Consider the following 1,153,433-nt stretch of genomic DNA (forward strand, 5'->3'; position numbering starts at 1 on the left):
TGTTTCAAAATGGTGATTGAAAAATTATCAAAATATTTTTTTAAAGTGAAATTTTATTACAACGGCTGAATATTTCTTAATGAAAAAATACAGTATTTTTAGAATAGCACAAAATATATCAAGTATATATATAGTATATCAAACTTTCAGCTCAATCAAACCATTTTTGTAAAAGAAAAAAATTAAAAACAAAAAATCTGTTTTTTTGAATTTTTTTGGGGGGAAATTTTTGAGGGTTAGGGCAAAAATGATTACTACATAAGTTTGTAAATTTTTTTTATTTCCAACAACTTTTACATTTGACTGTTTTCAATAGGATGCATTGTTTACTCACAAATTGCAAAAAACCATTTTCACCCCTAAAAACCACCCCTCCTATACCCCCTAATAGACGATTGTGGTTCGGAATGGTTTTTTTTTAAATTTATTTTGATGTATTTGACTAAATTGTGCCATTAGTTTTGCTGTAAGAAAACATTTTATTTATTTGACCATTTTTTAACTGCTATTTCTCCTGGATTAATAGACCTTTTATAAACATTAGTCAATGGTTCAGTTGTATTCTTTGACTTAAGTAGTCACAATGAAATATAAAATTTTCACTTCAATCCAGGAATATTTCTCTGATCTCAAAATCTTTGTCAAAAAAGATCTGCAGTTATATTTATAATGTTTTAGCATTATAATGAATTATTTTTTTAACATATATGGTTTACTTTTAATAAAGGTATTAATCATGTTGCCATGAACTTTTCTCTTAAAAATTTTATTAGTCTTTGTTTATTAAAATACTCCTTATTATATGTTATTTGTTTTACACACACACACACACACACACACACACACACACACACACACACACACACACACACACACACACACACACACACACACACACACACACACACACACACACACATATGTATATATACATTTATTTATTATATAGTTGTTAGGAATAAAAATTAATCCCCTATCGATGTCAACTTTACAGATTGTGTCGTGTTCAATATTAGTTAAATATTATAAAATGGATCAAATCTATATATTTGTATTTTCACAGTTCGACAATTATGGAATGATGATTTCTAGAACTGGGATTTTTATCTATGATCTAAAGTCAACTTGTATATCATGAGGAATGGAAGATAAGTTGAAGGAACTGATTTGACTTAGGAAATTGAACTGGCCATCTCATTACCGCTGTATAAAGGCTTGAGTACTGACTCTTCTCCAACATTAGGTTTCTCCAACGTCTACCTATCGTACAAGCTATTGTTTACGATCAATGTGTACTACATCAATGTACTTTTATCACAGGCTGCAAACACAACAATATATTTAGAGTTAAATCGTTAAAAATTCAAATGACTTTTATGATTTTAAAGCCAGTTTAATTACAAATATGATTATTTACTTTTGTATATAAGTGCTGCCTAATGATTGGAAAAACCTTCCAATGTTCCATATACACTCGATTTCAACAGTTAATATGTTTTGTAGTATGGCTTAAATTTTTGTTTGCGGAATCATCGTGCAGAAAAGGTGAGAATGGTTATGTATAATTAAAGTTATATAAAATAAAGCTATCGTTCTATTATTTTGGATACAGCTTATATAATAAGAACATAACCAGCTGTTTCAGTAATAATCAAGTATATAAACTGTATCGGTGTCAGTGAGAGTGTATACAACGGCAAAAGCTTTTATGTTTTGATATGAGTAATCTATGTAAGTGAACTAAACCATTGAGTTTGGATAATTTGTTGGTGTGTGTGCGTTATACTTACATTTAGTACAGATACAAACTAGTACAGCAACTGTAATACCAGAACGAGCGTTACCTCTCAGCCCTACGCCGTAGAAAGTTCAACCATCGGCTTTACCTAATTCTTCTATCTAAAGTAAACTAAGTTAAATCCACTTAATTTAACATATAAAATTAATTATATCGTCTAGGAATATTGCATGATTTGACATAAGTTTTTAACACTAGCATTAAATTAAACACATGGAACCACTCAAACGTAGTAGGTTGGTAAGTACTGTAGACATGCACTTCTAGATTGGCCAGAGTGTGATTACACTCGGGACTTGGACTGTACTGTGCATCATATAGTAATCCCATTATCTGGGTATCTGGTCTTAGTAACTGTTCATTCAATATGAATGTTGAGTTTAGCTCTAATCCACCTTCCTGTTGGTGCAGCACCTGGAATCTGGCGTTCGCACAGCCTCGTCTCCTGAAATATGGAGTCGTTTTCGTCTGGAGGGATACAAAAAACCTCTTCCCGTGTAGAAAGCTCCACCGTGCTTAAAGATTATGTCAAAAAATATCGTACTTAATTAGATAATACAATGAGAATATCAATTACACTTGATTAGGCTTTTTTTGTAATCTGAGTATCTCTTATGTCGAAATGCTGAAAATTATTCTTTTTGAGGTTTGTCTTCTTCAACTTTTTTTGTATCTCTTCAGACGCACATGCCTTCAGATTCTAGGACTCAAGCCTTTGACAGCATCAGATTCCAGGCTCTGCAGTAAGAGGAAGGATAACTGGAGCTTAATTCAACCTTCATAAACTAATTAGTTTGAATTTTTATTTTTGTAATCTATAAATAAACATGGGAAATACAACTCGTCATTATATTACTATTACATTACTACTCGCCCTGCGTATTTGTATCTCACTAAGATAACTAATATTTAATAATGCAAATAATAAATACTGGGACACTACATTGCACGCTACGTTATATAGCCTAAGCAGATCAGGTTTCAAAACTATTACTAACTTTTAGGTGAATAAATCTTATTTTAATTACTTAAGTTTACAAGTATTATAAGATGAACTGTGGCCGCTCACCAAAAGTGGACGGTCTGGTCCATCAATTGGCTAAACTTGGATTCATTTTGCTATAAGTATATAACTTTGTTTTGTTATATCTAAAGAATGTACACGGCACATTTCGTACAAATCAGTCGGTATAGGTTACGTGTCTTCTATAAATACTTGACATTGGCGAAGTATATAGTTAAACACTAATTCATAATTAGGTATGCATTTGATTACGAACTCTTTTATAATTGTACAATAATTTTATATTATTTATATTTCATAATAATTCCATAGGTATTTCCTAATGTCTCTGATAATTCGATCCATGCAGTTAACTTTCTTGTATTATTTTATTTTTCTGCGAAATTTTATTATTATTATTCTGCGCAATAATAACATAATATTATATTGGAAAATATTTATTCATTTACCAGTGATAGTAAAGTAATGTTTGATGAATGACAAAACATCCTAACACCTTATCAAATTTTAGTAGATTGTATTTTATTAGGATACAAATAGAGTTCCATTACTTTGTTCTCAAATAAATATTTTCATTTTAGGGAATAAACGTTCTTGTATGAGAACAAAATGTATAATTATGATATAACTAGATTAAGTTCAACACATGCATTTCTGTAATATGCCAGAACTTTTTATTCGGTCTTTATTCGTACATATTAAACACACGAATACATGAGATTAAATTCCGAAATCATTCACTCTTGTATTGGATGAATCGCTTCATTGACTTACAAAAGAGGATTATGTGTTTCTTCTTCACTGGCAATGACAGAATCATCGTTTAATGTATGTGTTAAACAATGCGGGTCACCTTTAACTTATAATTTCATATACTGTATGTTAACATTTAAGCTATACTGTAAATGGAAATCATCAGTAATATTGACTAAACTTTTCTCAGAACTCAGTTATTTATTATGCCTGCATGAGAAACTGAACGGCCCTTTTGCTAGAACATCTCCATAACCATTCTCAAGAAGAAAGGGTAATTGCCTTATACAGTTGACAGAACCTCTAATCTTCCCTTGGTTTTCGCAGTATTTCTTATGGAAAGATATTTTGAAAAATCATGATTTCACGATTTTATATATTAAGTGTACAATTCATTTAAAACTATATATTACTTGAGCTAATAGAAGAACCGAAAAGTTAGTTAAAAATTCAGCAAGTATCTTATTTAAATTTTTTTTAGTATTTAGATTGATAATATGTATTCCGAAATGAAGGGTCATAATTTTAAAACCACTTTGTTTACAACTGGTATATATTTTATTTTATTTAGTTTCCTATTATATACTCTTGTATTTTGTCATTAAAAGAACTTATTACAATATAATTTTAAACAATTTTGAAGCCTATGCAATTACTCTGGAAAAAATTGATAAAGTATCGTTGAAAAGTAACGTTGAAATTAAACCATATATGATCAAGTATATACTTTTACGGGTAATGATTAATCTTAAAGAACCCTGATGCCTCGGTGGTAATGGACGTTTGGGACTGGAATTCCATTTTATTAATAACTTACCCAATACTGTAGAGTTTTTGTATAAATTTAAAAAGTGCTCCGGTATAGAATAACAGTATATTCTTCTTTTAACTTACATAACATAAACCAAGCGAATTTATGTTTAAAATATTAAGGTTAACACTTTTGTAAATATTTAAGAGAAATCTTACGTATTCTTGTTTAAAAACTATGTAAATGTGAAATATCGTAATTGTAACAACACATATATCTGTAATTAAACTTTGGTACCTGTAAATGTAAAAAATTCAGTAATAATCTCAGAAACATAAATGAAGTTGAATTAATAATTTAAAAATTTTTGGATATATATATATATATATATATATATATATATATATATATATAATGAAACATATAAAGTTTTATGATGAAATCAAGTCAATTTCGTCACATGTTTTTATTTCTGTACTTAGCACAATAATGTTCCTTTTTCGCATGAATTCTAATTAATAAGGTGCTCTATTGTATGAAAATAATCAATAACATTATAACATAATGATATAGAACGTTATGGCATATGCACATTACCACAAAATAGAAGATATACGCATAAATATAAATTTTCGGATATATAAAGTACACTCTTTAAAAATTTTTACTGGAATTAAAAAACAGGAGTGCAAGATAGCAAATACAATCCAATCGGGCACGAGTAATAGTGGCTTTCGTAACGATTGCCTTATATTGTTAGACTATATAAGGGTTTAATGATTCCAATAATTACAGGCTTTTGTTATATTACGATCAATAAATGTCCAGATGAAAGTTTTTTATTTCATATCAATCCATGTAATATAATTCGATTTCAAAGGTTTTTATGGGAATTAGTTTTGGCTTTGGGACTATGTTCCCATGAATCCAAATGCTCTGAAGACCTACAAGATTATGCAACCTTAGCAGATTTTAAGGAAAAGAGAGTTATAATTGATAGGCATTTCTAAATGTAAAATATATTGGATTCCTCTGTTTATAGAATTATAATGTAGTGTAAACAAGAAAAAAAAAACATTAGTACCATACAAAGTGTTGTGATTCTGTTCGTTCTTTTACTGGCAAATTAATAAACGTTTTCTGTTTACGTACCGAGACACTTAAGTTACTATCAGAAAAATGACGTGTTAAGGGAATTGTGTTGTAAATTAGGTTATGGAATCGGGAGGGAGTTATTGGAATTCATAATTAAGTTACAGCTGAAGATAACCTACTACAAGTTAGTCCCCGCAACAATCAAGCTATTCAGGGCGATAAACAAAGGGAATAGTTTTTAATAAATTACATAATACATTTTAATGTCATTATACTCTCTTACTTATCACGCTGATATATATTTCTGTTGTGTTTCTTTACACAGCTGTAACGACAATTCAAATAATTCAATCATATATCCTCATTTACATAAATTGCTCTAGGAAATTTACCTTTAATAATAATCCTACCATCACAAGTATCAATGAAATAAAAAAGAACAATCTGTATTATACAAAATCGTCAAAGGAACGTCGTAACCATTTCTTACTCATGAGGTATAGATAGGACTACTGATTAGGTATATAATACCGATGTAATTCCTAGACTGGACGGAGGAAATATTATGATTTAGCGAATAAGGGATTCGGAAGCAAGAACATTTACTTTACTGTATCAGGTTTTCATTAATTTATACTTTCGAAAAATGAATACTGAGGGTACAAACAAAATCAGCAAGCTGATTCCTTTTAGGAAATAAAAACCATCGTAAATATTATTAGTAAGTCGTGCCAGTTTAAAAAGTTCAGGACTTTGTGTGTATGTCTACATAGATCTATCCATATAATTTTTTTAGAAAACCGTTTGGCTTACAGTGAAGAGACTTAGCATTAATGTATGCCAATTGAAGAGTAATGCAAAGCAGAAAGTTAGGAAGTGGAATACTAGAGCACAATTAGACACTTTTCAACTGTAATGGACTTTACATTTGGCCCAAAGATTATGTTGAAAAAGCAAACTCTTTTAAAAGGAAGAATAACTAACTAATCATTGATTTTATATCGTGTACCGTTATTTAGTTGTATTTTATATAATACATATTTTCTATAATACATATACAACACTGTTACTTGTTAATGGTTAATATATAAGTTAGTTCTTGGCGGATTAATACCCTAATTGGCACGCGTATTAATTTAATTCTCTCGTGAACTTTGCAGCTGCCGTTCCTGCTGCCGAGCAACATCTCGCGCGCCATGTCCGTAAGTAAAATTGATATTTTCGTATTATATAAATTAGCCCTTTCATGCGAGACATCTAATTTTGAATGTAATATAAAGCACACTTGTAAATATTAGAGTAACTTACCTTGGCAGATGTTTTATTTGACAGATTAATATTGATAATATTGTGGTGAAGTCCTTCTGACGAGTCCACGTTGTCATGAATCTTAAGTTGTCTCGATAAATGGCTAATACCGTCGTCATTTTGTTTTAGACGGGTTCAACCAAGTCTCTGATTCAACTTCGAGTCTCTGAGTTTGACTTTAACTATGTGTTCTACGTCTAATCTACTAATCTTCACTTTTTTCCGACTTCAGCTGCAATGTCGAGCCAAGATGCTGACGCCCGAGCTTGTGAGTCGACATCAACGTGAAGGGAAGTCAATTTTAAAGTTTTGATAATTATTAAGTATGTATGCAAGATTCCCAGAGAACATTGGAACCATTAGGCACATCCCTATGATATCATTTAGTTCATTATCACTCTATTGGGCAGCAACGTGGCAGTACATTATTTTATGTTTAGCATATAGAAGTGGTGCTTATATATTTATTTGCCACAGTTAAACATATACGTAAACTTTTAAAATCTTGTATTCATTACTACGACCTCAGCGGTATCCAACCTTATGTGTTTCGTCCATTCGGTACAATCGTTTACTGAAATTCTGAGAGACCATCTATATCATCTATTCGAATACATTGTAAGTTACATTATTATAAAATTATTCCAAGTTAAATTTAGTTTATAATGCTTACCTCGACGTTAACACTACTTCATATTATCTTGCAAAAATTTGAAGTGAAAAAACTAACACAACCTCACAGGAAGCAAACAGTTTGACAGGAGCGTGGGATAATACTTGTAATGTTTATCTGTCCAAAATTGCAAAATCCAATTTTGTGTTGGAAATTTAATTAATTTTAAGTAGAAGCGGAAAACCTGAAAAAATAATTTCTCGAACATTTGCTTTTACTTTACTTTTGTAGATTATAAACATTTTTTTGTTTTAATCAAAGGAAACCTAAATGTTGCATAGGTAAGTATATCATGACCAACGTTCAACAATGGAATGTTATAACAAGCTGATTAGAGCTGATATAATTAAAACAGCTGATTGCTGTGACACACACACACGGTGCTGTAACATAATGACAGTAGATATTGTTTAGTATTCGGTTTTTAATAGCGTATTATCTCCCTTATTTCTTAACCAATTTTCTTAAAATTGTTGTTATTACATTTTAAATTAATTTGTCTAACTAAACTCTAATAACTATGACTTGTTTATATGTTTTTTTAGATATTTATGTTGAAATATTTCAGAAAGCCCCCAGTTACCAATAAAACAAAAGAATTAAGATTTCTGTGATTAGACTTTTACGTTGTAAAGGTATATACCAAATTTCAGCGTATTACAACAAGCAGTTTTAAAATTAAGTGTTATTAAGTGAAGAACAAAATTATAGCTATTCGGTTATTATTGAGTTTACCAAAGATTAATCTTAAATTTAGGTTTTTCTAAGTCCAGGAATATTAGCTTAAAATGTTTTTAAGAGAGTTATATAATATTTATTTTATTTTGTACTTTAATAAGCTTTTGAAACCTATTTACTATTTGTTGTATAATAAATTTGTTTGCTCCATCCTCAGGTTCACTGAAATTCAGCCTTTAAAAATTAAACATCAATACTTGAGTGGCAGGTTGTTAATGTTGAACGTGATTGTATCAGCGTACGTGATGTTCGGCCAATGAAGTGACTCAACCCAATATTGTCTATTACTCTGAACTTATTAGTTTCAATTCCTTTCCAATTAAAATGGTTCTGTTTTGATAATAAAACTATGTTTGATTAAATTTTTACAGTTGTCTTGCAAATAATGCACGTATATATTATTTAACAAAGTAGTAAAACATATTGTATTACAAGTTGCATTAATTTTGGAACAAAACGGTTTTTAAATTATATTATAAGTTTTAACTTATGATAACCTGATGAGGAAACTGTAAGTTTCCTTATTAGTAACATGCAGGTATTTATGCATTTAAAAATAAACAGAATATCCTAAAGCCAATTTACTATAAGTACCTTTTTTGCTAATTTTGTCAGTGAATAGATCGGACGGTAACATTATGTCTTCCGGCCCTCTGATTTTGTTAATATTACAAATGATTCCTATTCCGTAGAATTACGTTGCCTTTATGTATGTCTTGGTACGATATACTGTGTCGTACTGTGAGAAAGATATCGTGGAGGATGCTTGTTTTTGTAACATTTACCTTAACTCTTCTTTATTAATTTAAAAATAAAACTTTGTATATCAAAATGTGTAAATATAAAACTATATATACTTTGCGGAATATCAATGAAATAGAAGATAAAACAGTAAAAAGGAATCAGAACGGTAAGGTACACACTGTCCTATATCTGACTTAAAGGTGGGGTGTGAATACTTTCCAGGAACAAAATATGAAGCAGTATGCACTATGAGGCCGACACCTATAGTGAAAGGTCATTTTTACATCCTCCTGACAGACAAAATCCTCAGCCTACTGAGTGATACGTTTCAATAACGCTCAGCCAAATTCCATTGTTAGACGTGCATCACCATAGAAGACATTTTTGTCTATAATGTCTATGTATAAATTAATTTTTGAGTATAATTAGAAGTCTGCAGGTGAAATGGTTTCTCAAGATATTCTGACACATGATACATTAATAATTTTGTTCATTGGCTTAGGTTTCAAACAGAGTTGAAGAGATAAATGGAAGCAAAACTTTGTCATAGAACTTTAAAACTGATTTGAAAGCTATTGTTATTTTTGTTATCAACAAAAAAATTTGACATGATAACTCTCATATGACTATACTCAGTTTGTTTCCTCTTTTATTTATTCAGCTTTTTTCTCGTTTCCATAATCGCTACCCACACGACCAATGTAAAAATGTTTGCTAATGCTCAGCCAAGTCCTATTAAGTGAACTGCACCGCATCAAACTCAATGCTGTGCATATTTCAAGCAAATATTCGAGCCTATTGGACAATTATTTTTCGAGATCTCGTATGGACAGAGAGAGAGAGATTAATCTTTTTCAGCCTTTTGAGTAATATTTCGAGAAAGAAAAATAGAAAATATCGATAATAAATCATAATAATATTTTTTTTGCTTTTTTAAACTACCAAGTTTGAGTTAAAGGTTTGCACAAACTACTGTCAGTCTAAACACTGGCATAAAACTTACGGTAAATAATTACCCTTTGTTATGTTTCACCTTAGAGCTCTCAATATTGCCCATAGATATTTACTTTTCATCAACTGAAATATTGGGCACTTGATAACCAAAGTATCATTTAATTTCGCTATAATTCGCATATAAACTATTTCTCTTTTCGACTCCTGAGCTTTCCTGACACAGCTTACATACTCAACTACCCATATTCTTTTATATCTTACATAAAACCGCCAACAGGTTCTAACTGATAATATAAAACTTATTTTTCTATAAAATCTTTTTGCACATTAAAAAGTTTTACACTTTATAAATTGATATTTATAACATACGAATACATTACAGCAACAATTTTTTTTGATTTATTGCATTTATTTCAAATTACTGATTGTCTAATAACGCGCTATCCATTTAGGAAAGTACAATGACTGGCTGTGTGGAAATAGGGAAGAAATAAAGGAATCTGAGAAAACAGTAGCCAAGCAGTGAATTTCACTTATCTCTAGACAGTCACATGAACACACCTGGGTATCTCTGGCGAGTTATTTACTGTCCACTATATCATATGTTGTGTTCAAATATCTCTGTATCCTTCTTGGATTCCATATTTAAATGGAGTATTTCAATTTAAAAGTATATATTTAATTGCTCATGGTTTTAACGAACTAATTACTAAATGTTCCATTTTGCAGGAAACATTATTGAAAGCCTAATAACCTCGGGTAAGGTCTTGAATTTTAAGATTGGCAATTTATATTTTACCTTGGCTAGTTCTCTTTACCTTTTAGCATTAAGTTGCTATGAATGGTAAGTTCAGCTCTATTTCACCTTCCGATTAGTGCAGAGTCAGAAATCTCACATTGTCACAGATAGACTCCTGGAATCTGAAGTCCACCTGAACAGAGCAAAATAATACCGCAAAGGCAAGGTTTGAGAACGAACTCCTGTCATCGTTTTCGCATCAGAGACGCTTAGACCATAAAATAACAGGTTTCCCAGCGGCTGCTACATACCTTTCCAGTATAATCTAGATGAAGAATATGTTTACATTAGAAGTAGTCCAAACTTCTTCGAAGAGTAAATAACAGGGTATTATAGCTTATTAAATTATTCAGGTCAACAATGCTAACGTTTGGTGTACTAATGTTTAGTGTCTTCTGTCTGTCCATATATGTTTCTTATTTTAAAAATTGTATCTCAGAAGCCGTTGGAACAAATAAGATGAAACTCGGTAGTTATCCTAAGCTAGTTAAAGGGAAAAAGTGAATGTCTATTATCTCTTTCCATTTCAAAATGGCAGCATTAAACATTTTTTGAACTTTGATATCCCAAAAACTGTTAATCCCACGTAAAACTTGATTGAATAACTATTTATTGAAGATGTAATAACAAAACTAACAATACAAAATTTATTAAAATAAATAGAAAAATAAAATAATTACATCAATTATGGTTCGTGAGTGTTTATGCCTTCTTACGTATAGAAAGTATATTTTTAAGCACAAGTCCTAATTGTTTGTTATTTAATGGTATTCTCGTCATTAACAGCTGCTTCCAAGCTAATAATAAAAGTTATTAATTATTTCCTTAACTAGGGTATTAAATATGGTTTCATTTCAAGGCTTACAACTTGTCATTATTCTTTTAGAATTGGTTTTGATCAGCGTTCGCTACACTATTTATTACATTGCAGTGGTAATTATATAAAAGGTGGCTATGTACAGTAATGAGGAGTATGCTTTTTATGATGTCACCTGAGTCATCAGGTGATAATAGTAATAATAATAGCTCTTTATTGCTATATACAGTACAATTAAAAATGTATTGCAAAAATGATTTATAAAATATTATTTTAAAATGAATGCTACCTCAGTTAACCATAGGTACTCAACTAAAAATAGAGAAGTACGAAACCGAGATTCCTAATGTTCAAGAATTGGTCCATGTGCAAGGAGGATGCAACAGCATCACGGCTACTTCTGGGACCTTTGAGACAAAGAAATTCCTTAAAACCACCGATCTGAAGCATACATTATTTAAAGACATCATCAAATTGAGCAGCATTTGTAACTTTAAATCTTAATGTAAATTCTATTTAAAATTTAAATTTCTTATCAATATACATTATTTACATTATTTTAAAACTATTGTAGTAATGTAAAGACCGATAAATAACAAGGAGTTATACTTAATAATATACTTTTCACTTGTAAAAAAGCATACAGGTAAAAACACTCACCAACTAAAACTGATTTAATCATTCTATTTATCAACCAATTTTAACTAATTTGTTATTGTAACATTTCTTAATAAATTTAAAATAATTAATTATTCTTGCAATTTTTACATGGGAATAATAATGTTTGGAATATCGAAGTTTGAAAATTTTAAATGCAAACCTTTTGAAATGGAAAGTAATAACAGGTTTTTTTAAATTTTCCCTTTAATTAGCTTAACATATATGCTAAGTTTCATGGTAATTACTCAAACGGGTTCTGATATACGATTTTTTTTATAAAAAGCAAATATGGATAGACCGACACTAAACTAAGCAAGATAGGTGATATGTTTATGTTAACTTTTTTACTTGTTTTTGTGTTGACTATCGTGACATGAAGTTGTCCAAACCTCTCGAAAAACACCCTGTATATATAAAGAAAGTCTATTCTAATGTAGTTAATACTTTAGGGATAAAGCAAACAGCGGCAGACACTAAGTCACAGCTTCTCTATCCTCTCTGAGCATAAATGGATGATCCTGTTTAATCCGACCTCTAGAGCTGTGTTCACGTGCTGCACTCTATTTACGTAAGACAACTCTAGATGTCAGGTTAAACAGAATTGTATGAGCAATAGACTGTGTTTTCTATGATCCGCTACCTAAACTCTACAAGTAACGGAATTAAACACATAAACAAACTTTTAAAAAATTATTTCATAAGTATGTTCAGCTAGATAATGACGTAGGATTGACGTAGGATCAAAGAGTGCTTTGAACAGTATTACATCAGTGTATGAGTCGGAGTATAAAATTTTGTTAGCTAAAAAACTACACAAAACCTTTATTTAAAAAAACAGTAGCAGTCGTGGGACTGCCGATAGAAGTGAAAACGGAACTATTAAGTTGAGAGTAATTAAAACTATATGCAAAAATTATATGACATTTTTTATGTTTTATTTATTAGTTACATATAATGGGTTAAACAAATCATGAACAAAATATAAATACAAAGTGGTTGAAAAAATAATTAATATACAATTATCTTAACAATATCTTAATAAAAAACAATCAATGAACATATTTCATAAAATCTAAAATTATTATAACATTTTTTTAATTTTCCAATTTTAAAAAACCACGAAAAAATATTATCAAATAACTAGAAATCTATTTTACCACGCTAGTAAGATAAATCTTATACCGTAATAATACTCATTTCATGATGAAGAGGTTAAATATTAAAAAACATAATTAAAATGAATAATGCTAAATTTTAAATACAAATATTCGTACAAATATTAAAAATTTTTTTAAATATATTCGTTGTTTTCATTATTCATTTATCTGTATAATTAATAGTTAGTTAAACATAGAATACAAGTGAGTAAACACCGAGTGAACAACAGTGAGTTGAACACCGTTGTAAATAATACAGTTATTGCTACGGATAAATTATATAATTGCAATAACAATTAAACCCACAATATTTTTAAAACTAATAAATTAGTTAAATTAACTTGGTTCTTTCGTAAAGGTATTTTTATTGCACAATAAACTAATTTATTGAGTTAATACGGTATCAGTGAGCCAATGCGCCAACTACAGTTCCGGCAGAAACGTTCACTCATCACTTCATACGCTACTACAGGCTAAACTAAACTTCCAATAAAAAAATGATAAATTACAAAAAAAATATTCATCTATTTTCACACAACTTTCTCGCTGACAAATTTTGTCTGACCAAAAAATAAAAAAAACATCCTCGCTTACTACTTTTTTCTTGTCATTGTAAACGCTATGTAAAATGTAAACAATAATCAAAATTATTTCGAAATTTTTTTAATATTTAAAAAATGTAACAATAGATTGCCAATATTAAGAGCTTTAATTTGACGCATCTTACAGAATTGTACGACATTGGCTTCACTTTTAAATCGCGAGAGGAAGCCGTAAAGGTCACTGATTTTCGCAGTCTGTTTTCATACTCCGCCGGGACAGTTTTAACACAGCGAGACTGACTTTTTCATGCAGGTTAGTAGTCCGCGGCCAAGTCTACGGTTAAAAAACACAGCGAGACTGACTTTTTCATGCAAGGTTAGTATCATTAGCATGTCGGTGACGCGAACCGAGGATTTTACCCTCTACCAAAACGCTCAACGCGCCTAAAGAAGTTTTCACTTCAAAAATTCTATTATGGCCGTTTTCGTGGAAAGGTTACATACATACATTACTAGAACATAATAAGGGGTAGCTCAATTTTATTAAAACATATAAACGTCTGATATATATATATATATATATATCGCATACGTTTTACATATATGCAGTCAATAAAATATTAAAAGCGTGACATGTTTATAATGACAGATTGAAGGTTACACATCTAGATATGACTTTATTATGTAAAGTAAATACATGAATAACCTACCAGTTCTTCAATTTTTTATATATAAGCAAACGGACTTCAGTTTGCTTTAGGTTCTAAACATCATCAGAAGTTATGATTTTCAATAAGTAAAAATTATTAATAAGAATATTATTGAACTATTATCTCACTCTCTAAATTAATCAGAAGTATTCATACACATACAAGTCAGAGAGGAAATAAGACAGGGTATAAGTATAGCGAGAATACAAAACGTCTGCTATAAAGTATAATACAATTATACCATATAAAGTATTATGTACAATACACATATATTTTATGTTTTTTTAGACTTGTATTACAATACTTTAAATTTGTAACAGCGCATGGTACTAGAATATTGTAGTCAGATAATAAACTTAGATTATTCTAAATAACTAAAGTTACATTGTGAAGGATTAGATACACACTGACTAGTACGAGATGGAAATAAAATTCAAGGAACATAGCTTGTCAACTCCAAATGACGTGTTCCGCACAACTTCGTCTGAGCAATCTTCACAGTCGAGTAGCAATTTTTCCATCGGTGAACGTGATTTTTCGCTTGTACGTGATGTTTTGTTATTGACGTGGTTCAGTCCAATTATGATTTCCTCTCTGACTTGTATGTTTATAAATGATTCTAATTAATTTAGAGAATGAAATAATAATTCAATTATATTCTTATTAGTAACTTTTACTTAATTAGAAGAAACTAAGTCAGTGATAATATGATAATAGAATATCATCTAGATCTATCTATTATAGATTTCTAGGGATTGCACTCTCATTCAAACCAGCCGCACTCCTTCGTTTATTTTCATGAAAATTTTTTTGTTTCTCTATTTATATGATTTATACGAGTTAAATTTCATATATAGGATATTGGGAAGTTATAAAAACAAAAGTATAGTTCTTTTAGTGGTTTCAATCCTATTTATTCGTGTATAAAAAGTCGATCTTCATGAAAGATCATTTATTTTTCTGTTGAGATCATGAGACACGTGTGAGTCAAATTATATCTTTCTAAGAAATTGAGCGGTTCAGAAACAACATTTAATTCTTCTAGATGGTTTAACCTCATTTCAACAACCTATAAAGATAATGTCATAATTTATTAAATCTATTAATGTTGCCAAAGTTTGAATCCAAGTAGAGCTTACCGTTATATAGTTGCTTCAACCAGCTTCAGCAAACAGCATCAGTTTTGCGGTTGTTCGATTGTTAGTATAATTTAATTTCGCTCACTGAAATGTATATATTAATAAATCACTATAAAACCCATTTAATTCTTGAAAATTACTTTTATTTATTTAGATTTTTAGATAGATCAGTTCCATTCCTTTTAAAATAAGCAAAAAAATTTAAATTCAGGTTGAGCGTCAATCGCTAGTGAAGCATAAAATAGAAACATACATAAGAGGTGACATATCATGTGATAACACATATTTGCTACAGCAAAACTTTAAATTAGTGTTAACAAATATTGTAAAGAAATGTATTACTCAAGAATTCCAATAGAAGGAGATGAGTTACCAATCAGACATTTTTGTAAACTAGAGATTGAAGTATAAATAGTACGTATTCTTATTTTTAACTCTATGTATGTAACTATTTAGAATGGGTGTTAGTAGTTACGATAACTAAGAACATGTATCTACGCGTTCCATCTATAGTAGTTTCAGTTATAAACAACCAAGATGTACAGGAAATAAGAGGGATATAGTGTCATTTTGAAAATATAGGCCGACGACAATTTACTGCTTATGACAGGTCCGGCTCTGGGGTAGAACTATATTGTATATTTCGACATACCAGGCTTCCTTCTTCTCGACGTTCATATTTCTCTTGGGATCTCAACAAAATTTGAAAAATAAGAGATTTTATGTACAAACTAACATTTTTTTAACTTCTTAAACATTATTTCTATCAGATGTAATACTTCTTTGTTTAAAGGTTATTTTTGACGATGGAAGGATTGTGAAGGAAACAGGATTTTTCCGGACATTTGCCATCGTTCAGTGAAACAAGAAAACAGTAACACTACGTTTCGAGATCTGCAATCCGATCTCTTCTTCAGGTAAAGAACTAACCTAATACATAATTACAAACTAAGTTAAAATAAACAAATCTTACTAAAGCGTTGTGGCACGCCTAAGTCAGGAATCACAACCTACATGTTGTTGTCAACTTCACTAACACTAAAGACATGCACTTTAACACTAGTGTTACTGTTTTCTTGTTTCACTGAACGATGGCAAATGTCCGGAAAAATCCTGTTTCCTTCAGATGTAATACTGCTTCCAGTAACTGGCACCCTACCTATGACAATTTAATGTTTTTTTTAAATAAAAATGTGTAGATGTAACGATCTTTCCAAATATTTTGGGACAGAGATGCAGAATCAAATTTGGGACCATCTGATTTTTTGTATTGTTTGAGTATTCCATTTAAAAGTCTGGAATGGTACTCATGAAACCTTTACTTTTCCTCATTACTTACCATAGTGATTAAAACTGTATAAAAATGTTTATATGACAATTTCCCATACTTCACTATTATTGTACATTTTTTATAAATTCCCCGTTGTTCAGTTATTACACTAGTCATTGTAGACCTGGCATGACAAATTTCGGTTACTTTTTACAAAACAGGTATTAACTAGACTAAGAAATTTAGCATAGTTTGAACTTAAATACCCTTATACAATTCAAAATAATATATTGTATTAAAACACAAACACAGCTAGACGGTCGGTGCAGCAAGAAAGCTAATACTATACGTTACGTTACGTTTTATACTTGTTGTTACTTGAAAAATCAAATGGTAAAGTTTGAGAGAGTAGCTTGTTGACACCCTGTATAAACACTGTCTTTAAACCCTCATTAAATAAAATCTTGTTTAAATAAGGAAATTTAGTGGAGCGTCAAGTTGTTAACCACACAAAGCAGATTTATCAAAGGAACTAAAACACAAAGATAACTGCCTTTTTGTTTTGACAACAACTCTTGTAATGCTTAAGACAAGAACTCATTAGACTTTCCTCACTTTTGCAATACCAATCTTTTTTTCTTTCAAGAGATTACTCCTTAAACTGAATTTCAGCAATTTATATTAAATACTGAAATACATGTTTTCTTTCTGGACTAATACGTTTTCAGTCTTTTTAATAAAATTAAAATAGCTTTTAAAATAAACCTAAAACCCACAACTCTGGTTTGCTGTTCTTGAAAGGTTTTCAATATAATATTTAAAAACTTGAAGAAAATTGTATGCAGACTTCATGTGAAAAGCGTTCTGATATTGGTACTAATAACAGTGGTATTAGTGAAAGTTTGAAAATTTTTATCAGTTTTTGAACGCAGTGGGTGAACGATGTAACCAATAACTAACTGCCTCTCTTTTTATTACGAAGGACTTTGTCAATTTAGTATTTGCTGTATTTTTATACTGTAGTTTCCAAGATAATTCAGTGAGCATAAAATTTAACACACAATATAAATATGTAGGTTCATAATTTATATTTTTATCAAAAAGCAGTTAATTCCAGTTATTGCTTTTATTATACTTTCATACAAACGTATTTTCAGTATCATTAAAGCATTCTGTGAACAACATACATATAAAACGCTTATTTTCGACAACAAGCTAGTGTCAGGCCATTGTAATTTACTTCTTGCTTAAAGTATTTCCGATGCCGTAATTGCTTTTGCTTTGTATCGATCACGAGGTGTAATGTACTTTCGACAAATTAATATTAATAATAAAGTGTATTTCGACTAAGTACGTTTTCTAAATCAAACTTAGTCACATACAAATTCAAATTATCTTCCCACAATATTAGCAATTGGATCCGTTTTTCAAGGCATCCCAAAACAATATAACACATCAACAGGTCATTCTGGCTGGTTTCTTCAAGTTCTAAACAGATACCAACAGATTAGTTCTTATTTTATCTGCTAAATTGTTCAGAAGAAGACAACACATGTCCATAAAGCGGACTTACTATGTACTTTGGCAGGGATAACATGAAGAGATTTTCTCATTGTGTCATCAGGTTCAGATGTGTGAGAGATATAGTGTCTTGCCTTTTATATAAAGATACTTTCCTTAAAACTTATCTTAAGTCTGGCACACGCAAGTATGTAATGACTTTTATATGAATTGCATAGTTTCATATTCGACAAGAAACTATAAGTCTTTGAAAAATACATCTTTTAAATTTTAACCACAAAGCAAATCTATAAATTAAACCATTGCTACCTTATAAGTTTACAAAGAGCTTAAATTCTTTCTCACATAAATTTTATATCATCCTTAACATTTCCTTAAAAATACTCTTGCTTTGACAAGATTAGCCAATTACGCTCAGACCGGATACAGAAGCTTTGATGTAGTTTGCGCTGCTGCTAGCTCTCTATACGCATCGTCAACCACTGTAATTACATCAGGTACACTGACCCTTTCACTATGAGCTCATTAAACTGCCGGCCAGTGATGTTTTCTATATTAATTTTGTTATATGTATAGTTCGCTATAGAGACTTCCATTACTCAAGTGGTTTACGTTTAAAACATTGACTAATGGATACAATGTTAGTGATTTAACCTTTAACCTTACATATTACAGTCGAAGATTACGTATAAACACATTGAGCACAAAATATACACATTTGTATAAACTGTACCTTTTCTACTACAATTTTAAAATGAAATGTAAAGTTAAATTAAAACAAGAAATAGTACTATGAAATATTTCAGCAAGTTCTTTAGTAACAATAATAAAATCTAAAAGTAAGCCAAACCATGTGTAGTAACAGGCTGCGCTGAAGTTGCATGAAGAATTTAAAATTTATAGCTCATTTCATTCTTGATATACCCACTGCATGATAGACAGATAGACTATCATTCAAAAATGAGATTGACAAGGTCCTAACGTGTCATAATACTCATTCGTGTAGTAATAATCTTTTATGAAAAATTCATAATCTGTATGAGAAATATTTCCCGACATATCTCACCATATTCTCATTTTAGTTAATTAAATTAAGTTTCATATTATCTTTCAAATAATAAGTCTGCACAACAAGTCACAGTAAAATTGTGTATCTGTTGGGATAGGCTACATGTGTTAGAATGTCACATGTTTAAATCTCCCAAGGGTGGATTGAATTAGTTTACAAATATTTAATTCCGATATTTTGCCGTTGCAACATGGTTACCCATAATACCAATGTAAAGATCCCATGGAGTGGAATGTACCATTTTCTAACTTAGTTATAAATGAAGCTTCATGCACAAATTCAAGTCTCCAGATCAATTCGATTTCAATCCCTTCATACTGTTCCTGGAAATATTTCATTTCTACCAGGAACGTAGCAAGAAAATTACTCCAAACCCTAAAAGCGAGGTCTTCTTTAACATCTATCGCATGAGTAATATACTATAGCAGGAAAACTTCGCATCTGCATCAACCGATTACAGCTATTTTCCTAAGGCTCGTTGGGGCTAGTTATGCGGTTAGTGGATCCTTATATGAAATCCTAACATAAAAATTAAGGTTTCCCGATGAATGGACTATAATATGTAAGGTGATATAAGTTTATGTACAACTATCCCAATCTTAAACTACTCGTATTTTCAGCCTACTAAACAAGTGCCGATTGGGTTATTGTTCTAAGGCGTCAGACTTTGGATTTGAGTTACAGATAGAGCAGACCAAATTCTTTGATTGGAAAACCCTTTATCAGCACCAACGGCCTTGTTCTGTATTGTGTCTCCATTATTTTGTTTTATAAGATACTCGCATAGGTCAGCGATTCATGAAGACGGGGTAGTAAGGTCTAAAAGGGATCAGATACTCCTTTTTTATTACGAATATTAATAATCATATAACCAACAAAGCTTACCTGTAGCATCACACTAATACCTAATACTCCCTAGCCCCATTCTTTGAAATCCTAGTCACTAGGAGACACCCTCATCCCCGCAAATGTATAATCTGGACACCTCAAAACTGATGGTTTTGTAAATTCCTAAAGGGCGTATTGTGAAACTGTGAAATAATCTTTCCTGGTGAATTTTATAAGTCTCAATCTGCATTTTTCAGCTCATGGGGCAGAGCGGACTCCATTTACTCCCCAAAAAAGGGTTGCCCTGATAAGGAATACAAGCAATTATTTGAAAATAACATGTCTGTGATCATATGCTAACTTTTTTAGGATAATCCAACAAGACTATAGTCATTTAAATAGAAGATTATATATTATAATACTGCAAAAACCTATAATTTCTAAAGATTTGGAGAGTGTTTTGTCACTTTTACATAACGCTTTATGTTTAAAACTGAATCAGTCCTATGTTTCAATGTTTTATCGAAGACTGAATTACCAATATACTCGGATACATTTAATTTGATAGGGCTCGTTGTTTTTATTTACTTATGCATGTACTGTACTTTCTGCATACCTATGAATGCAAATAACACGCATTAAATTTACATATGAACGAATATGTAAGGACCCAGTTAAATAACTTGGTTTGTAACTTTAATGGTACAAATGACTATTTTTTTTTTTTTTTTTTTTTTTACGTAGGGGGAATGCATTTGCGCACGGAGTGTGGGACTCCCTTGCGGACTACCCACTAAACCCCCTACGGGCCACGGAGAGCCCAGGCCGGAACCCTTTCGGATGACATCTTGCCTGGTCCGTGTGTCTTATGTCTCAACCAGGACAAAACTACTTGTTTCGGAAGCTAGGGGTCAGCCAGGCATCCGTCTTCACGCTTCTGATGAAGGATCGCATGTACGTGAGTGGTGACTGCATTCCAGGCGTCCTCATTCTGCAGCATCATCTCCACAATGGTCTCTGCCGTAACATCACCAACTGTGGTGGCGAGCGTTTGCCTGGCCTCGGTGAAGCGCCCGCAAGCGAAGAAGGTGTGATGAACATCATCATCTTCCTCCGGGCAGTAAGCACACCGAGGCGACCTGACTTTTCCCATCCTGTAGAGGTACTTCCTAAAGTAACCGTGCCCCGTCAGGAACTGACACAGGTAGAAATCTATCTCCCCGTGGCCACGATCTATCCAGGATTGAAGCTCTCGAATGAGACGGAAGGTCCAGCGGCCGTCCAATCCTTCCGTCCACCTCCGCTGCCAAACCTGCAGAGTCTCCGCCCTGGCAGCAGCCAAGGCATCCTTTCTACCCCGCTCGGCAGCCTCCCGGAAGACGGTCTGTCTCTCGATGGCCAGCAGGTCAATAGGAATCACCCCAGCCACGACCGCCACGGCTGAACCGGAAACGGTGCGATAGGCGCAGGCGACCCTAAGTGCCGCTCTTCTCTGTACCGATAACAGCTTTTGACTGTATCGCCTTATCCTCATGACACCCGCCCAAACCTCTGCGCCATACAGAAGGGTTGAGTTTACAGTAGACATGAGGAGGCGTCTCTTACTTGACCTAGGGCTTCCTACGTTAGCCATCAGCCTGCCGAGAGACATAACCACCTTAGAGGCTTTGTCACACACCGCCTGAATGTGCTCCCAATACCGAAGACGGCAGTCGAGTAACACACCCAGGTACTTCGCCGCAGTCCTTGTCCGAACCTCGACACCCCCCACATTCATAGAGATCAGAGTGGGGATTCTCCGTCGAGTGAGCATAACGATTTCGGTCTTGGAGACCGCCAGCTCAAGTCCATGGCTCGTCATCCAGGCATTGACCCGAATCATTACCTGATTAAGGCGTAACTGTGCCAAGTCCGGCGTCCTCGCCGTGATGACTGCAGCCACGTCATCAGCATAACCCACGAGGTAGACGTCGTGGGGCATCTCGAGGCGAAGCAAACCATCGTATGAAACATTCCATAGGTCTGGGCCGAGAATAGACCCTTGAGCCGCACCGGCAGTGACCTCTTTTGTTCTCCTTCCGTCTTTGGTTTCATACAATAGCCGTCGGTTCTTCAGGTAGTCCTGCACAATGACCAGGAGATAGTCGGGCACACTGAAGTCCCGCTGCAACGCCTCTAGCATGTCCTCCCACCGAGCAGAGTTAAACGCGTTTTTTACGTCAAGTGTAACCAACAGCACAATCGGCCGAGCCTGGTGACAAGCTGTTTCGGCCTGCTGGACGGCACTGATCACCTCTGTAATAGCGTTCAGAGTTGAGTGTCGCTTTCGAAAGCCATGCTGCCGGGGAGAGAGATCTCCGGCGGCTTCGATGGACGACAGCAACCTGGGTTTCAGCAACCTTTCATAGAGCTTCCCCGCGGTGTCAAGCATACAAAGTGGCCTGTATGCCGACGGGGAGTTCGGATCATTTTTGCCTTTGCTGATCAGCGCCAACCTAGCAACCTTCCAGCGCGACGGGAACACACCCGCTACCAAACATGCATTAAAACATGTTCAGCAGCAAGAGCGGATAACTCGCCGCCACAATCTTCAAAACCTCAGCTGGAATGCCATCAGGTCCAGGAGCCTTCTTGTTGCGCATGGTAGACACCGCCGCTACAAGCTCCTGCTCCGTAAAAATGGGAACGTCTGGTACCGGTCTCGCTACTCTCTCCTCCCGCCTTACAGGGTGACTTGGGAAGAGAGCTTCCACGATCGTCGAAATCATTCCAGCAGGCATTTCCGTGCTTTTCCCTATTCCTCCTAGCTTTTTTCGCACAAGTTTGTATCCTCTTCCCCAAGGGTCCGAGTCCACTTCCTGGCAGAGCTCACGCCAGCATCGTGCTTTGCTCAAACGAATTGCTGCACTCAGAGCTTTCTTAGCAGCCTTGTGCTCTGCCGACCTAGTTATAGCTTCAGGCCGGTTTCGAGCTCGCTGCGCTCTACGTCTGCACATTAGTGCAGTTCTCCTGAGCTCGCCAATTTCGTCCGTCCACCAGAAGGCTTGGCGACGGCCCCGGTAAGGTCGTTTCCGAGGCATTGACGAATTGCAAGCGTGTTCTATCAGTTTCATGGAAGAGTCGATATAAGCCTCAACCTCAGCTGTTTCAGTGGACTCGGGAACCCCCGGAACACCAGCCTCGATACTACGATCTAGCTGCTCGACAAGTTTTCCCCTGTCCAGCTTAGCCAGATTCCAGCCAAGAGTGTTTCGGGTATTCGCTAGCCGCGGCAGCCGATTATCGATGAGATGGAAAGCGATGAACTCGTGGTCACTAGCAGTGTAGACGTCCATCACTCGCCATTCCGCTACTAAAGGAAACAAATCGGCCGATACCATCGTAATGTCTGGTATTGACTCACCGAGAGTGCTTCGGAAGGTCGGCCTTGTCCCTCTATTCGCGACTTCCAAATCGAGTCTCGAGACCATCTCCAAAATATGTCTTCCCCTCACGTTAGTCACGGGCATACCCCATTCGACCGCACGGGCGTTGAAGTCACCCGCCACTATAACACGCCCAGGGACGCTTCGGAGACTGTCTTCCAGCGCTTCCAACCTTTCCAGGTACTCTCGCGCGGCGAGTAATTGGGGGAGAGGTACACACTGTAAATGGTAACGCTGTTCAACTTAACCCAGACATAACCGTCACCGGAACCATGACTCAGTACGCGGACCCCACGACTGTCTGCGATCCAAACAGCCGCAGTGCCGAGTCCATCGTAAAACCAAGATGAGCTGGTTTTGGTTCGGACGGGTTCACTGACGATCACTATCTGGGCTTTGGTCTCACAGGCCAGCTGTTCAAGGACTGCGTCCGCAGCGTGACATCTCTGCAGATTGGCCTGGATAAATCGGATCATTTTCGTGGCCTAGCACGGGCTTTCCTGTCGTCCAGGGCTTTCTTGAAAACCCCGCAGGCACCTGATCCTGGAACATGATCTGTCTTTGATCCAGGGTTTCCGGTACATAAGACGCAAGAAGGAGCCCCCGTGCAAACCCGCCGCCTTGTGTTCGGCGCTGCCGCATTTCCAGCAGTTACTGCTCCTATCCGGTCCGGAACAGTTCCTCCTAGTGTGACCGTAGCCGAGACAGCGGAAGCATCTGTCCACCTCCACACGGCCCCGAATCCGGCAGACGACCCACCCGACCTTGATCTTCCCCTTTTGGAGTACTGTCAAGGAGTCACTCTCGAGCAGCTCAACCACGGCCTTCCTCTGTTCTTGCCGGTTAGGCTTGAAGAGGGTAACCCTAATTTCGCCACCAAGGACAGGAAACTCCCTGCTTAGGGCGTCCGAGATGTCGGCTTCGGTGATCAAGGCATCCAGATCTAGGATCTCTAGCCTTGCCTTAGGAACAATGGAGCGAACATCGCCCCTGTCGCCCACCGCCTTCTGTATCGCCTCCTGGAGTTTCCTTCTGTCGTCGCATTTTGCGATTTCCAGTAATACTCCTCCCGTGACAGTCTTCCTTATGTGGCGTACCACGGTGCCTGACTCTTCGGGAGTAACTCCAGCCCTCATTGCACCAAGAATCTCGGCGTATGACTTGCCAGCTTTAGGCTTGACAATCACCACCTGCCTCCCAGGCCTGGAACGCGGGAGTTTCTCCGGCTTCTTTACTTGTGGGGGAGGAGGTGGAGGTAGGTCTTGCCTCTTCCCGCTCTTATCTACGGCCTTCGCTTTCCTTTTTTTCTTTTTTGAGACTACCGGGCGAAACTCGCTCTCTTCTGTCTCGTTGACAGAAGCAGGCTCTCCGGCGTCTCTCTGCCGCTTTTTCCTCCCTTGGATGTTCAGGGGGACTTCCGGCCGCTCTTTTCAAATCAAATCAAATCAAATATAAGTTTATTTCCAAATTCAACAATAAGTTTGTACACATATAAGTATGAAAATAGACAGCACATAGAACGTGTCTGTGCGTGCTGCCCAGCCCAATCTAGACGTGCACAAAAAAAATGATAAAAAACAAATACTGTATATAAAATGAAATAATAAAAGCATCTTGACATTACAGACACATACATATATACACACACATATATACACACATATACACAAATATATATACATACATACACATACATATTTGCATATACAAATATTAAAATTAAAAAAAGAAAAAAAAAGAAAAAAAAGAGTAAAGAATAGAATTAAAGTACGACTTATGTTTGTACAAGAAAAATAAACTACTATATTAACCATAAATTGAATAAAACACTTATCAATAAATATAGCAAGCGTTTAAATAAAACATCTTAATTTTTTAAAACATAATTAATAAATTATAAAGTTTCGAGAAACAGGTGTAGCGTAGACGTTTGTTATGATTGGAAGTAGTTAACTATAGTTGTAGTGTTTAGAAGCGGTAATGATTAGTAACGGTAAGTGGGGGTGAGGAGAAATTCAGCATTATCTGGGCCGATCATCCGAAGCCAGGCAGTAACCAGCCGCTTGAAGCCACTGACAGGCTCGTCCTGCAGGTCCCTTATCACAGAGGGCAATTGTCTGGTAGAGCGTGTTGGCGACGTAGTAGGCATTCGTAAGGTTAATAGACAGTTTAATGACAGGGACCTGCAACCCCACACTCACCAGCGTTCCTGGTCGGGTAACCGTGAGCAATAGGGGTGAGGACGACATCTTTATGAGAGTAGGTGTAGACCAGTACATTCCTAATAAATAATTGCCTAATTGTAAAAATATCATTTTCCCTAAATAACAAGGTTGATGAATAATGCCTTTGTTTATTAAGCGCTGCCTTAATTATAGATTTTTGAATAACGTTTTAGTGGGTTCCAATATGGTCCTGTAAGCCCCTCCCCAAGCGATAATACCATACTGTAAAACTGATTGTACATACGAGTAATAAACTGTTTTTATCTCATTATAATTTAGAATTTGGCCTAATTGATAAAATATGTAAAATAAATTTTCTTAATTTAGACTTTATACTATTAATGTGAGGCTCCCATCTGAGTTTTGAATCAATTATTTACACCTAGATACTTATACTGTTCCACCCTCTCAATCAGCTGGCAATTGCAGGTAGTATTATACAAGTCTCCGCATGAGTGCAATAACAGCCGTAAATCAGCAGGTGGCTCGCTCGCGGTGCGTAATGCAATAGGCAAGCATTTAGTTTTACCAACATTCATCGATAAAAATATTTATCACAAAAACCATGTATATAATAAATTTAATTCTCGAGAAGCGGTGTCGTATACATCATGCCAAGTTTTACCATTGAAAAATTACAACCGTATCATCAGCGAACAAGAGAAGCTTTCCCGTAATATTCAATTTATCTAAGTTATTTATATAGATTAGGAATAACAACGGACCCAGCGTACTTCCTTGAACCACGCCGTACTTTACTTCCAGTGGTTCAACTACTAATATTATCAATATTAACAATTTGATTTCGACACCACTCAAATAACTTTTAAACCAATTTAAGGTCACTCCCCGGACTCCAATACATTCCAATTTATTAAACAACAAATTTCTATCTATGGAATCAAAAGCTTTGGCTAAATCAATAAAAAACAAGTAATGATTTATAATTTTCCTTTAAATATTCGGTTATAATTTTATTAATATCAAAGAGTGCGTCAGAAGTATTTTTACCTGGCCTAAATCCAAACTGCGATATCGACAAAAGATTATGTTTTTCAAGATAATTCTGAAACTGATATTTTACGCACTTCTCCAGTAATTTACCAAGCACACTAAGTAACGAGATCGGTCTGTAATTATTCATATCTGATTTGTCATTAGATTTATACAAGGGAATTACTTTGGCTGTTTTCAATTTTTCTGGAAAATCTCCCGAAGCAATGCTAAGATTAATCAAATGTTTTAAGTGGTGAACAGAAGGTACTTTAAATTATTTTTTAAAATCGATGTTGGTAAACCATCGAACCCGGGAGCCGAGCCACCGCGCATCTCGGCAACGTATCTCTCCACCTGGCTGTCGGTGACCGGGTTCAGCTGGAAGACATGACCGGCCTTGTATGAGGCATCATCCCACCAGGGGCGGGCCGACCGACTGCGGCAACTCCTTTGCAAGACATGAACCTACGTTTGAAAAGAAAACATTAAATGAGTTTGCCACAGTCTTAATGTCACCACCCCCCTGATCCGAAGCCTGAAGAAAGTTTCGTATAGGGAATGTACTTTTAGATCCTGATCCACCGCTTATTTCATTAATAACTTTCCAAAATCGTTTTGGATTGTTTGACGAATTTATAATTTGATCTCTATAGTAAGCTGTTTTTGTGTTTTTTATATCTTTTGCCAATTTGTTTCTAAAAGTTTTAAAATAATTTTTAAGAGTATCATTAAACGGTTGTCTTTTTAAAATTTTACTAATTTTGTCTCGTTTTCCTAATTGATTGGATTAAATCTACAGTTATCCATGGTTTAAGCTTCTTATTTCGAGTACTAGGCTTTTTCGGTTTAAGTGATAAATTTTTAAGATTTTCGAGTGACTGTTATAAATAGGTCACAGCAAAACGTTCACATCTTCCTGCCGCAGAACATGGTCCCATGACTGCTCCCCCAACAGTTCCTGTAGTAGTGTCTGGTCCAGATAAGTGTCTGTGTCACTGTTAATACGGGAGCGGGGGGGTTTACACTCCACCCCGGCCAGCATAGGCTGCTGCCACCATAGATGGTGATGGGGCCTGAGTCTCTTTTTCGCAACTTTCTCTCTGCAGTCTCTCCATCGATATCTTCCAGACCTGCCAAAATGTACCGATCAGATCTAGAGACGACTCCAGAGAGATCATGCCGTTCCTGACTGCCGTGCTTAGGCTCTTTTGTCTCGACGTTAGCTGCTCGCATCCCCCCCCCACCCCCCCCCCCCCCCACCCCCCCCCCCCCCCACCCCCCCCCCCCCCCACCCCCCCCCCCCCCCACCCCCCCCCCCCCCCACCCCCCCCCAATTGATAGAAAAAACGGTTGACCGGTAATCTCTTACTACTGTAAAGGCATTTGAAGTTTGCCCCAATGATATATATAGTATAAATATATATATATTCAACAATTAAACATTACTATCTTAAACGTTTTTACACTGTGTCGTACCCTTCTTAACCCATAATTCAGCAATTTCCGTCTTCTGGGAGAGCCATCTGCAATAGAATTATTTTAAAACCGAAACTGGTTAGGAAAAGTTATGGAATGATAAAGCTGCGCGAAGGGCAAGAGGTGAATCAAGATTCACCATAAGCTGAAATCTTCAAAAAAAACCAGTTGAACACAATGTGACCCCTGGTTGCCGAGGCAAGATATTAATAACGCAATAATGTGACAAAATAATTCTGAATGATAATATTTTATTATCATCAACTTAATAATTTATGAAACCGAAACTCAAGTAAAAAAAGTTTGCTTTTATGTTAAAAGAGTTGTAGTGTTTACAACCGACCCTAAACCTGAGGTAAGAGGTCTATTACCTCCTTCGGGGCAGATGAGAGAGAATTAACCAGGGCTTCAGCTCACGGGAGTGGTTTATCCTCCTGTAATCACTTAGAAATTGCTGCACAACCCTTTAAAACTTAACTCTCGGACTAACTGATTCCAGGTAAATTCTAATCCGCCATCTTGTAAAAATCGTTTGTTTGTTAATCGAGAGAACGAACGATCAAGGATAAGGAGACTAAGTACCTGGCACCAAACAATATCCCACTAACATATAAACGAGACCAAAATAACTCAGATTCACACAGGAAGTTTACGTTTTTTATGTTCAAATACTGATATATTGTACTATTTACATATAAGAGCATAAAAAAAACTTTATAAATTAAAGACAAAAGAAAATTCGTATTGAGTATTATAAAAATAATAAAAGTTATGTAAGATAGATGTAGAACCAACAATATGAATAAAACCTTTTAAGACACTTTTTTTTATATAACTTTAGTGTTTCTTAACAATCGTACATTTTCGAAAATCTGCGATTTCCATCTTCAGGTACTAAACTAAGGTTAAGTTAAACTGTGAAAATAAATAATTAAAACCAATTTGTCATGTGTTTTTTCACTACCTTGGTGGCAAAATTTGTTGTATTTAATTTTATGTGTGATCAATGTATATTGCTTAAAAGTAAAAAAAAAGTCGCTTTATTATCTACTTTTAGAACATTTTTAAATTTACAAAAGTGCCAAAATTAATCATAATATTTTATTAAATGACAAATATTTTCTAAAAAAAAATTTATTATTCGATAGACTTTTAAACAATATACATATTGGCATTCATGAGAGCCCTTCTTGATTTTTAGCCCTGGCCACGGTATAAATGTCCGAAAAACCGGTCTGAGTACGGGACTGGATTCAACTATAACAGTTCTAACATTACTATAAAAAGTGTTGTAATGAAATGTTCTGTAAATTATTGAAATTTTAAAAGGCTACTGTTAACAATATTAAGCAAAACCGCAAGAAAAGTTTTACAAATTACAAGAATATATAACAATTAGTAAATATGTGAGTTTTAGTGTTAATTTTCTTAATTTAAATTTTGTTAACATGAGGTTTTCTCTATCTGTAATGGACTATAACACTGACAATATAATATTTACCTAAATTAAATATATTATTTATAAATTGGAAAATTTGAAATATCCATTCATTTTTAAAATTTACTTGTTACTATCAAGCCAAGAACCCGGTGTGAATAAAGATGTACTGCATATTGTATAACATGCTGTGAGTTGTATCACACGACGCTCCTGAGACACCCCTAGTCTAACTTGATGTGATTCTCCCTGATATTGCCCTCTGCAAACTTGTCAATATTAATGATACCCTTCTCACCATCGTATCTTGAGATTCTTGTTGTCTTGATTGAATATTCATGCCGGTCAAAACTGTAATGTATTTGTGTTTCTAAGGAAACAAAACGTAAACTCAATCGATTAAATATATTAGAATACAGATGCTGAATTGTAGATTTCCTAAAAAAATTTCCACTGTATAAACACTTGGTTGTAATTCTATCGAAGTCAATGTTGAATGTCACATCACTGAATTGAAATATAATTAGGAGAATCCGCTAATTGATGTTCGATTGAGAAACACTACAATAAAAAGGAAATATATAACAACTAAAACATTTTTAAAAGGATAATTTTCCAATGTATATCATATGTTTTAATATTTTTACAGACCAAACTGTTAATATTTTAATGTATCTTTTTAATTTATTACGAAATTTACGGTATATTTGGAAAATTAATTCAATTTGATTGAAAGTAAAGAAAATAGAGTATGTTTTATTATAAATTACAACCATGACACTTTCTTGTAGCTACTTAAATAATAGTAAGTATTTGATTACTAATACTAAATTAAGATGTACTTATAATTAAATATAGTGTACAATATTTTGAGGGAGTGTCTGCTCTGCTGACAGGCCGGTTTGAGTCCATGATAGTGCGTGTGCAGTAGGCCTGCAACCTGTTTGTAGTGTAAAATTTATTTATCGTGTTATTTCCTATGTACTGAATATGTGTGTTTTCATATATTTTTATTCAACGTTCAATCACTAACTTGAAAACTCATAAGAAACCAATCCTAATAAATATTAATTAAGCTTCACAAAAGCTATAAATATTGGTTCTCGTGAGTTTTAAATGTAGATATTGAATTAAGAACAGCCAATTCAAACTCAATCTTTAACGTTTTTATACGTGTTTGTAACTTCCGTTGACCTTTCGCGTTTGGAAAACACACACATAACACAGATCTAAGGAGTATACTTCGGCCATAAAGTTGGCCACTCAGTTTAAGATATTTCTGGTGCCAAAATATAGATTTTTTTGTTACCCTGACTAGGAATATACACACAAGAAAGACTGAGAAGACTACTTCACAAACCATGTTTACACAGAGCAGTTTTAGTACATATACTAGTTTCGTTCAATTAATATGAGTTTCTTCGCAATTTCAGAGACCAGTGGGGGCGTTGTCCATATGCATTTTCCAAAATAGAAATAGGTATATATGTTAAACAGGGAAACTTAAGAACTACGTAAAAACTTTGGACGATTAGTAGTTTTTACGTGATTGAATTAACACACACACACACACACACCTAAAAACACACAGGCACCATTATATTTTCTATAATAAGTATAAAATTATCTATTATATGTACTAACATTTTATGAATAAATATAGATTTATTTTGTAAAGTTTGCACAAAATACATTGTTATTATTTATAATATTTTTCTTACAAAATTATAGCAGAAGACCATGATTAACCGTAATGATATATGAGTGTATAACAGTTCACCCCGCTTTCAGCTGAACGCAAAAAGTCATATAGCAATCAGCCGCAAAGGAACAATAGCTAATAGTTCCTGTGAAGGACGTAAATCTTTAGGCTACATCATCTTAATAACATTAATGAATTACTAGTCTAATTGAAATAAAACATTTCAATTGCATACAAATTAAACTTACTCTGAGTCTGAGTCAAGTCCAGCTCACATAAATCTGTAATCACCTATAAGCACATAAGCATTAACATTATTATAAATATTTTAAATAATGTATGTTAAATACTCTTAAAATGGTAATTTAGATGGTCGAGTAAAATTGTACGATACAGACACTGAACCACACTGCTGAGGACACTTTGATTGATACACATTGCACGTAGTCAGACTGACCAATCTCCGGTGGATACACTGTGTCATAATGTACGTTAAATCCTCTTCAAATGTTATATTAGATGGTCGAGTAAATTGTACGATACAGACACTGAACCACACAGCTGAGGACACTTTGATTGATACACATTGCACGTAGTCAGACTGACCAATCTCCGGTGGATACACTGTGTCATAATGTACGTTAAATCCTCTTCAAATGTTATATTAGATGGTCGAGTAAATTGTACGATACAGACACTGAACCCACACTGCTGATGATACTTTGATTGATACACAATGCATGTGGTCCAGACTGACCAATCTCCGGTGGATACACTGTGTCATAATGTACGTTAAATCCTCTTCAAATGTTATATTAGATAGTCGAGTAAATTGTACGATACAGACACTGAACCACACTGCTGAGGACACTTTGATTGATACACATTGCACGTAGTCAGACTGACCAATCTCCGGTGGATATACTATGTCATAATGTACGTTAAATCCTCTTCAAATGTTATATTAGATAGTCGAGTAAATTGTACGATACAGACACTGAACCACACTGCTGAGGACACTTTGATTGATACACATTGCACGTAGTCAGACTGACCAATCTCCGGTGGATATACTATGTCATAATGTACGTTAAATCCTCTTCAAATGTTATATTAGATAGTCGAGTAAATTGTACGATACAGCCACTGAACCACACTGCTGAGGACACTTTGATTGATACACATTGCACGTAGTCAGACTGACCAATCTCCGGTGGATATACTGTGTCATAATGTAGCTGACAGTAAAAGCATACCGTATACACCCAAACACTTATAATATGGAACATCCCTCGTCTAAATGTAATTTTATATAAAGTATATTAGTATCAGAAGAAACACTACTCAAACCAAAATTCATTTTTTAGACATTCTTAAGTAAATTAATCTGTGAAACTAAAGAATTTTTAGGTTATATTGCAATATCAAACAAATCATTATGTTTTATGAAACCGCATAAGCAGCCTTACTTACTGTTGATTGTATGCTAAAAAATATATAAATTGCAATGAAATAAAACATTACACATAAAGTAAATGATCACCGGTCTGTGAATATTAGGACTATATACTTGTGAGTATAGTAAAAAAATATTTAAATAATTAATTATATTCCACAAACTCCACAAATTAAATTGCACTATTAAATTTAGATACTCTTAATACATGTAATACAACTTATGGTCTATTTAATACAATATACTTATAAAGTTCACTATTTAATGTAATAACAGTGAACTTTGCATGGTGTTACTGTTTTTCAACAATGAGAATTTATTACGCTATAAGAATGAATTTGTATAAGCCTTACTTAATTTTGATTTTAGACGCTGTAGTCTTGTCGAACTCATCCTCATGAATTATCATAAACTCCTCAAATGAATAATGTGCTTATTATATCAAAACTTGTTGTATACTATATCAAGTTTCTAGTGATGGACGTTCGTGGCCCTTATAACTTGCTCATTTTGATTGGTAATATATGATCAAAAAATAAGAAAGCAATGCAGATTCACTTAGAACAGCTCTTTTGGCCTCATGTCTAGATACATTTCGGCATTTAAAATGTTTCGTTGTAAATTGATTTTTATATTCCAGAATAAAAAAAGAAAAATCAAAATAAAATAATTCTAAATGAGATTTCACCTATTAACGTGCACAGTTTAAATGCACAATCCCATTTTTATCGTAGTTTGTGAATTGATTACCCATAAAAGTAATGTCTTTTTAGAGATTACTCATAAATTTAAGCTCCTATAAGAAACTATAAAACAACTCTATTCATCATCTCACAAGAACACATAGATCAAAACGCGAAAATCAGGAAGCCAGAGACAGACAGTGACAGAGAACAGAGATAACCTGGTGAGAGTTCTCCGTGGTGAGACGAGACGCTCATTAGCCAAATGAGCAACACTTATCATCAAGTCCAAAGCTTCTTCAGAGGTATCTTATCTTCAAGTTCGATAGTGAACTATTGAGTGTCTGTATTATATATTGTACCGTTAATTGGTTAATTAAATTTCATATAATGTAAAATTCACACCTAGTCAGCCAGTATAATTTAATATTATTTTTATCCAATGTTCCGGAACTAAATTATTGGGCGGAGTAACTACCTAATTGGCACGCGTATGAATATATTCTTCTAACCCTTTGTAGCAAGCCCAACTATGTGACCAAGCAGACCTCGCGCGCTTTGTCCGTAAGTAAAAATTTATTATCTTTTTCGTATTATTAAATTAGCCCTTTGATGCCAAACGTATAAAAAATGAATGTAAACGTAAAGTAAAGTTGTAAATAGTAAAGTAACGTACCCTTGAAGATCTTTTATTTGCTTGATTGAAATAGATAAAAGTGGTGGCGTCGTCCTAGCACGTTGTTATAAATAGTAATTTGTATCATTAAATGGCTTAATACCGTCGCGAATTTGTTTTAGGCGAGTTTACGTGTCCCACGTGTCTCACGGCTCACATGGCACATATTATTTGAGTAGATGGCTACCAGTTTATTAACTTCTACTCATAGTCTAGTAACCACCGACTAGACATAACCCTTCTTAGACTACAGCGCCATTGTCTCGTGCCAAGACGCCGACAACCCGGGTTGTGAGTCTACACATTGCTAAGGGAAGTAAAAATCTTAATGTCTTATAAAGTAAAACATCGTAGGCATAATTCCATAGAACATTGGATATTTTAGGCCCACCTAGAAAATATACCTTTTTAGTTTCTTATATATAATGGCAGCAACGTGGTATTACGTACTTTTCCTTTTACAATCCAAAAGTGTTGCTTGTAAGTCCTCACGAATTAAAATGTACTTATAAGTAAACTTTGCAATTCGAGTATTTATTACTTCGACCTCAGAAGTCACCATCCCCATGTGTTATCGTCATACCGGTACAATATATATTTTAAATGTTAACCTATATGTTTTATTTTACTTCAATTTTTGTCGTAGTAGTTTGCTACGATTGAAAAGGGGTGTCTCAAAATGATTTTCAAATGTTTTAATTTAGATAAGATTACTTTTTGTTATTATTTTGAAACTCGTTCTATTATAAAGAAATTCATTTGAATAGTGAGGTGCCAATTACATGCTATTCTTAAAGAATACATTTTCAATTATAATTTTAGATCTCGTGATAATATATGTGTGACGTAATTACTACAGTAGTTATATTTAGTATCGACAAACATTTATGAAGACCATGGACAGTGCCCTTTACTTATAAATTCTTGAGAACATTAGGATATCGTAATTAATTGCCGACTAGAATATTATAGTTTAAAATTTGTATTGTTGAAATATACTCATTAGTTAAAAATGTACTTTTCCTAGCTGTAGGACCCTTGTTGTTTCTTCGTGTATTTTTCTATGTCAATTTAATGAGTCCGGAAAAAGCCAAAATTAGCTATACGCGATATTAATTAATTTATGTCGTAGAATAAACTAAAAATAAATATCAGGAAGATATTCAGTTTGCTTATAAATGAGTATATCAGTTCAGAGGGAGTTAGACTTTGATCACCATAACATCAAGGGGCATAGCCCAAGAAATAATTTTATTTACAGTCTAATAACCTAAAACTGTTGGAAGTTACTGTTTTATATTCTTAAAAGCCATTCTTAAACTCAGTACGCCAGTGATTTGAAATATCGAAAAAGAAGTTAAAACTACAATTATATGAGTTATTTTTGTATCGGGTTAGGTAATAATGATATATGTAAATATGTGATATGGAAATATATTTTTAGATTCTTATGTGAATTGAAAAACATACGCCAGTAAACTATCCACAATTTTAAAAGACAGTGGTTTCATTATTACTCCCATGTTGAAAAGAATCCTCAACAAGGTCTCCATGAAAGTTGTAGGGCATGTAATTGATGTAATGTTACTTATTATTTGTATGTCACTTATTTCCAGATCTCAAGGCTACCTCAACAATTAAATGTGTTATGGAAAGTTCCTGTTTACTTCGGAGATTAATAAAAGGTTTTTGTAACTATTTGTGTTGCGGTTAATTTCCTGAGGTCTCGGTGTTTTGATCAAGTACAGTCAACAACAATCTCGGCCCTGCTCATCCTGACCAAGATAAACTACAGGTAAACTGGTGGACAAAGCAGGTAATTAAATGTACTGTAATCTGGGAATTAGCTCAAATAAATAAAAGTTTTAATGTAGTAGGATTTATGAGGATAAAATGATACGTTCATAAATATTCTTCTATGTTCAAAATACAATATGTTTTATATTCTAGGTTAATAATTTATTATATACCCATATAACATACCCAATGCATTTTCAAAATTTAAAATCTTTTCTCACGAAAACATTTATCCATGTTTGTGAAATTAATTTCCTTTAAATCAATTTTGAAGAGTATATAACCACAAGATGGAATCTCCACTAACTACCCGGAAGATGATAAAACGTTTACTGTCAGTTGCATTGCTGTTTTAACAACATCATTTTATGAATATCCATCTCTGTTTTGAAACATGTTCCAAGTATCTATACAGTCTTTAAAAACAAAAATTATTTATAATTTTTGGACTAGTTCAGCAGTATTTATGTAAAAATCAAGATAGTATTTTGTGGTACGGAAAAGGCATGGAAAAGTATAAGACGAAAATATACATCCAAGTAATCAATTTTCAGTGATATTTATAAACGCACTATTTATTGGAAAACCTGTTGATTATTCATGTACTAAATAATTTATGTCATGGGGTAAACTAAAATGAATAAACATAATAAATGTTGTGTGCCTACAAATGAGGATATTAAATCTTACCAACACACAACGTTGTGAATATGTTAATGCTTCGGTTATTGAATAATTCGGTCGTCGGAATAATGTGAATAGGTTATTAAGCTATTGGTTATTGATTTGTAGATTCAATACAATAAATACAAATCTTACATATTTTATTGTGTGATTTTAAGATGAATAGTCTGTTACGTTAGTTTTTATAATTTAAATTTTTGATTATTTTGGATACTGATAATTTTCTTGGAGACGTGTAAACTTCATTTTAGTAACTAATTTACCTGGTCGCAGTAGTCTTGCGAATCGAATCTTAAAATTTTAAAAATGTTTGAAAGTATAATTTTGTTTTTAGAAATAATTATAGTGTTTCAGCCAAGAACTTTAAAAAAATCAGTTAATCAATTAAAATATCGATTTTGTCTGAGTGCTACTGAACAGTTCAAGCAAAGACAATTCATTCAAACCGAAATGTAACACTGAGGTTGATAAAGGTTGGGTGATCACACAATAACCGTCAACCGAGCGCCCGACAACACCGTCAGATCGTGCCGTATTGCTGGCCGTCATCACGGTGAAAATGAAAGAAATTGGCAGCGCAGTTTTTAACCTGCAAGTCCACACATGTCCGCTACCGGAACACCAGACCGTCGTGGCCGCAACCCGTGCCCCCAGCACCGTCACCGATATGTTTAGTTTGAATTTTTTGACGGGCACGGGTGGCGGTCCTACGAGCGGCATCATATGTTGTTTTATTGTTGCGTTCTTCTTGTTTCCAAACCTATTTAAGTATGTCTACACGTTATCCTATTTTTAGTGAATTATTTAAGTATAGCACTACTTAACACATCTACATCCTGTGTTCGCCGTACAAAATCATATTTATTTATTAAAAGTATTAAACATTATCACTTCTTTACCTTAGAGTAATACTAGTCCCATATTTTTCTTATTGTGGCATATTGTTCTTCATTTACAACAAATTTAGAAAACCACTGGTTTTTTGGGGTATCTTAAGTGATTTTAAACAACTAAATTCGAATTATGAAAAAGTCTATAAACATTTTTTCATTAATTACAAAAATAATCACAAGCATGTAATTATTTGCGCGCGAAATATCTATTTTTCTTTGATGTATTGAAGTTACTTCTGATACATTTATTCCGGTATTTTGTGAAAGGGGTCATATTTAGAATGTTTCTATGACCGATTTTTTATTTTTTTATTCTTTTCCGATTTCACTCTCCCATCACTTCAATGAAAGTAAAAATAAAAAATTATTTTATTTACAATAAGATTTTTCAAGCAAGAAACCCCACATGTTTAAAAATAAATAATAATAAATAATAAATCATTTATGTTCCCACATAAATAACAAACTGAAATATTACAAATAAATATTACCTTGGCCAGTGGCACTTAATAAATTAAATTAATATACTATGACATAACGTTATTTACCAATAGCAGTAAAATAACACAATAAAAATAAAATGTGCTCTTCTACTTACTTTATTTTCAAATTCTTTATTGTACTTAGAGTAATAAAATATAAAAAGTTATGGTTACATCACTTTTAGATTTTTTTTTCTTTTTTTAAACTAATTTATTAGGCCAATAGATTTTACAAAATAAGGGAAATTTATGTACCACCATAAGAGGTTGTTTGCCTGTGTGTTGGGGAGATACTATATACAAAAAGGGTTAAAAAAATAAAAATAGCGGAATCGAGCCTCAAACAATGAAATGATAAACAATGAGTTTATTTGTAAGCTTTATGTAGTAAATAATGTACTCTTACGTTTTCAAAGTTTAAATTGTAGTTATAACTAGTGTGCTGTATTAAACTCAAAAAAGGATTTAAATGGCCATGATTTTACAAGATTCAAATTATCTAGGGCTTTGTACGCATGTAACATTAAAATATTATATTATAAATAATTATTTTTATTAATGCTCTAAAGTGTCTATATTTAAATATTATTATAACTTAGCAGACAAGGGACCTAACCATAACCCCACTAATGTATTATCTTAAACAAATAACTCAATTATCATTTTGACCGATCAACCCAATACTCCTAATTTTTGTCCCCCAGAAAATTATGATTTTATGTTTCACCTACTATTTTTGACTAATTCTGGCAATAACATTATTTGTACCTTGGAAGCTATATAAAAGAAAAAACATTTTGTAAATATCTGGATTTTTTGTAAGTTTCTCCAGTATACATTTATAGCTAAATATTTACTATGGATTTTACTAAATTTATTATAAAAGGGCTTTGCAACAATGTCAAAACTCTCTGGCATCACACTATAGCTCTTGGGTTTAATACAAAAAAACCACTAAAATATACCGTTTATAGTGTATTTGACCGAAAATTTCATTGCAATGTAATACACAGATGAACAAGGAATTATAGGTGATTAAAAATATATATACGCAAGAATAAATGATATTTTACCCAAAATTTTCTATTTTTTTAAAAAAAAAATAAATATTTATACTAGACTGGATGCTGTACAAAGGCTTTACTGTAGCAATTGCAATATTTTCATTCACCACAGCAGCGATTAATAAAAAAAAACAATAAACAACAATGAAAGATTAACAATTTTCTCAAGCAATACTTTAATCTTCCCGAATATTTTTTTAAGTATTCTGTCACTTCGAAATTCAAAAGAAACATGTTTCTAGGACCATAACAGTGAGTATGTGTTGCGCTCGGACTGTATACGGACATGGTGTGGCCTCACCGGTAACCGAGCCGAGCACTCGCACCGACAATCGGCCGGACTCTCACGTGTTCGGGCACGGTGCGGTTATGTGTGTCCCACCACCTTAACATAGGGCTCTAGTTAAACAGATTTACGCTATGTCCCAGGGTATGTCACGTTGCCGATTGTAATAACCATGTCTGCGGTTTCTTGGATTGTTCTGTGTGTACTTAATATTTCAGTAAAAATCCCATATTTAATCTCCTTATGTTACTTCATAGCCTCTGCAACTCTAGTTACCTCCTCCTAAGTTTTACTACAAAGCAAACAGACGTAATTCCAAAAGCTCCTAAATCTAAAATTGACTAATATGACTTAACAGAAAATTAGGAGTGTTTTATATAATCCCCCCCCCCCCACCCCCCCCCCCCCCCACCCCCCCCCCCCCCCACCCCCCCCCCCCCCCACCCCCCCCCCCCCCCACCCCCCCCCCCCCCCACCCCCCAATATATACAAAAAACACACACACACAAACATTGTATAATTAATCTACCTAACTGAGGAATGCAATTAAAAGAATAAGTAAATTTTTGTGCATGTTGTACTTTCGATGACACATAAGTAACATATGAATTAATATAACGTTTTATACTTGATGCAAATGGTTTGTAATAAATGAAGGAACACTAACAATCGTGTCGCGCTGAAGACCACAGCCAAGTGTAGTTACAATAGTTGTACTAGTAAAATTATAACGGTAGTGGAAAGGTCATCATTACTTCTACTGTAACATATAATGGGAGTATGCCGACTTCTCATAGTTTCTAGTGTATGTTAGGCTTAGTATCTAACAAGTCTTTACTATAGACAATTATTTCTGAATATTTATTTTAAACAAATTTTATACATAATTGTATTTTACGATATTATACAGTAAGTATATAAATAAAAATAACTTTTTTTAATTGGCAGCATTATAACTGACACACACAAAGCTATTAATTTATTATGAATAAATTAAGATAACACTTTTACATACTAAGTAATTTTCAAACGATGAGGTACTTAATAAAAATCTACAAATATGAAAAAGAGAGGCTTACAAAAAGGTTAATTACGAAGGTGTGTATTTGTAAATGAATGGATTTTAATAATTTAAAAACGTTAGCTTCAATCATAATTATACGTTGTCTTATTTATGATAAACACCTTCATTTGTTGTAAAGAAACTGTATCCTTGTGATAATCCATGAATTCTATTTTATTTGTGTAACTTTTTAATATTAACATTTAATATTCGAAAATACAGTTAACTTTAGCAGAACGACTTATTTTGTTATCAAATTTGTCTTAGGTGTGTTTATATCACCATAATTTAAAATGTTTTGCATAATTCGCCTCAAGATTTGACACCTGACGAAGGAGGCAGATACCAGTCCTTGATACGTAGTTTTTTTTCATTATTGTTATTTTATTCAACATTTAACGATGGAACATGTCCTTAATCTTGTAGTCCCTTCAAGCTGCTCACCTTAGGTATTTAGAAGAAATTTGTCTTCAGTATAACCTGACTATAACTTGCCCATTTGAAATAAAAATTAAAACCATTGCTGTTATAAAAATCATTTCCCAAAATAACAAGTGATGAACCAGTAGCGTAACCAAGAACAACGTATCTCTCTCTCTCACACACACACACACACACACACACACACACACACACACACACACACACACACACACACACACACACACACACACACACACACACACACACACACACACACACACACACACACACACACACACACACACACACACACACACACACACACACACACACACACACACACACACACACACACACACACACACACACACACACACACACACACACACACACACACACACACACACACACACACACACACACACACACACACACACACACACCACACACACACACACACACACACACACACACACACACACACACACACAACACACACACACACACACACTTCACTGCATAGTCTTTAAATAACATAAAATTAAACACTTCAGTTTGTTGAGTAACTAAAATATACCATAGTATATTGTTACAGTGTTACAATGTTTAAAAAGAAAGAAAAACAACAGTATCCCCTATGGACAGCCATAAAACCACAGAAAACCTTTTGATCAAAGACAAGATATTATAGTCTTATATACAGGTCTCGGGACATGGTTAGATGAATTATTACATTATGGATACATGTTTCCATACAACTATTATTTTATATATGAGTACAGTTAAGTTACTTATAAATTGCTCTCTAATACTGTTGATATAGATATAAAAGCGTATTTATAGACTTGTAAATGTCATGTTTTGTTTCCTGGATACATATCTGTTTATTTAGGTCGTATAATTTTCTCTATAACTAACTAATACAAGGTAGCAGTATTAATTTCACTGAGTTTACGACAATTTTAATTCAATAGCTGATTACACTCTCAAGATGATCTATGAACAGAAAATCATAAACAACTCCATCACCTGGCGGCAAAAGAGAAATTGTGTCAACCTACGGAGTGATAGCCTTCCGTGATATTTTCATTTTTTAAATGTAAAATTGTTCGCTTACATTCAGCCAAATCCTAGGATTGTCTTGCACTATCACACAACTCAGCGTTGTCAGATATAAATGAAGGTATATAACCGTCTAATAAAGGCGGTAATAAAATTTGCTGCCGCTTAACACTTTTCGTGATATTTTTGCTGAGTAGCTTTCATTTTGTAAAATAAAGTTTCTTTACTTTTTAGTTCCTTGATTTCAGTAGAAGTAGAGAACTCTGTTTACTTTTAATACCTAATTTCTTAAAAATTGTATTATTTCTTTCATAAATTTGAATTGAAACTGATATGAAGGTAATGACCCACATCGCTTAAATTAACCCCCGTAAAAGTCAATAAAACAGAATGGTAGTCATGAATGTGTTTACAACTGTATTGTACAAAAAAGCTACAAATTTTGGACGTCTGGGTAGTTCATTTATATATATTGCACCACATCCACTATCCGTCAATGGTTGCAAACTGCTGAGGACATTTTTGATTGATAGTAAATAACACATATCTGGAGGGACCAATCTCCGGTGGATATTCACTCAATGTTGTGCTTACGCTGACAGTAAAGACGTACACCATGTAGGTTGGCTGTTTAGTGAACACAATGGTGTATTTTACGTCGTGTATTATTAAAGATACATGATCCTAAAGTATGATCCTGAATGTTTTATTCCCAATAAGCTTAATTCATTTATTCCTTTTCATATTAAAATCCCATTACTGTTAGTTCTAGCACGATACATTTTGCATTTACTATTAGTAATTCTAATTTATATGAATGATTATACACGGAATTTGGTGTAAAAATAATGGTTAATATATTTACTTTCAAATTGTATGAGGCATGGTACATGATAATAATAATGTGGATGAGAAATAATATTTTATATTTCCATGTCAAACATAGAAACCGAAATAGCCTAGTGAGAGTTTCCTTTTGGTGAGACGATATGCTCATTAGCCAAATGAGCAACACTTATCTCAAGTTCGAAGCTTCTGTAGATCGATACTGAGCTGCTTTACTGTTCGTTTGATACACTTTTTAACGTAATGTCTGTTCCTGTTTGCACAGCAACTGTAATCCCACAACACGATTTAGCCTTTCTAATAAAACACTAGAATTATTTGGATGATCCACTATACGCAGAGCAGTATGTTCTATTGAATATTTTATTTCTTATTATATAATGAATAAAGAAAAATGAAGTAAAGATTCAATTGGCTAGGACATTAGGAATTAGAACCCAGTCATACTTTTGCCTAAACCCCATGAGAACCCAAATAACGACGAAAAGAAATGTCCTATTACATAATATGAATAAAGCAAACTTAATCTCAATAATAGTAATTTGAAAGCCACGCACAACGTCGAAGGGCTACAAAACTTACTGTAACGGATTAATTAAATTTCCGTTACTTCTTAGTTGCTGCAGGAAGTTATTTCTAACAACTGGCTCCGTAACTGATAAAGAGCCTTCATTGTCTGCAGTCTTGGGATGTGGGATGTGGAATATAATAGTTTATTGATTAAGAAATTTAACTTGTCATTGTACATACGTTCACACATATGTGTTTCACATCAACTGTTATTAAGAATGCCACATTAATATTGAAAACATGAATGTAAAGTAGTTAACAAAGCTTATGAAAATAACAATACACAATTGATTTTCATTCAAAATTAGTGTGCGACTTAGATAATGGATAAGTTTATAAGTAGAAACATATTGCATCAAAGTAATATCGTAAAATTTAAAATTGCTGTCCTCAGAAGTAAGATAAAGAATTTTAAAATCTTTTGAAGTGACATGAAGTACAACGATTTAAGAATTTAATTCATGTAACATATAATAAATGCTGCCCATATAAAACTAATACGCTTAGTAAAAATACTAAAAAGAAAAAAGTGATTACTCGTAAAAGTATTGAAGAAAAATTAAATTGTACCACAAACAATCTTTTACTAAAGACCCATGTTAGAAACAATTAATTCGTAAAAGCGAATATACCGTAATGTGGTTAGTATAGTAAAGCACCGGCAGAAACTCCCTTTTTTCAAAACAGGTTGGAATATTAAATGATTATTAAAGATTTAAACAGTGTTTCATCTGGTCAACGTGCAATTGATGGAATAATGGGCATATATCTGTAATAAATTATCCTTTGAGGCAATACAAAACACACACTGTCTTATAGTATGTGAAAATGACAAATATGAGTCCAATCTCATTGTTGTTAATAGCACCACTGATACTATCAATATGTCAACAAGTATACAAAACTTAAATTCCAAACATCATTATAATTAGTGTACGGAATATATAAGACTCATATTTTTAATATTAATCAAAATAACGTATTTACTATATACCAATACTAATATACTGTACTGTAAATTATGTACTGTAATTATAGTGTAGTATAAATAATAAGGCAACATTTATTTTAATGATATGTGACCATTTCTTTAGACCGTGTGCATAAAAATAAATAAATAATATTTGAAATTAAAATAATACACGAATGACACAACATATGAACTAAAATATGATAGTATTTTAGAGATAATCTTTGTTGAGTATTGTATTACATAGGAAACTCGTGTAAAGCTTATAACAATGTAACGATCACAAGCCTCTCATTAAAACCGACAAACGTAATGATGTGTTCTCGCTACACGAGTCCCCTTGCTTGTTGAACAACTATGTTTCATTTATTAATTATGTCATTAGTGAAACTCCCATGAAAAACAATTTAATATTGAACCATGTACATTACAGTGTTTTTTTTAGATAATTCGTATTACATCTACAGTTTTTTGCGTACATCTACCATTCCTATTGAACTCTTGATAACTTGTACAATCTGTGTCTTTATAAACTTCGCATCTCTGTTTCGTAATCAATCTCATTTCAAGTTGTAAGTTAGTTACCGTTAGTATATAACGCGACTGCTAGTGCACTGCGAGAATTAGTTAGTGGAAAACCTGTAAAATCTTCCGGACTATCTATGAATATGACTACAAGGATATATGAAAATAAAATAAAAAGAGGGTCTAGGTTTTTTTAGAGTATTTGAAACAATGAAAGAAACAAATAATAATAAAAAATGTAAGATGATTTCATTCCTTATTTGTATAAATTCAAATGTAATTGTACAAATAATATGAATAAAGTTAATTTGAATTTGAATTTGAACACATACTGAACTAACCATATAATTGGATTAGATTATAATAAGTAATAAACGCTATTACTACAATACCATGATAACGCCAAAAAAAAGAAATGGAGACAAATTCTTAGTCCTCATTTATGACTTAAGACAATTATTACCACAAGACACTTCAACTAATGATTTATATCACAAACAAAAAATAATTTTTCTATTGTGTCATGTAACTTGATTTTTATGACACAACACCTTGGCCAAACACAAATAATAATGGAAATTTTTAAACTTGATGTAGGCTAATCGCTTATTTTTGAATTTAAGAATGAATTTCTTTTGAAACCTTATTAGATACTGAATAATGTATTATTACAAACAATATTTTAATAATCCTATTATTTTCATGATTTTGAGTGTTCAATTCATCTTAATTTGTAATGGTGTTAAGGATGTTATTGAAAAAAAAAAACATCCTAAATACCTTTTTAACATTCCTAGAACACTTTTTTTTAAAGTGCTTTTAAAAACATTTTACAAGTTTTTATAGTACTGTTCTAGTTTAACAAGCCTATTGAAAATATAGTGCCCTTAAGAAAATATGCGTAGTTTTTGTAATTTAAAAACGTCAAGCATTCCGCAAGTTATTGCGTTTAAAATAAGCATTTATTTAAATATATATATGTTCCCAACTGTGGTATCCGAATTTATAACGGATTCACATTTTTTTAAACATTTCCTCAATTTAACATAAACACATTTAAAGGCCCTAATAAATAGTAAAATCATGTTGTAACGAGCTCAAAATAATGTTAGGATATAAATGAAAAAAAAAACCCTAGTTAAAAAAATTATATACAGTTTATTCTACATTATGGCTCGTGTTAGCCATCTTCAATACAATTGTGTAAAACTGAAACTCATAGAAATAGTGATGAAACTTTAACTATAAGGGTGAGTGAAGGGCAAGGCTATTTAAGATTAGCTCATTTTGAAAAAAAAAAAAATAGTGAGCAGTATGACTTATTTATTTTTCTTTTAAACAAGTTCAGAATGTGATAATTCTTTACACAATACTGACAGGCCAATCTCCTCTCTCTAGGTTTACTCTGTCTATCCCCACGGATCACTAATCTGTTTGAGGATCTTATCAAATAGAATAAAAGGGAGAGTCGGAACAGTACAAGGTTGAAATTACTGACAAAAAGGATTACAGTCACAGAAGTGGTTTTTAACCTGACTCAGACGCAAAGCCCGACGCTTGACGGCCATCGGCTCCACTATAATCTATTAATTATTGAAATTATTCACTTTATTTTGTGTATTTGTGATATTACCTGTATTTTCAGATAATAATGTGGGTTTTTATGTAATTTTTATAAATTCTGTTGCATGGTCTTGTAACAGAACTTTGGAATCCCTGACGTATCTCATGTTTTGTGTGGTAATATAGTCATGAACTTGTGTACATATCGTCTTGTTTCCTGTACGCAAATTAAAACATATCATACTAAAAACTAAAATGGTCTGTAAAACTCTCTCATAAGCTAGAACCAAAACACATTTTGAGCATTGCACGATTTCGATATTAGTGCAAGTGTGAGAAATGTTTCTATATAAGAATTTTCAAACATTGTAACATAAAAATTATCACATTTTAAACCAAACTTTAGTTAAACGTTGCTTATGTTAGAAGGTTATATGTTTACAACCGACCCTAACCGAGTAAGAGGTCTATTACCTCCTCGGGCAGATGAGAGAGTTAACCAGGGTTCAGCTCCGGGAGTGGTTTATCTCCGTAATCACTTAGAAATTGCTATAAGCCCCAACTACTACGCTACTGTTGGAGGCAACATTCTAATCACACCTTGTAAAAATCGTGTAGCGAGAGAACGACGATCAAGAAAGAGATAAATATTGGCATAAACAATATCCATTAAATCCAAAACGTATCAATAAAGTCCAGCCTCTACACGGAGTTACATCTATAAGGAATATTAATTTTATATAAAAATATTCTCAAAAAAAGATAGCATAATGAGAAGGCCTATTAAAAATAATGGAACAAAAATAGTTATTGAGAATAATAATATAATATTAATAGAAAAGTACAAATTAGAATTAAGTCTCATTATAAAAGTATAATATTTGAATAATGCCATTCTAAATAACCTTTGTCTAATTACCTTCCAATTAATAATTCTTACCAAGTATGGTCATTACAGATTATTATTAGGTTTCAGATTATTATGACTTATTTCATACCCTGGAGCATAACAAACATCTGTAAACCCTTTTTGTAAATTTAATAAAATATAGATTATATCAGTGTAAAATAATAAGAAGTATGCTGTAAAGTCACAGATAATGTCAATATCAAAATTCCAAAATTTACATTGTCAGTAAATAATGTCAGTGTTCTAATAAATAAGAGCGATATCGGGTTGGAACCACATCATTACGGTAGTAAGTTTTTAACGAAAGTCTTATGATCGTCAGCTTTGTCACAACGAGTAAGATTTCTCCAATACTCTCGACCTTAACCGATATCGCTATCGATTTAATGTTATTTTGTGTCAACTACGCACGATTTTAGGAAAAGTAATATTTACTTTTATATAAAAGTAATACCTAATGATGGTTTTAAAGCATTGTATATTTCAAATAGATGTTAATAGAAAGTAATTTACATTTCTGAAATACAAGGATACATCCCTAAATTAATGATGCGACTACAACAATTCTTAAACTACTATAATAGTGTAGTGATGTATTATTTTGAAAGTTATTAAAATTTCAAAGGCCTTATCTATTAACAATATCAAGCAAATTTTCAATAATAAGTTTAGAAAATAAATTATTGCATTACATTTAGTAAATATGTGAGCTGAGGTATTGATTTTCTTAATTTGTTTTATTGACATTAGCTTTGTATATTCACTATAGACTACTATTTTTTTAGTATATTAATTTTTTATTTTAAACGAAACAGACTTTAATTTACACCTAATGTATGACAATGCTTTTCTTCCTTTATATCCTTATACTTCTACGTGTAATGTGTAATGTAATACGTGTAATGTGTAATTTAATATGTGTAACGTGTAACGTAATACATTTAATGTGGAATTAGGAAGCAAAAAGAGTTAAAATGCATATACCTAGCTCTTTCTGGGATACAGTATACGCATATTGCTTAGCAAATATAAACCTAAAATTAGGACAGTGGGTTTTGACTCAACATTTGTACGTTCTAAAGGTCATCTACTTAGACACCCATAAATGTATGCATCTACTATCCATTTTACTGTAAATATCATTAAACTAGTATTTTAATTAACATACTCAATTATATATTAGTGTTCGTACTTGGGGTAAATACTATACTAAGAATTATGCAATGCAAATTATAAAAGTCAGTTGTTACAACATTTTACAATCTTTTGGAATAATATGTGCCAACGTTTTGGTATATTTAGTGTTTATTTAAAAATCTTTTATGGAATGAGTGCTTCTCCGTTGAGCGGGCTCAGGTTTCTGGTCAGATTTTGTTAAGATAACCCAAGTATATTTTTTATGAATAAAAAGTAGAAAAGCGAGACGTATACAGTTTAATTTATAGGTATTTTTATTGATAAAAGTGTATGTAGATTTTTGGGGATTGTGTAACTTTAGAGGGTTTTGTGGAGCAGCTTCCTATCAAGCGTCCATTAATATGCCATGTGTCGTATAAACCACAATGTTAAACTTTAAATACGTTTACACTAATATTTTAACTCATAATGATGTATCATAACTCTCTTTAAACATATGATAAATACGCATACAATGTTACCTTGTAATTTGTTTACTAATTATTTTAAAGTGCATTCTACTTCAATGTTAAAAGAATGAAATAATTATAAATAAATATCAGACTTATTTTTAAATACGAAATAAAATATAGAAAAATTAAAATGTGTTAGAATATATTAATAGTATCTTAATTAATTACGACTAAAAATTGTTATTAAAAAGTTTAAAGTTTTAAACTTAGACTCTTAACTAAAACTTTTTAACTTTTTAGGATGAGCAAGTATGAGGAGATTAAGAAGTTACAGCTTGTTGAACTTGTTTTTTTAACTCGTACAATTATTTGTTTTTACGGGATTACAATCAGGCAACCGGCATTACATTCGGCTTCTTTATATTAAAATCACGTTAATTGAAATTTATATTTAATTTTGGGACTAATAAACGATTTTTGTAACTATTTGTGTTGCAGTTATTTACATGTCCCAGTGTTTGGGCAGGAACAGTAAACAGCAATCTCTGTCCGACTCATGTTGACAAACTACATACAGTAAAACATGTGGACAGTGGCGGGATTTAAGTCTGCTACAATCAAGCAAATGTATTTATTAGATAGATCCCTTCAGCATGTTTTTGAAAGAAAAGTAATGATGACTTACAATAACAAGGTAAAACAAGGTACGCCACATCACGTGTCTTTACAAACTTGGCTGATGTTGCAAGTACAATTTCTAGTCTTTTCAATTTTCTGTACAAAGTTCATTTCATTCATGAAATTTCCTATGAGCAGACTAACAGAAAGACAATCATACAGAAAATAAATGTTTATTATCCTTATATTGGTATGTATAAACCAATTTTCATGCAAAATTGAATTATACAATGAAATGAATACATCAAAACAACTCATTGAATTGTTTTATTATGAATTTTTTTTAAATTTGAATTTGAATTTTTTCTGCAGATTAAATGATTTTAGATACATCCTACGGATAAATATGCTAAATGTGTAACTTGATTATATGTCATGTGATTGTATCAACTTGTCAACAAAGTAATTTATTCCATTTTATCGTTGCAGTCATAGTCACTCATAAAGTGAATGAAAATATTTTCAGTTATGCTTAGTCGAATCTTACAGAGTAATATGCCCTATAAATGTGGCAAAAGTGTCTTACATACTATAATTAAGGGATAATAGGAATAACCTGCGATAACTTGGAAATTACGACCAGATATTAGATAATATTTATTTTATGAAGTAAGTTGTTTCTTCAGTGTTGTAATGCAGTTTTCGTCATAAATGAAATGTGTTAGAAAAAACTACATAATTAGTAAAAAATACAGGTAACTATAATTTTCGTTTTAGATTTCCTTATAAAATAGACTGGGTTTAAATGCTTTATTTAGATTTTTTGTGCCTGTTAGTTGCCTGGGTATTTAGTTTGATGTCCAAAAAAATTGTTTTAGTCGCAGCTTTGTTATTTTTTTTATAACTGTACAAATTGTTATAGTCGTACATAACTATAAAACTGACACTTAAAAAACTGATGGCCGTATTAATCACCCGGGTGTCCCACGAAACGTTTTTTAACGTTTGATTTCGTATTACTTGCCCATTTATAAACCGAAAATTTTGAAACTCTACACAATTCAGTACATAGATCTTAAAAATATTCTATGAAAATTTCAGCTCTCTAGCAATTGTTGAAACTAAATGGTGGCATTTGGAAAAACTATATTTAAAAACAGTAAAAAACCAGTATTTTTGGTTTGGTAACCCTACTTATTGTCATATTCTAGAGAAACAAAGCATTTCAATCAGAAAATTAGAACATAGCCCATTAAAAACCTACAATTACAGTTAACAATTATTCGAACTGTAATCCATCCACAGCGACACATTGATAACAGAGCTTAACAAATGATTCGTAAGCTCTTACAAAAAATTCTGCAGTATCCTCTTCAATTGGCTGTTTTAATTCCTCATCATTGTTTAAACTACGAGTATAAACTTGTTCCTTTAAGTAACCCCATGGAAAGAAATCACACACATTTCTCGAACTTCAATATCAGTAAAATTTTAATGGAGGAGGTTTGCTTATGTTTTTATAGTACAAGCAATATTCTTCAATCAAAGAGCTGTTTTTAACAATGAGCGTAGTAAACAGCCGTTCTTAAAAATTGCAACGCTGTAATGAATAAAAACACAAGAAACAATAAGAATGAACAAAAAACAAACAAGAAACAAGAAAACAAGAAATGAATAGGAAGCAAAATGGTAGAATTTTCAGTATGTCACCATTTTGTTTTTATAATTACCATGGAGCAGAAATGTTCACAGAATATTTTAAAACCCTACTTTATTAACTGAGTTTGAAAATGTTCTGTGCATAAATGGGCAAGTACCGAACTCATGCATGTGTGTGTGCGTGTTTGTTTCAAAAAAGGGATTTTACTATAGGTTTCCGATATAAGAATTGTATTTTATTGCTAAAGTTTGCTAATGAAACATAAAAACTAATTGTCATGTAATTCCTTTGCAATTTTGTTTAAAAGATTAAAATTTATAGTTGGATTTGTACAGAAACAAATTATTTGTACACATAATATAGGTATAGTACAAATGGTTGACACGATGAGAAGGTAGAGTTTAGTTCCAGTTCACCTTACTCTTAACATCCGGGTTCTTCTAGCGTGCTTAGATCGTGTCTAATACAACATAGTCCACTCAACTGTGCACCTGATCAAACAATGAAGGTTGCGAGTAACTATTCACTTTAATTACACTATATATTTTAGTCTAGGTGTCTCTGACGTCAAAACAATGTAATGAGTTCATTTTGGCTTCTTCGTCACCGATTTGTTTTATTTTGTCCTAAGAAAATAATTCCAAATGCCAGGGGTCCAAATCCACATATAAATTTGTATACGTGGATTTTTTCAACTCTGTGTGTCAGCAACTGGTGGTGAAAAGGTTCATATAAGAATTGTTCTTAATATCATGCTAACTATACGATTACAAGACCATAAACGTAACAATATCAAATAAAAGTGAATCGGTGAATGTGTTGCTAGGTGCTAATTTTGATAACGGCTAGACTAATTTGCCTATATTAGTAATTTTAGAAAATATTGGTTGAAGTCTGTGGAAGATATGATAAAGAGGATATAGCCAATGGTTCCGGAATATTTTTAGAGACAAAGGAAATTTGTTTATCGCATTTAAATTTTAGAAAATAATAAATTTACTGTTGAACCGTAAATAAATTAACCAACAATGACACGAAATATCTTAAAAAGGACGTAAATAAAGAGACATAAATACGAAGCTTTTTTATTGAAGTTAGTTTTAATTTGTGTAAAGCTTCTTGGTAGGGACACACGGCAAATTCAACCGTGCATTAGAAATGCTTCAGGTATTAAGTGTGACAGAATGTGACACTTTATGACCAAATTACGGTAGAGACATATGTATGTAGTTTTCATTTTAAAAAGCCTGAAATAGAACCCGTCACATGTAATTTAACTTTTGAATCTTTTATTCATGGATACTGCAATAATATGTATATAATACATGTATACTTCCATGTGAAAGATATTTTAGGGCTCCTAAATCATAAAAGAACTGATAGTTTAAATTAACGTTAAATGAATTAAATCAGTGTTTAAATTGAGAAATTCATTATATGTAATAGGTTCTTTTAATTAAAATATAATTTCTTCACATTTATAAACATTTATGTCAAACTAGGGATTGTAAAATGTCTAATAATGTCCATGTTAAATTTCAATACAATCATTACAGTATTTTTCACGTGATTGAGTGAAACAAACACACACACACACACACACACACACACACACACACACACAATAATATTATATATTGATTAATATGTATAACTAACACTATAATTATAGTTTTTTAAATAATTATATGGCAAAAATAAATAAAAAAATATTATAAAGTGTATTGTAAGCCTAATTCAAATACAAATTTCCATTTGAGTCCAAATACATTTCCTCTGAGTCAAGTCCAGTTCATGTAAATTCTGTCTGTTGACTTCGTAACTACTTTAAAAAGAGAAAAGCAAAAGACTCATTAGAGTGTGTCCACTAATGAGACCAAGAAGTCAATTCTTCATCGTTATGACCTATTCAACCCCTTTTCAAACGGTTCAAAGGAAATTGCAGTTCATTACTGACAGATTGTGTTTATAAATATAAGCATTTCTTTCGTTACTCTCGAAGTGAAACTATTATATGTTGTTAACTAAAAAATTAACTTTTGTGCTTTTAAACAAGAGTACCTATTATTTTAATTAGTTATTAATTGAACAAAGCTTATTTACGAAAAATTATGTGTTTCTCATTGCTCTGTTAAAACTAAAATGTCAGTTCGTATCCTTTGTAGGTAGTGACCTAGTGATCCTCATAGATAGCAAGGAGGATAATTATTGACTTGAATTGTTTAGAAACTTTAAAGCAGTCATTTTCAAAATTAATGAAACAGGAGTGACCATTTCTTTACCTCAGAACACGTATACGAAGTTTGGAAAGGGCATAATAACGATTACAGAGTGGAGTGACGTTTTTACATGAGGAATCAAAAAAACCTTCTTTTTGCAACTCTTAAATTTCTCTCTACAGTGTAAATATATATATATATATATATATATATATATATATATATATATATATATATATATGTGTGTGTGTGTGTGGTGTGTGTGTGTGTGTGTGTGTGTGTGTGTGTGTGTGTGTGTGTGTGTGTGTGTGTGCGTGTGTGTGTGTGTGTGTGTGTGCGTGTGTGTGCGCGCGTGTGTGTGTGTGTGTGTGTGTGTGTGTGTGTGTGTGTGTGTTGAAGACACTGCATCGGCTCAGTCATTTCCTTGAAATAGGTAGGACTAACCATATAATATTTAATTCGTTTACTTTACTTTCAACTGCTTCATAAATGAAGAGAAGTTCTGAGATTTGAAATCATATAAAATGGTGGACCTGATAAGGGTTTAAATTTTAATATTGTTCACAGTACTTGCCTTGAACTTCCACAAGTGACCATTCTATTCAACATCGGAAGAATGCGCCACCGTGCTTTTTGTCATCCCATGCTATTCTAAATATGATGCAGCAGAACCTTGAGGTGTTAAAAAACACTTTTCATGAAGTTTATTTTTACTAAAACAACTTTAATTTAATCAAACATATAACGTTAATATTACAGCTAATTTTTGGTGTGGTATTGAATAATAAAAGTACGTTATGTTTTATGACAGTGATAGCTTGATGAAATAAGTTATCCTTCTCATTCGGACGTTTTGTGACCGCTTGACGTAATGTTTGATTAGGAATTTACAGCAGTATCCAAATGATAAATCCAAGTCTCATTGCCATCATCAATATCCGCCACTCTTCGAGAGTCAACCTTGTTGAGTTTATCCAGTATTTCCTGAGTCCATCATCTACGTTATTTTCTTTGCTTCACTCAACCAGTGTGGCTCCCACCAGGAGGACAATTTCCTTCGATCAATGTGGTCCCTATGGATAGTGGACCAACATAAAAATGTAATACCTAGAGCAATTTCAACACTTGTGTTGATAATGTTAATGAAATTATACTATTTTCTCCACGTCACTGAGTAAAAAGACTTGACCTGTTTTTTCAAAACAATATAACAAACCAGCGCAAGAGTACATTTGAGATAATGTACAAGCATTTGTACATTAATGAGAAGCAATAGCTCTGAAAGCCAAAGAGAAACTCATATATAAATATTATAAGAAAAAATATCTTTTAAAATTAATTTGATTGGATGAAAATGTTTTTTTTTTTTAGAAGAAGCTTATAAATTGCATTTAGTCCTGTAAGAACCTTTGCGCTGCTTCCGGAGTGATAGGATATTCAGGATGGGTAAGGTTATGGAGTAGGGGGCCGCCTCCTATCGAGATCCAGGCAGGGGGTGGCACACCCTTGTTGAGGTTAAACCGTATCTAGTGACCTTCGTATTTGAAGATATCAGCAAAATAAGCACTTATAACTATATTCTTAAAACGGAGTCAATAAGGAGAAGCACTTTATACGAATGTCTTAGCTGTATAGCATTCAATTATTACAAACATTTAAAACCTTATAGGTCACACGCTTTTCTAAATTCATTTTAGATTATCATGTAAATCGTACTCTACCTACATCCACTATCCTACACAGGTCATAAACTGCTTAGGACACTGATAGATACACATAATCAGAGGGCCAATCTCCGTTGGATGTAATGCGTAGTGATGTAGCTGACAGTAAAGGTATACTGCATATAGAAAATGGGACTTCTATACTATGTACCATCTCGGTTTTAAATTAAGTTTATAAAAATTATAGTAATATAACAGCAAAAACTAAATACGTAGACCAAATGTCATCTGTAGACATTTTTAAGTATCTTAATCTGTATAACAAATGGTTGTTTTTTTAATAATTAAACGAATAATCTGTTTATAATATAAACATTTACTTTAATACATTTAAAATTTAATTTATTAACTACTAGCCACCTTAATTGAGTTTAACATAACTTAACATCGCAAATTGCAAAAGGTTAGTTTCAAGTTCGAGTTTTCTCTGCTTCTAGTGATGGACGTTCATGGCATTTATTAAAGTGCACTCTGATTAATCATATTGGATCAATGGGTAACAAATAAAAGTAGCTTCAGGAAGAACACCTTCCTGACCGCATGTCCACACGAATCGCGGTATTGTAACTTCCTCATTTTATTAGATTGGTTTACTTCACAAGTTAGTAAGTACATGAAAGTAAAATAATGAGTAGTAAGTTAGGTTTAATGAAGTATGGTATCCACTTTTAATACACAATTTCAGTTTGATAATAGTTTGTGAATCAATTTCCTGCACAAGTAAAATTGTATTAGAATTGACTTAGAACTGGACTTAAACACAGATAAGCAAATAAGTTCTTTCTCCCCATTTTCTCTTACTGGAGTATACCGATCAAAACGTGAGAATCAGCCAGCCAGAGACAGAGGCAGAGACAGCCCGGTGAGACTTGTCCTTGTTGAGAGGCGACACTCATTAGCCAAATGAGCAACTCTTATCTTCAAGTCCCGACCTTCATCAGTGATATCTAATCTTCATGTTCGAAAGTGAGCTATCGAGTCTCAGTTTGATACCTGGTTCAGTTTGTAACTTTTATCGTGTCTCGAAAATTTTTCTCTTTTGTTCAAGCATTTGTAACGATGTTTACATTTACAGTTTAGTCAAAGGCTCGTTTGCTATTTATTGGTGAATGTTTGTAAAAATGCTTTAATTTAGATAATGGTACTTTTGATTTATACTTTCAAACTTACTCCATAATAAAGAACCTTATGCAACATCAACGCAACACTTACATACTCTTTTTGAAAAATTACATTCTTTAAATTATTAGTTTAGATTTCGTGATAATACACGTCACACAGTACTACATTAGATACATTTAGAAGTAACAAAATTTATAAAAAACAGAGACAGTGTCCATTAATTACAATTTATGGGGCATTGGGGTACCGTGATTAATTGATTAGTAGAATACTATACTTTTAAATACTTAATTGGTAAAATGTACTCATAAGCGATACATTACTCTTCCTAGCTATTAAATACTTTACTGTTTACGCGTATGTGGCTATATGAATTTAATGAATCCGGAGAGAACTTAAATACTTTTAGATTACCTACTTAATTATTACTTAGGATAACTCAGCAATACATAACATAAATGAAGTCAGAGTGCTTTTAAAGGAATATACCGTTTCAAAAGGAGCTGTGACTATAATTCTGTCTCTAATAATATATTTTGGCAGGTTGAGATATACTGTTACAATAAAATACTGTTGTGATAGATATGTTTCGTTAGGATATTTGTAAATTCTAACGGGTAGATTTTCAATGTTTATGTCAACTATATAAGAGTATAAATACGTATTCTATGCAGTTCTTGAACAAATAAACATTATGTTTGGCTATGACTTTTTTATAACACAAAGGTAGACAGGATAAAAAATATTTTATTTTCAGTTAGGAAACGTAAATGTTAGGAAGTTACTTTATACATTTTTAAAAACTATTTTGAAATTAAAATATGAAATGAAGCAAATATTACTACTATTTATTTTCTTTACGCTTTGAATTGGTTAAACATAAGTTTATACAAATAATAACACCTAAATCTATTTTTAGCTTTCATTAAAATTCTTAGACTTAAACTGACCACTATTTAAAAGACAATTATTTAATACTAACATTATTGGTAAATGTGTAGGTACTATTTTCGGGTGATTTAATTATTTCTTCCAGATTGAAAAGATCCCCACACAGACTCTATTTAGATAAGGTATGCTTAGGATTTCACTTCTCTCAAGATCTGAAGGCTACTTCAATAGTGTAATGTGTTGTGTAAAGTTTATGTTTACTTCAGTGATTAATAAAGAGATTTTGTAACTACTTGTGTTGCGGGGTCCCGGTGTTTGATCAAGAACAGTCAACAACAATCACGGCCCGGTTCATCCTGACCAGATAAACTCGAGGTGAACTGGTGGACAAAGGAGGGAATTAAATGTACTGCAATTAGAAAACTAGCTCAAATAAAACATCTGATATTCCCGATCTTTATGAACACATTTCAGAAATCTTACTATGTACAACATATGTTTTATTTCAGCTACTATAAAATATTTATTTGCCACATGACGTATATGTTAGCTTAATAATTTATAATTTTTTACACATACAACATAACTACATATGTTACACGTTTCAATATATTTCATAATTTATCTTTTTGGACTCATTTACTCTAATCACTTCTGCAGAATATGTAGCGACAGGCTTAAACTTAAACTAACTATTGAAAATAAAATAAAAATTTGCTATCACTTACATGTACCGTTAATAACATCATTTCACAAACAAAAACTCTCTGTTGAAACACCTCTAAGTACCTTTTAGTTCTTAAAAACCAAAATTATGCATTAATATTTATAATTTCGGACTCTTTCATCAAGATTTCCTTACTAAAAATTATAATCTTTTATTATTATGGTAAGGTTAAGTAATACATATGACGTAAAACGTATATCATTAGCCAATTTAAAGCATATTTATAAAAAGACATTACAGGAATATATTAATGAAACATTTACGTTTTTGTTCCTTTCAGATACTGCTAATGCTATATGGTATTTAGTGTCTATTTTAAATTGTCTCAATAGTAGCGCCATCGAATCTTATAATTTCAAAATATGTGAAAATACAATTTTTATTTCAAGGAAACCCGTATTTTATTCAAGGTCCTTGAAGCTTTAGCCAAATAAATTAAGGCATTGATTTTTCCTGAAGTCTATTGAAGAGTTTAATCAAATAATATACATTGAAATCTAAAGTTCACACTTAGTTTATTAACTTAAACTAGTCAACTGATTTTCTTAATGTTCTGCTACGTCCTGCCACTTTTAGTAGATATATCTGGACTTTGGCGCTTGCTGTGAACGTAATATAGCTTCCTGAATATAGGAACAAGTAAGGTTCCTGTGTTTTAACCTGTACTTATTACCTTAAAACGCTACAGTTAGCTCCACAAATTTACTACGAAGCAAGAAGTTACAATTAGTTCTAATAGCTCCTAAATGGTTTTAACTGTCACGACTACATAATTTACTGGACAGTATTATATGTGAACAGTTTTATATAACAACACATTTTCTTCTCTATCCAGAAAGATCTACCATAATGTAACTCAGTATGGTGTATTTTGTCTTGTCTGATTTAATAATCAGGCAAAATTAAATGTTGTTTGATAAAGTTACATATTTTTGTCATCCTGCAATTATTGTGTTTTCACCCGAATCTATTCCCACATAATTGCTTTTTCCCTAAGTGTACGCTCTTCTCAAATATATATATATATATATATCCTCCTGATCTCTAGAGACTTATTTCCATAACTAAGTTGTCTACGTATAAGTGACGTTACATGCCAAATTTAAAGTTTACAACTAAACTTGTTCTGAAATATTCAGTGGAAAACAGACACACAGGTAGTTACACAGACAAGAGAGAAATTTGTCAGAACTAATTGCGCTTGATTAATAAATATCAAACATTTCAAGTTTATATTGATTTAAGTTTACTATGAGTTTGTAAGCTTTGCTTACACTGATCCTAATCTCAGGGGAGATGCACATTTCTCGAACTACAGTACAAATAAACTGATACAACGGAATACTGAAGGAGCCGATAGAATGTAGCAAAAATCTTACCAACCAATCCAAAAAAAACATTTGGTGGAATTATACGTTGGAGATAGTAAAAAATATCATTAGTAACAAACTCAGTTTGTTTAGAAATTAATTTTATTCCGCGATTTTCTCGTTGCCATCATTGTTAGATATAAGAATAGTGTGAAAATGTTTAATAAGGCTCAGCCAAATTGTAAAGAGTGAAATGCACCCTCATTGAATTATATGTTGCCTGCATACAGAAATGAAGCTTCATGCAGATTTTCTAGCCTATACGAGAGTTAATTTTCATAGATATCTTTCATATACATTACATTACATTGTACATTAAAAAAACCATTAGCCACTGTTAAAATTATCAGGCTAGATTATTTTCCGCATACTTTGTGCAATACAATGCCCACAGGTATAAAGATTTCATTTTCAAACTAATATTAATCACCATTGTATACTAATATTAATAACTGAATATTCATAAGTACTTTGTGTATGGTTAAGCAACTATCCAAATGATATTATTCTAATTACGAAAATAATAATCTGTAGGATTTTTTATATTCCTGAACATCAAGAACCCTTCTTCATTGACGTACCGGCTAAGTACTTTAGAAAAGAAGTGACTGAATATTGAATGTAGAGTCCAAAGACTCATTAAAGTACGTCCACTAATGAGACGTAGGAGTCGAGATATTCCTTTATCATTATAAGCTATTCAGTCCTTTACCGTACTCTGTGCAAATGTGGGAGGGGGAGGTAATGGGTCCAGTCGGTTTAAATATGAGAATTAAGACATTGAAAACTCTCACAGTAAACGTACCTATCATTAATAATACTTATATTAAGCAACATTTGTAATTATTGCACCAAATAACCATTATTAAATTTTCATTAAAACACTTATTTCTGGACAAGTGTAAATATTAAACGAAGGATATCTCACATAGTCGTCTTCTTGAACTTCTTATACCTTTTAAATGGAGAAAAGTCCATCTGTAGTAAAACGTGTTAAAATAAAAATTCAGAATGGCATGAATTTAAGAAACACATGTAGAGTATATCCATAACAAGTTGTTCATAAATGTCTTAAAATGTCTATCTTCAGTTGATTCCCAAAAAGTTCACTTCTTGCAATCTACGGAATCATTTTGTGCTCAATATCCTAAGGCTCTAAGTTTTGAAATTTTACCGTTCAAAAGCTTTGTTTCACAAACGTTTTTGTTATCCAAGTATAGTAAGTAGATCTCTCTGGTGGCTGATGTTGACGGGAAATCGTAGGGAACGTTTCGGTCAGATTGTTTTGTAAAATTATTTTCAGTGTTATATGTAGTTGTTGTTTTTATTCATAAACCCCAAATAATTTTAAAACTCGACCAATCAATCATTTTGACATTAGACACAAATATAATATAATCTGATCCTGATTATTTCAAATTCTCTTTCAAAAGTTATACAGCCTGGAATGAGGTAATTGCACACATTTTAATTTTTAAGAAGTTAAATTCTTAGCTATACCAAGGAAGTTTCCATACGGGTTGAATGATGATCTTTGATTTAACTAGCCATCTTTTGATCAGTTATGGACGTAGCTCTGCTAAGGTTGAACGATCGATATACGAGTACATTCAATATAACCCTGTATTATCATGGAATCTCAGATTTGCTTATAATAAAATGGCAGAAAAGGTTCTAACTATGACTTACTATAGTGCCTTAACAAACATATGTATTTAATTAAACGATTTATAAAGGTACAGACGTGACAAGCAGTGCAAGCTAAATATATAAAATGTGATCTAACAGGACAGACTAAGACTCAAGTAGAACCTGTATGTCACGTTCAGACAATAATTGTGCGCCTATAGACGGAGGCTATTGTGCAGAGGTCTACGTGACCTGTAGGAAAGTCACGTACGTAAGTTCGGCACCAAACATTGAACTGGTGTACTCAAGTGACTTTTGATGTAAAATTTTGGAAAGGGTTTTGGTATATTATAATTCTATGGATATATAGAGATTTACAAGCAATTATTACTATGTAACAATAATACACAATTTTCATCCGTTGCTATGTTGATTTCTCAAAATTATATATTGGTGTTGTGGTGTTGTATAATTAGTAACACATCAAAATTACGTAATAAAAAAATTTTGTGCATCAATTAAACCAATAACTTGGATGTGTGCTGACAATAATTATTATCACTCAAATAATTTTGTATTTTTAGGGATATATTATAGTGTGTCTCTAGCATACCTATGTACGTATGCTAGGTATGCTACATAAAATTCAGCATGCTCTCATTTGATGTAAGAATGTAATTACTGGTGCCCTTTCCACTGCTACTAATATTTTGCTGGGAGAGCAACTACTGTAAATATACTTGCTTGTGGTCTTCAGGACGACACAGATGTTAGTTTTGTTTATTTAAAATATCTTTCGCTATTATGTACTTTGAGAATGATTTATGAAATTGTATATTTATGTTTAAGAAGAGCATGATGATGAAAGCTCATTTCAGGGTTACAAATTTATATATTTCTAAAGAATCATCCCGCTGAATTCTGTGAGTTATGTATAGTCCAGGGATAACGTGAATTTTGCTTCTTCTTGCACTATAATTCGTCTGGATATAATTTATAAAATAAAATAAATTATATGTACGAGGTCCAATCAAAAAGTATCCTACCTTTTGGTGCAACGTAAAACTGAAGTTACCTGAAAAAAAGCTGGCGTTAATTTTCTTCAAAATAAGCACCCTGAGAAGCAACACAACGATTCCAGCGACGTTTCCACTTCTGGAAGCAGTCTTGAAAATCACTTTTCGGCATCACCATGAGATCAGCCGTCGTTTTTTCATAATTGCTTCTCGACTTTCAAATCTGGTGCCTTTCAATGGTTTTTTGAGGTGGGGGAAGAGCTAAAAATCGCATGGAGCCATATCTGGAGAGTACGGAGGCTGAGGAACTTGCGGAGTGCCGTGTTTCGCCAAAAAAGTTTGAATGAGCTGGGAAGAATGAGCTGGCGCATTGTCGTGGTGTAGCCGCCAATTTTAAGACGCCCACAAGTCAGGTCTTTTGCGGCGAATCGCATCTCGGAGACGACGTTGGACACTTAAATAGTACTGTGCATTCACAGTTTGACCCTCAGGGGCATATTCATGGTGCACAACTCCACGGTGGTCGAAAAAAACAGTAAGCATCACTTTGACATTGCTTCGAACTTGCCTTGCTTTTTTTGGCCGAGGATCCTGGGGAGACTGCATTGTGATGACTGAAATTTGGTCTCAGGGTCATATCCATAGACCCAACTTTCGTCTCCAGTTATTATTAAAAGTCCGCATCATCCTCACAACATTGCAGCATGTCCTCGGCAACATCCAATCGCCGTTGCTTCTGCTCGTCTATCAGCAATTTTGGCACAAATTTTGCGGCTACCCGGCGCAATCCCAAGTCATCCGTTAAAATTGCTTCAGCTGATCCGAAACTGACATCTAACTCAGTACTTACTTCCTCCACAGTCATTCGACGATTTTCACAGATCAAAACTTTTGCTTTCTCGATGATTTCCGGAGTTCGACTTGTTTTTGGTCGGCCCGAACGCGCGTCACTTTCTGCCGAGGTTCGACCACTTTTGAAACGGTTATACTACTCTTTAATCTGCTTAACACTCATTGCCTCATTTTCGAATGCTAGCTGAATTTTCCGAATGGTCTCACTTTGTTTTTCTCCGAGTTTCACGCAAAATTTAATGCAATAACGTTATTCCACTTTTTCCGTCATCTTCACAGTTAGAGAAAACCGATACGCGCACTTGACTTATCAGTACATACTGACCCGTCTCCGGCGAACCAGTCGGGGGATCAAGATAAGACTTTGTACCTTTCCTTATCATAGTAGGAACTATTGTCGCAAGAAATCTTATCTCATTATTGGCAGCAGAAGCCGCGATACACGACGAGGTCGGATACTTTTTGATTGGACCTCGTATAAGCTGAGTTGCTCCATTGGTGAAACTCTTTGCAATGGGATTATTTCTACGCCAGTGAAACTTTAGTGTATCATGTAGATAATAATATTTTCTAAATCCGCATGCATATTTCTATTGACTTGTCTTCATTGATCCCGGAAATTAAATCTATGACATCTCAGTTAGCAAGCCACTGATTTACCCCATTCGCCTCAGTGAAGGTGTCTTTTGTTGGTACATGAAAATTTTCCTTGCTTAGAACACCTGCCATAATATTTTGGTCGCCAATATTTTTTCTTTGCTCTACCCTTGTTATCTACATGACTTTTCCCTTGTTAATTTAGTTCCCAATCGCTCTGATAAGTTTCTCTGGAGATTCTATCTCTGGTTTAGGAGTCTTTTTCTTTTACACTGACCAACAATACCATTTCTGTATTTGTATAAGATCGTCATTTAGTGTCGCTTCTCTTGTAAATCTGCAATCTCCTTGAATTTTGGTTTCTAACTCTTAACCGTTGGACGCTCATTCTGGTTGCCGCTCTTTTACTTCTTTCCCGTCAGAGTAAACTAATGTACTTAATAAGGCAAAAATATGGCTTCCGAAGAATATTTTATTCAATTCACTGTTTAAAAAAATATTTTATCTAAGAAAACAAAATCCTTTCTCCAATTCCTTGTTTCTCTTTGCGTTCCATAAATTTTTCATTTATTAAATTTATATTATTAATACCCTTCAAAATTAAATACTATAAACTAATCAACCAATTTTTAACCTAAAAATTGTATCTTCCACAATAAAAAGTACTAGAAATCAGTGAATAATCTTAATACCAGATCGTTTGTACTTCTTTCTCTGCATTTATATAATATAACCTCTATCTTTTTCCTTCATTTGTTATTTCTGGGCTCACATTACACTCCATAATTAGAGTTTTCTCCCAAACCTGTTTTACCGCTCCATCGTACGTAGACTTTTAGCAGCTTATGTATACCCTACTTGTCATCCCGGTCTGTTGTTATACTACTAAACATTTTGTGATTCAAAACTTTATAGAAATATTAAAATATTCTCTTATTATAAAAGTTCAATACAATACACTTTACCAATACATTTTAAATTTGATTTATTTTCCACTTCATAAGCCATGTCCAATTATATTGAGTTGCTAACAAAACTTTTAAAACAACTCAAGTAGAAGTTCAGTTTCAACTGTAGAATGTTGGAACGTTTTCTATTTACAGGTACAATAGGTCAGCAATTAATTGCACTTTACTTTGAACAGAGTAAAGAAGAGTTGAATAGCTCATAATGGTGCAGGCAGGAATGACTCGTCTGTCTCATTAGTGGACACACTCTAATGAGTACTTTGCCTCAAATATTGACGTTTCTCTTTTAAAACCATCATCAAGGCAATGGGTTTTCTGACTTTGGGTGGGAGAGGGTAATACATTTATTTTCTTATGAATAAGCCATAGTACACATCAGCCTTCCGGTTCACACAGATTCGAAGCATTGTTTACATAATGCACTTCTGGAAGTATTTCGAGCTCACTGTGCTGAGCTATGTTCTTTCATCAAAAGTCACATAGTCTAAGAATTATAATAGTAATACTTTTCAGGATTTATGTCACAATTAAATAGATATCCAGAAACTATTATATTATTCAATGAGTGCGTATAGTTATTACTGATAATAACACATATTTTGTGGTATCAAAGCTTCATGTGTATATACAGGAAACATCGTAAAGAACAGTTAATAATTTAAATTCTTCATTCTTAGGATTACAATTCCTTGAAAGATTTTGGCTCATATAGTGTCAAAACAATAACAACATAAATCATTTTTAATTTATTTTGCCTTTGTCCTTTACAGATCTTAGTCCTTCAACATTTTAGCAATTTTTAAATAAGTTTCGTTATAATGTAATAGATGAATAAATTTTGGATGGTTTATATATTGATTTAGATTTAATTGCGGATCACAATTATAACGTCCATAATTTGGTTTTCCAGAGCTTTACTGTTTTTCAGAATATTTATTTTTGTAAGATGTATTCCATATGTCTGTCCTAAGAGTTAACTTCCGCTTTTCTTTATGTGATGTGTTGATTGCACAATTATTAATATATCAACGCCCCAAGTTTCTGGATGCTGTTATTAAGCGTCCACATATTATTGGTGTGATATATCATCCTACATTGATATATCACATGTTACAATCTCTTATGAATGTAATAGATTTGTTTACAAATTTATATACTCCACTACTTTATCATTGTCATCATGGGTACCTATAGAACTAATGTAAAATTATTCGTTAACGCTCACCAAAATCCCATGTATTGCTATGCAACATTGAAGTCAGGGTTATCTATATAGAAATTAAGCTTCTTGCAAATAATAGGTCTATAGGTGAGCTATAGATTGTCCGCGTTTTCCAAAGCCCCAGAGGATTATAACGACGTACAAATATAACTTACACTGGAACGCGCACACACCACAACGCGCAGTCTGGCTTATTTGCAGTCCCTGTACCGATGACTCACTCATATAGTATGCCTTATTCTGCAAAAACTGTTATTATTTATTATTTTTATGGTAATTTAATATTTTATTATGTTTTGAAATTTGAATTTTACTAGAATATTGCAATATGAAAATATAGGCCTAACACGAAATAGCTACCACATCTTAGAATAAATAGGTCAATTCTAAGTAAGATACGTCAGGAATGTCGTAGGCATTTAATTTTTGAACTCTATTTTCATTAAATATAATGCAAAATAAAAATATGATTGTAATATTTTAAACAAAACAAAATTGTGTAAGCAAACTGCTCATTCGTCCTTCCACGCGATTCATACGCCGAAGCGGTCAAGAAGTTCCCAGCCAAGGAACGTGTTGTTAGAGACTCCTAAAATTGTAAAAATTAAGACCGAGGAAAAGACGGAAACAAAAAGTGATTTTTCAAGGACCATACATGTCAGCGCTAGAACAAATTAACTGATGCTCCGTAAACGAAAACCTAAGATTACGGTAAAACATAACACCGATAGTTTTCACTTTATCATAAATACTAAAACCCTTGCCATAGAGCATGACTGCAACCCAAATCTTGTCAAGGATCCGCATCAGATCGTGTGGAGGCAACATAAAGGACTGTCTATTTGTTCCCGTTGATAAATTCCCAAGATAAATCCAGGTCTGGTATTTTATATCTACTAAATAATTATTAGGTATATCATATCTATATTATATCACTAAATCAATTTTAATGTGTTATAAATCTCAATAAAATCAAACAAAATGATATACAATGCCTACACAATAAAAACTCTGGTAGTGTATTAGTAATAAAAAATAGTAGTCTGAAATAATGGGAACTACACTGCTATTTAAGCTGTTCTCTTGTGCCCAGACAACTGCCGTTCAGTCTTTGTTACAGATACGATATTGACAGGAGGGAAAAGGCTTTCTCTCGGCCACAATTTATAAACACACGAACTGAACCTTGTAGCAATCACATTGTTATAGTCTTCTTTATAAGTTAAAATAAATAAAAGTAGCATACAAACATAATATTTATATTAGAAAAAATTATTCTAAGTTTCATTTACAGTTGTTGTTTTAAATAGTGATTTTAAGTAGTTTTAAGTTTGCTATTAAATTTTGTCAAAAAACTGGTATTTTTATAATTCAATATTACCTCTGATTTATAAATATTACTGAGAAAGGTTGTGTAAATATTCACGATTAGACGATTAATTTTTCATAGCGTCTGAATAAAGAAATATTGTGAAATATTTCAGGTATAATACGTTTTGGCAGAGTAGGGTTTTGAATCCTGTCTGCAAACCGAATGGTGTATCAACGCTCTATAGCCATAAATCCTTAGTAATAACGTACTAGTATCCTTTCTTTCCCTGAGTACATAAAGACTTGGACATGTAACTTTATACATTATAAAGTGAAATATTTCTTTATTCCTGGCATAATAGACAATAATCCATCGGATTGACAACAATCGTAAAATCTGACAAAGAGAAGGAAATATATGTGTGATGTATTATCGTTATTTATTGCTATTTTTAATAATAAGTACAGTCGGGCTCCCTCCAGACTCGACGGTCACACTCCGAGTGACGGGTGTGTGTGTTGGGCAACACGGGCAAGGGGACCGAATGGCGGACTCTGTATGTAGGCTATACCTTTGTATTTTGATATAATCCATGAAAATAATAGAGCAAATTAAATTTCAAGAGCTGCGATTAAAATATAGGTTTGGATTAAGTTGAAAAATCTCGCTGCCTTTGAAAAACATTTCAGGAGGTGCCCGGTTCAAAAAGATTAATATTTCATACAGAACGGAATTGTGGTTTATGGAAAGTCGGAGAAAAGAAAAGAACCACTGTCACAGTAAACGTCTGCCATGTGATGTACATAGGGACATCACATGGCAGATTACATCACACATATCACATTAATATGTTTACAACATTTTATTGATATGTAGTTTTATATATAATGTAAATCTGTTGAATTTGCTAACAGCGAGAAGATAGAAGACATAAAAATCACCTGCTCTAGTTCTCTGTCTTAAAATGGTCTGAGTTCAAGCCATGTTTTGAGCACGCAAAGTTCCTAGCCTTCTCGGTTTGTATTTTATCATTATCATTATTAATCTGGTGCTAGGCGTAATATCTCTCTATCTCGATGCCATAGTTGACCATATACCTCAAGCCCATATGTTTAAAACAGTTCACAATTTGTGTTGCTAACCAGTATAGATAAAAACCAGTATTTACTCGTTTGGTGGTAGACCCGTTTAGTTGGGTTGTAACAGGAGGGAACTTTCATTTCCAGCCCTTCTTTTTATACTGTGTGCCAATCAACCTGTTGACTGGTGTGATAACAATTAGGCTACATCGTTCAGGACCAACCCAAGGTAATCTCTTTGGACAAACCTCGAGAGAACGTGTGCATTATAGGGTAAAGGTGTCATCACCGTAAGTCACACAGTATTCCACTTTTACTGATTACACAAACCTATTTTTTTATCATTCGACCCTCTCCAATCCAGTGCTGTCTGTTTCTTACTAATGAGTGTTAATTACCGAGTATAAAATCCTTACTAGCCTCAATATTCATGTTTTTATTAATATGACACGAAGTATCAATTATTTGGATATAAAGTCATATAGAGTAAATTTACGTTTTTAAAATAAAATAGCTCATTGCAAAAAAACGTAAAAGTACTTTCTATCCGTATGCCACTGGTTATAACTAAAATATTGAAACTAATGTTAAAACAACAGAGAAAAGCTTCATCTGATACAAAGTCATGAATCAGTTAATTTTACTGATAACTGTGAAAAACACTATGAGTAAATTTTAAACAAGCCACGTCGGCCTTGCTGAGAGGAATGAGGCAATCTTCTATAATGATATCCCTTACCTCTGTGACTTACTGCAGGAGCACGTGACGTCAGAGCTTGAGTACTGACAATAAATGTAATTACTTGTTAACAATATTTTGTTACCCTTATTAATATGTCCACACTACACGCTGGAGAAGCAATATGTAATAAATACATTACCCTCGACATTATTTATTATAGGAGAATATCCATACCATTACATAGAACAATATTCATAACATTACGTTACAGAATATACTACATGCCCAGGAAAGACTTAGAAAAACCTTCCCTTAGTACCCCAGGTTTTTTAGTTTATGAAATGAGGTTTAGGTTTTGATACCTTTGAAATTTATATTACAATGTTCTACAAATCATTAACAATATACATATATATATATATATATATATATATATATATATATATATATATATTTTTTAGTACAATTATTAAATACGAGTATTATTCAACTGGTAATTTAGGCCATACTCATATGTCAGTTCTACTATGCATTATTTGCATTCATAGGTACGCAGAAATAACGAAAAGAATAAGACCTATCAAATAAAATGTGACAAAATTTTTCTTTGTAACATATTTAAACATAAGACAGGCACAGCTTTAAAAATAAAAAGTTATGTGTAATTTTATGAACACTTTAAACACCTTCCAAAGCTAGAGGTGTCTGATAAATGAAAGTAGAGGATCCTCTATTTAAATAATTGTGAAGTCTAGTTTGATCATAAAAATTTTTATATGATCACACACACACACACACACACACACACACACACACACACACACACACACACACACACACACACACACACACACACACACACACACACACACACCATATCATATATACACTAACGATGAAATGCATATATATATAATATATATATATATATATATATATATATATATATATATATATATATATATATAGGGTGTCAATTTAAGTCTGGAACCTCTTTTTTAATTTTTAAACCACAATATAAAAAAAATACCAAATTTCACAAGTGCTTACTGGTGATAGTAACGCACATATCTGCCCAATTACCGACCAGATAATCCCTTTGGGGTACGGTCACAAGGAGTCAGACAAAATTCTTAAATAGCAGCACAGGTCAAGTTTGGGTATCCAATTAAAGGTCTTAACTTAGCAGAGTACAATGCCGCAAACCGGACATAAAAATGTGGATTCATTCAGTAGTTTATAGCTATTTTGAATTTTAAAACAATTGAACAATGTAAATTATTACGTATTACAAGTAAACACCAATTTTTAAGTACCTGTGATCAAAGTAAGTGTTCAAAATGTTCCCCTACCATCGTCTGGCAATGTCCTAGGCGGTTGTAAAAGTCATCCACTGCATTTTGAAGGTAGTCACGAGGAATATCTTGAGCTTCTTGGACTATGAGATTTCTTAGGTGCGCCAAATTTCGAGGCTTATAGTACGATAAACTTTATCTTTGAGGTATCCCCAAAGAAAAAAATCCAGCAGAGATAAATCAGGGAAACGAGCAGGCCACTCTACTGCACCACGTCTTCCAATCCATCTGTGAAGGAATATTGTATCCAAGTATTCTCTAACAAGGAGAGCAAAGTGTGGTGGCGCGCCATCTTGTTGGAAATAAATTCTTTGAAATTGTTGACCAAGAGCAGCTTGTAGTGCAGGAATTATCTCATTTTGGAGCATTGCTAGATACGAGTTACCATTTAAATTACCATTGATAAATAATGGGCCCATAAATTTTATTTTCTATAATACCTGCCCCAACGTTAAGTTTCTGTAGATGCTGTGTATGACTCAATCTGCCACTTTCAATAACAGTAGTTTGTGTTAATTGGTAATAAATTATTGGTTCCTGGCTTCGATTTACTACATTTTCAGATGATGGGAGGGGAACATTTAGAACACTTACTTTGATCACAGGTACTTAAAAATTGGTGTTTACTTGTAATACTTAATAATTTACGTTGTTCAATTGTTTTAAGATTCAAATAGCTATAACTACTGAATGAATCCCACCTTTTTTATGTCCGGTTTGCGGCATTGTACTCTGCTAAGTAAGACCTTTAATTTGATACCAAACTTGACCTAAGCTGCTATTTAAGAATTTTGTCTGACTCCTTGTGGACCGTACCCCAAAGGGATTATCCGGTCGGTAATTTGGTAGATATGTGCGTTACTATCACCACTAACCACGTGTGAACTTTGGTATTTTCTTTCTATTATGGTTCAAAAATTAAAAAAGAGGTTCCAGACTTAATTGACACCCTGTATATATATATATATATAAGGCTGAACCGGTAGCTCTGAAGTTACTCACCCGTAACATAATCGTGTTACGAGTTGGGACTCTTCGTCTGAGACCAACATTAAAACGTCTACGGAAACTTCCGTTGAACAGCAACGCAGGAATCGCCACTTTAAAAAAAACGCCTCTACAACGAACGCTCGATGTTTCAGCCGACCACTGCTCCATGGGTACTGAAAATTTCCACATGTGGGCTCCCGAACGAGCTCCTCATGCAGAAGAAGAATGGAGCGATCAAGCCGGGCGGAGAGAAAGAGTGGGGGCAGAGCCGAGCAGTACCGATAAATCCCGAACATTCCTGACAAACCCTGTACATGCGGCTGATAGCGACCTCAGTTCGGAATGGTTTCTGATTTCTATTATCTTACGAATTAATGAGTCCGTTTTTATATCCGAACATATCTGCAAAACATAGAAATTATATCGAATTAATTATATTAATATTGAACTTTCTTTATAACTCCAAAGACACTTTACAAAATGGTGCACAACGAATAAAATGTGTCATAATCTCATAATATTTTGCATATAGGCTTAAAATGACAGTAAATATATTTTTTTGTACCATTGGAATATATTCAAATTAATAGGGCAAAAGCAACATATTATAATGTGGAGTCCTTAATTGGTAGTACATAAATTAAAAATTACGCTACAAAATCTTTAATAAACTAAGGGGATTAAAAAAGAAACTTGCAAGTAAATTTTCAACCAAAAACATAATTATAGAGATATGACAAAATCAGTGACAACTACCTGACTTAAATACCTAACATAGCACGTGACATCATTAATAAATACAATATTTTTAATCACCTCAAATTATTACAATCAAGTTTTAACAATAGCAATAGCAATAGCAATTGCTCTCTGTCCGTTTGTTGGATATATCGAGAATGAAAAACAAGCTATAGACTTGAAATTGTGCATGCAACTTCGACCAAGCCCCTGATATGTGTCATGTGTCGTCTGGCGTTCGCGATTATAATGCTGATCTGATCTATACATGGCAATTATCGAATAATTTCTAACTAATAGTAATGTAACCAACAAATTATATTTATTTGATTAAGGCAGTTGGAAAATGTAATGAACCAGATATAATGTTACAAAACAATTTTATTGGTTTACATTTTAATACAAAAGATGCAATTAAAAAACTCAACTTAATTGTTGATTTTGTATTTTGGAGACCCTAAAGATCATTATTTAACTACTATGCTAAGAACACAAGTCCTCAAATGTTTTGGAAAGTTGAAATGTTTTCAAGCATGAATGCTTACAATCACATTTGAGTGACTAAGAAAATTTAAAAAAGTACAATTAAATTGAGAAATTCACTTGTAAACAAACAAATTTCTAAATTTTGCGAGTAGGGGGCTCTTTTTAATTCTCCTGGATGTTTAATCCACCCTCAAATGTTTTCTAGGTACGCCACTGAATGTAACGAGGTTACTTTGTTACATTAGACTTCCTTACGTCTTTTTGGGTCTTTCGATACTCCGTTGTATTGGTTTATTTGTATGTAGATAAGATTAATTGCCTGTCATTAAGTACGTTGTAAAATCAAGGTTTAATTAAATAAATTTAATTACGATGCATCCTGCAGCATCCAGCTTTGAAAATGTAATATATATGTATGTTGTACCCAAATTACTCAAAGGTGTTTAACTAAGAGTAGAAGCTAAAAACACAGTGGTACATTTTAAAAGGTTTGTCAGATTAATTGCCTGCAATTTAATTGTGCTGCATCCAGCAACATCCAGTTTTGAAAATGTAATTTTAATATATGTATGCTGTACAAAACTACGGAAAGGGGTTTGAAAATACAGTGATACATTTTAATAGTTTTGCCAGGTACTGAACTAAATTAAATTTAGAGGGGTACAGAGGCGAGAACGCGCGGACTGCTAATTCCACTATTCCAATACACGGGCTATCTGTAGTTGGCAGGAGGGGCCCCTCCATCCCACTCTTTCTCTCCGCCTGGCTTGATCGCCCCATTCTTCTTCTGCATGAGGAGCTCGTGGGCTCCCGAACGCGCTTATCCCCACCACTTACTCGCTCTACAGCACGGTGGCGAAAACCGTCAAATCATTTTGCCGCACCCTGTAGTATGCAGAGATGAGATTTCTTCCCAGTGACAAGGGTATTAAATAACGGTGCTTCGGAAATTTAAACATTAGTGTGATGCTTCAGGTAGGTTTCATTGGGGAAATTATAATTACCTTTTGTAATAAAAAGGAGAGAGATTCCTTTCAGCCCTTAATTTGCCCTTATTCAAGGGCCACTGGCATGTGAGAGGATTCTATTAAACAAAATAAGAGAGAGGGATAAAAGATAAGATTGTTGGAAGAGATAAAATGTGTAGTCACAAGATTTTATTTATGCTATCTCTAACTCAGGTTCAAAGTTTAACATCTTAGAACGCTAGCCCAATTGGTACTTATTTGGTAGGCTGGAAGTAGTTCAAGATTAGGATATTTGTAAAAACCCTTGCATCAAGTCATATCTTACCATTTACCTCATGATAAAATGTCATGTTTATATAAGGATTTCCTATGTTAGCAAAGTCTATATCTCGTGGAGCTGGAAATATTTTATTTCTGTCTGTCTATCCGTGCGATATATCGAAAGCTAACTGACCAGACTTTAATTTATACACCAAGCTTCATTTACATATGAACAATGAATGAACTAGATAAGGTTACATGTCCCCCTGGTATTTGGATGAGCGTTAGCGAATATTTTTGCATTTGTTATTTTATACAACTGGAAAATATCAGCATGAACACATATCTAAACTAATCAAATACACCATAATTGATTTAAACATGTTACGTTTCAACTAACTGCCCTAACTAACCCACGAAATACATAATATTATAGTGACTTTGTGTGTAGAATTTACAACTTTAACACTGATTTAAAATCCAGTCTAATCAACAAAAATGTAAACGAATTATTTGGAAAGATATGTTTAGAAAAATTTAATATGTGGATTTTAAAGTTTGCATTAAACTTACTAAATTAAATGAGAGCTATGATGCGTAATTTTCGTGTCCAAAGGCCACATCAAGAATGAAATGGGCTATATATTTGAAATGGTTGATATAACTTAGCGAAGACATGTGGTGTGGCTCACTTCTACTTTGTATTATGATTACGATTAAACTTGCTGCAGTATTAAACAGTTCATGCCATAGTTTCAGACTATGCTACATTGTAGAAGTCACACTAAAATCTGGATATTCCATACAAGGTGTCATATATTTGTGAAGGGTTTTTCTAGTTAATACAAACAAACGCAGTGACAATGGAATAAGTTTTAAATTTATCTACTCTTATATCAGTATTCAGCTTACAGTAAATAACCTAAGATGTTACATTGTAGAAGTCACACTAAAATCTGGATATTCCATATAAGGTGTCATATATTTGTGAAGGATTTTTCTAGTTAATACAAACTAACGCAGTGATAATAGAATGTTTTAAATTTATCTATTCTTATATTAGTATTCAGCTTACAGTAAATAACCTAAGTTTGAGAAACAGATTTTAGTCATTAAATTTTATTCGTGTAATATATCCGTGTTCAAATTGTATTAGTTCTAAAAATTTATATCTCTATAGCAAACAGTATAACAAACATTATCATGAAACATCACTGGCGGACAGTTTAATGAGCTCATAGTGAAGGGGTCAGAGGAGTTGATGTAATTACAGTGGTTGACGATGCGTATAGAGAGCTAGCAGCAGCACCAACTACATCAAAGCTTCTGTATCCGGTCTGAGCGTAATTGGCTAATCCTGTCAAAGCTCATTTCAAGAGTATTTGTAAGGAAATGTTCAGTATACAAAATACAAAAATATATACGAACACGAATTTAAGCTCTTTGTTCTTTTTGTGCACTCATACCGTAAAATGTGTATTTCTTGAATGGTCATTTTGTTGATTATAATATAATGTTATTCATATTCAAGTAATAAATTATGGCATGTTAATACTTGGGTTCAGTTTTAAGAAAATTATCTTAATATAAAAGGCACTTCCTCTCCCACACATCACTATTTCTCGAACTTCCCGATATCTCAGAAATTATACAACTCTTACACGTATGCCTCATTATTTATATAGAAAACCTAATTAATGTTTATTTTACCTCCGTTTCACAATCTGCTTAGTGTAGTGTCTGATATATGAAACTGTCACGACTCGACTTCTAGAATTAATTATGCACTTGATTCCACAATGATAACAATCCTTCATTTTTATTACACTGTATCCTGAACCGGAAATACCTCAGACCGAAATTGAATTTCAATAATCAGAAGTAGACTCTTTTTAGCTAAACCTTCTTTTTGGACTTGTTGATAACCAGAAAAAGATCAAAAGTACATAAAACAAGAACTACTCCGCTGGTTACTGTTTTGAACTTGAGAAACAAGCAAGAATAACTTGTCGATGTTGTATTATTTTGGGATGACTTTTGCAAAATGTTTCCAAGTTGCTGATCCTGTGGGAAAATAATTTGAAGTTTGATTTTTAACAAATATTAGTTACAACGTAATTTATTATTATTTTGCTAGACGATCAAGCAGCTATATTTTATTTTCGTGGTCTATACAAAGAAAACACTGCTGCGCCACCAAAAATAATTTAGACAAGACGAAAATGACAAAGGGCAGAAAGACATGCTTTTTGTTTAAAGATGGCTTTTTATATGAATATTTGTTGAACAGGGCAACAATTCAGACATGTATTTAACACAGAAAATACCTTAGACCTAAGTAAAGAGTAAAGTAGCCGGAACGAAATTCTTGTGACATAAGGTATATTTTAGATTTATACTGTATATGTATAAAAAAGAAACTACAGTTCGGTTCCATTTTATATATATATATATATATATATATATATATATGTGTGTGTGTGTGTGTGTGTGTGTGTGTGTGTGTGTGTGTGTGTGTGTGTGTGTGTGTGTGTGTGTGTGTGTGTGTGTGTGTGTGTGTATGTTTCACCGAGAAACAGTGCAACATCTTCTACGGCTCAAAAAATACTTTAAGCTTTAAACCTAAAGTAGATTACGATAATGGAAGTGGGCTATTTGTCATTGAAGATTTTTAAGGCCTACACAATTTTTTTAATCTACTAAAATGTCTTAAACATGTATCATTCCAAAAGAAAACAATTATTTCAGAATTTAATTCCAGTTGCTGTAACTCAGTTTAAGGAGTAAATATCTCCACAGAAAAAAAGCTTTCGTATTGCAAAAGTGAGAAAAGTCTAATGAGTTCTTGTCTTAAGCATTACAAGAGTTGTTGTCACAAACAAAAAGGCAGTTATCTTTGTGTTTTAGTTCCTTTGATAAATCTGCTTTGTGTGGTTAACAACCTGACGCTCCACTAAATGTTCCTTATTTAAACAAGATTTTATTTAATGAGATTTTAAAGATGGTGTTTTACAGGGTTTCAATAAACTAATCTATCAAAATTTCACTATTTGATTTGTCACGTGAAAAGAAGTATAAATGTAGTATAGTCATGCTTTTTAGTTTACAGCCCGTCTAGCTGTTTCTGTTTTTTTATATATAAATCTTATTTTGAATTGTATAAGATTACAAAGTTTAAACATTGCTCAATGCTTTAGTCATAGTAAGACCTGATTTATAAAAATCAACAGAAAAATATAATAACAGATTAAAAAATGGCCGCCTTACACAGTTTTCAAAGACTTATAACTAAAAAACGGGATACTTTAATAAAAACGCAAATTAATAGTCAAAAAGGGGTATTTGAATATCAATACTTGCTACCATGCAAATACGTTCTCTGCGATAAATAGCGACGGGAAACCTAAAGATTTTACTGAGCACCATCTCTCACTTAATAGCATCAATGGAATTATTCATGTTTTTTAACCGCTGACGAGAACGTTATTTAAATTAACAGCAGAATTTAATTACTGATTGCTGTAATTTTTATAATTGCTTTGCATTTAGTACTTTTTATAAAAAAATTATTAACTCTAAAACTGGATAGAACCAAATTTGGTTCTACAATTCAATAACCTCTGCAGTCTTTCCCGACATCCTAAAATCCAGTTATGCTGTACACATATTTAATTTATGAAATCTTCAGAAAGCATCCAACTACTGTATAACCTGGCTGTTATCCAATCTGCTATGGCTAAAAGTTTTGAACTGAATATATCATGAAATCAATTTAAGCTGAAACACGTTATTGCGTAGGACCAACATAATTTTTTTAAGGAAAGGTCGACCTCAATGAACTCCTGTCAATCATCTAGGAATATAACGTCTTCGTTCAGTGAGGTTGCTTTATGTGAATTTATATGCTCTGCATTCTTAATTAGTAATTAGTAACGAGTAAATAACAGAATAGAAAATTTTTAAAAGAAACTGAACACAGTCGTAAGAGATTTAAACATGGGACGGTTTAACACACATAGCATAACTATACAAACACATCCAACACCATTTTATGGTGTGTAGATTTTTATCATTTAAGCATAAGATATCGCCAGGCATATTGCATATGTAGACCAAATTTTGCATGAAACCTCGTTTGTATATAGACAAGAATGAGCCCTATACCGTTGCATATCCAACAATGGATTTTGGCTAAGTGTCACTGATACCTACCTCTCAATAGGCTAGTAACATTTAGATTTTTCCGGGAAATTGTAACAACTTCTTTTCCGTACAATTGTCTGTCGTTCTTTTAATAAATGAACCATACACTAGAAATTTTGCATTGGACCTCAGCAAAGCCTGTAACGCGATACGTGACACAGCATCTATACCTCGTATTAATGATGTTAAATAGAATAGAGGAGGTCATATATAGTTAAATATGACAATATGACATTAAATTACAAATCAAAATGTGAGAAATATGCCTTTAAAATACGAAACGGTATTATTTTATTTTAATATGCTATATTAACCAGGCTAATTTATGTATCGTATACTTTAAAAGAATATAGTGTTTATTTAAGAAGACAGAAATGTGGCAGGATTAGATTTGAGATTTGTTGTTTTGACTTTCTATATTCCGGTGGGATCCCGGGAGAAATAAGAACGTCTGCAGGACTGGACACCGGATCTGTCGGACTGTGCAATAACTTCCTCCCCAGAGCTGGACCTGTCACAACCAGTAAACTGACATTGTGTTATACAATATCTACCATATACACCGAATTCCAGAAGTTTACAAGTACTTCAGTCGAAATGAAATCACATCGGTTAAATATATTCGTTTTTCATTTATAATACAATTTCTACTACAAAAAGAAAACAAAGAATATAAGTGTATTCATGAGTAAAGTGATTTAATACAGCGAAGTTTTCGTACATGTATTTTGGTCTTCACTTCGTACGAATCTAGATTCTTCCTACAAAAATCTGTTTTATATCATGAATTTCAGCTAAATTTTTGATTAACCACATTTTACCAATGAGATATTTAATCATTATTAAACATAATGTCTCGAAGCTAGAATACTTGTTACATTTCCAGCCCTCAGAAAAAACTTTAAATTATTTTAAAAATCGATATAGTCTATTCTACTGCTGAAATAATATAAAATAGATTAAATTGACAATGAATTAGGTATTCTTAGCTTCGTAAAACCCAAAAAACAAATGTGATGTGTTGTCACATGTTACATGTTTCGGTCTCACTCCAACATAAGACTAAAACTGGAACCGTCAAATGGTTTCGTTATGTAATTAAAATTGCATAAAACAACGAAGCAACCTCTACAATCTGATACAAATAAATCTGAGAGAAAATAATAATTGGACTGAACCACGTCAATAACATCACGTACAAGCCAACAGTCACGTTCATCGTTGGAAAAATTGCTACTCGACTGTGAAGATTGCTCAGATGAAGTTGTGCGGAACACGTCATTTTTGAGTTGACAAGTAATGTCTCTTGATTTTTATTTCTTTCTCAAATAGACAATATGTACCTCATCTTTCCAAATGTAGCGTTAGACATTTAGAAATATTTACGTTTAGTATATAGCCACAATATTTAATTGAATGTCGCGTCACGCGCAGTTAACATTTTAGGGTTTTTAACAAAAGTTAAAAGAAAAAGTATTAAGATATTTGTGTTTTATGTAATTAGTAAACTTAAACTAAATCACATATGAGTATAATACGTTTTGTGTTCTTGGCATTCTTACCCTGTTCTTAGTGTCCATAGCTATTTATACGAGTTGGTATTGTTCGTGAAACCTTACTAAGGTAAAGAGTGGTAGGAATGGTCCTACATGGTGAATACGACAATTTTACGATCCAAAGGATAAAATTATTTACTTTGTTTTAATGTTTTTGTACCAGGTTTACAAGAGTAATTTGAAGCTAAAATGTGATTGGTATGTAGATTAAAACACAAACTTAAACGAGATAGACCAGACCCGATTACGTGAGTAAGGAGCATAAATAAGTAGTTCGTGTAATTTTCAAGGTTAGAAAATGATGTGAAACCTTAACCTACACTATTTCAAATTTTTTAATTTTTCAAAGTTGTTGAAAAAATGTTGCCCCCCCGTTTCTAAAGGGGGGTAAAGGGGGGCAACTAAAATTTTTCAAATACAAACTCCCCTATCATGTGATCCCTCAATTTTAAAGGTAATAAAAAAGAAATCCAATAATGCAAACTAGAGGTCTCTACGTTTATTTTAACAGATTTTATGACAAAATTACAATTGAGTAAAGGGGGGGTAAAGGGGGGGCAACTAAACATTTTCAAATACAAACCCCTATCATGTGACCCCTCATTTTAAGGGGAGCGGGAAGGCCCTATACCGACCATGTTAAATTCCTAAAAATGTAGGTACACTTTTCTCTTGAGGAAACCATTAAATCTATAGGCCTACAATTTTGTGTGTGTATTGTTATGATATTTATCTAACTACAGAAGCGCAATGGTAAAAAAAATTAAAAATAAATTAATAGATAATTTAGATTTTTTTTTAAACGTTTATTATAAAATTTCTAGTTTTTTAGAAAAATATTTTTTTTTGAAGCTAGTTTGTTGTGCTACACTATCTATTCTGCTTTCATGGTTAGGTAATTAGGTGTTTTATAAGTGGAAAAAAAAATTAATTGCCATACCTCCATTGGTTTTTGAGAAAAATGTAGCTTTGTTTTAAAAAAACACAGTTTTTTGGGAAACGACGGTTATATTTAAAACTAGGTACTGAACTTACTTTAGCTAGCTTAGAACATCCCAGCACCATAAGCAGGGCCATCAGCATGCTCCTGAATCCTCCTCTAGAACCAGTGTTCTGTTTTTTCTAGCTGTTCTGGCTTCCTTGGTCATTAGTTGTGCAGCTTTGTCGGGTTCTTGAGTCGCAAAACATTACTCAAAGTTAGGCCTAATTCATTGTACATATCCAACTTACTGGCCAAATCCATCATTGAAACTTAGCACTGGCATCCAGCACACCTAACTTCAAAGTGTTCAGTCTCACAAACACATTTTTGGGGACTTATTCCACAATACGTTATTAAAACTTTCCGTTAGGATTTTGAGTTTTTTGGTGAAGGCACTTTTTTTAGAAGTTCGGGGTTTGCTAAATCCTATTTACAAGTCATATATTATAGGTTAGCCAACAAAGAAGTCAAAAAATACCAATCCATACTGCATCAGTAACAACACAGGTTGTACTATATAAAAGTTGTTCACAGTGTGGAGTAAAATTTCATGCCAAAAGCGCAGGTAGATACTTCGTAAATAATTTTTTTTCGTACTTAGGATAATCTTGCAAAAAAAGTGTTATTTTTTCTGAAACTGTACAAGTCTGAGTAACACACAAAAAATGAAAAAAAACAGAAAACTACAAAAAATTCAATTTTTTTGCCTTCCCGCTCCCCTTAAAGGGAATAAAAAAAATAAATTCAATACAATCCAAACTAGAGGTCTCTACGTTTATTTTAACTGATTTTATGACAAATTTTCAATACTAAAATCAGTAACTGTCTCGTCCTGTTTATCGTAACATGAGTCAACACTAACGCAAATTCTAAAAACAGTTACCAGTTTTAATGTAGCGGGTATTCAAATTGTTCACCTTTCGGGTGTTTGAAAGTGTGCTGGACGTGTGTAAAAACTTCAGACATGATAGGGGTTTGTATTTGAAAATTTTTTAGTTGCCCCCCTTTACCCCCCTTTAGAAAAGGGGGGGGAAATTTTTTCTACAACTTGAAAAATTAAAAAAATATGTTATAATAGGTAGGGTCAATGTTTTACATAGATATCTCGGGCCGTTTAAATTACATCCAGGTGTGCCGGGACATAAAACTCACTCTGTATATATATATATATATTATATAATATATATATATATATATATATGTGTGTGTGTGTGTGTGTGTGTGTGTTGTGTCTATGTTTTCACCGAGAAACAGTGCAACATCTTCTACGGCTCAAAAAAATACTTTAAGCTTTAAACCTAAAGTAGATTACGATAATGGAAGTGGCTATTTGTCATTGAAGATTTTTAAGGCCTACACAATTTTTTTTAATCTACTAAAATGTCTTAAACAATGTAATCATTCCAAAAGAAAACAATTATTTTCAGAATTTAATTCCAGTTGCTGTTTTACTCAGTTTAAGGAGTAAATATCTCCACAGAAAAAAAGCTTCCGTATTTGCAAAAGTGAGAAAAGTCTAATGAGTTCTTGTCTTAAGCATTACAAGAGTTGTTGTCACAACAAAAAGGCAGTTATCTTTGTGTTTTAGTTCCTTTGATAAATCTGCTTTGTGTGGTTAACAACCTGACGCTCCACTAAATGTTCCTTATTTAAACAAGATTTTATTTAATGAGATTTTAAAGATGGTGTTTTTACAGCGTTTCAATAAACTAATCTATCAAAATTTCACTATTTGATTTGTCACGTGAAAAGAAGTATAAATGTAAGTATAGTCATGGCTTTTTGGTTTACAGCCCCGTCTAGCTGTTTCTGTTTTTTAATATAAATCTTATTTTGAATTGTATATGATTACAAAAGTTTAAACATTGCTCAATACTTTAGTCATAGTAAGACCTGATTTATAAAAATCAACAGAAAAATATAATAACAGATAAAAAATGGCCGCCTTACACAGTTTTCAAAGACTTATAACTAAAAAACGGGATACTTTAATAAAAACGCAAATTAATAGTCAAAAAGGGGTATTTGAATATCAATACTTGCTACCATGCAAATACGTTCTCTGCGATAAATAGCGACGGGAAAACTAAAGATTTTACTGAGCACCATCTCTCACTTAATAGCATCAATGGAATTATTCATGTTTTTTAACCGCTGATGAGAACGTTATTTAAATTAACAGCAGAATTTAATTACTGATTGCTGTAATTTTTATAATTGTTTTGCATTTAGTATTTTTATAAAAAAAATTATTAACTCTAAAACTGGATAGAACCAAATTTGGTTCTACAAATCAATAACCTCTGCAGTCTTTCCCGACATCCTAAAATCCAGTTATGCTGTACACATATTTAATTTATGAAATCTTCAGAAAGCATCCAACTACTGTATAACCTGGCTGTTATCCAATCTGCTATGGCTAAAAGTTTTGAACTGAATATATCATGAAATCAATTTAAGCTGAAACACGTTATTGCGTAGGACCAACATAATTTTTTTAAGGAAAGGTCGACCTCAATGAACTCCTGTCAATCATCTAGGAATATAACGTCTTCGTTCAGTGAGGTTGCTTTATGTGAATTTATATGCTCTGCATTCTTAATTAGTAATTAGTAACGAGTAAATAACAGAATAGAAAATTTTTAAAAGAAACTGAACACAGTCGTAAGAGATTTAAACATGGGACGGTTTAACACACATAGCATAACTATACAAACACATCCAACACCATTTTATGGTGTGTAGATTTTTATCATTTAAGCATAAGATATCGCCAGGCATATTGCATATGTAGACCAAATTTTGCATGAAACCTCGTTTGTATATAGACAAGAATGAGCCCTATACCGTTGCATATCCAACAATGGATTTTGGCTAAGTGTCACTGATACCTACCTCTCAATAGGCTAGTAACATTTAGATTTTTCCGGGAAATTGTAACAACTTCTTTTCCGTACAATTGTCTGTCGTTCTTTTAATAAATGAACCATACACTAGAAATTTTGCATTGGACCTCAGCAAAGCCTGTAACGCGATACGTGACACAGCATCTATACCTCGTATTAATGATGTTAAATAGAATAGAGGAGGTCATATATAGTTAAATATGACAATATGACATTAAATTACAAATCAAAATGTGAGAAATATGCCTTTAAAAACACGAAACGGTATTATTTTATTTTAATATGCTATATTAACCAGGCTAATTTATGTATCGTATACTTTAAAAGAATATAGTGTTTATTTAAGAAGACAGAAATGTGGCAGGATTAGATTTGAGATTTGTTGTTTTGACTTTCTATATTCCGGTGGGATTGCGAGAGAAATAAGAACGTCTGCAGGACTGGACACCGGATCTGTCGGACTGTGCAATAACTTCCTCCCCAGAGCCGGACCTGTCACAACCAGTAAACTGACATTGTGTTATACAATATCTACCATATACACCGAATTCCAGAAGTTTACAAGTACTTCAGTCGAAATGAAATCACATCGGTTAAATATATTCGTTTTTCATTTATAATACAATTTCTACTACAAAAAGAAAACAAAGAATATAAGTGTATTCATGAGTAAAGTGATTTAATACAGCGAAGTTTTCGTACATGTATTTTGGTCTTCACTTCGTACGAATCTAGATTCTTCCTACAAAAATCTGTTTTATATCATGAATTTCAGCTAAAGTTTTGATTAACCACATTTTACCAATGAGATATTTAATCATTATTAAACATAATGTCTCGAAGCTAGAATACTTGTTACATTTCCAGCCCTCAGAAAAAACTTTAAATTATTTTAAAAATCGATATAGTCTATTCTACTGCTGAAATAATATAAAATAGATTAAATTGACAATGAATTAGGTATTCTTAGCTTCGTAAAACCCAAAAAACAAATGTGATGTGTTGTCACATGTTACATGTTTCGGTCTCACTCCAACATAAGACTAAAACTGGAACCGTCAAATGGTTTCGTTATGTAATTAAAATTGCATAAAACAACGAAGCAACCTCTACAATCTGATACAAATAAATCTGAGAGAAAATAATAATTGGACTGAACCACGTCAATAACATCACGTACAAGCCAACAGTCACGTTCATCGTTGGAAAAATTGCTACTCGACTGTGAAGATTGCTCAGATGAAGTTGTGCGGAACACGTCATTTTTGAGTTGACAAGTAATGTCTCTTGATTTTTATTTCTTTCTCAAATAGACAATATGTACCTCATCTTTCCAAATGTAGCGTTAGACATTTAGAAATATTTACGTTTAGTATATAGCCACAATATTTAATTGAATATCGCGTCACGCGCAGTTAACATTTTAGGGTTTTTAACAAAAGTTAAAAGAAAAAGTATTAAGATATTTGTGTTTTATGTAATTAGTAAACTTAAACTAAATCACATATGAGTATAATACGTTTTGTGTTCTTGGCATTCTTACCCTGTTCTTAGTGTCCATAGCTATTTATACGAGTTGGTATTGTTCGTGAAACCTTACTAAGGTAAAGAGTGGTAGGAATGGTCCTACATGGTGAATACGACAATTTTACGATCCAAAGGATAAAATTATTTACTTTGTTTTAATGTTTTGTACCAGGTTTACAAGAGTAATTTGAAGCTAAAATGTGATTGGTATGTAGATTAAAACACAAACTTAAACGAGATAGACCAGACCCGATTACGTGAGTAAGGAGCATAAATAAGTAGTTCGTGTAATTTTCAAGGTTATACAAGAAAATCTACTATAATCACCTGCTTAACGTTACTCCTCAACCCGTAACTGTTATAGGACAATCTCTACCTACCATTTATCAGACGAATTCATGGCGTTATCATTACAGTGGATTACTCTCGTTGCCAAGACCCCGGATCAAATCCTCAGAAACTATCTTTTTTGTCACTAATACATAACGTCACCTACTCCCTATATAAAGCGCCATGAAACTGAACTGGATGCGTTGATGATTGACTAAACTCCTGGGTAGCCTGCGCCTCTTCAAATACAGCTGACTGGCGCCAATTTAAGTAATAACAATTTAACTCAAACTGTTTTTTAGAGGCCCCCATTTGCCAACAACATGCGAAATTAACAGATACTCCTTAATCAGAAGACTCAACCACTTCAAAATGTCTTAATAAACAAAATTCAGTCCAAACTCAAAATTCAAAATTTGTTGCGTTTATGGATCTCCCAGCGGGAATGAAGAAACATTTTTTATCAATTTGAGTCCATACTAACAGACCTGACGAACCAACGGCATGAATTTGTGTTGATGGGGGATTAACGCTCTTGACTACAGCAATATTTCACTAATCGTGTAGCTGATTTACTGAGATCGTAAGGCCTTGAGGTACTCGTCAATACTCCAAAAAGGGTAACGGCAACCTCACAATCGGCTATCGACAACGTAAACTCAAACCTTTCTAATTTTACAGTGTCTGTGGTCAACACAGCCATTTCAGATCAATATGGACAAGCAAGAATTGTCCACTATGGAGAGAATCGTAAGAGACACAAGACCAGAAAATGTAACTTTCCTCAACGATTCGCTTTCAAAAAGAAAGTGGCATTTTTCAAACGTAAGTAACTTAGTTAATAGCAATTCAAATTTTTTTATTGCTTAAATTTACATTTTAATCTCTGTTGTAAAATAAAAACTGTCAAAGTTTTTCAAGGAAATAAAAAAACATTATGGATTACAAATGGAATTTTGGTTTAAAGAGAAAAATTAAATTTTTCCCTGATATTTATAGAGACACCCGAGACGAAGATTTTAAATTATTTCCCCGCAAATCTAAAAGAATCTAAAAAAGTGATTCAAGCTGTGAAAGCAAATGATGTCTCTAAAGAAGTTTGTATCTCACAACAACAATAATACCACTCATCGAAAAAGTATTCAAATTGAAATTGGTGGCCAACTTGTGAATGATAGAAGCAAGGTTGCAAATGAGTTCAGCAGGTTTTTCGCAACTGCTGCTTGGGAGCAAGGCCCTCGTCAATGAGCACCTCTAGTAAACCCAACGCGGAGACATAGCCCAATTGCCTCAATGTTTCTTGCTCCCGTGTCCGAGGAAGAGCTTGACAAAATCGTAAAGCAGCTCCTATCCAAAAATTCAAACTATCTAAATTTACTGTCGATGTGGCTCATAAAGAAATGCTCTACGCATATTGTGAGACCTCTAGCCTTTATAATAAAATTTTCATTTCAAACTGGAATTTTCTTCTCAATCCTCTAGTTTTCAATAGTAATTCAAAATCTTTTTAAATATGATGCCTCATTGATCAATACTACTCCATTTTCAACTACTCTATTTTGCCAGTCTTAAGCAACATATTTGAAAAAATAATTTTTAAACAAATAATTCAATTTATAAACAAATGCGTTGACCATGCCACACTGCTTGACAGATTAGATGTGTCCCATGGAATTCGTGTGCTTCTCTTGTAGCTTAGTTCATTTCTTAATGAAAGAATTCAAATCATCTAAATTTAAAATTCCATAAAGATGAGCCTTGGAGTTCCTCAAATGTCAGTCCCACTATCTCACTGCTTTATGTTAATCACATAAAATAAGTTGTGACGCACGGTGCAATCGTAAAATATGCATATGATATGACTCTGATTCCACGATATTTCAGATTCAGTTTTGGAACGAAACGCCTTTATTGGAATTAACAACTACGTCCAACATTTCCCCAGCCATAATCTGAAGACACATTCGCCGAAATTCAATGTTTAGAATTTATTTTCGATTGGTAGATTCGAATGACGTCCAACCATAATGGTAGAGGATACCATACAAGATAAATTTTACTTTACAACATTTCTAGGAATTCACTTAGATCGAACCATGTTATGGAGCGCTCATGTAGGACCACGCCTGTTTCAAATTAGCCTCAGCATTAATCTTTTCAGGTCTTTAGCCAAATAAGTTTTTAAAACGTACATACAGTTAGAGAAATTTGGCTATCTTGTATTTTCAAAATTGTAGGAATAAAAACTAAAAATTAAAGAATTACCCCATTTAGTTAACATTAAGATTTTACCCTCCATAATTGAAATGCCAGTCACTAATGGGTTAAAGTTATACTCAAGAGTTCATAGAATATTTTTCTTAGTACTCATTAAGAAACATTCGTACCCCTGCAATATGGTTTTTGATTGTGAGACTACCCAAACTTAGCCCAAAATTTCATAGTTGTCAACGGGTTTACTCTGGGTACTCTCAACTGACAACGAATAATAAAGAAAAATGAAAACTTGAATCTTTATGTATTTTCTTATACAGTTTTAAAGGATTTTATCAACAATTATTATGATCTTGGTGTGCGGTGGCGTAACCACAAATAATTTCATATAAAATACCGTTATAATACATAGCGAAATACGTATTCTCATGGATTAAACAATTTCAGAGTGTTTTCTAAGACAGGTAACAAACTCTTTAAACGTGTTTTCAATACGATAAAAGTTTCGGGGAAAGAATCGTTGTGTAGTGTTCTGTAAAGGAACGTAATATTACAGAACAGTGGCAGTGCGGTCGTAAACCATGATGTATAGTAATGAATGACTCGAGTAGAGATACCCAGGTGACTGTCCGAAGATAAGTGAAATTCACTGTGAGGATAGTGTTTCCTGGAACAATACTATACTTCCTTCTTTACTTCACTCAAATTCCAAATTTTTTGTTTTAAAATAAATACGTAAAGCAACAAAATACTTTACCTTATGAACCCTTCTAGGCGACATTGTGCAGCTTATTGTTCTTGTATACTGCCTAAAATTCGTGGATAGAATATTATTTAGACTCATATATAAATATGATATGAAGTAATGTGTACCCTTGCGTTATTATGCCCTTCCAGTGATTTCTCTTCTTGCATTCATCTTCTACCTAATATTTGTGATCGGTATCACATTCCTAAACATGTATTATGATATCAAAGCTTAAAATGATTCAATCAACCTCCGAAAGAATTGAATCTACCAACAGTATCATTTTTTGTGCTCTTTGTAATGGCCACAACCTTGGTCAATTTTCTTGAGATTCCCTTCCCCAATGCTTTGTACAACTTGGTCAATAGCATTAATACACCTTCTTCAAGCTCAGCTCCATTTTCTCCTGCCATTTTATACTGTGCTTAAGCATAAGGATAGAACATTTTTAGTTTATTACGTCAAATCATACATTGTAATCATTATAAATTCTAAAAGACTAAAATAACAATAATTTTTCCTCTCACTCTTACGTGGTGAAAAACGTAAGCCATTTTATATACCTATATGACACAATATGAAAGTGGGTTGGGCCATTTGGCTACAAACTCAGTCGATTCCGTGGTTTTTACGGGATAGAAAGAGTCAAACGAGTCAAAGATGTCTTGTCTACTCGTATAATATTAAACAAGCCTAAGAGTATTTACTTATTCTCACAACTGTTGTGTTTAGTTATTCATAATTCTACGATGATAAAAGCCGGAAGTGTACAGATATTTTGTATTTGATCAATTTCACACATGATTTTAGTTTTATCAAGAACCCAAACATACCTTATCCCCTTAATCACAAAAACAAGTCTTGTGTCGGATATAGACTTCTCTATACCAAGAGGTACCCGCTCTAAGACGCTTTTCTGCAGAAGATTTAGGCCCACATATTATGCATCAAACCATGGAATATGCAGACTTCTAAAACTGGGTAGTGAGGCAGCGCACATCGATTTTTTTCACGATTCAAAATACACCCTGAAAAACAAATTATTAATTGTAAACCCTAACACATGCTTAATACAGATCCACTTACAATAACTAACAGCTACGATTGTATTAATTATTGATAGTATATTGTTGAGTTTCTAAATTTTATTAATGTTATAGCATTGGTCAACTATTTATTTATCATTGCTGTTACTGTATTGTTATTATTCCTTGTTATTTATTGTTGTTTTTGTTATTCATATTTATAGTATATCACTCTGTTATTGCCTATGTTGTTCAAGTTAGAGCTTACATAAGACTGTGTATATTGATTATGATTTGTCATCTTGATTGCTAAGTATTTGATTTGTTGAATTACTTTTGTAAAAATGGTGGAACCGTTGGAAATAAATAAATAAATAAATAAATAACTGCAATTTTTCTTAAACCTGAAAGTGTAAGAATAGAAAATGTTCAAACATTAGGTATACACAGTATATGATCCTTACTTATTGCACTTAATATTCTTCATTAAAGCACTTTGAATTCAATTATATGGTTTCGATGATAATTTCCTTGAAAGCGAATTTCCTCAGGCAATAAAATGTAATGATATTGCTAAGTTCCAGTTTTAAACTGATGAAGACAATTAAGGTATATTTTACAAAAACAAGCAGCCTACACGTTATCTCTGTTTTCAGTAAGACGCAATAAACCGTACAGTGACAAACATAAAGGCAACGTAATTCCAGGAATAGGGATCATTTGTAGGACTAACAAAGTCAGTGGGCTGGAAGATATAATGTTACCGTCCGATCTATTAACTAACAACATTAGCAATAAACCCCTTTGTACTAAACTGGATGTAGGATATTCTTTTTATTTTTATATACATAAATTTAAATTGTTGAATGTTTTTGACAAGAAAACTCGGAGTTTCCTCAAGAGGGTTGTACACATTAAAGTTTACAATACAATTAATACATTGTTACTCCCGAAATTAAAGAAATTAGTTTCACACTGTATTTTATTACCTTGTTCAATACATACGAGCTTCATTTGCAAGACAACGCTTCGAATTTTAATGTTTTAAGACATAGCTTTGCTATTAAATAAGAACAATTTTAATTGAGAACGAATAAAAACAAATACATTCAGAGAAATACACGATATTGGTTTTGAGGCACTTCACTGACAGAACATCACGTACGCTGATACAATCACGTTGAACGTTAACAACCTGCCACTCAAGTATTGATGCTCAATTTTAAATGCTGAATATCAGCGAGACTACGAGTTGAAACAACAAATTATTGAATGACAAACAGTAAATAAGTTTCCAAATTTACCTGATGTTCAATATATTTAAAGTATATATGCACGATACAATTAAATCCAACTTGCTTATCACTTGTACAATAAACCATACGCAAACATTACTCTAAACACCTGTCTACCATCTTATAACGTATTGGCTTATTTATAGACATTTGGTGAATTCTTTGTACCGGTTATTGGCACAAATCAAATGTTAAAATAGTAATGAATAGTAGTAGGAAATATATTAAAGTAGTCATTGTGATTCAGCTCTAGTTTGCCTAGACCATTAAAATATATTTCACGCTTTAGGTTTGTAGTTCATACGGAAAGCCTAAAATGTATTGAATGAAAAATCAATCGTATAATGAAGTTTCTACCACCTTTGTTTTCCTTTTTGTCTTGCATCTTTATAATTATAGAAAGAAACAAGATTATGTTAGTAATAATTCGATATAATTAAGTATTTACAATAACAGTTTTTGTGGCACACAAGATAAATCTATAGACATATAATGTCTATACTATACATAGTATAGCCATATAAAATATTATAAATAATATACACATATAATGCCTATACTAGAAATAGTTTTTCTACTTTTATAGATTATTGGGACAGGTTAAGTTCATTAGAATAGAAAAGATCATATGTATATAAATGCATTACCCCATTAAGTAAACCGTCTAACATATTTCACAGATTACTCTCCAAATCTCCTAATCTACTTTTCGACACAAAAGGAAGTAAAGTACGTAATAGCAATAATTGTAGCAGATTACGCTTCTAATTCAGTGCATAAATATACATCTTTGCTTTCGTAAAACATTTAGTTATGTCTTTCAATAACAAGAAACCTCTACGAGTCCTACTAATTTCTAAGACGCAATATCTTGTACATAGAGACATACATAGTCAGCGTTAGTCTTCGGAATGGAGGTCATTTGTCACACTAATCACACTAACCTAGTAACACTCATTGAAATTGTTAGCAACAAAACCCATTGTGCAAACATAGTTTGGTTCTAAGATTTCCTGATTATTCTAAATTTTATTTCTACTGTATACATAATGGTTAGCCAACTATTCCAAACGTCTAAATTATGGTGAGAGATTTTCCACACACATAAATAAATTACAGGATCCATGTGTACTGCATTTGAAGATCTGCTTCAGTAATCTTACAGTATGTCCTCTAAGTCATATGACTTTAAAAAATGGATAAGTTAGACATGAATAATCCGAATCCTTGATTTATAAAAGGTTTTTTTAATAATGCTTACCTGTTGTAAAATAATCCTATTTAGTCCAATTTCAAAATCGTTATACTACTTAGTACAGGCATGTATGATGGAGACCTATACGATTTTCACAGGTAAGTAGGCATGCATTATGTAGATATTTAAGTGTTCCTGGTTTAGAGTATCAGAATCCAACTGACTAAGAAAATCTAAAGCAAAATAAGCATAATTACTTCTCGTATAAGTGTTTTATTTATTTATTTAACTTCCAACGGTCAAAAGACCAATTTAAACATATCCATTTTGACTCTTGTTTGCCATGGTCTTCTTGATTACGAGGTTTTTTTGCTATTTACATTTTTCACCTTGGCAACACTGACCGTTTCCGGGCATCAGCTGCCATTTCCGGTTTAACTTTACATTATTGATCTTAACTTCAACCACAAAATTTTGTTATTTCAGTGAGATTTCTGTTTGTTTTCAGTTATTGAAAATTGAAGTTCCTAATTAAAAAATTGAATTGACCGGTGAAAATTTCCATACAATTGTTTTTCATAACATTCGACGTATTAACACAATAAGAGTGCATCAATGAATTTAGTACATTATACACCAATGAAGCCTAATCCTGTAGCCCTGTAAGATACTTGTATAATTTGTTCAAACGAGAATGAAAATACGACCTATGAAAATTAATAAATACTGCGAGATAACCAATAAAACATACGTATACACACATTAAGTAAAAATTTATACTAAGAGATCTTGTCACTACTTATGAGTCTGTAAAATAAAGGTGGAAAAGAAAAGGGCAGTTCTTTAATTTTTACCAAATGTCAGTTTTAATGTCAAGCGCTCGATGGTAACAAACACCAGCTAAGTTCTGAGCGTAAATTTGGAACTTTTATTTGTCTCTGTTTTATGAATTTCAACATTATCATAAAACTTTGCATTGCTTCAACGCCAGTGTGACATTTTTAAACTTAAAATTTAAGTTCTTTACGTTCGCTGGTTTTATTGAAATTAAAGCTCACTCTTTGTAGTATATCAGTCTCTACAATAATACAATATAATTAAAAACCTTTTAATTTAATTGGTTTTACATTGCCGGCCATTAAGTATATAGATATATATATATATATATATATATATATATATATATATATATATATATATATACGAACTATTTATCCATATAGCACGAAACTAATTATAGAGCACGAATTAATTATCCATATAACTAACTAGTAAAGTGGTATAATTTCATCTATTAACTTTGAGGTATATATATTATATATATATATATTATATATACATATATATATATACCTAAAAGTTAATACATGAAATTATACCACTTTACTAGTTAGTTATATGGATAATTAGTTCGTGGAACATAATGTGTAGGAATATTATGTAACGATCTGTTTGGAATTTTGACTCAAAATGTAAGAAAAGAAGGCTATGGATAGTTGATCTTCATAGCACTTTATATGTAAGTCATAAGGGACGTGTGTATTCCTTGGACATTGGGAAGACGGAAAAGCTGAAATATAGTTTTTATAGGGATTACAACAACATTAAAACGCCAATGGGTGGTTGATCTTCATGAAAAACACGCTTGTTTCTATTTATGTGATGAGGAAAGTTGTTGTGAATCTACAAGATTTAATGAATTGTATAGCATAGGACCAGTAATAATGTATCAACTTAACAAGCATTAGCAAACTTGGGTAATCTTCATCGCCAGTAGAATGTAACTAACTTAGTAACGTCACGTCTGAACACCCCTCAATCTCTATAACAACTTAGGTAACTTTGGTAGCTTACTTATGATATATTTGCATATACACTGTATGAATACGGCTTAAGTAATGTAACTTTTAAATCATACACAATTTCGAACATTCTTACTCCATAACTTTTCTAGACGCTTAGTAACCTTTCCTATATTTCAAATAACATTTGATTTGTTTAAAATAAATACCAAATGAACCTAATTTAAGATAAAACATTATATAAAATTGCTGCTTTGTTGTGCTAAATAACGTTACACCTGATGCAATATTATTTATTTAAATTACAAGGAATAAATTAAAAATTTACGATATATTACCAAATTGACTGATTATTTTAATTATTAGTCAAGTTAAAGTATGATGTCATAAATTTAAGTTTTTAAATATTTTATTCAGTCTTCTTAAGAATTATTTGCAAAATCTTTATGATATAAGAATAACACCTTCACGAAATTACTAATAAATCTATATATTATGAGAGTCACTTCCAGCAAAATAATAGACTGTATGGAAAGCGTTTCTTTCTTCATATACTTATGTTATCTATTTATTCTGGCACTGGTTTTATAAAAAAAATTAATAGCTTTGAATGACCATCATAGTTTAATATTACAGTTATCTTGGTGTTATTTTAAACAGCAATTTCGAAACCAATGGATTTACACTTGGGTTCTCAATATCCTGTCTTTGAAAAGACAATTTTACCTGAATGTTCTAAGAATGTCAGAGATTTATAACATTAATCCTTAGTGAAATTTGTTACCCGAGAAGACTCTCTTAAAATGTTTACCCAAAATTTGAATTATAAAAATAAGTATGACAATTTAGTAAAACTTATTGGCTAAAATAAACTTATTACTCGAAAGGCTAGACATATTTTAATTTCTATTTGTATTTCTCTGCCTATCCAAACGATATTTAAAAATTTTAACTGACCTGCAGACTTGAAAATTTAGCATGAAGCTCTTTTCTTTTAGGGCAACACTGAGTTCGATGGCATTTGACTGAGCGTTAGCGAATATTTTATTATTAATATTATTTAGAAGCATATATTATATTATTGATATTATTTATTCTCGTATAAACGAGAAAATAGCAGAGTAAATCAAGCCCAGTACAATGATGTGACATTGTAACATTGAAATTTGTCTCATAGGAAAAAAGAAAAAAATTAGTGGAACATATGATTAATAAATGAAACAAGTGTCTATATATAATATATGATTTCAACGCACTCTTGTGTTATAGAACACTGCTATGAAACCTGAATACGCAAAAAAGAACTCCTGAAATAGATCAAATAGTTCAAGAAAATAAATGTCAATAAACATGCTGCTGCAGGAAAACTTCCTGGAAGGAACAAACAAGTAGAGGTTAATGGAATATATTTTTTACATTAATAATATATAAGCAGTTTGGTTGCACGATAAAGACGGCGAAGTAAAATTCAAACAACATACAAATGGCATACAATCCAACATTTACAATATAATTTTAAAAAGTAGCAACGAAAAACTAAAATAGAGTATAATAAACTTCGTATACATTAAAAAAATATCATTAAATTAGTGCACGCTTAATAAAGACATCCAGAAGCTTATGGTGGTGAATATATTAAATCATTGTGAAATTAACATATCAGGTAAAGAAACTGGCTGTGAATTCTAGGGAAAACCCATACAGAATAAATCACAAAAGAACAAGTATTGTGAACTACTGTGGAACTTTGGAAATACAAACTATAGCAGTTCTAGTTTCCCGCAATATCTAAATAAAAAAATAAACCAACCAAAACTAATCTCTCTACTAAAATTATCACGTAACTGATTTCGAGATTAGACATCTTCATTATTCTGGAATGGATGTGACTCCACGGTATAATAGGATGTGGTTCACAAGACCTGGAAAACAAAACCTTTGATAGCCTATCGACCAAAAACGTTTCAGTTCCGCTCTCTACACCTCATCAGTATAAAACCCTTTTTAATGGTTTTTCATGTTTCATGCAATTTTTTGTTGCTGTTTCTTGTTTTGTTTAAGGATACTAAATCGTAAAATGTTGTTTTGACTTTTTTATTTGGAACTTTTCATATGATTTATTTATTTTACTGTTGTGCTGTTTAAAAGGCATTACAGTTGGATTGTAAGTAAATAACTAAAAAAGAAATTCGCCTTTTTCGTTTAAAATGCTGTTGACTAGAGATAGCTCTCAACTGTGAAATGAAAATAAACTAAAACTTATTTGTGTTTTTATTCTTGCCTTAAAAAATTGATAAAGATGATATTACAAAAAAAATAATGCTAATGAAAATTACAGAAAAGAGTTTTTAGTATCAATAATGACTACTGATACACATAAATTGAATAACGTCATCAGCCAGAGAACTTGGAATGTTTTTTTAATCATACAATAAAATTAATGTTTAGATTTAGTTTCATTTTAATAACTATAAATTAAATAATACAGTTAAATCATTAGACTTTAAATAAACAATAAATTATGAAAAATAGGGACATCTCGTTGAAAACTTTATGGAGAGCGCTTTATTATAAGTACATTATCCATCCCATTCATGTAGGCTACATATGCCTAAATTAAAAATAGTATATTGTATTATACTGGTAAAAATATTTGATCACTTACATAAAGAAGCTTCCTATATTATAATATATGTGTTGTTTTATTAGATGAATGATATACATTCTAATATTTTATTTTATAATAACCTTTGAAGTTTTACATTACAAGATATTTCCAAAATTATAGCTATGTGTGTTTTTAAAAACATTCGATCACAAAAATATGTACGATCGTTAAATTGAAGCAAATTTGTTAATTTTATTAGCATATAAAGTTACTATTACTGTGTAATTTTATTCATTACTAATAAATAGTTTTTTAATGTTTATTTTAATGATCCACAAGTGATAAGGAATCATAAATAATATTTTATTATTATAAAGAAAAGTTCTTATATTCAGAATAGTCAGATTCGTTATATACGATTTAAATGTAACTTTGTTAGAAATCTATTTAGAAGGGATAAATTGCCTTTTATTATTTTAGGTATTGAATTATAAGTAATTGTTTGTTACTCTCTACATATGGATTAAATTATAATCTCAATAAGAGCTCTCTAAAATTTAATTTGAAGAGGCACTAGTGTACACCAGTTCAATGTTTGGCGTCGAACATACGGACGTGACTTTCCTACAGGTCACGTAGAGCTCTGCACACTAGCCTCTCTCTATAGGCGCACAATTATTGTCTGAACGTGACATACTGGTTCTACTTGAGTCTTAGTCCGTCCAGTTAGATCACCTTTTATGTGTCTTGCTTGCATTATGTGTCACGTTTCTATCTTTAGAAATTGTTTAATTAAATACCTCTGTTTATTCTGTAGAAAACTGAAATTGTTGTAAGTCTAGGTCAAAATATTGATTGTATTATTAAATTATAGGCTTGTACCAAATTTGATGATAATATCCCTATATTGTATTCTGTTGTATGGAAAAATACCATGGAACCTTAGCAGAGTAGCTATGTCCATTACTGATCAAGAAATGGTTAGTTGAATTAGATAACTCAAGCCGTAAAATCGTACTTGGTGTAGAAAATTCATAAAATTCTTCTTAAAATGAAAAAAAAAATGAGCAAGGTCTTTTATTTGAAGTAGATTATTGGTGTTTAACTTGTTTGATAATTATAGACAAATAATTAGTTGATGAAGTTGATAGAAATAATAAAACCAGATTACATTTATTTAATGTGACAGTAATTAGTAAATATAAAAAATTGTTCGACGCTACAACGATATAAAAAGTGAAAAGAATTTAAAAAAACAACCCGTCCGAAATGCTTCCTACGATTGCCCCAGAGTATCAGTCACCCGACAGATCTTCAATCTCTCTCTCTCTCTCTCTCTCTCTCTCTCTCTCTCTCTCTCTCTCTCTCTCTCTCTCTCTCTCTCTCTCTCTCTCTCTCTCTCTCTCTCTCTCTCTCTCAATCTCTCTCTCTCTCGCTTTCTCTCTCTCTCGCTCTCTCTCTCTCTCTCTCTCAATCTCTCTCTCTCTTTGGATAGCAAACATTTTCTTTAAATAATCCTCTCGAGTGGTAAAATTCCGAAATTTTATACCGTAGGTAAATAGGAACTGATAACTCCATAGTTTGTGAGCTTCTCGCGAAAGAACTAAAGATAGACATTTTAGAATAAGTTCGACTTCTTACGAATATAATGTACATATGATTCCTAATTCATGTCATTCTATATTTTGATATTTCCACTCTTTTAACTACAGATGAAACGGATTGCCTATCATAAAAAATAAAAGACTATGTGAAGACTTTTATGTCAGGTTGAGACATATCAAGAAATAATTTATGTCATGAAAATATGTTTATGCTAAAGTGCCACAACAATTAAAAATAATATTTAATATAATCTTATTAGCAACGGGTACGATAATTGTGAAATATTTCAATGTATTAACTCTCATATTTACCTCCTCCTCCCACTTTACACTTAGTACGGAATGGGACTGAATAGCTCATAACGATCGATCAATGAATATCTCAAATCCTTCCTCTCATTAGTGGACGTATTTTAATGAGTAATTGCCTCTACATTCAACATTCAGCCACTTCTTTACTAAAGCACTTAGCTGCCACGCCAAGGGAGACGGATTCTTAACGATCAGGAATATAAATGATCCTATGTACTGTTTAGTTGATATAAAACTTAGAATATTATCATACGGATAGTATAGTTACTTTCCCAGGTATAAGGTACTTATGAATATTCAATTATTAATTAAAGAAAATATCATTAGTTTTGAAAAAAATATTGACATATACATTGTATTGTACAAAGCATGTCAGAAATAACCTAACCTGATAATTTTATACAATAAATTATTTTTGTATAAAAATTTACGTTTATATTCTAGGCTGTATATTTAGTATTGGTAATTTTAAGTTATAAATATATGCTCATTACATACACTATTTGTGAACTATATAAGCCAAATATGTTTAATGAAGAGCGTTTGGGGAAGCCTATTAATCGAGGGGATGTAAAAATGTAATATTTTTTTCATTCGGTATGTCTATTTATTCTGTCAATAGGATACTTTGAGAGCTGACCTGTAAATTAGAAATTTTGCTTGAAGCTTCGTTTTTGTATAGAGGCAACATCGAGTTTGATGCGGGTGTCTAGGATTTGGTTGAGCGTTAACAAACGTATACACGTTAGTCTTATAGCTAATAGCTAACCTATAGCTATAGCTAATTAGCTAACCATTATTTAAACGGATAATAATAGAATAAAATACATTTCTAAACGACCTGAGTTCATTTCTTTATGTTACTATATAAAACATGTAATTCCATTAAATATTTGTTGGATTACTTTGTAAGAGATTCCATCCTTTGTAAATTCCTTAAATATTTCGTTGAATTGTTTTGCTTGAATAAAGAATATATAGAGTTCAAGGAATGTGCATCTCTCAATGTGATTAGAATAACCGTAAGCAATGCTTATAAACTCAAGGTAATATTTCGACAATGATTTGATCTATAAACTGGAATTTTTTATATTTTGGTTTACTTCCATTGCATTTTTTAAATAATTCCTCTTGTGTCTGTTTATTTAGCTCAAAGTCTGTTTTGCACTCAATATCTCAGAACGAACTCAGCTATAAACTTTAAATTTTGCATATACCATGATTTATACTCGTACTTAAGAAACATAGTGTTGTAATTAGTGTAGTTTTTATAGTTGTAATATCACTACTTAACTTTATAATAAATAATTACCTCAAACTTATTAGTTTTATAAAAAAAAGTAATTTTTGCTGATGAGTCTTATAATTAAATAACAATTCAAGACGTTTTATACAGCATAAACATGTATATCATACGAGATAACTTCACAAATCTGTTATTATTCAATGAATATGGTAAAGTAAGGAGCTTTGTTTAGCCATTACAATAAGCTTCTTAGTTTCTTAGTGTTGTACGCGGATCTCAACCCAACAGCACCTTACCGCGATTTAAGTTTGATTTATAAACTAATGGGACATTTCAGGCCTTTATCAGAGAGGTTTTATATAACAACGAAATGTTTATTTTTTATATGTCAGAGCAATCGTATCGTTGTATTCTATCATATTTTAATTGAAATGGTTTTAAGTGTTTTCAAACAATAAATAGGGTCATAAAATTACCATATTCCACAACTCAATTTTTTAAGTTTATTTAATATATTTCGTTACTTAAAAATCTGAATTGTTCTAGGACCTACATAAAGATATAGACAGGTATTATAATTTACAGACAGTAGATATCTGTAAAGTAAAATAAATTTCCATATGACTATGAAATTGTCAGTTCATAGTGAAGATGCGTCTATAGAGCTCAGAACCATGTGATTGTAAACACAAGAATTTCAGGATAATTAAACAACGTAATGGTATCAAACCAAATTTGGTTTAGTCTTAAATAAGACAATACTATGTATTACATAGTCAGTTAAATTTTCTTAGATCTTTCTGGATAAGGAGAAAAACAAGTTGTATTACATCAACCTATTCATATATTATATTAAACACTCATGTATGTAGGTATGGCAATTAGGTCAACTTAGAAGCTTTTGTAACTAACTCTATATGTTTGTAGTAAGTTGAGGAGATAACTAGAGTTGGAAGTTTAGAAGTACAGAACAGTGTGACATTTAGGTTTGAATAAATTGTCTTTTCTTGAACTTTTCAGTAGCCATCAGACAAAATTTTTTTGGTTTAATTTATTTGACTGCCTTTTAAAAGATTTCGGATAAAATACTAGTAATATTTCTCTTGAAATAAAATTATATTTCCTAACATTTCAGACATTTTACGATTCACGTTACACGACTAGTGACGCCATGTAAAATATAATTTATTCCAGCTCAGACTAATTACCTGAAATGCTCAACAGTTTTTTCAAAAAATAAAATCCCATAATTCACTGTTATTAATATGCTTACAATTTGATAAATTATTGGTTTTTGTTGTGGTAAGTATTCCCGAGCTATGATATATCCGCAAAATATTAACTTATTTTGTAAGAAAAGCCTGATCAGTTAGCCTATTATTATAAATAATGTTGGCTTTAAAGAACGTAAAAATAGTTAAAGACGTTTCAAGGAAGAGTTGGAGTATGTAAATTGGTGTTATTAATGGTACATTTAAGTGATGGCAACGTTTGTTATCTTTTGTGCACTCAGTGTAGTCTTAGAGTTTTATACTCTGCGAAAGTGATTGAGTGCATATTTTGTGACATAACATGAAATAAACCAAATGTTTTTGAAATATGTTATGTTAAAAGCGTCTAAATATATTATAGTGTTCTATGTATAAATAGTAAATAATGAAGGTTACATGTACAGCATATTGTTTCTCGAACATAAATATGCTAAAGAAGAATTCATAAACGCATTATTTACCTTAAAAAATCTAATTAAATACAAATATTTTATTTGTTTGTGTTAATTTATTGATTGTAGTACATTTAATTCCCTCCTTTGTCCACCAGTTTGCCTGTAGTTTATCGGGTCAGGATGAGTCGGGCCGAGATTGTTGTTGACTGTTCTTGATCAAACACCGGACCCCAGGAAATTAACCTCAACACAAATAGTTACAAAATTTCTTTATTAATCGCTGAAGTAAACATACGCACACTATTGAAGTAGCCTTCGGATCTTGAAATTAAGGAAACCTTTAGCATTACATTAATTATATGGCTTACAGTCTTCATGGGGTCCGTGTGGGGATATTTGCAACCTAGGAGAAATAATGAAATGACCGGAAAATGGTACCTATACATTTAATAAACTGTTTGATCTATTAAATCATTGTCTTATTAGATTATCAATTAATTTAGTTTAAGATTTCAAATAAAACATAAAAGTAGATTCAGGCATCGTACAATTACATAAATTGTTTTTAACTACCCCGAGACAAAAACAACTGAAATACTTGTAATCTTAATTCATTTTCGCATTTTAGTTTCACAAGCGTACTGAAGAAATAAAACAATCAAACACACAAAACAGTAACTTTCTTGTTATATGTTAGTTTACAAAAAATAAAATGATTTATCGCCTACATTTTTGATATAAAAATAAAGTTAATATAAAGTTTTACAATTTCAAAAAGTGCATTTAATATGTAAATTTATCCCTAAATCGTGAATGCTTGGCGTAAATATTAAGTTTTACATATATAGACTATCTTCCAAAACAGTATTTTGAATTTTAGAGTTTTCACAATATCAAAATCATAGCTCCCTCTGAACCTATATATACTTATTTATAGACACAATGGCTTTCTTCCTGTTATTTACAAAACCAAAAATAACAAATAAAATTTTTTCCGGATTCATTAAATTTATACAGTCAAATACGTGGATACAACAAAGTATTTTACAGCTATAAAGAGTAAATTTATCGCTGATGATTTTATTTTACTAACATTTAAAAGTATAATATTTTACTCAAGATACCTCAATGCTCCCAAGAATTGCAAATAATGTGCACTGTCCCGGTTTTTATAAGATTTTATGTGACAAAATGTATCTACTGTAGTGGTGCGTCTACATATAATATTATGAGATATACAATTATACTGCCTATAGAGCGTCTCGTCTCATCACAAAGATCTCTCAACAGGTTAACTCTATCTCGGACTCTGGCATGCAGATGTTCGCGATTTGACTCGTATACACTCCAGTAAGATAACGTAAGGAGTAAAGATTAAATAAAAAAGTTTACTAAAGTCAATTTCAACTGAGAAGTTCATGATAAATCATGAGGATCACTTCAAGATGATGAAAATAGACTATGCTGAACGACATGAGGATGCAGTTGTTTTGTTCTTATGGCATAACATATTTAAATTGATTTTATACTATGGAATGATCATAAATATTTTATTAACTTAGACTTTTTGATTAATTTAATGTATCATGTTTGTCTAATTTAAAAGTTAAATGCGTTTGTCGAATATATATCTTTACTATGTCCATCAGACTAGAGTCCTGATGTCCACCGATCGTCACCTCCAATAAGGGTTTCGCGGATCTTGGTCCATGGAATCAATGCATAACATTGATACACACATTTTTTATTAAATATCTTAAAATAGCTGCACAAATATATTTTACCATTATCTATGACACTATCTAGTTACTGAAAATGCTATCTCATTACAATTTACATAGTAAATAACTAACATTTAGCATACAAAAACAGTAAGGCTACTGGTGCGGATTAATAAACTGTAATAATTTGATGGGTACTGAAATATTACCTATAAATCCTTCAGTTCTAGGGCATGTATGATCTACTTATAAATCACTCAAGATGAAATTTGATTTAAGTAGGGTTTGTTCTGATTGACTACACTTCTTATAAACTAAACTTAGCGCCTGGGTGCCCTGTAGTATACATAGCACCATTTGCCTATATGCAGTATGCCTTTACTGTGAGATATATTATCACACAGTACATCCACCGGAGATTGGTTCCCCAGGCTACGTGTTATGTGTTATGAATCAAAGTGTCTTTAGCAGTTTATGACCTGTGTGGAATTGTGGCTGTAACGTGCAACAAAACAATCACGATTTACAAAATAAATATCGTAGAGTAATGACAAGATTTAAAATAATTGTAATAACTGAATCCTGTACAGCTCTTAACAAAAGGGCTGGGCTGGCTAAGTATTTTCAGATTCTATGTGTGATTCTAAGCTAAACATGAAGAATGCATTTTTGAAATTTCCACTTCGTTTGGCAGCTATACGCTTTTTTTTTTTTTTTTTTTTTTTTTTTGTTCAAACAATGTTATCTTTGTTATTATCTGTATGATTGTTACAAGACCTAGTAAAGGATTTTTCATTAGGATCCTGCTGTAAATCACGAATTAACAATAAAGTTGAGCGGCCACAAAGTGTCCGAATTATAAGTAACATTTAACTCATAAAGCAATCACTACCATGAAAACCATGTTACTTTTACTCTTGAACAGAGTGTTTAGCGAAATTGAAGATGTGAATGATAAATTTACCTTCAGTTCATCTTCTTCTAAATGCAGCATCTGAAATCTGACGTTTCACAGACTTGACTCCTGGAATCTGGAATTCTGTTTATCTGAACAGATCGAAGTAAAAGTGGGGACAGAAGGTCACCCCTTACATTGTTTTAACATGAGAGACACCTATAGTACAAAATATAGTGTGATCTCAGTGAAGAGGTATTCTCATTGTCTTATCAGGTGCACAATTGAGTGCACTGCGATGTTTTAGACACGATATGTAAGCACGGTGAAGTAACCTAATTTCCTGCACATAACGTAGATATGTTGGAAAGATTTATTCAATGTTAATGTTGAGTTTAGCTCATTTCAACTTCTTATTATTGCAGCGTTTGAAATCTGGTGTTGTTACAGACTTGACTCTTGGAACCTGGAATTATGTTTATCTGAAGAGATACAAAACAGCGACAAAGATGCTCAAATGGACTCCTTATAGTGTTTCAACATCTGAGACTACAAAATATAATGTAATTTAGGTGAAAAGGTATATTCTCATTATCATATCATTACAATTGTGTAGTACGATAGGTTAGACACCAAAAGTAAGCTTAAGGGGAATTATACTGTATCAAAACAATATATCGTCCCACACAATGCATACAAAATTACATTTCATGCAAGCGTATTGCTTAACAACTGCTTATTCCATCACCATACTGTTGTATTTTGACAGCTAGTAACTTTTCCTCCCAGTAGGAAAAAGCAAACTTAAACAAAAGTTTCACTAGATCTCAAGATGCTGTTGCATCATACGAAGAAGAGCTGAGGATGACGGAAAAAGCACAGTTGCGCAATGGTTCGAAGAGTGGGAGGAAGGTCTTTATGTGGAAACTCAAGGAGAGTACTGTAAAAAATACTTAAATTCATAACGTTATTTTATTTAACAGTGTATATGGTATCAGCTATGAATGTCTCAATTCTTTTTTTGCCTTTTGTAGCTCTGGTTAGAGAAATTAATTCAACATTGCAGTATATTCATTATTAAGTATTTATATGAAATGACCTCTCATCTCTCTAGTGATAGGTATGACAACTACACATTGCATGTGAAAAGCGAGTTATTATGTCATATCCTAGTAATTTTATAAACGTAAAAGTCCCTTTGTTTGTTTCTTTTGTTTTAGCACGTAAAATATCCAACAGGTTGTATAAAATTACTTACATTTTACATGTACATTCTACACTTTACAGCCCCCGGTATGAATACATGTCCATTATTTTTTCCGAAATTGCCTTCAGGCTACGTCTTACTGGTTTTTAAGGTAGCATAAAGTACAGGGTGTCTATAAAAGAACTCCGGGGTCTAAAAAATTAATATTTTTAAAACTATAAAAGATAGCAACATTTGATCAATTCCTTTGAAACAAGCAGCTCAAAGAGTTTTACTCATACCAATTGGGAATGTTTCTCTCAACAGTTGGCAGCACTGGGGATCGTTGACCTTGAAATGGCATAGCGGCTGCGGCAGGCAGTCAGTGTCGTCTGGACTGCCGCGCTATTGCGACCCCCTCAACAAAAGGCTCAGTGTGTTATTTGGCTCATAGAAACTAATTCTGTTGTTACTGTACAAAGAAACTTTCGACGTAGCTATGGTGTTGACCCGCCTACAGACAAAACAATTCGTCAGTGGTTAAGTGCGTTCAAGGAAACAGGAAGTGTTTTGAAGCAAAAGTCGCCGGGTAGGCCGCGTGTGTCTCAAGAGAATGTAGACAGAATCCGAGCTTCATGCACTCGAAGCCCTAAGAAATCGGTAACAAGACTCAGTCTGGAATTGGGGTTACCAAGATCAACAGTCCATAAGGTAATTCATAAAAGAATTCGTTTAACTGCCTATAAGATTCAACTTTTACACCATATCAAACCGGCAGACAAGGTTAAGAGATTCGACTTCTCTGTTTCCATGCTGGCTAAAATTGATGAAGATAATGATTTTTTTTTAAGTGTGGTTTTTAGTGATGAAGCTACTTTTTATGTGAACGGAACTGTAAACAGGCATAATTGCAGAATTTGGGGTTCACAGCCCATGAGTTTATTGAGTACGAACGTGACACGCCCAAAGTGAATGTTTGGTGTGTTCTTATGCATGACAGAGTCATAGGTCCCTTCATTTTTGCCGAAAGGAATATCAATGGTGATGTCTATTGTGACATGTTAGAGGAGTATGTTTATCCTCAGTTGGATGACATTGAGGCGGAGAAAGGTTTAGTTTACTTCCAACAAGATGGGGCGCCGCCACACTTCAGTTTTGCGTGTGCGTGAGTCACTGGACGCTCGTTTCGGTAACAGGTGGATTGGAAGGGAAGGACCTATTCCATGGCCACCAAGGAGCCCTGATATGACTCCGTTGGACTTTTTTCTTCTGGGGGCATATCAAGAATCTTGTTTATGCGGAGAAAATTCGAAATGTTCGCCATCTCAGGGAACGAATAGTGTATTGCGTGGCGTCCGTTCCCCCAGACATGCTCGCCAGGACATGGGAAGAGGTAGAATACCGTTTCGACGTGTGCCGTGCCACTAACGGAGCTCACATTGAACTTTACTAAGTTGTTAAAAAATCTTGAAAATGTAAGCTTTCTAATCATGTATAAAACATGTATGTACGTTTTTTACTTTATTAAAATATTTTGTCTTAAAACCCCGGAGTTCTTTTATAGACACCCCGTACCATATTGATTTCTAACTAATTGAATAAGCCATTTAAACATAATCAAATGATCTGTCTATACATTGTTACATGATTGCACAACCATATGTTTAGTTAATTTATCCACTATTTCCAACTTATTTACATTTCTAGTGTGTAAATATTTTAAGAAGTGACAATTAGTTTACATGCCATTTCAGATACTATGTAAATACTCATGTCCTAAAGATAAGATGGTCAACATTGATTCCGTAGACTCCTTTTAAAGCAATCGACAAGAGCTATGCTAGATGAAAGTTTACTGAACTGTGCTTTTTACTAGTGTACCAATTCCTGTTATAAATGTTCTAAAACACTAAAAGTATTTTTCAGTACATAAAAAAAACATGTAAATAGAGTTTATGTACTTATAACTGTATACTTATTAATACTTATTAAATGTTAGGTAGTAGATGCTCGTATAAAAAACAAAGTTACTATGTAACTTTTACTACAAATTTAGATTTTCATAAAACCCATTTTCGTTGTCTTTTGACAGGAGTAGGCTTCTCTGATCTGTGATATATATCTTTTTTTGATCGGGAAATAAGGCAAAATCAACAATTGGCGTCGGAAATATAATTCCATCAAACCAATAGTGGAGATTCACGTGCAACGCCTTTAATTGCGTTTAAGTCTGCGGGTAACTTTTAGCAGTTCAGATATAAAAGACGCAATAATAGTGTAACGTTTACTGTACATGAAATACTTTTATGAAACTTTATCATTTGTCTTTTGACTGAAGTAGGCTTTTCAAAACTGTATATATAGTAGTATATTTATATATATAGATACTGTATATATACTGTATATATATATATATACTTGATCGGGTAAAAAGGCAAAATCGACTATGGAACAAAAGATACCTAGACGTGAATTGAATAAAATGTCCATAATATACACGTTTTAACGTTTTTTTATCGTGGAAACAAGGCAAAAAACAATGGCGTCGGAAATGTATAATTCGCTCTAACCAGAAGTACTGATACAGTTGCAAAACCAACAAAATTCCGTACCAAACCACAGTTAAATGTATAGTACAACATATTTTTATTTTATGGAATATTTTTCCCTTAATAAAATGGACCATTCAAGAGATTTCAGTTTCTATTCAATCACTAGCTAATTGTAAATAAATCGTTACTTTCATATATTTAATATTTTGAACTAAACCTGTTTATAGTTTCAATATAAAACTTAAAACTTTAAAATATTTATATTATATTTCAATCTATAGTGTACTAAAAAGAAATAATCTTATTTTTTAGACTTCACATTATTACACAGTAAAGGCTAAAACGTGTTTCTTAGTTTGTTTATACACATTTTTACTTCTCTATTCTAAGCTATTCGTTTTTTGATTGTTGCATAGTATTAGTTCCTTCGCATGCTCTATACCCATTTTATATGCTAAAGAAATATTTTATTAATTACTGATTTATTAATTTTAAATTAACGTTTAACTTTAACGTTTCTTACACAGTTGAGATCAATAAAATCATCATAATTTCTATATTTAACTGAAAGTGTATTTTAATTTCCCTTACAAAAATCATATTTTTCCACATTTTTCACCCGAGAGAAGTGGCCAGGAGATTCGGTGATACGTAGGTATGGTGTTCTCAAAACTACGTAATGACATTTATATGTGACTGTGACATAAAACATTTTATTTTTTATTTCTTTTTTTGATTTAACCTTTTTAATACGATAACGTAACTGAAACTTTAAGTGAAATTAGAAAGACAATTTAAGTATATTAAAAATATATGTTTCTTAAATTATACACTTATTATTATTTTTATTTCTCTTATTTAATACTTTTAAACAAAATATTCTTTTTGTTTTTGCTGGAAAAAGTTCGAGAAAAGAATAATATTTTCATATAGATTTCTTGTCGAATTACGGCAAAAGTTTTCTGTTTACAAGCACAATCGGTCAGTAATGAACTGCAATTTGCTTTGAACAAATTGAAAGGGGGCTGAATAGGTCATAACGATGTAGAATTGACTCCTCCGTCTCATTAGTGGACATACTCTAATGAGTCATTTCCTTTCTCTTTTTAAAGCAGTTATCAAGTCAATAGGCATAATTTAAATGTGCTGGACTTGACTAAGAAGAAGTTTTATTCGAACACAAATGACAGGTTTTATTTCAATTAGACTTACAGTACACCTTGTAATATGTTTTTATTACCATATCAATGAACGCTGCAATTATATTTTAATGAGTGCTATTGGTCCTAATAAAGTTAATAAACTACAAATGACAATGCATTGTTAACGAAAAATACTCCCAAGGGTATTAATTTATTGGTTTTAATTATGATAATGTAGCCTAGAACTGTATATAATTGATAATAACTATTACAAATTATTCCGCTGTAATAGATTCCTTTACGTTCTATTCGTTCAGGTTTAACTATACTTCCTTATAAATAAATCATAGTCTTTTTACCAATTAAATTGTTAATAATAAATACAATAAAGAAGTATTTTATGCAATTTTATGAAATAAAAAGCATATTTATTCATAAAGTGTTATTTACACAACGTATTCAATTATACCATTCTATTTAGGTCGAATAGTGTCTCACTGTGTGTTTGTATGTGCGTGTTCATCGACCACATAAATACTACAGAACCGACTGAACTAAATTTATAGATTAACATACTTGGAGTCTCTGGTTAACATACAGGCTTATACCTTTTTTCGAAAATTCCGCTGGGCTACGACCCACTGGTCTCTAAAATTCCGAAAAATCCCGTATTTGTAATTAATTTTAACTAGCATTATCAAATAATAGCTACTGTCGCTTCGCACGTAATGCTTTATATCAACGTCCTTATACTACTCAAATAATGAGCTTATTACATAATGTGATGGTGCCCTATGATATTTTTTAACGTAAGTCAGCGAATATCATGTAAGTTTTATTTCAGTATTCAAGACGAACAGATATTAAGGAACTGACTCCTCTAGAAGTCACTCTAAAAGGTTTTAGGCGTTTAGTATTTCTAGTTCGAATAAATTTTACGCCACATCTGACTTTGCCTTTATTGTTGCTTTCTAGAAAATATAAATATAGGTCTCATAAAGCCACTGAGGTAAAAACAAGTATGTCATGACCCTTATTATCTATTTCCGGTTTAAGATATTCTTTTATTAATTATTGTAACACTCAAGACAATGTATACATATATAGGTCTCAGCAACCTGCTCCGGTCAAAAAAGGTGTACTTCCGGTTTAAGGTATTTCCGGTGGAATAGGATAGTTTAGCATTAGTTTTATTCACTAGACTACAAATTATAAAAACTCATGTAATTAGTTTCAATATTAAACCATAAAACTACTAATGCAATACATTTAGGTTATAGAATTTTAGAGACGCATAAACAGGTTTAGTTAAAATACGAACTATAAAAAGTGACGATTTATCCAAAAGTAACTGGTGATTGAATATAGAACAAACTTGAATGGAAGAAATTATCAATAAGAATAAAAGTAAAAGATCATGACTTTAGATCTCAGTTTGTTGCTAAAATGTTTGTAGTGCACAACTAAATTTAAATTAACAGAGTGTTTTTTAGTTTTTTCGCAAATTTTATGCAAATACAATCATCAGAGTTTCAAATTTTTCATGTTTAAATTATTTATCAATGCTTTTTTTCCAGTATGGAATTAAAAGTGACAATAGCGGTAGAAAGGTTTGAGTCACTATAGACCTCAGTTCAGCCTGTGTTATCTATAAGACTCTATATTGTTGCGTAATCGATGCGATAAGTCGCTGGATACTCCTTAACATTCCACTAGGGCAAATATTACCCTTTACTTGAATCATCACATGATCTGTCACATTGACCTATGTTAATTCTACATAATTTTTATATGTAAGTTTTATTTCCTATATTTGCGTTAACATGTCAATGCATGTACTAGTGTATCTTTCATTCTTTTCGGCTCTTTTACTAAACATTCTGAACAATATAAAAAAAGTGTTTTATTAATATTAAAATCTAATTTTATAGCCCCACTGATTGAATAATTATAGAATTACATTCAATTATTTTATGTTATGTGAACTATAATTCCTCTAGCTCTTTATCTCTCATTATAAAATAAAAATCTACTGCAATTATTTATTTTAAAGAATTGGTTTTCATTATTCAAAATCTATATTTCCGTTAAAAATATTATATCTGGAAATAAATTTCTTGCCATTAGTTAAGCCATAAAACATTACAATTGCTTTAATGCTTCTTATATTTTGAGGAATTGTGATCCAATGAATTTTTCCTCTTAAATTACTCGGCATATAATTATAAACATGTAGGAACACGGTACTGATAACGACCTTCACTGCTCGAGTACTGAGCCAAAACTATGTAAAGGTTACAATTATAATCAACAGAAAGATCAATTTTCTTTCAGGATTAAATTCCAGTACGACCTTTTTAACTATATAAATCATAATAAATGTATATCAATTAATCAATTTCACGTTGGATTCATCTATCTATATATATAAAAATGAATGTTTGTATGTTTGTCCTTTATGGAATCGTGAACTATTGGACCGATCATGATGAAAATTTGTACGTATATGTATTTTTCCACGGAGAAGGTTTATAAGCTATGCCCATCCCTTTCCCGATTCAGGATTCCGCCCCACTGGTTACAGAAATACCCATAAGAAATGCATTGCAGCAAACATATGTTAACGTCTTTTCAAATTTTTAATCAGCTGTTCTTTGTAAACATATATTACACTTATAGTTTTAAAGCATAGAGTAAGCTTAAGAGAAACGACAAATTTTGTTTAAACTGTTTTTGCAATCACTGTTAAACATAGACTTTACTATCCAGATAATACAATTCAAATTTGACGTAAAAATTCACCTTTAACTGCAATATTTATTTAATATAAACCATGCTCATGCTTGATCAGAAGAGTAATGCAGATATCATAATTACTATCTTACGTTGGCTACAAATATAAAGAATGTTATAAAATCAACCTTAGTTGTTTTTTTTGACAGAAGTATGGTTCTCAAAACTCCGTGTGTACATATTCTCTCGATCGAGACAACAAAGCAAGCTCAATCGTGGCATCGGAGATATAACTAATTTAATCTAAAATTTATTATAGTAAAAAAAAAAATTTACTAAGTAATATAAGGACTTCGGTTCTTAAGATTTGCGTGCGAAGCCGTGGGTAACAGCTAGATAGAGGCAGGAATATGGTACATACCTTCATAATACGCCCAAGAGGCTCACGATGGAACGACTATCAATTATCTCAGCAATGTTTAGAATGTGATAGAAAAAGAATAAGTGAATATAGTGTACTGTTTTCAACGGGAAATTGCGTGCGAAGCCGCGGGCAACTTTTGCAAAAAATTATTGAAATGCGCAGCAAAGCGCGCCGGGCCCGCTAGTTTATATATAAATTAGTAGTTCGTAAATTGATTCAAGCCAGCATTTTACCGGATATTTTTGTGTTTTTGCAATGGTTGTTTGAAGTTGGAAATCTTTTAGTGTGTTTAACTCAACATAGGCGATGGATTGTTTATAAATTGATTTTGAAAACTTTGACAGCTTTTACATTGGGGCTTATAAGTAACCTCATCTGAAAAATACCATAAGCAAGGAAAGTCTGCAGAAACAGGGAAAGATCCAGATGATTTTATATTACGGACAACATTTTCATCAATAATAATATGAGTAAACTGATCGAACATATATTAAGCAAATAGTTTAAAAACATTACAATATTAGAGAAGCGTTTCGTTATTTTTCTTATCTTATATTATATTAAAGTATGTGGAAAACATAAACACGCATGGCGCTAAAGGAAAGTTTTCCCCGTGCAAAACATACATACATACCCTGCTAAAAGAAGCAGTCAACTCAAAAAGAGCGGGAGTAAACTCTCACTAACACGCCTGGTTAGCCACAAGTGGAGAAACGGCCCTGACATCAAAATGGCTGCGATAGTCCTGCCCCTGGTGGCTAAGAGCGAACTAGCATGACGTTCCGTGACACGAAACGAAAGTATTTCTCCCGTGGGAAACATAAATCCCTTGCCCGCGAAGTAAATAATCACTTCAAAAAAGTTATTAGCATTGGTTGGTGTGTTTAAATGTAGTAATTAACTTAAGAATAGTCAATACAAGCTCCATCTTCAACACTATTATTCTATCGTTCGATTTTAGTAACATATTAGGCCCTAAACAATTTATTCCTACACTTTTTGTAGTAGTGCTCAAGCTGTTACATTTCTATCATTAATTTAAGGATATAACATATTATTACACATATCTTCTTTTAAATTGTATTTGAAATATATCTGTGAATTAATTAATATTAACCGTAATTAGGCATTATTTTAGATTAAATTATACTTTAAATTCTTTTTCTAAAATCACTTGGTTGACACAAAATAAAATGACATCAATATCACTCTAAAAGAAATAACGCTGGTGGTTAAAGTCGAGAGTATTGGAAAAATCTTACTCGTTGCGACAAAGCTAACGATCATAAGACTCTCGTTAGAAACTGACTACCGTAATGATGTGTTTCCAAACCGATTCCGGTCTTTTTCTTAGAACCTCGACGTTATTTAATAACAATGTGAATGTTGGAATTTTCATATTTAAATGATATTTTCTGTAAGACTCCATTGATTTCACAGCTTAGTTGTTGCAAAATATAAATTATACGTACGGAAGAGGATTTGTGCTTGCTCAACAACAGAGTATGAATTATGCTGTAATATTATGAAACCAATCAGAAAATACTGAGTGAATGACGATGCCGGGTAATTATCATTATTAGAAGTTATTTTGACAATAAAAGAATTGTGAAGAAAACAAGAATTTTCCGGATATTTACCATCGTTCAGTAATACAAAATTCAGTAAAACATGATGTTTGTATTACTAAACAATGGTAAATGTCCGGAAATCCTGTTTCCTTCTCAAGTATCAATAGAGTAAACGAACCTCACTAGGCGAAGATTATTCAGGCTGGATTTATGTATACACTTTACTTATATAATCAGACCTCATACAAATTTGTTCTATTTGATCGATGTGAGTTCCAATGTCATATATTCTCTTGAAACCTGCGTTAATCATTAAGTGAATTCATATATTCCTATTTCTCTTTTGTATCAACATAATGCAATAATCGCCAATATCCCGCGCAGACTGGTAAGGTAAGAAGGTAAACGGCAACCACCAATAATTAACCGCAAAAAGAAACTCAAAAGAACTCCGAGAAGCGTGTTTTGGAAGCTTTTATACCGACCCCTTCCACTAACCAGCTAACTATAAGCGACGCCTTTTATTGGCTTCCAAATATCCAATCACAATTTCATAGAGAACAAAGGTTAACCCACATTGTAAACTCGTTAACAAATTAGACAGCCAGAAAAACCTGCTGTTTTACTATATGATTCCTATAAAAGCTACAATATTGATATTAGGAAAAGCTGTCTTAATGATACAAATTTTTACACATATTTTTAGTATTTTATGTGACATTTAAAAATATAGTTGATGTGGAATACGTGTAAATAACCTTATGGATAGTAAAAAGATATATTTTCCAATTAAATAAATCATTAATGCCCCTTGAGACAACAATAAGGCTGTATTTGAGATATTGACGCCAGTCATACGAATTAATACATATAAACAACTTTTTGCAGCTTTTAATTAGTAAATTAAGAAGTTTCAATTAATCAACCACATTCAGTTACTTAGCTCCTTGACGTTGCACGTATCTGTCAAACAAATACTACATTTTTTATATTAAGCTTTTTATTATGTAATAGGATTTTTTCCTTCATGTACTTTGCATTCTTATGGGAAAAGTTTGATATTTTTATTCCAAATTTCATAGCTAATTTTGTATTATTTTTATCACACTTGTATTCATGCAATTATAAGAAATGTAATGTTCAATATACAGGGTGTTTGAAAAGTATGGGTATGTCTTAATATTTAAAAAAACCATAGGAGATAACATCTATAAACTTTGCACAGTGTCATATGGCTATGTAAACTATTTTTTCTTGATATTACCATGCCATGCCAACCATGGGGGGACGGCCCACAGAGGAAAACATGGAAATCTTAAATTGAAGCATGGGTCGAGTGATACCTCATTTGAAAGAGCTCACTTAGTAGAGTTGAATGCCGCAAACCGCATCTCAAAAGATAAAACTAAAAAACATCGGTTTTTATTGTGTTTTATTTATTGTGTTATAAATTTATGACATAATTTGCTAATTAAAAAAAGTCAGTGAAAACACATTGGTTAGTAGAGTGAAACGCCGCCAACCGCATCAGAATACGAAGATCCAGTCAGAAATGGTAGAGCATAATGTACTTCACAATGTGTACCTAAAACAACCCGCCATTTCTGACTGGATAAACCTTTTGAGATGCGGTTTGCGGCATTCAACTCTACTAAGTGAGCTCTTTCAAATGAGGTATCACTCGACCCATGCTTCAATTTAAGATTTCCATGTTTTTCCTCTGTGGGCCGTCCCCCCATGGTTGGCATGTCATGGTAATAGCAAGGAAAAATAGTTTACATAGCCATATGACACTGTGCAAAGTTTATAGATGTTATCTCTTATGGTTTTGTAAATATTAAGCCGTACCCATACTTTTCAAACACCCTGTATACACACTATAAAGCTTTGCGCATACAGAATTATCCAAATAATTGTAGCATATTATTGAAATGGCTAAAACTTGTAGAATTATGCATGTTTAAAAAGGAATAGACTTCTCATTACAAAGGTATCAAGCCCACACTCAAGCAGCTCAGCATCGATCAGGTGAAGCTTCGAACCTGGAGATAAGAGTTGCTCATTTGGCTAATGAACGTCTCGTCTCGTAATTGGGATTTCTCAACAGGCTATCTCGGTTTCTATGTATGGCTGTATGATCGTTTTTTATTCTTTTTTATAATAGAGTAACAGAGTAACGTATTAAAAGGAATAAAAATTACCAAATCGATGTAGATCTTAAGATATTTACAATATTTTATTTATCAATACATTATTCAGTATCTAATGAGGTTTCAAAACCTCGTTCGTTCATTGGTTGAAAAGTATATGATGAAACGTAACTAATGTTTTATTTTGACACTGCAGTTAGACAGTTTTTCATTTCATTAACTTATTCATTTCATTGACTTATTCCATTTTGTTTTACTGAGATATTCCTTGGTATCTATAAAGTAAATGATAGTAATAACTAGACAAGTACATATTGACAGCATATCCAACTCGTTGGTCTCTATAATATATCAAAAGCCTCTTGGATGAATCCTGACACAAACAGAAATATTTCCTGTGGAAATATTTCCATAGAAAGCGCCACAGGAAATATTCGTTGTGTAGAAAGCGCCTGTGGAGTATATTATGGTTATTAATCAAAAGTTAGAAGCATAATTTTTTTTAATAACAGTAACACTACGTCTCTTTACTCCTAATGTTAAAGGATTCGTAGAGGAAAGTTATTAATAATCCTGTTATAAGTTTAGAAGTTTCCTCTAGCAACTGTGAGGTATCAAGTGGTGATCTGAACATTTTAAACGACGGCACTTGACCCTCTCTCATTGCTCCAGATTCGACATTGGTTCTACCAGGAACGCGACTTTGACTGTTACTTTAAACTAAGATAGCACTCCTAGTATTTTTTGGTAAGTTATGGTCATCGAAAGAAAAACTACATATCAGTAACGCATTAAGTCTTTTTAGTCAATATCATGTTTTAAAGGACCTCACCATTATCCTCCCAAGCTACGCCGGCTGATCCACAGTTACCTGAAGTTTCCAATTTAACTCAGTAAATAAGAGGATATGACCAGAGTAGGTAAAAGATATTAGAAACATATTTCTGGCCAGCTCTTGCTAACATATGTGCTTGCGCAATTTCCCAAAATGTATGTTTATAACACTTAAGAAGATACGCTTACGTAAAATGGTATATTGCGTTTTGTGCACAATTCCCTAAGCCAGTCATGAAAATATTTTCTGGTTGGCTAAATACTGGCGAAGCCTATCACTCGCTAAAATTGCAGTCGCACTATGGTTAACCGTGGATGCCAACTGATTGTTCGTGTGAAACAGATCAACACACTGTGTAAATTTGTTTTTGTAATACAATTTTAGTCATCTCAGTTTTGTCTTTCATTTTTGCAAGATTAAACACTTTGTAAACAAGCTTAAATACAACAGTTTTTAAACAATTAATAGGTCGTTATATAGTAATATATCGTTAGAATATTATTTCGAAATTAACTTTAATTTAGTACAAGAATAAATCCCTAAAACCCCTCATAGATTAATATAGCAATATCTTGACTGCTCAAAAGGTTTGCATTTACCTGGGATAAATAGTTATCCCTAGTGTCTATTAATGTTTGAGTTCCTGTTTAGGCATTGCAATAAATTATAAAAGTATTTAACTAAACTATGTTTCAAGACCATGAACTGAAATTTAAAGATTAAGTGACAAATTAAACATAATCAATTGTACAGGCTACAACTTTATTAGAATCCTATGTGTCACATACAGAAAGTAATCGTAACCCTACAGAGATCATTTATCAGAGATCTGTAGAAGATCATGTCCCTGAATTCCAAGCAAAACATTTTTCTTGTGGTTTCTCACGTTTTATTAAAAACAGTGTTTCTAGAATTAGAGTTAACATTTTAAATCTATAACACGTCGTCGTAGTCAGGTTATGGTGGAGACATAAATTTCTCCTATGCAATAAAGATTAGCAGGTTGAAAGGACTACAAGATTAAGAAAATTTCCATCGTTAAGTGTTACAATAATGAAAACTGGTACCTGCCTCCTTCCTTAAGTCTTAATGCATGAGGTGAAGTATACAAAAAAAGGTAAACAATGTAGTGATAAAACACATCAAAGTCATCCAAATTGAAGGAAAACAAATTGTATCCTAGTAAATAAACGTATTCCAAATTATATTGAAACATTAAAAAGTATATTATTACGCGTATAAAAATGCCCGTGACCAATGTTTTTCAGATTGATTTTATAATAACACACATTCATAATCGACCTTACGAAAACTTCCCATCTATCCAGTATTAGTAAATTTGTAATTGAAATTTCATAATTTAAAAGTAGTATATCATTAGTTTTGTACCAATAAAGTAATAATAAAATGTTAACTTATCATGTCAATTATAATGCTGAAATTTAAAAACATCAGTACCTCTATATACCGTATATAAAAGGCAAAGACCTCAACTCACTTACTCATCACTAACATTCTCCAAGCCTCCGATATCCTAGAAAACTGAAATTCGGAACACGCATTTATCTAGACCTACATAAAAAACTAAAGCTTTTTTATAGAAAGAAACTCTCCATATGGCTTGACATAGTGTTGCAAACACTACAAGAACTATATTTACCATCTTCCATTGTCCTAGGAAGATAAACTTCGGCACACACGTGCCTAATAACGCAAATAAAAAAATATCATACTGATTAACTACCCAAAGGGAGTTCTGATATGGAGTTTCGATCCCTAGAAGAGCTATATTTTGTTTTCAAATTTCTGCTGGGTTAGAAATATGAAATGTACACACACATTGCGCATAAAATAAATAGAAAAAAAGCAATTTCACGATTATCAACTTGCCATAAGGGTTTAAATAAGGTTGCAAACCCTTGAAAATCCATATTTTTTGGGTTTTCTACTTCCTAATGTCCTATGAAGGTGAAATCTTAGACACACGTTCCTTGTGTTTTGTAAAGACATTCAAAAGCATTTTAATGAAAATGAACTAACCACCCATATGGATTCAAATGGTGTTGCAGTCATATATATATATATATATATATATATATATATATATATATATATAACTTATATATTATATATATATAAGTTATATTATCATATATATATGACTGCAACACCATTTGAATCCATATGGGTGGTTAGTTCATATATATATATATATATATATATATATATATATATCTTACCGATATCTTATTGCAATGAAAAAACTTTGTGAGAGCACAAATGTTTAGGACATAAGGAAAATACATTTCGTGCAGATCACCCATTCATAGGGTGTGAAATAGAGTTGCAAGCCCCTAGAAGAAATATATTTTCCTTTTTCAACTTCCTGTTTTACTAGAAAGATGAAATTTTACGTACACGTCCCTTATCACATGGATAGAAAAAAGCATTTTTATGAAGATCAGATACCAAGGTAATTAAATAGGGTTACAACCCATAGAAAAAGTGTAATTTTTTGTTTCTTAACTTAGCTTTGGCTAAGAACGGTGATAATGTAAATGCATAAGCCTTGCTCTCAACAGAAAAAATTAATATTACTCAAGAAGCTTACCCAACCCTAGGGTTTAATATCAGGTTGCAGCCACTAGAATAACTATGTTTTTGTTTTCAACTACCTAATGTCCTACAACGGTGATATTTGTAAAACACATGTTGTAAACAGACAAAAGCATTCTATTTATTATTAACTAATTATAGGGGGATTAAAGGGGTGTTAACCCTAGAGCAACTGTTTTTAACTTTTCCTCTTTGTTTGTATATCCCGTTATTCTAGAGAGACAAAATTTTAAAGAAATGTGTTTTCAACTTTCAATATGGCTTCCAGCACCAGTATTATACTTTTACTGAAGACGAATTTTCAAACGCACCCATGTAAATGTTTTATTGAGTGAGGCAGCAATGAAAACGGTACTTCAGCAAGGAAAATACGCTAAACGAAAAGTAGACAGCGGCCGTCCTGATATGAGTAGACCCCAGTAGTAAACGCCAGTGTTAATTTTGTGTAACCCTTAAACATCTTAGGAATGAATTGTGAAATAGTATTCATCATAAACATATTTATTTCCAATTCCAAACTATATTTCATAGTGTTGCAATTGTTTTCACGGACACTGTTTACCACTATCTGGTCTTAAATACTTCAAGTGTTACTGAAACTATTGGAGCTACGCATTCAAATATTATGGAATGTAGTAGATACATTTGTCTATTTAATTGGTACTCATGAAACCTGTGTTATTATCTGACTTCAGTTCCCAAAACATAACAGGACTTTTTATCCTTAAATTACAATCCATTAAAAAACAACCTTTCTTATATTGACCTATTATTCAAAATGAATTCGAGACGCGGGTAGCTTCTAGTTTATTATAAACTTAACGTATGATTAATTATAAAATACAAAATGTAATATATTTATTAACAACAAAAATTTCGGCAATTACTGTATAGTTAGCGAAATTTTAGAGGTTAGGGCTAAAATACGGTACAATATGAGAAGCCGGCATGTTCTCATTAGATGTAACAAAAGAATTAATGATGTTCTTTGCATCACCGTTACAATATCGCTAGCACGAGGCAACTATTGTAACTACACTTGGCTGTGGTCTTCAGGGCGACACGATTGTTAGTGTTGCTTCATTTAATAACACACATACTGCATTGAGTTTAGAACAGTATAATAGATTTTAAGTGTTAAAATTATTTATGAAATTAGTGACTTGGAAACAAGTTAACTTATTTATGTAAGTTATTTTTTCGAGTTGGTAGATTAATTATAGGGCATATATTTTTATTTTAAAGACATTAAATTATAACTAAAATAACAAGAAGTTTTTAAATCGTCCATGTCAAATAGTTTTTTTAAGTGGTAATGTATTATTTTTAAAATGTTCTCTTTCTGCTAAAGTGACACCACTCTCGGATACAATTTTTGGAAAAACTCCACTCTTCTTGCACAGCTATTTTATAAAAAATGTATTTGTACATTCCTCCCCAAATTCCCCACAATGCTCAAGGTACTGAGGATAAACAGTGTTTAAATCAGTGAATGCTTCCTAGATCCCTTAATCAATTTGTTCACTTAGAATTTTTAAATCCGTCAATACTATAAATTAATTTGGGAATTCATTTGCTTTTTTCAAGATTGTTTCATATATCATGCATCATTTCAGTCGATAGAACAGCCAAGTAGGCTTACGTTTCTCACACGCGTTTCTTATTCATGTTTTATTGCGTGTAAATTATTTATAGTTGAACATCAGACATTTATTTTTTCAGTGTTTGCAACATAGCGTAAGTATATCTTTGGTACTTGAACTATCTCGCCGGGTGTACTTAGTCCTTCACCTATATCTTTGTTAATCAACATTCCATTTTTGTACTCTAGTCTATAAATTCTTCTAATATTACCAAATATGGAAGCATTTAACCAAGTTCTTCATCTCCTTCCTGAATTGGCCTTTAATTTAAAGAAATTTCCTGAGCACCACTAAGCCCGCTTAGCATGGTTTCGGGAATGATGATATATTATTGCCTTTCAGTCTGACTCCTAAAAATCTCGCTCTTTTTCATTCAGTACAACGTGTGGGCAAATCATAATTTTTTTATTGCAGTTAAAAATTTTCGTATTTCAAAATATATAGTTTTTTTGGTGCTTTAGGAGAGGCAGGCTTTCATATAAATATATCTAACTTAAAAAGATATTTTGATAGTGAATTTCAGGAATAAATATAAACTATAATAGTAACTTTTTTACAAGTTTGTTAACACTTTAATTGACACGTTTTGAGTTTAAAATTTTTTCTTTCTCGTGTTGCAATTTCATAATTTTATAAACTTGTTTCCTGTGTGGTGGATGACTGCAGTTTATTTCAAAGTAGAAGGACAGGAATAACAATATATCTTAAAAAGTCACAAGGAATGCATAGGGCACTAAAATAAAGCAATTTATCTAACTTTGACAATTTTTAATAAATCAACATAGCCTATATTGTAACGCAGCTTTAAAATCGGTCAGTAACGAGCAGAATGTGGCTTTGAACAGAGGTAGTAGGGATTCAATAGCTAGCTTATAAAGATGTAGGAATGGCTAAACTACTTCCTCTCATTAATGGGCACACTCTATGCGGATTTTATTCCACCTGTGAAGGAAAATTCTCACAAGAATACTAGCCATTGCCGCAGATGGAGAACTGGAACAACAGTTAGTCTGGTATGTTTGCATTATAACTTTAGTTTGTAACTCCAAAACACAAAAAATAACAGGAAGTTACAGGATATAATCACAAACTATATAGGAGTGTAAAAGGGGCAGGAGTAGACTAACCACCCTGGGCTGTCACACTTGTCCGATCAGTCCTAGGTGATGGACGATCCTCCAGGCCATCAACGGTTCTTCTCTCTGCAGCCAGTTGTTAGGGATTTAATATAAACTTTTATATACTTATATGAACAGTCGATTAAGTGTGCAGGACTTATTACCAATCCTCTGCAGCCGTAGTACGAACCTAGTCCGTCGGTGATCCCGCAACCAGAAGTCTGTTTCAAAGCACCATCGACTTCAACTATATTCATTCACTAAATAATTCTCCATAACTTCCAATTATATTCTTACACGCTTAGCAAGGGGACAGGAATTACAGTGGGTCTAATTTACGATCCGCAACCATCGTGCAGGAATAATCCTATGGATGACAGTAGACCTAGACTATCAGTAAACATGCAGTATGGCACAATAATAAGTCAATATCTTATAAGCATACAATATATAACTCACAAAGTAATAATGGTGGTATATAGATTAAACAATTTTATGGCAAAGTGGTGAACTCCTTTAATACCTTTTATGATTAACTACTGCTGGACCAAGTGTACTAGATGCATAAAAAAATAATCTAAATCAAATTCCAGCTCCACTGAAGCGCCATCTGGTGGTGAATACGTTTTACTCGGTTGATGAGTTCATAGATGGTAATAGCCATATAGAAATATTAATTGCACTATTGGAATACTAATATCTTAGGCCGGCTATTTGTATTATGTAGCTCGTAAAAGACTAGCATTTACACCTTCAACAGAATATAATTACTTTTCACGCTAACTATAAGATACTACGTGTCTTTAGTACAAATTCTGAGGTGAAAAATTATGAGGTTAGCTATTTCTCACTTGCAATAAATATTACAAAGTATGAAACCTGTTATTAAATTAAAATCTGACATAGAGTGATTTGTCCGTTACTTTTAAATCATTCCAGTTTTTGAACGTTATGCAAAATGTGTTGATTTGGGTATTTTTTAGGTTTTCTTAAATGTATTTGTACTTAGCAATCGTACTTTCTAAATCTCAACAAAATTAATTATTTGGAAGTTTTTACTTGTATATAGTTTAAAAAATAGTATTATTTGGAGTTATCATGTCGTCAGACCCATATAAAAAAAGGATAAAAATAAAATAAGATATTTTCAGTATGCAAGCAATAAGGAAGTGTTTCCTTGATCAGTTCTTCAGAAAATGTTTTATTTAAAGCGTATAAACTTATTAACGAATTAGGTTGGTATATACAATTACAGTGTAACACCGGATTGATTGTCAGTACCCAGTAATCGTGTTTCATGGAGAGATGAGGTGACCAGGGACAGAGGGATTAATTATGTTACCGGTGTAACGAGATTATATGCTAGCCTTGAGATCAACCTGCGAGGTTCCTAATCTCACCAGTAGTTACACGAGCGAATTTATCTGGAAAAGACATTTACGGTTTAACAAGAACTTGATTTTCACTATTTGTGTTTTAATCGAATAGAATCGTGTTCGTTGTTAATCGTGTTTTAGGGAGTCAGGAAATGGCCAAGGGCCGAGAGGTTACCATAATTTTGTTTCAGGCATAACTACATATGTCCTAGCTTTCAATTCGCATTGAAGCATTCCTTCTCATACCAGCAGTTACATAATTCAAGTGGATGGAATTTCTTTCAAAGTCAGAGTAACAAAACACCATTGTCATGTTTGCTCATACGCGCAAGGCTGCAAAAGATTGACAACTTTTTATTACAATATAAATCCCGATATGTTAAAAAAAAAAAACAAAATTCATAATCGGTGTATGTAGTCTCATATGTCTTCACAGCTTTACTATCGAGTTTTTTTTAACTTCCAGTAGTATATGTTATAAGTACAATTTTGGTGATAATACATTTAATTATCATTAAGTATGAAAATAAAGTCATTATTTTTTAAATTTGAATAACTAGCTAATTTTAAAAAGTAAACAGACTAAAAAAGGTATATAAAGCATTAAAACTAATATTGTGTTAAATTTATCATTATAGTATAATATTTTACATGTGGTGCAAAGGTATAACAATTATGCATTGATCTAGTATTTGATGCTGTCTTGTAAATTTAAGATGTTGCTTTGATAATTAAAAACATGTATATAAATAACTTTATATGAAACTTGACATGAGCGATACTCAACGAAGTATTTAGAATAACATATGTATTTTAGGCATTACGACAAATATTGTTATTTATCAATCTGTGTCCTACGTTATTTTCAACTTAAACTAATCATCATTGGTACTTACTGTATACATTATTCGCCCCGTTGATTTGAATTCATTAGTTGTTTGAGTACTCGTCAGTTGAGTTTTTATACGACCTAAATACTCAGTATATGATCCAATTTATTGTATGTGTGAGCGCGTATGTGTATGTTGTTCGTAGATAACTCTTTGTGTGTGTGTGTGTGTGTGTGTGTGTGTGTGTGTGTGTGTGTGTGTGTGTGTGTGTGTGTGTGTGTGTGTGTGTGTGTGTGTGTGTGTGTGTGTGTGTGTGTGTGTGTGTGTGTGTGTGTGTGTGTGTGTGTGTGTGTGTGTGTGTGCGCGCGCGCGCGCGCGCGCGCGTCTGTATTAAGATATATATTAGGATGCATATAACTAAATATAATTACTTTTGAGTGTTATATTTTGTTATTTTATCGTTTATTGTTAAATATGAAGCCTTCCAACTATCCTTACCTACAAACTCAAGCTCAAAAGTCAACCAGTGTGGTAAATTAATTAAAAAAAATATATCTCATGAAATCTGAGCAGCCTTATCAAGTATCCAAAATCCATAAACCTCGTTAACCTTGACTACCCAATCTATGTTCTAGAGCACCTGGGCCCAATATTCCAAGCAAAACTTTGGACAACTTTGGTGATGGATTTACTTTACTTTCCTTTTGAGATAGTTGTACTATTCTTTTTATAAGACCTCATAGCTTATTGAGAATTCACTACCTTTTTACCTTCAATGTGAAGTATAATAGTGACAGTATTTTAAAAATTAATAATATTTGGAATTTTTTATCATTAGTTGAATAAGACCATGTACTAAGAGAACTATATCCTTTTAAATAACGCAGTTCTTCATATCTTCAAATTGCAATTCATTGTATGGAAAAATAACCTATTTAAAATCAGTGAAATTTAAATAAGTTTAAGCTTGATTTTAACTTATGAATATATATTACACAATACAATACCTTTACAATATAAATACTGTAACTAGCTTACATTTTATAGTCAATAAACCTTTTTTACATAGATAATTGTAGAATTTAAGCTGAGAACTAGCTCGAGTTACTACGGAGCGCGCATAATAACTTTACAATTAATATTTCGGTTATTGTTTCCTTGCTTTCAACAAACAATGTTTTGTAACATTTATAATAAAACTTTCTAACAAATATTATTCTCGTAAAATATTAGAAAAATTCTCGTGCTTCGAAATAATTTATGGCAAACATTTCAATATGCCCTTTTTAACAGAAATGGATTTCAAATATTTAATTGATAAAAAATACACATTAATAATTTTAACTTACATGAAAATTAATTTTTATTAATGTATTAGTAAGAGTTTAAAATGCTTTTTAATAAAAAAGTGTATACATATAGACATAATACAAAACAATTAAAGCACCAAAATTAAAGTTAATAAAGAGCTATAAATGTATGCTACCTTTCATAATAAAAGGAGGAAATAATAGCAAAATATCTTAAGTCCAAGAAATACAGCTTAGCTGAATATATCATTATCTGAAATATTTAACATTCGCATCATTAGTTTGATATTAATGAAGTCAGTTTTATAGGAAATGAGAGGGATCGGGTTGGGAACACACCATTATGGTAGTCGGTTTCTAACGAGAGTCTTATAATCGTTAGCTTTGTCACAACGAGTTTAATATTTCCAATATTATCGGCTTTGTCCCATAGCGCTATGAGCATACTATTGTGTCAGCCACGTGTGTATTGAAAATAAATAATAATTTGTATACTTTAAACAAAAACTGATCGACCAGATATATATTTAAATTTAGATCTATAAATTATTTTCATAAACATGTCATGAAATGTTTATGTTTAGGTTAGCTTAAACATCCATGGGACCGCCCTTCGAAGATGCCCAAACTCCCAAACTTGAGAACAACTGCCTAGACCTTATACGGCTCTTCCGGTGAAGTTCTCTGACGCCCATGAAAAGTGCTTTTTAAGGGCCAAAACACCGTTTGTGACTGCTCAGCAGACCGCTGCTCACATCTCCAGGTAAGTATTGGGGAACTATCAAAATTACTGTTCTGCTCCAGACTCTCTTAGTTAGACCTTCTCATGCCCACTCGCCATGTCTGGACAGTTTAGTCTCATAAGTGGAACCTGCAGCTTAATCCGAAATAGAATTCATAAACTCATTCATTCCTTTTTCACTGTGGCGTTGACTTTATCTTTGTTCAGGAGATTCACATTTATGCTCAATCTTCCTATTCCATAGCAAATTATTTCTGCAATATTTTATTCTAGATACATACATACAATTAATGAATTAAATTACAAAACTTTTACCTTTTTACATAATGTGACTAGTTAATAACTTTACATTTACCATTTAATGGAATCAGCAAGCTCGTTTCAGCTTGACTCAGCACAGCCAAATAGGTTGGGGCTGCTCAGTGCTGATAACATAATCGATGTGGTACTCAGCAACCGCAGTTCTCCCCTTCTCCTACTTTAACGCCCACAACCACTAAGTCACTACATTAACAATTCTAGCTTGTTAACTTTATCATCAATGAATTAAAAAATAAAAATACTGAAGCTGAGAAACCCTTATGTGATGAGAGTATGTAAGTAATTAGGTTATCAAGCAGTTTTGGCCATCAGTTTTATAGCTGTTTGTCAGGAGCAGATGTTCCGAGCTAGCTCAATTCAATAGCCCAGTCAATCTAGGTAAAAAATCATGCAAACCCGGAAATGCGAGGTATAAAGCTGAATTTTGGCACAGATGTTCTTTATGATATCCTTGACCATATACTAAAAGTCCCCTACCGTCCCGTGTGCTTCTTTCGGTATAACGAAAATAGGGGGAGGGGGGGCGAATATTACTTAAACGCTTACTGCTTTAGAACGGTAAGATATACAGAAATATAAAAAACTGATTTAGATTCAGTAAAATGTGGCTATTAATAAAGGTCATGTGATAAAATGTGATAACTGTAACCGTTAAGCATTAATAATTAATTTATTTATTGTTTTACTTTCTTTTTAGCTAGAATTGTGTTATAATGCTATATTCTAGTGTTATTTCTTGATGTAACAAAGTTGTAAAAGCTCTATTACATGTTAATAAAGTATACACAACTTATAGACAATCGTGAGTGTTTACTTAATAGCGAAGCCGGACGCCCGCCGCGCCGCGCCGGCACGGTGCGATGACAGCGGTCGCGGTGCGGCAGAGGCACAGTCATCGCTGACAGGATCCAACGTGAACGGCGTGTCGCGCATGCGTTCTTGAACATGTTTACAACTGCACTGTAGTTGAGGCGGAGTGCCCGTTCTGTTTACACCCAGTGCGTGCGTTTTGTTAATATTTCACGTTTTGTGCGTGCGTGTCTTTTGAAGTGATGTTAGTGTACTTTCAGATTGGTTGTATTTTTTGCATTAAATATGGAAATAGATTGTTTTTTGTGTGCCCATGGCTTTGGTGCTGGTTGTGATTCTAAAAACACACTGAACATTGTTAGCGTAACTGAGAAAGGTGTAGAAGGACTAAAAAGTGCAAGTGAAAAACGCGGAGATGGCTTACATGACAAGTTTAGTACAGTTACAGACCTGAAAGTTCATGATGTTTGCCGAAAGAATTATACCAGACCTACAAGCATTAAGAAGTATATATCTAAAAATGTTGGAAGTGAAGTTTCAAGTGAACCGTCAACCTCGTATAGAACAAGATCTACAGAAGTAGAAGGTTTCGATATTAAAACTCATTGTTTATTCTGTGCTAAGCATATAGATTTCCAAGCAATAAAAAAGCGGGCTTTAAAGTATAGGGAATTCAGCTCATCACGTTGAAACATTGACAGTGCAGACTAGAATTCTCAACATTGCTTGCATTCGTGGTGATGATTTGGGGCAGAGAAGTAGACACACGTGTCCGTGCAGCCGGTGATCTAGTTGCTGCTGAAGCCATTTACCATGGAAACTGTTTAACTCAGTTTTTTAAGTTAAAAAAAAAAAACGAAGTCCGATGATAATGATTACAAACATGATGCCTTTTTAAAGTTGTGTAATAGGTTAAATGAAAACGACGAATGCCAGTACAGTTTAGGAGAACTTTCAGATATCATGGACACCTTTTTGGATGGAAAAGATGGATATACTACTAAACATCTAAAGAACAAACTTATTGACCATTATGGCTCCGATATAATTATTACTGACATACCTGGGCGCAGTACAATAATCAGCTTCCGAATGGCAACACATAGAATTTTACATTATATGTGGTATGAAGACAGAAAATCCAATCCCGAAGAAGAGCAACTGAGGATAATTTCTGCTGCTGCTGAAGTAATTAGATCAGACATTCGCGGCTGCGTTTACAATCTTGGTGAGTATTCTACATTGCACCCTGATTACGTGGATTCACAAACTCTAATGTCTTTAATACCTAAGTCCCTTCAAGTATTTCTTAATACTGTAGTTAAGCATAAGGGCACCAATGAAGAAAATACTGAACTAAAAAAAGCTGTGATAGGCCATGCTATTATAAGTGCATGCAGGCCACGCTCTTTCTTATCACCACTTTTGATAGGTTTGAGCATGTATGTTCATAACCATTATGGTTCAAGGCTTTTGGTTGATATTTTGAATAAGACTTGGTTTCGGAGCAAGCTATACTGAAGTACAGCGTTATGAGTATTCTCTTATGGTACAAAAAACGGTAGAAAGTTCCCAAAAAAGCTACATTCAGTTTGTATATGATAACGCGGATGTAAACATCCGAACACTAGATGGAAAAAATACCTTTCATGCAATGGGAGGTATTAAGTGTTCCACTCCTCAAAATACTACTAAGCCTAGCAACGTCACACGAGTCTTATCAGTTCCAACAGCTGCATAAATAGCTAAAAAGGGCTCTATTCAGATTTCTTGGTATAAAAAACCTGCAACATCAGGTCTGAAAAGAAAAGTTATAAAAGAAATATGTTCTCCATCTGACCCCAAAAATGAAAATCTTAGTACATCCATCGATGTTTTATGGATGGTGGGCTCTTGGAAAAGTCTGTCTCCTAGGCCGTCTTGGAATGGTTATATGCAAGGAGCGTTTCTGGGATCTGGATGTGGAGTGAAAAGCAGCATAGAACCAGTTCCTTTTATCAACCTTGATCCAAGCAACTTGAGCACGATCTATACGGCACTACAATTTGCAGCTGAACAATGTAGAAAGAATGGTCAAAAAAGTTGTTTTGTGACATTTGACCAGACTCTGTATGCAAAAGCTGTCGAAATCATTGCTTCAACTACAGACTCAACTCTTGACAATGTCATAATAAGATTGGGTGGTTTTCACCTTTTAATGTCATTTTTGGGAGCCGTAGGCTACATAATGAGTGGGAGCGGTCTTGAAGAGATTTGGATGGAAATTTATGCGAAATCTTCAATCCCACATATGATAACAGGGCATGCTTATGCTAGAGCTCTACGGGCTCACTTTTTGACACAGTTGGCGCTGGGAGTTATTCTGCTTGAGATGGTGGACAACGTACCAGAGGAGGACTTGCTTGTACTTAAAAAACTCCACACTGACTTCCTCACAAATGAGACTAAAATTGACGATGTTAGTGCTTCAAAATCACTGCAAAGACTAGAAACAGCGTTTAAACCAAACATGTGATGCAGAAGAAACACGTAGTCGCACAGGATATTTGTGGGTGCTATATTTTAGATTAGTTGCGCTAATGCGCCTTTACATAATATCGGAACGTACTGATGACTTCACGCTTCATATATCTTGCATCAAAGCAATGCTTCCGTACTTCCATTCCTCAGGTCACCTCCGGTATGCAAAATATGCACACCACTATGTCCAGGAAATGGAAGATTTACCACAGGTTCTAAGTAAAGACGAGCTCGAGAGATTCATTTCTTTAGGTTTCTTTACTGTTCGTAGGACAGAAAGGTTCTGGGGTGGAAACTGGATAGATATGGTGATTGAGCAGGAGCTCATGCGTTCTTTGAAAGTGTCAGGTGGACTTATCCATGGAAGAGGCGTCACTGACAGTAACTTAGCGAGATTTGTCCTAGCGCGTCCAGCCTGTTCTGTTGTCACGAATGCGTTTGAAAAATTGTGTCACATAAACTCTGGAACTACAGAACAACATGTTGAGCTACGCGATGCTCGGCAATCAAGAGATGATAAAGATTTGGACAAACTACTTTGTTGGCTAAAGTCACATTCGCCTTTCAGTGTTGACATAAATGGAGGTTTAATTTCTTTGTCGACTGGAACAGTTGCTGACGCTAAAATAAACCCGGAGACCGCCACAGAAACAGGTCTTCTTGCAATAACTCAAATGACTGGCCAAACGTTTGGTGATGTAAAACTTAAAAGAAAAAGTAAAGTTACTCCTCTTGCTGCTATTTATGCCACTATCAAAGTAAGAGGTCACGATGTTATAGAAGTGAATCCGAATCAACTGTTTCTTAGAATATCGTGTATTTTAAAATCTCCATCTGACTATGAAGATTACATGGCCTTTGAATTGGCTCCGAGACCACTTTCTCTCTTTAACGGAGCAGCGATGAGAAAAACAGCTAAGTCAGCACTTTGTGATGTTATAGAAATGAGCACACCTACCCTTCATATTGGCCTCAAGACTGTGTTTATGTATTGGACGGAGGACATTTGCTTTATCATGCTGTTTGGCCTAAGCCTGCCACATATGAACAAATTATTTCAGGATATGTTGAATTTATTCGCATCCATTACGGTTCAAGTGTAACCGTAGTTTTTGATGGCTATGAGGGACCAGCGACCACAAAGAACCAAGAGCAAGATAGAAGAGCATGTCGAATTCAATCAAGAACAATACATTTCGACTTAAACATGACAGCATCAGTGACTCAGGCTGAATTTCTTGGTAACGCTGCAAATAAAAGCCGACTTATAAGTGAACTGAAATCACATTTTGATCGAGCTGGCTTTTCAGTTGTACAAGCTGTAGCAGATGCTGACTTTTTGATTGCTTCAACAGCTCTTCAGCAGTGTTCTAAAGGTATGAAAACAGCTGTGGTTGGTACAGACACTGATCTTCTAGCACTTCTTGTGCATGGAGTTAAAAGTTCTGATACATTATTCTTCATCAAACCAGAAGGCAGTAAAGGTTCCTACAAAGTTTACCCAGTAGCTGAAATTAGTAGTAACTTAGGCAATATGAAAGACTGTATACTGTTTGCACACGCATTTTCTGGATGCGATACAACATCCGCCACGTTTAGAAAAGGGAAGAAAGTGCCATGGAAAGTGTTGGAAAAAAGTGCGGAACTTCAAAAAATGTCAAACATTTTCAAAGATCCAACTGCTGAGCCTGACATGTAAACATCATGTGGAGAACAATACTTTCTTGCGATATACGGAGATACAAAGTGCAAAACATTAAATGAACTAAGGTACTTTATGTTCAATAAACTGATAGCTAGACAGAAGATTACTTCAAGCTTTGATTTGTCTGTTTTACCATCCACTTCAGATGCCGCACGCTTACACACCTTGCGGGTTTACTATCAAGGGCAGAAATGGCTTGGGAAGGATCTGGATCCATGTTCATGGGGTTGGCTTGAAAAAGACGGTGTTCTTGTACCACAATCTATGACTTTGCCACCGGCACCTGATAAACTCTTGAATTTCATTACATGTGATTGCAAGAAAGAGTGTGTCCGATCGTGTGATTGCATAAGGTCAGGATTAGCTTGTTCGGCAATGTGTGCTCATTGTCAAGGCAGAGACTGCAACAACACACTGCAGACAATTGATTTAGAGGAAGAGGACGTTGATAGTAACTAAAGGTCAGTTTTAAACAAGATAGTGGATACAACACACTGTTCAATACAATTGCTTTTTGACATACGGTTGTACATTTTAAAATCATTAAAATAAATTAAAATTGGGTATTATATTGAATATAGTTAATATGATTTGTACAAATATTATTTTAAATTAATAATATTTTATGATTGTACTTAAAAATGTAATTGTTAAACCATTAAATTTTACTGTATTCTGTACATTATTTATTTAATACCATGCTAATGTTATACTTTTTAGACCATTGACCACGTTCATTCTACATACTTCAACTGGAGTTTATTCATATACCAGTTTATTTCCCAACTGAAATATACATTTAAGGAAAGAAAATAAAGTGTAGTGTTGACGGAAAACCACTGATAAAATAAAAATATAGGAGAAAAAAACTTCAGTATTAAAACCTTAACAATAAAGAGTAAATCAAAATTTTTTTGTTGGTTAACAATTTTTCATGCACTAACTAAAACTGATTAAAAGAAAATCATCATAATATTTTGTAGCTTATATTTTTCTGAATTAAACACAGTTGTTATTTTTCCTCCATCTGCTTTTGTTCTCGAGTAATGTGCGTTTAAGTAAGCCGCGCCCCCCTCCCCCCTTTATTTCGTTAAAACGGGGGACGCACACGGGGGACGGGCGGGGACTTTTAGGATGTGATTTGGTATACCATAACAGACATCTGTGCAAAAAATTAGCTTTATACCTCGCATTTCCGGGTAAAAACCTCGATTGACTGGGCTATCAAATGGTTTATCTCGAAATCAGCTGGTTTCGCTTTTAATGTTACACGTATCACACAGCATATTCCAAAATACTTTATCAGCGTTAAAACCAATTGCATTTTAATAAGTAACAACACCCGAAAAGGCAGTTAAAATGAAAAACATTCCATTGTCTTCTCTTTAAATGGAACCAATAAAACATTTGGTAAAAATACCTAACTAACATGTTCGTAACACTCGATATATGACTAATCGAGATTTAAGAAAGATTACGAATAGTTTGACAGTATTATATTACGTTTCATAGAGTTTTCCATTTTAAGCTGATGTCCTCTGAGGTGCAAACGCTTACTTGTATTAGGTTTAACGGTCCTATAGCTATATCAAAATTTATGTTATTTCGAGGTTACATTGATTGATCCAATAGATTGTGAATTTCTCGAAGATGTGGGTTTTTAGGTTGTTGCTCTCGTACTTTAGGTGTTCTGTGGTATTATAAAGGCTAGGAAACATAACGCCGTTCAGACTGTAAATACATACGTCCTGTGACCGTTTACGACCTTCGTATGATTGTCAGTGAATTTTTAAACTGATATTTGGCATTGAAATTCTTTTAATTTTGTCTAACAAAGGGAGGAAGTTAAGTTAAACTTAGAACAATATATCCACATTATATTTTACGCTGACAGAGAATAAACAAATATATGACAGCCCATACAAAATTTCAAATTTTTAAGAATGAAATGCAAAATTTGTTTTATTCATTTGGAGAACTAAATATTAAACACAAAAACATTAATTTTCCTTGTCAATGGTGGCCAATATACCTTCGCTCACCGCCATTCAACGAGTGGCAGCACTCGTTTAGATACAGCGCTGTGGACAGTTCTTTATACAAAACTAACGAATTGTAAGTATAATTTTACCATTATAAAGTAGATGTTCTCTACTTTCATAGACATGCTGCAGCTACCTTTGTTCTGACATGGACCACTACTAACCTGAGCCAGAAAGTTGCCGCTGCCATACAAGACACCCCAATCGCCGAGACTCCAACTTCTCATTTTAAATCAAAAGCATTCACAATACTTCCGTTCAACTCCCAGTTGTTTCCGGTAGTTGTGCGGCAACAATATAACTGTATTGTTATGATTGACTCCCATAGTGAGTACACGACCTATGTCATAAGCTGTTATGAAACGCGGCCTTAATATCCTGTGATAAAATGGTACAACTCAATAATAATAAGTGATAAAAAATTCTAAAAATATAACATTATGTAATAATAATCTACATGATACTTCAAATATGCCATGATAGTCGGAATGTTTCTGTTGTTGGGACAAATAGCGTGTGAGGCCTATATTACATTTATAATAAAGTTAGTATCTCTAACATACGCAGGTATAATCCATATTTATTCGCTTTTTGTAGCCTGTGTGAAACTAATATGCAAATTCTGTTAGTGATTGCTTTATGAAGCACTTATAAAATAGCCTTTCAGGTCTTATACATTTTTATTTAATTAGTACGTGATTTCTTTTACTGTTCAATTAAACTTAATTTAAGAAGAACTTAATTTTATCTGGCAATGTAAAACATACTGAGAACTTTTTTGTAATTCATTTAGCCCACTGATTATGTGGCTTACCAATCTACGCAACATGAGACTGTTGGATAAGCTAACAATTTATATATCTACACAGCTACTATCAGGCAAAACGTGAATTTTTCAAGTATCCAGATAATTGTTTCCCTTGTATTAAATAATGATACTCCTATATTACAAGTACCCTCGATATGGGAGTAATTAAAGTTACTCCTTCTACTGTTGGATTGTAAAATAAAACGAAAAATAACTATAAATTCAAGGAGATATACTTATACGTATTAAATATGTTTGTGAATAATATACTTAAACATAGGTCTACCGGTTTAGTTAGAATATGTAGATAGAGTTTTTAACAGCTGAACTATTGATGAATTGACTTATTTATCATCGTATTTACATGTAGGCCTACTAAACATCTCACACACCGTTACGTTAAAAATAACGGAGCTGTAAATTTTATATTTGAATTGCTACTTTAATGGAACATTTTTATTCTGAGGTGGCCAGTGATCATAATTGAAACATTTACTAGGTATATTTTTTATACCAATTTCAAAGTGTTTTGATGGTCTTGTTTTATCCTCCAGTTAATTGAAATAGACAATTTTTATGTGAATTACACCTTAAAAACCATTTGAGATAAACAAATAATTAAAATTGAAAAATGCTTAGGAATGTTTAAAATGAGTTATATAAAACCTTATGTATTTTTTCTTGGTACTTAAATAACGGCGTACCAATATGAGTAAGGAACTTAGCCAAAATATTAGTAAAAAAAATCATATTACGACAAATCAGGGCTTTATTGGCGCCCTTATCGTGTTAAAAAGATGCTTTATATATACCTTTAAAAACTAAATCGTAACCCATGTAATAAAAGAACCTATTAAACCAATTAAACATAATTTATAACAAACTTTAATTTTTAAATTAATATTTTATAATTTTGATAATCGAATATCCTGGTCAGAGTTCTACGAGGTAACAGAAGCCGATCATTAGCCAAATGAGCAACACTTTTTATCTTATCTTTAAGTTTGATAGAGAGTTATTAAGTGTCAGTTGGGTATTAGGTTCAATCCAAATCTTTTCCTCGTCGCTACTATAATTCCGTCTAAATTCCGATATCGCCACAAGTTTTAACCTGGTCCACGTAAACATTTGAAGCAACCATAATTCAAAGATAAGGACTTTGGTGTTTTGTCCGCAACAGACATCTAGAACCAACACATTTACAAACATTTCCTAGGTATATTAGGCTAAAACAAAATATTACTTGTTAGAATGTGTCAGTCATTTCCAAAACACTTTAAATTATTTGAAATATTTTATTTACAGATTACATACTCATAATTAAGAACTAGTGAACGGGTCTCTCATTACACTATAAAATTAATTAACTATATTTTAGGGAAATTCGTAGAACTGATACTGCAATTTGAGATTCTCACAGTTTAATTTATTTTTTGTAAATACTATATTTTTCTTGTGTTTTATACAATGCTTTACGTATATTTTTATTCATTGGTTTTCATTTATTCAAAGTATATATAAACTGTAGCATTTTTTTGGTTGGAATTTTTTTTATAATTTTGACAAAATATAAGATTCAAATATGTTTCCTTTACAAATTGCGACCGCGCTGCACTGTAAAGAAAATATATATTTTTGAAGCTTCTTTTCTAGATCTACGCTAACATGCACAGAAAATCTTCTAAAGGAAAATCCTAACCCAGTTTTATAAAAAGCTCATAGGTTCCATATAATGAATACATACAATGATTTTTTGAGCCACAGGGGCAAGTGGCTGATCCCGGTTCGTCTTACAGCAGAATCAACAATTACTTGCAATATTAAAAGGGCTGTTCCTTCTGTGATCTATTGAGAGAATTATACCATTATGGAGATTTGGAATGGGTATAGCCATTATAAGATGGCTGTCAGAGTTTAGAATATGTTTACTGGATTTAATGTCTGACAAATCTTCCTCACTTTTAAGAAATGGATGGATTTTGTTAACCCTTCACAGTTCATATGACTCTCATTTGTAACTAAAAATCTTTAATAAAATATCTTACATTTACTGTATATTGAACAAAATTATTCGTTCTACAAATATCATGTAAAAATATAGACGGACAGAAGTGAGATTCTGCTAGTGCCTGCCATGATATGCTTTGTTGCAATCAACCATGCAATCAACCATGGAAACATGCAATCAACCAATTGGCACCATATACGTGTGCTTCTCCATTGTCGTAAAACATTTATGAATATTATGGTTTATTTAGCTTTTGGTGCAAACGTCTCAAAACATTGAAAATCACAAATAATGTAACAAATTTTATAGTTTGGAAATTGTATGCAGTACAAAAAGATTCTCTCTGTTTATGATATATTCAAAACGATTCTAATGTAAAATTTTTTATTTAATTTAAGCACATTACGTCGTTTTATCTTATATTACACTTTAGAAGATTACTACAATATAAATTGGTAGCATTGTATTTAATATTTTTCATAAATCATCACTTAAATTTACATTTATTTCTCATTACATTTGTAAGTAAAGTGGTTCACAACACTGCAACTGATGCAGTACCTTGTACATTGTCATGTAGGAGCACAGAATCCCGTCAAGTCACCGCCAGCTCGAGTATAAACTCAATCAGGCGTCACGTTAAATGACATACCAAGCGTGAAGTTCTGATCCATTATTCATGATTCAAGTTTGATTATGCCTCACGTAAGTCAAGCGATTATTCCGTTTAACTTTAATACTTGAAGGTTCGACGAAAACTCCTTTATTTTTAGTTTAAAGTGCATAATACGTAGTGATCCAGTTATTGTGCCATAAAGAAATGTAAAAATTTGGAGGTTGACTAATGTTTTATGTTAAAATGCTGTTAAAAATAAAACTCTGATCATAAGTACTTTAAAAATTTACCATATTTACACTAGTTCAAACGTCATTTTAATTAATAATTTACTTATCTTTATGTACCAAATTAATTTAATCTGAAGTCATTATAACTGAAGGGATTAAGAACAAAAACGTAAGTCCTTTGGGGCTTGTTTTTTGTATTTCAGTGGATGAGCCGATATCGATTTACCCGGTCTTTCACCTTTTGTAGTGTTTGTACAGCGCACCTCTTTTGTACAGTTATATGGTTCTCTCTACAAACTTACAACTTGATCTCTTGCCAGTTAGAATGGGGCTGCTAGGAGCTTGTTGCTGCACGTCTATTAGATTTTCATTGTTATCCTTGCTTAGCCTTATGCATGACGGTTTTTGACACCCAAAAAAGAGGATGGATTTCAATCACAGAAATAAAGTGTTCTATTTTTTGTAACACACAATTCTAAAAAATATGTCTTAAAATACTTTGGTCCTTATTACTTGATTTCATCTTTTACCGTGTATAGGTCACTTGAAGAATAAAAATTATGTTGTGTCCTAATTCAACCATTTCAGACCAACATCTTAGATTTTAGTATGTGGTGTTCAATAGCGTCTCTTTTATATTTACTGTAATAACAAGTTACTTAACTGTTATTAATATACATAAAATTAAACATAAACCTTATGTCGCATAAAATTTTGAATGTATTTAAACATATATTTACTTATTTTCAATAATTATTATACAAATATTTTATTTTGAATTGCTAATTACTAATAGGCTTATTTCATTCTGAATGATTTTTGCTCAAATTTACCATTTCATTTTCATATGATTCTCTTTTCTGAGTTTTCCCAGCATTTAACCTGTATAATACATATGTTATAATACACGTATTTAGAATAAACCAGAGACAACTAAAGACAAATTACACGTCCTCTGCCTTAGTTGGATTCACAATGATAAAGTCAGTATTTTTGCATCGAATAATTTTTTTTAGCAGATTCATTTTCTTTATTGTTTAAGTTTTTTCCGAAACAAGCCGTTTTTGGTTGACAAAATTTACGAAAAAGCGTTACATTTTTGTCTACCACGCAGAGAATAATAAAGTAATTATGTAGCTTCAAAGGAATCTGGATTAGAAAAAAGAATTATGTAGTTGAAAGATCTTAACATTAATTTAATATGTAACTATTTTATTTTCTATTTATCTTGCCTACGTATCTTGACCTTCTTAATAAAATAACTGAAAACTTTCCCAAATTAAGTAAACAAATCTTACGAATAGTCACTCAGCTTCATTCTGGATTCTTAAGCACTGACGGGGAGACAAATTTACGTTGTTAATCCGATTGCTTTATATAGAAACTTTGTCGTCAGTTTTGTACGGTTTACATTTATATACAGATACAGAATGCTCGGAATTGTATGGTACGTAAATTTTAGTAAAATAATCAATTCAGTGTTGAATAATATTTGAACAAATGAACAATCTTAAAGTACATGAACCCATTATCAGTATAGTCAAATCTGGTGCCGGAAATTAAACTGTCTGCACCTCGCCTGTGAATGTCGAGAGGTCATGATTTTAATAATGTTCCTTGCAGGTTATCTATCATAATATATCAACATACTTGTAACTTATATGATAGACTAAGAATAAAAAAAGTATCGTGAATATTTAGCATATTATTCCTTCAAACCTGACTTTAAACGGTAACGAATATTAAACTCATTGTGGAAACTCAAGTTGGAAAGGCTAAACAGAAATTGTCAATTCACAAATAAGGGCGAGTACTGTAGATGAGCTTAAGAATGGTGATTTAGTAACATGTGGATTAGTAAAATAGTAGGTTGTGACCTTTGAAAAGAATGATTTCGGTCTAACTAAATTTTCAGTCTTGAGGTAATAAAAGAAGGGAACGCAAGATTTTCATCAATGGTAACTATTCATATACAATAATTGTCGAATTCTACATATGCAATGAGATATCATGAAGCATTCACAAATAACTCAAATATTTAAAATTAGATAGGGACAAACAGAAGATTATCTTCAGGCGAACGCCGGGTTCTGTTCAAGTGAATTGTGTATACTTTACTGTCACAATTGCAGCTTATATCATTATATCTCATTGTATCATTATATTTTAATACGAAATTTTGCAATTGATTAAAACCGTATAAAATAAGACTATACAAAATTTAAGTTCAAATACAGCTATATTGATTACTTGGAAATTTAGTGTGAAGCATCATTTTTCGAGCAAAAAACCATGTCGATGATAGTGCTTGTCACTCTATCGGACTTGACTGAGAGTCGTTGAAGCGCATTAATCAGTAGTTAGACAAATTATTTTTTCTGTCGAAGGGGATGAACAATTTATTTTCTGTGTTTTTATGTTTATATGTATATTTTATATATCAATAGGAGACTTCAAGAATGGAAAGAACCACAGATTTGAAACTTTGCATGCAACCTGAGCAAATTCTGTTAGGTCCTTGTTTATTACATAATTAATTATTGTAAACATTATGTTAAATAGGTAATAAAGCAATTTTGCAGTTTTCAGATTATTAAATATACCAAATTTAAACTAAACCGTTTTCACCTTGATAATCAAACCTTTAAATATAAGGTTATATTTCAGAACAGTGTGACCTAAGAACTGCTGCAGTAAGCTTATCTTAATCTACCATACACAGTTTTAGGCAGCGAGAATTTTACTGAATTGCATAAAAACATCCAATAACCTTTAGATCAATACATTTAATTTTCACCGCATGCTGAATTATAAAACTATTAAACAATAAATGGCACACTTTTTGTACAAACGTGCTCTACAGAGTTTACAAACTTAAAAGAGGGCTAAACCTGTGTAAATAATAATTAATTTATTCTAAGTAACCCCACAAAAAGAATTCAAGACTAGACAGATTAGTGGATGGTGTTGGCCACAATCCTGTTGAAATTATTCTTCCATAAATAAATCCTGTATCATCTCTATAATTAGGCGAGCTGTGTGGCAAGTGGCTCCATCCTGTTGCAGTCAGCAGTAACGCTCATTCTCTTGCAATAAGCCTCTGAACTGTTGGATAATGTCTTAGTAGAAGGCAACATCCATAATTGTTTAAAAAATGAAAGGTACAATTATTCTTAGCCTAGAAACCGCACACCATACGCCTATTTTTTGGGTGTAGGGGAGTTTCGATGGAAATGTGCTGGTTTTCAGTACCCCATGTCCGGTAGTCTTGGCTATGAACATAACCTTTTATTTTAATACCAAGCGTTATCTGTGAAGAACACCTGATCTAAGATGTCCATGTTGCCTCTGGACATGTTGCAACTGATATATAAATGCCTTCAACAACTGGCAGTAGTGAACTCTTTTGACACTATCAGCATCCTTAAGTTCATGGAAAACCTACATTCTGTATGAATAACATTTCAGTATTCTTTTCAGAGCAGTGTGGGCTGAACCTAATGACATGTTCTTTTCTCGGCTTAGTATTTGCAAAGATGCATGTGGAGATCTCATAACTGATGCTCTAATATGCGGAATGACATGCGTATTTTAAACTACCACTGCCTGTCATGAAGATTGTCTAACACTGAACCTGTTTCTTGAAACTTTTCAACTGGTGCTTCTTTTTCAAATTTGTCCATGAAACGTTGCCGACACACAGCAGGAAATTGTGTTACTAAATAAGTTTCAATCACGAATACACGTTCTTTAACAGTTAAACGAATTTTAACAAATAAAAATACACTAATATGAAACCTAACCTCACTTTGTTCAAACGTCAATGCTTTACCTTCACTGATTCAAAAGCAATACGAGGGGAATAATCAGTTACCCCCATTCCAGCTCCAGCCATACCAACATTATAAACAGTATTTAACCTGGTTCACACAAATATTTGCATTAAAAAATATTGTTTTTTAAACGAAGTGAGCAATGGGGACTCTTTTAAGTTGAAAACCCTGTGTATACCAGTATTACATATACCATGTTAGACCAACTTATATATGCTACATTGAGTAAGTAGGGGTATGGAGAACAATAGAGCACGAATAATGACCAAATAACGCCACGGTCTCTCTCGAGAAACTCATTAACGGAGCAAGATCTCTGACAGCGGCTTTCTTTATCATGGTGTCAATTGTAAATTATAATGTCATTATTTTACTATTTACTTGTATAAAATAAAACCAAAACGCATTATATCAGAGCCTTTTTAACATTAGGATTAGTGTTACTAGCGTAAAAGTATGCCATTAATGATTTATTTATGTTCACAATGGTGATAACTAAGGTCCGATTAGGTTTAGTATTTCATTCTCATGTTTATGAAATATGCATATTTCTTCTACGGCTCTTAACTTAATTATAATAGGTTATAGCGTAGGTAATACCACGCTTAAAAATATGCTTAGAATCATACTATTCCTAATAGGTAAAACTGTATATCATTTAAACAATTTAGCCTAACTGATATAAAATACCTTTGCTGTTTCTGTAGGTAAGTTTATATGTCATGTAGATTAGAATATAACATTTTTTAACTAAACCTTTTACTAGCAGTACTTCTAAAACAATGAATGAAATGAAATGAAATATTTACGCTATTAATAAAACCCAAGTAAAAGCAAACAATTTTTAAATCAAGATTGAGAATCGGGACAAAGTAATTACAAAATGAAATGTTACAGTCTCAGGTACTGTGAGTTTCGATGGCTAATTTAAGGTTCACTACCCACTCTAAAGACAGAAAGAGGGACAAATTACAGGGGGAGTCCTCTGCGACAAGGACGTCATTATCCCAGGACACCACGTGATAGCTGCTCTCCACCCACGGTTTGGTACCGGATAATTGGTCACTGAATATTCTGCTTATACCTACGTAGCTCTTACAAAAGTTAAATATTTGTAATGTTATGACACAATAATTGTCATTAGTTCTGAACTAATCACCGGACACTTCACTTTTGCTTATCGATTATTATGATAGAAAGAGGATTAAACTATGATTACATTGAAACATAACAGAGCCTCTACGTTTTATTAAACAACTGATGCAGTATTGTTTAGCAATACTTAAGTATTTAGATGTAGTCTTTAGAAACATTATAAAACAACCAAAATTTGTAAGAACCCAATGCATGCATGCAGTTTTGTATTAGCTAAATGAGCGCTGATATAATTTATATCGCATAGCACGAATTTTTCATCTTAATGCAGTATAAATATTATTTTTAGATTTTAACATCGTGTCATCTGAAACAAAGGGACAGGAAAGCGGTGGTCATGAGTAGGAAGGGGTACAGGCAAGTCATGTTTTGGTCCTAGAGCTTCATGTTTTCGTTCCTAGAGTATCATGGTGTACGTACGAATTTTGTTGGTTGAGGTTACATTAATTCTTTTTTCTTACCCCTTCCTCCTCCTGACCACCGCATTTTTGTCCCATTGTTTTAGCTGACACGACTCGGTGCCAAAAAAGAGTCGACATATTTTCGTGTTAGTATCCCGCTTGCATCCTTGCCGGTGTGATGTGTGATTTGGTTTGTCGTACTCGTGACTTGTGCTCGGGACCTGCATTCTCTGCAGTGATAACGCCTGGACTAAACTCCAAGCAGATTTTGGGTATGTTTAAGCCATTTTCTTTCCCTTCTTTTCTTCTTTCTGCTCTTTATTTTTGTATGTACTAATATCTCCCCCACCTGACGAAGAAAGTAGATTCCAATTCTCGAAACGTTGTATTATATTTTTGTAACCATAACGATGGTAAATGACCAAAGTCCTGTTATCCTGTCAAACCTTACATCGTCACCAACAAAATGTAAACAAAAAATTTAATGATTTTTTACTTCCTTAAAAAAATCTTTAATATTTGATAAAAGAATCAGCAATTTACACTATGTCAAAAAGGGCTTTAAATATCAAAGCTAATTATCGGCCTGAGGAATATATTAGATAGCAGATTTCTACACGTAGAGCTGCTGATTTATTTTATGAATGAGCGGTATCAAATATCTAAGAAAGCCCTTCCACTATCACGATCCTTTCATTGTAAACGACAAACTTTAAACAATTAACGTTGGTATTGATACAAGTGTTATATAAAATCATAGAAAAAGCTTCTTGTTCTAGCAGATTAAACCATAAAAACCTTATTACTTAAAAACGCTCCACTAAAACTTCTAAATGTGTTTTGTTACATAAAACTGTGAAACATTAAACATATGTAAAATATTTAACATATGTTATTTACTACCGAAATTCAACAGGACGTAAATCGTGAGGGTTCCTAGAACAAAGTTAGGCTCAGGTGGCCAGGAGCTAATATGACAGGAGAGAGAACAGTGACGTTGATTGCAAACACAAGACACTTCCATTAAAGCGACACGTCACTATCATAAAAATTTCATAAAGTTTATAGTCATAATTTGCTCAAGAGAATCAAATGATTACTATAACTTGTTATTTTGAAATATCAAAATATGAACAACAATAGTTTTTTGTTAGCTTTGAAACCAATTATATTATACATTTCACATTTGTAAAAGGATTTCAATTGAATTGAAATCTATTACTGGCTAAGCTATAGTGAAGAGGATTGAAAAATTCCTTTCTGTCTTTCATAACAATATTTCGGAAAGGAAATGACCTGCAGAAATGAAGTTTTGCAGTAAGCTTAACTTTTATTTGAGAAACAATGAGATCGATCAATAATAGTGTATGTCACTCCATGGCAATTGGCTGTTGAGAATAAATTATTTTTACATTGTCTTGGTCTTAAAGGTAACTCTGATAACGAGAAAATACGAGAGTAAAATAAATTTGTAACAAAAGTGCGTAAATTATTTGTGATTTGATCGTGTGATATTCATACTCATACTTGTAAAGTAAAGAGAAAAAAATATGTAGTGGCAAGTCAATTATAAAAGTCGGTAAAAAAATTAAATTTCAACCTCATCTTTAGGTATGGTAACATCCTAGCTCACCAAAGCTTTTACTATTTGGAAATTGCTAGAACAATTTGAAGACTTTATATTCTGTAAGAAACTTAATTTATACAAAGACAATATTGTGTTCTATGAAACACGGAAGTTAGCTTGGCGTAGTTTTTGTGTCAATGTGATTTCTGTATGATTGTCTATCCGCCCGAAGGACATCTAGATTAAAAATTTTGTTTTATTTAATTTTTTGTTATGATTTATTTGTTAATATTATTTTGTGTTTATTAATATAATACAAATACGTTAAATAAACCACAAATTTATTCTTGTCCCAAGCTATTAAAACATTGCTTTACCAGACATTTATTTTTTTAACAATTTGGTGGTTATGTATTAAAGATTTAGTACATTAGAGATAGCTAGTATATGACAGTACAATAATAAAATAATAAGAATAAAATTTAAAATGCTGCTATTATATATTATATAAGCTATTATGTATTAATAAATAATTATTCAATTGATGAAATTGTCATTGGTTCGAATTTAATATGTTTATATGTTTATGTTTACATTATTTTATCGGACAAGAAACATGACACAGGTACAACAAATCTACATATTGTAAATAATATAAGATATTGATTGCCATTTCACGTTTTAACAAGCAATCATGTCCACAACAATATTATTTTCTAATGAAATTGATAAAATAAGGAGCTTAACCCAACCATTATAATAAGCTTCTTAGTTCATCGGTGATGTTGGTGACTGCCTTTAAACTGGCATATTTTAACATTGTGGTTTAAAAAATAATAATAATAAAAGTAAATAATTTGTTGATTGGTGAAGTAAATGCCGTAAAATTATAAACGATGTTAATTAGAGCCTAATTTTCTAATAATGTACAAACAAACGGTTTTATGAAAGAGATAAAAGAAAGAATAGAAGTACATAGTTAAACATACGAACTAAAATGAGAAATCTAAGCCCCATGTGAGATAATCCATAAGTAAAAACTATGTTAATTTAGTTCACAATTACAATAGTTTTAATATTTCACCATATCAATATAATAGATTTATATGATTAAGCTATAGCTTGAGAAGGTAAACACACTAAGTATATAAAAAGTATAAATAATATTATTTAGGAATAAACCTCGATTTAAACATAATTTAAAATGCAGCAGTATATTTTCTAATTTCCTCATCGCGTGTTTTCATAATTAAAGAAGAGAACACTGCATCAAGTCTAATTATCACGAGGGAAGATTGTAGTTCGTCAGGTTGAAGATGAACAGCTGTTGCGTGGTTTAGGTTTCAAGTTAATTATGAAGAGTTATGGCCCTCAAACGAACATTCCTTACCAGAATCACGTTATTCCTCATCGTAAGATTCGAGTGTATACTGTGCAACCAGCTTTGTTTCAGGATTAATTAAATAGTACACATTCATGTATTCAGTTGTTGTTATCAAAATTTGGGAAAAGTTAATATGAATAACATATACTAATTCGCAAGAGGGATACTCTTCTTAAAACACATCAAACTAGAATTTAGTTAAATATATATATTTATTTATTTATATGTATATGTCATACAATATACTACGATACACTACAATTATCAAATAATAACATAAAAATAGTATGATATTTATTTATTCCTCCGATAAAAATACTTTAAATCGTTTATAAAAAGAAAACTAAGAATACGCACTTGCCACTATTTCCAGTTATTGTGGTTATCGGTAAATAAACAGAAAGTAATCTCAGTTCAATTTTTCCGTTCCCTCAACAACATAACAGAGGGTGTAGTCTATCTAGATGTAACATATATAATTAAAATAATAGAATCAAATATATTTATATTAGCCTATCAGGGTAGTGTTAGATAAAGATTATGTTATAAAAACAATGTTCTAAAATGGCAGTGACAAATGAAAAAAAAAACAGTACACTAAAACTTTGGACTAATGTAAACGTTTTATAGTCACAATATTCTTGATAGTCGGGGAACCATAACTGAATTTTGACAAAATTGTGTTTCAAATATCCAGGAAGTAACTAATACTTCGAAAACTATGTAAATACTGCATATGAACTTGTAAATACTGCATATTCAGAATAGTAATGGATAAAAAAGTCGTTAATTGGGATATTTTGCTTTATTCTTACATTGGAACTTGGGTACCAAATTACGGAAGAATCGTAGTATTTGACAAATGTAAGACTTTTAGACCCACATGCGTCTATTCTCGACTATGAAACCAAGAGGTTATGAAATTAAGAGGATTATGAACCGTGGCTCGGTCGTGTGTTCTTTACATCCAGAAATGCTTAACAAGAAGTAACCTATATATGTAATAAGTTATAAAGTACAGCAACAATAGCAGTCAATCAAATTTTATTAATGTAAAAGTCCTTATATAAAATTATATTTGTCGTAGTTATATATATATATAATTTTTACAAATATAATTTTTAAGGACTTTTACATATATATATATATATATATATATATATATAAACTTTAGGTGGATTTTCGCATAAAAAAGTGTTTTTTTGTATTTATTCACAAAAATACATTTAATAATACATGTCTATACATTTTGTTTATAACTGCAGCCATACTTTAGAATATAACTACGTTCAAAATTAACGTAAAACATTTGATATTGATTTTTATTTTTTCCAGTAGCAAATTTCTCGATTAGTTATTCTATTAATATAATAGAATAACTATAGTATAATATAATAATATTATATTATAATATATATTATAAATAATTTTATTCTATTATACAATAGTTATTAATAATGTTATATTATAATATAATATAAAAGAAACACATATAACATATAATAGAAAACAACTAATAGCGTTGATTTCTCTGGTAATATTTGATATTTAATCACAATTCGTAGTTATTGTTTAATTTTAGGCAAAACAAATGGTGTAATTTAACATGAAATCTATTTTTAATCTTACCTAAAACTTAACACAATAGCTAGTAATACAATATATTTCTTCTAATATTGAATCATCGCTTTATATTATGTTAGGTTAGAAAAATGCTGAATGATTCTAATGAAAAGTAAATTATAGATTTTTATTCGGCTGTATCATAAATGTGTTCATTTTCATTAATCTAACATATTCTTGTTCTGCTACTAACTTGGTTTTAATTTAAAACAATGTTTTGTTTCAAACTCATTCTACGCATTCAGAGAAAGCTACCAAAGAGCTAACTTTCACAAAATATAAACTATAAGTGAGTTTGATTTCTGACATCAATATTTCCCAACAGTTACTAAGGGTATAACAGGGAGACGAGAACGCTAGGGGAACGTAACTGCAGTAACTGTGTTACCGGTCTAACGTGATTGTCTTGCAGCCCACGGCTACATTTGTGATAGTCCACACCACACCGCTTGGTTTTTTTCGTTATAATTGTTATTCCCTTATTGACAATAATTATACCATAAATTCAACCCCTTACAATTCTTCTCAGGAAGATAGAATAAAGACAAAGTTAATATCAAACTGTGACTTAAACTATCAGATTGAACTCACATTATGAAAGACATACTGTGATTGAATTCCTGAATGGTTGACATACACTTTTCTATACTTGAAATCTTACCATTCTTATTTTATATCGTAGTTTTGAAAGATACATTACCAGTAAGTCTCTCCCATTGAATGTTCGTAATACTTACAGCACCATATGAATAACTAATATTTTTATTAGTAGTAAGTGTGTGCAATGTTGTGAGACATTTCAACTCTCATTGTTAACTAATTATTATTTTAAACAACTAAGGTCATCATTTACATTGTAAGTTTATATATGTGCGGTCCGAATTTAAATAATTTAGATAAGACTCTACTGGGAAGTAGTAACCAAGAGAACAACAATGCTCACTTCTAAATCATTATGGTGGACACTAAAATAAGTTTATCAGTATATTAGCTTACTGTGGGTTTAAATGCTTATTGAATTATCTTTATCAGAAAAATACAATAACCGAAAGGTAAACTTTGACTAGCAAGAAAATTAATCAATAAGATAGGTGAAACAATTGTTGAATTCATGTTAGTAGGAGGAAACATTATTCAATCAACTATATACATTATTCACATAATTCATTTTATAGCGATTTAAACTTGTACTAGAGAATAAGTTTATTAAGTGGCAAAATTGATAGAACATATAGTTGATCATTCGATCAAGTCATCCAGGGTACGAGATCTAGATGTGAAATTTAAAACGATTTGACTTTAATAGTGTCATATTGATCGGGGATGTTTCACGAGGGTGTGGAGATGAGCGAGAGTTAAACTAGCCAGGGGGTAAGTTAAGTAAGAGTCCAGTCGGCCAGAAAGTAAAGTTGATCAAACTGCTAACTTCATTAAGATACTAGATTGACTAGGGTGTTTAGTGGATTCGGGTTTATGAGTTGACCAGCGGCTACATTTACGAGGGGTTAAACTCAACGGGGTCACCAAGAGATTAAGTAGTAAGTGAATGAACTTTCTGATGGATAAGGCACTTCATGACAATCCCTGCTTTCCTTCAAATTAATGAATACCCCAATTTAGTATTCCATGATACGAAATAATGTTGGAGAAGAGTGTTTAGATATACCTAAATAATTTTGGAACAAAAGGTGAAACTACTATGAAACTTAACTGCATAAATCTTTTACTATTTAAATATGACACCTTTTTAAAAAGATATATTTATATATATATATATATATATCATATATATATATATATATATATATATATATATATATATATATATATATATATATATATATATATATATATATATATACAGTTCTGAGAATACTATTTTTATCAAAAGATAATAGAAGTTACCTACTTCTTTGCAAGCAATTTCGTAGGGTTTTCACGTGTTTGAGCACTTATCATTCGGGTGAATTATATTTATTACGCCAATGTTGAGCTTGCCTTGTTACCATGATCAAGAAAATAGATAAAACAGTTTATATTGATAGCCATTGTAATTTACTTTGTTCTTAGTGTGATTTGTTCCATACTTGAATTTACCTTATTTCCCGATCAAGAAAATATATATTACAGATCAGGAAGGCTGCTACTCATTAAGTGTAAACTAAGGTGGGTTTTTTATCAGTCTTTAAATGTATGATACAAATTAGATAGTAACATTGTGTTTTAGATGTAATACCTAATATTTGCTAAAACAGTAAAGATAAAAACTACAATTACATGAAATAATGACTCTACGCGATTATTTCTTAATGAACTAAAAAACATTGTTAATATGTTAAAATATGTATATCTGGAATTTGGACATTAGTTTAAAATAAACACAGTTCAGCAAGCTTTAATGTAGCACAGTTCTTGTTGACTGTTTCAAAGGGAGTATTCGGAGTCAAATTCTGACCATAACGAGTTTTAGGATATTCTAAGGTAGATATGTAATTACGTAATCGCTGAAATATAAAACAGCATGAAAAATAATGATTATTACTTTTGTTATGTTCTAACTATAAATGTAAACAAATTGAAAAAATAAGGAATGTTTGCACAGAACAGTTGATTACATTAGACATACTCTTTAATGCAATATTTCACAACTTTAGAGACCAACATGGGGGTTCTCACTACTTTAAAGACCAGTAGGGTGTAGCCAGGAGGAGGATTGAGAAAAACAAAATGAGAACATGCCGTATTTATCCCCGGGACTTTAAGAGGGTCCATATAAAGTTTCAGTACAATAATTGGTTGAATAGTTTTTAATGAGAGCAGAACAAGCAAACAAATGCATGTTCGCATTTGTAATATTATTAGGATGATTATTTTAACAAAATCGATATTCTTATGAATTGTGTGTTTTTATAATAGATGTATGGATATTATATGTTATGGTGACGGGTTAGACAAAGTAAGTAAATATTTGTTTAATACTTATCAAATCTCAAGTAGTAATTATCAACTACATACGAGTAATAATTTTTATATACACTTTTTGATTACAAAACATAATGATCTGTTGTTTTAAAAACAGTGTTCAAACAATACATGTAGCAACATTGCTATTTGGTAGCATTCGTTTAGGTACCCATTGTTTCTGTTTTAATACATGATATTTTTACTATAAATAAAGAAATTTCTAATTGTTTAAAACTTTATAGGCAATAAAAACTTTATTGTTTTACCGCATGAATAGCAACGGTTTTTATATTTATGTTGATCCAGAGTTATTGTTTATCGTTAACTTATACATTTTTTTTTTTAATCAGCTGGCTCACAATGTGAATATATTTAACCTCAAACTTTGTTATTTTTTGTATCTCATTTAAGCCTCAGCGTCAATTATGCCGGCCAAAAAGTGTACTGGATTTTATTAAATGATTGGATCATTTAATTGATTTTATTAAATTATTGAACCTTCCCGGGACTTTGTTATTGTTTCTATATAATTAATGAAAAAACAGCTGTTTCGTATATGTATACTTCATCGTAAAACTGTCCTGAATTATTATGAAATAAAAACTAAACAAAGGGAGTATGTTTTAATTTTTTCCGCGTATAATAAAATCCGTTGTTCGCCACACGGAGCAAAATAAACCTCGGCCTTTAAGCACGAATGCGCTGCGTAAACAACTAATTTTGCTTCTAGTGATGGAAACAAATATTTTAGCATACTGCATGAAAAACAGCTATTTCATACAGGTTGGTTCATGAGATCGTTATATTTAGGTATCTTATTACAAAGTGCTAAAAACTCTGATGGCACACAGTTAAAATGGTTTTTATTATTAATCTCAAACTTCATTATTATTTTAAAATATATAGTAGGTAGTTTTGGGTATGTAAATCTGACAGTAAGATTGTGTTCACTAATGTTATACAACTTTTAATGAAATGAATAAGCTATAATACTATTCTTCGTATGGTACAAACGTTTTTCATCACAAGGATCAATTGACAATCCGAACGGTAAGTTATAACCCGTTTTTACCACTTTCGTAAAACACGATTGTGTTCTGAAAACAATAACATTTCGCCAGTCCCTAAATTTTTCTGCTCATACTCTAAATCATTAGCTTTTTAGAGGTAAATAAAATTCAAATTCTTTATCTTTTGTTATGTGATTTTGTGCAATCTTCTATTGTTATAAATTTACTAGACAAACTGTGTAATTAAGTGGTAATTTAGTTACTTTAAGCTATTCATCGGTTAATTGGTCATCCTAAAAATGAATGTGGTCATGATTTTGTTACAATTTATTATAATAATTTGATAAATAGTTTTAAAATCTTTGTTTGTAACGAAGGAGGAAAATAAATCTTCCTTTCTTAATTTTGCCCCTAGATGGTCCTTCCAATTTTGGTCCTTACCAAGGATCCTAGCCCATTGTCCCTGTTACTTTTACTTCAAAATGGTTTAATACTATTTTCTAAATGTTAGGTAAGTTTCTATATGTTCATCATAAAAATATTGCCTTGAATGCCTGAAAATAATAAAATTCTGTCTCGTTCAGAAAAGAAATTAAATGAGAATGTTGCTGTTGTTTAGCTACAGTACACATTCTTCTTAATGCAGTGCCTGGAATCTGACGCTATCACAAATGAATCTTGGCATCTAGAGTAATATTAATCTGAAGAGATAAATAGTCGGCCATGAAGAAGTTACAAATGAAATCTTTACATCGATCCGACATCAACATATCTAGACTACAAAATATAAGTATTATATAGGTGAAGATGCATTATTATTGTTTCATCAAGTGCACAATTAAGTAGACGACGATGTTTTTGAGACGATCTCTAAGCACAGTGGAGCAACTGGATATAAATTCATCATTCACATTTAATCAACCATTTCCACCATATGTACGTCATATGAAGACCTAAATGTTTGAACCTACTTCAAGTAAGTTATTGAAAGGCTGAAGGCACACATATATCTCTAAGAAGCCTTACAAAAACAATGATATTTCATCCATTATCTGTTTGATCAGTGAGTTCCATTAATTTCATCTCATACATGTATCGCTTTATCAGACCGGGAAGCCAAACTTATGAAGTGTTATTTGAAACATTCTCTATATTTAAACATCTTGATTGTGCAATAAACTGTTTATCTCCCTGTATATGTTCTTTTTTAAAGTTTATGACTTCATCATACACGATGTTTTTAGTATATTATGAGTGGTTCAATACTAGTACCAAGGTGGATTATTATATGTTAGATTAGTTTCTTCATATATCTTTGTAACTTATCTATATTTACTGAAATAAGACACTTAATTAATTGAATTAATGCGTGTTACAATTACAATGCTCTGAGTCGTAAGAAAATTTGATTTCATGGTAGCGTGCTCGATGGTAGATGCAGTGGGATCGAGCATCAGGCTACTGCAACACTCAATGGTTCAGGTTAACATAACCCGGTAACTAGCCGTGACTTTCCTTGACGTGAATAATTTTAATAATAGTGTATTGTACAGTACAATCCATCAAAGTCTGAAACCATTTAAGAACTGCTAGAAAATTCTGTATAAGGAAAACGTAGTTTTGTGGGATGACATGTTTTTGGCTTTAAATATATGTGGTATAACTGATAGAATAAAAAAAAAAATAAAGTAAAAAATGTCTTATTTTACCAGGCGAAGTTAGGGCTAAGAAGCCCTCTCTAACACTTAACCTGGGGACCAACGGTTTTAAGGTGACTTCCGAACCACCACCAATAGCCGGGGAGGCGGGCCGCTTGCAAGGACAGGATAGCTCAGCGGTCACCTATCCAAGCAGCGGCCACGCTCGACGTTGCTTGATCTGGTTATCTTGCGATAACCGCGTACCCGCTACACTGCGCCATTTGGCTAATATGTTGTAAAAGAAAACATAGATTTGTAGGATAACATAAACTTAATTCTCATACTAGGACTTGCCTCAGAAATAACCCACATATTAGTTGGGAGACCCGATGGCCGAGTGGTCTAAGATAGCGGATTTACAGTCAGACTAAGACATAGGTTCAGGTCCTGTCTTTGACTATAGCACACTATGTGGTCAATACCATCTACCGTGTACTGTATCGACTCTCCTCCTTATTCTATTTAACACAATGACTGTGGCAGATGGTCAATAATACTATCCCGGTTGTCCTAAAGTTTTTACATGTCCAGTGTTGCAGTGGAAATGGTAACAAGAGTTTCGCACAGGCCATGGGAATATGCAAAATAAGCCTTAAAAGGAGGATCAATCTCCCCTTAAAGACTTAAAAACCAGTTAATATTTAAAACTGTTAACACAATTATTATATTAGTATAATATTTTTGTATTTCCTTAATTTACAGAGAGTACTACTTCCTATAAAGTAAATATAAACATGCAAAATCAGATATTATGCTAAAATAATAATATAATTTATATAACAGTAAGCATATTATTAAAAGAAAAACATTAAAATACACAAGCATCTAAGTTTTAATGTTATTATTTGAAATATCTCAGTTGGCTGGACCAATTCGGCTTTTTCTTTTTGTAAAATATTCATTGAAATGTGAGAAATGGTTTCAAAGAAGAGAAAGATAAGAAAAATAAACCTAGAATATTTTGGAATTCTAAAATATATTAATATTATTTGTTCTTTATGGTCAAAATTTAACGGACACTAAACAGCTGATGACATGTTCAGTTGAAATTGGAGAAATTAATTGTACAGTGCTTGATCTAATAATAATAATAATAATAACTAAATTGTCATGATTATTTTAACACTATTATAAAATCAACCATGATGAAAAAAGCTGTAAATGTTTTCAAGTATGGTACGCCTAACTGGTGAGCCTCCTTGATATTGTAAAGAAACATTTTACCAGCGGCCTTAGGAAAACGTACAAATAAATACTAAAATGTCCCGACGATCCATGATTTGTCGAGACTAAATTCCAAATAACTTCAAAAAAAAAGACTACACAACGCAAAACCACTATAGAAAACGAAAACATAAATATAATAAACAATAATTTAATAAAATAAAGTAATTAAAAAATATAATTTAATTTTGGAAAGTTGTGTGAAATAATAGGGATTTTTACCTCATCTTGGAAGAAGATAGGATTTCCCCCTAGACCATAATAAGCTTACATTTCTTATGTATGCATATTTTATTCATAAGGGGAACAGGACAACCTCAACTATGGAACTTGAAATACCTTAGATCGAAAGTGCATTACAAGATCCGGAGGTAGTCACTGTTTGACCAAAGTAGATTTTTGAGAGCTACATACGTATATAATTTTTTTATCGCAGCAATAAGGCAAATAATTCAACTGTGTAAACGTAAGTAATTCTATATAGTTTTAACAAACAATCAAGGGTTTATATAACGGCTTCGATTCTTTAAATAGCGTATGAATCCTCGGGTAAAAGCTAGTAACTTATAAGTCTAAATATATCAATTTCAAGCAACAAATCCAATTAAAAACTACTGCATATTGTATAACATGTAAGCTGTATAAAATTACGCCCTTCATAACCCCCCCTCCCAGTCTACCTCTATGTAATTATCGATATAGCCTTGATATTATAAACATGCTGAATAAAATTATATGAAATTTTACGTAACATCTTACGTATTAACACATTTATAATGAGATATAATATTTTATATTTATATTGGTAAAACGACTTGAAGCAATTTTTATAGTGGCAAGTTATCGCTGAAAAATTATAAATATTTTATCCAAAATGTCATTGACTGTTGAAATTAATAGTAGTTCTGACAGCAAAAAACCATTTACATATTTTATATCATTTTGTTTTTGTCGGACAAACTCAAACAGTAACGAGGGGGTCAGGAACCTGGGATCTAGAGTCTCATTAGAGAGATGTGCGGAACAGATAAGTGCTCTTACATACAAGGGGGCCTCACAATGCTAAATTGTGCTGTTGCTTGTAATAATATAATTACATATTATTATATTATTGTTAATAATATTATTATTCATTATTAATTATTATTATTAATTTTTATTATTATTTTTTAATTATTATTAATTATAATTATTATTGTTAATATTATAAAATATTATTAACACATTTATAATGAGATATAATATTTTATATTTATATCAGTAAAACAACTTGAAGCCATTTTTATAGTGGCAAGTTATCGCTGAAAAATTATAAAACTTTACCAAAATGTCATTGACTTTTGAAATTAATAGTAGTTCTGACAGAAAAAACCATTTACATATTTTATATTATTTTGTTTTTGTCGGACAAACTCAAGCAGTAACGAGGGGGTCAGGAACCTGGGATCTAAAGTCTCATTAGAGAGATGTGCGGAACAGATAAGTGCTCTTACATACAAGGGGACCTCACAATGCTAAACTGTGCTGTTGGTTGTCGTAACTTTTATTAGTAAACGTTAAAGATTTCTTTCTTTTAAATATTAGCCCAATAAAATGTCTCACATATTATGACCAATTTATTATCTCGTTAACTGTTGAAGACTCACCTTAGGAAGACTGAATGAAATTGTTCATACTAAGGAAAGTACACACAGTTTGTAAACAATAAGACTAATACAAAATAATTATAGTCTGTGTTTGTATTGATAAGTTACCTCTTTTAATCATAACCGGTTGCCCACGTATTTCCAAAATTTACCCTCGTTATAAGAGAGACATCATGGGAATCGCTTTCCAACTATTAACGTGTTTATTAAAACCAAAGTGTACTCAATTAAATGTTAAAGTAGGATTTGTTTGAAAACTGCAAGGAAATACAGAATACAATAAGATGAACTATTCTAAGATTAAATATTCTAAGATCACTATTAGATTAAGTATTCTTAACTAGATCAGCTATTCCCCCCTGAGATTCTATGCAACAGTATGTGGTGTAACGGTAACCAATGGTGGGCGAGCCAAAACGCAGTTCCCAATAATCAGGTTAAGACACCACCTGCCACTCCACCTCTCTGACAGCATAGTGGCTTTAATTGTATCTCAAGTTTTTAATTTGATATTGATATAAAATAACAACGCTAATAATGGAGCTTTAAAATAAAATGTATGTAATGAAATTCACTTTAATTTAAATACTTAAACTTACAACGTAAACATTTCAATATTTGATAAGATCTACTATGTGGAGGGTCAAAATCAGGCTAATAAGTAGTATGGTCTTTTAATTTACAATAGTATTTTTCTCAATCGAACTCATTTATAGTCTTGAAATAATCCAAGTTTACTAAAGTCAATATAACCCTACTTAAATAAGCCTTTATCTAAACTATATCGTTCATTTAATTGTTATTATAGTTTGCGTTTGTAATACATGGTTTTTCGCAAGTAATTTTCACCTCAGTTTATTTTAAAGATTTTAGGTTAAGAATTTATCATAAAACTATGAACGAAAATTGAATGCATATAATCTTAAATCGTGTGTTTTATTAACACAGTGGTTCGGCTGTACAGTTTTTACTCTTTTTAGTTTAGTTTTGAGAACCATAGGTTGTGATAGCGAAATAGTAAATGATATATTAACGATAGTACAACAACATGACAACATAATTTAACTATCACTGCAAGTGGACAGACGCAATTTATTTGGAATATTTACAATCTCTGAAATAGCTAAATGTATGAGATATAAGTAAAATTTACAAAAGAACTTAAAGAAAAATACTATGGGAGAGAATGATAAATAAACATAATGTTAAATATGGTTAAACTCTCAAAACGTTATGCATCTCGTCACGTTTAGGTATTCCATAATTAGTCAATTTGGCTGATTAGTCAATTACTGGACTAGTCAGTCCGATATTTTTAAAATTTTTTAAATGTTTAGTTACAGCCTTTTGATGTTCATTTTTGAAAACAAAAGCAATAGAAAACCTTATTTTTAGTAATTCCAGGAGGGGAGGGGTTGGTTGTAGACATGTAAAGTTACATTCGTGGCTATATTTTGGAATTCAATGGCATATTTTTTTAAGAGATTTTTATGTACGACAAAAAAAACGTCTCCTCCACAGGTAATCCCCAGTTCAATGCACAATAGCTTACTTATTTCCTTGTCTTCGTGTAAGTAAAAAGTTTAGTACATACTTAAAGACTGGTAAACAGTTTTTATTTAATCTCATAAAAATTATGATAAGTATTAATTTTAATCTCAGACTCTTGATTAAGCACAAATACCTACAGTTACTCAGTTTACAGTTCTACATTATAACCTTAAAATCTAAATTTTTATATTGACTAATATTTAAGTGATGCACGTTTTAATTCCTAGTATAAATATTATTTTATTTTTCAAGATATACCTAAGTACTTATATTGTACATCTTAATTTCTATACAATTAGTGTAGAATATTAACTTATTAATATAAGCCCCTTGTTTGAACATTGTATCTTAAGACATCTAAAGATAAATGATTGCAAAATAATAAAATGTCATAAACAAAAGTTTGCGGGAAAGATAGTCTAAGTAGAAAATATTGTATTGGTGCACCAAACCAATTTCAGCTCAGATTTATGTAACATTAGCGATGCATGAAACTACGGTCAACCAGGAGCAAATATGAAGTTACTGCTTTGATCTTCTGATAGCGAATTTAAACTGTCAACAAACTTACCTTACGTTCCTTATTCAATGTTTTAGATTATCCTTAATAAGCTAGTGATATTTATGGATGTATTAATGACCAGTCATAGACATTTACTAATTTTTAATTAATTATCCTGAGATACTTCATCTACATAATCGAAATGCTAATAAAGAAACGCTGTTCGTTTGTAAGCCCACAATTACAGTAGGACCAGAATAGCTATTTTTGCTTTAATATTTTATTAATAGTAAAATAGAAAGGACATTTTAAACAATTGAATGGATTCAAAAGCATAATAAATTATAGGAATATATTGAATTTTATCAAAAAGTAATTTATTTTTATGTTGAATTTTTTTTAACTCAATAACTAAGATTCAAAGATGGATATGCGTGGTTTTATATAAAAGCTTAATGTGGTTAGACCGTACGAGAAGCTGTGTTAGTTTCTGACAATCATCCAAATACTTTAAATTGGATTCTATTGATTTGTAGATCGAACACAATGGTCAGCTGTTCGATGATGGTTTGTATCAAATGCCTACCAGAATATCAAAACCGGATTTTCAACTGAACTATGAAATTCATGTCGATATTAACTGAAAAATTACGCTTGATGATATTGAACCTCAAACAGGTATGACAACGCACAATTTTACAATGCATAGTGCATTTACTTGTGCAGTTTTCAACAGAAAACGATGATTCTGAGGTATTGAAAAAAATAAGTTCGAATGAACTTTCCAATGCTAAATCTACATAAAAAAGTTACGTGCGAAAAAACCTGACAATTTTAAAGTTGGAACAGTAGGAAATTTCTTCTTCAAAAATTATGATTCAAACAATTTTAAAATCTAAATATTTCTGGGAATATGTAGGACTGTAACATTCCATTAAATGTTATTTTGTTTTTTAATATGATATTTCCCTCTAAGCCTAAGGCATCTAAGTTAAATTTGGAATCTTACTGCATATAGGTGATTTATTTTTATAAATAAAAATATAATTTTTATATGATTTAATTTAGTTTTTTTACAATATCTGGCATAGAACGAGAAATTAAAAAATTCGAATGCCAATGAATTTTAATATCAATCGATTTGGAGTCTAATCTGGAGCATCCTATTAATAGAAAGATTCTGATCTATAATAGTTGGTTTACTGGAATGGAAGAGCGTCTCAAATGAATTCAGGACTAAAACCTGGTTCATATGAAACCACGTAGAGATCTCCATAATACCTTTAAGTGGTGATAAAGAAGACTTCTTATGTTAATCTCAGTAGATCGAGGATGAGTGCAAAAATTAAAAATTGAAAGAAATAGTGATAGTCCAAGGGCACAACTCTAATTCACGAGTAAACCAAAGCATAATTTCGATAATGACACCAACTAGGAGAATTTAAGTGTTACAAATACATATTGTAACTTTATATTACATTATCATTACATTATTATAATAGTGTTAAAATAATCATGACAATTTAGTTATTATTATTAGAACAAGCACTGTACAAGTATTATTGGTAAACAAAATTTAAAGCACAAATACCTCAAATTAAAATAGTAGTTGGATTAACATATTTGTTTTTCCGCCAATTGTATAAGGAATTACGGTAATTAAATTAATCCTAAGTAATAAATTTGTTGACTTTTATATCACATTATTTCACGGTTTTGTTATGATTGAATACTTAATCACTTGAATAAATACACCTTTTTGTATTTATAGTGATAATTTAACTTAAAAAATAAAATGTATATTTATTTAATTAATGATGTGTTAGCAGGTTTTTTAATAATGCATGGTTTTATAATTTAAATTTTTTTTTCATAAATAATAGCATACAAATGTTTGTTTATCAAAGTTAATCTTGCGAACGTTCTTTTAACCCCGATTAGACTTTGTTTGCTTGTTACAAAAATTTGGTATTACAGGACTTATTGCCCCACAGCAGATTGCACATTGTAATACAAGTGTTAACCACGACTTAAGTTGTATTCCTTCACAGCCTGACACCTGGTGTATCCTCGATGTACTGAACTTTTATATTTAAGTACCGCGGTAGCGGTTTGGAAATCACACCCTCTGAGTATATTATTCTCAGAAACTCTAAATTACTTAATCCCACGGCTTTTATTTATAAGGCTTGGAAAAACGTCGCTTTTCATGGTATTGCTTTTTAAGCCTTCACTCGTGTTACCAATTATCTCCATATCATCATGCATCATTGTTACTTCGCACCCCATTGTTTCTTACTGCACCATCTTAGAATTTATCTTTCTAACGTAAGCACATCAGATTGTTGGAAAACGTTGGGACGTTAAAGTAATAATCTACATATATCATTAAGGTTAGTAAGGACATAATTCAAAGGTACTTTTTAGGAGGTCATTATACGCCCAGCTGCGATTTAGAAGTTTTAAAGTACTGCTAGAGTATTTATTCTCAGGACTGACCTTTCCTTGCGTGAATCACAAAATATTTATGAATCATCCAACAACTGTCATGGTTAAGAAATTTCCTATTTACCAAACGATGTTCGCTTTTTGGAACTGTATTTACGGAAGGGTTTAGGATCTCCGGGAATAAAATCAATTACGACATACCTTTCTTGGTCAGTAAAATGTCTACTAAACACACACGAAAAGACCGAGGGTCATGGGAGATGGTCTAACAATCCTAATGTCTACTCTTGGAAACTTTAATAGGGTCAAACGATAACGATCCATTTCCCTGTTATCAGGCCCTAAAAAAGCATGTGGCAATATGCAAGTTATTGGTATAAACCAAATATTAATACAGTGAGGATAACAACAAGCATAACTTTTAAAATTTCAAGGATTTTGAACCTAAACACATTTTCTTCATTATAATTTTTTATCATCCAGTCTGAAAGATCCTAGCCTCACGCTGTTACGCCCAAACTTATAAAAAAATTCAACATAAATTGTTTATTTAAAGTTAGAACCCAGAAAAGAAATCGGCTGCAAAGTAAAAACTACGGGATTAACCTAATAATTTTCTTTATTTACTTTATACTATTACAATTATGGAATCAACTATGATGAATATCCCTTCCGAACTTAGTAGTCTTCCCGAGGATTACTGTTTCACGACTGTGGCAATATGCAAGTTATTGTATAAACCCATAATATAATACAGTGGGTTACAACAAGCAATAACTTTAGATCAAGGATTTGAACAAACACATTTTCTTCATTATATTTTATTTATCATCCATTCTGAAAAGATCCTAGCCTCACGCTGTACACAACTTATAAAAAATTCAAACATAATTGTTATTAAAGTAAAAGTAGAACCCTGAAATCGGCTGCAGAGTAAAACCTACGGATTACCTTAATAATTCTTTATTTAGTACTATTTACAATTTATGGAATATCAACTATGATTGAATTATCCTTCCGAACTTTAGTTAGGTCCTACGAGGATACTGTTTCACGTTGTGGCAAATATGCAAGTTATTGTATAAAATATATAATACAGTGGGATACAACAAGGCTTAACTTTAATCAAGGATTTGAACTAAACACATTTTTATTCATTATATTATATTTTTGATCATCCAAGTCTGAAAGGATCCTAGCCTCACGCTTGTACCAAACTTATAAAAATTATTCAACATAAATTGTTATTTAAAGTGAGAAACCCAGAAATCGGCTGTGCCAAGTTAAAAACTACGGGATTTACCTAAATAATTCTTTATTTAACTTTACTATTACAATTATGGAATCAACCTATTGGATGAATATCCTTCCGAACTTAGTAGTCTCCCGAAGGAAGGATACTGGTTTCCACGGGGGGATTAAATTATCGGGATATTAGGTGTTATATCCCCACTTAGTGGGGATGGTTACATCACATAAAAAGTAGCATGCATCAGCTGTTAGTACCACAGGAGTTATTAAATGCATACAAAGTTTTATTTTAAATACAGGAATTTTTAAAATTACATTGATGTAATTACTTACATTTTTGAGTTGTCAGTTGGTTTGTTATTAGTTGGAGTTTTGATTCTCCGGCTCGGCTATTATGCACAAAATCAACATTTATAAGTATTACATATCATAGCATTTATTGTAATGATGTACTTATCATGAATAAAATATTCGTGCCGGTAGGGAAAAAATGTTTCTCCAGAACGGTGCTCGTATCTAGGTATAAATTCTCTTGTTCGATATATTAATTCAATAGATCTGCTTCTCTACTAATAATTTAGATAATTTTTTAGTGAAGGAATATAGTCATGGTATATATTTACTCAAGAAACCGGGGGTTAACCAGGGATAGTCGGTTATGTTTTTAGTGTTTAGTCAGAGATTTGTTAAATTATTTATTATTTTTCAAACTCCTGTAGGATTATATGAATGGCTATTACAGTACATACTCAGTGGAATAGGAACATACCTGTTATGTTACGTTACATGAAAACTGATTTCCTGAATCGTTAACAAGTAACTTCTTTTGCATCAGTGACAGTTGATTGTTTATTTGGATAATTTTTAACAATAACATTCCGCATTAAGAAGCGATTAGTGATGAGAGAATATCCCAAAAGTTCTTTTTAAATAATAATTGATAAAGGATTATTCTTTGTAACGCCTGGATACAAATTTCTTCACAGGATTAAATACTAAAAAACTTGAGGGACACCATATTACTATAAAGTAGTATTTAAAGAGAATTTTACTAAATATAAACGTGGAAATAAACAATTTAAATTTCAGGTCTGATAAAATTTAAATGCACTAAGATAAGAGGAGAAAAGTGGAGTACATTTCATTACAAACCATAATTCCTTAAACATTCCAAAACACTTCAATATATAACACATATGGCTGAGAAGGGCGATTTCCAATGCGAATGTTGAGTTTAGCTCTAGCTCACCTTTCCTTTTACCCACCGTAGGTTGAGTTATGTGTAGAAGACTTGCCTTCACCATGGTTTGGTATCGTCATCGTAGTACACTCAATTGTGCACCTGTGATGAGACAATGAGAACCAGCTCTTCACCCAGATTGCTCGGACTTTTTGTAGTGTTTCTGAGGTGTCTCTCATGTCGAAAACAATTGCGAGGGGTTTCGTTTTTAAGCTTCTTCGTTCTTCGTCACCAACTGTTTTTTGGATCCCTTCAGACTAACACGATTTCAGGAGTCAAAACCTGGCAACAGGAATCAAATTTCAGAAATGCTGCACGTAAGAGGAAGATGATAACTGGAGCTTAACCTCAACACTCGCATTTAAAAAACCACTAATAAGACAAGATTAATTCGTAAATATTATGTATGAAACATATTTGGAAAATAAAACAATAAATATATTTATAAAAATTGATTGCCTTTCACATGATATTTTTTAGTTAGTTAAATTTTCAATTTAAATTTATACTACGATTCCAAAGTGCCTTTCTTGACCTATGCATAATTAAAGTTAAAGAATCACATTACTTGTGATTAAATATATACTAAGGGACAGTACATATTCAAGTTCGATGTGTGCTGTTTTTGAGTTTTACTTTTTATTCAGATAAGCAAATGTCAAATAGCTCAATCTAGTAATATCTTGCACCAGTTTGTATAATTAAATATAGAATACAAATCGGTTACGCTCGACCAGCATACCATAGGAAATGTTTATATAAGGAACTATAATTAGATTTTCAAATATTCTACCTTATAATGGTTTCAGACGAAAAATGTGAAAGATGTCGATAAATTCATTTTGGATAAACAAATTATTCTTAATTTATGTCACAGTTAGAGACTAAACGTGCTAGAAGCAACGGCTGATATTGGCTACCATTACCGAGGGAACAAAATGGCTCCAAACGTAAGGTCATTAATGAAAGTTATTAAAATTAAAAAAGCCCTAAACATCTTGATCTTACAAACATAACATCGCTAGTTAGAAGTTATGTTTGTAACTCAACTACAGAAGATGTCTCAGAGCTTGATCTACTTTCAATTCGTATATCCCCACTGGAGAGCTGTAATTGTTTGATAAAAATAATTGGTTGCTTTCAATAGTAGACGATATTTTGTATTCGTAGCTCGCCTGCAAGACTAACGAGGCAACCAGCACTACACGCGTACAAAGCGAGCGAATTCGCAAACCATAGAGTTCAGTTTCAAGTGGGTAGCCAGAGAATGTTGGTGGTTTCACGGAACGATAAACACTGAACACGAACGTGGGACTTTTATCTGTGTTTACTGCGCTGTGTTGCGATGTAACCACACCGTCCGGTAGCTTTTCTATAAAAATAACGTAAAATGGGAATCTAATCGAACATTACAAATTTAACGAATATTGTGTGAAACATGAATACTTTATATTTAAATCCACTTGTAAATGTGAACCATGTGGATTGAATTATGTCTAATCCAGTTTTATTTGCCATATTATACAAAGATTTTGGTTTTCGTTATATTGGAATACTACTGTAACCCAACTAAAGAAAGGTAAATTCCTTGCTATTGCAATTACGAGCAATTCCCACAAAGTGTTAAGAAACATGATAAAAACGATTTTAATAATAAGGGAATTACTATGTTTGCAGATTTAAAGATTAAAGTAATACAGATTTTAGTATATTTTTTTAATCGGTCTTTTCTCGTCCCTTATTTACATAAGATATTACAATATAGTGATATTGAAATAAGAACTGTAACTTAATTTACTTACGTATTCATACGGTCATATAGTTTTTTGGGAACACTTTGTATTTCTAGATTCTGATTGACACAAATTGTTACTGAATTAATGCTCCTTAGAGATAGTGTCATTATCATATTGTGCACTTTAAAATAAATTTTTGGCTTATAACATAAAAACTAGCTTTTGAAATCGAAATATAGTGTTTGAAGATTTATATTATTGACCCTCTTGTAATATGTGGGACCAGGTACAAGTAGAGTGAATTGATTGGACTTGATTACTTTAAAGAATTTTATTATCTATACATAAACGTATTTGGGAAAAATTCCAAAATTTTGAATTAGTAGCTGTAAAATTCAATTGAGACTAATGTTACTTTTAATACAGATTGTCAAGGTGAGATTATATAAGGTAATGTATAGTCTGCTCAGAAAAGCTACAAGTGGTCTATAAAACACTCTGGAGATATAGGATTTATTGTTTAAATATATAAGACGTTACATCTACCAATATTTTATAAAAACTGTAATTTTCTAGTGTTTTTACATATTAAAATATTAAGCTAGATGTAATAGATAAAGCAGCAACTAGGAGCATCAATGCGTATTATATATCCCTCCGGATTATTAAAAAAAAAACTTAGATTTACATGTGGCATCATCTTAAATATCAAGGCTAAATTCATTATTAGTTGAGATGTCTAATTTGCATAACACTGATAGTACTATACTGATCATCATTGTAAATATAACGTAACACTTTTAGATATTTAAAACCCTCAGAAATAAAAGTTTATCATAAGCATATAAATTTGTTTGTAAAATAATGGACGTGTTTTAATTAGAATATATCGTAATTATGTTTCTAAACATATACAAATAAAAATATTAATTAATAAAATATAAATGTTATTGTGTACTTTGAACAAACTTGAAAAACTGTCATTTTTCAAGCATAAGAGTTATGGAAAAATGAGTAATTATATAAGTTGCTTACAAAGTTTTCTACAATATAAGGTTATACATTGAAAAAATATAAGATATATAAAAAACAGACAAGAACAAGAAATATTACACATAACAGGATAATCATAAAAAACTGATTACTTGCTTATGCAGCACAAATTAATTTAGATATAACCATTCCCTTTCCAAAGTTTGTACGGCCACTATTTTGAAACCTTAAAACATTTCAATATGGAACAGAACAAAATGTTTTTTTAAGTTATCCATTATTATTTTACAAAATTTCAATAGGGAACACAACAAAATGTTTTTAAAGTTATTCATTATTATTTTACGGTTTTTAATTTGGGTATATATTAAATATTAGCTATAACTTTTTCAAATACGTGAATGTCTACCATGTAAAACCTTTTATTAGTTACGAATATCTTTTGAACTCAAACAAACCATATGCAATTACCGCCTCTGTAGGAAGGTTCGTTTGTACTTATTATAAACTACGTCACTTATCATGTTCACAGTTCTTTGCAATATTGAAACCTCAAGAGATATAAGAACATTTCATGAATACTTTAGAATGTGTTTAAAGCTAATATGAATTACCTATTACTATTAAAACACACGTATGTTAGGGTATTAATTGAGAAATACGGGAGTAAAACAATGATGGCCTCCGCCATGAAACGTTTTGTTGGCTTAAACTGGATAGCAAAATCATCCAAGATATGCGCAACCAATTTCTAAGTGCGAAGTTTAGTCTGAAATTACTAAAAATTATGGTAGTTGTTGATTCAAAAGCTCGCGTTATATTGCATACGCATATACATTTTCTGATTACGGTGATTTTGGGTTTTTTGCCATGATCAGAGAAAAATCGAAAAAAATATCCGGAAATTCTTTGTCTTGAGAGGGGTTGTGATTGCCACATTACTATGAAATCTACCAAAAACTGTTCAAATATGCAAGTTTTAAATCGTATTTAATATGTAACTCCGGTTTTATCGATTGGTGAGAAAGAGCTTTAGTTAGCTGTTTTTTTTTTAAATCTCGAAATGGAATAATAAATCCCACAATGAATTACCCATAACTATTTTCTAAAAACATTAACGATGTTTTGAGAAGTATTCCATCCATACAAATGATAAAATGTTAAGAATCTTGTAGTTTTAATCCATTTATATAATTATACATGAATGCGTTAAAATATAAAACTAGCTAAAACATGTTCTTCAGCATATGAAAGAACCAACAAACTAACGGAATAAGTTTATGTTGAATTTTCAAACTTCGAAATATTAATAATGAATTAGAATTGTGGGATTAGCCTCTTTACCACGAGAGCTTTAATCATAAAGGGTATTTAATATTTTGATTGAATTTCTTATTTTATACTGCATTTCATATGGTGAGTCCTCGCACCACATTTTACATCTCCACATTTTTCTATACGGAATATAAATTATAAACTGATTGCCACTAACTGCGGCAAGACCATCGTCTCTTCTTTAGTGCCGGACAAAATGTACGATCCATCGTTAAGCGAGTTTCTTGTCATGATCAGTTTGCTACAATTTATATACTTTTTGAATAACATTTTTTTTATATACTTAAAAATATAAACCATATAATACTAAAGCTCCATCACTGTTTATATCGTTTCAATATTGTAAAGGTAGATTTGAACAACATAGTTCCTCCAAAAACTGGTTTAAATACAAATTACATTTTAACAAAAATACACTATGCTGTTTTATATGTTAAAACTATATCTATTTATCAAAATTTTATGTAGCTCGATTACGGAGTAAATATTTTAATGCTTTATTTCAATCGTTGAAATGAACATGTTTATACTGTAAGAGCGCTGTCAAATCGGTTTAACCTTGAGTGATGAAATAGTTGAAAATCGAGATCCAAAATATATCCGAAAAGGTATTAGTATCAACAAATAAAATGAAAGTAAGCCGCTTTTGAGTCCATTCCAGTGAATCTTAACAGTATCTCTGTACGCTCATGCTACTTGAATTATTTGTAAGTATTGGTGCATGTTGAATGTGGGCTTCGAAATATGTCTTGTCCGATTCCGGATCATACTACAACAAAGAATAAATAACTCATTTATATACATTCATTATTCTATAATAATGTATTCAATTCTCGAAATGCAATACTTTTACTCGAAGCACGTAACGAAAGCAAATGTCTATAGTCCTTATAGCTAGACAGTTTATCTTATTTCTCCCTAAATTAGAAACTTGCCTACGAATTTTATCTAAAATCAAAATCGCATACTAACCTGACTTTAACTGAAAAACTCGAACTTATGTGTTTATACTTTTAAACACTAGTGCACTTTCTCAGTTCCACAAACATTGCAGACGCAGCACATGACTGTATACATGTGATTGTATTCAGGCAGCTGAAGTTTCTCTTATTACCTGGTTACAACCACTAACTAAAAATAATGGACTAAAGAAAATACGACGTCACTTGTATACCCACCAATTTTTATTATAGTAGATAATTAATTTTACCTGCTATGTCTATTCGTTCCGGGCTCTGAGTTTCCAAAGTAATATTGTTCCTGGAAACCTCATAAGTTCTAGTGTAAATTCGAACAAAGCAATAAATGTATTTTATATCAGGTCTAACCTTTTCATGGAAAACCAAGCACTTCTAAAACTGAGAGGTTTTCTATCTTTTGACGTATAATAATGTACACATGTATATTATCACAATAGGAAAATCACCTTTGTAAGCCTACGCCTCGAAGCTGATTTAACTGAAGAGGACGTTGATTCTGTATAGTTATCTCGGTATTAATACAATATTCTAGTCAACAATAAAGAAGCAGGCAGAACGTTAAGCCCTTTAGGGAAAGAAGTATTGCACTCCAAGTATTATTTAATAAGCATTTGATCGCTATACGTACTATTTTTATAGACTAGTATTTAATCCACTAGAGGAGACCTCTACATATTATTACGATTCTTTAACCCGAGAACGGTAGTATACCGACAGTTGTGGGTTGTGCTCTTTCAGGTACGGGCGCCTTTACATAATATAAATAACACCATAGACATCTATCTATGTAGACAAAAATATAGCATTAAATTGCTTATCTTCTACCCAAACAATACGTTATAACACAAAGTAAAACTAAATAATTAAAAATATATGTACAATTTATGATTGCATTTTAATTGGTATTATAAGTGTAAAAGACATTAATATACCATTTACTCTGCAGCTGTTAAAGGGGAGGTGGGGAAAGAGAACTAGAGATTTAACTTTAACTAAAACACTCAATCATTTGTTGGACAAAACACTTACTAATAGAGAAACTTTGTAATGAAGTTTATTGTCAGGACAACATCACATAAAGCCATTACTTGTCGAGATTGAAATTGGCAGAGAAAGGTGACCGGCCCAGCACGCGGCACCGAGGAAAACTGATTTAAGTTAACACTGTTTACTCGCTACTAGAAGATTTAATGACGTTGTTAAATATACAAGTTAAACGTATAAAACTCTTCTCTTCCTCGTTTTGCCTTGTTCTCACGTATTACGATCTTATTCATTGAGACTGTGCATTACTGAAAACAAAACAAAATTATATTCAGTGTCTGTATACAAAATTAAACTGGGTAGAAGTATATATTTCTGCGCATCCTTCGATAAAGATAGATAAGGTTACATTATGTTGAATGACTTACACTCTCATCGAAACCAATCTTGTCTTAGTTCCTTTTCAACTATCTAAAATTACGTATAAATAACGTTAAATCAGTTTAGACATATCCTGCGACGAGATGGCAATGAGGCAAAAGAACGCAGTGTCCAGTGCCCTGAGTGACAGCCTTTACTAATGCTCAGTTAAATCATTGGTGAACAAGTAACATCATCAAAATTGAACTTGCCTGAGTATAAATCAAGTGTATTGATCAAATATTTTTTAAATTAACCTTATGAGTTATAGACTTCACTAATGTTCAGCAAATTCCCATGACACATGAAATGCCTTATAACTATATCTTGCATATATAAAATAGGGTCGATGCAAAATTTTAAGTCTGTAACTTAAATCAGCTTTAAAATATCGGACGCAATTGGAAAACATACAGAGAGAGGAATTTTACCAGCAACCTGAGTGAAAGAAAAATATACCAATTTTTTGTGCTACCAAGGTGTAAAATTTTATGGAAGGACATATAGATTACAAAATTGATATCATCTACATAAAATTAGCTTCATACAAAATTACTAGTATATTACTAAATTTTACTGTAGATATTCTCCAGAAAGACAGAGAAATTTTACCAGCTACCCTAGTCACAGATTAGCCTAAAAGTGTAACTTATAACACTGAGTTATTAAACTATATAAATAGTAAAATAACTTCTAATTGTTTTTGGACCATCCGATGTCAAATTTGAAAAAGCTAATGGAGTGAATATTAAATATAGACCATCATGAGACGAAAACTGCTTTTGAGGGCAGTTATTTTACTCAACAAATTCAATGCTAACTTAAACATACCAGTAATTAATACGATAACTAAATATGCTGTTTGCTAGCCCTGTACTAGTAATTAATACACAAAAGGATCCAAATATCCAAGTAAGGTCGTCTTTGATCAGAGAATTGTATACAAGTTCCTTTAAATCTAAATCACATAATTCAATAACATAAATAACCTTATGTAAACAGACGTAAAAATTTTGCAATAGGCAAATATATATATAGGCGTGTTTTGTTATTCACGGAAAACTTGTAATTGTTTACATGTTAACGGAAGTATTACTCAGCAGTGAAAAGCTTCTGAAATATCTGCGTTATTTACCCACCGGTGATCTAGGTTTAACATTTTTAGTTACATCTAGAAACAGCTATTGTTCTGTAAGGAATATTCATATAATTTTTACGTTATGAATGGTTGGAAAATCCAACCATCCGTGTTGATGATCTAATACTAACTGTTTTATCATTTAATGACTGTAAGAATAATACGTGTGATAATTTAGGATTTTGTATCTTAATGGTTTATAAAATAAAATTGTTAAATATAATAAATTACATTTAGGTAGACGTACAGTAATTAAACTAAACTTTATGAATACGAGAATAATAAGTATAAACTTAAATTTTGTATTACGCTCACATTTCTACGAAACACAATACATTCTGTTTATTTTTACTGTTTATGGGTGTGGAGGGGTGTTGAAGGGTAAGACAGACAGATGTTCTAGTGTAATATCCGGCCCATACAAGTAGGTTGGTTCTGTGTTCACAAGACATTAACTTCAAGCCTTTTATCGGGTTTACGATTGTTTGCCTTTCAGATAATTTACTTTTCTTGATTTCGTTTGTTTAGAAATATATAAAAAAAAAAACAAATATAAGAATGTTTTTAAGCTATTTGTAAATACAAAATTGTGCTTGTGTGCAATAGATTTACAATTTTTATATAGTGTCATGAATACACCAATATATTACGACATTTTAGATTCTTATGAAGTAAATAAGATTTACCTAGTGTTATTGTTTGACCTCTGGTTATTTTACTCTAAGTTCAATCATGGTAATTACAGGAGTGTTATCAAAGTATAAAATAGTGAGTATTATCTCTAGTTTTTTGTGGAACTACCAAAATTGTTTTCACTCTCCAAAATAAAGTAGTAATAACAAACAATAAAGACAGGTCAATAAGGGGAAAGAGCTAATCTTAGACTTTGGACCAGAGTTAAAGATATCGCAGACAAAACGCTGGCTGTTGATGAAGCACTTTTTACAGGAACGTTATTATTGAAATTTAATGAGAAAATGTTTTGTGTGAATGGTGCGCGTACAAGTTTGTGAGTATTTCTACAACCGGCTGTTACGGATAAACAGTTAAATGGATGTACAGATAGTATAACCTGTGATAGCCGATATAATACAGACGGCGGACATATTCTGTGTAAGTACAGCGTGGACATCTGTTTGCATATTCTTGCAATAGGCTGTTGCAGACAGATTAACGTCATAGCCAATATATTATAGCTTGCGGGCATGTTTTGTGTAAGTGTTGCGTGTATAACTGTGTACATATTTCTTCAATAGACTAAACAATTGAATAGATATACTAGATAGTGTAACCTGTCATAGCCGATATAATACAGACGGCTGACATATTCTGTGTAAGTACAGCGTGGACATCTGTTTGCATATTCTTGCAATAGGCTGTTGCAGACAAATTAACGTCATAGCCAATATATTATAGCTTGCGGGCATGTTTTGTGTAAGTGTTGCGCGTACAACTGTGTACATATTTCTTCAATAGGCTGTTACAGACTAAACAATTGAATGGATATACTAGATAGTGTAACCTGTCATAGACGATATAATATAGACGGCGGACATATTCTGTGTAAGTACAGCGTGGACATCTGTTTGCATATTCTTGCAATAGGCTGTTGCAGACAAATTAACGTCATAGCCAATATATTATAGCTTGCGGGCATGTTTTGTGTAAGTGTTGCGCGTACAACTGTGTACATATTTCTTCAATAGGCTGTTACAGACTAAACAATTGAATGGATATACTAGATAGTGTAACCTGTCATAGACGATATAATACAGACGGCTGACATATTCTGTGTAAGTACAGCGTGGACATCTGTTTGCATATTCTTGCAATAGGCTGTTGCAGACAAATTAACGTCATAGCCAATATATTATAGCTTGCGGGCATGTTTTGTGTAAGTGTTGCGCGTACAACTGTGTACATATTTCTTCAATAGGCTGTTACAGACTAAACAATTGAATAGATATACTAGATAGTGTAACCTGTCATAGCCGATATAATACAGACGGCTGACATATTCTGTGTAAGTACAGCGTGGACATCTGTTTGCATATTCTTGCAATAGGCTGTTGCAGACAAATTAACGTCATAGCCAATATATTATAGCTTGCGGGCATGTTTTGTGTAAGTGTTGCGCGTACAACTGTGTACATATTTCTTCAATAGGCTGTTACAGACTAAACAATTGAATAGATATACTAGATAGTGTAACCTGTCATAGCCGATATAATACAGACGGCTGACATATTCTGTGTAAGTACAGCGTGGACATCTGTTTGCATATTCTTGCAATAGGCTGTTGCAGACAAATTAACGTCATAGCCAATATATTATAGCTTGCGGGCATGTTTTGTGTAAGTGTTGCGCGTACAACTGTGTACATATTTCTTCAATAGGCTGTTACAGACTAAACAATTGAATGGATATACTAGATAGTGTAACCTGTCATAGACGATATAATATAGACGGCGGACATATTCTGTGTAAGTGCTGCACGTACAACTGTGTCCATATGGCTACACTAGTCTGTTTAGGTTAAATCTAGAGAGAGTTGACAACTTAATGTTAGTTTACTAAATTTTTTTTCAATACAGAGAAAATATTATACTTCAAATAGCAAAGAATTGTATTATTGCTTAGTATGACATAGTTTTGAAGTGCATATCACTATAGTATGCAATATACACATTAGTTTGATGAAATGGTTTTATTTAATCCTCTATAAATTTAAAACTTTTCAATTACCTGGGTTTTACTTCCTTAATTGATTTACTAAATTTTAAGATTTCCATTTTGAAATTTAGTAATCTGTTGTAGTAAGCAATCCTTGCTCCCATCAATTTAGAAACATTCATGCACATCGTGTATTTTTCATTTGGCTGTGGATTTTTTATTATATAATTTAATATAGATGATTATTTAATTAGGGGGAAAATGTATATGCACTTAAAAAGTTTACAGGTAGTATAAACCTAAAAAACAAAAATGTTGATTTATAGTAGCATGTTACTTCCACGTTTAAAAACTTATATTAAGATCGGATTGGATATTTGAAAAATATTATTTCAAACTTGCTCCCACAGAATTTGTTGATGCTGATGCAATAGACTTTGTACATGTATTAGACATATATGTTTTACATAATTATTTATATCATTATTTATGACTTAAACATTATTTATAACGCTTTTCTTGAAAATAAAGTTATATATATAGACGTATTGAAGTGAAATAATACTACAACTACTGTTATAGCTGCAAAATATTTAACGACCGTTTTTTAAAGTTTCCCCAGTTACGTCAAGTGCCGGCTCGAAAATTTATATTTTCTGTTTGTCATTGAATACTTACTAGTTTCTCATATAAATTGTGCAGTATTGTGGTACAAAGATATTGCAATTATCTAACAAAAAGTTTAATGTTGCATATAGATAATATGAAAATAGTGTTTGTTTTTAAGGGAAATAAATTACTTTGTTTTAATTTCTCATGATTTCAACGATTTCTCATTTCAAACTATGATTACGAGATAGCTCATGGTCTTCTATATATGAAAAGATAGTACTCAATTAAAGATACCTAAACTGAATACGAAAGTTTGTGGTTTCTGTTATATTATGGAGATTAAAAAATACATGTTCACCATCATGAACGTACTAAGTTACTAGTCAACCTTCAGATCATTGCACCATGAAACAGTGTATACGGCTCCTTAATACAAAATTTAAAAATGTTTATTATATTTTAGGCTCCTTAAAAATCTTTAGACACCTAATAGATTTTTAAGTCGCTAAAATCACAGCTCAAAATTACAACACTCCACTTTTGTAATTTGCTTTATTTAGCTATACGTAATGTCATGTTTGTTTTTAAATAAGGCGGTTAGATTTTTTGTCAAAACAGTTCAAAATAATGCAAGTATATTTCTTAATTTTTTAAATTTTGTATTTACAGCTCAACTGTAATGAACACGTCTCGAAATAGTGTTGAAAACTTCGTTTAACTATCAGTGTACTAAGTGTGCACAATATCACCAGGAGGAAAATATAAAGAGATTTTCGCCAAAAAAAAAAAAAACACATTGGATGGCCCAGTACCAATAACACGAAAGCAAGGTAATGATTTTTTTCGCTATTTAAAATATTTTAATAAAACAGTAGTAAACCTTATTCATATCTATTAAATTCATGGAATTTATGTGAGAACTTATAATTATTTTAGTATTAATACGAAGTCCTTATCATATTTTATTGTTGTCCATCAAATTTATTTTACATTACTGTAATTATAAACTATTATCTTCAGCACATATATTTGGAGCATTATCTTATTGTTTATGGAAGGAAGTGTACAATGAAAATGAAAGTTTAAAACATTTAATTAAGGGAAATGCTTAAAAATTACAAGATTTGAACATCGAAGTTAAATTCCAAACTCTCAGCTAAACGCGGTTGAGTTCAGTACGGTAGTTCTACATAATTAACTTGAAACTTAAACCACGCTACAGCTGTTTATCAATAGTTAAATCAATACAGACGTATCTTGTGATGATCAAGCTTGTATTCACCTGCTTGCAGTATAAAACTTGCAAATATGGGAAACTTACCTTATGGATTATATTAAATTCACATCTTGTAATTTTACCAATAAAATATATTTTTCGGGTAGACTTAAAGAGATCAATATTTCATCATGATTTAGCGCATAAAAAGTTTAATACAGCTTTTAAATATCGGGAGGGTTGTAACTTACAAGTCTTACCCGTTATTCAAGACAGTAGGACGCTAGTGGGCAACACTTAAAGCTAAAAAATTTTCTTTAATAATTTCTAACCACATTTCCATGTCTATACTAGTATATGTTATAATGCCTATGAAAGGTTATAATACTATCTCTATAGTATTACATAAAAATCTAATGGCGTTTGTCCCTTTGTTTTTTTACTCAATCGCATAAAATGTACTGAACCGATTGTACTGAAATACAATGTGGATACTCTTAGGTACCGTGGTTAAACTATTTATATTGCGTAAATCCCTTTACTGGTTTTTAAAAATCCCGTAACAATCCACCGTATATTATCTTTATGGACTTGGCTTATTCGGCAGATAGTATATATCTTTTTAACTACCCGTAAAGTCGAAAAATGGGTGATAGTAAATGCTTGTTGTTATTCACCTGTCAGTTAACAAACTCAGTTACACTTCACAAATTCCATATTGCGTGAAAGGGGTTTTTTGGGTCTATTTTATTGCAATTTTAATCAACGTTCGGTATAATACCATAACTATTACATTATAAGCGTGTCAATAGAAAACCTAGGGACTTCGACTTTAATCTCCCCTCAGTTTTCGGGGTTTCCCATAATGGCTTAAAATTATTCAATAAAATATCATTAAATATTGGAGAAAATTTTATGAAATTTCAGAAGTAAATTAATTGTGATTAAACTTAAACATAAAATGGAACAATCGGTTTGAATATCTTTCAGTGACTATCACTTATCTCAAAATTGTTTAGAATGCCACTTAAAAAGAGTATGCTCATGCTGTCCTATTTTTTCAAGATGAAATTGCTTAAAAGCCGCGGATAACTCCTATTAGTATTTAATGATTTATTATTAGTGTTTTGAAAACAACAATAACAAAATTTGTATCCGATTTCCACTAAAATAGGGCCCAAGTGTCAATTTAATACCATGAGGTTAAATTTAATATCAATTAACAATATTGTGACGCTTAGACGAGTAACGCAACTACATAATGTTGGCTTTCTTTACATTGTATCACAAATTATTTAAAGTGGCTTGATTGATAACAGAAGGACGGAGTTATTACATAGGAGAATGGCATTAACGACATTGCTCTAGACACAGGGAAATGTTTCGCTCAGGTCAGTACTCGTAAAGTATGGATATATAATAAATTATATTGTATAATTTTTACAAAGGGCTTATAAAATATTTAATGGTACGTAGTTTGAGAGTACTAAGTAAGCCCAGCAATCCGGACTGGTCTCATGAAACAAGTAGGGATGTGGTTTTAGAGAATTCTTTGGATTATAAATGTTACAACAGAGAAGGTTTGGACGCTTGTGTTTACACCGTGCATCACTTACTATTTACGAGTGTATTAAATTGTTGCATGACATTAGTAACTAATCATATTCACCATAACATGGTCACTGAGGAAACGGTACGAACTCGGCAACACTGATCTTAAATCTATCCATCCAAACTATTCTAACTTATGTCGAGGCACTCCCTATAGATTTTAAGAAATATCCTTGGTATTCATAGGCCTTGTATCGTTTTATTGTCTTAAAACATGAGCAAAATGATCTTTTAAACCTTGAGTATATCTAATATCCAACAGTTATTCGAAAATGAATTCAAAGATGGTAATATTTCCCAATGACCTTTTTTTATTAGAAGTAGGTATTTTATAGAGCATAACAACCTGATATGATACATGAAATTTCGTGAGAAAACACGATAGGGCCAGTTTTAGTATACTTATTTCGTATTATTAAAACATCTTGTCTACATTAATTTCTAACTTTTGTTTAAAATGAAACTTATGAACATCTACTTATATAAACACTTTTTAAATAAATTGTTTAAATACAGTATAAAATTTAAATATATTCGGTTTTAATAGATGTTTTGTTTGTTATAAAAATCTGTATAAATAATACGTTTAAATGCCTTATATAAACCGTAAATATTGTAGGTATAACATTTTATTCAAAAATCTTCACCTTGGATTAATAGCTGCTTACCATATAACTCGATCGATTATTGATATGAATCCCACAAGAGCAATTAATTGCATGGTTAGAAACTCTTAATTGTGTTTAAAAATATGCAAAAGTAATGAATGAATATGGTTTTGTAGGAATGACTATTTATTGTATATTGTATCAAAGACTGAACATTTTTTAGTGTTCTTTTTGCGTGTGTTTATGTTCATGCACTTGTTGATGTCCGTTATGTCCGTCTAAATTGGTTTTTTAACACGTATATCATTTTGATGATTTCTTGATTGAGTTTTACTGCTGTGAATATTAATGTAGTGTTATTATATTTGATGTAACAAGAACAATTCTAAACTATGTTGGGTATTCCTTTTCAATTCGAAAATGGTGTCAACACTACACGTACGAGTTCATTTTAACTCTAACAATTGGTTTAGAATAGCATGTAACACACGTAAAAATAACTCGCTAAAAAATACATAAGACTATGTCTCTCAAATACCATACATTTATATTTTAATAGTTACAATTTTAAATGTGTGTGTCAACACCACTCGTACGAGTTCATTTTAGCGCTAACGATGGGTTTAGAATAGCATGTAACACACGTAAAAATAACTCACTAAAGAATACATAAGACTATGTCTCTCAAATACCATACATTAATATTTTAATAGTTACAATTTTAAATGTGTGTGTCAACACCACTCGTACGAGTTAATTTTAACGCTAAAGATGGGTTTAGAATAGCATGTAACACACGTAAAAATAACTCACTAAAGAATACATAAGACTATGTCTCTCAAATACCATACATTTATATTTTAATAGTTACAATTTTAAATGTGTGTGTCAACACCACTCGTACGAGTTAATTTTAACGCTAAAGATGGGTTTAGAATAGCCTGTAACACACGTAAAAATAACTCACTAAAGAATATATAAGACTATGTCTCTCAAATAGCATACATTTATATTTTAATAGTTACAATTTTAAATGTGTGTGTCAACACCACTCGTACGAGTTAATTTTAACGCTAAAGATGGGTTTAGAATAGCATGTAACACACGTAAAAATAACTCACCAAAGAATACATCAGACTACGTCTCTCAAATAGCATACATTTATATGTTTTTTTAATAGTTACCATTTTAAATTATTAGAGTTATTCAAAGGGGTTGTATGTACACTGTTACCGTAATTATGTATCATTAGTGAGCCGTTAAAGTTAAACGAACTTGTTAACAGGATGGTGTTCAGCCGTGATCTCGGTAAGTTAGTTACGCTCTACACGAGATGAAGATTACACAAGTTTGCTCTACCTTGTTTTAAATATGACTAGCGAATCCCGTCCCTTGAGTTTAAGTTATCGATATTGTTAGAAATTATGTTGGTTAAAAACTTCCTTATTGAAAAGCATTCCTAAGTTTCTATTGTAAAATGAGGCAAGTTATCGCTGAAAAATTATAAATACTTTACCAAAATGTCATTGACTTTTGAAATTAATAGTAGTTCTGACAGCAAAAAACCATTTACATATTTTATATCATTTTGTTTTTGTCGGACAAACTCAAACAGTAACGAGGGGGTCAGGAACCTGGGATCTAGAGTCTTATTAGAGATATGTGCGGAACAGATAAGTGCTCTTACATACAAGGGGGCCTCACAATGCTAAATTGTGCTGTTGGTTGTAATAATATAATTACATATTATTATATTATTGTTAACAATATTATTATTTATTATTAATTATTATTATTAATTTTTATTATTATTTTTTAATTATTATTAATTATAATTATTATTATTAATTATTATTGTTAATAATATAAAATATTATTAACACATTTATAATGAGATATAATATTTTATATTTATATCAGTAAAACAACTTGAAGCCATTTTTATAGTGGCAAGTTATCGCTGAAAAATTATAAATACTTTACCAAAATGTCATTGACTTTTGAAATTAATAGTAGTTCTGGCAGCAAAAAACCATTTACATATTTTATATCATTTTGTTTTTTTCGGACAAACTCAAACAGTAACGAGGGGGTCAGGAACCTGGGATCTAGAGTCTCATTAGAGAGATGTGCGGAACAGATAAGTGCTCTTACATACAAGGGGGCCTCACAATGCTAAATTGTGCTGTTGGTTGTCGTAACTTTTATTAGTAAACGTTAAAGATTTCTTTCTTTTAAATATTAGCCCATAAAATGTCTCACATATTATAACCAAATTATTATCTCGTTAACTGTGGAAGACTCACCTTAGGAAGACTGAATGAAATTGTTCATACTAAGGAAAGTACACACAGTTTGTAAACAATAAGACTAATACAAAATTATAATCTGTGTTTGTATTGATAAGTTACCTCTTTTAATCATAACCGGTTGCCCACGTATTTCCAAAATTTACCCTCGTTATAAGAGAGACATCATGGGAATCGCTTTCCAACTATTAACGTGTTTATTAAAACCAAAGTGTACTCAATTAAATGTTAAAGTAGGATTTGTTTGAAAACTGCAAGGAAATACAGAATACAATAAGATTAACTATTCTAAGATCACTATTAGATTAAGTATTCTTAACTAGATCAGCTATTCCCCCCTGAGATTCTATGCAACAGTATGTGGTGTGTAACGGTAACCAATGGTGGGCGAGCCAAAACGCAGTTCCCAATAATCAGGTTAAGACACCACCTGCCACTCCACCTCTCTGACAGCATAGTGGCTTTAATTGTATCTCAAGTTTTTAATTTGATATTGATATAAAATAACAACGCTAATAATGGAGCTTTAAAATAAAATGTATGTAATGAAATTCACTTTAATTTAAATACTTAAACTTACAACGTAAACATTTCAATATTTGATAAGATCTACTATGTGGAGGGTCAAAATCAGGCTAATAAGTAGTATGGTCTTTTAATTTACAATAGTATTTTTCTCAATCGAACTCATTTATAGTCTTGAAATAATCCAAGTTTACTAAAGGCAATATAACCCTACTTAAATAAGCCTTTATCTAAATTATATCGTTCATTTAATTGTTATTATAGTTTGCGTTTGTAATACATGGTTTTTCGCAAGTAATTTTCACCTCAGTTTATTTTAAAGATTTTAGTTAAGAATTTATCATAAACTATGAACGAAAATTGAATGCATATAATCTTAAATCGTGTGTTTTATTAACACAGTGGTTCGGCTGTACAGTTTTTACTCTTTTTAGTTTAGTTTTGAGAACCATAGGTTGTGATAGCGAAATAGTAAATGATATATTAACGATAGTACAACAACATGACAACATAATTTAACTATCACTGCAAGTGGACAGACGCAATTTATTTGGAATATTTACAATCTCTGAAATAGCTAAATGTATGAGATATAAGTAAAATTTACAAAAGAACTTAAAGAAAAATACTATGGGAGAGAATGATAAATAAACATAATGTTAAATATGGTTAAAGTCTCAAAACGTTATGCATCTCGTCACGTTTAGGTATTGATAATTAGTCAATTTGGCTGATTAGTCAATTATCGGACTAGTCAGTCCGATATTTTTAAATTTTTTAAATGTTTAGTTACAGCCTTTTGATGTTCCTTTTTGAAAACAAGAGTAATAGAACAAATTATTTTTAGTAATTCCAGGAGGGGAGGGGTTGGTTGTAGACATGTAAAGTTACATTCGTGGCTATATTTTGGAATTCAATGGCATAGTTTTTTAAGAGATTTTTATGTACGACAAAAAAAACGTCCCCTCCACAGGTAATCCCCAGTTCAATGTACAATAGCTTACTTATTTCCTTGTCTTCGTGTAAGTAAAAAGTTTAGTACATTCTTAAAGACTGGTAAACAGTTTTTATTTAATCTCATAAAAATTATGATAAGGATTAATTTTAATCTCAGACTCTTGATTCATCAAAAATACCTACAGTTACTCAGTTAACAGTTCTACATTATAACCTTAAAATCTCAATTTTTATATTGACTAATATAAGACTGATGCACGTTTTAATTCCTAGTATAAATATTATTTTATTTTTCAAGATATACCTAAGTACTTATATTGTACATCTTAATTTCTATACCATTAGTGTGGAATATTAACTTATTAATATAAGCCCCTTGATTGGACATTGTATCTTAAGACATCTAAAGATAAATGATTACAAAATAATAAAATGTCATAAACAACAGTTTGCGGGAAAGATAGTCTAAGTAGAAAATATTGTATTGGTGCCCGAAACCAATTTCAGCTCAGATTTATGTAACATTAGCGATGCATGAAACTACGGTCAAACAGGAGCAAATATGAAGTTACTGCTTTGATCTTCTGATAGCGAATTTAAACTGTCAACAAACTTTTCTTATGTTCCTTATTCAATGTTTTAGATTATCCTTCATAAGCTAGTGATATTTATGGATGTATTAATGACCAGTCATAGAAATTTACTCAATTTTAATTAATTATCCTGAGATATTTCATCTACATAAAAAGTCGTTCGGTTTTAAGCCCACAATATCAGTAGGACCAGAATAGCTATTTTTGCTTTATTATTTTAGTCATAGTAAAAATAGAAAATTTTAAAAATTGAATGAATTAAAAAATATAATAAATTATCGGTATATATTAAAATTCGACGAAAAAGTAATTCCCTTTGCGTTTGATAAATACGCAATAAATAAAGTATATTCAAAGATGGATATGCTTTTGTGTATAAGCTTAATGTGGTTATACCCTACGAGATGCTGCGATTTTGTCAAAAGCTTATAAAATCCGAACTTAGTTTCTGACAATAATCCAAATACTTTCCATTGAATTCTGTTGATTAGTAGATCAAACACAATGGTCAGCTGTTCGATTATGTTTGTATCAAATGCGTACCAGAATATCAAAACTGGATTTTCAACTGAACTGAACTGAATTTTCAGTTAATATGAAGTCAATATTAACTGAAGAATTATGCTTGATGATACTGAACTTCAAACAGGCAAAAACAACGCACAATTTTACAATGCATAGTGCATTTATTTGTGCAGTTTTCAACAGAAAACGATGATTCTGACGTGTTAAAAGATCTGTTCGAATGAAAGTTTCCAATGCTAAATCTACATAAAAAAGTTAAATGTGACAAAAGTTTGGCAATTTTAAACGTTGGAACAGTATGACATTTTTTCTAAAAAAATTACAATTAAAAATTAAAAAAATCTAAAGATTTCTGGGAATATACAGGACTGTAGTATTCCATTTAATGTAATTTTGTTTTTAATGAGCTCTTTCCCTCTAAGGAATCTAAGTTAAATTTTGAATCTTACTGCATATAGGTAAACATTTTTATAAACGTAAATATAATTTTTGTACGAATTCTTTCAGTTTTTTTTTTACAAAATTTGAATAACACTAGAGATTAAAAAATTTCAATGGCAATGAATGTTAATGTCAATGGGTTTGGAGTCTAATCTGGAGCATTCTATTAATAGAACGATTCTTATCTATAACAGTTGGTTTACTGGAATAGAAGGGCGTCTCAAAGTGAATTCAGTTCTAAAACCTGGTTCATATGAAACCACGTAGAGATCTCCATGATACTTTTAAGTGGTGATAAAGAAGACTTCATATGTTAATCTCAGTAGATCGAGGATGCGTGCAAAAATTCAAAATTAAAAAAAAAAAATAGTGATAGTCCAAGGGCACAATTATATTTCACGAGTAAACCTAAGCATAATTTCTATAATGACACCAACTAGGAGAATTTAAGTAAGCTCAATCTAGTAATATCTTGCACCAGTTTGTACAATTAAATATAGAATACAAATCGGTTACACCGCTCGACCAGCATACCATAGGAAGTTTTTATATAAGGAACTATGATTAGATTTTCAAATATTCTACCTTATAATGGTTTCAGACGAAAAAATGTGAAAGATGTCGATAAATTCATTTTGGATAAACAAATTATTGTTATATTATGTCACAATTAGAGACTAAACGTGCTAGAAGCAACGGCTGATATTGGCTACCATTACCGAGGGAACAAAATGGCTCCAAATGTAAGGTCATTAATAAAAGTTATTAAAATTAAAAAAGCCCTAAACATCTTGATCTTACAAACATAACGTCGCTAATTAGAAGTTATGTTTGTAACTCAACTACAGAAGACTCTCAGAACTTGATCTACTTACAATTCGTATATCCCCACTGGAGAGCTGTAATTGTTTGATAAAAATAATTGGTTGCTTTCTGTAGTAACCAATATTTGTATTCGTAGCTCGCCTGCAAGACTAACGAGGCAACCAGCACTACACGCGTACAAAGCGAGCGAATTCGCAAACCATAGAGTTCAGTTTCAAGTGGGTAGCCAGAGAATGTTGGTGGTTTCACGGAACGATAAACACTGAACACGAACGTGGGACTTTTATCTGTGTTTACTGCGCTGTATTGCGATGTAACCACACCGTCCGGTAGCTTTTCTATAAAAATAACGTAAAATAGGAATCTAATCGAACATTACAAATTTAACGAATATTGGGTGAAACATGAATACTTTATATTTAAATCCACTTGTAAATGTGAACCTTATGTCTAATCCAGTTTTATTTGCCATATTATACAAAGATTTTGGTTTTCGTTATATTGGAATACTACTGAAACCCAACTAAAGAAAGGTAAATTCCTTGCTATTGAAATTACGAGCAATTCCCACAAAGTGTTAAGAAACATGATAAAAACGATTTTAATAATAAGGAATTACTATGTTTGCAGATTTAAAGATTACAGTAATACAGATTTTAGTATAATTTTTATCGGGCTTTTCTCGTCCCTTATTACAATATAGTGATATTGAAATAAGAACTGTAACTCAATTTACTTACGTATTCATACGGTCATATAGTTTTTTGGGAACACTTTGTATTTCTAGATTCTCATTGACACAAATTGTTACTGAATTAATGCTCCTTAGAGATAGTGTCATTATCATAATTTGCACTTAAAAATAGATTTTAGGCTTATAACATAAAAACTAGCTTTCGAAATCGAAATATAGTGTTTGAAGATTTATATTATTGACCCTCTTGTAAAATGTGGGACCAGGTACAAGTAGAGTAAATTGATTAGACTTGATGACTTTAAAGAATTTTATTATCTAAAATTCTAAAATATAACGTAACACTTTTAGATATTTAAAACCCTCAGAAGTAAAAGTTTATCATAAGCATATAACATTGTTTGTAAAATAATGGACATGTTTTAATTATAATATATTGTAATACTGTTTCTAAACATATACAAATACAAATATTAATTAATAAAATATAAATGTTATTGTGTACTTTGAAAAAAACTTGAAAAACTGTCATTTTTCAAGCATAAGAGTTATGGAAAAATGAGTAATTACATAAGTTGCTTGAAACGTTTTCTACAATATAAGGTTATACTTTGAAAAAATATTAGATATATAAAAAACAGACAAGAACAAGAAATATTACACATAACAGGATAATCATAAAAAACTGATTACTTGTTTATGCAGCACAAATTAATTTAGATATAACCATTCCCTTTCCAAAGTTTGTACGGCCACTATTTTAAAACCTTAAAATTTCCAATATGGTACAGAACAAAATGTTTTTAAAGTTATTCATTATTATTTTACAAAATTTCAATATGGAACAGAACAAAATGTTTTTAAAGTTATTCATTATTGTTTTACGGTTTTTAATTTGGGTATATAAATATTAGCTATAACTTTTTCAAATACGTGAATGTCTACCACCTTTTATTAGTTACGAATATCTTTTGAACTCAAACAAACCATATGCAATTACCGCCTCTGTAGGAAGGTTCGTTTGTACTTATTATAAACTACGTCACTTATCATGTTCACAGTTCTTTGCAATATTGAAACCTCAAGAGATATAAGAACATTTCATGAATACTTTAGAAGGTGTTTAAAGCTAATATGAATTACCTATTACTATTAAAACAAACGTATGTTAGGGTATTAATTGAGAAATACGGGAGTAAAACAATGATGGCCTCCGCCATGAAACGTTTTGTTGGCTTAAACTGGATAGCAAAATCATTCAAGATATGCGCAACCAATTTCTATGTACAAAATTTAGTCTGAAATTATTAAAAATTATGGTAGTTGTTGATTCACAAGCTTGCGTTATATTGCATACGCATATATTACTGATTACGGTGGTTTTGGGTTCTTTGCCACGATCAGAGAAAAATCGAAAAAAATATCCAGAAATTCTTTGTCTTGAGAGGGGTTTTAATTGCCACATTACTATGAAATCTACCAAAAACTGTTCAAATATGCAAGTTTTAAATCATATTTAATGTGTAACTCCGGTTTTATCGGTTGGTGAGAAAGAGCTTTAGTTAGCTGTTTTTTTTTTTTTAAATCTCGAAATGGAATAATAAATCCCACAATGAATTACCCATAACTATTTTCTAAAAACATTAACGATGTTTTGAGAAGTATTCCATCCATACAAATGATAAAATGTTAAGAATTTTGTAGTTTTAATCCATTTATATAATTATACATGAATGCGTTAAAATATAAAACTAGCTAAAACATGTCATGAACCAACAAACTAACGGGATAAGTATATGTTGAATTTTCAAACTTCGAAATATTAATAATGAATTAGCATTGTGGGATTAGCCTCTTTACCACGAGAGCTTTAATCATAAAGGGTATTTAATATTTTGATTGAATTTCTTATTTTATACTGCATTTCATATGGTGAGTCCTCGCACCACATTTTACATCTCCACATTTTTCTATACGGAATATAAATTATAAACTGATTGCCACTAAGTGCGGCAAGACCATCGTCTCTTCTTTAGTGCCGGACAAAATGTACGATCCATCGTTGAGCGAGTTTCTTGTCATGATCAGTTTGCTACAATTTATATACTTTTTGAATAACATTTTTTTTTATATACTTAAAAGTATAAACCATATAATACAAAAGCTCCATCACTGTTTATATCGTTTCAATATTGTAAAGGTGGATTTGAACAACATAGTTCCTCCAAAAACTGGTTTAAATACAAATTACATTTTAACAAAAATACACTATGCTGTTTTATATGTTAAAACTGTATCTATTTATCAAAATTTTATGTAGCTCGATTACGGAGTAAATATTTTAATGCTTTATTTCAATCGTTGAAATGAACATGTTTATACTGTAAGAGCGCTGTCAAATTGGTTTTTAACCTTGAGTGATGAAATAGTTGAAAATCGAGATCCAAAATATATCCGAAAAGGTATTGGTATCAACAACTAAAATGAAAGTAAGCCGCTTTTGAGTTCATTCCGGTAAATCCGGACAATATCTTTGTACGCTCATGCTACTTGAATTATTTGTAAGTATTGGTGCATGTTGGATGTGGGCTTTGAAATATGTCTTGTCCGATTCCGGATCATACTACAAGAAAGAATAAATAACTCATTTATATACATTCATTATTCTATAATAATGTATTCAATTCTCGAAATACAATACTTTTACTCGAAACACGTAACGAAGGCAAATGTCTATAGTCCTTATAGCCAGACAGTTTATCTTATTTCTCCCTAAATTAGAAACTTGCCTACGAATTTTATATAAAATCAAAATCGCATACTAACCTGACTTTAACTGAAAAAACTCGAACTTATGTGTTTATACTTTTAAACACTAGTGCACTTTCTCAGTTCCACAAACATTGCAGACGCAGCACATGACTGTATACACGTGATTGTATTCAGGCAGCTGAAGTTTCTCTTATTACCTTGTTACAACCACTAACTAAAAATAATGGACTAAAGAAAATACGACGTCACTTGTATACCCACCAATTTTTATTATAGTAGATAATTAATTTTACCTGCTATTTCTATTCGTTCCGGGCTCTGAGTTTCCAAAGTAATACTGTTCCTGGAAGCCTCATAAGTTCTAGTGTAAATTCGAACAAAGCAATAAATGTATTTTATAACAGGTCTAACCTTTTCATGGAAAACCAAGCACTTCTAAAACTGAGAAGTTTTCTATCTTTTGACGTATAATAATGTACTCATGTATATTATCACAATAGGAAAATCACCTTTATAAGCTTACGCCTCGAAGCTGATTTAACTGAAGAGGACGTTGATTCTGTATAGTTATCTCGGTATCAATACAATATTCTTGTCAACAATAAAGAAGCAGGCAGAACGTTAAGCCCTTTAGGGAAAGAAGTATTGCACTCCAAGTATTATTTAATAAGCATTTGATCGCTATACGTACTATTTTTATAGACTAGTATTTAATCCACTAGAGGAGACCTCTACATATTATTACGATTCTTTAACCCGAGAACGGTAGCATACCGACAGTTGTGGGTTGTGCTCTTTCAGGTACGGGCGCCTTTACATAATATAAATAACACCATAGACATCTATCTATGTAGAGAAAAATATAGCATTAAATTGCTTATCTTCTGCCCAAACAATACGTTATAACACATAGTAAAACTAAATAATTAAAAATATATGTACAATTTATGATCGCCTTTTAATTGGTATTATAAGTGTAAAAGACATTAATATACCATTTACTCTGTTAAAGGGGAGGTGGGGAAAGAGAACTAGAGATTTAACTTTAACTAAAACACTCAATCATTTGTTGGACAAAACACTAACTAATAGAGAAACTTTGTAATGAAGTTTATTGTCAGGACAACATCACATAAAGCCATTACTTGTCGAGATTGAAATTGTCAGAGAAAGGTGACCGGCCCAGCACGCGGCACTGAGGAAAACTGATTTAAGTTAACACTGTTTACTCGCTACTAGAAGATTTAATGACGTTGTTAAATATACAAGTTAAACATATAAAACTCTTCTCTTCCTCGTTTTGCCTTGTTCTCACGTATTACGATCTTATTCATTGAGACTGTGCTTTACTGAAAACAAAAAAAAAATTATATTCAGTGTCTGTATACAAAATTAAACTGGGTAGAAGTATATATTTCTGCGCATCCTTCGATAAAGATAGATAAGGTTACATTATGTTGAATGACTTACACTCTCATCGAAACCAATCTTGTCTTAGTTCCTTTTCAACTATCTAAAATTACGTATAAATAACGTTAAATCAGTTTAGAGATATCCTGCGACGAGATGGCAATGAGGCAACAGAACGCAGTGTCCAGTGCCCTGAGTGACAGCCTTTACTAATGCTCAGTTAAATCATTGGTGAACAAGTAACATCATCAAAATTGAACTTGCCTGAGTAGAAATCAAGTGTATTGATCAAATATTTTTTAAATTAACCTTATGAGTTATAGGCTTCACTAACGTTCAGCAAATTCCCATGACACATGAAATGCCTTATAACTATATCTTGCATATATAAAATAGGGTCGATGCAAAATTTTAAGTTTGTAACTTAAATCAGCTTTAAAATATCGAACGCAATTGGAAAACATACAGAGAAAGGAATTTTACCAGCAACCTGAGTGAAAGAAAAATTACCAATTTTTTGTGCTACCAAGGTGTAACATTTTATGGAAGGACATATAGATTACAAAATTGATATCATCTACATAAAATTAGCTTCATACAAAATTACTAGTATATTACTAAATTTTACTGTAGATATTCTCCAGAAAGACAGAGAAATTGTACCAGCTACCCTAGTCACAGATTAGCCTAAAAGTGTAACTTATAACACTGAGTTATTAAACTATATAAATAGTAAAATAACTTCTAATTGTTTTTGGACCGATGTAAAATTTGAAAAAGCTAATGCAGTGAATATTAAATATAGACCATCGTGAGACGAAAACTGCTTTTGAGGGCAGTTATTTTACTCAACAAATTCAATGCTAACTTAAACATACCAGTAATTAATACGATAACTAAATATGCTGTTTGCTAGCGCTGTACTAGTAATTAATACACAAAAGGATTCAAATATCCAAGTAAGGTCGTCTTTGATCAGAGAATTGTAAATCACATAATTCAATAACATAAATAACCTTATGTACTTCTTTGTTTGAAGGTTATTTTTGACGATGGAAGGATTGTGAAGGAAACAGGATTTTTCCGGACATTTGCCATCGTTAAGTGAAACAAGAAAACAGTAACACTACGTTTCGAGATCTGCAATCTGATCTCTTCTTCAGGTAAAGAACTAACCTAATACATAATTACAAACTAGGTTAAAATAAACAAATCTTACTAAAGCGTTGTGGCACGCCTGAGTCAGGAATCACAACCTACATGTTGTATGTCAACTTCACTAACACTAAAGACATGCACTTAATAAAAAAACTATACAAAACACTAATCATTAAACTAAACTACGGAATACAGGTCACAATAAGTCTTCACTCGTCTACTAACCATCTACGACTGACCAGAGGGGGTAGCCAATGGTAATCGTGACGGCCGGCTAAAACAAGATGGCGGAAATACAAGGGAAGGGGAACAGGAATGGGCCCTTTCGTTATTATTGGTTCATGCGAGATGAACTTCTTAAAACCATATTGTAACTCCGCATTGGTTTATTGCAAATATCCGATCCGTTTGATACTTTTGGTATTCTCTTTAGTTCATTTTTTAGAATTGGCAACCAAAGCGGCCTAATCTCGACTGATGGTTGACTGATTGGTTGGTCTGCCAATTTAATGTATGTTGCCTCAATTAATTTCCTTTTGAAGAAATGTGGTTCCCGATGTATTATGTGGGCTTCATCCCAATTCATATGATGGTCTTCGGACCAACAATGGTGTGCAATTTTTGACTTTTTCTGTGAAACCCTTTCTCGTGTTTTCTTTGTGTTCTTTTATCCTTATGTTTAGTGGTCTTTTTGTCTCGCCTATGTATTCCCTATTGCAGCTACATTTTATACTGTAAACACAGTTTTTGGAATCCTGTGTGCCATTTTTTGGTTTTGTTTTTACGAGACTTTGTCTAAGAGTGTTGTGTGTTTTAAACGCGGTTCTAATGTTGTACTTTCTACCTACTCTTCTAATTTTCTCCGATAATCCCGGCACATAAGGGATTGACATAAACGCAAATTTATCACAATTCTGTTTTTCTGACTCAGGAATGATTCTTCTGGTTCGTTTGCACTTATTAATTACTAATTGAGGGTATCCATTGCTTCTGAGATCCGATTCAATTTTCTTAAATTCTTCTTTTAGTCCATCTTTATCTGAGCACAAGCTCTTTGCTCTATCAAACAACGAGTAGGCTACTCCTTCTTTGACAGATTTTTGATGGTTGGATTGATAATTTAAATATTTTCCTGTGTGTGTTATCTTTCGAAAAACAGTTGTCTTAAGGACATCCCTATCTCTTAATACACACACATCCAAAAAGGGAAGCTTGTTTTGGACTTCCACTTCCATTGTGAGGCGGATGGAAGGAGAAATACTATTAATGTGATTCAAAAAATTATTTAATTCAATGTCTCCATGAGAAAAAATAACAAAGGTATCATCCACATACCTCCACCAAATCTTCGGTTTGAACTGAGCTGAAGCCAAAGCTTTTCGCTCGAATTCCTCCATAAAGATATTGGCGAAAATAGGAGACAGTGGAGAACCCATTGCCATCCCCTCATCTTGACGGTAAATTTTACCCTCTAACTCAAAATAATTGCATTGAGTGCATAGTTCTAACAGTTCCATAATTACTGGCACGGGAAGTTTAGTTCTATCCTTTAATGTTTGGTCTTCTTTGAGACGTGATTTAATAATTCCGAGAGTTTCTGGAACTGGTACATTTGTAAATAGACTTTCGACATCAAAACTTACCAGTTTGTCAGTTTCAGTCAACTTTAGGGATTTTGACTTCTCTACGAAATCCCTGGAATTTTTGATGAAAGAGTCAGTTTTTCCTACCAATGGTGTTAAGATGTCCAAGAGGACTTTAGACAATTCCCTGCAAGGTGAATCACGAGAACTAATGATGGGCCGGAGAGGGATGGTAGGTTTGTGGATTTTGGGAAGGCCATACATATGGGGGATTTTGGAGTGGTGAGGAGTTAATTTAGATCTAAATTTATCTGAAAAAAATTCTTTATGTTTTCTTAAGGTGTTTGCTACTTTGCGTTCAAATGAATCAGTCGGGTCTTTATTTAAAACTGTATATTTGCCAGTATTTAAAGTTTCCGCAATCTTTTCTTTATACGCTACTGAGTCAAGTACCACAGTAGCGTTGCCTTTGTCGGCAGGTAAGATTTTGACCGTGTCATCTTTCCCAAGGATCGACCTGGCCTTTTTCTCCTCTATTGTCAAATTGGGTTTTGTGGGAGGAATTTTTCTGAGTAAAAGACTGGCCTCGCAGCGGAAGCGGTCACCCTGTTCCTCAGGTAACTGTGAAACAGCCGACTCAATTCCAGTTACGAAATCCAGTGCCTTTACCGATTTTTGTGCCACAGAAAAGTTTAAACCCTTGGATAATACTGATATTTCCGCTTCATTCAGGATTTTAGAAGAGAGATTGATTACGTTTTTATTATTTGCATCCGTATTCACGTTGCCATCCTTAGGCAAATCACATTTCTTAGGCCTAATTTTTTCCAGTTTGGAGATTTTCTTTTTCTTATCTGTTTCAGAAATTTTTATACATCTATTTTGGATGCTTTCGAGAATGTTGTTGAATTCTGTACCGATCAGTGTTTTTAATTCAGTTTTTTTACACTCAATACTATTTTGGAGGAGGTATTTTTCACGATGATGATATGCAATTCTTTCTTTAAGTAAAGATTTAGAAGCAGAAGACAAAATTTTACTGGCTTTCCTACTATGAAAAGGAGTTTTTAGAGTTAACCCTATAGGCATAAGGTCTTCAACCTTACATTTATGCAAGAAAGTTAAATGATTAATGTGTTTAGTTAATTTAAGATGCAAGCTCTCAAGGTCTTTGATTTGTTTACTGGTTCCGGGTCCGTACCGAGAATCAATTCTTTGTTTGAAGGTTATTTTTGACGATGGAAGGATTGTGAAGGAAACAGGATTTTTCCGGACATTTGCCATCGTTAAGTGAAACAAGAAAACAGTAACACTACGTTTCGAGATCTGCAATCTGATCTCTTCTTCAGGTAAAGAACTAACCTAATACATAATTACAAACTAGGTTAAAATAAACAAATCTTACTAAAGCGTTGTGGCACGCCTGAGTCAGGAATCACAACCTACATGTTGTATGTCAACTTCACTAACACTAAAGACATGCACTTAATAAAAAAACTATACAAAACACTAATCATTAAACTAAACTACGGAATACAGGTCACAATATGTCTTCACTCGTCTACTAACCATCTACGACTGACCAGAGGGGGTAGCCAATGGTAATCGTGACGGCCGGCTAAAACAAGATGGCGGAAATACAAGGGAAGGGGAACAGGAATGGGCCCTTTCGTTATTATTGGTTCATGCGAGATGAACTTCTTAAAACCATATTGTGACTCCGCATTGGTTTATTGCAAATATCCGATCCGTTTGATACTTTCAGTATCAAACGTATCAACGTATCAAAAGTATCAAACGGATCGGATATTTGCAATAAACCAATGCGGAGTCACAATATGGTTTTAAGAAGTTCATCTCGCATGAACCAATAATAACGAAAGGGCCCATTCCTGTTCCCCTTCCCTTGTATTTCCGCCATCTTGTTTTAGCCGGCCGTCACGATTACCATTGGCTACCCCCTCTGGTCAGTCGTAGATGGTTAGTAGACGAGTGAAGACATATTGTGACCTGTATTCCGTAGTTTAGTTTAATGATTAGTGTTTTGTATAGTTTTTTTATTAAGTGCATGTCTTTAGTGTTAGTGAAGTTGACATACAACATTTAGGTTGTGATTCCTGACTCAGGCGTGCCACAACGCTTTAGTAAGATTTGTTTATTTTAACCTAGTTTGTAATTATGTATTAGGTTAGTTCTTTACCTGAAGAAGAGATCAGATTGCAGATCTCGAAACGTAGTGTTACTGTTTTCTTGTTTCACTTAACGATGGCAAATGTCCGGAAAAATCCTGTTTCCTTCACAATCCTTCCATCGTCAAAAATAACCTTCAAACAAAGAATTTAATTTTAATACCTCATTGGTTTTAGCAAACTTGGAAGCCAAGGTCGTGGACAATTCGAACCCTAAAGGACCAAGTTTTGGTGAATCTCTTAATCAGTCTCAGATAAATGAATTGAAACATATAATCAGTAGCTACCCAAATACGATTACCAAGACACTAGGAAGGACAAAATTAATTGAGTTCAACATTAGAGTAACGTCAAATCAGTTGGTAAGGACTAGACCCTATCAGTATGCGCCTCCGAAGCAAATGTTGGTAGAAAAACACGTAAAATCGTTACTTGAACAGGGTGTAATTAGACCATCAAATTCACCATACAGCAGTCTAGCTTTTTTAGTTCCAAAAAAGAACGGTTCGCAAAGATTAGTAGTAAATTACCGGGGAATTAACAAAATAATTGAATTAGAATCAACACCTATGCCTACTATTGAAAGCGCCTTCCAGTACCTCGGAAAATCTTCTTGGTATTCTACCATGGATTTAGTGAACGCATATAATCAGATTCCCTTACAGGAGGCCTCAAAAAAATATACCGCCATCGTGACAAGTACGGGGCAGTTTGAATGGAATTATGTTCCTTTCGGTTTAGCATCGGGGAGCATGGTTCTGGCGAATTTATTAAACAAGGTGCTTGGCGACTTAAAGTTTCAGTTTGTGTTCACATATTTTGACGATATTTTAATCTACAGTGATACATTTGAGGATCCTTTAAAGCACATAAAACTGGTTTTGGATCGTTTGCGAGAGGCGGGACTCACTGTTAGCCCAGACAAAATAGTATTGGCCACTCAAAAAATTGAATTTTTGGGACACGTTTTTTCAACCAAATAAAGTTTCCATTAGTAATGAAAGAATTGAGCCCATAGAAAACTACCCAGAACCCAAAAATTTAAAGCAATTAAGTAGATTCTTAGGTATGTGCTCCTTTTATGCAAGATACATTAAAGATTTTTCTAGCATCGCTCAACCATTAAATGAATTGAAGAAAAAAGGGGTTAACTTTGTTTGGGGTCCACAGCAAAAAGTAGCTTTTAACACATTGAAACAGCGATTAACATCTGGGGCAGTGTTGAGACTACCTAATTTTGACATACCGTTTACGCTGCAAACAGACGCATCAGGTTCAGCCCTAGGAGCCGTATTGTCTCAGCGTATTGAGGGTAGTTTGGCCCCAATAGCATTTGCAAGCCGACCACTAAATCAACATGAGCGACATTATAGTACCTTTGAATTAGAAGCTCTCGCGGTAGTAATTGCCCTTAACAAATTTCGACCTTATCTAGAACATTCGGAATTCGATCTTTATACAGACAATAGTGCACTCAGCTGGTTATTAAATCATCCTAGACAAATTGGCAAAATTGCACGATGGGTTACATTCATAAATGCATTTAAATTTACCGTGCATCACATTAAAGGCAAGGACAATGTTGTGGCGGATTGCTTATCAAGAATATTTGAACATAAAAATGATGAACAGATAATTCCATCTACCTCAAAAGAGCAATCACCTCATTCGGTATTTCTTTTGTATGGTATACCCGAAGCATTTAAGGATGTTAAGGAGCATCAAAGGGACGACTTAAACATTAATAGCATAATTCGGCAGGTTCAAAGTCGTACGCCGCCACCTAATTATTTTCTTCGTGACGGAATTTTAATGTATCGAGCACCTAATCATACACGACATCGTATTGTAATTCCGGAAAAATTGATTCCAATGCTATTTAAAGTATATCACTGCTCGCCAACGTCTGCTCATTTGGGGATTTCAAAAACATGGTCTAGAGTATCCAAGTATTTTCATGGGGATCAGCTGCGTCAGCGTATAACGGGTATGGTGAAATCTTGCGTGGAATGTCAGCGTTGTAAACAGGCTCAAAACACGCGTGTGGGTCATCTTGCGTCCGAAGTATACTCTGTACCTTTTGAACGTATAATTATCGATTTCATAGGACCACTCCCACGTTCAAAAAGAGGGAACAAATGGCTTTTAACGGTGGTAGATGGCTTTTCCAAATATTGTATAATGCTTCCCGCAAGAAACTGTACTGCTAAGACAGCCGTCAGCTTAATAGAAAAGGGAGTTTTCACGTACTTTGGATTCCCAAAATCGATTGTTTCCGATCATGGTAGTTGTTTTAGGTCAGAAATGTTCCAGGGCATGTGCCGATCACTCGGGATACAGCACGTACGAACAACGGTTTATTATCCGCAGCCATCACATGCCGAGAGAGTTAACAAAAATATTAAGGTAGCTCTCCGGGTTTTTCATCAAAAGGACCATTCAGAATGGGACCGTAATTTACATTTATTTCAAATCGCGTTTATCTCTGCCAAACATGTTAGCACTGGATTTTCACCTGCCAAACTGTTTTTGGGATACAGCATTAGAAATCACTTGGAGAATATTTGGAATTTAGATGATTTGCTGCAGTTAGATGATAATCAAACTAATATCGAGGCGCGTTGGGCCCAGGCTTTTGAAAACCTTAAAATTGCTCATCAAAAGATAGCCTCAAGGTACAATATCAACAGAAAACCTGCTGCCTTCAAGGTTGGTGACACGGTAATGTACCGGTTGATCAATATTAGTCAGGCAGCGAAGAACATATCGGCTAAACTAAACCCGTTATGGTCCCGGCCCCTTATTATTACACGTTTCACGTCTCCGGTGACAGTTTCCCTAAGCGACCCTAAAAGTAAGAAATTCGTGAGAAATGCCCATATCTCGCAATTAAAGCCATTTTCAGGTAAAATTTAAATAAATTGGAAAGTTAATACTATAATTAACCAGTTAGCTTGAGAGGCGGGGATGGTCCCTCAAGGTGCCAAAGAGAGACTTTGTGATACTATATATTAAGAATACACTTACATTTGAAAATATACATCTACTACAGATCGTCCTCAATGCGGGAGGCTTTTTCGACGCAGTTGTCAATAAGATCTGGGTTTGCGAAGCCTTGATCACTTCTGCGTTTTGAGGCTGACTGCGTTGAGAGATTGTTGGAAACACACACACACACATATACGAGGGAGGGTTATCCAAATCTGGCTATCCTTTTTTATGTGAAGAAAAGGGCATATGCTACCAAGTAATTTTTGTTTTATTATTTACATTTCAAACAGATGGTTGGACGAGGAGATCCCTAGCGCACCCTCATAACACTGACATTCATTACACAAACAAATATTCACATTAATATTAGTTCAGAGTCGAATTTTACTACGGAAGTGATAGGAAAGTAGAATGTTGTGATATGGAATCTGTCTTGTATTATTTCATATAGAAATATAAATAAAATGAGAGTTGTATACAAATATGATAGATCAATAATGAAAGAGTGTTAGGTGGGTGAGTTGTCATAGAGCATCGCCAATAAGTCGGACATGTGCCGTTCGAACCGAGTCAGATTTTTCACAAACTCTACGTAAGGAGTTTGCAAAATGGAGCGGAGATGGGAAAACCTTTTCTACAGTACTTGGGAAATTGTAACGTGAATGTTAACATTCACTTCGTTAGTGTAAGTAGGTTAATTTTAATTAGTTGGTTTTGGTGTAGGGTCTTTTAATTTCTCCTCATTTCTAAGCAGGCACGTCTTTAGGGAATGGAGTTCGTTTCCTCACCATCAATATTTTGTGACTGGGAATTGTTTTTACGATGACCGCTTGGGGGAGAGGAGGGCGCTCCCTTTCCCTCCTACGAGTATAGGTTAGTGGCACCCACTGATCGTGTGACCAGTCAGAGTCTCATTTGGAACAGTAAAAAAAAAAGAAAATATGAAACAACATAATTACTCACAAACTGCCAACATTTAAAATCCTACCTTTTCCTATTTGAGATAGAGTGACATCTTCCAGGTGATAAGTTAGAACCAGAGTAAATATATAAATACAGTCAACATTGATCTAATTATTAAGATATTTATTGACTTGAATATAAGGAATAGGATAATAATCATCTAGAGGAGTAGGAGGAGTTGAAATGAGCTCAATAAGTAGCCGTCACATCATGAGGGTCAGGAGGATATGCAGAAAAACAAAAAAAAAAAAAACAAAAAAAAACTACACCTATTTTTTCTATGTTGAATGCTTAAAGATTACCTTCCTCCTTATTTCATCCTTTCCGATGTTTTCATTTACATAACACAAACTCACACGAGGTTCCAAAGGGACAAACCAATGACTGATTGTCTATACGGTGGTAGGGTGCAAAGGGGGGGAAACAGATTTTGCATAAAGGCAGGGATGCATGTATGCCTTGTTCCAAGGTTATCGAGAAACTCACAATAATTAATTGTGAGTAGATTAGGTATGGTGTCGGTGGTGAGGAAATGGGGGAACTAGAAATTCTATAGCAATCCATTTACCCCAGTAAGCTAGGTTAGGAAGACGTGCCTCAATGTGTGACGTACAATGTTGGTGTTGGGAGACATTATATAAAAAAAAAAAAACTTTGGGGAAGGGGGAGAGGATGTGCCGAGGCCACAACAGTTAGTTAGCAGGTGGTCAGATAGGCATAGTTGTCTTGCATGATAGAGGGCGCTACTGACGCCGGTTATCAAAGGTCGGGGGAGTCGCTCAAAAGACGAGCGCAGTTGTTCCGGTGGCTCCGTGGCTGTATGGGTGAGATCCTTCCAATAGTTCTTAGGACTTAATTTGGTTGATTTTAGGGGAATTATACTATGGTGCTTTTTTACAGAAGATGCTATTACCATTTATAAATGTGGTGCACCATAGTGCTGTATGAATAGCATCACGTTAGTTTTAGAACCGGGTCGATTAGATTGAATTAAATTATATTTTGTAAACAAAAAAATCTGTCAAAGCTGGCTGTCTCTGCACCTTGAGGGGTGCCCACTTCGACCTCGGGCTCCTAAAGCTTAAATTAGTTGGTGAATTGCAAATTGGCGCGGTCAAATTATTTATTAACCGAGACAAGAATCAATTTTTCGTTCACGCACGTGCTTAGAAACGTTGCATGTTAAAATATTTTATTCACCGTGTCTTAATAAATTGATAATTTTCATTATATCTCCTATCTTATTAAACACTTTGGTATAATTCACAAGTGAATGATGATTAACTTCTTCAGCCCTTGCAATATATGGAATAGTATCACATTACACGGACAGTGTCTTTACACTAATGTTTTAACTATTTCTAATTTTGTATTAAGATTTGCTGAATTGCATTTTCATGCTATCCTTTCTTGTACTATTATGTCCAGTGCTGTCGCAATTGCGTGACTTGAACAGTTTTACGTTGTTATTATTGTAGATAATATCTTATGTGATATATTCAAAAAGTAATAATTTATCGAAACTATTTCTATACATTTTTTTAGTTTCAAATTTTATACGCAATATTTTGTACACTTTGCATTTTGAATGTCTTACAAAGATACATACATATCATACATTTTATATTTACATAACATTTTCGCAGAGAGAATTTTTTTGATGATGAAGGTTAAGATAATATTCAATTCTATTCAAATCATTGAATAGCAATTTAACTGGCCTTAGTGGAATTGAACTACCATCAACTCACAGCATTATTTTACAGTACACAGGAGTTATACTCTACTTGACAAGCTAATCAATAATTGGCTGACAAATGGTTGATTGGACGACTGGGTGGCAGGAATGCTGACATAGACACTTGACACAGCTGGAGTGTGCTTGTGCGCCCTTAGATGATCGACCCCACTAATACACATGGCCTCGGCCATGGTGCACTTGGTCCGTCGATAAATAAAAACCTGTATATCTGTTATAATAAAAGAATTATGAAATCAGTAGCGTGATATTGCTTGCGTTCATTATATTATACGAAATACATTTCATATAATTCTATTATTATTTCATCTCCATTTGGTAAGGTAAAATTTATAGTTGTCCACCGTTTGGGTACAAATATTTTAAGTGTATCCACATAAAAGTCAAAGATATTTAAATGGTTATGATTGGAAAAAGAAAGAAAAGAAATTATTTTTCTAAAGTAGGCTTGGAATTTAAAGTGGAACTAATTATTTAACTTATTATGTCAATGAATTTTTTTATTATTCACGAACACATGATTTTATTTCTTCATCAGTGTAATTCATCGCGAATTATCATCCTATGGTATATACATATCTTAAATGAATTTAATCCGGTTTCGTTTTTACTGTATTGTTATAATTTATTTTTGTATTTATTTTGTACTTGCAGAATTTAAATATTTAAATTATTAGCTTAGATATTTTTGTATTAATGTATTTTAGTCTGAGTAATAGTTGAATAGTTTAGTATGATCATTATCAGAGCTTGTAAAGTGTATTTGTGAAAAGATAAATGTAATTTCGTGAATCAAAAGTTTCATATAATAATGCTAAACTTAGAGTGTGCCATTATTACGATGTAGAATTCTAATATTTTCTTTATTTTTAAAGAAGATCATAATTTATTTTACACCAGGACTCATTCGCTTGTACGTATATGAATATCTTTTTGTGCTAGTTGCAATATGGATTTTAACATCCTTAGTATTTGCTTCTAAAAGACTGAGAGTAAAGCCTTGAATCATTATTCATAACTCTATTTAAATACCAAATTCACAAATTTAATGTTTTAATAATTTCGCCCACAATAATGTGTGTGAGTGTGTGTGTGTGTGTGTGTGTGTGTGCGCGCGCGCGCGTGTGTTTTTTAGGAATATACGGCTCTTTGTTTGACCAAAACATTTATATGAAACACAACGAAAATAAACAATAATCAGGAAATTCTAGAACCAAATTTATTAAAATGGTGTTATTGCTAACTTTGTCAGTAAGTAAGCTTAGACTGTAACATTGCGTCTTCCGGTCCGCTGACATTTATTAGTGTTACAAACGAATCCCATTCCATAGAGTAAACGCTGCCTTTATGTAAGCCTCTATGTGAGCCATTTCTTCTTACATTACGGGGAATGTTGGAAAACTACTTGTTATTGAAAGGTTTACATAAATGTTCCATAAAGACAAAATCTAGATTTTCTCTTTGAAATGATAATAAATACAGGTTATTGTAATACATAATATTATTATACTGTCTTCTGGGCTGAAAATCAGTACAGTTGATAAACACAAAGGTCAAGCACTTCGTAGCATAGCACATGTATACATTTAGAGCACTACTCAATAAATAACGACCTATTATTCTTTTCACTATTTCTACCTGCAGCCGATAGTTACCTTAAACTTTTCTGTACTGTATGTTGGTCCACTCGACATCTCTAGATTGAGCATCTTTCTATATTTTTTTCGAAGCAAATTGAACTTTCCTATTCAGTTCGATCATTTGTTTGTTTTCCTGCCCGCAGGCCAATTTGAGAACTAAATTAGTTGTATGTTTGTAATTTTTATATGATAATCAGCGAATTCTTTTATGCAATACGTAGTGCGGTGAAATTTAAGTACGGCTAACCTGAGTTTAATTTAAGTGGCTTATATGGGTGTTGCATACATCAAAAACACATAACTGAAATTAAGGCTGGCTGCTTATATTTTGAAGCATGGGATTATTATATATTATTAGCTATAGAATTAAAAGCTATTGATATAGGCCAACTATTCCATATTTTAAGTTCAAAAGGAAGTAAACCATATCGAAGAAACCACGTATTAAAAATCTCAAACTTAAAACGAAACATTCATGGCACGTAGTCTGTATAAAAGTATTTTTGCTTTACGTATGTTTTATAATACAGCATTATAAAAACTGTATTATCAGTTGTTTCGTTCGAATAAGTTCAATTTCATATGTAACATCAATATATTGTTATTTACTGGTTACATAAGAATATCGGTAGCTATGTGGAAAGCGGAGAAGAAATGTATTTGTATCTCAGAAAACGGTAGCCAAGCAGTGAATTTCACTTATCTCTGGACAGTCACATGAACACACCTGGGTATCTCTGGCAAGTTATTTATTGTCCACTATATCATATAGGATGTTTCAAATATCTGAAAAGCCATCTTGGATTTTATGTATACAGGACCCTGACTTTTCAAAACAATGATTTTTTCTAATTTAATAAAATATTGCAACGCCTATTAAAATACGTCTCTCATTGTTTAATTAGATATATTATTTATAATTATTATTAACTGTTATATTATTATAATCTATTTGTGTTCTCTTAGGAAAATAAATGTTCAACAGAGCTTGCATGAGTTTGCGTACAACACGGTTACTAAATTTCACGGTTAGGATCACTCACATCTTTATTGCGATTACAATCTCCTTCTACGCTATTGGTGTGACGTCACCGCAGAAAACTGGATACTCTATATTAATGACTTATTATCAGTCATGACTCATTATTGTACTCATCATTATACGTTTCTAATAGAATGAAAGATATAATGTCATATAATATTCTTCCTCTATAATGTGACCAATCTTCCATTGCGTTGTAATGTTCCTCGTTGTTTTGCAAAACTCTTCGATTGTTAATTATGACAGCGCTCAATTTAACAATAGTAACAATGTAACAATGAGCTTAACCTCAACAAGCATGGTGATGCTTTATATCTTTTAGTACAAAGATTATATAGGGGTACTTTTAGACGAAACTATAAGTCCGTATTTTAATATATGTCTTGTTAAAAATATATTTTTTAGTCTTATCAAAATGTTTTATTTCTTATTTAATAGTTCAAACACATACAGTACACCGTCAAATACCCAAATCTGACAGTTAGGGTAAACAGGGTTTAAAATGTAAGACTTTTTCAAACTAACATCATTAAATACCCGGAGCCAATTAACATTTTGGATTGTCAATCCAACTGGACTACACGATATTTTTGTATTTTGTAATCTCTGATGTCAAAACTGTGTAAGTTGCTTGTTTTTGTAAGAGCTTCTTTCCTCGTCCCACTTTTTTATTTCTTCAGTTGAATATAAATCCCGATTTAAGGAGTAAAGTCTGTGACAGCGCCAAATTTCTAGACGCTACTCTAAGAGGAAGGTAAACTGGAGCTAAACGCTACATTCCCACCATGAGCATATTATTTTTAAATTACATTACAAACAATCCTGAGATAAGAGGTATTCACTGATGGGGATCTGAAGTCGGAAAGTGGAATTATTTTTATAATTACCTTTGAAATTTCTTGAATATTTTTCAAATATGTTATATTTTATTGATAGCTCCAAAGATTTCAGTAAAAATCTAACTATTTTAGGACAGTGAGGAGAAACCCTAAGCCTTAAATAGACTAAAGTGGAAGTTCTTAGCTTTTCCATTAACAGATTTTTGGTGTAAAAAATGATGGTATTTTACTTCAGTTGACTAATATAAGAAAACCCCCAGACAAAGAAAAGCTTTTGAACGTAACACGACATGGTATCAAACCGAATTATTGTTATATTTTTTGTGGCTTTACATATAATAACCAGGAACCTAAGAATGTCCATGTACAATAATTGAAGTACACTCGATTCAGTAGTTTTACGTACTTAACAAAAATAGAAACTGACAGATAGATACCCTTAGATTGTTATATAATAGAACATATTTCTAACGTTTCTGCAACTTTATATTCTTATGTCTTACTGTTTAACGTATGAAAGTCTACAATAGTTATCATTATAATTATTAAAATATACTAGTTGTATTAAAATTTACGAACTTACATTACATTAATCAATATTATCATATTAAATGTAATAATCGGTTGCCCTAGACTCAGCCTGTTTTGGGTTATCTTTATAATATTATACGTAAAGAAGAAATTAATGCCAACTGTCATTTACATTTACATACAAAAGTTAATATTAAATTAAACACATGTAAATCACAGATAATGTATATTTTATGTAACTAAATAAAATATTCCATTTACACAAAATATTGACACACACTCTGTGCAGTATCGATACACTTTTAGATTTGCATTTATTCACATAAATACACTATCATCAGACCGAGCAATTCTATTATTTAATTTCATAGAAATATATACAAGGTGAGTTAAAAGTATGGATACACTTGGGAAACCTTTCTAGGGGATAGAAGTAAACATTTTAGTCACTCTTACAGCTTTTCAGATTTTTCCAAAACGGGATTTTTGGTAAGTGTAAATTATTTTTCTTTATAATGACTTTTCTAAATATTTTTAAATAATCTTTCCTCATCTCTTTACGAATATTACATACGAAACATATCTTTGGTAGTAAAATCAATGTTAAAACAAAATTGTTATATGTAGAATCTTGGAGCATTGGAAAAACGAGTAATTGTAGTATCACTAGATAAAGGAATACAACATTTTCCAATATATAATTTTTTATTATAATTTTATTAAAAAATTATATATTGGAAAATGTTGTATTACTTTATCTAGTGATACTACAAAATTGTTATAGTTGAAATTTTTAATTGTTAAAAAATTTAATAAAAATAGCCACTGTCAATTGTCTTACTAAAGCTCATAATACATGAGTATACTTACAGTTATCTGGGAATTTCCAATCAAATTCTTATTAAATAACAGTTACCTAATAGGCATGTAATTTTTAAATGTGAATGTAAACAGCCTAGAAAATAAGTGATGGCTACTTAGAGATAATCCAATCTTCGATCAATAAGAATAATGTTTTGGGCTCTAAAGTGTTATATTTGTTATGGGTTCTAACGAAGTACACATTTTTCTTCAAAATTCAATATTTTATTACTAGCTCCTCAGATTCTGTAACACTTTAAGAATTTAAAGCGACATTGGGGAAACAATAACTTTAGTACTCTTAATGAAAACAAGTATTATGTAATATAATGGAACCCCCTGTCAGAGTTTATTTTTAAGAGGTTCAAAATTTGAAAAAATACACGTGCTAAATTTGAATTTTTAATATATCGGGAAGTGTGAGGCCTTTTCCTTTCGAATAATCGTATATAGAAATAGTACAGAATATGCAGATATGGTTAGAGAATTAACATTTTCAAACTTCTTTATTAGAGACCTTTTAGTACTAAGCCATTTTCATTCTCGTGTGAGTTTGACCTATATCCTAAATATTTTGTCATCGATTTTAACATAAATGTTAAGACCTTAAGAACTAGTCTTAAGGAAACACACATTATTTTGTGAGCATAAGATCTTCCTACGATATTCAAGAAACTGTAATATATAACAGTATAGTTAAGGTATATTTACACCATTCAGAATAAGCTCAATGTTCCGACGCAAGTTTTATTTTTAAAATCTATAACTAGTTATACTTATTATCTTTAAATAAATTTATAAAGAATACTATTTCGTTATTTCTTTATATTGAACTCGTATTATCGGAAACTATAAAACATTTAATAAATTATTTTATTAGTTTATCTTTTGACTCCCAAAATTTATAAAATAATAATTTGTCTAATTAGTCATAAAACCATACTCTCACTCAAATTGTGGGTAATTCAAGCGTGTATGCTAGTTGCCATAATGTGTCGGAGTGCAAATACTAAATATAATAATCATTATGTCACGTTTTCATTTAGTAACAACTATGTCGGTGATGTATTAGGTAGATTTGGTATTAAAAAATTCGGCATACTGGAATATTTTCCCCATAGTTGCAGAAGAGAATCCTTCATAGAGGACTTCAATCCTAGAAACTAGTTTAAATTTTTACGATATACGAGTATAACGACGAGGAGTGTCCGCAATCTACTTCGTCAATAATAAACAGTAAATTTCTCATTTATTCAATTAAGTTGTAATAGAAACATTGGGTCGCCAGAAACACTGATTAATACAAAATCTATACACTTTGCAATATTTCTACACCTTAACAATATAATTTAAAGCTTAACGATAAGTAGTGATGTATTTTACTGATTGCTATTTGATTTAAATAGTTTTGCATAACTTCACCATAATGTAGTAGTAATGAACATTTAGTGTCACGTAGCTTTGATCAAAAGGGTTGAATTAATTTGAATGTCAAATTTAGATCCAGTCCACTATCCTCTTAGTACAGCGACTAAAATTTGACACTTTCACAAATTTGAATTGTGGAATCTTCTGTGGTGTTTGTTTCAAGAGATAAAAGAATTTGGCAATGTATAAGGTCAAAATGAACTCGTGGCATCTTTTCGAAATAAAAGACTACCAGACTACAAAAAGTAGTGTAATATATGGAAAGAGGTATCCTAATTGTCTCATAATGCCCACAATTAAGTGCAAAATTATTTTTTAGATACTAACTCTAAACAGCAACCGAGTTTTATACACATAACGGAGCTATGGTGGAAATAGCTAAATCAGCGTGGATGCTGAGTTTAAATCCAGTTCTCAGCGGCTGGCAAGTCTGTGACAGCGTCATAATTCGGATTCTGCACTAAAAGATCTGGGTTAAACTTAACATTCACAAGTTGAGGAGGCCGAAACTATTCTAGGTTAAAATTTGTTCCTTAGAAGGCTCTTCCAACCAGAATATTAGTTATTTAGAAACAGATTTTGGTCCTCTTGATCCGATGTGCTACAACACCGAATTTGGCTTTGCTATTCACGCGTATAAGTAGAAAGCCTATTCAAATATTTGTTCATTGTCGTATCAGATGCATAATTGTTACAATTATTATTATGTTACTCTATATAATAAAACTTACTTAAGGCAAATGGCCCAAGGTACTTTAAAACTCACCCAAGACATTTGAGAAGAAAATGTCTATAGAAATTGTGTATTACAGTAGCTATTGTTATTGTTTAGAAAATACCGTTGCAATATTTAAAATCGAAATACCTGTTAAATAATACTTTGGCATAACCATGGTTTATTGCACAGTTTCATAGTAAATAGCACAATTCCCGATTCGTAATGGGAGAGGACGCAATAATAAAACTTTCTTTTGTATCAATTCTCGTAATAACTATTATTTTTATCCTGCAAGATAACTTTTATCCTGCAAGGTATGAACTTACTCTGAATATCACCTCCTGATAGGTTTAGATTAAATTATAATTCCAGGTATTGTTGTTTATGAATTATAATTTCTATTACTGTACAGATATTACTGATAAATATGGCTTGCAAAATCTCTTTCCACTTGGCTACCAAAGTATTAGAAAAGTACTAATTTATCATACAAATATTCATGAATCATATAGTTTGGGAGTTAACCTTAATGAAATTAACATTAAACAATATTGAACATAAATAACATAGTAAATGAAGAATTAACAAGCTGTAGTAAATACGACATAATTATAAGTTACTTTTATTTATTGGTAGGCCACAATAAATACAATAGTATTATAGGTCACGTATTTTGAAACTTAATAAACTACACACACTACTCGAGACAAATAGAAAGAGAACTATACTGTACCTTTTCACGTGTACGAATAGCAGCAAAACAAAATGTAAGAATAAAAGAAAAGAAATCACAGCAAAACTGTAATTGACGTAAACCACGTCTTTGACAGAACGTTATAGAACTGGAAGCCCACGTGCGGCGATAACAGACTGTCAATAGAATGTGAAAGCTTCTTTGGAACAAATTGTGTGGAATGGACGTGCGCTTTTGGCTTCCTGACGATAGGCTATGTATTGAGATTGACAAGTGTTTCGCAATATTCCAAATTCACTTCTCGTGTTTGTTATGCTTTGAAACAAATAAAAATTATCCACAATACGGTATACAGTCGTTTTATTTTCCACGTGGTGTCACTTCAGTTGCGACGAAAAAAACAATTAAACATTTGTAGGCATTTCTATATGAGAAAACCTGTATATTGGACCAAAATAACCATATGTAAAAGAAGGTTAATATGTGGTTAATACGTAGACAAATAACAAAATACTATTAACATAAGAAAATCTAAAAATATATTTATAAGTATGGAAACGAAAACCTTATTTTCGAAAAAAACTACAGTTTGCAACATTTGTTTAACTTGCTGTGTAAGTGCTAAATTAAAAATGTACTGACTAAATTTGTCTCCACATACTATCTTGCCACGTGATACATAAACATTTTTGTTCATTGAATTTGGTTTCACATCAGTGTTTAAATAATTAAAGTCTATATTCAAATTCATCATAAAATGATGTTGTGTTTGTTGGGATAGTAGTTAAGGTACATGTGTAATAATGATGTCACAAGTTAAAACATCTAATTGGTGTTCTGAATCCGTTTACTTAACTTATTTAATGTGATTTCGTTCTCGCCGACATCATTGTTACCTAAAAAACCAAATTTTTAATATTTTCGATAACAATAGCCAAATCATATGTAGTGACATATTCTATCATAAAACTCAGTGTTCACATATAATAAGCTTCTTGCACAATTTAAAGTCTTAACCGACATGTAGCGGGGTTGGACGGACAGACAGACAAAAGTTTAATTTGCTCATTTCAGTAATTGATTGGATTTGCAATTAGTTTCGTGAAAGCTTATGAATCTTACGCCCTTATTTTAAATGTGTACACATTCTAAACGCTGGTTTATAAATGAATGGGTCCCTCGAACAACGTTGTAACTGACAACTTTTATGAAAATGACTTTTTCGCGGAACAACGTTGTAGCTATCATTCTGCATCGTGTGGTAAATTTTGTTTCAAATAAAACCGCCCTGGCAGCCCTGAACGGCTGATCGAATTGGCGGGAAACTGCCATCCGCGCTCAGAACAACGTTGTATCTAGCATGACGTCGTCCGAACCTGGCGTTGTCATTTCACCCGGCGTTCAAAATCGTTTGAATAAGGGAAGAAAACGCAAAATGAAGATTATTCAATGGAAAGACACCAACCGCAAACGAGCCAGGGATGCTGGGAACCCCTACATTTCCAAGAGGAAGAAGCCCGTTCCTGGAAAATTACCACCTGAAATGGTAAGCAGAACAACGTTGTATCTACACCTATTACTTACAGTAAAACAACCTGGTATAAACACGTCTTCACAAACACTATGTTTTTTTTTAAATTAATAATAATAACTAAACTAAGATTCCAATGCGTTTTGTAATTAATTGAAATTTTAATTAACCTTTTGTGTTTGAATGAAGCCGATTAAAAATCTGAATCTATTCAACATATACTGTACAACACCATACATCACGTATATCTCCAAACTACTCTTCTGTTTTGCTCAATAATTTAACAAAAATGTAATTATAACAAAAATAATAAATTGAAAAGGCACCTATATTAATACACTTTGTTTGCTTACAGGGTAGACAATGCAGCTGCAAGTTCCAATGTGGTCAACTTAATCATGAGGAAATCCTGCAACACTTCAAGAACTTTCATGGATTGAGTTACAACAGCCAGACTGCATTCCTCGCCAACTCGTGTATCAAGGTAGTTGATATTAATCGCCATACGGTGAGTGAAGATATTTCCAAGAGGCATTGTACTGTTTTTCATTGTACTGGGAGTATTATCTCCCCAGAACAGATAGTAACATTCGCATTTGTAAAAAAACAATGTACCCCATTTTTCAAATCACTCCTCGTCGTATCCAGATTCTTGTAGACAAAATCAAATTTAATCAGCCCTTATCTGATTGTCATGGGTCCCATGGTAAACATGGACATGTTTCTGAAGAGACCAAAGAGCTTATAAAACAGCATATTCTCTCGTTCCCATATATGGAAAATCATTATTCACGGAGAGACAGCCAATCAAAATGTTTGGATCCGTCATTGAATGTTACAAAAATGTGGGAACTTTTTCGCATTCAGCATCCAGAGAACAATGTAAAACTTCACTTATACCGTGACATTTTTAACAGTAATTTAAAATTACGATATGGTCTGCCAAGGTCCGATACATGTGCCTATTGTGATCGCCTATACATTCAACTTGCAGAGTGTAAAAATGAAAACGAAAGAAAGAAAATAGAGGCTGAAAGTAAAGTACATCATTTTAGGGCAGATGCTGCTTACAAGGCTCTGGATAAAGACAAGGTAGATGCTCAACAAAATCCTACCGATTTAGTGTTGTGTGTAGACCTTCAGCAGGTTTTGTTTTGCCCTAATCTCACAAATAACAATGTATTTTATCAACGACAGCTCTCATGCTACAATTTAGCAGTACACGACATGGGCAAGAATGAAGCTTGTATGTTTTTATGAAATGAAACTGTAGGAAAATGGGGATCAGCGGAAATAGCATCATGTATTGAACTCAACTTTCAAAAGATCAAACCAGGCCAAACCCGTACACTGAAGCTTTGGTCAGACCGCTGCATCGGCCAAAACAATAACTGGAGATTGATCGGTGTAATGCAGCGTGTAACACAGACATTGTGTTGAATAGCTTGGCCACAAATAAGTTCAATATTACAAACCATGTTTGGTATCAAATGACTACAGACGACCCAACTACTTTGCGCGGCAGGACGGCTCACAATGTCTTACAGCAATGGTATGGTCATGTATTATCCAAAATAATCAGAGAACGAGATGATGTAAATACATCAAAGACGAGCACTTCACAGAAGAAGAGGCCTTCAAAGAAGGAGGTGCGTAGACATCCTCCCGTTGTAGTTCAACAATTCCCACGGTTATATGAAGGCACCTTACCAATCAAAGCTGCCAAGAAAAAAGACTTACTGGATATGTGCAGGTACATACCTCAAGAGTATGTTCCATTTTACGAGAATATTGCGGTGGAATAACCAATATAGTTTACATGAATAAAATGTAAAATTTTACATGATTGAATATTTTAGTAAAATGAGCAATGACTATTGTAAAGTCCCTTTTTATAAATACATATCAATTGTGTCTTACTTAAGTATTACATAACAATAAACTACTGTTTATCTGAACTCTAGTGTCATCTTTTCAAAGCCCATATTTTAAACTGTGACTTGTCCGAAGAACAACGTTGTAACTGACGTTAGTTACAACGTTTTCCCATAAAATTTGGATGTAAATCCACTTACAACTCAAGTTACGCAATACATTTAAAGTTAATATTTGTTATATAGTTGTTATTTTATACAATGAATAGTTTTACATCAAAATAACTTCATCTCCACAGAAAATATCCCAACCAGGAAGTTTTTTTCACTTCCTGAAAAATTTAACTTTTGTCAGTTACAACGTTGTTCGAGGGACCCATTCAAATAATTGACTCTGAATATAAATTTGAAGTCTAATGTATGATATTCAAAAGCTTGAGGTGTAAAATGGTTAAAGAAAATGCCTTAGCTACAATATATATATATATATAAACATAACACAATATCTCGTCTTAATGTTATTATGCTTTCAAAAATTTTAATAGCTGCCATTTTGTTTTTGTCAATTATATTATTTTCAAACTATCTCAGCATACACTAATAAGGTTATCAATTTGATATTTTAAACTATTTTATAGTCAATAAATATTTTCAAAACACAACATACAGCCAGACAGACAAAAAACTAAACAAGATCATATAATACATTATATAATGAAATTAGTTTGAGTTCTGCTGTGTTATAAATTGGTGAAAGTTTGGTCAATAATTAACGTATATTCTGTATAATGTAAATTTCTTTCTAATAAACATTTTATTTTTTACTGAGATCGCTGCACTTTCCTAATTCATTTTCAATAAGTAATACAACATTGCTTTACAACAAATTACATTACAGAGCCCAAAGATTCAAAGGGTCTAAAGTTTAATTATGGTGTATATTTTACTGATATTAGTGATTTAATTTACCCAAGATCAAAATATAACGTTGCATCTCTTTTATCTCTCATTTAATATTTAACTATTATTGCTTATGGTGGTATATTATAAATGAAGAACAAAACTCTCACGAAATCATTCTTTTATTTAAATTGTATTTAAAAAAATGTAAAACTTTGTTAGTAGACTAAATTTATAAAATTGTTAACATATCCAATACGGTTTATACTATATTGAAGTATATAATTCAGTACCATTATTCAGTCAAATTGGGCCATTTTAGTGGTTTAAAAAGATTCATACATTGGAAAATATTTTTTAGCGTAATTATTTATTTTCTATACAATAGTTGAATTACTGAATGGTTTTCAACGGAAAAATAAAACTGAAATTTGCCGATGCAGATAGCACTCTAAAAATCCTAATTCTAATCGTACGTTTCAACCACGTACACCTGTCTAAAACATACCACTCGTAAATTATGCCTAAACTTACTCATTAATAGCTACTAAATACAACAAATTTGTATCAGTTAAAAATAAAATAATATTTCTGTAATAACTAAATAACTTTCTTGATAAATGGAGTGAAGTAATTTACATTTAAGTGGATTACTGATTAAGAGTAACAGAATAAAAATTAAGTGATGCTTAATCTGTTTTTAGGGAAATATTAGGAAACTCTTAAAGAATATGGTAGATATTGTATAACACAGCGTCAGTTTACTGGTTGTGATAGGTTCAGCTCTGGGGAGGAAGTTATTGCACAGTCCGACAGATCCGGTGTCCAGTCCTTATTTCTATCCGAATCACACTGGAATATAACATCTACAAAAAAATCTTCCAAGTGTGTCATATACGTATAAATAAATATATATATATATATGTGTGTGTGTGTGTTTGTGTGTGTGTGTGTTTGTGCGTCCGTGCGTGCCCCAATATAGTCAATAAATGCACATTTGTCTTCAATTCAGCTTAATTTATGCTAATATTATATAGATGTAAATATTATTTAATGCTGTAATTTATATTTACTCATTTTTATCCACTTCCTAAAGCATATATAACACACTGCAACTGTGTGCTAGTACCACTTGAAAGTTTTAGCTTCAAACTACATTTTCGATGTAGTTTTAACAGATAACCTATAAAAGTAACAATATTAAAGTTCTCTGTATCTGTTATTAGTTTTATAACAATGTTGAAATAATACTTGTATTATATTTATTGATTAAAGTACCATATTATACTCGTATTTTTAACTTGGATTGTTCAGTTTACGTCATATGCCTATTTCGCTAAATAAATCGCAAAAGTCTTGTTGTTAGACATTTCAGAACACGACATTTACTATTTCCAACTAAAATCTATAGCTCTTTAAATTATTTAAAGCTATTTAAAAAATTAATTAAATATTTTATAACAGATGTTAAAAAGTAAACCATTTTTCAGAAGTAAAATACAAAAATCCCACAGGAAGGAAGACTGTTGACGTTTTGGCGCCCTTTTGGAGAAGCTTTCAGTGAGACCGGAAGTCAGTGACGCGACGCCTGCCAGCCATTGAGAGAAGTCTTACTTCCTGTTGGCATCAATCACACTTTTGTTACTTGGATTTTATAGAGAAACGAAAGTGGAAATCCTGTATTTCTTCACCAAAGTTACGTCTCCTTGGGAGCACATAACAACAAAGCTAAAACTTCGACAGAGTTGTATGATATTGCCACTCTGAAATTGAAATTGTATACAATTATAACACAAAATTGTAAAACAAATTGTTATTGTGACTTTTAGCTCAGAAATTCTGACATGATGATGTAGAGGCTAACAAAAGTTACCTGTGGCTTCGTATATACCTTTTTGCAGTTCGTCAAAGGGTTTACCAATGACGAACTCATAAATAAATGAAATACCTAATTATCCTTGTATAAACTGTAGTCATTGGAGTGTAATCTCTTTTTCATAACTACAACCCAATCATTGACTGCGTAATTGTTATTATAAGTACTTCGAAATAATAAGCTCATAAATCTATTAATATCCTGATAAACACTTAAGAAAGAAAATTTTACAAAACTACGTAAACTGTTTACATTTACATTACTTTAAAAACGAGGACTAAAAGTAACGGACGTATTCACATATTATCCGTGCAGGAATGTATAATGTAGATGTAATATGCAACGATATGAAACTACATTTTTCCTTATTGGATTTCAACTATTAATTAAATGGATTATCAAATACCAGTTATGTGGGGCAGATGATTCTCTCTCTAAAAACGAAGATCTCAAGAAATAAAATTGTATTATCATTTCTTTTATTTATAAATGAATTAAAAGTATGAAATTATAAACATTATAACGCTATTAACTTATTACGCAATTACTTATTTCACAAAGTAAAAACATGGCTAATTATGAAAGCTTATTTACAGTTTAACTTTTAAAGAATTTCGTATGTTTTTTTCAATATATTAGTAGCCTAAAACCATAAATTACAGTGTGATTTAATTTTATGTATATACTTCTAAGTATTCTACGAAACGGACCCCATTTTAATAGTCTCAGCCAAAAATTCCTTTGCAATGCTGAAATAATTTTTACTCACATATTACAACCAAGTTCAATATAGTTGCTTAAACATTCTTCGGAAATATAAGTAATAAATCAAGCAGACATTACTGAGATCATGTGTAAAAGTCAGTTTTAGAACATTTTTAGGAAAAAGTATGTCTGCTACCAATTTATTTAGCACTAAATATATTAAATTGGTAGGATTGTTAGCAATAAGTTATAGGTTTTTGCCTCACTTATGTCTAGTATAACTAGAATAAATTCAATTAATTTATATTTGTATTTACTTAAAATTTTACTTAATCAAGAACCTACATCACAGCATTACGGTCCCTTGAAACACATGAAGACCCACTTATAGTAAAGGGTGATTCAAGAAGAGCGCCGGTTTTGATATATCAAATTAAGAGATTTATTTTAATGAAAATCTAAAATCAAATACATAAATATGTTCATCTAACCTTCAGATTTTATGTATATACATACATTTGTCCACCTCTGCTACGCTGGCACGCAACAACTCTGTCCATGAAATTAGCCATGACTGCACGACAAGTTTCCACTTCAATTTGGCCGACAACCCGTCGAATTTCCTCCTTAAACTCATTGGATGATTCGGGGTTTATTGGCATAAACTAATGACTTTAGATAACCCCAAAGATTAAAGTCACAAGGTGTTAAGTCACACGACCTTGGTAGCCATTGATGGTCGGAATTACGAGAAATGACGCGATCCTGAAAGTGGTCACAGAGCAACACACACGGGCAGCGTGGCAGGTGGCAACATCCTGCTGAAACCACAACTGGTCAATGTTATCCAAATTAGGCCAAATAAACTCCCTAATCATCGTACGGTATCGGTCTCCATTCACTGTCACAGCTTGCCCTTCCTGATCTTCAAAAAAATAAGGGCCGATGACGCCGTCCGACCAAAAGTCGCACCAAACTGTTGTGGATACATTTCCCTTTCGTTAATCATGCGAGGGTTTTCTGAACCCCAGATAAGGCAGTTCTGTTTATTAACAAATCCATTCAATTGGAAGTGCGCTTCATCACTGAAGACGATATTCAATGCGAAGTTTTCTTCCTCCTGCGAATTTCTCAATACCAATTCAACAAACTGTCCTCTCTTCTGGTGATCTGCCACTTTCAATTGTTGCGTCAGCTGAATTTTATAGGGGTGATATTTGAGATCGTACCGAAGAATTCTCCGTACAGAAGAACATCTTAAACCCAATTGTTGAGAACGGCGACGTATTGATTTCGCTGGGCTAATAGCCACACTGTCACGAACTACCTCAATGTTCTGTTCAGTTCGGGCACAACGACGACGTCCAGAACTTTTGAGGTCGACTGTTAAACCCGTTTCTTGAAACTTTTTCATGATTCTGCGAACTGTTGATTCATTCGGTGCTTCATTACGTCCTAGAGTACCGCATAACTCTCTCCACTCTGATAAAACGTTTTCACTATTAACACTCGTTGCGCACAAGTAAACTTCTCCATGGTTAGACACAGAATGCACTAATGAGAGAAATATCAGCTGCGTCAACAATCGGAATGTAGTCAGAAATACAATCAAGGTCAAACATTGTTGCCAACCGATAAAATAAAATTTACCGGTCTTTTCAAAACCGGCGCTCTTTTTGAATCACCCATTACATAAGGCAGTACGAATTTTTATTACAAAGTGAGGTTTTAGATTCTTATTATACTAAACTTTTTTTATTATAAACTGTAATTTTATGTATGAAATACATATAATTTCTTACGTATTGTAGACATTGGTTTAAAGCTGAATACAGATAGCGAGGCAATATTTCCTTGTCATAATAAAGAACAGGATTGCTCATCTTGAAATTTATTTATGAACAATTTGTGGAAATTTAGACTAAAACAGAACCTAGGGTTAGCTTTGTTAAGATTAGCCAATTATGCCCAGAGATAGTAGAAGGGCTCTGCCGTAGTTTCTGTCGCTACTCTCTACTCTGTCCCGTTTGCTTTTCCTACATCAGGATACACCTATTGCGGAGCGAGATTGCATTTACGTTCAAGGCAAATTCAATCGTTAAAAATGCTATCTAGTCCTGCAATATAACTTTTGAGACGAGTATTAAAAAAACGACGATTACGAAAAAAGCAAACAAAATCTTTTAAAAGGTTATCTGACATTTCGCAGTTTAGTAATTATTCCTATATTCGAAAAATGCAACACTGTTTCATAATTCATTTTGGTTTTAAAACAATTTTTTGAAATTAGAACTGTAAAAAATTTACCAGACTACATCCAATTGTTTATGCTGGTTAAGAAATGTCTAGATAGTAATGGTTGGCAGAGGGGAAATCAGATAACTTACGAAATCAGCAACAAGGGAAACGATGACTCTGGCAGTTCTCAGCTGTATTGGAAATAAGTCCATTACCATACAGAGTAATTAAAATTTTGTTTTGCCGTACATTTGGAATACATTTCGAATCTCGTAACACCAGCTGCAGTCGTTTTACATGGGTGAGGGGAAATATGAGAAAAGCCAATCAATAAAGTTTATATGGATAAGCTTTATGTTTTGAAGTGCGATTTGGTACATAAAGCAATAAAAACAGAGAAATATAATAACTAACCACCCACAGGAGTTTGGAATATAGGGATAAATTAATTAGCTATGAACTAAAACTAGATACCAATTAGTACAGCGTGGAGCGCGGAAATTTGCTTTTTTGCACTGCAGGCTGTGGCGGCACTGTTTGTCAAGAGAGGGGAGAGTGGGCGTGGCTTATAGTGGCTGACGGGAGATTTGTATTCCTCCGCGTTCCACTTGCCATCATGCAGTGGACACGAGAGGAGAGGTCGTTTTGTGTTGAAGCGTATTTTTCAAATGCCCACTCGATCATTGCAGTGCAGCGTGCTTTTCGTTTACGATTCGCTGTTCCCCCACGCGGACGTGTTCATGGTCGGCAATCAATTGTAAATTGGGTAACTGCATTCAGAACAGCAGGGAATATGTCATGTGTACGAAGGGGACCTCAGAGAAGGATTACAACACCGGAAAACATCGAGTTAGAGCAGCAGTACTGCAATATCCAAAACTCTCTGCTCGGAAGCAATCACTTGCTCTTGGCATTCATTTCAAGACGTTCTCTCCACCGGATTCTTCATGATAAACAGAGATTTCACCCGTATAAAATGTGCGTGGTCTATCAATTGTCAGCACGGGACTATTTGATACAGCGTACTTCTTGTGAAGACATGCTTGCAACTATACCGCGTGACGCAATTGTGTTCTTTTCTGATGAGGCACATTTCCACCTCAGTGGGTGTGTCAACAAGCAAAACATGCGCTACTGGAGTAAAACAAACCCCAGAGAAGTCCACCAGAGACCTCTGCATTCGGACCGCGTCACTGTGTGGTGCACCATATCACGAGTAGGCATCATTGGCCCTTACTTTTTTCAGGACAACCGTCGTGCCATAACTGTGAACTCCGAACGGTACTTGACTATGATACAGGAGTTTTTTCAGCTGGCTCTTGAGGCAATGCAATTAGAGGATACATGGTTCTAACAGGATGGTGCCACTGCACACATAGAAAGTGTTACCATGAATTGTTCGAGGCAAATGTTTCCTGGACGGCTTATGTCTTTGAGGGGTGATGTGAACTGGCCGGCACGCTCACCAGACTTAGCCCCATGCGATTTTTTCCTTTGGGGTTACCTGAAGTCGAAGGTGTATATCAACCGTCTCAACACCTTGAAAGACCTAAGGAACAATATTGAGGCTGAAATTGGCAGAATACCAGTCGACATGCTTGTTAGAGTTAATGAAAACTTCAGAAAACGTATGCAGCAGTGTGTGGATGCCGAAGGTCGACATTTGCCAGATACATTATTTAAAACCATGTAATTTAAAAATTCCCTTACTGTTCAATATAATTAAAATAAAAAATAATCTTTTCTAAGGTTCATAATTTTTGTATTTCATTTCCAAATCAGCAAATTTCCGCGCTCCACCCTGTACTTGGTGTATAAAATCAAGCAATTTATCCAATTTATGTAATTTGTAAAAAGAATGCCATTACTTGAAAATATTACTTTAGTTGTTCTAAAATCAAACATAATTAAATACCATTATTTTTATCTTCATCTTTCCCATTAACATAAAAAACTTTATATTTAAAACGTAATAATTACAACATTGATATTGTATTGATCTGTAGCTTCATCAATAGTTATACTAATATATATACTTACTTATAATAAAAAAAATCCCAAACTTTGTATTGAAGCAATAGTATTAATGGGAGAATAAATTAAAAAGCAATTCCTCGAAAACTTTACGTACTAAGTAAAATATTATATGACAATTATAATAATGACTGTGGACGTAAACTTGGATAATACTTAAATAAATAGCATACAGCAAAGTGAATTAAAATATAAGAACCATACGTAGGCATTAAATTTTAGATTGTTATACATAACAAAACATGTAGTACATTAAAACAGCTATTATATAACAATGATTAAATCTCATTTAAGAAAGCCATAATATGATTCCTATAATAACTAAATTTGTTTTTAACATACTTGTCATTTCAACATACATAATTTGGACTATTATCATACGAAAACTATACTTAAAGATAAGTAATACTAAGAAATATCGACATTATAAAACAGTTGGAAAACACGACAAGACTGTAAGTAGAACTCAGGAAACGACGACGTAATGAGGACGTATTACAGCAGAGGGAGAACAAAGTGTGGCGTTCTGTCACAGCAAAGTTATTGTTATTGGTTGCGCGTGTGTGCGTGACTTGAACTGGCCTCTGGTGAATAAACTTCTACACGAGAAGACTGTAAGTGAAGCGCAAAGCACGAAGCAATGAGGACGTATTACAGCAGAGGGGTAACACAGTACAATGTTGTGTCACAGCTAAAGTTATTGTTATTGGTTGCGCGTGTGTGCGTGACTTGAACTGGCCTCTGGTGAATAAACTTCTACACGAGAAGACTGTAAGTGAAGCGCAAAGCACGAAGCAATGAGGACGTATTACAGCAGAGGGGTAACACAGTGCAATGTTGTGTCACAGCTAAAGTTATTGTTATTGGTTGCGCGTGTGTGCGTGACTTGAACTGGCCTCTGGTGAATAAACTTCTACACGAGAAGACTGTAAGTGAAGCGCAAAGCACGAAGCAATGAGGACGTATTACAGCAGAGGGGTAACACAGTGCAATGTTGTGTCACTGCTAAAGTTATTGTTATTGGTTGCGCGTGTGTGCGTGACTTGAACTGGCCTCTGGTGAATAAACTTCTACACGAGAATACTGTAAGTGAAGCGCAAAGCACGAAGCAATGAGGACGTTATACAGCAGAGGGGTAACACAGTGCAATGTTGTGTCACAGCTAAAGTTATTGTTATTGATTGTGCGTATATTCACATGACGGACCTGGCCTCTGGTGGCATAACTAATGCACGTCCAAGTGGTAAGGTTGCTCGAAATGAGTAGACAAACCTATAGCTCTTCTATGTACCAAACATGGCAATGTGCATATGTAGTTATTGCTGAATAAACTAGCGATGAATATTTACTTCAGACCAGATGTTTATTTCCCACAGCTCACACAAATTTCTGATCAAGTGTTCTGTTAAGGTATACGATTGTTATAGACTCTGTACTGAAATAAAATAATATATATAACATCACAGATTTTTGATAGATGAAAGTGAAATGAATCAAATAATTGTGGAGCAATTAATTTAATAATCTTTCATTATAACATCCTGATCGGTTGTATTACATCACTGTATTAACCTCCTTTTATTTAGTCCTTAAATGTTAATGATATTTTATCAAGTTTTTCTTGAACTGTAATATATAAATATAGATTTATAAAAATGGCTTTACTGATTACTAAAAATAATAGTTTTATAATATATTCCCTTTATACACTACATTTTGGGTATAAAATGAATAAATATGTTTTCTTAATTTCAAAAATTTAGAAATCGTCAAATTAATTAAATAGAATGACATGGGTGGGATTTGTATATGCATCCATTAACATCCAATTAAAAATCACTGGTAATTTAAATCGCAGGGGAACTATTAGATATACATTCAGAAGTCTTAAATCTTCTCCAGGCAAAACCTTATAAACTTGATTGTGTAATCGGACCTAACTAATCGTTCACCTCTAGCTTACGACAACTGTAACTGCATTTTAATAATGTTTCGATTATTCAATCCATTTCTTATATTATACAGGGTATAACCCCTATGAATTGTAATACTGAACCTACTTACAAGCAATGGATATATATTTAGTGCTATTATCATCGACAACAATGTAAAATATTTATTGATGTTAAAGAATGTTATGATTTATCAATATACAATCGACAATAAGAAATTATTCAACCCCGTTGGAAACAATATATAAATGTTTTAAATCTTACAATATATGATCACATAATATTAAAATGTTTATAAGAATGTATAATAACTTAAATTTGAAATAGATAAAAACATTTGTCTATGTAGGTAACTAAAATTGTATTGATGGTTTAACCTAGGCTACGTATCACCTAGGTGCGGATAAAAGAAAACCGCACACATGTTGACCGAAACACATTATGACACACATTAGCTGTGAATATAATTACATCATGTGAGTACAATTTTAGTTATATTTTATTTTGTAATAACAAAATAAAATATAATATGTATGTATATTCTTTATTATAATTGTATGTATATACATAAATATAATATGTATGTATAATGTACAAAATATTGTACATTTGCAAAGAAAATAAATTATTGTATCTAAATTGTGTAAATTATCACTAGTATTTACAAGCACGATAGTAATTGTTTATAATATAAATATTTTTATCATCCTAAATATTTTCCTTAAAAATGAGCCTGGTATACTGTAAGCTTTGAGAGGATTATTCACCAGACAGGGTAAAGAAGCTGTGATGTAGTTTGCGCTGCTGCTAGCTCTCTATACGCATCGTCAACCACTGTAATTACATCAGGTCCACTGACCCCTTCACTATGAGCTCATTAAACTGTCCGCCAGTGATGTTTTCTATATTATTTTTCTTATACTTTTAACTATACAGATTTCTTTATATCAACTAACAACACAGCCATCTCCCGTAGTGGACTAGATGATGTACGCTTTCACCCGAATATTTTAAAATTTGTGGTTATGATGTGTTGCTTCTGGATGTCCATAATTTACAGCGTTTCCATAACAGGTTACATTTTACTTTCAAGAAAAGGCTTTTCTATTTGCAGAAATGTCATATCTACCACCAATCATGTGTCACCTACCATGTGTTCCAGAATGAAATTAAAATTGTTGCCAAATCAGGAATGCAATTGATATCCCAGGATGGATCTATGCCAGTACTGCTATGTGATACGAGTTACTAATATAATGCCTAAAATTTGAGGTTTGATTAATTTTAGTTTAATTGAACATATCCTACTTTTAATTCAGAGCCTATATCCAATAAATGATATGTTAGTAACAACTGAAATGAGTTTAAATTTCCAAAAATGCTAAACAAATTGTATCGTTTTTGGCTCAATACCATGCTATAAAAAGGATTCAAGATATTGCACGTTTCAATTTCGTCGTAAATCTCACAAAGTAGTTGAATGTTTAGTTAATTTTAGGTAGTTAAACAATAAAAAAAAACAATTTTACACGGAAAACAGTGATGGTAAATCGAGACTAAATTATCCTTTTAATAATCAAGGATTACGGCACTTCCTCTAATGGTGTTTTCGAGATGATTTAAAAAGCAATAAAGACTCGGAAATGAGTATCACTAATCGATAGCTTATCTCCCTTTTGCAGATGATGACCGCGGTGTGGCTCTGTGTACTCAATCAAGGTTTACAGAAAATGATAAAAACTAAGTTAAGAGCTACATAAAAATATCTTAGGTAAATAATAGAACCCATACGCCGGATGAATGATAAGAAAATACAACCGTCTCCCTCAATGACAGATTAGTTGTTGTGTTCCGGGCTGGTCATCAGTAATCGCATAATTCAATAGAAGTTTTCCCAAAGATTATGTTTATTTTTACGCATTTGGCTGTGGAGGAGGAGACCATTTACTATTTACTAATTAGGTACTCATATGTTTTTTTTTAACTTGAAACATTCTACATAATCATAATTATCATTATTATATTTCTGATAGAATTAGGAACATTCGTGATTATTGCTGAAGCTATGAGTATATTGGTTTTTGTTACGACGTTAAAAGTTATTATGCCTTTATATGTAGTGACTATGTATATTCAGGATATGACGGAAAGATATTTTCTACTATAATAAACAAATACCCTTATGTCTACTTCCGAACTATATCGAATTGTTGTTGGTAAGATTAAGCTAATAATTACCTATGTCCAGACAGTGATATATGATATAAGGATAGATTAGTAAGCTGACTGATATGGTTAATATATAAGGGTTGAAGGTTATTACAACACTGGAAGTAAACGGGAACAAGGAGTACAATATGGTGGTCAGGTCACGTTCTCAGGCCGCCCTTGATTGGATGTTGTTACAACACAAACTTTATCCCCTTTCTGACACTTCATTTACGAGGGCTAACCCTTTTGATAGCAGTGCCTCGTATAGTAAATAGTCAATGTAATGCTCATTACCAACATAATTTTCCAGATTGTATTTGTATTTCTTCCTGCAAACAACTGCATGTTCTAATATAATTTAGATTTTAGATCACAATTTACGAGGGCTAACCCTTTTGATAGCAGTGCCTCGTATAGTAAATAGTCAATGTAATGCTCATTACCAACATAATTTTCCAGATTGTATTTGTATTTCTTCCTGCAAACAACTGCATGTTCTAATATAATTTAGATTTTAGATCACAATGCAGTCCAATGAATTATTATGGCGTACCGTGCAATTCCGACAATTTCAAGTGTATATAATTGACTTATACTAACCTAATATGTGATTCCGTACTGAGTATTGAGTGTAGTGTTGAATGAGTAACTCGTGATTACGTTATGACATTTTTAAGACTCGGTGTCAACAGCGTGTAAAGTTCTATATTGTTTGTTATTTGCGTAATCAGACTTTCCAGTTTTGTATGAACTATACAATGTTCTATGAATTGACCGTATTTATGTAATACTAGTTATTATACTAAATCTTATTTGCCATATCCTGTAATGACTAATTGACCTTAAAAAGTATTTTCCAATCCTCTCACGTAAAATAAACAAAACATATTTTATACTTATGTATAGTTGCTAACACTAAATTGTTTGGATAATTACTGTCATATTGTTACAGGAATGATAGGTGTGCCGTAATTATCGTGGTTTAGGCCTAGAAATATTTAACAATCAATTCTATAAATGTGTGCTTTATTCAATGATATTTTTCTGTTTTATTAAATACTCAAGTTATTACTTGCCGCTTTATTAGGAGTTTTCAAAACTACAGTGAGTAAACTTCTTGGCAGAGGCATCACAATTTATGACTTGTGATGGAGCCATATGACTTTTTCATAAAGAAGTAGGGATATACTGGTACTTATTATTTCAGGTGCCATGGTTAAGAAATTTAATTTAATATAACATTTGTATTCCTTGTCATTTCATGTATAGAAACATACATTTTTAGTTCAAAAAAATTACATTACTGACGCCTAAGTTACGTTTATTTGCCTTCATACACTGATTTAAAAAAAATATAGATTTAAATGTCTCTAAAACTACCTCGATTAAAAGGATCTTTATTGTTCCCTACAATCTCCTTCCGATATAGATTATTCCCAGTGCTATAAGAATTGCGTTTGCCTTGTTGTTCAAATAAAGTGGACAAGTTCGAAGGATTGATATATTTATTTATGAAGCCCAATTTCTACGGTTGTTTTTAAAAAAATGATATAACGTATCGATTCCATCGTACATACAGTCCAATTAATGTACAGTACCATAGTTATGTTTACATTGTTGCTCTAATCAAGAAAATATATACATATTTAGATAAGGTAATATAGATGATGATGCATTTACTTCCTTTTTTTCGCTTGTTTTCTATATATATGAATTATACGTATAAAGAGTGTGCTCCCGTATTTTATTTTTCCTTAAGGTACATTGAAAATAATATACAATGTGAAAGGAGCCAACTTGTTTTGAGTATCAGTTACGAGTGGAAACATTCAAAGATTAGTTTAAGGTAGAGTATATAACCGCGTTCTAATAGCATTTCTAATGTATTATATATTTTAAATTCGTCACTGGTGAAATTTGAAGTAAATATGAAATTATATTAATTTACAAACTGAATTACTATACTGATCAAACACTGGATATATAATATTTTTTCATAATTTAAATGTTAAAACTTGTTCTGCCTCTTTTGTGATATTCAGCTAAAACTGTTGAATATAAAAATTTGATTTATTATTCGTATATTGTCATTATTTCTTAGAGTTTTAAATTATTCCGGAAAAGTTTACTTATTTTTCTCTTCATTAAATTACTACTCGGACTTCACAAATATTTTTAAAATAAGTTAGCTAAATTGGTACAGCAGTTCCCGAGATTAGTAGTTCAAACACCGTTAGCGTTTTACTATTATTTATAAGATAAATGGTTATTATACGCCTTAAAATTGGATAATGTAGAAAAGAAGTTTCCACAAGACCAAAAAGTATTACCGCGTAAACTTTCAGTGCCCCAAGGAAATCTTTCACAAAATAAAACTAAACAAGAAACTCGATATTTGTAATTCTGTTACAAGTTTTAGTAAAGAGTAATCAAGGGAGCTTTGAAGGATGAACCACAGTTAGGTCGCCTCTTATTCTATATTTCTATAGGCAATATTTCCCTGCATTACGCATTATCAATGCAGAGAAACTTTTGAATATTACTAACTAAAATACGACTTTATTGATTTGTTTTATTTTCAAAGTTTAATTAAAGTTAATATTACATAGCATGGTATATTTTATTTCAATTGGAAATCGCTTACACTAATATATTGACTAACTATGGCTCCTTGTTAGACCAACAAATTTATATAAGACATAAAGAAAATAAATAATAATCAGGAAATCGTAGAACCTGTTTAATTTAAATGATGCTATTGCTAACGTTGCCAGTGAGTATGGTTAGACGGTAACATTGCGTCTTCCAGTCCGCTGAAATTTATTAGTATTACAAACGACCCCCATTCCGTAGAATAACGCTGCCTTTACGTAAGTCTTTGTATGAGATATTGCGTGTTATATTACGTGGAACATTGGTAAGCTACTTGTTATTGAAAATTATACATCAATGTTCTATAAAGACATAATCTATTTTCGCTCTTTAATTTTATGATTAATACCGGTTAAATTATTACATATTATTATTATACTTACTTCTGGGCCGAAAATCAGTATAGTTGATTGAAACAAAAGTCAATAATTTTTAAGCATACCCTATGTATACATTTAGAGCCTTATTAAATAAAAAAACGTTCTACTATTATAAAAAAAAATATTTCTACCTGGAGCCGATAGCTGACTTAAACATACCTCTTCTGTACCGTATGTTCGTCCACTCGACATCGTGAGAATGAGCTGATCTATGAAGTAGAAAATATGCATGCCGTTTAATTTCTGTTCATGTTCGAGTTGGGTTATAGTGCACAGTCGCTGTAGTGAATTGTTCTGTGCGTTAGAGGTTTGCATAAGCGTATGGTGGGAATAAAAAAAACAATAGAAATTTAGAACATTTTGACTCTCCTGTTTGTCTGTCTGTTTTCCATATGACATATTGAGATATGAAAGGAAAATTTTGTATGTAAACTTCATTTATGCAAGGAAAACATTGGGGGAAAATCTCCTTTCAATATGCCTATATCGGGTATCTCGATAATGAAATGACCTATAGACTTGAACATTCATATTCTCCTTCAGGAAAGTCTGTTACGCAACACATATCTTGGAGTAGTCCTAAATATTACATAAATTATAACAACGTAATATGGAAAATAAAACTCAAAATATTATCTATTATTTGGCTAACATAAATCCCCAGCCACTCCCCTTACATTATAATTGACGTTTTCAATAACATCGCGAACTGTAACAGTAAATTTTGCGTTTCGATTAAAACTATTAAACTTTGATCAACACATGTATACCTTTGATAATAATTTTTTGAAAGAACAAATTTAACTTGGACATGCTTAATATTTCTGTGTGAGAGGTTTGCCTACTGAGTGAGCGTTAGCTAAATTTTTTCTCAAGGGACAGGAAGAATTTAATTCCGTTTGTTTGTCTTTCTGTGTGTATATTTTACAGTTTGTGAAACCTCGGTGTACACAAAAGGGTGTCAGAAACTTATGTGGGTGATAGTATTTATAATTGCAAACAAATCACCTACAAATATAGAGTGAAAATGTGTCTCTTAGCCACTTGCCGCCATTTTGTATTTTTTTTTTTTAATTTATATTTCTGGAACTATTTTAGCTAAGGAAACCCAATTTGGCACATAGCTTTCAACTGATAAGAGGAACGAAATAAATTGTGTTATTTAATTCAATATACGTTAATTATGTCTAGATCTTATTTAGAGTCCAGTTGCATTTTTGGTTTGGCCCTTTTCTTTAAGTATTATTTAATCATCGGTTAAGTTTAGAAATGTAAATTGGTTTTTGACCGTTATAAGGAAATAAATGATGATAAACAAAATAGACTGTGTTGAAATTATTTGAAGTCAAATAGCAAAACAATCAATATAGTTATAAAAAAATGTGATAGACACAAACTATATGAGCAAATTTATTATAATTCCAACGGTACTGTTTCAACAAAATCCGTTAGTGTATAACGTACACAACCGTACGCTTTCAAAAGCCGGGAGCAATCAAAATTCTTTCTTTCCATAGGCATTAGCTGTTTTACATGGAATAATAATTCCACTCGTAAAATAAAATATTGACTGCGTTTTCTAAAGCATAACTACTCTACGTGAGCTATTCAATATCTAGTTTTACACACACACACACACACACACACACACACACACACACACACACACACACACACAACACACACACACACACACACACACACACACACACACACACACACACACACACACACACAGACACACACACACACACACACACACACACACACACACACACACACACACACACACACACACACACACACACACATATATATATATACACTCCACATTCAAGAATTTGTGCTTTGCGTATTTTTTATAACACAGTATACAAATTTTGACTTTTAGTTGTTTCATCCGTATAAGTTCAACTATTAAATGGAACATCAATACTTGAGTGGCAGGTTGTTAATGTTGAACGTGATTGTATCAGCGTACGTGATGTTCGGCCAATGAAGTGACTCAACCCAATATTGTGTATTACTCTGAACTTATTAGTTTCAATTCCTTTCCAATTAGCAAGGCTATGACAGTTGTATAGGATGGTTCACGAAAAATGAGGTTTGTTCTTTTAGAAATGTAGTTTAAAGGTTGTAGATCTTATAAAAGGAAGTGTGTAACCATCTCATGAGAAAATGACAAACTATGATGCATTTAAATATCACTAAATGTTAATAAAAACAGTACTTTTCCAAATTGTTTATTTTTTGGACTAGGCCTCTCGAAACCAAAGATTTCATCTTTAGGCAACTCCACCAATAAATATTTACATACTATTTGTTACAATTAATAAAATAACATATGGTGTAAATACGCAAATAAAGCCAGTATAGAAAATTAGATTTGACTACAGTTTAATTTTTGAATGTTTTATGATAATACAGAATAATTTACGATAGATTTGATATTTTGTCGCAGTTAAATTTAACCGCAGTATAAATTCAAAATGAGTATATGGCTATTCTGTATTTTACTGTTAGGTATTCAGTAAGAAATGAATATGAACTGCTACTTCAATGCTGCATTCACGTCGTTGGCCTTAAATGCTTTTAATGTATCTACTCAGGCATCTTCAAATCAAATATCATTGAATTTAGCATTGAAATTCCAATTATCTTTGAGCTCATAGAAATTGTTTTTTCCTCTGACTTCCAGGCTTCTCCTGCACATGGCTGTATTAACCAATTACAGTATTTGGGAGTATATTTGTCGATTATAATATATTCTAACGACCATCACGCGCACCTCAGGAACGAAAGGTACAATCTTTGGTGAGTGTATACATATGAATGTATTATCGAAAAACAGCAGAGAATAGTGTACTTAACCTACTTTTATCATATTTATAACATATTCTCCCCTTCCAAAATCTAATCAAACATAGTTAATACGGTTTAATATGGTATGTTTGAAGTTCTATTCTGTGATATGCACTCTTCTACGATAAGAGATAGGCGTTCAATAGAAAGTATGTGTAAAAATACATAATATTTAAATAATATTCACTTTAGGCATTACTTAATTCATATGATAGTGATGAGCAATAAAACAATATAAACATCTAAACGGACTTTTTTGGTTTATGTAAAACTCTATTCTTAAATGCCTCCTACTTTTATTTTACTACATTAATAGCAGTACATTCATTGCAAAGTGCAGCAAAATTATGCAAACAGCAAAACAATTAGTTATTCATTTAACAAATTGTTTTGTGATTTACTGGTTACATAATAATACGATGCTATGTAGAAAGCGGAGAATAAATATATTTGTATCTCAGAAAACGGTAGCCAAGCAGTGAATTTCACTTATCTCTGGACAGTCACATGAACACACCTGGGTATCTCTGGCGAGTTATTTACTGTCCACTATATCATATGCTGCGTTCAACTGTCTGTGAAGCCATCTTGGATTCCATGTATAAAAGACCATGACTTTTCAAAGATATTTATTTTTCTAAGTTAATGAAATATTGCGATATTTATTAATATAAAACTCGCATAATTTAATTAAGATTATTGTGTAAAATGATTATTAAATATAATATTATTATAATATATTTGTTTGTTTTAATGAAAATAAATATTCAACAGAGCATTTACGACTTGTCACTCATATCGTAATGGTGATTACACCCCCTCCCCCACAATTGGTGTAACCATGAATCTTTGTTCATAATATTTAATGTCCATACCATATCCACCCTTTAAACTATTTCCATCAGATGTAGTTTAATATACCAAAACCGTCGCTTACATTTGCAGAAAGTCCTACAGCACTTTAGTGATTTGTATCTAGTAGTAACTAAATTGTATAAAGTGACTTAAAGAGGAAACTGCAATTCAATAGTTTTTAAGTTATTATCTTTTTAAAATATGATTTTATTCGCATAAACAATTTTTTATTTTGATTTTATTTATATATTTTATAATTAATGATTAATGATTGAAATGCATGTAGGTGCATTGCAAAATGTCCAAATCGAGCAGTTAGAATCAGCAAAGCAGTTATGTAAGGATTATAAAAGACGAATATTTCTCTTAGTGAAAAATGTTTCTTGTGATTTAAAATTATTTAAAATAACAGCAATAAAAACAGGGAGTAACTAGACATTGACAATGTCAATTCACATGGGCTTCATAATATTTTTGTATTTTGTAATCTAGGTGTCCTAGATTTTCAAAAATATAAGTGGTTAATATTTAGCATCTTCGTCGTCAAATTCTTTAGCTCTTCAGATAAAAATAAATCTAGACACTATGATTCAAGTCTGCACAACGTCAGATTCCCCACGCTGCTCTACGAGGAAAGTAAAAATGGACCATAACTCAGCATTCATACTGAGCATATTATTTTTAATTACATACATACACACAATTACAATTCTTTTTGAATTACAAATAATCCTGAGATAAGAATTAGTCACTAAAATTTGAATTAGCTATTTGTTGATTCATTTTAGATTTGTTTAAAGATGGGGTGCTGAAGTCCAACAATGAAACCATTGTTAAAAGTACCTTTGAAATTTCTCGAGTTTCTCTCTAATAGTTTGTATTTTATCTATAGCTCTAACGATTTCTGTAACAATTGAACTATTTTGGGCCAGTGTGGTGAAATAAAAAATATAAAGAGAGACTAAGGACGAAACCCTAAGACCTTCAATTATGACACTTATGATGGAATAAATTAAGGCATTGTACTCTAGTTGACAAATATACAAATTAACTCAGGCAAAAATATGCTTCTTCACATAAAATATCATTGCATCATACTGAATAATTGTTATATTTTTAGCGGATATAAGTTAACCAGGGACCACGTGCATGTTAACGTAAAATTTCCACACTATCAATTCAGTCGTTTTTCGTAAAAGACAAACATAGCCTACTCACACACAATTTTATACAATACCCATTATTTAATAACAATTATTTGAACATATCGTCACATTAAACAATTTGGATATTGTAACTACAAAAATAGACGTCGGAGTAAGAGATCACATTGTAGATCGCGATACATAATGTTACTTGAAGCTGGTACAAATTGCTGAAAAAATATTAATTTACTAATGCGAATAAATAAACAGCTTTATTTTGCATGTAAAAATATATACTTTTACAAGAGAGACTTAACTACGAACTATTGACACCATGGCATTTAAAAGGGAAGGTAATTGGGCAAGACCACCCTATTGTCCAAACATCACGTAGGCCGAACCTGTCACGTTCGCCAATAACAGACTGCCACCTGAGTGTGTTGTTCAGATGGACAGGAATTGGGTGAAAATCGTTTTTGATTAACTGAATAAATCTAATGTGATTCAATTTCCATTCCTTACCTCTTTCATATTTAATAATACCGCATCATAATAAAATGTATTTCTTGTCGGTAAATATTACTGGAGAATGCATAATGTGTGTGTGTGTTAGATATCAATGTGTGTGTGTGTGTTATCTGCATTGCACTACTAACCGATCACTGTATGTGTGTGTGTGTGTGTGAAGTGTGTGTGTGTGTGTGTGTGTTCTAAAAACCCTGCTGTGTGTGTGTGTGTGTGTGTGTGTGTGTGTGTGTGCTTATATATATGTGTGTGTGTGTGTATGTGTGTGTGTGTGTGTGTGTGTGTGTGTGTGTGTGTGTGTGTGTGTGTGTGTGTGTAAAGCAATAAAGATATAAATTTCTTTTAAAAGATAAAAGTCTTTAAATCTGTTAATAATTATACCAGGAATGATTGAAAAATCATAAATAGATATTAAAGAAATAAAGATTCTCCATTACATGTCGGTAATCCCTAATTTATTTTATTTTATGTATTTAACGAAATTCCTACTTGAATTCTTTGCGTGCTGATACTAGGCAATGTATAAAACGGGAATATATTTGCAGAGCGTCAATTTTTTTCATTATTCCTAACATATATACAATATAAAACATTAAAATAGTAACTAGATATGAAAATATTTGTTTTATCGACTGAATGTTATGACACGAGGTGTAAGTTCTCACTTCGCTTTACAATTATTATAGTTAAATAAAATACATTTAGCAGTAATTATAAAATATATTCATGATATTATTATACATTTAATATATTATAAAATTTTTCGTGGCCACCAGTTGTTGATGACCTTAGACCAAGTACTATCGGTTACATATTATAATAGTTATTACTCTACAGAGATCATAAATAAAGCTTGTCAAACCACTACCCTATTGGCTACTATAGAAGTAAAAAATTACTAATTTAAACTTCACTGATGGGTCATAAGGATTGGGAGTTGACCTGAATGAAAAATGAACATTAAATAACATCTAACACAAATATCGTTGTAAATTAACATTTAATGTACTAGTAAACACGATATAATTAAGTTACTTTTATTTATGAGTAGGGATTATAAGTAAAAGAGTATTATATATAATGTATTTTGATGTTTAATAAATTGAAGTAATTACTCGAGCCTAATAAAAAGAAAACAATAGTTTACCTTTTCACTTGTACGAATGGCAGCAAAACAAAATTTAATAGAAAACGAAATCACAGCAAAACTGTAATTGACGTACCGGTAAACCACGTCTTTGACAGAACGTTATAGAACTGGAGGCTCACGTGCGGCGATAACAGACTGTCAATTGAATGTAAAGGCTTCTTTGGAACAAATTGTGCGAAATGTAAGTGCGCTTTTGGCTACCTCACAAAATGTATTGAGATTGACAAGTGTGATTACACAATATTCCAAATTGACTTCTAGTGTTTTTATGCTTTGAAGCAAATTATGCACAATACATACATATAAATATACTCAGTAGTTGTTCAGTGATAGCGAACTGAAGGAAACGAAACATTTGTAGAAATTTCTCTACAAAAGTTGTAAATTAGAACAAAATTACTCTATGATAAAAACGATTAATATGTGTTCATATCTAACGTTTTAATTAATACTTCAACGATAAGAATGTTGGATAACATTCAGTGATAAGATATGCAAAAATTAAAATTCATCACATTACATTTTCTCCAGATACTATATTGTCACGTATTACATAAACATATTTGTTCATTAAATTGGGTTTGTTTTTTGGGATAGTAGTTAGGGTCCATGTGTAATGATGTCACATGTTGAAATATCTAATTGGTATTATAAGTCAGTTTCATTTTATTTGTTTTCAGTTCTTATCGATGACATCATGGTTACCCATAAGTGAATATATTTTCCAACGATCAAGACAAATTCCATGTACAAAAAATATGCACTATCATAAACTCAGTCTTTTGCGTCTAAAAATGAATCTTTTGGCACAGTTATAAGTCTTTATGCAAGTTCTTTTTCGATAGATAAATATTAAATTTGTCTAGCCCCTCCATTAATTTAAAGTCTAATGTATGATTTTATAAAGCTTTACACACACACACACACACACACACACACACACACACACACACACACACACACACACACACACACACACACACACACACACACACACATATATATATATATATACATAATTTCAATAAACATAGAATCATAAAAAGTACTTGCTCCGCTGGGACTCGAACCCGGATCTCTCACTTGCAGGATGAATGTGCTACCATTGTATGAATATATGTATATTATGTCTGGAAACACCCAAATATATCCTTTAATAATTTAAATATAAATTTGAAACCTCTTACAATCGTGATAGAGATTTGGGCATCTACTTTTTGGAACAATGTTTTGTTATGTCACACCAACGGGGGAACGTCCTGCCGAGGGTATCGTGAATATTCTTAATGGAAGCCTATACCTTGTGATACATAATTTTAAAGGTAATAGCTTACTGAATTGAATGCCACAAACCGCATCTCAAAGGAATTATTCTATCAGAAAATAGAGCATTTTTAGTATTGAAAAATTTACTGATGTTCAACAATGTAATTTTAACATGGTTCTTGCCACAAAATGTGTTACACTAATTTTTTAGCATTTTTTAAATGTTAAATTAAAATAAAATAAACAATTTATTTTTAAGCTGGTTTCATTAGTACAAATTTACCAGTTTTATTACAATGAATAAAACTTATGAGTCACTTTCTCTGATTACTTATGAATCTGTACTTGGTGTTTTCCAGTCAGCAGGAAGGTTTAAAGAGACAAAGGTCACTAGCCTATGAGAAACATTATTGTGTTATTAATCATCTGATCTACAGGTTTCAGTTTGTTGAGCATGGAGCTTTCACTAGACAGGTCTAAGCTTGGGAATTACAAATGGACAAAGGTCATATCATTCCTGTCGAGTTAATCAGTGTCTCTGAAGCATTGCTGTCAACAAGTTATCTAATTACAGTAGTTCAGTTTTTATTTGGCATTTTAATGGAATTGTCTGAAAGAGAACGAATTACTCTGTTGATGATGCGAGGATATGGCGATCGTCAAAGATCTTATCGGGAAGTTTGTAATTTGTTTAATGACACTTTCCCAGAAAGGAATCCCATAAGTGTTTCAACAATATCAAAAACTATTGAGCGTTTTGAAATGACAGGGAGTGTACGTAATCGGCCAAAGTCGGGTAGGATACAATCTGCAACAGATGAAGAACATGCACTAGATGTTTTGCAAACATTTATTGAAGACCCCACATACATCGCTCAGAAAAGCTGCACAGCAACATGATATGCACCCTATGTCTGTGAGTAAGATTTTGAAAATTAATAAATAAAAACCATTTAAAGTTCATTTAGTCCAACAGTTTAAGTGAGGATGATTACGACAGAAGAGTTGAGTTTTGTGAACTTGTGATGCGCAAATGTGATGACAATAGAGATTTTCTGACCAACATACTATTTTCTGATGAGGCAACTTTTTTCCTAAATGGCAATGTTAACAGGCACAATTGCCGTTACTGGGCTAGTGAAAACCCACATTGGATTACTGAGTCCCATTCACAACAACCACAAAAACTGAACGTATGGTGTGGAATTTTAGGTAACAAAATTGTTGGGACCCTTTTTCATCAATGGAAATTTAAATGCCGAACTTTACTACAATATGCTCCAAAATGAAATAATCCCAGCTATTCAAATTGCATCAGGGAGAATACTTTGATAATGTATGGTTTCAGCAGGGATGGTGCTCCACCCCATTATGGGAGACAGGTAAGAGAGTATTTGGATTTAAGGTTTCCTCATAAATGGATTGGCCGAAGAGGAGAAATCGAATGGCCTCCAAGATCTCCGGATTTGTCACCAATCGATTATTTCCTATGGGGTCATTTAAAATCCAATGTTTATAGAAGAAAGCCTCATAATTTGGAAGACCTAAGAAACAGGATTATAGAGGAGATTGCTTTGATAACTGAAGAAATGTTAGGCAACTCTGTCGAATCATTTTACACAAGATTGGCTCATTGTCAAACCGTAGAAGGGAAAACACAGTTCGAACAATTGCTTTGACACCAAATGCAGGTAAAAACGTTTGTTGTAAGACTTTTCTAACAGCATACATTATTTTTTGTTTGTAATAGAAATCAATAACATAAGTATTTCCATAATTGTACTGTAATAAAAACTGGCAAATTTGTGCTAATAGAACCAGCTTAAAAATAAATTGTTTATTTTATTTTAATTGAACATTTAAAAAATGCTAAAAAATTAGTGTAACACATTTTGTGGCAAGAACCATGTTAAAATTACATTGTTGAACATCAGTAAATTTTCAATATTAAAAATGCTCTATTTTCTGATAGAATAATTCCTTGAGATGTGGTTTGTGGCATTCAATTCAGTAAGCTATTACCTTTAAAATTATGTATCACAAGGTATAGGCTTCCATTAAGAATATTCACGATACCCTCGGCAGGACGTCCCCCGTTGGTGTGACATAACAAAACATTGTTCCAAAAAGTAGATGCCCAATCTCTATCACGATTGTAAGAGGTTTCAAATTTATATTTAAATTATTAAAGGATATATTTGGGTGTTTCCAGACATAATATACACCCGTATGTATATATTTATGTATATTGTTGATCAATTAAATTGTTAAAAACATATTACAACTGAAGCTAATATGTATATGTATATAATATTTACATACATATATACACACAAATAGCACCGTTAATTTAAAATATTCATTGCCAGAATAACTTTGTTGAAAAATCTAAATGTAGAATGGTAGCCTGTTCTTTCTTCTCAAATGCATCTGACTCGTGAAGTGAAAACTATTATGAATAATTGATCTACTGCCAAATTGAGTCATAATTGAAGTAAAAAAATAAAACATTAAGGCGCAATTTGCATGTTAAAAGCAATCACTGATTAATTATATTTCATTAACGTAATCTTCTTGTGACAACGCTTAAAGCTCCTCAAACATAAAATTACTTAAAAATAAATTGAGAACCTCTTTGTATACTATATTAAAACATCACAATCTACATATTTGTATAGTTTAATTTTAACGGTGAGCGGTGCTATATGCGCATGTGTGTGTGTGTGTGTGTGTGTGTGTGTGTGTGTGTGTGTGTGTGTGTGTGTGTACATATTCTCTGTACTAAACATTTTAATCTATTACTTTTTATTGCACCTTCCTAATTAGTTTTCAATAAGTAATACATAATTGTTTTAGAAATAGGGTCCAGGTTCAAAGGAACAAGACTTTATGTATAGTGTAAATTTTGCTGATATTAGTTATTTGGTTTACTCACGATCAAAATATCACATTGCATCTCTTTTACCTCTCATAAATATTATTAATGTTTATGGGGGTATAATATTATTTGACGAACTCACTCGAAATCTTTGATTAAGTAAAATTGTTATAAATATAAATCTCTGGTAGTAGACCAAATTTATAAAACTGTTTGAAACAACCTTAGAATACGGTATATGCTATTTGAAGTATAGGGTTATTGCCATTATTCAGTAATTTGACCATTGAAGTGGTTGAAAAAGATTCATACATTTTCAAATAGTCTCTTAGTGTTATTGATTTTCTATACAGAACTTGAATCACTTAATGGATTTAAATGGAGGAATAAAACTGAAATTAAAATTGACAGTATCCCCAAAATCCTACTTCCAAACGTAAATATTCCAAAATTAAGTTCCCGCACCGTAAACCGGAGTAAAGCAGACCACTAACCAATTACACATACACTGCCACATTCATGACTATTGAATAAAAGAAAATTATAACAGTATAAATTATATAACGACTATTGAATAAAAGAAAATTACTATAACAGTAAAAATTATATAATTTATTTGAACGATTAAACTACGTTAATAATCATTGGTGAAAAGTAGATTAAATGTTAGTAGATTACTGATTAGTATTAACAGTATAACATTTAACTTCTGTTAAATCTATTTTGAGGAAAATATTAGGAAACGTCTGAAACTCAAATTATTGTTTATGTTCTAAAACGCAGTGTCAGTTTACTGGTTGTGACAGGTCCAGCTCTGGGGAGGAAGTTATTGCACAGTCCGACAGATCCGGTGTCCAGTCCTGCAGACGTTCTTATTTCTTTCGGAAATCCACTGTTATATATGTTATGAATGCATTATGTTTAGCTTTTAATGGATAAAGGTGAAGGGATAGAATCCGGGGAAACCTTTTTAGAAAATAGAAGTGAACTGTTTAGTGAACAAGTCAAAATAAAAAAATCTCCCAAAAGAGTGTCGCATACAAAAATACATTGCCAATAATCAAAATATGGTACATAAGTGTACATTTTACCTCAGATTAATTTACTTTAATTTAATTCATACTGTGTTTTAAATTATAAAGGCAAATGTAATAAATGTTGGGTAATATGCATTAAATATTACATTTTCGTCTTACAGATAGTACAAATGTATTTTAAAATGTATATTAAAATATTATTTAATACTGTAATTTATATTTACACTTTTGTGTTCACTTTTAAAAGCATATACAGTATGAGTTAAAGTATGAATCCATTATGTTTAGCTTTTAATGGATAAAGGTGAAGGGATAGAATCCGGGGAAACCTTTTTAGAAAATAGAAGTGAACTGTTTAGTCACTATTACAACTTTTCCCATTTCCTCAAAATGGGATTTTGGGGTTGTAGCGGTTCAAAGTTTTTAAATGTAAAGACCCATTAGTGACATTATTTGAAAGACCTTAAAAAAGAAGAACAGTGGAAACTAGAGCGGTCTATCTCAACCCAGTAAAAATGGAAGCTAATTGAATTTAATTATAAATAAACTAAGGCAAAACGCGAACATCCACATGCAGAAGGAACTTTAATAGACAAACCCTTTCCTTACATACTAAAACCTTTTTTACGGTTATTAAATGCTGCAGGACAGGCCTCCCTTATCTTATCAGTTTTGAGGAAGTCCTGTTTCATGTTCAGTTTCTGGTTAAATTAACAAAGTTAAGACGTGTTTTTGTGATACTTTACGTTGAAAGGGAGTGCTAAAGTGTATAAGTCTCATGATGCAAGGCTACGGAGAGAAGGTGAGATATTATGATGAAGGCAGAAATTCATTTAAAGATAATGATCCCAATCGAAATCTTGAATGTAGCCTAAATCAGAAGTTAAAAAAACAATCCAACATTTCCAGGATACAATCAGCGTTAAAGACCTCCCTAAACCTGGACGCCCAAAATTGGCTACAAACAAAACACTGACACTTGATGTTTTCCTCTGCTGTTGGAGATCCTCATGTCTCAACAAGAAATTGTTCAAATATTAGGTATAGCTCAAACATCAATTTGTAAAGTGTTACATGATAGTGGTCATAAAGGGTGCAAAATTCGCTTAATTCAAGAGCTAATATTGAGGGTGATTTTACTCGTCGAGTAAAATTTTGTGAAATAATGATTATTGATAATAATACAATTACATTGAACAACATTGATTTCTCATATAAAACTACTTTTATGCGAGACAGTAACGTTAACAGACACAATGCTTGTTATTGGACTGGTTTGACTCTCGTTGGACGAGAGAGCATAATACCCAGCACCCTGAAAATTAAACTTTTGGCTTGGTATTATGAGGTATCAGATTGTTGGCACCTATATTATTGATGGAAACTTTAATTCCGATGTATACCAGGAATTTTTACGAAGTCAGGTGTATCCAGTTATCCATGTTGCAACCAACAACTGTTATGAAGTTTGGTTCCAGCAAGATGCAACAACTCCACAGTATGGTCTGCATGTCCGCAAGTGTTTAAACAATGCTTTTCCAAATCGCTGGATAGAAAAAAATCGAGTGGCCACCAATATCGCCAGATATATCTCGACTTGGTTACTTTATGTGTGGTTACATTCAAAACAACGTCTATAAAACGAAAACTCAGTGCATTAATAAACTTAGGGACAGAAAAGTAGCGGAAATTCAAAAACAAACTGCGTTAATGTATACAGCGTCCCGTTTTAAGTTTATATAACAGACTTGGACATTGTCAAACTGTCCGGGAACAGCAGTTTAAACATTAATATATGTAAAAACACAGGTTAGTAAGCTATAGCCGTTTTATTGTTTAACGTAATAGTAATTAATATTCCTACTGTAAATTTACATTTAAAACCTTTAAACTGCCTCTAAGAACCCATTTTTAGGAATGGTTCGCTTTTGTTTCCAAGAGGAGTGTTCTGTGCTATGTTGTATTAGGTTAAGATGGAAAGCTCTAATTTCCACTGTTCTTCTTCCATTATCTAGACTTTCAAAATAAGAGGTGTCATTTAATAGGTTTTACATTTAATAATTTGGAACCACCCTCCCCTTCCCTCACCTTACCTTACAGAAATAGGCAAGACTGTAACAATCACTAAAGATTTCACTTCTACTTCCAAAAAAAAGGTGTCCCGAGTTTCATCAATTCACTTTATCCATTAAACACCAAACACAGTGTATCCAACTCATGCTGTGCTATTTACACTCCAATTGTGTGCAAGTACGAGTTTGAACTTTTGCTTCAAATAACATTTTGCATGTAATTTTAACAGTTAACCCATAAAAGTGATAATTGTAAAGTTCTCTGTAACAGTTATTAGGTTTATAAAAATGTCGTTAATATATTCATTTTATTGTAGTTATTTATGAAAGTTTCATGTTACATGTTATATATTATGACGTGGATTCATCAAATTACGAGTATGTCACCTCCTTATTTTGCGTCGTAAATTGCAACATTCTTGTTGTAAGACTTTTCAGAATGAGATAATGACCTTCTACACTAAATTATATAGTTTTATTATTAAATGCAAATATTTTACAAAAGCTTCTGGATATTTAAAAATAGACTATTCCTCAGAAGTAAAATGCAAAAAAACCCACAGGAAGGAAGACTGTTGACTTTTTGGCGCCCTTTTGGAGAAGCTTTCAGTGAGACCGGAATTAAGTGACACGACGCCTGCCAGCCATTGAGAGAAGTCTTACTTCCTGTTGGCATCAATCACACTTTTGTTACTTGGATTTTATAAAGAACCGAGAGTGGAAATCCTGTATTTCTTCACCAAAGTTACGTCTTCTCGCGAACACTTAACAACAAAGCTAAAACTTGGACAGAGTTGTATGATATTGCCACTCTGAAATTGAAATTGTGAACAAAATCGTACGAATTTTAGCTCAGAAGTTCTGACATGATGAGAGCAGTTGGCTTCGTATTTACTTTTCAGTAGTTTTATAATTGGATCACTAATGACGAACTCATTTATAATTGAAATATCTAGTTATCTTTATATAAATGGTAGTCATTGGAGTATATTCTTGGTTTCTTTACTACAACGCAATCATTGACTGAATAATTTTTATGACGAGTTCTTAAAATGTCTGAGCTTACAAAGCGGGTAATTTGTTAATGAGAACTTAAGAAAAGAAATTTTCCAAAACTATTTATAAACTTGTTACATTTACATTATTTTAATAACGAGAACTGAGAGTAATAGTCGTATTCACATATTATCTGCGCGTGGATAGAGATGTAGTATTGCAGCAATAAAAATAAAATTTGTATGATTCTCTATAATTGGATTTTCACTGTTAATTGAAAAATCAAATACCAATCATGTGGCTCTGATGATAGTTTCCTTGAAAGAAAATGGTCTCAAGAAAAATGATATCATTGTTTTGCTTGACTTAAAAACGAATTAAATTTATAAAATATTTCAACAGCAATAGGCTATTAATGTGAGAGAAATAAATACTTATTTAAAAAACAATATTGTTCATTAATTAAAACTAATTTGGAGTTTAACATTCAAAGAATATCGTATATGTTTTAGAAGTATAATATTAAACACGTTACTCAAACCATGTATAAAAGTCAGTTTTGAAAACATTTCAGAAAAACAATGATGGCTGCCAAAAATTATGTACAAATTAATTTAGCCCAAAATAAACAACATTTTCAGAGCATTGTCAGCAATAAATATTAATAACCTTTTTCCTCAGTATAGTTTAGTATAACTAGAATAATAATATTTGTTATTAATCTACTTTAAACTTTACTTTACTAAGAATATGCATTATGGCATAAAAGTCTCTTGAAACACATGAAGAACACACTGGTAGTATAAACGCAGTACTTATTCTTATTATAAAGTACGGATTTGGATTCTTACTTTTACACAAAACTGTAGTTTTTGTATTAGAGATGTAGCCTCGATAAGTGTTTGATGTATAATGTACAATAATACACCTTTTAAGACTTTTTATAGATTTTGTTGCACAATGTACATTTTGAATTCAGTGAATTCATCATCATGGTTGGATTGGATTGGATTGGATAAAAGAGTTAAAAGGTGTACTATTGTATATAATATGGTTTTTATGCATAAAATTAATTTAATTTCTTATCTTGTGTAGGTATTTGTTAAAATCTGGTTTCAGACAGTGAGGCAATATTACATTATAATAATTATGAAAAGGATTGATTGCTCACCATGATATTTATTTATCAATTATGTGTGGCAATTTAGACGAAAACAGAACTTGGGGCAGATTTTATAGGATCAGCCAATTATGCCCGGAGACGGTAGAAGGGCTCTGACATTGTTTGTGTCGCTACTCTCTCCATTCTGTCCCGACCGGTTTAATTCTATCAACCTACACTGACCTACCAGAATATATCCCCTACATCCCTTCGTCCTTATTAAATCAGCCTACACTGATCTACCGGAATGTATCCCATACATCCCTCCGTCCTTATTATATCAGCCTACACTGATCTTCCGGAATGTATCCCATACATCCCTCCGTCCTTATTATATCAGCCTACACTGATCTACCGGAATGTATCCCATACATCCCTCCGTCCTTATTATATCAGCCTACACTGATCTACCGGAATGTATCCCATACATCCCTCCGTCCTTATTATATCAGCCTACACTGATCTACCGGAATGTATCCCATACATCCCTCCGTCCTTATTATATCAGCCTACACTGATCTACCGGAATGTATCCCATACATCCCTCCGTCCTTATTATATCAGCCTACACTGATCTACCGGAATGTATCCCATACATCCCTCCGTCCTTATTATATCAGCCTACACTGATCTACCGGAATTTATCCCATACATCCCTCCGTCCTTATTATATCAGCCTACACTGATCTACCGGAATGTATCCCATACATCCCTCCGTCCTTATTATATCAGCCTACACTGATCTACCGGAATGTATCCCATACATCCCTCCGTCCTTATTATATCAGCCTACACTGACCTACCGGAATGTATCCCATACATCCCTCCGTCCTTATTATATCAGCCTACACTGACCTACCGGAATGTATCCCATACATCCCTGCGTCCTTATTATATAAGCCTGCACCCTTCGTCCTTACTTAAACATTAATCATTTCCGTGGTGAATAGAAAAGCTCTGGCGTAGTTTGCGTCACTTTAGACGATAACCTGTACTTTTACATCTTTGTGTTCTACGACTATTAATAAATATATAATAGACATGAGTAGAAGCATGAATCATAACAATCATCGTAAATTTATAAGTACAAAAAACTATAAAAGATCAATATTAATATAATTAATAAGGCTGAGAATAAACTGTCAGTATTCACTATAATGCATGTTCACCCTTTTCGAAACAAAATATGTGGCATACACAAAATTGTTTTATCTAAAACAAACACTGACTATCTTTAAAATCTTTATATAACAATTATAAACACAGTAATGTATTATGTTAAAATATAATTATATTAATAATTTATAATATAATATAATTTACTCAATAACAAGGATTGTAATGTAATAGTGCTAATTAAAAATAATTTCTTCTTAAACCTAATTGTTAATCTTTCTATTCATCATGTAACATCCTATGTAATGAGGTATTGCGTATGAAGTATTATAGTTCTAATGAGAATTCTTTCTAAGATTTAGTGGTTCTTTTTTATCAACCAGTGAAGCAAATACGAACCAATTAAGTTTCCGTTACAGTAGCCTCACTTTCTTTCAGCCGTGTTGCGGTCTGTGGTAGATCGATTTAGAGGAGTTCTATTTATTATACTTGAAGCACAACCAAATTCCTAATTCTTTGCTGGTACTCTTGGCTATGAATAGTGTTATCAATAAAGGTAAACAATATATAAGAACTCAAGACAACCTAAACCATTCTTTGAAATTCTTGTCCCTTACTAATGTTTTTACAATCTCTAATACTTTCTTTTATAATTTATCTTCACATATTTGCTTCTAAACGTCTTTTTGGTTAAAATAAACTAATAAAATATATGATACATTTTATATGATATAGGTAAAAACGCAGAATGAGTTTGTATATTTTTGACACATAAAAATAAGTGTTGAGTTAATTCAATTCTTCTTATTTGTGTAGTACTAATACACTGTTTACTATTAAATTAAATTAAATAATTCAATAAATATTAAGTTAAATTGTTTCAAAAAACATAAATGTATTTTGGCTCAAAGTAGTTGTACTTAATGTAATTACAACTACATTAGTTGTTTAGTATAATTATAACTATAGGATCTACAGGCATTAATCCATCATGTCTAATAGCATAAAGTCCTAATTCTTTCCAATAAGCAATAAAAAAAAATTATCATTCTAAGATAAACTTTTTGAGTAACTTTTTATGGTATGAGTAGTATATTTGTTTATTAATTATGACAGTGGACTATTGCAGAGCGAGATAGCATTTACGCGCAAGGCAAAGCCGGCATCAAAAATGTTATTTGTCTTGCATAATAACTTTTGAGACGAGTATTGACCGCTATTTTTCATCACGAAAAACGTAAAATTATTTAAAAGGTAATATGAAAGTTCCCAGTAACGACATTTCTCAATAATGAAACGTTCCATTATTTCATAAGACACTAGACAAATTTCTTTATCTACATATTCTTCAATAGTAATAGTCAGGCATGTTTAAAGGAAACGTTAAATTATTTTATAATTCATTTTAGTTTTAAAATCAACTGTTTGATTTTAGGACAGAGTCAAAAATGGTCACACCGAAGTTCTTATACTGGGAAAGAGATATTTCCATAGTAATGGATGGGATAGGGCAATTAGATCAGGGCAATAAAATCAGCTACTAGCTAAAAATGACTCTGGCAGATATGTATTGGAAAGTAGCCAATTGCCATACAGACTAATTAAAAATGTTTTCTACCATACATTTGAAATACCACCAGTTTCATTTGTAGAAATTTTTTTATGTGTGACTGGAGTCCCGTTTTATGTACTCATTAAGTAAAACAAATTAAATTGAATGTTATTTCTCTAACTTCTGTGCTATAATAGCAAGATCAATTTTTATTTCAGTATTTTTTGCGTTTTGTATTCTGCATTCAAATATGATATATTTTTTACGTTCATAACTAAAGCATCAAGATCAATAAACATTTAGTATTGCAACATTTAATTTATTTAAAACATGTAGGCTATGCAGTATTCTTTTCTAATACATATTATCGGAATATTTAACTAGAAACCCCCCCCCCCCCAAAAGTGCACATTATTGCTTTATATATTAGGTTTACAATTTCATTATAAAAAAAGCATATATTGGCCTTTGGTGATTAACATTTTACACGAGAAGGCTGTAAGTATAGCGCAGAGCACGCCATAATAAAGACATTACAGCAGAGGGAGACCACAGTGCGGCGTTCGGTCTCAGCGAAAGTTATTGTATTGGTTGCTCGTATGTGCGGGACTTGAACTGGACTTTGATGAATACACTTTTGCACGCAAAGAATGTGAGACGCAGAGGACACCGTAATAAGGGCGTATTAAAGGAAATCCCTGTATGTACACATTTATTGCTTCATTTACGAAGTTAAAATTTTATTTAAAAAATATGCATAAACTGACTTCTGGTTAGTAAACTTTCACACGAGGAAACTGTAAGTAAACGCAGATCACGTATGATAACGTATTACAGCACAGAAACAACAGTGTGCGGCGTTAGGTCACAGTAAATCTTATTGTTATTGGTTGTGCGCTTGTGCGTAACTTGAACTGATCTCTGTTGGTTCAACTAATACACGTTCATGTGGTAAGCTGTGTCTACACAAGGTGAGAACTGCTCCTCCATGTACCAAACAAGGTAATGTACAAATATAATTAATTGTTATTAAATTGTCAAAATATATTTACTGTTATATCAGATTTTGATGTTCACAGCTTACAAATAAAATATATGATCAAATATTCTGTTAATTTATACGATTTATAATGACCCTTTACTGAAATAACATAATTTATATAATAGCACATAATGGGGATGAATAAATTTAAATAGGTTAAACATTTTCTTTCAATACAACATGATATATGATGCGTGCTATATCATTCTATTGACCTCCTTTTATCCAGTCCTCCGTTAAATGTTAATAACCTTTTATACAGTTTTTCTTTAACTGCAATATAGAAATATATTTATAAAAACGTCTTTACTGATTACTTAAAATAATTGCTTTATTGTGTAATCCCTCTGCGGTCAATATAATTTGGACAAAGATTTTAGTACATGTTTTTCTTAAATTTGTTAAAATCAGTAATCACCAAATATTATTAATGAAATCGACGGAATGAGCGGGATTTATATTCATCCAAACACGTCCAAACAAGAGATGGGCTTGAAAATCACTGATAATGTAAATAGAACTGGAACAATTAGGGATACATTCAGAAGTTTTAAATCTTTTCCAGAAGAAACATTACTGACTCAATTGTTCAATAGCGTCTAACTACTTGCTCCGGTGGTAACTACTTGCGACAACGCGAGGGAATTTTAATACTTTTGTGATCATTGGATCTAATTCTTATGATATACAGGGTATAACTCCTATGAATTGCAATGCTGACCTAAATACGAACAATGGAAACATTCTTAGTGCTTTTATCACCGACAATAATGTAAAATTTGTCTTTTTATTACAGACTGAGTATTATTTATCAATATACAATACACAATAGGATAAAATATTTAACTCAGTTATAAACAATCTATGTTTAGTATACATAAATGTTATGTATTTTCCAATACTTATTATAATGTTTAAATATGAATTAATTCTGCACGAAACTAAAATTGCTTTAATCTTTTTTAACCTCCGCATTACAGGATACAATAGATATTGGACTAAATATTTTCTGAAACATAGGCTTTGACATGATTAGCCAATTACGCTCAGGCAGGATACAAAAGCGTTGATTTAATTTCCGCTGCTACTAGCTCTCCATACACATCGTCAACCACTGTAATTACGTCTACACCAATGCTTTACTACGAGCTCATTAAACTGCCGGCCAGTAAAGTTTTGTATATAATTTCAGTTTTATTGTTAGCTTTTGAGATTTATTAACATAAATTAACGTACACATTTATAATACTACTTTGGCCTTACAGTTAAATGGCAGTAAAATGAATTGAAAGAAATGATTTATTAATTACATATTTATATTATGTGGTATAATAATATAGTGTTTACCAATATCTTAACCCAAGATTGAAACTTTATTTGATTAATATACGTCTTAAATAACACGACGTATTATCGACTTGGGAGTGCCGATGGTAGAGCAGTCTAAGACTTTGGACTTTGAGACTGAGTTAGACATAGCGCAGGTTGGAATCCTGTCTGTGGTCGTTGCATTTTTTATCGGTACCATCGACCTTGTACTGTATAGACTCTCCCCCTTATTATGTTTTATAAGATACTTGCAAAGGCCCGTAGCCCAAGAGGACGGGCAGAATAAGGTTTAAAGGGAATCGGTTTCTCCTTTAAAAAAAAAATTAAGTAAAACGGAAATCTTTAGTGATACTTTTTATATTCCTATTTCACACGACATTAACGGCATTAACGACAATGGTTGAGGCACATAATTCAACAAACGGCCTTATCCCCTGCCACATTATCAAGCTGCACCTCGTATAAAACAGTTAGCTATAAACATATATATTCGTATTAATGGGGAATGTTTAGGCATGGTCATTTGTATCAGACTGGAGAAAGTTATCTCATACCTTTTTTATAACCGGCAATACCGTGCTCTCAATATTGATCTTGACACGTATTTATTTAGCTAAAAGTATCCAGGATATCAGTTGTGAGTGGAGAATCTATTCTTGGGGTAAATAAAAAGGGACCCCATACAAAATTATACATGACAAATATAACAACAAAAAAGTATGAAATTAATTATTACATTATAATTTAAAAACCCGATGATTATAACGAAACAATATAAATAAGATTATATCAACTAATAATTAAAATATATACACTTACTGTCACATTAATTGCTTAATAAAATACAGCTAACGTTAGTGTTGCATCATATTTGTTTTAATTTTATTTAATATTTTATTGTTAAACTAATTGAATATTATTTAAAGCTATGCAAAACACCGAAAATATATTCAAAAGCACATTAATTGTTAGTTTAATTACAACATATATAAAACGTATGTCGTTCAGCGTTTTATTAAGATAATTGAAGTTTTATTTGCACAACGAGTATGAAAATTCGAAATCGTTTCACAATTTAATTTAGTGATATAAAACTAATAATTCAGGTAATATAATTAGTTAATTTATTAGTTACAGTGATTATCTAAAAATGTCTCTGTGTAAAGCCTCAAACACCCGTTTTCGATAATTTAATAACTGGTTTACGAATACCAGTTAAAAAACGTTGAGAAACAAGAAACTAAACATGTTGTTACTTAAAAGAAACAAGTAATGTTTTCAGAGGAGTTTTCTGCCTATATAACTAAATGGAAGTAATACATTAAGTAAACATTACGAGTAGAGTTTTTCATATTTTGAAGTATCCTACTAACTACTATTAGCAAGGAAGTACTTTTATAATAATCTGAACTGAGAGTGTAATGTTACGAATATATCATTTTATTGTAGTTTTCTGAAGTTTCCAGTGAAAAGAAAGATGTCAGAAAGTAGGTTCTTTATAATGAACTGTTTCTTTTAGCGTTACAGAGAGGTAACATGACATATACGGGTAAAAACATATTGTTAACAAGTAATTATATTTATTGCCGAAACTCAAGCTCTGAAGTCACGTGCTCATGCAGTAATTCACCGAGGTAAGGATATCATTATAGAAGATTGTCTCATTCCTCTCAGGTAATGGCCGTTGAGGCTTGGTCCAAATTTACTCATGGCTTGTGTCACAATTGCTAGTAAAACGTATTGATTCGTGATTTTCTGTATGGTAAATTTAATAGTCTTCAGTCATTTAAGTATTCAGTTTTATTAGCTTCTTACATTTTGATAAATATTTGTATTTTATTGGGCTTTTTCGTAATTTAATTGCATATATTTAGACCATATAAGCCTAATATCAATTCATAAAAAACATAAATTTTCGAATTACAGCACTACAATTATTAAGTTATTCAACTATCTTTATCTAATCTGATCTATGGATTCCAACTAATTTAAATCGTGACTTCACTTTTATAAGTTATTTATACAACATCGATTTTCCCAATTAAATAAATAATTTCTCGAAGTTTGCCAAGAACAAATGTCTTAAACAAAAGTTTTATTGTACTAGTATAGATTGAATATTACTTGTATTTAATGTGTAAGCTATTTAGTAATCTGTTTAATAATAATATTCTACTAATTTATTTAAATGTTTTTATTAATTATTGCAGATATATATATAACACTGTTACGTCGTTGACATGAATATTATGAAATAGTATTCGAATTTTATTAAATCCTGCTAAATTTATTATTATAATGCTAGATATATGAGTCTGTACAAACTACAACAGACTCAGTTGTAAGGGTTTCAGAGTGTCAATAAACTTTCTCTAGGTGAGAGCCTTCTCTTGACAATGATCAACAACCCATAACCAAGAAGAAAACTGATGGTTTTCCCAAAGGCATACCCACAAAAACAACCCTTCATCTTCTTAGACCAGCCTTCCAGGAAATGGTGTTCCCAGTACCTCGTGCTAGGCCATGCTCTCTGTGATGATAATGATCAAAGTTTTCATCCATTTTCCGCGGGATTCAGCATTCCAGCAAACTTGCAATCTCTGCATGCTCAAAACTTCTGCAACCCCAAATACACAAAGTAGGATGGAGTAGGTAATTGACATTAAGAATCACCTTCGCACTACGGTCCAGCACCCGATATTCACCATGTCTGCTCAACGCCCCTGTTACCTTGGTAGCTTTTCTGATAAGTAGCGGATATACTCGTACTTCCAAGCTCCAAATGAGAGCTTGGTATCCAGGTAAACACAAGGTACTGCACTGCACACATTGTACACATTTCAACTCTTTTAACTCTGTTATCGCCGTACTAGTTTTTTTTTATTTATCTTAGTCAATATATCACGATGTTTACGAAATATTCATATATATATATATATATATATGAAAATGAAGCTTTTATGTGAGTGAACTTTGTAAACGATCTAACCATTGAACCGGTATAATTTGATAGCGTATGTGCGTACATTTACATTAAGCCAAGATATATACTTGTATACCAGATTTAGTACCAGAACATGTGCTACCTCTAACTCAGACATTAACTCCTACGCTGTATATCACTCGGCAACGGCTTTCCCGGATTCTCGTAATTAAACTCAACTCAGTTAAATATCGAAATAATTTAAAACCAAAAAATAGATAATATCGTCTAGAAATATTACAGGACTATGAAGAAATTTTTACACTTGAAGCGGCATGCTAATTTGAATATTGTTACATACTTTTACGAAAGGGTATTAACATAGTAAACTTAAATATCTATTACCAAACACTGTACAACGAGTGATACGCATTTTACAAGATACGCCAAAAATGGGATATTAAATATTATTTAAACTATTAAACTAGTGCTAAACTCTTGAAAATCGATGGTTGGAGCGGGGGAGTAAAACGCCCCCGGGCTGACATATCAGTTAACTCAAACCATTTCGCACTTCTAACCATTAAAATACATTAAAATATTTCAAATTATGTGAAATAGTACATAATTAGCTAGATTACACGGAATAATGCAAATAACGTAATTTTTTTATTTGTATTTGCATATATTTTGCATTCCATGTACATTTTTAGAACATATGTCAATATAACATGTAATTTTCAACTTCTTATTGGTTTTAAAGCATGACCGTAACATTTTAATACTTACTACCTACTTACTTACTACCTAATTTACGGTCAACAAAAACATATTATTTGAAATGAACTCATCATTTAATCCTTACATACTTAGAAACCAATTAAAAAATGTTTAAATAGTAAAAAATTACACAAAATAAAAGTCAATATATGTTGTTATTGTTATAAGAAACCATTTAAAAACCCAATTGTCAATCATAACTTTGTATTTCGAACGAAATATGTATTTGTAATTTTAAGCAACGAATGAAAAAACTATTTGGCTCAGATATGTTAAATATTAGTCTATAGTGAGAAAAATTACCAATTTACAAACACATAATATAAGTTTAATATTTTTCTAAATGCTGTTCTAGTAGCCGCTAAAATTGCTGATTTGCAGTTTTATAAATTCAAGGGTCAAAGATGTCTATGTAAAGCATAATTAATAATGTTATAGTAGTTAGATGTATTAGTAAACACTAGTTATCTTCTACTTTTTCTATTTTCTGAAAAGGTTTTAAACTGTGACAATATGATATAATTTAGAAATGATATGTTGCATGTACGTATTTTAATTTTGAGTCATTATCTATACTTTGAAGTTATAATTAAGCAGTACTAACTGTTACCAGCTTCTCATTTAAACATGATATATCTTGCTGTAATATCGGCTTTTTTCCTGTGTACTATAACCGACAGTGGTATAGTATACATACAAGGGCCTATAACAGGACCAGACACTAGAATAGTTAGATTATGTATAGTACAATCCAGGTCCCGAGAGTAATCACACTCTCACCAATGCAGACGTGTCATGTCTACGTACTTACCTATAATAGGACCAGGTACCAGAATAATGCTATTATGTACGTTACATCCAGATCCTGACGTAATCACGTTCTGGCCAATCCATACTTGTCATGTGTAAAGTACTTATCTATATACTACGTTTGAGTGATTCCAAGTGTTTTAATTAATATAGAAATGGTAACTGTAATTTTTTTAGTAATGTTATTAATAATAAAACTATTCTGATCCAATCCTCAAAACATGTATGTATAAATGGCTAAAAAACCTTATGTTAAATTTTTTATTGATATTTCCCCACTCAGATGTAAAAATAAATACAAATAGGTAAATACTTTGAAGAAGAACGTTATAAACACATACCAATAGTATATGGTAGCTAAACAAGTATTTTTAGTTACTTATTCATTTGCTTTCTTAGTCATATATAAATTCATTATAAACCAAATATTTTGTTATGTTTTATTTTATTTTTATATTGCTTCCATCGATGTGTTTCTCTTTTATTGCTCCTCTTTGCTATATTTTACTCTTGTTCAATACTCCTCATATTGCGTATTGTAATCTTTTATAAAGTCTAAAATTAATTTAGCTGCGATTTGGAAATTGATAAACTCAACTTTATTTTTAAAACTTATTTATATTTTATAAGCGATCTCTAATATAATTTGTATAACGGATTAAAATCTGTCTCCTTATATTTTGTTTATTTTTTAAAATTAAAGTTTTGTAAGTACATTATTTGAACATTTTAGCTAATACTCAGATATAAATATACTTTATGAATCGAACAATCAGTATTAGTAAAATGATATGAGAATCATACACGTCTGATGTTTCATCTCTTTTCTAGATAACATAAAAAACTTCAAAGACTCGGAAATGAGTATCAATAATCGATAGCTTATCTCCTGTTAGCAGTGATGGCCGCGGCGTGTCTCTGTGTACTCAATCAGAAGGTTTACAGAAAATTTTAACAAGTTAAGTAGTAGGTACATTAGCATTTCTTAGATGAATAATGGAGCAGATATACAGGATGAATGACAAAAGATTACGCTCCTTCCCCCTCAATAACAGATTAGTTTTTGCATTCTAGATTGGTTTACGATAAATTCATTCTCAAATTTCCCATACATTACGTTTAATCTTTAGTATTCTAAAATGGAGGATGAGACAATTAATTATGTATTAAGTGTCCATTAATTTATTTAGCTATATAGTACTAATTGAGGTATCTTGTATGTTACATGTTTTGTTTATTTTTTATTTAAAAACTCTACTTATAATACTTCAGAAACTTTACATAGCTAAATATTTAAAAATACTAAATGCAGGCAAAATGTAAGTCAAACTCTAGAGGTCAATGAATATTATTTCTTTTATCACGACTGCTTCTAGAGAATAGAAGATCCTAATGGGGACAATTTGAAGTGTCCGCGTTTCAGAAATCGAGCTTACCACAAAAGTGGCAGACTCCAGAGGTTACAAGGTTACTTGGACCTAATGTCTTTAACGATGAAGAACTCTCAATGACTAGTAACTTCCTTTTATAAGCACTACCATCTCTCAATGTAAGGGGAATATAAAAAGTCTTTTGAAATCGAAAAGTACAAGAAGCCAAAAGGCTCAGCGACCGGAAACTTATTACTATTATCCGGGATTCTCTTGATTCAAGATCTTTCTAAACCTAATGCGATGCTTAAAACATCGATGTTTCCGTAATCTGGAAGATTTTATAACATATTTTATTCAGTTACCATTTTAAGAGACCTAGATAACACAAAGCCTTCCAGAAGCTGAAGACATTTTGAGGCATAAATCCTTAAAAGGAAGGGAATTAACATACGTATATCGTTCTGTCCTATCCTGAAACTACAAGAAAGGAGAGGTTGTGGGATTCAGTTGGTCCCAGCTTCATGTTAATTACAGCTTGCAGCCTTCAAAGGTTCTTAGAGCTTAAGAGACAGAGTTGCCAATTTTTCAAAAGATTAAAATTGTTGAAAATTACAAAGGCGTGTCTGAAGTGGATGTAATTAAAATAAAAGAAAGACACATTAAAGAAGTTACGCTAATGCTCCTGGTAGGTTTTACTAAAATCAGAGTTCGAAGGTTACAGCAATTAGGTAAATTGAGACAAAAGTGGTGATATTAGCTGGTGGCTTTATGAATCTAAGTAGAAATACACCTAATATACAGGATATAATACACATATCCAATATACATGAGATAGGTAAGGCAGTCAGCTCCTCAAAGTTAGATTGTTCCATGTGGTGGTTACTCTTCTTTTAGAGTCCGAGGTTAGGAGCAAAGTAGTCCAGTATCCGGAAATAGAAAACAACAAAATAGAACGCGATTCACGTTATGGTCGGTGAATTATTAATGTTGCTTACTTTTCAAATGAAGTAAAATTATTGTCTTAAAATAATAATGTTATAAATAATGCTTTCGGAACGTTAAATATAATTTACCATAATGATCTTCAACAAAATAAATCCCAAAAATACACTGGTATGAACACAAATATGTTGGTAACACATTTTTGTACTATTTCAATAACTTTATTAGTTTAAAACGTATTATGTTTTAAGATATTTTAAATGAAACTGCTTCTACATCTGGTTTTGCATTATAAAGAATTAATACTAAGGCAATGAACAGTGCAATGCCCCTATTATTCCTATGCCCATGATTCTTCCTCTATGTTCTGACATGTATTTATTGCAAATGCTGATAAACTAAACCTGGGTTAAAAGATGTTATAACATCAAAAACATATACTAATAAACGGAAACAATGAGTATAAAATGCTGGTTAGGTCACGTTTTCAAGCCGTCCTTGATTTGAAGTTGTTACATCACAAACTTTATTCTTTCTCTGACACTTCGTTTAGGAAAACTAACCCTTTTGGTAATAGTTGCTTCTATTGCAAATACTTCAATGGTCATCGCTAAACCTATTTATATAGTACATTTGTATTAATTTCTAGACTATCAAATAACTTTTGTTAACGAATGGTATTAAATAAGTTATCCCGTAAATTGCAGTATTTGCATGTCTACATTATGTATTAGAGAGCTATCTCAGATTGTGGGGTGATATAATATAACAACTGTAAACCTCTGTGAATTTTAATACTTGTGTCTTGTATTTATTCTAATGGCAAGATGGCTCAAAAAGCTTTCTGTCAAGACTATCCAAACCTTAATGTCTCATTGTAGTTAGTAATTTAACCTAGACAATGGAATTCGGTAGTGTTACAAAAGATTCCATAAATTATAGTAGTAAGTTTGACTTATGCCTGCCTTAATCAGGAACGATCTCCAATAAGTAGTCATTAGTCCAATCAAATCTGACGTAGTTGACAGATTGTACTCTCTATTGCTGGTGGAAAGAAAAGATTATTACAGAACAAAATACAAAATTGTGTACCGTTCCGGAGCTTGTATTCTACTTCGGGTAGAAGGGATATACAGAAAAATCCTAACTTCCGGCTATGGCTCATATATATATGAGTAAGTACTCTGTGGTGTAATGGTAGCACATTCACCCGGCAAGTGAGAGATCCGGGTTCGACTCCCGGCGGAGCAAGTACTTTTTGCGATTCAATGTTTATTGAAATTAAATAAGGCTATTGCCATTTATACAATTTAATGTAAATAAAAGTCGTTTGACAGGTATTTGGTCTTCCGATCATATGTTAGTTTGCTTATGTAAACACATATGTGACAGATACGGCCAAATACAAAATAATTGAATCGGAAAAAGTAAGCACTCTGTGGTGTAATGGTAGCACATTCACCCGGCAAGTGAGAGATCCGGGTTCGACTCCCGGCGGAGCAAGTACTTTTTGCGATTCAATGTTTATTGAAATTAGTAGATAGTAATATGGGGTTCCTGGCGCACTTTCGGAGCCGACCGAAAAGCAATGTAAAATACTGTTCAATGTACCATAAAGGAAGCTGAGAAATAACACAGCAAATCTCAATGAAAAATTAACCGAATCTACAGTCGTTCGTCTCCAAAAGCGATCGGTACATTACTATCTACTCTGTGGAATGAAAAATTAACCGAATCTGAGCTTCTACTTTCTTAAGCTGTGCTTTGTAAAATGTTGTCAAATCTGCTACGAATAAAGGATTTATCTTAATAAAATTTAATCAATTTAAAACATTTTTACTAAAAACATACTGTACTTTAATAAAAAACTTTTCTACTAAATAAACAACATGAACTCACCAAGCTCTCTTCAGTTTCTAGCATTTCAAAAACTTACAAAGAAAGACAATTTTAACGAGTTCAACGAATTACCAAAACATTTTAAAGAACAGTTGATACTTTCCTTAAATGATACAGAATTCAAAGAACTTGTAAAGTCTTTTGCAGAAAAAACGTCTAATGGAGTGTTTTACTATCGGCAAAAAACTAAAAAAGTAAGGGATTACATATTTAATATAATTACGAAAGATATTGAAAAGAAAGTAAAAAATAAACAAACAGAGAGTTTTCATCGTTTTTTTATGACATTTTTCCCATATTATACGTTCTTTCAAGATAATCAAGACTTAATTGATGAATTTCTTAGGAATTTTTGTGAGTATCAAGATTTATCAACACAATTCATTAAAGAGCATTATAGAATTTTTCTTATAGAATATAGCCACATTTTGTGTGAAACAAAAGGTATTACTGTAGATAATATTCCATGTGATTCCTATGAAGAAAGACACCAACTATGGTTATCAAAACAGTACTATGACGTGGGGAGGGACTGCAAGTTTTAGAGTTAAGACTTTATTCTACAAAGTTAATTGTTATAATTTCTTTATCTTTAATAGTCTTCTTTCCAGTAACAACCAAGTGTAATTTTTCATTTTTGTTTAATTCTTTAATCTTTTTCTCATCCAAAACAGTCAAAAATCTGTTCGGCAAGTGTACTTTACAATCTTCCAACTCGGCAATTATTGTAAACCCGAATTTATCTTTCATTTTCTCCAAATTCAAGATTCTATGTTTCTTCCTTTCTTCCAATTCATTTAACTTCTTATACTCTTTAAACTTACATTCTCCAATATCATTTAACTCTTTCAAGAACTCCATTTAAATAGAAAAAATTCAAAGTCAAAAAGTGCAAAACCATTTCTCGGTCGACCTTTTCTCCTCCCTCTGTCTCTTTCTCTCTCCCTCTCTTTTTATGCCTATGACACGATCACTTCTGCCGTTTATAGGCTAGGATCTATATTCAGGCTAGAGAGAGAGAGAAGAGCGAGATACGGATAGAGAAATGGTTCCGGAATACGATCTGAATACTTCTGAACTTGGTGTTTCTCCGCTATGGCCACTCGCATTGAAACAGTTCAGAAGTAAACTTCCTAACCGACCAAACCGAATTCGCGGACATATATACTCAGCAACACAATACAACAGCCCATCGAGAAGTAAAAATTTAAGAAATTAATTTAAAATATAATTTGAAAATTACAAGTAACAAAATGTACGCATATTTAAAATAGGTAAAATTATCTAATATTTTGAAAAAGAAAATGTTATAATAGTAAACGGGAACACAATTTTTATTCTTAAAAGCAAATCTGCATTACCGACATTTTAGTTCCGAAAGATTGCGCTGTGTGTATCAATGACAGTCGAGGTGTGCTACTACAGACCGACCATCACGATAATCGCTTCGCCTGCGTCATATCCGTAGTGATATCACGCCGTGAGAGGCGCAATCGTTGGTTTACAAGCACCATTTAGTTAAATAAATTTTTCTATCTAAATGGAGCGCGATAAAATATCATGTCCGTTCTGCAAAATAGAAATTTTAAGAAAAAAACTATGATCGCCATTATAATTCTAAAAGTCATGAAAAAAACAAGCAAATTTACAATAATGAACTAAATTATTTAAGACAGTGGGCTAGAGAAAATAAAATTGCCGATCACGAAAACATGTTTAATATTGAGAAATTACGTGAATTAAAGAGAAATTTCAAAGTTGAAAAGAAAAATCTCGACCTATTTAATGATGAAAAACTTCATTCAATAGCTGAAAAGTTGGCTATCGGTACTAACGATAAAACCAAGTCTGAAATGATCGAAGAAATTGATAAAACTCTTAAAGTAAAATCCGAAAATATCATTGATGTAGAAGTTTTATCCTCAATACACGGTCTTTTCAAGCAATACATTTTAACAAACTTGAACGACAATTCCATGTCAATTTACAAATATCTTTCAATTATGCGGTCAGAAATTAAAAGTTTAATCGAGAAATTTCAAGAAAATGTTAAAAATATGAAGGGCTATCTCTCTTTGGAATGTGAATACGAACGAACTTTAGTGAATGGTGAACCGCAAACATGTCTAATGTATTTTACTATCAAAGCAGACGAAATCTTTGACGTAAACGACTTTATTACTAAGCAATTTAATAAATTAACACATCGAGAACAAACGAATAATCCAAATAAAGGTTCCGGATGGACATTTAAAAGTTGTAAACAACTAGTTTTGAGCCTTAACAAACACGAAATGATGAATGCAGGATCATACATCGATTTACCAAAGAATATCAAAGATAAAAAAGCTTGTATAAATATAAAAAATAGAGATGATTTTTGCTTTATTTACTCAATAATATGTGCTATTGAAAAACCAGAAAGAGACTGTGAACGTGTAAAGCAATACGAAAAATTTGTGAATGACGAAATATTTTCAGGTTTTGAGTATCCAATGTCTCTGAAAGATATACAAATATTTGAAAAACGAAGCTACAATTCCAAGTATAAGTATCCAACAATGTCTATCAATGTCTACAGTTTTGATGAAAATATTAACATTGTTCCGTTACAAATTTCTGAAAAATATGACGCTGAAACAAACATTGATTTATTGTATGTTAAACAAGATGATAAATCTTATTATGTTTTGATAACCGATTTAAATAAGCTTGTTTCTTCGCAGTTGTCTAAACATAAAGAAAGAAAATTTTTGTGTAGAAGATGTTTAAGCCATTTTTACAAATCTGGAGATTTAACAGATCACTTAGAAATTTGTAAAAATCATGAAGTTTGTATGCCAATTATGCCATTTCCAGGTCAAACAACTAAATTTACTAATTATCAAAAGAAATTTAACCATCCGTACGTAATTTATATGGACTTTGAGAGCATATTAGAAAAAATTCCGACATGCAAGAACAATCCACAAAGATCGACTACAACCAAGATTCAGAGGCACATTCCTTATGGTTTTACTCTATATTTAGTGTCGAATGTGACCAATCGCATGTACAAACCGATATGTTATCGTGCCAAAAATGAAGAAGATTTGAAAAACGTCCCGACAAAATTGTTTGAAGAACTCAATAAATTATCGAAATACATAGCGAAAAAATATAATTCTAAGAACATGAAACCTATGAAATTGACAGAAGAAGAAGAAATTTCGTATCAAAATTCAAACGTTTGTCATATCTGTGAATGGTCTGCTTATGATGTTGGGTCAATTCAGTATGGTTTTACTCCTGATAGTTGGAAAGATAAGAGTTATAATAAAGTGAGAGATCATTGTCATTTAACCGGCAAGTTTCGAGGCGCAGCTCATGCATGTTGCAATCTAAATTTGAAATTTCCTCAGAATATTCCCGTTTTCTGCCACAATATGTCAAATTACGATACTCATTTGTACATAAAAGAATTGGCTAAACAATATGGAAATGTTGATTTGATTGCAAACACCGATGAAAAATATATAAATTATTCTGTAAATTCTGGATATGGCTATGAATTCGAAGGTGATAAGCCAAGAAAATTCATCAAGTTTTCGTTTGTAGACACGTTCAGATTCATGGCCTCGTCTATAGAAAAGTTAGCTAAAAATCTAAAGAGAGAAGACTTCAAACATACAAATCATTTTATACAAGATGGACTGAATGAGATAATAGAAAGACAGCCAAATGACGACGACGAGATTTTTAAAATTCTATCTGGAAAAGGAATATTTCCCTATGAATTTATCGACAGTATTGAAAAACTTGATTACACAGAAGAATTGAGAATTCAAGATTTCTATTCACTTTTGACAGATGAGAGCATATCTGAGAAAGATTTTCAACACTACTTAAATGTTTGGAACAAATTAAAAGAGAAAAATCTAGGAAATTACTCTGATCTCTATAACATTCAAGATGTTTTATTGCTTGCTGATATATTCGAAAATTTCAGAAATATTTGCTTAAATTGCTATAAACTTGATCCGGCACATTATCTAACAGCTCCAAGTCTCGCATGGGATGCTATGTTAAAATTAACGAAAATTGAGCTTCAACTGATACACGATTACGATATGTATTTGATGATTGAAAAAGGTATTCGTGGAGGTATTTCTCAATGTATTAAGCGATATGTAAAAGCAAATAACAAATATTTGAAAGATTTCGATAAGACAAAGCCCGAAAACTATTTGTTATACGTTGATGCTAATAACCTTTATGGGTATGGTCTTATGCAAAAACTGCCGTTTAGTGATATCAAGTGGATGGATCCTAAAACGTATACAAAAGAAGAGTGGCAAGAAACAATTTTAGAACTCACTGGCGACGAAGATTATGGCTATATTCTCGAAGTCGATCTTGGATATCCAACGAATTTACACGAACATCACAAGGATTTACCTCTTGCTCCAGAACATTTTAAAAACAAACTTTGCACAACTCTACTGGATAAAACTGAATACGTTGTTCATTCGAGAAATTTGAAGTTCTATTTGGAACAAGGTATGATTTTGAAACATGTGAATAGAGTTATTGCATTCGATCAGAAGCCTTTTATGAAAGAATACATTGATTTTAACACAAACATGAGAACCAAAGCTACAAGCGACTTTGAAAAGGACTTTTATAAGCTGATGAACAACTCAGTTTTTGGAAAATCTATGGAAAATGTGAGAAACAGATGTGATATTAAGCTTGGAAATGAAGAATTTTCAATGAAACAAGCTAAGAAAACAAATTTCAAATGCTTTAACATCTTTGACGACAACTGTATAGCGAGTCACATGTACAAACAAAAGGTTAAATTTAACAAACCGATTTACATAGGATTTTCAGTTCTCGACCTCTCAAAATTGCTAATGTACGAGTTTTATTACAACAAATTAAAGAAGTTTGATCCAGATTTGAATCTGTGTTACATGGATACAGACAGTTATTTTCTAGAATTGAAACGAGATCCTTTTAAAATTATTAAAGAAAATATAGATGACTTTGATACAAGTGATTATCCAAAAGATCATGAATGTTTCACTACTAAAAATAAGAAGGTAATAGGGAAATTCAAAGATGAGTTAAATAGCGAAGTTTTAGAAGAATTTTGTGGTTTAAGGTCTAAGATGTACTCGTACAAATATCTAGATAAAAACCCAGTTAGGTGTAAAGGAATTAAGAGAAGCGTTGTAAATAAAACAATAAATATCGAAAACTTGAAGAGATGTTTGTTCGAAGATAAAGAAGAATTTAGGGAGATGACAGTCATCAAAAGTTATAAACATGAGTTGTACACTGTTACCATAAACAAGCTGGCACTGAACGCTAAAGATGATAAGAGAATTGTCCTAGAAAATAAGATCGATACAGTACCGTATGGATATAAAACAGATATATTAGGCGAATTAAATAAACTTAGAAACTTTGATATGTAAATGGAAGATGATTTAATTCACTGTCACAAGTGTAAAAAGAAAACGAAAAATATAGATTCAAAAATCGTTCAAACTCAAAATGGATTGTATAGAATTGCTGCAAAATGTTCAAAATGTAAGACAAACAAGAGTAAGTTTATAAAGAATCCAAATCCAAAACCTGTTAAGCAAGAATTGAAGACTAAAGATGAGATAGAGATTGAAGCTCGAGAAATTCATGCACCAGTACGAAAAAAGTTTAAAAAGAGAAAAATTATAACATTAGGAATTGACGATTTATGGGCAGCAGATTTAGTTATAATGTCTAATTATTCAGATCAAAATGATGGATTTAAGTATATGTTAAATGTTATTGATACTTTCTCAAAATATGCTTGGTCAAGAGCTATCAAAAGAAAAAACGGCAAGGATATTTCAAAAGCTTTCGAAGATATAGTAAAAGATGCCATAAGGATCAATCACAAACCTCCTAACCTACTTCATACAGATAAGGGTTTAGAGTTTAAAAATAAAGAATTTAACGATGTTTTGAGGAAATACAACATTAAGATTTATCATACTGAAAACGAAGAGAAATCAAGTATTGTAGAGAGATATAACAGAACTCAAAATGAGAGAATGAAGGTTCTTTTTGAGATTAATAAAAACTTTAAATGGATCGATATTCTTCAAGAAATCGTAAAGAAATATAACGATACTGTTCATAGCACAATCAAAATGAAGCCTAAAGACGTAGATAAAGATGCAGAAAAAGAGTTATTAGAGTCGGTTTTCAAGTATGTTCCACCTGAAATTCACACGAAAACTAAATTTAAAGTCAATGATCATGTAAGAATTGTTAGTAAAAAACAAACATTTTCGAACAAATATAAGAACAATTGGTCAAGAGAAATCTTTGTGATTTATCAAATTAATAACACAGATCCTGTAACTTATAGTATAAAAGATTTAAATAATGAAGAAATAACCGGAAAGTTTTATGAATATGAATTGAAGAAGTCAAAACTGTAATATAAATTTTCTATATATAAATGGCGCATCAAAAGAAATGTACAAAGTGCAAAGAATTTAAAGATTTAAATGAATTTTATAAAGATAAAAATAGGAAAGATGGAATGCATTATAATTGCAAAGATTGTGAAAGGGAATATCATAAAGAATTATATGATAAAATAGAAAAATTAACTTTGGAAGATAAAGAATGTCTTAAATGTAAAGAAACTAAAAAAATTTCAGAGTTTAATAGTGATCACTATAGTAGAGATAAGAAAGACTCATATTGTAAAGATTGTGTAAAGAAGAATCTTCATAGATTATATTATGAAGATACTCAATGTGAATGTGAAAGAACTATAAAATGGTTAAATAATTATCAAAAACATTTACAAACCAAATATCATAAGTTAAGAGTTTAACATTTTCATTGTGTAATAATTTTTTCTATTTAAATGGAGTCTCAAAAGAAATGTACAAAGTGTCAAGAAGAGAATAGAAAAGACTGTTATTGTAAGGAATTATATGATAAAATGAACAAATTAACTTTAGAAGACAAAAAGTGTTACTTTTGTAAAGAAATTAAAAATATTTCTGAATTTAATAACTGGCAGTATAGTAAAGATAGAAAAGATGCTTTTTGCAAAGATTGTGCTAAAAAAATTTTCAGCGAAAGTTATAAAAACGAAATGCCTTGTGAATATGAAAAAAAAATTCTACGATGGTTACCTAGTTATGCTAAACATTTACAAACAAAATATAATAAATCGAGAGTTTTTAGTAAAATTTAGAAACATTTTCATCGTGTAATTTAGATATTCTATAAATCAGTCGAGATTCTGCCATATTTGTAGTAAAATGATTTCCGTTGTATAAAATATTCAAAGATTCTTTCATTTGGTTGTAGAGATTTATACTATTTGGATCTCCTTGTCTTAATAAAATTTCCATTTCTGGGTAATCAATTTCAAGTTCTTTCAATCTTTTCGGTATTTCTCTCTTTTGAGCTCTGATAACGTAATAAGGATATTCCCACATGTGATTCTTCTTAATTAATACAAAAACATGGTGTTTTTTCTTAGCAAAATCTTTACAAACAAGGTCTGGTTTCATTAAGTCAATTTTTACACTTTGTTTTGCGATTATTTCCGTTTTGATTTCATCTTTAATTTGCAAGTGTTTAACTTCGTCCTCTAAATATTTAATCTTGTTTTCAAGTTTGTACACACCAAATTTACGAATACTTGGCAAAACTTCTTCTAAAACCCAATCTTGAAACATTTCTGCTATCTTCGTTTTTGATTTCAGTATTAAAGAATATATGCCAGGTTCATTAATGAAAATAGTGTTTTTTTTGAAAGTTTGAAGGTAAGAACGATTCGTTCCCCCCTTCTGAATCTATGTTATCGTAGCTTTTTTTATATTTGTCTTTAACGTGATCTCTAATCGCTTTCATCGTATTTTTAAATTCCAATATTTCTGCAATATCTTTTGCTTTAAACCAAAATTCATTATTTTCGTCAACAAATGTTAAAATTTCTTTATTATTGAATTTGAGTAGATTCACAACTGACTCCATTTAGATAGAAAAGAAATTTAACTAGTAATTTTTATTTTGAGAATAAAGCCCAGATTCATTGATAAAAACAGTGTCAGGATGAAGATTTTGAAAGGGTCTATGGGATAGACTCCTGTAATTTATACATTCAAAAGTTGTTTTCTTGAAAATTTGAAGGTAAGAACGATTCGTTCCCCCCTTGATTCATCATTCTTTCGACAATCTTAAATATATTGTTGTTTTACTCTCATTATTTAATAAATTTCCCTCAGAGTCTTGTATAGTTAGAACGATTTTTTGAATTCTTTTAATATTTTTTCTAATTGGAATATAATCGATTTCATTCGGTTTTTCACTGATTTTTGATCCATAAGCAACATTTGGGAAAAATGTGTACAAAATTTCAGATTCTTTGTGTAAATGTTCGGTATGATTTTCAAAACTAGGTTCAACGAGATTGCAGTGCACTTCAATTACATCGAACGGTCTAAATTTTGGCGTTTTATTTCCTAAATATACCTGATTTGGCTCAATAGTTTCTTGAACAAACCCTAACAAATCTACAATAATTGCTGAAAACATTATTCTTACTGGTGATTTTATTTGAATTTTATTATAAAGATAATTTTTTTTGCATTTCAAACTTGTTTTCGTCAAAGTTTAAAGATTTATCTGATTGTTTGAATGTTTTCAGATAATTTTTAAGGGAATTTTTTATTTGATCGAAAGTATAATATCCTTTGTTTAAACCATAGTATTTTGTTATGTTCTTCTCACTAAATCCTATGCAATAAGGAGAACTTTCACTAATATTTATTACAAAATTGTCAGAATAAAAACCGCTTAAACCGATAAAATAATTTGATTCTTCCTCTAAGTGTATAGGATGTTCCAAGTTTAAAACTAATTTAGAGCTTTCTGAAGTCAACTTGAACAGCTTCATTTTCGCAAGCGTTGCTTCAAGATGAAAATCTTCTATTTAAATGGAGAAATTTTTAAAGCAAAAAGATCAGATAAAACTTCAAACGTTTGAAGAAAATAAGAAAGATCAACCAATCAGATTGTTAATTGTTGGTTCAAGTGGATGTGGAAAAACAACTTTATTATTGAATTTCATCTACAATAGGTTGATTCCTTATTCCAATTTGTACGTCTTTAGTAAATCTTTAGAACAAGACGCCTATAAAAAATTACAAGAAAGATTTGAAAATATTGAGAAAAACTTAAACAAAAAAATATCACATTTTTATAATGCTTCTGAGGACATAGTTCCGTTAAGCGAATGTAAACCCAATTCGTTAATCGTTTTTGATGATTGTATTTTGGAAAATCAGGACGTTATTAAGGAATATTTCGTAATGTCTCGTCACAAAAACATATCTTGTATCTATCTTTCCCAATGCTTTTCAAAGGTTGATAAACAAGTTATAAGAAATAACCTGAATATGTTGTGTATTTTTAAGCAAGATGATCACTATTCGAGAAAGATTTATAACAATTATGTGGGATCTGATATGAGTTTTAACCACTTTATTGAGTTATGTGATAAAATTTGGAAGGAAGACTACGGATTTTTAACTATTAATCTAACTTTGAAGCCTAAAAATGGCAAATATTTGAATAAATTTTCCAATATAAACGTGTGATAATCTAGTTGTTTTCATGTTTTTACGTTCACGTTCCACGTTTCGTGTTCTCGTTTCCTGTTCACGTTTCCACGTTCCACGTTCACGTTTTACGTTCCGTGTTCTCGTTTCGTGTTCACGTTTCCACGTTCCACGTTCACGTTTTACGTTCCGTGTTCACGTTTCGTGTTCTCGTTTTCACGTTTCGTGTTCACGTTTCCACGTTCCACGTTCACGTTTTACGTTCCGTGTTCACGTTCACGTTTTACGTTCCGTGTTCACGTTTCGTGTTCACGTTCCACGTTCACGTTCTACGTTTCAAAATTTTCCTAAATAAATGGCGAACGTAACTTCAGAAGAAGCAAAAAACTTGATCAAATAGAAAAGAAATTAATCAAAGAATTTAAAGAACAGATTCGAATTGATGAAAAAGAACAAGAATTTATTCAAAAAATTAATCAACCTGTAACATCTGCAATAAAAAATGTTGAGGGCAAAATTGAAAATGTTTTAAGCGATAATCAAAATTTGATGAATTTGGTTCCAGTTGTACGACAATTTGCTGATATTTCGATACCAGAATCTGAGTTTGAATTGCCAAAATTACCATCTTCAACACCATTTAGACCTCGAATCATTGAAGACTCTACCATAGTTGAACCAATAAGTCCTGGAACAACGGATATAATAATTGGTGAAATTGGTAAAAAATTTCTTCCTAGAGCAAAGGATGATAAATTTGGTTTGTATTGGGACAGAAAAAAGAAAAGTTTTATGATTGGAAATTTGCCCGTGAATTTTGAGCATAATGATATCATTATTAATGAAAAAACATATGAAGGAACTCAAGGTTTATGGAGATTATTAACAGGCACTGATGTTCCAAAAGACGGTTTATATTCTGAAGAAGACTTGAAAAAGTATACTGAAATTTTATGGAAATCTGATTCAATTTACAAAAATAATGATCCATCAACTAAGAAACCAAAGTCAAGTAAAGGTAAAAAATATCTCAATTTGATTAAACCAATTTGGGAAAAAAGAATCGAAGGATCAGGTGTGAGAAAATACAGTGATAATAAGATTGAATACAGATATATCGACGATTTGACAAAACTCGATGGAATTATTAATTATATTTATGCTCAAGAAAAGGCTGGAAACAACAATTTTTTGAACGAAAAGAAAGCGATTAAAGATTTTATTTCGAACAAACTTGATGAAATGATTGAAAAACCTGATGGAATTAAATATTTAAAACGAGTTTTGCCGGCAATAAGTTCATCTATGATTGAGGGTAGTGGACTTTTGAATGATTTTATCAACAATTTACCTTTTGAATTACACGTACCAACTTATCAGTATCTGGGGCCTGGCACAAAACTCGAAAAAAGACTAAAAAAAAAGAGATCCTGGTATAAATAAATTAGATCAAGCTGCTATGGAACACGATATTTTTTATGCAAAACATAGAGACACAAATTCCAGACATATCGCAGATAAAGTTTTGCAAGATAAGGCAATGGATAGATTTTTATCAAAAGATGCTAGTTTAGGTGAAAGATTTGTTGCGCTTCCAACAGCTGGAGCAATGTTTTTGAAGAGAAAACTAGGAATGGGAATCGAAGAGAACTTGAAATTTTAACTATATAAATGGAGGTGAACGTAAACTTCAGCAAAAATCAGAAAGAAAAAATAAAATCCGCTTTTTAAGAAGAAAATACCCGTTAGTATTCAATTTAAAATAGATCAACTAAAAAATGGCGAAGATAAGATATTTTTAACAAATAGACAATACAATAAACTCGAAAAACATAAGAAAAACAATAAAGGAACCAGAATAGAATTTTCTTATAATCAGTTGAAAGAACTTAAAAATGGTGGACTTTTGAAAGATTTATTAGATTTTGGAGAAAATATTCCAGTTGTTAAAAATGTTGTTCCTTATGTTCGTAAAGCTGCTCCAATCGTTAAAAAAGATGTGATTCCTATTGTTCGAAACATTTTAAATTGGTTAGATAAAGAGTTGGAAGATGTTACAGGATCTGGATTAGATGAAAAAACTTTGAATTACGTGAAATCAAACATTGAAAAAAAAATTTAAACCTTTAACATTCGGGGAATTGGAAGAAATCTGCAAAAATATTAAACATTTTAGAGGAATCTTCATGAGAGATACATTACCTGAAAAAGTTAAGAAATTTGAATGTGGAATTGTGAATTTAGACTCGATTATGGGAAGTGGAACGCATTGGATTTGTTATTATAAAAATGATAAGAATGCATGTTATTTTGATTCGTATGGAAGAATTGAGGACAAACCACCTATAGAATTGATTAAATATTTGAAAAAATCAAGCGTCTACTACAATGATTCTCAGATTCAAGACTATAAAGATCCCCCAATTTGTGGTCATTTATGTGTTTTTGTGTTGAATGAACTGAGTAATGGTAAAGATTTTAAAGAAGTTGTTAACAAATTATTGCTTAATAAATATGGATTCACAAAATATTTTTGACGTATTTGGAACACAAATTATTCAAAGTGTAGATAATAGTTTGAATTTTGATAGTTTGAGAAATGAGTTTGATAACAAGTTAGAAAATGTATTACAAAACCTTCCAGATTCAGATATGTTTGCTGTCGAGATTGAAGATTTTAAAGCAGAATATGATAACAAACTTGCAAATTTCATGAGTTCAAATGAAGTTGCTGATAAAATAAAAACATTGGAAAAAGAAGTTGATGATGGTGTAAAAAAATTATTTACCAATTTAATGTCTCATATCGAAAAAGCTGATAAAATTACTGAAGCGATCAAAGTTGAAAAGAATTATGTTAGTTTGGCTAATAAAAAAAGAATTGTCGGTGTTCGACCTGGTATTGACAAACATGATGTTGTTGTTAAAGAACAAATTTTAAAACCTCTAAAATTATCAGAAAACATCGATATTGTTGATTTACATGATCCGAATGTTAAAAATGCCTTAGATTTTAAAGGAAAAAGAATTAGCGGTGTTAGTAAAGGAATTAATCCATTTGATGTTGTTGTAATGATTCAATTAGAAGATCCTATTAAAATGTTTAATGAACTAAAACAAAATTATGAGAATCATAAACAGCATGTTAAAGATTTTACAACAGAAGTCTATGAAAAACTTGAAGCGAGAAGTAAAAGATCTATAGAAAATTGTGATGAAAAATTTACAAATTTTGAGGAAAATTTCAATCTATATAAAGGCGATCTTTATGGAAAAATAACAAACTTTTTGGAACATTTCGCTAAATTTCAAGAGGGTTTTAATGAAACCGATAGAAAAAATGGTGAAGTTTTTAAAAGAGTAGTTACTAATCAATCTTTACTTCATGATAAATTAATTAAACTAGAAGAAAACTTTGGCGAAATTAATGAAAAAGTTATAAAAAATAAGCAGTCTTTTGATAAGTTTAGTTTAGATGCCACAAAAACTTTTGAGAATATTGATCATAAACTCGTTGAATACAACGATTTATATCTCGATAAAGTAAATAAACTAGAAGAAAACTTTAATAAATTTAAAGAAGATGTCGATAAAACTTTTGAAAAACATTGATAACAGATTTAATGGATTAGGCGGCTATGATGACTAATTTTCCTTATATAAATGGCGCTCATATATTGTGTGAGATGTAAAGAAAAAACTGCAACAAATGATATAAAATATTACGCAAATATCAATGGAGTTAAGAGAATTTCTGGAAAATGTGCTGAATGTAACGCAAAAAAGAGCCAATTTATAAAAACTTGATTTTGAAATTTTTTCTTAATAAATAGAGATGGCGGGACATTACAGTGCTTTCGATCTTTTTATCATGCAACACGAAAGAGATTTGAAAAAAGAACATTGGGATGACATTTCTCAAAAATATGAATTATCCGAAGATATGATGAGATTATACGTAAACAAATTGAATTGGTATAACATTGCTAAATATCAAACTTTATCATCAGAGTTCATTCAAGAAAATATACATTATCAATTAAAAGATCATATGTCTGTTCTTTGTCTCTATCAACACTTGAGTATAAAGTTTTTGGATGAAAATAAAGATACAGTTGATTGGAATAATATTATAGATAGCGGTTACTATCCTGTGCAGATTTTATTGAAATATGTGACCGAGATCGCAAAATTTAAGGAAGAGAATCCTGAATATGACGAAGTAAATCATTAAAAATGACTCTAATCTTTTTAATTATTTTACTAAAATTTATATCTTTTCTTATAAAAACGTACATTAGATCGATGAAAAAATGATACACGATGTTTAAAATTTCTAAATTTTCTCTTATTAAATGGCGGACTACAGAAAATATGCTAGTGATATTGAAAGGGCGGAGTTTAAAAATTTCTATCCAATTAGTAAACAACATTTGAATGAACCGAATAAAAGAACTGAGTTTAATATTGATTTTGGAGATAACTTTTGCTCGTCTAACTTCCAGTTTTATATTTCTGGAACTTTAACAAAACAAGATGGTCAAGCATATCTTGGAACTGATAATGTTAGATTAATCGATAATTTTATACCGTTTTTATTTTCTAAGATTGAAGTAAGAAAACACAATAAATTGATAGAAGAAGTCGAAAACTGTGGCCAATTAAGCACAATTAAAGGAACTATTTCGTATTCAAAAAGTGATGTTATTTCTCAAACTTCTAATGGCTTTGAATCAGATTTTAAATTTGGTGTTTTTGAAGCAGCTGGAAATTTATCTCATTTTGGATTAGGATTTTTTGAAAATGTTACTATTCCGATCTATAAAGGAGGATTTTATCTAAGTTTTATAAGAGCAGAAGACGATGATGTGATTCTGAAGACTGCAACTGGAAATGTTATGCCTGTTGATGGAAAAATAACAATTACAGATTTTTTTATTAGAGTTCCAATGATTGATTATAAAACCACGAGTAAAATTAGGTTGATTGATGAAATTACAAAAAGTCAAAACATTATGTTTAATTTTCTAGATTGGCAATGTATTGAACAAAAAGGTATTTCCGGAACAACTTATTCGTTCGATATCACAAATATTTATAGAAATATCTTCAATCCCAAGTTCGTTATCATAGGTTTTCAAACAGATAGACAGAATAATCAAGAGAAAAATCCTTCAAAGTTTGATAGTTTGAATGTAAAAAATATCAGAGTAAAATTGAACGGTTCTTATTATCCAGATGAATTACAAAATTTAAACATTTCCGGAGGTCTTTTCAGAATCATGTATCAGATGTATCAAGATTTTAAGAAAGTTTACTGTAATAATAAGGAAATGTATTACAATCCTAAAGAATTTTTAGCGAATAGACCTATTTATGTCATTGATACAACAAAGAGTTTGACAAATATTTCTGGTTCAAAGAACGATATAATTATCAATATGGATTTTCAAAAAGCTGTTACAAACGCGATTTGTTATGTTGTTGTTGTCTCTGAGAAATTTTTAGCCTATGATGTGATTAAGAACGATATTAGAGAAATTCAGTAGTTAATGATGTTCATATTATTCTCTTTCATTCCTTCTAATATTTCAAAAATATACTCTTTCGCCACTGAAAAATCCCGATTTCTCCCGTAATAATCTTTATAATCGTACACATAATATCCTAAATAGTTGTACAATAGAATGAAATTATTTCTATTTATCTCTGTTGTAGAAATGTAAACACAAACATTTGCGCTGAAAAATTTATATCTCGGCAGACTTAGTTCCATAATCTCCATTTATAAAAAAAATCTTTTTGTTTAAATGGAAGAGTATAATGCCAACTGTTACAAGTGTTCTAATAGAGGAGAAATTATCGATAAAAGATATTTAGTTTGTAGAGGTTGTAATTTAATTTTGTTAGAAAGACCTAAACCTAAGAAATTTCGAAATAAATTAACACATTTGAATAACCTGCTTACAAAATTGCAATATAGAGACAAGAAGCAAACAAAATTTGTTACAGAATTTAGAAAACAGAATAAAAATTTTTACTTATCTCTTGGAACCATTGACAAAATTATTTTCCTTTTCAAAGAATACATTAGGTTTGTAGGTATCGATACACACGTTTATTATGAAAAGATATTACCTGTATTTTTTCATTATCTGGATGTTGAATTTGTTTATGATTTTGAACCAGAAATCCTCGATGATTTTATAGTACATTTGGAGAAATTAAACGAAGAACCTCTTGAAAAGAATGCGGTTTTACTCACATTCTCCCCGACTTCTCGAGTGAAGGTTAGCGAATTTCATTTTTTCCGTCTTTAAATTTTTTCTATTTAAATGGAGTTCTTGAAGGAGTTAAATGATATTGGAGAATGTAAGTTTAAAGAGTATAAGAAGTTAAATGAATTGGAAGAAAGGAAGAAACATAGAATCTTGAATTTGGAGAAAATGAAAGATAAATTCGGGTTTACAATAATTGCCGAGTTGGAAGATTGTAAAGTACACTTGCCGAACAGATTTTTGACTGTTTTGGATGAGAAAAAGATTAAAGAATTAAACAAAAATGAAAAATTACACTTGATTGTTACTGGAAAGAAGACTATAAAAGATAAAGAAATTATAACAATTAACTTTGTAGAATAAAGTCTTAACTCTAAAACTTGCAGTCCCTCCCCACGTCATAGTACTGTTTTGATATCCATAGTTGGTGTCTTTCTTCATAGGAATCACATGGAATATTATCTACAGTAATACCTTTTGTTTCACACAAAATGTGGCTATATTCTATAAGAAAAATTCTATAATGCTCTTTAATGAATTGTGTTGATAAATCTTGATACTCACAAAAATTCCTAAGAAATTCATCAATTAAGTCTTGATTATCTTGAAAGAACGTATAATATGGGAAAAATGTCATAAAAAAACGATGAAAACTCTCTGTTTGTTTATTTTTTACTTTCTTTTCAATATCTTTCGTAATTATATTAAATATGTAATCCCTTACTTTTTTAGTTTTTTGCCGATAGTAAAACACTCCATTAGACGTTTTTTCTGCAAAAAGACTTTACAAGTTCTTTGAATTCTGTATCATTTAAGGAAAGTATCAACTGTTCTTTAAAATGTTTTGGTAATTCGTTGAACTCGTTAAAATTGTCTTTCTTTGTAAGTTTTTGAAATGCTAGAAACTGAAGAGAGCTTGGTGAGTTCATGTTGTTTATTTAGTAGAAAAGTTTTTTATTAAAGTACAGTATGTTTTTAGTAAAAATGTTTTAAATTGATTAAATTTTATTAAGATAAATCCTTTATTCGTAGCAGATTTGACAACATTTTACAAAGCACAGCTTAAGAAAGTAGAAGCTCAGATTTGGTTAATTTTTCATTCCACAGAGTAGATAGTAATGTACCGATCGCTTTTGGAGACGAACGACTGTAGATTCGGTTAATTTTTCATTGAGATTTGTTGTGTTATTTCTCAGCTTCCTTTATGGTACATTGAACAGTATTTTACATTGCTTTTCGGTCGGCTCCGAAAGTGCGCCAGGAACCCCATATTACTATCTACTGAAATTATATATATATATATATATAAATACATACACGTCAAATACATACAATATTACGTAAATAATATATGTTTAAACAACATTTTTATAACTCCAAACCATGCCGTCCCTTGTAAAAATACAACTATATAAGTCATCATGTACTTTTATAGAGGATGATTGTGTGTTTTTTATTGTGGTTGAGTGGTTGACGTTCACTCCGTACATTGCGCATTGACGCGGCAGATGCTCGGCGGTGAACAAATAAAAACATTGAAAATATGAACAATAACTTCAAGTTACATAATTATTACAAAGCATGATATTTCGTAACATTTTTTGTCTAATTCTGGGTTTTCATACACAAAGTCTGACAAAATAACGTTATAGCGATCGGTAAGTAACTATCGTAATAATTAATATAAAAAAATATTTTTGTTTACCTTTTACATATAAAGTTAGCTTTTTATTTAGCAGTTTCTAAAAGCAAGTTTACAGAGTCTTAACTACAATGGGTAGAGTGGGTAGTTAGGTTATATTTTTACCCGCTATATTTGTTATGAGTTGGACTGAGGCATTACGAACCTCGATTATTAAGCTATTTATATCTCCGATAATAAACACGTATTACTTTAATTATCATAGATATGATAAAATAAATTTTGAATCTCAATATCACTACGATAGTTATTATTGCTCCTCATATAGTACTCTTGACACGGCTAGAGAGTGCCTGTGGGCCTCAATTGATCTACCCCACTAATATCCGAAAACTCGGACATAGACCACGCTAATCAATAATCGGATGACAAATGGTTGATTGGACGAAGAAGTGGCAGGAATGCTGACATAGATACTTGACACAGCTGGAGGGTGCTTGTGCGCCTGAAATGATCGACCCCACTATTACCCATGGCCTCGGTCATAATCCAAAAATGAGGTCCGTAGCTTCCCAAATGAAACCACTTATGATGTTATACGATGCAGCCTTATGATATTTTAAGTAGGTAAAGATCCTATGACATAGGAAACAAAATTAGGCATACGTCAGGTACCATGTATGTTGATGTATACAAGTATGTGTATGTGTAGATGTGTGTGTGTGTGTGTGTGTGTGTGTGTGTGTGTGTGTGTGTGTGTGTGTGTGTGTGTGTGTGTGTGTGTGTGTGTTCAGTATACTATAATTCAGTTACATGCAATTTAGCAAAAGACTTTATAATTAAAAATATAAATACGTGCTTAATATTTCAGATCAATTTAAATACATGCGTGGCCTTTGAACACAAAACTTACTACTTAATTTTTATTTTAAATAACAGAACAAATTTTACTTTTTCCAGAAATACCTATACATTTATTACAAGAGGCCTTTGAAAACTAACGTAAACTAATGGAATAATATATTATTCATATATAAAGTTTTCAATAATTTAACAAATATATATATATATATATATATATATATATATATATATATATATTTAACTAAAATTAAATAAGGCTATTGCCATTTATACAAATTTAATGTAAATAAAAGTCATTTAACAGGTATTTGGTCTATCGATCATATGATAGTTTGGTTATTTAAACGCATATGTGACAGATACGGCCAAATTCAAAATAACTGAATCGAAAAAGTGAGGGAGAGAGAGCTCTGTGGTGTAAAGGTAGCACATTCACCCGGCAAGTGAGAGATCCGGGTTCGAGTCCCGGCGGAGCAAGTACTTTTTGTGATTCAATGTTTATTGAAATTAAATAAGGCTATTGCCATTTATAAGAATTTAATGTAAATATATATATATATATATATATATATTTATTTATATATATATTTATTTATAATACTAATATTATAATGTATGCATATAATAATTAATAATATGAATATAATTATGTATATATATATTTATTTATTTATTTATTGATGGTTTATAAGGATTACCTATTAAAAGTTACACGTTATGAACATTTATTTCAATTATCCTTCATAACTGCATAACTGTCTGTAAAAGCGATGATTAAGTTTAGTCTAAATAATAATCACACTTACTAATCCCTATAAAATATGCAATACATATATTTTAAACTGCCGATGTCAGAAAGGTCCAAGACGTTAGACTTTGAATCCGTACTAAAGATATTGTAGATTAAAATTCTGTCTGTAACCGTAGTACGTTATTTAGTTTTTTTTTACTTTATCTACTCTTCCTTATTTTGTTATATTACATGCTCGTACTGGTATGTGGTCTGTGAGGACGGGTAGAATAATGCTAAATATAACATTTTGTTATAAGGACATTTTTTCTTATTTAACCTTGACAAGAGCTGGCTTATCACCCCTTGCAATACTATCGTTAACTTACGAGACATGTGTGCTAAAGTAGATCTTTAAAGTTAGTATACATCAGGCACTGATATTTACGTTAATGGAAACCCTGTTATCCTAATTTATACGTTAAGAATATTAGAATATCTATCGCACTAGCCTTTATGGATGCAATGTAAAAAAGTACAGTCGGGAAATGCTAGACTAGATTATTATAGTAGAAGGGGTTTTATTGCTAACAATTTCAGAGAGTGTGCATAGACGTTAACATTATGACCTCCGGTCCACTGACATTTATTAGTGTAACAAATTACCCCCATTTCGTATACTAACGCTGACTATGTACTCATATGTCTCTGAGTATAAGATACTGCGTCTTACACATCTTAGACGTTGTTTTTTAACTGAAATGATATGGAAATTGCCTCTATTAAAGAGCCGGAGTTTGGGTTATCAAACCTTCTCTACCACTTAAACTAATACAGTAAATGTAGTAAGGTATAAAAAATAAATGAACTTAAAATAAAGTCTATATATTAAAATGAATGAAACCTAACATACGAAAGAAAACTTTACATATGTTATATATGATATTAAATTAAACTATTAATTATTCAATAGTTATTTCAATAACTCTTTTGGTGCCACACATAGTCTCGCTGACATTCAGATTTTAGAATTAAGCATCAATATTTGAATGGCGGGCTGTTGAAGTTGAACGTGATTGTTTCAGCGTACGTGATGTTGTGCCAATGAGGTGACTCAAGCCAATGGCGTGTATTTGTCTCAAATGTAATTGTTTATATTTGTTTCCATTGCATTATTTTTTATTTGATAGCAATAACATATTGGTCTTCATTTAACATAGCTATCTTAGGAAGGGTTGATTCCATTTTAATATTGAATTTATCTCCTGTTCATCTTCCTTTTAATGTACGGTCTGCTATCTGACGATATGTACATAATACTTGTTTAGAAATGTGAGACTGATTTTATATATATATATATATATATATATATATATATATATTATATATATATATATATATATATATATATAATATATATATATTATATATAATATATATATATATATATATATATATAATATATATATATATATATATATATATATATATATATATATATTAGGCGGAAGATCAATGAAATAGAATAGAAAACAGTGAATAGGAAGTAGTACACCGGGGTTTATAATATAATTAGATTTAGATGATATCAGATTTAGATTCCTAAGGTGTCCTGTAGACAGACAGACATTAAAGAATAAGTTAAATTTTCCCAGACGGCTGAATGATACACTTAAATTATGCTTGCCCAAGTCCAATGGATATACATGCATCATTCTTTTTCATCCACGTTGAAGAAATATTCTCGACGCAGAAAAGAGGTAGGAGTATGCCAGATCTCGTGTTGCGTAACTGACTTCACTGAGGCTGCTCGAAACCATTTAAAATCTAAAGCTTATTTTATTTATGAGTTGTCCTGCGAACAAATTATAAAGGGCCAGACATTCATTCTGAAAAGTCGGTTTTACATCCTTCTGACAGGTAATAGAGACATTGCGTCAATCTACTGATTTATAAGCTTCAATGACACTCAGCCAAATTCCATGGTTAAACATGCACCATCATAGAACTCAATTTCTGTGAAGCATGTATAACTACAATAAATGTTCATTTATAATTTATCCAACTGATTTTCTATTTACCGTTTATATAATAATGGTCTACCCATCTAGGCCAATGGAATGTAGACTGGCTATGTGGAAATAGGAAAAGAAATATACGTATCTCAGGAAACAGTAACAAAGCAGTGAATTTCACTTATCTCTGGACAGTCACATTAACACAACTGGGTATCTCTGGCGAGTTATTTACTGTCTACTATATCATATGCTAGGTTTTAATATCTATGTAGACATCTTATATTGCATACATAATGGAAATATTTAATTTAAAAATTGTATATTTAATGTCTCATAGTTTTAAGCAAAACCATTACCTATTGGTCCGTTATATATTTCTTAGGTAGTTCATGCAAATCACATTCTACTTTTGTTTTTAGCTTATCAGATAAAATTACTGAACGCTCAGTAATCTTGAGAAAGATTCTAAGTTTTAAGTGATATTTTATCTTGGCTTGTTCTCATTACCAGGATACTGCGAATTTTGAGTTTAGTTTAGCGTCCGAGATCTGACACTGTCACAGATTGACTCCTGAAATCTGGATCTCACGTCTGTCTGAAAAGGTACGAATAATATCGGAAAAGATAACATTCAATATTAACTATGCATCATTTCTGCATCAGAGATATTTACACCACAAAAGAGCTCTCCTGGTTTTCCAACAGTCATTCATACTAATCTATATGAAGAGGCATTCTAATTGAAATTTGCGTAGCTAATTTTCAAAGCACTCTTAATAACAAAACAATTAACAAAATACAATACAGAGATATCTCCGATTGATCGACCTAACAAAATATAGTAAATTAGACTGGTAATGAGTGACTAAGCGACCACTATACTGCGGTAATTGGTTCAAACCACCTTATTGTCAAACCATCACGTACTCCCAAACAGCAAACAGTCACGTTCGCCAATAACTGACTACTACTTGAGTGGGGAAGGTCGCGCACCGACAGGACTCGTTTGGAAAACAGTTTTCTTTTTTTACAGAGAGTTCATTGTGCTACAACCATCATTTCTCAACTGGAAGTATTGATATGAGTAAAAATAACTATCTTCTTAAATAAAACTATATTGTAAAAATTTCAATCTTTTACTTTGTTACTTTGTACAATGTTAATATTTAAGGAGCTGAGAGCCAATGGGCACTGCATAAGCATGCAACCTGATTTTTCTTCTTTTTAATAGATAAAGAAATTCATTATCGACGAAATATATCCATCATCAAGTATGCTAATTTTGTTGGAGTTAGAAGCAGGAGAGAATTAAACGGGTTAAGTTTATGTAACAAAATTGTTTTCTTAGATTATATTTTTGTAGCTTCATACAGTTAAAACCAACCGTTATAGAAATAAATCATAATTATATCACTAGATAAAGAGATTGAAATTTGCCAATTTAAGGATCTATTAATGGTTATTTTACGCTGATGTAACATTTGTTAACGTTTGTGACAATTGGCTTTAAGTGTGTAAAGCTAGGGAAAATATTGTATAAGTGTAAAAACATAATTTTATATTTTTAACCCTTTTCATATCCTTCCATTTCAATTTCTATCCAAACTCTCGTAGCTAACTATTGATTGATTTCTTAGGGCAAATTACTTTATCAATTTCAAGAAAAATCAGATTAGGCGTTTAAACAATGCAATTTGGTTCTCAGCTCCTATTTCTTAATGACTATGTGTTGGTTAAAGTTTCAATGATAATTGCTGAAGTTATAGCATAAACATAACAGTTCTAAATGTTGTATACAGTATATTACATATACGTATGTGATATCTATTTCTTCGATGACTGCAGTTTTTATTCTTAAATTGATAATTTAGTTATTAAATGTATGTGAGTCTTTTAAAATAAACTGTTATGTGATTGAGATCTTATTTCTCACAACACATTCAAAAATGAAGATTGTTATAGAATTAATTTTCCATGCTTAAGTAAATGATGGAGAAGTACCCAAAAGCTATGTATAACAAAAAAACAATTAGTTTCCTATATCTATAAGAAAAGATATCAAAAGTGTTAACCACTATCATATTCTTAGTTAAAATTGACTTGGAGTTCTAAGGAAATTTTGCTCAAAGTTCTCTACAAAGTTATTGGTAAAAGTGGCTAAAGAAACACTTATTGCCATTCCTACATTTGTCTCTATATTTTTTCTTATAGTTCAAAATAGAAGTAAAGATTTAAAATTATAACATGCGACAACTATAAAACCATTCGTTAAAACGATGGTTTTATTATGGTTTTAAAATATCCTTCATCAATAATACATTAAAAAAATAACTCTAAAGTAAATATGGTTCTTGAATATCTACAATAGGATTAAACTGTAGTATCTTGCTTTCACCTCAATAATAAGTTGGCAAAATGGAAACTAAATTTATCGCTTGGATAATTTGAACTCAACCACTAAAATTCTTAATACTGAGGGAATAATTCATTTTATCTTTCATTATAGATATAAATGATTGCGGGTAAAGTTAGAACTACATCGAACACTGTACAGCACATAGCTGGGTTATCTTGGGGAGCGTACGTCAACTTCAAGTCTACTCTGCAGCTGAATACTGTGCTCTTGTCCACCTAAACAGTTAGCATTCTAGAAGAGTTGACGTAAATATGTTTAGGAGTTAAGAGGAGAATAGTTGGCACTCTGACCCCCACTCCTCATCCTTGGCTCTCAGTAGTTAGTAATATCGCATCCCATTTTAAATAATTAGTTAAGAAATAGGACATTTTCTCCCAAACAATTGTGTCAAACACCGAATTTCCTATATTACAGGACCTCCACACAACAGAGATCGATTGAAGTCCAATCATCCACTTCTGTAACTCATGCATAACGTGTTGTGATGCGTTTGATCGTAGAAGTAGGTTCTTGATTCACAAACCAATAGAAACAGAAACAGTAGGTTGGTGTGAAAATCTCTCAGAGGGAATGGACTTTGTTGAATAGATTCCTTTGAAGTGTAGATGTGGTCAAGGTTCCCATTGAATCCGGTGACTATGTATCCGTGACACAGAATGAGTCATACGGTAGAAAAAATGTACTTTGCTTGCAATCCCGGGCGGGCTAGCACATCTTCACGCGGAAGATAAAAAATCGTTAAAAAACCACTAAATTTGAGTTTTAAGGCTATAAATTATGTTTTCTACTTTATATATGATTTATTCTCTGTCTTACGATTATTTACCTTAGACCTAATGTAGAACGGTTGTTATTTAACATGTTTTTTATTTTATTGTAAGTTTCCTTAAGTCTTCAGAGTTTGTTTGTATGTTCAAAGTTTTTAAAAACTAAGTAATTTTTTAAACTAAACTAGGTTCGTTTTAATACTTGACAGTTCAGAAGGATTTAAGCAAGTAGTGGCACTTTATAGAAAGTGCAAAATTGTCACTGATGGCTGAAATTTAAAAATGTGTTACTTAATCCAAAACCTTAATGGAGGTTTGTACATTTAGACTGGTAGCTTTAAATACTTGTAATTAAGGGTGTTGAATACCTTCGCAAATCGCTATATTATTTTGATAGAGCGTCACAATAAATCATGGTTAAATATTTTTGTTCTTTTCAGAAATATTAATTTGTTTATATTACAAGTAGCCCAAACCTGTTTGAAATGAAAATGATAAAAAAAGTAAATTGGTGGTTATTCAATATTCTTTACGACTATACATTTAAGAAGACTATGCTTAAAATATATATGAATCATATGAGTCCACTCATTGAACAAATTGATATAAAATCCATGCTTTTAAATATTTTAAAACTAGATCTGCTACCTACCTATTATATTGCACCTGGTGCTGCACTGAAAGAGGAGCTTCATGAAGAAAACTATTTTTAGATATTATTATTTGTTAGTTAAGTATGTTTCTTTTAAAACAACGACTTGTGATTCGAGCGAAGTAAGAAAGGATATATAGTATTGTTCCAATATACACTATCCTCGCAGTGAATTTCACTTATCTGTGGACAGTCACCTGGGTATCTCTACTCGAGTCATTCATTACTATTCATCATGGTTTACGACCGCACTGCCACCGTTCTGTAATATTACGTTCCCTTACAGAACATTACACAACACGTGTATTCACTATTACGCAATTAATCCGTCTAATCACAGTTAATTCTGTTTTTTTTTTTAATATTAAAAGAAACTCCACTGATAACATTTTTAGTTTTATGTAATTGATAACAATTTTAGAGAGTATTTTTACAGAGAGCCAGTTTCCTGGCCCTGGTAATTGCCCCTCATAGAGGCTTATAAAATACTCTGACAGTTTGAGCGTAAGAGCATATTTCCTTATCTATAATGACTGTATTGTATTTAAATTCAACACCAAGATCAAAACAATTGTTGATACTGTCCTTTAAAATTGTTTACAAAAATATACCAAGACGCAATTTTTCCAAGTTGTTTTTGGCTATTTGTTATCCAGGTGATACCCAATGCCATCCTGTTGATAACTATATGCTTCTGGGCTTGGTTTGGTTGTGGGATTGGTTGTAGAGGTACGTTTTTTTCTTAATAACCACTAAGAAACATTTCCTACTAACTATTAAAAATAACTTTAACCTCGTAATAGTGGCAGTCATTTAAATTTTGGGGGGTACAACTTTTTACGGTAATTAAATGAAACCAATGAAACGAATTTTGTATTTTATTCCTAAAACTTCAAAAATTAAAGATAGCTGAAATGCGCTACTTTGTGTACGATTTGAATTGTATAAATCTATAGAATTGTACACAAAGATACTAAATATAAGAATGAAAATTCTAAAATTCGCACAAACCTAAAAACGGGTAATCAGGAGTCAAATAATAAAACTGGACATTATAATAATAACTTGTACTTACTGGTAATATAACCGTAATAGTGTCAACCTATAAACACGCAACAAAACACAAACTGAACGAAATAAATAAATAACCAACTAATTTTAGTAAAGTCTTATGAATAATAGTAACTTGTGTCCATATCAACGGGTTTCGAATAAAATATCTGTATAGATAACAAAAAACTTTGAAATCAGCAAAGTACATCTATCAATCCAATTCGCATATGGAAAAAATAACTTTTATACACATCTATATGAATGATGTCAATGCGATGGTTTATCGCACTCTAACAAGTACAATAGTAGCAGCATGTTAAATCAACATTTAAATTTCGATTGAAAAGATTATAATTGTTTATAATAATAGTATTTAAATTATTTAAAGGCCAAAATGAGAACGCACCCATGTCTGGTGTATTGAGGTATCATTAGTTGGCATGTTGGAATTTTCCCCGGAAACATTTTATACCTGAATATGTGTGTTGTTCCCAAATGTACCTGATACCTCTTTCAGTTTTATTCAGATTTTTAATAAGAAACTTAAAAAATATCACAAACTTTCTAATAATCATGCATTAATATACTTTGCTATACAGAAATTTATTTATAGTAATTTTTTAAGAAAATTTTGTAAATTCTTCTTTATTTCCAAGTAATTTGTCTAAGAAAAAAGCTAACTTAGTAATTTACCATTTTATTAAATTAATTTCTAAAATTTTGCCTATAATGTTTCAGTTATCCATTTGAAACCCTGTTAAGCACATACGAATAAAACTTTTCAAATTACATTTCACCAATTAACAATTAAGTTAAATTTGGTTAAATATAGTTATTGGCAGGATTGCATTCGCAGACTCTAGAATACAAAAATATTACAAATAATAAAAATATTTTTAGAGCAACGTATTTCTTAATTTGTGTACGTAACTTTATTCCTTATTTAGATAACTTATAGAAGTTTACTTCTTTGACATGTTAATATTTAATCCCATCACATTTAATATCGTAAGAAGTGGAAGGCCATCTTGTTATCTCCAAATGCGAATTTTATATAATTGAAGAGTATAGACTAAACTTAATCCAAAGTCTAAAGTTATTTTACGTAAATACCAAGCCAACTAAGTCATTCTTGTTTAAGCCTCAGCGACATGGAGACCATTTTGGCTCTCAGACGAGGTTTGTTTTTATAAAATCAAATATGTTTTAATTAGTTTCGTTATGGAATTATTAAAAAAAATTAAATGGGCATGCGTTCTACTTAAGTGTTACAAAAATATTTACTAACAGCGATAACAATATTTTAGAAATGATTGTCAGGCCTAACAATTTATCCATGGATAATGTCCGAGTACGCAAAGGTGAAGCTGCATTCTACAGTATCGAAATAGTAGGATAGTAACAAATTCATAAATAATTTAAAGTTGTAGAAGTAGGATGGGATCTACAAAAATTAAGTATTTGGTTAGATAACTAATTCATTTTGTTTATTATAAGTAATAGTCACTTTGCTGTTTTATGTCTAACCAAGATCAAATTTATATTCTATATCTACACCTAAAAGGGAATACAAACAAAATATAATGTAACCTCGTACGCAAGCGCAATTAAAATTTCTCAAGTAATGAAATAAAAAAAAATATTATTCTAGAAAGAATATTTGAGACTCGGGAACAGAAGGAAGCGGGTAAAGTTTGTGTGTGCAAATTTACAGAAATTGTCATTTCTGCATTTTTTTCAATATACAATGTAGGTCATAAACTGGATCTATACTAACGTTTTTCAAAGTATGATGAAGTTTTAAGACATAAATTTCAAATGGTACACCTAGGACAGTAAAAAGTGCCAGAAATATAAAGCGTTAAAATTAAAAGCGCATCTAATTACTAAAGCGTAAAGCGTTAGTATTTAAGGGTGGTTAAATACTATTTTACCACGTAATACATCATGTTCAATAAAAATATGTACAGGCTATGTTTTTTTTTAGAAAATTTTGTAAAAAACCTAAGATTTGCAACAGCGCATGGTACTAAAATACTGTAGTCAGATACTAAACTTGGATTCTTTATAATACCTAATGTTACATTGTGAAAGGTTAGATACATACTGTCTATTTGAGGGAGAAATAAAAATCAAGGGAGATTACTTATAAACTAAAAATGACGTGTCCGCACAACTTCATCTGAGCAATCTTCACAGTCGAGTAGCATATTTTCCATGAACGTGACAGATTGCTTGTACGTGATGTTCTGTTATTGATGTGGTTCAGTCCAATTATTAGTTCCTTTTGAATTTATATGACGAATGCTTCTGATAAATTTAGAGAGTGGAAATAATCCTTACATGATATTCTGATTAGTAACTTTTACAAAATACAAATCATTCATACTAGATAATATTTAGAACATTGAAATCAGTTTTAAATGAAACTTTGAATAACAGGTAGTTTTTCGTATCTTTATTATCCACACTATAATTAATATAGGAAAGTTTTATACCATCTTAGATTAAAAATGTATCGTAGGAAAACTGTTATCCTTACAGTCTTGAAAGTGGGTGCTTACACATTAAACACAATCTTGCAAGAAATATAATTGATAGTGAATATCTGAGTGTATTACTTATGTAAATACAGTTTATCCACAAGGTCATGTCTTTAAATTATTTTCCCTGCGGTATTATTGATTGCAGGTATACAGTACAGATGTAAATTAAAACAAAAGTTTAAATTAAAACAAGTCTTTCACTAACTGTGTTAATATTGTAGTAATTAGCAGCCTACGTTGTAACAAAAATGGTCATCATGACAATTTTTCAATGAAGAGTTTCGTCTTTTTTGTGACTGGAAAAGCTTACTACTCCTATAGTTATATTGACGTAATATTGTTTAAAGTACCCTTTAATCAAAGTTTAATCCCAATAATTTTCTGTAAATACTATTGTAAATAAAATTATTTCAAAATGTGACATGACATTGTTGATACACTATAATTATCAAAATGTGTAGATCATAAAAAACCTTGACTATTCAAACAGTTGTGTTCATATGTTTGGTTTCATTATTTGTAAAGTTGAGGATGCGAATCATATTATCCTTGTTTCTTCAGGGTAAGGACAAAATATTTCACCCCATTCTTTTATTCAATATCAGATGTTAATTTTATGAATAATATGCAACTTCAGATCAGATAATCAAGGCTTCTTACTACCACCCCTACATACATAGTTTGTAACAAACAACTCTCTAGTATATAGACTGTTAAATGTCCCAGTTTTACCCAAGAATTGTAGCAATTAGCAAAATGTAATAAAACAAGTTGCAAAGGCTAATGATTAAAAACAAGCATAGTGGATAGGCTCGCAAATAAGTTAATAAATAAAGTGATTTCTCTGATTAAGTTTTAATATCTTTAATATAAAAACTTAATCAGAGAAAAATATTTATATATTGCGGATCCAATGCTGTAGTCTGATGATGGAGTAATTTCCGAACCATTTAACTTGTGGTAACTCCTCAGGGTTGTTTTGTATTGTATAGAGGTAAGAATACTTTATTACTTGTCAATTTAATCCTAAAAGAGCAATACCAATTAGTTTACATCTGCTATATAAGTAGATTTGTGCCTTTACTACGTAAAAATCAATATATTAATGAACATATTCGAAAACTTTAAATGTATGTAAGATAACATATGCACTAATAGTTTAGTTCAGTAAAAGTGCTTGTTCCTTACGTTGAAATGAAAAAGATTATATCGTGAAGGGGTATTATTTTCATTTAAATTACACTGTTTTGATTTATAATTCAAATTTATGTTGAATTAATGTTTCTTTGAATGACAACACGGATGAATTGCTGAAACACTTTAAGGCGTAGTTCGCAAATAAATAGAAACTACTGATGTCAGTATGTTATTATTGCGACAAAGAATAGAGGTCATGAACGATGAATAAATTAAAAATGAATTTAAAAATCTAAAATATCTTTTAAAACTAAATGTTTAAGATGGGAAGATCTTTAGTATCATTCATTTTATTTCTAAGAATACGATATTTATTACAAGCTTAAAACATCAAATTGTTTATATTAACATCACAACCATCCTACTGTTATCTCAATACGCCTATGCTTTTACTGTGAAGAGTGCATATATCTTATTCATTCTACGTAAACGATCGTAATTTGATTCCACAAAAAAGTAAATAGTTAATCAAATTATCTTAAATGATAAAACATCATATTTGATTCTGAATTTCAGTTTCAGTAACCACAGCAGTACGATTTCACATATGTAAATATTATATTATATATTATGACAACTAATAATTTATTTATTTCGATAGAGAATTTGTTTAACTTATTGTAAGTATGGGATTGAAGTTTTATATGATACTTAGGCAGGCGGATTACTTTAAAAGAGAAATTCATCGAGGCTTAATAAATTAAATTAACAAATAAATATCTCAGTCAACAATCAAATGAAAATAGGCCGCTTTGGTTGCTAATACTAAATAAACTAATTAAAAAAGAAACACGCAGAATATAGAATAGAGATATATAGTAAATTAATTCGCAGTATTATCTTGAACGAACCAATAACGGGACGAAACGAATTCGTATAAAGCATAATATCCAAATTTATTTACGAAATTTCACTGGTATTAAATCACTTTATTCTTGAATCCACTTATATTCTGTGTTTGGTAGTAGGAATTCTATTTTTTGGAACGAAACCTCTATTACAAACGAAACACGAATATGTTTAACCAATGTTATTTCATTTTGACTGAAGTACTTAGAAACTTATTGGAATTCGGTGTATATGGTAGATATTGTATAACACAATGTCAGTTTACTGGTTGTGACAGGTCCGGCTCTGGGGAGGAAGTTATTGCACAGTCCGACAGATCCGGTGTCCAGTCCTGCAGACATTCTTATTTCTCCCGGGATCCCACCGGAATATAGAAAGTCAAAACAACAAATCTCAAAGCTAAACCTGTCACATTTATGTTTTCGTATATAATTGTTATATTCCTTTAAATGTCCTTTACGTAAATGAGCCCGATATGCTATGATGTAGTTCAAAATAATTGCCATTTCGAGTTTCAATGGCTTGTGTATAAATTTTGATATCTATGCTTATATGTGTTATATTTATTCATGTACAAGCTTTTTAACCTCTCCTGGCATAGCTAATATGCCCAAATACGAAGGAATATATGCAATGAATTCAGAAAGAAAGTCAGAGTAGGCTGATGTAATTAAAGTGATAGGCACATACCGAAGTCAGAAGCGACACAAACTATGTCTGAGCTTCGTTACACTCTCTTGGCAAAAGTAATATCAACATGAGGTTAAGGAATGTAGTATATAACTTCCGAAAGAGAGTCGGTGGATGCTTATGTTATTTAAACGGTAAGGACAGAGCGAAGCGAGCAATGGCGCAAACTATGTCTGAGCTTCTCTTTCCTCTCCAGCCTTGTATAAAGAAATTTAACACACCACAAATCGCGTAATAGGCTTCAACGTGGCTAAGCCAAAATCCTTTGTTGGACATGCAACATCATACAACTCACTCTTGTATGTACACAAATTAAGTTTAAATCAAAATTTCGTTTATAGATATATTATTTATGCAGATATATTACCACATGATACATTCACATTTTGGTTCATTACATTTGGTTTCGTATAATTGTTTAAATGATAAAAGTGGACACTCTAAGTCACCATAAAAGAGTGTAGTATGTAGTTAGACTGAGGTAGTTAGACAACACGAGTATAGATGTATCGATTTTTGTTTACAAATTTATTTATTCTGATATTGCCATGGCTTGACAATAAGACGAATGTAAAAATATTCGCTAGAACTTATCCTATGGAGTGCATGCACAATAATCGAACTCAGTGTCAATCTCATATAAATGATGCTTCATGTACAATTTCACATCTATAGCTCAGTTCTTTTTCGTGATTCTGTATAAATGTACAGGAAAATACAGACAGACAGAAGGACAGACAAATGGATAGAAATTAATTCATTCCAGCCGTAAGGGTAAGGGTGGTAGCCCTTGCTGAAGCTCTGGCAATCATTTTTTTTATTTCTTTATTGCCAACGGCAGAGCAAATATGTACATAAGTTACAATAATACGATCTTCAATTAATATTAGTTTGGATTGAATAATTGGATTTTGGATTAAGATTAAATATGTATATGGAAGATAATCTATTTACACTTTATAACTGTTATGATTTACTATATATGATAGTAGACACACAAAAAAAAACAAAAAAATCATATCAACATAATGTACTATCTCGTTTCGTGTTGTGTCTGTCTATATGTGTTTTTGTAATTGTATGCTAGAACCCGTTTGAGCAAATAACATAAAACTAGTTAGTTATGTTAAGCTAATTAAAGGGTAAATTATAAAAATGAATACCACCTATTATCACTTTTCATTTCAAAATGGCGGCATTTACATTTTTTTATATCCCATAAACTGTTAAAAATCCACATTAAAAATGTTGAAATAACTATTTATTTCAAATTTAATAAAAAAAGTAACAATACCAAATTTTTTAATCTGTTGAAAAGTAAAATAATTACATAAACTTTAATTAGTGACTGTTTGTGCTTTCTTACAAGTAGAACGTGTATTCGTAAGTACAAGTCCGAATTGTTTGTAATTTATCGGTCTTTGCGTTACAGCAATTTTTTTTAATGAAATAAAACATTTATATGGATATAAGTTGTATTTTTAGATAAAATTTACATTACGATTAAAGTTACAAATTCCGCTCAATGTAATGCTTTCTTTCAAGAATGCTGGATTAAAGAATAACTTCGTCTTGCAATGATCCCAGGGGCAACCCTGATGCTGTTACATTCTCATTTCACATAGAGAAATTAATTGTTGTACGTCAGGAATCACTGTATAGTTCACCTCTGTTTTTAATTGAGTGTAACTATGATGAACTGAGGTAGCAATAATTTTTAAAATGATATTTTAGAAATTACTCTTGAGACTCAATTTTTAAATTTGTTTACAAAGAATTATTATTATTATTATTTCAACTGTAGCCAGGTAACCTCGTAAAAGGTGTATTCTTCATTGCTTATCATTACATAGCAACCTTTTAAACAGTTACTACTATTATGCAATAAATAGTAACAGTGATCGCAAATCAACAAATTTATATGAATGCATACAACACTTCATAGCCTTGAAATGAAACCACCTTTAATACTATCGTTATGGAAATAATTCTTTAATTGTTAATATTTTATTAATAGCCAGAAAACAGCTGTTAATAATTTCTTTTACCTAATAATATTCATAACATAACCAGACAATACTACTTTTGTCTATCTTACCATATTTTTCCTCTAGCGGTTCTGATGATGAATTTCCAGTGCTCTGTTAGCTTTATTTTAGACGATGAATATGTTAAGTAATAGATTTAGAGGAGGAGAAATCTCGATGGAGAATTAGCTGCTGCTGCACAATGATGTTTTTTGCTTAGGTTTGATGTGATCAAATAATAGGCTTTAAAAAATCTTTAGCCATAGGAGTCTGTATGTCAATCAGGCGATATTGTAGTTGGTTAGATCCGGAAGATTTTCCGACTTGAATATGGATAGAGGATAACTAAAGTTTAGAATTTCTAGAAAGATTTAAGAGGCCACTTATGGATCAAGAGGAGAATTGCCATTTTTTCAACACAAAAGGAGATATGTCATCAGGTCTAAATCTACAATCTAAAAACGAACACAATGAGTAATTATTTTAAACTGTTAGTTATAACAATCTGCTGATTATTAATCAACTATTAAACAATATGAATAATTGAAGTAGTGCATTTACGTATGTGGTGGTACTCAGTAAAACCTTTACTATTCCACTATCATTTATTGTAGTGATATAATTTTGTATCAAAACTGTTATATGAAAATAACCCATATTTCACTATTCTTGTACATGTTTTATAAAATCCTCCGTTTTTTAGATATTACTATTAAACATTTCCCATATTTAATCTGGTATCATATACTTCTGTAATCTTAATTTAACTCAGCAAATAGCGAAACTTCAACTTTACACCTGTATTCTATTCAAATATATGATGATTGTGATTAGTAAAGCACAAATATAGCCAGACAGATTTGAAACTAAGCAAGATATAACTGTACTTTTATCTAGATTCCTTACTTATTATGATCTGGCAAATCAAACGGTGAAGTTTCATAAAGTAGTTTGTTGGTACCCTGTATAAACAAACCGTCTTTAGCACTTTTAAATAAGGAAAAGTTATTGGAGCGACAGGTTCTTAACAAGACAAAGCAGATTTATCAAAGGAACTAAAACGCAATGATAACTGCCTTTTTTCTTGTAATGCTTAAGACAAGAACTCATTAGACTCTCCTCACTTTTGTAATACGAATCCTATTTTCTTTGGAGAGATTTACTCTTTAAACTGAGTTCCAGCAATTTATAATAAATACTGAAGTTATTGTTTTCTCTTTGAAACAATACGTTTTTAAACTCCATTTTATTTTCGCTTATTGAAATCTACAGATGATTAAAGCATTTCCGATGCCGTAGAAACATTTTTGTTGTTTTCCCGATGAGGATAGTGTATACATATATAACAGTTTTTTTAATAGATCTCAAGTCTGACACACACATAATGTAGTGACTTTAATATCTATATATATAAAAATGAATGTTTGTATGTTTGTCCTTTATGGAATCGTGAACTATTGGACCGATCATGATGAAAATTTGTACGTATATGTATTTTTCCACGGAGAAGGTTTATAAGCTATGCCCATCTCTTTCCCGATTCAGGATTCCGCCCCACTGGTTACAGAAATACCCATAAGAAATGCATTGCAGCAAACATATGTTAACGTCTTTTCAAATTTTTAATCAGCTGTTCTTTGTAAACATATATTACACTTATAGTTTTAAAGCATAGAGTAAGCTTAAGAGAAACGACAAATTTTGTTTAAACTGTTTTTGCAATCACTGTTAAACATAGACTTTACTATCCAGATAATACAATTCAAATTTGACGTAAAAATTCACCTTTAACTGCAATATTTATTTAATATAAACCATGCTCATGCTTGATCAGAAGAGTAATGCAGATATCATAATTACTATCTTACGTTGGCTACAAATATAAAGAATGTTATAAAATCAACCTTAGTTGTTTTTTTTGACAGAAGTATGGTTCTCAAAACTCCGTGTGTACATATTCTCTCGATCGAGACAACAAAGCAAGCTCAATCGTGGCATCGGAGATATAACTAATTTAATCTAAAATTTATTATAGTAAAAAAAAAATTTACTAAGTAATATAAGGACTTCGGTTCTTAAGATTTGCGTGCGAAACCGTGGGTAACAGCTAGATAGAGGCAGGAATATGGTACATACCTTCATAATACGCCCAAGAGGCTCACGATGGAACGACTATCAATTATCTCAGCAATGTTTAGAATGTGATAGAAAAAGAATAAGTGAATATAGTGTACTGTTTTCAACGGGAAATTGCGTGCGAAGCCGCGGGCAACTTTTGCAAAAAATTATTGAAATGCGCAGCAAAGCGCGCCGGGCCCGCTAGTATTGTATAATTTCATATTCTGCAAGAAACTAGGAGTATCTTTAAAATAATACATCTTTTACTATATTTTACCTACAATATAAATCTCAAACAAATTAAAACATTAATATGTATAAGTCTATAAAAGTACAAAGAGCTTAAATTATTATACAAATAATTTGTTACCGTCATGAAAATTCCTTGATAATATTCTTGGTCATAGCTTTGACAGGATTAGCCAATTACGCTCAGACCGGATACAAAAGCTTTGATGTAGTTTGTGCTGCTGCTAGCTCTCTATACGCATCGTCTACCACTGTAATTACATCAGCTCCTCTGACCCCCTTTACTATGAGCTTATTGAACTGTCCGCCAGTGATGTTTTCAACATCATTTTTACTATACTATTCGCTATATAGATTTGCATTATTCAACTAGTTTACATTCATAACATTGTCTTAAAGGGTGCAATGTTGGTAAAGCGACTTTCAAGAAACCTTATGTATTGATTAAGTTTATCATACTAAGCAGGATAATATATGAATCTTCATAATTTATGCCTTTAACAATACACTTTTAAAGCGCATCTATTATTATTACTACTATTAACTTTTAATGGATCTAAGTTTAATTACTTTAAGATTAAATAAAACATAAAAATACATAAATTAAAATATATTAAAACTTCCATTACCACTGGGTTAGTTTAGAGTAACCTGAAGAATTCTCAAAATTAATTAACCTGAGTATTCTTCAGGTTACTCTAAACTAACCCAGTGGTAATGGAAGTTTTAGTATATTTTAATTTATGTATTTTTGTATATTATTTCCGCTTAAAGTAATTAAACTTAGATCCATTAAAAGTGGATCTATATGGAACTCTATGTTGGTTCTCCTCATATTAGTGTGACATATCACGTGGCATCGTCTGAAACTATGGCACGAACGATGAAATATTCCAGCCATATTTATTTCAATGTTAGTATTTGAAACACTTTTCAGCTAAGACAGCTCTTACAAGGGTTTCCAAACATACGTTATAAAAGTATTGTTTGTTTTTGTTTATATGATTGGAAGTATAAATTATTTGGATATAAAACTAAAATCAACAAATATTCGTATTAAAAATAATATAGTTCATTTCTATGAAGCAGATGCTAGAGCTCTAGATGCTCTAGATGCTAGAGCATCTAGAGCATTCTTTCCTGTAAATTATTTCTATAATAATAATAATACAGTTGGAAGTACGCCACACCACATGTCGTAACAGGCTTCACTGGAGTCTATAGCTTATTTCTGCCTCAACATGTCTTGCGCACAGATACACAGTCGGAAAATTATTAAAAAAATAGTTGACGCAGTATTCATTCATTTTATAATGAAATGTAATTGCAAAATCTTTCTACATATGAAATCTTTCTCGAAAGTTTCTCCAGGTAATTTATTCACATGTTTTATTATTATTATTACTATATATTCTATTATTTTTATTAGTATATATTTATTATTACATTACGCCCCATAGTTTTTCAATAATAAAAGTGTACACCACAAATCACCTGAAAATTATGTATGTGTTGGGAATGTCAGCCTAAATTAATATGTGAAAATATGTTAATATCTATTTGAGTTTACTGACTTTGTTGAAAAATTTATTTAATTTGCTATGTTATAGATGCCACATGGTTACCCATAAAACTAATGTTCAAGTATTCGCTAATCCTCACCCAAATCCTATGGAGTTTCATGTGCCATCGTCAGTATTCCTCTTATTAATTATTATATCTAAATATTAATTATGATTCATACACAATTTCAAGTCTATAACTTAGCTCTTTTTCAAAATATCTTGTAGACAGACAGACGGAAAGTAAGTTTTACCATTTACACTTGTAGGCTATAGCTATAGCTCCTCCACCAATGGATCTATATTTACAAACACAATTCCGTCACAACTTCCATATGGTACGTAAGAAGGACATTACTCAAAACCATTAATTCTAGATCTTCTTTAGCATCTCTCGTATTAGTAACTTTACTAGAAGGAAAGCTTCATATCTCCTAAAATGGAATATTATTATTTTCCAACGGCATATAGAAGGTAGTTACGTGTTTTGTGGACGTGGAATCCACATAGAGGGTTCCCGGCGGAAGGACACTAAGATTTTTTTACCACACTGATGGGTTTAAAAAAATCCTAATCTTGATATTTCCAACCAGCAACCCATGAAGGCTGGCTGAATAGGCCCTTATCGGCCTATTCTTTTTTATAAATACAAAACCCAAAGAACCTTATCTAGAGCATCTACTGCTTTATAGAAATGAACTATACTATTTTTAAAACGAATATTTGTTGAATTTAGATTTATATCCAAATAATGTATACTTCCAATCATATAAAAAGAAACAAACAATACTTTTATAACGTATGTTTAAAAAAATTTGTAAGAGCTGTCTTAGCTGAAAAGTGTTGCAAATACTAACATTGATACAACACACAACTGACGATTACTGCGTCAGTGGTTCTTTTTCTTTTTTCCAACGGAAAAATCTGTTTCTTCTGATTTTCCATAAAGCAAAACTACATAGCCTTAAAATACTTTAAATCCTATTGAAGCAAGCTGCTCTTGAAATATTTTCTAAGGGCAGCGAGATTTTTTCAATTTAATCAATTCTCAGTTTTGTGCGATTAACCTTTTTAAAATTATATTTGTTGATTACTATCATAAATATTATTAAACAGTAACCCATAGGCATATTTATATACCTATCATTAACAAAAGAACAATAATTCATGGTCGTTGCTGTTTAGTAAACTTATTATGTTTTCTTGTATAATGTTTCGATTGTTGTCATTACCTGTCAATGCTTAATGTATTGCCGAAAATAATGCCAGGAATAAAGAAATGTTTATCCTTCTCATATAAAGAGTGGTATATGAATCCCTTCATATAATGGGGAGGGCAGAAAGTCTGCTCGAGCCTTATTATTAGGGGTTATGTTTAAAATAAATGATGCATTGAGACACCAATAACTTTTCTAGCTGGATTCAGAACCCACCGCTGCCAATACGTATTATATCTAAAATGTTTCATGTTTATTCTGACTTTAAGATAAATAAATAATCTAATTGTGAATTTTTTAACACTGTAAAATATTGTTATATTTTACTTAATCCACAATATTTAATCATAAAAACACCATTTTATTTATGCAAAAGCTAATAGTAAAAGAAGCCATAATTAAAAAAGTAACTTTAAAATAACACTATCTTAATATTATTTGGTTAAATGGTACTTTTATGATTTTCGGAGTTGCAAGAAAAGTATATAACAAGGTTATACAGGTTTCAGTATGTGTGTTTATAAACTGTATCGGGATAAGGGCCTTCTCCCTCCTGTCAATATTGTATTTGTAACAAAGACTGAACGGCAATTCTCTGAACACAAGAGAACAGCTGATGTAACAATGTAGTTCCCATTATTTCAAGACTAGCAGGTTCTTGTATTTTTTCTATTACAGCTACACTACTAAATTTCATCTGTGGGCGTTATATATTTCGATTTAACTAAGATCTATACTACATTGAGAATTAAACGTTAAAAATAAAAATGGAATTGTCATATACATGTTGAACATTAGCGATTGACATAATATATGTGCACAGATAATAATGAAAAACAATAGTAAGATATACTGTAGCTACTGCCAAGTCGGTTAACTAAAGGTGGAAAAGAAATGGCAGTTCTTTAATTTTACCAAATGTCAGCTTTAATGTCAAGCCCGTGTAGGTAATAAACTCCAGTTAAGTTCTAAGCGTAAATTTAAGGCTTTGATTTTGTCTGTGTATTTTTACTTTTATATAAAACTTTGCATTGCTTCAATGTCAATGTGAAGTTTTTACTGATAAATAATTTAGAATATTTTCTTTACTTTCGTGGTGTGTATTTAAATTAATATTTAATCATTGTTGCTACCTTCTTAATAGTAACAAGAATAAAACAATACGACAAAAGAACTTTTTTAATGCGTGGGTTCTATATTGAGAGTCATAACACATAGCAAAATATTACCTCAGGGTTTATACATTGAGTTAACTATAGTTCACCTATAGTTAGTTAACCTGACTAGTTAGTTCTATGGGTAATAATATTAATTGTAATTATTGTTCGTGGAAAAGTTTTTCTATCAACTTTTTGAAAGTCATGTTTCCTAACATGATTTAGAATTTCTGTTCTGTTACAACTTGTAGTAAACTTTGAAACTAGCAGAAATTTACAGGATGTATAACTACCTATCTCGTTAATAGTGTGTCTACCAAAGTACCAATTGTTTAAACTTTTGCGTTTAAAATAAAATTAAATATTGAATTAAAGGAATACTATCCAATTTATCATACAATATAATTGCACGGAATTAATTTATTACGATATATATAGAGTATACAATTAATCGGTAAGGTGAGGGAATGGCGATAGGGTCCACTGATTATACATTTTTACGTTATTATTACGTCAGATTTTTATAAAGAGAGCAGCATCGATGTTTTTTTAATTGTCTTCTTTTATTTCAACAGAAAATATATAAATAACAGCGAGTTGCAGCCACGTTTTTGCATGGTTATTAATGTATATAGAAAGATGTAGACATATAAATTTATTATTTGGCTTCAACTCACTATTTTATATACTGTATATATATATATATATATATATATATATATATATATATATATATATATATATATATATATATATACAGTATATATATAATATATATATATATATTATATTCTCTGTTGAAATAAAAGAAGAGAATATATATAGAATTGAATGAAGTGAATTATTTTGTGGACTTTGTAATGGACACAGTCTTGTTCCTTTTTCTTGTAGTCCTGAATTTTTTGTGTGCCTTCTACAATGGCGTTAGTGCCCTCTTATTTTAGCTCGTTCCTATTTTTTATTTCTGTTACTACTGTGTTAAAGCGTCACGATAGCAAGTTTTAGTTTCCTACGTCAAAACATACTTTCCAAACACTACAGATTAAATTTGAGTATATAATACCGCGGTGAGTAATACCACTTTCAGTGTTTTTAAATCCTCTACTGGAGTTATCCGTGTTGAAGTTTAAACCTTATTTTTATCATAGATTTTTTAAAGAACGCTATTAATGGTCTATGCATTTTATGCTTTAGAAAATCTCTGGTTAAAAGTATTTCTTTGCGGAAGCTAAAATGTGTAATCTGGAAAATCTCAGTGGTCAACAATACTGGCTTTTGAATTAAAAACAAAAATTTTTATCTCGTACTCAAAGGGTAAATGTAAAATACTTTCCCCTCTCACTTTTAAGTGGAAAAAGATTAAAAATGTTTTGTATCATTTATATCACACGAAATAAGAGTGGATTGAAGCCTTTTGACTAACAACAATCGGTTCCGTAGTTTTACAGGAAAGAAGATCAACTTCGGTCAAAGTTTTTTAACCTACCCGTATAATGTAGAAAGCCTACGAGTTTTTCCTTGTTAGTCCATCTGCTATGATTAGTAATTCAAAAGTAGACGAAAATAGTATCAAGTACTGTATAGTCATTTAATACTTTACCAATTTTAAATATCAGTCTAGATTTATCGTTAACCTAAACAATTATATACTGTTAAAAAATAATTATAAAAGTTCATTGTCAAAATTTGCAAATGTTAGAATAGCTTTTTTTCAAATAGAAGATATATATTGTAGATGATCCTTACTTATTGCATTTAATATTCTCCATCAAAATATTTTGAATTCATTCAAGTTATGTGGGTCTGATGATACTTTTCTTGAAAGCGCGAGTCTCACGCGATAAAATTTGATATCATTACAGTTTGTTTTTTAAATTAACGAAGAACATTAAGCCATATGCTACAACAAGAAGCAACCTCTACGATAGCGATATATCTGTTTAAGGTAAGACGCAGTATATTGTACAGAGACATACACAATAGCAACGTAATTCTAGGAAATAGGGGTCATCTGTAGGACTAACAAAGTCAGAGGGCCGGAAGACATAATGTTTCCATCTGCGTTACTCTCTGACAACATTAACAATAAAGTCCCTTGTACCAAACTGGCTCTAGTGTATTCAGTTTATTTTTATTTGTATACATTTTAGTTGCTGAATGTTTTTAACAAAGACAGTGGGGGGTTCTTAACAGGGTTCTATACATTACAATTTATAATGTAATAAACATTTTTGTTAGATAATTAAGGAAATTAGTTTCACAATTTGTTTAACTGCTGTGTTTTTCGATATAAAATTTCGGTATATCTTTTGAGATCCGAAATTAAAAATGTAATAGAAACATTCTTAGACACTATTAAATTTTGCGTAGGATTTTTATATTAAGAATGCGAATATGAACAAATTTTAGAAAATAGTGAATAACTAACCTATCAAATGTATTTTAAACTAAAATATGATGAAATATATCATATAATTTACGAGTTTATTAGAACTTAATTTAATAAATTATTTACTTGACAGCTAACTATTTTTAAAATAAAGGTTCTAGTTTAATGACTAATTTTAATGAAGATTTTCGGAGCATTAGAAAGATTGTCACTTTCCAATAAATAAAAAAATGTAAAAACTAAGAGAAGTGTTTTAAATAAAAGTATAAAAATTTAAAGTCTAAATAAGTGTGTATTTAAAAATATTGGAGAATTGATAAAAACGAATGGAAATAAAACTACAAACATTAACTTTCTTATGATAACGTTACAAAAGTTAGCATATCATCTTTAATAAACGAATTGTCGTAGAAAATTAAATCTACGTAACAAAATTAAGTTATAAAATGAGGAATAATCTGATATTTTCGAAATTTTACATAAAATTGGAAAATTTTAAAATAGAGTTATACAAACGAATGACGAATTACTATATTGCTATACATTTTAGAGAATTAAAAAATGATTATTTGTTCATATTGAAAATGGTTTGTATAAATTGTATAAGAAAGTGTTCAAAACTAATAAAAGCAAATTTATAATGAATCCTAATGAAAAACTAAACATTAATATAAAACAATTTTGCATAATAAGAGAGACATAGACTTCTACTAGAGAAATCATGCACCAGTAAGAAACAAAATGGAAAAAGAAAAAAATATAACTCTATAAATTTATTATTTGTGGGCTGCAGATTTAATAATAATGTAAAATTATTCTGATTAAATAGAGGATTTAAATATATGTTAAATCTATGTTTTATATAGATTCCTTTTAAAAATATATTTATTCAAGAGTAATGAAATGAAAAACGAAAGAAAGTGTCCAAAGAATTAAATTATGCAATTTAAATCAATCATATACCTCCAAATCATTTACACGTAGATAAATGTTAATAATTCCAAATAAAGAAATACATAAAAGTTTGAGAACATCACGAAATAAAATTTAGCATACTGAAAATTAAAAAAAAAATATTTTTAGACATATATAACAGCTCTAACAATTTTGGAATGACAGTTATTTTTATATTAATAAAGTATTGTATTGAACTTTATTCTTTAACAAGTTTAAGGGTTTATAATAATACCGTTCACATTACAGTTAAAATGAAGGCAAAGATATAAACAAAGAAGCCGAAAGAGATTTGTTAGAAACACTTGAAGTATGTTCCATATGAAATTCATAAATAAAAAATAAATTTAAAATTATGATAATGTAAGAATTGTTAGTAAAATATAAACATTTTCAAATATAAAAATAATAAGCAACATAATTTCTGTAATTTATAGTATAAGATGTTTAAATATTAAAGAAATATTCAAAAACTTTATGAATGTGAATGGAAAAATTAAGACTAATCTAAAAAACTGTAAAAAACATGCAAGTTAATAGAAATATTATAGTCTTTAAATTCCTAATAAGCTTTCCAGTGATCGATTAAAACAACGAGTACAATTCTATAGTGGTGAAATTACACAACTTCAAATTATTATGTTTAATTATGTAGATTGGCAATGTAATGAATTAAAAGGAATCTCTCCAACAACTTAGCCATTCTATATCACTAATGCGTGTATTTATATATTGAATACTAAATCCCTTATCATAAGTTTTATAAAAAAATCCTTTAAAAATTCGATATTTTTAATGTAAAAACATTTTAGAGTAAAATTGAATGGTTCTTATTATCCAGATGAATTACAAACTTTATATATTTTAGAGTCTTTTTATGTATGAAATGTATTAAGATGTACGAAAACCTTTACAAATATTTCTGGTCCAAATAACGATGTAATTATTATATGAATTTTCGCAATGTTGTTATGAATCAACCCGCTATATCGTTGTATATAAGATGATTTAAGCCATTGACATAAATAAGAATAAAATAAGGTAAATTCGCTATTCTCAATAGATTTTAAAATATTTCCAGTAGATTTGTTGAAACAGAGTTAACAACGCCCACATTAGATTATACATTGATTAGAAACAACTTGTGCAACATTCTCCTTAGATGATTTAATTAATTCCAAGCAGGGTTTATTTTGGTTCCAAACAAATTTCACAATATACCCATTAGGTTTTACATTGATTCCAAACAGATTTTTCAATTATTTTAATGAAACTATACACTTTATACTGCGAATTCTCGCATTATCAAAGGTATAATTTCCTTAAAACCGATGAAAATATGTTGTAATAATTGTACTACCTAAATTTAATGAATTAGGAGAAAAAGATTAATAGATATAAAATTTATAGCAAATGAAAGATAAATTTGAGTTTCCAATCCTTGCAGGGTTTGAAGAATAAGTCTTAGATGATAAAAATATTAAATTTATTAACAAGTTTACTTACACTTAGCAGTCATTGGCAAAAAGACCATACAAGATAAAAAATATGCGACGATTATCTTTATAGATTACAAATTTTGATTGATTTTCAGAGAATTTTAATTACATTATGAAGTTTTGAACAAGGAATTTTCCCTGTTAAATTATAAATGTATATATGACATATTAGACACAGTTATCCCGACAAGAATCCAGTATTGGTTTATGGTATTTGTATCAGGATTTAGATTGGTTTACTTCTACACCCAAAAGTGCGCTAGGGCCGCCATTTTACTATATACTTACGACCTTTGTAGTGTGTGTATATGTATATAATCATATATATATATATATATATATATATATATATATATATATATATTACAATAATTAATGTCCAATTAATGTTTTCTTAGGAAATTTTAATATGTATATATATATATTACATCCTAAATATATTCAACTTGTGTATATTTTGAAAATACCATACGCAATAATACCCTTAAACGCCTGTAGACCATGTTATGACGAATTAGCTGATTTATACATTGAGTGAATACTTTTTACCGGATACCGCTACAGGCCACGTATTCAAATTATTATGAATAGCATTAGTAAATTGTTAAAAGTAAACAATTCTGTTTGTTTGCTAATGTTTGTGTAGAACACTTAACTATATAATACGTTTTAGGTTTATAGTTCACGCGGAAAGCCTAAAACCTACGAATGAAAAAATTATCGCACAATGCCTCATTAGTTAAGGGGCGTTACTACCAGTTGTAATATATTTACCAAACCTAAGAGATCAGAAACTGTCTACTTTCTTCGTTTTCTTGTTTTATTATTTTTTGGCCTTTGTATTTATAATAATAAGAACAAGGCGAGTTTAATTTTTACAATTAATGAGAGATAACCTACTCATTTTGGTACTACAAAAAATAAATCCAAAGGCATTAGCTTATACTTGAATTATTTTACCAAGTTCAATTAATGTTAGGAAATTTTAAGATCATTATAAGAAATATGTTTCTAAAAATGTTTTATTCATTAAATAAACCATAAGAAATATTTAAATCTTCTCCAAATTACCTAGTCAGCCATTTTACTCCAGTGGAAGTAACATAATTAATGAAATATAATAGTAGTTCCTGGATAAGTTAGTAACTCAATGTGACATTCTGATTTTATATAAAATTCAATGTCTTATACACAGAAACATATATAAAGTTAGCGTTATTCTACGAAATGGTGGTAATTTGTCACACTAATATATAACAGTGGACCGGAGGTCATAATGTTAACGTCTAAGTGTACTTATTCAAATTGTAAGCATTAAAATCCCTTGCACTTTAAAAATCTGCATCTAGGATTTCCTGATTTTACTTTATTTCCTTATACTCCATACTTAACAGTTGGTCCAACAGGTATTAAAATATTCCGAACGTACAAATTAGGGTTATAGATTTTCTATTTACATAAAATTCAGAAGTGATGTATTACTTTGTACGATGTACTTCAGCACATACGCACGTGTCAACGATACTATTTCCAGGAATGATAGAAAGTTTTGTGTTCATCAGCCACACATGAATTTACAGTGGGCTGAAATAAAAAAATAATTTAGCTTACTATTACTAGAGGCTATTCCATGAAATTCATGCAGGGTATATAAATTTGGTTTAGTATATAGTTGGTTAGCTATTTATAAAATCTATTTTACTCTTTCAAGCCAATGCCCAAAATCACTGCTCTCTAAACGTTAATTGTTTCAAAAGCGTTTTGTATACTATATAAAAAGTTATATATATATATATATATATATATATATATATATTATATTTCATTAAATATATTTCTTTAGGAACTACAAATAAGAAAGAATTGTAGTTATACCTGTTCTTGTGAGTTCCTTGATTACTTTACGAAACAAATTAAAATTTTAACAACCGAAGTTTTCGATAAATAATTACTTTTAAATTATAGTCCTATTCAATGATTTATCATTTTAATAGGTTCATTTTCTGTAATTAGAAGTTATAATAACTTAAAGTACATTTTTATTTTTACCATACATATTTTCATTCTGGTTTTTTTTTTCAAAGATATTTTGTTATAACAATACAGTTTAAACTATTTAAATTAATAAACTATTATTCTACAAATAAGGATACGATTTCAATGATAACAGATCAATGTGTTTATTCATCGTCGGACCGAGTTCACTGTGACTGAGGCAGAGGCCAAGTGTATTAGTGAGGTCGATCATTTGAGACTCACAAGCACACTCCAGCTGTGTCAAGTGTCTATGTCAGCATTCCTGCCACCCAGTCGTCCAATCAACCATTTGTCAGCCAATTATTGAATTTCCTGGAATATTTCTTCATAATTCCTTGGCACTCAAAAGGTAAGGATGTAAGTAACAAAAAGATAATAAATTCGATTTCACAGTAGGCCAAGTAAAATATACTCAGCGTTGAGTGACAGCGATAATGATGTTTATTTCGACAGACAAAATCGTACCAATTTTGCATTTACATAACAAACGTTGCGTGAAATAATATGCAATACACAAATCGTTTCATCAATTCATGAAGTATATAGTAAAACCCTACATAAGGTAAAATTCTGAAACAAACATTTCATTATATTTGCTACATTTCTTGTACATTATTAGTATTAAACATTACACAGCAGTAGCATATAGAAAGCATAAAAACACAATATATGTAATTATTACAAATCATTCTATGGAAATGTAGAAAAAGGAATTGAATTTAGAATATTAGATTCAGAATATGCTTACCTATATTTCTACTTGCAAAGAATTAAACATAGTATATTTGAATCTTTAAAGAGCTATACTTTTACAAGTTAGGTTACGGAAATAAATTATTGCTTATTAAATGAGAAATAAATATCATATAATTATCATAATACATTTATTAAGATTCGCATTTTATTTAACACGAAAATTAAAGCTATACAATGTTTACAATTGAAGTTACCAAGTAATTACAAAGCGAGGTCCAAAATTTCAAATTCAAATTTCTTTTTAGATAAGTAAATTTCTAATGTAGTAAAATAAATGTAATTTTATACTTAGAAAATGTTAGTTTGTAATTAAAAATGTATAACATTTATTTGTATAATAACCAAATACTACCTAAAAATATGGACATTAAAAGGGTTCACCAATTAATATACACGAAAAATAAATGTACTTATTATTACTTAATGAAATTATTAATTTTTAAAGTTTTTAATAGTCAAAATCAATATTAAATAATATTGGTACCTACCAATGATGAGTATTTACCGGCAAGTCTCTCGCTACCTTTCATACATCTTTCAGTTGATTAAAAGTTACTATTAAGCATTTACCACAAAATAAATTAATATTACAAACAGAACATGTGATTATTTATTTCAACGTTATAACACCAATTTTTGCAAATATTTCTAGTAGATACAAACGAAACGAACAATAGATAATAAGTATACAATAAAACAAAAAAAGATAAACAAAACAATATCAACGTTTTTTAACAGATAGGAACTAATTTTAAAACAGAGAATACGTAGTTCATGCACCACGCATCACTTCCAACCTGTCCGTCAGGAAACCGATAGCATCCGTCCGGAAAGAAGAATTCCTGAAGAAATTTACGGAGGAAGAAGCCGCTTCGCCAGTCCTCAGGAGTCTGGATATGTTGTGGTTTGGAGTATAATTAGTTGGCTGGAAACTGTAAAATGATATTCAGACCATTGGAGATACAGTATATATAATAGTGTGCGACCGTGTGTATGCCCGAGGCTAATGATTGACTTGTATATAAAATGCAATACCAATGTAACATCCAGTAAATAAAATGTGCTGGTCGAAAGCTAAAGCTTTAAAGTGGTATTTTAGATTCAGCGTATTGACATGTAGTACTTTAACGCTAAAGTTTAAAATGTGTTTTATTTTAAAATCAGTATAAAGCACTGTATACACTTGTGCAAAAAATGTAGTACCAAATGAAAAGGTCGATTCAAATTATGAAACAACAGCCAACGTAAGTGTGTTTCACCTTTCAAAGCCTTCTTGATTATTCTTTACTGGAACTTTTAACAGGATTACAAATATTGGGTTTCTTATTTAGTTCCACTCTGTAAAATATTTCCTCGGAGCTTTAACAGATTACCTGATAGTAATTTCTGATATTGCAGAACCTTTGTATATATATTTATTTATTTATTTGTATATATCGTATGTTAGATAACAGGATATTTTACAAATGCCATAGAAAGCAAAATCTACAGCTAGTACATTTGTACATTAATAAGGTCTACCTCGACAATCACTACACTCCATTATGTTTAACTGAAACATTACGAATTTCACATTACTTTCAAAACAAACGTCCCATAAAAGACTAACATAGATAGATTTATTATTCAACAGCAAATAATAAATTCAAACCTTCCAGACTATAACTAAGGCAAATAGAAGTACTATAACTTCTAAGTAATATCCGAAATATATCATCATGAGATGTAATTGCGAAATTTCTTCTAACCTCGCCACAGTCTGACATGGTAAGTTTAATTATCCCTATATCAGCACCATTCCATTCAATGTTCCATTTACTGTATTTTATGTTATGACAGATTTCACATTGTCTTTAACATTTATGTATAACAGAACTTAATACGATAGTCAGTTTTTTGTTTTCCTTGAGATAAATGTTACATCAATATGTGCAATCTGCTTTTATCACGTTGCTTTACAAATGTGGCTTTCTAGTTTAGATTCACCTAGAATCACAGAAAAAGAGACACTTTCTATTGCATCTCTCGTATAATATATCACATATACGTATAATGGTTATAAGGAGAATTGCCAATATATTGTATGTTGTCATGTCTTTCCAGGCTATAAAATCAAATAATTTATTGCGAATAATCGTCAATATGAAATAAGCATAGTAAAGTAAAACGTTCATTTGAGTAGGAATAACACAATACACCGTGCATTTTGAAAGAAAATAATTATAATAAAGATAAGTAAAGGTAGTGTAAGTTAGATTACATAGTAGTTTATTAATTTAAAAATAAATTATGATTATATCACAATTTAAAAATTCTTCCATATAATACAGTTCTGCGACTAAATATTTAATTTATTCTTAAAAGTATAAAAAATTAAATAAAATCATGCAACTTATTAACAAATTATACTCAGTTATTTTTTGTATCCGTATACAGTATTAAAAAATAAATTATATTTACATTACAATTTAAAAAGTCTCCCATACTGGATTGTACTGCAACCAGATATTCAATTTATTCTTAAAAGTATTGCAAACTCATGTAACTTATTAAAAAGTTATACAAAATGACTTTTTTGTTGTGTAGGTATGCAGTATTACAAATAATTATTATTTCATTCAGCTTGGACATACATTATATTAATATTGTATTTATTTCTTAGCAGAAACTTTGCTAATGTTTTTTTTAAGAGTGCTTATTATCCAATAACTGCTCAATCATGACCTTCACCCATTTTTAAGCTATCCAGTTGTTGGAAACCAAGCAGGCAGGCTTTTATCAGCTCTTGAAAAATAATATTGTGAGGAAATAGCGTGGGGTTTGTTCACAAAACAAAAAGATGTAATTCCAAATTTTACGAATTAGAGGTTTATTACTATATATTCACTATGCTCCTCTATAGTACAGTTTTACTGTAAGACCGCTCTTGATCATATGTCTAGTTTAATAAGTATGAACCATTTCATTGTCGGAAGACTCCGAGAAATTGTAAAATTTTAACTAATAGTTGTTACATTTTAAACAACGCTTTTGCAGTATTAAGTTTTTTTTAACGAGGCCTAAATATAGCGTTTCAAAAGAAAACAAATCAAGATCAATGAAATTATACGGGATGACAGTAACAAAATTTAATTTATAATAGAGAAACAAGAAGAAAAAAAATGGAAACAACACAAACAAATTATTACGGATTTGACAAATATACTGTAACCAACCACTGCACTGAATCAGGACACATAGAATCTTAAATTTAAATCTAAATTTAATAAAATAAGTAACAAAACCAATGGACTTCAATGATTTGGAACCATTTAAAATTAAAAGGAATAAATAAAAACTCAGTATTAATGATGAAGGCTCTATTGAAATTTCCAATCTATTTTCTTTAAAAATAATAAAATAAACTGTAGTTTTGCCTGATTTTTAATACTGGCTTAAATATTTTAAACTGTTTGTCTTTGCATATTTAGACCGTTTAGTATTTTAACATTATTTTTAGTAAAAAATGTCAATATTTGTTTGCGGAATCACCTGCCAATGAAACCTTTGGTTTCGAAACTGTTCCTCCAAAAAATTAAAATTATTGTAAAAGTGTTTTATTAGTAACTAATTTCTTAATTTATTGTTAACATTTATAATTGTTATATTTCTAATTTACCTATTGCACTGTTTTATAGAAATATATTGTTAGAACTAATTGAACTGAAGTGGATAGTGCTTTAAGGCCAGTTTTACGAAAAACCGATGTAGACCGATGTAGATGTAGATGTAGTTAATGGAATTTAAAGATTTTAATTAAAATAAAACTGGTATAGACAGCTCTAACTTCTTCGTTACCTGTAATGGTAGCATTTTAGGATGTAAATTTAATAGATACATTTACGTAAATGAACTAGTTGAATTACCGTTAAAGCTCATGTTTAAAACAGAGCCATTGAAGAAATATGGTTCACCTTAGTTTATTGATATTAAAACCATTTATTAAAATTGTTATGTTATGTATTTTATCCAAAACTATTGAGGGCGACTAATCTGAATTCTGTTTTTAGCTGTAAATTTATTATGATTTCCCTTATCTCGCTCTCGATTCCATTACCTGTTTTTCGTGTTGATTACAATATATTTTTATAAACACGGGGAAATATATGTATTTTGACATTGATTTCTCAAATGGTACCAAAGATGCAAACAACGTATCTCTTCAGCTCTTCAGAGCTTTAGGGTTCATTGGAACGTAGTGCAAAGCCACAACTCAACTTTTAACATCAAGAATTTTACATTAATTGGTATGAAATACTTACTTTTAAACTGGAATTGTACTGATAGATTAAATACTGTATTTATTTTTATTCTTACACCCTTATTGAGGCTGTTGTTTGGAAAACTGCTATGCCCGTGGCCGGTTGGATTGAATTTGCTAACTTATCTCGTACATTTATTGTTTTTTACATCCAGTAAAACAGTGAAAACTGTCGATAAGTGGATTTTATAGAATCAAAAAATTATGTATAAGCGGATCTCATGCATATTGTGGTACTGTGTATATGCTATAACATTCTATACAAATATTTAAATGGGGATGTGTTTATAAAATAGGAACCTTCTTAATTTAAATAAATTTATGTGGCAAAATAAAAATTATCGTGGTACGTACGTAAATAGAAATTGTGACTAAATCAATTAGATCTTATAGTTGAACTTTCAAGTTACATAATCCATTCAAGTCAGATATACAGAGACAAAATTTTATGTTTCTTTTTCATATTCATATATTTTATAAAACTATTACTAAATTTCTAATATTAACAGAAACACTACTTTAATAACTTCTAGTTGTGTCCAAATAATTACAATAATTTCCCATTTACATGTTTCTCTTAATAAGAATACTTAAATTTTCTTTTACATGTTTCCAAACATTTTAAGCTTAATATTCTTAAACAAAAATTTTTTTTATTAAGTTTTTAAAGAAAATATATGGTAATGACACAGCGGAATCGATGCTTTGTATCTGTACATAAAGTATGCAGAATTAAGATTGTACTATAATGGTTATAGGATATTAATAAATGTCAGGTATTATACCAGTTTTAGAGTAGCAGCGAAAACAGCAAAACACTGTAGGTCTACAACGAAGACAAAGAGAAGTTAGGGGTTCTCTCAACTGAATAAGGCAATTACCCTTCATTCGTGAGAATGGTTACGGAGATGTTCTGGCAAAGGGTTCAGTTTCTTAGGAAGGCTTAAATAATTAACTTCTGCAAAAAGTTTAATCAATGATATTGTTGATTTTCCGATATAGCTGTTAACATACGATACATTAAATTATAAGTTTAAGATGGCCTAGTCTAACACATAGATTAAATAAAAATTGAGTCAGTCACACTTACTTCTCTTTTGTACGTCTTTGAGGTGATTCCTTTACAACGAGAATGAATATTTCCGGAATTTAATCTCATGTATTGTGTTTCATTGCAAGGTGCGAATCGAGCTCTGCTGTAAGTTTTTAGATTTCTTTATTATACTGTTAACAGGAGTGTTTTGGGTATTGTTTGTTTATAGTTTGTTCTCTTCTTTTTTTTCCTTTTTATTCCTTCTTTAGTAGCAGTCCATTGCTGCACGTTCTAACACTTAAGTATGACTCTCACCTAACACAGAGGATATAATTTAATCCTCGTTGTGCTGTAAATTTTGTAACATATAACGATGCAAATGTCTGAAGTCATATTAATTATGTCTAAGTGTTTAAAAATTTTGCCATAGAAATTTACCTTAAAATAGTTATATAAGAATTATAAATTATAATAGAACTATAATGATTTGTCCTGATATGTGAATGTTTATTTCCTAAAATGAATATTTGTATTATTCAATAAAGCAGTAAAAAACTATGGTTAATCCTAATAGTTTTATTAAAAATAGCAAAATTTGAGATTATTGTTGGATGTTTGATTCTCAAGCACTCCTTATAAATTAGAACTAAATTTACCATTTGCATTCTTTACATACAAGAACAAATATAATTTTCTGCTAAAAAGAAAACCAAGATTAACAAACAGATTAGATACTTGTAATAAACCAATGTTGAGCTACAGTATGGTTTTAAGAAGTTCATCTTGAATGAACCACTAACGAAAAAGGCCCACTTCAGTTCCATTATTTTTTGCCGCTATCTTCGTTCTGTCATGATTGCTATTTATTACTGGCCTCTGGGCAGAATTAGGTGGTTGATCGGCAAATGTAGACCTATTGTGATCTCTATTCTGCAGTTACGTGTCATTAAGGTTTTCAAGGATTTCATGTATATTACGTGAATTTGGTTTCTCTTGACTTTTTGAGGCGTCATATTTACAACAGTGGAAGTAGCAAACATGGAGACACGCTAACTGAAAGGGGGGGGGGGTTCTAATTGATCTTGGACAAGATCGCCTGTATATGACAAAACATAGACATACATTACCTACCAGAAAAGTAAAATATTCGTTAATATTATTAGTAAATCTTTACAGTTTTAAAACTTCATGACTCTGACTGAGTTACTTCTACTGAGTTAGCAGTAGCGAGTACTCAAGGTGAACAACCAAGTCAGATTTGATTCGAGTAATGAATACTCAGTGGCCACTGTTTATTAGCCGCCATTAGTAGTAGCAAGTACTCTGTCAACAACTAAGTCAGATTTGATTCGACTAATGAATACTCAAGAGGCCATTGTTAAGTAGCCGCCACTAGTAGTAGCGAGTACTCTGTCAACAACTAAGTCAGATTTGATTCGACTAATGAATACTCAAGAGGCCATTGTTAAGTAGCCGCCACTAGTAATAGCGAGTACTCTGTCAACAACTAAGTCAGATTTGATTCGACTAATGAATACTCAAGAGGCCATTGTTAAGTAGCCGCCACTAGTAGTAGCGAGTACTCTGTCAACAACTAAGTCAGATTTGATTCGACTAATGAATACTCAAGAGGCCATTGTTAAGTAGCCGCCACTAGTAGTAGGGAGTACTCTGTCAACAACTAAGTCAGATTTTATTCGACTAATGAATAATCAAGAGGCCATTGTTAAGTAGTCGCCACTAGTAGTAGCAAGTACTCTGTCAACAACTAAGTCAGATTTGATTCGACTAATGAAAAATCAAGAGGCCATTGTTAAGTAGCCGTCACTAGTAGTAGGGAGTACTCTGTCAACAACTAAGTCAGATTTGATTCGACTAATGAATAATCAAGAGGCCATTGTTAAGTGACCGCCACTAGTAGTAGCTAGTACTCTGTCAAAAAGAAGTTATAGCCTATCTGATTCTGATAATGACTGCTCAATGGCTAATAATCCTGAGTAAGTGGGTTATGGGAGGCAGAAGTCAGACTAAGTATTACCATTTATGGGATCTAATGTAACACCAAGAAAGTTAATTGACCGGGCTTGGATACTAGTCACAGGGAGATATCAAGGTTTAGAACATTTGGAACTTAAAAAGTTCTTATACTAATAGTATACCTCAATTTAGATAGCTCTATATAGTATAAAATACACGCACGTAAATAGTGCAATGTACTTGATAACTTATTTATTATCACTTACCAACATGAATAACTCGATAGTACAGAAATAAATATAAATTTACTATAGAAAATAAGTTTCGTGATGCCCATCAAAGTATTTGCCACTATTACACCAAGGATTAGCTCCTAAAAGAAGTGTCAGGGAAAGGATAAAGTTTGTGTTGTAACAACATCCAATCAAGGAAGGCCTGGAAACGTGACCAGACCCCTATATTGTACTCCTTGTGCCCGTTTACTTTTAGTGTTGTAACATATTTAAACCCAGATGCGTTTTATCAGGGTTTAAAATAAATAAATGTCACCTTGTATGTATGACAATATTTATAAGAATATTAGAGGCATTAGTTTATTCTTTGTCGTAGCGTTAATTCATTAAAATGCTGAACTAGATATAGAAGTAGTTTATTTTAAAATTAAAAAATGTGCATTAGTGTTAGGTTTAAACGATTTAAGTTATTAACATTATATACAAATTGCGTTGTTAAAATTTTGTAGTTCATAAAGTCTACTTAGAAGGTTTCTTCTGAAGAAGAACATAGTAATTTAAAGTACGCGTTCTCCGAATAAAACATAATTTTTTAATATGATAATGTTACATTATTTTGGAAAGTATAAAGACCATTTGGTTCACCAAACACAATTTTAACGTAAGTCATGTTTTGTTCCTTGTTGTGTGTTCTTTGAGGTTGAGTGGTAGAGAGGACTGATTAATCTAACTCTAAAAAAAGGCCATCTAATTCATTCATACTTTGTCACTTTGAGACTTCCGGGTACTGAGCCTCATTCCTTGTAGAGTGAGCTTTAATGAAGATTAAATACTACATGAAATAATTTAAATTTGGGAATCCGATAAACTAAAGTACTTCCTGTACATTAGGATTCACTACGTGTAATCCTCAAAGGGTCGATCAATAGGGCACTTTTGTTTCAATTCCCTCAATTTAAATGATCTCTGGCTTTATGGAAACTGACCAAGAGTATAAGCAAGACTTTGTGAAGTCACATTTTTATAATTTTCATTACTTACCAACGTGAAAGTCACCCAAGCATTTCAGATCTCCAGCAAGTTGAAGCATCTGAAAACTGGGATCTCTGTGTCTAAAAGCTCTCAAACTCAGAAAAATCTTGAAGTCTTAGAGATGTAATCAACATTAAGTTCCTCGTCTCTACGTAATATAACACCCTTCCTATTCTTCAATTTCAGGATAGTATAGAAGGATTTAAGCAATGCCTTTCTTTAAAGAATCACTCATATAAGGCTCTAGACAAAGGAAGTGTTTACTCTTTGTAATATCTAGGTCCTTATAAAATGGAAATTTTCATAAGGGTTTCGTCAATTAAAGCTTTCAGGTTATGGTTTTATCTATGAGTGTTAATGGGACGATGAAGTTCTTTAATTCTAAGAATTCCTGCTAATAGAGGTTTCTGGCCATGATATTTTTTTTGCCCACTCGTAGCTTTCAACAGCAATTGAATTTCACCTTACATTAAGAGCTGATAGTAATTTATTAGAAAAGAAGTTCCTAGCAATTGGGAATGTTCAATCTATAGAGAACTTTGGTGCAGGCGAGCTTGTATCATCTAGGTATCGTCAATTCCTTTGGTTGCCTCCGAACTCTGTAACACTCTTGGAAACTGTGAAGTGTCATAATTAAGTTATTTCATCCTCTAAAAGCTGTTCTAACAACTAAGATTCATTAACCTGTGCAGTTTAGGACCTCCCGATTTCTGGCATACAGTGTTCTACAACTATAGGGATGTATTTGTTCTGAAATATTATATACATAGTTATGGTATGAAAGAGTTGAAATACATATCCCATACAAGTTATATAAAATAATCTTAAATAAAAAAGTGTTCCGTCAAAGTAGAGCTTTTAATATAATCAACACATAATTATTTGCCTTCTTCTCCAGTCCCGAATGTTAAGAATTAAGCCTAATATATGGAAAACCTCTATTGGAGATGGAAATTATCGCAAACCAACCACGAATAAAATAAACTAATCTGTTGTTGAGGAGAAGGGTATGTAATCTCTAGTCATTAATCCTGTATATCTGTTCCATTATTCACCTAAGAATTGCTAATGTACCTCTTACTTAAGCTGTTAACATTTTTTGTAAACCGTCATGATTGAGTACACAGAGCCACGCCGCTGCCATCACTGCTAACAGGAGATAAGCTATCGATTATTAATACTCATTTCCGAGTCTGTTGTTTTTTATATCATCTCGACAAACCGTTATACAGGAGACGGCCCCTACACATCCAGAATATTCTGTTACACCCGAAGCGGCGCAAAAGTCCTCTACGTCTAGTGGAATTGTTCACCTTCTACCCTTAAGAGAACAAACACAGTTAATTGAACTAGTGTAGATTGGGAAGAACTGTTCCTTCGAACAAGTTGTAAATGTAAGTGTCCTGTAGGAGGTTTAAAATAGGTTACTTTCGCTAGTAATAAAACTTAATCATATAAAAGCATCTAGTCTGCAATAATGAGAACTACACTGTTACATCAGCTGTTTTCTTTTTGGTTATGGATTTTAGGTCATTGACAGGAGAAGGCTCTCGCCTCGAGAAACAGCTTATCGTCACTCTGAAATACTAACACTTGAGTCCATTGTAGTTTGTGCAGGTAGGTGTATTTACTATACATCTTATTTTAATAGTCAATTTATCAGTGTTTTACAAAAGACAAATACAAACACTTACGTTAAAATGTTTATGTTGAATGTATACAATTTAAAAAAATTGTATATAGCGTATATATATATATATATATATATATATATATATATATATATACATGCAAACTTAATTGGTCCATGTTAGTCCATGGTTAAGGTTTTTGTACAGGTAAATTTTAGTTTCCCGGGGTACAAAACTTTTATTAAAACCGTATGGAGCTGTTGGAAAGTTATAAAAATAAATATACCGAGGTCTTCGCTTAGTTTTTGTAATGCACGAAGGAAATTAACATAATAATATATCATAACATGTATTTTAAAAGCATTCATATAAACCTCGCCACCACTAAATAATAAATCAACACATCAACATAACTTTGACACTATGAAAATGGTTCAAAAGCACTTTACACATTAAATACAGGAAATAAACATTGTGTTACAATATAGATTTTTGTGTCATGGAAACATTTAGTATTTATTAAACCGAGGAAAACCAATGTATTGTCAATAACCTATAAGAGTAAAATCGCGTTTTAAATAAGTTAGGTTCCATGTATCTGATTAGATAGAGATTGTTCAACTATGTAATATCTTTAATAGTGCATTTCGAAAGTTGATTTGTTTGAATTAACTATAGACCTGCAGTTTAAATATATGCAATGACACTAAGAAAATGCTTACTAAACTTGAACATAGAAACGAAATTATTTTAAATTTATAACCCTATTAACACTGAATTCTTAAACAACTGAAAACAGTTAAATTTACGTCAAAGAAAGTCAAGAATAAATCCATTTCACTAGCAATTGTAAAACAAGCCATGATTAAATTTGGACTAAGCCACCTCGGCCATTTCTGAGAGGAATGAGGCAATCTACTATAATGATATCCCTTACCTCGGTGACTTACTGCAGGAGCACGTGACGTCAGAGCTTGAGTGTTGCAATATAATTACCTGTTAACAATATTTTGTTACTCTTATATGTTCTGTAACCTCACTGTTACACCAAAAGAAAAATTACATAACAAATATCTTACTTTCTTAAACCTTTCCTTTTACAGACAACTCCTCACAATTAAATGAAATAACACAGCACTCCGAGTTCAGATTATTTTACTCATAAAACTCCTTACTCATTAATTGATTAGTTTGTAGGGAAAGTTAAAAAATATAAATTTTCGTGAATAAAACTGTATGAATTATTTTGTCATGTACACCCTATTAATAGTAAAATGTACTTGATATATTACTTTCATGCAGACAATTATATATGCAGAAAAGTCGTTTTAAACCGCTGCGTGTTCATTTTGTTTATTACACATTTTTTTCGTTTTCCATAATAGTTAAAATAATAGAACACTGTCGTTTAAATAATCACACTACTAGTAAAGTAACTAATTATTGTACTAGAAATTATTACGTTTCAATAACTACTGTAACTTTAAGTCAAAAATGTTTTAGAATCTTAAACTCGAAATACACCATGTACTTCCTTACTCTTTATAAATGGACGGAACGTTACTTAGTTTAAATTTAGGTGTATATCTTGTTATAAGGAATCGTTATAATTGTATTCTTATTATTAGTAAATGTTTGTTTCGCATAATTTTACATGCGATCACTGTATTTATTTACCCCTCAAATAGATTATTACCAACATTATATTGTTAAAATCGTGCTGCAGAATTCGAGTTACATAAATATACGAACTACTAGTAAATTTGGACATTTGAAACAAAACATCAAACGTTTGATGTGCCACGATCGATGTTGAGAGCATGGTATTATTGGTTATATAAAGGTTGAGATGATGTATGTCCAGACTGATCAAGTGACATGTTTTACCTACCCACTCATGCTATGCTATGTGTCATCAGCTAACTGTTTTATTTTAACGTGGTGCAGCTTTATAAGGCGACAGGTGATAGAGCCAATTGTTTAATTATGTTGTGTCTCGAAATTTTCTCTAATAACTTTAATACCGTTGTAGGAAATGGGAATGTAATGTATCATTTAATATTTCAGTTTTACTCAATTGAAGCAGTATATTAATAAAATAAAAGTTATAATCTCAGTTTAAATTGTTGATAAATACTGCAGGGCAGCATTGGTTGTCCAGATCATGCATTGTTAATCAAAATAACCAATAATTTGTGAATAAATTCATCCAATTCACTTTGCCAACATTGAACCATAAAGTCAATATAATGTTATAAACATGTACGTTAGATGATATAAAAGAGCCTGAATAACTAAAAGTATAACAAACGTAATACAGAAAACATCAATGGCGGTCAGTTTAATGAGCTCATAGTGAAGGGGTCAGTGGACCTGATGTAATTACAGTGGTTGACGATGCGTATAGAGAGCTAGCAGCAGCGCAAACTACATCAAAGCTTCTGTACCTGTAATCCTGTCTAAGCTGATACCATGCTCATTTTTAACGAAAATATTTTGGATGATGGGAACTTTCATGTTAGAATTAACTGTATCCTTCGTGCATTCGTGTTCTTACAAAATACTAGAGATTATTTGGAAAAGTTTGATTAATAAAACAATTAATTATGTTTCTCGCACATGTACATAATGTTACCATTTCATGTTTTAATTTATATTTTATATTAAATGTAATTTGAATAATGTAATAAAATCCTAAAATTACATATAATAAAAATAAACTAGATAGTTTGTTACCTAAAAGTAATGCCGATTAAAATTCTTAAACAAATGAAGTGCAATAATAATTACTTTTTAAATGCATTAAAATCAATAAACCTTTCGTTAGTAAATTTTTACAGAAAACATAACACTTTATAATTATATCAACAACTAGGAATGTGTCAACAAAGAACGGTTTTCTACAATCTATCCAGTTTATTATCTTGATAATTCGTAACCTTGGTTAAAAACTATTATAAAATGCCCTTACCGTTCTCGCAACCTGACAGTGAACGAGTAGTTATACCCGATTGCACAATCGATGTATTAAGTTTATTCATAAACAGGATTTAGGAATTCTGAGTATATATAACTAATAGTTCCAGTTTAATTTACATTATGAGTGATTTTTAAGTCTATCTCTTAATTTGATGTTTTTGATTAAATATAAAAACTCCGCCCATCTAATTTGATTTTAATAATACGAGTAATATGAATAATATCGTAATATTTGCAGACTTTATTATTTTAATAAGGAAAAGTATGTAATCATTTTTCAACATTGTTACTGTGGGCATAGAGGGAATGCAAAGTTGAGATAATATTTGAAGTAATTACTAAGGACAATTTTTAATTTCGTCCAAAAAAATAATACAGATAATAGTTTAGAATCGTTCATTAAATATAAAATAGGACTAGATATAAATAGGTGAATATACTAATATCATACGAATTCATTTGATATAGAATTATAATTAAATGTTTTGGCAGACTTGTTTTATTCAATTAATTTTTTTGTATTCGTTTTTCATCCCCATTCTGTGTCATTATATCAATTATGTCATGTCAGTATAGGGTCAACAATCGTATCCCTTAACAGAATCTTTCATCAGTAATTAATGTGATACTCTGTCAAATATTAATTTGGTGTGAAATAAATATTGTAATGGAGTGAACTATTTTTTTGTTATTTAAATCAGAAATAATTAAGAATGTACATTGCAAACCAAAGTGTGGGAAACAGAAGAGTGTCAAGTTTGTCTAATCATTTTATCTAAACTTACCACTTGGTCTTGTATTAGTTGAGCCACCAAAGGCTTGTTCGCGTTATACGAACACACGTATGTGCAATAACAATAACTTTATCTAAGACACAATACCGCACTGTGTTCTCCCTCTGATGTAATGCGTCCTCATTACGTCGTGTACTGTGCTTTCTCTAGTCCTTGCTGTGTAGAATATTTGGTTTACTAGAGGCCAGTTCACGTCATACGAACACACGCACAACCAATCTACACACAATACACGACCAACGCACAATCACTAACTACACACAGAACAAGTACACATAACTATAACAAAACACAGGCTTTGTGTCTCAACTACACTTGACTGCTGTAATATTACGTCCTATTTATGTCGTGTTCTGATCTTCACTTATAGTCCGCTCGTGTAGAAGTTTATTCACCAAGAGGCCAGTTCACGTCTTACAAACACACGCACGTCCTATAATAACTGAGATACCAATGCCGCACTGTGTTTTCTCTTTGCTGTATATTTACTCATTACTTTGTCGGTTTCTGAACTCTATTTACCGTATTCTCGTATTTAATTCTTTTTTAGAAAGTCGATATTCTTTATGTATTTCTTTCATGATGTTATAAGTGTATAGTTTTTGGAATTTAGATCACAAAAAGACGTAAAGGCTACTGTTAAGTTAGCTAGTCTGAATTTATTTCTTCTGACTACTTCACCTACTTAGGTCCAAGACGTAACTTAATAACAGAAAAATTATAAATTATTGCTAAAATATGATAGAGAGCATATAATAGGATGGACATTTTTTATTTAATCTGGAAACCTTAGATCCATATTTGCAATCATTCATACATGCAAATATTCCTAAATGGCACAGTCAAGGTTAATTATTAGAACGGATATGATGGAGTTGGTTTGAAATAAATAAAAAATATATGTAAAAAATTTATATATATATATATATATATATTTTTTTTAAATAATCATTGAATCACAAAAAGTACTTACTCCGCCGGGACTCGAACCCGGATCTCTCACTTGCCGGGTGAATGTGCCACCATTACACCACAGAGCCATCACTTTTTACGACTCAATTATTTTGTATTTGGCCATTTCTTTCACATATGTGTTTAAATAACCAAACTAACATATGATCGGAAGACCAAATACCTATCAAATGACTTGTATTCACATTCATTAAATTTTGTAAAAGAGGCAATAGCCTAATTTAATTTCATTATACATTGAATCACAAAAAGTACTTGCTCCAAAACTGTAAGATTATAGTAGCAGTTGTCTATAAACCGTTTCTGAGTAACTACCGACACCGTTATAATGAAGCTACCACTGATAACAACAAAAGGCCACCACATAATCACGTTACAGATAACTCAGTTACTACAGTCTCTCTGTACTGAGTATATCCTGTCTCACGGTCATTGCATGCACGTGATAGTGATACATCAAGCTTTGTGGAAGCAGGAAGAAGGAATTGTTGAGTTACTACATGTAAATTTAAAAATATCATGCCTTAAAATTTTTCCAATTACTCCAATGAGAATATAAAAATAATATAATACGCCCTTGTTATAAAATGGTAAAAATAATATTTAATTAAAGTTCTAAAAATTAATATCTAAAAACAATTCAAGTTTGTCTGAGATTTATCATTTAGAGATTGATTTTGAATTTGGTAACAGAGCTTTTGTAGGCAATCCATTTTGAACTACATCTAAAATAAATCGTGAAATGAATTAATTGATTGGATACTAATGGTAATTGTTCAGAATTACCGTATTTTTTACATCGAATGATGAATTTAAAGCCCCACAAGCTTCATAACTCAGAAGCCTAGGATCAAACCTATTATAGGAGCACCAGCAAATTAATAATAATGTCTTAGTTGTTGTACAGGACTTTAGATGCAAGCTAGTGTTCTGAAAATATATTTGAAAAGTTGCAATTATATCAGTACTTTCTAAACTTTATTTAGATTCTTACACAAACTACATTAAGAGCAAGTTTGAATTTGAAGTGTAGTAAGATACTGTTATTCAACCTTGTATAGGTAGTTAGATTATTTCAGGGCTCTTATATACACTAAGGTACTGTAAATATATCATAAGCAAGCCGTAAATTTAAACGAAGTTGTTAACGACATGGTGTTTACTCGTGTTCTCGCTAAGTTAGATACACTCTAGTAAAACGAAGATTACCCAAGTTTGCTGTTAGGAGTTTTATACATGATTAGCACGTCCTTTTTCAAGACTTCGTGGAGAATTCATTCTCCTAATTTATGGAATTTCAATACTTCGGAGAAAATTTAAAGATTTTAAATTAAAATAAACATTTATAAGACACCTAAGATATTAAGGCAATTGAATTTTTATACTTTGCAGTGGTATCTTTATAACCTTTTGATTAAAGTAAAACTATTTTCGTCTGTTACTTCCGTGACAAATATTATATAACCTTTAGGCACAAACATTTAAAAACGCATTTTAAACGTAGTTTTGCTGTGTATGATTAGATCAGGTATGTATATAAATAACACTCATCGAGTCTAACAGAAAGAGCTAACAGCACAACCTGTCATTTGAATTTTAAAACTGTTAATGAGACGAATCTTAACTGATATCTAATGAGGATACACGTTAACTATAAAGTATTAAAATTAAAAAAAAAGATTAAATTAGGTTTCAACGTCATATTACTATTATTCGAGTAGCTTAAATAATAATTACCTAAATTTCGGTAAATATCAAATACACCAGTTAAGAACTAATCAAACGACACTTTTAAGTTAAAAATAATTCTGTAAAATCCAAGAAATAATATAAAAGAAATATATGAAAAGTATATTATTTACTGCTTACTCTTATTTGACCACTTTACTTGAGAATCATAAGACTCGGCCTGAAAGTTTTTGTACAATAATGTGGTTAGATAAATTGTGTACTTTATGAGATTTATCTTGAACAGCCTTCTTATTTCTCTTAACGTAAATTGTGGCTGAGTAGTACCTTGCCGTGGGGGGGAGGTGGTAGTGTGACAGACGAATGTGATGTCTGCAGGAGATCTGAACAGCCATCACAACCTTGTATCTATCCATGTTCGGAGTTGACGGAAAGGGCGGTTTTTTCTAGGTTCATGGGCTGGATCTAATACGGGCTTGGCGGACTGGTATGGATTCGAGGTTTGCAGACGATAAATTGAGGATTCGACTTTCCTACAGAAACATGATAAATTCTACTATTTGTCCGTCAACGTCTAATAGTTTCTACATCAGCTCGTGAGCTCCAAATTTATTCGGCGACCGAATATTGAGACAGTCCTCCAATTCAGAGCCTTTCTGGATACCATTATTTACGAAAAGTAGAATTGTCTGTGAGCCTCGAATTTGTATTGCCTCAGTCCGAAAACTCAGAATAATATGTATACCTGTCCGTGAACATCGAATCATTTGGAGCTATAGAAACGTACCATTGTCGGTCATGGCGGACGATTTCAGTATTCAGCTCCAGCGGATTCGATACTAACGGACTCCACTGTTTTCCAAAAATAAGATAACTAAAACCCTTATGCGTAGTACGATGATGAACAAATAGCTCTGATACACGAATTTGCTAAGAAGGAAAACAATAAAAGCACCATTTGGAATTTAGTCTTTAAATTTATAATAATGAAATATGATAATAATAATGTAAAGCTGTGTTATATAACTTTCCTTATAATAATTAAGATTTCTCCTTATTACTCTATAAGTAGTCAAAAGAAAAGACTAAATACAAAGCCATTGTTACTTGGGAGATTCAACAAAAGATAGAAAAGAATAAATGTATAATAATTTCAGAGTGAATAATGTTATAATAGACAAGATAAAGCATATTTTAGAGAAAATTTAGGTCCATTGTTAATGGAGGTTCTCCAGTAAATAGCCAACAATAAGAAAACTAAACGGCAAGGAAGGTCATGACTTGTTACAGTAAATCTGTTCTAAATCAGTTAATTATCATTCGATTTGAATAATTTTGATGTAATTATATTTTTTATAAAACACTCTACCATGCGCTATCTTCAATCTTCCCGAGGTCTGGCTGGCCTTTTTATTAAAAGAAGAGAAAAAATGGAATTTTAATTTAAAATTTCGAGCTTGGGAAGATTCAAGAGGAGAAATAATTTTAAATGATGATATTTTATAAATTGTGCTTAATTATAATATGAAAGTTTGCTGTATATAATCTTAAAACTACTTTAGGCTGCATTCGGTAAAGATTATTTGATTCAAAAATACGGTGAACTTTAAAATTGTTATTAATGATTTGAGGATTCAAAAAGTATTTTCGGTTTTCTTCGTTATACAAACAATTGAAATATAACTAGCCGAATATTCAGAACACATCTGAGTCACTACATTGTTGGAGGGCCTATCTATAACCTCTTATAACTTGTTGCTGACTAGCCTACTCTCCTCTGCCGATCATAACGGGGTCAAGTCAAGAATACTGTTGGGAGAGGATTGTATAGCCTTCAATGTAACGGAACATTTTCCCAGCGTAGGTAGATTGCGTACAACAAATACCCCCTCGAAGGTGTATCCACCACGGTACGTCTAAAATCGGGATAATAGTCGACTTTTACACTCTATCCGTAGCCAACTTTTGCAGGGGACAGAACACGTTTCGTTGAATGTTATACTTCAAACCTTATTAATTACTTAAATATTCATTTTGCAATAGAAACTTAGGAATGCTTTTTAATAAGGAAGTTTTTAACCAACATAATTTCTAACAATATCGATAACTTAAACTCAAGGGACGGGTTTCGCTAGTCATATTTAAAACAAGGTAGAGCAAACTTGTGTAATCTTCATCTCGTGTAGAGCGTAACTAACTTACCGAGATCACGGCTGAACACCATCCTGTTAACAAGTTCGTTTAACTTTAACGGCTCACTAATGATACATAATTACGGTAACAGTGTAAATACAAACCCTTCGAATAACTCTAATAATTTAAAATTGTAACTACTAAAATATATATATATATATATATATATATATATATATATATATATATATATATATGCTATTTGAGAGGCATAGTCTTATGAATTCTTTAGTGAGTTATTTTTACGTGTGTTACATGCTATTCTAAACCCATCTTTAGCGTTAAAATGAACTCGTACGAGTGGTGTTGACACACACATTTAAAATTGTAACTATTAAAATATAAATGTATGCTATTTGAGAGACATAGTCTTGTGAATTCTTTAGTGAGTTATTTTTACGTGTGTTACATGCTATTCTAAACCCATCGTTAGCGTTAAAATGAACTCGTACGAGTGGTGTTGACACACACATTTAAAACTGTAACTATTAAAATATAAATGTATGCTATTTGAGAGACATAGTCTTGTGAATTCTTTAGGAGTTATTTTTACGTGTGTGACATGCTATTCTAAACCCAGCTTTAGTTTTAAAATGAACTCGTACGAGTGGTGTTGACACACACATTTAAAATTGTAACTATTAAAATATAAATGTATGCTATTTGAGAGACATATTCTAGTGAATTCTTTAGTGAGTTATTTTTACGTGTGTTACATGCTATTCTAAACACATCGTTAGCGTTTAAAATGAACTCGTACGAGTGGTGTTGACACACACATTTAAAATTGTAACTATTAAAATATAAATGTATGCTATTTGAGAGACATAGACTGGTGAATTCTTTAGTTAGTTATTTTTACGTGTGTTACATGCTATTCTAAACCCATCGTTAGCGTTAAAATGAACTCGTACGAGTGGTTTTGACACACACATTTAAAACTGTAACTATTAAAATATAAAATGTATGCTATTTGAGAGACATAGTCTTGTGAATTCTTTAGGAGTTATTTTTTTACGTGTGTGACATGCTATTCTAAACCCAGCTTTAGTTTTAAAATGAACTCGTAAGAGTGGTGTTGACACACACATTTAAAATTGTAACTATTAAAATATAAATGTATGCTATTTGAGAGACATATTCTAGTGAATTCTTTAGTGATTTATTTTTACGTGTGTTACATGCTATTCTAAACACATCGTTAGCGTTAAAATGAACTCGTACGAGTGGTGTTGACACACACATTTAAAATTGTAACTATTAAAATATAAATGTATGCTATTTGAGAGACATAGTCTTGTGAATTCTTTAGTGAGTTATTTTTACGTGTGTTACATGCTATTCTAAACCCATCTTTAGAGTTAAAATGAACTCGTACGAGTGGTGTTGACACCATTTTCGAATTGAAAAGAAATACCCAACATAGTTTGGAATTGTTCTTTATAACAACAATGCATTAATATTCACAGCAGTAAAACTCAATCAAAATGATGTATTTGTTAAAAAACCAATTTAGACGGACATCAACAAGTGCATAAACATAAACAAACGCAAAAAGAACACTAAAACATTTTCATTCTTTGATACAATATACAATAATCATTCCTACCAAATCAAATACATTCATTAATTTTGCATATTTTTAAACACAATTAAGAGTTTCTAACCATACAATTAATTGCTCTTGTGGGAGTCATATCAATAATCGATCGAGTTACACGGTAAGCAGCTATTAATCCCAGGTGAATATTTCTTAATAAAATGTTATACCTACAATATTTAGGGTTTATACGTATAAGGTATTCAAACGTAGTATTTATACAGATATTTATAACAAACAAAACTTATCTACAAAAACTGAATATATTTAAATTTTATTTTTTTGCGATTGAGTCAATTAACCAAGACACAAATACCATTGAGTTTTTATTTAATACTAAAGAGATTATAGCCTTTCATAGGCATTATAACATATACTAGTATAGACATGGAAATGTGGTTAGAAATTATTAAAGAAAATTCTTTAGCTTTAAGTGTTGCCCACTAGCGTCCTAGTGTCTTGAATAACGGGTAAGACTTGTAAGTTACAACCCTCCCGATATTTAAAAGCTGTATTAAACTTTTTATGCGCTAAATCATGATAAAATATTGATACATCTATTTAATTTTCTGCTTTGTATCCTTGGTGGAAGTAAGTTGGTTTTAATGGAAAAAACATCTATTTAAGTCTACCCGAAAAATATATTTCATTGGTAAATTTACAAGATGTGAATTTAATATAATCCATAAGGTAAGTTTCCCATATTTCCAAGTTTTATACTGCAAGCAGTTGAATACAAGCTGGATCATCACAAGATACGTCTGTATTGATTTAACTAATGATAAACAGCTGTAGCGTGGTTTAAGTTTCAAGTTAATTATGTAGAACTACCGTACTGAACTCAACCGTGTTTAGCTGAGAGTTTGGAATTTAACTTCGATGTTCAAATCTTGTAATTTTTAAGCATTTCCCTTAATTAAATGTTTTAAACTTTCATTTTCATTGTACACTTCCTTCCATAAACAATAAGATAATGCTCCAAATATATGTGCTGAAGTTAATAGTTTATAATTACAGTATTTTAAAATAAATTTGATAGGCAACAATAAAATATGATAAGGACTTCGTATTAATACTAAAATAATTATAAGTTCTCACATAAATTCCATGAATTTAATAGATATGAATAAGGTTTACTACTGTTTTATTAAAATATTTGAAATAGCGAAAAAAAATCATTAACTTGCTTTCGTGTTATTGGTACTGGGCCATCCAATGTGTTTTTTTTTTTTTTGGCGAAAATCTCTTTATATTTTTCTCCAGGTGATATTGTGCACACTTAGTACACTGATAGTTAAACGAAGTTTTCAACACTATTTCGAGACGTGTTCATTAAAATTGAGCTGTAAATACAAAATTTATAAAATTAAGAAATATACTTGCATTTATTTTGAACTGTTTTGACAAAAAATTTAACCGTCTTATTTAAAAACAAACATGACATTACGTATAGCTAAATAAAGCAAATTACAAAAGTGGAGTGCTGTAATTCTGAGCTGTGATTTTAGCGACTTAAAAATCTATTAGGTGTCTAAAGACTTTTAAGGAGCCTAAAATATAATAAACATTTTTACACTGTTATACACTGTTTCATGGTGCAATGATCTCAAATCAAATCAAATCATCAAATCATTTCTTTATTGCTTTTAGACAATATATAACATTGTATAGCAGTCGTCATATATTCAAACAGCAAATACTCTACACACTCACACACAGTCAGACTTACATTTCACTCATTCACACTAATTCACACTATCTTTGGATCCAGATTTTAAATTTTGGTAATTTAAGATATTTTTAGATATCCCAGCGACTCATCATAAACTCCTCTAGCGAATAAAATGGTTTTGACACCAACAGGCATTTGAGACGAGTTTTGAATTGGATTTGATTAGTTGCATTTTTTACACTTTCAGGGAGCTTGTTGATTAAGCCGACGCCAACCTGATGCGGTAAATGCTGAGATACCGCCAGTCTATGACTATGGACTCTAAAGTTGTCCCTGGCTCTAGTTTCATACTGATGAAAGTCCCTGCCCCGGACTAAAGTGCACTTCGATTGACAGTACAGGATCACATGAAACATATAGAGACAGGGCAATGTCAACAAACCTAGCTCCCTAAAAGAGTCCCTACACGACTCTCTGTAATTCAAATTTGCAATAATTCTAATTGCCTTTTTTTGAAGCCTGAAAAAGCGTTCCATCTTGTGTTTAGCACAGCCCCCCCACAGTCTCAAGCCATATGCAAAGTGCGGATATATGAGACCGAAATATGCCGTCACTAAGACTTCAGGGGAACAGTATTTAGCTAGGCTTCGCAAGGCAAATATGCCAGAAGTAATTCTAGCACATATATTGTTAACGTGGTCGTCCCAGGTCAGACCTTGATCAATGTACATCCCCAGGAATTTCGTGGATCCAGTTTCCTCTAAAAGGACATCGTCCACAAATACAGCAGGTTGCCTTGCAAATTCCCTTGGTCTTAGGCAGAAATTGATGACATTTGATTTTGATTGGTTCGTTGTCAAATTCCTGTCAGTAAAATACTGAATGCATGAAGTCAGTTCCACAAATGATGTGATTTCCAAATCTTGTGTAGTTTTTCCTTTGAAGCTATATAATTATACAGTATTGTGGTACAAAGATATTGCAATTATCTAAAATAGGTTTAATGATGCATATCGATAATATGCAAATAGTGTTTTGTTTTTAGGGGAAAAAATTAGTTTGTTTTATTTTTTCATGATTTCAACTATTGATATCTAAAGGTTGACTAGTAACTTAGTACGTTCATGATGGTGAACATGTATTTTTTAATCTCCATAATATAACAGAAACCACAACCTTTCGTATTCAGTTTAGGTATCTTTAATTGAGTACTATCTTTTCAAATATAGAAGACCATAAGCTATCTCGTAATCATGGTATGAAACGAGAAATAGTTGAAATCATGAGAAATTAAAACAAAGTAATTTATTTCCCTTAAAAACAAACACTATTTTCATATTATCTATATGCAACATTAAACTTTTTTTAGATAATTGCAATATCTTTGTACCACAATACTGTATAATTACATGTAAATTTATATGAGAAACTAGTAAGTATTCTACGACAAACAGAAAATATAAAATTTTCGAGCCGGCACTTGACGGAACTGGGGAAACTTTAAAAACGGTCGTAAAATATTTTGCTGCTATAAAATTAGTTGTAGTAGTATTTAACTTCAATACGCCTATGTATATAAGTTTATTTTCAAGAAAAGCTTTATAAATAATGTGTCATAAATAATATAAATAATTTATTATGTGAAACATATATTTATAATGCGTGTACAAAGTCTATTGCATCAGTATCAACAAATTCTGTGAGAGCAAGTTTGAAATAATGATATTTTACAAATATAATCTGATCAATCCGAGCTTAATATGGGTTTTAAACGTGAAAGTAATATGATACTATAAATCAACATTTTTTTGTTTACTATGCTTATCCAAAACTTTTTAAGTGCATATAAATTCCTCCCTAATTAAATGATCGTCTATAGTAAATAATATAATAAAAAATCCACACCCAAATGAAAAATACACGATGTGCATGAATGTTTCTAAATTGATGGTAGCGACGAATTGTTTACTGAAGCATTACTAAATTTAAAAATTTAAATTTATGTAAATCAATTAAGAAAGTAACACCCAGGTAAATGAAAAGTTTTAAATTTATATAGGATTAAAACCATTTCATCAAACTAATTTATATATTGCATATTATAGTGATATGCACTTCAAAACTATGTCATATTAAGCAATAATAAATTTCTTTGGTATTTAAGGATAATAATTTGTCTGTATTGGAAAAAAAATAAATTTATTAAACTAACATTAAGTTGTCAACTCTCTCTAGATTTAACCTAAACAGACAAGTGTAGCCATATGGACACAGTTGTACTTCCAGCACTTACACAGAATAAGCCGCTGTCTATATTATATCGGCTATGACAGATTTCACTATCTAGTATATCCATTCAATTGTTTAGTCTATTAAAGAAATATGTACACAGTTGTACGCGTAACACTTACACAAAAAATGCCCGCAAGCTATAATATATTGGCTATGACGTAATCTGTCTGCAACAGCCTATTGCAAGAATATGCAAACAGATGTCCACGCTGTACTTACACAGAATATGTCCGCCGTCTATATTATATCGGCTATGACGGGTTACACTATCTAGTATATCCATTCAATTGTTTATTCTGTAACAGCCTATTAAAGAAATATTTACACAGCTGTACGCGCAACACTTACACAAAACATGCCCGCAAGCTATAATATATTGGCTATGACGTTAATCTGTCTGCAACAGCCTATTGCAAGAATATGCATACAGATGTCCACGCTGTACTTACACAGAATATGTCCGCCGTCTGTATTATATCGGCTATCACAGGTTATACTATCTGTACATCCATTTAACTGTTTATCCGTAACAGCCGGTTGTAGAAATGCTCACAAACTTGTACGCGCATCATTCACACAAAACATTTTCTCATTAAATTTTAATAATAACGTTCCTGTAAAAAGTGCTTCATCAACAGCCAGCGTTTTGTCTGCCATATCTTTAACTCTGGTCCAAAGTCTAAGATTAGCTCTTTCCCCTTATTGACCTGTCTTTAATGTTTGTTATTACTACTTTATTTTTTTGGTAGTTCCACAAAAAACTAGAGATAATACTCACTATTTTATACTTTGATAACACTCCTGTAATTACCATGATTGAACTTAGAGTAAAATAACCAGAGGTCAACAATAACACTACGTAAATCTTATTTACTTCATAAGAATCTAAAATGTCGTAATATATTGGTGTATTCATGACACTATATAAAAATTGTAAATCTATTGCACACAAGCACAATTTTGTATTTACAAATAGCCTAAAAACATTCTTATATTTTTTTTTTTTTTATTTCTAAACAAACGAAATCAAGAAAAGTAAATTATCTGAAATCAAACAATCGTAAACCCGATAAAACGCTTGAAGTTAATGTCTTGTGAACACAGAACCAACCTACTTGTATGGGCCGGATATTACACTAGAACATCTGTCTGTCTTACCCTTCAACACCCCTCCACACCCATAAACAGTAAAAATAAACAGAATGTATTGTGTTTCTTAGAAATGTGAGCGTAATACAAAATTTAAGTTTATACTTATTATTCTCGTATTCATAAAGTTTAGTTTAATTACTGTACGTCTACCTAAATGTAATTTATTATATTTAACAATTTTATTTTATAAACCATTAAGATACAAAATCCTAAATTATCACACGTATTATTCTTACAGTCATTAAATGATAAAACAGTTAGTATTAGATCATCAACACGGATGGTTGGATTTTCCAACCATTCATAACGTAAAATATTATATGAATATTCCTTACAGAACAATAGCTGTTGCTAGATGTAACTAAAAATGTTAAACCTAGATCACCGGTGGGTAAATAACGCAGACCTTGAGAGCTTGCATCTTAAATTAACTAAACACATTAATCATTTAACTTTCTTGCATAAATGTAAGGTTGAAGACCTTATGCCTATAGGGTTAACTCTAAAAACTCCTTTTCATAGTAGGAAAGCCAGTAAAATTTTGTCTTCTGCTTCTAAATCTTTACTTAAAGAAAGAATTGCATATCATCATCGTGAAAAATACCTCCTCCAAAATAGTATTGAGTGTAAAAAAACTGAATTAAAAACACTGATCGGTACAGAATTCAACAACATTCTCGAAAGCATCCAAAATAGATGTATAAAAATTTCTGAAACAGATAAGAAAAAGAAAATCTCCAAACTGGAAAAAATTAGGCCTAAGAAATGTGATTTGCCTAAGGATGGCAACGTGAATACGGATGCAAATAATAAAAACGTAATCAATCTCTCTTCGAAAATCCTGAATGAAGCGGAAATATCAGTATTATCCAAGGGTTTAAACTTTTCTGTGGCACAAAAATCGGTAAAGGCACTGGATTTCGTAACTGGAATTGAGTCGGCTGTTTCACAGTTACCTGAGGAACAGGGTGACCGCTTCCGCTGCGAGGCCAGTCTTTTACTCAGAAAAATTCCTCCCACAAAACCCAATTTGACAATAGAGGAGAAAAAGGCCAGGTCGATCCTTGGGAAAGATGACACGGTCAAAATCTTACCTGCCGACAAAGGCAACGCTACTGTGGTACTTGACTCAGTAGCGTATAAAGAAAAGATTGCGGAAACTTTAAATACTGGCAAATATACAGTTTTAAATAAAGACCCGACTGATTCATTTGAACGCAAAGTAGCAAACACCTTAAGAAAACATAAAGAATTTTTTTCAGATAAATTTAGATCTAAATTAACTCCTCACCACTCCAAAATCCCCCATATGTATGGCCTTCCCAAAATCCACAAACCTACCATCCCTCTCCGGCCCATCATTAGTTCTCGTGATTCACCTTGCAGGGAATTGTCTAAAGTCCTCTTGGACATCTTAACACCATTGGTAGGAAAAACTGACTCTTTCATCAAAAATTCCAGGGATTTCGTAGAGAAGTCAAAATCCCTAAAGTTGACTGAAACTGACAAACTGGTAAGTTTTGATGTCGAAAGTCTATTTACAAATGTACCAGTTCCAGAAACTCTCGGAATTATTAAATCACGTCTCAAAGAAGACCAAACATTAAAGGATAGAACTAAACTTCCCGTGCCAGTAATTATGGAACTGTTAGAACTATGCACTCAATGCAATTATTTTGAGTTAGAGGGTAAAATTTACCGTCAAGATGAGGGGATGGCAATGGGTTCTCCACTGTCTCCTATTTTCGCCAATATCTTTATGGAGGAATTCGAGCGAAAAGCTTTGGCTTCAGCTCAGTTTCAAACCGAAGATTTGGTGGAGGTATGTGGATGATACCTTTGTTATTTTTTCTCATGGAGACATTGAATTAAATAATTTTTTGAATCACATTAATAGTATTTCTCCTTCCATCCGCCTCACAATGGAAGTGGAAGTCCAAAACAAGCTTCCCTTTTTGGATGTGTGTGTATTAAGAGATAGGGATGTCCTTAAGACAACTGTTTTTCGAAAGATAACACACACAGGGAAATATTTAAATTATCAATCCAACCATCAAAAATCTGTCAAAGAAGGAGTAGCCTACTCGTTGTTTGATAGAGCAAAGAGCTTGTGCTCAGATAAAGATGGACTAAAAGAAGAATTTAAGAAAATTGAATTGGATCTCAGAAGCAATGGATACCCTCAATTAGTAATTAATAAGTGCAAACGAACCAGAAGAATCATTCCTGAGTCAGAAAAACAGAATTGTGATAAATTTGCGTTTATGTCAATCCCTTATGTGCCGGGATTATCGGAGAAAATTAGAAGAGTAGGTAGAAAGTACAACATTAGAACCGCGTTTAAAACACACAACACTCTTAGACAAAGTCTCGTAAAAACAAAACCAAAAAATGGCACACAGGATTCCAAAAACTGTGTTTACAGTATAAAATGTAGCTGCAATAGGGAATACATAGGCGAGACAAAAAGACCACTAAACATAAGGATAAAAGAACACAAAGAAAACACGAGAAAGGGTTTCACAGAAAAGTCAAAAATTGCACACCATTGTTGGTCCGAAGACCATCATATGAATTGGGATGAAGCCCACATAATACATCGGGAACCACATTTCTTCAAAAGGAAATTAATTGAGGCAACATACATTAAATTGGCAGACCAACAAGAATAAGAATAAGAATAAGAATAAGAATAAGAATATTTATTGCCATTCGGCCATAGTAGCAATAGACATCGTCTCAGGTGTTTAATTTACTTAAAAACTAAAAAAAAATACGGTTTGCCAAGGCACTGGAAATTGACAAACTTAACAGTTTAAAAATATTTTAACAAACAACAACAATAAAAACAAGTTAAAAATAGCAAAAATAACAAATATATAGCAACAGCCTTGTCACACAACAATAAAGCAAGAGCTTACGTCATCAAACCAGCAAGGTGCGTCAAAAAGCAAAACTTAACAATTCTAAAAATGAATATAAACAGTAACAAAAAAAGACAAAATAAAATTCAAAAATAATAACAGCCATGTGATTAACAGTAAGTCAGAACAATAACAATAAAAGAAACAACAATAACAAGTCAAAAATATAGAGTCAGCAATATCACAGTCCCATGAACTCATTTAAAGAATAAAAAAGGGGGTGGTTTACTAACCAGTCCATCAGCTTTCTCTTGAAACTCTTTATATCAACTGTATGGGCTTTATGGCCTAATTTATTAAAAAGTGTAATTGACATTGCATTGGCATTTGACTGTGTTTTACTAAGTCTAGCAAAATCTTTATTTATTTTATAACTATTTCTAATAATTGTAGGAATGAAGTCTACCTCTTATAACATAATCACCTAGATTAGATTTCACATTGACAAACAAGTAAATAAATATATAAACAAACAACAGTGGGTATAGACTCTCTAATGAATAACGGCTTACAACTAGTTCTTTGGGTCTGAGTCAGTGAGCACATCGTTACAGCTTTCTTTTGGATTAACAGAAACTCTATGTATTTCTGAACCATTACCCCAAAGTTGGAGCCCATACAGTAAAATACTGTTGAAAAAGGCAAAATAAGCACTCCTTAGATATTGCTTAGGAACATTTTTCTTTAGTTTGTCTCAACAAAAAAACCACTCTACTAAGCCTTCCACATACATAGTTAATATGATCTACCCATGATAGCTTATTATCTAGATAGATGCCCAATAGCTTAACACTATCAGAGAAAGTACTGGGGGAACTCATGTTTTTCAGTGTAAAGCAAATATTTTGTGTTTTGAGATCATTTAAAAACAAGTTGATTGGCATTAAACCAGTTTTTTTAGCATTACACAACATTTTCATCCATAAAAGTGGCTAAGCTATTTATATTAGAGTTAGAACTAAAAAAAGTGGTATCATCTGCAAACATTATCACGTTAGCTTGAACATTGTGAGGGAGATCATTCATTACAACTAAGAACAGCAAGGGACCCAGGACCGATCCCTGTGGTACTCCATACTCAACACAACGCGAAGTAGAGAGAGAACCTCCAACACTTACCCTTTGTTCCACGTCCCGTTAGGTATGACTCAAATAATGCCAATTCAGTACCAATTATACCATAGTGAGACAATTTAGAGAGCAGTAGGTCCCTAGGAACGCAGTCAAAAGCCTTGGTTAGATCAAAAAGAGTAGCCACGGTGGAGGCCTTGGCTTCAAAACTATTTATTACAGCTTTCACCAGGACTTCAACTGCATTCACGGTGTTTCTACCTGCTCGAAAGCCAAACTGACAATTTTGAAAGAATATTGTTACATTTGAAAAAATTACTCACTTGGTTGTTCATGACAATTTCAAGGAGTTTTGATAAAATGGGTAACAAAAGAGATGGGCCTAAATGAACCAGGTTGGTCCCTGGGACCCTTCTTGTAAATAGGCACAACCTTGGCCGTTTTAAAAACACTTAGGAAATATACCAGTAAACAAACATTGGTTTATACAAATTGTAATAGGTAGCACAATTGAAAAAATAATAATTTTCTTTAAGAGCTCACTAGATACACCATACGCATCTTTACTTTTGGATGCTTTCATTTTTTTCACCACACACAGCACCTCCTCACATGACACAGGAGACCACTTGAATTGAGTTGCAGCACCAGGAGCCTTGGCAAGAAGATCACCCGCAGATATCTGGCTTGGAGTGATGACCTCTCTCACCTCATCAATACAGTTGACGAAATGGGCCGAAAATACTTCCGGAGATAAGCTGGGGGCATCTCGGGTAGTCGCACCTCTTTGAGCCGCTATGATGGACCAGGCCGCTTTTGCATTTGTTGGAGGAGGTGTTTATAAAATCTTCATTAGCTTTAAGCTTTGCCTTTTTCAGCTCACTTTTGTAGTTGTTCCGCATAAAAACATAAGCTCTTCTGGCTGCCTCTGACTTTGTATCCTTAAAACATGGTGTTATATGCCATAACAAGGTTTTTTAAGTTCGTTTCAATTCATCTGAGAACCACTTCGGGCCTACATTTCTTAGCAGATTTTGATACTCGTATCTGCTTATGTTTAACAGGACAACAGATATTTTAAAAAACCTAGAAATCTTTCCAGAAATATATCAAACATTGTGACATTAGGCCGAGAATCGGAAAACAGTAAATTAGGCCAGTCTACATCAGACAGAGATGCAATCAGAAACTCGACATTAGTAGGTGATAGGCTTCTACCTACAATTTTCTCACCGAGGTTCCCTTTTAACCACATCATCCAGATAAATAGTAACTTCAATAGTGTTATGGTCAGAATAAGCATTCATCAAGCACCTCGGCTTGGATAGAGTGGTCGTTAAGGTTATGACAACCACATTTATCTATGCAGGCATCAGCCCTTGTCGGTACATTAACCAGCCATCTGCAATCAACTGATCTCAATAAGTCTCTCAATGCAAAAACTATAGGCCCACTGTCCCTCACCTCGATGTTCCAGTCACCGCACATAATTATTGGGCAATTAAGATTGATCAGATAGACGAAAAACTTCTCAAACAGCTCCATAAAAATTTTTATATCCCCTGAGGGAGGTCTGTATATGGAGATCACACCAGCTTAAGGTCTACAATAATTATGGCAGACATTTCAATGTTCATTTCACTACAGTAGTCACTAGTGTCCAATTTCAGTAAAATTAATACCATTTCTAACTAGTATGCCCGAGCCACCTCTAATATGCTGCCTTCGACAGAACATACTAGCTTGGTGTAAAGTTCTGAATAGTAACCAAATCACGAGTATCTTCTAAACACCAATGTTCACTGACACATAAAGCTATAAAGCGAGAGTCAGACAAGTTTACATCGAGCATTTCTACTTTGTCATTTAATGATTGAGCATTTAGATACAAAATACTAGATTTAACAGTCATCATTTTCGGATTTTTCGGAGGCACATCCATTACGTTTATAGGGGACAGATGGTGACGATTTAATGTTAGGCCTGTCTAACCCCGTTGTACACCTAAAAAATCTACAGGACGTTTTCTCTGAGATGTAACAAACTTACTTACAAGAATTCCTTCGTCCCAGAAGTCCGGGCTTAGTAAAACATGTTCAAGATTCTCACTAACACCAATCTTAAAGGACTTGTACCCATCGTATTTGGGTTTGAGTTCAATACAAATAAAATCATCTACAATACAACCAATCAGTCAACCATCAGTCGAGATTAGGCCGCTTTGGTTGCCAATTCTAAAAAATGAACTAAAGAGAATACCAAAAGTATCAAACGGATCGGATATTTGCAATAAACCAATGCGGAGTCACAATATGGTTTTAAGAAGTTCATCTCGCATGAACCAATAATAACGAAAGGGCCCATTCCTGTTCCCCTTCCCTTGTATTTCCGCCATCTTGTTTTAGCCGGCCGTCACGATTACCATTGGCTACCCCCTCTGGTCAGTCGTAGATGGTTAGTAGACGAGTGAAGACTTATTGTGACCTGTATTCCGTAGTTTAGTTTAATGATTAGTGTTTTGTATAGTTTTTTTATTAAGTGCATGTCTTTAGTGTTAGTGAAGTTGACATACAACATGTAGGTTGTGATTCCTGACTCAGGCGTGCCACAACGCTTTAGTAAGATTTGTTTATTTTAACCTAGTTTGTAATTATGTATTAGGTTAGTTCTTTACCTGAAGAAGAGATCAGATTGCAGATCTTGAAACGTAGTGTTACTGTTTTCTTGTTTCACTTAACGATGGTAAAATTAAATGTCACTGTTTTCCTTACCGTGTTTATAATCATACCCGAAGCTTGCATAAAGTTAAACCCTAAAATAATTGAAACAGGCAATTCTTCGGCTACTAAAAAAGGAAAGGTCCATGAACAGTAATTTATTTTGAAATGAATATCCCTCTCATCTATGAAATTTATCGGCTGGCCATTTGCGACGATACCGGTACAATCTGTGGGCTTTATTCCTTTCAGAACACCCTTTTCGTTGCTCAACTGTTTTAGCGCACTGGCACTTATTATGGTTCTCGATGAACCTGTGTCAAGGAGACCGAATAAGGTAACTCTCCCAAATTGCATTGGAATATACATCAAGTCTGACTTGGGAACCCCAGTTTTAAAGGCATTGACAGGTCTTACCACGGACAAAGCTTTAAAGGGGGCGTAGGGCCTGCCTACCAACGTCCCCTTGAGTTGTTTAAATTATTATTTTCCCGATAATTATGAGAACTTCCACCAGTATTGCCTCCACGACCACTCCAAGGTACTCGCCTGTCACCATGATACCGTATTCGTTCCGAGTACTCCCTGTCTGTTGCTTGCTGACCCACCGGAGTGCCTGCAATCTCTCTTCGTGTAGGATTGGTGTGTGAGTAAGTTCTTCTCGTGCTATTATTTACCTCTGCAGCCACATGATTTGGGCGACCCGAGTACTGGGCACTTGTTCCTGTATCACTGGGTCCGGCGTTATTATCAGCCCCCCCGTCTGTGTTGTAACCATCCCCTGTTACCGGAGCTACCATTACGGCCCGAAAGATTACCATATCTACTGTCCCGGGGCCAGTTTGAGTTATATGACTCACTACTTTTTCTATACGGGTACAAGGTGTAGTTTGCATTAGGCCGAAAAGGGGTTTGCTGAACATTAAATTCCCTAATACCATCGATAGTGGAACCCATCTCTATCAAATTCTGTAGGTGTGACGGAGTAGGCAGTCCCGCAAAACAAGCTCGTGTATCAGGCAAAATTCCTCCCATTATTGTTTCAAAAATATCATGATCCTCGGCTTCCGGAGTTAAGATAGCACACATAGCTCGGATATCATCTACAAAATCGGTAAACCGCTCTTGTTGGCGTTGAGTCCTGTACACATGCCGACTTATTGCCTCCCGAAGTAATCTTCCAGGGAAGAATGCTCTTATGATTAATTTTCTAAGCTGTGTCCAGTCTAATTTTTGAGTTACCGCTTCGTTGAAAATGTTTCGCAGACGCCCTTCAGTTTTGGGTAAAATATTCAAAATTACGCTTTGATCTGAAGTTATCTTCAAATTGAAGATTTGGAAGATTTGCGAAAGAAATTTAAGTATTTTATGCGGATCTCCACCGGAATTATAAGGTAAGGCGGCAACAACATCCCTCAAAACTGAACTTTAACCATCCTGAGTATACGGTGGAGGATTTAATGCCGTAGCTAGGTTCCTATTAAAACTGTCAGCTGTCTGCTTTATAACTTCCATTGTTGATTGTTGCAGCTGAAGAATCAAAGACAATGGGTCTCCTAACGCGGCGTTGGATGATGTTGTTGGCACTGCAATACCATTAACCGAGGGTTTCTGTTGATTTGATTCCTTATCATCATTTTGATTTTCTGTAAGACCGTTATTTTTAATACTACCTGGGGTTTCCCGTTCGTTTACGTCCACATTTACTTTGGTAACATCAGACCGTTCCTCTTCGAAATTGTTTCCAGATATTAAGTTAAGTCCCATACCGTCATTGATTCGGCTACTAGATGGAACCCACACCGAATCAAATTTCTTTTGCGATTTTACAAAATCCGATAGCGCAGCCCTCATCTGCCGGACCGTACCAATAGCTAATTTGAATTTGTCACACTGTATTTTGAGTTGATCCCTATCAAGTTTGTAAATCCAATTCAGACTTTCATCAGAAATTTGGATATCTTCGTCAGACGACATATTAATACCAAAGCACACAGATTCCCAAAACAAGTAATACTATAGATCAAATAGCAATAACAATAATATGATAGTTGCGGATGGCCTACCCCTGAGCTCAATACAGGAAGATTCTACTGGGCAAAGTTGTATGTGACATTTTGTTTAACTCTCTAAGGCCTCCCTAATTATTTGAAAAAGAACCGCGTATCCCTGCCCATTCAAATGTACTAAATCTGGTTTCCCATTAAAATATTGCAATTCAAAATATTTTAGGTTGCCTGTCCCCCTAGTATAGCCCAGAGTTACCACAGGATTAATGTCGACTAATCGTATTTCATGACTTTTGAATGTGGACAAGTATGAGTTGAAACTGTTAATTGCGTTCAGGTGCAAACTACCAGATTTAATTCTAGGGGATAAAGGCACTTTCATTAAGAAGATTTTAGACGGACTATATTTAATTCTTATTAACCTAATAAGCGATCGGTATTGATCTCTTAACTGTTGCATAGCTTTGTTTTGCAGAATATCGTTTGTGCCTATTGAAACTAAAATAACTTGATTATTCGGAATTATTGTTTGATTTATCTTAATGTTTTTTTTTTTAAGATTAGAAACTGTAAAACCTCCCATGGTAATAATAGGACAGATATTAATTTCTAAGTAATGTGGGAAATTCATAAGCCGTTTTAAGTGAGAGTCGCCAAGTAAAAACACATTCATTATTCTTTTGACGTGACAACGTCTTAAATTAGGTTGCGGCTCGGAGTCACTCATGAAAAAGTGTAACGCCCGGTAACGTTACGATGCCCGTCCAGTGGGTCCGCCGCACGGGATAAAGCAGATAACTGTGGGTCCGCCGCACGGGATAAAGCAGATAACTATGTTTATTCGTGAAAATGTGGAGTGCTTAGATTCGTCATTTACAACAACTACAACAATAAAGGTAAATAATTGTACACTGATATTTCATTATCGTAAACTATGATTGATTGATTAATTGTTAGATTGACACAAAAGTTGAGAAACTGAGTTTATAGGTTATGTCATACTATTGACAAATGTTGATAGTGTTAAGTAAATTATTAGTTTAAATCACTCTGCAATCAATCGTAATTCAGTCGATTGAGAAGAAACAGCGCGTATTGCTAGTCAAACATTTTAAATAACAAATTATAACCTCTAACCTGTCATAACAGTGCGACCAAACAAACGAACTAAACCGACCAATCACCACGCGCGGAGTTAGAATTTAACTGTGTTTAGCAAGAATTTCAAATTCCAATTTTAGTAAATGTTTTATTCAACTTTACCATTTACAATAACAAATTTTAATTAATTTCAAATTATGTACAATGTTTTAGTAAACAAAATATATTTCTATAGTTAAAATTTGTGCAATTCTTATTTTCATTCAATTCCTTGTTCCTATTGTGCAATTTAATAATATTCATATCAATAAATATTCTACCGAGAAAAAGACGTTGTCACGTAAAATCTTCGCCCGTAAAAACCGACTTTACAGGCAACTATAACTTTTTTTTATATAAAATTAGTATGGTATTCAAGGTAAAGTTTGAAAATTAGTGTAAGATTTAATTATACGTAGTTTATAACTGGTGCCAACTATTACAATAAAAATCCCGTATGTACAGTAAAGATTTATGGACACCTAGAATTGTTTGTTCAAAAATTGTTTTATAGAGGACATTTATTTATTTAAGCGAAACCTCTTATCCGGGTTATATGATACTCACTTCAATCAAACGCAATAAAAATTACACAACTATAAAAACTTTCTTAATGGTATTTATTAATGCTGTTTCAGAACTTAAGATTATTTAATAATTAAGTTCAGGTTATTGATCAAGTTACTATTAATTACTATTAAATTAAAATTGGTGATTTTACTATTTATGAATTTCTTACAACAATTGTTAACACGTGTATGCTAAGCATCTAATATAATATGTTGTATTTTATGAATGAATACCCTAGTTTACTATCACTAACCAAGGGACTGTGTTATCAGTCAATCAGCTGAGCTCTAGTGATAAGGTTTGAGGTCACAGCCCTTTCCTCGGTTGATAGTTTCGTTATTTATTTATTCCTTACACACGTATTTATATGTGAACCTTAAATACACCCTATGTATTAAACACTGCAGTAGTTTCATGTACCTATTTGTAACACATGCAATTTAATTTAGAAGAGGAAAATTCATGTTATTACTCACCAATATAATTCTAAGATATATATTCTAAAATTTAATACAATATATACAATGTATTAAAACAATTTCTGTATGGTATTAGCAATAATGTAAGTTAGAATTTTAATGAATTGACTTTTTAACCAACACCCTCTAATAACACTACATTTCCAACCAATAAGTCTTTAATTTAAGAGTACCCAATTAATTACTGAAATCAAGTAATAATGTTACTTTTATAATTAACTTTACCCTAGGGGTTAATAAGTTATTATTTAAGACTTTAAGTTTGACTGCGAACAATAAATATTAGGTGGACCTCTCAAGTAATGAAAATATAAAGTGAGAATATTGTACTATTGTACCTCTTAACTAATATTCAAAATAAAAAAAATTCCTCTATATAATCCTTCTAATTAATATCTTAATAATATCTTATTTAACATAAATTTTAAATAACAATTATTTATGTTGAAATCGAGTATGACATGCTAATTTTCCTTCATGGTAATGTTTTCCCTTCCTAAACAATTTCTCTCTCCCGTTTAATAATATTAAATATTTTCCATCTAACATAAAACTAACATGCTCCAATTTAGACTTATAAATTGATAAATTTTCCAACTTATTCGATTCAATAATCCAGGTACAATTCGAATACTATACAACATGCTATGATCCCATTTCTTTGTTTTAGTTATTAATGAACAACCTTAATTTAATGAACTTTACACTATAAATACACAAATCGGCCAATTCAATCTTTTGTTAAACGCTAAGGATACCGGAAAGACGTACAAACGGACAGACCAAATTACTTTCTAATTCATGATAACTATCAGGCTAATCACTAATTTCATGCCCGACCAGGTCTGCCGATTGAACCCGTTTCCTCCCGCATGAACCCACGAGGCTTGCCATCCTATACTAGTGAATTTAGAACATTACAATGAATTAAATGACAGTGAAAAATAATATTAATTTACTTTATTTAATTTTCAAACAAAAATCTATCACAGACTGATCCACACCTTGAGGTTATCGCTCTGCTACCATCTGCAACGTTTCTAAGCACGTGCGTGAACGAAAAATTGATTCTTGTCTCGGTTAATAAATAATTTGACCGCGCCAATTTGCAATTCACCAACTAATTTAAGCTTTAGGAGCCCGAGGTCGAGGTGGACACCCCTCAAGGTGCAGAGACAGCCAGCTTTGATAGATGTTTTAGTTTAGAAAATATAATTTAATTCAATCTAATCCTCCCCGTTTTAAAACTATCGTGATCCTATTCAGACAGCAACTAAGGTGCACCACATTTATAAATGGTAATAGCATCTTCTGTAAAAAAGCACCATAGTATAATTCCCCTAAAATTAACCAAATTAAGTCCTAAGAACTATTGGAAGGATCTCACCCATACAGCCACGGAGCCACCGGAACAACTGCGCTCGTCTTTTGAGCGACTCCCCCGACCTTTGATAACCGAATCGGTATTTGTTAAAAGGGCATCAGTCATGAAAAGTAAACTTTCGGAAAACTTGATAAAACCGATTAAATATTATATAGCAAATGTAAAATTCCTAAATAAATATGCATTGCATTTTCTGCCTTATTTTTAACATCCCAATATAAAGATTTCAAATTTTTATCAAAATTTCAAATTTTTATGAATTTTTAAAAATGTGTGACTTATGCCCTTTTAACAAATTTTCAATATGTCACATGAAAAAAATAGTGTTAACACTCATAATTTATAAAAAAACATTTATTTTTAAAGATACAATGAGTACAGAATTATTGGTATAGGCCTAAGCTTAAATTATGTTACTTAAACAATTTTTTTAAACTCCTTATCATAGAAAAGAAACTAAATTTGTGCCCTATTGTAGGTTTTTGTTGATACTTATCACTCATCTTCTTCTTGCATATTAATATTTTCCATTACAGGCCATTCTAAAATATCATTATACAATTGTCTGTTCTCATGAGGTACATACTGAATGACTTTTTTTAAATCTTGAAGTTTTGATTTTTTTATAGGCACTTTACCCTCTGGGTAAGCAAGTTCGCTGGGACCAGTAATCCCTGTGTTTGTTAAAGACATGAAGAAGGTGTGGCAATGGAGACCATTAATGGTGGTGTATGCCTTTATGTAGCCTTTTAAAGTAGATTCAAATACAAAATGAAACAGCTTACTGATCCCAAACTTGACTTTTTCTTTGCTTGGTTTCTTTTTTGTTTCCTCTGAAACTGGAGTATTTTTGTAATACTTTATCCACCAAGATTTGAAGTTAGAAATCTCTGAAGCTCTCACCTCCTTCACAAGAAACTTTCTAGGTTTGGCACTTTTTATTATTACCTCAATGATTTCATACATACTGAATATTGTGTCATGCTTATTAAGTATCCTTTTCATTAAGCCGAACTCTCTGTCACAAGGAAGGAAACTGTGACCTCTGACAGGATAAAAGTGCTGAATTTTTAAGAACCTTTTACTGTCAGTTAAAAATAAGAAAAAACTAGTCAATGTCTGGTTCTTATTTTGACCAGCGCAAGTGTCCGAAAAAATACGGAGCTCTGTCACACTTTCCGGAACATGTTTAAGGTAGTCATCCAAAAAGGAGCAAACTTCGTTAGGCCCCTTGTGACCTTCTCCTTCATGATAGAGGTAGATGTTGCTGTTTCTACTTTTTAAGTCTGTTATACAAAACACATTCACTGTAAGTTGGCGCAAATAAAACAGTTCCTGCACAGGCACCTTTGGGAGGGAAATGTTTTGCATGTAATCAAATGCAATTGAAAGAATATTGTTTTCTTCCTTAGCATCTTCTGAGGCCTCATACTTTAGCGCAGAATAAAACTTTTGGCTTCGTCGCTTATGTACAAGAAGCTCGGCCACAGCACTCCGTTTTGCAGCTTCATTCAAGTGCGGAGATTTAATTTTTAGCTTAAGCTCTTCACATGTGCAACATGTGTCGACTTGAGGCCGACCAAATCTGAGATTAAAATTGTCTTTAAAAAACGTGTAGTAAAAAGTATAACTCACCTTCTTTTCAGGGTACTTCTCACAAAACAAGTTATACATTATTTTTAAATTTAATTCCGCATTCAGGTAAAATTTGGTTCCTCCCAAATAGTGGGATTCCTTCACAGGAAATGAACTAATATGTTCTCTAACCAAGCTTTTTATTTCATCGGACACGGAAAAAGACACTGCCTTTCCTCTTTTATCTTCGGGAGTTTTGCAGGCCTTCTTGAGTTCTCTGATTCGCCGGACTCTTTTAGTTGTAACACCAAAAGCATTGACAAAAGAATTCAAACATACTATATGTCTTGAAGTTCCAATCAAAAGGTGATATTTGAAACTAGCACTTTTTATTCTTGGATTTTCATTTCTTGGTCTACGTATTGCCACTTCCTCCACACCAATAAGTCCATATAGTAACATGTCTTGTTCATTTTTCGTACCGAGGTCATGAAACCTAGTAAAAATCTCAGTCACGTTGTCCTCTGGAAACTCTCCCAAGCAATTTCTCTTGCATCTGTAACAAAAAGAGAGTTTTAGGCTAATGTAAACCAATTATTTCAGTAATAGCCTACTTAGGGCCCAGACTTGTAACTTGATGTAGCTCTGAGGATTTTATTATATAAGTTATTTAAAAAGACACACACCAATTATATTGGTAAACAAAGTTTATAAGTTTATGTTGATAAACTCATTTAAATTATTACTTCCCCACAAGTAAATGAAGGCTTCTTAGCTGGAGTTTCATTGCCTTTATGGTTCACATATTTCTCCCCTTTGATAATGGCTTTCCTTATTTGATTCCTTTTGTACTCACTAGGATCTGTAAACTTCCTTTTACGAGAAACATCATGATTAACACTTTCCATATTTTCTATCATATTTTTCTACTCGTTTACTCTGTTGAATTAACCAAAGAATCTGAAAACTATAACCTTAAAACCTGCTCACAATATTCAAGCTGCTAGACAGCTGTTTCCATGTTAACAGCTGTATCTAAACAAAAGTAAAGCCAACATTTTTAGTTAAAAGGGCATGAGTCATAGACTGATGTCTTTTTAACAAATTACACAATATTCAACCTTGTGCTGTGGGCTTATTACTTGACTGACTGATGCCCTATTAACACAGAATGTAGATCTAGAAATAAAGAATCCAAATCCACCAAAAAGTGGAATTGTGAAAAAAAGTGACTGATGCCCTTATAACAAATACCGATTCACGGCGTCAGTAGCGCCCTCTATCAAGTAAGACAACTATGCCAATCTGACCACTTGCTAAATAACTGTTGTGGCCTCGGCACAAACAAAACAAATACCAGAAATGATCAGAAAAATTAGTTTTTGAACTCACTCAAAAATAGTAATTTAGAGAATTTCTCAAAACTGACATGCTTCTAAAGTCATATTTAACTATACAGAAAAAAAGCCATAGACATTTTGGGTCATGTAATTCCTGTAACGATATATGTATAATGGATGAAATTCCATACCCATTAAAAGAAAGATAATACACAAAACCCACCTTTGTGAAACACAACGTTGAATTGCTTATCACTACAAAAGTTCAAACAACTAAATATACTTTAAATAAAACTGTCTGTATGTTAATCAATTATTTTATTGTTTTTTTCATAAAAGGTTTTATTTTTCTGTTCTATAATTCATCAAAATTAATATTTCACTTTTGTTCATAGTAATGTCTATGCTCTATTTATTTTATGGAGATTTAATACACGTTACTAAATAAATAAACAGAAAGAACAGAGTTTAGTAATCAAAAAATAATATAGGCATATACCACGAATTCATCTATTACGAAATTAAAGTTATAATTCAATATTAACTCAACGTTTTATTACTAAATTATTAATTGCAGGTAATTAATTTAATAAAAATAAAGCAATTGGGCAATATTTTATTTGGTATAAAACGTACATTATAATGAATCGTAGTTAAACTTTGAAAATTAAAAATATTAAAATAGTCTTATTTTAGTTAGTAACATTCATAAAGTTTACAAATAATGTGCAATGAAGAAAAATATTGTCCGTCAGAATACAGAGCAAGAGGCGACCTGAGGTTCACCCTTCAAAGCTCCCTTGATTACTCTTTACTAAAACTTGTAACAGAATTACAAATATCGAGTTTCTTATTTAGTTTCACTTTGTGAAAGATTTCCTCGGGGCATTGAAAGTTTACGCGGTAATACTTTTTGATCTTGTGGAAACTTCTTTTCTACGTAACTTCTTTTTAAGGTAAATAAAGTAACACTTTATCTCATAAATAAAAATGAAACGGTAAATGTGTTACTAAACACTAATCTCAGAACTGCTATACCATTTTGGGTAACTGATTTTAAAAATATACGTTGAATTCCGAGGTATAATTTTATGAAGGGATGATAGGTAACTATACCCGAAATACTTTAGAAATTTAAAAGAATAATCACAATATTTGCGAAAAATAATCCAAATTTATGTGATAGTTAACATTTTCAGCAGACTCAACAAAGAGGAAAAGTGATTCAAAGATTTTTACATTTAGATTTGATTAGTATTTGATTGATTTAGTATCCAGTATTTGATTAGTAGTGTATTCCAGTTTGTAAAGACAAAGTTACTATTTTATTTATACTGAAGATTTCACCAGCGATGAATTGAAATGATCTAATGCATTGGAAACGCTATTTGAACGCGTTTATAAAACCTACTTTCAAGAAATAATCTTTGAATGTTTTTTCACGTCAGGTACTCGAATGTAGTTGGCTCATTTTACATTGTGTACTGCATTTTCGAAGTATCTTAAGGAAAAAATAATATTATAGCACACTCTTCCCCTTATACTGGAAGGAGAAAACAAGGAACGGACGTATATGATTTTTTTTATCCGAGTAGTCTTTTTAGGTTTACCTATGCATATATGTATCTAATGAGTATAAAAAAGCAAAATCAATTATAGCACCAGAAATATTTTCGATCAGAAATGGACACTCTATAATCTAAGTTGTTATACCTACATATACATATAATTTCTTGATCAGAGCAACAAAGTAAACTCAACTATGGCACTGTACATTCATTATATAGTATAAAGTGGGAATCTATACTTTTATACCGTTTGTTTGTAAAAAAGCCGTAGACATTGGGCTTTTCAATTCTTCAAACATACATCCTTTTTGGAAAAAAAAGCAAACTCAACTCTTATAACCTTGCAAATATTTAGATCGGAAATATATTGTAAGACCCGGAAGTAGACGCTATTAACCGAAGCAGGTTGCCGAGACACTATGTATATATTTTCTTTATCGGTGTATTAGGGCAACGGAACCCAAGTGTGGTGTCGGTAATTAGTTCTAAATGAAAACGAATGCTTATATAGACGTAGAAACAAACGGTATACATTTTATTGTCAATCATATACTTCATAACCATGGCATCTAAAGTACCATTTTATCCATACTTCTGTTTGAGAAGTATTATAGGGCTCCATCACAAGACATAATACAAGTTTTTACCAAGAAGTTTACGCACTGTGGTTTTAACGATTAGGCGAGTGACAGTTTGGATATTAAATACAGAAAAATATCGTTGAAAACGCAAAAATGTATAGAAAGGATTGTTAAATAATCCAACGCCTTCAAGATAATGACGGCACATCTATATGAATAATAATATGAGAGGACTCATTCAAACAATTAAGTGATAGCAAAACTGTATTGGTCAGTACTGGATATGGCAATTACCACACAGTATAATAACTTGTATTACTTTATATACGATCATTGTGAACATTTTACACTGTTCAGAAGTGTAAAACCTTATTACGTTAATAGAAGTCAATAAACACTATTGATAATTATCATTCAAAATTTTATAAAGTAAATACGAGTTAATCATTGAACTTATTCCGTAAAAATATTTCAACTATATAATTATATACTCTTTAAATCATGCTAAATGCGTTTTCACAGTAATAAACATAAATATAAACTGGAGTATTGGTTTAGTAATGGACATTACATTGACTATATACTCTGGAAGGCATTATATTTGATCATACACATTTCAAGAATAAACATACATATTATCTGTAGAGTAGGTTTGTTAAAATACATTACCTTGACTATGTACTCTGGAAGGTACTGTTATCAAAAGGGTTAGCTCTATTAAATAAAGGGTCAGAAAAGGGATAAAGTTTGTGTTGTAACAACATCCAATCAAGGGCGGCCTGAGAATGTGACCTGACCACCATATTGTACTCCTTGTTCCCTCATTCATCTAGTGTTGTAATAACCTTTTAAACCTTGTGTACCAAACTTATTAGTAAGCTCAATAAAAAAATCCATGTATCCTTATCTGTGCGAAGGGCATTGTTAGTTTGTTCTTACGCGCAATTTTAGTTCGTTATAGTTCAGGAGTAGGCATTGAAGTTCTGTTGTAACTTAAAAACAGATCTAAAGCTGCTTTTTGCTTTTAGCTCCAGACTACGTTGTAAGGGAGTGCCATTGTTGGGAAAAACTAAAATTTATTTTCCTAACAAAAATGTTATAAAACGATTCAAGTAGTTCGTTTTGGATTCCATTCTGTTTGCATTAGGCTACAGAGTAAATTTGCATTATTGCCCAAATCTTCTTCCCTTGTAGAAACAGTTTAATTAATATTCGTAACTAATTCCAGAAATTCGAATTCTATACTGTAAAATTAATCGAAAGCATCAAATAAGTAAAAGGAATATTTGCATAACAATGTTTTACAAACGCTTATATAAATATGTTTTAAATAAATGTTTAAAAATGTTTTGCACAATTATAATTACATTTTGATATCAATGTAAGTTAAGTTCCTTAAGTATTATTTCTAGAGTACGGTATTGCCAAATATAAATGACTATTTTTTAATACATAACTTTTATCTTAAAGTCCATTATTTTAAAATTGGTAACTTTGATTATTGTTTAATTTACATTACGAGTAGTTCTTTCAGGTGATTGAGGTTATTATTGATTAAGGCTTTCTGATAATTTTTGATGCAGTACATCTAATGTGATGTCTGTTATATATATAACGGGTCTTTCAAAATTCTCGCTAAATATTTTAGGAGCTCCATGGACCAAACAGAAGAATGCGTATAAGTGATATTTTGTCTCTTATAATTTACTGTCTGCCTGACTGTACAGTTTTAATTAATAAATCACACTATAAATAGTTTTAACCTATTGTAACTCGTCTTTGGTTTACTCTTTGTATTAAAATAGTGTGGGAATAAAAATGGATAAGTTTGGCAATTAATTTCAAATGTGGTGGCCATTAAATTACTAACTCCTAAATACATCTACATTGGATGTTTAGACCAGTAGCATATGTTACCATACTGTATATAATTCTAACAATTTATATATCGTTATAATATCAGCTGTTTAAATATAATCAGCAGTAGTACAGGATGGTGACAGACAAGAGCCTATACTAGGACCAGACACAGGGATAATGGGATTACGTACAGTACAGTCCAAGTCCCGAGTGTAATCACGCTCTCACCAACCCAAACGTGTCGTGTCGTGTCGTGTCTACAGTACTTACCTATCCACTTCGTCTGCGCGCAACGTATTAGCTGCATGTTGTGTTTCTAATGTAATGGAAAACTAAAATGTTTAAAAATATGAATAAATGAATAAATGAATAAATGATTTATTTCCAGTTTTTTATATAATAATACAATACTTGTAAATCGTTTGGAAATATTACTGGTCACTTGTACAAGTAATGTGACCAGCTAAAATAAAAATAAAGTACCACTGAATAACAAAACTAAAACGTTGAGTCTAGCGTCTCAAGAAAAAATACATGTCGCTTACAACTGCAGTATCTGTATAAACTTACATCTATGGTTATTTATATAAAGTAAGAAGCGAAAACTGATTATTTTTTATTCTATGTAGGCTTCTATATAAGGACAAATCATGGACAGTAAAAGACAATAAAGACAACTAAGGACAAGTACATAACATAAGCAAAAAAGAAGAACAAAAGATGGCCATGAAGAATAAATAATATAATAATATAATATAATATATAATAATATAATAATAAAATACTTAAATTATTCCTAGAAGTTACAGAAAGGATACATTTATGCAATAACGTTAAATAGGAAGTTAACATCATGAATAGAAGAAAGCCAGGTAATTGTATCCTTGCAGAATGCCCTTAAGGAACAGCTATTTTTTACACTGGATGGAAGTTGATTGTATAATTTAGGGCCTAAATAAAGAAAACAGTGACGAAAAATTGACTTATTTACCTTAGGAAGCCGAAAATTCTTATTTAAAACATATCGGGTGTTATAATACAAGTTGTCAGTTCCCATATTTCCACTTCTGATAAAAAAAATCCTAAGAACTTTAAAAATGAAAAGATGTTGAATTGGTAAAATGTGCAGTTGTTGAAAAAGGGGAATGGAACTTTCTATTTTACGTTTGTTTAAAATTATTCTTAAGTAGTAGTTTTGAGTTGTTCGTAATTTTTCTATTTAAGTATTTATAAGTACCTCCCCAACATACCAGCCCATACTGCAGTCTTGAGTTTACCAGGGCAAAGTAAAGTGTTCTCAGAAGACTAATGCTACAAAAATTTCTTAAAAATAAAACTTTCTAATTGATAATCTTATTTTACTATGCAGATTCGTAATATGAGATTCAAATGTAAATTTTTCATCAAATATAATTCCTAAGTATTTAATATTGCTTACTTTTTCTAAAGCTTTACAGTTACAATTTAATAAATTACAAAATCTTGAATGAAATTTTAAAGGAACAGGTATGTTAAAACCATAAAAATCAAAAAATATGTATTTGGTCTTGTCTACATTGACCTGCATTCGGTTTGCTAAACACCACCCTCTTAACAGCAACAGATCATTATTTATTAGTTCACCAATTCCAAGAGAATCGCTGTGGGAATAAAAAAGAGCAATATCATCGGCAAAAGCACTGATTTTACCTTGAAAATTGAGATTAAGCAAATCATTAATGAAAATTAGAAATAAAACTGCAGAGGTAACTGAGCCTTGTGGCACACCAGATTCTACTAATTTTGGAGCACTATAAACATTTGCTATTTTTACCCGCTGTTCTCTACCGACAAGGAAACTCCTAAACCAATTTAATGCAATTCCTCTTATTCCAATGGTTTCTAGTTTATTTAATAGAATGTCATGATCCACTAGATCGAAGGCCTTTTTAAAGTCAACAAAGAGTCCAGCGGTTTTTAATTTGCAATTAAGGCTATTATATATTTTTTCCGTTACTGCTATTAAAGCGTCCTCAGTGGATTTACCTTTTATAAAGCCAAATTGGTAAGCACTATAGAAATTTAACCTATCAAGATATTTTTGTAATCTAACCAACATAATAGTTTCAATTAACTTAGAAAAAACTGACAATAGGCTTATTGGTCTAAGTGAATCTATTTTTATAGAATTACTGCTTTTTAAGATTGGCACTACGGAGCTTAGTTTTAGACTTTCAGGGAAAATTCCCTTACTAAAACTATTATTAACAATGTATACTAATGCAGGTGCAATTTCGTTGACAATAAATTTTAACAGTTGCACGCTTATGTTGTCAAAGCCAGTAGATTTTTTATTTTTGAGGCCTTTTACAATGTTTTTTACTTCATTTTCAGTTGTAGGTGTTATAAAGAAAGAATGTGGGTAAGCAGGTAACGGTGGCAAGTTCACAGACGGCACCGCCCTGGGCCGGTCAGCCTGTACAGAGATAAGATAGTCATTGATCTTATCAGCTACTTCACTCGGCTCACCGATAACTGTTCCGTCTATCAACTCAATATTCTCCACGTGTTTATTGGAATTCCCACCAGTCAAGTTATTTATTATTTTCCATTGTTTGGATGAATCTCCGTTACAGCTAATCAGTTTATCCGAGTAAAAGTTGTTCTTAGTAATAACAATTTGTGTTTTTAAATCTGAACAGAATCTCTTAAAGTAATTGGAAAACGTCAAGTCGTAAGGTCTTCTTTTGTAAATTTTGTACAATTTTTTCCGTCTATCTAATTTGTTTAAAATGTTTGTTGTAATCCATGGACTTAGTGACTTAGCTTTTAAGAACTTATAATTACTCGTAACAGTTTTACTACTTTTATCTATACATCTACATAAAATGTTACAAAACTTATCATAAGACGTGTTTACATTGTGTTCTAAGTATACTTCATCCCAATTAACCAGCGACAAATTTGCTTTAACCAAATTGAAATCAATAAAGTTTTTTTCTATTAAGGTGTTTTTACGTGAGTTTAACACCTCAAAATTATGAAAATTTTGGCTATTACTTTTATAAGAGAGGCCCAAAATACAATGGTCAGTTACACCCTTGTCAAAAACAGAACCATCAAAACCATTTATATTTCTACTTCTTACAAAAATATGATCTATACATGTTTGAGATAAGTTTTGTATTCTAGTGTGAGAGTTTATTAATGATATAAAACCGTTATTATTTAGTAAGCTATGATAACTATTTGATATATACTATTTTTACCTAATAAATCAATGTTAATGTCACCTATATACAATAAATTGTTTTTTTGAAGATCAAGCTCGTTGGATAATTCTTGTAAAAATATTGTTTCACTAAAACTTTGAATTCTATATAAACAAAAGAGTTTGAAAAAATATTGGTTGATTTTGATATTTAAAAGTAGGGCATCTGCTGATGTCATATTTACTTGTAACCTGTTACAAACTATATTATTGTCAACATAGCATATGACACCACCTGCCCTGTAATTATTGTTGCACTGTGCAAAAAGGTTGTAACCAGGAATATTATACATACACAATTCCTCAGTAGTAATCCAAATTTCACTTAATATTATAAAATCAATTTTTCGTTTAACATGGTGCAATTCTACTAGGAAACTGTCAAAATTTGCTCTCATACTCCTTATGTTTGTGTATATAATAGTAAAATCATTTTCCTGGTTAAAAAATTCTGTGAAATTTAATTTAGATGAAGGAGGCAAATTATTATTTGAGTTCATAAAAGTATAAAAAAGAAACAGATAATGTGTATATATGTACATATATCAAGTCAAAGTAAAGAAAACCAAAACACAAATAATTAAAAAGCAATTCTCGTACGATAGAGGAGATAAGGTTTAGTTTACTTAAGCTTATCAAGTTCTTCATAGGTGTCAACTCTTTTGTATTTGTCACCCTGAGTTTTCCTCACGAAAAACCTCCCGTCCCTGCACCAAGCATAGGCGTAGCCTATATCCTTACATTTTGATTTGAGTTTGGATAAAAATACCTTGTTATCAGGGGACAAGTGTTCGTTGATATACAACCTTTGTTGGGGGAAAGTAGGGTTGACATCACGTGCAGTCATTCCTCCTCTCTTCTCTCTGTACTTGGCGAGGATGCTGTCTCGTGTCGATCTTCGGGCGAATCTTACGATGAGCGATGGCGTACGTTCTTTCTTGAACGACGGGACCCGATGTGCTGTCGAGATGTCATCCTCCCGAATCATTACGCCGACGGCTGCTGCGACGTCTTTCACGAGGCTGACAACATCTTCGTTCTTCGTCACAGGCAGACCACTGACTTCTATGTTGTCCCTTCTTGAGTATTGTTCAATAGATCTCACTCTGTCTCTCAAATCTACCACTTCCTTTGTCAGATCAGTATTAATTGCTCTAAGTTCTTCGTTATTTTTCCTTATAACCGCGAACTGGGCTGACATATCCTTCATACAATTATTTGCTTCATCGAGTTTGTCGGAGATGAATCTAACTGAATTAGAGAGCTCCTCCATTTCATTCTTATAGGATTTTAGCTCACGAAAAAAATCCGCTTTAAACTCCTCTAGAACTCTAATCAAAAAGTCCTTGGTTAACGCAGTAGAAACTGAGCCAACACTGCTGTGGGTTGATGAGGTGCTACGACATTCCTTACACTTCCATTCACGACCAGAGCGGGTTTTCTTCCCTTCTAAATCGTCCTTTATACAATTAGTATGAAAGAATTTTTCACACCTGCCGGCACATTTCACGCTGGAATTGATATCATCAACTTGACAAGGATTACCACAGACACCGCAGTTGGACGACATTATCAATAAAGTTCACAGAACGACATAAAAATACGAAAAACACTAGTAAGCACTGGTTTTCGGCACAACACGTTGCGGCGTGCTCGAGCGGGTTTATCGCGTGGCAGCGTAGCGGAGCGACGTTATCAGCTCGGCGGACTGAGCTAGACTGCATTGACAATTTAGGCTCTCGATAGTAATCATAAACTTCAAACTTTTTATTAAAACGTTAATTCAAATTGAATATTGTACTCATGTACACATTTACTATGTATTATATTGTAATACATTATGTGTGTGTGTGTGTGCGTGCGTGCGTGCGCGCGCGCGCGTGTGTGTGTAGTATGTATCTATTTGCAATTTTACTACTGTATCATAAAAATATTAAAATTTTTGCGAGGAAGAGTTTTATAAATATTATAGAGCCGAGCACGCTAGTAACCATAGACAACTTAAAATGTGAGTCATGAAGTCATCATTACATGTATTACTATTTACATTATACTTATACTATCAGACATAAAGGAATGTACCTGCTGATGCTTTAAGACAACATTCATTAACCCATAGATTTTACAAATACTACTCAATATTATTATTTGCTCCTGGGAAGCTTAACTTGAAGAGCTTTATTGCATTATTGTTGACAAAGGAGAAATGTTTCATCACTTCATTGCTGATGTCAGGGAAATATTAATATTTTAACCAATTCCACAGCACTTTTTTCTTCACTTCTACCATTGTTCTAAGGTCTCGTAAACACTTAAATCTGATTGCGTAACGAGTGGAAGCGGACCATGGTTAAGTAAAAACCAAATAAATTCGAGCCACCACCGCAAAAATAACTCGAATACTAATACGACCCTCTTGATGGTACAGCTATGCAAACAATTTTTATAGTTACTACTTCCAGAAAAATTACGCAATGAATAGTTTGTTTTGAAACAAAATGAAGCGATATGACATTAAAATTATTCCCATAACCAGTCCCAGAATTCTCTGCTAACCTTTACAGTTATTTTTGTGAGACCAAAGCTAGCCAAAATAGAATATTCAATCTTTCTAAAATTCGATAAATACCTGATCAGCTGCAATTTTTTGTTTTTACACCTAGATATTTTAAATTACAGAACGGCTTGTTATATATAATCCCTGTCTATATATTGAAGTACATATATAATTTAATGTAGTTTAATTGTTGAACATAGTGTGATTATTATGTAGTAGTGGGAATATTATTATCACTAATTTCATTGTTTTAAGCATTTGAAAATGAGAAGATTTTAATATTTATAAGCGTACATATAATTTATATAACAGTGAACATTTTTCTGGTAAAACATGTTTTTGTTTTGTCCCTTTGTTATGCTTACTTCCTAATCATTTGAATTACTACCATTGTATACCACTAAGGATATTACTTAATTTATGACTATAGGAGTGTTATAAACGACCTCGGAATTTTAAAAAGCTTTTTAATTTTTAATTTACGATGCATAGTAGTCTCCTTAGATGAAGTTGTTCCCTCTGGAGATTCTTATATTCATTTCTTATAAAACTTTAATGACAAAAATGAGCAAATATAATCGTTGTTCTAAATTGGTTACACAGTCTAAAATGTAATTTATTCATTATCTGTGATATATAATAACCGAGATAAATTTTGAGCATATGCGAACATCCACCGTCAAGAAACATTATATTTATCTCAGAAATATTTGACCATAATCTACTAAGAAACTAAGGCAACGTTTATTTTCCATCGTCCCTATTTTATCGTACATTTCTCCACTGTGAATGTATGCAATAGCCAGGTTACCAAGAAATCTGCTGAAATTAATACTAGAATGTACTACGAAATGCACTGCCGTTAGACCCATCATTCCAGTTTCAAGGAATAATGTTTTGACTGGGGTGCGAAAATGGCCTCTTCTCAACTGTTATGTTTCCAATCATTCAGTTCACGCAATGATACATGGTATAGTTTTTGACTGCAAAAAATCTTCCCACCTTTATATATTTTTTGAAAATTTACTTTAGAATTAATAGCAAACATTATACCATGATTAATTGTTATTAAAAAATTAAGCTTTACTATTACGTTTTCAAGATGCTCAATAAATGCTGATGAAAAATGTATTTTCATAAAATGTCACATCAATACATATATGCCACATATTATATGTCCAACACCGTAGATTAATTATAACATTTTATAAAAATGTAATGGTGACTGTCTGTGTATATGTGTGTTACTGAATCAGGTAAAAAAATACTGGACCTATGTGAATTAAAAGTTTAAAAAGACATTCTTAGGTCCCTGGTTAACAAATAGGCCTCTTCTTATTTCATAAGTCCCTTTGGGCTATACCCCACTAGTCTTGAAATCTCTCTTTCCACTTTATTATCCTTTATATTTTGGTCTTGACTTCATTAGCAGATGGTAGATGTGTTTTAATAACCTGTCAAAGTCAAGAGTAACAAGTATAATTATGTATAAATATTTAAACAGGGGGTTAGTAGATGTTTGTTTTTAATAGTCTGTCAAAGTCAGTCACACTTTACAAATGTTAATGCCGAAGTTTTTCTTTGCCTGAATTTATTTTTTCATTATTATTATTTTCTAATAGTTTTTATAGTAAAGTTTTATTTCTTTATTATCGTTAAAATTATTTTATTATAATCTTTTTATTAATTATCATGATATTATTTATCATAATTGTTTAAACTCAACACCTGAGGATTGCGAATTAAGCATACTTTTAGACTTGTGATATCTCCACACTAGTAAAAAATACTTTAATTTTGTTACTGAAATCATTGGGGCTATTCGTAAAATATTATGAATTATTAAAGATAAATTTTAGAAATTTCAGATTTTTATAAATTTTATAAAAATACAGTTCCAATTTTAGACTTCAGGACCCCATTTTTAAACTTACAAATAAAATGGATCGAGGTATTGGGATATCTTTCACTGACTATCAGCTATTGTTTTGAAGGTGAATTTCATGGTGTCCCTGTATTTTATAAATTATATTGTTTGCGAAACCGCGGGTAATAGCTAGTGATTTATAACCCGTCTGTGGTACATGTAAGAAATACAATTTTGACTATACCATGAATAATAATATAAGGTTATGATATTATTATGGGAACAACTTTTTAACTTTAGATAAATTCTACTTGGACGAATTGACATTTACAGGTACAGTATAATTGGATTTAGAACAGAAATTTGCAGTAAATAAAATTTTATTAACATATAAGTGTAAACTGATTAACTATAATTTCTAAACATTAAAGTACTTGCAATCTTGCAATTTATTTTTGTTTAAATTTATCCAAAATAAAGTTTAAGGTAATCGGGATTTAAACACCGATAAATTTAGTAGAAAAATCCTAAATATTGCATTACTTTGAATCGTACATAATTACCATCGTGAGATTGAGATCGGAGCAGTGTGGACAGTTTAAGGTTACATTTATTTAATTTACTAAACCTTTTTATTTGTGAAAACTCCGCTCAAAAGTATTCAGTGTAATGTTTTATGAGTAATATTTGGCGAGTTTTGCAAAATGTCCTCGAGTTCCCGGAAGTACTGGCGTCAGATACGGTCTGGGAGGTCTCGAGATTTCCGCCAACATTCCATCTCTCAAGTTTTTATAGCCTATCTACTTCCAGGTTTTTTTGTTGCCTCTCGTGTGTCACCATCTCATTTCTTATAACCATGAACAAATAATTAATCTTAGTCATAAGATAAATATGAGTATTATTTACTATAGTTTGATTAGCTTTACGAAAAAGATTAATTATTTTAGCTAAAGTTTGATTATTATTTTGACCAAATGTAATATGATTACTTTTAAAATATAATCAATGCTTTATTTTATTAAAGCAGTTGTATATACAAACAAGACCTCTTTATTCACATGGTTTGTTGAAACTTACGACTTGTTTACGTAAAAGCAAAATAAACTTATATTGAACTATCTCCGAAACTAACGCTCTAGTCTCCCGTTCTATTAAAGTTTCGGGCTTGCTAGATCCGGATTATGCCAGAAGTTTGAATATTATAGAGGCTTCCAAAAGCTAGTATCTGCTGGAGGAGGTAAGGTACCAAAAGCAACATTTTGACAGAGAGGTGTGGCGCTGCCGAACATTTGGCCCAGACAGAGGCCGGGAGATCGTAGAGGTTGAGGCCTCTCAAATGACAAACTTATCAGAAGTCGAGTCTATAGAATAGTTGTTCACACAATCCAAGACTGCCACTGGTGAGGATCATACAATAGCCAGAACCTGGCAGAGGCATAGAACCTCAACGGGCTGGGACATCCTAGACGCTGAGAACTATCAAAGAACATATGTGGGCACCTGCCAAAAGCCAGGGATTTCCGAAGGGACTTGCAAGGGGTTGGTAGATTCTTGGCACTAAGAGTTCCCAGTAATCTACCGTAAACCAAGATATGCAAAATGTTCGAGGTAGCCAAAGGGTAAGCCCAAATATAGTCCAATAAATCCGATAGGTCGAGTGATCTTAAAGGCCGATAGGCTTTTCACAGAGGTCCTAGACAGATAAGTCCTGAACACCAGAAACTTCCAAAGGTGAGAAGTATCCAAAGGACGGGATCTGCTACAGGCCTTGGACTGCTGAAGTTCGGAACGTAACAGAAGGTAAGAGGTTGTAGAGCGGAGAGGTGCCCGTAGCCAGCCGGCGCCTATTAGAGGTCGTGTCCTACTAGAGCATCCATTGAAACTATCAAATGTGAAGAGCCGCCCTCTGGCATGACCTAGAGAACTAGTGTTGCCGAAAGCTGGGAATTGCAAGAGATAAAACTACCTAAAGGGTGAGAGTTCTGGGATTTTGAGAAGCGTCAAAATTATGGATGCTTCAAAGGGAGGAAACAGCCTGCAAATTGTTTTAAGTGATTCAGAGTCAGATTAATATACATTCTTGTGGTTTATACGGAACGTGTTGGTTCAGTTACGTTATCATCAATGTACAAATATTACGAACTGTAATGGATATCTACCTGTATCGTGTTGTCGGTGGGCCAATCTCTTTTGTGAAATTCAAATTCCTTAATATGAAAAAGCACAGCATTGGGAATGCACTGTAGTTTGTGTATTTCCTTCAAACGGAACACTATAACTAGGAAACAACAAATATATACTTACATTCCTGGAAACACATGAAATATTCTCTTTCATTGTTTTAATCCTAAATAAACCGTACTAAATATATACCTCAAAAGCAAATATGATCAGTTACTAATTAGTTTAACCAGAACGTAATAGGAATTTTTGAAACTAACCAAACAGGCTTTGAACGCTAACCAACGTTGACATCGCCTTGATGGAATATTTTATAAGGCTATGAATAATCATGGTTGATATTCACCAATATCTCATCAGACGTGTCGCCTCAGCGACAACTTTATGGTTGCGGCACTGTGACAAAATGTTATACAACGCTACGCTTTCGAGAGGGAACATACTATATGCGTTTATTTGATAGAGATTTACACTATCAGCGAACTAGTATCTTTTTATTTTTTGGAACCTGCCGGGTTAATTCGCTACAGCAGAACAAAATATCCGACTAATTATCTCTTTACTTCTGAATAACACTAAACTGAACCGTATTCACATTTCGTGGCTGCCAAAATATAGGCCAACGATATCTTTATTTATAATCTTTATGGATATCGTCAAAAATGTAATTTAGAAAGAGTCCTATTTATAATTGGAATTCCAAAAAGTAAGAATTTGATATAAATTAAATGTACTAAATGTACTAAACAGTGTTCTTATATAAAGAAACAATATAATAGGCATCGATATAAAAAATGTAAAATCATATGTAAGATCATATATATATATATATAATATAATATATATTTATATTATTTATATATTATATTATATATATATATATATAATATAATATATATATATGTTATAACCGGTTTGTTGGGATTGTCTCAGATGCACAGTGATATCAGAAACATGCATTTCAGAAACATTAAGAATATGTTTTATACTTTCATGAGGTAACATTCAGAATATTGATCGTCTGAGTAAATCATGATAGCAAATCACAGTCTAGTAGAATCGTAAGTAAACTTGTTTTAAACCGCACTATTTAGTTAGAATTTGTTAGATAATACTAACGTGTATTTTATTTTATCCATTGGTTTACAAAACAATAGATTGTTAACTAAATCGTAACATTAATATATATAACCAGCGCTTACCCATGGCTTCGCACGCAATTCTCTAAATCAAAAACGTAGACTTCTTAGTGATAGCATTTATAATGTAAAATGATGGAACCGTCTCGTAATATGCCTCCTTGCTGCCAATTCTAATTTACTTTCAGTCTAAGATATTTCTAGTGCAATAGGTTGAGTTTTCCTTTCCTAGGTGAAGGAAGTACATGTATATATGTAGTACTGAGGAAATTAACTGCCTTTTTACTAACGAAAGTTGTTAAGATTTTATTAAGAAAAATGTTTTATTTCAATCATTAAGTTTAACTCTAGTATAATGTATTTATGGTATCAAACTTGATTTTACCTAGTTTCCCTGATCAATGAAAATATATAGGCAGGTCTACTTTACGGAGCCGACTTGTGGCATAACGAGGAGTACGGGGGAGCAGGGTAGGTTCTAGCGAACTCGAACTAGCCTGGAGTCCCTAACCTCAATGTTTAATAGTTGTCCATATCGTGTAAAATTGATTTATTCAAATTTATTAAGAGTGCTCAAAATTTACACCAATGGATTTTTTTAAATAATTTAATATAACTTTTTAATAATTTTTATAGATTAAAAAATTTGTCAAAAGTTTAAGAAAAAAAGTCAAGAAAGTTTCATCTTTGCACTTTGAATAATACTATTGATAATGCACTGTATGTTCAATATTTGATATGATTAAACTTAAACAAATGTTTCTGAATTGGCGAATTTAAGCTAAAATTGTCAATAGATGTCAGTTAAGTTGGGATTGTATTTCGTAAATATTATAAAACGAATTTCAAAAAATATTTCCAAAATACTTAATATTCCTGGAAAGTTTTGCAATGTTTTAAACCCTCTGCGGATTTCAACGAATATTTTTCCAAAGCCATTAAGTCAAACTGTTCCAGAAACTCTCAAGATTAACGCGTAGCACATTTATTTATTTAGAACCAATATTAAAACTTCTTTAAGTTGAGTTACCTCTCAAGGCAAGGATTACTTGAGGTTAATATAATAAAATAAGGTCCAATTGACTGATAACATGGCCTGGTAAAAAACTATAAATATTTTTTTATAATATTATCTTTTATATCAAATCAAATCGTAATTTTAATGTAACCTCGTTAATCGACTTAATTTTTTAATAAAATAATAATAAATAATTAATCTAATACTTGTAAAAGTTATTAAATTTCATAAAATTATACCACAGCCTCTAAAAGATTACGGAAATCACCATACAAGAGATCTCTTTCAGTCACTTGTATATCCAATGTCAAGCTGCCCTGTCAATCTTCGACTGTATTTCCAATATTCATTAATCAGTTTATTATCTGGCTGAGAATTTTCAAAGCAGTAGACGCTGGATCGTAGGATCTGTAACAATTATATTTCTGTGCGTTTGTTCGAACATTTTTTAACAAGAAACTGAGCCATAGACTTAAAAGTTTGCATGATGTTTATATAGCAACACTGGGGCACGTAACTCCATGGCATTTTGTAGTGTGTTAGCATATATTATTACTTTGGTCTTATTATAACCATTATGGCAACGAGAAAACTACGGTACGAATACATTTAAATTAAACTGATAATGAGAACTTAATATGTTCATTCTTGAATAAACAGTAAAATTGCATAGAGTGGACTAATTAAGAATGCTAGAAGTCGGTGATAAGATTTGATTTTAGTGCACTCTTGAGTTTTAGTGCCTACAAAAGCTGTTATTTGAACACTACAATGAATCCAAACTTAATAAGCAAACATTTAATTCAATCACGTCGCAAGATATCTGATCATAGATTTTTAATTCTGAACGAAAATTCTTTCCTACATAGACAACAAGTTTGGTCTATAATAGTGTTAGTCTAACTTTGCAGTTTGGCTATGGATCAGTGAAGCCTATTACACAGTGTTGAAAAATTTCTATTTTGTCCATCGGAAATGGGATTGTATAAAGTTCTTTTCTGTATAATTCTCCGTTGTTTTTCTGTCCGCAAGACTTCCAGAGAATAGCAAATTTATAGATGTCATAATTACCAAGTTAGGTACATCAGCGAGTCAGGTGATACGTGGTGTTGGATACTCCTGTCTTGTTGCTAAAAAAAAAAATTATGGTTGCCTGTAAAGTCGGTTTTACGGGCGAAGATTTTACGTGACAACGTCTTTTTCTCGGTAGAATATTTATTGATATGAATATTATTAAATTGCACAATAGGAACAAGTAACTGAATGAAAATAAGAATTGCACAAATTTTAACTATAGAAATATATTTTGTTTACTAAAACATTGTACATAATTTGAAATTAATTAAAATTTGTTATTGTAAATGGTAAAGTTGAATAAAACATTTACTAAAATTGGAATTTGAAATTCTTGCTAAACACAGTTAAATTCTATGCCGGGGTCCACACCAAACCAACAAAACAAAAACTCCAACAATCAGCAACACAACAAAAACTGCAAGGTTTTCGAAAACAGGGAACTACTTGTCAACTGTGTCCACATTAATGAAAACAAAAATCAGTCAACTTTGTGATCCCGATAGAACAATGTTGGGGCGAGCTCGAAATTTGGAATTACAAAGGAACAATGAATTATTTATTAGGCAGTGGTTTTCTATTCTAATACAAAAAAAGAAAAATACGTTTTTGGGTTAGGCGAGCTTGAAGAACGACAAAAAAACTATGTTGAGGAATATTGGAAGATTTAAGAAAAGACGATAGAGGTATTAGTGGAGAATGCGATGCAGCTTCAAAAACTTTTTAGAAATGGGACAGTACTGATCTTGAAATCTATAGAAATCATTGGACCTCGTACAGAAGAAAAATACAAACTTTTCGAAATGCCATTCAGTGTAACAGAACGTTTTTTAGGAGTGAATTACTTTAAGATTTTTGGCAACGGGGGGTATTACCAGAGTTTTTTTGATGTATCTTTTTCAAAGTATCCAAACAGGCAATATCAGTAATAAATTCCAGAAAACCTGCGAGATGCTCTCATATCGTGCCCTAAATACATATGTCAAGGGTAAAATTTAACATTATTAATAGGTAGCTGTTAAAAATAAACTGTTTGTTTTTTAAAATAACTCTATTATTTGGAATGTATCTGAAAATTACATGTTGATGACGCTGATTCATTTGTTGTTGATCCGCGTTGATGGCCAGGATTCATCAGATCTTCTGAAAAAGGGGGGGGTGTGTGTTGGTTTGGTGGTTTGGTGTTGTTTGGCGTTGTGTGTGGTGTGATGATGCTGGTTTTTTTGGTCCTTTGGTATTGTTGGTGTCTGGTATGTGTGGTGTGTGTGGTTGGTGTGGTGTGTGGGGTGGTAAGTGTGTGGTTGTTGTTGTGGATGTTTGGTGGTGGGTGTGGTATTGATGGTTTTTGTGTGTTGTTTTGATTGTGTATTGTGATGTTGTGGATTGGTTGGTGGCTGGTTTTGTTGTGGTGGTAATGGTTGTGTGTTGGGTGCTGTTTGTTAGGTTGATGTCTTGTAATTGTGGTACCATGTTTTGTGGTGGTTGGTGGATGTCGGTGTTGGTTGGTGTGCATGGTATTGGTTGTGTTGTTGCGGGGCGTATTTTGTGGTGTTTGGTGGTATGTTCTGTGTTGGTTTGTTGTTTGGTATGGTAGTGGTTTGTGTGTGTGTGTTAGTGGTTTTTTGGTTGTGGTTCTTGGTATGTGTTGGTGTTGGTGGTTTGTGGTTGTTGGTGGTTTGGTGTTGGGTGTGTTTGGTGATTGTTGTGGTTGGTGGTTGGTTGGTCTTTTTGTGAGTGTTGTTGGTTGGTTTTGTTTGGGTGGTTTTGTTGTTTGTGTGTGTGTTGTGTGGTTTGTGGTGTGTTTTTGTCTGCTGTGGTGTGGAGGGTTGTTGTTTTTGTTTTGTTTGGTTTGGTCCATTGGTTGTGTCTTGTGCTTTGTGTGTTGGGTTGTTGTTGTGTGGTGTGTGTGTGGTGTGTTGTGCTGGTTGTGGTATTGTGTTTTTGTTTTTTGGTTGGTGTTGGTGGTATGTTGTTCGATGAGCAAGACGGACTAATCAGTATCTCGTAGGTTTGAACGCTGGGTGGGTTTTTGAATAAAGGTTTTGTATGGCCGCCTGGATTTGAGTAGGTTCAACGCTAAGGGTTACTTGCGCAAGACAGAAGCTATCTGTTTGGACTATTTAATTGTGGTTGTTTGTATCTGTAGAACTAGTGTGAACTGCAATTGGAGATCGAAAATGAAGGCACGGTTGTCAATTGCTCTTGAGTTTCTTGTCTATGTTTTTTTGGTTGGTCATATTCTCCTATTTCTGCTTTGTCGAGGAAGATCATTGATCAAATGCTGCACAGTAGCTTGCGCTAAGGAGTACGATGTTTTCGCACTTCTAGCAACTAGCTTCACCAAATATATCAAAATCATCGGGTTGTTACAGATGTTCCTTGCTGATTTTTTTTATATACTTCTTTGTAGCAATTCCATAAACTTCTGCATTTGCTTCTCACTAGTGGTTAGAACTCTTTTCTTTGGTGTGGTTGATTTTGCTTTTAAGGCTTTTGGTGTTTTTATCAGTAATTTCCTTTTGAGCCTGCAAATCTTCGTAGCTTCTTGTAATTCTCCCATATTACTTGATACTCTGGCTGACGCTAGCGGTATCATCGTCATTTGTTTCGGATTCTTTGACTCTTCATCTCTGTCTGAATCATCTCACGTTCCTGTAAAGTAAAGAATGTTTGTTATTAAAAACTGCATAAAAAATTTTAAAATATGTTATTAATAAAATATATAATAAGAATTTCATTAAATTTAATTTGTATTTATTTTCAGATCCTAAAAGTGAAGAGGAATGTGGAAAAAGTTTTAGCGTATAATTTCACATGATTTGGCAACTTTCCACATTGCTAGGCGCAATGGACGGAAAGACATTGTAATCGAGGCACCTTAATTCAGTGGCAGTGAATTTTTTAACTTAAAAAGGAACATTCAGTGTAGTTCTTTTTGCTGTTGTTGACGCATATTATAATTTTCTGTATGCAATCGTTGGTTGTCAAGGACGAAGTCTCTGACGGAGTAGGTGTTTTTTAAAAATACGCCATTTTACAAACTATTGGTTGAAGGGGAAAACCTAAATTTGCCACAAAAACGTGTTTGTTCTTCTTGGAGGGGACAAAGAAAAAGAAAGTCTTATGTTTTAGTCGCAGATGATGCTTTCCCCTTAACCATTGCATTATGAAAACCATATAGCGGCCATCAAGATAAGGGGTCATTGAACGCTGTCTTCAATTACCGAATTTCACGTGCTCGAGGAATAGTTGAAAATGTGTTGGCATTTTTAGCGTCTGTGTTCGGTGTTTCGCAAACAATGCTGTTACAACCAGAAAGTAGAAAAAGTGACTTTGGCATGCATTTGCTTGGCATAATTATCTTAAGGGTGTGTCTTGTCGAAAAATAAATATAATCCACCAAACAGCTTTGATGTAGAACAGATTGATAGTGGTACACTAGAAGATGGCGCATAAATGGAGAAAAGATCAACAAACTTTACAGTCGTTTTTTAATCTACAAACAGACTGCAAGAAAATCTTCTTGTAGAAGACTATGGAAATAGGAAAATGAATTTTGCTGAATATTTTATTGTCTGAGCAAGGTCAAGTTCCATGGCAGTTAAAATTTTGTTAATCTATTGAGCCAAAAGTACTGATTTTTTTAGGGGGAAAATGATTATTTAATTGATTTAATGATTTATTATTTAAATTAGTTAATAACTAATAAACAAGTTCCATGGCAGTTAAAATTTTGTTAATCTATTGAGCAAAAGTACTGATTGTAAGGATAAAATGATTGGAATGTATAATGAATAAAAATATAAGTAACTAAATAATCTATAAATATATGTAAATTTTTATATCTATAAATAAAAATAAATAAATAAATATTATCCTGTGTATTCGATAATCCGCCTATATTCCCCACTTGGTTTGGCCTTGTTTTTATCTTTTAAGAAAAACTTAATTAGTGAATAACCAACCACTTCGAAACGAAAGTTTTACCAGCTCCGGATTTTTTCAATAACTGATAATTGCTGTATTCTCTTTGGTACTGGGTATGATGTTTTTTATTCTTTCTGTTACGTACTTGAATGAACATTACACAATATTCCTATTTCCTTTAAGGCGTCTGCCTTTTTATAACGATTTTTATAATCAGGGTGTTCGGGCATCCATAACAATTTACTTTCTCTATAAAGTTTCGATTAATTTACATGTATTTTCAACACTCCATTTGATTGCTTTTCCCGATGAAGTCATTTTGCACACGCCACGAGACAAACTGAACCAACAAATTTTTAAGTTTTGTTTCCTTCCTGTTTGGAAATGCGTACACACTAGACCAACAAAGTTGCCAGAAACACAAACAAAACAGCCAACAGTTTGATCTTTACGCCAGCGCGAACGGGAAACAAAAGTTGTTGAAAACACGAACCAAAACAAAAATTGTTGCCGAAATGTTTCGCTTTTGTTTCAAATAAATGTTGGGAAATCATTGAGTTGGTACTGTTTTGTTTTTCCTTTTGTTGGTTTGGTGTGGACCGGCTTAACCGGCATAACTCCGCGCGTGGTGATTGGTCGGTTTAGTTCGTTTGTTTGGTCGCACTGTTATGACAGGTTAGAGGTTATAATTTGTTATTTAAAATGTTTGACTAGCAATACGCGCTGTTTCTTCTCAATCGACTGAATTACGATTGATTGCAGAGTGATTTAAACTAATAATTTACTTAACACTATCAACATTTGTCAATAGTATGACATAACCTATAAACTCAGTTTCTCAACTTTTGTGTCAATCTAACAATTAATCAATCAATCATAGTTTACGATAATGAAATATCAGTGTACAATTATTTACCTTTATTGTTGTAGTTGTTGTAAATGACGAATCTAAGCACTCCACATTTTCACGAATAAACATATTTATCTGCTTTATCCCGTGCGGCGGACCCACAGTTATCTGCTTTATCCCGTGCGGATCCCGTGCGGCGGACCCACTGGACGGGCATCGTAACGTTACCGGGCGTTACACTTTTTCATGAGTGACTCCGAGCCGCAACCTAATTTAAGACGTTGTCACGTCAAAATAATACTTGATAGAATGAGTAGTTAATTACCGTACTTAAATTGAATATATCAAGTGCCGCAGTATTGTTTGTTTAAATGTGGGAAATGTAAAGCTTCCATCTAGGATGTTGAAATAACGAAAATGTTTCATATCTATTAATGAAGTTCTACCTTTTGTAAAATGTTATAAAAAACAGAACGTCCAGGATTATTATAATAGTAGTTAATTATGAGATAAATAAAATAATTAGTACTTTCTGAAAATGTTTCACAAAAAAGTATAATGTGCTATTTACGTAACTGAAATAATAATACAACAAAACAAAAACACACATTCTTGTTAGTACATAGACGTAAATAAAACAAAACACGCTAGTCTGTCGGTCACTGTTGTTTAAACTATACATGTCTGATATTTTTATAAAACTCCATTACATTAACTAAGCGACTAATTACATGGAAAAGGCATGACCCATAAATGTATAAAATTGTTGAATGTTGCGTGTCTTCTTAAAATTTTATATTCATCAAGGGATGAAAAATATTTGCACTTAGCATAATTGTTAGAAGCATATGATTTTAAATGTTCAGTTTTTTCACCAGTAAAATGCTAATTACTTGACCTTTTAACAGCTTGCCTTGACCATTTTATTTAGCAAATGTATCTTACGTAAGTCTCGAACTAGTACCAAATTAAAATTTTATAAGCACATATCCTGGTTTCATTAAAATTGATAGAGACTGAAAGAAAATTGTTGCTTTTTAAAGAAATATAATGGTAGATTTGGTAAAGCAAGAAATAAGAGTGTGTCTAAAGGGGGAAAATTTAATTTTTCTGGATCATATTTTTTCCAGCTATACATACTTTCAACCGAACTCCAGACACATATAATAGTTTCATCTCCGTTATTCAACTAGATAAAGAAACGCAAGGCTGCCACTGGGTTTGAATATGGTTAGCAGATGTTGATTTACGTTTTCACAGTTTATTTGAAGTGATTCAAGCTAAAAATAAAATTTTATGAAAAATATATAATATTTTTAACCCTTTTGACAACCTCTCATTTCTAACTTCACCAAAAATATGGCTAAAGAACATTAGTTTTCTTAGCGGACATTTTCTTATCGATTTCAAGAAAAACCAGATAGTGTGTTTAAAGATTGCAATTTGACTTTCCGCTTTGAGCTATAAACACAATGATGTTATGTAGCCTACATTTTCAATAGTTAGTTGTTACTAAATCAAAACTTGTTATATTACGGTGAACCCGTATCCAATACTTTTATCTCTTTAACATAAGTGAAATTTAAGCATATTAGAACTGCATTACATAAAAAAGGCTATATATTTCGAAAATAAGTCACAACCACAGCATCCCTGTGCTTAATCGTCTGTTTAATTTATTTATAAAAAGATGCCTAGTTATTAGATTCAAATCTGAAAAGTCAAAAGTTACTAGTTATTGAATCTTTGTGTATTTCTTATGTAACATACATTCGTAAATTAAAGACTCATCATTATGTTACCCTTTCGGTTGGGATGAACTGAATGAATTAACAATATTTTAATTATTGTAGCCAGTCGCAAAATAAATGTCACAGACACACTGTAGGCTTTACATTTGTATATTAGTATATGACAATCATAACATTATTCTATTCGTATATATAATGTATATTCTTATGTATACGAATTCTTATTAAAGTTTATATTAATAAATTATTGAACTATTACTTTAAAAAGTTGAGTAATCCTTCAAAAATATTTTAAATACTGTGTTTCTCTACGATTATAAAATTACTAGCAAGATATTATGATAGTAAACATCTAACATTATGCGTAGAAGTATAATATCTACATAATTAAACAGTTCTATTTACCTGTAGCAATTTTGCTTTGGATTTAAATCAAATCTTTGAATGCCTTTGTAATGATCGACAGTAGGCAATACGACTTAACAACTTAACGAAGTCAAAACCTATTACGATCACAATTAGTTTTACAACTATCAAATACTTTTAGTATACAATTTAATAATTAATCCCTCTATGATAAAAACATGTCAAAAATATTAATTTAAGGAACAAAAGTCTTTTAAAATATAAATGGAACTATGCTTTTTTATTACGACTTCACAATGATGATTGTTTTAAAAATTAAAGTAATATGGAACTCAATATCCCATAACATTTTATTGTTGTACATTTATTTTTTTGTGGTAGCATTAATGTAAATTTATATAATATAAACATTGATTTCTCAAGTACTATGTATATCAAATCATGTATTCAACGACATAAAATGTTATATTTTGATGATCTTAAAAGTAGTGTTAAAGGTGATTTGACTCAAGTTATAGTGAATATAAATAACAACTTGTACAGTAGGTAGACGGAGAGACCTAATGTTGGAGAAGAGGTAGTACTCAAGCCTTTATACAGCGGTAATAAGATGGCCAGTTCAATTTCCTGAGTCAAATCGGTTTCTTCAACTTGTCTTCCTCTTCTTTTGACATACAATTTTACTTCAGATCAAAGATACTCTTATATCCTGCTTCTTTCTTCAACTTGTCTTCCTTCTCTTTACACTATTTTATTTTAAATTAAAGGTACTATTGCAGCATACTTCTATATTCAAACTGTGACTTTTCTCCTTATAAAACTTTAGTTTGGATCAAATGCTCTTTTTCCAACTGTTGAACAGTTTATTCAGATCAAAGATAGTAATATTGCCTATTTCATGATAATCTGAAACAAATTTTATAATTACTAATTGAAAACAGTTTTTTTCAGTTAAGACTTTTATTAATAAATTAAATATGAAATGGTTTAGGTTATCATATCATTACGATAGTTCAAGATGGCTCTATTCATTTTAACACTATTAATTCTACTCATGTGATTAGGAGTCTGTATGTCGCATTACCATGAAATATGCAATAATCACTTTATACACGGAACTAAGCTAATGGAGCTTGTTTTACTCTTTCCAATTTGGAATTAATAACATTATGTATTCCATGTGGTACAATTCTATAACATTACAATTTACATCATAGGGACATTAATTGGGATGTTTGGCATGACAATATTTTAAGAACATGGGCTTTTTCTCAATTTTCGTCAAATTGGTGTAAGTTAAGGTTTTACTTCAATCATAAATAGTAAGCTATATTTCGTTGAAAAAAATATTTGTTAACTTTTTTATTGTTAGAACATTCAGAAAGTTGAAGCCTTTTATTACCTACAGTAGTAAAAACTTATCCAAATAATGAAATACTTGTAGTATTAAGTAAGGAAATGTTTTCTTATAAATAACGCATAATTGCTGTTTACAATGACCTAAGTAAATAACTCATAATTGTATAATGGAGATACAGAACATTACTTACAACGAAAGCATTTGCTTAAAAAGAGAGCAATAAAGGATGACTAATGAAGGCATGGCAGTAAGAGTGGTCATATAAGTCAAGTGTTTAATAGTGGTTAATAGTGCTTAACGTGGAACTAGGAGAGTAGTGCTAATATAAATTAGGTGCTGGTTTGTGACACGTTTAATAGATCCGGAGGTTGCAGAGATCACAATTTTCAAGATAAAACATGGCTGGCAGCTGGTTGATATTTTTCTGTTTACTGCCATCGTGAGTGCTGTTTGTTTGGAACTACAATACACCCACACATTAATACCCCTAAATATTCAACAAGTATTTAATTTGTATATTGATTTAAAATAAAAGAATGAAGACATGCTGTCACAAATTATAAGTGCTGATATAGACTTGGTGTAATCTTCTACAAAACATAAAAATATTGGCTGTGTATAGTCAAAAACACATTGGATACCATCCCGTCAGAATGCACTTGATATTGTCTCCGCTGCCCCGAACTGCGTCTGCCGCGGCCATGTGTCCCGCGCTCCCTGATACACCGCCTGCAGCATCCACACTCGTCTTATATCCCGAGTGTAACACACCGACAGCTGCATGCTCTACTCCCAGCCAGGGACCTTCCCTAACCCCCAACATGTCACTATTAGTCTCTCCACCATCAGCTGAGTCCGTTGCCTACCTCAAAAAGGAGCTAAATAACGCACGAAAAGAATACAACAATCCCTTGAATCACACCATTGAGACGAACAATCGATTTCCGAACTTCACAGACACGAGTATTTCCTGTAAACACCCCGACACTCCCGTGTGGACACTCCCGCAAGTGATTTGGGACTGTCGACAATGTTGAACAGTGTGAGCCCACCAGCCTACCAGGTACCCTAAACCCACCTCTATAGAGTCTGGTTACAGTGTACCCTGATGGTGCAGCCTATTCCGTCTCAATTGACTCCAGAACTTCTAAAAGCCGTCAAACTACATTATAAGAGTTAGAAGCCAAAAACAAATGATTGAATCTTCCACCGCTGAATACATCATGCAGGAAATCGTGTGGAGTACAGCCATGTACGAAAGTAATGACCAAAAATCACAAAGCCTTGGCAGTAACCATAAACAAGAGTCAAATAAAACCAACTGAAATAGATACTCTGCCTGTTGAAAACGCCAGCAGATTGACCAAAACACTTAGAAAAAAATACTTAAAAAGGCAAGAATCTATCTTATCCAGCAACTAGACACCACCCGGGGTTCCAGATGATAGACATCGTGGGGGACAGTCGTGCCCGTTATCTCGCCGGCCTGATAAAGCGACGAGTAGTGATGTTTAAGAACACTGTTGTCAGCGGTGTTTTTCAGCCAGGAGTCAAACTGCCAAATATCACATTCAACGTCCCACCAATTCCAAAGATGTTCAGTACCTTAATCGTGGTAATTAACAACATTAGTGCCTGTTCTCAACCCAACTCCAGCTGTTCGACGCCCGAAACCTCCCGTACGCATCATGCACCACTACGACACTTCATTGTGCAGCCATGCCCTCTTCACAAAAAACAGACCTCAATGTAGAAATAAGCAATTCTTTTTCTTAGGAGCTCCACTTACCAGCAACGGACAAAATTACTAAACTCATCCCAACTGAAACAAACAATTTAAAAGCTCCACAATCAAAATTCAATATAACTGCTTCATTAAAACGCACAAAAATTGCCAGAAAAAAAGTTGGTCTACATTCAACTTATATGTGATGATGACTCGTAAACAGATTTCGTGTAACAACTAAAACCGGCTTCAGCATCAAAAATATTAAACATTGCTAAATTAAAATGTATTGTTGACAACTGTCCAAAGGAACAGGAAATAAATAAAATGTTTCTTTTGTAATTTAGACACTTACAGAAACAATTATGAAAAATGAGTATAAAGCGGTTGGAATCAAAGTTCACTTAATAAGTCCAAGTTAACCATTATCCGAATTTTCAGGTCATTCGGTGGAAATGAACAAAACGTTTTTATCCAGATTCGAAGCCGTTTTGCCTCCAATCACAAAGAGGGTTTAATCCTGATGGGCGATCTCAACCTTGATACGTTAAAAATAAACAATCCATTCAAAAAACGAGTTATTGATGGTTTAAGGTCATTTGGTCTCTCGTTGTCAGATGAAACACCAACGAGCCTGACAGCAACAACACAGACAACCATCGACCACATCATTGCAAGTGTAGCAGTATCGGTGGTCAGACCACTACGGCCAAGAGGCTATAATTAATATAAAAAATCTTGAGAGGCAGCCAATTATTACTATAATGATAAAATACACAAGATCAAGTAAATTTAATGTCCTGATCGCTTTCTTCCAAATGAGAAATGGGTATTTAAAACCCATCGCAATCAATAGAACTGCAGTATATATTCTTTTCGGATTTTTTAAATTATCAATTCAATTTGTGCTTTCCTAAAAAATCAACCTCAGTTTTCCCCATAATGTGGACCGGTCGTCTTATTGGATTATCACATTTTGGAAGAGGTTGACAGTTCCATGTGTTTCAGGACATGCCTGGATCGGGGTTTGATATTGAATCCTTGCATTATTCCAAACTGTACTCGGGCATTATTGTTTTGAGGTGTTTAGCCTATTCACGTCTGATGATGGCGTATTATGGTTTACATACACCTTACCTACGGTCTAGTACTGTTGAGAGCAAACACTAACGGCCACTTCTCCAGACATTTTAAATCCAAACAGAAGCGGTTTGATTCATTGAATTTAAGAGAGTTCATACAAGGAATCCTTCAAAAGGTTGCAACTACTGATCCTGCCAAGTCTTTAAATTTTAGAGACAACGATATTATGTAGTCTATGTCTTTATTGGCTGACTCGTGGTCGATACATATATACGTACGAAACACGAGGCAGAGGTAGCTACCGTGCTATGAGACACAGGACGGGGTTTAAAAAACATTTGTCTGCAAAGTCAGGGAATCGCTTTGTCAATAAATGGCCTGATACTATACAAAGTCCTAGAACGCATAGGACGTCAAAATTAAGTTTGAAACTATTTTAGGGTCTCAAGCATTTTATAGTTTGTAATGAGGTGACCGCACAATTAACAGACTGACAACCAGCGTTGGAAGTGGGAACATTAGCATGAATGAAAGAAGTATGATGGATAAAGTTAAAACGTTTCAATGGGGTTTCAACGTAGTGTAACTGTTTTAAATTTTAGATTAATATTTACGATTGATATAAATAATATTATATTTCCGGAAATACAAAATATTTAATTTGGTTTGAGGGCCTTATTTCAACCGTGAAATTACACAAAAAAGATATACTTTGCATCACCGATCTCGTCCATGCAGTTAAATCACATTAGATATTCGAAATTTGCCCACCATGCCAAGTTAGACATTAGTAGAGGACAAAATTTCCCCAATATGAGTGTTCTACCCACGATGAGATCCCTAACGAGACTAGCGGAACTTATTCTTATCCACTGTTTGCGTCACTGTCCCAACGACGCTGCCAGGTGGTCATCGTTTCTTCAAGGGCTAGCTCGGCGGCCTCCACAATATTAATCTCTATCCGCAGGCTGAACAAATGTTTCCCTTCCTGTGCCAGTAAGTATATGGATGCGATTCCTCCTACAACTAATGTGGCAGCCTTGTTTATGGCATTGTAATACCTTGCCAGGCCTTTGGTGTTTTTGACACACATACAGCAGGATCGAATGGGATGCTGTCAGAAAGTCTCTTTTGGCTTCGAGATTGACATTCCACATTTTCTATCAGACAACATACTCGTATGTTTGCGGTCATTGCCGCCACTCTGTCGCAATCCTGTCAGATCTGTTCCCAGAAAGTGACGAGTACCTTCATCACAGCCTTTACCGCTTAAAAAAAGGGCCGATTGTTCAAGTAGTTTTTTGTAGAGATTTTTCAAGTAGATACCATTCAGGACTACTAGCAGGTATCCAAGGTCTACAAAACCTAGCTTATGTTGTGAGAGGTTCGCGGAGACACGGATGGCGGTTTAACAGCTACAAAGCCAGTCGTGTCTTATATGTACAGTGGGCTGTTGGACGAGGAGTCATTTGAAAAGAATTCCTTACCTAGTAATACCAAGCTTTCCCTCTACTAACGAGAAGAAAAAACTTCAGTCAGTAGTGGTCCATTAACATACTAGGATGGCATCTTGTAACTACTTTTAGTATATGTGTAGAGACGCCGCATGGCCTGGATCATTCCATTTTGTAAGATAATTAGTGGATCTGTTACATTCTCCGATGCTGAGTTTTATATTTCCAAAGGAGCGGTTGGTCCCTCCCCAAGGGTTGAGTGGGAATGAGGCGGTCCAATATGTTACAAGTTCTGGCTGCGCCAAGTAGTCACGATCCGCGTCTGGGAGTGATTATTCTGAGGACATTGAATTAATAGCTGTAATGATGTAATAACATTATAAAGTAGGCTAGCTTTTTTTTTAATAAACTCAATATTTTAATATTTCCATCAGTAACTATTATCCAAACCTTAACGAATAATATTATTAAGTTCTTAAACAATTTTCAAGACCTTACAAATTTCCGATGGTCATAGTTTTTAAATTTTTGATGATGTTACCACCATTAAAATTGTTAACTAGGATTTTTGCAAGAAGTAAAACATAAATAAATTAAGAAACAATAGCAGTAGTGAGTGCAAAACTGTAAGGGTGATAAGAGGAGGCAAAGTCAGAGACACAGCGAAAGAGAGTTTACCCTTACCACCTGTAAACTACTGGTAAACATCCCGTACACATCCACAACAATATATTCAATCTTTGCTGCATCACCACAATTCCTTAGCGTTTTACGGCCTTTTACTGCAGACATTCAGCCATAAAGACACAAATAATAACAAACATCACTATTTTAATGTGATGTATCAAACGTTACTATTGTTACAGACCCTCTGCTCCACGAAAACCCCATATACCTTGGTACTAGTCACAAAAATTTCTCAGCACTGTCTTTTTTTTTAAATATGTTTCATATAAAGACGCTAAAATCGTCTAATGTGTCTTTAATTTACAAACAGTTTTGGCTTCTGAACACGGTAATAGATATCTTTTCATATTCGTATAAAAAAGTATTACGCCCATAATATTTACTTTTATATGAAAGATCAAGATGATTTTACAATAACGTTTCAGACACCGTTCAATAGTAAAGATACTTAATTTATATTAAAAAGGATTTGATTCCTTTGATATATATAGTTAAAACCTATTAAATAATAAGCAAGTCGTGGGAGGTCCGTCAGTGATCTGCTCCAACATTCATAAGAAATTCTGGAAAGAATACATTATAATATTTCATTCGACAAAGAAATATAACTATTTAGAATATAAAAGTCAATGAAAAACATATTATCGTAGATAATAGTAATGATTATTTGCAATGCATAATAGAGTATTCGTTGATTCCTGACCATTTTTCTTTAATTCCCGGAATTCGATACATCATGCAATAAATAGATAAGAATTTATAAAGATAAAATGCAAATATGTATGTATTTACAACTATTTCGGTGACTAGATCCTTAACTTAATCAGTGACGAAAGCCTAATTTTACGAAATTCTAGATATTTTCCTATAAGAGATCAGATAGTAACTAACGGGTTAACGGCATCTAAGACGCCTGGAATTATTGCTATAATGTCTAATTTCTAATGTTCTCGATTGCACCTGTTTTATTATTAGGTAATACCTAAGAGATTCTTATGCTCATCGTCTGTTTGTCTCAAAAAGTTTTAAACAAAGCGTGTTCAAGGATTGGGTTAAGCCAAAAACACAACAGCACGTGTATTTTATTTCGCACTACCATAAAGTCTGTTGCATGTAACTGTTTGACAAGTATGCTATCTAGGCTACATTATAATAAGAGGCCACCACCACAGTAGAATCATATTTATGATTATCTATACTATAGAAAGAAAAATGTTGACTCGAATTACACTATAAATTACACGAATAAAAACTGTCCGTGTTTGTGTATCTATAAAATGTAACAAACGAAACAGTTTAAAATTTAATTACTTCTTATTGTTTTTAAGGATATACTATGATTCTATTGTGGTGGTAGCCTCTTACTATGATTACTACTATTACTACTATAAAACTCTTTATAATGGGGGTTTTAATAGATATTTATAATTCATAGTTTCTAAGTAGTATTTGTGATATCTGCATAAGAATACGTTTTGCTTATAGCAATTTAATGTAATTAATAATGAACATTCAGTTTTAATTCACATTTAAATCAGACATTTTGATTAGTATCAGCTGTTTAACCTTATGTAAGTATAATAAGGAACCAAATAGACCAGTAAACGCAGTACTGTGAGGTTTATACAGCAACAATACGACTGACGGCCAGTTCAATTTCCTGAGCGAGATCAGTTTCCCAAACATGTCTTTAACTCATACCACCACAGCAACGAGACTCAAGCGTAATGGATGCTCTTTATTTCTCATAATATCTTCACAATAACCAATTAATGACATCTTGCTGTTTGTACGAAAACTGATTTCTTTTGTTTGATGATAAAGAATTTTTAACCATCCTAATGATGTATTCTCACTCGTAAAAAAGTTTTCAAACTACAAAATGTCATGTCTAGGATCCTAATTATTACAAGATTTCATTAGTTTAGCAAAACTTTCAGAGTACGTTAATGTGCAATACAGAGATACGTATACGTAAATAAATAAATAAATAAATATATATATATATATATATATATATATATATATATATATATATATCAGTATAGGTTTTATTACTCTTTATGCCAGGATATAATCAATTTCTAACAATTGATTTGTTTTCATTTTTAGCAATTTATGTTGAAATTTACCACTGTGCCATAAAGATAGCTTTTAGAAATCCCCTGTAATCTTATTACTATCTACATGAACATTATCACATATTTCTGTCACGTACTTAAATAACTCCTGGTAGCCTAAGCGTCAACACACTGGGAACTGTAAAATCTGAGTATGTATTAAATAGCTTTGGTTATACATTTAATATTTTTGAACGTTTATAAATGTAGGTTATACGTTACTAAACTCTCAAGAAAATTTTAATCGAATTTATACTAAAGATATGGAATTATAACCCAAATGCGATAACCATTTTTTCTAACAACTATTCTTTTTTTTTAATGTAAGTTCTTTTATAGAAAGAATGGGACTTTACTAGTTATAAAACATGCAAATCTGTGCTACAGTCTTTAAATAATTTTAATTTAAATGAAGTTTATATGTTTTAAAATATAGGGTATATAAGTTGTATAAGAGAAAACAATTAATTCAAATATATTTTACGTAGGAGTTAATAAAAAGAGCTACAATTCATGAACAATATTCACGTTAAATTAGGCAACGAATGTAGTGAAAGATGAAATGTGTGGGGGGGAAAGTGTGTAGTTAAGTGAGCAGTATAGGGGTTGAGCTCTTGTATACACCTCACCTCACACCCCTCACCCCTCTAGACCCCTCACAACTACCCCTCGTTTCCCGCTGTGCCGCGTCAGCACTCTCAACTACCCACCGTCGATACCGTACAACCTACCACTACTCACATTACGCTCATTGATTAAAACAAGTTCTAGTAGAAATACTTTCTCAATGGTAAAGAAGAATACTTACTTATTATATGGCAGCATTTCAGTGCTTCGTTATTTATTGTGAATTGTATGCGGGTAAGTGTTGCGTTTTACTATAGAGTAAATCCATTACATTACAAACCAAAGCATCTTAAAAAGGTTAGCACTATTTTACATAATTCGTTTTATATTCTATAAGTAGAGTTGTGTACAGTTCCTTATTAGCCATACTTGTTGTCTAGTTTATGAGAGACAAACTATTTAACACGTGTTTTAATTCTCAGATGAGACCAACCGAATATGCATTGTAGCAAGTAAATTACACTTCTGTTAAAAAATTATTACAATTATTAAAACCATTAGAATTTTTTGAAACTAAGTTAAGAAATATATATGTAAAATTTATTACCACGTGATTTATAAATCACCATTTCTTGTGGTTTTAACGGAAACAGGTATCATTGATTAGAAGTTGGATCATTTGTATTTTTAAATGTTTACTCATGTATAATAAACAGCAATAATATCAAATCAAATCAAAAAACATCTTTATTTCCATTATGGTACAACACATTTAGAAATCACAGGAGCACAATTTTACATTTATAATATAAAATTACTTCAGTAATTAACACCAAAACATAAAACTGCAAACAAATTAAATAATTATATATATAGTATTGTATAGACTGCTCTAATGATTGTGGAAATGTTTCCTCACATAGGTGCATAGCAGAGTCCCATATTAGACGAGGTACTGTGGTTCTTAGTAATAATATGTGATTTTTTAAATTCTATATATTCATTAAAAGTGTCTATCTTTAATTTTTCTATATAACATTGAATGTTATGGGTAAATTTTTTTGTATAACCCGTTCAGTGACAAGATTTATTTCTAATTCTTTAAACTAACATCTCGTTTAAAGTAAACTTTATACTGACTTTTTAAAATTTATATTTGTATACAATTACACTTTATTCAATAATTTTGGAATACTGACGTACAAAACAGTGATGTTTACTCGAATTCAATTCTTGTATTCATGCTCTTAGAAATGTGTAAACATTTTTAAAAAAATTGGGCATAGATCATTTAAATGATGACCAATGAATTTTATTATTTTTGAAAATAGTTTTAAAAATTTTTATAAACAATTTAATTGTACTTGTTATTTTTCAATTAAATATAAGTAAGAAAAAATACGTATAAACAATTTAAATGTAACTAAGACTGGTGAATTGCTATTATAGAAAACCTTTTGAGTGGTCTTAGCACTGGCTGCTGTTATAGAAGGATTATTTCAGCGCAGAAGACTAAATGCTTCAAACTCGTAATAGTTTCTCTTACAAACATTGTTGAAGCCAAAGAGAAAGGAAATATATCACCGCAGGATTTAACTATGAATTAAGGATGGGTAATTCATTTTAGTACCGAACTAAAAGTGCTTTTTCCGTAACAATTTTATTCAACTAAATAGTTTTTGAATTATTTTACTTCTGTGTTAATGTATTATTTGATAATCTACTATTTATAAGTTACATGTGCTATATATTTGAGAATACACAATAAAAATAGTCCGTCTGAAAGGACGATATACGAGCTGACTGGGATAGTAAGTAACGCATTGAAGGTTCTTCCAGAAAAAAGAAGCCAAACAGATATAAACCAAAACAAAAAGTCTTGCAGAGACAGCTCTGGACTGCTTTGTAAAGGGCTTCCCCTCTGTGCTTGTACGGACCGTACGTTTCAGGTAACTCTACGGTTAAGCTACGGTGGAACTAAAGGAACAATGAATAGGTAATATGTACAATAACACTGATAGATTAATTGATACAATGCACTATAACTTTGATATGGCAGGAAATCAAGATATACGTAGTGCTAACACACACACAAATCTTATATTAATATCCTTTTTCATTTGTTTCACACTAACGACTTTCTCCTGAATAGCTTTTGTGGAATACAAAACCATGGTTAACCATCGTTTTAGATCGAGAAACAATGACTATTATATTACTTATGGATACTTCTCATTTAAATGAACTATTTTTATTTGAATTTTTTACTTTAAATTACCTATGGAAAATCTGGGAGGATATTAAATTATTATTTCTACAATAGTGACAATTTAGTGATTCAATTTAAATTAATTTTATATATTGCATTTTTTTAATATATCACATATTGAAAGGGTTTCTAAAATCGTTATAACATAAATTGAAATCAACATTGAGCTATAGTAGAAGTAAAAAACTGGTTAGAGAAATATTGTGGATTTGGAATGATTGTACGAATGATTGTTTGGTTATTTCCTAGTGATTAGAGGTTATAATCTTGTCTCATAAATTTCTCCAAAGTAGCTTTCACGTCAGCAAAGATAATTGTTGCCATTACAAATCTAAAAAATACAACACTTTTTTATGTCAAAGGTTTATGATAATTAAACATTTTTTACAGCTTTTAAATACTAAATACGCCAAAATATTGAACCATAAATAGTTTCTTCAAATTTTCTGTGGATCACTTAAACTCTGTCAATATAACGTTCCAGATCACATTGCGCTATTTGAGCAACAGTATTTAACCAAACTTTAAATCCACACCAGCAACAAGACTCAACGCCGTACTCAGCTAATATTTCTCCAGGTAGCGTAACTTCTGCCTTCTACAATCTTCAACTAAAGCGATGTAGTTCCAAGAGTTAACGAATATTCAATAAATTGCGAGGGCAAAACTTCAGTAGCTTCAAGATATGACTTGCTTGCAGGAATGAAAGCTGCAAAGTTTGTGACACAGAGAAACTACTCTAAAGTCTTATGTCGAAAGTACAACCGTACATTATAAAAACTCTAGTTGTAATATTTGTGTAGACTTCTTATACTTGGTTATTTTGTCTTGTACTTGGTTATCACTTATCATTCGTGTAATAGTCTTAAGCACTGCGTAGTTTTGCTCACAAATAAAATCACACAATGACCGGACTGCTTGTATCTTATCTAGTTTTATTACGACAAAACTAATTTCTAATTAATTACTTCAAAAATTTAACAATGTTGACATCATCAGTTTTCTATTAAAGTTTTCAATAAGACTCTAAGTATGAGTCATGTAAGGATGAATTGAATGTTATAGTGTATTACCTTTAAGGCTGACAGAAATCCATGTAGAATTATATATACATTAACGTATGTTGATTGAATATATATTATTTCTACAGTGGGAATGAAATATATGAAGGATATAATTTTGTAATCTATGTTTCAAAGTTTTTTACAAACTTATGCCGCTACGTAATATAAACTCTTAAACTTATAAAGGAAACATAAGCTGTTGTCCTTTTCGTTGTCGCAATCGTAAACAGTGGCATGCTGGAAAGGTGTCGATAAGACACAAGTCATCTAGCTGACTTGGCGGTTTAGGAGATGAGATGGCTGGGGGGAGGGAGTTGTAAAGGGGGAGAATTTACAAAGCGGGTGGATAGTCACTCTTCACTGTTCTTTTGGCTGCAGCCTGTGCCGACCGTCTTCGCGCTCACTTGCATTATCAGTGTCGTTTTATAACACACTTTTACGTATTTTTAATGCATAGTTTTTTTACACTAATCTTGGTAAATAATATATGTAAAGAACTTCATTCTTAAAAAGTAAAAGCTCCTTAGTTAAGTGGGTTGTAAAATTCAATAAACACTACACGTTTAGTATATTATTTTTATGTATTACAATATGTATACTTTTTAATTCCACGTGGATGACTTAACAGCACACTGAATCAAATAAATCATTACTTACAATATTGTACATATACTAGATGTATATAACAGAAATGATATTATAATTTAGCATAAAACTCTGACTAGTTTGTCATTGAAAGTAATTTACATAAAACATTATAGTGTAAAACGTGTTGTGAAAAACCTTATTGTAAGTTTAAATGATATATCAAGCAATCTAAATATAAATCAAACAACACTTAGTAATAAGTACAGTAATTAATTACTAAATATAGAAGATATGGCCTAAGAGATGATTCAGCTCCATTTAGAACATGTATTTATGCTCAAAGTAGCACAGTCAAAAAGTGAGTAGCCATTTTTTTTATACGGAAAATATCGGTAGTTGATTTAAAATTAAATACATAATAATGAAGGTACATCGAGCGCAGAAAAATCTAAATTTTTTAATGGGAAAAAGTTTTCATTTCTAATTTGTATGAAAGGTACAAGAATTAAAAACGCTAATGAAATAGAATCAATGTTGGAAACATAGGTTATGATTATCCAAGATTACAAATTTTATTCAAAACCTACCAAAGCACGTCGTGATGTCGCACCATGCAACAACAATGAAATGAAAGAATCGGAAAAACTTTTCAAATCAAGCTGGAAAACACAAAAAGTAATCAAGCGAGTCCTGCTGATCCTTGTTGTGGAGAGTTGGTACGTGACTGGAGTATACTCTGTTGTAGAGTTCACATCAAGTTGTCTGTATCTGTCCATCACTCTGCGGGCTGTCCGGCTCCCAGTATTTCTTTCGTTGGTCACAACCCTTCATAGTCATACAAGGATTAAATGTGACTGGGTTACAATTATTTAACTATTGAAACTTTACATATTAAGGTTAAAATTACTTTTGAATAACAAATACTTTGTACCTACTATTGGAATCTAAATAACAGGGTTTAGTAACCCCCCACCCTAAATAAGGTTGGAGAGGATTTCGAAATAGATTTGTACTGATTTTAACCACCTACTGATGTGGCATGGAAGATGTTGAGCTTTTAAATGTACATTGAGATGCATAATACGACTACCTATATATAGTCTCGATTACATATTAGTACAGTGAAGTTATTATACGGTATCTGTTTTCACTCTGGGATTCTTCCACGCTGAAGGGTTTATCACTATGCTATAAGCAAAATTTACTGTACGTTCACTTCGATAGTCTGGTTACTTTGGGTTACTAAGAATTCTACTAATATAGTACACTTATTGTTTTTTGCAACAAAAATTTTAAACTTAGTTAAGTTAAAATTGGTTCTGGTAAATTTTAGTTTGCAGGGATTTGGTATAACATCTCGTCAATCTGTCCAAACCCGTACCACCTTCTCATTCTTCCTGGATGTGTCAAAGATTACGACATATCCGTTCTGAGTGAGAAGTCCTAATTCTTGACCTGGTAAAATGAATCGATTCATACATCCGATATGTACTTTTTAATTTTATTTTATGTGAATAGTACCAATAATTCTTAAAAAGTACATGCAGTTTTAAACAATACCATAGAAAATCTCTTACCTAAAACTACTTAAAAGTCAAATAAAATAATTTGTCAAACGTAATTTCCTATCTTTAAATATATTACTACACGTACAAGTAAACATAGGTAAATTAAAATACATATATGATGCAATTGGAAATATACCGGCTTTTTATTGAGTGTCATGGAAAACCGATCACGTTAATACACTAAAATATCCAAAATTGATGTTTATCTGAATATTTTATATGTGTAAAAATATATTTGGATTCAAATTGTAATGGAAACAGGTTAAATTGCGTAATTATATAGATATATTTATTACAACCAGATTCATATATTTCAAAATATAAAAAAGGATAATTTAAACTGCTGTATTTAATAAATTAACGTAAGTGTGAACTACACAAATAATGTTATAATCTCAACAAACATTTCTTGTTCTGAACACATGCATAATATTATTATAAAAATACAGATTACCACGTTAAAAAGTATAAGATTGTAACATAAGTCGCTTTGTTCTATAATTTTGAGTTACTCATTCGTAGAATGTGTGTACAAAGAAGGAGAAACCATTCGTATGTATTATTAAAAAAGCTCTATAGATTAAGGAATAGGCGACTTTTAGGCTGCAAGATTCGTGTATTAAAAATGTTTCCTATCACTTCTTAAGAAAACAATTTTCAAAAGTAAAAGACAAAAATTAACGAATTGTAGATGAAATACGTGGTAATAAAAACAATGCTGCCAAAAGAACGTTTTATTACTTAAATCGTGTAAGTAAAAGTAGTTTTGCGAAAATACTCAAATACATTTTAGTTTCCTAGATCACTTCAGACAGACGTGGACTTCAGAAACTAGGAGTCTAAGCAGAAGGTGAAATGGAGATGAACTCAACATTCCCATCGAATCGAGTCTTCCCACCATATCTGTGTTATTTGAGGATGTTTATTTCTGACATGTCAAAATAAATTAAGATAATATTTTAATCGCTCAAAATTCATTTTTATATGTAGGCAAAAGAATGCAATATAACTGTTTGGAAAAAGCGGTAAACACACCAGTGCTTGAAATTTAGTAGTAGTACAAAATAATGTTTCTTAAATAAGCACTTAAAATATTTTAAATCGTTATATAATGTATGGAATCTAAAAATGTTTGAGTGAATTGACATATATATCTCATTCATGACTATCTTGATGTTGACCAAAGCAAATTCCATTTGGCAATTATTCCCTTGAGATCAACCCATTGATTTCTCTTGGTTAAAACATAATATCTTGTGATGTGTTTACCACACCACATTACTCGGGACGTTAAACCAACCTTGTCGTCGATATATCGACTAGTGGTGAGACAGGATGTAATTACTAAGCCTAAAAGCAAGATGCCATAGAGCAGCTCTCTCTTGCAGGAACACGATCCACTGTCCAGGGCTTCACCATTCTACACTTCATTAGTTAGACCATTCAAAACTGAGTGCAAGGGAAATGTCTCGCCGTCTCTTAATGTAAGCAATGAATCGGTAATACATTATTAACTAACTGTAAAAGAGTGTAATCTTGGTTATATTGTATGCTTAGTATATAGGTACTGCAAGTGCTTAGACGTGTAAACTGTTTGCATCATTATGAACTTGTACAAATACTAATACTTTCCACAGATTTTCATTAAAATTAATATCGTTCACCTTTTCACATTTCCAAACAATATTTACGGTGGAACATATAGGCTTTCTTTCGTTCAGCTCAGATTTCGTTGGCATCAAAACAAAACAGGCTATTCAATAAAGATAAGAATAAAATATAAAAGTTGAATAGTGCTATCAATTTTTCATTAGTGTTGTGACAGTGAGATGTAATTATGTGGAATGTCCGTACGCAGGTATACCGTTACGCGGACAGGCCGATTCTATGGTAGTTTTGTGTTATAGATAAGGAGCTATTACTAGCATAAAATATGATTATACCCGTTACAAATTACCCAGTAGATAAAATATAGCTTTTAATTCTATGATAATCAGGAGTTTTATATTATTATGTACGGAAAAATAAGACATCTTTACTTTAAACTTTTACTTTTATAGCTTGATTATTTCTGAGCTTTGCGATATAAAACAGGTAAAAACTTATTAATTAAAAGTTCATAAAAAATAATAAATTAGTAGTAAGGTGACACGCAGGAGATTTACTAAAGCAATATTCTAGCCCTGGCTGCCTAAAATTCGGTTTGTTGTATTGTAACATTTCTCAAGGGGTTTCATGAAACCTTAGGCTATATTTAACTATTGAAAATTATAAAGTAGAAAGTACCTGGAAACTTGAGAGGCAATCTGTGGAATTGATGCTGTGGAACTAGCCGATAGGGGTAGGCAACTGAACTGCCGAAAATGGCAAGGAAGAAGAGGGAGCTGGAAGACAAGGTTTGAAGACCGAGAAAGTCTAAGTCAAGGAAGAGCAATGTTTTAGTTCATGAGGTATGAATTTAAAAAATTACCTTTATTTTCAAACTTAAAAGAACAATTTTATATACTGAGTGGAAAAATTACTTAAAATATAATTTCATTATATTTGAATGAAATTATCAAATAAATATTCATTCACGAAAACTTAGATTGTATTGTAAAGCAATATAAAACTGATTGTTTATAAAACAATAAAAAATAAAGTTTATGTTTTCTAAAATTTAAATTTATGTGACATAATACACTAATACTCTCCGTGTGCAATATGTTACACCAATTTCTCAAAATTTTGTTTAGTACTTATTAAGAAACATAATCACATAATCCATTTAAAAATTGGTTTTTTCAAAACATTATTAGTAATTGCAACGTTTATGACGATTTATGAAAACCTTTTAAATTTTACGTTAGATGGATATTTGAAAACATCCTAAAATGTTTAATTAAGAGACCTATAAAAGTACATTCTTTAATTATTGTAATTAAGAACAGAGTTGTGATGTCGCATTCACAAATAATACTATTTTTAGGTAATTTCACAGCTCATTAAAACCGTTAACTTAGTTCAATAACACTTGAGTGAGAGCACCATGTGTACGTCGGCATTCTCTAAACGAAAATCAATATCCCACCAACCACACGTCGCATGTTCCCATATTTGATTTTTTGTCGTACTAGTGAAGGTGCAGTAATACTGCTTTGTTTGGATTTTCTGAACATCTTGTAGTGATAGTGTACAAAAATTCAATTCATTTACCAATGTACCGAGTTGAAAATATGTGTCTAGTTAACGTCCTTACAACATACTTACTTAAATAGTTGCTTACTAGCATAGCAGATCAAGCCGCCTTACAGCTACAGGCCATGTGCTAAACATTTTGTACGCTGTACTATATTGAAACAGTCTTTCTTACTTAACACACAGTACGGAACGTTGATGTCAAGTCCCCTTCTGAGGTAGTAGGTGCTGTCCAGATCTAGTTGAGAGGGATGTTTCATTTACTTCAAATGATTCGGACTATGTAGAATGTACAGGATACAAATAATAATTTAAGTCTGATTTATAATTAAAGATTACTTGATGTGCAGACAGAATTTTAAAGCCATTACATGGCTGTACTACATAGCGGGATACGTTGTTTTCTAGCTAACAAATCCAGATACATGAACGGGTTATTGATGATGCATTCTGACTAAACGAGCTTGCAGAAATCTCTTACTTGTTGTACGTATGCATTAAAAAAACAATAGGTACTTGTTATAATAAACCTTACAGGGCGCTGGAAAGATTTCCCTTCTGGCAGTCTACCCGAAGGATATCTCAATTAAATTATGCTATACAATCCTTTTTTACACAAGCAACATAAAGTTTAATGATAATTCACGCCTCTCCATTGGCTTTAGATGAGCGGCAGTGAAACTTACATCTAAGATATTGGAAAAATTACTATCTGTCTGCCTGTCCATTGCATAAATTGAGAACGAAACTAGCTGGATATAGGGAATTTCGCAAGAAACTCCTGCGAAGCTTCTTACTCGACGCATGATCATGTATTTTTGGCAAGTACTCATATCTTATAATTTCTTCTGTAACAAATTTTCCACCATATACGAGAATTCGTTCATCAATTAAATAGATACACAAATCTGGGTAGAAAACTATTCGTAGGGTAGTTTCGGTACTTTTATAGCTTTAAGTTGGCACCACTGGGGTAAGCTTTAATTAGCTGATTGGTTAACATTATTATTTTATAACCTCAAAAATACACTTGAAAATTCAACTTTAGTTGAACAACGTTCTGTTATTCCTGTTTTACTTGCTGAAGGTAAAAAAAAACCAGTGAATATATACTCTAGAATGACTAAATTGTACTGTTAAAATTGTTTGGATCGTGCAAATCGTCGGTATAACAGTTCAAAAATGGCCGATACCTGACCGACCAGTTAAAGTTTCAACTCCCTCATTGGAAAGTCGAATTGATGACGTAATTCATGCTGGCTACCGAGTCACTGTGGAAATAATATTTGAAATAGCTCATGGGAGTATGGTTACAGTTCATAACTTTATTAAAAACATTCGAAATACCTCAAAACATGTGCAAGATAGGTCCCAAAGGTGTTGACACCGGTACACAAGGAAACAAGGTTGAGAATGTGCACAAAGTTACAGGAAGGGAGGGGACGCACGTCAGCTTACCTGTCGGAAAAAATTATAAACCCAAGCATCAGCAGGAAAAGTCTTGTTGACGGTGTTTTGGGATGCTTAATGTCCGGTTTGTGATTATCTTGAATAGCAGCGACAATTAACAGCCAATACTACTCGGATATGCTTTTGAAAAAAAGTGAAGACAGCCATAAGAAAAAACGTCGTGGATCTCAGATGAGAGGTGTGATTCTCCAACAAGACAATGCATGTCCTACTAACTCGGTAAACCATTAACAAAATGGACTAGGAAGTACTGCGCCATCCCCTTTATATTCCAGATTTAGCACCAAGGTGATTTCTACTTGTTTAGTCCACTGAAAAAAGCATTGCGTGGAAAGAGGTCCCAGGATAACGAGAACGTCAAATAGTTTGTGGGAAATTGGCTCAAATACCAAAAGAAAGAGTTCTTTGCAGCTGGTATAAAAAAGTGATCCGAAAGTGCATACATGTTCAAGGGGATTATGTTGAAGAGTATGTTAAAAGTAAAGTTTTGTAAAAATAAACTATTTCCTCTCTAGACCTGTTTGTATCTTTAATTATTGAATGACCCTTGTAATACATTAACAATAATACTCATGTTTTATATCTTAAAATATTCAGTTTATAACTAAAGAAGCATTCTAGTATAATAGTCTCATAATAAACTGATTTCCTTAGTTTATATACCTATATGAATAATAACTTGTTATCATTTTCCGACACTAAAATATTAAAATAGATTATAATATATGTATTACAGAATAGATAATATATAAAATCTATTTTGAACTCAAAATTCTATATTTATAGAGGCCTTACATTATACTCGAAACACAGCTAAAACTTGTAGGCCTACTTCAGTGTAATTACCAGAGAGAAACCTTATAAACGGAAACTCGTTTCCACGACAAAAGGTACTACCACACAGGCCTGGTTTATACAGGGTTTCCTATTTTCTCTTCTACAGAATGTGTCTTTCAAAGGATCAGACACATTTAAGCTGTAATAATCCGATTTGTTATAAAGGTTCATCATTAAAATTTGTTCTGCACATTTCTTAGAAGCTGTGCTCCAGTCAAATATACTGAGGAAAGTCAGTAAATCAGTCAACAACGAAAATTAATAAAACTGTATTTTACGAGAAGAGTTCCATTTGTTTTTTCAAACTATTTGAATTGTTTTAAGCAGTAAGACTATATATATATATATATATATATATATATATATATATATATATATATACGTTAAACTTTATAAATGTCAATAGCCTTATTTAATTTTAATAAACATTGAATCGCAAAAAGTACTTGCTCCGCCGGGAGTCGAACCCGGATCTCTCACTTGCCGGGTGAATGTGCTACCATTACACCACAGAGCGCTTACTTTTTCCGATTCAATTATTTTGTATTTGGCCGTATCTGTCACATATGCGTTTAAATAAGCAAACTAACATATGATCGGAAGACCAAATAACTGTCAAATGACTTTTATTTACGTTAAACTTTATAAATGGCAATAGCCTTATTTAATTTTAATAAACATTGAATCGCAAAAAGTACTTGCTCCGCCGGGAGTCGAACCCGGATCTCTCACTTGCCGGGTGAATGTGCTACCATTACACCACAGAGCGCTTACTTTTTCCGATTCAATTATTTTGTATTTGGCCGTATCTGTCACATATGCGTTTAAATAAGCAAACTAACATATGATCGGAAGACCAAATAACTGTCAAATGACTTTTATTTACGTTAAACTTTATAAATGGCAATAGCCTTATTTAATTTTAATAAACATTGAATCGCAAAAAGTACTTGCTCCGCAGGGAGTCGAACCCGGATCTCTCACTTGCCGGGTGAATGTGCTACCATTACACCACAGAGCGCTTACTTTTTCCGATTCAATATATATAAATAAATATATACATATATATACACACATACATATATATTTTAAAACAACCTAACAATTATTATACACAACATATGATAGTTCTTACTTTGAAAACATTATAAAACAATTCACAACAGTTGATAATACATAAATTACATTATGTCACTAAATTGTAAAATCTATCTCTTCGTGTTTGATCAGGCCTTATGATATATCGTTATTGCGCAGATAAGCCTCAAGTTATAAGTTTAAAGTATCTTGGAGGTTTTCAAATACGGACCATCCTTCGTTTTTTGCTTTGGTATTTTTTATACGAACGCCTATTCTACATTAGTTACATGTACATATTTGTATCTGATATAATCATATGAACGGATAGGAAATAAAATTCAAAATAATCTATACCATTTTAAAAAGCAATAGAAGTCGAACCTTCTTCCATTACAGCTTTTACTCATTTCAATAAATTATTTGATGTCAAGCTATGGTATATTTTAGAACATTTTAATTTTATGTGAGTCCAATGTCCACCTTTAAATTACAGAAGCCACATCGGTTCCAGATCATATGATATTTCAACCAACCATCGTTCAATAAGTAACCTACTTTTCTCTTTAACTTTGGAAATTACCAAATATTTATACGAACTACCAAAAAGCTAAATAGGAGAGTTTCTGTAGAACTACCTATAATGAAGCAATTTCGGTTGAATGCTTGTTTTGTATTACCTCCTGTATATTTTCCAGGCACCTCTTCATATTTTGTTACTAGGATAGAAACAACAAATATTTTTTAAATTGATTGACTCACAAACATTGTTCCTCTTAAGATATAGACGGTTCCAATTGCATTAATACTGGACACAGCGCGGTGTGGTGTAGGGCATGTCAGTGAGCGCCAGAGGGGAAGGTGGGTGGTTGTGGTGGAGGGGGTAACGTAGGGGTAGAGTACACTACAACACGTAGCGACGCGCCGCGCCGTCAGTCGGTGTGTTTCCGTCGTTGCGCGTCATACGATCCGTGACTGCACTGTGGATTTACGTGCGCGTGATTCCCGTAAGTAAACTACTTTTCTATTTAGCATAGGGAATTACTTAATATTTATACGAACTACCAAATAGCTAATACAAAAAAACTATGTATTTAATGAAGCGATAAAACATTACTTATTGTAACGAAAATTTTATACTCCTATGCGAAAGTTTTCAACAAAGTTTTAAATAAATCATAAAACTTACACGTAGTTTAGAATCCAAATATTATTATTTTGAACGTTTTTATGAAAAATTTCATAAAATAAACGGAACAATGTACTCAATGTAAATTAAAGTACACCTAGTCGGCATTAGAAAGCAAATATTGTTATTATGAAATACAGCAGTGGCGTTGTAATGAGTTGGTAATAACATGTAATGAAAATTATTATTTAAATTCGAAGTTGCTTAAAATCCTGAAACTGGCGGGTACACGTGATATTTGTATATGGGAGTTAAATACCAAATAATATTTCATATCAACAAATAATGAAGAGTGTGAACCATATTCACAGTGAAGGTGTAATTAAGCAATTCTCATTAAATCATAAGTAGTATTAACAGTTTATACCGTAACATGTAAAACTCAGTAAATAAACGGCAATGAGGTACATTTATTCATATGATAAAATAAACGAAAGAGGAGTTGTGATAAAGTTTATTGATTAAAAGGAAACACAAAATGCACTATAATCAAAGTAATTTGCCAAAGAACTATAAAAAGAATAAATTAATAGTCAGTTAACTACAATCATTTTTAAATGCATTTACATTTAAAGAAATTTAACCACCTTTAAACAGCAGTAATACAACTCCCTCTTAATAAAAATAATTAGATACATGTTGTTTCAATGACCTTATTTATTGTTTAATTCTAAAGATTAAAATAAAAAAAATCAATCTTATCGACACTGATGTAACCGTATAACTGTAGACAAATTAACCAAGTGTACAATATAGGTTAAAATCCTACGTTCGTTACTTTAACTATTCCGTATTATTACATCAAACTATGTGTTAACCGTCCCAAAACACATGTGGTAATAAAGTGTAATATTTTTATTAATTACACAAACTTGTAACTTAGCTTCTATTGCCATATATTAAAACGTGGGCAATAATACGTGCATTGGCCTTTCGAGCCTTCCGGAATAAAATAATTGTAATGGGAAGATGTGTAGTTGTAGTAACGGTTAATTCTTACGTTAAAATTCCCCACACATTTCTGACAAATGCTAGGTTATAGAGAAATACAAACTAGATTAAAATTTTGGGGAAATTGACCTTCCCAGCTGAATGATTAGCAAATTAAAAACTGGTGGGAATTCTGAATAGTTTGCCATAATGTGTCCTAAATTGACAAGAATAGTTGTACAGTCTTAGTTTTAGAACACAGGGCCGTTAACACAGTCGGTAGCATCTAAATTTTTAAGAAAAGGTGCTAACACATTCGATTTGTGCTTATGAATAAAATTCCTTAAGACACGAGAAATGTGTCATGTGACAGAGATCAAAGTTTTATGAAATTTTTATTGACAGTAATATCTAACTTTAATCCAACCTGTAATGTTTAATTTACCTTTTAAAGGACTTTGTGTGCTGCAATAGTTATAAAACAATTATTACTTGTACTACACAAATCTTTACAAAAGTTGATATATTTTATATACAATTTACTATTTGATAGTTAAAATATTTAAAATAAAATTTTCTATATTTTACCGTGCAAATTTTCTACTACTTTTATTATTTTTGCCAAAAGTGAAAATATAATTAAAAACGGATAGTTGGAACTATTAACGGATATTTCATTACTAGATTTACTTTTATGAGTTAAATGTTTATCTTACAAAATATAGGAAATATAGTGTTATAATAAACATTTCTCATTTAGTTATCAATATATATATATATATATATATATATATATATATATATATATATATATATTAAAGATTTTTTTAGTACATATCTAGTATTAAAATTATTAATTGGGTACGTCTCCGGAATACAATATATTGTCTACATTCTAATGAATGAACACCAGAGAATACGTGTCAAAAGCATGACCTCCAGGCCACTCCAGGGACTCATTCTTAGGTTTTGAGGAATGTTAGGTTTATGTTATGTCTGCTGTTTTTATGACCATAAGAGTTCGTTATTCTGTACAAAAATTATACTAAATTAAATTTGACATCAGTTATACTGGTTCAATAAACACATATATCTGCAGTTAAATAATATTATATAATATACCAACTAAAACTCTGTGGGTTTGAATAAATTAAGATAGTGTTCGAAATGTATATTAAATATGCTACACGTGCATGGATACTCATATTTAGACTAAACATATTTTTATAATTTAGTAGCTATCTTATATCAACAATGTTGTGCTCATATACAAAATGTTATTTATTTTGATTGGCAAGTGCCATGTGAGAAATGCATTACTATGATAAAATAAAATTAAGGATGGATTATCTACTTTAGTGTACTTTTTATTATGCTGAGAGTTTTTGAACTGCTTTGGGTCAATTTGTTTATTACCATATCTATTCAACAGTAATATAGACTGTTGCTACAAGTTAAAACATATTTATTGCCTTTCTTACAATATTACGTGCACTTTTCATTTTGCATTAATTTAAAGACTAAGTAAGTGGATAAAAATGGTACTTATTCTATACATTTGTAATTTAAAATACTCGTAACTTTGAAAGGTGAATTTGATTTGAGAGTATCAAAATAGCGTAAAAGTGCGTCTTACCTTTGCAAATTGTATATTTCTCAAACCTGTTTTTATTATGCTGAAAATCACTGAACTGGTTATTTATATTTGAAACTCAAACTAAAATTTCTAAGCTATAGAGTTGTCTATTATGATAGACTTTTTTTATAAAAGGTATTGAAAAATATAGGAAGCAAAAGTGGCAAAGTGATAATATAGAACTAGAGATAGGAATATTTATTTGTATGTATGTATTCCATACGTTTACTATCTAACACCGTTTCGTCGTAACGTGTCATGTCCTACATTGTAATATTAACAAACTGTCTGTTGATATAATATTAATTCATCTAATTGTTACATGTTTTAAAACACAAACGATTTTAACGGATTAAGTGGAACAAGCTTGTAATGTAAAAGGATATAAATCTTCCGAACACGCCGCTAATCCATGTGTACCGTACGACATTTATTCGTTGGGGATTACTTTCTTTTTCGAGGAGAAATGAAATGCTGTAATCATTTAGGAAAACAATAAACAACATAGTTTCAGTTGCAAAAGAAAGTTTATTCAATTTACATATACTTCGATTTTATATAATATAAAAATAAGCATAATTAAACTTTTTAACTATTAAATAGTTCAATTATTAAATTAAATTATTAAATACGACATATATTGGGTAATACTGAGTACTGTGTATATTCCACATGTTCTATTAACTATTTTTAGTAATAATCATTCGGTATAAAGAATAGTTAACGATTTTTATTAATCAATAGATATTACCTGTATGAAAACTTGAATATAAATATTGCAAAACCTATATGTACGAAAATATGTAAATAAACATTGAAAATATTATAAAAGCAAGGGGTTGTTCATTATCACGGCATGGTGAAAAATTTATAAAAATTCAAACTCTATATAAAACAGTCAGAAATATCAAAGCAGATTCCACATTATTCCACAAAGAGATCCTGGGTATTCACCTTTATGTTTATTCCAATTCACTGCAATAATCTTCTTGCAAAGGAAGCAATAATGTTGATTTCATGTTTGATTGATAATCATACATGATAATTCAAATATACTATACCTAAAAAGGTGCTCTCCAAATACTAGTATATCTTTCATATATTAATTAATTGTCTAGCTCTTTCCCGTCGATTAGAAATTCTAAACAATGAGCGACAGAAAAAAGTAGAGATTAACATACGAGTGTTCAATTATATACATGTTATTTATTAATTTATAATAATAAATAGGTGCACAGTGAATTGTTTGTTATTTTATTTTTATACATAAGTGTTTTCCGTATAGAATATAAAGCTTACAACATTACTTTTACATAATTTAATTATGCATTGGCTGTGTACAATGTAATAAATTGAAGTAAAAGACTGATCAATATTTAGAGAAACACGTATTGCGTATCATTGTAAGAAATATTCGTATATTAATAATGTAATGATTCACAACTATTTAAATGCTAGTTGTTGAATATAGAAAAAATTAATATTTAGTTTTTGGTTTCCGTTTATTACGGAATATTATTTCCAATACCACAGTATTTAAAGCATTTACCATTATTAGACCTATATGTTATAAAACTAAGGCGATTTCACGACTACTATATTGTACTTTTCTTTATATGGGAAAACACAAAAAAACGTCGGAGAACACGTATTAACCTATGAAAAATTAAAATATCATTGGGATGAAAATATGACATACTTAGCAATTTCGGAGTTGTCTATGCAAAATTTTACAATATACCTGAAACTCACTATCAACGTGAAGACAGCACACAATCTTAGTGTATCAGTTTTGTGTTTTGTATAATGACAGTAAGTACTCAATAGTATTACTATTATTATTATTATTATATAAAATTATTTGTTACAAACACGAAATTTTGCTGTTAAACCTAAGATGAAAGAGGATATTCATATAACATAACGTCTTTTTTCTCGTACAAATTAACAGTAATAAGACATTAAACTAGTAATTAGAATATTGCCGAACATATTGCCCTTATTAAGTATTACACAAGAATGCTTTAAAACAGATAGATCGCCTAAACAAAACAAAATGAAAAAAAGTTGGTGATAAAGACAGAATCACCCGTGATTCCTTTATAATTGTCTTTTCTTCCGAGCCATTGTTCATTTATCAGGTTTCCGAATGCTTATTTAACTCTCTTTGTTATTAATAACTACCATAAATCCTGAAGAATTCATTTGTGAAAAAATTACTCTCTAAAAATCTATGAATACAAAAAGCTATTTAAGAAACACGGTTATTTTAATATACATAATGCAAATTTGAATTTGAAAGATCAACCAGGTATTTCATTTTCTAACTTTTTATCAGCTTAACAGCTTGTGGAATATTAATTAAAAAAGAATACTTGTAGTAGTCAAACACCTACATGTTTAAAATGACACAAAAACCATTTCTATGATAAAAAGAATACATTACTGCAGCATTTCCGTCTCTTTTTCATTATATTCCTAGGATAATCAAATAAAAACTTTATTGTTTAAAGACATTTAGATTAATAATTAGTAAACAATTGTTGCTATATAATAATGACTCAGTGGATACATTTAATATACATGTTTAAATACCTTTATGTAAAACATAAATACATTTTAAAAATAATGTCAGTAAACTAACATTAACATTAAGTTAGGTAATACTTCATGACTTTTACTTGGGAGTTCCATGGAACAACTCGTTACTGAATAAAATACATGATTTATCTCATAATTCTTTTTTAAACATGTTTCGATGGAATAGATCTTCAATTAGAAGTTATGTGGAAGAGCATTCAGTATTTTGGAACCAACATTTGACTTATCTTACATCTTAAATTAAGACCAGTCCAAGTTAGAATCCAAGTACAGTCCTAAAACATACAGGGGTGGATTTCTGGACAGAAATATTTTCAACCATGTTAGCCTATCTATGCCTATCAAATTGGGTCTACTATGAATTCTTTTGGCGTTTTCAGTAATAATGAATACATAATTTTAAGGAACCTTTGATCTGAGACTTTAAAATTAAGGATAGTAATTTTCTAGAACTTTAGATGTTTCTGCTTGGATAACAACTCTATATTGTCGTCACATTGGTTAATTATTTGCTTAATCTGATTAAGTCGTTTAAATACACAATCAATTAAAGTGGGCATCCAAAAAAACATATAATCTTGATGGTACACCGAAGTAAACGGCTAGATTTAATCTGGTTGGGTTTATCGGTAAATAACAAAATAGAGCCTTATGCAAGATAAGAACAAAACCACTCAAGTAGTATACCTCTAACTTGTTCAAAAGTCATTGATGACTGCCGATGTCAACAGCACGGGATGCATCACAAAAAGACGAGTGTTTCTGTCTCCAAAAAGAGATGAGCGTAATTATTACAGAATTAATGATTTCATGTCGAATTTGTGAATTAATCGCCTAATAACTCACTCAGCGTAGAAAGTATTAAAACAGTCGGTATTTTTTTAGCTTAAGATTTATCTCCTTTCTTAGATTTTGGAAAAAAATTTTGGCAAATTTAAAATTTGAGTAAAACTTACTCTAAGAACTTATTGTTATTTTACAAAGTTGTAGAAAAGAATTTTTAAAGGACAAGAGAGCGTATCAGCAACCAGAGGACGAAGCGACGCTGGCTTTTAGGCACGACGCTCAAGGACTGTAGCAGAAGAGAGAAAAATACTACAAGTAAAAGCAATTCCAGAGAGGGAATACCTTGTCCATGGGGTTAGAAACACATGATTGCATCAAAAAAGTTTTAAAACTCTCAAGATCTAAATGTTCTGGTTTATAAGAAACTAAAGCGTAACATTATTATCCTTCAATATATGTATTACTTTTCTTTTAACCTTGAACAATTAGCAGCAGTACGGCCACCCGCTCTTCTAGTCTCGTTGCTGTTTCCATTATGAGCACTTGTTACTAGATTTTTTCTAAGTAACATTATGTTCTGCACACTATCTTTTCCTGTTATTGTATATCTATTGATAAAATGGTCACGGAAAATGCCTCTGAATCAAATATATATATATATATATATATAACTACCTAAAATGTACATAATATCGATATATGTCGTTCATAGCAGCGAGTGTTCTAACAGCCATATATACATATATACTTAAACTGCTCAATGATACCTTCTCGAGTAAGTCACATTGATTTAAATCTACTCACTTCCCTGTGCTTTTTAAAAGAATACATAGGTTTAAGGTAATAACAAAAATGTTCATAAGTGGTGAAAATTGTTTATAGATTTCATCTAAACTAATGGAAATCAAAACTATTAATAAACCAAATCTTGCACGAGGTCAGAATGGTTAGCAACATTTTCAAAAGATTACTTACTAAACTTAGCTCTAGTATTTTTGCAGCTAATTTACCCATTTGCTGTATGATTACAGGGGTTAAATCAGCAATTGTTTTTATTTAATTTAATTGTACAATATTATACAGAGTGTAGACAAGTATTTAATTTAAGTTCCATATTCATTTTTCCCTAAAAATCTCTCTCTCTCTCTCTCTCTCTCTCTCTCTCTCAACACAGCAACAAAATTTACAAAAGTTATTTTTTATTATACCTTTTTGAAAACGGTAAAAGCCGAAATATTAAAGGAACTTTATATCAATATATATATATATATATATATATATATATATATATAGATTGCTAAGTTGTTGAACGAGAAAATTCTTCATCGGAAGCAATGATAGCTCCAATGGATACTAATGACGAACTGTCACAGAAGCCAGATCTGTATCTACAAGTTATCTATCTGATACAAAAGTTTTTCAGTACAAACATTATCGATATTCCTTTAACTTATAATAAAAATTTATTCAAAATCTTGAGCCAATAAACACAATATTACGGTATAAAAATGCTAAATAAGTAATGTATAAACTAAAAAAGATAAGGTGTCTAAAAGCTGCGAAGAAAGTATTGAATAACCCAAAGCTTTATTAAATTATTAAGATTCATGGAATGAAGGCAGGAATGCAATATTGTTGTTGGGGCAAACGAGATAAGACGGCTGGCTATGAGACGGTCCCATCAACACCCCCTCCCCCTACAGCACAACATATTTATCTCCTTATTTCTATTAAAGATGTAACACCCGCTAACATTTAATTACTTGATGTTTATCCTGTTATATCCAGCCATTTTAATACTTTATGATTGCACCAAAATCCTCATTAAAATTACCAAATTAAAAGTAATTCCGTCATTGCAAAAAGATAAAAGACTTTAATTTAAAAATTATCCATATTCCTTTTGTTAACATTTCTATCACGCAATGTTATGTTTCAGAATAAAAATGACAAATTCCAACCAAACCGTTACCTAATATTTGAGAATAAGCATCAAATAAGAAATTGAAACGAAGTAAAAGCTTACATGATCACTTACAACAAATAACAACTATGCCAACCTAGTTATCACATCCATTTATACTATATTGTATTTAGTATTATTTGTAAACTTGTAAGTCATGTTTTGTTATGAGATATAAATGGCATAATTTCCTCGATAACTATTTGAAACCTGAATTTTACAGGCGAATTGATTTTGCGTTTATTCAAAATGATTAGTGTTTACTGCTACAGGACAGACAATATTATTCCATAAAAAAACAAGTTTCGATTTTAAAGTTTACATAATATTTGTTTTAGTTTTCATAGTTCATAAACATTTAGGGAATGAATAAATGCATTCCGATATTAATAAAACTATATTTAAAACGTTCATTTAGTTTAGAAAGAATAAACTAAAATAAAGATGATTATTACAAATTAAATAATGTATTCTCGATTAATGTAATAGTAAAAAACCAGAAAAATAAGTGATGTGTATCGTTAAGCAGCGAGAGTTCTAACAGTCATAAGTTAGATTTTCATAGATACATATATACAAGATAATCTAAAAAACAGAAAATGGTGGTGTAGGATACTGACTATAAAGTATATATCTTTAACCTTTAATTCACTTTTAATATCGCACATTAATCCAAATTTCAGCATGTAAATATTAAATTAACTCAATTAAATAATAGAAATAACGATCTAATAACACGATTTTATACGCCTCATGTTGACACGCGCAATGGTTTACGAGTGCCAATGTTTCCGCTAGGTTATGTTGAGCAATAATAATGCAGTTATGGACAGTAAATGTCGCACCGCAACGCTCATATTGCCAGCTCTGGCTGTTATTGCTTCTCGTTCATTCCTTTAATACTGAATTCCCGTAACAAAACTGAGATACTTCGGTCGTCCTTGAGTAGATCCCTGAGATTAGGATAGTAGCATGGATCATACACATCATTTACAATATTCTAAGACGGATTTTGTCTCTTCTAAAACGTATATACTGTATACTGTTATGATCAATAATGTGTTGTGTTTTTCATAAAAAATATCAAATGAGATTTTGTTAACATTCACGTTTATAAATTCTTAGATTTTGACCATACAGAATAGGCTCCAGTGTAAAATACGTCACTCTTTAACTCAGTTATTTAAAAGTAAAAAGAGAGTGAGTAATGTTTACTACAAAAATGTAAGTGTTATGCTTTATAATGTCATGTTTATTTAACGCCGCCATGTTTTTTCATAACATTCGACAAGTTTTTATTATATTTTAGCCTTTTTGCACAAACTTATTCTATTCTTTTAAAAAGTTGTGCAGATATACCTCAGTCCTATGCTCTTATTATTGTCGGAGTTTTATAACAGTCAACAGCCTCTACATATTTAATGAAAGACAATATATTTCGATTTTTGTGTGTCAATCACATGTTAATGCATATTATTACTGTTACTATTTTAATAATATCACACAAATTGCATGTGCCCCGAATTTCCATGATAAAAACTTTACTAGTTCTTTCTTTAAAGAAAAAAAGCAAATGTCTGGCCATTAAGCTTTTTTATAGTTTAATGTATAATAATACTACTTTACTAGAAAGCTTCTATGATGTAGTGGCATTTTTCCTCAACTGCTATTCTTTTTTAAACGATTACTCGTATAAGGCGATGCAACTTTCCTACTGCACTGCTGTCAACCTTTCACTGCATTGCTATTTATATTCCAAAGCTGCAATAAATATAAATTATCAGAGAAAATCTTATTTGTAGAGCTTTTCCGTATGCCGGATTTGGAGCTTGAGAAAACATGTATATTCAACTTAAATTAATATCTTGAAAATAGTCTTTCGTCTAAATTTACAAATACAGCAACTACATGTTTTCCTCATTATTTCCCTAAAAATTATAAGGATGTAATTTGGATTTAATATTAAATAATATTGTGTTTCATCGCTTTAAAATATTTAAAAAGAAAGAATGGCCCATTAACTAGTATTCATCATAGTGATACATAGATTTCATAATATATTATTAGCGATCCTAAACCAGGCAATAATGCCCATGCTCTGTTAGTAGTTTCGTGTGAGTTTATGTGTTTATGTTGTGCGTAATCTTTTTAAAATACCAAAAATAATATAGGGTTGATACTTGAATTCTATTATTATACTTTGACTACATAAGTGTCAATGTATTGGACACATGTAAATCATTAATATACCAGATGTATTAATGTAAACATGAATGATAGGTATGCTTAATCAATGCAATTTAACGAAACAATAGGATTTTAGTTGAATTTGTGTGGTCATTAATCTCCCGGTGTAGTTGACTCAGAGGTGAAATATGTCCCAATATCAGGGGCAGCACCGTAAAACTAAGTAAAGTTCAGAGGAAGGGGATAAAATGTGGCGAGGCAACATTGGTCTTATATAAGGCCACAGAGATATGAGCTGGAGGGATTATAAGATACAAGGCGGTGTTATGAGGTGGCAGAGCTGACGTATAAATCTGGTCGCTTTATAGACACTGCGACTTCATTAGCTATCTTAGCTCCCGCCACAGCCAGTCGCTTCTTTACTTGCAAACTTTACAAAATTTATAAACTCTTTGTTAAATTTTCTGTCCAAAGCATATAACTCGAAAAAATATTAATTGACAATATTATTTGACGTTATAATAATTTATAAACTTCAACTAATTGTAAGTAAAAAAATTATCGATCTTGGTAACATTTATTCACGTATATCTTTAAAAATCCTGTAGTTATTCGAAAGGTCCATAAATTTGAAGGTTATATGCGGAGTTGCAAAGTTTCAGAGTAAAAACCTTTTGCTCAATCAGACGTCTTGTGTTACGATGGATTTAGATAAAACTAGCCTCATTTCTGTTCGATGTAAATTATGAACAACACATTTCGTTTTTGTAGGCACGTTTCCAGTTAATAGTTCTATAAATTTTACTTATTTTAAGGACTATAACTGAAATACGTACCGGCGTTCTCTGCGGTTCGTTCAAGTCAGAGGCGAAAAACAGTTTCTACACAACAACCCTGATTGACTATCGAGATCGCTTATTATATCTGAATTTTCTGAAGAACAAAAGCAATACGGTGGTATTTTATCATTTCTTTTGGGCTCTAAATGGTGATTTTTCTTTGCCAAGACGTTGTCGTAAACAAATGAGAAATTCAAAGAATATGTGGGGTTTGTACAGAATCGTCATGGATATTATCTGGAAACAGTAATGCAGCATAATATATCTTATTTAATTTCCCTTTTTTAAAGCTCTCAAGCATTTTACACACTATCAACATGTATATGTTACTAGCAGTTACCCGCGCCTTCGCACGCAATTTTCTGTTGAAAATACTGGACAATATATCTGTATATTCTTTTTCTATGACATAATAAACAGTCTAGAGATAATCGATAGTCACTCAAAGCTATTCCACTCTCCTGATCCAATTTAGATTTAGGTTTAAAGAACAGAGGTTTGAGATCTTGAAGTCGTAAAGTGAAACAGTTTATATAAGATTAGTATTTCCCTCCCACAATTCATGATAATTTATTGAAGTTCTTCGATGGCTTCAGTAACAATAAGAGTTGGCCTTTTTATCCCAATGACGAAAGTGTATCGTACAACTTAAAAGTTGCTGCGGTTAATATGGGTCTGTTCTGGTCGTTTACATTCACCCCCGGTCTAATCTATTTACAGTTCCACAATTGATTTATGCTGTTGCACTAACCAAAACAATGGTCTCATGTGTTGGTTTCGGAATCTAGGTTAGGTTAAATTTGGATGATTAAGTGATTTTGATATTTTTACCGATCTCTAAATATGTATTAGGGGTATATGCTTCAAGTATTAGGGCAATGTTATCTCCATTTGCTTTTCAATAACTACAGTAAAAAGGCCATACACAATGTTAAAGGAACTAACCAGATTAGATTACGTTATGTGCAAACATTCACAGCTTTATACAATAAGGTAGTTGTTATAACAGCGTATAAATAGCATTTCTATTGTATTAGATGGATAATTGATCATTGGCGCAATCTAAATTTAAAATTAAATTACTTTGTGTTTACAATCTGCATTACACTACTGATTAAGCACTTTACAATAATTCAATATTATTAAAATTTAAATGTAAATACATGTTTCTGCCTCTTTGATGAACTTCAGCTGAAAGGGTTAACAGCTGTTAAGTATCAGTTCAATTTATATTACGTGTCGTAGCGCAATCTGCCGGATCAAATATAAAACACTCCAATATCATAACATTCGAATGTAAACAAACAAATTTTTCAATTTAAATTTGACTTTATTTGGTGAAATGAATGTGTTATGGGCGGTAAAAAGCACTCTAAATGTTAATTCAGACCAAAAGCAATACCTTTTCCAAATTTCAGCATAATCCGTTTGTTTCAGCGTGATTCGAGGACAAACCTCCAAACATCTAAACATTTAAACATACAAACATCCAAACATCCAAACATCCAAACATCCAAACATTTAAACTTTCGCATTTATAATATTAGTGAGATATACACATTGAAATGTGTAAATATAGACGTGTAAATTCTATGTAAGCCCTATTAAATGCCCTAAAAAAGGGAGAAAAAAACTTTTAGTGTATTTGGAATGAAGGGGCTAAAACAGTTTATGACGGCTTTCTAGGGATTTTAAAGTTTAGCATCCACTTACCTGACGAGATAAGTAAGCACAGTGCACCCGTTTGTTTGGGTATTTTGTTTATCAAGGTAACTATTTTTTATATATAATTTTAGTATGTCCTTTGACATATTTCTTTCTTTCTTGATTGTTGTGAGTGATTGGTGTTTTATTAGCTTTCAACATGTATTACAATAATTGTGAAAACCTGTTGTTTACATTTTTGTACCACTTACCGATAGTAAATGCTTAAAATCATATTTTTAATTTATTGATAAATAATTTACATTTGATATTATTATCAATTATGAAAAGCCAATGCAAAAATATTTTGGAGGAAACCATTAAAATTTCATTTTATCCATCAAGTAATAGTTTAACAAAGTAGTGGATATTTTAGGTTTTATTACAAAATTTTCGTACCAGTTTTCGTCATTATAAGTTTGTTTATTACGTAAATTTTGAATATTAAACAATAATGTAAAAAGTTTTATAATGAATAAATTACATTTAAACGTAGTGGTAAACTTTTTTGTGTTAGCACTAAAACATCCCAAAAACCGTATTTTGTAGTGGCACCAAGCTATCTGTGTATATTTTACAGTGGCTTGCATATAATTTACTTTGAATCAACTAAATTTTAAAAACAACACCTCACATGTAATTGTATTTATCTTGTATGAGCATTTAGTTCTATAAAATGCAATGTTTAAAATGTTATTTACTGCCGCAATAGGTTATTAACAATGAATAAGGTAGGGCTTAGTTTTAATTAGATTTAAATCATCTGTTTATTTTACTCTTGGATACATAATAGTGTGATAAGGAAAGTATACGAATAAAATGTATTTTGCTACAATATTCTTAGCTAATTGCAGTAGTAATTAGTTATTAAGTTGTTTTTGCTCTTGCTGGAGATCTTTCCAGGGAGAGAAATACATGGCTAGTAATAGTATACTGTTACTGTAGTTAAATATTTACATATAACATTTTACTACCATGACTTTAAGGTATAGTCCTTAAAAATTTACAACGGGTATCTGATAGTGCAAATATTAAAGGTAATTTTAAGGATTATCAAGCTTCTACAATAAAATAGAGTAACGAAAAACCATCATTCTTTTTTTCGATTTTTATAAAAGCTAACACCTTTTAAAACCCTGGAGGAATTTGAAACATACGGGTTTATGTTACAAACAATTGCGATGTCTTATGACAAAATTACGTCACAGTATATTGCGGTTATGCTAACCATGGGTCCAGTGTTTGCTATTTGATTGGCTCTTGTTTGCTTTCAGTATTATCTTGTGCGTTATTGCATAGCAACACTGGCTATATGTCATATTATATGCTGTTTTTATCATATATATATATATATATATATTCAGTCATTGTAAAAAGGTTTTTACCTAAGGAATACTGAACTGCTGTCTGCTTGAGCTATAATTGGTGTATTACAATGTTTTCTATATTCTGTATAATTTATAAACGTTGAAATATGTGTTGTCATATAAGTTAGACATCAGTATGTTGTTAAACGTTTTACACATCTATATTCCATTCCTGGCGTTGTACCAATAAGATGGAATACTGTTCATTACTTACGTAAGTACATGCAGAATCTAGTTCAGTCTGGTTGCAGGCCTTGGAGGATTAATGGAATTATCCAGATGTTTATTTTATTTCAAGGGGTGTTTCTCGAGATAAATATCCAGATATTTGTAGATGTAGCTATATTTTTGGCATTGCTACTTGTTGTTACTCTCTGATTGGCTTTATTTACTGAAATTTTAAGCTCTGACCTTTGAAAGTAATTTCTATTTGTAGTGTAAGACACCTAAAACATCAAAATATTAATGTAGCGGGGCTTGCCAGAGGCTAATATCTCTCAGAGGGCGGAAGGTCCTAGAGGCTGAGAGCTCCCTTGGGAGCCGAATCAGCAACTGCCATAGGTGGGGAGCTGCTAGGGGCTGGGGACTGATAGAGATCAGGAGTTTCAAAATGTTAAGAGCTCTGGAAATCTTTAAGAATTCCCAAATCCAGGGACCTGCCAGAGGGCGTAAACTCTCAGAATATGGGAGCTTAGAGTTACTTTAATAACTCGTAAATTGATATAATTTTCCAAGTGCCAGTCTTTTGAAGAGCAATGGAAATCAAATAAAAAAACCTTGTGATTTGTGAGTCAAGAGGTCTGTTTTTTACTCAGTCGCTGTTTTTCTGAAATACATTAACAGTAACTGTATTAAACCATTGTAAAATTACTATGTTTATATTCAGTATCATGATCATTTTTATTGTAAACGTAATGGTGACTAGTATAATATATGTTATGATACATAATGAATGTTGTTCTTTCCTTTGCTTTGTGTTAAGAGCAAAAGAAAGATTTATTTTCACTCCAAATTAAAAATAACAAAGAATATTTTATTATTATGTTCATGCTGAGTCAGGACCGAAAAAGAAAGACCTTACAAGTAAGATTCCCTTAGGAACCCACAGGCCTTCTGGGTGTCTCAATTTTATACAAATCCCGCTCACAGTCCACCGAGTATGACTCTCCATTGTGCTATTGAAACCTCTTTTTCTTTCTTCAGTTTTTTTTAGTCACTGGAGATCTTTTGTTCAAACCACTACACAAAATAAACACCCGCTTTCGAATTTCGCTGCCTCTTTTATTCCCTCTCTCCACCATCTTACTAATCTATACAGTTATCATGCATTATATAAGCTATTTAAGTTACCAAACTCTGGGTATATGGGGCCTTATACACGAAAACCTCTATACATTAAATGTATGGTTTAATTATATCAGCATGTTGAAATATATTAATTATGAAGTAAAAAGCCTACAGCATCGTGAGCTGCCATAAACATAAAAAACTTACACTTACTGTTTAATATCTAAGAGTTAAAGAGCCATGAAAAAGGTTCACTTTTGACCCTATTGAATTTTGTTTATCTATCCTGAAAACAACCGACTGGAACAATATGTTCCTCTGTATGAGACTCTGCACCGCAATTGCTGGCTTCCTTTTCAGCTTTTCTCCACCTAACATTCGAGAAGTTACATCGACCCACGTCTTGACGTAAACAGTAAAACGTAATACAAGATGACATAGAGTGTCATAATAGAAATGATGTTATAAATTAGAAGAAATATTATTATATACTCCTGTTCTTGATACATTATCTGCACGTATAGCACAATTGTCAGTGTAATAAAGTGGAAACAGTTATATTTTAGTTACAGAAATCTAATGTATTATTTAAAAACAAATAACAAGGTAAAAATGTACCAGTAACATTACAGTACTCGCAAAAGGAGAAGTGTCCAAATGAATTATGCTAGACGTGACGTTGTTTTCAGAACACCTAATAATGGTCCTGAGCCTCGGCCCTCATCATTATTATAAGAATATGAATTGATATATAAAAAAACATGACTGCTTCGAGGCTAGCAGCACTGCACTATTAAGGGTTATTTTTAAAGCTTTTTGAACTATCATGGTTGCGACACGAAAAATATCTATAAAATATTGTTGATGGTGAAATTTATTAGAGGGTGCTAAAGCATGTAGGAATTGCAATGGTAAAACTAAAGCACTATTTTATTATCGCCATACAATGCGTGGTCTCTTAGTTGTTAATTAAAAATTACAGATGAACAAACTGTAATCAGTCACGCTATGTTAGAGCTAATCAAATTAATACGTATAAATTTAAGATATCAATACATTTGAATTACTCATCAAACCAGTCACTCTTCTACAACATTGACATTTTCAAAACGAAATTAGTCAACACAAAACGGATTAGAATGCTTAGCTCAGAATAATCCATAGACTGACAAAACCTGTACAGTGAACCAACGTTTGCAGGACGCTATTGGAACCAGCCGAGCGACAAACAGCGTTGATTGGCCCAAACAAAGCCGCAATTTGTTGACGTAATTGGACACCAAAGCGTAGGACACATCAGAGTATTGCGAACACCTAACGACCGACCAACAAAACCTGTATGTGTTTCCAATTGAGGGATCTATTCATGTTGTTAATTGGCCTGATCACATAAATTAATTTAAATTAACATCAATAAAACTCTTATATTCAAAATAGTTTATAGTATTTTATAATTGAAGAGGAGTTTCGTATCGTGACAATTGAGGTAGAACTTGTTATACATTTTCCATATTGATATGAATAGCTAAAGCAAGGATTACGTCAGACTGCATTATTAGATTTAAAATACTAGAATCAAATGCTTGGCTTCGTACAATGTAGCCAATATCTGTTTTCGTTGCAACGTTTTGTAAAATAGTTCCTTATTTATTTATAAAACAGATCATGTTTTTCTTAAAACTAATCCTTAATTAGTTAAATTCATAATATTTAAATTAACGTTTTCCTTCACAGCCAGGGGCTATGTAACTAATAGAAACATTACTTTCTGTGTACTTTATAATACATGAGAAAAGAATAAGTATGGGAAAAGTGACCATGTTCAGTCAAATTTTGATAGTATAATGCAAGAGCACAACTCTTCTTAAGATTTGAACAAAATAAAATTATGCTAAATTAGTATTTGTAGGTGATTTACAATTATATTTATGTAGTCTTTAAGCCTTTATTGCACTAAAATATAATTTTCATCAATAAAAATTTTAATCATATATTTTAGATTCCATCACCGAATCTCGCGCACAAGACGGAGATTCATTTGCCAGGATCAATCACTTTCCAATTTTTTATACTGTCCTTATTACGTCTCTATATTTATTTACGTTATATGTAGGTTATACAATCCAATATATATATATATGCATCTCCTCTCTGATATTAATTAAACCGTTTTTGGTTATTGATTTTTGCTATTCTAATACTGTACTTTAACGTATATTCCATATTCAGCTGTTCCCTTCTGTGTTCTTTAACTGCACAATTATACACGGGGCATTTCCTCCATCCCACGTCATGATGGTAGTTTACACGACCCCCCAGCAGTGTACACAGCCTGCTTTATTTTTAGAGCTCTAATGTCTAAACTCCTTGTACTCGTTTCTTAGACACAGTATCAGCAATTGGAAATGGTTCTATTGCAATGCTTAACTAGATGTCCGAAACCCTGATACCTATAAAATATCATCAGATCCACGTACATCTCGAGCCTTCTACTCTCTAATTTGTGGAGAACATTTACTTCATTCTTAACGTAATCCTGTCTTATCAGTAAACTATTAGGTACGGGGAGCATCAGACTTCTCATCCTTGTCAACCTCAGTACTTTCACTCTAATCCTATTTATTTTTGCTACTTTAGCCAACAATACACGCTTTGGTGCCACAGTTGTTTGCAACATACCCATTTCCTCTGGAAACGTCTTCCTAGTCCATTTGCGACCTCAACGTGTTCTATTGTCTCCTCTTTTTTTCTCTCCGTTGCACATCCTTTACAGGGTTTTATTACCTTACTCGTAATTGTTTTTCTCTAAAAAATTGACTGGTGAATATATTTTAGTTTGTTATTTTTACAGGGAAGGGAGAGAGATATCATATACGGCTTTGATATTTATTAGTGGGTCCTCCATATAAATCTTCTCGTCATCTATATCCATTTTTCTCTACTGGGTGGATCTCTCTGCCTATCCTTAGTCCTATTCATTCCTTGATGGGTCGAACTCCGATTTTCCTAAACAGCTCACAGTGGTAGACAAAAATCTGGTTTCCAGTTGCAAATAAATAACTGTAAACTATTAACTAAACAACTTTTGATTTACCTTAAATTAAATACAGAGAGCTCAAAAATAATTTTTATGTTGGTTTATTTAAGTCTTCGCGTAAGGGAGATAAAGGGGGAAGAGAGTGGGAAAGTGAGTTTACGTATGTTGCACATTTTTTCTAGAAAGGAGATATGGTGTATGGAAGGTGAGTTTAGTTTATGTGGAATATATCACATTTAGAATACAATATCGGGTCACCCTTAACATAAGTCGTTGTCAGCGCTAGGAGCATCGTATTGGAACATACATCTTATAGCACCCTACATTACGCTCACACTGTGTATTGTATTTTAGTTCTTTGCTTTTAAAACACAAATAACGTTAACGCAAGGAGTAAATATCATCTAAGTAAAATCAATCATGATATTTAATTTCGTATCCATATATACTGAAATATTGTAAATGAAACACCGAAACCAAATTAGAAATCTATTTGCCTAATTTAAATCTGAACTTAAGAGAGAGAGTACTAAATGGATTAGTTTAAAGGAGATAGTAATGTATCACAAAAATCAATCTTATTTTTTGCTCGTTTCATTTGATGTTAAAAACTCATTAAAATTGTACTTTTACATACATACATATTTCGTAACGGTTTTGCTCCTTTTGTTTCTGATGTAATAATTTGTCAAATGTAAGTTTATTTAACTTGATATGAAATGGATTTCCAAAGTGTTTTCCAAATATATATTTACAATAATTTTCTACGCTGAATACATTCATGCTACCTTTTATATTTTGAAGAACTTAACGACTTTGCTCCTGAGAACGCATAATATCAATATTAAATATTATGAAGTATTATTATAATGCAATGAGTAGTAGTACAGTTAACCTGTTTTAATTTTATTTTAATGCGCCGATATACTAAATAAATATATATATATATATATATATACATATAAATATATATATATACATATATATATATATATATATATATATATATATATATATATATAACCTGTAATACAGTTTTAAACTCACAATACCTGTAATATTATAATCAACAAAGCGTAAAACATGTTTATAGATTATTTTACTGCCTAGTTAAAATGTATTTGATATTTATTTCTGCTACGGAAACTTTAGGCTCATAACAAGCCACAACGGTAATTTTAAGTGTTTAACAAAATTTCTGGCTGTCAAAAAAATTGTGTTTACTTCTTACAGTATCCAGAAATTATATTATATAACTGTACTCTATGTCTATAAATTTACTTATTTTTTAGTACTGAATATAATTAGGGCTTTTCTACACGTATATGAGATAAAAATTATGTGGTTTAAATTATTATAAGTAATAACCAATTATAAATGAGAAGAGTAAATATGAATTTTGATTATTCGTAAAACATACCACATAAATATAACCCCTAGTTACAGTATTATTTAATGTAACCAAAGTAAAAGCGACTTTTATGTATAAAGTTTCTTTTTACTGTGGGACCAATCGTAAAGCAAGAGCTACCATTATTCCCACTATGGTTTTGTACGGCACTGAAAGTTTAGATAAATGCAAGCTTACTTATTTTATAAACTGAGTAATGACTGCAAAGTTTTTAATTTATTATCTACTTTGTTATAAATTAATATTACTTAATATTCCGAAAAAGGTTTTGATGTTTTTAGAAATAGCAAACAATACATAAACTTCCGAAACAAATATTTGACAAAAGGAATATTTTTGTTTACTTCTGCAGTGCAGTTCCATTATGTTTCTTCTATTCTTTCCATATATGTATATCTTCAAGAGAATCTATTCACTCCCATTAAATTTTTTTCTTCAGTTTATTAAAACTTAAAAAAATTAAAATTCAAACCCCGCATATACTTGTGTCATATTTACATAATTAATATGTATTCCACGTGATGCAATATAATGCCACGTGATTCATCAAGATTCAGAGTTATACTTGCAGACTTAAATTAAAATTATAGCTATAAATTCAACAGATTTATTATACATTTATTTTCTTACTGAAAAATATCTTTAAGCAATAGAATGCATTGACTTCACTGAGTAAAACCAACGCTTGAATCACTGCAGTCAATGTGGTGAATATGAAAGCGAGGGTGAGTGTTATTTCCCTTGCGGTTGTGGTTTCTCTGGGTCGGTCAAAGTTGCGGTTTATTTCGATTTTCACTTTTGTAACATAAATATTGAATTATATAATATTTACTGTCGTTCTTTCATAATATGTTTTAAACTTGAATTTTTATTGTGTAGTAATTATTTAAACTTGCAATAAACATTTATGGCAATGCCTACAGAAATATTTAATAAATACTGGATACTATACAACCTTTTGTGCCCAATCAAGTCTTAACACATTTACCTTGGAGCTCTGTAATTTTGAAACAAGTTTGCCCGATGTAATTTTGTTAAAAATGTTGGATTTATTTCAATTCATTCAATGAAAATGATGTAGTGTCTTTACGTGCTACATTGATCAGTATTTGTTACGTGACATTTTGGATGCAGAGCCAATAGTACCTTCAATTTTAATGGTCTGCTCAACAGGGTAACCTGTTAGGGATCTAAGCAATAATAGCTCATCTCCACAACATGTGCGAGTATTCTTGTTTAAAACTGGAACCAACGTGTTATAGAGCTATGCAACCTACACATAGTTTTTGGCCCATCTTATATTTCGTTTTATATAGCTATTCGAGCTGAAAAAACGTAAACGCGTAAATATTATACACTAATTTTATCCGGAACAGACAACGAAATCTTCAACATTTTAAAAAATAACCTAGTTTTGATCCGATAATTTTCATATAAAGAACACAGCAAGGTCTAGACGCTAGGATATATTCGCTCTACCTTATCAGTTTATGATCTTGCAACACGATTGAAAACAATAGTTTATTTTCCCTTATGAAAATCCACTAAGGTCACAAATGCTTTATATTTTTCAATGTGGAAGTTCTCTAGGGAAGTTCACTTGTAAAGAGGTTTGTCTGCATGTACCAAGAAGGTTTAAGAGTATTGGTGATCGTGGGCACTTGATTACAGGCACTGTTACATCTCAGTATCTTTATTACTATAACCTATTTTATACTGAATGATAAGAGGCTGTGTGGTATTTTAACAATCATTTAGCTGTTTTAATGTATATACATGTTCTTACTGTACTTATGGGAAGATTTCACAAAGCTCGCATGTGTCATTAAAAATGTATCCGCGACACCATAATACTTTGGAGGGGTTAACGCGTGCTAATGTTGCTGTCATTAATTGTAACATACAATGTACGTACAATTTATGTAAAGTATCATTAATTACTACTGACAAATCTATTAATTAGTTTGTAAAATAATTTATCATTTACAGTGTAATTCACAAAAGGGGTTTTACTGCATTCTGTTAATTACATTTGAGTTGATTTGTGAATCATTCATGATTGTAGGACGGAGCCACACTCATGTCCATGTTTGCCACCCCCAGATTGTTATCAGAAACAGTTTAAGGACAGGGTTTGACTAATGTCCTACCTCGTGTTCCCCGGTCTGATTAATGTTTGACTGATGGTTGATGGATGTGTGGCTAGCTCATGCTGTTATACATTTTCTACTTGGCCTAGGAATATTGCATAACTATTCGCGAAATTCGAAGAAATGAAGTAGATTAACTGTATCAGAAACATTCAGATACATTTGTTTATAAGTAATCTAATACTGCTTATTAAGAACTAACACGGACAATATTAGATAATGTAAGAATTTGGCTAATGACGTTAAGGACTTAAAACATGTGTCATAATTGAAAACTATTTATAAACAATTAAATCTGTACAAATTTTACTCAAAACATACGCCTTCTGTGTTTTTACGACAGACATAAAATTAGTTTCAACAATCAGTGTGCTATCAAAATAATTTTGAATACATATTTTATATACATAGATGAGTATATATGAGTATATATATATATATATATATATATATATATATATTATTTAACCTAAAGAAATTAAATTTTTTATGCGTTGCTGTATTACTGTATGATTTTATAATCTATGCGTAATAATAGTTTTTCATTATTAAATATCTGTTCACAAATATCTTCCTAATAACTGCTACTCTGATTATTATCGTTAAAATTAAAGAGAGGCTCAGTCTGGTCGGTTATTTCGCTGGGAAAAAACATTTTAGCTTACTGCTATGGCTAACTACGATGGCAATGATAAAATCAAATAATAAATAAAATTATAAACAAAACTAAGTACAATCATACCATTTTTGCATGTGACATAGTAGCCCATGTAATAAGCATATTCCCATGCCATCTCGAGAAAGATTTCATATGCAGAACTTAAAGTTTGAAAGAAATAGTAGTTTATAAATGGAGAAGAATGAGTTTCCCTGATTATGCATGTCCATTTAGTAGCACTCAGTATGATAGTACAATTTTCTCTTTTTTCTACAATGGGGTATATAAAATACTATATGTTCTATTTCACTGTCTGTGTGTGTCTGTCTGTCATGCAGCAATACATCTCAACAATAAAATTAGCTATAAGCTATTGAAATTTTGCATACAAACTCAGTGAAGCCTGTTACGGGAAACGTGGTGTGGCGTACTCCTAGCCTGTCTTTATTTAGAACCAGGATATTTTACTTTCAACGTTTCAACTATAAAAACGTTTATTTAAAGGTTTGACATAACCTAAGTTTTGATAACCTAATTATCATAGACAATGAAAATTATCTAACTGTGAATGAATTATTAGTTATTAAGTGTTATTAATTATTAGTTAGTTATTAAGTGTGAATGAATCAAGTGGAAAGATATCTCGATATTTCTATCGAGATATCTTTCCACGTGATTCATTCACACTTTGTCCTGAGTGTTTAAATAACCGAAATTCCGGAGAGGCAGGAAGGATACTACATATTCATTATTGTAATCTACAATAATCTATGTAGATTATTGTAAAAACACTCATATATAGCGTACTTACTTGAACATTATTTTGTTACCAGATGTCTCCAAATACAATTTACTTCAAATCAAAAATTATTTTATTTACATAATATAATTATAGCGTATAATAATAATAATGAACACAGTATATACAACGTTTAGTAATTTTGTCTTTAGTATTAATCAAACAAACTATGCACACAATTATTATTTTTGTGTTTTCATTTTGTATACCAACATTTTAAATTACTATGTGTGTTAAATGATTGAGTTAAAACTAGATTAATCAAGTATGAACGTTTAAGATACTATGGACATGGCACATATAGTAAATTAATGTATGGGCGAAACATTTCCAGACAAAGTAAGTAAAATATGTAATTTTAACATTTGGGAGTAATAAAGTTTATAAAGACTTGAAATTTGTCATGGAGCTTCAACACAGTCTATTACGCGACACGAGGTAATTTAACAACAAATAATAGGACATCCAAATTACATAATACCTCCTAATTTAAGAAAAACATGCACGCCGGCCTAGTTTTGTAATTGGTCTTTTTAACCATGGTTAAAATAATATTTATTTCACTAACGAATTCAGAGAAGTTTTGTAGCCATTTAGGACATTTCCCTAGTGACCAGTCTAACGTCTGCTCAGGCTGTGATGTACTTGAGAGGTAATTTCGTGTTATTAACAGTTAAGTTGGTACCCATAAATCTTCACTCCGCTATAATCGTGAATAATGGTTGAACTACGTTATTTCCCCAGCGGCCAGAGTTTGTGCCGGTTATACGCTTCCTATTATTTGATGACATTAGTGGAAATAGTTCACAGTTCGTCTGTCATTGTTTATTAGTTTAGGTTAGAAAACCTTCCAATACTTCCTATATTTTCATAAAATTTTGTTTTATTATACGCGTACATTACACATTTGTAAATATCAAGGTAAGAGTACGCCATACCGTGTCACGTAACAAGATTCTCCAGGGTTGCATGCAATATTTTAAGTCTTTTGCTCATTTCTTTCTCGAGGTGTCCTGCGGTAAAATATACAGACGTTATACTGAAAAGGTATTTTTATATCTTCCTGGCTTACAAAAAGAATTGTGTCAATCTACTGAATGATATCCTTCAATGACGGTTAGCCAAATTCTATACAACTAGGATAGAACAACGAATATAGCCAACGAAGCAGTATCGTAGAACTTATTCACACATATGTAGAAGTACAGGTTAAAGTCAGTAGATAATGTTTTATCGATATATTATATTTTCTCATGGTACATTCACACTTTGTTCATTGAATTTTATTTCATGTGAGTGTATAAATATCAAAAATTCCGGTTAGGCAGGGAGTATAAGCTAACCCAAGAGTGCACTGATATCAGATTACTGTACAAATGCACGTGATAATATATCATATGTTTGAACCTCTTATGGGTATACTGCGTCTGTTTACAAATTTATTTATTCTTCTATTTTATAGTTCACACCATGGTTACCTATAAGAAAAGTGTAAAATGCTAAGGTTCAGCTACCCGTGGAGTAGTGACTTTTTCTGTCTTCAAGATCAGTGTTATCAAACTAAAATAAAGCTTCATGCAGTTTAAAGTGTTTAGGTCAGTCCACTTTCCAGATGTCGTGCAGTAATACAGATAGACAGAGAAAGGGACAAACATTAAATGTCTAGGCCCACGAGCAATTAGCTTACGCACACCAAATAATATATAGTTTTCGTAAATGGGGGAAAAAATTATTTAATCATCCATATTTTGAAATAATAAAAACAGGAATACTCTTTTGTCACTTGTTGTAGAAATTGGTTTCTCTTTGTCTGTGTGTATACATTACAGTGACCGAACAGTTTACGGTCACGGGCAGAAGAACTTTAGATTTTGCCTACATATATGTGAAGAATTTACCACTGAATTATGAAATAATATCTCTAAAATAAAGGTCAATGGAATATATTGTGTTGCTTACAACTTTATTTTATCGTTTCATCAGTACTTTTATATTAATAACCTAATGTTCAAAGATTGGATTTAAATTCAGAAAAATAAACTGTAATTAGTTACTAATCAATATAATAAATTATAATTCGATTAATAGTAAAAATATTATTCCAAATACATAATTACCTAATCACATTTGGCAATGAAATTTAAAATATGCTGATGAAGGGAATTTCATAGTTAACAAAATATAAAGGAGACACATAACTATCGACCTTGCCATCGTAAGAAGCATGTACTTCAATAAACATTTTTGTATTGCTAGGTCTGTAATTAAAGAAATAAAACACAATTCTAGGTCTGCTTTTTGACGTAGCATACATATATAAATACAATATTTATGTAGCTTTGTATATACATATACACATTTTTTTCAGGCACATTTCTAAAATCTACCTCACCTATTGTTTTTCAAGGCCTCTTGTCTTGAAGGATATATTTCAAAACCAAAGTCAGCTGATTCTGAAAATTTAATTAAACTGAGCTCCTTCGTGTAACAAATTGATATGCATGATATGTAAGGAAATTAGAGTAATTAAATCTATAAAGCAATTTTACAAAAAAAAAAGAAAAAAAAGAAAGAAAAAAAAAACAATTGTATGATTGCCGATTTAACATGTAATACGTACATACGTGTGAGTATATATAATATATATATATATATATATATATATATATATATATATATATATATATATATATATATATAATTTATGTATGTATTACATGTTAAATCAAAAAGAATGGTTTTTTAACATATAATCAAAACTGTTTTGAATGTAAAAATTGTTATTTACATTTGTTAAGATGTTTCTTTTTTTTGTTTATTTTATTCGTAGTACATTCTGTACAATGTACTTGAGAAAGTTACAATTTACAACGAACTATTGTAAAGTCAATAATTGTAGTTTTCTTTTAAATATATATATATATATATATATATATATATATATGTGTGTGTGTGTGTGTGTGTGTGTGTGTGTGTGTGTGTGTGTGTGTTTATGTATCTAATAAACATAAATTTATTCAATATTATTATTGGTATTTCTAACATTTTTAAATGTTAACTATTTGTTAACGATAAAACCAAAAAGGTAATTTTTAAAATGCCTGTGTTCTAGCATTCCAACGGTAAATATGTGTGATTTTTTTGAAACACCTAACAGATCCAATTCATTATATAGCCTGTAAATGCTGTAACACATCCACCCCAGAGGCATCTCCCCACGGCCGTAATTGTAACCAATGGCTCGGTGTGATATTTCCCTCGTGGCCTTAAATCCCTTTTATTCAACGATATAGCTAATTTGTAAACTGTGCGATGTTAAACTAATCATGAATTATCATTTCAATTTAAGTTAGGTTTTTTTTATTCTCTTACATAGGAGAGAAGGATTTATATAATTATTTTAATGACCTGAAAGTGATAATAATTAAACCTGTTCAAAATTGTTTAAGAAGAAAACGTAAAGCATAATAGGCACGGTAAAAATATATATTTAAATCTATAAAAAATATATTTTATATCTCCATTTATATTTACGAATTCATATGTGTATAAATACATTTTATGGTAATGAGAAATATTTTGTGTGATTTATTATGTAAGTTATAAGTATTAACTTAATGCTATTGACTAAATTTTAGTTTCTTTATGTGTTTTTAAAGGATAGTAAATTACTCTTTAATTCTTCCGAATATGTGTAGAAGATATCTTTCTCTGTTCATCATAATAAAATATATGTCAAAATTTAGATTAAATTATTGTCACTATAACAGAATAATAAGTAGGTAAATACTGTACTGTACATATTATGGTAGTTTAATGCTAAGTTAAAAAGTCATAACGTACTATTTTTAATACGAAACTTAATGAAATAAAAATTTATTTTATAATATTTAATTTTACCAACCACTGTTTGAGTTTAATATTTATATTTCAGTGGCCGAGTAAGTAAATTACATGTGATATAATGTGAGCCTTCTTAATAATAGTTCATTTGTCAGATCTCAAAACCTGCATATTTTCAAAGGTTTTATGTGCCGATCTCCTTCACTTAAATGAACAAGAATACAAAATATTTACTTAAACCGTGTATCTACTAAAGATTTTTTTCAATTCATGAAAAAGACCAAGGGGCTACAGTAAAACTGAGTTAGCACACGAAGCGAGTTAGGTCGTTTCTACTTGAATTGAAATACTTTCAAATATTCAAATGATGGTTTATTATTATTTTAAACTAAAAGACGTAAAAAACACCAAGACCAAATATATAGTGATCGAATCTCTGCAGTTATGTGGTAAGTGTTATATCCTTTTTGTGGATACGACCCTATCTGTGATGGCCATTGTCGTGGTTACTTTTATTTTCACGTATATACGTAACAAGAATATTTTACATGTTAATCTTGTTTGACATTTTTTTATCATCGTATCGAATTTTATCGATGTTTGTTTCGATTATAACCTATGCAGTAAGCATAATTTAATGTTTTGGTTTTGAAATATTACTGATGTGTATGTTAAAAGCGTGTATGGCATGTTTAAAAGGCTCGTTTTGTATGTTTTAAATATGGCAGTAAATTTTGAAATAGCCCTGTTATTAGTTGAATCCAGAATAAAGAATATATAAAACTTGGATTTTTTTCTAACTTTAAGACCGTGGACGCTTCTGTTTAAGAGTACAAGAAGTAGTTAGAATTTGAGTAATTTAGAGTCCTACGGTGCTGATTGTACTGCCGCTGTTATGTTTAACTGACTTCGATCTCTGTGGCAAGCTTGTGCCTGGTATATCACGAAACTAATAAAGGATGTGTAAAATCAAATGTTATATATTACATTTATTTGTATATAATTTACCCGAATAATGCATTTCTATTGTCAATAAAACTGTTTAAGGTTGGTTGTAACTACTATTAATTAACATTTTATAAACTCAAACTATAATGTAAACATTTGATTTCCAATAATATCTTGCCTTTCTTAAGAATAATTTGCTTCCATTCATTATAAAATCATATAATTCATGTATTTAACTATGTAAATAATACAAGTAAAGTGTAAAACTTGTGTTAATAGCAACAGGAGTGTGTTGGTGTAAATTTATAAAAGCAGGTAGGCTATAAAACTAATAAGGTTTTTCTGTTCGTAAATTGTTTTTCTGTTGCATACAACTCAAAAAAATATAGATTTAGTATTTTATGATGGTCAACTGCATCATTATTACATTATGTCAAATGTGCATTAGGTATCATACACATTATAAGGCAACAAAGTTTATGAAAAATGTAAAATAAAAACGTTAACACAATAACGTACAAACAAGGATCTTATCTTAGTTGAATAGAGGCCACGTCTTGTGTCGGATCTTAGTGTGATGTACTCCAGACGTAATGAGATGTAGTTACCAGTTAAGTACCTGCTAATAAATTTTCTGTCAGCTATAATCGTGAGTAATGGTTAAGTACCTCATTTCTTTTACCGTGCGGGTTAGCTACGGTTATAATCTTAATAAATGTTCGTTACTTAATACTATATACTATTATGAATCTCAAAATTCTGTTAAAATGAAGTTACAATGTCGGTAAATCTAGTTTACTATTAGTTTATTGAAATATATTATTGGTATATTGGTCAATTGATATTGATTATAATCAATAATAAATTATTTAAAAGTACTATTTCATAAAATGTGCAGTACCAATTTCTGAGCGTTAGCGAAAATATACGGTATAAGAAGTTAATAGTAACAAGTACCATTTACATAAATACGTCTCAATAGATTTAGTTTGGTAATAGTTTATAAATTTATATGATATCTCATATAAAGACATTTTGTTTTTGGTTATGTCAAACAAAATCTATACTAACAGCCAAAAGTTTGAACTAGTCTTTTAATTTAGCAATTTCAATAATAATAGATCTACAGGGTTTGTCCGGAAAGTAATAGGACTGAGTCAATTAAAAAAAATGTATTGAGCAAATCGTTACAATTCTTTAAAAACTTTCAAGATAGGCTCCTTCTGCGTCGATGCAGCGCTGCCAGCGCGATTTCCAAGCATTGAAGGCGTCACAGAAGCCATTCTCCGGAATAGCCTTGAGAGCCGCGGTACAAGCTGCTTATATCTCCTCTGTCGTCTCAAAATGCTTGCCTTTTTAGGCGAGAAAACAAAAAAAGTCTGGGGGGGGCCACATCTGGGCTGTAGGGCGGCTGTGGAAGAGTTGGGATGCCGGCCTTGGTCAGGTAGCTATTCACAAGAAAGACGGTGTGAGCCGCAATTTCTGGTCGCCAGTGAGCACTTTTGGGACCATCTTCGCACACACTTTGCGCATGTTCAAATGCTCTGTCACAATTTCATGAACGACAGATTTCGGTAAATGTAACATCTGGGCAATTAAATGAATACTTAGTCGACAGTCTTGAGTTCAAAACTTTGCGCACACGAGTCACATTGTCGGTGTTTGTCGAAGTCGAAGGTCTTCCAGCAAGGTCTTCATCAGCGACCTCTTCCCGGCCCTCCAAAAAGGCCTGGTGCCACCGAAACACACCACTTCTTGCTAAAGCAACATCTGGGTAAGCCTGCTTGATTATATCAAATGTCTCTGCCGCAGATTTACCGAGTTTCACACTGAATCTAATCGTGTACCTCTTCTCTAACGAACGCTGCATTTTCAGCTTGCACCACTCACAAAAACACGTCACTTGAAAATGCCTGTTCTGACTCTTCAGGTGCTCGGAGACAACTGACCAGCCGCTTGTTCGTTAGCTAGGAACACCCTCTACCGAATCCAGTCGTTGCGCGCACGCTCCGAAGTACAGTCTCGGCAAAAGAAAATCAGTCCTATTACTTTCCGGACAAACCCTGTATTACGTAACTTTTTCTGCTACAAAGTTTATATGTAAAATATATTTTATGACACAAAATACACTATATTTTATGCATAACATTACAACTAATGTATAAAATCTAGTATACGTTCAGGCTTATGTTTACTAGAGCATTAATACTTGTAAACAACATTTCATTTTTATTTAGATTTAATTATTCTCATTCTGACGGCAGTTTTTGTAAATATTATTTTATTAAGTAATGAATCCATTATACCCACCGTTTAAGTTTTTTTGTTGTTATTATTTTATATTTTTGTGTCAGCTAAATAACATTAAATTTAATTTCAACTTGTAACTTGCTTTTAAAAGGATTTAAGAATATATTTATGGATCTGTAATCATTTAACAAATTTTATTTTACTTATTAATACAATTAAGTTTGTATTTCAATAATTTTGTTTAAACGCTGTGGCGTTACAAGTAAAATAATATGGTCACATTTATTATAATGTATGTACAGATGTACCAAAAACCAGCATACATTTCATGTATATTTAAGTGAATTACACCTTAGAAAACGTTAATGAAAAATATCATATGCGAAAACTAAATTAGGGAGGTATAATACTAAGTGCTAAATGTATAGAATATTCTCTGCCTGCTGCTTAGGTATTACATATTCTTGGTATAGTCTCGTCTGTTGGATCTGGAGCCCACTCTATGACAATCAAACGTTCGCATGACTGTATTGTAAGCAGCCGAGTGACAAACAGTGTTGATTGGCTGAAACAAAGCCGCAATTTGTTCACGTAATTGGATACCATAGTGCAGATTACATCAGAGTATTGTGAACACATAACTACCAATCAACTACACCTGGACGTTTTTCAGTGTGAGAACTCTTAAAATAAATAATTGAACCCAAAATTTCACTATAAATGCTTTGGTTTCAATGCTTGGTAGACTGTCAGTTAACTGTTTTCTCCATATTTCTTGAACACTACCTTTTATGTTTGTCTGCATCCGTCTGTGAAAACATGTGTTACTAAACATGATTGCGGAAATGGCAGAACAGATTCATGGTACGCTAGATACATTTCATTCTATAAACAAATAAAGTTATGGTTTTTGTTAATTACTCCAAAGAAAAGGGAGCCACATAGGATAAATCGTATACCACGAAATCTACAGTGTCTATTCAAAATTTCGAAATGTCCCCACCGTTTTTATAAATTGAAACATTCAATTCTAAGGCTTTCTTTATTTATCTGGCGTTCTCTATAAATTGAAATAACAAACTTCAGGTAAATTGAAACATACAGTATGTTAAGATTGGGGATATATTGAAATAAATATATTTCAAGCAATAGATACTGTGAGATACATAATGAATATATTTCATACGTTAGAATCGCACACATTTCATTACCACCGCACATGGACATTTACAATTAGCAAATACATGAAAAAAAGAGAAATAACTGCGTAGCATTTAGTGGTGATGATATTCCAGTCTGATTGTTATATAAATTAGCCAAAATGCATCATGAGAAATTTTAAATTAACATAAAAACATACATATGGATGACATGCAGCCAGCAGTAAACTATAGTACTCTAAAAGTTCAGGTAATGCTGAACATACATATGAACGTGGGGATTAATCAATTAAAAATCTTAGAGTAGGGTGTATTGTACAAAGTAAAATACGTATAATTTTAGATTTGTTATCAGCAAAACTGGATCTGATACTCTTCTTGGTACTTAAATAAAGCATAGTGCTTGCGCAACCAATATTGACAAAACTGCTTTAGACCTACTATTAAAATATTTAAACATATTATTTAAATGTCACTCACACCAATTCAAGAGATACAACTAAATACTTGAAATATTTCAGACCCACTTTAGAAATCCATCTTCAGTCAACAGTTGGCAACTATAAACTTTTATAATTTTATTTACAGAGCTATTTGTAATATTTTGGGTTTGGAATTAATCAATGTATCATTTAATAATATTTTAGTAATAAAACTTTTTCTGCGTTTGCAAAAAATGTTAGATAACTATAGCATTTGACAACAGTTTTCTCTGAACCCCAAAGCATTAAAACTAAGCATTAAATATAAAATTAAATATTCTTTATTAATATCCAAATAATTACAAAACTATGATAAAAGAAAATGTTATATTGTGGTTGTGCTTGCAACAGTTCTGTGACATATTAAAATACTCACACGTACATATCAGTACTTTAATGTGACAAAGGCGTAACGCCGGGGTCACTGCAGAAAATGTGATGAATATGAAGGGGATTGTGAGCGTTATTTCCCCTGTGGTAACAATGTTTTCTGCGGCGGTGAAAGTCGTGGTCTACCTCAAGTTCTCACTTCCATTACATACACACTTTAATAGCACAAAACATTTATATAGGAACACCTTTAAAATATTTCACATTTAATTTAGTGATTAGTTCTTATAAAGCTAGAGAAACTTTTTATAAAATAGTGTAAGAAAAGTATGATCCATAGATTTTCTGTTTTAAAAAGAGTAATATTATAAATGTTCGTGTTAGATTGGATAATACGTAATTTAATATGTTCTAACATAAAATAGTATTGTATATATTTTAGTTTAAGATCGTGATTTTGTCACACAAGAATAAGATAAATTTTAAATGTATATAAGGTATACAACTATATTATAGTGATTTTTATTTTTTCTAAATTTACCCAGTTTATATTTTATACCACAAGGCTCCATTCCTGTTTTAATGGGACAGAGTATACGTAGCTATACAGCTATTATCTCCACTAATTAATCGTTTGTAAATGTAATAAAAGTTAAATTAAGTTTGCTTTTAATTTAATGCTATTGAATTCCCATTGGTGTAACTAGTTGATACTTTTAATTGATTTGACAGTAAAACTAGATTAGCCTATATAAATTGCATTATTAACAGTTAGAATTTTAATTAATTATCATGGCAAATATTTTGATCTCTCTCTTTCTTTCTTTCTGGGTAATAACCAATATTGCAGCACTCAAAAGAGAATGATTTTTTTTAAGTTAACATATACAGTATCAAAATAATTTTTATAATTACCTCCCTAGGGGATTAACATAATCTTTTTAAATATAGTAAATTATATATTGGCACATACATCGATAACAGCTCATTTCGTCGAATAATGCACGATAAAGTGTCAAAAAATTGATTTACCTTATTGGTTAAGACCATAATAGCTCTACATGTTTTGCTATCTCGGATTTTTAATATTAAACTGTAAAATGTAACATTTATTTAAACCTATAATTTTCTAATGAATAATATACACAATGGAAATGGTTCCTCTTCAAGAGGTTAAATATTTAACTGTTGAGTCACTGCAGTAAACGTGGTGAATATGAAAGTGAGGGTGAGTGTTATTTCCCTTGCGGTCACGGTTCTATTTGGGGCGGTCAAAGGTGCGGTTTAACTGGGTTGTTTTCAATGTTGTAGCATTATTACAATACCAGACAATAACTGCGACTTAGTGTTCTTTTATTATAGGTTCAATATTTATATTGATCTTGTTGTTTTATATTTGTGTTGTTTTAAATTAGTTTGTTAAATTTAATATTACTCGTTCCTGTCCTCAAAAGAGTAGTAAAAGTAGGAATTTATAAACATTTACTTAAACTTAAATGGCTTTTTATACAGATATATGTTCACAGATTTTACTGACTTTTCACTGAATCTGCTGAATGTGTACTTTATTTTACTTTACTATACTATATGCTATATCATTTATTGTGTGAACATAACATACAACTTACTATTATACGAAAAATTGCATAATCCTTTCACTTTATGAAAAATTTAGTAATATATCGCCAATCAGATTTATAATTCAATTCAATTATATCGTTTACACATACGTTTGTAAGTGATATATTATTTTATAGTAATTTTATTGAGATACTTTTGTAACCTTTTGTGCAGATATTTCCGTGTATATTTTTTAGAAATAATTTATTCTTGCATTCTTTAATTTTTCCAGAATATGGTCAATAAAAGATTGAAATAAGTAGCATTAAGAGTTTATCGATACTTTATATCCATGTATTATATTATATTATTGCTGCCACTAAAATAAAAAATAAATTTAAAATATATATCCAAAGATAGTATGTGCGTAATATGTTGGATTAACAAATACCGGTTATTTTGTTTCACTAGGATATGTTTATATACTAATCTATTCGAAGAAATGCACTTTATCAAAAACCCTGTATCTTGGCAAGCAGGAATATAATACCAGATCGTATAAATAATATGATACATATAAATTTTTGCCATATTTCGCCAAAACCACTGCATTTACAAAATCAAAAACAAAACTTTGCACATTTAAAAATACTTAATATTCAGCATTGGTGGTGGAAAAAAACAAATAAATGCAATTTAATAAAATGATTTAACATTATTGATGTTTATTTTTCAGGTTTGAATACAGCAGTTAGAACTGAACTGTAAGTAGGCAAATAAATTCATAAAAGGCAAATGAATATTCAATAAAATTGTTTAGTATATTTTTTTTATTTGACTAGTGTCGAATTAAAAATATAATGGACTATACTTAGTTTCCTTTGTGAGTTCTTGAATTTATTTACTGAAATATATATAATTGAATAAAATGAAACTATTATAAGTATTAACCAAATATACTTGTATAGTTAGTTTTGTACTTTAAGATACGTTTCTACAAAATAAACAATATAGTTACCTTTCTCTCAAACTTAAAATGTGAACACAACTTTTTAACAACGACAATGACATTTATTTCTGTATTTCTTTTAAAACCAAAATCAATGTATTATACACAGCTTACATTAACGAGATTTGTTCATTTATAAAAATGTTTAATGGTGTTCTAAGGTATTATTTGCATTATATGTCCTTTTTTATTACAATCTCTGTAAATTTTACTGTAGATAAAAACATTTTAAGAATGATTATATATATAATACAGAAAAGTATTCTTTTTTCTAAATTTGACACAAAAATTAAATTGAATTCCAATTAATTAAACCCCCAGAGTTACTACTTTATATTCAATACAGCAAAATATAATCATATATGGTTTGCAATAGATTCTTAAGTATGCAAATTTTAAATTTTGTGCACACTACGATGGCTATTAAATGATTTACTAGGCAGATAAAGTATATCACATTAACAAAATAGTTTACTTACGATTTTAAATGTGAAATAATACGTAAAACCACTATTAATAATTTTATTTCAAAGTACGGAAAAAACCCACTAACAAAAACTTACTTACTGGCCATCCAATATATTTTCTAAATGATTAGTTGCTACGTATTACTTATCTAATTATAACCTACTTTTAGTGTAATGTAGTCTTGTAATTTGTAACGCAGCTTATAAATCTTCAGTTTGCCATAATTGTGAGTAGTGGTTAAACTAAGTTATTTCCCCAGCGTCCCAAGTTTGTGTCGGTTACAAGTTAGCCGTTATTTGTTGGGTTGCAAAGGAAGTAATAAAGTGGTTTATGCTAGAGTAATGTTGCGTAATATGTTTTTAAACTACTTTTTACAATTATTGTCAGTTTGTTTTGTTATTTATTACATTTCAAAATATAAAAACTCATTAAAGGAGTTTAACATAACATTCCAGTGCTAATGGTTAACAGGATCGGAGAATAAGCGAAATTGTAACTGGCCATTATGCTAGGTTTTGTCGTGTTGGAGACAGTTTATTGTCTCCTGACAAGTTACAACGACTTGCATTCCGTTGATTTGTTTGCTTAATTTGCGGGCGATCCAGCTTGCTGTCTTTGATTTTATACTCGGTATTTTTTTTTTCAAAGTTATCTGTAAACATGATACAGTATACTGTATGCTCTTCCTTTCCATTATGTGTTCACTATATCTCTATATGTTCTTGGCTCAGTTTAGAAGTAATGTACATTTGTATATACAAAATCAGTAACGTATGACTCTTCATTGCCTAAACGGATTCACTGTTTCATTGTGGTTTTATACCATGAACATTGTACTTTCTGTCCGTAGCGTTTCTTTGTGATTCCGTTTGCAGTGGTCTCGGGCTCACTGAGCCGAATGTTCCCTTCAATTGTAGCCAAAGAGCGAATAGTTCGATGAATCATATTATCCTGGCCCTTAATTTTACTCTTTCACATATTTTCAATATAGTGTACCACAATGTGAAATAAAACTAACTACTAGTAATCAAAATAAACTAAATGATTTAATTCGTAACTTCTGCTATCCATACTAAAATTTGTGTTAAAAGTCTATCTTCATTTGTTTCATTAATAAAAGAAAAAACTTCTTGAATAAATATTTTATAATAAATACCGTTTTAAATACACATTTGGTAAATCTTGTATTTTGTATCTAAAAAATCCAAACTTCGTCTAAATATCTCCTGTAAATATTGTGTAATTAAGTACAATAAAAACACTTAAACATATAAATATACAGACACCAAACATTCTTTACAACTTTCACAATTATAATATTAATGTTATTCCCCTACGGAAATTAAACAATTTCTATTATTAATTTACTTAACGAAGATACTTTTGAACGAACTTTAATGAATGGATATTTTTTCAAATATTTTCTCATTATTGCCTGACCTATTGGAATCAATGATTCCATTATCAGGGACTTCACACAATAATATAATTTGTGAAGCGATGTTTTTGTGAAGTGGCTGATGATGGAATCACTGTTTCCAAAAGGCCTTGCAATAATAAAACATATTTCTATTCAATTACCAGTGATAGTAAATTAAATTTATTTCTAATGCTCCAAGATTCTTCAGTCTTCAATTTCTATCATCATTGCTAACTGAATCTGTTTAATTATAATTATAACTTGTTGCATATGCAGTGTATAGAAAACGAATCTCATAGAATAGAAATTGAGTCTCATATATCGGTCGTAGTAAATTGCCTCAGAAGTTTTTGCTACATGACTATTTGGGATATATTCACTTTTATGAACAAAATCATGAAACGGTTTTGAATTAAAAGCTATAATTTTTCGAAAGGCCTTATTTATGATTTAGCATTCTTATTTATTGTGTTGTAATGCGTGGTTTTAAGCCATTATTTAAATATACAAACATTTATATACAATATAAATATGTAACTCTAAATATTGTTCCCTGTGTTGTTATACAAATTTACTATAGTAATATAAATAAGATATTTTTATTTAACGATAGATATACTTTCTTGATTATAAATGTTGACTTATACGTATATTTATGAATGAGTAAATGTTCGCTTTTAATTAGCGTTTGCCATATTAAGTTTGCTTTTTTAATAGCGTGCCACACAGATTGCTATGTCGTTGAGTTACTGAAATGACAGGTGATGAACTATATCCTTAAGGAATGTCAGAAGCAGCATAATTGCCCATAAATGATGCTTGTGATACAAAATGTAAGTTATTCTGTAACGAGTATTCATTTGTGATAAATGCCTGTGTAACAGTATATGTATCTGCCTCTTAACCTTTCAAATAATATATATAAATTGCTCGTATATGCATAAATAATACATCATACCTCTATCGATAATTGAGACAGAATTGGTTGTTCTACCAATTAACAAATTAACAGTCAACTTCAGAGAGTTAAGTTTTACCCCTAAAGAAAATAAAATAAAACATTCCTACGTCTTAATATTTAATCGTACTATTATAGAAGACCTGTTGTTTAACAAACATAAATTGTGGGCATATTTAGAGTTAAATATTAAAGAAATAAGGGTGAAAGTTTGAAAACATTCTAAATAGCTATTAACAATATGGAAAAGTAAAACTTTTTGGAAGCTTATTAATCGTCCTTATAACGACCAAAAGTAAAGGCATGAATGTTTTTTATGATGTTCTTTAGCGCTAAATCACAAGAGCCGTTATTAAAGCCGTCTCTTAAAATTTCGTTTAAAGTAGGAAACTAAAACTTAGCACAGAAGCCTCGGTTGTCATTTTGTAGCTTTAGGTAACGGTTGTTCAATAATTTTGATCATAAGGGGGAGGTTAATAGATTATCCTGTGACGTAAAAGTTATTTCTGGTCTTGTCGACATCTTGCAGTCGTATATCACAGGTCCAATATTGGATATAAACTATACACAACCCTGTGGTACGCGCCACCTGAGCCCTTGGAGTGACCTGGCTTGTATCCACTGCACGACATATACTACCATGTGTGTGTATGTTTGGTTTGCAATAATTGCACTAAAATTATAAAGAAATAAAGTAAATATAAGTTTAACAAATCAGTTTACTTTCTTATCATTTGTAATAATTACAATATGTACATGTATAATAATAGTGGGTCAATTTAGTGGTACTATATTCAGACTATCTGGATGTATAAAACCGTTGTCTTCATAAATATAAATTAGATCAGAGCTGCTAGTAAGTACTGATACAATAGTTGCCTGACACAAAGTTGACAAAACAAAATGTTTCTACAAGCTGAACAACAAAAATGTGTAATATTTGTAAACAGTGTGGTGTGGGAGAAACTTGGGAAAAACTTTTTGTGTAGTCATACTATTTACACAGTGTTCAAACTTAGCTTATGTTACCCATACAGTGCATAAAGTTGTCTTCTTACTTTGTTTTGTTTATATCCCTCGTTTGTTTCTTTTCATACAAATGCTTTCATATAAAAAGTTTAATCGCAAGATCGTTTATTAATCTATATATACTGTAGGTGATAACACCGTTTTATCGCAATGATTTAAATTTAAATATACGATGCTTAAGAAAAATCAAATAAGGAAACTATATCTATTAAATTGGGTGTTAAGCTATCAATGAAAACAATCAAAGCTATAATTACCTTTTTATTAAAAATTATTTGGATGCTTTTACTAGGATTTGCCTAATACTTACTTCTGAAAAGTATTAAAAATACAATATCATCCTCAATACACTATTGCATTGCAATATTCGAGTAGCGATGTTATATATAAATAGCGCATGCTTTTTTTGGAAATAAACTATCCGTATGCATTATATTATGTTTGATGTTAGTCAATCCGTTACGAGATGATCGATAGCCTTACCTGCACACCTATACACGGATCAGTTTACTAATGTGGAATACGCCAACATTTTAGATTTGTGAATCATAATGTATATTTTAAATAATATATGCACAACCGTTTATCGGGAGGTTGTTTATATTATGTACGGGAGGTGATAGGTTGTAAGAGTTCAGGTTAAAATGGGCTACTTCAGAAATAATTTGAGCGCTATTAACTTGCTAAAACATAAGAACTTTTGCTGTAAAAACGCGATTGCTTATTTTTACTATCTAAACAGCTAAAATGCACACTATACATATAAATAAACTATAAACATATCTAAACAGCCCTCATGAAAAATAAAGAAAGAAATTTTTTTTGTTTATTTATCCGATCTATTTACGCAGATATTGGTGTATCCATTTTTCATCTAAACCATACAAAAAGAAATAAACAAATTTAAAGGGATTTTTAAAAGTATAAATAAACAGTCTTTAATGGTGGTGGTAAACTATGAAAACTAATCTTTTAGACAATAGCTCCACAACCATTATTCCGCCATATACAAAATCAGTATTTGTATACTTAACAAAGAAAACAATGAACTTGTTGTATTTTGCCCAAACAATATGAAGTAATGCAGTAATGTTCACGTAATACTCCTACATGTACACGTATGTATGTATACATGTGTATGTATTTATCACGAACGCACGCACGTTTTATAACGTTACTAAAACGTATGCTATCAACTAATGTTTGATATATTTATATATTTCCGGGATATTTGTTACACTTAAAGCTTAAAACAACTGTTCTATTACCAAGAACTGGTAAGAATAGTTTATCTGGTTCAAAAATTTGCATTTTAAATGCCTTGACTATGTTAATTCGCCAGCGTGGTATGAAATTTCTTTCGATTAAGGCGGCCTCATAACTTTAATTAATTAACAAATAAAATACATGTTCAAAAAAATCTAAAGAAAATAACACATAACTAGCTTGTTATTTTCATAAGTAATCTACAACCTTTCTTACTTTTCTTACTTTCTAACTAAAAGTTTTGTAACGAGTGTGTATATGAGAATATACTTTCTTAAATTATGGTTAAAGGCTAGTATAAGTTGCAAACCCGTGCAAAAAATATATTCATCACGCTGGAGAATTAAAAATAATATTTTAATAAAAGTCCCAGACACCTTAAAAATCCAGTATTTTATTTAGCTTATTATAATGAGTATTGGAGTAGTAATACCTTAATTTTTGTTCTCTTTTCAGTTGTTATGAACTATCATTAAGTACCCACTCATTATTGGTACTATTAGCTATGCGGTTTGAACTTGAGATTATGTCCGTTTTCATCCAATGCAAATTCTGTGACCAATTATTAGGGTGAGATTTTCATTCACTACCAAAGAAGGTTTTGTTTAATGTATCAAATATATAAGTATTTGATGTAACTTCTTGCGTAAGTTGTCAACTTAAATTTTTAGCAGAGAACAGTGAACACTGAAATAGAAAGTTATTATGTGCTGTTATACAGTTAAAGCAAGAAAGTGATCTAATCTGTGATGTTGGCTGTGATGTGATAACAGATACACCACCAGGGAGATACCACTGGCCGTCAGTAATTGTAACCAATGGCGAGGCGGGATATTTCCCCTGCGGCTAGGGCCGAACGTTGTGGTCTCTCTCTCTCTCTCTCTCCAGCCTGTCTGTACAGGGTTGGCTTCACGCAGCTGCCACATTACAACCCTGCTGCACTATCTTATTTCTGTACTGGATATAGTTTTGTTAACTGGTAACTGAATATTTTAGTAATACATTTTTCAGGAAATGTAGATATTACGATACGAATACAATCATTAAATTTGAAAGTACTGCGTGTCGTTGAAAAATCGTTCCAAAACAAAAACTTAAAAAACTACAAATGATGGATTTGATAAGTATTACTGAAAACTCATTGAAAGATGGTTATTTTAAACAGGCCATACGTTTATAGCAGTATATCACAAAATTATGCTATTCATGTAATATTGCTTATCTCGTAATTTAAAGTAGGACATAGGAGAGAATAGACGTAGGAAGGTCTTTGTATCTCCAACACAAACCCTACTCCTCATAATAAACCTAACTACAAAAACCGGCATACATGAAGTAAGTGCGGAATACCTTTCAACAATCATCAGTTGCTTGAAGAACATTTGGTTCATCCTATTGTGAAAAAGTGTGCAAATCCAATAGTTATAGGCAGTGTTTGTTGAACAAATTTGGTTACAATAATGTTATACTAGGTTATAGTTACTTCGATAACCATTATATAGTAATATATTGATGTTGCTTGTAAAGAAACAACGTAAGAGTCATATTTATAAAATAACTAATCTAAAAGATAATATTAACGGAAGAAAGGCAATAATAAAGCTGACCGCCTTTGGTATTTCAAACAAATAAACATGAGTTGTTTAATTTAATACAGTATCTAAGAACTTAATTAATTAAACCCGTGCCGCAGAACACTCACAACTGTGTTGGGATTTGTTTACGATTGGGTGTTGTGGTAGTACTGTGAGCGGGATCCAATCACGAACAGCAATGGGGCCGCATATGGTCAAACCGGCAATGTTTGCTGCTTGTTATTTGTTTCCCTCGGTTATATTGACACATTTTAACCGGGTTTTACTCGGGTCTGTAAGTTTTATCTGTGTTCTTTCTTTTCTGCCTATATCTTTGTATATTTTTGTTAAATAAAATAGCTATTCTTTCATGATATATAAAAGCTATCAACGAGATCATTAATGTCGGAATGTTAGATTATGTTTCCAGATTGCTTAAACATCATAATTCTATGTTTGAATTATTCAAACAAAAATAGTAAACTAAAATTTGCTGAGAACATTTAACATTTTATTGAAATTATCTTGTATTCTTCAAAAATTGTTTATATGTTAGTAACACATGTAAGTATAATAGTGCACTGTTATAGACAAATACAAAATTTTGTTGTGTTGTAGTCATTATTCCACTAATAATCGCAATTATAAAAATTGTTTTTGCCAGTAAACTTTAGAAAGAACGTTTCTTTTTAAAATACTGTGTTGAATTACCAATCAGAGAAAAGATAAATATTAAAACCCAGGATATGACATGGTTATGAATAAGACAAACTAGGTACGGATACGGAGTATGAAGACTATCATGATGAAGGCAATCACTTCCTGACAGGACGTGAAGAGACGGATATAGGAGTTCTTAGAAACATAATTAAGTAAAGTCAAATTTTTACCCTGTTATATGTAGCTATGAAACGTCTCATCAAGGAAAACCCCCATACGTGTGAAGGTAACGTTTTTCCATCTTTATGTAATAAGAAATTATAAGAATTATGGGACAAAAAGTATTAATTCCATTATTTATGAGTTTTATAATGTTTACGATTAGGAGTGTAAGATTTAGTTCAGTGGCTGTGTAAGGATTGGGTATATTTAGTATTGTTTATTACTAACCAAAAGTTTGTAGGGGAGTCTACATATTTAATAAGGCAGCCTGATCTCAATCCTCCTAGGAATGCGATACTTTGTAATACGAGATGGAATGGTTTAAGAGAGATCTTCATTCTCCACGGCAAGAAAGAAGAACAAAGTGTGAGTATGGGTTTCTCTTGTGTTCTCTATACTAGACAACATTGTGTTCGGTCTTCCTCTCGTCTAGGTACCTTACCCCGCATTTTTAGTAGCACCTTGGCTAAGGCTATGAAGCAGGTTTAGAAGTGCGTTTACAATTAGTAGGATACATTATTCGTATGTGAAGTGGATTTCCTGACCATAGCGAGATAGTGCGGAGCTTAGGAATCTTATGTCAAGGACTTTTCTGCAAAAATCTTGAAAACAGTCAGAGAGAAGGACCTTTTTACAATTTAGTAACCAATTTATCCTACTCCTACTTAAAAATGTTTACTGATTGACAAAAAAGGAATCTTTTAATGTTTAATTATTTTTTAAACATAAAATTTATTACGAAATACTATAACAATTTAGTATAAAGATTGCTTTAAGTTCATTATTGAGGATATTTTATTTTAAAATCCCAGTATAATGTATGCATATTACTATAATAGTTATTTTCACGAACCTATTTATATGATTTTATCAACTAAATAGGCAAGATAATTCCATTTCATCCTATAAAATAAAATCTTATGGTTATACGTTTGTTATGCTTATTCGAGTAAATGTTTTTCAATGGAAGCACATAATTTCATATAATTTAAAACTTATTTTCCATGTTTCTTTATCGCTAAGCGATTGAGTGTCCGGAAAGTCCTTATTCTATCACAATCCTTCCACCATCAAAAATAAACATCAAATTAAGAAACGTACTTATTTAACAAAAAACATCCAGGTATAATAATTTCACTTAATTGAAGTCTGGATTTGTATTAAAAAATATATGTCTCTGCGTAATATTATATGCCAAAGTTTGTCTGTTTGGTTGTAGGGGATTAAATTATACTAGTTAATTGTCAACTGAATAACAGACAGTAATTAGGTTTTTAGGATTTTGTTTCATATGTTTTGTCTTGTATAGATTCCTGAAAAACTCTTAAAATCTTTATTTTTAATAGTTAGAAGTGATAAATAATATATATATTTTTTTCAATATATGTATAGTATAAAAAATAGCTTGGTGTAAAATTTGTATATATTAGTTAGGTTTCTATAAAGTAGGATTTGAACGTAGTGTTAAACAATATAAAACAATGTTTTTTCAATATGGAAAAGAAAAATACTACTAACCAGTGAAAATAGAGTGAAAAATTTAGTGGATATAATTAGAACTTGGTCAATAAAAATACCAAGGATTAACTCTAACCGAACTGATGATCGAGTTAGTAAACGTGTAAACCACTCTACGTTTTTGTAACGGTAACGTCTACAATGCGTATTTGTTACTTTTCTTCAATAATGCCTTGCGTAAAATTGTGTGTTTTTGTATAACGTGTTATAAATAACATGGAAAATGTATTTTATATTTTCAGGGTACCTTAAATGTAATATATACGATTTTCTATTTATACTCCCAGACACTTTATTCAAACACCAATTTTAGGACGACATTTAAAAAAAAATTAATCTATACAATACCCTTGATCAATCAAATCTTGGAATCAAATATGTTTTGCATTCATGATTCATCATACAAATGGATAAAATAGTTTTCTCTGAAAGACAGAAATATATAGCCATTTATGATAACACTACAACTGGACTATTGGTATGTATAAGCCCGTAGTACAAGCTTACCATAATGTTTCGGTTGATCACATGAAGACCTCAATGTTTACATGTCTCTTGGGAAATTACTGTACTTGGCTCCTGTTAGCCGAATTCTGTCGCAGTTCGATTACAGCACAGCTTCTGATTGGTTATTCAATTTAATTCTATATGTGGTTTTTGTCAAAATACATTCTTTCATGTGTTACTGGATCGTTAATATTTAATTTAGTTTTTTTAGAAATGGGAAAATTTTACTGTAAAACACTCAAGAGAAAGTGAAGTATTTCGTGTTGTTTAACATTGTTATGTTAAAAACACAAGCAATAAAACAAGACATAACCAACAAAAAGAATAAAACATTTAAGAATTTGCTTAAAACCCTTATATTATTGTATTAATACCAGTGTATATTTTAGTTTCATTATGCACAAACATGGTACCCTGATTATTATGAATACCTTGAAGCAAATACCGGCTCGGTCAACATTAGCAGGTAGTGTATACAGCAAGAGCTGCTGCAGCGTTATACATGTACAAGCAGGTCAATGTGTGTAGACCAGCACAGCATGGTGCCAATCACAACACAGGCTCCGGGCTCAACCAACGTCGGTGTTTACTCTCCTACAATCACATCTGATATCGCTGATCATCCAAACAGACCGGAGGAGTTTCTCCAGGATGTGATTCAAAACATGAAACAAGAATTACAAATACAGTGTTTAAAATACTTTGCAATTCTATTTGTAAAACTAAATAATTTGCTTTCACAAGCTACAAAGCTTATTTGTTCACAAGATTTGAAATTACAACGTTTTAGATGTCTTTCATAACGACAGAAAACGTCCGTAGAACACTCTAAAGGTGTTGCAATAAGAATTTTTCGAATTATTCTTTTTTATAAATTGGACAGCTACAGGCTTTTACCTTCTTTAAATATAAGGAGAACATTCTTATTCACCCTTTTTAAATGACAGAACGTGTATCCACGGAAAATGTTTGTACATAGAGTATATATTATTACAGTATATGTATAACTTAAGGAAATTAAATTTTAGACATATAATATTACTTAAGAAAATGGAAAATTTTAAAATCAACCACAACTGAACAAAATTAAATTTTGTTTGTCTATATATGTGACGTTTAGTTCTTTTAAGTAACATTTTATAAGCACATTGTGTAACTTTCACATAATAAGACTCTGTTTTTTGGGCTGGTTTCAAGGTGGCAACAGATATCATTGGAAAAATGTTTCTTATCTTTAAGAAAAGAGCTACGATTATTAAATGCACTGAAAAACAACTCAACCACTAAGACATTTCATTAATTTAAATGTAAACAAATGAATGATACAAGCTATACTACTGTGTCATGAGTGAGGACTAATTATTCATATTAGGTTATTGTTTTGAATACTTGTATTTATTGCAACAAACGTATTTCAAGGCAATGTTGGTCAATGGCCAAGTGGTCTAAAACATCTAAATTTCAATTTTAAAACTAATAATCTTTTTAAATATATATCTTCTTACTCTATGCTAAACGGTGATTGCAGAATATGTTTATGTAAGAAGTAGAGCTTAGGGTAAAACTTTCTAGACTATAAATGTAAAAATAGAAATAGTGGTTAAATTAATCAAACATATGGTTGTCATGAAACTGTCATGAAAATATGTTTATACAGAAAAGTTTATTATATTTAACAGGCTTTTTTAATTAAAACTGTTTATTTGCCAACTAATTTGCCAAAATTTAATTTTAGAGGCCAATATAGGGTTTTTGCAATTTTAGAGACCAGTAGGGTGAAGCTCGGAAGGATGTTTTAAATAAGAATAAGCTATTATGTTAACCCGGGATGTTGAGAATAGCCCAATAAAATGTTTATTAAGGTTGAATAGTTTACGCGCGACAGCATAACAAACGAACTCAATTTCGCATGTATAATATTAGTTACGTTGTAGGTCATATAAGCCTAGTTCGTTCAAATAGGGTCTGCTCCTGCCACTTATATTCTTCTTTCAGTCTAAAATATTTTAAAGGCCAAGCAGTACTGCTGTCACGAATGGCTGCATTTATTGTAACAACCGTGTTTCAAGACAATTAATTGTGAGAGCCAATGGAAAAGAGGTTGAAAACGTTGGACTTCGAATTTATGATAGAGAAAGAGCAGATTCAAGTCTTATCTGTGACACTCTATCAATGTCATCGAACATGTACTTTATTGTCTCTTCCCCTTCATTCTTTTTGATAATATTCTCACATAGCGCTGTGGCTAATGAAGACGGCACAATAAGGCATAAAAGTGGTTTAGTCTCTCCGTAAAAATGTAATTCATGCCAATTTGTTTAACATCCTCTTTGGGTTCTTAATCATATGTATTTCATTAAATTTAAACATGTTATTCCAAAGTTAAATATAGTATTTTTTAAAATTATTTTTGTCCCCTTACTGTCATTTGTACATAAAAAATATGTTACTTAAAAGATTCTAATCTAAATGTTGCATAGAGCATACGTACCGATGATACATGTATGGAATAGTTCATATTTTATAGTATGACAATGTTATTTCTTTTTAAAACAATTATTTTCATTCGTAGGGAAGTCCCACAGCGGTGAATCCTAAAAATTTGCTCAGTATAATATATGTCCGTTAATAGTTAGCTGGAACAAAACATGATGGGATCTGCGATTATAACGCTCTCTGCTAGCCAGGTGCAATCACTCTAGTTGATTGGTTTCCATTACATGTCAGGCAATTAACAGGTAAATGAGTATTCAGTACTTTGTGTACACCACAATATGTAATGGAGCTTTGGTGCTTGTATTAATGAATAGATTTGCTAAGAACAGAAAACTTATATTATTCGAAAATTCAGTAAGCTTTAATAAAAAATCCTCTAACATTCAATATTTTCGCGCAAATTCACATCCCTTATCATATTCTGGAATGGCATAACAACATTGACACTGAGTTACAGTTTTTCCTCTGAATTTTATTTAAAAAAAGCTTGATTTATTTGTATTTAAATACGGTAAAAAAAACGAATTCTCTAATGTAAGATTTTAGACAAGTCACTTAAGATAGGACTACGCTACACCACGTATTGCATGAGCGCCATCGCTACATTTCGTGCAAAGTTTCAAGTCTAGGCATATTTCATTGTTCAGATGTCCTACGGACAATAAAACATACAATATTGTACAAAAGAGTATTTTAAATTCCACTGGTAGACAAAAGAGGTATCGTGTCGGTCAAATCTTTCTCCAGAACTACTGTAGTCGAGTCTATGATGCGTAATCATCGAACTCTATATGGATTTTAGAGAAATAAAGGTCCATCAATAACTTTAAAGACCGTAGGTCACCTCGTTATCAAGTTATTATGTCGACGCCATACATAAATATATGTTTCAGATTCTTAAGCTTCGCTAACACTAAACCAAAAACCTGGCTATCTACTTTATTCAACATTATTTTGTAACGCGTGGCTTATTAAATATAACTGATCTTCTTTTTTTAAAATACGTCTAATTAACAAACTGAGTCAATAGTTTTTATTATTTTAAGGTCATAACACTAAGAACTAAAGCTTTTGCGTACAAATATTTCTCCCCGTCTCTCTCACTCTATTGATATTCAATTACTTTGTTTTAACAATTTGTTTGACTGAACATTAACAATTCATTCACTGAGTAGTGTGTGGATAGTGTGTGGAGTTTACGATCAATACGAGTAGGTTCACGCTGATTGATCTAACAGTGGCCTCCTCTGGTGATGATCGCACGTGAACATTCCTATTAACTAATTGGATACCTTTATTGCGGTTGCTCTCTGTAGTATTTCCAATACGTTGAACCATTAGAATGGGATTACTGTTTTCCGTTACGGCTCACAAACCATGATTTGATTACTGATTGCACTTAACTAGCTGCTAATTGCTTTCATCGGAAACATGTAATGGATATGTGCTTGAACTTCAGTTATTATTGTCTCTAATTTACAACGTAACAGTTTTCGCATCATATTAGCTTTATTTAACACAGACAAATGAGAAAAGTGGTTATACAATTATTTATATAAGTTATCTTTTTTACTCTGTAAAATCTACTGCGTTACAATAGAAAACATAGGACATGTTTATAAAGCAGTTGGGTGGGATATTTCATGATCATAAACTGAAAAGAAAGGTACCTATTTCGTGTACTTTCCGGCACCTACAGCTATTGTAAATAATATTTCAAAAAACTGAGTTATAATATTATTTAGTTACAATAATTTAGATCACTTTATTGGAAGTTTCTGTTCGGGATCAATATGGGTTGTAGAGTCTTAATTTATATGTGATATTCCACCTGCATGAAATATAAAGCTTGAATAGATCCACCTTTAGTTATTACTGTTTATTTCGCAAGAAACTAAAAAGTTATAATAAATAACTAGAATCAGATCCCAGTCAAAAACTGATTGTTCAATCTAACTTATTCGAAATTATGTTGCGTAGAACAATAGTGAGTTACTCGTGACTCGTCCAGAGGTGAAATTCCTGCATAACATTGTTTGCCAATACTTATTCACAGTTCAGTATACGATTTTCAACTGATAAATTGTTTAATGGTTAATATTGTGATTTAATGTCTGCATTTGAAATACTACTGAAAAGAAAAGAAAGAGATGAGATTATCTAGTTTGTCCAAGTAAAGGTATTTGAATTTCAGCGTAAATTTGTATAAAAAATGTTTGGCTAATGTTAATTTTCTTGAAATTTTATACGTTGGTTTCCAAAATCCCAAAGTTTTTAAATACGTATCCTACCGTACACATTAAAATCGTTTTATTAGGGGAAATATTGAAAGAGGAAATGTTTGTAGAACCACTTATTTCGGAAGATAAAACTGTTTTCATAAACAATATGAAAAAGATCTGTGAAAAAAGGTAATGTCTTTAATATATTTATTCTTTATTCCAACGACATCAGCCAATACAAAACAAAGATAATATAACGATAAATAATTCACATAAAAGAACAAAAATTTTTTGAATAATACCAACACTTTTACAATATGTGATATGACATTTAAACTATAATACACTAATAATAAATATAGACTATGTAAATATTTACATGGCTAGACACAAAAAAATACAAGGCAAGCACTTTCAGCAGTAACCAAACAATGAAAACTGATAAATATAAATAAATTAACATCAAGGGCATAGTTTTCCAATAACTACGAAAACAAGGATAAAAGCGAATGAGGGTTAAGGAAAATAACAACATCATTACAAATTTATTAGAAGTGGAAAATGGTTCATGCGTATGTAGATATGTGTATGAGGATATGCGTGACCTCTACAGACTGAAATAATTTAAGATCGCCTGTGATTTCACCAGTTTACTTATTAACTGTGGGATCTATTGAGTCATTTTGAGTGAAAAAGAAGAGAGTTTCTTGGAGTATGCAATTGTAGGGTAGAAAAAATTCTTTTAAAGTTTAGATTATTTTATTTTTTGACAGATTTTGTACTAAACTGTTTTGACTGTAATGTCGTCTGAAATAACCTATTATTGAGATATATAAACTAAGGGATAATCAGACAGATAATAACCAAAATTAAGAGACAGTGATTTAGATGCTGGTATTCGATGCGATATACTGAAATTTCTTTTTTTTAATTAAATACATTTTAACTCAAAACAAAAAAACCTATCGTACAACTACATTTTCATGATAAGCTTTTCATAACTTTTTGGGACATTTCGAGGTTGAAACCTGAAAAAGCTAAAACCTTTTTAACTGCAACCAAAGTAACTGGCATTAAGGTAACAAATTCGGACCTAAATAATGTTAGAAAACATTTTGAACTTCTTCTTGAAGGTGCGCCAGATGCTGTACAATAGTAAAATGTAAGCGCACAAGTATTGCCTATGAAAAATGTGATGTTGCATTGTGTTCAGTCTACTTCACCCCATTTCACAAGCCATGAGACCTGAGTTCACAACATCTTTTTTATTATGATATATAAATTATAGTTAGGTTAAAATAAAATAGGTTTATATAATATAACTTTGATTTTGATTAATAAATGGCTATTAAGGTATACTTAAATTACTAAATTTAAAATGAAAATATGTATTGGTTTAATATGTATTACTTTATTGGGGATAAATAAAATAGGTTTTTCGTTTTACATTTTGTTAAAAGTAAAGTATGTTTTAATTTAAGATGTATTATTTTTTTCCGTTAAAAATATTATGCTTTTTCGCAGCTTTAATGGTTAAAAAATCATGTTTTCGTTTTAGATAATTACTTTCTGGCTTTAAATGAATGCTATTTTCAAATTGTATTAAATAAAATAAATGTTTTTATTCTATTTTTTAAATGAATCAACGCTTTTATAGGATATGTATTACTTTTTGCAATCAAATGAACAATATTTTTTGTGGTATAATTAGTATATTTCAATTCTATCCATAATTTGTTAAAATTTCATCCAGTTAACATTATGTATTCTACTGATACTTGAAAGCTCACTGTTTGGATATAAATCGATGCCAAAAATAAACAAATAAACCAAATAATTAAAAACATTATTTTTGTAGCATAAATATGATCGTAGTATCAAATAAATTTAAAAATAAACCTAAAAGTGGTCGATGAGAGGACAGAATGATTTGTGGGGTGGATGAAAATGGATCATTGAACGTTTATATATATATATATATATATATATATATATATATATATATATATATATATATATGTATATATATATATGTATATATATATGTATATATATATATGTATATATATATATATATATATATATATTATACACACAATTAAATACGTTTCTTCACGTTCTGAACATTTTCCGTACTTTAAGATATAACAAATTTTTTTTAATGATAGAAATTACAAATGTTAACTACTTACTGGATAGTATTAAATTATTTTAGTAGTTTCACTGCTTATTAAATTGTACATTTATTTATGTTCTATGTACGCATAATAATATAATACGTCATTAAAATCTTTAGTATAAAAAATTTTTATTACCGCGCTCTCTGTATAAGTGCATAACTAATATAGAGTAGATTTGCTCTGGAGATAGATGCACGTGTCCGCTAATGTTACGGGATAGGGCATTGTGATTACCGCGCTCTCTGTATAAGTGCGTAACTAATATAGAGTAGGTTTTCTCTGGAGATAGATGCACGTGCCCGCTAATGTTATGGGATAGGGCATTGTGATTACCGCGCTCTCTGTATAAGTGCGTAACTAATATAGAGTAGGTTTGCTCTAGAGATAGATGCACGTGTCCGCTAATGTTATGGGATAGGGCATTGTGATTACCGCGCTCTGTGTATAAGTGCGTAACTAATATAGAGTAGGTTTGCTCTGGAGATAGATGCACGTGTCCGCTAATGTTATGGGATAGGGCATTGTGATTACCGCGCTCTCTGTATAAGTGCGTAACTAATATAGAGTAGGTTTGCTCTAGAGATAGATGCACGTGTCCGCTAATGTTATGGGATAGGGCATTGTGATTACCGCGCTCTGTGTATAAGTGCGTAACTAATATAGAGTAGGTTTGCTCTAGAGATAGATGCACGTGTCCGCTAATGTTATGGGATAGGGCATTGTGATTACCGCGCTCTCTGTATAAGTGCGTAACTAATATAGAGTAGGTTTGCTCTAGAGATAGATGCACGTGTCCGCTAATGTTATGGGATAGGGCATTGTGATTACCGCGCTCTCTGTATAAGTGCGTAACTAATATAGAGTAGGTTTGCTCTAGAGATAGATGCACGTGTCCGCTAATGTTATGGGATAGGGCATTGTGATTACCGCGCTCTGTGTATAAGTGCGTAACTAATATAGAGTAGGTTTGCTCTAGAGATAGATGCACGTGTCCGCTAATGTTATGGGATAGGGCATTGTGATTACCGCGCTCTCTGTATAAGTGCGTAACTAATATAGAGTAGGTTTGCTCTAGAGATAGATGCACGTGTCCGCTAATGTTATGGGATAGGGCATTGTGATTACCGCGCTCTGTGTATAAGTGCGTAACTAATATAGAGTAGGTTTGCTCTAGAGATAGATGCACGTGTCCGCTAATGTTATGGGATAGGGCATTGTGATTACCGCGCTCTGTGTATAAGTGCGTAACTAATATAGAGTAGGTTTGCTCTGGAGATAGATGCACGTGTCCGCTAATGTTATGGGATAGGGCATTGTGATTACCCCGATCTCTGCATGAATGCGCGATAATGTTGATCCAATTACTCGGGTTGATAGAGTTTCTGTTACTATTGGAGAAATGGTTTTTACAATATAAAAATATTTAATATTGTGTGTTCTGTAATGGTTAATCATATTAAATCTTTTGATATATAAATTGTAGCTTAAAATTATAATTCTCTTATCACAACTGCATTGCCTGAAAGCAATACAAATATAAAGTTATAAATCAACAATATAGTTATTAAAATTTAGTTTCACTCTCCTAATATGAAATCAATATAATTATACTTTAAACTGTATTGATAGACGTTTCTAAATTCGTAGTTTATCACGATATCCGTATACGTTTCCTTAATTCTAGTGATTTTTGTTATGTTAAGTTTTAGGTTAGGGCCTATCTAAAATGCAGCATTCAGAGTGGTAATTTGGAAAGTTAAAGGTGAAGGAGTAATAAGTAATATCTATTATGTTAAAGAACAATCAGAACATTGGTGAAACAAGAAAATTGTACTGTTACAAATGAAGCCTAATATGACGTTTGATTAATTGCAAAAGCTGATTTAATTTAAAAACTAATTGTGAAATCTGATCACAATATCTTAAGAGGTGCATGTTCTTATATTTGTTGTTTTCATTTCGTGAAACTCATAGAGGTTACACTATGTTTCCTTAACGTTTCTATACATACAAGAATAGCTTTTCCTTTATTCCAAATAAAACACAACATTTACATCTTAGAGAATCAAAATATAACTCTGAGGACAGAAACATATTGTAACGTGATCATTTATTTTAACCTGAGTGTGAAAAAAGGTTGAGCAGGTTAATATAAGCTCAATATTTGGGAAATTCACTCGAGGCTATAAACTAGTGATTCAACTAAGCAAAGTAGTTTGACTATGCCTGAAAAGGTGGCCCGAAACTATAAAAGTATATAGATGTTATAGTTGTACAGCTAAAAGTAAGTATACTTTTAATAATAATTCTTTAATACTATTGTAATGAATATAAACCATCAAGAATAATACTTAATGATTAAGTGCCAAGTTACAAGAAAGGAGTTAAGAGTTAAAGGTTTGCGGCAAGGTACGTTTTAGGGGTACTAACCAGTTTAAACCCGGTATTGTGAGCTATATAGCTTATTTTGTTATAAGTAATCAGATTTTTACAAATTATTAAATCAAACAGTAAAACGTGATTTTAAATCCTAATTGATATTTTGTTAGCACGACAGTTGAAATAACCTGAATCAGACTCAGGATATGAAAATATTGTTATAGTGGTATACAAATGAAAGCAAATTTTTTTTAAATTTTAGTATTTTATAAAATTTTAGCACAATAGCAACCGTATTATAATTATTTACAGCATTCAATGGTAGCGTAACAAACCTTACGTTTCCAGAATTTAACATGATGATACAAGCAATATAGAATGTAAGAAACCTCTTTCCTTATGTACAATTAGATGCAATCAGCCAGATGAGTAATAATATCTAAATATCCCTTTCAAATGCCAATAATATCAATTATTTAACAATGCCGTAGAACATGTTTTGCCATACGACTATTTTTATTATGCAAGCCAAAATCTCAATATAAATTGGAACTTTCTATTGAATTATATATTTAGAACTTACATTTTAAAACCGAAAAAGCTTTTTTTGATAAGATCAATAACTGTTCAAATGGCCAGCTGTTTTGTTTGTTTTATTTTCCAAGGAGTACTCCGCAATATCTAAGTCAATTGTGATGCAGGCAGTAAACCCACAGAAGCTAAGAGGTTTACGTACGCCATCAACTTAAGAACTACCTCGTGTCTTCTAAAAGAGGTCATCTGGGCTTTTACCTTCTTATACAAGATTTTCCACTCAGTCATTTAGCTTGAAATATATTGTCTTACAAAGTATACTAATACAGTAATGGAATATCGTACAATTTAGAGACACAGTAGTAAAGCTGACACATTTAAAATAAGTACTTATAAGTGTAAAGGAAACGTTTGTTATCACTCACCTAAAAATAGACAACAAAGGTTTTTTAATATAAATGTATTTACAGCAAATATTGAGTGTATTTATTAAACCAAATTGGATGCAAGTGTATATAAGGGACATATTAATCAGCTCTGAAATTATAATGTATACGGTAGCAAATTCTATTATGATGAACATGTACTATCGTTGAACGTAATGAACACAAGGAATGAACGAACATAAACTAATGAAATGTATTCTTGCTCTTTTGTTCTCTGTGATAGCCAATTTCGTTATGTACCTATCGAATTTTACATAGAGTTTTCCATTTTTTTCACGTCCTAACTTATTCCTAGGCTGGTGACTGGACCATGATCGTCTCACAGGTTTTTGACTATAAAACACATATTTTTGGTATAATTCATTAAAGAAGCAAAATTGAAGAGACTTAAGAAAAAAGCGAGGTTGCAGCGAATAGAATGGTATGAATTTAGATCAATATGTAAATACTATAGAATTTGAGTAACGGCCTACTTATTAAATATACCAGGGATAGGTGCCAGATACGATCATATTCGAGATACCTATCACATGAGCACTGACTGGAATGATTATGTGATAGATTACTCGGCATAGGCTAAACTAGTGCTGACGGTCCTATACTGATTGCCCATTACACCAGCAGAACACCAGACTGTACCTCAGCTACTCTGGGGCTAATGTCAACCCACATTAGTGAGCTAGGGTGCAATTAGTACTGTTCTTATTGATGCCTTGCAATTGGAAACTGCCTGATAATCACATATGTAGAGAGTTTGATGTCCGGAAACTCGGTGAGGTTCTATTAGGCTTCCTTAAAATGTTTAAACCCTATATTTTATGAAAAAGTTCAGCAGACTTAACTTTATCTTAAAACATTCCTGTATGTACGTGTAACGTTTTTAACAGAAAGGTGTAAAAACTCATGAATTATTTATTATACCGATTAGCTTTATATTTAAAACCATTATAAACGACATTTGCATAAATCTTTGCCCTGGTCACCGTAGCTGGTCTTAGTTTCTTACGTTAGTTTCTGCACCTTCAGTTCATTTTGTCTGGTAGTGAAGATTTTCTTACTAAACAGACTGTATTAACTTCTTTTATAACAACAGCATAGTTATAAATACTAATCTTATATTTTATTATTCAAATCTTCATCATATGGTTTCACAATGCAATCCCGTACACGTGTTTTAGATAAAACTGGTTATACTGTAAAAAAGCCACCAAGATTGTATTATAATGACCAAGAACGTTTATACTGACACATACACTTGTTTAGGTTACATATTTGTTCATTCGTTAGATTTTTATGTTTTTATCGTTATTTTAAATAAATAATGGTTCTGCAACGACATTTTTAAAGTAAGTATTTAAAATCTTTTTCTAAAATACATTAAAATAAATCACCATTTGAGCTTTTTTTTAGCTTATAAATACAATATATTTTACGTTTGGATAACTTAATTATTGTTATAATAGAAATAAAAAGTAAAAATGGAAGCAATAGACACATGAAAGATAAACGTAGATTAGTAATTAAAAAGGAACAGAATGTAAAAGTTACTGTACTGAGGATAAATAACAACTGGTTATATATAAATTAGGATAGAGAATTATCTAAATATGGTATTTGAAAGTGAACTTCATAGATTCTTTAGCCATGTTCATATCTCTAGAATATTATATGGAAATTCACGTTATATGAATCAATTAATCTACAATAAAGCATTTCTTTTCATTCTGAAATTACTATTTTATTCTTTCCTCAATACTAAAATTTCTATGTACTATGTACTTATATAAATTCAAAAGAAAATATTATTAAAAGTATTCTAAGATCCTAGATTAGATTTTTACGTACAAGCCTAATGAACGGTTAACTTCCTAATTAATGTTTATTAATATAGTAATTCATTTGTTTCAACTCCCATTTTCTAAAATTGAATAGCGTAAACCTTACAAGCAGTATTAATCGTAATTGAAATTGAAAACCTAAATAGAGACAACGAATTGAATTGACCTATTGTTATGAGTTTCCATTAAGAATATGTATTATGAGTATTTCTACTAATTTAGCCTACAGAGCACACAGTTAAAACAGACATTAGACACTGACATAGACCATTACTTCGTTCACATGTTTTTGCAATTTGTTAAGTTGTAAGTAGCATATAGTAAGTTTTGTTTGTACCTAAAAATAACCATTTAAACTTTTTCTTCGCTTCTAAAGAAAACTCTGCATATAATAGAACAATATATTATTTTTCAACGCCCTTTGTACCTACCTATTTTTCTCTTAGGACAAGTAGCTTAGAAAATTTCAACTAGTCCTAAAAGGACCTTTGCGCTAATTCCAGAGTGACAAGAAATTTTGTATGGATTGGGCTGGGGTAGGGGCCGCCTCCTATCAAGATTCATGAGGAAAAGTTTAGGCCACTAATCTCAAGTCATGTCCCTTAGGAAGAAGGAGAAGCCAGCTATAAACCAGACTCTCCAGTCAAAGCAGGCGGGGGTGGCACACCCTTATGTCTACACTGGCAAGAAGCTTTGATGACTCTGGGTAAAAAAACCCCACCAACTCCAACAGTTATCTCTCGAGGTACACAAGACCTATCGGATATCCTTGCGCCCAAAAATCTCTACATTTGCGATAGGTGATGTGCCGCTCTTGGACATCCAAAAGGTTGCCCATCGTTCTTTTGATGTACCAACTGTGGGTTCAACTGGAAGGTATAAACCAGCCAGAAGTGAATCCTACTGGGGCATACTTACCAATACCAAAACGAACTATATATATACTATTAATCTTAAACTAGACATAAAACAATTATGATTTAAAGGAAACTGTATACATAAATAACATATGTTATCTGGGTTAAGTACCTAATCCGTACTGGGGATTGTATGTACACCGTGAAACGTGTTCAACAACGTCACGTGATTGGACGCTGTGATTGCCGCGCTCTTTGTGTGACCTCTAGATAACCTTGATTCAATTATTCGGTTTGATTGCGTTTTCGTTGTTAAAAGAACAATTGTATTTCAGTTTGTGGAAATGTTCAATGTTTGAATTCGGGAACTGAATTACTCGTGTCACGTCAGTAATAATCTCATCGATTATTATCCATATAGTCGTTATTTTAAAGCGTCCTGAAATGTATTAAATTAATAATATAAACCTATAATACATTATTTTAACCAATGCAAGACTACATTCTCTAATAGTTCTAACTAGTTCTTAAAATATTATGAAAGAAGGTACTGTCATATTACTCTCTTTAAAACTTAAAACAAAAACTAAAATAGAAGTTTTTAGCTTATTTTATTCTCATTTACTTGTTTAGATTAAGCATTTACCCTTTTACTTTCACGGTATAAACACAGCTACAGTGTAATCGTTGCTTGTTTTATGGAATGGGTACATATACAGGTATTACTGGTTAATATTATTAAATATTTGTTTGAACAGTATTATATGATTACAATAGCAATAACTATACTCTATTAAATAACCAGTTCTAGTAAAAATAATGAGGATCATAACCTATTATTGTAGAGTATGAGAATAAAAAGCTGAACGTTAATAATTGGAAACATTTTCGCCAAACATTATTATATTATCTGTGAGAATATGTAAAGTGCAGACCAACTTTTTGAGAAAACTTTGCACGCACGTCTCAGGAAAACATGGAAGTAGCATTTATTGTGATGAATGTTTGACGTACACATTAATATACATCACGTAAACGTATATTAGAAGACACGCTGATGATCTGATATATTTGCTTTGCTATTACTTAACTCCATACAACGTTACAACTCCAAAAAGAAAACACTTACTTCATGTCATACAGCACAACGACTCAAGCTGTTTTTGTATAATGGTTGACAGGGGTTAAACGATTTGTATTAAATTCATGTTTTAAATATATTGTGCATTGATATCTGACTTCTGTGTGTCACAACGCTTTGCAATAGTTTGTTCCCTTTAACCTAGATTGTATTTATATGTTATACTAGTTATCCATATTAAAAACACTTAATTTTGCAGGTGTCGGGACACCTTTGAGCAAACAACCCTGGTGATACTCGGAATAGAAATCTTAAAAGTGTTATCAAGTGTTCCATCTGTTAAACACAAAACGACGAACACAAACCCAAGCTTAACTTTAAATATTTTTCATGAGAGGGATACAAACATCGTTTGGGTCAGATGGCTTTATTTAACTTAATTAAACATAAGACCCCGTGTAACTTTACAATTAATTTCCCAATTCCTTTAAATTACTACTTACAGAACACCTTTTAGCTAATAAATAATAACAACTGTACACACCTATAAAAAGCTAAATATACTAAAAAAAGAATTTCACCTTTACCTAAGGAAACGGAAGTTTAGCTCAGCAATACAAAAATCAAAGCATTAATTAATCAACGTCATTTGTTTTGTAGTAGATGTTTTGTAAATAAATATCGAATAGGCACGGTGGTATTTTTGTAATTTGTTGAAAATATAAATAAGTACAATTTTGTATTGTTTGTTTAGCAAATGCAACAATCTACATTGCAAAAGAAACGATTGTTTTGTTTTGCAAATGCTAGTAACAAACAATGGGAGTGGAATCTTATAGGGTATCCTACACTATGAGTATTGAATCAGTGAAGATATATCAATATTTTATATTGTAAAATATTCCAATGCCAATTTTATGTATATAACAGTTTTTATGGTCTACGATAAAATGAATTACGATAAATTTCTTTTTATATATAATTATAAAAAATAGTCTTCTTAAAATCTTAATACAATTTTGAACTATACTTTTTTTATAAGATCTATTGCAATGAGTAGTTGTAATGGTTCAAAATCTTTTCTTGTGCTTTAAGCCCGTGAGAGAAGAATACTGTAATGTAAAAGATATTATTTTAAATGTCGACTTTTTAAATTGTTTCTCAACCTATACAGTATACATTAATAAGTTAGTTTATGAAAGAGTTTCATCCACAATTATGATTTCATAATAATATTTTATAATCACTAAATCAACAAGGAATAAGTAATCCATAATGTCATCATCCTTACTTAAAAATTTGAATTGATTTTTGAAGTATATTTTACAAAAATGATAATTAATCCAATTTACGCAGTAACCTTAAATACTCGCAAGAAACATTTAAAAATAACCTCTATCACTAGATGATGTACTCTCATATGTGTATTCCCAGTAGAGTTAATAGTAATATTCCATTTAAAAATGTTTTAAGTATAAGGCTACGAATATAACGAGCGTATATTAATTATACGCTGATTTGTAGCTGTAATAACCAGTATACATAATAATAGTACAAGTCTTATTCGTATATAATTTTAAACAGAGTTAAATATATAGTAATTACACTTGAACAAACATGGTGAGGTATTCGTTACCTGTCTTCAGTAAACAATCCTGATTTGGTTAACTCTCTAGATTATGTCACGTGACCACCAACGTCACTTGATTGGACATAGTAATTACCGGGTGTTTTGTGTGATCTCCTGATAACTTTGTTCCAATTACTCGGGTTGATTGGGTTTTCGTTGTTAAAAGAACAATGGTATTTCAATTTGTTACAAGTTACAATGTTTGAATACGTCGAGTAACGAATCAACAAACTTTCTGTCTTTCATATATTTTTCAGCCTTACTGTGGCATTGTTTAATTACTTCTAACAGAATTTAAACTATGTTAAATAAATGCCTGTTTATTAAAACACGAAAATATCCATTAAAAAGTGATTTATTAGTAAAGAATATGAATACTGTATAAAATATCTTTTATAGGAGTAGTATAGATTATAAAATATAAGTAAAATGATTTTTATAGTAAATTTTGTAGTATACATGAATTAATTAATTAAGACGGTACTTTTTAAGCGAATTCAAACTGATACACGTAATGCTCCAAAAATTGAATTAAACATAATGCGTGTTCTAATAATTTTTAAATCGAAATAGTTTTAACTCTGAATTGTATAGTTTTGATTCTTATTTAGATTTGCCGTAATTAAAATATTCTCTGGGTCAGATTAATTGTAGCCACATACCAAATTTAATTGCTTGACTCCTAATGTTTTTCAATGATTCATTATTTACAGTCCAGAAAATAGTTCAGTTAGGTTTATTTTCTTAAACATGGCCTGTAATGCTAATTCATTCTGACAGAGGTAGTCAATTTTCAAAAACTAAAGACTTTACGTGCCCTATCAACTTTATAACTGGATCGTATCTTTTAAGCTAGGTCATCTGAGCTGTTAACCCCACCCACGTACAAGAGTTTCCACTCCGTTTACCTAGGTTTGGTTAACTATAAAACGTGTAAAATTTCAGTAAAGATAATGCATTTTAAATTCCCTCTTAAATTAGTTAAACATTGTATCGCAAAATAAAATATGGAATAAAAAAAACTGTTTTCAACGCAAAATAATAGCTGAAACACAAAACATTATAATTTATTTGATACAAGACTTGTTAAATGGAAGTAAACAAAAATATACCAACAAGGCTTTCAGCAAAGAGCTGACCAATGTATTAGATTTAGTTTTGGTAATAATATGCGGTTTTATTAATATTAAATTACACTAAAATCCCAAATTAAATAGATGTTAGGCATGGTATTGACAATAGCTAAACTACTACTATCGACAGAAGATGTAGAAATGATTACGTGGCCGGGGCTAAACTAGTGCTTATACTACTGGGCTGATTGTCCATTACGTCAGCATAGCACCACACGGTACTCAGCGCTAGGACTCAGCTACTTTGGGACTAATGTCCGTCCCCATTAGTCGCCCTAACCATCTTTTATGTCGCAATATATTGCTTAATTGTATTTAATCTGTTAGGCTTTAATATCTTAGCATATATGTGTGATACATTGATTATCACTCCAGATAATAGCTGAAAACGGTTTGTCAATTTCATGTTCTGAATAGTGGTTTCAATTGAAAGACATCCCTTAAGATCGTACTTTTCATATATAATAGATAACAATTCTGTGGTTTAATCATGACTGCCCTCCCCTATTATTGTTGGTTGTAGAAGTGCCTGCGACTCACATAGATGGATTTATCCAAATAAAACTAAGTATGAGGAAATATAAGCTACTAATACTTTTATTGGTTTGTTATTATGAATTTATATAATTATTTAAAGAAGGAAAATTATATTATTAAAAAATCTTATAATAAAAGAACTATTATTTATAACATCGTTGGTCAATTTATAACAATTTGAAGTCAATTTGCTTTCCAAATTTCATGTTTTCAACATTAATTTGTAGGTGAATGAGGGTAACCTTCCTTGTGCCAAGTAAAATAAAAACAAACTCGTTAGTAGTAGTATGTGTTACTGCATTAGACTGGTAATAATACTTAATTTTCATCGTAAATATTAAACAACCTTGTTCTTTACTTTTATATGCAATAGAATTCCACTACACTACACTAGAATAAGGCTTCTATTAATCGAATTTCTCCACTACCTAGATTCATTCTGGACGAAATGAGTTTCTGCTACAAAAATAAATGCAGTATTTAGCTTTCATTACAATGTGACATAAAAAAACTTAGTGTATCACCAATACAGTATTTTGGATATAGAAAATGTACATCACGTTTAGAAATCGTCCTTTGACTAAGGGAAGTAATTTCTGAGTATTAGTCCATATTAACTAAAATTTTATAAAATGGAATTATTTGATATCACCAAACTCAATGGAATTTGCCTGTAATGTACTTTCTTGTTTTTAAAGCTTCTTTACGTGTCCAGTCACCTATTACGAAAGAACTAGTGTGCAGCCTAATAGTAAAATAAAGGTGAAACGTAAGTTTAATCACATTTGATTCAAATAAACAGACCAAACACAAAGCGGTATGCTGTGTCTTACGGTTAGATATCAAGTGTGTAAATCTAACTACAGTCTTATAGCTTCTATATTATAACGAATACTCGAATAATATAATGAGTCTTAAATGTGTGAATATATATATAAACGTCACATATGTACGTACGTAACCATATATATATATATATATATATATATATATATATATATATATATATATATATATATATATAATGTATGGTTACTTCTATATTACTATTAAAAATACGTTAGAACAATATTAATACATTTCAAAACGTAGGCAAACTTGAAGAAAAGTAGATGATGTTAAAAAAAAATTCTTGGAAACGTTAGGGGGAATAACGTTTAAAGAATATTTGTTCAACTAATGTAGGGCATAAAAGGAAACATAATCTGAGCGATCTAAGCACAATAGGGCAGTCCATTCTTTGAGTATTCAACCATTTGAACTGTCAAAATATCAGATTGTACTAAAGAATAATAGTAACCGTTTAGTTTGGTTAGAGTTTCCTATGTTACATTTTATTTCTGATATATTTCTCAAAATTACATTGCAATGAACAATTGTTTCAGTTTATTTATGTATTTATATATTCAGTTACAAAATACATGTTTAAACTTTAATTTACAGTCAGTTCTACAGACTGAGGAATTGTAAACTAGAGAACGTTTGTAAAACAAAATAAATTTTTTTTGGTTAATTTAAAATACGTTTATTATAATTTATGCCATTTTCCTCATAAAATATTGAATAATTCTTAAATAGATATATTTTTATATACGATATGATAAAAGATCGGGTCGAATATAATGAAAGTATTAGTAATGCAAAGAAGGGGGTTTCTCATATAATTTAGATTAAAGTTGATTTAGAATCAATTTTTGATATTGTACAACCATTCCTTACTTTTTCCTTTCTACGAAAATAATGGAAAAAGCGTAATTCTGGAATAAATATTTGTGTAATGGATAAAAATATATCGGGCTATTTATTCGAGATTATATATTTTAGCTGACTGGATCAGTTTTGTTTAGAAATATGTCTGAGGTGGTCAGTTAAAGTTAAATGATAACGTCCTTTGTTAGAAAGTACGGTTTTCTATGCGTATTGATGAAAACGTTATGAGGATCTAGTATTTCAATGTTTTCAGGTAAACGTACCAAAGAGTTACAATGAAGATCGGAAGGTCTAAAGGGCATCAAACTTATCTGATTGAAGATATCGGGGAATGTTGCGTTTTACCTAGTAATGAATGGTCGACATATGCTTTCGAATGTGTCTATGCCCTGATAACTGTTTCAAATTTACGTTTGGTTCGAAGAAAGTTTGTCCATGAAATAAATTAGACAAATATGTTTCACAGACGTGGTAAGTCATTCAAGTTGAATTAATAAATGAAACATATAATATAGATAATTCATGATAAATGATATAATTTCTATAAATTATATAAATAAATATATATTAAATGATTCTCATATATTCATAATATATGCTATCTTAATATATATAATAGCTTGTAATACTACGTTGGTTTGTTATACTCATACTGATTACGAAATTGAAAGTGGACCTTAGAGCTATAAAGCTGGTTTATGTATGATATAAACCTTGGCAAACTTCTTTTTATAGCAGTTGATGGTGTTGCTGCGTACTTAAATTTAGGGACTCTTGGTTTATTACTCTTACCTTATATAAAGTTTGAATAATAATAAACTTGTGGAGTAGATTTATCGATAGCAATATTTGGCTTATAATTGTAATTGTAATTTAAACTATGAAGCAGGTAATAATTCAGTAAAAGTCAAAATTCAATCCTTTTAAATAACTTCATGCTCAAACTTATATATTTCACGATAGTTTGCAAACATTTTCTCATAACAAATCAATATTAATTCAAAGCTGTCAATGGTTTATGGTGGAATTACCACACCTTAATAGTGCCAAGCTAATATTACTTAAATATTTGAAACTTACATATTATAAGGAAGCACTTACATATGTTGTATTACTTATAGTGTTTGATTATCAAAAAAAGAGATATAATGTCAATAAAATACGTCAGAAATACATAATCAAATATTTATTAGACTATTTTATGAGAAGGCAAATATTTAGTTCATATATTTTTTATGTTATTAATTATTACTACTTGATTATAATTATTTTTGACATTTTATTTTTTGAATGATAGATAAGCTAATACTGTTAGCTATAAATTCCATAAACTGTGGAAAACTGGTCTCTAGATGGGTTAATTCGGTATGGGAGATTTTCCTCAGTTGCGCAGATTTTCAACGAAATAAAGCAGTCATCCATGAGAACTGCGCATTGTTTATTGTACAAGTCATTATATAGGATAGTCTGAAGAGTACTTTAACTAAAATAGGCAACTAAATAGCAATATAAGCAATATACAAAATAAAAGTAAACATTGAACATTTAAATAATGAGTAGTAAAATGAGTATGGAATAGCTCATGTCCATTTTCATTTAGCTTATATTCGGAAACTAAAGTGAAGGTATAATTACTTTTAGCAGCTTAAGTAGCAGTGATTTTAATATAAATGAACGGTATACTACCATAAACTTGAATTTTATAGTAGTCCCCTTTCATAATAAAAGCTTTCAATTTATATCATCGAATATTACTTCTTTAAGAAGTGTTATGTATGAATTAGTTTCTGAAATGGTTTTCTGCGAATATAAGTTGCAAGATTAAGACATTTTAAATTATCTATAAATACATAATAAAAAGAATACTGATGTAAAGTATATGGAACACAAAGTATTAGGTCCTTATTTTAAAATGGAATAAAACATGACATTTCTTTATATTAAATAATTTTAAATTGAAAAGGAGTTTGTTTTTAACATTGCACAAATTGGTAAGCTAGTTTTGAACTATTAGAAATATGTTTCCTGACATGGATACACACACTTTGGTTGTTTACTTTGTAAACATTTAATCCTTGTTAAGTTATGAATACAATGTAAGCATTAATTATTAGATGGTTTTAGTTCATGCACTTTTAAAAATTTGTTATTTGTTCAACTATCGGGGGTATATTCTTCAAATAAAGATAAAGTGTATATTTATCTTATATTCATAAGTAAAAAACATTCAATATTTAAATAATATTTAATACACCACATGAAAATAAATATAAAAATACCATAACACGTATAGAAAAGAATGTGATATGAACAAATGAAATAGACACACACACACACACACACACACACACACACAGACACTCACATAATAACTATAACTAGTACGACCAACGATTACTTTTCTCAAATTTGTAAATTTTCCATGAAAATCTAAATTGTACATATTTCTAAAAAAGAATCCTCTACTTACACGTGCATTAGGTAGATAAATAAATGAGTCACATACTCATGATCAGTTTAGAGTATCGACCGCCCTATTCTCTTAGCTACAAGTACGCTGCTGATAAAGCTATGCATGGTCAATGACGTCAAGGGTTGTCGGTGCATACTCTCTGATGGTACGATAACATTGAAGGCTAAGCACCTCTCACAGGCTGTGCGTTTTGAAGTGCAAACATCGTTTATCATACATTGCTTGGTCTCAAGTAGACTCTATGGGATGAGTTTACCTTAATATTAAAATTCATATAGTTTTAGGTGGAAACTAATGTTTTGCTGATTAAATAGTTTACGTTTAAAATTACCTTTGAAATGCTATTCATTGTCATTTTGTGATCTACCATAAACAAATTTAATTTAACGTGTTTGTAATTATCCTGTATAATTTTGGGAATTTATGAGTATGTACTTTCAAGAATTTTTATAAAACATTATTAATTCACAAGTTATAAAAGACGTAGAATGTTACTAAGTCTAATTTTTAATGTACGTTTTTATGATGCGGATGACAAAAAATAAATACTTACATAGATATGTTCCTAAAATTGTACGAGTTTAAAAACAAATATATTAAAGTTTTCCAGGATAGGATTTACAATTATGCCAATATTCAGCAGGCCCTTAGCTTTCCATAATAATAAACTTAGAGGAATTACAAATTTTCAGGATCCTCTCAATACTTGTATCTCATATTAAGGATATTTCTATACATCTTGCCATATGTTCGAGAATTCTTTATGAGGTTCCAACTGGAAGTACGAAGTTTCTTAACCTAGTACAATGAAGTCAGTTCTTATTAAAGAATGAGTAGAAAAAATTCATATCTAGATGTAAATGCCCGATGCGTTATCTGGTGGAGGTCACGAACGTTCAAGACTCGTGCAGAAAGAGAGAATGGGTTGTAGATAAGGTAACCCAAGCATGATTATTCCGGGAAAATTAAACAACCTGCTTCCAGAAAGTTGAGCAATGCATCCCCAATATCAGTTTTGGATAATGAGAGCTTTTTGTATGCCGCAACGTATTATAATGGGGAACTGAGATTCTTTCAACAATAATTAATGATCACACATATTTATAATATCGAGGTAAAATTGTCCAAAGAAATATTTAAAAGACATGTTTTCTTTTCTAAGAATAAAACACTAAAGAATACAATTTGTGGAAGGATACCAATTCTTTCCAAAACTTTCATCAGATAAGATTGGAGACATTCTCCAATTAGTATACCTGATGAGACCCAATCTATGTATCCAAAAATACTGTACATTAAATCAAAGATATCAATATATAACAAACACAGTTTTAGAAGTCCCTAGATCCGAATCTCTCAAAACCGATTGTTCTGACACGTGAAGATGTTTCCGAAGACTGGAGCTTGTAGAAGACGAGAAATTCAAGGGAATGAAACTTTCTGAGATCTTTTTATATCTATAGAATTTGGGAAATTCATATACCAATATATTCAGGAAACTGTGAGGTCCAAGAGGACGAGAATCTGCTGGGGGGGGGGGAGTACACAAATTCTAATCTTCTAGACTGAGCTCAACCCATGATAGGATATCCTAGGCCTTGATTTCTCGCAATAAATCATTACTTGGGTGATCCATCCAACTTGAGATTGTCCTACAAATTAGGTTCTTCTCAAGATGATACACTACACTGAGAACCAGGTAGTTCAGAATTTACAAAGCTCAGAAATTCATACGTAACTGAATTATTGTGAAGAAATCTGATACGGAGAGAGTAAAAAGAAAATTTTACATCTTTATCTATAGTTATTGGGTTCACGTTTCATTACAATATATAAGAATACATTTGTCACGGTTATATTTAGTGAAACGCTGTTCAAAGGATGTTTTAAGTTAGTAAAGAAAGTTTAATTTTTTATATCCACTACAACAAACTAAAGGGCTTCGTCGTGTAACAAAGAAAGGCTATCGATTCTTGCACAGCTTGATGAGAACAGAGGGTAATACTTTTGTCTGGCCTTGTATCTCTAGGAACAATACTTTTCCACTATCCGATTTTTGTCTAGCGAATTTCTAGTTATGTTTGAATGTTCCATTACTATTTGTTTGTAAATAAGAGTTAGAGTCCTAATCGTATAGAATCGTATAATTTTGTGTTTTATTTATTAGCGATTAAGCAACACAAACCTTGAGAAAGAATTTATGTAATATGCTATATAGTTTTTATATATTACGTTTTATAAATCAGGAGTATAACTAGACTGATGCTTACATTTTTTGGTCCACATTCTACAAAGATTAGATCTTTAGTCATTTAGTACTAAGGGTACTAGGGTACTAAAAAACAATCCAAAACTTAAGTTCAATTTAGATAATAAAAATATCAACCACCTTACACAATCTTCCTTTTCACAATTTACTTCATAATCACCTTTAATATTTTACGTTCAATTTCTTAAAAGTGAAATACAAAATAAATTAAGAAATTATAAGGGTCGTATTTTTGAAAATTTTTAAAGGCATATTCTAATTTTCTATGTTTATAGTTCTACTTTTAAAATAATGAATTCTGTCCAAATCTACTAAGGTTTATGAAAACTTTTTTCATCGATTCAAAAGACAATACTTTTGTGATGCGCCATTTGTTCAGTTTTTCATATTTTATATGGATAGGATACTGATAAATTATTGGTTAAGAGTAATTTTGAATAAGTCTGCGTATTAGTATTTGAAGTACAAACTTTATTATGTATTTTTAAAAGGTTGATCATTAGCGAGGTTTATCTCTTGTGGGATTTGAAAAATTTCATTTATATCTGTCCTTCTATCTGTCTGTCTGATCAACGATGACTTGAAAACGGATTGAATTGTAGACTTATATTTTGCATAAATCTTCTTTTATGGAATAAAATAGTGAACTCGATTACTATGCAGTTCACTCCATGGGATTTAGCTTAGTGGTAGCAAATAATTTTTCCTTTTCCTATGGATTCGAATGATAGCACGAGGAAATTGTATAAATAAAAATTAATTACGAAATGTATTGCTAAGTGCTAATCTCTGGAACGGTGGACCAATTATGCACTTTTTATATTCATTGGAATATTTATAAGAAGAGAAAAAATAGATAGGCTTTTTGGAAACATTTTAAAATTCTAATAAGATATGATGCTAACATTAACAACAACAATGTCTAAATTTAATTAACAATAAACAGGTGCTGACCGTTTCAGCTGAAGTTCGTCAAAGAGGCAGAAACATTTTGTTTACATATCAGTTTTTGAAATTATTAAATATGCAGTGATTGATCATTAGTGAAATACAGATTTTAAAGATGGAACTATTGTTTAATTGTTACTGAAGATTGCATCAATGACAAATTTAAACAATATAATGCATTATAGTATTAGGAATAGCATTTAACACCTTCACTGCGGCTGTATCTTCGGTGGTGACGAGCATGTTAATAAGACAGCAAGCGCACTAGGGCGTCTCCCGCAATCAACGTGTTTAAACTACTGTACCATAACTATCTATAAACGCTGTTATAAACTCCACCTTAATGAATATGTGAATGTTTGCACATGAGATAATTGAATCTGCTCTGCTCCACTCACAATGTATATGACATTTTCCTGAGGATTAAGGAAACCCTGGGATATAAACACAACCGTGCCTCAATGAGCTATTCTTTCCGAGACTAAAGTTTGATAAATACCAATTCTTCTACCCCAATAAACTTATTACAAATGTTTTAATTGAAATATTGAATGAATTTAGTTTCAAGGATTTTCCGCTCCGCTTATACTAGAAATAGAACACGTTACTGTGGACGAGTCACGAGATCCCTTGCCCAGGACTCGGTGCAGCTGTGTATTTTAGTGGTATCACATTATTTGGAAGGCACTCAATTCAATAATTACGTCTGTAACATTAGTGCACACGATTATAATTACACACTCAAGAGATGTGATTAGCGCCTTAAATTTTCCGTTTGTAGAGACCAGGGGTCGTCCTGTAACTCAAATACCATATGTAATTAGATGCTTTTCGACCTAAATAGTCTTTTAAGCTCACATTTGCGAATATTTTCTTAATCAGTACAATTATTTAAACTCAAATATGGAACCGTAAAAGCATTGGACCTGGAATTAATTTCTACGGGGGCAGATTTGAACATTTGAAATTAACTTCATCGAAACCTGTTACCTAACACGTGGTCTGGTTTACCCGTAACATATCTTAGAAGAAGAAAAAGAATTAAGACAATGGTATATAAAGACATCATGAAAAATAATTTTTCTTAAATTTGTATTTTACACGTTCTCAGCGGTAGTATTTGAGAAGTATGCGTTCTTTGCTTGTATTCGTGCAGAGTAATCATTTACAAAGATATCTTACTGTTGCGTGAGGAATAGAAACAATTTCCTCTACAGATTTACATCAGTAACTTGGATTGTTTCTTTTCACAACATAAAACTATAGATCGTGTCTTGTATAATCAAAATATGAGTTTGAAAAATAATCTCTTGCGTATGCTGAAAAAATAAATCTATATAATTATTTGCTTTAATATAATTTGTTTATTATTTGTGTATTTGTATATTTAATATAAAATCAGTAGCCTATACATTTATATGGTCAGTGAACGTAGCAGTAAATTGCAATTGTACTGCATTGAAAAACTGTAAATTTATGAACCACTATAAATGAACACAAAACAAAATATTTATGTAGTAAACATAATGGACTTTTGCAGATTTTCACAAAATAATTTATGATTTTCATGATTTAAAGTAAATAAAATCTCACAGAAATGTCAAAAAAGCTATTGCCATGATAAGGTTTTTCTACAAATATTTGGAATGAAAAGTAAAAAACAAGACAAATATATTCCAAACCAGTATAATTTTAATGAAATCAGAATTATAAAGTAATGCTTAATATGTTTCATAATTTAAATTTTTTAAAGATTGTATTTAGCGAAAAATAAGGTTTTTAGTAAAAACTAATTTCATGAAACATTATTTACTAGATTTTTAAAGTATTAAAATATTAAAAAGTATACGTACATTAAAAAACGGGTCTTTGAAAGCAAAGAATTTTTTATTTAATTCAGATACAGTCATATTTAATTTAGAGCATTAAAGGCCGCAATCCACCACATGTCCATATCAGTGTTTTTATTTTTCTATTACAATAGTAGGAGAAATGTATCGAAATGTAAGATTTATACAGAATGCGTTATTTTATTTCTTAAAATAGGGTTAAAATACACTTCGTTAAGGTGTATTTCTGTCATTAACATTCTGTCGTTAAGGTGAAATATATTTTCTTCCGACGATGCAGCAATATTAATAATGTAATGGTGAATTTATTGAGGTAGTCTAAGTGAGTGAGTGTGCTAATGAATCCGATGTGTGAGACACTAATCGAGACAGGAGCGCTACAACACTGGTGTATTTACAAAGCCACTATGAAGTTACTACGAGAGAGTTATCGGAGAAGCCGTCTTAATATGGGTTTTTTCAAGTTTGAAGAAAAATATGAATGTATCTCATGAAATGCGAACTTTGATTTATAAGAAGTACTCTGATTATCTGATTATCGTAACTTTTGATAGGAGTTTCAATTGAGAACTTTACAACAAAATATGGATGACATGTTATCTAAGATTTTATATATAGATTTAAACTGTTACATTTTATAAAACTATTTTCACTGAAAAATAACTAAGTACGGAAAATAACACGATAAATAAAAGCGAATATTAATTACGAAAACGATAGATAAGCAAGTTATTGATACTTCTCCCTCTCTCTCTCTCTAAAAACTAACATAGAACGAATCGGAAAATGTTCCAAAGCAATTTTTAATTGTAGAGTAAAAAGTTAGTTGTCAAGAAGTTTATAATAGGTGATGTGATTTTTAGTGGAAGTGTGGATAATGCAAAGCAGTGAACATAACTCCGGAGTAACATTGTTGAACTTGTTGGAGAAGTTACACTACGCAAGTTTCGCGGTGTACCGACTTCTCAAGACTCCATATGTATGTCAGAGCTGGTTGTACGTGTCTTTGTCTCTGGTCCCGAACTGTCTTTTTTAGGATTTATAGATATTATAGTCTTGTTGCTGGATAATACCTTTATTAATCTTGTTTAAATGAACTAATTAAAAAAGTGCTGTTTTATTTTTATCAAAGGACTCTTATATTAAATATTATAGATTAAACCCCAAATTGTTAAAAACAATTTAGTAAAGTTCACCAATACCAGGATAATTTAAAGTTAGCATTAAAATTTAATCAAGAATACTATTAAATACTTACAAAAGGATTATAAAAAATGAACTATTTTCTCATAAAAGCATTTTCAATAATAGCTTTAACAGCATTGTTATTTACAAATCTCTTTACTGCCTATTTAGCTAATCTGCCACTAGTTACGTGCTTTTATGTATATACATTCTTCCATTTTGTAAAGGAAAACTTTTGGAGTTAAATTAAATTTTGTAACGATATCTTTTTATTCAACTAAGAAACTAATGGTTTCTCTACATTACTACATAGGTTACTACATGGTTTCTCTGGATACAATTTTAATAATCATTAAAAACATAAAATGTAATACTTAACAAACTTTTATTCAACGCAACCTTTTTAAGGACAAAAATCATTGTATGAGAATAAAACCTTTATTATTTAAGACCTTCTTAAGTTTAACATATTTGTTAACTTTCTGCAAAAATAGCAAATTATTTATCTGGCTATTAAGCATTTAAACTGTGAAGACTTGAAAGTACTTCTGAGGGCGATTTCGAGAAGAGGTTATGCTGGCCGGTATATATTTGAGTACACGCTAGTCTCATTCACTAACATTCTTATTAGAGTACAACGGTTTACTTAAAATTTTGTCAATTTTAAATAACATTTGTTAAGAATTTTAGCTGAGACTTTATTCATTATTTATAATTGTCTTAACCTTGGTACAAAGTAATTAATGTGTATGAGCACTACCGTGGCTTCTAAAGGCACGTGAATATCGTAAGCCAGCAAAATCAATATAAAACTAAGATACGTAATATTTATTAAAGAGGTTTCCTTGCGCGCTAATACATTGAGTATGGAGTAGGATGGATTAGAGAGGATTCCTTACAAATGAAATAACTCGCTTTAAGCAATGTTTTGTACAAATTTGAACACTCATATACTTAACACCTGATAGATCAGACGTCACGTATAGTCATACTGCCCCCACTTCTTTTTATCTTTTATAGTTTTTATTTTAAGTGATATTTTTTTTAAAGATATGACATTAGTTCTAAGCTTTAGATTATACAAATTGCAATACTATACATATAAAATTATCACTATGAAAACATGTTGGGATCAAATTACTGTGCAATCACACTTTGTAGATGCAATATGACCAAATTTACACTAAATGGGAGGTGATATGTGAGCAAATTGTTTTATTTATAATAAATTTGGAAGTTTACTGGAAATGGCTTTTTATACAAGGAATCAAATAGAATACCTACACTTGAAAAGAAATAGAGAGAATCTCGGAAAATATAAACCTTATAAATATTCTATGTTCTTATTTAAATTTTTAATTGACATTACAACACAATGAAAACATATTGACTTCATAATAAAGACTAAATCGCCACGCTAGACCATGTATTTCGGTATATAACTATATTGGACTGGTCCCATAATAATACTTCCTGTAATATTCCAGATCAAAGCTATTTTTAATTGCCCCTTTGAGAAAAAGTTTTAAGTAAAACATTTATTGAGAGATTTAGACGAATTTATCCTGTGCTTGTTAGTTATAAACGGTGTTTGAAAGGGAATTTTTAAACACTAAAATATGGCTAAATATCTTGAAGAAATATATTTTTACTAAGGTAGCTCAAGCTTAAGGAAATAAAGTATGACTTACAAACTAATTTGTCGCTAAATATTTCAAACCATTTTTCAATGCAAACAATTTATTAGTATATTTTTAAGTGTAGTAATACAAAATACCACTGTAAGTGTTGACTGTTCAGCAGTATTTTATTCCAAAACATAATTCTTGCGACGAAGGCTACTTTCACTTCCGTTCACGTGCCTGTGTTCAATAGCTTTTCTCTGCGGTAGTTCTAAACGTTGTAGATTTATGTGCTCGCCAACGCTTTTGTTGAGTTTAACTTATAAAATTCACTTTCTACTTGTTATAAATCTCCCGCATGTAGAAAAGTACTACAAAAGTAGTTTAGGAAAGTTGAAAAAGTTACAGAACGTTTGGAATATTGAGTAATTATTCCAAAATAAACATTAAATAACTATTCTATTGCTTAAGTACTGAAAAACCTTTTTTGAGGTTTAAACAATTCCATTAATAAAATGAAATTCTATAAAATTGTATCAGTATTTCTATAATAAATACACTTTTTATATATTCTTTGCAAGTACATACACTTACATAACATTACTACCCGTAACTGCTAAGGACGAAATCCAATCCTTATTCAACGTTTGTATAGAATTATGGTGTAGAAAATGGTAATTTTAATTGAGGTGTCCCTTACTTCGATAAAATTGTTTGATATTACAGATCCTGTTCACCTAAATCAGGCCTGTATGGATAGCCACCACCGCGTGTCAACGTGATGGAGGTAGAGTCTGACAACGCCCGGGCTTAAGTGCCTTAAAGAAACAAGCAAAGGCAGTAATTTATTAAAATACTCAATTAATTGGTAACAAACATAATAAACAAAATCTCATGAAGCGTCTTAGTTCATCCAGTAAGAGACCAACATAAAAGACGGCTTAATACCTGAGAAAAGTTAAATAGACACTGCATTAGTTGTAAATGGCCTGGAAGCCGTTAACACCGTGAAGCTCAATCTCCGAAGACTGTTATGTCTGAAGGGCAGAGTGTCAGACACGGTATAGAGTATTTGAAGCACAGCTATTGCCGATTTTTCTGCTGGTTTAAAGATTCCACGTCTGGATAAACTTCCTATTTTATACACCCTACTTAAGGCTTTGAAGAACGGACATAAGAAACGCCTTATGTATCCTCACCGGGTATTCCTCGCTACCAGAGCTTAGAGCATGTGATGGCGTTGTCAGTATAAAAGGTAAAATGAGCGAATTCCTCAGTTCCCCAGTTACTATTGCAGCCATTGGCGTACAACATACAAAGATAATTATAAAATTATAGTATTCTTGAGCAACTGCTTAAGTTCAGCTCTGTATAACTGCTTAAGCTACTTGAAGATTTACAATAATGTTTACAAATTAACTTACAGTACAAAGTATATAGTGCCAATCTGTAAATAAGTATATAGTACCAGTGCAAAACCGTATTTATTTTCAGTTGAATAATCAATGTTAAAATAAAATTTAAAAGGGTTATAATGGGCTATAAACCTTTAATAATACTGCAGATTTTCAACAGACAATTTCCATCCCCTCGTAATACGTAGCACTGCATCTTTACTATAAAAGAAATGAGAGAGAGGCACACCAACTGAGAATGGAAATCGGCCGTCAGGGTCTTACAGCTTATCCATATTTTACTATCAATATCAGTGAAACTCAATTACTATTTTTATCATTCTAAAATAGTATCTGCATACAAGCAACAGGGTGAGTCACATTGTGCTTTCCATAGACTGCTAAATTAACTCATCGATATACCTGAACTGCCTGAAGAAAAATAATATCAAAGTGCCTTCAGAGACTAAATCACAGGACTTATTGAGTAGATCCATCATGCCGCCCGAGATTATAAATTTCGCGGAGTTTTTTTTTCAAAGTTGCTATAATTGGGTTACTCAGTGCCTAGAGAGGCGAACAAATAAACGTGTAATTTGTGTACATGGCATTACTAAGGTAATAGGGGCGTGTATAGAGATAGAGAATATGGTCAAAGCTTGTTGGTGGAAGGACACGATCACTGCCCTTAATTAATTAGTGTAATTGGAGACCGAAGGCCCCCAGGTTAGATTCAGGTCACTCTATTGAATGCAATCCAGAAACACTATTATATCACTGTTTGTAACAAAGTATATAGTATATATTATGTAAATATCAGTGTATATTAAGGAACATTATTGTTTATCCACTTTTAAATCTTACGTGTCTGTCTGCATGTCATCATAGTTTCGTAATACTTGTTGTCTTGTTAGGGTTTTCGTTGATAGGAAAATTGATCTGAATTAAAGATGAGTTCCAAATAAACGGAAGTCTACTTACATTTGAATCGGAGTTGGACATGATAAGATACATAATATCTTAGTGTGCATTTTTGTGATAACACATAAGTGATTAAAAAATTAAATAAAAGTTGCCACAGATCTAAGTTTTTCTATTTGTTACGAAGCTTATTCATACCAAATTGAAACTTTCAGAAAAACCGGGAAGCGGGGTGATTAGTTTCACGCAAATTCCTGAGTTTAAAAAGCAATTTTTCTGGACCCAGAAGGTGAAGAGTGACAAATATTTTACTAATTATAATAAAATAGTACACAAATTTCCATATAAAGTTCCATGGTATTAAAATGAATAGCTCAATCAATTTCAGTAATACTTTAATTTTAAATATAAGTTGAGGAACCACAAGTCAGTAGTGTAAGCAATTATAATGTTATATAATAATTGTTAGTCGGAATTAGACATATTTGAGGGATCTTTTATTTCAGTGTTTATTGTTGAAAGTATTAAAAGTTAAATAAAATTGTCACTGGATTTTGATTCAGATTTAGCGTGTAAAGAAAGATTCTGGTTATAATAAATAACTTTTAATGCCCCATAGGAAGGTATTTATTATTACAACGATTAAAAACATGTACATAATCACTGTGATAAAACTAATAAGTCAAAGAGTTCCATCCTTTAGCCCTTTATTCCATTTACCCTAGTAGAGTTTTGGTTTTCTTCCTGATGAAGAATATATATATTTATGCAGATCTGAAAAATCTTATTCGATTAAGAAAATTCTCTTTTAATCATCTGGTCTAAGATATTTTCGGTTCCGTGGCAGAATTTGCTTTATTGACCGGATAAAGAAAATTTAGAGGGCCGAAAAATAGTTTTTTTTTTATAAAGGGTCTAACATTGATAATAATCTACTTTCCTTTACGTAGTAGCGTTTTTGTTGTTGCCCATAACAATGAAATATATCAAGATATATATATATATATATATATATATATATATATATATATATATATATATGGTATAGATAAGTCTTATTTGGTCAAAAAGCGTATCTTTTCTGCTATTGAATTTTTCCTGTGGTCAAAGGAATTTCCTGCCGTAAAATGGTTTGCCATGTTGATCTGATAAAAACTTATTCACACACATTGGTTTAAATGACAATTTCGGTCAAAACTCGTCTTTTTAAGGTCATTGGAATCTACAGCTAGTCTTAGCTAGTTCAGCGCCGTTATAGTTTGTATTGTTTTCACGATCAGCAAGTACGTACTTATTTTCGTTGGTCGTTACGTACTTACTACGTTGGTCTATTCCTATCAAAATTTTTACTTTCCAGCAATGTAATTCAAGGTGGTTTTTATTACGTTCAAGGTATTTCCGGTGGGCAGTATTCTGATGGGAGCATGATATACGTGTTTAAAATTTTATTTTGATGAACAGCGAAAGGTTTAAAAACAAAATATAGATTTTTCAAAGGATGCAACAATGTTTTCAGCTCCTATGGCGGGTAGATCTTGAAAAACTTTGCTTTATCCATTTATGCAAATAGCACGTTTATTTAAAAATGTTATTATCGAAGTATAAAGAAGTTAAAACACAAAAAATGGTTCTTATAGGAGCGGGGACCTATTTTAAATATTTATGGAGCAATCATGATAAAAAAACGGAATCAAACTAAAGCAATATAGGATGGTTGTTACGTAGGTAAAATATTTATTGTAACGATAAATTCACACGAATATATCCTTAAATGTATTAAAAATTAATTAATTTATATCTGATAAAATGTCATACATTTTTCAAAGGATTTTTGCATTGATCTAGAAGACGGAATATTGTTCGAAATAGCTATATATCAAGAAAATGTGACTTTATGTCATCCCCAAAAAATCATAATAAGAGTACATGCTGTAGCGGATTAAAAATGTAGAGTATTCATGTAACCGTGAACATAATGTCTTTGTAACAAACAGTGTATACCCGTTACAATTACAGTATTTGTTATATGAATATAAAAATCCTTTGTCAGAGTAATTTGAGTTGATTTCAAAAGGTGTAAATTATTTTTGACTAGTATGCGTTTAAGTAACTAGTATTTTATGTTTTGTATCATGGAATACTACACAGTATTTTATGTGCAATAATTTTAAAACATATTATGGCAATTATATACTGTCTTTATTATTCTCAACGGATTTTATTTTTATTTTTTTTACATAAAAGATAAATATTTTACAGTGAAATCAGTATAAACTAAGACAGTCAGTCGCAAGGATGGATGTGACGTCCCCAACGATACAAATGACGTCCATTGTTCCGGGGGTCGATGGTGGCAGACAAGAGTCGACCTTTTTCTTGACATTGAACCTTAACTTCTCCTTTGTTTTCACCGAATACTGTTCTTAATATCCTCCAAATATAACTACCAGACAGGAAGTTTATTATGCTTGATTCACGGTCATTTATTATTTAGTTGTTAAATATTTACTTATCCAGTTGAAAATATCAATAACGATATCATCACTATATTTTAAGCTTTACTGGCAAGTTTTATGTGAGAAAAAACCAATCAAGGAAATGAGTACATCACTTATTCATTAATAAGCAATATAATGTCTATTATTAAACACTCCTTGTCAATTAATTTATGGTTTTAATTGTTTTACATTTAGTATATTTACCAATATTGTAATAGGATACAATTTTGACTTTATTATACTACGTTTAATAATTAGCTTTCACTTTGAAATGTGCTTCAAATGTACTTTAAAGATAAGTTATTTCAAAAATCTAAATAGGGCGGAATTTATTATTTTCTACGAGAAGCCAATAGCAAAATTTAAAAATAGTTCATATCATAAACTTTGCTACGATTTGTCTGAGCGTATAAGAACAACATTTTAAATTATAATCCTTTATAATACTCCTATAATCCATTTTTAAATATATTTTGTATAATCGGATTTGATAATTAGTTAATTCTTAAAATAAATTATTTGCTTTTGCAAACTTTACATGAATATTAATATCTTAATAATATTTAACATTAATACGGTAAAATGGTGTCCACCACATATATCTGTATTCTGAGTTGTTAAAATGTCACATAATTTTATGTATTAACAGTGGATTTACCTGCCATGAAGGATATTATTGCTGGTATTCTTGTACTGTTCAATTATGATGTGAGTTGTAATGTAATATCGTAACGAATACATATTGTGTATCAGAGGTAGGTATACCGTAATAATATTCATAGATAACAATATTGGCCATCACGTTTGTGTTTTCTCTTTTGTGATAGAAGTTTCAGAGTTAGTTTATTAATACAATGACAGAATGTTTTGAACAATGCAAAAGGCACAACACTGTTCTATGTTATCAGCTCCCACTGTCACATAATGTGTCAGAGTTATCTGTGTCACATTCAACTAAATCATCAGATAATAGTGTTTATACATGTACAATGTGCGAACGGTTTTATATAACCTGTACCAGAACATTTCCCTCTTGACAAGAATAAAATCATGTTAGTATAATAAACTTATGTATAAGTCCCATGTAAAAATGAAGATTTCGTATTCTTATTTTAAAAAGTTAGAAATGAGTGTACTTGAATTGAGAAGAAATAAATATAAAATAAAATACTACATAATGTAAAATAATCTTTTAGTAAAAATACTCATACTTGTAGATTCTAATTTAACTTTATTATACTCGGGAAGAACTTGTATTATTGATACGGGAACAATGTATATCACGATATGATTGTCTTAACATTAGCAAAGCTTTATTTTTAATTTTGAAATATTAAAATTCTCTTTTCTTGTCTCATTTTATATCTGGATGTCTTTCTGCATGATATCTGGAGAATGTGCTGATTTATAGACTTAGAGTTTTGTAAGAATCTATATTAATATATAAAAAACATCGAGTTAAATGGTGACGCATAGAGTTTCATGATTGTGCTGAGCTTGAGCAAATATTTTTGCATGGGTATTTTCGGCAATCATGGTGGCAACGCAAAAACATCTTAAGTAAATTTTTAAACAAAGCGAGTACAGTCTAGTCCCACATGTTGTTATAAACTTAAAAGTTTGCATTCATCTACGTCGAGTCCCAACAACAGACCGAGTGTAGTCATATGGCGTTTATTATGTGGAATCATATCAAATGTAGACTAAACTATTTGTAAGATACGTAAAAAAATATTTCATTTGAATACTTTAATTTTACATTACACTTGAGTTGTATGATTAATGTTTGTTAATAGGATTGAACTTCTACAACTTCTCTTTTGTCTGCCGGCAGGAATATTTTTGTAACAAGTCCGGACATGGACATTTTTATCAGATTGTCAATCTATCTGTCTATTCGCAATCCATCTCTAGGGCTATAGGCTTTATATTTTTCATACAACCTCACCAAAGCCTACTAACAACCTTGTTTATTAACGGGTATCGAACTCTCTAAACGCCTTCCTAGTGCGTTCTGGTTTTGGCAGCATTACACAAAAAGTGTTCGAAACAAAGTTTAATCTTTCCTGTATATAACGTTAAAAAACGTATTTTAATGTGAAAAAAAAAACAATTTTCTTTCTCAACGAAAAGCTTTCCGAGGGCAATGAGGGTTTGTATCATAGTCTAGAATATTGTATATATCTAGGAATATAAACTTATTAGGTGAACAGACCGATATTGAGTAGTTTTGAGATGTGGGTGGGATTATTTACGTTTTCATCTTTAATAGTTTTTATAAAAAAAGGTTTTATAACAGTCGTTATTTACATTTTGTATTATATACGAATAATTCAACAGACTCAAGTTCATTACTTAGATTTATAAACAATGTGTATTCAAAAGATTACAAAATATAACGCAAAATATGTACCATTTTTATTAATTATATTTTATGCAATATTTATTTTGGATTTCAGTTTTAAAAGTCACAAATATACTTTGCAAAATGCCAGAATAAAAATTCCTACTGTAAGACGTAGTCGAAATATTTGTAATAAATTCATGCTTCGTTGGTTGTTTAAAATTATGCACTGTCAATCTTAGAATACTATGGATTTTTTATTTTATGCACTTGAAATCTGAGTTTAATGTAGGATTCCTAGCGTACTAAGTGCTTTTCCAAAGTCGATCGTAAAAGCAACACGTTACAAAAAACCACTTTTACAATATGTTGTGTTCAATCAGCGTGATATATAACTGTATTACTCAGGGGCTTGCTGTATTTCTCATCTGTCTCTCAGTGTGTCAATTGAATTCAACTAATGACGTAAAACTTTATTTCTATGTATACATTATCCATGGTATAAGTTCCATGATGGTTCGTGCCCATTCACCGGACGTAACTCATAATGCCTGATTCTTAGTGAACACGTTTCCCTTTCTTGTAATATACGTATAAACGGTTAACACATGAGTTTTACTCTTTTTATCGATCATAAGAAAAAATCTAAAATATCTTTTTTCTTTGTATTCAAATGGCCAGGATGGAAGATTATTAGAGAGTTAGTCTAGCTAGAAGATAAAATCAACAAAATTTCTGATAATAAAATATTTGTAAAGCAAATATTTGCTTTGACTTACCAATTTCAAAATCTTTGCCATGCTTATAATCAAAATGAAAACTGTACGTATAGTATAATGATATGGTTATGAAAGGATTTGAAATTCATACTTGTGTACATACAGCAAACATGGGTGCAGATCCTACCGACAGAGTGAGACATGTGGTGAATGTAAAGCAACAAATGTAACATGTGAGTAACAGGAGAACTTAGTTAAAGAAGTTACAATGCACAAGTTTCGCGGTGTGCAGACCTCTCGAGACTCAACATCCAAGTCTGTCAGACCCAGTCGTAAGTCTCTTTATCTCTGTATTTAACATAAAATTTGCTGATTTAATGATTTTCATTTATCATTAGTTTTAAAACAACTTTTTATTGGTTAACTTAATTTTATAAAATTGTCTTATACGATCAGGCAAGAGATATATAAAAATAACTGCTAATATGCCACGATAAATAGACTATACCTTTCTGTAAGGCATAACTCATGTTTGGCTGACACTGTTCTAAAGTTCATCTATTTATATCTCCCAATTCCACTAATATTCTTCATTTCAAAGCCTTTTTGAGGTAACAGTTACATAAAGATAAAGTCCATACGAATTTAAGACATAAGAGAGAGATTCTATAAGTTAGACATATTTCTAATCAAAAAGATATTGTTTATATAAGCCACTCTTTATTTGAAGAATTAGAATATTACTATAACGCTCGAAAACCCCTGACTACCAGTTTTTGAAACCATTATCATGTCAATTTATTTTTATAACTTTCTTTATAACTGCGGTTGGAAGTTTAAATGTAGAAAAACCAAACGTTAACAATTTACAAACCTAACATATTGGTAAAGTAAGTTAATGAAATAAATCGACTTAATAATTATTGGAGAACAGTTAAATAAAATTTGTATATGTAAAATTGCATATTTTTTGTAAAATTAAGACTGGAAATATTAAGCAGTTTTAATTCCAGTATTATATAACTCCCTCAAGTAGTGGAAGTAAACTGTAAGTGGGTGTAAGTAAGAATTAAAAAAAACATAGCTTACAAGCTATCATTTAAAAGACCTTTAAGTGGAAAGTAGCCTACTCTCCTCTCCAATTTTAATCTTTTTAATGCGTCGTATATACAGATATTTATTTATCAGTATAAACATCATGAATCATATTATATAATTCCATTGGAAAGGACTTTTTGTGCAATGGAATTTCCATAGTTTGTTTTAATTACAGCATATGATGATTGGTGAGGGTTTCAGCAACTGGTGATAGTCAGGGGTGGTTGAAATGCATAAAAATAATTATTTTGGATTGTGTTATTTTAGAAACTTAATGCATAGTACGTTATTTCAAATTTAAACCAATTTTAATAGAGTGAATACTCTGCTTTTGGGAAGTGCCAAAAGCTATTATAATATAGAGAATATGCATGAAATTAGTGAATGCTTATTAAGTTAATTTGTTAAATGAGGATTTTGAATTAAAAATTATAATAAGCGTAATTATTATTATGAATTTTTATATTTTTTATAATTTATAACAACTTTTTAGGTGCATTTCTTTCAAACACAATTTTTAAACACTATAACTAAAAAAATACATGAAAGGTTTAGGTATAACAGTAACAAAATTTAAAAAATTACATTAGTATTTAAAATTAAGAAAAAAAGGCCTTTATGATATAAGTGTAAGTTTCGTAAAATATTTATCACTTTTATTACTAGATAACTTTAAAAACACATACAGATTTTAATGATTAGAATAATAATAATAATATATTATTAAAGTATATAGCAATGTATTATGTAGTAAGTATAGTACTCTTCCTTCCGTTGGCGTGCCTGAGGTCAATAATTCTCTCTGGGAGACCGAACGTTGAGGATTTATGTGCTCGCCAACTCTTTTGCTGAGTTTAACTTGGAAAAGCCACATTTCATAAATCTCTGGCATACCGGGGACTTTTTCTTAGGAATGTCTGATCACATTATACAGTATATATTCAAACTCATATAAATGTTTTGGGATATCGTGGGACAATTCAAACACTCTTAGATATTTAAAAAAATGGATAAATAACAAAGAAACCTTATGGTAATATTTTCAGCCATGATAGTTTGAAACTATATGGTAGAGTGTTTAGAATATCATAAACACGTTAGTGCTAGAATGTTATCATAGAAAAGTGTTTTTATACTTACCTAATAGTAAGAATGTTATGTAAGAGGTATTTACCAGTACATTAAGGTATAATAATAATAATACAAATATACTATTAACTCGTACATATCTTGAATTCTAATTTACTTCTTATTTTTCGATAGTGAGAGAGATTATTCAAATATATTTATAGTGTAGTGTAGTGTAGTGTGTGTGTGTGTGTGTGTGTGTGTGTGTGTGTGTGTCCTGGATATCAAAATTGATCAAATGACTGAGCCTTAGCGAACCGTATCTCGCGAGCTGCTGAATAGCTTTAATTTCTGTTTACCCTCAGAAGATCTCAAAAAAGACATCTTTATACCTTAAATACTTACTCTATATACTTACTTACATATATTGAATGTATATATAGGAAACACCATGTTTGATGACTTGTGTGTGTGTGTGTCAAAACATGGTATTCAGCTGTGTTAACTGACATTTTTAGATTGATCTTATTGATAACTATGAGGACAACAGGAAAATAAAAATAACAAATTGAGTTAAATAATATATCAATTTTTTACATGACAGAGTAACTCATGTTAAATTTGCCCTAACATATAGTTTGACACGACTTAGTGTTTAGACTTGTATTATTTATAACCTGCTGTAAAACCTAACTAAATGAATAAAAATTTTTATTTATTAATTTTATGTACTAATTTTCTTGTATCATGATAATGATTCTATCTGTTGGCTGAAATTTCTTGTATGTTTGTAAAAAAGAATGAGTTATATGATGGTGCAAATCCAACAATGAGATTTGACGTTTTGAAGGTTCAGTAGACTGGCAAAATGTCTATTTGTCTGCCTTAGGATATAAAATTTCTTTTCAGCGTGATTATTTGCCTGTCAGTCAGTGCGGAGTACGTCTAGAGAATGAAATGAGGCTTTAAATTTTGCTTGCAACTTCTGCGAAATCTTTAATTCAGCTATACAATTTGCGGAGTACTTCCACCTTCTTTTATTTGCATTTAGTTTACAAAACTAACAAAACGTGCGTTAATGGTGAGCTACTGGAAAGTAATAAAAATTATTATTTTAAAGGCCTAGAAATAATACTGGACTGGGCAGAGATGTGAAACAGGAACCAGTACCCAGGACCAAAAAAATGTATTTACCTAAGACCAAAACTGTTCAAATTTGTTTAATATACTTATCTACTAGGGCACCATTAACCCTTGTTTAATACTTTATATTTGGTGACAAATTTGTCAAAACTACAAACTTTGCTAAGAGTTCTTCTTTTCTTCAATTTTTGCATTTTGAAGAGTAAAATTTCGTTGAATATTATGAAATATTAAATAGCTATATTAAAATCTGATGTACCAATAATTATAGCTGTTCGTGGTACCGTAAATAACCTAAGTAACTGCTCAATCACTTCGACCGATAAAAGTTTAGCAAATTTATTAAATATAAAATTAATATCACCACTTCTTTTAACGAAGATTGTTAACTACAGTTTCATTCTTTTTGATATTCCACATTACCCATAATAGGTACAGAATTATAAGTATGTTATCCAATAACTGGTCATTTTAATTTGGAACTGATTTTGTATTTCATACCGTAACTTTATTAAAGACGTGGGTTGATTTTTTAACCAAAGTGTCCTCCTTAATTTATACACACCAACCTGGTTTCATGAGAGCTCTTTCGGTTACAGTAAACTGTTCGTCCTTTCCAGCAATATGTAATGTGGTTTACTAACTAGAGTTTAGATCTCCAAATCCTCTTAATTATCGGATATCGTCTTCATACAAGCAATCTTGACTTTGAAAAGAAGTTTTAAAAGGTCCATTACAGTCTGTAATAAATGCGTTTACCTTGCTTTATAGTATTCCACATTACTATTTATATATATGTACATATATCGCTAAAGGGAATATTTTTGTGCTTTAGAAATAATTATAGTTCATGTGTAATTAATAGGGAGTTTTTATGTAATTATTTGCTAACAGGGTTAGTTATAGTTTTCAAACTAATTTTAAAGACGCACTTCAAAGACGAATTGTACATACAACAATAAATTGATCTTAGTAAAATAGTTCTAAAATACAGATACATATATATTTATTTCATAATTTCTTCCATATTAGCACATTATTCTAAATCTATAAAATAAAAATTAATTCTGTAACTTAACTATAACTTGTTCATAATATTCAATCAAACTACTTTAAAGTATTGTTTTATTAATGAATTAAATCTCCCATATGTTCGTATTTTCCATGCATATTCTATTGTATGTGTATCCATTACATTAAAAATATAATATTTTTCTTAAGTTCAACAAATCGTAAATAGACAAAAGTATGAGTGGAAGTTTAGAAATGTGTTATTTATAGGTAATGTTTATTGTTTCCTTTCATTGTAATATAAAATGCATTATTCTATTAATTGTTTTTTTATATTACATATAAATAAATATGTATGCAAATGTATATGATTATACTTGCTAGTACCAATCTAAGTACATAAAATGTCATCTAATACTTTAATCTAAGATATTACACTAGAAAGCTACAATTACCTAAAATATGAATTAGGGATTAGTATTCTCGATTAACTGCAAGTCACTATGGTGTATATATGTTGCTACTAACGCAATGTGAGAGCGTGTACAGAGAGACTAGGGTCAAAGGGTGGGTGATGGGAGGACATGATCAGTGCCCTTAATTACTGTAAGCCAGGGACCCAGGGCCCTTTGGTTATATTCTGGCCACTCTGTCCAATATAATCTTGTAACTCTATTATACGACATGTTGCAGTAATGTTGTTATATAGTGTAAAAAATTCAGCTACCACTTTTTAAAAAGAGTTTTTTAGCGTCTTTCATATTAAAATATAGTAAACATGTTGTAATACTGCTGATATTTAAGAAATACTTCAGTGATTAAATACTTTTTAAATCATGAGTATACTAGTATTGGCTCATTTCGTTAACAATCAGATATTCCGGCTATATATCAATAGATGAGAATAATATAAAAGAATACAGGAAAAGCTTGACAGGAATAGTGAATAATTTGTCCAAAATCGCGCGGTCGTTGTAAAGGTAATGATCATAAGATCGAAAATGATCTCAAAATTGATGCTTAAGTGTTTTAGTAAGATATTTTTTAAATCCTTACTTCATGAGGGATGGAGCCTGAAGTTCTAAAACTGTATGTACTGATCTTTGAAGTAACAATACTTTTTATCAGCCAGTCGTGTTATGGTGTGATATTACTCTATTTTTTAAACTGTAACATATTGCACTTGTATATACAGAGTGTAACAAAAGGTTTGGGCTGGCTATGTATTTTCAAATTCTTGTGTGTGATTGCAAAAAATATATTCTTCACTTTTAGCATCACCCTAAACACCCCTAAAATCTGAAAATGCATATCAAGCCCAATCTTTTTGTTACACCCTATATTCAACTAAAATAGAATATTATATTTTTTAAATGTTTAGCTTAACTCAAGCGAACGGGACATTCAGGATTTTATGATAGCACTAAAATCTGTTACACGGTACACTATAACAGTGGTTATTAATGAATGTAGGTCTAAGTTTTCAAATATCGAGACATTTCAATGAAATAACACCTTATAAATAATTCAATTTCAAGTGTAGTTGCTGATTTTTTATTGAGAAAGTTACGCAGTGTATTACTTGGCCAAGACTTTGGTAGTTAGTGCTGATGCTGTATGCGTACAGTCTATTACGTCAGCAGAGCACTGCACAGTGCTTACAATTTGGTCTCACCTACTCTGTGACTAATGTTAGCCCCATTAGCTATGTAATATATCATGGAGTCTTGGTCCTTCTCATTTTGTTTAAAAATTGTTTCAAGGTCTTCAGTAACAACATAACTATCGAAGTGGGGCTAAGATGTTGTGTTCAGCGTTAAATTATATAACTTATTTTGATGTAATATAATTATGCAATTACAAAAGACACATACTTTGAGGTATTTTTACAATTTATAAAAGTTGTTATGAGTAATTTGGTAAAATACTACTGATGTAGAAAAACAGCATAACCGTTAAAGTAAAATGTTAACTGTAAAATAGAAGATTGGAGATGAGGCACATGAAAGTTAATTTGAACCTCAAGGGACTCATAAGCTTGGAATTTTACATCACTATTGTGAGTCCTACAATTGTGAATTGCCCACTATTGTCTAGCCAATCAAATTATTTAAATTGTTTTATTTAAATGATAAAGCATCTACTCACTATTATAAAACTATTTAATCTAAAATAAGTTTTTTATTTTAGTTACAATCCTGAAAGCTGGCAGTGTTGGTTGTCATCTCTTTTTTAGTCCCATTCGAACAATGATACAATTTTAATAATGTTGCGACCTTGTTTATAAGTGTAATACTTAATCCAGTATCATCCTTTTTTGTTTTAAGTTTCAGCTTTTTTTATTCGTAACGCGGAAAAAATATATATCCATAACATTTGTTTTTGTTCTATCGCTTAAATATTAAAAAAGTAAATACTTACAACGTAATTCTCCCAGAAACAGCACATTCTTATAATACCAGGCACGCAATTAATGTCGGTATACCTATTACAATGTTAGTTAAATCATTTCCAATAACAAATTCATTTTATATTTCCTGTATTGTTCAGAAACATTTGCAAAAACTTCAATCACTTCAAATTATTCGAATCAACTTCACTTTCAATTTTTAAGAAAAAACGTTACTTTCTTCATTCTGCAGATTGGCCTAGAGGGAGCCGTGGCCCTAATCTTATCTGCATACGGGCGGGCTTGACCTTGGTCCTTTATCTCACCCCTTCTCCTCCTCCGACACCACCTGTCATTCATCTTCATTTCAAGTTGAAGTATATTTAATTTACTTCCAGTAAATTAAAAATTTTTTTTGTGTTGAATTGTTTAATTTAAATTGTTATTGTTATGGTTTCTCTTTCGTTTGCCTCTGATACATATACGGCAGACCAAATTAAAATTAATTTCTGTATAGCATAGCGTCTCTAGCCTACGCACAGGCTGATTGCCCATGTAGGCTAATTTCCAATAACAAATTAATTTAGAAATTACAATGTTTTTAATTTCCTCGTAAATTAATTCATTATTTGCTTGTAATCTCTGTACCAATATTAAGAGTGTGGAAATAAACTTATATTTCATTTCACTTTACAAAAATACCACCGATTTGGGTAGAGACTTCACGAAAGAGAGGAGTTTCAGTGGTTTGAGAGAAATGGGCTTATAATTTTATAACGATTATTGAATGCAATAAAGTACACTGTGTCCGCAAAGTAATGTTACATCTTTAAATCACTTTCTTTACAGATTTATACAAAATAAGAAGATGAACTTATGATTAAAGAGTACATAAAACAGTTTTAATTAAGTCTGCCTATACGAGCCTGAGTATGAATAGACCTGAAGAAGTACAAGTGAACTTTGATTCCTTCCTATACCGTGATCAAGATTTCTGGTGTAACTGATTCAATCGCTGCTAAGATTGGTTACTTCCAGCTTAAATGATCAATAACACTGTCTAGAGACAATGCCCAACAAACTTTTATTTTAGATGAAATGCGCTGATCATATAAAACATTTTAATAAGACATTACTAGATGACAATTGTTAACAAAATGAATAAAACCTAAACTTTATAAACTCCTGTTAATTTACTCCTGTTTCACTGACCTGCTGTCTTTAGTACATTATACGAAAAAACTAAAAATATAATGTTTCAACATTATAAAGTAATTTTTGTTTTAATTATTATAATCCTTAAACTAAGTTACTTTCATACCAATAAAAATGTAAAAGAGACGGTGAAGCTGTAACCCTGAGGTTTATGTTTGTTATAAACCCTGAAAAACTTCATTTTGTTACAGTTTATGCTCTTTCATCTCATTTAAAATTACGGACTTAAGGTTTTCTTTACTTTAAAACTAAAATTTTATATAGTGTTTGTTAAAATTAATAAGTTTCTTCATGTTTTAATGCTTTAATTTAATAGATGTTGTCGTAAAGTTCCTAAAATATAAAACAAAACAAAAATCATATCAATTCAACGAATCATTCATCAATTCAATAAATTCAAAAACATTTTCTCACAGAACGTATTTTATGAAATAATTTGTTCTAAGTCTGAACCCATTGCATTGCATTAATAGTAAACATTTAGCTATAACGGAATAGCCTACAAGAGTAACCTGCAGGACACTTTTAATGTATCTCAGCAATCTATGTTAAGTATATTTATTGCAAAAACTCATGACTTTGTACCACTCCATAATAAAATAAATTAATTATAGTTTAAAATTAATGTGAATTTTATTATTTTAGACTATTCCAAAACTTAACTAAAACTAAAAAAAATTTATAATAGAATGTCAGAGTTCCTCAAAATGTTTATGAAACTTAAGTATAGCTATTACACGCTGACTATTAGTTTTTTGATGATATGAAAAAATATACCAAGTATCAGTATTAATTTTTAAAGACTTTAATTAAACGGTGCTCCGCTGTCACTGATATGCTTGTAGAAGTTTACTTCGGCAATCAAATGAAATTTTAGTTTTTTTATCAGTATTTTTATAAATATATTATGAATAAAATAATTTGTATTATTATTTTTGGTAAAATCTGTATATAAAGTTTACAGAAACTCATAAAATTTCTCCAAAACTCAAATACAATTTTAAAGTAGGCTCTATATTTAAAGTATTTATTATAACCAATCATACTACTCTTCTGAAATAACTTTTTTTGAGTAAGTCAACATTGCTTTTATATATATATATATATATATATATATATATATATATATATATATATAAACAGCTAAATCTGTTAATAGTATATAATATAGAATACAAACTTCTCTCCAGTGTTTTGGTGTTGGTTTTGTCCCAGCCACAGATATAGTTGTGTAAATATCCACAAAGCTGTTGATTTTCTCTAGGATTAAATCATAAAGTCACTTATCCAACTTCTCTTCATTTGCTATTTGAGTTATATAATTGTAGGTTGGTTTGCACACACGTTAAGATCGCTGTATCAATTTAGGATGCATCGCGTTTGCCATTTATTCGTCTCTAAACGAAAAAACTACTATTTTATGCTAAACGGTTTTTAATTGAAATGATTATTAGATTTTAATAAATGAACTGATACAGGATTTTCATACCACCCGTTTCAAATTTCTAATGGTCAAACGGCTTACTGCAGATTTTTAGATTCAACGGGTTATCCGGATTACATATTTTTAGAAATTTTAAATCTACCTGTAGTAGAAAAGTTTTGAAAATACAGCTAAGCATACTATAATTTAAAATTTTGATACCTTGTGTCATGGAGTATCGAAATAAAATTTTATTTTTGTGTTGGTTCATATCAAAGGAGTGACAATAAAAAACAAAACGGTCTGTTTTCAATAAACTTAAGACTGCAATTTTTAAACGAATAGGTGTTATAAAATGTTTTCATCTCCATAATATTATATGATAGAAAGACCTTTAAATAATGTACAATATGCCCTGTGTTAGGGATTAAAAATGCTTAGATCTGAACAGAGTTTAATTAATTTCAGACTAATTTTAGTGTTGATATTGTGAAGATTCCGTACAAACTAAATCTCTGCAGTTAACCGTCTGAACGTATTATACTGGAGACGGGTGGTCTGACACAACATAGTTTCGTAAAATACGATACTATAATGATTTTTTTTTAATTTTTTTACTTCACTTTTATAAAAACTAGCTCTTTCCATAGCATACTACTGGATTCGCTACAGCAAAGCCTATTCATAAAGCATCAAAGGTATTAACGAAACCACAGTCAGGGCTGCTCATGGCATAATACAATGGAAACTCCTGTTTACTATTGGCACAAAGGCTATTGAGTCACAAAGCCATGTTGACCACAAACACGGCTTTGTGAATTACTCAAAAAAAGTAATGTTTGGAATAGTTTATTACCGGTATAAAAGTGATTAAATGTGTTACACACCGTCTGTATTTTCATCTCCCTTTCAGTACATTATGCCGTGTTTTAATACTTTTTGCACTTCTGGAAATTATTTTTGCATACGCATTTCCTAGCTTGTAATAATATATTCAACGTAGGAAATAATATAATTACGTTTTTTTTAATTCCCTACTATTATATGCAATCTCATTAATTCTCTTATGTAGATACCGTAGACATGAATGTAGTTTCAATAAAATTTATACTTCTACCTAAATGTTTTTTAACACTTTATTAAAAAATAATCAAAACATACTTATAAATAAAAATTGCATAAAACATTGGTAACCTAAGGGGCCTAACTGTGAAAGAAATTTTACTTAGTAGTTGTTTTATTAATTTAAATAAGATGCTTAAATAAGTTTACAAAAAAAATCTCTAATGGATTTTTGCATCCGTAAAATAGAACAGGTTTTAATTCTAAAATTTTAATGTTTCATTTATTAAACATATAACGATGGAAAATATTTAAAATCCTATTATACTTTCTGATCATCCATCGTCAATGATCCATCGACAGAAGAGGAACACAAAATATGAGTATATACATTTATTTTTCAAGAAAGTCACCTGTGCTATATTTTAGCCTACATAAATTCCTAACTATATAATAATAACTATAAAAATTTATATAAACTATATAAATTCCTAACTATATATAATCCTGGAGATAGGTGTATTATTACAATAATTGCAAACATTACCTACCAAGTTCCGGAATGAAGAGAACTATTCATGGAACCCTAAAATATTCGGCCGCAGTGAGTACTCGAAACACGACCCGTGCAGAAATGACAGAACATACAGTCCTCTATCACGCAATGTGGCTGTGCATAATAAATTTCCTTCCCTCCTTCATTAGCAATGGAAATATAGAATTGTATTCATTTCGACTCTGTAAAGATATATTTTGTAGTACCAAGTTGACCTACTCATGCCTGGAAATCCCCTTATTCTGAGCTTCAGAAACAATGTTTATCTGGGTTTTGAGGTCTTCTTAGCATAATATTCTTCTACAAGATACACAGTCAACGAGTTTACTCACGCATGTTGATGGAGTGTATTTACATTTGCGTAATTGTTTTTCGTCTTTTCCACATTACAAACGCTAAACAATTCCAGCAATTATTTTCAAGTTCATTAAAAATTCATACACCATGTATTTATATCTAGACAAATATTAACCCTTCTTAACTTCTTGTTGATACAGAAGAGCAGTTTAGAACGGATGAACTAACCTAGTAAGAAGGTAGAGTTGTTTTTCTCCTCTACAACCACAAAAATGAAAGCATAAGCACTAGTAATTTTTATCTTTTTAATAAGTATCGTTTTCTTCTTAGATTATACATAAAAACATTGTCATTGACCGTCATATGCTTACAAGGCTTAATCGTTCCTACGAATGTTATTAATTCTTAAAATTCTTAATTATGTAAATATACATTATTATGGAAGGCCTAAGCTCCATCACGTTTTTGGGTATTCTTAGTGGTAGGTTTAATTTACCTTGACGCTTTCGAAACAGAAATAGTGAGTGCCGAGTACTTGCTTGCTGATTTTGAAGCGTCTATGTAATCTGTTCATACATATTCATAGATTAAAATTATTATATTTAAATGAAAATGCTTCTGAAATATATTCTGCTAATATTACCTTAATGGAATTTGCGCCTTTGCACGTAGTTTCGTAGGCATTCTATGTGTATAAGCATTTTTTTATTGGCGTGAATTATATTTTTCAGTTTTTTATTTTTTTTATATTTTTTAGTTTGCGATATTCCTATAATGAAGAAAGTCTGGCAAAAAGTGTATATTTACAGCCTTAGTAACTTTCTCCAATCTTAGTATTTGTTTGTTCCTTACTTGAGTTTGCCTTGTTTCCCGACAAAGAAAACACACACACACATTATATATATATATATATATATATATATATATATATATATACATATATACACGTAGACAAGCCTGAGAAGTCTAAAAGAGAACTAAGATAAGTTTATAACATACTTTAAATTTGTAGGGAAAGTTAAATAGTAGTTCTGTATGTTATATGTGAATTACAGTACGGACCCAGCTCTTGCGCTCTTAATATTTAATACATATAGTTAAAACTAAATAATATATAATAGTAATAATAATTTATATTAATATAATAATAATTTAAATAATATATAAATTATAAACATTTATATTTCCTTATGTGGATGCAGGGTGAAATAAAAGGTGTACTAATCAAGTTTGTTCTATGCTTTTACACTACTTATGTTAACTAGTAAATTGTTATCTATTACTAACAAGAAGAGATAATTGACTTAATGTTAATCTAGTTGTGTGTAACATAAAAAGTTTAAAAATCCTATATAATAAACAAAAAACAAACATTAAATAATAACCACGTGCCTAGAATTCTGTTAAACGTATGTGTTTTGCCTGCCTTACATATTCCATTATTTTCTATAACATACACCGGTAGATATGTAAATCTTACAAAAACGTATTTTTTACAGCCTATTCTAAAACTTGTCATATCAATAAGAAGCGGGAGGATTTTATTTATTTAATATTATTTACCATAAAATTAAGAATTTTACAGTGAAATCAGTGTAAACTTAAGACAGTCTAGTTTACAGCCCGGTGGCAAAGGGTGGATGTGACGTCCCGAACGATACAAATGACGTCCATTGTTCTGGGGGTCGATGGTGGCAGACAAAAGTCGACCTTTTTCTTGACATTGAACCTCGAGTTTTCTTTGTCTTCACGGAATACTTTTTTCCATACATCCTCACAATGTAATCTCTAGTGTAGAATTATATTCGCTTATAACGTTTTTGTAATTATTTATAGAAATTTAACTTAATTTATATTTCAATGACTACCTTTTATTGTTATAATTATATTTTCAAATACTCTCTCTTCATAAATTACTAATATATGAACTGCAATATTAAAGTAAAATACTATATGCCATTGGAACTTTAATTAACACTTTATATAATGTTGAAGTTATATTTAATATTTCTAATGTTAAATATGTATTTGTTCACTACTAACACTGAATTTGGCAAAAACTATAATTAAAGTAAAAAGAAATAATGTGCGTGATTATACGTGAAATTAAGGAATTTTTCATGAGTACCTAACTGTTCAATAATATTATTCATAGTTTCATGTATATAAGCCATGAACTTATTTTTCAGGTTCGAGTTGAAGAGTATCTGAAGTTGAACTATTCGTTTTTCTATCAACGTGAGTATTTAATGACAAGCAATTATGATTTGTAGTAAAATTTAAAATATTTGCTAGATGAAGGTAGTTTTATATTTATGATACTACATTCAGTACAATTCTCTTGCATGCGATGAAGTATTACTTTGAACCATACAACAGGCAGAAGTGCCGCGCCATCAGCTCACTCTACCGCATAATGTGCCACCGCTATCTGAGTCACAATCTGGTTATTTATCCAATAATACTTTTCCGATGTGTATTCTTTTCTATACTAGGCTATTTCGTCAACTAAGCCAGTTCAGTTAAATCTGGGTATTCATAAACCGATACAAACCACTCTCAATGACGGTCATCTCTTCTTTATTAAAAATTTAAAAATAAAACATATTTTTGCGACCACTGCTATACATAATTTTACGGAACTCGGCATATTTACACAATCACGTACATCAGAATATTATTATAGTTATATTTTAATGTTAATAACGTTACTGCGTAAGCCATTTTAAATAAAAACCTAAATAAAATATTCAGCATAATTACAAGGACCTGTTAAAAATTTTGCCTAAATAAATAAAGTAAACATGTGTCGGACATTTCGAGGCCCGGGTATTATACGTGTGTTGTCCAGGTGAACGCACTGACAATGTGCATAAATAACGCGTGATGTGGGACGGCGCGAGCCTCAGGCTAGAACTAAACATGGAGGTTTTGTCACAACCCAGCTGCCCGGGGAGCTGTGATGTTAGTAAACAATGTAGACTTACCCTGCTGCACACTGCACTGCGCCGTCGTCGTCAAGCATATAGAATTTGTTGACTCCATTTCTGAAATGTAGGAACTCTATAATTTCTGTTATCTATGTTACACTTATCTCAAAAACAGCCTAATCCAGTGGTTACCTAAATAATTTATAGACCCCTAGGGTAGTTTTTATTCGTTTTCCAACAATGTGTCCCATTTGGAGGGTGCCATTTGGTATTTTTTTGTTGGAGTGTGCCCCCCAGAGGGCCGCCCCCTAAATGTTGTTGAAAGACATAAAAAGTATGCGTACTAATTATTGTTACAAAGATAGTTTTAAAGTTGGTGAAACCGTCTAAAATGACAGGTGTGGCCACTGACTTTTACATGATCTTGTAAAAAGTGGCAAAACATTTTTAAATAGTTTTGAAATCAATTTATGAAGTATTAATGTCATGTTTATCTAAAATAGTTCATTATTTAAAAGATTAGCTCAGCAAATTAAAGTTAATTAGTTCAATTATTACGTTTCTGATAACATTTAAAACATAGGTCTAATAACAAGTACCAAAAAAAACTGACTTAAACCTCTCAATTACTCATTACAATAATCATACGTTCCAAATTTGTTACAGTGGAGTATAAATACTCAGATATGCTAGCAGAGGACAATAATTAAATTTATTTATTAGTACGGTATAAAATATGTAAATAATATATTTTCAATATACCTTAATAATTTAGATATAAGATTAACTTTGCTTTGTAAAAATATCATGAATTTATAGAAACTACTTATATGACAAAACTCTGATGACAATATATATGAAAAATAATTTCTTATTACATATACAATGTAATTTAATACGCTACAAACTTTAAAGTTTTATTTTTCTTAGGGTTTTAATATCCTTTAAAAATGGAAATTGATAAATTATAATCAGTTTTTTGGAACAAAAAATATTCAGTTTAATAAAACTCTGTAAAAAATTATTTCCTTTTATACTTTATTTGTTCCTAATATTCAAAGCACAGTGTCAACTTAAATATACTGCTTTTATAAGAAAGTATATCATTCCTGATATAGTAATATCTATCTTAATAACACCAATATTTCGAGAAATAGGTTTAGATTAGCTTATTGTTCTACTCGAAACAGTGCAGTGCACGTAGAGTTGTAAACACACATTGTGTTTACTGCATCCACAGTGTGAGTATCGACTAACAACGTTAGGTCGGTTAGTGCAACACTCCAGGCTTATACACACACATTTGGATTCTGTATGGGTACATATAGGGTGCTACCGTCAAACTTTGGTAAACTGACCGGACACAGTAAACCAATTATTACGTAATCGAAAAATTCTGTTTGTACGTACGATTGGATATGGTAGGTTACATAAGTTATACAAATATAACTTTTCTTAAGTTTGTAATAGTTTTATGCGCTATAATTGAAGATAAAATAGTACTTTTGAATTTGAGGAAGATTGCCAGAATTAAAAATTACAATGAATTTTATTCAATACCTATAACTAACTTTTGCGCGCCTATCTAAGATTCAGTAATTTAACTGAATTTTGCTTAAGTCCGCGCTGGTACAAAAATAACATCGTCGACGCTGTAACATCTGATCTCCCGAGACTTCTGAAAATCATTGTAACTCTTTTATCTGCAACGTAAGCCTCTTCTTCTAATGTTCCTTATAGAAAACTTTTATTGGCAGAGCCAGAAAATAGGTACGAAGAATTCCTGATTGGTATAAACGAAAAATAATCAAAAATAGATCCATGAAACATTTATCATAAAATATCAATTATTGTTTCTATTAGAAGATATATCTTAAATGTACTGCAAGAATTTCCTAAAGATTAAAAACGTTTTGGAAAATATGTTTCTCGCTCAACAATGGATTTGAGCTGTACAATGCACGAACATTCCTGATCAGTTTAAATAGTTTTTTTATATTTGTAGTGCATTTTGATAGTAAAACCTCTAATGGAAGTTTATTTAATAATGCGAGTACACATGCAAATATGGGCATGATATAGTACACATAATATAATCGTAGTAGTAATCTTGGAATATTCAATGTTACGCAGGAATTTCTAAAATAAATTCTTTAAAAAATCCTATTTTCAGAAATGATTATGTTATATTGTACTCTCTAATATACTCTTATGTTATATGTATCTTTTTTTGTATGATTATAAATCGCATATGTATTGTTAGGTCTTTAAAAATATGATTTCAGTTTTCGTTCCGGTAAAAAAATATTGTTTCTATTTACATCAGTTGTGGAGTATCATTAAAATTGACTAGAAGGGAAACACAAATTTACCTCATCACCGTTCCATCATTCAATGGCGTTAAAATACCCGACCAAGCAGAACAACTGTGAGACGTGCGTCGCTGATTCTCAATTTATCAGAGTTAACACGTTGTAAGTCTATTCAATTCTATTTTACCATAACAAGCGGTAATTTTCACCGACATATTTTTCAAACACATGAAAATGCTCTTCACTTTCATGATTACGGAAAAGTACATTTAACCAAAGATTAGGTTTCAATGCTTCAAATTTGTTGCCAATGTTTATGTACACCGCATCTATCACTAAGAGATTCCTGAAAATTATTCAAAAATATTTAAGCTAACAGCTCTTTTTATATATGTATGACAAGAGCTTATGACAAGAATTATAACTTTTAAAATAATAAATCTTTTTATTTCTGTAGGACTTCCTGTTTTTGTGGCCATTTATTGTTACTTTTTACCCTCGATTTTAACCTCATAGTTTGTGTACAGCTTTTTTAATTTCCATATTTACCCTACAATAGAATTAAATCCTGAATTGTTAGTGGATTCCTAGAAAGCAACCTCCCGACATACAATTTGGGAGGTTTTTTGGGAGGATTTCTCGAAACATGAACTTCAGAATTAAAAAAAAACACTAAAGTCTTAAAATGTATGGCCTTATGCAATATAACTTGAGGTTTTTAACACGATCATTACCATAGTTTAATATACTGAGGTTAAACTTTGTACAGAGGCAGTATTTGTACATAGCCTGGATGAGTTCGTGAAGCCATTCTTAACAATACACGTTAAGTTGGTGGCCCCTTAACATGGTGGCCCCCGCATTTAGCAAAATCTTAACTTAAACAACCCCTAACAAACATCCAGAAAGTATTAATTAAATTATTAATAACAAATTTTATTCTTTTGCCATTTTCTATGTCTCTTAAAATTTCAAGATGACGGCCATTTAAAGTTTTGAATAGAAATGGTTTGTTCTTAATATTCTCAGACTTAACGCTGTGTAGTTACAGTATTATCACATGCATTTGTTTAGCTTATAGTTATTCTCAACCAATTAAACAATTAAAGATGGCGGTCATTAGTATCTAGTCAATATTTTAATTGTGGTTATTTCACCATAAAAATCGAAACTAACGCTTATTAACACTGTTAATCAACTACAAGTAATATTTATACTTACTTTTTCTATAACTCTTCATCTTGTATGATGGTGCCTGATTAAATTTATAGAAGTATAAAACTGAATTTTTGCAAGTGGATATACATACACAATAATTTTGTATTAGTTTTAACTCCACGGTTCATGGTTGTTGGTGTTTGTTGATTATCGTAATGACTTGTTTTATGGTGGTGTCATAAGTCCTCAAAATAACTGGTATGATTCGCCTTACAATAACTTTAAATCTAACTTAAACCGTTGTGGTTTTTTAAAACATATCAAAATTTAATTGGCCATCAAATTGCATAACCGCCAAATATTAGAGACTTATACTTTTTGCCATTCTTCTTCTTTTACATTTAAAAAGAGGTGTCATTTTCCAGGAGTTCCAATTACATAATTTTTACTGACTCAAAAATAGGGCAAAACATTTTCATTTATCAAAACCCGCTCAGTTGATAATATAAACATCCTCCTAAGTATACCACTCTATCTCTAATCATGAGAAATTGAAACGAGGAGGGGGCGGAACCTTTTAGAGATCCGGTACATGTATTGTGCTTTAATACAAATTTATCAAACGTAAAAATAAATATATTTCTTCTTTTTAGTACATTAGTTGTCAATTTATTATCCTCCAAATCAAACAGGAGGCATTATATCCAACATTTCACCAGCAGGGACAGTTGACCTTTACACTAAACTATTTCAGATTCTGGGTAAGAACTACAGCTACCACGCTGGTTTACCTCATTCATATGCATACGGTATTAGACCTCAAGCCACTCTGATATTGTCAAACTGAGCAGAGTATAAATTGTCTAGGTATCTAAACATCAGTGCACTGTGCCTCGTGCTTGTTATTAGCAGCTCCATATACCTTGCCAACTACTAATTAGGTCAACCCTGATCATGTAGTTCAAAGGCCACAACCGCAAGCTGGTGCAATACACGATCCAATTGGCCAAGTTCAATAATTATCTCATTTCGACTCCAAATATTGTAATAAGCGTTGAAATGAATCGTACTAGAAGGTTTTAACAAAACAGCGTTTGTGTTTTTTTATGAATCAACTTTATCAATCTCCACACATTTTTTTACCTACACATTTTACAAAACTATACATAAATAGTATCAAATTCGATTCGGTAGCTACGTTATTTAAAAAGGACGTTGCATAAAGTAAAACTTACCCCTTAAGCAATAAAATTGTTACAGTGTTACAATTTTAATGAGACTCCTATTGTATCTATGACATTTTATATACCCCTTTATGTAATTGCATACATTTTAGCAAGATAACAAACTATATCATAAGGAGAGAACATCACTGTACACGTGATAACAGCTACACGTGTGTTTGTAAATTGCTACCAAAAGTAGCGATTTCAAGTAGTTTTGTAAAATACTTATGAAATTTCAAACCAATTTAATAGAAGTTAAAAAACTGAATGTGATTTACCGTAAACGTTACTCTACATGTATGTGTTTATTGAAATACCGAAAGTTTCAGAACTTATCTTTGATCTTTTTATCAAATGGAAAATAAAAATGTTCATTCGTTAAGTTAAGTCAACGGTCAATTTCTTACAATCTTGAAGACGATAAGACGACAAACAATAGAGAATTATGATATAAGCCTAAATTCCATATTATTTTTGTATTTTGTAATGTCAACTATTTAAATAACAAAACTATATATATCTGGACTGTTTTGTCCAAATTGGGTTTGAAATTTGTCTATAATTCAATGTTTGTTTTGACGATTGGAGGTTTTTGTAAATTCACAGGATGTTTTTCTAAATGGCATTACAATTTATTTGGCAAACATTATATTAACAGTTATTTAAAAATGTAAACTAACAATATCTTTTTGTAGTCTAATTTCAGAAAAACCGACTGAGGAACTGACAGCGCTTGTCCATACCCTAGAGAAAAAGCTTCGACGTTTCATTAATACTTAAGCAAGGAAAGCAGTCGCGGTGAGCAGTTACCTCTAGCTGTCTATTGAACTCTCTTTCTTCTCGGTTCACCGTTGATACAAATATAGAATTTGGTACGCTGCTATTGTTGAATACATATTAGGCATTCAAGTATGGATGAATTTCATTAAAATAAAAATTATTACTACTTTAAAACATTTATTGAGTTATGATTATATTGCTGTCATAGAGATTTACCAAAGATAATTATGCTAAAGACAAGAACAAATATTTATCCAAGGAACAGCACTTAAATATTATACCGGTTTATGAGCAAACAGAGATCAATTGCGAACATTGACAACTCAAGTTTTAATAATATTAACAGCACTACTGACTGAAAGAAAATTTTACTGCTTATAATAATGATATGATGGCTAAAAGTAAATATGATGTTTAAGTAAAACTTTTACAAAAATGAATTTAATTGGATTTCTAAACATTTTAGAATATTAGATTCTGTTTGTTGTTTAAAAAACAAATAATGCCTCAAAAATATGTTGTAATCAAATTAATTCTACTTTTATCTTATTTTGTAAATATTATTTCTAAAATGAAAAAGAAACAACACTGTGTATATTTTATATTGGGTGTGCTCTTTTACATTTAACGAGTCAAAATATCGTCACAAAATATAAATAAGATGGAAGATACGATATCATGATCGTTACGTGTCGCGTAAAAGGTTTCTCTGATGTAGCATCTAAAATTTCGAACCTATAGCTTATTTAATTTTTGGGATTTTCTATAGATTGGTAGACAGACTGACGTATAATACACCAAAAAAGAACACAATTGTGTACCCCTTCCTTCTCAATTTAAAATAAGGCTTATGCATAGTTTAAATTATATTTATGAAACTATGCCTTCTCAAAACATGTTGCCCCATAGTATTATAATTATACATTCAAATTTTTCTTAAGTTAGGTTTCATAATAGTATATATATATATATATATATATATATATATATATATATATATATATATATACATAATAACATTTTCTCTAAGCTAGTGATGGTATTGAAGCGCAAAAACGCGCTGAAGTTAAATTTGGTCATTATTATTATTAACACTTTCTTTCCATTCGTTATTTTTATTTTAGCTCTATGAATAAAAATATCGTTTGTAGAAACCTCATATGGTTGTATTCAGTTAGTTTTAAAAATTATTTCTTAACCTATTTTCTCGTTGCCATCATGGTTACCCACAATATGAATGTGAAAATGTTCAGCCAATTAACGTGAACTTCAGAACATATACTCAGCTAATTAAAATCCGTTAACAGGGTAGAGAAGATGAACGGAGAAGTGAAGAGGCCCTTATTTCATTGTAAGTAAAATAGCACCAAGCATTTAGTTCTGTATGTGACGTTATCCAGTCAGTCACTCGTGAAAATGTTCAAACTATAACGTGCATTCACCTTTTAAAATGTTATTTAATAATAACATAATTTTCTGTTATATATTTATACAGGAGTTAGATAAAAGTGTTTTATAGTAAGCCTTATTTGTTTTTTTTGCAAATAAACAGTTAAAGGTAGTAAAAATATATTGGTTTTCGCCCTAACGTAACCAAACTCTATTAGATCAGCTATTGCGTAAAATTATTCATACTTTGCCCTACGTAGCGAGTGACACAATAGGTATATTTTCCTAGTTTGCCATATGGATCAGAGAACACGTCACCCAGGCACATAGTAATTTAAAATATTCTCACTATTATTTAATGTTACCTATTCAGCTTTTATTGAAGAAAAAACCCATTCTTCTTTTAATAACCAAGTGCCTGCACATTTACAGTTCTAGCTTTGTAATAAAATATCAGCGCTCGAATGTATTACATTTAAAACTTTTGGTTTATTTACCCTTGTAGATAATTGGGGTTCTAAATCTTGTTTCTAAATTACCTATATGGCCTTTCTTTATATTAATTACCACAAAATGTGATAAAATCCTGTGATTTAGTAGGCAATACATGTTGGGTTACTGCCAGTGTGGCTAGAGGCCAAATCCAGGTGATCATTATGTACTTTAGACGATAATATTTACTTATGGCATCGCTTTTATCAGTTTATTTGTTGAATTTTGTTGTATTTTATTGAAGCGGACAAAATACAATGTCTACATTTGTTTCTTTAATATCTATATAACACATAGGAATTACTAGAGTTTATATTATTCAGATTATTTTGTTATCTTAGTTCAAGAAGCTTATAAATTACACGTACTCCTGTAAGAACCTTAGCGCTGCTTTCGGAGTGACAGGATATTCAGGATGTGTAAGGTTAGGGGTAGGAGGCTGCCTTCTATCGATATCCATAAGGAAGAGTTAGGGCACTAATCTCAAAGTCATGTCCCCCCGGAAGAAGGGGAGGACAGATCTGAACCAGCCTCTCCAGTCAAAGCAGGGAGGGGGTGGAACACCCTTGTTAAGGCTAGTAAGAACCTCTGATACTTAGGAAACGAACCGCACCAACTCCAACAGTCATCTACCGCAGTACGGATTACCGTTGCTCTCTAGAATCTTGACATTTGCGGTTAGTGATGTGCTGCTTCTGGACATCTATAAGGTTGCCCACATTTAAGTGACACATCGGGTTTTGCTTTGCACAGTGGTAGGTTCAACTAGAAGGTTCAACCAGCCAGAAGTGATCCCTGATGGATTGGTATTAATTAGCTCACCAATTAATACCTGTAAAATTATATACAGGTTTCAGTTCTTTAATACAGCATTAACAAATATATAACAATACAAATACAAGAAGTTTTGTAACTATTGCAATTTAGTCGATGACGAGATTGGTTTGGTATTTCTTACCAACATGGCGGTCGTACAAATTTAAAAAAATCACACTTCCGTTAGTTATGGACCTGGAAAAATCGTCTTTGTACCAATGCAGTTGAAATTATATTATTTATAGAACAAAACATATCATATCAATATTTAAGTTGCTTAAAAACATATCATCTTATAATTATTTAACGAGTAAGTTGTAGTCCACGTATAATTTTCTAAACCATGTGTTATAAACAATAATTAGTTTATAATACATGCTGTGTATGTAACTATTAAAGAAATGTATGACAGTATATATATATATATATATATATATATTATATATATATATATATTATATTATTACATATATATAGTGCGATTTTAATCTTCATACTACTTTGTGTGGAAAAAATATGAAGTAAGATGATCCACAATACAATGGAAGTAACAAAATCCGCGCCACCCACTACAACTTATGAGACCTCATTAACTGTTAGTCATAGGGAAATACAGTTTGAAATGTTTACTAATTATTTAAAACCTTTCATGCTAATATAAATTTCTGGTAAAATATATTGCAACGGTTTTAATGCAGCCAAATTTTGGACTTCTTCAGTCAAAATAACATTAGAAATTATCTTTGAAAAATTTTAGATTAGATTGTTAAGAAGTAGTTTTATACGCCTATTTTTATAACATATTTTTATGTTATTATATCAATTCTGATTTTGGATATATTGGATGTACCAATATATATATATATATATATATATATATATATATATATATATATACGAGTATATAGGTCTTTAAAGGATATCGTATTCCCATTTTTGCCAATGCTGTGGCCAGTGAAAGATAGGTTTACATTACTTCAGATCGGAATAGGCATCTAAATGGTAAGATAGCCCGGAATGCACTGAGATAATCAATAATCGCTGGATAATCTCACCTCAAAGGCACCAACTTCCTCAGATCGGAATATGCACCTAAATGGTGACATGTCCCGGAATACCAACGTAATAATCAATAACCAATGGAGAATTTTACCTGGTCTACACCCACTACACAAGATCGTCGAAAATCAAACGTAATGATCGTCTTACTAAATTAAAATTTGCAAATACTTATTAGGAAATTATTTGTTACCTACTTTAATGTCTATTGCATAATGTGACATAAAAGTATGTTCATAATGTTTAAATATTGACAGTGCGTATTATTTTTCAACAAAAACTAACACAAAAAACAAAATGTCTGCTTAATTATACGAACATGTAAATATAAAAATAGTTATACAAGTGTCGGCCATTTTGAAACCCTGGAATCATCTCGTGTGCTGCTAAGGTGAACACACTGTCAATGTGCATAAACAACGAGTGATGCGGGACAGAGCGAGCCTCAGGCCAGAACTAAACACGGAGGTACGTCACACTCTAGTCGCCCGGGGAGCTGTGATGTTAGTTTACAGTGTAGGCTTGCACTGCTATACACTGCGCTGTGTTCCGTCGTCATGAAGCACATTACTGCATTTTCCTCATCCCAGGGCCCAACTGGTGGAACTGCACTCCTCTAAATATATTTATCCTACATTATCATAAAATATGAAACTATTTTTAAAATACAAATATTTATTACCATTTTCAACATAATTAAATTCAAGTCTCAATTTGCGTGTTTTTTATTTTGACGCAAATAATTGTATTAGGTAACCGTGATTGAAAAAAGTAAATGACTATCAGAATAACTTTGAATCCAAATGATGCTTTTAATTACAATATTATATTTAATTAATTTTCTTGTTCTCAAAGAAAGTACACGTTATTAGTTAAATGTAAACAATTTTGGTTCTATATTTATTCTACATTTAAATAACACACTCCTCTACCAAAATACAGATGTTAAACAAAACATTAATTTATTCTTAAGTTACTTATGTTGATCTCAATTTCACTAATGTTAATTTTGCGATACTAGTAGGTTTGGTTTGTTAATTGTTTACTAGAAACCATGGACGCAAACTTGTATAATAAGCACACATGGTGTTTACTGCATCTACTGTTTGAGTATCCACCAACAGCGTTAGGTTGGTTAATATAATACTCGGGGTTGTACACACATTCAGATTCTACACAAGTACATCGAGTAACTTCGGAGTAATGAGGAGTAACTTCGGTAAACTGAACGATATAATAACAAAGTTCAATGTGAAAGTTGAATTGAGCTCCAGTTTAAACTCCTTTTATTACGGCGTCTGTTATCTGACGCTACCTCAGACTTGATTCCTGGAATCTGGACTCATGTTCGTCTGAAGAGATCCAAAGAAATTCGGTGACGAAAAAACTCAAATCCGGAGCTGAACTGAATGTGAACTGGAGCTAAATTCAACATTGAAATTGAATCAACCCTCCATATCATAGCTACGTTATGTGTATAAAACCCAGTTTAGTTAGCATGTTTTTATATTAGGACAAAGCTAATTGGAACAGAGAGATCATATTTATCTTATTCTTTTAGAAATTATAATATTAGTTGAGTTGTTTTGTAAGCTTAGTCATAAATAAAGAAGTAATTGTTGATATATAAATATTTGATATATTATAAACTTATTTAATTGATAAGCTACTGCGAAGGATTGACATAATAAACGTTTTAAAATTGCCTCTAAGAAATTTTAAATATTGTTCCTTAAGAGTGGCATTCAAGAATTCCATTGGCTTGAGATTAGTTTGCCATGATGTACACGTTGATGGTATAGCCTCATTAGTTAAATTGCAATTGGTTAAGTCTTCATTAGATCAAATATTATGGTAGTAGTTTATTAATATTAAAATATTTATTAAAACTGAAAGAGTAAAAAAATATAATTAGAACTAATTACTTTATAATAAAAATTAAATATACCCTACAGCAATAATTAGCGTGGTAAGAGATTAAATTTTACTATATTTAAACTATTCTATATTTTCCCCTAACTTGAATTTTCGGTATATTTTTCTATTTTTTAATAACAATCATATATTTCCTTAGTTTCTTATTAGGATTTAAAACTGAACCTGAAACGTTTAGATAGTATTAATAGTTTTCATTGTAGGTAAAGTAATTTATTATTTTATATTTTTAGTTAAATTTTGTATTTTACAAATTCTTTGGTTTAATACAGAAAAATGAGTTCTTAAGCGAAAACTTGATGAACAAATTAGAAGACAGTCTTTTTAATAAACAAGGAAACATTTATTGAATCAGGTAGATAAAACAACAACGGCGGTGATAGCGTAGATGTAGTCTACAAGTGTTTCATAAGAAAATGATAAAACATACATAAGCATATAAAAATGTACTTTTATGAACTACCGATAGTTCTGTTAATATAACATCATATACCGTTAAGGATTTAAAATAGGGAGAAGGTATTTTTTATTTGAATATACTTTTTACAATAAATATTTATTCTCAACCTGCTAAATGCAACCAACAGTTGTATTTCAGTCAGTTTCACACCAATAGCACGCAAAAAATCTAATAAACCTACAATATTCTTTTCATTACATTCAGCTGATAATATTACGACTTTTTAATATTCAAAATAAGATCACTAAACCAATCGATTTAGATTATTTTATATACTAGTTTTCTTTAACATTAAGGAACGGCTTGTTTAAAATAGCAAAAGAAGCAAAAACAGAGAGACCGGGCATTAATGGGACTCAACGAACCATTCGTTCTATGACAATTTTAGAAAACCAGCGAGCCCAGTGAACCATTAACAATTGGAAAATTATAAATATCAGTGCACCAGACACAAAATTTAGTTTTTTTATTGAGTAGGCATTGAGTCCGTATTGTACTAAAGAGACGTACGGTACCAATCGATCAGGTATATACAAAACTATACAATTCCTAGAATGATCAAGAAAATAGTATGGCATAGTAAGCAGAGATTGGTAATCAAGCCCATATAGTGTATTTTATCACGATTAACGGTATTAGTGCCTTTGAAGTACATTAAGTACAATGTATACAAGCAAAAACTGCGAGCAGAGTGTCCAGCAAATTAGGCATGCATTTAGTTTTACAGAATTAAATTAATCAGAAATGTTAGAACATATAGATGGTTTAAAAGTTCTAGGTAAGTTTTATGTATATGAAAATACCACAAAGTATTTCGAGAACCGTTCAACTTACAATAGAGAAATTTAAAACCAACGTGGGGCTATTAATTAGTAAGTGACATACACAAGTTAGGTTTTCGCATATATTCTTTACATCGAATTTGACAGCTGTCAGTATATTTTTCTTGACCGACGGAGGATTTTAAAACCACACATGCATACACATAGGAAATATTTTTCATTTAAACCAAAAGTGATCCTACACTTACAAAACATGAAACAAAAGCAAGTCACAGTTTTTCTTAGGCACTAGTCCTCCTACATATAAACATTGGGATAATATTGGCGTAATATATACCTATTTCAGTATATAAAGAAAATATTAAACTCCATCCTATTACATTATATGATTTCACTAAAAGGTTTATAGGATTCGTCTTTATTATTCCTCCACGCTGGCGTGAAATATTTTAAATTATTGAATATAATCTATCAAGTCATGTAATATTGCAGATATGTACTGCTCCTTAAATTTAAAGTCAATTTATTCTAAGATGCCATATTATTCAGTAAAATCACACGATAATTTGGTAAATAAGTTAAGCAGGATATCACACTTATTCAGCAGGAAATCGCGCACCTGGTGATTACTAACTGCCAGTATAGTATACACGTATCTTATTATTTTATACTTGAAATTAATTGAAACTTTAATATTTATCTCCAGAATTTATCAGTAGCATTTGTGTGTACAGAAAAAGTGTATAGTATGTTGCATCGTTCCAAAAAGAAAGAGTATTATGTATTCATAGTCATTAAGACTTTGGATAGTTTTAAATGTATCTATTAAGCGACCACCGCAATGAGTGACAAGTACACGTACGTAAAATAAAATTTAAAAAGTGTATAGTTAAATAAATATATTTTGTGTACATTTTGACACGATTTGTGATTGTCTTTGTGTTTCTGTGTGTATTTATTTAATAATGTAAAATAAGTTGTACAATTATTATAATTATTATTTTGATTTATTATAAAATATACTTTGTGAGTATTTTTCCAACATTCATTATGACATGTTAGACGAACTTTGTATTGTTTTGTAAAATCAATTTCGACAAACAAGCAATACCACTTATTTCATAATATTCGATACAAAATGTTAACTTATACGTAATTCGGTAGTTAAAACGTATGTCTGTTGTTAAAATTCAATAACATGATGTTGTTTTAAAGTAACATTATCGGTTACTTTTCAAACACGAATACATGTTCTATACTTTGAGAGCAGTTTACAGAGAGCATACCTTTGTATAAGGCCACTAAAAGTGCATCAAAGTAATCTAATGAAGGATATATTTTCACATCAGGCATTATTTATCCACATTACTCTTTGATGATGAAAGCAAATATTATTATCTATCTTTGAATTTACTCTTATGCTTTTTAAATAACGATGTAAAATATGCATTTATAAAGAAAGCGGAATAATTATTTGGTTAAATAATTCCATATAGCAGAGCAATAACATTTTTTCTGGGTATCATGTGCATACAATTTTAAAAGAAAAACGATTGTGTTTAAAATAAGCGTGGTAAAAGAATAATATCTGTTGCTTTTATCACGAGAACATAGTCCATGCATTTTATGTGAGTATATATTCAAGAACACAAAACGACATCTATGGAATAGAAAATGTTTACAAGGTAAAGCTGAACATAATTAAATGTGCTTACTGCATGGAATTTTCTTCAGGCTCCGACCAAACATTGAGGTTTTGTCTCGTTTTGTGATTGTCAGGGGAATAAATATGGTGTCTACAATATTATCTTATATTATACGATGGTCACATGCACACCTGTATCAAAAATTCCCTCTAGTTTGGCGCGGCAATGTGTTTATTCTGCATAGTTTTCATATTGTTATTACAAAAAGTATTAAATTATGAATATCTCTTACATACTAAATTTCTTGTATTAAGCTAATTGGATATTTAAGTTAAAATACTCTATAAGTGTTACTAATAATATGTACTTAAATACAAATTTCACTTTAACGATTGCTGGAAAGGTTAAGTATAATGATATTTTACACTTTTAAATTAAAAAAAGAGATTTAAACAATGTGTTAATATTTGTTAATTGAATAAATCGTTACTGATTATAACAAATACAGAGTTTTACACAAAATGATAATTAGATTATATTTTAATTGTATATAAATTAACAAATCACAATTGGCTATTATGGAAATCCATATTTTATCATACTTCAATTAGTTAAATATCTTCGACAGTAAAGCCACTATTAACATTTCAAAGGCGTGTAACATACAACAAATCTTTAAATCATAAAACTGGAAATAAACAACTATTAGGAATAAGTTTTAGTTAACAGAAAATGTGAATATTAGGCAAGGAATAAAAAATAGATAAATAGGTTATATAGTATCTATATGTGGAATTGTAACTAGATATTAAAAAGAAGCCCTAAAAGACCAATAAATGTAGACACCAAAAGAGGTCAGATACATGTTTTAAATGAAGAGAAGTAGCTAAGTGAGAGTTAAATACAGCATTAATATGGTCTGAAAGACTTATCCTTATTGTAAATGATATTTGTTGTCACTCGTGTCATTCGGTGCAAACTTTCAATGGTTTTATTTTAAAATAAATTTTACAATGTTACGTATAATTATGTATTAAGTAACTCTTACCACTAATACAAAAATTACTTACAGAATTACTAATTGCTTTTTTATGTTTTTAAGAAATATAATTAAAAAAATTTGTAAATATTATAAATAATAGTCAAGTAAATATTTAAATATGCACAGTAGACTACAGCTAATATTTTAGTTTTAATTTTCTTGCTGTTCTAAGGAAATTTTATGACGAACATTCTTTGAAAACATATAACTGAATGAATAATTTATTTTCAATAAAAAAGTAATTTGAATTAAGATCGGAGTTTTGCGTTGAGAAACTAATATGTATTGAAGTAAATATTATTAGGTTCAATCTAATGTATTCCGTAGGCAATGAAAAGGAACAGGAATATACCACAACACTGTTAAATCATTCATTGCCGGTGAAACAGCCGACCAAGCGTAACTTAACTGTGATACGTGCGTCACCGTTTCTCAATGTACAGGCAGTCAGCGTTAACACGATGTAGGCTTATATATTGCACCGCTAAAAGCGGTAATTTTCAACAACATATTTTGTCAAAAACATCAACTTGAATAGAACTTCATGAGCAACTAAACAGTTTACACTCTTTGTGGTCTTGTTTCCATTACCACAGTGTTGTGCTAATATACCCTAAACCGTATAAATAGTCAAGTGGTTTGTGCTGTTTTTATAAGTGAGTACAATAAGAAGTTATTTTTAGTTTTCAACTGCTTAATTATTATTATGTACGATGTTATATTTAAGTTTTATAATCATTAGGCGCCTTGAAATTATTTTCACAGTTTACTATGTAGCGTTCATAATTATATATTTGGTTTTGGCTAATGAATAATACTTGAATTATTACTTTCAATATTTGCTTTATCCTAAGGTCTTATTATTCAGTGTATTTTGTGAACTAATGTTCAAATGGGACGTAAAATAACCTCATGGAAGCAGAAGTATAAACATCTTAGCCTGCTTATTTAAGTGATTCTAAACAAATAACAAAAATAAATAAAACTGGTTGAGTTTTAATTCATATATATTATAATACCTGATTAATTTGCTTAAAATTTGGCAAAACAATATGTTATTTGAGGAAGGTATATACTGCGCATGATTTCGAACTAGTGGAATCACATAGCAAAACGTCAGGGGCTAGGACCAGGGATTTGTATATATGATGTTGCCGAACTGAAAGATATGAATCCCATGATTATTATTTTTATAAACATTAAATGACCTGTAAGCCATGAAGGAGTCCCAGGCTTCCAGCTGTCCACTGGGAGCACAGTATACCTTGTCAATCACTAATTAGGCCAACCCTGATCAGCTAGTTCAAAGATCATTACCGCAACTACCATTATACCCTAAACTTGTTTATTAGGGTATACGTGATCAAACTATACCCTAACTATACCCAAGGGTATAAGACCAATAATTATCTGCGTTTAAAATCATAATATTAAGTTATTGTTTGTCAGTATTAAAATGGTAATACGAAGCTAATTATAATATTAGCCGAATTTTTGCTTAAAATTTAGTTTTATACTGAGAGTAATAAAAAAATATACCACAGAAGTGTGAATAAAAGTTACAATTATCCATTTCATATATCAAAAAAAGGACTGATACTATTTAAAATCTTTTCAGCAATGCTGTCTATGAAGACAATATCGATTTTGGGTTCTCTAACTCTAAGATAATGGCGAAATTTAGGGTAAATGCTCATCTTAAAATCTTATGAAAATGATTGAAATGTTTAGTAAGATTTTGTATATGCTGTTTTTGCAGTTGTAAAATATAAGTCTAAATTAATAACTATTTTATTATTTTCCTTATAAGCTTTACCAAGGTAATAGTTCACGATGACGTAAGGCAGTAAAATAATTTTTATTATGAAAAATTTAAATATTCTAAACAGGAAATATTTCAAACATATAGCTTTTTAACAGTATATTTAATTGAAAAATATAATTTACTTGATTCATAAGAAAATCAGAAATTTGTCACTCCTTGAAGCCAGAACTCATGTACATACATTTAATAATATATCCTGTTTATCTTGAATACTTTTTATTCGAGTTTAATAAATTACAAAATAACTTAAATCCAAAAACTTTGGTGCTCGTAATTCCTTTTGGAGTGGGAATAAAAGTGTTTTTATACTTATATGTCTTCAAGTAAGTTTTCTTAAAGTGCTGACAACTAAAACAGAATACAAAATTTTGATCCTTCAAACGATTACAACATTTCCATTCATAATACACATTATCCGATGTTATTAAATTCATGACGTACGTAATTCATGACGTAAGATATTAATTATTGCAACCTTAGTACTGCAAAGTTATTTTTATCATGCGTTAAATACTTCGAGGCACTATGTAGACGGTCCTATATTGCTTAGCTTAAGCAGCTTGGCCCAATACTCAATATTTATTGTAAATATAAGTTTAACTTCACTGATACAATGAAACAAGATCCTTCTAAAAACCTAGAAAAGGTCTAATTGTATTTAATCTTAAACATTTTTAAAAGTTTGCATGCACATTGTATGTATATTTTATCAATTATGCCTTGTATGTTTTGTACTAAATCCGCATTTTACAGTGTAATTGATCAACTAAACTATGTATTTTTTTTGTAAAATAATGTACTTCCGAGAATATAAACAAATTCTGGAGAGACCAAGAATCCCAGCAAGAAATTGACAGTGCCAGCCTATGCCTTAGAGAAAAACCACCAACATTTCATTCATACTTGAGCATGGAAAAGGGATATGGTGGGCAGTCACCGTTGTCTATTGAACTCGCTTTCTTCTTGGTTTGGTGTTGTTGCAAACATCAGTTGGTACAATGCTGTATTTATAATTCAGCATGTAGCCATAATTCGTCATACAATCTGATGATTCCATGCGTATAATAAATTGAGTTTAACTCCAGAATAAGAGTTTTTATTCCTTTGAATGTCAATTCTCATTAGAAGTAAAATATTACTTCACAAGTTTTTGCCACATTTATGTTCATATTATATGCGAACTTGAAAGCTTTGGTTTTTACCAGGTTTAATTATCACAAAATCCATATTTCGAGACAATGTCACCAGAAGTCTGTATAGAGAAGACAGCGTGAATGTATAACAATTAAGTAACAGTTATGGTTTATTATAGGTTACTATTGAATGGGTTCTATTATTTATAGTTAACTTAATTATCCAGTGATGATTTTTAAATAATAATAATAAGGGAAATTGAAAATATATTTTATAAGATATGGTTGGTAAAAATGTATACAAATACACCAATTCATTTAATGTACATGTATTAATTAATTAATTTGTGGGATATTCCCTTATTTTAAACAAAATATGATATCCTCATTGTATGTTCATACCAGAACAAAGGGCTAATTTTGAATCCAAGGAGCAAGATTCAGACCTGGTTACCACTTGACGATATTAATACCAAAAAGACATATACTTGAAATGTATAAATCACAAATTACTGAAGAGGAGTTTTAAAGGATAGAAAAACTAGGCTTAATAGAACAAGGTTTTATTAAAAAGTGCCAAGAAGTTCACTTATACGCTTTAATAAAAATTAAATTGTTTATATTCCTCTTGAGAAAAAACTGAACAGGCGTTGGCCGAGTATATTAATAGCAAAATGTTCGTTTTATTTGCAACACCATTTCAGGTAGTGGAAAGTTAATTAGATTTGGTTCTAAGTCTTGGTTCTAAATTATCCATTGGAATTTTTTGGATTAGTTGAAAAAATTAGATACATTCTTTTTTATTTAGTAGGTTGTATACGTTGGGTTACTGCCAGTATGGCTAGAGGCCAAATCGAGGTGATCGTTATATAATTTAAACGATAATACTTGACTTACTTATAGCATAAATTTTATCGTTCCATTATAAAGCTGATGTAGTTATGTTATTCACAACTAAGGGATCTTTAATCATATTATGTTATATGAAATACAAAAAACTGGAACGTGCTGATAAATATAATTATATTTTATATTGCCTCTTCCTTATGCTTCATATACAGCAGGTACGTGTATATCAATAGGCCAACCAGGCCATGGAAAACGGGGCGCAGGTCCAAGGTGGCCGCAAACAAGAAAATTTAATCAAATTAATATTACGAGTTTCAACAATGAAAACTATTTAATATGCTGTGACGTTGCTAGGGAATGTTCATCGAACAATGTCAGTGTTAATATTTAGTGGTTTAGAGTAGTAGTTTTATGACTTAATATGCTTATTCTTTATTTGAAGTTTTATTTCAGCGATGGAAGGATTGTGGAGTAAACGGGATTTTTTCCGGGCATTTGCTTCGTTCAGCGATACAGAAAATCAGCATAACGTTTCGAGATCTGCTCTTGGTAAATAATCTGATGTCTTCTTCAGGTAAATAAATAATCTAACAAATCATTAAAAATTAGGTTAAAATAAACAAATCGTACCACAGTGTTGTGACACGCATAAGTCAGAAATCGTAACCACTATGTTGTGTGTCAACAACACTTACTCTAAAACATGCACGTAATACAAAAACAAATTACAACACAAATTATACAAACAACTAAAGAATACATGTTACAATAAGTCTATATGCACTGATCAACCACATAAGATTGACCAGAGGCCAATAGTAAATGTCAATCATCATGGCAGAAACAAGATAGTGGCAAAAAGGACGGAACAGGAGTTCTCAAATGTCAAATGGCAAAGCAAATGTCCTAAAAAACCAGTTCCCTTTACTTTGTTTAGTTATCTAAGTAGATGTAATTATAATTTGACTAATTTATTCTTAGTTTTCATATGGTATTGCTTTCAACTAAATGCATAAAATGCGATAAAAATGTCCAGTACTAAAAGTTACATATGTGTGTGCATTTCTCCACTACTTCGGTTTTAGCTCACCAGGATAATTAGATGATTAAATAAACTAATTAATCAACGGGCCGTTACCTACTACGTTTTCGAGTTACTTGATCCTTCAAAACCATCGCGTAATGTTCTAATTAATGTTTAGGATTTATATTAATTAAGAAAATAATGCATTATTATGAGGAAGGGTTGTAGGAAAACTAGCATAGTTATTCAAAACTGTGGAGAACTTATCATAAATAATTTTATTTGAAAACTTGGTAATATGCATGCATTCAATTATTAAGTGATATATTCTTATCTATAATTTATGATTTAATTACTGCAATCAATATAGCTATACTCTATGTTATTTATTAATGTTCGTAATATACGGGAGCTTAAAATCAGAAATGTTTGAATTATTTCCAAATTATTTATCCATATTAAACTGACTAAAGGTGCCATGAGAGAGAACAAAATCCTAGGTATATAAAAGCATTGATGCCAACACCAGTAATCCATTGGGATTTCAACCAAGTTGGACGTTACACGGCTAAATTGGACCACTTTACTATGTTGGAGAAGTTGCAAGTTTCGTGGTGTGCCGACCTTCTTGAGTGAGACTCCACATACAAGTCTATTGGAGCAAGTTTGCACGTATTTTCACTAGAATGTAACTACGGACTTTTATGATTTCATATAAATCTTAAGTAACTTTATTGGTTAATGCTCCTTACTCTAATAAATTTCTTCTGACAATTGGTTAAAAATAGAAATTGGGCTACAAACATAAAAAACACTGTCATTATTGTTTTTATGATTTCAATAAAAAACTTTGTAAAAGTGTTTTATGAAATAAACACCGAACGGTTTAAACAAATGTAAAACTCTGTCACTTTTTCGTTGTTGGTTTATTATCACTGAAAACCTATAGTTTAAAACATTTTCCTACATCTATGTTGATCTTTAAGTTAGTAATCGCAATAAGAGCTACAAAATTGATATAACTACTTAATTTGCCTTTATTTTGAAAAAGGTACCATTTCATATTTTTACAATCGCAATAGTTAGGATAAATCGTAAAACTTAAGTTTAAAAATTGATTTTTATTGAGCATAGAATCCAATTTAAGGTAGAAAAATAAAACTATTTAGGTCGAAAGGCCCTAAAAACGTATATTTATTCTGAAAATTATGTATTTTCCCAACCTTGTACTTATTTACTTATATAATGGAATATTAAGAAATTGCATAACGATTGCCGAATACTTATGATCTGAAAGCGCAAGGGAAGTTTCATTGCTAACATTTCCAACACAGTAGTTGGATAGCTCTCATTGCTAGTTTAGTACATTGAATTTGTTTAATTGTTTAATTATTGTTCATAATGTTGAGGTAGGTAATCATTACCGTGTTCATACTGTTGAGGTAGGTAATCATTACCGTAAGGGTTTCAATTACCACTATCAGTAATTAAGGGCGGATCGTGGTAAACCCCCACCCTCACTCTATCGACCTCGGTTCAGTGAACAGCCCTCACCAAGATACACTCTACAACACATCTTAAGGGACACTTACCTTATGTGTTAATGGAGTTTAGTTTAGAGCTAAATATAGAGCAGACCACTGTTGATCAGATGCTGCTTGGCTCAAACAATTTACTGTTAAGTCATAATACACGAGAACGGAAAAATTTCAGTGTTCAAATTTAAATATTAATATTAAAAATGTTAAGCTTCAAAATAATATTAAACATTATTAGTAACAATATGACCACACTTTTCCGTCGATACGGAGTACTTATTTATTATTGATTTGAAAGAACATTTACCATTTTTATATATTGCAAAAGGTTATAAACTACGGTTCGGAGATTGAAATCTAACCTCTTCTTCAGGTATAAAACGCTTTAACACTTAAACAGACTAATAAATGGGGCATGCCACAATAAAATAAACATATACCTGTTATATGAAAAACATGAAGTCTATACTAGATACAATAAACCCATACGATGTCACTGAACAGAAGCATAACAAAACACGCAAAAAGTAAAAAACACTGATAAAACAAACATTGTTGGTATTTTCTGTGGTATAAAGGTGTGACACAAAGAGAAGCGTGAGGTGATGGTTTGGTCTGGACGGGGAGAGCTAAAGCGTCCAGCCGTATGTTTGGGTCCTAGACCTCTAATGGTGTGTGTAAGAATTTTGCTTGCTTGGATTTGTTTGGTTCTTAAAATACGTTTAGGTGTGTCTTAGTTAATTCTTTTTAAATATCGGTAGCTAAACTGGCCAATTTGCGTTTGAAAAACTACCCTCTCAGTTTGTTACGTTGAATTCGTTTTATTTCATGTCATGATTTTCAGACCGGCAGCGTTTAACTATTTTATAATAATAATAGGAAGTACAGTACATTTTATAACACTGGGCGTTACATGAGTCTCTGGACTAACGTTACAAGTCGTAATAGTATAGTCTTAAATAGAAATTCTTTTACATTACAGGTCAAAGTTCTCTCTCGCTTGCAGAATTGGTTGCTGACATCTCAGACTTGTATATCGAATTTCGCCTGTATTCGTTATAAGATCTCATTTAAATTACGTTTATTAATTGATGTAGATTGACATGGAAAGGTATATAGCACGTCGTTTATACTAAAAATATATGTAAACACACCGTTTAATTATATTTACAATGTTACATTCGGTAAAATTTTCATTTATTTACAGATAATTTAATACAAGTCTATCTGTATCATGCATTGCTGAAATTTAGCTGTAACAATTAATTAAGATACTGAACGCATAACAAATAATGAATAATTAATATTTTTTTTCTGTAGGGCCTCAAAAGAATTCCTTTGTTTCTTATGAAAAATAATACACAAAATAAAATACATATACAATTATACAAAGTACCACGAAAACTATAACGATGCTGAAATGTTTAATATATGTAAGTGGTGAAATAAATTTATTTGAAGCTAAAGTCTGTGCATTATGATCTGATTTTCTGCAGCATTTTAGTTTTGTGCAATTAGAATGACTTAAAAACGAACACGAAACAACAGTTAGTTCGAAAATTGCTACTACTAGTAGGATTTACATTTTAAACTACGATAAGAGATAAACTCGTATGTTTTAGATCTTCAATTCCTTAGTTTTAAAATATAAAAAAAATTCAATATGTAGAATTCCTATCAGGTAAGGATATTTCTCGAATATTTTAGTTTTATTCCTAGGATGCTCTATTATTTTATTCCTGTAAAAAATTATTGATGGTCCTATGAACACGATATTTTTACGCTACCACAGTATGTAATTATTATGTGCGATAGGGGTAAAGCAAGTCTCAGGACAGGACTAAAACATGGAGGTTTTGTCACGCAGTTACCGCTGGGGAACTATAATGTTGGTACACAATGTTAGCTGCTCCACACGGTGACTTCATGAATTTACCTGTAATGCTTTTCCTTCCTGGTGAAATAGACATCAAAATGTTTACGTGTTGTTATAAGATATATATATATATATATATATATATATATATATATATACATATATATATAAGATATATATATCTTCCATAAAAACGTAGAAATTATACATAGGCTACATCGTCTAAAACAGTGAGTGAGACATCCGGATTCGAGTGCCGGCGGAGGAAGTATTTTTTTGTAATTCTATGTTTATAAAAAATTATATATATAAATATATATATATATATATATATATATATATATATATATATATATGGGATAACGGATTTATGCTCTATATTTTTTCAAATATATGAGTTCCAAGTTTTTTTCTGATAAACACTAAATTTCAGTAACCTTTCATTATGCATATTATCTTTTAAAAAGTTACAATAAAAAACAAAATGTTCACCAATACGGAATATATTAAATCAACGTATTGTATATAATTATTGGGAATCATTCAATTAATAACCACACAAAAATAATTAGTGTAAATTTGTATTATTTAACGACCATATTTTAAAGTCATGTAAGCTCCCACAAAAGAGTTTAATTTAATTTCAGTATCATAACAGTACTGAAGTGTGTCCTTTTTTGTCTGGTATCCATCACAAAATACACTATTATAACATTTTCTTTTTAAGGTAGTAGGTTTTTACTGTTCGAGACATATGCTGTGTTAGAAAATTATGAGCATGTTTTCCTAAATATAAAATTCAATGAATATTTGTCATTGTTTTTTTTCATATAGAACTGTATAATAATAAGACATCATATCTTTTGTCTGTGGAATGTAAAGTAAACCACCGGATACGAAGTAACCAGCTAGCTCCTTTTAAATTGGAAGCCTTATCTTACTGCATACACATATACAATGCCTACAAACGAACCCTTTGATCTTAGAATATTGACCCCCATCCATGTATGATCAAAGCATCCTGTGGAACTGGGATAACAGAGATTGATGATAAGATGAGATGGATCCGATAAGCTTGTAGGAGCTTTGAAGTCTTAACAAAAGAAAATAAATTAGGGCTATGCACGTTTTTGCACACTCTTTTTTGGACAATAGATCATTAATCTCCCTACGCGTGTATAGGTTCGTTTAACCTGTGTAAAATGGTAATTATTTGGTATTTATACCTACAGAAAAATAGCAATGCTCTAAAGATTTTTGATGTGTAAGTTATAAATGTCTAAGTAAAGAATTGGTTTCTAATGACATCACTTTTGGAGGAGTAAAGCTTTTTTAGACAACATGGGCTAGACAATCTTTAGAAAGAGAACTGGAGGTAGTGATGTTTAAAGCAGTGTGGAAACCTTACATTGTTTTCAGCGTAACAAGGATCCTTGGAATCATCTCAGAATCCAGGTAACATAGTGCATGATGGTACCTATGTTAGCTTCCGTTACAGGTATATCGAGGTATAAATTGCTAAGGAGTTAGTTCTCTTAACAATTAATACATCCTGGAATGTCTAAAGTTGTATTTACTATTATAAGCAATTTGTATACGGTATTGTTGGCGCAAGTACGTTTCGTAATTTATCGTGATTTTTACAACCTCCAAGCTTTTACACCCCCAAACTACCCGATTTTGTAGGGGTAAAAATGTTTATACGCAACAAAATGCACCAGTTGGTCATACAAACATGCGCAAAAGTAAATAACTTCATCTATTCTCATATAAAGTTATTTATGCAGGGGGGCTTTTAAGACACACCGTATAAAACTTTTAAGAGTTCATTGGAGTAAAATTGTCAACGTTCCGATTATGTACAAGGACTATGTTTCCTATACATGTTTCCTATACATATCCAGAAGACTGTGCGTACACGCCTTTTCACCTGCCGAAAACCATACTTCCACTCTTCGCAGCAACTTGTTTATGATTTTGGTACAATTAAAAATATAAACTTATAATTTCACTTTTATCTAATCTAATACACCCACAGTTTGTAAATTTGCATAGGAAATTAATCAATTATAAAAGTTAAGCATATAGTGTAACTTCGGTAAATTATACCAGGCATTCCAAAGGTAAATCGTTGGGATTAAATAATTGTTACGAATAATTTGGCAGTATATAAAAATAAATTTCGATTTGGTGATTAAAATGGTAGCTATACTACCCATATTTAGTTACACAATCGCAGATTTTTCACGGTTTTGGACATAGTTGCAAAGGATGGAAATGTTTTTTTTATGAATCCCACACGGGCCATGTGAGGTATTAGCAACGCCACATCTTGCGTTACTGGTATCACCGAGGTTGTTTGCACAATTTGTAGTCTATAGTCCATTATATCTTGATATTTCTTAAAGACAGACAGGGATGTAGGACAATTGTTAAATCCCGCCCGGCAGATACAAGAGGGATTGTCACAGTCTACTATGTAAGAAGCTTCAATAACGCTCAACTAAATCCCATGGAGTTACATACACCGTCATAGGACGCATTATTGTTTATGTATAAATGAACTTTCTTGCAACTGTAAAGTATACAAATAAAGTCTTTCCTGAATATCTTTCCGATAATTACACAACTTGTAATATTGTAAGATAATATAACTACAATTAGATTTCCATAATTGTAAAGGGTGGCGCAGAGAAACGGGAAATTTTGAAATAATCATAATAAACCAATGAACTGTACAAACAATTTTTTAATGCTTACAATGTATTAGGCAAGAGTGGAAATACATGAGAAATGTTGGAAATAACAATAAAGTTAAAGTCACTCTTTAAAAATAACATTAGTTAAGTGTTGTCCATTGCGCATAACACATTCATTACATCGATTTTGAAAAGTTATCATTGTGCGACGCAATGTGTTCCCTGGGATGTTGGCGACGTTTTCTTCAATCTGAGTCTTGAGTTCAAGAAGATTTCTTGGCCTAGTCTGGTACACAACGCTCTTTAGATGTCCCCATAGAAAGATGTCGCATACTGAGAGGTCTGGAGACCGTGGAGGTCAAGTGACGTTAGCGTTCCTTGAAATTATGCGCTCCCCAAACAAATGCCTCAGTGCTAGCATTGACAGATTGGCAGTGTGTGAGGTGGCTCCATCCTGTTAAAACCAGGTTTGCTTAATGTCAATATCTGGAAAAGCATGAAGCCGTGGAGCACAAAATGTCTCCAGCATATGAATGTAACGTTCAGATGACAGTTACAGTGGACCATTACCACCCTCAAAGAACTAAGGTCCAATTATCCCTCGACAAGACACTGCACACCATACAGTAACTTTAAGGTTGTTTAACTGACGTTGATGAAGTTCATCAGGATTTCTGCGAACCCAGTAACACATGTTATGCTTATTGAAATGCCCATTTAATTGAAAGTGGGCCTAATCAGACATCCAAAGATTTTTAAGGAAATTTGCGTTCTCATTGATTTTAGTCAGTAGCTGTTTACAAAATTTTCAGCGTAACTCACCGTCATTTGGTTTTAGAGCTTGAACAATCTGAAGCTTTGTAAGGATGAAAATGCAGGCCGTGGAAATTTTTGCACACTCCGACACTCAAGTCGCAATGATGAAGCGATTTTTCGTACAGAACGACGCAGACTCCTTTACACTGTGACTCGCACTGCATCAACATTTTCTGGGGTTTGAACAGTCAGTCTACGCCCAAGAAGTTTTTTCTTGAAGGTCGAACCAATCTCTTCAAAATTCCAAACCCATGATGAAATGGCATGTGAAGAAGGAACTCGACCGCGGGGAGGAATATCATAATGGTGTCGTAACACTCGTTGGGCAGCTGTTACACTGTCGCCATTTTTGTAATACGCTCTCACGGCAACGGCACGCTCCGCACCACTCCACTGCTCCATCTCAACTAAATGACCGTTACTACTTGGTGCAATGACTTCCATCCCTCACTCCTACGAGACTTACAGGTGTATCAACAACAACTAAAAAATTTCCCGTCTCTCTGCGCCACCCTGTATCTGCCATTATAGTAATTAAGTTATGTACAGTTTGACAAACCAGAATACTAAAAAATGGAATGTAATTAACTTGGCTGTGGTTTACAAATCGACAACAGTTAATTAAATATTCAATTTTATGTTTATGTTTTAAAACTTAGACCAACGTCCAGTTTGATTAAGGTAAGAAAGTTTCCTTAAGCCTACTAAAACATTCTTGTGTGTATCTGGATTTTTCCCTTACTCATGATTTTATTTTTTTAAGAGGTAAAAATAAAGGACAAAGTACAAGATTTAGTTTTTGTTTCAAAATTTTTATTACAATAGTAATGATACATAGTTGAATGAACATTAGCCCTCCGCCACCCTTCAGTCCTGTGTCACAGGACTAAAGGCCGCCATACACGTACAGGCAGGTCGGACAGTCCTGCCTGAACAGTCCGCCGGAGACCGGCGGAAGAAGCGTGTGTGGGCTGCGGCTGGCCTGTCGGTTTGGACTGTTCAGGTGACCGGTGATCGAACGAAAATCTATTCGGCCATTCGGCCTGCCGGAAGATGATTCAGGCGAGTCGGTGCGTGTGTGGGGATTTCCGGCCACCTAACTGCGAGCTAGCGTAGTTTACACAGTTCTTGTGGGTTGTTTAGACACCATATCGCGAGAAAAAGTAAATCGTAAATCAGTGTCTCCAGGAACACACTAGTAGTGTTTATAAAAGTGAACCGTGTTTATGAAAAATAAAATTATCGGAGTATCACGATAATCTCTCACAAAGAGAGAAGCGGCGTACGTACGGTTGTTGAATTGTGGAAACAGTTAGATTCCAAACCTGGAATCTTTGTAATTGTTTTAAAAAATTAACAATTTCAGGAGCAGCTACAGAAGAGAACTAAAGAAGGAGAGGGATTCTTCGAGATCCGGATCTTCTTGAGACGATATGTATGTACCAAGACTCTGGTTACAATCTTCTACAGTTTGTGGATAACTATTATACTTGGGTGACAAGGGAACTATTGAAAATAACGATGTAAATATACATAACACTAATTTGTTTTATTTTTTTATAACTGATTTATTGTAAAATTCATATGCCTATTAGGTAATGTACACCACGTTTATCGCTCGCGTTTTTTCGCCGTTTACTGTTACCAATTAAGACTACCAACAAAGCAAAAATTGCATTCGCATCCTCATCACTGGAGGACATTTCAATCATATAACATGCATTGCAAGTAATTCACTAAACATAAAAATACTGCTTGCTGGACTGGATTGAATTGAACGTGTATGGTGCGATCAGTCCAACGCCAGAGACCGGCGGACTGTTCAGGCAGGACTGTCTGGCTTGCCGGTACGTGTATGGCGGCCTTAAGACGACTCCTTGATGACAATTTTGAAGGACCCACCTGATATTAATATATATTAAAAAAGTAGTAACATCCATGGATTTTTCGGGCAGGATGTTAGGATATTTGGTTACATCAGCGCGTAATACTAAAAACGAATTTTTGTACGGCGTTTCTACGGCTAATTTCTTTACCTCTGTCATCCAGTTATGTTGGGTTCAGCAGTAAGTAGTACTGAAGATTTTTTTCTGTTACGGCGAATTTCCTTACCGCCGTTATCCAGTTACGGTGGGTTCAGCAGTAAGCACAACTAAAGATTTGTTCTGTTACTGAAGTTATGTTCTGCTACTGCGAATTTTCTTTTTCAGTTATGTTGGTCTCAGCAGTAACATCCATGGATTTTTCAGGCAGGATGTTAGGATATTTGGTTACATCAGCGCGTAATACTAAAAAAGAATTTTTGTACGGCGTTTCTACGGCTAATTTCTTTACGTCTGTCATCCAGTTATGTTAGTCTTACCAGTAGCAAGAAGTACTGAAGAATTTTTCTGCTATGGCGAATTTACTTACCGCTTTTTTCCGGTTACGTTGGTTTCAGCAGTGAGTACGACTGAAGATTTGTTCTGCTACCGCGAATTTCCTAACCACATCAAGTTGCGTTGAGTTCAGCAGTAATTAACACTACAGACTGATTTCTTACGGAAATCTCCACTGAATTTGGGTGCCACTTGTTGAATGAATTCAATTATTTTGGAAAGTATTCTGAAATATTTATGCTCCATCCTTCTCTTTACTGCATAAGTTAAAATGCAACATTCCTTATGGAAGGCAATTCAAAATAAGTTGGTCAGATGGTGTTTTTAGTTTATTTAAGTCACATCTAATCTTTATAGCATGTCTATGCTACAGGTTTTAATTTAAAATGAATTTTAAATTTTCATTACCATGGAAACAATATTTTGTGATTGTATTTCTTTTATGATTTTATTTTGTAATGTTTAGCCAGCTAACCAATTCAGATGAGTGCTTAGAATGAACTGGGTTAAACACTATCTGGTAAAGGAGGTGAACGTATATATTGAGTCTCATTAACAACAACCATATCATCGTGTCGTTAAAAATGCATTGTACTGGTGAGTTGAAAATCTTTTAATAACTAATATATTTTACAGATCAAACAGTAAGGAAACAACATAAAACTCATATTTTTTTATAGTTTGGAACCTGTCGAAAATAGCTATCTGGTCATTTGCCAAAAACAAACTTGTACTGGATAAAATATTACAGGAATACGAAATTCCAAAATTAGCTACGCTGCAGCACTCAAAGGGTTAAGAAAAACAGTTATTCTGTTGGTATTCATAAAAGTTGATTTAATTATTTTTCAAGATGGGCAAAATAAAATGTTGCTGTCTACTTTTTGACCACTTGTGGCAGTTTTCGTACGGTAAATTGTTGAATTATATATATAAAATTTCTATCTATCTTTTATCTAGGCAAACACTATGTTAATATATGCCTCGTTGATAAATTACATACTTACGCTACATTTAAAATAAATACGTCAACAATTCGCTTTTGGTTTTACGATAAACTACAATTTCAGTGTGATTTCAGTACTGAAATTAATAAAATTAAATAGCTAAAGAAGTGTCTCACTATATCCTATACCAAATCAACTGAAGTATTAATAAAAAGCATTTCAGTCAGAGAGTCGACATGTTAAGGGACATTGGCTACCTTGAATCTAAATGTACCATATCTGCTGGAGGGCTGAGAACTCTTCACATAGGTCGTCTTATATTGTCCACTGAGACAATCACGGCCCTGTAATTGAAGACTTATCATATCAAGAAGACCCTTAATTGAATTGTATGCGGTTTTCTAAAAATACCTATTCTACAGTATATTGTTAGAGTTAGGGATGATGAATGACGTTTCGTACAAGATGCCCTTTGATGTCTTGTTATTTTTATAGTCTTTTTGTCTTCCCTACACATTATTACCTTATGAGTTTTGGTTTTCATGACTTTTATATGCATATTGACTGTGTTTACTACCATGTTTTGCACATTATTTAAACCTGTATGTTGTCCTTATTTTGTATTATATTGTAAATTCTCTGAAATATATAGTGTAGTGGTAACATGCCCACCCAGCCAGTGAGAGACCCTGGTTCGAATCCTGTCGGAGCAAGCACTTTTTTTATTTAATATTTGTTGAAAATCAGGCTATTGCCACTTATACGCTTGTTTGTGTGTGAGAGAGTGTGTGTGTGTGTGTGTGTGTGTGTGTGTGTGTGTGTGTGTGTGTGTGTTTGTGCGCGCGCGCGTTTGTGACTGTTATGACTATATATAATGTACAATACAAATAACATTTATACTGGTGGTCATGTCCTGGTTTAATTTTATAAAAGAACGATGACCAAAGTTAATCACGTTTTGGAACTCGAACCCTGGACAGTATATTTTGCACTATTTAAACTAACTAACTTTAATAAACTAACTAAGGTTTTATCGCAAGGCCAAATATATGGAAACGCGCTTTTGAAATATTTCAAAACTTAGTAGATATGCCTATAGCGTATTTAGACTTATATAAAAATAAATTTTACTTTTAAAAGTAATTCAAATCCTGTACACCACAAGCTTAGTTGTTGTAACAACATGTTGTGTATCTTGTTCTTCACTAATTAGAGTCCTGTTCAGTACAAGAGCTTCATCCCACCACCTACCATACCCTTGTGCAATATGTGACCAATTAGTCCAAAAGTAAATGGATTTCCTTACCGAATTATGTCATCCCATGTGTACAAGTTCATAAAACTGGGAAACGATTATGAAAGTTCAAAAAAGTGGTTCATTTAATATAAATTAGCCAAAGATAGAAAGAAACATCTCCACAAAAACCCACCATTCAAAACCGTTAGTATTTCCTTGCGAAAACAACGAATAGATTACTCAGTCAACCTATTATCAACACCATGGAAAAATTTGATTTCTTTGCTTTAGGATTTAATTATTTTGATTATCTTGTAAAGAAATAATATAACCTTATATCTTTACTCTAACAAACATCAAATAGCATTCTTATTCACCACATAAAAAATAATATTACCATTCTAAGCTCTTTAATCGTTACCGAATGAAACTTTCGTATTTATATCGAGTAGGAAAATGAGTCTGTTTTGGTTTTTCATTAGCATAGAATTATAAACTCACATCATGTTGTCTTATTTTTTAGATCATAATGTTATAATGTCATTTGAAATTAGCATAATTATTTTCTTAAACCTTACGAATTGATAAGGTTGCTTTGTAAAATATTGTTCTTGTGTAGTCTTACAGTTAGTTTAGTCTGTAAGGATAATAGGAATCCGTAAATTTACCATTGTCAATGTTACAAAAAAGGATTATACTTCGTTATAAGTCATTGCTTTTTATTTGTTAGTTTGGGTGGGACGTTTGTGCTTTTTAATGTGTTAGGGTCATTTTTAGACCTGAAGAAGAGAAACTACTTCTACCGTTGACACCTATTATTATAATTTCTTGTAACATAATAACGATGACAAATTTCCGATCCTTTCAAACCATCCATCGTCAATAGCAAACTAGTACAGTTTGTCGTTTATCGTTTCGTGCAATAACTCAAAAGCGATAATACAATCTGTATGTATATTTATTTTTATTTATATAGAATATAATATTTTATTAAATGACAGATTGCCTAATGTTTTTTTAATATTTCAATATAATAAAATAAAAGTCATTAGATATGTATTTCATCTTAAAAACTAAATATTAACTTACGGGCAACTAAGAAGATTGGTTTTATTTTTAAAACGTTACGTGTCATTAAGTGGTGTTAATCGCTTCGATGAATTTTAGTCCTAATTGTTACCTAAAGTTGGAACCAGTGCTGGACGAGAAATTTTATCAGTTGATGTGGAAAAGAAAGTTTCTAATGTTGTGAAAACATTTCCAATTACGTTTTCCATTCTGTTGATAGTAATTACACAATATATGCACAAATTCAGTTTTTAAAAGAACGCGAGGTTACAAAAAGTGTTCATTAAAAGGACACGAAATTTAGAATTTCTTGTTTTAAAAGTATAATAATTTGAGTTTAAATAAATTTATTACAACACTAAGTTACAAGGAATGTATAACATTTATAATTTATCGGTGTTGCGTGTGTGAAACAATTAACAAAAATCCTGTTCAAAAAACAAGACTAGATAAACATTTATCCTTGCAACTGTTGATACTTAAGAATGGTGTTTAGCTAAACTGCAAGAGTAGTGACAAAAGGGCCAGTAACACTCTACATAGTTTGGAAATAGCTCTAAATTATCTCATTTCATTCAAATAAAGGTAGATAAGTATTGGTTGATGATTGGGTTAAATTTTATTTTATCGGTTGGCAACAATGTTTGACCTTGATTCTATTTCTGACTACAATCCGATTGTTGACGCAGCTGATATTTCTCTCATTAGTGTCTAACCATGGATAAGCTTACTTGTGCGCAACGAGTGTTAATAGTGAAAACGTTTTATCAGAGTGGTGAGAGTTATGCGGCTACTGTTAAGGCGACTTCGCGGTACTCTAGGACGTAATGAAGCACCGAATGAATCAACAGTTCGCAGACTCATGAAAAAGTTTCAAGAAACGGTTTCAACAGTCGACCTCAAAAGTTCTGGACGTCGTCGTTGTGCCCGAACTGAACAGAACATTGAGGTGGTTCGTGACAGTGTGGCTGTTAGCCCAGCGAAATGAATACGTCACCGTTATCAACAATTGGGTTTAAGATGTTCTTCTGTACGGAGAATTCTTCGGTACGATCTCAAATATCACCCCTATTAAATTCACCACCAGAAGACACGACAGTTTGTTGATTGGGTATTGAGAAATTCGCAGGAGGAAGAAAACTTCGCAATGAATATCATCTTCAGTGATGAAACGCACTTCCAATTGAATTGATTTGTTAATAAACAGAACTGCGTATCTGGGGTTCAGAAAACCCTCATATGATTAACGAAAGGAAAATGTATCCACAACGAGTGACAGTTTGGTGAGGCTTTTGGTCGGGCGGCGTCATCGGCCCTTAATTTTTTGAAGATCAGGAAGGGCAAGCTGTGACAGTGAATGGAGACTGATACCGTACGATGATTAGCGAGTTTTTGTGGCCTCATTTGGATAACATAGACATTGATCAGTTGTGGTTTCAGCAGGATGGTGCCACCTGCCACGCTGCCCGTGAAACAATTGTGTTGCTCCGTGACCGCTTTAAGGATCGCGTCATTTTTCGTAATTCCGACCATTAATGGCACCAAGGTCGTGTGACTTAACACCTTGTGACTTTCATCTTTGGGGTTATCTAAAGTCATTAGTTTATGCCAATAAACCCCGAACCATCAATGAGTTGAAGGAGGAAATTCGACGGGTTGTCGGCCAAATTGAAGTGGAAACTTGTCGTGCAGTCATGGCTAATTTCATAGACAGAGTTGATGCGTGCCAGCGTAGCCAGAGGAGGACACATGCATGACATTATTTTTCATACATGAAATTCCGATTTCATGAAGGTTAGATGAACATATTTATGTATTTGATTTCAGATTTTCATTAAGATAAGTCTCTTAATTTGATATATCAAAACCGGCGCTCTTTTTGAATCACCCTTTATATGGAATAAGGAGGATTACCTTAGGCAATCAATCCAAATTTAAAAAAAAACAGACAGTGAATGGAAAGTGACTTTACAATAAGAAGCACATAATAGCTCTGAAGAATTGAACTTAACATTCTGAAGGAATACAATTCTCAGGAAATGTGTTTTTTATCTATAAATTATGTGCTACGTGAATCATTCTTCTACTATTATTTAAAGAAAATTAAAAGGCACCCAAAGAGTAATAAATAAATTAATTCATTGATATAAACAAACCGGCTTCCAACATGCAATGATGCAGCAATACTTGACTGACACTACCGTTTATATCAAGAACGAAACCTGCACCTAATAGTAATAATTATTGAGTTTTAACTCAAATTAAGTCCTCAGTTGTTAATAAACAATATTCACTAGTTTTAGTTTTAGCAAAAGTGTTTAGGTTTCAGGAAATAGACCATTGTAACTGGATCAATGATTCTCAATTACATTTATATATGTATGGTTTTGTGAACCTTGTTTATTTTTTTTGACGATTGGAAGTAAAATTAGTGTATATCATTAGAATTATATTATAATGGTTTTTAACTCCACCTATCACTTTTACTTTTAACCCCTGAGTTGTTTGTGGGAATTCAAACGTAATGTTCAGTAAACATTAGGTATTAACTAGGAAAGAGACAAAGGGATTGTTAAGATTTACGCACGAATTGTTTGTTGTCAGTACGTACGTAACAACTGGAATATTATTATTTTCAGCCATAATATTCTGGCTAAAACAGTACTTAGATTAATATTGATTTGTATGGTTGCCGACTATTATTATGAGCTATCCGTGCCTCACATTGCTAAACTACGTACAGTTAAGGTTATTTATTTATTTTGATACAAATAATCGTGTGTTACCCAATGCTATAAATAATACAAAATTATGGGTATATTGATTTCCATAGCTACATATGTTTATTTACTAGTTCCTATACAAATTAAAGTGTAATTAACATTATCCTAATACTGCACATGTATCATACTGGTGCGTGTAATGAAACTAGTTTTGTATACCTGTATACGTATTTGTGTTACTTTGAACACTGTTGTGGGTTTTATATTTCAAAGCGTGGTTTGCACAAAGGCCGTTATCTACGGAAATACAGGGTAAGACATAACAAAATACCTAAAAATTGATTAAGATATAATTATTAAAACGTGTTAAAATATACGTTTCTTCAACACAATACTATTGTAAAATATAATCACCGACCTAAAGCCAAAGGTTATTTTAATTGAATAACCCTGTAGGCATTCCCTAAAATCCTTATTTCTAAAAGGATTCCAACTGACAAAAACTAAAGACCTGGAATTTTTTTGTAAAAGAGATCATACAGTTAATGACGCAAATCCTGAGATGACAGTGTTAAAACTTTTAAGATTCACACTAACAAATATTATATTATTCTACTTAAAACATTTGACTCATCAAGCATTGTTTTACATCTTCGATGAAATTACTATTTGAGTTATACTTCGTTGCAACAGGATGAGGGAATAAATTATTTACGCCTTTTTTCCTGGAGAAAGAATTACGTATTATTTATAGATTTTCTACATCTTTTCTGAGATCTTGCATCTCTTTTTAGAATGAATGTTTTCTTTCATCGGGAAAGTATAAGGAAAAGTTTTGTTGAGGAGAAAAATTATTCGCTAATGACCATGTTTTTCCTGAAAAGTGGCAAGAAGTGTCTTCTAGTTAATACATTATTAAGTTATTTTCCTTATTATAAAAATATAAATAAAAACGATATAATTTGTAATATATTCATTGATTGTTACAGCAATCTAAAACTTTTATATTGAAACTTTATTATGCACATTTAGTGTTAATCAAAATATCTAATACTCAATATGTGCCTTTTTTATCTTTGAAATATATGCGACTATAATTGCTCTAGACAATGCGTTACTACAATTCTTATGTTAATAACACACCTCATTAAGTCAAAACACATTTGTTACCAGTCAGAGTAACTCTCAGTCTACTAACCAATAGTTAAGTCGCTGTCCATCACACACCTAATGGATGGCTTGTATCAAATAACAGTTTTGAGACAGATTTTTGTGCAGTTGATAAAAAATCCAGCTTTAAATTTCATAGTATACAATGAAACATATTATTAGCGTTGTTATCCACCGCCTATTGTACATAATTTGACTAATATTTTATGATGCCATCCTGCAAAATTTATATATGTCTATAAGGTGGAGAGAAAAATAAAAAATCTACTTCTTCTTTTTAAAACAAGGAAAGAGTACGCCACACCAAGTGTCTTGTTACAGGCTTCATTGAGGTTCTAAAAATAATTTCAAATATACAGCACATTTCATTCACGAGTTATCCTGTACTAATCAGTCAGACAGTCAAACAGAGAAGAAATTGTTACATCCTATCACAGCAGATAAAAGATTATTTTTGTCTGCCTAGATGATTATTAGGCTTCAATTATCCTCTAAATATGGCTAAATTTAATGGTTAGGAGTTCACAACCATATATAATTATTATTGTCTGTATACAAATAAAGATTCTTTCAAAGTTTAAAGTTAGCAGATAACATCTTATTCAAAATATCTTGCTATGTTGTACACAGCAGTGTTTAAATGATAAAATTTTACACTCTAAGTCACCAAAAGATAATATTGTGTGTTGGGATAGGTAGACTACATATGCCTATAAGACCGATGTAGAGTTATCCGCTAACGCTCAGCCATGGAGTGATATGCAACATCATCCAACACTATGTTGCCTGTAATAGTCGCATAAATGAAGCTTCATGCACAAATTTATAGAGTAGTTCATTTCCCAGGTATTGTGTAGACGGAAAGACAAACGAGAGACAGAAAAAACAGCAGAAATAATTACAATGTTTCCCGTACCTTAACTGATAACTTTTGCAAAAGCTCAGTCAGTTAAAGTCCTTCTCTGAAACTAGTTGATATACTTTTTTATTTATGCTACCACCTCCAAAATATAGAAATAAAAATGCATTATCATTATTTGCAAAGTAAAAAAATCTAAAGTATTTCAGACTTAACATCGTGTGGTAATAAAGCCGTATAACTAAAATACCAACCACCGTATCTCAGTTATCTGTATGTTTTTGCATAGTATCATCTAAATACGACATTTTATTCAGTATTAGCAGGCAATCTCAGTAATTTTATAGTCATCATTTTTTCATATTCATATTTTTTCATTTGAATAATATGAATAAGCTATTGCATATTAACAAAACATTTAAATTATTATACCTAACAAAATTTATGGAAATAAAATTTCGAAGTATTCTCAACTATTGAGGTAAATTATACTAAAATAATCTGATTTACCTCCACTATTTCAACCATCTTTATCCTTTGATATCAAAAGATATTAAAAAAAACTGGTAAAAACATTTTCTGGGGTAAATCATTACGTTTAAAAATTTAATTTTTGTAGAATTTTGTATATAAATTAGAAGACTTTTAAAAACGAAACTGTCTTCAATTATTCTGACAGAAACCATCTGTTTTTTCGAATAAACATAACAACTAAGAATAGAATAAACTGTAATCATGAAAGTAATTGATAAAGGGTGGGTTAAATGTAGGCCAAAGATGGAGGGAGGAGGTAATAGAGCAAAATACAATCAGCTGATGGTATGTAACGATAATTGTTCCCGTATTTTGACGACGCCTGGTCATTACGTTTTTGGACTAAAATAAAATAACTTTTCAATATTATCGATTTGATTATAGGTATTGTTTTGTGCAGGTTATTATCACAAATTTATATCCTTAAAGAAATCATTCATTATCTTTTTAGTTATGTTTAGATGAGGTAGGCGTAACTCCAAAGAACCACTGAGGACTTACTTATACCTGAGAAGAAATCATCATACAGGTACATAATACAAATACAATCCCTTTTATCACCAACAATTCTACGTTTGGGGCATCAAGAAATTAAGAAGTGTAGGGTGGAACATTCCCCAATAAATATCAATCGGTAAAAAATACCCGTCTCCTTCCAACCACTGAGTAAGTGTGTCTAATTGGATAGAAACGCGTTAGGATTTCAATAAAAGATATGTCATATTGCAATACACTTGAAATTGAATGATTGAGATTTAAAATACATAGCACATACCACCTACAGTTACTTTAAGACGTTACAGTTACGGTTCCTGAGTTACGCAAAAGTAAGAAATAAGAGAGTAAAGATAATTATAATTGCAACTGTTACAAATTCATACTACAACTGTTTGAAATATTACTAAAAATATAGGAAACGTGCACAAAAACAATTACGGTATGGTTTATTTTGATTACACCATTAAAATTAGGTATTAAAATAGATCCAAGAGAAATCCATAAATACATGCTTTCGGTAAATGTATTGTCATCAAAAGTATATACCGATTACTTAGCGTTAGTGGTAACCAAAATACACTGGTTACTAAAACACTCGGATTTACAGTACATTCTCTTTGTGATAACTAATGTAAGCATAAGGATATGTGTGAGTAAAATCAACTTGACTAAGATAATTGTGTAAGATTTCAATATACATATATTTGAAAAGGGTAATACTGTATAACATAATACTTTATTGTATTATATAAAGTGTAGAGATATTTATAAATTGTTTTAGATAATATGCCTTGATAATTACAAACAACAGGTGGATTTCCATGTCAGTAAAAGCTGAAAAATATTATTAATTGAAGAATGTTCCCTTGTTTATGACAGCACACCCTGCAAACTGATTTGTTTATATTGATTAATTAATTAATCTTGGCTATATCACGTGACATTTCGGGACCATACTGATTACTTTGTATCACAATTATTAATACATATTCCCGATAGGGTAAATAAAATGTAAAGTTCGTAACATGTTAACTTCGATATTTAGACCTTTTGCTGTGATGTAAATGTACAACTTTTGATTGATAGTGGTAATTGTACACTCATGGAAGGAAAACATAAGGAAGTATCTAAACAATATATTAGCAGATTAATATGCTATCGTCCAATTTTGTTGAAATACCTTCTTTGGAATACATTTTTCAGTTAAATTTTGGTTAATACATATTAATCCTTTAGGTTTTTTGACATTAATTGGTAATAATGATTATTTCTAAAATAGCTTTTAGGTAAGAAAATATTAATTTAGTAATTTAATTATATATAAAGGAAAATAGCAACATTTTTTTAAAACATCATTAAAGGCCTCACGTTGAAATAAAATGTTATACGTATTATATGAATCACCCTGTAACTAACGTTTTCATTGATGCATATCCTCGTTGTTATACGTATATGTGTTGAGTGCCAACGTTATCTTAATAGAAAAAAGCGTAAGAGTATGCTATGTTTAGATAGCATATATTAAATAGAGCATTTCGTTACAGGAATATCTCGGAGGTTTGTAGCTGTCAGTTATGAATTATTTATAGACCACTACACTGTAATAGACATTTTTAAATGCAGCCTAATACACTTACTACTGGTACGTAATATATCGTTACGTTGATGTGTGCGGAGGTTTAAAACATATCTAATCCTGCCGTATAACAAAACTGTTGAAATATAAATGGAGGCGACTGCTTTCTTCAGCAACTTTTATAGGAAGTAATGTACTGTCTAAAATCTCTCATATCTAGATCATAGATAATTTCCGTTGTGCTAGTGCTATATCTAATGATTCTTTCTAAAAAACCTTCACAATGTCGCAATTCATGTTTAGACTTTAGCACAGTAGCTGTGGTACGAGTACACGTCAACCCTAGTTAGTGCGTTAAGTAGAATCAAAATATAACGAAATTTATTACAAAATTATGAGCGAAATCTACATTCGAATGTCTAATACTTATTTTTTTAATATATATACCTACAGTAGAATAGCTCTTATTTATTTTTTAAGAAACTTCAATGAATTTACAGTTGTGTTTCTGGAGGTGAATGCTTGCCAAAGCTATTTTCCTCTAATCGAGTATTTATGGAATGTCAGAGCTTTTTCTCTAATGTAGGGCGGTTTTGGGATTCTCTTTTGGAATTACCAGGACAGATCAGTAAGTAAATAAGTTTTGTTCACAATCAATCGAAAGTTTAATGTATACCTACAATGCATAAAAATAATCACAGTCGAATCAGTAAGTACTTTTCCGTTAGTTTAAAACAACAACTGCACTTTACGGTATTATAAATTGCCTACTGGTTTCCTGTTTATATATTATTTTGTGTAAAAGTAAATATAATTCCTATTTATTATTAAAAGTTCCCAATTATGAGCGGTAATAATTTTTTGTTGAACTAAACCCTATTCTTATGTTCTAAACACTATAATACTATAAATCCTACTAAGGTTATGTTTACTTAACAATTCAAAGTTTTACAATTATTTTTTATTATATGGTAAAAAAGAAAAAAACTAATATTCGGAAAATAATGATACGCTAGTCCTTGATGTGAGGCATCAGCAGCAAAAAGCTGTGTTGGAACTGAACATACATAATGACTCAAAACGTAATAGTAATATAATATCTATATGTTAGCATACAGATGTATTGCTTGTTATAAAGTATTAGTTGGAGATCACCATTGGGGGAATTAGGACCTTGAGGGTAGGAGCAATAACATGAAATATTTTAGATATTATATTAAGTACAGACACAAACATCCTGATGTAAAGCAAGATACTTATGCGAAGAAATAAGTTATAATACAATATTAACATGTATATTGATTGGACCTTGCTGGGAATATACAGTTCATAATTTATAACTCTGGGATCCTAATTTATTTATTTCATTACCCTGGAGAAAAAGGGCACTTCAACGTGTAACACATTTGTAAAACAACGTGTAACACATCCATTTCTGTGAAACAATACTATCCACGTATAATAAAATACCTCTATATTTAGCCATTTTCACGTAAAATCTCAATTATTCGATTTCTTGTTTATCTGACAGGAGCATTATTATAAAAAGCTCTCTTAATTATAAATAGCCTAAGCAACGAGGAAACCTAGTGAGTTGGAACAAGTGTCCAGGAATAAAAATTAAGACTGATAAGTAGAGCATTCGTCATCACAAACCGTCTATTGCAAAAGTAATTATTACACTTCAACATAAAAAAATTTTTCATACACTCTAATCGTAATACTGACCGAATTACTGATTGGAAAAATCTCTGTGTTATAAAAATCTGTTTGTTGTTTAAGGGCATAAATAATTAGTTTTAGTACACGTACTGACAGCAGACAAAGTAATGTATTGGTAGTTAATATTCACAGTATTACCAATAAATCGGGTATTTACTGACAACCGTGCCTCAATATGCTCGTACATTTAATTAATGTTAGAGCTTTTTAAATGGCGCAAATCATAAAACAGTATTTGTTTTTAATTACTCGTTTAAATGTTTTCGTACTAAACTCATTATATTAACTGTAATTTCACCAATAAATTTCTGCATTTTTAGAATAATAAAAGGGTATATAATCTGAGAAAGAAAATAAAATAATAATAATTATTTATTGAACCATATCATAGTTGAAGATATTACACCATCATCAAATACAGACTTTCCACAAAATAACTCCTGGTTAAATATTTTAATCAAACAATAAACTTAATTTCATGTGTTACACCGGTACATGGTTTTAAAGGTTATATAATAAATTTCAATGGATACAGCGTTAGTAGCACTGCAGATACAAAAACGATAGTCTAGCTCTTCCCATGTCCAGGCCAACATGTCTAGGGTTACTGTTGCCACGCATGAAATATCGGTTGTTTGAGATAGTTCACATTTCTAATATTCTCTGCATGTATGAGGTTCTTGAAATGAATCCATAATAAAAAGTCTACAGGAATGGCCAAGGAATAAGCCAGTCCCTTCCAATCCACATGTTGCCGAACCAAGTATCCAATGTTTCTATCACAGGTAACTAAAGTGTGACAGTGCTCTATCTTGCCGAAAGTGAACTAAATCCTTCTCCACCTCAATGTCTTATAGCTGAGGAAAACCACACTCGACCTGTCACAATAGACATCACCATCGATAATGTTTTCAACCAAAATTAAGGGCCCTATAACTTTGACATGCATAGGACCACATCAAACGTCCACTTTGGTATAATGTCACGTTGATACTCAATGATTTAATGACATGGATTAGAACCATAAATTATGCAACTGTGTCGGTTAACAGTACCGTTTACATGACAAGTTGCCTCATCAGTAAAAATGATATTTTTTTAAATAATCGATATTTTCCTTACTTCTGTCGAATTTAGTAATAGCTAATTGTAATATCTTGTTCTTGTCTGTTGGTTTAGTTCAGTAAAAACGTTATAGCTTGTACACAGTTAAATAAAGCCTTTTTTAATACCTTCTGAACAGTTTATTTAGGAATTCGCAACTCGAGGCTGCGTCGTGTTCATAATCTCGTCTGATACATAAGGCCTACCAGGCGACTTTAGTTTAAATACACTTCCAGTTTCTTTATATACAGATAGCCATTGCCGAGTGGTTTTATCAGTAGAAACACCTCCATCAAAATAGTGTTGAAAGTTCCTCTGAACCATAACAAGCCAAATTGCGTATTTTGTTGAGTCGCCATTGCACTGCATTAATTGAGTGAGTGTTTGCTACGGTATTTTCTGCCAACAATCAGCATTACTGTCAACTACTGTTGATGAAAACCCCGAACTATCGATCAGGCAATATATACTTGCTTGCTTGTTAACACAGTCATTCTGGCCAGGACATGAGAAGAGGTAGAATAACGTTTTAATGTAACACATTAATGAACCTCAAAACAACGGAGTTACTTTGTTGAAACCCTGTAATGTGGATTTAAAAACGCCACATTTCCCTATTATTTTGTAACCATGTCGTTAACACGTAACATTGATACATTCGTAAGCTAATTACGAAACACAGTAAACATAATGGACCCGAGGTGTTGTCTGATGAGGCCCTCGTTAACTTGCCAATGTAAACAATACAGCTCCAAGCATGCAACGTAACATGTGACATCACTGTATCACAACGTGCAGAAAATATTCCATTCTGTATCTCGCATGAAACCCCGAATTCTGCTTTTACATATCTATGATTTTTCTGTTTTGCAGGTTTAAAATGCCCAATACGTACCACGACTTGTCCAGTTTCCAAATCCAAACAATGAGAACTACAAAAATTAAAGTTAAGGCTTGAAAAGTATACAGTTATATTTAATTAGTTAATTTGCAAAGTTTACTTATATTCGATAAAGGTTTACGTAAATAGGCTATTAAAGATGGTCTGGCGGGAATAATTGTTGAATGATTTCCAAATATAAACTAGGGATGGTGTTAACTACTTATAAATCTGTCATATAATTTATAAATTATTTAAAATTTTCTTAGTATCTACCTATTAACAGAGTTATCAACATGTGTGTTTCTTTTACATTTATATTTAGAAATAAATGTAATTGAAGCTCCTAATTGGAATGGAGTTAATATAACTTAAAAAAATTATAAATAATTTACAAACCGGTTGACTAGTACTAGTGAATATTTTTAGCTTAATTTCATAGAAAATTATAAACTAAAATTACTATGATCCCCTAACACAAATAAGGTGTTTCCATTTTCGTCAATCATATCCCCCAGAAACTTGTAATTGTGTACACTATACAACATAACGTAGGTCTGTGAACATGATAGTTACCATTATTTATACTTGATTAAAACTCAACTAGGTACACTACTAGGTTATTTTACAAACATAATCTCGAATGGCATTCAACGTTTTTATTTTATTGCAACCTATAACGTTCCCAGTTTAGAAACCGTTAGTTTTAGTATAAAAGTTATTATATTTTAAGTTTAGATAATGGAGTTTCCATATTTCAAAAGTAATATAATTTTATTTATATAACAATCATTAGAGTCCTCATACCATTGGTGTTGCTCAATCTTTCTAAACTAATAAAAAAGGCTTCTATGTGATACTGAAGACGGCAACAATACCTTAAACCCTCCTTTCTTCTGTCTGTGCCGGAAGGGATATTTAAAATTTAAATGGGCAAAAAGTCTTCCCATGGTAATACCACAATTTTCCGTTGTTCTATTTTGATTGTTTTAGATTTATTTTTATACGTTACACACACACACACACACACACACACACACACACACACACACACACACACACACACACACACACACACACACACACACACACACACACATATATATATATACACACATATATATATATATACACACACACACACACACACACACACACACATAATATGTGTAGGCATAATGTGATGGAAATGTTTTTATTTGTGTACAAAAAGTTCATTTTTATTCTTTACCTTCAACAGCAGTACAAAATCAAATATTACAAAGGACTTTCATTTATTTTGGCTTATGTACATATCCAGAACTTTTATATGATTTAAACCCTATTGTAAATATTTATCAAATAACAATGGACACATAATGTCACACATACTTCAGGTCACAAAAAAATAGAAAATAATAAATAATTTGAAATAGTTTTTGTCCAAAATGTGACTGTCAGTATGGACTAGATTATATTATTTATAATTCTTATATACTATAAGGATGTAGTAATTAAAATCATACCAGCCCTTTCCTGAAGAAAGACTTACGAAGTATTCATAAAGTGTCAACGTCTTTACCTCTATCTTGCACCCCATTACAAGATGAATGTTATCAGTCATCAGTTAATAATAAGAAAAGGTTTAGGTGTTATAAAAATGGAATTGATATATGACCATAAAGAGGTGAAAATTGACTTTGCGAGCTATAAATATTGCAATAGCTTTATTTAAGGTAAGTTATTCCCTATTGGGTATGTGTAAACTATGATTTTCATTACCACTGACTATAGGTTACTTAAAAATATAATAGACAAAAAAATGTATATATATATATATATACACATATATATTATATATAATTTTATACATATGCAATTATATAAATGTATATAATTTTAATTTGCTCCCTAACATTAATTACTCAAAATTGGTATCAATAAAAGGGGAGAACTAAAATGGATTTGGCATTTTCAGCGTAGCATAATGGTTGGGAAAAAGGGAGCTGGCTATGTATTATTAATTATATATATATATATATATATATATATTTATTATTTTTTTTATTTTATTCTGTGTATGTTTTGTAAGTGTACTTGGCAAAGTTGTAATACAATGAAATATTGTACATTCAAAAATTGTTGTTTTCTTTTGAAACTGCTCTAAGAGATTAAATATATAATACATATCACAGTATATATATAAATATATATATATATATATATATATATATATATATACATGTATATGAAATTATCTACCTCAGGTACTTGTAAACAAATCGAATATCGTTTTATATCATTATTAACTGTGCAAAGTTACAATAACATGTTATTTCACCTTAGCTTTTACCTCTCTAAACAACAACTCAAAAAACAATCAATGTTTCCTTTTTTCCGAAATGTTTACAGACATTTGTAATGTTTTTTTTGTTTCATTAAACTCAGAATTTAGGTTAGTTTCGAATATTAAAAAATTAATGTCCGTTGTAGATTTATGAATTGTTTCCCATCGTAAGCAATACATAAATATTTTTAATTAGAGTTAAATCAGGGATCAATTTATATAACTGGCAATCCCGATAACGTTAAAATACGTGACCTAGAAATGAGAGAAATCTCAGAAACCTCATTAACTTACTTCTAAAACAAGGACAGTTGCTGAGGTAAGCAGTCGCCGCTAGATATATTTCATTTGTTTTGTTCTTCATAAGGCTAGGATATTTTATTCCTGGTAATGTGAATAATAGTTCCAATAAGGCCAAAAGTCAATCTAGTATCGTTTTGTTTAGAAAACCTAGTAACAGTAATTTTGCTATTAATAATAATGGAATGTAGTAGATTTAAAATATATGAACTTGCTAAATAAAATCAATAAGTAATACGTAACAGAATCAAATGAATTAATACTTTCGAAATATGCTTATATATTTCAGTTAATAATACCTTTATCGTTATTTTGATAGATTAATTCACTGTATCTATTTTACTCAGAGTATGGACCTGAGGTGTCAAGTAATGATCCTCATTAAATAATCAATTTTAACGCGACTGATTCTATCGTGTGACGTCACCTAAAACGGAAATTTTTTTATTAATATTTTTCTGCAATTTTTTCTGCAAATAATATGTTAGTAATAATTTAAATGCAACTTTCGGCGTTTAATATAACTTCAAGTGGACAAGTGATCAAAGAAAGAGGTAACGATAGTGTGGGTAAGGAAGTATTATATGTTAGGTCTTTATAAGGACAAAAGGAAGGCAACTCTAGTCTCAGCAGTTAATCGTTGTACAACTTACGAGAAAGAACCTTCATTTGAATATATATCATGAATCGTCCATCATAAAACCACACAGATAGAGAAAATAATTAATTTGTTATGTATTTAATGTTACAAGAAAACAGTGCAAGTTAATAATTTAATAGCAATAACTTTCACAAAACTCTCTATTATTTCGTTTATGAGTAGTTTTATTACATTTATCAAACTTCCTGAGGTTAGGGGTCTAATACGCATAATTTTTATTTGTATACTACTGTCATCAATGTGCCTGAATGTGAAACTACTCAGAAATCAATTACATAAAGGCGTTGTGAATCACAATTGATACTTTATTACTGAATTTAATCGGGTTTAAGTAAACCCCTAAATAATATTTTAGTTTCAGTAAACTTTTAAGGCGTTTGTTTATATTTAGAATTCGAATGAAGCCTTTTTTACTTTTCCTTCAAATTATGTCCACATTATATTCCATCCATAATTTCATACTTAGGTATTATTAAATTAATCATCAGGTCATTAAGCCAGATTAAAATGTAAAATATTAAACCTAAAAATTAAGAATCGCCGTGTTAAATTTGGTATTATGTTGTTATACGTTATAGAGTATGTTATAATAAAACTTATCCCACCGGAAGGAACTATCGTACTCTAGGGAAGGACTTCTACAATGTTTCATAGGAAAAAAATCTAGGGAAAGTGTTTTCATATTTGGGAACTAAAGGAACAATTTATTAATGTAGGTTTTAACTAATAGCTGTTTCAAATGCACGTACTCAATGTGCAAAAGACCTTTTAAATCGTTTGTTGACGTCATGACTATGTTGATTTTCACAGCATTTTACTCACTATGAGACCGTCTAGTCAAAGATAACGAAAATGCTTATTTGCGACATTAGGTTATTCTTGAATGATGTTTATCCTTCATTTTCGACTATAATATTACAGATGCTTCATATTCTAAATTTAATGTGTTAAATACCTTTTTTCCAACTGTTGTCCCATCCTACCAACACATTTTCAATACCCTATAACATGTAGTTAAGTAAAATTAACAATTTACTGTTTCCTTTATTACACTATGTCCGTATGGTACTCCCCAAAATTAATATACATTTTATTTATTTTGGTAATCTAAATTGTTGACTTACCACTGCGAAAATAAAGAATCTGAAATGCTGGCCAAGTCAGAATACAGTATACAGGATAGCCCTACCCTGGAGAAAAACCTCCGTGTTTTCATTAATACTTGAATAGAGAAAAGGAGTTGCAGGAAGCACTCACTTCTTGTTGTCAATTTAAACTCTTTCTTTTTGTCTTTGTTTAAGTCTGGCATTTCAGAAGATGCTCTCATCAATTGAATGATTGTTTTAGAAAAGGAAATGTCTTGTGAGGAATAATTTTTTAGTTTAAAGTTTTCCTTTCTTTTTAGGTCTCAACAAGTGGAAATCGACACGAAACGTCTGAACGATGAAACACACAAATAAAAAATGCAAAGAAAATTTCATAATTTGCGAAAAGATTAATTTCTGTCTGATATCTCGAGATTACGTAACTTGAATTTAAAAGGAAGCTTAATTTCTATACAATTTATATCAAATTTTGTATCGTTAGAGAACATTTTTACATTAGTATTAGACCATGATTAACCATGTGGTACCGATAATGTCGTAGAATAAACCAATTTTATGACGAAATGAATAAAGTCATTTGTCTTTTTTTAAGTAACAGAGTACTAACATGGTTAACCGGTATAAACCCAACGTATACAGGAGTTGTAAGCTGTCGAAAATGTCTGGAGTTTTCTGCTACTCCAATATTGAAACTATTTGCATATAGTCTTAATATGCACCATAGCAGTATATGTATCTAAACTATTTGCAAGATATTTCCAAAACAATCTCACGAAACATCATCTTACATATACAAGAATGGCTCATGGTTGTGCATACCTATCCATGTGGTATGGCTGAGCGTTACTTAAGGATGTCACGCTGTAGGTTGGTCAAATTTTTCTTCTATCCACATGGGGATTGAAAAAAGTATATCTATTGTGTATATGTATTTCTGTTTGTAGGATATCTTATGAATGAAACGTGCTATAAAGTTGGAATTTTTTATGTAACTACAGCTTACAGACAATGGTGTGGTGAACTATTACCTCGTATACATTTGGTTACTCAAGCTTAGATTTCATCAACATTACAGGTATATATATTTAGTTTTATAGTTTTTTATAACTTTTTACATAAATTTTTTAACAAATTCAAAATTCAAAACAATATACGGTTATTACTTAAAAATCTGTATATTGCTAACAGAATATTTTTAAGTATATATCGTATTGCAAATGTTTGTGGAAAAGCTACGATAAGTTGATATTTATTATTATTTTATTTATTGTAAAATACTTGAAAACTTTATTTAATCTTCCTAAAAAGTAATACTGAAACTTCAATTAATCTTCAAGTAATCGGTGGGTGGTAGTAGTTGCAATCAAATCATCTCATCTTACAACTTATAAACTCATTACACGTTGATTGTCGTCACCAATTGTTGGAATTCTCATTTTTAAACTGTACACCTTTATGCGGCTCTATCGGCATAAGTGATATCGGCATGCTGATATATAGTAGGCATCAATGATTATTGGAAGATTTCTCACCTCATTTTATATCGTAGAATCATCTTGAAACCTGCAACTTCTAACTGGGTCATTATGGGGTATCATCACATGGATCAATATTTAACTTATTGGACTCTAGAAATTATTGGTATCGGCAAAACAGATATATATATATATATATAAGTTTTACTGTATGTGTTGAGCAAGGCAGTTTGGAAATGTAACCGAGAAGTCTTCGATCGTATTTACATTGAAAGTGACATTTTGACCAATGTAGAGTACAGAAACACACACACATACACATTTTGTCAAACAATAACCGGATGCTGAGTCCGAATTACGAGATTTTATCTGTTACCATAAACCCTAAATTCAAAAGTATTCTTAAGGTCAGGCACGAAAATTTAGAATAGTATCACACCCTGCTCCCACCATATCTGCTGCAATGTGAATTTTTTTAGTTCTCAAAAAGAGAGTAACCGGTGGAAGCCTTTTCTCGACCACATTTACATCACTGGTTAGCTTGGCAGCACGTTATGTAACAATATATCCATTTTAGTAGCTATTTGAAGTTGCTATGGTGTTTTACTGAATAATTCCCACAACTAAAACCAGAGTTGATTACATAGACTTGAAATGTCTACAAGAAAGCTTGTGTTCATAATAAACCAGTCTAGAAATTTAAACAAACCGTACATTTTAAAGAATCAAAGTTAACTAGTTTTAAATAAACTCTATTTTAATCATATTTATAATGGAATACATGAATTACCTCGCTAGTTCGCAGGAAATAAACAGCTAAACAAATAACCTCACACTTCTTTTTATTGTTAACCTCATGATTAGCTTATGGCATTGACACATTCGAAAGCTAATTAATTACAACAGAGTAAACATAGACCCGAGGTGTTGGCTGATGAAACCAGCGCAGCATGTAACATCGCTGTGGCTAAACGTATTATGCATGTATAAGTCCTCCTTAAATTTGTAATGATGTAGGATTTGTCGTGCTTGTGGCTCATTATGTTTAACGAGCAAGGCCTCTCATGTGCGGCAAATAAAACACCTCACGAAAATTAAGTTAAATCAAGTTAAATCTTTAACAGCATATAGAATTATATGATAGACTGTTATGTTATTGGTACATTATATTCCTTCGTTAGGGTTAGGTAAGCTCCTACAGAAAGAGTTTATAGCCGTATGTGTGACTTAGAAGGCAATGTAGATGCTGGGCCGAGTCCAAAGTGGAAAGAAGCCAACACCAGGTGATCGTTAACGTCTTTAAACGATATAACATTTACTTACATCAGCGTAGATATTGATTTATACAATGTACGTTATACATTGCACACGTGAACTATTTATAATCAGTATTTCTTTGCTAACATAAAATGAAGTAGACATTCTATTGTACATTCTGTATATTTTCATGTTTGTTCAAGAACTATGCCAATAACATTGTACCCTATTATATAACGTTCAAGAATAAATGATCAACCACGCTGATCTTGAGTTTCTTGGGAATCGTCTAGCATGTGGCTGGTAATATATTGTATATCACACTGCACCAATATATCATTTTTATAGTTAAGTTAGCCATCGAAGTGTTTTCGTTTCCTTAAAACATACATTGAAAGAACTATCTGGTAAAACTTTTTACTTTTTGTAGTATGATCATGTTAAATTTTTTCTCTTCATGTAGGTAATAAATGGTTTATACGCACATTTCAAAGTAAGAATATTGTGTTATTATGTAATTAAAATTAAATAAGTAAAGATATAACTTTATATTTCTTCTGTATGATAAAAACGACATAACACGGACGAAAAGTGTCTATGGGAGCCTAAACCGTAATCGGCATCGCGTCCCCGTAAAATACAAATACGATTTGAAACAAGATTTTTTCTTTTTCCTATTTGGTTTAAAAGTATAATTTTCTGGACATACAATTTAAAAACGTAAAACACCATACAAAAACATTAGAAGGATGACTCGGTAATTACGGTTTTAGTTACGGATTATTAACGTTAGGTATGAGATTAATTATTAGCATTTTTTTGTGCTTGTTTTGAATAAAGTAATGTACGAGTGTTCGTCATAAATGATTTACTTAACTTTTTAGGGATTAGGGTTTAATTGTTTTATATAAATAATATTTTATATTTAGCTTGGTTAGACATTTGTCTTTACTTTTAAATTTGTTATTAAAACAACATTTGCAATTACTTACAATACATATATATATATATATATATATATATATATATATATATATACATTTATAAAAATATTTAGCAAATTTAGTCATTTAGAGACATCAAAATAAATCTAATTTTACGTAAATGATTGCTTAGTCGTTATGGTTTGGCAGGCAGATGACTTTTTTACAAGAAAGTAAAAAATATATTGCATGGCGCACTATCAGGTCCTATGAGACTTCTAACAGTATTTCATATGTATCTCCATTTTGTATCATTCTCATTTTGTTGTTCGAAGGCTCCTGAACAGCCTTAGTACCCTGTATCATATCAGCACAGGATTTTATTTCCCCGTGCATCGCAAAAAGTTTATCAATTTCGTTTAGAATGATTTTGGATTTTTCAACAAATGAAGGTGCAAAACCGGATCTTTCATCCCGGTCTTGAAAGTTGAGAGCAATGTTGTCATTGCTTTCCAAGAACTATTGCAATAATCGCACCGGTAATTGCTACAAACTTGTTTGTTGGGATTGGACATTTCCAGTCTTTGTGGATAAGAGTCTATTACAGTCGCTTTCTTCACCATTCTGATTTTACTTGTCTCCTAGATGACTTTTTCCTTGATACCAGATGATCTCGGGCACTGGGATGGCCTGTAACATACCATCATATGGATGACACCCTCTGAATGTATTTTCGGTTTAATTGGAAATCCTTTTAGGTTTTCATTTGGTATCTTGGGAGTTCCGCTATTCTCAAAGTTCAGGTTGATAGTTATGTTGCGTCCTCGAGTTTATGGGTGGCCATAGGTTTTTTCCCCTCTATCATTATTCTCAACGTTTTTTTACGTACAACCGAGCTATGTAGTAAACCTTCTTTTCCAATTCCAAGGACATGATCTGGCGAGATCTTTCCTTCACTGCCTTAACGTTGTTGTACCACATACTTGTGGGCTTGGGATCTCGTACTATTCGGCACCCGATAGTGATGCTGGATTCATCGTCCGACTGCTTTGTGAAAGGCCTTTCAGGTGTCTCATCACTGTTGAGATTGAGGTTGATTGTCGCGTTGATCTCTGGTGTTCTTAATCTCTAGCGATGTAAAGTACAAATGTCCATCTTTTCCAATTTTAATTTTATACCTGATATCGACTTCAACGGATGCAGTCCGCGTTTAGATTCGTTGAGAATTCTCGTCAATGTGAAAACGATGAGTTGAACCAAACACCCGATACCAAGTCCAGAACGAGTACCGGTAAATCAATGTCAAACTCAACCTTAACATCGAGACCGAGTCGGAACCCCTTCGATGTTTGTGGATAAGCCTAATCTCCGCTCAGAAAAGGAAGGCAAGCTGGTTATCTTGGAGTGTACGTATCAGCTAATCTGAAACTTGACATAGTATGGTACCAATTGGGCAAACTGCTTACACAAAATATTAAGATATCGCGGAAAATTGAAGAGTATGGAAACCATTTATACTACATAACATTAAAACTCCAGGGTCCTGGCAAGATGGATTCAGGAATTTTTCAATTTAGAATAAAAATCCAAGTGGAGAACCAAATGCTAATCTCACATTGAACGTTGAAATTGTGCCAATGATCAAGGAGGTACAAACATTTTTGGTTTGAGACATTGCGATAAATTTAAGAATGAAGAGGTCCTGACTCAGAGGACCAAAATGTACTGTATTTTACTACGAGTTAGAATAAAATTTAAGACAAATTGACATCCGGTCTTGGATGATACTTTACAGCCATTGCATCAGTAATATCTGGAGATGAAAGGACGGTTTGTACATGAGATAGAAAGGAGACACTTAATAAGGATAAATGCCAACTCACCGATGCTAATGTAGCTTCTTGCCTCCGAAGGGGTAACTTTCAGCTCGTCCAGGCTCCCAGGACTGCTGCAGTGGAATACCTGGAAGAAAGGTGTCACTTGTAACACCTTTATGTTGTTGTTGGCATCAAGGTAGGACACAGGATTATAAAAAAACCATATGTCCATCACACTCGAGGGGAATTCATCAAGGCACTACTTCGGCAACCTCGTTCACAAAAAACATTGGGACCCGGGTGACGGTTATATTACAAACGAGAACGATAAATAGGGCATCGAGACTTAAGACGAGAAAACTACTATAAACAAGAATAAAGGACTAGGCTTTTGTGAGCGACAGCGACTAGAGGATATAATGATCAGATCGACTCTACCGGTACAACTTCTATCTAGTACGAGAAAACAGAGCATCAAAAACAATGACCGCACTACTCTGCCAAAAAAAGAAAAAATACAAGACTTTGAGAGTGACCGCGACCAGAATTTCAAAACGACTCCGACGGTACGACTCACTACTCGGGCGTCTAAGGGATGCTTTTGGACAGGCTGAGAGAGAGAGAGAGAGAGAGAGAGAGAGACCAGGCGATGAGTCTACTAATGAGAGACGGCCGTTAAATCCAAGGATGACTGTTCAGCTCACTAGTTATCGATTTTGCCGGAACTGTTTCACAGACAGCAGCATGTAGGAAGCTATTGAGTATTAAAAACTAAACTATAATCTATTGGATATATTTTAAAATTTGTAAAAATAGTATAATACAGTTTTTATTAGTGAAAAATGTTTTATAAACGTGTAACTCATATTTTTTACTGATATTCTCTCAAAATTCATTTGTGTTTCTCAGATGCTTTCCTTTATATTTTATAAAACAATATAATTTGTAGATATGACTTTGGTAATTAATAGTGAAGTATAACTTATTCATAATAGATCATGTTTGATTATTATTACTGTGTTATAAGGCAACTTATAATATAAGTATGTTTTAAACATTGTTTACTTTAGGTATCTGGATTTCATATTTTGTACGTGTATTTATTTATTTATTGTTTTTCTCTCTCACAACCTGAATATTTTTGTTTCCAGATTAGCGGCATGGTCTAATGCTCTGTACTACGACCATCAATACTCTGGGTATGTACTAGTAATTATAATATTCTAAAATATAAACTTTTGTGGTTTCTGTATAATTTATATTTACTTTTCTAAACCAAAAAATAGGTATATTTGCTTTCTTATAAAATTTTAGCATAAAGTAAAATCAATGTTTCGTTATAAAATAAATGTAGTTTAATTATTTTTTCCCCCACTTTAGTATTCTAATGCGGATATAAAAATTGCTTAAATTCCTGGACGAACTTTAAAATTTTAAAATCACACATTATTGCATTGTAAGCAAATATTCCATAAACCAAAACGAGTCTAAAACTAATGTAATAATTCAATTAGTATTTTCTAATCACTTTTGTAAAAAATTAAAACTTAAAAGATAGTTTGTAAAACTCATACATAATACCACAAATTTTTCAGAAATATAACGCTGCAATAGCTCTAATGATTTGTATATTATTAAATGTAAGTCTTCCTTTTTTCTGCTTGTACAATCGAAATATATAATTGTACGAACAGTAGTTTGCACTACAGATGATTTATGTAGTAATTATTTACACAATTGTATTGAAAATAGATGTGGGTTGATTGCTTGTTCAATCGAAATATAAAATTGTATCAACAGTAGTTTGCACTACAGATGATTTATATAGTAATTATTTACACGATTGTATTGCAAATAGATATGGGTTGATTGCTTGTTCAATCGAAATATAAAATTGTATGAACAGTAGTTTGCACTACAGATGATTTATATAGTAATTATTTACACAATTGTACTGAAAATAGATATGGGTTGATTGCTTGTTCAATCGAAATATAAAATTGTACGAACAGTAGTTTGCACTACATATGATTTATATAGTAATTATTTACACCATTGTATTGAAAATAGATATGGGTTGATTGCTTGTTCAATTGAAATATAAAATTGTAGATGAACAGTAGTTTGCACTACAGATGATTTATATAGTGATTATTTACACAATTCTATATTTTCGATTTATATAGTAATTATTAACACAATTGTATTGAAAATATATGAGTTGATTCCTTCTTTTCAGATTGTTGTAACTAGGAATAATTAGTGTAATGGCTAATCATATTATTGTTAATTTATGTATACCGACAATAAGAATAATAATAATACATACTATGAGATATGACAAAAACATTTTTACTAAACGAACTTTTAAGAGTTACAAATAACAGATATTTTATGTCGCCAGAGCAATTTCTCAAGTTTTTAAATTAAATTATCTAGGGTCAAATATACATATGTTTTGAATAGTATTACACTTACTATTATTTGACACTTATTTATTCTGCATAAGCAATACCATTTCAATTACTTTTAAATAAAGATTGTTATAATGAAAGGAACGATGAGAATGAAGACAGCGTTTTATACATCACAGAATATAACAAGCATTACATCGTAGTACAATTTAAAATTTTACTCTTACAAAATGTAATTCGAAACAGTTGACAATACACTATCACTGCATGCGGTAGGGTGACTCAGCCTCGTGCGGTGTAGAGCAGGTCTATTACAGAGAGCGCGCGGGTCATTTAGTGCTGAATGTTATCTGTCCATCACAAGGGGGAGTGAAGGGTCCTCCTGTAGGTTTCTTTTTATACTCCTCATGGCAACCATCTTTGCATTTAATTTATTAAAACTACCTTTTATTTGCGGTGCATTCTAATTTTATAGATGAAGTGACCCAACAAAAATGTTAATCGTATCTCCTATTTTAAACTAAATATTTGTAGGCTACTTTATAGAAAATCTATATGATGCCTTTGACAAGTGGAATGTTTATACGGGTACGTTATAAGGAGCTGCATTCTATTGTCGAGTGCAAATAAAACTACTCGTACGATTTCTTATCCTCAGGCCTTCTTCACGATTACACGACATTAGGATGGAGAAATTAATAGAATATTGATAACAAGAGTATCAAAAGGGTATAAATGATTTATAATAATGATACTTGGAATTGGGATTGAAGTTCAGAATAGTATATATCACCATTATAATTACATGAAACAATTTGGTAGTGTAACAAAGGAAGTGAGAGCCCAAAATTGACTAATTTCTCAAAACCTTTTTTTCTTTTGACCATTAATTGAACTTGTTCCAAGAGCTTCATAGCAAACTTTTTTTAGCCACCTTTAAATATTTTAATGTTTTATATTTTTTATCCCTGTATTTTTACTATTATTATTGCTTGTACTTTAAGACTCTTACGTCAGTCATCACATTCTTCGTTCTTGTTTAAAGAAATTCCAAACGAATGAGACACTAGTGCACATTAGCCGTACAATTAGGTCTCTGTGGTGTAGGAAAATTTAAATTTTCTCTTGGTTATTTCTCGTATTTTATATCTAAACCAACATATATAAATGCCATAATATATAGCCACGATAGTTTATGGCTAACTTTAAATTAGTTACACTTTAATATGTCCATAGTCCTTAAAGAACATAAAAATATTATATTTATATGAAAGAGAAAATAAAAGTACCGAAGCGATTTTAAAAGATAAAAAATAATTGCCTTACTCTATTAGTGTAGTAAACGAAGCCATTCATGTTCATTATAGCGGGATTTATTGTCAAATGTGTTTTATAAACTAGTCTAAAAAAGTCTAGTGTAACAGGTTTGTATAAATAACAATTTTGAAAGTCATTCAGGGTGTGTTTAAGATTGAAGATAAAACACATTTTGTCCTCACAGGGTGCGATGTCATTGTAAGGAAAAGTATAGTCCTAATTCTAGCAGGGCATTCGATAGAAATGCACAAAGCGAATTACTTATACAACATTATAGATTTTATAAAAGTATACACATAAATTTATGTCATGTTACAATTTTTTTATTTTCGATAATACAATCTTATTAAATTTTCATTCCAAATGTTATGAGAAATATTATTAACCCAATCTCTACATATTATTATCTGTATTAATATTAGATATATATTAGCGAAGAGTATCATAAGAGGTTTTGAAAAAGCTAGGCCAGAACATTGACCGACCATGAATACACCGTGTAAATTAACTGCTGCTGTTTGGAAACAGTTTGTTCTAGCTTGCGGTTTTGGTTAGTGCAGAGACAGACATTGTACACATCCAATCATAGTCTCATTGTTTTTAGTGAATAGGCAAACATCAACTTGTAGCCTCTGCTGATCAAACCGCTTAACAAAGCAAGAGTTCCCCATAAACGTAAGTGTAAATAAAGAACGCCTTCTAATATCTCCAGATACGATCCTAAATCCATTACGAAGAAGAGCTAGCCATCAAGAAAATAAAGTTAAATGAATGTTTTAAATATTTAAGTTCGCAATAGCCAAATACAGAAATCCTGCCGACTGCGACTTAGGGTTGATTGGGAATATTGGTTTCTTTTTAAAAGAGTTTCAAATCACTAAATAGATTCATACTTAAATAGAAGTATTATAAAGTAGAATTTAAAATGTACTTAAATTTCAGTTTGATTTAAAAGTCAAGTACAGAGAAAACCCGTAATTAAATTAAAATTTCCCGTTATTCTATTGAATACTTAATAGGACTTATTAGTGAAAACTTCAACAATAAAAATTCCCAAATAAAAATGATATACAAATTTTAATTAAGTTGTTAACAACTGTATGTAACACTATTCTTAGCTGACAAATTCACACAAAAATACTGTTGCTTTAAAAAGATTTTTTGTACCTTTAATCGTCAAATAAACCCCTTTGAAATATGATAGTAATCTTAAATCAAGGCCGGCAGTATTTTACTAACTTGATGAAACACAATACAAACTCGTGTGGTTTTGGTATGGGAAGTAACTATGCTGTCATGTTATTTACAAAGGTACTAACATTAATATTATTTAGTTAGGAAATAATTTTTTACAAAAATTTTGTAGATATAAAAATTTTTTATTATGAAAATACCTAAGCAATACAAAAATAAACATAAAAGTAATAATTTCTCCTTCGTGATACGCATTTTCCATTATTATCTACAACAAATCGTAGGCAATCAAATTCAATATTTTGCTCTTATTCATTTATATCACTATTACAGATAGAGTTATTTTGCAATATATCATAAAATACATTACTTTTATTATGAATGTTCGTTAGTATTTTCAAACAACCTGATTTGGCTTAAATAGCTTTTAAAACATCGGAAACGAACCAGAATATTAGGATGAAATTATACATAGTGAAAAATATCACAGGCATTACAATCTTAAACGTGTTCATTATAAGAATTTATTTTACAAACACAAGGACTAACTCTGAATCTTATTTTGCTAATCGCTATTCATTAGACTGAAAAGCTATTAAATAACATTTCCATTTTCATGTTTAGGGGATTTGAGTTGAAATCATTAAACCACTTACAGTTGACAAAGTAATAATGAAGTTCAGTAACTTTGAAGCAATTTAGAAGTTGATGTCGTTATTACAGCGACCTCGCTCACTAGTCTGTCAGGTACTAATCCATGGTTGACAGCTAATTCATCTGTATTACTAGATTTACATTGATTATTATATTTAAGATTTAAAGAAAAATTTTAATTTTTGTACGGAGCTTGAACAAATTACGTGACAGTTACTACTGTTTAGTAACCAGATAAAACCGTAACTTATCAAACACATTTTCTACAATTTATATTTAGGCATTTAAATTGTGTAAATAAAACATAATATCTATAAATTTTGTACATACGCTGTATTTCAATATATTTACGATTCGAAAAATGTAGGAAATAGCCATTTTTAAAAGAATATTGTTTTAAAAATAACGTTTATTAAAAGTACGAATAAAGCTACATACTACATTTTTACTTTCTAAAAACAATCAGTGAAAAAAAAATTTTCAATTCCAAATTTAATGGAGATTTTACGATGATATTCAAGTTTTTTATGTTTTAATATTACTTTCGTATAGAAATAAAACCTGACAATGTTAATAAAATGTTTTAAAATATGTGTTTAAAATGCATGCTGTAAAACAGACAGACAAATTGATTTTGTTACTTACATTACTACACAAATGTTTGAGAATTAATGAAGACATAAGTTTAATATTTGTGACTTAATATTTATGGGTGTACGCTCCCATGTTAGAGAAAACGTAGAATTTATTAAAAATGATAACATTATGAAAATAAATATTTTGGAATATACCCTGAGATGACCAAATATAACTTATACATCTAACGTCTGCGTCTTTAAGTAGAAATGTGCGATCAGTGCAGGCCGTCTTTGTTTAAGGCTTACAACCATAGCGTTACATTTTTATCCATTTAAAAAATATATTTTCGTGAAAGAAATGGTTTAAGAAACCCGTATGAATGCTTGTCCATGAATATAAAACCATATTTAAATCCTCTACGATGATTCAGTATTTTATTTTTATACTGCTTAATTTTCAGTCAAATATTTGTTTTATTTATCAACTGATTACAAAACCTCATTATAAATATTACTGGCTCTGTAGTTTTATCATAGTCACAACAAAATTAATTTCGTGTTGTGAGAGAAATATGATGTGTTGCCTTTGAGAAGTGGAAAAAAACATCACCTACTTATTGTTTTGAATAACATTTCAGTTTTTGTTATTATAATTAATGTTACATTTCAATTATCTGGAATATTAGTACATACATTAAAACCGTAAAGGATTATAACCTCTGTAAGGTTTGCATATTTTATCCAAAAGGTTCTTTTGATTATATTGGGCAATGACAGAACTAATTGTGTACTTAAACATGTTAAATGCTTTGTGTTGTCATGACAAATAGGTACTTTCTTAATTATTTAGTGTAATCTAAGGTTGTCTAAGCCCTCTGCAGTGAGCATAAAATTTGGAACAAACTTTTTATTCTTTTTAATCGAAATATCAAGTAGAATGTAAATTTATGGCAAAATTGCGAAAATGATAATATGAAGGAATAGATCTGTTGTCAATCGTAATGAACAGTAAACGTTTTATCTCGTTTGATTTATTTTTGAATGGATTCGATTGAAAGTATTTAGTTTTGTAGAAGATTTTCCATCGTACAGTGATAAAAAAATCGCTAACATTCAGTTTTTAAATCAGTAATCTGGTCTTTTAATCAAATGCATGTAAACTCAATCAAATATGTCCATATTATAACCTAGATTTTATTTTGTTAGTGATATACCTGAAAAATAGATCTGATAGCATATCTCGAAACGGAGTGTTACTTTTTTCGGTAAAGGATGAGAAATATAAAAGAAAACTCCTTCAGTTAACGTCGAGTATTTACAGCTAATAAAAGTGTACAAGCTTTCGTTTCTAATATAAACATAATATACATAACCATAAGTTTTGCAAGTTTACCCTATCACAAGTTTTTATAACTTTTCCATCCCGCGAGTAATGAAGTTGTGCGACTCAAGATTTAAGCAAAGGAACAATGGCAAATCCTTCAACAATGGCTTCTACTGGAAACAATGACAAAACTTCGAAACAAACTTTGGCAGCGCCGAAGGAGCAACTCTATTATGTGATCGACAACAAAGAAGTGAAATACTTAGAGCACCCTTGTTTACATCAGATGTGAATATTGGAAACTTTTATACGTGTTTGAAACGTTACCACAATTACTGCTTATAAAGTTGTTTTAGAAGCTGTATTATACCTAAGTATAATAACGCTAACGCTGGATAACTCCTAAAGTGTTTAATGACGTTAATGTTTAAAATCATTATTTTGATTTATATGCTTCATATACATGTAACCTGTAACTGAGTTGTAACTGACTGAAACTACCTGCTGCGTAATTAATATTTATTGATAAAAAATTTTATTGCGATTTTAAGAGTATGGGAGAGTATAAGAGATTTTGCCTACAGATAATAATAATTATAATTATAATTGAATTATACCAAAGATAATTACAAAGGAAGATTGAGAAAATACTATGGGTAAAGTATTTTACATGGGTTTGTAATTGCCATTTTTGAAAGTCGTAGATAAACTTTACACGGTTTTATTTACCAAAAAAAGGGTTCATGTCACAAATCGAGCTATGCAAAAATCAAAGTATAAAGATATTGTCATCTTTAAATTTAATTTCAAAGTTTAAAATTTGTCAAAGATCGTTTTAGAAACGGGCTTTGGACATTATTATTTCACACGATAAAATTATAAAGAATATTGTAAAATCCCATTAGGATTGAATTAAAAAATAGTCAAAATTAATTATGTAGGTAACTTATAGAATTAAGTTTTATTAAAAAGGGCCAATGAATAAATAGTGAATCCTAATGTAAAAACCGTGTTCTGGGTTAAATTTAAAATTGTTTTACGTCGAATAATGGTGTGGATATTCCTTTCCACAAACGTGGAAAGGAAATCTATGTAAAGGATATTATCCCTCTCAAGGACTTAATGTATAATATCCGCCTGAACACACATTTTACATACGTATATATGCCAACCGGCCAATACTAAATGAGTTAACTAAAAAATACTTTACATGCTGATATGATTAAAACAATTAAGGGGAGCGGGTCGTTCCTATCCCGCGCATGTTAAATTTACAAACTTTAGGTACATGTATTGTCAAAACTAAGTAAGTTACAACCTTCAAATTTTTTGTAGGCAAAGAGTACTCCTTTATAAACATCTCTTGCAACTTTAGTAAAAAAATCTTTAAAAAAAATTTTTTTAGGAATTTTTAAATATTGTGTGTAAAAAAATTATTTTTTATACCAAAAAAATTTTTTTTCTCATTTGTTTTTTTAGATAGAATGATAAAAGATGCAACACCATTTGGAATTGCACTGTTCTATATGCATACCAAATTTCAATTCTCTAGCATTTATAGTTTTTGAGATACATGTACCTTTATATGAAAAAAAACCAAGTTTCCGGGAAATGTCCGGTAAAGGCAAAAATGACTGCTAAACTAACCTTTTCCTGCTAAAACATCCCAGCTCCGTACTCAGGGTCATCTGGGTCTTCATTTTCCTCTTCTAATGCAAGTTTTCTTTTCCTCCTAGCAACTCTAGCCTCCTTGGTCATGTCTAAAGCAGATTTTTCTGCCTTTTTCAATCGTATTGTATCAAAATTTCGCAATGCGGCAACAGACTTCTCGCTCAGTTTGATTCCTAGCTTGTTATACACATCCAATTTGCTGGTGAATCCATTATTAAAAGTTAAAAATGCATCATATATGCCAAGTTTTAGAGTGTTTAGCCTTACAAAAACATTTTTAGGCACCTTAGACCAGACGGCATTGTTGAAACTTTCGTTCTGGTTTTGAGTCTTTTGGTCAAGGCATTTTTTTAGAAGATCCGAATTGGCTAAATCTCTATAAATTTGTTTGATCTGTACCATCACTTCATATGGCAAATTGTGTGACTTATTGCTGAAAGTCTGATGTAGGGCTTCGGCTTTATTATAACCGCACCACGACTCCGGCCCCTTTGGACATAGGCCATGTTGCGGAGTGTCATCATTCGATATTTTGTGGAAATAAGTTGCCCACACATTTTTAACCATTTGTTGAAGATCTGATCCACCTCTTTTTATAGCTAGGCCATAATATTCTTGCAGCTTGTCTATGTCATTATTTGTTAGCCTATTCTTGCCCCCTATTGCTCTATTATCTTTTAGTTTTGTTTTTCCCAACCGTTTCTTCAATTCCCTTAGTCTGCTCCCCATTCTCTTCTTGACATGATTGACGCATTCCAGTTTTCTTACTTCTACTTCATCTCCATATGGCTTATCGTCAACCACCTTTTTAAAACCATTGCTGTCACCATCTCCTAAGTATCGTACATACCGTACATTTCGATCTCTGGACTTTCGGAAAACATCTAGGGCACCCGCAACTTCCATGCCGCCACTTGACCCTTCGTAGTTTTTGGAACATATATGATCAGGTACTATTTTTTTTTTTATTTTCATGTACAGTGCAGATTTGACAGTATTTGGACATTATGGAAACATCCAACACCTTGCCAGTATCTAATGATGTTACGCTGACAACCCCATTCAGTGACTTGTGTCCCCTCCTTTGCCAAGACCCATCTAAACAAACCGTCAAATCTCTTTTTGACGTTTCTTCACACTCATTTACAGACACAGCTTCCTCAATTGCCTGCTTCATACTTTCACTAGCACAATTTTCAACAGCCTGATATATTATGTTACTACAAGGTCCTATTTTTTGAGGTGGTAAAGGTAAGTCTAATAATGAACACAGAATGTTACCTGCACTGATACCTTTTCCGATCGTTCTCATGCCATAAATAAATTTCAAGTTTACCTCATATTTTCCATTCTAATTTTTGTTAGAGTTGTAAAAATTAGTTGATTCCAAACAAACACAACATTTCAATTCAATATTCACAGCCAATCCAAATCTTTTCTTATCCGTAGTACAAAGTTCTATGCAGTCTTCGCTATCGCAGAATTTACATTTTACAAATTTTTTTAATTGCTCACTAAATAAACTAAGATCCAAAATAACACTACCCATTCCAGTTCCTTCATAATTGTCATATTTATCAAAGGACAGTTTTTTAGAAGCAGAGCTAATGTTTGCATTAGTAGTAGGCCTAGGGCTAGGGCTAGCAGAATCTGTTTGGGTAGGCCTAGATTTAGAGTCCAACTTACGGTACTTGTTTCCTCTAAACTATTTATCCTCAATAACTAATATATTTGTTTATTTAATTCTCCAATTCACTAACACTTATCTCACCGACCATCATTTTTAGTCACCTACTTACATTTTGGATACATACAAGCATATATCATTTATGATAGTAATGATATATTAACAGTATACACAACCCCAAATCCTACACACAAAAAACTAAAGCATTAATGAGCTGGGTTTATGATCTATGAAATTAATGGCAACCGAAAAATATATCACTTTTGTATATAGATAATTTTCATAACAGACTGCGTGTTAGTATGAATAATAGATTAATTGAAATATCTCTCTTCTCTTTCAGAATTGGTTCAGTAAAATTATGGTTACGATCTACCAACCATTTTTACTATCGTCCAATTCAGAAATTAACGTACTGTTAGAGTTATAAACCAAAACACAATTCCACCAATTGTATAATATTCAAGAGACCAATATTATTAATAGACTAAAAATATTTAAAATGTGGTCAGTCAAATTTTTTCAATTTTTTTTATTGGGAAAAAACCAGGATAATAAGTTACAGTTTCGTTAGAGGCTGTACGATTACAAGAGGTAATAAGATAACTGTGAAGAAAATTCTTATTATTCAGGAGGCATTATTCTCCTAGTCTGATTACTCGATAATCTTCAATGCTGCTTCATTAAACAACCGCCTTAGGGATAGCTAAACAGCTTAAGTTTAGCTTAGATTAAAGAATTCATTTGCTTCTGACATTTCTGATTTTTGTATTCTTATATATTATTATATTAATATGAGTTGACTTCATTATAAAATAGTCACCACGTAGTATTTAAATATTTGTACATGCTGCCAAAATAAATAACCGAGTATTTCGTAAATGTTTTAACATTTGGTAGGTAATTCTGAAGAGAGGGTCTTGTACTATTACTTTTTAATATGATACAGTTACTTGTTTTAAAATAATATCTTGTAAAATGTAGTTTATATGCAAATCTGCATGTCCTTAAATTGAATAATTTTGTCTGCATTAATAATGTTAAAATATAATTGATTTATTTTAAACAATCTTGAAATTATATGAAAACCACAAGAAAAACGAATATTTTTATTATATAAAACTTTACATTAAAACGATATTGATTCATTTATAAATGCAGTCATGACGGTATTAAAAGTAGAATAACAAAAATACAACTTGAAAATCTCTCAAATGAACCACAGAAACCTTAAATATAAAACCTATTTTTATTACTCCATAGGCAGATGGCTGAAACATATTGAACTGAAATCAATTTAATTTAAATGGAAGTCCAACAGGGAGAGTAGGTCCCGCAGGTTTAAGCCAGGACAGCTGCCGGCTCTCACGTGGGATTGTGGAAAACCTGGCACTTAGATCCGCTTGTGATAGAGCCTACTTTGCTTCCTACTTGCACATCGTAGTGCAGTTGGCAGTAAGTTGTAGGGACTAAAAGTCACCGGCTAATAAAGGTGAATGCCTGAACTCGGGATATGGTGAATCTCTCTTCCATTAGAAAGTACCTTAGTAATTAGATGTTTTGATAAGCATTGGTTAGTAACAGTTTCATATATAACTGCTAATGGAAACAGTCACAACCTCTTACATTTCTTGTTTATTTTTTATAATAGTTTACAGTGGATTAGAAAGATTTAGAAGAGTTTAATTTGAGGAATTGTATTGTTCATTTAAATTTATAGTTATTTATTTATTAAATCTTATATAAGGAACATAATTATGTAAAAATTATTATTAAACTTTTAACATGCTGACATTTTCGGCTCAGAAACATGGTTTTCTTTAGTTCTAGGTCTTTATAACCATAGTAAATCTTAAAAATATTAGTCTAGTATCTCTAAAGCTTAGTTATAAAAGTGTATATTTACTCCATAGGTAGCAAAACACACGCAAGCATATATACATTAGACTAAGAATGATGAGACAATCAGTTCTTAATGTTTTACAAATTTAACGTGTTTAATACGTTCCGAATATTTACCAAACAATTTCAAAATCACTCTCTACACCAAATAAGTTTTAATATTTTAGAAAGCTAATGCAAAATCAAACATCTGTTCTGGCTTAGTACGAGGAAAGCTTTTATTTCTGATATGGGTATCATCTGTAAATATCAAACTAAAGATTATTTTTTCGTTTATATGTTTAAATTGTACTTTACTAATGGTAAAATGAGTCCCAATGCTGGGAGGCTAATATGTCATAAACATTTTTAAATATTTAAAGTTCTTAAAAGACAAATTTGTTATAAGCATATAAATATGTTTGTAAAATCATGGACATTATTTTGCTCAAATTAATCCGAAATTACCGTCGTAAACAAATCCAATTTTAATGAATAAATGTTATTATATACTTCTAAAACTTTTGAAAGGTATCCAGCCATCTTGGAGTTTTGAGAGCCACTGAAAACTTTTATGAATAAAATTTGCTTACAATTACTCATTGTACTCATTGTAACATTTCATTTATGTGATATACCTGAGATAAATATTTCCACACGTGTAGATCGCCATTATCACTAAAACGTTTATTCGTTAAGATTTACCAACAACATTATTCAAACAAAGTCTAGCTTGCCTTAGTACCAAATTTAAGTTAAATCAGGAAAAAAAATTATGAGAATTTAATGTTCATTATTATTTTCGCATTGTTACTGTATAGCATAACATTTTAAACTTTATAAGTTCCGTATATGAACAACAATCTTAGTAGTTATAACGAAACATGTTTGTGAAAAAATATTGAAAATTATTAAACTATTGATCTATGATTCATCTTGCCATACCCATTTCATTTCTAACATTGGAATGACCACCTTTAAACATTAAGTTATATCAACAGAATTTTAAGACACTATTAAACAGCTATCATTTTCAGCCTTATCTAGAAGTGTCTAGTTATAATTCTTATAGAATTTAAAATAGCAACATTTAAGGATTTTGTGGTTATAAATGTTAGACAAACTTATCAAACATTTGTGCAAATCATGTATCAAATTCAGATTTTATCAATAAACTACTACGGTAGTAATGATGATTACAATTATTCCCGTAATTATGATGTAAGCTAATAAATATTTTGTAAGGTCGCTAACTGGAAATTTCGCGAAATATGAAAAACACACGTTACAAATACCATTATTTCCAATAACCTTTGGAAGTATGACAACAGCAGTTTTAAAATAAATAAAGTAAACTACTTGCATCAAAAAATTTTCCATAAAGATTCCACACACATATTATAAAAGAGACATATCTGTAGTAAACACGCTTATTACAAAGTACTTCTTTCCTAACAAACTTATTTGTATTTTTAAAACTTTCATATATATTATGACACAATAAGTTGTAATCAATTGAATTTACCTACGTATGTTATTGAATTTTTTTAATGTTATGCACTGTTCTCACAGTACGCACTGAAAATAAAAAAATAATTATAAATAATTTGTATTTTTATACATACATGAACAACTTTAACCAAATCCTCAATTATAGAACCCTACTTAACATATGTCCAAGTTCAAAAACAAAGGAAAAGATATAATTTGAATGTTTAGGAATGGGAACGTTTCCCCCGCAATTGTTTAAGTGCTGGTTAACCAATTTACTGAGAGAGCTGACAAAGGGTTTGTTTGGCAAAGTTTTGGTCAAACTCAACTGGTATCAAAGTTGTAATCAAAGACAAAGCTCTCCAACTCGTGATTAATGACACTCTTCCTGCTCCGTCTTGCTTTGTTCCAGACACCAATTAATCCGTTACAGCCGCGCAAGCTGTATGTTACTGCATTTGCCCTCTTGCTTGTCACTTTTTATGAGAAATGTGACACATTTCTGTATTGATTTCGTAACCATCCTACTGGAACTAAAATTATGTAATTTTACTTGATTAATAGACAAAATTTCTTATTATTTGTTCAAATAACAATGGTTTAAAATGTATTTTTTGCAAGGATCAAACACGATAAACCCATATAAACAGCAAAAAAACGATAAACCAGACAGAACTTATTCAAAACCGCATACAGACAGACGAATGAAGCCCTTTTACTGTGACACTAAAATCAACTGAGTTCTTCCTTCGACCACTAGGAAGATATGTACCAAGTTTCCAAGATCGTTCTATCAAGAGTCATCGTACCGTCGCGCTGACGAGCAAATCAACAGTTCTTCGTTGGACCCCTAAAATCTTGTGTACCAAGTCTCTAAAATATTACTGTCGTGAGTTATTACACAGACAGACCGATAGATTAACAAATTGATGGAGAAATACACTACATCAAGATTATGCTCTCTGATTATTAATGAGGGAAGAATCAGTAGACTATTAATAATAGGTAATAATAGAATAATAGATAGCACTGATAACATTCTTTCGGTCACATACAGGATTTTAACTTACCCTATATATACTGTGATCCAAATCAAACACCTTAGACCACATAGCCATTGCCTTTTTACAGCCAACTAGTTTGCAGGTTTTATATAACTTATATTCTGTAGTGTACGTTGTACGTCTTGGCTTGTATGTATTTTATATCTTAACTTACACTATTTACTGTTTTTAAAATGTTTATTTAAATTCAATTTCAAATTACTTTATCTGAATCATATATACAAAAGTGCAAATTTATTCTACTTTAATGTGCTCAAGAAAAGATGTTATTGAAGAAATTTCATAATGTAAAAAACCCTTTTGTGGTAATGACAAAATAAGTGAATATTATATAAGACGACCGGGTTATAACAAACTATAATAAATAATTAGATACGCATTTCTTAGAATTCCTCGAATACAATAATATATCAACTGTTGTGATATTTTATGCAATTAGGAACGCGACGAAATTTACACGTACTCACCCTATACTTTTAAATTATCTTACTTTTAATTGGAAAATAATACAGTTTCCTATAAATAATCATTATTGCAGTTGTTTCAGAGGGATAAAGAAAATTCAATTTGAGCCCTTGTAGCACTAATCTCTTAGCACAATAATTGGAACTCATTGTATAGTAATGTTTATTCATTAGGAACGAAAGTGGTTCTCTATTTGCATTAAACCTAATATGAAGAGAACACGGGCCAGAGGAGTAAGCCGAGTCCCAAAACTAATTACTGTATACATGACCCACCCACATTCCTCCCGCCCTATCTCTCAGCCGACCCCAAACTCGGTCAGTGTTCAACTCGTGAATATACATTACATGCATTTCTCAAGTAATTATATGTGTGGTTTAGGATTATATATAATCCATTGAGGTAGTACTGAAATGACAAACACTGTGGATGGGAAAGTTATTCTGACGGAGACAAATAACAAAGTACGGTTGCTCATTCTGCAGTAATGACATTACACATAACATTACAATTTTATTGTTCCATAAAAATTAATTATTTATTGTTAAAATAAACTATTTCTGCAAAAAATCTGTTAGCAAAGCTAATAGACAAGTAAATTACACATCTTCACTAGGTATTTAAATTATATAATATCATAGTGTACAAGCCGAAAGTATTTTATTACATTGCATAAACAATCAACCTAATTTTTATTTAAATCGATATAGAATATTCTCCTAAGAAATCAATGGGCAGCCACACTACATTTAATCAAAGTGGCAATGGAATGAAGTTGAAAGGTTAAAAATATGAAACTTTTTCTCACATCATGTTTTCTTAGCTTTATACACAACCGACCATCAGACATACAAGTAGTAGTTATAACACCATCAGATAACTACATAAAGAGACTGAAAGACGCCTCTATCGGCCAATTAGTTTGTCAGTAAACTAACGCTGATTTAACATTTACTTGAAATGTCTGGCGGTTAGTAACTGTATGTTTTATTATGCATAGTGAAAATTAAAAACATACTTCTGTATTAATATGTCACACTATTGTATAAATATAATAAGAAGATTCTGTATAGAAAATTTCGTAGCATATACGCTCTCTAAACGAGTGGTCCTGACGTCGATTATTGGATTTTTCATGTGGATTTTGATCCTTAATCCTTCAAAAATGTTATTATATTCAATTAACAGGTATATGGTAATATATAATAAATATATATATATATATATATATATATATATATATATATATATATTATTTCACTTATTGAAATGAAAAACGAAGATTACAAGGCTTCTATATATTTCGTGGGATTTAATACCCACATCTTCAGGAAGCATATATAAATGAAGAAAACAAGAAACAAGAAACACAACAAATAAAATATATATATATATATATATATATGTGTGTGTGTGTGTGTGTGTGTGTGTGTGTGTGTGTGTGTGTGTGTGTGTGTGTGTGTGTGTGTGTGTGTGTGTGTGTGTGTGTGTGTGTGTGTGTAAACGCTCTTTAAAAAAATAAAACTTAATATAAAAAAGTGTCTGGTGGCAAATTATTTAAAAACCACTTTTCTGTCTAAAATTTTCAAGAGGTAGTTCTAATAATAAAATAATAATTATTTTAGTAACTACTGAAGAACAATATTTTTCACAAATGATGGGATTTGATAAAAGTTTTCAGAGTTTTCCCTAGAAAATAAAAGAATGCCGAATAGAAGCGATGTGAACGTAGCTCAGTGAAACGTAACTTACGCCAGTGAACGTAACAAAAAGAGCATAAATAACGGCTGAGTACCAGTCCTTTAACTCGTACTTTGTTCAGTTTAACTGCATTAAGCGCCAGTTATAAACTCTGGATCGCGGAGTTGTAACCACACTAATTAGCAATACTACAACAAGAGAAATCCAAATTGCCAGAATTGAAACCGCGCTTGCTCGCTCTTTTATGCAATACAGGTTTTAGGAACATATTGTCAGCAGAAGCTGGTAAATTATACCCACTTTGATATCCTTCACACAAACTAAATGTTCTAAGTGTTCTTAAATACACGAGGCTCTTAAAGACTACAGGTTAAGCCTAAATAGTAAAATTGCTAAATATGTTGCTTAGCGCTAATCTGGAGAACGATTGAACGAGGTCGAGTAATAAAATATTAGTTTCTTAAATATATTATTTAAAGTCTGGACAAGATTCTCATAAAGGGAAATATCGCATGTTTCAGGAATATTTTAGAACAGATACAATCTGAGTTAAACTGATACTAAACGGCTATTGATATTTTCATCTGAATTTTGACAAAGAGGCTGTAACATTTACCTACATTTTCATAGAAAATATAAATAATAATCTGGTGCGTGATAAGCTGTGGAAGGTATATCATAGGCACATTTACTATCTTATCTTTAACACAGATAGTGTTAGCGACGAATTAACAACATATAATGCACTGGGAACAATAAAGTACCTTATATAATAAAGCTGTGAAGTTTTACGTATTATATACTCGAAACGTCTTTGAGATTTTGATGTGAACATTTTTTAGACACTAACATGCCTCAACAAGACTTTCTTTCCTGGAGTACAGATTGAAAAATAGCAAGACACATCATGCAGAACCTATAATAAAATATTATTTAGAAATATTTAAGGAATTCGTTAACATTCCTCCCGTCACACCACCAATAGATAATAAACTAATGAAATACAGGTAAATGTCTTTTTCGAGTATTTAATGTTTATTGATCGGGTAGAAAAGCGATTAAAAATCTAACACGAATAATACCTTAAACAGAAGTAGACATATTTTATTGAACTTGGACTCTAAAACCTACAGGCATGCACCGCATAAATTTTCGTGATCGGAAAACTCGGTTGTAACTATGTAAATTTAGTCGACGCAAAATAATTTTTTATTGTCGAAGCAGACGATTTTTTATCACAGTAGGCTTTTTGATCTCACATACGAATGTATAATATATTCATCGAGAAAGCAAACCAGAAGTATATTTCAAGATCCTGATGTGAATGTTTTTTTATTTTTACTAAAGTACATTTCCAAGACTTAATTATGTTCGTTATATTTTCAAGATCAGGAAGTCCAGGCAAACTCAACTGTATGATTTTTTTATATATCAGACCAGTAAATAAATTTAAACGACCTAAATTGGTAAATTTTGAACGCAGTATGGCTTCCGTCTAACGTATGTATGCATAGGCCTATATTCTTCATTGCAGCAACAAGTTAAATTTAACAATGGCCTTGGAAATATCGTAGACCGGAAAAAATATTACAACGACCGGTAGTGGACACTTTGTGACCAAAGTAGGTTGCCTAATTTACAGATGTAGGCTACATGTTTTATTAGCTGGGCAACAATGAAAACTAGTGCGTTGGAAATATGTTAAATTCGGAACAGAAATGCTCCTTCATAAACCTAATTTAAAATTCAGTCACAACTTCTCTTGACCTTTGATATTTACCTGTTATATTTCTAATTCTGATAACAAAATAGTACAATACTCTATCATACTACGTCATAAGCACTCCAACTAAGAAATCTACGTACTTTGATCTTGAAAATAACATATGAAACCTCAGATATCTCCCAGTACACACGAAGTAACAAAAAAATATTAGATGAAACTGCAAACATCTCTATTATATAACACTAGTAATGATATCTTCGTATCCTCATCTTACCTTCTAAGACTGGTTCATTTAGAAGTATGAACAATAATTCGACTTTGAGATAGTTTCATATATTTAGTTTATACATTTCAGTTTTAGTAAAGAAATTCCTGAATGGATAAATAAAATTTTAAATCCCTATGAGCCGCAAGGATTGGAGCAAAGTTGGTTTACTTGTATCTCGTTATTAGATTATGAGACATATGTAACCTTGCACGAGTCTAAGTAAATAAGACTTACTATTGTTTATGCCGTTTATATGTTGAATACAGAAATTTGAATTGTTCAAGATAACATGAACAGAGGGTCTGCAACGTCTGATTGTATATCTTTGGTGCCACACTTTAATATAAATTTGTTATTTTTATAAATCTGCAACTATATCCTTTTCTTCATACATTTAGTGCTAGTACTTAACTTCCTAACACAATCTTATCTATGACTATATTTTAGCCTACCTGCTTTAGCCGGAAGTGATAGAACCCATTTAATTCAAGGTCCAACAATATTATGCATGAATAGTTTCTTGGATGGTTTTAAATTACTAAACATCTATGACGTCAGGAAAAGTAATTGCGAAGAATCCTCTAGATAATATAGCCTAGATGTTCTTAAGGTTCTATATATTCTTTTCAATTTCCAACTAGTTGATTCCTAATAAATATAGTACCCCGTATATAGATTAATATTTCCAAAAATATTAAATAATTTCAGAATATTGCCAGAATATCACCATACACTATATCTATAACTTCGGATTTACAATGTATTTAGAAAAATGTATGCCTTTTGTAATGTTTAGAATTTTTTTACACTAAAATTGGGTGAAATTAAATTTAATGGAATAGTTTTCTATGGTGTGCAGTGGATAGTGTATAAACATCTATGTGCACTTTTTGACTAGCTTTTAGTAATTCTCTAATGATCGTGACCGTGTTGATTATAAGTTAAAGTTTGGTAGAGGGAGCAAACATAGACGAGTTATACTTGCAAACTCGAGTTACTTTAAATACTAATTAATTCACACTACAAATCTAAGTTATTGAGTGTATACTTGTACAGATTTAATAACACGTCATATTCGTTAATATTAAAAGAAAAATTTTTTAAAGTTTTCATATACGAGGATCTCAGCTTTATAGTGCTCTAATGATATAAAACTGTTCTTGGTACACTTATAGTAACTTTTTATTGTTGCATTTTCTTCATAATAACCGGTTGTAAGGCATTTATAGAAATATGTAAAACAACGCTCGTTTATTTTTTTATTGTAGTAAAATATGTCACTAATAACCTCTTTGTTTCATCGGCGAAAAAACACAGTCCTTACTTGTGCAAGATTGTAACTGTATAGCCCAATCATTTATTTTCTGTAAATTACAGAATAGGTAACGATTAAAATTCTCTTATACTGATATTAAACTGCAAAACTTGAACAGGTCTATTGCAACCCTTGTTGAACCTCCTTCGTAAAGGACATTCATGCTTCCCGAATTGTAGGACATTCAGAATAGGAAAGGTTGTGTGTAGGGGCCGCCCTCTATCGATATCCCATGAGAAGGAATTATCACTGGAAGATATTCCAATCTCAAGATGTATTATCAAGCGATTTAAATGTAAGTTTAATGAGCAGTGTTTTGAAGTTTTGAACCAGAGGAGAGTAAAGCCGTTGTTATACGTACTATTGATATAAATCATATTTCTCTGCAGCATTCTGTATTGTTATATGGAATGGTTCCAATAATTTAAATGGCACTTACAAATCTTAGAACAGTATGGTGGAATAATAACGTTGAAGTGCCGCTTTTAATGTAAGATTATGGAAGCCTATGCACGGCTAATCCGCTTTTGTCCTTCCAGCAGTATCTGGAAGAATAAAAACGGATTGGTCGTGTCCCACAATATCATAGTAGAATAACTTATAGTATGAGAAATAAACTAAATGGAAATAGGGATTTTCCTGTAAAAAAATTCAAACAAAGAATAAACTAAATATTTTGAAACCATCATTGCTATCATATATAATAAAAGTTAGAAAATACCAACATCATCATAACTATTTACAACATACTAAAGAGATGGTACATTGTTCATGCAAATATAAAATTCTAGTAAAATAATTTATAAGCAATATTTCTTAATACATATATGACCATCAAATCATCTTTGTTATAAAAATATTGATAGGATTAATTGTTATAAAGCCATTTAAACCGTAAACCGTTATTACCCTTTTACAATGCTCAGTTTTTAATATTTAAATATCTAATATACACTATTGAAATAATTATAATTGATAATGAATTGACACTTTGGTTTCGAGAACAGTAAACGAAACGGTATGGGTCAGTGCAATGGTTAAGTGTTCACTCAACAAGTGGTGTATAACCATCACAGCCGTAGTATTACAATAGCAATTACTGTGTTTACAAACATTAAAGACTCACATTCCAGCATTCTGTTGTTCCTTTGTTTATACACATTATCTCAACAGAAGCTCTTTGTTATCCACTGACCGATGCACCGTAGTTGGATGATGTGTTTACTTGTTTACTAGATGAAGCACAGTGTTTTTAAGTATTTGAAATTATTATAAGTACGGGGTTTCTTGAAGCTAAATAATATAATTTAAACGAGCATGCTTTTATTTTGTAAGTTTTGAGGTCCTATCTACAGAAACATTTTTATTATGATTTAATGATTGTACTTGGTATTACAAACTACAAAAACAAATAATATAAAATATAGAGTGAAGATTAATTACTTAAATTTCCATAAGACCATATACAATTTTAGATTATATCAACAAAAAAAGTTACATCAATATAAATATTTACTTTGCTATAGGTATTTTGCTATTCATATCTGTTCTAACCTACATCAAGTTTGACAGTGATAAGATATCAGTAATTGTTATGCCTAAGTTCTTAAACAAGTTTTGTTGGAATTAAAAAAACGGTGGGAATTTTAAATATAGCCAAACTAAAATTATAATACCCATTATTATAAATATATTCTGTATATACCGCAGAATTTGACAATCACGTTCAGTATAAATGTGGTGATACCGTAAAACAATGTCCACTTTTAGCCACGAGTAAAAAATCCCACAAGCTCTTTAACGAAGTATGCATTTTGCTTGCACAACTTGCTAAGGGTACAATTTCTTCAAATAATATTAATAGACATAATAAACGATCAAAAGCAATAATAATAATGCAATAAACAATCAAAGTAGTTTTGCTTTTAAAGGTTAAAGCCAATTGTAGAGAAAAACGTGCTTAACCTCTTATAATGAAACAGTTTTTAATTTAATAAATAACGTATTGCTATAAAGGTAATTAGTGCTTTGCTCCGGCATGTACTCGTACTCGTATTGCAATATAAACTAGTGTACACAGTTTATAACAAATGATGTTTAACATTGTTAGATCCTTCTGTTCTGTTACAGCTAGAAATTGTGTGAGATATTTTTCTTGTTTGAAAAAAAAAACACACAGGATTCGAAAGGGTTGTGTATACAGTATAATATTGAGTTACAATAGAGATACGTAGGCGAAACAAAAAGGCCATTAAACGTAAGGACAAAAGAATACAGAGAAAACATGAGAAATATGCTAACAAAAAGTAAAAAATTGCATATTATTGTTGGTCCGAATACCATCGTACGAATTGGAATGAAGCCTTATATATCTTAAAACATCGGCAACTACATTTATTTAAAAGACAATTAATCGAGACTTCACACATTAAACTGGCAGAACAACCCATCAGTCAACTATCAATTGAAATTATTCTTGCCAATTCGAAAAAATAAACTAAGAAGAAAACCTAAAGTATGAAGCATATTAGAGATTTTTAATAAACCAATATGGAGTCGTAGTATGGTTTTAAAAATTTACCTGCAGTGAACTAAAAAAAAGAAAGGCAGTCGTGGGACTGACCGACATTAGTGACTACTTCTTATAATAGACTGTGAATATATATCTTGGATGTATTACGTTTCATAATTATTATTTTAAAATTTTTTTAAATAATATGATACACTCAACTATTTCAGATCTTTTTATTATTGAAGCAATAAATATTTATATATTTTCATTATTATCGATTATATAGTTTATATTATTCGTTTACTAATTTTCACTAAAATCTTGTATATGGGAAATTATTACTTTATTTGCATTGTAATTATATTTTAAAATAAAATTATTGGTTTACGATAACTGAAATAAGAGATTGAAATTCTGGTATAAAACTATGCTAAATATATTGTAAACACGCGTCTATTGTTGTTCCATATCTCGTTTTCTCATATTTTTCCATTTGATATTGTTAGATTAAAATTTATTTAAAGTACATTTTTAGTTTTTAAGTTTCTTTAACAAAATTATTATTAAAACCTGCTTTTACGTAATTTATCTTTTAAGTAAATGTAAATTAAGGTTCAATGTAATTGAGTAAATTTTATAATTATAGCTAAAAGGAAGATTAATTTTCTTCCAGCATTTTATTTTTAATCATTTTAATATACATCTACCAGCCAACCACATAGCCCACCTAAAGGAGTGGACTCACTTAAAAAAAAGTGATAGTAATCTTTCACTAGCAAGGCTGGTTAGCCACTGAAAGGAACAGCGAAATTCACTGACATCAAAATGGCCGCGATAGTCCTGCCCCTAGCGGCACAGAACCAACATGCGTGATACGTGACGTGACGAGAAACGAAAGTTATTTCCTCGTGCAAAATATATTTATTTTATTTTTATTTACATGCAAATACAGGTTACACAACCAATTACATTGTGCATGTTTCAATAAAGAAAACATGCAATAATACCCACACATTCAAATATAATCCAGTCCAGTCCAGTGTTCCACCAAAATAGTTCCCATTAAATAGATAATTATTAAGCCTAAAGATAAATAACAGACACACACACACACACACACACACACACACACACACACACACACACACACACACACACACACACACACACACACACACACACACACACACACACACACACATATATATATATACATATACATATATATATATATACATATATATATATATATATATAAAACAACGTAATTATAATAAAATTATAAACAAAATAACAACAATAATAAATAATCGTAAATATTAACAAAGTCAAGATAAGCCATAACAAAAAGAACATGTGTGTGTGTGTGTGTGTGCGTGCGTGCGCGCGTGTGCGTGGGTGTGTGTGCGTGTGTGGGTGTGTGTAATTAAAAGTATAAACATCTTAATAAAAATATTGGTAGTGTAGTATATTTGTTAAATGTGCATATGTAAGGTATTAGATAGTCTATCTCAGTTTATATCCCTCTGACAAAGTCTTTTGTATTGATTAATATTATGTAAAAATATATCAACCTCCCCAGGCAAAGAGTTATGCAATCTCATCATTGTATTCAAAGGTGATGAAAAATGTGCCATTGTCCGAGAAAAATTAATGTGAAACAAATTTTTGGATCTATTATAAAATTATGGAGTGTACAAATTAATTTTTAACAAGCAAAATGAATCCATTACTTCACCTCTCAGAAATTTAAAAAGAAAAAGTAAATAATAAAGTAAGTATATATCCATATCCTACCAAAGGAAGTAGTCACTTCAAACATATAAAAGGCCTAGTCCCGTTTACTTCTTTTTCCGCCACCTTGTTCCTGCCCTGACGATTGTCATTTACTATTTGGGTCTGGTCACGTCTAGGTGGTTGGTCAGTAAATGCAGAACTATTGTGATCCACCTTGGAACCTTGGAAATACATTTTTTAATAAATAGTGCTGTGTTTTGCTTTTATTAATTGCATGACTTAGAACATACATGTTACATAATATAAATATTATGAATCCTGACTTGCGTGTTTGAACGCTCTGGTATTATTGGTTTATTTTAACTTAGATTTAATTTATATGTTAGGTTAGTTATTAACGTGAAAAAGAGATCAGACTGAAGATCTTGAATCGTAGTGTTCATAATTGTCTATAACTAAATGATAGGAAATGTCCAAAAAATTTCTGTTTTCTTTACTAATCTTTCTGTTGTTAAAAAAAACGTCAAGCAAAAAGGATATCAACAGCTTTCGCTCTCCTGCAGAATACTATGGTGACTTAATTAAAGTAAACTTATATTTATATTTGTTCGCACATCTTTTTGGGCCTCCATGTTGAAATGCAGTTTTGCTGCAAATATATACTCTGTGTTCGGTTATAAGTATTGCATAATTTTAAATACATATTCGTTAGTTATTCGTATAAATTTCACATTTATTTTAAATAAATTAAATGTTGCATATTAAAAAATCCGTGTAAAGTAAATTAATGTTACAACATACACTCTTTTATATTTGCAAGAAATACATTACCATTTTGGTCTTATTATTCTAATAATCACTAACAAAAATGTTTATATCATAAACAATAATCCAAATCTTTATCACCATTAAACATTAAACTATGTAATAGACTACGTCAAAAAATCAAAGCCATATATTGAATTTTATAGTCATATCCCAATACAAAGTATTATATTTGTAAAGTATCGACTAATATTTCGAACTTCAATTGGATGTATTTTAATTACATTAAAATAGTTTTAAGTTACGATATATCTTTGGCTATATAAAGTGCATATTAACTAGTTTTAAATTAATATGTAAAATTTGATTTAAAATAAATAACCACATTACGATGACATCTACAGGTATTCATGAACATATCGTATGTAGTCTTATAACACATCTTGTAAATATTGTTTGTTGTAGCCGACCTGTGTCTTTAGGTATAGTGTAATCCTACTATTAACTTTGTTTTATCTATGATTGAATTTTAAAATAAATAGATCAAACTATCTAACAATTATGTTTATTCGATATTTGTACAATCCAATTGAATGCTGTTTAGATTATACCAAAACATTTTATTTTGACTATATAAATTATTCTTATCAGTAGACTTTATAATAACTATGGCAATGATAAGCTATTTAGAAAGATTATTAAAAGGAAAATTAAAAATAAATAGAAACTATACACACAAATTAAATGTGTTACAAAATATGTTACAACCATCGTCACTATAGTTATAATTACAATCTAAAAGAAACGAATAAAAGATATCTTAAATAATAACACTATTATACAGGATACCTAATAATTAACATAAGAAGATAGCATAATATATTAATATTTTGACAAATATACAGTATTTCACAAAAACATAGAAATTAAAAAAATTTTATAAAATGCAAACCTATAAGTTATATATACAACGTAAGCAATGAACAAGTATTTGTAAACAAACACTACAGAGTACAATTCGTGTATACATTTATAAGGCTTTGAGTAAAGATTCATCAATACAAGACCAATAGGGATAATTGAAACCACTAATTGAATGAGTATTAGGACAGTCGACTCTGAACGTTGTAGTTTGCTTTGTAAGGTTCATTGGGAAGGATTGTGTTTTGCAATCTAATCATCCATTAGAGTCGCTTATACAATGTACATTACAGTGATAATATTGTGGTTTATAAATTGTGTAAAACTTTCTACTTAGATCAATACATTTTATTCATTTTCTCCTAGGTGTTTGCACACACACACACACACACACACACACACACACACACACACACACACACACACACACACACACACACACACACACACACACACACACACACACACACACACACACACACACACACACACACACACACACTGTAAATAAATTAATATATAAATATAAATATATATATATATATATATATATATATATATATATATATATATATTCATAAACGCTTATAAATGGCAATAGCAGAATTTAATTTCAATAAACATTGAACTATAAAAAGTACTTCCTCCGCCGGGTCTCGAAACCGGATCTGTCACTTGTGAGTGTGCTACCATTACACCAAAGAGCCCTTACTTTTTAGGATTCAATTATACTGTACTTGGCTGTTTCTGTCACATATGCGTTGGGGTAAAACAAAACAAAAAACTAACGTATGATGGGAGGACTAAAGTAACTGTCAAACGACTTACTTGCATTCATTAAATTTGTATGCGTGGTAATAGCCAAATTTAATTTAATGGCCTTTCGAGCAAATGTTGGTTTTGTTATTTATACGCATGTTAGACTAAATATAAGTACAACATTATTGAATCGTAAACAGTAAGGGCTCGGTGGTGTAGTGGTAACATACTCACCCGGCAAGTGAGAGATTCGGGTTCGAGTCCCAGCGGAGCAAGTTCTTTTTGTGGTTCAATGTTTATTCAAATTATACATGTGTGATTGTATGTTTCAACAAATATAATATCACAAAAAGTACCCGGCAAGTACGCCACCACTACATTAAAAAGCACTTACTTTTTGTAAATCAATTATTTTATATTTGGCCATTTCTGACACATATAAATGACTAAACTAAAATATAGTCGTAATAACAAATATCTGTCAAACGATTTATTTGTATTCCTGAAATTTCTATAAGTGGCAATCGCCTAATTTAATTCCAAGAAATAATAAATCACAAAAAGAACTGGCCTGGGGTGGAACTCAATCCGATTTCTCACTGGATGAGTGCGTTACTAATAAAACATAGAGCCCGTACTTTTTCGATTTAATTCTTGTGTATTTGGCGTGCACGCGCCTTAAAAGCGAAACACCGCTGTGCTGCGGAAACCGCCAGTTTCTACTTCGCGCCGAGTACTCGCGCCTTGTAAGCAGCGTGGACTGAGCTTACCGTGGTGATTTTCTTTTGATAAAGAAGCGACCAGTTAAAGTAGCTTCTCTGACAATTAGCTAAAACATAATTCATCAAAAATGATAATATATTCAAACAATTTATTGGTTATTGTCTTTATTAATACGAAGCGTATTATTTAATTTCAGTCGGTTTATCTGACTGTCAACCTCTGGAATAAATTAACCTATGGACTTGAAATTTGCCTGAAGCAAATGAAACTTTACTCCTATACAGGCAACACTAAGTTCGATTGTGGTGCATGTCACTCCAAAAGATCATAGAGCAAAGGAATTATTGCAGTTGTTTGATGATCTCGAGCTATCTCCAGTTTACAGCTAATTAAGCAAACATCCCATCCACTTCATTGCACTTGAAGACTTGAACGGGTCCAGTAACTATTATTGTTAGTGAATTGTGTTTTCGCAGATTACTAATTGCCGTAATTTCTTCCAACAGTTGATATTGGTTACTATATGATTGAAACTTTGTTAATAATTACGTCACATTATATAAGTTAGAACACTCTTACTTTAATATATATTTCGTTGACTGGGATAAATTTATGCAGTGTTTCAACCGCTTACAGTGTTTCAAGCTTTATATAACATCAACACTTCTCAATTAATATTTCTGCATTTAAAGTGATCAGTATACAAAATGTTCAATAAAGTTTCAAAACGTTACTTTATGATAAAACTCTATTACAATCCGGTAAAATTATATTGGTGATTGTATCCATTAGTAATGCACATATGCTATCGTACGATTATCAAACGTTTCTTTGGCCGTTAGCTTATTAACTTATGAGTTAGCCAACACATATGAATAGAGGAAATTATTGTAAAATGACCTACAAACTTTTAAATTTTTTTCCTACTTTACGATGGTGAATAAAAATTCATTTACATTAGTATAATCTCTTAAAAATTTGATAGTCTTTTTGAAATATGACAAATGTATTATCAATAGTTATGCTTCCAATTCCAAAACAACGGTTAACTTATAAAATTTGTGTTTTAGTAATGTATTAAATCGGTATAAAATGTTGCCATTTTCAATTATTATTTATTGGCTAAGCCTGCATACAATAACTCATTTTAAATTGCGTAATTATTAATTTCAGTTGGAGTATTTTCTATCATTTACTAGCCTAATCAAGTTTGTAGGAAACTATTATTTTTTATCTTGATGTGTAAAGAATATGTGAGCGACTTCTAAACTGCCATTAAAGGCCTAAATATATTTTATGTCTTGCTCTTTGATGCCTTGTATTGAAAATATATCCATTAAATTTCGTAAACTGACTAATACATGAACATTATAAAACAAATCAATATTATTGTATATTATGATACTAACTTTTAACCAATAGGAGTAAAATTATAATATGTGAAGTAAATATTATGTGAAGACGTATAATTGTAAAATGCTTATATTTTTATAGAATTGAAATTGAAAAATAGATTTCGATGTAATGTATAAAGACATAATAAAAATAATAATTAGTTATTTAATTATTTATTTCTTTTAGAACAAAAATGAAAACATTCTTTTTATCGTAACTAAGATTCTGCTCTGTTTTTGATTTGAGTGTTAAAATCATTTGCTCACGGTAGGACGAAACCAATAATATGATGGAACATCCAGTTTATCTACCTAATAGACGTTTTAATGCTTATCAAACCACATTTCCCGACCGTACTTCACAAAACACAATAAAAGCGAGGTTGACGCGACATAAACCATATCTGTCGGGCCGACCATCATTTTGTGCCTCATAACTATTCTGTCCCACTCCTGCCTACTTCTAAATTACATTGTTTATTGGTGAATATATATTCAAGACAGTATTATGTTCACAAATTAAAACCTATGCTGTAAAATTATGAAGAAATCGAAACTATCTTTGATCTTAACACACTGATTACGATGGACCAAACTTTCTACTATTCCACCTGTCCCTAATTCGGTACATGACTATAGTGTCATATTGAAGGTGGGAATTTGTATACAATCTTCCAGAAAACAAATTTACGGTATTATAATAGATCTAGCTGTTAATAATTAACAGGTAGTTATTTATGAACAACCAATTATTGTGGCTTTGCATACAATTTCCTGTTGAATAACTAGTACGCTATAGGAATATCCTTTGCAATGGCACAGTGTACACACTTGAACAATATTTGCTTATATTGGAAGATATACCAATCCCCTGATGAATCTCAGAATAACTAAAGTTTTATGGCCTGAAGTGTAACACTTTTTATAAGTTACAATGAGATACACCAATTTCTCTCCAAAATTCCATTATATGGGTCGTTAAAAATACAGTAACGTTTAAAATATTTTAAGTCCGAGTGAAGAAGTACTAAATGCGTAAATATATTAGTGGGAGCACAACATATCATTCAGTTTAATAGAGACCTATAAAAATTTTTCATTGGAAGTAGAAATATAAAAACGATTGTACGTATTATTTCACTTTAATTACTAAGAACTATAACAAAGTAATAAAATTTCTACTTACCTTTTTAAAAGTGGGTATTGAGTTCCCTAAAATAGTAGAAGAAAATAAAGTTTATGTTTTATATAGACTATATATTATATAGTATATATACATTCATTAATATCTCATTTTCATGCTCATTCAGTATATGGTGAAATTCAATATAGCAGGAGAATTTGTTTTCCTAATGTTATAAATATTTGTTATAGCTGTACTGTTATAGTTATCGCCACATATTCAATTGTCATTTGCTCTATGTTCTACAACTACAAATTTAAAAAATGCTACGTTGAATTTGGTATAATTTTATGTTACGGTTTAAAATATTACTTCAACATTTGTAAAGCATATATTTGTATAGCATATGATGTATTTCGTTGTACATCTTCCATAACTAGTTATCACAGACATAGACTACTTAAAGATAATGAATTGGAGGTACAAACCATTTTTAGTCTTGCTATTACGTATTTTATGTTCGTTTTATTTGGCAATTTTATTCTTTTTTTGCCTTGCTCTACACGAAGTATTTTGTTGAGTCTGATGCTTATGGTACTTATGTTTTTATTGTATTTATCTCTTACAACAGCATGTAGTCCGTAACTACTAAAGGGAATTGTTTGCCTATATAATAAGTTTCATAGAAACATTATTAATGTGTTGGGCTAAATCAAAATCACAAATAGACATACATAGTAATGGAACGTTTTATGCTAACTATGCTTAATATTTCAGTTTATATGCTATTTCGAAATTTTTAGATTTTCCTAAATAAATATACTTTTATTTTACACTATATACTATAAAATGCTGTATAAGATTACTCGTGAATGTATGTCGTGTTATCTTTGAAATCTAGATCCATGTGATATTGCTTATGCAGGCAGTGCCATTTATAAAGTCTATTTCCCATGACGAAATGGCCGAATCTCTGCCTCTTACGGCCGGTAAAGAATGAGACCGGGTTAATGGAACGTTTTTATGTGCCATAAAATAGCTCTAACAACATATTACTAGTGGGTTTTCATTACAAAATATAAGGTTATATCTACATGTTACTTATGTTACTGCTTTTATTGTTATGTGTAGTTCAGTATCCTATGTGTATATTGAATGTTTAGAGCATTATTCTTCATCGATTCTTTTTGAAAGGAAAAATAACTTTCAACACGATTTGTATAAAAATTTGCTTTAAATAATAGAGAACTTATTTACCTTTACTTAGTGTTACTGGTGGTAAGGAATTTATTTTGTACTCTTGGTTTATTAGTATTTGGCAATTGAATGTGACCACATTCACGGACGAAGCAGTGCTTTTTATAAATGTGAAAAACTTTGTTTAACTGTACCGAGCAGAATGAAGTTGACCTAAAATATAATATTTTATAACTTAATTAAAACGCATCAAAAATGGTTAACGATGACGTTTAAATATTGACGGTTTATTCAAATAAGACAGTTAAATTCCTACTAAGTTTAAAACAAGTCGTCTTTTAAACTGTGCGTAACTGCAAGTTTATTCGCTACAAAAAATGTTAAACATTGTGTAAAAGTTTGGACATTATATACAATTTAACAACGAAAATACAAAAAAGTATAAACAATGCAATATCCAAAATTTTCCCTTTCTTTGCAATTATATTAAGCTTCATTAAAATATTCGTATGACGCTAGATTTGTGTAATTAGGAAACATTGTATCAAAAACAATCTAAATATATTTTTAGTTGAAAACTTTTAGTTGCTAATTTGTTAAGGCTGGAGTACAATACAAATTATGAAATATATAGAAACAGACAATGTTAATTATTCACTAAAAGCTGTAAATATTTTGAAACGTTTCGTAAATTTCACCATCATGATTTTTTTCCTGATGGAAATATTAACAACCAGTTGGGTGGAGCCATAAAGCCAGAGAGTTGAAATGTTTCCCGGTAGATTAACATGTAATGGAACAGTTTATATTATATTGGTTTGGCCTCAGAATACATGATTTTTGTCTTTATAGATCTAGGAGTGAAAGAAATATTTCAACAATACTTCAAAATTACATTCCCTATTGATTATTGAATTAGCGCATGAATTAAAATCAACAATTTAATATCAACGTGTATAGTATAATTTTAAACTATAAAATTTCTACTAATAAAAACGAAAAAATAATAATTTTACAATTTTTTCAGTTTTGTGATAAATTTTTATAGAGATTCGTACAGAAGCACTTTCAATAGTATAGTTAATGAGTCTACGTTAAGATGTCACCACGGGGAAGGACGGGTCACAAAGGGACGCTGGTATTGTTGCTGGCTGCAAATGGACATTCAGAGGAAGGACTATTGTTGTTAGAGGGGAGTCCAGGGCTACAAAAGACTCTCGCCCTTCGTACCCCTGACATAGGTTTGTCCACAATCATAACACATCGGCGCATTTAATATCAGTTTGTAAAACGTGATTGTTGTAAATATTCGTAATATTTTCAATACCCTATTCAAATGCGGAGGAAAATTTCATAGTTAAATATTAAATATGACTATTTTGTATGAGATTTTAAAAGAAGTTTAGACATTTACCGTCGTTATATGTTAAAGAAAATCACTACGTTTCGAGATTTTTCAATTCTCTTCCTCGGGGGTTAAATATTATCAATACATATATAATACTAATTTCTAATATTTATTCATTATTTAACTTCAAATTTTACAGGAATATAGAAAACAGTAACTTAATTGTGCTTTTAATTAATACTTATAAAATTATTTTCTAAGGCTCAGGTATATGAAGATTTGTTCTTCTCAATTATGTAGTTTCAGTTTCACCGTGCGACTATTCCATTCGTACTAATTGCTAAAAATTGAACGTGTAGAAAACAATTACTCGGAGTAACTGTAGGATAATCATTAGGATATATATTTATCAGCGGAAACTATATCTGAACTAAAGAGAAGCATATCAGTAATAGTATCTAAATCCTCACGTCTTAACTCAAGAAGTATAAAACCCAAAGTAAAAGGGAAATGCGAAATAGGAATAAGTGCATAGTAATTTAGAATTTATAAGTCTTAATAAGCAAGAAATCGTAATTTATCGCATGATGTAGGCCTATAGCTGTCATGAGTTCAATTAATAATATTTATATTTTATATAATGATAGCGAAAATACTGTAGCGCAGACCTACAGTAAATCATGCATTTACCTTGTTGTTTGAGAGTGAATTTGAAAGTTTGTTATTTAATACATGTAACGCAGCTATAGTGGGATGTGTTTTATTAATGTGATTATTGAGTCTAGTTCCAGTTCAACGCCTTCTTATAGAAGCGTCTGGAATCTAAGAGGAAGGTAGTCCTTCTCACAATAGCTAAGTTATAATTATGTAGAATACTCGAATACTCCATCTGGCTTAGAGTTCATGTCTTAAACATCACAGTGCACTCAATATACACCAGATGAGCCAAAGTGAATACCTCTTCTCCTAGACCACACTATACTTTGTAGTCTGTATGTTTCTGATCGGCGCAAAATTTTTTATATCTTTAACTGAAAATGATTCCAGGAGTTAAGTCTGCAAATATGTTTTCTTTACTAGTTTAAAGTTATATATTTATCTGTATAAGAATTCTAATATATGGAGATCTATCTATACCAAGAATCGAGCCCTATCACATATTAATTATTTTACAGACAGCATAGCAATTAATTATGTAAATAAACCAAAATGATAACACATACAGTAGTGCAATTATTGAAAGCCTTTTCTCTAGGCAATTTTATTTAGATTTTCTTTATTATTTACGAACGTAAATACTACGAACGTCTGCTATTTGTTTGCATCATCTATATTTATGGCTCCTTTTATAATAGTTGAAAAGTTAAATAATAAAATTTGGTTAACATTTCGTTCATATTTACAAATATACCAATATATATCTGTTAAACATGGAAGGATAAGAATTTCTTTTGTGTTACATGACAAAATATTGTTGAATGTGTAACTCTGGTAAAGAGTACAAGAGATGTTTTAAACATCTGTAGTGACGAAGAGGGGAATCTGTCCTTTTTATGGGTAATAACAACCCACCCTTGTTTATATCATTTTACCTCCTGAAAGAATATATCATTTTATATTTTCAGCTATTTCGTGATTTATTTAATATAACAGTGTTTTAGTATCCCAAAGCAATACTTTATTTTGTTCACGAGTTTCATGTCGCTTAAAAACTGGGATTATATTCATATACTGTATATTACCTATTGATTATATAATTTACACAGACTTGACCTAACGAAGTTACGCCCTACCTATATTTGGTTAACCGAGTTAGAAAGTTTAACGTACCTAAGTTTCTAATATTTAAATATTATTACGTAGATTAAACATTACTTATTATCATAAATAGAGCGATTTAGTAGGCCGATTTATTTACTTATTCTTCACCTATATGAAAGGTTTGACATGGAAGCTGTGAAAAACAATATATAGACTTGGTTAGTATATATTTAAACGATTTTTAAAATAAAAATAATATTATTTATGACTTGCATTGTAAAAATATTTAACAGAACAATTTTCGTATGAAAGATAAAACAAATAGAGTATTTACAGTAATTAAATTCCTAAATGTAAGCAAAACTGAACAAAACTATAACAATCCCGAACAATTTTAAGGTATAACTTCGTAGAAATTTTTGGATGAAGTGTTTTCGATATCTTTTCTATTGTATACCTAAAAAATATTAATAACCTTGAAGGCTTAATAAATAAATGTTAATCGTGGATTGCAATTGAGATAACGCATCACAGTTAATTTCTATACATATTCTTCAACAAATACATAAATGTGGTGAGTGCTCGCTCTCTCTGTCTGTCTCTCTCTCTCTCTCTCTCTCTCTCTCTCTCTCTCTCTCTCTCTCTCTCTCTCTCCTCTCTCTCTCTCTCTCTCTCTCTCTCTCTCTCTCTCTCCTCTCTCTCTCTCTCTCTCTCTCAATCTCTCTCTCTCTCTCTCTCTCTCTCTCTCTCTCTCTCACACACACACACACACACACACACACACACACACACCCACACACTCTCTCTCTCTCTCTCTCATCTCTCTCTCTCTCACTCTTTATTTTTCAGACAGCAAAAGATTTCTTAGATTGTTTCCTACCTATCGCACTCATTTCAAAGTTGATAAAAGAATTATTCTTAAAAACCACTCACAGAGTGAAAGAGTAATGTATTAATAACGCGTGTATAACTTTCGTATTTATTTACTTACATTTAAATTAAGTTAACTTTAACCCCCCATAAGTGCCAGTTATAAACCCCGGCTCTTGTGGTTATAGCCGCACTAATTAGTGATTACCACAATAGAAGTCCAATTTGCTCGAATAAAACTGTGCTTGTTCGCTCTCTTGTATTAAGGTTTCATGAACTACTAAACATTCCTTATTAAATTGCTTATACGTTTTGCTTATTAATTACAAAATGCATACTGAAGCTATTATTATGTTAGGAGCTATATGTAGATTATATAAACATTCCATTGGTAATGAGAAAGCAACAGCATTTGATATTAGTAGATAAAAACTATAACTAAAAGAAAATATTAGTACTAATTAGATCTAAAATGCTAGATTTACGGTAGAACAAGGTTTTGGGACAAGGAAGTATAGAAATCTTTGTACTTTGGCTTAAAGATCCCTTGCGCTGCTTCCAAAGTGACAAGCTATGACGATGGCTAGCGAATACTGTGTATCAGTCAGTTCATAATGGAGTAATGAAGAAATAGCTCAATTCCAGCATCATAGTTAACGCAGGCAGGAGATGACACTCCCTCTTATTTAACATTGCAAATAATTAACACCAAGGGATCATCACACACTTTAACAACCATCCCTCACATTAAATTATACCTATAGATAAACTCTTTTATCCCAATACTCGGGCACTTGCGATTAGTGATGTACCATTCCAAAACATCTATCGGTTTGCCCATGTGTGTGATATATAGAATTTTGTTGTACACAGTTGTTACAAGTATTAGGTAATATATCTTTGATTTGATTTGATAGGTTCTAATTATTTTGGCTCTACTAAAGTTCAGTACGAATCATTTCCATTACGATACTTTATATGATAAATAACGATAAATATAAGGTGAAAGTAAGCCACACCTAGGTCGCATAAGAGGGAAGAGGGTTAGCTGAAGTATCTTTTGAAATTTTAAATATATAGCTTAATTTATCCCATATATATATATATATATATTTGTGTGTGTGTGTGTGTGTTAGCGCGCGTGCGCGCGTGTATGTAATTGCAATTTTCTCAATTACAATGTATAAAAGAACACTGAATACAATATACAAACAAAAAAGAAAGATATTAATGTTATGTAATGTTCTAAATGTAAATAACAATGTAGACATTCTAAAAAGTTTTGAATAGTTGCTTGATTTAAATAGTTTTGATTTAAAAAAGAATTTTACGTTATATAATTTCGATTTCAGGTAAATTAGATCAGAATTTAAGGATTTAAGTGGGAAACAATAATTTAGCGAATTTTAAATACGTGAATAGGTTTTACGGACGGTCCTTAAGATAGTTAAAACTGATTTTACAAGAAAAAGACTATATCTATAGGTTCTTAGGATTTGATTTTACAACGAGGTTGGGTACATTAGTTCAATTTACTTAAAAAAAAACTTCCTAATTATATTTATAGAAAGAATTTAATAGTAACTAACTTATCAAATGGTAATTCTTACATTATTGAATATGACGTATTTTTAGCGTGACTGTTGCCAAGAGACAAAAGTGTATATATATATATAAAATACTCCGACAAATGTTATACAAATTAAAACAGTTTCTATTAGGTAGGAGGACAAACATTATCAATTGTGTTGGATTTGTATGCAAGGACAACACAATCGAATGATTGCATGTATTTGTAATTGAACATAAAGTAAAGACTCACAACACCAAGACCAATACAGGTAATTGAAACTACTAATTGCATGTTTACAAGCTCGGTCAATTGTAAACGTTACTGGTTGGTTTTAGGTCCAACACATAAAGACTCAACAGTACATTAAAACAATCGTTGTTATAAACTATAGACTGTATATAAATATTTGTAAATATAACTTTGAAAAGATCTTTTTATTTCATAGAATAACAAAAAAATAATTTAATTCTGTATTATATTATCTCTTCAGTAATTAAAAATATGAAAATATAAATAATATTCAATTTTCTTTTTCAAAGGAAATTTCATATTTCCAAAATTATAAAATAGTTAAAGAAAATATAAATATTTTAAAAGTGGTCATAATTTAACTGGAAAATCAATTAATAATTAATTTTTTCTCCTTACTTAGTTAGAGCTATGTGTATTTAATTTTACTGGCATTAAGATTATTAAAATAATATCAGTGGAACTTTTAGGCATTTAAAACTATTATTTGGTACGCATAGTATTCTTTGTTATCAATAGCAACCTCTTACATTCTACACGGAATGTGAATTATAATATTAATCTTATGAAAATACTTTAATTTAAAAAAGCTGATTACTAAATTACACATTTATTGTTTTCAATCACGTACAAATCTGAACTTTAATTAAAACTTAGGTTGTATTATAGAACTGAACTACGACGATACTTAAACAATGAAGTATATCTATAAAGAACATGCTCTCATTCATCTTTAACAATAAATTGATCTGATTTAACGCCAGTGGAAGGTCTCCCACTGTACTTAGTCTCATAGTAAACTCTGTTCTGGCACTATCTATGAAGTAATATTACGAGGGAATATCCTCAAATACGAAGAAATATACTTGTTGTCTCTTCCAAGATCTCTTGGTATGGCCATCAAGAGATATAGTAGGCACTATGCCTCCTCCAACGTGAACTAAACCCATTGAACAAGTTTTCCTTTTACGCAATTGTACAAATAATTACAGAAAAAAATGTGCTACTCATGAAAACCTAATATATTTCCAAGATATGTTGCCTATACACTCTGTGATTTTTTTGTAACTAGCGTGGATTCTATTGGCACGTATAATAAGTCAGAAGTGCCTTGAATTTGTACCATATAAGGATTATTTTTAGATCAAAGCAATTTGAAAATCGTAAAGGTATACTCAAATTTAATACACATATTTAACCAGTCATGTAAGTTAACTACGAGTAAAGAGGCATAACATGCTATGTTTAGTTTTATCAAAATACTAACGGTTTCTTTATTAGATACATAGGCTATCTGGTATTAATCTGCCTATTCAAATCGCCCTCATGACGGAATTTAGTTTTAAAAGTTATGGTGTTTCTCAGTGTTTGAAAATGTTACGATTATATTAATAAGACAACATTTATTATTATTGTCTCACTGGTGTTTTGAAAACTAAACATTGAAACTAATAGTGCATATTTAGTTTAAAATTTAGTGATCACGGCTATATGAGAAATCTATCTTTCTTCCGGCTAAGCTGGAAGTGATATTTTATCTTTGAAAGACGTTTAAGCTAATATTACCAAGATATATTACATGATAATCTTGAATTAATATGAAGCCACGCTACAAATCGTATATATTGGGCTCCTAGAAACACTAAATTAATAGCATAGTTTGAGTTAGTAATGTTAAGAAGTCGAAAAATGGAAGATTAGCACGTAAAATATTATCTAAAACAAAACTTATTATTGCCATTATGTACAAAACATGAATATGATTACTTAGTTCTTTTCATAAAAACCTAAAAATGCACACAAAATTATATGCAACCAATCTAAGACGAAACTTGCAATAACTCCTTTGTGTTATTGGTGTGCTTACAGATTTGTGACTGTTTTAAAATGAATAGAGAGGTCTTAATCATAATAGCTAAGCAAAAGTTAGCCTCGCGAAGATTCTGGAGAAGTGGTTATTCTAGAAACTAAACATTACAAGCTTTCAAGCAACTGTTGCGATCTTGTCATAGTTGGCGCTAAAGCTAATTCAATATATTGTGTAAATGTTATATCACATTACTCATGTGAATAACTTCCGCATTTCCAACAAGATAGGTTGGAGTTTTGCGAGTACAGTACTAGCAAAAATGAGAAACGTTAGAACAGTTGTACAAAACACTTAAATGTAAAATTTCTTAGGTAGATAAACATACAAAATAGGCCTTATCTATTTATTTTTAATAATGGTAAGTCATGTACATACAATAACATTTTATTATAGTCACGTGACAATACGTTAACTGTTTTAATGCTAGTTCATATTACAATCCGCGCTAAATCACACCCGAATGTTGTTTGATTCTTTCTTAAATCTAAGCAATGAATTCATCTAATAAAAAAAATACTTATCGTTATTTGCCGTGTTAGTTTATGTTATTTATTCATGGTTATATTTGGTAATTTGCCTTATTTTGCATAACGCAAAATAACTAACTACATAAACTACTTACAACTAAATATTGTAAGCAACACTTCGAAAGCTTTCAAATAAATTCCTCATTTCCTCATTACAGCGTTCGCTGCTAATATATTGGGTGTCTTACTTTTAAGTAACTTTTAATATTCTACCATTATCAATAAGGTAAGTTATAATATTGTAGAATAAAATTGTAGAATAGTTATATTAAAATCATACAAAATGATATGGCGTAGGGGCTCAAGTCTCCCTAATGATACGTAATATTGATTTAATAATACCCATCGTAAGATATGAGACACATTAATTAACGGAGACACTTCCACTATCAGTAAAACCTACTGGAAGGCACTCGAGTCTCCAAGTGCAATGAAGTGGACGGGATCAGTTAGCTTAATTAGCTGTAAACTGGAGATAACTCGAGATCAACAAACAACTGCAGTAATTCCTCCAAGTAATGGAATATGGGGAACTGTTTCACTGTCAAGGGTGCTTTAATGTCGTATATCAATGCCGACATCGATGACGAGTTAAATGTACTTAAAACATCAGGAAACCGTAGGGGATCTAAGCAAGTTAAATATAATACTAAACATATACATAGTTACATGTTGTTAAGTTATTGGGTTAAGTAATATAGTTTGTAACTATTAGTTTAATATTTAATACATCAGAACTATACTGTAATCAAAAGTTTTTAAAACTAAAATTATTGGTATTAAAAATCATATTCCTAGCAAACAAACTATCTAATGTATATATGTATATATGTATATATGTTTGTATATATATATATATATATATATATATATATATATATATAAAAGACAAACAAGTTTAGATAGTTTGTTTGATAGGAATATGATTTTTAATACCGATAATTTTTGTTTTAGTATATATATATATATATATACGTATATATACGTACTTGTATAAAGGACTTGTAATATCATAATTTCATGGATATTTGTATTTTTTATTTTCAAATGTCACTAAGAATACATAAGGTAAATAGTGACGTAAGTGGTGTTAATGGCTAAGAAGATCAGAGTTTACTGGACAGACTATATATCATGTTTTGCGCGTTTAGGAGAATTTCCGGTTTGAATGAATTATCGAAACCACAGCTTATTTTATCTTGTCCCGATCAGAAGATGTTAGCACAGTCCTCACAAACCCACTTCGGTAAAAAAGCGTTTACTGCAGACCCTTGTAATATATTTCCGGTATAAGATATTGTCAATGCCGTAGTTTAGTTTGCCTTGTTGTCTCAATGAAGAAAAAATATATACAGATATATATATAGAACTTTACAGCCTACTTTGATAAAAAATGTCTAAGCTCAGCCATTTGAATTTACTTATAGTCAATATATTTTACGGTGTCAAACCTTAGGTTGGCTTATTGTGTCGATTAAGACATTATGTACATGTGTAGGTTTCAGAAATCTAATTCTCTTAAAAAGGGTCAACTTCCGGATCTTGAAATGTTCTTTCGGTCCAACCACAACCAGAAAGACCGGTATATATTCTTTCGGTCTAAGATATTTCCAGTGGCATCGTTGAATTTGCTTTATTGTTCTGATAAAGAAAATATAAATGCATAACTATGACTGAGAAACCTTCTATGGTCAAGAACATCTACTCCCGATATAAGGGAGCAAACCTTACTAAGTTTACTCATAATTTAAAATTAATCGCATACAACAGACTTTCCTGTTTTCAGAACTGCAGTTCTGGGAAATAAAAGGCTCGTGGAGGTATGTGGACTTCAACGAATATATTTCTTAATGGTCCAGCCGTTTTTGAGAGTAGTGGTTAGCAACATGTTTAGCGGTTTCGTTTTATTTATAAGAAACCATTTTAGTTACCTCTGTTTAATACTCTCCTTTTTTAGAATATTTTTAACTAATAGAACAATCTATTGGTGTTTTACCTTTTATATGTTTTAGAAAGCCGTGGGCTTCTATGCTTTCTCTAGATGATTATAATTACGTTTTCTGAATATGGATCCGATAACATTCCATTGCCACATAATGACATAATGTTAAACAATGGCGGGCAAATACAGTTACACGGCTAAGGTTGAAAACAAGTTTACAATATTATTCAATTAATTCGACTAATTTACAGAACGGTTTTATTATGTCTGAATGATATAATTTCTACAAACTTCCTACCACACACATACATAAACCCCATATGTGTAATAAACCTCTTACATCATCTAGTTATAGAGGTCAGTTGGGTCTCTTGTTAAATCCTTCTGATAGGATTTACTAAATGGACAAATGAAATAGCCTTTTCATCTCTGTAAATTATTTATGAATTACTAAAGTATACAACCTGACGACAGTTTTCTTATATATTTCATTAGCCGAGACAAAATGTATAATAAAAAAAACAAAATAGCTTAAATTATTGGGTAAAGGCTATAGAATGTATTGATTTCCTTTAAAACAAATTTATATAGACAACTGGATGAGTCCCTAAGATATGTTACTGTTGGAGCCAAACCAAATGGGCGTTGGTTCCCAAAAATGGAAATTCAGTTACTTAGGTTCCGGTAAATAAAGCAAGACGCGCCAATATATCGAGCTCCTTGCCAGAAGTTCACCTCTTTTGGCACTGCAATTATTTGTCTATGTATGTATCTTACTTGCATCGTACATGAACAGCATAAATTTTAAAGAAATACAGAAATAGTTAAAGAAATGACAATTTTACGACATAATTTACTTATTATACAAACATATTGTTAAATTATAATTTTTTGCCTAACCATTTTAAGTACCCTTAATAATCAGTTTATAATGTTTTGTAAAAAAACAAATATTGTCTGTTGATATTGAACAAGAGGTAGTTATGCTAAACCTTAATGTTAAAAATGAACTTGAATATAAATAAAATCCGCAACTTATTTGTAATAGGGTTTTACGGTGATGGTGCTTAGATAATAAAACAATGTAAAAGGTTAAGTAATAATTACATACAAAGTGCACAAGAATTAAAAATACAGAAAACTTAGTTAGAAAATTATAAGTTAAGGTTACCAAATCGAAAAATAGCAAACATAATTTTGAAAAGTAAGTTTTGTTACGATGGTGACGTTTCTCTACAGTTAGCGGAATGCTCTACCAACATTACAGTTAGCATAATAATGTATTTTATAAAGTGTAAGAACATCTTGAATCATGGCCATTGAAAATTTCCTTGAACGCAAATCGTTTAGGCAATTTGAATTTCATCTTAGACCTGCATTCTCATAAACTTTTATCTTAAATCAGAATTCTAAAAATATAATTCCCTAATCTTTACAAATATATAATCTTTATTTTATTCAGTATGACACGCTATTATGTTGTTGATTTGGTTTCAGAAGCCATATCCCAAACTACTTATAGAGTATTGCACACTTAACTAGGGATTATCTGTTCTCCATGAAACTATGTTTTAATTTAATATATTTATTACAAGTTATTAAAATGAAAACTATACATCGCATAACAATGTGTCCATTCTGTTTAGTAAACATAGCAGAATGATTGAAGGACGATGATCGTTTCTTTTACTCCTCCATTGTTTCGTTTAACTACAATAAGTTGCAGCTATAAACTCCATTTCTCTGAATTATAACCACACTAATTAGTGATATCACCACAATAGAATTCCAATTTGCCCGAATTAAAACCACAATTGTTCGCTCTCTTGTGCATTACCTTTTGCGTTTTATGAACACAATATGAATTGATTTCAAATAATTTAATATTGAAATATTTTCTTTTTATTCTGTACTAATTTAAATTGCTTACACACGTAAATGAGAAGTTAGTTATTGAATAAATAGAGATTATTACTAAAAACATTTTAGTATAACCTAATAAAGATGTATATGTAAAATAATTAAAAATACATATGTATTGTAGAAATCACTAATACTCATTAGCAATATGGAATATATTAAAATTATATTTAAAATAATCAATGATAAACTAATATTTTACAGATATAAGAAAATCCATTCTGTTCAAACACGAATTTTTTTAAACTCCCACAAAAGCAAAAGCTACAAGTAAATTGGGGCAGCGGTCAGGTCGTTTGTGACATCTTCCTTTAGCAGCCCTTATACAAAAAAATTTAAAACTTTACGGAAAAAATATTATTTTTCATACATGAAATATTTAGTTTATTGAAACTGAGAAGTCAGCTGAAAAAATTAATATGGTTCTTATACTTAATATTATAGAAAATAATATCAACCGTACATTTCTCATTTTTTCTAAACTTAGTCAAAATTAAATTAGATTTTTTTACCCAATAAAACATTAATAAGTTATGCATGCTATTTTCAACACATTTGGGAACTCTAAATTTGAATGTAAATTAAAACGGATTAATATTTTTAATCAATTAGATGTTTCAAATAATATATGGCTTGTACATAAACATTTACAAATTAAAAGTATCAAATACAAAGTCTATAAGGCACGACAGCGTTCGGCCAAAATTTGCCCGCTCGCTAAAAGCGTTACATACTTCAATTGAAACAAGCTGTCACAAATATATACGTAGGCCTATTTACTATCAATATGCTGCTTTTAAGAGAATCCTTTTTAACGTCCAACACTTACGTGTGGGGATGATAATCACGCTTTCCACAGACCGATACCATTTAATAAACGAATAAGTAAACCGATACAACGAAGTATCGAAGGACTCGTTATAACGTAATGCAATAGTTACCGCAAAGACAACAGACAGACAGCTGAACCATATTTAGGATATGTCCCTTAAATCAATACAGTTCTTCCTTTGAGTAAGAGAACAGATGTTGATTTCCTGTATTTTAAAGTACATAGACCATTTATATCACGAGTTCATGTACAGAGAGGGTGACGGATGGTATGCTCTTTGAACTTTTTATTCCATAATTAATAGGATTCTTCTTTGATCAAAAGGAACCTTCACACCCAGGTTTAAGTTTCTAGGAATTTTCTATTAAGAGTTATCGTACAAAAGAACAAATAGAACCAAGATATGCCAGAAGGATTGCCTAACTGGCTAATCTGGCAACTGAAGTTCTGCCTTATAATGTGTATACAGTTTTTAAATTTAGGTATTAGAGGAATTTTTTTATAACTAAATTTTGTGAAATATTATTCAATTAGCAATATCACCAGAGGGTAGAAACTCCAATATAATGTAAAAATTAATATTTAGTAATCAAACCCAACCAAAATATAATTAAAAGTACTTTATATTTATTAATACGTAGTATTAAATGAATCTCGTTCTGCCGCGTTTGATCTAATATTAATATAAATCTTAATAAATTAGGATTGTAATTTGATCCATTTCCCCTGTATCCACTAATGCTATACTATGTTAGAACATTTAATTTGTGAAGAAAGAAACGGTCATGGCCGTTTTTCTTCATTAATTAGTGGATGATCATATAACATTTAAATTATTTTATTTTATCTGACACATTTCTACACACTTTTCAAATTATTTTGAAAGACTAGTCCGATAAATCAACCATATTACTTAAATAGGTCTTTTAAGGATATTTTCAAATTGATAGCCTTCTACTTTAATTAGTTATTGGTCATAATCATACATTTATAGAATTTCAGATAAATGTAAAAACTATTATAGATATAACTATTCTAGCTAGACTGATTTCATCAAAGTAGTTATATTGTAATCTACTTAGTTATTTTGAATAAATAGTTGTATCAGTATTGAATAGTGTTGTCATCACTATTTACTCCCTACTGCCACTTTATATTAACGATATTGTTGCTTGCTACAATCTTGGAATTCATAAATACATATGAGTTCAAGATTATCATAGTTGCAGTTCAATGTTTTAATTGTTTTATAAAATGTACTTTACAACATACCTAAAATAATAACTGACCTGTTAGCAGTTATTAATTTGTTATTGCTCTAAAATAAAAATACAATAAAAATAAAAATTAACATTTCTAAAAAATAACATTTAACAATATTTTACGGAGTAAATAAAGTTTCTTCGTTATTAAATGTCGCAAGACTATATTAATATAACGTGCAATATAAAAAGGCCTAATATTTGGTGGGTTTGTTATCTACTTGTTTCGAATCGGATTACAAAAATAGAGAATAAGATAAACTAATTTTAATCAATCAATCGTAAGTACATATAATACTTTTCATACGCGTAAAATAAATGTTTAGCCTAAATATTTATTTTTAAGCTATAAACTGGTTTCAAAAGGAATGGTCGGGCATTATTTCAAGATATTCCTTCTATATATGATTTATATACTCATACTGTAACCTGAAGTAACGTTTACCACAATGTTATAAACTATAATTCTCATCTCTCAACTATGGGAATTTCCTGTAGTCTATGTTAAAAATAAGGTTTACTTTTATTTCGGAAATGTTGAGGTGTTATATCACTTCTAATAAACTAATATTTATCTTAAAATAAGTGCATCTTAGGACGAATGTATTTTTATCTCAAACAGCCGTTTTCCCCCATTGTGACAATAAGATTGTCAGACAATGATACCATGTAAAAAGGCCCTTTTAAGCCTTAAATACTAAGGATAATATTAACAACGATAATCCCTTAGTATTCTTTAAAACCTTGTAACACTGATGTAACAAAAATAAAATTTCACGTATTAATAGTAAAATTTATATTGAGTCTTCAGTCAGTTTTAGTCCCTGATTATTATGATGTTTTCTACTGATGAGTTATGATAATGTTGTCTGAAATAAAACAATGCTTCCTGTATAAAAAAGAAATCCTGGAGAGCTTTTATAGTTATATCGTTGTCCGTACATGTGCACGATAACTATTGATAGAATTAGTCAAGTAGAGCTGCAGCTTGGCAAATAAATGCCTCTTGCTCGAAGGAAGAGGATAAACTTGGTGTCAAATGGTCCGTTCCTCTCTTTGTCTGCCCATCATTTATTTTGTTCAAACGTACTGGCGGGTTTTTTAATACTCATTGTATAAGACTGGCGTATAACATAACTCAATGCTAACTAAACATGAACTATTTTATAATGTTTGAATATAAAAGCAAAATATATCACTACACTAGTAAATATTAACACTTGTGAAACGCTATTTCTATTAAATATACCTGAGTAAGCAATTGTGTGTTAGCTGGCAAAGTTATTTGTAAGCAAATGGAACGCAATACAAAGTTCGCTTGTGTTTAGAAACGAATATGAAATGGAGCTCGTTAAAGCAAGACCAATAGAGCTAATTAAAACCACTTATTGAAGTATCCAAGTACAGATGTTTGGTTTCTGTAATATTATTCAATCAGATATTACAATAACCTCATTGCCCATTGTTAGTACAAAACCAACATTGTACGGTTGTAATCACCTGGGATTCATTAATCCACCAACAATCTATAATTCGCATTGTTTACTGTAATTAAAATAATCAATATCTAGAATTCGTCTGTATATTGTGATATTTCTAATATTCCTAAATATTAATAATTCCTTTATTAATATTCCTTTATATTAAAACAGAATACTTAAAGCGAGAAACACAAACTGTGAAAGTATATACCCATACATCAGTAATGTTAATGGTGGATTGATTCTCAGCTATAACATACACTAATCAAATTGCGTGATTATATATAAATTGGGCAAGTATAAAATGTCCAGTACATGTGAGACCACTTGTTCAAACTAAACGGAAATTCAATTCATCAACAAACAGCTGACGCCTCTCACCTGTGACATGCTTCTTGCTCTGGTTGTGCAAGCGTACGTTTAAAGTGGTCGTACTCGCTTATGCTTTGACGGATTTCGTTGAATAAGGTACCGTTGGAATGGGTATAAAAATTAAGAAAATAGCTGGTAACTTTTATCTTTTATATATGAACAGATTTTTTATTTGACTTTCAAAACTTTTAATAGGCGCAATTTTGTTAATATTAAAGGAAATCGCATTTCCATTTATTTTTTTGATTGTTATTGATACCTATGTGCACATTTTAATAAATTCAACTTAGACATATTTTTTGACAACATTTAAAAATGGCAGCTAGCGGGTAAAAGGCACATACCTCAAGCTATGTTTACCTGTATAGGAGACTTTTGCTTGAAATAATAACTGCCAAAAAGGTTTTTGTCACCCTTTTGTGAACACTCTGTATTTAAGGGTCCAGGGTAACTAGACGCCAACATGACACCGCACAGAATAAGCGCGCTAAACAACACATCCGCATTAACCAGACACAACGAAAACTGGGTAAAAGTCAATATGGGTACTTCCTCTTGCAGCTCTACCCGTCATCAGGAAAAATGGCACAGAACGATGATGTATAGGTTGCCCAACGTATAAAAGAAAGCCGACTTATGCTTTGCGTTATTGATCTTGATCTTAGTCGTAGCATATATCAATTTTACTGCTTCTTTTAATGTTAACTGATTTAATGTTTTGAAGTTGTGGATTGCTTTAATATTTGTAATCTAAATGACTGACAGTAAATTTGCTAGTTGGATTTCCCTATAATTCTGAATAAAAAATATTATATTTCTAATTCAAATATTCAAATTCTAAAGTTCAAATAGAAACTTCACTAGTTTTTGGTGATCCTTAACATTTTTTCACGGCACATTGTAGAAAAAATATTTACAAAATTAAAATGTTCTCCTTTTTTACCACTTAATATATCTGACCTACTACTTTTGATTAAGGTAGATTTTGTTAAAAATAAATACCAGATAGGCCTACTCAAAACGAAAATCATCCAGTACATGTTAACATACAAACGTTATTCTGTTGTGATGTCAACCAGAGATATCACCAAAATAGAAATCCAATTTTACCTAATTAAAACGAGTACCAGAAACGCCCTTTATTTTTGTATTTTAAAACCGTGCATAATATTTGAATAGTAATATTAGAATTAATTATAACATTTCGTAAACATAGGTCAAATTATCTATTTCGTTTATTGTAAACAATTTAAAAACTTTCTCATGAAAAGGAAAACATGAGAATATGTTTTGAAAAGATTTCTTAATTAGACTTATCAGCCTAGTTTCATAAAATTTTATCAAACCCTAAAATTTAAGCCAAAGTTTTAACTGCTTTTTAAACATAAATTAATAATCACCAAAACAACAGTTTTGAGAGGAAGTGGTTTTCCTTACTATAAAGGGAAAAAATCAAAACAGTTCTTATCCAAATTTCTTGAGTAAACCGACAGATTCGTGTTAGCAAACAAAATAAAGTGAAAGCAAATACAACAGAACACGATGTTACTGAGTATTTCAAAGCGAGCATTCAGTACAGACGTATTACCAGTAAACCAATAGTGGTAATGAAGCAACTAACTGAGTGTTTACACATACAGGTAAAGTTATAGAGGTTTCTATGGCATAATTTAATCAGCGCATTGTTATATTTTAGATTGTTGAATGTAGCTATCTATATCCATGAGATTTATTTCATTACATAGACGCTTTTGTTAGTATTGTTTCATTGGTTATTACAAGCAAACATTTCTTTTACAAATAGTTGTATAGAACGTAGTATTTCACAAAGTATAAAAATAATATATGACTATAGTAGTAAAATTTAAAACATTTAATTCTTTAATATTATTAATGTTAGCTCATTTTAGCCATAGCTTACGTGACACATATTCATATGTCTACTTATCTATAAAAATAAAGCACATATATTTTGTATGAGTATCTTGGTAAATATCAAGTATAAGCTTTATTTACAAATAATAAATAATTCGTCTATAGTAAATGCTTACTGCTGTACAGTGGACTACAGGTTTAGTAGTGAACTGTAGTGAGATTGAGTCGAAGTTTCTAATGAACCGACATGAACCTAGAACTTAAAGCATTTATTGACGGAGGTTAGCTCGATATTTCTTCTATTAGGGAAGTGCCCCTAAATGAGAATCTCTCATTTCTTTTTTAGATTTTTATCATTTACGTACAACAGAAATGTACCCTTTTAAAGGATTTTAAAATTTTGCTATTTCATTATTTGTAGACATATTTTGTACTAGCTTCTTATAACCTAGTGTATATTTATTTCACGTATAACAGTTCATAATAAATATAAAATCCCTACTTTCACATGAAACCACTTTCGTCTCCTTAGAATCCTTGACCCACAAACCTGGAACAGTTTTCATTAGACACCTCTACGTTATATGTTATGGTTTAAACAACCGTGTTCGTACTTTCAAAGTTAAAGTGTTAAAACAGTTTTATTATACAAATAATGAACATTGCATAGTTTTTTAGTCACAAAAGAAGACAATGAATAAAAACACAAAAGATATTCACGGTTGTTACAGGATTATAAGATATGAAAAAACATACAACTTAGAAAGTATATATCCTTCAGTTTTATCAATAGCTGATAAAACTTGTGAAGGATAATTGGAATTCTCTCCTCCTATCATATCCTTTACACTGTAAGTCAAATAATGGCATTTTTGACTCATCATTGCTCATGTCATCTGAAGTGAGTGGGATCAGATACTGCATCATAAAATAATATTAAATTCTTTAAGGCTTGAAGTATAAAACAAACATATCTAAGGTTAATTTGCCAGGCTCTTTGATTTACACGGAGTTAGTATAAATCTGAACACTAATATAAATAAAAACTTTGTGTTTGTACAAATATCTTATAAAATCATCTAACTTTATACAGTTTCCATACAAAAGACTATTTACTTTAAGTTTTACAGAAAAAAAACGAGATGCATAAGGACTTAAGACCTTCACGGGCTTGCCTGAAGTAACTGTTGAACGATTTAGACTTATATGTATGTCATAATACTATATTTTGGTACAAGCTACAAATATTTATCCAGTAAAAAATCTTTTACTAGATATATGTTTGAGTAAGTTTATCAAATTTCGTCTTAATTTTTTAATTATTTAACCACGTTCTACTCAAGATTTAATTTTTGTTCGACTCATAATTATTTTATAAAGAGTCGACTGAACTATTATTTTAACAAACCAAATCACTTTCTAACCTTGCTATCCGTATAAAGTGATAAATGAGTAGGTGGTGACTATCATCCCGGACACATTCCTGTGGTTAATGAGGCATAAACTGTATATTGAATAAAGAGTCATATTTATGGCATGTAATAAATATTATGATACTATGTTGCTAGCTTAAACTAATTTAAATGAACCTGATCCTAAATAGTTGTATAACTAAATGTATGCCTCTCACATATACGCTTAATATACATGAGCCAAATCCCATTATGAATCATCAGATTTTTTACAACAATAACGATCAATTATCTTATGAATAAGTAATTATAGCCATGTAAAGACACTATCCAAGTTTGATTTCAGAAGTTTGTGTAGCTGCTGCGCCCCCAAATATACCAAACCGTTTAACTGTTGCAATCTTGGCATAGTTTCTGCCCAACTTGGATCTACTTGACAGTTTCATGAATATCTTGTCAAATTATTTCACAAATATTTTTAATGTTGTACTATTATAATACTATAATTTATCAATAGCTTAATTAAATAAATTATTACGTTAATCTATATCTAGCTTTTAGAGGCCCTTCATATGTGGTTCATTACGATGGACTTCGTAAATGGTGTGACTTCCGCAAGAAAGGAATGAGTTTCGTTTCTTAATAACGACATTAATTTCCTGGAACTATCATATATGTAGAATTTATCCATTATTTTTAACCAACTTAAGTATGAAAACTATGCGGGATAAGTTTTACCAGAGGAGTACTTGTAAATCTTTCAAGGCAGGACTTGCAGCTTTAGGGAACTGTTATGAACACGTAAACATAAGTTTTTTGCTATGAAAGTGAACAGTTATTAAGTATGAAACGCCTACGCCTTCAAAATAAAACTATGTAATAATGTTTTAAATCCTCTAGAAGAATAAATAAGAACTATTTAATACTTAATTTATAAACGAACAATAAGAAGGATCTGGTGGAATGTATCGATATACTATAACGATACAAAAATATTAAAAGGATTATATTTTAGTTACAGAACTATTACATGTATTACGTTCATTATGTATTAATATTAAAAAGTTATTTTGTGTTTTACATACCACTGATTTATGGGATATGCTCTGATATTACGTAGTAAAAACAGTATGAGGATTTAAGTTTAGAAAATTATTTCATCTTATTTCGTGATAATTTTGAATAAATTATATATTTATAATAACGTTATAAAAATCTGCGTATTAGGTATTTTAGGTCAAAAAAGATGTTTTAATGTGTTATAACGTAAATACTGATAGCGAATGACCCGGGTAATTCAATTTATTTATTTATCAAATTACATTGTTAATAATACCCGAATCATAAAAAACTACGCATAGCGAAACAATTTCATTTGCAAAGCTCAAATATCAAATAACATACATTAATTCGTAAACAAACCTTGTTTTATTACTGCAGTTCATAAAACAGTGTGTCAACACTTAACTCTTTTACAGCTTTTCAATTTGGGATCCATTCATGTTGCAGTCAACTGCGACACAGTTGAATGTAATACTGTAGAAAACTCTAAAATATTGTATTTTTCATTTTTCTCATTATGAAGTCTTCGAACAATGAAGAACAACATATTGCCTCCACTAGTAACGCCATTATAGCATTAAGCAATTACGAATTGAACAAATAATTATCGGTGAAAACATTAATAAAATATGACATATGTGTTAATTTCATTCATAGCTACTATTAACATATAGAAATAGAGATGAAGTATGATCTCAAAGTACAAATAAAGTATTATTTGCACTTTGTCTACAAAGAAACTTGTAGTACGAGAAAGCTACACAAGAAGTTTTGTACTTCTAAACAGTCACTAATTATTACCGCTGATCAATAACTAAAAATATATAAAATACAAACTGGATCTGCATGATAATGAATAGCATTTACTAAAAATGATTCCCAAAACACTGTACCAATCCTCTAATTATTTCTGAGCCGAAGAAAAGCCATAAAATATTCAATTTTTCTAAAATATAATAAGTATCCAAACATTAACTAATTTGTATTTTTCACATTCAAATGTTTAATTTGAGAACGGCTTGTTGTATTAAATTGAAATTGAATATGTACTTTGTATACAAAAGGTTTAATTACAGAGACAAGCTGTCACAGGCTTTATTTTCAAAATGGTGGCTTCTTAAAAGCTTTGTACTTAAATGTCCTACAAACGATATATTATAACAAAAATTAAATTATATTAACTTAAACACGTCATTTACAAATCCAACGATAACATTTTTAAGAAATTCGGATTATATTACGGAATAGGGATATACGAAACAATACCAAGTTTCGTTATGTGATAACACCGCTGATATGTGAATCAAAGTAATCAGCTGATGATTTACTTTTAGCCGCTCTAATCAGTTGATTATATTATATTGTTTGATTGTGATCATAGTATCCTTACAAATTGTATTTAGATGTCTTTTGACCTAATATCAAACAATTTTTAGAATAAAAATTGAGAAATAAATTAGTAAAATAGTACTATGTTTTCATATTAAATCAAATTATGCCCACCGCTGAAGAGTTTCAGTTCAGTATTAAACGAGCGATGTTCCACACTCTCAATGCAACTGTAAGTTTGATTCCACATCTTAAACTGTGCCTCTAGAGTTAGCCGAGAATTTCAATATTCTATTTTAGTATCCTTTTTTAAATTAAAAAAATACAGAAGTTAAATCGGAGGATACATAATCTTTAAGTAGTAATATGTACTGAAGACCATTACATTTTCATCTGCAATGAAGTGGACAAGTTCGGTCGGCTTAATTAGCTGTAAACTAGGGATACCTCCAGATAACCAGAGTAATAATTCATCCACAAGTAATGGGTAGTGGGCAAAATTATATGAGGCTCAGTGCATTTCGACTTGTTAGCGTTAACATTGCTACCTGTTTGGTTTCATGACATCGGGTTTACTTTATTAATGTAATTACTCCAATTAAAATTTAAATTATATTTTATTAACAATATGGAAACGTAAAATGATAATCAGCTCTCTTGCAGCAGGTCAAAATCATTTTTTTATATACTTGGATAAAGTTTGAAAGTACAGGACGCTAAATAACGCGTCATTTAGGAAGGCATTTAATAACTATTTGCACAACGAAAATTATTATCTGATGGTAAAGAATCATTAGACCCTTGTTTGACTCGTAACACCACAGTTAGTGCTTTCGAGAAAACCTTTGGGTCTAGACGCTTATTTGGTAAGAGGACTACCCTGTTCTGAGATTACCTGTGAGGCGGCCATGAACTAACTGATTATGTTAAAGTTCGTTATTCTTTAGAGGTTCAGTTCAAGGTCACTTATATTGTGTTTTTATAAGAATAATACAAAGATACGTAATTGTCTTTTGTAACATTGCTTTACTTATTCACCAATAGAGGAAATTCCCATTAGAACGCTCAGATACTCAAACATGCCCTTACACTTCCAGAAATGGACAATAACGAACAAGCATCATTCAGATAAGATATTTTTAAATCTATCTGGCTTTTCTGCCGGATTGTTGGCAAAAAGAGAAACGTCGGCCTCCTGAGTTTTTATGCTTCAATAACGCTCAGCCGAATTCAATGGTTAGACATGCACCTCGAGTTCGATCATTCATTTCTATCTATACATGAAGTATCATGCAATATTAACAGTTTTAAAGATGAAGTCTTTCTCGTGATATATTTCCACATGATATATTCATATTTTTCTTCATTGAGTAAGGTTTCACTGTATTGTAGAAGAAAACATAAATCCAAATCGTTTATCATATGTTATATATCATATATTATAATGTTTATTATTTAAAAAAACGTAAACATTTTATAATTTGTGAAGTGCCTGATGTTGGAATCTTTGATTCCGAAAGGCCTTGCACAAAATAAAAGTTATATTGGAAAACGTTTTATTCATTTATACTAGTGATAGTACAATAAATTTCATTGTATTGTTTAGATAAAAAAGTTTCATGGGGATAGGGAAGGTTACAAGGCAAAAGTGTACTAAAGTAACATTTAAGACGGATTTTATAACACATCTAATGTTTTTCTCTAATAATAGCAATGCCAAGTATTGTTACCCAATATGATTCTACTCAGTATGTTTACAGGCTACCCAAAAGCCAAGTGTTAAAATATTCAGTAGCTTTCAGCCAAATCCCATGGTGTGACATGTATTATTAGCTAAATTATCGTCGCTAATTCTTTATTCTAAATTTAGAAATGAAGCTTCATGCAAACTTACAAGTCCTACTTATAGGTAAGTATAGTCAACCTATAGGTATATTAACTTTCGAGGTCTCACTCAATAACTGTTTTCGAAGGTTTCGAGTTGTAGGCTTCGCTGAAGCTCAGTACAATATATTGCCTTTCAGTAATATTTATCAATACCAACATTCGCAGTGTAAATATCTTATATACATGTTTGACAACGGAAAGAAAACATCATTATTCAATATTGAAATATATTTATTGTTTGCATACGTAATGCTAATAACTTTTGTGTGTAACAACAATCAGAAGCAAAACGGTATTCAACATTTTCACTAAAATATTTTTTTATAAACACAGTAAAACCAAAATAATAAGATTATCAAGATAATTTGAGAAACGTTTTTGTTATCAAGGGACGCTTGCAGCGTTATTAAGGTTGTAAATACTTAACATCCTATGGGAAGTTACAATAGTTTTTCTAGTATTACTCTGCAGCCTTTTGGATCCATCTTTAATAATAGATTTTGTTACAAACAATACATTTTACTACAATATTGTACAGTACATTATTTTTATAACAGGTTTAATAATTGAATCTCATATATAACAGAAAGCGTATTTCATTATTCAACGCTACAGTAAGGAAAAATAATAGTTTAATACTGATAAATGAACTATTAAATGAAGATTATTAAAAGTTACTTATATCATTGTTGCATTTTTAATGGAAAAGATATATTAAAACAACCCAAAATTTGGTTACGGTAATGTTGATGATGTCTTTTGTGTATGGGAAAATAAAATTAACATCCAAGACGAATTTTTAAAAACACATCAATTCAATTAGACCATCGATAAAATTTACTATTGAAAATGAAGTTAACAGTGAAATTCCATTTCTTGATATTTTGATAACAAAAACAAAAGAAAACACAATTAAAACAACATTATTTTACAAGAAGACTTTCAGTAGACAGTACCTTAATTATAACTCAAATCATCCTCAACATGTAAAAATTGGATTAGTACAAAATTTGTTTCCAGAAGATTAATACTTTGGTAACTGATAACAAAAAGATTTTAGGAGAAAAATTATACTACAGAACTTTTGATTAAAAACAACTACCCTCCATCCAATTATTGAACGAGCTAAGGCTTAAAACAAAAGTTGCAAGCAAATTACCAAAAAGAACAATCCTACAATATCTCACTACCGTAACTATACCTTATGTAAAAGGAACATCAGAAAAAATTCGTAGGATAAATTATAAAAAAAAATTTAACATCCGCACTGTTTTTTTAAGTCCCAAAATAATATAAGAAGCTACTTGACAAAATTAAAACCGAAAAACAAACATCAAGAAACCAAGAATGTGATATATAAAATTGACTGTGGTTGCAACAAGACGTATAATCGGCCAAACATCAAGACCTGTGGAAATGAGAGTAAAAAAAACATATAATTATAAAAAAGAAAACATTGAAAAATCTAAATTAGTTGAACATGCATAAAGGAAAAACCATCATATAAATTTTGAATCGTCCTAGTATAGTGTTTTAAAGAATCTTTCCTGGACTAAAAGAAATAAAATTGAAAGTGCGTGTATGACAGTTTTAAAAGATAATTGTAGTTTCCCAACCTTCCGTAAATTTCAGTGATATTTTGTATATTCAATCTAGAAAAAAAGAAATCCATTCCAAAATTATGAATTGCAAACCATATTTTTTCTACATAATTCTTTTATAATTTATTAGTTTTTTGGTCTTTACAGTTAGTAAATTTTAAATTCTATTTCTATTTTATCATATGTTTATTCTATTTTCACATATGTTTTTTTCTGTAAACAATGTCAATGATCAAACTGCCCTTAATGCCTTTAACCGGCCGAAAGCGTATTTTAATAAATTTTATGTGGAAGTATACAAAAAATGTCTTTTCCATTAAAACCAACTTACTTCCACCAAGGATACAAAGCAGAAAAATCATTGTTGCAGCTGAAGTACTGTAACACCGTATTATGTTAAATCGTATATAGAATATAGATCCCCACACAGTTAGCACAACAACCACGGAACCACAACTGAATAGTTAGTGTTACACAGACTGCTGTAAATTCACAATATTCTAATACAATATAGGGCAGGAGGGAGGTTTTATATCTCGACCTGTACCAGAGACGTCGTCTCCCTTACAATACGTGTCACTGGGCATGGAGTATCAACGAATAGGGAGAACTCGGGTTATAAAGGTTCCAATATGTGAAACAATGTACTACCGTGGTTAACCTAGTACTGTAAAAGTTCAGTTATAGAAAAAATTGCTATACCTAGAGTTTTAATCTGAATTATTATAAAAGTCCGTTCTATGATGAATAGAAATCAAAATCAAGTCGTAGTACTAAAGTACTTTTTACTTTAGTCATTATGGAATAGTCTACTGTATAAATGTTTTAGTAATATATTTTGCAAAATTGGGCTTTGTATCAATTCATGTTGTACCATAAGTACCACCACACTACAGTACTTTCAAATGGAAGTGGGAATATGCAATTGAATCCTATCAAAAAATTCCAGCCCCTGAGTACATACATGAAAGCACATAACATGAGTTGATCTAGCCCTTCCTTCAGGTGACTCAATGCTATGCTTTTATAGGTCACATACTATAAAATGTCCACTTTTTATTTGATTTCCCCCCTTTTTGTCCATATAAATTCTGAAGATGTAGTGAGACATAACCTGTTTATTATATTACCCATTCCAATGCGTTTTTCTTCTGTTTCTCTCAATAGCAACTTATATGAACATGTTACAGCATGTAAAAATAATTTTGAAATATTTCCTAATCGTCAGTATAATGCTATAAATACACTAATAATAGGACTTCAATATCAGTGGATTAAAACAGTTTGAAGTGATCATCACCAAGTAAATTTAGAAATTCTGTGGCTACAGCGTAAATTATAAATATACATATTAGTATCCATAACCTTATATATTAGGAAAGTTCATGTTTGGTGATCAGGTAAAAAGTATTCTTAATCCCCATTGTGACACACTTCGATCTCTAGTAATCGGTTTTAACATAAAAGTACAGCGGATCGAATGCTGTTGTTAATATTTCCCTAGAAAACTCAAGATTGAAAAGATTTTAATTTTTTGGATTTATTGTACCGTTTGGGGGTAACTTATTTGTCACGAATACAAGGTCAATATGGTTGTAATTTTAATATTATGGTAAGTGATCTAACACTAGCGTATCATTAAAAGAAAGGAAAACACAAAAGGAGGGTAGTATTGTTTCTATCTGGAAATGTACGAGTACATTCAGAAGAAGGAGTATTGTTGTCAGAAGGGGACCCAGAGATACAAAAGGCCCTTATTTTTCGTGCCCCCCCCCTCCCCCCAACAATAGCAATACATTATTGGAAGTCTACCAGTTTTGGATATACTATAATAATGGCAAATAGATTTCATAGCTTTAATATTGATTACTAATTCCATTTATTGTTTTTAACAACTTCTTAAAATTTAAGTGTTGAAATTAAATTTATTTGGTTAAAAACTAAACAAATTAAAGAAAACAGGATTCATCCAGACATTTTCCTACGTTCAGTAATGTAAACATTCAGTTACACTAAGTTCGAGATCTGCAAATCAGATCATTTCCTAAGGTAGGTATTTTGACATGCAACAAAAATCTAGATTACAGAGATGCAAATCATACCGAAGTGTTCTGACACGCTTAAGTCAGGAATCATAAAATTGATATAGTGATATAGATTGAAATAGTGTGTCAGCTTCATGCACACAATCTCTATAGCATGCACTTAATAAAAATGAAACACTAGTTATTGCAACTGAACTAAAGTAGACAGGTTAAAATACGTTGGACTGAATGACCAACTGATTGCTTAGTTTTTAGCCCTGTGTACTTACACATCTAGTCCTTTCCAAAGCATATATCTCAATTCAATAAAAGTTGTATTGAAATATGAGTTAATGTAATATCCAGGTTTTCGTATACAATTCAAAGCGTAATACTAATGACTTGTAGGCTAGTACGCTATTCATAAAGTGATTATTTCTGGATGTCTCAACTGGCTTTGCGTCTAAAAGGTAACTCATTAAAAGTTTCAATGGTATGTATTTGTAAGGCGTGTTTCGAGCTAAACAAGCTTATTAGGAAGAAATTAGATGTAGTATATGACTATAAACAGCACAGTGCGTTGTGCGCTGGGCAAATAATTACACATTAAATATATGTAGTTATGACTTTGACCATCTTCAAAATTATTGAATAAAAGTAGTGATTAGTATAAAAAGCAATTCAGAAGGAAGCAATCCACATGATGAGTAAGGAACATACATCGAAGGCGACCCAAGTGGCTATTGGTTTCCCAAAATGGAAATTTGGGTTACAGTCTATAAACCAAGACGATGCTATATATAGGGTTCCTTGGTACAAGTTCACCTCCTGAAGTTTTGTTTATGTGTTACGCTATTTATCTTGATATATTGTGTGGAAAATTTAACACTGTGAAGAAAAGTCTATTGTTATATTTTAAAGCGATCTTGAACGTCAATATACAAAGTTTGTAAAACTAAATATACATACAGTAAAAATTATCGATTTGAATCTGTTACACGTTCTAACAAGGTATTTACGCCTCTTAAAGTTATTGCCTGAATTCCTATTGTAAAGTATTACTAACAATTAGGCTTATAACAGTATTAATGTATTATTGTTGATTACCTATTATTATTATTACTACTATAATTTTGTAAATATAATACACTGCAACTAACAATGATAAACCAACTAAACTTACAATATAAGAAAAATCCTTTCTTGAAATGTAATACTATATTTCATTTCGGTGAACTCTTTTGCATACAAAAAGAAGTCATTTGGAGTTAGTAAGAGTTCATCTGCTCTATATTTTACGTGTTGCAGACAATAATATTCTATATAATTAAGAAGAAAGAATATTATAGGGACGTAAAAGGAGTGTAAAATGGTTAGGAATGTTAATAGGAACGGCAATATTACCGTGACGTATGAAGAAAATCCTACATGATATATGCTAAAAGCTACTAATAATTGGTTTCAATTCAAATATACGGTATTAATGGCAACTTTTCATTATACAAATATTAATACAATACTTACATATTAATGTATTTAAATGTATTCTTTTATTGGATAATGAATATTGAAAAATTAAACGTCAGGATTTAATGCAAATCAAGCAATTATAAATCCAAGTAGAAAGTACCAGTTCATATTTGATTTTGTGATTTATTTTGTTGAAACCCGCGTCCTCTTCTTCCAAGTAAAGTTGTCACTGTACGACTTTTTAAATTTTTTCTTTACGAGTGGTTTTTCATGGACCCATCGAAAACCTTGTCTTTCTGCAAAGCAAATTGCTGCGCACATACTAGGAAAAACCATGTGAAAGTTGGATAGGCTATCACCACTGGAAAACATTTACCTGGTAGTTAGTAATAAAATATAAACGTACTAGAATATAGATAAAAATAAGCATCTTGTTTTAATGAGGCTTTTTAGTGACTCAGTTTGTTGAAGCCTCAACAAGACCTTTCCTACCAATTTAAATTGATCTCAGATTAGTATCTCTTAACAATATGGCCAATATAATATTAAATACAGCATGAATATCTAGTCCCTAAGATTACGTCATACGTTTGGTGTCATACATTTTCTAGTTCACAACACTCAAAATTACGTACACATTTAAGTCTTTCAATATGTTTCTTCTTCACTGTGGAGAGCCACCTTTAGTCAACATGTTGAACTGAAAATGCCAAGTACACTCATCCGTCTGTACAGTTGAGTTGAATGGTGTGTTGCTTTAACAACCAATATAAAGAACGTTAGTCAATATGGCTTTTTATAGCGGTCTTTATCACTGAGTTTTGTCAATTTAAAGGTATTTCATAGTAAATTTTGAAAGTTTTGGTTTAACATATTTTTTTAGTGAAGTAAAATTCGTACTCGATTGTGAATTTACCTTTTTATAAGTTTTACCTTTTTATCAATCTTCATTTCTAAAAACAATTCGTGGAAACTCTTCTAATCATGTGGAAAAGCAATAGTTGAGTTATAACTTCAACTTGGACAGGGAATAAAAAACCTCTAATAATGGTTATATATTGTTTAATTGTTAATCTGAAGTAAATAAAAACTTACACATAAGCAGCATAAGGCTTAAAATACTATACGTTTACAAGCAGCAATACTATACGGATCAATAAACTAAATTATGTAAAGAACATTAATGATTAAATACTTTATTCTTTATCCTAATTTTTTTGCACAATTAACTTTTTTATAAGGAAATTTAAAAACGCAAGTGACCACAGCTTACCCCTAGATCTCTATCGTCATTTGTAACATAGTAATTTATAATGCAATGAGGGGTATATCATTTGTTTATCTATGCTTCACGTTACAACCAAATATCCAGTTTTGGAAACTGAATTAAAAAAACAATATCAGGCTTTTTACTCATCCTATGTGCTTAAACACACAAAATAGAAAATTTGTTAATCAATACAGTATATCTTGAGTCCCTGGATCAGGAACCTACAAAATCAACCAAACTCTTCACTTTATCAGTAAATCCTTGGAAAGGACAGCAAACCAGACGATCCCTAGCTCTAACACCTAACACATTTGGTTGAAATCCAGAGATCTTGTGGACGAAGTCTTTAAGAATGAAGTAGAAAATTGGATAGGAAACTTAGCACCAGATTATCTCGTCTGAAATAATTTCTCATTATGCAAATCAGCGGTACGTTCAAATACCTCAAAAGGTTGATATCACGGTTTAATTTTCTATACGTCACTGTGCTTTGAGTTAGAAAGTGCCCGAAAAATTAATCACTATTATTCCACTAAAACTCACAAACTCGTACCTGGAACACCAGCCCATGGTTGGATTCTCCCAGCGCTGCTCAGTGCCGAAGTCCATGATCCAGTCCATCGTATTGTGTATTCCTTGCTGCATAACGTTCTTGGACCGCTGGTATATCCGGGCAACTCGTCGCTTCCGATACTCTTCCGGCATGTCCCCCAGCACCTTCAGGTTTTCCTTCAAGTTCAATGTGCATTGATGAATGTATACTACTTTATTTAGGTTAATACTTTTAAAATACTTAATGTTGTGTGTGATAACAAATAAAGGCAAACCAATGATGAATTAGACACAATTCCGATTGTATTTTTGTCTTTAACAATTTTTTTTATATAATGTTAAATGTATAAAAAATATATTACTATACTTTCAGATCCCAGATACTTAAAAATACGTTTTTCTTATAAATTTACGTAACGTATAAAATAACACAACTAGTGCCTAAATAATCTATAATAACTTGGTAATGTATCTTTTTACAATTAATTAATTTATTATCAATGCTTAAGCTTCATGTTCTGGTTCATACAACTAGGCAGTTATGTTTGTCCATTTACAGAAAAAAATAAAAACCATTTTACGTTTGCTTTATGTATCCTTAAAAGTATGTATAATCATTATTTTTTTTATTTTATGGATCACGTGGGTATGTTTAAAAAAATGTTGTAAACAAACCTGTTATATTTTTCTCTCCTCTTCCTTTTTAGGTGGAGTTTAATAAACTAAGAAATAAGTAGTTGAATTTATTGGAAGCTACTTTAAACTGAACACCCAACTTTTCTAATTGTTGAGATATAAAATTGTAATATATTAAAACCGTTCAAACGGTATGAATATAAACAGTTTATAGTTTTATTACTTTAAATATTACTTTATATAGTATATACTTAAGGTTCACTTACAAGGTCTATAGGAACATCAATCTCTTCAATTTTTCTCTTTCCTTCAATTGCCTCTTGAAGATCTTTAATTGGTGGATCTTTAAGTGCAAGCAAGTTCTTGGATTTTGGTTGGTTTTCTTCTTCCTTAGATTTACACTTTAATTTCTTTTTAGGTTTTGACTTAGCTTGTTTGCTGTAGAATGACACATTTGAAAATGTGATCCTGAAACATTTAATGAAACGTCATTTATTATGTATTAGAATGTTACAAACTATTATAATGCACTTGCAAAAATACTGATGGAAAGTCCTATTTTCAGGGAGTAAATGTATAAATACAGTTAACAAATTATATATTAAAAGCATTAAACGAAACATTTAACTAATTTTCATATTCTTGTTGAAAACAAGTTAACTATAACCAGTCTCTTGTAGAAGTGTATTCAGCGATCCGTTTTTAAATTCAGTCTCTGGTACGCTACTTTCGCATGCTAAAAAATAACGATCTAAGCTTTATGTATTGTCCTAAATGGTTCCAGTTTATAGGCTCAGAACTCAAACACCGATATCTATAAAAACATTTAAATAAAAAATTGGTTGAAATTAATGTATTCAACCCTAGCAATTTCAGTATAACACACGCCAATAAAACTAGAATTTTTGTTTTACGCGGCGTGTGGTATTGCAAACCGATTGAATCAGACATTAACTTTTAATTTGACATACTGATCTATGTAACTTGAAATTCTTACATTTTATACAGTGATATTGTTTTAATCATGATTTTATAGACAAATGCATCGATAGAAAACTAAATAAAATTTAAATTATTCCTAGTGTAAAAATGAATTTCAAGATAACCATGGTTACAATATGACAATGGCGTATTTGTGTGTTTAAAACACAATTTTAAAAGAATTTTAAATTGATACTTGAAAATGTAATCTTTATGAGCACGATCTACTATTGAAATTTGAATTTCCATATTAAGATTAGTCATTGTTTGAATGCAATAACTTACTACTGACAATGATTACGAGGATGAAGCTAAGACTTCATTAAAAGATAACGGCTTGGGTAACAATGTTAACTCCCGGCACAAAAGGTTCAGAGTGGTTAGTCGGCGACAATGGGCCCAAGTTGCTTGCAAGAAACTTTTGCCTGTAATCTAACTGAGGCGGCTTTTAAGGCGTCATGTCTTTCGAAGTTTGATTAAAAGTTTTCATTGTGTGACAAAATTTGGGATAAGAATTCAGTTTACATCTCCTGAAGTATTGCAATCTCAGAACAAGTCATAAGTACAGTTGTATACACATGTTTAATTGTTCTGGATGTTTACTATACCTTTTGCACACCATGTTTTGGGTTTTATATGTAGAATAAATAGGTAATAATATTGATAATGTTGCATTATATTTTACAATGATATTTTATTACCATGTTTACGATTATATTCCTAAGATATTTAATTAACTATTTGTATATACAAAAGCTCAAGAAATGTTAGGTAATTCTTACGTTGTTTGTTTTGTTTCAGAATAAATGGCAACATTCTTCCTGTTATTTACTGCACTGTTCTGCATAATCTCTGGTAAGTTATCAACATAAACACTATATTTTACACGGTTTGATTTCAGCTGCATATTAGTAACAATATTTAATATTTATTTAGAATTAGTTTTAAACGTGATTTTACAATAGAAAATTTTACTTAAGTAATGATTACTTAAGTTTACACATCTTGGTTTCTAAAAATATATGGGTTTTACTTGAAAGTATTGCGTCATTATCTAGAGTGTTATTATTGTAAACTGCATGCAAAACGTAGTGGAAATAAATGTAAGAGTAGAAGACATTTTTAAGTTAATTTAAATATTATTGCAATAAAGATGTTAGTACAAACTATTCCTTATAATTTTTTTCAGTTTTCTAATATGAGTTCCATTGTAATAATTTAATTTGGCACATTTTAAGTATAACTGTCATTGAGGAACGTATTAAACTGTAAGATCATATCATATGCTACTGGACTATATACTATAAATATTGTGCTTAAGGAATAAATCGTTACTACGGTTTGATTTTCTTCAATTATTAAAAATATATTGTATTAAAATTCTAAAAATTTTAAGTTAAATTAATCTCCTTTCATTGATGACGTACCATTACGTATGCAGAACATTTTACTCAGAGGGGTGTTGGGTTGTGGAGCCAGTTCATGAAATGGGAGAGTTTTAGTAAAATGAATGTGAATATAGTAAAATTATCTTTTGCTCTATAACTTGTTTGGATGGAAAGGTATTTAAATAAACATTGACAGCTATGACAGTGGTAAACTTATATATTAATCAGCATTGAGAACTGACTGGGGACGTACTAAACCAGACTGCAGTATATAAAATAAAATGCAATGAATGTCCCTAGGGCAAACAGGTCAGTCATTCAGACAAAGATTTTAGGAAAACCTTCCCAATGTCAAATTAAACAAAGAAAGTTCTATTCTTTCCCTACATTTAATGGATGAAAGTCACAACATGATTGAGATAGAAAAAGTTGTTAGAAATGGCCACTTTATCATCAACTTCGGAGGAGTATAACATTAATTTTATTTTATGTGAATGTTGTGATGATATTGTTGTGTAAGTGATAGTTATTTGTGTGTGTGTGTGTGTGTGTGTGTGGACGCGCGCGCGCTTGTAGTGTGATACTAAATTTATGATGAAGCGATAATTGGATACGAAGTTTTGACTATGAAGGAAAGCCTTCGAAACCGAGCGGAAGGAAAGCTGGTAGATCACCCCTATATTTTAGTCACCATGGTTCAGAGAGCGATCCCAAGGAATAGATATGCACCATTTAGAATGTGTTATAGATTAGATAGGAGTAAATGTTCATAAAAGATCTCAACACGCTAAATTAACTCTATCAAAAGTTGTCGTTATAGTACACAGTTACACACATAAGCAGAGACATGGGAGTTATTATCAACTTTTTCTTAGTTATTATCAACTATTTATTCATCAACTGGTGGGAGATACTGCACCTGGCCAGTAAACCTTATGGTGACTACTTTTAAATAAAAGAATCCATTTTAATGAGATAATCCTTTCGATTAATAATTTTTTTGTAACATTTTCTTTCTATTTTCTATACAAACAACAAAGATGCAAAAACTTTATTTTGTAACAAAATATAATTTGAGTCAACAAAAATGAAAATAAATAAAATTGCATTGACTTTCTAAAGTGAGTACTATATTAGGAATAAGTAAACACTCGCATAGTCTATTATGAAAATTTGCATATTATTGCTCTTTCACCCAGGTCTTAGAGCTATGTCCCAAATTGGTATTCAAAAAGTTAAATTAAAATCAATAAATCATTTGAACGTACAGGTAGGCAAGAAAGTGAATAAATAATTACTTCTGTACAACTAGTTACTTCTGTATATACATTTTGATACGCAAATGATGTAATACATTTATATATCTGATCAAAGTTATGTATCAATGTGTTGATAAGCTACTGAAAAAGTCATATGATTCACATTCTTTTTATTATTATATGGTTTTCTCGTTGCCGCCATGGTTACCCATAAGACCAATACGTGGTAGTAGAGGAAATGTTTGATATCAAGTTTCAATCGCCTAAAGCAGTGAATATACAAAATCTATACACAGTGTTCAATATCAAGTACACAATAATTAATATGCAGTAATACGTAACACATGCACAGATAATAAAATCAACTCATTGATTAATTCCCATAAATTGTTTGTATGTATAATATAAATATAGATGTATACATGTATAAAGGATGTGTTTAACTGTGTGCCCCGTACTGTTATCCATATAACTTTAGATAGTGATTCCGGGCTACCGAAACTATGTTGAATAGTAATACTTCATGTGTAATTTTATTCAGTTTAAATTATATTTATTTGATTTATTATAATATTTTATATTTAATCTGTATGTTGTTTCTTTTAAAAATCCAGCTTTCTTGAAAGTTATTAAAAACTAAGATAATGATTAATGTACCTATATCCAAGAACGAATGAAAGCAAACATATATTACAACACCACATTTACATTAAAAAAATCCAACTTCTAATATGATGAATATGATATGGCGGCCGAAAATATTACTTAAACACAACAACAATGATTAGTGGCAGTTCATATATATATATATATATATATATACTTCTACTTTTAGAACTTCTGAATAGGTACTTTAGTATAATGAAAAGCCATAATTTTACCCAACCGGCCTTGAAGAAACTTTCATTACAGAAATGAGTGAGATAACAACATAATTTTAATTTGTGGTCTAACTGTTATTGCCTCAGGAGGAAAGAAGGAAAGAGAAGTTATTTACGCAGAAAAGCTTTTACCTAGAACAATTACTCTGCCGCATTGACTAATGACGGTGGAACAAGGATTGTTACTTTCTGGAATCAAAATTAATGATCTTAAAAGTTTTCTTATTCATAATGATAAAACTTTATTATATGGTTAGAAAATAGAACTGTACAGATACAAAGTTTTTCCTTCATTAGTAATATAAGTGAAAATGTATCCTTAAATAATAAAAAATGGCTGATTGTTCATTCGTTTATTAGAAAAAAATTAATATACGTAATAAATGGAGACATAACGTTATCATCATAAGCTACGTATTTTTACATGGAAAAGCTAAAGAAAATATTAATATCAAATACCGTTGATAAATGTCCAAGGAATGGAGCTCACAAATACACCAGCGAAATACCTCCTGAGGCTCATTATTTTATTGACTGCTATATTAAAGAATATTTGGAATTCCTTAAACAACAAATTCCTTCATTGTTTTTTTCCTCCATTGGAACTTTATAAATTACAAGAAACTAAATAAAAAAGCATCTTCTACATTACAGTCTTGGACAATATTCGGTTAGCAATCAAGTAAAAATATACTATCTTAGTATTACAAGTGTTTTGATTACAGATTGATATAGACAATAAAAATATTGAAAGGGTAATATGAATTTGGACATTTGCCATTGTTATATGTTACAAAATGTATAACAGTTCGTTTTAAGGGTTAAAACCTCTCCTCTTCGTCTGATGTAAGAAATGTATTTTATGAAAGAGTACTTAAAAGCCTACAACGTGCCACAATAAACTGCTACTATTAAATGGTTACTTTTCTAGTGGCAGTTCAAGATGTGGATACCTCTAGAATTTATCCATTTCACTGTCTTTGCGTTAACACTACCGGTGGCTATGAAAAGTTCAGAAGTACGTTCCCTACATTTTTCAGCTTGTCCGGCAAATAAGTCACCCTATCACTGGATGTGATGTAACAGCTAACGAGAGAGACTTCATCGCTACTCACCCAAAGGAACCCCGACAGTTTCACATAAATCCTATAAGCGGCCGGTCTTATGAGGAGACCAGGACCGAGCGTACCCGTGGACACAAAATGTCTACCCCAGTTACCTGAGGCCGGGTCTCCACTTTCCCCGCCGCGGAATACACGGATGGGCAGAGGCTATTCCTTAGACATTCAGAGGTCAAACCTCTACTTCTGCGTCACACTACGTGATCAAGGACCGAAGGCACTGGCTCCTGACCTCTACCGAAGTCACCCATCTGCAAAACGAACTACTCAGCTCAACAAGAGGAGAGATCATAGGTTCTTCCGGACGCTACGAACACCTAAAACCGTACTCGACAGTGCCAATCAATCTTATAAGAAATCTCTCGTAGGAACACAAAGATTTGGAAAAAGAATAAGGAGGGGAGGTAAACAGTTAAACAGAGGTTACTACAAAGGAGAGAGATAGGGAAAAAACGTATGAGCAGGCAACTGGAATTATCAGCATCGGGAATGCCAGAGTTTAGCCCATGGTAGCTAGTACAGTTTAAATATGTGGAATCTCATTTGAAATAAAAAATATTTGATTCCCTTTAAAGAGCATGTTAACGTCAACCAACTCGGGTAACCCCATATTCACTGTCCACGTACTCCTGTAAAATATGAGCCTCTGGATAACAGTCCTCAGTAAATGATCATTACTAAGCAGTTCAAAATTCTTATTTCATGTTTAACTAGTGAAGAAGTGTTTCTGGATCAATTCTATTATGCACACAAATTTTCTTCGTTTCCTCGATGATAAAAAAATGCCAAATATAGTTCATCTAGTAGCTTCAATTCCATTTCAACTTTTGTGGATGTTAGATATTTACGTTATTTCTTTTAGTTTTCTTTTTAACCCATACCATAAATACACCTACTTTAGTTACAATGTGTTAACTTCAACCCTTATTTTATATATATATATATATATATATAACTGTCATGTATTATATATATATATATATATATATATATATATATATATATATATATATATATATATATATATAATTACGTTGGTCTGTAAAGTCAACTTTAATCCAAAACGTCTACTTCGGGCAATTGTAATCCACCTCTCACGTCTGCGTATTTCCGGTGCTTGGTTAGCGTTTGCCGGTCAAGGGAGATTATCTGCACAGTCGACTTCTCTCAAAAGTGACAATTTTCGGTCATTAAAATCTACTGGTACTTTAACATTGCTTGCATTGTTTCTCTGATTAAGACATACACAAAGTTCAATTAAATATATTTGGTTGGTGTAAAAAATCTTTATTTCTCAATTGAGAGCATATGCCAAATGTATGCTAAATTTCATCCATGTAGGATATCGTGGATTATTGAAAAACAAAATATAGTCATCATAATGGTAGCAAGTCCCATTTTACTTCTGGGAATAGCAGACCATGAATATGATTTTTTTTATTTTCGAACGTGTGCGTAAAATTTCATCTTTCTAAGGCATTCGGAGTTTTAAAAACCAAATTATAGTTCTTGAAGGGGTTGCCACCACATTTAACCCCTTCCGGTGGTTTATCTTCATGAAAAATATTAAATTTTTCTATTGAGAAAATAACACAAATGTGTGTCATGTTTCATCGTTGTAGGTCATCGGGGGATTAAAATCCCAAAATATAGTTCGTCTAGAGATTATAATTCCATTTTACCTCCTGTGGATGTTAGATATTTAGGACATTTATTTTCATATTATAATTAACTCATGAGACACATTTTTGTCAAACTTTACTCTCTAGAACATCGAGGTTAGAAAATAATATAGTTCTTTAAAGCGTGCAATGCCATTTCAACCACTGTGTAGTTGACCTTCATGGACATCGCTTTTTATATTTAGGTAAATAGGAACTTGTGTATCATATTTAAAATTTGAAAGGCAAAAGGTAGTTGTAAAAACAAAAGTATAGTTCTTCTAGGGGTTCAATCCCATTTAACCTCTCTAGATGTTTGGTGTTTATGAAATGGTTTACTTGTAATGGTTTCAGACTTGTCTCATACGTTATAAACTACAATAGTACAAAATATTCACAATTTTCGCAAAATTGTAGTCTTGAAAAGTAATTTAATGCAATAAGTATCTTTCTTAGTTATGGGGTGAGGTAATTAATGTTTCATAATCCAGCACATTATTCAACATGTACATTAATTGCGTAAAGTTAGCTACATCTCCGAACCAAAACCCACATATGAATATGATCCTGAAGACCGTTTAGATATATTTTGTGCATGACGTGAATGGAAGCAAAATATATTTTTTGGTTTGGAATCAAAACTTTACACTTTCGTCTACCTTTATAAAATACATACAGCTGTAAATATTCACAGATAACAAACTAGTTATGCCTGTTGCTTTGAAGGAAATGGTTTATATTTATATGCTTTAGCAAAGGAATATAAAAATAAGGAATTCTGTTTGAGACAAAATAGCACTTAGTAACACTGATGACATATTGTTAACAATTTAATGAACATAGAAATATAATTTCCTGCTTAGACCTATGGTATCATTGAAATTTTTACTATTTTTCTGCTTTTTGCACTTAATCTTTAATGTTTCCTTACCAATTCCTCCTGTTCACTAGTACTTGTTAATAATTAATCAAATAAATTTTGCTATAACCTTATTATTTTTTGTTGCCAAATATTTATGAAACCTAAAATAATACTAATAATTACACTAATATACCTTCCAAACGTTAAATCATTACTTTAAAGTATATAAATAAGTGTGTTTATATTGACCATATTATTTCAAGCCTACTATACAAGTTTGAATTGTGGCTTTTGTTTCTGAATATTGGAATGAAAGACAGTCAACCATCTTCTTGTAAGCAGCAAGCGTCGCTTATAACCATGGAAACCACGGAAATTCACAGGTGCATAATTATTTTTGGGCAATATACAGGATAGGCTGCGCTTCTGAATGGCCGGCTGCCTCTTTTTTTAATGTCCATATGGGCTTTATGCTTTTACTACATAACAAATTTTTAAAAAAATCCTTTTTTTGTTTGCTTTGTGTTTATTTATCAATAATCGAAGGCTGCACTCCACATTTGTTGCACTTTAGCTTACTTTTAGATAAATTTCTGATTTTTTCAACTAGAATAATAAAGCTGTTCTTTTTATCAAACCCAACCAATTAACTCCATTAAATGTGTTTGTAAATGATTGAATAAATATCTTGCCATTGCGGTTTTTTACAAGTTACTCATTTACAATTTTTACCATTTTTCCTGGATGTTGTTGCCTCGTCATTGTATTTGAACTTTGAAGTAAGTTTTTCTTATGGTCCTTGTCGATCGATCTCTGGAAAAATTTAAAGATATTTACACATTTAAGAATTACATTATTTTTAGATTTGTGTAATTATCATTCCGGCTTCGTGGTAAGTACAAAATAATGATGTTAATAGTTAGAAAAAGATCAACAAAATTTAAATATTTATTAACTTAAACCACAATAGTAATGTTAAAATACACTATTTATTATCAGATTTCAAAAGACAATCATTATTAGCTAATGGCACAATTAGAACATGTACAGAGGTTTAAGCCTAATAGATTACTACCTACATTGATTATTCCAACACTACAAGTGGCCATAATGGAATTGTATGGTATTTCATTCCGTGTAACGCTGTGACAAAGGGCCTAAATACAATTATGTTAAGCACGTACAAAAGCCGCGAGCCGGATTCACTAAATACGCTCAACAATAGCCCTTGTTGAATACCTAATTTGTCAGGAGTAATTCAGTGATTAAATACAGCTGTATTTAAACTTTTTTAACGTCTGATTTAATTTACAGTCACTTTTTACAACATCATTTAAAAACAAGTCAGGTTCAATGTTCGTACTCCAGTGGACCACATAATTTTTTGCATTAAATCCAATTGAATATAAAAACAATTATTTTAGATGTGCCATTAATAATGTTTTGATATGGTATAAGTTGAATACGGAATAGTAAAAATGTATTAAGAGGTTTGCCTTAATTCATTACATTTCAAATAATAATGGTTCCGAGCTAACATGACAATTTATATTAATATCGTGTTTCTTGCAACCTATACTTTGGAAAGATGTATTATGATATTTACTATTAGGTATAATATTGATATCACTATTACTCTTATGCTATACAAATATATTTTTGTAGTAGGTTGACGGCCAACACCGACTTTTTAAAAATGTACTATTTTTATATTATTTTAGTACTTCAAGTTATTGAAATAGATTGGCAAAAATGTATCAATAAATTTAAACTATGTTTATATCACAGTTTTAAATCTATAAGTCTCACACTATTTTAAAACTTTTGTTAAATTTCTAGAAACACAGTTTAAAATTCAACAATATTATGGGTTACTTGTTTTATTCTAAAATATATAAAATATTTCGAATTGTTTATTAAGGTAAGTGTTTTTTTCTATTTAACAAACACCCTTGTATAATCTTCAAATATATCGTTGATTCGACTAGATTTGTAATGTATTTCAAAATTTTGAACTTCGTGTATTTTACCATTACCGTTTTGATTGCAATGGTACTTAAATAATAACGAAAGTATTTAAAGTTGATAATTCTCTTAGGGTTAAAAAGCAAATTCGTCTACAATTCTGCTCCTGCCGTGTGTTTCTAAATGCTACACAATAATGTGTTACAGCGGAACAAATTCCTTAAAATGAGACACTAAGTATCCTTTCTCATGTTATAATACTTGGGATTTAGTTTTTTAAAGAAATCTACTGCTATTGTGTTGACATATTCACCACTATTTCACTGGTTCAACTAAAAGTAAACAAACCAAATATTTAAATAACTTAGTGTGTTCTTACCTTAACTGGTTCCTGATAAAATTGAACTGTAACTAATAAAGCTGAATTATGATCAATACGATCTTATGGGAATATTATTAATACGACTATAAACTAAAATTAAAATTAATACTTTAAATATATTTACGTAAAAGTGTATATTATTACATTCTACACTTTTTTTCTTTTTCAATAGCTACTAAACTTGGAGAAGTTATTATTCCGCAAAAGGTTACTTTAGTAATGTAGTTATTATGAGCTGAGATGTTAGTTATTTTATACCATTCCCGCAAGTAAACAATACATCCATCATGAACTTTTCTGCTGAAAAAAGCAGTTATGGCTGATAACAATTAATTCAGCATTTTGGTTAACGAACGCTTATCATAATATTGAAAATATAAGACTAATATGATTATATACCTGTAAACTAAATTGTGCATTGTTAAGAAAAATTTATTTTCACATGAATATTAAAACAGCTTTAAGAACAAAGCCCAAGTGTTATATATTGTTGATTACAGATTATCTTCATGAAAAAAATAAACGATAGCAACTTGTATATATATCAGCTCGGAAGTGTAAATAAATTCCTCAATATGACACTAGCTTTAAGTCCAAAGAACGAATATTCCTAATCTGTTAAAGTTTTTGAAGTATAATGGGGTTTTGATTTATTAGTTATTTATAATTTATACATAATATAATAATTATTATATAATACTGATTCGAAATCGTTGTTATAGATGTTTTAAATTAGTTGAAAAGAAGAAAAAAAAACACTTTATGTTCCAAGATAAAAGTTAATGGACTGGGAAATTGCAGGGCTTGTGGAAGTTTGAATTGACAAGAACTGAGTAGACGTTAGGTCCCGCCGGAGTCTCTGAGAGTGGACGAGTCAGCAAATAAAACTTTACTCGCTTTAGATGGTAAAAACAACATTCAAACTTTCTCCAGTTTATCGACTTAACAAATCACTTTAATTATACCCCTTATATGAAGAGTTAGCAACCAGTTTATGATGGTGCCTCTGAAACTTATAAATGAACGTGTTTACTGTGCAATAATCAGTCTGTTATGTATTTTTTAGTATGCACCCACGTATTGTTGGCCATATGAATTAATTAAAGCATGTATTGTTCTAAAACTGTGTCTTCCAAAAATATGTCTGTTCAAACAGCAAAATAGAAGGTGATGACAATGGTGATATGAATGTATCTCTAAATTGGTCTCATATATGAATGGAATTTTAACTACTTAAAATCTTGTGTTATTATGTAAAAATTCCGAATAAACTATACATAGGCAATATAATAGAGTTTTCTAACTTTCCCTTTATCCCGGTCTAAAAATAATAGAATTCGTACCCAATATTAATCAAATAAAAAAATATATATACATATATACCCATTTCTATATTAATTTTAATGTTACAAATTAATGGTAAAAATGTTTACTATTTTATACTAAGTAACAATTATTTTACCATTAACTGTGTTTGATTATAAAAACTGCTGGATGGATTTCTAAATACTAATCATCATTAACTAAATTGATATTCATATGTTTATATATATGTGTGTGTGTGTGTGTGTGTGTGTGTGTGTGTGTGTGTGTGTGTGTGTGCGTGTGTGTGTGTGTGTGTGTGTGTGTGTGTGTGTGTGTGTGTGTGTGTGTGTGTGTGTGTGTGTGTGTGTGTGTGTGTGTGTGTACGTACGTACGCACGCGCCCGCGTGTGTATCAATATGTCCAATCTCGTAATAGCTTTCTTAAAAGAGTCAAAAGCTATGACGCAGTGGAACTGTAGTGTAACTGTTAAATCATTATTTATATTTTATAATCACAATGGTGTGAAAGTGCAAAAGTCTACGATAATATGTACTTAGCAATACAAAGTGACAAGTCAAAACAAATGAGTAATCAAAGGATATACATTAGTTCATTTACAGGTGGCCATTACATTTCTTATATAAAAATAAAATAACTGAAATCGACTGGCACTGTGAAAAATGGAAGTGTTTTTCCACTACAAAGGTACTTACTTTAGAATCAGGCTCAGGTGAAAATGTTCCACCGTTATTCAATATTGCGCTCATCCATCATAATCCATCAATAGCTGGTAATTGACATCCCCAGACAGGTGTGGACTGTCGCTCCCCGTAAACTTGCTGTTCCACGGTTCATACTCAATCTTCCCTTGTGTGGTATACCTGTTTATTTTTCATATATTGATAATAAATATCACATACTATTCAATACTGGACATTTCATTTTTTTAAGCAAATGTGTCGTAACAATTTTTACTTTCCTTCTGAATAAGATAAAAGTTGTTAATAAACAAATTAAATAATTTCCATTGACCTCATTGGACAGCTTAATATTTTTCTGCATAAGAAATGTGGATATATAGGTGAGTTTGAGAAATGAAATGTTTAATATCCAAATTCCATTGTGCTTATTTAATAATAATGTTATACAAATAAATAAGAACCAATTTTTAAGTTTTTTCCTAATTTTATAGTAATGTAGGATGTAATTTGTACATTTACCACAAATAAGTCTAAGTTTTAGTTTTGAATTCACTAACCAGAGATAATAAACTTCTGGTCGTAAACTCCACTTGTAACAAGTAAAAAGCGTCAAATTTGTAATCCCATCCTTTGTAATCTAAGACCGAATTAATGGTTAAAGTGAACCACTAACCTATGGCTGTCTCCTATTATTCAGTACACAAAGTCTCCGGTGTTAAATTCTTCACTAAACGTCAAAACGTCCTCGAAATATATGTTGTCATACGTATACATCGTGACAAGGACTACAATTTTCACTTCTTTCAAGACCGAAATAGCTAGACACTGATTAACAAAGAAAATGTTAAGCCACTAAAAGAACATAATATTTTCCCACTAAAGTGAGGCTTAGCCAAACTGAACCAATTTGGAGGTATTCTATACGTTGTTTTTATTAGCTGCTGTAACGATTAGTGTTAATAATATTTCTAAACACATATTGTAACTGTCCTGCAGCAGTACTCGTATTTCAATGTTAGAATATTATTGTTACATGTATGGCTAGGACAGACAAATTAATATAATGACTCTAGTGCCATTCATGTAATTTATCTCTATGTAACAATAACCCTATACACATTAACAGTAACAGCCTCAGGATGCTGTACGTTACTCGTAAGTAAATTATATCTGCATCATTAATTACCATCTGAGGACTTTAATACCTATACATAATAACGAGTAGAAGCTTAAAGTAAGATTTTAAATATGAGTAAATACAAGTTTAAGTAACTAAGTACGCATATAATCCTCAGTCAAAATAATGCTTTACACAGTTTTACCTACATCCAAGTTAGCAGTGAACCACATCGTGTTGTAACAGGCTTTTTGGGTTATATTAAATAGTTCTATTAAATTGTTCATTTCATTATCATTACTCCCGGGTCAGATAAAAAATAACGAATATCTTACGGGTGGTCTATATTTAATTTTAACATATAGTATTATTTCGTACAGTGCTCTTATTCTAAAACCCTTGTCATTTAGGCATTACTTCTTATGGGCTATATAATAGGCAGCGTTAATTGCCCAGATAAATAATTAAATAGCTAGTATTAACAGAAATACATAATTGACATTTTTATGCATGCCAAATACAATGTATTGGGAACATGTACTGGTTTTAATGATCGAATTAGGCGTCTTAGTTGTGCACTTTATGGAAAAAGGGAATAGGTATAAACACCATACATAATTATTCCAAATTAAACATAAAAAGGCATGGACTAAATCTAAATACTCGTATCCACTCTGACATCAAGCCAGCGATATTCGCTGCCGCGTGTGAGAGAGGTAGCTAGAGTGCTCATGCCGTAAGAAGAACCCTCAAATGGAGATCTCTCCTCTTGTTATCCCGCACAATTAGTCCCTGAGTCCCTCATCAGCGGACGTGCGCCTACCACTCATGTCTGAGGTTCTCACGTCATGCGTGACGAGCCCCCGGTCACCGGAAACGGCTAGGGCAAGGGAGGCAGTCACAGATGCCACTCCTCTCTTGGGCACGTGTGCAGATAATTGTTTGTTTATAATCAGTACGACTTAAGTATGTTCCTTTGTTATTTAAAAGTGAATATGTAGCTCTATGAAGAAACCCCGAATAAACAAATGTTCATCTGTTAGGAATAAACCCACTAATAATTGCAAGTTTACAACCTGTGACTAGTGGCTCGAAAGGTTTTAGTAAATAAATATTACTCCCATAAATAACGATATCTTAAAATATCGTTTAACATTTGTTTGTATCTTCTTCCTATTAAGTATTACACATTTGCATGATTTATTTTGGTAACTGTCGTGCTTCAATTAAATAGTGTTAAATTATTACTCAAGCAGTGTACCTTCAAGCCTTTTTAATAGCTTAAAGACATATTTGTTCAGTGTTCTTTAGGAATATAAACTACAATTTAAAATTTGCAGGAAGTAATACATTCACTATTCAATATGTTATCTACAAAATTTTGAACAGATTAGTAACTGAATTATAACTATATATCATTGCGTGAACAAAATATTCATTTGAGTTCAAATTTCTTGTCAAACGCTTTTATTATGATTTAGAATTATCAATTTCTACCGAAATCCACATTCAGATGTAGTTATTATCCTTCCTATTTATCTGAACTCATCTGTATGTAAAACTAAAAGATATACAAACATTTCTAAATACATTTTCAGTTCTATACTAATAGGAATGATTTTATTCTGTTGCATACGAAAAACATTATTAATAATCCATACATGTAGTTTCTAAACGTTTAAAATGAGAGCTTTCTCATCTTTTCTGTAATGTAAGACCTCCCATTCACTACCAATTTTATTGACAAACTTGGGCCTATCAAATTGGATATAGATAAATAAAACAAAAGCAATAGACAAGAAACCAATAAACCAGAAACCCAGAAATAAACCAAAAATAAATTGGAAAAGCCTTAAAGCGAAATTGTATTTAGAGGGGATAAGCATACAGTATACACTGTTAAGGTTTAAGCAAAAATTTAAAACTAATATGGCACAATAATAGCTTATGGAATTTGCTCTCACTTCTTCTCACTTGTTTGCTAATTATTGTTATATGTACCTTATTTTCAGAACTGACCTTTTTAGTCAGCAACGAATAACGAAAATTGTTATGTAACCTTAAGTTATACACGTTATGGATTCTGTTTAAATTATTTTATATTTAATGAACCTGTATTTTTAATACAGATATCGTAAAACATGTCAAATGCCACATAAAAACATTTGCATATCGTGTTGTTGTGACACTTTGTGTGGATTAATTGATTTTAATAAATATATGAAATAACATATTTTCTTCTTTTACAGAAGGGGCTTTGTTGTCGCGGCACGCACAAGGTCCTGTGTTTCTCCAGGAGCCGCCTCCTTGGGTGGAATTTTCCAACTCTAGCGGTGCCGTACTGAGCTGCTCCGCTCACGGAAACCCCCCTCCGGACATCCGCTGGATAGACACATCCGACAAGGAAGTATCGCATATTCCTAGATTAAGGTGAGTACTCAATTATACATTGGAAGACTTTTCGTATCTAATCATTGTTGTTTTGAATTTGACCAGGTACAACAATGCAACACAAAGGCATATTTCAAGAAACGAATAATAAGTCATATAAAACAATGAAGTAAATATTGAACATCTATAATTTGCAAGTATAATGAACCACTGCTACACAACGGGGGTTACAAATCTCCTTGATATGCAAAATAACGTTTGTTGAAGCGGTAAATCCACCTTGCTCATTTTCAGTTTGGCGTTAAAAGTCAGTAATTGAATAAATGTTTTAGTAATGGAGCTCTGAATATGGAAGTAGTCGACCACTTCTCGCCGAGCGATATTTTCCATCCGATTTATTGTTTTGGGGTAGAGCTTTGTTTACGTTGTTTCAAAGGATTTAATGAAGTTGTCATATAGTTCATTCAGATTTTCTATTAGCAATCTGTCATTGAACAATCCAGATCATTTTAATACGTTTTAAATATGTTTAATTTAGAATTACAATTTTATTAATTTTTTAAGTGATTTTTCCAATATTGATAACGTAAACATAATATTTTCGATATAACAATATAATTATTAAATAGTAAATAGAACGATAGTGTATCCTTATATTATTGGTTCGGAGACTACATAAACAAAATCCCAACTAGTTAAAGATCGCGCTATTATCGTCAATATCAATGTAAGCGATATGTAAAATAAAATGCACTAAATAGGGAATGCTTTATAATTTGAAAATATATACATTCCTTCATGTACACTGGAAGAGAGTTAGATATCTTAACAAAATATCACATAAATATGCATTAGTGGTTTAAAGTGTGCATTAGTACTTGAGATTTAACTAGGTTACTATTCACTTTAAGAAAAAAGAACTATCAATATCTTAATGTAAGGTATCAAATTTTAAAAGCACATTCTGTTTAATGATGTGCAACCTCATATATTAAATATTTGTTTTGGTAATTTAAACCTCACCATTTCAAACTTTAAGAAAAATAGTCCTTGCAGTGTCAACTGTGGGGTATATAGTTTAGAACATTAATTTGCATAACGTTGTTACATTGGTCCTTTTAATACCGCTGATATTTATTTTATGCATTTAAAACAACTTTTTAGCCCCTGCCACCTTGAAAAATTATTGAACTCTAAAAAATAAAATATTAATAATAAGTATTTCTGTAATGTAATGTAATTTAAACGACTTACTTTTGCTATATTGAGATAATAATATATGTTTAAATAATTAAATGTGAACATTTAACTATTACTTTTATATGAAAGAGATTTTAATATAAAATAATAGAGAAAAATAACTAAAATAATTCTAAAACCGGCAAATAGAAATTTGTTGTAATAGACATGGGCAACAACATCGTCCAGTTTTATTAAGTGCAACGCTGTAAGATTTCGTTTCAATAAATTACGACGTACCAGTAGCGATAGTTTTTACTCGTATTAATATCATATTCTCACGTAGTTTTCTACAAACACTACCACAGCTTATATAAACGTTTAAGAACAACAGTTTTTTTTTTTTTACTTTTAAATTTTATATGGTGCTTGAATTATATATTAAAGGCATCTCTTTGGAACCTTAGAGACTGCTACGGTAAAAACTTTAGTGATATAAACCAATTAGTACCGGAATAAACTATATAACGAATTTGATCGAATTTTATAAATAATAATTTTTTTGTTGAAATATATTTTGAATCGGCATAAATGAAAGGCCTAAAATCTTTTAACTTCGAGTGTGGCTAATAAACTTGGTCAACTCTTATTTATATTCGTTCCCTTCATGTATATTTGTCTGGATAAATTAATAACAGTAAATGGAAAAGTGTTCCCGTATTCCATTGAGAGTCTGTCCAGAAGGTGTGTCATAAAAATAACTAAACCTAGTTGTTACTAACCAAGTTCACTTTGTGGCTGCCACTGAAAAGAAAGACTATATTAAATGCAGTGTTAAATATACTTGTAAATGACTAGAATCTCTGCATAATGTGCTGTGTATAAAACTTTGTACATGGAAAGCTGGCAAAACATTTCGTCAGAAGAAATGTTAAAATGTATAAAACGAAATCTATCCTAAAGGTAAACAGACTTGTATGATTTACATCAACTTTGATGTAATGCACGAGGGCACTGAACAGTGTAAAAATACAGAGTAAGGGACATCAAAGGAGGGCGCAGCAGTCTTTTGTCTGGATGTATGTTTAGCAGACTGCCGGGCTCGCATTGTGCGCAAGTTGTATTGTTCGTGCCGAGTAATTATCATAGGCCACCCCGTCTGTCACTCTGGCCTCTGTGCCCTCGTACACATCACCTCTGTGCTTATCGTCTGTACTGTGGTTTCCTTTTTCTTACATGATACCATGTTTACAATTTCTAAGTATCAGTTAAGAATGTAGTTGAACCCGTGGGAAATGGATCAATATGTAGGGAAATATATAACTGTATCTAAAAAGGTATATTTTAAAGAGTTTATGGATTTTAAATGACCTGCCACTGAAATCTGTCACAATAGAATTGGTACAATTAAACTTTAACATCGGTCATTGTTCACTCTCTTTTATTAAAAACTAAAGGACATAAATTGTGTTTTAAAAACATATCGTTCTTTTAATAAATCATAAGTAATTTGATTCATAAATAATTGGAACGTTATGAATTAGGTAAAAGGAAAGAAGTCATGAGACAATAAAAAATTTATATATATATATATATATATATATATATATATATATATATATATATATATATAATTTTCTACTTAAATTATGTAGCAATAAAATATTTTGCAAACTACAAAATAGATAAAATATTATCATAACTAAATTAATAAATTTTAAAACAAGTTGCTAGTTTAGAACCTGCAATAAACGGACTACGCCTTCTACTGTTCTTCATAAAACGCCAGAAACTTCCAACACCTAATTTATCAAATTATTTGTATATTTGACGACAAAAATTTGATGAGCAAATGTATAGCTATCTTCGAACATATATTTTAATCATAATTGCGTACATATTAGTGGAAGCGACTGGCTGAACAGATTGCTGAACGATAAAACCTAAGATCTATTAAATTTAAACAAATATCTAAAGTTATTAAGTTTAACGTGAATTTGTACTTTTCAACTGTACTCTACTTTATAGGTCAATTTATATATTGATTTCAAGTAGCTTAAATGTAAAAATACATTATGCACGTACCAAACATAACGTTAAATCAAAACTTGTTTGACAATATAACCTGTACTAATATTATTAACGATACTGTATTGTAAATAATACAGGTAAAATTTTAAACATAAATTTTTTAAGTAATTGCAAAAGGTTTTTTTACATATCCACATCGTTTGAAAATAACGAAAATAACATTAAAACAATGCTTTGATGTCGTATCTCTCAGATTTATACTAATAGCTATTTCTGCTAATAGATAATCATAAAGTGTGCATTAAGAACTACATAGGCTAGCAAAATGTCACATTTTCTACAAGTGCGCAATAAGTCACATTTTCTTAACTAATGTTGAAATATGTTAAAACACGGAACTCATTAGTTATCAGTATTGTGAGCTTTGTAACGTTTTGTGAACGTGATGGACATAAGTTTTCTCGATGTATCTGGGCGTTGGACGTCCCGAGGGGAAACTAATCATACGCTTTCTCTTCCCTCTCACAAGATACAATGTCCCATCGTCTCTTTCAGACTACATGCCAGCTCTCAACAAGTGGACGTCTGTATTGAAAAGGACGTGATCACCAATGCATGTAGAAACCTAGACAGACATTTCCTGTTCTACAATAAATAAATAAATATCTGTATATATATATATATATATATATATATATATATATATTATATATATATATATATATATATATGATTTAAAGTTATGTTACATGTTTTAGATTACGGTGTACTTGGAGTTCACATAATACTCGTCTGCTGTGATTCCTGATATATATATATATTATATATATATATATATATATATATATATATATAATATATATATATATAATATATATATTTATATATATATATATATACAGGGTGATTCATGAAGTTCTCCCCCCACTTCTACAGCACATTGTACTAGTAAAAATAATGAAAAAATGTTATATAAACATAGGTCCGAAAACGCTTCGTTAGCGAGTTTACAGCTAGCGAAAGATTTCGCCTGTAATTCCTGGGTAAAAGAGTAAAAATAAAGCCATACTGAACTTTTGGAAAGGTTAATTAAGTAAGAAATATCGTGGATTTCTTATGTATTTTTACCTGATAAAGCTAATAAAATAGGTTTCAGAACTGTACCTGTAGTAGTTTTTGAGGGATTCAGGGTTAAATGCAAAAAATTGGGGCACGAAACAATGTTTATTAAGTTTGATGTACAATAACTTTGTTAAATTTGTAATAAATACATAAAATCAACAAACATTAATTGTAGAGAATTTAAATTCTGAGAAAATGGATATAATCAAAGTCTAAAATAAAACAGAAATAAGTACCAAAAAATCGTTTTATTCAGTATAATACATTACTAGTTTTAAGCAAAATTAATCAGGTTGGGCCAACCGTGCGCACCTTTTTATAATAGATGTTCGAAAATGAGGCCATCATTATCAATACATTTTTGCAGCACGTTTGTTGTATTGCTTTTTTCGCGTTTCTTAAATTTTCAGGACTTCCCTGTATCTGCACAGTCGAATCCATAATACGGGCAATTAATTCATCACGAGAATTCACTTTTGTCTTGTATACAATGTCTTTCATCCATCCCCAGATGCAATAATCCAATGGAGATAGATCTGGTGATCTTGGTGGCCAAGGGTGAGGCCCTCCACGACCAATCCAGTGTCCAGGAAATTGATGATTAAAGTAAGCAGAAACGGCACGTGAAAAGTGGGGAGGTGCTCCGTCATGCTGGAAGTACAAATTTTGTCTGAGATGTAAAGGAACATTCTCTAACAGCGGCGGCAACTCTTCTTGAAAGGAAATGCAAAATAGAACTCAGCATTTAGGCGTCCAGGTAATATGAAAGGTCCAATCAGCCGATTGTGCAAAAGGCCACACCAGACATTGACGCTAAATCGGTGTTGAAAGTTTTGTTCCACTACCTCATGTGGATTTTCTTCTGCCCATGAGTGTTCATTGTGCAAGTTATTGACACCATCCCGAGTGAATTGTGCCTCATCCGTAAACAAAATACGCTTGTAGAGTTGATTATTAATATTCAAAAAGTTGCAAAACTCCAAGCGAAGCGGACCATCCCTTAGCTGTAGATGTTTGAACCTTTTGTTTATGAAACGGATAAAAATTTGTTTTCGATTAAGTTGACCTCCACACCGTTGACTGCGAAACTCCTATCCGCCTAGAAATACGTCGTGTACTTACACCTGGACTGCGATGAACAGCATTAATAACAATATCATCATCAAGTTGGACAGCTCGTTCATAATTGGTTCTAGTACTTGGTAGTGATCCTGTTTTCCCGAAGAGTACGAAAAGTTCCTGAAATTGTTTTGGTTATCTGGAATCCTCCTATTAGGGTAACGTAGTTCATATTCTTCCTACAGCAGCTCTAGCATTACCATTACAGTAACCCAAAATAAAAACCATATCAGCGTATTCCGCTGATGTAAATAAGTAAGGGCATTTTTTCGCTGAATAAACAATCGAATTATAACTCACAGAAAAATTGCATTTAATAACACGATTCACAGAACCCGATCTCCTGCTGTAGCTTGCAAAACACCACTAATACACAGTTCTAACGTAACAGTACAGAATACCATTGTTTGATCAGCTGTTATTCGTGCGTTACCAACTTAGAAATTAATAAAACAAAAAACTGCATTTCGATGATTAGTAAACAATAGTGGGAAAATGTTTGCTTCATTTATTTTCGAACATTTGATGTAAATATTTATTTAAAAAAAAATACAACGTAATAAAAACATGATATTTTTATTTACAAACAAATTTATTTAACAGTTAATCTTGTTTCAATTTATCTCATCATTAAGGAACAAACATTTTGTTTTTGTTTTATTTTATCTAAATACCGTACGGTATTTCTTTACAAGTGGGGGGAGAACTTCATGAATCACCCTGTATATATATATATAGTATATATATATATATATATATATATATATATATATATATCAAAATTAATGAAGTAATTTGTTAAGAAAGTTGTATTTAAATAATTTTTATGTTTTATAAAGTAATTTAGTTTAAAATGCTAATTCTATATAATTTTCAGATATTTATGGATCTGCATAATTTAAATAGTATAATTTACCAGTCAATGAGCTTAATAATTCAGAATACCTCTTATTTGACATGTTTGGGTAACACATGCCTTTATTAATGGCACATTATTTAGCACCTTATCTAAATGTCAAAATTGCTTATCGGCTACCTGGAGGTTCATTTATGATTAGTTTATATTTTCTCAATAGGACCTATGTTGGGGAGAGGATATGGCCAGGAGAATTATATCCAGAAATATAAATATATTACTGTAAATGCGTAACTTATCGATAGATCTGTGGGAGATGATTGGAGTGTGCTTAGAGAATCACTGCCTTAATGTTAAGCTTTAACAACCCTAAAAGTTAGGCCTAGGGATTTTTTCCCAAGTCGCTGTGATCGACAGAGGGTGGAACGGTGCGAGCCTACTCTTGTACCAAAATTTAATGGCTGTGATAATGTCCACCCTACTATCCCTCCTCAAACTGGCCTTACCGAATTGCGTGACAAATGTTCTGTCTTTGCCAATGCTACAAAATCTTTCTTATTTAAGCTTAATAAACAGATTATTTAATTTCTGACTGAGCGATAGTGAAGGATTTCATTTCTTTATTCTAGTCTGTCTGCCTGTATGTTGGCACAATACATCGAAAACGATCTTTCCAATACATTTTAAATTTATCATCAAGCTTATTTTTGTACAAGGCTAACACTTAGTCGATGATTGCACATGTCACTTTATGCAATTTGGCTGGGCATTAGTGAATATTTTTACGTTGTTCAGCAAGTTGAGTACAATCATGTCAGATATATTTACACATACAGCTTAACTATCCCAACACTAACATCATAGGGCTAGCTAGGTATGTGTACTTTTATTGTTATAAACGCTACTATGCAATCTAATCTATTGGACTAAAATGTGAATGTGTAATGTAGCAAGATGTAGATATAGATTTTATCTGTGTACTAAAATCTTTTTCATGAAACATCATTTCCGGATAGGGAAGAATGGAATCTATAATGGACACCTGGAACAATGAAGTTTGGCTCTGCGATATTGAAACTCTCATTCACTAGGCTGACATAATTACTCTTTTCTCTGGCGGGATATGTAGGCGTATACTTTCTATATGATTGTGCGCATATCTATATTGAGAATGAAATAAGCTACAAACTTGAGATGTTTCATATAGCCTTAGTAAAGCTTATTACGTGTCACGTACTATTTCTTACCTTACCTTAAAATATTTCTTACACTTTGAAGAAATAAAAAGGCTTATGATTTGAACACGAAATTGTATCAACATATAAATTTGTTTATATAAAACAGAACATCTATGTTTACATAGTTATAAACTAATTTATTGATCCGGGTAATATATACGCAAAAGTTATGCGTAAGTTAATTATATAGTAATAATAATATATATTATCTTTACGTTTTTGAAGGTAAACTGTATGACGTACAAGTATATGACAACATTACTCTTTACAAAACAAGAATAAAATATTATTTTTTCATGTTTTTAACTATTTGAAGCATCAGTCATTTTTAAATTACAAAAGTGCTTCCTGTACCTATCATAAAATCAAGGTAAAATATTGTGAATAGAAAGTGATACAAAGGGTAGATACCCACAGATGCTAACAAGCTAATTAGGGTATTGGTAAATGTGCAACCGCTATCATTTGCATATCCATTACATCATTACCAATGCTGATGAATAAAAATAAACCCCATCGTCCACTGTTGCAATGCATTAACTAATGGAAATACCACAGTTCATAATGTTGTTTATGAAAATGGAATAAATGTTTATAAATCATTTACACGGACAAAACGGTTTATTTAAGTTGGTACGCACCACAAAAAGATAGTTATATCATACTCTTTGGTTTGACAGCCATAAATCGCTTATCGACAAACTATCCCTTTTTACTGGGCCGAAGCTAGGAACACAAAACCTTTACATTTTATGCAATTAAAGAACATACGTTTTCTTTAATAGTCTTTTTACCAAAACCATTAAATGTAATTTTTGTTCTTTTATCTTTGTATCTACTAAAACATTTAAATTAATTTGAAAAATTCACTATAATATTTTACAATTCTAAAACTATTTTGAAATAAAATTTAGCTTCAATTCTCTTTAGGTTCAAAATGTGATGTTTCTGGTTTTCTTATAATTCGTTCAACTGCTTATATTCTTTAAATGTAAAATTCTCCAATATCATTCAGATCTTTTAAAAGTTGATATAATTCTCCATCATAATTAAGTAAGAATATAATTTATTTAAGAAAACTATTTCTTAAAAGATTTGTTTAAAAAGGTGACAAACTGTTTACTTAACTGGAGGTTCCAATCAATAATTGTGTCCATTTCTTTCTAAACTAAATTTAATGAAAATTTCATCAAATATATTTCGAATCAATGAAAAATCTATTAATACTTTTTTCAAATGCAGATAAAAATTGTTGTTGAATACTAATAAGAATTGTTGTCAAATAATAAAAAGAATTATTTTCAAATAATACGTTAATTTGTTGTCAAATTCTGTACAAACAAACTTATGTAACCTACTTTCTAAAGATAATTTCTTTATTTAATCTGAAATTAAAGAATACGTTATATAATTATTAATAAACACCATATATTAATGAAGGTTTTTGAGAGACAATATTTAACCTTTTGAATATTTACATCATAATGTAAGATTTATCAATAACTAATTTTAAAAAGGTGTGATTAGAGAATAAAAACCAAAATTATTAATAGATGTAGTATTATCTGTTTTAATATTTCTAAGCTTTCTATCGAGGGCCATCCGCCGTTTTATCAGATTGCAAGATTTATATTACTTAACTTTATATTACCCTAAAGATTACTAAATGATATAGATTGGTTGATAAAATGACTAATTTATAAATTTATAAGGCACACTTAAATGGTCTATCGAGTTTTTTTTATATGATTAGTACTTCATTTTAAATAAACTTAAAATTGAATTTTTACAAATTTCATTAAAAATGTAAAATGTTATGATGTATTTATATATCATAATATATATAAATTTCCGCGCAGTGGTGTGCACCATAATCGAACTTGTGTTCGTCATTTCAAACTTATAGAAATGACAAATTCTTGCTGTAGACAGACAGATATATAGCCTATATAATTTCAATAAACATTGAATCGCAAAAAGTACTTGCTCCGCCGGGACTCGAACCCGGATCTCTCACATTCCGGGTGAATGTGCTACCATTATACCACAGAGCCCTTACTTTTTACGATTCAATTATTTTGTATTTGGCCGTTTCTGTCACATATGTGTTTAAATAACCGAACTAACATACAATCGGAAGAATTAAATTTGGGTATACAAGTATATGGTCTGCTTATATTTTTCTAAATAACACCACTAATTTGAAATTATATTACTTTCTCTAATGGCAATCGCTGATCTATGACCCTATGTCTGATAGTAGTTTTACAGAAGTGGACTAGCAACACAAGTGATGTTTATCAGGGATGAACTGTTATACACACAGAAAAGATACACACATATGACACCTCATACAACAGCTGTCATCCCTAAGGCAAAAGTCATCTCACTGATTCATCACAAACACGTTCTTCGCTATTGCAACACAAAATACGTCTTTCTCCAACACAACAACGTGCCATAAATATTGTTTCCGACAGTGAATAGTTGAACGTGAAATACAAAATGACAGCTAGCGTTTTACCTTCAACCAGTATGAAAGGAAAAATAATCGTGGAAAATAATAATTTTAGTTGTATTATTCGACACACTACCAAAATAAAGTTTAATTGATTGAAATATTATAAGTCTGATATTTAAGGATGCTCACGGCCGACTCAAAATTTTTGTAAATAAGTCAATATGAATTGCTCGACTTTCACTTTTGTAGTCAAGTATTTTTTTCACATTATAAATATATACATTATGCTGTAATAAATCTATGTATCTGTAATTTCTTTTCAAATTAGAACACCTTATGAAATAGTTTATAACTAATTTCAGTGGCATGTATCTAAGAACTATACAAAATTTGCAAAATTATGATATATTATATATATATATATATATATATATATATATATATATATATATAAAATGTTCTTGTTTTTCGGACTTTAGTAATGTCAAGGAAGCCAACCATTCTCGATACCTAGAAATTCTTGCACAAAAAAATTCACAGTTATTATGAAACATAAATATTATTAATATAATAAAATATGTTACATGAATTAAACGTACGGTTGTACGGTTGCACTGTCAATATCAATGATGAAAAAACAGATGAGTACACTATATTATAACCATAGGGTAATGCCTAATAGTTTGACATCTAGGCATTTGTACCGTAAAATCTTTTAATTTTTAGCGTTTAGTTAGCTATCAGTTATAAAATGTCACATTTATTTGATTTATAAAAGCTATTTCTTGTAATCTGTTCATACCTAATGTATGCCTTGGTATACAAGTACATATTACCTATTGTCATTAATAATTATTGGGAACAGTTCAAAGTAAGTAATACTTTTTGATAACCTAATAATGCTAGAAAATATAGTTACAGTGTATTAAACTTCCCTCATTATACAAACTGAGATTTTATATAACATTTTTGTTATATAAGACTTAATTAACGTTAACGTTATTTATAAGTATATATTTAGTATACTTGTGGTATGAAAATAAACAGAGGCACCAGATTACCCATACTGTTACATCTTATTTTAACGTAAAGTATTTAAGCGTTTGCCATGTGACAGGTATAAATTCCTGAAATAACAAACTCTGTCGGCACCACGCAGTGTACACGGGCTTGCTGTGACGGGACTGGTAATTTTCCGCGGGGATTAACCTTATGTCGAGTTTCACCTTTGACAAGCGAAACGGAAATCGGATCAGCGCGATTACCGAGGCAAAACGGAATCCGGTAAAATCATAATTGGGTTTGTGCAAAACCTCGCTTGCATTTAGCTTGAAATAAAAGTGTATAAATAAAGGCTTGCTGAACACGTTATTTAGAACGGGAACTATAAATATGTTTCTATACATATATTTAATCGTATCCTATTTCAGCACCTTTGTTCGCTTTCCACATTTTCAGTATTACTAAACAAAATACATTCCGTGTAAAATCTCTCCAAATTGCTCTCGGTTGCGTTTAAATACGCATACTACACATTTTAACGTGTAGATGCAAATAAATATTACACATATACACAAGTGCCATGTTACTGTCACACATGGTTGAATGTAGGTAATGGACTACTAAGAACCGAAAGTATAATACCATTAAAAAATTTTTATATCGAATTATGTTACAAAGTTAGAACACTAAGTACTAGGATTTTAAATTTACTTTCTCCGTCGGATGTCAAAAACTCTAATTAATAGAGTAAGGCCTAAGAAAGTAACTACGGTCAAAATCATCTAGTTAGGTAAAAGGTGGAATTCCTTAGAAAGTTCATGGAACATTTCAGTATACATTTTTGGTCTTATTTTTAGAACTTTAGTAATGTGAAGGAAGCCAACCAGTCTCGATATCTAAACATTTTTGCACATAAAAATTCACAGTTATTGTGAAACATAAATATTATCAATATAATATTAGTTAAGTGAATTAAAAATACGGTTGCACTGTCAAAATCAATGTTGAAACAAACAGTTAATTACATTTAAAAAGATCTCTCTAGTAATACTTCGTAACTTTTGACACTATGAGGGGATTTTTTCTATTTTAGAGATCATTGGGGCATAGCCTAGATATATTTTGTAAATAATAATAAGCCTATATTCATCCCATGGGCATTAAACATGTCCATGAAAAAGTTCTGTGAAATCGGTTGAATAGTTTACTCGTGAAATCAAACCAAAGGCACTTTGACATGTATGAAATAATTAGGATGTATTCTGTAATTTCCTCGTTCCCATCATTGTTTCCCATAAGATAAATGTTATTTTTTTTTATTTTTTAGGGATGGACCAAATCATATTGCGTGTCATGCATCATTGTATAACTCGACATTGCTTGTATAAATGTAGTTTCATAAAACAATAAAATCCAGTTCTATACGTCCTCAAGAAATTTTGCAGACAGACAGACAGATAAAGAGACAGAGAGAAATTTCATTTTTTAAGTTCCTCGAGTAAAACACTATGCACTTATCACATCACCACCTACTGTGAATGTTCACTCTCCTGTCTTAAAAAAATTTAAGAAATTTTAAAACATTTCGTTGGTCAAAATTTGACTCAAGCCGAATTTTCTCGTATAAGTTGCTGTACAGCAGTTACTCTTTAATTTATAGTTTAAATTTTACATTTAATCTTGAAATTAATATTTTCTCCTTAAAAGGTAGATTTTCCTTATACGTTTATAGTTACACCGTTATTTTTAAAATATACTGGTGTGATCTTGACATATATTAAAAAAAAATTAAAATTAAAATTCTTTTCATGAATGTACCATATCATAATGACCTATAAATGTTATGGCTTGTGTATATGGCCTTATTTATACTTTAATAATTTAAATTTGTTTAAAACTATCAGCCTTATAACACGTGATTTTTATGATGACGCTAATTATATTGATTATTAAACTTAAAAAAATTAAATACATTTTTTTACTGAACAGATAATAGTTACGTTTATAGGTTGTCCTCTGTACATAAAATAAAAAGATTTTATAAATCGATACAATCTTTATTAAAGGTAATATAATACTGAAATTTGACAACAGTTTAAATAATAATTAAGGTTAAAATAATTTTAGATTGTATATCTGTCTGAAAAAACCTCTGGATTGAAATTACTGCTAAAGGAACAGAACGTCCTAATTTTTAAATAAACGTTTACAGTTGCTACCCTCCGTTTTATGTTCGCCATTACAGTTTTGAACTTGATCATTTTAAAAATGATTTATTTACGTTTATAATTGAAATTAAACATGAAACTCTATTATCAATTATATTTTAAAACCGCAATCGGATTCTTGTAAACTAATGTCTGTTCTTAAGGATTCATTACCTTGGCCATTGAAGTTACAGAGGTATAAGTACATTAGAAACCAAGATTTAAGTATGGAAGCAGAATTGTTATTACGATCAGCATTGGACTAATGACATAATGTTTTATACATTTAAAAATAACAATTTCTAACTAAATTACTGCGAACTGTTTATACATTATATTACATTAAATGACTGACCATTTAAAATACAAATACAGCCTCGTAACGGTCCAAGAGATCTCGGGTAATATAGTATTTAGAAACAGTTTTTGACACTCTTGTCTTCAACAAGTTTTCATATACATTTTCCATTCACTAGTTAGTTAGCTTTTAAGTACAGATTGTGGTATTTGGTCTTTTAAAATAACATACCCCTAAGGCACTATGATAAACAATTTGTTGGAAGTTAAGAAATAGTTTAAGAAATTGTTTGACTTTTTGTTATATAAATATAAAATTGTCATCATATTTAAATGCGTATAAACATCTAAACACGGATATCTTTAATTATAAGTGTTAACAAGTAAAATTGTGTTCATATATAATAACGAAAGCCAACAATTCATGCATAAATCTTCCCCATTTTATTTTCTATGTTGTATATAACTAAGTAAATTACCTTTACTGGTAACTACATTAAATTATACTGTGAATTAATATAGTTATTTAAAATTAACTTTGAAATAAAATGTATAAAAGAAGAAACAAACTTAATCAATAAATTAAAATGTATCGGTAGATAAGCATCTAAAGGTTAAAATATTGACACTGTTCTATTTACTTGTTATAGCGTATTAAAACAATATAACATTGATGTCTTTAGTCGAAATAAATCTAAAGAGTTGGACTTATAAATATGCTGTTATTTTTTATTTTGTAATGTTTTCATATATAGTTAAATAGCGCATTTGTGTAAAGTCAATTAACGACATTTTACAAGTTTTATTCAAAATAAAACTATTACGTTTAATTTCAAAGTATGTGTAAAGCTGTTAGTTTAATTTTATTCTAAAATATTTTTAGAAACAAATAAATCATAGTAATAATGGAAAACTTAATACTATAAAACAACACTGTTTCAGAATCGCTCTATATAGGAAACCTTAATCTGTTTTATATCTGTATGGGATACCAAATAGATGCAAATGTTTTCATTAGGCCTCTTGGATAGATAAAAAGTTACTACCGCCACTACCTGAACTTAATTAAAGAGCTTTCAAAGGCAAATGTGTGGCAGAATAATTTGCATATTTATTACTTCCTGTCCGAATAAATGGCAAGCTAATGAACGAATCCACTCTGAGGCAGACGTAGAACTTTTAAATTAATACGAAACACGTTGTTGCTATTAAAACTACAATGCCTTTTTATATATACAAATTAATCTTAATTAATTTGAACATAATATTCTAATTTAAATTTTTAATAGACAAATAAGTCTCAAGTGCACCAACAATGACTATTAAAAACAATTAGTTTTTAATGATATTATACGTTTTATAAAGTCCTTATGAACTAAATTTCTTTTTTAATAACCAACATCAAGATGATTTATGTGTAGGATATTGTTTGGTCTAATCAGTGGTAACAAATAATGATGTGAATCGAGTTATTATAGCGAGTGGAACCCTATGCGTCTATGTTGAAAGCTAACGAAATATGGATGTATCAAAGTCGAACCTTAGCCAGCCATTCTTAAGCACATATAACCACATGCAATGATTTAACTTATAAAACTGAAAACAACTAAATTATGGCATAACATTATCTGTCTTTATCCATTTGTAATCACTTCATCCGACATTCTAAGAGGATTTGTGCGTATTTCTGTAATATATCAGGATTAGTAGAGTAGTTAGTTTATATTGAATAAATTTAATTTCGAACACTTTTGTATCTAAATTAATTAGGTTGTGTGCATACTGACAGTAGTTTGTCTCACGCGCCTGTGTATGTTCATCTTGGATCCGATTGACTGACGTGTTATTGTTTGCAGTCTCTCTGACGGAAGTGCCCGAGGGGAAAGTAATCAGATCCTGCGACAGTCGACACGGTACCACCCTGATATGGAATCGTTATTCCTGGTATAACTGAAAACCTCCACAATACTCTGTTGCATTAAACAGAAGTTTCGTTTCCAGTACATATGGGCAGATATAATGTTTCATGGCTGGAAAAATTTTTAAAATTTCATATCGTGGACCCATTAAAAGGTATGGGTTATTATTTACTCAATTTCCAAACATCTTTTAATTTTTGGTTACGTAAGCAAACAAATTTAGTACTTCCAAATAACGGTCATACCTAGCTCCAACATCTTGTGAATAGGCCGGAATATTTTAGCACCGGAAAAATTTAAAATTGCGCTTTTGGTATTTATATCCTCTGTTACTGTTAAATAAATATTAGTAATAATTGCAGAAGTATTTTCAATTTGCATATGAAAGTAATAAAACGTCATGAAAAAGCCATATTCATATACAAGCTGCTATTCCTGATAAAATTTCAATAACTGTATAATAATAAGAAAAATATTTTATGTTTGAAACACTTTTTACCTAGTGGGTATAAAAACTGTTTGCAAATCCCAAAAAATTTCAATAATGACATAGAGTAATTGAACAAAGAAAGTGTAAAAACCGTGTAAAATATGTAATGTATGATTCGCTCACCTATGAAAACATGCAAAACAATATAAAAATCTAAATAGTAAAAAATACTGCCAATTTTGTTACTTCAAAATTGAACGAACTTGAATATGAAAACATTTTAAATACTCACCCGTCAACTAATGTTGTGTAAGCCGCATTTAGGTTTTTGTTCTTATGAACCTACAATATACATTACCTTATAGGTCCTGTTCAGTTTTCATTTATTTAAGTGACAAAATGTTAGTTAAAGTAAAATAATATGGCTATGCAAGTATATGTAGCTCTATAGCTGTTCATTCTTAACAGCATCCTTTCTCACACTTGGTTCCTTTCCAGTTCCTTCTGGACGGCTTGGCATGTGTTACCAAACTGTAAAAGTTAGCTTTGTAGCTATTTAGGTTCAACAGCATTCTTTCTCACACTTTGTTCATTTCCAGTTCCTTCTGGACGGCTTGGCATGTTTTTCCAAACTGTATTAAATAAGTTTGTAGCTATTCAGGTTCAACAAGATTCATTCTCGCTTGTAGTGAATTTTAAGATTTTACCGCACGGTTCTACATAATATTTGAAATACTCATACAATGGCATTGGTTAGTGGCTTTCTCAACAGAAAATTAACAATAAGTATTTTCACAGTTTATAAAATAATGGCTTTGATGTAATTGTGTTATATTTAAGACAAATATTAAGAACAATTTCGGAGCCCATTAAATGAACACAAATTTGATCACAAGTTCAACCCACAAAGCAAAAAAGTTATGCTACCACTGGCCGGACTCAATTAGAGAGAGCACTCAAAGGCAAACGTGTTGTGAAAGGATTTGCATTTTTATTTCTTTCTTTCCAATTGAGACTAAGCCACAACTTAATGAATGCTATGTTTTTGTGAATGAGGTTCTGATTACGTTATAGTCAATGATTGCAGGCATGCACTTCAATTACTGAAAAGTAATTATAATTTAAACAAAATTATCTTTGTAAATGATTTTGTTAAGTGCTATATTTACTCCCCTTGCTTTAATAGCGATACATTGGGAAACGTAATTTATATTTTATATATTTTTTTTGTTATTGAACGTTTAAACCACACATAGCTTTCATAATTTCATTCCTAAAATTAAAACATAAAACTCGTAGTCTATCCAACAAAATTATAAAGCATTAAAATAAAAATTTATATCAAGAACATTGTGTAAAAATTCTAATGATATTGGTCAGTGGTGTTGATGTGTTTGTTATGCAATCACGTAAAAAACTGGACTGATTGTGCTGAAATTTTGCATGGACATTCAAAGCGTGTCTGGTTAACATATTATAGGCCTTTTCCTATTTGGAAAATCCGTTCTAGCTATTCATTTCTGGTCTTTCAAAGTTGCTTAACACTACATAAGCCACATATTGATGGACTTGGATAAAGCAGCAAATAATTATTGTATTTTAATTACCTGTTAAAGTCAAGAATAATAAGCATATAATTTATACAGGTAATAGTAAATGTTTGTTGTTTTTCTTTAGTCAAAGTTAGTTACACTTTAAATACGAGTACGTCATGTTACGCGCAAAAGCTTTTCTTTGCCTGAGTTTGTTTTTATTGGTATTTTAATCAAGTACATAAAAATGCCACAATTATAAAATCATAAGTGTGTTAACTAAAGAGCTAAGTACCTTATCTCCCGTTAGAATTAGAATTTCTCCACACTGGCTTAAAGTAGCTCAATTGTTACTAAAACCGTTGAAGCTACTATTTGATAAAATATCTTGATATATTAGAGAGAAATTCCAGACATTTTAGAGTTACGTGAAAAATCAGAAATACTAGTGTCTATTGGAAACATCACGTTTGTTTGGAAAGTTATTTAAGAAGAATATGAGCAAGGCGTCCCTGTTTTTCAAAATTAAATTGAGTGTGAAACCATGAGTAACAGCTAGTTATATATTCAAAATGAACCAGCCATAGAAATATTGTGGTTCTTATAAAAAAATAAGACAACAATATATTATTAGTTTTTGAATGAATGTTTTAATATAAATATACACGATTTGGTTAATTCACACTTAAAATAATACACATTCTAAACAGATGTTTCTATTCTTTGTTTGAAGGTTATTTTTGACGATGGAAGGATTGTGAAGGAAACATGATTTTTCCGGACATTTGCCATCGTTCAGTGAAACAAGAAAACAGTAACACTACGTTTCGAGATCTGCAATCTGATCTCTTCTTCAGGTAAAGAACTAACCTAATACATAATTACAAACTAGGTTAAAATAAACAAATCTTACTAAAGCGTTGAGGCACGCAAGCTTAAGTCAGGAATCACAACCTACATGTTGTTTGTCAACTTCACTAACTCTATAGACATGCACTTGATACGAAACTATACAAAACACTAATCATTAAAACTAAACTACGGAATACAGGTCACAATACGTCTTCACTCGTCTACTAACCACCTACGACCTCAGTAGACAAACAACATGTAGGTTGTGATTCCTGACTTAGGCGTGCCTCAACGCTTTAGTAAGATTTGTTTATTTTAACCTAGTTTGTAATTATGTATTAGGTTAGTTCTTTACCTGAAGAAGAGATCAGATTGCAGATCTCGAAACGTAGTGTTACTGTTTTCTTGTTTCACTGAACGATGGCAAATGTCCGGAAAAATCCTGTTTCCTTCAGATGTTTCTAACCTGTTACTTTTTTATACTATTGATTATAATATAGATGATATAATTTTAGTACAAGTGGAACAGTGGACCGTGATTTTTGTCATTGAATATTGTTTAATACAACTAATGACTCTAAATGGTAAAAAGCGGTTATTTTCGTACAGTTTTATTTTTAGTACCAAAGAATAAAAATTATGAAAGTTTAAAATATAAATAAAGTCCTTATGATACCAGCATAATATAGCGAATACCAGCAAACAATCTGCACGCACAATACTTGAAAACAAACTGACAATTTACATTAGCTTGAAAGTTTGAACGAGGCATAAACACTGAGTTTGATAACACAACACAGCATGTCACTTAATGGAATTTGGCAGAGCATTAGTGAATATTTTTATATTTGTCTTATAGGTCACCTTAATGATAACGAGAAAAGAATAAACAATGAAATGGAAAGTCATTGTTAAAATTCTGTTATAAGTATTGTTTTCTTACGTTTTAACACCCATCCTAGCTTTCATGAACTTTTCATTTTTAAACAGTATGTTATGAAATATAACTTTATAAACAAAAACTTTTATGTATCATACAGCAAGAAATCTAAAAAGATTATCTGTATTCATTAAAACGTAAAGGAAATTTCATTTCTACATATACTAAAATGAGTTTTATGATAGTGCATGTCTAACCATGGAATTTGGCTGAGCGTTATTTTAGTCTATTATTTGCTATTTGACACCATTTCTCTTTTTTGTCTGCCGGAGGGAATAAACATTTCTTTTCTGTGTAATACCTGTCTTTATATCTTACCGCAGAACGAACTTTATATCTAGAGAATGAAGTTTCTTAAATGTAGTTTTGAATTTCTTTAAACATTAGCAAAGCCTGTTAGGTGCCACGTATGTGGTGTACTAATACTTTGTTTTTAATTATATCATTAGGCTATATAAATTTCTCTATTGAGCTATACATTTTAAACTGTACATGCAATCTCAGTGAAGCCTGTAACATGATGTGTGGTGAGGTACACTCGTACTTCTACCTTGTTATTATTTTGCATATGAAATGACGTAACTATCTATGTATCTTTATTACTGCAATTAATTGTATTCTACTGCTCATTATCGATTTTAATGTTCATTGTTTCATTGTGTGGTAAAATTTCGAGTTTTTTTTTTAGAATGGGTTAAGAAAGTATATAATAAGAACATATTTATAGTTACAATATTTTTTTATAAATAGGATTTTGGGAGAAAAGTTATATTGTTGAATACACTAAATGATGATATTTGCAATCTCATTCCTGGAATCAACATTTCTATATATATTTCTATATATATATATATATATATATATATATATATATATATATAAAGACAAAATACTCTAAACATTCTTACTCAGAAAGATTTACATTTAATACCCTCAATTATACTACTTCAAACTCTTTGTGAAGGTGAAACAAGCTTTTACAGTTAGATGTGTCTACAGCTCGTCATAAATCCTTTAGCAGAAAAAACGCTTTAGACATCAAAAAGAACGTTCGGCTGATTTTGAATTGGATTGTTTGTATTTTTTTTATACTTTCAGGGAGTTTTGTGATCAGATCGACGCTGCGCCGAGTGTATTGCTGTATCTTTGAATGCTATCTTAGCTTCTAATCTAATATTGATGGAATCTCTTAATCAGAAGAAAACGTATTTTAGACAACGATACAGGATTAAATGCAGAAACAGTGCAAAGTCATTAATCTAAACGTTTTAAATTGACTCTCTGTGAACTTACTACATTAGTATTATCTTACTGTAACCTCCTTGTAGGATTGAAAACCTTAGAAACACATTCTCTTTATGGTATAATTAGTTGTATTAAAATGATTAAAACGCTTTTAACAAATGTATTGAAGTTTTGAGAAGTTGATGCTATCGTATGCTACCATTTTAAGGGATTCTTTTGTTCTCTACCTTCACCTCTCAACTTTTCTTTAAGTATCAATAAGACTTAATTAAAACCCTAACACAACATAATAGAATGCAATTAAATGTTGAAGTGATTCATGATTACTTACTGAGGTTTCGTAGAATAACACTTTTTAGAATAACACGGTTTTCTGTAAATCTTACTTTGAATCCACAGAATGTTTCATCGTTTTATTAAAAAGTGATTATAATGAAATTTGTGTAGTGAAATATTAAACGTAATATTAGAATACTAAGGTTAATGCTAGTATTAAACACTTTCTTCCATCAAATATTATACAACAAGTTGCTATATTTAGCTAAAACATTTATTCATAGATTGTTGATTATCTTCAACAATTTATATCACTAGACTACAATAAAATTACATAAAGGAACCTAATTATGCAAGTATATAGACTACGAAGAGCGGCTTTTCAGCCGTCTATATTTCACCCGCTGTAATGGATATGCAAATGAAAGCTTGGCACATTTGCCAATACACTAATTAGCTTGTTAGCAGCAGCTGTGGTTACAGACTCTTTATTTCAATTTGCGTTTATAATGTACATTGTATATTACCTGTTTTAATTAGGCCAACATAGTGTTAGCTACTTATTTGAAAACGTAACATAGCAATCCACTTTTGAAACAATATCCATTATGTGGTCGATATTTGATAGGTTGTTGAGAATTATTCAAGGGATAAAGGTTAATTCACTGTAATTGTAAAATAAAATTGTAAAACATTATATCTCATTACATAGCTACTAAAAGTGTATGATACAGATGTCGTATGACCATTAATCTAGTATTATACATATATTTCATATTCTTTGATTTTACCTTATGGTTTCTCTACATAATATATATATATATATATATATATATATATATATATATATATATATATATATATATATTGATTTCTTTGAAATTAACCTTTTTTAAGAACTGAGCAATAAGGGTATAAAATATACCTTTCATATGGTAAATTTTACTTACAACACCTTACTTAACATACATATAACTTCATGATAAGATAAAAATACTCACCTCATATAAAAATAATCACAGTTGGGCTACCTCAAGATTAATGTAGCCCGACTCCAATGAATTAAATAGTTTAAATTAGTCTCTGGCGCAGTATGTAGTAAAAGTTTATAGTGACTTTTTCTGCAACGTGCATTACACAACTGATCAAGCATTGTATACATATAACTGATACTGAACATTTTCTAAGCTGTAAACATTAACACATGTATCTGCCTTCTCTGGCGCAGTATGTAGTAAAAGTTTATAGTGACTTTTTCTGCAACGTGCATTACACAACTGATCAAGCATTGTATACATATAACTGATACTGAACATTTTCTAAGATGTAAACATTAACACATGTATCTGCCTTCTCTGGCGCAGTATGTAGTAAAAGTTTATAGTGACTTTTTCTGCAACGTGCATTACACAACTGATCAAGCATTGTATACATATAACTGATACTGAACATTTTCTAAGATGTAAACATTAACACATGTATCTGCCTTCTCTGGCGCAGTATGTAGTAAAAGTTTATAGTGACTTTTTCTGCAACGTGCATTACACAACTGATCAAGCATTGTATACATATAACTGATACTGAACATTTTCTAAGCTGTAAACATTAACACATGTATCTGCCTTCTCTGGCGCAGTATGTAGTAAAAGTTTATAGTGACTTTTTCTGCAACGTGCATTACACAACTGATCAAGCATTGTATACATATAACTGATACTGAACATTTTCTAAGCTGTAAACATTAACACATGTATCTGCCTTCTCTGGCGCAGTATGTAGTAAAAGTTTATAGTGACTTTTTCTGCATCGTGCATTACACAACTGATCAAGCATTGTATACATATAACTGATACTGAACATTTTCTAAGATGTAAACATTAACACATGTATCTGCCTGTTTCGACAGTTGAGCTGAAAGTGCCTGTTACTGTATTACATGAACTGAAGTCGTAGAATGTTTTATGATTATTATTTCCCTAAATTATTTAGAAATATTTCGGAAAATTTTATCTTTTTTTTAACACAAATTCCTTTCTTTTAAATTACGAATATTTAAAGAACTTTATCGATTACAACGCAATACTAAGGTATTCCATGATAGCTGTGCGCTTATACAAACTGCCTCTTAGATAGTGGATGTTATGAAGAAGAAACTTAACGAAAATCAGTACTTAAGAAGATTCTTTATAGAAACATAAATAAAAACTTATGACATTTGATTATGAGCAAAAGTTCCAACCAACATCAATAAATATACCAACATATTTATTATTCGGTAAAGAAGAACTTTTGAAAACCCTGGGTTTTATGCTTACTAAAGCCAAATTATCCAAAAGGTGCTAAATTGGTATGGTTACGAATGGAATTAATCAAATTGCAAAGATAAACTATTATTTTGCAATGAAAGTTCCCAAAGAACATTTATCTCCCTTCTAAACTTCTCTAAAAGTAATAACGAGTGTTGAATCTATTGAATCCCATAGAAAACTTAAAATGTTATGTACATTGTGTTAGCCAAGAACAATGTATTTAAAATATCCTGCTTTCAACAGAAAAAGTACATATTTTTAAAAAGCTCAGCCACCCGACAGGCTGAGGTAATAATAATAATAATATTCTTTATTGCGTGAAAAATTTACAAAATTGAATGGCATGCGTCAACATAGCTAAGTGGTAGGATTGCATCTCTCATAAAAACTATATTTTTTCTACTTTCCTGATATTCTACAACGATTAAATTTGAAATCCACGTACCATATGCTGTCAATACACAATTAAAACTATTTTCATTAATACTAAAAAGTCATATAAGCTCAAAATGGTTATAACCTTTAGAACTGTACTTTGTATTCCCTCAGTGTCTTACTTACCGCTATCCTAAAAAGGTTAAATTTGAGTAACAGTTGTCTTACGCTCTCAATATGACTTGGATGCCAGAATTAGATGATTTTGGCTTAAGTAGAATTTTTAGACCATCTATGTACATGTTTTCTTGATCGGTGCAACAATGCAAACTACCAAAAATAGTCCTTACCAAAAATACCTTAAAGTGGGAATAAATTATAACGGCCGGAAATATAGTCTTTTTTATAAGTAAGACAAATAAGAACTATGTACATATGTTCTTTATGAGAGCAACAATAAAAAATAAGACACCGCAAAAGTTGGAGAAAGTAAGTAGTACATTAAAAGTACACGTTTTTTATAAAATAGACTTTTTAGAACCATATATTCTGTGAATTTCATTGGTATCCATACAGACTCTTTCATTGTAAGACCATAACCCCCAAAATATTCCTTATTAATCTTAAAGTCAAATCCAGTGTAAAGAAAATGCATATGGCGTACTTGTTATTTCGTAGGAAACCGCGTGCTACCACGGGCAACTGCTAGTTTCAATGAGAAAAATATATACTTAATTTATTTTAAAATGTTATTTTAATCATTAAAATCTTCATCGTAAATTAAAAAATAGTTTATTTCTTTATAATTTTAACCTTATTTTAAGCGTAAGGATGACCAAAAAGTATAATCTAACACTTTTTTAAAAATCTAAATTTAATTTAGTTCCTCTACCAGAAAACACAAATCCAATATTATGAATATTTGATACTTGTATAACTCGTTTGCATATGAATTCGAGGTTATAAAATATAACGTAAGCTTTCAAAAGCAACAATTATGCAAATTCCACACATTTCATGTTATCGATTCAGGAAACATCCCACAACTTTGTTAGGCAGTTAACGACTCAGTCGTTATTTACATACCAATGAGGAAGTTATTTCAACTTCCTTTCCATATTTGCTGAGATTTTCGATTCATTCAAACGTCGAACAATCATCTTTAACCTTTTATGATGCTCTTTTATATTATTTTGTAAGTAGCAATATATACACAATTGTATTTTCTATGTACTTCTGGTTAATAACACTCTTTCCGCAAAATCAAGTACATAACCTAATATAGAGTTTTAAATTGTAAGTACCTGTAATGTAATTCTTTACCTTAAAACGTAAGTAAATGTTAGTTTTATAAACTTTGGTTTTTAAAACAGGTCTATTTGAATTTTAAATAAATCTATTTAATATTAGTTTATTTTTAATCAGTAATTAAATGACATATTAGACACATCGTACCTATGCGCGTAATTTTAGTGTTTGAATATTATTGGAATGTTTTTTTTACAAACTTAGAAATCTATCTAGGTAGTGATAATCCAGTACAGAACATTTTAAAGGTCATTTGCATGAAAATTGCGGTTATAATTGGTAAAAAATTAATCTATTAAAAATATAGTCTTTATATTAAATATTTTGCAAAATTCTTAGCAAAATGTGAATTCCAAATAATAACAAAAATGTATTTTGTTGTGTACATGAAGTTTTATATATCCTCTTCACGAAGCAGTGAGTATATTTTTTTATATACAACCACACCAAATTTTGAAACAAAAAAAAGTTTAGACAGTGACAAAAATGATATGAATAATAGACACTTACTTTGATCACAGGTACTTAAACATTGGTGTTTACTTGTAATGCTTAATAAGTTACATTGTTCAATTGTTTTAAAAATTCAAATAGCTATAACTACTGAATGAATCCACCTTTTGAAGTCCGGTTTGCGGCATTGTACTCTGCTAAGTAAGACCGTTAATTTGATACCAAACTTGACCTATGCTGCTATTTAAGAATGTTGTCTGACTCCTTGTGGACCGTCCCCCAAAGGGATTATCCGGTCGGTAATTGGGCAGATGTGTGCGTTACTATTACCAGTAAGCACATGTGAACTTTTGGTATTTCTTTCTATTGTGGTTTAAAAATTAAAAAAGAGGTTACAGACTTAATTGACACCCTGTATATATATATATATATATATATATATATATATATATATATATATATATATATATATATATATATATTCATATATATATATATATATACTTTTTATTCATGCTGGTGGAAAAAAACTAACTAATGAAACAGCAATTACTTCATATATACCGTATCCACTGAAAACCCTACTACTTGTTCATTATATAACTGGCTATACGTGCAATAGTTATGAAAACATCTTGAACGAAGTATACTATCTATGACTACAACGTTCTGATAAATATAACTTTTATTACAGTTATAACATTGTTTCATTCACATGCATCCTAATATTAATATAATCGGAATGTCTTCGAAAGGAAAAATGTCAAATACGATGAACAACAGCCAATATTCACTCATCCTTGTTTACTATTCAAAGAACCAGTTAGTTATAGGTCAGCGGATAGGATTATCCGGCCCATTGACCTCTTTGTCCTCAACATCGGCTGGTGAACTGTTTTCTGCTCGATGGAAGCACCCAAAGCCTTTCCTATATACTTAGATAGTTACGTATATAATTCTTAAATTCATTTATATTAATCACTGTAATAATTATTTAAAATATATGTATTGATCTAAAATTAGGTAACGTTTGGTAACGTACCATATATGTTACAATCTTGTATGTCCATTTATTTTTTTAAACTATGGAGCTATCGAGGACAATTTGATAAAATTATAGTGGGTCTTTATTGTAAGCAAATTTATACAAAGACCAAATTTGAATTAAATACAACCGTCGAAAGATATCAGAAGTCATAAGGTTGAAGCAGTGAATAAAAGGAATCATTTCTGTATATTATATTTCAACGATTTTAACCAAATCTAAGCATAGAAATAGGCGTTTATGGACGGTAAACCTAGGCCATAGAAGCACACAACGGCTTACATCTCAAGCCAGAGTTTAAAAACTTGATTTTCGTAACCAAGATTTTCGTTTATGATAAGGTTCAAAGCCATTTTTGTGGTAATATTTGTTAGTGATAGATGCATTACAAAACGAAATTCATCTTATAGGTTTACTCTAAAAGAAAGACGACTTGATATTACAATTCTGCTTAGATTAGAGCTGATACTATAGAATGCATACCTAGCAATATAGCTTGTAGCATAGTAATTATGAATATAAACTACTTAATAGTTGTTATTTTCTTTCTAATAAAATTTATCCAATAATTATATTAATATTTGATAGCGATTCTCAGTAGGACAATTGTTTAAATGATCTTCCCGGCTATTAAGTATATTGCGTGTTGTACGATGAAATATAACAAATTTTTAATTCCAGTAATATGTTTCAAATTAATTTCATGCGGAATAAATTTACGTTAATATAAACCCACTTTTTCTTAAGTGAAGAATGTTGAAGAAATATTTTACCTGAAATACACAGTGCAACAACAACAAAGAGTCATAGATTAAAAAAAACACAAAATGTAAGCATGGATAATTTTGTAATATGTTAAAAAATATTTACTAAACTTGTTTGTGATAAACATGTCCCACTCGATAACTATAGCGGTTGTAAATTAGGAATAAGAGGGATATAACAGAGGTATAACATTTAGATCGGGAGAAGGGTGGGTTTTGGACTCTTAGTGCAATGTTCAGTGATGTTATTCAGTAGTATTTGATCATTTTTATCGTGAGGGCGATAGCGATAGGTATATTTTGTATACTAAATTGACATAAAATGCATTTATTTAATCTGTACTGTGATATTTATATAGAGTGTTGTATATGTGTATATTTTACATAACTAACGACATGTCCATGTACACTTCCATACAAAACTTTAACAGTAATTACCGTAAGTATCGTTGAACAAAATTAGAAGTATAAGTAGCTGAATGGCATACAACGGTAGTTTATGAAATCCGAAATCCATACTGTATGATATATCAAAAAAAATATCAAATTTTTTAAAATGAAAACTACAAGTTTTACTATATAGCTGTTCCTATTCACAAATATTCTCTGGTATTTATTAGAAACATCCTAAATCTGTAGATCTCTTCACTGACTTATTTGTAATAGCCATTAGCAATTACACAGTATGATTTGGTAATAACAAACGTATATTAATATTAAAAAAGAATTTTAATGTGTACTCCGCTATTCGCACACTGAATGAAATGATTACTTGATTTATTACTCGAAGTAAATGGCAATATCCTTTAAGATCTAATATTTAAAATGGCAAAATGTTTTATTACAACACACATATGTACACACACAAACCTATAAGTTATATATGCAACGTAAGCAATGAACAAGTATTTGTAAACAAACACTACAGAGTACAATTCGTGTATACATTTATAAGGCTTTGAGTAAAGATTCATCAATACAAGACCAATAGGGATAATTGAAACCACTAATTGAATGAGTATTAGGACAGTCGACTCTGAACGTTGTAGTTTGCTTTGTAAGGTTCATTGGGAAGGATTGTGTTTTGCAATCTAATCGTCCATTAGAGTCGCTTATACAATGTACATTACAGTGATAATATTGTGGTTTATAAATTTTGTAAAACTTTCTACTTAGATCAATACATTTTATTCATTTTCTCCTAGGTGTTTGCACACACACACACACACACACACACACACACACACACACACACACACACACACACACACACACACACACACACACACACACACACACACACACACACACACACACACACACACACACACACACACACACACATGTGTATATATATATATATATATATATATATATATATATATATATATATATACATATTCAGGTGATAGTTAAAATAATATACTGCAATATTCTAATTACATTTAACTCATATAGATTCCCTTTCCTAAAAGGAGTGCATATTTCTTTGTTATATGCCTTATTTATATGACAGATTTACGCCCATTTGAACCTTTTGTATCATAATTTGCCTTACAAAGAATAATTATATCTTAATTGTTGTACAAACCTGCATCAGTAAAATATATTCTGAAATAATGATACAAAATATATTAACAAAAGATAATTTTTCTCGGACGCAATGCCACTTATCGCTTACTATTTACTATGAGACTTAATTCATAGCAATACTGCGGGACAATTACTTCATATTACATTGCACTTTTCCATATCGTTTGGGGCAAGAATACCTTGGAGGAAGCCCTTACTAATCAAAAGCGGTAAATTTAACCAGAATCTCGGTAAACGAAGAGTTGCACGTTTATAACACTCTGAAGCTGACACTCCGGTAATTGACTCATCATCAGACCTCACTACGAGTCACGCTACTCCCTCGTTACCGTGGAACAAATCTTCGACGTGTACTAGTTTTATCTACAAAGCCTTCTTTACAGCACTGCTAATTGTTTCTGTTTTAAAATATAATTGCGATAAATACTTGAAAGTTATTGTCGGTAAGGATAACAAGAAAAAAATAACTCAGAAAAAATTAAAATAACAGTATAAGACATACCGATCAGTACCGCAGTTTGGATATTAAAACTAAATAATTCTCCTCTAAATGAGTAAAAATGTTCCATTATTAATGAATTAAACATTTCTATGTTTGACAATACTCATTGGTAACGTGTAATTCGTTTGACACCTTGTCCTGGTTGGGTGTCTCTTGCGAGGTGTTAATTATTATTGGTAATTCGTGAATCAATAGTATAGTGTCCAATAACAAAGAGTTACTTATCCCAAACTACTTTATATATAATCTTTTAAATACGATATAATTTCATATTCCTTATAAAAGGAATATGATAGTCATAACTACACCTATAACTTGCAACACGACATTTTTTAGTCTCATTGGTACTTAAATGACTTAAAGTTGTAAAAGCAACAGTTATTTACTACTTGACTGGGAACAATTAAAACAGATCTTCTGACTCAATCGGAAGAAACTGGTAGATATTGATACAACAAAATATTATGAATTTATGCTCATGGGGTTCCATTAGGGACACAAAAACATTTTTATAACAACTAGTTTATGAAATGTTATAATCATTCCAGAACAGTTTGAGTATTGTCTATAGTATCATAAAAAACGGAGTAGTTATTCTTTAAGTTTAAACGGCGGCCTATCGAAACGAAATGGCATACCAAGCCGGCCAACTAACGGTGTCAACAGATATAATAATTAGTTTTGCAAATTTTGAACTTCTTTTATAATTCCTACATCCACATAGTGCCTGGTGATATGAACGTTTTGAAGGGATCGATATGTAATCAGTATCTCAAAAAACCCCTTCGAGATACCTAAAATATTCTTATAAAAAACTTTGGTAATTTTTATGAGAATTCAAGAAAACTATTTTCTGTAGGTTTATAAAGAGCGGAGTTGTGATTATCTTAGAGTTTAAGCAGTCTTCACATTAAAAACAATTGGGCCGTGTTTCAACTTATTTCGAATGTTTGCTAGTTGCCGTTCGCGGATGCTGCGCGCGCATGAGCGCGCGCGTGTGTGTAGTGTATGTACAATTATGTATCTGGAGTGTTTATAAGTTAAGGTTAATAAAATATTTCAATAGTGTTTTGATCCTCTTTTCATTACCAAATTGCGTGTGGCACCGCGAGTATCTGCTAGTAAAATAGAATCGTTGTTCTGACAGAATGTGCATTAATTTAACATTTAATTATATTAATTAATTAGTTCATTCTACCAAAGCATAGAATAGGAAATGTGTATGGAACTGATGGCAATTTGTTACTATCTGAAGGCCTGTAATGTAACAATGGTCTAGAGGGTATTTACTGCACACGTAGTTTGAGTTGTATGTTAAAGGTAAAGAAACAAACTAAGTGATGTGTTTCAGTGAAGAAAAATACCTCAGTGTAACTTAGACGCTTTAGAAACTTTTTGCAAACTAAAATAAGAGAAAAACTTGGTACAGAGTAAGTTAATAATTCACTGTAAGTTTTACAGTAACTTTCATGGCATAAGATTATTTTAATTTAATACAGTAGTACTCGGTTGTAGTTTTAATAAATAGACCCAGCATAAATGGTATAATGAAAATTAAATAAGAAGTCAGAAATATTTAGTTTAGCCCTCTGTCCATCTTTAAACAGGACAAACGATTTAGAGAAGATATACATGTCCAGAATGTGGAATTCAATGAAATATGCAAAGAAGACAACGATAATTTGAGTGGTCTACCAAAATAACCACTCTCCTCGTACTACGATAGATGCAGAGTGCATACCCAAGGCAACCAAGGTACACAACACCATTGCGTACAAGTGGTTAAGTGTTACACTTAAATAAGATAACCACATTTAAAAAAATTAAACGTCCCCTTCGTCATATAATTTCTGTATAAAGACCATAAACGTGTAAAACCTTTAATTTTCTGTTAGTATTTTATATATTAAAATTCTGATTTATCATGTAGGCTAGCTTTTACAACCATTCCACACAAATATCACGGCATGAAACCTACACGACAGACACGTATTATTATTTAAGAGGGTTTAATAGTTTATATTTAATATAAAGTTTCTAATGGGCATCTATATTTGGAATATAAATTATAACGATGAATATTAAACGATAATTGTATTGGTTACGATACATTCTCATTGAGACGCCAAGTTATTTTAATATTGTGATGCAATTAGTATTTTAAAAAGAACTTATTTATAAACCTGCGTTGTGTAGATTTTTATCCCCGCGTTAAAAGCCGGGATGCGTGGATGGCAGCTTACTAGCGATACCTCTTCACTTCACCAAGTCTGTTTGTAAAACTTCTTAGTATTTACTCATAACGTAGCTATGGTGGGAATATTTGATTCAATACTAATGTTGAGTTCAGTTGTAATAGACCTTCCGCTTACAGAATCAGTAAAATTACGCTACCACAGACTTGACTTGTAATCTGGAGTCGACATTTATCTGAAGAGATCCAAAGAAAGCATAAATAGAACTAAGTTTAGCTTTAGTATTCTAAATATTCATACTAAATTCAATTAACGTTGACTTACATGAACTCAATTTGGATGTAGTTCAACCAATAAGAAACAGAAGAAGGTATTTTAATTTTAAAATTGTTAAGTGTAATGCATTTAGGCAAATTGTAAGCGGGCAGTAAAAAGGAATTATTACCAAGTATTTCAACAGTTATTTATCCTCATTAATACTGCTTTTTACATGTTAAGGACACTAGTAATAGGTTCAAAGTACTCCAAAACACTGTGTATCATATGGTATTAAATCCCAAGCTATCTCTGTGCAGTTTATACTATGTGTTATTTACCTGTGTTGTACGCTGCGGTTTCGCAGAAGTTATCCAGAGATAATAGCATTTCTCACACGTGTTGTTATTATAATTTTAAAATAAATTTCTATTTAAAATAATTCCTTACACTTATAATTGTAAAGTTTCAAAAATATTTTAATATTGGACCATCATTAACACTGAACTATTTATTGAAACATATTAGTGAGTGTCAGTTCAATAAGCTTTAATCTTTGGAAAGTGTGGCTGTAATTCAGTTATGTTCAACAATAATCTTCGCCTAGGGGGTTTATAGTCAAGTAAGAACATTTTCTTAGTCATCCTTGTTTACTATTATTCAAAGAGCCAATTAGTTTTAGGTCAGTGGAGAGGATTTTCCAGCTCATTGATCTCTTTGTGCTGTACATACTCTAAACACTGGCGAACTGTTTTCTGCTCCAGTAGCCACATCTTTAAATTTACATAGAGTTTTGTTAGTTAAATTATAAGAAAATATTAGAAGGAAATAACTATTATCAAGTAAAATAAAGATTCGCATATAAATACTATGGAAATAAATTTATAATCAGTTTCCACTTGGGATAAAACTCAGTGAGTTGACTACAGAACATTTAAAGTGAATTAATAATCAGTGATAAAAATGTAACTGAATATTAAACTTTTAAAGTTTTATTTTTATTTAAAATTTATTTAATATATTTAGAAATATAATAAGAATATATACCAATTATACTGTAAAAATGCTTAGTTGTAAAAAGGTTAGCAGGAAAAATAACAGCTCCACGTAGTGTTACGGAAGCCACCGTCTCAGGATATTGCGATTCCTCTTCAAGACGTCTTCCTTACCACTCCTGTGTGCAAATATCCTGTAAATTCAATGTCTCAGAATAAGTAAAGAATCGTCACCGTAGTAATATATCGTTAATCGGTTGAACTATTGATCGATTTGATAAAAAAGCAATATTGTTCAATGCTATTGAAAACCTCCTTGTACTGGTTTGGAATTGTGAGCTTATCATTCATCTTTCTTAAATAGAAAATATTTTAGTACTACTACTACTATAAGATGAGTTTTTGCCAAAAAACTCTGCATCCCTTTTTGAGAATTAAAATATTTACAAATATTTTTAAATGTGCATAATAATGAAAAGAAGTTGTATAACGAAAGAGTCGAGACTCTTTTGATAGAGTGTTTGATTTATTACGTTGTCCTCATCGTCTTCAAACCATAAATCACCTTTATACGTCGAGAGGGAGTTCATATTTCACTGCCTTAGTAATTAAGGCATAGAATCAATCATAAAACCTGTGTACGACAATATAGTAGAGGTTTTGTTACTTTGAAATGTTGATTTATGGCTAATTGTATGAGGTTACCAGAGATTACTAATGTTTTGTATAATAAACACAATTTTATCCGAGTATAGATTCTAAAAAAATATATAATGTTACCGATATAATATTTATGATAAAAATAAACACGAGACAAAATATTATACAAAGGCTAAACAAGAGTAAATTTACAAACAATTTTAAAAGGAATGCTTTTGCACGTGTAATTTATTAGATTATACTGATCTACAGACGAAACCCATCATATCAATGCTGAACACACTGAATCTAATGTTTTTTTTTTCTAATATTATGACACACCTAGATAGTAAAGCGCGTAAGAAATAAATAGCATTAGTGCTAAATAACTACGTAAAATATGCATGTAATAAAAAAGATTAATCTTTACAAAATTTAATATTTTATAGTTTTAATTATAATTTAACTATATTCTACAAATATACTATGCGAAACTAATATGTCTCAAAAATAAATAAAAATAATTATTTAAAAGCTTTGGGTTTTCTTATTTATAAATGTTATATTATTAAATTTAAATAGATATGCATAGAATAAAGTAACTTACGAGCGTAAAGCAATCTTAAATTGACAGTTCTTCCTTGAAAGTAATTGCAATTATTTTATTTTGGTCCATTTAAAAAACTGTCTTATAATCATCAATATTTTTATCATTATTTTCATTGATTCGATTGTAAATAATTCTTAGATATATAATTTTTAATCACAGAAATAAACTTTAAATCCTGACACGTTTTTATCTTTTTATTAAAGAAAAATATTACCAAGATTACAAAGATACTGCCAAGAAATTGTACGAAAAAGTGCCCGGATCGCTCTTGTATTACAGACAGTTGATTGATCACCTGCGTGACCTCATCATAGTTACGTCATAAATCACCTTCACACGTCATGGTGAAGTTCATATTTCACGTTTAAATTAGGTCATGACGCAGGGAGGAAATTACTTCAAGAAATACAAATACCACGTGTTTCTTCAAACGAATAAAGGGGACATAAAATATAAACGTTCCAGTTATAACGGAACATAAGTGCAAGCTATTTAGTAAATATTTTAAGTTACCATCACGTAATAAATGTTACACATTTATAACAATATGAATTTAATATTTATTTTTATTAACATTAAACTTTAATGTTATGATCCAGACAATTTTAACAAGGTTGAAGTTTTAATGAAATGTTTAATGAAAAAAGTAACTAACTGTATGATATCTCTGTAACGAAATTTATATTAATATCACGATACATAGATAGAAAATAATTAGATAACAATCTTAGACAGGAATGAAAAGCTATTTTCATATAGGCCCACTCTTCCTTTTGAATCCATAAATATTAGGTTTTCTAATTAACGATATGATATTGCCTCGCTGGATTCTACCTAAACATAGTCATGTCTTGATGACACGTACACCCTTTTAAGAGGAACAGACATCAGGTGGTTTTCCTTGTTGTAGCTCTAACAATGTAAACTCTGCATTTCATGTTGTGTTTGGTCATGCACCTTTACATTGTGATCTGAAGTAAACAGTCCAGAACAGTGGCTTATACAAGAAACACTATTCTCTATATAACAAGAAAAGCCCTCTCTCAACCATTCCTTCACTCAATTGTTATTGATTATGCAATTTACAGACATAATATAAAGTTGAAATTTGGTACAAGTATGCCTCATTATTTGAATGGCAAAACTACGAGTTTCGTACATAAAGAGTTTCCATAAAGATCAATAAACAGAGCTATGTTTTGTTTTTCAACTTTCCGCTGTAACGTAAATGTGAAGTTTGACATACATTTGCATTACGACCTTAACAGACTACTACTACAAATATAACTAACTCAGGCCAGAATCTATGGCCGGAATCAGTTGCTTTACGACGGAAGTACACGTTTCAGACCAACATTTACTTGATCCGAGACAATAAGGCAAACGCTGCTATAGCGCCAAAAATCCCTCAGGCAAAATGACAGAAAGTAATCACTTTTTGAGCAAATTACACGTTTTAGATTTTAGTATTATATATTTTTAAGCAGCTCAGTAATAGAAATGCTAATACGCCCCAAAAATACCTTAGACCGATAGTAGTTGCTTTTAGAACCAAGTGGTCCTTTGAGACTATTATTATTCATTTTCTTAATCGGAGCAAGAATAAAAACGCTACTACGGCACCGGAAGAGGATTACAACTGACAGTAGTAGACGCTTTTTCTACTGAATTAGTCCTTTATGTACATTCGATTGTCTTGGCACAATGACAGTTCAAACGTACTAGGGTATCTGGAATAACCAAAACTGGAAGACAATTACAAAAGCTACAAATAGACAACTACTATTTACTGAAATGTGTTTTTCAAATTGTATTTATATAAGTTTTAATTGGCGCAACAAGGCAAACATTACTATGGCGTATTAATTATTGCTTCTTCACACGTTAAAACTTAAATTAGATACATTAGCAGTCTTGTTTGGCTATTCAACCTATTAATAATTGATACTGAATTAGTACGCACTATTAACATGTCTACTTCCAAATCGCAGTTATTACAGTTTTCTATTATATTATATCATAAGTGCTTTCACTACAATTACTATGACGGATATAGCATCACTCCACTCTGTATTAAAATATTTCAAGCGTTGCTGAAATTGTTTGTATATCTATTAAAACTATCTTATTATTATTTTCAATTAGTTTTAATTAGTTTTAAAAATTCAATGTACATATGCCACTTTCCTGTTATAAAACTCTAGTGTACTAAGAAAAACAGACAGCTTTGGTACAGCCAAACATTTCCCCACAGTGACCGACTTCCCTATTTCTTCTAATAAAAATATATTAAATAATCTTTGATGTCCCGTCTTGCTCAGTCTCACTATCAGCCTTGACAAGGAAGTAGCTATGCCATGGGTAAAAGTAAAACAAAATATGTCGTTCTCTAAGCAATTATCGTTATTCCACTAAACATTTTTGAAATTCCTTTTACACAATTACAGTCAATACTGGTAAAATACAGCCTGTGTAGGATTTTTCGTATTAACAATTATAAATAAATTTTATTTACCCATGCAATCCCTTAGTTATTGGATACATTCATGTGGATTGTCGTGTATGTATTATTTACACAAACTTCAGGAGTGAAATATTTTTTTAGTGAACGTATAATATCGATTATAACGAAAAATGGATACAGTCAGTATGAGGTGTCCATATTAAATCATAATAATCAATGATAACAGCTTACATTTTTATTAGGTAAAACAAGTTTCAAATACTAAAAATGTGTTTAGTTTAATCTTTGTAGATAGAATGTTTAGCAAACTTTTACTTTGGTACACAATGTGCATAATGTTTTAAAACTAAAATGCGAACTACGTGTTGCTGTAATGGATATTTTGGTCCTTCCAAATTATCCATGTTAAAGAGAAAATGTAAGAACAGAATAAAGTAAGTGTTATACCACAATAATCAGGCATGTATTCGTATACATTTTATTTAAATATTTGCAAACCTTAAACTATTAGTTAATACAAAAATATAAAAACTACATGCAGTAAAAGAGCACTGATTTATTATTATTAAATAATTGAAAGGTTTCATTGGATTTGTTATGTATTTTTGCGATGGAATCAACTTATACTTAACGTCCCGCCCGTTCTCACTCTGTTCCCAAACTGTGCGGAAATTGGCGAGTTTCCGTTGCTATCGACCTGTTAACCCACAGCTGCTTCAGCTCTGAGAGTAAATCACATTTTTATTTCTTAGTGTTGAAATTTACAGTTTATTCCCTGTTTTAAAGCTCTCTATGTTATTTATTAGCAACTTGTTCTGTAGCAAATACATGACTTTAATACCAAATTTTAAAAAAATCTTATATTTGTTGAGTGGTATATAATCCATTTACAAATAAAGATTGTTGATTTAAAGGAAGGATTTGTATGAGGAAAAAATATTGAATGAGGAGATTGAGCTGTTGTATAATCTTTTTTAAATGTAGGAATGTCATTGATCAGCTACTTAAAACTACTGACAAAACTTTAGTTACACTTAAAGGGTACGAAATAATGTTTTACAATGTTCTTACATTTGAGAAATGATGTCTAAGGATAAAAAATTGTATGACATTTTATTTGGGTTGCATTTAATTAATTATCCATCCATCATAATAGTTAGAAAACGGGACTAGTAAACAGTTTAACGCGCTAGAAACCGTTGGAGTTTGTTTAACTATATTATGTACCTTTAACATTTTTAGTATATAAAGTTTAACCTCGCTATAAAAGCACATTCTAAGATATAATTATTTGTTTTATAAAGTTTTATATTTTTCTTAAAACTCTTAGCTAGACTTCTATTAAAGACTGAAAAAATCAGATGTTGACTTCTCGACGTAACCAGAAAACGCTGTACTTGAGAGCAGGCAGCCAAGCGTCTCGCTCCCGCTCTCGTATTCAAACAATATCACTCTGTTAAGTAATCCGTTTTGCCAACCGTTTAACAACCGAACCTTTTTACACTCTTATTATTCTGTTCTCCAATGCTGTTGGTGCCAGCAATGCGGTGGTTTGAATGCCGTTCATTTAGCGGTTTCAACATTTTAATGTTAAATTTCTTACATTCGTTTTCTGGTATAAACTCTACTTTTTCATTAGCTTAATTTCCCTAAAGCAATATAGTCAAATGCCATTTTTAAGAAACTTGTTTCTATATTCTTACGGACTTGCTGTGTCTAAAAGCAAGAACACAAAGTTTAAATTGAAATATTGGAAAGAACGCACTATAATATATACCTTTTCTAGTGTTATTAATTTATCTAAAAAGATATAAGTAAAGAATTATTATTTATGATATTTATTGAGGTAATATTTGAAGTACCGGTAACAGTATACTTTTCTGCTTAGTTATTTTTGATACAATCAACACCTATATAACTACTGTATAAAATTAGTTACAATTAATGTAAAGATATTTTTTATTCATATGCTATATTTTCATAACATATTTAATTGTTTGTTATAATAAATAAGAAAAATTGTCCAACAATGTAGTTCATATTCTTTTTATTGCTCAAATTAGACATATTTACCTTCTTAACATGATGAACAATTCATTATTAAATTTAATGGCTACATTGATATTGTAAAAGTATTAACAAAAAAATTACATTAATGAATAAAAATTAGATGTTTAGTTGTTAGATTTAAATCCTACATTATGATTTTATTTTATCAAAGATAACATATAACATATTTAAATTAAAGTTTGTTTGATTTTAGTCAGACTAAATAATTCACAGTATAAAAACTTTAATTCAACAAATATAATACAACAATTACATTAAAAACATATAGATTATTCTAGAAAAGTTTGACTTCTTAAATTATAAACATGCAGAAATATAAATTGGTTTATGATACGTTAATCTGGTACTCAATTAAAACGGGTTACTTTGTTTTTTTTAATAATAAATTAGTATGTTAGATGTAATCATAGAGTTACTTAGTGTTCACCAAATCTAATATTAAACTCATAAATATAGTGGTTTCCTTAGATAACTTTTGGACTAAGTGCTTCATATTTTAAATTAATTTGTATACGATTTAAAATCAAACAATTCAGAGTATGATTGTAATGAACTTCATTTAAAAATTGTTCTACAAACAATACATCATCACGTTATTCCGTTTATATACAATCAAATGTAGAAGAGTAACAAATAATGTATTTCACATCAATAATGTTCAATAGCAAACTGCCAGACAAGTTAAATTCAATTGTTCTTTGACGGCTTCAATAATACTGCTGACTGACATTTGTTGAGATGAATTGAATTGTGTGAATGTCATTACTGCAACGATGACACGTATGTACGTCGTATTGTTGTGTACTTGTTTTGTGTCACACACACACACACACACACACACACACACACATGTATGTATATATATATACATACATACATATATATATATACATGTGTGTTTTATATATATATATATATATATATATATATATATATATATATATATATATATATATATATCCCAGCAGACCCGACAGACGTTGTCCTGTACACACGTCTTTAATTCGAAAATTTTAAACTTTGATTAATCTGTAACAATCTGGGCTGTTTTGATAAAAATGTCTATTAAAAAGTTATTACAATATCTAACTTCATCACATGTACATTTAATCACACTTCGACCAACCGATAGTGTGTGAGAATAACATGAGTGATGTGAAATGTAGAGGATGTTTTAAATGAAAACTTACTTAATTTGAAGGTAAAAAAGTTGAAACAAACTATTTTATAACAGGTATATTTTTTCAATTTACAACTTAATTTATCGTAATGCCATTGAATGTAGAATATTTTTTGTTAGTCCTTCAGGAGTATACACAAACAAATTAGATGATTTTCCGATAGGGCTGAAGTATAATAAGTGACCTCCATCACAATCGAATTATTGATATTTCTGAATAGCCTATCTAAACTACTAAAATGACGATCCGAATTAGATTATAGTTACTTAAAGGCTTAAGTATAATAAGCGGCCACCATCTCAATCGAATTATTGATATTTCTGATTAGTCTATCTAAAGTACTGAATTACATTATAGTTTTTTTTAAATTACAGTATAGTATTGAAACTGGCCAACAGAATTTAATTTATCTAATATAGGCCTACTAAATAAGTATTCCCTATAGGTCTGAAGTACAATAAGTGGCCACCATCACAATCAAATTATTGATATATCTGAATAGCCTATCTAAACTACTAAAATGACGATCCAAATTATAGTTATATTAAGGCTGAAGTATAATAAGCAGCCACCATCTCAATCGAATTATTGATATTTCTGATTAGCCTATGTAAACTACTGAATTTCATTATAGTTATTTAAAATTATAGTATAATATCAGAACTGGCCAACAGAATTTAATTTAAAGCCAATTCCTACATTATTAACAATAGTTATTCACACATGTGATTTGTATGCTACTTAATTTGAACTTATCTGACCAATTTTGACTGCAGATTAAAAATGTAAATTACAACAAATTATTTTAAATCCATTAGTTTAAAACTTGATTATCTAAAATGTTAACAATAGTTATTCACACATAGAAACACAACCTTTTGATTTGTATGCTACTTAGGTTATTTGAGGTAATGCGACCGATAATCTCTATTAATGTACTATTACAATTTTAGCACTCACACAATAATTACACGATGTTTTATTTTTTATTTTCTTCTTTTTGCCTGTTGGCTTTTATAAACTTATAACGCGGCCATGTAGTACACATTTTATAACTTCATTCTATTATATTTTAATGTTATTTGCCGTATTTACTTTTGAAACATGAACCTTACAAAACAACACACACACATTGATAGCAGCACAAACTGTCAATTTCAGTTAAAAGCTAAAAACTTCCAATTTTATATCTGGATAATCTCTATCCTCCAAAGTGAGTACAGAATATATTGAAATAAGAGGTGGTGTTATTTTGATATGTTTATGCTTACTCTATGCTTTCAAGACTATTATTGATTAAACATATGGCTGTGTTGTAATATTATAATGTTTACATAGAACAATTGGTGAAAATTTAACTTTGCAATGTGCATTAGACTACTGATCAAGCACTTTATAATAATGCAATCTAAATGTAAACCAATGTTTCTGCCTCTTTGGTGAACTTCAGCTGAAAATATTCACAGCTGTTAAGTATCAGTTCACTTTGTATTACGTGTCGTAGCGCAGTCTGTCGGATCCAATATAAAACACTCCAACATCAACAACAATTTATAATTAAAAAATTTAATTTAATTTGACCGAATAAATTACTATAATGAAATTCAGTAGTTTGGATAGGCTATTCAGAAATATCAATAATTCGATTGTGATGGTGGCTGCTTATTATACTTCAGCCTTTAAATAACTATAATCCAATTCGGACAGTAGTTTGGATAGGCTATTCAGAAATATCAATAATTCGATTGTGATGGAGGCCACTTATTATACTTCAGCCCTATCGGAAAACCATCTAATTTGTTTGTGTACATTCCTGAAGGATTAACAAAAAATATTGCACATTCAATAGCATTACGATAAATTAAGTTGTAAATTAAAAAATTATACTTGTTATAAAATTAGTAATTTAAAATTACAGTATAATATCGGAACTGGCCAACAGAATTTAATTTAAAACCAATTCCTACACTATTAACAATAAGAAGTTATTCACGCAAATGATTTGTATGCTACTTAATTTGAACTTGTGTGACCAATTCTGACTGTGTAAATTACAACAAATTATTTTAAATCCAATTAGTTTAAAACTGGATTATCTAAACTGTTAACAATATTCACACATAGAAACACAACCTTTTGATTTGTCTGCTACTTAGGTTATTTGAGGTATGCGACCAATATACTCACTTCAATAAATTTGAAAAATGAGTTCAATAACTTTAATAAATAACTATAGTTTTTTATGCACATCAAACATCTTCAATCTCTATTAATGTATTATAACAATTAGCACTCACACATAATAATTACAGAATGTTACAAAACAACGCACAAATTTGATAGCAGCACAAACTGTAGGGAAAACCTGGAATTAAAATAGAAAAACATTATGGCTGTGTTGTAATATTATAATGTTTACGTAGAACAATTGGTGAAACTTCATCTTTGCAATCTGCGTTACACTACTGATCAAGCACTTTACAAATTTAAAATACGAACTTTCTAAATTTTAAATGTGAACAAATGTTTCTGCCTCTTTGATGAACTTTAGCTGAAAATATTCACAGTTGTTAAGTAACAGTTCACTTTGTATTACGTGTCGTGGCGCAGTCTGGCGGATCCAATGTAAAACACTCCACCATCAACAACAATTTATTATTAAAAAAATAATTAAATAAACTATAAAAATTGGACCGAATTATAAATCTAAACCAGTATATGTAAATATATATATATATATATATATATAATATATATATATATATATATATATATATTATATATATATATAATGTAGTCAAGAGAAGGAAATTTCGACTAATTGAAAGCGAGTTTTTTGTGTACAATTTAATTATTAAATAAAAAATAAATTTTGTACAATGAATCACAAGACGATCGCCTTAGATGCTATATGGGAGTTTATGGGATGCGTCATAACGGGAATATTCAAGGTTTATTCACTACTTCATTTTTAATAAGGTTAAGAAAGACGGAGTATACCTGTAAAATAGAAGGTACTTGTAATCCTAAACATAAAACAAATTTTTAAATTCACTACATAAGTTAACTTCTGTAAGATTGCTGCAGGAGTATGAATAATGCACGTTATGATGCCAACTTTAAATTACTTGTTTGTGAGTTACACTAACAGCATGTTACTTTTTTACAAACAACTTTGTGGTGCAGTTTATTAAGACATGTTTGAGTCAAAGCTCATATCATTATACAAATCACAGGAACCACTGTATACCTCTGCAATTATATTTCATACTGACGTCTTATATGTAATAGGATTATAGATGATATTAAAATCGTACCTAACGTCAGTATTGTGCAGTAAAAGAAATATTGTGTTCTGAACTTCTTGTTCAACAGCCCCAGAGACTTGAAGTATACAATAGGGTATTAATCACTGGAATTTTTTATTATTCAATATTTTATACATTTTTATACCATTATTTCTTATTATTAATCTTTGGAAACATCTCAACCAAAAAAACCTTTAAATTTCTAAATAGGAAAATAATCGTCTTATATAGAAATATACATACATATCAAAGCGCAAAACTGCAAACTTCGAAAGTTCTCATTCCATAGTAATGAATAACCAAGTAAAATTATAAAGTTCAATCATTTCTCTCCTATTTTATAGGAGTTTTTAAATTGTTCTCAACCAAGTACATTTAATCGGAATTTTGACTTTTCTAACCTCCCTCCCTAAAAAATCTGAATATTTTATACTAATTATTTGGCTGAAATGTCTTAAAGGAAATAAATAATACTATATCTAAAGTTATAATCTATTAATTCTCTTAATACAAAAGTACGTGTACGCAACACCGCGTGTTACGCTACTGGCTTCGCTGAAGTTCAATGAAAAATATATAGCTCATTTTATTATTGGCAGATAAAATGACAAAAAATCAAACAAAAAAGGCATGTTTACATTCCCCGGAAAATAAAAGAGAAATTATGTCAGCCTACTGAGTGATAGATACGCTTTGACGACGCTCAGCCCAGTTCTACTCCAATGCACAGTTATAGAACTCATTCTTTTCCTTGTAGATATTAAATTTCAAGAAAAGTTACCAGTTTACACATAAAATATTTACCATATGAGACATTTAGAATGTTGTAATTATATTGGATTTCGCATCAGTGTTTAAATAATAAAAGTCAACACACCAAGTTACCATACATTTATTTGTTATGTGATGGATTATTTAAGCTACGTGTATTCATTTAGAATAAGTGAGTGTTTTAAGTTTGTTTAAAATTTATTTATTTTCTCGTTGACATTTTGCTTACCCATAAAAGCAACGTAAAAATATTAACTTACACTCAGCCAAATCCCATGGAACAACATACACCACCATCGAACTCAGTGTTTCTCATCTAGAAAGGATACTTCATGCACAAATCCAAGTATATAGGTAAGGTTTTTACGGTATATAAAAGCAGACAGATTGTTTAGCCCCTCAAATTACGCTTTGTTATCGCCGAACCAACAAGGATTGCAATGTAATAAACAAACGCCATCAAATCAATCACACAACAAAATAACCTCTAAAATTGTGATTTGAAATAGTTATTGAACAATATTACATTATTATGATGTATGTGTTACGGCTATATGCCGCCGATAACTAATTGGAAATCGTATGTACAATACAACGGCTAATTAGCGCCCGATTAGTACCTAATTCACGTCTGTGCCTTCAACACACAATTGGCTCGGTCCATTTCACTTGGCTTTGGGTACGGTAATTAATTGGCTTGGAGTGAATTAATTGTTATAATTCTTTGGACATTCCGATATTACTTATAATTTTCAGTTTAAACTATTACTTAGGCCAATCTTAGTACACTCTTGGGTTTGATTGAATAATTGGTTAACAAAACGGTAGGAAACAAAAATAAAGGAGCAAGCTCTGACTATACCAATATTCATAGTCGTGCTGCTATAATTAAAGCTAGCACGGATTCAAATCCTCCCCGACCCGGTTCAGTTATTCTCAGTACCATACGGTACATAAATACCATAACGTAACTTCCCATATTCACAGTTATTCACTAAACCTTATATATATATATATATATATATATATATATATATATATATATATATATATATATATATATATATACATCCCTCCACTAGTTCATTAACAATGTATATTTGTATCTATTCTAGGATTTACTGCAAATAAAGTGATATATATATATATATATATATATATATATATATATATATATATATATATATATATATATATATATATATATGTATGTATATGTATAAATTTATGTATAAATAAATTGAGATTTTCGGTGTTAATGTTATGTTTATTATGTTCTTACAGTCACATTTATATTTCCTGAAGATAGTTTAAAGTTAAATATAGAACTTTATATCTTAAATGAATATCTTGTTATTTCTTACTATAAATATTTATATAAATAGCGTTGTTAAAAACTCTATTACAATTTGTATAATATTTACATAATTTTATAAAATACCAGCCAACTTAGTGGATTGTAGCTGAAACCGATGTCAGAACTTAGACGAGTGAGGCTGGAGTAGGTAGGGAGGGGGGCTGTTAATGTTGACGTAAGGGACGTAACATGCTTGTTGACTTTACATTCACCGAGCTTTCTTTTTACACGAGTTAGCAGATATTTAAATGATGCCATAGCTAATTCTGTTTTTATCGCTTTAGTTTAAAATACCTATATGCTTCTAAAACCCGTCTCTGTGTTCAAAATCAACTAATTTATTTGAGGGACAGTTCTTATCCTATTAGATTTTTATGTTTTTAAATTTAGAGAGATTTCACTGCTAATCTTAGATCCCTACAGTTATTTTACCTAAATCGGAAAAAGAAAAGAAATCTTTTTAATATAGGCCATGTCCAGCAATTATTACATATTGAATCTACTGTGTCTGTATTATTTACTATTATTCATTCCATATTTAACTTTATAATTGTACTCCCAATTCAATCAATAAGATCAACTATTACATATATTATATTACAGCTGTGCTTTAGACAACGTCTAATTATAATTGTGTTGTAAACGACTGTGCCAAATCATGGTGACGTTGAACGTTAACGGGCAAGTCACAAACAGATGCGGCTCATCACAGTGGACTGATAGTGCTGTTATCAACTGACTGTGACGTAAACTGTGACAGGTGCGAATTATGGTTGCACCATGATTATAGTCATGCGTTTGTCAGAAAGTGAATTTTGCGTACATTTTCACATAACATGTTCAGTATTTATTTACGTATATTCATTTCAATACGTAAAAAACAGCTTCAGTAAATGTTATGAATAAAATTCATCTTTATTGTATGATTTAATAAATATTAAAACTACATATAAACTTATTGTCAAATATTTAACAGTCATACAGTAACATATGCTTTCTTTCAAGATCTTAGTACATTAAAATTCTGATTGATTATAAGATGCGTTCTACTTAACACTGTCATGGTTTTTATAGTAGTTTTTAATATTCTTTGAAGAACGTGTAGTACAAGAACACCGGAATTACGGGAATGAATTACGGTGCTCAGTGCTTGTCACGAAATTCTTTTTGTAACCATTTATGGTTAACAACTTTCACACTAGCATCTAGTTCTGCATGTATATACAATTGTTTCTAAGAGGTAAATATGAATGAAGGACAATTCTTCTACCTCCCTGGAACAATATCAACACACTAAGTTTGTTGCCATCTTGAATTATTCGGTATTTAATTTATCCCTTGCCAATAAATATGTTAGGAAACTGATTATCTGATAGTGTCACAAAAATTAAAGTCGAGGGGATCTTATTTCGATTTGTTCACTTCATATTTAGATTTTGAATTTAAAATTTAGAAACTGAAACTTCTGCTCAATAGCATAATGTGGCTAAAAGCAATATTCATATTCCACCGACCTAATTTGCTGTATACTCTCCCACCAGTATATCTCATGTTTTTATTCAATACTATATCAGGCCACTTTTAGAATAAGGTGAAATATTACGTGAAAGCTATGAAAACAGCAGATACCAAGTAGATAATGTGATAAAGTACAAAATCCAAATTCTTCAATGGTTTTATCGTAAGTTTTGATTTTGTCTTTTGTTACACTGTACTACGAGGAAAACCTTTTTAAAAATTTTTCCCTTTCACTGGATTACGCATTTATATGAGCGAGCCAAATAACGTAGGCTATTCATATTTTTTTTAATAATAATGATTTTGTTTTACAGGTGAGGAAGAGATCTATATGTTTAATTATTCCCAAAGGTATGTAGATTATCTTTATCATAGAATAACAATGAGGTTTCAAGAAAATGCATAATATTTTGGCTTTAATAATAATCTATTTTATAATATAATTAAAAAATGTATGTTCATATTATACTTTCTTAGCGCTTCTTAGATATTTATTTTTTTAAGAATAACCCACACTAACATGTTTTACTTACTTAAAAAAGTTATTATTTACAACATGTAAAAAGCAAAACAATGTCTTAAATAATGGTTTTAGCGATAAAGCGTTTTTATAATGTACAGTATTATAACCTCAGCTAAGAGGAAATACATACGAAGGGTATAGTGATACTGAATACGTTATAGTATGTAATCTGTACAAATAAATAATAGAATCTACACTAAAATTATTTAAACACAATCAAACTATTTCAGTCGTAGTTTAACCTAGATTAAGAAGTTACTTAGGGACAATTTATTAAGTTGTTTCATTACGAGTAAAGGCTTAGTATTTAAAGTTAAATTTACCTCTTGGTTTATTTAATTATATATTTAAATGCTGTATATAGTAGTTTCAAAACAATAGCAAGTTTTAAAAAGTCTTTAATAAAATAATAAAATGTTTAAGAAACCAGTTGGCACACTGCAATAAAAATAGTTTTAAGAATCGTCAAAAGGGATTGACAGTCTCGTGAAGATAGGATATAAAATGGTATGACAAGTTCTAACTTAAAGTCTGATACAAGGACAGGCTGAGCAGAGAATCACTCAGCAGAACGTGGACTGCAGGTCAACTGACTGTCAATGGCTCTCCAGGACTCGCCCTGAATATCTGATCACTACCGTCAATACTCGTCAATTTGAAATGTTACTGTTATTCCCAGAGATAAGGGCTTATGCATACTAAGTACATGCTTCGAAAATCGTTCCAATTTATATATAATTCTACATATTTAATCGCATGTACTAATACTAATAGTTATCGATTTTATACGGTTTTATATTTTTATAATCTAAGGTTTCTAATAATGTTTACGTATAAGTGCCTGGTGCCAATTTCTATGACAATTTGAATTAGTGAAGAAATAAAATACTACTAGCTGGTCCATTTGTAGCACTCTCTCATTTATTAGTCGAAAGCGTCACTGTCCTCAATACATAATACATTTGACTAGTTAATTTCCCTCGAATTGTATTGTTTCATAAAAAATATCTTTTAATTAAAGTGTTTTTTTAGTAATTAATATTAATTTCTTTACTAAGGACTAAGAAAAACACGAGTATTTAATTGATTTTCCACATGTAAGTGTCAAATAATTTCTAACTAAAGGGTAATCTTACTAATAAAAGGTTGTAAATATTTAAGAAGTATCCCGGTAAACGGAGAGTTGTACCCGTATAACACTCGCTGGAGCTGACACCCTGTAATTGACTTATCTCAGGAACTTGGTGTGAGTCACGCCACTCGCTCGTTACCATGACGTACAACATAACGTAAGTTGTTCTAGTTTCACCTATCATGACTTACATGATAAGATTATGCACATATTGTATAGAGTCGTTAAAACAAATCCCTAAATGATATTATAACCAAGGCAAACGACAAACATTATAACAAATCTATAATACTTATTATCTCAGTATATGAGGGGAGATTTATTCATTATTATCGTTTCTAACACGACAATACTTTAACAATCTACTTTAACAGCTGGGCTACTTTAGTGTTTGCCATACGTTTCAAATACCTACACTTATAGTGGATCTTACCTAATCCACTAATAAGTTTTAGCTGCTTTTGCGAGGCTATTAGTTGTCCAGGAATCATGACAATAATTTTTCCTTAGAGTCAAAAGTTACGGCGATAAAGAAAGTTATTTAGTTTCCAGGAATCACAAATCTCGGCTCGGATAAAATTAACTACCTTTCGGTAACATTAGGGTTTTTTCCACCTCCCAGGAAGAGTTTATAAAGATGAAAAGAACATTTCAAATTTTTTTAATTCCCCTGATTTTCCAATTACGCAAAAGTATTATATAATAAATTATAAACTAAGACAAAAATGCGAAAACAGTGACTAAAACAAACAATCAAATCTTTTTATTTGCATTGGAAAACTCCGAAGCACTTCCAGAGCTGGAAGAAAACATTGATCCAGCACATAATTCCTGGAAACAGAATATTTCTCATTATCGACAAATAATATTTTAACGTATAAAAACGATTCAGATTTACAATAGTATGCTCTTATGGTAAATCAAATGACTCCCAGGCACATCCAAGATATTCTCATAATTAAGTGAACAACTTAATATAATGAATGAAACTCGGGTCTCAAACTATTATTACAGTTTTTTGCTGTTTTTTACCAAATTACTTTTTTCGTTTACTACATTTATAGGATACTATTATATTACTGGTATCCAAAATACCAAGGTTAAGAGTACTGTACTTCATACGGTTCAAACATTGAAATCTTCGTTTTTCTGCTGATCCGTACAAACACAACCCTATGATCCAACTTGGGACTATACCGAACTTATCTTCACACTCCGTTGGCTTTGCTGGCTGGGTTTAATCCCTTTTAATCTTCACTGTATCGCACTGTCTTTTATGTTGCTACGGAGAAAGCCCAAAGGAAAATTGGGTTATAAAAATGTTTAACAAAATTTAAATAGTGAATTAAAAGTTTCTTCACTGTAAAAAAGCAAACTTTCATAAATATGGACTATTACAGTATAATTATAAAAGTTCAGTAGCTTTTATAGTGTAGCGTTAATGTATTTCTTCTATTATACTAAGTACTTAAGACTGGTAAAATAATATATAACAGCAAAACTCTAATTTTCTAATTTTCAAAATATAACTAAGCAAGCTGTCATAGTGTGTCATACTTTTATTAACTGAGGTTTAGCGAAGCCTATCTTGGGATGGAAAAATTTAATTTGTGTCTCTCTGTCTATCCGCATGATATCTCGAAAACGAATTGACCTATCTGTGAATGTTTGTATGACTTAAATTATATTTGAAGAACACTGAATACGGTAAGGTGCATGCAATTTTATGGGATTTGGCTTAGCGTTAGCGAACATGTTTAGATTGGTTTAAATAATACACTTGAACTAATTTTAAAAGTTGGTTACATATTAACTTCAGCGTATTCTTACTTTGGGGCACTGTCGCTATTAGCTTTTATTTGAACAATGCTATACAACCTAATTTAATGAACTAAAATAAGAATGTATCATGCAGCAAGATAGACGAGAAATATTTCATAGTTTGAATTTTGCAATACGGTTCATTTCTACATAGACAAGAATGAGTTATATGATGTTGCATGCCAATCGTAGAATTAGGCTAGCTTAATTAATAGCTATCACTCAGTAAGCTAACAAAATTCCTCTTTGTCTTTTTGGATTATGTAAATATTTGGTTTCTGTATGACTATATGTATGTCTATCTGTCCGCAGGTGTAGTGAATGAAATACATGTAAGCTATATGGATTTGAAATTGTGCATGCAATCTTAGCAAAGCCTGTTACGCGACATAACTTTTGGTGTATCATGAATCGGAGCAATCTCTATAGTTTGATCAATCGTTGGACTGAGAAAATTTCATATCTGTCTGACTGTATATCTTTCTGTCTCCCTGTCAATACATCTAGAAAAAGGTTTTACCCATAGGCTTTAAATTGTGCATGAAACTTCATTCATATATTAGAAAAAATGCATTCATTGATGGTGCATGTCACTTCATGGGATTTTCACTTCCTGAGCGTCAGCAAATGTCTTTACAATTGGTCCTAGGGGTAACCATGATATCAAATATAAAATTGCTGAATGAATACATTTTAAGAAAGCAGAATATAATCAGATGAGATTTTAGCAAATTACATATTAACACATATAGATTTTTCTTTCAGTGAAAACATAGATAGAAATTCAATGTTAAAAGTCGATAACCAGATCTGATTTCAGCGTACTCTTCTACAAGGAATCCTCTATAGCTCACAGAATGATTTATTATTAAACCAATGCTATAGAAAGTAACTTAATGAACAGAAATAATAAAATTTATAATGTGCAAGATATATCTATAATTAAAATATTAAAGATATAAACTTCGCATTAAAACTCATTTGAATATATGTATAACAACGAATTATGTGATGATTCATATGCAAGAATATCAGACTAAAAAGAACTGGAGTTTGTTTATAGACAGATTTGATTTATCATCTTAGCTCAATCTTCTTCAGATCATAAATCACCTGGATACGTCAAGAGGGAGTTCATATTTCACTGTCTTAGTAATTAAGGTTAAAATGTATTATAAAATATTTAGCTGATAGTTAAGTATCTGGTATTTATAAATGATTACCAGTTTTACTAATTGCACTTAAGCAATCTATTTTCAATCATACTAAAATTGTAGTATAAACTCGTCATGCGGAACAATACAACATAATACAAAATAGCTTTCTGTAAGACTATGGAAGCCTCCATGTACTCTTACAACAAAAATTAAACTAAATCAAAAAACTGAAATTAGGTACTTTGTTGTAATAACGTATATTTTCTTAAATTAATGTATTTTTATTTTGGTTTATTAATACACACATCAATTCACAATAATCAAATAATTACCTAAGATATCGATCATAATGGGTACAGTTAAGTTATGTGTAGCTTTATGGTAATATCAATTCCCGTAAAAAAATACTGATTTATTTAATTATTTTCATATAGGCCATAGTAATTAGTAACGTTGCTTTCTGATTTCTAGCATCAGAAAATGTTTGATGCACAATTATTGATAATAAATATTTCACTACCTTTGGATTGCAACGTTCGTCTGACTTAAATACACAAAAAAGGTTTTTGAAAGTAAAGCGTTTATACTTTAACTATAAATATTTTGAACTACTTTGTATTTAGTATTTAGCATTCAATATACCTAGTATAAGGATTGAGACTAAAATATATTCTAAAAAAACTCCGACTTTATTATTTTCGTAGATCGAATGGTATAAATTGGATCACATCTTTCGAAAAGGCATTAAAAACAGTCCTTATATTATTTATGAACTTTAAATAACTTTTTAGAACCACTTTAAAACAATTGAAAGAATGGTGGGTTGACAACTGAAGGTGAAAAGTACAAAGTTTTCCTCAATGTTATTACAGTGCATAAGCATAATCGTCAACCAAAATTACGTAGTTTATTTAAGTGCCTACATATATTTTATAAGCGGTTTGTAATGTTTTGAGACCAGTCGCCTAGACTAATAATTTCTTGGTGTTAGCACCCATAGTAGAGTTATTTTTCCAGTAGATAAGGAGATGTTTTTCGATTAATTACAATAATTAAATACATTTTTAATTGGGTTAGACAGTCTCAAGGACTTCTCTTAAAGGTGGGAACATGTGTAAGGTCAACGGTGTTTGAGAATATTACAATAAAACGGTTAACAATTTTATGTAATATGTCGAATTCAAAACCGGTGTAAGTGACCGGATTTTATATAAAACTTTGAATGGCTTGATAAAACTCAACCAATCAAGTACTACCTAGGAATAGTATTTAGCACTAATAAACAAAGAAATTCCAATACACACGTTATAAGGTTCAATTACTAAGTTAACTGTCGTTCCCTTTTCGCTTTTACGTCCGTTAATGAATCATTTCCATAAACCATAAATTAATAATGTACCATAAAGAATGTACATATATTTAAAATCAAATAATTAACGTAAATATGCAATTATATGGTTTCAAAATGTTGGTGGAAATATAAATCTATGAACTTCGTTATCGAAATTGAGTTTTCATTCCAGGAGCTTTAAATTAGCAGTATTTAAAACGTGTTTGTATGTATTATACTTTTTTAATCTTTTTCTTGTGAAGCAATTGAATATAAAAAGCGCTTACTTAAAACTTGATGTGGAAATTAACAACTTTTAACTTACGATTGTGTTATTTTAGATACGTAACAGTTTAAAATAAATTTTCTCTCTTGTTAAAAAAAACCATAAATTATTCTTTTTTCCTAATTTTATTACAAATTAGTATATTTGGTTATTATTAATTGAAGCCAGTCCTTATAATATTATTAAAATAACCATTATTATTAAATAAAATGTACTGATCTTAAATATTGCTAAACTAAAAATTTCAGTTACGAGAACTACGTGTACATTAGTTTTACACGACTGGAATATAATCATAACCTATCGTTTATAAGTTCTTCAAAATATTGAGAAGTATATTGTAAAGAAATTGTAAGAAAAGTGCCCGAATCGCTCTTGTATTATAGACAGTTGATTGATCACCTGCGTGACCTCATCATAGTTATGTCATAAATCACCTTCCCACGTCACGATGAAGTTTATATTTCTTGTTTAAATTAGATTATGACACAAGGAAGACATTACATTATTAAATACACATTTTGCAATATTTTTGTTTCATTTTTTTGGATTTCTTTGCCTATTGCAATATCTGCTTATCAATGGAGGAGTGGAGTCATACATAATAAAATAATACTGTATATAACTACAGGTAATGTTCTTTGCTAATTTTACGCTCTAATCATGTGGCGTATTTTAAACAGTTGTGCAAAGTTATATATTTTCTCATATTATATTTACCATGTGGTACTGCAAATAAAAAAAACAAACTATAATTTTGGAAGCGTTAAAGCAAGATGTAGGGTAAAAATGTTGTTTCAAAATGAAAAGGCAGTTATCTCAAGAAGATGTTTGCTTTTCCTTTTGAATTCGTAGAACAATAGGTTTTTAGTGAAGGATACACGTTCCCTCGCTAAATTCTACCTAAAGTTAGTTTTGTCTTGATGAGACAAATGTGTGTAGCCTTTCAACAAGAACACTTAAACAGAAACCAACATCACTTGAAGGTGAGTGACGGTTCTACTCGTCTTAGCTCTAACGTAAACTCTGCATCTCACTTTGTGTTTGGTGATGACACCTTTACATTGTGATCTGAGGTAAATAGTCCACAAGCAACCCTAATATAGTATAATAGTAGATATCTTGTATCCCATGAGTATTGTTTTCTTTTCATTACTCAATGCTAGTGCAAATATAAAACATACGCACTTTTTTAAGTATTAAAAGGTATAAAAAACTGTTTTCTTCTAATTCTTGTAAAATTATAAAATTTTTCCAAAAACAGTTTTGTAATAAAAGTGCTATAACTTCATTGTTTTAAAAACACTATTTGGTTGATCTTTTGTAGATAATCACATGTAAGTAATCATGCATAACTCAAAACCATGTATTACCCTATTTCGTAAAAAATGTTTTATGACAGATGTATTTGAATATTATGGTAATATTTACACTATTTTCAGTTATTCCTTAATTTATATATGTAATGCCTAAGGTTTGGAATAAACACTTCCTTTTTATTCTAGCATTTAGAATGACCTGACCAAAAGATTTTAAATTTTGCATGAATTTTGTATTCTACATAGACAACACCGGGTTAAGAACGGTGGATGCAACAACATAGGATTTTTATGAGCGTTAGCAAACAGTTTTTTACATTAATCGCATGGATAGCCGGACGGTAAAGAAAAATATTCTTTTAATAGTTAAATTTATAAACAGACAAGAATGAGTTCTATGATAATAGATGTCCATCCATGGGATTTCCGCAGAACATATCCCATATTAAAATTTTGTATGCAATATAAGTGAAACCTGTTACGCAACATATGCTGTGGCTTAATCCAAAACTGTTAATATTTTACCAAACAAGATAATTTCCTTGTCTTTTAGATTATTGAAATTTGCCGAGGAAAATCAGGGGTGATTCTCTGACGAGCTCGCTATAATGTAGTATTAGAGCCATTTTATCATATTTTCTATGATTAGCATACAGAATTGTATTTTTCCATTACAACTATTTCTAAAGCTCATCAAGTATTAAACCTAAATATGTGTAGCTATGTGTAAAATTGTGAGTGTTCTTAAATGTAAAATATTGTTGTCTGTAACGTGTCAAGGAACATTCTATTAAGTAGATTTAATCTACAGATGGATATTCAAGTACACTAGTCTAGCTTTAGATCACATATACAGCCATTGTACATTCGGTACTGTTTACAAACAAACACAGTGTTCTGTAACATTTGTTAGCACTACAACCCATTTAGGTTTAGCTTGAAAGCATTAAATAAAATATTTACAATGGATTTTAATAACATATGTTTAAATATAAACGCTTTCTTATTCTAATGTTGATATTAATACGACATGTTGATTCCAAAAGCAAAACACCAAAGCTTGTTAAAATAGATTATATAAGTTCTTCAATGAAAAAGTACCCTTCAGAAAATTCAAAAGTTAAAAAATTGAGAATAATTGTTTATAAGTGATGGCTCTTAAGTTTACACCGCCATCAGTGCAGCACAGCATGAAGATTTAAATAAACGTAAAAAATAAAGTTTAAATAAACCAAAATAATTAGATCAAAAAAATTAAATTTCATATATATATATATATATATATATATATATATATATATACATCTGTATTATACTATATTATTATAACTGTATAACAATGATATTACTAAAAGCATTATCTGTGTTATTATTTGAGCTCTGAACTAACTCTAATATCATGAAGTTAAAAAACTAACTGTATATGTATAGTTCATTTCACAATACTATAGATATATGAACCATATTTACTGCCCAACAAAAGAAAAATGTCGAAAAAGATCGATAGGGAGTAATATTACAATTTTAATGTCATCAACTGCATCGGCTTTAACTAACTTTATAGTTTACGTCTTGTATATTCTCCTATTAAGTAAGGACAAGGTGAACCGTTGGTCAAAATTGGGAGATTTTTAATTTAATACGAATATTAGTAATAAAAGAGTCATAATTATCTGTACTATTATATAAAAAATAGTGATATCTATCTGTGTGTGTTCGTGTTGATATGTTTTGTACAGAAGTAGAATTCTCAGATCGGTGTATGTATGTATCATGTTTGAATCTGGGAAAGTAGGCAAAATCAAATATGGCAAAAATCTTAGACATCAGTAAATTAATATGGCAATAATACTTTTGAAATATTTGTGGCAACAATGTTAACTCAACATTGTTGTCGGAAATATGTCACTCAAACCAAAAGTATAAATGAGGTATGTTAAACTTTCTTATGAATTTAATAGGCTATCATTGTATTAGGTTATATGAAAATTAAAATTAAAATCAAACTTTTCTTACTGAAAATAATTTACAACGGTAATCTTTCTTTGGGCACCATTAGGCTTTTATAAAAGGCAATACATTGTAACACCCACACGCTCATTCGTTTAAAAACTAATGTAATTGAGAAAAACACAAGCTGTTACACTAAAAATTAATTTATAATATAACAATGTAAATGTAATGTTTTTAGGCACTACATCAGTCGTTTTAATAGGTTAAAATTATAATTAAGCTGTTAGTAATGTATTGTTACTCATTCGTATTCATTTTCAAATTCCATAAGTAAGAAATAATTAAAGGCTCCTCTTCCTATAGCAGTGTTTAAATAATAAAACATTATGTAGAGTTAGAGTGGATTCCTTGTGATCCATCTGATTTCAGCGGACTCACCTGAGTGCGCTGAAATCAGATCTTGTCATCTTCTCTATTTTTGTCTATAAAATATATGTCCTCAAGAAAAAAATTCATAATGGATAAAAATATGTCAAGTGTCCTCTATACACAACTATTTATCTTGTAAAAAGGTAGCGCCAATTATGCGAAACTATTTTACAAACAAGGGCAGAGGTCAACTAAAAAAGAGATTACATGCCTGACGAAAACATTGCTACTCCATTGGAATTAAAAAAACCCGCTTTGTACTATTATAGACAATATTGAATCTTATTTACGCATAATATAACATTTATTATTCTTTTTAGGTACTGCAGTAACTTCCTAAGTACTATTATTATTTAGCCACTTTTATTTAAATATTATTGAATATTATATTGACAGGATAAAGAAATGTACATATACATGTATTAAAACCAAACTGCTTCTATAAATTTTAATTATTATCTATAATAAACTGCTAAGTACCCTATGTCAGTTGCGATAACTAAAATCATATATAGTATATATCAATAATTTTGCAATTAGACGATTCGTCATTTATAATATTACAAAGTTTAAACAATTAAATTATGAACTGTGATTGAAAATTTTTTACTTCTTTTTAAAAAAATAATAAACGAAATTTTGCACTTCACAGCACAGTAAAAGGCAGGTTATTTTTAATGGTATGGATAACTTATACGTAGCTTCTTAGTCAGTTTTCACTCCCTTCGAGAGTTTTGCGGAAATTGGCGAGTTTCCGTCACTATAGACCGGTTTACCACAACTGCTTCAGAAATGCGAAATAAACATTTTTACTTATGTTTCTTATTGATTATCAGAAAAATAATCAGAGATAACATTATTATTAACTCAACGTAATTATATTAAAAATGACAAGATTATAAACTATGTTAATGCTATCATGTAAATTTGTCCTGTTTAGTGTAGAATGTATAAAACATTACGCAACACTAAAATGACAGAAGGATTTCAAATGAATCTTAAAATTTTTATATTACATTTCATCTTAATAGAGACAAAAGTAAAAGTTTAAGACATAGGGTGTCGCATAAGAGGCTTCTCTGAAGTTGCATGCAACATTTTGAGTTTATAACTCATTGCTTTCCTTAGGATGGATTCAAACCAAATCCCATAGATGGATATACACTCATTCTTTTCTATGTGGAAATGAAGATTCGTACAAAAGTGAAAGTCCACGGATGAAATATTTTTCAAGATATGTTACATTTGTCGAGAAGCCGTGTGATAATTTCACATTTCTATTGATTAAGTTGGGATTAAAGTACTTTTTTATAAATTCCTTTCAATAAGTAATAGTGTTTATGGTAGGGTAGTTAAGGCTGAATGTGTTACTATGGTGCATATTAAAATCTTACAAGATATATCATACATTTTACATAATTTATAAATATATTCATTCTATCATGTTATGGTTTCCATGATGGTTACCATAACACCAATGTAAATTCATTTTATAACGCTCAGTAAAATTGCATAGAGTGATGTGTACTATTATTGAACTCTATGACGGGCAAACTTTTATGTTTATATATCACTCGTGCAGCAACAGACATACAGACAAAAAATCCAATTTTCCAGTTTCACAAGTTATATACTTTGTATTCAGTCAATAAACCTATTATATCCCTTTATATAGAAAATTAACTGTTTCAATAAATTGCATTCGCATTTTAAGACCGTAAGAAAATATTTGTAACTTATAAATACCTTCCCACGGATCAAATTTAATATTTAAGAACATTTCAGGAATGCATTCAACTATTATTAAACTATGGAATTGATGAGGTGTAAAAATAAAAATGTACCATATAAAGTTTATTTAAACGTTTAAATAAATTATTTCTCTTGATCTTGAAAGTATAATATACTTTATTATTAAAACAGCAAAACCATATAAATCTATGAAAAGGATCATAAAAATGTTCTGCTTAGATAAGACGGGTTGGCTTAATTTTTGTGTTCAAATGTAAAAAATCAGACGTTGAATTCTTGTATTTGGTGCTAGACGTAACCAGTGAACGCTGTACTTGAGAGCAGGCAGCCAAGCGCCTCGCTCCCGCTCTCGTATTCAAACAATATCACTCTGTTAAGTAATCCGTTTTGCCAACCATTCAACAACCGTACCTTTTTGCGTTCGTTTTATTCATTTTATACTGTAAATGTAGTTCGAAAAATGACTGTTTGAAATAATGATGCATGTAGTAGTTTCCACTATAATTGTTTACTTTAGTTTATAGTTTAAAATTTATTATGAGTGTGATGGACTTATTATTTTGATTAATAATATGTTATTCTTCTTGTACTATATATTTTAGAATATTAATTTCAAATAACACGTGCTGATCACCGAAATTATATAAATACAATTTCCGAAACTTTTATACAGGTTTTGATGGAAACACGAGATGGTAAATTTATGTTGTGTTCGTAAAAACGTTTAATGCTAATATTTCTATTACTGTCATTTATTACATACTATGGACCGTAAAATACTAACTTTAGGTCAGAAATCTCTTTGTTTTGAAGTGATAGAACATAAAATGAAATAATATTTAAATAATTCAAAGGTACTCTAAACTCGTACTATATTTCTGTGTATAAATTTACATACATTTTATATACTTATAGTTGGTTTATTTAAAAGCATTTAAAGTTGTAAAACGTTTATTTTTAATACAAAACTATGAAGAACTATGAAACTATTAACATGGCAACTGAATATAATATTTAAAACTTTGAGTTTAACCCTTAGATGGAACAACATAATTGCCCCTTTAATAGAAGTTTTTTTCAATAACACACTTCAGTGGATAAGCACCAATATTTTGTAAACTATTTACCAGAGAAGAGAAAAAAACACTTTGAAATGGTAATTCAATGGTATAGAATTTCAAGTACTCTTATATAAAACATTTTAAACCAAGAACTAATAGACAATAAACCCTTATGCCAGAGAATATACAAATATTCTGTCTTAATACTGAACCTGTTTTTCCGTGTAATTAACAAAACTGTCTCTCCTACAAATTTTGTGTAAACTATACTCTTGATACCACCTTCCATCATCGATTGTACTCAACAATGCAACTTGAGATATATGAACTATATATCTTATTCAATAGGATAATTTCTATAAAATACTCAACGAAATAGTCATTCATTTATGGAATTAAAAAAAGTTACTATGTATCCATTGCTGTCTATTTACAGTTATAGTTATTTGAAGTATAGAAGACTCCAATTTAATTAGTAACTGAATGAAAATAATTGGATGGTAATTTTTACTCTTTTTTATAAATAATGAATATCTAAAAGTACTCGTAGATAATATTTTGTTTTGGTTTAATATTTTTTTATTCATTTTAATATTTTTGAAATTTTCTGATGCAGTGTGAACTATAAAACCTAGATATTAAGTGATGATTTAGCTCTGATTTTTTTATACGAAAATTTAAAATAATTTACTTTTCTAATTTGGATTTCAACAATTATTAATAGATAAAATGCCAGAATTAAATATACTCATTAAAATGGTGGCAAGAATGTGGGGAAGCTACTATGTCAAATTTAACATCAATAAAGAGATCGGTTTCCTCGGTTATTGTACCTTTGGGCAACGTGTTTGTATTTTCAGTGCTAATTCTAAAATAATTTCAATAGAGGATAATATATTTTCACATAAAATCCGAAATTAGCTACGGATGATTTCTTATAACGGATGAAAACGAAAAGAAATAATAAGCAATCCACTATATCAATAAAATTAATAAACAGACCTGCCAGACAATGTACATTTAATTTTTAATTAACGGCTGAAACAGTTTTATGGGAGGACAATTGCCGAAATAAAATTATTGTATGAATGCCAGTGCTGTAATATTTATCGGTGCTAATATTGTTGCTATGATATTAAAAATATGCAATTAATTTTAGCATAGAATTAGTATTTTAATAGTATTTTAATTAATATTTATTATTTTATTTAATTGATAGTATTTTAATTAAACGAGTATATATTAAGAATATTTTTTTTATGCACAGTCAAGTTGATAAAAGAAACAAAACTACTGCTGGTTGGAACCTGTGCAGCAATAACAGAATATTTTAATTGGTCTTAGTTCTCAACAATGGTAAACTTCTAGTTGGTTCTTTTGTAAATTGCTGATGAATATTAAAGAATGTACTTGACATATTTATTCCTACGATACCTTTATCCAAGCAGGCCGCCATTTAATCGTTTATTGTTACAAGTGTTTCATTGTGGTAGCTAAACGCATTATATAATAAATATATCATAGTGCTATTTTAGATAAAATTTAGGTAAATTTATAAAATCATTATATCATTAGCTATAGACTCAGAACAACGTGAATTAATTATAATGCATAGTACCAAATAAGACTCATTACAATAAACGAACACAATATTAAGAAAGAAGTTTTTCAATAGGCAGGTAATGAATATTGGTTACATTAATGTATTATGTGTAATGCGGCTGTCTGTCACTGATAAAGGATTCACTAATGGAGAATGGAACGCACAATACAACACCTAATTAGCGCCAGATTAGATTATAATTAAGGTCAGTCCTTTCAACACACAATTGGTTTGAGCCACTTTACTTAGCATTTGATAATTAACTGTTTTGGAGGAAATTAACTGTCACAATAACTCGGAAATTGTTTTATTTCTTATACTTTTAAAGTAAAACTAATATTAGGTCGATCTAAAAAAAGTGTGAAATAACTATTAATTAAAAAAACTGTATACAATTTTGAAATAAAGCTGTAAACATTAATTATAGTTATTGTAATTAGTTATGGAGATTAAAAAAAAACTACAATACAGTAATTAGTACGTAACGTAAAGAAACCAAATAAAATTATTAGGCAGTTAGGTATTTATTTCAATTTTAGAACAATAAAAATCGCAACTCGACAAAATCCATCAATTTTAAGAATCTACTTTATATTAAAGTGAAAGATGAAACAGATATTACGTGCTGTTTTTATTGATGTTTTTTATTCACAGTATATTGTCACATTGAAAAAAAGAAGTTTTCGTTTCGAAATATTCAACTGTTTAACATAAAACACATGAGAATATAATGAGTTAATAAGTTTGTAAACTTTTCACATAAGTAACACTGACTATCCATGGATCGATTATATCGGATGTAAGTACCATTTTTAAATGTACATTGTGCGAAAAACTAAAGGTTCATTAGGTAAATGCTTGTTAAAAGGTTAAATACGGACTTGTTAACAGGCTAATTATTAAATACGAGGACGGGAGCAAGATGCTTGGTTCCTGCTTGGTGTAGAAGTCTCCCAGGCAAGTTCATTATTAAAATGAATAAAATAAACCACGAACTACTCTTAAATTTGAACTAAAATATAATGTATAAATACGTATTAATATAGTTTAAACCCGTATTTGTTTAAATATAAGTTATAAAATAACTACAGTCCAAAATTGTACAAATTCTATCTGATAATACACAGCAGAAAAGTGTTATACTTACTTTTTATAATGATACAGTTTAGGCATTCAAAAAATGTTTCTGAATTTACAAACGTACTCTATTACGACTAGGGGAGCAGGTGTACAACCTATTTCGTTGATTTGAGAATTATAATGAGAGATTGCATGGGTCCAGAATCTGACAGGTGCAATGTTCTGGCCATGTGGTACAGTACAGGCTCTCTCCCTGATTTTGTTTGTTAAGCTCCCCAGACAGATCTATGATCTTTGGAGAACAGACCAAAACATATAGATATTTCCCCATAGAAGACATTTTCATCTATAAAAAATCAATATGCTAAGAAAAGATATCCATATAATCAAACACACGTTCATTAATCATTCAGTAAACTTTATGGATTTTAAATTAAAATCATTATTTAAGTCGTTATTCGCTTAGTGATAATCGGTGTATTGGATCTGAATACCCATAAAGTTATTGGGAACGTTGAGATGTACACTTATATACGTATATAAAAATAAATAGGAATCAGGAAGATATGATACGTATATATATATATATATATATATATATATATATATATATAAACCATTATGCGTTCCTGCAGAATGGATCAAGGTAACCAGAAATACTTATTTAAAAGCTTATTTTATATCTTATGCAATTTCTTGTATAATTTCTGTAAATATTATTTATCCTGTTATTTTAAGCCATTAACTGTCTTGTTTTAAATCACTTTAGTTCCCAAAATAAGCTATTTAGGTCAATATACCAGCCTATGAGAATAAAAAATGTACTGCATCAAACAATTAGATCTTTTGTAAACTGTGTATACGAGCAAAGGGATGTAAACAGAACCGCTATGCAAATAATATCTATAATCAGTTATGTACCGAGGCAACTTTGTCATTATCGGACTTTTTGGATTATTAAATCCTACTTCATTTTTTTATACATTGTCCTATCAATTATTCAATACAACTAAACAAACTTACATTGTTAATATACGATTAACCTAAAATCATTGTTAACGAGTTATACTTCTTACTTGAAATAAGACAATAATATTGAATACGATACACGTTTTACGTGAATAGATGAAATGTAAAGAAAGGGTAGTATTTTATTTAAACATACCGACACTGGGTGCATTAAATTGATTTCTAGTATGACGAATAGATTTGTATTTATAAACTTATTGTTATCTGTACCGAACTCTTAATACGTTTATAAACCATTAGCGTAATTAGCAAATTTGACCTTTAACCAAGCCAAATTAAATTCCTTAAAAACTCTCCTAATGATAGTAAGAAAGGTGTACAAGATAATGTTTTCTTAATTGCACTGTTGGTTGATTCTCAAACGATATAGAGCAAACACAATCTCAAGAGATCAAAATTGATTAGTTTTAACCTAAGATTTCGATATATTATCAGAGTTTTTCAGAATTGAAATGACATGGAATCGTTTCAAAATTAGTTACGAATATGAGGTAGTGAATGTAATAGAATTTCTCCTAAAATCTGGCAGATTTGTCTACCACAATTAACGTAGAAAAACTGCATAGATCCTAACTAGTGTTTCACAGCAATCAATAAATATAAAGGTCAAATAACATATACTAGAGCAGGTCATAATACAGCAGAATCAGCTATTCAGTTCAGTATAGTAAAGAAAGTTTAATAACTACCTAACTTTAAGCATGGATACCATCCCGTTCTCTTATGTATGGTCTTCTCTTTTGGCAAAGATTCACTATATGTACTCTTTTTCCGTAAAGGATATATAACTTTTGCAAAAAATTAATATATGGTAGGTTAAACGTTCGAGTGAAATCAAGCACGCAAATATATATATATATATATGTGTGTGTGTGTGTGTGTGTGTGTGTGTGTGTGTGTGTGTGTGTGTGTGTGTGTGTGTGTGTGTCAGTCCCTGACAGTAAATAAATTATGAAATGGTTGTCCTTTGCAAAGTCGACTAATGTAATATATCAAACTAATAATTAGAAATTCCTCTTTAAAATTGATTTTTTTTTTAACTTAAAGCCAACAAAGTATACTTTTCGCTTAAAAGTATGTCAGAATTTGAACTTGAAGAAGGTAGGGAGCGGGGCTTTGAATGTTTACTTAAAGGACGTAACATGCTTGCTGACTTTACCTTCTCCGGCCTGTCTTTTTGCAAAGTTATAGTTGATCTTCAACTAATACTTCAGCAAATTCTCTTAGATTTTGAATTTTCTAGCTTTTTATATATATCACATTAAATTTCTTTAAATTACACACGCAAAAATATATGCGTAAACAAAAAGTTTCAATATAAAGATTAAAACTTATAGTACCTAGTTAAAACTTTTGTACTAATTTAAATGTTTACCTTTGTGCTGTTCATAATTAGTAAATTTTTACTTTATGAAAGTTTGGGTTTATATTAGGTTTATATATTTCCACTATTTATGACGTGAAACATTTTAAATCTAGACTATTTTTGATAATGTTTATATATTACCCTACATACTAGAAATTACCCGCAACTTCAAATACAACTTCGTAGATTTTTCATGTGTATGATCACGTTTCATTTTAGTAAATTATATTTCCAGTGCCAATGTGAGTCTGAATTTTGCAACTATGAATAAAATATGTTAAAAAGTGTATATTTATGGTCATTATAATTTACTTTGATCTTATCAAGACCAGTGGGGTGTAGCCCAGAGAGATTTTCGAAATGAGTGTAGGCCTACATTCTATCCAGGAATCATATGATTGGACATGTAACATTTCAGTAAAATCAGTTGAATAGTTTACGCGTAAAATCAAAACAAGCAAAGGAAATTTCGCATTTATTACCTCTTATTATTGTTATAACTATTTTTGTTACACGAATTCACTGGCACCCTAAGTTTAAACTATCAATACTAGTTACACCTATTAAATGTAATCCGAACTCTGGACAGTCTTGATTATAAATTTGTAAAAACTTACTATATCAACATGTGTGTGTTGAACGGGACGTGCCAGTCACAAACAGCTGGGCCCCATCAGCTGACTGTGACGCAAACTGTGACAGGTGCGAGTTATGGTCGCGCTGTATAGACATTTGTGCGTGTATCTCAAAATGTTCACAATTGTATAGTATGTGTTTGGCTATTCAGTTTAGAATGTATTATTACTAACAAACCATTTGTCTGCTTTATCGATATTAGTTGTCATTGTTACGTAACATATTTTGTAGGTACTAAATCCACAGATCTATTTAAAGAAAGAGATGACGAGTATAAAATATACTTTTCATTTACAAATTCTAATTTAAAATTTACTTTAACGGTGGAATATAAAAGTACAAATTTTGTACTCTTGTATGTGTAGATTGTTGTTCATCGTAGTGGCATTCTTTCAGTTCTTAAAAACCAGTTAATTGTTAAACAAATTTTCTTCATATAATATTAAAGTACAGGATGAACTGAACACTGAAAACATTTATATAATAATTTATTGCTTGTTTTAAGATAACCAGCGTGCTAATGGTGACCACGTTAATGCGTATTGTGTTAAATTGCATGTTAAGAAAATAATAATATATATTCTAAAATTAACTTTTCTTTCAAAACGTTTTAATTAAGATATTGGATCAATTCATCATTTATATATTGCAAAACTAAATAATAAAGTGCGTAATATGTATTATAAATTATAATTTAGATAGACTAGATGAATTCAAATACAGTTCCTTTGGCAATGCAGTAAAGCAATTAGATGTGTCATTTCTTAACTTATATAAAGCCGAGTAAAAATATTTGTCGTACAAGTGAATAATCTGGAATGTTAAATAAAATTACTTATTTATAAAAAGTGTGCTATTTTGAAAGGGAACTGTATGTATTATGGAGCAATATCATGGCAAAATTTTTGTGTTAGTAGCACCAAAAAATTTAGCTGCCTAGAAACATAAACTACAACTTTAGTATAAGAAAATATGAACATTCACCATTATGATAAATGGTTAGTTCAAATAAATCTGAAAATAAAGGAAAAAACCGTAATTTTCAATAACTTTGGACTCAGGTGTGTTCCATTATTCACAAATCCCACAAATATTGAATAAAAATGTTTTAATCGTCCAGTCTTAGGGTATTAGTCCTATTACAACGTTTATTGTGTTCTGATCTCCAGTTTGCAAGTTAAATTTAATTGCTATATGTATGTACTGTATTTTGATCTTATTTTTGGACGCTCGCCCAACCTCTTCCTGTAGTATTATGTAATGACGAACTTAATTTTGTATATATCTCAAATATTTATCATAACACTTCGTTTAGTTTTGAAACTAATTTACGTATCCCACTGTTTACGTTCTGGGCAGGCCACCTTTTAAACCAAATGAAACATTATTGATAGGAGAGTTTTATTAAACTTATTAGTTAAGTGAGAGATTTCTTTGTTTAATTTGTTATTAAAGTTAAATTAAAACCTGTATTAGTATATTGACAACAACATAAATCAGTGTAAGGGTTAATAGATTAAAAGTTGAAAGTTTTTAACGTTTCATAAAATTGAACTATTTATGATTTGTCCATGTACAATATTGTACAATAATAATACTAAAACATGCAACGATAAGCGTAATATAAATACGCAATTTTGTTTTATACACATTTCAAACATACGGCTTTAACATTATGTTTCTGTTGTTATATAATTTCGCAGTAAGCATTTACAAACGTACACAGTATTTCTACAATCAAAACCAAGTTTTAGTATATAATGAGATAATGAGGCCAAATTATGTTTTTTCTGTTTGCACGTATGTTGTTTTTTAATCAAGAAATGATTTTTAACAATCTTTTCATGTTTTTTTATATTAATTGAACTATAATATTTGGATATTAATAGCATCGAAAAGTAGTATTGTATCATAAAAAATAATTATTTTAATGCTGAAAAGGCATGTTTGGAAAGAAACATTAAATTAAAGATATATAACAGCAGATACTACCTGCAATATTATTATTACCTCAATGTAAAGATTTCCTCGGAATATGTTACTATCTAACTAGTCAACAAACTAACGATATTTTTTATTTATAATGTAATTGGTAATGCGTCTACCTATGTTGTCTAGTCGTATTGGAACCGATTGACCAAAAATATTCTTGTGACTTCATTTAGTAAGGTTACTTAATACAGCTACAAAAGTTGACCACCAGTGATTTTATATTTTAGGAAGTTTCACTGCATATAATTTTTTACCAACCAGATATTTCACTTACAGTATTAATACACTTGCAATGTTAAATATTCATTATATTCATTGCCTTGTCAATTAAATGCAATTTAATTTTAAATTGAACCTATCTCTTTAGATTATACTTACGATGTATTTATTACTTTGATTAATAATAATTAGTTTAAACGGTTTAAGCAAGCTCAATAACTTTACTCGGATTCAATAAAAACTTTAAAAGTCATAAACAGATATTGACAGTCTCATAAAGATAGGATATAAAATGATGTGACAAGGTCTGATCTAAAGTCTGATACAAGCACAGGCTGAGCAGGGAATCACTCAGCAGAACGTGAACTGCAGGTCAACTGACTGTCAATGGCTCTCCAGGACTCGCCCTGAATATCTGATCGTTGCCGTTAAAGCCCGTCAATTAGAATGTTACTGTTATACCCTCATTTAAGGATCCATGCATTCTAAATACATGCTTTGACAGTCGATTGACGTTTAGTGCTGTATATAAATAAATATGAGCAAGTTACGATATTACATTTATACTTTTATTTTCTATTACGAAAAAATTTACAACATTACCTTATAAATCCCTATTTAATACAACTTTTAGAACCATTAAAATTAAATTTACCGGGAAAAAATATATTTGCTCTTGAAGTAAGGATAACAAGGCATACGATACATCATATAGTAATGTCATATAGTCCAACTTGAGAACTGAGATCGAGTGATGGAATACTGTAAGTTACTATTGGTTTCAATCTGAATCGAAAGTGAACGTGTAGAAAAGACTGTATAATAAAACCTAACGGTTTTGTTTGTCTGAAGTTGAAAACTTCAAATTTAAGGTTATTTTTAAATCTGAAATAACAATATTAAGGTATGTTTAACACAACAATTTATGTTACATTAGTGTAGCTAAATAAAAGCAAAGTTTTGTTGGATGTATGCATAAATAGAAGTTCACTCTCTTATCAATGTTATGATAAGAGTTAATAATCCATATTCCTATTATTATAAACCATTTACCGGTTATTTTTAGTAATACTTTTCAAATTAATGATAGAAATACCTAAGAAGTAATGTTGTAGATACTCTCCTTATTAATACTCATCTATATTGAAATCGCCTCTACTCTATAAATAATCATATTGTTATACCAGGGAATTTGACGTTACTGGAGAAGCAAGTAAAATATTCGTATGTTATAACATTCAGTTTATCCAGCTAATAGTTAATACTATGTAATAACTAGAGTGTATATGCTATTCTACGCATATAGATAATTCTTACTTAAATTTATACCTAATTATTACTTAATTTATACCTTAATTTAATTGCTACAAACTAAAGTTAAGCATGTATGGAGAATATTTGGTCTTGATAAAGAAACGTTTAATAGGCAAGGCAAATGAAATTAAATAAAATGACTTAATATAGTACTTTAATATGTGTAAAATAATCACAGTTAAAACAAAGTTGACAGTGTAAAAGTATAATTATCTCAAATAAACAGACCTTTATTTTCAAATATTACTTATGATTAATTTAACTCGATTTATATTCAGTATATCCCATAACATTTATATCAGTTAACACGTAGATTCGAACAAGAATCGTATGCTTACCCGAAATCTAAGTAAATAAAAAGTTGCACGTTTATAACCCAGTAATTGACTCATCACCAGACCTCACTACGAGTCACGCTACTCGCTCGTTACCGTGGAACATATCGTCAACGTGTACTAGTTTTATCTTATAAGAGGAATGTCTTATAAATCGAAGATGGTAAATTTTCAACGAGTTTAGTTCTAAATTGATTAAATTAAATTAAGTTCTTAAACAAAATTACTAACTTATTTTTATCATTATACTAAATAGGATTGTAATCTGTTAATAGTAGACATTATAAGTCAAAATATGTCAAATAATAAAGGGTGATGTGTTTTTAGTTTCTTTTACATATTGTTTTTAATACATTCTGATTTGATGGGTTTGACAAATTTCTTTTTCACTTTCAAGGACTCAACCGTTTAGCAATTTAGAAGAAATATTAGAGAGAATAATTCTTATTTAAAACCTAAATTGTAGTCTTGATCTACTGAAAAATTGTCACTGTAAATAAAATGATAGGTTTGGTTAACCAATTAGCTATGCCTGGCAACTAAATGACTTCCGTGTAACTGAAAGTCCCCGTATGGCCAGCCGAATGATTGCCTGGACTTGCTCAGTGAACAAAAATTACATTTATAACCGAACGTCGGCTTCGATAAACCTAATATATTCTTACTAAATGATAAACCAGACTTTTCTGCTATACTAATTGTTATATTTAAATAGATCACTGATATAAATAAAATTCAACGACTTAACTTTGGACTACCCCGGCCCTATCTTTTCACTCCACTGGCTTCCTGGCTGGATGTAATCTCCCTTAATTTTCATCGTGTGTCACGGTCCCTTTGGTAACACTATAAAACAATAATTTAATGTGTTCAGTAACATGGTGCAAATGGTACAAAACTTTAAAATGGCAATGGAAAAACATCCCAAGCTAAAGAAATACATTTAAAAATTCAGCTTTTACAAAAATATAGCCAGTTAAAATATATATATATATATATATATATATATAAAAAGTATCAATATTGTATAAGATTTGGGTTACAATCACAATGCTTCATGATAAAGACATTTGTACTTAAATTAAAGTGAGTTAGTTATTTCACATATATGACAAAACACTAAACAAAAACAAAACCTATATTTTATGTTTATTTGAAGACTAATTACAAGAAGAATAATAGCTCCACGAATTATTGCGGAATCCACCATCTCAGGATATTGCGGTTCCTCTTCAATACCAGGGCCTTGCAATTCTTGTGTGCAAATATCTTGGAACCGCAGCGCTACACTTATTGTGAAAGTGAAGAGCCTTTGGAACTCTAATACATGAATTGTTACACGTTTGTACCTTTGATAGGTTACATAAAGAAAGCAGAAATTGTTTAATAAAAAAAAAAACGTTCGTATTCGATGGCATTGTGTGTTCATCGTGAGTTACTCTCATATTCAATGTCATATTGGAATACCGATGAATACCCCTTTACGTTTTTATTTTATCAGGAAATCAGAATAGGTCTTTACTAACGACTTTTCTGGCAAGTATACTATATCTAAATGGAACATATACCGTATACTGTATTGAAATATACTGTATAGCTATCATCAGTTATGTACTATCACAGCATGTCCTGTTGCGTTGTGTGCAGTGTAAAATAGAGATTTCCATACAAAAATTCTCATAGAACATAATTTAGGCTCCCTCTGTATTTGTTTTTAGTGTACAAATCCGATAGCAAAATGAGTACCTATTAATTTAGTACTGTTTTTTTTTTAATAGAATGCTTATTAATATATTAACACATTAAAAAGAATTTCAAATCAAATATTACGAACCACACATAGTATTGGTCTTTTTAAATACGGTACAATTCAAACGAGGTAGGAGTACGCCAGAGGACACGCCACATAACATGCTCTGCTGTAAGTTTACAGCTTCAACATACATTTAAAGTAATTTTGCCAACCTACTGATTGATAGTCTCGAAAGACGTTTATCCAAATCTTATGGTTGACGCCAACTTTCATCCAACTCATACTTGTCTCAGTAGATATAGTTTCATGCAAAGTTTCCAGTTCATGGCTCATTGGTTCTTAAGAGGAACAACTGAAAAAATAGACACTCAGCAGATAGTCAGATACACCGACAGGACGTAAATTTCTCTTAGGAGATGAAAATATGGATTTAAAGTTTATAGCTCAATTTATTCTTCAGATATCACCCTGAGCTTGAATTGCTAACATTCATATAAATCTCATAGAGAGACTTGCACCTTGGTAGAACACATTACATAAAATTACATATATAGAACACTAATAATGAAATATCTGAATAGCTTCAAGTTTGATACACGTGTAAATGTCCGTTAAAAAGTGTACGAGGCAACATTATTTAGTGAATATAAAAGTTATTTAAGTACCTGGTAAAATCTAATAAACAAAAACAAGTTATAATTTAGCTCAAAACACAGTAATTACATATTCAAGCATATTTGAAATTTACAATAAAAAATGTTAGAATTCATTAAACGGCTTTTTACTTCAATGATCATCCTTGCTCATTCTCAGATACAAAGCTAAAGCACATGTTAAACACTTTCTCCAAGTACAAAGGAGGTACCGTAGCTATATTTGACATCGCATAGCGTTTTATAACAAGGCATGTTACGTCTTATTAGACTAATTTTTGAATGTAATTTAGCATGATAAATTTACAAACAAAATTATTTTTTGCTATAAAATACGGGGTTTCATAACAAGTTGATGTTGGCGATAAATATAAATGTTTACAAAATTAGTCTATTGTTTTGTAACAGCTGAGATAAATTCATTTTTAAATTAATAAGTAGCTGTGTAAAATTAATGTAGGCTATACTATACATTTGAAGTGTATTCTTTTTAACTAATAATTCTATTTAGAAAGTGCTTTAGTATTTTCTATTTATGTAATAATGGATTTTAAATGTCAACACACATTAATTTGATAATTATAGTGATTCTTACCTGTGAAGTCATTATCTGCTTAGAAACTTAAACAATGATAATGGTGTAAGACCGACTATAGTATTGCGATATTTGTAAATTCTTAAACAAGACTTAAAAGAGTGGAATAATATAATTTAATACATTAAATTATATTATTAGTTTTTATTAAATTGTATATTTCAAATATAACAAATGACTTGTATGGCAATACACATTAAAATGAAATGTATAAAGATTAGGCTTCTATAATATTTTGTTTTGGCTTCTTAATTTTTCATCAGTAAGTTCATTAAAAAATTTAATGTTTTTTGTTATTTGTTTGGTATTTAAACGAGTTGAGATAGGAAGTTTTATCCAAGAATATTTTTCGAAAATGATCCTTCTCAAAAACATATTACCACTTTTCAAAAACACTACCAATTCAAAATCAATTACATTTGCCTATTTTTCTAGTATAACTGCTAAAAACAGATTACTTAGCTATGAGTATTTATACAAAAATTGTACATAACGTGATGGAAATCTGTTGCTTTTTATTTAAAACCGATATTATAAATAGTAAATTTAAACGAACATAAGTATAAGACCTCTTAATTTAGTTGAAAATATACCAGTAATAACACAAATAATAAAATCACTTCATTTTTGGTAACCATGAGTGAAATAATGAATTATCTATATCTATATAAACATGCAATTGTGGAAGTGGTAGTAGTTTACGATGTGCGTTGAGAATCTTGTACCGCTATAAAAGGCTATCTCCAAAACGATCTCTTCCTTTTGAATCCATGAAACAATAGGTTTTCTGATGAATGACGTCAAGTTGCTTCACTAGATCATACATAAATTTTGTTTTGTTATGGTAAGACAAATGTGTGCACGCTTTCACCAGGAACAATTGAATAAAGCGAACGGTAGCTGACATCACTTGAAGGTGAGTGACTTGTGTTCCTTGGCATAGCTCTACAATGTAAACTCTACATATAACTTAGTGCTCTGTGTTGGCAGCTTTTCATTGTCATCTGGAACATTGCTAGTCAGCTTATACAATAAACTCATGTATAATAGAAACTATTTGTATCGTTTTTGTATAGTTCTAAGTATAACGACACTTATTGTAGCTACAAATATATTTGTAAATGCACTTAAAATACTGTTAATATACATATTTATATATGTTTTGCAATAATTTTAAGCTAATTTAGATTAAAATAGTAATTTCAGATAATGTTGGAATTTTTTCCAAATTAAATAGACTATGACTTACTTTTTGTATTATTTACATTGGAACAGACCATATAAGAAATGTATTCCGAGATCTAAAGAGTTACAATAAATATTCTATTACTTTTACACTATTATTTATTTTTCACTTTATTCCATAACTTATGTATTTAATGCTGTTTTAAACACCTACTATTCGGAATTACATTTCGTGAACAAATGGAAACTGTATAACTATGATTTAAATTCTTATGAAATCAGTTCAGTGATAAGATCCATTTAATTTAGCGTATTGATTAGTTATGTAAAATCTGACTAAAAGGGGATAGATTTTGAATTGTGCTTGTCTGGATTTAAACCACACATACAGCCATTGTACATTAGCGGATGTTTACAAACAAACAAAGGTATTGATGAAATATATTGATGGATAGGGATGATTGAATGTTAATTTTGAGGTCAGTCCAATGTTACCTTTAGCTTAGTACAGTGTTTGAAACTTAACGCTGTCACAGACCTAACACCTAGATTCTGGAGTCCACATCTGTCTGACGAGATTAACGTCAGCGATGAGGTCAGTTTACTTTGCATCGTTGTGACACCAGACAGCCCTAGACTAAAAATATCAGAGACCTAGATGGAGATGTGTTCACATTGTCTCATGAGGAGTCATAATTAAGTGCACTAATATGTTTCAAATACCTCTTGATCTTAACACCATCTCGGTGACAAGAAACTGTCTAGCTACTAACCGGATGTTGAAATGGAGCTGAACTCAACGTTCGCAATCAAACTATGTGGAATATTGAAAATATCAGTTAAAATACAATGAAAATCATGTATTTTACGTATGAACAAACTAGATACTTAAAAAAAACATTCTTCTAATTCATTATTTTGCTAAACAGATCTAAATGTTTGCAGGTTACTGTCAATTATAAAATAATTTAAATGTATTATTATCAAACGGCGTATATATAATTATATATATATAATAATTAATAATATATATATTATATAATATATATATATATATATAATTTTTCAAATATTAATATTAATAATAGTAGTTTTATAAATATTTTTTTAATATGGAAGATAGTCACTACTTGTAGATCATTGAATAATGAAATTCAAGATATTTCATTATGGCATTCATTGCATATTATTGTTTGTATTTCTTTTTTTTACTTTATAGTTTACTATCCTGTTACTTACAGGTATATATCTCTGTATGACTTATACGGTTTGATTTATATCTGTCAACATTCATACAAAGTTACGGGGACATACTGTTTTAAATGTATAATGTCTATTATATTTACCTTTTTATATTTCATATCAGAGAGCATATCATTGTCCTTTAGTAATGTTAAAAAATACGACAAACAATAATTACTATTTAATACAGTTACCTTAAAAGTGCTTAAATAGTACAAAAAACAATATTACAATAAAATAATTTATTTGTGTAACAAAATAACTTTGTGCATTTTCAAAGATACGAGTATTTTCCATTGAAGAAGTAGATAAAACCGGAAAAAAAAACGTTTTTACAAAAGCTTATACAAACACCAAAGCGCAGATAAACATATAATATTTAGACTGCAACGGTTTTTCTCTATTTTTGTGGTAGCGTCAACTTACACGTAACTTCCTGGCTCGGTCTTTTTCCCTTCACGAACTGTGCGGAAATTGGCGAGTTTCCGTCGCCATCGACCCGTTAAACCACAGCTGCTTCAAAACTGGGCGTAAATCACATTTTTACCTCAATGATCCCTTAAAGGTCACGCTTTGTCTCTTGATTTTAATGTTCTACTTATTATTTGTACTTAATATACCTTTGCAATTTTATTAATTACACGTTGTTAATTTTCCAATGTGAAATTCCTTTTTGTACATGTGTAACCGTTTGGTACCAATTATAGAATCACAACATTGTGCTTATTACTTAACAATTATGCTACAGAACTTTCCTTTATAAGAAAACCCAATTCATAATGCAGATATAAAACCGAATAGAAACAATTTCCCATCATTTCATAAAAAATTTGAGAAATAATTATATGTCCACATAAATGTTCCCGTAGAAAATAAACATAAACATTGATATAAAATATCATTACCCTGTCTTAATGCAGAGTATATCCATTATTGTAATAGGTGTAATTGTAAGAAAGGTTCTAAATACAATAAACATAGTTTGAATTCAAAATAGTAAGTTTTATGAGAATGTAATTTATTACAAAGCAAATATAGCAATTTTAGTACGTGAAAATTGAACAATATAAATACTTATCCGACACACATTTGAGTATTTGATACGAGTATAGTGTAATATTCAACATCAAGTTACTAAAGTAGTATTACAAAAAATATAAAGGAATAAAAAACTAATTTAATTGTATAGAAGAAACACAATTTTAAAAACTTTTCCTCGAATTTTATTTTTTTATCATGAAAAACAGATGTTGGCTTCTTTATTTGGTGCTAGACGTAACCAGGAACCGCGCTATACTTGAGAGCAGGCAGCCAAGCATCTCGCATCCGCTCTCGTATTCAAACAATATCACTCTGTTAAGTAATCCGTTTTTCCAACCATTCAACAACCGTACCTTTTTACACTTGTGTTAATCAGTTCATAAATGCTGTTGGAATTAGCAATGTGGCTGTTGAATAAATCATGCATTTAGCGGTACTGTAGTGTTTTATTTATATTGAGGTTTTAGATTTATATTCAACTAAATTATGTTAAAATGGGTATTTATTACATTGAATACGAAGTCAATAGATTTCAATTAAGGCATCTCTTTAGAATTAATTTGACTAGGCAATAAAAAATTAAATTTGTTCTAAAAGAAATGAAAAAATGTAGTTTATTATACGTGTAACACATTTACTTGTAATAATATCTTGATAGTATCATATACCTGTTTATATTATTGAATTTTGTCTCTATGACTGCATTATTTTCAACATTTTTATGGCCACTACCATGCTGAGGTACCGAAAAACGACTTGAATCAGTTTTCTAATAAAAGTTACATTTTGTGTTAAATACAGACACAGTTTTAAGGGCTTTAACGGCCAACATCACGCAAAATTGCAGGTATGTTTTGTTTGCAATATCCAGTAAAACTCTCAGCTTAGTTTATTCGCCAGGTTGGTACGCCCTTCCGTTCTAATTTGAATATCTTTAAAACTCAGTAAAAGCCGTTTATTTATAAACTATATAAGATATTATAATCTTTTTCTATATTTTTTATGCCAATACCTCAATAAAACTGAGTGTATACGAAAATAAGAAAAATAAAGTCTTTTATTATTTTATTGTCATTATCATTTTTGCTTTTGCAGTACGGTTAGTATATTTTAACCTTACTATATATTGAAAAATAAGTAGGAAAGAATGCTGTTTAAAACATGTTTAGAATCTTAAGATGCTGCAACATAATCCATAATTTTTTATGACTAATATTGAAACATAATAGTTGATTTTCAAAACAGGTATTTATCATTATTTTCAAACTTTCAAAGGTATCGAAATATGTACCAGAATAAAAGTATTATGAATTTGATTATTACAGATTAAAGAGTAGTTTTTGTGGTCGTTGGAAAATTATATATATATAATAGTATAAATTTGGATAAATAGTAAAAATATGGAAATTCGTATACAAAATGTATTCATAGACATTAAATTCTGTACCCAAGAAAACTTTCTATCAATAGTTAAATGTCTATGAAATCGACCTCAAACTAAATAAACATTATTATTTTTGTAGGCTGAACAAATTAAGTTTTTTAAGTACTCACAGAAACAAACTTGTTTTATTCAGGGTGAGTTTTAAGTCCCTTCCCCCCCCTATTTTTTTTTAAACCGTATAAGTTAGGAGGTTTAAACTCCGTACATATTCGTTAGACCTAAATATCTTGTTTTTCATGGGTTCATTGACTCTCCACCTCCAATGGGGGGACGGTCCACGAGGAGTAAGCCGAGATTCTTAAATGTAAGCATAGGTTGATATGCACATCAAATTAAAGGTCTCTGTAAGTAGAATACAATGCCGCAAACCGGACCTCAAAAGGTTAATCCTAATGAAAATTACAGGGTGTTAAAATGTACAAAATAGTAATGTGCTATTATCTGCGTTTTATCGTGCAACTTTTTAAAAGTTCATTTCAAAACAATTTTTCTATTGCTGTTTATTCTTTAAAAGAAACTTTATTTTGTTGTGTTTAATGATTTTAAGGGATCACTGGAAGTCCGAGATCTAGGAGTTAACTAAAGGATTTAATAAGAAGTCGATCATGTGTTGTGTCGCCTTGTAAGTATTTTATTTAAAGAATTGTTGTCTTACATGTTGTTGTCTTACATCACATGACCGACTTCTTATTAAATCCTTTAGTTAACTCCTAGATCTCGGACTTCCAGTGATCCCTTAAAATCATTAAACACAACAAAATAAAGTTTCTTTTAAAGAATAAACAGCAATAGAAAAATTGTTTTGAAATGAACTTTTAAAAAGTTGCGTGATAAAAACGCAGATAATAGCACATTACTATTTTGTACATTTTAACACCCTGTAATTTTCATTAGGATTAACCTTTTGAGGTCCGGTTTGCGGCATTGTATTCTACTTACAGAGACCTTTAATTTGATGTGCATATCAACCTATGCTTTACATTTAAGAATCTCGGCTTACTCCTCGTGGACCGTCCCCCATTGGAGGTGGAGAGTCAATGAACCCATGAAAAACAAGATATTTAAGTCTAACGAATATGTACGGAGTTTAAACCTCCTAACTTATACGGTTTAAAAAAAATAGGGGGGGAAGGGTCTTAAAACTCACCCTGTTGATTCCAAGTTACAATACGCAGAATATAGCTAAAAAAAACTATAGATTCTGTGAAATTTGTTGTTCCCATATCACACACTAGTTTTATAACGTGTTTCTTTATATTGTAAGCAGCGTTGTAACTTCTCTGCTTGAGAAACAAATCACATAATGATGTACATGGCCGGGTGTGTACAAGTACTCTGTCTTGCTACTAGTGCTGGCCTTCTGCGTCATTTACACATCCGGCTTTCTCGCAAATTGCGCGGAAACTGTACTCACTACTTGTCCCGACCTTCCATCATCGATTGTATTCAAACATGGAACTTTATGTTCAAGGAAATATGCAGCTTTTTATTGCTGAGTCTATCAATAAATGCAGTAGTTTTATTTTTTTATGGAAGATAGTCACTACTTGTAGATCAATATATTTCAAAATATTTCATTATGGCACTCATTTGGAACACTATTGCATAGTATTGTTTGTATACTTGGGTGTTGTGTGACCATAGATGTACAAATATTAGTTAAAATATGTGAGAGTACATTAAATTTTATGTAACACTCTATATATTATCGGGTTTTTAGTATATCTTTCTAAATCAAAGGCCGAGGTACTTTATCGTGAGAGCTTGACTGACGTGACGTGACTTTTAAACATTCAAAGATCCGTAAGACAATAATAGGATTTTAATATTTCGAGTCATATCTTGCTGCTGAGGTATAGGACATTTTCGGAAGTAAAACTTAGGTTGGAATGAATTGAATATTACTAACAAATACTACATGTTGGATACCGTAGAAGATATTCTTACTGCACCAAGCCACCAAACCCGTTCTTGCGTGACTGCGGCTCATTGCTACAGGATAATTACAAGACTATAATAGAGGACATAAAACATCTTGTAATAGACACTGTACCTTGCAGTGTTTAACCATGTTCGCGTGTCCTGGTTAAAGAAACTCTCTTTTGTACTGAAAATACTTGCATATTTAGTTGTTTGCATAATATTTTATGACAACCATGAATATTTTCTATCCAGATAATTGGTTGTATATTGTATATAAGTTAAAAGGAAAAAATTGTTTATTTTATTACATATAATTTAAATAACTAACAAATATAAACAATTCTTTGAACGTTCTTAAGATGTTCTATATTCGTTTATACTTCGTAGGTTACTTCAAGTCCTTTAGGTCTACGCTTTGTTTGAAATTCTATATGGAAATGCACTGGTAGCGAGTGTGCCTCTGCACAAAAAAGCCACTTATAACTATTCAATTACAAAAGAAAGATAATTATAACGTTTACTTATCTTGTTTTATTTATCTAAGGGACATATTTAATTATCTAGAGTATTGGCTCTCAACTTATTCGATTTATATAAACCCCTAAATTTAAATTTAATTTATGTCGACGCCGATTTAGCCTCTTTATTTTTATATAAAAATACACAATTTTTAGAATTAAATTATTATAACATAAATTGTAACTACAAATATTGGGACTTAGGAATTAAAGACAATACTGTTTCAAACATTAGGATAAAAGAATGTCATAAAGAATAACTGCAAGTTGTTTCGAAGTTGTGGAGTAATTTACAAAACGAAATACTCTTCCAGAGATCTTAAAATTTAATTTGACGTATATTTACAAATTGTAAATTTCATTGTAGGTTAAAATTTAGATTATTGCAAACCTAATTGTTCTAAGCATGGACGTTACTATGCAATCTTTGGATAACATTTTGATCAGGTACAACATAGACTTCTATTTACAAGTAACCATGTAATGTAGTTGTGATAAAGTACCATTATCTTCGAATCTTGTAGGTTGTTACACGGTGACTTAAACAATCACACAGGTCAACTTTCATCCTAACGTCATTTAAAACTACACTGAAAATTGAGGCCATTAGAAGAGATTTATATCAAACAAGGTAGCAGTTCCCCACACATCATTAGGCGTTACAGGCTTCGCTAAAGTTGTATTCCTAATTCCTAGTCTTTACTTTGTTTCATTCTCGAGATGTACTGTGGACAGACAAACCACCAGACAGATAAGTAATTATTGTAGTCCTCAGGCGGAAAGAAGAGCAAATTTGCTACCGTACTGAAAGATAGGCTTAAATTATACTGAGTCAGATCACATGGATAGACAAAAATACTGATTCATTGAAGTATCTAAGAATCCATTAAAGTTTAACGAATGCCGTACCAAAACTCATATGAGTGTAATCAGTATGGTCAAAAATTAAATTATCATTTTATAGCTTCGTTTTCAATATTCGTTTACCATCATGAAACTCGATGTTGCTTGTACAGAACCAAAGTTTCCTACAAAATTCAAATTCTATAGGTCAGATCGTTCTCGGCGTATTGTGTGGAAAGACAGATAGATAACCGTACGTATAAAATTATATTTGATAAGTTCAAATAACGCTCATCTAATTACCCAAAAATTTTTAAGACCATCGTAGTAATTAAGCCTGGACGTCAGACATTTTAAAATGCGTCCATTCGCCTTTCTTACTATGTAGACTCCACGAAATTAGATCAGAGACTCTTAAGATTAGAACATTTCTCAACCCTCTTACATCCTTACTCAAGTTAAAAACAAATTTTCTAGGGATACCCTTGCCTGTAATTATTATATAATTATTAATATAATATAATTTTTATGGGACGAGGCATTAATATTTTTTGTGAAATTGCCTGGGGCTGAAATATTTGGTAAAATCTTTTAGCATATTACTTATTATACTTCAGTATAAAATCCTGTAAATTCTAGATTAAATACGATTTATTGATATTATTTCTTTAGCCATAATAAACAATCCTTGCAATGATATTCTCCCTTGGGCGAAGGTATTATCTAACCTTTGAGGATATATTAGTGTGAAGAGATAGCACATTTCATTTTCTGTTTAATCAAGTGAGTGTACTTCTCCAAATTTCCTTGTATTATTATTTTTGCAACACATTTAACTACGTCTTCTCGACATTCAACACGAAATATTACCGAAAAATATAACTTTTTTTATGAAATGTAATACATTTAAGAAAGTTACCAACCGTATCAACTTGAACAAATGCGATGGTCAAAATGTGAACTGTCCAAAAAATAATAAGAAAATACTACGTTTTAGAGAAATCGGGTTCAATCACATGGGATTTCAACATTTTAGATTTTTATTCATAGAGACAAATTAAAATAAAAATTACCGAAAAATCGTTGTTAAAACTAGTGAACAGATGAGATTTCAGCACAATATTGCGTTGCATTACCCACTCTTCTCACCGGAAATATTATTCTTTAATTACTGATTAACTCAAGGAATGAAAATTTAAATTTATTAAGTGGCAAGATATCCCAAGAAAGTGCATTGGTTAATTTCAGACTTTACACGAAAGTTTACTTAAATACAGACAAGAGATAGTTCTATAGAAATTAGTTGATCGTCATTGAAGCCTATTACTAATTAGCCTGTCACAATGTATTTTTACTATGAATGGGAGATGTTTAAAATACTCATTCTGTACCATATCTTGAGAATAAATGAGCTATACATTTAAAATTTTGCATGTAACCTAAGCGGAGCCTTTCTCGCTATACGCTGTGTGGTCAAACACATTACATAGAATTGTTTTACAAGCTATAACAATGTGTATCAAATTATAAACTGTGAATAACAATATTACAATACCATTTAAAAAATAAGACATTACAATATACAAACACAATAATTTATAAAATTATAACCTTTATTAGGCATATAATGAATATTGAATACGTAATGATTATTATCTATGCAATACGGTTGTCTGCTGCTGATAAAGGACTCGCTAATGGGAAATGGCACGCACAATACACCAGCTAATTAGAGCCAGATTTGTTTCCAATTACGGTTTGTGCTTTTAACACATGATTGGTTCCAGCCACTTCACATTGCTTTTGCTAATTAATTGGTTTGAAGCAAATAAATGCCATAAGTCCTCAAGCATTTCTATTTTACTTCAAGCTTTTAATATTAACACCAGACTTTTAATATTTAGATCAGTAAGAATGAATTATCACATATTATGGAACTTTTTTTTAAATAGTTGATACATTCAAATAAGCGGGCTTTAAAAATACACATTGATTAATCAACGAGGTGAATCCTACCTAAACGAGATATTCGCTTTAATCTAAATAAAAAGTTTAAGTGAAATCATTTGTTTCATTGCCCCCCCCCCCCCCCACCCCCCCCCCCCCCCACCCCCCCCCCCCCCCACCCCCCCCCCCCCCCACCCCCCCCCCCCCCCACCCCCCCCCCCCCCCACCCAGCAACTGTACCCAAACAAAATAAATTTAGGTGTAAAGACTTAATTACAATTTTTATTGGCTATGTTGTTGGAAAAGAGATAGCAATCTCTGGTTTTCACCACTATTTAAGTGTTTTCATGCTCTTTAAAATAAGGGGTCACTTGATAGGAGTTTACATTTGGAATTTTTGGGTTGCCCCCAAAATTTCGCATTTTTGGGGGACAAAAAAAATTTTCAATATCATAAAATGAAACTTCCTTTCCATATTGCACCACTACCCAAAAGATATCTCCTTATATTACCTATAGAAAAAAATAGAGAGGGGGGGGGTCCTGACTTTATATTCACCCTGTATATATATATGATTTGATTTGTGGAAATGGTTGGTTTTTTAATTTACGTACTGATTAAATGGTAATATTGTACTAAATAAATTAATGTCCCCATAGAACGTATTACTTTGTCTTTACTATATTAAGTAAATTCATCCCTTAATAAAAACCCACTTTTTATTTAATACAATACACTCGAGTCCCGAAATATATAAGCATATATTGCTAAAATTACAAACATGAATAAATATAATTATTGATACGATGAAAAAGAATATTCTAAAAAATGTGTAAAATTACTCGATAGACATAATTAATAAAGTAGGTCAAAACAAGAGATGGATTTGGAATTATGCTTTATGGGTTTATACCAAACATACAGCCGTTGCACATTAGCGTATGTTTACAGATAAGCAAAGGATTTTGTTGACATATTTAGCAATACTTGAACACAATTTGGCTCAGCTACATATATATATATATACATTAGAAGAATTAATACTAGCTGTTAACAGACTACGGGTATAAGTAAATAAAAAATATTTCAATATAAATAGTAGTATAATAATTAGTGGCAACTTCGGTAGGTGCACCAGCAAAACTAAATACGTTATATAAAAAGTAATAAAAACATTGTCTTACTGTATTTATCACATAGTAATGACTTCCTATAATAGTAGGATCTTTAAAGGATAACATTATTTTGGACATTTGTTACAGTTATGTGTTACAAAAAAGAACTGTCTTCGGGCCAGTTCTTAGGTAGATTATGTTCTCGGTATGCCCCAACATACAAGTTAAAACAAAGATAAAACAATAACAATTATATAAAAAGCAAACAGTAACGTAGCTGTTTTAATGCAAATGTTGAGATCAGCTCATTTCACCATCCGCTTTACAGCAATGTCTAAAATATGACGCCTAGAATTTGGAGTCCACATCCTTGTGAAGGGTAACACAAGTTGCGATGACGAAGCTCAAAACGGACTATTTGCAACGTTTCAACATCAGATACACATAAATTAGAAAAAAGAACACGGTGGGCTACCGAAGTTTTTAACAAATAATGTAACAATAGTAGCAAGGGTTGATTCAATGAATGTTCCATTTCACCTTCGAGTGCAGCATCTGAATTTTGACGCTATCTCAATGTCAAGCAACTCTCTCACCACTAAACGGAAAATGAGATAAACTAAACTCAACATTCGGAAATAAACTATATGCAATATTTCCTCCATAGGAATATAATTCTTAATAGAGTTTATATTCATGATATTACAAAACTATAAACTAAGAAATACAAATCAAACTAGTACTTGTAAATACTGTTATAAATTTAAACGTAACTTCTCTTCCGAGTCTTTATTGATACAATTTTTGTTTCTGTATGTTCAGTTACTCAATCAGTTACTGTGGTAGAATAAAAATTACGAATAATTTGGTCTTTCGTTTTGTTGATTACTCAGGTAAAAACCAGAATAATATTAAAAAGTAAATACATTCAATAATAAATTATACAACTTTATCGTCCTTTTTCAAATTAAATATTTTTGCAAAAATTACAATATTTTCAGTAACTTTTTAGAAAGTCATTTGTTATAACTCATGACGTATGGTTGTAAAGAGATGCAGACTGTTGCGTATTCTTAAGAATTAAACTAAATTTGCTAGCTCAAAACTAGTCCTTTTGTTTTACCCCAACCGATGTACTCATGTATATTTATAAACAGACATTTTTAGAGTCATCCTGTAGACCATAATTTTCAACGAATACTCTTAAATATTACAATAAAATAATATCCTTTTGTAACAAAATTATTTTGTACATTATCTTAGACACTCTACACTGTAAAAGCTGATAAAAAGTAAACATTATTTACAGAGCTGTATAAAAATACCACAGCACAGGTAGATACAGCATCTGGATACTGCAATGGGTTTTCTCATTTTTGTCTTTAGAGTCAACTTATACGTAACTTCCTGGCTCGTACTCTTTCCCTTCGCAAACTGTGCGGAAATTGGCGAGTTTCCGTCGCTATCGACCCGTTAAACCCACAGCTGCTTCACAACTGCACGTAAATCACATTTTTACTTCGACTTTCTGTTCAAACTCACAATTTATTCTTTTATTTTTTATTTCCACAATATAAAATCTTTAATATTATTTGTAAATTATTGAAGTTTCGGATTTTTTTTATTTGTGTATTCTTATTTTCTAATCTAACTTTCACGTCTGTACATGCGTTTAGTATTGATTTAAAAAGCGAAAAATTATTCTATAGACTTGTGAAAATTATGTTTTAGATCTTTATTACAAGGAAACTAATTAATAATGCTGATATTAAAGAAAAAGAAAGATTATCATATATTTTTATGAGATCATTTGGGGTATTTCTGTATCTTTACAAAACAATGCTCTAAGGCAATACACTAAAACATTAAAATACTTTATTGTACTGCGTTAAAGCAGAACACATCCATTTGAAAAAGGTTTATGCAGGAAACGCTTAAATACAATAAACGTAGTTTAAATCTAGAAGAATATACCAAAGTAATTTATAATGATTCAAATAATTAAAAAATTTTTTGAGAATGAATTTAATTCAAAACCAAACATGGAAATTTCAATACTCGAAATTTTATTATATAATAGATTGTAATAATCCAAATAAAGTTATAAAAACAGTAAAGCTATCAGAAACTGACTGAATGTTACAGAAATAATATATTTTAAAACTCTTGCTAAAATTTTATTTCAAATCAAGAATACAAGATTTGAAAGAGGGTTCTTTTATTTGGTGGTTAAGTATAACCAGTGAACGCTGTACTTGAGAGCAGGCAGCCAAGCGCCTCGCTCCCGCTCTCGTATTCAAACAATATCACTCTGTTAAGTAATCCGTTTTGCCAACCATTTAACAACCGTACCTTTTTTCATTCGTGTTATTCAGTTCATAAATGCTGTTGGAATTAGCAATGTGGCTGTTGAATAAATCATGCATTTAGCGGTACAATATTGTTTCAATTATAATGGAGTTTTGGATTTATATTCAACGAAATTAGGTTAAAACTTGTAGTTATTACACCGAATACGAATTCAATGTTCATTAAAGGCATCGTGTTAGAATTCAGCTGACTATTATGTAATAACAACAAAGCTCTGAATCCAAACATTTTTTTTGTTATAACTGAAAAGTAAAAAGTTGTTTTATCGTGTTTGTAAACGAATTTACTTGTAAACGTAACGTATATCTAAGTACGACTTAATCTTGCTATATTATTGCATTCTTTTCAAAACTTGTACAGTCTAAAATAATGGAGTACAATATACTACAATGCTAAGGTACCTAAGGATGAAATATAATCGTTGTTTTTAAAATGTAGGTCTAACGTAATTTTGTTACTATTAATGGAATAAAAACATCTACAGATAAAGAAATTATCTTAATTTGCTTGTTATTGAGTAAAGACTAATGTTTCGTCCACACTGTAATGTATTAAAGATACTAGAACAAATATGGGAAATAATATAAATATCGACTCCTTCTTCAGTTTTGTATTGTTGTAATTTTTTCAATAGGCAAATTTATATGAAATCTATCTTAAACTAATCGTTATTTAGGCTCACTAAACTATCGGATATGTAAGTAATCGGTGGAAAAACTTATTAATTGTTTACAAATTATAATATGCAGAATTAAAATAAAACAAAACAGTACATTCTGTGAAACTATACTGTTACTGATATTCAACACCAGTTCTATAATATTTTTTTTATAATGAGCAGCGTTGTAACCTAAAATATTCTTGAAACGAACCATACAATAACGTACATGGCTAGGTGTGTACAAGTATTCTGTCTTGCTACTAATGCTGGCTTTCTGTGTATTTAACAAAATTGGCTTTCCAGCAAATTGCATGGAAACTGTATTCACTACTTGTTCCGACATTCCATTATCGATTCAATATTTATATAAATTAGGTCTAACATTTTGAAGATTATCACTACTTGTATATTAATAAATAATCTAAGTGTTGTTTTATATCATTCATTTTGAACACTTTTGCATATTAGTGGCTGTATATTTTTTATATGATCTTTTACCATATTTTTATTTGATATCTCTATATATTTTGTACTCTGTCTCGAATGCCTAATTTAATTTATAAATAATACCACCAGTTACCCACAACGTCGCAGGCAAATTCGCAGGCTTTACACGTGGATGAAGACTAGTTGGTGTAAATTATATTTCCGACATCAATTTTGAGTTTGCTTTGTTGTGACGATTAAGAAATCTGTCTAAATGTGTATTTTTATAACCATTGTAATTTACTCTGGTCCTATTTTTTTGTTCCATGGTTAATTTGTCCTTATTTCCCCGTTCAATAAATAACATACACAGGCCTGCGAATGCCCACATGTTAAAAACACAACTAAGAAGGGTTTATTGAAGTTACATAACAGTCTTTGAAGTTAAATTAAGGTTAGATAGTATCTTTGTCTTTGATATTTGCATTACAGTATGCACTGCATACGTATTAATTGCTGAAATGAACATTTAAAAAAATGTACTAAAACTTTTAATTTTTGTATCTTGATACGTTCTGATTTTGAGGTCAATTACGATTATAGAATACATTGGAATAAAAAGTGTTTTTTTATGATATAGCTTACTCTATCCTTTCAAACTATCAATGTAAGCCAGTTGAAATAGTACTTAAATGAATTAAACGTATGGTTGTCTCATAAAACAATGTTTACATAAAACAGATTTTACATTTAATAGGCTCTTACAATAACAATTTCGGATATTTAGAGAACAAGATGGTGTTTTTCGTTAATCTATAGAGAGCAATGGGGTATAGGCCGAAAAATAATAATAGGCCTATATCCATACCAGTTACCCTAAGTATGTTCATGTAAATTTTACAATCGATTGAATATTTTAAGCGTGAAAGCTAAACGATCAAACAAAGGCACTTTCCATTCATAATATAATTAAGACTTATACGAATTTATGCTAAAATACAGGTTTAAATGTAGGATGCTATTACATTTACCTTTATATAAATCTAAATATCAGAATTAAATAATTTAGACAACATATTAACAATTTGCTTTGTTCAAACTAAAGAATAATAAATATTTTAATATAGAATTTTTTTAGTATATTGGGCTACCGAAATAATTATTTTAGAAATTATTTTGAGCGAAATGGATTTAAGATATATACAAAGTTTTAATTGTATTTGTTTAATACCAAAATTGATACTCAATGTATGTATTTTTCTTTTTATTTCCATGAAAATAAGTGTATTATAGTTTAATTTAGAAATTTAGATTTAATAAAAGAATATAGGTCTGATTCACTTTATCGCACGAAACATCGATAAAGTGAGACGATTCGCTCGACATTAATTGCTTTGAAAACAGTATGTTATAATTTAAAATTAAGTATAATAAATTTACATGAGAACAGTGCAGTGTTGAGTGATATTTCATATAACATATTTTCCCACTATAATATATCAAAATACGTGCTAATTCAGTTAACATAAGTTCGTTAACATTCAGTTAACGTGCATTCATTGAAAAAAATGAACATAAAGATTTTCCAAAAACTAAGCGAAAAATATTATTAAATTTAACTTGAATGTCAATCCAAGGAAAATTCAATCGTTAACCGACGTGACGGGCACGATCGCATGATCCACTGACAGTATTGACGAAATAAATTGTATTACTACATAAATATCATCTACACTTTTTGGAGCTGGCAATGATTTTATCACCACAGATAATACATCTGTCAGTTAAATAGAAACATGGAAATAATTTCTAAAAACTAATTTAATCTTAAAACAGCAATAACGAATATAGGCTATTATAATATCGTTTCTTATTAATAAAAAAATATCACAATGATGAAAACCAATAATGAGCGGAGCCAGCTCTCTTACTAGATAGTATGGTCTTGTTTATACAGTAATAGAGATTTTTCTTAGCGTCTTTATGTTGAACAGTTATGGCACAAGAATTTTCATACCATACTAGGTCCATATTTTGAATTCAGTTAATTAATTGTAAAATAGATACACACTTATATTAATTTAAAATTATATAAAATTATAGAATTCTGAGAAAAAACGTGTATATTAGTGTACATAATACAAAATGAAACAGAATTGTGCAAAATATGTTAATGTAAAGATGGAACTAAAATCTGGGATTATTATGGAAACGAGAGCGCTTACCTTAGGATCCTTGGATATGAACGAATAATGAAACAAATTGTAAAATGTTTAAATTTGGCACTGTTTAAAAATATTTGAAATAGATCATGATTTCCATAAAGTTAATTATTCAAAGCTTTCATTACTTCCTCAACTTCTAAACAGTGTCCTTGGCTTGGATTTTATAAACCATACTTAAAGATTTCTCGAAGAGAATTGACTTACACATTAATTTTGTCGAGATTCAATATAACTTTGATGTAACTCGTATGCATAATTTAAGATGACTTGTACTAGAATTTCTTTAGGTGTGACCATAGATTCACAAATGGAAGTGAAAATATATAAGAGTACATTTTAGTGTATGTGACTTATTAATATCATCAAATTTCATTATAAGTTAGGTACTTTTTTATAAGTTATTTATTGATTGATGGCAACACTAATAATAAGATTAAAATATTAGAGATAATTTTGAGCTGCTGGTTTATAGAACATTTTCGAAATTAAAACTACTAAAGTATGAACGAATTGATTATTACTATTAAATACAAAATGTTGGTTACCGAAGATGTTATTCTTACTGCACCGAGACACCAAACCCAGTCTTGCGTGACTGCGGCTCATTGCCACAGGATAATTACAAGACTATAATAGAGGACATAAAACATCTTGTAATAGACACTGTACTTTGCAGTGTTTAACCATGTTCACGTGCCCTGCTTAAGGAAACCCTCTTTTGTACTAAGAAATATTTAGTTGTTCCCATATTATTTTATGACAAATAATTGAGTGAATATTGTAAATAAGATAAAAGGACAAAATTGTTTACGTCATTACATATAGTACATAACTAACATAAATACACAAGTTCTTGAGATGTTCTATATTCGTGTTTACTTCGTAGGTTACAACTAAGGCCTTTGGGTCAAAGCTCTATCTAAAATGCCATATGAAACTGCATTGGTAGCTACTAGTGTACACCTGTACAAAAATGTCACTAAACATGTAAAGAAACGTTTACTATATTTTTTCATTATATTTTATATGGAATTCATTTTAGAACAAGTTTATTGGCCCTCAAATTATGCGATTTATTTAAATCATTATATTTAAATTATATTGTTATCTTTGCCGACTTAGTCTCTGTAGCTTAAAAGAACATAACAAAATTCTTTAAGTTAAAATACATTATAATTACAACGTACGGATTTAGGAATGAAAATTAAAAACAATACGTTTTCAAACATTAAGAGACAATAATTAATTACATAAAAATTACAAAGATTTGCTTTGAAATTGTGATGTTATTTATTAAATGTAATTGGGTTCTAGGGATTTTATATTATGATATGTCCTATATTGAATACATCCAAACTAAAAAGACAAAGTATATATTTCGTAGAAGGTTAGACGATTTTAAAGCTAGTAAAATGGAGTCACGGTGCAAACTTTAGATAAACGTGTTATGATATTAGACCGTTATATTCCAATCTCATAAGTTGATACACAGTCACTTATACCACTGCACCAGTCAATTTTCATCTTTAGAGTAAAATGGAAGCTTACTTCCAGCGGTATTTCAAACGGCATTGAAAAATCTTTCCGGAAACATTTTGAAGAAATTTATATAATACAAGGTAATGGAACGACACACTTTCTATATTGTAACAGATTTTACTGAAGTTCCGTGCAAAAGTCCAGGTCATTTCATTCTGGAGACGTACTATTGATAGGAAAACAACACACAGAAAATAAATTATTGCAGCCCTCAGACATAAAGAAAAGAAAATCTTCAACCCTACTGAATGGTACGCTTAAATGAAGCAGAGTCAGTTCATATGGATAGACATCATAGCACTAACACGTAGACGAATATACTGATTCAATGAAGTATCTAAGATCCCGTTAGAGTGTAACGAAAGCCTTAGTGTAATCTCATATGATTGTAAGCTGAAGTCTTTATACATTTGTTTATCGCCCTTTGTTTGAAGGTTATTTTTGATGATGGATGGATTGTGAAGGTAACAGGATTTTTCCGGACATTTGCCATCATTCGGTGAAACAAGAAAACAGTAACACTACGTTTCGAGATCTCTACGTTTGCAATATGATCTCTTCTTCAGGTAAAGAGCTAACTTAATACATAATTACAAACTAGGTTAAAATAAACAAAATTACCAAAACGTTGTGGCACGCCTAAGTCAAGAATCACAACCACCATGTTGTTTGTCAACTTCACTAACTCTATAAACATGCACTTAGTAAAAAACTATACACAACACTAATCATTAAAATTGAACTACGGAATACAGGTCACAATACGTCTTCATTCGTCTACTAACCACCTACTACTGGATTTGTAGATTTGTTTATTTTAACCTAGTTTGTAATTAATTATGTATTAGCTTAGTTATTTACCTGAAGAAGAGATCAGATTGCAGATCTTGAAACGTAGTGTTACTGATTTCTCGTTTCACTGAACGATGGCAAATGTCCGGAAAAATCCTGTTTCCTTTGTTTATCGATTGGTTTCTTTGATGCCATCATAGCATTTCCATAAACTAATGTAAAAAAAAATTTAAGTGACTTTTGACAGTTAAAGCAAAATATTACGAGAAAATATCACTGTTTTTATTTAATATATCAGTTTTTTACATTGAATTTAAGAATGTTACCACCCGTATAAAATTTAACAATGTTGTATAGTACCCTTTCAAGCTCACCTGAACTAGTATTATTTAACTACTGCTTAAATCAAGGAAAAAACCTCTGAATTTAATCATGTAGCGAGATACAACAAGAAATATGATAGGTTAATTTTAAATTTTACTTGATACTTTACTTAAATAGAGATAAGAGATAGTTCTATGGAACTTAGTTTAGTTTTTCAATAAAGTCTCTCACTAAGTAGGCCGACCCATTTGTTTCTGTCTTTCAGGCTGGTCTCAAGAAAAAAATTATCCATAGAATAGAAAATTTGCATGAAACGTCGTATGTCATACTCTTACCTAGTATTATAAGGTTGAATAGAATTTGGACTAGATTCAATCTCAAAATTGTTGATTGATTCTGTTTCACGTCAAGCACAAACAAATTTTGTATAATTTTTCAGCGTCTCTACAATATTATGAATTAGAACTATTTAATATAAGTTAATTAGGCACTTTAATTTATTAATATTATACAAGAATATAATCAGAGATTTATATTCATTTGTGTATATTACATAACACATTACATAGCATATTTTACATCTAAACTCTTACATCAGGTTATTAACTGAGAATAATACGAAACATACTTAAAAACAACACTTATCACAATGTGAAAACATAATAGTAGAACGGGCGCCACTTTAGCGCTAACATGGGCTCTTATGGAGTTATTCTGGACCAATGAGAAAGCAGCAATGGCGGCTAGGCCACGCCCCCTGCCCCCCTCCCCTCCCCCCCTCCCACACCCCCCGCCCCCTCCTAGACCCCCTGCGACGACCCCCCAGCCAATGGGAGAGCAGCAAGCCCCCCACCTTACGAGAGCGATGGCGGACGAGCGATGGCGGACGGTGTCATGGCGGATGAACAAAAATTTGTGTCTCCGGCGGCCGGTATCCGAACCCGGGCCCCTACGAATGCGAGACTGTCGCGCTGACCACTGGACCACGGAGACGAGTTGTGCGTGGCGGCGCGATATGGCTGTACGTGCGGCGCGGGGCAGCCCCGGCGATCAACGGGTTTTTTCCATATCAGCTGTAGTTTCTTAGCTTTGCGACTGCGGTGCTGCTATCTGGTAGAGACGGCTTACAACATGCTGGTAGCGGCAAGTGAGGACGCAAAAAGTATGCCTACTGTAACACTATTTTTCTTAGCGTACGTGTGCGACTGCGGTGCTGCTATCTGGTAGAGACGGCTTACAACATTCTGGTAGCGACAAGTGAGGACGCAAAAAGTATACCAAGCCGCCCAGGATTTGAACCCTGGTCCCGCGGAACGTAAGACGAGCGCTTAGACCACTCGGTTGGCATACCTTTAAGAGCGATGACTGCTCTCTCTCGTGTAGGCGAGCATAATCTCATTACAGCACATGGTGACAGAGCGGATACAGCTGTGCATTCCAATGACTACAACTGCACATGTGTGTACCAGGCCATCTGTACGCCTTACTCTGTCAATTACTGACCCAAAACGCAAGCGTGAAGGTGAATATGGTACTTTACCGTACGGTTATTGTAAAAAAAAAAATCTAAAACCAGCTAGAGTCGGAATCTTCAGCTATTGGTATTTGGTGAACTAGAGACGGAAACATTATCACGGTGAAATGTAGTGATCTGTTAATGATAACCGGAGACAACAATAAAAAATAACTCACCTTTTTTTTGGAAGTCTAGTAGCCTAGTACTCTCTCCAGCCGTTCCAGCCACCACCACGCAAATCGTCTTCTTCTTCTTCTTCTTGTGTTGAATATCCACTCTCGGATTCTGATTCTGAGTCCCAAAAAAACTCCCAACCGCTACTAACACTACCCCAGGAGACTGTTGAAGAGGTGAATGAGGAAGATCTCGAAAGGGGACACGGTGGTGGTGATGGAGACGACAACAGGTCAATAACACGTAAATACAAAGAATAAGCAGCAATAATTACTGATATCATCTTAACCGAGTCGGCGCGAACACAGTACTGAGTGAGAAGACCCACAATTATGAACACCAGCAACTGCATGTGGTCACCACATGTGACGGTACATCTCCTGCATAGATGCACTATCTAAAAATAGCAGGGAGGCGGGGGTGTTGCAGAAATAACACACGTGTTGACGACCGTACTACATTTATTAAAAGCGTTCTGATTACATACATTTCCAAATCTTAACATCTACCAAAAGTCCGTTAACACCCGTACATCTAACTTTATACCTTTTAGACGACGTCATCTCTTGTAGATCACTGTCATCTAAAGTCTTTTCAAATCTCACCGGTAGAAATGTGACGGCTGTTTTGGTGCTGTCCACTTCTACGAGTAACATCACTGCCTTCCGGTCAAATTTAGTGTCCACCTTCTTTGCCTCCAGGATCCTGTAGCCAGCTTTCCGTGTCAACTCTTTTATCGCCATCTTTGGTGTGGGTTCACCATGCTTCTCCAGGGACGAAAGCTTTGTAGAAAGTTCCATTTTTCAATCTGTAAAGGAAAACCGACAATCTGTATAGCGAATAATCTTAACAACGAGTTCATCGTAAAACTGTTAACTTGGTTAGCGGATTGAGAATAACTATGCGTGAGCAACACACCGCAAATAGAGAGCGCAGTCGAATATCTTAAAGAAAACAGTTAAATGTGTAGTGTAGTCACTTACCTGTAATGAGAGCGTCGACACGTAGACGAAGAGTGACTGTGACGATCACCTTGCCACAGGTAGTATATATATATACCTTGGAATGAAAGTGGAGGTAGTCGCAGCTGTGGTCGTGGCAAACTGCCAAGCTGAATATAGACAGGAATGCAGCGTAGTTGACCCACGTTTCCATCACCACGGTAGGCTTTGAGCCAGGCCGTAGGGGTCTCGGCGCGTTTTTTATTATAGTGAGTTTCCCCAGGAGGCCTAATCTCACTTAACAAAGAACACTGAACACGTTCAAGTTCTCAACTCAATGCCGAACCTCTCCGTGTCACCTCTCTTTGCGAGTGGGCCCCAACCATCGCCCACTCTGTCGTGATGGCCACTCCATAACAAATTTGCCACCTCCGAAAAAGTAAACTTTTTTTTTTTTTGGTGTCCTTGCGAGACCGTTTAGCGAGTCCGTTAAAGTTCTCAACTAAATGCCGAACCTTTCCGTCTCACTGTCAAGTACTCGCAAAAACTTTTATATTTTGCAAGTGTTTTTTCTGCCCCACGTGAGCTTTGAAGTTTTCAACTTAATGCCAAACTCCTTAGCTCTCGCAAAGACATTTTTTCCAGGAGTAGTTCTCAACTCAATGCCGAACTCCTCCTCCTCCTTCCGAGAAGGACATTTTTGTACTAATCTACATTATACTACTAGGCGGACGCGACAAGTCACTTTACTTGGTGAAGCCTTTCAATATGACTTGCCTCATCCAGGTGAAGCTGAAGCATCTCTCAGTCGGTTTCATACAAGCCACTTTACTTGGAGAAGCCTTTCAATGTGACTCGTTGTAACTTACAGAGGATGAGCGAGATCCGATTCTCAGCAAGATTCCTACAAGTCACTTTACTCAGAGAGGCCTTTCAATGTGACTCGTGAAACACAAGCAGAGAATCGGTTGTTGACCACTTTACTCGGTGAAGCCTTTCAATGTGGTCTATCGTAAAACTGGAGTTTTTCTACGGGACACATTACGCTTCATCACTATAATAATTACAATGGTCCTGAAGAAACTTTCCACTAAGGTTTTGGTACAATAGTATGTAATCCCAGTCCAGCTGTTCAGCAAAATCGTGTATAAACTGCTCCGATAGAACCTGGTGACGACTTATTACTATCCAACAGTAAGTGTCAAAGTTCGGCATCATTTCACGTAAAATGAATTCAGGAAGGCGAGAATTTTCCAAAATCGTGGTCCAAATTACTTTATGCTGAAATATTCTCAACATGTCAAACGAAAAAGTATAATTTGCCGATAAAAGCTTCCAATTCAGAAAGCGACTAAATTTCAAAATGAACGCATCAGTGAGCACACCGACAGGCACTTTGGGCTCTCGAGAAATGAGGTCCCATACAGCAGCGGTAGCAGCAGCAGCTGTACTCGCCATGCTGACACGATGTAATCTCAACAGTGACCGTGAACAGAATGACTACTAAGTGGACTGGTGAGTCTGTTTATTCAGGATTTCAAAACGACATCTAGCAGCGTGCATTGCACACCGTACATCTTCATCACGACCGCTGTGTTGCGGTAGGGAGCAGGAAAACCGATGCGATCCTTTACAACTGCATAATGTACTACTGTCATAACATGCCAGGTTGTCCAGCTCACAAACGTTAGAGTGAAACCGTCTTAAAAATTTCGCTTTCTCATGACCACGTGTATAAATTATGGTAAACGGCTTGCACAGGTTGCGAATGACACTTCCACTGTAAGGGAAATCGCCTTCTTCCCACAAGATCTTGTGGTAGTTCTTCTCTAACCACAGAGCTGTTGTACGCATTTTCTTGTTTAATCTCTCCCTAGGAAACGGAGGTTTGAAAACAATTTGACATTGAAATGAATTAGCCACAATGGCAAACTCTTTGATTATAAACGGTTTTTTGTTACCTTGAAAAGCTTGAAATTCAACTACTGCCACATTCATCGCCGCTGGAATGTGGCCAACGTTTGTAGCACTGGACGTCATCAAAAAGTCTGTCGCAAAGGTGACGTGGTAAAGCCTCAGGCGGATCAACGTAACCCTCGTCCGGACTTCCGTTGTTAGGCAATGCTAACACATCACCGACGTAAGATCTCAATAGATCCTCCGTTAAAAACAACTCGTTGATTTGACGTGTTACGCAGGGCAGACAGTTGGTGAACTGAGTCCACTCGTCTACGGACAGAGTTAATGTATTCTTTCCGTCGTACAGTACAACGTACTGCTGACCAAATACTCTACGTACCACCATATTCTCTCCACTTTCGCTTTTAGAACTACTGAATCTATGCACGCCTGTCGATTCCAAGAGTCCGGTGATTTGGTTCGCGCACCCTAATAGAATGTTGAACATTTCAGGTTTCCAAAACGCAAACGTTCCCCTTTTACCTTTCATCAAGATACCGACACCGTTGTCGTGATCAACAAACAATCCTACAATCAAGTATTTGGAACAATCAGGATTCAAAAAGTAAAGAGACTTTAGAAACACACCGGTAACTAGATTCGGGAGATTTCGTTTTGAGCTTTTACGGACTGATTTAACCTTGTCTATTTCCATTGGTTGACTCACCAGCTGGTCCTCCTCCTCCTCCTCCTTGAACACAGCATCAGCGACAGTAGCCAGTATGTCTTCACTCTTTCGCTCCATGATCACGAATGACTCTGTACACCTTGAGCAAACCATTAAGTACCTGACGTATTAGTCACTGGCTTATACAATTACATACCTCCTCCTCCTCCTCCTCCTCCCCTTCTTCCATAGAGGATATCGTATAGTCACTATCATCTTCTATGACATCGTCGTCGTCGTTTTGCACAGTGTTATCGTAAATTTCATTTAACAGTCTGAATATTTCATCTTTCCGCCTGTCAATCATTACACATACACAAGTGTCTGGTACATCTTGACAATCCGGTGCGGTATACGCACATTCGCAATAATGCATGTAGCCATCACTCGTCCGTTTCATTGTTGTTAACTGGTGATTGCGGATTAGTCTACGGATTTCACCGACCAAATCAAGGACAATATTTATCTTCCGTGAACCTTCCATCGTGGCGTCCAATTTGAAACTGAAAGATTCTGTCATTTGCATCGTGTTTTATTCACGTTACATCATCTTCTTTACCGTGCCCTTGAGCATTGTGTAAACGAAATACGAGTCATGAAGCAGTAGACAGTAGGCTGTGGTGTTGGCCTTGAACGCTTCCGTAGCCTCAAATTCTAGCCGTACATCGACAGGTCCAGACTTGACCGAATCATTTTGGCGTGAACAATCAATCACATACAGAGGTGTTTTATTGTTAAACGTGTCCAGACTGACGTCAGGCCACCGACGACCACCTAAATCGCCATAATAGGAGTTTTGAAATCTTACAAACATTTCGTAGAATATAGCGGTGTCTCCGTGAATGTTGTCATAAGGGAAATATTGTGTATTTAAATACAGGCGGATGTTCGATAACTTACAACTGTCAAAACATGACATGTCTTTCTTTAAGTTGTTTTTCCTTTCTGTCTGGAAAGCTACAATCACGTATCGTGGTTTCTCCAATTGAGAAGAAGTTTTTATAGTCCATGATTGACGTTCAGTTTGCGGCAGTACAGGGTATTCGTGCAACTCCCACGATCTAAACGGTATATGTATTGGAGTATCTTTTTCAACTAGACGTAGGATTTTAGCACGAAACAAGTCGGATACAGAGATGTGAGGCACCCGCCAGTACAGATTGGTGATCTTCAACGTGTGGGTCGCTGCGTCATCGCTAATAATAGCGTTGGCATCTGTCGCCGACCGCAGCAGTATCAACTCTTGTTTTACATTCACAATTATTCGCTTGTAATCCTCTGCGAATCCCAACAACAACCTTAAAGGCACAGAAAATGAGAATTTGTTCATTTCTTTCTTTCCACCGGGGCCGAACCAGCATGCATTTTCCAGATTATTTTCGTCTTCCGCACGAGCTGATAATATATTTTTTAACGAACTGGCTATACCTACATTCTTTGTGCGATCAATTTCCACACCGCCAATCTCGTATCGGATATCATCAAAGAGAAAAGCGATCGCGTTGTTAACCAGAGACACTTTAGCATCTGTTGTACCGTCAGCTTTCTTACCGCTTACTGTACCCACAACGTGTAGTGTGCTTTCAAAAGGAGCTGTTATTAAATCCTGATAACTGATTGGTATCCTTATTTCATCGTTATTATTAAACGTGGTTGAAGCATACGGATTATGTGTGTGATATTCCAGTCCGGTAATGATTTCATTGTACTCAGCGGGACTCTCTATATCGAGCATTTTCACGAATTGCGCCGGTGTTAACTTTAAAGCCAAGAGAGCGCAAGAAATTTGCGTTAGCAGAAGTTACCACTATCAGGCGCGACGGTCTAATGACCTGAATTATGTTCACACCCTCCTTAAATACTAGACCCATGAGCACCCACTTTCTTTATATGCAACCTCAAAGATAACGTTTCACCTCTGAGATTCACAGGATTGTTGTCTTGATCTTTAAGCTCGACAGTTATGGTGTGCACCTTCTGAACGTTGAGCGGTAAATAAATCACTGTACCAGGTGTCTCGACTATTTTATACCCCGGCTCTACTTGTGGGAAAGAACTCGTGAATAACGTGACTCTCTACACCGTTATCAAACGAGCCGCGAACAACGTTGCACTCAACTCTTATGCTGTTCACCTTGAGAATATTCACAGGCAGGTCTGAAGTGTGTACTTTATTAGCTTGCAGCACCTTTTTGCTGAAGCCCAATATCGATGCAATTGTGCCTTTCTTGCTGAAATCAATCTGCACGTTGCTTTTAATCTCGGTCTTAAGAGTATTGTTATTTGCATTCAAGCGGACTGTGATCCCCTCCGGTAGTCTCCCCTGTATATAATTCGCAATATCTTCTACTTCGTAAGAACCTTCCTCAAACGTTATCACTTCATCATGGTTTCCGTAATAAAATTTATCGTTTACATTCTTTTCAATATTGGGAATAGAATTGAACGTGCTCAGATCTATCAATCCAATTACGTAATCGCCATCACTGGTGTCGTATGGAGGAAATACGTCACAAGTTATTCTTGAACCTTTCCCGCTCAGGCAAAACATTCTTTCCGCTGAGAAACTCTAAGCACAGATGTCCACATACAACTGAATCAAACCCCTGACGACTTTGATAATTATACTGTATGTCAGCGGTGGGTCCGAAATAGTATATGAGTTCCCAAGGAGGGCGAAGATTTCCGAAACTGTCAAAATAGCTCACATTATGCCGGCGTTTTCTGTAGCAAACCCAATGAGTACCGTCACCGTAACTTGAGTCCAGATTAACTATAGCTGACTCGTATTTTCTGGGCCCTATTTGAGGTAACGTGTCACGCATAAACACCCCTCTAAAATTGGGAATGCTTAGTTGTTTAGCGTAGTGGATCAACTCGAAATTTGTCAACGGTCTTATCGGGATCGAGATTTTTTTTTACAACAACTCCTCTTCTTCTTTCTAACACCAGCTCCCCTCTTTGGATAAGGTTTTAGGTAAAGGCCCCTACCTTTCGTCTTTCCGCTCTTCTTCTTAACAACTTTCCTTCGTCTCTTCCCACCACCACCACCACCGAAAGCCGTTTTAGCTTTCATCGCACCAGTTACCGCTAAAGCAGCTGCTCTTTCACCTAAAGTCGCGTCTGACGCTTTTACTCTATCCCAAGCCCGCTTTGCCAACTCTTTGTCTGCTTGATTGCGATGCTCCGAGTCACTGTATTTATCGTAAGCTATATCGTGAATACGGCAGGCTTCATCCAATAAATTCACCCCCTTCTCACCCCTAGCGATTCTTTTTTTCAAAAATGTGCCAGGTCCGCAGAAAGAATAGCCGGGGATGTGTGCTTCAAAAGGTAGAAGGTCAATCGCCTTGTTAATAACACTAGAGATAATACCTCCTGCTCCTCCGATGGTTCGCTTTCGTCTGACGGACGACCCTTTGCGCTTTGCCATTTTATCCGCGCCGTGGCCAAAACCAGACTGCAGTGTATGGCTTGCAATCACAGTTTATATAATTAGTCTTCCGATCTCATTATTTTCGTTTTGGCGTTTAAGAAAAACGGATCAACAACGTTTGAACGAATCCACTGGTCTTTAGCGACCGATCTAACACTATCACCAGGAGGAGCGAGACGTATATAGAAACTGTAAAACACTTCACTTAAGACACGAACGAGATAGTTCATTGTCACAGCATCCTGCATTTCGGTAGGGTCTGCAACTAACCCTAACTTTTTGTTTGCAAACTCCCAACCGTCTTGCTTCTTTGTAACTGTGTTTGCGTTGAAATAGTTGAGCGTCACAGCGTCACGAAGCTCGACAGGATCGGCCACTAGCTTTAGCCTTTTGTTTCCAAGCTCCCAACCATCCTGCCTTTTTTTTGATAGTGTTATTTTTGAAGTAACCGAGTGTTAACGCGTCATCGTTTTGTTTAGGCTCCCCAATTTGATGTAATCTAAAGCGCTGGAACTTGTAAGATTTATCCTTTAAATCTTTTGACGGTATGTGTTCGGCCAGTTGAGCGAGTGGTAGAGCATCGTATGGTCTTGTAGCTTTACTTATATTGCTCAATCTCTGTTTCCGACAGTCAATTCCATCTTTCCCGATTATCACCGATTTACTGGTCAGCGTTTGTAGATTTACGGCGTCGAGATCATCTTCTGGACTTTTTACATGTCTTAGACGCTTCCCGTTAATGTCGTAGTCACCTTCGGCCGTCAGCTTGAATCCATCTCCTTTCGGTCCCCTTAAACCGCCTTTTCCAAACTGCCTGGATCGCCGTCCAAACTTGTCAACACTCATTGTGCAAGTGATGGCGAGTCACGAACTTTACTCTTTATAAATATCTTATCCCAGTCGATATATGTATGTGCATCAACGTTAAAGTGTGCTTGAAACCTACCAACAGCTACGGTACTGTGTACTCTATTGATCCAATGGAACAATTGAACCGCTAAAAGCTTCATAGAATTTTCTTGTGAATCTTTCAAGCTGTTTAACTTGTCGGTTAAAGTAATCATTTCGGTCTGCAGATCTCCTAACTTACTGATCAACGTCTGTAGATTAACAGCGTCTAGTTCATCTTCAGGGTTCCCTAGATTTCTCAGACGTTTTCTCTGCACGTCATAGTCACCTTCGGCAGTCACATTGAATCCCTCGCCTTTCGGACCTTGTTTAGCCTTTGTACGCTTGAAGCGTCGTCCAAACTTGTCCACACTCATTTTACAAGTGATGAAGACTCCTCCTGTACATTGCTCTTTATAAATATCTTATCCCAGTCAATATATGAGTTTTCATCAGCATCTAAGACGGCGTGGAAGCGAGCTGGAGGTACGGTAGTGTGTATCTTGTTGATCCAGTGAAATAGTTGAACTGCTAGACGTCTTATAGCTTCTTCATTTGTATTTTGTAAGCTGTTTATTTGATCCTGCTGAATAAGCGCTTGATTCTGAAGGATTGCAATTTGAGAGTACAATCTTCTTACATCTTTCTTTAGCTTTTTGTTTACAGTATTCATAACTCTCTGGATGTCTTGCTTCTTCAGAGATTGTGGCCTCTGACCAAACTTATTGACGGTCATCTCATCAATGATCTGAATCTCGCGTTACCATCACCTGATATAGTCTTTGATTCTTTCAATTCTTCAATGATATTTATAATCTCGTTCTTGTGGTTCGTGTTTCCAGCTTCAGCGGATGCCACCAACAGCCTAAGACGGTCGCACAACTCATTTGGATCGTTCCAGTAAACCGTATCGGGATCTGATAGTGATTTAGTCACACTATGAGCTTTCCTGTCAGCTCCAGAACCCTTAACTACTTTTGGAAATAAGTCTGAAATTACATACTTATACTTGAGCGACGTGTTGCGATTGATAACTCCATTTGGGTTATAGTTTCTTTTATGAGCGCTAGTTTTCTTCAGTATATCTTTGTAAGCGATTTTGTCTTCGTCATTGTAGATTTCATCATCTGGTATTCGCTTGAAAATCAACTCGTACAGACCCTCTTGTGGCTTATACGCCACATCATCTATTCGAATACTACCGTCCTCATCAAACTGCAATTCTTTATTGCCAACCATTAAAGTATTTTTTTCGTAACGAGGACCGTAAAGATGGTCAATTTTAGATGAACGCCCACCCAAATCCTTCATAAGCTCTTGCATGTACTTTCTGGTCAACGGATGAGCAAAGCTGTCGGCGATATATTGGGACGCCGTCTGTAGACCCGTAGGTGTTGAAAGCATTTTTGTAATTTCGCTGTTTCCACCATCACCTTGGTCGTCTGTCTCAAACACTTCTTCTGCTCCAGAATCAAGTCTAGTGGAGACCGATGGTTTTAAATGGGAAAGATTAGGCGAAGAAAATACATTTGGTAGAAACTCTGAGTTTTCATCATCGTCATCATCTGCATCATCTTCCTCTTTCTTGATTTCCTTCTTGACATCGGTGTGTAAAGTGCGGGTCTCCTTGGTGTCACGCAATTCCTTGATCAACGGCTGGTATTGCTTTTCAAACATCTCCTCGGACTCCAATTCACCCCGCTTAAACCGATTATACTTTTGTTTTATAGCTTTCTTTAATTTTGATATCTCCGTCATAAGCTGCTTCTTGTTTCGCGCCATGATTGACACTGAACCCACAGCCTGCTATCTGTTTATTTATATAGGATTTCCTCATCTGTTCGAAAAATGATGAAGTATCGAATAATCTGCACTCGTCATACCGCGGAACTAGCCTTACCTCCACTCTATCGTCAAACCTTACCCTCTTCATGGCAGTTCTACTTGTCTAAAAAACAATGCCCGCTTCTTGTGTTTTCTAATGTAACGAATCACTTCTTTAAGTGAAACACCAGAGGTCAATGGTAGGCCGTAGTAATATCTGTCTGTCTCAGGATTGAATCTGGGTATGCGTTCTCGTAGCGTCATATCTCTAAAAATAAATGTTCTTTTAATACCGTGCCGCCACTGAGGGATCTCAGCGACCGTATACTGATCGTTTGACACTGTTCTGTCCATATATTCCTTCAAACGTTGAATAGGTCGATCAACGTTAGTGTTGTGCAACAGATATGAGTTTAGAAGAAGAAACTCATCCGAGTTTGCGCCGGTAAATTCATGCCAGCTTCTAAACAGGTTTGGTTGCGTTATTTTATACTCACCGGTTTTCGTTACCAAAGAGATGCCGAATTTTTCGCACTGCAGTGGTACTGTGGGTAATGCAATTTTCAAGAAATCTGCTGTGTACAGTCCTTGACATATGTTGTTCACTGCAGCAAACGGTTTACCCCGCCTTCCCATTACACTACTAGGCATTGGGCCGTAACTTACATTGTAACTTATGTTTAAGTAACACCGCGACCGCAGTGCACGTCTATAGAGTGTAACGGGGGATCTAACTGGTATACTGCGCTCAGTCAACACTATACACTTAGTGGCATAAGGTATATCACAAGCATACTTCAACATCCTTAAGTATATCTGAGTAAAGTTCAAACTACCGTGACTGTTACTGAGTTTCAATATCGGCTTGCCAAAGAGGTCGGGGAACGGTCTAAACCGAGACAGTAGGTTCATGGGTTCACGCACCGTACCGTTTAGCATGTCCTCATGGTAAATTACCAATTCAATAGGTACATTCTTCTCCTGACACTCGGCTATAAACGCTATCCACCTATCTCTGTTGTATATACGCTGGCTAGATGAAATCATCAACAGCACTATTGGCGGTAAGCTCCTGCTGTAGCAACCTGGTCTTCTATGACGCCAACAAAGTCTATTATACGCATGACCGTGTGCACCACGTCTACTGCAATAGTTACCGCAAAACCTTTTCTTATCTGCGTAATACCACGTGCAAAGATTAGAGCTTACCTTTGTAAGTCTCTTGATACCACCGCAACCGGTATCTGCATACCTTCTAACGTCGTTGTAGTAATAGATCCGCGTACTCATAGTGACTCAAGGAAAGTGTCAACCCCAACGCGGTATCTGCCCTTATAAAGGTCGCGATCCTTGTCTATGACAAGAAATCCATGCTTGTCATTCCACGCTAGAGTGCATAGTTTTTTCAAAGAGTCATACGGCATGTCTGTATTGATGTGATCAGCGTACACGTGTTTAAGATTCATGTCATCCTGTTTAAAGAGTATTAAAAAATTTGCATTGTCTCGTATCAGTTGTTTGGGGATCCTGCTGTACGTTTGGCCAAGATAGAAAACATCGATATTGTTGTGACGGCCCATAGTGAAATAAGCGCGGATGTTGTCATGCTTTTCACACGCTATGTCGTCGAAAACCATAATGGAATGCGGTTTGGCTTCGCTAGGACTTATAACGGTGTTATTGTCATCTGAAGGAAAGTAACCAATCTCTTTAGGCAATACCTTTGCAAGAAATTGGTATTTGGGTTGATAAAGTGATTTAGAAAAAACGTACACGTTCTCGTAAACAAGGCCGTTTGGATCAAACAAGAGGTTGAACAGCACGTTGGTTTTACCGCAATTAGAAGGCCCTGCAATAATACAGCGTATAGAGTTTGGTAGGAGAAGACCGTGCTTGCTTTTTTCCAAGTCTCCCCCTCCACCCACATACCGGTCAAAATTAGACACGGGTAGCTCCAGAGACTGCTTCACGACACGCATTCCAGCTGTTACTGACTGCGCATCGTAAATATCTATGTTTAAATATAGCTTGCACCAGCAGTCGCTCTCTCTCTCTTGGACGGAACATTAAGTCCTCAGATAATATGCTTCTTGTCTATCCACGTATCACTTGTTTTATCGAAACCTGTCCATCTAACAAGTACTTTATCTTTTTTTCTTTTTAATACTTTTTCAATTAGATAAACGTCACCAGTTTTTGCTTTGGCTAGTTCCTCTTTGTAAAAACCACCTTTTAACACAGTCCCGCTAGAGTCCATCAGAATGTATGTCTTTGGATTGCTCGGTTTCACGGCGAACACTGTGAATATTTCATTCGTCCAGTTCGGCATGTAACCTTTTTTAAAAACACGCTTGTACTTGCTAATTCTTACTTTATCGTTCACGTTGAACTTTGACTCGATCTGTTTTTTTCCTTTATTTCTTCTCGATTTTTCGATACGCGTCAGAATAAGCTTTACGTGTTTTTCCCTCACATCCTTCGGTTTCATACCGATGCTCCTGTGAACGGACGCGTTGTACTCCTTAACTATTCTCGGTAACATGGAGAGCCACTCGTAATTACCTCTAGCAGTAAACAGTTTCCACATTTTTTCTTTTAGCGTCCGATTGAGCCGTTCTACTATACTTGCTTTAAGCTCTGAGTAAGTGTTATAGTGATTTATTTCGTACGCCGTCATCAGTTTGTTAACATGAATGTTGAACCATTCTTTACCCTGATCGGTCTGAAAGTTCTTCATCTTATGCTTCTTCAAAATTGGTTCTAACGCTCTCGCTACCTCTAATCCGGTTTTACTCTTTAGCGGTACAGCAAAAGCAAACTTTGTTAAGCAATTTATCATCGTAAGTATGTATTTCATACCTTTGTTTTCACCAGCGTACGGTAGCATCTCTACAAGATCCGCTTGGTACAAATCGTCTTTACCTTTCAAGGTGACGCCACGCCTCTTGAAATTGCGACGAGCCGGTCTGTGTAGCTCGTTAGCTATTGCTTGACGCTTGTCCATTACGCAAATGATGAATATCTAAGTAATCTTTTATATTTAACCCCCTAAATTCTACAGCCCCTCCACCGCTGTAGACCGTGGCATGCTCCAAAAGACGCTAGTTCATGCCTCCGTTATCCCCCTGGCATTACCGATGGTTGTCAACACTCTGATCGACTGTCAACACGCCGACCGGGAATACCCATACAGCCCCAACCAACGCTGTATGCTGTGATGGGACAACGAGTTACCACCTCCCTTCCTTGTCCGTTGAACAAGGGTATTCTCTCGAGCAGCGATAAAGACCGAGAGTATGATACTATATTCCCTTTAGTAGTGGTAGTAGGATTGTGGAAAGAGTTTATATAATCTAGAGTCTGCAGAGGCATAAATCGGATTAGTGGCTGAAATTAGCCTTATTGCATACTTCATATCATTATACACCTGCTGACGTAAACACGGGTTTCCGAGCGCTTTAACAGGGTGGTGGACGCTAGAGGTGCCCGTCCAGTGAAGGTTTCACCCATCTACATGCGTGAGTCCTCGCACCTTACATGGTCACACCTCGTAACGACCGAAGGAAAAGTTTGTTTCTACGGTGTTTAGACCAACCTCCTCGTCACCCCGGCTCTGGAACCGCGAATACAACAGCGCAGGAAGTGCGTCACAACATGTGTTGACCACATGTGCTAGTAGAGGCGCCGTTCTGCCACGTATCCCGCTCTCAGTACTGAGTTCGGCTCCGTGCAGAGTGCTACCAATTATTCTTGGTGCGTATCACCTATACTCGTTTCTCGTTGATACGTTTTTTAATAATACCACTATCACGATCATCCTCTGCGTCATCCGTGGTCTCCAGTGCTAGTGATTAGTAGTTTTTTTGCGGAATTCGCAATCAGGATATTCGGGTGAGGAAGATGAAGAACCAGAATATTTCCGGTGTCGTGGTGATGGTGGATGGAGTACGACTAAAGGGAATACAGTACAGAGGTAAATTTATTCATTATTTTCTCATTTTCGCTCCAAACTCAATTCGACTGTGACAATAGACTCATTACTTGTTAACATAATTCTGTATTGTCAGCATAAGGTACCATCTAACTGGTTTTTGACATTTTACAATAACCATAAGGCAGGGTTCCATACTCACCTTCGCGTCTGCGTTTTGGACCTGTAATTTTGAAAACCTTTGTCTCTTTGACAGTAACTATTTGCCTGGACTTTGTTCTCCTAATTCTGTTTTCTTCAATATCGAGTGTTACCCAGGTTTCACTAAGAACCATTTCTTTAAGTTTTTCAAAATTTAGATTTTTTGAAGTTTTTAGGTTAAGAGTGAGACCCTTGATTTTGCAGACAGATACAAAATCGTTTTTGTTTGTGGAAAAAAAACGCGATAAGCATACGTCTTTGGACCACCGGAAACAAATTCTACAATATGAGATCCGGGACCGTAGTCTTTAGCCAGCTCGTCTGTCATCTGCCCTAGGTAGTCGCCGGTATTTACTCTGTACAAGCCATTTTTGTATACGTACACAACACTGTCTGTATCGTAGTACAATACTTGTTTACCCAGTGCCTCCAGATGATCATAAAGCTTTAAACGGGCTTGACTTGTAGTGTAGGCAGCTAGGACAACGTTTACAGTGGCTAATGACTCGCCCACTTCCTCTAAATGTTGCCAGCTTACCAGGACAACGTCATCGTTGATTTCCTGTATTCTGTTTACGGCAACGCTAGAATCCATACACAGCTTAAACAGTTCCTCAGGGTCTCTGGTGATGAGCGTTTTTGTCTGGTTTTCTCTCTGCCCAAACTTACCCCAGAACGAGTTAAGCATTAACTTTGCTAGAGAGCGGAGGCCTTCGTTTTTCTCTATCTTTGACGGATCGAGCTTTACTCCCTCGTGGTCGTAATAATCCTGCACATATTTTTCCTTTTCCTCGTCTGACCGACACCATGATGGATAGCCGGACGCCTCTTGTTTTATCTTTAGAAATTTGTCGATAAAGTCTGTAAACAATCCGCCCGTTTCGAAAGTGGCTACGTTGTACTCCCACAGCTCGTACATTTCAACAACTCTATAGCCTTTTTCAACTGCCTTCCGTACTTCATCCATCGTCCATGTGCCAATCAACGCCCTTTCCTCGTCACTGTGTTGACAGTCATCGTTGTTGAGCTCTTCGCCACAGACATTGCACAGTACAAACATTAATTTGTCATTCATTCTAGCTGGAAGCACTGGATGATAAAGATCTTTTGGAGGTAGCATTTTGCACTTTAGCAAGCCCTCAACCTGCATTCCCCTCTCTCTGCACTCTTTGTCACCAATGTAGATGGTAGGATGGGATATCGGATATTTACCATGTTTACAAACGTAGGGATATAGGGAGCATACGTCCACATACTGTATTGTCTCATCTTCCGTACACTTGTAATACGTCATGGCATTTCCGGTTCTTCCTCCGAAAAATGCGTCTCGTGGATTGAGCGGTAAGGTGTTCAACACGGGATGGTTTTCCAAATATGTTAGCTCCTTTTCTGATTTTAGTTTATTAAAGTCACACTGCCACATCTCTACCACCTCATAAGGTGTACGTGACAGCTTCTCGATTTTGGCTCTTGTCCTCTCGTATCTGAGTTCGAGGGTGTCAGAAGGATCTTCTTTCAACGGTTCACCTCTTTTGTACGGGAAACACTTTGGACATCCGTGATAGTAACAACCTTGAAATTCATATATTCTGTCTCCATCAAATCCATCCACCTTCATTCCCTCAATGTTGACCTCTCGCTCTCTTCCTGCGTGCTGTATTCTAACACCTCGCCGCTCTTCTTCCCACGTCAACCATTGTAAAGAAATGCCAGAATGATTGTCCACTAATCTGTATCCTTTCTTTGGCAATATTCCGATTGTTTCAGGCTTTAAGAAATTACGTCTAAACGCTAGGTTACATGCGCTAGCTATGGTGACAGCTTCCAGAAACGGGTCGACATTGCATTCGGCTAAAAATAGGGATCTAAATTTAATACACGCCTTTGCCAGTATGTCAACGTCAGAGATGCAATATTCTATCAATTCCTTCTGAAAGTCAAACACATAGTTATTGCATACCTGTTCATTGTGCCATTTCTCGAAGTCTTTGTAGTTCTTTTCAAACATTGACTCTGGGCAATAGAATACTTTTGCTGGTATCGGTCCCACGTAGTTTTGGTTTGCGATCGTGTTGAACAGATGAGGGAAGTAGCCTTTCTTCATTTCGGGACCAAGATCAAAGGCTTTAGGAAGAGCGGACAGTGACATGGGAAAGTAGTTGAGAGAGTCAATGAAACGTACGTTGTCAAACTCCAGCAAAATTACTTTTGTCCCACGAGTAATGACTTCCGGTGTGAATTTGGTCTCTTCCAGAATATATCTCAAGATGAATTGGAAGTCGAATCCTTGTCCGTTATGAGCTATGACGCACACGTCTTTGTATGGTTTGCGAATTTCCATTACATAGTTCATAAAACTGGATATTGGGTCTTCCTGAAAGATTTTTCTGCGTTGGAGGCAGTTTTCACAAAACTCGTTATTATTTATACATTGGCTACAGAACTGTTCTGAGACGCACAAGTTAGCTTTGTGAACCTTGACGTCAGGCTCGTTCTCTAAACATTCGTCCTGACGAGTCTCCAGGTCAAAGAATATGTACAGAAAGTTATCATTCTTAGTGGGTACTTTGTTTTGGCGCATGTAACATTGATGATTAGCGGGTTTAAATTCTGCGCAAGTGCTACAATATACTTCACCGCATTCATGTTGTGTTTTTCTATGTTTCTTGTATATGTTTTTCTCACAGTCGAGACACTTCTGTACGTTTTTGCAGAGATCACCTTGGTGGGCAGCAAAGCAGCGCTGGTTTTTAAAGTGACGATTACACTCAGGGCAAGTTATTCCTGAATGCTCGAGCTTGCAGGGAGGTGAGATTGTGCTACAAGCAGAGCAGACATTAGAACATCGGTGATCACCTCTGTGGTCATACGGCACATGACAAGCTTCACAATAGAAATGGCAAGCGAAAGCTGCTGTCAAATTAGTTATCACGTTGAAGTGACCTTTGTGAAACAACAAGTTTATTTTATAAGAGGCTTCCGTATTGTTACCACTGAAGTATACGTCCCGCCCTTTTGCATTATAGCTGAATACTGTTATGTTATATTTCTTCAAGTGGTCTTGAAACTTTTCAAGTTCAGCTATACCAGCCCCCTCTTCTGAAATATTAACTCTTGCCTTTGCCATTAGTTTCTGTGCTCTAAATGTTTGTCTCTTAGCCTTGTCTTCTCGTATAGCTTTAAGTTGAGGATCTTTTTTGGCATAGGCTTTTGCTACCACTATAGCTCGGGGCAGACACAGATTATCGCTATTCTTAATGACTACGATACCTTTTCGTCCTTTGCACTCTTCGCTGAAGCTATTGTATTTACCGGGCCTATTTCTACCTCTACCTACGGGCAGATTGACAACCGTACAAGACACTTGAAACGTATCACTAGAAGTGACAGATTCAGCGTTACTCTGTACAATACCTCCAAATATTTTCCATAACACGTCAAGGTTAACTTCATCAGCTGGTCTAAAGGCTACGTATCCCGGATCTTTATTCTTGAAATTTAAACTGTTCAAAGTGAAAACCTAGGTAATCTGTATCTGAAGCTTTAGCTTTCATTTGCTCTACAACTTCTCCGAACCCCCGCTTAATCCAATCCAGTTCAGATATTCCTTCAGGAGGACTGTTGAATTTAAACGTTGTTCTCATACCGTAAAGTCTAAACTTTTTGACATACGTTTCACTGGTGTTTACTAAATATACAGGCTCTAGCATATTTACCGACATGATATATGGCTTATTGAGAAATGTAGTTGAGGTTTATGTTAAACAAATATGACAATGTTATTTTAAATTTGTTTAAATGAACGGCTATCGTTGAGATGGTACAATGTAGCTATACACAATGACAATGACAGAATAGTGTTAAGTGAACAAGTAAGAAGCAGGCTTACCACAGTGAAGAGCAGCACGGTTAATGACTGGCCATCGGTCGGCCGCTCTATTTATATAGCGCTCCGGTAATGTTCGGTAACCTGAGCACCTATAAATAGCTGACTCACCGGTATGGACTGAAGACTAATGATCTGCACTTGGCTCACGTAGCTCCCAGGCTGACGCAATATGATTTAATGTTTCATGTTGGTTACTGTGGAATGCACATCTGTGTAGTTATTACTGGAGTCGTTGGAATGTGCACCTGCATCCGTCACCGAGAGAGGGAGAAGAGCCGTTGGAATGCACATCTGTGTAGTTATTATTGGAGTCGTTTAACGCCGGGCGCCCCGCGCCGCACGTACAGCCATATCGCGCCGCCACGCACAACTCGTCTCCGTGGTCCAGTGGTCAGCGCGACAGTCTCGCATTCGTAGGGGCCCGGGTTCGGATACCGGCCGCCGGAGACACAAATTTTTGTTCATCATCCGCCATGACACCGTCCGCCATCGCTCGTCCGCCATCGCTCTCGTAAGGTGGGGGGCTTGCTGCTCTCCCATTGGCTGGGGGGTCGTCGCAGGGGGTCTAGGAGGGGGCGGGGGGTGTGGGAGGGGGGAGGGGAGGGGGGCAGGGGGCGTGGCCTAGCCGCCATTGCTGCTTTCTCATTGGTCCAGAATAACTCCATAAGAGCCCATGTTAGCGCTAAAGTGGCGCCCGTTCTACTCATAATAACCCATAAAATTGTAACTTTTATTAGGCGTGTAATGAATGCTTATGAATTGTTATCTATGCAATACGGTTGTCTGCTGCTGATAAAGGACTCGCTAATGGGAAATGGCACGCACAATACAACAGCTAATTAGAGCCAGATTTGTTTCCAATTACGGTTTGTGCTTTCAACACATGATTGGTTCCAGCCACTTCACTTAACTTTTGCTTATTAATTGGTTTGAATAGAATCAATTGCCATAAGTCCTCAAGCATTTTGATTTCACTTAAAGCTTTCAATAAATACTACTATTTAAGTTAGTATGAATCTATTATCACATCTGATGAAGCTTTTTGATATAAAAAGTTGAGAAATTCATATACAAAGGGGTTAACAATAAATATTGATTAATCAACGAGTTTAATTCCATCTAAACTAGATTTTTGCTTTAGTTTTAAATAAAAAATAGGGTGACAAGCATTTGTTTATTATAATTAATAGGAGAGCTTGAAAAACTAAGTACTTTAAATGGGAATGATCACAGATCAAAAAAGGGACTCAATTTGAGAATTCGCAAGGTAAACATAAAATGTTTTTTCCACACTCCAGTCTTTCTTTACCTATAGTATGTTCAAAACATATATATATATATACAATACATATAAGTATATTTTATAACATAAAATAATCCCATACTCTCTGGAATGAGCTTTTTTATTTTGAAAGATATTTTATCCAATACCAGCCTATTGCAATTTTCCTCATGATAGCACTTACCTAAACCTTATGCATAACTTAGTTAAACATAAGTTCCATCAGATCCCAAAACTAAACCCTTTATCGTGTTTTATATGTGTATGTACTATATCACAGGGCTTGTGGAACGTCACCTGTCCAAAAAAAAATTCCAAACAAGTTCAAACTTTGTACACAAATTTTTCTTTTATCATCTTGCCTCAAGCTTAGTACGCTGTAACGTCCCATTACGGCGGCCGTTTAAATTAAAAAAAAACACAACTCTTTCATTTATGGTCTTAACTAAAATAAAAAAAGCGTGCAGGCTACTAATAACATTTAGTAAGCGTTGTTTTACAAACAATGGTTTTATATCTGAACTTTTTATATACAGTTGATGTAAATTTCATGAAAATCCATAATAGTTTTTCAGCTGTAACAAGATCCACCTATTGAGCCAGATGGGCTATTTTTTTAACATTTTCTGTGATTACAATTGAAAACTAAGTAAAAGAAATTACGTTATTTAATTGAACTTAAATTCAACACGAAACTAAACAAAATTTCACATGGACAATTAAAACCTACATAAGGCTTCTTAAAAGACTACGTCTTCCAAAAATCAACACATTGTATTGTGGCAGAAACCGATGTCAAGAACTTTAATCGGTGAGGTTGGAGAAGTTGGGGAGGGGGATTGTGAATGTTTGCATAAGGGACGTAACATGATTGTTGACTTTACCGAACTGTCTTTTTACAACTAGCTAGTTCTGTTTGGTTTGTTTTTGCTTGTATGTAAAAAAATCCTTATTTTAGTTAAAAACTAAGTTTTCAATTTGAAAATTATACGTAGTCAATGAGTTTAAGAATTGTGTATATTAATGTTTGTTTTTACTCGTATCAAAATCTGTTTTGTGTAAATCGCAAATAATAGTTGTCTTTGAGTGATGTCATTTATTATATGCTACAGTAAAGTAAAACATTTGAAAACTGTTTCCTTAACGGATAAATCTAAAAAAGCACCTAATATTTCCATTACATTAATGTATATATTACACAACTTCAAATACAATTTTGTTGAATATAAATGTACCACAAACGTTGAGACGTTGAACATTAACGTGCTAGTCACAAACAGCTGGGACCCATCACAATGTCCGATAGCGCTGTTATCAGCAGACTGTGACGTAAACAGCGACAAGTACGAGTTATGGTTGTGCCATACAGACATTCGTGCGTTTATCTCTATATGTACGCAACCATTTTAACAAAACGCTGTTTCCATCTCTTTACTTACAGTCACATAAAATTTATTGATAACAACATTACAAACTATATAATGCTCTGTTATGTTTCATAACGATGTACTAAATGATTTATTGATATGGGATCCTAATCAATAGCTTATATCGTTTTGTTGTGTTCGTAAGATGCATAAAAGCGGTATAATGATGATTGATCTCTGAAATAATCCCAAAACATTTTATTTAATAACACTAAGTTAAAAAAGTAAATTTTTAGTTATTAATAATATCTGATTCGGTTTGGTACTTTATAACTGTTAATGTAAGTAAAATGTCTATAATATTTTACATGCTCATTTTCATACGCAATTTATTATACCATACTAGACTGCAGTTAGTTGTGGAATTTAATCATTTATATAAAAGTACGCAGAACACGTAGTGGTAGAAATAAAAAGATTTATAAGAGTATTGGTACCCTCTTTGATGAATTTTATAGGTTATGAAAGTGTTAGACTGGCAAAGTATACAATAATTGATAATACAAACTATTATTTATTAACGTATCTTCCGACAGTCTGACATGGAATCAAAACCTAAATTTATTACGCATAACTAGTAAACATTTTCTATATTCTTTTGGAATAAAATATCAAATATTCACATCAACAAACTTCATGTAACTTTTTCATTGACATATTTTCTGACTACCAGCTGGGATTATATTTTTGACTGTTTTCCGATCTCCAGTTTGGAGCAAGCCAACTCCTGCCCCCTTTTTCTCGTGCTGTCATATTATTCCATTATTACTGAACTTTTTCATTCGTTACATCAGTTGAACATATGGCGTCAGATGGAATGTAGTCTAAATACTTATAAATAAAACTTAAATGGTTATTCCCAGTATATTTCGTTATTAAAATGAGTCCACAACTCTTATAGATATATCTAAAATGTTAGAGTTTCTCTTTATTTCAATTACACATATGAGACTTCCATTCATTCTATGCCAGACGCAGTTGCTCACGACTTTGTAGAATATTCCTTAGTTATTGTCATGGACATATTCTTTTTAAATGGCATAATAACGTAATAAGTAGTGATCCTGTAAATAAATTATGACCACTGGAAACATATTCAAATCATCTGATGCATTTAGTATTAATTAGAATTAAAGTTAAAAGGCTAAAGTTAGAGAGTAAAACCGTTTTTAAGAGTACCAATGAAATACAGTATATTTGTTTACCAGCAACGTCCCAAAATCTCTGAATGAATAGTTGTAAAAGTTTCAATAACAATTGAACTATTTCAGGGCTAAGTGAAGGAACACCAAATCCCTCAATCCCCCATATATTATTTTATTTCAGTGTTAATTTTAATGGGTTCAAAAGTTAAACAAATTTTCCCAGAGTAATATTTATGTTTAGCGCATTTATGCCTTCAAAGAATTATATTATATTATATAGTTGAGTTTGCTTTGTTGCACAATCATATATAGGTATACATACATGGTCTAGGAAGTACGTTGGTCAAAATTATACACTATTGGCAATTTAATATTCTTCTGTTCTAAGTTATTTGACCTAGCTGTCTTTTCCCCGATAGAGATGAGTTCGTTTATTGTGTTTATTTCAAAATTTGTACATTAGGTCTGAAAAGTGTTCTTCAATCAACAAGATCTAAATTTTAGGCATTGCAATATATTTTTTTTATGAATGATTTTAAAACCCTGCTTGGTCCTCAAAGTACCTTTATATCCTCCTATAATTGTCCAAAAGCAGTTGCCTTATTCCGATAAAATATTTTATGCAGACGTTAGTCTAAAAAGTATTTCCAGCCATTTTAATGTACTCCGATATAAGATATTATTCTGTTAAGAGCGTATTATTTCACTAATTTCACTTTTGACAGCGGAAAGTTTAATCTGCTTTGTTTAAATCTTGCACAAAATTGCATGGCAGAACTGTCAAAAATGGTTTTGATTTTATAGTTAAGATTGAGACATGTTGTGAAATTTTATCTTTCTAAGATATTGGGAAGTTTGAAAGACAAAATCATAGTTCTTGTTGCAACCCCATATTAGCTCTTATGGATATAGCTTTAAGACAATGTTTTAGTTTTTTCTATATATATATATATAATATATATATATATATATATATATATATATCATAAGTCATGCATGTGCTAAATTTAAGTTACCTGGGTTATCAGGAAGTTAAAGAATTAGCGATGAATGAGAAATAGATTAAGCATATTATACGTGTAGTTAAAGAATAATACTGGATTTGTTTTTCAGGTAAAGGACATGTTTCTTGATTTAAATTGCTTAAAAGTGTAAGTATATCTCTTGTATTGGTTATTAGCTCATGTTGATAAATTGGTATTTGGTTCGTATTTCAAAGCATGCGAGGATATTTAAGTAGGGCAGCAAAACTTTACAACATTTTACTTCAATAAACCTAAAATTAATTTATTTTCTTACAACAATATATGTGTTACTATTAAAATGTAAAGTAATGTTTACATAACATTTTAAACTCATATTTAAATAAGATATTTCTGAAAAATATAGTATTTAGTTGAGTAATATTCAATTCTGTATCGGTAAAAGTAATGTTAATAATATGTATTATCTGTGTCTATATATTGGTAGTTCTATTAAGTTTTAGAACTGACTCTGTTCCAATGAATAAATAACAACATGAAATTAAAATAATAACATGATTTCAGATATATTCCACCGTTAGATGTTAAAGAAACGGTGTTAGGTGTTAGATTATATAGCACTACATTTCGGGAGGATTAGAATTCGTCCTCTTCCACCAATGTAAATAAATCTTCAGAAATAATAGAACAATGTAAAATTTTTTATGGATTTCATAAATTAGTCTTACTTCTGTTGGTTTGTTGATATCTCAAGAGAAAACATTCTCCAACCTTTGATGTTGACTCAGAAAGGAAATAAATAAAACAATAGCAAAAATTTAATACTCGTGATAACGCTCTAGTGAGGCCTATGACTGAGAGAAGGGAGAAATGTCATCTCTGTATGCCTGTCTGTCCGTACGATATATCGAATTCAAAGCTAAGTTACAGACTTGAAATTCTTCATTACGCTGTATTTTAAATAGAAAGCATATAATTTGATTTATTCTTCTGAAATTTTTAGAGAAAATGTTAACATTAGTGTTATCGTAACGATGATGACAACGTGATTTGTAAGAGCAACATATTTTAAACAAACAGAGTTCAGCCATTTGACATTTTAAAATGTGACATAGTCTACATGTTGAAAACACCATTTATTGGTTTATTTTTATACAGCGAAGACATGATGTTGCATGTCGCTCCATGAGTTTTGGCTGCACATCAACAGACTTGCCGTGACTCAGGGGGATAGCTTGAAAATTAATTGAGCTATCAACTTGAAATGTTGCATGCTTTTATCATTGTCACTAAGAATTCTGGAAAAGTTCTGTACTGTCTGTCTAGATAGCAGACAGATAGATAACACAGATAGATATCTGAACTTGTTTGTGTATGCGCGCGAGCGTGTGTGGCGTTATATACCTCAAAACGAATCAACAAAGAACATGTAATTTGATCGGAACCTGTTACTCCATATATTTTTTATGTGAATGTATCTTTATGTATCTGGCACGGTTCAACATAGGGAGGCACAGAAAGTGTCGTGCCGATAGGATATAAATGGTGTGACAAGGACTGACCTAAAGTATGATACAAGAAAGGGCTGAGCAGAGAATCACTCAGCAGAACGTGAACTGCAAGTCAACTGACTGTCAACGGCTCTCTAGGACTCACCCTGAATATCTGATCACTGCCGTCAATACACATTAATTTCGAATGTTACCGTTATTTCCAGAGATAAGGTTCAAGAATTCTATACACATGTTCCAAAATACATTCACATTTCTCTCTATAAAGCAAATACTTTAATAAATACTCTGTATCCAATAGATAATTAATTTATACTCTGGTATTTTTATAACACTAATACACGTAAATATATTGTTGCTTTATAAGTTTGTTTTGAATCTGAACTAACACCCTAAGATACACCGTTCGCTTCATCGTCCAGCTACAGCCACATGAGCTGTTTTGATTTACACGTCTTTAATGTTGCTGATTTTTACAATCTTTAAGTCAGATGAACTTCTTCGTTATAAAGTGTCGCTATTATCAACAGACAAGGAGATTAATGTTTAAGTTATTTGTTTCTAACTAACAACCAAAGCAGAACCTAAAAGTTTATTGTTACGAATAATTCAATAAGCATAAAGTAACAATTAAAGTTATACATTTTAAAATTAAGAGAGCCATTTAAAACATAAATATATAGTTGGCTTCATAATACTAATTATTAATCAGATATGTTATTAAAGGAAAATAGTGGTTTCTTTTAATTTTTAATGTTATCCATGCATTGTTGTAGTTGCCTCTTTTATAATATTCGTAATTAAGCACAAAATATATTAATGAAAAAACTTTGACAGGAGTAATTATAAATTGAAAAATTCTAAGTCTGTTTCTTTACAAAGTAAATGGTCTCTTTCATGTACTTCAAATGTTCTTTTTAACTTTTAAAAAAACTGCTATACCACCCTTTTAAATATTTAACAACCTGTATTATATATTTAGGTACTTTATACAATAATTTGTAGCCAATATTACTGTAAAAGTGAATATTATATTATATTACAAAACTTTCCAACTTTAATTTTAAACCACTCAATCAATCTTATTTGCTTTTTTCCTACCTCCAATTTACCACAAATATGTGTGTTTAAGAATTGTAATACATATTTATGCAGTAAATAATTAGAGCATAATGTTATTGAGAGTTGTAGATGAAAGAAACGATTTTGTGGTTATAAATTAAAGCGAACAATCTGTTGTAATTCCGTGCATAACTGCGTGTTTTCATATCAGTAAACAACTCTTTCATATCTCTAATATTATTATATTGATCTATCATTTATTTATTTCTTTGAAGAAAACTAATATGCATTCTCAACAACCACGGAGTAGCGTGTTTACTCAAGTACATATTTAGTTTGATATTGAGGCTTTATATTATAAAGTAAATGCCTCACTAAATACTTTGTTTCGTAGTACTTGACCTAATCTCTCGTTTAATCCTCCTAGTGCACCGTTCCCCAATATGATATAAATATGATATTTACATAAAAGTAAAAATTGTTTTAGTATGCCTACAGGTATACTGCTTTACATGCAGAGGTTAAAATATAAATCCCCATGTGTTTGGTGGCTATAGTAAGTACATTTTTAAAATACTATTAAATTTTTATGCTTATGTTGGCAATACATTAATTACAAAAACTTTTAGATCTGATCCTGGCAACAATGATAATAGGTCATTAACAATAACATAATTATTTTTTAACATAATTTATATTACTGACAGAATGGACAATATGTACATGACAAAAGTGTGATTTAGAAAGAATTATTAGAGTGTAATTTCTATATAATTAGTTAAATAAGAATATTTTCAAAATTAAATCTGTTTAAAATTTTTTTATCGTGATTTCTCGGAAAGATAGAGTCTTCCATTAAACAAGTAATTTTCCCACCATATTAGGCCAATAAATCTAAATTATTGTATTTATTAATCAGTAATTTAAAAAAAAATACAGTCCTTAGTATGCTAATGTGGCACAGTTAAATTGTTACTTATGAAGGGAAGTGTTTTACAGCAAAAGCTTGGTCTACTGCCGGCCAATTTTTAGTATAAAATTATGATTGATACTATACATTCAAAAGCTACAATTTATACATTTTCATTAAAAATTCAAAAAGAATCTGACACTCTTTGCTCCCATTTGAATCTTTATATAATACATATGCAATGTATAAGAAAAGTTTTATTCGAATTAGCCATACCTTAAACATTAATCATATTTCTTAACTCTACGATCAAAACTAATGGTAAAAAAGTCTCTGATACCCAAGGTCGATTCTCTACAAAATACACATACAGCAAAGAATACAAACAAACACATGGCTGTTAATAAATTACAGCCAATGATGACAATAAACGCTGTAACTTAAAATCATAAACATATAACGATTAGAACCCAAGTTGGAAGAATGACAAATAACAATCACAACATATTTGTACCTACCGCATAAACATACGGTGTTCATATAATAGTAGGCAGGAGGCTATTTGACCTCGAATTGTTGTTTTAAAACTGATTTGATTTCTTAATCTTATACTTTAAGATTCAACACTGAAAGAACAGAGCAGTAAAAGGTTATTAAATTTACGTATTTATGTTGGTGCTGTACATAGAGACGGACAACGTTTATTTATCAAAAACTTACTCGAAAATTGATTACTTTATTCTGCTTATAAGTTTCTTTAATATTTCAAGCGTAATATAATTTAATTTTGGCAAAATTAATTACAGTCTAAATTACTCTCTTTCCGTGTTCTTGTCAGTGATAAATATAACTATACATCATTCCTGCCGATAACAAGTTTGTATGAGGTAAATTCCTCTTAGGACCCAATTTGTAATTAAGAAACTCGGTGATATATTATTTCTAACTCGACACGCGATCCTGGTGTGATATGAGGATATTTACAACAGATGAGTCTTCGTTAAACGTCGTATATCAAAATATTGGGATGAAGGTAACAAAATACATCGGAAACTTCATTTCTTTCAAAGGAAATTAATTGAGGCTTCATACATTCAATTGGAAAACTAACCAATGAGTCAACTATTAGTCGAGATTATTCCGCTTTAGTTGCCAATTCTAAAAAGGAACTAAAAGGAAAACCAAAAGTATCAAACAGATTTGATATTTGTAATAAACCAATGCGTAGTATGGTTTTAAAGAAGTTCATCTAGCATGAACCAATAACAAAAACGGCCCACTCCCTTTTTGCTGCCATCTTGTTTCTGCCGTGATCATTTCCATTTAAAATTGGCCTCTTATCAGTCGTAGACGCCTATTTGCCAAACTCAGATCTATTGTGACCTGTGTTCTCTAGTTCAGTTTTAATAGTTAGTGTTGTGTTTTATTATATGCACATGTTTTAGAGTTAGTGAAGACATGGTGGTTGTGATTCATGACTTATGCGTGTAACAATGCTCTGGTATTATTTGTTTTTAACCTAATTTGTAGTTATTTTTAGGTTCGTTATTTAACTCAAGAAGAGGTCAGATTGCATAAATCTAAACGTAGTATTACAGATTATTTGTATCACTGAACGATAGAAAAAAATCATGTTTCCTCCACAACCCTTCCATCGTCAAAAACAAACTTCAAACAAAGAATTATAAATAAGGTAAATTCCTCTCAGGGCCAAATTTTAAATTAAGAACAAACAATCTTTTACTTCTACAGGATTCTTCTTGTACCTCTTCAGGATAGATATTTTTGAGATAGGGGCAAAAGACTCGCTGTTATTTCTATGAATAATACGAATAATGAATAATACGTAAATATTTTTAAAACTATATTTGTATATATCAATGTAATTTGCTACCTCTTCGCTATGAAATAAGGAGTGGAATTTACACACTAGGTCATTACATTCATCTAAATATCAAACATGCATTATATGTTTAATATCACTATTACTAAATGGCCGTAGTCAGAGTCCATTAAGTGAGTGATGAAGTTAATCTCAGATACCATAATGTATAATAATACAATCACAATGTAAACAAAAGAATAGATTTGGAAAAACTTCTTTCTCTGTCTTTGCATACTAAATTTAAAAGATGTTTTTTCTTTTAGTACAAAACAGAAATTATTTTGTCTTTATATCTAACAGAAAATACTATCTCTACTAAGTAGAGGAACAAAATACGACCCTATGCAACAGAATAACCCTTGTCTGGGTGGCTAATTTCAATTTAACCTCACACTGTCTTATAGGATGAAATCATTGATTTTGTTATATACTGCCGGGTTACATTTGGGATAATATATCAAAACTATTTAAGCTATTGACTTGAAATTTATTTATCAAACTTAGTTTGCATATAGAATCAAGGCCAATATAAGTGCATGGGATTTGGGGAAGCGTTAGCAAACCACATCACTCAAAGGGCTGAATAGGTCTCTATCTAAAAATTAATGTAGTTTATAGACCTAATATTGAGTATGTTTAATGTTTAAACGGTCAAGATAGAATCCTACATTATGAATGTTTCTCCACCAGGCATGTCTAATTCTATATATATGGCAAAGCCTGATATGCGGTACTTGATTAAGAGTTAAAAAAGGACCTAATAGTCTCAACTTCACTGGTATAAATAACAGAATTTTCCAACTATCACAAACCATTCGGATACATGGTCTGACGTACACCTACCTCGTCAAAGAAAAAATCAGAATATTTATGAATAAGAATAGAAAAATCCAAACACATATATATGATACAATACCAACTTCTTCAATTAAAACATTTTCTTCCTTATAATTTAAAATTATGAATCATAGTTATAAAACACAAGATCAGCTAATAAAGTAGTTACAAATGGAAAGACTCTTTTTTGCAGTTCGTAGAGTGATAGGCTTCCCTAACGGTAAATCAGCTAGCAGCTTGAAAACTTACACCAACTATTATTTATGAACCAACTAAGTTGTTAATTGCTTTGTACAATATGTTGTTTTTACTCTCATGGCACATGTTCAGCTTAAACATTTTAAATTTATTTCCCATAAGACTTCATTTTTTCACTCAAAAATATGATATTTTTATTTTATTATTACTGTTATTTTTAACTTTAAATAATGTATAGGAATTCTTTTTAAGTGCTTCCAATATTTCAAACAAATAAATAAATATATCGTTTATTACATTTTGATAGATCTAAGTAAAATGACAAGTCTATTCAATCATGAGTATTCTACATGATCTCATTCAATAAAAGTAGGGACACTGACAAAAAAAGCACAATCTCCATTCCAAAGCCTGTAAAAGTACGTTTTTCTGAAGCAAGAGAAAACACTTTAACTGTAATATAATACGTGAGTATATTTCCCTCTAGAACGGAAACTTGTTATCCTCTATTGTGCGAAATATCGGGTTTCTCTGGCAGGAAGCGTCTGGGGGAGTGTTCACCCACCTGGATATGCCTTACCTTACGTATCCATTATATCGGTAACTATTGGAAATATCATTTAACATCATGTTACTCAAAAAGAAGGACCTGGTTTTCCAATGTTATTATGGACACACATACTTATAATTGTTAATAGTACATAAGGCTAAAAAAACGGAATAATATAAGCGTGTTAATTAAATAGAGGAAAGAATAATATTCCTCGATTCTTTCAATTTTTACATACTAACCTAATTTTGTATGGTTGAACATAAGTTGGTATTTTTATAGGTCTTTTTTAAGATTATTATAACAAAATTCATTTTAATGACCGATATATTTGGCATTTAAAAAATTGGGAATAACATTAAAGTTAGAAGCTTTACACTTTTCATTTAGTGTCGATAGTAAAAAGAGACTTTGCTTAGTCTGATTGGTCATAGGTGGATGGGAAGATCACCATAAGACAGCATTACATGTGACGAAATAATTATGATCAAATTGATAGCCTACTCATTAAAGTTTTTGTCGGCACGAGCGTTCAACGTTCTGTTATAAATTCCTTTTGTGTGAGTGCCCTGTTTTCAAAGTTTACCACATACTGAATATTACAGTATAATTCAAGTTATAAAATTTAATGTAATGTAGTTAAAGTTAGTAACTGAGCAGTCACAGATACCAGTAACGCGGATAGGTTGGTGACAAACTTCAGTCACCTTGGGAGCATGAGAGCAAGTTACAATAACTATGTTTAAAGAATTTGTGACCTTAGGTATTTTTATGTTATTTTTCGTATTCACGTATAACATTTATTCAAATTTGCTATAAACCTTGAATAAGGAAAATAAGGAGTTTGCTCTTAACACATGAATAGCAATTAATCCCACGGAGTTTTAAGCTCGGTTGATTCTGGAGCATTGATAACGTAGAGCAATGATGAGAAGGGTTAATTCAATACGGAAATTAAGTTCAGCTCAACTTCACCCCTCCACCTCCAACCATTGCTCTACGGTATGTGTAGAAGACTCCTTTCGTCCACCGTGGTTTGAGATCCTGTCCTGATTTTGAGAAACATCGTAGTGCACTCAGTTGTGTACCTGATGAGACAACGGAAGCACCACTTCATCTGGATTACATGTGTTTGTACCCTGTGTGTCTATAAAGTGGAAACAATGTAAAGAGTTCGTTTTCAGCTTCTTCGTTGTCGACTGTTTTTTATCTCTTCAGACGAATGTAAATTCCATATATTAGGAGTCATGTATGTCACTGCATTACACTATATACGCTGTACTTCTGTGATTGGAGCTAAACTTATTGTTCTAAGTTTATAAATCAATTCACTATTTTAAAGTTCTGTATATAACACTTGGATCTAAATAATACATCTCTCATACCTGGTCTCACAGTTTTATTTTAAAGGGATGGTCTAAGTCCACAATGTTAAGGATAGTGTAGTATTGTTAGCAGTATTTAATACAAGAAAATTTTTAGTCTTATGACTCTGCCAGTATGTCTTTCCAACTTCCTAGTTACGTTAGTTAGATATCTTAAGAATCCAAACTCATATTCCAATTAGTTTCATCTACATATTGAAAAAACTTAAATCTCCTGGAGTAAAAGTCGTGTAGTCAGAAAACTTTTTTCAAAGCTTGCTAAAATGTTAATGTTGTTAAAGATCTATAGGCTATTTCTAATTATAAATGCTTACATCCATTACAAAATAGAACAAAATATAAAGCTAACCTTTATATTTTATTTATTGTTACATCAATGCTATAGATTTAACATTTTTTAAATGCTGTTTGGCAAGGTTGCATCGCAAAAACCATGGTTCAATCATTTTTTTATTGATGAAAATGTTATACTAATCAATGGCATCGTAACATATTGCAACTAATATTGTGTAAATACTGACATTATATTACGGATTATATTTTGGAAAAATGCATAACTTCAATTACTTAGGCTTCCATAAGAAAATTGTTGTAAGTTTTATTTATATTAGTAAAACATAGAAAGCCAAAAACAAGCTGTGGAAAAGTCTAATCAGAGGTAATCCTCTGCGACAAACAATGCCTCTAACGAGTTGACAGGCTGGCTTTCGTTTTCCCTCAAGACTTGCGTTTCTTGCTTACCAGAGTAACGCTCACTAATGCCACCTTAACATTTCTCTTTCTTTGGTGTAATATCTCTCACTAGGATAATCGTATCATTCCAGTTTATAATATATGTACTACATTAGCCACAGTGAACACTAAATGTATTGATAACCATGAATGTCTTGATGGGTCTTTGCACTTTAGAAATATATATAACAGATAATATGGTGGAATGATTCCAAATTTTTGGTATACGGGTTACATTTAAAGCTCGTCTACAATGGTGATTAGGAATCGATGCAAGAAGCATTGAACGCCTACTTTTGATAGGATGGAAGGGATAGGTAAATTCCTTTTCGTTCACTAAATATTTTTTATCTAACGCATTACGCAATAGGTACATACGAGTAATTACCTTCGAGGATGTCGATTAAATGATTTATCAATGCGCATTTTTAATCCTTGACTTTTCAAAAAATAACTTGATATACAGGTTCTATAGCTTGTAGAGTTAGTTTTTTAAAAGATTAACTCATATATTTCTAATATAGAGAATGTATTTAACATTTTAAAATGGTCACAGTTATACTTATACGCCTTAATATCGTCACAAGAACCCCATGCAGGTAGCATCGATAAATATAACGGTGTAATGCCCATTGCACTCACGGTGGGTTCCTTTCACAAGAAAATATCATCCAAATATTAATTAAAAGTATTCCGAGAAAATAAATTTACTTACATAATATCGTAAAGGTGTTAATATTCATAATAAATAATTATATCGTACTTACTAAAAGTTATCGTGTTACTCAATATGACACATGAATATGGTGTAAACTAGTTCACTCTTGCCTTTCTTCTGACAGCTGTTTTCGCTTCCCGTAAATCTTAGATATAGTGTATGAATAAAATTATCACTTTATGCATACAAAAACATGATTAAAATGATACCTTATATTAATAATACGTTGTGTAAGTATGTACTCTCCATATTTTCAACTAAATTTCAAATCCCCAAAAAGTAAGAGATATTGATTTAAGATATATTATTATGGCATTGTATACTTTTGGTGGATGTTTTATTCTCCAAAATAATTTGGATTTTTTCCATAAACTAAGTGCCATTTATTCCAGTAAAATTAGCCTACGATTTAAGGCATACAATGTTTTATGTTTGCATTACTATTAATATTAGTATTAGCTAGGTGTCGTTGCTCCTTTTTCAAAGCATCTCCAGAATTCATAAACTATATAGAAGGGTAGAATTATACAAAAGAATATTTTTTATAGCATGTTTTAATATATTTGTATGTAATAAAACGGCAACATACGGTTGTTCATAAAACTGTTTTATGATCATATTTAACATCACAATTGTAATAAACACAACTCTGTATAGATCAAACACATTTCACTATATCTTCTAATACCGTTTAAATGAAATATACACATCTCATCTCAATACATTCCCTAATTGGTTTGAACTATTGTCTTAGGAATACTTATATAATATATTTTTAATGCATGAAATTTAAAAAAATTATAGAATGTGTTTTATTTATTTAATTTTAAGCATTACTGTGTTATTTAGATAGTAATTTGACACCATGCAACAGTCTAAGTAAGAACGTTCTTCCTGGAATCATTTTTCATGTTAATCTGACAAAATTTCTAATGAAAAGCAGCATTAAGGGGGAGGTATCTTATTGTCGCCTGGTTTATTGTTAAGAAACGACATTGTAACTTCCCTGTTACCGCGCAGCTTAATCATTTAATCTACACGCCATTTCAACAGAATTTTATTTTACCTACATTATCGTCTTCATTTCCGACTCTATTAGCTTCTTTACTTTTACTTTTGTCGTGGTTTGCTACTTTTATTGTTTTATTTTTTAATTAAACAATAAATATAAAATAAAACAAAACTTCTCACTTTAGTTCGTATTTATACCTTTGAAATATAAAAGTTGAAATGTGCAAACACTTGATAACTTTGAATCAATACAAATTGTACTGTGGAACATACAAGACGTACGTACGTTAAGTGGTTCGTGATGTAGGTAAATACTCCTTTTAATTGAAATCTGTATCGTATACAATTAGAATAACATGTGTATGTATTAAAGTCGTTAAGCTAAACAGTTTAAATTCCAAACTTCAAGTTTTGTACATGTTTAGCAGGACTAATAATTGGACTGTCGGAAATAAGTTCTGTCAATATGTAAATCCATAATACCACTAACCTCACCTGTTGTGTAACTTTAATGTTCTTTGTGTAGCATATATTGGTTGAATAAAAAATTCCCTGTTTAATGATGTGGAAACATTTAGAGTCCGTTCGTTAAAGTTTTTATATAAAAAATCAAACCTGCATGAAATACAGACTTGACGTAAGGTAAATAGGAATATATAAATATATTTGAGTAACAATAGTTAAAGGTTATTATTGGTGTCCGAACGGACTACAAGCCAAAATTCCTTTGATATTTCTAAGAGCAAGTTTCTGAACCTTTGGCTCCGGACTCTGGAAACCCACAAAATGTATAAGCTCCCAACCTCTATGAGCTTTCTGCCTCTGAAAAACTGCAGTAACTGCGAACACGAAACTTTTTATTTTTTGTAACTACCCAGTCTAACTATCTGGCATGTACTCGTGAGACATCATACCAGAAGTAATAAAAATTGAATATGCTCTTCTAGTTGAAGCTATAGGCATCTTAGTTAATATTGAGATATAAATCTGTATCGCAGAATGTTCAAGTCGATTGGATAAAAATCTAAACAGCCAGGGTTAACATTCCTAATGGAACTGTTTTTGTTTTGCTCAAAAACGAGTTATTACTTTTGTGGGGTAACTTGGATCCCAGAAAATATAAATATTATTTTATACTATTTTAATTCAATCGTATCATAGTTTAGCTCATAGTCATTCTTGCGATGAAGTGCAGCCCTTTTAGTTAAAAAATAGCTAAATGTATGTTATGGGTAAAAATTTGTTAATATAGGCTCATAATAGATAATTTCAAATTGTATTCGTTAGACGTCAACCGTAGTTGAATAAAAATTGGTTTTAGCCTTCGGGCAGCATTTTCTTGATTTCAAAAGCATTACAACGCTACTATTAGTTACTAACCAGTCCATAAACATACGTAAATTGTTGTCTGAATCTACCAGACTTTACAGAAAAGTAGTTTTTTTACCTCTAAGTAGTTTGCAAAAAAGGTAATTGCTTCTAATAAATTCTTAGATTAAAGTTTATATATATATTTAATTTTAAGGCCACTGAGCTATAATGTCAGTGATACTAATGTTCAATTACATAAACTTCTTTTTAATATGTAAATGCCAAAAATTTATGGCCTATACACCCAGAATTGTTAACAAAAATATTTCGGGGTTGGGGCTCTATCATAATCACTTCATTCTCACTTATAAATTACATCTTGTTACAATTTGTTTCGTATGACACTAAGCTAGTTACTATAAAAAACATGCTACCTCTAAGTAGTTTGCAAAAAATTGAATTGCTTCTAAGAAATTCTTAGATTAAAGTTTACACATTATTTACATTTTGAATGCCCATAGTGAGTATTGTATATATTCTGAATACTTGACGAAATGTTGATGATAGTATATAAAAACGCATAGCTACGACAACAAAAGCAATATTTTGGTTTAAAATTCTGTGAAAACCATAACAGATGTAACGTATATTCGTTTTTTCAGACAATGTATATAACAGTTTCATTGTTTTTATAAACTGAACTTAGAACATATATGTAGTTTATTGAGGATAATAAACAAAATACTATTTTGTCAATTTAGTACTGGTCTTTATGTTTTGTATTCACACCTTAGAACGTATTATATGCTGTTAATTAGGAGTTACCTTGATAGAATTTTTAAAGATGAATATTTCTTGAATAGCTGAAAAAATACGTACAATGTAGTGAAAAGGGTATCCTTTTTTACTGAATCCGACTGTAACGGATGTACACATACCGCTGAATTAGTTACTGAAATGGAAAATCGGAGCGATCCTTTCGGCTTTTGGGGGAAAGAAGCTATTCATTATTGAATATCAGACAACTGAAACTTAAGTCACATCCTTTTAGATTTCACGATGTTAGCGTGGTAAAACCAAGTGTGCATTATATACGTAATATATTTTCAAAACATTTAGACTATTATAAACTAGGTAGGAACAAACCTCATTAAGCTTATAGTACTGGCTCAATTGATTTTTAGCTCATTTTATTAGGCTAAATGTGTTAATACGTCACATGCTAAAATGTTCATATGATTGTAGATAGTTTGTTTACAAACGTATTTACTCTGCGATTTTTCATTGTCTGCCATCATTATTATCCATAAGTAAAATGTAAAGATGTTCGCTAACGCTCACCTAAATCTCATTTACATGCCTGTATAAAAATTAAGGTTAATGAAAGAGTCTTTTTTCTAGGTCAGTTTGTTTTTGAGATTTCGTGAGGTTAAACATACATACACGTAAACAAAAACTTTCCAGCTCCTCGAGTGGCAAACATTAAGCCTATAGAATTAATACAATACGTTAAATGTTTTCTGATCAATTATTAAAGCTATTAAGTTCTTTCTTTTGTAATGACAATATATAGTATTTTAGAAAATGTATGTGTACATGGCTATTAATACTAGTAATGAAAGAAAAAAACTTTCCTCCACATCTTTGTTAATTAGTATAAAACGTGTATATTTATATTTATAAATATTTATTTTAATATTCAAGTTATGTTTTATTTCATTATTAAATTTGTTATTTTTATTAGACAAACAATTGCAGCTAAAACTTAAACCCTTTAAACTAGGTTCTCCAAAGTAAGAACTTTAAGAAAGACCAGGTTAAGAGATGAAGAAACAGCTGTCAGACACACCATTGAACAACCGGTAATTTATGCTTTTCCACTGGACGAGCAACCATTTATTTAGGAATAATATGGGTTTTTTTCTGTATATTTACACTCCTTTTAGGTTAATATTTTTATTACTAGAATAAAACTCTTAAGCAAGACTGTCAACAGCCAAATTTACCTTGTTACCTTAACAAAAAGAATCCAATGTCTCGTGTCTCTGTAGGAATATGACTTTGCGTTTTCGACAGGAAATTTTGTAGCACTCGTGAAATAAATAGCCTTGAACAGTTTTTAACTTTTTTTCAGTTTCTTTGTCATGTTAGTTATGTCGTTTCAGATTACAAACAAAGAGAGAATACATTATCTCGAAAAGTCACATTTTAGATGAGAAACCTTTCACGGACTCGTATTTTTGTCTAGGAGAAAAATTAAATCTATTATACACTACGAAAAAATAAGGGTTCTGACACGCAATAGACCTTACGATAGTATGAGATACACTCTTAAGATTCTCGACTTAAATGTCAATTCTTTGATGTGTACCCAAGGTATTACTGTATTCGACATCGTGTTCCTTCGTGCGTTTACTCTATATTCTGTTACCCATATTAAGGCCTCCGGTACTAACAAATCGTTACAAAAAATAAGGGTTCTGACACGCAATAGACCTTACGATAGTATGAGATACACTCTTAAGATTCTCGACTTAAATGTCAATTCTTTGATGTGTACCCAAGGTATTACTGTATTCGACATCGTGTTCCTTCGTGCGTTTACTCTATATTCTGTTACCCATATTAAGGCCTCCGGTACTAACAAATCGTTGCAAAAAATATCAATCAGTTTCACTGTAATATTGACACTAATTTTGTTATAACAACTGAATATGTTTTAATGCGTTTGGTGTTTTCAAAAAGTTACTATATTGTTATTTCTTTTTACTGGTTTTTATTTAAATATTAGATTTCACGTTACTAAAAAGAACATTAAATATGCACACTCTTATATATTTTATCGTAATAATTAAGGTCCGTCAAACAATATGTGTTTCCCTATATTTATCTTGTCCCTAAAAAATATGCAGGAACACTTCGGTAACCTGAAGGACACACATTTTACTTTTACACATACTCTACATTGAAATCTATTAAAATTTAGTTAAAATCAAAACAGATTTATTTGTGCATTTCTTTATTATTATGACGAATTTAATCCAACACCACCAACATACACAAAATTAGACACACACGAATTTTGAGCTTATGCATAAACTTATAAATGATACAGATCAACTTGTGATAAATATTGATGTACAGGGTTTCATATATGTCTCGGAAAGGTATACAATATATCCTACTAGAGCTGAAATAAGGTTATATTTTGTTATTATATATTAAACATTACTTTAAGATGTATACAATAGACTTATATTCTCCCAGGGAGACAGCTTGTGTGGGGTCCGAGAAAATGTTATAGTAGGAATGTTAGGTCAAGGATCATATAAAATTAAATGGCTGAAGAAACTTTTATACACCAAATTAGTATAATAATAAGTATAATTATTATAAGAACACAATTCAGGTTTAATCATTAATTCATAAGACGTCGAAAGGTAGATCACGTTCACATAAATGATTAACGTCGCACACCTGATCTGTAACGGTTGATGGATAACATTGTAACAGATGATAATAACGATATACATTTAAAGTGATAACTTCTTAATGTTTTAATGTATCATGTACATTGTATACCGCAGGAATAAAGATAGTAACAAAAACTTTATTTTTGAAAATTCTGAAAAAAAACCGTACGAAACACGTAGGAAGTGGACTGTTTGAAAGTAAAACATGGCTGTTAAAGTTAAATTAGTTGAATTAGGGTTTCATAGTTGGAGGAAAACATTTTAATCACTATTGAATATTTTATTTTTATTTCTAATGTTTAAAATTATATTGAGGTGTACTGGTGCTTAATTTACAATATTAATGCGGAACTACAAATTACGATGCCAAATTCAAATCGTTAAAGGTTTTCATTACTAATTATGAAACAACTATAACCATTAAAATCATGAAACCTTCGTAATAGAGTTTTAATTTATAAATATATCATTACACTATTTGAATACTTATCATAAAACAACTTGAACATAAAAATAAAAATTTGTTTGACATCAAATATGCATAAACAAATTGCAAGACTAATTGTGTTGAACTTAATGAGCCTATATTGTATTTTGGAAGAATCCCTGATTTATGTTCTTATTACGTGGGATTACGCGTTAGTCTAAAGAAGTGACATATTTAACGTTGTTTAAAACGTAGCAAGAGAGAAGTGTCAGTTGTGGCAAAGCCGAGACTCCGCTGGGACAAACAAGCCGGTTAACGAGCTGACAGGCGAGCTTTGGTTTTTCCTGCTGGAAACAGCACTTTCTTGCTCACTTAGAGAGTTTGTAATGTCGACTTAGTAAAGCCTTGGAATGATTGTCGCTTTCAAGATGATGAATATCAAACTTAGAAGTCATCTTATTTCAGATAAATGTATTAATGCAACTCTTCTTATTCCACTGAGTTAATTAATTTATGATTTATTACAAAGGCTTTTTTAGTAAATGACAAGTTTAAAGAATAAAATATAAGAGCAGAAGTTCAACAATTTTATGTACGTCAAAAGTGATTTACTCGTATACAACATTCAAATGCCAGAGTAGCTTTAATTCGATATTTGTTAACATAAGATTGTGAATTATCACTTTATTAGTAGTAGTCTAATATAATCACGTATAGAATCTTGTTTGTGTTCTACAATAAATATTTGCTATATATTAACACAAGTAATTATTTATTAGGCTAATTATTATTTTATTATTTTATAATAAAATATACAAAGAATGAAGCCGTATTATATAAACAAGTAATTCAGAGAGGAAATCAGAAAAGCCATTACATAAAAGGTAACGTAACTCGTAAAATAAGATTTTGAAAGCTTTTCTCGCTATTGGCGAGGAATAAATAAAACTAGGTACAGTGGAACCTGGCTAATTCGAACTTCTATAATTCGAAATCTTCTTTAATTCGAATATTTATATTGGTCCCTAGCATTTTCTATATACGTAATGCAAAAATATCGTGGTTAATTCGAAGTTTATTTTGGATAATTCGAACTTTTTATAGCGAACCCGCGAAAAGACGCTGCACTCTTTCTAATCGCGCAAGGCCATTGAACACAGATCTAGCCACCCTCCCGCCCGGCCGGCCGGCTCGGCCCTATCCTTCCGCGCCTATTGTTTTGTAGACGTGACTTCGGTTGTCCAGCCAATGGACCAGGGGATCATAAAAAATCTAAAACAGTTTTACAGACGTTTATTGGTTGAGTACATACTGACTGAAGATAGCGACGCTCTAAAAATCAAGTTAGACATTCTTCAAGTCTCTCGCATGTGCAAGAAAGCTTGGTACAAAGTAACGTCCGAAACGATCAAACATTGCTTTAAAAAAGCTGGTTTTGTAAAAAAGGAGGACGACGGCGAAAAAGCCAACGACATTATAGCGGAAGCGGTACCTTCAGTTGACGGCTGGGAGGACATCATTACTGACCCTGCCATCTCGTTTGAAGATTTTGTCAACGTGGATGAAGATGTTGCAGTATGTGGTGAGATAACAGACGCTGAGATCATCGCTTACGTGCTCAACAATAAACAAGATAGCGACATGGCATCGATCGGGTGACGAAGACGGCGAGTCATCAGTTGGGGCGGAAATAAACGTTCCGAGTGCGGCCGCAGCAGCACATCATGGAACTTAGACGTATTTTTGAAAGTAAAAATGACGTAAGTGAGTCTATTTTCAATTCATTGAATATGGCAGAATCTTTTGTCACTTCCAAAAGACTTAACTTTAGAAAACAAGTGATGATTTCCGACTTTTTTCGAAAAAAATTAAATAATATTGTACTGTATAATGTTCCTTATCACCATTCAACTTATTTTCTTTTATTCAAAAACAAATAATGCAATTGTGTATTTTTTAGATAATTCATGATTCGATTTTGCACTGTTTTACCATACTTTGCTTGGTAGAAATGCACAGAAAAACATACATTTACAACCATTCATGTTATTTTCAATAAAGGTTTTCAGCAAAGATGTAAAGTGCCATTATTTTAAGCCTTTAATTCTTAACTTTTTTAATTCGAATTTTTGGATAATTAGAATTTTTTTATTGGTCCCTTGAGATTCGAATTATCCAAGTTCCATTATTTCGTGCCTTACTTATTAGTCTTAAGATAGTTATAATCTTATTAATGCTTCTTAAAAATTCAAATAATTTTGCCTTTATAGAGTGACTATCTTATTACCATGTTCGACTTGGTTTAGCACGACTTAGGACGTACAGTACAAAATATTGGTTTATTTTGCTGTGCATGAGCAGTTACATTTCATATGTCAGGGTAAGTTCTTACAATGCTTTTTAAACGATCAAAATTCTACTGTTTCTTGACACTGCATCCATTTTTCCATGATTACATTATTATGAGTGCATGCATTATAATGTCATATTCATCAATCATGTTTATCGATAGTCAAATTACGAACCCCAAGCATATTATAATTGTATTGATAATTTATATCACAAATATTTATAAAATTTAGTTGAAGAATTATACATATATTAAATAGCTATCAAAATAAAATTACTACTAGTGATCAAATTATGATATTTGTAAATTTTCACATTGGTTTCCACAATTGCGCGTACCTAAAATTGTTTAATATATTGTTATAAATAAATTGTGTTGTTCTTACCGCGTCCTGCATGTTTAGTTTTAAACATGAAATGTTTAAAATAGAAAATATGAAGTCATAACATTAGTTGTTTACATAAATAACCGTAAAAATTAATTTTTCTCTGCACAAAATTATGATCAAAGTCCGCAATCTTTGTAATATCAAAGTGCACTAGTAATACTTAAAAAATAATAACCACGTATTTAGAATTTAGGTATAATAATTTTTGACTAGCACTGAATATGGGCAATGTAGGTAAATACCGTATTAATACGCTATATTCATAGATTTTTAAGTTTTATACATACATAGCAACATGTTTATAACAAACATGAAACATTAACTGGCGATAAACCTACAACAACTCAAATAAGGAGTCTATTATATAGCACAGAGAATGTTCATACTTTCAATACTATAACTCAGTCGCACTGCGTAAAACATATGTTTGATATTCCTTGCGGCGAATCTTGGCACTCAGCAGGTTTATGGAGGGAACATATTTCAACTTGTCAGATTGTATATGCTGACTATCGTTTTCTGCCCCCTTTGCTAGATTTTTTCAGAAATGTAAAGTTATTATTGTTGTAATATTACTTTCATTTTATTACATTTCAATCAAATGAATTGTACATGTATTTAGTATATGTATCATAGTGTAATAGTTAACAAAATCTACTTCTTTTCAAGGCCAATTTTACATTAATCCAGCAATTTTTTATCGGATTGAAATACAATTTACAATATTGTGAAAATGTTACAAGTGGTAGGAATGACTGTAAACGTTTTACATTAAGAAAACATAATTAAATTTCTACTCCAACAAATAATATTTTCATTGTCATCTAATATTTTCGCTTCACATTAAATCGAATCTTGACACCAGAAATGTAAGTCCTAGAGTTAAATATACTGTTAATGAGTTATACACGGCTTAACTTTAACGAGGCTCGTAGTTCGGCATCAATATTTTTCTCAACTAAACTTTTCCAAATTCTGATGTAAAAAACTAGCAATATATTTAGGATCAATAGTGGACAAATACTAAAAAGCCACTTCTCACCAATAAAAAAATTATAAATCAACTTAATAGTTAAAATTAAACGTGTCATCAAGTTTATGTAATAAATACACAGACCTTCACTCTTCTTCCCATCCAACATGTTTTACGCAGTACGACGAGTTACTGTATTGGAAGTAGGTTTATCGGCAGTTCATATTTCATGATTGCTATGAACATGTTGCTCTATACATTCGTATTTATATATACTATATATATATATATATATATATATATATATATATATGTATATATATATAGTATATATATATATATATATATATATATATATATATATATATATATATGTAGTCGCTTAGAGCTGTTTCATAAGAAAACGACAATTGTTTAATGTTCAATTTTTCGTTGTAATTACAACTTTGTCAAGTAAACTTGTAAAACAAACACAGAATATATATATGTATATATATATATATATATATATATATATATATATATATATAACTTAAAGATCTTTGTATATAATTAAATGTATTAATAAGGTATTTACCTATATTGTCCCTATTCAGTACTAGTCAAAAATGACTACACCTAAATTCAAAATATGTGGTTGTGCGTCATAAAATTTTAAGATAAAACTATGATTTTGTGCAGGAATTGCACAGTTATCGTTATTAGTATGTGTTAAAGATGATTTGAACCTTTGTACATGTGTTCCAATAACTGAAGTACTGTATGTATAGCATGGACATCTTAACCTTAGATGTTGACATGTACACGTAACTATTTATGTTAGGATCTATTTGTATTCACAGTTTTAATATACGGCGTCAATTCTGTTTGTATTTTAAAACTCTACTCGTGAAATTCTTCTATTCCATTCTGCTGTAACATTTATTTTATAGTGTTTTTTGCTGGTACTGCAATTTAAGAACCAAGGTGCTTACCACAAGCGCATTTTGATATTGTTACCTTAATTATAAATATTTTTGGAGTTGATGGGTTTTAAAACACACTAAACTAACTAATGTGTGTTTTAATCACAATTGGTACATTATAATTTTATCACCAACGTTTGTTACATTACTTTGCTTTATACTTTGCTTAAGGTATTGGAAAATATATTGATTGACATTAATTCCTGCTGAAGGATTTTTTAAGGCATACCTACAACTATGTATTTCAGAATTATGTAATTTATTATAAACTGAAAACACAGGTATACATTTTAGGATAATAAACCATACCCAATATTTTAAACGTTTTAAAGGTATATTATTCTCCAAATTAGTGATTAGTAAGATTCCAGTGTTTGCCAATAAATAAAGATCAATAAAAACTTTTGAATATAATTTTGATTATAAAAACGTATAGATAGATCTAAGGTCAAACTGATTATTTTTAAATTTGTGATAGATATGATGTAATAGTAACAAAACTCTCAACAAAGGTTACCATATTTTATGATTTTCTTAATATAAACCCATGTTCCTTATTAAGTATACTGCAGGTTCATAGCGTTGTATAAATTTGGTTACATATAAATTGAGGCCAGCCCCTCTGGGACGAAATGTAATTAAGGTTTAATAATTTAATCTTTCAAAGGGCTTCTATATTGCGATCTCCACAAACAAGGAAACTTTGATTACAGGGACCGTCGCTCTGCGCATGCTCAAGTCAAAGGCGATTCCTTGTTCACGTAGGCTAAATATAATAATCACTTTGCAACTATAAAATTGTTTTACTAATTGCACTTTGATATTACAAATATTACAGACTTTAATCATAATGTTGTGCAGACAAAATTTAATTTTGATGCTTATTTATGTGAATGTGAAATTTTGAACTTATTTTCCCGAAAATTACTAACCAATATAGTGTACTTGTAAAAATCCTTTGGTGACAGGATGTTTGCTCGTATAAAATTTCTATCCTTATAATATACATACAATACTCTAATCGATTTTTTTCAGTGTGTAAAGCTTATTTATAGGCCAGCTGCTGTACCATAAGTTATAATACCATACTTTATTATTTATACAACTCTGCCGTATAAACAACACGACCAAGTAACAATACATACATTACATACATACATACATACATACATATATACATTTCGTTTTTGATCTTTTCAATATGTTTATCCCATACATACATACATATATACATTACATACATACATACATATATACATTTCGTTTTTGATCTTTTCAATATGTTTATCCCATATGAGGTCGTTATCTGTAGTGATTCCCAAGTAGTCACACTTGTTCACAATTTCGTTCTTATCTCAAGAACAACTATTTTCGTTTAAAAATCCTCCATCTCTTTTGTATAGGGGACAGGTACATTCGTGGAATGTTATCACTGGGATAAATGTTATAGTTTTATTTATGAAGTGAATATTCATAATAACTGTGTTTGTGTGCATTGACTATTACAATGTTGAAGTCACATTGTAACTCTCCCATTTTTACGTGATGATGCAATAAAACTGTCACTGGTATACCCCCACATTTTTACATGATCTACAACAACAAATATTTCATGCAGGTGGATATTGAATAGGACAAGCCTCATATTACTCCTTTGAGGGACACCCCAAACACGTTTTATTCTTTAATTAAAAGCTCCTACCACCTTAACTGTGAAATGTCTGATAGATATAACTGAAACCAGTCCAAGTATACTTCCGTCACACCTACGACCTAAAATGTTTCAATCATAATGTTATGTTCTGCTGTATCAAATACTTAGGTAAGTCAATAAATTGGGCTTATACGTAACATAATTTACTAAGTTTTTGATTTTCATACTTTAGACTATTACATTTTTCAGTAGATCCTCTTCCCTTTATCCTTCTAGAAAGCGTAATAATTTAAATGTATTAATTTACATCCTTATATTCAAATATTTATAGAGTTTATTCAAGACAGATTTCTCAAAGAATTTACCTATATTAGGTGGTATGAAAATCGGACGATAGTTTTTAAAATAGCCTTTTAACCCTTTTAACCCCGACGTCCGTACTATACGGACGTCGTAAAAATGGCGTCAACTCCCGACGTCCGTATAGTGCGGACGTGCACTTTTTATTACTTTACTGGCCACCTATTTCACCAAATGCATTGAAATTTCACAGACCTGTGCACGAAGATATTTTGCATCGAAATATATTAGTTTGTAATGATTTGACTTCGTATTTTGTTAGTCTGTGACTGAGCAATTGCAGTTCGTCTCGACGGACTGCTCACGCTTGTTGCAGACAGCTGTATATCACGTGGTTGTGAATATTCCGTTTTCTTCACAGTTTTAGGTTAAAGCAGTGTAAAGTACGGCAGTTAAAGTTTAGTTTATTATTTGTTTGATTTAAAAATGAGTAAAAGACATCGTTCATAGTCTCCCGTAAGTGAAAACATACTAATTAGTAACCTAGTTGCAATTGGTGTGGATGTGATTAGTGACGACGATTTGAGTGATGGATATTGTTTTATGTTGTTTATAAATATTGTTTTAAAACTTTTATTTAGATTATGAACAGTTTTAGTTATTTTGTCAGAAATAACTTTGGGTTTATGTTTATTTTAAGTACTGTGAATTTCAAAGGTTTTGTTACATTGCCTTGCCCAGAAATGGGAAAAAGAAAAATTTACACGGCTTTACAAAAATTGATGTTAATCCACTTGTAAATAAGGTAGGCCTATAATTTTTGTTTCCTTTTATTAAGGATTAAATATATCATAAAGTAAATGGGTATTTTTGTGTCAAATATTTTTTTATCTATATGGCTTCCATGATCAAACTTGAAATTTTTTCATTTTTATTTATTTTTTATATATGTATATGTATGTAAAAAAAATTACTTTCAAAATAATAATTTTATTTGTATATTTCTGTACGCTACATATATAAAGAAGTAAAACAAAAAAAGAATTACCTAAATATCTTAAAAAATAACTGAGTTATTAATTTTTTACAAAACCCTTACATTTTGTCTGAAAATGGCTTGGGATTTCTGGCACATCACTTGATTTAATGGCCGGGGTTAAAAGGGAAGCCTCTTTTGTATATTGGTCTGATAATGGATGTTTTTAGACTGTCAAGAAAAACGCCAGAAATTAAAGAGAGATTTCTTACATTGGAGAGTGCTGGAGCGATATAGTTTGAAACACACTTTCGATCTTTATATCTAGTATCATCTATTCCAAGGCCTTATATTGTTAATGTTATCAATCAATGATTTTATTTAACTTATTGATGCTTTTGGGATGAATGCTTTTTCTCAGATAACATACTATATTTGTTTTTCATAACTCAGCCACTCCATCTCTGATCTGATTAGCCCTTTGAAGCATCGCATAATTTGCAGATAAATGTCATGCATTAATAATGTTAACACTATTTCTATTCTTTTATCTGCCCAAGAGCGTATTTTCCCTTAGGTGAGGAAAGGCGCGCGCCCACGCACACACACAATATATAATGTATATTCTTAGTTTTCATACGGTTATAAATATTTCATCACACATACTAAAACACATATTTAATTACGCTTTGTATCTCACGATTCTTAAATAATGCTGTTTTGAAACCGATAGTGTTTAAAAGTCTCAAGGATTAATCAGCTAGATAGACAATTAATTATTCTTTATTTATAATATATGATAATATCATATTAATTATATATGTTAGTAATAGAACATTCAGCAGAAAATATTACATTATAGCTATTAAAATAAATTAAGTTCTCCTTTACATTATTTAATATTTAGGAAGTAATTTCAGGATCAAAATAACCTATTTGAATTTTTTTAATGAACGAAAAACCTATTTAAATGCAAATATTATGTATATGCCTTAAATAAACGACGAGAGATTCATGGCTGAAATAGAACACTGGTAATGAGGTGTTTAATTCATTTCAAGATGATGAGGTGAGAAGGTCTGACACTCTGGACGACCACACAGATTTTATTTCCACTAGAATTACAAAAGTGATTACGAGGTAGTTATTACAACCGCGTAGTTATTCAATTGTGTAAGCTTACAAGCAATGTTTTCGCAGGTAAACTGGTATTAGATTTCAATGTTGTATGGTTTCATTGACAAATCTATAATCTTTGTATTGTGATTTCTAAAGACTTTTAAATTAACTGATAAGTAAATGTAGTAGCAGTCTATTACCTTATTTAATGTAAACTAAATATACAATCTAAACTAAAAAAACTAGATAGTCATGTGAAAAAAATAGTAGTAGTCTCAAATCAAACAGAAATAGTTTAACGTTAATTACGTATAAGATGTCTACGTTGATATTTATTGATTTAATAATCAATACAAATAACCTTGAATATGGCAATGATATTTAACAATAATTTTTCAGTAGGATTTCATTGAAATTTGATACTTATTTTGGTAAATTCTATAATGTATCAGATCCAAGAATTTTGTAAAATCTAAAAACTGTTCACAAATCTGTAATAATAGTTTCTTGCCTATTTAGGAGTTAATCTTATATTTCAATTATAAACCATCCATTGTAGTTAAGTAATGAAATCTACGAAATTTAATGACCTTCTTAACCTATAAAAGCATCATAATAATCGTAAAACACTAGATTTTGACAATTACCTCGTAAAGATTATCGTTCAAATTACATCGTATGAATATTTTTTTTTAAATTTGTATTGATTGAAAGTTAGTCACAACAATAAAAAATAAAGTTTTATACGTTTTGGTAACATTAAAATAAATCCATTAGACTGTCAATAACTAAAGGCAAATATTTTAAGATGTTTCAGTTTTAATACTGTAGATGCGAGTAGATAGGTATGTCCTCCTTTGCAGTGTTAATTTATTACGTAAACCTTATATGTCATGTTAGTTAATGGCATATCCAATTCCTTTTTTACTGATAAATAAAAGGACCAGACTTCCTCTACCTTGGCGCCAGGCCAACATCCGTTAGCCCCTCCCACTTCCTGTTTACCGTCGCACTCGCATTAGTGTCCTATTCCACAGAATAATGAATGACATTCATGGATTTAATGTATACGAATAATAAATAATTTATCATGTATTAAAGCTATGGTTATTTTATTAATAATACACAATTACGTTATAATTTTATGACAAGTTCAATTATGGCGTATTAAATTTTGATATTACAGGGCATTTAACATTGTTCGTTCTTTACACGTATTACAGTGTAAGAGTACGCCACACCGTGTGTCGCGTAATAGGCTACATGACAAATTTATAGTCTTGTTACATGTGTTACTATGTCACATTTTAAAAAGTCATACAATTGAACTAGGTTTATTTAAAAATATGTTTATTCTGAGAATTCCTTGTTGCCATGAAGGTTATCTACAGACCAATACAAAATGTTCAATAACCATTAGCTAAATCCTATTGAGTAACATACACTATTGTCGAACCTGATTTTGTTGATTTAGCTTCATGCAAAATTTTATATCTACAAACCATTTCGCTTTCGAGAATTTGTTGGACCGGCAAACAGACAGACACAAATAACATTATTTCATCCCCTTAAGAGAATATTTTGCTAATTCCCAGCCAATTATTTTGTTTTTCTTATTTTATAAAGTTAATTCCATAAATTGTATTTATTGAAAATTCAACGGTACAAAAACTTTACGTTTTATACACTTATTTGTCTCAAAGTTACATCATCTATCTTATTGGTTATTTCAGATTAAGTAAATAGACAAGTACTGTCCGATATCTCTAAGGGATTCCCCTCAACATTATATGATAAAGGTTAAGTTTTTATTCAGAAAAGCAGAAGAGAGAAAAATAAAGAACACTTCAGATTCATGTGTGAGGCTCTTACACGCTCTCTGCTTTGAATTGGACCCCTCTTATATCAAGCACTTATGGTCTCTAAGAGAAATCACCTTCCACATACACCAAATAATGGGAGTATATTTCTTGCTACTTTGTATGTAATGTTCAAATCTCATCATTTACCAAAATAGTGTACTACACATATTTCCGTAGAAACATTCATGTAGTAATGATATGTTTTAAATACATTCTGGGTTTTACAAGAAATAATAATTAAATAACTATGTATGTTACTTGGTCATTACTACTTGAATATGAACACCCAATTTAAATAACAGCCCGTTGTAATTTACTTACTGTGGCAAGTTTCTCTGAACAAAAATTGAAAATACCTTTTTTATATTAGATATTACACATATATAAATTCATAATTATTTTATGAATATCACTAAGTAAATCATTTAAATACATTGGCATCAAATTTGATCGATTGGCTTTTGTGATTTCTGTTTTCATGAAAACTAACTTATTTTAAAACCCTTAAGATTTAAGTATGTGTGTAAAATAATAAAACGTTGCTAAAACCATGTAATAAAGCATTATTTTTATTATATATGACATGTTGAAATGTATATTTTAACATTTATAATAAAATAGCTTTCCCATTTTTCAAACATATAATAGTCTTCATAAGTCCGTAAATTTGTTTTGTCCTACTTCACTAATAAATAAGTAAATGTAATAAAATAAATACAATAAAAATAAAACTAATTGTACTTATAAATATTTGGCAACTAGTCACAACTCCAAAGTTAATAAGCAATTATACAAGGGATAAACCTTTAATATTTTGTAAATTTTATAAATATTTTGAGTGAACTTAAGATAGATTATTTTTTGAGGAACCACATATACACAACTGATTTAAGTGAACGTAATTAAAAAGTACTAAATTAATTCGGTTCATTTTTGTCCTTATACCTTTTGGGCTGTTATTAATAATGGCTACACAATCTATGTTCAGTATATCAATGTTTTCTAACATTTCATATAAAGCGACGTTTTTCCATCTACATTTTAAAGTTGTTGAAACAATATTATTTCATCTATAGCCGAAAAGAACGAGTTGACTATCAGTGACTGAAATTGAACAGCAGTAATGAGATATTGGATCCAATCCCAAAGTAATGAGGTGAGAAGAGTTGACAGGAGTCAGAAATGTTATTTTCTGTTGCATCTGCATTAAAATAATGTTTCACATTAGGTAACTTTCTACTTAGCTCATCAGAAGTATAATATTTCAACAATATATGTGTGAATAAAAGTACATTGTTTAAAAATGTGAAGTAGCTCTTTAACAAAAAAATAATCAGCTACGAGCAATATAGATTAATACACAAATTATAGGAAGTTATCATAAATTCTGTGATAGGTTATGAAGCGTAGGATCTCAGAAACTGTACTGTATATGCTGACTATTAAAGTATCCTGAAGTAAAGATTTACGTTGCTGTGAGATGAAATACAGAGACTTTTCTCCATATTTTTTACTCGCCTGAGGCCTTCTTCAAATAGAGCTTTTGAAGTCCCACAAGGTGTATAGAGATTTATGTTCTAAATATGGAGATTTCCTCGATAGCGTCTCCGGTACTCAGCTGTACTGTAATGGAGATATTTTTTGAGCTAATATACATACTTAGTTTCCTTTTAGATCATATTAATTAAGATTTGTATGTTTTGAAACTATGTCCTATTGGAAGGGGTAGACTTACAGGATGACGATTTTGGTCAGCCAAAGTCTGAATCTTGTTCTGATTATGGGAATGCATCCCAGTCATAAAGACATTTTCCGATGTCAGCGATTAGCTACATGGTTTTAAGGGTATGTTTCTCAATTTCAACATGCTTTTAGTATTTGCACAACTAACGTTTCTTAGGCCAGTTTTCATATCTAGCTTGGAGATAAATCAAGTTATTATTATAGAAACTATTGATTTTAAAGACTAAAATAACTGTTTAACGTTTTTACCTGAGTTGTTGAAATAAGCTAAAGAAATTTACCTTGCAAACAAATTATTATAATGGAGTATTAATTTGAGTAGTTGCAAAAGTTACCAATAAATGTAGCGCCCTACAGAAAAGCAAGTAGAAATAAATAGTTATAAACGCTAAAATATTGCTTCGAACTTATGGTCCGATTTGTTTACCACACATTTATGTCCATATTTATTTAAATTTAGGCTTGCCGTAGACTCGGTTTGAAACATGCCTATTCGTCTTTACCAATTATTTTATTGTCGCCGAGAATTGAGGGCTTATAATAGGATCAAACGTTTGAATTACGAAAATTACAGCGGTTTTGGAAATTACCAAAACAAGTGTATTAAATGAAAATGGATGATCAGTTGTGCAATATTAATGTTAATTAATAATAAACTGTTTACATGGTACTCCCTGTTATGCAATACCTATATAGTTTACTCGACGAAATCACTTAATATAAATATCATCAATGGCCATTAAAAACAACGTATTTGGCCGAGGAGTCAAAACGAATATCCTATCATTTGAGATACTAACGGTAGAGAAAAATTTCTGATATAACTTAAAATTGTATCGACAGGAGCTACAAACTTATAACGCTATGTACTTCAATTAGTTGAAAATGTAGTTTTTGTAAACATGTTTTTATTATATTTTCATAAACCAAAAGATGGTTCTAAACGTCTGGATGAAATTGACCACAAATTTTATATAACGCCAAATAAATATCACACATTTTAAACATTTTGAATATATTTACCTCTCAATAGCTAAAACGAGAACAATTAAAGACCTTTAAAATCTCTGGCGAGTCGCTTTAAAGAAAATACGAGCGTCTCAGGGGGTTAAACAATCCCGCTAATGAGCTGACAAGAGCAGTTCCTTTTTGTGCCACCTCCCTTCTTCTAACTCTCCACACTCTCATTGCCGTAATCCAGCTGCTGCATCCACACGGTATTATTGATAATGGTCATTTCTTCTCCCTGTGGCAACTGACAGGAAATTTCTATAGTTAGTAAATAACAATTACAAATAGGCAAAAACCAATATATATATATATATATATATATATATATATATATATATATATATATATATATATATAGGGACGTTATGTGTGTGTCTCTTTAATATACTTTAATTTTTAATAAAAATTGAAAGTATTCGATTAAACCTGCATTACCTTTTATTTTTGACACTAAACAGCATTTAAAGGTGGCTTTCATATATCACACCTAATATTAGAATGCGATCATAAATGGGCTATCTAAAGTCATTAGTTAGCTTTTAAATTGGATTTCTCCAAAAACGATAATTGTTTTTCATACAAAATGTTGTAAATTTGGATCCTGATAAAGTTAGATTTGTTTAATCACAATTTAAATTACAGTAAGTAAAAAAAAAAACATTTTATTTTTGTTTCTCACTTTGTCATAGATTTCGTGTTAAGTAACTAAATAACCATGCAAATATATTATTCATGAAGATTCGCCATGAGGAAATGTAAAGGTTATTCAAATTAGTTTATTCAAATTAGTATACGTTGGAATATTACATTACAATTTGCAGTATCGTTTAATCTGCTCCTTAAGGAGATTAAAGAAACTTAGATTCTTCTGAAAATAACCTGGCTGAAATTTAATACTTTTCCTGAAACAATTGGTTTTAAGAGTTTGAGATATTCTTCAAGTTCTTTTGTAGCGTTTAATTAAATTCCTTTACAAGATATGAGAATCCATGAATAGCGGCAATGAAGTAATAATTAAAGTATGTCCACCTGGCACAAAACTTGTTGGTGCTAGTTTATTTTACGTTTGTAATATTATTGTTATAAATATAGCTTAGCTATGTGTGTAATATAAATTATTTGTCCATGCTAATTGGAATTCTTCATCATAGGACTATTGGAGAATGTACGTTTCTGTATGTGTCTTTGTGCCCGTAAGGTAACTGTGAATGGAACTTATTTTGTTAAATACATTGAAGTTTTAAAATAAATATTTATTTAAATAAATAACTCGTCTGTAGTTTTGGTTATTATAGCTTATTAAGGTGACAGGTGTACTGTTAATGTATGTAATGTATGTATGTCTAATCATATTCTAACATTTACTGCATATAACATTATAAATAATGTCTTTTATTTTGTATTTTATTTGTATTAATAAACAACGATTATAATGTTTTGATTTGAAAAGTATTCTCATTTAATATATATTTCCTTATAAATAATGCGCAAATAGTGCTTTTTAAATAGTAATTACGTGAAAAACCTTCATCATTGGTAAACAAATTATTAAGTTAATCATCACCTCAGGTAGCACAATAGACAAACTAAAATAAACGTATTCTTTTCAATGTTTTTCCAGTACATTATATAAATTTTTCAAGTTTTATGCAGTACAGATAAAATTATATTATTAAAAGACATATTTCATTTTTGTACGACTTTTATGTTGTACATCGTATATTATTTTCTATATATGTTTAATATCAGTCGAAAACTCCTATACTTTAATTTTCCCTTTAATAGCTTTGTAATACATCCGACTCTAAGATTTCGGCCCACAGGATTCCAAAATTCCCATGATAAACCTTGTTTAGTTAAAAATTACTAGCACACATTTCATGCTCAAGCAATATTATCAATCCATCGACCAACTTAACGTGATTGGTAAAAAAACTATGAGTAAATTAAAATCAAAACAATTTATCAATATGTGACAAGGGATTTATAATGCAGGAATTGAGAGATTTACATTATATAAAACATATAAACAGTTTTTCTTGAAATCGAAAGGGGAATTTCCCTAAAGAAAAGTTATCGTCAGCCGCGCTTATTTAAATTTAATGTATTACATAGAATTTTTATTGGTAATCCCAAACTAACTGAGATTTGGTTTGTAGAACGTAATGTGAGTTACATCATATGTATATTGTTTATTTAAAACCAACAGATAGTACCCGCGGCTTCGACCACAATTTTCAAAATCAAAGATTGTACAAATCGTATTGAAAGCATTTATGACGTAATTCGATGGAGTAATTTGATACTTTTTAAAAGGAAGCAGAGATATGATGGGTAATTTTTATTAAAAATCCATTGATTGAGATAGTTCAACCCATATTTACTGTTTCTTATTTCAAGTCTTTTTCATGTACTACCATGTATTTAATGTTCGAAACAATTACATTTCTGACGCAACAGTTGAGTTTGAATGCCATGATGCCCCAACCACGAAAATATATACATATACAGGCCTTATCAACATCCTTCGGTCAACAACAGTTTGTTTAAATTCATTTCGAGTAGAAGTTATTTTCAGTGTATTTGTCTTAATCAAGAAAATATATATTTAGAGCAACAGAAACCTCTTCTGACCATAGTGCTTATATTTTACCTTCGTAATTTACTTCCGGTGTAATATATTTCCAGTTTAATAAATTGATTTAACCTTTTGTCTAAATTAAGAAACAATTGTACATACGTTGAATTGAGAAGCCCTACGTCTACGGTCGTTTCATCAACGAACAATTTAAATTCACTTCCAGTCTTTTTGTGCCATGCATGAGTTTCCATTGTTGTCCTGATAAAAATATATAGTAATATTGGTTTTCAAAATCAACTTGAGTCCAAAAATGTATACTTAATTGTAATCTACTTTCTGTCTAAGTTAAGATATCTTCGGTGCAATATATTTGCCTTGTTTACACGATAAGGCGGATATTGATACATACGTGGGACTGAGAAAGTACCGCAGTATAAAGATGTCACTATGTCAGTTGATTTTTAATCTAATTTAATAAAAGTAAAACATTTAGGTTTTGTCTTCTTGCCCTGATGAAGAAAATAGATATTGATTTTTAAGACCTATTTCGTTTAAAACCTACAACTGGCTCTTGTAATACACCTGCAGTAAAAGATACTTGTATTTATAGTCAGATTTTTTAGTATGTATTTCATATAGTTTTGTATATATATATTGACCAAAAGGTTACTGCATTAAAAATATGTATATTTCGGCAATTTATATTCACTTCCGGTATAATATATTTCAGGTTCCACAATTCAGGTTGCATTGATACCTCGACCAAAACACTAACCAAGGTTAATGCAAGTTTGATCCATTAGCATTCATACGTGAACTATACTAATTAGAATCACATTTTAAGTACACAAAAAATAATACTTCGGCGACTAGATAAGTGGCACTTAAGACCCATTTCATTTTAATATTAAGGAGTTATACATGCAGTTCCATATTGACAGTTAACACAAAGGTGTATTTATAAATAGCTTTAATGGAAAATTCAAAATAGTACGTATTGGAAATAGTTGACTTTTACAGCAATCGTACAATAATTTACTAGATACTACGAGTGATTTTGTACTCCAAGTAAATGTCAGATTTTCTGCTAAGTTAAAAATTCAGATTGTTAAAAAAGCAATTTCGAAGAAAGTTTCTATTGAAAATTATAATTTTTAATACATTCTATTCCGTTAAATAGTTGTTTGAAAATATGTAATAATGTAACTTTTTAGCAGTTATTATGTATCTCAGGTTGATAATACAAATAGGGCAAGAAAGTAATACAACAACAGAATACAGTTGTTTGGTTAGTGATGACTGTCCGTAATACCCTCTCGTGTTATTGTGAGAGGAGGAGGTAAAAAGGTTTTGTGGGTCTCATATGTGAGATTTCTCACCTGCACTTACCCTTGTAATGGCACCACTCTTTCATCGCCAACAAGAGAAGCTTTTGAAAACGCGGATTTTCCTCACCAAGATCACATGAATAGTAAATTTATCAACCCCTAAACGAGCTAAATCTGTTTATAAGGATTATTGCTTTAAGATATTACGTATTAGCACAGCCATTTGAATTAAACGTTTAGTACACAAAGAGGCATGCTTGTTAGAAGATAAATTATATATATATATATATATATATATATATATATATATATAATATATATATATATATATGTATATATATGAAAAAGTTTAGATCTACACAGTTTAATTAGTACAATCTGAAGGATTGTGATATTTCCACAAACATTTCAATAATGGCATATTGCAGATAAAGGATGGTTATAATATTAATTAAATTGACGTAACTATTATGTAACTATTTAAATTTTTTATAGACTATTTTTGTAATGGATTCAAATACCTTTTTCTAGTGAATTGGAATACAAATAATAGAAACATATACTATATAAAAAAGATGGTTGCCTAATTTATTTAATTACGTTAAAACCTATTAAATGTAAAGTAAAACAATGTTAAGACTCAATCTATTGATTTTGAACATTTTGATTATGGAATTTATCTTTAATATTTCAAACCTTAGAAAAATATCAAAGGGTTCGATTTTACTAATGATAGATTTAGTTTGCAAGGCGATTAATAATTTATACTAGTTTACTGTGTTTTTTGTCACAATCAATTTTGTTATGAGAACAATATAGGAATGTATTTTACAAACGTTTAGTCTCATTGGCTAACATCGACATGGAGATATAGAGGCCACTACCTCAGCTATACCACCATGAAAAAAAGGGAGGCTTTCTAATGGCCCCCCTCTCGTTTTCGCTTGCTAATCATCGACAACTAAGGGAAATCCAGTCCAAATATTATTCTTCAACGTGATCGAGATATCTCGTAGTCATTCTTTAGGCCAATACGATATTTACTGTCAGTACTATCACATATTACCCTTTATTATATTTCTGGACACCCAGATATTAGTGACAATATTGGATTTTAATATACTCTGTGTACGTTCTTCTGACAAATATAAACCATAGGAAACTAATCTTCCTGGGGAGTATATGTGGGTTTGATGCGTTGTAAATGATCTTAATATTAATTATAGTTTTGGTAATTTTTATTTAACTACAGGATCTTCTATCATCTCATAAAATTTCCTTTCATAGAGACAATTTCTCTGTTGTATAAACCATTCTGAAACTGTAAACAAAATTGTCTGTAAGATTCTATATAAAATAAGTACAAAATTCTAACAGCAATGGATACAACATTATTCTATATGTTTACCAATTTCAATTTAATTTTTTTTTTTTTTTATATTATCACACCATCGTATATGGTAGACTGGAATTGTGTATTTTCACCTTTAAACTCAAAATGAAAAGAAATAAAATTAAAAATGCTGCTGTGCAATACACTACATAATTGCATTATATTTCTGACAGATGCCTCTATTCAACAGGCAACAAAATTCAATAAGGTCGTCTCGCTAAAGTTATGTTGATGCGTCTTACACGAGAATACATGTTACTGGTTATTTAGTTTTAGAAAGTAATCAACTATAATTTTTCAGGCTTACATTATTTTAGTTTTATAACATTTGTTTTAGTTATTTGAACCTATAGCACATTCAGTTGTATTGGTTATCATATTAAACATAAATCTATGGGAATGAACGTATCAATATGAATAAATAACACTAAATTAGTTAAGCAACTGCAAACTAATGTAGCTTTTTAAGTCTCTATTTACTCTTCAAGCTACACAGTCTATAGTGCTTCAATGCGAATGTTATAAGTCTGCAGGGACTTACATGAAGATAAACGCTGTATTTTTCCCAGCAGCGAAGATAAAAGGTTAATAAAACAGCTATCACTTCTAATAGATACAAACCGCCTTGGATTTTCTTACATCCAAAGTTACTTCTTATCCTGGCAGAGTTTCTTTTACTGTTGTTTAATGCATACAGATCAAGTCACTGTTACAGTAATCCTGCCAATGTTAGAATTTCTATAACAAAGAATTTAATTTATTTCGTTATTAACTATTATTTTAACACTTATGGTGTGAAATAATTTTTTAAATTCTAACACGGTTCAAATCTTGAATTATTTGTTCTCGCTGTAAAACGTGATCTTCAGATAGCAAAAAACGAATCTCCGACCAATCTGAGTAACAAGCGATTAAAACATTATTTACTGAAATATGCCAAACTTCCGATGATTAAATTTCATTATTTGATATTTCTATTACTTTCCTTGGATTTTATATTATAGTATGCAATTTTTAGTATTTTTGTTTGTACAACTTTTATGGCTTATTTAGATCCTAAAGCCACTATTTCAGATTTTAGAAAGATAGCATGCTTGAAAAATTAATTTTTAGCAATTTTCCTAGCCAGCCAGAACATCCTTTCCGCCGGAACGTAATTTGTAAGAAAAATATGAGATAAGACAGTAGCCTGAAAATTTTCTTTATACGAGATACATGAACAATTTAAAATAATTTATATCGTACGCAATAATTATAACGTAAAATACGAAATTATTTCGGGCTGAGTATTTTTTTCATTCAACAATAGAATCTATAATAATATTTGGGATTTTGTGTCTGAAACAGTGTGTTGAATGAACAATTATACGTATCCGTAATTTCATCCGGTTAACCGTTAAATTCCATTGTTTAGTGTATAAATCGATAAAGTTTGCACCTTACTTTTTACATATTATCTTCCATATTGAATTTTGTTGGTTTTTAATTGTTTTTTAATCACGAAATACCGTTCGCTAAAAGATTTTTTTAACTTACATTCTCCAGCTCTTTTTTCCCTTTCAGTTAGTCCATTATATTATGTTTTGTAAGTTAACAGGTATCTGAAAATTATCTGGTACAAAATTTAAGCTTTTGTACTACGCTAACTTTAACTATTTTCTTTGTATTACAACAAGTAATTTTATTGAAAGTATAGCTGTATTGAGTTATTATGTAATCAAATAAAATAATAAAGCGTATAAGTTCATTTTTCGCATTGTAAAAACGTAGTACATATTACTGAGCAAAGGTGCCTTTTGACACTTAATCATATTTATAAATTCGCCTTCACTTAGTTCATAAAACTAATATGCTCCCTAAACAACAAACTTTGTTTCTAGAGATAAAATATGTGTTAAAATACCAAAAACTAGTATTATAAAATTATTATAAAGGATTGCATTATTTCCTTATAATAATGCAATTCGTACCTTTCTAACAAAGACCGTTGACAGCTTGCGTATACAATTTTATGTTCTAGTTTAGTAAGAACATAACATTTAAAAAAATTAATTATAAATGCTTACCTTATTAATTTTAATAAAACCAGTAACTGGACATACCTTAAGTGTATAATATGGTTTTTTAATTTTAAATTAATATTTTATTTTGTTATAAAATATCAAGTTTATTAATAGCCACTATTTTAAAGATTCAAAAATGTATAGGAATTAGTATCGTATATTATTGAAAAACGCCTAATGAATTAATGTATATTAAATGATAACAACGGTTTTAATTATTGTTTGTATATCTCATGTTATTCAATGTCAGAAATGTTGATCCTTCTGAATTTCCCTATATTTATTGAGAGAAACTGTAATTAATACTTGATATACGCTAATTTTGATGCTTTATCACGCACATCTCCCAGTCATGACTACACTCTCACTCCCTCCTACCTGGAAATTGAGTTCTCGTTTCATTACCGGAGTTATACAAGCGTAAAAAATTTCATCTCAGTACTTTAAATCTTCTTATAACCAATAATAGCTTTAAATAATATCATTTTATTTATTAAATAAATATAAAATTATAACATCAGTTTAAAATCTTTGAATTTATTGGCATTAATATAATTTTTAGTGGTATTGTAGTTTGAAAGTAATGTCACCTACTTAAAACTGTGTTTTCATATTCAATAAGACACTCCTGGAATTTCTCTTTACCATGACTAAACAAATGCTCTTTACTATATATAATATTTTAGTATGAACTCTATTGCGTAATCGTAAATCAAATTGTATTTTTTAAAGCTTAGAAGAAGTTACAGTAGATCTTAATTCAAATATAGTTTATGTGTATTAATTAAAACTGGAGCCTTTGGTCTTCATCTTGAACTTTATATTAATATTTCATAGTTCTTCATATTCTTTCTGCTTCTTTATTTCACCCTATCAAATATTATTTAATACAGGCAAATAAGTATAAAGTATAAATACAAAAAAAGTATACATAAAAAACACCGTTCATTAGGTGTTTTACATGAATAATGTACTACTCGGAAATCTGTGCATTTCAATACAACAGTGAAATTAAATTTATTTAATCGTCATACGCTATATTTGACAATATTCTGTGACATGCCTTCCTTTATTTTCAAACTACACAAACTGTTTTTACTAAAAATGCCAACTCGGTATTATAACATTCTTGAACTTGCAATAAATTATTCTTTAATTGTTACAATAAGGTGTATAACATAAGCATAATATAATTTTTCATCATAAATTGTTGCTTGAATTAAAGATATGTCTAAATGTTGTGTTTAATATTACTAATCAAACAAAATATATACTGAATGAGAATCTACTACAATAAAAAGTGTATTATTTGTGTAACGCCCAGCAATAATCTTGAAATGTAAACAAAGGTCATTAAGGACTAAGAATGCTCACAAAAGAAAAGAAGTTGATAATAGCAAAGTTCTGCAATGCGCGGTTTTAAACAAGAAAAAGTGTGACGGGATTATCAAAACTTGTAAATCTTCTAATTTGTTCCATTAAATTTTAGCTACTTTTCTTTCGCCATTAATGGTAAACGTAGTAATAAAATTAAACTGATTTTACTGCAACTCTTAGGATTATTCAAATATGATTCTTAAATACACCGATTACGCTTAAGACAACTGTAAACATTAAATCACTTTACTTTGGCTCCCTTTTCAAGATCATCGTTCTCAAAAATTCAATTAATAATAAAATCGCTCCATCACAGTAAGTATTACCTATTGATATATAATGCAACTTGCTCCTTATATTATCATGTAAAATATTTTTTATAAAACTGCGTGAAATATAATTACACTTATTTTATGAGCGTTAGCAAAACCTATATTTCAGGAGCTGGCAGAATTTCTGCTATTTCTGTCTGTCTGTCTGTCTGTCCCCTGGATAATAAAGAAATCTAATTATTCGTGGGAATTGGATGAGCGTTTCCAGAGTTTATTACTAAGTGTTATGGTAAAAGTTTTCTGCTTGTTCTTTCTATCGGCAAGATATGATAAGGAAGAATTCAGTTGTAAACTTGAGTCCCTTCTTTTAAATGCTGCTATATGCTAGCCCTAGTGATGTCAGTTACGTGAAACGTAGTCCAGCGTACACTTTACCTTGTACATAATACAGTTAGTGCGTTCAAGTGCCGCATTGCGTATTTGACAATAATAAATGAGCATAACTTTAATTTATACGTCTAATTAAGTACTGCATAAATACAGTATGCATACTGTATATGCATATTTTATTTTGTTTTATAATTTTAATATTCTTAGTGATTTTTAAACACTTTTATGTATAAGTAATTGTTCTATGTACAGGAATAGTACTTACATTTATTACGTAAAAATGTAGTTTTATGTAATTATACACATTTTAGTACCTATTAACACATTTTAAGGGCCAGTGTAGTTACAATTCTACTTTAATAATTTAATATAAAGATATAAATAAGTATTTGGTAATGATAATAAAGATATTACACAGATTTATTATTTTTAATTGTTCCAGATACTTGGGTTTTTCTTTCAATTTGTAACATTACGTTTGTTTTACCACTTTTTTTAACCAAAAATTGTTCTTTACTATTGAGCTACAAATTAAACCACCCCTTTGGCTTTTATTCTACGGTTATATTTAAATTTCCAAGCTTCATATCAGCATAAAAGAGCGAAAATAAATTCTCCAAATTTAATTTTTGATTTGTTCCTATGGGTTCGTTATAATTGGTTCAGTAATATATATATATATATATATATATATATATATATATATATATATTAAATTTGTATAAATGGCAATACACTTATTTAATTTCAATAAACATTGAATCGCAAAAAGTACTTGCTCCGCCGGGACTCGAACTCAGATCTCTCACTTGCCGGGTGAATGTGCTACCATTACACCACAGAGCCTTCACTATTTACGATTAAATTATTTTGTTATATTATATTATATAATATTATAATATATTATATATATATATATATATTATTTATTTTTAATAGTTAAAGCTAAATTAGAAATATTTATTGTTGTTATTGTTTAATGCTAAATTCTGTAAAAACCTAATTTCTATCAGTTTACCTGAGGAAAGTCATTTTTGGTAGGTAAAAATCTGTATTTAATTAAGCTTAAACTGTTTTCTAATTCAATTCCATTGTTGTTATAATTAGTATAAGTATATTATTTTAAAATAACTATTTAAAAGTTACAATACCAAAATAATGTATGGTAATGTGTTTCTGAAATAAAAGACGTCTTATTAACTGCTGTAGGCATTAAGTATAGTTCTGATATCTGAATGGGAATTAGTTTTACATTTTATGCATTATACGTGCATGATTTATTACAAAATATTTCATCTTCTTATTATTAAAAAAAAATTAAGACATCGAATTCTTTGTTGAAACATCTGCGGATGACGCAAAAACTTTGTAATAACTTTTGGTTTATAGTGTAATCTTTTGTTTACGATAAGCCCTGTTGACGGGTGTCTGGTAGCTGACAGAGAATGTCTAAAGTGACGTTGAACCAGCTTGAAAATCCATTACTTCAGTAACTCCTTAAAATTGGATTCTTTAATCCAAGAGAAATTTTCCAAATATAATAACGCACTTGGTCTTAATAAATGTTATTGTAATATTATAATATAAAGAAATATATGTATAGTAAAAGGTGTTATTGATGAACTAAATTTACATCTTACTACAACAAAATATATTTCTTAATATATGTTTAACATAAGTAAGAATTACTAAAATTTCAACAATGTATCCTGTCATTAGATGAGATTGTTTTTATGTCTGTTAATTTATGTAATACTTGTTCTCAATCTGACAAAATGATATACTTATACAAATATAGTTCATATACTCTGAAGTTCATAAATTATGTTCAATGCCAACATACAAAACATATATATCAAATAAGAATGAATACTCTTGAAATAAAACTGTTACAACGTATTCCTTTTATAATGAAAATTCTACATGGATATTAATAAAAAATATACACAAACTAGTATTGCTTAATAAAAAACAGTAGCAGTCGTGGGACTGCCGATAGAAGTGAAAACGGAACTATTAAGTTGAGAGTAATTAACAATACGTTATAGATGCAGTACATCTGTAATTGTAAATGTGACGCGTTTTTAATTTTCCAATTTTAAAATCCACGAAAAAATATTATCAAATAACTAGAAATCTATTTTACCACGCTAGTAAAATAAATCTTATACCGTAATAATACTCATTTCATGATGAAGAGGTTAAATATTAAAAACATAATTAAAATGAATAATGCTAAATTTTAAATACAAATATTAAAAATGTTTAAAAATATATTCGTTGTTTTCATTATTCATTTATCTGTATAAAAATATGTTGTAATTGCTCAATATTAATAGTTAGTTAAACATAGAATACAAGTGAGTAAACACCGAGTGAACAACAGTGAGTTGAACACCGTTGTAAATAATACAGTTATTGCTACGGATAAAGTATATAATTGCAATAACAATTAAACCCACAATATTTTTAAAACTAATAAATTAGTTAAATTAACTTGGTTCTTTCGTAAAGGTATTTTTATTGCACAATAAACTAATTTATTGAGTTAATACGGTATCAGTGAGCCAATGCGCCAACTACAGTTCCGGCAAAAACGTTCACTCATCACTTCATACGCTACTACAGGCTAAACTAAACTTCCAATAAAAAAATGATAAATTACAAAAAAAAATATTCATCTATTTTTACACAACTTTCTCGCTGACAAATTTTGTCTGACCAAAAAATAAAAAAAATCCTCGCTTACTACTTTTTTCTTGTCATTGTAAACGCTATGTAAAATGTAAACAATAATCAAAATTATTTCGAAATTTTTTTAATATTTAAAAATGTAGCCAATAGATTGTCAATATTAAGAGCTTTAATTTGACGCATCTTACAGAATTGTACGACATTGGCTTCACTTTTAAATCGCGAGAGGAATCCGTAAAGGTCACTGATTTTCGCAGTCTGTTTTCATACTCCGCCGGGACAGTTTCCTTATTTATTTATCATGAGAATTATTTTTAAGGCATCAGAAATTTGATACACCTATGGAATATCTTGGTATAAAATATAACACTCTAGCATTTTAGACCTAACTAAATATGTAAAAGTAAAATAATTACACAATAGATCACGATATGACAATTTATAATTACATTTCTAAAATTTATATAAAGTACAATAACTGAAAATATGATGATATCACCTATAATTTTTTTTATATGCACTAAACAATTAATCAATGCCAATATGCATATGTTCCATGAACAGTTGTTAATATGTCGGTAGGAATAAAGGACAGATTCAGATTTGCTTACTCATATCAGATTGTAATACTGCTGAATTAAATTTGACTCGCTCAATGATTTCAGTCAATGTTTTATGTCCACTAATAATAATAATAATATGTAATAATTTTGTTACAATAAAAAGTGGTTTTATATTCATTCGTAACGACTTGGATTGCAGATTTCACTATATAAGTGTGTCAATCAATAAAAATTAAAACGGTAACATTTTTACAGGAATGAAGAGTTCAAAAGTCTGATTTCTCTGTGTCTCATCACTGACTGAACTACATAGATGCCCTGTATTGCTTATAACATACTGTATTACTGTATATATTGAAGAGAAGAAGATACTGTCTATTATTATTCCTATAGTAACGATGGTAATAGTTGCTTGTTTTGTCGACTTGCCAACTAAGAGTAAAACTACGATGTCACTTTGAAAGAATTAAGGTATGAGATTTAAATTAGACTAATATTTAAAAATATATTAATATTGTTGGTTTAACAGACAATTGATTAACCAACTATACTAATATATTTTCAAACTAATGGAACTTATAATGATGTAAATCGCATTTTGTATATAATTCCACGAACTTTTTATCTATTTTTTCATTCATACTGCTGAGAACATATATTTGACATTCCTTACAGGAAATCTTGACGCTCAGCATTTTTATGGAGGGAACATAATTCAAGCTGTCAGATTGTATACTCTAACAGTCACTTTGTGTAAACTTCATTTGATTGTCACACAAAATATTGAGTTCGCATTTTTTATTCAGTGATAGGTTAATCATAGTCTATGATTAACCTCATTTAGGTTTACATACCAGTTAATGACTAAAATTGTGGATAAAATGGAAATTTATTGACAGGATTTGGAAGGTTGCAGATCTTATAAAGGTTATAATATAAGTGTTAGGATTACATGTCACCTATTTACATTGTAGACAAAAGAAACAAAACCTTTCTTACAAGTGTTTCTGAATTTCTGTTGCGGTTTTAAATATCACACTTCATTGAGAAGCTTTGTAAAATCACGTTAACACTGGTTTTTCTAATGAAAATTTTTTTTCTGATACTGTAACACTAGCATCATCTCATTTTAACTGTAGCCCAAATTAGTATGAAAGATTTTATTTGAATATACGCCAAAGTTGCCCACTCAAACTATAATGCACAACGTAAACCATAGTTATGAACTAAATTACGGACGTATAAATTTGTACTAAATCATGTATATATATATATATATATATATATATATATATATATATATATATATATATCGGAAAAAAATTTTAATTAGAAAAACCAGTGTTAACGTTATTTTACAAAGCTTCTCTTATATATATATATATATAGTAATAAAAGAATCTTAATTTACATGATATTCAGAATAGAAGGTTGTAGGTAAGGGCAAATTTCGGTCAATATCCTATGCTACATTCATTATTAAGAGGGATTGTAGGAACTATATCTCAGTTATGTCACCTCAGAAGAAGAGGTGGCTAGATCTGTTCCAGCCTCATGCGGGCAGGAGGCAGTATCACCTTATGTTGAGGCACCAAATAACCTTGGGCAGACTCTAAGGTTGATCCACCCACTCCAACAGTCATCTCCCACATCACACTACATTTATCAACGCCTTTAACCTGATATCTTATTTACTATTACGTTTCACTATTCTATACACTAGCGTTTAATTGAAAAAATTTCCTTTTCGCATTAACAAAATACAGGGACTCTTTCATAACGAGATGTTAAATCAAATTTCACAATGCTTTGAACAAATATAATATGTGTGGTATTATTTAATAACATTTTTAATTGTCATAATAAAAAAATTCTACACCAACTGTTAACATTTTAAAAAAAATTAAAAGACATTTCTCTCGTACAAAGTATTCAATCCGACACACAAGATTGTATTTTATGAAGTAGGCAGATATTAAGAAGCTGTAAAATGTTTGTTAATTTCCGTTTCCTACAATATAAAATGATATATTAGTGTTAAGATAAGTACTGTAATTTCGTTTCAGCTGGAATAAGGGAAGGATAAAGCAGTAATAAAACTATTATTTGAAATAGCAAATATTGTACTCAAGATGTCATACTTTAAATATCAAAAGTTGTTTTAAAATTTTATGTTTACTTATTTTGGAATACATTCAAATTTCATTTTCAACTCATATGATGCTTTTTAAAGTGTACCTAAAACGAACTGTATCATGATTTAGTATTTCAATAATCCATAGGAGTTTAAAATTTGCTTGTACTGAAAGTAATAGTTGAGGATTAAATCCTACTTTGCATTATATGTTCATAATAATTCCTGTTAATTACTGTTTTATTTTGAAATATGTTTGTAGTAACAACTCATTTATTGAAATGTGCAGTGATGATTTTGCCTCTTACCTTTTTTAGTTTTAGAGTTATTTTTAGAGTTTATTGTGCCTGCGGCTGGTCAGTAAAAACACCGATAAGGTGAATGGGAACCAGGCATTTAAAAACCACGTAAGATATTGCTATATGTTTTGTTATTGTAATCTCAGTGGTACAGCTAAAACCTTCTACTTGTGGTAGAAATAATAGATATATTTAAAAAAAATATAGTTAATGGAACGTTGGTTAATTGGCTTCATTTAGAACGCATTATATCAAATATCTGTACAAACATTGAAAAACTTCTATCCGTCATAGAAGTTTAATATTCTGACTATTAGGTGCTAAAGAAGGAGAAGGACATGAAACTTAATAAACTGCTTTTGGTAAATTGATAGGTGATTGATTTTTAAAGATAGAGAGAAATAATCTTTTCCTGTTAAATTTAGTCATATAATCATAGTTTGTTACGGAAAACCTATTAATAAATATATGCTTTCTAAAACACTTCAATCCTTTCTTTCTTCATTAGTTTTCTTCTCTTATTTACTTATCAACTAAATTAATAGGATATTATGATATTGAAGTAATGTCATCGTTATTTGCTAGAAAATCTTGCAAAATTTGTTACAACAACTAGTATGTATGGTGTGTCTTCTCCAATAATAGTTCTAAAACAGTAGAAAATTTTCTCTTATAATTTATCACAAACGTTACGAAATTTTCAATCTATAATAAAAATCTAATATATATATATATATATAAATAAATCTCCATAGCAATTAACATATGTTGGAGTGTAATATGTTTTTGACGTGACAACGTCTTAAATTAGGTTGCGGCTCGGAGTCACTCATGAAAAAGTGTAACGCCCGGTAACGTTACGATGCCCGTCCAGTGGGTCCGCCGCACGGGATCCGCACGGGATAAAGCAGATAACTGTGGGTCCGCCGCACGGGATAAAGCAGATAACTATGTTTATTCGTGAAAATGTGGAGTGCTTAGATTCGTCATTTACAACAACTACAACAATAAAGGTAAATAATTGTACACTGATATTTCATTATCGTAAACTATGATTGATTGATTAATCGTTAGATTGACACAAAAGTTGAGAAACTGAGTTTATAGGTTATGTCATACTATTGACAAATGTTGATAGTGTTAAGTAAATTATTAGTTTAAATCACTCTGCAATCAATCGTAATTCAGTCGATTGAGAAGAAACAGCGCGTATTGCTAGTCAAACATTTAAAATAACAAATTATAACCTCTAACCTGTCATGACAGTGCGACCAAACAAACGAACTAAACCGACCAATCACCACGCGCGGAGTTAGAATTTAACTGTGTTTAGCAAGAATTTCAAATTCCAATTTTAGTAAATGTTTTATTCAACTTTACCATTTAAAATAACAAATTTTAATTAATTTCAAATTATGTACAATGTTTTAGTAAACAAAATATATTTCTATAGTTAAAATTTGTGCAATTCTTATTTTCATTCAATTCCTTGTTCCTATTGTGCAATTTAATAATATTCATATCAATAAATATTCTACCGAGAAAAAGACGTTGTCACGTAAAATCTTCGCCCGTAAAACCGACTTTACAGGCAACCATAATTTTTTTGTGTAAGCTGTACTTATAATATACTACCAATTAGCCGCGGCTGTACACACGATTTATTATTTAATCTTAGGTAAGTCACATACCCACATCCTTTATAATTATAAGTAAACAAACCTGAAAATAAGTTACAATCACTGGAAGATATACATATTTTCTCGTCAATTTCAGAATAAATCCACTTAAGTTTAAAAAAAGGTTTTGTCGGCTTGAATTCGGAGATTGAATAAGTGTTTTGCCTATCAAATCGAAATTTTAAGAAAACTGCCACAGACCACGGAATTTTTTGAAGGTTATCACGACAGAATCATTTCTGGTTCTAATTATTTTTAGTTATACATTGTCTACTCTCGGCCTTTATAATCTTCTCCCTATCTAAATTATTCCCGTTGCCCTCGTACCGTTCACATACTTGCCCCAATCAAGAAAAAAATATTCATACTTTGGTCTAAAAATATTATTTTTGGTATCTCATTCCGATAATTGAATTTAATTTTGGTCTAAGATAATAATTGCGGTGCTGTTATAGTGTTTAACATTTTTATCCATATTCAGAACGCTTACACACGTTGGTCTGATAAGGTTACTTCGTAAAAAAAATTATACTTCTGGTATAATCCGTTACTTTTCTGTTCTTGTCTGTTACTTCAATCTGTTACTTTTAGTATTTTGGGGAGTATAATACATATGTGTGTAATATTTAAGTTTGTAGCACACCGAGAAGAAACCAAAACTGAATATAATTCTTTTAGCATATGCAACCCAATTTCAGACCTTACACTTTATCTTTACGTCTTACTCCTGTAGTTAGTAGATGAGCACGAAATAAGTTTTATTTTTGTATTGGTATGGCTCTTTATGAGGTTAATAAACAAAAAGATAGTTCTTCTATGGATGTAATTTTATTCAATCTCTATAGATGTTTTGATCGCCAATAAAATGCTTTGTTTTATATTTTGGCTATGAGGTATACCTGTTCCGATTTAAACTTTCTGACAAAACATACAATGGACATATATATATATATATATATATATATATATATATATATATATATACATACATATACATATATATATATATATATAATTGTATATATGTATGTGTATATGTATATATAATTGTATATTTGTATGTATTTATATATAATATATATATTTTTGTAGAACACTTTCGTCAATCATGGTGTAAATCACAATGATACTTTAGAAAACACTAATCTATCAAATCTATTCGGCAAGTGCATCAAAACTCAAACCCAATCCATCTCAGAACACTAGAACAAGCACATCAATTGGATTTAAAGAAAAATTGGACTCAACATCCGGTAACTTAGCCAAAAAAGTCAAACATTTTAGAACAATATCTGGAGGAAATATTTTGTTCATTTTATCTGTATTTTTTCAGTGTTTATGTTAGTGTTCTGTTTGGATTATATTCTTCTTTATTTTGTACACTTTATGCACCTGAGTATACGGTGTGTAATAAAATATAGCACAAATGTTATACAGAGTGAGTTTTATGTCCTGGCACACCTCGATATAATTTAAACGGCCCGAGATATCTATGTGAAACCTTGACCCTACCTATTATAACATATTATTTTAATTTTTCAAGTTGTTGAAAATGTTGCCCCCTTTTCTAAAGGGGGGTAAAGGGGGGCAACTAAACATTTTCAAATACAAACCCCTATCATGTGACCTCTCATTTTAAAGGGAATACAAAAATAAACCCAATAATTCAAACTAGTAGAGGTATCTACGTTTATTTTAACAGATTTTATGACAAATTTACAATAATAAAATCAGTACCGTAACTGTCTTGTCCTGTTTATCGTAACACGAGTCAACACTAACGCAAATTATAAAAAGAGTTACCTGCTTTAGTGTAGCAGGTGTTCAAACTGTTCACCTTCGGCTGTTTGACAGTGTGCTAGACGTGTGTAAAAACTTGAGACAGCATTCAATCATTAACTATCTTGTCCTGTTTATCGTAACATGAGTCAACATGCTTTGGAATTTCCCTTGTTCTTATCTTACCGGTTGCAACAATCTACTGTTGACTTTCTCTGTACTACTCACTTGCATTTCATCAGCTGATTGGTTAAGTTGCTATATACAACATCAGTTTAAGGTTTTTTTTCTGACAAATAGTGTTACTTATTTTATTTCTACATGGAGAATTCTGAGTTTGAAAGAAATACTCAGGGGGGCAAAATGTTCAACAACTTGTAAAATTAAAAAAAAATGTTATAATAGGTAGGGTCAATTTCACATAGATATCTCGGGCCGTTTAAATTATATCCAGGTGTGCCAGGACATATAACTCACTCCGTATATAAAAGTAATGTAGTATTTTAATTTTAGCACGTGCACTATTATTGCTTTAGGTTATTTTTACGCATCTTTCACCCCAGAGGACGGTGCGAGTAGATATTTGAAGAAATAACATTTTAGAAGCTACAAAATAACTAAGTTTTAGCTCTGCAAAATAAATATTTACCAACCACATGTTTTATAAAAAATGAATAAATATCCTTTGACAAAGCCGTAATTAACTATATATTACGAAACACGAAAAAAGAAAAGTACGAGTTACGAGCGAAAGAGAATGTTGAAGAGCTCTCGGACACAGAGTGGACTATAAATGTCTGACACCAATCTACCCGAGTGGCGAACCCTTGTAAGACAACCTCAGTCCCGCTGCAAACAGGCGAAAGTAACATTTATCATTTCGCAGAGAATTTAAATATTTGTCTTCAGTATTCCAGAGCAGTAAATTTTACCCGTTGGTATTAGCATCACTTTTTTCATGATAAATTAAATTTTTTTGTTACAATGCATGTAATTGATACGCTAAGCCTATTTTTTATTGCTCTTATAAATTAATTTTTTTTGGTCAACGTATGTAAAAAAGAGAAAATAACCTCTATATAACTTATACACAATGTACAAGAGCCTTATACAACAGCATTCACTCATCATTATTACATGACCACTTATGAGTTTATGAATTATTCGGGAATCACTGTTAAATTTACATGAAGATTCGTTTGAAAAGTTGATTTCAGGGATAATAAACTTTCTACTTCTTTAAAAAATGTAAATGCTAAAATGCTAAAACCTTTTAAGAACATTTTTGATAATTCAAGTATACTATTAATTACTAATAAAAATGTAATGTTAAAGTCTATAAGTGTAGTTATATGTTACTAACACAACTAGATATTCATTAGTATTGTATCGCAGTAGGCTGAACAAAGAATACTTTCCATTGCAAAGTCGTGTTATATTCTTTCATTTTTACAATAGTCGTTTGAGTAACTTTTTCATCTCATTTTAGCCCCTGCTGATCAGGTTGGTCCTTGACGTCCTATTTAATTCAAATAGAAAAAAAACGATAAAAATCTTTTTTTAAGTAAATTATTAACACATGACTCCATAACAGTGTGACCGAAACTATGAGTGTGATATTGTGGGCTATATTTACGTTATTCCTTTTTTTCTTAGGTTTAAAAATGGTCTATCTTATTTCCGGGTGTAATTTAAGCAACAAAATGTAATATTTTCATGCAAAATTTATATAAGATACGTCCTAGATTGACATGTAAAAACCACTCGCTTGGTTTAGTGTTTCCACCCTAGGGCTTTAAGACGTTTATTGTGGGCGACTTATGCCCTTGGCAAGATACAGTGCCAATGAAGGTGTTGGTACATGCACTATGTCAGGTAGTTATTGTACAGTATAACAATAACAATAAAGTCATCAGAAGCCTAATTAGCCATGTTCCGAATAATTTAGGACTAGAATATCATACGTTGGGAACTATTTTATTTGTACCGGCGGAAAAAACTCTTTACTGTGTATCATAATTTGAATTAATGAGCCAGAGCACTTCATATCCCGATATAATATTTGGAAATGAGGAAGAGCTCAAAATTAAAGCAAGTTAACTGAACATTGCAGCATTCTGAGGACTGAAGTTGGTATTAAGTTCATTTCAACACAGTAAAAAACTAACTTTAGGGAAGTCCTCAGAATACTGTGCAGGTAAGTAAAATTCTTGCTACGACAAGATTTGTGCTTGATTAAATGAGCTGTTTCGTTAGAATGCCTCATACCTGACGCTGTGAATCTACGTTTTGTTATCAAAAGTTCCTAAAAATCACATGTTGGGTACATCAAAAGTTATGTACACTTTAAATCTGTTAAAGTGCGCCTAATATGTGAATATATAATATGAATCACAATAAATAATTCAGGTCGTCATTTTAAATTTACATTTGTAATTGCCAAGTGAAACTTGTTTTGGTCAGTATCTAGAGGACCAAACACTGAAATAGATAAAGTGGCTGGACTCATTATTTAATATATTATCTGTTTTATTGGAATTATATATTCTTGAACAAGGTTATAAGAAACCTGTGATTTTAATAAGATCGTCATATATAGATTTACATTTGAGATTTGAAATAAGAGGAAATAGAAATTTAATATGAGACTATATCCAAATATAAACTTATTCTTTATAAAGAGACTTTTGTCGTAAAAGTCTAAAGTACAATTGGATGTCCTAGAAGAAAAGCTTTGAAGAAATAGTGAGCTGAGCGAGCCTTACAAAGGACTATTTAGTGGCCAAGGAGAATGTATAGAACACCAGTTCCTGAAGATATATTGTTCATTATAGTACTTACAATATATAAAGTACTTTATAGGAAGGATATTGAAATTTCACCTTTTCAAATTAATCGTGTACTTTTTGTCATTCCAAGCAGATGGAATATGTGATTGTAAGCAATGGAGATAAGCAAAACATACGTCACTGGGCGTAGACCCCTTGCTTATTCTGTAAATAATCCAATTTTTAAAGATATATTTCTAATGTAAGAAAAATTTTGATCATTCTTAAATCTAAATTCTCAATATTATACCAAATTTTCGATTTACAAGATCTCTCTTAAGACGTTTATAAGAAAAAGCCTGTGTCCATGGGAGTAAACAATTTCTGTAACGAGCTGACAAGAGCAGTTCCTTTTTGTGCTACCACTCGTTCAACTCTTCCCAACCACACCCCTCTCGGCGTATCCAACTCCTGTGACAGAATGCTTCTCATAATAGTGTATACTTTGCATTTTAAATACATCTTATCACGTATGTTGTGTTTTTCACCTCACTAACTAAAGTTTTTACAAACTTTATTTATAGCACTATTTTTATAAAAGATAATGTAATTTAAAACACATGTTAAACTAAACCCCGTTTTTTGCCGTTTTTTATTTCAGGGGAAGATCCACAGAGTAAAACTAAAGTATAGTTTTTGAGCGTAGACGTAATATTGTAGCAAAATATATTAAACCATTGTTACTTACTCAACCCTTCAGCATACATATTTTTTACCACGTTTAAATGTGACGTTTAATGACTCTTTTCAAAAACATGTGTCAAGAATTTCATCTTTTTAACTTAACCTGAAACATAACAACAATTTGTAATTTTTATTGAATACACCTTTTTATTTCTAGCATTACACGTGTTTCAATAATGTTAGTAAAAAACGTTCAAGTAAATATTAATGTTGATATGTTTCTTTATTTAAAAGGGAACATTTTGTTATGACAGCTAAAATGTTAATGTTTTCTCTGGAGAAAATGCCCTTCCTGGAAAGGCAAGAGAAAATATTCAGTGATTGAATATATATATATATATATATATAATTTCAATAAACATAAAATCACAAAAAATACTTGCTCCGCCGGGAGACGAACCCGGATCTCTCACTTGCCGGGTGAATGTGCTACCATTACACCACAGAGCGCTTACCTTTTCTGATTCAATTATTTTGTATATATATATATATATATATTGGAAGCGGGAAACATAAGCTACAGGTTCTGACTTATTAGCATTCTTAAATAAGAAACCTTTTAACGTCAAAACTAAAGAACAATCACAAAGTAACCCAAATTTTGATTTAAGAAACCACAAGGTAATTTGTTAAGCCAATAAAAGAGATGTAGGCAATACGTGAATGCAAAAAAATACCTTTGAAACGTGGGTGTAAATTTAATTATACTGATTTTACATTTGTACTCTAATAATTATAATAGTTGTGTCTATTTTATGCCTCGGTTCATATCTCAACATACTGTACAAACTCATAATTTAGTTAAAAAAAAAACAATGTATTCCTAATCTTGTAAATTCTACTCATTTTCATATCTCGTAATTTAATATGTACATATAATAAATCAATTATTACTAATGGAACATTCACCATAATTAAGCTCTATCTTGTCTGTACCGATAAAATCCGACTTGATTGAAAGTAACGAAATTCTTTATTTTCACAATTGTCACAAATGTTCAGTTACATATAAGACTAATTAAATTCTGTTTACTAATTTGTTTATTCTTTGACGATCATGCTGCAATCGTTGTTTTCATATAGACGTTAGCTACCACTCAGTCAAATCCCATTGAGTGCATCATCATCGAACTCAACGCTCCTCACATAGAAATTAAGTTCCTTGTAACATTTCAAGATTATTATTAAGTCCGTTTTTGAGATATCGTGCGGACATACACACATACAGAAATTAAATTTGTCCCGCCTTTAGAGTGATAGGCTTCGCTAACGTGTTAAAAGTTTATGAAGTGAAATTTGATCATATAAACTTAAATAATTTGTTTTTCTCTTTACTATCAGACCTTTACTAAATGACCAAAATATCGTGGTCATTTAGTTTCTAGATATGCACTTTCCATTTACAATTTATATATTTATTGGTTTTAATTAAAAACATTGAAAGAACCTTACAAACTGTATGTCGGGAAAGCTTCCTAATACTTGAGGGTGTACTCATGTGGCATGTCCTACAAACAGCAATTCAAGTGCACAATAAGCTTTGGTTAACGTTATCGCAAATACGAACTACCTTGCTCTATTTTTAATTAATCTAATCTAACTGCAATAATTGTGTTCATTTAAACCTTCCTTATGTGTGTTTAAAGAACCATCATATGCAATATTATTATAAACAGTAATGGGTATTTTATTGAAAATGATACGTGATCTATTCGTATTATTATTATTTCAAGCTTACAGTTTCTGTTAGAAACATTATGCTAATAAATTGCTGAAAATGGTTTTAGACTACACTACCGGTTAATATATTGTTTACGTATCAATGGACATTTATACATAATAAAGAATATTTCTTTTAGAAAGTACCCAAGAGTTTCAACCGCAACAATTTTTCACACAAAAATACTGATGGAACTTGACAGAACACAACAATAGCAGTGTTTGAGATACGAGAGCCCGGCTCAGTTGAAGGGCTCTCGAACTCAAAAAGAGCTTTAAATGTCTGATAAAAATCCGGCCGAGAGGTAGACCTTGTGGGGAAACTTCTTCAATTTACACGCACCAGTGTTAATATTATTTATATACAATGCAAAATCGTCCACATGAAATAGAAAATCGGAGATGTACTAAAGTAATTATTACCAATTAAGTTAATATAATTTTCAGATAATGTAATAGATCATATTCATATTTGTTTTAACTTTACCTTTCTAATAAATCTGGTTGAACACATTTAAAAATACCAACATGTTAAATGTTTTCGCTGAAAAAGTAATTTCTTTAGATTTTTAGAGTCTTCATGTAAAGTAAGATACGGTTTATAATGTTGTAACGTCAGATGATTCATTTATATTATATTAGTGACATTTGTGTTACAAGACCAATAGCTATGTGTTTTCATTTACCATGGCCGTCACTACGAGTACTAATGTATTAGAACAGTATTTCAAAATGTGTTTTTAAAATCGTTTTACATAAGGATTTTTTAAATATTTTAAACAGTACGTGAGTTATTGTACTGAAAGATGTTTTTTGTGATGTATTTTATTATTCATTAATTATATCCTATACCATATTTACAACAAGGACAGATTTATTTACCGTTAGGCAAATACACAAAGAATATTATTTGCACCAATTTTAACACATATTTTTCATCACATTAATATTGGACTACACAATAAGTTGGTATTTGTTTGCGATTTACATGAATTTTAACTATATTTAATACAAAAATAGGTATGAAAAAATTGATTGGCTAATTCAAAATACGTTTTAGTTTTGGAATATATTAATTCACTCATAGTGACCTGTTCAATCTCTGTACAATTATATCCTCTCAATTTTGTGTTTATAGAATAATTACTCCAAGAAACTAAGATCCCCATATAAAACTAATGCTTCTAGAAACCACCACAAAACGTGGGGTAAAATCGTACACAGGCTAGAAGCTTCAAGAAGGGAGGAACTTACAGAAAACAATAACCTTAATTAAAATAATAAATCATACAATAATTACAGTGTGTGGCATATTAATGAATTATGATATACTTCAATCGTCATGTAGGCCTAATGACTTTGTAATAATTCCTTTATAAGTTTTCCTTACATTGTCATACATTATTAGTCAGTTATATAATACACTAGACCCTCCAAACGCGTGTATATGTCTTATATGCACGTCTTATGTGATGGAGATTGAATACATTACTTTATTTTTAGACAATAATAAATTTACAATTCTATGTTTTGCCTATACAAATTTTGGATAACTACTTACCTAAAATGGCTACAAGATAAATCTTAAAATGAATATTTGCATATGCAAATTAAAAATGCAGATTTCATTGGTTTCAATTTAGTACTGGAAAAATCGTTAAGTAAATAACGTAATTGTTAAACAGCCAGACGCCCTGTGTAACATAAACAAGCTTGCTGTCAGTAGTAGTTATAGAAGACGGTTGTTTGGTTAGTGGTTGTCCGTGAAAGGCTAAAGGGGGAGAGGAGGTAAAAGGATTTTGTGGGTCTCACATGTGAAATTTCTCACCTGCACTTAGACTTGTAATGGCGCCCCTCTTTCATCGCCAACAAGAGAGCCTCTTGTAACCTCGGATTTTCCTCCCCGACATCTTATGAATCCAGAGCAAATAGTTTGTTTCTCAAGATAGGGTTACCATTGTACCTATAACGTAATTTGTTGTGACACTATGGAATATAATCAGATGTCGAGGTGAAAAGTATCTTGGCATTTTCATGGTACTTTACGGTTTCAATATATGTGCCTTTTAAAAGATAATCAAAACAATTATGTACAGATTTCTAAAAAAAACTCTTCAATAATCGAGCCTTTTGTTTATTGTTGTATAGATTGGTATTCACCTTGTCTTTGCCTTGCTTCCTAGGCATCTAAGTTATTCAATACTGATTCTGGAAAAATAAAAAAGGCATCTAGGGCCTTTTATTCCTTTGGTTATATTAAACGAAACCATGGAATGATTAACCTTTGGATTAACCCTCGGTATAATCCATAAAATCACTGTAACAATGTTTATTAAATTCACTTTACTTAAGCTCTCTGTGTATAATTTGTTGAAAATTATATTTGCACTTATTTCTACCCCTTATATCCATACTCCTTCATTATCAATCTAAAGTAAATATTAAGCCATAAAAAATCAACAATATATCCATAAATCTATTACAAAATAAGATGATTTTGCCCAATCGCTTGATCCAACAATTTTATTTTATGGCATGACTCCCGTGGACCAGTTTCCTTGAAATCAGGGTTTAACTTCTGGTCCAATTAGTTAAAAATTGTTCTAAGTTACATTATATTCCTATTGAACTAGGAATTGATATGATGTATTTAAGATAGTAAGATAGATGTTAGCCTTATAGTTATAAAATTGTATAATATACATCTTTTTTTGTTAGAATAATAAACTTTACACACTCTAAAGAACGAAAAAACGTAATATATTAATGAAAGATAGTATATAAAAATATAAATTTTTGTTTTAATGCTTGTGCGATATCAATTTTAATGACTAGTTCTGCCCGAGTTTTGCGGTTTTGTTTGGGGGGTATACAGCACATACAGATATTTATATGTGTTCCGATTCATAGTTTTTTTTTTTTTTTTTTCAACTCAAAAGTTGAAATCCACCAAGGTGGATAGCCGCACTTTGAATAAAACCCCAAAATTATAAAAGAGCATAATTATTAAATTCCATGACGATGATTGTATTTCAGAACGCTTAGCTAAAGTTTAAGGTTTTTAATTTTTGTTATTCTAGGTTCTGATACCCAAAATAATTGTAGTTGAGAGAACATAATCAAGATTGAATCGTCTATTGATAAAGATTACATTAAATGCATAGTAATTAATAACAATACTACTGTATAATACTTTGATAATTTATTATAATAATAAATATTGGCTATTAAATTAGTGAATTACTAATATGAAACATTACACTCTTACTTCATCAAGAATCATGTAATCAGTTTGTGACCCATAACGCTAAAATAACTTTGAATTATTTTGATAATCTAATGGTATAAAAATTCAATGAAAGATACCAAAATCGTTTCATTAAGGTAGATTATAGCAGTATTTAACCCTATGTTTATTATTGTGCAATCGATCTTATCAAGTGTGGTAACAGTTCTTTAGGACCCTGGTGGAGGCAGATATTGTGATGTTGTGGCATCCAATTACGCACCCAATTACGGAGGCTGCGGGATATGGTGGTGTACATTGATGATTACTTGTCCCTCAGTAACATCAATATACTTACCCACATCTTGCTACCCAATTACGGAGGCTGCGGGATATGGTGGTGTACATTGATGATTACTTGTCCCTCAGTAACATCAATATACTTACCCACATCTTGCTACCCAATTACGGAGGCTGCGGGATATGGTGGTGTACATTGATGATTACTTGTCCCTCAGTAACATCAATATACTTACCCACATCTTGCTACCCAATTACGGAGGCTGCGGGACATGGTGGTGTACATTGATGATAACTTGTCCCTCAGTAACATCAATATACTTACCCACATCTTGCTACCCAATTACGGAGGCTGCGGGATATGGTGGTGTACATTGATGATTACTTGTCCCTCAGTAACATCAATATACTTACCCACATCTTGCTACCCAATTACGGAGGCTGCGGGATATGGTGGTGTACATTGATGATTACTTGTCCCTCAGTAACATCAATATACTTACCCACATCTTGCTACCCAATTACGGAGGCTGCGGGATATGGTGGTGTACATTGATGATTACTTGTCCCTCAGTAACATCAATATACTTACCCACATCTTGCTACCCAATTACGGAGGCTGCGGGATATGGTGGTGTACATTGATGATTAACTTGTCCCTCAGTAACATCAATATACTTACCCACATCTTGCTACCCAATTACGGAGGCTGCGGGATATGGTGGTGTACATTGATGATTACTTGTCCCTCAGTAACATCAATATACTTACCCACATCTTGCTACCCAATTACGGAGGCTGCGGGACATGGTGGTGTACATTGATGATTACTTGTCCCTCAGTAACATCAATATACTTACCCACATCTTGCTACCCAATTACGGAGGCTGTGGGACATGGTGGTGTACATTGATGATTACTTGTCCCTCAGTAACATCAATATACTTACCCACATCTTGCTACCCAATTACGGAGGCTGCGGGATATGGTGGTGTACATTGATGATGGAGTGGTGTACATTGATGTGCATTGATGATTACTTGTCCCTCAGTAACATCAATATATATACTTACCCACATCTTGCTACCCAATTACGGAGGCTGCGGGACATGGTGGTGTACATTGATGATTACTTGTCCCTCAGTAACATCAATATACTTACCCACATCTTGCTACCCAATTACGGAGGCTGCGGGACATGGTGGTGTACATTGATGATTACTTGTCCCTCAGTAACATCAATATACTTACCCACATCTTGCTACCCAATGGCGGGCATGTGACCAGCAATGACATGCTGGTCATTACAAAATGAAGTTTCAGTGATGTGTTGTCAAACGCTAATGTTGAAGTAACCGATATTTAATTTTTGACACGTTAACAATTAAATAGTATGTGCTAATTTCATCAGTGGGCCTATGCTATACCGAATGCCCGTTCAATGGGGCTGCCAGAAATTTTCAAGTGGTTCGATCAAGTCTTGTGGTGACAGCAAGTCTTAATAAAACACTAAATAAAACAAATCAATAAAAATAAAAATTGAAAACTCGTTTCTGATTATAAATTATGCATTTATATATGTTCCATTATTTTTGGATTTGCACGTGAATCGTAAAAGTATTGCTTTGCTTGTTTTACTAACAGTTAAGATGCCAATAAATACCACAAGCAAGACAAGACTGAACACTATCTAATTGAAACTTCATGTGACTACATATTATAGGAACGTTAGGATTAGGATAAGAGTAGGCTACGTGGTACAAAATTCTAGGAAATAACGACCGTATTATTATAATAAAAGAAATATATATATTTCCTGTATGGTTGAGCGTTAGCAAAGCCTACTACTCGAGGGATTGAAAAACTATCATTTCTGTCTGTCTGTCTCTCTTTACGTAAGATAAAAACGAACTAGACTAAATATTTTCCATAAAATTACATCTTTAACTAGGTAACACTGTCTTTGATGATAGTGCATTTCACTACGTGGTATTTGGCTAAGCGATAATAAATATTTTTACATTCGTTTTATGGGTGACCTTGATGGAAAATAAAACCTGAAGAATAAGTATATTTGTATAAACATGAATACAAGCATCAGCCATTTTACATGTGACATACTGTATTAACATATGTATGTACTAATTATATAATAAAGTAAAATAAAAAAGAACTATAGAATGGGAGTCAATGTTAAGTTAGTCAATGTTACGAGATTGTACGTCAACGCACTGTTGCGTTGTACTATCTTACCTAACTCACCGTAACATCTATTACTTAAGTGCTCCTCTGAAACCAGACTCCATGAACACAATTGTGGATTTGTTATGTCGTAAGATGTCCCGAGAAAGATTTTATCTCTAGACTTTGAATATTGCAAGAACCTTCATTTATAAATTGGTAATAATCAGTTATATAATGGTACTTGTCCAACCATGGGATTTGTCTGGGCATTATTGAATACGATCACTTAGTAACGTGACTTTGTTGTCCGTCTGTTTATCTCTCAGGACATTTTGAGAAACATGTGAGCTATACGTTTGGGTTCTAATTTTATATGCAATCTCCGCGACATTGCAAATAGTGTATCGTACTCTTACCCTCGTAACCGAGTCATTTTACATATTAATAAATTTGTTAATTTTAATTAAGAAAAAAGACAATAAGCATTAAGAAAACTAAATAAGTAAGAACAAAGTGCCGCAATATGAGTAAAATAATCTCTTACACTACATAACATTTATACTTCTTTTATCATGATAAATGTTTCTGCTATTTGCCAGTATAAACTAAGTTAAGCAATTTATTAAACATAAATTAATTGATATAAGTGACATATAATTAATAATATATCCATTACATAAATTAGTTTAGTAAAATTCGTTCTACCTTAAAACGTTCTCATTTTAAGAAAGTTTTTATTTACTGTCAACCAGAGGATTTCACGTATATTATACTAAACAATAATGTATGTAAAAATATCACAAAGAATGAGCACCAATTAGATTAATTTGTTTTGAAATGAATATTTGCTCTTAACATTTTACATATTACATACGAATTTTGTAATATATAACGATATCAAATGTCTTTGCATCACAAAATTACTACTTGAAATAATACATAATTCATTGTGAATTGGAAGTGATCAAGTAAGGTAATAGCAGGTAACGTTATATCATAATGACAGTAATAGCATCACGTGGGGGAAGTTTGCCTACCTTATGACGCCACGCTTATACAAATTGGCCGTCATATATTACAGCTGTTATCTATTACTCGGTTTAGAAGCAGCACACTTTGAAACTCAACATAATGTCATTTTACCTTAGGATACCATACATTTACAGATTCGTTTTATAAGAATTTTCACAGTTGGATAAATTCTGTTTTAGTATACCTTGGATCTAGTAATTGTAATTTTGAACTTAAAAACAGCTCATAGTCAAATTAAAAATATTTAATTACCTATTTATTAGATTTTAATTTTGAGTTACATAAATGGAGAACAATAATAAAAGAAATGAGTTTAAAATTAAATATATTACGGAAAGTAAGTTTATATACACAAAACTGATTCCATTTCCCATATTTACAAGGGATGTAAGTGCTACCTACAGATATTGTGGTCTTATTATTTTACCTTCTGTGTATATCAGATGATATATCTGATGTATCAGATGACCCAGCTCATTATTTTTCTAATTAGCCTAAATGTAAAGACCAAATTCTTTAGTTACATGCTCTATAAACTAATATCACCAAGCCGTTGTTCGGGAACAAAGGACCATTATATTGGATCTTTTTTATTCTGGATGTATAACTGTAACTGACAATAGTCTCAAAATATGTATGATAAATGCTGAAATAATTATGAAATGTAACAATATCTTTCCACTTTAAAAGTACTAATTTTATATTTCAAAATATTGCTGTGAACTTTCTGTTGTAACGTTTTATATTCAGAACATAAAATAACAAGTTTTAATAATCTACTGTCGAGGATAAGCTCAGCTAACAGGCGTCTGGTGACTGGCAGTGTACGTCAAAATTGACGTCAGCTAAGCCGGCTTCAAAATCCATTACTACACTAATTTCAGGAAAAGGAATTTTATTCCGAAAGAAAATTAGGTTGTAATTTCACTGTAAAATTTGTTCAACGTATTATATTATGATAATATTAGTATGTAATCATAGTGGTATTTGATGATTCTAATAGTCTAACTTTGTTTGCAGGTAACCTTGCATTCTGATTGGAGTCATGGACGATGTTTAAGGTAATACAGTTAATGTATGACACACACTTATGTAATTGAATAGTTTGTCAAGGAGTAGTATTGAGCTACGCAAGACGTATATACGTTTTAAACTTACATTCTACAAAGGTCCTGTTTCTGTTTATACATTAGCTTAAAATGTTTAAGCTAATAAACAATAATATTGTTTGAATAACGTCATCTTTGAAACAGAGTTATATTATTCCCTGTGAACTAAAACTTATGAATATGAAAGTTGAATTTTATTAGAATGACGTAATAGATGGAGAACTTGGCTGTAAATATTTATAAAAAATATGTAGAGATTTTATAGATTAAAAACATTCTTATGCAGATCTTTGTTTATAGACTTTTAATGTAGAATAGTTTATATAATATTAAATTAAATAAATTCATTTTGGCCCTTTATATGGCTGAGCGTTCTTACATCACTCGGGAGCATTTCATAATATTTTAAAAACACTATCAATTATTTGAACAAAACTAAGCTGAAGAGCATTCGTGTCATTATTGCAATACTTGAACAAATAAATAAACATTAAAGATTTTATTTGAATAAATGTAGCTTAACGCAAAATTATTTATGGTTGTACAACTCCGTAATTATAATAGATAAAATTGTGGCATTAAATTTTCATCTTATTCGTTGGATTTGACTTGCAGTTTTTAAAAATATATTGCACTAATGGACACGAACGCTATATTTAAAACAAGGCCATAATCGAAACATTCCTTAATTTTAGGGATTAGCAGAATCTAATTTTTGTACAAAGTCTCAAATTTTTAGAAAGCTAGTTGCAGGTTTTGTTAAAAAAAATTAATCACTTACGTAAAATAATATTTTATACACCGTTGTCGGCTGTTGTAAATGCAACTAGTTGAAAAAGGTAGTTTTAAAGTCCATTGTTCCAATAAATTATGGACGCATCTAATAAACTCAACTGACGTAAAATATGTTTCCAAATACTTACTAAGTATTCCTTCGTCATTTTAACTAAGGCATGTACTGAACCACGTTTGATTACAAATTTAACATTGGTTAAGGTACGTCAGTATAAGTACATGTTTTGTACGCTATACTATTAATAGAAAATTGTGTATTATAGAGACTATAATATGGATTTTAAAGGAACAAATCTTATTCATTAATTTTGAAATGCCCTAATTATTTACTGTGTGAATCGTTATGTTAATGTCTGACACAAAGCTAAATATTATAGTTTTGTCAACATATTTATTATATATCTATTTGATATAAAGTTTAGTTTTATATCAAATACTTCCAAGTATTTTTTTCATTTTTCATTCTGAACCTTTACTTAATGACTTCCCAGCTCATTAGTTCGATAAATAAAAGCACCAAACTTCCTCTACTTTGGCACCATGCCAAAATCTGTCACGTTCTCCCACTTCCTGTTTACTATTTCACTTCCATCAGTGTCCAATGTTACCGCGTATTTCTATACCCCCGTATTTCTATTTTTGGTTATTTACTCTAAAATAACCAAAAATAAATTTATATCATAAATATCTTTCGCTGATGCCAATGTTATCAGCAAAAACATTCGCTGTACGTTATATAACTGGAGGGGCTGGAAATATTGAAATTTTCTTCTTTGACTGATTACCTGCATGATGTCTCTTGAGTTAATTGACCTAATGACTTGAATCTTTGCATGAAGTTTCTTTTCTATGCTAGCAATACTTATATTGGTGATGATGCATACCACTGTATGGTATTTTGCTGAATGAGATGATAGGGATAAAATTTCAAATAACTTATATTTTAGAAACAAAACCTATGAGATGAGCTGTAATCTTAAAAGTTTGTATGCAACCTTAGCGAAGCCTACTATTCGACATGTTTTTTGGATTACTGTTACCTGTGGTATAAAGGAAACATATGCATATAAAATGTTATACTGCTTTTATTTTTCTAAATATATCTCTGTTGAAGTCGCTAGTATTGTTTGAGAAAGTATTTGGTTTGATGGTTTAGAATATGTTTATAAACATACACAGAAACCTCTAACACACACACACACACACACACACACACACACACACACACACACACACACACACACACACAATTTCTAATTAACATTACATCAGGATATAAATTAGTATAATATGCACGTTCTTCATATAATAAGTCGACACAACGTAACATTGAAAGGATCTTTTACTTTTTGACCCCAAAAATATTTATTTATTAGATAAAAAGGTAAGTACGTACCGAGCCTCAAGCACATTCTGTCAAGAATTATCGTACACATGGATAAACCTACAATGTCAAATTGTTAGACAATAAAGAGAAAAGAGTGTAAAGCCGTTCGCTCATGCGTCCTTCACGAAACCTTAATTTTTTGTTTAAAATTAACGTTTCACATCAACCTGTGCCGTATATCCCACAACCATGTGGTGTCTGCTGTGCTTGACCGTACCATGCCCATGAGACATTGCTTACAATAGAAAACTAGTTTTAAATTACTAATGAGTGCCAGTCTGTGTAAGTAATCCGAAACCGTTAAATTTGCTTTCTCCATGGTAAACGCTTCCAACTTAAGCATTCCTATTTCCAGTTTTATATGTACCATGTGAGTCTATATTTGGTATTTGGAATAATGGAAGATTTTCAATTTAAAGTAATGTTTTGTTTTTAATTGATATGTATTTTACTTGCTTACCTACCTAGATTTTTGTAATAGTGGTATATTTACATAAAGGAAGTTAAATTTCTTAAACTGTGTAATTCAAAAGATTGTGACGAGGAAGATCCCAAAGCTGGACAATAAATATAGTGTAAAATGAATTTCATGTTATTATTATTTCACTATATTCGAACATGGAATTTTGAAATAAAAAGATTTCTGATATCCAATCTCATACAACGGAGGTTAATTATAATTATAATTTTTTGTAAGTTTTGGATGTTGCATCATCACCAATTCAAGGCGCATTCCTTAGAATGTTAGCAGCGTGTTGTAAAAATATATTGATTGCCGGTTAAGTCCCTACTAATAACAGTACAGCCCGGCATCACCAATAACCATTTAGGGCTGATGTGCACTCTTACTCTACCAATACAAGTTTAAACTTCTATCACTGAATGGTGAAACAGAAACCACTATTTTCAATAGAATGAAAACCAAGTTTTCCTTGATGTTTATATAGAATGGGAACAACCAACGTGAAGTTGGCACAAACAAGCTTTTATTATGTGTTATGGTATAGGTAATTAAAATGTATTTTTAATGTGTAAAGTTTTTTTTTTAAACAAAGAGAAATCTGAAAAATAAGACTTTAACTCCTTAAAAATAACGTCACTCAATACGTGGAAATAATTGTTACTCCATTAATGGAAGTTAAAAAGCTTTTGTGTTCTTACGTTTATTTAAAAAATATTCATGTGTCGGAAATAGAAATAAGTTTATCTGTTCTGTAATGTAGAATATTACGATTTAAATCACAAAATTATCTATTTATTAGGCCCCACCTATGAAGTTTCTCTTCGAAACGGTTTAACCAAGTGATCTTGGTACAAGGCACACGAGAATCGGAAAATTTAACCACAATTACGTTAGGATATTTAATTCTTTCATGTATTTACACTAACAAAACGTAGTGCCCTAGGTCTACGTGAAATATAGGTCCAAAATAGCAATTCACAACAATAACTTTCACAGAAATTTACCTTTATTCTATATAATGAAATTAATATAACATTGATTGTCTTTGTTATTGTGATTGTTTGCATTAACTATAAAGTGCTTAAAGTAATAGTAAGTTAAATTTATTGAAATGGAAGAGAAAACAATATTCGATAAGTATAATATGTGATAAACAATATATAATTAATGCAGCTAGATGTTTAAAACGAGTTCTATAACTCAAGATGTTTTTTGAACATCGAACAACATTCCTCCCATGCCAAACCGGCTAATAGCTGTCAATAAAACGGAGAAGAGTGATGTGAAAGTTAATCGACTGTCTGTCGTGATTTCAGTTTCTCGCGCTAAAGCTTATATTATAACTTATAACTTATATTTTTAGAAACAAAACCTATGAGATGAGCTGTAGTCTTAAAAGTTGTATGCAACCTTAGCGAAGCCTACTATTCGACATGTTTTTGGATTACTGTTACCTGTGGTATAAAGGAAACATATGCATATAAAATGTTTATACTGCTTTTATTTTTCTAAATATATCTCTGTTGAAGTCGCTAGTATTGTTTGAGAAAGTATTTGGTTTGATGGTTTAGAATATGTTTATAAACATACATACACAGAAACCTCTAACACACACACACACACACACACACACACACACACACACCCCACACACACACAATTTCTAATTAACATTACATCAGGATATAAATTAGTATAATATGCACGTTCTTCATATAATAAGTCGACACAACGTAACATTGAAAGGATCTTTTACTTTTTGACCCCAAAAATATTTATTTATTAGATAAAAAGGTAAGTACGTACCGAGCCTCAAGCACATTCTGTCAAGAATTATCGTACACATGGATAAACCTACAATGTCAAATTGTTAGACAATAAAGAGAAAAGAGTGTAAAGCCGTTCGCTCATGCGTCCTTCACGAAACCTTAATTTTTTGTTTAAAATTAACGTTTTCACATCACCTGTGCCGTATATATCCCACAACCCATGTGGTTCTGCTGTGCTTGACCGTAACCATGCCCATGAGACATTGCTTACAATAGAAAACTAGTTTTAAATTACTAATGAGTGCCAGTCTGTGTAAGTAATCCGAAACCGTTAAATTTGCTTTCTCCATGGTAAACGCTTCCAACTTAAGCATTCCTATTTCCAGTTTTATATGTACCATGTGAGTCTATATTTGGTATTTGGAATAATGGAAGATTTTCAATTTAAAGTAATGTCTTGTTTTTAATTGATATGTATTTTACTTGCTTACCTACCTAGATTTTTTGTAATAGTGGTATATTTTACATAAAGGAAGTTAAATTTCTTAAACTGTGTAATTCAAAAGATTGTGACGAGGAAGATCCCAAAGCTGGACAATAAATATAGTGTAAAATGAATTTCATGTTATTATTATTTCACTATATTCGAACATGGAATTTTGAAATAAAAAGATTTCTGATATCCAACCTCATACAACGGAGGTTAATTATAATTATAATTTTTTGTAAGTTTTTGGATGTTGCATCATCACCAATTCAAGGCGCATTCCTTAGAATGTTAGCAGCGTGTTGTAAAAATATATTGATTGCCGGTTAAGTCCCTACTAATAACAGTACAGCCCGGCATCACCAATAACCATTTAGGGCTGATGTGCACTCTTACTCTACCAATACAAGTTAAACTTCTATCACTGAATGTGAAACAGAAACCACTTTTTCAATAGATGAAAACCAAGTTTTCCTTGATGTTTATATAGAACGGGAACAACCAACGTGAAGTTGGCACAAACAAGCTTTTATTATGTGTTATGGTATAGGTAATTAAAATGTATTTTTAATGTGTAAAGTTTTTTTTTTAAACAAAGAGAAATCTGAAAAATAAGACTTTAACTCCTTAAAAATAACGTCACTCAATACGTGGAAATAATTTTTACTCCATTAATGGAAGTTAAAAGCTTTTGTGTTCTTACGTTTTATTAAAAATATTCATGTGTCGGAAATAGAAATAAGTTTATCTGTTCTGTAATGTAGAATATTACGATTTAAATCACAAAATTATCTATTTATTAGGCCCCACCTATGAAGTTTCTCTTCGAAACGGTTTAACCAAGTGATCTTGGTACAAGGCTCACGAGAATCGGAAAATTTAACCACAATTACGTTAGGATATTTAATTCTTTCATGTATTTACACTAACAAAACGTAGTGCCCTAGGTCTACGTGAAATATAGGTCCAAAATAGCAATTCACAACAATAACTTTCACAGAAATTTACCTTTATTCTATATAATGAAATTAATATACATTTATTGTCTTTGTTATTGTGATTGTTTGCATTAACTATAAAGTGCTTAAAGTAATAGTAAGTTAAATTTATGAAATGGAAGAGAAAACAATATTCGATAAGTATAATATGTGATAAACAATATATAATTAATGCAGCTAGATGTTTAAAACGAGTTCTATAACTCAAGATGTTTTTTGAACATCGAACAACATTCCTCCCATGCCAAACCGGCTAATAGCTGTCAATAAACGGAGAAGAGTGATGTGAAAGTTAATCGACTGTCTGTCGTGATTTCAGTTTCTCGTGCGAGAAAGGGGAAATTTCATCTACTTTTCCGATTTAAATTTGTTTTGTTGTATTTATATGTTTTATTTCATCCGTTACCCATGGAAACTATTTATTGAGATTAAATTCCTTACATTTTTGTGACGAAACTTTTTTGTTCCTGACTAGAAAATATTTAATGATATTTTATCTTTGTTGTATGTTGTAAACACAAACTTTCCAATGCTTACGCCTGAAATACGGTGAGAAAGTAGCGGTTTTATTATAAATACTCTGAAGACGTTTTTATTAAATAATTTTATAAACTGGTAATATTAGGGATCTTACAAAAATGCTCTTGAAATATCCGAATAAATAATTCTGAGAAGTCTTTTAACACTCAAAACAATCATTATGGTTCATTTCGCAGTTACAAGTTTTTTGTGGTAGTAGAAGGGAACAAGTATTAAAGAGTCAGTATTTCACAGTTACTCCGAAATCCTCGTAATTTACAGTTACGACATAAATACTTCTTTTCAATCCAAAAGTTCACAAATATACTCTTGTTTATTTGTTAAGGAACTAAATTGTCTTTCTGAAAGTATTGTGAGTTTCCGCCTGTAACTCCGTGATAAAACAGTTGGTTCTAGAGACTACAATACTGATGCATTGGTTCTTCTTGATTCAAAGAAGAACGCTATTGTATTCGTGATAGAAATCCAAAATTTCAGCAAAGTAAAAAATAAAAGTGTAACATTTTTGTGTTTATTAACTATGATCGCTATGGGAAAATACATTGAATAAAAAAAATAGTAGACACACTGATATAAAGTTAATCATAAGTCATTTTTCAAAGAGTTATAACAAAGAAGATTAATCGATTTTGTTTGATTTGATTATTTCATATATGAACGAAATACTTTACCTTATCCTGCTGTTTCGTTAGGTTTTTGTATCTTTCGATACTCCGTTGTATAGGTTTATTGGTAGAAACTTTAATCATATAGATCATATACGAATAATAAGATTTACATAAAACACTATTAATCTTGATCGATTCAGAGGTAACGAATATTTAAACTGTATCATTACTACCTTCTATTTATAAGACTGCAAAGCACCCAACTCGTAATGTACCACTCCAACCTCACAACGATGATTTGTCTGAAAAAATTGCTTTATGACTTTATTTTTAGATGTTACAAATATAATGGATAGAATTGTTAGAACTATCCTATTACTCATCATTCTGAAAAAAGTAAGGCCACTTAAAAAAATTCTGTAAGTTTTGAGTAAAAAGATGTAAACTGTTTGCATAAAATAACTGCACAATGGCTACATAAATATTGTTCATTTTATTAAAAGCATTAATTTTTTTTTCTTTTCAAAAATATCATTCTTTTTTTGGTACAATAGTCAACTGATATAAATGATTTCTTGTAAGAAATTACAAGATCAGTAATTGAAAGTAAAGATGTCTAAAGACAGGAAAATGTAGGAAATTATACAAATGCGTTGCTTTTTCCTTTTTCAGAAACTGCCTTTTGCATTTTCATGAAAATCCACACAGGATGATCTTGATATTCACTAAACCTAGAAACTCAGTTCTGTACTTCCATAACATAAATATTAAAGTGTAATTATTTCAAAAAGTTTGGTATACCCATTGAAACTTATGTAAATGAAAGATTTATTACAAAAGTTCTGCATATAAAATTTTAACCAACTCAGAAATGTAGGGTTAGTTTACTGTATATCTTAACCATTAGAAATACAAATCTTAAAGACGTCAGATGGTTTGAAAATAATAATTAATTTAATCCCTGTAGGAAATATATAAGTAAATTAACTATTTATTAAGAAGAGGGCTAAAATGAATTCGTATAGACACGTTTTACACTGTGATAATTTTTTTAAAGCAAATCAGTAAGAGAAGTATGACATGTGAGAATGATAAAAGGGCGAAAGAGAGAGAAGTGAAGGGCTCTCGGACACGGAATGGACTATAAATGTCTGACACCAATCTACCCGAGTGGATAGCCCTTGTGAGACAACTTCAGTCTTCATTGCAAACAGGAAAATAAAACATTTTTCACCTCCACAAGTACATCAGCATTATTGAGTACTTAAGAAGAGGCTAGGGAATACTACTTCGTTAGGGTGATATTTTTATCAAAGAATTTTGGTTTTTGATTCTACAGTATACATAAATAAATGAGATAAAATAAAAGTAACAAATAATAAATAGGTGGTAATACAACTTACACTGCTTAATGCCTCGTTTAAATATACCAATCCCATCAAATGTCATAAAACCTTTCTTACATTAATATCCTACATTTGCTAATTTTTTCGGCATTCGTAAATTGTTTTACATAACCAACTATTCAATTTACACGAATGATATGAAGAATTTCGCAGACTTTAAGAAACGAGTAATGTGTTATTTTAGTAGTATCAGAATTGCAATCTTTTTGATATTCATAATGAACCTACTTCCCCAAAGTGAACAAAATTTACCTGAAACCTATAATCAAAACTTTGTTCTTCATAACATTTCTTGAATTTGTTGATGGATTAAATATCTTATTACCTATTTTATATTACACGAAAAGTAACAAAAATTAACTTGGTATTTAACCTGAAACGAGTTTTTACTTCTTAAAACCCATAGGTTGAAATTAAATTTTTGAGGGTTTACTCTACAGTAGCTACTTTGTATATCATCGCACTTTTGACGGAAACCTTGAAGATGTTAATAAATGTGGTATGAACAAACATATTTCATTTAACCAATAACTCAATAATGTATTTTTTATATTTTCAGTACTAACTTTCTGTCTTGAACAAAGGAGTTGAGGATCAGCGACTGAAGCTGAACAACGGTAATGAGGTGTTGGATCCAATTTCAAGTTGATGAGACGAGAAGAGTTGACATTCGCGTCAGGAGATTGTTATTTCTAGTTGTATATACATTGAATAAGTAATACCAGTGCAAGTTATAAAAACGTGTTATTTACTGGATAATCATTATGAAAATATTCTATTCTAGTTTATATACCTTCTAAATAAATAAAAATATTGTTCAAGTAATGAGTAGGTTAACTAACTGAGCTAGGAAAATTGAAAGAGCAGTGAAATTCAAAAGTGTGTCATATTCATGGTGCATTGAACTAAATTTGAAAGTGACTAAGTTTCTGTCTCTCTGAAAATATTTCGTAGTCTGTTATTGTTTGTCTGAGCTTTGTTATGAATAGGTTTCTTGTGGTAATTTTTTCTTTGTGCTAAGGTTTTTCGTTTGAACAATTTTTAAATGCATATATTCGATTTAAAAGTGTCAAAATCATAGCATTAATGGTCGACACAAGTTCAATGCTAACGCAATAATTATGATACATTGAGTCAGAATGTTCCTAACAACGAATTATGATCTAAGCATTATTCTACTATTAGTAATAGTAATCAAGAATATAGTAAATACGTATACACTGGTTTATCAATAATTCATAATTAGTAAATTTAATTGTTATTTAGATGCATAAAAACCATATGAGTTGATAAAATCTGAGCGACTGCTATGATAAAACCATCTATACATTATGCAGTACATTATTTAACCAAATTAATTTCTACTTGCTAACCTATTTTAATGCTGCGTGTTTTGTTGTAATTTGTGGGAAAAATGTTTTTCTTGTGAATCAAATAAGACTTGCGTATGTTTTATTTTGTTTCCACTGATACGCTAAGCATTACTTATCTACCTCGTTACAAGCAGCAAGTTTTTTTTTTTCAAAAATTTATAGTAGTTTCTTGTTTTCTCGAGGAAATTTGAGTTAAACTATTTTATATATATTTTAGTTATTTATAAATATAAAACACTATAAAACAACCAGAAAACAAAATGAAATGGCCTTTTGAATGACTATTTAACCAATGAATTCTTCTTTTCAAATTTAATAAAACATTATTATTAAACAACAGAATTATCTACTCTCTCAAGGTAACACTTGTCGAAAACACAAATAAAAAAAATTGTACATAATTTACTTTTCAGCAATTAGTATAAATGGAAAAAATGGTTCAGAATCTGAAAATGAACAGTATTTTGAGGAACATTATAAATTACCTTAGACATGGGTGATAAAATATACATAAACGTATCAAATACAATATACGAAGGTACAATATTTTAACTAATTGATTGTGAGTATGAGAAACTTGTTTTAAGCTAATTGCAGAAAATTATATGATCATTGAAAGTACAATAAATCGCAATTATCACTGGAAGAGTGCGGGTCTGTAGTTGGATTACGGTTGGTGGGGAGGGTGAGGGGAGAAGGTACAAAAAGGAACTGCTCTTGTCAGCTCGTTAGAGGGATTGTTTAACCCCCTGAGATGTTGGGATTTTCTCAAAAGCGACCCGAGAGAGATTTTAAAACGTATTTAATTCTGCACATTATGTTGTTCAGAGTTAGAGCTTTTGCAAACCTTTTCGTGAATTAATAATTTTGTGTAATTACTTACTTTATTGTGAGTTTATTGAGAGTAAAATAATACTAAATGTGTCTACCATATATTACCGAGCAATAAAAAAACATTTTAAATGTGTCTACCATATATTACCGAGCAATAAAAAACATTTCAAAACATGCATTTCAAACATCCATAAAACATAAAACGGAACCATTTATTGAAAATCGTTGGTACATGCGAAATGTGTCTAACTTCTGTCACTCTGTCAGAAGATGCTAAAAATAAGAGAATAATGCTGTGTAAATTTGGTTGAACCAGATTTTACGTTTATAAAAATATTACACATTACGGTACTTTTATTACGGTAAGAGGTATAATATCCTATATAAAATATATCAAAATTACAAAAAGCGCTTAAATTTTTGCTCTTAGATCGATGTATAAACAATATTGTAATATGAATGTTGAGTTTAGCTCCCTTTCACCTTCTTCTTAATGCACTATCTGGAATCTGGTGATGTTGTTACAGACTTGTCTCCTAGAATCAAGTTAGTCTGAAGAGATAAAACAATTTCGATGACAAAGAAGCTTGAAACGAACAGTTTACATCGGTTCGACAACAGAGGCGCCTACATTACAAAATATGAAATATAGTGTAATCCAGGTGAATAGGAACTGGCATTGTCTCGTCAAATGCACAATTGAATGCATTGCGATGTTACTGACACGACCTCTAAACACTATGGAGCAACCGAGTTTTTACATACAACGAAGCCATGGTGGGAAAGGATGTTTGTTTTAAAGGTCTTTTTTAGCTTCTTCGTCGTCAACCTTCTTTTTATCTATTCAAACGAATGTGACTTCAGATTCTAGGAGTAAAGTCTGTAACAGTATCAGATTCCACAGTACGCTAATTAAGAGGGAGGTAAATTGGAGCTAAACTCAACATTCATATCAAATCAATCGTTCCTACCATGACTACGTTGTGTGTAATAAAACTACATGAATAGAATTTAAACAAAACAAACTATTGACAATAATTTTCACAAACTTTTTGGCCTATTTTAGAGCTGATTATATTATATAAGTTGCTAAAGTACTAAATTTATTTTAATTAATTCATTTACATTAATCAAATACATTTAATAGTTGACGTTTTATTGTTGACGAAGCTTATTAATGAAGCTGAAATATGAGTCAGATCTCAAGCCCTTGAGCTCCTGCCTATTAAATAAATAGTATTTGTTTAGTATATGAATTATTATTTGGAATTTAGACATTTAATAAAGTTTTAGGCATTAATCTTGAAAATTGAGTTGTTTGTATCCCCATATCATCAAGTTAAGAGTCGACAGAGTTCAAAATTCTTCATTTCAGTTCACAAAATAAGGAGTTTATTCCTACTTTGATAAGTTTCAATTACGACAAAAGAAAATGAGATAAAAAAAATATTGTTTTGCCAGTAAAAGTTCGGTTGTATTTTTGGAGTTTTGAAAACCTACAGCTTTTTAAACGCCTATTTAATTTATATTTTCTTTTATATTGTTATTTAAACATGCTCTCTCCCAAAAATAACATTATTCTCCTATTCTTTCTGTATTAGGGACTACAGACATTTAGATTAGTATAAAAATGTTTCATTTAATCTCATACTTATTTATATTGAGATACTTTAACTAAGTAAGTCTGTTTTTATGTTTTACATATATTTAAATGTATTGCTGCATAAAGTATACAATTTATGTATTAGTTATTTCAAAATGTCTGTCCCAACAAATATTTTTATTCCTGTTAATAAATATAATTTTCAAACGATCACAAACTAGAAATTGTCTTAAAAATCAAGTGGAGTACTCGACTTATAGTATGACGTGTGTTTATCCACTTTTTATATTCACTGTCAACTGCGATTTTATAATTTTGTAGACATAATTTTTTAAATCATTTATCACCAGTACATATCTCAAACAGAGATTTTTTGAAATATAAAACATATTAACTCTACGACTTTACACAGCAGCCTGTTTGAGTTTGGATACAACACAAATACAGAAGGACTAAGCTGTGTAACAATAGAAGCTGGCTCTTTGGTTAGTAATGGCTGTCTGTAAGAGGGTAATGTTGTGGGTGCGGACGAGGTAAGAGGGTTTTGTGGGTCTCCACGTGAGACTTCTCACCTGTACTTGGCCTTATAATGGTTCACCTCTTTTACACGAAGAGAAGAGTCTTTGAAACTCGGGTTTACCTGTTGAGGCAGATATATATTGCCAAACTTAAAAATAACAATAATTAAATATTTTTATATAAAGAAATACACAAGATTAGTTGTTTTCGTTCGAACAATGTACCCAGAGATTTGGTTTATTTTTGCAAACAGGTTAAAGTGAGATTAAATTATAAGGTAAATTGCAATTCATGATGTATTTTCAAAAATTTTATAAATACCAGGATAAACATTTAACACTATGTTATAAGTAAACTGAATAATTAGAAATGAATTTTCTTTGGGAGATATTTTGCCCACTTAGTATACGTAATTGATATTGAGGATTGTTAGTCTTATGATTTCTTTATATTCTTTAAGTTTAAGTATTTTATAATTTGTTAAACGCATTGAAATGTGCTCGTGCCATACTTTATGTTAATAGCTCAATAAAAAGTTTGGCATTATTCCATATTTCGTTATACTAACACAGTACTTAATTAAAAGGCCTGTTTCAAAGTAAACATGTAGATTGTAAAGACGGTTAAATATAAATAACTTTTACTTCCGTTAAGTTATTTAATGTAAATAGACCTTTAAATGTAGATACTATATTACAAAAATTGTATTTACATTTCAAAGTTCATCGAAAATCACTCTGACACTTTAATTTGAGCCCTTAGGGTATTTTACGATGTTAAAGATATTTTTTTTCGGAATAAGGTAGAAATAGGGCGAAATGAGAAATAAAAAGTATTAACGCTAATTATTGCGACAGCAACACATAAAATATGGGTGGTCGGCCTTACTCTGTATACGTTATATTTTATATTATGTGAATGTTTGAGCCGTAAAATATCATTGGAATATCAAATGGGAGAAAACTTTAATTTTGTTGTTATTGTTTGATTATGGCACATCAAAAGAAATACACTTAAATGATTTAAATGCCGACAATAAGGTTAAGCCAGCCTCTCTTACCAGATATGCCATGTTATAACAAATATTATGTAGAACGAAGGTCTCAGATCAGCAAGAAGGGCAGCGTTCAACGTATTCATGCTTTTTATAACATGAACCCAGTAATGTACAACGAAATCAATCACATGTTTTTACCGAGCAGTTGCCGTTTTACGTTGGTCCCAGCTGTCGTCTCTAATAAATGAGGTGCTGACATGGCCTGTCTGAATAAAAAAACACCATATTTTTCCATCACTGGGGTTTTATAGCACTATTTCATCCTAATTTCGTGTTTATGTGGATGTTATAACTCGCAGTAATACAATCATCCATCAAGATATATTTTTCTGTTCAAATCACCTCTCATCAACATAATTTTTGAATAATGTACTTTTCAAATTACATGAAAAACGTAAAACCAGTATTTAAAACTTTTATTTGTTTTGTGAGGCCTTTCAATAGCGAGGCTATCATCTTCAGACACATCACAAAAGTGTGTTTCTTCTGGATGAAGAGTATTATAGTCAAAGGATTAACAACAGAACGCATACGCATACAGAATGTATATTGCTTTTATAACATAAAGTAGATTAATATATTCCAACGTTGCTAGATATTGTGTTCAAACACCGAACTATATGTTATTGACTTTTAGTACGAATTTAGTAGGCCTATTTCGCGTTAAACTGAGATAAATGCCGCCTTTTCCCTCTAGTGAAGATGTAAAGGTAATAAAAGAGCTATCAGCTGTAATAGATACAAACTGCTTTGGATTGTGCTACATCGGAAGTTACTTGTTACTTGTGCAGAGTTTCGGTTTTGTGAAACACGGTTCATTCTATATTGGCTACTTCTGTGCTTAGTACTTTTATACAGTGCGCTTTAAGAGCAGATAATATTTTTTTGAGAATTCATGAACAAATGGGACAAATTGAAACGTTTATTTGTCAAATTAGCCGAGGTACATATAGAATAATATATGATATTACTTTTCTGACGTAATATATATATTTTTATTCAATACTTGGAGTACAAACCCAGCAACTATATTTAAAATATTAAGTATATTCACAATTTTCGACTATAAAAGCCGTTTATTTATACATATAAAAGTCCCAAAACTAATAATTATAGTTAATGGTTTAAAACGAATGACATTCACTATATTGATTTAAAATAATACAACTATTACTGCCTTTCGTTATTTCATACAAACCTTTGAAGTTTTTTTTTCTTTATTTGTATTTAATAAGGTAAATTTAAATAACTACTAATATTATGAATTACGTTATAATACCAAAAAGGGGTTAATTGCATTCGTTTCTTGCTTTGTAACCCAAATCATTAAAAGCTCTTGCAATGTATTGAAAATACTCTTCAAGGACTATGACAATATACAGTATAAATTGTAAATACTGCATACAATATATAAACATGTCTAATTAAGATAACAGATGATATATGTCTAACAAATAAAGATAGAATCACAAAAAGTACTTGCTTCACCAGAGAGTTACAGGGACTGAATTCTGAATTCGGTAACAAATACTGCTATTTAGTAAAAATACAAGAGACAAAATCTTTGTGGGGAACGTTCCGTGGCATGTTGTAGCAGTATAGCATGTACAGCAACCATATAGTAAGTTTTACAGAGTTTCATTTCGGGAAAGTTTATATTAAGTTCTATTGCATAATTCTCTTTGTTCTGTTTGATTAATATTTGTGAAATGCCTCCACAAAAACAGAGCTACATTTATTAGTACTGTGCTTTCAATTAAATTGTCTCATTTTAATTTTAACTGCCTCAGCAGTTCTTAACCACAGTAAAATAGGTTATTTACTTCACGTACGATTCCTATCACTTCAGAATTAATACGTCATTAGTATCAGTAATTAAAATGTGATAAATTATTAAAATATTTTCTTAAATACTGAAAAACATTAATAATTAACGCAAGTACGCTTTACATTTAAAAGTTAGGTAATTCTCTTTATTAAACGTCCTTAGCTGCCGTATAACTGGAACCATTTTCATAATCTTATGTTTACGATAATGCTGTTGACGGGTGTCAAGTACCTGACGTTCGCTGAACTGTCTGGAAAATACAGGTCAGCAACTCGTTAAAATTACAATTTCTTTTTATTTGAAACATCATGGTCCGATTACAGAAGATTTCTAACAGATTATTATTGCTGTAATTGAGTTTGAATGTAAAACTTCTCAATATGAAGATGTAAATCGCATATAATACTAGGCCTATAAATATAACCCTAGTGACGTTTATTGCCCGGCACTGAATGAATATTATACCTTGCCAAAATTCAAGTGTTCGGGTCTTATTTTATTTTCTTTATTTAACATAAATTAACAGACCAATATATGGTACATACTAAAACTTATTTGTTGTTTTATTTACTCTTATACGGACTAAGTATTCAATTTCAAAGATTAACACATTTTAAAATAGCATTACATTACATCCGATACGGAATAGTCATTGTGGTGTTCCATTTAAGGAAAAAAATTAACAACTCTCCTAAATTAATTTGAAACTAAATTTCGAGAAAACGTATATTTTTTGCTTTAACAAACATATATCAATATTTGAAAACATGAACAATTCGGATTGGCTATTAACTATAGTTCACTAATTCTATTGTATTCTGACATTTAATACAAAATAGTAAATTTAAAATTTTGGGAATTTTATTTGAATAAATTTAAGGATATTGTATATACGGAGTTTTAGGTACATGAATATTTTTAACTAGATGCACAATTTTACACGGAATGTGCACAAATATAAATATTATGCAGGTTTCGTCCAAGTTGCGATTTACTTTAGGCAGCTCTACTAGTGGCCAACTCTATCGATCTAAGTATTCAGCTGGCCTTGGTTTATAATTAAATGAAGTTCTGTTTCAAGGCCTGTTTACTGTGGGGTAGAATTAACGATCAGAGGGAAAATATTTACTCCTCAGGCCATCGATGTTCTTGAGTAATTGAACTGTAAGTGAGCCGTAATCAAACCTTCCTTCCACCTCACCGCACTTTCTTTCCTCACTACAACGATCATTTAAAACATAGATAAATAAAAATAATACTCTTTTTGGTTTCACAACAAATTTGTAAGTTAGTGAGTATTTTAAACAGTAGTTATTGTAATGACAAATTTTAAAACCATTTATTACTTTGCTTCTGAGTATAATATCTTAAAAATATACTTTTTTTATTATTACCAGACATAAAGAATACAATTAGACTCTCAATAAATACTTAAAGATATGTATTACGTTTCCTAATAAGAATAGGATTCTTAATGATCACAGGTATACGAATTTCTTCAGATAAGTGCTAAATAACAAACAAACACACTGGGTTTCATGTTTTTAACTTTTTTTATTTCATGATTTTATTAAGGTACTTTATTAACCAACTTAAAAAAGTCTAGTTGTAATATGTTTCATTTCAAATTAAGTAAGTATATTACTTCCTAACAGTACTGTAAATAAAAATAACTATATAAATTGGTTTAAGTTTTACATCGTTACTGTAAAAGTACATAATATATTAGGCGTTATTATATTAGAATACGTATATACGAGATACGTACAACTCAAGTACTACTACAGACCGATTTATCTCACAAAGTTTAGAACCACAGTAGTAATTAATATAAAACTTGCTCAAATATATTACTCACCGGTTTGGTGATTCCTAGGAATACCCAACGTACTTCGCGTCTTAGATTTAAAAACTCAAAAAATTTAACTGTGATAATTTCCAAAACGTTTGTTGAAAAAATAATAGATGAGAAATCGTAAAAATAATCGAAAAATAATAGAAAATAATACCGGAGATTTGAAGTGTTTCATTACCACTAACTGTTACCTTTTGCATTAATTTACTTTTTCGTGTGATAAAGAGAAAGAGTAATCCAACCTTTTAACACTAAAGTAAATTAAAAGCAATACAGATGTTAAAGAAAAAATGGCTTTAATTCAGTATAGCAAAAATGTTATACTTAATTTCAAGGCTTAAAACACATAAATCGATTATAAAGTTACAAGTTCGAAATGGTTGTAATTGCCCTTTAGGGTCCACCGAATTTGTCTCCTTTTATATATTCCAAATATCCCAAAAATCAAATTAAAAACAATAAATTCATCATGGTTGAGTAACCGTACGAAATTTACATCACTATGCTTAAAGATATATTGTTATGTAAATTGAATTTAAAAAAATAAAACGAAACTTTCTCTCAATCATAAGAAATACCTAATTAAGTGATGGGGTTTTATATTAATCCTTTATTTTGAGTATGGTGAAACTTTGTAATATTTTATACATATATATATAATATATATATATTGCGATTTTTGCGGTGTAAGCCATCAGCTAATGATATTTTTTACTATTACGGTTGTGATTTTATACACAAGGTTTTCAAAATACCCTTTATAAATAAGCCCCGTTTTTGAAAGCCCTTAAGCACGCTTCTTTTTTATTCATACCGGTAGATAAAAGTCATCACATGATTTAACTGCCATTTATATACGTGGAGAATAATATGTTTCACACAATTGGGAACTGATATTAAAATAAAAAATAACTTAAATAATCAGAGGTTCTATTGCTTACACTATTATTTTGAAAGTAAGAAAAAGTAACCAAGTCGTCAAGGCCAGTGAACAACATTGCTTCCACTGATTTACCCGATAAATTACTAGAGGGTGGAAAATTGCAATCAAGGAATGGGGATCCCTGTGGAGCAATCAGGGAGCTGTAACATTTGTATCACAGGTCTGGTTGTTATCAAATAAAATTATTCTAGTCAAATTTGTAAGACCTGAAACCGCATGTGGTTCTAAAATGTTTTCTACAAAACTGAAAATTTCCCTTCAGCGTCATTTGTGTCTTTATATCCAGAGTTGAAAATATAATATAATGCGATTTAATATTAATATTTAATACATTTAGGACACATTCATATATATGGGATTGTTCTTCCTAGTAAGTATGTGATAAGTTTAATGATTTAAAATATGACAGTTTGAAATGTAACAAATAAACACGGTGGTAGTTAATAAATCATTATTATTAAAGTAGTTCAACATCCTAAAAGATATATATATATATATATATATATATATATATATATATATGTATATATCTTATATATATATATATATATATATATATATATATATATATGTATATATACATCAGTAATTTCTGTTGATTGAAAAATTATATATATATATATATATATATATATATATATTATAAGGTTTAAATCATTCTTTAGGGCTACTGTAACAAATATACTAAAAGTATAAGCAACATCGTACCCTTGGATATTTTTCTATTTCCTCACTTGCGTTTCGCTAATAGTGCCATGATCATAGCATAATTATGACCTAATAGTAAAATATCAACAAATAACAATAATAACAGATATGGTGATGATAATTTGTAATGAACTATAAATCATTGTTTATAATGTCTCCTTTATTGTACCTGTTTTAATTTTGATATTATTTAAATTAGTATTCTATTCAGACATATGTTAAATATTGAACGGATGTGGTTTTTGGTCTCTGGGGTCATGTTTGGAGAAGTTACGCAGAAATGTTGCGTAAGTGGTACCACGAGAGCAACTTCAATTTTCTACAAAACATGTACGCAAAAAATAGTGGAAAATGGATGACAAAAGGAGTAAGTCTACCTGTGATGTAAAGGGCGGTCGGCCAGTCCTTTGTTATCCCTTGAGCACAATTTGTCCACGGCGCGGCTCGCCGGATACTTCATCAGCGGTATCGAGTCCTGTAGTTGCTCCACTGAGAAAAGCGATTTCCTCTCCATTGCCAATTCCGTCGTACAGTTTCTTTAGATAAAATATTTTATCATCCCAACTTAAATTACCATTGTTGTACTGACATATAACTATAAAAGTACAGATTTTTCACATGATATATTTCCTTATTCTGTAAGCTCATTTTATAGATACAGCAATTTAATGAAAGCTATTTAAAGTTATATATAATAAGAAACAGTTGAACCTTGACATATCGAATCTCAAGGGTGAATACAAAACCTAGATTTAGCGAGAATTTCAATATAATGTTTGGGGCAGTTTTCAGTATGTAGAGGATTAAAACTGTTCTTGTTGTGATGTATATAAAAAGTAGATAACAAAAAGGTAATAATTTAGACTTCATTATGAATATTTAATCGGATAATGTGCAGTATGAACATGTAATTATACGTATTTAGCATAAACCTAAATTTAATAAATAATACAATATTACATTATAAAATGGAACATGAAACATTATTCGAAAAGATTTTATAAATACAATATGTTTTTTATTGCAAATGGACTTACAAGAAATAATTTCGCAGCTCAAAATCTAACGCGCACACTTTATCTCAATTAACTTAAATTCGCTGTATTCGCATTACTGTCCAAATAAAATTGAGGATGGAGTGATGATTCGCCACTGGCAGAAACTGATACAAAAGAGTATGCGGCGGGGTTTCAAGTCTCGACATGACAAATAGGTTGCTATACTTCGGTTTATTGCTCTAATAAACTGAAACTCCGGTATATAATACGGCATAGTGTTCATTGTAAGCTACTTTATGTGTACATAGTGATCGGATGTCACCTTTAGAGGACGGCTTGTTGAGGATAAGAGAATCTTTAATTTCAGCTTATGTTGAGTTGTACATCATTTTAATGGGCTAGTTGTACTAAAAACGATGCCGCAAACCGGACTTAAAATCTTCTTTCCCCCAATTGGCCGTCCCCCAAAGGCGACATCCGAAAAAAGTATCGTACTATAACGGTAAACAAAACTTGGTTGTGATATCTCTTGTCGTTTAAAAGTTATAAAGTCTTGCTAAGACAATTGGTAATTAAGAGGGTTGTTAACTGTTATAGGCAAAATTAAATGAAAAATAATATATCTTGACATTTTGAGGTTATTCACATTAAAACTTTGATATATTGAAGTAAAATGAGCATTGAAGTACAGTAAACTGCATATTTAAGCGGAGTGACAAAACTTCAATTTATCAAGGAGTCGAGTATCAATATAAATGTTCCACTCAATAATTAAAATTAAAATGTTCTAGATTGGCAATGACATATTTAAATAACAGTACTTATGTAAAAATGCTGAAATGAAATGACAATATCTAGGAATAATTAATACCTTACATAAAATTACAAGAAATTATAATTTAAAAAGTTTTAATGTGATATATTTTACAATTACATAATATTTCTTTTTAATTTTTATAGAATTTGTATGGATATTGATAAACATTATTAATACATTATTTGCTACCAACATGTGCCATTAGCAGAATATCATTCATAAACCATAAGAAAATCAAAGAAAAAGTCATCTATATCATTTTATTGCGGAATCCACACAATATTTATTCCCTTTCATGTGGAAAACACTTTCAGCCTCTTTGTTCCGCAAATTCGAACGCGACTTAGTAACTTAGAGTGACAGTACGAGCATTATTTAGCATTAGTCCGTAGTGAGTGGTAGGAAAAAATCTCTGTATAAGCTAATTCATATATCCTGTAGTATAAATGTCGTAAACGTGTTCACAAAATATTCTTGACACCATCGGGAATATAATAAAAGGAATTAAATATAGTAGACTTTTTACCAACCCACCTTTGTGCATAGGTTAGGTCACGATTTATTTGACATCGTGTAGCACCGGTAACCAATTTTATTTCATATATTTACCTTACAGGTAGTACGTTGTATCTAGAGTTACGGACAATATGAGGTAGTGGTCTGTTTACCTCATCACCGCTTATTGGTAATAGTGTGTGCTCATGCAAATTGGCAAGTACTCTCCTCAACCCCATCAGATCCACAAGTCAGCCAACTTGCTATATTCAACCCAATATAATACAGTTATTGAATGTTGCAGTAACTCTCTAACTGTGGTATAGATCATATGTAGCAAAACTTGCGCCAATTATCCCTTAATGATATGGTTATTTTAAAGTTTTTAATAGTATAAATGTTTTACATAACAATAATGCAGATCTTCAAAAAAGTATTATTAGTTTTACTTGTAGTATTTTAGGACCATAATTTATATTTGCAACCTAATATAAGTGTAAACAACTGTAACACAGTTCGTCCTAATAAGCATCCTTACATTTACGTAATCTTATTATTCACTTTGATCTCGTATCTTTTTGCTATTGTAACAAAGCACTGAATAGCAGTGTGAGATTAAAACAAACAAATTTGACAGTTTTCTGTAGCTAAATTATATCAACGTAAAATTCTATCCAAGGATGTTAATTACTACTACAAATAACAAATACAGTAAAAAAGGACATGATACAAGGAGAGGGTAAAAACGCTGATTCACATATTCTACAATACTTTAACCAGTGAAATATTATTCCAGGAAGTGGAAGGCCAATTATTACTGTATTGGTACACAAACTGGTGTTTAAAGAAACCGATAAAAGGATTTTCCAAAGAAAGAAATTAATCATCGACCGTGGTATTTTTGGTAGAAGTCGAATTGGGAGGTTATTGAATGGGTTAAAATTATGAATGAATATTTTTTCTCCCATCATATTTTACGTTACTTGGCACATTTAGAAGTTGCCTTTACTCACATAAATAATATTTATATTACTGACATACAACTAGATTAAGATAATGAAATTCGCCAATTCCAGAGCCTAGATAATATGTACCGTGAACGTTAATTTGACATTTATAAGCTTGTCTGAGAATTGGTTTTAATGCTAGCACAAATATGACCTGTGAAAAATAAATATCACCCCTTTTCAACCACCACTAGAACTACAGCGGCTGACGACTTATCTGTTTCATAATGTTAATTTCTTTAGCGATTTCAATAAAAGAAGGCTGTTAGCTTTTGGAATACAATGCACATTGGTTTTTGTCCAGGACCGTTTGTTTATTAAGTGGTGACATCGTTTAGTTCCATTTAGTCAATCTTTGTATAGTACAATTATGTATTTTACGCCATATATTAATGATACGTATTAAATTGGCATACCACTAGTTACTCGAATACCATTATGAGCAGCAATAGCTTATTAAGTCTCTTCTGTTTTGAAAAGATACAGAGGAATTCAATTTAAATTGTTTAATGATCAAATGAAAACTCCGAGAAGTTTTTAACAATGTAGGCTACTAATACTCTGAAGATAGTGAAATATTTATAAGGATTAAACAGACTTATCAGAGAACTAACTTATAATTAATCCCTTGTTTGTAAGATGTAACAGCTGCCTGACAGTTCTACTGTGGTCTGACAGAAGACGTTTCAGCCGACACTGGCTGACAAGCTCTTTATACCGCATAGCCGTATTTAAGCCATCTATTATATTAAGGGATTTTTTAATTAATTGTTCACGCTAGCAGTTATGCACTTTAAAATTCAATACTCGGAATGGCAAAACTAAGCTTTTTGATAATTTTTCAAATAAACAATACAACTATAGTAAAAATTAAAATATTTTAGTAGTAAATTTTTGCACGTGTTTACTTTGAAAGCTAATATTGTATCTGTATGTGTGTGTGTGTGTGTGTGTGTGTGTGTGTGTGTGTGTTTGTGTGCGTGTGTAAGTATATGTATATATATATATATATATATATATATATATATATATATATATATATATATATATATTGAATCACAAAAAGTACTTGCTCCGCCGGGAGTCGAACCCGGATCTCTCACTTGCCGGGTGAATGTGCTACCATTACACCACAGAGCGCCTACTTTTTCCGATTCAATTATTTTGTATTTGGCCGTATCTGTCACATATGCGTTTAAATAAGCAAACTAACATATGATCGGAAGACCAAACACCTGTCAAACGACTTTTATTTACGTTAAATTGTATAAATGGCAATAGCCTTATTTTAATTTCAATAAAAATTGAATCACAAAAAGTACTTGCTCCGCCGGGAGTCGAACCCGGATCTCTCACTTGCCGGGTGAATGTGCTACCATTACACCACAGAGCGCCTACTTTTTCCGATTCAATTATTTTGTATTTGGCCGTATCTGTCACATATGCGTTTAAATAAGCAAACTAACATATGATCGGAAGACCAAACACCTGTCAAACGACTTTTATTTACGTTAAATTGTATAAATGGCAATAGCCTTATTTAATTTCATATATATTATATATATATCATATATAATATATATGATATATATATATGATATCCTAACCGACTGACTGACTCGCAAAGTCAAATAACTACTGAAATAATATGTACCTAGAATATCCCCACTTATGTATAGAAACTACATAGAGCTCCATAATATATTACTTCATTAGTGCGTTAACTGCAATGCTAAGGACTTCGACTTTAGGATTCCTCCATATTGGCCTAAAATATAAAACTTTAAAGAAATAGTTGAAGCTATTAAATAAAATATTATGTTAAATTGGATGGAAATACAATTATTACATGCTTATTTATAAAAACCGTTTCACTCTCCGATTTTAGGGTCCGAAAGACTAATATTTTAATTTGAATCTAAAATTTGTCTAGGATATTTTGAATGCCATTTAAGAAGAATATGCTAATGATGTGCCTGTTTTCGATAGGAAATTGCGTGCGAAGTCGCGGGTCATTTCTAGTTTAAATATAAATAGATTAAAAATATTGTTAAAGATACTGATAATGGATAGAGTTAGGTTTTATTGTTTTTGGTTATAAAGAATTACTTTTACCAATCGATGTTATATTGCTGTTTAGCTAATCGGTCTGTTCAAAAATTCTATTCATTTATTTATTTTGAACAATAGCATTAATTTATAAAATAATCAAGCAATGAGTCACAAATAACTCACAATCACTATATTAATTCTTGAATGAAAATAACTGGAACAAAAAATTGAATCAATGGGTTTGTGATCAGAACAATGTTATACGTGATTTCATCCAAGAATAAACAGGAATATAAGTTATTTTTAAATGAGCATAACAGGATTAGAGTCTTGAAAATAAGAACGTGCCTGAACCACAATTACCAATTGTTGTTTGTAATAAATCAGATAGGTAATATTTTTAATTGTATGTTTTTTATTGTTGTAACAATTTAATTTGTTTTTCAGATAAGTTACATCTCTTAAAGATACTGTACATTAGTAAGTTTTAACGGAGTTTTGTTTCAATAAGACAGCAACCTTTCGATACATTTAGCATTACATAATTTTCGGCTTTTTCATGCTAATTCTGATTTAAATTAAAATGTTCTGTTATACGATTTATATATATATATATATATATATATATATATATATATATATATATATATATATTTAAGTCTTATTCTTTGCTCCTAATTAAAAAAAATCACAAATTTAAATCGAATTCGTAAACAACACCACCTTGACACTAAAGAATTGTACAACTTGTTCGCAATCAGAATTTCCCTATATTGTAACATTTTTGAGTACTTGTAAAATTATAAGGGACACAGGCTGTACGAAATATTGGCATAAAAAGCTTCATATAACATTATGATTGGTTTTGCGTAAAGCTATAGGAAGTTACGCATACCTTGTTTTTACTGAGTCCCGCCCGCGTTATGAAGGACCCAGCTGTCGACCCAATAAATGGGCTGCTGACGTCACTCTCTTCGATATAAAACCTGCTTCTCTCATTTTGTGGCCTTTTTGAAGTATCCGAATGATGCTTATTGCAAATGGGGTCCTATAAAACATATGGCCTAAAACCTTCAATACTGTTACATTATAATTTGATACTTAATCCAGGACATTCACAGAATTTAATATATTAGTTTTCTTCATTTTTATTCAATGCCATGAACTGCAGAAAATAAAATAAGACATTTTAGATTTATAATATACTTATATACTACTTTTATTCATCTGGCACGATTACACTTCCTTGAGATCTGTCTTTCCTAGAATTCGTAGCTTAGTTCGCTCGAAGTCCCTTTAATTATTAATGTTTTTGTCATTAATGAATCTGTTTTCTACAAAATTCTAGACTCACGTTTTCCTTCAGATCAAGAATCTCATCCTTATTATTCATGTACGAATATAATATCCTCATAGTCCGTTGTACACTCTATTTTAAGAATAAGTATAATAACAGAATACATCTCCACAGAAAGATTAATCAAAGACGTATAAACAGTTAATTTTACATTAATAAAATGAACAATAATTTTTCATTTATATATATATATATATATATATATATATATATATGTATAGATATACTAATATGAAACTAACAACTTGAAAACACTAAGGAAATTTAAACTAAATATTGCCGACTTATTGATTTATAAGTACAATACATTTTAAGTTTTTTATGTACAGGCCATCTTACGCACCTTTTTAATTGTTTGGCCACTACCATTAGTTAAAATAGGACCGAAATTATATATTAAAAAAACAACACTACCTACTATAAAGGGCATAAAATCAAGAACTGTTTGTTTAGAGCCCTTAAATGTGGAACATTCCACTCCAACAAAGATAAAATCTAAGAAATTCAAGCTATTAGCAATAGTGGTTTTACTTCCATTAATATATTCATCATTCCATTTCTGTTATAAAATTAAACAGATAATTCTTAATCATTGGGGGAGCATTATGGTTTTAAACTAGAATCCAAGCAAATACCATAGCATATGAATACAACACAACAATAATTATCACAGAATTTAGTATGTACAAGGAATGTTCATGGATATAAAGACAGACCGTAATTATATTGATCAATTATATTTTAAGGCACTCTAATTATTTTAATAGAGTACCTCCACAGTTTTTAAGTGGACAGAAGTTTTAAATCAGTACAGTTTTATTGGCAGTATTAAACTCAATCACAATGATGGTCAAACGTAAATACGAAGCAGACAGTTAAAGTCCCTGCAGACGAATTTAGTGGCTATCAGTGATCCTATCGATCAGCTGATCCAGACACGATGTATTATCCCTCAGGGACAGTCGATTTTAACACTGGTCATTGACTTTCCGTTCCAAACCATCTCCCTTAACCAACATTTTACAGCATGAATGACGCTTGCTTCTAAGTTGAATTAAGCACAAACCAAGCAAACGAAGGGCTTACCACGATAGCAGAACGGCGTACGTGTATTTAGCTTAGACATTAGTGACCATTCAACTATAAATTATTCGTTTAAATTATATAACTCATTTCAAAATATTATATGACAACGTGAAAACCAGGCCCAAGGCACAAGTGCATGCATTTACTAAATTTCTAATAATGACTTCATTTCCCGTTCTAATGTCGACTTAAACAGCACAAGAATTTCTTTCATAAGTGTATCCGGTGTATCCAAAAATTTATTTCCAGAAGAATAATCATAGAATTTGCACCACTTATAACGATGGTTGTGTTTGCCATTTGTTGATAAACCTTTTAAAGTATAAAATTAATTAAAGTAATTGTAAAAAGAGAAAGCTGAGACAAATATAGTACCTTCTTTATATTCAGTAAATACCATACAGTTCTATATAAAGTACTGAGTAATATACAACAAGATCTTTTGGCCGACCGGCCACAAGAATTTGGTACATTACCGCTGCAATTATAAGCCTTATACATTAAACTTATTTTTAAATACAAGAAATTGGCTTTCGACCGTCACATGTGTCTTTCGAACCACCTGGTCTCTGGAAAATCCCAGCCTTCCGTAGTCTCACGCCTCTGGTAGGTCTAGACCTCTGGTATCTCTCTACTTTTGTCAGTACCTGTCCTTAGAAGGCTCACAGCCTCTGGGAACCCCCGGACCTTTGTACGTTCCGGTTTCTAAGTGTACCCTGAATTTTGGAAGCTCTTAGCACCTTTAGCTTCCCAGCTATTGGCAGGGCTTAGCCTTCGGAATTATTAAGTCTCTGGAAGGTTTCTGTGTCTGAAGCTCCCCGTTTCTAGCAATTTCTGCCCCACACTAATAAGAAAGAGTTATAATATGATGTTCAACAATGAATTTTGCTGCGCACAAATGAAGCCTATCAGTCTGTAGGATTTCAAAATTCCTCATTGGTCTGCCAATGGGATAGAAACATTGCTTTGTCTGTATGTATATCAGCCAGCATGAATGATAAGAATTAAATGTGCAATAGATTTGAAATTTAGCAAGCAACCTTACCGCCTGTTACATGACAATGATTATATCTTTAATAATGGTTAATCTGTAAAACCACTAGGTCCATAAATAGCGTGAAATGAAGTGAAAAATGTCTTTTTCTATAGAGGCAAAGTCAGGAATAAAAATCCCTCTATTCCACTTGCTCTAACAGGAAAATATAATGGAATTGTTGGCATTACAAACACGTGAAGAACTTTGGATATTGTTCATTTGTGGCTTCTTGAGGCCAATCGTATAAGTTAACGTAATTTATGATATATTTAGTGGAATTTTGGATTAAGAAATATATTTTATTATGAGCTTTGATAGTGTTTTATATTTTCATCTTAAACAAATAGTTTATTGATTTTTATAGCACAAATTTAAAACTATTTGTTAATGTTACTCTTACGTTTTAATATAGACGGGCGTTTAATAACATAATTACACGAATTACTTTATTATATTCATTACCATAAAACAGAAATTAGGTGCAACGTCCAAAAGAAACTGTAAATAATTTATAATACAAATAATGAAATTAGAATATCTTTTTGTTTAAGAAGAGGTATTTAAAATCCCCAACACAGTTGAAAGAAGCTAGTAGATTTTTTGACAACTGAAATATTATTGATTTATGAGTTGAACTCAATATCTGACAAGTTACAATCATTGCAGAACATTTTAATTTGTCCCTTAGTTTAATAATTGAAAGAGTTGTGTATTTAAAAAAAGTTAAAGTCTCCATAGTAGAAGTAAATGGCGTTTGGAAGCTGACAACACCATTAAAAGGTCAAAACTCAATAAGTTTCTATTTTTTAAATTACAATTTTACTAATAGTTTCCCTCTAACATATTTTAATGTTACTTAAGGTAGGTATATTAAAAGATATATAGTATGATAAAATATGTAATTGCATTCTTTGTTCCATTTCTTATTAATTTTTCAGGTTTTCGTCCAGTGTAATTGTTTTTATGTATCCATTAGCTGGTACTCGCGGTTTCTCTACATTTAAGTCCTTATACTAATTAGTGAAAGTACCTACGTATGATGTAAAATGGACTCCTAATTAAATTTTTCAAATGTATTTAGGAGTTCATCAGAAACCTATTATTTTAGTAATCATAGTTAAGATGAGAGTAATTATACTCGGAGTTTAACCTGACTGTTATAGAATTTTTTGCTCGCGTTGGAGAATTACTGGTTTGAATAAATTATACTTTTGTCGCTATAACATAATCTACAATGCTGCGCAGATGAGGAAAATACAAATAAATAAAGCTCGGTAGTCAATACTTTTTGTCTATAATATTTGTAGTGCCACATTTGCGTTTCTCTTTTTGTCTCGGTGATAAAACATATATTCATACTAAGGACTGAGAAGCCTGCTTCGGTTAAATCGTTTTTACTTCTGGCCGAATAATTCACGTACAGTGCGACAGTTGTTTTGGGCAGTGCCTTATTGAGTCGATCAAAAAACTTCATACGTATTATCTCTCGGAGAAAAACTTATATTAAAAAGCTTCTACTTCCGGCTCTTGTAATCTACTTTCGGTGTAAGATATTTCTAGTATTTGAGTTTTCCTTGTTATCCCGATAAAAAATACATACCTACGTATGGCTTAAAAGCTTATTACGGTCTAGAGGAAAATCCTACCTAACTACTTAATTACCAAACTAATATTACCGGTATAGGTATGGAATCCTTATTAAGTCAATGCAATATTGTAAAAAAAATTGTTTATATCATTTGCGTTATAGACGTCCTGTTGTTTTATAGACTGTAGTCTGGAAAGAGTAAGGCATGATATTGTTAATTTCAACGTTTACCATAAAGTGATTGTTAAAATGCCACATTAAAATGTGAAGGAAGCCCACCATTTTTGAATACCTTTAAATCAAAACATTTACAGCTTTGTTCATTAAGTTGGTTTTAGAACAATGTTTAAATATAATTTAGATGCATTACAGGTTTCAATTTGTTAATGGCGCAACTTGGACTAACAGTTACATAATATCTTGAAACTTGTTATCTTTCTTAAACTACTGATCAAGCACTGTGTACTTAATATTTCGTACAATTTACTTACAGATGTGTTAGCTACTTAGTTAAACTTTAGTTAAATGTAAGCAGGTGTTTAATTTCAGTTATATTTGGATTATAAAACTTAAATAGTACAATATTTTCCAAATGTTATAGTTAATATTTCCAAAGTTTTCCTTCATATCAACCATCAAAGGATTTCAATAAATATTTAGCAAAAAGAATTAGCCGAATTGGCCCAGCCGATCTCAAAATCAGCAACATATTTAGCGAATAATTTTTATTTGTAAGATATTTATTTAGTAGAATATTTTTCCTTTCCTTCTACTAAACACAAATACTCCGTACTTTAAAGTCTGATTTATAACTAAAATAATCTAAGAATGTCTTAAGATTGTTCCCCATACATATTTGGCGGAGAGATCATTGCTAGTATTCCCGCTTAAACGTTTATAAATATCTAAAAGGTTAAATTACCAAGTGTCAAATGTTAAATTGAGAGTTAAGAATATTAAAATAGACGGACCCCTTATAGAAAGGTGTGTTCTCAATTTTAAACCCCGTAAGGAATCAAAAATTGTAAGCTCTCAGATTTGTGTTATTAAGGGAAATGTAAAATATTAAAATAAAAACAAGTATAAAAATTAATTTTTTAACGGAAAATTATAATAACATAAGCTCTTGCCTACAGCTATTGAGTTGTATACATAAGGTCTAATATACAGTTCAGTGTGTTTTAGAATAGTGTCTAAATATCGTGGTGCACTCAATTGTGTACCTGATAAGACAACGATAATACTTCTTCATCTAGATTATACTATATTTTGTATTCTGGATGTCTCTGATGTCGAAACAATGGAAAGAGTCTATTTTGAGCTTCTTTGTTCCAAAATTCTTTTAGATGTTTTCATACGGACTTGACTTCAGATTCGAGGAGTCCAATCTGTAATGGTTTTAGATTTCAGACATTGAATTGAGGAAGGTGAATCGGAGCTAAACTCAACATTTTCAATACACAGTGTGTTTTATAAGAAAAATTTGTCCGCCATATCGGAATCATTTTTCAGATCGTTGTTTGACGTTCATATTTTTAATTTCTCTAAAAACAAAAAATATTGTATTTTATTGTTTGCTGCCACATATATTTTTTACAAGATCACAGTGTAGGCCCATTCAATATGTTGCTCTGCATAGTACATATTATTTTTAGAAAGAAAGAAGTGAAGGAGAGACAAGTTATGTCATGTCCCCAAAATGTGCCAGCTAAAATTCCACGTTCTCTATTTCGCGTAATAGATCTTTCAGTTTTAAATATATATTGTGGAATTTATTAGCTGTACGTTTTCGTAATTTTCTCTTAAAAAGCGAAACAGATGTAAAAAGTATCATATTGCAAACAAACTATTAGAACAAACATTGTTCAATTTTTTTTAAATTTACTGCATACCTTTGTTTTTACAAATTAAATAAACAATAAAACTTATACTGTTTAATATTAAGTAACTTTATAAATAATAGTTTAATAATTATATACGTGGGTGCAGCAGAGCAACAGTAAGTTGAGTCGGAAGTATTCAGTTTACAGGGGTTTTTACTGCCAGCCTTTTACAATAAAATCTAATCTCATCTCCTTACACATATGTGGCCAGTTGTCATACAAGTTATCAGTCATTACTTTATACAGTGTTGTCTTCTGCAATCCTTCAACCAATATTTTAAAATATAATCCGTTAAGAGTTGTTATCAGTGGTAACGGTATGATTATAAGAGTTTCCATCTAATTTATCACTCTTGAGTTTAAGCTTAAATATTGTATAAAAGTACATTACGTTGTAGAGAGCTTAGCTATATCTATGAATAAAAAAGTTTTAATTTAATTCTTTTTGTGATATAAACTTTCGTTATATTTTGAAAAATTCCTTATTGAATGATTCCTTAGTTTATACAGAACTGTTTATATTATTTTGTTAGCGACTACACTGTTGACACGTTTCTGTGAATGTACAGAGAACATAGCCTATAAAGTGACGTTGGCTGGAAGGCTTCATAAAACATTACAAGAAAAAAACCCCATTTTTTAATGTATGAAATCATGATAATTTCACTCTTATTATATGTGATAACAATAGTTATTAAAATTCCATAACTAACTTATCATTTATTGCAGGTAAGGATCTGTTCTGAATGAGGCACATTCTACCAGAGGTAACGTATTGAGCAAATGTTTAAATATTATAGACACAATTCTGGTGATGTTTTTTTGTGCCCAGAGACTTCAGACTTTGGAAACACCTTTGAAAATTATGATATAGTCTTACAATCTACCTGATAATTCAGGTCTTCAATATAATGTAGCATATTTCATAATTTTTTTCATATTTTCATAACATAATTTCATATTTTGTTTGATTTAGCTCATATCCAATCAGAATACAAGATCCTGATGAATGTATGCTTAACAGAAAAATAGTGTTTAATGGTAAGAATATATAAAAAATTGCAAGAAGTTAAATATACGTATTTGTAGTCACTGTCACCAATAACACTAGCATTTAACTATATCGATGTATAGAGCAATCTTTGATTTGTAACTAAATATAGTTCTGGTTATAAGATTTGTGCGGTGGTATAAAATAAAGGCAGAGAACTAATATTTTACTCCCCAAGGTAAGTCATAGGAAATAAACTAAAAGTAAACCGTACTCAAAATTGTCCTGTTTCACCTCTCCGTTATTTATTATTAGAAGCAAATAATTTTTAGAAAAATCTAAGCGAATAAAATATAATCCATTTATTTCCACAATATATTATTTTCCTGCCATTAGCAATAATGTTTGTTCTTAGGTGCTGTTATATCTCGTATTATTGACAGACTGACGGTGTAGAAAGTCTTAAGTACCAAACAATATTACGAGAATAATTGTGAGTACTATAACCACCTAAGTTTTTAATCGATACAGATTAAACGTTGCACAAAGATGGTATTTACAAATTCATTGGTTTAGCTCGCCATCCAAACTTAACCTATAAAATGTTTCAACAATGCTATCATTTGCATTGAGGCAACACTTTTATCTCGGTTCTCATAGTATAAATAAAAATTGGCAGTTTTTGTAATTTTTTTATTACCCTTAAGGATTTAAGTTAATGGCATTTTAAAGTTAATAAAGCACTCAAATGATCCATTATAAAGGAATATGTTCAAAACTACTATTTCGAATTAATTGTAACTAAATCAAGTTTACGTTTTTACAAAGAAATACATATTCTTATAATTTGTTTTCTCATAAGATTTCAAGATATTGTAGATCTTTTAATTTTTGTAAGTAATAGGATTTTATACAGCAACATTGAGAGTTTTTCCCGTTAGTGTTGAATAAATTAAACATTTACACTGATAATGCAACTTCAATAATTTTAAATTTAAATATGGCAGCCATATTGTGCAATGTACCTTTCGTCCGACAAATCCGGAAGGAACTTAACTGTATGTTTTATAGTATTTGTAGAATTTGTTGCGTTATTTATTCGGACAACGCATAATCAAAGCACGTCAACAAGTTACGAATAGAAACTGTGCTTCCTTAAAGTGATACTCTTATCTCCCAAATTCATATTTCTGAAATACGATTCAATTCTATCTTTAATTATATAAATTTCATAGAACAGCTTTTATATGTACTTTCTTTGCATTTAAATGTCATCTCCCTTTGCAATTACGACTTTCCACTAAATGATTACCATTTCTGTCTCAAAACTATGTTTAAAGCCAAATTATACTAAACAACGCCATGTTCTAAAATTTCAATAACATGTGCAAAACATAAATACAAAAATAATATATTCCCACTTAACAATACAAAATAAGAAAATGAAAAATTAAGAAATATAACTAATTACTTTTTACGTACTATCATGTTTTTAATATGCATACTCGGCATAACCAGCATGTTTACAGTTTCCTTTTATATCCATAACATTTAATACTTTACACATTTTAAAAAGGTATAACAAACTTGAATAATCACGTGTATTTGGTGACCTATAAGTTATTTTTTATTGAAATAATTTTATCTTTTTGGTTATTTTTACGGTTGTTTCAAAACATGATAAAGGGGTCCTTGTCAGAAGTTATATCTGGAAGAAATATTTTCAAATTGGCGTCTATTTAATTTTTTATTTTATAAAATATCTAATAAACCATATTTTTTTTCAAAAAAGTAAAGCAACTTTTTCCTGCCAAAGATACTTTCATTTGTACAAATCGGTTAAGAAATTATAATTTTATGGAAGGTTTCGTATCACACATACAAATAGTCCCATACATTGTTATTAAAATCAGATGTTACTGTAATTAAAATCCAACACTGAAACTGACTATTGAATCATTAACACCTAATAAATGTAAACATTAAAAAATCAAGACTTTTGTAAGATCAGTTTGCAATCGGTAGTGCTATGTTTTTGCAACGATTTGGAACATATTATTACTCATATTTGCTTAGAATAACACATTATTAATGTGATTTCAAATATATTTCCTTTTTCATCTATAGTAAACCTGCAATGTTTTTTTTTATTTAACCTGAGTCTCGAACTCATTATACAAAATGTATAAGAATAACTTGATGAATGAATTTATACTTACAACGCTTGGCTATAAGTATATCAAGAGAAAAAAAATACTACAGCAAGCAATAAACTATTGTTTATTATTTTTAATCCTTTCGATTACCATCCATTTCCATCCCCACCAATACTATTGCGGCTACCCATGTGTCTTAGATTATCGATGACGTGAAAATAAAGCCACATCTAAGTAGCTAGAACCACATCTAAACGAATACAGAGAAGGTGAATGACAAAAGCGAGTGAGTCTACCTGTGATGTAAAGGGCGGGCAGCCAGTACATTGCTATCTCCAGACTGCAATTTGTCCACAGCTAGTGTGGCTCACCCAGGTACTTTATTACTGTATTAAGTATAAGTACGCTTCTTAGTACGAAACTTCTTGCTTCAATGAGAAAAGCCGTGTCCACTTCATTGTCAATTCGGTTGTAAAATTGATGTACATATTTCATTCCCTAAGGTAAGAATACACCTCGCTACATGTCGCGTAACAGGCTTAGCTGGAAAATGTTCAAATGTGTACGTAATTTCAGCCTAGATCGGCTGTGAAAACAGATAGGCATGTAGAAAGTTTACAAATGTTTACATCCCTTTGGTAGACGTAGAAGAAATTGTTTCAGCCTCTTGAGTGATAGACAACTACAATGACACTCAACAAAATGTTAAACGTGCACCGGCATAAAACACTTTTTTGTCAATGTAAAAATAAATTTTATGCAAAACTAAAATCTTACAGATTAAATCTTTCACGAGATATGATGTCACATGATAAAAACACATTTTTATTGATTAATGTATATGTCATATCAGTGTTCATATTGCTGTAAAATATATATTTAAAGGAGGTCACTACAACATAATATTATGCTAAAATTAAATGTCAGACTACTTAGTGTTAAATGACGCTCAGATAAATACCATAGTTAGCCATACACCTTGATAGAACAGATTCGTGTCTCTGTAAAAATGAAACTTTATGTTAAATTAAGTCTTCAGCTGAAATTTTTCTCCAGAATTTTTCTTATATAATACATTTAATTTTTTAGTTTAATTACGTTTCATAACAGTGTTCAAAAAAAGAACACTGCCTTAAGGGGGTAATTCAAGCGAAAAGTGGACTGAAACCAAATTTTGCCAACAATTTTTTTAAATTTACTTTTTCAATTAACACTTTTAATCTCTTACATTTTCCTTCTATGAATATAAATGTCACACGTTTAAATCTCATATGGTTGTTCTCAGTTTTTTCTCTAAATTTATACCATTAAGTGACATGCATCATTTTCACACTGACTGTTGCCTATATATTAATTGACTTCAAGTCCATAAGTACATTAGTTTTCGAGATATTATCTGACAGACAGACAGAAATTAATTTTTCACCCTCTCGAGTGCTTTGCTAACGTTAAGCCAAAAAACTAAAATTAGCTTTGGTAAATCTTGAATTAAAAATAGATCAGAACTATTATAAATAGTACTACTATATCAGTTCTAAAAAACATATAATTGTTTTATAAACCTATCTTACATATTTATGTAATTACCGAAATAATAGTAATATTCCATTATTATATATAACTTTGTTTATGAAATACAAAGAATATACATTTCTTTGACATTAACATATGTTAACGTTTCCATAACATTTCATGTCACTTCTTTTTAATATGGCAATTAATACTAGCCTTGTTAATGGCAAGGGCAGGATTGATTTTAATTTTATTATTTGTACTTCATACACTATTAGTCAATTGTAAGCACACTTTAAAAAGAATGCGCTGATGTTATTTTTATAATGATCAAAAACAAAAATAATACTATTTTTGATAGCTAATTCATATGGCATTGAAATCTATTCCTTTAATTAATACAAATTGAAGTACATATTAAAACAAACAGAATATTGATACGCTCTATTAGCAAAAACATACATCGTACACAAGTAATCATTACAAAGGTAATGGTAAGCCAGTTCAAACATGTTTAATTAATCGTACAACAAGTCAATTTACTTACCTATAAACACATAACGCATCAATTTACTGTTATAAACATTATATATGCAGTATAAACTATATGTTTTAATGACACTAAACAGCTATATGATTACCCAATTCAGGGAAGTGGAATATAAGATAATGATATTTGTATCTACAGTCTCTTTGCACATTAAACATAAAATAATAACACTTTCTGCTAATAGTACTAAATAACTTACAATCAAATACGTCACTTTCTTTTAAGACATCAAGTAATACACTGGTGTTAATAGTACATTAGGTTAAGAAACATAGCCGACAGTATCCTTCGATATTTATTACAAAACACTCCATGTCGTGTAGAGAAAATATGTATCTTACATTAATAAGGTCATTTAAAGAAAACATATACATAACACAATACATGCATGTATCATACATAAAGGTAGAGATCAATAAAATTCATAAACCACGTCATAATAATGGAGAAAGCGTTTTATATTCCATTGTTAAGGGAGTCACGTAACATTTACTCCCTTTGATGTGGAAAACACTGGAAATACTTTCAGCCCCTTTGTGCCACAACTACGAATGTGACGTGGTAGTGAGGGTGACAGTATTTCTAAATTAGTACGTATTGAGCGATGTGGAAAATCTTTGTGTGTGGATACGGATATCCTTCAGTGTCTATATATCTGTTTATATTTCAACTCGGAAATATGATTGGATGAACTTTAGGGAAACATAAAGACTACCTCTCTGTGTACGATATCTCGAAAGCGAAATGGTTCATATACTTCAAACTTTATAGAAATCTGCATCTAAATATGAGAACCACTGAGTTTGATGATGGTGCTTGTCATTCCATGGGTTTTGGATAAGCGTAGAGTAATACATTTTACATTAGTCTTATGGGTAAGCATCATGGTAGCGAGAAAACGTAGAACAAATGAGTTCGTAAACATTGAGTTTAGTATTGTGTGATTTGAACACAAATTTTATTCACAGAGTAAAACGAAAAAAAATTATACAGTGCAAAGTTTGAAATTCAGTGACAAAATTCGATTTCAGCGTATTCTTTCTGTATAGTAACATTCCTAGGTTGCAGGAACTTTTATTTTAATAATTTTATAAAATGTAATTACATTTAAATATATATATATATATATATATATATATATGTATATGTATGTATGTATGTATGTATGTATGTATATATCATATGGCAGATATTGTGAGATACATTTTATCCGTTGACTTATCTAAACATAGAATTTAACTGATTGTCATTGAAACACTTGGTAGTCTGACACAATTTCTTAATATTATTATCTTTATGTATTATGTATGTCGGTCTATCTGACCGTACGATATTACGAGAACGAAATGAGCTATAGGTTTGACACTTGGCAAGCAGCCTCAGGTAAGCCTATTACGCGACCAGTGCTGTGGTCTTTTATAAATATTTAAATAACTTAATTGTATGTAGACCGTATATCGAGCTATAGTTGGTGATAATCTTATTATTTTACTCTAGTTTTGTACATGCAGTAGATCACAACGTATTTGACAATATACACCGCCCGCAGATAGTAATATGGTTCTTCTTATTTAATGTACATGTATTGCAACATATGCACAGCTATGCACGATATGAAATGGTGACTGTTTACATGTCCACCGCTCACTAGTATTAGTAGGCACTGATACATCGGTACGTGTTTCTTTCTTAAATTCTAATTTACTTACTACAAAGTATATGCATTTTATTTATTTGGTACTTATACCATTTGTACAGTATTGTAGTAGATTTTCATTAAGTCACATAATGGACGAGTTAGGTAGACGTACCTCTTAGTTACTGTGTATAATCAGCAGTTACATACAATGCAGATTTAGTACGTTTATCGCCTTCAATAGTGAGCCTGCAATATTCGTGTAGATTTAGTGCACGTTGTTTACTTAAAATCAAACACTAATTATATCAACGAAGATAAGCCTATATTTTAAAGAGGTATGTAAAAAGACATTTTACTATACGAAATAAAACCGTCTCAATAACTTGGGATAAAATTAAATTCAGAAATATATTACAAAGCCCGATGGCAAAATGAAAAAGATGACCTATTTATTTTTATATATATTTAATAATAACACATGATTTAAAAACCAAGATTGTAATGATCTGGAACTCTACTTCAGTTTTTAACGTATGTATGCATAAGAGTATATTACTGTATCACTAACTCACTTGTATTTTAATTATATAAATATATGATTTATATAGCATGTAAGCAAACTAATATTTTTGTAGACTTTCAAAAATGTTCAATAATATACTAGCACATATATAACAGATTTTAGCTTGCTATAAAGATGCCTTATTTACTAAGTGTATAGAATAAAATAATAATTTCAATCAATTCTTATATTGTTCTTATTAATAGCGTACTTTATTCTTATAAAATAAAATTCCTAATACTTACAAAATTCTTATGGTTTAATTACAAAAGGATAAATCAGTAACAACCTCCCCCAAATGAGTCAATTTGATACGCAATTTTCTCACGCTGATATAAATTTCGATTTCCAATTGCAGACGGGTTCATTTTATCCTCGATTATTACCCAATCACATTTCAATATTTCCATAACGCTGACTCTCTCTCACGTAATATCAATATAGCAACATCAGCAGCTTCATGCATGTAAATAGTATTTGCCATTGGGTGTTTTCACTGATAACTGAATACATTAATATCTATATTACACAGGCATATAATCTACCACCTTTGATTAATTCCACTCTTGGTTTGTTCTAATTTTCGCTACTAAAATTACGATTAACGAGTTTTAAATAGTTGGGCAAATATTGTTTAAGTATAAATTGTTTTACATAGATCTGTTACGAACTATAAAACGATTAGTAAAAGTGAAACGATATATTAAGTTTCATATACGAACTTATAAGTTGTATATTATCAACATGTAAGGCAAATATTTAGTACTAATACTTTAAATTATGAATAATAAACTTACTTTTTAGCGAATTTTGAATATCGACTGCTCTCAACTAGATGTGGTAATTGGCAATAAATAAGTTGCTAACAATTGTGATGAATGAGAATAGTTTCTTTCAAGCCATTATCTAAATTGTAACTAACAATAAGTATTTATTATTATCATCGTAATGAAACAAATAACCTAATTATTCATGAAAAAAATTTGTTTATTTCTGGTCTTTGTATTACATATCAATGCCAGGAGGAACGAACGCTCTGTATATTTTATTTTTATATTTACTATCATGGTTTTCACACGCAAGTGAACTTGATTTGTGTGTACTTGTGTAAAATATGTACAAGTGAATAATTGTTTAAATAATTGGCTTAGCCTTCAACCACCGGTTGATGACGTAAGCAGATTTCATTCCATTGTGTCCGCCTGTATATACAATATATTTCGATTTTATTATATTTGATGGTGTAAATTTGGTTTTGAAATTTCATTTCTAGTACTGATATATCAAGATTCAAAATGTTAAATATTGGACCGTTTGCTATCCGGGTTGTTGTGTTAAATGTTGTGTGATTAGCGCAAAGCCTACCATGCTGGTCCGACATTTGCTGGTACTGCTATTTACCTTTTTAAAAAATTAGAACCATTTTAAAACCAACAAATTTAGCCTTTGTATTAGAAATATTTATCCTTTCATTTAACCAAATTGCATTTGAAATAATTATTTTTAATTATTTGGGTTTTAATATTTAGTGTACAGAGAAACTTGCACATTTTTTTCTAATTTTCATTGGACAATATTGCATTATACTGTCTTAGAAAGTTTTAACTCCTGTCATACGATCATAACTTGTATACTTATTAAATCTTACGTCATTGTTTAGTAATTTCTGCCAGATCCATAGAAAATATTCTCGTAAATAAACTGACCTAAACGCTTTAAATTGTGCACGAAGCTTCATTTATATAAAATGGTGCTTGTTACTACATGCGATTTGGCTGAGCGTTAACTAATATTTTTGTATTGATCGTATAATTATTAATCATGGTGCCAAGGAATAAATTTGTAAACAAACTAAACACATCAATAAGAGTTTCAATCATGTAACATTTTAACACAAGCAGACTAACTATCCTAACACATTCAACATCATATTACAGCGACTTAGTGTGTGTACTTGTATTATTAAAATAAAATAATTGACAAGCAAATAATTGAATATAATTTTTATTGATATGGAACCCAATTTAGTGAAAAAAGTGAGTGTACCACTTGGCCAGTCATGTCGAGAAAGATTTCATATGTTGACTTTAAATTGTGCCTCAATTTTAATTTATATAGGAATAAGGTCTAATATGTGTAACTTCGTGCTTACGTCTTGTTTTTGTATGATTGTTCTTCTGCCCCATAGTCTATCTGTCCGCAAAGATGTAATAATCTTTAGATATGAAATGTTGTATGCAACCTCAGCATAGCCTGTTACGTCTCGTGGTGAGGCGAAATTTTACATTTTCCTTAATAATGCTTAATACAATACTAATAAACTACTACTTCAAAACTAACACTATTACTTCTACTGCTACTATGTCAGCTAGAAAATTATAACTCGGACTTGGAATAATGTATCTACAAACAGGGGATGCTGAAAACCAAGTAACCGATGGACTCTTACTGTAGCAGCCCTTTGTTAGCTTAAGTAGCACCCTCTTGAAAAAATGCAGAAAGCAGGCAGGCCGGAGAGGAAGTGATGCCTGAGCAGGTGGGATTTTTAGTGGGTTCGACTCCCAGTCACCAGCGAAATACGCTGACTGTGCATTAGCATTTTCACCATCATAAAACTTACTAAGCTACTAATACTACTATTTATTTGATTACAATATACAATTAGAGAATGATGGCCCAATTTAAATATGTTTGTTATGTTCTGTATTGTTCCACTGTTTTTGTAATGCAGTAAGTTTTATTCAGTTTAGGTTAACTTATGGGTTTTAATACTATTTGCTACCTTATATAGTTCTATTTAGTTTAACAACTGAATATTAAAACATTATTCTTAGCTATTTGCTAGAGCTCATATGTATGACACACGATTTAAATTGTTGTAAAATTTAAATAAGGTATAATAAATAAATATTATTATTTTTAATTATTTATGATTTAAATAATTCCTCTCCTTTCTTAACGTGCAAATATAAAAGCTAAAGTTGTTGTGTTGATTTATTTTATATCAAGTATTTTAACAGAATTCGAGATGTTAAATTTATATTAAGGGATAAAATAATATTAATACTTCTTTAATAGACGAATATACAACAAATTGTTTATATTAGAAAATATAATCGATAAACATATGTCTTTAAAGAATTTGCTAAGAGGTGCAAACATAGTTTGGAAAGTTGATGGGACTTTACGAAATTATGCCCACAATTAAATATAACCTATCTGAAATGTCTTGCTTAAAATGTAAAATACCTTCTCATGAATATACAATTAGTTAACAAATAAAATTAGAATATTCTTAGTAAAACTGTCTTACATTTTTGAAAATAATAAAACACTTTGATGAAAGATCTTTTGTTTAGAAGGAAACTGTTTAATATTCTTTTGTTAGCTTGTTGACGGGTTTCTTGTATCTGACAGAGAATCTCTTGAGTGACTTCAGCTAACCTAGCGTAAAAATGCACACGAAAACGAAAAAACGCCTTCAAAATGCTATGTTTAGTCATAAACCCTCTGTTTGGATAAAACAAAACAATATTTTTCATGTTACATTGGTAATTACAGTAGTTTTCTAATAAATTGTTATTCTTCATATATTTATTCGGAATATATATATATATATATATATATATATATATATATATATATATATATATATATATTACGAATACATTCCATTTAAAAACTGAATGGTAGTCATAGGCTGAAACTTTATGAGATATCGAGAATTAAAAATAATAACAGTTTCAAATATAAAAAATAATAATAAAAATAATAAAAATATTTTCACTTACAGTAATGTTATGAAATGTTAGGAAATGTTTGGACCGGTTAAGACTGACTAACGAACTCATCTAAGCTACTTCTAAATACTCCTTTTGTGCAGTAGTTTACATTCGTTAGTTTTTTAAATTAGGCCAGACACCTCGTGTTATACTGTATAATCCAGCACACACACACGCGCGCGCGCGCGTTATTGTATATAAGTTCCACCCACCCACCAACCCCCCCCCCCTGTAAAACTTTCTTATGAACAAAGATGGACTTATTAACTTTGAGGAATGTTTCATCACTTTTTTGTAAGTATTGTCACCAACTTTTACATTGGCTTTGCTTTCCAATCTACAGTTTTGTTGTTTTTTTTACTCCATGAATAAAAGTCTGAATATCTATATATATATATATATATATATATATATATATATATATATATATATATAAACTGAGTTCGATGATAATGATGTCACTCCATTAAAGTTTTCTGGGAGTTTTGCGGATATTTTCGTATTGGTTGTATGAGCAACTATAATGGAAACGAGAAAATATCATAGTAAATAATTTTTTTTATAAACTTAGTACAATGAAATTTTAACATTTGACGTATCAACACATGTACCCCAATGATTGCCACGTATATAATGTCATATTTTGGTGACTATGTGTGCACACTTTTACTCTGTGTGTGTGTGTGTGTGTGTGTGTGTGTGTGTGTGTGTGTGTGTGTGTGTGTGTGTGTGTGTGTGTGTGTGTGTGTGTGTGTGTGTGTGTGTGTGTGTGTGTGTGTGTGTGTGTGTGTGTGTGTGTGTGTGTACAAAGCTTAATAGAAAATGTCAAATCTGTAGCATAGGATTTGCTGCTACTTATTTAAAAATTATTTTTTGTTTTCCTTTTCCATTAGATAGCGCGCAACCAAAATTTTATAACTGGTAACATATTGTAGCATTGGATACAATGATAATATATTTTATATATATATATATATATATATATATATATATATATATATATATAAATTAAACCAGTGATTTTTTATCAGTCTAAGATATAATATTATTCGTAGCAAATATACGAATAAACAGCTATATAAGGAAGCTATAAAAATACCAGGGTTTATTAGGTAATTTACATCCAAGCAACTGCGTCTGTTGTAAGTAATCAATGTTTAAATATGTCCTGTTGATGATTTATTACGTCCGTACCAACATTAAAACTTTATTGCTATTCACAAAATAAATTTAAAATTACAAATAGTACAAGGTTGATTAGATTGTAAATTATTACAATACATTTATCATTAAATTTTAATGTTCCGAAAAATCGTAATACTTTTTTATTTTTATTTCTATAAAGCAATGAAAAGTTATAAAAATATATAATTTTCTCTTTTGATTATTGTATATCAGTTTTACAATTACTTTGTTCAATGTAACACATTTTATAAGCCTCATAAGGAACGGTAGATGTTCAGTGCTTATTTCTGCACATAATAGTATATTGAGGTGTTTATTTATTATAATTGTGTTGCAGATAATTGTTTTGAAAAACACATTTTTCTGAAATCTTTAAACTAATTACAGTACTCCAAACAAAGTGACTTATTTTAAACGTACAAATCGCTTTCAAATCAGCCAGAAAAAGTCATCAAGGCTAGTGAACACCGGTCCCACTGATTTAGCCGATAAATACCAGAGAGTGAAAAATTGCAATCAAGGAACTGCCAGATTTGTATCACAGGTCCGTTAGTTATCAAACACAAAGTGTGTTACAAGTTCAATCTGTGAACCCTGAAACACAACACATTTGTTCTTCGGAAACCTTTGTTCTCTACAAATTTACTTTGTGTGTATAGTATTTTTGAACTTTCTATCCAATATGTAGCATCTATCGTATTTATTCTCGAAAGAAAAATATATTTGCAATAACATTTGTTAAAACGTTAAAGTAATTAAGTAAGATATTTATTTAAAGCTAATTTAAATACTAAAAGTTGGAAATCAACACAAAATAAAACTTGCGTAATATATTAATTATACCTAAGACGATATGAAAGATAGGTTCTACGTGATTAATGTAACTGCTGCGTTCATTAAATAAAATTGTATTACATCATTACACAGCAATCTCGTAATCAGACTGAGATAGGTTTTTTACTATTATTTCAATGTTCAGAACTCAATGTATTAGTTTTTCACCCTAAACCGATTAAAATCAAATTACTATACTAATGGAACAGCTTTTAAATATATTTTCTGTTATAAACATCTTGAGGAAAATTCGGTCTTGGATTCAAAACTCTAATCATGAGAGAATATTTCAGAAGATCACAAGTTCCCTAAAACAGCCTCCTTTATTGACAGCTTCTCTTTCAGTTCTCGGAGCTGTTCTCGAACAAGAGGTTCCTAAAGGTATTTGGATACATATGCCTCTTTAAGTTTGCATTGATGTTGAATATCGTCATTGTAACACCGATAGAAAAGACTAGCAATAGTATGGGCTTGTTAAATGTTTCAAGAACTTGGTAGTGAAGTAATCTTTCAGACGGACCATAAGCCACTTCCTTCACTTTTCGGTTAAACCTCTATGTGATTTGAGCAAAGATTACATAGGTTCCACATAAGAAATGAGATTTCAATATAAAATGGGTTATGTACAGTAAAATTTTTCATACACCTGATGCTTTTTCAAGAATTCCACTGGTGTTTAACCATTAATCCGATCTTTACATAGGTCAGATAATATTACAGCATTTTCAAATTATTTAACTAAATGTATCGGAAAACTCCGTTTCCTTCACAGATTAGTTTAAATTAAATATTTTTAACAGGTATTTTCTTTTTAATATTTAGAATAAGAATTGCATGTTTTCATTCAGAATATATAGTCTCTTTAATGTTCTAAATATAGTATATATTTTTAAACAATTAATAAAATGTCTGTAAGGTAACAAACCACATTCTATAAAAGTCAGTTTTAACTATTTATAGAAAGAGTAAACATCTTGGCTTAATACCGCTATTGGGCACTACAAGCGCAGATGGTTATTCCAATACAATATTGTAAGATACTGAACTCTTTATATTTGGAAACCTGCTATATATTCCATATAATGATACAAAAGTGAAGTCATGGCTGAGTAGGTAGTATAAATAAAGAGAGAAAGTAAATAACAGAAGGGTGTGAGTCTACCTGTGATGTAAAGGGCGGTCGGCCAGTCCATTGTTATCCCTTGAGCACAATTTGTCCACGGCGCGGCTCGCCGGATACTTCATCAGCGGTATCGAGTCCTGTAGTTGCTCCACTGAGAAAAGCGATTACCGCTCCATTGCCAATTCTATGGTACACTTTTTATAGACAATATATTTGTGATCAATTCGTCACTTAAACTATAATTTACCCTGCTAAAACTTGACATACTAATATAACTACACAGCAGTAGAATTTAATCTGCTACACTGGCTGATACTCGAAGAGATATCGAAGTTCTGCCAATCTTCAACTGAGTACGCTGTGACACAGTGACAGCTGAAATCTGCTGTCTGTCTGTGTTTGAAGAGACGAAACAACACCAAAACAGCTTCACTGCGCGAATTACCTACTTCTTGGCTCAATTCTAGGTTTTCCAAGGTAGCTAAAGTTGCTTACTTAGTGGATGGTATTCACTGTGTCTTAGCAACCTAATTGGTATATGGCAAGAATTTAAAGACAACAATCCATTTTAACTTTGAGTAATATATCTTAATTCGGATTAATAGATGGGAGACATCCCTCTCTAGTGAGCAAGAGGACCACTTAAGTACGACCAGGCAAGGAAGCTTTTCTGCCCCAGCTAGCATAAGCGGCGGGTGCTGGAGCTGCGTCAACACGTGTATACAAAGTATATTGCAAAAATATTGTGCAAGTCTAAAATTACCATATTGTTCGGTTAGTAAAGAAATCTCTGATGTGGTAATTGTCTGACATTCTTTGGACACGGAAATTATTCCCTGAAGTCGTAAGGAGAGAAAGTCCCAGATGGGAGGTCAGCTCGCACAATTTTGGTAGAGTAACTAAAGCACAGTAAACTTCTAGCATTATAGCAACTAAGAGTGAGAAAAATGAAATATATTGTTATAAAATTGTATACTTTTAAACAGTCTTATAAAATATAAATATATTACCATTTTTAATTGAAATAATTGTTTCATATGGTACTAACTAAAATCAAAGTATAAACCGTTGGTTTTGTCAATACATAATTGCAAAAAAGCCTAATTTTAAAATCCATATTAATTAAATATCATCGCATTAAATAATAACAAGTCCGTTTATATGAATCTATGAGGAGTGACCTTTTACATTGATATAATGTATTCCGTATTCCAGTGGGAATGGTAATATATTCAATGAATCACAGATGGGTTCATTTTATCCTCGATTATTACTCAATCACATGTCAATATTGCCATAACGTTGACTCTCTCTCGTAATATCAATATGATGCAAAATCAGCATCTTTAGCGATGTAAACTGTATTTGCCATTGGGAGTTTTCACCCTTACATGGATGTATTAATACTCTTATTATTTATTAATTGCATTCCGTTAAGGCCACTCTTGCTTTATTTTATATTGGATACCAGATTAAGCAATAAAAAAATGTATAACATTAACTATGAAATTAACAAACTTTAGTTTGGCAATTTCTTGTTAATTATAAAAGAAACATTAAAAATTTTTAACAGTTACAATGTATACGCTTTGAATTCCATCTAGTAAGTTTTAAAATCCATACAATTGTAATTGCTCCTTTTGTTAAAGAATTCCATTCAACTGAAAACTGTTAATGATATAAATAAAGAACGTTGAACGAAGCCGTCTTCAAGTGTTTCAGTTCATAGAGATAATGTTATTAACACTGGAATACTTATTGTTTCCGTAGTTTTCAATTTATGGAGTGGTTCTGAAGAGTGCGGAAATATAAATTTAATTAAATCGTAAAGCGATTTTGCATTATATTAATTTTTTATGTTTAATGAACAAGTACTTTTTTAAATGAATAACGTGTCAAATATACATGGGTCACCTGCCCAGTATTTCTTAGATCTGAAAATAAACTTTTTCATGGATAGAATCATTATTTAATAGCGTAATTTATAATAAAACTAATCAACTGCAATTTAATTATGTTATAAATAATATATCGATATTAATGTACTCTAAACATTCACTAAATGTTATTAAATATATAGTATTATTTATGTATTTATTATTACTAAATAACGTCCTCTATATTTAAATGCTGTAGCCTAGTATTAATTTTTCAAATCAAATAATTTGCTAGATTATGTTATTTTCTATACATTATTAGAGCGAAGATCGATAAAACCAATGTGATTTAAGAACACTCCAAACACGTTGATATCATTGTTGCTTTTATCACCTAGTTTTTATCCTGTCAGAGAACCAAACAATTATTTTGCATTAGTATAAGCTCCCTGCATGTAATGTTTGAATTCATTTAGTACTTTTTTACAAGATCAAGATAATTGTTTCGTTTCTCCGGTATGATTTATGGTTGGCAGCAATAAAGCAAATGTATTAAAAAGGTATTTGTATCCAAAAAAAAATATATTTTCTGGGTAACGTTCTTTCTAAATTTGCAGGATTTTCAAATTTATTGTAAATATGCCTCTTTAATTCTAAATAAACACCTATTAAAACTCAACTATGAAATGATCAGTCGTAAAAACAAAGAACTTCTTTTTTATTTTTACCTAACAAAGCTCTGAAGATAGTAAAATACTTATTAGAATGTAACAAACTTAAGGGAGCGAACTTTTAATTAACTCCTTGTTTATAAGATGTAGCAGCTGTTTGATAGCTTTGATAGCTTTTCTGTGGCTGGCAGGAAACGTCTGTGTTAACTTTGGCTGACAAACTTGAAACTGAACAGCTGTAAGTACCTTTTATTTATACCGTTGGCCTTTCATATAATTAAAACTGCTTCTGTTAATTATTATGAAATAAATTGTTGGAAATGTATAATGAGAACTGTATTTCGATTTATTAACTAAACAAATAATATATTGATCTCTAATAGCGTCTACAGAAATATTTTTACGAAAATGTTAAGGCGTAATTGCTAATGTTAAGTATTTTTCACATTATTACGGCTATGTCTACCCCTGTAATTATTTTCCATTTTGTCACAAAAATGAAAAACCTGTTATTCTTTACCCTGTGTACGCAGAATACATAAATATACCGTGATGGTATCGATGTTTAAAATCCATGCAACCTGACTTTCTTAGGTAAAAAAGCAACCGAAGTTTGCGTATAGCGGTGATGGATGAAGCTAGAGTCATCATTTTGTTGTCTAAACGTTCTTACTTTCAGTTTTCTACCAGCTGTTGCATCATCTGGAGTGCTTTTCTATTACTTTTCTCTCCACGACGTCTTAGAATGTTCACTGCAATAGATAAGTAACTAAATATATAAACATGTCATGTCCATGTAGTTTCAAGGTTAAAAACTAAATAAAAGTGATATACAGCATCCTCATTTTCTGAAAATATAAGTAGTTTTAAATATATTTTAATATTATAAGAGACAAAAGTGAGATAAATTCAGTAATTATGTTTTTTGGGTCACTAAGAGATGTCTTACGAAACAAAAACAAAGTGTAAATTCTAATTGATAAAATGATTCTTTGATCTAAAGAAATTGGCCTTGTTCACAACGAGAACCGCTGAGGAGCGCCCAACATATGAAGAACTGACAATGAGAGGATACAGTATAATGTAAAATCTAACTTTTGTGCATTAAGCCGAAAGGAATATTTTGATATATTATAGAATAAGTCTCTTCATGATTAAAAATAAACACAAGTACTGTAAAACAACTACATTTATTACGAATATATTATTTTTATAACGTATACTTGCACTTGCGTGAGTAGTTTTCCAGTTCATTTTATATTTTAAGAGACACAAGTTACATGATAGAGTCGGATTAAAATTTTAATATAGCTTTATTATTGGTTCTGCTTAAACCTATAGGAAGCTACGTATCTTGTTTTTACTGATTCCGGCCCGCGTTATGAAGGACCCAGCTGTCGACCCAATAAATGGGCTGCTGACGTGACTCTCTTCGATATAAAACCTGCTTCTCCATTTAGTGGCCTTTTTGAAGTATCCGTTTGATGCTTTATCGATATGCATATTATCCTTAGAAAATATATAAGAAATAAATCTAACAATGCCCCATTTCGCTGCCAGGTGACTTCTCAAAGCCTCTTACAATACTAGTTTGTACACCAGAGGAATCTAAAAAGATTAAGAGCCCATATTTATGATTTTGGGCTTTATATATAAAAGTACTTGTAATTATGGTTTATAATTGCACAACATTAAAAATAATTTAATTATTTATTATAGATTTTAGCTTGCTAACAATCCTAATATTAGAAATATTATTTAACCTAATATTAGAATAGTTTTTAATCTTTCATTTGAGATTATTATTTTTATTTTTAATTTGCTTAGAGTTTTAAAGATACAAATTGCATAACATTGCATTCCTCTAACAATCATTATTTCATAAATTACATATCCCGAAGCCGAAAAATAGTTACCATTTAATTTTTGTAATATAATTATTTTTGCATTTATATAAAGTACATTTATATACATCAAAGAGCCACCTAGGTATGTTCTGATTTGAAGAACGATGGTTCATTCGACCAGCAGCTAATGTGACTCATAATATACTTTATAATCATGTTTACAGTTTTGCATATCACTGAATGCTAGCAGTTAATGTTTAGTTTCTCAATTTCATATTGTATTCTTGTGTGTATGTTACTTTCTACAAAGCTGTGCGATTGTTTCCATCATCAGGAGAAATGATTTATTCTAAACCACGTACAGCAAATGAAACAAAATGTTTCACCCGTAAAGCCTTTCACCATATTGGCCATGAGGTGTAAGTAGACATTGAGGACAGTCAACATGAAATTACCTTTTTTCCATATACATAGGGAAATTTCTGATTCCTGATTAGTTTCAATTTTCTATTCTGGCTCAAAATAAAAGGTTGTTTATTCCTCAATTGATAATTGTTGATTTTTGAAGATTAAGACTGCCTCATTTAAGGTTCTCGGGCTTTTAGACTTCCTAAAGCCACGTCTTCCTTGACCGTTGGCCCGTGATAATTATCAGTTTTTGAACGTTTGTTCAACAATATTTCCAGTCATGGAGAAATCGGGCTCTTAGGTCAGTTAGTATCAGATTAATAACACAGTAGTGAGGAAAACTGTTACAATTTAAAATAAGAACTTTTCCGGTTTCTAATTTTCTATACTGTTTTGAATGTTGTTCTTCTATTAGTGATCTATTGTCCGTTAAATACAATTATAATACAATTCACTTGTGTATCAGAGAGAATACACATAATATATTTACTTATTATATCATAATTACCTGTATATAATCAGTTCAACACAGTTTTTAATATTTTATCTGTAAGTATTTAAATATGGCTTTTCACATTGTTCAGGAGTCAATTACGACTTCGAAATCAGAATATACTATCACATCTACGATAAACTAGTACAAAATGGTTTTACTTAGAAACACAATGTCTAAAAATCAAATATAAATAAATACTTTTTTATAGTCTGAAACTATATTTTTTACTGATGTAAACCTTCATGAACCTTTCAGTTGAGTCAACTTACTTACGGTATTATAAGCATTACATGATTCGGCCATATTTTGAGGCACAGTAAAATATAATCCAATACTTCATTGCAGTATTTGGTTCAGAATGATAAAACAAAAGTTATATTTAAATTTTAAACCAATATTAAACAGTTTAGCACGTTTAACCAAGTTAAATCCTACTATTTGATTTATCTCATTTGTAGTCATTTCTAAATTAGTACACTTTTGATCGTCAAATTTAACTCAGTACAATGTTGGACAATAGTAATCACAAAGCAGACAGTTAAAGTCTCTACAGACCAATTTTCTGGCTATCAGTGTTGCTATTGATCTGATCCCGGCACGATGTATTATCCCTCAGAGACAGTCGTTTTAAAACTGTGTATTGACTTCTCGTTAAAAATTTCTCACTCTTACACACATTTAATATCTTCTGTTTAGTTTTGAATCATATTCATAACTTTCTACTTTCAGAAATATTTATTTAAACGACTGTCCGTATTGTGAGTTTATGTTTATCTAATAATTTATAAAATAAATCAGCTCTTAGTTTCACATAAAGTAATATTCAAAGAACTAGTGTGGTCATCAACCTGAGAGAAATTTAGAAAGAGATAAGACAAAAATTTATTTAAATGTAAACATCTCTAAATGTAAATGAAATGAAAAATGTCTTTATTGAATACAACTAAAACATATTCAATTGGCGAGGTTAGGACTATATTAAGTCCTCTCTTACACATAACCATAAATTAATAAACTATACTATTACTGTAAAACAAGAGCTACAATACAGTTTACATTACTATTTTACATTAAAAAAATATAATCTCTATTTATATAAAGTAACAAAATGAAATAAAGTTTCTCTATGAAACTAAAAATAATTAAATAGAATAAAACTTACAAGGAAATTAACAGACATTCATCCATCACCATTGATACAAAGCCATCGTCCCATACCCTATGCCACGATATCGTCAACCCGACGAGGCCCAAAACAGATGGTCCCTAAGCACCCCCCGAAACCGTCCCCGACTACGAATACCTCTGATATGATCCAGGAGATTATTCCAGAGTCGACAAGCAGAGACTGTGAATGATTTACTGTAAATAGAGGATCTATGAACAGGAATAGATAACAGAGAGGCTCCACGTCGAGTATTCCAATTGCTTCTTTCAGAAATGAAAGAAAAGCGTTCAGACAGATAGGAAGGGGAATAATCGTTATACAAAATAGAATGTAAAATGCTAAGAATATGGAATTGACGGAGTAGATTCAACTTTAACAGATGTAATTGATTGATGAAGGGTGTTATATGGTCATATCGTCTAAGGTTGAAGATAAAGCGAACACAATAATTTTGAGTACGTTGTAATCTGTCTGAAAGCTCAACCATCATGTCATTTATAACTTCGCTACAGTAATTGAAATGGCAGAAAATCAGGGTCTTCACTAGCATTACTTTCAAATTCAAGGGTAAACAATTAGCAAATTGCTTAAGACTATGAATATCAACAAATACCCTGCCACAAGTCTCAGTGACATTATCGGCCCAACTAAGAGTTTTTGTAATAGTCAGTCCAAGATTTTTGACCTTGTCACTGTATGAAAGAGGACGACCGTTCAATATGAGTGTAGGAGAGTTGTTCAAGTCGATACCGCTCAGAAGTCTGGAGGTTCCAATAAGAATAGTCTGAGTCTTGCTTTCGTTAAGTTTCAGTCCGTGTTTGAAGGCCCACGTTGCAATAGCGTCATGTCAGTGTTCATGTCAGCAACAATGTTTGGATAGTTTGAAACGGAAAAGTGGCTGCAAATTTGCAAATCGTCGGCATACAGGTGAAAAAATGAGTGTTTGATCATATCAGTCAAATCGTCGATGTAAATTGAAAAAAGAAGAGGGCCAAGGACAGAGCCTTGTGGCACCCCACGACTCACAGGTTTCCAGTAGGAGTCTTTATCGTTGGACCTAACACACTGCTGGCGATCTGACAGATACGACCCAAACCACTCCACACAGCCATCAGAGAATCCGATTTTAGACAATTTCAAAAGAAGCAATGGGTGGTAAACGCAGTCGAAAGCCTTAGAAAAATCAAAAAGCGTTAAAATGGTAACAAGCCTTTTGTCCATTTCCGGACGTATATATTCAGTGATTTTTAAAAGAGCACTGGTTGTACTGTAAAAAAAAAGAAAAGTTCTTCTCCAACACAAAAAAAAAAACGGTTCGGAACGGGTTTCGTTCTTCTTTCTGGTAGTACGAAATCCTGATTAAAAGTTGGACAAAATTTTATTGGATTCGAGAAAGAAACATACTTGCTGATGCACCACTCTCTCAAGGCATTTAGATAAAGCTGATAGAATGCTAATAGGTCTGAAATCTGAGGGGTCACCAGGACATGAACATTTTTGAAGTGGGCGAACAATAGCGAGTTTCCAAACAGACGGAAATATTGAAGAAGAAAGAGATCTGTTAAAAATATTTGTAATTATAGGAACGACTACGGGAAGAATATATCTCAACAATTTCATAGGTATTTTATTGGCTCCAACTGCGTTACTAGAAATTCTCAAGATCGCACTCATAACGTCAGTCTCAGTGACACCAGCAAAAGAGAACTGATACCGAGCACGATTAAGTGGAGCAACACTCAACTCATCAGTATAATCACGGGCACTGGATAGATCAATAGGGATATCCACAAAGTAGATGTTTATTATATTTAGATCAATTGAGATAGGCTTATCAGAGTTAAATTTACCTATGCCAAGCTCTTTTACTTTTTTCCATAACGATTTTGTTGATTGTTGAACAGAAAATTGAAGATAGTAAAATCTTATTTTTGCATTGCGAAATTGTTGCTTGGCTCTGTTCCTTAGTCTTTTATATATTAGCCAATCAGTAGGTGACTTAGTACGTTTAGCTTTACGAAATGCAGAATCTCTTTGAACCTGCAAATTACGTATAACATCTGTGATCCAGGGAGCTGGCCGCCTAGTAACCCTCCTCGTCACCAAAGGAGCGTGCTGGTCACAAAGTGAAGAAACAAAAGAGCTAAATTTATTGACCATAACATCAACAGTAGGGGCGAGAACTACCTCATTCCAAGGTAAAGCCCACGCATCATTAAGAAGAGCATCTGATCAATATATTTGTAATTTCTGAAGGATACGAATTTGGGGCTAGCCTTAGGAATAGATAGTCTGTAAACACAGAAGATGAGGTCATGTCAAGAAAGGCCAGGGGCAGGGCCCCCTTTTAAATGTCACTCGATTGAAAGGTATATTAAGTTAATATAATTAATTAAAATACAATGAGGTAGATTTATTATAGCAGCAAATGTATTATCCTAATAATGTCATTAATTATAAAAAGAACCGGACTAAAAAGTTTATTTTCTGTTGACGTTGTACACAATCAGAGTGAATAGACTATATGAAAGATTTACCATTTATTTATCGATAGGCCTATTTGATAGAAAATGTGGGATTAATTTGTGCGTCATAAAACGATAAGGAGCATTAAAAAATGTTGTTTTTTTATCGTTACATGTTTGTGACTCCACCCATAATTACAAAACATTATAATATCTTGGAAATATAAAAACATAAATAAGAAACGGATAAAAATAATTCAGAACAGATATTACATATGACTATGTGTTTTAGTTGATGCAATATTTATACATATACTCTCTTTTCTTTTAATTATGTCTTATTTACGTAATATAGGATTAATATGATTAACTGACATATTATTTTCCTAAGAAATACAATATTTGGAATGCTTTTGATACAATAAAATACATTTCATTTTTAAGCAAGTGAACGTCACAGACATAAAATAAAATGTTTTTGTAAAACAGCGAGAAAGAGTGTCTGAGGAATATTTACTTTCCAGGCCAAGGTAAATCTTGAGTAATTGAGCTGCAATTGAGCCGTCAGCAAACCTTCCCACTTACACTCCACCTCACAAGCGGAAATATAAATTTACTCCTGAGATATTTCCAAAACTCAGAATATTTTCTCGAGATTTTAACAAATATTATTACCCAGTTTTTGAAATACATACTCTAGTAGATTACCTACTTTAAACTTTAATATAGAAAGTAACAATTAATTTTACACAGCACCGACGCAGAACAAAAATATAATCGATAGTTGCAGTTGCAAAAATAAGCTACAGTTAATATTTTACAGTGGTGTAAGATGATAATTGAGTCATTAAAATTTAAATTATTACTATGAACAATAACAGTAAACAAAATATTAATGTATAGAGGAGCAAAAAGCATAATTTATTACGTTTTTCTATGCCAACTATGTGTAGCACTGCAGAAAGTGAATTAGTATGTGTAATAGGGAATTTGTTTAGGAAATTATATAAAACCTGATGCTAATAAAATAATTTTTATAATAAATAAATTATTAACTTAAATATGTATCATAAAATAGATTTATTCAATCATATTAAATAATTTTTTTTTCTATGGAACATTATAAAGGAAATATTATTTTTCCTTTTTTGACATTAGTTCACTAATACAACAAAATTTTGTTGTACTACGTTTCGAGATGTGCAATCTTCCACAGGTAAATAGCTAACCTAACATATAACTGCAATCTAGGTTAAAATAAACGAATTACACCAAAGCGTAGTGACATAATAACTTATTATTTATTCAAAATGAACTAGATTATACAGGTTACAATAGGTGTAAGTTCACCAATCACCTAGGACTGACTAAAGACCACTAGTAAATGGCAATCGTCACGGGAGAAACAAAAAGTCGTTAAAAGGGGGAACGGTAATGGGCTTTTTTATTATTGGTTATTTTAATCTAGATGACCTTTTCAATAACATACTGTGACATTGGTGTATTTAAAATCTCCAATCTTTTTAAGACTTTAGGTTTCCTTGTTATCCAACTTTTCGGAATTAGCAACCCAAGTGGCCTAATCTAGACTGATGGCTGCCTCGCATTGGATGGTCATCCAAATTAATTTATGAAGCCACGATTAGTTTCCTTTTAAAAAAGTTTTCCGATGTATCATGTTTCCTTCATCCTAGATAATTTCTTACTTCTTTTTCTTGTATTCCCTTTCTCGTCTTTTCTTTGTGTTCTTGTATCCTTACATTTAATTTTTGCTTTTTCCTTACTTTATTCTGTCGCCTACGTATTCCCTATTACAATTACACATTATGTTGTAAATACAGTTTTTGAAATGCTGTGTACCAAATTTTTCGTTTTATTTTTACGAAACTTTGTCTACGATTATTGTGCGTTTTAAACTAGGTTGTAATGTACATTCTATCTACTCGTCTAATGTTCTCTGACAATACCGGCACGTAAGAAATTGACAAACACAAATTTATTACTATTCTAATTTACTGAATCATGAATTCTAGCTCGCTTGCGCTTGTTTATTACTGATAAAGGGTATCCATTGCATGTATTATTTCATATATTCTCCATTGTTATTTGTCACAAAAATTATAATATTACGTTCCGACGATTGCATCGTATCAACCATCGTATTCACGTGTAAAAAATCCTAATGTATAAAAATAATATAAAACTAAAAAAGTGGTAATGGACTGCTACTGTAAGGTATAGTTAAGCGATTTCTGAATTGAACACCAACAGCATGTCCAGACTGAAGAATGACTAAATGAACGTAAACAATGTCACTGCACAGGGGCAACGTGTCTTTCACGTTCTCTTGTGTGTAAATAAATTTCAAACACAATATTTAGCAGGCTATACAGTTAAGTTTACAAATCTATATAAAGATGGAGATGGAAAAGCGTGAATATAAACTGTATTACCTATTAGGTTCAGAAAGAACAAAGAGGTCAAACTGTTGCATTTGAAAAGAATTTTCTTTACTATTCAGTCTCAGTTCTTACAGTTCAGTAATAACCTTCCAACTCATCGCTCTGCAAATTATATTTTTATCTCATTACCGGTGCTCAATCTCAGCCACGAACTTGGCTGTAATCACCTCTCACCCATTTTCACGCAATAATAGCCTGTTCAAAAGATATTTTATTATATTTCCTGTTTAATCACAACTTGATTAAGATAATACTTAGTCAGCTCACCAATGGCCATGGTTTTGAAACTTATCCTTCCCAGTTTCAGTGTTAAAAAGTATAAATACTTCTAAGAAATAAATTTATAAAAGCAAATGGTGTGTACGATTATAACATTTGAAAAATTGCATTTATTTGTCTAAAAATAAATTTAGCATTAGTATATACGATTTTCCGTAAGTAAATAATAGAATTACAATTACATATTTGAACTATTTTGTGTAATGTGTTATTAAAATATTTGGGAACGTATTTAACCGATTTATAACTATCGTTGTAATCGTTCAAAGTTCTAAACTTACTTCTATAGTTCATAGATTTTTGAGCCAAATTCAATATTTCTTAGCAAAATGACTGACTTATTCTATTGGCGAAGAAATCGAGATCATAATAGTTACTGTGTGTGATTATAGTCGTCACTTACAAATATTTGTTTGGTATCGAAAGTACTTATTAATTATAATAGTCAATTCTATTGTGGCAAATATGGGTCATAAACAGGACCAAAAGAGGATCATCAAATTTACAGGCCGCGTTCTATATTTTGGAGAATGTTTTACTATTCAAGATATAGTAAAAGTAATAAATTAACATTATAAAATGGTTTGAAAGAAAAGTGGGATTTCTGAAAATTGCATTCGCATGTGTGACATCGTTGTATGTTTGTTACAAAAGGGCACAAGCCCTCTTCTTCAGGTATTGAAAATACAAAATGGTTGCAAAGGTGGCAAAAGGGACTATCACTCAAATTGAAGCGATTAAGTGTCCAGACTGGAAAGAATGAACCCAAGCGATTGTCACTGCGGAGCCAATAACACAAACACGTCACACCTGAATTGACGAACTGTACGAAGTCCAGAATGGACCCAAGCGATGTCACTGCGGAGCCAATAACACAAACACGTCACACCTGAATTGACGAACTGTACGAAGTCCAGAATGGACCCAAGCGATGTCACTGCGGAGCCAATAACACAAACACGTCACACCTGAATTGACGAACTGTACGAAGTCCAGAATGGACCCAAGCGATGTCACTGCGGAGCCAATAACACAAACACGTCTCACCTGAACTGACGAACTGTACGAAGTCCAGAATGGACCCAAGCGATGTCACTGCGGAGCCAATAACACAAACACGTCACACCTGAATTGACGAACTGTACGAAGTCCAGAATGGACCCAAGCGATGTCACTGCGGAGCCAATAACACAAACACGTCTCACCTGAACTGACGAACTGTACGATGTCCAGAATGGACCCAAGCGATGTCACTGCGGAGCCAATAACACAAACACGTCTCACCTGAACTGACGAACTGTACGAAGTCCAGAATGGACCCAAGCGATGTCACTGCGGAGCCAATAACACAAACACGTCACACCTGAATTGACGAACTGTACGAAGTCCAGAATGGACCCAAGCGATGTCACTGCGGAGCCAATAACACAAACACGTCACACCTGAATTGACGAACTGTACGAAGTCCAGAATGGACCCAAGCGATGTCACTGCGGAGCCAATAACACAAACACGTCACACCTGAATTGACGAACTGTACGATGTCCAGAATGTACCCAAGCGATGTCACCGTAGATGAGCCTTGAGCACAGACCGAAGCAATATTCATACTAAATAATAAAAAATATCAAACTTTAAACAATGAATAAAATGGGTGTTTTGTAACACAGCAGTTTTATTTGGTTTTGCATTTTAACTACTCATCTGCCTAATACAGCCATAAAATCTTTACAGGAAAAGTAGATAAAGAATGATAATTTGTTATTAAATATAAATAAATGTAACAGCAATATAGAGCATAAAAGATCAAACTCTATTTTGGAGGTGGTATACAAGTCACTCGGGAAACAAAGGCTTACCGTCAACACGTGAATATGGAGACTCTCATCATTTGTTTATCTTGCCCAGAGTGTGTTTTTATTTATCGCTCTATTACCTACAAAAGCCGCTTTGTTTGGTTTTGCTTTGGTATTCCATGTTTTACCTCATTGTTGCTTTGCTGAACGATAATCTAATTCTTAGCATGGCTTTATATCAAAAAGAGCCCTGTTTTTTTTACTACGAACGCTCACTTAAACGATTTTTTTAATCTTGTTGCCTTTGTTTTTTACTTTAAAATATTCGTACTCAAATCCTTTAGTGCTCCGCTAATCTATAAAAATAATAAAACGAGTAAAATTAAAATTTCAGGAAAAGTGATAGAAATGAGGTCAGTTAAGTTGCATCGTGGTCATTGTTAAAGTTTTTATAAACATTTGGCATCTAAGATATTATAGAACGCGTTTGTAATAATGATCAATCACAGAAAGAAGGTCAAACCAACCATAGAATATAGGAATTAACGCTATAGATAGGATACAAGTATAGTTGCTACAAATAAATAACTTTTATTGATCATAATGTGCATAAATACAATAAAATTTTCAATTTTGCAATATAACAAACTTACCGTTATTTAATTGGTTTTTAATAATAAGTTGGATACCAAATTTCGATCACAATGTCAACCTAACAGTAATGTAACATATATCATTGTTATTACAATTTGTGTTCTAAATATTTAGTTGTCACCAATTTTAGGAAAGTGATAAGACAGCACTAATGCTGGTCTATTGCAAAGTCACAAACGGAAGTTAAGTAAGGTCTTTTTGACATTGATAGGCTACCCCAGTCCCAAAGACTGTAGTGGTGAAACAGTAACTCTTTTTTTAAAAGTCATGGCAACGAATTGGTTTTACGTGGTTAACTAAACTTCGGAGAGACCAGCTACACCTGCGATTATCATACTTTTTATAAATATTTAATATTTGAAAATAGTTTATTATTTATAAATTAATCCCCAACCTAATTTAAATATAATAAATTAAAGAAACATCGATTAAACGTATCAGCCCATCTTTTAATGTTGGTGACGAGGTAGTCGATATATGAGATAAATCTTTTAGTCCTGCGTTTCATGTTGTATGTAAAACGTACAAACTTGCTCCTTAACAGGTTATGGCACATTTGCAAGTTCTTATTTCTATGTTTATTATCATTATTATTCCCCTATTTTGTTGAGTTCTCTTTAACTTGTTATTCAGCGGGAATTTGCATGCGAAGTCACGGAAAAGTGTTCTCAGATCATAAAATTATGGCCTAGAGATGAAAACGTTCAACATATTGTCAGATATAGGATATATTTTGAGTAAATTGTAAGTTATTCGTTTTATATCCCTGTGACATGGCAATAGTAACATTGCTGTAACGAAGTGCAAATTGTATCGAGATTGTGTGCACAGGCAGATTTGCATAAAAATGGTTACTGGTTTTCAACTGATCTGGTGAAATGACTCTATAATCGAACGTACACATTTTCTTATTTCAAAGTACATGTTTGTATTTGGCCGTTCTATTTATTTGTAGGAAATAAGGCACTATGAGGCTAATTAAAAAAAATATTCGATTTGTAATGAAACTATTAACAATTAATCTACTGATTCTCATGAATATTCAACAATGTTTACTTCTTGATACTACCTGTATAATGTAACTAAACCGAAGTAAATAACTCTATTATCCTTTATGGTCTGTGACTACGATTATAAACAATAATCTGTTACTGATTGATTAATTACAAGTTTAACGCAGCTGTTGGATGCTACAATAAAAGAAAATGACAACAAATGTTTGATGTCTTTTTTTTTCAAATAAGAAAATCTTATCATTTATTACACAATTACACTTTTAGATTCGTCTAAATAAGTTTTTTAAGATTTTAGCATGAAAAGGGTATCATAAATAATTGTTTGTGGCTTTTTGACATAAGAAATCGGTTCTTAAAATTATCTGTATACGTGTATATGTATAAAAGCAGGATATACAGTGAAATTTTAACAAATTGATATGTGAATTGTTATGGATGCATATATTGTAATCTATTAATATTGGATAAGGTTTTAATATTTAAAATTCTCTTTTCCTTAATTATCATTCTTGAAAAGAAATGACAAATGTACCCGCTAATGTTTGTATAACTATTACACAGAATACTAACAGTTACCATTCTAGAATGCTGCGTATAGTCAAATATTTTATAGTTGAATGGTGCAGTACATGTAAGGGTGTCATATGTATCATTCTGCTTAGCTGAGGGTGCTTTCCATACATAGCATCAACTAAATCCAATGACTAGTGAAACTGCAACACTTGTTCTTCACAGCAATGACAGTCTTGTTTATCAAGTTATGTTGGCAGTAGCACTTTTAAATTGTTCACCAAATCAATTTTTAGTCTTCTTACCTCGGTGTCCTAAGAACTTATAATTTGATAACCTGACTTTTAAAATCGTTAAAATTTTTTTTTTAAGGCGCTGATAAATTCTCAAGAGCGGTATTACTTCAATATACTTTATAATAAATGCTTGTAATAACACAAATTGTACCAATCCACTTTAAAAAATGTTTGTTGACAGTCCGTACTTTTAAAAGCATCGATCGTACTGACAGGAAACGTAACATTGATTTTTAATCAGTAATATGAGATTGATATTTAATGTATATGTGTGAGAATAATATATTCAAAGTTTTTATTTTGTGTTACATTCTTCCAACATTCAGGGAAACAAGATTGTGCGTACTGAAATTAACTTGAAGGGTTCCTCACTTAATTTAACTTTATTAAAATGTAGCATGTAATGAATAAAGCATAAATAAAACTACAGACATGAAAGTAATTTTGTTTTACACACACACACAAACATTTTAAATTCATTGTTATAAGATTTATTTTTTTATTAATTAATTGTATGTTGAAAACCTAAAACATTTAGCTAAACACACATAAACTTTAAGGAGTTAAGAAAATAATGCTTAAGATATTAATTTTGAAACACATAGTTGAGTATAGTCTACTTCGACTGGTCAATCTCTAATGCCACATACTATTTACTTGAAGGTTTTATTCATTTAAAAAACATGACTATTTTTAACCGTCTTATATAATTGTTTTCAAAAATAAAACTTGTCAAAGAAACGTAATAACGTGCTGCTTTTAATGCTAAAATGCTAGAAATACTTTCAGCCTCTTTGTCTCACCAACAATGAACGGGCAGCGGTGTTAAAGGCAACAACGTTTGAGAATTAGCTCGGGATCGACGTGGCGTGGCGGCTGGGAATAAAGGTGTGTTTGTGTAAGCGATCTTTGATCTCCAACGGTAAAAGCATTTCTAATGGAAAGATTTTAAAATTACCTTCCGCTCCTAATGGATCTACAAATACTTATAAATCCAGTTTCTTCTTTAAAGTGTTTATTAGCGTGAAGATCACATGACTTTAGCACAGTTGCCATTACCTGATATCTCTCCAATAGTAGCACAACTTTCGTTTCATAATGATTATAAACATAAATATTTATGTCAAGAAACTTGTGTTGGTTGTGAATTTTACTTTTTTGTGGGTGGAAAACTTTCCGTCTTTATTCCATAACATATATATGGAAACTAGAAATTTACGACATCGCTATTGTAAGGTTACCAATAAAAGAAGTATGCGTTAAAAAACCAACGGCCTCATGTTTCTTTAAGGTATTTCTTCGCCAGATATTTCAGGTTTTCTGAGAGTCTTACCCTTTGTAGCCTCATATCTGTCATTCTGTTCACCTCATCTGATGGAGTCCAATCATGGGGGTGGAGTGTGTGTTGACCATGTGTGTTTTTAAATAGTAGCAATGCCACATTTTAATGTTAATTCGTTACTGGAAGTGACTGCCTAACAATCATGGAATGTCAGCCGATATTAAACACACCCAATACTTGAGTAAAACCTTATTGTGTGATTGCTTTAGCATAAGAGCACTAGAATCAAGTATCAGGAGACGCTCTCATATTGTTTTAAGTCATGAATATAATAAAATACCTGTATTGAATGGAGATAAACACACCCAATACTTGAGTAAAACCTTATTGTGTGATTGCTTTAGCATAAGAGCACTAGAATCAAGTATCTGGAGACGCTCTCATATTGCTTTAAGTCATGAATATAATAAAATACCTATATTGAATGGAGATAAACACACCCAATACTTGAGTAAAACCTTATTGTGTGATTGCTTTAGCATAAGAGCACTAGAATCAAGTATCTGGAGACGCTCTCATATTGCTTTAAGTCATGAATATAATAAAATACCTATATTGAATGGAGATAAACACACCCAATACTTGAGTAAAACCTTATTGTGTGATTGCTTTAGCATAAGAGCACTAGAATCAAGTATCTGGAGACGCTCTCATATTGCTTTAAGTCATTAATATAATAAAATACCTGTATTGAATGGAGATAAACACACCCAATACTTGAGTAAAACCTTATTGTGTGATTGCTTTAGCATAAGAGCACTAGAATCAAGTATCTGGAGACGCTCTCATATTGCTTTAAGTCATGAATATAATAAAATACCTATATTGAATGGAGATAAACACACCCAATACTTGAGTAAAACCTTATTGTGTGATTGCTTTAGCATAAGAGCACTAGAATCAAGTATCTGGAGACGCTCTCATATTGCTTTAAGTCATAAATATAATAAAATACCTGTATTGAATGGAGATAAGAGAAACACATTGAATCGTAAAAATGTATGACTTTTTGGACACTACATAACTAAATATCATCAGTAGGGTCATGACTTCTATTGCAGTTCTTATGTTATTTAAAAAAAATGTTTATTATATTCAAATCATAATAAACTTTCGTATAACTTAAAGTACATACAAAAACGTGTTTAGGCTGATTAACTTACAGATGTAATAATAGTCCAAAAGTATTAAGTAAGTTCAACACTTCACTAACAACTCTTAGTAAGTATTCGTTGTTTGCGTTCAGGCAGTAAAATAAGTACAGCATCGAAACAAAGATAACCTGCACAGTCTTAGACTAATAAGGTAGTAGTTCAACTCTACATCAGATGTTTGTGTTGATGTCAAACAGCAGTTTGGGAAGGACTGCTAAATTTCACGAAATTTCAAAAAATATCATACAAAATGTTTTAATGTTCTATAACAATGACTTCTTATGTAATTATTTTTACTATTATAAATATGCAAAACTGTTTAGTATTGTACTACCTCGTCCCTATACCTCGTATCAGATAGTTGATATTCCTATAACATGATTCTTAAGGTGCAATATGAGTGCTAAAGGATTTATGCCATATAAACCATCGGCAACCAAGTTGTCTCCACAAAAACCTCAGCTTTAGTAAGTGGATTGATTCAATGCGGATATTAGTTAAGCAATATTTCATCATCAGCTTACTGCAGCGTCTGAAATTACTGGCACCGGTACAGATTCACTACTGGAGTCCACATCTGTATGAAGGTATCCATAAAATGTTGGTAATAAAGGAGTTCAAAACGAACTACTTCATCTTTCGCTATCAGGAAAACCTAGCTTGGAAAGCGGCTCAGTCTGGTCACGAGATATCCATTGACGTCTAGATGGAGAGGTATTCTCATTGTCTCATCACAATTGAGTGCACTACGATGTTGTAGACACGATAACGAAGCGCGATGCAGTAACCGAGTTTTCTAAGTATAACGTATCTATGATGAGAAGGGTTAATTCACTTATTTTACTTACTTTTGTTTTACCTACGTACAAACTTTTGCGTCGCTATGTGTCTTCCATGTGTGAGAGTTAGATGATAGAATAATGGATATCAACTCCTGCATTATCATTCGGTTTTGATTTTTATTTTTACATCCCATTTTAAGTTTATATTACTGAAAATTTGGAAAATAAAGTCACCAATGTTTAAATAATAAATTTATTTAGCTATTATTGCAATATACTTGGCAATAAATATTTTTTATTCTACGTATGCCAAATTACACGTTGTCTACATTTCTTTGATAGTAAACTACTAATATCATAAATTAAGTTTCAAATAAAGTGAACAACTTTTCTATTGTTTAAAAAGAGATTAATGATACAAAACTTCTTTATAGCGATATGGGTGAATGCTATTGTGGGTATCTGGGGGGGGGGGGGTCTGGTGGTTGTGGGATGGTAAAGGGAGCGATTCTCAATTACTTCTGTAAACAAATTCAGCCTCTTTAAGCCACACAAATCAGTTTACTTTAATTCATCTTTTCATAATCATGTATCCACTCCCGCTTCTTTGTGCATCTTTTCTTGAGTTTCCGTTACATGTAAAAGAACTATAGAACGATAACACTGGTTTTAATTTGTGAACTCGTCTTTCTCATTTTAATGTGTTTGCAATGTGCTATTTATAAATGAATTGTTGTTTAAGAATCAGGACCAAAATGCAAACTAAGAAATATATATATATATATATATATATATATATATATATATATATATATATATTGTTCAGTAATGTTTATTAAATTGTGTAGATTTGCATCTTTAAATTAGCTATCTTATAAATTGATAATTAAATAACACGAATCATCGAAACAAAATACCTAAAGCCTTTTTACCTAATTATTTGAAAACTGTATACAACTCTGAAATAGTAGGCCCCCTAATAGTAAAAGTAAGTATCAAAGTAGATTTCATTGTTTGCCTTATTAAATATACGTCAAAGACAAGTTATTAACTGGTAATCCATACACATTGGGATTGCATGAATTTAATTTAAATTGATAAAAAAGTTTAACTAAACTCTGTAATAAAATTTCATGAGCTAAATAAGTAGAGAAAGGGTAGAGCTGAGGCATTAGTTGCTTGTGTGAATTAACTATCAAAGTAACAATAGATATTTGGAATCTATTTATTGTTAACTAGAATTGGCAATTTTTTTATATTTTAGAAGACGGTAGTTTCCAGAATAAAAAAACCTCCTAAGACCCAATGCTACTAAGGACCTGGTATTTCATATGGCTCAATGTTCAAAGATTCAGGGCGAATGATTATTGATACTCAATAGTTTGGATAACGAGAACTCAGAGAGGATGTGAACTTAAAAACACCAGAACTTTACAGAAGACTTCAAGTTCATAGTGGCAGGACCTCCTAGAGCCCGGGAGCTAATACAGCCTATAATCTTTTATAGCCTGGAAGTAACTAGGTGCTGACTCAGAGTTTCAGTATCTTTGAGGTTGGGAGCAATTTTCATAACATCAGATCTTATGAAGGAAAATTATGAGGAGCATTCTCTTTAATCGTATCCCTGATGAGTTAAAGTATCTGGTTTATTGTTATAAACAATGTCAAACAGCTTGAAGAAAATAATGGCTATTTAAAAATCTTTTTAACATATTTGTGTCTCCTTGTAAATCTAACGTATCGAGTGTAATTCCTCGAGTGCGTTTCGTCGTGAATGTTTCGTTCCAAGAGCATGAATAAACCTTAAGAGGCGATTTTAAATTCTTAGCCTCCAACAATACTGACAACCTTCATTTGGACTACTGTATGTTCTCAACAATTAACACATTCGCTGCGGCAAAAAGCATAATTAGGGTTAACGGATGCTGAAAATTTTTTATGTAGAAAAAACTTACTTTGTACGGTGGAAAGGCAGGATTGAAGGTCTAAATTATGTTTCCGGCCGAGTTTCCTGCAACTGTGACGTTACAAGTTTCGGCCCCTACTGGGGCCGGCCGCATATTGTGATGGTCCCGTACTGTCGAAAGTTGTTACGAGCGCTCTGCTGCTAATATCACTTACGTGTTTCGTTGAAAGTCCAGGATTATTGTCCAAATGATATTTCCGTTTGTTTTTCTTTGACCATTGACGTTACAAGCTCCCAATTCCGGCCTGCCCCATATTATCGCCTTATCACTATTCTTATTAGTTATAAACACTATATACACCACCTCCACCTGTCCAGTCTTTTACTGCAGAGAGTCATGGTAAGCTTCAAAGCACTAACCCATGCAAAGGCCAGGCTTTTCAGGGCATGTTACACAATGGGAAGCAGTTTTGACATTTGGTTTGCCATGTTTCGTGCACTGCCTTCACTTCTAATTTTGTCGTTGAAGTAATCTACAACAAACTGATTTTTTTTCTTTGGAGTTTGCAGTAACGGGGTCAAGAGCATTGTCGTTTGTTTTGCAAAAATGCAAACAACGCATAATGGACAGGAACCTGTCCCTCGACATAAAATAGCTAAAACACTTTAAATTTAATAAATAATCTATTTTCCAATAGTCTTGGATTCGATTCATTTTTATTGTGCCTGTATGCAATGAAACGCCAAAAATGTCTTCAGATCGGGTACAGTGATGTCTTTCCACGCATCGATTCTTGATTCTTTGAGAAAAAGGAGATGAATTGTATGAGGAAGTGTCGTCAATAACTCTTTGTATAAAATCCAATGCACCATCACTGGTATAGTTTTATTCATTGCTAGAGTGAAAGTTAGTCTGACCAGAGGTACCTGGCTCTGTAGGATCCATTTTTATAAAAAAACACACAAATAATGTAGAGAAAGAATTACACAGTTGATATACACAGAAACAACAAACTAAACACTCAAATATTACTACGGGCTCCTATTGAAAAAGAACCTTAACGGGTAAACGCGAACGAAACCGATCACAATAAAGCTTTGGTCATACCCTAAAATGCGCCAAAGAATCAACAGTCTACAACAAATATCTGAATTACACAAAGGCTTTGTGTGTAGAGCGGCAAGGCGGCCCCATTTATGGACGTCCGTAATGCGCGCGCAGGTCTGCCGTCCCCATGTGGGGCCGGCCGCACTGAATGTGTTAAAGGTTGTTTAAATGCCAATTAGTAACTTAAAATAACATTATTGACACGAAGTATGCAAGATATCTTTGAACTAATTTTGCGTGAATGCTAGTATTTTTCCTTTTTGAGAAATAGATAACGAATGTATTACAGCACCAGGTTAAACGTGAAGATATGTCAAAAAATGCTGATGAATATTACGTTGTTAGTAATGCAGTATCGAGTCATCTTTTGATTGAGCAACATTGTTGTTTAAAAGAATGATTTTAGTGACGATGATAGTTAGTTTGAGTGGGACACAGAATTTAAGGATTTAACAAATTTAAGAGTAAATGTGTGTCATCACTGCCCATTTTCACAAAGAGAGACCGAAACAGAGAACGCTCTCCTTATTTAGTTCCCACTGTCGCTCTCCAAAGTGTATGTATCAAGAGATTTTGACAGCAAGTAACCTTTATAAGCCATGCTGAGTAAACTGTCACTTTGGATGCCACGCTGAAGATTTTTGTAGCTGCTTGTTGAAAGCGAATAAATATACACGTTTTTAAGAATCTTATTACTCATATAATAAAAAGCTTAGGAAAATGTAACATCTTTAACTTTACATTTGTGATGATAAGATATAAAGTTAAATCGCTGATGACTTCACAGCAAAATGTCACATCTAATGGTACCTAGTTTTGTCTTCCAAGATATTCATTGCCATGACAAAGACGGCGAATACCTGTAAATATCAAATGTTTGTTACCCCTCATCCGCACTAAACCGACCAAGTTAAGATTTCAAATTGAAAAAATTGTATGGGCTTATAATTCAAACATTTTTTGTTTTTGGTGTTGTATAAAAATATATGTTATTGTATAAAGCCATATATGGAAATTGCAATATTTGAAATGAACAGGTGTATTACTATTTCTTTATTCCTACATATTTAGAGAGGTGAAGTTGTGACTTAATGACCCTGTTTTTTATTTAACCTTATTTAAACTTATGCACTTGAATACGTAAAATGAACTTGTAACATACTTAAGACTGTATGTAACTTGTGAAGGAAACAGGATTTTTCCGGTCACTTACAATCGTTTAGTAATAGCAAACACTAAGTTTTTTTTAAGATCTGCAATTTGATCTATTTCTGAGGTGAATAACTAACCTAACTCATAATTAATTACAGCCTATAAAAATAAAAAATCATACCAAACCGTGACAATCATTAGTCGGAAACCACAAAAGGTATGTTGTGTGTCTGCTCCATGGCCACTAGCTCTAAAACATGCACTTAATGAAATTAAACACTAATTAATCAAATTTAACTATATTATTTCAGTTTATTATACTTCAGAGTAGAGCATAGCAATGCGAGTATTTCTTGACCTGCCCTTATTATTTATAAATACAAAATCGCCTATATAATATTCTGGGTATTTTATTTTAAGAATGAAAAAGAGGATAGTTCAAATACGATGGTTCCTCAATTCAAATGATTTAAAAATGAGTTTCAAATAAATATAACAGTAGTGTTGAACCTTTGAAGTTTGTTCCTCAGACCAATGAATTGTAATTAGACACAGAGCTAGAGAAATTGAAGTAAAAAACAAAGGTTCTTCAACAAGTAGAAGTTTAATACAAAAGAGGTAGTAATCGTAGAAGTCTCTTAAGATAATGAATTGCCAGAAAAACCTTTTTATAAAAGCCAACAACACAGTGCATCCAGTCTAAAGTTGAGTTTATAGTTAATCCTACACTAATCACTCTGTTACAGTTAGGTATTACGTCTCCATTTACTAATATTCTTTCAACTTGTAATATATCAATTGTATTTAAGAGTTGATAATGCAAAGTACGTTGTATCAAAAACACACACACATACAGTACATTATCAAACAAGCCAAATACATCTAATAAACGAAACATGTTAGTAGCCTATTCAACATATCGAGCTCCAACAATTAACTAATAATACATTTTATCTCACTAATTTTCTATAATCTGATAAAAAAATAACCGTACATAACTTGAAGTTTTTAAAACATAACAAAATTAATAAGAAAAAAATGACATTATATTTATCTTTAAAGTTGTTTGCATTGGTTACGTGCAGAAATCCATCCTTAAACGTTTGCAAACTCACATATTTTATATGCGAGTTTAGTGTAAATAGACAATGTTATAAGGTTTCCTCATATTCGTATGTCTTTGGATTCCATCTCACATGAAGCTTAGTTTTGCAGCACTAATTTGATAGAAGGTACAAATTAAATTTTCAGAGAATCAAAATCGGACTAGACGAACAAACACCTCACTTAGTCAATAGTGGCCTATAATTCTTACTCAGAATCACGGGTTTTTTAATTAAATTACAAGAGGCCATGATACATTTTTGATCAATGTTTACTAATCTAATACAACGGAAAGGGGACAATGGTTGACACAGTAAACAAATACACTAGGAATACAAATCCATGTACAATGAGCTGAAACTACAAACAGAATACAGCTGATGACGCTTTGTCTGCACGCAATCCGGCTTTGTTGTATCTAAACAATGGTAAGTAATCGTATTGTCCTTTGTCAAATTTATGCATAATTAGCGTGGGATAAGTCGCTGAGTATAGAAACAGGGGAAAGTTTAACGTAGACATAAGAGTGTATCTCATTATCATTGAGTTTTATTTTATTTTAAACTCTAACGATGGAGTAACTTGAACGTTTTCATAGTTGTAATCTTTAATGAGCAAATTGCAGTCAGAATACGTTATAAACTTATGGATTATATTAATTAGAATTAATCAAGAACTTAAACTTTATTATCGCCAAATTAATTTTTTAATCATTCGTGTTGTAACAATTATAATTATTATCAGTTAGGTCATTGCAAACATTTTGCAGCGATAACCATCATGTATTGGATAATTCAGCGTTAAATATGACAAATTGAGTAAATTGATATTTTTTATTTATCATAACCAAACAGGTGTTTCTATAAGTCATAAATACAACCTATTACTAAACATCCACAGTTAAACCTAAATTTTTTCTAAACATTTCCGTTTTGCAGGTTTTATCCAAATTTATCGAAATCAAAATATATATCTAAAAAATGTTTTGATTGTACACAATTATAAATTCATTTTCTTAAGTGATTTTTGTTACTCATGTAATATAACGACAGCCTATAAAGGTAACTTTCAGTTTTCTAGAATATTGTTTGCTTCACATTTTAACGAACTTTGTAACAGTCGAGGTTTATTTTTATATCCTTATAATACACCTACTGTTAATATGTTTTGCATGTGTCAGAAATAACCAGTAAGCTTTTGAAATCAAATATAACTTTATTTAACTACAAGTTTTTATATTTATTTATTATTCATAAATTGTTTAAAATATTTAAAATAACTTTTGGAGTAATTTAAATACTTCTTAGAATGTCATTTTTTTAGTCAAAAACAATTAACAGCTAATTTCATATGATCCAACTTTTGCACGTAACGTTCTGGAAAAACTGTTTAGGACACGGAGAAACATTTTCAAACAAAATAAACATCTGTCAGAGAGACTGTCAGGTAAATGGTTTGCAAAACGGATTACTTAGTGAGCACCGAGCGATATTGTTTGAATACGAGAGCGGGACCGAGAAGTGCTCCTTCCGAGTACTCGACTGCACGGGTAAGTCGTTGGAGAAGAGAGAAATAAACGTCGCGTCGTCTGTCTGGATTTTTTTGCCACAAAACACTTTATTTTATACCGGTTACCAACTATAGAATTAGTTCAACTGTGGAAGTTTATTGTTCCTGTCATGGATGAGGATAAATGTTTCTGCAGAAATGGAGACACCCTTGCATTAGTATTTTATTAAATCATAATTAATAACTGTTTGGATTGTTTATGTATTTATATATGTGTGCATTATCCATAAAGAGACAATTTTGATGATTGGGTCTAAAATATACTGTTACTTTTTATTACAAACATATAATTCCTAAGAATCAACTTATGATTCTTTCGTATTACTCAGTCAACAATTAGAGACTGATTATTGGATTGGCTTCTGATAAAAATGTTTATTAAAGATGACTGCTTCCGAAGTAGTTTTAAAACTCTCCAAAAGAATATCAAGCTTTCATCCCCCACATACCATCGCGTTTTATGGCATTAAGACATTAAAACAGGCACAATCATTACATAAGCCTCACGAGGTGATAGTTTCCAAGGCTTTATAAAAAAATTTACTTGGTGATTAAATGTCAATAAGCTCTATTCTCAACGTAAATCGTATTTCTTAATACTACACGGCTATATATTTGACAACTTTATATATTTTCCGAGCCAAACATCGACGGAAAATCTCTCATAGAATTGAGTTAGTGAAAAGTCTCGGTGCCTTTTTAATACATTACATTACTATCCGAGAATATTAGGAGGGATATTAGAAATAATCAACATAATAACTGACTTTAACAAAGGAGATATTATCAAAGACAGTTCAGACAATGAAAAATAAGCCATTTAAAACAATTAATCATATTGATTGGTTAGTTTCAGCCAATTACGATACAGTCTGTCTCTTTAACTCACCTTTTATCGTACAGACGATACAGTCCAATAAACCAATCACATACCACCTCTCGTACAGACAATACAACTCACTCACTTATTCTCGTATATAATGCAAAGCTACTTCTTCTTCACTTTACTATTCTCGTACACGTGATACAGTTTCGTACCTTCACTAACAAATTCTCGTTCGTACAATATATCTCCATCCCCTTCACTCACCAATTCCCGTACAAACTATTCAACCACGCCTCTTTCACTCATCGATTCTCTTAAAGACAATACAGCTACATGAACTATGTAACTATCCTTGTACACACGATACGGTTCCGTCTCGAGTACACACCTATTCTCATACAGGCGACACAGCTCCGTCTCCTTCACTCACCTATTCTCATACAGGCGATACAGCTCCGTCTCCTTCACTCACCAATTCTCGTGCAGACAATAAATCTTCGTGCCCTTCTTCAAGTTACCAAGTTACACCAATAAAATTTGAGGCATGCAGTAACTCTGTTGATACATTAGTTAATAAAATCAGTGTCAACTAACCAATTGCAGTTAGTAACTTTTAGCCTCTTCATCTAGTTTTCGATGGTGATATAACTAATAATTATAAATTAGGAGTAAAACGTTCAATTTTAATAGTATCAAGCGAGGAAAAATAAGAAATATTTTTGTTACGTATGCCGTGTTATTTCAACCTCCTCAAAAGCTAGCATGACTGGTAAAAATTATATGTTGATTAAAAAAATGTTTCCTTTGTAAATGCAAATTGTTTTTCGGCTCCAGGCCTACAATGTTTCACACGGTTTTACAAACTTGAGCTGAAAATGTCAACTGCTGTTCAGTTGTAAATTAAAACCTTTTTAAGTATATTGTTATTATTTTCCTAATTTCAAAAGTATTGTAAAATACCTTTTTTTCTTTATAAGAACCATTCTAGGATTTAAAGATCTTTTTTAAGAAGAATGAATTGTTCCTACCGCTCTTGAGTTGATTTCTTGGCAACACATTTAGTGAATAACTTTTATTTATAAGACCCAGACTAGATTTGCATTTAACATATACATTTTGTTAGTTATAAGACTTTTTGGTTCAAAAATAACCGCATGATGTTCAGTTTTTTGAACTAAAATTATTTTTTAAACATTAGTGTTTTTGTATTTCATTGAATAAAATATAATTTAAGTAAATGCGAAACAAAATATGGTGTATTTCCCCAGAGTGTACTTGCGTTAGATTGATAATATTTTTGCTATATTTGATTATTATTATCTAATTTATTAATTAATCTAAACTATTATCTAATTTATTTCATCAAACTACTAAATGTACTTTTGAAATGAAAAAATTCATTGTTACCATTTTTATATTGACTAATAAAAATGAATATTGTTGACGTAGCATATTAAATTTACAGAATACTTACTAGTCATAATACAACATTCTTAAAATATAAAACATTCGTAGATTCTTACCACTAGATTTTAACCATGTACCATCCTAAACAGGAGCTGCTCATTATTTCAAACTATGATTAACTGATTATTTACAACACCTTTTAGGAACAATAAATACACAAAGAACTATACAACATAAAAAGAATAGCAGTTTTAAATGGACACTCAACAAAATAATTGGAAGTTAATAAACAGTACGAAAGAAGACTTCTACCAAAAAATGAAGAACCACTTTATAAAATGAGAAAGAAGAAATACGTATTTGACAATCCATGAGTTATTTGAGTCCATGGGTTATGTCCATTATACAAAGAAATATTAAAAACGTATTTAGAAAAAGTATTGATATAAATTCAATCTTTTTTCCACAGCGAATGCAATATAGAAGAGAAAATTGAATATGAATAAAAGGGGAACTGTGAATATTTTGATAACATTTACATTGGTCCGACAAAAAGAACTGTCACAAAAATGTTTAAAGGTTAAGAAACATATTATAAATGTGGACCAACTAAATAAATAGCTATTTCAAAACATGCATTACAATCCAATCTCATATTTAAAATTTTCTTTCTACGCTTATAAAACATTATACATTAAAAACTTGAAGATAAAAAATTAAACAATGGACCGATACTAAATTCACATTTCTTTCAGATAGAACTAAATTATTTTTGACGCAAACTTGCATACGTATATTTATTATACTTCCACTCCTAAAAATCTTATTACGTTTTATTCAGCTGATAAATGTTATTAAATTGTGAGAATATTTATACTGTTTCAAATTGTTTTCACACATGACGATGGAATCTTAAATACTGAAAGGGCTTCTGTTTCTGTTTCTTTCACAGCAATAATTATTAAGTATATTTTTAGGCGCCTGTAAGTAAATGTATGCATAATCAATTATTAAAAAATGCATTGATGTTATCATTGTTTTGCAAGCTTCTAAATATGTGAACTGAAAAGTTCCAAAGCTAATATTCTCGTACCAAAGAAGCACTATAATATACTCCCCTTTGATGCGGGAGAAGTAAAAATACTTTCAGTCCCTTTGTACCACAAACAATAATGGGCGGCGGTGTTAAAAGAAACAACGTCCCAGAATTAGCCTGGGATCGGTGTGGTGTGGTGTGACGGTTGGGAATAAAGCTGTGCTTGTATTAGTAATCTTTGATCTCCGACGGTAAAAGCATTGCTATTGAAACGATTTTAAAATTACTTTTCATTCCAAATGGATTCATATCTTCAAAGATTCTACTCCCTTTCGTAGGTTTTGCATCAAAAAGAAGATAACGTAGTTTTAATATTATTTATATGATAATCGAGAGAGATATGTTTAATTTAAACATTGTTCGAAATCTTATTAGGTATAAAGGCTAAATATTATATAATATACACTACCTTTTATTAACTATCTCTCAGTCAAATCTTGGTGCCGTATATTATATTAACTAAATCTAGAATATTGAATTAAGTAATCGTACCACAAGCCTTTTACTAGTTCTCTGATTGCTTATAAATATTCTTTTCTAAATACAAATTTGTTACTTTCATAATTCATTAATTATTTTTTACAAATTAATTATAACATAGATGTATTAGTTTATTTATGTTACCATTATGTAGTTATTATTAAGGCATGTAGTAATATCAACAACATTTTTTCAACAAACATTAAATTTGTAACAACCTGTATTAAGACTTAAAGGAAATTATATAGCCCGAAAGAAAATTTCAACCTCATCTATGGACTGTAAATGAAGTAATCGTTAGATTTGTGTAACGTAATTCACTGAATTGCAACTCAATAATTTAGAGACCTATGTCTTACACGATTTCCTTAACAATGCAATTAACACGTTATTAGAAATTAACAAGCAAATTGGCTTTGCATTAAAAAAAAAACAAAAATATAAAATCATATTCTTGCCGGTTGTAGTGGATGGTGATTGTAAAGGGGGTGGTTGGTGGTTAATGGTTGGGGTAAAGGGGGCGGCGCTCCATTACTTGTGTAAACACGTTCAGCCTCTTTAAGCCATACAAATCTGTTTACATTAACCCATCTTTACATAATCATATTTCCACCGCTGCTTCTTTGTACAGTTTATGTTTATCCTTCATTCCTGAATTCTTTTTCGAGATCTACATTATACGGAATGAATACTTCTCTTCAAATTCTGTTCGTACATATTCCTATTAACGTTCTGATCAAACAAATATTAATTCTTTTTTCATTTAATTTTCAAAATATAAGGTAAGTTATAGCGTTTATTAGCTATTTAACATAAATATTTTTAGTAAATATGGTTTAATCTACTTTCATTTATTAAGGAATTCAGTAAATGTAATTTCAGGACATGCGACTTACATGGGTGAACAATTAAAGTTTCATATGGTCTTAATCTGATATTGTTAATAGAATTCTGTTTAGGGACAGATTTAATCACACTGAAAGACGTGTTATAACCGGTCCAGCTGTTAAGGTATAAGGCGTCACTGTATGTGACATAGGATGTAGGTATGTCCATTATATCTACCAGAACCGTTTTATTATATTTAGATAATTTGAACATTCTCAGTCTTTTTGTGCACTTTTTATCACCATTTCTAATCTTAGCGTAGCCCGGAGAAAAATTCATGACAATTTTCTCTTCCGGGATCCTTAGATTTTTGGAGCAGTTTGAGAGGTGGTTTGGTCTTCTTAGTCCTATACATATTTATTTTTAGTTTTATACTTTTATATTATTGGATTCAACTGATCCACAAAATGCGGTTATAGTCAGACATTCAATGCCATTGGTATCGCGGCCGTTTCACGTTGATGTTCCTCATGTCTTGAGTGCTACCGCTGACCAATAGATATGCTTATCCTCACCCTTATCGACATCGATATTAAGCCCACAGATAAGACGTGAGTTCCAGGTCGATGTAAATATTTCCAATTACTGGCTGAGCTTTATCAAAGTCTATCAATTTCCAATCATTATCAATTTTAATTCCAGCTTCCTATGTGTATGTATGTATGTCCGCATGATATCTTGAAGACGAACTAACCTACTGACTTGAAATTTTGTGTGACGCTTTATTTCTGTATGAGTAACATGACTGACTGAAAGTTAGCAAATGTTTTTACATCCATGTTAGGGGTAACTACAATGAAAACGAGAAAATATAAAAACAAATAAACTCAATACATCCGTAAGACACTCAAACATGTGACATATTAACATATGTCTCCTAACTATGGTATAATTAAAACACAACTTTAAAATTACTGGGTATGTTTAATTTTATTATGTAAATTCTTGTATGAAACCAAATCTAATGAACAAAAAGTCTGAATGTATTATGTGGCAAGGCATCTTAAGAGAGATATCATATATCTCCTACCTTCACCCCTACAAAGAATGAGGCGTAATTTTTGTGTCAACTTCTCTTTTGCACGGTTGTCTGTCAAATTATTAATACGCGGATCTTCTAGAGAGTAAAATTAACTATACATTTCAAATTTTTCATTCAAAAACAATACAATGCATTGTTTTAAACGTTCTATACATATTTTATTTCTCAATGTATATACTAATGTAACATAAATTATGTAAATGTATTTATGAAGAATAGTATGTGGTATTTATCAAATTATAGAAACCGGTTTTTAAACTAGCCTAGTATATATTGTATTACCAACAGAATTGCGCAGGAAATAAATATGTCATATGACGATAAAATACAAATCTGTGTACAATGCATGGCAACTACAAACAGAATACAGTTGATGGCACTTTGTATAGTTGCTTGCACGCAATCCGGCTTTGTTGTGGCTAAACAATGGCAAGTAATCTCATTGTTCCTTGTCAGATTTATGCATAATTAGCCTCGAATAAATGGATGTATGGCTGAACATTAGTTTAGGCTGTATCTCACGTTCATTAGAGTCACTGAAGCTTTCATCTATTCCCACTGTTATGTCATTATTGTTGAAATTAAGGCAATTAAAATATATTAAAATTCCAAGCTTCTATTTTTTAGTAATTCGGGTACCGGTTTATGAATTTACAAATTTTCATGTTCATTAAAGATAAGTAAATAATTTACGTAATATTTAATGATACAAAAATCAAAACAATAAATCAAAGTTATAAGGTCTTATGTCATATTTTTCTAAAGTCCCAATTGCAATTTCCTGGCCTGAAAAGAGAGGCAAAATTAGCACTAACCACCTCAAAATAGCATTATAAACATTATTAAATTACTTAAAGTCTCTTCAAAAGTACAAAAAATTAATTGTAATCAGCTTCAGAAAGTCCACAATGGGATTCAAAATTAATATTGATAATGACGATCTTACTGCCGTGGTTCTGTGCCCGATTTTCGAAGGGTACTTCACGCGAATATTAATATTTTAAAAAATAGTAATGTGACTATTTCAATGAAAAACATTTTGTAATATTTATTTGTAATTGTTTAATATCAAAATACTCATTTTAGTCATATAGTTCGAACATATTTCTTACAAAAGCCTTGCCAGTTAAATTGTGCTTGGTCAAGCATTCCCTTAGCGGTTGTAAATTCTATGTTTTATATTTGTCTTATTGTGATTTATTCACTCTTCTTTTAATTCGTCTTAATTCACAATACTACGATCAAAATATGTCTTCATTTCGTAAAAATTATCGAAATATCAACAATTATCAATTTAAATTCGCTCAGAGTATCTTCGGTCAACCACTTTACCTTCTAAGCAAACCATTATTGACGCACACGATTCTAATCGTACATATATAGGTACGGTGCATTAACTGTCTTTAGTCATTACCACAAAACTCGCAGTACAATAATTACAGCCAGATATGATTCAAACAAGCGGCAAAGAAATTATTATTTATTTATAGCATATATGTGAGCTAATTGCTGTCTAGTTTTATAAAATCGAAAATCTACAAAGTTTTTAAAAAAGGAAAACATATCGGATATTTGTTAAAAATAGTTTAAAGTTGTTATACAGGTAACATGCAAATGTAATACATGCATCTATCCATCTACATGTTCTACTGTCTTTGTTCAGCATATCATTTTTATTTTGTGTATCCACGCTTACTTTTAGTAAATAATAATGGATTCCAACTGGCAACTTATTTAATTTACTGATGGTAAGTTTTATTAAGATGGAAATAATAATAAACAGTCCTTCCGGCTCAGTTGAAAGAAATATGTAGATTTTGTGGCTACTAGAATGTTATTAATTTATACTCTTGGTACTGACTGTAGTTTGAGATACAAATTAATTTTTATTAAAATTATTTTTAGAAAATATGAGCATTCTATAACTCTTATTTTCTAGGTACATAAATAACAGAGATGTAAATTGTTTATGTTTCTACGACCGTAGAACTTAGGCAAGATATGTTAAGACCAATGTTTATACTACGTTTCAGCTTTTTGGGATTTTATTATTTCCACATTCCGCGTTATATAGTTAACACAAACTTTGAAGTAGGTGGTTGTGTTAACTACGAGGATCGTGTTCGGCGAAGTCATGCAGATATTTTAGGTAAGTGCTACCTTGAGAACCGTTGTAATAAGCTGATCTGATTTCATATAAAAAATCTACATTAAAATCTAAATACTTAAAAGTTATATAAAGCCGTTTTAACCTATTTCACTTGCTAGAAAAGTAGGTTAACCGTGAAACTATTCCTAAATACAAAGTGTTTTATCCATAAGTGAAGTATAACAGTTTGTCTTGTTTTCACTTTTAATATATATTATAATGTTCGGCGTACTGTGAATAATTTTTCATACAATCTTAAAACAACGTATTACCTGCTTCAAAAGAAATTTATATCTCTCTCATTTTTATAACTAAAACAGCACAACCAGCTGTAACTTTCATTTTTGTTAAATCGTAAGGAAGCGTTAATGGATGCACGACACACGACAAAGATCAATGAAGAAAGTTTTATTAAATTTATGTGTCCGACTAATTTAAAAACATTGAACAAACGCAATATCTACAAAGGTCAATATGTACATTAGTTAAATTTCTTTCGATAATTGTAAACTTTGACATAAAACTTATGAGTAATGGTAAATATAAGATGAAAAGTTTGTAGGCCTTGCCGTAGTTCTTTGAAGTGTTTCTTGGCACATTTAACAAATCAACAAAATTTGGAACACAGAAACATAAAATATTAAATTAGTTTTAAGATTTAGTTAAAGATCCTTTGTTGAAGATAAAAACTTTAGCAAAATAAATCCACATTTATAAAAGGGTTTTGTTAATTGAATTTTTTTAGAGTTTCAATAATTTACTGTTTTTAAATAATATATTTGTTTTCTATGTTTTAGTTTCTATTGCATAATATTACTTCCGGTATTATCGTAGTAATTTAACTTTGCAGTACATTAAGTTAGGGTTGTTTTATGGACGTTTAGTCTGGACACAACAGACAGCCCGAGGCTGAGGCCCATTACTGACCACAGAGCCGAGAGTGTGCAAGTGCTCCGCTGCCACTAATGCCAGGTTTCCATGTCATTAACGCCAGCTTCCCCGCAAATTGTGCGTAAAACGGTGCTTGCCTTGACGTTTACGAGAATTTCCGGAAAACCACTAACGTTTCATACTCCATCATTTAATTTGTGAACCATTTCAGATAATATTGTTTTTCTTTTTACAATTATCTTTGAAATTAAAAATGTAAAACTAAAACAGACATGTATATTTATTAGTTAAAAAGGAAGTTGGAAAGAGTTTACTTCTAACTGTCTGTCCACACGATATCTTGAGAATTGACCTTTAGACTTTCATTTTTAAAAGCTTCCTTTCTATATTAGCAATATCAAGTTCTATAATGGTGCATGTATCTTCATAGATATGACTATGGTTTAGCGAACCTTTTTAAATGGTCTTATGGGAAACTGTGATAGCAACAAGAAAGTTGCAGAAAATAAAATTTGTTAACAAACTTGGTAAATTTGTATGACATTTTATCAAGTGGCATGCTATAATTAGACCTAGCATTACAATCCGCAAGATATGAGCAGAATTGTTTTTGTAGATTTTAGCTCCATCGACGCAACTTGGCTGTATATCATTGCCCACAATTACTCAGAATACTGGCGCAATATATATTTGTCCTGCCAGAAAGATGTAATTTTTATGCATGATTGACTGTTCGTCTTTTCTGTCTGAAGGACATCTCAAGAATGAACTTAGCTATACACTTTAAGTTTGTCGAACTTCAACCTATATTTGTAATCATAAAATTTTATTAAATGGATCTACGTTATTTCTATTTGCACAAATTGAATACTTACATTTCATTTGGCTGAAATTCATGTTAGAATTATATGTGTTCACATGTGTCGAGGCTATCCAAATGTAGCCTACAAAATAATTGAGTCATAAAACGTTGTGGATTTGTGGTGTAGTGGTTAGCATGCTCGCCCATCAAGTGAGTCATCCAAATTCGAGTCTCAGGAGACCAAGTAAATTTTGTGAATAAATACAAATTCATGTTATATATGTTCAATGTGTGTTTGTATGTAACAATAATCTATTAATATTATGTTATTAAATCATAACTTTCAATTTGTTTAATCTACTATCACACCATAAGTACTATATCATCTCTGAGCCGATGTAATATGGAAATTATTTTAGTTATAATTCGAGCTGAGGGACTGAAATCTTTTGTTGTGAAGAAAAACTGAAAGTCATTAATGTTTACTGTGAAGTATAAATATGTCATAGGATTTATCCTTTTTTTAATAACACATACTTGAGGAGATTGTTAAACAGTCACAAGATCAATATATGGTATATAAATTATGTCGAAGTTTTTAAGTTTAATGCATAATTTAAACTTAAATTCTGGCATAATTTTAAATCCTAAACTGTGTATTATCAGCTTAAAGCTTTCTTTCAGATATTTCCGCGAACGTAAGCCGTTTTGATATGGTTTACATGTTTGATATCGATTACATTGAAAACATTTATACAACTGAAACATGTCTTGTTACAGAGAGGTGCTGAGCAATGGGAGTCTCTACTTCCCACCTTTCTCCCAGGAGGAGTTCTCTACTGATGTTCACGTCAACACGTACCGGTGCACCGCCACCAACTCTGTCGGCTCCATTGTCTCCAGGGACAGCAAAGTTAGAGCCGGTAAGTGGCAAGTTTACCTGTATATCCTGCCTATTGTCGCAGCACAATGGCTATTCAACTCCGAACTTCTCGACGGCCGTAAATCAACCATGAATACGACACCTCCAATTCTGTAGCTAGGAACTATTATAAAAGTGTTCCCGGTCCCAAGCTTTGGTATGGGTAATTACGAGTTCTGTCAATGTCGATCCTCTCTACCAGTTCTGTTTTGACTGTTTATTATACGAGTCACGTTACTCTTTATTACTGAACTTCCGTCAGTATTTTTTTTCTTTCACATCTAAACCATAGTACCTCAATTGGTTTCAATTTGCACCTCAGGCTTTTAAGATGAGGGTTATCTATGAAAGTTAATAAAATATAAAAATGTTAAAACTACTTCATGTTTATGGTTGAAGAATGAAACGTGAAACAAAAACTGTCGATTTCAGTGGGATGTCTTTCTCTTATGTGAAATTTGTTATTTAGTCTGACTGGAATCATTATTATTTACATTTTACAAAACAATACCTATTTAGATAATTCTTCGAATAATGGTTTCCGTTATAAAAACAACACACACACAACACACACACACACACACACACACACACACACACACACACACACACATGTATATATATATATATATGTATATATATATATATGTATATATATGTATATATATATATATATATATATATATATATATATATATATATATACGATTCAATTATTTTGTATTTGGCCGTATCTGTCACATATGTGTTTAAATAAGCAAACTAACATATGATCGGAAGACCAAATACCTGTCAAACGACTTTTATTTACATTAAATTGTATAAATGGCAATAGCCTTATTTAATTTCAATAAACATTGAATCGCAAAAACTACTTGCTCCGCCGGGAGTCGAACCCGGATCTCTCACTTGCCGGGTGAATGTGCTACCATTACACCACAGAGCGCTTACTTTTTCCGATTCAATTATTTTGACGAATTGGAACATTTCCCGTGTACAACTCTCCCCTAAACGCCACAGGGTCAAAGGCTTTATAGTGTAGTGGTAGCACACTCACTCGGCAAGTTGGAGATCCGGATTCGAGTCCCGGCGGAGCAAGTACTTTTTGTGATTCAATGAATGTTTATTGAAAAACACACACACACACACACACACATATATATGTGTTCTAATATATATTGTTTAGTTATTACAAATATTTACATTCACATTATTATTGTAGTCAACAATTTACAACTCAATAATATATATAAGATTGCCATGGTATTAATGCAACGTTTCAGTTAATCGCATTAAGGTTAATAACGAATATCGAAATTTCTAAACTCAAACTTACAAATGAAAAAAATACTACTCAACCTTTAATCTCTTCAGATTTTTTGGCAGTATTAGGTAACTATTTGTGAAATTATAGTTTATACAAAGTTAAATGTAAGTTTAATATCATATAGACTTATTTAACAAAAGATATAAATATTTAGAAAAAATTAAGAAGAATTTATTACAAATTATAATTTATTTAGATTATCACTACGTACAACGGGAAACTGAGAATTATACTGCATTTTAAACTTAACAGCCAACAGTGGGAAATGGTTTAATATGTTAAAACTTACCATTATTGCCAATAATTAGTATTTACGTATACAATGTAGGTATGCAACATACTACGTGCCACATGACATACTTCGCTAATGTTCAATGTAATTTCAATTCTCTAGCTCATTTAATTATTGACGGATAGAACACATTTTACTTTCAACGACAATTTTTACATAATCCAACAAACAAAAGAGAAATTTTAATTAGCCTATTAAGTATCAGTTCCGATAACTCTCAGTAAAATTCCATTGTTAGACCAGCACCATCGTAGAGCTAATTCCTATCTATGCAAAAATAAAGTTTTCACCGAAAACATCAAGTTTTCTCATTAAACATTTTTATATACGAGTATTTCTTTTGTTTATCAAATTGGGTTCATATCAGTATTTATATAATAAAAGGTAAACCACCAAATTACTATAAAATGTTGTTGGATATGTTAGGTTAATTAGGATAGAATAGTTAAATATCTCATGTAAAAATATCTTGTGATTGTACTCTGCTAACCAATTTATTTATTTATCAATTTTCTTTTTTTATCATAGTCATCCATAAGATTATTTTAAAAATTTTCACTAACGTACAGCTAAAACTCATGGAGTAACATGCATTATAAGCTAACCCAGTGCTCCTTGTATAGAAATGATGCTTCATGCGCAATTTCAAGTTTAAAGGTTTGTTCGTTTTTAAGGTATCATGTGAACATACAGACATACACACAATTAGAAATACAATTTTCCAGCACCATGGGTAATAAGTTTCGCTAATGCTCAGACAAGTATTGAAACATTTTTTAATAGTTAAAAACATCCTGTGGCGGTTAGGGGAGTGTTGTACAGGAAAATGTTCCAATTCGTCAGAATGTCGTGTGATAGAAGTTACATTACAGTTTTAATAATAATTACGGATAAATATAGTTTACATAGCATCCACTGTAGGCCAGGCTTATCATCCCTAGAGTTCGACCATAGTGCATGTCACTTTATGGGATCTGGCTGATCGTTAGGGAATATTTTTACATTGGTCTTATAAATAACGATGATGGAACTAGAAAATGGCAGAATAAATAAGTTCGCAAACAAACTAAACTTACCCATTAGAGATTCCAAAATGTAATTAATTAACACATGTAGCTTAATTATTCCAACACATTCAACATTATTATATAGGGTGTAGGTGTGAAGAGTTGTATTAATTAATCACAAAATATTATAACCAATTTATTGAACAAACATGTGAGAGTATTATGTAGAAAGATACATCAATATTTCATACGTAAACTTTAGTTTTGCATACAACTTCATTTCTGCAAAGATTAGTTATATGACGCTTAATTTTTTTGTCAATTTTCTTTTGTTTTATTTCATAATTATGATTTCCTACCTTTCTATCCGTCCTTAGGACTTTTAGTTTGGCATGAAACCTCAGCGAATCCTGTTACAACGGGTTGTGTAGCGTATTCGTACCTTTTAGTTAATTATGAAGTGAGGAAGAAGTTTTTTTATTACATATTAATGGAGTAAGCGTGAAATAAAATGTCACAAAATATGTACAGATTTTCATCATTCATTCATTAATACACGCATTGCTTGCGTTTAAATTAAAACAACATCTGAATTGTTTATGAAAACTTTTAAATCCATTTATATTAGTAAGGAGGATTTTAAATATTAAATTGAAACTTTTTTCTTTCAAAGTCCTATACATTAGTAAAACTAACACATTTGTAGTTAAAATTTATTTTAGTACCAGCCTTTGAAGGCCGTAATAACGATTATCACAAAAATGCCTGATCTGAGTAGAAATAATGAAGCCATAAACGCTGCGATGAAACAACGAAAGGTATAATACTACTACAGCAGGCCGCAGTTGATGGTTATGGCTGGTAAACGTGTCACTGACATTGCTATGCTAATTATGTGGCATGTCCGATGTCCAGTGTAATTTGTCGTTACTGCTATTGTCGCCGCTCATACTGGCTGTAAAACAGTTCAATTAGAGAACATACAAACTGTCCAACAGATAAATGTTGACTTGTATAGCTTCCTGTGCCACTTTACCATCGTTCTTCTTTTGTAAAATACTTGTGTTTAGAACTTTAGTGGTAATATCATGTGCTTACTTTTAAGCTTCAAGTAAACATAAAATTGTATGTACTACTAAATGTTATCCAATGTTTACAAAGATTTTATAAATTGAAATTCCTAGGCCTAATGATGATAATGATGAACGGTTTTCAATGTTACGTATTCGATTCTCTAATCTGTTCACAAGTATTGTTGGAATTGCATTGAAAATAAAAGCTAGTTATTAACGAATTTAATACTAGTAATTAAACTGTGAGTTGTGCTCATAGCTATTTTAAATAGCTCTTCAGGCTCAGTTGGAAGAAGTAGGTGGATATTGTGACAAGAGAAATATTAATAATTTATTTTTTTATGATATAAACATGCAATCAACATCTCAGAAACTGTTCAAGATACAACAAATTTGTCCATTACCATTGTATAGGAAAGATCACTAGCCATTACAGAAAACATGTTATTCCTTTCTCTAAATCGTTAAATAACTGATTTCTGAACGACAAAAAAACTTGTACGGCCACCATTTTTAAACGAAATGGCAAAACGAAGCTTTCCAATTAAAGTGGGTGAGATACTTATAAGATCGATGTTAGTACCAAGTTTGAAGATTTTTCAACATTTGATTCACCAGTTTTTAGTGGTAAAAAATTCGTATAGTGCTTCTGTGTAATTGATATATTGAAAGTCAATTTGCACACAATAATATAATTATAAGTACTTTCGAAATGCTGAGGAAGTATTCTAAGTATAACAGAAAAGGTTTATTCATTCTATAGGTTCATAAATAACGGTTTCTTTTCTTAATTTTTGTATTTTAAGCGGATACCTTACAATATTATACGTTTCACTCTTTATATAGTTTCACTATAAGTTATATAGCATGTTAAAAATATGTAACTAAATATTATAACTATATTATAACTAAATATAAAGATTTTAATGATCTGATTTTGTGCTTTGGACATCATGTTCGATGAATGTATGTGGACATTTGACTTAGGTCCTTTTATGATGACATTTGTAATAAGCTGATTTTGTATACAAAATCTACGGAAAATTTAGTTTTCATCTTATTATAAAGAAGTATACTAATTTAAAAACTTTCTTCCAACTTTGCTGTACCTAGAAAATGTAAGTTCATGACATAACATACTATAACACTTCGGATTAAATCTTTAACTTTCATACAAGATATGTTTCAACAAGATATGTTGAATTGTTCGACAACATTTAGCAATTACAGTACAGATGCAGAATTATGAATACAGTACTACCATCGTAGATTTCCTTTTTTTTCAATGAGGGTAACAAATATAAATTCTAATTGGGCGATTAAATAAAAGACGGTATCTACTATGTGAGGTATAAAAAATTTTAATACAAACTTTTGTCCTTAAACATTTATATTTGAATTGGTTGAAACTACAGTAAACACGAAAGTCATTTCAACTTTCTGTTAAAACTTACATGAAGAGTTTTGTAATACTAAAATATAACTATTTGTATCGCCAATTATTCACTCGTATAAAATTTAATTCTGAAACATGTATGAGAACTACATTGGTTCGGTGATTACATAAATTCAATGAAGGAAACAATATTATCATTACTCCAAGCATAATTATATCGTCTAACAAGCGAATTTTTTAAATTTATCTAGAGCTATATGTACATGTTCAATAAATGTAAACTGAAAGGTATTCCTGTAGCTGCAGATATTAAACCACCTGTGGTGGCGATATTGTCAAAGTTGGCAGAGTGTAATTGCACGGGATATTTGCTCTTCAACCACATCGCCTGCAAGCTCTGTACTGTTGACCACTATAACCACTCATGGTGGTGCTTACTCAGGTTTATTACAACTCAATAACTGTTACAAAAAGTCAACGAAAGTAAATGATACAGTATTAGCATGTGTATGTTAAATTATCTTTACAACACTTATAGAATTTTGCAATTATTTTTGAAGTTATATCATGATATAGAGCAATCTTACACAGCTAGATCATACTTTACCTAAAGAATTAATCAGCTGATGAAAACCAACTATTGAGGTTAGGAATCGTATATAATTACACATCATTCTTAACCTAAGGAATGATATAGTTGGGGTTGCTCCAAGAAAATTTGTACACGTGAGAGGATCTTCAAATGTTCCGTTTAATACATCCAACAGTACAGTATCTATTGAGTATCTTTTCGGCACGTCATCATGAAAGAAGGATAAGATACCAGTGGTATATCCAAGGCACTATCAATATAAAAATATAAAGCAATAATAAAACGTATTTATTTTATTGTTTACGTGTGTTTTTTTTGTTGTTTTTTATTGGTTAAGAACCAGATATACTTAAAGAGATACATATATTCGTTATTAGACTTCCGAGGATGTTATTATAACTAACATCTAAGTGTTCTTGTTCATACTACGTAGAAGCATTCCTTACTAAATTAATTTATTAAAAATGTCGACATCATCCACGTGAAACGTCTTCAATCAACAGAAGATGTAAAGATTTGGTTTTTACCAAAGATGGATCATCCAGGATCTACAGTACATACAGGCCAAATTATTTCAATTAAATTCCCATGCTAAGTTTTAATAATGTGAGAACTTGAAAATTGAGATATTAGTGAGGAAAGTTTAAATCGTGTGAATTTGTAAAGTTGTTCTATAATATTTTGTTCCTAGTGTTTATACATCATATATTATCTTCCTTCTTTCTTCTGTAATACATAAGTACCCGTGTAAACATATACAATGAAAACTGTTACATGATGTACAATGGCTCGTTTCTCTACGTCACAATAGATCATTGGCTGAACTCTAACTCCAAAGTCAAATGTCTGTAAGTGGGTACCAAATATCCGAAGATTAACAATATATATCGGTTTGTTATTACTATCAAAAATTTTCATTTTAATTTTGGCATTAATTTTGTAGTAATGTCGTAAGTAAGAAATATTAATTACGTACATATTAATAGACATATTAATACATATACTTATAAATCCTGATAATATACATCAACAAGAAAAATTATATTGGCTAAGTTATAAAATAATGTATAGCAATTATTTTATTACTTAGCCAATATAATATTTATATTTTATACGTATTTTTTTACTTTTCTATTTTTTAATGTATAGACGTTAATTAAAATTAACCAATGTTTAATATTTGTGTCGTATAAATTTAATTTAAAAATACCTGCATGTATAGTTAGCAGCTAATAGCTAGCAAACAAAGTGCACCTCCATCCCCAGCGGGTTTAATATAGTTTAGTATTGCAATACGATATTAACTCAAACAGTTAAACAAACTGTACTCAGAATGATAGTCAACACAAATTGGCAATAAATTAATATTATTACTTTGAGTTATTGCTTAATGAAATCAAACATTTGTTTGCTGGAATATCACATATTAATCATAACATTAATTACTAATTAAATGATACAAGATGTAAAATACAATTTCAAATAGTTTATGTGAGTAATATATATATAGTAATTCAGTTGGAATACTATAAAGGCAAATTGGAACCTTGTGATTTGATTATGTTTGAGTAATTGCCATTAGACTCCAATCATAATTAAACAGTTGATTCTGAACTGGAATTGCTCGTAAGATATAATGGTATATCTACATAAACTAACTACTGGGTATCTAATTTTGTATTTATCACTAAATGTATTTTTAATAAATTACAATTTTGTAATATCACCAAATTGAGTAAATTTAGGTTATAATATTAGGTGTACCTACGCAGTTCATATGTTGATTAACTAAAACCGTTCTTTGGAGGCGTAGTTTCACCTTGTTGTGGAATCCCAATTGGACGGGATGTTCTGAACTCAAATATATCTCACCGCCTTCAATAAGCTTCGATGGCGTTACCCATAAGCCTCTGTTTTGGGATCTCTTGTTCCAATTCAATTCATCCAAGTTCTAAGCACGGTGCCTTCTCTTAAATTATTTATGCAGTTTGGACGATTTATACTACTAATTCATGTTAATTTTTTTTGCCACCCTCCACCAAGACAGAAGTAATAAGCTGGGACTAAGAGATCTCGCAATGGCTAAACTCCTTTTGGATACAGTCATATGAACACGTGCCAACGTTGATTTGCTACAACTGCACTAAGAAAGTCACAGTCTTTAAAAGCTGTGTCTTTCGGAAGGTCCGACCGAAATATCTTCATATTTTGTAAATATAATTAGATAACCGAGCGTGCTGTATGATCAGCCATAGACTTTCAAGAAAAAAAGACAAGGCTCGATCATTTGTTCATTTTTAAATTTACAATTTAGACTAAAGGATCATATGTGAGCCTTTCGTAAAGGCAAGACTGTTATTGGTGGCTGATTTTTTTTCTCATACAGTGGATTTATAGTTCAGGCGTACAAGAAGTTTGGCTTAGCTTTTTAAAAAGAATGGGATATTGTTTAGTTTTGTTGGTGATTTTCACCTCTTTTCTGAGTTGTGTTTTGTCAATTAGAGTTAGTGAAAAAGTGACCTTCTAATCGGCAAGGTGCAGTGCTTAATTGCTTCCTTGGCATGCCTTTGTATGATTCAGTTGCGAAAGCAAGCAGTTCTACTAAATATTCATAATCGAAGATGACCTAAATTAGATAAAATCAAATGATCACCATAGTTGAAGGCGGTTTGAGGGATAAGGTAAAGTACCCCCTCCCTTGTGTGGAGATGAGTTGAACTAAACAAGCGTCAATAGTTATAGGATCAGAATTAAACAAGAAACAATGCAAGCACACACGCAAAATTTTACTCTTTTAAAAATTAATATACTGTTTTATGTGGGTTAGCAATATAAGTTTACATATAAAAAGTAATCCATAAAGCTCCTATAACAGACCAAAACGTAAAATGTTCGTTTTATTTTACACAAATTGAATTGATGTCATAGTGAACTGAAGTGGACTTGACGGATTGTCAGTGCGAGAGAACATGTCACCTGACAACCGCTGTCACTGCAATTCCTGATCACAGGTCGGAGCTTAACTCTGTTATTATATGTGTTATAACACAAACACTGTAGTAGGACATTTCGAATACAAATTCTGATATCAATAGATTTATAAACAATACTACATTGATTTTATATCTTAAAAATATCAAGCCTGATGTTGTGACCATACCACCATACCATACCATATTGCAGTAATTTATATCTGTTTACGTCTATGAAATGATAATGAATGTTGCATTTTTTAATTTATTTTACAGAAAAACCTAAAATTTTGGTCTACCTCTATGTTAGAACCATGAAATTTTATCCAAACTAATTGATATACATAATAATTAATACACTGATTATCTTGCAGGATACAGTATCAAGTACTTTCGGCCAAGTGCAACCTCGGCTACGGCATCATTTGGCTAAAAAAAATCCGATTTTGCCAACACACGTCTAAAAATGTAAGCTACTGAAAATATCCATAAAATTCAACATAAATCGCACATTCTATAATGTATAGAGTGTTGCATTGTGCTGCTTGTTACATAATTCAGATTTGTGTTGATATTTGTTCTCGATGTTAATACAATTTTATTACCTAATTTATTTATATGTAATTGGATCAAAGATGAAAAAGACAAATATTTTCTTAGCTTATTAAATTATGGGGTCCTAAATCCCTTCCAAAACTAGGAATATAACAGAATTTTGATTGAGAAATGGCAAGGCACAAGCTTGATCACTGTTTTCTTCCACCAGATAAAGAAAACATCATTTTTATGGTCTATACATTTTAAGAATCTAAGAATCTCTTAAAATTTTTAAATCGTAATTAAATAAATAATTCAATATTGTAATTAAAATAACGGATACAAAATTATGTCTAAATTATGACAATGCAATATTTTTAACCTAAATTTCACCTAATAAATATCAACTGTTCTTACAGCAAAATCTCTCATTACAATACATAAAACTATAGTTAATAAAACTGTAGAGTAATATACATATGAAAATCAATTAAAAGTTGCTTTATCTAAATTTCAATAAACCGTATACCACTGTCGATCAGTTCGTAAAGCGACCGGACGCTTGATGTTGAACCGACCAAACCCCAGACAAACTGCCATTGGGAGAAACTGAGGCGAGGTTAATCGCCAGGAGAGGTGATTAATTTTGCCGGATTTAATTAACGGTGGGAGAGTGGATTTCAACAGACTCTCGATTTTTCTAGCGGAAATGGAGTTTCAATAACAGAGTACACGCAGTACATTTCGGACTGTTTTCCTATGAGTTGTAGTTAAACAATAAACACTAGAAATAAATCAATCTGGAATAATATTATAAAACTTTGTTTAATACTGTAAAATCTAAATAACAATAACAATAATTTTTTAACATAGTACATTGTTATATTAGATAGTGTGTAGTTCTAAAATAATAATAATCAAAATTTATGGACCAATGGAGTTAAGTTATAATTTTATATACAGGTTTAACAGCACGAGGAAGAATAGGGTGGTAATCCTCTGAAGGAGAAGAGACTTTAAACTCTCATAAATCACGAAGGTCACTGTAAATATACCTCGATAAGGACTTAATCATAACTTCAAGATAGTGACTGGGACAGATGAAAAAATTCTGAATTTGATGGTAATGGATCTATGAGTGTGAATTCTACGCTTTAAAACTGATATAGAATATTCTTTATCCAGTTTTAGACCGACATTAATACTAAATTTAAAGAAATATCCAACATCCTGTTTGGAAAATTCTTTGTAACAAACCATTGTACAGCAACCGAACAAAATGCCGTAGATATATTAAACATTTAGTTCCATTCTGCAACTTATTTATGGTTGATTTAAATGAATTCTCTAATATCATATTATTCATGACAGAACATATTTTAATTATTTTTAGAATTTGTATTGTTTTAGTATGCAAACTAAACACATAATTATTAAGGCATCAGGTACAATGTGAACAAATATTACGAGAAAACTGCAGTGTCAGATGACTCTGCCTTTCACTACGAGCGATGTGGCAGGCGAACAAATATCCCGCGCAATTACACCTCCCAACTTTTACAATATCATCACTGTAGGTGGTTTAATATCTGCCACAACTGCAATCATTACATTTTGCCATTGTTACTCTGTTACACTGCAATAGCTGTCACAGGCTCTTACTTATACTGCAAGTAATATGTACGTTGTTTGTTTTATTAATTATTTACAGACAATGTTTTCCAATAAAACTTATTAATTTCCTAAATTTTTCAATGCCATCTAATTTCATTATCTCAATCAGCAATAAAGATGTAAAATATTATTATTTACCATTATTCAAATAATTGAAGATACATAAGAATAGGATATATTTAATTTAGAAATATCTATCACTTCGTGTAAACGTTCATTGATTTTTGGAATATTACTGTTATAAACAGTTAGAGATTCATATTATTCTCATCAACAGTGCTTGACATTTTAATAGTCATGTATTCACGTTTACTTTTATTTTCTATATGTTATAACAAACATGTTTTACTGTAACTAATAGAGGACATGAAAGGAGATAGTGTCACGTTTCTTGAGATACTTTTAGCAAGGAAACTTATATCTATCTGGCCTTGAAATTCTGTCCTATATTACTTATCATATAAAAAGTAATTTATGCTACTGCCGCTAAAATTAACTAAAGGTGTAGTAGAAAAAAACCACATACCGTTTATGCATATACCACATTCTTAACATAGGTCCACGGAAAAAATATTGCAAGTTAAGTATCTATTTCCTGGAGGCTAAGCTATACTGTTCCTCCGTACCAACTCTACTTTTCCAGTTCTTAGCAAAATATAACACCTATATCTGTGCACTCAAGATTACCCTATTGATTTTGATCTTTGCTGAAATAACACTGTTTCCAGAATGTAGTTCCGGAGCCACATAGAGTTCTAGCATGGCACTGTAAATATAACAAGCTGTTGCGTTCTCAGCAAAGATAAACGGCTCGAGAACTGTCGTTTATTGTACCTCACCACACATTAAACTTTGGTGAGACTCGTTAGGGTTGAATAATTCCTTGTGGTCTCTCAGATCTCCAAACTCTAACATTTTTGGGGACGACAGCCGCATTCATATGGAACGACGAGTTGTTACCAGCAAATCTAAATTGTGATACTACGCATATGTAATATGGTTCTATTTCCTACATTAATTGGACTACATAATAAATATTTCATATCTGCATGTCATACAAATAATAGTTTAGTAGTCCCATACATGGACTATGTTTTATTCTAGGATTGCAATAATATAGGGTGGACTTTCTCTATTTATAAACATAAACATTTAACCATTAACTTTAAAATGTATAACAAACTGTATTTTTAATTCTCACTATTACATTCATTGCCACCAAAATCACGCTCCTAAATTACTCTAGGCGTATTATTGTTTAGGCTGGCCCAGCACCACTTTGTGTTTTTGCTGTGAATTACTTGTTGTAATTTTAGTCACAACCATCAGACATTAAATGTAGCATAGTTATGCCAAACTTACTTGAGCTATATACGGAACTTTGAATTAACAGCTGCAAACATACCTTAGAACTCCATTTCACCAATTACCTTTGTACACTTACATGTTTACCAACGGACACCCATTGCATAGTTTTGGACCCAGTTTAAAGAAAATAGCTTTATGGAGTACAATTATCTCCGCAATAATTAAGATCCAATAAAATGGTTTTGAATATACAGTGTGAGTTAAAAGTATGGCTAGACTCTGTTTATCATGTTATGGGTAATGATGGAGGGCTGGAACTCGGGACAACCTTTCTAGGAAATAAAATTAAAATTTTTAGTTACTATTAAAACCTTGCCCATATCCCCAAAATAGAATTTTAAGGTGGGGGACAGCTATACATTTTTAAATGTATAAGCCCATTAAAAATAAACATGTCATTTAATAACACGACGTTTCAAAAGTCTCTGTGTTCATCTCTAATCATGATTAAGGAAAATTATAATAATTTTTTAAAACCGATATTTAGGGCCCCATTAGTCAATTCATCAATTAGATATATGGTTCAATTTGGATTATAGCTTATTCCAGACTAGTTGTGTACATAGACTGGTCCTATCATTCATTAGCATTCCATTCCCAGTTGTAATATTGAACCTCATAGTTTATACTAGTTAACCTAGTGAACTAAAAAGGTATTGAAGAACACTTTGATAACATTGGATAACATAGGCTAGAGCAGAAGAAGGTTTATTCTCCTATAAGCTATAAGGTTTGTGGCTACCTGTCTTTTAGTTTTCTAGGCAAATTTTTTAAGTATATACACGTATTTGTTTGCTGTACTTTTAGTAAGTACGTTATGTTATCCATCTGACATTGGAGTAACTCATTCCCCTAAAATATAACATCTGCAATCGCTCAAAGTTTATGTCGTGGTAATCACATTCTAGACGGACACAACTCCCTAAAATTATAATTGTTTTTTTAGCTTTTTGTATATTTTTAAATACCTAAGTGAGTTAGAAATACTTCCCTATATATGTAGGTAAACTGGTGTTTCTCAGATGGCAAATAAAAATATATAAACCTTAACCTTAAAATTCTTATGAATTGATAACGTGCAGTGGTATAAAAATAGACAAGCAGAAACGATCACTATAAAAACGTAAACTTCCTTATCATTTTTTGGCGCCGGAAGTAGCCTACATTCCACAATAATGGCGGACACGAGAGTTTCACATATTAAAATTATGTCATAATGGCTATGTGGTAAACTAGTAATTAGTGGGTTGAAACTTTTCAAGGCAATTGTGTGTTGAAATACCAGTTGTAATTAATTAATGCCATAATGTATCACTAATTAGTTTGTTTGTTGAATCAAACCTTGTTAAACAACAGTTATATTAATCCAAAGTAGTTTCAATCTAATAATGTTTAATATGAATGAAGTCATTATAGGTGTGTCTTATAAAAGTGAATACTGAAAATAATTTATCGTCTTACCATAAATTTTAAATTAACTCAATTGTGAGTTTTACTCAAAGCTCAAATTTAATGTTTGAGCTTTAGAAGAACATGTCTTTAAGTTGAAAATGTTATACCAAATTGTGTCCAGCAACATCCAGTTATATTGTTTATTATTACTCGTGTTATAGTACATTTTTAGTTTTTAGAATGGATATCAACTACCAGAAGTAACGTCTAAACGGTAAACCATTTGATTTTAGGATTTTAGTGCAGTTATTTGTTTATTTTTTACCGTTTTTGGCTTTGACAAGTAAGCATTGTTGGTTCTAAATCTTGGATAAATTCAAGTTTTAATTTTATTTTCCTATGATTTATGCAATTATTTATTTATATTTACAGATAATAGCAATTAATAAGAAGGTGCACTTTTCATTTTATAATATTTATTATATTCTATGAATTAAAATAATATTTTCTACTTCATAACAAATATATAATACATCATAAAATCTATAAAAGTAATATTTAAATGGTAATACTACAACTTACCTGTAAGCGCATGTCCTTGTGAGATTAGATTATCCATAACATCAGATAATTACTACTTGTACTTTCTATATTGACGTGTTGTGTTCATTTATACAAAATTTTATCTAAGGAATTTAAAAGTTTCCTAGTTTAGTCAAACATGTGGAAATGGAGATACTTTTTTAACCTTACTTTTTATATTTATTTCACATATAATAAACTTTTTAATTGTGTTAATTAGGAGATAGATTTGAGCACAATGTTTTAAGGTTGGTCCCTAGTTAATTTGTAAAAACAAGAATCTTATGTCAGAGATATTATAATGTTTTCCGATCGTAAATATGTAATTTTGGAATGTACTTAGTCTTTGGAACATGAGTTAAATATAGGAAGAATGTGCTTCACATATCACACTCGAAGTTTATATAATATGATTGAATGTTTTCAGTTCACGGATTAAAGCTCTCAGGAATTAATAGAGCGATTGCAAATGCATGATGCAAAGGACAAACTTTACTCAAAGGATTTCATAATATCATATTACAGACGAATTCCACAAACAATGCACATACATTGATTTAGATCAAAGCCAGCATATAAAGGAATGTTGAATACAGAATGCTCATACCTGAGATGTTGCAATATGGCAGTTGTGTTCAAGAAGAACATTCCTCGCTACCCAACCGTTCAAATAAGGATGTACCTGTAAAGGATTTCACATTATATTGTAATATCTAATTAGATGCAAATATGTGCTGTTACAACTTTCAATGAAGGGAAAAAGTTAGAAAATTATATCAAAATAATGTTGAAATGAAAAGTTTTATTCATTTATTGTGCGGAATCTGAATATATTTAACAAACTATATAAAAATTCATTTTACGGTAAATATATGCTCTTTCAAATTTGAAAAGCAAGGAATAAAAGCATTTATTTTAGTTAATATTGCGTTAATACATTTAATATGTTCATTCATTTCACGCAATTTTCTGTTTTATAAATAGCTCATTATTTACTTATAAAAAAATTATATTATTAAAGTTTTTGAAAAAGGTTCTGTGCATACTTGCTCTAGTTAGTGTAGCAATGTTCATAGCTTAGCGTTTTTGAAAACAAATCTCAATATCTATTTTAGTAATATTCTGGCTACCGAGTTCTTATATGAAAGGTTAGATTTCTATAAAAACATGAAAAACATTACTGTGGTGTAATCTGAAGTGATGGCCGAATGCACAAGCATCTTAATGTCCTCACATTTTTAATTAATCTTTTTTCAGTGTTTAATAATGCAATAGCATTGTGCTGTAAACAGAAATATTCAGATCGAGAAAGATAATAATTTTCTTCAAAGCCTTCCTATTCATCCATATATTTTTGTCCAATCATTTATTAAACTAGCTTAGCTAACCACTTATCTGCAGAATGGTTTGTTGATATTTTCAATTTATCTCGGAATCTAAGTGAACCGCAGCCTACTTTACCAGAATTCATGTACCAGAATTAAGGATCTACTAGTATATCAATCAATGGATTACCCTAAAGAATATACTAATGAACTTCACCGTTTTTGGGTCATTGACTTTGACAAGTAAGCATTATTTGTTCTAAATCTGGGATAAAATTAACTATTGTTATTAACTGTGTCTTCCTACGTTTTATGTTTGTAAGTGCGATACATCTTGAGAATGCAATTTTGGGTAGTTATAGAACTGGAGTGTACAACTACTACAATGAGGCTCCCAAAGAGAAATCGTTGACACTTCGTGAGCCTTTTTCAGTAAAAATAACAGTAAACAGAGATCAGTAACTTTCGTTTGGTTGGTTCTTATTAGCTTATTTAATTATTTCTGATTAAATTAGTTTCGTCAGACCGATATATAGTTCAAGGTTATCTTAAGAGAATCTCTCAGCTGGCCTAAGTTATTTAGTTTCTGCTGCATATTTTTTGTGAACATGTTCACTAAAACAAAATTTTAAGAGGATGGGCCCTGGCACTTACAATAATGACCACTGTTGAATTTAAAAGTACACATACACTTGGGAGGGATTGATCCCAAACAGTTACTGCAGCTCTGGTAACTATATTACTAAACTACAGAAAATCAAATAATTCTCTCGGAAAAATATAATCGTAATTTATCTATAGAGCTAATGAGTTTGACTAAAACTTTCCAAATACTCCGCGCACTGAATCGATATATCTTGCACGGAGAGTTGATGACGGTATTAATATCCATGTCCTACTTCTAGGACAAGACTAATCATAATGTTTCAGTTAATTGAAATGTAACAATAGATCAAAATTTCTGAGTGAAAATGATGCACAGGCCATGCCTTTTTAAAATACCATATCGGTTTATGGATTATACAAGATTAAAACGGATAAATCATTAAAATATACTCATACGTAGGCATATTTGAACTTATCTTCAGTTAGACTAATCATACTGTAGTCACAATTAAAATATAAAACGCTTAAATTTAATCGGACCTCATCTCAAATTCTACAAAGTATTCTAAAAAAGCCAGCAGGAGCAAAACTGATCAATATTGTTTTCGCGTTTCTTCTACCTCCTACTACTTTTAAGTTCTTTCAAACTATTATTACAGTCATCATTTTTATATTATTTAATTATTTACTCAATTTAGTCGTTGAATAATTCTAGATTGAAATTGAAACAGGAATCTGAGTCTACTTCATAGTGACACAATGAATTGCTATGTTTAAAGAAATATGTAACCCAGGAAACACAAAATGCATCACGTAGCAGAAATTTTTACGAGGAGATAAAGGATTCCGGAAACCTCATCGTTTGCTTTACGGCCTACTGGGAGCCAACCGCTGACACAGAATTAAGCAGGACTAGATATCTTTTACGGAACCTGCAACGATATGTCATAAAATATATTTTTCCTTAAGCCGTTTGAACATTTTCACTGTTTATTTGCCATTAAAAGATTTTCGTGTTCCAATAACTTGTACTGGTTTACTAGTATTTTAGACAAAATTTATCATAATTCAGTGGAAAATGCATCTAATTTATTTTTATTATCTATCCTTTTTGTTACCAATCCTCTACTAAAGTGCTATAAAAATTAAACATTTAAAACAAAATGTAAATATTCTAGACAACTTTTGATAACGTTGTATAATGTATTTCAGACATTTATTATAATTAATTAAAACCAAATAGAGGATCCACTTCAGTTTAGTGTATCAAATGAACTTATTTAGGTATTCAGGATATTTGACATTAATTAGGGATCTGATGATGGAATTTGTATGAAAAGTTAATTAGATGCCGATTAGTAATTAATTAAAGCACGTATCTGTGTTACAATCAGTGTTCGCTTTTGAGAAATAATTGGCTCTTTACACACAATCAGTTTCAGTATTTTGCAGCTTTATCAAAACATAGGGAACCGATGCAGAGGCTCTTTATCATATAGTTTAATATTCCAATTACTAATATTTTGATTTATGATTCCAATTTCCTGCAAACGAACTTTGTAGATATAAATAATAAACGAGTAGAAAATAATGTATAAAAGTTAAAAACGTTAGAAAGAAATAATAAGGAAAAACTACATACAACTGATTATATTCATGCTATTTTGGTCAAAGACAATCTTTTGCAAATATACTAAAAGAGCAGTTAGATTATTTTCTTATTTTTGTAATATTATTATCATTTCATGAATTTAATACTTTTTAAAAGGTTGTCACTTATTATGACTGAGTTTAAATTTAAATATTGTTAAGTATAATTTAAGGGTTTCGATTTTACATACTGCAATATATTTGAACATTCATTAGGACACGTAGTTTAAACGTATCCTTATAAAGAGTTGAAATTAAATCCTTATTTCCACTATTAATGTTTGAGCGTGACAATTTTTTTACCTATTAATAAACTTTACCTTCTCGTTTTAAAATTAGGGAATGTTTTTTAATTATTGATAGGACCCGATAACATTATCATGTGTAATTTAAAACTGTAGAGCATACAAGGTTTGCTTTACCACGACATACAAAGGTTATACAAAAATATTTATCGTGAGGTAATTCTGTGTGGGTAGCTGTAAATCAGTCAACTGGTAGAGATAACACCAGAGGTCAGTCGTAAATACCACGTGATGTTTATGGCTTTCATATAACACACACAGATAAGGAAGAGCTCCCTGTGTTTTATTTTTTATGATAAAACAGGTGATGCTACACAAATTATGAAGCATTCAGCGTAATAAATACAAATGATTGTTAAACTAACAGTATTGGAATTAACTATTACTATTACTATAAGGAAAATTACTCTTAGATATTTTTGAACTTACTTCACATTTAAATACATAAATAATTACATTTATGAAGTTTTAAATTTTTGTGAGTATGAGGACAATCTGAGTAATAGAATTACAGTGGTAAATTTTATTTTTTTCATATATAATTTGTAGCAAATGGGTAGTATCATCGAGTTGGAAATTGGAAAAATAATTCATTCATAGTCGAATAATTTCTTTCTTGCTCAGTTTCGTGTTTCGGAAGGATTATATTTAATTTAGTTTTGAGATTAAGAGCTGCTGCCAGCTCCCCGGAGTCGCTGTCAATCTGTATCAATCCTTGCAGCATTAGGAACTTGTAGAAACTCTCAACTACTATTATCCCGGGATCTGTTGAGTTTGGGGTTGGTAGTGGGGTTAAGTTACTCTTCCCAAGTTGCTTCATACGAACGGTTGAAAAGTCAAGACAAAATTTTCAAGTGCAGCTCAACTAAACGTGTTACTGATATTTACAGTTGAAATAAACGTAACTGAATGTTTGAATGTTTTAGGTCTACTTTTACTTAAAACAGAATTATTTTTATTTACAAAAATAAATATACTACATTCGAACACACCACATATTACAAATTTTAAATTAAACGGTATTAGATAGTAGGTTAATGGAATATTAGAGTAATGTAGTCTTGATATATATTTTAAATTAAAACGTATTGTTAAAGCATTATGTTGATATTCGCTTATCAGTGGTTAGTCTCTTGTCGAGCAATTTTCTAAACTACCGTTAGAAAATATATATTTGTATACATTAAAATCTCTTTGGATACTAAAAATAAAATGAGAAAGTTAAAAGTATGATAATAATCTTTGAAAGAATTAGTGCATTTTGTAATACTCGTAATTATTCATATTGATATTTTCTTCCTTATTTTAAGAATGGGTACTCTTAAATTATTTAGTACCTAAATACAAATCTAATTATTATTTTTTTAAATTTTTGTATTTACTTAAATTGTTTTTTACATAATCATGTATTAAGGGTGAAATCTTGGTACATTAGTTGGATTAATTACTAGTTGTTATTATCTGTGTGACAAATATTTGTAAAATACTTGAATCTTGAGAAATAACTATAACAGTGTCTAAATGTTATATCATATTTTGAATTTAAATGAACACATATACACATATTTACAAATATATACATACAATTCAAATCATTAAATATAATGAAATCTAACATTCTTAGGATCCTTAGCACATGAATAATACGATTTGGAGCTGGATGACGTCACAGAGCAGGGTGTATGTCCCTGCAAGTGCAAAATAGCAATCAATTTTCACGTAACTGCAATTAATTTTAAAATAACTGTATATTATGGTGTTGAAAATAGAGCTATACAGTATTTAGCGCTATTTAGGATGCGAGAGAAATATATTACATCGTATTATATAAAAGTAAAATTACTTATTCTAAAATCATATTTTTAATATGGCATAACTTTAAATGATATCCTTTGCCAGTTTATAGTATTGTTCCCTTTATGAACGACATATACTAAAACATTTTATTTGTGGACTAACAATTTACCTTCCTCCATACATTGAAAGTTGTTATTTATTGAGCAAAACTATTACTAGAATCGTGCATACGATAGGGTGATTCATAATACTTTTGGCCTTACTACGAAGAAAGATTTTTAAACAAAACTACCAACAAATAAAGAAAATGGTTTCTACTATAAATAGAGCAGAGCTGCATCTTGATTAGTTAAGGCTTGACCAATATAACCCGACATGTTCTTTTCTTTACCAGAGGCTGCTTTTTTATTTTTATTCATTACATCTTTAACGCTTCTTTTGTTTTCTATTGATATTAATATAAAATTTTTCAAGTCCTTTTCTTCCGTCTAATTCTTTTGCAGGTCTGGTTTGCTAACTGTCTTCCGCTATCGCTGATTATTCTGAATTTTGACGTCTTGTATGCGAAATATGTTCTCAAATTATTTTAATTATATGAAACTCTTTTTTCCCCCACTTGAGCTCTCAACCGCGCGATATTTCATATACTATAGGCGTACTGCATACGGTGGATACGTGTCCTTTACTAGTTTCAAACAGTACCGGCTGTTTCAACGGGTTAATTACCTATTTAATAATATGTTTTTTTTTTTTTTAAATTATCCTATCTACATTACCGGTCGTTCCTTGAATTCAAGGAACATGGTCTGGTTTTTGGTGTTATTGTGTTAATTTGGATATAGTTATGAGACATTCTGCTACGTGTTTCGGTTTTTCCAAAGCTTCATTAATGCGGTTTTACTCTACCCATTAATACATGTAATGACTTGTGTAACGTCCACCGCTTTGCATTGCAGTTATATTTGTTTCACACGTAGATTATGGGGGATAGATTATGGCAAGGTTGAGGAATAAGTTATTTCATACTTAATTGCATTAAGTATTGGATATTTTGTTGGTTTCCTGCTGTATAACTTATTTCCTATATAATCTTTTCTAAACTTCTCATAGTTATGTATATATATATATATATATATATATTTATATATATATATATATATATATACTAATTATTACTTATCGTACAACGGAAACTGCCCTCATATTATATACGTGGCGAACCCATAGTTTCAACTTTTGCCCACGTTCCAGAAACATCTTACAAAAATCTTTTAATTTATAACATTGTCTTTACAGATGAGTTTTGTTGAACCTAGTGTCACCCCTTTTCTTAGCACGTAGAAATACTGCAAAAAAAAGATTATTTCATGAATTACACAATGTCGCTAGTTTTTGGCAGTTTATTTTTATAATTACTTATAATACCTCAATAACTTGCATTTAGATTTAGAGGTATTAAAAACGGAATGAAGCACAAACCTTGTATAGGTTAATTACACGTCTGCTATCACTATCTCCATCCAAAGCTCATAGAGTTGTGGTTCTTTTGCTCATACCTTTTTATATGTTTTCTAGATCCGTTTATATACTCTTTCTTATAGAATTTAATTTATTTCACTTCCTTAAGTCTCTGGTCGTTCACTCATTCTCAATTTTTACGGTTCCTTCACAAACTGAATATCATCGCAATTCTGAACGCTTTCCTTATTAAATAAGGATATTTATAAATTGTATAGTCTTGTTCTTTTACACAGTGTGAATAGTTTGAGTTCTCCCTCTTTCAATATTTCGCAGCTTGCTTTAATCTGTGGCACTGGCAAACACTATATTAAAGATTGTCAATAAAAGTATTATCGAATATATTCTGTACCTTGGTTTAACATTAAGTATATAAATTTATTTATTCGTGATATCATCATCCTCTCATATTCTTGTTTATGTTTATTGATTTAAATTCTATTTTCTAGGGTTTTTGTAACCTTATTTTCCGTGAGATATATGATATATAAGTATACTTGGCTTTCATTGTCTTTCCATCCAATTTCATGTTTATATTGCATCATCAGATCACGGTGAGTGACTAGACATATACTATTCATATATTCTTCCTTCTGAAACTATTTTCAAACTGGTTCTCCATCACTTCTTTGATATTTCCTCCATACGACTACGTCCTCAAACGTTCGTAATTTATACATTAAGTTCAGTATTCTGTTTGAATGATTCCCTTAGAGCATTTCTAGCCCTTCTTACTTAACTTCTTTCCCCATCTAATTAAGAGTACCTTGGTGTTGAAAACAGTGGCCTCTTTTTCGTTACCTTTGCTTCTTACTACCCTTCATTCAGACTTTTGTAGATCATGTGTATGATATTTCCCTTGTTAATATACAATTTCCTGTTTTTTATCATTTATTCCTAAAACAGCATTATTACTTTCGCCAAAGATCTACATTTTGCTGAGTCTCTCCTTCTTCTAAATATACAGTACTCTCAGAATTCACTGTCGGTGGACATTCAATGCCTAATATCGTTTTTCTTACGGATATATGTCCTCCTTAGAACTTTCGATTATAGAGAGAGTAATATATAGAGAGAGCAACTGAGAGCGAGAGATAGAGCCGGACAGACATTCAGAATGTAATCTATCATCCGTACATTTCCATTAACAACAACTTCAATAGTAAACATCGCACGATACTAATAGCCTTACTCCGGCTAATTACCGTTGTGTAAATGCCACTCTCAAAGAACAGAGATTAATAATATAATTGATTACTATCTTAGTGGTATATTATACAAAACTACATTTAACGCGATTTTAAAGATTATTTTTGGAGATTATCATAGAATGATGTAACCATAGTTTTATTTCAAATATAGGGAATAGGATGTTTACACAATTTTTACCATCCCGAAACGAGAACAATTTTGATATTTTTCAATAAGTCATGTATGATGTGCTAAAGTTATTTAAAAATAAATTACATTGATATACAGCACAGGAAAACAAACTTTTTGCAGTACGCTACAAACATGTTAGTTGCTTGTAACTAGACAGCAATAAACAGATACAAGTTAAATTTACCACTAAAAGATCACTGATATAAAACTACAAAAGTAATCAAAGATCTAATAATGAAAGACGTAATTATGATGACTGATAACATTCAATTATCATCGATATATATGAAGGATTTCGATAGGATATACATCTATGGAGTAAGGATTTAAATTACGCAAGCAAAACATTTAGGATAAACCTAATACCAAAATAAATAACATAATGGCTAATCCGGTTTAGTAATATGGACAGAATGGTAACATATACTAGAGTAATAGAAACAAATAAAATAAAAAATATGAATATATTTGGATATGTAATATCTACAACTATAAATAGAATGTATATTTCGAAATAGATGAGATTCGATCTGCTTCTTACACATTTGCACGGAATGCTTTTAAATTAGCCTACGTATTAATTATTGCCTTCCCCCCCCCCCCCTCTCTCTCTCTCTCTCTCTCTCTCTCTCTCTCTCTCTCTCTCTCTCCCTCTCTTAAGAAACATAAACACTACCAAAGGCAAAATCATTCAACAATATATATGCAATTACAGTTTTACAGTTATAGATAATGAGGATAGCATACTTGTTGAGGGAAGATGGTTTGGATATGCTTAAACATATCACAGAGCATTATACCATATCAAACCGTTTTCATGAAGTTTATTGTTCTAAAACCAAATACAAAAAGATAAAATTTCTTTAAAATCTAGTAAATATAGAATAAATCACATGTTCTACACTTGGATCAAGGGTAATAACTTATCTAATGCAGTAGATTATTATAAGTGCGTTTACAACTGAACTCAAAACAACAGCAACTGGTCGGTGGCACTAAAACCCGTAAGAAACTAAGCATATATATATATATATATATATATATATATATATATATATATATATATATATATATATATATATATATGCTTAAACATATCACAGAGCATTATACCATATCAAACCGTTTTCATGAAGTTTATTGTTCTAAAACCAAATACAAAAAGATAAAATTTCTTTAAAATCTAGTAAATATAGAATAAATCACATGTTCTACACTTGGATCAAGGGTAATAACTTATCTAATGCAGTAGATTATTATAAGTGCGTTTACAACTGAACTCAAAACAACAGCAACTGGTCGGTGGCACTAAAACCCCGTAAGAAACTAAGCATATATATATAATATATATATATATATATATATATATATACAGGGGTGTATATTATGTCTGGAAACACCCAAATATATCCTTTAATAATTTAAAATATAAATTTGAAAACTCTTACAATCGTGAAAGAGATTGGGCATCTACTTTTTGGAACAATGTTTTGTTTTGTCACACCAACGGGGGACGTCCTGCCGAGGGTATCGTGAATATTCTTAATGGAAGCCTATACCTTGTGATACATAATTTTAAAGGTAATAGCTTACTGAATTGAATGCCACAAACCGCATCTCAAAGGAATTATTCTATCAGAAAATAGAGCATTTTTAGTATTGAAAATTTACTGATGTTCAACAATGTAATTTTAACATGGTTCTTGCCACAAAATGTGTTACACTAATTTTTTATCATTTTTTAAATGTTCAATTAAAATAAAATAAACAATTTATTTTTAAGCTTGGTTTCATTAGTACAAATGTACCAGTTTTTATTACAATGAATAAAACTTATGAGTCACTTTCTCTGATTACTTATGAATCTGTACTTGGTGTTTTCCAGTCAGCAGGAAGGTTTAAAGAGACAAAGGTCACTAGCCTATGAGAAACATTATTGTGTTATTAATCATCTGGTCTACAGGTTTCAGTTTGTTGAGCATGGAGCTTTAACTAGACAGGTCTAAGCTTGGGAATTACAAATGGACAAAGGTCATATCATTCCTGTCGAGTTAATCAGTGTCTCTGAAGCATTGCTGTCAACAAGTTTATCTAATTACAGTAGTTCAGTTTTTATTTGGCATTTTAATGGAATTGTCTGAAAGAGAAACGAATTTACTCTGTTGATGATGCGAGGATATAGCGATCGTCAAAGATCTTATCGGGAAGTTTGTAATTTGTTTAATGACACTTTCCCAGAAAGGAATCCCATAAGTGTTTCAACAATATCAAAAACTATTGAGCGTTTTTAAATGACAGGGATGTGTACGTAATCGGCCAAAGTCGGGTAGGATACAATCTGCAAACAGATGAAGAACATGCACTAGATGTTTTGCAAACATTTATTGAAGACCCACATACATCGCTCAGAAAAGCTGCACAGCAACATGATATGCACCCTATGTCTGTGAGTAAGATTTTGAAAATTAATAAATACAAACCATTTAAAGTTCATTTAGTCCAACAGTTAAGTGAGGATGATTACGACAGAAGAGTTGAGTTTTGTGAACTTGTGATGCGCAAATGTGATGACAATAGAGATTTTCTGACCAACATACTATTTTTCTGATGAGGCAACTTTTTTCCTAAATGGCAATGTTAACAGGCACAATTGCCGTTACTGGGCTAGTGAAAACCCACATTGGATTACTGAGTCCCCATTCACAGCAACCACAAAACTGAACGTATGGTGTGGAATTTTTAGGTAACAAAATTGTTGGGACCCTTTTTCATCAATGGAAATTTAAATGCCGAACTTTACTACAATATGCTCCAAAATTAAATAATCCCAGCTATTCAAATTGCATCAGGAGAATACTTTGATAATGTATGGTTTCAGCAGGATGGTGCTCCACCCCATTATGGGAGACAGGTAAGAGAGTATTTGGATTTAAGGTTTCCTCATAAATGGATTGGCCGAAGAGGAGAAATCGAATGGCCTCCAAGATCTCCGGATTTGTCACCAATCGATTATTTCCTATGGGGTCATTTAAAATCCAATGTTTATAGAAGAAAGCCTCATAATTTGGAAGACCTAAGAAACAGGATTAATAGAGGAGATTGCTTTGATAACTGAAGAAATGTTAGGCAACTCTGTCGAATCATTTTACACAAGATTGGCTCATTGTCAAACCGTAGAAGGAACACAGTTCGAACAATTGCTTTGACACCAAATGCAGGTAAAACGTTTGTTGTAAGGACTTTTCTAACAGCATACATTATTTTTTATTTGTAAATAAGAAATCAATAACATAAGTATTTCCATAATTGTACTGTAATAAAAACTGGCAAATTTGTGCTAATAGAACCAGCTTAAAATGAAATTTTTGTTTTATTTAATTGAACATTTAAAAAAAATGCTAAAAATTAGTGTAACACATTTTGTGGCAAGAACCATGTTAAAATTACATTGTTGAACATCAGTAAATTTTCAATACTAAAAATGCTCTATTTTCTGATAGAATAATTCCTTTGAGATGCGGTTTTGTGGCATTCAATTCAGTAAGCTATTACCTTTAAAAATTATGTATCACAAGGTATAGGCTTCCATTAAGAATATTCACGATACCCTCGGCAGGACGTCCCCCGTTGGTGTGAAATAACAAAACATTGTTCCAAAAAGTAGATGCCCCAATCTCTATCACGATTGTAAGAGGTTTCAAATTTATATTTAAATTATTAAAGGATATATTTGGGTGTTTTCCAGACATAATATACACCCTGTATATATATATATGCTTAGTTATATATATATGCGAAACATAACATACTTATAAAACATAAGTAATATCTACATCATGTTTCAATTGTTCATCACTGTAGTAAACTGAAAAAGGTAGTTCTTGTCATTGATTATGTCATGTTACTGATTATTTTGTTCGTTATATATATGGCACAAGCCTTTTAAGGCAATAAAAAGACGACACAATTATTGTGACAAGCTGTAGATGTAATCAGAGAAATGTGATGCCATCAAAGGCGTCTAGAAAAGTGTCGGAAATGTCTACTTCCGATTCTGAATTATTATAAGGCTTCATCATATTACATCATAAATGCTTTCACAGGTAATACTAATACGAATTTAGTATTCCTGCATCCTGTCCTAAAATATTTTAAATGGTTCTGAACTTTTTTGAGCTGTTCAGTCAAATATTATGGAATTTTAAAAAAACACTTGTGTATTTCATTTGTACTTAAAAAAATTATTTCTCTCTTAGACTTCAGCACCTCAAAACATTGCTCTTTAACCTTGAAGTTCAATTATTCTAAAGTGGATCAGAAGACTGCAATATCTTCCGGTGACCTTCATTTATTTTCAGGAGATTTTATTAAGCCATTTAAAAAAATGCGTATAATTTCCCAGGTGCTCAATGGAAAATTGTTTGAAAAACCGTAGGTAAATGGTATTTAGATACATGAAAACCAAGAAAAATACCATAGTTCGTTACCAAACTGTGAAAAATAGATCCCAAAATATTCTAATAAATACTATAAAGTATAATCTTAATTAATACTAGATGAACCCCCTTTGTAGGCAAAGAAACATCGAAATATGTTTAACTGGCATTTTGAGCCATAGTTAATGTAGAAATAATGAAGAAAATTCTGTATTGAGTTACAAATTACGTAAATATGTGAAAAAACTTTACAACAAAAATATTTATGTAATGTAAATTTTCACTGAAGCATAGATTTTTTTAACGCGAGTTTCGTCCTGCACTTCTGAGAATGTTTTGAGGTCTGCGAGAAACACTGTTGTAACTTAATTTACAGTGGCTAATTACTTTGGAGCCTGTTAGTGTTGCGCGTAAAAGAAGTTTGAAGGCTTTGAGAAGTTTTAATGAAGCTCAATGTTCAAGTTCAAGTTCAAGAGTATAAACATTGCTCCTGATTATAAGGAAAACATAAATATTGGATTTTGTAATCCTAAGTTAACTGTAAATCATGGAAATGTTTTTAAATAACATGTACATTTATCACATATTCTCAAAAACCAGTTAAATGAAAAATCAGTACAAAAAAGGCAATTTTTGTGAATTTCAGGAAAATACCAATATTTGTTTTATAAAAATGTCTTAATAATAAATTTTTTTATATATAAAATCTCAATTCTATAGTTACTATGGCTATATTTACTATACTATTTTGGTTAATTAATAAAATTTGAAATAATGTCATACATACGATACAAATTCGATTGTATGAAGTGTTTACAGGAGTAATTGTAGAACCAGAACATATAATAATTACAACAAAAAATTTTTTTAGATTATATTGTCACTTCGTAATACTCTTTTAACAATATTTTTACACAAATAGGTCATACGTGTTATAATGTGTGGGAATAAAGTTCTAGTTGAATGTAATTAAATACGAACCTGTTGAGTCAGTTTCTGTTTCAAAAAACGAGCATTTATTACATTTTCCGTTATATAATAAACCTTTAATTTTCAGATTTGTAACAATTATCATATATCAGAGTTTGTTATGCATGTCAATATTAAATTATCAGGTCAATTAAGTAATTATAAAACTAATTTTAATTTATATTTTGTAATATTCTATAGATATGCTTTGTTTTCAAACGCCAGATATAACAACCTGTTATCCAACAATCGGGAATAACATTCTCTTGCTTGAAAAATAAATTTAAACTGTACTCTTGCATTTGCTGTTTGTGTCTGAGAACCAATTTTAAACCAAGCAAACGAAAGACAACCACGAGTGACAAGATCTCTAAAGTACGGCAGCTTTAGTGTGACTTCAGTCGTGACAACGTCAGTCAAGAGTCTCACTTTCATTGCTCTTTGTGTTCAAGTCGTGCTTGATAGTGGTTTCTTTCTCTGAAAGAAAGCCTGCTGTTTATTGTATACCACGAATTCTTTTTCTCCAAGCTGTTACAATCTATCTGTGAATTTAATCCACAAGCGTGACATTTCCAATGCCAATATATAACGAACTAAGAATCCGATTGATAAAATCTTGAAAAAATAGCTATGGACTTCATTAAAACTGCATGTAAAGTAAAATCTATAGATGAAATATTTATCGTTAAAATATCATGCGGATAGTTGAGTTACGTAAAAGCTAAGTAAATCTTATATAGGTACATATCCATCTACAAATACTAACCTTTGTTTATGTAATGTTATGTAGATTTGTAAATCTATAAAAGAACATTCTTTTTTGGCATATCCAGCCGAAACAAAGGCAAATAGACAAACTAATAGGGACAAGGGACATCCGTATAGAACCATTAGTGATAGCAAAACACATATTTCATTTCTAGCGAAATTAAATTTTACTCTGAGTTACAGACTTTTATAACGTTAAAAACATCCTTTGAAGGAACTAGTACCATCTTGTAACTTTATCGTGTAAATGTACAAACAAACCGATACAACCAAGTATCAAAGTACTCGACAGAACGTAACGTCTTAATGTCCCACTAACTAATCCAACAAAGTAACTGTATTGCATGTGCTAGTAAGTTAATGTTAAAACACTTTATTATTATATTTAGTTTGTTTACAAAGTTTTTGATGAACAATGTTTTTGCTGCTTTCATGGTTACTCATAAAACCGCATTAAAATGCTCACTAACACTCATGCATATCCCATATTGCGACATACACTACCAACAACCTCAATGTTGCATACATAAACTATGAGATTAATGGAAGTCTGTAGGTCAGTTAGTTCTTCATATATCGTGCAGACCAAAAGGCAGAAAACAAATTTTTCCAGCCCTCTTGAATGATGATATGCTAACCCTCAGTCAGCAAAAAATAACTCAGCCAACGCTAAGGCGCACAGTCAGCAATAATAACCACAATAGACTTCAGTAACAATATCGAACAGATAATAAATCAGACTGGCGGTAGAGATAACCATCAACCACTGCCATAAATACTCGTACCTGCTGATGTACGGCTTATGATACAACAGCTATCATTTATGGTGTCTCTTGTGGTGGAATGTAATATTGTTTTACAGTTTATAGTTTGTTTATTGTTTCCTTGTGTAAAAGAAAACAAAGGATAGATATTTTGGATTGTTCCTACTGTGTTTATGTTTATAAGTTAATGTAACATACATTACAGCTGTGTATAACATACCTGTTATATTTGCACTGGGTTATATAAATGTTATACTTTAAACAATATTTTCATTTTCAAGTCCTTACTCATTTCAAAGAAGATACACGATGCTATCAATGTACTTTACAAGCATAATAAAATAACAACCTGTTCCAAGTAACTCATTCTTTTAAGCCATACCGATGTACTTTCCTTATGTTAGTAACTGATATGGCCACCGAGTAGGTTATTTTTCTCGTAAGGGATTTAAGAAACACTTTTTTATAAATACCTATAAAGATTTGTTTCATTGATAAAATGGTTTTTTCATAACAACAAAAAAACAACACGTGTTTTGTGTTTTTATGTTCAGTTATAATTTAGAATTAAGTGGCCTAATTTGTTTAACAAATCAATGGTTCTGTTGCAGGTTAATCTAATTTCTATATTTTCTTAAGGACACTGGTTTATAGGTTACTCATTTCAAGCTAGTTGTTATATTCGTATCTCATTAAACAAAATTGCTAAAACTTTCGTAACAACACTCATTATTTTAATTAATAAAAGTAACACTTATTACTTGTCAATTTTAAAATTTAACTTAGACTTCTTTCGATACCTTAAATGAAGTTACCTTCTTTAGATACGGGAAGCTACATTTGTCTCGTAACATGGCACAAACTGAAAAAAAAACAGCTGGAGAAGAGCCGTGCTAAATATTAAACCAGACCAGCAGCAACTGTTTGGAAAGAAGACGCGGCAGAATTGGGCTTTTAAAATCGTTTGTGTCATATATTATGCATTTATCCTATTAAAAAATTATGAATTGGAAGGGTCCAAACATCCTTAAAATATAGAAAAAAGGCCAAATTTACAATGGCAAATTCAAGTATTGCAACACGCTATTCTTAAAGTAAACACACATTTTTACTACACTGCTGTTATGACAATTAGAGGAATGTATTACAACGTTATTGAATATAGAGCGCTATCTGAAATATACTGTAGTTTTTTAATTATAAGAGTATTGGTTACACAATAAAATATGAGTAAATTAATTTAAACAGAGCATGGATCAGGCGTATATTTTGTATCGTATTGATTTAGTCAGGTGATTACTAAGTTTCGACACTAAATTTGATAAGCACTGAGAGATCATTACATCACATCAAACGTTCACTGCACACACAAGCCGCGTTATCAATGAGTTTTACGTGAATGTGGTTCAGTCATTGTTGCTTAATTTGCGGGTTGTAACAGGTTTTGCTAAGGCTGTCACTTAAAGATATACTCATAATTAATTACTTAAAAACTCCGTTATAAAACAACCATTACACAGAAAATGTATCTTAAAACCTTCCCTTGACAGACTGGAAATACTATTAAATTCTGTAATAATTATGAAAATAATAATATAGCTTCATATGCCAATTCGTGAACTATATTTTATTGCCTCTGATAAGCGTTATTTAAGACGAATAAGAAACCATTCCCTAATAGCTTGGTAGGCAGTTGACTTTAATACAAGCCGATTTACGTCTAATAAAGTGCTTTTTTGAGCCATTTCTCGCTAATTCGCCAGGAAGTTTCTGCTCCTAAAACCGAAGTGTCCAGGAACCCAGCTGAGATGTACTAAACAACTAGCTACAACTAATAAAATTTTAAAGAATTCCCATAACAGCCTTGAAGTAAATTCATCGATTTAAGGACCTGTACGAGCGACCTAACTATCCGGTAGTATCAATATCCGATTATCCACATAATCCCTAGTCAGTCCTATATTAGCGCAATCTAGAATATTTCAGCCTGAAACACTCTGCAATACTCTCCCAGCCTTTCTCTGGGAGCTTTACTCCTCACCCCATAGCCAGATCTGCTCTCCATGAAGGAGCTATATGTGTACCAAACTAGGTCACCTTTATATAACTTTATTCCCTCGTAACTTTACGAGTACTTCCAGTATCGCATAGCTACGACAAATGGTTTGCTGAATACAGTCTGTTTTTCAATAATATCTGAGATCATATGAAGTATTGGAACGAATACCTTCAACAATAGTGTAGTGACTCGTACTAATTTATCTTGTAATAGAGTGACCTGAAGATTTCATTCGATACGCGGAGTTATATGCTCCCACCACGATTTATAAGTTTTGTGCGGTAGAAGTCCTAAAAGAATTTCAGTTAAAGAAGTGCAGCTGTTTCTAAAAACTTACGTTACTGGTATTTTTAAGCTGGTAATCTTGTCTTCGACCGTATCTTGGTTTCTTTTTAACAACCAGACTAGAGAGGTTATTTGAGCGATTACGATCTCACAATATAGCCAATGCTGTATATGTGGCTTTATGACCCAGTTCGTGCCAACGAAGCGTCTGGAAGTTATGAGAGTCCATCTCCCCTTGTGAAGTATTCATACGAGCCATAAGCACACGTTTTTTATCCAGTGAACCTACAACACGTCTGGCACGAAGCATAGCATAAATACAATTAATCACGAAAATTTCTATACCGTTGCAAGAAATCGAGTTGGATTGTTAAATAATTACAAGATATATGATGCTCTAAATAATATTTAATTGTTTTTTATTTGAATACTGTCCTCAAGACTGAGAATATGTTTACCATACAAAGGCTCAAACCCATGTACTTCTTGAGTAAATATTCCTGGAAATATGTAACCATCTCTTAAAACGCAAGTAAAAGAGACCCAGCAATTGTCGAGTGCTTTGAGAAAAGCGCACCGTCAAAAGAAAGCTTACGTAGGTTTCACAACATTTTAACTCCTTTTATGTTAGAACTTTGTGCGCGTTTTAACAAACATTCAGGAACGCAGTAAAATTTAAACTGTTTTTTAAATAAATGTAATATGAGACATTCTGTACACGGACATAAAGAAATGCATGTTCCCTTTGTCTATAATACACAAACATGGTATTAAAAGGGACCGGTGTGCTACTATAAATTTTCCGGAGAAAAATGTAAATTCGTATACAATAGTTCGTTATTGAAGATATTTCGTGTGCAATACACTCTATTTAAGTGTGACTAATATACGTGGTAGGAGCCCGCCATGCCACGTGTCGTGTGACAGGTTTCGCTGAGACTGCTTGCACACTTTCAGATATATCAATCATTTAATTTGCGATATAAGTTGACAGTCATACCAAAAATACATTTTTGCAACCTTTCGGAAAAAACAAAAGAGATATTGTGAAATCCGACTGAGTGATAGGTGTTAATGGTTCTCAGCAAATCCCCATTGTTGGACTTGAGTCATTATTATAAATATAAAACTCATTCTTGTCTATGTAGAAATGAATATTTGCAAATTAAAAGTTAGTTTTTAAAGAATAAAAGTCTCAACACTACAACACAAGAGTGCGCTGGAATAAAAACTTGTAACTGACTTTTAACCTTGACTTGTAACATTAATTTTTTTCTTTTTACTTTACGTATAAGCTACATCTTTTAATATGCCAAATGTTAAATAACAGTAAAATTGTACTTAGCTTGTTTACAAATAGATTGATTTAATCATTACAATCACGGTTACTCGGTTACACGGTTGCAGCAATTTAAGTCTACAGGCTACATTAATTTTGATATGTCATAAGACCGTAAAAACAGATAGACAGACGAATATTTAATTTCATTCTTTGTTAACGCTCATACAAAATACCGCTTCTAAACTAGTTGCATACTCTTGAAATTTTTCTGAATCTTGCTAGAATGAAATAAATCTTTAATTAATCTAAAGTCTATTAAATAGAGTAACCAGGAACATTCAGCATGGAGGAGACCTCAGGACAAGAGAAATATAATTTTTGATAATTCAGCCGATTGATTAATCATCATTTATCATTATCGACCCTAAAGAAAGTGAGAGAAATGCTAATCTAGTCTAGAGAGGAAACCTTCTATTTATCCAAGGAACAAACTGTCCTGCGACTTTATCCAAACACGCGTTTCGAACTCTGGTGAAACAGGGTCAGGAAGGAACCCAAACATCGATTAAAGTTCTCAACCTCCTAAGTGCTTCAAACTCTGTCAAAGCAATGTCAGATAGTTCTGAATTCCATACACGCTACATACATAAGTAGCAAGTATGGGTGTATATGCATGTATATAGATGTAGTTATAATACATATATACTAGTAGATATGAATATGGCGGTCCTAGGACACTTTTGGGACAGTCAGAAAATCAATGTAAAATACTGTCCATTGAACCATAAACAAATCTGAGAAATCAAACAGGAAATCACGAATGTTAAATAACCGAATCTATATCTGTTTTACTGTTCATTGTAGGCTTCTAATTTCTTAAGCTGTTTTAATGAAAAAATCCAGAAATCTTAATGAAAAATCTATAAACGGAAAAAATGAAATTTGCTAACAATCACTCGAGAAGTCGGGGAGAATGTGAGTAAAACCGCATTCTTTTCACGAGGTTCTTCATTTACTTTCTCCAAATGTACTATAAAATCATCAAAGATTTCAGGTTTAAAATCGTAGTCAAATTCAATGTCCAAATAGTGAAAGATTATAGGTAAAATCTTCTCATAATAAACGCGTGTATTTAAACCTACAAACCTAATGTATTCTTTGAAAAGGAAAATAATTTTTTCAACGGTTCCAAGAGATAAGTAAAAATTTTTATTCTGTTTTCTAAATTCTGTAACAAATTGTGTTTGTTTTTTACCTCCATATTGCAATTTTGTAAGCAGATTATTCAAATGTGTTAGTTTATTTCGAAATTTCTTAGGTTTAGGTCTTTCATACAAAATTAAATTACAATCTCTACAAACTAATCTTTTATCAACAATTTCTCCTCTATTATAACACTTGTAACAGTTGGCATTATACTCTTCCATTTTTACAAAAAAGAATAAATGGAAGGTATGGAAGTAACTCTGCCGAGAAACAAATTTTTTAGCACAAACGTTTGTGTTTACATTTCTACAACAGAGATAAATAGAAATAATTTCATTCTATTGTACAACTATTTAGGATATTATGTGTATGATTATAAAGTTTATTACGGAAGAAATCGGGATTTTTCAGTGGCGAAAGAGTATATTTTTGAAGTATTAGAAGGAATGAAAGAAAATAATATGAACATCATTAACTACTGAATTTCTCTAATATCGTTCTTAATCACGTCATATGATAAAAATTTCTCAGAAACAACAACAACATAACAAATCGCGTTTGTAACAGCATTTTGAAAATCCATATTGATAATTATATCGTTCTTTGAAGCAGAAATATTTGTCAAACTCTTTGTGGTATCAATGACATAAATAGGTCTATTCGCTAAAAATTCTTTAGGATTATAATACATTTCCATATTTTTGTAGTAAACTTTCTTAAAATCTTGATACATCTGATACATGATTCTGAAAAGACCTCCTGAAATGTTTAAATTTTGTAATTCATCTGGATAATAAGAACCGTTCAATTTTACTCTGATATTTTTTACATTCAAACTATCAAACTTTGAAGGATTTTTCTCTTGATTATTCTGTCTATCTGTTTGAAAACCTATAATAACAAACTTAGGATTGAAGATATTTCTATAAATATTTGTGATATCGAACGAATAAGTTGTTCCGGAAATACCTTTTTGCTCAATACATTGCCAATCTAGAAAATTAAACATAATGTTTTGAGATTTTGTAATTTCATCAATCAACTGAATTTTACTCGTGGTTTTGTAATAAATCATCGGAACTCTAATGAAAAACTCGTTAATTGTAATTTTGCCATCAACAGGCATAACATTTCCAGTTGCAGTCTTCAGAATCACAACATCGTCTTCAGCTCTTATGAAACTAATGTAAAATCCACCTTTATAGATTGGAAAATTTACATTTTCAAAGAATCCTAAGCCGAAATGTGCTAAATCACCGACCGACCGCTTCAAATTGTCCAAATTTAAAAGTTGATTCAAAACTGTTTGAAAATACATCACTTTTTGAATACGAAATAGTTCCTTTAATAGTGCTTAACTGACCACAGTTTTCGACTTCTTCTATCAATTTATTGTGTTTTCTTACTTCAATCTTAGAAAATAAAAACGGTATAAAATTATCGATTAATCTAACATTATCAGTTCCAAGATATGCTTGACCATCTTGTTTTGTTAAAGTTCCAGAAATATAAAACTGGAAGTTAGACGAGCAAAAGTTATCTCCAAAATCAATATTAAACTCAGTTCTTTTATTCGGTTCATTCAAATGTTGTTTACTAATTGGATAGAAATTTTTAAACTCCGCCCTTTCAATATCACTAGCATATTTTCTGTAGTCCGCCATTTAATAAGAGAAAATTTAGAAATTTTAAACATCATGTATAAGAAAGATATCATTTTTTTCATCGATCTAATGTACGTTTTTATAAGAAAAGATATAAATTTTAGTAAAATAATTAAAAAGATTAGAGTCATTTTTAATGATCTACTTCGTCATATTCAGGATTATCTTCCTTAAATTTTGCGATCTCGGTCACATATTTCAATAAAATTTGCACAGGATAGTAACCGCTATCTATAATATTGTTCCAATCAACTGTATCTTTATTTTCATCCAAAAATTTTATACTCAAGTGTTGATAGAGACAAAGAACAGACATATGATCTTTTAATTGATAATGTATATTTTCTTGAATGAACTCTGGGGACAGATTTTGATATTTAGCAACGTTATACCAATTCAATTTGTTTACGTATAATCTCATCATATCTTCGGATAATTCATATTTTTGAGAAATATCATCCCAATGTTCTTTTTTTCAAATCTCTTTCGTGTTGCATTATAAAAAGATCGAAAGCACTGTAATGTCCCGCCATCTCTATTTATTAAGAAAAAATTTCAAGTTTTTATAAATTGGCTCTTTTTAGCGTTACATTCAGCACATTTTCCAGAAACTCTTTTAAGTCCATTGATGTTTGCATAATATTTTATATCATTTGTTGCAGTTTTCTCTTTACATCTCACACAATATATGAGAGCCATTTATAAAAGAAAAATTTAAATTGAGTCATCGTAACCACCTAATCCATTAAATCTGATGTCGATGGCTCTAAAACTTATAACAACATCTTCTTTAAATTTATTAAAGTTTTCTTCTAATTTTTGAAATTTGACAGCATAAGAATCATTGTATTCAACAAATTTATGACCAATATTCTCAAAAGTTTTCGTAGCATCTAAACTAAACTTATCAAAAGACTCTTTAAATTTAGTAAGTTTTTCATTAATTTCACCAACATCGTCTACTGATCTTTTACTTCTTTCATCAAGTTTTTCATAGACTTCTGTTGTAAAATCTTTAACATGCTGTTTATGATTCTCATAATTTTGTTTTAGTTCATTAAACATTTTAATAGGATCTTCTAATTGAATCATTACAACAACATCAAATGGATTAATTCCTTTACTAACACTGCTAATTCTTTTTCCTTTAAAATCTAAGGCATTTTTAACATTCGGATCATGTAAATCAACAATATCGATGTTTTCTGATAATTTTAGAGGTTTTAAAATTTGTTCTTTAACAACAACATCATGTTTGTCAATACCAGGTCGAACACCGACAATTCTTTTTTTATTAGCCAAACTAACATAATTCTTTTCAACTTTGATCGCTTCAGTAATTTTATCAGCTTTTTCGATATGAGACATTAAATTGGTAAATATTTTTTTTGCACCATCTTCAAATTCTTTTTTCAATGTTTTTATTTTATCAGCAACTTCATTTGAACTCATGAAATTTGCAAGTTTGTTATCATATTCTGCTTTAAAATCTTCAATCTCGACAGCAAACATATCTGAATCTGGAAGGTTTTGTAATAAATTTTCTAACTTGTTATCAAACTCATTTCTCAAACTATCAAAATTCAAACTATTATCTACATTTTGAATAATTTGTGTTCCAAATACGTCAAAAATATTTTGTGAATCCATATTTATTAAGTAATAATTTGTTAACAACTTCTTTAAAATCTTTACCAGTACTCAGTTCATTCAAAACAAAAACACATAAATGACCACAAATTGGGGGATCTTTATAGTCTTGAATCTGAGAATCATTGTAGTAGACGCTTGATTTTTTCAAATATTTAATCAATTTTATCGGCGGTTTGTCCTCAATTCTTCCATACGAATCAAAATAACAGGCATTCTTATCATTCTTATAATAACAAACCCAATGCGTTCCACTTCCCATAATCGAGTCTAAATTCACAATTCCACATTCAAATTTCTTAACTTTTTCAGGTAATGTATCTCTCATGAAGATTCCTCTAAAATTTTTAATATTTTTGCAGATTTCTTCCAATTCCCCGAATGTTAAAGGTTTAAATTTTTTTTTCAATGTTTGATTTCACGTAATTCAAAGTTTTTTCATCTAATCCAGATCCTGTAACATCTTCCAACTCTTTATCTAACCAATTTAAAATGTTTCGAACAATAGGAATCACATCCTTTTTAACGATTGGAGCAGCTTTACGAACATAAGGAACAACATTTTTAACAACTGGAATATTTTCTCCAAAATCTAATAAATCTTTCAAAAGTCCACCATTTTTAAGTTCTTTCAACTGATTATAAGAAAATTCTATTCTGGTTCCTTTATTGTTTTTCTTATGTTTTTCGAGTTTATTGTATTGTCTATTTGTTAAAAATATCTTATCTTCGCCATTTTTTAGTTGATCTATTTTAAATTGAATACTAACGGGTATTTTCTTCTTAAAAGCGGATTTTATTTTTTCTTTCTGATTTTTGCTGAAATTTACATTCACCTCCATTTATATAGTTAAAATTTCAAGTTCTCTTCGATTCCCATTCCTAGTTTTCTCTTCAAAAACATTGCTCCAGCTGTTGGAAGCGCAACAAATCTTTTACCTAAACTAGCATCTTTTGATAAAAATCTATCCATTGCTTTATCTTGCAAAACTTTATCTGCTATATGTCTGGAATTTGTGTCTCTATGTTTTGCATAAAAAATATCGTGTTCCATAGCAGCTTGATCTAATTTATTTATACCAGGATCTCCTCTTTTTAGTCTTTTTTCGAGTTTTGTGCCAGGCTCCAGATACTGATAAGTTGGTACGTGTAATTCAAAAGGTAAATTGTTGATAAAATCATTCAAAAGTCCACTACCCTCAATCATAGATGAACTTATTGCCGGCAAAATTCGTTTTAAATATTTAATTCCATCAGGTTTTTCAATCATTTCGTCAAGTTTGTTCGAAATAAAATCTTTAATTGCTTTCTTTTCGTTCAAAAAATTGTTGTTTCCAGCCTTTTCTTGAGCATAAATATAATTAATAATTCCATCGAGTTTTGTCAAATCGTTGATATATCTGTACTCAATGTTATTATCACTGTATTTTCTTACACCTGATCCTTCGATTCGTTTTTCCCAAATTGGTTTAATCAAATTGAGATATTTTTTACCTTTACTTGACTTAGGCTTCTTATTAGATGGATCATTATTTTTGTAAATTGAGTCAGATTCCCATAAAATTTCTGTATACTTTTTCAAATCTTCTTCAGAATATAAATTATCTTTTGGAGCGTTATGGTCTGTTAATAATCTCCATAAACCTTGAGTTCCTTCATATGTTTTTTCATTAATAATGATATCATTATGTTCAAAATTCACTGGCAAATTTCCAATCATAAAACTTTTCTTTTTTCTGTCCCAATACAAACCAAATTTATCATCCTTTGCTCTAGGAATAAATTTTTTACCAATTTCACCAATTATTATATCCGTTGTTCCAGGACTTATTGGTTCAACTATGGTAGAGTCTTCAATGATTCGAGGTCTAAATGGTGTCGACGATGGTAATTTTGGCAATTCAAACTCAGATTCTGGTATCGAAATATCGGCAAACTGTCGTACAACTGGAACCAAATTAATTAAATTTTGATTATCGCTTAAAACATTTTCAATTTTGCCCTCAACATTTTTTATTGCAGAAGTTACAGGTTGATTAATTTTTTGAATAAATTCTTGTTCTTTTTCATCCATTCGAATCTGTTCTTTAAATTCTTTGATTAATTTCTTTTCTATTTGATCAAGTTTTTTTGCTTCTTCTGAAGTTACGTTCGCCATTTATTTAGGAAAATTTTGAAACGTGAACGTGAACGAGAACGAGAACGAGACCGTGAACGTGGAACGTAAAACGTGAACACGAAGCGTGAAAACGTGAACGTGGAACGTAAAACGTGAACACGAAGCGTGAAAACGTGAACAGATTTACCGTTTTTCAGTTGTTTTCATAATGTAAATAAAAAGTAAAGATAATGTAAAAATAATTGTAACAAATATTTTATCGAGTAAATTTGTCAGACCACTAAGCAGCATTTATATCAGAAAATTTATTCAAATATTTACCATTTTTAGGCTTCAAAGTTAGATTAATTGTTAAAAATCCGTAGTCTTCCTTCCAAATTTTATCACACAACTCAATAAAGTGGTTAAAACTCATATCAGAACCAACATAATTGTTATAAATCTTTCTCGAATAGTGATCATCTTGCTTAAAAACACACAACATATTCAAATTATTTCTAATAACTTGTTTATCAACATTTGAAAAGCATTGGGAAAGATAGATACAAGATATGTTTTTGTGACGAGACATTACGAAATATTCCTTAATAACGTCCTGATTTTCCAAAATACAATCATCAAAAACGATTATCGAATTGGGTTTACATTTGCTTAACGGAACTATGTCCTCAGAAGCATTATAAAAATGTGATATTTTTTTGTTTAAGTTTTTTCTCAATATTTTCAAATCTTTCTTGTAATTTTTTATAGGCGTCTTGTTCTAAAGATTTACTAAAAACATACAAATTGGAATAAGGAATCAACCTATTGTAGATAAAATTCAATAATAAAGTTGTTTTTCCACATCCACTTGAACCAACAATTAACAATCTGATTGGTTGATCTTTCTTATTTTCTTCAAACGTTTGAAGTTTTATCTGATCTTTTTTCTTTAAAAATTTCTCCATTTAAATAGCGAAAATGAAGCTGTTCAAGTTGACTTCAGAAAGCTCTAAATTATTTTTAAACTTGGAACATCCTATTCATTTAGAGGAAGAATCAAATTATTTTATCGGTTTAAGCGGTTTTTATTCTGACAATTTTGTAATAAATATTAGTGAAAGTTCTCCTTATTGTATAGGATTTAATGAGAAGAACATAACAAAATATTATGGTTTAAACAAAGGATATTACACTTTCGATCAAATAAAAAATTCCCTTAAAAATTATCTGAAAACATTCAAACAATCAGATAAATCTTTAAACTTTGACGAAAACAAGTTTGAAATGCAAAAAAAATTATCTCTCTAATAAAATTCAAATAAAATCACCAGTAAGAATAATGTTTTCAGCAATTATTGCAGATTTATTAGGGTTTGTTCAAGAAACTATTGAGCCAAATCAGGTATATTTAGGAAATAAAACGCCAAAATTTAGACCGTTTGATGTAATTGAAGTACATTGTAATCTCGTTGAACCTAGTTTTGAAAATCATACCGAACATCTTCACAAAGAATCGGAAATTTTGTACACTTTCTTTCCAAATGTTGCTTATGGATCAAAAATCAGTGAAAAACCGAATGAAATTGATTATATTCCAATTAGAAAAAATATTAAAAGAATTCAAAAAATCGTTCTAACTATACAAGACTCTGAGGGAAATTTATTAAATAATGAGAGTAAAACAACAATATATTTAAGATTGTTGAAGCAACGGACATGAATCATGGGGAGCTATTGAATAGCTTACCTTTAAACTTTCAAGAAAAGACTAGAAGATATACATTTTCAAGGGTATCGAATCGCGACTCTTACAAAAATTACATCCAGACACTATTTTCGACCTTTAAACTCAAAATAATAATTGCTTGTTAAATTTTTTTCTATCTAAATGGAGTCAGTCATAGATCTAAGAAATAATCAACTTACATTCGATAACACGAATATCTTAACGATTGTAGACGAAAACAATGTGATCTGGTTTAAGGCTAAAGATGTTGCAGAAATTTTACAATATGAAAATACTAGACAAGCTATCATAAATAATATTGATAATGACGAGAAAATAGCCTTTAAATATATAAATTACAAGAGTCTATGCCATAGACCCTTTCAAAATCTTCATCCTGACACTATTTTCGTTAATGAATCTGGCCTTTATTCTCGAAATAAAAATTACTAGTTAAATTTCTTTTCTATCTAAATGGAGTCAGTTGTGAATCTACTCAAATTCAATAATAAAGAAATTTTAACATTTGTTGACGAAAATAATGAATTTTGGTTTTAAAGCAAAAGATATTGCAGAAATATTGGAATTTAAAAATACGATGAAAGCGATTAGAGATCACGTTAAAGACAAATATAAAAAAAAACTACGATAACATAGATTCAGAAGGGGGGGAACGAATCGTTCTTACCTTCAAACTTTCAAAAAAACACTATTTTCATTAATGAACCGGGCATATATTCTTTAATACTGAAATCAAAAACGAAGATAGCAGAAATGTTTCAAGATTGGGTTTTAGAAGAAGTTTTGCCAAGTATTCGTAAATTTGGTGAGTACAAACTTGAAAACAAGATTAAATATTTAGAGGACGAAGTTAAACACTTGCAAATTAAAGATGAAATCAAAACGGAAATAATCGCAAAACAAAGTGTAAAAATTGACTTAATGAAACCAGACCTTGTTTGTAAAGATTTTGATAAGAAAAAACACCATGTTTTTGTGTTAATTAAGAAGAATCACATGTGGGAATGGCCTTATTACGTTATCAGAGCTCAGAAACGAGAAATACCAAACCGATTAAAACATCTAAAAATAAATTATCCTGAATTAGAGATTTTGTTCATTGATGACGAACCAAATTCTATCAATCTGTATAACCAAATGAAAGAATCTTTGAATATTTTATACAACGGAAATCATTTTACTACAAATATGGCAGAATCTCGACTGATTTATAGAATATCTAAATTACACGATGAAAATGTTAAACTCTCGAATTATGATATTTTGTCTGTAAATGTTTTTGAAGATGAGGTAACCATTGAATGATTCGTCCACACTCGCAAAGAGTCGGTTTCTTTTGACTTTTTTGAATAATTCTTTTAGCACAATCTTTACAATGTGCATGTTTTTTATTTTTACTATAATGCCAATCGTAAAATTTGGAAATATCCTTAATTTCTTTACAAACGCAACATTTTTTCTCTTCTAAACGTTAATTTTTCTATTTTATCGTATAATTCTCTGTTATATTTACTACGACAATCCTTACAATAATAGTATAATCCATCTTTTCTAGTCTTATCTTGAGAAAACTTCGTCAAATCTTTAAATTCTTGACACTTTATACATTTCTTTTCAGCCTCCATTTATATAGAAAAAATTAAAGCTTTGACTTTCTCAATTCATATTAATTCATAAAACTTTCCGGTTATTTCTTTCATTATTTAAATCTTTTATACTATAAGTTACAGGATCTGTGTTATTAATTTGATAAATCACAAAGATTTCTCTTGACCAATTGTTCTTATATTTGTTTGTAAATGTTTGTTTTTTACTAACAATTCTTACATGATCATTGACTTTAAATTTAGTTTTTGTGTGAATTTCTGGTAGAATATACTTGAAAACGGTCTCTAATAACTCCTTTTCTGCATCTTTATCTACGTCTTTCGGTTTCATTTTTATTGTGCTGTGAACTGTATCGTTATAATTGTTTACGATTTTTTTAAGAATATCGATCCATTTAAAGTTTTTATTAATCTCAAAAATTACTTTCATTCTCTCATTTTGAGTTCTGTTATATCTCTCTACAATACTTGATTTCTCTTCATTTTCAGTATGATAAATCTTAATGTTGTATTTTCTCAAAACATCGTTAAATTCTTTATTTTTTAACTCTAAACCCTTATCTGTATGAAGTAGGTTAGGAGGTTTGTGATTGATCCTTATGGCATCTTTTACTATATCTTCGACAGCTTTTGAAACATCCTTGCCGTTTTTTTCTTTTGATAGCTCTTGACCAAGCATATTTTGAGAAAGTATCAATAACATTTAACATATACTTGAATCCATCATTTTGATCCGAATAGTTAGACATTATAACTAAATCTGCTGCCCATAAATCGTCAATTCCTAAAGTTATAATTTTTCTCTTTTTAAACTTTTTTCGTACTGGTGCATAAATTTCTCTAGCTTCAATCTCGATTTCTTCCTTATTCTTAGATTCTTTCTTTACTTGTTTTTCATTTGGATTCTTTATAAATTTACTCTTATTTGTCTTACATTTTGAACATTTTGCTGCAATTCTATACAATCCGTTTTGAGTTTGAACGATTTTAGAATCTATATTTTTCGTTTTTTTCTTGCATTTGTGGCAGTGAATCAAATCATCTTCCATTTACATGTCAAAGTTTCCAAGTTTATTTAACTCATCTAATATATCAGATTTTGCTTCATTTTTATAGCCATAAGGTACTGTATCGATCTTATTTTCTAGGACAATTCTCTTATCATCTTTAGCGTTCAGTGCCAGCTTGTTTATGGTAACTGTGTACAACTCATGTTTGTAGCTTTTGATTACTGTCATCTCCCTAAATTCTTCTTTATCTTCGAACAAACATCTCTTCAAGTTTTCGATATTTATTGTTTTATTTACAACGCTTCTCTTAATTCCTTTACACCTAACTGGATTTTTGTCTAGATATTTGTACGAGTACATCTTTGATCTTAAACCACAAAATTCTTCTAAAACTTCGCTATTTTAGTTCGTCTTTGAATTTTCCTATGACTTTCTTATTTTTAGTACCGAAACATTCATGATCTTTTGGATAATCGCTCGTATCAAAGTCATTCAAATTTTCTTTAATAATTTTGTAAGGATCACGTTTTAATTCTAGAAAATAACTGTCTGTATCCATGTAACACAGATTCAAATCTGGATCATAGTTCTTTAATTTGTTGTAATAAAACTTGTACATTAGCAATTTTGAGAGGTCGAGAACTGAAAATCCTATGTAGATCGGCTTGTTAAATTTTACTTTCTGTTTATACATGTGGACTCGCTATACAGTTGTCGTCAAAGATACTAAAGCATTTGAAATTTGTTTTCTTAGCTTCTTTCATTGAAAATTCTTCATTTCCTAGTCTAATATCACATCTGTTTCTCACATTTTCCATAGATTTTCCAAAAACTGAGTTGTTCATTAACTTGTAAAAGTCCTTTTCGAAGTCACTTGTAGCTTTGGTTCTCATGTTTGTGTTAAAATCAATGTAATCTTTCATAAAAGGCTTCTGATCGAATGCGATAACTCTATTCACATGTTTCAAAATCATACCTTGTTCCAAATAGAACTTCAAATTTCTCGAATGAACAACGTATTCAGTTTTATCCAGTAGAGTTGTGCAAAGTTTGTTTTTAAAATGTTCTGGAGCAAGAGGTAAATCCTTGTGATGTTCGTGTAAATTTGTTGGATATCCTAGATCGACTTCAAGAATATAGCCATAATCTTCGTCGCCAGTGAGTTCCAAAATTGTTTCTTGCCATTCTGCTGTTGTATACGTTTTAGGATCCATCCACTTGATATCGCCATATGGTAAATTTTGCATGAGGCCATACCCATAAAGGTTGTTTGCATCGACGTACAACAGATAGTTTTCAGGCTTTGATTCATCAAAATCTTTCAAATATTTGTTATTTGCTTTAACATATCGCTTAATACATTGAGAAATTCCTCCACGAATACCTTTTTCAATCATTAAATACATATTATAATCACTAATCAATTGTAATTCTATTTTCGTTAATTTTAACATAGCATCCCATGCGAGGCTTGGAGCTGTTAGATAATGAGCTGGATCAAGTTTGTAACAATTCAAGCAAATATTTCTGAAATTTTCAAATATATCAGCAAGCAATAAAACATCTTGGATATTGTACAAATCAGAGTAATTTCCAAGATTTTTATCTTTTAATTTGTTCCAAACGCTCAAGTAGTGTTGATAATCTTTCTCAGATATGCTCTCATCTGTCAAAAGTGAATAGAAATCTTGAATTTTCAGGTCTTCTGTGTAATCAAGTTTTTCAATACTATCGATAAATTCATAGGGAAATATTCCTTTTCCAGATAGAATTTTAAAAATCTCGTTCTCGTCATTTGGCTGTCTTTTTAGAATTTCATTCAATATTCTTCCATCTTGTATAAAATGATTTGTATGCTTGAAATCATCTTTTTTCAGGTTTTTAGCTAACTTTTCAATAGACGATGCCATGAATCTGAACGTATCTACGAAAGAAAACTTGATGAACTTTCTTGGTTTATCATCTTCAAACTCATACCCATAGCCAGAATTTACTGAATAATTTATATATTTTTTCATCGGTATTTGCGATCAAATCAACATTTCCATATTGTTTAGCCAATTCTTTTATGTACAAATGAGTATCGTAATTTGACATATTGTGACAGAAAACTGGAATATTTTGAGGAAATTTGAGATTCAGATTACAAGATAAATGAGCAGCACCTCGAAATTTACCTGTTAAATGACAATGATCTCGTACTTTTTTTCTTGTTTGATTATCAAAACCCTCACATTCACAAATATGACAAAGACTAGAATTTTGGTACGCTAATTCTTCTTCTTCGGTCAATTTCATAGGTTTTTTTGTTCTTAGAATTATACTTTTTAGCTATGTATTTTGATATTTTATTAAGCTCTTCAAACAATTTTGCAGGAACATTAGGCAAATCGTCTTCATTTTCGGCTCGATAACATATCGGTTTATACATGCGATTCGTCACATTTGACACTAAATATAGAGTAAAACCATAAGGAATGTGTTTCTGAATCTTCGTTGTAGTCGATTTTTGCGGATTGTTTTTGCATGTGGGAATCTTCTCTAATATGCTTTCAAAATCCATATAAATAAACGTAAGGATGAGAAAATTTCTTTTGATAATTAGTAAATGTTGTTGTTTGACCTGGAAACGGCATAATTGGCTTACAAACTTTCATGTTGTTTGCAAATTTCTAAATGATCTGTTAAATCTCCAGATTTGTAGAAATGGCTTAAACATCTTCTACATAGAAAATTTTTATGTCCATGTTTGGATGTTTGAGAACTCACTAATCTACTTAAATCTGTTATCAAAACATAATGGGATTTGTCTTCTTGTTTTACATACAGTAGATCAATATTTAATTCTGCATCATATTTTTCAGAAATTTGTAACGGAACAACCTTAATACTTTCATCAAAACTGTAGACATTGATAGACATTTTTGGATATTTGTACTTGGAATTGTGACTTCGTTTTTCAAATAATTGTATATCTTTTAAGGGACATTGGATACTCGAAACCTGAAAATATCTCGTCATTTTACAAATTTTTCATATTGTTTTGCTCTGTCAACATGTGTCTCGGGTTTTTCAATAGCACATCGGATAGAATAAATAAAGCAATAATCATCTTTATTTTTGATATTTATACAAGCTTTCTTATCTTTGATTTTCTTTGGCAAATCGATATATGATCCTGCGTTCATAAATTCGTGTTTATTAAGGCTCAAAACTAATTGTTTACAACTTTTAAATGTCCATCCTGAACCCCTATTTGGATGATTTGTCTGTTCTCGATGTGATAATTTATTAAACTGCTTAGTGATAAAATCGTTTACATCAAAGATCTCGTCTGCTTTTATAGTAAAGTACATTGGGCAAGTTTGTGGTTCACCGTTTACTAAAGTTCGTTCGTATTCGCATTCCAAAGAGAGATATCCTTTACTATTTTTCACAGTGTCTTGAAATTTTTCTATTAAACTTTTAATTTCTGGCCTCATAATTGATAGATATTTGTAAATTGACATGGAATTATCGTTTAAATTTGTTAAAATGTATTGCTTGAAAAGACCGTGAATTGAGGATAAAACCTCTACATCAATGATATTTTTATGTTTTTCGTTAAGAGTTTTGTCAATTTCTTCGATCATTTCAGATTTAGTTTTATCGTTTGTTTCTATGGACAATTTTTCAGCGATTGATTGAATTTTTTCATCTTTAAATAGATTGAGATCTTTTTTATCTTCCTTAAAGTTTTTCTTTAATTCTCGTAATATTTCTATATTGTACATCTTTTCATGATCTACAATTTGATTTTCTTTAGCCCAATTCCTCAAATAATTTAGTTCTTTCTCATAAATATCTTTGTTTTTCAGATGATTCTTTGAATTATAATGTCTATCATAATGGTGTTCAAAAATATCTTTTTTGCAGTATGGACATGTTTATTTTACTTCGTGCCATTGTTCTATTTATAAGGTAAAAATTTCTTAACTATGAATTTGAAAAAGTAATGCTTTTTACTTGAATTTGACAGAAATCAGCACAATTTCTGGTGAAACAGTGATAGATTCTTCTATTTATTATAGAAAAATCTGTAAACTAAGACTTAAAATTATTGAAAAAATAGTATATTTATAGGAAAAAATAGTACTTTAATTACTATATTGGTTTGTTGGAGGTAATTTAAATTCTTTATACTATTTTTTCAATAATTTTTTCTTTAACTTTTCCAAGATTTTTCATCAAGATTTTAATATATTTACAACAGAATTTTCGTTGATTCGAAGCAGATATGAGATCATTTCGAAGCATATTTGACTAAGTTTCAGCTTAAAAAAGTAGAATCAAACAGCTATAGATTCGTTTATTTTTAGTTCGTGATTTACAGATTCGTTTATGGTTCAATGAACAGTATTTTACATTGATTTTCTGACTGTCCCAAAAGTGGTCTAGAATCGGCATATTCATATCTACTTATACTATATATATATACAGGGTGAATGGCTCTTGGTTGTGACAAAGTTTTTTAGGTTATAATGCAATTTAAATGTGATAAAATGGCGGTTATAAAAAGTCTAACTCCAAAAATTAGGTCTTAAATGAATTATTTTCAGTTTTTCTAAAAAACCCTGTTTTCTAAGACCAATGTCCACATGAATTACTTCTACCTCCAATAAACTATTTTTCTGCTCAATTTAGTCAAGTGTAGGCTGCCACGGAGTTCACTACTCGAGAATACGCTGATATACACTTTATTTACGGGTTTTGTGATGGAAACGCGCGTGCTGCCCAAAGAGAGTATCAAGCTCGCTACCCTGATCGCCGACTTCCCAGTCATTTTGTGTTCTCAAGACTCCATCAACGTCTTGTGGAGGGAGGTACAGTTCACAAAAGACCTAACGAAGTAGGACACATTATTCATGATGTAGGATTAGATGAAGTAGTTCTAAATTCTTTTTGGAATGATCCAGAAGTTAGTAGTATACAACTTGCTAGAGACGTAGGTGTATCACAATGGAAGGTTTTGGACATTTTGCATAAGAATAAGTTCCATCCATACCATTTTACGCCTGTTCAAATTCTGAAAGCAGCTGATTATGCTCCTAGAGTAAAAATCTGTCGTTGGTTGCTAAACAGTGACATAGAGCAGCGGCATTTTTTTTCGAAAAATCCTTTGGACTGATGAGTCATTGTTTACAGGAACAGGAATTTCCAATCCATAATATGCACCACTTGGGGATCAACAAAACACACACCGGACAAAGGAAAAATCCGGACGAGCTTATATTCCAGCAGGATGGAGGCCCCTCCACATTTTAATGCAACAGTACGTCAATGGCTGACTGAAAACTATCCCGAGTGGATTGGGTGGGGGAACTGTCGCATGGCCTCCTCGATCTCCCGACCTTACACCTATGGACATTTTTGTGTGGGGTTTGTTTAAGCAGGAAGTTTATTCCACCCCACTAAAACTCAGAAGAAGAATTACGAGGCAGAATTGGTCTGGCTGCTCAAAGGCTTCGTGAAAAAATGTCTTTTAAAATGACCGTAGGAGCAATGAGAAAGCGAGCAAGATCTTGTATGAGAAAAGAAGGTTGCCATTTTGAGAATTAACTGCAATGATTTTACTTTTAATGTTTTTTTTTCATGAGGTATTCTAATTTTTCATTTAACTTATTGATAATTGATTGAAGTTTCATTATAAAATATCTTTACTAATGCTCAAAAATTATGTTTATTATACCGTCCTATGACTACTCAGTGTTAACATTTAACCCATACTTTTTTTAATGGCAAAACACCTAAATAGTTAGTAGTTATTGAAGGTAGAAGTAATTCATGTGGACACTGGTCTTACAAAACAAGATAAGGAATGAATGTACAATACTGGTGAAAGTGATAAGATAAGAAATTAAAACATTGATAAAGGATGTGACCATTAATCCGTAACTAGCATCCCCCCCACCCCCCCCCCCCCCCACCCCCCCCCCCCCCCACCCCCCCCCCCCCCCACCCCCCCCCCCCCCCACCCCCCCCCCCCCCCACCCCCCCCCCCCCAGAGATGTTAAGATGACTGATTACGTCATCACTTGGGTCCAAGTGGCTGCCTAGGATATAGCCACCACGGGGCAGGAGCGGTCCCCCGTCCAGCATCCAGGAGAACTGGGGCGGAGGGTTACCGGAAGCAATGCACCTCAATGAGACCGGCTGTCCTGGCTGCAAAGTCTGCTCAATAAAGGTCGATTGGAGTTCAGGCCCCACAGCTGGAAAGAGGAAAGACCAGTATATTTTTAAACAGAAATTTCTGTGGTGAACAGATAGTTTAAAGTGGGGTCCTAATTATTAAATTTTAAACTCACCACCGAGAGCCAGTTCTGCACTGGCCTGAGAAGTCTCTTCTCCGCTGTGGACCATGCACTGGTACATCCCCCGATCGTGTTTGTTGATGTCTCTGAGCACCAAGACTTCCCTTCTCTGGAGGAAGTTGACCCTTCCACTTTCCATGAGAGGCCGCCGATCTTTTAGCCAGTTGATGTTGACTCGACCTTCGCCGCCTTGAACGGAACAGTTGAACATTGCTGAGGTCCCTCCGTCCACCATCTGAAAATAAATGGAAATCAGATTAAGACTAGGTTGTAATAAAGCATACAAGAATATAGTTAACGAAAAGGTGTAAGTAGCATTCGTGATAAATGTTTGATTTGGGAACGCAAATAAAACGTGAAGGTTAGGATATTAATTAAAGTAAAGAACACACACTTCTAAACAAAGAAATATATTAACAAAAAATTTGGAGGAAAGAGAATAGTAGGAATTAAGGACAGAAGAAATCTTTCATCTTAATGTTCGTATTATACAATTAGAAAGTATGGTACACCACGTGCCGCGTAGCTTCGCTGAGGTTGCTTGAAAAATATCACGTACAAAGCTCATTACATTCTCGAGATGTTTCGCGGATACATCAGACATACAGTCATAAAAGACATATTTATATCTCCGAACAGACATAAAAGATATTGTGCTAATCTACTGAGTGATATATTTTCAATGAATGTCAGCCAAATTCCATAATTAGAGTATAACCGTAGAATAGATCTCATTTTTGTCCATGTACAATTGAAGTTTCTTGCAAAATTTAAAACATAGATGAAATAATTATCGAACATATATCGCAACATGATACATTCATATTTTTTATTAAGTTAGATTTTTATAACAGTGTTCAATAAATAAAAATTCCTTTGAACTAGAGATGATACTAAAACGTTGAAATCAAATCTTGTCATTGATTTAATTTGAAAATCGTTCATACCTTTGATTGATACGTTGGAATAAACTCTAGATTCATCTTGTTTTTTATAAATTGCCAATTTTTTGTGGGAACAAATATTTCTGTAAGGGAACAGCGTAGAATAAGCAAAGGAATAGTCACAGCACGTGTCTGTAACAGGTTACTCGGGGTCTACAACACACGATGTATGTGAGTGAAAAGAAAAATAATATTAATTCATTAGAAAAAACTGTCATTTTAGTTGGAAAATTAACAAACATTTCTAATCGTAAAAACATTAAAGGTCGATTACCTGATGTACTTAGTTTTTGTACATATCTGTGTATGTTCAACTAACTTTTTTACATCTAAAGACCCGGTTACAAACTTCAAATCCAAGAGAAATATTATTTTTACAATGTAAGCGATCTAATAAATTATAAAATCAATATATTAATGTAAAATGATACACAGCCAGATGCTAAAACAATGTAATTGCCATAGATATAACACTTATAAAAACCAACGGTTTTTCCCCCTTTTATGAAGGAATAATACTTAACAGAGTAAGTATTGTTTTTACTGTTCTAGTGAAGACATTTCTAAAGGGATTTTAATACATGAATTAAATAGTGAAAGTGTATTTTTAATTTCTTATAAGATCATAAAAATGGGATGTAATACGTTTTTTTAATGAGACAGTATTCGTATTTTAATCGTTATTAGCTTTAAGGAAATTTGCATTAAAGTATTTATTTTGAATACAGGTTACCTGATGTTGAGGTCGGATGTGGACCAGCAATGGGGTGGCCACTGTCAGAACCAGTTCCCTCCTGTCCTCACCCAAGCCGTTGTTGACGACACACACGTAGTGAGCGGCATCCTCAGTCTGCACCCGTGGGAACTGTAGAACCGAGTCCAGCGGCCGCACTAATACCGAGCCTGGTCTGATCTCCTGAAGTGCTGACCCTATCTGGCCGTCCACCTTGCTGGTACCATCTGAAATGTAGAGAAAATAGCTAGAAATAGTGTAATAGCTGATGTATTCTTTCGGGGAGACGTAGTTTTTACATAAGCAATACTACTACAATTGTAAGAACAAATGTAGGAGATTTATTACAAGTCCGAAGTATTTGAGTAGGTTCTACTCAACAAGGTAATTTTACCTTTACAACAGTCCTTTGATTGAGCGACGTTGATTGAGAATTGATTGGGCTGTCAGGTTTTAAAATGTATTTTTCTTCGAATTTAAAGCCATTTGTAATATAGCCATTGTTAGGGCGAAGTATTATCTGTTAAAGAAAACATTAAAATGTATTCTATGACTAAATGGAAAAAGTCACATGACATTTTTTTAGTTTTTAGAAATTTTAAAGTTTTCCTTTATACTTGAGAGTAGACGAATTACAATTTAAAATATTACAGCTTTGAAATTTATTCAGCTCTATTGTTTATTGATCTAACGGTGTTAAAACCTATGAGAGACTGCTGTAATATGAGCTCTAATTACTTTTTAAGCGTATGGTCAATGGATGTAATGTTAAAATCATTTATTGTTTAGTATACCAAAACACAAGTTATAAAATGTAGAACTCTCGGTTGCAGTGGAGTGCTTAGATATGAATTATCGTAGAGCACTCAATTATGCATCTGACCAGACAATAAAATCCCAATTCACCTGTACTAAATACACGTTATATTTTGTAATTTAGTTGTTTCTGGTGTCGAACATGTGACACTGACCTGTAGGTAGGGGGAGGAGACCCCTGCGCGGCGCAGACCAATTCTGCTGTCGTCCCTACTCTGACTGCAAACGTTTGCCAAAGTCTGTTCTATCCTAGGCTCCACGTTACCTTCAGGCTCTGGAAATAAGAATTAATATTACTTTATTCGATTCTGTATAAATATGATGCAATTTGACATTTAAATACACATACTTGATTTTGAATGAATTTTCAACTAACCAATAAATAATACAATTTGCCCTGATAAAAAAAACATTGTAAATGGTCTGTTTGGTTAGATAAAAATATTTACAAAATGTATTATGTAATACAAATTATTATTCATAATTAAAAAACAGATGGCATTATAGTTTTATATAACATCTAAGTGTTTGTGCCCATTGATTAGTATTACTATTAATATAACTTAGAGAGGATTTTTATGTTGGGAATGATAATGAACACCACATCTTTAGTTACAACATACATGGAATTATTGAATGTCGTAAAGATAGGGAAATAGTTCATACAAAATTTAAAGTCTATATATGACATCTTTACATCTTTTTATCTTGACATGTCTTGCCACAAGATACAATAATTTTATATAAATTAAATATTATATCACATTAGTAATAAATTATAAAATAAAACACATCCAGTCAACAAAAAAATGAGGATCCGAAAATGACTGGGTTATTTTGGAATAATTAAAGTACAAGTTCTGCTATTTTCTCGTTGGCATTATGGTGAGCCATATATGGTTCGCTAACGCGTAGGCAAATCCCATGAAATGACAGAACCATCATCTATCTCAGTGTTCCTCATACATAAATGAAGCGCACAATTTAACGTTGATAGGTAAGTTTCTTTTCGATATATCGTGCGGACTGTTAAATGTTTGAAAATTAAAAGTCGTTTGACAAGTGTTTGGTCTTCCGCCTATATGTTTAGGTTATTTAAACACATATGTAAAACACCCGCCCCATATAGAAAATAACAGAATCATACAAATCAAGGTCTCCGTTGTCGCCCGGCAAGTGAGAGATTTTCTCCGGTTCAAGTTCCGGTGGAGCCAGGACAAGTTTTGTCATTTAATCTTTATTGAAATTATATAATATGTACATATAATATATATTATATATATATATATATATATATATATATATATATATAATTGTCAAATCACTACTATTCAGTATGCAGCATGGTGACTTATATCTCTATTTATGTAAAGCTAAACTTTACCTGTACATGTATTTGTACGATGTTTCGATTAATAATGACGTAGATGTAATACAAAAAATATTTTTACATGCAACCAATCGATAATGTACATTTCAAATATTCTGTGTAATGTTAAATCCATTATTTGTATGGACTTTCCATAATTACAATAGTCACTCTTGATGAATAAGATTAAAACTCAAGTCAGTTATGGCATTTTATACTCTTAGCATACAGAATAATAATTAATACAGGTGTTTCCCCAACGTACCTCTGACAATTATCTGGCCAGGAGTGCTAAGCCTGCGCTCTCCGGTGACCTTGTGAACGGTCTGGCAGTAGTACTTGGAGTAGGAATCTTCCGGGGTGGTTTCACGAACGTGCAGTGTGCCCATGGATGTGACGGTAAACCGGCCTTCGGGGTGGATCGCGGAGCGGCCCAACATGGGCTCGTCTTTCAGCCAGGTGAGAACCTGCACGGCAGATCTCGGGCCACTGGGCATCTGACACCGCAGTACAGCCACGTTACCTCGCATCACGAATACATTGTGCACCTGCAGCTTGTAGGCCTGCACCACGTCTGAAACAGTGACAAATGATTAACATTGCATTACGGTCTGTGTTAAAGTTACAATAGAATACGACTTAGGCAATGGTCAGTCACGTGACCGCAGCGACAATGAGCTCTTTATCTCACATAACACACCCACGCCAGTTTGAACTTCAAAACCGAATGACATTATATTTTTTATTCAAGAACATGTTCAATTATTATGAATCCTCTATTTCAAATTATAGTATCATTTATATATGACTAAGAAATATTAAGGTTCATAAGCAATAATCCTAAAATAATCATAGCCTACACACAAGGAAATTATTAAAATATTCCTAAGGTCATTATCACTCAGGGGATATTATTGTGATAAGTCATTTTGCTTAGGTTTGGAAATCAGTCAAATATAAAGAAACATTATATGATACACGTATAAATAAATATGATTAATTACGGAGAATTTATAAAGTTTATACTTTCTTCTCATTCTGTCGATTTCAAAAATAGCACTAATAATGCATAATTAGTTTACACGTAATATAAAATACAGTTATATTTGAAAATAAAATTAAAAAATAACATAGAAAGTATCTTTAACGTTTGATTATGTAATTATATAAATAAATTTTATACCTAGAAAAACAAGCTAAAAACGATTATTTTATATTTGTGTAAGATTAGTACATTTATTAAGAGGGAAATATAATATTGTCTTCAGCGGTAAGTTCGAAAGGGATCGATCACCGACATTACTTGGTATATTAATAAATACTCTAGACGTGATATAATGGGTTCTTTATATTTGGATTTCTCAAACATAAAATAACTGACGTTGCATATACGACACTAAGTGACATGACAGAGAGAATAAAAAACTACTAATGAACCCACTTAAGTGGCATAAGGTCTAAGAAAACGTAATGAACACCATTAATTTAATTAACACCAAAATTATTAAATATTAACACTCCCCAAGATACCTTTACACTATTAATATTTTATTAATTTGTATAACCACTTGCTTTTAATTAATTAGAAAAAAGAAGTTTTATTATTTCCTGGAATTTTTATCCACTATCTTATTTTGTTAACCAATAAGGATATCTGAGTTTTGTGTTTTGAGTTTGTATATATACAACCACAAAAAAAAATAAAATAAAAAAGGTATATAAAAGGTATAAGGTAAGGTATAGGTTAGGTATATAAAATTTTTGGAATAAAGTAGTCCTACAGTACTATTGTATATCAAGTATATTAAGTATAATGGATAAAATATAAGTATTAGGAATTACCTAATTAATAATAAACACAAGTTGTATGGAAAATACAATATTTTTTTAAGTTTATTTTTAAATTTGAAGTTCCATTTTGAAACTGGCTTTAACAGCTGTCACAGATCTATTGCACTAGTTTTTTTAAATGTCTATCAAACCTGTGCTTGTCTTTTCTTTCTTGTGCTTTCACTCCTAGGTATATCCTAAATGTATTCAAAATGGTTCAAAATTTGTTTTGGTTTTATCTTATAGATCTTTGCACCTTAAAGATATATAAAATAATACAGCACGAAAAAACTTTCCACTTGAACACTGTACTGGTTAAACTTTTAAACAATGTAAGCCTAAGCCCTTACCTATTTATTTTGATTACTTTTTCAATTATTATTTACATGATAAATAATAATCACCAGAGAAGTAAAACCTATGCTAGTAAATTTTAATAATATATTTTTTTCAAGTATCTGAAATTGTTGTACAAGTTTTATAGTGATTTATACAATTCATTAACAATATCAGCTATTAAAATACTGTTTCTTTATAAAGAAATCAAGAAATCAGTTTAGTTGTATAAACTAAATCCCAAGGAAATAATTTACAGAGTAATTTAATTACAAGAGGTGGGCTATTTAAGAGTTGTCACTTCCAGTGAACGCAAACAAAGCCCAGTTTAATGAGCAAAACAAGAGGCCAATTAAAATGTGTGTTGTTGAGGTTGCAGGGTTGTTTCTGTCAGCTGCTTCTCCGAGCTCTCGCTCCCTCCCTCATTAGACCGTATTCTTTCAGGATACCTAGCAATTCAATTTCCTCTCTCTTATTTATTAAATACTTACTTGATTTGATCAGTATTTTACCTGAAGGAGTATAGGAATAAAGCAATGACATTTGAAAAAACGAGGATGTCGATGAAATTTACTTTGTCCTCTTTCTTAACGCTCCTTTTGTGACATCATATGAAGTGTATTGAGAATATTGAATCAACCTTTTATATATTCCTCCATTGGTATTGGATCATCTCATGTAGTGTATTGCATTAAATTTTAATTCTTTCTATAGAATCAAAAAGGCATTAATCATGTAATATTTGAAAGCTAAAAGATCTATGTATTACAAAACCGATTTTATATACTGAAAAATCTTAATATATTGGATTACATCAATTTAAATTATCAATACATGAAGGACTTTAAGCTGTCAACCTTAAACACAAAGGAGTTATAGTAATACATAAAATAACGTGGATCGTTAAATTGAAAAGCCGCATATTGTACTGCTGAAAGTCTAACTGTTACGAACAGGAACGGTGTATATTTAATCACATCTTTAATTTCAAGTTACTTTGAAATGTCTTTTATGAATAGCAAAATGTAAAAATATGCATTCGTGTCTTTTTAACAGGTTTCTGCAATTCCGTGATTTAAAACTACAATTTTAAAATTGTAATTATATATATTTTGTTTAGAAATAATATTTGTAGAGGACAGAAAATACTTGTATTCAAGTGGACCAGTTATCAATGTCACAACACTTAAAATACGAATAAAATTATCATCGTTATTTTTCGTAGTATAAAGATCGTGAATACAATGTAGATGCAATCTTTGAAACTGCACTTTTTAATAAACCACTCTATCAAAATTCGTGTCATATCAAGTACTAACTTTATGTTTATCTTTGTAAATAAACTGTTTTGTGGTAAATGCTACTACTTTAGTGACAATATTATTGTGCAAGTTTTAACGGTTTTGTTATATGACAAGGATTAAAGCTTGCAAACATTATAAATAACAACAAAATTACGCTTGAAATGATGAATAGTTATATATATATATATATATATATATATATATATATAGTGTTGTTTGTTATATTGACGTGGCTGCTATACGTCAATATAAAAGTGTTACCGAATAGACCTATAAAGTGTCCAAAATTTATCAAGCTAAAATATTACGTGTAATAAAAATACCATAATGTTTTCCGTTACATTTTACAAGTTAATTGGTAGATTTGTTTAAACAAAGAGAGATTCTTATATACTATCTGTAGAAAGAGAGCTATTCTAACATTATGAAGTGGTGCAGTTATTGCTGGTTTAATTATTAATAAACTAAGAAAATATCGTCTTTTGCAAGTTAAGTTACACTTTAATTACACCGTGAAATTTAAAATTTGTTTACGTTTCATACGTATATACAACATTATATTATCTGAGAGTTGACTGGAAGTGTTTTGGCTCTCTTTCACATTGGTTACTGATAGCGAAACGATACTACCTTGACTGAGAATAAACTGATTAAACTGTTTTAAAACATGGTAAAACGTACTGAAAAAAGACAAATAAACCATATAGAACAATAATATAAGTCATATTTGGTAAATTTGATTTATTAAAAATCGTGTAATCTGAATTATTACGTATTTATACCCCACCAATTAAAATTATTTTTCCATATTTAATATTATTTACAATATGAATTTAGTGTAAGATATTTTATTATCATTTAGTAAATGTGAATACATTTATTTATGTATGAACAGTGTTAGTTTCGTAACATTTATGAGATAAATAGATAAGCTATAGTGGATATAATTTAATCAGACAATTTTTTTACCCTCAAAGTTCCTAATGTACTTTTAGGACATCAAGAGGCCATGAGTCCAGCTTCCCCAATTTGCTGGTAAGTTGAACAAACTTTACATGAAAAATTAATGTCGGGCGTAAAATAACATTGCATACTAACAACAAGAAAAATATTTTGTAAATACTTAAAATGTAATTTTTTCATGACGTATTATTGTTAAAAATAAGTAGCTTATATTAAGTAAGTTAGTGACTTCAGAATAACTGCATGAGCATCAAATAATGTGTGTTTTAGTAATAAGCTGTTTTAAAGTGTATAAACGTATTCAAATTGTGGGAATTCGTAAACAGTGGGGCAGAGCCCCATAGAAGTATTTATTTCTTAATCATATAGGCAAATCTAGACTGTAAAAGTTTTCAAATTAATACCAAATATAAGTTAAAATAGTCATTAGGAAGTTTTAAATATTAATATGCCATTCCAATTCCCATTATTTGGTTTAATAATCTGGCATTTGGAATAAAATAACAATGTTTGTTTGAATAAATTAGTGTTTTGGGAAAATCGTTCATAAAAAACTTTTTCTTTTGAAAAAATCCAAGCTAATGGATTTTATTAGTAAATGCTCTCTTGATTAAAAGGTATTAATATGTAATAGATAAACTTTACCGTTATTCATAATCCTCACATTCTATTAGACAGTTTCAATTTGAATACATGCTCTTGCTCTTTGTCGTAGTATTGACAAGTAGCTCAGAACCTAATCCTATAGGATATCGATTTAAACGAATTATATTAAAACTGATTCTATTCCAGCAATATTGAACATCACATTACAGGAAGAACATTATTTCAAATAAACTCCTGACGACAAAAGAGACTCTGTCACTTCTTCAAAGGAACGTTAGTAGATTTCACTTGCAAATATGGAAATTATTGTGACGCAGATCTTGTGTAAGATTATTCATGTCGGGGTTTAACCTCTTCAATGGGAGGGAGGCATCATGGGAAGGCGGGATGGAGGAAGTGAGGTGGTTTTGAATAACAAATTTCTCCGACGTGGCATCACAAACACAAGAGAACAGTTGTGTCTTTTGAGTAGAAGCAGACAAAACATTATATAATATTATAAAAATGAAATGCTTGTTCTATTAAACATAAAAAATTTTTGTATACCTTTATAAATATTTTTTAGTTATTGTCAGAAAGTAACTTTATAGCATTGATAGCGTATATGCATAATTATTTATTGGGGAATTTTACCAAGGAAAACTAGTTTGTTGTAATTGCCCCAGTCTGACAGAATGAAATGAATATCACCTAACCAACAGTATCTGTTACAGTATATAATACAAGGTTAACACTATATTATCAACAGCGTGATGCTAACCACAATAGAGATGATTCTACTATACATAAGACTCCGGACGAGGTAATAAAAAGATAAGTATCTTAACTGTAATGTTAACAGAGATTACTATAGTGGGAAAACTTATTGTAAAAATGTATCAAATGTACATTCTTCTGATAAATGATTTATGTAAAATAGCTTAAATCCCAAGGTAGAGGGTTTTACTTCTGGCGGTTTACACATGCCAGTACAGCCTTCAACAAACCCGATATATTACTTATATCTGGGCAACCCTATGGGTGTCCAGTAGAGGCGCATTACTACACGTAAGTGTATCCTTAGATTTAGCAAAGAATTTAGGGTGACTGTTGGAGTGGGTGGAGCTCCCTTAGTGTGTTGAGTGCTGTCCCCTGCTCGCTTTGATTAGGGAGACTGGAAGTAAGGTGGCATTTCCTTCTTCCAAGGTGACGTTACCGAGATATAGCTATCTCTCTTCAACAGATTTTGATAGGAGGCACACCTATATCCCACTTAACCTATCCTGAATGTAACCTAAGCTGGCACTCTGGAAAGAAAGGTGCATTTTAGGATTAAAAGTGCAATGAGAGAAATCTCCGCTTTTTTCCTTAGTTGTACAAACAAAAAATTGGATCTAATACATTTAGCAAGTCGTAGTTTCCATATAATAACAAAGTGCATATTATTATTTTGATAAATATAAAAAATACATATTTATATGTTAATAATGTTGAAATTTTGCAGAGCCTACCGTGACATTACATACTAAAAGTCCCTCGATAATAATTGTACAGTAGTTAGTAAAATTCTCAGACAGTGTATCACCAACTCTTAGTTAAAGGCATGCAGAAATTTAATTGCCATATTTCTATTAATGAGTGACCATTACCAAGATGGCGCAATGACATATAATTCTCACCAAATGTTGACGCCGAGTCAGCTGTTCATCTTCCGCCGCAATCTGTTATGCTAACTATATAATTAACGTTGTCATCTTGTGTAGAGGCTGGGAGCTCGTAAGTGAGCATGCTTCCATCGCTTGGCTGTAATAACCACTAATTCTCCTGCCGTCATTCCTTGCCTGCCTGCCTTCAAGTCTCTTGTTTTTATCTTTGAAATATTTGTTTGAGTTGACTTTTGCTTTCTTGACTTATACCAATACAAGATAACTGATTAATAATTCATAAGATGCTACTGCTCCGAAAACTTCAAATTAAGGTGGATGGAATAGTTTAAATGAAAACTGTATATGATGAAGTTTCAGCTTCAATTAATTTAGTTTTTTTAAAGTGTAATTAGTTCCTAAGTAAGCTCTAGTACAGTCATTTTAATCTTCTAGCCGTAGTTTTGCAAATGTAATTTGTGATTGTGATTATAATATAACAAACAAATATAATTTTACGTTTGAGAAACCGATTAAAACAAAAATTTAAGCGTTCTAGAACATATTTTAATTATGTCATTAACGTGATGCATCATAGATTTCAGACTCATATTTTAGTAAATATTTAATTCGTACTATTATATTCATTTTTAGCTCTTAGTACTCTTTGCAGTAATTTTATTCGTTTATTTATCTTATATTGATTTATATTTAAAAAAGAAAAGAATTCAATAAATTGTAGTAGGATAACGTTAAACATTGATTACGACATTAGATGTTATACGTGTAACTTAAAATTGTTGTATAAAATGAATTTATGTAAAAACTGTTACAAATGGGTTAAAATATTGTCTTGTAGAGCTATATAGAGCTCTGCATGACATCCATTGTTACACAAACTAACTATTATAACCATTTCGCCACGAGCAGCAAACTTTTAATTACAGTCGGGTTTCTTTCTTTTATGCAGCTTATTTACAATTATGTTGCATAAAAGTTTTGAAGTTTAACTTCCATAATTCCTACATTTCCAAACAAGTTATTATATTAAGTAATGCACTACATGTTAGATTCGTATTAAGTGATGAGTAATTTTACCTTTTTAATGGATACTCAGTGCAACAAGAATTCGTATTTTTAAAGTTAACCCTCTAAGCCCCGACTAAAAATTACTCATGTAGAGACAGTAAAACGTATACACCATGACGTATACCTTTTATAAATTTATTACATAAACTTAATTAATGAGTAACCAATCTATTGGCTTTGTATAATATTTTATTGTTAGAAGCAGAGGAAGCTTTGGAACTATCCAAGTAAATTAAGAATATTAAAATTTAGTTCACAACTAACAAAATTATTCAATTAGGAAAAATTATAACATTATTTAAGCATACAGTTCAATTTTTTTATGGAGATAATATTGTTTCAGGCGTTTTAATTCCGGTTAAATTTCATGTTTGGTTCCGAAATAGTTATAAAGCACAAGTTAAAGAACAGATGGCGTCACTCGACATAGTGTATCAAAACAATTCCGCCAAGCCCCGTCAGCTGTTATTTCTCCCGCGACAATCCAATCTGCCGCGCTAATGAATCAATTAATTACACGCTGCCATCTTGCGGTGAGGCTGAGAACTAAAGTACACCATCTCTGTGTCTACTTGCGGCATCCACCTCGGAGCACTCGAGTTATTAGCGGTTCCTATTATTAGTTTTGCAGTCTAACAACGCTTGAAATATTATTTTGACGGCTACTGATAACTTTAGTGTAAAGTAGAAGCATCTAATGTTTCTAAATAACAAGATTGCCCGTAAAATATTTCGTAAATGTTTTAAACAAATATTTATTTATAATATCGTGCAATAATAACTACATTTGAACTATTTATGAATTTGGTGTGAGTAGCTGTCCATCTCTTTTAAAGAGTTTCTGTTATAGACATTACATTATAATCCAACACAATTAATTTCAACGAAATAAAAGATTATTATTCTATTTTATTTATCTGGAAAGAGGAGAAATTTCCAAAAGATATTTAAGGGCTTAGTTTGATCATTTTTAGTTGGTAATAAATAATAGGAGTATTACGTCAGATAAGACGCTGGATCTTGTTAAACATCTTGTTTTAACCATGTGAGCAGTAGTTGCATATATAAACAGTTAGTGTGTCTCCCACCCTGGAATCAATGTGTACACTTCTTTTCTTTGATATTGAATCCCTATATGATCTGGCCATCCATTTCGAATTTAGCAGTTTAAATGAGTGGATGAATCTAGAAGAAATGTAGTGCTAAAATTCCATATCCTTTTAAAGTTTGACAAATACGAAAGTTTAGATTTTTCTCTTGCGAGTTATCTAATATGCCACATTTGGCTATTTTAGTAATGTACAGTTGTAGTGTGTATCTGATACCTTTTGAAGAGAAGATTGGATCAGAATACCGCATAATTCTTATAATACTTACGTTTTCACCTTTCGCTTAGAGCAACATGAATTACAAAAAACTTACATGATGCTAATGGCTTGAAAACCAAATACAGTAAGACGTAAAATGTCAAACATATAATACTGAAAAAATAACTGGCTAAAACGAAGGAGTCTAGATAACAAATGTAACTGCGTTAAAGGATAGAGCTGTCAAGAACTTAATATTCTTACGTTAAGAAATTTGTACGTTTTCAAAGTAGATATGTTATATAAGAAGTGCAACAAATGTACACGGGGGAATTAGAGGGTACTTTTTAGACTTATTTGTACATGTTCTAAAACCAAATTTTAAATTTTTTAAACATTTTTACAGTTTTAATGTACCACGGTTTTTAGTGCAATTTCTCTTAAAACAAAACAAGTTACGTTTTCAAATTTCAAAAAGAGCCTAGAACTTTTGATTTACTTTAAGTAACACTAAGGGTTTTATAAAAACAATAGGATAGTTTTTGTTTTTCCTTTGCATTTTTCCTCAGCCATTCTTATTTGTTTTATAGGGTACATTTATTAGTAAAAAAGCCCACTTCTTTTCTCCTGATTATTATTGTATGTTTGTTTTTTATATCAGAAGTTGTTTTCTATCAACTAAAAAGTAATTTGCAGAAAGTAGTTTTGTTGATAACAATCTATGTTCAAAGTAAGAAACCATTTATTTACTTGAAGATAGTTTCTAGTTTGTATAACATCAGGGTACAGCAATACATTTAAATTTATTTCTATTATTAGATATTGTTCTAATAATTTTATGGATCAAATTTTTTCTTCGGTTGGCTTTTCCTTTGTTAGTATATTTCTGCTGAGGGTATATTACTAATTATTTCACACTTATGCTATATAATGTATGTAAAAATATGTGTATGAAAAAAGTCCACGGTTTGGGGATAGGCAGTTTCTGCTACAGGCAATAAGCTTAGGTTGACATGCCGGGAATTACATGTTTAATGTAAGTTTAGTGAAATTATTATAACATTATAAAGTTATTTTCTTACTATATAAACACATTTTTTATTTTTATTATTAATAACAACTGAAAAATAATGACTTTCAATTGCAAAATACCTTGAGAAATCATTTATCTGAAACCATTATTTTTCTTAGCGAATTTTAGGACACAATATAATAGCTATATAAGTTCTTTCTGTTGCTACAAATTCAATAGTTTTTACTGTATAGCATTATTTAATAGTATACCGGAATTTAAAAAAAGTAAAAAATATAGTGTTAACATCTCTTTGTTCTTATTAAAAAAAAATCCTTCATAAATCAATAACATTAACATCATAATAAAAACGACATATTTTCAGTCATCGTATTTCTGTATGAATGAACTGTGTGAACTAATAACTTCTTTAGTGATATAGGTAATATCCTAGCCGCTTTCCCGTTAGAATGAATAATCCGCTATCACTTTGTTTGGAATAAAGCTTTTGTATGAGTTTATTAAATTACGTAAAACAAAAATTTTATTGACTGCAATTCAATGTGTCTTGCATATTTTAGTGAATTGCTGCTTACAAAAGAACGATTCACACGCTGACTAATTTCATTTCATTAAATGTATATCGAGCTTCATAATTTTATATGTACATATCAGACAAATTAAAACCTAATGTTTTTAAAATAATTAATAATAGGAATATTTAAAAGTATAAAATACATTAAGTAATAAATAAAAACAGAGGCAAAATCTAAATGTAGCTGAATATTAATTTAACATTACAGTAAACAATAACAACGCGGATAAAGTAAAATATCAAATCCCACGTTGAAGAATATAAAAAAGCACACAGTCTGGTAATTTACAGTACCTAAATTAATATTGGGATAGCTAAATTATTGATCAAATACGTTGAAATCAATAGTTACAGTTTGTCCTAACCCTGGATAAAGTATCCTTATTCCTGTAAGTACTGGAACGTGCTCCAATCTGACGCTTAAGCTTCAGGATAAGCTGTTTGTAGAGGATGAGCTTCATCCATTCACCCCCCCCCCCCCCCACCCCCCCCCCCCCCCACCCCCCCCCCCCCCCACCCCCCCCCCCCCCCACCCCCCCCCCCCCCCACCCCCCCCCCCCCCCACAGGAAGTCCGAGCACTCACTTTTGCTGTCCCTCAATTTATAACATTGTGTAACAAATCAAAAGTAATACTCATTCATATGTAGTTATGTTTTGTAACAAAACAATCAAATTTCATAAGCAATATAAAAGCTTTCTTGAAATAAACCAAACTTTTCCTAAGTTTGGTGACGAATGAAAAAATTTTGATTTAGTATATTAATCTTCAAGCTATTGGGATTGTTACTCCAGAGCATAAAAAATTTTACTATCCTGAAAAAGTTTTGTTCAGAAGTTATATATGTTACATGCTTGGTTCACAATATACCACTATTATTCCAAGAATAAGTTAATAAACACTCACTGCAAACTTTGATCTTTGGATTTTGTTTCATGGATCAAGTGGAGCTAAAAACTAAATGCAACCAATGTTTTATCTCTTTTTTTTACTCTCTAGGTGTTTTATTAAAAAATAATATTTTAAAAAGTAATCAATGAACATTAACTTTACTACACTACTTATGTAGGTATACATAATAGCCAGTTACAGATGATCTAGAATGTGTTAATTTATTTATTTATTTACTCACTGTGAAGAAACATGAAATAGGACATCCATTATTGGACTTAAATATCAATAAGCCAGTTATTTGTTATCCGATTTCACCATTTAAGACATTATTTGGGTTTTCTATAGACTTTAATAAATGTCCCCTATGTTACTTTTTTGTAATATTAGTATTGTTCAAGATATTTTAAATGGCCACCATTTTGAAATTTAATTTGTTAATTTGACCAAAATTTGTTATTGATATATCTTGTCCACATAAAGAGTTTACTACAGTTTGGTTAAAAGTTAGTTTCAAAATATGAGTTAAAAAACACATTTAGACAGATATTCCGTAAATGGTCTGCACTTAGTTTTTGGCTCCTCTTGTTCCATGGAATAAAATCCTAAAGTTTGTGATGAAAGTTTTGAAATGCCTTGTATGCAACACAAAGTAAAATAGTCTGGATAAAAATATAGCCTCAAATAGAATTACATAGATTAGTTTACAAACTCTCATAGCCTATAATGTTTAAGCTTCTTCTTAACCAACAGACATACACACAAAGTTTTGAGTAAGACAGCTTGTGCTACTTTTGTAAAATTATCAGTATTTTGTAAAATAGTTGCAGCTTTTGATTATCTCGTATTGATTAGTCGAAGGTGTTGTTTGTACTTTATAAAATACAACAGGTAAGGTTAAGTTATTGACAAAAACTATATCAATAATTTTAGAATTACAGGTATGAATGAGCCATATTCATTATGGCTTCTGTAGCTATGGATGTTACACCTATAAATATGTATAATTGTTAATGATATAATGTTAGTTAAAAGTTAATTAATTGTACAAAATCAATTATTGAAAATCTAGTTGTATAGATTCAGGAAAGTGGCGCACAGTCGTATCTAAACTTTAATTGTTGAACTATGCTTTCATAGCCTGAAAAGTAATGAACTAAAATTGTACTTCAGAAAATTCTTTAGCTTTAGCTTTGAAAATGCTTACCATATTGGCAATAACCGTATTACAAGTTTTTATTAAACTCTCAATCAAACCCAATTAGTATATTCTCTTTGACAATGGTCATTTGTAATAATAGTTATAACTAAATTCCTTCAAAAATAAAGTGTGGTATGATAGAAATAAAATTCATTATATAAACACAAATATAATGCTATTCTTAAAAACTATAAGGTGTACATATAAAACTTTATGAAGTAAATAATCAGTTATTTTTTATCTAGGTGGCTACACAAATAAGATAAAAAATACATTCTGTGTACCTATTACATGAATATAAAATTGTGCCATCAAATAGTTCAATAATAGCAACGTATGTGTTATAACTGCATGTCACTGTTTAAACATAATGTAGCCAAGTTTAACTTTGTAAATGTGTTTATGGCCACAATGAATGACATCAAAAACATGTGGAATTATAATATAAAGTCATTAATTGAACTTGAAGAGAACAAACAAATGTGTTGGCTAAAAAATCAACTATCAAAAATATCTTTTTAGATTAATTGATTTTAATTTGTATCAATTTGAAATGCATGCCGTAGCATAAATATTGAAATAACATAAAACTTATGGCAGATTACAATCTGGTTTTTTATTGTTTTGTTCATATGTTCGTTATTTGTCTTATTTATTCATGCTAAAATAAGGCAGACACATTGTATGGATGTCTGGGGCAGTTTTAAAGATATATAAGGTCAAAATTTCAAGGTGGACAAGTGGTAATAGGTTGAGGTAGTAATTTTAAATAACTGCAGGGGTTTAATTTACGTTTATTTAAACTATTAAGTTAGTACATGATAAATAGATTTCACATTTTGAACATTTAAATAAACAGAGCATTGTCAAGGAGAGTATATGTTTTTATCAGGAACCCTTTACTTTAATAATTATTTCTGAAGAACCTGTTGTAATGTATATAAACCAATATCAGGGAACCCTTGTTCGTTGACGTAGAATGTTAGTAAATTACTTTAATCTTTTTAGTCTCTTAGCAGATCTGTTTGGACAGGTTGTTCAGAAATAGTTTGCTTCATTCAGGTCAACAGCTTCTTCTACCCTAATCAAATGACACTACCTTGATGAACCATAGAGAATACTCTATAGAAACTATCTCTTTGTCTATAACTACTCTAATGTCTGTTTGCCTACTTGTGTTCAACCGAATATAACTAGAGCGTTATTGTAAAGTCAGTGTTCTGTCTGCCAACAGTTTATCCTGTAAAGCCTGAATTGTTCAATTTTTAAAGATTTATCAAATGTTCATTTTTGAAAATTTTAAGCTTAGAAACTGGATAGGTTTAAAATTGGAATTGTTGTACACTGTTTATTTTCTTCGATACTTCAGGTAGACTGCATTTGTTTGTCAACTTTCTGTACAATACCAGACATAATGCGATGATGATATCGTAATTATTATTATATTATTTGACTCCTATTGTTACAAATTGTTGATACTGAATGTTACACAAAACACGGAGTGCAACGTGACGTTTGGCGAATTTATAATCACGTTTTGATTTGTATTTAATTTTCTTGTAATGTTGATTGTTGATTTATATACAATATCACTTTTATACATTTCATATAATTATTTAAGTTTTCTTGGTTTTTAGTTTCAGTTAAATCTGGTTGTTCTGTCTTGCTTAGTATTATCAGAATGTAATAGCATTTAAATCGCTGTACGTTTTCTACAGTGTAAGTTTTTTTCCAGTTTTTTTCATAATTTGTCCCTTTTTTAGTGAAACAAATAGAATTATGTTTTGTTACGTTTTATTTATAAAGACACCTTATGTCTTTTGTTGATAAAATAGAAATAAATCATTCATATAACAAAGATTCAGCACAATTTATTCTCTCCTCTGTAGTTTCCAATAATTTTTAGTATGTGTTTATGTTGGGTTACATACTGATCTAATTTTATTTCTGTTAGCAACTATAATATTAACTGTGCATCCAATTCAATGAACTTATCATTGCTGGTAAATGCTAATTTATTACTTGCTTTTCTATAAAAACTATAGTGAACTCATTTTCAACATGTACAAATATATCTTCTAGCTTGTACAGCTTGATTTATAAATTATTCCTTTTTGTAATAAGTGTGTTAGTATTGCATATGTGAAAAGGTATACAATATATCAGTCTAAAAGCTAATTGAATACATTTGAAAAGTAAGGATATATAAAATTAAAAAGCTTGAATAAAAACAATAATTTTTTACGTTATTGCGTTGATGTTCCTTACTTTTTGAAAATATTCCTTGTTATTGTATTGTAATATAAAAAAGTGCATATTTGGCTCTTTATAAAATTCTTCAATTAAAATCTTAAAATATTTACATTATTATTTTTTTCTTTATTTTGGATTGTTTTCTTGAATCGCTTCTTGTGGTTGAACCAACACCAAGTTGCCACCCCTAACACCAGCAGAGCCACGAAGACAGCCATCGATATTGTAATAAACATCCTGGAAATGTTTACTGTGTAAGTTTTGTAAAAGTAAGTAACTGTGTATTGTTATTACTGAGCTATAGCAGCTATTTATATGCTTTTCGATCCTAGACATTTCCAAAGTTGTTATTTACCTGAGTCTCAGCTACATTTTATTAAAAATGTCGACTTTGGCTGAAAATTGCAAATTATCTCTATTTACTGATACTATTTAACAATTGCTTTTTTAACTGCTTCTTAAAGTATACTCTGTTGGAAACAATGAACTATATTTTTTTAACTATACACTTTTATTTATTAGTAAAAGTTGTTTTAAAACATATTTTAAATTATTTCATATTAAATATTTAAGAGTAAAGCAATCAGGTCCAAAATAAACATAATTTTTTATTAGTATACTTCAATCAGAACAGTAGTAAAAAGTTTTATTACATTATATGTGGAAATAGCTGAGGTGAAAAGAAAATAACACAAACTGTGCTTGTTAGTTACATGAACAATAAATTACAGAAACAAAATAGGTGTTCTTAAAAGTGTCTATTATAAGTTATAGTTTATATTATAGTGTTATTAGTATATTATAGTTTATATTATAAGAATACTAATAGAGGCTGTGTTCAAATTTTGGTGTGATGTAATCATTGTACTAAGTATCCAAACAAACAAAAATTGCATACATTTGGGCCAATAACAGAGCCCATTCAGGTGAAGTTCTGCAAACTACTACTAAACAGTTTTCATGAGTCAAGGTACCATATAGATGCGACCCACATTTCCAAAAGTCCCACCACCTAACCTTAACTTTTGAAATGTTAAGAATGTTGAAATCTCCTTTGGGAGTGTGTAATAACATTTTTGGGGGCGCTTATGATGGATTTGAAAATTACCCTTTTCTTTCCTTAAATAGAAAGTGATATTGTATGAAAAATGATAAAATTCAGATTTCAATCAGATGCAGTGTCGAATAGAACTAACTCAGAGACACAAATGTTGTATTAGACTACTCAATGTGATAAACCACTACAAATTTTTGAGACCCCTCCATCCATTTGAGGGGAGTGGAGAGTAAGTTTTAAATCCATCAATAATGTCCTCGGATGATGTTATAATATACAGGGTGTTCAGAAGCGCGTGTCAAAAACTTCTGTAGCTGGCAGTACTCATGATTTCAAAACAAAAAATGTCATATAAACATAGGTTTATAAATGTTCATTCAGCCACTATTGACCATTTAAATTCTTTATACAGTTACTATCCCTAAAAGATGTAAAGCTACATAAGTTATAAAAAATAAGAGCAAAATTAAAAAAAAAAAATTGTGTTATTTGCTTTAACAACAAAATGGTGCATGTTGAAATTCTTTTTACTCAAGTAACAAAAAACTCAGTATAGTTATAAAAGATCTACAACTATTTTGCAATTTTATTACAATTCCACGCGCAATAACAAAATTCCTTTTTTTTCGTGCGATTCCCTTTTTCAATTAAATTCGTCAATGCATAAGTAAGCAAGACAACTTTAAAGGTATACTTGCACAAGCAGGGAGCAACAATCATTATTGTCAGTTAGGAGGTATCAACTGTGTTGCCAAGTTAGTGACACCCTTTTCTGAACACTCTAGCCACTGTATACATAAAAATAATTGAAAACAAGAGACATCAAACAATAGCAATAGTATGAGGTGTACTTGGAGAAATATGAGGCAAGTTAAAGCTTTGAAATACATAACACTTTAAAAAAAAAGAAATAAATGAGATTTTTTTTTACTTAATTTATGTGAACCACATTCTATGCACTGGTAATATGGTTTTAAACTCTGTTATTGAAGTAATCTTTAGGTATGCAAGTATAAGTATTGACAAACTATTTCCCTTTGTTGTCATTAGAAATAAAATTTACCCAAATTCCTTTATAATTTTGTGAATAATGCCTGTAGTAGAGAATTAAAATAAAAACATCAAATCAGACCAAATGACTAACTTAATAAGATAGCAATATTTTTCCTAATTTGAAAGTGTCATATTTATATTTATTTTAATCTTGTCTTAATCTTCTCTAATGAACTTACCCAGGGCCATTTTTCTCAGCATTATACTGGTCATCAGAACAGCATGACATTCGGCCATTCAGTACACAGCAGTATGGAGCTATTTTGGAGGTGCAATTAATTGTTATCTTTACCCCCAGTTCCTCTTGTCTGCACAACATACCTAATATAAAAAATTACAGTATTTTAAACCAATAATATATTTTAACTATATCAGGCTGCATTTAAAGCTCTTTGACAAAAATCCAAATACTAAAATCCATCTATACTAAAAATTCAAAGAAAACTAAATGTTACATACGGGAATAACTTAAATATGTAAAAAGGCAGGAGTTGCCTATAAGGTTTTCTGTGTGGCTTCTGGATTGATAGAATATTCAGGATGGCTATAGATAGGGGGATTAGGGCTCTCACCAGCCGAGATTCCTACAGCTAGCATGATGAGGGATATTGGGCACTATCTCAGTTACGCCATCTTGAAAGAAGATGAGCCTCTTACTGCTCCAGGCTCCACCAGTCAAAGCGGGCAGTTTAGGGTTTCTTTAACACTAAGGGTCCTATCCATTCCACTCCAACACTCATCTTCCAGAGTAATCGAGACCTATCAATTAAGTTGTCTTTTTACTCCGATATCTTAATATTTGCTGTTAGTGATATGGAAATCCTCCTGGAAATCCATTGAGTTACCTAGATACCTGATAACAATGTTTTTTCATAAACTCAATGTAGGTTTAATTGATAGGAATCAACCAACCAGAAGTGAACTCTTCTGGGGAATGCCAAAGCCATACCAAAAATTTACTAGCTGTATAATGTAGCAACAATAACAAAAATGAAAAAGACAGTGTTATTTATTCAATGTAGCATGTTGAAGTTTAGTCAGTGTAGCACAGTAAGGTCTGCATTTTTGTTCCTTGTTGCATAAGGACATCATCAATCAAAGTCAATGCCGTAAGGTTGTGGGAAACATGTTCGGGCTAGTTACATACAGGGTTTTGTTAGAAAAGTTTAAACCATCTTATAGTTGACAAATCTGTGATTTTTGTAAGTAATTAGATCTTACTTTCTAAATGATTCTTATAATGAAATTCTAAGTGTTTATGTCATGCCAATTGATTTCTATTTCGGGTAAATTAATCGTGAATTGTCTTTAATCAAGGTAATTTGTAAACATTTAATCTGACTATCATTACTGCTTTAAGTATATACATTCCATAAACATTGAAAATTTCCAATCTAGAAAAATACACTTTCACATAATCCTTTAAATTTAGTATTATTCCAATTGCTTTTTTTAAGTTAATTAGTTTTTTTTTAACAGTCTAATCACTATCTCACTATCTGATCAAGGTATAAGTGATATAGTGGTGAGCAAATATCTTCAGTGAATAAGATATCGTGGAAATGGTCTCATAGAGTTGTCCCATGTTTTATCCTGTGATCAGAATGAAATACTTATCGTATGTGTTTATATTCTTTGTGAAATTATAATCTATGAGAAAGTAAATAAATTAAAAATTACTTTACCCAAAATGCGCTTTTGATAGATGTTGAGAAATCTTGTATTTAAAATGACTGAGTACATTCATAAAAATTTGAATGTACAGATTTCAATTAAAAAATATATTGTAATTGGTATATAATAGTGTGAATGAGTTTTTCATCAGTAATATTTTCATTACAGTGATAAAAAGTGGAGTTAAAAGTAATTATCTTTCTGAAAACTGTACAATTTTCAAGATTAGATTGTTTCAGTTAGTCAAGGCTCATTGCTTTTCTATGTATGAGGATGATGTCAAAAATAGTTGATTTTGATCTTTAAAATATCAATTTATTTTTGCTTAATGAATGTTCATAGGATAGGAACAAATCTAAATATGATCCCTCCAGTTTTTACTCACCTTTGTGTACATTTAATGAAGAATATATTCATACTTTAACAGAATAAGCGCCAAAAATTTATATTTTTACATTTGTACATAAGAAAACAATGGTGACAAACCTGCAGTGGTTTTTGACAACAGAAATATCACAAATGTTACTATAAAATGATAATGGGCACATTGTAATGATGATTTTTGTGTCATACTACACAAAAGTCCAATAAACTAAGAATAAAACCACACTATAACTGAACAGAAGATTTTCAATCATATAAAACTAATCCAATACAAAGAATGGATAATCTTTACGGTGTATATAATCTTGCAGTATGATCCTACATAATCAACTTTATTGCTAATGATTAGCTAAAGAGAGCAGATAGATTAAATAGCACATGACTCAATCATTCAGAGGCACAGATAAGTATATTCTTTAATTATTTGTACAACTTTGCTGAATACTTGATTGTAAATTTCATGGAAACATTACATTCAAAACTATAATTCTTGCACATTAGTGGATACTTAATGCTCAGTTACAATTATATAGCATACCTGGTTGCATTAAAAAGATATCTAGTTCTTTTACATAATATTTGTTCAAGTTTTCCATTGGTATGATTATTGTTCGTTTTCTATGAGAAAATGACTAAGCTGATTACAAAACAATAACAAGTAAATATTGTTATTACAAGATAATTCACATGATACACACACATATACACATATGCACAACAGTGTAGTACATGGATGCAGAATACTTAAGTACACACTTGGATTTATGACAGGTGAATAATTTTATTGAGTCTTTTTAAGTGCTAGGCCATTGTAGCAAAAATGGTTTGTTACAAAGGTGAATATTATGCTCTAGTAGACATCAATGACAAACAGGAGTAAGAGACCATACTCTGAGACACAAAATTTTATTCATTAATATTCTTAAATTAATTGCAAACACAAAAACCCCTATATCCTCTAAAATCACTGTAACACAATTTATTAGGTGATCAGTCTTAAACTTATAATTTATATTAAAATATTATAAATTATATACCTATTGTAACATCTTTATATTGCATTGTTTAAAAGAATTCAATTAGAATTTTTACCAAGCTTTAAATACCCGTATACTTTAATTTTGTTAATGTAGATTTTTGGTTTATATTTACATCAAATTAATTACATATTTTCATTTGTGTGGCAAAATATATTGAGACATACACTGTATTATACTTTCAACAGTATTAAAATAAAAATAGTGCAATTTATAAATAGTTTAAACTAACAGCAATTCGACTCCCAAGTATCAAGATCCCTACCAAAAACAAAAACAAGTTATTTGTCATATTTAATATTTCATATAAATATTTAATATTTCAAATATTGAGCTGTCTGAATAAAAAATCGATTTTATAATATTTGTCTTAACGTGTAAGTACTGGTATAAACGTTAATAAATTAAAAAGGTAAGGATGTCTTATTTTACTAGGCAAAATTAGAGCTAAGGAGCGCTCTCTAAACTGGGGACCAACGGGTTAAAGGTGACCTCTGAATCACCACTAACAGCTGGACAGGCGGACTGGTTGCAAGGCCAGGTTCGCAGGGCATCCATCCCAGCAGCAGCCACGCTTGACGTTGCTCGATTCAATTGTCAATGTTTTAAGACAACGAAAAAAGAAATTTGATAACATTCGCTTGGTCATGTAATGTGTGACTTAAATTGTCTGAGCAAAACGATTTTAGAAGGTTATTACAAACACAACAGTTAGAAGCGATTATTGGATTAATGCAATAAATAGTTATAAATGTATTAAAGTAATCTCCGTTTTACAACAATAGTGACGACGAAACACAAGTTTAACGACTGTGATGAGCCTAGTATTAATTTCATGGCAATTACCTGATAGTAATTGTTTTGATAATAGTGTATAGACTATTTAAGTTATACGAACGAGAACCTTGTTTATACGTTGTTAAAATCTAAGAGAGACTGCTAAGTATTCATTTTGAAATTCTGAAACGTCTGTTCTCAATATACTATTTTGGAATAGCCCTTATTTTAAAAATTTTATAACATATCAAACTATTGTTTTATGATCTATTAGTCTTTACCTTTGATTTCGAGCAGTCACATTCCCAAATCTGCCATTTGAAAATGAATGATCTACTTTGGGTACTGTAACAATAACATTATTTAACATATTCAAGACTCATTTGCACTGCAGGCTGTTTTTGCTGTTATTCATTTATGATTGTATTCTTGCCATAATAAATTGCCACTTTCGTCATATTAAAACCAATAAACAAATAACTACTTATTACGCAAATATATATTTAGTCGTAAATAAATATAAATGTCACGTATAAAATGTATCCCCCTCCAAGCATCAATTTTACTATATAGTAAATGCGATTCAATCAGATCGTTTATTCGAGGTTCAGAGACAATATGACATAAACTAGGTTTCCGCTAAAAACAAAAATCTACTTGTTTCTTCAGATTATCAACAAAATAGGTTACATAAAAAAAAGAAATTTTAAAATCAGAGAGCAGTAAGGTAAAATCAACAATTTACCCAATACTGATAGCAGTAGCGTAGCCAGAAATTTCGTTCGGGGGGGGGTCCGAAAACTGGAAGATCCGGGGGACGTTTTGTGTGTTATTTGCCAATGAGTCCACTGGTAAAAGGTAAATACCAAAAATATGGAGCTTTAGTAACTACGCCTTATAGAAAGTGGAAAGATGTAATAGGCAAATTCAACTCTCACAGCAACTCTAGTACCACAAATTTTCTTGTATAGCTACAGAAACTTTACGAAGTTCGATTCTGGCCGAGTATAAGGCTCCAAAGTGACGTTGGATTCACTGGATAAGAAAGAAAAAGAACAAAACAGAGCTTCACTCAAGCATATAATTGACACAACTATATTCTGTGGAAAAAATTAAATACCCCTTCGGGGACATTGGGCCACTGACGGCCGAAACCCTTTAGAAAAGGAGGGCAATTTTCGAGCGTTGCTCCGTACAGATCAAACTAACGGTCGGAAAATGTTACTATGTTGCTAAAAATGTACTAATACGGAAAAAAACTCTACTGATTAGAAGTTCGGCTACTTTGGATTCAACTGATTGAGGTATTTATGAATGATTTATAAATGACGATTTTTTGTATTATTACACTGTAGACTAGTATATAATTATCGGAAAAAATCCAAAAAATCACTTTTGGTCGGAAATAAAAATACACCTGAAAAACTCTAATGATTATAACTTCAACTACTTCGGACTTCGGTTATAGAGGTAAACGTGGTTTTTTGATTGAGTTAGGACGACGATTTTGTTATCATTAAACTGTACTCGACTACCTATATAATTATCGACAAAAAAATCACTTCCGGTCGGTAAATACCGAAGAAAAGCTCTCTACAGATTCAAGTTTTGACGATTTTTGGATTTCACTGGTTCAGTGGTTGAGGTAAAAGTGGTTATTTATAATTTGGTGGGACATTGATTTTAGGTATTAATTCAACGCCGACGAATAAATATATAATTATCGAGAAAAAAAAACAAAAATAATCACTTCAGATCGGAATATACTAAGGAAAAATGTAGGCAAAGACAAACAACCTCAGTCAGTGAAATCCAAAGTAGTCGGAACTTCTTATCAGTAGAGCTTTTAAAGTGTATTTTCCGACCGAAAGTGATCTTTTATATTTTTTTTTCGATAAATTATATACACGTCTACAGTTTAATGACACTAAAATAAACGTCGTGACTTAATTCTAAGCAGCCATTTTACGTCCCCAAGACGAATTTGAACGAAGTGGTCGCTAATTTAAACTGTCCAAGTCCAAGTCGGGTCGCTAGGCTCTGGGCGCTCCTCCTGGTCTGTGGGCAGTATCTGAGCAGTTGAGCTCAATGACTTGCCTGTCAACTGTACCATTTGCTCCTGCAGCAGTCTATCAGTTGGTCGGTGTGCCACTGAGGGCCACAGCTTCATTGAAGAGCCGGGTGAGGGCGGTCAGCTGCGCAGCTATTTCAAGACGGCTTGTAGACTGCGCTGGGCGGGGGCGGCTGGTTCTGATGCTGCATCAGCTGCTGGCGCCTCCGTTTGTTGCGGCAGAGTGGCTGGTGTATGTGGCCACTCTATAGTTCTGCCTGGGAGTCGCCCTGGGCCTCTGTGTGACCGGAAGGTCAGCCACAGATGCCGGCGGGCGAGGAAGTCGGTTGGCTGGGTTCTGGGGTTTCCTCCGGCGCTTCTTCTTCTGCGGCATGTGGTCCTCAGCTTCATTCTCCGATACGGAGTCCGCTGGTGACTCATCTCGCGCTGGTCGCTTGGGCGGCTGGGCCGTTGATCGCCTCGCCGCTGGTTTGGTAGGCCGAGACTTGCGGCCTAATTGGACAGCTGCCGCTCCTGGCCTCCTTGTAGGCTGGACACCCATGATAGTTGGCGTTGTGATCGCCGCCACAATTGCAGCAGTGACCCTTCTCCGTCGAGACTTTGGGGCAGTTCATCTTCAGATGATTTCCCCCCCGCGGACACATTTTCTCGGCCTCCCGCAGTTGCCGGAGCCGTGGCCAAAACCTTGGCACCGGTAGCACTGCGGCGGGCCGACCGGCTTCTTGTAGACAGTGACTGAGACCCTGACATGGAGCAGGCTTGTCACGTTGTAGATTTGGCAAGCCGCTTAGTGTCAGGATTCTCTCGCTCACTGTCCCTGGTCAGCGTGCTCAGCCAGCTCCTGGTAGGTCCCCCTGGCTGTCCGAAGTCGTGCAACCTCGTCGACGGCGAAGCCCTCGTCAGTTAAGACATCGAAGAGCTCCACATCATCGGTGTCGGGCAGTCCGCTGATCACAACCTTAAGCGATCTTTCACGCCCAAGGTTGTGACTGTAGAAGGGCAGCTTCTTGGAACATAGGTACCGCTGAACTGCCCTGAAGTCCTCCACGGTGGTCACTTTCAAGCGATAGTGAGCACCGTGGAATGTTGTCGTCAGGCCGTCCCGCGCCAACTCCTCCAACTTCTTGGCGTGGGTATGCCAGTCCGGAACACTGTCCAGGAACAGCAAGGGTATCCTGGGCGTAGAAACCGAAGCCGTAGGTTGGTCAGATGTCACAGTAGAAGTGGTGACGTTGTGGCCTTTAAAAAGGCCCTTTGCTGGAGCAGCGACCTTCTTAGGCGCCGAGCTGGCAGGTAGAGAGCTAGGCCTCTTAGCTGGCTTCCCGGCGCTTCCAAAGGCACGCTGTGCCATCTTCTTGAAGATGTCACTCAATGTTGTTCCAGTAGTTGTTTACACAAACGAGCGCTGGAGGTCGAATGTTCGCCGTGTTACAATTTAGGTTGCTTTGCGACGTCACGTGACCGCGCTCTATAGCAATACCGTGATTACAATACACTATCCGAAAGGCCGAGCCCAAAAGTATCGTTTGATACTTTATGATTTAAACGAAAGGACAATATATTTTTTAACAACAGTCACTTTAATCAATTAAAATCAATCAATTTAATGTTTGTAGACAAGAGTAAATGATAACTCTCCTTTTTTTTCTTCTGCTCCATGCTTTATTTTTTAATACTTCTTAAAATTTCGGGGGGGGGGTCCGGACCCCCTGGACCCCCCCCTTCGCTACGCCACTGACTGATAGCAAAAATGAATTGGAATAGCCTATAGAAAGTCAAGGAAACGTGTTAGTAAGTCCTAATAATATCATAAATTCAAAAGTGCCTTTGTTTGTTTGTTTTATTTTCACGCGTAAACTACTCAACCGATTGTACTGAAATTTTACATAGACATTCTTATGGTTCCTGGGATGAACATAGGCCTATTCCCATTAAAAAAACCCCTCCGGGCTACGTCCCACTCGACTTTAAAGTAGTGAAAATCCCATCTTGGTCTCTAAATTAGTGTAATATTAATTGATGAGCCTGTCAAGTGTTATCAATTGTTCTGTGTAAACACAGTAATACGACAGCACGGCAATATGTTTATTTAATTTAAACACTGATTTGATTATAAGATTTATGTTTCTTAATCAAATTTAACTAACACTAAACATCTGTTCTCAATCCTAAGATTATGTATATTTTCTTCATCGTGACAAGAATGCAAAGTCAACTACGTGACTGGAAATATCTTAGATCGATAGATTGCAAGAGACGTAAGTAAACTTTTTTACAAAACTATTTTTCTGAAATCGAGATAAAATATCTATATATTTTCTTGATCGGGACAGTAAAGTAAATTCAAGGTTCACAACAAAATGTTCAAATATATGAACATTTTGTTGATAGAGTAAATAAGGCAAGCTCAAATGTACCACTGTAAATACATTAGACTAGGAGTGTATTGAAATGCCCGCAACTAGATACTTTTTGACCAGAAGTAGGCTTCTCAGTCTTAAGTAGGTAAATAGTTAAATTCCTTCGTTGGGTCAAAGAGGCAAACTCATCTATTGGTGCTGGAAATATATTAGAACGGAGATATATCACGTAGCTGGAAACAAGCGGGTTTTTTTAGCCAAAGTAGTTCTTTTGAGACCTATGTATATATTTTCTTGATGAGGGCAACGAGGTAAACTCAGTTGTGGTATCGGAAATATAATTAATTTGAACCAGAAATGCTCCTATACACGCCAAACGACTTAAGAGTTACAACCTCACCTCTGATCGTCAAACCATGAACACTGAAATAATATGACCGGATCGTATGCCTTCTAACGTTAGAAACATATCACAGAGGATCATCATATTAAATCATAAGTGCTTTATCAAAGTAAGTTACGGGCAGTAAAAACCGCGGGTAACAGCTAGTATACAAATAATAGTATGTAATATAGTTTATAGTATTACAAATATATACATGGTGGTCCAGGAGGAAAGGAAACAATTTTAACAGGTGATTTTAGACCTAAAAACAAGACAAAAAAATTATGTAAACATACTATATCTAGAAATGCTTTGTTAGTGAGATAAGACTAGCGAAAGATTTCGTCAGCTGGAAGTAATCAAAAATACTATTCTTCAGAACAAATGGTCACACAAAAATGTTTTGGATGTTCTATGTTAAACTTTAATCTTTGAACCTTTCACATTACAACAGAAGCCAAATTTTATTTATACAACCTCAAGCTAACATAAATACTCTAAAAGTAAACAAAACTACATAAAACGTTACTTTGTAAACTACATCTATACCACTGTATGGAGGTAGTTTAGTTCTACATTTATATAGACTCTCCAATACCTTAAAATGCGATTTTCAAGTAAAACGAAAATCAAAACACCTATTATAAATCACGTTGTTTTCTTCTGATTACGGCTAATAATGATGTTTTATTAGAATATATCCCTTTCCAATACAAGAACATCTAATTACCCATCTAATTAGAATCGGTTGAATCAATAAAAAGAGCATACATTCATATGGAATACAGCATATAAAAATAATTGTTTAACCCCGAACCTCCCTCAAAGCATCGTTGAAAAATTATTGCTTTTTGAAAGAAGGTTTTGAATAACACATTCCAATTTAATGGAATACATCTAAATTTGGTCTTTAACCTAATATTTTCTCCAAATACTGACATCAAACGAATTATCGACCCTTTTCCTACCCCTTCTGAGCCCACACGCTTGACTCGGCCTCGAGCACTCTTGACCTCGGGGCTTTACCACTTGCTTCTTTTATAGCACCCTTCTTTGCTTGGGCTTTAGTTCCGAACTACGAACATAAAAACTTTAATGTTAGAAAGCTAGGGTTTCTACTATCCATATAACATACGCGTTATTGATATCTAAACTTTCTTAAACTAGATTATTGATTTGCTATCTGTAATCGATGTTTTAATAAAAAATATAATAATTTTTAAGACAGAACTCTTCCCCTTCTAAGGCTAATGATAATAATTAGTAAATTTTCACAAATGCAGGCAATGCAGAGTTGCTATCGGATTGTATTTGAACCAGACATTTCCCTGGGGTCCCGAATGTATAGAAAACTAAGAAAGGTACAAGTCCCTCTCACTAGAACACGTGCTGACCGTGTTTCTATGAATGGTCAGATCTTGAAACTTCAAAACATAAACTGATGTATTTTATAGAATTTTATTGTTATCTGAAAGAAAACACATTTTCAACCTGCTGTTACATGTAGCATTTGTAGCACTGTTACATTGTTGTACAATGCTACATGTAACAAATGCATGTAACAATGTAACAATGCTACATGTAACAGCAGGTTGAAAATGTGTTTTCTTTCAGATAACAATAAAATTCTATAAAATACAACATCAGTTTATATATATATATATATATATATATATATATATATATATATATATATATATATATATATAGGAAAGTACTTTACAATATTTATGTGTTGAGAGATATTTCTCTCCCTCACAGGCATCAGCTCGAGCACAGATATTCCAGAATGTAACCTGGGTTTGGCTAAATGAGGAAGAGTATTTTCCTTGAGTGCAAGCATCAAGGATTTATTTTCCAGGAATAACGTACTACTTTCAGTTACCTCCTTCCTTAAATTTTTTTTCTGTAATAGTTTCCTTAATAGATTCCTTTAATCACATTTTTACTTACCTTTAAACAGGAATGAATATAAAATAATTTATTTCCTTGCACGGACGGTTCTAGGTTTAAATTATTTAAAAGAAAACTACTACTTATTGTAAAAAAATGTTAAATGTAAAATATCATATTCAATATAAAGTCAATAATTACAAAATAAAATAAATATGCCCTAATGAAAATATATACTCCAATTACCATTAAATGTTAGAATTTGTTTATCACTTCAGAGCCAAGCGATCCCCGGAAGAACTGCTTTTGGTGGAAACTGAGGCGAGATTAATGGCCTGGAGAGGTGATTAATTTTCCCGGATATAATTAATGGAGTGGGAGTGGATTCTGGAAAGACACGTGGGAGTTTTCAGTAAAAATTGACTTTAAATAAAAACCAATAAACATTGAATATTTTTGAATTTGGTAATGTAAACCATACAATATCTGACAGCAGGCTAGAACACTCTAGGTCAATATAAATGGGCGTACCTATAAAATTACAGTTAGATTATAAAATTAATGCTAAGAAATAGATTGTTAATAATTCGTGTAACAGCATAAACAACACTATTACCTACAATAATACACATTTTAATGTTTTGCAGATTTTATTCTATGCAATACAGAAGATACACATTGAAGGTTATTGTCCCACCCTAAAATGTGTAATTGATGTAACAAAAGTAACAACCTTTATAATTGAACGTAAATGGCGAAAAGTTAAACAATTGATATATAAATAAATTCGAACCAAAGTTTAATTATAAACAATAATACACTACCACTACAATACATGCAATACATCTTTGAAAGGTTTAAATGTACTATTGAGGATTTGTAAATATGTAATACTCGTATATGAATTTATTTATTTTAAGAATTTATTTATTATTCTGTAGTATTACAAATTGGATTAATTTCATTTTAATTTGTCCTATATATGACAAATAAAACCTCTATTTAGGTTTGCTACTCTAACAGCCTTTTTAAGCTATCACCATTTGACATTTTGGTAAGAAATGCAATACTAGGTACTGTGATGAATTGGTACTGTCCTAGGTTTTAGAAAATACTTTTTTCGCAGTTTATGGTTTCTTCCTTGTTAGTTTTATTTAAAGGAATTACCTCAGTTATATTGTAGAACTGATAAACAATAATCATGTATTCGTTTACGAATACGGAAAAATGCGGTTAGTAATATAAGTGACCAACAATAAGTAAACATTATATAGTATATTACTAGCATGTTGATGAGACATAATAAGATATATTTGAAATGGGTACACATAAAGATTAAATGGGTACACTTTTTATATTTCTTATTCCCTTAGGAGAAAAACCTGTGATACCTATAATTGCAATTAGTCCTAAAAGGACCTTTGTGCTTGGTGGCAGTATATTCAGGATGTGTAAGGTCCCACTAGGAGCCTCACTAACTCCAACAGTCCTCATCCGCAGAAGACTAGACCTATCAATCTACCCTTGCACCCACAATACCTGGACATTTTCGGTTAGAGATATGCCTCTCCTGGACATTAATAGTGTTTCCCAGATTTAATTGATCGGTTTTCTTATATCCAAAATTGGTTCAAATGGAAGTATAATCCAGCCAGAAGTGAACCCTACTGGATATATGTTTTATGAAACAAGCATTCTTGATTATATACTACAAGATTCAGCTGTACAAGAAGTAAATTCCAGAATTTACATCGATGCGCGTGCTCTATTAGACACAGTTACATGTATATCAATGACGGACGGTTTTGTAGTTAGCTGTCAATTATCAGGATAAACATTGTTTTGAAGGAAACATCTGATCAAAGACCATCCATAAGAAAGGTTTATTTGTTGCTAATTAGGTTGTTTGTTTTGTTTTTTTATCTTCCATAAGGGAAGATCACAGACAAAATATTATTTTACAAAAACAATTTAACAATTGTTTTTAATTGTGTTCTCTCAATGCATTAAAAGGAAATCTAAAAGATATTTTTACTTATGGACCGGCTTACCCATTTGACTAAATTGTAATTCAATAAATCCTCTGATGGACTCGCTCTATCGGCAAACCAGAAACCAGATTACTGGACGGGATATGGCAATGGTCAGTAACCAAGTTAATGGTGTTAAATGACAGTAATGGCAATATCACATGACAAGGCTTTGTGCATACAGTGGCGTGAAGAATTGCAATTAGATAGAATGGAGTTTAACGTTCTTTAATTTGATAATCTACAGTTTACTTGGATTTTTATTGTTTACCTATAAACGTTTAAACACGATCTTGTCATAAACAGTGATTACTGTTATAATTTTATTATTTTGGTTGAATTGTAGGTAGTTTAGACTTGACCAGGAAGTTTATTTTAACACAATATGTCTAAATATCAAACTACAGTCATCAAATCGAAAGTCAATTTCTAAATGATGAAGGCAACAAGATTAATTCGGACATACCATACTTAACTGAAACCATTTTGGATCACTTACTGGCGCTAGTCCAGAATTAGAAGTAAGTTATTGGAAGTTGCAAATACGAGCATATATTATTTCATAGAATAGTTAATTGAAATTAAATCATAAATTTAGTAAAAGTGGAAAAAATAAAAGCCAAGAAACAAAATTTACAACTATTCAGTGAAAATTTTCCACCATGTTTTTTAATTGGTTCAAGTAGATTAACAATTTTGTAATAAGGTAAGCCGATAAAAAAGACATTCTATATGATTTATGATTGTCAATAAAAATCTTCATTAGTTATAAATGATGTTATAGAAATGACTAACTACTGTTATAAAATAAAATAATGTATGGTATTGAACGATAAACATTTTTTTGTAGCTTTGTAGGCTACATAATATATTCCAACAATGTAGGAGAGCGCCAAACCACGTTCCGCGTAACAGGCTGAGGCTATATGCAAAATTCAAGCTTATAAACACACGCATATCTACTAGCATATTATTAGCTATGCGTAACTGTATGGCACGTAATAAAATGTTATATGATTTAACTCGATTTACTTAGAAATTTATTCTGATATTCTTTCTTTGCCATTATGGATACCTATAGCACCTATGCAATACAGTTCAATTACATTCAGCCAAATCCCATGGTAATGTTGCACTATGATCGAATTCGATGTTTCCTAAACAGAAATGAACCTTCAAGCAAAATGTTTTGTCTGTAGGACAGTTTTGGTTTTCGTGCGGACAGACAAATGGAAATGAAATTTTCCAGCCTCTCGAGTGATAAGCTTGGCTAACGCTTAACTTATAATACATCTAATATAACATCTAATAATAACATCTAGATTGTTCTAATATCTTATGGTTTGCAATTAGTTGTACAGGTTCTGGCTGTAATGGAAAGAATCAGAGTTAAAAGAATATTTTAGAAGAAATGGACATTGATATTCTGTACGCTAACATTTACAAAAAAATTGAAGTAATCAACGCACAACATATTACTCTAATTACGGATTTTTAATTTTTACTAGAACGAAACTACCACAACAGCACTTATGTTATTGATCTCAAGTGGGTGAATTGGATGCTGTTCAAAATATTTGTATAGTATAACTAAACATAAAATAGTTTTCAACTGATATTTCAAGTTTGAGTTCCAATTATGATTAGAGTCATTTAATAAAAAAATAAAATAAACATATTGTTTTAATTACATGCATGGTGTAACGTTTGGTATTCTTTTAGTTCTGAGAAAAGAGCAGTCATTAAAAATAGCAGCAAAGAGTAAATGAAATATGTTATTAATTCTTTGGAATAACGAAATTGAATTTCTTTGCCATCATTGATTTGCTTTTTTAAAATACATGTAGCAAGAGAAATAGTTAAATTAAAAAAAAAAAACTGGACCAAAGACGATATTAATTAATATTGTACCGAGAATTCAAAAGCTAATAATGCTTTTATCAACATCCTTCTTGATATGTACATTTGTTCACAATTTACCTGTATGTATTGACAGAGGTTTTAATCGGGATAAAAAGTAAAGTATAGGGTGTTAATTATTAAATAATTATAATCTTATCATGCATTAGCAATATTATAAATTATATATTTATTTTACGATTGTTATGATCTGATACATACATTCACAGAAAATAACATCTGGGACGCTAGTGTCTATGACAGTTTAGTGATAAAATGGTTTAATTATTGTCAAGCATTACATTTATTTTTACATTTGACTTAAAACAAATTATACTATTATAAAATAGTCGACAATAAAGCACTCTTGGATGCACTTGTTAAATGTTTCATGATATGAAAGATTCAGTTAATAAAATACAAAGATGAAAGAGATAAGAAAGATTTTTGTATACTGTACAAGAACTTAGCAACGAGATCAAAAATCAAAATCTTTTTATTCACACACACAAAACAATAACATATACACTTCCATAATTTCAATGAATAATTCCCCCTATAGACTATAGGTCTGTGTAAGGGGAAGAGTCCATCAATCAGTCTTTTCTTAATTTAAATTTGTGTACCATAGTTTAACATAATAATTTACAAAATATTGGCTTAAGATTGTCCAAAATATATTATTTAAAAAATTATATATATATATATATATATATATACATATACTTACGTACATGATACGTATACATATGCGCGCGCGCGCGCACACACACACACACACACACACACACACACACACACACACACACACACACACACACACACACACACACACACACACACACACACACACACACACACACATCCACCCATCTCTATACAGTTTAGGCACCGCTTAACCACCATATTACTATTAGATGAATGAAAACAATCCAACAGCACCACCAAACCACATCCCACAATAATAATTCTTACTTACACAAAATTCCCAAATAATTTGCTATTAACAGGCTTCGTAATTTATTGGTAACGCCAACGAATCAGTGCCTCTGCAGCAGCATCACCCAGGCTGAGCAACCACCGACCCACCCTACGCTTGTACTCGGCTACACTTCCACCGTCTGCCTCCAATATGTGCTCTGGTAGATTTTTATAAAGCACATGAGCTATTTAAAAAGATTTAAATCTTTCTATGGAACAATTTGATCTTGGTATCTGATATCCAAACTGTATTCTATTTCTGGTAGTATAGTTGTGGTGAAGCGCTATAAAAATAAAATCTTTGTATTTTGCCTTACACTTAAAACAGGAAACTCATTATATATCAGATTAGAAGGATATCTGCGGCTTCTCCTCAAAATGATCCTTATTATACTTCTTTGTGTGACCGCAAGTGGTTCCAGTACAGTAGACGACACTCCTCCCCACGCGAGAATACCATACTGCAGAACTGACTGCATGTAGGCAAAATAAACTGACCTAATGCGATCCCCACTCAATACCCCGCTGAGCTGATTAAATGCAAATAACAATTTTCTAACTTTTTTCTTGACGTACTGGATTTGAGGTACCCAATTCAGTTTAGCGACCAATGGTACCACAACCGCAGGACTCGGAGTAAGGATCACCGCAGGAGTGCAGTCTGAGGCATCTCTGACCCGGATTAAAAGACATAGGTAGTAGAGCCGTAAAATTGAAAAATGTTAAAACAGTCATTTTAAATTATAACAATCCATTTTTATCCTCATAAAGTATTTTTTGAAAGATAATTATAGGTTACATAATTGTATACCGGTAACAATTTTTTTAGACATAGGTAGTAGAGCCGTAAAATTGAAAAATGTTAAAACAGTCATTTTGAATCATAATCCATTTTTATCCTCATAAAGTATTTTTGAAAAAGAAACTGATCTCAGTTTGGGAGCGTGGTCAGATTACCTAAGGAGAAGAGAGTAATGACAAAAAATAGTAAGCAATAATCCAGAATGTGAATCTGAGGGATATTCTGGCACAAAATTGTATTTTTTAGGCTTTATATTGTGCAGTCTGTATGAAGAACAGGAATAAAACACTAAAATCTGATTGGTCTGAATTTCATGGCACCACCATGATGGCCTATATTTTCCTGTTGTGGAGGGCTGTATAGGCCTGTTCAACATTGTAAGGCCTTTCGGTGTTTACTATTTATAATAATAAATTGCATATAAACAACCACTATTAATACTAAATCCACTTATAATACTAATACGGCATGTATATGGGTATTATGGTGTTTAAAGTCTCATTTATACTAGTTTGAATAAGATGAGAACTAAGCATTTATACCTTGACAATTTTAACCATTTTCGTCACTACACAATGTAAATGCCCAGAGAAACGTATAAATAAATCTAAAAAAATAGTAAATTTGAGGCGCGTTTAAAGTTAGCATCTCGTCTAAAAATATAAGTTGATAGTGGATTCTGAGAATAACTATTCTAGTAGTAAAGTTTTTAAATACGAGTAAAGAAATACATTCAGTGAGTTTATAACTCATGCAAGGGCTGAACTGGTTTTTCTAACCTATTAAAAGTTTTAAGTGCTTCGTTCAATATTACACAAACAATGTTCCTCGTCATGGATTTCCCGATTGGTCAACACTTCTGTAAACATATATTGATGGAAAATATTAATTAATGTCCTTGTGGTAATGTGCCATCACATGTGAAATAGACTGAAGAGATGGGCAGTTGCTGTAACTGCTCTGACAGTGTCACTGACGTGTTATCGTAGACAACAGACATGTCCTGACAGGTCAGCGTCCAGTCCATGGCCTGGTAACCAAATGAGACCGTGAAATGAAAAGTACTCTTTTCGGCTCAGTCCGAAAAAGTGATTGGATTTGTGACAATTGTAATATTATTCATCTATTCTTATGCGATTTTAATGTACTAAACATATCGAAACCGTTCGAGATACAATTAAATATTTATAAAACAATGTTAGTATAATCATTCCACAACTCTTTTACTTTCTGTAACTTAATATAAAATGGATTTGTGCATTTTTAAGAGTTTGAATAGCCGCCATAGTCGAACGAAATGTACAAACCTGGCGAAGAAACTAGACAAGTTATTTATAAGATTTTTGTACATAGTCTGAACTTGTTACAGCATATTTATCGCCAATTGTTGGCAATAGAAAAAGTCTTATGGGATTTACATGTAATCGAAAACCGTTAGGGATAAAAAAATTTGTTAGTAAAAAATGTCAATAAATGTTATAAGCATTCTTCATACGTTTTGGCTTTTGTGTAGGTTCCTAAAGAACGTATACATTTTTGTACCAAGATTAAACTTGCTTGGGTATTTTTTGGTAAATTTATCGTTTCTACAAGCCGCGTTATACAGCACATGAACCTTTGAACGGGGTTGGATCATGTTTGGTTAAGTTATGGAGACATTTTTTATAAGTACTACCATGAAGAGAATTGAAACTGGCTGATTTTATATAAACAATCTACCTAATAATAATTACTAAACACATTTCTGTATTAATTGCAGAAATATCGTGTACATACTGCGTTGTGATCTGGAATTTGTTAGTAGTGAAATTGTGAAGAGTTATGTGGACATGAAATTTTTAACAGTAACTCACACATATTTATGTTAACCATTGTTTATTTTTGTCCAACCATATGGAAAACAAGATACAAGATAACCGTCGATTAATCTTTTCGAAACCAATTTTCATTGGAAAAATATTAATTGGATATATATATCCTCTACTCAATTGTTTATGATTGTGGACTCTTAATTAGACTAACGCAGAATTCAACAATATTCCCCACCAAAAAACCACTAAACTCACTCAAGGGTGAACTTAATGAGAATAGAACTCACCGACGTTGATCTAGATTCTTGCCTCGTCCGAGGGAGGCGACTTGCAGTTTGTCCAGGGCTTCCAGGGCTGCAGTAGGATCCATTGAAGAACGGGTCAATTGTAACATCTTTACGTTGTTACTGGCATCAAGGCAGGAAAGAGACTTAGAGAGGAACCATCTGTGCATCGCACACGAGGGGAGTTCAGCGCGGGACTATTTCGGAAACCGCGTTCACAAAGAGCATAGGGCGACACTTTTACTACAAACGCGTACGAAAAATCGGACATCGAGATCCAGAACGGCACTACTTTGCCAGCGAGAAAAAAAGGGTTTGTTGAGATACTGCTTTAGCTCGATATCAGATTCAAGACGGCACTGCCCGGTCGGAACGTCGAGGGTCACTTCTGGACGGGCAGTAAACAGCACGCGATGAAGTCTACCAAGAAGGCTTAGTTACGTCAGACGATAGGTATAAGGATCAATGATCAGCTCATCAGTTATTGATTTTGTCCTGATCTACTCGTATTTCAAAGATAGTAAGATCAAAGTTTAAGGAGTCATATTGAATATTAAGAACTAAACCCTATTCTACTGGACGTATTGGAAATATTATACATTCAGTTTATTTGTTTGTCTTGTTAACTGCCGTTTTGTTTTAAGTATATTAACAATAAAAAAAATATGAGCTGTAATAAATTGAATAATTTTATATTTTTAACTATTTACTCAAAGAGCGGAAGGCAACACCTTTCTTTACTCTTCTGACAACAATAGATTTCTTTCTTAGGAAAATATCTTTTATTATTTTATTGACACCAAGGAAAGCTATGATGTGATGATGTATTTCTAAGAAAATACATACACAACGCAGTGTGATAATAATTATACATTATTTTCTCAAGAGGGTTCTATACCATTTATGCCACCGTAAAAAACTACATACTTGAGTTGTGGTTTAAGAGCAAATCCTATCATGCATCTGATGATTCAAAGTTATTGGTACCTTGAGGGAAATCTAGTCCCGTGATTCATAGAACTTGCATACGAATTTTATTCAGGGTGTTTACGAGCTTTCTGGCAATATTTTTGAATTTTTTTGTGTCGATAGAGACAAAAACGTTATATAAACATGGGTCAGAAATGCTTAGTTTACCTTCTGTCTGTTATGCATGTTTTCGTGGTTTTAATGTTTATTTAAGACAATTGTATGTTTAAACAGTTGACAACTTGTGATTAAGGAGCCAACTAGACCACTGTTTGTCGTATTGGTTGTTGATTGGACTATCATGATTCAGCTGATTGTTTATTGGTGGTTTCGGTTTAATCTGGGGATTGAAGACGGTTGACAAGGCGATGACGAAATATTCCAAATTATAACATTTTCCCGATGCGGTACAAAATAAAATATCTTGTATTCTTTTAATATTCCATGTCTTTTTAGTCTTTTATACTAATTCACAATACGTTACCTCGACCAAGTGACATCTCTAAGTATGACAGAAGGGTGATGATGATAGCTGATAGCTGAGCTCGGTATCCTGTTGCCTTTTGAGGTAAAAATATTCATTATAGTTCAGTACAGATTTTGATAAAGAACGCGCAAAACCAAGGTTAAACAATTAGGCTTCAATGCATGTCATAACAACATATCAAAGAGAGAAAGATAGAATTTATGTCTGCTAAATACGTTCTTAGACACATTATCATGGCAGGAGCTTATTAGTTAAAAGATATGGACATTATTGAAACAATCTTTGAAAAAATAAATAGTTACTCTGATCTTGACGCTAAACGCTCATAATGATCCAACAAAAACTAATATTTATTCATCTATAACTAACTCATTTATCGAACTCAGGTTTGTCCATTTTAAATTTCTGCGCAAGTACCGTATAATTTGGTCAAAACCAAAATGAATGTGGAACAATCAAATATAAGACTATATATATTTCCAAACACACATGTGTACTCAAACAGTAAAACGTGCGTGAGTTATTCGTGCTTGTATTCTGATTGTAAGGTAAACACTTGATGTACCTTTTTTCTCTAATAGAATTTTCTAATGAACGATATTTTTGTAGTTTTGTCCTACTCTCTATTTGGATAATATTTCAATTTATAATAATTTGATATATCACGTATAAACATTTTATCTACATAGTTTAATCTAATGTTAATTCCCCCACAAACAGACCCTGAGTAGAATAGTGGGATAGCGTGGAATGCTCTGTCTGACCACGTCTCCCATATTGCAGCATTACAGGTATGTGCTGAGTTACCAGCAGCATTCTATACTCAGCATTCCTGTAAATACTAACTGACATCTGAATAATCATGTGTGCATTGTTTGTGGTATCCTCCATTATTCCGTTATTTCTAACACCTCTAAGTAAACTGGGAACAATAAATTATTAAACCAAATTATATTTGGATTGGATTTGGTAGAACTGTTTGAATCATTATTTGTTTTAATCAGACTTAATTATTTATGCTACCTTTGCCTTTCCCTAAAAGTCCCCCGACAATAACAATAAAACTTTAGGGTTCATATAAGACAAGATATTAAAAATTCTGAAATATGAAGTGATTGAAATTGAAACGGTAGTATTGTATAGTTCCGAAAATGTTTTTTATGTATAATTATATATATATATATATATATATATATATATATATATATATATATATATATATATATATATATATAGTGAACTAAGAATGTTGTTTTTACTAACCGAAGTTATTCTTAGATAAAAATAAATTTCCAGACTCAGGTATTATATAAAAATTGAACATATCGAGCTTGAAGATTTAGAAGATGCAAAAGTTATCCCTTAATTAAAAACTTTCATGTTTGTTTAAATTATTACAATTATAAAAAGCCCCAGGACCAAAGCAGGAATAAAAGTTTATTTTTGAGACAGTATGACACGTAGAGGGAGTGTAAAATTAATCACTAATAACATTTTATTTGGCCAAGAATTTCATTACAGTATTAACGTAATAATTAAAAAAAAACTATTCATTAAATACAAAATATCTCCAGAGACACAGATGGAAACATCAAATTTCCGGGTTTAAATGGTTAATGGTATGAGAATCATTTAAACTATGGTTACATAGAGCCTATAATTTCAAATATTTCTCATTGAAAACTCATAAATATAATAAACCCAACCAGATTTAGCCTGGAAATTGTTTATTTGTTCCTTTCAACTACTGCAGTGTATGATTCTGTATGGAGTTCACGTGTATAATTGTAATTATACTCATATAAAAAAAGTCTCCTAGTACTTGGAAGTTAGAGTTCTGTTATTGCTCAAAATCTCACATACATAAATAACTTACTTAGCCAATAGTAGTATCATAGCAATACAGCATCTGAGTTTGATAGCAGTAAAAATATTCATTACTCCTATTTTGAATGAGAAAACCCTAACATTTGAAATGTCTTACAGAAACCCACCGTTAAATGAATAAATTTTAAAGTGTGTGTTGAAAAGGTTTGAGTTAAATCCAGTCACTGTATGCCATTACCGTATGGTTAATTTACAGAAGTCTTTGTAAGAGAAAACAACAGCGTGTAATGCTATCCTCGTTAAGTAGTATTTTCTGAATCTAATTTATTTACTTCTGTACTAATAAGTGTTACGCATTTTACTGGAGTTACAGGTTTTTAGCAATGATAACTTCTATAACGCAACTGTCACAGTTACCTTTATTTAGTTTATGGGCAGATAAATAGTAACCTAACTGCAAGAATTCCGTTAAAATATGCTGGAGTCCAGTATGACGTAGCTAATTAAACTATACAATGTAATTATATCACTACTATTTACTGCTACATTCCTTGCGTCATTGCCACTGTTTATTAAATATTTTGTTGAACCCCTGTTATTAATAATTGAGTAATATTTTATTTCGAAATAGCTTGTTGTACGAATGTACACGGTTAATTTGTATAGAATATTTTAAAGTTAAAACTTTAATACATTAAAAATTTTGCTTACATGCGTAAGAGTAATAAAAGCCATATCGAGATTATTTGGATTCAAATTGCTACCTGAAGATTTTTGCCTTCTATTAGATTCGTAACGTGATTCATTATAGTTTTTTTGGATACTTTTAAATGCCATACATAATATAAAGCATGCCTTAGACCCCTTGAATGATATTTTACGCGGTAATTCCTACAGGTATAGTAAGCTTAATTAAACTATAGTTTGTTTTTGTTTAAGTTATAATATTCTGCTTGTATGTATGGATTTTTTTTATCTACATGATATAAATATCAATGCCAATATAATACTAATCACATAAACATAAAAGTAATAAATCAATTATAGTAATTATACTATAATATCATACACATTATCTAGTTTCTACCTCATTAAGTGGGTAATACGAGGAATTATATATATTATATTGTAACAAACAAACAACGAACAATTTATAAATTCCACGCGATCACGATAGGATATTAAATTTATATCAAGTGATGTTAACTTTAAAGCGATTTTTTCTTTCAACATATGTTGATATACTGTTAAAATCCCACTCTGAAACTTTATTTCATCGTGCTTCGTATGTCATTTCACAATAAATACCATAATTTATCTGTGTAATGAGTATATTTTATTATTTTGATAGGTATAATAAATATTTATAATTTATGTGAGACTTTGGACATGCACCACATTGACTCCCCTATTGGACAATGGTTTGATTTCTAATATTCCATTTTATTACTTATCCTAAGAATTACCTTGTAACATACTGCTGTTAAATAAATATAACTTATCAATCGAAAGAACACAAGTCCGTTTAAATATAGTAAGAATAATACAAATAATGGTATAGTATTTTATATCCCAGTATGTAAGACAATTTTGTTGATTCTATCTATATAGAGAGACGTTATAAATACAGCTGGCTGGGATTGACATATCTGATATGTAAATACCGTACTCAGACAACTGCAATTGACATGTTCGATCATGTTTATCTACTTTTTATGTAGCAAAATCTTCATTACTCTTTTCATATTTATTATTTCAGTAAAAGAATGAAAGTTATCTTTGTTGAATTGATTTAGTATTGCAGAATGGACAAAGGTTAGCCTACATTAAATCGTTAAAGTGTTGGAGGTTTTGGTTGTATTCTATGTTGTCAAACCTTCAGATATTCATACCCTGTTTAAATACTTTCTTAGGATCATCTCTGTAATATGTAAATTTTACGTGTTTAGATATCTCTAAAGATTTTAAATTAGTGGCTGTACTATGAGAAAGTGTGATTTTGTATAGCCGTGATTGAAATATTTACGATAACATGGTAACACAATCATTAACTGGTGTAGAATATCGGTAATCCGTATAAAGTGTGTATCTTGGTACAGTCTTACAAACCCTTCCAGAACGGTGTTATTTGAGCAATTACATAAGTTATGAGAAACTAATGTAGTTTTTTATTCACATAGAACAAAAACAGTGTATGGAAAAGGAACAACAATACGGCTACAATAGCCGACCGTGACTGACAAGGACAGAAACGCACACTTGTACACGTCACTGTCTGAAATTCCCGCCGCACTTTCCTAAACAATCCACAAATGTCATCCATAGTCTGGGAGGCGATAACCTATTTGCACCCTATTGTAGTTTTTCTAACTAACAATCGTTTGTCATCCGCTTACTGCGGGGAGCGTTGTAGCTAAAACCTTAAAAACCAAATGATTAATTGCACACATCTCTACGTTATTTTTATCTTGAGACACTTTAATAAAACAATCGGACATGTAAAATTGTTATACCAAAACAAGTCTGTCTGTCGTAGAGATTTCATTAAATCGGATATTCACCATTTAGCAATAATTTGTTTATGCAATAATTTAGCACAAATTATTAACATTTATTTAGCATTTGCCACATATGCAAATTAAAATTAAATTATAAAAATAATTATGGGAGAAAATATAGACAAAAATATTATAGAATATAAGTAGATTTGTTAAAACGTTAGTAAATGAAATAAGTAATTTCTCGAGAAAGAGTCCGCGAAGGTAGGAATGATAGAGAAAGACGTATGTTTTTCTGTTTACCTAGACTGCGGTAACTAGTTACAATAGAAGGTTGAACAGTTGACAATTAATTTCTCCAGCCAGTGTTCAGTGTCCAGTGTATAATTTTAGTGGTGCACCCGTTCTTTTTTTTAATATACTCTGCGTGGGATTTTGTGTAAGTAGAAATGTTATATTCAAATTAATATTTTCGTTTAGGAAAGTTTGCTATAAACTAACGTTATCTCTCTTTAACAGGGAATATTATATTATATGGATACAAACGAATTAAAGGATTGGAAGTAACTAAATTATTAACGCAACATTGCATGATAGTAAAAGTTACTAGCAAGATTTGTTGCAATAAACATTTTCAACTTTAATAATATTTAAAGAGCGTTTAATAAATCAAGATTTCAAGTTGTAGTGAATAATTTTTGAAGGAAAATAGTTTCAGTTCGAATATCCGCCAGGACTGTAACAGAAAGTGATACACGTGGTATGAAGTTTTCAGCAAAGTTTTAATTTATTTGTATTTAGCTTTGCTTATAATAGGGAAAAAGTACCTTTAATTCTGAATTACATAACAAAAATTATTTTATATGAATTTTGTTAGGAAAGTTTAATGTTTAGTACGACTTTAGTGTTTAGCAAAGAAGTTAACTCAAATTAAATTAATTTTATTTTAAACGAAAAAACCTTGTTTTGAAAATAAAATCACACGACAATTGGTCCTGTAAGCAGTTGATAATAAATCAAAATATTTGGAACATTATAAAGATTTTTTCAATTATAAAGTTGAAATCGACTGTTGTTTAGTAAATAATTTTTAATGTAATTCAAGAAAGTATTCTTCTTTATATATATAAAAATTAACCATCATTAAATAATTTTAAAACGGGAAAAATAAGAGCAAATAAACTAATAAAAAATATGTAGAGAAATTTCGTGGGTTTTGCTGATCTCTATATGTATTATTTCATTACATTTAACTGTGTAATATATTGTCCAGAAGTTTTTTAAGTTAGCCCTTAATACTTTTTGACCCACTTCCATTCGATTATAAATGTTATTGTAACCGCATGTTATCTTATTTATGCAACAATTTCCCCCCGGTTATTTCACAATATATATTTTACAGGATGCAATCGTCTTAAAAACGGGACTTTTAAACTCATATCATATTTCTACTCAGCTTGTACCAATATATATCCTTCTGTATATCGATTACAACTTAAAGTTATTTAGTTATATAAAGCACTAATATAATAGGTTCAATGCTCTCATGCTTTTGTGCAGCTCGCACAATAACATGTGAATTTTTACATTTATCCCGGCTCACTTCTCGTATACAGCTCATCCATTCTGATGTCTTCAATGCTGTTCCGGATGAAATAGAGATAGGCATACTAAATTCCAAGCTTCATATTAAATAGATTTTGTGTTATTTGACGGTTGGATTTTAACAAAATATTTTCAGTATTTAAATCGTAATAAGTTGATTAACAGATATTTCTTCCACCATAGCCAGTAGAAAGTAGTTCAAGTGATGCCAATATGAAAATAATATCTGTGAATTTAATAATGCTGCTATACACACTTTATTGATACTTAAAAACTTATTTATTTTAATATACAAGTAATAAATACCTACTTGTACTTGGTTTTATATACATTTTGTGCACCTTGCTATATTTTTGAAAATAAGGCTTCCAAATATCAGAAAATAGTATATTAATATAGCGTATAATATTAGGAGTCGTTATATTAACAGTTATTAACAAACTAACCTTCGAAACTATCACTGCAAAGTGAAAATTATCATTTGGATATCATATATATAAAATGCTATATTCTCGTATGTTATATAACTTAGTAATACAACGTGAATTATGCTTATACTGAAGATTTTCAAGACGTGAAAATTTCTTTCTATCAATTTTAATTTACTACATCAGGAATGGATGGATCGTTTCCGTTAATAAAAAAAATTTGTTTAAAAGATTAACTGTTTTAATTAAATTTAGAGGAAATAAAAAACATGTTGCGTTTGATTTAAAACCATTGCCTAAGAATGTACTGTGATTAATATTTACAGAGCTAAGGATTTTTCAAAATTTTAGAGCCAACGACATGCCCAATCAGTCTTCTTTTATAATCTCTCATGAAATTCAGTAACTGTAATTTGTCTTTAAGATATTTTATAACAAATGCCACATTGGTTGATTATCACATATTTTGTGTTCCTGTACATCTAGGAAAATTAAATCAAAGCCATTCAAATACAAATACTATTTTTTCACTTAAAATGTAAAAAATTTAATTTTTTTATACTTTATTGTTATAACAAACCTGTCGTATTACAAATGTGTAATCACATTCATTTTTCATAACTTAAAGTTTATAACATAAAAAAATATATACATAATACAATAATACATAATAAATATATGTATAAGGACACTTTTGAGTTATTTAAGTAATATGGTCAACGAAAATATAAAACAGTTGTAACAGTCTATCAGGAAATATTTTACTTCGAGATTCAGTGCCACATTGCTACTTGACAACTTTGAAACACATAAATTATGTCTAAATTTATTTCATGAATTAAGGTTTAAACTCACTGCTAATTTAGGTATTTGAGCCTGAAGTATTCAGTCTTTAAATTTAAGCTTAACTGTACGTACAGGTTATGGTGAATTATATTTTTTCATATATTTAAAAAGTGACGGTGGCTGGCTTTAGACATCTGAAAAGGTTAAAAATATATCGTAAACAATGCTCCATTATCTCCGTGTAGAGGAGGGTGTGGATGACATTTGGGTGATTAACACAGAGAGTAGTTCACCTCAGGAGAATAATGTACTGCATTTATTTTATCACTAATTTATGCATACTCTTTATTTCAGTACGTCAGCTGCTTTACTGTTTTAAAGCATGAAATTTAACATTAACATTGGCGAGTAGAACAAATTAGAAACTAGAAACATCATGCCATCGCGTCGCTACACTTATTGTCTTTCTTGGTAATGGACCCTTGGGAGTTTCCTTGGAAGGTGTTCCTTTGCAGGATTCGGACACAGTAAAAATCCTTGGCGTTACTTTTGACAAGCAGTTAACCTTCTTAAACCATGTTCAAAATATCAATTGTGGTGTAATGAATAGGTTAAGAGTATTGTTTAGGTTTAAGGGGATACTCCAGGAGTAAGTGAAACTTAAGATTGTCAAAGCTGTGGTTTTCCCAGTTATTGTTTATGCTCTTCCTGTATTTGGGGGAAGATTGGCCCTTGAGGGTACGGTCCTGATTGATAGGTTACAGAACTCTGCTGTAAGATTTGTGTACGGCCTGAGAAAATTTGATCACGTTAGCCAGTATCGCCGTACAGCAGGGATCCTTCCGATAAAGTGCATTTTCAAACTTCAGGTGGCTTGCCTTGTTCACAAGGTGTTGCTAACGGGAAAGCCCTCTTACCTCAGGGGGTTGCTACAGACCCGGGCTGAGATTAGGGACTGTCACACTCGGCAGGACACCATGCTGGAGGTGCCCAGGGTCAGGCTGGAGATGGGGAGGAATGGATTTAGATACTTTGGCCCCCAGATATACAACAGTGTCCCTCACAGTCTAAAGGATTATGGATATTCCTCGTTTAAAAACAATCTCAGACTGGCTTTGGAGGAGGAGTGTTTCATCCCTAAATAGCTGTTTAATGTAATGTATTATCGGTTTGATTAGTTTAATTTTGTATTTCTCGGATGATGATAGATAGATTTGTATATGCCTTAATTGAAAATGTATGACTTGATATATTTTGAAAAACAACAATGTAATGTTGAAAATCGCTTCAAATAAAGACGTTATTATTTGTTATTATTATTGGACACGTGGTGCCTCAGTTTGGACGTTATTATACCCTTCTTACTGACCCTCAGATATATCCTAGTAAATCACAGTGATCTGTAATGACAAAAAGTCTCTGTACCCCACACTTTGTCCTTGTACGAGGACTTCATATCTTTATGGCATGGACAAAAAAGTGCAAGTGTTAAAGAATTTCCATAAATATATTACTTTATATTGTTTATTACTCAAGCTTAAGAACAAATTAATCTGATATCTTAGAAAATTGTTTATACATGTGCTCTGTACCATTTAGAAATAGTGTAATTAACTTGGAGATAATACTTCAAATAATTATGTATCTACAGTTTCCATGCAAACATGAAAATTTGCCTTAAATTCTCTTCTTTCATGAATTATGATTACGTAAAGTGCACGCAATCCGGTTTTCGATTCCAATCGTAATAAATTATTTCAAGCAATTAATTGTATACTGTATTTTAAATTTGATTTTACACTTACAAAAAAATTGGCCATATACACAATTCTATTCCCAAATAAACTATTATAAACAGTTCAAGTGTAATATTTTCATCACATATGCTAACATTTATTTTCAATAAAATATAGGTTACTAGAACTATAATTAACTGTTTTCGGTATTATTTTGTTTGTCCACAGTGGAGTTAAAAACAATTGTGAAATTTATGACGCGAGAAATTGTTTGTGTAATGTTGTGTAAAAATACTTGAAACTTTTAATGGCCGAGAAGAACTGCTTAACTCTTACCTGAGTTTGAAATGTACTCTTTAATACTTATATATCCTATGTGAATATTTTGAATACTATACTAATCAAAATTAAGCAGAGTTGCATATTTGATCAAAATGAAGTGTATGAGTGTGAAAAAGAATGGGAAAGGAATGATGACATGGGACCTGGTATTTCAATTTCTGATTTTGACTCATTGAAAATTGTTAGTTTATTTATAGTTATGATTTGTAATAATTATTTTTTTAACCAGTAAATTATCTTCTTTTGAAGTTCTTACACAACTATATCTGATGACTAGATACAGGACCTAAGCCTGGCTGTAGGGTGGCACTTTATTAACAATTATATTACTGTTCAAACTTTATCAAATAACATTCAGTCAGTGATTCACAGCAAGATACGGCGATAATATCAACGAGTACTTAATTTCCTAATCTTTAATAAAATAGGCCAAAACCTTGAGAAAGTGTTCAAGGAAATAATAATAATAGTTTACTTCATGTTTGAAAAAAAAATAAGAGTTATATGTGATATGTTGTTACAAAAGAAAATAACAGACTGTATACATTATTTTAAAATCATAAATTTTTTTTAAGAGCACAAGTTTTACAGTCGTAGCACCATACTCTTTATAAATATTTTACGTATACGTAAGTCTATACGGCTACACCAGGCAGTTACGTGTTGATATCCATAAAAATAAACCCAACAAAGTGAAAAGTAATATCCACCTCTTTACAGCTCATGAAAGTTCGGTTTGGAGAAAATTCCCGAACATTATTTGGGGGTTAAACAGGAGCACCGTTTTAAAATCTAGCATAATTCTCAAGTTATTCTACAACTTTTGTTTTTAATTAGAGATCCGATCCCCACAACTCAAACTCTGTTCTTTGTGACCAGTTAAAATTCTATTTTAATTTTTTTATATAGTTTCTTATATTGTAATGACTCTTATACTCAAAGTGTTAGAAAGATTTCAAGAGAGATTTTTGTGATATTATAAATAAATTATCACAAAACCTTATTTTCTTGTTCTATTAGGTAGTTAATGAGGATAATTATTGAATAAACGAAGAATCGTGTCAAATTTATAAATAAATAGTTAAGAAATGATAGTTACATCACTGATGATTTTTAACTATAAGAATTCCTCCCACTACTGGACACAAATGGTGATGGTGCTATCTCCGATTTACACAAAATATTAAATTACGTCTCGTTGAAGTATGAAAGCAGCCTTTCAAGATTTACTACGTAGGCTTTGTAATAAAATATACACGATTTTAAAAACTAAATGTATGTTATGATAATTATAGTTCTAGTGATTTACAAGTTTTAATATTGGGATGGAGTGTATCATGCAGTTATGCATAATATTCGTTTTCTCCAATTTTCGTAAATTATGCATGTGGATCTATTCAAACCGTTGATCAAGCCGGAGAACAAGCATATGCTATGCTCCCACGCTTTTACCATATATTGTACAGCAAAATACAATTAAATATTATTCTTATAATCTGTTTAATTAGACTGAATTTTAATTGCATTGCCTGCTAAAAGGATTTGCATTCGTAACAATTTTACAAAGGATTGATATAAAATATGAAATATGGTATAAAATGTAACATTTTTTATTCGTGGGCCAAGTATTATTTATTTAAATCCCTTGGCACATTCAAAGGTTTCGTAAAAAGTTACCCTTGGGTAAAAATAATTTAACTGATATTGTTAAAACAAGTAAAGTTTTTTACAAGTACAGTAAAATATTGTTACCCTATAACATTTCTCCTCCTCAAAGTTCGTAAAATCATTTCGGTAATCTCCAAATTTTTACACATTCTATATTTCCTTATAATTACAGTAAATAAAATGTAACGTTTATCAAAATGATCTCCCATCATTCAAACTTCAAAATTATATACATTATTTCTAAAGTAATGTTAATTATTATGGCTAAGTAATGTAATGGTGAGTAAAGTTCCCCATTCATAAATACTTAAATAGCATAAAATTTAAATTAGTCAAACTGCAAACATCATATATTGTACCAAAATAACGATAAAAATCCCGCCTTGAATAATTTTAGAACAAACTCACTCGTCATTGTTTACTTTGTCTGTCATTCATGTTCATATGATTACAACCCACTCATAACTACAACACTTTTATTGCATAAGTAAATAAGTTATGTACGCTACTATGCCATTATCACGTTTTTATTCAATTTATTCCATTGCCCATAGTATATACCATATACTATCGGTTTGAGTTTTAACATTCATCTTTATGTGCCCTCGTTCGTTCACATAAAGACACTGTGCCCTTTACCAAAATCACAACATGATACTTTTTTATTAATTAAATGTTACTAAAAATAATATTTGAGCCTCAATAAATGTTAATTTACAGAAAATCTACACATGACGTAATATGTTGGGAAGGATGACGACGAGTACGTCCAATTTAAGTGTAGGTCAATTTAGACATCAGAGACATCTAGATCACTTCATCAAGTGCAACTCTTGTGCAACTTCCGGTTTTAATATTTAGATTCTATAAGCATTTTAAAGTTTATTTATGTTATTTGTGTTAAACAATCCATATTTTAAAAACATCCTACATGATCTAGAGAGAGACAAAGATTTGCCTATTACGATCGGACTTTTTACCCTATTTCCCCAAGTAATTCGGCATATATGCATAATATGTAAGTAAATTATTTATTCTATTATTTTCTCATTATGGTTACTGATAAGACCAGTTTAAAACTTTCAATAACTCTCAGCTAATACCACGTAGTGACATCATCATAATCAAACTCAATATTCCTTATATAAAAATGAAGCGTCAAGCGCAATTTCAAGTTAATATGTCAGTTTGTTTTCGAGATATCGTGCAGATAGACAGACAGACAGGAATGCAAAATTTTCCTAGCGCCTTGAGTGATAGGCTTCTCTAAAGCTCAGCTTATAAAGGATTATTTATTTTAGTTAAAGCAAAAATAGTTGATTTCGTCTTCAAGGTGAAAATAAATATAACTAAAACTAAACCAATGCAATCTGATAATTCAGTCAAAATTATATAGCCTAATATTACAAATCTGTCAGTGTGGGAGGCCAGCAGACGAGTCATTAAGCAAAATATCACAGTAAGCCAAGTACCACTTGTGCCTCAATATCCCAGGAATAATACACTGAGCGCAATATCATTTACACTGAGCGCTGTCTCAGCAGCAACTTGTGCTTTTAATAAAACCACGCAGAGCATGTCTTGTTAGTTTTTATGATTTCGGAAAATTTGAATTTGCACTTTTCTATTGGCCAATTTTAATGTATATCTCTTTATATGTTGTGTTTTTATTAGAGCAATAACAGTAGTCTGAGTTGCTAACTTTCTGGCTTATCACCTCAAATCAGAGCCCTCAGTTTAAATTCGTTTTCAGACCTGGGAATGTCCATATGATAATAATACCTAAATATAACAGTATTGATAATATCTCTTATTATCAATAGCAATGCGATGATAGCTTTCATTTTAGGGCTGTGCCAAAGTTTGGTAGGATACCCTATAAATATTAACTTAAAAATGCACTAAATAATCAGTAGGACTGGTTTTAATATACCCTAATATGAATATAGTTTATATAAATCAAATTATTTGGGAAATTTTCATTCAATCGTAATAAACACAAACAATAAAAATAGTTCGGTTTCAGTTATTTTACTATTTAACAAGATGTAGAGCGTGTGTCATGTAATTGATTCTAGGCACAATAAGGTCGTTTTATCTAACTATATACATACTAAGTTAAGTGACAATCTGTCATTTTTAAAATTCCTAAAATTTTTCGCAACGACAAAATTACCTAGTTCCTTTCGGAGGATCATGATACCAATAACATACCATTGTGACGGTGTTAACAAACATTTCTTGTTCACTTAAGGCAAAAAACAAACGTAACACTAGTTGAACTTATTACTAAAAGGACATTTGCCCTTGCTTTTTTGGAGTGACAGGATTTGATGGAATGGGTACGGTTGGTGTTGGCGGCGAACGTCTGTCTGTATCCCTTGAGAACTTTTCTTGTGAAAAGCTAAAATCAAATTTTCTATTAGGATCCGCGAGGGATAATTTTTTGTTTAGAATTGGAAGAAAGTTTAGTAATAAATTTGTAGAAATTTAGTTGCAGAAAAAGTACAAATAAATCATGAGATTTTGATTCAGATGTAGACTGAAACTATTATTAATTAAATTTTTAAATAAAGTTCAACATATTATGATTATGTTTATTTTTTTTTTGTTCTCTTAGGACAAGAAGCTTATAAATTGCACTTAGTCCTGTAAGGACCTTTGCGCTGCTTTCGGAGTGATAGGATATTCAGGATGGGTAAGGTTAGGGAGTAGGGGCCGCCTCCTATCGAGATCCATGAGGAAGAATTAGGGCACTACATCTCAAAGTCATCCGGGAAGAAGGGATGCCAGCTGTGAACCAGCCTCTCCAGTCAAAGTAGGCAGGGGGTGGCACACCCTTGTTGAGGTTAACAAGAGCCTCTGAGGTGAGGGAACAAACCCCACCAACTCCAACAGCCATCCTCCACAGTAGGCTAGACCTATCGAATTGCCCATGAATCCCAGAATCCCAACATTTGCGGTTAGTGATGTGCCGCTACTGGACATCCATAAGGTTGCCCAGATTGAAGTGGCACATCGGTTTTTGCTGTGCCCAGTGGTGGGTTCAACTGGTAGGTATAAACCAGCCAGAAGTGATCCCTGCTGGGTGATTATGTTTATTGAATGAAAGGGTTTTGGAAGAAACTTTTATTAAAATTAGTTAATCACAGACAATACGAAATGTTATTGGGTTATATGTTTAATAAAAACTGTTATTCTATTATTGCTTTCATTAAAATAAATCAATTTTTGCTTATGGCTGTAAATATCTCCAATGCATGATAAAAGTTAAATATTGATAACACAAAAACATGAAAGTTATACGAAAAAATTAAGATTAAAAAGTGAGTAACAAAGGCAAAATCCATATTTTATTGAAATTAAATAGAAAAGCAACCTGCTGTATTACTAAACACTAAGCCTTATTTGTATCCGAGCATTACTGGAGTAGCTGTCTACCTGACCAGAGGTCACTGGTTTGATATCCGGCCTGGCCAAAACATTTAGACCGGCAATGGCAAAGCAGAACACTACAAAATCAGAATACTGAAAGGGACGAGACGTAAGAATATCACTTATTTCTACGCCTATATCTGCAAATTATCAAGTTTATTCCCAGGCAAAAGTTATTTCAAGAGGAAACATTCAAAATATTGTTTTACGCAATGAGAAATAATACAAGCTAGGCATCTCAATAAAACAATATGACTATCAAGAACACGCCCAGCCTTTTAACCTAATAGTGACTTGATAAATTGTGAGTAATTATATGCTTATTAATGATATGCTTATATTTATCTCGAAATATGCTAGTCTATTTTATAACGTCCATGTTAGTAATACCAAACAGTTTGCACGCAGTCCGATGTTGGTATACGAGGAGGCGCTGGTGGTTTTGGTGATAGATGGGACAGCCTTGGAGGTCTATACAAAGGTTGCATCTCTGTGCTGAGAATCTGTTCCGATACTTGTAGGTTTACCAGCTAGTTTATTTATAATGTGTTATATTATCAACCCTTTTCACGACCTGATCTTATTTTTAAGGCGGTACAATAACTTTTGGTTAGGTTATTATTTGTAACGAAATTATACTCTTTATATAGTTTTAATTAAAATAGTGTTACATTTATAATGATAATAATGCTATACTTTATACTTACAAAAATGTTAGGTGAAGAATTTTTTATATTGCCATTTACATAGATCCTTTGGTAGCCTTGACATAATTCCCAACTTTAAGTTTTAGTATAACGTTTTTAATAGCATAATTTGTTTCCTTTACTAGTCATTATCTACACAGTCTTCGATAGCAATAAATCATTACAGAGTATTAAAAAATTGTTATTTATGTGATTAATCTTATGAAAGTAGTAAAAAGTTTATTCCCAGACAACATTTATTACAATAGAAAAATTGAAAAATATTGTTTTACAGCGTGAGAACTAAAATAATTATATTTAAATAAATAGATGTACTTAATTAACCAGAGAATTAGGCTGGTATAACTATCTGAAATACCGTAAACTTTGGGTAAACTCACTACAAGAGTCTGTGTAGCATAAAATAAACCATAATTAACCCTCCCTTAAATTCTCATGAAAACGGAGGTGATGAAGAATCACCCAGCACTCTTGTCACTCAGATCCCCAGACTAAGCATGAATATGGATCAGATGTGAACGTGACAAGAGCTGATTTCACAAACAACTCAATGTGGATTAGAATATAGTGGGTGTCGGTGTACTATATTCATATTTTTAAAATTATTAATGTAACTCTCTCGGTGCTCTTCTAGCTTACCTCCATGCATAAGTAATTTTTATCCTATTTTCGCTGCTAGTATGCTTTAAAAGAAGCTTCTCTAGTAATGTATACTATCGTAACAGATTTAAATCAACCAAACACGCATTAGAACAGTTAATTTCAAAATGTAATTTTGGATTTCTTATATATAAATTAAATTTACTTTGCTTACTTTTGAATTGGATTTTAGACAACTAGTAGATATTTTTACCATATTGAAATATATTCACAATCACTACAAAATAGTAATATACACACATAATTACATAATTGTAAAATTATGATGATTATCCTTTACAGTATGCTTATAAATGTTATAAATTAAATTTTGTCATCACACTTTCTTAAGATTTATAGGATGTAATAAATCTAATAAAATAAGGATAGTTTGCAGTAATATATACGATAAAATCGTACAACGATGACCTGCTTTATGTTATACAATATAATAGATAAATTAACACATAGTCTGAGGTGGACGCGCCTTATGACTATCCCGACTGTCCTAAAGTCGGTACATAACGTGTCGCAGTCAAGGTGTTTAGTACGTTAAAATGAGATTCTGCTATACTATATGCATAGTATGATATCATTGAAATACATACATATAATGGGTAGTAAACGTGTTAATATATTTTGCGTATTATCCATATTGGTCAAAACTGTTCAATGCAAAAGTCATTCAAAACCTTCCTCTCCCCAAATTGAATAGCCCAGGTGTAAAATGTTTAAACGAAGCGGCCATGAAGGAAGCTCCTCGTATGCAGTGCTCCTCTAGCGAAAGGAACTGAGCCGCAACAGCCATCACTGACAGTTTTGTAAGGGTTCAGATACCAAATCTGTTGTACTTTTCAAGACTATGTAAGATCATATACCAATCCAAAAGCTCATAATTCAAGATTTAAAACTTGTCACTGAATTCCTTAACATGCTGATTAGGTGTATTTACTGTTTTACTAAGAGCGTGCAAAATAATTTTTGTTAACTAACTTAAGTTTGAAGCATCATTATCTTTTTTTTTTTTAGTAAAAACGACATTTGTTTTCTATCGAATAACTCAGCTTGACAACATAAACCTATCTATGAAATAAATATTTGAGAAAAAGCGTATTGCCCTGAACACTATTATTGATTTTATTCTTTTTAGTTTACATTAAAATTTATTCGTTTATACCTAATTTTTATTTAAACAATTATTGATAAAAACTGGCATTCCTTGAAAATAGACGCCAAAATAAGTTGTCACCTTGTGTATAGAGAGTCATTGCTTCAAAGGTAAAATTGCCTTTTATTGTGCTACCGGTAGCATGTGTACACGCAAACCAAGAAGAAAAAATCTTCACCCATTCTGTGTACACTGCGGAGGAGCCTTCGTTTACTCTTAGGTAAATAATATTGTTATGATTACAAGAGAATTTCTTAAACTCTGTAGAATGTATCTCTAGAATGTTACCATTTTTATACAACGATTGCATGTATTACCATCTAGTTTATAGATTTACATTATATTGTATACAATGCTTAACGTTAAACTTCATTTTACTTTTTTAATATATTTTTAAAACTGCAAGAACAATAATAACCTCAAATACTTGAACGTCCATGTTTTTGCTTCTAGAACTATTGGAGATAATGATTTAATGCGTGTGAATAATATGAACCCCAACGTTTTTTTTACTTTCACTTGTAAAATTAAATTGTGTGTCTTTGACTAATCAAACGATAACTTTTAACTCACCTTTGAAATTTTATTCTCGATTACATCTTTTAAAATAAGATATCTTCCGACATTTTACAATTAATTAAAAGTAAAGTTTTAAAATTGCTTGAAGTCGATAATTGTTTTTATAGGGCTAAAACAAGACGCCATCCGTACAGCCAGCTCTTAAGTACTAAAAGGATAAAGAACCATTAGACTTAACTAGTTTATCAGTTCAACAACTTCTGATAGGATTTTTGGAGGATAATCCTTTTTGTTATTTGAACATTTCCTGTGTAAGAACGGTTTTTATTTATTATTCTCAAGTTTACGTATCGATAGCATAACCTTTGATAAACATATGGATAACAATAATATAATTGTAGAGTATAACTACTACTGAGAAAATCTGTGTTTTTTTATTATTTATTAGTGCAAAGCTCCTCATGGAAATATTCTGATATATACGACGATAAGACCACGTCGCGGCGAGCTGAACCATGTTGGTGGCGGTAAAGGCGGTAACGGAAGTCGCAAACAATAGCACGGAAATGTTCTGATATCCTGTATACGACAACAAGAGCCACGTCACGGCGAGCTGAACCATGTTGGTGGCGGTAAAGGCGGTAATGAAAGTCGTAACCAATAACACGGACATGTTCTAATATATACGACGATAAGAACCACGTCGCGGCGAACTGAACCATGTTGGTGGCGGTAAAGGCGGTAATGGAAGTCGTAACCAATAACACGGAAATGTTCTGACATATACGACGACAAGAGCCACGTCGCGGCGAACTGAACCATGTTGGTGGCGGTAAAGGCGGTAATGGAAGTCGTAACCAATAACACGGAAATGTTCTGACATATACGACGACAAGAGCCACGTCGCGGCGAACTGAACCATGTTGGTGGCGGTAAAGGCGGTAATGGAAGTCGTAACCAATAACACGGAAATGTTCTGACATATACGACGACAAGAGCCACGTCGCGGCGAACTGAACCATGTTGGTGGCGGTAAAGGCGGTAATGGAAGTCGTAACCAATAACACGGAAATGTTCTGACATATACGACGACAAGAGCCACGTCGCGGCGAACTGAACCATGTTGGTGGCGGTAAAGGCGGTAATGGAAGTCGTAACCAATAACACGGAAATGTTCTGACATATACGACGACAAGAGCCACGTCGCGGCGAACTGAACCATGTTGGTGGCGGTAAAGGCGGTAATGGAAGTCGTAACCAATAACACGGAAATGTTCTGACATATACGACGACAAGAGCCACGTCGCGGCGAACTGAACCATGTTGGTGGCGGTAAAGGCGGTAATGGAAGTCGTAACCAATAACACGGAAATGTTCTGACATATACGACGACAAGAGCCACGTCGCGGCGAACTGAACCATGTTGGTGGCGGTAAAGGCGGTAATGGAAGTCGTAACCAATAACACGGAAATGTTCTGATATATACGACGACAAGAGCCACGTCGCGGCGAGCTGAACCATGTTGGTGGCGGTAAAGGCGGTAATGGAAGTCGTAACCAATAACACGACATGGTCCTGACCCACACAGCTATAACTCATCTTCGTGTATTTATTTAGAACCTCCATTCTTAGAATATAGCTATGAGGTAATTATTTATAAATTTTTAGAATGAATTTACTCAAGTTAAAGTTTATCAACTTATATACTATTCGACGTTTCAATAAGTTTTTAAACAGGCAATTGTTGTTAATCCCTTAAATTATAATTTAAGCTTCTCAGTAGTGTTTTAAGAACTGACCTAATTATTTGTTTATTTTAATACAATAAATTCTATTTTGTAAATAATTTAAACTCAGGGTTGTATTTAATAATTACGATAGTGTCTGTAAGTTCTACATTTAATCAATTACCTAGCCATCTCTACCTTAAAAGATTGGCACAACTTTATTGCCCAAGTTTTACTATTTTTTTAAATGTTAGAATATAATTTAATAGATTATATACATAACTTGAGGGGGTCTCTTAAAATCTATTTCAGCTTACATATGAATGACTTTAACTTTAAATCAATATAATATATTAATTATATTGATGTGAGATTATAATAATGGAATTATTCATTTAACGAAATATGTACAAATAAACTATGTATGTATCAAACCATAAACTATTTAGTTGAGCTTCTATACAAATATCCACTAGGACTTTGTGAGTATAATTCCCGCAAATGGGTGGCTACTTCATAAAACTAAAATATCTTCTCCAACGACATAAAATATGATCGTTGAGTAATAGTGGTCGATAGTTGGTTGTCCTTAGTCTCACTACTTATTTGGTAATTTTTTTATAAAAAGAATATACATAGTAGATAATTGCAATTTAACAGTTGGTATAATTAACATTCAAACCCATAATAATTATAATTCATGGATACAATGGAAAGAATATAATTATGAAATGCATGTGGGAGAACTAGGAACGTTTAGTTGCTATGATTTGGTTTTTGAGTGATGGAGTTTTTTTACTTTTATCAAGATCTTAGTACATTTTCTTATTTTATTTACTGTTTAAAAACTATACTGTAAACATATAAATATTTTTATGACCTATTTAATTGCCATTTTCCCTTTTAAATAAGTTTATTCAATAAATATGTACACTTATAAACTTGTACTTTTATACAACGGTTAGTATTACTCTTTTAATATTGTAGATATGTTACTTATAGTACACAAAGAATTTATGCACCGAAAATACATCGAATTAGTATTCTTCAGTTAGCAGATTAATACAAGGATGCAAATTAAAGAATGTATTAGAAATACATTATTTATTAATCAGATGAATGAGCTTACCTAAGCATTAAAATATAACATACAAAAAAGGGTTTTGACTTCTTCACTTTTTTAAATTTAGGAATGAAAAAAGATGCTATGTTTTAGCTTTATATTAAAATGGTGAATTCACGTTTTTTTACATTATTAAGACTTGGTCCTGATTATTTGTGTTGTAAAACTCAAATGTGTAGATTCTAAAGTACCTTTAAACTGATTATATCCATATAAGTGATATAATAGTATGAGATGATATTGCAAGTAATTATCTTTAATAAAGTGCAAGCATACGTCTCAATATATCTGAACAATGTAATGAAACAAAACAAAAACTATAATTGACAATTAACTTTTAACATAGATAATAAAATAATATATTTATGTATACAGCTGCGTCAAGATTTCTGCAGGGACTGTGTTCAATGCTATGGTAGTAAATAACATTATATCCTATGGTCGATAAATCACGTACAAAGACTCATATTCCAGCAACATAACACCTATTTTGGTTTTTATAGAAAAAGGTAGAAGAATAAATGTTAAATAATTAAATATATAAAAGGATCATTTTTCAGATAGTTATATAATGAAAGTTCTATACAACTCATAGAATTAATACTGGGTTTACTGGTTTGTCAGTTTGTTAACATAGCAAAGAATAGACAAAAATATTCTTGACGTATCAAAATAGTAATACACTATCGTACATTTTTGCATGTTGTTTATAATTAATTAAGTATCAGAAATATACAGGAATGGTAAAGAGAACTAGCGGTGAATTTAATACTCCAAGTTGATTTTCTTGTCTTATGTGTTTATTACGGTTCAAAAAGGAAATTACACATTACCTGATTCATGTTTCTAAGTTAATTACAATATAAACATTACGGAGCAGAGTGAGTCGGGATTGACCTGAGAAGCTAAGAGGTCTCCAATAATTAATAATTGTTTCATTAGCGCTGTAGATTGCTGAAGGGAAGAACAGGTAAACGGAACCTGGAACCGTTTGGTAATGATACCATTAGTAATGTGTAATCTGTAAAGTTTGATAGTGTTGTCTTACTGACAGTAGAAACTGAAATGTAATTATTCAAACTATGGTATCAGTACACCATGCATGATACTATTACGAATCTCACTTATGGCTAATCAAAGCCAGATAAATTATTCAACAGTTTAGCTCATAGTCTGGTTCTTTATATTCATACCTTTATGTAGAATATAGTTTCATAAGCTTTGATCAAACTACTTTCTTACCTCACCTTCGTGATGATATAATGTTAAAAATATGTAACTTAAAGGAAGTTATTTGAGGAAAGCTTTCACCGCATGAAAAGAAAATTCACAAAAATAAATGTCTCAATGGATTTAAATTGAATGGATTTGAATGCGGAACAGGAATTTAGAGTATTTTAATAATATAGTTGTATAATAAACGTAGACATATTTTTATATACACTCGTCAACACAGGTACCCACGAAATTGTCTATAACTGATATTTTAAAAATTACCACTAGTGCTCGGTATTTTGAAATAGGTTATAAGAGTAAAAATTAAACTTTAAAATTGACATAATAAATTACATAGTAAATACCAAAATAATAAATCGTATTAATATGTATACCAAAAATATGTTTCTCGACCATAATCACTGTCTAATAATTTAGTGTGATTTTTGATTCTATTTTAATATAAAAATTTTTGAGAATTCGTTTAACTTGAAAATTTCCATCGAATCTCAGAGAAACCTGTGACGCTACACGTGGTGTAGCGTATTATATGTATGGTTCACTGTTCATTTGGAGACACTATAATCATACTTATTTTATTAAAATCTTTCAACAATACATAAATAGTAAAAATAGAGTAAAATATCATAATGAAAAGGCAGTAGTAGTTCAAGTTTACGGCAAAAAATCCTAATCCAATACTTATTTAAAAATGGAAAAAAGGTTAGATGAGTTAGAATGATTTTTAAAAATAATACTGAAATTCCGTAGTTTTAACCACACAGCTAAAAATGCATCCCACTTCGAGTAAAATTCCCATTGGTTGCAGTTGTCACTGATGTTACCAAACTGAGCTCAAAGTTTGGAGAGTACTTGGCCTCTGTCTGTTAATAGCTTGATCATGAGCAGTGACATTTCTCTTGTATGGGTCTAAGTTTGCTAATCTGCCATCAAGAGTTTAAAACTTGCTCAGCTTTAGGATTTAAGGAGTATATATATATATATATATATGTGTGTAGGAAAATTGTATATATATATATATATATATATACATACATACAAGTTAGTGCACGTATATATTTATAGGTACATAAATGTACTCTTGAACTTCAACCAACACTTTTTGGTGAAATTGAAAACAATAACATTTTTTACGTTATTTATTCAAACCTTTGTGCAAATTTGGTTTCTATAGCTTTAAAAGTTTTAGAGGTAATAATTTTTAAATGAAAATCAGCCACAGCAGTTTTTGAAACCCTTTCTAAATGCCCTGTATATTCTTTAGTTCTAAGAAAATAATCTATGAACTTTACGGTTCAGCTATCTAGCTTTTGACTTAAGTTACATAACTTGATTTAATTAAATAAGGAGCGATGCTCAAAACTAAGAAAATTGTGTTTTAATCCCAAAACCATAAAAAACGTGAATAAAAGTAAAATTATTACTATGACAATGAAACATGTGCTTAAATTAATAACATAAAATATACACTTATTTTTGTCTTTTCGTTTGTAGATGGATAATTGCAAAGGATGGGCATACTTTTTTCTCTGAAATAAAATTAATTCAAGAATACACAAAAAACATACATAGCACTGCTATTGGTTTAAAATAAAAGCATTATAATTGGCAGATTTTAAGATATTTGAAGGCCCTGACATGCTATTGTAATTATTTAACAGAGATATTGTCGTAATCGTATTTTCCATTTTGTGATTAGAAAACAACTAACACATTATTTTGTTTTCCCAACTGGTTCATCACGGTAGCACTTTTACTTAATGTTGTTCAAATTATCATTGGAATGTTTTTTATTTGCAATAATCTAATATATGACAATTTGAGGGACACTAAACCCTACTAAATGCGAAGATTACGTCACGAGTTGTTTGACGTCATAAGTAACATTTTAGTCCCAGGGGCGTACGAACGGAGTGGGCCTGTAATGTACGAGAGTTCTTTTATTTCTGCGTTCATTTGAATATTTTAGTATAAAAGTGAATTGAATAAGGTTTCGGATTTCACAAGAACGATTGCCCAGGAGAAACTCGGAAAGGGATATTTATGTCTAATTTGAAATGTAAATGTTAAATTAACTCCGGGAGTCATTTATTATTTTATTACACATCCATACAACATAAAAAGCCTATTAAGAACTAAATTAAGAAGACAGTATATTTAATTTTCTGAGCTGTATATTAAAATTTTTTTTATTGTTATTTCTGGTCAATTTCAAGTTTCAAATTTATGAATATATAGCGTGTCCCTAAAAGAATAACCTGATTTGACTTAATGAAATGTATATAGACCCAAAATGAAATACAGTTAAAATCTAGGAAAGTTTGTGTTTCAGAGGTTGTTAAACAAAAATATGCATATAACTTTTTTATAATTTTCAGTTTTTGACTATTTTTCACTTATCCTGAAACAAGAGTTATTTTTCACGTTTTAAGTTTTATATTATGAACAACTAAAATTTTTAAATATAGTATTTTTTATCAATTTATTTTGTGGTTATCAAATATTGTTACATATCTATAATTCTTTACATGGAGAAACAAAGAGTTTACTAAGTTTGTATTACCTATTTCATAAATAAATAAAATATAGTTTGGTTATTATTTACTTAATTAGTTCTAAAGTTAAGTAGAAAATAAATTACCTTAACAATAATTTAATTTTCAGATATGTTTAATGACTACGACTGAGAGCCATGTTCTACATTCAAATTGCATTCACTTTAGGTTTTTTTGTATTTTAACTTTCCTTCTCGATTACGCTAAAATGTAAAATCTTAATTTCAAGAGTTACGCTAAATATAAGATGATAAGTCTACACTAACTACAACAATTTCAATGGATATTATTTTAAACTACATCACAGCAACAGAGCAAAATAAGTTATCCTTTTAGTTTGCAATATTAGTTACATATTACTACAGAGTAACCTATTTTAATATTAAAATTTTTTTATAATTAAGGTTATTATTTTGTAAACCAAAAAAGTAAACAAATTTATGAAATATAGCCTATTGTGGTTTTTACAGTGATAGGTTTAACAACTTTATATGAAACTGAACCAAGATACATAGAAATATATATATATATATATATATATATATATATATATATATATATATATATATTAGTTTCTGAGATGTAGGTAACTTTACATGGATAATATGTACTACGGAATAAAGTATAAAACATATGAAACACACCAGGAAATACTATATTTGAAGTAAATGATACACTCCTTACTCATGAAAGGTACTCAGTAGCCTCACACTTACCTTCTAATCTCCTTGTAAGGTTGCCGCATGATTCTTCCATTTTATAAAAAAATATATAATTATGAAATGTACAGTTAAAACATCGTTTGTAAAATAAATCCAATTGCACGAGAAACTAAAATGAAAACAATTTAAAAGGTAGTAGAGATGGCTTATGACCTTGTCGAAAACCGAGACTAATATTGTAGCTTATTTTAATCTTGTTGATTTGTACGGTTGGTTTTTTGCTGTATTCTTCTTTAACTAAAAAGACCGTCATTTCGTATAAAAACAGGTATTTAAATGTTGATACAATTATTTAACGCTGTTGTAATCTATAAATGCATACTGTGTAATAGGGGAGTAAATATATACGGTTTACACGAATCGTTCTTAACAGCAAGCAATCCTTATTTTAAACAGAAAAACTCTTAAAATTGAATTGTATAAATTTCTGCTCAAACTTTTGATACTTAAAGTTAACTTTCTACTCGACACAAATATATTTCAAGATTATTACAGTAATAGCAGTATTTTTGTTGCTGTGTAAACCAAAAACCCTACACTATAATATTGAAAATGTATTGCTGAATTATATACTCGCTGACAAATGTCTCTGTGGTTAATTATTACTTAGTACTGCAAAATTTCCATTCCAAGGTAGATCTGAATCAGGTAGAAATTACGGCAGTTATCTTGTTCAGGTTTTGAATAGTGTTGGATTTGGGGCACGATCTGTAAGAATATGAATGTTTTATAAATTCTGATTTAGGGTGATTACATTCTATGAAATCAAACTATTTCTAACACTATTTCAATTGTCTATGAACAAAACGTTGGGCTGTTACACTTTCTCATGTGTCAATTCAGATTTTAAAATAAGTATCAGTAGTCTATGATCGGAGAATAGCATAACAATATGATATTTGAACACAAACACTCCCGGTGTACATTATTGACGCAGCCCTTATCCGATCTAATGAGACACTTTGCTTAATATCGTAATCAGCGTTTAATAAGCGCTAATTAATCCGATTTTACCTCAAGTAAGGGCTCTAAAGACTGCAGTAATTTACTGCGAAATAATATTCATATTTATACTTGTTAGGTATGAACTATGTTTTTGAGTCAATATAAACTATTTAGATTTTTGCAAAGGGCTTTATGAGTAGAGTTATTAACTCTGTTTGTAACAAATTACAGAAAGCAAGAAAGAGAGTTTGGTTATTTTCCTTATTATATATATATATATATATATATATATATATATATATATATATATATATATATATATATATCATGTTGTATGTTATTGTGGTTTATATTTTCCTTTTAATCTCTCCTAACAGATTTTCATTGATTAACCTTTTACTAACACGCATGGATAGCCACTGAACAGGGATACTCCCTGGCTTGACATCAAAATGGCCGCATTAGTCCCGCCTCTAGCGTCTACAGAGCGAAAGAGCGAAAGTTTTTTTATTATAAATATAGTTTATAAATTTGATAAAATTTGATTTATAAAATCGATGCATAGTTTATTTAATGTCTTTGTAATCATTCATAAACATGTGCAAAAAGGGTATAACTAGATGTTAAGTATTTGGTAGTGTAGTTAAAGTTTTCTACCGGACAAAGTATAGTATCTCTTACCTGAACCAGAGATCAATAATACAAGTAGACTTGTATTCCTATATAGTTACGTTGTAATTTGTGGCCGGCGAGAACCTAGTCCAGTTACTAGCCCATGTAGGCAAACATTCGAACAACTTTCCCTCTGTTCACCTCAGCATGTGTTATACGCGCTGAAGAACAGCCCTCTTCACTTCATCCAAAACCCCTAACCAACCATAGAAATGCCAAGGCCCCTCCTCAGCTTTGCAAAGAGATAGGCACCTTTCGATCCTCGGCCACGGACTAACGGCTGACGTTAACGCTTGCTATCGATCGCAAATGCTAAAATTTACAGTAAATATTGAAAATCTTAAAAATCGACAATCATGAAAATGCGTTTTAACACAGTTTATTCTTAAACTTGTTGTACAAGCGAATAGGAAAATTGTATATTGATGATGCAAAAAAACCTGGTTACTCATAACAACAATGTAAAGATATTTCCTAATGCACGGAATGACATGCGCCATTATGAAGCTCAGTGTTGTTAAAATATAAATGACGATTGATGCAAAATTTCTTATCCATTGGTAATTTTTGTTTTCAAAATATCGTCCGGACAGACAGACAGAAAGCAGAAATAAAAGTTTTACATCCCCACGAATGATAGGACTTACTAAAGCTCAGCCAATAAAAATATAATTGTGTGTCTGTGTATTTTGTGTGCATGTGTTAACCAATGACGTAAAGCTACTCAACTGATCGTAGTAAATTTCACATGGGGGGGCATACTTAGGATCCCCGGTTAACACGTAGGCCTATTTATATTTCGAAAATTCCTCCGAGCTACGCTCCAGTGGTCATGGTAACTCATATTAGCTTAATTAGCAGATAATAAATGTGTTTTTAATCATCTGTCGAAGTAAAATATAATAATTCTAATAATTGATACACATTTAATCAGATGACAGTTAACGCTTTTTATTTTGCATCTGAATTTTTTAAGTATCGACTAACATGTTTTGTCGACAAATATTTATAAGCATTTTTTATCTAATTTAAAATATATTAATATTATTAATGTGGCAAAAAAATTACTGTTTAGGTGCTACAGAATTAATAACAATAGATACATACGTGTACGATTTTGTAGGGATTCTGGATTTACAGATGATATTTATGCCAGACGTACAAACGCTATTTTGTTTTAATCTGGCTATCATATTCCTTATTTTAGTATTGAACTGTCAATACAATATGTGTGGATTATATATTCAAGGTACAAAGCGACGACAGTGCTCGGTCCACCTGTTTTGAGCGACTCTACTCTGTGAGTAGATGTATATAATTGTACACTACCGGTCCCCACTGCCCTTTAATCATGTTAGTGGCTTAAAGAAGATGTAATGAGACTAGTAACCAATAACACGATGTGTATTTTTGACCCTGCCTTGACCTATATATTACCTTAATACATCCACATTTGTGTGTAACTTAATTTCACAGTTATAACATGTTTGAATCTTTAGTTATGTTGATTGTTTTATTTGGAAAGATTAGGTTTCTTTTAGTTAAAATTCTTTTAGAATTATTATTTTGTAATAAACTTCAATGGAACAGCATAAAATACGGATATATTGTTAACTAAAATTCTCCTTTATGTTATTTTGTCCATGACACCAAGTATAGTAATTTGGATAACATAGAATTATATGATCTCTTATGATGAGATCACTTTAACTTTCAAATATCTAATAAAATGTATAGAACTCATATTTGTCAAATAAACATCAGTCAAACGAAACCAAGTTTATTAGAATCTCCTAATTATTCATCTGAAATAATTTCCTTGGAATCTATTTTTAAATTAATTTATCAATGAAATGCGATTAAAGATTCAAGTTTTGTAGGGTAGTTTCATAACCACGAAAATCAAAAGAACTTAGTTACGGAACGCCATTAACATTTACCCATCGGATATAAAATTAGCTTTATTCTTATAATTCATATAATTTAATTTTTAAAAACCAAATTGACTAATGATTGTTATCGATTCACATAAAATATTTTATTGAAGATTCGTAATACAATTTTATTTTAGTATTGATATTTTGAAATCTTTATGACAGACCTGAATTAAAGGTTAGATAATAACTTTTTTATATAAAAATGACAGTACTGCCCAAGCACTGCATACGTAACATTTGTTCAAATGTACAGTTACAGTAAAAGTATATTTTTATTAACATTTAAAATTTTCTTATCTGGATATTTCTTACTGTATGCTAAACAGCGGTTACAGAAAAGATTGATATGAGAAGTGATGTTACCATCAATCTTACTCTATGCTTTCAAGACTGTAAATGTAAACAAATTGTGGTAAAATTAATTAAACATATAGTGTCATAGTGTTGTACTGTAATAAAAATATGTTTACACAGAACACTTGATTAAATTTAATAGGCTGTAAAAGTGAATTCAACTCTTTATTTATAATAAATTCGCAATAAACATGACGTTTATTAATATAGATAAAAATAATCCTATATTTTAAGTTGGACCACACAGTATATATCCACAAAATTTAATTGAAATCTATTCACTGACTCAGGAGATTAGCGTAAACGAACATCGTGGCACGTTATATATATATATATATATATATATATATATATATATATATATATATATATAAATATATACACTACCTGACCTGGCAAACGTTGTTTTTATACATACATATACATTCTTTTTAGAGATTATTTTAGTAGAAATAAACGAATAAATTAAATGATCAATGTACCTGTTGGCGTTGTCGATCCTCTGCTCTGAGTCTATTAACTATAAAACGGCGTGCTCATTTTTGTTATAATCATTTTCGTTCATTTTGTTCACCTCGTACATCTTCTGATTTTGCTTGACGTAATTGCGCCATGCTCGTACGTGCATTAATATTATCTTGCCGGATTTGTTCTTCAGTTCTTTGGACTTTCGTACGTATTTCGCATGAGTGCAGCTTTAGGTGTCTGGTGGTCCAAAGAAGTTCTTTTGTGCCTTTGTGGCATTGCTATCTGTACAATAACACATAAATAAAACAAATTAAATTACTTAATTACGGAAAATATTATAATAATGTATATGTTTTTGAAGGAAAATATATACACATACATGTACATAAATACACACATAAAACATTTAATTTTATTTAGTTTATATTTTATTTTCATTATGTTATTTCCCTTTTATAATATTCCTCTTTTAGAATTATTCTCATTAACGTTTGCACACACTGACTTTAATCTTTTTTAATCATAGTATCGTTTGGTCATACACAAATTAATAAATAACAAGTAAAAACAAATAAGTTATACAAAACACGATAGCCGTTGTTGGCAGGAGATCGTGACGCATGTTCAGTACTTTTGAGTTTATGTGAAATCACTCAATTAACTAAACGTGAGAACTACACTAATAAAATGTATATAATAAAATGGGAAGACATAATTACAGCTCTGCAAATTGATAACAAACATACCTGAAAAAATACATTAAAGTAGTATAATGATTATTGCAAACGCCACTACTACAATCGATGCAGAAACAATAATAATGGCCGGAACAGTAAAGAGAAAACAGTAAACAGAAATTGACGGCTTATTGTGTGAGGCAGAAAGGTGACCAGCGGCTTTGGTCTCATCTATACTCTGAACTGTTTATTGGGTGAGAAGTGACACCGAGATACGCCTGGCCAGGATAACTGATCAAGTGATAATTCATCAGTTATCCACCTGGGTTGAAAGTTATTGAATTACTAATATCGCTGTAAATAATAGGGGTTGATGGTAGAAGAGAGAAAATTTAGGGTTGTAGATAAGTTTTAATACCACATGATAAAAATACTGTCCAAAATTATAACAATTTTGGGGTGGACCACCCTTATAACTTGCGGGTATGAAAACTAGATAAAAACCTATCCTCAAACGTACCAAAGTACATATAAAATTTCATTAAAATCGGTTAAGTCGTTTCGGAGGAGTATTGTAACTAACAAAAACTATAAAAACATTTTGCTTGATATAAAAATAATTTTTGGTTATTCTTTCACGTTGCAAAATCCAAAATTGGGCATCTATTTATTCATGGCCGAAAATGAAAGCTTTGTATCCCATATGTCACCACAGGAAGTAATTTCCTTGACCATCCAAGCGTACCGTATCGAGCCACTGAACACACACTTGTAAAGTTAGTTCCTTTGACGTTACCGTGTGCGTGCATAAATACACCGTAATCGATTTCACAATATAATTACTAATCAACTACAGACCCCTAGTAACTTTTATTACATCAATCATAGTTTTACCTAGGTAAATATTTACAGGTGTAAATATATATATACATTTATGAAAATTTAATGAATATGTACATGGTGTTCACAAGAGAGTGTCACAAACTTCTGTGCGAGATAATACTCATCCTTAAAATAAAAGTGTTTACATCAATTCGTTTATTTTCTCGTTACATTAACATTGCATGACAAAGTCATTTTTATCCTAAGACTTAGAACTAAGAGCTCAGAACTAAGAATTCTATTCTTCCCGCTGTATTTTGCAGGAAATTAAAAAATATAACGTGAGTGCAAATCAACAGAGATCACAATCGAAGATTTAATTTTTTAACCAAAACTTCATACTATAACTGTTATTATGTTGGCACTACCACTGCTATTCTGTTTCGTAGATAGCGGTCTGCCTTCTTGATAGTTGCTGATAGTCTTGGTAATAACATATGTTTTCACAATAATAAAATATTCAAATGCTAGCATGTATACACAGTAATGTTTCAGTATTGTCTGTGGATGTTTGTTACACACAAATATCTTAGACATTATGTTTTCCAACTCCTTATAAAAACTATAGTTGGCTGATTTATTTCCATTTCTTTTTTTTTTACTTTTGCAAGAGAAACTATACTCGAGCAATATCTATAAGTAATGAAAACTCTACCAATTTTTATTAATTGGTCTATGGAGTGTGTAGGTTAGCTGTGATTCTAATTAGAAGTAGATAATAAATGTAAGGAACAGTTTCGAGTATATCGTTAATTATAGTATCATTTGTATAGAATGAGGGACTAAATACACATAGGCAACGTCATTTCATTTTGAGTATATATTATTAATTTAAATCATACAAACCTGTATAATATAGTAGCATAATAGCTGCTTGCATTCAACTCGTGAAAATCCTGAAGAAATAATGAATAATTAAGATAGGCTATAAACTAAATCCCAATAAAATAATTGACAGAGTAAATTAATTACGAGAGGTGGGCTGTTTTAAGAGTTGTCACTTTCAGTGAGGGCAAACCAATTCCAGTTTAATGAGCAAAAAAGAGGCAATTAAAATATGTTCTGTTAAAGTTGCAGGGTTGTTACTGTCAGCCACTACCCCAAACTTTCACTCTCTCCCTCATTAGACCCCATTCTTTCAAGATACGTGGAAGTTATATTTACTTTTATGTATAAAATAATTAGTTTATTCATTTTATTTTATGAACCATGTTTTATATGAATAAAGTGGGAAACATTAATGCTTTCTGTGCAATTTCTTTTAAAATTGTTTATTACATTTAAAAACAATGTAAAACATGTAGCAATGTTTTTGGTTCGTACACATAATATAGTTAGTGGGGTCAAACTTTCTCGACAAAACCGTTTGGTCATCCAACGAGATACAATATTAAATGATCAAATACTCATTAAAAAAACTTGAAATATTTCTAGGGTGTCGAAATAAATTTTATTACTATATATTATAGGGTAATTGACACTTCTTAAGACGAAGAAAACCAAGAACAAATGTTGAATTATAACATTATTTATACTTTCGATAATTTGCATTAGATGTCTAGAATTATGTATTTATATATTCAAATGCCGTAATTTCAGCCATCCCATTTTCTGGAGTGCTCAACCGTACTCATATTAAAAAGATAAATGAGTGTAAAATAACTACACGAATAACTGTAATAAATATTTTATCAGGATAGACTAATGTAAGTCTGTAAATACACTTAAAATTAACAGCTAAGCCATGTTTAAAAATATGAATTTTAACTACCGGTATACAATTTTAATTCTAATAACTCATAGAGGGTACAGTACGTAATGCTTTGCATTAATTATACAATGTAATTTAAATAGTATGATACATATAATAGTTCAGTATCATGACTAAAACTTAAGGAATTTACAACATTGAATTCAGCAATATGTAACGGGAAACTCGAAATTCAGTACTGAGAGTACGCAGTGATTTGTATAAGACAATTCTAAAAATTCTCATGTGGAACATTAGAAGAATTAAATTAATTTGAAGAACAAGCCAAACGCTCAAAGCAAATCTTATTCAAGAGTAAGTCAACAAATTAAAAACCCAAAGTTAAACTTGGTCAGAAATTTAGCAGACATATTTCTCTAAATGAGTCGCCACAACCAATATGGCGCCATGTCATGTAATTCTCGTCAAACTTTGTCAAGCTCCACGCCGAGTCAGCTGTTAATCTCCCGCCTCAATCTGTTATGCTAACTAATTAACGCTGCCATCTTGTGTAGAGGCTGGGAGCTCGTAAGTGAGCATGCTCCCATCGCTTGGCTGCAGTAACCGCTAAATCCCTGCCTTTATGAATTCCTCATCTGGGTAAAATTAGTTTGTTTACTGAATGTCTCTTACCTTTTTGATAGAACTTTATGTGCCCAGTAATAATGACATAATCAAAACTCAAAATCAATATAACTTTATCGATTAATGAGGATGCTTGGTCAATTTGGAATAAAAAAATAACTTTATATTTGCACATCAGCCAAATTAATTTAAGATTAATTAGAGTTAATCACAAAGAATACTTTCTTCTTTAATCAATATATTTACGAGTGAATCTGAATTTACAAATTAGTTTGGAAATGTGAAACGCATGTTCTGAATAAAACAATGTACACTTTATTCATCACACCACTTTATCATATTCATACGTCACCAAAGTAATAGCTTGCAAACCTAACACGTGTCTTTGATCCATTACTTTTTATTTCGGTGAAATTTTAATATCGTCTCTTGGGAAGTATTTAACGAAATAGCGACTTAGAATAAAAAAGTTAAGGGTTTTGGAGGAAAATTGGGAATACTGACTACAGCATTAGAAGATGCTTGTGACCCATCATTTTATGAAACAACACTTTAAAACATTTCGTCACACGCTAGAAATTTATAATTGCAGACTTTGAGCTTACTTTAACTTCACAGAACTCGTTGAAAGTAACCGAATAGTTTAAGTAGACATTTCTGTGAATAAAAATCAATCATTTAGGAAGTAAATAAATCGTTTACTATTTTATGGTACTCATTGATTAATTGGAAAAAAATGCAATTTAATTTTATTCAGTAATGGGTAATAGGACTTATAAAACAAGATTTTAACTGCATTAACCGCAGTAAAAACTTTGTAAAAACCTACATAACTAAAACTAATTGTAAAGAGGATTTCATATTTTTGAACATTTCGTTTCACGTTTTACATACAATAAACCACCAATTTGGTTGATATTAGATTAGGAGTATATCTGAATTTATGAAAAACGAAGTAAGTTTGGAATAAACTAGTGAATTTTCAAAATTGGTTAGTTATTGTAACCTATAATTTGTCAAAAGATCATTCTAGCCATGTAACATTCCAAGCCACTACTTTTATTTGGTTCTAAAATAATTTAAAAAAAATCATAACAAGTAAACCCCAGGACGCGACTCAACTTTATGAAGTTTAAACTTATGTTTGGTTCTGAATAGTTATAAATAACAAGTAACAAAGCAGTCTAGGCTTAGTCTATCAACACAATTCCGCCAAGCCCCGTCAGCTGTTATTCTCTCGCGACAATAGAATCTGCCGCGCTAATGAATCGATTAATTACACGCCGCCATCTTGCGGTGAGGCTGAGAACTAAGTACACCATCTCTGTGCCTACTTGCGGCATCCACCTCGGAGCACTCGAGTTATTAGCGGTTCCTATCATTAGTTTTGCTGTCTAATGGCATAAGTATTACAGTTGACTATCATTGATCAGAAAGTCAGGGAGGAAAGTATAATCTTTCAAATTGACAAAAGTATCTGTATGATTATTTTTTTAAAAGAGAGAGTTTGTAAATATCTCATAATATTGGAAAGTGCTATTGTTTATATCAATGAAATTATGGGAATTAAAAAAAATCATTTATTCACACTTAAGTATAAAACAATTATACAGTTAAATTGTTTTTGCTTATTTATGAGTCATAATAACTGCGATTATCCTATCTCAACAGAGAAACATCTGCATTGGTCTGATTCCAAAATTATCGCACAAAGTTAATTATAATCTAACGAATTTTAGTATAAATATATTTTATTTAGAGAGAGCTAAGGAAATATTTACCGGTGTTCTGGGCCCCTAATGTTTTGGCACGGGAAGAAGACTGCCTGGGGAATAATAATACATGCATTGCATGGATGAATACGATTTAAAAAGTACTTAACTAACAAGTAAGACCTTGCCCAATAATGTTCTGACCCTCCAGTAAGGGCGTGTTGAGGCACCTGATGTTGAGCAGATTGTACTCTGAGTCACCATAGCTTCTTTTCTCAGTTTCTTTCTTTCTTAACTTTTTATCTCAGTTTCGAATCTCTGAGCAAATCCCCACGCCCAACACTAAAACACGTTTAGTGCATGTTCCCCCACCAAACATAGAAACAGGTTGTTAAAATACGTTGATATAAAATAAATAATGATAATATAAATTAATGAATATATTTAAAGCTGTAATTTACTTCATATAAACTCAAATTAAAACTATTAAAAAAAGTGTATTAATGAGAAGTGATATTATTTTGTTTATAATTTAAAATAATTAATACATAAGAACTGAAAAATACAACTTTTATATTGGATTTGAACATCATCATCGTATATATTATACTTCACGTGGAAAAAACCTTCAAACCTCATATCATTTTATGGTATTTCACAGTACACTATCATTGAATAAATGTGTTTCATTTTAAATTTTGACAAAATTAATATTAACAGTTTGTCCTAACTCTGGAATGCACTATCTGATTCCTGTAAGTACTGGAGCGTGGTCCACTCTGACAGCTTCAGAATAAGCTGTTTGTAGAGGACGAGCTTCATCCATTAGATGGGTTGCAGTGATAAAAAATCCATGAGGAATAACGATTACAATAATTCTCATGCAGGAGAACACTTGGATTCGAAAAGGTAAAAATTTTAATAATGTTACAGTATGGAGTTAATAGTTGAATAAATAGTTGTCTCTATTTCGTCCTTTGATGTAGCTCATTCTTTTAGAAATTAGCTACTTGAATTTATGCACTATTGCATGAAATTTATTAGATAAAGTACGAAAAATACAGTATTTATAAAATTTGGACACCAAATTTGCTTAACTAAAGATTTTATATAAACTCAGTTTATGCCAAACTGTTAAATCTTTGTGTTTGTTCCATTAACAAAGGTAACATGCGCTTTTTTCGTTAAGTGTATGAAACACCTGAATATATTTTACTTTAAAAAGTACACAATTCATAATACTTTGTGTCCTTTAATGTTTGTTACGACGTGCACGTAGTTCCACCATAAAGGGAGTTAAAAAGTTGTGAAACTTACATAAGCTTTCTTTTGACTGTGTGCTTTCTTAAAAGCTCTCGAAAATGTCTGGTTCTCTTTTATTGGCTATTTAAGAGGTCGAGACATATTTCCAGGAATATTCATTTATCAAGAACAGGAATGTTTTTGGGAAACACGTTCTCAGACGTGAAATGTTTTTCTTGTTCAATTGTGAAGAAGTTACTAGGAAATTAATTCTAATAAGGGATATCTGTAAAGGGATATAGTCGATTGTAAAGTATTGTTCGTATTTATCTTGCAAAAATCACATGAATAGTTGGTTCCGTCTTCAAGCCATATAACATATTTATGTAATTTAATAAAGTATTTCAACCTATTTTTATAATATTAATCATCAACGCGTACAGAATGTTTCAATAATAGTAGTTATAGTTAAAATAAATTTAATAAAATGTTTAAAATTTTTAATTTCAAATTGCCTAACTTAAAACTATGTTTTGTTGCTAAACACTATGTTTATTATACTTTCCTTTTTAATTCCAAAAACCAAAATTCTTACAAATGGCACATAAAAACCACTTGTGACTCTAACTTATAATGCAAAAATACACTATTCAGCATACATGTAGACAACGAATACGCAAAATCATAGTTTTTATATTTGGATACTATAATCCGATATATATCGGATTATAGTGTTATATATATATATATATATATATATATATATATATATATGCACATGTATATAAGCAGCTTAGGAGGGTTGAACAAAACACAAGTTAGTATGGATCATCCCGTTAATTGTAATCGCAGCATATTTAGAATGAAGCAATAATATTTATTTTTAAATGATTAAAGTACATTTAAAAATAGAATGATAATAAAGTGACTTTGTAATTTTACTTACTGGCAACACTTTCTAGTTGAATAAAAGAAAATTACGCACTATTATTTAGACTGGTCTGAAAAATGCGGTATAAAGACAACGGGCAATGTTTGTGTAAAAGATTTCTTTCTCTTACAGCTAAGACCAGAGAGTTAGTCTAGGTCTAAGCTGATAAGCCGTGTCTTCTGACAGCAACGTCAGAGGCTTTTGGTGTAATTTATGCACAGCCCAGGTTTTTTATAATCTGCCTTCTTGCTTAACTACCAAACATGTTTTAATGTACCTTGCAAAAAATAAAGCTACAAATTTGAAATTATGTGCTAAAAAGATCTTTGGCCAAATTCGTAAAATAATTGAATGTACCTTGTTTCATTTTGTTCACAGATTTTTAAGGCAGGCCCAAAATAATATACGTACAATTATTGCACAATTTATCTCAACCGGATAATAGTTTTCTATACATTTATGCACCATAAAATTTGAAGTGGCAGAAAAAACATAAAATAATAAGGTTACTAATATAAACAGCCATATTGGCGTATTTTATTTGCTAAATTTCCATAGAACTAACTAATATATTTAATAATTTCACAAAATTACATTAGATGGTTCATGGATCATTAATTAAGGTTATAATTATCAATCACAGCGAGATTATAATTAATGGGATAGTTGATATTCACACAAATAAATTACTTACTTTATTACGTGTCCGATTCTAAATTTCTGCCTTCCAAAAATTAACCGACAAGGCAGCATTGTCATTTACCTCTAATAGGTCTTTCATGTTAATAAGCTGTGATCCAGCCGTGGGTGAACCAACAGATAGCTAGTCCTCCTGGACAGCGTTATTGCACAGAGTAACTCATCCACCCGTAGAAGACCCCATCTTTGCAATCTTGTCGCACCTTAGTATTTTTAGCCTCATTCTTTAGTGTATTCCACACTATACAGAGTAGTCCTACACCAGGTACCAGTTCCGCCTTTGGTGGTGTGGATGGGTTTCTGAGAGAGGTTTCCCACCTGACAATGCGATTGCTTGCTGGCGATCATTCCAATATATGAGTCCTACCAAGAAAGTTCTTTCTGGGGATCTTAACCGTCGCTCGGTAGGTTGGTGACCATGTAAGTGGTGACGTGGATCAGTCTCTTTTTGGTTCTCTCTGCATCTGAACCAACGTCACGCCGGATTGATGAAGGGGTGCTCCCTATGATAGGGTATATTTTATGTGCTGGGGTTTGTTTTAAAGATACCGTTACCATCTTTACCTTGTCGTTTAATGCAACGTTATTATATTTTGCATACGTGGACGTGATTCGCACTGGTGCAGCATATTCCGCAGCCGATTCACTGAAGGCCAATGCTAAAGTTCTCAGAAAGTGCATCCAAACTATCGCTGTATAGTTTTATGACCAATCTTGGGAGGCACCGAGGGATCTGTACCGAAAACAAGCTAAACACGAGGACTCAGTCACACACTGGGCAACGCTCTTACAACTGCTAATCCGTCCACAACTGGGTGATTTCTAAATTAATGAAGAAATAAATAAACACAAATACGTGAGTCAAATATTAAGAATATCTACCACAATAAACGACTAGCTACTGTGAAAAGAGAAGTTTATAATTGGTAATTAGATTGTGAAATTGATTATAGGGTATTTGTGCACACGGCGACATCAAAGGCAACTGATCTTAGAAGGTTTGTATTCATTGGCTCGGTGCGGCATGCTCCGGTGGTCAATGCAATTACTTTCTGTGGCGACACATCATACACAATCATGATCTAATAGAGCGAACTATTTTGAATAGTACAATCACAAGGGAAACGTGGAAATATTTTTACTTCTTCTGTCAAAGACTTCTTTTGTGTTCATGAACTATGAAAACTAATTGCTTTATATTAGTAACTAGCAGTTACCCGCATTTCACTTTGAAAATTTGGGACAATATGAGTGTATTTATTTTAAATGGCATCCTATAAAATTCTGAGATGTGATAGTTACTGAAAAATATTGCAATTTTTTTGTCCATTTTAGATTTAGGTTTTAAGATGAGGCCCTGAAGTCGAAGAATGAAACTGTTATTTATAAATGCCTCTGAAAGTTGTAGAATTTCTCTCCAATATTTCATGATATTTTATTGATAACCTCCTACGATTTCAATAACAACTGAACTATTTTACGCCAGTATGAAGATATCCTAAGTGTACAGTAAAGCTAAAGTCGAATCTTTAGCATTTAAATTAACACACTTGGGATATACCACATTATGGCATTATACAGTATATGATTAAAATCTCAATAAATACACATCCAGACAAAAAACCTTTGGCATGCAACATAAAATTTGTAAAGTTAAAACAAATTGACATATGAATAACAACAAACATATACTATCACATGTTTAAATATGTCTAAATTATTATACTTGACTTAAAAACGTCTATATGTGTTAGACTATACTTCAAATTAGATGGTCCCTTACAAACAAAAGTATATAGAATTTTATATTGCATCAAACTAAATTATATTTATATACTATAGATATTGAAATAAAACTGAAAATAAATGTTTCATAACAGATGAAATTAAAATATCTTTGTATTTGTAGATCCAAACATGGCACCGTCATGACACAGTCAAATTTATGTACTGGTTCGGAGTGACTGTGGTGAAATGAAATGAAATGAAATGAAAAATGACTTTATTAGAGGCGAAGTTAGGACTATAAAGTCCTCTCTACCACTTAACCTCATAAAAATTAAACTAACATATATATGAATACATTTATAACTAAAACTTAGTCTATTTATTTACACTATATATTAAATGAATCTTAAAATAAAAACAATCATCAATAATTAGTGTAACTATATACAAATTTACAATAATATCGCAAGACACACACACTCGCATTCATTCAACTTGCATGCAATTGCCCTAAGTACCGCACACCAAAGCCGCCAATCGCTATACCCCCTGAGCCCCCAGCATCAAGGCCCTGACCTCCGCCCCAAAGCGAGCGCGCTTATCGATGGCCCTGATGTTCACGGGTAAAGCATTCCACAATCGACAGGCAGAAACTGTAAACGATTTGCTAAAGGTAGTTGTTCGATGAATTGGGATAGATAATAAGGATGTACCCCTCCTTGTACTTCTTTCACTTATTTCAGACATAAATCGAAAGTTGTTTGAAAGATAACTAGGACAATTTGTATTTAAAAGATGGTGGGTAACTATGAGCATCATACTATATTTTCAGAGGTAATTAGTGCCCAAAGCACATGAGCCATGAAGAATTGAGAGGTTTTTATGTGTGGAGAAACAAACATGACACCTTTATCAGTATGGGTTTTAAATATACGTTGATGAGATACAACAATACAGGCCAGGGCCGGTCAACATTCATGCCGGTCAACATTCATGTCATATTATTGGTTACGACTTCCATTACACGGCCTTTACCACCAATATCATGGTTACTGACGGGGTCGAGGTGACTGTGTTGGGTAACCATGGGTATCGTACTGTATATTACATATAGCACTACCGCTCATGCAGTCGAACCGAGATATCCTCTATCACAGTTCAGTGTTCTTCAACTTTAACAGATGTTCTATTATAAGTGAAACATTGTTTAATATTCTTTGCTTCAAAATTGTTTTAAATAACGCCTACACATATCTAAATAATATCAACTGTATTTAAATAATCAAGAATAATAATTTAATTTCGTTCGTGTCTTCTGTAGCTGATATACTTCTCAAATTATTGTGTGACGAATAACTCAGTTGAGTTGATTATAATTAATTATAATTATTTTGAATCTAGAACTGATTTTGGTTTCTAGCTTTGAAACAGTTCTAGTTTTGGTTCTAGAAATAGTTTACTTTATTCAGTTTATTAAATAGGAAATGTTGCAAAATTAACATATTAACTAATACAATTTTATGAAATTGAGTTTTTTTTCAAAACTAATGTTATTTTTATGAAGTGTACATACTTTCTAATATTTTTTATGTTTATAAATTGTACGCCTACATATTCAAGAAAAGTGCAAATAAAATAACTTATTTTTTTGACATACTGTATATTTCAACAATTTTAAACAAGAAACAAGTGAGTATAAAAACAATAGTAAGCAGTATTATGATTTTCTGGATTGAACTACTTATGAAATTTGTACTTGACTTATAGTACCAGACTTGAACTTCGTAGGACTCATATGTTGCCTAATAATATACAGTTCTATACTCTATGCGTTTTAACAGTCATTGATAGCTGTTTTTCATTATTGTGCTAAAGGTACAGTACACATACTTTAAGGAAAATCAGACTCGGTTAAGTAATGTCCATAAATTTAATCGACGATGTAGTAAAATCTATTTTTCAAAATCAATTTCTTTTTAAGGGATGGCCAATATTTTTTCAGCCTTATTATGCCCGTGCAAATGGACCATTGACCTGTGTGAGTATATTATCAAACAGAATAAGGGGAGGAGACGATACATCAATGGTACCGTTGATGGTACTGATCAAACGCGCTACAGTCACATACATGATTTCAACCTGCGCTGTCACTAACTCAGATCCAGATTCCGGCGTCTTATGCTACTCGGCCTTCTGCACTCCATCCTAAAATATTATATTGTGAAAATTCGTTTTCATAAATATTACAGTTAGATAAACGGGATTTTTTATTCCTGTAATAGATATAAAAATAAACTATTTTTATTTAAATATTACCTTATGCTAAATAAACAAATTGTCTGTAACATTCATTCTAACTTTTGTTTATCATCCAGCAGATATTGCAAGTAAATACCTGAATTCATTTTGTAACTCGGTAAAGATACCCGTTACCGCTGTATTTGCGGACTTGATGGAGCCATACGCGATAATTGTTGAGGTTTAAACCATAACTCTCCGTTTAGTTAAAGGCTACTAATTTCTCCTTTTGATACTTTGAGTAATGAAGAGGCATGAGTAAATAACTCCAAGCAGAGAAACTGGTAAGTCCTTTAAAAACCGATTTACAGCTTTACACCATTACACTGCATTGTTTAGTAAATATGTATATGTTATAAATAAAGTACTTTGACTTTAAAAATGAAAATATAATCAAGAAAACACGTATTTTTATTTTTAAAGTATGTTTTTTTATTTAGTATTGCTCTGAACAAAACTGTTAATATTACTTTTTCTAAGTAATATGTAAAAACTAAAAAGGCATTATCTTAAAAAGAAATGTAAATATTCGTAGCATATAATTCTTAAAAATAAGCACGAAGTATCAACAGATTAGGATTCCGCAGATCAACAGAGTACCTCAGCCTTGGATTCAGTTGTTTGGGAACACGGCTTTTGTGATTGTAGACGATTGATACATATTCATATTCATCTCAGGATCTGTGAGACACACACTGTTAAGTGTCTTCGGTAATCCTCCGTAGTCTCCGTCTTGACGAGGATTTGAGTAAGAGCTAAGCCGATCAGCATTTCGTCCACTATTGATCAAATCAATGTTGTTACCGAGCCTCAGAGTATATATGTTCTTGGTTCGGGCAACAACGCAAATACATTTTATTTCATTGTTATAAAAATTAAACTTTACTGTGGCACTTGAAATATTCTAGATTGGAAGTAGATCACTTGGGGCCGTGTGTTTGGCCGAAGTATGTTTTAAAAATCGATATACTATGTATAGATTTCCTTTATCGGGGCAACAATGCAAACTCAACTTTTGGTACTGGAGATATCTTACAAAGGAATTTGATTAAAAGGGCCGGAAGTAGACACTTTGTTTTACAGAAGTAGATTTTTAAAACGAAATTTGTATATTTTTCTTTCATTAGTGCAATAAGGCAGATTTTACTGCGTGCGATACAAAATACATTAGATCAGAAGTGAATTTAAACAGTTGGATTAGACACGTTTAGGCTGTTCGTTGAAAAATAGGAAGTAGACGTAGGGCTTCTCAGTCCTACATACGTACATACATTTCTCTCTTCTCGAAATTTAGGCAAAACTAACCCAGGGTACTTGGTATACCTTAGACCGGATGTAAATTACAAGGACCGAAAGTAGACGCTTTTTGATCGATGTTGTTTTCTGTTGGTGTATATTTTGTTGGTAGGAGAAAAAAAGTAAACTCAACTATGGCTCTAGAAATACCTTAAACTGGAAGTTATTTCAAACGGCTAGAAGTTGACGCGTTTTAATCAAAGTAGGGTTCCCAAGACATTTATAATGTATGTATATACAGATTTTCTTGATCGGGGCAACAGGCCAGAAAAAAAATGAACTACAGCGTCAAAAACTAAATTAATTTGAAACAGAAGAGTTAAAATTGCACTTTTACATTCACAAAACAGAAAAAATAAAAACCAGTAAACACTTTATCATACTTTTGAAAGTGGACTAATAACCATGGAGAGTGAAATAATAAGTATCATAATATGTCTAGTTCTGTTTGAAAATAACATGTGGCTCCATTTTTATGTTATACTAATGCTTTCTTTAAGGAAGCCTGACCTTTGAATTGTAAAATTGATTTCTATGAATTGTAATCTGCTTGGAATTATTTATATTTCATCAACTGATGATTTTCTGATTTCTTAATTTTTGATATCTTGTAGAGTTTTAAGATAGTGCCCATACTCTGTTTAGAGCGGTATACAATAACATTTTAGCAACATAATAGCAATATGCAACAGTAACTACAGTAATAGTTAAAATATTCTATGAAAATCTGGCACTAAAGTATTTACTATTATCTGAACGAATTCACTGTCTCCATTAAGTTAAATTGTTTGCAGCGGATCACAATAGTTTGTGGAAATAATACATGCCTTCATTTAACCAATTAGAAATAGAGAGCTTTTACTAGTATCTTATTATATTGGTTATATGACCGTATATAGTGGTAGTTAGAGATTTATACAATTATTTTTGTTGTAAAATATTTGCATTTAGAAGTAAAGTAAATTACAGGTGTACTATTAAAGCATCTTCAATCAATATTTCAATATGTTAAATACGCACAAAATTCATTTTGTCTTCTGATTTCTATTTTTAAAGTAATATTTTGATAATCTGAAGACGTTTAATTTATAATTAATTCATTAATATTTAATGAAGTAAACCTTTATAAACTGATAATGTCAGTAGATTTATAAAATGGGCACTAAAAACTTCATTGTTAGCCTTTCCAGTGACAACAAAATGTAATACATGTTAAAAAACTAATAAATTACAATAATTAAGTATCATTTAAATTCAGATTTAAGACTATATTTGGATTAGTATGATTTGAAATGTGGTATTCTTCTCCTGAATAAAAAAAAAACAACTTAAATTTAAAATGATGGGAGAAGACAGTATATGTCATTTACTGAAACAATAATTACACATAAAACATATGTAAATAATAACTTCCAACAGTCCGAGCAACATTCATTATTCACTAAATATAGTTTCATACCAAATTATTTTAATGCACAAATAAAGATGTAATCTCGCGTACATTTAGACCCCACTCCGTTGATACACCCCTGGGGCTAATTAGTTACTTCTGACGTCAGCAACTCATGACGTAATTCATGCACGAGGCTCAGTAGGGATGGTCCCCCCAGATCGCCTCATATTACACTTTAGCGCATAAAATATATCATTGGAAATGAAACAATATTTGATAAGAGTGCAATCTAAACATTATGAACCATGTTGTAATTAAGTTGGCTTGTTATTCTAATAAGTAAAAAAAAACTATTAAGTTTTGCAGCAATACTGTTATTATATACATAATTACAATTTCCAATCACGAAGCGTAAAAAATATGTAAGGTATCTCCTTCAACGGTTCTGTTTATATTTTAGAATTTTTATAGTGTTTAGTTTTGTGTACTGTTGTATTAAAGTACAGAAATAAAATAGTTAAATAATACACTATAAAGGATGTAAATTAAATTCTGATACGCCTTGATATTTTACAAACGTATAAAGATATCGATATACATCTTCACCATAGTTATAAAAATAATTTTTTAGATTTTTTTGCAGGAAAAACTTATCTCCTACTTTTTAAAAGGTGGTGGAGGGGTGTAACTTAAAAATTTCAAATTGCAATCCTTATCTTGTGGACATGCAATTTTAAAGGTCTATTTAATAAAAACAGAATGGCACGAATAAAACGTTTATATGACGTTTCTAGCAAAAGTTATAGGTAAATTAACCCTTAAATTTTAGGGTGTAAATTAAGTCCTGATACCCCAGGATATATTCCAAACGTATTGAGTATTCCGTACTTAATAAAATACATTTGTGAATTTTTCGGAGAAAACAAATCCACCTCATTTTTAAAGGGGATAGAAAGTGGTAACTTTCAAATTGCAACCCCTATCTTGTGATAAGTTCTTTTAAAGTGCAACTAAAAAGAAACAAAATGACACTAAGGAAACATCTATCCGACGCAAAATTTGTAGGCAAATAACGCAAACCAACAATAATCTGTAGGGACTTTGTTAATGTCATGTGCATATCAACACAATGTATTCATGATATCTTTTAATAAGACTGTATCATTTGCACTATACTTTTGGTAAGAAGTGTTTTTTTATAGGTAGCATAACAATGTAAGGAGTTATTTGCTCATAACTTTTGGTAGAAACGTCTTAGAGATCATGTTTATATTGAATAGAATTCACAAGATAGGAGTTGCAACTTGAACATTTAAAGTTACCTCCTTCTACCCCCATTAAAAAGTGGATAGAAATATTTTTATCCCCCAAAAAATGCAAAAAATGTATTTTAATAAGTATGGTGAAGATTGTATATCGCTGTCTCAACCCGTTTGGAATATTTCCAGGCGTATCAGGACTTACTTTACACCCTGTATATAAGGCGAGTCATCTGCTTGTCGTTACCAAGCTTCTCCTTGTATGTAACATCGCACACGATCGTTTTTTATGTATATGTGCAAGTTATATTTATGTATATATTTATTTATATGTATGTTGTTTTATAATTTTAATTTTATGACAAAGCCATCCACCACTATGACAACTAAGGTCCGACGATGAAGGTTAACCTTCGATACATGTCGCCATAAGAGCACATGATTGAATTGACGGTATGATCTAATATGTATTATTTCAATATATATTGGTCCTGGGATAACCAGAACCTATTATGATAACTTTTATTCACAAAGTAAAATGAAAAAGAGGAAGTTAAAAATCAGTTACAATATTTTATTTCAGCGCACTTTTGCGTTGTGGTACCCTTTCTAGCTCACTGGAAATTATATTATTTGAATACTGCTATGAAACATAACTTTTATCCATAGTCAAGATAGAAAGTTTTGATAGCTAGATAGAGAAATAGAACAATATAGATATAGAAGAAAGACACGATATCGTAGACTTTAAATTTAGCATGATATGATATGCAGTTTCTACATAGAAAAGCGCGTTCTATGATGGTTCATGCCCAACTAAGGAATTTGGCTGAATGTATTTTGTTTGTCAATTTCAGTTCTGTATGGTTGTATGTCTGTCTATATGCCCATAGGACACGTCGAGAATGAAATGAGATATAGATTTGAAACTGAATCCTACCGTATTTTAATAAAGAGTTGTATTTATTTAACAATATAACCACAGGATTAAAATATCTACTTTGTTTTCACTAAATTTCCACGTATTCCGTTCATCATGGTACTGTGACACTCCAAATGTGTTGACTTGAATTATTTGACAATGGCAATACTGAAACACCACTCCAATAAATAATATTGTTTTTGAACGATTCTTTCAATAACAGCCTAGGTGGTAGTATTTTTTAGTAACTATCGCAATTTATGGACTTTATTTAATCATATATTTTTAAGAAGTGTGAAAAATTGTCATTTATATCATTTAAAATCCTATATAAATACCACGCATATAAAACAGCACTTTTGTGTAACATTACATATGACTTATTTTCTCATGTAATATACAGAATAGCATTAAAAAATTATAAATGGTTAAACCCAATTTGTACGGTCATGAAAATGTAATTTTTGCGATTTCTTAAACTATTGTCTTTAACGTAAGTAGTTAGATAACTTACCTGTAGCTATTAAGCAATATAATGTGCTATTGTACATTTATGCTTTTCTAGCGAACGTGTTAAAAATAATCCACAACATCCATTTCCGGTTTACTCACAGTTTAGAAATTGAAGAAAAATTCATTTATAATTTTCTCACTTTCCTTCCAGTATTAATAATAAAAATAATAATAATACAAAATCTCAAAAATGTTGATGTTAAACTTATGTTAGGCAAACGCCCATTCAGCGTAGTTAGGTTACCAAACCAAGTATTGGTGAGAATCCTCTCCTTTCAAAGGAAAAAAGTATTTTTAGAACGCTTATCATTTTGACATTAATGTTTAATGATATTTACTTTTAAATAAAAGAATTTAACAAATTCATGAATACGGTACTAAATAAGTGCACTTAGTGTTAGTCATGAATCAACACAAACTGTATAAACTTATTAGTGCAAGCTGCTATTGCCCATATTCTAGACGGCTATAAGCTATAACATGTGCCACCCCGACCCAGTCAGTAACCATGTTATTGGCGGTAAAGGCCGTGTAATGGAGTCGTAACCAATAACACGACATGGCGTGGACCTGCCCCGAGCCACACAACCATAACTCATCTTCGTTTGTTCATAACATTTAATCGTATTACTTTTTTACATATTTAGTAATTTATGTTTTTTTCAATACCTTTTGAAAATTATTTTACTTTTACTGCAGTACTACCACCTTTAAGAGTATTATATTTAATATTTAGGTCACATATTGAATTTGAATAGGGACTTTTTCTCTTGAACCTTATATTTAAATATCTAATCTTGCATAACCATTTATTAAAATTTAATAATGAAATCCTATATAATGCTTATTAATTATATTATACTTCTACGTAGTGCTCTAATAAGGCATATTTCTACGCATAAAATATGTATTCACGCTTAAACAAATATCAACACATTTATGAGTAACTTTGTGTCTGACTGCTAAGTGAAAATAATAGACTTTCTATTAGACAACTTTTGCAGTTTCCCATTCATGCTGTACTGTGTAAGTGTGTGCTCCATATCACTAACCCAAAGTTCTGGCGAAAAAGCTTTTCCACTAATATAACCAAGTAACCTAGAGAATAAAGCATGTTACTTAGTAATATTGTTCATCACTAGTTTTGATCAAACTTAAATTTGGCATGGTAGATTTATTTTTCACTGCCTAAGATAACTTAACCTGTTTTAAAAATAAGTATTTTTAGTAGGTATTATATTTAAAGTGTAAATTCAAACAAATATTGCGATGACCTTTGAAAGTTATAACAATATTTTGTACTATAGAAGCTAACAGCAAAGTGTTAATTAAATCTATATATAGACATCTATAAATATACTGTATATATAGTGTATATCATATCAATAAAAAGTGTTTAAATATTTGACATTTATTTTGATATCAATCTAGTGCGTGCTGACATATATCTTCGTACAATCGATTTCTCTCATTTATTCAAGTATTTCAGAGGCGCAAAATTCATATAACAAGAATTTAGCTTGTGGCTTGGGTTATTTTGTTTTTTGTTAACTGATGAAATATAATGACTATGCAAATAGTCATTTAAAATCCCTACCGTGCAGTCCTAAAGCTTAATGGTATAAAACTAATTGAATACTTCCAAGATCAAACAATGTATATTTGTGATATACAGTTCCATATTTAAGTATTAATAAGTATTTCAGAGACATGGTCAACACTGTTTGTAAGATTTATTACACCTTTCAATAGTAAGGCTATGACAAAAATATGTAGATCGTGGATAAAATCTTATTAAATTTTTAATCTGATCTCAACCATTATAGATATTGTGATACCAGTTCAGTATGCAATAATGTAAATGTATATTTAAGCCCGTAAATACAGCTAACCTATAATATACTTAATGGCAGGTTGTGAACATAGTCTCTATATGGTGATATAATACGTGTTATAGACAAAGTTACTGATAAAATAATAAAATACATTTATGAATCACTTGTGCTTGGGAAAATGAGTAAGGAAATCCTTAAAGAAACAGTTACGCTACATATTACCGTATATTTACATTGTTTGGGAAAACATATAATAGAGAGTTTAAAATTGTACTGTATTCACTAAAAAGTTAAAAGCGCAATAGGATTTCAGCATCTCTTCTAGGCGAAGGACAGCCACGTTCTCAGATTCTAAAAAACTGACTAAAACGTGTCTTATTAGAAACCAGGTAATAGAATACCGTTATCGGTGTGCTCTGGTGTGAGAATCTTTGTAATTAAATATCTATGAACCTTAAGTTACGTATGGAATAACCACAGCGCGATCAGGATACAAACTTGATCACTTATAAACGTTAAACACTAGGTTGGAGCTTATATACTGCATGATAAGTAATTAATATCTACTATATTAGGTTAATTTAAACAAAATTTATAATAAATTGTAAAAAATACACTATGGAAAAATCTAATTTCGTTACATGTTCTGGAATTAAAACAACTGACAAAAGTCACAATACATGGTTTCATTAAAAGCACAAGTTGCTGCTGAGACAGCGCTCAATGTAAATGTTATTGTTCCTGGGATATTGTGGCACAAGTGGTACTTGGCTGTGGCAGCCCTAATCGATATTTTGCTTACTGACTCGTCTGCTGGCCTCCTTCACTGACAAGATATTATGTAATTAGAGTTGAATTATTCAGCTTGATTTAGTTCTAATGTTAATTATTTTTAATTCGTAAGTACACGATATATTTGGAACAAATACATTTTTTAAGAACATACAAGTTGTTTTGCCTATAAAATTCTTCTTATAAAAGATTTAAATGTTATGGAATTACGATAGCACACAATAAAGTTAAGAAAAAAACCGCTATATTCTAGTTCGCTTCAGTTATTAGTAGGCCAAGACATGTTCGGCGCTTGACACATTACGTCGTGCACGCTCACTTGCGCATGCGCTCCAGCGCAAAATCGTCAGACGGAACGACCACTACAACTGTACCACTACACTTGTAGTAGTTTTGGCCCAAGCTGATGTTTGACTGCGTCTAATGCGGTTGCATTAGTTGGTCTCGCGCATGTTGAATTAGTCAGATGCGGCGCATTATGTTATGGTCTGACTTACAACTGCGATTTAACTATTTTCTCGTTACAATAATTGATTTTGTATGCTAACCTAATGTGTTCAATCAGATCAATACATTAATAAAGCGTTTAGTGAGGGGTTTATGTATACTATTTTATTGGGCAACAAGCAAACTCAAATGTGCATAGCAAGTTAATTTAAATGGTTGGAAGTAGAAATATTTTTAACGGAAGTGAGCCTCTGAGTCTACGTATGTACAATATATATCTTTTTTTCACCGAGGCAGGTAAACCATGCTATATAACTGGAAATATATTAGAACGGTATGCGACGATATTTGATCAAAGTAGATTTCCGAGACCTACATTCATATATCATTTTTTATCGAGACAATAAAGGTCAACTGGAGAACCGCAAGTGAATTCAAACGGCAGAAAGTAGATACCTGTTGACCGAAATAAGCTTCTAAGTCTATGTGTATATTTTCTTCCTCGGAAAGACGAGTCAATCTCAATTATAGCACTTGGAATATCTTAGACCGGAAGTATATCACAAGAGCTGGAAGAAAACGCTTTTTAATTGAATTAAGTTTTCAAGACCTAAGTACTTACATTGTCTTGGTTGGGGTAACAAGCTAAACTCAGAAAGGAGTAACAAGATATGGAGTCGGAAATATAATTAATTCCAAAAATAAATGTTTATACTCATTCAAAACCTGATACCTTTAACTCTAATCCTCTTAACCGTGAACACTGAATAATATGTACCTGATGTGCGCCTACTTGCGTTTGACATATTTCATAGCGTTCCATTATATGTGATCAAAAATTCTTTTGCAAATTTTATTAAGTACTTAGATTTTTAAATTTGTGGGCGTAGCTGCGGGTTACAGCTATTTTAAAATAAAAAAAATGTTAAACCCAATATCGATTTCACTATCTTAACCCGTAACAATCTAATGATGTTGAACTGTCACTTAATTACCTGGATTGAGGTAATATTCAAAAGCAATGAAAAACTACGATGTTAGCCATCAGTAGACTGTCTTAACACGAAAAAATCGAAAACGTTATAAATAAATACTTATTTTACTTCAAAATGTATGGCGTGACCCATTTATTCCTTAGGTCATGTTTAGCTTAAGGAATACGAATCTCACAATTTTATTCTGAAGTAAAAAGCTATTATTTATTGCTGCTTAAAGAATAAACATTGCTTGGTCTGTTAAAAGGGAAAAAACGGATAATATATCCCGTTGTTTTGGAGTAAGGGTTGTTAAATACAGATAAGGTCTACTACAAGCTGGGTGTATGTAACAGTTGCTGCGACATATTATTCGCTTGTCATAAGCACATGAATAGCACTATGGTAGAGCAGCTTTATTGAGGGAGGATCTGTTGTGAATAGGAGGATTGGTATTAACAGGCTGATTAATGTAAGAGTATTCATATATAATCTATGTTTGGGTCTACTTAGAATTGGGTTGTAATGTATGAAGATTTACCGTCAACATTATTTGAAAACTCAACTGCAAGCTTGAAGAAATAATCGATTTTGCTAACATAACCTATATGTAAAAAGAGTTAAAATATTAAAATTAAAATTTGAGATGTTCTAGTTTACAATTATTGCTGTATGGCTGTGCCAAGCAGGAATCAATAGAATTGAAATATATGGAAACAAAATGTTGATAATACATTTTCCACAATGTAAAATTTCTTGCAAATTGTAACACCCACACATTTGTAAACAATTGAAATGTCAGATTCATAAATTCATATAGACATATTAAATAATAATATTTCATGATTCATCACTAAGACAAGTTGGATACAGGATTCAGCTAATAAAAATATAAGCGGCTTGCTATTTTAAAGTTATTAAACACATCTCTTGAGTACGAAATAATACCCTTGGGTTGCAGTAAAAAACTGCACTAAAGGTTTTTAATGTACATGTTTAAGTTCAAATGTTGTTAATACCTAAAACAGCATATATATATAAATACTAGCGGGCCCGGCGCGCTTTGCTGCGCATTTCAATAATTTTTTGCAAAAGTTGCCCGCGGCTTCGCACGCAATTTCCCGTTGAAAACAGTACACTATATTCACTTATTCTTTTTCTATCACATTCTAAACATTGCTGAGATAATTGATAGTCGTTCCATCGTGAGCCTCTTGGGCGTATTATGAAGGTATGTACCATATTCCTGCCTCTATCTAGCTGTTACCCACGGCTTCGCACGCAAATCTTAAGAACCGAAGTCCTTATATTACTTAGTAAATTTTTTTTTTTACTATAATAAATTTTAGATTAAATTAGTTATATCTCCGATGCCACGATTGAGCTTGCTTTGTTGTCTCGATCGAGAGAATATGTACACACGGAGTTTTGAGAACCATACTTCTGTCAAAAAAAACAACTAAGGTTGATTTTATAACATTCTTTATATTTGTAGCCAACGTAAGATAGTAATTATGATATCTGCATTACTCTTCTGATCAAGCATGAGCATGGTTTATATTAAATAAATATTGCAGTTAAAGGTGAATTTTTACGTCAAATTCGAATTGTATTATCTGGATAGTAAAGTCTATGTTTAACAGTGATTGCAAAAACAGTTTAAACAAAATTTGTCGTTTCTCTTAAGCTTACTCTATGCTTTAAAACTATAAGTGTAATATATGTTTACAAAGAACAGCTGATTAAAAATTTGAAAAGACGTTAACATATGTTTGCTGCAATGCATTTCTTATGGGTATTTCTGTAACCAGTGGGGCGGAATCCTGAATCGGGAAAGGGATGGGCATAGCTTATAAACCTTCTCCGTGGAAAAATACATATACGTACAAATTTTCATCATGATCGGTCCAATAGTTCACGATTCCATAAAGGACAAACATACAAACATTCATTTTTATATATATAGAAGATATGTGTGTGTGTGTTTTTGTGTGCGTGTGTGTGTGTGTGTGCGTGCGTGCGTGTGTGTATTGATGGTTCAAAGATATATATATATATATATATATATATATATATATATATATATATATATATATATTTAAGTAAGCGCTCTGTGGCGTAATGGTAGCACATTCACCCGGCAAGTGAGAGATCCATATGTGACAGATATGCATTACGTTCAACATTTTATGTTCTAAATAACAATCTAACAAGTCTGATTTGAACAGTCACAAACAGTGACAGCTGCATAGCTTCGTCACCGACAAGTTTTAATCCACTCTACCTTTTATTTTCTTGTATTTTCATATGTCATATTATATGTTAATGACAAACTAGGAATCACTACGTTATTCAATTTTTAAAATCTTATGGTTTCTTATGCTGTTAATACACAAATAACTAACTACAATTTATGAATATTATATTACCTACTGACGGTTTCTTTAAAAACGTAACTAATTGACCATTAAAAGCTTAATCCACTCATAATACTGCGCTTACAAACTAATCATTTTCTACTCCAATGCACTATTCCTCGAGCTGTGAATGCATATTAGCAATTAATTGCAATTAGTAACCTGTGAATAGTTAGTTATCCATTCTCAATAGTTGCCACTTAGCAGTGGATTTAACAAAATATTTTTTCAATGTCTCTATAAAATAAAATAGGTGTTTTTATTAAATAAATAGTATGTGGTAAGAATTAGGAAATTACTTTGGCTGTGGTAGTAGAGCTCTAATTAAATAAATTCGTAATATGTTTTTATAACTCCTGCTTGTGTTTATAGTTTAATATTTTATAGCATATTTACAATTTTGAAGTCATCAACGTTTTACGTCGAAGTGGTCATTTCATTCCAGGTTCTGCGCTCAGCTTAGGAATATTGTTGACATCCTCAAATAAAGAGAAGAAAAAATGGACATGGCAAAATATCATGCATACCATCTAGTTTACGTATAATATAATATGTGCAATGGTTTTTTAGTTCTTATGTAAGGTAATTTTCAAAATATTTCAAATATAGTATAAGAAATACTGTTAGGAATTAAAAACATATATAAATCAACTATATTATGATTTAGACTTGAATATGTAACTAATAGAGTTTACAAAATTGTTGTGCAAAAATGTATTACATCTATCATAAAAAATCAAAAGATCTAGTGATAAGTATAAGATATTCTAAAACATTGCAATGTAAAATATTCTTCTTGTAAATGTAAATTTAGTACATCTATATCTTGATATACTGTTATATGCAATACAGTATTGAATGATCGCTTAGGCTGTACTCATTAATTGTCACCTATTCATAAAATTGATTTTCTACTATATTATTTTTTACAACTATGAATACAAATATTTCATGTTGAAACCTTATATGCTTGTCCTTAGTTTGTTTATAAATTTCTTGTATGCTATTTTCTTGTCACCATCATGGTTACATATATGACCAATCTAAAAATATTCGCTAATCCTTGCCTACACTATATGGAGTGGCTAACGCCAACTTTCATGTCTACAGGTCAATTCGTTTTCAAGATATCGTGTGGACAGACGGACATATAGACATACATACAGACAGACAGAGAGATATACAAACAGAAATGAAATTTGTCTAGCCCCACAAGTGATAGCTTCGCTAATGCTCTGACAATAAATAATTTTATTATGAATTACAACAGTTAAAAATCATATTTAGTTAATTATTTGAGCTTCAATGGTCTGAAGTAAAGGTTAAAGGTAAAGGTAAATCATCATTATCCATAAATTTACACAAGGTACATTGTCCAAAAGGGTTTAAAAATCGTAAGCAATACTCCATTATCTCTGTGCAGAGGAGCGTGCGGGTGACAATTACATTATTAAATGCCCAAGAGAATAGAATAATTTATTAAATATATAAATTTATATATTATATAAATTATTCTTATATTTATATAAGTTAATTTCTTCATACTATTTGTTATACCTAAGCAGTTTTATATTATGATTTTATTTATTAACACAACTGTTTTAAATAATGCATATAAATTACCTCAAACAAAACCCTTTCCGCATAATATTTTAATAGCTACTTTTTCAACACAACCCTAGTACTAATTTATTACTCCTCGTTTTTACAGGCAGTAACAGCTGAGGGTTTGTCAATTTAATAACACAATTTTGTAATCTCTTCTGTGAAATAACCATGAGCCAATGTTTTATAAACTATATACACTCCACTAAACTACGTATAATTTCTGTGGGCTACAAACGTTTTAAAAGCAAATTATATACTGCTCTGTCAGGATTATTAATTTTGTAATCAATAACTTAACATCAATAATTCAGAATTCAAACATTTTATATAAGCTAATATTTTGGCCTGATTGAAGAATTTTAGGTCTTTTAAAGTCGCTTTATCTTCTTGTCTGATACTAAAACAGCCATTATCTACATAGCTGAAGGTAAACTTTAATTATTCCACAATATAAAGTTTTAGTGGAAAAAAAATCTATAATTTTATATTTTTACCATTTTTGCTACATTCTAATACCAATCTCCACAGGAACTGACATGACTGCCAAATCGATTTATTTTTTACACAAAACTTTCCGTTTCGATATCACAAACAACCAGGTTGTGTTTTCATACAATGCAAATTGGGGTTTGCCTCCCGGGCTATGAGTAGCGCATGATTTGTGTGTTGTGTAGGGGAGTGAATAGCTGCTCTCTTCTATTCCAAATTCAAATACTTTGATTAATTTCAATAATAAAAAATACATTGTTGACTGATACTACTTTCTTTTAGTGAATTGTTTAATCAATAAACTCTTATGAACTATATTGTATATAGGAATACTTTGAAGAGTAATTAAGGACAATTTCCTGGTCTGTTTTATAAAATTAACTATGCAACATATAATTAAATCGTAATATTCCAATGCAATAGTTTAAATTATTTTACTAAAAAAAAAAAATAGTCTTTACCACATTTGTATACATATTGTATTGTAATTCCATTTATATATTTATTGTTGTATATAATATTATGTTTACATATTTAAAACGTTAATTATAGTGTCTTGCTAATGATTAAGTTTCGTAGGTGATATTATAAAGAACGTTGGAACCACTAGGCCCAGCCCTATATAACATTTTAGTTCATTTTTATTTTGTTTTAGCAGCAAGGTAGACAATTTCTATTTTTCATTTAAGATTTAGAATTGATGGGTGTAAATTTCTTGCCACAATTAAACATACATACATTGTTTGAAATTTCGTGTATTCATTAGTGTGACCTCAGATATCTCTATCCAATGTGTTTCGTCCATTCGGTACACTAGGCTATAGTAGGTAGTTAGGTAGTAGACAGCTGCTGTAATGACTTGAAAAGTTTTTCTAGCTTTTTTAAATAACTGGATTTTAATGTATACGCAAAATTTCAGCTCGATATGGTAATGAAAAGTGGTTACTTTATGTAAATGTTACAAAAATAAGACTAATTAAAAATTTTGTTTTAATTTTTATACTAGCATACGTCCCGTAAAAATACTTATTACATATTTTCTCTTGAAGATAATAGAGAAGATAGTATTTTAATAGGGGAAAAAATGGTCCCTTTTTAACAAATAATCTGGACAACAACAGCTTATTTATTATTTTTAGACTACTGCAGGGTGGCTCAGCCGTCCGAAGAGCAACCATGCGCATCGTTGCTTGACTCTGATAACTTGTGACAATCGCTGTACAATATAGATTACATTAATAATGATCACAACGTCTTCATAGTGATGGGTTCAACAATGTATTTTGCTTAATGGTTAAAAGTTTTAATTTCAAAAATCGCATGTTTAATGACATTATAAATTAAGAGGAAACGTTTTAAATATATAATTGTCTATGACTCCAAGTATAGTGATTAGATAAACATTCAGCTGCCCTACACTAGGTATTGTATGTAACTATGTATTAATGCTTTTGTATTAATTGTATATTACCATAGCAGTTCTACGGTGTTGTAGAATGTTCAAGTATCACAGCTGGTTTCGATATATTTATCAATAATTTTTAAACAAAACAAGAAAAAAACATTCTTTTTGTCTTGATTATTGTTGGTGGTGAATAACACGGCTTATTGATGGTGAAAGTGTTATCTAAACATCTACAGCCTTTAAAAATATTTTATTTTTATATAAAATTATCATAAAAAGTTGAAACTCATGATTTTTTCACTATGTTCTCCTGTGTGCGGTATCCAACAGAACTATACGTATCATATTGAACAACATGTGGCATGAATATAAGTTTGCTTTTAACCAGGTCAAGCTAAAACGGTTAGAGTACTCGCGTTCTAAAAGTCTGCATATAAATCAAATAAGGGGGATAGAAAATAACCAAAGGAAGCAACCCGTTACCCCCGTCATTTTCTTCTGATGCTGGATTTATAAAAATATTAAAAAATTTATATGGAACTGAACTCTGATACTGAGATTTTGCGTAATTTTTCAATATGTATCTCAAAATTATCATTCAGTCACAATATGTGCATTTTAAAACAAACTAATTTGTCCACTTTGTACTTGATTGTATACAGCGCTTACGAAACTGATCCTAAAATATCTTATTAAAAACTGAAAATAGTTCATAGAGCTGATAAACCCCATAATACGAGATGAATGATAACACGATCAAAATTAAAATACCAATCGTGATACGTGATAGTGTGATGTTTAAATTTGATACTATTAATCTTAATCTATTAATCTTTTCGAACCGTACGGATTCATAAAAGACATTTAAAATACTGACGATATAATCAGGTTAAAATTAGAAAGAAACGGAAGCGAAGAAATACGCACTGTATAAACAAAGAGTTATCATAACGACAAAAATAATAATCACTGAATGTTTCTGGATCCTGCATTACCATCTCATTAAATATTAGGTTGGTGTTTATACAAGCTATTTCCATGGTAATAACTTTTACAACTGTACGCGCTGTAATAGAAAATGGAACCAAACATTGTTGGTCTGCTTTAATATTAAAATTTAACGTAAAAGTTACTTTTGATAATAATAATAATAAAAAAAATAATTTCAAGATACAAATTAACTATTTATTTATTGAAACTGGTTTGCTTTATAATCTATAATTCTCTTTATAATTTTAGAAAAAGCTAAAATTACTTAAAAGTGTAAGAAATGTTTAAAGAGACAACGAAATGTTTTGCATTCCTTGCTTAAGAGAGAAACATAGCAAGCTAAAATTAGATATGCTACTGCTCATGTTTTAATTTTAAACTTTTATTTAAGAAACTAATTAAAATATCTCAGAATTACGACTAGATTAGAAATAAGAAGAAATAAACAAAGTTTTAAATTTAAAGTGGTCATCCTAGCATTATGTTGCTACCGCTACAGACATTTTTATGGTTATTAAGAATTATTGATAAAGAGTACATACACGTATTTTATTAACCATTAATTTAATATTGAGCAGAACGCTGTTTTGAAACATACCTAGAGTACCAAAGTACTTCCAAATATTTATCGTAAGTGAAAACCCCTTTTGTATCCTTATGGACACTTACCAGCCTTGAAAGACTACCTTGGTGTAGGTTACCATACCTAATTTGGTTTTACCTTGTCTTGCAATTTAATAACTTATTAGTAATTTTGAGTGCGAGATGGGTATAAGAATTCTGTAGAACGTTCAAAAGATTGTTTAGGTTAGAACTTATATAACTATAGGAGGTTATTTGAAATACACCAAAAAGTAACTTACCCAACATATCCAGTTTGTATGACAAACTTTTTTCTGTATATTCTGTACTAATTTCTTGGAGATCGTGGCAAGACCGTCCTTAGTCACGTGACTAATTCTGGTCTTAGTGGTTTTTCTGGACGCAATGTCTCAAAACCGATAGCTATGATGTACTATACTTTAAATCTTACTCACTAAATACAATTCATATCTTCTGTAGTGTATAAAATTATTGATTTGACATTACACTATTTTACAACTATTTTATTTAAATTTATATCTCGATAAAAAACGAAAACTAATCTCTAACCACGAGAAAAATGGAGATTACGTCACCCTATCCATAATTTCTTAGTTGTAAATCTACTGAATCGTTCATAATTTTACATAGCAACTACTATATGAAACTATCCTATTCAGTATAAATAATGTATTCATTCTGTTTGTTTTATTTTCATTGAAGTTATAATGCGAGTGTTACTTAAAACAATATCGCACATTGTTACATATAAAATATAATGCATATTCAATACTCTTTATAGGACCATTTGATTATTATTATGTATAAACCCAGTAATTTAATATATGTGAATTACGCTAATATAACTTCCGTTACGACACCATAATAAATGCATAAAACCATGATTGTTAACACCACACACTTCCTCGGTGATCTGTCATTTAAACCATTTCCATACAAGACCTCTTGGCTCTTTCTTTAAAAAAATCATTACCAAATTAAAACTTATTCGCATTTTATATTGAAAAAGAATGTATCCATTTACTTCCGCATTTAGTAAGTGTTCACACGACGTATGCGCAATCTTTCGTAGATCGAAGATGTACTTATTGCAAATTGTTTTCATGCATTTCCATTTCTTTATATAATGTCCCGGAAGTTTATTTATATTTATGTATTCATCGATGTTTGATGATATATACTATCGATGTTTGATGATTATTTTTATTTTATCTTTCATAATAGAAGTCGAATTTAAACTTTTAAATAACAGATTTTATTGTTCGCAGAGCCAAGTTAGTGTTTACCTTATCACGTTCTAAAATTGTTTAAATTCGTATGTAAATGAAATTCTTAAGAAAACACACTCGAAATGACTTAGTGATCAAGTGTGTAGATGCAGGGTCACATAGCTTGAGAAGTCGGATTTTATGTTTGTGAAAGTAAACGTAAGTTTAAATCTTCCTTGCCTGGCAATATCGTTAGTAGTTATTTTGAATCACTTTTTACCTTGTTACATTCAGTGAGATTCTAATAGAATGTACATATAGGAATTTCATTTCTCATCCAACATAGAACAACGCTACATAAAGTATTAATTAATGACAATTTAATGTACTGTACATAAATCTTTCAAGAATCAACTTACAAAAGTAGTGCAATCGATTGACACGCAAGCCTAAATGGCGCGGCGTTATAAAACATTGTGAGAACAAAAGACGAAAATATCAATAAGACCACTAAAAATCTGCCGTAAAGAAATAAAACTGAAATTTATTCATGTTCCTAATTAAAAACTATTATAAAACATTTATCTTGCGCGTTGGTACAATAGGCTATTTCGAAGTCATATTACGCTAAGATTATTAACAAGTATTTTACAAAATTTATAAAACAGTGAAAATAACAGAATGTATGTAGCTTTAAATATCTCTGATATAATCACATTTGATAATGCCATGAAGCATGTTATCATTGATGAGCAGCACGGTTTCCTCGCAGGAAGGTCAACGGAAACAAACCTCCTTTCACTCCAGTGTTATGTGATGGACGACGCTTTTAGCCGCAGAAACCAACTATAGTAGGAGGACGACTGTTATAGTTGCTGAATATTCCATGGACGGATCCCGAGTGGAGAGATGTGAGGTAATCAGGGACCTTGGCGTCTTAATCGACTCGTCATTCGAATTTGGCTCCCACATCAGCCACATTTGCTCCAGAGCCTCAAGGTCCTTGGGTTTGATCATCCGGACAGTTAAACACGGACTGAGTACCGGCGCTGCTGCCCTTATGTTCAGGACACTTGCTCGCCCGCTGCTGGAGTATTATTCTGTGGTCTGGTCCCCATACCAACATGGACATACCAAACAGCTCCAGTCAGTGCAGAGACGCTTTGTGCGATTTCTGGGATGCCGTTCTGGGATAAGATACTTTGACGTCTCAGTGGACGAGCTGTCGGCTGTGTATGGTCTTCGGAGTCTGGAGTGCAGACGAAGAGTTGCTGATATCTCCTTCCTGTCCAGGCTCATAAACTGCCAGATCAATTGCTCCAGCCTACTTGAAATGATCCGGTTCCGCATCCCCACAGGAACAAGGCAGCAGCATTTGTTCGAGCTGAGTCATGCCGCCAGGAACTACCTCCGACATAGCCCTATCCCACGATTGATGCGATTCGGCAACGACATTTGCTCGTCTGTGGATTTTTCTCCACATCCCTTCGAGCCATCAAACGCATTGCTGCGGACTCCAGCCCAGACCTGCATTAGTCATCTCTTCTAGTCATACTCATAGTCTTAATGCAATTTTTTTGTTATTAATCACATTCTCTATCGTTTTGTTATTCTATAATGTTGTTATTTGTTCGTTTGTTATTAATTTCTCTGTTATTTTTGCTTTGTTATGGTTATTATTAAGTCCGTTGTTTTTGTTCTTTTCTGTTATCTTTGTTAACTGATTCGTAGTACTTTCTAGTCACCGTATTATTAGCATTTGTAGCAGAGTTGTCAGATATCTTCATTGAGTAAGTATTTAAGTATTCAATGTCAGATTTAGTTGTAAGGCATTGCATTGACAGTTAAGCATCTTGTAGCATAGCTATTGTTATATCCAATTGTTTGTTTACTCGTTAAGTTTTTTGCTGTTTTTTTTTAAGTGAAAACTTCTTTAGGCGCGTTGAGCGTTTTGGTAGAGGGTAAAATCCTCGGTTCGCGTCACCGACATGCTAATGATACTAACCTGCATGAAAAAGTCAGTCTCGCTGTGTTTTTTAACCGTAGACTTGGCCGCGGACTACTAACCTGCATGAAAAAGTCAGTCTCGCTGTGTTAAAACTGTCCCGGCAGAGTATGAAAACAGACTGCGAAAATCAGTGACCTTTACGGCTTCCTCTCGCGATTTAAAAGTGAAGCCAATGTCGTACAATTCTGTAAGATGCGTCAAATTAAAGCTCTTAATATTGGCAATCTATTGGTTACATTTTTAAATATTAAAAAAAATTTCGAAATAATTTTGATTATTGTTTACATTTTACATAGCGTTTACAATGACAAGAAAAAAGTAGTAAGCGAGGATTTTTTTATTTTTTGGTCAGACAAAATTTGTCAGCGAGAAAGTTGTGTGAAAATAGATGAATATTTTTTTTGTAATTTATCATTTTTTTATTGGAAGTTTAGTTTAGCCTGTAGTAGCGTATGAAGCGATGAGTGAACGTTTCTGCCGGAACTGTAGTTGGCGCATTGGCTCACTGATACCGTATTAACTCAATAAATTAGTTTATTGTGCAATAAAAATACCTTTACGAAAGAACTAAGTTAATTTAACTAATTTATTAGTTTTAAAAACATTGTGGGTTTAATTGTTATTGCAATTATATATTTTATCCGTAGCAATAACTGTATTATTTACAACGGTGTTCAACTTACTGTTGTACACTCGGTGTTTACTCACTTGTATTCTATATTTAACTAACTATTAATATTGAGCAATTACAACATATTTTTTATACAGATAAATGAATAATGAAAACAACGAATATATTTTTAAACATTTTTAATATTTATACGAATATTTGTATTTAAAATTTAGCATTATTCATTTTAATTATGTTTTTAATATTTAACCTCTTCATCATGAAATGAGTATTATTACGGTATAAGATTTATCTTACTAGCGTGGTAAAATAGATTTCTAGTTATTTGATAATATTTTTTCGTGGATTTTAAAATTGGAAAACACATTTACAATTACAGATGTACTGCTACTACTATAACGTATTGTTAATTACTCTCAACTTAATAGTTCCGTTTTCACTTCTATCGGCAGTCCCACGACTGCTACTGTTTTTTCTTCTTAACATGTGCCATCAACTTGTTGTAAAGTGTAAATTGGTGTATTGCCATTGGAATGTAAATAAATAAATAATAACAGGCTGTTGTCCTGGTTATCTACGGAATTGTTGCAGTAACTGTTTATCTGCCCATAAAGTAAGCAAAGCTAACTGGGTCATTAGTGTAATAGAAGTGATCACGTCTAATGGTCTGTAACAAGGCTAAACCTCTTAATATTATGTAAAGAATAAAAATTAAAATAAACACACACAAATTATTCTTTATTTAATAAAATAAATACCAAATTCTTCAGGTTTTTTATTCTTATCGATACATTGAACTTCTGTGACGGATTGACTGCTTAGTACTGTTACATATCATATCATAAGAATCATTGACTTGTTGATATTTTATTTTAAGCATTGCAACGTAGTAATTCCTACCCCTCTCTACTACTGCAACTAGTCTAGCTCATTACAATACACCAGGTTACACATATATACGTAATTCTGAATGCATATATATATATATATATATATATACAGGGTGTATATATATATATATATATATATATATATATATATATATATATATATATATATATATATATATCCATCCTGTTAGAACGCCTTTTTGTATTATTAATCAAAATTTTAATATAAAGCCCTTTTCTTATAATATACCAAGGAGTTTAAAAAATTATTAGACTATAAATCAGAATAGAACATTTCAGCTGATTCTAAAAATGTATATGTTTACTTTTAATTCTTTGCTTGTATACACTTTTTGTATCCTTTTTGAAAACGACAATATTAGTTGAAATATTAAAGGATTATGTGGTCTTTTTATTTTATTGTATATATATATATATATATATATATATATATATATATATATATACAATATATATATATATATATATACAATATATATATATATATATATATACAATATATATATATATATATACAATATATATATATATATATATACAATATATATATATATATATACAATATATATATATATATATATATATATACAATATATATATATATATATATACAATATATATATATATATATATACAATATATATATATATATATATACAATATATATATATATTCATCTGATATGCTTACAATAGAACTAAGTCATTCTTGAACGTCCACACAAGATCAGTATTGAAACTTTTGAGCGCCACCATTTTTTCAGGCATAAAATTTTGAGTTCTATTGTGCGGCATGGTGGTTACTAATTTAGATTTTTTAAATGGTATGTTCATCTACATATGTTTACATTGAACATTTTTCACCGACTTGTTACGGGCCATCCCCCTGAGGTGGTTAAGAACTACTGATTGCATAGAAAAATTTAATTATATGCCTTATGTCACTGTAAGAACTTTTATGTTTGTAGATTAACGAGTAAAGAAGATATTATACCGTTTTAAGGCTTTTCAGGACCTTTGTATATATACTATCAGTTATCCAAATTTTCGCACGCAGTTTATTACTGATAAACAGGGACACTGTGGCAATATTTCTTTTAAATTACATTACAGACACTCCTGAAATAGGTGACAATCACTAAAAAATACCCCAATCCTCTGATACATTTCACATTTAAGTGTAAAACAGGTTGTTATAAGTACTGTGACATAACTCGAGTTCTTTCCAATATTTCATAGTTAACAGTCCATAGTTAACAGTTAAACTATTTTAGAACAGAGTAGAGGAATCTTAAAGTCAAAGTAATTTTCTTTGTAACAGTACTGGTGAAATTTCAATGAAGTTTTTGAAATGTCAGCAATATCTACTCATCACAATACTGTAGTTCCTGTCTAGTAAATCTTTTGAACTATACTGGATATTTGTTTTTTGACTTTAAACGTTAATATAAGCCCTTTTTAATATAAAAAAAATAACGCAGATGTGTTTTTTTATTTTCCTCTTACGTATTCAAACTTATGTGATAAATTTAGTTTATTTAGCTTGATTAGTTATAAAAATAATAGTGTTTTTAATAAAAAACACAATATTGTGGCTAGTTGCTAAAGAAGACATTTTTGACCTATGTTTATGTAATACTTTTTGTTTGAAATGATAAGTACTATCACCCACAGAAGTTTTTGACACCCTTTTATGAGCACCTTGTATATTTAGTTAACGCTAGACACCCTTTAGTTGGATGGATTTCAGCAAAAATATATATCTCATAACCAGCATTGGAGTCAAGGATGTGACGCGGCGGCGACCTCAAGCTAAAAAAGTTTTATAAATAACTAATTTAAACTCATTCAGGCTGGACGTATTTGATCTAAATTGGCGCAAAAGCTCTATATGATAATTTTTAACAAGAGATGATTGTTCATCAAATTTATAATATGTTACTCTGGAAATTTTGGAGTTGGATGGATTTAGATCCACTTAAATAGTGAATTAAATCAATAATAACCGAGGATTGCCTACAGCCGGCTTTGGAAAGTGGAGTCCCGAATGTTTGAACGTCCAGGGCGATGTTGGCAATCTGACAGTTTGCGGGTTTAAATGATGAGGCACCAACTTCTATAAATCAACAAAATATGATTAATTTAATGTATATGAAATTATATATTAAATTAAATATATATATATATATATATATATATATATATATATATATATATATATGAATTAATCCTTTTAAATACTTTTTTAACATATACAATTATTAGTACAACCCGTTAGGCTAAAATTCATTTTGTATTGTTGAAGAACATAAGTCCTCTACTCCTTCATGAAGGTATGTCATCAATGACATTTAAAAATTATATTAAAACAGTGTTGAGTGTAACGCAGGGCGCCGCTCTATTTGTATACATTATACAAAGCTATAAACATCAAATGGTATTAGGAAGAACATAAGTCCTCTACTCCTTCATGAAGATATGTCATCAATGACATTTAAAAATTATATTAAAACAGTGTTGAGTGTAACGCAGGGCGCCGCTCTATTTGTATACGTTATACAAAGCTATAAACATCAAATGGTATTTAGGAAGAACATAAGTCCTCTACTCCTTCATGAAGATATGTCATCAATGACATTTAAAAATTATATTAAAACAGTGTTGAGTGTAACGCAGGGCGCCGCTCTATTTGTATACGTTATACAAAGCTATAAACATCAAATGGTATTTAGGAAGAACATAAGTCCTCTACTCCTTCATGAAGATATGTCATCAATGACATTTAAAAATTATATTAAAACAGTGTTGAGTGTAACGCAGGGCGCCGCTCTATTTGTATACGTTATACAAAGCTATAAACATCAAATGGTATTTAGGAAGAACATAAGTCCTCTACTCCTTCATGAAGATATGTCATCAATGACATTTAAAAATTATATTAACACAGTGTTGAGTGTAACGCAGGGCGCCGCTCTATTTGTATACGTTATACAAAGCTATAAACATCAAATGGTATTTAGGAAGAACATAAGTCCTCTACTCCTTCATGAAGATATGTCATCAATGACATTTAAAAATTATATTAACACAGTGTTGAGTGTAACGCAGGGCGCCGCTCTATTTGTATACGTTATACAAAGCTATAAACATCAAATGGTATTTAGGAAGAACATAAGTCCTCTACTCCTTCATGAAGATATGTCATCAATGACATTTAAAAATTATATTAACACAGTGTTGAGTGTAACGCAGGGCGCCGCTCTATTTGTATACGTTATACCAAGCTATAAACATCAAATGGTATTTAGGAAGAACATAAGTCCTCTACTCCTTCATGAAGATATGTCATCAATGACATTTAAAAATTATATTAACACAGTGTTGAGTGTAACGCAGGGCGCCGCTCTATTTGTATACGTTATACAAAGCTATAAACATCAAATGGTATTTAGGAAGAACATAAGTCCTCTACTCCTTCATGAAGATATGTCATCAATGACATTTAAAAATTATATTAACACAGTGTTGAGTGTAACGCAGGGCGCCGCTCTATTTGTATACGTTATACAAAGCTATAAACATCAAATGGTATTTAGGAATGACCTCTGGTGTTATCTCTACCGATTGATCAATTTACAGCCCAAACAGAGTTAATTCGTGATCTTGATTTTTTTAAACACACAGTGTTATTTCACAGAATACAAAACGTGTTTAAATCAGCTAAATTTTAACTAAAATTTGTATATTATTTAATGAATTGGGAATGCAGTAGAGGTAACAAGCGTTAACAACGAAGAAAAAGAGCAAAGATATGTTTAAACATTATTTTAAGTTGACGAAAGAATTTTAAACCACTTATTCATTTGATTAATTACAAAGACATTGGTAGGAATATCATTGCAATAAAATATATTAAAACCCGATTATAAACCTAAATAATAATTTGTTCTCGTAAAGAGTAAACTGATAAATACAATCAGTTGAAGTATCCAGTTCTGATAGGATCGGTAATTAATTGCTAATCGGCAGTTAATTAACTTTTCATACAATCTGTAGCATGAGCTCGCTCATTAACTTCAAATACTATTAATACCAAATGAGTTTATTAGATGCACCCAGTGATTTAGAATCGATTTCTTGTTTAAAATATCATACTTGTTCTGGTATTAACTCTATTATGGTTTGACGAATGTTATGTCGTGAAAAGATTTTACAGTACGACTATATCCAAACATGGTATGCTGCAGCTTTGATTAAATTCTATAATGCATGTATTGCTTAAGAGACGCATAATAATGTCATATTTTCTAGTCTACAATATTGAATAAAGAGTAATTGTGTTTTATTTAGAATATATAGATATTTAAACAATCTTAGCTTACACTTTAATAACTGTAAAATAAAGTTTACAAATTCTCCAATTAATAATACCTTAGATCTTGTTACCATCACCTCTCCCTAAATAGACGGTGTTATTGGCTTGGACTTTCTGCTCCTAAGACCAACCCCCAATGACTGGTTATTCATAAAATTTTCAGCACGCAAACCACTATACACCAGCACTATCCGTATAAGCTTAAATTCCTTTTGTTATCTGTCTTTTAATTAATGACGTTTTTAAGTAACAGTCAAATTTAGTCAGCAACAAGACCATACAGTCTACACTCATTATACGTAACAAAAGCCTTATTTGTGCCGTTGCATGATCTCCAAAAACTGAAATGTTATAAATTAATGTCTTTATAGTTCACTATTGTCTAGCATTCATGACTACTGTTGAGAAATATCTTGCTTCTTATTAGGGCTCAATACCACTTATAAGTAGTAAATTAAAATAAAACATTACAACATATTACATTATTCGCAGCTATACATACTGAGCACAGCCTTAATTCACGTACATGACATATTAATACACATAGGTATTACACATAGTAATAGTATATAACGTTAAAGCTAGAAACGTTCCTAAAATTTTCTAAAATCTCACTCAAAACTGATAGATATATGTAAATTGTTTATATGCAAAGAATCCTCTTTTTAATCACGTTACAATCGTTTTTTAATTCAGAATATTTGATGTTTTAAGACATGTTTATGAAAGTGGGAAAATGTAAAACATTATCACGTGACATGCTGTTTAAAGAGAAAATGTTTGAAACTTATGAAGTTATTAACCTTACAATTTTTTCATTTGTTCTTCAAGAATATATTTACAAGTGATATAGGTTTACATGTGTGTTTTGTTAATAGGTATATTTAAACACACTTATTAATTTTAAAAGGATAAAAATATGCAATTTTTTATTATTATTACTAAACCAATTTTTCAAGAGGGTTCCAGGCTTTGCAGAGTAATAAAATATTGTTAAAGCAGTGCCTCTTGAACCCTCTAGCATACACAAAAATAACCCTTTAAAGTTTGTTGAAAAATATAATTTTCTTAAATATTTCGCTGTATCACTCAGAAATGTTGTTAAAATTTCTCTAGGCGTAGCAATATTAAAAAAATATGTGCTTTAGTTTCACAAACTGTAATTTAGTCAGGCACCATATGTTATAAATATATTCATATTTTAAAAAGATCGATAGTAACACTGAAATAGGGAAAACATGCTTATTAAACAACCTATAAATGATAGTTTATACACATTTAAAAAACCTTAATAGAAACTAAGCGTATACCATCTATTCAGCTATGCACCAAACCGCACAAAACGTATTAACACAAATCGCAATGACTGAAAGCGGCTTTGACAGCTATTGCCGTTTGCACAAATACCTTTAGCGTTTGATGTAGAGTAATGGCCTCTCTATCTCATCAACGTTTATGTGAAAGCCTCCTAATGAAGTGACCCAACCAATCTGGGCAGAGGATATAATCTAATCTAGAGTGTGGAATAGATCTAACACTATGTTTTATTTTTAACGTTTAGTTATAAGATAATTAACTACATAACTATTAATGAAGCTGGTGAATTATATCAAAAGACCAAAATATAAATGAAGTCAAAGGATAATGTGTATTCCTGAACACATATATTGAAAACTACCAGTACTACAGACTTTACTCCAAAAATAACATTAGTTACCAGAGCGTTTTTTTAATGAAATTTTGGGTCGTTGGGCCAAAATTATAAATGGAATTTTACTTTTAATATCGTAGATAATGTGCGGTGGCCCAAATAATAATTTACGGTACATTTTGTTTTTCAAGATCCGTTTACACCACGGGTCGTTTAACGTACGACCCTATTATATGTAACTGTATGAAATGTAATTTTTTATCATTGGATCGACGATCGATGAATTAATGAGACCAAAATCCTAAAATTCAGTACTCATGTTTCTCCATAGTGCAGAAACTACCCAGGAAATAAAACAGGAGTAATATCATGTTATTTTATGAAACACTGTACTTATAATTCTAGATAATTAAAATTTATATATGAGAAAATTACAAGCAAAGGGAAGCAATAAGTAGGGTTTTAAGTAATAGTTGAAGGTCTCTATTCTAGAATAGCTATAAAAGGGGATATTCCTAAGTTTAAACTGGAAGAAAAAGGGTCACCTATAACAGTCAGACTATTGAAAAAAATTGGAATTTATGACTGGAACATAAAACAGTGTTATACAATAAGTAAAAAATATAATTAACTGTTATATGATATTGCACATTAAAGTTTGCATTATAAACTGCTTTATTATGTTTCAAATTTGTATCTTTTAAACACTATATTTACAATGTACTTAGAAAAGAAGCTTAATGATTCAGTAAAATTCAAGGTATTTTAATCACAGTTTAAACAAGATTTCAAATATCACTCCTACATACTGGTAACATGCACATCTTATGGTATCTTACTTTTTCCTGTCCGAAATGAGATCCCATACCTGTTTTTACTTTCCTGGGTACCTTTGGCTAACCTCTTATATTTCTGAAACTAGACTTATATTCGAATAGTATTCTTCTTCTTCTTTATCTTTATCTCTCTTCTTCCCACAGTAGCTTCTTAACCCTCTGGGAGGACTTAAGTGGCTACCACGGGGTATCTGACCTGTATTTTCCATTACCTCCACTTAAGAGTCAGATTCCCTCATGGAGCCCTTATTTTCTTCTATCTTATTGGTGCTGGTGATAGATTATACAAATTATACACTGTCATCAATGAAAAGTTCGCGCTCACTTAATAACAAAATTAAGGACCTGCACTGTTTGGCTTGCACGCCAAACCACACGTTCTAACCCAAGGTATTTATAATGTTATGAGTAAGTAGATAATGAAGACGGGGTTAAACGAACTGAGTATGTAATTTCTTATACTTACTGCTAACATGCACTTCTTATAGTATCTTATTTTACTTCATTTCCCTAATGAGATCCCATTCGTTTTTATTCTACTTGACACCCTTAGCTAACCTATAGTATTTCCCGCACTAGACACTTTAGTAGTCTTCTCATTTTATTCTTGCTCTGCATCTCTAAATGTGAGCCTATATTTCCATTAAACAAACTATTACGTTTCGAATTACTATATTCCTTTATATTATAGGCACAAGGGTTTTAACTTACAATGTCACATTACAACGTTGAATCTAAAATATGAATAAAAATAATAATAGAAGTAACTGCTGTCAGTTTTCTTTGTTTGTTACAATAAATAGTATTTACCACAATCGTAGCATTTTTTAAGTGAGGTTTTTTAATGTTTTTAAGCGACAACAATCCGTTTGCAATATGAAATTTGGAGAGAGAGGTAAGTCTTTCCTCAAAGTATTTGCCCCTCAGTTGAAGGTCTATAGCAATGTTTATTGAATTTAATGTTGATGTTACTTTTAAAATAAAGAAGGAATTTGAACTCGATTCTTTCAGAAGAAAAATTAAAACGTTGTAGGCATGATTACTTTAATGAATTATCTTTCACTGGTTTTCAAGTACTTAAAAAGTTCAACTTCAGTTAAATACAAAGGACTTGTTATTATTGCGTTGGATGAATAATACGAAATATTGTTTAGCTACAGCAGACTTTGGATACGAATATATGTTTAGGTATCGATTACAAATAATTAATTATCCTTGTTTAATGAATAGTTGAAAATCAATTAGCTGATCTGCAGTGGAATTACGTCATCGGATAATGGTTTCAGAGAGCTGGCCTTCACAACGTAACCCAAGCACTGCCCTGTGTCTGTTCAGGATAAACGCGGAGCAGTGAAAAATCTGTTCTAGGAATATCTAAAAAAGGTCATTATGGCGTTTGAGAATAGGAATTAAATTAATGTGTATGTAGGTTTTATTTTTCCTTTTATAGATAGATTTATATATTGCATAGATTTTTAGATTATCCTGTTCATTTTTGCAACCAACCTAAAATATCTGAAAAAAAAAAAATTATTTTAAATTTATATAAAATAACATAAACATTTTATATAAACAAATAAGTATAGTATACAATTGAAAAGTAGTGATTAGAAAACTTTAATCTCGAATTCCAATATACCAGAAGTAAAGGCAAAAGATATCAATATGGAACAATTTTTGACATATATATTTATTATGACACTACAAAATGAACTCCAATTTTTATCGTACCTCTAGTAAAATTTAATTTAATGTAGATTTGAAGTAGATTTACCGGTTATCTAGATATATTCATGCCAAATTATTAGTGATTTGAGCAACTACGGTAAGTAGTGAAACGAGTTTTTCCTTGTAAGAAATAAGCCAAAAACTTATACCGTATAGTCAAGGGAGGTGTCTCATTTTAAAGATAGTTATCTTTAAAATGAGACGTAGTATGTAATGCGTATCCTAATACTTTTGTAAAATATAGCTTATATTCCATAAAAATTTACACCATGACACACAATTAAGTGGGGGATTATTTTCTAAAAACACATTACAAACTTAAACGATACTTAGATTGTAATATTCGAATCTTCCTATGGAATTTCAAAGTTAAAAATAGTAAATTGCAGACCGTTAAAAAACTAAGCGGTGTGTACCCATGTTCAATATACAGTTTATTAGTTTTCGTAGTGAACAAAATGAACATTTTCTGAAATAAACAGTCACCCAGTGTGAAATTTGACGATTCAAGTAAACATTAGAGAATCAATAGCTATTTAAAATTCTGAGAGTTGAGACTCAGCAGAGGAGCAAATTACGTCTGGTACTCTTATTGTGACATAAAAGCGGGCGAGCTTTGAAAACTGTTAATGGTTGGGTGCTCATTTATAGCTGTCTCTACACGTTTCTACTATTGGTAATTTATAAAAGGAGGAGGCTTAAACATTGATAGTAGTAAAAAATAGCTCTAATTCCATTTTATGATAATGATTCCTATTTAGGATCTAGGCCTTCGTGTCTGTCTACGTATCTCTAAAACGAATTAATTTTTGAAAGTGTGTCATATATATATATATATATATATATATATATATATATATATATATATATATATATATAACATGCACCTCTTATGGTATCTTACTTTTTCCTGGTATATATAAATGAAAAGGATTATGAAAGGCTTGTTTGTCTCTCCGCACGATATTTTGAAAACGAATTGGTATGCCTAGACTTTATATTTATTTTGCTTGCATCTTTATCTCTACATAAGGAACATAGTGTTATGTGAAGGTGAAGCTATCCATGGTTTTTAGTGTTAGCGAATATTTATACATCGGTCTTATGGGTAACTAAGATGAACAAGAACTTCATACAGTGAAGAATCGTGTAGTGAAAAAAAAACAGTTATGTTTTCAGAACATAAACACAGCCCTTTGTATAATTATAGATTACTTTTGAGTAAAATAAACTGATGTGTTAAAAATTGTGTTCGATTTACGACTTACTTAACTTATTATTAGTTAAATAAGTCTAAATTATTACTATTTTAACGAGAGGTTCAAGATTTGTTATATTTTTTATTTTGAAAGAGACTCGATAAATGATAGCTGTTGTATCATAAGCCGTACATCAGCAGGTACGAGTATTTATGGTTGTGGTTGATGGTTATCTCTACCGCCTGACTGATTTATAGTCCCCGTGTTATTGTTATACTGTTTAAGGTTATAGCATGATTATACCACTAAACGGAGGATATTCTGTTTCCAATTTATCTTGTATCAAGAGTTTTATGGTTGTGGTTGATGGTCCCGCGTTATTGATACTGTTTAAGGTTATAGCATGTATACCACTAACGGAGGATATTCTGTTTATTTATCTTGTATCAAGAGTATTTATGGTTGTGGTTGATGGTCCCCGCGTTATCGATACTGTTTAAGGTTATAGCATGATTATACCACTAAACGGAGGATATTCTGTTTCCAATTTATATTGTATCAAGAGTATTTATGGTTGTGGTTGATGGTTCCCCGCGTTATTGATACTGTTTAAGGTTATAGCATGATTATACCACTAAACGGAGGATATTCTGTTTCAAATTTATCTTGTATCAACAGTATTTTCCTTAGTTTTTTATTTATTGTCACAGTTTTGCATACGTTTATAATTGCCAGCATGGCTATAGATAAAAATGTGAGTTGTCAATATTTCAAACTAAACTAAACCTATAAATGAGTAGTTAAATTATTTTGCAAAGATTAATGAGCTTAGTCTAAAAATAGCTAGTATGCCCGGTTAATGAGGTAGAAGTTTAAGGAAGTTTTAAATGCATTTATGGATTTCTGAGCATTTACATTTATAATACATTTAAATAATAAGGACCCTGCTCAATTTGGTGTATGGGATATTTTAGGGAATTATTTCTGATGTTATAATGTTGCAATACTTCATCATTTTAAAAAGTATCCTCATTAGTTTTAAATAGCAGTAAGGTTTCTATCAACAATTCTATATACCTTCATCGCAGTGACCACATTCCAGAATTTATAAATTTAAAAGAAGTGTATCATAGCACTGAAAATATAGAAAAAGAGCTTCTTAGTGAGTAGGCTATTTAAGTTATATCAATTGAGACTGAAAACTACATTGTGCGCTTGATTGATTAGTGTGCGAAAGAAGAATAAAGAGAATACGAGAGAGTGAGTGATTAATATAGAAAGTGGATGGGGAGAAATAACAGCTACCCATGTCACATAGTCCAACAATATGGGCATTAACTCGTCTCTGTTAGTGATCACGTCAGCGCATGCCAGCTGCAAGACAAATAAATACTTTTATTGGTCCTAAATATTTAGAGTGATATATTCTACAGTTATGCTTAGTAGAATAAAATCGATATAGCCCTATGGTCTCCTTATAAGGCCGAATAATTTGAATGTTTCGTCTTATATGAGTTCATAGGTTCATATATTAGGCTACATTCTTTTAAATGTATTCTAAGGTAGGCTAAAACAAAATTCTATCAAAATGAGATATTTCCTCTATTTTTGGTAATACGTGACCCACAAGTACTCCATTTATAAGCGACACAACAATTAGACTGTCTTTTCCAAATTTCCAGTAAATATACTAAAATACTTAGAGATTAAAAGTAAGAGTTATACACATATACAATGCAAGCTATCGCATATCTGTACTTGCCATTGTAATCAGTAGATAGGTGGGAGGTGGAGAGTTAGTAGTTAATTCTCGATCCTATTTCCATGCGGCTACGTTTCCAGTTTCTTTTATTCTTAAAATTTATGTTGTGTCTGCTGCATGCAAATGTACATTTTGTAAAGTAATAGTGTCCGTGGCAATTCATGATTCAGCTCGTTAAAGATGTTCATTAATTGTTATTAAAATACCAAATATCCGTATTTATTTGAAAAAGTAAAGTGTTTGTCGGAAAGAATTAATTAATAATAATAAGTATATCATGTTAAAATGCTCAGTGAAGCATAATATTTATTTGTAAATGAAAGTTTTCCGACCACGTTGCAAACTGAGAGTGTATTGAGGTCTGCAAGAAACTGTTGTAACTTAATTTACAGTGGCTAATTACTTTCGAGCCTGTTAGTGTAGCGCGTAAAAGAAGTTTGAAAGCTTTGAGAAGTTTTAATGAAGCGGCGATGTTCAAGTTAAGAGTATAAACATTTCTCCTCATTACAAAAATAAAAAAATGTTATTTTTAATTCGAAACAGACTCTAATAACTGGAAACACTTTGATATTTTGTGAAATGTTATTTCTTATTATAAAACTTGCCGTATTCAATAAATAGTACATCATGGTGTACAATATTAGTAAGGTAATACAAAGTGTAACTGGAGAAATATACTAATAACATTCCTGATGATAAATGTAATAAACAAATTACAATGTGATAATTGATATAAAGAATCCTAATTGGAGGAATGAAACTTTGGTTTAATTTTCTACCTGTCAGTAATTACAATTATAATAGAATTATAACTAGTTTTGACTTTTGTACAATTTAAATAGACATTTTGGTTCATATAATTTTACATTATTGTAAAATAACGCACCAAAATATATGAATTGATAATATACCTCAAAGTAAAAATATAGAAAATGGTAACATGGTAAAACCAAAACACAATCTCAAATTTTAGAAGACAAAATATTTTCCATTTTATAAAGAAAAAATTGTTTTAAAATGTCTTGGGTAAAAAATTTGCATATGTAAATAGAATTTAACATTGTGTATCTTAATAATACAGGATACTCCAAAGTGGATAGATAAATTTTTTATTTTATTTTGTAACACATAATTTTACGTAATCATGGCCCCACCAAGTCAACATGACTTATCGGTGAGGTCTACAATGAAACTTAAAAAAGCAAGATACAAAATTCCATTACAGTTTCAATAATTATTTGTTTTGCTCAGTTTAGTTCATGCTTTTACAAGAAAATGTTATGTTGCTCTTTGTGTGGCTGTGGTGCTTCTATAACATTATGGGGATAATACATATATTATTCATAGTATAAATAGATAGTAAATTATATAACTAGATAACAATATATAAAATATATTGTTCAACCCTATTCCTCTGTATGAGTGTGTTACTGTCATTTCTGTTGTTCCGGTCCGACATTCCTCCCAACGTCAACAAGACAGTTTTCTTGTCCTCCACAGCCTTCCCGATAACTCTGTTATACGTACTGACTATTTTCGATACTATAGCGGCTGCACACTCGACTGAGGTGGATCGAGTAGCTTCTGTTTGTGTGTGTGTAGTTTGCTGTATACGTCGCAGATCTTCTGTGGGTGTACACGGGCACCATACATATATAAACAAACATCATGGCTAATTCTTGTCCTGTATGTATTAAGTCAGTTTTAGACTCTGACGAGGGTATTGGCTGTGATGGTGCTTGTATGCGCTGGTATTCGCTGTATGCGCTGCCGTGAGTGTATAAAGATGTCTAAGTCTGAATATCAGCGCATCAGTGAAAATAACAATTTTAAATGGTATTGTTTAAGAACTGACTGTCTTCAGTCTTCGAATCAACCTTTCAATTTGCTTCTTAGTCAACTTACTGTTCTTACGGACAAAATTTCTGATTTATCAGTTAAAGTTGATTCCCTTACATCCCTTCCAGCAAAGGTTGATAGTCTCATTGTTGAGGTGGATAGCCTCAACAAGAATCTCTCTCATCTAGAGCAGCGAGTCAACCTCAATGAGGCTGGTTTGAAGACCCTGGAAAATAAGTTTGAAAATATTTCTAAGCATCCTGTCAACCCTGATTTAATTGTGGCTGAGTTAAATGAACGTTCCAGTCGGTCCAAGAACATAATGATTTTCAACCTACCTGAATCTGATGATAAGAATGTGGAAACTCGTAAGGTGCATGACCTGCTTGTTGTAAATAAGCTACTAAATCATTTCCTTCCGACCTATAACTGTCCCTCCACCAAGGCTCTGCGTGTGGGTAAGAAGTATCCAAACAAGCCTAGACCTTTAAAGGTTATACTGGATAATGGGTTGAATTCTATTAGGTTTATTGCTAATTTCTCACGAGAGTCAGCCACCAAGGTTGACCAGTGCTTCTCTGATGTGTGAGTTTCTCGTGATCGTACCCAACGTGAGATGGAGAGCTTTAAATCAATCAAATCTGAGCTAGATAAAAGAGTTGCTTCTGGAGAAAAGGATCTTGCCATTAAATATAGAAATGGTGTTCCCTGCATTGTTAAGAACAAAAAAAATTTTTAACTTCCAACGGTACTCAACATGAAATTACTTGTATTTTTCAAAACGTCAATGGGCTTAGAAGTAAACTTGATGAATTATTGCATGCGTTGGCTGGTATCTCCTATGATGTAATTGCTTTGGTTGAAACAGACCTCTCCCCCGACATTCAAGACTCTGAACTGGGCTTTGATGACTTTTCAGTCTTTAGATGTGGTAGGACTAATATCACTAGTGAAAAACTTAGTGGAGGAGGCACATTAGTTGCCGTTCGAAATTCAATTACTTGTCGTAACATTTCCCCGTCTACTGCTACCACTGAATGTGTATTTGTTGAACTCAGGACATCCTCATCTAACATGGTTGTTGGTTGCGCCTACATACCTCCTAACCGGCCCAGCACAGACTATTTGGACTTTTGTAAAACTGTCGATCAGCTTTTTGGTTTTTACAATGACTCTGTGGATCAGATATTGCTTATGGGGGACTTTAACCTACCACATACGGACTGGCATGGGGGACGGAGGGGTGTTGGTGACTCTTCGCGTTTTGTTATGGACCTTGCAAGCTCCTACGATCTCAAACAGTACAACAGTGTGCTGAACTTTCGAGGGGTCGTCCTTGACCTTGTTTTCTCATCCAATCCTGTAACTGTGGTAACTCCTGCCTCGGACTTACTATTGCCAGAGAATAGACATCATCCAGCCCTTGATGTTGTAAACAGTGTCAAACAATCTGCCCATCTCAAAGACGTCAAATATATTCCTGACTTTCGAAACTGCAACTTAGTTGAGATATTTAGGTTATTGCAGGGTGTTGGCTTGCCCATCGACTGTGCCTTATGTGATGCGGAACAGATGTTTAATGCCTTTTGTGACCAGTTGTCCTCTGCTGTATCTCGCAACACCCCTATAAAGAGGATTGTTAGCTCAAAGTTTCCTAAATGGTTCACAAATGAGCTCAAGAATTTGGTTATAAATAAAAAACTGCCCACAGGAAGTTCAAAATGACCGGCGATCCCTTTTATCTTGAGTGCTTCCGAAAATTGCGAAGGGAATGCAAAATAAAAACTTCTGACTGCTACCGAGTTTACATTGGCAAGGTTGAGGAAGGTATACCCCACAATATTAAATCCTTCTGGTCGCATGTGCAGGACCTCAAGAGTTCCAGTGCGCTACCTGCAATGCATCTGAATGGCAGTGCAGCTGATGATCCAACTGAGAAGTGCAATCTTTTTGCTCGGCATTTTTCTTCTGTGTTTTGCGACACTGACATCGCTGTGCCTCACTTCGACTTTGGATGGAATGATTCACTCTCTTCAATAGTGCTATCCGCTACCGATGTCCAAGCTAAGCTCGAGGTTCTTGATCCGTTTAAGAGTGCTGGCCCTGATGGCATTCCCCCTTGTGTACTGAGATTTTGTGCTCCTGTTCTTGCCTCACATTTGGCGGTATTGTTTAATCTGCTACTGGCCTCTGGAATTTTTCCCTCAGCGCTGAGGCGGGGATTCGTGGTCCCAATCTTCAAGTCAGGAGACCGTTGCAACATAACTAACTTTAGACCTATTGTTATTCAGTCTGCTCTGGCGAAAGTCTTTGAGGCACTGGTCCTGGACCATCTTTACTTCTATCTAAGAAAGTTTATATCCGATAGTCAGCATGGTTTTCTTCGCAATCGATCTACAATCACTAATTTGCTGGTATTTCAGGAGTATGTTATGGCTGCCTTTGTTGACTCATGTCAGGTGGATTGTATCTACTTGGATTGCTCTAAGGCATTTGACAGGGTACACCACGAACTGTTGATTGCGAAGCTTGCTGGTTATGGGGTTTGTGGGCCGTTGTTGAGGTGGTTGGCTAGTTACCTTGGGGACCGCAAACTCATGGTTAAATGTGGGGGTGCTCTGTCAGCACTCTTCTGTGCTTCCTCTGGGGTTCCCCAGGGTTCACACCTGGGTCCATTACTGTTCAACATCTTCATACATGATATTTCTTGTGAACTTCCGGTCAATTGTCTGCTGTTTGCTGACGATCTAAAGATTTACACCAGGGTTCACTCTACGTTCGATCAGCAAGTTCTCCAGCGGTCCCTCACCAGGATCAAAACGTGGTGTGCTGCCAATGCTATGGAGCTGAATGTCTCCAAGTGCGAAGTGGTGTCTTTTTCTCGTAGTCGATTTCTATATACCTTTGACTACCGCATCAATGGATTATTGCTGAGAAGAGTGAACAGTGTTAAGGACCTTGGAGTTGTTTTCACCTCTACACTTGACCCTTTGGAGCATATTGATGGTGTTGTATCAAGAGCTTACTCCCTCTTGGGATTCATCATGAGATCGACTAGGAGCTTCAGGTCACCCCAGTCGCTCCTGATCCTCTACAAGACTCTCGTTCGCCCGGTCCTTGAGTATGGTTCAGTGATCTGGTCCCCTCATCTTATTACCCATATTGACTACTTGTACCGAGTTTAGCTTCGTTTTTTGAGGGTGTTGGGCGTTCGAATGGGCTATGGCTACCTGACGACTCCAATTGAAGAATTGGAGCTGAGATTCAACCTGCATCCTCTTCACACTAGACGTCAATTGCAAGATTTTCAGCTTCTTTACAAGTTGGTTAATGGCAATTTGGATTGTCCTAACCTCCTTCGTCAAGTAAACTTCTACATTCCTAGAGAAACTAGATCAAAGGCAGTGTTTGGAAGAGTATACCGGCCAACTAGTTATGCTAGCAACTGTGGTTTGGCGAGGATGCAGCGTACTGGGGGATTGGTTTGCGATGGGTTGGATTTCTTCCAGGGCTCTTGGTTGTCCATTAAGTGGAGGTGCTCCAGGGTGTTGTCATGAGTTCATCAGTGCATGTGCTTGTTATTATGGTTATGTTGTTTTTCTTCAATTTATAGTTTGTTTTACCTCGTAATGTATAATTGTATATTATTTCCCTACATATTATAGTTCTGTTAAATATTGATATTTGTTATTGATTTGTTACATTCTTGCTATGAATGTTAAATGATTTTTGGTGTCAAACTATTGTTGTTACTGCTTTGCCTTATGATTATCTGTTATGCTGATTGCTGTGTTGTTGTTTTGTGTACAATGTGATATTCTATTTTTCTAGCTTTAATTTAATATAGTCATCTTAGAAGTCTGTAATCTTGTAATTATGTTAAATAGCGTTGTACCGTTGGAAGTAATAAATAAATAAATAAATAAATCCCATCAACAAAAAGCATTCTATAAATAGTTAAATATAAGCAACAAATTTCTAAACATTCAACAACAATAAATATGTAACATTACATACATCCTAGTTTTTCACAAAACCTGATTGATCGCTGAAGTAACTAAAATTTACCTACTCGTTCACTTCATTTGTCTGTGCATTTGCATTTGCATGTGTGTGTGTGTGTGTGTGTGTGTGTGTGTGTGTGTGTGTGTGTGTGTGTGTGTGTGTGTTTAGATGTTAGTCTAGATGTAGCCTAAGATAAGTAGTCAGCTCATTTTGTGTTATGGTAAGCCATCTCTGCACTGCCTCTCTAAAAACCCTGAAGTTTCTCAAGCTTTCAATTTCATCTAGAAGAAAGTTAAAATAATATGGAATATAAAACTCGGGCAACCTCTCATCAAACTTTGTGGCTATTTTTGGGATAGAATATTTTGTGGTGAGTCGTGTGTTGAAAATCCTTGTCCTTTTTATTTTGTGTTAATTTTTATTAAAATTATCTATAATATTTCTGTATACATATAACTGTTTGGGATTCATTAAAGTTTTAACCATTTCATTGTTTCCAAATAGTCTTATCAAACATCTATTTTCCAAATTTTTTATAATGTTTAATTGGGATGTAGCAGCTGCACCTCAAATAGCAATACCATATCTAATGTTGGATTCCACCAGCGATTGATATGCAACCATCTTTACCTTATTATTGGTAACTTTATCACTCAACATACATATTATCGCAGCAACACAAGGATTCAACCTTTTATGAAGATTATAAATGTGTTCATTAAATATAATTTTCCTGTCTAGAGTCAGTCCCAAGTATATGAATTTTTCCACCAGCCTTATATTATCAGTCACAATTAACGTTAATATTAGATCTATGTAGACAGTCACAGCCATGAAACTTAACAATAATTTCTTCATTGGCTGACATGTTCTGGGGGCAAAAGTGCATCATGGCTGTCTTCTGTCCGTTTATAATAAGTTTTTTATCATGTGCCCATTTAGTTAAACTTTTAAAATCTCTATTTAGTTTCTCAGTTGCACTGCCTAATCGTCTATGTCCACTTATAATTACTATATCATCAGCATAGGCTAAAATTGTGCAATCTGTTATCTGCTCAAATAAACTATTTAAATAAATCAAAAACATTATTGGTCCAAGTAAACTACCTTGAGGCACTCCTACCTAATGTTATGGTTTTTAATTCACTATATTCATTTTCAACTTTCTCAGTAAATTTTCTGTTTCATAAATATGATTCAAACCAACTTAAAAATATTCCTCTCATACCTATACCTTCAAATGATTTTAACAGTTCTTTGTGTTTATTATTATTTTGAATTTGAAAAATTTTAACTAAACTGTGTTTTGAGTTGTTTTATACACTTGTTTTGTCGTCATTGCATAAAGTTTTGGTTAAATTGTGAAATGTAATTACCATTTTTTAATGAAGTGACTAATCTACGGGTAGTAATAAATAGTTGTTTGAGGGCATTTAAACACAGTGCAATAAAATGGCCGAAGCGTAAAAGAGAAAATATATTTGAAAATAAAAACAACTTAAGAGTAAACTTAATATTCTGAAAAGAAATATCTTTGTTATAAATTTACTATTATCTTCAAATAATCTGCAGTTAAAAATTATTGGTTGTACAACTCCTTACTAAATACACACCTTGTAAATTACTATTACTACTTAATTATAATAATCTTACAGAAAACATAATTATAACAATATCTAACATCAAACAATTGCTTACTGGATAAAAATCATGGAATATTTAGGCCATTTTGAAACATTTTTAGACAACAGATCTTAAAGTAAAAATGAATGTATCAGTAATCCACATCCACGGGCTCTGTCACATTGCCTGGAGCTGAACCACTCACTCATTATTCTGACTAACCAATGATCGATATATTATTTATCACAGATCCTCACAAGGTCTCCAGTAGCTTAGAGATGTGTCTTAAGGTAAATTTTTTTCCTTTCTTGATTATTTGTAAGGTTCTCTTATTATCCTTGATATAGAAGTACTTATGTATGGTCTAATGTTAATGCATGTTTGATGTTGTAAATATATTCTGCTAAATATAATTATTTCGTATAGTTTTGTTTTGTATCCCTAATTTTTTTCCAAGATAATTGTTCATGTAAACCATTTTTTAATTTTTACGAACTAGATTGTAACTAAAAATACAAACAGTGTTTAATTTTGAGAAAAATCCACAGTAAGTATGATAAGCAGAAGTATTAGTATATACCATTTAATAGTTATCTAAGAAAATAGTGCAATGGAACTATTCCTAAGTAATCTAATGTTTTAAGATTGTGACGGAATATATTTAATAGAGATCAGTAATAAATGCTTATCAACAACTAAGGTACGTTGTGAATTACCTGTGTTATGACAACATATTCAAATTTTATTAAAACCTTTGTTATTTTCTTGTGAAATATACATTATTTTGAGACACGTCAGACATGACTTTTTGGGTTAAAATAAATCCAAGTACACTTATTCCTATTTAATGCGTAATAACATTTTAAAGTTTTTGTATTTAAAGCTAATACGACTAACTGTTAAGTTAAAAATAGTATCAACGAAAACCATAATACTATAGCATAGTAATAAATAACTTTTAATTCTAAATATATTATGAGAACATATCGATGTAATATCAATCATAGTTTTACATAAACACAAGTACCACAAGTAAGTTAATAAATATTTCGTATGGAATAATATAATTAAATAGTTCATGAAAAACCTATGTGGCAGGATATTTTAAACAATTATTAAATGTTTTACTTTTGTAGAATGAGTAACATCAAAGAATGACCTAGGTGATAGGCGATAATACTTCAATGTCTGGCACATTTGACCCAAAAATAACTAACTTTTATATAAATAAAATGTTCTTCATATCAGTGTTATATACCTAAGTTTTCATATAGTAGTAACCCTATGAGTTACTGACGGGATGGCAATGATTTTAACAAGAAGATCGATCTGGCAGAATCGGAAATTGGGTTAGTTACGCAGACGATGTTTGGGCTGTTTGGCTCCGAGGTGTAAACTTACATGAATTAGCATAGCATAAAAATGCTTCCAGCCCTATTATCAATGTTACTATAAAACCCGAAAATAACAGGTGATTGGAATTTATGACATAATGATAAAATTGCGGAAACTGTACCAGAGTATACGACATTCCTTATGTGGGATACTACCATTATCTGAACGCCCAAGTTCACAATCATACAACCAGAATTGTATGGTATGGAATATATTAAATCATTCGGTCAACATGCCATATAAGGATGATTCAAATGCGGAGAAATGGCATTATATAGGAGATTGGTTACTAATGAAGCTTTTAAAACTATTACGTGAGATAGGTTCCAAAGTGTGCCTCAGCTAGATTCATTTATTTCAATATGAAGAACGCCTATGACAAGTTTATTGATAATTTAGGTAGGATATCGAGGAGATATAACATCATATCAATATTTCATGTGGGAAGGGTAGATAATTGTGATGGTTGGGTTTAGCTCCAGATTCCAAGGGCCAAGTCTGCATCAGATTCCACATGCCGAACTAAGAGAAAGGTGAACTGGAGTTAAACTCAGCGTTCACATATATGGATTCAAACCAGCTCAAAAATTTAAGATATGTTTGGGGCAGTAAAGAAAATAGTTTCACTCTGGATTGCTATAGTAAGATATATCAGTGATTGGTTATACTTCAGCCAATCACGAAGTTCCCTTCTACCACCTGTCAATGTGTATTACTAGTCTTGTCACTTTTGGTTTAATTTCTGTTATCCAAGGATGGTTTTCCACAAGGTTGAAAACTTTCAAAATTCTTATTGTCTGAGCACTCTTTTGAAGCGGTGTGAATCGGAAAACTTATATGGTACAGCTGTGACATCACCACGTTTAATAATTTAATTATTTTCATAAAAGAGATGTATATACAGTCATGCATTCATTTTGCCCTGCGTAAATCCAATATACATGTTCTCTGTTTCAAATTTATCAGTTTTCTTACATCAACATTTTTTAATAATTAATTGCATCTGAAATGTATTTATTAAATGCTAATTATGCTATTTAAAAATAGTATTGAAACACAATATACTAAAAATAAGTGAACATAGGAACTTATATAAATAGGAATAACAACATGTACACCTGCACAACATAAGCTATTACATAGATAATATATGATCGTAAAATAAACTTTACTGATTTCTCGTTATCTCCATTATTAAGAGGATTTGACCTAATGTATAAAAGGCACTATGATGGGATCTATAGAACAGATCAGCTTAGCATAGCCTAGATCGCAATATGCAATACAATTAGGGTATTGTACAGTAAACAACAGTATCAGGGGCTTGGAATGTATCCGATTGTGTACGTTGCAGTCTAGTCATTTGAGCATTGTAGAACTCGTATATTGATACAGTATATTATAACAGTTCAGTAGGAACGAACAATCATAAATTGTTTGTATCTCTCAAACAACCCCATTGCCACGACTGACATGTTCAACATATATTTTTAAGTGGTAATTTAGGAAAACATATTGCACATGTTTATTTATTTTATTTTACATTTCAACGGACATCTCCATTTTTACAGTTTTGAACAATAATTAAACAATGAAAGTAAACAACTACAGTGACAAATAGAGCAATAACGATTAATAAACTATTTAAGTGACGAAACGGATATAAACTATGAATGACAATAACGTAATTAATTATTAGTGTACCGTGATTTGAACTATGGAAAACAACGAACAATAACAGCAATAAATTAGCACGAAACAATGACAATAAAACCATGAATAAACATGAATAGACAAGAATTAACAAGACACAATATATAAATAACAGCAATGAGAGACGTACAGGTAAAGTATAAGAACGAGTGTCTTCCCTCATTGTGCAACTACTAGGCAGATAACTCATGCAGACCGGCGATCCTCCTCTTGAGCACTGGTATACTGTCCACAAAAAAGTCAACGATGTCGGCGACGCTATTACCAGAACTCTGAAGTCGGTACATCGTATTGTTTGCTGCGTGGTTGGTGCGATGTTGCTGCCTAGCGAACAGGTCTCTGGAGCGAGTGGCTGAAGGGGTCCTGAAGAGGATCTGGCTCAGCATATCGGGACAGTCGATCTTGCCGTTAAGGATCTTTGACAGCAGTACAACGTCAGCGGAGAATCTGCGATCCCCAAGAGTCAGGAGTCCCAGATCACGAGACACTTCCCCGATGGGAACCTGACGATAGAGAAGACCACTCCTGACACCCACCATTCGAATAAATCTTCTTTGAATAGTCTCTAGTTAATCTATGAGAAACCTCTGGTGGGGGTTCCACACTGGAGAGCCATATTCAAGGATTTGGCGTACCAAAGCACAATACAAAGTTTTTAAAGCCGTGTCACTTAAGCCTTTTGAGAAGCGGGAGACAAATCCAAGCATTTTGTTTGCTCTGCTGCAAATGTTTCGCACATGCAACTCAGGATTCAGTGAAGGTACTAATGTAATACCAAGATCTTTTACCTGCAGTACACGAGTTAAGGGCTCACTGCGTATATTGTACTCATAGACAACGGGGGAGAGATTCCAATGGAAGGTCCTCACTTGGCATTTCTTAGTGTTGAGTTTCATTTTGTTCTCTTCGCACCAGCGGTCGATCGCACAAAGATCTTCCTGGATTCGTAGGCAGTCCTCTTCAGTGGATACGATGGAAAACACTTTCACATCATCAGCAAACAGAAGTGAGTCGCATTGTAGAGCTTCAGGAAGGTCATTTATGAAGAGTGAAAAGAGATAGGGTCCCAACAGCGATCCTTGGGGAACTCCAGAGTATGAAATGAATTCTGATGAAGTGGCCGAAGCAAACTTGATGAATGAACGCCGGTTTTGAGAGGTAGCTTGTCAGCCACTTAATTTCCGTGCTTCCAAATCCTTGATCAAGCAATTTTCTCAAAAGTAGTGTGTGGTCTACCGTGTCGAAAGCCTTGGAGAAATCCAGATATATGGCATCTAACTGATTATTGACGGTGAAGGCTTCATGTATTTTGGACTGAAATAACGTTAAGTTCGACACAGTAGACCTCCCACTCATGAAACCATGCTGCTGTGCGCAGATTAAGCCAGCCAGTTTAAGCTTTAAACGGTCAAGAAAGAGGTCCTCAAAAACTTTGGCAATAGCTGGCAAAATCGAGATTGGTCTATAATTAGCAATATCTTCAACGGCCCCTTTTTTGTGCAGGGGAACAACGTAGGCTAATTCTAAAGATTCTGGGAAGACACCCGATGACAGTGGCGCATTGAAAAGATCACAAATTGGCCCCGCCAACAGACCACCGCAATGTTTCAAAACCATCGGTGGAATTTCATCAGGGCTCCATCCTTTGGTCTCATCGAGCTTCCTAAGCTTGCTCAATACTTCTTGGTGTGAGAGTCTTAAAAAAATGGAGTTTCCAAAGTGGTCACCACTAACAGGTATAAATATCTCCGTGGGCCTCGTATACACTGAGGAGAAAAAAATCCCTGAACAGTTCGCACATCCCTTGAGGTTCCTTTGATTCAATGTCGTTGTAAAACATGCGTGAGGGCAGCGAGGAAGAGTTTCTAATAGCGTTAACGTGGCTCCAGAAGAAACGAAGGTTCACGGATACTCCCTGATCCACTCTCTCTAAGTGCTGACGGTAGTCTCTCTTCGCAGATAACTTAGAAGACTAACCTGACTTTACAACATTCGTAGCGGTGAAGAACGGTGTCATATGCAGAGGAGTAAATTATATTTGGGGAATAAACATCTGTATATAGGCGAATCCGTGAACACATTTGTCTTCTGGACTTGTGACCAGTTTCGACAGGTCGTCGCGAAGTAGAAGGTACTATTTTAGAACTAGATCGGTGTAATTTACCGATAGTTGAAAAAAAAGAAACACTCTGACAGTTTTAGTACTGAAAATGATGTAATTCACCGAGCGAATGTCCAGGGTAACTCTGAGGTTTGATTGCTGTTTACTTTGTTTCTTGCTTTCTTTTAGCGATCAGGCGTCTGGGGGAGTGTCGATGTGACTGTAAATACTATGTTACGTGACGGCGGTGTAATTCACCGATAGTTGGAAACAAAGAGACACTCTGAGAGTTTTAGTACTGAAAACGATGTAATCCACCGAGTGAATGTCCAGGGTAACTCTGAGGTTTGCTTGCTGTTTACTTTGTTTCTTGCTTTCTTTTAGCGATCAGGCGTCTGTGGGAGTGTCGATGTGACTGTAAGTACTACGTTACGCGACGGCGGTGTAATTCACCGTTAGTGAGAGTTTTAGTACTGAAAACGATGTAATTCACCGAGCGAATGTAGGGTCTGATGTTTAGCGATCAGGCGTCTGGGGGAGTGTCGATGTGACTGTAAATACTATGTTACGTGACGGCGGTGTAATTCACCGATAGTTGGAAACAAAGAAACACTCTGAGAGTTTTAGTACTGAAAACGATGTAATCCACCGAGTGAATGTCCAGGGTAACTCTGAGGTTTGCTTGCTGTTTACTTTGTTTCTTGCTTTCTTTTAGCGATCAGGCGTCTGGGGGAGTGTCGATGTGACTGTAAGTACTATGTTACGCGACGGCGGTGTAATTCACCGATAGTTGGAAACAGAATAATATTCTGAACCCGACAGGTTCTTTACTCGATTATCTGTCCTAAATTAGCTGCAGGCAGTCATCGGAAGTAAGAGTAAGGCCCTGGAAACGGCACTGGGTATTGGGTCGGTAGGCCACTAAGGGTGGTATTTACGATTTTTAGTCGTTAACCTCGGCAAATACGTTACACACGAACAGGGCTAAATTGGACAAGTAGGGAACACAATGTCATCAAGCATTTAGGAAATTAGGCGAGCGGCTATGATGAAATCAATGTTTTTGAATACTTTCTATTTCACCTAGAGAATCTGAGCCCTCACTTACAAATAGTTGTAAATCGAAATCGAAAGACAGATTTGAGCGGTAAGTGGTCAGCAATATTTTATTTAGGACTATGGAAATAATCCAGGCTTAGAGCTACCACGCAACCAGGTTATAACTGTCTTTCGATTTCATTGCAGTACGAAGAGCCCCCTTGCAATGATTCATTGAAAGGTTCGAATTTTGCAGCAGTGTATCTATATATTTGCCTCAAATGAAAATTACAAGTTTAATCTCAGCATCAACCTACCTCTTGTTTACTTAACGTCTAAAGCAGTAAACTAGCCAATCTCCAAAATGTAATAAATTCCAGGTTCCTGTAAATTTTTTATAAATAATAAAGTATTTTACACCAATTTTCATGCAAAATGTTATAACTACTTCTTCCAGACAATTGTAACAATAGTAGATGTATGGAACGATTTTTGAACGAAGTTGTACAACTATATACAAGGGGTGACATAGACCTGGATCGTTCTTATATAGAGAACTTATACAAACCTTAAACGTACTGAAGTTTTTTTTAATCTCTTGCCGCTATTCGTGAATGTCAAAGTGAGTAAATAAATAAAAATTCTTATATTATCATAATAGTATTTTTAGTTAAATTAGATCTTATAAAGTACCATTGTATTAAATTGACCGATTTGTATCACCTCACAACACCTAGAATCATAGTTTATATTTATGAATATATTAATAGGTTTACAAGTTTGTTTCAATGATTATCTATATTTGACTTGCTCTTACGATATTGGAAATATGGTCACACTTACAAGTGTTCTTTAGCCAGATTTACCAAAATAGACTAAGTAAATTTCGTCTAAAACACTTGAAAACACTATTGCTTGATTGTTCCATAACACACCTTCTTATATACACATAATAAGTGAAAAAATATACACATGAATGTGTTGATTACTCTTTAAAAAATAGTGATGATAATGTTTTTGCGTCGAGGGAAGCGTAACATTATATGCAGTATGTGGTTTGCATTTGTCACAGTGGTATTTCCATTGTATGCAGGATAACTTCATTTAGGCTCGCAAACTGTAATGCATTGTGTGGTTTAATTACTGTTCAAGTTTATAACACTATCAGTGTGTTATTATAAAACGAGACGCATCCTAACCATTTATTGAATATCAGCCTTCTATTATTGTTTTGGAATAAAGAAGGATAATAATCTTATCACAGTATAGTTCAATTCATAGTAATTTACTACTAAGGATAGAAGGTAAGCGAATAATAATATATCTTTGCAACATTCTTAGTAATATCAAAAATATTTAAATACTAAAATCCGGAGTAAATATCAATTTCAGTCCACAAGAACATCTGTATGTATAAAAATAAAATTAAGAATTTGCAAAAAACCAGTAATCAATGCGAAATGTTGTCTTTCAAAACCAAATAATAACCTGAATATTGGCATGTTATCAATACATATTTTATGCAGTTTAAAATGAAAAATAATAACTTATAAAGTAAAGTTAAACTAATATTGCCTACAGCAAATGAAGACAAAACTTGCAAAGTGATCGATTACGAAGTGTTTATTCACAGCAACATTTAAATATCTTTGTCTATATTTTATTGTACAATATATTTATCACGCATTTTCTGTGTAATTTCTACAACCAATGAGACATATTAACTGAGCGATCGTACAGTTACATTTTATTGTACTAACATTCATTATTATATATATTTTATATTTTAAATATAAAATCAGCTAATTGCAATTGTCTTTATGGTAGTCCTTATCAAAAAAGTCTCTATAACTTATCCTAAAATGACGCACAGTAGCCTAAAAATAACACCCCGTACCCATTCAATGGTTTATAACGCGGCTTGTGGAACCGATAATTTTACCAAAAAACAACTCAAACAAATTGAATCTCGACACAAAAATTGATCTTCTACACATCTCGGTTGTCAACTTAAACATACATATATGTTCTTTGACAAACTTGGAACACCATTTCTTTTCCAAATGAAAGTCATTTAAACTTAAAAAAGCTCCGTTTTTTTAAGAACCTATAAAAAATAAATAAAAATAACGTATTTTGGATGCTTATAAAATTCACAAAATGTTTAATTAATAAATGTTTTGTACCTCTAAACTTTTTTCGAAATATTGATTAAATTTCAATCCCACAAGAAATTTTCTATTGGCAAGTATTGACTATAGAAATTCCGTAACAAGTTCAAAATTGCTGTAGATGGAGCTTATATTGGTTACTGTTAACTTATATTAAAACATAAAACCAATATTTAAGACTTTTATTGTTTTGTGAGGCCTTTCGATAGCGAGGCTAGCGAGAAGATAACCTATGCTTTCTTCTATGTTTTAATGTAAGTTAAGTTCGAATTTGATACAAAGAATTATTATAAATATCTCGACTAGTTTGTTCGTCAGCTTGGTAAGCAGTTTTGTTCCACTATGGCATGGCGGCCATTAAAAATGTTAAGAAAATTCACAAATCCGTTATTTATGAATTTACAGAAAAATAAACGTGTTCTTCATCTTCAATACCTATCCTAAAATTGTTGTTATAAATTGTTTTTTTTTTACCGAAAATGGTTTTCGTACGTTTAAGTATATTAAAATCCAATGAAAATAAATAAATAATATTTCACTTGTCACGAATCTGCATACTTCGTGCAATTGAACCGGAAAGACTATTTTGTTTTCATTTCGTTTTAAAGCTATCAACCGGACGCTGTTCTGTCAGGGCATGTCGCCTATTGTCTATGGTAACACGTCAAAGACACCATCAAAGCAGTTACTGCAACTTCAAAATCTTAAGAATATTTCACATGTGATGGTAAACTTGGTTATTACAATGGAACATTACCACAAGGACATCGATTAATACTTTCTACCGATATAAGTTTACTTAAGTGTTGACTAATCAGGAAATCCATGACGAGAAACTTGCTTGTGTAATGTTTAATGAATGCAGTTAAAACTTTTAATTGGTTTAGAAAAACTTGTTCAACTCTTACCTGAGTATCAAACTCACTGAAACTATTTCTATTGCTCGTTTAGCAAATTTTACTACTAGAACTTTAATTTTCAGAATCCACTAGAAGTAAATATTATTAGTAAAAATTCAAACTAAGAATTTACTACATTTTAGATTTGTTAATACGTATTTCAGGCAAATTGACAAAAGCGGTTAAATTGCGTAGGTAAAAATTTGTATATGTAATTTCACTCAGCTCTTTGTTTTAAGTTTTTTTTTTTTTTTTTTGTACGATGATAGTATTGTTAAGGAAACATAATTAATCCGGACACTTGCCATCGTTCAGTGATACGAAAAATTAGTAACATTACGTTTCAACATCTGCAAACTAATCTCTTCTTCAGTTGAATAACTAACCTAATATATAGCTACAATCTAGGTTAAAATAACCAATTCATACCAGAGCGTTCTGTCATTAACAAGGCATGAAAGCTCTTAGTTCTCAATGATTCGTTTTCTCAGTTCTAAAGCTTCCAGTATCATTACATTTTTGTAATATTTTTATTTTCAGAATATAATTATGAATTCGTTTTATTGCAAATATATTGATATTATTATTTATTTCCTCATATTTTTATTACTTAACTATTCTATTACATTAAGATATTTTAATATTTTCAAATTTCAGTAACTTACTTCAAAGTCTAAATTAGGCCAAGTAAGTGAACTAAAATGGTTTCAGATTTGTATGTCCTTAGGTATGTGTTGGGTTAGTTCATCACCTGAGAAGAGATCATATTGTGTTAAGATAAAGTTCCTGGTAAAGGCTAAGCTCCCAATAATTGAACAAAAATAATCAAATTTTAACAGAAATCACTATTCTTCAGTTTTTACGCACTAAAACACAAGTTTAAGCAATAAAAACTATTGAATACATCGTAATGAACAGCATTTGCACACAAAAAACATATACATCTGGTACAACTGTATTGCATGTTTCTGAAGGATGAGGTACTGAGACCAGGTATGATTATATTTTTGATGTACAATTTTGTTACTGATAATTTAGATTTTAGTGTGATCATTGCCAAGTTTTAAAATTATTTTGCATGCTTAAACGTCTTGTTTAAAAGTCTAGGTATTTGAGATCTGAAGACGAAGATGGATCCCAGTCTTTGTATAATTCTTAACATGCAAAGTTTTTATAATTCTGTTATCCCTTCAGATCACAACTCGCAAGTGATGGATTTTAAACAAAGAATTCTTGTATACAACCAGGATTTGTATTCAATGTAAAATTTATCTTACAAAAACATTACATCCATAGTCATAAAATAGTGATGGGAAAGATCTTCCAAAACAAATTAACTGTACAAAATCTGTCATTTACACAAACAAATGAAAGTGAAACTTATCTTTTCTCCTGTGGGTCATTTTCTCCATTACGATTTGGTACATTTTCTCCAATTTAGATCACGAGGTACAGCTCAAATGTTTATACAGTTTTTAACTCCCGAATTTTATCTTATAAAATATAACACAATCACTAAAATAAACGCCAGCCATGAGACGGCCCACGCTCCTCCATTTTGGAAACATTGTACGGAATAATAAACTGAAAAACGAATTTGAATTTGTTTAATATAATGAATCCATTGATGTTATACTAGTATACATCAAAACAACTTAAGTGGAAAGATAATTAACTTTATTAACATGTTTGCGTCAAATAAAAGTACGTAAACCCCAATTCAGAATATGTATCACTGAACGGAAACTACTTTATCCGAGACTGAGCGGTGTCCTTTATGGAATATAAAGAGACAAACAACAAACAACCTAATTAGCAACCAATTAGTCTTTAATCGTGACTGGTCTTTGATCTGATGTTTCTTTCAACAACAATAATCCTTCATCCGGATAATTAGCAGCTTACCATCATCCGTCCGTCACTGAGACATATGATCAATACTTTTACCTGTATATAACGCAGCATGCGCAATCAACGTTGTTTCTGGTATTACATTTTGTTTTAAAGTTTGACGAGCCTTGTAATATATCATTAATAATGCTTTTGTAATACAAATTATCTCCAGGAGGATTCACTTCTGGCTGGTTTATACCTTTCAGTTGAACCTGCTTTGAAAACAGTAAAACCGGTGTCACTTAAATCTGAGAAACCTTATGAATTTCCAGAGTGGAACATCAGTAACCGAAAATGTCAATGTATTGGGGTGCAAGGGTGGATTGATAGTCTAGTCTTATGCGGAGGAAGACTGGTGGAGTTGGAGCGGTGCTCTAAGTAGGGCCTAGTATTAAAGAAAGTTGCTAGCCTGATCATAAGCTAGCCATTCTTCTAAACCAATATTCTTTATCTTCTCTTTTTCCAAGATGACATGACTGAGATATGTTGCCCAGAATCCTTCCTCATGAATCTCGCAAGGAAACGGCTCCTATAGTGAAACCTTACTCATTGTGAATATCTTGTCAGTCTAGAAGTAAGAACTAAGGTCATTTTAGGACTGGAGACAGTGAAAATTTCCCATTTTGTTATCTTAAGAGAACACAAAAATTATAAGCAATGCTTTATGTGTATTTTTTAAACCTGTCTTATTAGAATCCATAATAAACTACAGCCAGTAAAGTTTCGTTAACCGTATTATATTGTATGTATTTTTCGTCACTAATATCACTGTCCGCATTTGTCCGTGGGTGTAAACGAATACATGCTTATTGTTAATCACTCCTACATTATAACTGAGGAAATTACTTTATAAGTTAGTTTAATAATGTAGTACCATAATTTTATACTAAGTGAGAGTCTTCAATAAGTACTCGCGAGTAAGTGTAAATCCTCACTGTGCAATTAACATTATCTATTGAAATATGACAATGATAACAACATAAAGATTGTGCACTCGGTTTTTGATAGGATTAGTTGTTTAATTCCACAGCTATATAACATCTCTACAACAAAAAAAGAGTCAAAATTGCGCTTTTTATAAATCTACAAGACTTTTCAAGCATTTAAATTTTGTGCAGTTTTTTAATCATCAGTTCTTTATGTTTACATTTTTGCCAGTAATATAATAAAGACAATTTACCTTCCGTTTTAATATTAATGTTTTAAAGATTTAAGTTATTTTGCGTGAAAAATATTAATATATTAGTGTTTATTTATTTAAATAATTATCACAGACGCCTTACAAGCACCACGCTTTAGCAAAGACTCGTCAATTGTTACAAATTGTATAATAAACTAATTAAACTAAATTTCTAATACAAAAATACACAACAAATTGTACAATAATTTTTTTTAAAGCAAGTTGGATGCCTGAAAGTTTTGACTGAGAAGCCAAGTACTCAGCTACCTGTAGAAACAGTGAGAAAGTAGATAGTCTTTTGAAAGTATTTTGAATCTTGGAAGTGATGTTTCTTTCCTTATTGAAAGTGGCATATGATTGTAAATTTTTATACATGTATAAAGCGGTGACCTTTCCAGATAGCTTGTATTGTGAATAGGATACTGGAGCAATTGAGAGTTTCTTGTGAAATGAGAGTGGTGGTGATTGTTATTAAAAAAACTTTTCTTGGTTCGCTTTGACGCAAAAAAGGTTCTGAAAAATAAATAGAGAAGGTAGAGGAAGTATTTGCGTCTTAAAAGTGCTTCCTGCATGGGTCACGAAAAGGAGCCGAGTTGATCAGTCTTACCATTTTCTTTTGGATAAAAAACACTTTTTCAGAGGAAGGGGAATTTCCCCAGTAGATCGTTCCACGATAGATGAGAATGAGCATAGGAAAAGTAAGCCTTTGTGAGAGTGTGTTTGTCAACAACACGTGAAAGTGTGAGAAGGGCAAGAAACGCTTTACTAAGTTTTGTCAGTAGCTCATTAATGTGATGGTGCCAAGTTATACATGAGTCTATTTTCATTCCTAGAAATCTTGTTGCTTGAACTAAGTTAAAATCTGTTGGAAAGAATAGGAATCACTATGGGAAGAATTTCGGTAATTAATATTGAAATGGAGAAATGGAGTTTTCTCTGGATTAAGCTTTAACCCATTTGCTGAAAACCATTCCTTTATTAAATTCAAGTTCTCCACCAATATGTCAACCAATTGACCTTTGTGTTCATCTGAGGCAACTACCGATGTGTCATCAGGACCATTTATATGTTATTCACAACATCAGGCAGATCATTGCAATAAATCAAAAAGAGGAGGGACCAAGTATCGAGCCTTGTGGCACACTAGCAGTCACTTTCTGGAACCCACTTCTCGTCTCGGAATTCAATACTACACACTACGCGATCAAAAATATTTTATTCCTATATCAGACCCTGTTCCCCAGGCAACATTGGATGGGATAGAAGGTCACTGGATCGTGTCGTTTTCAATGTTTAGCTTTAGTTAAATGATCATTTAAAATCTTCTTCAAACCAAGTAATTCATACAATACTTCAACTCTATTACTTTTAGATGCTTTCGGTAAGGCAGGAGAAGATACTGGTCTTCTGAAGGATTTATTGGATGTGATGTCTTAAGTATTACTGTTAATAATAATGTCTTACTCATGAACAACTTAAGACTTCTAAAATCATTCAATTAATAAATTCCTGTTTGGAAAAAGTTTGACCTCTTCCAAGTTACTTGTGCTACCTTACGTTTATATTTTTTATTATATTGTTATGAGTTAAATCTTCTGGATAAGGAATTTCTTATTTAAAATAATTTACTATAAGAAAAAATAGTAACAAACATATTTATGTCTCATTGAAAATGATATAAAACAATGTTTTTTAAAATACGAAATTAGCAGGTACACTTTAAGTTTATTATGTTACGTTAGTTTATTGAAGCTATAAATTATATAGTTTCTATTATTAAAGGACGAATGTCTCATCTCTGAATACGATTTCCAACAAGATCGATTGGGTCAACGTTAAATGAAGCCGTAACCCTTCCATGATTGTTTATAAACCAAAAGCCGTTAAATAATGCCGGTAAATTAGCACCCTCATTTGTCTGCTTTATGTTCAAACAACTGGCACTGGCAGAAAGATGGCTCGGGTTTGTTTATATGAGAGAAGTGAGCAGAGCTGAATGGAACAACAATTCATATCGCATTGTGTGTTTTACAAAGGCCTCAGAGCATAGATCACAATATTAGCAGTGCTGTATATTGTGAGAATAAATACCTATGGAGGTTTTAAATACTATACTTGTGCCATATTAAGTTTGAAATTAAAAACCCAAAGCTCTGACAAAGGATACTGAGGCTAAATAAAGTAAGTATTAATTGTAATAAATTGACAACATTTAAATTTAAAATTGTAAAAAAATACAATTTCACAATGTACTCCTACAGTTGGTAAACACTATGGGCTCTAATAATGAGATGAGCAAATGTTTTACGTAATTCCTGAGCTATAGATATATTTAGTTTATAATAAGGTAAACCAGCATCAATGTATGACACTAGAAACGCTTGCTTACAACCAGTTCAAGTTATTGGTCATGGCAGTAACATTACTGCCCGTGTACAGCACTAATATACTTACAATCATATTCCGTCATCAGTTAATTGCCCCGTCTGTGTAGTGTGTTATTTGTAAGGGTTGGTTGGTGTGAAAACCTACTGAGAAGACTACATAGCGTTGTAATCTTAACCATAATATTTTGACTTATTTTGTGCTGTGATTTTTAATCATGAGAATATTTAACCAACGAAAGTTAGTGTACAACATAGGTTGAAAAATGTCTCGTTTAGCGTCTAGCCACCATTTTGTACTAGAAAAAATATATTATTTCTAAAACTAGGTAAGCTAAAGAAATCAAAATTGGAACATATATTTTAATATATAATCGTATTTTAATAATCGTATTATTTTATTTCAGATGAAAAAATGTCGTCTATTTAAAAGTTTGAAAGTTAAATAAGAAAAACCATAAAGTTATGAAAAGTTGACTAAATATAACCTTTTTTAAAAATATTACGATTTTAACGGTACTTTTTTCAACGAAATTCGTCAACGCATGAGCAAGCACGACCACTTTAAAGATTTTAAAGATCGCTTGCACAAGTCAGGAACAACAAACAACTGATACCTTTCAACTGTGACATGTTTGGCGCTAAACATATATTAAAATCACTAAGCACATTAGTTAATAATAATATCTAAATTACAGTTTGGTTTGAATAAAAGATACATTGAATCATTATGTATTCATAATTATTAAATTATATGTATCTACTTATATTTCTCTTAGCTTTCAATCACAATGTCAAAAACTTATGTTCACCTACGTTAATTACTGTCTATTTATTTATGTTAATTTTGTTAGATTGTTATTGTACTTTATAAATTCGTTTTGAGAACTGTAAAAGTATAAATATTAAAGGTAATTATACAACGAAGTCTAATTTATATTTATATCTTGATATATAAGTTTAAAATTTTCATAATTTATTTATTCATCTCTAAATTTGACATATTTCCTTTATTTTTGTACCTTTTATTTCATATCCATAACATTTTATAAAAAACAACAAACAAAGGTTTTAAACAGATTTTGAATATTGCTCTGAATTTGATATATGCCTTTGTTTGTATATTTGAGATATATGCCTAATCTTCCCCTCACATTATTATTAACGTTGTTTCTTCTGTTTACCAAACATCCTAATGCGCCAGATCCCATGTAGCGCTTACATGAGTGTTACAGGTATGACAAGGCCCGACTATAACACAGACAGCTGTCACATACATACAGCTTGTAGGAGATAACAGGAACAATATCCGTAATTAACTGCCCTTATCCGGAAACAACGGATAGTGTTATCCGGTGTCTGCGTTATTCACTCGTTGTTATTGTAAACAGTTCGGTAGGAAATATATTGGACGTGGATTGGTTAATTTATCAAAACACATTCGCGCAACTTCAAATGTAAATCTATCCCATTAATCAGTTTTCGTTTCAATTTATTTATACTTAGATAGTTATTAACATATAAATAATAATATTTTCGTACAAATTACAATACAGTTGAACACATCAAATTAAGAATAAATAAATATATGCAAATAAATATATATATAACAAATAAAAAACAGTTTACATGTCTTGTATAAAGTCCTTCTTATAAAAGCTTTTTGCTACAAAATAAGCACCTGTCTCATTTTTTATGTTTGGTGGCAGCCTGATATATACTGCAGTACATATGCACTGTGGCCCTTTTTGAAAAAAAAAAAAAAAAAAAAAAAAAAAAAAAAAAAAAAAAAAAAAAAAAAAAAAAAAAAAAAAAAAAAAAAAAAAACAGTCGAATGTTGCTGCACTGTGAGCCGCTGCGCGCCCCTCGTTGAATATGAGTGGCAAGTCGAGGCGGCAGTAAACAGAGTGGGATTATTTCTGACAAATATGTAGCATTCATACCCCAAACAGACCAGCCAACGTCATTATGTTTAATTCTTTAAACAACAACTGACAAGATTCCCTTCTGGTCATTTTCAAAATTGCTCTTATGCATCATTTTTGAATTTTGAAAACTCTTTGAGAATTTTTGTTACTTTACATACCTCAAAAAATAATTCCATACCTTAAAATTGACTCAACATAGGAGAAGTATGCAACGAGAAGGACTCGGATGCTGCATATCTGAGCAAGGCAGCCGAGAGCATAGCAGACTGGGCGGAGCCTTTTGCAGATGACATCTACATGAGATGCCCAGTTGAGATGGGCATCCAAATGAGGCCCAAGAAATTTGGTGGCAGAAAGAATGTTGCAATGAGCTGTTGTTGTAGGTGAGTCCAATGCCTGGGAATATGTGACTGCTAGGTGTTTTAAGTATTGTGAAGCGGATAAAGCCTATCTTGGTTGGATTGAGAACAAGCCCATTTTTGAAAAACCATTCAGAAGCTTGAGCGAGGCTATTGTTGGCAGCATCAACTGCTGCTGACGCAGTAGACTCTGGTGTTTGTAAAGTGCAGTCGTCAGCGTACGTGATAATCTTACTATGGTTTATATTTTTAGGAAGATTATTTATATAGATGACAAACAAGATTGGTCCAAATATAGAGCCCTGAGGTACGCCGCACTTAATGACTCCCTCATTTTAATGGTGAATACCTGTGTTTGTGGATATTTCTACGACTTGTTTTCTGTCTTTTAAATAAGAGGCAAATAATTGAAGCGCAACACCTCGAATGCCATGTGCCTCAAGTTTACTCAGCAGAACGTCATGCCTGACACAGTCAAACGCCCTGCTAAGTTTATTGCACATAATAGTTTCAATGATTTTTGAAAATACTGATGTGATACTGATTGGTCTGTAATTTTTTATTTGATGTTTAGAGCCTGATTTAAATATTGGTATGAGTTTGCTTATTTTATATACAGATGGGAAAATGCCATGGGTTAGACTGGAGTTTACTAAATGAGTGAGAACAATAGAAATGAATGAAAACACCTTTTTATAATACCAACACGGATACCGTCCATTCCAATTGAACACGGGTTCCTCAGCCGCCTCACAACATCCCACACTTCAGAGACTGACACCTCGCTGATGAACATGCTACCAACTGGGCTGAGGGGCACAAGCACCGCAGGCTCGGATGGGCATGGAATGCTGGTCACCATGTCCGCGGCTACTACAGGAAAATAACTATTAAAAGTGCTCGCTAACAAGCTGCCATTAATTGTTTTAAATCCATTTACAATAAGTTCATATTTAAATTTATTTTTTTTACATCTCATAGGTACTGTGTCATTAACAACATTCCACATAGCTTTAGACTTGTTCTGAGGTCATAATTTGTTCATCGTAAAACTTAGCTTTTGTATTCTTTACAAGACCATTATACTTACTCCTAGCATCCTCAACAACATTTTCAGGTACCAAATTCCTAGGAAGTGACTTAAGATAGTTAAGATTAAGATTAGCCTCTCTTACTTCTCTAGTTATCCAGTTCAAGCTAAGTTTTTTTCCTAAGATTAACCTTTTTACTAACCATTGGAAAGGCTAAGTTATAGAAATAATTAAATGTTATTAGTAACCATTTCAAATTTTTCGTTCGTTATATTACAGTTATATACATTATTCCAAGTTTCTGAGTTTAATAGAGTTTCAAAATATTTCAAGTTGTTGTCAGAAAAATATCGCTTAGTTATTGTTGCGGTTTCGGGTATTAACTTTTTACTGGAATTAACAAATTGTATAGCTTGAGCATCATGATCAGAAAAAACTGTTCTTATAACGTGCGACTTAATAATATTTTGCACTCGCAAGTTGGTAATTACATTGTCAATTAGAGTAGCACTATGAGAAGTTAGTGGGTTCCTTTATAACAGTGTTATAATAGTTCAAATCTTGTAAGTCAACTAAGTTTGTCTTTTGAAGTCCCCACATATTATGGTGTTGTACGATGTCTTTATGAGCGAAAGAAAAAGTATATAATTTAGAGTGGTTAAGAAGACATCAAAATTTCCATTTAGGTGGCCTGTAAATTACTACGAAATGCATTTTAATTTTCAAAATTGAGATTTCCTGTACACTCAATGTCCGTTTCACATTGATGAGCTCATTTATGTTTTGTAGTGTTTTTGTGTCGTAAAAATTCTTAGAAAATATCGCAACACCGCCATGTATATGGGACTTCCGAGTAATTGCAGATGATTGAGAATAGCCATTAAAATAAACACAATGACTATTGAGTTCATTTTGCCAAAGTTTCAGATATGCAAAAGAAATCAGGTTGATGTTGGTTTAAAAATACATTAATGATGTCAACTTTGTTATTAGCACTTTGAGCATTGACATGGATGATGTGTATATCATCAGTCAAATTGTTGGAAATAGCAGTCTGACATATGAAGCTATCATCACCTTTACTACTATAACAGTTGCCTAAATGTTTATCTACGTCGTATTTACAAGCAGATATCGCTTCTTTGTCGTTAACCTTTAGTTTAAATGTGAGATACTAAATTTAGAAACATTATTGTAATTCTCTGTAGTATGAGGCGTGGGTGTAATTAAAAAAAAATGTTACATTTACCATTGTTCTGCAACCACCTAGCGATCTTTGAACAGATCACACTCTTTCCCTGACTATTCATATGCATACCACTCCTTATAAAATAGCTTCTGTTCAAAGAGTGATTTAAAAGAAAATATTTAGTGTCAGAAAACATACAGACATTTCATAAAAACTTATTGCACTAGTTAGTGTTTTTTGACTATTTATAATATTTAATTGCTTCAGAGTATTATGACAAGGTGTAAATATTGTTTTAAAACAAAGAGTAGTCAACAACGCAAAATCCCGCGTTAAACGACGATTCGTGTTTGAACATGAAAAGGCGTGATGCCGTATCGTCACGTTGATCGCCGCACAACTTGCGAGTTCTTGCCCACTTTAATTAAGCGCCTTGAGGCCGTGGATACACCCGCAACGCACAGCTGATTGCGACCGGAAAACACAACATGCGGTTTATGGGCAGTGCGCGTTCCAGTAGTATAGTTCGTTGGGCTAGTTTGACACTGGAATTACCCACATGAACAGTGATTAACACTTTTTGTTTATTAGTAAATTATTAGTGTTGATAATCTTTACCACACATTTAAACAAACTAGGTGATGACAGAAATTTAAAGTTTCTGCATCTAGAATTCTTCATTGTTTACTATGGCAACTTTTAGAAGGATAACGTGGTTTAAAATACATAAATGCTTATTTAAATAAATATTGTAATAAAAAACTAAAACAACATTTGCTTGGATAGATTATTCATAACGCTGTTGTAGAGTTTGCGTTAATGTAGTAGAGTTAATGTTCACATTAAATCAATTTGAAATTTGTGAAGTATAACAAATTTTAATAAATATGCTTTTTAATTCACTGATTTATTATGGTTGCTAAAAATATAGTTAAGTTTGGAATGTATTAATCGTTTAAGATAGTTACATGTTCTTTTTTGTTAAACTTAAAATGTGCTTGTGTTAAATTTGATAATTAATGGACAATTTATACCTTTACTTGTTTTTTCACCTCCATGGGCTACAAAAATATTTAAATTTGGGATTAATTACGGGTGCGATTGTAAATGCATATTTTTCCTCTCAACGTTTCTGGACAACTTCAGTTATGGATTTAATTAAATTTTTAATTATATTTTACCGACGAATATAATAATTATGAAAATGTATTCTTACTAAATGAATACTGTACATTCTACAATCATTTAAAGTTAGTAAATTTAAACTAACTTGTTAATTCATAATTTATTTTAAACCCGGATAAATTATTGTTTTTAGTTTATTGATTATATATATTTTTAGAGTATATATTTTCTATTAATCAATTCGCTAATTTGTATAAATTGTCAAAGTTCATCATTTTATGAAATTTTAAAACTTGTATAAGTATAAAAATCTAAAACTCTAGTGGCAATCTAAAAGTAAGTGGAACAATCAAACGCTCCCCGAGTGAAGATCTTGCTGTTGCACCTTCTAGATAGAAAATCATCATTGAAAAATTTATCCAATTGTATATTTTTGAAAACTTAAATTCTTTCAATATTTAGAATTTTAGAATTTAAGTTTTTTAAAAATATACAATTGAATAAATGTTTCAATGATGATTTTCTATCTAGAAGGTGCAACAGCAAGATCTTCACTCGGGGAGCGTTTGATTGTTCCACTTACTTTTAGATTGCCACTAGAGTTTTAGATTTTTATACTTATACAAGTTTTAAAATTTCATAAAATGATGAATGTTGACAATTTATACAAATTAGCGAATTGATTAATAGAAAATATATCTCTTCCAAATTATGATTAGCGTTTAAAATTAGTAGTAATATTGAAAAATTAGAATAGGAAAAGTTAAAAGTCTATAGTTATGAAATTCTGACGAAGTAGTGAGAGTTGGGTCTCGCTACAATTGTACACGATACGCAATAGAGATTTTATCAAAATGGCTTTGAAAAAGGAAATACTGACTGTGTGGCACTTGCAGCCTATTAAAAGTTGGACTATTGGTGTTCAAGCGCAGGTTAAAGAAGAATAAGACAGCATTCGGGTCAGTGTCCAATTTTAAGTCTATTCATTAGCTCAGGCCCATGAAGAAGGAGGATGATGTGGCAAGAAACAAGTGGCAGTTACCAACAAAGTTGTTGTTCACAACCTTCTTGCTATATTCGTTGTTTTTTATAGTAAAATATTGAAAAATATTATTTATTATCTTTGAAAATTTCAGGAGCAGGGAATAAATTTTGATTTAAATTACTATTACATTATGTTGATTAATTATATAAGGTAACTACTATATAAGCTGATTAAAATTAAAATTTGATGATGAGGTTGATAAAAAAGAATTAATGTAACAAAAAAAGTAACTAAAAATAATAGCATCTTAACGTTAACAAGCAGTTACCTAAATGTTGTTTATAATATTATATCTCTAATTGACTTAGAGTCACAAATCTATGTTACTTTATGGCATTTTATTTATATTTACCATGATAAAAAGTTCAGTTTACGGTAATAACATTATAAATAGGTTTTGAAAAGTGTTTAAAAAAGTGAAAAATTGTAACTGTTAATATTTATTAGAGAGGTATCCCAGTTTTAGCGTATTAGATGTAAACGAATCATTACTTTAAGCGTGTGCATCATAGTTATTATTATCCTGACTTTAAAGAAACTCGACTTTGTTTTCAACTGATAATAATTTTATATTACAGTGGTGTAAAGTTGCAAAACAGTAATCATTTTGTATTGCCTTGGAAATTGCTTCTATAAAACATGAATCCCAGGTTTGAAACTTTTAAGGAGCCAGGAATGGAAAATTCAGCTCTTTCTATATTCAGCCTTTATTATTTTCAACGATTTAAGCCCAGTAATTACTTGAAGTGCCTAATTTCATTACAAGTTCTGCTTTAGTTCTCACATTTTAAATCATGCTTTTATTTATTACCCAATTATTATTCAGATGTTTAAACGCTGTAAATTTACTCATGCCTTACTATTACTGATATAAAAAAAACTCCTTTTATGCACATCAATAAAAAGATTATAACGAATGTGTTAAAGTAAAATATTTTTGAATTTTTATTCGCTAATCGTTTTTATCAGGGTTTTAAACTTTTAATTAGAATCAAGTAGCTTATAAATATATATTTAACGGAGGAGAAACATTCCGGATTTACTGTGAAAAATCAGCCTTATTGAATGAATATGTTTATCTCATAAACTGTGAGATCTATCTCAATTTTATATTTATTTTCCTTAAAGCGTTTAGTTAAAATACGAATTATCTGGACTGTTGGACTGTTATGCTAGGAAGTATCGAGATGTACCTAAGATAATATGTACAGATTTTATTTTAGTTTTGATATTTAATCTTTTATTGCTAAAGTTAATTCAAAACATCAATCTCCAGAGTCGTTGAATCTATAAATGTATGTGTTGATGTTAAAGTCAATGTGCAAATCTTGCTTTATGTATAACTACAATAAAAACAAAACAAAGCATGTGGCTAGTTATGCACTATGTAGACAAGTTCTCTGTAACTTAAAATATAATCTGAAAGTAATAAGCAGTAATAGTGCAAGTAATGTACTTATTATAAAGCTATGTGTACTAAATATAATACGTGCCCTATAACAATTATTCTAGATCACTGGCATTACAATTTCTAAATAAAAACAATATAAAAAATTACTAAGAATATTAGTTACTTTTACCACTCCAATTCTCGATTACTGAATCATTTAGCACAGTCTAACTTTAAAAGCCGAGAAGACCGGTTTTCATTCTTAGCAGGCAAAGAACGATCACTATCATCCAGGTCCCGGTAGACTGGTAGGGCATCAAGGTCAAGAGCACTAGGAAATGTGTTGGCTTAAATTTGACACCAAACTTACATTTAGGTGCATATTTCTGATGCAGCAGTAAACAAGGCACTACCGCCTCTTTGAGCCGTTTAATAAACACATGGCACATCAGAGAGCAAGCGATGTCTCCTACACGTACTGCGTGATTGTGATCCTTTACGAGTTTGGCTCTGGTGGACTAAGAACACCTAAAGGAAGTGTAGGGAAAGTTTCTTTTTTTAACAAAACTGAATTTGTAACTATACAACCCAGATGTGTTTTTTACATTCAAAAGGTTTCTAAAACAAAGAAAGTTGGAGGTAAATGTTGGGCCATCGTATTGTCAACACTAGTTGATCTAACTGAAGTATAAATACTCTAAAGATTTAGTAAACATGATCTTGATTTGTTGCGGGAAACGGTCTGTAGAGAAAGCGAAGCCTGGATAGGTGAGAGTTCCTCCTCAGCACAGCAACTCCAGGTACATAGCTGGTGGCATATTTCCCCATCGGTGAATAAGGGTTGATAATTGGCCTGCCTATTTCTACATTTTTAGAAACTTACTGATATTGTGTATTGTATATAACTGTTAGCCAAGAACAACACTTTCTACTCTGTAATTAAGAGTTACCATGTAGGCAGGAGTCATGCCTTAGAACATGATGTATTGATGTAAATGTATGTATAATGTGAAATATTATTCTGAAGAAAGTGATCCTCCTTATTCAAATTCATAAGGTAATGTAAAATTTATTTATTGTAAACGAGGAAGCCCGTATGGAGGGATCGGGGTTTACTTTATTTAAGAACGTTGCATAACTTATGAGGTTATTTACTAAAATAGTAATTTATATCTTCATTAAAATAAGTAACACAAAAATTATAGAAAAAGTAACAAATAAAAATGGTTTGGGTGCTCTAAGAACCCTAGTTATCTATTATGATAAAATATTTATTTGTTATCTACAATTAAAGTAATTTTTTCTATTTTAATGTAATATTATTAATTACAAAGCCATAAGACTACAATTCACATAACCTTTAATTGTAGCTAAGTTTTATAACTTTTTACCCATTTATAGAGCCAAGCAATCTCCGGACGAACTGCTATTGGTGGAAACTGAGGCGATTGTAATGGCCTGGAGAGGTGATTAATTTTACCGGATATAATTAATGAAGGCAGGGATTCTGAAAGCAGGTAAGATTAATGAAAATGAATTTTGGAAAGGCAATAGTAAGATAACTAAAAACTCTAAATTTTTTATACATCTAAATATGATTATGCACAGCATCCAGTTCTTTACTGTTTCATACAGCAAGCTAAAGAAATGCAAATTTATGAAGATAGCGAACACACTAAAATATAAAGTTATGGCGCACACAACTTTGATATTAGGAATTTAAACAAAATTTATATGATAGTAGTAACACTATATATATACATAACACTGTTACTAATAATAAAAATGTATTACAAAAGCGTGTTACTTGCAGTAAAGAACAAAAACCTGATTAAGCGTTCAAAACTGTATTATTGCTTTAACAATTTATCATAAGTAACAAAATATAAAAGCTATTTAGATGAGTAAATATAGTCAGAAATAATGAAATCATTTTATAAGTACACTAGAAGCAATCCTAAATAATAAATAAATAACACACTGGCAAATAAAAAGAAAATACTATTCATATTAGCAATATTGTTGTGTTCGGCTCTTCTTTTATGTTAGTAGAAAATGAGAAGTACTTGGTTCGTGCTGAAACATTTGTGATTCTTTAAAGTAAACTACAGAGCAGTCGTGTTGAAGGCAGTACAAAACACACACACACACACACACACACACACACACACACACACACACACACACACACACACACACACATTTACAAAACTAGCTTTGTGATACAGAAGTCTGGAATATTCCAACAGAAAAGGAACTGTTATACGATATCAAAAACAATTAAATTCTCTACTAAAATGGATATTTGTGTTAAAATTGTTTTCTTTCTTTCAAGAGTTTATGTTGGATATTTAGATTGAAAGTCCTTGAAAACTATTTAGAAACAAAGATAAAACTCAGTTAATTGAAGAAAAAAGCCAAAGTATATAAGTTATTAATTATTTTTAATAAATATCTTATTTTATGTTATTAATGCTTTCAATAATCGTAATAATATGATTTACTTTGAATTATAAAGTTCCAACAACCAATCAGGTAATTGTAAACATTTATTAAACATTTTAACATTTTATTCAGCACACTCTGCCGGAAGTAATTCCTGTCTTTACCAGCGCTGAATACTGGAAATGACGTTTTGCCAATAACGTCTAACGTAGACGGGAAAACGTTGGAGATTTTCCCTTCACTGTTACTAAGTTACGAATTCCATTATACACTATATACAGGGTGTAACTGAATACACCGACAAACTTCAGGAGGTTGTTCCTGAGGTCAAAACGAACCAAAAAGTTCCTATAAATGTATGTCCTAAAATGCATCGTTTTCCGTCTGTCCCGTCTGTTTGTGTTTATTACATTAAATTTTTTTTTCTAAAACACCATTAAAGGTACGATTTAAACTTTTCAACATATGCTAATCTAGTAAAGATTGTAAATTAAAAAAAAAAAAATTGAATAAATTTTTACTCAAAAAAAATTCAAAATGGCGACTAGTTAAAATCTTTGATGGTGAATTTCTCAAAAAACTACTCTCGTGTATAAAAAATTTACTAGAATGTAAAAAAAAATATATAAAACTTATTTATAAAACGAAAGGTACCTCATTTTTTGAAATCGCTCAAGAAATAAAAAAGTTATGGCATTTTTCTTAACCTTGTAACATATCACATTTACAAGTTTTTTTTCATGTTTCAAAAGTTAATGTAAGTATTTAGGCAGTATAAAAATAAAACGATATTTTGGGTTAAAAAACTTTAAACATGATAATTAGTATTAAATTTTAAAAAACGACATTGTAACAAGCAATCTACATGACTCAACTTTCATGGTTTAAACAGCTGAATATGTTTTCATGTTGAGACACAGCTGATTAGAACAACAATGAATTCAGATAAGTAAGTCATTTTCCTTGTTTATTTTTGACAAGATATGATCTGTTAATTTCACTTGTAGAAACATTATTAGTCGATAGTGCTCTTATTCTATTGAAGATGGCAGGTTACCCATTTAGCCATCAAGCTGACATGATATTTATGTATGGAAAAGCTAACGGTAATAGTCGCCTAGCATCCCGACTGTATTACGAATCATTTCCAAATCGACAACAACCTACTCATTCAAACATTTGCTGCTGTTTTCAACCGACTTCATGAGACTGGCACTTTGTTACCTTTCTACTGCAGACCGAGTGTACAGGAGACAGCGTAGAACTCCTGATTTGGAAGAAAACATCTTACAGCGAGTAGAGGAAGATCCAGGCGTAAGTACTAGGCAGTTAGGAGCAATACTCAACGTAGACCACATGACAGTATGGCGAGTTCTACATGAGCAGATGTTATATCCGTACCATTATCAGCGTGTACAAGCCCTTGGTCCAGCTGACTTTCCATTATGTTTACAGTTTTGCCAATGGGTTTTATCAGCAAGCTAACAACCCTGGTTTTACATCATTAGTTGTGTATACAGATGAAGCTTCTTTTAATCGAGATGGAATAACCAACTACCACAATATGCATCAATGGGCTGATGAAAACCCACAAGCCATTCATGAAGGGAGACATCAACAGCAGTTTAAAATAAATGTTTGGGCAGGCATCATTGGAGACTGTTTATTAGGTCCTTTTGTATTACCTGACATACTAAATGGTGAAAACTACAGACATGTCTTACAACACGAATTGCCTGAAATTTTAGATGATGTTCCCTTGGGTGTGAGAGAGCACTGTTGGTTCATGCATGATGGAGCTCCCGCGCATTTCAGACTAGATGTCAGGCAATTTCTGGACCAAACTTATGGGGAAAGATGGATAGGCAGAGGGGGACCTGTATCATGGCCGCCTCGGTCGCCAGATCTAAATCCAATCGATTTCTTCCTATGGGGCCATTTGAAAACTCTAGTTTATGAAAGACCAGTTAATACCAGGGATGACCTTTTACAGGTATTACTGCAGCCTGTAACACTGTAAGGAATACACCAGGAATACTTGAAAGAACTCGGCATTCAATGACCAGACGTGTTAATGCATGCATTCGCATCAAATGGAAGGCATATTGAACATTTGTTGTAAAGTGATCCCTAATATTTTGAAATAAATGTTGCTCTGTTAAGTTATTTCCGTATTTCTTAATAATGACAGCTTAAAACTTCATTTGTTTAATGTGAGATATTTTTTTTTAATGTGGGATATTTTTGTTGAATGTTTTAAACATTGTAGGCTACTGTAGTTTTTTGAAACAAGAAAAAAACTTGTAAATGTGATATACAGTATTACTAGGTTAAGAAAAAATGCCATAACTTTTTTATTTCTTGAGCGATTTCAAAAAATGAGGTACCGTTCGTTTTATATAAATAAATTTATATTTTTTATTATTCTAGTAAATTTTTTATACAGGAAGTAGTTTTTGATTAAATTCACCATCAAAGATTTTAACTAGCCGCCATTTTGAATTTTGTTGAGTAAAAATTTTCAATTTTTTTTTTAAATTGTCAATCTTTACTAGATTAGCATATGTTGAAAAGTTTAACTTTGTACCTTTAATGGTTGTTTAGAAAAAAAAATTTAATGTAATAAACACAAACAGACGGACAGACGGAAAAACGATGCATTTTAGGACATACATTTATAGGAACTTTTTTGGTTTGTTTTGACCTCAGGAACAACCTCCTGAAGTTTGTCGGTGTATTTCAGTTACACCCTGTATATATATATATATATACATATTATATATCATATTTAGTTTGTTTGAAATCATTTGTTCTTATAGTTTTAAAAGAGATGTATGAAAAATATAGACAGTTTTACTACTATCTTAATGAAATAATACTGTGTAAATGTGATATTTTCACCAAAAAACTAAAGAAAAAAACAAAAGTTTTAATTCAATTATGTATAATTCTAGATGTCAATAAACAATACATGTTTTGAATGTTGAAACCTTAAGTAAATACAGTGATTTGTAAAACTATAGTAATCTTCCTTTTATCTTTACAATATAATATAACCTATTATTAAACTTGCTATAAGCGCTTTTATTAATCTTTGGTTAAATATCACTATCAGTACGAATTACAAAATATCTACGCCCCTCAGGCTATATTTTTACAATTTAAAGGTACGAAGAAGTACAATTCATAATGCAGATGTATGGCAAACTGCAGATTGTTCAGCATACTATTTTTTGCTTATATTTGTTTGCTCTTTCACCAAAAAAGTCATTAAAATGTAGCAAACTACTTCCAAAATTTGTTTTAATAACTAAGTTTATTATTCTACCCGCATATTCTACTATATTATATAATTTAGATAGTTGTATTGAATTTGTAAAACAATGAAATTGACAGTGACTCAATGGAGAGGTCAATTATAACCAAATTGTTTCTCTTATCTTATCTAAGTGTGAATTGCCTTCTGTTCGATTACACAGGCAAAATATAACACATTATTGAAAGGTTTTATAATATGAAGCCTTCTTGGCAAAATATTTCCAATCCAGATGCAAATGTCCTACAAATTAAAATCTAAAAAAAGAGTCAAATTTAAGTGGTTTTACGTTAGAGATTTTTATACAAAAATCTTGCTCATTCCATTGAGAGTAAAGAATATTTACGGCAAGCCATTACAACATATAGCCTGGCATTGCTAATCATATTTTTAAAGGCAAATTTTGACTGGCACTCGTCAACAAAGCATGTAGGGTAATAATCCTCGACGTATTGCCTTGAGATCACATACATAGCGAAATAAACAAGACGCAGGCAATCACTCTAGTGAATTTTAAGTAATTGACAGTAAGCATATGTTTATATTTTGTATGATACTTATTACTCAAAAAATACTAATGAACAACAGAAACCTCTTCAAATATAATGTTTCAACATCACGAGGAAATGCTCTGATTAGGCGATAGATTTGTTTATGTGAATAGTAGAATATATCTTGTAAGACACATTAGTTATGCCAAAATATACTAAAATGGTTTTATCTAATCGGTTTAGAATTGATGGAGTATATTTTATAAATATGTTCTAAAATTGTATTGGATTTTTGAGATTTTTTTGTAAAGGAATTTACATTGGTAGAAAATTAGACAATACAAGTACAGATAGTTTAAGTATAAGTAAACTAATGATTTATACTTCTTTAAATTTACACAAACAGTTGTTTTTGTTTTATATAAGTATTTATGTACAGAAATACGATATAAGAAGATAGTAAATATTATGTTTTAAAAAAGTTTTATTTTCCGAAACGAAGCCCCTCATGTGAACTGAGTCATTGATTAGTGATATACAATGTGCTTTAAAAGTTCCGGAACGGTTTAATAATTTTTAACTATTTCTTGTAAAGCAATATTACCCAAACAAATATAAGTTTTTGTGCTATTGTTAGGGTTTTATCTCATCAGGGGAACAGCCCGCAAGAAGTCAAAACAAAATAATAAAATAGAGCGTAGGTTCAAATAAGGTCTTGTTTATTAGAACACAATGCCTCTAACTGGACCTCAAACAGTTTACCCTATCCAAAATGGCTGCGTAAAGTTTCTGAACATATCCGGAGGTATTTGCCGAGTTTCTTCATTGATGCGATGAATTGGTTCTTGTGTGTTGGCATGAATGATCACAAAAATGGGATTTCCGAGATAGTGTATTATTCTCGAAACTCATCAGCCTTTAAATCCTTGATAGTAAGGAAAAGTTGTTAATTACATTCCTATTGTTATTCCAATATTAATTTTATTTATAGATTGTCTTATCTAATCTACCTGTAGAATACGCTCAAACAGTACATTTTTGTTCTTTAGATATTGCACAGTTGATCTTTTAAAGCAAGTGAAGATTTGTACATTGTAAATTGGTTTTTAACGGAGGTTTGATCAACAATTGACTAGTTATGTATTTGATTATTGTGATGTCTTTGTCTGAAACTGAAATATTAACCCTGCTTATGATGATGGGATATTGTGACCATTTACGAACATTTTATGAAGTTGTGCGTTTAGTTTCCAGGACAGTCCACCAATATCAAATTCTACAGTATGTAGAACATTACAACGTTTCGAAAAACTGGTAGTGTTAAAAACCGTAAAAGAAGTGGTAGACCTAAAAATGTTACAAACGAAGATAAATCTATAGACTTATTACAAATTTTCCTTGAAGAACCACACACATCGACAAGAGCTGCAGAAAATTTTCACAGTATAAGCCAATTTTCATAGTTAAACATTTTAAAACAAAACCATTATCATCCTTATATAATGAAATTGCTTCAGGAGGTATCGGAAGACAATTTTGATATTAGATTCGAGTTCCGTAAAACACGTGTAGGTATACAGACTGGAAATCGCATTTTAGGACCCTTAGAAATCAATGGCAATTTGAATAGGGTATCATACGAATTGGGTTGAGAGATGCAACTATATTGGCTTAACGCACTGTGTTGGGTCAAAGTTATAACACAGTATGGTATCAACATGGTGGTGTACCACCTTATTACGCACTACAAGTACGTGAGCTGCTGGACAGAGTTTCCCAATCGTTAGATAGGACATAGGGTAGAAATAGAGTAGCCATGTATATCACCAGATTTAAACCCTTTAGATTTATTTTTATATGGTTACTATTTTGGGTAGGGTAAAGCATTTGAGGTTCGGTTTGAGGCATTGAGTTTTAATAAACAAGACTTTTATGTACATCTCGATGTACGTTCTAATTTAAGATTTTTTTGACTCCTTGCGAACCGTCCCCTCATGAAATAAAAACCTGCTCATTGCTTTACAAGAAACGGTAAAAAATTAACCATTTTATATATATATATATATATATATATATATATATATATATATATATATATATATATCAGATACTAGACGTTGCATTAAGAGCAAAGCGAAATCAACATTCAAACTGAATTAACCCTTCCTGCCATACCTGCTTTATGTATATAAAACCTATATAGTTTTGTGTGCTGTATCTACAATTTTATTGATCAATTTATGGATTTTAAAGCCATAGCAGTTCTTGTTTAAACTACATTTACTTCAATTTTATTGCTTTCATTTTGTCTTTGAACTTATTAAAATATTAAACTTAGCGGAAAATATATATTGTAAATACAAGATAAATTGCTAAAAAAATATCCAACGCTTAGTGGTATGATAATGCAATAACCTCAAACAGTAACAATAACGGGGGGAGTATAAATCAGTCAGGCGGTAGAGATAACCATCAACTACAACCATAAATACTCTTACCAGCCGATGTACGGCTTTTAGTATAGGCCGTATTTGAAAAGAACGATACATAAATAAGGTTTTCTCATGTGTAGATAGTGACAAAATCATGAAAACTTCGTACACCACTGTGTGATATTAACAAGTACTACGGTACATTAAATTATGTTATTATTCACTCAAAGACAAAGTGGATTTATGAAAAAAAGTAAGGTAGTTTTGGAAAAATATATTTTTTCCTTTCTAAATACAAGATGTTAGTACGCCACACAACGTGTCACGTAACAGGCTTCGCTGAAGCTGCAAGCAGAATATTGTGTCTATGAATGATTTCATTCTTGAGGTGTCCTGCATACAGACAGACGACCCAGAAAATCACAAAGAAAAATAAATGTTTACATTCCCGAGCAGACAAAAGAGAAATTGTGTCAGACTGCTGAGTGATAGACTTCAATGACGCTCATCAAAATCCCACGAATGTAAGTACACTACTATACTTATCATAATTTTCTATATATTATGCAGTATTTAATGCCTACAGTTAAGATATCTCTTGACATGTGTTACCACATCACTGAAATTTAGTTGGGTTTTATAGCGGTGTTTAAATTAAAAAAAAAAAAAAAAACTCTAAGTAAAGATGATGTTGTATGTGTTGGAATAGTTAGACTACATGAGATAAAAATAAAATAATAAATTAAATAATGCACAATGTTACCAAGTAGTTACTATATCACGGGTTAAAATGTTATACGATTGAACTCGGCTTGCTTAAAATATGGTTTACTCGCGATTTATATTTGCCGTTATGGTGACCCAGAAGTTACAATGCACAAATGTAAAAATTTTATTTAACGCTCAGCCTAATCTCGTTGAGTTGTACTTTTATTATCAAATAAACTCAGTAGTGTTCATAAAGATATAAAGCTTTAAGAACAATTTCAATTTTATAGGTCAGTTCGTTCTCGAGACGTGTAGAGAGACAGGCAGATATAAATGAAATTTTTCTACACACTTAAGTCATAGGCTTCGCTAACGTTCACCCAACGAATAGTGACTTTGAGGGAATTGTGGATGAAATCATTTAAAGCATTTCAGAACTGTAAAGAAACATTAATTTTAATTTATATTGAAAAATAGGCTTATTGACTTGTTGAAAAATAGCTCTTCATCACACTATTCATCAGACTCATTAATCAATGCAAAAGATGTATTACAAAAAATCAGGCAGAAAGTATTTGCTATCTACGTAGAACGGTAGACCTACCTACTATGTTGCCACTTCTTGTAATATCTTGGAAATATATTAAATACTCGATATTCGAAAAAACTTGGATAGCATATATATAGTATTATTTTTTGTACGGGCTAAACAATACTCTGCTCCTAATAATTAAGAGATAACCCACTTGTATGTGACACTCTTTTAATTTGTGAACTAGACAGAAAATATTAAGACTCGACTACTACAATTGATTTTAAACTGTACTTGTTGGATATGGCACTGTGATATATTGAACACAAACAACAATCTTAAAAAAACCATGATTTGTAAAAATGTTCAAGGCCTTATGTACATGAGTTTCATTGGGGTACCGAAATTATTATAATACATATATTAGTATATCATAGTGTAATCTTAAGCTGGGCATTATTGTGAAGGTGAAGTTTGTGTAGTAGTTCGGTATGTTATAGACTAAGAATTTTACAAATATAGACAAAGTAGGATAATTAGATTATATAAATGATGTATAGGCTAAAATTAGTGAGACTATGTATGTTATTTGGTGATTTTGGAAAGTAGGTTAAAAGTAGTAGTTTAAAAGATGGCATACGTCTCGTTTTCAGAATTTTTACAGAACTGAGTTTCACTTTTCAATTATACTACCGTATATTATCATTTTATAGTTCAATAGATACCTTGTGCACTTAGTCAAATTTAACTAAACTAATTCTGTAATGGACTCATTATAGATCAAAGACCAGATCACTGGACGGGAAATGTCATTGGTCAGAAATCATATTATCCCCATTAAAGAGCAATAGTAGCTGTGTCACGACCTTAACGGTCAATTTCTACAATATTGGCTGTGGAGTGCACCATTCCTGTTGGACAAACCTCAAGTGCATTTCATGTTGCAAAATAATTTGAAAATTATTCAGTTTTACTTGTTCATATGCGAGTTCCAGTAAATTTTATTATAGATAGTTTGATTAAGATTGAGGGTTTTTATTAAAATATTGCACTTATACTTATGGGGAGATGAAATGAAATTGTTCTACTGCGTTTTAAATTATTGTGATAAAAGCTCTTTATAGATTCAGTGAATAATAAAAGTGTTGATACAAACGTTTGAGCTGTCGGAAAAAGGTTATTACTTAGAAACAATATTTAAACCATAAACATGCTGTATTATACACAAAAGGCATCCTCCGAGACACCAAGATTGCATCCACCAATTTTTCATACAAAATCAAGTATATCAACAACTAAATATTGTTGTTAGCTGTACAGTTAACAACAATTTTGTAAAAGGATACATTTCAGGTTGAAAATTATCAGCAAATATAAAAGCACAAATCGATTGTAAGCCGTGGGTTTGGAATCAATTATGAAATATTCTGTATATACAGTAGGGTACAAAATAGATCAATAGAACAGGTTAAATCACTAGATTTTAAGTATTTAAAATCCATAATGTATTTTAATACGTTTTTCGTTTTTGATACAAATTATTATATGGTTGGTTATATATTAAAGCAGGCAGGTTTTTGAAACATATGGAGTTAAAATTTAATTATTATGAAATCATTAAAATTGTGTATGACAAAACTGTTTTTATATTTTTGTTATGGAATTAATTGTATCTCCTGTTGTGAATCAATAATTTTACTATTGTTATTAAACATAATTTTTGGCTTAAGTATATAATATATATATATATATATATATAATACCTTATATATATATATATATATATATATATATATATATATATATATATATATATATATATATATAAAACGATTATAACACATATATAACGAATATGGAAGGAATCTTAACATCAAGCAGTTGTTGATTTTTCATAATTTCCTTGATGTATCAACGTTATATTTACTTGATATAACGTTGATATATTTACTTGATATATTAAAGCAAGCTAATCATACTTAAACGTTGTGAGACGTCTAAGTCATGAATCACAGAAATATACACTAACACAAATACTAATTGTTACTGTATAAACTAAAATCAAGAATACAGAGCACGGTATGTCTGTACACCATAACCAACTACAGAAAACGGTGGATTGAAATTGGCAAAGATTTGCATAACTAATTTAATCAAACAGATTAACACCCGTTTGTGGTTGACCCGAAGAAAAACTGTTAAAGTTAGATAAGCATGGCTAAGCCAAAAAATAAAACTCAAAATACTAAAACTTTTCATATTTAAAGGGAGAATTCTGTAACATATCCTTATCAAATCCTGGGAGGTAATCGAGTAATGGTGGTCTAGCTGGTTTATAAAACAGTGTATGGATTGCGATTATTAAATATTATTTTTAATTTAATCACTTTAATTTGGATTGGTTTCCTCATTATTTATATTTTATAGAATTATATAAAAAGATAAAATAACAACAACGAGTTCAAACATTTTTGGAATGGGCATTTGGAATAGTTTTTCATGTTTTCTTGGTTTTCCTTATAGAAGGTAAACAGATTTACTTAAAGTTACGAAATATGAAACACGATTTTTAAATAGGGTTTTGTTGAAGACCGGGGCAATGGAAAGGAATATAACTTCCCCAATGGTATGTTACAAAAGTAAGATTTCACAATCCTTAGACGTATTTATTTCGTTCATTTTATCAGCGGATAAGACAATGCAATGCTAGAAACCCAAGTAGTCTTAAAAATAAGGATATTGTTTTTGTAATTTTAATTAGACAAGTGTATTTTTAATAAATAGATAAACAATTTGTAATTTCTTAATATAAATAAATAAAAAACATTAATTAATCCAATTAATCCTGAGTTTTTATATATATTTCAATGTTAAATATAAATGTCAATCACACTAACGCAAAGTGACGTTCACAAAATGTTTATAGGTATCTCGTTGTTTTCTACTGTATTATTCAAATAATATTTAATAATTGGATGTGAGTTTAATATTTTGGTCTTTAATGTAACCTAAATTTAATAACATTAATTATTTTGTATTTGCCAAAATCTTGAAGTTGTAGGTAGATCGATCTAAGGAATATAATCTCATATTTATTTTTCTCGTTATTTCACTTTGTAATATCAAGAAAATCAATAATTACGATATACCGCGTGGTTTAGTGACCCCAGTCCTTACAATCAATTATTTTTGGCAACAAAGTCTCTATAAAAAATGTAACACCCAATCCAGTGGTGGCTGGGATAAGTAATATCAAAATTGACATGACCCGTATTACAGTACCCACAAGGCAATCGTCATGATTTAAGATGTTTTTTTTTTCTATATTTCTTCTGTAAAGACATTTGTCAAATACATTTCACTTAATGTTGTTATTTTTTGTTTCCAATTCAAAACAAAACTGAGTGCATTCTTTTTAAAAGTGGAAGTTTGAAATATTATGGTTGACTTTACTATCACAAAATTCCCTTTAATGATGTTGCCTCACACCTTCCAGTAATAACGATGTAATACTGTAGTACTAATACGATATAATAAAATTACGACAACAATTTTATTTACTATAAATTGAAAGAAATTGCCAATCTCTTCCATTTGCTTACTTTTGATTTTTAATCACTAAAAATACAGTTACAAAATGTAATTGGGCTTCAAGATTTCAAATATTATTAAATATAAATCTTTTCTATCATGTTTATTATACAGTCGTGTATTGTGTATACATGTGATACTTATGTAACTATGGTTTAAGTTTCTTATTTGAGATACAAACAAACTTTAGGTATTTATGGATCGTACTAGACTATTAAAATATACTTTACAAAACAACTTAGACTTTTGTTGTGATCATATAATTAGATTGTAACACATAAACATTTAACATAATCGCATGCATTCCAAGTCTTTAATACTATTGTTTACTGCACAATACTCTAAATGTAGTGCATATTGCGATCTAGGTTATGCTGTCTGCCCCATATAAAGCTTTAACTGCGTCATGCAAAATCATAACTTACTATTAATATCACAATGAGACTAACTAACTGGGACTAAAAAATAAAATATTTCTATTTCCCTGTAATCAGGAGAAATGTTTATACTCTTAACTTGAACATCGAGCTTCATTAAAACTTCTCAAAGCCTTCAAACTTCTTTTACGCGCAACACTAACAAGCTCCAATGTAATTAGCCACTGTAAATTAAGCTACAACAGTTTATCTCAGAGCCTACGTTTTCAGTTTATAATGTATATATTTTATAATACCTTGAGATTGTAAACCATGTTTTAAATCTGATTTTGATTTTCATTGACGGTCTCATCTATTAAGTTTTGTTCCTAAGATACACTTTTAAGTTTTGACAAAAATAATATAATGGCTTTTTGTGACGACAACAATTCTAAGGAATTTTGAGAATAAAACCATGAAACTTGATACAATTCTGACTTAATAATATTAATATTAGGATTTTTACTAAACATAGCTCAAAAGAATCGCACAAAACAATGTACTCCAATTGTACAAAATAAGAGTACACCTCCACACGTGACAAGCATCTCTGAGATGTATGTACATTTTTAAGTCTCATTTAATTTTTTCTATGTAACATAATACAATTTAACATGTTTGTACTCAGTTTAACAAAGAAATTTACTTATTCTACTATAAATCGTATTTATTGTATTACTTTTACTCCCATAACATCAATATACAAACTGTCATTAACGCTCAGCCAAATCCCCTGTCATGACATACATAATTTCTTGAGATGTGCGGACAGACTGACATAATTGACATTTTTCCACCCTTTCGAGTAATAGGCTTAACTAACGCTTAGCCAATTGGTACAATATGCAAATTTTAAGTTTCTATGTAAGTATGGGTAACTGGAATAGTAGCCGCATTAGAATGAACTAAATATTAAATAACGCCCAACGTAATATCTATTTCATGCAGCAATTGTTAATTTGACGTAATTTTTTAGGTCTTACGTCTAAAAATCCTGAAAATATTACAAAGGAACATAGGGCATAAGTTAAGAGAAACTAAAACTAGAATATTTTCGCAATTACTTACCCGACCATTTAGGCAAAACCTATCAAAAAAATAAGTCAAATACAGGTAGATAAGTTATGGACAAATATTGAGGTTTATATCAATCTATTGAACTGCTGTCTCCTCAGTCTAAAAGCTTTAGTTTTGAAGAAGATCTGTGCTGTGCAAAATGAAATAATTACATCACATAAATTTTTAAGCTTTTTAACTATCGTTGAAAAGATAATTATCGATGTATTCGTATAAACTCAATTTTCTCTTTACAAGTCCATCATAGAAGAAGAATTGAGTGTCTTACTATAAATAAGCATCCAACCATTAAGGGTTCTTAAAACTCGCTCATTTTTGTGTCACATTAAGCAGACACAATTACCTCTTCTGTTGACTAAGGTACATAGTGCATCTGTCAGACGTTTAAGTAGCTTATGATACTTTAAAGTTCAAATTTTTTTTATATTTAACGCACAGTAAATCAAGAGTTTAATTATTTCGAATTAAAATGTAACTATTCTGTATGTAAACAATGAACCTAGATTGTCTCTTGAATGTGTGTTTAAAAATGCTCTGTTTTTTTGTCTGTTTATATGTGTCGTAACAAGTAGTATAATAACAAATTTGAACTGATGAAAAGTGCTATATTCTTCAAATCGTAACATTTAATTAAACATCATGAAGGCATGAATGCCAATAATATACAAAGAATCTCCTCTGTATCAGACAGTATCGGTATTGTATTTTATCAATGTTTAAAACTGATATAATCGTAGATTTAGTGTAAATGCTTGAATAATACATATTTAACAAATAGTATTCGAATATAATCCTACGCCATTCTTCGAAATAGTTATGATGATTTGTCAAGCAGACATATTGAGAAACTTGAGTTTAGGAAGCGAACTCCAATACCAACCTCAACCTCACCACTGCAAGATTTAATAGTAGTTGGGAGTTTCTGCAAGTTGCTAATGCTGCAAGCATTGATACAGATTGGTAACGACTTCAGGGAACTGTCAGCCATCCTTCATATCACTGAGGTAATTACCACACCATCAGCTATCCTAAGTTAATGTACAACCTTGAAAACTGAAATTTAACTATAAGCAAGATTACGATAGCTACTACTTTAATGAGTTAAAATCTTGTTTTGTGGAAATTATTTTATTTTTGTAAATGACTGACATTGTAAATTATTAACTAAATAACAGCAAAAAAAAGTTTTATACATTTAGAATTTATTTTGAAAGAATTGTATTTTATTTTGATACTTGTATATGGTAATAAACTAACAACATACTTAAAGTGATAATGCATTATCATCCTTGCTGAAATAATACGCTTATAAAGCTGGAAAATAATAAGTACAGTGTTTATGTGTTGTTTAACCTGGAAAGTGGCAATAAAATTGATTATTTATTTATTGCTTTATGTGTACATGCAAAATAAAATGAACTCAGTTTGAAAAATGTGAACTGATGTAACTAAAGTTACATCCCGTAACTTTACAAAACGTAGATATCGTAATATATTACTTTTGAGAGTTGCAATGAACATGCTCAGTTACTTAACGAAAAAAAAAAACGTCTTATAAGAAACATTCATTTGAGAAATACCCTAGGTATTAGTTACCAAAGGAACATATTAGACAAAGTATGCCAACACACATTACAAACATACTGTTGGTACACGTTACATAGTATGGCATTGATGGCATCAGGATGTATTCCTGGTTTTTAAACTACTAAACAATAACTGTTTAGGTATAATACATTTTAGCTAGACACCTTCACTGCGGCTCTATACTGAGTAAGACCATCAATCCACCCCACTTGTTCGGCGCCGTAAGGCGTCTGCCACAGTTGGTGTGTTAATTTGTGTGCCTTTCTAACTGTATGTCTTACGTTTTTATTCAAAGTTCTCTACGTATACGAGTTCTAGATAAGTATTGTTTAATTTCTTGAAACAGTATGTATCAAAATCAATTGTTTAAAATTCTGTTATACTGTACATTTAAATAATCAATCGCCAGCAATGAAATTATAACAAATAAAACATTATTTTATTGATTGATTAGAAAAGCCAGAAGGAAGTGATGGTATTAATTGGTAGAAGTGTTGCTCAATAGCTGCTTTTATGGCTATAGATTCATCCTTTGTCGGTGAATTTGTGTTATTTATAACTGTAGTTATTAACTTCCGTTACGACGGAAAAATTAGTTCAAATACGGCGGTATCACTCATTTGTGTTGGCTCTCACAATTTGTATCTAATCTTTCTAGAAAATAAATATATTTATTTAAATATTAACTTATAATTATGGTCATGACATTTATGATATTTTCAATGCATTTTCTGGAAATATATTTTATTAAGTTGACTTGTACTTACTTTGTTTATCTTGGACTCACTAGAAGTAGTGTTAATGTAAATGAAAAAGAGTGATGGAAATAAATTGTATAGCCATGTTACAGTAACCAAAACTTAATCCCTCGAGTGTAAATATTTGTAATTATAACACATTCCAAGCTATACAAACAGATATAATTTTGCTACCGTATAAACAAGGTAGGATTACGTGAAGCTGAACAGGCTTTGCTGAGGTTGTATATAATATTTTAAGTCTTTATTTAATTTGATTCTCGAGATTTTCTGCAGACAGATTTCATTTATCAGAACGTAAACTACATTTCCCCAGCATTAAAAACAGAAATTGTGTCTGTCTACTGAGTGACAGACTATAATGACGGTCACGCACATTTTTATGGCTGGTCATGCACCATCAGGTAGTTTTTGTCTACGTTGAAATGAAGTTTCATGCAAAATTAAAAGTCTACAGGTAATATCTTCCTTAGGGTATATTTTCACATGATACATTCAAATTTTTTTCTGATCGTATTGTACATAATTAAATTCACATTTTTAAATATTGTATATAATTACAATATTTAAAGTTCCGGTGAGGTAAAGGTGACTTAGAAAAAGCGTTTGGATATCGAATATTGTCACCAGAAAATTTAACATTGTCTTTCCACTCTATTATTGTTTCCTTTTCTCTCATGAATAAGTTGTACGCGGTAATGTATGTTATAATATTGTACTTAAATTGTTTTAATGTTTATTTAGTCTGCTATTTTCTGAATTTAAATGAAACAATATGTTTTAATGCACATTATTCTTTTATTTACTAGTATACTATTAAGTGCTACGCATTTTACTGGAGTTACAGCCCATTAGCAATGATCACTTCTATAACGCGACTGTCCCAGTTAGCTTTGCTTAGTTTATGGACAGATAAACGCTAACAGCAACAGTTCCGTTAACGTATGCTGGAGTCCAGTGTGCTATAGGTAATTCTATAGGTTACCACATTACACAATATAATGATTATTATAAAAATTATAAAATCTATGCATGATATATTTATTTGTTATTGTTTCATTAACCGTATAGTCAGATAATTCAAATTACCAAATAATTAGTTCAAGTTTTTGACACTACTTATAAAGTATAACTGATTACAGTAAATAAAAAAATGCAACTAACATAAATATTGGTACAAAGTTGTTTTATTAATTTATCTGCACTTCTGTTCCTAGTTTTAAAATGGTTTGATACGGACCATTAGATAAGATAGAGAATACGTACTCAAATAATCTTGAAAACTGTTTATTAAATTACCGTTTATTAAAACCTTATTAAAATTGGCATTCAATAAAGTAATCATGATCCAATGTTCAAAGTATTTAGATTTAATCATCAATTGGTTTAGGAACAGTTATTTTCAAAAAGCTCTCCCAAGAAAAATTAAAAAAAATATTTAAATGTTTCTTGTTTCAAAAGTTAGAGATCTAACTTTATAAGCCTAACTAAATAAAATTTGAATTAGATCTTCCTTGAAAACTTCTTCGTGCCAAGTGGAAACTCCCTGTTACGGTTGGCATAGATTCAATGTTAAAATTGTAAAAATACTATAATCCTTTAAAATTTATTTACTGAAATTCCTAATATATATTTTTAGTTAAATATTAAATTTCTATCCCAAACAGCCTTTAATAATATATAAATTTAAAACTCTACTTGAAATAAATCTTAATTGAACTGGTTATTGTTTGCAATCCTGCGTTTATAGTTAAACTTCTTATTTCAGTAAACCAATTGCATTAAAATAATACAATATTCTCTGTATAAAGAAACACAATTAATTGACAACTCTACAATTTTAATTCGAATATAAAATTTAAATTTATGCAAAATTCCAAAAAAATACAAAATGGCGACTAGTGGCTAAATGACACATTTCTAGAACAATGTTTGCATGACATTGTTTTGTTTCTTACACCCTTTTGTGAACACCATGTATATTCAGATATGCATTACTAATGCACTTGGCTGAGATTGGCAGATCTGATATGAAAATGCCGTGGTCAGACGTCTGTCTTTGACATGTACGATCATGTTTATCTATCTACTTTTCATGTAGCGGAATCTTCATTCACTCTTTTCAAATTTATTATTTCAGTAAAAGGATAAGAGTTATCTTTGTTGAATTGCCGTAGCATTGCAGTATGGACAAAGATTACATTCATTCATTAGAACGTTAGAGGTTTTGGTTGTATTCTCTTTGTTTTACTTTAGTGGCCGTACTATGACAATGAGTGTTTTTATAAAGAATTGGTTTTAAGATTTACGGTAACATGGCAACTCAATCGTTGATTGGAGTAGTATATTGATAATCCGGATTAAGTATTTCTCTTCATACATGTCTTACAAGAACGGCATAATTTCAACAATTAAGTGAAGAGAATAAATAAAGCTAATGTAGTAAAAAATAATAGAAAAAAACACAGTGTATAAAAAGGGAACAACAATACGGCTACAATAACCGATCGTGACTGACAAGGACAGAAACGCACAGGTGTACACGTCACTGTCTGAAATTCCCGCCGCACTTTCTTAAAAAAATCTATAAATGTTGTCCGTAGTCTGGGAGGAGGCGACTATTTAAGGGATTGACGTAATGTGGTGAGTTTTGTTGCTGAAACCTTAATACCAAATTATAGATTGGACTCATCTTTCTTTAGCACTCATCAACCAGTGAGGTAGAGATTTGGGTGATTCGGTTAGTGTTACCGGCACTTTCTGAGGTGATTGTACTATAAAAAATAAAGAAAAAAGGTCATATAAACATGGGTCCGGAAATGCTTCCTTACTGGGTTATGGCCAATTGAAGATTTCACCAAAAAATTGTGTGCAGGAGGTCAAATGATGATTTGCCGCGTGTTTATGAAGAGATATTTATAGGCGAATGCAAACTTTTTCTAACGGATTTTTAGATGAGAAATTGAATAAAGTTCATCTCATAGCTGTATCTCATTTAGTTTTTTTTGTTATACTACAAAAACAGAAATAAAATAATTTTGAAAACACTTTTTTAAGGTTTAACGGACAATTATTTTGTTAAATAGGCATTGAAGACCCACATTTTTTACAAAGAAACTTGCAGAAAATTTAATTCTGAATAAAATTATGTGCCACACGGCTATTAACAGCGAAGTATTAGTTTCTGGAATTTAATTTTACAACAAACATTCTACCAAGCACATTCACCCGGCAAGTGAGAGATCCGGGTTCGACTCCCAGCGGAGCAAGTACTTTTGTGATTCAATGTTTATTAAAATTAAATAAGGCTATTGCCATTTATACAATTTAACGTAAATAAAAGTCGTTTGACAGGTGTTTGGTCTTCCGATCATATGTTTAGTTTGCTTATTTAAACGCATATGTGACAGATACGGCCAAATACAAAATAATTGAATCGGAAAAAGTAAGCGCTCTGTGGTGTAAGGTAGCACATTCACCCCGGCAAGTGAGAGATCCGGGGTTCGACTCCCGGCGGAGCAAGTACTTTTTGTGATTCAATGTTTATTAAAATTATATATATATATATATATATATATATATATATATATATAGATATATATATATATATATATATATATATATTGGAATTCTAGAAACCCAATAGATTGTATTGATATACAGTTTTTTAGTGATAAGATTATCTCGGAGCTATTGTACCATAACAAACCAAAATTACAGAACCTTTATTTCACAATTCTAGTTCTCTAATGAACTTCGAAAGACATTTACTAGTATCTTAGATTAGGACCAGAGAAAACATATATTTTAAATATTTCTGCATTTTCCAGTACAATTTACTGTTTTATAATTTATATACAAATGTATATAATTATATCAAGTGTTACATATAAATTCTAATTTGATTAAAATCTAGAATAGTAAAACACAAGTTGTGACCACTAGATCAAACCTATTGTAGTCATGTTTACGTGTGTGATATAATATTTTAAGGCGCATATATACAAGCAGGATCGGATAGAGTAGAATAACCCAGTGTGCGACTGGTTGGCCAACTGCAATGCCACACACCATGCACACAGCCATGTCGGGTTATTGGTCGTGACACTGCCATTACTGCCTATGTAACAAAGCTAAACATTGTTACGGTCCAGCCTATGTCCCGTCTGGGTACATTACTTCTTCTTATGTTGGTGTCTTGAATGTGTTTATGAAATTAATTCAATTTAAATGTGTTGAAACGCCTACAATAGTTTTTTTTAATTTTTTAAAACTGAATAACATAAACTAAATTGTTTTAATGGTGTTGATTTCAATGTATCCTAGCCTACATGTTTCATTAATTCACTTTTATAATAATATGCATATACTGTATAATAGTACGATAACTTTCATACAGAAATGTATCTTTATGTTTAAACTTTACACATTGTTTTTATGAACCTGCGTAAGTACGGTTCTCCCAGCTAACATCTTTTGTTGAAATTGTGTCAGCCTACTAAGTGATAGGCTTCAATGACGCACAGTCATCGCAGAGACCATTCTGGTATATGTAGGCATAAAGTTTAATAAAAAACTTAAAGCTCACATATGATATCTTTTCTCGAAAATTGCCAAAATCTATTATAATTACACTGAGTTTATAGACAAATTTTTATAAACTCATATAAGAATTAGTTAAAGAAGCCAATATATATATATATATATATATATATATATATATATATATATAATAATGATGATTATTAAAAACTTGCATTTCTTATCCTGAACATTCCAGATTGTACAGTCAGATTACCATTCTCTGTAGAGATGTTAGAGATGTTTGACATATTATTGAGTCCACATCGCAGTCCACACTAGGCTGTTATTTGTTTATATACATAAGGATGATCCCAATGAAGTTAAATATTCCTCTTTGCATCTTGCCTTGGATATGGAGACAATTTGAATATGAGAACATTGTCTTAACGTTTAAACAGAGAAACCTCTTTAAAATCTATTGCAATTCTTTAGTTCTACTGCAACACTTTTGTTTTAAAATTAGAGAACCAATTCCCATAACTCATGAATCATGAGCCTCTGCACTTTTTGGCCAATTAAAAATTTATTTTATTTTTTTATATGATTCCTTAAGCTCTAATGAGTCTAAATAAATTATTATTATAGTATAATTTACAAGGTTCAAATCTGAGTAGATAAATTACCTCATAACCCCTTTTTCGGTTCTATTACGCTAGTTAACAAGAAAAAAATTTGAAGAACCGAAGAATCATGCCAAATTTAATAAATATCTACTATTTAAGATAACTTTTATTTGCTCACTTACTATAACAATACTTTCCTGTTCCTCCCTGTTTCCTGGTAAGCAATATTTTTATGCCCGATCTACACAATCTGTAACATTACGCCTCGTTGAGCTAAGAAAGCACCCTTTTAATATTTACTATGTAGACTTGCTTTGCAGTGAAATATAAATTATTTTAAGAGTTAAATATTTTATGAGAGATATACTTCTAGTACTTTACAAATTTAAATATAGGGATAGATTGTGATATGCATAATATTTATTCTCTCTAATTATTGTACATTATGCATGTGGATCTAATGAAACTGTTGATAAACCTGGGGCAGAATCATGTTCTATGCTACCACGCTTCTATCGTATATTGTATAGCAACATATAATTCAGTATTCATCAGAGACACCTATAATACGTCATCAGGAGCAAATCTGTACAGTGTCATATTTCGGACAGTGCATTAAGCGGAAGCTGAAATTGAGCTAAACTCAACACCCGCATAAAGCCTATTCTTGCTATTTAATATTTTTGATTCCTTGAGCATTGCGATAAACGATGCATATTTATTTAAAAAAATCCTATATAATCTAGATATAAAAAGTTTTATTTTGTTTTTCAATTACGGTTTTCACACTATTTCCCGAAGTACTTTGATGTAGATTCATAATAAATAAATACACTAGTAAGTGATTACAAATGTTGTCTTATTATGGCCATCATATTCAATAAGACATGCAAATTGTTTGAACACATTAATCGACTCCTTATGGACGTATATTTTATGATCTAGAATTTATACAAACCGGTGGGTATCCTAAAATAATAATAATATTTGTGCTGATCAAAATCGGATACTGGTAAACCACTATTTTTTAAAACAATAACATATGGAAAAGTTCATTAAATTATATCCATTAAAACTATACCTTTCAATGTGTGTTAATGCAGTCAACTAATGGAATTATCACAGTGTTACCAATAAGATGCGCGAATTGGCCTTGACTAGAAAACTTTAGATCCTCTAACACAGCTTTGTATCTGAATCATATACATCAAACAAAGCTTATGTATTAGTGTAGTGAAGTTACTAGCCACTTGAAATTATACATAAATTACTCTAATTCTTGCTCACAAGTTCTGACTGTTAATTATTTTTTGCGTATGTTTTTATACAGCATAGCGTAGTAATAACATTAAACGTAAAGTACACGGTTTTACAAGAAGTATTACTACCAGGAAGATAGAAGTATGCTTCATCACGTGTCGCATATCGGGCTTCGTTGAGGTGCAATACACAATTTTGTCTATAACTCACTTCATTATTGACTGATAGAGCGACAGATAACCACACGGCAAAGAAATATTTACATCCCTCGGCGAACAAAAGGGAATTTGTGTCACCCTACTGAGTGGTAGGCTCCAGCGACGCAGAGCCGAATTCTGTGGTGAAACACCATAGAACTCATTCTTGTATATACAGACAAACTTTCATGAACATTTCAAGTCTGTATACGAAATCGTACTCGTAGTCTTGCCACTATAAGAGCAATGTAAATCTTTCCACTAAACGCTGATTAGCGTTAGTGGAAAGATTTACATTTGATTACATCAAATGGAGTGACACGCAAATAATAAAAGTGTTCCTCATATACAAAGGAAACAATGGTAGTTCATTTTCGAAATATACGGACAGACAGCCAGACACACAAAAATGAACCTTACCGTGCTGAGTGATAGGCTTCAAAGAAGCTCAGCTAATAAAGAAACCTTTGCGTTGAAAGAATAGAACTAAAACTGAAATATTAATCTTAAATGAAGCTGATAATTCAGTTAAAATCATATAATATTAAAAGTGAGTGAGGCTGGAAGTCGAGTGAGTACGCTAAATCTCGGTTACGGTTCCCACAGCCGAGTACCGCTTGTGCCACAATATCCCAGGAACAATAACATGTCCATTGAGCGCTGTCTCAGCAGAAACTTGTGCTTTTAATAAAAATGCGCATCACAACTCTTATCTATTTTTATGATTTCGGAAAATTTGAATTTGCACATTTCTATTTAATGCCATTCTTTAATGTATTATTACATCTGACATGTTACCATTTTATTAGAATAGTAACAGATCACCGAGTTCCTGCTTATCATGTCTCACCACGGACAACAGTTTGAGTTCGATTTCAGACCGAGGAATTTCCATATGCTATTAACATCTAATTCAATAATAGTGATATCAATAATTATCTCATATAATCTGTAGGTGAAGGCTTCTATTTTAGAGCTGTGGTAAAGTTTTGATACAATACCCTATTATTGTTGATTTCACAAAAGCACTAAATAATATCCCCTGTTTTCTAATATGAGAAATATCTATTTAAAACAAACTGAAAGTGAAATTTAATTGAATATACACAAATTATGCAAATTAAAGATTTCCATTATTTTACTATTTAGTTATCTGGATGTAGAGAGTGTAGATGTAACTGATTATAGACTCAATCAGGACAGTGAACCTAATACGATACATACTATGTTAACTGTCAATATATAAGCCATTGCTCAAAGAACCCAAACGTTCCATAACGACCAAGTTACCAATAAAGTTTTTAATTTGGCATCATTTGGAAGAGTATGTTACCGTTAACTTACTATTATGTCGGTGATAACAAATAAAATTTTGTTCACTAAGAACCCCTGGTTACACTTAGTCCTAAATGGACATTAACAGGATTTTATGGCGTTTGTACGAATGGTGATAGTGGCCACTTTCTGTCTGGCTCCTCTAAGAAGTGTTCTTATAAAGAGCTAAAAGCTCATTTTCTATTAGGATCTGCGAGAAAGATTTTGATGAATATTGGTTTTGTTTTCTTTATATACATATTCTTTGTATAAAGCACGTTTTCTTCTCTTTTTTCAATTTTCTCTTATTTTTGTCAATAACTTAGATTACTAAATATGTTTAAATATTTTTTAAATATACAATCCATTTCAGAGCTTCAGATTTATATTTCATACTAATGCTAACTTCATTTTAATTTAAAATGTTAAAATATTGCATGACTAGGCGATATTATACATTTAGGCATTTAGGCGATATTATACATTATTTATTTTAACGTATTCAAAGTTAAAAATTATGTCTAATTGGTTAGGAAATCATTGGTTAAATCTAATTCTAATTGAAAAAATGTCACTTATTAACTTAGAGTACTAATGTTTTAGGTACAGAAAAATTATTTTTTAAATCACGAAATATTTAACGAAACGTTGACTACACATACTTTGAATCTAATTTAAAAATGGCTCAACGTACGATTATTGACGTGACAACGTCTTAAATTAGGTTTGCGGCTCGGAGTCACTCATGAAAAAGTGTAACGCCCGGTAACGTTACGATGCCCGTCCAGTGGGTCCGCCGCACGGGATCCGCACGGGATAAAGCAGATAACTGTGGGTCCGCCGCACGGGATAAAGCAGATAACTATGTTTATTCATGAAAATGTGGAGAGCTTAGATTCGTCATTTACAACAACTACAACAATAAAGGTAAATAATTGTACACTGATATTTCATTATCGTAAACTATGATTGATTGATTAATTGTTAGATTGACACAAAAGTTGAGAAACTGAGTTTATAGGTTATGTCATACTATTGAAAAATGTTGATAGTGTTAAGTAAATTATTAGTTTAAATCACTCTGCAATCAATCGTAATTCAGTCGATTGAGAAGAAACAGCGCGTATTGCTAGTCAAACATTTAAAATAACAAATTATAACCTCTAACCTGTCATAACAGTGCGACCAAACAAACGAACTAAACCGACCAATCACCACGCGCGGAGTTAGAATTTAACTGTGTTTAGCAAGAATTTCAAATTCCAATTTTAGTAAATGTTTTATTCAACTTTACCATTTACAATAACAAAATTTAATTAATTTCAAATTATGTACAATGTTTTAGTAAACAAAATATATTTTCTATAGTTAAAATTTGTGCAATTCTTATTTTCATTCAATTCCTTGTTCCTATTGTGCAATTTAATAATATTCATATCAATAAATATTCTACCGAGAAAAAGACGTTGTCACGTAAAAATCTTCGCCCGTAAAAACCGACTTTACAGGCAACCATAATTTTTTTTTTTAATTGAATCTAAGGCTTTTAAAAGAAACTGTTATACAAAATTATCGATAATATGAATCTGAACTGGAAAATGCAGTTTTACTTACATTATAAGTTCAATCAAAAGTTTAGTCTATTGTTTCATTCATTTAATTGAATCGGGTTTTAATCGTGCTAATACAGATCTCGTAATGTGCGGTAAAAGTGCAAATACCTTGAGAAACATAGTAATAACAGAAGTTATACGATGCAATAACATCTAAAATTGACTGATAAAACGTTATTAATAAGGTTTTGTGTGCATGTCACACTACAATAAAAAAAATCACATTATAAGTAATTATTACAAAGTTGACATGTAATAAATTAATCTAAATCTAAATATGGCCTCTATCTAAATATAAAACTGTAGTAAACCTCTCCAATCAGCTTTCGCTTCAAACTTTAATACTAGAGGATTTCTAAGTACCTTTGTATATAGAGTTAAATATTTTTCTGGTGAATAATGACGCTGAAAAAATTCAGTCAAGACCGTCAAAAACACGCCGAGTCCATCAACCTAATTGCGACTGATAAGGTGAGTAATTATAATGCCAATAATTATATTTATCTAGAAATTGATATTTGGTGAGGCCCATGTTACTCAGTTTGCACGTAGGCCGTTGTTGGTAGGTAAGGTGCTAGTCCTTTTGGTGACAGATAAGAGAGTTTTAGTGGACTATACAAAGTATGAACATCTATTACGATAGTATGTAGGTCTAACAGCTGGTTTCTTTATAAATTGTTATTTACCGAATTCTCCTCTCACGACCTGCTCTTTTGTTTAAGTTAGTGAAAATACTTTTTGGTTGAGTCATTATGTTCAATGAAATCAATGGAGTTAACGTTAAAATGGTGTTATATTTATAATGGTTAAGTGATGAATCTGTTACTTTACATAAATCCTTTGGTAGGATTAAAGTAATTCCCCAACGTTTTGCCTTGGTAGTAGTAAGTTTTCAAGGGCAATATTTTCTCTTTGCCTAGTCATTGTCCTTCGGTCATAGAAAACAATAAGTCATTACAGAGCCACACACCAATATTATTTATAAGAATAATAAAACTATACTCATACTTTATAAAATTAAATAAAAATTAGATTCCTTGGCCAAATAGATTTCAATAGAAAACGTTGTTAAATATTGTCTTACGGAGTCAGGAATAAAATAATTAAAACAGGTAGCCTGAGCTAATGATCTTACTTGGTACCTCTATACGTACGTAAGCTGGTATAGTAAATTTTGTAAGCTATTGGTAAAACTCACCACACAAGGTACCGTAAAATCAACAACAAGGAAGAAATGCTGAGCAGATTAACCCTCCTTCAAATCCTCATCAAGAAGGAGGCGATGAAGAATTACCCAGCACGTCTGTCACTCAGATGCCGAGGCTAAGCATGAATATGGATCGGATGTCAACGTGACAAGAGCTGTGTTCACAAACAACTCAATGTGGATTAAGAGATAGTGATTGTTAGTGTACTATATTCATATTTTTAACATTATTAATTTAACTATGGAACTGCGTTGTATATGTAAAATACGCGACTACAATAACGTTTATATAGTTCTGTTAGTGCGTTAACATTTTGTTTTGTTCTGAAAACTCAATAATTTTCGAAAAATTAACGAAAGACCTAACTTTAACTCGATTTAAGGTCTTCAAGCACACGTATTGGACATTAACAAGAGTTCGTTATAAAACAAGGGTTTGTTATAAAACAAACACGCCCGAGGTCGAATCAACTCTAGTATTAGCCCTCAATTCAAGATATACAGGATTATGTAGACCTGAGTCTACAGCTCATCCATTAGTCAATTATAGCTGCATTATTTTCACAGCTTCCTCAAAGTAGCCTGTAAGCGTATTAGTAATAGCCCTTCTTCTGGCAGGTTTACACAGTGCCATTGGGCAACAGTTGCTTGCTAAGTGATGACTGGCAAAGTGTCTCTCGATGCTTTGATATCTTACTTGTTATGTAAATGGACACTAGAAATGTAACTCTTAATTTTCACAGTACACTCCTCCACTTTGCAACCTTGTTTATATCTTTTTATCATCCTGTTAGTATGCTGTTAACACAGGGATATCCGTTTCCCCAGCAAACCGTATTATCGCACGAGATTTAAACCAATAACAAAACTGAATATTTTAAATAAAAAAATGTAACAACAATTTTTATGAAATAAGTTTACATTGCACATGTATGGATTGCATTTTAGGAAAATAGTGCATATTTCTTCATATAAAAGATATGATGTAAAAAAATCTTGATTTAACTGGTCCGTTTTTCTTTGACAAACTTACAACTAATATAAGAAATGCAGTGAAAGGCAATTAACTAAAAGGCTTTGGTAAATTTTAAGGAGCTCTTTGGTTGAGAGGTACTTTTATAGTATACAGGAATTTTTCTATACCTAGGTTCTGGAGGTTATTTTGTTATTTAATTGCTGACTTATTATAAGCTGTAACTGTAACTGTAAGTTTTATTTATACGTTCATTGGCAGTTGATATATATGAAATGATGGAACTTTTAATGATGGAATAAAGATATGTGTATGTGACCATCTAAGAGAATACCACATAAATCTGTTTTATAACATGCAAAGGTATTTAGTAAATGTCTGTTCGAAATTATATTATAATCCTTTTTATACTTATAATGTAATTATTTTGGCATATTATAACATTATTTATGGGGTTTACTATAATAGGAACAAATAATTCTTTATTTATGTTACTTTTCAAATTAAAACTGTGGATCTGGACGTTTCAACAAACAAACTTATTTTACCCAGATAAGGAATTCCTAACTACAGGGGATTTAGTGGTTACTGCAGCCGAGTGATGGAAGCATGCTCACTTACGAGCTCCCAGCCTCTACACAAAGATGGCAGCACTAATTAGTTAGTGTAACAGATTACGGCGGGAGATCAACAGCTGACTTGGCGTTGAGCTTGGCAACGTTTGGCTAAAATTACATGACGTGGCGCCATCTTGGTTGTGGCGACTCATTTACAGAAATATGTCTGCTAAATTTCTGACTACGTATAACTTTGAGTTTTTAATATTTTATTATGCAGTTTATTTTGTACTGTAGCGTATATTTACTAAACATTGGATTTTAACTCATAAATGCCATTTCAAATCAAATAAAATCTTTAATTACTCGCAACAATTTCTTCACATTGTATGGCAAACGCCATAATTATTTCTAAATTTTAAACTCTCATACCACACAACTACCACATTCAAACTTACATAATTTTTCATACATTCCAGTCTCATTCATCCTTCACCAATTTCAACCCACTTACAGCGCTGGAGTCAGTTATCGAATTGGGCGGTCTCCCAGTTAAACGCCAGAAACTCGTCAACGCTGTAGAATGCCTTTGACACCAGAAAGCGCTTAAGACGAGCTTTTGAAGCCTTGGGCGTTTGGGCGTTTTTCATAGAATTTGGCAATCTGTTGATGAAGTGAACACCTGCCTGTGAAAGAAAGTGCTCATAAACTACCGTTCTGTGTCTTCCAGTTCGATAGTTATCTCTGCCTCTAGTCTCATACCCGTGTATGTTACGTCCCCTGGTAAGGGCACATTTAGACAAACAGAACAAAGATGTTTCTAAAATGTAGAGAAGGTTTGTTGTTTGATGTAGGAAAGATTGTTTGAAGGTTTGAGGCTGTTGAAATATTGAACACAATTGTTGATATCGACAAAGGTTTGTAGTTCCAAACCTTCTTGTGAGTTATCTCTGAAACAGAGAGTCGTGTCATCAGCATACTGCACGATTTTCCCATGCAGCAGCGATGAATGTACGTCGTTGACATACAACAGGAAAAGGATTGGGCTGAGTATAGATCCCTGGGGAACTCCATAACTCAGTTGCATTGGTTTGGAAATTTGGTTTGAGATCTGAACCACTTGAGCTCTCTGACTTAAAAATGATTTAAGCCATAAGAGCGGCACGCCTCTGATGCCATGAGATTGTAGTCTGTCAAGCAGTATTTCATGGTCAACGCAGTCGAATGCTTTAGAAAGGTCATACAATTAGTTTATTCTTCCAATTCACTGTACAATTATATTTTTCGAAATGAGAATTTTTGGTCTTTTCCTATACAAATTAGTGCAGTCTTTTGCTTTTTAGTGCTTACTATTTCAAATTTCCTATCACATATTGTAGAAATCAATACTGTTAATTCCTTATGTTGTACTTGTGATACCTAACTTACACATGTAAATACAATGTAAATAACAATAAATCATTAATAAAAATTATTAAATTACATTCACTCTCTTCCCCACTTTTTTATATGCACCTCTTATAAAACACAACTGGAGTAATCAAGAAACTTAAACCTTTCAATGCTATTTTAGCAGTTCGTACAAGCAAGGCACAATAGTACTTCATTGTGATCGATAACCTGGCGATGGGAATGTAAGAGACAACAAAATATTCTATAGCCAAAGAGGTGTTATTAAATATGCATCCCCTCAGCTTGACAAATTGCAGTAACTCTCTTCCCCTACTCTAATTCACCAAATAAATCATTAATTGCTGTTAATCACTAGCAAACATTACACGGTAAGTAATGCTACAGTTAGATTATGAAATCTTTGAAGATTAATCGATGTGAAAAAAAGAATTATTTTATTTTCCTATAATATTTTTTTATATTAATATCTTTGTTTACTAAAAAAGCACAAATATTTTCTTATGTTGTAATGCTTCCCTGGAAAGATATTTGTTATTCAAAACCACCTCAGTTCCTCCATCCCGCCTTCCCATGATGCCACCCTCCCATTGAAGAGGTTAAGCTCCAACATGAATAATCCACGCAAGATCTGCATCACAATAATTTCCACATTTGCAAGTGAAATGCAGAAAACGCTGCTTTCTGAGGAGTTTCAGAGATTCTTTTGTTGCCAGAAGTTCATTTGAAATGCACTTGATATCTCGTTTTCGTCCAAATATTTTCCCTTCTACGTGGTCTCCATTATTGTTGGAGGATACGTAACTGATTTTACAACATTACTGCTTGTACGAGTATTGAATAGATCTAGAAGGTTCGTGTGATGGATTGGCGAAACAATGTGTTACAGTGTATGAGTTAAATTTGTCTGGAAGCGGTTTAAAAGGAATGTATGGATTTCCAGCAGTTCCAACTTATATTATGTCGTTCATTAATACATTCATATTTGATAATTATCAACTTAACTTATCAAAATATATTAATTTAACATACTGGGTAGCAATAGTCACATTTTACTTTAATTTACTAATAAAATTCCTTATTTTTGCGTTGTGTACAATGTAATTTGTATTTATTCGGCATGCATCTCTAATGAATGTAGTCAATTGTACTTAACACATATTTATTTATATTTATATACAATAGTTGAAGTACCAATGAATAGCAATCCAACTATAACAAAGTAATAACAACATAAATCCTATAATTTATAATCCTATACTATACTATAACTGTACTTGAAATTCATACAATTAAAAGTGGTTTAATTTTAGTTAAGTATTGGTAAAAGACACACGGTATGCTATCTAGAATGGTATAATATTTATTATAAATATTATAGTTATTTTATACTTATTTGCCTTTTTAATATGAGTTCGGTTGAATACTCTAATAGGGAACTAAGACAACTACAAGGGTAAGTGAATTACAGCATTTAAAGTCATAAATACATATGATAGAGAGGCATCTAAATGTTTGGGAAATTAAACTATTTTATGCCAAATTTGTTTGATTTCAAATATTGTTTTGTATGTCTTTCTTCATCTTAGGAATTTTAATTTTAATCCGTAATTGTTGTCTTCTAACAGCTACTTTTTACAATTGCGATATGTAACATATCGTATGTCGGTCGGTATTTTTGCAGAAACTAGTTCACTTATTATTTATGTATCTACTTATTGTATATATATATATATATATATATATATATATATATATATATATATATATATATATATATTTGTGTAGAGCCCTCACCCAGCAATTGAGAGATCCGGGTTCGAGTCCTGGCAGAGCAATTATTTTGTGATTCATTGTATTCAAGTTCATATGATTTATAATTAATATTTTGTATGTGAATTGTTCTTAACATGTATTTGATTGACAAACAGGAGATTTAGTAATTCATTTCTTCTCTGCCTTCACGATGTTTATATACGCTGAAAGATCCCAATTTCATTAAATATTATAAGCGTGAACTTGTACAAAAATAATCTAATTTGGTTTTACTGGGACATTTATCTTTGCATTATTTCTATAATTTTAATTTTGTATTGTACACCAAGCACTTGTCAAAACTATAGCTAATCTTTGTCTTTTTTATTCACTATTTTCTATTTTATATTCCAGAACTTTCAAACAACCATTTATTCAAAATCATGAAAATATCACAATATTTCTTTTTTTAAATGTTACATATACGAGCGCTTACGTGAAATGGGTTAGAAACAAGGTGATATCTAAAGAAATGATTTTCTTTTTTTCTTCAGAAGTACTGGTCGGGTGTCATCAAATCCTGCCCTGCAGGTCAGGGGCATTTCCGTTCAGTACGTTTCCGTGCTGCGATCACTTAAGTGCTGCCGTACAACAATGCAGACACACAAAAATAATCAAAACTAAAAGTATATAGCCGTGTCCTCTAGTATAAAACCACGCTTCTTTATAGTTAAAAAGTACCACAGTGACTGACAAATAAAAGAACTGTGTGGTGGCATAGGTAATTTTAATAGTTTGATTCAGAATGTCAAAGAATTGAAGCTGATTCTGTACTACCACTATACAGTTTCCACAGCAAAATGAATAAATGAATAATATCTGTATTCCAACAAGGAGTAGGCCTACAGGGGTGAAATTAGGTTTGAAAGTGGTACATCTCAAAAGGAAAAACTGAAAGATTATTAAAAAATTCTCGAAGACATGATGTTTACCTGGAAATTTTATAACGCAAGCAATGTTCAGTGAGCGATATTTGGTATTCTATTAAATCCTCAAAGAAGACGAAGTGCCTAATCGGCTTACCTCGTCCTCAAATACTCGCCAAGAAGCATGAATGCGGATGATTACACAACGCACTTCTCTCAGGTCTTGAGATGAAATATGAATATTTATTACTCGTCGACATCACAAGAGCTGTGCTTACAAACAACTGAATCTAGAACAGCTGTTCCTAAGATACTCTGATGTTCTTGTAAATTTATATATGTTGTGTTATTGATCATTAACACAACATAACGTAAGCATAATATAAAACAAATGTATAGGTTAACGTTTAAAAATTTGCGTTTAATATTTTTAACATGTCACTCATAAATAGTACATAACATTCTTCCTCTTCATTCTAATATATATATATATATATATATATATATATATATATATATATATACAAACACATATATATTTGTGTATATATAATATATATTATATATATATATATACACACACACATACGCATGTACATACATATATACGATCATAAATCAATCAAACAAAGATTAGTAATCCTATCCTGCACAATATGTGGCCGAGCGAGAAAACTACAACTATGGTCCACTCTAGCGGATCTGTTCTGTAAACAAGCTGTAATTCAATCCAGCTCTCCTGGAACCAGACCCCTTCCCATTCCTCACCTTGTGTTATACACGTCGGATAGCAGCCCTCTTCACGCAACGCCCACCATTTATTAAGTGATTGCATTAAACTTTGTAGTCTGTGTATATATTTAGTTGAAACGATGCAAATAGTTCGTTGAGCTTCTTGGTCGCCGAATATTTTTGGATCCCTTCAAACCAACATGACTCCAAATTTTAGGAGTCAAGCCTGTGATAGTATCAGATTTCAGATATTACACTTAAGAGGAATGTGAACTGGAGCTAAACTCAACACTGAGAAGAATCAACAATTCCTACCATAGCCACTTCATGTGTAGAAAAATCTGTTGCTCGAACGTGTTTTGGGATCGTGTCAGTTAACTACGAAGTGTACTCAGTGAACTACGAGAATACCTAATATACAATAATACGCCTTTTGACACTTTTTGATCGATTTTATTGTGTACAATGTACATTGCGAATTCGATGAATTCATCTTCAGGTACTCAAATACAAGAAGATGAATTCATCGAATTCGAAATGAATGTCGTATTGTATACAATAAAATCAATCAAAAAGTGTCAACAGGTGTATAATTGTATATTATATATGAAATAATTTTCTAGGCTACACCTCTAATAAATGAGAATACCTTTTCACCTTTACCGCACTACATTTTGTAGTCTATGTGCCTCTGATATCGAAACGATGAAAAGAGTTTGTTGAGTTTCTTCATCACGGACTATTTTTAGTTCCCTTCAGAGGAATATGACTGCACTGGCATAAAGTATTGTATTTTGTACTAAAATTTTTGGCAATATTAAAAAAAATTTCATGAAATATTGGAGAGTAATTCGAGAAATGCCTGAGCAGTACCTCTAAAACAGTTCCATTCTCCGACTTCAGGGATCCACCTTAAAACTTATATCTAAATGAATTAAGAGATTGGAATATCGTCCATTAACTATCACTTATCAAAGAAATGTTTGGAGTAGTAATTATAGCAAACACCTCAGCATAACGTGTCCCTGTGCAAAGGTGTGGGTAACAGCTAGTACATAATATTCTTATTTTGATAAATTAAAATTCTAAGTTTGTAACAAAGGTATAAGGATTCCGAATAACCTTTTTAAGAATCAAACTACTGATTTTACTTCGTTACACATAATTATTTCATAAACTATATTTGATACTTTAAAATACCGTAGGTTTTATCTTTTTTATTTTGCATCTGAATGGTTTTAAGTACCAACTGACATATTTTGTCGACAAATATTTATAAGCATTTATCTAACTTAAAACATTTTAATTTTAAATTCCAACGAAAGTACCGCTTAGGCGCTACAGAACGAATAGATACATACGTGTACGATTTTGTAGGGATTCTGGATTTACAGATGATATTGATACCAGACGTACTAACGCTATTTTGTTTTAATCTGGATATCATATTCCTTACTTTAGTATTGAACTGTCAATACAATATGTGTGGATTGTATATTCAAGGTACAAAGCGATGACAGTTCACGGTCCACCTGCTTTGGGCGACTCTAACCTGTGAAACATATAGTAGATGTGTATAGTTGTACATCGCTGACCCCACTGCCCTGTAATCATATTAGTGGCGTAAAGACGATGTAATGAAACTATAACCCAACTGTCCTATATATATATATATATATATATATATATATATATATATATATATATATATATGTCCTGTACAGTTGCCTGTACAGCTTATATACAACATGCTTATTATAATTAAAAAGCCCTTTTAAATTCTTCTTTTATTATAAGCGGTTTGGAATTATTTTTAAATTACAAATTTTATTTTATAAAAATATAAATGCAAATCTCGTTTATGCTGCTTTGTTCATGACACCAAGCATAAGAAATTTGACCCTTAGATAAAATGGCATTTTAAAATCGCTAATGATAAGTTAATTTTAACTTTCAAATGACTTACACAAAGGATAGAACTCATATTTTTCATGTAAACATGAGTAAAATAATACCGAGGTCCCATAATAATAATAATAGTAATAAATTAGAATCTCATAATTATTTAATTGAAATAATGTGATTAGATTATTCTGTGTAGTCTAGTTATTTAAGTCTAGTGTTCGACCTGAATCAATTTTAATGAATGAATTTTGAATCAAGTACGTCTAAGAAGTAAAGAAGGAGGGTGGTTTTATAACCACGAAAAGAAGAGGACCTTAGTTACTGAACCCCATTAACCATTGGCCAACGGACACTAAGAGTAAGCTTTATTCTTGTCACTCAGGTAATTTCATTTATAAAAACAACAACTAGTAATGAACATTGTGTCAGCTTCTCTCACACATTTTAGTGCGTATTTTATTTTAGGAATTGAGTTTAGATGTATGGAAATCTTTGTGGCATTTGGGATTTTTGCGGATTTTCACCTGAGATATGAATTATGGCTATTTATTATAGATTGTTATGGGCTTATTAAATGAAAATATTTGTGGCCCTTATCCAACCGTAGAAACGTACAGATCCACAGTTTTAGTTTGAAAAGTAACATAAATAAAGAATCATTCGTTCATATTATATTAAACCCCGTAAATAATTTTATAATAAACCAAAATTATTACCATTATAAATAGAAAAAAAATATAATAGAAATTCCAACACAAAATTACTAAATAACTTTGCTTGATATAAAACAGATTTTTTTATAAGAGTCTTATGTTGCATGCTCCCAATTCGGATGCTCTATTTGATCATGGATGAACGTGAAGGCTTTGTATCCCATATGTCACCACAGGAAGTAATTTCCTTGACCATCCAAGCGTACCGTACCGAGCCACTGAACACAGACTTGTAAAGTTAGTTCCTTTGACGTTACCGTGTGCATAAATACACCGTAATCGATTTCACAATATAATTACTAATCAACTACAGACCCCTAGTAACTTTTATTACATTAATCATAGTTTTACTATATTAACAGTAATTCAGTCATAAATTGAAAATACTCTGCCATGTTTTGGCGATTTAATCTTTAAGTTTCACTATAGTAAACATATATATATATATATATATATATATATATATATATATATATATAAGTATATGTATATATATAATACATATACTTAGTATATGCACTATATAACTATCTATATATATATATATATAACAGTAATAAAGTTTAGTCAAACCAATATATTATATTTAACACTTAAAAACATTTTTGAACCTTAACAGGTTTTCCTTGACTATGCAAAAGATCGGTAAAGTTTCTACAAAGAGCGTTTTGAAAAGTTTAAGTATTAAAAAGTTTATGTACAGTAATGTCCATCTTATTAAGTTAAGCGATGATGATACTTTTTTACATTTACTAATAAAATGCTTATTCCATTTTCAGCTTTTGTAGATAGTAACTCACAAATTGCGTGTCCGTGTTTTAAGTTTGGAAGATTTTTCATTACGGTTATTTGTTAAAACATCAGTACTTAAGAGTTTTTTATGTTTAGCAGATTGTTTAAGATGATTTTTCGAAACATTTTCAAGGTTGGATCTTTGAAGACACTAACAATATTAATATAGGACAATGTATAGTAATAAATGAAAAACAAACAAAACACATTGTTACATCTTATCTATTTAAATAATTACATACTTTTTCATGGTTGGATCTTTGAAGACACTAACAATATTAATATAGGACAATGTATAGTAATAAATGAAAAACAAAAAAAAACACATTGTTACATCTTATCTATTTAAATAATTACATACTTTTTCATGGTTGGATCTTTGAAGACACTAACAATATTAATATAGGACAATGTATAGTAATAAATGAAAAACAAAAACAAAACACATTGTTACATCTTATCTATTTAAATAATTACATACTTTTTCATGGTTGGATCTTTGAAGACACGAACAATATTAATATACGACAATGTATAGTAATAAATTAAAAACAAACAAAAACACATTGTTACATCTTATCTATTTAAATAATTACATACTTTTTCATGGTTGGATCTTTGAAGACACTAACAATATTAATATAGGGCAATGTATAGTAATAAATGAAAAACAAACAAAACACATTGTTACATCTTATCTATTTAAATAATTACATACTTTTTCATGGTTGGATCTTTGAAGACACTAACAATATTAATATAGGACAATGTATAGTAATAAATGAAAAACAAACAAAACACATTGTTACATCTTATCTATTTAAATAATTACATACTTTTTCATGGTTGGATCTTTGAAGACACTAACAATATTAATATAGGACAATGTATAGTAATAAATGAAAAACAAACAAAACACATTGTTACATCTTATCTATTTAAATAATTACATACTTTTTCATGGTTGGATCTTTGAAGACACTAACAATATTAATATAGGACAATGTATAGTAATAAATGAAAAACAACAAAACACATTGTTACATCTTATCTATTTAAATAATTACATACTTTTTCATGGTTGGATCTTTGAAGACACTAACAATATTAATATAGGACAATGTATAGTAATAAATGAAAAACAAACAAAACACATTGTTACATCTTATCTATTTAAATAATTACAAAGAAATCTCCAAAGTGATCAAGTTCTTGGCAAATATTATGCAGGGCAGGTCCTAGTGCGGACCCCTGAAGGCCACCTAACAAAACAGACAGGAACCCAAACCTTATTTCCATAATTCTAACACATTGACTTCTTCCGACTTAATATGGTTAATTCTACTTATTTTAGAGTGAGTTCTGAAACTTCCCTTTTTAAAGTAAAGTAATAAGTATTTAAAAGGTTAACATTTTTAAAGGCTTTTTAGATGTAAAAACATCCCCTGCCTGCATCCAAGCTGTAAGCCAGACCTGTTACTCAATAACAACAACATACATCTATAATAGATCTGTAATACAATGGCGTCTACTTTGGATTATTTTCTGAAAAACCAGACTTTGTTTAGTAAATATCTTAATATATGTATCAATAATCTAAAAATAAATTATTTTAGAAAAAGATTATCGTCATTAAATAGTTGTCCCTTTTGACATCTTTGGTAGATTCCGTTGCTTGCTTGAATGCCAAACAATCTCTTTAACTTGGTCCACCTTCTATTATGGTATTACTTTTCGAAGCAGTCTTTTTATATTCTCTTACAGTGCTAGAAATATAGTTATTGTTGTCTCCTTGTATTCAAACCTGAAGAAACTCCTGATTTTGTGATGTAGGAGAACACCAGTAACCTCAGTTTCTTTGACTCCTCAATCTCATTAACAGCTAAATTCATGACTTATACGTGAGCAGTACACAGAGTAATACCAGTACTTATAAACACTCAATTGGAAAAACTATATCTATCAGCCAAAACAGATTGTCTTAAAAATTTATGTTTGACGAGTAAGTTACACTCAACATATGGTCAAATTATTTTTAATATTCATAATAAGCTGCAGTATGTGCTATATAATTACAAGCCTTGATCCGAAATATATTGTTTCAACTTCGCTCTAGTATAGAATTTTAGGTTTTTTCCAATAACACTAGTATAAAAATTATTATTAAAGAGCTCTTTACATTACTATGATAAAGTCAAACGTCCAGACCTGCAACGATGTGTCTTGTAATATAACAGAGATCTTATTATACCTCTCTAATGTTGTTAAATACATTCAACAGATTTACACACACACACACACACACACACACACACACACACACACACACACACACACACACACACCACACACACACACACACACACATCTAATAAAAAAATGTTTGTAAAATTACTTAAACAAATATTTTTTAATAATATAATTATATTATATTATAGGATATTGAAGAGTTCAATAAGTTATATTATTAGAAACATATATGTGTAAGAAACTTACAAACCTTTCTTTATTAGATATAAGAATAGTCTGCGGAGAATAACATATAAATTAACATTATTGGTACACTCCTCCAAGCTTATATGAAGCTTTGCTGAATATCGTAATTAAAAGTTAATATGTTGAATTTAATTAACAAAATCAAATTACATTGTATAAGATCCCAAGTACCTTTATTTACTTACTGAATTGTAGTTTCAAAACATTAGGAAATTGCAACATTCTTTACCAAATAAATCATCGCTTCAGAAATCAAGTAGTTTAAAACATAAATAGGCGCAAGAACTTAAATATAACTAAAACCTTCTCAGTGTGGCCTACATTGGAAATCTTTACATGGAATTCTTTACTAGCATTGTTCATCAAGAGCAATATTTTTATATTTTATAAAATCCTCAAAGAGAACGAAGTGCTGATCGGCTTAGCTCATACTCAAATCCTCGTCAAGACGGAGAATACGGAGGATTACCGAGCACACTTAACAATGTGTGTCTCACAGATCCTGAGATGAATATGAATATGTATCACTCGTCTACATTACGTGAGCTCTTGTGCTCACAAACTGATTCCAAGACAGCTGTTGCTGAGATACTCTGTTGATCTGCTAGATCTGAATTTGTTTATAATGTTGAACCTAACCTTGAGAACCTTAAAAAGATGCGTCATAGGCATAAACATGTTTTCTGAATAACATCCATTTATAATCCCTAACATTAAAAATAAATATAATTCAATATGGCAGTAAATATTTATTTATGACTTGAATTGAAACTTAGTGCACAGAATGCTAGTATCCTGATACGTTGATGCTCTAAAACTGTAAATCACTTCTAAAGGAGTTTTATGAACGTATACGCGTATTTTGTGTTCCAGCATTGTTTGTAAGACTTTTAGCTGCAATATAGTTTGTATATATCCTCTTTGTATTTAATAACAGCTTTTTATGTCCCTAAAGCTCTAAGAGTTAAAATCAGAATGTTTAGACTATATAGCACCTTATAGCAAAATACAGTTAGGCACCAAAAACAGCTGTAATGTGAAATCAATTCCTGAGGTGTTAATAAGTAATATATTATCTATTTGAGAATAAATTGTAAGGTACTTCTAATTAATTTAGTTTATGTTTTCGTATAAAAAAACAGCTTCGAGTGAAATATATTTTAAACTGCGATTATGAAACAATTTTTTTTAATAATCAAAGAAATAATAAAGAAAAGAATTTATCTATCAAATAAAAAGTTTGATATCCAAGAGGTTTATTTAGTTTTGACGGTATGTTTTAAAAATGTATATAATTTAAACTATTGCACAAGATAATACTATTCTTGCTAGAATAGTAGCTCTAAATTTCACAAATATTTCCTTTTTTCAAACCATTTATCAACCATTCCTTTTAAAATTCATTTAAGATGTACACTATGGTTTCAATCTGAAAATAATATTTTCTTATACTGTTAGGCTTTTAGTGATACTATTCGAGGCTCGTCTGCCTTGGGCACCAACATACTGTAATACATGTAATAGGATGCGCATAGTTACCCAGGACGGTCACCCGACCGAGACAGTAACCATGTTAGTGGCGGTAGAGACTGTGTAATGGAGCCGTAACCAATAACACATCGTGGCTGAGGACGTGACCTAACCTACATTGGTGTAACTCATCTACGGTTGCTTATAGCTCATGTACATAACGAAGATACGTTTCTGTCATCATGTATGGGTATTTTAAGTAGGAACCTTCTTAGAAACATTAAGTTTATTATATCTCTTTTAGGTTAATTAAGCGAGAACAGATACATTTCTATTATATCCAACAACGATATGATTTTACAAGAAAGAATTTAGGTTTATCTGATATTCTGTGTGCAAGAAATTTTGTTTCAACTTGCCGAAGTTAAAGGTATGTAGGTTAAAAATAAATTAATGTTCTATGTGGGTTTGTACCGACAAAACCACATAGAACACGATGACAGGATTACTTTCCAAAACATTTATACCAAACTCCATACGATAACAGTCATCATATTAACATTGATATCCTGTTTCGTCGACTGCGGTCTGTCATCTTGATAGCTATAATAGTCTTGTTAGATAAATACAATTTTAAAAACATAATAATAAAATGCATTGAAGAAATAATTTATTTCCTTTGTCTTTCGTAGGAGAATATTTAATTGAACAAAAACTATAAATAATGAAAATTCAACTAGTTTTTATTAACTGGTTTATGTAGTGTGGATGTTAATTTTGATTATATTTCCAAGTAGATAAAATATGTTCATAACGATTTCAGACATTCGTTGAATATATGTATATAATTTTTGCGTCTAGTACACATAAGCACGTCATTTTATTTTCAGCATATATTATTAATTTCAATTCTAGTAACCTGTTTAATTCAATGGCATATATAGCTGCTTGAATTCAACCCGTAAAGATCTTGGAGAAACAAAGAATAATTAAGTTATAAAAAACTTCAAGAAATAATAGACAGAGTAAATTAATTACAAGAGGTGGGATGTTTGAGAGTTGCTACTTTCAGTAAACGGAACAAATTGTAATTTAATGAGCAAAAAAGGAAATTAATATATTGTGTGTTGTTAAAGTTACAGGGTCGTTCCTGTCAACTGCTCCCGTGCTCTCACTCCCTCAATCATTAGACCTCATTCTTTCAGGATACTAGGTAATCCAATTTCCTTATGTGTATCAATAATTACTTATTAGATTGATTCCATTTCATGTAAAATCAAGTAAGAAACAATAATGCTTCTTGTCCTTTTACCTCCTTTATTAAGTATCCATTCGTGACACATCATTCAGGTAATGGGGCTAACCATTCTCCACAAAACAGTTCGGTCATCCAATGAGATGTAAAATAAAATTATCAAATACGAAATACAAAAATTCACAGTGATTATTAATCTTATATCTATGTAATAACGGGTATTATCTTCTGAAAGGATATTGATGCTCCAGTAGCAAAGATAGCAAAGAGAGTAACGCTTGGGTTTTTCAAATCCTGTAATAACATGTGATAAAAATTATACTCCTCAGCACCTGTCAAAAATTGTTTTCGAAATATAAAAAAATTACAAGTTGGCTTTTCATGTAGAAAGCAAAACGTAATAAATTTTTTTTAAGAATACATAACATTTCATGAATACTTTGTAATATTTCTATGATTTGTTTTGTTTGCCTATTATTATTGAAAGTTATAATTAGTTAAACGTCCTGCGATATAAAGTAGAAACTACAGTGATGCATAATATGGACAAACATTAACCATATTGATTAGTGCTTGGTGTACAATATTCACAAAATTTATTGATGTTTGAGAGGAAATTCACATAAATCTTGGGATTTTTGCAAAAATACCTCTCAACATACGATATGTTACACATCGATATTATATAACAGTAGCTGATAGAAGAAAACAACTGAGGAATTAAATTAAAATTCCTAAGATGAAGAAATCCTACAAAAAAATATTTGAGTAACATAGCTAACTAACAGGAATAAAATAACTTAATGCATTTGGATGCTTGCCTATCATATGTTTTATGACTTCAAATGTTGTAATTCTGTCTCACTATTTTTGTAGTTCCCTATTGGAGTATTGAACCGTACTCATATTAAAAAGGTAAACACCTATAATATTTATAATAAATATGATATCACACACGTGACGTATGGTTTTTATCAATACTTTATTAATACTAAGCCACATTCACAGAGTATAAATTTCAAGCACAGTTATTAAATTATAGTATTCTTGTTTTTATTACTTTTGCTATAGTTGAATTGCAATTTATTGATAATTAAACTATTGTATATAAAATTAAAGCCGTCCAATATGTGTTAAGTAAATTTGACTAAGAGTACATCATTTGGAGTTGCGCAACGAATAATTAAAAATTACATTGTACAAAACGCAAACAAAAGTAAAGTAAAAGTAAAGTGTGATTATTGCTACCCAGTTTGTTAATGCATTATAAAATTAATGCACTCATATTTTTTGCTAATTATCAATGACATAATATAATTTGGTACTGCTAGAAATTCATAAATTCCTTTCAGGCAGCTTCCAGACAGATTTATCATACGCTGTGCCATATTGTTTCGGCCATCCATCACACGAACCATCTAGTTTAAGACAGTGCAAGCAGGACTGTTGTAAAACCAGTTTCTTAAACCTCCAACAATAATGGAGATCACGTAGGAGGAAGAATATTTGGACAAAAACGAAATTTAAAGTGCATTTCAAATGAACTTCTGGCAACAAAAGAATCTCTGACACTCTTCAGAAAGCAACGTTGGCACATTTCACTTGCAAATATGGAAATTATTGTGATGCAGATCTTGTGTAGATTATTCATGTTAGAGCTTAACCTCTTCAATGGGAGGGTGGCATCATGGGAAGGCGGGATTGAGGAAGTGAGGTGGTTTTGAATAACAAATATCTTTCCAGGGAAGCATTACCACATAAGAAAATATTTGCGCGTTTATAGTAAACAAAGATATTGATATAAAAAAATATTATTTGAAAATAAATTTTTTATATATTGAGTAATACTCTTCAAAACATTCTTAAGCTAGCTGTAGTATTACTTACTGTGTAATGTTTACTACTGTTTAAAAGAAATTAATTGATTTATTGGTGAATTCCGGTAGGGTAAGAGAGTTAGTGCAATTGGCCAAACTGAGGGGATGAATGAGTACTATATGCAAATTTAACAACACCTCTTTGGTTGTAGAATGTTATGTTGTCTCTTACACTCCCATCGTCTGGTTATCGATGGCTATGGAGTAATACTGTATTATGCCCTGTAAAAGCTATTAATGTGGCTTCAAGAGATTTAAGTCTCTTGATTACCCTAATAGTGTTTTATAAGAGGCGCATATATAAAAGTGAGGGAAAAGAGTGTATGGAGTGTAATACCATTTATTTATGATATATGAGCCTGTGAAAGGAAAAGTGGCATAAGTCACGTTTCCATAGTTTTGAGAAAAAAATATACATTAATAAGAAACAATTTTGCAAATCTCGGGGGGGGGGAACTTTTTTCTTTTCAAATATTAAAGTAGAGGAATAGTTGGTCTGTCTATATATATATATATATATATATATATATATATATATATATATATATATATATATATATAAAATCTCAAACACTTTTTGTCAAAATGATGACTTAAGCGATTTTTGTTTAAAAAATATTTATGAATTAAATGTAAAATAAGAACAATACCTCATTTGAACACTGATTTTAATGGCACAATTTGGTTATAAATAATAAGAATTATAATAAGACACATTAAAAAACTTAAAAAAGAAAAATTAAAATTATTCAAGTATTTTGTGTCTCCCATTCAAGATTAATTCATCATCTTTTTCTGCCTCCGACTCTCGATTCACAATGGGGTTATCATCGTTTTCAGTTCCGTCGGTTAAGGAGTTAAAAAACCATGGTGAACTGGTGGGATGAATTTGAGCAGGTCCATCATATCCCTCTTCTTTAAGGCTGTAACTTTTCGTGGAGAACTAAAAAGTGGCTCTATAAGTACTCTGTTTAGATTTGTTAGTCGACCACCTTTTTTGGCTGGTGCAATGTTCAATGTAAGGAAGGGCAAGTCATCATTGAGGGATTCTTTATAGAATATCTTAAAATGTTGTTCCTTGACATACCTTAGCCACTGTATATTAAACCAAGAAACTTTATCATTCTGTTCATTCGTCTTTCTTCTTGTTATGGATTTTTCCAATGAACTTGTTGAAAACATCTCTGTCTGGTCCATAACTTTTGCCACATACGGTTTCCTTTTTTTTTGATTTTAGAATGGCATTATACTAATGCTCAGGAACATAGATTGTTTTCCCTTTTACAAAACGCTCTACAACACCAAAGTCTGCATCATTTGGGAGGAACGAGTGGCCGCTGACCATAAATTCTTTATTTTATTTATTAAGTGGTTTGAAAATGTTAAACATATATTTTACAAAGTGAATAAATAATGAGCAGTTTATAGATGAATTCATACGGCGCTAACTTAATAGATCACTTATCTTAACCGTGACTCTCAACTTATTTGATCTATAACTTATTATCCCACTAAACTTTTAATATTGTCTCTTGCGCATATGTAACGCAATAGGGACTTCGATTTTTAAAGCTTAAGATTTTTTATGAAAACTGGGAACACTGACTACAGCATAGGAAGGTGCACGTGATCTATCAATGGTATGCTATGACAGTATAAACATAATAGCGTGTCTTATTGAAGTCACAATTTATTGCTTTTAGCAATATAGTCTGGTACCAATTGTTACACTATTATAATCATAGTTTTCGTCGCAGACTGATTTAGATAATTTTGTGGTTACCAACCTTTTATTTCATTTATTAATTAGGGAAATGCAATATCAATGTTATTTTTAAGGAGTAACTCGACTTTTTAGAAAGGTTTATTATTGCAAGTTGCACATATACTTTTAAAATCTATAAAACCCTATTCAAATATAGCTAATGATGTAGAGGATTTAATATTAATTAATATTTCGTTTCACGTTGTAAATGCAATAGACCATCAATAGGATAGATATTGGCTTGGTATGTAGCTGTATTCACAAAAAAAGAATAAAAGAGACGGAGGAACTTTAGAAGTCAGTTAGTGAATTTAATCAATGAGTTACAGTTATTTCGACATTAGACTTTAGACAAACTATTTAACGACTAGAGAGAATATTGAAAATCTAAAGTTTACCAAAAGCTTGTCCTGTTCATATGGTATTCCAAGTTTCTGCGCTTATTTGTTTCTAAAATGATTATTTAAATTGTATAGTGTATCAAATATTAAAATATAACAAAGTTATACACGTGATGCGAATCGACATCATCTAACAGCACAAATCCTTGAAGTCCCATCAGCTGTTATTCTCCCGCGACAATCCAATCTGCCGCGCTAATGAATCAATTAATTACACGCTGCCATCTTGCGGTGAGGCTGAGAACTAAGTACACCATCTCTGTGTCTACTTGCGGCATCCACCTCGGAGCATCCGGGTTATTAGCGGTTCCTATCATTAGTTTTGTAGTCTAACATTACCTTAAGTATCATTGTTTGCTACAGCTGATCACAAAGTCAAATGTTTAAGCCTTCAAAATGACTGAAGCATCGGCATAAACTTTTTATTTAAAAGTGAAAACATTTTCATTATATTTAAAATACTGTTATTTAGATCAATAAAATCTTGAATTAATTCCTTCTTAATAATAATTAAATAATTAATATTTATTATTGATTATTTATGAATAACTGAGATTATCTATTCTCACAAGAAAAACATTTGCTGTTATCCGAGTCCAAAACCCTCGGAAAAATGAATTATAATCTAATCACTTTTTAGTATTGACTTTTATTCATTTAGAGAGTCATAAGGGAATCTTATCCGAACTTTTAAGTGCTCGGGGTCCCAAAGTATTAGTACGTGGAGAGGAATATTTGGGAACTAATAATACAAACCTACTGTACTGAGGAATAGGGTTAAATTAGGGTTAAAAATAACTCATTCACAAGTAAAACTTCACCTCGTAGTGTTTGCTTTGCCCACCTTGCCACAACACTCCTGCAAGAGTGTGTTGAGCCGCCGACACCCCCACATGAGTGGTGAAGCAAACGTTGGTAGATTTCTACCCTTGGTTTTGTCCTTGATAGTTATTTGATCAGTGAAAGATGCGGTCGGGATGGCGATGGAGTCTCAGCCCTACCACACGTTGACTAACACATATAAATAGATTTAGCGTGTTTCAGATTCAGTCTGATGCAGTATTGTAACCTGATAAGAGGCACTCGTAAGAGTCGTAATTTTCTATGTGATGGTCTGTCAACTACTCAAGAGGACATCGAGATAAGGGGAAATCATGTATTTTCATCTAGGGAAAGATATCCCGATATCCGAAGCCTGCTACTAGAACTCGAGCTCTTCAACAGAGATTAAGGAGCTTACGAGGGTTGCCAGTTCTCAGTGGGGGGATACCCAGCCCGACCATCCAGCTCCATTGCGGGAGTTCTCAATGGAACACCAAATTGTGAATATTATGGTTAAGGGAATATAGCTTACGTGTATATACTTTGTACATAGATGGTAATACTGATGGCCAATCAGGGTTTTTCTTCAACGTGCTTCTCATTTTATTCCAGTGACCCAAGATATCCAAAACATTAAACTAATTTACGAGATTTGTAATCGAGATCTTCAAGTGTATAAGTAATTTAATACATAACTATACAATCTAGATTTAACTAAACAAATCATGCAATAAACTCTGTCACAGTCTGAAATAACAAAAAGCATATATGTCAGTTCTTTGTCACGACGAAAAAGAAAACTAGGATGGTTAACAACACGTCATTAACTATTAACTTGGGAGAGTTTCGTTAAAAACAGTGATTTTCATTATTTCATGAAAATAAAAAGAAAGACAGGATACAATCTTCTGTTAGTCTCAGCCAGTAACCGGATTTGCAGATTATACTCTGAATCACCATAGCTTTATTTTTTTATCTCAATTGCCAGTGTATGAGCAAAGCCCATGCCCAGGACTCTGTTTTTTCTCCCACCATACATAGGCGAAGCTAGCTACAATAAGTTTCTATTCTATTAATCATAATGTGAATCATTTACATATTGATTTGAAAATATGATTTAGGTTATAAAAACTCAAATTAAAATGATATAAGATACGTTTATTCAAGAGAATTGCTATGGTTTTGTTTCTATTGTAAGGTTAGAATAAATGTATAGAAACCGTATAAAGTTATGCGTCTTAATCGGCGAAAGCGCTTTTGAAGTAAATTAATTGTGGAAGAATATAAAATGTTTTTTGTATTATTACAAAACACAGCATAAAATATTATCAACGTAAATATTAAACCTAACGTGGACAACATCAAAAGCACGTATCGTTTTCTGGTATTTGACAGTACTCTACCACTGGAGAAACGCTACAACTTTCAACTATGATAAAATCAATAGTCACAGTTCGTCCCCAACCAGGGATAAAGTATATTATTCCTATAAGTACTGGAACGTGTTCCAATCCGACAGTTAAGCTTCAGAATAAGCTGTTTGTAGAGGAAGAGCCTTATCCATTAGCTGGGTTTCAGTGATCCAAAAATCCATGAGGATTACCAAATACAATAGATCTCATGCAAGAGACTACTTGCATTAGAACAGGTAACACAATTGCAATAAAGTTACAGTTATAAAGCTCTCTATTTTAATAGTTTTTTATAGTTTGTTCTTAGATTTTTTTATAGTAGGGAATTAATTGATCAGAGCTTTTCACGAGTATCTACTTGACTTTATGCACTTTCGTATGAAATCAATTGTTATGATGTACGAAAAATGCATTATTCAGGAAGTTTGGACACCAAATTGTGTTAAATAAATATTTTATATGAACTTAATATATGCTTGAATGTAAAATGTTTGCATTTATTCTACAAGCAAGGATAAAGTGCATTTGCGTTACATGTATGAAACACCTGATATTTTAACTAAAAAGTACACAATGCATAATATTTTGTGTACTCAAATGTGTGTTAAAATGTAAACGAAGTTCCAACATGAAAGGAGTTAAAAGTTGTGAAACCTACGTAAGGTTTCTTTTGACGGTGTACTTTTCTCAAAGCTCTCTACAACTTCTGGTTCTCTTTTACTAGCCTTTTAAGAAGTGGGGACATATTTTCATGAATATTCGTTTAAAAAGAACATGAGTTGGAGCTTTTTGGACAAAAGGGTCCTTAGACTTGAAGTGGATTATTTGTTCAATTGTAAAGACATTACTTCAGAACTAATTCTTATTACATAAATCTGTAGGTGTTTATTAAATAATTTAACTGAGTATAAGTTATTGCCGATTTTAAAGTAATGTGCGGGATTATCCGTTAGTTCCAAAGTGGTAATCGCGTGACAATTTGCGAAATAAATACCACATTATGGTATTTGGCATGGATAAGGCTGTTAATTAAGTATATACATAAATACATTACTTACTGATATTCTATATTATTTAACTCAAAGTATAAGTCAGCATATAAAGTATAAGCAGAAAATCTCTTTTGAAATTTTTTTGGAATATTCATGTTCAGTTGTAAAATGTCCGCCCTTCCTTGATCTTTGGCATAAATAACATAGACCATTCCATATGCATGCCATTCAGTACACATTTGTAACGTAATAGAATAAAATACACATTTTTTTATAATATTACTCAGTAACCCATACATAATTTTTGCGGATAAAAGGTGAAGTTTTACAATCGTAATAATTAAAACAATAATTAGTAAAAAAGTTAATATTTTTAAACCCAAAGTTACTTAAAGATTTACATACTATCAGATCATGGTATACGAGTACTCTATTTAGTTGCTAAATAGTATGTTTATTTTACTTTCCCTTTTAATATTAGTAAATGCATAAACATACATTTTTGTACATAAAACAAACATAAAGAGTTGGTACAATATTTCTATACGCAGAATCGTGTGTTTATTATTTACTGGTTCACGATTTATATATATATTAAACCGAGAAAAGAGAAAAAACTTTGTTAAACCACTGTAAAAACCAAACAAAAAGGCCAACAATATAATAAATAGAACAATATATAAACATATAAATAAACAATAGAATAAAAGGAATTCATGAATGCTGAACATAAATTTTTTTTTAACATTTGTTAAAATACCACGGTAATTTTTACAAGAAACTTTTAGTTATAGATTGTCTTCAATATAAAAATAGTGCATTTTTTAATGTTTAGATTTTCATCTAAATTGGTTTTATTAACTGTCATGAAGGCTGTAGTGAGATTTATGGCTTTTTAAAGATTGTATATAATTACACAAATTTTTGAACGTTGTACCTTTATTTTGTGAGACCTGCTTGTATGATTCTCAAGGTTACCAATTGGTGCTTTAATAAAAACTGCTAATGCAGTTTTTAAGGTTATGGTTCTTATGTCTGTAATCATATGAAGTGACATAAAGGCTTTATGAAAAACTGGTAACTCTGTTACTGCTCCTTTCCTTTTCACACGGACTTTGTATCAATAAGGACAATCATTAGGACTAGGGTGTTTGGACTTTGACCTGGACTTTCGTTTACTAATCGTGTGAATGGTAATAAGTCAACTCCCATGCGCATTCCGTTTATTATACCCAGAGATTCACATCATGATTATTTCCCCTCTCTTCTGGTGTTATTTATGTAAAGCATTTAAACCTGTGCAGTTGTAAGGGTCCAGAGTTTCCGACGTTTGACACCTCAATTTCTTACTAACGTCCAATATTCTGCCAATTTTCTTCCTTTTTTGTTGGCTGTAATAGAACACAAGGATATTCTTAACTCCCCCACCACTAATTATACACAAAACTGTAATTTAGAAAATATATACTAAAATAGGTAAAGTAGGTGCTCTTTAAGCAAAGAAGCCAACTTAACCTTAAATGCAACTATGGCAATAAAACAAATCGAGACGGTTGTAATCACGTGATCACAACCGTCTAAATGACATGAAGTAATGACTATGATATTTCTTCTACAGAAGAGCTCTGAAAATGATCGTTGTTCTCCTGTATATATTATTTTATTCTTTGAATAGTTCAGACTATGATCGGTTTTCCCAGAATCAGTCCTGCGCAGTAGAGATCCATCTAAGTTTTACAACAATATGTCAATTTGGTATTTTTTGTAACTATGATGGCTTTTCTCCTGGAACTTTCACTTAATTTATAGTTCTTATGGTTGGTAATATACAATTTTATGTCCCATGCGGTTTAACAGTCATTTTCAGCTGGATATCATTAATGTACTAAAATTAAATTACAAATACTTGAAGGAAAAGCAGTGGCATTACATTAATTTCCATAAAAGTAATTGATGATTTAGTAAAAGCTATATATGAAAAGTGAGTTTTTTTGACAAATGGATTGGTCGAACTCCTTTTAAGCCTTATTCTTCCCGTCCTCATGGGTCCTCATAGCCTTTGCAGGTATTTATAAAACAAAATGAGGAGGAGAGTCGATACAATACAAGGTCGATGGTACTGATAAAAAGTGCTATGGACGCAGACATGATTGTAATCTGCTCTATCATTAACTCAGATCCAAAGTCCCGTGACTTGGACCATTCGCCTATCCGCATTCCCTGAAAAATCTTATGTAATAAAAATACGATTTCGTAGGATGAAATTGAACTAGTCGAGATCTTTTTATCCTGGAATAGATATAAGAAAAATACATTATTATTATTTTATACTAAATCAAAAAATAATTTTCTAATTACTAATTCTAAATTTGTTTAACTATCCAGCACAAGTTGCAAGTGACCTTCACCATTTTGCACTTTGGTAAATATTACGCTGTATATACGGACTTGACGCAGGCAGGCGTGATAATGTGTGGAGGGTTGACAGTAACTCTCCGTTTTGGTAAAGGCTACTAATTTCTCCTTTAGATGCCTTGAATATTCGAAGTAATAAAGAGGCAAATCCCTTTACAACTGATTTAAAGCTCTACATGTTATAAAATACTCTGAAATTAGTATAAAATTACAATTTTCTATTTGTAAAAAATCAAGTTTAATAAATAAATCTTACTTTAACTTTACAAACGCAGATATTATTAGGAAATTACGTATTTTAGAGTTTAATAGTATTTTTATAGTAAGGCATTCCTCTGATAAAATATGCTAATTATTATTTTTATGTGTCATGATAAAAACTAAAAAGGGAATTTTTAAGAAATACTAATATTTGTTCCATATAGTTCTTAAAGATAAGCACAAAAGTGTCAACAGATTAGGATTCACCAAATAAACAGTATCTCAGCAACAGCTGTCTTGGATTCAGTTTGTAAGCACAAGAGCTCACGAAAAGTAGATGACTGATACATATTCATATTCATCTCAGGATCTGTGAGACACACATTGTTAAGTGTCCTCGGTAATCCTCCGTATTCTCCGTCTTGACGAGGATTTGAGTAAGGGCTAAGCCTATCAGCACTTCGGCTTCTTTGAGGATTTTATAAAATCTTGCTCGTACTGAAGACTATTCGCGTTTGAAGTATTCGTTGAATACATTACGTTTTTAGTAATATTTTAGTTCTTGTATGTTCCTGTTTACGTTTTGTATTCCTATTAATGTCTAATTACCAGCCTCTCGATTACTTAAAAGATTTATATGAAAATATCATATAGTAATTCCGACATTCATCTTACTTGCTTGGAGGAGTGCATTTCCTGTATTAAATTAGATAGTTTATTTAGATTTTTATCTAGCCTTTTTAATTAATTTTTGATCAAAACTCATATGTAAACATTAATAGTTATACCTAATTATGTCTGAAACACTTTTACTCAAGTTTTTGATCCATATTTTGTTATGTAAGTATACCGTTAATTCGCCACTAGTCAAAAAGGTCGACAGGTTTGGACCCAGTTTTTGGTTCTTTAATATGGAATATAATAATAATAATAATAATAATAATAATAATAATAATATATATATATATATATATATATATATAATATAATATAATAATATTCTATAATATGGAATATAATATTTCGTCCTAATGAAGACGTTGTTAAAAAGGTACCCCCATTTAATTTGGAGTTAGGTGTTTTTAGGTAAATCTCACAGAAGTATGCTTATTTTAACCACTATGGTAACAGAAATTACAAAACAGCTGAATATCCTCCACTATGATATGGTTCAGTCGGGAAAATCGATTTTATTCTAAGATTTATACATGTATATGAACGGTTTAACTGCTTTAATATCTGATAACATACAACTTGGTATGAAATTAGTAGTAACTTTACCCTCAAATACACTCCTTAAAAGCCTCATAAAAGTTTTTCAATATTCCTAATGCAATTAAAATCTTGAGACACTTTGAGTTCACTTTGAAAGGCCATAACAATTTTAAACTAAAGCGATGTTAAAAAAGATATGCTAAACTAAAACATTTAATATTTTTTATACAGATGTTTGATTTTAGCACTTGTACAACTTTGATTACTGAGTCTCAAAAGTTCAGTAAGTGTTTAATATAACAAAAAGCTAATATAGATGTAGAAACATATGTTTGGTGATTGTTGCCGGGTATAGAAAATGCTTAATATATCGTGAGTGAATTTTGCTCATTCAATATTTATTTTCGTAACTATATTCTAGATTATCCGTTCCATTTTTTTAAAACAACGCTAAAACATTAATAATATTTTTATTATAATGGCACGCTGCAAGGAAAGCCATCATTAGTGAGCATATTTTAAACAGAAATGTAAAATATTCAATTTTAAGGGGATGGCTTTTTACGTTTGAGTAAAAGTGTTTCAGACACAATTAGGTATAACTATTAATATTTCGTTAATTGGCTACTGAAAAACTCTTAATTTCGTGGGTTCTTAATTTTTTCCGTCTTACGGATTTTCAAAATAGTACTTATACACTATTTATAAAGGTGCAATAATACATATCAGCAACATAATACCAACATATAACCATAATACTTAACAGATTCCCTCCAGGAAACAAGGTCTTTACTATTCTATGAACCGACTGCTTATCTCTACTCAGTAAAATAATTTGTTAATTTTTATAATAATTTGAATCCTTACTCCGTTGATACACTCCTGGATGTAATTTGTTATTTCTGACGTCAGCAACTTCTGACGTATTCATGCACGACACTCAGCAGGATTGAGCTTCTCTCAGATCGTCTCATATTACATTTTAGCGCTTAAAATATATCAATGGAATAAACCAATATTATATACGAATGCTATCCAAACATTAGGAACCATTTTATAATAAAATTATTTTGTTATTCTAATGTATAAAATTGAAAATTAAGTATACAATAATTCTGCTTTTATAAATAAATATTTACGATATCTAATCACGAAGCTTAAAAAATATGTAAAGATGCCTCATTAAGCAGTTCCGTTTATATTTTATATAGTGTTTAATTTTTGTGTCTATATTATTAAAGTACATGAACAAAATGATTAAACAATACACTCCACCTCCAGATCCACCTAAAAGCGTGTATATTGTAAATAAGCTACAAACAATTGAATAGGAATACAGGATAGGCTTAAAGATAAATTTTTAGCTTCTTGTAACTAAAGAATAGCTCTTAATTCTATAATTTCTTTTGTATGCGTTACAAAATCAACTTTCCTAACATTACTATAAAATACTAAATTATGGTCACTTTTTATAGAAAATTCGTTTAATCTGACTTTACTGTATTTTACATTATTTTATTTTATCAATGATCTGACAGAGCCTTTTTTAATTGAATCATTGTGTATCCTGTCCATCTAGTAGCATAAAAAATATTAGCAGATTGCAATAATTTTTTATTTCTAGAGACAATTTATTGAAAACATATGGCTAAGGTGAAGAAACTAGTGTTAAATTTGAATAAATTCACTTTAGGAACATTATATCTGCATTACTAGTTTCTCGTAGAACACCTCTATTTACATTTGTAATGTAAAACAGGCGCAGATTTTTAAAACGAAGAAATGCGAAATATGTTTAATTCTTTATTTTAAGGAAAATACTGTTCAGGGTTAAGTTTATCTAAATAATTCATATGAATTTGTTCTGAGTACTTATAAAATTGCAAATAAAGTTATTAATTATTTATTAATGGTAAACCCATTACATACCAAGATTACAACAGTTGATAAAAAGCTGATTAGAATAATAAATAGTAAAAAAGTTGAAAAAAGTTATAATTATAGTACCAGAAAACTTGAATTAATAGCATAGTAGTATTAATAATTTGACTTTAAATAACGTAATAATAATAACACATCAACAAAGTTATAAAAGTAAATAATATATAAAAATATAATAATAAATAATATAATAACAACGATGTAAAATAAATAACTTGAATAGCAATTACATCAATAAATAATTTGAGAAATTTTAACTTAATAATAAATAATTTGATAACAATAAAATAACAACAGTTAAAAATGATAACAATAACATAAATATATATATATATATATATATATATATATATATATATATATAAATTATAACTATAATAATACATTATTTTTTACGAAAGAAATTAAAAAATAACATAATTGAAGGCATTTACACAACACACAATTCTACGTATAATTCATGAGAGGATTATGTTCAAATACAACGCCCGTAATTTTGACTTGGTTCAATTTTTTTTTTAATACAAGGTTTCTGACAAAAACGTTTTTTTAGTTATAAAAGAAAGTCTATTTACTGAAATTAAACACACAAACATGCTCAAATATGACGATGATCATTTGAAAAGCTATTAATGGATAATCAAAATCATCCTTTAGCACAGTTTCTGTGACCTAAAAATCTATGTAACTTCAAGTATTTTGAAATATGCTTAATTAGATATATTTTATAGTTAGGTATTAAATATATGAATTATCTTGCGGTGAGATCCAGCCCACTACACTGATATACCTTACATAAGGACTAAGTATCAACCATGTATATTCAATTCAACTTTATTGAGTTTAAAGCATATTTTAAATTATAAAGTATATTCATTTAGGTGTATAAATAAAAAAAACTTTAAAAAACTAATATATCATTTTGCAACCGTAACACTTTATGGTTTCCACTTAGTTGTAATATGAATATAATTGATTTTAAACTCTAATGTATTCTATGACGATGCAGTGTTCACACAAAACAATTTATGCGTAAAAATTAGTAATGGCCTTGATAGTGAAACTTAAATAAATCACCGATGACCACTGCACAGTCAATATCATGTGTTAACGATAAATTCTGAGATCCACTGTATTGTCAGCTGGACCAGGATATGATTGTGTGAGAGAGTCTGTCTGCTTGGGACATGTATGATGAACATGCCACATCCGTCTGTCATAACGCACTACAGCAGTCGGGCTCCACTACTCTACGCTATAAAAGGCATTCTGAAAGTAATTCTGCGATAGAAAATTGGTCATTTGCGGAGAAGCATACTTTACTAGTCCATAAATTAATTGTATATTGTGAATAAAATAATATTTGAACGATGTTACGTAAATTAGTCCTACTAGTTTCATTTATGAATAATAAAAATAATCATGTTAAGACAAATTCGGTATCATACTTATAATGCAATATATTTTCAAAATATCTTAATTTAAATGGCGAAATTACCAGCCTTCACCCACAAATACAGTCATATGCATGTGTAGATAAGATGTTGCAGAAACTACAAGTACAATAAACTAGTTTAAAATATGTGAGGCTTATCATCTTATACATCTCATATACAGGGTGAGTGGCTCTTGGTGTGACAAAATTTTTTGGGTTATAATTCAAAGTAAATTTGATACAATGGCGGTTATAAAAAAGTCTAACTCCAAAAATTAGGTCTGAAATGAATTATTTTCACTTTTTCTAAAAAACCCGTGTTTTTGTACGTAAATCTGATATTTCTCAGCAACATATAGACATATGTGAGCAAAATACATCATTTTTAGATTTACCGTAAAATTTTCAATTTGAAAAAGTTATCGGTTCAAACGGTAAGAAAAGAAAATTAAGCTTCAGGTCGATTCAAATCTCAAAGTTGCTAAGTTTCAGAAAAACTGAAATATCATTGAACCCCATCTTTTTACCACACCCTGTACAAAATAATCTGTCAAGTGATATTAAAAACTTTGCCATTTAATGGGCTTTAAAATGGCATGCCATGTGACCAGCTATTTAGGTGTTTTGCCATTAAAAAAATCAGTATAGGTTAAAAGTTAACACTAAGTAGTCATAGGACGGTATAATAAACATAATTTTTGAGGATTAGTAAAGATATTTAATAAAGGAAATTGCATTATAACCCAAAAAATGTTGTCACCCCAAGAGCCACTCACCCTGTATATCTTACATGATTGGAGACCAGGTTAAATTTAATTTTACTCGAGTATGTGATATAAGACCTACACATTTATATGCCTGTCCCTGAGAGTTGTGAACTCAAAAGCTGAACTAGGTAGTATAAATCAAGCACGTGATGTGCACAGGCTGGAGGAGCGTACCAGACTGTCCATCACACGCAATTGTGAACATTTATTTCCTTTTCCTATTAATATAATTTTTTCAAACACTTAGGGCTGAAGGGCCTATTAAGCACTTAGGTTAATATGAAATGAAATTCTACAGTTTCAGCATTATTACAAACCACTGAAAATAGCTGCTTTCTGAGGAAACTTGCAATGCTAAAAACAGTTTTTAAAATTAAAAATTGGAAAAGATGAAAAAATGATCACAAACAATGTAACTGCAGATTTTGTTCAGGTTCGTGTTACTCATGGCATAGCCTACTGAAAGTATTATAGCTCCTATGTACGAAGATTATCTAATATATCCATGCCTTACAATAAATTAGGCTTACTGTCTGAAAAGAGACCAAATCTAGAGATTCGGAAACTGGTTACTCTCTATCTGTGATTTCATTTTCATACTTAGTTTTGTTCTTTGTATATATGTGAAAATAAACGGATTAGATTGGGATTTTTAGATGAACATCTGCTCACGGATAGAAGATGAGATGCTACACTATAGAGAGATAAATAAAGATTAGACTTAAATACGAAACGAATGGGTATTTCCAGGTTTCGTATTTAAGTTTAGTTTCAGGTAACTGTATATAGCTGAACTTGGGAATTTTTCAAAACTGTTGAGTTAACGTTATGTTCAATATGAGGTTCAAGTTTGTTAATGCATACCACACACGAACTTCATGTTTGGCTGTATTTCTTTTAACTGTACAGAAATATTTAGTCCCATACACCTCACTAGGCCGAAATTGTGTATGTAATAATAAATAACGTTTGTAGTAATACCACAGATTTTGTGGAACGTTTTATTAAAATCCACCATAAAAATTAGTTGGTCAATATATAAGGAATTAAATTATTTACAATTATTTATTTTCATATTTTTTTTGCAAAGTCTTATATAACCTGTCGCCCTATATAATTATGCTGGAATATGGAAGGCATTGCGTACGATGTGTCACCACAGGAAGTAATTTCATTGACCAACGGAGCATGCCGTACCGACCTACTGAACACAGACCTTGTAAAATTAGTTGTCTTTGACGTTCCTGTGTACATAAATTAAATACAATCTATGTAAAATCTAATTAATTCTTATTTTTGGTTGGTTTCGTTACACTGAGTTGATTACAGGACTCAGGAAGATGCTTATTATTTACTATACAATTAATTATATATTATAAATAATAGGTAATGTAATAGTCTTAACATTATTTAACTTATTATTTATTAATGTCAGAATATGGATAGCAATTGGGATTACCAATTATTTACAAACCTCTTCTTATTTTTCTTTACGTTAAAAAAATTATTTTTTAAAGTTTAAATGATAAAATTGTTCTTATGTTTTTCAATTTCTTTTATTAACACCGAGTATTTTGAATCGCCACACATCCATTAAATAATGCGTTTTTTAATTAATATATCCATCATAGGCTGTTGAGGGGAATTCAATAGTCAAATTACGTGTCTCTGTTTATATTTAAATTCTAAAGATATATGCCTAGGTCAAAATCCTACTGTAAATACCACGGATATAAATCCGCTATATGGTAAACAAGTTTTCTGTAACCATTTTACATATGTTTTCTTAGAATATATCCTCTTGTAATATAGTACAGCAAACCTTAAACCTTTATTTATACGCTCACACAAAGAATGTATAACTAGTGACTCTCACGGTGCTAGTGATTTTTATAAACAAATCAGAAGCCGACGCACAAAAAATGGTAATTTATCTTCAGCCGTAATTTGTACGGTTGCTTGTACTACCTTAGTTAACAAAAGTAGTTAGGTTACTTAGTTACTAAACAAAATTCTGTGCTGTACTAAGGTTTTCTATTGAACGTGTTAAAAATAATCTTTATCTTTTTCCGTTTTACGCAAAGTTTAGAAATCTAAGCTAAATGCATACGTAATTTTCTTACTTTCCATCCAATTCATACAAAAAAAAAAACATACAAAATGTCAAAGTTTGATCAAACTTTAGTGTATTAGGCAATCCCCCCTTTAGTGTAGCTTGGTTCCCATATTATTAGTAACATCACCCTTCTTTTAAAAAAAAGTCTTTCTAGAATATTTTTAAATTGGAAATTTACTGTTTTAGAATTACTTCCATTGTTTTCAAATCGTCCTGACGATGTCTAATTTTAAATTAAAGAATTTAATGCATGTATCAATATGGTAAATAAGTGCACTTAGTGTTAGGTATGAATCAAAACAAACTGTTTTAATCTTAATGATGCAAAGCTGCTTTTGCATGTATGTAGACGGCTATACGCTATAACGATATGTGCCACACCGACCCAGCCAGTAACCATGTTAGTGGCGGTAAAGGCCGTGTAATGGAGTCGTAACCAATAACACGACATGGCGTGGACCTGCCCCGAGCCACACAGCCATAACTCATCTTCGTTTGTCCATAACCTTAATCCATAATATTAACACTCCTACATATTTAGTAATCAGTTTTTTTCTAAAACTGTTGAGAAATATTTTACGTAAAGGTTATTATTTAAAATATTTTACAATGCATCTTCCTTGTATACAGTACTCGACTGGAGTCTTGCTTATGTATATGTTATGATCTTACTTTAGTTTAGTTGATGAATTACACTGCATTATTACAGATGTAATCCTACCATCTTCAAGAGTACTTTGTTTAATATTTAGGTTACATATTTAAGCTTGGATATAGTATTTTTTAATTCGGCCTTATATTTAAACACCTGATCTTGCAACCAGTTTATCACACGTAAAATATGTAAGTTGTTTACGCACAAATAAAAATCAACACCTTTATTACTGAATTTATTATCAGTATCTGAAATAAACTGAATTTGTGTACATTTCTTTACAAATGGCTAAACTGTTTAGAAAAAATAATGGACTCTTTCTAAGACAATTCTTTTGGTAGTTTACAGTTCATACTATTTAAATGGATTATTTTAAGTAAAAATAGTTATTGCTAGTGTAAATAATGGTTAGAACTTGGTTTTACTTCGCTCTTCGTATCTCGGTTCTTAAGTAAAAGCAATATAGAGATTAGAGCATTGAAACTGAGGGATAATAATGTTTCATCGATCGATGAGCAGACTAATATGAAGGTTCTTGTTTCTTATGATCCTTAATACAATCAACGTATTTTAAACTCATCGGTAAAATCTAGACTTGTTTTTACCGCAGGTTCCTGTTTGGGCGTCAGAGAGTGTGAGAATGGAGGATTTCAATACGAGTAAGTTGTAACATCTGACCTCTACAGTTGCTTAATGTCCAATTCAGACTGTCTTAGTTCCCATACCACCTCCCTGGTTTATCAGACAGTATAGACAAGACTACAAAAAACACTCACGGTCATACCATATATCTCAGTGCAATTAATTTCGCCAATTTATTCAAGTATTCCAGAGTCACAACAAATGTAGAAGCTAATTTGTGAGTATTTCTAATGTTGTTAACTGATGAAATTTAATGACAATGCAAATTGTCAGATTGAATTCTGATGTACATTCCTCAAGTTTAATGGCCGAAAATTAATTGAATACTTTCTAATTTAAAAGAATGTATATCAAGAAGCGTTTAATCTTTAAATACTAATAAGTATTTTATATATGTGCTAAACATTTGTACAAGTTTTATTGCGATCTTCATTTAATTGCTATGAAATTGCATGTATATCGTGGATGAAATCTCTAAAGTTGTTTACTAAGTATTTGAACTCAGAAATTATAGATATTCTAATATAATTACAGTATGCAAACTATATATATATATAAGTCTATATGTCTATACTTGGCTCATTATTAACATATTGATTTCCTTATGGGTTTATTAATTTTCATTAAATTAAAACGAAACCAGTAATACTTATCAAACATGATAGCTGCTCACGAGCTGCCAGATATTAAAGTTTTTGGAAGTATAGTAAGTATTAGAACAAAGTTACTGGAAAATAATTAAAAAAACGTTTGCATCAATAAAACAATTCTTTTTGTTAAAATTAGTAAGAAACAGTTATGTAACATATTATCATAAATTTATTTCTTTGATAATAAACAACATATAAAAGAGAGTTGGAAATTTAGAAAATTGTACAGCATACATTGAAAATTTGAAAAATACTGTAAAATTCCAGCATATCTTCTAGGAACAGAGAGGAAAGTCTCGTCCCCATAATCTCAAACAAATAACTAAAACGCGTCCTCTTAAAATCAGCTGAGAGGAGACCATACTCAGCTTTCTGTGGTTATCAGACTATTATGATAAAATATTCATAAACATAAATTCAAACTCGATCACTTATAAACGTTAACCTTTTGGTTGAAACTTATATCCCTGATGATAAGTAATATTTAATATATTAGATTAATTTAAACACACCTTGCAGTAAAATGGAAAGTATGTAATAGAAATTATTAACTCTTTACATGTTTTGAACTTAAAACAAATTGATAACTTTCGCGGATGAGCCGACTGAAATGTTATTGATCGGAGGTATTATGGCACAAGTGGTACTTGGCTGTAGGGGTCGTAACCATTATTTTGCTTACTGAGTCGTCTGCAGGATCCCCTCACTGATGATATCTTATATAATTATAATAGAATTATTCAGCTTTATATATATATATATATATATATATATATATATATATTATATTAGTTTGGTTTTAATATTATTTATTACCCCCTCGAAAATACACGAGGTATTTGGAATTCTCATAAGTAGATTTTTCAAGGACAATTATTGTTGGTTGTCCATAACAATACTTCTTGCAAAACATTCAATTTGCATTTAAATGTTATAGGAACGTCATGGAATTTGCTATTGAATTACGTTATCACAAAATAATACCACGAAATTGATCGCTCTATTATGTTAATGAAAGAATGAGGCTAACATTAGTATTACTTCAATTAGTCTAGTTAATGGATGATTCCAGAAGGAAATTCAATAAGAGTAAACCGAACTATGTGGCCTTATTCGGTGTACCTGGTAGTATAGCATAGTAAAAGTCAGATCTTAGGAGTAACGGAAGAGAAGAGGTGATTCATGTGCCTCGTTGTAGTTTTCATCTACATCTCATTAAGAGTTGGTCCTATAGATATTATACACTTAAAATTAGAGCTAATAAAATTCACTACATTTTTCTTGTAAGTTTTCTATCACTTACCGTTAATAAAATATGAGCTCTTATCAGTTTTTAGTTATTATAACCTCTTATGACAAAAAGTGTTTTACGTAATCCTGTATCCAGTACCTCAAAATGTCTTAGTACAACAGAAAAATAGACAAAATGAAATTTTTAACGATTATACTGGAATAAATGATTTCGGTAGGACCGAGAACTTGGTAAAATACTATATTCTCGTAAACATTCAAAAATGTTGAAAAAAACCTTACGTCAATTCAATATTTTCATTTCTTATTAACTGGATAAATATGACAAAAGAAAATTTCTCTCAGGAAATACGGCAGGGAACCTAAAAGAAAAATAAAGCTACAAACCCTATTATTTTGGATTTCTAGACTAAACTATGAACATAAAGCTTGAAAGTTCTATTTGAGTAAGAAATATCTAAGGTTCTGACTGAGTTGTGCATTTCTTTTGGACGGATAATGACACTTTTAAAGCTAAACTTTGGTTCAAGGATTCCTTTATTTCATACAATTATTTCTGTTTAATGGTATTCTCCATACATTCATGAAAATATTTGTATAGCTTACTTATTATAACACAACCGTTTAATGGATTCCTAGTCATGGAATTTCTTTAATTGTGTATGTGACTCAAGTCGATAAAATTAAAATCAGGAATGATACTGACCTTTAATTTCAGGCCTTTTATTTTATGAGTAGAATAGACAAAATGACTAACAATTTCTTTACCAACATACCAGATGTTTCTTAAACAATAATGTGTTTCTCAAATATTTCTCAAATAAAATGTTCAAGCTTCATGTTCATAGTTTACTCCAGCTATTCCAAAATAATAAGGTTTGCAAATTATCTGCAAATGCTTGATCAGCTATGCATTTATATAAAGTATTACTTTCAGTAGAAATAAATTTATATTTTATTCCGATGTTCTTCTTCTAAGTAAAAAAGTCTAAGAGACCGCTAACATTTTCAACAAGCGTACTAACAATACGTAAAAATATATTGACTGTTGCACTACATGACTTTTTAATAAATAATCATTGTAGATATTTTTAACGCAGGATGTTTCATAAAATGTATGTAGTCAACAAGTTACCCAGTTTTAGAAGTACTCTAATTATAGTATCGAATCTCTATCAAAATAAATGTTTTACACACGCGTTTATTCTCTCCATATAAATCGCTCTTCTCCTGAAATATCTAGTAAAATCTCAGATATTAACATAATAGAAAAATGTGTATATTCTTTATAAATATCAACTACATTACTCAGTTTAATATTTTCGTCGTAGCGGATTAGTCTGTCTTTCTGTTTGTGCCGTGCGAACGCGTGTGTTTATTTGTGTGATAAAATAGCGACGAACGCTAAAGCGGTTCTCACAAGGTCCACATTCCTCGGGCATTGCTGTTTCACTCAACCGAAGCGGTCACACTGGTTAACATTGTAGGACTGTCTGTGTATACGTATTCACCACCCATGTTGCTATTTTTGAAATCTTTATAAGAGCAATGGTTTTCATGTAACGCTTTAGACCTAAATAAATTAGTACTTATACAAAAACGTTACACTGAATTAATTACTCTAAAATATTCTCAATTTACTGTTTCATATTGGGGCAAGAATAATTGTATCGTTATATAAAGAGGATTTTGATGAACTGTTCGTATTTAAATTATTAAAGGAGTTGGAAAACTATTAGAATTGTGCCTTATACCATCGTATTGCCGTTTAAAAGTTCGTATTCAAGTATAAAATAATAATAACCTTTTGCTATGTTTTTATATGTATGTGAATTTAGTATTATCGAGAGTACTTCATGTACATTATACAATAGTAATCTATACTATCATATGCAAATGTAATTGTGTGTGTGTGTGTGTGTGTGTGTGTGTTTGTGTAACTCAATGAGGTAGAAATTACTGGATCGAATGTCCTGAAATAGTACATGAACATTATTAGGGTTCCTGGTTAACATTAACTCCTATTAATATTTCTCTCATTAAGTCTCTCTGGGCTAACACCTCACTGGGTTTGAAAACTGTATTTGAGGCTTAATCAGCAGATAGTAAACGTGATTGAATCACCTGTTAACAATTATAAGTATAATTATGTATACACATTTTTACAGATGATAGTAAATGTTTGTTATTGTTCATATTTCAAAGTAAGCTATTGGGATTTAAGTCAACTACCGTTAAATGCCATAATTTAAATATAAATAAATAAATTCATTTCTTTATTGCCGTAATAACAATTTTTACAACATTGCATGGCACGCGTCAAGTCGTGTAGGTATTTAAATAAAATAATATTGTAATGTTTTACAAAATTATATGTAAAACTAAACAAATAAAAGAAAGGACTTAAAATTTTAATTCTCAAATAAAACAAAACTTAAATAGAGAGAACATTATGGTTTATCGTGTAGGCCTAAAGCCTGGCACCCCCCACTCAACGGTTGTACCAACTAACCTCCCCGGTCCACGAACTTGCCGACGGAGTAAAAGGCCCCTTGCACCAATAGGTTCCTTAGCTTCCTCTTAAACAGTGGTTGCCCATTTTCAGCCTGTAGGTCAAGAGGCAACTTGTTGATAAGTTTGGCCCCGACCTCAGATGGCAGGGCTTCGAAAGCCCGGAGCCTGTGCTGCGCTGGTCTTAATGCATCCCTCCCTCTAGTGTTGTAGTCATGGACGTCTCTGCTCCGCGTTACTTCACATTTGTCACGACAGTACAGGACAGTCTCGTACATGTAGAGGGATGGGAGCGTTAACAAATCGAGACTTTTGAAGTGCTCCCTGCAGGATTCTCTCATTCCTATTTTCAAGATGATTCGGATTGCTTTCTTCTGCAGGACAAAGCACCTTTGGAAGTGGGTGTTTGCGCATCCTCCCCACAACGTTATGCCATAAGACATGTGTGGGTACACAAGGCCATAATAGGCCATTTTTAGAATAGGAATTGCACAAAATTCTGCTAACTTTCTCAGAGCAAAGATGCCCGAGGACATTTTGGCGCAGACTGCGTCTACATGATTGTCCCACGTTAGACTTTTGTCAATGCGGATTCCTAAGAATTTAATGCTATTTAGTTCTTCAATCACTGTGTCATTTAGCACAACTGATGGACCACAATCATGGGGCAATTTCCGCCCTGAGAAATTGATGAAATTGGATTTTGAATCATTTGTCTGCAGATTGACCTTAGATAAGAACTGCAGACAAGAATTTTCACTTACAAAACAGTCCACTTCCATTGAGGCCCTGCATTTACTCTGAAAACAGAGAGTTGTGTCATCTGCGTACTGAATCATTTGGCCAGATGATATGGATGACCTGAGGTCATTAACATAAATTTAAAAAAAAGCTGGGCCGAGAATTGATCCCTGTGGGACCCCATATTTTACGAGGGCGTTGTTTGATGAAACACCATTTATATGGGCTTGTTGCAGGCGGAACTCAGGTACGACTCAAGCATGAGAGTGGTGTACCTCGTATACCACAGTCATGTAGTTTTGAAATGAGAGTCTGGTGGTCCACACAGTCAAACGCCTTAGACAGGTCAAGAAATACGCTAAGCTTAGGTATTTGCCTGTCCAAGCCCTTCACAACAATGTCGATCAGTTTAGTGACTGCATCAATTATCGATATTTCCTTCCGGAAACCAAACTGTTCCTTACAGAGAATATCATGCACGTCCAGAAAGGAAAGCATTCTAATGAGAAATAACTTCTCAAATATTTTGCAGATTGTTGGAAGAATGGCAATGGGCCTGTAATTGCTTGGAGATTTTGAATTACCTTTTTTGAAGAGTGGAATGATTTTTGCATTTTTAGGCCGTTTGGAAATTGCCCAGTTTGGAAAGAAAAATTAATCATTCTGGCCAATGGTTTCAAGATTGTGTGGAAACACTGTTTAAGAAGCCACCCCGACAACCCATAAACATCCCTAGAATGCTTGGCCTTTAAGTCCCGGATCACCGCAGCCACCTCACCCTCTGTAACAGGTGTTAACATCATCGACGCTGCTGGGCTGTATGACCCCCTGCTGCTGTCAGAACTTGACAATGGCACATTACCACTCTTCACCGCCACATCTACAAAAAATTTGTTTAGCATGTCCGCAATCAAGAAGGGGTCTGTAATGGCATTTCCTTCAAATATCAGCTCTGAAGGAGAGACTGGGTTTCTGTATTTACTTTGTTTGTTAATTATATACCAAGCGGTTTTTGATATATTATTAGAATGTCTCAGTTTTTTGTTTACATCATATGCCTTAGCTGCCTTAATTACTTTTTTGTAGATTTTTTTATAATTTTTAAAGAATGTTTGGAAATGCTCCTCTGTTGTTGTTCTTGAAACTTGGTAATATTCTTTTAACTTTGCCCTAGAGACTAATATTCCGGTAGAAATCCAACTACTTTGACAATTTTTATGTTTTTGAACAGTTATTTTATGGCGACATGCAATATCTAGGTAATATTTTAATACCCTAATAAATTATATAAACATGTCGTCAGCTCCAGAACAACCATCAAGACAGTCCCAAGTTTATTTTCCTAATAGCTTACAGAAAGCAGCAATATTTTCAGGTCGAGTAGCTCGGGAGACGACTGTCTGTGGAGGGAGAGTAGCAGGCGCCAAATCCGTCAAGGTGACCAGCTGCGCATCATGGTCCGAGATGGCTGTGACAATCAGGGACAACGCCACAGATGGTATGTTGGTGATGACGTTGTCAATTGCGGTGGCAGTGGTAGCTGTCACCCCAGTCGGCGAGTTTACGGACCAATGCAGATCAAATGTTTTCAAGAGATCCCCCAATTTCCTGGTTTTCATGTCTGTTACATTGAGTACATCAACATTAAAGTCCCCAATTATGATAAACGATCTATTTTCCTGAAAAAGAATTTGCAAAAGAAAACTCATTTGGTCCATGAAAACATCGAAATTACCATCAGGGGATCTGTAAAGGCCGATCAAAAAGTTTTGTTTTTTTGCATTAAAAGTAAAATGGATGCCGCTTCAAAGTCCTTTTCAGAACAATTCACATTTCATCCAATTTCATACTGAATTCACTTATTGACAAACAAAGCAATACCCCCACCTTTAAAATAACTTCGAGCAAAGTAATTACTCAGGTAATAGTTTTCCAGTCGCAACTATGCTGGAGCATCATTCATTGAAGTGATGCTCAGTAATAACCATCACTTCGGGCATGACTTCGTCTGCCATCAAATTTAAACAGTAAATTTTATTTGTAGCGGCCTGAGAGTTTTGGTGCAAAATTTGGAATTTGGAAATTGTTGCACTTTGTTGCATTGTTTTGGCAGGGGGCGCCGAAGTCGAAAGTCTACGCCCTACTTACTGTACAATGTTTTTTTCTAAAACTTAGCTTTTTTAGCTTCATTTAATGATATTACTTTATATGTATATATAAAGTCACGTTTATGTGGAATAATCATTATTTAGTTCCCTGTGTAATGAACAGTGCTGCATTACCCAATGGCCAAGAAGAGAGGAATCTATAATCAGCACACTTCCATTAACAAACAACTTGCAGGATAATGAACGCACGTCACTAATAGCTTTGCTCTTGCTAATTACTGTTGTGTAATTGTCAGTAGCACTAAACCACTTCAATATTGCCTACATCAATGCCAGATCTAAAATATTGAATGCTATTCCGAACAATTCTACTAAACACGATTGGACACAATAAACTGTTTTGCTTGCAATAGTTCTCTTACACTTTTGTTGAATTATAGGTCAGTTACAGTTATAAATGTTCAAACTTATGTTTATGATGTATATTATATTTTAACAGCGTATTAATATATTTCCATATTCCTTTTAGGTTACTTAGTATATTAGTTAAAAATAATAATCGGTTATTATCTTCATTTAAGTCGAGTAAATCGCAAACAACATGTACCAAAAAATCTTTAAAGCCCTCTGAGCTTAACTAAGCAGCATAGTTACATGTTCGGTCAGAATTATATGACTTTACCTATGGTAATAGAAGATACTACTTTTATCAATATTTCGTAGTGTATTCCAAATTTTATAGCTGAAACTTTAATTTGATTATTAGTTTTTTTTGTAAGCATTTTCAAAACATAAATCTTTTGAAGAATGCGTAATTCATAATATAACTGGAAAAACTGTTTGTACACTTGGCCTTTGTAGGCTACCGTTCGGTGATACTTGCAGCAGCCTTTTTGCCTTTAGGGCATAGCCCATGTCTGGAGCCGTCACCGGTTTATCGTATAATAAGGCCCATATTTACCAATTGTTTTCCATTAAAAATTTTTATCTTCGTTCTCTGGTTTGACAAATGCAGGTAATTGCCTATGAGATTTTGCTTATGTCTAATTCATTCCAAGTTTGAGACGATGAATCAACTTATATTTATAGGAAAATAACTTATTACTAATTACTGATGTGTATTACAACATATAAATTTGCTTCTTAAACATACCAAAAAACAACACTGTGTTGTGATTACGATGTATGATTTTTAAAGATGTGTGAAAGTCCACGATTCAATCCTAAAAATAAATTCCTGCAGCAGAACGAGAGAGGCATAAACATTCATTGTATTCAGAAATCGAAATTGTTCCTGAAATATCCGTATTGATTTACAATACTTTCTTAGAATTGATTTGAAAAGGTATGACGCCTTTATAATTCTTACTTGCTTGGAAATGTCTGTGGATTTTTCGAGTGACATTTGGAAGGCACACACATACTCTGTGCACTGAAACATAATATAAAAAATATAATGGCATAACATATGTAAAAAAAGCTTTCTTTAAAACAATTCCTTAATAATGCTGCGGTTGAAAGTTATTAAAACTTTACCACAGTACTCAAGAGCGAATATAAACCATTAATTGTAAAAGTTTAATGTTCATTTTATCCTTGCATTGCAAATAAAACAAATCAGTTAAACGTTTATATTAAAAAAAAAACGATTTAACAAGTTTGATTTGAATAGTCATAAACAGTGACAGCTGTACAGCCTCGTCACTGACGAGTTTTATTCTACTCTGCCTTTTATGTTCAGGTGTATTTTCAGATGGTATACATATCTGAACACATACATGCACGCACGCACGCACGCACGCACGCACGCACTCACGCACGCACGCACGCACACACACACACACACAACCAAAAAGTACGGTAACGCGCGTCCTTGCATTGTTCTGTGTCATAATATATGTGGCTTGACTAGCTTATTATAAACGTATATAACTTTCTCTTAGTTCTTGGATTAACTCTCTCCTTAGCTTTATTAATTAATAGAATATCGTAGATTGTCGTGTTTACTTTTTTTTTACTTATATATTATGTAGGATGTATACAATGTTTTAGTTTAAAATTATACCACATTTAGAAGTTCATTTATTTAATGTTAATGTAAGCTAGCAAAGTTCAATTAAATAAGTTTATTAGTGCTGCTGGACTGACTTAAGAACTCTAATCCTGCACACAGACGTGGAGTCTCTGCAGGTATTATTCCAATTTTCGTTTTACTATTTTATAAGTCAATTTGTATTCATGAATTGTTTGGAAATAAATATCATGAGTTTAAGATGTAAAACTAGTAACCACAAGACAATTTTTAAGCTATTATTGATTCAGTCAAATGTGGTGTTATTATAAAAATAACTCACTAGGATTTACAAATATTAGATGACCTACAGACGGTTGCAGTAAACTTGTAACTAATTGATAATTAAAAAAGCAATCCACCCATATTACTACTTTTACAAATTAATCGATTTCTAGTTGATATATAGCTCCATCAGTACATTACTCTAACTGTGAATGCCTATTAGTGATTCACTGTTAGTATCCTGTGAATAGTCAGATATCCTTCCTCAATAGTTCCAATGCAGCAATCGACTAAACAAAACATTTTCTCAATAAATTTAGGATATATATATATATATATATATATATTATATATCAGTGTATTTATACGTAAACGTAGTAAGTGCTTTGTCTTTGCATGTAGTAAATTACAATAACTTTGTATTTATGGAATAAATAACTAATACAATTTATTATACAATTAAAATTGAGATGTTATCGAGAATCTATTTCAGCAAAACGAGATGGCCTAGATAGTAATGAAAATCCCTTTAGAGAAAAATAGAAACAATTCCCTGACAAATTATATTTATGTTGGGAGTATTAAAACTAATATGTTATACGAATGTTTTTATACAATTATTTTTATTATTATTATTACATTTTATATACATATATTTAACAAAATAATGCAATTATTGTAATACCTTCCTTTGACTGGCAGGTCTTCCATGTTTTCAAAAAGTGATTGAGAATATTTAAATGCAAATAAAAGATATTACACTCAAAACGTTAATATTTAGTAATTTTTAAACGTCAGTAGTGATAGTTTTACATGTTTATTTTCTTTTTTATAATAATATATTCATCTTACAATTTCCTTACCAGCTAAATCAGAAGGAAGATGGAATTCACATGCGGCTTTTATTTTGAAATATGTAACTGAAGATACATTGTTAGTTGAGACGTATATTTTGCACAAATGATGGGAAAATAATTCTTAAGGTGGGTATGTCCCTATTCGTAACAATTTCATATATTTAGAAACTCTATCACACTGAAACCTTACAAGATAAAAATAATATAAGCATAAAAGTTCCTATTTAAAACCTAAATTAATTTTAATTAAAATCAATACATTAATTTGTTTGAAAACATAGTTACTTACAACAATTAAATTTTATATTCCAAAAACGTTTGAAACCTTAAGAGTTAACTATGTGAATTAATTACATCATATAATACTGAGTGACACAAATGTTCATGTTAAATTTTAAAATGATTACCAAAATATGTCATCACGTGTGAATCTACTCCACAGAGATGATGAGAGTGCTCTTAATTGTACTGACATGAACATCATGTGTTAATGTGTTACCGTGGATATAACAGGACGTGACATAATGGTAGGACATCGCTCGCTTAATGGATTATTAATATTAACAAGATATTGAATATTGATGGAAATATCATACAATCACTATAAAAGTGACACAACCAAAAATTCTTATTTTCAGGAGAGTAAATTTAAAAAATCTATGAAACATGTTTATTAAGACGAAAATTATACTGGAAATTGCTTAGATAATGAAATAAACACTAATATTTCTTTAGAATTCCACCATGAAAATGTTTAATGTTGGACAGATCATTCTATAACAAAGTTCTTTTTATGTGATATAACACTGCAGTAATATAACATAAGCTTTAGTACATTTCTTACAATAAAATACAAATTTATATATGCTTACAGTAAAATACTTGAAGCTCATTAACACTGGACCTTACTACGTGTTATTACAGTTTAAAATCATAATTAATTAATTGTTTGAGCTTCAATGATCTGATGTACAGTTTATAGTAAATCATCGTTCTTTATAAAATTACACAACGCGTATTGTCCAAAAGGCTTAAACTAAAATCGTAAACAAAGCTCCATTTTCTCTGTGTAGAGGAGCGTGCGGGTGACATTTGAATGATTAAATGCACAAGAGAGTAGTTTACCTCAGGAGAATAATTTATCCCATTCATTTTGTCACTCATTTGTGAGTATTCTGGTATTTTAATACTTTAACTTCTTTATCCTATTTGCCATACTCAAGAAGTTGTATATGGTAACTTTGTTTAGCAACACAAAATTTTAAAGTAAACAATAACATAAAATAATAAAACTCTATTTAATTTTGATAGCTACTTAAAAAAAAGAAAGAAAACTCTACTAATTTATTACTCCTTGTTTTTGCAGGCAGTAAAATCTGTGGGGTTTTAAATTTAAATAAGTTATATAGTTTGTACTGTGAAGTAACCTTGAAAACAGGTTTTATAAACTAAATAAACTGCATGTTACTAGAATCTCTAGAAGCTACAAACTTCTAAGCACAAATTATATACTGTTCTGCCAGTATCGCTTGAGATCACAGACGAAATTCGATATTTCGGACGTCGAAAACTTTCTATAAGGTAACTTTTTTGCTAACGTGGTGAATTTCTGGTATTTCCAGTTGCTTCATCTTCTTGGCTAACACTAAAATAACGGGATGAAGGTAAACTTTATTTATCTCAAGATGACGGATAAAAAATCTATAAATTTATATTTTTGAACTTTTGCTACATTATAATATAGCCTCACTGCAACTGGCATGACTACCATATCGATTTCTTTCTTACATCAAACATTTTGTTTCGAGATCACGAAAAACAAGGTTATGTTTTCATACGATGAAATTGGTTCTCGCCTGTCGAGCTATGAGTAGCGCATAATTCGTATGTTGTGTAGGGGAGTGAATAGCTGTTCTCTTGTATTCCAATATTCAAAAATAATTTGATAAAACTTATATTGTTAACTTATTACTATTTTCTGTTATTAAAAATTAAACTATTTAACGTATAATAATCCATAATATTATAGTGTATCACTACAACACTGAAATCACTAGGACCACTCCGAGATAACATTTGAGTTCATTTTTATTCTGCTTCAGCAGCAAGGTAGGACATTTATCTTTTTCATTTGAGACGAAAGACTGATTAGTGTAAATTTCTAGTCACAATTGAACTTGCATGTCATATTTGGAGTTCTTGTGTTTATTAATGTAACCTCAGATATCTTCATCACATGCATTTTCGTCAGTTTGTTAAACTAACCAATAATAGATAAACGTAGACAGGTGCAGTTATTACTTGAGTAATTGATCTAGTTATTTAATAATGTATCACGAAATTTGAATATGTACGCAAAATTTTAACGCGGTATAGTAATGAAAATTAGTTCAATTTAAGCGATTTGTTTTGCTCATGACCATATATACACACACAAAGTGTTTGCACGCTAATATTAAGAACTGAAAATATTTAAACCGAATTGCAAAACTTTTATGTATTAAATCATTTCAGACTTTCGAACGATCAGGGGGAAAACACACACAAACAGACACGCAATGAACTAAGTGAGATAAACATATATTTCTTAATAAAGTGTTTGCTAATTGAAAAAATTTTATTACAATGTAAACCTTATAACGTGTCGTGTAATAGGCTTCGCTGAGGCTGTCTGCAGAACTTCGAGTCTATAGCTCATTTAATTCTTGAGGTGTCGTCCTTCGGACACCAGCAGATGAACATACACACTAGATATTTTGACACCTCCCCCCCCTTATCTGCAGACAAAATCAAATAATATCATTCTAACTGATTAGTAGGCTTCAATGACGCTCACCCATACAAATCTCATGCTTGAACAGAACATGTACCATTACCTACTTTTTTATGTAGAAAGCTTCATGTAAAGTTTAATTTTTAGAGATGAAATCTGTCTCAATATGTCTTGCCACATGGTACATTCACATTTTTACTCACTAAGCGTTTTCATATATTATTACTATGAGTATTGAAATAATACAAAATATGGCGAAATAAGGAGGGCAGCTGAAAAGTTCTTGTTACTGACTTTTAACACGTAAATAATTTTTTCCACTATTTTATCTTCTTCTTTACCTTGAAAAAATTTCCAATGTTAAAATCGCACATAGTTGCACTCAGCTTGTTTACAAATTTATTTATTCCACTAATTTTTTGCCATCATAGTTACAGCTGATGTAAAGTAAGAATTGAAAAATGACTAAAAATAAACTGATGTTAAAATGTATTTTATGTTTCATACCAATATTACACACATAAAAACACTTATGCAATATGTTCTTAAATAGAATAGAGAAGGTATTATTATATCAGGACAAGAAACGGTCCTTCTTATTATATAGAGCTTAATAACGACTTTTAGACTACTACAGGATAGTTCAGTGGTTACCTTTCCAAGGAGTAATCCAACAGAACTCTCTGTATCATGGATATGGCATGAATGTAAGAGTTAACTTTTAACCAGACCAAGCCAAAACAGTTAGAGTACTCGCGTTCTGTGAATCCGCGAAACGAGATAAGGAAATGGTACAACTTGGGAGTAACCCTAAGAGAAAACGAAACACTGAAATATAAATAATGAAAACTTTTTGTGTATGGACTATGAAAAAAATGAAGTACTCATGTAAATGAAACAAGGGATTAGAAAGTAACCAAAGGAAGGCAAGCCGATAGCCCCCATGTTTAAGAATGCTTCATGTCAAATCCGAAGAGAAGCAATCTGTTAAGCGTCATATTCTTCTCATTCGGAACAAAAATTATATAAAATTATACCATATACTTTGATACTGAAGTTTTTAGTTTTTCAATATCTATCTAAAACTATCGTTCAGTTATAATGACACAGTAATGAAAGCATACATAAAAAACTAATTATCCACTTTGTACTTGATGTTATACAGCGCTAAAGATACTGATCCTAAAATATCTAATTGAAAACTGAAGATAGGTCGTAGAGCTCATTAACCCATTATATTATGAATTTAAAACTACCATAATAATATACCAACCGTGATATTGTGATATTAAAATTTGTTGCTTTTAATTTTGAACCATAGTTTTTATTTGGGATATTCCAGGCTTCAAAATACGGAGTGGAAAATCAGGTTAAAATTAGAAAACAGCAAAAGCGAAGAAATAAGAACTGTAAACAATGATTTATTAAAACGGCAAAAATAATAATCGCCGAATGTTTCTGGATTTTCCATTACCATCTCATTAAAAGTTTCAAAGGCTATGTTGGTGTTTATACAAGCTATTTACATAGTAATAACTTTTACAACTGTACGCGCTGTAATAAAAAAGTGATCCAGGTTGGAAACAATCAGTGTTGGACTGCTTTACAATTACACTTGAATGTAATGATTACTTTTAATAGTAAACATAAAACATGAATCTGAAGATACAAATTATCTATTTCTTTATTGAAATTGGTTTGCAGTAATTACTCTTCATCATTTAAAAAAAGCTGAAGTGACGAAAGTGTAGGAAATTCTTAAAATAGCCAAGGAATAGATAGAACTATTTTGCGATCCTTTCTCAACAGTCAAATGTAATACAAACTAGATATGTTACGCTGCTTATGTATTATTTTAAAAATCTATTTTATAAACTAGTTAAATGCAAGAAATACGACCAGACTGAAAATAAGAAGAAATAAAACAATAATGTACTAAGTTTTAAATTTCAAGTGATCATCCCAGCATTACGTTTCTCACGCTATAGAAATTGTAAGCTTATAAAAAAAGGAACCTCTTAACAGTACAAACACGTATTTTATTAACCATTCCAAATTCAATAGAACACTGGTTTCAAAAATACCCAGCGAGGATACCAAATTACTTAAAAACATTTCTCGTAACTAAAAACCCCCTTTTAACCCTTATGGACACTCACCTCTCATACATAAATTACCTTGACGAATTTCCTACATTTTAATTTTGTTTACGTTGTTCCACAATGTAGTAATTAATAATTTTTGGTACGAGATGGGTATCAAAGTATTTTAGAATTTTAACAGGATTGCTTAGCTGTATAGTTAAAGAACCATATGGGCTTATTTGAAAGACACCGAGATGTAACTTACCCTTTGAACTCTTTAAACTTAGAAATTGTGGTAAGATCGTTCCTCATCACATTACCAATTCCACAATTCCTAGTCGTTTTTTCTGCATACAGAGTCCCAAAATTAATAGTAAGGAGGCACTGTGTTTTAAATCTTACTCAACAAATACAATTCATATATTAGCTAATACATGCAAATATTAGTTTGACAATACAAGTTTTTGTTTAAGTGGTATTTTAATCTATACCTCAATAAAAAGAGGGAAACCAAATATCCTTGGGCAGATATAAAGAGAAAGATGGAGACTACATCATCCTACCCATAATGTTTTAGTTAAAAATCTACTCAATTGTTACTAATTTTAGATAACCATTATCTTTTCTCTTTTTAAATACAAATAATAAGTTGATTCTATTCATTTTATTTTGATTTAAGTTGTAATTAAATTGTAACTTAACACTGTTGTGGTACATTGTTAAAATATAAAATAAATGTAAATTTACTACACTTTAAAGAAAAATCTGGTTATTAATATGTATGGAACAAGTCAGTTAACATAAATAAATTACGTTAAACATATCACTTCAGGTACAACTTTTTAATAAATGAATTTAATCTACACTGCTAACCCAGACACTTCCTCAATGATCTGTCAATTTGAAAGGTATCTATACAAGCCCTCTTGGCTGTTTCTTTAAAACAAAAAACAGATTAAACTTACCTCGCATTTTGTAATAAAATAAAATGTATACGACGTATGATCCATGTTTCATAGATATTCGTACTAATGTACTGTAAATTGTTTTCACGTATTTTCATTTCGTTACATAATGTTCCAGAATTTTAGTTTTAGGTATGGAATCATTAAGTATCGATGTTTGGTAACTAAATAAATTGAAAAACTTAGTCATTATCTTAATGTTATCTTTGAGAATCCAAGTTGACTTTAAGTATTTCAATAACAAATTTAAGGGTTCACTTTATCTCGTTTCCAAATTTTTTGAATTTTTGAATAAATAATAAATGAAATTTTTAGGGAATGTTTATAAATAAACATGCAAAGACAGTTATTTCTATAATCCAGTAATTTGTAAATAAAATTATTATTTAATACTTTATTAAAGTGAACTAATAAATGTAATTATTGAAAAACGAAATTAGTTTAGGACACACTTACATAAAGACATTAAATATTTTATTTGTTGGAAATTTACTATTCAATATTTAATAATTATAAACATTTCATATAATTATTTATAATTACATTTCTTAATTGTTAGCAATAACATTTAATATGGGTCACGCCATATTTAGTTAACAGTTTTCTGAAAAACTTTAAATATTTGCTCTATTCACAATTAAAACAAAAATATAAATTTAAGAAAATCTCTTAATGCCAGTATTTTAATAGTTTTCAACTTCCCGACTTAAATGGTTACCCTAATCATATTTAATATTTATAAGTGCTGAGTTTAATCTCTAACAGTAAACAATTTCCAGAGTTATTGTGAACAGAAGAAACTTTATGGTCCAAATGAAGATATCGACTTATATATGAAAGATTATCGCAGCGTCCAGGTCTACAAGAAAAAATTGAACATAACATTTAAAAATAGGCACATTTATGGAAATAACATTTGAAGTAATAGTACAATAACAACGTTTATAATTCCAACCAATTAGTATAATTATCGTTTAACAGTAATTTGGTAAAATACGAGTATATATTAAACTTTCAATAAACAACCTGAGTAGTTCATATAAATGAAAGAAAATTGTGATTTTTGATATTATATGCATGAACAAAAACTGTCTTTGAAAAGTTTTACTATAAGAATTTAATTTAATATAAAATAATAAACTTAAAAACTCATTTTTATACTTAAAAACAAGTGTAGGCAACTTGACATAATAATAATTTTAATTGCAATTGACTGATAAATTTTAAAGTGACAGTTAGTGTATAATAAAAGCACTATATGAAAACGAAATGATTTTTAAATTTTCAAACTTACTGAAATTTTAGGACTTGTAATAAAGTAACAACATTTAGTATTAATTACGCAGAGAAGTTTGATTTTAATAACACACATGTCGTACTTAAACAAATATTCTGTTCGATTATCAATTAAATTAATTTTAATAATTAATTTATGTGTTTTAGTGTGACACAAGTCTTTACAGTCAGGCAGAAATGTTTAAAGCGTTGATTGTGTAGGATAAGTTTCGACGTGGGGTTAATCGGAAAACCTAGATGATAGTTATCGTTTGTTTATTATAATTATTATATTACTTTTACATACATGGTACAACAAATAACTTTAATAGTGAAACAATTTATATGTAGTTTCCTCAATAAATTTGTGTATAGGTTTTAATTTCCATGTAACTTTAAACATCTTAAAAAAATAATCCAATCGTTTACAAATCATCCCCGATCCATAAACCTACAAAGTACTAGTAACATTCTTAAGTCTGTGCCTGATTACCAAAGTAATACAGGATGAGAAGATTTCAGTATTCATTAAATAAGATCACACTATATAAATATCATTTTTAGAATAAAATAAAATTTGTATATTTTTATTTTAGATGGTAAGTAATTAATCAGAGAATATTATATAGTTCATCTTGTTTTACATTTAGAAACAAACACAAATACTTAAAACCTATCCGAATAAAAAGCTCCTTGAAAATAAAATTTATGAAATAACAAGAATACAAACAAACGAACACAGAATAATTATATTAACATCTATGGAACTTAATATATATTTAAACTGTACAGCTCAAACTACTTTAGATAAGGAATAATATGTATTCATAATAATGATTATATATATATATATATATATATATATATATATATTATTTTTTGTATAATACTGTACAATTAAAACAAAGTGTTTTTAAAATATTGGCACTATATTTTGGTGAAAACCGTCTTCAGGTGCAAAAATTGCATAAAATATAAAAGGAAACAGTACAAACGAAAGTAAATAATCAGTGAATAAAAAATAATAATATTAAATACAGATGACATGAACTAAACCATTGTTCCATATGTTGATTACAAATTTAGACGTTTTTGGCTAAGTTATCTGATGTTGAGTCCATGTGGAATTTTGCTCTTTAAAACAAATTGGTGTGTTTGTTCTAATATTCTTAGGTAAATTGGGTTTGAATTTGTATGTACTTGCCGAATAGGTTTGACTGAATATGTATTTTCAAAAGTTTCATTGTGATTTATACCATGAGTCACGACAGTTTTCTTTAAATCTTGGTGTTTATAATCAAATCGGTGTCCTGTTATTCTTGTCCTCAAGGTATTTTTTGTTGAACCAATATAATCTGCTGGACATTTTTTTACATTGAATTTGGTAATTCAATATATATATATATATATAATTTTTTCAATTGACATTGAATCACAAAAAGTACTTGCTCCGCTGGGACTCGAACCCCCGGATCTCTCACTTGCCGGGTGAATATTCTACCATTACATGTGAGAGATCCGGGTTCGAGTCCCGGCGAGCACAAATAGTACTTGTGATTTATATTGAAAATAATTAAATTCGGCTATTACCATTTATACAAATTTAATTTATATTAATAGCAAGGGATTGGGAATATAGTGGGTCTATAACTATACCACTTGCTATGCGTTTATTAATATTTTTTTACGAAGAAGCAGATATTGCTGTGGCCCGG

At 31.3% G+C, this 1,153,433-nt stretch overlaps 6 protein-coding genes across 7 annotated transcripts; 2 read left to right on the top strand and 4 right to left on the bottom strand.

The window, feature by feature from the left end:
* The first annotated feature begins 388,093 nt into the window (after window positions 1–388,093).
* On the top strand, window positions 388,094–875,914 carry LOC124355807 (Down syndrome cell adhesion molecule-like protein Dscam2). The gene is made up of 6 exons (XM_046806962.1): window positions 388,094–388,170; window positions 483,629–483,677; window positions 538,939–538,986; window positions 602,576–602,629; window positions 616,666–616,846; window positions 875,656–875,914. Exons 4-6 carry the CDS (start codon window positions 602,581–602,583, stop codon window positions 875,912–875,914), a joined length of 489 nt encoding a protein of 162 aa, XP_046662918.1. The 5' UTR covers window positions 388,094–388,170; window positions 483,629–483,677; window positions 538,939–538,986; window positions 602,576–602,580.
* On the bottom strand, window positions 598,433–601,894 carry LOC124354744 (NADH dehydrogenase [ubiquinone] iron-sulfur protein 4, mitochondrial-like). Its single transcript, XM_046805415.1, has 4 exons — window positions 601,791–601,894; window positions 601,060–601,261; window positions 600,159–600,334; window positions 598,433–598,696 (listed from the first exon to the last, which is right to left on the bottom strand). Exons 1-4 carry the CDS (start codon window positions 601,817–601,819, stop codon window positions 598,519–598,521), a joined length of 585 nt encoding a protein of 194 aa, XP_046661371.1. The 5' UTR covers window positions 601,820–601,894; the 3' UTR covers window positions 598,433–598,518.
* A 14,696-nt stretch (window positions 875,915–890,610) lies between the features above and the next one.
* Window positions 890,611–938,684, bottom strand: LOC124355808 (Down syndrome cell adhesion molecule-like protein Dscam2). The gene is made up of 7 exons (XM_046806963.1): window positions 938,621–938,684; window positions 930,619–930,927; window positions 929,127–929,258; window positions 928,169–928,395; window positions 926,486–926,726; window positions 926,172–926,389; window positions 890,611–890,691 (listed from the first exon to the last, which is right to left on the bottom strand). The coding sequence occupies exons 1-7, from the start codon at window positions 938,682–938,684 to the stop codon at window positions 890,611–890,613; spliced, it is 1,272 nt and encodes a 423-aa protein (XP_046662919.1).
* A 5,198-nt stretch (window positions 938,685–943,882) lies between these two features.
* LOC124354745 lies at window positions 943,883–950,161 on the bottom strand. Of its 2 annotated transcripts, none has more exons than XR_006921707.1 (3): window positions 949,531–950,161; window positions 947,651–947,792; window positions 943,883–945,598 (listed from the first exon to the last, which is right to left on the bottom strand). XR_006921707.1 is itself a non-coding variant. In XM_046805416.1 (3 exons), the coding sequence occupies exons 1-3, from the start codon at window positions 949,714–949,716 to the stop codon at window positions 945,451–945,453; spliced, it is 375 nt and encodes a 124-aa protein (XP_046661372.1). In that variant the 5' UTR covers window positions 949,717–950,161; the 3' UTR covers window positions 943,883–945,450. The 2 variants fall into 2 exon arrangements, 1 of the variants encoding a protein (XP_046661372.1); XM_046805416.1 differs by having other exon boundaries at window positions 949,632–950,161.
* Window positions 950,162–953,604: 3,443 nt separating this feature from the next.
* On the bottom strand, window positions 953,605–953,955 carry LOC124355809 (myelin-associated oligodendrocyte basic protein-like). Its single transcript, XM_046806964.1, has one exon. It carries the CDS (start codon window positions 953,953–953,955, stop codon window positions 953,605–953,607), a length of 351 nt encoding a protein of 116 aa, XP_046662920.1.
* Window positions 953,956–1,027,954: 73,999 nt separating this feature from the next.
* Window positions 1,027,955–1,028,617, top strand: LOC124355810. The gene has a single exon (XM_046806965.1). It carries the CDS (start codon window positions 1,027,955–1,027,957, stop codon window positions 1,028,615–1,028,617), a length of 663 nt encoding a protein of 220 aa, XP_046662921.1.
* Window positions 1,028,618–1,153,433: the final 124,816 nt, after the last annotated feature.

Source organism: Homalodisca vitripennis, chromosome 2 (genome assembly GCF_021130785.1).
Source record: "Homalodisca vitripennis isolate AUS2020 chromosome 2, UT_GWSS_2.1, whole genome shotgun sequence".
In the NCBI taxonomy this organism is placed as follows: domain Eukaryota; kingdom Metazoa; phylum Arthropoda; class Insecta; order Hemiptera; family Cicadellidae; genus Homalodisca; species Homalodisca vitripennis.

Coding starts and splice junctions, on each gene's coding strand:
- LOC124354744 (XM_046805415.1), bottom strand. CDS start 601,819: ATGATTAAAACAATATCACTGTATAAAAT. Junction 601,262..601,790: donor ACAATATCACTGTATAAAAT/GTAAGAATTTCA, acceptor TAAATGTTTCAG/GATCACATTTTCAAATGTGT. Junction 598,697..600,158: donor ACCATGGGCTGGTGTTCCAG/GTACGAGTTTGT, acceptor AATGTTTTCCAG/TGGTGATAGCCTATCCAACT.
- LOC124355807 (XM_046806962.1), top strand. CDS start 602,581: ATGGCAACATTCTTCCTGTTATTTACTGCACTGTTCTGCATAATCTCT. Junction 602,630..616,665: donor ACTGTTCTGCATAATCTCTG/GTAAGTTATCAA, acceptor CTTCTTTTACAG/AAGGGGCTTTGTTGTCGCGG. Junction 616,847..875,655: donor TCGCATATTCCTAGATTAAG/GTGAGTACTCAA, acceptor GTCTTGTTACAG/AGAGGTGCTGAGCAATGGGA.
- LOC124355808 (XM_046806963.1), bottom strand. CDS start 938,684: ATGCCGCAAGTAGACACAGAGATGGTGTACTTTAGTTCTCAGCCTCAC. Junction 930,928..938,620: donor TCACCGCAAGATGGCAGCGT/GTAATTAATTGA, acceptor TCACTGTTTCAG/ACGTGGTGCAGGCCTACAAG. Junction 926,727..928,168: donor ACATCCGACCTCAACATCAG/GTAACCTGTATT, acceptor ATTTATTTTCAG/ATGGTGGACGGAGGGACCTC.
- LOC124354745 (XM_046805416.1), bottom strand. CDS start 949,716: ATGACACAAAAATCATCATTACAATGTGCCCATTATCATTTTATAGTA. Junction 947,793..949,631: donor GTTGTCAAAAACCACTGCAG/GTTTGTCACCAT, acceptor TTTTTATATTAG/GTATGTTGTGCAGACAAGAG. Junction 945,599..947,650: donor GCTGAGAAAAATGGCCCTGG/GTAAGTTCATTA, acceptor AAACATTTCCAG/GATGTTTATTACAATATCGA.
- LOC124355809 (XM_046806964.1), bottom strand. CDS start 953,955: ATGGGTGTCCAGCCTACAAGGAGGCCAGGAGCGGCAGCTGTCCAATTA.
- LOC124355810 (XM_046806965.1), top strand. CDS start 1,027,955: ATGGACGGATCCCGAGTGGAGAGATGTGAGGTAATCAGGGACCTTGGC.